The 922493-nt window shown below is 41.8% G+C and overlaps 7 protein-coding genes, 7 long non-coding RNA genes and 2 pseudogenes across 42 annotated transcripts; 10 read left to right on the top strand and 6 right to left on the bottom strand.

Moving 5' to 3' along the window:
• Positions 1 to 30060: 30060 nt before the first annotated feature.
• LOC309631560 lies at positions 30061 to 35645 on the top strand. The gene is made up of 2 exons (XR_014246361.1): positions 30061 to 32258; positions 32298 to 35645. It is a non-coding gene; the product is annotated as an uncharacterized lncRNA (long non-coding RNA).
• Positions 35646 to 99851: 64206 nt separating this feature from the next.
• On the bottom strand, positions 99852 to 129668 carry MTURN (maturin, neural progenitor differentiation regulator homolog). 3 transcript variants are annotated; one of them, XM_082398046.1, is made up of 4 exons: positions 129086 to 129649; positions 119265 to 119387; positions 105122 to 105217; positions 99852 to 103653 (listed from the first exon to the last, which is right to left on the bottom strand). In XM_082398046.1, exons 1-4 carry the CDS (start codon positions 129245 to 129247, stop codon positions 103573 to 103575), a joined length of 462 nt encoding a protein of 153 aa, XP_082254172.1. In that variant the 5' UTR covers positions 129248 to 129649; the 3' UTR covers positions 99852 to 103572. The 3 variants fall into 3 exon arrangements, with proteins under 3 accessions (XP_082254172.1, XP_082254174.1, XP_082254173.1); XM_082398048.1 differs by lacking the exon at positions 119265 to 119387 and having other exon boundaries at positions 129086 to 129668; XM_082398047.1 differs by having other exon boundaries at positions 99852 to 105217; positions 129086 to 129641.
• Positions 105225 to 112735, top strand: LOC309631553. The gene is made up of 2 exons (XR_014246352.1): positions 105225 to 111892; positions 112205 to 112735. It is a non-coding gene; the product is annotated as an uncharacterized lncRNA (long non-coding RNA).
• Positions 129669 to 136701: 7033 nt separating the features above from the next.
• Positions 136702 to 146620, top strand: LOC309631542 (protein FAM32A pseudogene; annotated as a pseudogene). Its single transcript has one exon. The product of its transcript is annotated as a protein FAM32A pseudogene (transcript).
• A 27747-nt stretch (positions 146621 to 174367) lies between these two features.
• Positions 174368 to 271329, bottom strand: PLEKHA8 (pleckstrin homology domain containing A8). Of its 10 annotated transcripts, none has more exons than XM_082397968.1 (15): positions 270992 to 271329; positions 268101 to 268262; positions 209164 to 209280; positions 207995 to 208150; positions 206455 to 206579; positions 203145 to 203303; positions 202062 to 202102; positions 200083 to 200240; positions 197766 to 197925; positions 197274 to 197359; positions 194028 to 194086; positions 193513 to 193643; positions 192790 to 192860; positions 183949 to 184010; positions 174368 to 178566 (listed from the first exon to the last, which is right to left on the bottom strand). In XM_082397968.1, the coding sequence occupies exons 3-15, from the start codon at positions 209183 to 209185 to the stop codon at positions 178369 to 178371; spliced, it is 1428 nt and encodes a 475-aa protein (XP_082254094.1). In that variant the 5' UTR covers positions 209186 to 209280; positions 268101 to 268262; positions 270992 to 271329; the 3' UTR covers positions 174368 to 178368. The 10 variants fall into 10 exon arrangements, 8 of the variants coding, with proteins under 8 accessions (XP_082254094.1, XP_082254095.1, XP_082254096.1 ...); XM_082397969.1 differs by lacking the exons at positions 268101 to 268262; positions 270992 to 271329 and adding exons at positions 245676 to 245854; positions 246975 to 247428; XM_082397970.1 differs by lacking the exons at positions 268101 to 268262; positions 270992 to 271329 and adding exons at positions 211156 to 211313; positions 246975 to 247428.
• LOC309631561 lies at positions 211429 to 214381 on the top strand. Its single transcript, XR_014246362.1, has 2 exons — positions 211429 to 212496; positions 212816 to 214381. It is a non-coding gene; the product is annotated as an uncharacterized lncRNA (long non-coding RNA).
• FKBP14 (FKBP prolyl isomerase 14) lies at positions 247559 to 260352 on the top strand. Of its 2 annotated transcripts, XR_014246331.1 has the most exons (5): positions 247559 to 249500; positions 252586 to 252737; positions 255554 to 255681; positions 255970 to 256081; positions 258051 to 258155. XR_014246331.1 is itself a non-coding variant. In XM_082398042.1 (4 exons), exons 1-4 carry the CDS (start codon positions 249304 to 249306, stop codon positions 258207 to 258209), a joined length of 636 nt encoding a protein of 211 aa, XP_082254168.1. In that variant the 5' UTR covers positions 247564 to 249303; the 3' UTR covers positions 258210 to 260352. The 2 variants fall into 2 exon arrangements, 1 of the variants encoding a protein (XP_082254168.1); XM_082398042.1 differs by lacking the exon at positions 255970 to 256081 and having other exon boundaries at positions 247564 to 249500; positions 258051 to 260352.
• An 80-nt stretch (positions 271330 to 271409) lies between the features above and the next one.
• On the top strand, positions 271410 to 388112 carry SCRN1 (secernin 1). 6 transcript variants are annotated; one of them, XR_014246327.1, is made up of 10 exons: positions 271435 to 271574; positions 276155 to 276212; positions 290342 to 290501; positions 302544 to 302725; positions 307433 to 307635; positions 308637 to 308831; positions 311000 to 311165; positions 320251 to 320431; positions 322533 to 324161; positions 324271 to 326663. XR_014246327.1 is itself a non-coding variant. In XM_082398002.1 (9 exons), the coding sequence occupies exons 2-8, from the start codon at positions 290343 to 290345 to the stop codon at positions 322689 to 322691; spliced, it is 1245 nt and encodes a 414-aa protein (XP_082254128.1). In that variant the 5' UTR covers positions 271410 to 271574; position 290342; the 3' UTR covers position 322692; positions 381761 to 388112. The 6 variants fall into 6 exon arrangements, 3 of the variants coding, with proteins under 3 accessions (XP_082254128.1, XP_082254126.1, XP_082254127.1); XR_014246326.1 differs by lacking the exon at positions 276155 to 276212 and having other exon boundaries at positions 271410 to 271574; XM_082398002.1 differs by lacking the exons at positions 276155 to 276212; positions 324271 to 326663 and adding an exon at positions 381761 to 388112 and having other exon boundaries at positions 271410 to 271574; positions 322533 to 322692.
• WIPF3 (WAS/WASL interacting protein family member 3) lies at positions 329730 to 419986 on the bottom strand. Of its 4 annotated transcripts, none has more exons than XM_082397982.1 (9): positions 419797 to 419985; positions 395963 to 396106; positions 361122 to 361254; positions 358851 to 358982; positions 352871 to 353590; positions 349566 to 349715; positions 348430 to 348531; positions 334139 to 334215; positions 329730 to 331959 (listed from the first exon to the last, which is right to left on the bottom strand). In XM_082397982.1, exons 2-9 carry the CDS (start codon positions 396047 to 396049, stop codon positions 331936 to 331938), a joined length of 1425 nt encoding a protein of 474 aa, XP_082254108.1. In that variant the 5' UTR covers positions 396050 to 396106; positions 419797 to 419985; the 3' UTR covers positions 329730 to 331935. The 4 variants fall into 4 exon arrangements, with proteins under 4 accessions (XP_082254108.1, XP_082254110.1, XP_082254109.1 ...); XM_082397984.1 differs by lacking the exon at positions 419797 to 419985 and adding an exon at positions 419179 to 419584; XM_082397983.1 differs by lacking the exon at positions 419797 to 419985 and adding an exon at positions 418709 to 418835.
• Positions 419987 to 420874: 888 nt separating this feature from the next.
• Positions 420875 to 597714, top strand: LOC309631555. 2 transcript variants are annotated; one of them, XR_014246354.1, is made up of 3 exons: positions 420875 to 420963; positions 510723 to 510800; positions 593833 to 597714. It is a non-coding gene; the product is annotated as an uncharacterized lncRNA (long non-coding RNA). The 2 variants fall into 2 exon arrangements; XR_014246355.1 differs by lacking the exon at positions 593833 to 597714 and having other exon boundaries at positions 510723 to 515842.
• Positions 491543 to 508392, bottom strand: LOC309631559. The gene is made up of 2 exons (XR_014246360.1): positions 500624 to 508392; positions 491543 to 494599 (listed from the first exon to the last, which is right to left on the bottom strand). It is a non-coding gene; the product is annotated as an uncharacterized lncRNA (long non-coding RNA).
• Positions 525762 to 534155, bottom strand: PRR15 (proline rich 15). Of its 6 annotated transcripts, none has more exons than XR_014246332.1 (2): positions 532496 to 533245; positions 525762 to 528146 (listed from the first exon to the last, which is right to left on the bottom strand). XR_014246332.1 is itself a non-coding variant. In XM_082398043.1 (2 exons), exons 1-2 carry the CDS (start codon positions 533463 to 533465, stop codon positions 530216 to 530218), a joined length of 615 nt encoding a protein of 204 aa, XP_082254169.1. In that variant the 5' UTR covers positions 533466 to 534155; the 3' UTR covers positions 529621 to 530215. The 6 variants fall into 6 exon arrangements, 3 of the variants coding, with proteins under 3 accessions (XP_082254169.1, XP_082254170.1, XP_082254171.1); XM_082398043.1 differs by lacking the exons at positions 525762 to 528146; positions 532496 to 533245 and adding exons at positions 529621 to 530746; positions 533382 to 534155; XM_082398044.1 differs by lacking the exon at positions 525762 to 528146 and adding an exon at positions 529621 to 530746.
• LOC309631525 (lysosomal dipeptide transporter MFSD1 pseudogene) lies at positions 542227 to 554765 on the top strand (annotated as a pseudogene). Its single transcript, XR_014249541.1, has 2 exons — positions 542227 to 548615; positions 553064 to 554765. The product of XR_014249541.1 is annotated as a lysosomal dipeptide transporter MFSD1 pseudogene (transcript).
• On the bottom strand, positions 554863 to 881023 carry CHN2 (chimerin 2). The gene is made up of 13 exons (XM_082397992.1): positions 880343 to 881023; positions 722354 to 722392; positions 712979 to 713034; positions 682070 to 682101; positions 677556 to 677669; positions 672045 to 672330; positions 588937 to 589014; positions 573168 to 573252; positions 568522 to 568695; positions 564827 to 564904; positions 562412 to 562549; positions 560630 to 560735; positions 554863 to 556667 (listed from the first exon to the last, which is right to left on the bottom strand). The coding sequence occupies exons 1-13, from the start codon at positions 880389 to 880391 to the stop codon at positions 556496 to 556498; spliced, it is 1407 nt and encodes a 468-aa protein (XP_082254118.1). The 5' UTR covers positions 880392 to 881023; the 3' UTR covers positions 554863 to 556495.
• Positions 608138 to 625433, top strand: LOC309631557. Its single transcript, XR_014246358.1, has 2 exons — positions 608138 to 619686; positions 620040 to 625433. It is a non-coding gene; the product is annotated as an uncharacterized lncRNA (long non-coding RNA).
• LOC309631558 lies at positions 880522 to 885447 on the top strand. The gene is made up of 2 exons (XR_014246359.1): positions 880522 to 880642; positions 882156 to 885447. It is a non-coding gene; the product is annotated as an uncharacterized lncRNA (long non-coding RNA).
• The last annotated feature ends 37046 nt before the right edge of the window (positions 885448 to 922493 follow it).

Raw genomic sequence — 922493 nt, 5'->3', positions numbered from 1 at the left:
CCTGCTGAACTGACTTCATAACCCACTAATCTGCAGTTTGACAGACGATGGTCTAAATCAGTGCTTTGCAAACTTTAGTGCATGAAAGAATCAACTGGAGACCTTGTTAAAACAGACTGCTAGGCCCTACCCTCAATGATCCTCCTTCCTTAGGTCAGGGTTGGACCTTGAGAATGTGCATTCTAACAAGCAGCCCAGTGATGCTGATGCCACAAGACGTCCGACCGTCTTTGGAGAAGTACTGGTCTAAATGACACTCTCCTGTACATAATCAGAACTGTTGTTTTAATGTCTCAGTGACTCTCCAAGAGACCAGAGCCCCAGCTCTTTAAAATTTCTAGTATTTGAAGCTTTTTTATGCTTTGTTTTTCTTCCTCCTGACAGGGTTAAATGATGATATTTGACCACAGACTTTTGGGGTTCACAATTAGTTTGTATTGTTAAAGCACTTCATGTTGACAAATGTGGTGACCAGAAACCCACACTGGAACAGATAAGCTAGTTGTGGGCTTCTCAATAAAAATACCTGACCAATCATTTTGCCGTTATCTAGTTGAATTGCAGTTGGAGTGAGTCTCTTCCCTTTGGCACTTACTCTTTTTTGTGCTTCTCTTTTCTCTGTTGCCCACTCTTTTAAAGCTGTGATGGATCAGGTCTTTGACACGTAGGACAGCAGATCTGCACCGGGCAGAAGACCTGTCACACCCCTTAATCTGCTCAGTTAGGCCCATAGCCTCCCACATGCTGTCCTGCAGTCAGCACCAGCCCTACACTGTCTGCTAAAGTCTCTGCCATCCCACTTTCCTCTCATTATAGTATTTAAAAGATGGCCATGGTTTTGCCTTCTTTTTGGGGGGGAGGGGTATTATATACTACCTAGTCTCCTTACCAAACTATAGGACTGTATGTATAATTACCTATCTTTAAATGGCTTTTTTCCTATTCTTATATTTCATTTTCAAAGAAATAAATGAGGCATCTAAACATTAAAATTTATCTTAATCCACCTACAAAAGATTTTAGTAGTGATTAGAAATTTAGATCTTAATAAAACTGAAGTCAGTTTAGAGGAATATTTAGGAATCGCACTGTTGGGTAATTTTTCAAAGAACATCAAAAATTTGGATAATATCTTTAACACACTTTTATTTTTCTGTCATGAGTAAGCCAAATACTTCCTTCCCTTTACTCTCATTGATTCTTTAATCAATCATACCTGTCTTCCAAAGGATGGAGCCATCATGAGAGGATTATAAGCACAAACCATGAAGTATGTAAGCTCAGGCCAGCGTTCGCCCCTGGCTCTGCCTAGCACTGCTGTGGGGTTTAGGACAAGCCACTTAAACTGGCTAAACCTGTTTTCTCTGTAAAATACAGATAATCATAATACCAGTTTCACAGAGTAGTTGTGAGTCTCAAAAGATTCAGTCTCTCTTTACTTTGAAATTTGTTAATAGATACACACATTTTAATCTCAATGTTATTATCCCTAGCAGGTTGTAATAATTTGCATGTTACCTCTAGCAGGTTGTGATATTGTGCAGTTTAATATATACTGACACTGACTGGGACTGATTTTACCACTTTGTATAATTTTTTTAAATTAATTAATTAATTTATTTATTTATTTTTGGCTGCACTGGGTCTTCATTGCTGCACGCAGGCTTTCTCTAGTTGCGGCAAGCGGGGTCTATTCTTTGTTGCGGCTCACGGGCTTCTCATTGCGGTGGCTTTTCTCTTGTTTCGGAACGCGGGCTCTCGTCGTGCGGGCTTCAGTAGCTGTGGCTCGTGGGCTCTAGAGCGCAGGCTCAGTAGTTGTGGCGCACGGGCTTAGCTGCTCCACGGCATGTGGGATCTTCCCAGACGAGAGCTCGAACCCATGTCCCCTGCATTGGCAGGCGGATTCCTAACCACTGCCCCACGGAGGAAGTCCCCTATAATTTTAATATATATTGGTACTTGAGAATTTATTGGTAATAATTGTTTAGTAGTAATTTACTAATAAGTATGTATATCACTACTCTAATATTGATGACAATATGACATGTCATGATGACAAACCTACATCTTTCTATCATTGGATGGATGAATGTGTACACATGTATGTATATATATGAAATGTGAAAAGAAGTTGTTATTAAGAGACCAGGGACTAGCTATTTGAAATATATCTAAAGCTTTAAAAAAAAAACCTCTTGATTCTATAGGATAATTAAATTACGCTTTCACTAAGGAGTCTTCGGAGTCCTGAACAGGACTAAATGTGTTGTGAAAGCATTTCATGTTAATCAATCAGTGGCCAGATCCCTAAGCTATGTCAAACATAGATTCTGGGATCATTTTTCTCTCCAAATATAGCACGAGATACAATGTAAGCAACTACTAATAAAAATAACTTAATTCTTGCTTATCAAAATGATGTGGAGTATTAATAAGAGCTTAAATATTTATATTATGCTCTCTTCTCAATTAATCCACTTTGGATTGCAAATAGTATTTTTTTAAAAATCTTTAAAAGCCCTTGTTTTAAAACCGTTAGTACAAAACGACCACAACGCATGATGGTTTTCCTCCATTATGAAGAAAACGCTCAGATTCCATAGAGAATGTTTTAAAAGGAATCCCTGCTCTTTATGAGGGGCATACTGTTGAAAAAACACAACATTTAGTGGACAGGTGTGTCATGAGGTCAGTACCGAGGGGCATTTCCCTGCCTACAGAAACGAAGAACAGCTTGGAGAAAAAATAGCTCTCTGCTACAGAATGCATGTGGTCCCTCCTCCAGTGCATATGCACCACCTCCCTGCTTCCTGTCACTTGCGGAAATCACTATGGTTATACATGAATGATTAAATAGTATTATAAGACATTATCCCTTACCACTTCCTCCCTTACCCGAAAAGGTAGCCAAAAGCCCCAATAAAAGCAAGCCCCTTATTTTAGACCTAGATTGCATAAGCCTCCCAAGCACAGAACTCTGTTTCTGTTTTATTTTTAACTCCCTACAAGTGCCTGCTTCTGAGACAGTCTGCACACAGGAGACATCAGTAACTGCTGTGGATCACGAGAGAGAGCAGTGACAATACCCGTCCTGAATCACTACTGACTTAGCAGGCTGTCATTACCGCATTAAGTTTGCATGTGTCCCATTTGCCATCTTCTACACTTTTCATCCAGGGCAGTCCATACCTTAGGTGGCCAATTCCCTTTGAGTTGCTATTGATTGACGTATGCCCCCAGGTTAGGCCAGGTTGGAAGTGGTAAACTCATAACTGCAGGATGATCTTTCCCTGGCAACCAGAAAGAAAACAAAGCAATAAGAGCTACTGTTCAACTTGCCCCGCCCTCTATTTCCCAGAAGCTAGCTGGGCTCTGGCTGCACTCTAGGGATACAGGTCTAAACCGGGTAGGTTTTGGAACATAGCCCTGAACTAGGTCATCCCTGGTGCATGGAAACAGCAGAATACCTTGGGACCTGCACTGGAGATGTCTTCATCCCTTAAGCAAAAAGTGACTGCGCATTTGTCATGCCAGGCCCTGTGCTTATCACTGGGAATACAAAGCTAAGCCAGACAGGGTCCCTGCCTTCAAAAACCTTACAGCATAGAGTCAGAGGACATAGATATAAATAACGAGATGATTAGAGTGCAGTGTGGTAAATACATGCTGGGGCCGAGTGCAGGGATGGGGGTTGGGTGAAGGACAAAGATGAATTCCCAGAAGTGATACTGAGCTGAATCTTGAGAGAGAGAGTTGGCTTCAGCAGCCACAGGCATTCCAGGCTGAGAGAGCATGAAGCAAGGGAGAGCTCTGAGCATCTGAAGAACGGCATGTAGTTCATTACAGCTGGAACAAAGGGTAGGAGGTGATGAGGTGAGCGAATAGGCTGGAAAAGCAGGTTGAGGCAGAGTCTAACTGGCTTGGTGTGCTGGGTTAAGAGGTTAGAATCAATCCAGAAGACAAAAAGGAACCACTTTCATAAACAGGGAAGTAGCATGAATGTATATACAGTTTAGAAGGATAACTCAAGCAGTATTTTGGAGAATTTCCTGATAGGAGGGAGGAAAGCACAGTGAAGTGGAAGACTAGTTAGGAGACTGATGTAGGGCAGATTCAAAAGCTATTAAGGGAATAGCCACCATAGGTCTTGGAGACCAACTGGGTGTTGTGCACGACTGAGAAGGGACACTCAAGGATGACAGGTAAGCTTTTGGGTCCCTGGGAGCACTAGGTAGGAAAGATCAATTTGAGAAGTGGGAGATGAATTCAGCTTTACAAGGCAGAACAAAACCAGCCTTCAGGTTGTAGCAAGGCATGGGGTTAAGTTCTGTTGGCTTTAGGCATCCAATCCTACACTGAATTTGCACGGGGCTATAAACAGCTTTCTCAGAGCCCTGGATTTCATTTTGCACAATGTTTCTCAGTGCAGGAACCATGTCTCCCGCTCTCCCTGTGTCTTCACCCTGAACCAACTCAGTGCTATTCCTAGGATCGACATCCTGAAAATGGGGAGTCACAAGGGGTAGCAGAGGTAGTGCTGTGCACAGTCAGGTTGGAGGGCCACCAAATATTAATGCTGGGTGTGGCAAATTTATTTCTCTTCCTTGTTAACATTCCATGACTGAAGGAAATTTAGGCCTTATTATTTTCCCACACAGTTTACTGCAAACAGCAGTTTTCTATCACACGGAATTAGGCTATTAAAAAGTTCATCACCTCAAAAATTGCATCTTATACTATTTTTATTTAAAATAATGACTGTGATAGGCAGAAAAATGCCCACTAAAGATGTCTATGCCTTTATCCATGGAACCTGTGAATATGGACTTTGCAGGTGTAAATAAATGAAGGGTCTTAAGATAGGGAGATTGTATTATCTGAGTGCGCCCAATTTAATGATAAGGTTCCTTATAAATGAAAGAGGGAGGAGGAGAGGCAGAGGCAGAGTGATGCAGTGCAAGAAGGACTCAATGTGCCATTGTTGGCTTTGAAGACAGAGGGGGCTACGAGCCAAGGAATGCTGGTAGCTTCTAGAAGCTGCAAAAGGCAAGGAAATGGATCCTCCCCAGATCCTCCAAGAGGAACACTGCCCGGCCAACATCTTGATTTTAGCCCAGTGTGACCCATTTAGGATTTCTGACCTCTAAAGCTGCAAGATAATAAATTTGTGCCGTTTTAAGCAACTAAGTTTGTGGTCATTTGTTACAGCAGCCATAAGAAACTAATATAATGACTGTTCTTTAAGACTTCAGAAGCTCCCTGATTACAAGCTGCCTCAAATAAATAAATAAATAAATAAATAAATAAATAAATAAATATTCTAGTAAACATGGCCAATGAAATCCTTATGTAGCTAATCATACATATTTTTTCTTGGCTTCCCGCCCTACTCTTGAGCCATGGTAGCATAAGATGCTTGGTTTCCTGAAGCTGGGCACTACAGGTATCTGAGGTCACATGCTGCTTTTAAAAGACCCTAAGTGGAACACAGCTGGGACTTCCCATTACCAGCCTCAGAACAGCCTGGTAGGCTGCCTTCCAAATGCAAGCATTGAGATTAGACGATTACAGCATTAAAAAGTACAGCCTTTGGTTCAGGGTTTCTGTGTTTTAAAAGAACTCTGAAAAGTTAAAATGTGTAAATATATAATATATTTGGTGAAATTACAGTTCTGAAAATAGCCCTGCGTTTGCCAGGACTTGGGGAAGGGCCCAGGGTGCTGTCTGGTACATCTCCTGCAGAGAGGGTGGCGGTCGGAAAAGTCCACACTGACATCTAGTGATAACAAAACTGCACTGCCAAAGGCTCCAAACCTGAAACCATTTGTGTCAACGGGCTCCTCATTTTCGATGCACTTACCCCCCAAGAAGGTTTAAGACTCAGCGCGGACCCGAAGACGGACCAGGTGACGTCAGCGGCCGTGGGCGGAGCCGAGGCTGGTCAGACTCCTTTATGCTGTGTGCACCGGTACAAAGTTCAGCCATCTAAGAGTTTCGCATCTTAATTTTTAGAAATTATCATTTCTGCACATTATAAAGCTACAGATTATACTTCTAAAAGCCTTTTTGTGCTGCTGGTGGCCAGACACTTTAGTGCCAAATGAGTTTAAGAGCATTTATGTTTTCCAGGTTCACAAAACAATCCCTTAGACTGTGATGTCCAGAGCAAGAAATAATCTGCCTCAGGGATGCGCAAGTGCAGCAGATACATGCCCTTCTTTGCCCCTGGAACTTTATCTGCATTTGATCTTCATCAGCTATGTAGCCTAAAGCACAGAAGAAATGGCAAAGAAAGCCCCTTCCATTTTTTCCATTTTTCTCCGATGCATGGTGAAAATAAGTCAACACAGATATTCAATTTCTACTTCTTTCCTTAAAGGGGGCAAAATTAGAAGCAAGACTGGATTCTGAACGCTGTACAGGTACAAAATGATGATGGGGTTGCACAACCATGTGAATGTACTTAATGCCACTGAACTGTACACTTAAAAATGCTTTGGATAAACAACAAGGTCCTACTGTATAGCACAGGGAACTATATTCAATATCCTGTAATAAATCATAATGGAAAAGAGTATGAAAGAGAGTATATGTATGTATAACTGAATCACTTTGCTGTACAGCAGAAATTCACACAGCATTGTAAATCAACTATGCTTCAATAAAATAAAAATTTTTAAATGCTTTAAATGGTAAATTTTATGTTATGTATATTTTACCACCAGAAAAAAAAATAATGAGAGGCTGACCCACATCAGTAACAGTGGGAATGGAAGAAGAGTCTACAGGTCTAACGAAATGATTGGATGCAGATTCATTTTCATAGCATCGGCAAATTGTGAACCAATATTAAACTCTAAAAGATTAATGCCAACAGGCCCTTACAACTGTCTCATTGAAACAAACAGACTTAAACAGTATGGAATAACTTAATCAGATTTTACAACAAAATGTATTTCTCTTCATACATTTAGAACATTTTCTTTTATGACATATAAATACCAAGCTTCAAGCAAATCATACAGATGGGAAATGTGCTGCACTAAAAGCACACAGATTTAGCAGGGAAAGAGCAAAAAGAAAACACACACACACATGTAACACTCCATGAGGCATCTCTGATTCAGTGTTGAGTGTCAGAAATAAGAGAGAGGTAAAAACATTTCCATAATTGAGCTCCTTTGGTGAGGCAAGCAAAAAAAGGAAAAGATATTCGAATAGGAAGGAACTTCAGACATGACTTTTGCAAACAGCAAATTCATACGTTTGGAAATGACAGTTTGTTACTTTTTAGAATTTGTAATACATTAAAATTGTGATTCATTGAAATTCCAGGGAGGAATTAGGAGAGATCTGGAATTTCTTCAGTAAAACGCAACATTTCAATTAAACGTTCAGCCTTACATCTCTCCGATTTCTCTAGTATGTCTTTTCACAGATGTCATGCTACTTATAAATTTTGCTCTGTTTCTTCATGCCTGCCCCCCTCCAATGATTGGGTGACATGAAAAATACTGTCAAGGCCAATATTAATGAGGAGAATGGCAGCTACGATTAAGACTTCATTTTAAAACAGCAGGATTTTTTTCTACTGAATTATAGTTATTTGATAATAACTCATGACTTTTAGTAGCAGAAGAGTTTCTTCTGGAGCACACAAAGAATTGAAAATGTACAATTTAAAAAAATTTTTTTAAAGCCCCACCATGCAGGAAATTTACTTAACTTGATACATATGAACTTCAGAGAAGCAAGAGTTTTGGAAAGGAAGATCATCTCCTCTAGGATGTTTGTAAACTCAGTCATTATGCAGGGGAAAACAAGTGTCTGTTATCTTCAATGCTCAATATTAGAATGATAATGCCCCATAGTCAAATTTGAAATGGTGATGGCTTGATAAAGTGAATAATAGAAATGGTCTTGTTTTTCATAATTTAGTGTAATCAAGCTAATGGTTTTTGTATACTTTTCCAAACTACTTACTGGATATTTTATGATGAAAAATTAATTATCTTTCTTGTCAGGCAAGATATAAAGAATCCAGATTTCCTCATCTGAAGAGTAAATAGCTTCAGGAAGAAGTTTATATCTGCTGGAGCAGTAATTCTAGGCACTGATCTACAGACCAATGCAGGTCTGTGATGAAGTTTTCCCAGTGAACTAAGAAAAATTAGGACAATGCAGTAGTTGCTTCCTTATCTAAAAAAAGCTAACTGTCTTCAAACAGTATGTATGGTGGTACCTCCAAAAATTAAGCATTCAATTACCATATGATCCAGCAATCCCACCTCTGGGTATATACCCCAAAGAATTGAAAGCAGTGATTCAAACAGATTTGTTCACCCTGTTCATAGCAGCATTATTCGAAATAGCCAAAAGGTGGAAGCAACCTATATCTATCCATGGATGAATGGATTAAAAGAATGTGGTATATACATACAATAAAATATTATTCAGATTTTTTTTTTTTTTTACTTAAACAATAGACATTAATTTCTCACAGTTCTGGAGCTGGGAAGTCCAAAATCAAGGTGCCAGTAGATCTGGTATCAGGTGAGAGCCTCCTGGTTTGCAAAGGACTGTCTTCTTGTTGTATTCTCACATGGTGGAGAGCAGAGGGAGAGCAAAAAGGAAGGAAATTGTGACACATGGTACAACATGAATAAAACTTGCAGACATTATGCTAAGTGAAAGAAGTCAGTCACCAAAAACTAAAAAATAAACACAAAAACAAATACTGTCTGACTCCACTTATATGAGGTGCATAGAGTGGTCAAATTCATAGAGACAGAAAGTAGAAGTGTGGTTGTCAGGGGCTGGGGGAGGGGGAAATTGTGAGTTGTTAAGGGGTACAGAGTTTCAGTTTTGCAGGATGAAAAGTTCTGGAGATTGGTTGCACAACAATGGAACATAATTAACACTACCAAACAGTACACTTAAAAATGGTTAAGATGATAAATTATCTGTTACCAAATTTAAAATTTCTTTAAAATTTCTTAAAGCTAAACATATTCATTTCACAAAACTTTCCTTTTGTTTAAGATTATGTCCTTTCTAATCTTATGATAGTTGTAGAGGGATTTGGGGGATTTGCTTTTTTGTTTATTTGGGATTTTTTTACTTCCTTATTTGACACAATGAAACATTGGCACCCTGATATTGATTCCCAAGCTCATTTTGAATTTTTATTGGCCTGTGAAGCCTAAAAGGTGGGGAACCATTGCTGAGGAGATCAGTGGTTATCACCTTTGTTTTCCCTACCTTTCCCAACACACTGGAGTGGTATGATACACTTCCATCAACCAGAGCCTCAATACGCCAAATTGTCAGCTGGAATTTTGGCCTTAAAGGGTCAGGGTGCATATCAGAATAGCTGGGAGTCATGTACATTAGACAAAGGCCCTGGGTGATTCTAATAAGGCCCTCTCCCCACTCCCAGGTGGCAATGACCCCTTCCCAAACCCAGCTAAACTGAGAATTCCTGCTCAGTAGTATTAATATAATAGGATATTTGAGTGGGGCTAGAAAGAACCTGGACACCTCATTTATTAATTCACCATCTTGCCTTCTCTACAGGGCTGTGACTTAGCCTCCCAGAAAATGGGTAGGACTTCCAGGGAAGGCAAGTCCTTCTGAAATATCCAACAACCAAAACCATACAGAAGGCTTTCTTTGTTTCTGACACCAATCCTTCATACTGGAATTTGAACATATTTTTCTTCACTCTTCCAGGTTAAGTTATTTCGATATTCTGGGTTATTGTTTCCTCAAGGAAAAATGAAAGGGATTAAGTCAGGTCTTCCAAACTGCAGGTTGTGACCCATTAGTGGTGCAGGAAACCAGTTCAGTTAGGCATGACCAGTATTTTTTTTCCTAACGAAAGAAAAGAGTATTGAAAGACTAGAAAACATCAAAGTGCATCACATGTAGTGAAGGTAAATATTATTTCATTGTACTCATCAAATCGTCTTTATAATCTGTTATGGCTTCAAGTTCTATGACTCTAACTTTCATAGTAAACACAGAACTCTCCCCTCACCCACACCAGCTCACCATCCCCCTCAACAAATCCGAGAGCTCCTATTTGCCCTTGAGACTCATGTGGTGTCCTGGGAGCAATCTGCCTTGTTTCTTTCATGCAGACTTGGACGTCAGGCTTTCCTCTGGATCTCCCGTGGCCCACGGGATAATGATTTTCATAGTGCTTATTCTACGATATTGTAATTGTTTTTTCATCTCCCCATAAAGCTGTGCCTATACTTTGACGACGTCAATTGCACGTAAGAGAAATGAGTGAAGGAAGGAAGGAAGGAACCAACAAGCTATATTTGCTTAAGGGAATGGTTCTCAGACCTGGCATCACATAAGAATCCCCTGGGAAGCTTTTTTTAAGCTCAATACCCAGACCATACCCAGACAAAGCAGAATTACTGTCAGTGGAACCCAGGCATCTGGATTCTTTCAAGATCCCTATGGAAGTCCAATGTGCAGACAAGGTTGATACCCACTGGTTTAGACCAGGACCTGGGATCTTGTTACAATGCAGATTCTGGGTCCCTAGGTCTGGAGTGGGGCTCAAGAATTTTGGAACATACAATGCTGCTGGTTTGCATCATTGCTGACTTTGAGGAGCTATGGAAGAGTATCTTATGGAGGCTGGCAATATAGAATGAACCAAGATAACAAAATCAAACAGACCTGGAAGATAGTGAAGGTAGTGACCAGGCATGTGGCTCCTGGGGTAAACTGCCTGGGATAGTTTCTTACTAGCTATGTGACCTTGGGCTAGTTACTTAAAGGTTTTCCCATCTGATAATGGAAACATAACAGTATCTTAACTTATAGGGTGGTTGTGAACACCAAGCAGCATACTTCATAAAGACCCTGGCACATACGTGTGCTTTATTAGTATCATGATTATGTATTCCCACTCCACTTACTAGCTTTGTGTCCTTGGTAAGTTACTTAACCTCTCTGAGTTTCATTTTTCTCAAATATAAAATGGGAACTCATAATATCCATCCTACAAGATTGGCTTTACATAAAGAAATGGTATGTAAACTTCTTAGCACGGTATTTGACCCATGTACATGGTCAATAAATGGTTCTTCAAATCAGTTTCATTTGTACTGGAATAAATCACTCTGACCCCCCCCCATAGGTACATTCTCTATTTAGCCATCTGCCAGATCTCAGAATCTCCTCCTGCCCCTACCCTCCACAGGTCCTAGGCTGTGGGGACAGATAACAAAAGATGGAAAGCTCATCTCTTCATTTCAACATGTTATAGTTCAACAGCAGGACTTGTTTTTACTACCCTATTGAGTTCACATGGGTAGGTTTTGGTAGAAGCAATTATTTTCCATATTACTTTACAGATGAAGAAGACACAGACTTGGCTCTGACATGACGGATTTTCTCAAGCATGTTCCATATGGAGGATAAAAGCTCTTGATTCTAATCAGAGCCAGAGAAAATACTCCCAGCTTCATGCTTCTCTAAAGCCTCTTTTTCAAAACACTTTGAAGACCTGCAATGTGCCAAGTGTTGTACCAGTTTAAAACAGAGGTTTGAACAAATTGCTATAGGATCACAGGTGGGGGTCTGGGGGATAGTGGGAGGCAAGCTCTGACACGTGGAGACAGGGCCAGGCAGGATATGGTATTTCACAAGAGAGGTGCTATTTTGGCTGGGCCATGAAGGTCAAGGAGGAGTCGGTAAATGGGAAATGGGGGGAAAGTTGTTCAGGAAGCGGGAATAGCATGGACAGTGATGATGAGGTGGCAACAGCTTGGTGTGTTTGGGGAATGTCCGGTGGCCAGGATGGAAGAGTATGGAGCCAAAAAGTTAGCCTGGGGCCAGATTGTACGTCAGATAAAAGAGTTCGGATTTTATCCTGTCAGCCGTGGTAGTATGACCACATAATTCATCATCCAAATGGGTTGTTTTTGAGAGTAGAAGGGCATGCTAACCAGATGGGATAACAGAACACCCCACATAAAACTGCACTTTCCCGAGCTAACAGGGTCATTCAGTCATCCTAGCTTTGGGAAACCTCTAAGGCCTGACAATGTTCAGATGTGTGTATTATAGAGGGGGTTCTGGTAGCAATGCAGATTGGAAAGCAGAAGGGGTGCCTATAGTCAGGAGGATAGCTAGGAACACAGGGGGGATGGAGAAGAGACATCTAGGAATGGTTTATTCAGAAACAGAATGAATTGAATATATGGAGGGAGAGGGAGAGAGGGAGAGGGAGAGAGGGAGGTTGGGGAGAGGGAGAGAGAGAGAGAGAGAGAGAGAAATGTAAGGACTCAGCGTTTCCAGGCTGGTTGATGTGGGGATTAAGGAAGACAAGAAGAGAAGCAGATTTGGGGGAAACAGCTTGTACAATCTGAGGCATGTTGAGCTGGAGATATTCGCTAAATATCAGTGTCAAGCAGGCAGAGCTAGAGGCATGGGGCTCACAGGTGGAGATGGGAGATACAGGGGAACAAAGGATCGAGTTATTCATTCAGCACTCTCAAACAGGTGGAGAACGATAAAGACTGACATCATCCTTGACAGGACAGCATCCCTCACTGTTGATCTTTTTAGAGTGGTGGAGGCGGAAGCCAGGCCATTGCTTACTGAAGATTGCTTGGGAATGAGTACTAGAAGGCAACTATAGACCACTCTTTCCAGGAGGTCAACAACGACCAGCAGAAAAAGGAGTTACAGCAGCTTGAAGGGGAGGCAGTTTCCCTGCTTCATTTTCCTCATGCTGTTACTTCTAAGTCTGGTATAACATGTGGTTAGAAAAAAGCAGCTGAATTTACCCCAGGTCCCCTGGGTCTCACTGTCACAGTCAGGAGAGCTGAACTTAAAGTGCTTTTCCTTGTCCAGATTGATGGTAGCTTTAAGCAATTATGCTGAGAGTGTGTTTTCCAGCCCCAAATCTTGAGGTCTTGTATTCAGATGTAACTTGGTAATGGCCCAGTTAGGGCATTTCAGTGCATAATGTTTTTGCACATGTGTTGTAGGCCACTATAGCTTAGCTATTATAAATAGTGAAAATGTCAATTAAAAGAATTTTATATAATGAATACTCATGATTCTGTGTGTAAGACCAAAGATGGATGAATCAGTGCCCTCAGAGCTTGCAGAAAGCAGTGATTTTCCAAAGACAAAGACGGTGTGGGGCACCTTGAATTCTCGAGGCCTTGACTAACCTTGGTCTGAAGATATGCAGGTTACCAAACTTGTCCTCGTGGTGGGTCATCTCCAGCGACAGAAAGTTGTGGGTTCTACTATAATATAAAGCTAGAGAGAAACCCAGGTAATATAAAGTTCAGAGAATAAGGACTCCCTTGAAGAATGAATAGAGGGTAACTCTACGAGAAGATACAGCTATCAAGGCTGCAGTTCTTGCCTTCACCTCCCGATGCACGAAGGGATGAGTGAAAATAATTTGTTGGCATTGAGAAATGTTCCTACTGATAGACCATATTGGTTATATTGATAACGGCTCTCCATTTTTTATCTTGGTATAATTTTCATATTCTTACAGTTCTCATTTTAAATTTTTTGGTCATCTTCCATCTTGAGAATTTCTCTATCACTGCTTTATCATACTGGCTATGCATATAATAACTTTTATTTCTCAAATTTCAAACACTGACATTGCTACCATCCATCAGTCTCAGGTAACTCCTCCTAAGGCCCCACCTCAAAATACCATCACCTTCAGTGTTATGATTTAAACACATGAATTTTGGGAGGATATAAACATACAGACCATGTTACCCTCTCATCAGCCTGGCCTCAAAAATCCACTACCTGCCCCTCTCCCCGACAGCAGTAACATTTACCTACACTCCACTCCAGCTCTCCATTCCCATGATCTTACCCCAGATCTTGTCATTACTTGAAACTATTCCACTATTTCAAAACGTGTACTTGTTTTCCCCATTAAGACCTCATTGGAGTAATGTCAGTGAAAATGGCAGAGTAAGGATCTCTGAAAATTCTCTCCTCCATAAAAACAATGAAGAAACTGGCAAAAATTGTCAGAATCAACTTTTTCAAAACTCTGGAAATTAATCAAATATTGCAGCAATCCAGGGAGTTTTTATTCAAGAAAAGCAGTTGAATCTCACTAAGAACAGTGAGCTTAATTTGTCCTGTTCCCATCCCCCAACTCTGTATCCTTGAAAATCAACAGCCAACAAGCACAGTGAAAACCAGCATGCTGGCAGCAACTGGAGAGGGTAAAATAAAACCAGAGCACCTTCAAAGACTCATTCTCACAGAACTGTCATGATTTGACCTCTTTGGTGTTTCCCTGGAATATTCCAATCGTAAGGCAGTCTTTATTTGACTTCTTTGGAGCTCACCCAGTGTGAAAAGTCTTTTCCCTGAGGACTTTTGTTGAAAATACTTAGAGGCAATTATTTAATTTCGTTACTACTTGAGGCAGTGGATAACTGTTGGCAAACAATAGGCTAAACTAGAAGCTTAAAAGGAAAAGCTGGGGAATGCCCATAGGGCCTTTAAAAAACTCCAACACACTCCTGGGTAACTAGAAGGCCATGTGCATGCATGGGGCTGTACACATGCTCAAGCTGTGCAAGTGTGAGAGCTCAGGAAAGACCCGAGTAGGCCCTAAGTTTTCACCTCTGTGTAACCTAAACTTGAAGCTGTGTGCAAGTAGGAAGTGTAGGCTAAGGCAGAGTTGTCAATTGCCTGACTGGATATTGAAGGCATGACCCAACATGTACACAGAGACCCTCTGTAAAGACTGGGAGATTCATTGGTTCCCAACATTTAAGGAAATCTCTATCTAATAATTACCTAACCACTAAGCTAACTGAGGAGAGACTTAAGTGTCAAAAACAAACAAACAAACAAAAACTATCAGAAATGAAGGAAGAGGCAATTTAATAATAATATTTGGAGACTTCAATATGACACTTTCAATAATGGATAGAACAACTAGAGAGAAGATCAATAAGGAAACCAGAAGACTTGAACAACACTTTAAACCAACTAGACCTAAGAGACATTTATAAAACACTCCACTTGCCAACAGCACAATACATACTCTTCTCAAGTGCACATGGAATGCTCTGCAGGATAGACTATAATGTTATGCTATAAAACAAGTTTAAAATAAATTGTAAAAGATTAAAGCTATACAGCATGTCTTCTTGGGCCACTATAGAATGAAACTGAAGTCAATTAACAGAAGAAAAATGGGGAATTCACGAAAATGTGGAAATCAAACAACACATTTCTAAATAACCAATAAGTCAAAGAAAATCACAAGAGAAATTAGAAAATACTTTAAGAGGAATAAAAATGAAAACACAACAAACCAAATCTTATGAGATACAGTGAAAGAAATGATTAGATGGATACTTATAGCTATAAACACCTATATTAAAAAAGAAGAAAGTTATCAAATCAATAAAATAACCTTCTACCTTAAGACTAGAAAAATAAGAGCAAAATAAACCCCAATTAGGTAGAAGGGAGGAAACAATAAAGATTAGAGTAGAAATAAATTAGAGAAAAACAATAGAGAAAATCAATAAAACCAAACATTGATTCTTTGAAAATATGATAAAATTTACAAACCTTTGGCTGTACTGACAAAGAAAAAAAGAGAGAAGAATCAAATTACTAAAATCAGAAATGAAAGAGGGGACATTACTACCAAATTTACAGAAATATAAAAGGATTATAAGGGAATGCTATGAACAATTGTTATGCCAGAAAATTGGATAGCTTAGATGAAATGAACAAATTCCTAGAAGACACAAACTACCAAAATGGACACAAGGATAAATAGAAAATCTGAATAGACCTATAAGAAATAAAAAGATTGAATTAATAATTTTTAAATTTCCATAAAGGAAGGCTCAGGACCAAAAGGCTTCACTGTATGAAGAAACTGATGAATTCTAACAAAGGTTTACAATCCTTCAAAACGCCTTTGAAAAATAGAAGAGGAAGGAACACTTCCCATCTAATGCTATGAGGCCAGTATTACCCTGATACCAAAACCAGATGAAGTCATCACAAGAAAAGTATATTGTAGACTGATACCCTTATGAATCCAGATGTAAAAATCCTCAACAAAATATTAGCCAACTGAATCCAGCAATATATAAAAAGGATTATACACTATCATGACCAAGTGATTTTTATCCCAGTAATACAGCGTTGGTTCAACATATGAAAATCAATCAATGTGCTGCACCATGTCAATAAAGGACAAAAACCATATGATCTTAACAACAGAAAATACTTGGAGATCATATATCTTATAAAGTCTGCTTTCTAGGATATATAAAGAACTCTTACAACTCAGTAATAATAAGACAAATAACCCAATTGAAAAATGAGCAAAGAATATTTACAAATGTCCAACAAGCACATGAAGAGATGCTAAACATCATTAGTCATCAGGCAAATGCAGATCAAAACCACAATGAACTACCACTTCATACCCACTGGGTAGCTATCATAAAAAAGACAGACAAAAATAATTTAAAAGAAAACAGAATCATGAGGGTGGTGGGAAGACAGACAATAACATGTGTTGGTAGGATGTGAAGAAATTGGAACCCCTCAGGTTTGCTTACAGAATGTAAAATGGCATAGCAACTTTGAAAAACAGTTTAATAGTTCCTCAAAAACACCCTACACATAGGGTGATCATAATACCCAGAAATGCTATTTCTAAACATACACCTAAGAGATTTGAAAACATGTCACACGAAAGGGTGTAAACAGTGTTATTCATAACAGCCAAAAGGTGGAAACAACCCAACTGTCTGTCAATTGATTAACAAAATGGGATATATTATACAATGGAATATTACTCAACCATAGAAGGAATGAAGTAACGGGTGAAACTTGAAAACATTATGCTAAGTGAAAGAAGCCAGATACAAAGGGCCACATGTTATAGGACTCCATTTATATTAAATGTCCAGAATAGTGAAAATCCATAGAGACAGAAAGTGGCTTAGTGTTTTCCAGAAGCAAGCCAGGAGGAGGGGAAAGGGGTGTGACTGCTAATGAGTACAGGGTTTGGGGTGATGAAATGTTCTGGAATTAAATAGTGGTGATGGTTGCACAACCTTGGGAATATACTAAAAACCACTTTTATTTATTTATTTATTTATTTATTTATTTATATTTTTTGGCCGCGCTGCATGGCATGCGGGATCCTAGTTCCCTGACCAGGGCTTGAACCCGCGCCCCCCCCACAGTGGAAGCATGGAGTCTTAGCCACTGGAACACCAGGGAAGTGCTAAAAACCACTTTTAAAGGATACTTTAAAAGGGTGAATTTTATGGTTGTGAATTATATCTCAATTTTTTAAAAAAAGACATCATTAACACCTTAAGGCTCTTGATCTCACCATTTCCTTCCAATTTATCTTAACTCCTGGTCTCACTGCCTTCCCTATACAGATTAGCTGTCTTTGCTTTTGCCCTTAGTGTTTCTTCTACCTGGGAGGACCTCCCTTTCTCCACCTTGTTTGCAAGGCTAACTCCTATTCATCCTTCCAAACTGCAGGCACCACTTCCTTCAGAAAGCCTTCCTGAACACTCCAGAGTTCATCACTTCCTCCTCTGTGGCATCTCCATCCCTCCTACACGCTTTCAGTATTTATCACACAGCTCTAATTTCTTTAAGTCTCTGTCTCCCCCACTGCAATGAGCTCTTGGGGAACAAGAATTATATCTTAAAGAGTGTTGCATCCTCAGAGCCTAGAGCCAATAATTGCGATTCAGTACATGTTGAATTGTAACTGAAGTTAAAACTCTTTATTGCACGATGCATATTGCACCGGGTTACAGTTTTTTGTTTTGTTTAGTTTTTTTCGAAAAGCAAGGAAGAGATTGGTCCTGCATCAGAAGTCTTTGGATTTATTACTACAAAACTATTCCAACTAATTTTCCCCCAAGGATTTCCAAAGGACTAAAATACCTTAACACTGAATCTCAACATTCCTGGCACACAAAACATTGTCTTAATAAAGGACTCTTCTTTCTGGCAGGGCTGTCTCTATGCTGTGCCAGCATGCATAGACCTCACAGGTGAAGCTTCTTCAGTAAGTGCAATAACCAAAGAAAAATTAATTGCTGCCTTCACATTGTGCTTGTATGGTCTATCAGAAGGTATGGTCAGAAAAAACACATATACTAGATGACTGTGCAGAGATGCTGCTACTGCTTCTGCTATTGTCAAACTACCCTTCAATGCACTTGAAGTTGATCCACACCAGGCCAGTTTGTGTAGGTCACAGCAAAGATTAACTCTTGCCAAAATAAATGAGTAAAGAGTACATGCTAACAGAGCCGCATCCAAGATATCAGTATAATCTTGTTTGTCTGCGAAGTTCTCATTGAGATGAAAATGGGGCAAATCTTAAAGCACTGTCTCACTGGGAAGTAGCAGGGCTCCTGAAGTGGGAAAGACAAATGTCAGAGATCCCCTATGTCTGCCTGACCCTGCACCATTTTCCCCCCAGCCATTTGACCATGAAAATACCTGGATTGCTTGGAACTTCTCAGCAAACATAAAGCTTACAGAGGCTTGGAAATGTAGCTAGAAGGTGGGTGTTGAGGATAAAGGGAACAGGTTTAGTTTTGAATGGGGGAAAAACCACATTGTACCAAAACACGACAAAGACTCTATGGAAGGTTAGTAAAAGATCTTCTGATGAACAGATTTGTATGAGGTGGTAATAAAGGGTGTGTGTGTGTGTGTGTGTGTGTGTGTGTATGCTTACATGTGTAAGTGGAGTAGAAGCGAGTGGGAGTTTTGTAAGGTGAGGTGAGTCAGATGAAGAAAAGGGAACCGGGGTAAAGGAGATGAGAGAGAATACTCCAGTAACCTTAGGGAGCCAATCTGACTTCCCACCGAGTTGAGGGGCCATGACCACGGCTGATATTATGTTTTCTCTCTCCACACATGACAACATGAAAGGGAGAGAGCCAGTGGGAACAGCTCTAGGAGGATGGTAATGGTTGCACAATATTGTGAATATACTTAATGCCACTGAATTGTACATTTAAAAATGGTCAGAATGGTAAAGTTTATGTTATCTATATTTTATCACATTAAAAAGGGGGGAAAAGAGCTGAAAATTATATAAATTATATATATATATGAAATTCATGCTTCTTATAAAAAGTTAAAATGTTTAGCGTATAACTTATTCACTGTTAGCAGTTTAATGTGCTAGTCAATGTGTATATACTTAGTTTGTTATGTTATAATTTTTGCTTTTCATTAAATGTGATCAATAACATGTCATAACGTCTGTCCATTCCTGTACATCTAGAGCTACAAGGTTTAGTACTAGAATACTTAGAAAAAGAAAAACCTATTTCTTTCTGTGTTTAGGAATACTATGGAGAATTAGTTTCCCTAAGGAGTCCAGATGCACCAGCCCTTATACTTCACAATGTGTATGGTATATTAATTGGTGATATACTCAGAACAACAGTCATGGTAGAGAAGAGGGTTGTAGAAGAAAAAGTAGATAATCCCAGTCTTCTGAGGTTCCCTTCAGTTTAGTGGAAAGTGCTAATAGTCTGAGTTGGGAAAGAAAGACCAGGGTGGGGTTAGAACGGGGATGAGGAAAAGAGAGGGAAGCACTAGCCAGTTAGGAATTCTCTCTCCAGCCAGGAAGTAAGTGCAGAGAGGGGAGGTGGGGCAGGGCAACAATGTCTTGGATAGTAAAGAGGTAAGGTTTAGATCAACAATTTGCTCAGAATCAACCCCATTTTAGCTAACATTAGTTACCTCTAGGCAAACTAGTTGGCTGGATGATGGTGTAAGAAGAGACTTTACACCATGTGCCCTTTACTTTTGGATTGTGTACCATTTGACTGTATTAAGTGAAATGTATGAGAGTTTCCCAGCCTAAGGACTTAGTACCATGTTTTTTACTATCTGTTACAGAGCATAACTATAAATCTAAAATCAGGTACATTTACAAGGGATCATAGATCTCAGACATAGAGGAGATCCCAACAGATTATTGGTCTACCCATTGCCACCAGCCAAGGCCCCACCAGCCAGAAGGCAATGTGTCATGGTGGTTTAGCATGCTGGCTCTGCAAACAGGTTCAACTAGGTCTAGGTTCAACTCCTGGTCCTGCTGTTCATTAGCTGTGTGACTTTGGGCAAGTTATGTAATCTCTCTGTGACCCAGTTTCCTCAATTATAAGTTAGGGATGATAATATAATAGTACCTACCTCATTGGGGGGTTGAAAATGAATGCATAGTAAGGACCCCAGCCATGTGTTTGCTACTTTGTTGTTATTGTAATTATTAATTTAAGTAAGTAATTGAGGAAAGGGCTCCTGCTTCCTAGTGCTTACCTTTCCCACCATACTGTTAGTAAATAATGATAATAATAATAAAAATAGCCTATACTTAATTATCAGTTGCTGTGTGCCAGACACAGTGCTAAATTACTTGGCATACCTTCTCATTGAATCTCATGAAGTAGGAGCTGTTATTACCCCCATTTCATTTCAATTGACAAAACTGAGGCTTAGAGAGATTAGATAACTAGCCCAAGATCACACTACTAGTAAATGATGGATTAGGATTTGAAGTCAGATGTGGTTCCTGAACTTCTACTTTATACTGACAAGGCAACAAGCAGAATTGTCAAGTCACTTAACAGAATACAGGTTAAATGGCCAAAAGCTATCTCCCGCCCCCCACCATCCTACTGCAGTTTCCTCTGTATTTTCCCACACGATTCTTCAATGGCATTTTTCTACGATAAGCATTAGCAATCAAATCACTCACTGTTCCTTTTAAACCTGAAAGATACCATTATTTCTCTAAATCTTAATGATTTTTTAAGGCTCTATGCTCTCAACCCATGTGATGGTTAATTTTATGTGTCAACTTGACTGAGCTAAGGAATGCCCAGATAGCTGGTAAAATATGATTTCTGGAAGAGATTAGCATTTGAATCAGTAGACTGTGTAAAGAAGATCGCCCTCACCAATGCAGGTGGGCATCATCCAATCCGCTGAGGAACTGAATAAGACAAAAAGCTGGAGGAAGGGAGAAATCCCTCTCTCTGCTTGAGCTGGGAAATCCATCTCTTCCTGCCCTTGGACATCAGTCAGTGCTCCTGGCTCTTGAGCCTTCAGACTAGGACTAAATTACCCCACCAGCTTTCCCTGGTTCTCAGCCTGCAGACTGCAGACGGCAGATCAGATCATGGGACTTCTCGGCCTCCATATTCACACGAGCCAATTCCTATAATACAACTCCTCTTATGTATATCTCTATATATCCTGTCAGTTCTGTTTCTCTGGAGAGCCCTGACTAATGCAGCCCAGTACCACAAGCACATCAACTCCCTAAAAGCCCAAAACACAACACTTTCAGGTCGAACTGCAAAGCAAACTCTTGGTTGTTAGAAAATTTGGTTACATTATCAAAGGCTGGTGATTTCCAACGAAAGCACACCTTCTAGAAAGGAGAGTGTCCCTGAAGACAAGATTATTTAACATGTAAGGAAACTTGATTTTTATTTTTTAAAAAATGGCCAAAAGCCAGGCAGTGGAGTGGTAAGGAAGCACGGTGAGTCCCCTCTCTGTACCACTTCCCATCCCTTCAGCCAGTCACAACTGGGAACATCAACACCATCAGGTCCAGGGAGCTCAGTTATGACTGAAAGTAGTGGTGATTTCACAGTCATAATTCATATGAATCTACCATGTCTTCTATGTGAAGTCCAGTGACAGATGTTGTAAATTCTACCACAGTCATGATAAACTCCAGGGGATTTGAGGGTGACAGTTGGTTCCAGGGCATGGGGGAACCTGACACGTTGGACATCTGTTGCAAAGAGAATAAGTGACTACACAGGGAAAGCCAACTTGTAGGGATTTCCCTGTTCGTAGTTTTTAGAGACACATGCGGAGTGGCATTTACTGCTCATTAGCCCAGATACCTCTAAGAGATTTTTCCTAAACTACTATAAATCTCTTATTCAAGCAGCATGGAAATGGCCACGTATATTCATGGGGAGAAAGAAAGATCTGGTGCGTGTCTCTGAAAGGAGAGATCAGCAAAAGCCAGAGAGGTCAAAATGTAGCCCCATGTCACCTAGAGTATAACAATGAGTATGCCACCTATACACGAGTATGCCCCTTCTTGAGCCCTTGGCAGACATCGCTAATCAATCATTGTAGTCACTGCTGAGACTGGTCTTCGAATCTATTTCAGCTCAGGGCACAGAGCCACTACCTGTCCTTCAGCTTTAATCCTCCTAAAGAAACTTTGCCACCCCTGGCCTAGTTTCCCCAATTCATTGGGGACAGCAGACTAAGTGTTTTTCGCTGTATTTCCTGCTTTTCTGCCACCGGCCTCAGATTCCAGCTCTCCTTTCCTAAGGCATCCTTCATGCCCTTCACTCTTTGTGACTCTCCATGGTCACAACTTACCCAAGAGGCACTGGCAGAGTTAGGGAAGACATTTAGTATATTTAGCAACTGGTTCGGCTCAGGTGCTCATCAACCAATGTCTCCCTGCCCATAAACAGCCACGAAGACAGCCCTGCAATGGTGCGGGTTACCTTGAAGAAGCATGGCATCCAGCCAGGGCGCTGGTATTTTCGGGCAGCATTTAAAAGATATGCTGACGTGTATACTCAGTAAAAACAGAACCGTCTGGAAATTCCAAAGGACTTGAATTAGAGTGACTGCCGGTCCAGATTTATGGCCTTCATGCTGAGGGGCCCAGCACATTACTTGTCCTTCTGAAGGGTATGCTAAGGCTGTCCTCTCTTGGATCTTTAGCATTACTTGGTCATCACCCCTCCCCCACCTCAACCCTCTGGAATTCTCCACAGCTAAGGCTTTTTCTCTTTGGCCCATTTTTCATACTGAAACATACCAAGAAAATGAGTTGTTATTTGGAGGCTTATGCACTTCCATCTCAGCACTAGGGTAAAAAAGCGCTGTCCTTTATCTCTGTCGGTTGAAAAAAGCAATAAAGGGAAAGCCTCCACTGAGCAAATGAATGATTACATACCCTTTGAATGAAATGTATCTTAGAACTGTTTCCTGATGTGTGCTCCTTGGATCCTTTGCCTGCACTCAGTCCCCTGGTCTGTTTGTTAAAATACTGATTCCAGGCCCCTCACCCCAGGCCTGTTGACAAGAGGGCAAGGACTCTACAGTTTTAACTAAAGTTTGCAAACCTGGGGCTTAAAGACTTTTAGTCATTCTGCCCAAAGACTTGGCCTTCTCTTGAACTGATTCCTTAACAATAAAGTCTTGACAATACAGAACATTAGCCTTTCTTTGTCATCATCAGAGTATAATTTAATCACAGATAAAACAAGGTATCAGACCTAGAAATAAACACTGGCCCATGTATCACTGAATACAAGGCCAATTGCTGGTTATGGCCCTGGAGGGCAAATGAACCATTTGTTTCTATGTCATGAAATTTAGTCAACATCGATCATTCTTATGGACAGAAGGAGAAGCGAGGATAGGTATACAAAAGAAGAGATAATCCAGATATTTTACGCCCAGCTCTGGAAGGTACTCAGGGCCACAGTGTGTCTTGGGCACTTGGTCTCACTTGGTCCCTGGCCTTGGAACCTCTTCAGAGTCCCTTACACCCTCAACAGACCAGAAGAGGCCCCGGTGTCAACGGATTAACCAGTCCTGGTCAACCCAGGATTGCCTCTGCTAACGGTGAGTCTCTGTCCCTTAACGTCTTTTCATGACTTCTTTTTAGGCATCAGGATTAAAATGCCATTCCCCAAATAGCCTTCAATTGACATCAAAAGTATATCCCAGATTAAAATATGTATCCTGTGGTTTTATTTTGAGAAATAGGCTAGTGAGGCTAGAAAACCATGGACTTTGGGCTCAGACAAACTGAGTTCAAATTCAGACTGCCAGTTAACAGCTCAGGACCTTGATCAAGTGACTTGTCTTCTGAGCTTCAGATTTTTCCCATTTTAAATTGGCATAATACTTCCAACTTCATAGAGTTACTAAGGAGATTTAATGTAATAATGGATATGAAAGCACCAAATGCAGTTCCTGGCACACAGTATACACTCAGTAAATGTTAGTGTCCTTCCACTTAAGAAGCTGGGTAGATTTCCAAAGCTTAGATTATCTCTGCTAGCCAAGGGAAGTTAATCATTGACTGACAAAACCAGGTCACAGAAGATCTAGGAAACAATAACAAGGTTGTCCTTCAGCTCAGTGTTTCCAAGCAGACTTTGGAATCTTATGGACAAGTACATTTTATGGATGTTAAAAACACCAGTTTAACGCCAAAAAATAGGAAGAACGTTATATCAGAAGAAAGAACAGTTGGCAACAATACGCACATTCACACATTCACATACACACACACACACACACACACACACACACACACACACACACCACATTTATCCTTTTTTTCTCATTGATAGAAAGACCCGCTTGGAACTGGTGTTTTAGGATGCCACTGTTCTAGAAGTAACACCATATCTGTCTTCTCAGGCCACATAACTCCATGAATCAGCATCTCGCTCTAGAAACCTTCCATGGACCCAGCAACAGAGGTGCCACAAATCCCTGGCAAGCCTGTATCAGTGTACAGCCCTGAGGTCAGGCCTCTCCACGGAAATGGCAAAGCCACAGCCACTAATTCCAACAGCCTTTGCCAAATTCCTCGGGACAGAAGTAGAAAAAGTTACTCTTTCCTTTTCACATATGAAAAAAACCAAACAAACACAAAACCAGACATAAAGAGGATAAATAATTTTTCTAATTTACATTGATTTAGTGGTGAAAACAGGATGCAAAATCCTATTTTAAAGCTGGAACTGATATTCAAAGATTTGAGAGCAATCTACCAGTCACCTATCCATGCTGCAGACACACAAATAGAATAAGTAGGGCAACTGTGAATCTGCCAGCATCAGTCTGGACAGCAAAAACAACATTAATGCCTTTTTTTATTCCCAAGATTATGTGTACTCTATAAGCCAATTATTTAAAGAAAAGTTTACATGTGTTTTTTTTAAAGATATAAACATAAATATTTATTTAGAGAATATAACAAATGTTTAAAAGCTGATAAATCACAAATGTCACAAATCTAAAAACGATATTATATGAGTGTTAATTAAATGCCTGACATACTTCTATACACCTTTTTTTTTTTTTTAAACATGTGAAAGATTTGGGCATTATTGATGTCAGAAGAGTGGCATGTAAATCAAGGAGTTTCAGGGTCCACTGAGGAGTGGAGCAGGGGAAGGGAGTAAATCATCTACAGAGGAAGGAAACAGGCCCAGAGAGGCAAAGTGACTTGACTGGCGAAAGTTGGATTCTGGTCCTCATTCTGCCAAAGGCTCATTGTGAGATAGCAGCAAGTTTCTCAACTTTTCTATCTCAGTCTAATGTCCCTACCATTGTGCTTCACAGTCTAAGGGTTGCGGTCACTAACATGTTTGCCCGAACACAAAGTAAAATGCTTTGGATTTATATAAAGAAAGCTTTCATCATGAGTCAAAACCTTACTGTTGACAAATAGTTATAGACCATTTAGTAGTAAATGATGTTTTCTGCTGCTGGTGTCTGTCCTTCAAGAGCTAGGTTAGCACTGCAGATAGAGATGAGAGGCAAGTTTTACCTGTTAAAAGTGTCTCTGCCACAGACTTGTGGTTGCCAAGGGGGAGGGGGGTGGCGAAAGGAAGGATTGGGAGTTTGGGATTATCAGATACAAACTATTATATATAGGATGGATAAACAACAAGGTCCTACTGTATTGCACAGGGAACTGTATTCAATATCCTGTGATAAACCATAACGGAAAAGAATATGAAAAAAAATATATATATATATATGTATAACTGAATCCCTTTGCTGTACAGCAGAAATTAACACAACGTTGTAAATCAACTACATGTCAATAAAAGTTTTTAAAAAATTGTCTCTCCCCCCTCAGCATGTGCCAGGGCCTGAAATTCCCACCATTTGTCTCTTCTTTGGGTCAAGACAGTGTTTTCATTCATCTGTTCATCCATGCACTTACTTGACAGTTACTAACTGAACCCCTGTGTGGGCCAGGCACTGGGTGTACAGTGGTGCAGTGCTGTCGTGGTGTTCATCATCTCCTGCGGAAGATGGACATTAAGTGATTATGAAATTGTTGTAATATTTGGTAGCAAAATCTAAGAAGGAAAAGAGCAGAGCCAGGGCTTAGCTGGGGAAAAAGACTTTGAGGCTGAGATTGAAGGGTGGGAAGGAGGTAGCAGCTGAGTGGGGGAGGAGAGGGGGGTCTTCTGGGCAGTGGCAGCAGCACCGGCCTCAGGCCAAGGTCCAGGGTAATCAAGAGCTTGGTGAGTTTCAGGAATTGCCCTTGAGGCTGAAGCAGAGCATGTGAGAAGGAAAGTTGTAGGAACTAAATTGGAGACTTTACTAGGGTCTGGTAGCTCCAAAAAGTAACTTTACAATTAAAGAATGTTGCCTTGAGTACAAACAAAGCCCACTGGATAACTTGGTGTGAATGAGTGTATCAGGTTGGCAAGCCTCAGTAGGGGTGTGACAAAGGACAGTCAGAGCTGATGAAGGCAGAAGAAGGAATGGCCCGAAGGGACACTTGGGTAGGAGCTCTATCTCACCCCATGGGCTGAGGCACTGGATAGATGTGGGTACAACAAGAGGTGGGAAGACTGATGGGTGTCAGACCTCACCCAGGGCCACGGCTGAGTCACTCCCGGGACTGTGGGCTAAGGCTGCTTAATCAACCATATGCCTCCATCAGGCCGCTCTGAAGCTGAATTATAGTCATGGCATCTTGGAGCTGAAGGGACCAGGGTGATAGTCTAGTTCAAGTTCCTCATCTTACAGGTTACAATTCTATGGCCCAATTCAGTTGAAGTGAAAGCTCCCAACTGGTGGTGAAATCGAGGTCAGTTTCCCGGCCCTCATGCACCATGCTGCACCCATGGGCCTTACGGCTGATCATGAGCTTCTCCATGTAATCAGAATCAGCTCTCAAGGGAACTGGGTTAGATACAGTCAGATAGTACGTGCTCAAGAAATACTGGTTGAAATAAATTATTTCCCTGCATCAGATTTTCCTTTAGTTTCTTTTCAAGTTCATTTAGATTAAAAACTAAACCAGATAACTCTAGTCCTATACTCACATGAACTTGTGATTCATCAACATCCTTCAGAAGAATTGCTGTTTTGCCAGTTAAAACTAGTATTTTGGGTAGAGACTATTTAAGGAAATGAAATACATGAAATGCATCATTATACTCATCAAAGAAACTGAGTAGAATCTGAAATAGGTTTCTTTTTAGTTAATAAACTAAATGTATTGAGATCTACAGTATGTTCATTTAAGGGGTGGGAGAAAAGTTGGAGGTAGGTGAAGGGGGGAATAATATCAATAGATTATTTCACTTCCAGGAGAGATTATGTTAAAGAAAAACCTAAAATCAGAATTTTTAACATCAAAAGAAAGGACACAATAGATAACAATTGGGTGGTAGGAATTAGTAAAATTTTGGCTCTGAATGTGTCTTTTTAGAAGTATAAAGAACACCAGAAGGAGAAGGCATAAAAGGCATTTCCCTGAGAATATATTAATCTGCTCTGTGTGTGTGTGTGTGTGTTGTGTGTGTGTGAGCTCCTGACACATGGGCAAGTGCTGTTTCCATGGCAACTGCAGTGGGGAGGGGGGAGTATGCCTTGCCATGAAGCAATCTTTTTAGATACAGACACACTTACAAAGATCTGTGAACTGAAAGCTATGGAGGAGAGATTTTGAAACCAAAAGAAAAATTATTCTAATATTCTTTGAGATGACCCCCAAGAGGTCTAGCTATCATCCCTGCCTCCCTCAGTCATTCTCAGTGCTGGATTTATCTGCTAGCTCCAAGCTGAATTTGGGGTATATTTTTAAACACATGGCACTCTGTTTCCCCAAATCCAGCCTAGCTACAACCTCAGTCACCATCTACTGTATCCCTGGGGGTTTCTCAAACCTGGCCGTAGGATAGGACAAAGATCTCATAATCATTGCTCCTGAATACAAACTGTATTTTAAAAATGTGAGAAATCTGACTATACATCCAGAGTTCCTACAGTGGTAGTCCTTGGTCTGGAATGTCTGACTCCCTTTTGAGATGGTTAAAAAATAAGGAAGACTTAGTTTTTAGCCCCACATTTTTATTCTTGGACATGAGGTTTGCAAACTTTTCCCTTTCTTCTGAACTCACCTTCGAGTGTTAACAAAGTTCAATGAAAGAATAAATGTCCCTTTTGCCTTAAGTGAGAAAATTGATGTCTGATGCTCTGCCCAGCCACCGGTGATCTTTTCTGAGCTTTTCCTCAAAGACGTATAAGGTGATTTCTAGTAGTGGCTCCTTATTGAACTTTTGTTACTTCTACTTAATTCTCAAAAGTATTGTTTACTTATTTCATTTTGTCTTTAAGGCGCTAGAACTTCCAGAAATAGTGGTCTTGATTAATAAGCATGCCTTGAGTTTTTTTAAACATATTTTGAAGAGAATAAGCTTAGACACTTACCCATAGTTGTTTCCTTATGGGAAACTTGGTTCATGCTTTCTTAACCTACAGTCTGATATTGGCTGCACAATTTGCCACCTGACAAGCAGGAGTGTATAGATCTTCCAGCCTAGATTCTGATGCTTAGAATTGAATCCAGCATCAGAGTCCAATTTTGAGAGTCGGCTCCATTGAGAATAATGTCCCCTTAATATAAGATGATTAAGGAGGGGGGATAAATTAGAAGTTTGGGATTAACATATACACACTACTACATATAAAATAGATAAGCAAGGACCTACTGTATAGCACAGGAAACTAAACTTCATAGGTTTGTAATAATCTATAAGGGAAAAGGATCTGAAAAAAAATACATATACGTGTACATATAACTAAATCACTTTGCTATACACCTAAAACTAACACAGCATTGTCAATCAACTGTACTTCAATAAAACATTTTTAATAAATAAATAAATAAAACATAAGATGATTAAGCAGACAACTAAGCAGAGAGCAAGATCTTCATTCAACTGTGAACATTCAATATGGTGTGCGTCTCAATAAAGAACAATATCAGGCAAAACTCAAAGACTGTAAGCTGGGTATACAAAGGTGAATAAGATAGCACAGTGCTGGCACACAAAAGTCAGTCGGTAAATATTGCTGATACTCATCTCCTGCCCACACTTATCCGTGAACAAAGGTCAAATGATGATCCAACCCATCTTAACAGCAAAACACTTCTTTGCTATATTTAGAGAGGATAAAAACACCAAGCCGGAGGATGACTGCCTTCCTCACTATGTACAACTCATTGTCCTCTCATGAAATAGGATGTCAATCAAATCCATCTGGCCACTTTTGTTTTCTGAATCAGTATCTTATACGGAATCTATAGGAAAAGAAAAACCCAATCTCCTTTCAGTTCTCATAATCACAAGGTGTCCATCGTCATAGGGATCAGGAACAGTTAAATAATGCATGCATTCTTTTGCTCCCTTTTTCTCCTTTTATTTGCATTTCCCAATGGATTAAAATAGTTAAGAGTTCAGCTTGGAAAACAAAGAAGCAAAGGTTCCAACAATACTGTATTTCTATGGACTGTGCTCACAGCACAATCACGAGGATAAAGTTATAAATGATATGGCTTTGCTAGTAAGGCTCACTTATTTGCATGCCTACACTGAATTCAATGATATAAAGAATAAAAACAAAGACTTTATTATGTCTTCTAGTTTTACAATTGTCGTGCTTTCTGTTGGGTCATTATAAGTATAGTTCATTCCTAGCTGGCTCTATTTCTCAGTTTTTTTAATCACCATTCACAAGTTCCTATGTTCTGTTCCTCTTTTATAAAGCAGCTTTCTTTTCACCAGGTTCCAATTGGTCTAATGATTGGGTAGACCGGCAGTGTGGCTTTATGTTCAAAGTTCATACAGAATCTGATCTCTTCTCACCATCACAGGCCGAGTCAAAAAAAAAGCATCATCTCTTATCTGGATCACTGCAGTGGCCTCCTGACTGGCCTCTCTGCCTCTACCCTGGTCCCTTGGAGTCCATTCTCAAAACAGCAGCCAGGGTGGTCCTTTCAATTCAGAAGCCAGAACCGGCTGCTCCTCTGCTCAGAGCCTGGCAGGGTCCTGCACTTCACTCTGAGTGAAAGACAAGTCTGTACAATGGCCTACGAGGCCCACCATGACCGGGCACCCCATTACACTGTGACACATCTCCCATTGCTCTCCACTGCGCGTGCTGTTCTTTGAACACACCACGCATTCCCTATTCCCTCTGCCAGGAACACTCTTCCCCATGTAAAGGCATGGTTACTTCCCTCGCTTCCTTCAATATATGTACTCAAATGTCACCTTCTCAAAGAGAGCTCCCATGACCACCTTCTGCACAAGTGGATCCTGTCCCCTCACTCCCACTCCAGCACGCCTGGTCCCCTTTACTGTGCCCTATGATTCCTCTTTTCCATAGAGCCTATCACTTTCTAATATATTATACTATTTCCTTAAACATACCTTGTTTATTGTCTGCTAGGCCCAGTGTTCGCTAATGTACCCCGAGCACAAAACAGTGCCTGGCCAGTAATGAACACTCAGGAAATATTTGTTGAATGAATGCATGCATCCCCAGTGTCTAGAGCTGCTCTTGACACAGTGGGCTCTCAATGCTTGTTGAATGTCTCTCCCCTGGGGGGGAACAGGACTGTGTCAAAACAGAGGGGACCCAGGCAGCATAGGCTGGGGACTCAGAAGACTGCAGGCTCTCCTTCAGCTGGCTTGGAGGCTTGGCTCTGCTATGTCCTACTGGTCTGACCTGGGCAATTCACTTCATCTCTCTGAGCCTCTGTTTTCTAAACTACAAGTTGGAGATCATAATAGTACCTCCTTTATAAGGGGCTTATGAGAATTAAATGTGACAATTCAGAAAATAAGTCTGGTAAATGCTCAATACATTTGAGCTATTGTTATGATGAGGTCTTATTATTTTACCCCTCTTCCAGGGAAATAACGTCCACATTCTTTCTTACCTCTCAAGATTATTGGCAAAAAAATGCAACACTTTAAGTGAAAAACACTTTGTAAAGCATACACCACTCTACAGATGCTAGGGATTATGATGATGAGTCTTCCGAATCCCCCAGAAGACCTAGCACCACGCTGCACATACAAGAGGTGGCCAGGGAACACTACAGACTCTGAAGTCTGTCAGCAACTGCGGAACTGTCTTAAATCTGAAAAAAAAAAATGACACTGGCTCTAGTCCATAGCTAGAATCCCTTCTGCAACAGAGTTCCTTCCCTGTGGCACCCCAGAGGCAGGAGGAAGGCTACGGCTGTATTTCAAAGCCCTCCTCCTTCTCTTTCCTCTTCCTCCCCGGGCTGCCAGAACCTTCGTTTGCCGTGAAAGCACAACTGTATTGCTGGAAGTGAAATTTGCTGTCTGCCCTATCCGGTGGTTTCTGCACGTGGGCTGTTACTATGTTCAAAATATTAAGCTGTCTGCAAGTGGATTATTTACAGAGCTTCTCTCTTCCCAGAGCCGCTAATATGCGGATGTACTCCGAACCTCTTCGCCCTAACGGACACTTTTTCTCACGTGTCCCACGGAGACCCTTTGTTTGCTGCCAGCAGCTGGCTATGCTGGGTACTTACTGGCACAATTCTCTTCAATCCCTAGAAGACGCAGCCCTCGCCTACCCACCAGGAAGGAAATAAGATTTCTGCTCAAAGCTAGCAACCTTTCTCTGAGGTGGTGTCATACTGAGACAGAAAAATAAATGTGCTGTTTCTGCTTTTAAATGGCGTTGGATGATAAGTCAGTCTTCCAGACAGACTTTTGACACAAGGAGGATCAAGGTATGATTGCCTTTGAGTATTCCTCGCACAGAAAACAGCTCCTAATTGGACAAAAGAGAGAAAGGAGCCAGCTGCTGCTTTCATGATTTCAACACCCACCTACAGTCAGAAACGCCTCATTGTTTCATTACCATTGAAATTTGATTGCCACTACATTTTCTACTGGCCTCCCCTCTATGCAAATTGGGCAGAAGAAAGAAATTCATAAAGCACTCATTTGGTTTCTGAATGTATTGTTTGCATATAGACATTGGCAGCCTGAAAATATCCTAGCAAGGAATGTCAAACTGACAACACTGTCTGTTTTTCTATTGTTCTCTCTGAAAATATAATTTCTAAGATATCCATAAAGGCAAGCCAGATTGTGTTTTATCAGTGTTTTAGTAGGAGCCAAGAAGCTTGGTGGTTCCATTGTGGGCATTGGACATTAATGAAAATCATTTCTGGGAGAGTTCAGTTTATAAAAGATTAAAAGAATTCATCAACTTGGAAAAAAAAATTCGTTCTGACCCTCTCTGCTGACAGTTGATGTTTATGCTGGTGGCTGAGTATTATATAATGATTTGTACAGCACTTTACAGTTTTTAAAACATTTCTGCCTCCGGTATGTCATATGACACTCCCAAGGACCCTGTGAGGGAGGCAAGGGCAGTTGTCTTATCCTCATTCTACAGACGAGAAAACTGGTTCTCAGAAAGATGGGGACATACAAATTGTCACAGAACATGCCCCATCCCTCATAGGTCTTAGAGTGCCTTTGTCTACCTTGTTTTGTTGGCAGATTTCTTATCCTTTGAAGCTTGAATAAAACGTCTCCTCTTCTCTGAAGCTTTTCCTGTTTCCCTCTGCTCAGCCCCCTGAAACTGTTAATCGGTTTAACCAATATCAGTGAACAACCATTACATGCGTCCCAGGCAGAGATGCGGCACTGTCAACATAATCGTGGGCCCACAGCAAGGAGCTTGTTGTCTGTCTAATGACATGGAATGTCTAACTCCTGGGGTCCCCCAGGGAGCCAAGAAATAGCACCCCTCTATCTTGACCAAATTCCAAACTTATTGAGAAGTAAATCAGAGTATTGGCAAATGGTGCCCCACACGTATCACGTATCTGGTAAAGGTGAAGTCGGAGAATGGCTCAATAGGAGAACCAAATGCATCTGTGACCTGAAACCCAAACCAGCCAAGCCCCCCCCAACCTTTGCAGGCACAGCTGGCCTGGGGGGTCCCCACAGGGCCCCAGGAAGGGCGGCAGCCTGCCCCTGGGGCCCAGACAGAGGGCCAGCTTCTCACCCGCGAGGCTCCCAAGAGGCGAGATGAGGGAGCGGCTAAGCCGAGGGCCCAGCAGCACCCAGCTCCTAGTTGTTCTCCCAGATTTACCTCTCAGATCACACCCGGAGGGAGTAAAGAGTGTCTTTCGGTCAAAATGTCTCCTCCCGGGAGGCAAAGAAGGGGAAAGTATCCCCCTGTAACACCGTTCTAACTCATGCTCACTCCGTGGGCTCAAACGTAGAACTTACAGGATGGAGAGGCTCACGTGCTGCCACTGAGCTGCCCGCGGTTCCGACCTCTGTGATGGCACCTACTGTGTGCTGTCAGCGTCTCTGCCTACTCCATAATGTGAGAGATTCCAGGGCAGAGACCATTTCTCAGTCAGTGCCCGGCGCAAGGCCTGGCCCCGGGCAGGGCCCGCTATGGCTTGCTGACTGCCTGTGCAGCCTGGGGACTCATCCCTGGTCACCAGAGGACAGAGCCAGAGCCAACAAGCCTGATCCCTGCCTCAGGGCTCTCTGCCCTATGCTGCCTCAATGGTAGCTACACCCTGACCCGTAACCCACATCTCCTCAACCCAAAAAGGAGAGGAGGGCTAATAATGCAAGCAGATAAGGTAGGGGGGCCCCGGAGAAAAAGAACCAGGCATGGCTTTCTTGACATCAGAGAAGCCATTTTGGCCTAAGCCATTTTATGATCTAAGCCTGGCCACAATGCTTGCCCTTGAACAGGTGTCAGTAATTAATGACCTTAAGAGAACAAAGGCATGCGGGAACGGAAAAAAGGCCTTCAAAGAATAGTACAGTGATAAAGCAAAGTCCTAGTTCCTCCTCAAGGGGTAGACATAATAATATATCTTTGAGTTCTGCAGGAACTAAGGCTCCCACCCAGGTGGAGGATGGAATGATGATGTTGACCCTCCTGACTTCAATCAACTAAAGCTTGGACTCTGTGGACCTTTGCCCCAGTTCTCTGCTGAGTTCCCCTCTGTTTAAGCCCCTTCATGACTATGCATGTACTCTTAGGTTAAAACTACCCCAGTTTTGCTGTTCAGGGAGATACTGCTTTGGGAAAGATCCCCAGTGTTCTCCTTACTTGCTGCAAGTAATAATAGATCCTTCCTTCTGATCTTTGGCCTGGTTTTGTCCATTGGCTCGACACCCACCAAGAGGCAAACCCAGTTTTCAGGTAACAATAACACTAATAATAGTTAATGCTTATGAGAGCCCACTATGTGGCAGACGCCCCTGGTGTTTACACACACATACCTCTGTCGACCCCTTTGAGCTGGGTACTAATATACCCTCACTCTACGGATGAGGAAACTCATGCTTAGAGAGGTTTAGGCACTGGCCCAAAGTCACAGAGCTAGTAGTGACCCTGGCTCACACCTGGACTCTTAACTCTTATAGAATGTGTTCAGGAATTTGACAAAAACAGAGCAACCCAAAGGCTAAGCATTTGCGTAGTAATATCCAGGGATGTTTTCCTGATCATCCACCTTTGTTATAGACCCTGTATGACATGGTACAGAGCTACTCAAAGCTGGTCTGAGTACTGTCACTGGTTTAGAAACTGTGGTGGCAACTTGACACAGCTGCTATAGCCAAGTGATCGGCACTTGCCTTGCTGAGCAGGGGGTGACCTTTTGGATGAAATGACCCCATACAATAAGCCACAAGTGGCCTGAGCTGTGTACTAGTATCTGATTGCAAATTGTAGAAATGGGTTCTTTACCACAGTTTTCGAAGCACCAACACTGTAGTACTATTTCAGTTAGCTTGAGCATGGACGATGGAAAAAGCCCAGCCATAGCTAGGGGACTTCCCTCTAGCTCTCCTTGCCTCCTGTCTGGGTGACCTGGGACAACTCCCCTTAGGACAGCTGTCAAGTGAGGGGCTTGGGCTCAGTTCTCTCTAAGGTCCCTCTGGTTCCTATGCAGTGGCATATGCATATGCATATATGTTTGCTAGGAGCTGTGGACAAAGAATGTCACCTGCCATGTCAGTAAACAAAGGATGTTGCAGCCCTCAGCCAATGCAGCCGCCCCCTACAGCGCACCCTGAGGGGATTCAGGATGGAGAAAAACAGGATACTGGCCCTAGGTAGTTACAGTACATATCAAAGGAATAATTTCAACAAGCCCAGATTCTTGCATCTTTCCATACATAGAAAAGCACTAAAATTAACTTGACATGTCTGGGGTTTTTTTATGATTAGCAGTAATCTTTAGATATTTGACTACCTGTTTCTTTGTTTTTTTTCTCCCAGCAGAAACTCCTATATACCCTGGCTGTTCCTGTACCTCTTTGGAACAATTCCTCAGAGCTATCTGAGAGGTGCTGTCCCCAGCTATAGTCCTCAGTAAGGCTAACTTTTAGGTTGTGCACTTTTTTCCAGTCAACAGAGCAAACCTTTTTTTTTTTTTTTAATTACAAAATTTTCTGTTTATTGAAAGAGGATCCTTATACTTTGACATTTATCTTCTATCGCTCTTGTGCATTCATATATCAAAATAAAAAGTGAAATAAATTGGTTCAAGTATTCCTAAAATTTCCTATTCACAGTTTGACTCTTCTAAGTCACTCCTAGTTTTTGGCATCCTTCCCTTCTGCCCTCCCCACAGCACTTTGTTCCATCAAGGCTGTTGCTCTTACAGCATTTCTGAAAGAGTGCTCCATTATTGTCACCAGGATTTTTTTTCTTTAATATTTATTTATTTATTTATTTGGTTGCGTTGGATCTCGGTTGCGGCAGGCGGGCTCTTTAGTTGTGGCATGCATGTGGGATCTAGTTCCTGGATCAGAGATTGAACCCAGGCCCCCTGAATTGCGAGCGCGGAGCCTTAACCACCGTGCCACCAGGGAAGTCCCTGTCACCAGGATTTTCTTCCAAGCCGTTGCTAGGTTTCATGCACAGGCTCCAGTGGCAACAATACTTCATGACTACTACCCGACCAATGGTGATTGAGAAATGCATTCTGATTTCTGATAGGTTAAAATGTGAATAAAGATATACATTTCAGGATTGATGAAATATGGTAGTTTGCTCACTTTCCTCTGCCTTCTCTCATCTTTTCTAATAGTAGTACCAGGGCAGCATAACAATTTAATCGGAGCAAATCATTTTTACCATCCTCCTCTACAGAACAAAATTATTTTCAGCACAAATTCTGTAGTAATCAGAAATTAGCACAATCTCCTGAATTTGTTCTTTAATTTAAAAAACAAATAATTTTAAAAGAGTGATTTCACTTTTATTTAGAGGGATTTCATTTTAAAAGATCACTCAACTGTGATAAAATATATCATGAACTAAAATTTGCATCTGCAAAACAAAACTATCACACCTCACACTTCACCTTCTGTTAGCTGTTTTAACTTTAAATACTAAGATGAATTCCCGGAAGTCACACAGAATTGAAGTAACTCAAGTTTCGTTTCCTTGTCTTTACAAGCCCTGAGCTCTCATCCTTGCTTCTGAGTCTACCGTTTTCACTCAGGAGTGTGAAGGGCTGCAGGGGTTGGAGACAAACTGAAGGGATTGAAACTGTTAGCACCTGAGTCTGGAGTGTCAGAGGCTGATTGTATAACTGGGAGTTCTCCAGGAGAATACAGTATTTATAAAAACATAACTAACAAAAATGTGCTAACATGAAACTAATTGCAGCCATCCTTTAGGACTTAGCAAATAAGATGGAAGGGGGAGGCGATTTTATCACTTATATTGTTTGGAAATGTTGGCACCTGGTGACAATAAAAAGCAGAACAATTTTTAATTTTACTTGGGTTTTTAAAAAATTATTTTTAAAATTCTCTAGAGACAATGGACCCTCTTATTGCTTGAATCCAGGGCAGACCACCTTACCCCAACACCTTACTCTTGATTTGCTGCTGCTTCCAATTATAATAGTGGGTGTATTTTAGGTGATTGGTTTTAAAGAATTTCAACAGCAAGGCACTTGCTCTGCTGTTTCAATAAATTTTAGTTCTGGGCCAAGGAAGAAAAAAAAGCAATCAATATTAATAACAGTCAACACTTACTGTGTATGCGCTTTATGCCAGGCACAATGCCCAGTGTAGGTGCATTCTCTCTTCTTTTCTTCCAAATGCACCCCTAGGAGATATGTTCTATTACTGTCTCTAGTTTACAGATAGGGAAACTGAAGCTCAGAGAGGCCAAGTAACTTCTCCAAGGTCACACAGTTAGTTAAGTGGTAGAGGATGGGTCTGGGCCCAACAGCATGACTTCAGGGTCTATGTCCTTGACCTTCAAGCTCTATTCCCTTCTACTATGCATCCACCTACCATATGCCCATCAAACAGAAGACAGCACGCCACAATAAAATTGTAACCATTTGGGGGTATCTCTTCAGGACTAGGAACTGTAAAAACCCTATCATATTTAATCCAAACAACAGCCTTGCAAGGGAGGTATTTAGTACCCCCTTTTACCTGGCAGGAGAATGATATTCAGTAAGGTTGTTTTTAGATTACAGAATCAGTAGGTGATGGAGCTGGTATTCAGACCTACACTTTTCTTCTGTGCTTTTTTGTTATCTCACACTCCCTGCCTAAGACACCCTATGGTGCCTTGAACTAGAAATACATAGGTGCACACACAGTATGAGAATATCCCTATGCGTAAGAAATGGGATGCTGTCAATCTAGATGGAGAGCTAGGTACTTGATTTCTCAGCCTGCCTTGCAGCTTGTGTGGGTGGCACAATCCCGGCCAATGAGATGTTAAGGGGAAGTTGGCTGGTGGAGGTGTGTGGGTTCTTGGAAGGCAAGTCATGAATAAGCAGTTGCGATGAAGCAATGTAAGTCAGAAATAAGCAGAAACCAAGAGGTAGAAAGAAGGAAAGTTGAAAAGTTACAGGGGTAACAACAGGAGAATTGCAACCATGGCATTGCCTTCAAGGCAGGAAGCCACTAATAGCTGCTACTAAAGGACAAATAAGGTGGCCAGACCCCTTCCCTGTCAACCTCCTAGAGCTCTGTGGCGCCATAGGAGCTACTATGGTTCCAGATTGATCACTGACCAGGCTCTGTGGCTGGTGAAGCCATGTCATCTAGCTTACCTCCCCAGATACACTCCCCATCAGATCACATTAGTCCTGGTAGTCTGAAAGAGCTTAACCAACATGTTGGCAATTCAGGGTCATCATTCCCATCATCAGTCCTCGTGATGTGTTGCACATACACCTATGCAGCCAGAGACTACACACAGGGTGCCTGTGGTCCGTATTTGTCCCAAGTATATGTCTTGTTTAGCCTATGTGGTATCTTCAGATGCGTACTTGGATGCCTTTGGATGAGGTGTATGCCCTTCAATTGGTCACGGTCCCTACCCCTCTCTCTTTCTAATACTTGCCCTACTTTGCGCATTGACATTACCTGCTTGGTCCCTGTAGGCGCTTGAGTTGCAGCCTCTGGCAGATAACTGCAAAGGCAGTCAGGTCACATATGCTGCCCAGGTGCTCCACACGGCTGACTTCTCCTGGCAGCAGCAGCCCCGTGCCCTCAAGGCAGGACAGGAAGCTGCTGCTTTCCCCAGGATCTTCCTCGTTTCCAAGGGCTATTGCAGAGAGAGAGAGAGAGAGAGAGAGAGAGAGCTTGTTACCACCCCTGCAGACCACAGATATCTTTCAGTCACTTCATCATCGACTGACTTCTCCACTGCAGAGTGTCTGCTGCTCATAACTCCTGTCGCCACTTGTAATCACATCCAAGTACCACTTAACCACTGCAGCTTTCTCCTCTCCTGGCCTTCTGTTGTTTTCTATCATACCTGTCTTACCGGGTGTTCTGTGGTTGGTCTTTGTGGTCATAACCAATTAGCGGGCACTCCTCCTTCTGCCCAGCAAACCATGACTCCCAGCACACGGCGGGTCTGGGCCAGTGGCTCTGGATAACAGTGTTGGTGAGCTGGGCCCTCAGGGCTGCACTTTACTGTCAGTCAGTTCTGGTTTTGTTTTCCCCAAGATTTCTGGAGTCCAGAGGGATTCTAGCAGCCTGACAGGATCTGAAAAATGGGGCCAGTACAGAGGTGTGGCTTATCTCCGAAAATAACAGCCCGTGAAGATAGAGAAAGGAGAGATTACTGGGACTGGTATCTGACGTGGTAAACAAGTTTTCTTTACAGGATGAGTTAAACCAGAAGAGCAAGGATTACAAAGCACATCCAAAACTGTAGAGGGGCAATAAAAGTGGGTGACAGTGCAGGACATGGTGTGTACACACAGGAGTGTGTACATGTGTCCACATGTGTGCTTACACATTTGTGCACACATGTGCATGTGTGTACGGAGCAGGATTAGCACTGGAGAGCTTTGGAAAATCAAGTTAGGTCAGGACATATTATAAACACATTATTGAAAGGTAGGTGAACAACATGTGGAATCATTGCAGTAGGTAGTTTAGAGCTATTGACCGGGAGAGACATTTGGGTCCAGGTACCTATCTAGGTGATGTTCCAAAGGCAGAGTAGAAACGGAGACGAAATCATCCTAGGGTATTTTGAAGGTATAATTGACAAGCCTGGATGACTGGCTCAATTTGAAGGGCTGAAAGGAGGAAGCAGTCAATGTAGATGCCAAAGTTCTAAGCTCAGGGGCAGATTGGCACAAGCCATAGCATGGAAAGGCCGAGAGAGCTAAAAGGAGATGATGAATTTTGTTGTAGAAGTGACATTTCATTCTTCAGAAAGAGACCTTTCTTCCTCCTGTATTTACTTAGCTGCCTACGTGGTTGCCAAAACAGATCTGCATCTGCAGTGTAACGGGTAAGCCTGGAAAACAAGGACGAGCCTCTGTCTTACCTACAAGCCTGGGTTTCTTAGCCAACAGGACAGCAGGACCAGAAGCTTCCACTAGACTAGCCTCCTCCAAATGGCTGCTGGTCTCTGGCCAGAATGAGACAGATATAAACCAGTGAGTCCAAGACAAGAGCTCAGAAGCTCATTCCTTGATGTGACTTCAGAGGAATGCTCACATTCTTTGGCTGACAATTAGGTACTTGTCAAATTTGGCCCCCTTAGCACACTAGCAAGCCGCCAAGCTGTTAAATGGAAACTGACCCGGCACGGGAGGCAAGTGAAGGGCAAATGGTCATCCCACTCCGCATCCCTTGCCGTAGACCGCATCGCTGTTCTCTGTATTCAGATAACTGTAAATATCAGCAACCCCCAAACTACATCAAGCTGTAAGGCCCCAGGAAGGGCAATTGTTCTGAGGCTGTGCAAACTTTTTTTGGGAGTTTGGGAACCTTTCTGCATCCCAAGGACCTACATGGGAGCTCCCATGGCAGGTTCTCCCTGGAATAAAGTGACTGATTTTCACAACACAATCATGCACTGGAGTTTCAAACTGGCTGTGGATTTTGGACCATGGATCAACAGGCACCTATTGGGCCTGTATAATCCTGAATGGTAGCATGTAAACTTCACTGTCACAAGACCACTCAGTTCATTTGGGGACATCTGGCTTTTCTTGGTGTCCAGGCGTTCTGGAAATCCTAGGTGGGTCTCCATGACATACAACATAGTGAGCAGTTGTTCAATGTGCTGGTTTCATGCTCAGCTTTGCTTCTACCAGCTGCTCTGACCCCAGGAAAATTAATTAACTTTTGTAAGCCTCGGTCTCCTTATCAGTAAAATGGGGATAACAATGTCTTCAGAGTGTCGTTGTGATGAATAAAGTACATATAAAGGCTGTGTGAGTTATCTATTGCTGCATAACAAATGACCCCAAAACGTTTAGTGGCTTAAAGCACCAATAAGCATCTAATATCTCATCGTTTCTGAGGGTCAGGAATTTAGGAGTGGTTTAGCTGTGGGGTTCTGGCTTGGGATTTCTCACAGACTTCAGTCAGATGTCGGCTGGGGCTGCAGTCATAGGAAGGCCAGACTAGGGCTGGAGGATCTACTTCTAAAGTTGCTCACTATGTGGCTGATATGTTGGTGCTGGTCCTGGTTCCTCTCCGCACAGGCCTAATTATAGGATGGGTAGAGTGTGCTCAGAGCCAGCAATTCTAGAGACCAAGGCAGAAGTTGCAATGCCTATTATGACTCAGCCTCAGAAGTCACACATCACCACTTCCACTGTATGCTACTGGTCATATAGGTAAGCCCTGATTCAGTGTGGGAGGGGACTGTACAAGGGCATGAATACCAGGAAGCAAGGATCATTGCAGGCTGTCTTGGATTCTGGCAACCACAAGGACTTGCACGGTCCCTAACTAAATAGTAGCTGGTAACAGGACGATTATTGTTATCTGCTTCTTATCACTTCCACAAAAAAAGGACCATTCCTTTTCCTTTGCTCTGAAGTGGCCAAACATTGCTTTGCTGCTCTCAGATCTAGTGAACTGTCAGTCCCATGGTGATGTCAGAAAGCGCAGGATCCCACAGTCTCCAGAGGGTGACTCAAATACCTTAAAGATGTACTCTGAAACTTGGACCTCTTCTATTTCTTTCCTCATTAGTATAATTAGAATCCCTCACAGCAACTTCTTGGTTTCTCTGATGATTTGAATGCTGCAGTCAGCCAGGATCTGCAGGACAGAAGCAATCGCTGCAGCAGGAAAGATGCTGACTTGCACTTTATGGTCCAGCTCTGCTAGGCGGGGAATAGTGACCCGATCACCCCTGTGACAATAACAGAGAACTTGCCGCAAATGGAAATGTGCCATTAGAGGGCAGCTGGCGAAGTGTGTCATCCCTTGGGCAGTGTTTATTAGCAGCAGCCCCAAATACTTGGTTAGTTGTAAGCCACTGTCAGGGTGACTTCCCCTATATCATCACAGCAGATGCCACACATTTGATGAGACTCAGGTTGGCTAGTGATGGGATGGCTGAGGACACCTCAGTGGCAGAAGCTGCCAGTTGTTTCCCCATATCAGTTCTTCCCTTCTTCCACAGGAAGAGAACCCCTAATCATTAGCCAGGAACAAGGCATCCCAGAACAAAAACTACATTTATCAGGCTCCCTTGACAAAGTCCTGGCCAATGGCATATAAGTGGAGGTCATATGTGCAGCTGCTGGAAAGGGAGCATGTATTTCTTCTCCTCTTACTCCTTCCTGTTTGCTGGAATGTTGATGAAATAACTGGAGCCCCAGGAGCCATTTTGGACCACAAGGTGACCTTGGGAATGGCAGTCACTTGCAGCAGAGCAAAAAGATAGAAGAAATGTGATAGCTCCCTTCCAACTCCAAGCTGTCTGTCTCTAGATTTCTTGAACATTAGAAAGAAATAAACTTAAAAATTTTTTTAAAGCCATTTTTACTCTGTTTCTTTCTGTTACTTTATGACAAACCTAACCACAACTAGCACAGCTTCCTATTGTAATGGCCATTATTACAGTTCTTGCACATGATCTGCCACTGGGGCATGCATTTACCTGCTGCAGGAAAGTCTGCAGAAATGAAACCCAGGAGGAAGAAGATAAACCATCATTTATAGTTTCATGCAACATTTACTGAGCTCCCCCTACCATGAGCAAGGCACTGTAAGGAGCTCAAAGATGAACAGGTCTCATCCCATGGAGCTCAACTACCAAATTACATGCAGGAGGTCCAGCAGTTGTGTACAGAGTTTGTTGTGAGTTTCTCCCTGATCTTGGGTCTCCTGTTACCACCATTTTATTTGTTCTACCGTTCTTTCATTCATTCATTCAACAAATATCCATGAAGAACTTCCATATGTCAGGCATTGTGCCAGGTGCTGAAATCACAGTGACGCACTGAAACAGATGTACATGTGCTTGTGAAGTTACCAACATAGCATGCTGCAGGGTAGTAGGGGTATACTTTGGGTTTCTATGCCTTAAAGAAAATTGTGTTAACATTACTTCTTATTTCAAAAGTGACATATATTCAATAAACAAAGAGAAGAAAATAATCACAATTCAGGAACAAATACTAACATTTTCCTATTTTTCAAAAGTCTTAGTATAAGTATACTTTTCTTGTTTTACATGGGAATAATTAATTTTGGGACCTGTTTTCTCTTAATATCATATTAGGAACATTTCACCTCGACAATAAATATACTCCCACAACAACCTTTTTAGAAGGGATCATGTATTCCATTGAATGGAGCTGATGTAATTTATACAATCCCCTATTATTGGACATGTAGACAGGTCTTAATTTTCACTATACTAAAGAGCTACTATAATGAATATTCCTGTAGCTAAACATTTTGTGTGCTTATGATTATTTCTTTGGAATGCATTCTTTTTTTAATGGAAAGATAGTTAATTTACAATGTTGTGTTAGTTTCAGGTGTACAGCAAGGTGATTCAGTTATTTATATATTCTTCTTCAGATTCTTTTCTGTTATAGGTTATTACTGGAATACACTCTTAAAAGTAGAATTGCTGGGGCTTCCCTGGGGGTGCAGTGGTTAAGAATCTGCCTGCCAATGCAGGAGACATGGGTTCGAGCCCTGGTCTGGGAGGATCCTACATGCCTCGGAGCAATGAAGCCCGTGTGCCACAACTACTGAGCCTGCGCTCTAGAGCCCGCGAGCCACAACTACTGAGCCCGTGTGCCACAACTACTGAAGGCCACGCGCCTAGAGCCCGTGCTCCGCAACAAGAGAAGCCACCACAATGAGAAGCCCACACACCGCAACGAAGAGTAGCCCCTGCTCGCCGCAACTAGAGAAAGCCCGCGCGCAGCAACGAAGACCCAATGCAGCCAAAAATAAAAATAAAATAAATAAATTTTTTTTAAAAAGTAGAATTGCTAGGTCAAAATGTATGTACAATTCTAAGAGTTTTGGTACAAATCAAAAACTAAATCTAACTTTAAGTGGTTAGACAAAGTTAGTCTCCCTCCAACAGGCCAAGAGTTCCACTGAATGTTTTCTTTTTAACGTAAAGACTTTGAGAGGACTCCCAGAACGTGATGAATCACTTACACCTTGGTATGACTCATTTTTCAGACTGCTTCCCTCCCCAGGGGAAAGAGCAGAGCTCCAGGAGAAGGCGGGACTCTGGCAAAGGGCACAGCAAGGTGGGCCAGGCCTGGTAACAGCAGCCTTAGCAAATGTCCTGCTCCAAGAGTAGGCCTGCTTCCCTCCTGCAGAATGTTCTTCAAGCTGATGAAGTTGCACATTATGCTCACTGGAAAGGCAGGAGGCTCTGATTCAAGCTCCAGGTCCTGCCCACAGCAGTTAGCTCTAGAGAAGATGGTGGCTCATCCCCTTTCTCCAACTTCATCTTCTCTCCCTTCTCCTCCTTGTCCTCTTTCTTTGTCACTGATTATCATTTTCCAAAATGAAAAGAGCCTTACTGGTTTTTCTATTTATAAAAGGATGCAAACCCTTTGAAATAATTTTAAAGAAATACAGAAAAGGAGAAAGAAAAAATAAAAATCACCCCCAAATTTTGCTACCCAGTGATATGACCACTGTTCATGCATAGGTGAATATTCTTCTAGATGTCTGTCTGCATATACAACAACTCCCATTTATTATCCAGCCTTACAAGAAATTCATGAGATGGGCAACATTATGTCTCTCTTATAATTATGGAACTGAAGTGCTAGAGATGTCAAGTTGCTTGCTCAATTTTATAGAACAAGTCAGTGTGGCGCTGGATTTGAACTTGGTTCTATTACTCCAAAGCCTGCAAATCTTAACCGTTGCGTGATCTCTCCAACTCTTCTACTTTCTTCTTTCTGTTTATATATTTGCACAAATGGCGTCCTTTTATGTCCTTTGTTTCTCTGTTTCATTCAGAAAGGTGCTGGGGGCATCTTCATAAAGATGTTTCTACAGTGGGCTCTAAAGTTTAAGTCTTGACAACTGCTTATTAAATCTGTGACCTTGGGCCTACTTAACCTCAGGCCATTTTCCTCATCTATCAAATGAGTAATATAATACCTAACTCAAGGAGTGGTTATGAGTATCGAATCACACAATATATGTAAAGTACTTGCCACATGGCCAACCCGCGTTAAAAATCGGCTCTCATTATCTTTCCAGGCAGGAAATATAGATCACCACCATTTGAATGGCAGCTCATTATGTCTTGTGATCTGTTTAACAGACATTAACTAATGTCTTGTCTTGATATTTTGTTGTCTCCAGTTCTCCAATTTCTCACTAACTTGCATCCCAACACTTCCATCTTGCACACCTGTCCAGTTGCTTCCTTAGGATAAATTCCTAGAATAACTGGGTCAAAGTGGATGCATATGACAAATATGCCCTGCAGAAGGGTTGTACCAACTTATTTCAAGAGGGAGGTTCTTAACAGTGCAGGAAATGGGAGCAGGAATTCTCCCCTCCAGTTTCTATTTCTTCCCTCCCTGTTAGCTGTGAGAGTCAGGTCACTTTCTAGAGACCCCTACCACCCAATTAACTATGTTAAAACCCTTCCTTCCTTCCTTTCTACCTTTCTTCCTTCCTTCCGCAGATTAAAAAAAGAGAGAGAGAGGACTGTTTGATGTTACAGCCAGGAGCCCCACACCTTCGGTTACAGAGGTAAAATTAAAAGTGCCATAATTCTGCTGAAAACAAAACAAAACAAAACAAAAATTGCTAAAATTCAGTTCTGCTGAGCCCTCATGCATTAAAGCCTGTGTGTGTGCTTAATTTATATGGCATGTTCACACAGAGGCACACACAGATTTGATTATATAGGGGAAGTTGTATGTCTAAGGGATTTACACACACATTAATGCATGTGTGTGTGTGCATATGTGGAATATACACATGATGTGTGACCAAAAATTTAAAGCAGAAAAATATAACTCCTTCTTCTCAAATCCAGACTGACATTTCCTACAGAAGTATTAGACATACTTTTGTTTTTTCGTGTTTACAAATACTTTGGAATACTCAATATTTATTTTCCTGATTTTCACAGACACTGAAGATCTATATCTGTCATTTTTGTAACAAGCCTGTATCTTAAAACAAGAATAGGTGAGGGCCAACTACTGGGCCTGCGCTCTAGATGCCGTGAGCCACAACTACTGAGTCCACGCGCCGCAACTACTGAAGCCTGTGTGCCTAGAGTCCGTGCTCTGCAACAAGAGAAGCCACCGCAATGAGAAGCCCGCGCACCGCAACAAGGAGTAGCCCCCGCTCGCCGCAACTAGAGAAAAGCCCGCGCGCAGCAACGAAGACCCAAGGCAGCCAAAAACAACAACAACAACAAAAATCAAAAAACGAGAATAGGCGAGGGCTGCAGTCAGGGTGGTGGGGAGCCAGCAGGGCATTTTACAATCGATCACGAGGTGAATACTGGCAGCTGATTTCGCTGTTAGGTCTGCTCCCCCCACCCCCCACCACTACTCCAAAAAGACCCTCTGAATACAGAAACTCAGCTACTCCCTTCTTTGACTTCATATCCATAGGAGAGATATAAAGAGGTTTCAATTATTTTTTAAAATTCAATTTTACTCTAAATTCCTTAAGAAAAGGAGCCATGCAGGACTTGAGTTGGGCTGATGAAGCTGTAATCAGATCATCTGGTCTATTTATCTCCAGCGAGGCAGGGCACTTCCCAACAATATGTTCCCTGGAGTTTTCTGGTTTGGAGTCAAACCCCTGCGGCACCGCCTTGCAATTAAGTAGACCATGCAATTAGGCAGAGGAGAGCTCACGCCCCCTCTCTCCTGTTTTTTTCTCAGCGAAGTTGCATCTGCGGTTTGTGTCCGTTCTAATAAGGCTAGTTAGAAGTCAAGCCATCCCTCCCTCCAGCCAAACGTTAACAAGGAGATAAGGTGGGAAGTCCGTATTATTCCATTTTGAAGTGCAACGAAAATTTTCAGAAATGCAATTTAAGCTGTAGCGGAATCACCACCATCCCCAATACTTCATCAGGCTCAGAGTTTCGAACAGCAGTGGAAAAGCAGAGTATCGGGAAACCACTTCCCAGCCCTGATGCTAACTGAGCAGCTGTGTGAGTGCAGGCAGCTCACTTGACTCTGGCCTCCTCTTCCAATGATGATAACAATACCTGCGCTTCCCATCTTAACTCGTGGAGCTGCCACTGTAAGAACCAATTGAAGTAAATGAAAGTATTTTGGAAATAAACAAGGCAAGGTATTCATTACTGGTGGCCCGGTTTATTGGAGTTGGTTGAGAAGATACAGAAAGGAGAGGAAAGACTGATTTCATTCAGCTAGCTGCTCCCATCGTCCTCCTGAGCAGACTCGAGGCTAATTTCTCTCTCTCCCTGCAAATCAATCAGCACTTAAGTTCTTCTGCTTACCTCTTGCTCCAGCTTCTAAATACCCCAAGGGAAGGAGACTCTAACCCACCCAGGTAATTCATCGGCTAGTTCAGAAATCCTCATTATCTAAGAGTTCTTTCAACATCTATCCACAGCCCCTTGCACAGCCAAGGAAATTAATTGCCTCTTACTTTGATCTCAGAGGAGATAAATATCATCTTCTCTTTCGCCTGACCTTGAAGGCTGTTTAGATTCTTCCTCTGCCACTGTGTTTTTTTCTCTCTCTTTCTAGTGGAGTAAAGGCAAGAATTTATTTTATATGCAGTTAAGAGGAATGTCAAAAATTTAGTTTACATGCAATTCGAAAGACAATCCTGCTAGAAGAGAAAACTCAGAAAGAGGCTGAGGACAGGCTTCTAGGTAAGGGGAATATTTAAATGTTGTGAACAAAGCAACGTACCACAATGGCACCTCCAGGAGTCCCACCTGAAGCCCAGGAAAGACCATGGGGGAAGGTGAATAGAAGAAAAATGTTTCACAGCTACAGGTATAGAGGCCTCGAACTGGAGCTCTGAATGGTCTCCTCTTGTCACTGGCCCAGCAAGAGAAAGAGTCCAGCAATGCTCTGTTTTCCAGAATCTTCCTTTTTAAGACTTGAGAATGCTCTGAAGGCACTCAGCAAACAAGGCTTAAGGGCATGTATTACCACCAGCTGTATTTCACAGAAAGAGAAATTCAAATAGACTCTTGCTCTTCCTTTTCGCATCTTTTTCCTCCAACATAATGAACTCTTTATCGAATCTCAGTTTTCCAGTGATGCTAAAGTATTGAAAAAAGTTCCAGCGCTGTGATTTCTACAATGAAGCTTCCATTTTTTGCTTTTCAGGACAAAGAGGCTACTTTCCAGAAGGCAGACCATTTTGAGCTTGAGTAAAAATTGGTCAGCTGGGAGGCAAGGATGGGAAATTGCTACCCTCACAGTCTAAGTTGGCTTACACCAAGGCAGAGAAAGGACTTCCAAAGATTGGAATCCCACTGGCCTTTTATCACTGCAGTAGCAACGCTTTCCCTTCAGTGATTGTGTGTGAGGTGGGGTCTCCAGGCCCACAGTGACCAGCAAAGTCTTGGAACGCAGCCCACCTTCAGCTATGTCAGCCCTTCCACATGTGGGCCTGGGCATCAGGTCCGGGCACTAGGCCTGCCCCTAACATTGGTGGGACCAAGAGCAAGAGTACAACTGGATGCCCCCAGCACATGGCCTGCTCCATCTCTCCTCCCACCCTGCTTCCATCTTGCCCTGAGAGGGACTTCTGTACACAAGCTCCATCCATGCTCCCCAAAGACTGCCCTTAGCCACAACTCAGATCAATCGGAGAGCTCTCTGGGGGTGTAGCTCATTCTTGAGAGGATGGAGCCAGGGAAGAGATCCACACTGGCCTTGGAAATCAGCTTCTGACCATGTGAGCACGGAATTCTGAGTAACCGGAGCGTGTTCTAGAATCTCAGGCCCCAGCCAGACCCACTGAATCTGAATCTGCATTTCAGCATGATGCCCAGGTGATCTGTGTATACATTAAAGTTCAAGCACTACTGGCTGGAAGCAAACTCGGAGTTTGTAGAAGGCAGAAGGGAGCTCTCTCCTCCCACCCCTCCTTCTCTGTGCCTCGTTTTCCCCATGGCTTGCCAGAGGGTGCCAGCCCTGGCTGCATTGACGGCCTCTCTAGAGAGCTTTAAAATGTGACACATGGACCCTACTCCAGAGCTCTTATTTAACTGGTCCAGGGAGGGACCTGGGCAAAAGGTATTGCTTAAGAAGCTCCACAAGTGATATTGCCACACAGCCTGGGTGGAGAGTCACAGGCAGGTCCAACACCCAACATGTGGCCTCCTTCAGAACTGCCATGTGGCGGGGTAAACACACCCAAACTTACATCCTTGAGGGCTCCGGAGCAAGTCTGCTTGTATAAGCAGTCAAATCTCTGTAAAACTGTACAAATAGTCCTGTCTCACAAAATCCCAGAAATTGATGCTGTATGCGAAAATAGTACCTCTCTGAGAAAATAAGTCTTTCTTAATTTGGCCACTGCTGTCCAATCCTGCTGTCCATGGCAGTTTGCTACCTCAGCTGATTCCTCTGAGGTGACTGAAATTTGGGAGAAATATCGAATTCATACATCTATTAAATAATTACTTGTTCTAATGAAAGTGCCCATGTTGAACATATTGATATAGCTGGTCCTTTCTGGTCATTTATTAACAAATAGATATTTATTGAGTCCCTACTGTGTGCCGGACCTAATGGGGCTGCAAAGATGTTTCAACATGACAGAATCTACCTTTGAGGACCCCACCACCTCATGGGGACAGGCAAGGGCCTAGAATTCAGGAGAGTCAAGTCCTATCTGCCCTTCAGTTTCTGAATCTGTAAAGAGTGGAATAAAATCTAAAATCTTTATGATTAGTGCTTAGGGTGTCTGAGGGATTTGAAGCACCATCACTTTTTTATATTATAGTTAGCATTTTCTTAACCTTAAAAAATAATCTGGATGTATAAATCTAGTTCCCTCAAGTCACCCAGCTGCTAACAAAACAAAAAGCTTTCTGGATGAGGCATAAATAAAATTGTAAATGATTGAGGGTCCAATTTGATAACTTTTTCCCACAGTTTTGCAATATTGTATATTTGCATAATAATGGAATGTACAGAGATAGGAAACTTTTTATTATGCAAATAATGAACAATGAAAAGGAAGAATTTGGGGCACTCTATTTCTTCTAGAATGTGTGTGGGGGGAATGGGGGTGGTGAATGGGTGTGCACCTGTGCCCGTGCTTGTATTTTCTTGCCTGTTTGGGACCAGGGAAAGGCAGGAGGGCAGAGAGAAAGGGCAAAGGATCCTGGCTACAGCATAGCCCATCAACATGTGTTCCTGGATATCTCCCTCAGACTGTACCCTGGCATTTGGATGATTAAATGGCAAGCATAGCCGGCAAAATGTATTTCTGCAAAAAGTTTAGTGCAAACTTAAAGCAGAGAGTCAAAAAGACAGTGAGAGAGGCAGAGGGTCAGCAGAGAAATATAAGAGAAACCATAGTAAGGCTGCTTGGGAGGAGAGCGCAAGGGCTGGTAAGACCAGGAGAGCAGCTGTCGGAGGCCAGCCTGCCCCACGCGCTGCTGAGGAGCTACGTTTTCTCCAGGAGCAGCCTGGGCTGCCCTGGATACAACTGACAGGACTTCCACCGAGAGAAAAAAGAAGTCCCTTTTTAAGAACATATCAATTGGACCGAGTCTGAGCCATTCTGTTGTATCACGGTTGAGTCTTCGCGTGGCCACCTTCAGAGCAGTTGAACAGACGTCGGGCTGCCTGCCACAGCCAAAGAGGCTCCCCGACAGAGCACGTGGCAGGAGCTGGGTGCAGGCGGGCACCCCTGCATCCCTGGCCTGCTCGCTCTCCACCCCACCCTTCTGTCACCAGGTGACAGAGCTTGGCAGGCGCCTCTCTGGCTCCGGCTTGCAATCCTTCATCACAGACCTGCTGCCCACGCTTCATTTGGGGGATGAAGACAACTGTTTGGCCCACGAGACAGTAAACACCAGCCTGCCATCGCCTGTCTTTCCGCGTTCATCATCCTGAGGGGCAGAGCTGACCTGAAGCAGACAGTAAGCACCATCATGGCAGGTAAAATGGGTACTTGGAGCCAGTGGGATGTGAGTAAAGGTCCAACTCCCTTCTCTTCCCATTCCTGGGCACTGGCCTGCTGAGACCCGTCTCCCTGGAAAATTGCCTTTGTGACTGTGTGACACCTAGGAAAGAATAATAGCATGTTTCCCCAAGTGGCTTCTTTGTGACAAGATAATATGTCAGGAAGGAGGGAGAGAGATGGAGGGGCAGGAGGGAAACTTTGCAGCTGACACTGGCAGTAGCTAAGTTCCCATCTTTGGAGGCTGCCGAGGTAGATGAAGCCTTGTACGGTCCTGCTAAGTGGTGGGTGAGCAGCTGGGGCAGGCAGGCAGGGAGCTGGGAGCCTGGCGGTGATTCAGGCACAAAGAGCTTGCTAAGCCAGTGTATTTTAGAAGAAGGTGGCAGCAAAGGGAAGTAAGTGGGAAGTGAATGACTAATAAGGAAGTATTTGTGAAATAGAACCTGTCTAGGTTTGGAAGCCAGTGTGACAGCTCCGGGTGGGAGAGGTAGCAAGCCTATTATTAGGACTGATGGGCACAGAAGTGTCCCATCACCCCGCAGCAGCACAGTCTGCCCACATCTGAAGCCCAGTACAAGTGGCCCTGCGTCAGGAGTGACCCACACGGGAACAAAGTGCTTTAGACAGATACAGATTGACACTGCCAGGGCAGGAGCTGAAGAGGCCTAGATAACTGAATGCGTGCAAAATAAAAGGATCAGGAGATGAATTCTAAAGAAAATACAGCAACACCATAGCAGAACATTTAGACAATTAAAGAGGAAAATCCATGGTATTCTAAACCCATGGTATTCTCCCTCCCTAATGAAGGTATTTTCATCTTGCAAGCTTTTCTAGCGTGGCTCACACATTTTCGCAAAATTTTCAGTCCACCCAGAATTTCATATGGCTTTTTTCATTTGCCCTCATGTCATAAACATTTCCCAGTGTTACTTCATACTCTTCTTATCACGGATAATTGCTATAAAAGATTCCACTTAATGGATATACCATCATTTATTGAAATATTTCTCTCTTCTGTAAGTAGATTGCTTTCTTTTTAAAAATAACTTTATTAAGGTATAATTGGTATACAATAAATTGTACAAATTTAAAGTGTACAATTCGGGGACTTCTCTGGTGGCCCAGTGGTTAAGAATCCACCTGCCAATGGAGGAGATGTGGGTTCAAGCCCTGGCCCGGGAAGATGCCACATGCCTCGGAGCAACTAAGCCCGTGCGCCACAACTACTGAGGCTGCGCTCTAGAGCCCGCGAGCCACAACTACTGAGCCCACGTTCCACAACTACTGAGCCTGCGTGCCTAGAGCCCGTGCTCCACAAGAGAAGCCACCGCAGTGAGAAGTCCGTGCACTGCAACGAAGAGTAGCCGCCGCTTGCCACAACTAGAGAAAGCTCGTGCACAGCAACGAAGACCCAACGCAGCCAAAAATAAATAAATAAATAAATAAATTTATAAAAAAATAAAAATAAAGTGTACAATTCGGTAAGTTCTCTCTCTGTATATATGGAAATAAAATTTATATTTTAAGGCAGGACAAGAAAATTTAAACATAAAATTCCCTCTCTGTGCTTGTTTGGGCCTCCTCCCTCCCCCACTAATATGCAATGTGCATCTGTGTTACACATTAACCAGGCTTCCTCAAAGATGGGAGTGCCTGCTCCACCATAAAGATCTTTGTTTTTCTTCTGACGCTAGCAATGCAACTTCTTAAAAGAATAGCGTGCCTTCCCAGCTTTGTAGGGGGTCATGGTGACTTGCTGCTTGCTTTGTACACTTGCTTTGTATGTGCTTACCTGGACTATGTATCCTTGCTGAACTTCATGTAAAATATCAATATGACATTTTGATGTAAGATCGTTTGTCTCAAAAATGTGTCTGACTGTGCCTTCTACTTCTAACAGGTGTAACAGCTCTCAGAGCTTTCTGAGAGTCTGTTTCCCTGGATTATAATCCTCAGTTTGGCTAGACTATAATCCCCTCTTTTTTTTTATTCTTCTTAGTTTGATTGTTAACTGAATTTTCACTGATATATATCACCTATGAAACCATCACTACAACCAATATAAAAAGATACCCACCACGTCAAAAAGCTTCCTCCCACCCCTTTGTAATCTCTCTCCCCCCTCCAGCGTCATTTCCATGTGGTAGACTGTTATTTTGGTGGTCCCCAAAACCTCCTTGTATTCATATACTTATGTAGTCCCCTCCCCTTATATCTGGCTGCCCGGTGATCTATTTTAAAAGATTGTGGTGAAGGTGATGCCATGCTAGTTTCAGGTCTAAGGCTTGGGAAGTACTAGCAGCTCATGCTTTTATACTCTTGAAATGTGTTTTCTTGGAACTTGGCTGCCATGCCACGAGGAAGCTCAAGCAACCATAGGGAGAGGACCTCTGGTCAATAAATAACCATCCCTTTGGGCCTTCCAGACATCCCAGTGCTCCAGCCCACATCACATGAAACATGTTAGCTCAGTCATCCCACAGAACCCTGAGAAATAGTAAATTATTGTAGTTTAAGCCACTAAATTTTGAAGTGATTTGCTACACAATCATCAGTAAGTAAAATAGGTAGAGAATATAAGCAATTATTATTAGGATAGGTTCCTATTCTTTGAGAATCCCATAAAATAGTACAAGAGAGGTGAGGCAGGATTTTTTTTCAACTCCATGTCATGCTCCAGTTATTACCTAGCTATTGCCTCCTTTACAGCTAAACTTTTTGGCAAAGCACTTATATTTACTGTCCATCCTTCCTCACTTGGAGTTTACTCTTAGAATTGAGCTTCTGATGCTATCACCCCTTGAAAATGCTCTCACTGGAGTCGCCAGTGAATTCCTTTTTGCTTAACCAAGAGGATGCTTTTCAGCCCTCATCTTATTTGACCTATTAGCTGCATTTCTCTCTGTTAGTCACTCCCTTTTTAACTTGTCTTTTCCCTGAATGCACTGGGTAGGATAGATATTGATTCAGCCACATTTAAGAGATCTAAAGAAATAGTTGCTTAAAAAGCATAGGATTTTATTTCACTTTCATGCCAACACTGGAGTTGGTGTTTTGGCTCTGCTCTGTGACATTGTCAGAGGCCCAGGTTCTTTCTGTCTTGTTCCTCCAACATTCCTAGATGTTCCACCTGTGTGCATCGCCCCAGATGGCTCTTCACCACAGCTTCATTCCACCACTGGGAAAAAAGGAAAATACATAGGGGAGGACACACCTCTTCCCTTTAAGAGAATAACCTGTAGTTGTCCACATCTCTTCTGTTCAGATACCATTAGCCTGAACAGAGTCACATGTTCATATCTAGCTGCGCTAGAGGCTGGGAAATACAGTCTTTAGCTGGGTGGCCATGTACCCGTTAAAAATTCTACCACCATGGAAAAGAGAATGAATGTTGGGGCAACTAGTAGTCTCCGCCACACCGACTTTTGTGACTACTATTTCTCATTCTGCTTTGTAAGCTTCTCTTCCTCAACCCCATCCTCAAATGCTGAGACCCCAGAGGCCTTATCCCACCTCTGCTTTTCTCACTCTACATATACTCCTTGATATTTAATAACTTAAAGGATGTCCTCAGTTTTACCCTCCTATGACTGTCTTGAATCCTCCCCTCCTTTACCCACTGTCTCTAAGGAAAAGCAGATTTGTTTTGATATTAGCCATAGCTCATCTATAGATATAAGGTATGCGTGTGAAAGGAGAGAGAGGTTAGAAAGGCTTTCCAAACTTAGGAGGATGAAGATTTTAAAAATACTTTTCCTGTTTTGTGTTATTAGACTTTTTTTTTTTTAACATAGAAAAGTATAAGAAGATTTCATGGAGAAAAGCCATAAGAAATCTGAATTCCCTGAAGACAGTTATATTATATAGCAGTTTATAAATTCCTTTCTCTCATGTAATCTCCAAAACAAATCCATAAGGACAGTACTATCCACATTTTAAAGATGAAGGTGAGTGAGGTCACCTGCCGGAGTCGCAGAGCCAGCAAAGTGAGCACATGTGTCAGGCAGGTCTGCACTGTTCTCCCACCTGGATGCTTTCTGGACGTGGCCGGTAGTGTTACCAGAAAGAATACTTGGGGCTAAACATTCATAAAGGGGTCTGGTTGCCTGGGGGTGGGGCATGCTCACATATGGACAGGGTACAGGTTCAACTGCAGGTCTATGCAGGAGCAGGGAGAGTGGAGAAGGCTGATAAAGATTATCATTAAAACCCAAGTCCTAATTCTGGGAGGGGCCCACAATCAGAAACCTGGAGTGCAGGCAGATCTCAGGTCCTGCAAGGGGACCCCACCTGGGCAGCGTCGGTGTTACAGTCAAATGCTGATCTTCCTACTTGAGGCTACAAAGTCATCAGACTTTGCCCTAGCTGGGTGTTGGTGGCTGCACCCGGTTTAAGATCTCCTGGTGGTATCATTAATGGCTGGGCTTTGAAGGAAATTTCCTCTGCCGGTTTGAGCTTGTGCAGGTGAAAAGAAGGTACAGCTATTCCAGAGCATCCAGAGGCCTCCTGTGGTTCTGGGCATCACCAGGCCATCCTTCCACCTGCCTCTCGGACAGAGGAGGCAAGAGCAAACTGCAGGGAGGGTCTGTGGCATGTCTGGGGACTGGGAAGGAAGCAAGTTCCTTCCTCACCATTTGTCCTAATGTCGCACCTTCAGTGATCTCACCTACATTCCTGAGGTTGGGAGTGGAGTGGGAAAGGGTCAAAGCAGTGCTCAGGGCATCGCATTCACCCTCTCCAAGAAACAGCATTTATAGAACAATCATGCCGGGGTTCCCTCCTCCTAGAGTAGCTGAGAGGCTTTGGGAGATCATTATCACTATCAATATACATCACGCCTGCTTATTGTGCATCAATCAAAGGAGAAGGAGATGGAAAAAGAAGGCTAAAATTACCCATAATTTTACCGCCAAGAGATAATAAATGTTAATATTTTAGTGTGTGCCATCCAGACATCTAAGTATTTAGCAACATGATTTTTTTAAAGATGGGGTCATACCATATATACAACCAGATTTTTTGGCAACCAGAGTTTTTTCCACTCATTAATGTACTGTAAATGTCTGTGGCATTAAATACACTTCAGCAACATTATTTGCAAAGATTGCATAGTGGAATATCATATGTGTGTACCATAATATACTCAACTAATCCTCCTTACTGACCATTTGGGTCATTTCAATTTGTTCTTTATAAACAATATTAGGATGAACACCCTTGTGATTTCCTCAAAATAAATTCCTTGATTTGGGCCCAAAAACATTTCGAAAGCTTTTAACGTATATTCTTCTCCAGGTATGGCATTTCTTTAGTCTAATGTTCAATTTTTCCATAAACCTGATTCAAGTGAAAGCCCACAGTTGCTACCCATTTAACTGATTCGATTTTTCAACTTTATTGAGGTGTAATTACATACAGTGAATGCCATCCTTTTCTGTAAAATTTTTGTTTTATATTGGAGCATAGTTGATTAACAATATTGTATTAGTTTCAGGTATAAAGCAAAGTGATTATTATATTGGGCTGGCCAAAAAGTTCGTTCGGTTTTAAGCAAAAATAAAAGACGCATTTTTCATTTTCACCAAGAACTTTATTGAACAACGTATTCATTAACCGAATGAACTTTTGGGCCAACCCAACACACATACATGTATCTATTATTTTTCAAATTCTTTTCCCATTTAGATTATTACAGAATATTGAGCAAAGTTCCCTGTGCTGTACAGTAGGTCCTGTTGGTTATCTATTTTAAATATAGTAGTGTGTACACATCCCCAAATCCCAATCTATCCCTCCCCCCGACCCTTCCCCCCGGTAACCATAAATTCATTCTCTAAGTCTATGAGCCTGTTTCTGTTTTGTAAATAAAGTTATTTCCATCCTTTTAAAGTGTACAATTTGATGATGTTTAACAGAAATCCACACCTGTGAAATCACCACAGCAATCAGATACAGAACGAACGTTTCCACCACCCACAAGTTTCCCGATGCCCATTCCAGTACTTTCCTCCCTCCACCCCTCAGCCAGCACTGCTGATCTGTTTTTTGTCACCATGCAGATTAATTTACATTTTCTAGAATTCTATATAAATGGTATCATATAGTCTGTACTCTTTTGCTTCTGGCTTCTCTGCATTAGCATAATGATTTTAGGGTATCAGTAGTCTGTTCCTCTTTATTGCTAGTATCCATTTCATAGATATGCCCTATTTTGTTTATCCATTCACCCATTGATGGACATCAGAGTTGTTTCCAGTTTTTAGTTCATGTGAATAAAGCTGCTCTGAGCATTTGTGTACTAGGCTTTGTGTGGACATATGTTTTCATTTCACTTGTGTAAATAGCTAGGAATGGAATAACAAGGTCATACAGCAGCAGGTGAATACTGAATTATTAAAAATATTTATTTATTAAATAGACTTTATTTTTATAGCAGTTTTAGGTTCACAACAGGAAGTACAGAGAGTTCCCATTTATCCCCTACCTTCACACATGCACAGCCCCCTCACCATTAACATCCTGCGCCAGAGTAGTAGATTTGTTATAATTGATGAACCTACATTGACATACCATTATCAACCAAAGTCCATAGTTAATACCAGGGTTTACTCTTGGTGTTGTACATTTTATTTTGACAAATATATAATCACATGTATCTACCATTATAGCATCATACAGAATAATTTCACTGCCCTAAGAATCCTCTGGGCTTTGCAGATTCATCCCTCCCTCCCCACCAGCCCCTGGCAACCACTGATTTTTTTTTTTTTACTGTCCCCATAGTTTTGACTTTTTTCAGAATGTCATATAGTTGGAATCATAAAGTATATAGCCTTTTCAGATTGGTATCTTTCACTTAATATGCCATTAAGTTTCCTCCATGTCTTTTCATGGCTTGATATCTCATTTCTTTTTAGTGCTGAATATGATTCTATTGTCTGGATGTACCACAGTTTATTTATCTGTTAACATACTGAAAGACATCTTGCGTGCTTCCAAGTTTTGGCTGTTATGAATAAAGCCGCTTTAAAGATCCATGTGTAAGTTTTTGTATGGACAATACTGTTCAACTCATTTGGGTAAATATCAAGGTGCCATTGCTGAATCATGGGATAAGAGTATGTTTAGTTTTGTAAGAAACTGCCAGTGATCTTCCAAAGTGGCTGTACCATTTTGCATTCTCACCAGCAAAGACTGAGAGTTCCTGTTGCTCCACATCCCCCCGCCCCAGCATTTGGTGTTGTCAGTGTTCTGGATATTGGCCATTCTAATAGGTATGGAGTGGTATCCCATTGTTGTAATTTACATTTCCCTAATGACAAAAGAAGTGGAGCATTTTTTCATATGCTTATTTGCCATCTTTTTGTCTTCTTTGGTAAGGTGCCTTTCAGGTTTTTCTGCCCAGTTTTTAATCAGGTTTTTTGATTTCTTATTTGTGAGGTTTAAGAGTTCTTCGTATACTCTGACTCATAGTCCTTTATCAAATGTCTTTTGCAATTTTCTCCCAGTTCTGTGGCTTGTCTTCTCAACCTCTTAACAGTGTCTTTTGCAAAACATAAGGTTTTAATTTTAACGAAGTCCAGCTTACCAATTATTTCTTTCACAGATTGTGCTTTTGGTGTATTAAAAAGTCGTTGCCATGCCCCAAGACATCAAGCTTTTTCTCCTGTGTTAATTTTAGGAGTTTCATAGGTTTGCATTTTACATTTAGGTCTATGATCCATTTTGAGTTAACTTTGGTGAAAGGTATAAGCTCTCTGTCTAGATTCATTTTTTTGCATGTGGATGTCCAGTTGTTCCAGCACCTTTTATTGAAGACTATCTTTTCCACATTGTATTGTGTCTCTTTCTAAGCTCTCTCTTCTGTTCCATTGATCTATTTGTGTATTCTTTCACCAAAAGACACTGTCTTCATTACCATAGTGTTATAGTAAGTCAAAGCCAAGTAGTGTCAATCCTCTGACTTTACTCTTCTCCTTTAATACAGTGTTGGCTATTCTGGGTCTTTCACCTCTTCATACAAGCTTTAGAAGGAGTTTGTTAACATTTACAAAATTAACTTGCTGGTGAATGCATTTGGTGTCACTGAACTGTACCTTCAAAAATGGTTAAAATGGTAGATTTTATGTTATGTATATTTTACTACAAAAAAATAAATAAATAAGAAATGAAGGAAGAAACAAAGAGAGGGTACAGGGGAGGAAAAAGTTTCCTTGACCTTCTTAGGGTCTCTTGACATTTTAGGGTCTGAAAATTAAACTGACAAAGACATATTAACAGGGAAAAGCACACAATTTATTTATTTATTTATTTATAATTTTTTTGGCTGCGTTGGGTCTTCGATGTTGCATGCGGGCTTTCTCTAGTTGCGGTGAGCAGGGGCTACTCTTTGTTGTGGTGCACAGGCTTCTCATTGTGGTGGCTTCTCTTGTTGCGGAGTATGGGCTCTAGGCGCATGGGCTTCAGTAGTTGTGGCATGTGGGCTCAGTAGTCGTGACTCGCAGGCTCTAGAGCGCAGGCTCCGTAGTGGTGGCGCATGGGCTTAGTTGCTCCGCTGCATGTGGGATCTTCCCCGACAAGGGATCGAACTCATGTCCCCTGCATTGGCAGGCAGATTCTTAACCACTGTGCCACCAGGGAAGTCCCCACACAATTTATTTAATAGAAGTTTTATGTGACATGGGAGGCTTCATAAGGAAATGAAGATTATGACCTGTTTCAGGGAAGAAAGTTTGTGGGGGGAGGTCAGAGTGACCCTCCTGCTTTTGCCTTTTTTCTCAAACTCTTTCAGATTAAAATGTTTAATATGCCAAGGTGCCATATTTTGGGGTAGCCTGTCCTGATCACCATCAAGGGCAAGTGAGAGAAAGAGGAAGGAAGAAAGGAAGAAACAAAAGAAAAGGAAAGAAGGCAGGCAAACATCTGCTTTCCAACAGCAGCAAAACTTGGTGCTATAAAAATCTATTAAAAAATAATCCAACCCATCTTCAGCCCTAGACCTGTGACTTCTCAACTGAAGAAAGAAGTGTTTCATTTCATTTCATTTGCATATTAATGTAATGCAAATACCAGAATGGCAGGAAGTGAATGGGGGGTGGGGTAAGTGCCACCAGCAGTAAACACTTGGTTAAAAAGTTGAACACAGCATGTCAGTGTAAAGGGCATGCAGATAACAGATGAGGAGACATAAGTTCTGATAAAATAGAGTCCGTTTATTCCAAAGACCTAAGGACAGACAGAAATGTTACTCAGACAGCCGGCAGCGGGCTAAGTGGGCGTGACAACAAGACACGTCTTTGTTTAAAGTTCATTTGAGTTGTTGTCGTGACTGTAGTGATCGGAAAGGCCGGGGAAGCACGGATGCAGTTGTGTTCAGGCTGCACAGAAAAGAGAGCTAGAGGAAACACAACTTTTCACACCATGCCTCGGAAGCACCTGCTGCAAATTGAAACCTGTCCTTAAAAACCCACATTGCGTGAATGGTTTGTTTGTGCAGACAGTTTTGTTGAAGATTGGAGTGTTACTTAAGTTTCCTTTTTCCTTAAAAGAGAAAACAGTGTTGTTTGGAATTGCTAAGTAGGAACATAGATTTCACTATTAGATACTCAGGGCATTGTCTGTAGATGCTGTCTGTCACGGTCTGCCTGGCATAAATTAATTAATAGGAATTAATTAATATGTGAATTAATACGCTATGTGCTTCCTGGCCTTTCTCTCTCCTAGCCGCATCTCCCACTCCTGGGCTGGACCCTGCTTCTCGTCCATCTCTCTCAGCCATGCAGTTGTTCTGGTGGTTCAATCTATCAAGTGCTCACTAAAAACTCAGAGAAAGAGTGGACTGTGGATTAACGAGGCACAAGGGAGTTGAAAGTATCTCTTGAAGAGGAAGGGACCAGAACTGGGCAGGGGTCTCTGACGTGAGTGGCAGCCTGGAGCGCTGGTGGAGAAGCACTCAGAGGCCTGGCCCTGGCCCCGTGGGAGAGCCGGCTGTGACCCACTAGCCATGTCCACCTGGGGCAAGTGATAGGGGACTGGCGACACTGGACCTGCATATTTGCATTTTTGGACTGGGACTATTCCCTCTTTCTAGTCTCTTACCTTTCAGTGATAGTCCCAGACAGTTCATTCTTTTCTGGGGTCTAATTCTATGCAAAGCGCCTGTACTAGTTTCCTAAGGCTGTCCTCACAAATTAGTACAAACTGGGTGGCTTAAAACAACAGAAATTTATTCTCTCAGAGTTCTGGAGGCTGGAAGTCCGAAAGCAACGTGTCGGCAGGGTTGGTTCCTTCTGATGGTTCTGAGGGAGAGTTGGTTCCGCACCTGTCTCCCAGCTGCTGGTGTTGCTGGTGACTGCTGGCATTCCTTGGCTTGCAGTGGCATCCCTCCCACCTCAGCCTTCACCATCGCATGGCCTTCCTCCCTTGTAACATCACAGCATCTTTTTATAAGGACACCAGTTGTACTGGATTAAGGGCCCACCCTGCTCCAGTGTGACCTCAAATTAACTAATTACATCTGCAATGACCCTATTTTCAAATAAGTGCACATTCTGAGACATAATTCAACCCATAATAATAACTAAAGCTGAAGTTTTTACTGAAGCGTTAAGCCACCGTGGTGCAAAGGCAGAATTGCTTTGCAATCCGTCTCATCTGTTCTTATTTTAAAAAACCCCAGGATAATAGGGAGGTGGGGGGAATGCATGACTTTAATCTGAGGAACTGTACCCTGGGTTTAAATATCTTCTCTTTTTAAAGGACTTTTCATTCCATAAGCTCATTGTTTCTTATATTTGAGAATTTAGGGCAGAATTTTCTCCAGACTCCTGGACTCTGGAATTCAGCCGAGCATGGTCAGAAGGCACTTTGAAGGTCCCTCTGTTTCCTGTGTCCATGGCTGGCTCCATGGCTGAAGTCCCATAGAGAATTCCCAGTACTGTCCTCAGCATGTTAACATGGGAAAACATACATGAAACTAAATTCTTCTACAAATTCAAACAGACCTGGTGCAGAGTATAAATTCATGAGGACGGACCTTTAAGTCCCTAACAAATCCAAAGCATCACTTTTCTGAGCCTCAGTTTATTCATCTGCAAAATGGAGAGGTTGGCCTCTAAGGGAAACTTTAGGCTTCTTTCCCCTCTCCCCTCAAGCTGAAGCTCTGTGTGGTCTGGGTAAAGGCATTCTTTGGTCACTGCTGGTAGGTAAAACTTTTAGTAGGCCTGGTTAAGTGGACAAGTGTAGTATGTCCTTACTTCTACCTGTGGAGACTGTATTAACATCAATCAAGCCACTGGGATGGAGTGGGTGGGTGTGTTTGCGACACTTCAATTGATAGCATGGACAGTCCCTGCTATGGACTGAACTGCGTCCCCCCAAAATTCATAGGTTGAAACCCTAAGCCCCACCATTGCGGCTGTATTTGGTGATGGGCCTCTAAGGAGGTAATTAAGGTCATAAGTGTGGGGCACTGGTCCAATAACATTAGTGTCCTTATAAGAGACACCAGAGAGTGGCAGATGTGAGATACAACAAGAAGGCAGCCATCTGAAGCCAGGAAGAGGACCACTGAAGAGGACCAGCATCTTGATCTTGGGGTTCCCAGCCTCTAGATCTGTAAGAAATACATTTATGTTGTATAAGCCACCCATTCTAGGGTATTTTGTTATGTCAGCCTGAGAAGACCAAGACAGTCCCCTATTCAGTTCTAGGCAGGACCAGCTACTAGAGTGAAGGCTCCTTCCCCAGCCTTTCATGGACCAAAAGTGGCCATGGATGGTGCAGCAGGACTCCTGTGGGGCAGGACTGGTCATGATTACAGTCACTGAGGAGTGTGCTGTTTGTTTTGATCCTGAGGAATTTACTCACTTCTGTGAGTAAGTCAGGGGCTCTGTGTACCGTCCTGCCCTTGACCAGTCTCTGCCCACATGCTGGGTCAGCATGAGCCTGTTGGGAAGAAATGTCCTCAGTGCGTCTTTGCGTTGCTCAGCAACTCTCAGAAAAGTGCTTCAAGACCTTTCATCCTCTCCCTGCACTAGTTCCCTCCAGGCATCCGCCAGCAGCACGTGCAAGACTCAGGCACCACTTCTTTTCCATCTGTTCCCCCATTATTCTCCATTCTCATCACTGTCCATTCACAGTAAACTAGCAAAGAACATTTGAAGGGGTATATGCTCGGAGGCGGCTTACTACTAATTAAGAGCCTCAAACAATAAAAAGATTGGGTCATGCTTGCCATGGAAACTTAATTTGATCCACAAAGGGAAAATGGATTTCCATGTCCTATAGTTTTGATTTTTTTCCATTTACTTCTCAGCAGTGTCCAGGTAGTGGGCTCATCTTTTGGTGCTGATCAATTTGATCCTGTTTACTGGACATTCGGGATTTAGAAATGTGTCCCTACCTTAGACAATGTTCAGTGGCACCCTTTCATTCCCATGTGTGATCTCTAGATCTGTACTTTTTCCTCCTACTTTCTCTCATATTGTTGATTTCTCTAAGACCATTCAAATCAAATAAGCATATCTCCCTTTACTCCCCCACCTCCTTTTGTTAAGAGCTGCTTAAAAAATCAACAAATGCTGGGCTTCCTGGTGGCACAGTGGTTAAGAATCCACCTGCCAATGCAGGGGACACGGGTTCGAGCCCTGGTCCGGGAAGATCCCACATGCCACGGAGCAACTAAGCCCATGCGCCACAACTACTGAGCCCGTGTGCCTAGAGCCTGTGCTCCGCAACAAGAGAAGCCACCGCAATGAGAAGCCCACGCACTGCAACAAAGAGTAATCCTGCTCGCCACAACTAGAGAAAGCCTGCGTGCAGCAACGAAGACCCAACGTAGCCAAAAATAAATCAATAAATTTATTAAAAAAAAGAAAAGTCAGCAAATGCCTTGTAATCGGTTTGGAGAAGCCCTTGACTTCATTTTTGCATGTGAGTCTCTGCCCCCCATGAGCAGTGAGGATTAACCACCTGACACAGAGATTCCAGAAGCTAAAAGTGCATGGTTTCTTTTCAGAGGGGGAGGGTGGAGTCACCTCTCTGCTACTCTGGTCCCTGCAAATGAAGGTTTGCAAGGAGAAGTCTTAGGGGCAGAGCTCTCAGAGCAGATGGACAATTCGGAGTGTACACCCCAAAGAAGGAGCTCTGCAAAGGATGGTGAACCACAAGTCAAATGTCAATGAGCTTAACCTGTGAGTCAGAGTCAAGCAGGCAGGCAGCAGGAACCTTCTGGCAACTTTCCCATTGTTCAGGCCATATCATTAAAACACCCTTGCCCTTTTATTAGTCTTTGCGCTAGGCACAGTTCTAAGTGCTTGACACACTTATCTCAGTGGTTCTCAAACTGGGGTTCAAGGACCCCACAGGGACTAAGACTATCCTGGGAGAATTTAAACATTTTGTATTTTCACTTCAATAAGGTAGGCATACCTTGGAGATATTGTGGGTTTAAACCACTGCAAAAAGTGAATATTGCAATAAAGCAAGTCACATGGATTTTTGGGTTCCCAGTGTATATAAAAGTTATGTTTATACTATCCTGTAGTCTATTAAAAGTGCAATAGCATTATGTCTAAAAAACAATGTACGTACCTTAATTTAAAAATACTTTATTGTTAAAAAATGCCAACCATCATCTGAGCCTTCAGTGAGTCGTAATCTTTTTGCAATAATAACATCAAAGATCACTGATCACAGATCACCATAACAAATATAATAATATGAAAAAGTTTGAAATATTGCAAAAATGACCAAATGTGTGACACAGAGCCATGAAGTGAGGAAATGCTGTTGGGAAAATGGTGCCGATTGACTTGTTCCACACAGGGTTGCCACAAACCTTCAATTTGTAAAAAAAAAAAAAAAAAAAAAAATGCATTATCTGTGAAGCACAGTAAAGTGATGTGCAATAAAACAAAGTATGTCTGTAATCTTCAAGCACATCTACATAAACATATTTGGCTGGGTCATCTAGATGGACCCCTTATAATTGAATACTCATAATTTCAGCAACTCTTTTGCTCTTGGGTTTCTCACCTTTTGTGGGTGTCTTGAAGTGCTGTTTAATTGTCACTGGCTAGTGAAGAAAGAACAGACGCTTTTCAACAAGTCACACAGGGAGGGGTCACAGACCCAAATACTTCAGGGGCTGGCAGCTGACATGAATGAGTACAGCCGGGGGAGTGGAGTTGGGGGCAAAACCAAAGCCCAGGCTTAGGCTAGAGGGGCCACCATTCAGCTCCAGACTCTGTGGCCTTGTGGGAATGTGGGCCTCGTGGGGCTAGATCTTCCAGCCATTCAAGAGAAGCTGGAAAGGCAGAGTTTGTGTGAAATGTCTTAATTCTTCTATAATAGCAACTAACTGAAAAAAAACCCCGAATATTGTGAGGGGCAAATGAAACATGTCCCTGGGCTGCAGACAGCCTGCAGTCCTCCAGGGTACAATGTCTAAGACTCAGGTTGTAGGTGAGCCGAATCATCATACAGCATGTAGTGGACTAGAGATGCCAAGCTCAAAAGAACCATGCCCTGGCAGTTGCTAGAAGTGAACGTTTCAAGAAGCTGAATTAATTTCAGCAAAAATAATGTCTTCCCTCACGTTAATCGATTTTAATTTTGTTGGCTTTTTGTTTGTTCTTTTTACTTGTAAACTTGCCTTTGGTTTTATAGTTGTATAAGAATATATTTGTCAATATTTAAGACATGTTCTAATTTAAATAATTCAGATCAGCAGTGGGGATCTGTAAGACAGAGTCATTCTCAAGCCTGAGAAATGACGTCCTATCTCATGTAATCTTCTCATAAGTCCTTAGGGATATGTATCACTATTTCCACTTTATAGATAAGAAAACTGAGACTCAGAGAGGTTAACTGATTTGCCCAAGCTCACACAGCTAGTAAACGGCAGAGCTGGGATCTGAACCTAGGCCAAGACTGACTCCCAAGCCCAAGATTTCAACTCTGACTCCCAAATTAATAGCACTAGACATGTAAATGATGCCATCCTTCTCCCATTGAGTCCTCTCATCTTGCTTTTGACCTTCCACTGCCATCTGCCAAGCCAAATCCACACACCCTCCGAATTTAGAGGGCCAAGACAAGGGGAAGGGGTTAAGACTTGGACAGCTGAGATTCGGGTCTCAGAGGGACCGGAATTCAGAAGGACTTTGGAGGAATCTGTGATCAGAACTGTTATCAACAATCTCTCAGTTACGTTGTTGGTCACTTCAGTTTTGGTGAACTGGCCTAGAAATCTAAACACCATTTACAATCTTGTTTTTATAGATAAATATCGTGCAAGTTCCAATAAACGTTTGGAAACAGCTCAATGTCATCTAAACTGCCTGCATCAGGATCAGATCTGTGGTTGGTGGGGAATCTGCTGAGAAGGTGGTGGGTTTGCATCCTTTATGAGCGGATTAGCTTTCTCTCTGTTCTGGGTCACACATGGCACTCCTGGCTCCATCTGTGACTGTATGCATGAGTGGCGTGTAAAAGGTTTAGTACAGGTTCACTGGCACACCTGGGGCAGTGGGACCTGAAAGAGTCATGTGGCTAAAGACTTTAAACAATGCACGGGAAAAACTGGGAAGGAGATGCAGTAATAAGTTAATAGTGGTTGTCTCAGTGGCTGTGGCATAATGGGAGATTTAAAGTTTCTTCTTTATAATTTTCTACAATATGAAAACAGCATATTGCTTTTGATATAAAGAAAATTATTTTTGGATGAGAGAAAAAGGAATATATGAAAAAAAAGAAAACCACTCCTGACAGTGGGGAAGGAGTACTCTTGCCATACACGGCCATCTGTTACATCTTCCTAAGCATCCCACAGTGTGAGAAGACAATAGGAATCACAGATTGGATTCAGAGCAAAATATGGACAATTGTGACAGCTGGAAGTGTTCCAAGGCACTCGTTAAAGGTGTAGGCAGCGACACACTTCTTGGTTTCTTCCCCATTGACTCATATCCAGCTCTGAGCACGTAATTCCTCCCCTGCCCCTCAAGCCCAGGCTCCCTCCCCTCCCTTTAGTGACTGGCACAGGAACAGGAAGATTATGTGGTCCCATAAGCTCCTTAATCCACTGTGGTTGTCCTGGGTACTTGCTCTTTTGCCACTTGTGTTGCTGCCAGTGTCAGCGTCTGCCACCCTACGTCCCCTTGGTGGGCACGTCCTCACAGGACTGCCATGCTGTGTGCATATGGGCACCTGCCCTTGAAGCCCCTTACTGCAACCAGTGACTCCTTCTTCCAGGTATTAACATAACTTCCCACTGGGGCCCCAGATCCCAAATCCACAAACCCCCAACCCTTCCTGACATTGGGGCTGCAACCTCTCCCAGCCCTTCAAAGCCCCCATCTCAAGTTCCTAGGCTCCACCTCCCTGCTCCAGCCCATGCCCATTTGGGATAACTCCCAACCCTCCCTAGATGGGTCCAGAAAGACCAAATCAACACCCAGGTGGGGTTGTCTTTTACGCGGCCTTTAAAACACAGAAAAGCCGATCATTCTCAATGGGAGAAGGGGGCAGAATACCAAAGAACCCGAACACCTGACTCTTCACTATGAAGGAAGAGGAAGAGTTTGTTGTTGTATCCTTATGCTCAGGAGTGTAAAGCAGCAAAATAAATCACTCACTGGGTGCTTATATGGAAACTAAATATGTAAATAAATTACTCCAACTGCCCAGGTGTGTCTGGGGTGGGGGTGAGGAGAGGGGATCATCACCTCCTCCCAACCGATTCTTCCAATGTTGTGTCCCTGCAACAATTTTAACTGTGGTAAAATACATATAACATCAAATTTCCATCTTGACCATGTTAAAATGTACAGTTCAGTGGCATTAAGTACATCATATTTTGTGCAACCATCACCATCACCCATCTCCAGAAATTTTCATCTTCCCAAACTGAAACTCTGTGCCCATTAAACACTGACTCCGCATTCCCGCCTCCCCCCATCCCCTGGCAAGCACCCTTCTACTTTTTGTCTCTATGACTTTGACCACTCTGAGTACCTCACATAAGTGAAGTCATACAGTATCTGTCTTTTTTGTGACGGGCTTATTTCACTTAGCATACTGTTCTTAAGGTTCATCCATATTGTAGCATGTGTCAGAATTGCCTTCCTTTTCTTTTTTAAAATTAATTAATTAATTTATTTATTTTTGGCTGCACTGGGTCTTTGCTGCTGTGCATGGGCTTTCTCTAGTTGCGGTGAGCGGAGGCTACTCTTCGTTGCAGTGCACAGGCTTCTCACTGCGGTGGCTTCTCTTGTTGCGGAGCATGGGCTCTAGGTGCGAGGGCTTCAGTAGTTGTGGCACATGGGCTCAGTAGTTGTGGCGCATGGACTTAGTTGCTCCGCAGCATGTGGGATCTTCCCGGACCAGGGTTTGAACCCGTGTCCCCTGCATTGGCAGGTGGATTCTTTTTTTTTTTTTTTAATAAATTTTACACTTTATTTATTTATTTATTTATTTATGGCTGTGTTGGGTCTTCGTTTCTGTGCGAGGGCTTTCTCTAGTTGCGGCGAGTGGGGGCCATTCTTCATTGTGGTGCGCGGGCCTCTCACTGTCGCAGCCTCTCTTGTTGCGGAGCACAGGCTCCAGACGCGCAGGCTCAGTAGTTGTGGCTCACGGGCCTAGTTGCTCCGCTGCATGTGGGATCTTCCCAGACCAGGGCTCAAACCCGTGTCCCCTGCATTGGCAGGCAGATTCTCAACCACTGCGCCACCAGGGAAGTCCTGCTTTCCTTTTTTAAGGCTGAATAATATTCCATTGTATGTATAGACCACACTTTGTTTATCCATTTATCCATCAATGGACAAGGATTACTTCTACCTTTCAGCTGTTTTGAATAACGCTGCTATGAATATGGATGTATAAATATCTCTTTGAGTTCTGCTTTCCATTCTTTTTGGTTTCAATAACTTTTTTGAAGATTCTATGTCAGTATAATGGCCATTAAGTCTATGTTGAAAGATCAGAGGGTAAAATTAAGAAGTGAGATGCAGAGAAGATGGTCCAAGGGCGACTCCTTTTCTGCTTATTCCTCGGCTGATGGTGGCAGCTCATTGAGTTTGCTCTGCCTCTGACAGTTAATTTCTCAGTGATTCACTAGATAGGTCACTGAAGATAGGCAAATAAGAATACTGAGAAGAGATAAAGGGAACTAGGGTCTTTCAGTTTGCCCAGGAGCAGACTCAGGTGCCTTTTCCCTGATCTCAGATAATCTTGATGGATTCCTGCTTGAACATCAAAGCAGGGGGGACTCTAGGGGACTCTCCAGGGCCCAGGCTATGATTCTGGCTTGTCACATTCCAGGTAGTGTGACCTCAACCGAAGCAGGAGGAAAACTCACCAAGGTGTGAATGTAAGGCAGAAAAAAAGACATTAGCTATCTTCACACCTTGGCTGCCCACCCCAAAGAAGGACATGGCTTCAATAAACATCTCTGGACTTTTTTTTTTTTAATATGTTCTGTCTTTTTTGTCAAATCAAGTAATTAACACATTTTTAATAGCCTCAGCATTAACAAAAAATGGAACGAAGGCTGTTTTGATTTTTGTTTTTAGAGAACTAAATCAGGCATCTGAAATCTAAAAGGCACTAACTTACTAAAATCCTGCATAGTGGTTTCCTTATGTAACTCTGCTTTTCACCAAACAACCAGGGCAAAGGGAGGGAGCAGGAATCTTTGGAGCCAAACTTTAAAATGGTTGTTACTCAAGATGCCAGGTTAAAAGTCAATTCAACTTGAGGGCGAAATCTTAATTAATATTATTTTTATATGAAAGCAAACTGAATGTATTATAGAGAGGAAGACAAATTTTCCATTCAGAAGCCTAAGAGGAAATTGAAACTTAAAGCAAGCCATGTGGGTCATGAGCCCCTGTTTGGAGGACCAAGGGGAAAGGGCTGATCTTAGAGACATTCCTTAGGAAACAGCAGCCAGCCTGCTGATAGATGGAATGTGTTGGAGCCCTTGGCAAAGAAACTTCTATTGAATCTGCAGTTGTTTGGTCTCCTTTGAAAATACTGGTATTAATCCAAGTCTATTATTACCATTGCATTTTCATTTCCTCTTCTCTTTTATGTTTATATTTCTTGTTGCCCACACTAGTCCTGAATGGTTTACCTGCCATTTTACATACAAGCAACGCAAATATTTTTAACCACAGTGAGGTCACATCCGAACATTATTCATACGCCTTTTGTTCATTTTGAGTCAGAGGAAAAATTCTCCTGTTCTTCACGTAGATCTTAATTGGGCTTGAATAGGAAAATAATTTGAGTTTCTCCTTTAATATTTAGTAAGCACTGTGCTGTGCTAACATTTATCTGGGAGTTCAAATGATTTTGATGGAGTAGTTGGATGGAGGGACATCCGCCCCCAATTATCCCTCTTTTTCTCTGACTTTTACTATTCTCCTTCCACACCACTTCCCCCAAAGAGAGTTGCCTCATGGGTCAGTCAAAATTCACAATGGAATCTTTCTGCAGTGCCCACGTGGAGCCTGCCTTCTTGCTCCATGGCAAATCTGTCATCTAGCGGTTGGTCCCTTTTCCTCACCTACACAATGAAGCTTATGATTTATTACAAACGGGGTCCAAGGCCTAATTTCTGTTCATAATACCCTGTCATCTTTGGATAAACTGTGCTGTTTAAGGGCCAAGATTATAATGAAACACTGGTTTGACAGGTCACAACAGTGGGAATTAAGGAAATATAGGAGATGCTGTCTTCAGCTGTGAACAAAGACGTTTAGGATATCCAGCGCCACTGCTTCTCAGCTGTGGGTGGAGGTTGTTCCTTTCGTTCATTGTGCTGACATTTCCAAGCTGGATCCTCATACATTTATTGAACAACTAGTCTTGAGATCAGTCCAATGTCCTTATTTCAAATCTTTTAAAATACCACCTCTTCCAAGAAGTTCACTGAAATTAAGTAGAAGTGAAGTAGTGATCTTCCTTCCTTATTCTGTTGGCTTGGAACAGTTTCTCACATTACAGCACCCAAACTGGAACCACCTATTAACTTCATCTCCAGATGAGTTCCTTTATCTATAAACATGTTACTCTAATGTTTTCTAGAACTTAATGGCTGAAGACATCAAGACAGAGCTGGCACAGAAAATATTAAAGAACAGGAAGTTTGCCTTATTTAACTTTGTATGTTCCAAAGGGCCCAGTTCATAGCTGATGCTAATCATCGGGTGGATGAATTAATTTAATAATAAATAGGGGGGACTTCCCTGGTGGCACAGTGGTTAATAATCCGCCTACCAATGCAGGGGACACGGGTTCGAGCCTCGGTCCGGGAAGATCCCACATGTCGCGGAGCAACTAAGCTCGTGCGCCACAACTACTGAGCCTGTGCTCTAGAGCCCGCAAACCACAACTACTGAGCCTGTGCGCCACAACTACTGAAGCCCACGTGCCTACAGCCCGTGGTCTGCAACAAAAGAAGCCACTGCAATGAGAAGCCCGCGCACCGCAACGAAGAGCAGCCCCTGCTCGCCGCAACTAGAGAAAGCCTGCGCGCAGCAATGAAGACCCAACGTGGCTAAAAAATAAATAAATAAATAATAAATAAATTTAAAATAATAATAATAATAAATAGGCTACTGGTTTATCACCCAAAAAGACTCTGAGATGCTCATAAGACCCTCCCGACCATCTTTTAGGGCTATTGAAGACTGTGTTGTGTTTCAGAAAAGAAAGTATAAATAAAAGAAACAATTTGGATCTTGGACAAAGAGTAACAAAGCCAGACAAACCCAGCTCTGAAATGAGCAGTGACAACAATCCAGCCATTGATTTCTTAGAATCCAGACATTTACAGGAATGATGAGATGCTGCTTTGATAGTGATTCCAAACTGTTGCTTCTTAGTCACTTAGCTTCTACAAGATAATATTTTTTTTTAACCCCAAACCACAACGGTCAGAACAACAGAGCAACATACTGTAACAAGAGAAGTGTGCACTGCCATGGCATTTCTCAAAGTGTGTTCAACCAGCGACCATCTGTGTCAGTCTCAGGAGCTCTCTGTGTCGGAAAGCCTTTGGGGGCCAAATGAATTAGTCAACATCACGTATTATACCCCCATCTGGAGCATTACATTGTACAGTTCTATATTAAAGACTCTGAGAAGTTGACCTGCTAAATATATCTGGTCACAGATTCCTATTTTCATATAATATCTATCACTTTTGCACAGAACCCACTTTAGGAAAAACATATCTGCCTGAAGTTCATTGATAGTGTTTTCATGCACGTGGAGCAGAGATTTGCACCTGCAAAAAATTTGTGCCAGAAGAGACATGCAGGCCCTTGGCAACCAACACATTTTCCCTTCTTCTTCTGAAAGGTGACCTTGACCATCTGTCAGGTTTCTTCTTCTGTATGACCTTGACATACCCTGCAAGTGAGGTTGGGCAGGTAGACCAGAAGGACCACGCCTGAAGGACCAGAAAGTGGGAAGCTTGAAGCGTAGTCTTGCAAAGGCTGGCAACTATGGGATAGAGCTGCCAACTCCCAGCTTGGGTTGAGTGTGCACTCATTCCTAGAGACACGGCAATGTTCTGCTGATCAGAGGCAGACTCTTGGCCAGTCACAGGGATGAGTGGCAGCCTTGGAAGCACATCTGACACTTATGTTGGCAGCAGATCAGAGGCTAGCACATTTCCTATGAATGTTGGATTTGAGAGAATTTTCATGGTATTTGCTATTACTTTGAAATTGGTCCACAACCTAGCAGATGAGATGGGGAAAAGTGCACAGTTTTCTCTACAAAATTCAAATAGTTTCAGGGCTTATTGAGGCTTCCAGGGCAAAATATATCCCAGACATAGGTGTGTGAAACAGGTTTCCAAATCCTGATTACAGGAAGCTATGGTATCCTATTCAGTTGTAGCCCTGTGATTTTCCTGGTGTGGTCAGGTGCTAGAATGATGTATTTTCGGATGTGTTTCTCCCTTCCCCTCTGCCCTTCTACTCTCTGTCCTTTCCTTATCAGTCAGCCTGACACCCAGCTTGCCACAGAGATGAAGAGACATTGCAGAAAGCTGAGCAATATGTTAAAGAGTCGGTTCTTAGCTTTTGATTTTTAAAAGCCTAAGCCTCAGGATTAGCAAGAAAAATCGAGGGCATCAAAAATACATTTGGAAGAACACCTGATTAGGGGCCATAGTTTACCCTTATTACAACTTCCTCACCCAATCTGGAACTCTCCCAGTTGGGGAAAGGAGAGGAAGGAGTAGGTAGACACTAATGGGTCCTGGAGGTGCACTGTGACCTGCTCTCCACTCCTGACTGAGACTCAGAGAGGGGGACGGATGATGGAAAAATCTAGAAGGTGGGAGGAATTGAAGTGTGCAGATTTGTGGAAGTGGCAAGATGGCAGAGAAGATGTTTGCAGACTTTCCTGAGTTCTCTGTGAGAGCCACTGGGTTCCCAGGTGCCCAAGAAGGGCACTAGACTCACACAAAGAGAGACCAGGGATGGGAGGGAACAAGGGGTTGTTTGGTGGTGAATCAACAACCCAAACAACAAATAACCATAATTCAACAATCTGAAGGGGTAAGGAGGCCCTGGGTGGGGTCCCTAGAGAGGATTCAGGCAGATCTGTACAATGCAGCTTAGTCGGATCCTGACCCCCTTCCACACCTCTGGCCCTGGAAATGCGTTCTGGCTTCCTTGTCCCCCACTGTCCCTCATCCCTGGTCCTGGTCAATGTCAACACGGACAGGTGCCCATGAAGACCAGATGTGACTCATATATCGGTGCTACTCAAGTCCTGGGGAACTTAGACAATCTCAAAGGAAGGGGTGGTGGGAGAAGAAGAAAGCTGAATTTATTGAGATTCAGTTTCTTCCTCCCCCACCCCCAGAAAGGAGCCTTATGATATACATTAACTTCTGCTGAAGTAAAACAGTTTTATTTCATGCACACTTATGTTTGTGGGCTAAGATTTGCACTCAGTATGCTAGAATAGACAGTGATTTAATCCTAAATTACATGATCACTTCTTTTTTTTTTTAATAAATTTATTTATTTATTTATTTTTGGCTGCGTGGGTCTTCACTGCTGCGCACGTTCTCTCTAGTTGCAGCGAGCAGGGGGGTTACTCTTTGTTGCGGTGCGCGGGCTTCTCATTGCAGTGCCTCTCTTTGTTGCGGAGCACGGGCTCTAGGCACACAGGCTTCAGTAGTTGTGGCATGGGGGCTCAGTAGTTGTGGCTCACGGGCTCTAGAGCTCAGGCTCAGTAGATGTGGCACACAGGCTTAGTTGCTCTGTGGCATGTGGGATCTTCCCGGACCAGGGCTCAAACCCGTGTCCCCTGCATTGGCAGGTGGATTCTTAACAACTGCGCCACCAGGGAGGTCTCTACATGATCACTTCTATTATGACAAGTTATTGTTTATCATGCTGAATAGTGACAGAAAAAAGGGTATAGCCCCATGGAGCTCAGAGCTAGACACACATACACACAACACACACACAGACACAGGTACACACATAACCCCTACACACATGTATAAACACAAATACATACATTAGAGACACAAAGACACATATAGCACCTCGTACTCACAGACAGACACATACACCAAACAGACATGCCCACACACACATGCACACACAAACATACCCCCAATCCCCTGAATGAATTTGAAGAACGGGTAATATTGGTCTTTATACGAATAATCCAGGCATAACTACTACAGCAGAATGACCCTCGGCAGCTGCTGTTAGACTTCAAGCACGTGTTTCCCATTTTGTTCCCATTTAATCCATCTTTTCTGACCATGGACTCAATCCACATCCCAGCGGGACACCATCTGGAGTTCCTCACTGAAGTCTGAAAATGCACATTTCCAACTTTGGCTCGATTGCCAGTGAGAGCAAGGAGGAAGTATATGCCCTGAAATGGATTTCAGGATCTGTTAAATCTGTAGAAGTGGATCAAATCAGAGACTGAGAGCCTGTGCAGATTGCTGAACTATACAGACTAAGACACATCTGTCAGTATTTCTGGTACCTACCACTGAGAATAAAAACACTTGAAATAACACACACACACACACACGCATACACAGACACTTCCTCCTTTAAACCTATTTAGTTTGTCCACACCACCCATTGCCTGACGGTTTCCTCACGATTAGAAGTGTCATGGGCATTAATCAGCATCTACCACAGGTGGTGAAGTAGTGTCATATGTCTTTGATTTTCTAAATCAGATTTCATCTGCTCCGGGGCAGAAGAGCTTTGGTCTCCGCTACTATGGTAGAGACTGATCTTGTTTCTGCATCCCACCATATCCATACTCTCCAACTCTCCCTAATTTTTAGCTTGACACCTGGACATAGGCATGGTTGAGACCCCTTCTGGAGCATGTCAGCACCCTAGGATGATGGGAAGACAATATGGAAGGACCTTGAACTCCTGACAACGTCACAGGGCCAGGCTGCTACACCACCATGAACTGTCACGTGAAAAAGAGATACACCCTCTCGTTTCAGGTACTGTTATTTAGGGTCTCTGTCAAAGCTGCTTATATCAATACTGTATCCCAGTTAATACCACATTCAAGGTGTTTGAGTTTGAATGTCCTTTGAGAACAGGAGAGAGAGCCTTGGGTCCGTGAGATGGAGAGTTAGAACTGAAACCTACTCCTGAAAGCAGAGCCCCATCAGGGCTACACACTTAATGAGCCAGTTAGCCGGATACAGTCCATTCATGGCAAAGGGAGACGACAGAGAAAGCTGTCTGTCTTTGACTTGGCTCTGGATGGGGAAAATGTCTTTCATGATTATCCGTAACTCCACTTGTACTGGGGCTTTAAATTTGCATTGCTTCATGTCTGGTAAAAGAAAAGAACACAAAACTTTGTCCTAAGCCTATGATGTCCCTGAGACATTCGGCAGAATCAAAGGCAGAACCACCCTGAAGGACACATCTTCAACCCAGACTGCGCGGACAGAGGCTTGCCGGAGTGAGATTACAAAACATAAACATAAGAAAAGGATCCTCCATGAGCAAGAGTCAGCAGGCAGAGCAGGATTATTGCTGAGGACAACAGGTTATTGCTCCAGCCTGCCAGAGACCTTCTGAAGTGCTGAGGAAAACATACCTCAGAACTGCTGCACCCAGGAGTGAGCGGACTGGGGAGCTGATGCCATAAATGCAGTCCCTTGTTTGTTGAAGGTTTGTCCTCAGGGTTCTAACCCCCGAGCACTCTAGCCTGTCCTGTGGTGGGCTGAGCACACTCCTCCAGGCAGAGAGACAGGGGTACCCGAGCAGGAAGCTGATGATGAGTATGGACATGGTCCCTAGAAGCTGCAGGAGACGTCCAGACGTCCAAGCGGATAGAGGCAGGGCACCAACGGCATCTGCTGTACCAGCCCCTCATCCATCATGCTTTCCTGCCTCCCCATCTTCCCTCTATTATAATAGCATTTGTCACATTCTTGTGAAGTAGATTTTCTGCCTGACTGCTCTATTAATCAGAACTCTTGATTTTAAGTGAAGAAAACTCCAAGGTCAGTTAACTTTAAAAAGGGAGTTTGTTGGTTCGTGTAACTACAAAGTTGGTTATCTATCCGTCCGTCTAGGATGAAGTACTGCTGGGCCAGGCACTAAGGTGATGTAATCACACCCTTGCTCTGACTCTCTCTCACCCATTTCTTAGTTCTTCTCTCCTCTAGGTTAGCTCTCATTTCAGGCAAGATTCTTCCATGAGGTGGCAAAGGCGGCTCCTAGCATCTCCGGTCTTACACTGTCCTTACCTTGCTACCTCAGGTGCTGAAAGAGTCTTTCTTTAGTTCCATCAGAAGTCCTGGGGAAGGATTTAAGTGGCTGACCTCAGGTCACGTGTCCACTTATGAACCAGTCGCCACAGCACTCTGATTAGCCAAGCCTGGTCAGATGCCTATCCCTGGAGCTAGCGGAGGTGAAGATAGCACCCCTGGAAGCACGCTGACTGGGAGTTGGACTCCCCACAAAGAGGTGCTGGGCAGAAGAAAGTGGGCACCCACTCTGCTTGTCTTCACGGCTAGAGCGCAGTCTCCTTCAGTGTCTGGTTTCACTTCATATTCCCAGCTCCTCACCTAGCACATGGCACATAGAAGGTGCTTACTTAACATTTGCTGAACAAATGAATGAGGCTCAGTAGCATTCTGAACATCCACAGGGCACCCAAGAGGCTTTGCGAAGTTGTTATAGGACACCCTGAGGTTAGGGTTCTGCCAGGGTTTGTGTTACCTGGCACAGGTGTCCTTCAAATTCAGACCCACTCTTACTTCTCTGCCTGGTCTCCTCCTATGTATCAAGGTCTCACCTTGAATGCCTCTTCCTCAGAGACAGCTTTTCCATCTCCTCAATTAGGAAAAGACTCCTGCTGTAGGCTTCTAGGACACCTCATCCATCCCCTTCGTCAGACTCATCACCTTATTGTAATTACTTGTTTCATTATGGACCTTCCCTGCTATCCTGTAAGCTCATGGGGGTGAGGGAACTCTGGGATGTTTTCTGACAACAACCAATATTCTGTGGACATCAGCTGGGTATCCTACAATTCAGTTCAGTTCTGGCACTAACTACCCAGAGTTAGCACAGACCCCCACAGAGTAAGGACTCAGTCCCACAAAACTACCCCCGTTTTAGATGCCAGTCACAAGTCCCAGGCCACTTGTACTTCTGACCAACCAGCTGTAAAATCAGGGGTTCCCACAACCCCCTTCTCAGGTTCAATAATTTGCTAGAACACCTCACAGAACTCACAAACACACTTTACTTATGTTTACTGGCTTATTATCAAGGATACAAATGAACAGCCAGATGAAGAGGTACATAGCGTGAAGTCTGGAAGGGCCCTGAGTGCAGGAGCTTTTGTCCCCACGTAGTTGGGGTGTGTCACCTTCCCAGCAGGGTCATGTGCCCGCCAACCCAGAAGCTCATCAAATCTCCGCATTCAAGAGTGTTTGTAGAGCTCGATCTCTAGATAGTCCTATCACAAAATTCCTAGGGTTTTGGAAGCTCAGTGCCAAGGACCAGAGACAGAGATCAAACACGTTTTAAATTGGGGCAGCCGGGGCTTCCCTGGTGGCGCAGTGGTTAAGAATCTGCCTGCCAATGCAGGGGACACGGGTTCGAGCCCTGGTCTGGGAGGATCCCACATGCCACGGAGCAACTGGGCCCGTGAGCCACAGCTACTGAGCCTGCGCGTCTGGAGCCTGTGCTCCGCAACAAGAGAGACCGCGATAGTGAGAGGCCCGCACACCGCAATGAAGAGTGGCCCCCGCTCGCCGCAACTAGAGAAAGCCCTCGCACAGAAACGAAGACCCAACACAGCTAAAAATAAATAAATAAATAAATAAATTTATATTAAAAAAAAAAAATTGGGGCAGCCACTATGGAAAACAGTATGGAGATTCCTTAAAATTTTAAAAACAGAGTTACCATATGATCCAGCAGTCCCAGTCCTGGGCACATATCTGGAAAAAACTCTAACTTGAAAAGATACATGCACCCCAATGTTCATAGCAGCACTATTTACAATAGCCAAGACACGGAAGCAACCTAAATGTCCATTGACAGAGGAATGGATAAAGAAGATTTGGTATACAGATACAATGGAATATTACTCAGCCATAAAAAAGACTAAAATAATGCCATTTGCAGCAACATGGATGGACCGAGGGATTGTCATACTGAGTAAAGTCAGACAGAGAAAGACAAATATCATATGATATTGCTTATATGTGGAATCTAAAAAGAAAGGGTACAAATGAACATATTTACAAAACAGAAGTAGAGTCACAGATGTAGAAAACAAACTTATGGTTACCAAACGGGAAAGGGGGATTGGTAGCGATAAATTAGGAGTTTGGGATTAGCAGATACAAACTACTATATATAAAATAGATAAACAACAAGGACTTACTGTATAGCACAGGGAACTATATTCAATGTCTTGTAATAACCTGTAATGGAAAAGAATCTGAAAAAGAATATATATATATTCTATATATATATATAAAATATATAAAGTTATATATATATATATAATATATATATATATATATATATAAAACTGAATCACTTTGCGGTACACCTGAAACTAACACAACAGTGTAAATCAACTATACTTCAGTACAAAAAAAAAAAAAAAGCCCAAACACGTTTCCAATTACACCACAGGAAGATGCAGACCATGTTCACGGTTGTGCCGTGCCTGGCACACAGTAGGCCTGCAGTCAGTATTTGTTCAATGAATGAATGAGCTCACAAATGAATACATTATTTCCTCTGACGTGTGCGAGAAGCTTCCCCAGGCACTAGGGTGGCAGAACCAAGCCTTGGCCCCAGAGCCCACTTAGGTAATTAAAAACCGCTCGCGCCAGTTTTCCAGCAGCACCCGGGGTAGATTTGGAAGTGTGTCTCTTTACTACAAGAGAAGCAGGGTTTTGGTTGGCTCCCTGAATGGCGGGTCCTCATGGCACCCCAGGGGAAGCAGCTGTCTTCGGGACAAAGGGGCCAAAAGCCACCTGGTTCCCAGTTTCCAGGCCAGCCCTGCAGCCCCTCCCTCCTCCTCCTGGGAAAGGCAACCTCAGAAGGGGCTTCAAGGAATTCGGTGCTGGCAGCCACAGGAAGCTCTGACTATCAGTCTCCCAGTAAATCAGTCAGTGTAAAAAGAGATCCAAACCCACTGGGAATGCAGTTAAATAGGATTGTGTAGTCCCAAAACTGAAAAGAACTTTTTTTTCTGAGAAACAGCTTCCCAGAGGTATTGAGGTAGAATGGAATCAACATAATTCCTAATAGAAAATGTCTATCGGGAGGTTGGGAGATGGGGGACAAATAACCATATTAATGATTCTGTTCAGTCACTTTCCCATCTGTTGTCTAAATAAAGCCCAAAAAATACAACAAAAAATCAAAGACAGGCATATTATTTCCTCTCTTGCCAAAACCAAAAAAGTGTGACTACCATCATAAATGAGAAACCTGGATCTTATTTTATTGACATTAATGCTCAAAGGGTTATAAAGATAAGACAAAATGGCATTCAAAGGATATAAAATTTGAGGATATTTTCCTCAAATAATGTAAATTAAAATAAATGTAAAAAAATTTAAAATGTTATCGAATATGTATTTGTCTGTCTTCTAAAACTTTAAAATTTATCTTTAAGGTTCAAAGGCAAAATACAAATGACAATGAATGCTAAAAGTTTGAGTCAAAATTATTTAAATAAAATCATTTTAGAAAAATAAAACCATTCACGGTTCTAGTGTCCAATGTCCATCGAGTCACCAACGTAACAAATGTGTCACATTTCACTCACATTATAGCAAGACCTATATAAAAATAAAAAATTGTCTTAAAGTAATGTAAGTTGTTTAACCTTGCAAAAGGTTCTCCAGTTGCCACGTGCATCTGTTGTAAATACCGTGCCAAGCTGAGCACCCCCAGAACCAGAACCAGGAACTGAAACTCAACGAGAAGCCAGGATGCTTGGCTGTACCAGGAACTGATACTTTTGTTATGCAAGAGTCCGCCACATTTATGTTGTCTGAGAGGAAGGATCTGAGCAGTTAATTGATTTGTCATTTCTGTTATCTAAGTACTTAGGCAGCTCAAATCATCCTTGCACCCCAAAGCGGTGCCCACCTGAGTCAGGAACACAGAAGCCCTAAACCTTCCTTTGATGGACACAAGGCTGATGTGGAGGTCTGGAGCCTGAGGTGTGCTAGTCATGATAGTGGCTCTTAAGGGGTACGGGTCACCCGCTGCCAGTGCAGATCCTTAGATGGCCAGGGACAGGACGGCTGTGTGTTCTTTAATACTTTTTTTTTTTGGTGTGGTTTGTGCTATTCGGGTCCTTGAAAGCAGGAATGGGCACATTTTTTCTGTAAACGGTCAGAGAGTAAGTATTTTTGGCTTTGGTCTCTACTGCGATTACTGCACTCAATTCCACTCTTGTAGTACAAAAGCAGCCAAGGACAATTCCTAAGTGAACGAGCGTGGACATGTTCTCATAGAATGTTATTTACCCAAACAGGCTGGATTTGGTCCAGTGGGCAGGCTAGCTAACTAAAACACTAACTAACTCACTAACTAACACACTACCTAACTCGCTAACACACTAACACACAGGGCCCTGGGCAGGGGCCTCTCTTCCCTGAATCTAAAGGCAGCTCTGACTGTTCCATCTCTACAATCCCATGAATTTAAGCATTTCTAAAGCAATGGATTCAAAAGAAATATGAAACCTTTGTGTTCATCAGCCGGATGAGAATGCTGGTGGTCATGGTTTCGTGACCTTGGGCAAATCCTTTAACCCCTCTCAGCTTTGGTTTCTTCAACTATAAAGTGGTCAACTTGCTCTATCTAGTTCCCCCAGAGGATTGTTGAGAAAGTCAAAACAATGATGACGATAATGATGGTAACAATACTTTCCATTTGCAAAGTGCTTTATAGTTTTCCAAATTGTTTTCCATTTAACCCTTGCAAGAATCTCATGAGGTAATTAGTCTCAACCCCATTTTTACATGTATGGAAACCATGAGGCAGAGTAAGTAACTTGCTGAAGGACTCCAAACTGGTAACCAGCAGAAACCAAGTCTCAAAACCATGTATCTTAATTCCTAATATAGGGCCACTTTTATTTCAGCTTTGTGGGACCTCCATGTAAATATTCAGGGCAATGTAAAAGCAGTGATATTTGAAACATTATTTTTTTCATCTTGGATCCTTGACCCTCTGGGTTATAATTCTCCTAATATTTAAACTTACCATAGACACTAGACATTCTCCCACAATGTCTGTGACACATTTGAGTTATTAGTGAACAAACACCATTTATACCTATATCCTTGGCTGTGCCAGTAGGAACAGAAAACATGCCAACTTTATTAATTTCTCCCCATAAGGGCTCTTTCATTAGGCTGTCAATGAGCGAACTCATTGCCAACTCAGAGTGGGTTACATAAGCACTGCTTCCTCTTTTATCTTCCCCCCCAAAATGACTCTCACCTGTACAGGTTCAACATGTACTTCGAGAAGGACACTTAGGAAACTCTCCTCTGCTTGATGAGATCTGATGCTGCCTCATGTGTGCATTATGGCTGTTTACCAAAGGGCACAAATTTTGTGATTGTAAGTTCTGAGTCAAAGTTCAATCTCTTTTATTCCAGTGGAATTACAATTTGCCAAATAGCTCTAAAAACCGAACTGTTTGACATCTAACATTTAGAAATGGTTCAGATTTTGCTTGTTTTTACACTAACGGGATAGAATAAGAATGATGTTCATCACTCATTAAAAATTTGGTTCTTTCTGATGTTTTCAACCCTACGAGCTCTATGCTTCCTTATATTTACCTTTAACTGCTCCCTGACAGTGTTTGCCCTTTCTCACGTAGATATGGCAATTTTAATCCTAAAAAGCTCTGCTGTCCAACATGGTAGCCACAGATCACATATGGCTATTTAAATTTAATAAATTTGAAAATTCACTTCCTCTAGCCAAATTTCAAGTGCTCTCAATACCTTATGTGACATGGCTGTACTGTATTGGGTAGCACAGATATAGGACTTTTCTATTCTTGCAGAATGTTCTATTGGACAGCAGTATATAATGGATTTAGAAACTAACTTGACAAACTTCATAATCTGGTACTAATTCATCTGAGAATTGCTCTTGACCCACCTACTTCCCTCTTTTAAACTGCTCAGACTAATACTAAGACCAAGGTTGCCAGTGATCACAGGTACCATTTGTTGATTACATGTCCTGTGCCAGGCACTGACTGTGCCCTTAGTGTATACTATCTCATCAAATCTTTATAAGCCCATGTTATAAAGAAGATGTGGTTTATATGTACAATGGAATATTACTCAGCCATGAAAAAGAATGAAATTTTGCCACTTGCAACAACATGGATGGACTTGGAGGGTATTATGCTAAGTGAAATAAGTCAGACAGAGAAAGACAAATACTTTATGATATCATTTATATGTGGGATCTAAAAATATAGTATAAATGAACTTATTTACAAACCAGAAACAGAGTCATAGACATAGAAAACAAACGTATGGTTGCCAAAGTTGGGGGGAGAGATAAATCGAGAGTATGGGGTTAACAGATGCACACTATCATATGTAAAATAGATAAATAACAAGGATCTACTGTATAGCACAGTAAAGATTCAGTACCTTATAATAAACTATAATGGAAAAGGATAAAAAAAGAATATAGATATTTACATATATATATGTATAACCAAATCACTTTGATGTACACCTGAAACTAACACACTATTGTAAACCAATTAGACTTCAATTTTAAAAAGTTACTGAAAATAAGAAAAAAAAAAACAACCCATGTTACTGTAGAGACTTAATTGGAACCTGAGGCCCAGGGTCATAGAGTAGGAGGCCGACTTGAGATTTGAACGCAGGTCTTTCTGTCTCCAGGGTCTGAACTCTTAAACACTCAGCTCTACCAACTCCTTCTCCTCCTCCTCCTCCTCCTCCTCCTCCTCCTCCTCCTCCACCCCCCCCACTCCGATGTGGGCCTGGCCAGTCAACCTGGGGACAGAGCCAAAACTGAATGTCATGCCGGAGGGGTACCCTGCCAAAGGCAAGGGCAGGGCTGGGCTTGAGTAGGCAGCAGGAACTCTCCACGTGGGGGTAATTCAGCCCAGGCTAATTTTGTGCCCAAATGAAAGTAGTGTCCTTCATAACACAGCCACTGAGGCTTTTCACAAACCGGATACTTTTCCACTGGAAATACCCAAATAAGAATAATCACTGGTGGGTCTGTTAGGATTGGTGAGAAAAATTTGATATTCACCAAAAAAACTGAATGTGTGGGTGGCAGCTCCTCCTCCTCCTCCTTCTTCTTTTTTCATTTTTTCTTTTTGAAATAACTTATTTCATCCCATAGGTCTCATGCACTAGCTAGCATTACAGTCTGTTTTTTAAACTTTTTCTCTGGGTCAACTCTATCAGACTGGCTGCTGCCACTCATGCAAAGCAAACAGTCCATATGTCTGCCCTGAATGTTGAGTGTTGGTTCTGAAGCTTAAATTTAGTTTTGCTCTTAATGCAAATAAATCTGTAGATTAGATAGGAGGAAATTGCGTCTCTAGGGGGCAGCCTAGAGGTTTTCTCTAGCTTGTTATGAAAACCCCGCGTTTCATTATGTCATGGATTTCTTACTAGTCCTTCTTTCCTAACATTCCTTTCTTTCCTTTTCTTCTTTCTTTCACATGATTCCTTGAAATTCGGCTTTTCAGTTGTCAGGACTTACCATATCTATTATTACTTTTTTATAGGTCACAACACTGCCAGAGTGAGCAAATCTAAATTGGAACAAGAAAGAGTTTTCCTCAAAATGAGTTTGCACAGAAAGTATGCTAAGCCCAGGATGCAGGGGAAATTTCCTTGGAATCAAACAATGTCATGGGATCTTCAGGATCTAATCTGGCCTCCTCAAACCTGCTCTAAGAGTAAAGGTGCTGGATGGTAGAATGGAGAACTGCACCAACCTCCCTCCCAGGACCGTGGTTCTCTTGAACCTGAATGTGGTGTGTCAGATTTCATCATTAGGCCATTCCTTGAGCGTCCATCTGGTATATTGGACACATTGGGTAATTAGCAGTAATGAGTAAGAACACAAGAGCAGACCAATTAAAAAAACCTCTACCTATTAGTCACATTTGCAAGTTACCAATTATCAAACACCAGCCAAATCCTGTCTATAATCAAGAATAATAAAACACCTATTGAGAAGGCAGACCTTTGAGATCATGATGTCAGAATTGGGTTGAACTACATGAGTCAGGATGGAAATTCACCGGGTCAAGGGACAGAGTGAATAGTATAAGATAATAAGACTTGCAAGAGTCATAATCAATGGGCTCAGACATAAAATAATCATGTGGTCAAAGCTGAATTTCAAGATTTCAAGACTTGGGCAAAACTGTTACTGGACTTAATAATGTTAAGTGGTCTGTAGGCTCCAAGTGTCATGGACCATGTCTATTTTTACTTCCGATTGTACCTCTAGCACCAAAGAGCACTCAGCATAGAGTAGGCATTCAGTAAGTATTTTGTAAATTAATTAATAAATGAATAAAGTGAAATTTGTTTTCTATCCTTTGTCACAAGTCTACCTCCCTTGGTCAAATATCTCCAAGGTGACTTGAGAAGTTTTATGGCTGCCCAGATGCCCCTAATGGGCAGACCATGATGAACAATGGTCTGTTCTTCAGGAATTCCTGCGTTGTTTTTCTGCTCTCCATCAAACCTTAACTATGTTGAATTCTCTCCCTCAGAGCCAGTTCATTCCATTAACTTGTTTGTTAATGGGTCAATGAACGCAAATAAGTGTATGGGAATAAGTGTATTCATCCCTTATAACGCATTTTCATTTTAATGCCATGGTTAAGAGTGAAACTTCGGTTAAGACTTTGGAGTCAGACCTGGATTGGAATCTGCCACTTGATAGCTGTTAGACCTCGAGCAAGTCACTTAGAGTCTCTAAGGCTTAGTTTCCTCATCTGTAAATACGAGCTATAAATAGTATAATACCTACCTCAAAGCAACGGTTGTGAGCACTAAATAAAACTATCTTGGCAAAGTGCCTGGCGTGGTGCCTATCACACAGAAAGCACACAGTTAATGAGCAGTTCTCAAAGTGCGTTCCCAGACGCCAGCATCAGCATCCCTAGGAATCGGTTACAACTGCACAGTCTTGGTCCCTCCCCAAACCTATTGAGTCAGAAACTCTGGGTGTGGGCCCAGCAACCTTTGTTTTAATAAGATTTCTAGGTGATACTGACGCAAGCTAAGTTTGAAAACCACTGCAGTAAATGCCAGTAGTAATAATAAATAATAATAATAAGCTAGTATTTATATCATAATATTGTCTTGATATTATTATTGCTTTGACAGGGACCATGCAGAATACTTTTAGCTCAGCTGTTTTCCAACCAAGTTCTGGGAAGCTTTGGGGCTCACAGAAAAATGTTGACGGGCAGATCCCAGACGAGGATCTAGGCTGTCCCCAGCTCTGCTCTGATGAGTAAGCTCCACTTTGTCAGTTTCATATACTTCAGTTCCATTCCAGGTTAAGTGCTTGACACAAGAGTTCTGCTCTGAGATAAATCTTAAAAATCACTCCCTTGTCCAAAATGCCAGTGGGAATTTGGCCAGACTATGGGGGAGAAATGGGGGCTAGGAAGATTTTCCCCGGCCTGCCCTGCATTCCAATCCAAACTGCACAAGTATTCATTGGGAACTGTGCTAGGTACCTTTTGTCATACATCATATCATTAAATCCTTACAAGGTGTTCTTACCCTTCCTTTTCGAGGGAGAAAATAAAAATGCAGAGAGGTTAAGGAAACGTGTTCAAGGTCACACAGCTAGTGCAGCTGGGACTAGAAGCCAGATCACTGGATACTGAGATTGGTTCTCATTCTCCAAGAATGGCTGCTGGTCGCACTTGAGCAGATAACCTCTCCACGCAGGTGAATCACCCATGGGGGCACTGGATGAACTCTTGCAGGGATGTTCAGATCATACTTTTGGACTAACAAGGAGAAGGCAGCTGGCTTTTGCTCCACCATTTGCTCAGGACCAAGGCCTGGGACAACTGATTGGTTTCTTCCAAAGTGAGTCATGGTCACAAGGAATTAGAAAGTTCTAATGGGGCTTTTCCCTATTAGAACTTTCCCTATTCAGATGGGGCTTTTCCCTATTTGCTAAATCAGTCAGGCTGGGAAGATGACCTCAGCACACTGGATATGTATGAACTTTGAGCTGAGAGTACAAGAATCTGAATCTCAACCCTATAACCATGCCAGCTCAACTATACGGTCCTAGGCAAGGCAAGCCTACCCCTTTGGGCCTTGGTCAAATGCCTAAATAAATGGCCAAACTTGTTATTTATCATCCAAGCTGGACTCTGAATTAGATGATATTGAGAGATCTTTGAGCATCTTGGAAAGATGCACTAGATAAATATTTTGTCATTAACTGCAGCATTACTTATTCATTGATTAAGCCATTTCACAAATGTTTTTAAAGCGCTTATCATGTGCCAAGTGTTGTACCAGGTACTAAGAACACAACTGTGAACAAGACAGACGTGGTCCCAGCCTTCATGGAGCCTAGAGTTTGGTGGGGATGGGGAATCTCTGCTAATGGTCTGTCCTGTGCCTATCGCATAGAAGTATTGTTAAGTATTTACCACGTGCTAGGCATGATACGAAGTGCTGCACACAAATTATTTCACTTAATTCTCACTATAGTCCTACAAGGTAGGAATAATGATCTTCAAATTACAGAAGAGGAAACTAAGGTTCAGAAAGTTTAAGTAACTTGCCAAAGGAGAGTTTCCTGTTACTAAATGGCAGGATCTATCTGACTTCAAAGCCATGCTCTTAGCCTCTATCTCCTAGGTATCTATGTACATGTATACCCACATACAAGCACTATCTCCTTTACAGTGCCTGCAAGAGTATCCGGCCTATGGTGGCTTCTTAATAAATAGTTATTAAGTAAATATGCCCATGTGGCTCAAGCTAGAGACAGAGGTCACAGACGATGAGACGAATGAGGGTCGTGGGAACTGAGTGAGCATTCTGAGGGGGAGGCAGTGGGGAGAGAAGATCCACCCAACAGTGGCCTGAGAAACAGGTATGAGCAGAGGGATGTCCGAGACTGTTGTCCAAGCTGCCAAGAAGCCACAGCGCTAGAAGCTGTCCGTGCCAGGAGTTTTCAGGGTGCGATGGCGGTGGCTGAGGGAGACAGGAAGAGAGGGCTGACACTAACCATCTCTCCCAGCTGTCATCACAGAAGGATGCTACAGCCGTCAGTCGGGCCCTGGTCCGTCACACAGACTGGAAGCTGTCTACACCAGTGGTATGGAAGAAGGTGGCTCCCAGAGAAGGCTGCTGTGACAGTGTGCGGGCTGTTTTCCTCATGCTCTTCTGCCCCACCTGTTTCTCCAGAGTGGCAGCGTTCCATTAATGGCCAATTTGCCGGGCCGGGCATACAGAGATAATTTACCAGTGGTCTCTGAGTGCAGGACTGCATTAAAAGGTGAGGACAGTTGGGACTTCCCTGGTGGCACAGTGGTTAAGATTCCAAGCTCCCAATGCAGGGGGCCCAAGTTCGATCCCTGGTCAGGGAACTAGTTCCCACATGCGTGCTGCAACTAAGAGTTCACATGCCACAACTAAGGAGCCAGTGAGCTGCAACTAAGGAGCTCACATGCCGCAACTAAGGAGCCCGCCTGCTGCAACTAAGACCCGGAGCAACCAAATAAATAAATAAATATTAAAATAAAGTAAAATTGCACTCTCCCCTCTCCTGTTTAAAAAAAAAAAAAAAGGTGACGACAGTTGTTATCAGCTGCCTTGATAACAGGGCAACATTTGCTCCTCCCTTCATCACTTAAGCTGCTCAGCTTTAAATAACACTGTTTTAGAAAAGTGTGTTGGGCTTCCCTGGTGGCGCACTGGTTAAGAATCCGCCTGCCAATGCAGGGGACACAGGTTCGAGCCCTAGTCCAGGAAGATCCCACATGCTGTGGAGCAAGCCCGTGCACCACAACTACTGAGCCTGTGCTCTAGAGCCCACGAGCCACAACTACTGAGCCCACAAGCCACAACTACTGAGCCCGTGCGCCGCTACTACTGAAGCCCACATGCCTAGAGCCCATGCTCCGCAACAAGAGAAGCCACTGCAGTGAGAAGCCCGTGCACCGCAACGAAGAGTTGCCTCCGCTCACCACAACTAGAGAAAGCCCGCACAGCAACAAAGACCCAACGCAGCCAAAAATAAATAAATAAATTTATAAAAAAAAAAAAAAGAGAAAAGTGTGTTAATTTGAAAGTCCCAATTATTGCTTGTTAAATTCAGGTTACTCAATATCCCTGGCTAAGAGTTTTTAGTTGATGGAGTCACATGATGAAGGTGATATCACTGTTACCTTTTTGTTGAGGTTATAGCAGGGAACAAGCACTGAGGATCCAGGCATGCATAGAAAGAAGGATCCAAACATTGGAGGCTGACAGACCTGAGTTAAACCCCCAGGTGTTACTTCCTGTGGCAGGCTGACTCAGATGGCCCCCCATCCTCCCCCCTCCTAGAATTCATGCCCTTGCTAGGCCAGCCCTCCCCTTGAGTGGGAGCAACTTCATTCTAGCCAACCAAATATAGCAAAGGTGATGAGATGTCACTTCTGAGATTAGGTGATAAGAGATTGTAGGCTCTGTCTCATTACCAGACACTCTGTGCCTTCTCAGCCCACACACGCTGATGAAGTGAGCAGCCACATCACACAGGCCCCCACGGCAAGGAACTGACAGTGGCCTCCAGCCAGCAGGCAGCTGGAATTGAGGCCCTCCATCCAACAGCTAAAAAGGAATGGAATTCTGTCAACAACTGAGTGCCTTGGAAGTGGATCCTCACCAACTGAGCTATCAGATGAAACCCCAGCCCTGGCTGACCCTGATGTCGGCCCATAAAAGACTCTGAAGCAGAGGAGCCAGCTAAGATGTGCCCAGGTTCCTGAAGCACAGAAACTGTCAAATGATAGAGGTGAGTTGTTTTAAGTTGCTACATTTGTGGCAATCTGTCACACAGCAATAGAACACTAAGACACTTCCCATCTGGGTGAATTTGGGCAGGTTATTTCTCCTCTATAAACCTCAGTTTCCTCATCTGTCAAAAAGGCAGGGACAATAATAAAAATGATAATACGTCTGACTTTGAGGAATTAAATGAGAAAGTGTGCCCCAAAGTGTGCAAATGTTGAAATCTCCTGAGTAAGGGATCTGGGCTTTGCCTGGGCTGGAGCTGGAGGAGTGGGGGTGAGTGAAGTGGTCGGAATTACTCAAGAGTGGGAAGGGCTTCCCTGTAGCCATGGGGCTTGGAGCACAGGGATCTAAAGACAGGATGTCAAGTGAAGACAAAGTTAGGGGTCCCAGAGACCACCAAAGGAGTTGAGCCAGACAGAGCTGTAGACTCAAAGGAAAAGTGGGAAACAGTGCTAAGAATGAGCTGGAGGGAGCCTTTTATATGGTGCCAGTGATGCCGATGAGTGGGAAGAATAGAGTAGGACACTATGACTGTTTAAATACATGGCAGAAGTCAATTCGTGTCCAGGGCACTGGAATCCAGGGCTTGGGTACCCACTGCACTTGGTTCCAGGCCCCCACCCCATCTTATTCGTGGAACTCCTCTCCACACGGCCCAGGAATCCCAGGGGACCCCTTTTTGATGGTGATTCCCAAACCCTACATCAGCCTTCTCTATCCATCTGCCTGGTCAGCATCTCCGCTTTGTATCTAATGGGCATCTGAAATTTAGCATGTCCAAATCTGAACTCCTGATTTCAAACCCGTCCTCTAGATTCTGCTCCAGCTGCAGCCCTCCCACTTTCGTCTTGCTCTGACACCTCTATAGGGAACTGGGATGATAGAAGAATAACCTTACAATACATATTGTGAAAGATACAAAAATGGAGATTTAAGTAAAAAGAGTAAAAAGCAAACATCTTCCTTTCTCTGTCCTGATGTCCTCACTCCTCTCCCACCACGTATGTTAGAATTGTTTTCGTATCAGAACCTACGGAGCTACCTGCACTCACCTGGCCATGACTTACCACCTTTTTGTTATTGATGGACAGATTGTTTCCTCCCCAGCCCCCACTTTTTTTATTACAAGCAACACTACAATGAACATCCATGTCCATATGCACAATTATTTCTTCAGGATAGATTCTTAGAAGTGGGATGGTAAAGTCAAAGTGTTTACACGTGAAATGTTTGGTGGAAACTGACGAAACGCTCTTTGAACGTGTCTGAGCCAGTTTACACCCTCACCAACAGCGTGTGACGATGCCTCTGCACCAATGCCGGACACTCTCAACCTTTTAAAAATTTGCCACAAATGAGGTCTCGTCTTAATTTGCAGTTTCCTGATGACTAGAGAGCTTGAACACATTTTCAAGTATTTATTGGCCATTTGTATTTGTTCTTCAGTGAATTGTCTCTCTGTAGCCTTGGTTCATTTTTCTATTGGGTTATTTGTCCCAAATTACTGATGAAAAATCTGAGCACTGGAGAAATTAACTTCTAAATTGGCTTGAAGTCTCACAACTAGTAAGCAGCTGAGCTGGGACTTAAGCTTGGCTCTGTTTCTCGAAAGTACAGGTCAGTTGTTCTGCTTTCTCACATATGGTCACTGTTAACTAATGAATGAAAACCTGAAGGCTGGAACTTCCCTGGCAGTCCAGTGGTTAAGACTCCGCACTTCCAATTCAGGGGGGCACGGCTGAAGGCTGGCTATCACTGTCCTGCAGAAGCCTGGCCCTTCCTGCTTTTAACTGAAACATCCCAGCTATATGATGCAGCTCCCTCCAGGGGCTGGGCCTCCAGGAAGGCCCTGGGGAAGGCCATCAGGCCATCTGACTGACCACAACTGTTGCGCTGCACTGGCCCTGGCCGCCCACGCTACAGCATTTAGCTGGAGAGCAATTACATTGCCCCTCAAGACACAGGCAGCCAGAACTAAGTAGCAACCTCTGGTTTACAGCCATTTCCTTACTTGCCGATTAGGGCTAGACAGTCCTTGGCTTTTGGTGCAATTCATTCTCCAAAATCTAAACCTGATACGGCTCCCTGGATCTGGCAGAGCTCAGCTGGAAAGTTGGAGAGGGAACGCGCAAGCCGCTGCTGCCAACTCATCTGACATCATGCCAGGGCCACCCGACCATTGTCTGTGGCAGAACAAGGCCTTTCTTTGGCAGGGGTTTGCAGCCCGCCCTTCAGCGCCTGTCGGGAATCTGGCTACTTCTCAGCAGGCCCGAGAGCGTCTGAGTGCCCCAGGAATGCCTTCTCTATTAATAGAAGTCCTTTTCAGGGTTTCCACCGCCTGGCAGCCTGAACAGCATCCGTACCATGTTATACATTCTGCAGAGCACCAGCTGTGGGCGTGGTGGGAAAGATAATCTTGGGAGAGGAACCGGTGCTGTCAATAGGCAGCTGTTCAAACCCCCTAGCCTGGGGCCATCACAGACCAGCACGGGGGCAGACCCTTGCCGCAGGCAGCTGTGCTCAGTTTCACAGTGAGTCCAGGCAGCTCCGAGGTTTGATTTGACTAGCAAGTAATGAACCTGATTCTTTTGTCACTCCAGACTCACTGATCCTCTTGGACAGTGATTCCAGCTGGGTCTTTGTAAACAAGTTACTATGACTTGGGGGATCCCTGAGGTCAACACAGACCCTACTGGAAGAAGATGCTACGGGGGGGAACCTGGTCCCAATCAGAACCCAGTTCTGCCACCCCGCAGCCTGGCTTTGAGGAGGTGTCAGAGCTTTAATACAGCTCTCTCAAACCAAAATCCCTATTCCTATCTTTGGAAACAGCAGGGAAACGCCACTCAACCTTCTATGGGGTCTAAAGCGGAAGGGTCAAGTCTATGGCTGGAGTGACCATTCCTGGGAACCAAAGCCTGCTCCAGTAGTCACAGGGAGAAGGGCAGGCCTACAACGGGAAAGCTTGTCTGTGCAGTACTGAGAAGGGAGGTGCAATCCCAGGAAGGAGAACAGCAGGTGCCACAGAAATGAGCTTGTCAAACACACATGAGACACCACAAGGCCCTCCCCAGAATATCTGGGAGGAATCTGAGGAGGGCTGAGAATCCCCAACGTAAGTGTCAGAGCCACAGAAACAAGAATTCGTGTCTGTAGTTGTGAGTCTCTCCTCACCCCAGGCTGGTGCGGTTTGGAGAAGATGGATGACATCAGTAAATGTACAGAGGTTGGGAAACAGAATTAGTCACCCTGCCCAAGAGGATGAATTCCCTAGTTTCTGCCTGCTTGTGACATCACCGCTCCAAAGCATAGCCCACTGTGGTGCCAGATGAAAAGTTCTATTTCTAGAGAATTCACAAGAGTGCCATTGTCTTGATGACGAACTAACACACCAAGGCCATTGTATTTCCCAGCAGCTGCTCTGCCCAACTCCACATCCGTAACCCTCTCCCTCAGCAGCAGGCAGGACCGTCCCCGGGAGAGGGGCTCTAAGCAGCGAGTAGCATACCGAACTCAGTGTTTATTGTCTTTTGTCAAAATTCTGTCCGGAATCACCACCACTAGCTTCCAAATGGAATTTTCAAGAGCATGTGGCCAGTTTTGTTTGTGCTTTTCCAGAGCTGAAGAGCACAGGGTCAGAGTAAGGTTTGAAGGGCACCTCAGGGAATAAGCTTTCAGGCATTAAGCAAAGGTTTGGTCAGAGTTCTAAAGAGACTGGACCATGTGGATGGCTTGGATGAGTTCATTAGCTTTGAGCAAGATGATGGCTCTGGCTTGCTTATGGATAACAGATCTTTTTCAAAAGCTTGGGAGGTGTAGGTGGAGAAGGTGCTTCCCGCCTGCCACAAGAAGGGTGCTGGTTTGTGCTTCCTGCACAATGAGAGCTTTGCACGAAGTCACTCATATTATCTCACTAAGCCCTTCTTGTAACCAGTTACAGGAGTCGCCCAGGAGCTGGCCAGAGTCAGAAATAGTCTTTGAAGGAAGGAGGTGGATAGTTTAGCTCTGTCACCAAGTATCACCCATTCCGCAGCCAAATCACCAGTTTTAATGGCACTGTACAAGCCAGCTAGTAAATGGCACGGGTTAAATAAGTCACTTTCCATGCAGGGGTTTTCCTCTGAACTAAGGCCGCTTGCAAATATGAAGGACATGCTTCTGAAGTAGTGGTGTTGTCTAGTAAAGAATTTCATTATATCCCCATGTTAAATTTAGATTAACTTTGAATTATAAAGGGCTCAATGTCAGGCGAGCTGGGAGAGGAGGGGATGGAGGGAGGGTGGGTGCGGTGGGAAACGGAGGTCTGGAGACAGCCCTCAGCAGGGTGCACCTGACCAAATTCGCGTCCCATTGCAGAGTGACATCTGGGGGAGGCTGTATAGTTCGTGTCCCTTCAGTTGCTAGATTTCCATTTCTGATAACAGCGACTGCTGGAGTCAGTTGTTAGATTGGACACTTTCCAGACCCAGTTTAAAGTTGATTCTCCACAGGAGTTTGTCTTTTTAGAGCCCCTTGCAGCCCAAGGCTCAAAGTGGCCCATAACATTTCTAAGCAGGAGAAACTCAAGATTTAAAAGACCATGTGGGAAGCAAGACTCCCATCCAAGACCCCCACTTTTCTTCATCACCATGTGACATTATCCCCTCCTCTTTCCGAGCCTGTGCAGCTTCGTGTTCCTTGGAGAATTTGTATGCTCAAGGGTTTGGTTTTGACTCACCTTTTCTGCTCTCCTTCCTCGCATCCCAGCATCATTTGGAAAATGGAAAAGCACCGCTCCCGGGATTTAGCACCCTCTCCCTGGAGCCACTCACCAGCAAGCCCACGCTCGCATGCACGACCCATGGGGTCCCAACCATGACGGATCTGTGTGACGACACTTGGGATCTCAGAAGCAGGGAAAGTAGGTTTGGAGCACTAACATTTCTTACGGGATATGATGTGGCCACCTTTTCTTTTCCTGCACTGGTGGAGGAAACAACGGCAGAGGTCATCCAAACAAGCAGGTGAGACTCAAAGTGAATGGAATTTGTCTTTGAAATGTGTTCTCCAATTCCCATGCGCTCCTGCATGATACTGTACCAAGACAAGCCTGAGAATTCCGCGGCGGTGATGGGGTTACTGAGGGCGTGTGCTAGTGCCTCAGCAGGGACGTGGGAAAGGAAAGGGCTGGAAGGCAGGCTGGAAGGGTGTTCTCACGGTTCGGGGAGATACACAGACTGAAGTCGTCAGGGTGTGCTGTGGCCCTACTGCGCGACACCAGGTCTGAGTGGGTGACAACAGCTTCCTTCTGGTTCTCAGGGACTAGCCTGACTGCAGAGTGAATTTCTGCTCCTGGTTATTTCAGAGTAAGCTTGAGTAAAAGCCGCTTCATCGTGAGGAGTCTGCAAGAGCCTCTTCTGTTCTCAGAAGAGTCCGTAATGGCCTTGTTCAGGGGGCAAGACCTAGGAAGAAGGGTCCAGATAGGGGGGCACGCTGCTTGTCTCCACGGCCTTGCCCTGCCTCAGGATCCTCTGATTTTATCAATCACTAAATTATTTCAACAAAGCTGTTGCTCCGGTTCTTTAGGGCATTTTCAAATCTTTGCAACCACATGGATACTGGGAAAAAATGTGTCACTTATCATCCCAATCCACTCAGCACGGCCAATCTGGTCACAGGCAAGGCAAAGAGCTGATGAAACGGAATGAGGAGTTTTCTTCATTCCATCCTGTGCACGGGCAACCATGCAGACCAGCAGCGTTCACCGCATCAAGTTTAAGGGTAGGGCCTCTGTGATGCTGAGCAAAAAGGACCAGGGATTTCATTAAAAGTTAAGACCAATGCTGATGACACTCTTTGCAGGAGAGTAGGTAAGAGGGCTCTGAAGCCACACTGCCTGGGTTTGAATCTCAGCTCCAGCACTTACCAGCTGTGTGATCTTATGAAAATTACTTAATGTCTCTGGACCTCAGTTTCCTCATCTATAAAAGGGGGATATTATGGGAAAGGGAAGTATTGGGAGTTTGGGATTAGCAGATGCAAACTATTATATACAGGATGCATAAACAACAGGGTCCTACTGTATAGCACAGGGAACTATATTCAGTATCCTGTGATAAACCACAATGGAAAAGAATATGAGAAGGAATATATATATGTATAACTGTGTCACTCTGTTATACAGCAGAAATTAAACACAACATTGTAAATCAATTATACTTGAATAAAATTTAAAAAACACAAACCTTGAGATATAGAAAGATTAAAAAAAAGGGGGGTATCAATCATAACATCTACCTTTTGTTGGGAGCATTGCAGGAGTCAAAAGGAGTTTAGTACAGTGCCTGGTACTTAGAAGGGGCTTTATAAACGTTTGTTTTAAAAAAATTATTGCATGTAACAGTGCACACAGCTGGGGTATATTCACTCAGCACTGTTTGCTTTATGGCAAAATGAATGAAACCTCCTCGGGCTGTTCCACACTTGCAAAGAATGCAAGCAACACTGGGGAGCAGGGTAACCTTGGACCTTGTCCACACTCACCAGAATCAAAAAACATCATTTTGAAACTTAATGGTAGTAGAGAGACTGCTGTTAAGCCACTGTTAAAATGTTTCTTGGGGGAGCAGGGGCTTCCGTTACGTTTGTGACATGTTTATTGTCCTTTTCACCAATATCCCTTCTCAGGGAGTGTCCCAGGCTCAGCGAAATCACCCAGCAAAGGACAACTATCAATCTCATGACTGTGACATGGGTTAGACCTAATTCAGCAGAAAGAATAAAGATCCTGAACAGAAGAGGCAACACGGAGAGAGGGGAGGAAAGGCCTTCCTGTTCCTTCTAGGGACAAAAGGAAACCCTGGGGCAACTCTGGGAGCCGCTGGGAACTCCCAAGGCTGCCTCCAGTTCGGGCTTTGGCCTGCGGTGGTCTATGACACCTGTGGCCATCACCACATCTTGTTACTGCATCTTGTGCCCTGGAGCCCCCAGGAGTGTCGACCAGTTTTTAGGGGCTCCCAACTACCTCACTTCTGGCCAGATATACTACAGATGCTCAAATCCTTCCCCACCCATCCCTGATCTGTGCAGGCCTCAGGCAGCCTGATTTCAGCCAAGTAGAAACCTGTGGTTCCAGCACCGCCCTCGGCACCCTGAATTTGGGTTGGAAGTCACAGGGCTTCACAAAGCCTGCCGGCCGATCATCAGAAAATCCCGGGCTGCCTTGGAACACAGAGCAGCCTTTCACCTTGCTCAGAGCAAAATAAAATGTGCCATCCATCTCCTCTTTGGCATTTCCCCAGCCCTTCTCAGAGTGAGCTAAATGCCACGGTTCGTCGATCGGTCAATAAGTCATGTTTATTGAGCTGACAGTGTGTACATACGGGGGTGTGGGAGCTGCAGAGAAAGATGGATGAGAAGGGAAGAAAACCAACCAGAGTCAAATGTTAGGGTTTATGTATAAAGAAGGGACTCTACACCTTCATCTCCTATGCACAGCTGGGTTGCTCGCTCCTTTCACGCCACTCTGGGGGTCTGCTAGCACGCCTCTCCCAAAGGCTCCACAAGGAAATGGGCAAAAGGCTAGCCAGCACTAGAAAGCCCTTTCCTTATGCAGTGCTGACCTCTAGAGGCTTCCAATTAAAAAGCATCCCACAGGACCAACTTCGTTTTACTGTAGGTTTTTACATCCTGCATCGTTGCCATATTTTCCTGGAAAACAAAGGGGAGAAAAATCTCTCTGCTCCTTTAAATGTTGCCTAATAGGAAATGTCTGCTTTATTCTTTGGCTCCCTAATTACAGCCTGCTCAGATTTTTAGAAATGTCATTGTTTTTTGCTCCAAAAAAGGGAAAAGGGTAGGTCAAAGATCAGGGAAGTATTTCAAAGTATTTGCCCGCTGTGAAACTAAGAGGAAAAGCACTGTGCCAGCTATTTCGGGACACATTTCTTCAGTTTTCAAAGTACCAGATGGCCAGGCCCGCCAAGGGGGGAAGGCATGTTTGCTCCTCACCCCGCCCCTCGCCCTGATTCAGCAGGAGAGCACGGCGTGGGGAGGGGGTACTAACTGCCAGCCCCTCCTGCACACACGCAGCCAGCCCACTGGCTCCAGCCCCGCGGCAGGGTCCAAACACTGGGTAGTGGGTTTTGTTCTGCTTACTTTGTTTCATTTCAACCCGTTCACATCCACAGTGAACACTAGGGACAATGGGGTATCCCACCTGGCCTGACTTTACTATGAAAACCAGACTCGTTTCTAAAGGAAACGAGACTATTTGTTACATCCCTAAGCAAAACACCCCAAATATTCCTATTTTGTGGTAGTTTTTATCCTGTATTCTTGAGCACAGAAAGGGACATGTAGGAAGGCAGGAGAAAGTACCCAGGGATGTCAGCACTGGAGCTACTATACACCCACTATTTTGGCTGGGATCTTTATTTCTTTTCTTTTTATTAGAGTTTACTTTTTACAGTAGTTTTAGGGTCACAGCAATTTTGAGCAGAAGATACAGAGATTTCCCATTTAGCCCCAGCCCACACACATGCATCTCCCATTTCAACATCCCCCATGTAGTGATGCATTTGTTACAACTGATGAGCCTACAATGACACATCTTATCACCCAGACTCCATAATTTACATTATAGTTCACACCTGGTGTTGTACATCCTATGGGTTTGGACACATTTATAATATGTGTTCACCATTACAGTATCACATAGAGTAGTTTCCCTACTAAAAATCCCTGAAAATCCTCTGTGCTCCGTCTATTAATCCCTCTCTTTTGGGGTCTTTATTTCTAAAAGGGACCTTAGAGAAGATAGGTCAATGTCAGTTGCCCAGCCCTCGTTTCCTGAGACAGTATTTTCCTTATAAACTTTGCTTCCCACCTGCCCTAATCTCACTAGCCAAGATACATTCCTACAATGCTAGTGCCTGGAGGGAACTTGGAAATGAGTCCACACTCTTATTTTTACAGATGAGGAAACAAAGATGGGGCAGGGGGCGAGGGGGAGCTGGTGACAAGCCTGTGATCACACAGCCAGTCAGGGAGGAGACTGGGCTAGAACCTTGAAGCCCGGGAACCAATTTGAGAAAGATTCACTGCAAAGGGGAAAGTGGCTCTTTCCAATACCAGTCCCTGCACTCAGATAGAGGAGCCAGCTTACATTTTTAAAAGTCTATCTGTTTCAAATTCTTTGCCCATTTAGGTTGTTACATAATGTTGAGCAGAGCTCCCTGTGCTATACAGTAAGTCCTTGTTGGTTATCCATTTTAAATACAGCAGTGTGTACAACAGAAACTAACACAACACTGTTAATCAACTATACTCCAATATAAAATACAAAGTTAAAAAAAAAAAAAAAGTCTATCTGTGAGAGCGCTCAACTAACAGTAACAAAGGAGCTCTCTTGTAAGAAAGCCTTTGTCTGGGGAAGACCATGTCACTGCCCGCTGAGGCCAGAATCTTACACTGAGTGAGGTCTGGAATGCTTGCACACAGCCGACCACTCAGTACAATCTCTGACAACACCTATGTCGAAAACAAGGAAGCACGAATTAAGTTACCTGAAACACACACAAGAGCCTCTAGGCTGTGCCTATTAAGGCACTTGCAAATCTAATTTAACAATCTTTGGAGACCTATTCATTTGGGGAAAGAAAATTGCTCTTGATCAAATAATGGGACTTAGCACCAACCTCCAGACTTATTTTTTAAATGCCATTGTTTCTGAATAACAATTGGGCGGAAAGTAATGGGAAATGGTGTCATGTCATCGTAGAACGACCACAGGTTTCTAATTGGTGCCATGAAGGATTCCTAACTAGGACGGGAAAAAATCTAAAGTTCGAAGGAAGAGTGGAAAATTACTAAACACCAGGTACAGTATCAGGATAGATTAATGTCTCCAAATACATCAATTATTAACATCTGAATCATATCAGTGGTTCTTGTAATCACTCCTCCCTCCCCATCCCCCTGCCCCCCCCCACCCCCCCACAGCCAGGCTCCAACATCAGTAACCACAAAGCTGGCTGATGGTCCCTATTCCCGGTCCTCCTTTATAGCAAGTTAGGCGTCCTTTAGGACCAAACGTGGTGGAGAAAGTAAACAAGAGGCAAATAGCAGCGGAGTTCGGAAGGCTCTTTAATAGCAAGCGTATGGTAATTACATCGCTGGATGAGATCCTCACCCTCAGCGGAGAGAGGAAGGAGCAGGTGTGCACAGGGTTCAATTTCGCGTTTACACTGCTGAAGCATCTAATGAAGGGCAACGATTTTTGGCAACCCATTTCACAGTTTTGTCATTTACAAGAGATTTCTTTGAAAGGAAATATAAAGGCAAAGAAAGCAGAGACACCCTGCATGAAACATTTCTCACCTAAAAAACAAAACCCCCAAACCATTCCTTGCTTTTGCTTCTTATGTAGATACTAAACTTTGCTCTCTTACACAAATTAAGACTGGTTCACAGATAGTTTCAGGTTTTCCCTAGAACTGATGACTTACTTTCTCCTCTCAAAAGCTGACATTTGTACAGAGTACTGCTCTGTATCTTATCTGCCTAGCTATCAGAAGGTACTTAAAGTAAAAAATGAATCTGAAGAAACAAAAAAGAAAAAAAAACAGGCAAAGGCAGTTTTACAAGGAACAGACTGTCAGCTCTCTCTGTGGTACTGAATAACTTGAATACACAGTTCTCAGAAAATTAAATGTTTATTTGTATGTGGCCTGGTGCCTGATTTTAACTACTTGGGCCTATTCAGCCATACCGTGCTTTAAGTAGACTTTCTACAACATGAAATGCTCATAGGTCCTCTATTTTTGTAATCCAAATTTAAATAAAAATACCAAAGACAACACATTATTTAACAATTTGCCCAATGAACACGAGCTATAGATATTTTACCATGGACACCACGTTGCCACGGATACCAGTGGCTACCGGCATTCTGGCACGTCTGAGAATTATTCTGTATAAAATCTAAAAGACTTCAGCCTTTCATGCCATACCTGGTATCACCAAACCAAGATAACTGCTTGTGTCTTTATGGAAGAGGATTAGTTTTTAATTCAAAAAAATTTGAGGCTTCTCTGATCATCTGAAGACTAAGCAATCAGGCAATGACATCTCTTTGGAGTTAACACTCACTAGAGGGAAGAGGGATCTGTGATCCACTTGAGTTTTAATTGTGCTCTTTTACAACCTGGAAGCGTGGTGGGGTAGGTGGGCTCTGCCCTCTGGCCGGCTGGGGCATTCCTGATCTGCAGCCTCCTCTGCAGCTGACAGCGAGGTCAAGTTTGGTTCCCGTTCTGCCTGCCAGGTGATTGGAGCCCCTTTCAGATCTGTCAGCACTTTGGAAATACAGGCTTCTCTGGCAGCTGGTTTAGTGAGGAACAGAACTCCACCAGATTTGCAAGACACCCATTGTCTCCTTGGCTGGGGGGCATTTTTAAAGCCACAAAGCCACCCCCGACAGAGGCCTTGCCTCTCAACATGCAAGCAGTCCCTTTGAGGAAAGCAGGATCCTGGTGAGATAGCCAGGACAACAGTTCTCTTGTATTTTATATGATAACTGCCTCTTGCCTTTATATTTATGTAAAAAAATCAGACCCTAACTCTCCCATTCTACCTTACTCATCTACTCCTACCCCAGGTTAAGTCCTGCCTATTCCTATGTGTCTCACAAACCAGGAGAAATAAGATCTGTTCATACCACAGCTTCCCAACTTGTATTATTTTAATATGAGGCAGATTCCTAAAATATAAATTCCAATGATGCTCTAGTATCACAGCTCTCCTAGGTCCATACTTTGTGCTCTTATGAAACAGAAGCAATATTTAGACATGTACTTGTGCTAGGGAAAGGTTTCTGCTCCTATGTGGAAACACAGTGACTACGAGAGGAGAGGGGTTTTCACTTAAGGACACTGGAAACCTCAATTCTGGCACCAGGACACAAGGAGAATTCCTAAATTAGAGACTTTTCATGTTCTAGGCATGGGGAAAAAAAGCACTGTGTTGCTGGGAGCCTGGGAGACTTGAGTGGACACCGTAGTGTCCATGGTGTTGGCAGGTATACTGTGGGGTCTCACCTCCCTCCAGAATCTGCTCTCCGACTCCCCGAAGTCTCCTTGGTATGATTATCAGGCAGGGAAAGTCACCAGGTAGCCACTAGAAAAATGTCTCTGTGATTCACTCAAACCTGGGACCAAGGTTTTGGAACATTATCACAGGCATGACTTCACAGCTAGCCCACAGTGATCAACAAGCAATCAACCATTCCCCTATTCACACACACACACACACACACACACACACTCACACTCAGTCACTTTCTCTCTGTTACTTCTCTTTCTCTCTACTGGATGACACGGCAACAAAGTACTCATCTCTCACTCTCTTCCAGCTATTCTTCATGCGAATTCCCCGTCTCAGTTAAGTTAAACTTACCCTACTTCCAAAGCCCCAGTCTGTCAGAGCACAGGCAAATCCACACCTTCCATGGCACAGCAGCCAACTGGGACAAGTATTGATATGCTTTCCATATCTCCGGGGCCCCCCTTTACCCTCTCATCTAAGGACAGAATCTCATCAGCCCCTCAGCATCAGACCCGAGGGGGTTTCAACACTCAAAGACCAACACAAACATGTTCTAAGGTCATCCTGTGGCCAGGATCCTAAGGACAGCAAGATTCAAAATGCATTTCCTTCGCATTTCTCGAAAAGTTTCCTTGATTGCTGCTCTTCATACACACACACATAGTAAGGCAGTTAAGGAAGGACAGTGGTTCAAGCAGGAAGGGCCAACACCCCTTTCTTCAGGCGAGTTAAGTGACCTGTCCAAGGGCACGTACGTGGTCACTGGCAGAGCCAGGACTAAACCCGGGTCTCTCTCCTAACTCCTGGGTCTACGCTTCTCCTGTGGCACCACACTGCCTCTCTGTAGGTGCGTTTACATGTTTGTGAGAGTCGGAACTCGTCTAGCCAGGGAACCACTTCCATAACGAGAACCACAGGCTGCCTGCGTCCCTGAGCGGCCAGGTGAAGCTCTGCACTGAGCCAGCTCTGATGCCGCCCACGACCCAAACAGAGAATCCACAGCGCAGGTGAGTGTGTACGTGTGCATGTGTGTCAGCATGCGCTGGCCGGGATGCGCACAATCAGAGAAAACGAAGCTTTAGAGGAAACAATCCGATTCGCAAGGCCCTTTGGGGTTTTGCCTTGAAAATAAGTAACACACAGCGATGTTCTTTCCTACCCCTGGGGCAGAACAAAGGCCAGATTTCTCCCCGGCCCACTGAATGGCTGAGTCTGTCTCAGCTCAATTTTTATAAACAGAAAACATTCACATAATAATACCACAATGCATTTGGTCAAAGCCTAAACACTTTTTTCATAAAATACATTTTATATGTCCATTCCATTTTCAAACGTATGTAAATTTAGATTTTAAGCCTCTACGTACAAAATTCCAGTTTACCTTTGAATGGAGCAAGCCAGTCAAGCTTCTTCATTTCGGTGGCAGAAGTCATTCTTTCAGACTACTGTGTGAACACGGAGCTTACAGACGTGGGCTCTACCTACGGGAGGCATAGCTCCCAATCACCTGTGCTCACGTTCAGAGCCAATCAGAACACAGGCAAGGGAGCAAAGCACGGAATCCGCTTGCCCCACTGGATAAAACCCCAAGGTTTGTTTTGTTAACAGGCTACTCCAAAGGAAATTCATTTCACTTGAAGTTAACCTTTAATATGTTTTTCCAAGAAACGAAAAAAACATGGGTACTGAAGCACGGATGGAAACCACGAAATTATTTTACCCGATGACTTAAAACTGTAGGACACCGTTTTACCACGAGCAGCTGTACTCCTCACGGCACCAATCAATTAAACAGAAAATGTTGAGATAATCAGGTTTACACCAACATGCCTGGAAGATATACAAGACTCCCATAAACTCTGTGGCCTCTGCTGCTTTATTTTTTTTAATCTAAAATTTTGACAACCCAACAGGCATGTGTGTGCATGTTAAAAACAATTCCACCCCAGATGTTATGTTTAGTCAAGTGTTGTAAAAGAGGCATTCTGCATCTTTTATTAGAACCAGAGATGCAGAAGGGTCTAAGCAAAATGAATGTTTTAAATAATTCCATGTTAGCATTGCAAAGAATTTTCCCCCTCAGTGTGTGTTGCTAAATGATGACAGCAGTGTTTCCAGTTATGATAGTAGTTGTTTCTGTGAGTTGTCTGAATATTTGATCATTAAAACTTCCCTTCTGAACCAAGCTAACCCACGATTAAAAGATTCCCACCTTCATACCACTTTAAAACTTCACTGCAGTTAGGTTCCTCAAAGCACTTGATTACAATTTTTAAATAAATTATACAGTGGGATCCTTTCTTGACTTTTTTTTGAAGAATAAAAGTCAGATTAAGAAAGTAAAGAAGGATTCCATCATATTTTAAAAAAATTTATCCTGGTTTATTTTCCTATTAAATTCATCTATGGCTTCAAAGTTTAAGTGGCACTTGGATTTGGGATGTTTTCATGATTTAACAAGTTGCCATCTTGTTATAAAGAGAGAAGGTAAATGTTTCATTTCATATGTGGGGTGGCTTATAGACATTTTAAAGAAATCAATAATTTATGTCACCCCATTTATATTCTCCACTATTAGACTTTAAAAGTGGCTTTGGAATCAGCATGTTTTAAAATAACTGAACATGCAAATAATGTTTCTTCCTAACCATGAACCAGTTGCTATATATCTAGGTAACTCAGTAATGGCAGAACACTTAAACAAAGGCTTCTTTGCCTCTCTTACCCTCTTAATCCAAAACTAAGTAATTCTCCTTTTCTGCCCTTGTATTTGCACTTGTGCAGTTTAATGACTAGATATTAAAACTCATGCTTTATAAGCAAAACCTTCCATTTTCATACACTTAAAAGGTACATAAAAAAGTGCAGACTGCATTTCTTCTCTGCCATGCTTTCTCTCAATAATGTCACCTGTGATGACTCAAAACATATCCTTAATACATTCAGAGTTCTCTACTTTTGAGTCAGCAAATGTTAGTTCTCCAACATAAACTCAAGAGAGAACAGTCAGCCGCAAAATGGACTCTAAATTCAAAATGGCAAAGGCTACCGAGACAACTCCATAGAGACCCACTGAAACGGGAGTAAAATTCAGGTCACTTCTGAGCAAAGCTCATCCCAGATATCGTGTGGTCGTTAAAAAGGTATTTCATTTTAATTTGGATGCTGGGAGTCAGACGTCCTGTTTCGAAGTGCTATTGCAAAATGCTAACCCAGGAGCTTGTGACCCCACCTCGGGTACCACAGGGCCCACTCTCCTTCTCAGGTGGGAGCCCTTGGAAGTCTACTGCTGACTGACCCCCATTTGGGGGTGGTCCGCCTCTGGCTCCTCCTCTTCCACATCCGCACTGTACTCTTCAAATGCGTCGTCATCTGCATCCGGAAGCCCCAGTAACTACAGGGGAGAGAAGAGAAGCAGCTGTGAGTGCCAAATGGCCCACAGGCAGGAAGACAACCAAAGGCATCTGATCCAAATTCAACAAAGGGGGCAAGAATATACTGTGGAGAAAAGACAATCTATTCAATAAGTGGTGCTAGGAAAACTAGACAGCTCCATGTAAAAGAATGAGATTAGAACACTTCCTCATACCATATACAAAAATAAACTCAAAATGGATTAAAGACCTAAATTTAAGACCAGAAACCATAAAACTCCTAGGAGAGAACACAGACAGGACACTCTTTGGCATAAATCGTAGCAATATTTTTTTGGATATGTCTCCTAAGGCAAAAGAAAGAAAAGCAAAAATAAACAAATGGGACCTAATGGAACTAAAAGCTTTTTCACAGAAAAGGAAATCACTGACAAAATGAAAAGACAACCTACTGAACAGGAGAAATATTTGCAAATGATATGACTGATAAGGGGTTAATATCCAAAATATATAAACAACTCATACAACTCAATATCAAAAAAACCACCCAATCAAAAAACAGGCAGAAGACCTGAATAGACATCTTTCCAAAGAAGAAATACAGATGGCCAACAGGCACATGAAAAGATGCTCAACATCACTAATATGAGAGAAATGCAGATCAAAACCACAATGAGATATCACCTCAAACTTCAGAATAGCTATTACCAAAAAGTCTATGAACAGTAAATGTTGGAGAGGGTGTGGAGAAAAGGGAGCCCTCCTACACTGTTGGTGGGACTGTTAATTGGTGTAGCCACTATGGAAAACAGTATGGAGGTTCCTCAAAAAATTAAAAACAGAACTACCATATGACCCGGCAATTCTGCTCCTGGGTATATATCTCAAGAAAACAAGAACACTAATTCAAAAAGATACATGTACCCCCAATGTTCATAGCAGCATTATTTACAATAGCCAAGATATGGAAGTAAACTAAGTTTCCATCAACAGATGACTAGATAAAGAAGATGTGAGTTACACACCACACACACACACACACACACACACACACACACACACACTGGATTATTAGCCGTAAAAAAGAATGAAATTCTGCCATTTGCAACAACGTGGATGGACCTAGAGAGTATTATGCTTAGTGAAATAAGTCAGACAAAGATAAATACTCTGTTATTACTTATATGTGGAATCTAAAAAATAAAACAAATGAATGCATATAACAAAACAGAAAAAGACTCACAGATATATAGAACAAACTCGTGGTGACCAGTGGGGAGAGGGAAGGAGGGAGGGGCAAAATAGGGATAAGGGTAGGGGACTCAAAGATACAAACTACTATGTGTAAAATAAATAAGCAACAAGAATATATTGTATAGCACAGGGTAATATAGCCACTGTTCTGTAATAACTTTAAATGGAGTATAATCTATAAAAATACTGAATCACTATGTTATACACTTGAAATTAATATAATATTGTAAATCAACTATACTTCAATAAAAAAATTTCAACAGCACTTAACAGGAATTAGCACAGTAGCTATGGATTTCTCATGGGAGTCAGCTACATCTATAATTATTTTCATAAGCTTATTAGATGGAAGTGTCAATCGTACAATGGATTGGTGCCCAAAGGACTAGGTTTTACTGGAGAGCCTGGAGATTCTCTACTTTTAAGTATCATCCATGTATACACAAAGACATAACATCTATGCACACACACACATATCTGGGCTGTCAGCAGTGGTACAATGAACAGTGCTGACTATCTCATCAAGATGTTAAAAATCTATTCTCCTCTACACCTTCTTCTCTAAAAATGCATGCTGCTATTATGCGTAACACACATATAAAAATATAGAGACTACTGAAATGTTCAACAAAACAGTTAAATAAATTATGGTACATCCATAAAATGGAATCTTATATATCCACTTAAAATACTATTTTTGAATTTAATGATATAAAAAATGTGCTCATGTGTGTAAAAAGAACGTGATAAAAATTGCATTTTCATTATGATACAAATTTTTTAAAAAGTATACACAAATGCATAGAAAAAAAGACTTCAATGAAATATATCCAAATTTTAAGAGTACTTTTTTAGGCAATGTGATTATGGGTAAATTTTTTCCTTTTTATCGTTTTGTATTTTCCAAATGCTCTATAATTATCATCAGGGAAATTCACAATAAATACACAGTAAACGTTTTCTTAGAACACTGTCTGGTCCTGGGATAGAAACCGTGAGTGCCCTTTGCTGGGCCTGATCAATATGGATGAACGCTCTGGTGCTGGCAGGAAGCCAAGGCTGCAGGCCTCTTGGCCTTGTCTGCCATCACAGGGATGCCGACCCACAGCATTTTGATGAAGCTTTCTCACATGGTAGCCCCTTGGTTGACCATTTTGAGGCAACTTCACTGAATGGCCCTATGATCCAAACACTAACTGCATTAGGACAAAGTGAGATGGACCATTCCATTTACTCTGCATTGCTTCCCAGGGCCCTGCCACCCACCCCCCGACTTTCCATTCCCTCCCAAAGGCTTACAGGAGGAAAGGGTAAGCAGAGTCCTGATCAAAATAACACCTTTACTCTGAAGTTCTCAGACCACAACTCTTGCAGGTCTCAGAGAGCCCTCTGAACACGCTCAGGACAAAATCATCTGCCAGGCATTATGGGTCATATGATGCACGTGGCCTGCCAAGGCACCAGGGCCAACTGCAGGCACGTGCCTTCCCCTTAGAGCTCAGGGCCACAGCTGTCTCAGAGACACTGCTGACTGGGGGGAGGGGCAGGAGGGGCACATCTCAGCTTGTTCGCATAGTCTGCACCAATCGCATAGTCTGCACCAATCTCGTGTGTGCTGGGGAGAAGGGAAAAGCCCCTTTCCCCTACTACTGTCTCCCTTCCATATCTTAGTGGGTGGAATAAAATGTAAAGTTTGCCTCTAAAGAGGGAAAAAAATGGCTGGTTACAATGAACACAGATGACTAATATTTTGGTGTTCAAGTTTATTTCAAGAGCTGCTAGATGACACAGCAAGGTGAAAGTATCAGAAGAGTGGTAACATTTAAATAGTTGATAAAATATATTTTTGCCACTACCAAGAACTCCAGAATCACCTAAATGCCAAAAGAAGATGCATTAATTCAATAGTAAATGTAACTCCTCATTGCACTGAAGGGATGCTCCTTCAAAGAGGAATGGTCAATGGGTTCCTTCTCAGTTAACAAATCTGACTGGATGCCTGGAGCCTTGGGTTCAGGAGGATTCTGAGGCTCAGTGGGAAAGATCCTGGTCAGTTAGCAATGGCTGTCATGGGTACAGGGGGCGCAGTTGAGGCATGCATCCACATATTTGCCATCTTGTCCTAAAGTGACATACCATTGATTATTCTTTTTCATAATACGTTTAGATAATTCACATGGACTCAAACTGTAGGTACCCCTTAACACCCACCCTCTCCTCAGCTTAGGGTGGCTTGGTAGAAGAGGTTCCAGCAAGCCAAGCGTGAAACCCTTCCCCTCTCTCCTCTTCCTAGCTCTGTACCTTACCTTGATGTGAATCCAAAGCACATAGTTCTAGGTCTGTAGCATCAGCCACATGGGAGGCCCTTCCCTTTGGCAGGAAATCTTCAGATGCTAATTTGAGAGCTGCTCTCCCCCTGTCCTTAAAGGAGGGAGAGAGAAGAGAAGCAGCTCTCAATGGCTGTCAGGACGTTTAAGGCACCTTAGCGGAGAATCTGAAGATTTGTTGAGAGGCTGTGTGGAAATGGCACTGGACCTCGCATCGGGAAGCCAGGGCTCTAGTTGGGGACCACTGCCTTTGCTGAGCCTCAGTGTCCTTCTCTGTAAAGTGGGAACCATGACACCTGCTCTACTCCAGAGAAACTATGGAGATTCAATGAGAAAGTGCATGGGGCCATGGTCTGCAAACTGTAGAGTCTTATGTGAATTATCTAATTACATTATATTATCTTGCTTCTCATTTTAAAGCACAGCCAGTTCAATTATTCAAGGGGAGTTACTGCTGCATCAGTAGACTGTCTCCAGACCCTGCTGCTTCCTCTCTCTTCTGCTGGGCTTGCTTCTGGACTGCCTCATTGTTAATTAGTACTGTAGGAAGTAGGAAGAGAACTAAGAAACTCAGTTCTATCAGCCTCTGCATTAGATTCTCAGGCTTACATTCCATTGAACCAACCAATTTTGGCACACTTCGGATTCAATAATAATAGTTTATATTGGTTAAGTTACTATCTGCTAGGCACTGTATAAGCAGCTTTTCTGTACATTAATTCCTTTGGTCCTCATAATAACCCTATGGGTTAGGTACTATTATTATCTCCCTTTAACAAAGAAGATCTGATGATGTTGAGTAAATCTGCCCAGAGTTGCCCAGTAAGCATCAGAGCAGGATTCAAACCCAGGCCAGCAGGTTGTAGACATTACACGCCTAACCGCCAGGCTACCTGGGAGATATCCTTCCAGCTGTACATGCTGCTCCTATAGCTGGAGCCTTCAGTGTTTTCTACTCGGTAATACACTTTAAAAAATTCAATATGCAATGTTAATATCAACATTTATGAGTATGTACAATTTGGAAGCATGAGGAGGAAAACAGAAAAAGCACAAGAGCTAGAATTTGCCTGGGATTCCAAAGGAAATCATACAGATATGTAATAATCTAGCATTCCCACCTCTGTCTCCATTCTCATTTATGGTAGGTAAGTCTAACTTCTGGGTTACCAGAGGCAGGGGTGAGGGGAGGGTAAATTGGCTGAAGGCAGTCAAAAAAGTACTAACTTCCAGTTATAACTTAAATAAGTACTAGGGATATAATTTACATCATGATAAATATAATTAACATTGCTGTATGCTGTATAAGAAAGTTGTTAAGAGGGGCTTCCCTGGTGGCACAGTGGTTAAGAATCTGCCTGCCAATGCAGGGGCCATAGGTTCCAGCCCTGGTCCAGGAAGATCCCACATGCCATGGAGCAACTAAGCCTGTGTGCCACAACTACTGAGCCCGTGAGCCACAACTACTGAGCCCACGTGCCACAACTACTGAAGCCCATGTGCCTAGAGCCCGTGCTCTGCAACAAGAGAAGCCACCGCAATAAGAAGCCCGTGCACTGCAACGAAGAGTAGCCCCTGCTCACCACAACTAGAGAAAGCCTGCACGTAGCAACAAAGACCCAACGCAGCCAAAAAAAAAAAAGTTGTTGAGAGTAAATCCTAAGAGTTCTCATCACAAGGAAAAAAAGGTGTTTTTTTCCCTATTTCTTTAATTTTGTATCTATATAAGACCATGGATATTCACTAAACTTACTGTGATCATCATTTCATGATGTATGTTAGTCAAATTATTATGCCATAAGCTTATACAGTGCTGTATGTCAATTATATCGCAATAAAACTGGAGCGGAAAAAAAAGAATAGATTGAATAGCCAGATTGGAAAAAAAAAATTTAATTTCTGGATCCAAATTTTTAACAGTCAAGAATTCATATCAGAAACAGGAGTATAAACAGACTGGGAAGAATCCTGAGTCCTTGCTTTTACTGCACCCACACGCTCTTATAACGGAAAGGAGACAGGCCAAGAAATCCTGTCAAGTATATTTAAATTGCTCCTGAAACTTAGAGTCATTCGTTCTTACTTCAGTAAATTTTTTTTTCAGTTGACGGGAAAAAAATCTTTATGATCACTCTGGACAACAGTGTTGGCATTCCCAGGGTCTTGCTTCTTCAGAACAGTCTCTGATCACATAAGAACTACTGGGGCCCACCCATCCTAACAGGGTTGTACCTGGTGGGTAGAGACGCCAACCCTTGAGAATTAAAGCTCTTCAGACCCAAGAGAGTATCAGTTTTCTGTAGGACTAACTCCAGGTCTTTTTGAAAGTGTTATAAACTAGTTGAGGCTCTATTCAGTTGGCACTTAGCATCTGCTGTCTCTGAAGGTGGCACTCACTCAAACACTTGGGCTAGAGTGTCTTTATAAAAGAAAGGGAGATAGTATCTAGGCCCTAGAGAGCACAGGCAACCAGCTAGGCTTTTGGGGCTTCCAGTAAGTGCCCTGTGGCTTTAGAGGTTCCTGTAAGCTCCCTCCAGAGGATTCTTTGAAGCAGCATTTCTCACACTTTGCTGTGTATGACTCACCCAGGATCTACCTAAAATGTAGATTCTGAGTCAGTGGGTCTCAGGTGGGATCTGAGATTCTGCTTTCCTAACAAGCTCCCTGGTGACGGGGATACTGCTGGTCCAGAAACCACACTCTGAGTATTGAGACCCTAAAGTATTTGGGGAATTGGTCACGATTTATCTTAATGATCCATGATGCTGGTGGTACCAAGAAACCTCTGATGGGATCCTGGTCAGTCTGTCTTTTCAATGATAGAGAGAAAAAAAAAAATAGGTGGGGGGGTAGGTGGCAAGACTGATGTAAGACCCAAATGAGCAAGAGTAATAGGTACCCTCTTATTTTAGGGGCTATCACACGTTCTACAAAAGACAAGGGTTTGAATGTTCACCATATGAGCAAAAAACAAATGCCATGATAAACTTAAATTGTCAACATTCAGTGTGTGTGTGTGTGTGGTTTTGTTTTGGTTTTTTTTTTGGATGTAGTGGGGTTTTTTTTGTTTTCTTATCAATATTTTTTACTGAAGTATAGTTTATTTACAATGCTGTATTAATTCAATGTGTGTTTTTTTTTTTTTTAAAGAATTATTTATTTATTTATTTTTGGCTGTGTTGGGTCTTTGTTTCTGTGCGAGGGCTTTCTCTAGTTGTGGCAAGCGGGGGCCACTCTTCATCGCGGTGCGCGGGCCTCTCACTATCGCGGCCTCTCTTGTTGCGGAGCACAGGCTCCAGACGCGCAGGCTCAGTAGTTGTGGCTCACGGGCCTAGTTGCTCCGTGGCATGTGGGATCTTCCCAGACCAGGGCTCGAACCCGTGTCCCCTGCATTGGCAGGCAGATTCTCAACCACTGCGCCACCAGGGAAGCCCTCAATGTGTTTTTATTAAAACCCACACTTGTGCATAATCTTTCCTACCAGACTTTCTGACCAACTGGGGCAGCTTCCCACAAGTGGATTCTCTCTCTTCTTCCAGACTCTTGACCAGACTAGAAGAGTAGAAGCAAGAATTGAACTTTTTCTGGGTCACAATGGGTTTTCCTGTGGGGTATAATACCTGGCTCTCCAGCCACTAGTGGCAAAAAAAAACCAACAACAACCAATCTTGCTCATGCCAGTAAGACAGAATTAAGGGAATTTTTCTGGTGGAAGGATCTCTGTTTCTCAAGAGAAAAAAACATGGAGTCACACAGCAACCCCAGGCAGGGGACCAGGGTCAATCAGAGTGAGAAAACCTGGGGAAGCACAGGCTCTCACTCCAGGTAGGGCCATCAAAGCAACAATGAGAACCTGCTGTATAGCACAGGAACTCTACTTCACTTCGCTGTACAGGGGAAAATAACACAACATTGTAAAACAACTGTACCCCAATCTAAAAAAAAAAAAAAAAAGAACAACAACCAAAACAGCACAGAAAATCGTCATAGCAAGATGTGCCTCATGACCCTAATGTCCACAGTGCTAGTAAGAGGAGGAGTAATACTCCAGGAGAATAGAGTAAAGCTTTGAGAGAACTGAAAGGCAAAGATTAGTTTTGGTTTTGCAGCTAACTTGGAAATGGTAAGTTCTCTCTTCTTTTGTGAACTGTTTTCTAGTGGGGGGGGGGTGGAGGGGAGGAAGGACTGTTAATCATCACTAAATAAAAGATATAAAAACATGGAGGGAAAAAATGAACGGCATGGCCAGCATTATTTAGACCCATAACCACTATTTCATTATCTAACTCAATCATGTGATGACTGGCAACTGTCAATCCAGGGCCACTTAAACAAAAAAAATGTAGGACTCCAACGATTCTCCAATTCGCATTGATCAAGGCTAGTGACAGGTGTCTCCGAAGCCATTACGGGTGCCAGGACATGGATAAACCCTCCTGCTCACAGATGGCAATGACAGCGCTGTCATTTGCACACATGTACCATTTGGATATGACATTCCAGTAGGAAGGAAAAAAAACTAGGTAGAAGCCAGGAGGCCCCTGGAGTGGAGCAGAATATGGGTCAGTCCAGGAAGGAAGCTGCCCCACTGCCTCCATGGAGCCGCATATCCACCCAACAAGCATTTCCTAACAGCAGTTATGAGCTGGAAATTGAAACAAACCTCAGTGGGGTGGCTGGGCTTTGACAGCCCTCTGTGTTCTGATTTGGAAGCTCCCCATGCATCCACAAGACAGAGAAACATGTATGACCCCCATTTTAAAGATGGGGCACTAAGGCTGAACAACACGGGCTGGGAGCCGGCCAGGCCAGGGCTAAGCCACCTTGCCCCACCCAGGGACATCTCTAAGGTTCTCTGAGCTAAGGGGCCAAGATGGGCCTTCCTGGTCTTTCTTCTTGGCCGGCCCTCCTCCTGCTCCAACATTGTCCAGATCTCGCCCTTTCAAGTCCCCCCTCCTCGTGAAGCCACTGCCAGCACTTTGTTCCTCGATGAGCCCACTCACATCTGATATTCCCAGTCCTTCTGACACATAGTAGATAAGGCAGTTTTTTTAAAAAAACACAACATAGTTCCTGATTATAAATGTTTTCTGTGACATCATGGAAAATTTAGAAAATTCAGAAGCGAAAATAAATATCACCCATAACCCTGTCACCAGAGGCTCTTTAGTCGTATGTCCCTCTGGGGGACAGGAGCATCCATTCGTCCCCCTTGTGGCACTAGCCTCAAACCCAGTGAGTTGTATGGATCAGGTACTGAATGGATGATTATTATTTCGCCAAAACCAGTGTCGATAAACTTTTGGCAATAATACCCCAACACTGCCCCTTTAAAATCCCTATCTTAGCCAGACTCTTCTGTTAAGCGTGTGTTGAAATCACTTAGCAAATTGTTTTCTTCCTCCATCAAAAACCTAAGGGTCCTATGAAAGCTTTCACTACTGAGCTCACTTCTCAACAGTATTTTGCCGAGTGTCCCCATCCCGTCCGTGTCAATGCCAGCATTTACTCAATGCTTATCCTCTGTGCCGTGCGCTGCACTAAGTCTCCAACAAGAATCGTGTCATTTAATCTTCGTAGCAATCCTAAGGTAACTATCATCATTTGTTTCCTACTTTTACAAATGAAAAAACTGAGAAACAGCAAGGTCAAGTAACTTGCCTGAGGTCACACAGCCAGCAAGTGACAGAACTGGGATTTGAATCCAGGCAGCCTGCCCCCAGAGCTTGGGTTCCTCATCACTGTAGTAACCTGATTCTGCATAACTAGGTAAAGGGACCACAACCAACACCCTGTGGTCGGTGCACACTCACTGACATCCTGTCAGGAAACACTTCCCCAGAGAACCAGCAGATCGGAGTAAGCAGAGCAGGGAATGGAACTCCTTTGCACTGTACCTAGCAGAGCGTCTAGACCAAAATAAATGCTCGGTTTTGTAACCTGGAGTTTCTCTGTACGTTTTTGCGGCTCTGTCTCCTACCAGAAAGCCAGCTCCTTGAGCGCAAGGACTAGGCACCCTGCCCTGCCTCTTACTCTCCAAGGCGGTGCTTTGGCAAATAGCAGATGATCATACATTTTGTTGATCGTGTGATGAAGAGATAGAGAAAAAAGAGGAGGAGTAACATGGTGAATAAGAAAAAGAATAATTATTTTTTTCTTGTCAAATCCAACAACAGATTTCTTTGGTAGGGCATGGACTTTGTGATATTGATTGTTTCAGTGGGGGGAAGGCAAACAGAAACGGGGGGAGAAGGCAAACAGAAAGGGGAGGAAAAGCACACAGTCTACAAAATTGCAACGTCCAAAGGTAGAGAGTGCTACTGTGGCACGCTGAGCCTTGCGGGCAGGATCGCCGAGGATGGCCAGAAGATGACTCCGTTCTCTGGCCCGTGCAGGCAGGCACGCGTGGGCTCCAGCAAAGTTAACTGACCCTGCTTGACTGATGCCCCAAAAGGCAGCAGAAGGCTGTCAACAGAAAGGTCCTTATCTTTCTGGAGAGACTACACAGGGTAGGGGCTGGCAACGGGCTGGCCAAGGTAAAGCAAGAATTCAAAGCCATGAATGAGGCTGTTCTAAGGTGAAGGTAAAAATATTCCTTCTGTGGTTTCCCCAACTAGAAACAAAAAGGAGCTACACAGATTGATCAGATTATCAAAAATTTTCAGGGAATGAGGTGCTCAAGCTTACCTGCGTGATAACCTTGTAGCATTTGGGTATGTGTTACTTCAACAAATACTTTCAGCTACAACCCCTTTCCTGGGTCTTATTTCTAAATCCAAAGCTCCTTTATATAAAACAGATGAATACCAGTGGGAAGAAATACACTCTTCAGTGGAGAGGGAGAGGGTAAAAGCTTCCCCACCGATCTCCAGCAGTCCTTCACCTGGGTCTGTAACACTCCCTTCTCATCCGATCTGGGGCACATCCTGACTGAGAGAAACCCAAAGCTTGTGTGCATTTCACCCTCACTAGTCCTGAGAAGGCCTCCAGCCTCTCCCGAAGGCAAAAAGACCCAGCCAGAGTGCCCAGCACGCGACAGCTTCCCCACCAAAGGGGGCGCCGTGCCAGGTGAAGGCCCCACCTTGGGAGCACCAGCCCTGCCCACTGTGGCGGAAGGCTCTGCTTTAGAAATGAACTCTGGAAGCTCAACGGCGTTAAATGAAATCTGTGTGTCTCCATGACACAAAGCAGCTTGATCTGAAAGAAAGTATTCAACCAAGTCAATCGCTTTTAGCTGTGCATCTGGATTTTTTGGACGGCAGTTTTTTCCATTTACATGTGGCGGCCTGTTTGCTGAAATACAGCCATAGACTTGGTAAAGCAAGATGGCAAAAGGAGTCCTGGTGGGCGCTCACCTTCTGCAGGTAAGCCCACTCTGCAGGTAGTCTGTTGCTTGCCACCCCAGATGACAGCCACATACAGAGAATCAGGTGGCAGGCTAATGAGTGGAAACCCCCTGAGGAAACCAGCTGCACAGTGAGTATCATTTGCCAATTAGATAGTCTGGGGGGGTTGAGATTTGAGGGGACCAATTTTTTTAAAAAATTTTGTTTGCCTTGATATCTCTAGTTGGATGTCTAACAGGTATTTCAAACACTGGCGTGTCCATAACCGAGCTCTTGATAGTCCCACCCCCAAACTTTCCTCCTGCAGCCTCACCCACCTCAGTCAAGGAACACCATTCCCTTCACTGAGTAGATGAGGACCTCTGGAGTCATCCATGCCTTCTTTTTCCCACACCACACTTCCAACCCATCAGCAAGTCCGGTTGGGTCTACCTTCAGGCATCTCCAGAATCAGCCCCTTTCTTCCACCTTCACTGTGATCATCCTGGTCCAAGACCGATGGCCTCGCCTGGAGGAAAGCAACAGCCCCCTCACTGGGCTCCCTGCTCCCACGCTCCCCCGCACAGCCTGTTCTCTACTCAGCAGATCCCTCCTGCGTTTAAACCCCCCCAGCGGCTCCCCAGCACACGGGAGAAAAAGCCCAAGTCCTTCCGTGACCTGAAAGCCCCTGAGGTTCCTCGGACTCATCTCTCAATGCTCCTCCCCTCCCCCCCAACTCAGGCCGCACCAGCCCCTCCTTGTTCTCTGAACACTGGTTTTCTCTCCCTCTGTGGTCGTATTTGCTGTTCTCTCTACCTGGAAAGCTCTTCCTGTAGCTCTCCTCATGGCTCACATCTCACTTCAAGTTTTACTCACATTACCTCCTCAGTGAAGCCTTCCCTGCTCCCCTAATCAAAATTGTCAGTGCCTCTGACACTTCTCACCCCCTTTCCCTGACTCATGTTTTTTTTCTCCTCTGCACTTGTCACTAACACATTATGTGCGGTACTCATTTATCTTATGTTATACTCATTTATCTTATCTCTCTGCCACTAGAATATAAGCTCTGTGAGGTCTAAGATTTTCATCTGTCTAGTTCAACTGCTAGGAACAGAGCAGTAAAGAGTGCCAAGTGCCTACTGGGTACTCAGTAAATACATCTTGAATGAATGGAAGTGGGACAGACCAGTATCATTAAGTCAAAAATCTATTTTGAATAAGCCAAACAGGCTTAGAAAATTAACAAACAACAACAACAAAAAGAACTGGTTGGACAAATGATACAAATCAGATAAAGTGACAAAAGCCACTTGAAATTCCACTTTTTATAATTATGGATTAAGTGATAGTGATCGGGACAAACTCTTGCAAAGAGAACTAAAAAATCTGGATTCAATATGAAAAATGCCTTCTTAAATACATTGAGAATTAGCACCCAGAGAGGTAAACCTATCAAAAAAAGCTGCTTTTGTCCTAAGGACATTTGCTGACCTGGAAGAAACTTCTACTGCATTCTTGGCCTACTCTAAGAGCTAGGGAGACCAAAGTCAAACCCAGGGCCTTTCAAAGGAGCAAACTGTTATAAACCATCCTCACTTTAGGCTAGGACCCCAAAAGCCTATGCTATGATCTGAGTATTTGTGTTCCCCCCTCCAAATTCATATGTTGAAATCCTGACCTTCGAGGTGATGGTATTAGAAGGTGGGCCCTATGAGAGGTGATTAGGTCATGAAGGTAGAGCCCCTATAAATGGCCTAGTGCCCTTATAAAAGAGGCCCTGGAGCTCTCTCTCTCTCCTTCCACCATGTGAAGTTCAAGTGAAAAGATGGCCATCTGTCTAGGAAGTGGGCCCTCACTAGATACCAGATCTGCTGGCACTCTAATCTCAGACTTCCAGCCTCTAGAACAATGAGAAATAAATTTTTGTTTATAAGCCACCTAGTCTATGGTATTTTGTTCTATCAGCCTGAACAGACTGAGGCTGCTCTCAGGACAAGGATGAACCAGAATAAACCAGGCCTGCAACCTGACTGTCCATCACCTGGAGAGTTCTAAGAACCACAAGTCTCAAACTGATTGAGGGTGGTCTCTGACTGACAGGGCCCCTCCAGCCCTGGCAGAAGCAAATAAAAATCCTCTCTGGAGGAAAGTACCATCATCTTAGGCCTCAATATACCCCTATATATAAATTTGCAAATACAAATATACAAATTTTCAAGCACGCAGAGATAATCCAACACGCGAAAAAACAAGATACCATGACGGTGAACCAGTGGTAACAAAAGCTGACAGAACAGACTCCCAAACCTTGAAATACTGGAATATCTGACAGTCTCTTATGCAGCCAAGCCTACCATGTTCAGAGAAGCAAAAGACAAGTTTGAAAATTCCAGGAAAGAAGTAGATACTATTTTAAAAGATTTGAAAAAAGAAAAAAAAAAAAAAAAAAGAAATCCTAGAGCAAATAACCCTGAGCATGTAGAGTATTTATGGTGGGCAGGGAATTGAACTTGGGGCACGTGTCACGTAATCTGACTTTCTCTTCCAATAAAAACAGAGAAGTAGTCTTCCAATTAGGGGTGAGTATTCATTTTACATGTTTTTCAGTTATAATGAAACCAACTGTCAGCTAACCATAGACATACAGATTCCTAAATCCTAAGGGGGTTGGGGGAAAGCAAGCTCTCTATAAGAGACTTCATAAAAAGAGAAAAGAACACAACAACTATCCAATTTCCTCCTTCTCCATATCCATCAACATGGAGGTACATCCTTTATATAGCCTTCTGGCAATTTCCTGCCATAAGAGAACCTCCATAGCACTTCCAAGCATTTTGGTTTTAAGTCTACTGGATGAGAACCAGAATACTCAGTTGTCTCATAAAGGCTCTGTTTGCTTCCCACCCAATCAGAGATTCTTAACTCAAGTGATGCTAGAAATAACCATCATCCCTGCAACAAACAGCTGTGTCGCATCCCGTTTCCCCCTCCCTCTCCGCCCTCAGCCTCCCTCCACTAGCTGCTATCTTTAAGCCACAGGGCAGACAAGAGAAAAACAATTAGTCACCCCAGGTTTTGCCCACTTTCCCCACAATCCATGTTATTCAAAGCACAATCAATGGAGACAACAAGATGGCTTTAGAAGCCAAGCAGGCACCTACAGGTCTGAAAGACTTGAAGACTTTTTCCAAGACTTCATGGAGCGTCTTCTTGCCGCAGGAGGAGATGTAATCCTGTGCTAGCTGCAAAAAAGGCAGGCAGTCCTCGCTCTCACTCCACACGTGCTACATGCCCGCCGGCAAGGGAAAGGAGAAAACAAAGACACACAGTCATTATACTCAGTTTGAAATACACAAAGCCAAGAAGATTTTTTTTCTTTAATTACGTGAATTTGAAGAAGGCCTCCATTCCAGAGTAAAATCCATATAGTCATTCTTGATTTGTTTGCATTGAAGGAGATCAGAAAATGCATACCCTGCAGAAACCCCCCATGCTTCTGGTCCATAATCTCACCTGCTCAATTTTCCATCAAATCTGCTCATACATAGTAAAAGCAGCATTGGGATCAATATTCCCCCACCCATGATTTCCACCGCCCCCCTTCTGGTGCCAGCTATGGGTGGTTTTAAAACAGGAGGAAGGAGAAAGGAGAAAGGAAGGAGAAAGGAGAAAGGAAGGAGAAAGGCTGAAGGATTAATTAGGCATAGTTTGTAACTGCTTACTTGGAGATATTCTTTACCCAGATTAGCCTGTGATGGTAAATTTACTTCAAGATGAAATGAATTCAGGAGAACACACAGAAAAGTCATCACTAAGTCACCAGGAAACAAAGGCTTTCTGAAACCTCACCTTCCCTTAAAATGCTTTAAGAGGGCATCGTACCCAAGCAACACCTTGCAATGTTAACACGCACCAAGAGGAGACTGATTTAGGTTTTATTTTTTCTTAGGGCTAGACAAGTGGGTTTTTTTTCCCCCAAATGAGGATATCCATTTTAGCACATCTTTAAGACTAGGCTAGTTTCTCCCATAAATGTTCAAGGATCTGGAATAAGTCCAAGAAACAGGCTTGAGAGATGTAGATGCAGAAGGCCCCTGCATATCTGAGCAATGGAGGGGGCACTGAGCTACCAGGATGACATCAGGCTATCAGTCAGGTACCAAGAATCGCTGTTTAGAAGGGCCTGAGCAGTGACAGCTCAACGTTGGTGAAAAAAATGCAGAGGAGAGGAAGATATTTGGCAGATGAGAGCAAGGAGCAGGGACTAGGCAGCAAGAGACAAGATCAGTTTGGAGAAATGGTCCATGTCAAGCACTTGCCCCCTCCTATTAATACAAATGATTAGAGCATCACCCCAGAAAGTCATACGCCCAACACTCAATAAACATATTTCACTTCCTTCTTTCTCACTGCAGGATCTCCAGGAACTAGAAAGAACTTAAAACACTGCTCAGATCCAAGAGAGAATAACAAGGTGCTAATATGCCATCTTTACCACCCAATTATCTGTGTTTCATAGATGTGAAGGTCCATTTCCGACACGTGCTGCTCTAATTCCAGCAGACTTCTAGAGTAGCTATCGCCTTGACCTAATAAAGATAACTTCTAGATTCTCCAACCTTAGAGAATAGCTCAAACACGATTCCCTATTAATTAGAGGCCCTTAAAGTTGTTGAGCCTCTGAAATGCCATTTATATAATAGTCTCTTGCATTGTACAAAAGCATAACAGTACAAAGTGCTTTTATATCCATTACTGCACTTGATTCTTAATTAGTGGGGATTCTGCAAGACAAATAATAAAGTCCCACTTTATATAAGTTCAGCTCAGCACCCATTTTCAAACTCAAATTTTAAAAAGTTCAAGCATATTTCAAATTCTTATCCAAGTCAGAGATGGGATTAACACCTAGCACCACACAACGGAAAATTTTAAGCCTGCCTTCCCTAGACTTGTTGTGAAGATTAGAGAAAAAGTAAAAAGTTTATTTAGTGCCTGGCACAGTGCCTGGTTGGCAAATAGTAGATATTCAATAAATGGTGGATATAAGTCGCCTATTTCCCCTTTTGCATCTGCAGGAGGATTGGGGGTAGGGGTTTCCACCTGCCACAAGGCTAAATCAGACACCCTATGTGACTTCACTGAGAACACTATCCAAGGCAACTTGGGATATAGTTCATTCAGAAGCAGGTGTATCTATGAAAACCTTGCATGGCTATTTTTTAACTACATTTTTTTTAAAAAGTACTTCAAATTACAAAGTAAACTAAGGAAAGTATATCACTCAAACAATAACAGAATCACAGAGTATCCACCACTGCTTGGTAATCAGTTTATTCAGTTTGAGTGTTTCTAGGGCATCTATAGCCTCATGAGGAGATTATTCATGCCACAATTTTCATTACTCCACTTTTGGAATTGTTGATTTATGAATATATTGAAGAAAGACTTAACACCTGCTAAAGGGCCTTATGTCCAGTGTGCCTAAATTTCCTTCCCGTGGCTGTCTAACTCATCCTGAATTCCCAGTAGTGTTGGTTTTGTGGTTTAAAAGAGTTTTAACTGAAGCTCTGCCCAAATGATAACATGAGGGAGCAGGGGGTTGGAATAAGACAGGCCCAGGTATACACGACCACTTAAAAGACATCACTTACTAAATGTTAATTGTTTCATATCCATTGTATCTCATAATAAAAGGTATTCAGTTTTATTTATTGAAACTGTCCCCTTCTACAATTAATCAAGGCAGTCAGCATATAAGATAAGATGAACTAAAAATTAAGTCTGCAGTTGAGAACATAAAGACAAAGGGGAAACAACAGAAGAAGAATAATGTAAAACCAACTGAGATTAGGACAAACAGTGCCGGGTAAACAAGCCTGGCACTTGCCATGGATGGGACACAGATTTGCCTCCACTGCTTTCCAGAGGCCTATGCTATGCAAAGAAAGACATGCCATCAGTGCCCCGAGGCAGTGCCCACGTATAAAACAGACCAGCTCTTCAGAACTAACAGGAAAGGGACTAGGGGCAGGAGGGTTACCTCTTAGGAAAATAGAGAGGCCCATTCCAAAACCAAGGGAAGGCAGAGAGAGCGTGCGATGGCTGGGCTGAAGCTACTGAAAGCAGGATCTGAGGTCTAGTCTTGTACAAAGACAAATGGGCACCTGAAGACCCAGAGTCCTGCACCACAGGGCATGGCCACAAGGCCTTCAACTTGGAAAATATCAAGCATATGTAACCAAACACCCACTTTGGCCACGAAAAAACTATAGCAGGGGGTCAGAGAACCTGTGACTTTGAACAATGTAATTCCCTGGCAAATATAAATCTGGGGACAGAATGTATTGAATTTCCAATAGGGTAGTTAGAGCCAAGGCAGATCGCAGACCTGGACTATCATAATAGGGGAAATGCCAAGAAAAGGCTTCGCTAAGGAGGGGAAAGCGGTGGTTCTTAAGCTTTAGCTTGCATCACAATCACCTGGAGGCTAATTAAAACACAACTGTTGGGTCCTACCCCAGAGTTTCTGATGGGGAATGGGGCTGAGAATTTGCATTTCCAACAAGTTCCCAGCTTCTGCTGCTGGTTCTGGGACTGCAATCTGAGAACAAGAACCAGAGTGGAACTTTGACCAACTACATATTTGAGGGTGGGCGTTACATTAAAAAAAAATCTAAATGTCATTACTGACTAAAACCACCTCCAATTTTCAGGATGGCATGGGTTGCAGTGAAGTGGCCCCCCTTGTACCTACCTTGAGCAGCCTATAGATTCCTGCTCATTTAGAGTTGAAAATCCCCAGTGAGAACTCTGATTTCAGCACACACCATCTGTGGCCGTTCTTTCTGTTTTTAAGTTGGGTCAGAGTTTATTATCAAAGCTCGCCCAGCTTAAGACATTATAACAATGTCATCTGCAAACAGGAAAATGAGCGCCTGTTTTCTGTAGTATAGATGAGAACATCCAGCTTACCCAAAAATGGAATTAGATCATCAAGGTAATTCAATCCTGCAAACATTTTATTGATCACAGTCTGTGTGCTCCTACGGTTCTACCACTTGTGGGGATGGCACTTGACTTCCTGGTGCTTAGGCAGAGTTGGGGGTGGCAGGGGAGCTAAGAACATGCCTGTTGCCCTCCCAGGACTCAGTTATCTGTGTCAAAGGGCCATTGCCAAGGACCTCACTCTCACTGCATGGGTTTTCTGCTGTCAGCAGTACTGGGGAGTGCATTTTAAGTTGGTGCAGCTTAACGCACAACTGACTGCTCTCCACAGAAGAGATGGTGTAAGAGGGTAAGAGCTACAAGCCATCTCATGCCAGCCAACGTATTTCTGCCCAGGGAAGAGCATGGCTGGCCACACCTACCATCTGCTCTTGGTGTCAAACACTGATCTGTTTTACCAACGAGGAAACTGAGGCTCAGAGAGGTTAAGCAACTTGTCTGTGGTCACAGAGGAAGCAATGGGCAAAGCGAGGATGTCAAGAGAGGTGTCATGCCTTCAACCTGAGCCTCAGCTCCTTCCTTTGTAAGTCGCAGAAAATAATAATACCCACAGGGTGGATATAAACATTCCAAGAGATAATCTGTAGATAACCCTGCCTCTCATTTGGCAGGGGCCCAATGAGTGCTTATTCCCTCCTATTTGAATTTATATTAGCAGAATTTTACTCTCCTCAGGATTACCACCCATGAATGATGAAGGACATATCTTTTTCCCTGAAATAATCTCTCTGTATGAATAATGCATGGCCACCGTGGAAGGCATTAGAGTCTACCACTATTGCTCATTTAATCTGCAAATAATAATGTGATATAGGTATGATTATCCCCATTTGACAGAAGAGGAAACTGAGAAGAGAGTTTAAATTTAATAAGAAAGTGCCTTCTTTCCACTCTACCACCATGTAAACATGATGCAATCTCATTCAAACAAGTTGTATTTTCTTTCTCCAAAATGTTATTAGTCACAAAATTGTTATTTAGTCACATAGTTAAGAATAGAGACATGCCTAGGACGAAAATGGAGAGAGAAAGACATAGGCATAGGCACACACATAAAATTAAATCACATAGTCCCTCTATAAATAAAACATGTTTCTTCAATACTATGACAACTGCTACCTTTGTTTTTGCATTGAGGAGGGATTAAACTCTACAAAACTGTGGACCCAAACATGTCGTGGACAGTAAGGGAGCACCCCCCTCCCTGTCGGCAGCGCCCAGGCACCAGGGAGGGGCCGGGCAGTGAGCTTTGAGAGCTCCTTTCTCCTGGCCTAGGCGAAGAGGGAAAGCAGCTGGTGCTGCCATGCCCAGGAGCACGTGCCCCTCTGTCTGTCTGGCATGTTAGTGGCTGCCAACACCCCATTCCTCAAGCCTGACCGAGCTCTCAGGACCTTTTGAGCTGGCAGAAGAGGGGAGCACACTGCCTGTGTGTGCTGTCGGCCACTTCCCCATGACACCTGAAGAGCCAGGCAGAGTAGCTGTGTCCTTGAACTTCCAGCACACACAAGGCACTGGCAGCATTTTATCCCAGGACCTGAACTCCTTGGCCCTCCATGGAGAGAGACCTGAACCAGGGCAGCAGTTTGGAAACGGACTGCAGGGACGGGATGACCTGTGAAGCAAGAAGGGGAAGGAGTGCACAAGGGACCCAGGAGCTGCCAAAGAAAGGGCAGACAGAAAGAAGTCCTTGTTCCTAGGCCTCTGGAGCCCCCAGCCTGATGCTGCCTGGGGTACAGTCTGCATGGCAGAAGGCACAGCCCCCTGGGCTTTGGCTCGAGTCCTGGCTCTCTTACTTCTTAGTGGCATAGTCCTGGATGAGTCCCTTAAACTCATTAGCCTCGGTTTCCTCACCTATAAAATGGGGATATAATAATACCCACCTTAGAGAATATTTGTGAGGCTCAATAAGAAGTAGCCCTTGAACCCACAGTCTGAATTGGGTCCCCTGTTGTCACTCCTGTGGTGCTATATACTCACTACAAGGCTACTGTTCAAGTTGCTCTACCATCTATTAGCTGTGGGAAAGTTAGTAAACCTTGCTGGGCTTCACTTTTCTCATCTGTAAAGTGGAGATAATTACAGAGTAGCTTGTGAGATTACTAAGATTAAATGAGTTCATATATGCAAAGTCTGACACACAGTGAACTGCACGTAAGTGGTAGTTGTCTTTGAAGCTGTCACTCTTGAAATTTAACATCTATCTTCTACACTAGACTGTTAGTCATTCATTCTTACAAACATGGATTGAACGCCTATCACATGTTTGACACTGTTCCAAGCACTGCAATACAGTGATAAGACAAGCTCTCGTGAAGCTTACAGACTAGTGGGGCAGGCAGAAAATAAACAGTGGACTATCAAGTGCTGATGAGTGCTATGATAAGAATAAAAGGGTGAGGGAGGGAGTATGTGGTCAGGAAGGTTTCTCCCAGGCCGCAATGGCAAAAAGGAGCTGGCCATGTAAAGATGTGGGGGAAGAGTACTTTAGGCAGAGGGAACAGCACACGTAAAGGCCCTGAGGCAGGAATGAGCTTGGCTTGTCTGAAGACCAGAAAGGCCAGTGTGGCAGGAACACAGTAAGCAAGGGGGAAGAATGGTCCAGGATGAGGTCATAGAGGTGGCAGGAGACAAATCATGTGGGGACTTGAAGCCAAGAAAGCTTAGGTTTTATTGCAATAATGGGAAGTCAGTTCAGGAGAGGTAGGGAGTGGTGAGAACATGACTTGGATTATATTTTAAATAGATCCAGAGGGACTGCTGTGCAGAGACCCTGCCAGAGCCACTAATATCATCACCCCCACTTCAGGCACTTTTCCCAAACAAGTCTGCTAGGGAGGTATTAATATCATCCCTATTTTACAGATGTGGAAATCATGGCAGAGAGGGGTTAAATAACTTCCCCCAAGTCTCAAAGTTAGATGTGGGGAGCTGGGGTGCAACTTGAGTAGCCTGACCCCAGAGCCTGTGCCCCTAACCATTATACCACTCTGCCTCTTAGATGAATAGAATGGCCCCATTCTAGGTAGCCCTGGCCAAGTGCAGAGTGAGCCCTCAATAAAAGTCTGTTGAATGAATGAATGAATGATATAAAGACACTCTGTAAATTGAGAAATGCTATGTAAATATTCTTATTGTTAAATCCTTCAGATTACATTCCCTTCATCTCAAATTTCTTCTAATGTTTAGCAGATTTTTCTGGGAAAAGAAAAAGAAGAGAAGTAGGACATTTATTTCATGTCTGAGTTCCCTTAGCGAGAGGCAAACAGCACTTGACAAATCTGGCCTGGGACAGATTAGAGGAGAAGTTTTGGGCGAAGAAAACTCCAGTGGTTGGCATCTCGTCCATTATGGCCTCTAGAAACTGAAAAAGTTCCAGTCTACCCAATGAATTACTCCCCCCCACCACCATTATCTTTCTTCCCTATCTATTTCATTTAATTGTCAGTGAATGAATACTTTCAAAAGAAATACTTTCAAGCACTTTACTCATACAGGTGGGAAAACATTTAAAATATAATATGGGTGGCCTTGAAAAAGGCCTGATATACTTAATGTTTCTGAATGATGGTTTGATAAATATATTCAAGGCAAGAGAATAGCCTTGCTTTTCTCTACCTACTTGTTCTCTTTGGATATGTCTCCTGCAGTGCCAGCAAGAAGGCTGTGTGGAACTCTCCCCCATAAAATCCAGAACCATGAGTGATTCTTGTCCCATCTCGAACAATAAAGAGGGGGAAAGGTCACTGGCAGTCCAAGGAAGCCCAGGGCTAGAAGGGACTCCTAATCAAACCCTAACACTGCAACTACTTGGACCCTGATGCCCTTTCCACTATATACTATATACTGGAGCTTACTTACACTTTTACAATGGAGTAAATCCCTTTTTAATGATCTCCCACTGACAACACTAATTTACTTATTTTAACTACAGTTAACAGTGTTCTTACATACACTTATAGTTTACTTGCTCTTCACAAGTACCTATGATGGAGGCATTCTGATCAACCTCATTTTACAGGTGAGAAATTGAGGCTCTTAAAAAAGAGACAAGTTCTGGGCGTCCCTGGTGGCGCAGTGGTTGAGAATCTGCCTGCCAATGCAGGGGACACGGGTTCGAGCCCTGGTCTGGGAAGATCCCACATGCCGCGGAGCAACTAGGCACGTGAACCACAACTACTGAGCCGGCGTGGCTGGAGCCTGTGCTCTGCAACAAGAGAAGCCGCAATAGTGAGAGGCCTGCGCACCGTGATGAAGAGTGGCCCCCGCTTGCCCCAACTAGAGAAAGCCCTCGCACAGAAACGAAGACCCAACACAGCCAAAAATAAAAAATTTAATTTTTTAAAAAAATTTAAAAAAAAAAGACAAGTTCTAAACTCTGGGGAACCCCAGATCTCTGACCCAAATTTGTGGGGCCCTTGCTGTGCACTGGAGACTATTAGGTGCTTTATCTATTTGATCACCTGGTAGTTGGTATTATACCCATTTTCTGGATGTGTACACTGAGCATCTGAAAACATTAAAATGCATGTGACCAGAGTCACACAGCCAGAACTCAAATCTGGCTGTCCCCCAATGCCATCCCTCTTCTAGAGTGCCGCAGGGCTGGGGCCAGGTGGGTTGTTCACCTTTGCGGGGTGGGGTGGGGTGGAGGTGGTGGGAGGGGCATGCTTTATCGACAAGTCATACAAGAAGCCTTCATCTCTCTGGGGCCAAGAGAGACAATCTTGCTGTCTCTCTAACTCTTTCTCGAACTTCCCGTTGGTGGTAGGGGCGCGCGACAGCCTGGACCTCGGCCCAGCTTTGTCTCACCCTACCTGAGGAGCCAGCGCCAGGCCTCGCCGAGGCGCTGCCCCACCTCCGTCCGCAGGGGCGGCAGCAGCGCCAGCTCCAGGCTCAGGCCGGCGACTCAGGCTGGTAACCTGAGCCCATAGCCGCCTCCATCTTACATTTGGGGACCATTATTTTTTCCTCGTCCTTACAAACACTTCATGAAGCGCCATCCTCGCCCAGTCTCTGCACCTCCCAACCCAACTCCCCGGCCCTCTACATCCCCTTCCTAAACTACCAGCGCCAAGATCCCAGGTGGGCGCAGGATGCAAAGTCGAGGTTTTGGACACCGCAGTTCCAGGTCCCGGTACCTCCGAGCCTGGGGCAGGGCGGGGAGTGGGGTGGGGAAGAGAAATTCCCCCTCATCTAGAAAAACCGAAGGGCTTTGGCAGGGCCGAGGCCGCCGCCTCAGCTGGACAGAACCTCTCGGGCTCCACACACCCCGTTGGAAGCTCACAGAGAAGCAATGGAAGCACGAGAGGAAAGGGGGATAGGCGTGCCTGTGTGTGTTTGTGTGTGTATGCGCACGCGCGAGTGCGTTTTTAAGATCCGAGGTGTAATTCCGCAAAGAAGGTCCAGGAGATGGGGCATCGCTAGTGTGGACATAGGCTTTGTGTCCAAACACCGATGAGAATAACATGGGGGAGGGGGACGGGAGCGGGTTCTCCCTGGCAGGGACAACTCGAGGAGTTGCGTCTGCGCATTTAGAGGGTAACGGGGTTCCTCACCTGGGCGGGACGCCTGGGTGTAGGAAGCTCCCGACTCCGGATCCTGCGGGAGGGGAGGGTCCGCGCGCCCTGGCCCGCACTGGTGCGAGGCTGAAACACCCCCGGAGATGCTCCAAGCCGAGCACAGCGCTCGAGCCGTGGGGTCGCGTCCCGGAACCAGCCCTCTCTAGCCCGGCTCCCCGGATCCTAAGGACGCCCCTGCCTGCCGCCTACCGGACGCACCCGGAGCGCTGACCCCAACGGGCCGGGCCCGAGGGCTCCCCCGGCGGAGCGCGGAGCAGCTGGGTGCGCCGCGGTCAGCCGGTTACGCCCCCCCACCTCCCGCCCCACCGCCTCGCGGCGAGGGAGCTCGGGCGCAGGGAAGCGGCCGCGAGTCCACACTCCCGCGCGCTGCGGCGGTCCCTCCCCCAGGCACTCACAAAATTGTCCCCGCAGCCGTTGTCCGGACACAGCACGTAGAAGGAGACGCCGGGGTCGGCGTAGAAATCCATCCTGCGTTCGGTCTCCTCGGTGGCGATGAGCTCGAAGGGCGTGTTGGAACACCATTTCTCCGCAACGTCAGCCAGCTGCTGGAAATCCATCCTGGCCCGCCGCGCCCGCTGCTCCCTCAGCCTCCTCACTCGCCGCCCGCCTCCCGCTCCCTTCGCCGCCCGCCCTCCTCTCCTCGGGCGCCCTCCTCCCGGGCGGGCAGCGCGCAGCTCTGTGGGCTCTCGGGCAGGCGGCTGGGCCGGGCGACGCGGGCTCCCTCCAGTCCCGGGGCTCCTCCCGGCGGGGACTGTTTACATGCTGTGTGTAACGGGGTGGGCGGCGACCAGGGACAGCGCGGCGCCGCGCCCGGCTCCTCCCCGCTCCGCCTCTCCTCCCGCCCCGTTTCGGGCCGCCCCCGAGGCTGGCGCGGCGGCCGGGCGAGGTTGGCGGTGGGCGCGATCGGGCGGGACCTGGCACGTCGGGAGGGACCGGGCGCTCCGCGAGCTCCCCTGTTCCACCCCCACCTTTTTAAAAACTAACCCTGAGCATAGCTGGGCCCTCCCGAACCCAGGGCCGCCCCGGCCCGTGACGTCATGGGCCCCAGCCAATCAGCCGAGCCTGAGGCCAGCGCCGCGGCCTGCGAGCCCGGTGACGTCACAGCGCGGGCCCGAAATCCGCGGCTCCCAGGTTGCAGTGAAGTGGAGTTATGTGGATCGCGTTTATCTGCCTTTGGAAGGCCGGGAAAGCGTTTTCCCCAATGCGACTGAAATGCAGGGAGGCTCACAGAATTGCAGATAACGTGTACCTTGTCTGAGGCTGGCAATGGAGAAGCTGAGAAAACCTAAGGGAAACAGAGCTTTTTTTTTCAGAAATCACAGCTCTGTTCTCTGATTAACGTAAAGAAATGTTTCCCATAAATACATTTACTAGACACTGAAATGAATGTCCATTTGGAAAGGAAGAGGAAAGTTTTGGGATTTGGGGGTTTGTTTTTGTGTGTGTGTGTGTGTGTGTGTTAACATAAAGCTGAATATTTCTTAGAAATAAGCCTTATAAGACTAGCTTGAATAGTAGTCACCTTCAATCCATATTGTATAACCTAAAATGATCAACTGCTAATTTGGGAGAGAATAAAATACATTTTAAAACAAGAGTACAAGGCCCAAAGAGTGCACCTGTTGAATGCTCACTGGCTGCCGGGGAACAGACAGGCATTGCTGGCTTGCAGAAAATGCGTTGGACAGAGCCCTGGCCCACAGGAAGTGAATGACTACTAGCAGAGACAGGCTAAATAGCATTCATTCTACAAACATTTAATCAGCTTTTATCTTTAACGTTTGTCTTCTGAACCAGGCACTGTGCTAGCCTTAGGGATAGAAATATGAATAATAGGTAGTTCCACCCTCAAAGAGCTGGCAGACTAGGGAAGGGCAGCTCATGACACCACAAACCCATTGAACACACCACTTCCTCAATAGAATAGATGCGATTCTGGAAAGTTGTTTTTCTTGCACATCTCTGGGATAGGAATTCTTTTTCCCTTGGCTTCCCTTAATAAAATCAAAGCTGTATTCCCATAGTGAAAGTAGAAAATCCAGTTAATCTTTTGGTAGAGGAAGAGGTCACGACAGTGATCAGCCTAAAGGCTTCCTGGGCACTGAATCCTATCTGATCTTTTTCCTGATGGGAGTTGTCAGTACCTGGAAGTTAATGCTCATGTGTAACAGTTTCACGACTTCGTAATTTCTGAATCCCTTCAAAACAATTCAGTTCAGTGAACATTCCTAGAGTATCTATTGAGTACCAGACAAAGATGCACAAGGCCCAGTTTTTGCCATCTAGGAATTTACAGACTGAACTAGGGAGGATTCTAAGATGACCTTCAAGATTCCTGTGTACACCAAGATTCCTGGTATACCCAGATGTTCTCCCAATTATTCAAACAACCACTAATCTAGGTACTGCTGTGAGGGATTTTGCTGATGTAACTAAGGTCTCAAATCAGTTGACTTCAAGATAGGGAGATTGTCCTTGGTAGGCCTGATGTAATCACGTGAGCCCTTACAAGGGATTGGGCTTTTCTTGGAGATTCAAAGCATGAAGTCGATTCATCATCAGTGAGATTCTCCACTAATGGCTTTGACGATGGAGGGGGCTGCTTTCCTGGAGAGGATTCTAGGCGCTCAGAGCAACCCCTGACCGCCAGCCAGCAAGGAAATGAGACTTGAGTCTTACAACTGCAACGACCTCAATGAGCTTGAAAGTGAATTTCCGCAGAGCCTCCAGAGAAGAGCTCAGCCTGACTGATGGCATGATTTCAGCCTTGGGAACCCTGAGCAGAGAACTCAGTTATGCCTTGGCTGTGCTAGAAATTCTGACTTACAGAATGGTGAGCTAATTAACGGGTGTTGTCTTAAGTTGCTAAATTTGTTTTAATTTGTTATGCAGCAGTAGAAAACTAATACACAGGACAATGAAGGAGACAGACACAAGAATAAAAAAATTCAATACGCTGTTGTGTTACAAAATGTTGCTTTTTTCTTTCTTTCTTTCTTTTAAATAGGGACACCTCAAGATAGAGCAATTGTCCTTGCAGTCTTACCTGGTTCTGCCACTTAAAGCATTATATGCATTAGTCTGGAAGTTTCAAAAATGAAGAGATTCTTTAAATTTGAAACTAAAATATATAAAAGACATAGCTTTTCTTCTTTTTGGAAAGGAGGGAGTTTTACAAATACATGTGTTTTTAAATCCATCTATCAAGTTTGCTCCAAGTGATGGATGACCATAATTACAAAGTTTTATTTATTTAACAAATACTTTTTGTCAGAAGATGAAAAATTCTCAGGATGAAAAAGAGCTCTCTGGGGCTTCCCTGGTGGCACAGTGGTTAAGAATCTGCCTGCCAATGCAGGGGACATGGGTTCGATCCTTGGTCTGGGAAGATCCCACATGCCGTGGAGCAACTAAGCCCGTGCGCCACAGCTACTGAGCCTGAGCTCTAGAGCCCGCGAGCCACAACTGCTGAGCCCATGAGCCACACTACTGAAGCCTGCCCGCCTAGACCCTGTGCTCCGCAACAAGAGAGGCCACCACAGTGAGAAGCTCGAGCACCGCAACGAAGAGTAGACCCCGATCACCACAACTAGAGAAAGCCCGTGCGCAGCAACAAAGACCCATCACAGCCAAAAATAAATAAATAAATAAAATAAAATAAAAAGAGAATTCTGAGTATAAAGCAGTTGTTCAATAAATTGAATAGACATCGTTGGTTTCCTTAGAAAGGCGTTGAGTTTAAAGAGCAGAAACTTGAGTTCTGGGTTGATTCCCACCTCAGTGAGTTTCAGTTTCATGTATTGATAACCTGCAATTTACTTAATTGCCCTGAGCCTCAGTTTTCTCTTCTGAAAATGGTGACAATAAGTGAGATAAAGTATGTAAAGTCCTTTTTCCAGAACCTGGCACACAGTAAGGACTCAGTAAATGCCATGATTACTCTTAATCTGCTTCTTGGGAATGATTTGTAGGAAGATCAGCTGATGAATTTTAAAAGTAAAATTCAGGAGTGACATGAGGGTGATAGCATGGTGAGTACTGATCACAGATGATGTGAAGTATTTTTTCCAAGCATTTGGAGCAGGGTTTCTCAATAGCAGCACTACTGATATTTGGAGCTGGCTATTTCTTTCTTGTGGGCAGTTATCTTTTGCATTGTTGGATGTTTAGCAGTATCCCTGGCATCTACCCGCTAGATGCCAGTAGCATTTCCCCCCACACTCCCCCTGCCACTGTGACAACCAAAAATGTTTCCAGACATTGTTAAATGTTCCCTGGAGGCCAAAATCACCCCCACTTGAGAACTACAGATTTAGAGAGAAAAGTCTTGCACTTTTTATGGAAAGGGTGCTCACATAAAAGCAGTGGAAATTAGTCCTGGAAAGTGCATCTACAGAGGGTGCTTGAACCTTGGTTTCCTTAATGCAACTGGAAAAGTCAGTTGCTTGGACAGGAAGCCGATAAGTCACTCTGCTTCCCTGCTGCTTGGACAGAGTCCTGTGAGGCGTCCCATGCAGAGATGTATACAGGCTCCAGGTACAGGGCAGTGGTCATTCCAGAACTTCAGTCGGGTCTTTTGTGTAGCCCAAGGCTGAAGGAACATCAGGGACCCCTGAATCCCCTTTCTTTTTTTTTTTTTTTGCCTTTGGCCATTGTTCAGAAGTAGAAGGAAAATTAAACCATAGCCCCATTGGTGGGCAGAGAGTTGTTCAGGCTTCATTGTATTTAGAGAAATGTTTCTCTTCTTTTATAGGAATCTAGACTTTACTCTCTCTGAACACTGTGTTTGGGAGATGTGTGTTGTTAAGGAGAGGAGGCATCTTCACACCTCATGCTGGCTGCTAGATCTCAGGAGCCCTAATCGGAATTGCAAAGCCCACCCGAGATTCTCCTACTCCAGCCGACTCTTCCACCCACCCCTGTTCCCAAGTCCTCTGTGGCTTTTATTCTAGTGTGAGTAAGGCTGACTTGGATATATAATTTTACCTTTTATTTACTCCCACATTGTAAGTGCATTTAATTAGCCCTACCATCTGGTGAATCTGCTTCATCCACATAGCCTCGTGGTCATGTGGTACAAGGAACGAGGCAGAAAGGGAAGTGTGGCTGGTTCCACATTCACCCTTTGAACCCAAGGTAGTTGCCATTGTATCAAGAGGGACTGTAGACGCTAAGCTCCAGGAGGTGACCGTCAGTAGAGTGGTATGTGATTTGTCACAGCAGTGATGGGAGAGGTGAAAGGACTCCAGGATCTGGAGACAAAACCCCCAAGAAGTCAACATAAGTGGGATGAGAGCCATCCCCACGTCTTCCCAATACACTCAGGAGAGGTGACACCTGGGCAGTGGGGTAGGGAGAATAAATAGAAGGTAGTCGGGTGAGTTCAGCCTATGCCAAAGTTTATGTTTCATTGTAACTGGAGTTTGAAAAACAAAAAATTAAATTGGAAGATCGGCAAAAATTAAAAATCTACATAAATGGGTCACTGTGACCCAAATACCCCATAAACCTCAGGAGAAGGATTTTCTTCAGCATTCTTGCCCTCTGGCCAGAAAAATCCATTCTGAATTTTGTTTCTGAATCTGTCGATCTTAACTTCTACAAAATCATTTCCTTTTTGTTATCCCTCTAAAGGCTTTGCATCTAGAATCTGAGGAAGCTTCGGGTTACATAATTTGGCTACCTTTGCCTTCAAAGCATGTCTACCTGATCAAATTCCCTGATAAACATTTTCCTTTTATATATGTCAAAGAAACAGAAATGATTTTTATTTTATTTTTATTTTTGAAAATACATTTAAACACCTCGGCATTCTATTTTGTTCAGTCATTCCCCTCCTTGCCCCTACTCTCAACTAAAATAGTTTCTCATGTTCCCTGTTTCTAAACATTTTCATTGCCTTCTTTCCATATAACACACAAAACTCCCTTTTCAGCAATATCTCTTTGGTGGTGCTGAAAGAGAAACACAGACTTCATGGTGGCAAAATGGTTGTTTTAACATTTTTCTTTTCCCTTTCTGATCATGATTATAGTTCTGTCTTTATTTTATTTGTCTGCTGAGGCTTATTAGCACCTAGTTATATTAGCTCATTCTCTGGTGAGGTGTCCCAAGAGCATTACTCCAGAACTCCTACAAGGATGTAGCTTTCCCTCTGGGAAAAGGCGTGTATCCAGGAAATTTGCTAAACCGGAACCTGCTGTCCTTAAATTAGCAGACTGATCTTTTGTGATACGTCCACTTAGTAAGATACAATGATCTGGATGACAGCAGAGCTTGCTTTACTCCAGCCTTGCCCCAGACAGAGAGCGTGCTTGTCCTGAGCTACAACACCAGCCAAGTAGTTGATAGAACGAGTGCAGCTAAGATTTGTGACACAAATGGGAAGTCTGGGTGTTAGAAAGACTTCAAATCATGACTTTGCCACAATTAATTAATTAATTGTGACCTTGGATAGGTTACCTAACTCCTGTGAACCCCCATTTCCTCATCTGTAAAAACGCAATAATGGTATATTCCTTGTGAACTTGTTGTAAGAATTTGAGAAAATAAATATGTGAGTGTGTGTGTAATAGGGGAAGACAGTGCAAAGATCAGCAAGAAGTTTTTTAAAAAGTGAGAAATTTGACAATATATCTGAAGTTCTGATAGTAGTGGTCCTTGGTCTATAATGTGTGTAGAGATATTGATTAAGTTTAGGTTTCGTTAAATTAAGTATGCCTGTTAAAAAATTTAAGGTGTATCAGTTAAAAATTGCATTCAGCTAATAAAAGTCTTGACTAAAGTGACTTGAACAAAATCAGAGTTGGTTTTTGTTTCACATGAATGAAATGTGGAGGTGGGCAGTTCAGGGCAGATTTGGCCACTCCTTGGTCATTAGAGGTTGGGCTCTTCTTTCTGCCCTACTATCCTTAGGGTGTGGCTTCCATCTTCAAAGTTTCCTCAGGGTGCATGATGGTTTCTGGAGTTCCAACTATCACACTCACATTCCAAGCAGGACAAAGGAGGGAAGGACAAAGGAACATAGGCCAACTGTCATTATTCTTTTAATGAGCCTTCCCAGAAGTTCCAACTAACTTCTCATGTACTGTTTCCCTTCTATCTTTGAGGGAAACTCAGAAATGTAGTTTCTCAGCAAGGTTTATTTCCCAGTTTCATTGCTAAGGAAAAAAGGGAGAATGGCTATCACAGAGACATAGAGCAGGTTCTGCCATAAGGGTAACCACTAAATATTAGGGAAAGAATGAGAAACTTCCAAACAAATAGAAAGGAAAATGGGGACCAAAGAAAGTCCATCAATCCAACAGATAGCGGGAATGAACAGAAGCCAAGAAAAATCATTCTAATGAATGATATACACAAAATAAGATGGAGTAAATAATTCCAGTGCTTTTTTCTGTTGTTTTTTTGTTTTTTGTTTTTATTTTTGGCTGCATTGGGTCTTCGTTTCTGTGCGCGGGCTTTCTCTAGTTGTGGCAAGTGGGGGCCACTCTTCATCGCGGTGCACGGGCCTCTCACTATCGCGGCCTCTCCTGTTGCGGAGCACAGGCTCCAGACGCGCAGGCTCAGTAGTTGTGGCTCACGGGCCTAGTTGCCCTGCGGCATGTGGGATCTTCCCAGACCAGGGCTCGAACCCGTGTCCCCTGCATTGGCAGGCAGATCCTCAACCACTGCGCCACCAGGGAAGCCCCTAATTCCAGTGTTTAAGTGTACTCATAATCAATGTGAATGGACTTAACCCACAGATGAGAACATAGATTGTCAGACAGGATAAATCAAACAAAAGTCATCCATATGCTGTTTGTAAGAGACACACTTAAATTATAACAGAGGAAGTGTGAAAGCAAAGGACTGGGAAAATATGTAACAGGCAAATTCCTGTTAAAGGATAATGTTTTTAAAAGATAATATCATGATGCTTATATAAATAGAGAAGAAAACATCAAAGATTTTATTTAACTCTTTAATTAGTGAGGGAACTAGTAAGATGCTATAAAAGAGAATTCAAAGTATTACACTTTTATAGTTGAATCAGGAATGAATACACAAATAGATGCAAAATAGGTTAATATCCACAGGGTGATAATCAATTACATTTCACTGAACATAATTTTTATATCGATGGAGAAAAATTATTTGCATTGCTATCAGTTTTCTATAAAACAGCTCAAAGACAAGGAAAGGCACAAACTACAGAACCTGAAAACTCAGCGGGATGTGCTCTCAAACAATGCTTAATTTTCCATTGAAGACACCAAGGAACCTTTTGGTCTATGTTAGTCTTTCACAACGTTCCCTAGTGTTCCCTCTCCTTCTATGATCATAAAAATCTCAAAGAAAGATTATTCTTTTTTTCTTTTTTAAAAAAATTTATTTATTTATTATTTATTTTTGGTTGCATTGGGTCTTTGTTGCTGTGTGCGGGCTTTCTCTAGTTGCGGCGAGTGGGGGCCACTCCTCGTTGCGGTACGCAGGCCTCTCATTGTGGTGGCTTCTCCTGTTGTGGAGCATGGGCTCTAAGCGCGCGGACCTCAGTAGTTGTGGCTCATGGTCTCTACAGTGCAGGCTCAGTAGTTGTGGCGCACAGGCTTAGTTGCTCCACAGCATGGGGGATCTTCCTGGACCAGGGCTCGAACCCATGTCCCCTGCATTGGCAGGCAGGTTCTTAACCACTGTGCCACCAGGGAAGCCCTCGAAGAAAGATTATTCTTAAGTTTGACTGGCAAGATCCAGGTCCACAGAGTAATTTGACCAACTACAAAATTAATTTTTGTGTTGAAGTTTTCATAAGGAATCCCAGAATGATCTCTTAAAAGATTTGCTCTCCTATGGCTAGGAAACTCTTGCCATCAAATTATGCCTGCAGTATCTATAAATTTGGGTGAATTTCTTTCTTCTTAAAATCTTCCAAATTTCTTAAGATTCCTGGTCTGCCAGGAAGTAACCTTCCTCACCTCCTGTGAGGCTGGGATCCTATAAACCAGACACCAGCCAGTTTTCCTAGGAGGGCCTTGTAAGCGTCAGCTCCGTAAGCCAAGTCAACCTTAGCTCCCTAAAAGTGGTCGGTCATATCTGATGAAATAAGCATCATTCTCAAATATGGCACTCCAGGAAAGGCCCTGGTTGTACAATCAATTCATCCAATTGTATCCTGGTAAGGAGAACAGATTCTTATTGAGCCTTTGCAAATAACTATATTGCCATGAAAAGCATGGAGAATCAGTAAGAGTTTCTGAATTCTGTGAGATAGGTGGTGATCAAATATAATTTTTAAATGTTCCATTTCAGTTCACAAAAGCAGAACCTACTAAATTTTATAGGTTACAAATAGCTTAAGAAGAAAGAAAAGGGTTTATTTATACAACCAGAATATAGAACACTGAAATAAAATCAACATTCCAAAAAAATAACCACAGTGAAATTTTTCTCATCAGTTCACTCAGTCTTATGTAATTAATTCTTGTTCCCTGAGCCTTGGGTTAGTAGTCCTCTTGACTAAAAACAGTCCTGGAGATCTTGATTTTGTCCACTGGTATGGTATGAAAGTTATCTAAGAGATGCCAGCTCAGAAGCATGTACACTAGAGGCTAAGTTTTAAAGCACTGATAGCCTGAAGTACTGGGTACAGTCCTTTTCTATACTGAGAAAAGACTTTGAGACCATCCTTCTTAGTTGAAGACAAAATTGGCCTGTAGCAGGACTTCCCTAGTGGCGCAGTGGTTAAGAATCCGCCTGCCAATGCAGGGGACACGGGTTTGAGCCCTGGTCTGGGAAGATCCCACATGCTGTGGAGCAACTAAGCCCATGTGCTGCAACTGCTGAAGCCCGCACGCCTAGAGCCCATGCTCTGCAACAAGAGAAGCCACCGCAATGAGAAGCCCACACACCGCAACGAGGAGTGGCCCCCACTCGCTGTAACTAGGGAAAGCCCACGTGCAGCAACGAAGACCCAATGCAACCAAAAATAAATAAATAAATAAATTTATTAAAAAAAAAAAATTTGGCCTGTAGCTTACAGCAGAGCCTTCAGGCAAGCATCAGAGTAAAACAAAAACTACTTGTAGATGGCAGAGACTTAAAATGGCTATGTTTAATTTATAACTAGTAACCTTCAAATGTGAAAGGTCTGATGAGGGGTGCCTAATAATAATGCAACCCACAGAAATTTGGTTGTTTCTATAGCATGTCAAAGAAAGATAATAACGTCACCCCCCTGGCAAAAAAAAAGTCTGTCCCTAAGGATAGTGATTGAGCTTACATTCAAAGATACCTGATTCATTAAAATGGAGAAACATAATTTTATGGAGGAAAAATCTTGAGGTATAACATAATGATCATAAAACATAATATACCAAGAATATACCAAGAATAGCAAGTAAAGAGATTCAGGAGTAGGGCCCAGACCTCTGTATTTTTATAAAACTCCATAGGTAAGTTTGATGTGCATTCCCATTTGACAACCACTGGCCCAGTAGACACCAGGTTCAAATTAAAGAAATAAGACTATGGCCAGGCCAAGGTAACATGTTAATTACTGAAATTATGATTGAGACTATACTGTTGTTGTCGAATGTCATCAGGCAAAGTATTGCCAGGACTCTGATAAATACAGGAAAACACGACACACCTATTTCATATGAGTTTTGATCAGTATTTTCCTTGAGGATAAAAACAGAACACGGACAGACAGGGCACTGACAAATCTCCAGGGATTTCCTGGAAAGCATACCATTTCTGAAATATTTATTTAACAATAGTTTATCTGTACAAGTTTAACCTAGGGAAAGCTGAGCTCCTCTTCTGATCTGAAAACTCTACCCATGCAAGTCCTACAATGGTAATGCATTAAACAAATCTAGCACCTCTCTTTTTATAAGGTGAAAGAACAAGGCTTTGTGACTTCCAGGGGTCCTCTAGGGAATCTCAAGATTGTTTTAGATGTAAAAGACATCTTGATTTTCTGTACACTTTAAAATGGCTAAAATGGTAAGTTTTATATTATGTATATTTTACCACAATAAAAAGGTTAAAAAAATTTTTTTAATTACAATTAAAGAATGCCCCCCCCCGCCCTGAATCCTGATTTTATTTTACTTTTTATAAATTTAAGATCTAATTTTTGGGGAAATGAAAATAAATAAAATAAAAAACTTATCAGAAGATATTTGGATACTTAATTAAGATGGGATCATGGATGACGTAGAAACAATAATTGATTACCTATTTAATTAGAGTCACAATAAAGCATTTAAAAATAAACATAGATGGTAACAGGATTTTAAAAAATCTATGTTCTTTCACAAGTGAAGAACCTTGGTTCTTTTTCTTCCTTAAATAATCAAGAATATAGTAAAGTCAACATAAAGCACAGTAAATTATTCTGGTAAAACCCAGAATCTTTGGTTACACAGCAGGTAATGATAACCTTTACATTGTAGGCTGAAGCATTACTCAGTAAATCAAGGCAACAAGCCTACTAAAATTGGGCAAACTTTGCTAAGATTTTAACACATTACAGAGCTACTTTTCAGACTTGAGTATTATAAACTAAGGCAAATAAAATGTAATTTCCAAGTTCTGTCCTTCATTATCCTTTTTCTTATTCTGAAACAGACTGACATTTTACTTTAGAACAGATCTTAGGGGGTCTGCAAGGTCAAAACTAATTTTATTATAACACTAAGATGTTATCTATGTTAACATGCAGTGCATTAATCATTGTTGTTGGCAAATGAATCAATATGTATTTTTAAAAGTTCTCAGTTGCCACCTTTAATACAGTAAATGTCGATAGTTATAACCCACATAAACAAAAGTCACTGGGGCCCTCAATAAATCATGAGTGTACAAAGGGGCCCAGAAACTAACAAACAAAAAAAGTCTAAGAAGTACTGCCTTAGGATAAATTTATTCCTTTTCCTTGGAAAACAAAAGCACATCTACAGTTGTACATCTATTTATGATAAAAACTCTCTAGAAAGTGGGCATAGAGGGAACCTACCTCAACACAGTAAAGGCCACATATGACAAGCCCAGAGCTAACATCATACTCAGTGGTGAAAAGCTGAAAGCATTTCTTCTGAGATCAGGAACAAGACAAGGATACCCCCTCCTGCCATTTTTATTCAACATAGTCTTGGAAGTCCTAGCCACAGCAATCAGACAAGAAAGAAATAAAAGGAATCCAAAATGGAAAGGAAGAAATAAAATTGTCACTGTTTGAAGATGATGTGATACTATACATAGAAAATCCTAAAGATGCCACCAAAAAAACCTACCAGAGCTCATCAATGAATTCAGTAGAGTTGCAGGATACAAAATTAATATACAGAAATCTGTTGCATTTCTATACACTAACAATGAACTATCAGAAAGAGAAATTAAGGAAACAACCTCATTTACAATTGCATCAAAAAGAATAAAATACCTAAGAATAAACCTGCCTAAGGAGGTAAAAGATCTGTACTAGGAAAAGTATAAGACACTAATGAAAGAAATTGAAGATGACACAAACAGATGGAAAGATATACCGTGTTTAACCCACACACTTATGGTCAATTAATCTATGACAAAGGAGGCAAGAACATACAATGGAGAAAAGACAGTCTCTTCAATAAGTGATGCTGGGAAAACTGGACAGCTACACATAAAAGAATGAAATTAGAATATTTTCTAACAACATATACAAAAATAAACTAAAAATGGATTAAAGACCTAAATGTGAGACCAGAAACCATAAAACTCCTAGAAGGAAACATAGGCAAAACACTCTTTGACATAAATCATAGCAATGTTTTTTCAATTTGTCACCTAAGGCAAAGGAAACAGAAGCAAAAATTTAAAAATGGGAACTAATTAAACTTAAAAGCTTTTGCACAGCAAAGGAATCCATCGACAAATGAAAAGACAACCTACTGAATAGGAGAATGAATTTGCAAATGATATGACTGATATGGGGTTAATATCCAAAAATGTATAATCCATAAATAGCTCATACAACTCAACATCAAAAAAACAAACAACCTGATTTAAAAATGGGCAGAAGGGGACTTCCCTGGTGATCCAGCAGTAAGACTCCATGCTCCCAATGCGGGGGACCCGGGTTCAATCCCTGGTAAGGGAACTAGATCCCACGTGCATGCCGCAACTAAAGATCCCGCACGCCACAACTAAAGATCCCACACGCCACAACTAAGACCCAGTGCAGCCAAATAAATAAATAAATATTTTTTAAAATAATAAAAATAAAAATGGGCAGAAGACCTGAATCGATATTTTTGCAAAGAAGACATACAGATGGCCAACAGGCACATGAAAAACTGCTCAATATCATATATCATCAGAGAAATGCAAATCGAAACCACAATGAGATATCATCTCACATCTGTCAGAATGGCTACCATCAAAAAGTCTACAAATAACAAATGTTGGTGAAGATGTGGAGAAAAGGGAACCCAAGAACACTGTTGGTGGGAATGTAAATTGGTGCAGTCACCATGGAACACATTATGGAGGTTCCTCAAAAAACTAAAAATAGAACTACCATATGACCCAGCAATTACACTCCTGGGTATATATCTGAAGAAAACGAAAACACTAATTTGAAAAGATACATGCACCCCAATGTTCACAGCAGCACTATTTACAATTGCCAAGATACAGAAGCAAACTAAGTGTCCATCAACAGAAGAATGGATAAAGATGATGTGGTGTATATATATACAGTGTAATACTACTCAGCCATAAAAAAAGAATGCAATTTTGTCATTTGCAGCAACATGGATGGGCCTAGAGGGTATTATGCTTAGTGAAATAAGTCAGACTGAGAAAGACAAATACTGTATGATATTTCTTATATGTGGAAGCTAAAAAACAAAACAAGCTAGTGAACATAACACAAAAGAAACAGACTCACAGATAAGAGAACAAACTAGTGGTTATCGTCAGTGGGGAAAGGAAAGGGAGGAGGAGCAAGATAGAGGTAGGGGACTAAGAGGTACAAATTACCGTGTATAAAATAAATAAGCTATAAGTATGTATTGTACAGCACAGGGAATATAGCCAATATTTTATAATAACTCTAAATGGAGTATAAACTTTAAAAATTGTGAATCACTATGTTGCACACCTGAAACATGTAATACTGTAAATCAACTATACCTCAATTTTTAAAAAGCACATACAGGTGTATTTCTTTGTTGTTATTGTTCCTAGTGTAGCCTCAATAACTCTTTTTTTTTTTTTTTGGCTGTGTTGTACGACATTTGGGATCTTAGTTCCCTGACCAAGGATCAAACACGTGCCCCCTGTATTGGGAGCATGGAGTCTTAACCACTGGACTGCCAGGGAAGTCCCAATAACTCATATTAATTAAACTTTAAACCACAATAATTAACTTCCATTTATAATGACCCAAAGATGTATCCTCTCTGTAGCATATGAAAATAAGAAGCAAAGTATATAAAATTAAATAGTGGTTACTAGTCAATATTTTGGTATTCTAACTTACCTGGTTGTATGTACCAGAAAGCCAAACCAGCTTAAGCAAAAGGAAATACACAGGGTCCGGTAACTGAGAAGTTTAGGAGTTGAATAACTTTGGCATGGTTGACTCTAGCTGCTCAAATAAAGTTACTGGGCATCTGTCTCTTTTCATCTCTTGGTTCTGTTTTCCTCTGAGCTGGCCTTGTTCTTCAGAGCCATCTGCCTTCTCGTGATGAAAAGAAAGTCCCTAGCAGCACTAAGCTCACATGATCCTTAGTGTCTCACAGCTCAGAAAATGGAGATTCAGGTCATCGCTTTCAGTATCTGATTATTCTCCCTAAAAGGTCCTTAAGTAGCTCTACTTGGAGCAGAAGCCCATCCCTGGGCCAAGAGCTGACTCCAGAGGTCTGGGATACTCCAAATGCTCAGCCTGGACCACCTGCCCACCCCTGTGATCATTTAGAATAGGGAGCAGGTGTTCTCTGCCCCAAGCATGATGCTCACTGTTTTCATGAAAAGGCAGTCTTGAAACTTCAGCAGGGCGCCATGGAAGCCTACGAGCAGGTCCAAAAGGAGCCCCTGAAGCTGAAAGGCGTCGCAGAGCTCAGAGTGACTAAGCGGAAGAAGAAAAAGAACAAGGACAAGGCGAAACTCCTGTGAGCGATGGGAACGAGCAAAAACGAGGAGGAGAAGTGGCGCAGCCTGGACAAGCGGACACTGGCCCAGGTGGCCTCTGAGAAGAAGCAGGAGAAGTGGCAAATGGAAAGGATCCTGAAGAAAGCATCCAAAACCCACAAGCAGAGAGTAGAAGACTTCAACAGACGCCTGGACACGCTCACGGAGCACTATGACATTCCTAAAGTTAGCTGAACAAAGTAGCCTCTCCATCCGGGGTACGGAGTAGCACCGAGGAGAAGCAGAAGGCAAAGTTGGGATTATGTTTGGTGCCTTTGGCATTTTCTAGAAATATTCTCTTACACACATCCTTAGGTCTTCTGCTTGAGACAGTGCTTTTCAAAGCTGTATGTCCTCATTCTGGAACTTGATTAAAGTAAGACTGTCCTTTTACTCTATTTTGATTTCTCGGTAGCATGTAGAAGAGAAAGCTTTTTAGCTTGGAAAGTTTACCCAGAGATTAAGGTTATTTCTGTGTAAGTGCTGTGGAAAAGTGTTTTTACCCCCGAGTTGCATCTGACTCTTTGACAGCCAGCCAGCTGGCTTTGCCTAGATGAAACCAACTCCAGAGGACAAGGAGCTAATGCCAGCGTGGCCTGCAGCATGTAGACCGCTGTAGGGCCCTGCAGGGGCTGCCTTTCCAAGCTCCCTCTAGCTTGGGGCTCATGCTCTCTCGTCCAGGGTCCAAGGAAGCCACTTGTAGCCTCGTGGCCTTCAGACTACCTCCTCAGCCACCTGACCACTGAGACAATGTGGCCTGGGAAACAGAACAACCACCTAAGGCAAGGATGGAACATACGTCTTGTCCCTTTCTGAAGCTGTGGCCAGTGTGTAGCCTCTTCCCCCAATGTCCCCAATCCAGACATGTCTAGTGGGTGTTGCCATGGCAGACACTGCCATTTGAGCACAGCATTCTTTGTAATGGAATCCAGACACAACCTGCCTTCTTACCCTCCACCCTGGGCTCCAAGCAGCTCCCCGTATTTATTCAGAGTTGGCACATAACGTGTTTGGCGTTCCTGGCCTCAGGACACCTCAGGGGTGATGGGACCAAGGCAGAGCTCCAGAACAGACAGACATGGGTGCAGTTGAAAGGAAGGACTCAGGTTCCCATGCTGCAGAGCCAGGATCTTTGAGGGCCTCTGTGTACCCACCAGATGCGGATCAAATTGCATATGCTATTGGGAGGAAGTGTGTTGACATAGATGTTGAAAGAATAAGAAAGTCAGAAAAGAAAAACCAAGTGTTGGGTTTGGGACTGTCATATGTGAAAGGCAGAATAAGACAAAAAAGTTATTAAAAAAAAAGAAAAGGCAGCCTTGTTTAGCAGAAAGAACACTAGACTGATATTCAAAATACCTTGGTTTTGCTTCTGGCTCTGCCACCTCCTAACTGTGTGACCTTGGGCAGGCAATTTCACTTCCTCATACAGCAGTATTTTGTGGTATAGAATGAATGGGTTGGGTTAGATGATTCCAGATTTAAATGTCTATAAATGTGTTTCATTAATTCAGAAAGAATCAAGGTTTATTTGTCTGTTTGGGGGCTCAAAACAAGATGTAGAAGTAAGTTCTAGCAGTCCTAGTCAATAACAGAAACTTATTCAAGCTAGGTTAAGCAAAAGAAAAATAAGTCAGGAGAGCTTTGTACAAAAATCCAGAGTATCTCACAGAACCCAAGGACAGAAGTGGACGTCACGAAAGCCAAGCAGCAGGAACTAGAAAACTACCAGGAACTATTATTTTCTCTCAGTCTCTGTCTCAGTCTCTGTCTCTCCCTCTCCCTTCCTACCTCCCTCTTGCTCTCTCTCTCTCTCTAACCAGATCATTTTTTTCCCCTTTTCCCTTTATTTTGCACATCAGTTCCGTTCTCCTCTTTCTTTTTTTATTTTTTCCGTTCTCCTCTTTAAATGTCTACTTTCTCTGCTTCTCCCGGCATGTGGATGAGAATAGTTTTCCATGATGGCAGCTTCTGCTCTTCAGTTTCCATAACCCTCATTCCAGCTAAAAGGCACAATCATCCCTGAATCTCACCTCCAAGTCTGAGTGCCTCACCTCAGGTCAGGTGTCCATTTGTGGCCAGCAAAGCAGGGTCATCAATCATAAACATGGTTGCCTCATGGAGATGGAGATGTTGTCAATGAAATGGGGGTACTGAACCGGGAAGACACCCCCAAAGGTATCTATTTCAACAGTTAGGGTAATTTTTTTTTACAGACAAGTGCAAGGTACTATTGTTAAGAAAGAAGAACTCAACAAGAAATAACAAATGTCAGAGAGGATGTGGAGAAAAAGGAACTTTTGTACACTGTTGGTGGGAATGTAAATTGGTGCAGCCACTATGGAAAACAGCATGTAAGTTCCTTAAAAAATTAAAAATAGAACTACCATATGATCCAGCAACTCCATTTCTGGGTATTTATCTGAAGAAAATGAAAATACTAACTTGAAAAGATATATGAACCCTCATGTTCATTGCAGCATTATTTATAATAGCTAAGACATGGAAGCAGTCTAAGTGTCCATCAATGGATGAATGGATAAAGAAGATGTCATACACACACAGACGTATATACACACACAATGGAATTTTATTCAGCCATGAAAAAGAAGGACCTCTTGCCACTTTTGACCACATGGACGGACCTTGAGGACATTATGCTAAGTGAAATAAGACAGACAGAGAAAGACAAATTCCATATGATCTCACTAATATGCTGAATCAAGAAAACAAGTAAAACGGCTCATAGATACTGAGAACAGATTGGTGGTTGCCAGGGGTGGGGGTGGGGGGGCGGGGAGTGGGTGAAATGGGTCAAAGTGTGGTCAAAAGTACAAACTTCCAGTTATAAAATAAATAAGTCCTGGAGATGTACAGCATGGTGGCTTCAGTTAATAATACTGTATTGTATATTTGAAAGCTGCTAAGAGAGTAGAGCTTAAAAGTTCTCATTACACACACACACACACAAATTGTAGCTACATGTGGTGAAGGATATTCACCAGACTTATTGTGGTGATCTTTTCACAATACTTGTATATACAGAAATCAAATAATTATGTTGTACACTGAAAACTAATATAATGTTATATGTCAATTATATCTCAATTTTTTAAAAAGGAAAAAGAAAGAACTTTACAACTATAAGGCTTTTAGATAGATAAACATGAGTTAAAAGAAAAAAACTTCTTGGAAGGGGATGGATTCATAGAGTATAGGAAACTGAGCATGAGTCATAATAACACCATTTTAAAAACGCAGTAGGAAAAAAAACACAGTGGGAAGTGTAACCAAAAGTATAACATAAATAGTTTTAGGGTCTTGTATGATTTATATATATTTGGCAATGAGGATTCTGATATATCAATATGTGGATCTGGTGGTATTTCTTTTCTGAACTCAATTAGAAAACCAGATGGATCAATTTCCAACAGCAGCTCCCAAGCTAATATGTTCTGATCCCACCTCTTAGAAGAAAGGCCATCTGACGGAATGCCCAGGTAGAATCACAAGGCATTTCATACTGATACCCTCATTTCTGGTCAAACCTCTTATAGTTATTTATAAATAAATATTTATATTATATACATAGAGAAATAAATCTGGAGATTTCATAGAAATGGCATCATATAATATGTGTGGTCTTTCGTGTCTGGTTTCTTCCATTTAGTACAGATATGCCACATTTTTTTACGCATTCATCAGCTGATGGACATTTGGGTTGTTTCCACCTTTTGGCTATTGTGAATAGTGCTGCTGTGAATATTTGTGTATGAGCTCTTGTTTGAACACCTGTTTTCAATTCTTTTGGGTATACACCCAGGAATGGAATTGCTGGGTCATATGATAATTCTATGTTTAACTTATTAAGAAACTGCCAAAATGTTTTCCAGAGCGGCCGTACCATTTTACATTCTCACCAGGGTTACATGATGAGGGTTATAATTTCTCCACATCCTGGCCAACATTTCTTTTCCGTTTTTTGACTACAGCTAACCTAGTGAGTATGAAGAGGGAATCTCAAGGTGGTTTTGAGTTGCCTTTCTCTAATAACTAAGTTCTTAGGTTTTTGATTGCACAGAAAAGATTGTTTACTCTCAGAGGTATGGATTGTACCTTAGAGGTTTAATATTCTCAGGGCTGAGAATACAGTAGGTGATTTAATCATTACCTGTTGACAAATCTTTCATTTGGCAAACATTTACAAGCAGATTCTGGGCTTCGTGTGAGCTCAGCACCAATCAAAAAGAGTTCTATTTAGCTTCAGGAGGTCAAAAGATCAGAGCACATGGATACATTCTAAAGACTCTATGACAACAGGCCCCTAAGAAGGCAAATTCACACCTCAACATGACGCAGCAATGGAAGCTTTAGAAGCAATCTGATCCATTGCACCAAATGGTGGCTGAAGGTCAATTACAATTAAAATCGGTATTGGCTTCTGTTTTCATCTCCCTTTCCATTTTTAATAAAAATGTGTCTTGGTAGAAATCTCTTAAGGCAGATGGGTGCCCACTTTGTAGAGGTGTTTGGTGGGTTAATGTGAGCCAAACACTTCATGATGATAAGACGTCTGCTGCAACTGAAGAGTCAGGTGCTCTTATTAATGAGACGTTTAATTCTGAGCATTTACTCCATGCAAGATCCTGTCCCAGGCAATTTATTAATAGCTGAGAACGTAATGCGCAGCTTTCAGACATTATCTCAATCTTAATAAATAGCTCTTTCCTCCGCTGCGGCACTGGTTCTGTCTGGGCTCAGATCTGAGCTCTGCCCCTTACTAGCTATGAGATTTAACCTCTGTGAACATCAATTTCCTTATCTGTAAAGATGGAAATTAAAATGCCCATCTCTTAGGTTGTTCTTAGGACGAGCTAGGATAACCTGGTTAACTTACTACAATGTCTGGCACCTGGAGAGAAGTTAATAATGTTAGCTCTCTTTGCCTTCATTTAGAAGTAGGGATATTATAGATATTATTCCTCCTCCTTTGTAGATGGGAGAAGTGAGGCACAAGCCTCACAGTGAATGAGTCATCATCCTGTCTTCCCAGCTCACAGCCATTTCCAGCTCCCTGAGGACTGCACCCTGAACCAGGGTGATGGACCACAGCAGTCATGTTTGTACCACAGGCACGGCCTTCAGGTCATTGCTGATTGAATTGAGGGAGACAGACACGGGATTAAAGTGGGCCAATCAGATTCTTGTGTAAGAATTTGGAATTGAGACCAAGAGACAGAAAGTTAGAATCTGTATGTGGTTAGAACTGTGTCACATAATTTAGGATCTTGATGCCACTATATTCTGGCATATGGATGGGGGAGTGCAGGAAGTTGGTCCTCAGAGAGAGAAGATGGAAGTAGACGTGCAGAAAGAAGCAGCAATGAGAGCCGAGAAGAGACCCCAGTGGTTTTCCAGTACTTGGTTCTAGTATTTTCTGAGCCCAGCTCACACATTTTCCCTTGGATTCCATGAGACACCCACCTACAGACTTATAATAAATTCCCTCAGGTCACTTCTCGGAGTTTGGTGGGCAAGATTTTCACAGGCTACCAAACTCCAGTGAGCAAGTGACTGAACTTTATTTCCTGTAACATAATTACATTTGAGTTCTCATTCCACTTGATGGCAGAAAAGCAATCAAGTTCAGCACCAGGTAAACTCAGTCATTTCAGCGTTTTTTTTGGCATTTTAGGTTTCACTCAGTTCAGGGTATCTTCACACATTTCCTTCTCACCATAGTGTCATCTCCAGACTTCTTGGGCATTCTTCTTGCCATCAAGAGGAGGCATTTAGCCCATGCTCACCTCCCTGGAGAGAGGTGTAACCGCGGTGCGATGCATTCCATCTGCTCTGGGGTCATCAACGTCCTTGCAGCCACTCTCCAGCCACCTGGTTCTGCACCACAGCCCTCTACAGCTCTTTGCTCACTGTCAGACACTTTTGTGCCCCTTTTAGGAACTCACTATCATCCAAATCTTTTTATATCTTTTTATTTTTAATAAAAATGGTTTTGAAAAAATCTGAACAATCTTTAATCTGCAGTAAGTAGAGGTTTGTAGTTATTCTTCTGATTTCTTTCTAATATCTTGCTTACAACATAAACTTTGTGCATTGATCTTATGGGGGGAGAGTCTTTGGAAACTTGAAATTCCTTTTTCTTTCAAAAATCCTGGCTGTTGTAAATCAAAAGTGTTAGATTTTAAGACTATTGTTTCTACTATAAATTTCAAGAGCCTAAATTGGAACTAATCTGAGTTTTAAGAACCTAATTTGGAACTCAAATCCATTTGGCTGAGATACTGCATAGTGGTGACTTAACTGGGGAGGGCCAAGGAGTAACTTATAGGAAATGCACATTTTGTCATGCTGCATGGATTTGCGTTGATTTCTTGATTACTGTGAGCTGGATAAACACTGGCTTCCCAAAAATGCTTTCCATCGTTTGACCCTGTCTGCCTTTTAGAATTTCCAGGATTATCTCCTCTGTAATGTTCCATCTGCTTTCCACAGTCCTTGTGTCTCTTGGTGCACAGATACTGGTGGGCACATGGAAAGGGTGAGCCAAAGTTAGACCTGCATTTGCAAGACCACGTGAAACCCAACGCTCATTCTCCTGAAGCCAGGCTGCTTTTAGAAAGAGAGAAGAGGAATGCCATTCCATCACGCATGCTTATCATTCCCCAACTTTGGTTTCAAACCATCTTTATACCCTGGCCCATGGAGAAACTTGCCATTAAATTCTGTTCTCTCACAGCCCTTATATAGCAACTATGTTGGGGACCACTTCATACATTCCAAGCTTCACTAAGACAGCAATTTTCTAACAAGAAAGCTAGAATGGGGGAGCATCTAAGATTTAGTTGCAGCAAATTGGAGACCAGACAATATAATCAACTTATTCAGAATAGTCAGTGAAAATCAGCTCTATGGGAGAGACACAACATTGTCATGCTTTAAATGCAATGTATCTATCAGTTAGGATTATAGGGGTCTTAGAGTAAGTATTCCCTTTGTTACTTCTAGGTCACGGGGTACAGAAAAGTAAATTTAATGAATTTTAATGATATAATAAAAATATAATATCACATGAAAAAAGTAGTAAACAGATATACACATATGAATCCAGTTATTCATATATATATATATATATATATATACATACACATATATGTGTATCTAGACACATATAAGAATAAAAGATGGAAGCAGTAAACAGTGATCACTTCTAGGTAGTGGTATCATGGGTCGTTTACATTTTCCTCCTAACATTTTAACACGTGGCCCAAATTTTTCATTATTCTTATCAAGAGAAAATAATTAACATCATCCTTTTTTAAAGGGTGAAATGGGACTTCCAATCTCATAAGATAACATGAGGGGAAATGATAATCTGAAAGCTCTCCTGCCACATTGCCTAGAAATGCTAGATAAAATATAGCAAAATTTATTTTAAATCCCTGAGTGAACTAGTAAGAGAGAAGGGAAGGCCCAGGTGTGTCAGTTAGAAATAGCAAAGCCAGTGGCAAGGATGTGAGATGTTGCTGCAACTGGGATTGGGGCCTGGATCCCTGAATAAAGCAGTTTTTAAAGGGTTGTACTCTCATTGAAAGAGTAGATTAGGAAAAATATCAATCCACTGGCATAGAGACAAAAAGGTATTTGTATGCTTTTCTCTGGGTGGGAAAAATGTCCATCTGAGAAACAAAATCTCCAGGTTTGTTTCTACTCTAACTTTGGAGGTTTAAATTTGCAGATGATCCAGGAACCATGATTCTAACTGACCTCCAAGGTGATAAAATGACCAAAAACTTGGTCCAGATATGGTGATATCTCCGTAGCAAACTCAAAACAGCTCTTGAGAGATACACCCCAAACCCAGGCCACAGGGGAGTCTCACAGAAAAACAGCCTTCTCTAAAGAGGAGCTCACAAACAAAAATGATGAAATACAGAAGGACAAAATCCTCCATGAGAGTCAGCAGACACAATAAATAGCACCAAAAGATTCCCTAAAACTCTGCATAATAGAATGACAATTTTTTTCTGTTGTTGTTGTTTGTTTGTTTGTTTGAGTACAGGAGTGGCATGATCTGATGTAATATTCCAATGTATATATGTGACACATCTAGAATGACAATTTGAAAGAGAATGTAAAATAATCACCTTTAAAAGTCTTAAAAGGCCTGAACGATGTAATTAAAACACCAAGGGACTTCCCTGGTGGCACAGTGGTTAAGAATCCATCTGCCAATGCAGGGGACACGGGTTCGAGCCCTGGTCCGGGAAGATCCCACATGCCATGGAGCAACTAAGCCCATGTGCCACAGCTACTGAGACTGAGCCCGCGAGTCACAACTACTGAAGCCCACGTGCCTAGAGCCTGTGCTCTGCAACGAGAGAAGCCACCGCAGTGAGAAGCCCACGCACCGCAACGAAGAGTAGCCCCCGCTCGCCACAACTAGAGAGAGCCCGCATGCAGCAACGAAGACCCAATGCAGCCAAAAATAAATAAATAAATTAATTTTTTTAAAAAAAGGGTTTGTTTAAAAAAAAAAAACCACCAAAAAAGAACAAGTCCTATGAAAGGCACTTTGCATGACAGTTATGAGTACAAAATCTGGAGCTAAACTGCTAGGTTCAAATCCCAGCCCTATCACCCATTAGCTGGATGGTACCACCTATTAGCTTGATTTCTTGATTACTGTGAGCTGAAAACCCTGGTCTCCCAAGAATGCCTTCCATCCTTTGACCTTGCCTGCCTCTTAGAATTTCCAGGATTATCTCCTCTGTAATGTTCAATCTGCTTTCCACAATCATGTCAATTGGGGTGAGTCACTTAATATATCTGTGCCTCAGGTCCCTCCTCTATAAAATGGGAATATTAATGGTACTTACATCAATGGGGTGTTGTGAGGATTAAATGTGTTAATATATGTAAAGTGCTTAGAAGACTGCCTATCAAACTATATCAGAGAGATGGAAGTGGATAGATATAGACATAGTTATATATTGTATTAGTATATATATAATATATATTCTAAATGTTTATATACTAAATCCATGAATTTAAAAATAGACTCAGATATCAGACACAAAAACCCAGCCATATGCTGTTCATAACAAGGACACTTAAAATCTAGTAACTCAGAAAGACTGAAAAAAAATGAAATAGCAAAAAAATTATACCAGGTAAATACACTTTTTTAAAAAATTGACAGCACATACTCAGTAGCAACAACAGAGGCCAAAAGACAGTAATTATGTTGATATTAGACAAGAAAGACTTTGAAATTTAAAAAAATTTTTAGATAAAGAAGGTCACTGCAAAATGAAAACATGAACAATTCACCAGGAATATTCAACAGTTCTGATGTTCTAAGCACCAAATAATATAGCATAATTGACAGAATGACATGGTAAAAATGGACAAATTCACATTTAGAATGTGGCAGGCAAAAATAGAATACGGAAGATTTGAACAACACAATTTACATGACTCAGTGTATACCAAAAAAGTCAAGATTTTCTGAATACAATGTACTACAATTTGAAATCAGTTAACAAGATAACTCAAAAAAACATTAAAAACACACTTCTAAATAGTTTCTTTGTCAAGAAAAAGACTGTAAGGGAAATAAATACATATTTATCACTAAAGGACAATGACAATAACACATAATAATACATGTGGGATGCAGCTAAAGCAGACCTTGAGTCACTTATGACCTTAATTGCATACATTAGAAAGGAAGAAAGCCCGAAAAGTAATAAGAGAAACGTCCATCTTCCAGTTGTAAAACAAATATGACAAACCCCAAAAAGTAGAAGCTAGGAAATAGTAAAAATCAAAACAGAAATGAATGAAAAAAACAAAAACAAAAGTTGTTTTTAAAAAAGTTAAAATAAGATGACGCTGAATAGCCGAAACAATCTTGAAAAAGAATGAAGTTGAGGGGACTTCCCTGGTGGTCCAGTGGTAAAGAATCTGCCTTACAATGTGTGTTTGACCCCTGGTCAGGGAACTAAGATCCCACATGTCGCAGGGCAACTAAGCCCACGTGCCACAACTACTGAGCCCGTGTGCCTCAAGTAGAGCCTGTGTGCCGCAAACTACAGAGCCCACGCGCCCTGGAGCCTGCGTGTCGCAACCAAAGAAGAGAAAACCCGCACGCCACAACTAGAGAGAAGCCCGCGCACCACAACAAAGAGCCTGCGCGCCACAATGAAAGATCCCGCGTGCCTCAAGGAAGATCCCACGTGCTGCAACTAAGACCCAATGCAGCCCAAAATAAATAAACAAACAAACAAACAAATAAATAAATAAATAAATAAATAAATAAATCTTAAAAAAAAAAGAATGAAGTTGGGGGACTTACTCTTTCCAATTTCAAAATTTACTACAAAGCTCTGGAAATCAAGATAGTGTGGCATTAATAAACTGTTATATTAATGGTCAATCAATTTTTAACAAACATGCCAAGAAAATTCAATGGGGAAAGAATAGTTTTTTCCACAGATGGTGCTGGGACAACTAGATATCCACATGAAAAAGGATGAAGGTGGACCCCTATCTTACATTATATATAAAAAATTAACTCAAAGTGGATCAGAGATCTAAAAATATAAAATTCTTAGATGAAAGCATATGAGTAAATCTTCATGATTTTAGACTATGACTTCTTAGATACAATAGCAAAAGCACAAGCAATAAAATAAAAATTTTGATAAATTGGACTTTATCAAAATTAAAGAATTCTGAGTTTCAAATGATAGCACCAAAAAAGTGGAAAGACAACCCACAGACTGCAAGAAAACATTTGAAAGTCATATATCTGGAAAGGGACTTGTACCCAGAATATATAAAGAACTCTTACAAAGCAATAGTATAGAAATAAATAACTCAATTAAAATTGGGCAAACGATTTGAATAGACATTTCTCTAGTGAAGATATACAAATGGCCAGTAAGCGTATGAAAAGATGCTCAACATCATTAGTCATTAGGGCAATCAAATTATTTGCAAATCAAAATGATGAGATACTGCTGTGCACCCACTAAGATGGCTATAGTAATAAATGAATACTAATAACAAGTGTTGGTGAAGATGTGGAGAAATTGTAACCCTCATTCATGGCTGGTAAATCAGAAAATGATGCAACCACTTGAGAAAACAGCTTAATGTCAAATATGGAGTTACCAGTTACCATAGGACCAAGCAATTCTGCTGCTAGATATATATCCAAGAGAAATGAAAATGTCCACACGAATACCGGTACAAAAATATTCATAGCGGCATTATTCATAACAGACAAAAAATGGAAACAATCCAAATGCCCATCAACTGGTGAACGGATAAACAAAATGTGGCACATCCATACAATAGAATACTTTTCACCAATAAATAAAGCAGAATAAAGTACTGATGTATGCTACAATATGGATGAATCTCAAAAACATGCTAAGTGAAAGAAGCCAGTCATAAAAGACCAAATATTGTATAATTCTATTTATATGAAAGATTCAGAATAGGAAAATCCATGGAGACAAAAAGCAGATTACTTGTTCCCTAAGGCTGGAGGATGGAGGAATGGGGAATGATTGCTTAAGGGGCACAGGGCTATTTTTGAGGGTGATAAAATTTTTTTATATTAGATTATGGTGAGGACTATGTAACTCTGTAAATATGATAAAAACCATTTAATTGTTCACTTTAAATGAGTGAACTTTATGGTATATAAATATGATTGCATTTTGAAAAATTAAATGAGATAAATGCAATGTGTTATGCTGGACTGGATCCTGAAACAGAATCCTGGAACAGAAAAGGAACACAATGAAAAAATTGGTAAAGTCTGAATAATCTTTGTACTAACATTAGGGATGATGGGTGATAATAATACAGGAATTCTGTATTAACTTTGCAACTTTCCTATAAATCTGAAATTATTCCAAAATGAAAGTAAAACAGAACCATGGCAAACCTTTAGTGCGTTTGATCTAGAGATATGGGGTGGGGAGGCGGGTAGAGGATGCACAAATAAATAGTTAGGAGTGACACATAGGATATAAACTATAAACAGTGGAGGTGTAAACCTAATACTAAGAACTATTGTGTACTACTGCTGTGCAAGGTAGGTTCCTTCACTGTCACCACCTGAAAGTTCTCTGGGCTCAGGATGACTTCCACAACGTGACACAGTTTGAGATAAGGAACAGGCCCTATTGGGGGAAACCTACAACACAAGGGTCAGCAGAAGAGATGAGAAATGTGGTTCACTGTCTTCCCATCACTGCATGGAGAGTCATGTCAGGACCTGAGTGTGTGTCAGTGGGAGGCAAACGACTGCTTGGCAAAGTGACCTGGGTTCAAGTGCTTGATGTTTATAGCAGCTGCTGAGAAAGCCAGTTGCTCAGCACCTGGAAACCTGGGGTTGGGGGTGTGGGCTGTGGGAAGCTGCAGGCGCTCCTGCCAAAGGAAGGGAGCTACTGATCCAGTGGGAAGCTGATTTTGGGTGTGATCCCTCCCTCTAGGAGAAGGTGGTACAGGCGTAGCTGGCTTCTTGTCCAGTCCACCCAGAGTAAGCTCTCAGGGTTACTTTTGCACGGTTGTACTTGACACTCAGAACCAGTAAATTGAAAATATACACAAAATGCATGGTTTCTTAGAAAAATACAACTTAATAAAACCACTCAAGAAGAAATATAATTTTGGCTTAGATTTATAACTTGAACCAGGAGTTTTAAAATCCACCTTCCTCTCTTAACAAGAAAGAAAAGGAAGAAAGAAAGAATAAAACAGCCCATTAAGCCCAGAAGACTTTACCAGACACAAACTTCAAAGAACAGATCACTCTTTTCTGAAACAAACTGTTCCAGTGAATACAAAATGAGGGAACACTGCTCACCTCATTCTATGAAATAAAATAATTCTGATGGCAAAATCAGATAAGGAAGGTATGAGAAAGTAATAATTAAAGGCTAATCTCACTTCCAAATATAGATGCAAAAATCCTAAATAAAATTTAGTCACATGAATCCAGAAATGCCTATTAAAAATATATCATTACCAAGTTGGAGTCATCTTAGGAATGCAAAGATGATTAAAATTAGAAAGTCTATTAAGAAGATTTATTATATTAACTGGTTAAAGGAGAGAACCATATGATCATCTCAATAAATGTAGGAAAACTTTTGATAATATTCAACCTTGTTTCACAAATATCCATAGCAAACTAGAGTAGAAAGCAAATTCCTTAGCCTGGTAAATGGTAGCTACAAAAATTATAGCAATTTTCAAAATTACACAGCAAAAATTATACATAATGGTGAAATGCTGAAAGCATTCCCTTTCAGATCAGGAACACAATGGAGATTTGTTCTATCACCACTTCTATTCAGCATTGTACTGGGGTTTTTCACTAGTGTGATAATACAAGAAAAAGAAATAAAAATTATAAAGATTGAAAAGGAAAAACTAAGAAATACAAAAGAATCTACAAACTACTAGAAATAAGGGTTTATCAAGGTTATTGAAGGCAAAACAGATAATGTAAAATCAGTAACACTGCTGTTCACCAGCAACAAAAATTATAAAATGTAATTTTTTAAAAAGATATATTTTCAAAGGCAACTCTAAAATATAAAGTACTAGGAATAAATACAACAAAAAATGCACAAGATTTTTATCACTAAAATTATAAAACTTTAATTATTAAAAAAAAATTGTTTAAACTCTATTGAAGAACATAGTAGAATACCTAAATAGATGGAAATATAAACCATATTTATTGATGGGAAGATGTAATTTTGTAGCAACGGCAGTTTCTCTCCAAATCAGTCTATTAGTATGATTATAATAAAAATTCTAACAAGATATTTTTCAGAGCTTGAGAAGATGATCCTTAAATTCTTACAGAAGATTAAAGGATGAAGAATAGCCAAAACTCTTTTTAAGAGGAAACACAAGGGGTGTGTGTGTGTGTGTGTGTGTAGTGGAGGAAACTGATTCCAACAGATCATCACTTTCTTTAAAGAACAGTGTGGTATTGGTCCAGAGAGAGACAATCAAGCAAATGGAATAGAACAGAGTCTAGTATTAAACTCATGTATATACGATAGCGGTGGGATTTAAATTACAGGAAAAGGATAGCCCCAGTGGTGCTAAGACAAGTGGCTATCCATAAGGAAAAGATAACATTAATCCAAACCACACCTCATAACACAATTTCTGGATGATTTCAAAGGCCTAAAGGTGAAAAATTATAAAATTATTGGGAAAAATATCAATGATGTTCTGCTGATATTTGTATATGGAATTATTTTCTAAACCAAACACAACAAGCACTAATCATAAAGGAAGAATGATAATTTGATTATATTAAAATTAAAAACTTGTTTTATAACAAAAGCCATGAGATATAAAGTGAAAAGACAAGCCACCAACCAAGAGAAGATATTTGCTACTCATATGACCAATATAACCAGAATTTTAAAAAAAAGATAAACAACCTAAGAGAAAAATGACAAAAAGTATGAATAAGCAGTATCAGGAAGAAGAATCCTGAATGTCCAGTAAACATATGAAACCATGCTCATCAACCCCTTTTTTTTAGCCATTTTTATTTCTTCATTTGTGAATTATCTAGTCATAGCCTTTGTAACTTTTTCTATTGTGTTTTGCATATTTTCTAACTGATTTGAGGGAATTCATGTTTTTGAACTTGCCATTTTGGTCTGGCTCTTCTGACCTTGTAACGTTGGCCCTGCTGTTTTAACGCTGTTGTTCCTTAGAACATGTTTGTTTGTTTGTTTTTAATAACTCTTAAAATTTAAATATGATTTACATACATTTGAAACCTTGTCTGCTCCAAATTCACAAAGATAGTGCCCTAAGTTTCCTCATAGAAGCTTTAGACTTTTAAAACTTTTACGTTCAGTTGTGTGATCTTGAATTATTTTTTGTGTGGTGGAAGGTATGGGTTGAGGTTCATTTTTTTTCCCATATAGATAGGCAGTTGTTCCAGCACATTTTGTTGAAAAGATCTGCCATTCATCATTGAACTTCTTTGATATTTTGACCAAAAATTAATTGACTATATAAATGTGGGTTTATTTCTGAACTCTCTCTTGTTCCTTGATTCTTTATACCATACCATCTTAATTAGTACAGCTTTATAGAAAGTCTTGTAATTAGCTAATGTAAGTCCTCCAACTTTGTTAACTTTCAAGATTCCTCTGGTTATTCTAGGCCCTGTACATTTTCACATAAATTTTAGAATTAGTTCATCAATTTCTGCAAAATCCTACTGGTATTTTTTAAGACAGGTTTATTGAGATATAACCCATATACCACACAATTCACCCATTTAAAGTTTACAAGTCAAGAGTAAAATTCAAGTATGCAATTCAAAGTATAGAATTCATGCAATGATTTTTGGTATATTGCTTTATTAAGTTAAAAAATTGTGAAAAATATATGTAATATAAAATTTGCCATTTTAATCATATTTAAGTAAGCATTAAGTACATTCACAATGTAGTACAAACATCACCAATATCTAGTTCTGAAACATTTTCATCATCCCAAACAGAAATTCTGTAACCAGTGTGCAATAACTCCCCATTACCCTTCCTCCCAGCCCCTGGTAATCTCTAATCTACTTTCTGTCTCTATTAAATTTGCTTACTCTAGATATTTCATGTAAATGTAATTGTACAATGTTTGTTCTTTTGTGTTTGGCTTACTTCATTTAGTATGTTTCCAAGATTTGTCCATGTTATAGCATGTATCAGAACATCATTCCTTTTTTTTTTATAGCTGAATAATCCATTGTTTGTACAGACGACATTTTGTTTACCAATTCATGTATTGATAGACATTTGGGTTATTTCCACTTTTGGCTATTGTGAATAATGCTGCAATGAATATTGGCATACAAGTGTCTGTTCAAGTCCCTGCTTTCAATTCCTTTGGGTCTATGCCTGGGAGTGGAATGCTGGGTCTTATGGTAATTCTACATTCAGTTTTTTTTGAGAAACTGACAAACTGTTTCCACAGCATTGGCACCATTTTACATTCCCACCAGTAATGTTACAAGGGTTTCAATTTCTCCGTATTCTCTCCAATTCTTGTTATTTTTTTGTTTGTTTGTTTGTTTTTCATTATAGCCATCCTAATAGGTGTGAAGTGATATCTCATTGTTGCTTTCATTACATTTCTCTAATGACTAATGACGTTGGGTATCTTTTCACATTCTTAATGGCCATTTATATATCTTCTTTGGAGAAATGGCTGTTTCCCTTTTGCCTATTTTTTAAATCAGGTTGTCTGTCTTTTTGTTATTGAGTTATGTGTTCTATTTATAGTCTGGATACAAGTCCCTAATCAGGTATATGGTTTGCAAATATTTTCTCCTATTTTGTAGTTTATCTTTTCACTTTCTTGACAATGTCTTTGATGAACAAAAGCTTTTTATTTTGATGAAGTTCAATTTATTTATTTGTTATTGGTGTTGCTCATGCTTTTGGTATCATATCTACATGCTGGTATTTTTACTGGGATTACATTGAATCTTTAGATCAATTTTGGAAGAAATGACATTGTGATACTGTGATTTATAATAAGAAATATATTGCATTTCTTCCATCTGACTGTTCCTGAGTTATATCCTTTTATAATAAACTGGTAAGTATAAGTAAAATGTTTCTCTGAGTTCTGTGAACTAATTTAGCAAGTTAATTGAACCCAAGAATGGGCTTGTAGTCAGTGAGAGGCACAGGTAACAATCTGGACTTGTGATTGGCATCTGAAGTCAGGGGAGGGTAGTCCTGCAGGACTGAGCCCTTAACCTGTGGAATTTGACGTTTTCTCTAGGTAGATAATGTCAGAATTGAATTGAATTGAGTTGAATTGTAGGAAACCCAGCTGATGTCAAAGAACTGCTTTGTGCCATGATAAACACACACGTACACACACACACACACACACACACACACACACACACGTCGGAGGCATCCTGTCAATATCAGATCTTCTAACCCATAGACATGGTATAACTTTAAAAATTTATTTTAGGTCTTCTATATCTTGTCTCAGACATATCTTATAGTTTTCCGTGTAGAGGTTTTATACATATTTTATTAAATTTATTCTTCATTTTTTATTCTATTTTAAATGGCACTGCTTTTCAAATTTCATTTTCTAATTGTTTTTTGCTAGTATGTAGAAATACAACTTATTTTTCTATACTGATCTTGTCTCCTGCAAACATCCTATATTCAGCTATTAGCTCTAGTTGTCTTTGTAGAGTTCATAGGGTTTTCTGCTGAAGACATACATCCTTTGCAAATAAAAGGTTTTACTTCTTTCTTTTCAATCTGTATACTTGTATTTCTTTTGTTGCCTTACTGCACTGGCTAGAACCTCAACTTCAATAACGAATGGAAATGGTGTGGTTAGAACAAACATCCTTACCTGTTCCTGATCTTTGGCGGGGGCGGGGTGGGGGAAACATTCATTCATACTGTTAGGTATAATGCCACCCAGTGTTACAGGTTGAATTGTGTCCCTCCAAAAGATATGTTTAAATCCTAATTCCTGGCAGCTGTGAATCTGACCTTATTTGGAAATAGGGTCTTTGCAGATATAATCAAGTTAAGATGAGGTTATACAGAGTTAGGGTGGGCCCTAAATCCAATGACTGGCATTATAATAAAGAGAGAGAGATTTGGAGACACAAGGGGAAGACAGCCACTTAAAGATAAAGGCAGACATTGGAGGGATGCTGCCATAAGCCAAGGAACACAAGGATTGCTGACAAACATCAGAAGCTACGAAGAGGGAGCACAACCCTGCCAGCACTTTGATTTTGGACTTCTAGCCTCCAGAACTGAGAGAAGAAATTTCTGTTGTTTTAAGCCAACTAGTTAGTGGTAATTTGCTACTGCCCTAGCAAACTAAAATACCTAGTTTTGTAGTAAAAGATGTTCATGAATTTTTGGTTTTGCTCTCTCGTTGTTCTGTCTGCTTTTATGTGGAAATTCAGAGACTGAAAAATTATACTGTTGCCATTCCCATCTTCCCAGAATCTTTCTTCAAGTCAGTGATTTTGTTTTACGGTTAGCACATGGTTTAGCTTGGTGAATGTTCCATGTGTACTTGCAAAGAACTTGTATTTTGTAAATGGATGTAGTTTTCTACAAATGTCAACGAGGCTGAGTTGGTTGACAGCGTTTGTTAGGTCTTTGGTCACCTGCAACCAAAAGAGCGCTAAGTGGTGCGACATTCTTTATGCTCCCACTTCATCGCCACTCCCTCTAGGGAGCCTTTGTGCTACGCCCTCAACTAAAAGGACACACTCTCCCCTCTGGGATCCCGAAGCATTTTGTCTACACTTTTTGTAGAGCTTGTATTACATTCTATTTTATAAGAAAATAATTCAAGAACATGTCTTATCTCCATTCCTAGACTGAAAATTCCTGGAGAGCAGGGTGTGTATAATTCATTCCTATGTCTGCAAGGCGCCTATCACGGTGCCTTGCACACCATAGGTACCCACTTGTTTGCAGTGTTTTACTTCCTGCCTGGTTGTGGAGACACTTCTGTCCATAGAACTCAGTTTTACAACGCAGGGACTGGCACGGGGCTATATTAGATAGATTTCACTTTTGGTGTGTGATTAAACATCTTATTTTCTAAAACATAAGATATTTTAAATAATTTTCTTTTAAAAGAAACTTCCTCGGGCTTCCCTGGTGGCGCAGTGGTCGAGACTCTGCCTGCCAATGCAGGGGACACGGGTTCGAGCCCTGGTCTGGGAAGATCCCACATGCCGCGGAGCAACTGGGCCCGTGAGCCACAACTACTGAGCCTGCGCGTCTGGAGCCTGTGCTCCGCAACAAGAGAGAGGCCCGCGCACCGCGATGAAGAGTGGCCCCCGCTTGCCGCAGCTAGAGAAAGCCCGCGCACAGAAACAAAGACCCAACACAGCCAAAAATAAATAAATAAAATAAAAAATTTAAAAAAAAAAGAAACTTCCTCTCCTACCAATCCTGAATATTTAGCAGATTAAAACAAATAACTATAAGAAACTTAAAAGAAAAAGCCTTAAGTATAAGTGATGACATTTATGTACAGTCTAAAGATATCCTTCCTGAGAATGTAATTTCCTTTCGGTCTACGTGCAATTAGAGTGAGCTGAGAAGGAATTAACTACATGTCAGAAGCAGGTACCTCTTTAACCACTCCACTACCACAACTTAACTAGTACTTGCCACGTGCCAGGCACAGTGCTATGTGCTATAGCTATGTTCATCTCACATACTCCTCATAACAACGCCATCTCAGTCTTAAAGACAAGGAAATAAAGATTCAAGGGGTTAAATGATTTGACCAAGGTGACCCAGAGTGTAAATTACAAGGGCAGAACCAGAATCCAGATCTGTCCATTCCGGTCCCATGCAGTTTCTACCCTCACGCCCAGGAAGATAAGAAGGGTACAGAAGGATCTGAACAAAATGTGAGCTCCCACTACGTGTCCAGGAGATTCGAACGTGGGCCATGATGAAAATACCTACAAGCTTGTGCCTGTCCAGGTGAGTAAGGCAACACGCCAGGGGATTTTCATACGCTGACACATTTAATCTCTGCAAGGAAATCAAGAGCAGGGAGTGTCACCTCATTCTCTCGGTTTACAGAGAAGAAAGTGAAGCTCAGAGAAAGTAACTAGCTTGCACAGAGCCCAGCAGGCAGGGATGGCAGAGCTAGGATCCGACTCCAGGTGTCTGCTCTCCTACATCAGTCACTTAGTGGTGAGGATGTGGGCTCTGGAGTCAGCCTGTCTGGGCTCACGGCTCAGTTCCACCTCTCACATGCATGCTCCTTGGGCGGACAGAGCAGCATTTCTAAGCCTCAGTTTCTTCATATATAAATGGAGTTAATAATAATAGCATATACTTCCGGGTTATTCTGAGGGTTAAATGAGATACTTTGTACGAAGTTCTTCACACAGTTCTGGGTGGTACATGAAGATTCATTTATTGTAATTTAGGAAGGAGGTAAAGACTAACAGAAAGCAAAGACTCAGCCCAGTGTCCTGGTGCTGCTGCAGAGTCAAGCAGTTATGACTTAACTGGACCCCCAGCTGGCCCTCGTTTAGGCACGTTGCTCATTTTCCTTCTATTAACCACAGAAGATCGTGTCCACATATCATGTGGAGGCGGAAAGCATTGAGAGAGAAGGTGATAATACGGCCAAAGGCAAATGTCTTGGACTCATTTGAAAATTGCTCAGGCTTCTTTCAGTTACAAGTGACAGAAGCAGGGGGAAGTGTTGGTTTGTACAACTGGGAGAGGCGGGTGTGGACCCGCCCCAGACACGGTCTGACACAGCACTCAGCAGCGTCTATCCACATCCTCTGGCTCTCTGCCCTCCGTGCTGCCGTTCCTCAGCTCTCTGCTGCCCCCATCCACCCCCTCCTGTCTCAGACCTCACACGCAGCCAAGGGAGGCAGGCTGCCCACGAGTCATTCTTATGCCAACGCAGGTTGGTAACCCTAGAGAAAAGGGATGTCTTAGTCAGCTGGGGCTGCTATTCCAAAATACCGCAGCCTGGGTGGGTTAAACAACAGATGTTTATTTCTCCCAGTTCTGGAGGCTGCAAGTCCGAGATCAGCGGGCAGGCTGGTTGGTTCTTGGTGGGCGTTCTCTTCCTGGTTATGTCCTCACATGGCCTTTCTTGGTCACGGCAGAGACCCCTTGCCTTCCTTTTACAAGAGCACTGATCCTATCAGGAAGGCCCCACCCTCATGACCTAATCTAACCCTAATTACCTCCAGAAGACCCCACCTCCTAATACCATCCCACGGAGGGTAGGGTTTCAACATATGAATTTTGGGGGGACACAAACATGCAGTTCATAACATGGATACTCTCTCCCAGTGTCCAAATATATGATCCTGGAGAAGTCCCAGGATGGGCCTATTCTGGATCACATGCCCACTGCTGTGGCCAGAGGGCTGGGCACTGTGACTGGGGGCCCAACCAGAACTCAGAGCAGTGAAGGGGCTGTCACTCAAAGAAATAAGAGTGTGTTCCAGAACAAGGGGAGAGGAGATTAGGGCAGAAAAATGTATTAGATGTTCTCTGGAGTGAGGGGGAATGTCCTGTAGAAAGTGTCAGGTCCACCCTAATGCCCTGTGAGCTCTTCTTCTGGACTCCTCCAACTGGGATACAGCTATGAAGCATCACAGCTGGCTCTAGAGCTCAGGCAAGGAAGAGGAAATGCCGCGGTCTCCGTGGAAACGGGATTAGGTGCCGGTCTCCTTTTTGAAGGTGGCATGACATTCAGTGCGGGGAGGGGACCCGCCCTAGAGGCAGCACTGGATCCTCTGTGAGAGCAGGGACAAGCGGCCAAATTAAGAAAAGGCTTATTCAGCTAGGAAAACTCCAGGCATGATGGCCTTTAAAGTTTTACCTCCTGTTAAAACAGTAATAATAACAGCAACTATTACTATCACCACCACCATTTTTGGAGCTCTTACCTTGAGCTCGACACTGTGCTGTGCACATTATGTACAATTCCTGATCGGATCCTGATAACCTTTTGGGATACTGATTATGACCACCACAGACGAAGGAGTCTTCCAGTTCCACAATCCTGTGATCGTCTTTCTATACTAATCAAGTCAAAGATTTGGGATTTTATAAAACTGTGTGACAGAGAGAGGGTCTTGAGTTGCTCTCACACATGCCACAAGAGAATATAGGGCTCCCGTGGGTTTCCACCAACATAAGGTTGAATGGTCCTGAAAACATGCTTACTGAAGACAGGTTACTGCTGCATTCTTGCATCTGCCATCTCTGGAAGCTGAATTTGATCAGCACAAGCTAACACTGAAGTACAGTTCTATTGACCAGCAATTTCACTTGGGCAGGGAAGGGGTTGACGTTTCATTTCCAAGCTCCCAGAAGCACAAAGAAAGAAATCTTTCAGCATCTCCAATGGACTGCAGCCAATTCATGTGCAAAATTCCCAAGTTGCTGAGTCTTTTTGGCTTCCTCTTGTAAAATGACTGTCAGCTACTCCAAATGGCTTCTTTTTCTATTTTTTCATGTTTCAGATGCACTGGGCAAGTCAGTAGGTCTCATACTGGGTGTTCCATTTTTTTCCCCCTTAGCCCCAAAGAATATAACACCGTGAGCTGTATAAGATGGGATATTTAGATGAATAATATATGAGTAAAGAAACAGCGGCTTATGAGTGAAAAATAACCAGGGGGAAAAGGGAAGTGTGGTGAGATTAAGTTAAAATTTTAAGGTACCTTGCTAGAAGTTATAAAGCAAATGTCACTATAAGGAGCAGCATATGCCAGAAGTCCACTCACACTATACGATGATTTTAAACCTTGTTTTAGACTAGGCCTCCTGCCCTAATTTTAAAATAAAAAGATAGCATAGTTATCAAACAAAAGTCAAGCAATATAATAAATTACAAATAAAAAAGTAAAACTAAATCAATACCCACTTAAAAATAACCATCATTAACTTTAGTTAAATATCATTCCTGACTTTTTTTTACACAGATACAGATTAAAAAGAATAGAGGATATTTTGATAAACATAGATGTATACTTATTTTTTCATATTTATTTCTAATCATATTAATTTTTTAAAAAAGCATTCAGGTAGTTTGCTCGTATTTCGGATAAGAAACTAAACTGAAGCCATTACTAAACTTTAAATATTTCTTTATCCCAAGAGGTATTTCTTTCAAGATCCATTCAAGCTTATTAAAAAAAATACCATTACATACATACTTTATAACTTTTTATTTTAGACAATATCAGCTCTCTGCTATGAAAATAAGAGGAGATTGGCACTCTTATACCTCCCTTTCCCCACTCTCAATTTATTAGTTATATTATCAAGGTTTATAATATTTGCAATCTGTATCTACAATACAACTACAATTCCCAGTTTGGTATTGGTTCTTTATATAAATTCAATGCTCACCACCAGTCCTTTTATTTGGTTCATTTCTCCTATCAAATGGTCTCTTTAAGAAGGACTCACGGGTGTTGCATTCTCTGAGTTCTTGCATATTTAAGAGTACTTGACATTATATTTGACAACTCGGTTGGCAATAATATACTAATCTTCAGAAAACTAAAAATAGAATTACCATATGATCCAGCAATCCCACTCCTGGGCATATATCCAGACAAAACTATAATTCAAAAAGATACACGCACCCCTATGTTCATAGCAGCACTATTCACAATAGCCAAGACATGGAAGCAACCTAAATGTCCACTGACAGAAGAATGGATAAAGAAATGTGGTATATATATGCAATGGAATATTACTCAGCCATAAAAAAGAACAAAATAATGCCTTTTGCAGCAACATGGATACAACTAGAGATCATCATACTAAGTGAAGTTAGTCAGAAAGAGAAAGACAAATACCCTATGATATCACTTATATGTGGAATTTAAAATATGGCATAAATGAACCTGTCTACGAAACAGAAACAGACTCACAGACATAGAGAACAGACTTGTGGTTGCCAAAGGGGAGGGAGCATTGGGGAGGGATGGATTGGGAGTTTGGGGTTAGTAGATGCAAACGATTATATATAGAATGGATAAACAAGGTCCTACTGTATAGCACAGGGAACTATATTCAATATCCTGGGATAAACCATAATGGAAAAGAATATAAAAAAGAATGTATATAGGTGTATAACTGAGCCACTTTGTTGTATAGCAGAAATTAACAAAACATTGTAAATCAGCTATACTTCAATAAAAAAAATAAATTAAAAAAATATACTTAAGGCACTCTTTTTTCCCACTCAGAACTTTGGAAATATTCCTCCATTGCCTCCTGTCACTGAATCTCTGAATCTGGTGGTAAAGAAGTTTGAGACCCTTTGGTGTTTCTTCCTAACCACTGAGGAATTTTTTCTTCATTCTTGAAGTTCATTAACTTCATCAGGATACGTTTTGGTGTCACGTGCTTTCTCTAAGATTCCCTACAACATAGTGTACTTTTTCAATCTGAAGATTCATTCCTTCATTCCAGGAAAACATTTCTGTATTATACCTTTCAGTACTTTTTTAGTTCCTTTTTTTTTTTTGGATACCAATTAATGTTAGAATACCTTTTTCTTTCTACAATTGTCCTCTCAAGAATTAATCTTGGTTTTTTAAATTCTTCATTCACTTGCAGTCATCTCAAGCCTTTTCTTCTATGTTACCAATTCAGTTTTCAACCATGTTTCTTGCTATTTCTAATTCATTTATTTGTCCTACAATAGTGTTATGTTGGCCAAGTTGTTTCCTTAGCTCTGCAATCTGCCCTTTTATCTCATTTTGTTTAATCAGCTCATATGTGAGCTCTTGTTTTACTGAATTCTTGTTCTTTTTTTTTTTTTTTTTTAATTCTTGTTCTTTTGATGTTCTTTGAGAACACAATATACCTGTAGGAACTTCTGTTTCTTAGGTTAGCTTTTCTTCCCTATTGGTCTCCTCTGTTCCCCACTCTGCTCCCTTTGCTGCCTGTAGCATACTTATGCGGTTACCAGGCCATTTAATTGAAATTTGCTCATGCTTAAGGTGGGCAAGTCTGTTCAGACCATTTATCTGCTTTGATGTGGTGTTGGTATAGTCTCCTTGGCGTATTTCCCACCTTATTTGACAGCTATTTCTCTTCCTCTGTGAGCTTGTGTTCTATATACTTTCCTGCATGGATGATATTAAAAATATTTAATAACTAGCATGACACAGACACTGAATAAGCAGAAAACAGGTTGACCATAGCTTTGAGGCAGGGGTCTGAAGGCTCCTCGTTAGGCCACAGGTTATTCTTTTAGGTACCGGACTGTGGGGTGGTCTGGATTTGGGTGGTTCTCGTGAGAGGGGCTGGGGTCAAAGCAGCATGAGTCACTTCAGAGAGTGATTATTTACTTCCTGGTATAGAAGCATTTCAGTATTTTAATAACCAGCACAGTCATACCAGTGCATACCAGCCAAACCTGAGCCCTGCTTGTCTATGTGTGTCTGCATGGGGGAAGGAGGAAGAGCTGTGTATACAGGCTCTTACTGGAGGGACTGGACTCTGCTCTGCCTTCTGATAGTTATATTAAGTCCTGCACCAGTGTGAACTCCGAATGGAGAGGAGAGATTATCTACTATATCATGGGGGAGAATACCCTTGGGATGTGGCTTTTTCTCTTAAATCAGGGATGGGCTGGTTTTTCCTGTTCCTTATTCACCCATCTCTCCCCAGCAAAATCCCCTTCCACCTAGACACACACACACACATACGCACACACACACGCACACACACACACACGCACACGCACGCACGCACACACACACGCACACACGCACACACACGCACCAGCCCCACTCAGAGGAAGAGATGTCTACTCATCCTGTCCAACTCTTCAATCTTCTTTCAAAAACCTGAGATTTTAATGAGAATTCTGGATTTTGCAAATTCCCCCAATAAGGGCAGGATTAGGAACTCTTCTCATTCTTGCCAGAAAAACCTGGTCTTTTTCTTTGGTGATCATCTTTTGAAGTTCAGGGCACAATGACAAGGTTGGGCTCCTTCTTTTGTTTCATCACTGGTGAAATTTTTTTACTGGTTTTTAATTTAAAAATTTTTACTTTTTATTTATTTATTTATGTATTTATTTATGGCTGCTTTGGGTCTTCATTGCTGCGCACGAACTTTCTCTAGTTGCCATGAGTGGGGGCTACTCTTTGTTGCGCTGTGCTGGCTTCTCATCATGGTGGCCTCTCTTGTTGCGGAGCACGGGCTCCAGGTGTACACGCTTCAGTAGTTGTAGCACATGGGCTCAGTAGTTGCAGCACGCGGGCGCGGTAGTTGCGGCAGGCCAGCCCTAGAGTGCGCGGGCTTCAGTAGTTGTGGCTTGTGGGCTCAGTAGTAGTGGCACGTGGGCTTCAGTAGTTGTGGTGCACGGGCTCAGCAGTTGTGGCTCGTGGGCTCGAGCACAGGCTCAGTAGTTGTGGCGCACGGGCTTAGTTGCTCCACAGCATGTGGGATCTTCCCAGCCCAGGGATCGAACCCGTGTTCCCTGCATTGGCAGGTGGATTCTTAACTACTGCGCCACCAGGGAAGTCCCTCCATCAGTGTTTTTGTTTGCTTGTTTTTTAAGTCCTTCTATTAATTCTAATGTACAAATAGGGCTGAGAACCATGAGCTGGACTTTGCCTTCTAATTGTTCATAATTTGATACACATAAGCACCATTAAAAAAACATTTGATTACCTGCATTAACGAAGGCAAAATACTAAAAAAACCATAAATTATTTATACTCTGAGTGTTCAGTCAGTAATTCTTGAGCAGCCAAGGAAGCAGGAAGGACTAGAAGAGATGTGTATGGCTTTGTTTCAAAATATTTTTATCTAGCTAGATAACAATAGTAACACACCTGAAGGAACCAGGGAACACCGTCGGAGGTAATGCCCAACTTCTAAGACAGTTCCGGAACCCTCCCACGGACAGGAAGGCACTGTTGGGTGCTGGGCACACTATTTTGAAGAAAGTGAAGTTTATGGTTTAGTGAGGGAGGCGGCTACACTGATAACCAAAACATGCACCAAAGAATTAGTCCAGTTCTCATGTAGTCACACTTCCCATCATCAAGTTCTAATTTATGTGGTATTGTTTACAAGTGCAGGAAGTGTTTAGAGGTGAAATTGATGGCTGGGATTTACTGCGTCTGGGCAGTTTCTGAAGAGACTCAATCTGGGTTTTCAGGAAGGGGAAAGGGCAATGCAAGTCTGTAAAGCAACCTGAACCATGGCATGGAGTCATCAAGGATTTTCAGGAAGACAGTGACAGGCTGAAAAAGCACAGAACTCAGAGATCAAGGCTGTAGCCACTGGGAGTGTGCAGGTCGAGACAGGCCTTCATAACAAACTGGGAAAAGAGCATAGAAGTGAGGGAGTTTAGGGTGTCTGAATTTCTTCCTGAGAGATGAGAATAATGGTGATGTCACTGACTTAGATGGCAAAGCTTAAGGGGCAACCACGTTTGGAACTGGGGTTTCAGACGAAGGTAGGACATCTAAGGATCAATGATCAGGAGGCAGATGGGTCTGGATTGGAGCTCCAAGACCACAACCCAGGTGAGTGACCTGGTTATCCACACTCCATATTCCAGGTGTATCCACATTCTTGTAGAATAGTAATAAAACAGAAAATGTACCAGTATTCTCAGGTTCTGGAAGAATAGGAAGCAGTAGACATTGCCTCTCCTCAGCTGGCCCCTCATTAGCCCAAGGCAACTTTGCTCTCCTGCCCACCAGAAATCAGGACAGATGTCCAAACATGGTCTCTTTTGAACCCACCTTGGTTCATCCTCCAGGAAGCTTATCTTTTCATGGTTTCCAAGTACCGCAGGGGGCGGAGCTGAGGGACAGCAATTGACTCTTGACACACGCGTATCTGAGCACGCTGCTCCAGGTAGGTATGGCGGAAGGCAGGAGATGGTCAGCTGGTCCTTATACCGCCGTCTCTGGGAGAACTGATGCTTACGATTTATAAGAACAAAGCCATTACAAAAAGGCCCCTGGGGTTCTCTGGGGGAATTGCACGTGAGTTAGAATAAGCAGAGCCCATACAGACTGACTTCAGGTCTGGCCAGGCATTTCCATTCTACACAGTGAGAATGACGGTGGTGGTGGTTCTTCAACGTATATCACTTGGGTGTTTCTGGACTTGCCCATATTCAGTGTGGAATAAAGACACACATGCTTGTCATAGTGATTGTTTCAAGGCATAGAAGCCCGCTAAAAGCAGTGTAAGCAAAAAAGGTTAGGGTCTTACTGTAAAGGTACAGGGCTCGCAAGGGGAGGAATTCTAGGGCAGGAGCTAGAAGTGGGAAAGGGAAAGTCAGCCTTCAAGGAAAGTTTGCTGGTGCGTGGCAACTACACAGTTCCTCGTCCTTGCTTCTCGGTGTGCCTGCACCATCCTTTCCTTTCCCACCGGCTTTCTCTTCTTCCTTCTCTTACACGTGGCCCAACATGGCCACCCCAGCTCAGACTCTACAGGACCCTTTTGCTCAAACACCTACCAACCACACTTCACTGGTTTCTCTCTCTTCCTTCAACCCTCCCTGTCCCAATTCTAACTGGCCCAGCTCATGTATTTAAAGAGGTGGCTGGAGAGGAGGCCGTGGGGGCAGGGGTTGCACCCCATGGCCAGCCACACGTATCTACCTATCTGCAGGCATCTTAACATCCACCAACAAGTAACAGAGAGTGAAAACCTAACAAGTTCAACCCTACTTCGGCACCAGGTGATTTAGGCAAAAAAGTATGTGCTTTGAATGTAACCAAAGAGCAACTCAGACGTTAAGCACAGCAAACTCATCTCTTTGTTCTGCGTTTGTGGTTTCTCTGAAAACAGAATTAAACCAGGCCAAAGAACACAGCCACCTGTGACAGGAGCTAGTCTTTCTAGTGTGCTTAGAACACCCGGGGGCAATGCCATTACAGTGGTCATTTGATGTTTCAAAATTATTTTTTGTTTAGGTTTAAATAGTTTGTTATAAAGATTTTGGAACTAGGCTGCCTCAGTTTGTAGCCTGGCTCTACTCCTCATCAGCTGTGGGACCTTAGACAAGGGGCTTCCCCAATCTGTGCCTCAGTTTTCTCATCTGTAACTTGAGGTTAATAACAGTACCGGCCCCATAGAGTGATTAGGAGGACTAAGTGTATTAATATTTGTAAAGAGCTTGGAATGATGCCCAGCAAATAGTATGTGTTCCATAAATGATACTTATTACTGGCATATTCATTAAGCAAAAACCCACACAATCTTTAAGAGAAGCACTTGATAAAATACTTTAAAAATAAGTTTATTATAACTAATGAATATAAAATCTGACAGATGTTTTCAAATATTTTTGCAAAAAAAGTAAATCCCTCCCTTGTTCCCCCTCCCCACAAGATAGAGTTAGAACTTGGACAGAGTTTTACATGAAACCTAAACATGAAATTCTCATTTATCAGTTGATCCTTAAAGGCTCCAACACATTATATTCTAAGTAAAGGTCCATTAAAATTAAGGAATCAACAAACCACTGGACACTTGCTTTCTACTGTCATTATGATGCTCATTCAAAATGCTGAAGAACAAGAACAGGTAACACAGGATTGCATGTGACAGATATTCAAAGTGCATGGATCTATGAGATCACAAAATGGAGATGAGAATACTGGGAGTAGAATTAAACACTGACTTAAAAAAGCAATCCAAGGAAATCTATGTACATTGTAGCCTTTGGCATCTGGTCTAACATCTTTCTTCTTTATAGAGACATCATTTTGTCCAATCTATTAACCAGATTAAATCAACCTTAACACATGTCTCATCTGACACAGATTGTCCACAGCCAATTTCATATGAGGTAGTTGGGCTGTTTACTGACATTCTAGTGAAATTGTCATGACACAAAGGGATTCATGCATCAAACATGCCAGGAGACTGGCTCATTAGCCTTCTGGGGAGCAACAGAATTACTTCTAGATCACCCTTCTTGTCACCACTGACTCCATATACACCTATAAACAGACAGATACACAGGAGTCTGTGGATGAGATCAGCTCTGCAAGGGGTATCAACCATTTCAGGGTAGTTTCTGTTTATAAAGTACAGGGAAGCAATACTGATCACACTTTAAAATATATAAAATAGAATGGACAGTGCTTAAAACAAGCAAGATCTGTTGTGTTCTCACATAGCTTAGCTGAAAACATTTGTTCACGCTGAAAGAGAAGTGATTAAAAAGGGTAACCGAAGAATTTTGAAAACTTTTGCTTTGCAGAGTAGTGGTATGTTTTTTCCTTTTAATGAAAAGCTGTATAGAAACAGTGGAGAAGAAAGATCAATGCCTGCGTCAACCGTACCGCTGAGGATCGCTTACAAGTGCCCTGATGCAGCAGCTCAACAAGAAATCATGCAAATGGCTTCTGTACACAGGCTACTGCGTACAGTAGCCTGACAGTAGGACTGGGGACATTTCCAGAGGAGGTCTAGTGAACAGTATGTTCATGGAATTGCTGAAAGGACCCTAACACCCTTGTAATAGATAAGCAGTCTTAAAATACTATTAGACAGCTAGTGGGTATTTTTGTCATTCTTATGAACCCCTGAGTAAGCAACTGCAGACCACAAAGGGCCGCCCAGAAGCAGAGTGTGTTTCTAAGTAAAGCACTCTATGTGCATGTCACAGGGACACGGGTTGCCGTAGACACTGAAGCTCATGTACAGGCTCCACGAGATCACAAACGGCACGGAAGTCAGCCCCTCCAAGACCAAACACGTTAGCTCAGCCAACAGAACAATGGCTTAAAATGTACTGTACTTATAAATTCTAAATCTAAAAAAATTTTTAAAGGTTGATAGTTCACCTTAAAAAAAGAAATGAAACACAAGGGCAGGGAAGCTGAAGACTTATAAAACCCATGACTAATATCAGAAGCAACTGATTTTAATCGATGATTCAGAAATGCACCATCATGTAACCAACTTCTTATAGGACATGGTTGTTTAGTAGAGAAAAACATAAAAAGTGTTGTTTCAGGAAGTTTCCAAAATCACATCGTCTTTATTGCTCACGACACTTTGACTCTTCCTATTGACGTAAATGATATTTCTTCATACATATGACTTTCACAATCAGATTAAGTTTCCTTAATAAGACACCTCTTCCTTCAGCTCTTTTACTTACTTCAAATTTAATAAAGAAGAGTATAATTTATTTACTGGTCCCTACCACATATTTTTCTTAATTAAAAACACTTTCCCGAAAATATAAAGTTGAAAGCATTAACTTTTGATTAATTAATAATCAAAAAAGAGAAGACTGCAAACCTTTCCAGCAGCACTCATCTAATAACAGATCACCTTTCCTAGATGCTACACACCATGTGGTCACCTGCTTTACAGCTACACATGGGAACAGGGGTTCTTTAAGAAGCTCTTGCAGTCTGGGAGGGGAAGAAAATGCCCACTGACTGGGCACCTGACCCTGGCTAGGTCTGTGCCAGAGGCTCCACATACGTGCTAGAAGCTGCTGCTGAGGAATGGAGCAGAACAGCTAAGAAAGGGGATGGATTTGGTGCTCTGATGGGGGCACTGTTCGCAATCATTAGTAACAGAAGAGGAGAGAGAAGCAGCAGGGCTGAACTATGGAGTTCAGATACCCCTCAGCATGGAATATGACATTTGGGGAGGATTTATGTTCAGAATGACACGCAAATAATGATGACAAGGCACCTGAAGCCACTACTTAACACAGCCTAACAAACGCTGCCTTTCAAAGTCAATTCCCTGGGGACTGATGTGCTCAACATTCCAAGAGCCCCACTTCTAGAACTAACTACCTGAGGAGCTGGATCAAGAGGTGATGAGAAAATCATCTCTACCTCATAGTCACAAGTTGGTTCTTCCCCAAAAGGTATCCCTCTAACTTAACATTTTTGTCAAGATTAGCTATAATGAATCAAATCTGCTTTCAAGCACAAAAAAAATTTGCCATCATTGAAAGGATTTTGTTCAGTTAGACAAATATACATTAATCCCTCCTAAGTGTAAGGGCTGGCTTCTGCTGTGGGGAGAAGTGCAGACATGATGAAATTATGTGTATGGAAGTGCCTTATAAGAGGTCGTCCAAATGCTACTTATTAGCTTCTAATGATACTTAGAAGACACATTACCTTTTCTTTTCCTTCAGGATCTCTCTAAAGGTTACTCTAGAAAGGGAATCCTAAAAACGTTTGAGCAACCAACAAACATACTAGCGTTTTCCCATCTCCTCTCATTGTCAGAGAAAGAAAGCTTAGAGGTCCCAGGAATCTTAGAGGACGATGGAGAGAAAGCCTTATCTTTTCTCTTTGTCCTCGTCTTAGATAGTAAATGCCAATTAGCACACATTATGCCTTTAAATAAAATGGAGAAGCAAATACTGCAGGTTCAGGAGGAAGCTCTGACTGTGCCAAGCGTCAGGTCAAGTTGAATTTGTCATCTAATATGAAGTTCAATTCCCAGAGCTTTACGCATCTTAGGTAAACTTAGCATGCTCCAGTGAGGAAAATACCTATCAAAAAACATTACCCCCTTTCTGTAGGGTTGGAAAAGTGTTGAGTAGGTAATGCAACTTATTCAAGTTAGTCAAGTTACTCTGATCTGGGTTCTCAAAGATCCCGGATAATATGAAACCCTTCTTTCCCAGAAAACTGGGTCATATACACCAAGGCAGTACCTATAGAAACGCGAAATGGCCATGCTGAGCAGCTTTCTTTTTGTGTGTATTCAAAGCCTCGGTGGAAAATCTGAGGTATTTTCAGTGTGCCCACCTCTCTCCCAGAGACCACACCAGATCTCCTGAGGTGACGAGGAGCACCAGCATTTGCTCTGAACGGTCATGCTTCACAACACTTACAATCTCCTGGTAGCATCCCCACCCAATGGCGCAATGTCTAATGTGCATTCATTCAAGGAAAAGCAAAGGCTGGTGGCTTTTTCTTTTTCCCTTTTAGGAGGCTCCGTAAGGGCAGGAAGTCTAAATTATCCCCTAGTCCTGCCATCATGTTCACACTAGCCAGAGATGGAGGTCCGCACTAATTACTCGTGGGAATGGGAGAAGACAACACACACATCTTAGCAGCTGCTAACAGCAAGCGCTAAGATACAAAAGAATCAACATCACTTTAGCACCCTTTTTCTCCCTAGCCTTAAAATATTTGATGTTGTTTTTCTAAAGTTTAAGCATTTTCCAGAAGTCCTTACTGAGCACACAGTATCTGCTTCGTTAATTTGAGCTACACAAATGCCCATTTGTTTAAACACAGACAAAAAAAATCAATACCCCTCCGTACATTAACCTCTCACCTAAGGAGAGAGTTCTCTTTACCCTCGGGACAGCATCACCTGTGCCCCTCAAAGGAACTCACCTTCTACCTGGGGAACTTCCCTTCCAGCTACTTTAAGCGAGTAGCCCCTGACAGGGAAGGCACCCATGGCCTCTCCCCCCACCCCCCGCTTGGCAGCCTGGCCTGCTGAGAGACTGGGGCCACAGTCCTGGCGTCACACTCTTCAGGAGAACGCCTACACAAGGTAGTTTTGTGAAAGGCTTAAATCCCACCTTTAAACTGTGACACAGTCCCAGAGCTTTTAAGATAGATAAGCAGCTGCATTTAGCTTACTCTGCACCATTGGTGATAAAGCCAAGATTGATCAGAGAGCACATTCAGAACCGTGGTCCCTGAAGGCCTGCTGGCTCAATTAAGAAACCTGCTGAGTAAACTTGCTCCACTTCTCACTCTCCCTTTAACTACTTCATTTCAACGATAGCCTCTTCCTCTTTGAAAAAAAGGACACATCATTTAGTTCATGCAGAAGACTGGGAATTCTGTAAACTAGAATTTAATCTCGTAGCTCTTCAACCCTGTGTGCACAAGAATAACTTGGAAAGTTTATTCAAATTCAAGGTTTATTATCCTGAGTCCCAATCCCACAATTCTGGTTCTTCAGGTCAAGGTAAGGCCTGGGAATTTGCTTTTCAAACAAGCACTCCATGTGATTTTGATGCAGAGGTGGTCCAGATCACACATGGAAATCACGTGGTTCTTCTATTTAGTGGCTGTGTGACTGAGCAAATCCCTCGACCTTTAAACCTTCCTTTTGAAGTTTAATAATAATCCCTGAATGTCACGGTTTTGCTGTGATGTCCAACTGAGATGATGCCGAGAAAGCAGGCTGGCAAAGGGTGTGCACTGCACGGGGTCACCTCAGATGACCTGTCCCACCCCTCCCATACTGTCCTCCAGCTCGGGGCTAGGACACACCACTCATCTCTTCAGAGCCAGTCTCCTGGCCCATAAACAGGGATGGCATTGCTTGGTCACACCAACGCCCCGGACACGCTGACTACACAGGCTCTCCTGGCCCACAGAGCCACAGAGAAGAGGATTCTTTGCAGAACGTCTAGGAATAGTGAACTCTACATTTCAATAGCTTCAACAAAGGGGCTGAGCTCCCTCTAAATTTTTAGTCTAATTCTAAATTGATTGAAACACTGGCTATGAGTTACAGTCCTTGATAAAGAAATTGCTCAATTTCAGCTTGGGTTTGGGTGGCCCATTAAAACTAAAAGCAAAACACAATACTAACAAATTCATTTGTCAAATCTGCTCTTATAACTCGCCGTTCACGTCTGTGTAACAGCTATGATTTGGTTTCCAGGAGGCCCTTTGAACTGAATATATAGCACCTTGATTTTTAAACAAACACACAAAACATATATGCATTTTAAAAATTATACATAAAAGCACTAGGCTTTGCCTCCTCCTCTCCATCCCCCCAAGTAAGGGACTGGAGAGGACTGAAGCTGCTGCTGGAAATTAAGCAGGGCAACGAAACACTTTAGCGAACTTTATTCCCTGAAGTTAGGAGGCGGCGCTGCCCTGCAGACATCATACCACCTCGTCAGATTCCAGTCCGTGGACCTCATATAAAGTGTCCAGTATCGCCAGCTGCTTTTCCATGGCGGGGAGGTAAAGGCTGAGGTCCCTCTGCATCCCAACACTGAAAGCTGCTTTCTGGTGGTCGCCTTCCTTAATGGTTAATGCAGCCACAAAATCTTCATAGGATGGAGCTGCCCTCAGAGCTAACTGCAAAAGAATTGCCCATGAGAAGCTGCACCACGGCTTGCTCTCTTGCACATTATACTCATGCACAAGCGCATGCGTACACACACACTCACACACATACAGAGCTGAGGGGAGCAAGAGTGAAAAAAAAAAGGCATACACCCTTTCAGTTCATGGACTCTAAAATTATGTTTCAAGCACCAAATCACTTTAAGGCTAGAAGAAGCAAGTATGTTCTTGGGCCATCTTGAGGATGCATAATCCCATCAAGTCAGGGAATGCTGAGAGAAAAACAGTTTGAGGAAAGCTCCTTTCTCATTCACAGTGATCCAGCCTCTTCCGGTTGAGTGCTCAGGTTGACCTGCACGCATGCTGCTACCATAGTCTTTGTCGGCACATGGCCAGCCTGGCAGGGCGTCTCACCATCCTATTTGTATCTCATCTCCACGTACTTTCTTTGCATGTCTCCTATTTCCCCCTACATGGATATTTCCTTTGTAGTCTTGAATATTTTCTAAAAAGGAAGGGGGTTAACATTTGTTGTCTGCTTGTACACTGACACTTTAACGTATTTTATCCCAGTTAATCTTTGTAAGAACCCTGTACAATTTACATTCCTATTTGACAGATAGACATCACACAGCTAGTGAGCGCCAGGGCCGGGATCTGAACTTAGAATCGTCTCTATGCTTTTTCAACTACACCTCCAACCACACTGCTTCCCTGATGTAAGATTTCCTAAGCTCCTTATAGCTCCCCTCCCTTTGCAGGCCAACTGTTCCCTAAGCTTGCTAAAATCTGCTATCTGGCACCTACTGGTTTGGCTCTGCTGAGTTCTCTGGAGACTTTTTGGAATCTTGAATAATCATTCTGCAGTTGCTTTCTTGAGCTTCCTTATATTTAAAGTCTTTTGAGAATCAACCCTCTCCTTTTTTGCAACTGAAAGTGACTGGCATTATGCAGTGGTTAAAGCACAGGTGTGGGTGAGGAGACCTGGACTTGAATCCCCAATCTTTTACATATTATCTTGAGGAATTTAAGTAAGGTGATTAAACTCCTAGAACCTCAGTTTCCTCATCTATAGAAGATGACTGATAGCACTTTCCTTATTTGAGGGATTAATGGGACATGTAGGATGTGTTTATTCCACTGCCTGGCACATAATAAATACTCAAATAATGATAGGGGTACAGGGAGAGCAGAGAATGAAGGGAAGGCAACTGTCCAAAAATATAATGTGAGAAAATCTCCCAGAACTGAAGGATATGAGTCTCCAGATTTAAAGACCTATCCAAGTGCTCAGCAGAATGAATGATAAAGACCAAAAGGAGAACACGGTGAAATTTTAGAATGTGGGCACAAAGAACAGATCCTAAAAGCATCTAGAAGGAGGTGAGGAACAGTTTATACAGAGTAGCACATTAGATTTTACAATAGTAACATTGGAAGCTGGAGGACATCGGAGGAATGTCTTCAAAGTACTGAGAGAAAATTACTATTAACTTAGAATTCTAAACCAGCCAAAGCAACACTCTAGGAAAAAGGGGCAGAATAAAGATAGTTTCAGGAACTCAAAAATTTAGCTCCCTTGTACCCTTTCTTAGGAAGCTACTAGAGTTTGCATACCATCAAAAAAAGGGATTGGAACAAGAAATAGGAAGTCATAGGACTTGGGAAATGGAATTAGGATGAGGTGGGGATGCCTTATAAGAAAACCTGTGAAGAAAAGTCCTAGGGCAATAGCAGTACGACAATTTAGACTGGAAGAAGAGTTTAGAAAGTTCTGGAAGGGCACACTCCAAGAAAAAAAAATACAGATAATCTGATACATTCGTGAGTTCAGAATGATGGTGATCTGAGAAATCCAATGGTACAGGGAAAAATGTAAAACTCATGTAAGAAAGAATGAAAAAAGTCATAGAATTTTGGCTCATCATCATCATGTTACCTTGTGATATAATTATATAGGGAAGGTGGAGGCAGGGGAGGTGAGGTAGTGACAGTAAGGTCTAAGAGAGCTAATTTCTAATCTATAACAGAAATCAACAGTAATTAAAATTGATAAGGCCACAAAGAACAGTAAATAGTTTTAGAATTATGGAGGTATTGGAAGAAATGGTCAAAGCAGTTGAAAGTGGCAGCCTCTTTTAGTGAGTCTGAGAAGTATGGAACAAACTGCTATTTTTTGTTATAACCTTTTTGGACTCTGTGATAAAAAACAAAACAAAACTCTATGTACATATATTTAAGTAAAATAAAAAATTTTTAAAGTTTCTCCAGAGTGGAACCCAGGACTACAGATTTCTCAAAGGCTCCTAGTGGACTGTGGTGCAGCCGGGTCTATTTGGGAAACAATGACAGAACTCAACTGAAGATGAAGCCAAAACAGGGAGCCACAGAAAGAGGCAGAGCCTAGACTGGGCATCAGTTCCACAGACAGTAAACTGTCTGAAGATAAACGTTCACTATTTGTCTGGTAAATGAGTCAAATTCCTTGAGCATAAAAGCCATTTCCCTGAGCAACCAGGATTAGTTAAATGAATCTGCCCCTGATAATTTTAATTAGCACATTAGAAAACTCAATAAACTTTCCAAAGTAGGGATGACTTAGAGAATAACAGGAGAGAGACTGAAAGGTAGCTCCTCTACTGATAAGGCTGTTGCCAAATGCTCAACATAATCTATTTTCTTAAAAACCAGCAACTTTAAAAACTATTGGCAATAATATCAAGTCTTCAAAATGTTCTTACTCTATAACTTTGGGTGTATTACCTCACCTCTATGTGTTTCAGGTTTCTTTGTCTATGAGCAGGGAAAATAAGAGAACCTACCTTAGAGTTATGAGATTAATAACTTTATGTAAGTGAAGCACTTAAAACAACATCTAGTGCATGGTAAGTGCTCCAATTCTAAGTTGTGGCTGTAGTTTCTCGGTATTAGACAGAGCAATTCTACTTCTAGGAACCTATTTTGAGGAAATAACAGTTTTAGTCAAAAATGCATAAAAACATGCATAAAAAATGCATAAAATGCTGTTCTGTCTGTAAAAACAAACTTAGAAGCAGCTGAAATTTCCAACACAGAGATTTGGGCAAATAAATTATGGTACCTCCATACTCGGGAAATATTATGCAGTCCCTAAAAATAAGTGGGGAAGACTATGGCTAACACTGCTGTTGGATACACAGCAAACTTGTTCCAAGAGTAAATTCTAAGAGTTCCCATCACAAGGAGAAAAATATTTTCCTTTCTTTTTTTTAAATTGTATCTATATGAGAAGATGGATGTTAGCTGAAGCTATTGTGGTAATCATTTCACAATACATGTAAATCAAACCATCATGCTGTGCACCTTAAACATACAGTACTGTATGTCAATTATTTCTCAATAAAACTAGAAAATATAAAAAATTAAAAAGTGGAGAAAAAGAATACAAAATTATACAACCAGCTAAATGTCAAAAAAATTTATATGCATATACAGAGTAGGTATACAAAATAAAGATAATTATACACATAAAATAAACATGTAAATATAAAAATATAAGTATAAGTAGACATTTATATAAATATATGAAATGAAATAGAACAATATTGAAAAGAATATGTAAAAATATATGAAAATAAGAGCTAAGAAGGTAAAACACAAAAATGTTAAAAATCCCTATTATAGAGTGGTGAGATTATGGACAATTTTAATTTTTCCCCTTTCTATTCTTCCATAATTAAAAAAAAATTTTTTTTACAATGAGTCTAAATTACTATATATTGGGAAAAATCCTGTAAGTTAAAATGTTCTTTTAAAGACTCATGCTTATGATAAATTTTGTGCTATAGCTTCATTCTTGTTGGCAACATCTCAGATCATCAATAATATTTCAGGATTAAACTCTGCCCTCTATACTGAAAAAAAAAAAAAAACCCAAACCACATTTATGTTTCTTATAAACGGTGCAGCTCAGTGCTTTTATGCTTTGTCACCTCACCAAGGGAACTCAGGTGTCAGGCACCTACAGGCAATCACAGTATTTACTCAGGGAGACTGATGAATGCAGCAGCATCCTTTGCCTAATTTCTCACTCGCAGTTTCTCAGTTATTCTGTCTTCACTGTGGAGAGCTGTGATGGGTGGGATGAGCACCGGCCTTGGAGACAGCAGGTCTGGGTTTAGCCCTGGACTCTGCCACTGCCTCACTCTGGGACGGGAACAAACAGTTCCGAACTTGTAAAATACTGGGAGTTAATCCTGAGGATTACCAAAGATAATGAACACAGAAGTACCTGGCACAGTGCCTGATACACAGTAAGTGTCCAACAGCCAAATGGTAACTATTATTATGTTATTAAACATGCACTGAAGGTAAGTGTGAGCAGTCTGTGGCTGCAACTGGTCTGGCTCCTATTCCAATGAACAGCAGGACATAGAGCTAGTCATCTCTATGCTTTCAAAAATGTTTCATTTTCACTAAAATTTGATTTCTTCCACGGTAAATTCTTCCCATTTTCTTTACCTGCCTCCTAGTAAATCATGACCTGAACAGTTCTTACCTTAGGCAAATGATGTCTCCCATGCTTTAAATTAGTAAAAGACCATCATCTGCAAGGCTATTTTTAATCCCCCGACCTTCCAAACAACACTCATATTCTATGACATTTCCTACTGTACCACTACATGAGACTCCGCCTTTTCATGGCCGCACCTGACTAAGGCTGACCTCTCCCCAGATGGGAGAATAACAGAGTATTACTGCTGACATAAAGGGGCCATCTTCTCCTTCTATTTTACAAAGCAGGCTAAGTGATTTGTCCAGGGGACTATGATCCTCAGGTGCGTGTTCTTCCTAGGTCATGCAAGGAAGGAAGGAGCGGTAGCTAACAGGAGCCAAAACATATGAATACAAACACCTCCATAAAGAAAATAACTGGGTAAGAAGAGATATCTACTCCTAGCCACTGGCAACCCAGGTCAGTTAATATTCAAGACAAAATTCAATTTAGGGGGAAAAAAACTGACTAAAATCTGAGAATTAACAGGATTGACTTTAACAGGCAGCAGAGGGAGCTATGGGCTTGAAACCACCACTGGTTTCCCCTCAATGGTGAGCATTTGACAGCTTCCTGCTTATCTCTACACTGACACTCTTTACTACCGCATCAGAAGGCAACCACTTTTGAGACAAATCTTCTCAGGGTCACTGGAACTAGATAAGGTGAAGCACATTCTAATAGTCTTTTCTTACTTTTTATTGCCAACATTTCCACACAACAAAGACCTATAGACTTAAATGAAATAAGCAATATTTTGTTCTTATTCTCAAAAACAAACAGAAACACCACACACACAAAGCAAAACAAAACACCTTGCTGTGACCATCAGAACATTAGGAGGCAGAAGGATTACTTACCGCAAAAACCCCTCGAACTACCCAGCCATGGTGTTGCCGTAATGTTTTACCATATGCATTATCTTGAAAAGAAGAAAAACTCCATGAGGAACAATTTCATCAGAATTTGATGTGCTATTTGTATCATGTCCTTTCTAATGTATGTAGTAGCACATTCCTATTGGTATTAGAAACTGATAAAAAAAGCTGAATTATGAGATTATGTACCCCAAAAGTCTTGAGTAGGAAAAAAGCCTACAGAGATTTTTTTTTAAAGAAAAATTGGTATTTCCACTCTTACCCTGTGTCATATCTGAACTTCAGCTTATTATCATGGTTGGAAAATTCAATACATAGAAGGAAGTAAAGAGGGAGGAAAAGATATTGTAATATAGAGACCAAATACAATTTAAAATACACTATAAAGATATAAAAATGCAGTTCTTTGAAATGTTGTGTGATCCTGAGCCAGTCCCTTAGCTGATCTCTCTAACCATCTGTTTCCCCCTTTGTAAAGTGACCTCCAAGGTTCTCTTCAATTCTAACATTCTATTCTGGGATGTCAAATGCTTGTCCTAGATGTCCCTATGACCCTGGATATACAGTTTAAAAGCTAGAAACCTTTAAAACTATTACGGAAAGAACAGCTTGAAGTTATTAAGGTAGATATAAAGTAATTGCTGAGGCCTATTGATAGAAGTCATTCACACTCTAGACTTTAAAGATAAAAACCTATTATTTTTGTCCCAATGAGTTTTTTAAAAGGAGATTTAAAAACTGCTATATAATAATTTTAATTACCCCCCAAAAATCTCAAGAACAAGATGACTGCATTTTATGCAAGGGATGTGTTCCTGAAGGCTTTGAATAATTCAATATATGCAAAATTCAAAACTGATTTTTCCACAGGAATAAATGCGCTCTCAGGAGGGCACAGCTCTACCTCACCACAGTGCATTTTTATTTCAATGCTCCATTTTATTTTGTCAGCATCATCTCCAGTGGTCTACAGAGCCCTCACACTCCTAAATTACAGCACAGAGTATCATGGGGGTTGTTTGACCTTCTTTATCATGTTTTACCACATCTAAATTTTATTCCAAATTTATTTATTTTCATGGGCTAGTTTCAACACTAGTACAAGCACCACCATCAACCATTTAATCAATGCTTGGGCGACACTGTAATAGGATATAATGACATTTTAAATTATAACAAGAGCAGATGTTAAAATAACAAAAAAAAGACACCAAAACCACAACCACAAGCTCCTATGCAGTAAAAAGCAGTGCGGTTCACAGAATACTGCCAAAGAACATCAGGTATCTGCATTTTACTGGGCAAAACAGCACTGCCATGTGGCTGTAGCTTGAACACAGTTTACTATTTATTCAAGCTCTCTAGCTTTGAAATGATGTAATTCTTGTCAATTTCTATTTTTAAAATTTGGGTGAGGCTTTATTAATACTTTTAGCATACCACGTATCAATTTTACATAATTCAGGTTTGCATAAAATACATCATATTTTGTATAAAAGAAGACTGTACGTCTGAATTCTAACAGCAGATTTTGCTGGCTATCTAAAGTTTTAGGAATGGGTTGAAATGCCAGCATCCAGTGTGGTGAAGCCAAAGCAAAAATGATAAAAATCAATAAATTCAAGTGCAGAAAGGACTCTTAGAAATAGCCTAAAGGAGAACTCAATATTAAATTCAATCTTTTTCTTAGAACAGTCTGTAGGCTAGGACAGTGTCAAAGATACAAGTCTTCAATGTAAGCCACACTTAAAACCTATCTGATTCTCTAAGGGGACAGATGTTTTCAGGGACATTTTGGATGGTATCTAAGACCTTAGCGAAGAAAGGGTTGCTAGCACACAAAGCATATAGGTGCAGACGGGCAGGAAATACTAGGCACAGCCTCTGTGGTAAATCAGCAAGACAGTCAACTTTCTTCTAACCGTCTAAGGAGCCATCTGGGCTGGTAAGAAGGTGTACAGGTCCATGGAAAACATCCTGAGATGAGTCACAGAGGTATACTGGGAACACTTTCTTTCTTGTGATCCTAATCCATGTAAGGTATTAAATGCCATTAAAAATCAGTAGATGAAATTTAGTGCCATTACAATCTGCTCGTAGACATCTGTGATGGAACAGCTGCTCCATTCAACAAGAATTTAGTGCGAGTCTACCACTGCCCCTTACTAAGTGCAAGGCAGCAGGGATCACTGGGTGATTTAAACTCAGTCCCTTGCCCTCAGGAAGTTCATGGATTTATAAGAGAGCCAGCCTTTAACAAATCATTGCTATGCAAATTGCCAACTGCTATAACAGAGATCTCTATCCAGTGCTACAGGAAAAGAAAGAGAGATGAATCCAGCCTGGGAGCAAGTGGACAGAAAGAATTCTCCAAAGGAGTCTCAAAGGCTGGGTAGGGCAGACAGTAGGGTGGCACCTGGGGCTGCAGACAGAGAAAGCTACATGGAGTTGTGAGAGATGGTGGCATGAAGGGGGAACAGTCCACTACGGCTGCAGATCACTGGGGCTGGGGCCAAACTGTGAGGACCTTTTTTATGCCGTGTCAAGGATTCTGAACTTCCCGCCTGAGGCACAGTCGTAGTTTAAAATAACACTTACTGCTTTTTTTCTGATTTCACAAATAATACATGCTCATTGTTAAAAATATGGAAAATGCAAAAAGGGAAGAACTAAAGAAACCTATAATCATGCCTCCCAGAGGTAACCACAGAGGGCATTCTGGAGGTATATTCTCTTAAGTCTTTTTTCCTATACAGATAGTATTATTTTCTTCCACTAACAGTCATGATCATTCTGATTTGGAATTGTGGTAGGGAAGTAAAAGGAGATGAGTATTTCTTTACGGTATGCAGCAAACGCAGCTGACCGCTGTCCTGGTCCCTGAGCCTTCGGCTCCAGAGTTCATCTGGCAGACAAACTGCCTGCTTATAAGGGCTCTGGGTCCAGTGCTACTCCAACCTCAGGGACCTTATACCTTTCCTACACTTTGCCTGTGAAGTCAACCACTCAGAAAAGCCCAGAAACCCTTCTCCATGCTCCCTTCTATGGGACAGCAAGAAAACAAGGATGCTGTGAGTCCAAGTAAGAGGGGCAGCCTGGTCTAAGGAAGAGAGAGTGTTTGTACAGCACCACGATCTGTGTCTCCCCCCAGCCCTTCTAGAGAAGGCAGTTGTTCCTTGCTGTGCCTGCATCTTGCCAGAGAAGAGACCCACTGGGCAAAATGTGGGCCAAGTAAGTCTAATGGGAGAAGAGGGAGGCAGAGAATTTAGGCTAGGTCCTGACTCAGGCCTAGGAAGACCACCTCTGCAATTGAAAACCAACAAATAAAATAAAACTCATAAAAGAAAAAGACTTGCCCCAAGTCTTTAGCTGACTTCTAGGGCTGCAAATATCCCTGCCATGTGAGGCTGCATTAAATTAGGATGAAGTCTAAGCATTGACCTATTTTGGTTACCTAGAGAAGATTAGATAATGAAATACATTAATCTTCACTATAATACCCATTCATTATCATAATGCATGTTCTATAATCTGGAAGTATTTTTGGCCTCTGAAAGACATAAATGATTCCCTTCTCCCAGTTCTCTGAAATGTGTCAGTTCCTTAGAAACTGAGTCAAAATTTCTAAGTAGGAAGCGTTGACAATCACCTTGCCCAATTCTCTTCCTCTTACAGATGAAAATACAGAAGACCCAGAGAGATAGTTACCTGCCCAAGGTCACAAAGCTAAAAGCAATGAGAACTTGGGGCATTCTTGTCACATTAAACCATTTTGACAAAACTAATGTTTATTCTCTGTGATAAAACAAAATAATGAAAATGAAAAATGTGCCTTTTCCCAGCCATATCTTGAAAAAATTGGAACCTTATTCTATTTATAAAAATGCAGATTTGATTTCTTTAATGGTTAGTCAAAAACTTTCCATGAGGTATTTAGATATTATGCCTCAACCTATCATAGCATCTGAACAAGAACTACCTTTCCATTACTGTTGGTGGATAGCTATTCTGTCCAGGAACAGAATATATGAGAGTGTTTCTCTATTGTAAATCTATAATTGGTGAGAATTCGCAAAGTTACTTTGGGTTGTAGAGAGGGCAAAGGAGAAATGCAAATCTAAGCTTTAGGAGACAGCTTGAGAAGTAGACAAGCAAAGCCAGAAAAGGTGAAATCAATCATTCACTGAGCTCAGGAAGTGACAATCATCTCAGTTCTGCAAATGAGCTAAACTAGGAAGTCCTTAGGCAAGAATCACGAACAAAGAAAGGTTTGAAAGTGAATAAGCAGTGAATAAATGTGAAAATACCGAGAGAAAAAGGAAGAATGTGTATAACGTGGCACCATGTACATGAGTTTAAAACATGCAATACATTACTAGACACTGTTTGTGGACACATAAATATATAGTAAAAGTATAAAAACATTCATTATATAATGATAAACTACAAATTCTGGATGAAGATCTTCTCTGGAAGTAATGGGGTCATGAGGTAGTAGATGGTATTGTATTTACATATTTGGTCAAATGATAAATATTTGATATAATTCAAAAAACCTACTACTAGGAAAGTACCCCCAAATTCTTTACAGTGACTAAGCTTTGGGCAAAATGAATTGTATGGAGAAAAGCCAACTCAATAACCCGTTGACAGAGATGGAACAAGTACCCAGAGATATCCTTTGTTACCTTCAGGCACCATCGAGATGGAAACTTGTACTGTAAGCCAATTCTGCCATTAGAAGCACATGCTGTTAATAGTTCTGGAAAGGGCATGACTTGATTCACATTCCCCGATACTTTCAGAATAATTAGTCAAGTTATGATTTGATGTCAAATATCTGATTATGAGTTCTAACTTCATCTCTCTCATATAGCTCTCCTTGTTTGTGAAAGCCTTTCATATTAAATGCATAAGTAGCCTCCTCTACATTTTTTTTCTCCTATTCTGTGCTAGAGATCTTGGTTAGGTTAATGTTTACCCGACATTTATGGAATCATTCAGATGTGAGGGATGTGGCAATATGCTATCCTACTGAGGGAATAGTGCAGAACACATAATATTTAGTACAATGGTGCATGAAATGGCAGAGCAACTTTTCTTCCTTTCACTTACAAAGATGCTTTCCAAAGCCTCTTCTTGATGTGGCATCTGTGAATGGAGGGGCTCAGCTACAGGGTGGACCATTAAACACATTTGCCTTGTGTACCCAACTCTTTCCTTAGAGTGATCTCTAGAGAATGCCAGAGGACACTAGAGTTCAGAGCAGCTCTTGGCATGAGACCACCCAAAATATTCCACTCTGATCATCATTATGGGGAATTCAAGTGATGGCTCAAATGCAAAAGGGGGCAGTGTAAAGCCCAAGGCCTCCTTCCAATTGCTGACAACTCATTCTAGGTCACAGAACTGCAGCAATACAATGACTATACATGCATTTTCCAGAGAGTTAATAGATGTCAAGGCTTCCATTGTGTCATTTAGGACTGTTACATATCATCTCCCATTTTCAAAGCCACTAAGACTATCCAAAATTATGAGCAGTTACCTCAAAACCTTTCTTAAGCAGTGTTTTCAAATTTGGGAGTGTCATCCAAGGTTTATCCTTAATTTATCCCTACTAATTGTCTTGCTTTTCCTAGGTTAGGAAAAGTTTTCAGCGATTGGGTAACCAGCCAATTATCATGAAAAGGAGGCAAAAGTAACTGATGCTATGGGTAACTAATTTCAGTACTTTTATTCCTGCTTATTTAATAATTACTTAGATGCAGTCAAAATTCCCAAATAACCAAATGTAGCCTAGTGACAGGTGAGCTTCAACATCCCAGCTCTAGATGAACGGGTCTCAAACTTGAGCATGGATTAGAATCACTTGCATGACTTGTGAACACACGCATTGCTGGGTCCCACCTCGGGAGTTTCTGAGTCAGCAGGTGTCAGGTGGGACCCAGTAGTCTGCCTTTCTAATAAGTCTCCAGGTGATGAAGATGCTGCTGTCCTTGGACCACTTTGAGAACCACTGATCTAGATCTGAGACCCTAGGGAAAGTACTTATCCTCTCTAAACCTCAGTTTACTTGCTGTAAAAGGGGAGTACTCAGAAGATTAAATAAAATGTTTATGGAGAACCTAGTGTTATGCCAACACTGGGTGCTCTATAAATGGTAGCTGTTATTACAATAACTCAAATTCAATTTTATAATAAAAAATGCAAGCTAATTTGCCTATATGTGGCATATAAATTGCACATACCCACTCTTTTACTTACATACCCAAACTATCTCATTTTAGACAAGATATCAGTTCTGCTTATAAAGCCTGTGATTTCAAAATGAGAAAAAAGAAGCCAGCAATCCAGAAGAAATAGGCAACAAGCAGCCTATGGGTTCTGAATAGTTAATGTGTAAACATTTCTCATAAATCTCTGATTTGTTTGCACAGAACTTGTTGTGCCTGTGTTTAGAGGGAAGGGGACTGGTTAGGGGAGCTTTCTCTCTCCACATTGAACAGCAGCAGGAAACTAGGGATCCCTATAAGCAGAGATGATTTAAATCATGAAAACCTCTGAAATAATCCTGAGCATCAGGATGAAAATCTCAAATTTATGGTCCCTTTTCCTTTCCACTGAAAACAGTCCAGCGGGGAAGAAAGGGAAGGAAAAGCTGAGATTGGCTGTGATTATTTCAGTTTTGAAGCAGCATTTACCCTTCAAGTCTCCTCTCTCTTCATAAAGTCAACATCTCTAGGCCCAGCTTTCAAATCAAGTAAAAGATAGGGGAGGAAAGGGGGCAGAATTAGGGATGGGGGCAGGGCAGAAAGGGTATATCCTCAACTGTCTCTCCACCTCCAAGGGGCAAAGCTTTTCTTTTCACTTGCTGTGTCCGGTAAGCAGCTGCGTTCTCCTCCATCCCAGCTCCAGCAGAGGGGTAATGAGATTAGCATCCCCCACTTGCCCTCACACAGCCAGCCATCTGAAAGCAGTAGCATCCTGTGACATGTGGAGTCCACCACGCACACAGTGCTGAATCCCATATCTTCTGCATTTCCTGCAGGTGGTGGAGTCTTCCTCCCAGTGTGAAACTTCCATACTAAGAAGTCAGTCTGGAGAGAAATTTCAGGCTTGGCAACTGAGCTTGGTAACTTTCCATTTGTGATTTGGGACAAATAAGTCCCATTTTCTGGTAGGTTATCAACTTTTTACGTGTCATGATGATGAGAATATAAACAACAATAGAAGCTAACCTCTATTAAGTGCTTATTATGTACCAAATTTCTAATCTTTTCACATGCATAAACCTACTTAATCTTACAACAATCTTATTAGGGAAATCAAATCATCATTCCCATTTTACAGATGAGGAAATTGAGGCACAGAAAGGCTAAGTAAAAAAATTGCCTAAGGGCACAACACTATCCAGAAAGCCCATGATCTTAATCACTCCACAAAGTCATCAAGTTTGATAGATACTGGTTAGGGAGTCCTAATAGTCATGGTGAATATATTTTTAGTACTGAAATCAGGACACTTAGGGGAGGATATAACTGAGACAGTCCTGGAAACTCAAGGATGTATGAGAAACCCCAAAATGCAGGTAGCTCAGGGATGGTGGAGAAGACCTTCTGTGGGAGAAATGAGGACCTTAGAGCTGGGGATCCCAAAATGACCCTGCTTCAGATCCTTTGTGGTCTTAGTGTGTCTTTTAATCTTTCAGAATTTCAGTTACCTAACCTGTAAAAATGGATTGATGTGAGGACTAGGTTGTCTAAATTTTTTATACAGTGTTACAGAAATATCAGCTTTTATTGTTTCATGGCACATCAGCAAATTTCTATACAGGGAGGCCTGGGAAAATCACAGAGGGGCAGGATCCCTCAAGACTCATGACCCAAAGGGAGGACTAACAAAAGGAAGAACTCACCCCAACACTGATAAAATGCTGTGTGAACACTGGCTCCTCCTCCCCAGCAGAAGCATCTAATTCATTCATTTCATTATTTATAATCATGACTGCCTAGAGCCTGACCATGTGCTTCTCTACATCATAATAATACAGGGCTTCAAAGTAATATGGAATCTCACTCCCACCTGCTCACCTCAGTGCCCATCCTGGAAGGATTTCCTAGAGACCAAGATTGAGAGTTTAGCCAGTCTGTCGTAGCACTATGAGGATGCTTCCAAGTCTTCAATGTTTTCCAAAAGTGGTCCGATAGGTGCGTTGATCCATCCATCTATCCACCCACCCACCCACCCAATGTTTATTAAGTACCTACAATGTTCCAGTCACTGCATTAAGATGCTGGAGATAACGGACGATCTCCTTTGACCATGGCCTTCATCCGAGTCTCAACTACCACCACAAAAATGGGGCACGTAGGGTACTTGAGGAATACAAGACGATGACCAGCCCTTCATCTCACTTCAGAGCAAATTCCTAGGGTTGCCCACACCCTCCCTTTTATGGTCTCCAAAACTAGCTTCTCTCTGGATACGGATTTTAGAAAACTATACAGTTATCTCAAGATTCATTTAGGAAGAACTGACTTCTTAAAAATATTAGGTTTTCCTATTAAGATTAAAAGATGGCTCTCTATTAATTTAGCTCTTCTTTAAGATATACTGATTTTTAATAAGTTAGATCTAGATTACCAGGTCACTATCTCATGAGTTCTTTTTTAACAAAGCATATAAGAAACAAACAATTAATAATAATGAAATAGAAAAAAAACAAAATCAGATCTTGAAAAGCACACCCTATCTCCTCCTCCAGGGGTCTCCATTCCACATCTTATTCAATTGATCAACCAAAATGTAAATAACACTTACTCAGGGCTGTCTGGATGTCCTTTTCTCCATTTTTCACTTCTGTCAAAAATCCCTTCAAAAATTTGAGACCTCTAAAACAAAAAAGAGGAAGAAATATTATTTTCAAAGTTCATTTATGTTGAATGGGTATGAATAAATGGCAGACATCAGCTTCTTTTTCAGTAGTGTCTTGGGCATAGCAATAAACAAGTCAAGTCACATGGCAGCCCTTCCTAAGTTTCCTCCCTGTGACTTCCCTTTAGCTTGCTCTAGACGATTCTTATCTGAAATACCTACACAGTGGTTTTCAAAATGTGGTCCCAGGACCAGTAGCTTCAGCATCACCTGGGAACTGGTTAGAAATGCAAATTCTGGAGCTCCACTCCAGACTTACTGACTCAGAAATTGGGTTTTGGGTGGAGCAATCTGCGTTTTTTAATAAGCTCTCCAGGTGATTCTGATGCCATTACAGTTTGTGATCCACTGACTTAAAGACAAACCAATCAGCTTTACTGTCCTTTATGATTCCTATCTTATATATTCTATTAATATTAACAATGTTTATCACTAGCAAGACAGAGGCAAAAAAAAGTTGATATTCTATTCTTCAGGCCTTCTAGAAAAGGCTATACATGGGTTACAGCTTTCACTCAGAAGTAGCCTCTTTTGCATAACAATTTTTTTGGGGGGGTAACGTTTCAACTAAGCTGGATTTCAACTGCTGCCCCACCCCAGCTGCCTCACCTCTTCAGCCACAGGAGGGCTTCTGTAGCTGAGTTCCTAACCTGGGCTACATCGGCCTCCACTTCGTGCAGCACTATCTTCTGGAGTGTGGTAAACTCTTCTTTGTTGGTTATATACTTCTGATTTACTTTCTGCAGGAGAAGCAGGGAAATAACCTAAGTTAAAAGCGCTAAAGCTATCAAGCAAGTCAGTTTACTGTTGAGACATAAGTTTGTCAACCAGGCCTCTAAGAAATCAAAATGAATTAAGCCTCTCTTACCTTCTTCCTTATGCTTTCCAAGTAATCTGTTTTATTTGTTTGAGGATTCTTATTAGGCTTAAGCTAGAATTAAATAGTTTGAGGGTTTTAAAGTACTGTTTTTAAAGTATTTTTTCCTCTGAGAAAGGTTCTTACAGCTGGCCTACACTTTTCATCCCGAGTATAAAACTCAACAATCATTTGTTTCTGAATGAGATTTCATGCAACTACTCCCTCCAAATATACAGTCTCCACAGAGACAAGCCAGTATATTCACCTTAATATTTCCAACTAGATCCATTTTAACAGGAGCAAACACTGTAGGGCCAAGTTTGTCTAGAAGAAAAGATTGAAAACATCTTTGAAAAAGCAATTTTTTCAAGTGGAAAACATTTTTTATAGTAGCAATGAATTTAACAGGCCCCCCCCACCCCCCGCCAAACTTTTATTTTTTGCTTTTAAATCATTTTCTAAACATAAGCTTCAAAGGTCCCTGGCACACTGTCATTGCTTTTTTCTACTGCACTGCTCTGAAGTGAGTAACTATAATAAGGGCCTAAGGGCAGGTGAGGATAACCTTATAAGTTTAGAATGCGCACTGTAATCCTTAGGGCTGCACTGTCCAATACGGTAGCCAGTAGATGTGTGGCTACTGAGCTCCTGCAATGTACCTATTCCAAACTGAAATATGCCGTAAGTATAAATATATACCAGATTTCAAAGACTTAGTACCAAAAAAAGAATGCCAAATATCTCATTAATGATTCTTTTATATGGATTCCATGTTCAGATGATATATTGTATATACCAAGTTAGATAAAATACAATATTAAAATTAGTTTTATCTGTTTTGCTTTACAATTTTAATATGCCTACCAGAAAATTTTAAATTATATATGTAGTCTGAATATTTTTGTTGGATAAGAGCAACTAAAAAAAGTAACACAAAGGGGTATAGCCAAAAAGCCAAAAGAGAAAATATAATAAAATTCTAAAAAATACTTGACTCATCCAAAAGAAAGGCAGGAACAAAGATAGGTAGCTAAAAAGCTAAAAGAGGAAATAAAACAGAATACAAAAAATAATTGATTAACTGGGCAGAAATCAAGAAAGGAGTAAACAAGGAAGAACACATGAGACAAACAGACAATAAGTAGCAAGATGGTAGAAACAGACAGCAAGATAGCCAGCTTAAATTCATCCAAACAATGTAATTTATTACATTAAGTACAGGAAAAAAACATGATAATTTCAATAAACACAGAAAATACATTTTATAAATTAACTCATTAATGATTGTAAAAAACAACTCAATATACAAGTCAATTGTATCTATATGCTATTAATAAAAAATTGGAAAATGAAATACTTTTCACAATAGCATAAAAAAACATAAAATTCTAAAATTTATTCCTAACAAAAGATGTGTAAGACCTTTACACGATACAAAACATTGTGAAAATAAAGACCTAAGTAAATGAGAGATACAGCACATTCATGGATTAGAAGACTCAATGTTGTTTAAGATGTCAATTTCCTACTAATTGGTTCACAGATTCAATGTAATCCTAATCAAAATCCCAACAGGCTTTTTAATAGAAACTGAAAAGCTAAAATTTATATGGACATGCAAAGGACCTAGAATTGCCAAAACATCTTGAAAAAGAAGAACAAAACTGGAAGACTTACATTATCTGATTTCAAGCCTTACACAGTAATTAAGATACTGTAATACTACCATGAGGAAAAACAACAGATTGTTGAAACAAAAGAGAGTCCAGAAATAGACCCACACTTACAGGGTCAACTGGTTTTCAAAGCACTACCAAGGTAATATAAAAGGGAAAAAAGATGCTTTTTCAACAAATGGTTCTTGAATAACCAGATAAAGGAAAAAAAAAAAAAAGAAGGAATCTCAACCCTTACCTCACACCACATAAAAAACTGATTCCAAGATGGATCACACATGTAAACTTAAAATCAAAAATAAAAAGTGTAGAAGACAACACAGAAAACTATCTTCATGACCTTGGGGATAAGCAAAGATTTTTTAGGATACTGAAAGCACTAACTATAAAAGAAGAAAACATAGATAAATTGGATTTAATGAAAGTTAAAAACACTGCTCTTCAAAAGGAATCATTAAGAAAAGAAATGAACAAGTCATAGTCTGGGGGAAAATATTCATAATGAGTATGTCTACAATGAAACGTTATTCAGAACATACATAGAACTCTTTCAATTCAATAATAAAAAGAAAATTAACCAACTGTTAAAAATAGGTTAAAGATTTGAACAGACTTCACAATGGAAGAGATAGCAATGGTCGATAACCGTATGAAAAAGTGCTCAACATCATTAGTCATCAGAGAAATACAGATTAAAGCCACAAGATACCACCAAACACTCACAGAAATGGCTGAAGCCAAAAATACTGACACCACCAAGTGCTAGTGAGGATGTGAAGCAACCAGTATACTCATATATTGCTATTGGAAGTATACAACGGCACAACCACTCTTTATGAAATTACATGTATAAACCCTATGAATCAGCAATTCCACCCCTAGGTATTTACTCAGAAATGAAAACATGTGCCCACAGACACAACAACGTTCAGAGCAATTTCACTTATAATAGCCCCAAACAAGAAACTACCCAAATGTTTATCAGTAGGAGAATGAATAAACAAACTGGGGTAGAGTCACTTAATAGAATACTATTAAGCAATAAAAAGCAATGAGCTACTAATACATGTAACAACAAAGGTGAAAACATTATATCAAGAGTATAATGCAAGAGGACGTAACATGATTCCATTTATATGAAACTTTAGAACACGCAAAACTAATCTATGGTGACAGAAATCAGTATGGTTGCCTTGGGCTGGGTGACAGGTTGTGGACTGACTGGCATAGGGAACATTCTGGGGTGATGAAAACATTCTCTGTCTTGATAGAGGTGTGGATTACATAGGTAGATGTATTTGTCAAAACTCACTGAATTATAACAGTTAAGTTCTATGCAAGATATACCTTGATTTAAAAAAGAGATACAGAGTTAAATGGATTATATAGCAAATTTCAACACATTAGCAATTCCTGGTACTACTGGCTCTATAAAAAGTAAATGTAATTTAAACTTAAATAAAGTTATATATATAATTTTTTTAATCTGAAAAAAGTTTTAGCTGGTAAAATGTTTTTTCATAGTATCAACAGATTTGAAGATCTGTTCCTCAACTACTTTCACTTTTGCTCTTATGTATGATTTCTAGAAAACAGAATTCCCTTTTTTCATTACACAACTCTAAGATCAATATTAATCATAATTAGAAATGAAATGGAAATATGTAATAATGCTTAAGGTCACACAGTTTTAACTATATGTGGCTAGTGATATGAAGAGGTAGATAAGAAGGGTCATCTCACTGTACACATAGTTCAGCATATTTCTACTACAAAATAACTGCAGTGAATCAGATCTAGAGACTATGAATTTAAGGCAAATCCAGCAATCTTACCTAATACTGGAACCACAGCATAACATGATGCTAAGAATGCTTCTGTGGGAATGCCACTGTCTTCCAGAAGTTCAATGTCACTAAAGCTAAACAATTTGGTGATACAGAGGAGGAAAGATTGAAAATACATTAGCATGCTCTGCAGTTCAGAGGCAGTCATGAAAACAGCTGCCCCTCTGTAGGTCAAATCATTTAGCTTCATCTCACAAATACGCCCCAGTGACTGTTCTTCTATTATAACACAGTCTAATAAAATCACTTTCCAAAGATAATCCACCAAAGCAAGCTAAAACTTGTTGACAGAGTATACTCTCACAATCCAATTCCTTCTTATCCACTGCTTCAGGCAAGGTAAACGGTAAAGCAGACGCTTGGTATGCCACATTCTCTATTCTGTTAGGATACGCCATCCCCTGAAAGGAACACCAAGATTGACTTTCCAGAAGGAAAGCTGGTATCCAACTGTCAGTGAGTTTAGAGAGTACAGAATACCTGGTGTTCATGGTACTAAAGAAAGTTGGGATGACTTCCTGGCCTTCTTCCCAGTGGGTTTCTGGAGAGCTGCTTGAGGATTGTGATTCAGACTGTGCCCAGTGGCTGTCATGATTTCCCAGGTTTTCCTCTCCATCTTCCTTTATCATTTCACTTTGGACTGTAAAGCAGGAGATACCTATTAGTAACCTTTTATTTACGTATTATAAGGTTAATATATATATATTCATTGTTGAACATTTCTAACACAGAAAAGTATACAGAAAGAAAAATCAGTGAAATACTATACATACACACACAAACAAAACTGAGTTTAAATACATGTAGATTTTCATCTAGCCTGTTTTCACTGAACAGTATATCATGAATATTTTCATTATCATTCAATACTCTTCAAAACATGGTTTTAATGACCATGTAATATTGAATCATGTTTATGTGGAGGGCATTTACATGGTTTCTAAAATTTCAGTATTATAGAGTTGAACCTCATTATTAGTGTATTCTGTCTTTGCGGATTTGCCTACTTGCTGAAGTTTATTTGTAATACTAAAATCAACGCTCATGGCACTCTTGCAGTCATTTTGGATATGCGCAGAGTGGTGAAAAAATTTGAGTTATCTGACACGCATGTTCCCAGCTGAGGTCGAACAAGGTGACATTCTGCCTTCTTGTTTCACCTTTCATACTGTATGCAAATGTGTTTATTTAGTGCCATTTTTTTTTGCATTCTTGTGCATTTTGTTGTTGATTTTGCTGTTTAAAAGGACCCCCAAGTGTAGTGCTGCCTAGTGTTCCTAAGCACAAGAAGGCTGTGATGTGCCTTATGGAAAAACACGTGTTATATAAGCTTATATAAGATAAGCTTCGTTCAGGCATGAGTTATAGTGCTGTTGGCTGTGGGTTCAATGTTAATGAGTCAACAATATATATAAACAAGGTATCTTTTTTTTTTTTTCCTTTAGGAGGAGGGACTCTTCTTTTTAATTTTTATTGGAATATAGTTGATTTACAATGTTGTGTTAGTTTCAGGTGTACAGCAAAGTGAATCAGTTATACATATACATATATCCACTCTTTTTTAGATTCTTTTCCCATAGAGGCCATTACAGAGTATTGAGTAGAGTCCCCTGTGCTATACAGTAGTTCCTTATTAGTTACCTATTTTATATATAGTAGTATGTATATGTCAATCCCAATCTTCCAATTTATCCCTCTCCCCAACAAAGCGTCTTTAAACAGAAACACACAAAACAATAATATGTTCTGATCAGTTGATGAAAATGTGAAAAGAGGCTTGCAGGAACCTAACCATGTATTTCCCCTAGGAGCAACGGTTCAGTATTTGCTAATTCAGTGTTTGCAGTGACTTTATAGAACAAAACTACCATGAGTAATGAGAATTAACTGTAATGTCATAAAGGACATCCCTGTCCATATATATTTGTCTTTAAATCTGACTATTCCCTGAGGACAAATTCCTAGAAAAAAATTATTGGGTCAAATAAATAATAGTACTGTTTTAATAGAAATTCTCCTGTCTATTATTTACTCAAGGGATAAGACTTCAGTGATGTATGGATTGCTTGCTGCAGGTTAACAGCTATGAAAATGCATCTTTTCTTCCCCCCACTCACCAGAGGAGATGAGGAGGAAACTTTTAAAAAAATTTTATTTTCAAACTATTTAATACACACTTATAACACAATTAAAAACTCTAAGATGGTTGTCATGGACTGATCTGAAGTTGGTTTTAGTAGTTACAGCCAATGAAATTAGTAAATCGAAAAGGGCAGCACTTTCAACTACAGATTATTACCTAAAACTTGGGAATTTGGCTTGATGAACACAGAGACGGCCAGGCAAAAATCTGATGGTACTTGGTGAATCCGGACATCCTCAGGCCTCACCAGAAACCAGGAGGATGGAAAACTGAACTGCCATAACTCTGCAGACTCTTAAGTTTCACATCATAGTCTATGTTCAATGGACTTTGAAATTCTGAGCAGAAGACCCTAATACTCATACTCTCTAAAAAGTCAGCACAGACAGCTACAGCTCACTGAAGCCCATGAACATCACAGCTAAGAACAGTGAGTGGGAAACTCCTCTTCATTCTGCCTTTTCAATAGGGGGGTCAGGTGGGATGGCAGAACGTTTTCAAGTGAACTCTGTTATCTTACGAACATCTGCCTCGGGAGCTACCTAGCACGCTGTCTTGAGGTCAATCCCTATCAAGTGTCTCATCATGGATAATGAATCAAAGCCCCATGATCCTTTTATTCAATGGTCTGCCTCACATCTTTTTTGTTTTTACCTGTTATATTATCATCTGTATTTTCTTCACTTGATATGCTGCGATCTGTCTCTGCAGGTTTCAAACATAAGGAGCTCTTCTTTTTCATTAGGATTTCTTCATCATCATTTATTTCCATATTTAAAGATCCATTCTCACAACTGTTTAACTCTGTTTGCCTAAAATTTTTTTAAAAGGAAAAAAGCCAAAAAGTCCAATTATTTGGTCATAAATAGACTGCACAGATAGATCCTATTCTGAGGGATGGGGAAGGGTCCACAACCACAATTACCAACTCCTTTTAACACTGATTAAAAAACAGAATTGTTAAATCAAGCCAAATCTCTCACCCCACCCTCCTGCCTCCAAGGCAGGTATCTCCTGTGCTGGGAGCAGGCCTGTCTCCAGGCTCAAGTTCAGAGACCAAAGAGCCATTCATGGCTCTTCACGCACCCTCAGCTGACTCAAACTTCCTGCTCCCCACCAGCAACAGGAAATATTCATTGATAGCACTTTGGTTTTCAATCAGCTTTTCTACAGGTACCACATTCAACACTTTTTCTCACTTTCCTCAGCTTCTCCCTGGAAGGTTTTTTCTCTCTCCTCACCTCTCAAATCACTGGCCACTTCCATTTGTTTGCCTAGCAGTTAACTGTCTAGAAGCCACAAGCTGTGGTCAAGGAAGACAAAAAAAACCCAGGAGGACAAAATACATCCTGAGGATCTGTTGCTCTTTAGGGTAACATAAAAGGCTATTTAACATGCAAGTGAAATAACTGATTCTGTTAAAGGGACAATCATAACATCTTATTATAAATAACTAGACTCAGCCAAATTAGAACAAAACCATTTTCTTCTAATAAGAATAAAGGGAAAAGGTCCAAGCTACATGTTGACTCCAGGAAAAGCATTTGTTTTTCTAAAAAAATACCATATTTCAACTTGGCAATTAAAAATATAGGAGTATATTGATGAAATACCTCAAAAGAAAAAAAAATCTACAAAGATGTTCCTAGTAGAAATAGTTACATCAGGAGAAAATTATTAACCAAATTGGGGAACAATCCTTGTACTAAAGAACCAAACAACAGTATATAAAGAGATGAAAATATTAAATAATAACTTGAAAGGACAAATACATGGACAATGTCAAAACACAGGAATGCTTATATGAAATAATAACTGAATAAAGACCCTAAATAATAGGAACACAACTGTGTAAAAGTGTACTTTTTTTCAGTAGTTCAGATTTTGATATTACGTTCTTTTTCCAACCTGTAAAGCTACCTAAGATTTTTATTTTTAAACAAAACAAAATAGCACTGTCTTTTCTGATAAAACCACACTTAAATCAATGCTCGGCTCCTTCACAAGAGAGGAGGTTCCAATACTCAGTACAACAGAGAAATGACAAGTTATTAGATGTGGTGGGTGAGATCCATATCCTGGGGAAATGCAAACATCTTCCCTAGTAGTCAGTGCTGAATGAAAGATCTGCAGTGCTTCAGGTTCACCTCTGGTATCATCTCAAATGATGAGAAAAACCACCACATGATTTCTTTTCTTTTTTTTTTTAAATTTATTTATTTTAATTTATTTATTAATTTTGGCTGTGTTGGGTCATTGTTGCTGCACATGGGCTTTCTCTAGTTGCGGCGAGCAGGGGCTACCCTTCGTAGCTGTGCATGGTCTTCTCAATGCGGTGGCTTCTCTTGTTGTGGAGCACGGGCTCTAGAGCACGTGGGCTTCAGTAGATGTGGCGCGTGGGCTCTAGAGCGCAGGCTCAGTAGTTGTGGCGCACGGGCTTAGTTGCTCCATGGCATGTGGGATCTTCCCGGACTAGGGCTCGAACCCGTGTCCCCTGCATTGGCGGGTGGATTCTTAACCACTGCACCAACAGGGAAGTCCACCACATAATTTCTTAAAAAAAAAACAAGGAATACCAATATCCTTATTTTTATATTTTTAGAAAGAAGAAAAAACAAAAAATGTTACTGTACCTTTCCAATGAATTATGAATTGGTACAATAGGATGTTTCATCTTTAAAAGAAGCAAAGAAAAGAAAATTCACATGTTAAACTCCCAACAGAATATTTTAGAGTTTTATCACATACGAAAGTGGTAAATATGATCATAACACACACTGCCCCACTCAAGAGGAATAATTTTAGGTCTTCCCAAAAGAAAGGAGTCATTGATCCCAACCAGTCTTTAATAGTTATTCAAATAAAGGTACCCAAATTTCTAAGAAAAAGGAAGATGGTCTTTTGAAGGGCCTAATTACCATATTTATACCCTTGGTGGTTAGCTTTCTTGTAATTACTATTACACTCATTAAATATTATTAAATACCAAACTATGATACAGCATTGTATCAAACACTGGAAGCATAAAGGTAAACAGTATGGGGTTCTTGCCCTTAAGGTAATTTCAATATAGAATAAGGCTAAGATAGGGGTATGCGTAGAGGAGGAACTCTTAGCCCAACTAAGGGATTCAGGGAAAGAGAGATTAAATTTTGAAGGATGAATAAGAGCTAACCAGGGAAAGACAGGTGAGAAGGGCATTCTTGGTACTGGGAAATGGCCCAAAGAAGCAGGGGAGCTACAAGCAGTTAATATGTTCAAGCCAGGTTATGAAAAAGAAAGAGGTTGGCGATGTGGGAAGGGGCTAAGACGTTTTGACCTTAACCTGTAGGCAATGAGGGAGCCACTAAAAGGTTTAGGTAAAGTGGCCCAATTTACACTGCATGAACAGAAACACCGTAGGCTGCCTGGAAGAGTCGAGCTGAAGGCAACTAGTTAGAAGGCTATCACGAATCTCAGCAAGACTCCCTGGACAAGAAGGCTAGGGAGAAGAAGCTAGCTACATCAGAGAGAGACATGTTCAGGTGGTAAAACTGCCAACACTAACTGACTGGATACAAGGGACTAAGGGCATATATAATAGTGGACATAAAGGAAAGTCCACTACAAAAATGTCTTTATCAGTTGCCAAAGGGTGATGGAGAACTTAGCTCAGTATATCACTTTCTTAACTTTTCATCATGCCCTACTGCAGCCAAGCTGACCTGGTCTATTACCTTGTTGGACTTGAGCATGGCCAGCTGAGGTGATCCTGGGGGAGTGCGATAGAGCAGCTCAGAAGTGAAGGCTGCGTTTGCGATCTGCATGCATTCTTCCAAAGTCTTCAGAAAAGTATTGCAGGTTGATTTCAGCAGAGTTCCCACATCAATTCCCTCCTACAAAACAACCAGAGTGAAGGCTCCTTTACCTTGCCAAAAAGGAAAAAGCCCAGTTGTGGAATGTCCTTAGAGGTTTTATCCATCTAATAATGGGTAATAACAATAATCATGTACCCATCTATTTTGCTGGACAAATATGTGTATCAGTTATAAAAGAAAAAGACTGAGCAAGTCCAACTTATCTATTAATCATACTCAAGCCTTACCCTCAATCTGCCCTTCACGCTCACCCACCACTCCAACCGAAGGCAACAACTTCTCTCAACTCAACAACACTATATGACAGCAGTATGTCAGGTGCTAGGCGCTGAGCCCTTGTGGAGTTTGCAGTCTATAAGGGGTGGCAGACACCAAACAGAATCACATGGACTGAAGGCCAGTGGGATCAATGGAAAAATGTCTCCCACTGTCTGAGTAAAAATGAAGTTCTAGAATGGAAGCATTAGAAACCACAAATCACACATTTTTTGCTTTCCGAATGAGTTTTTGGCTTTCAGTACAGATGAGTCTAAGAGGTTTCAGCACCTGGAATTATTTTGAATATCTAATCATGTTTTTCTCCAAGTTATTTCACTTGCTCAGGTTGTTTTTCCTCTGGATATTGATATTAATAAGTTGTTCAGGAAACTGAGGCTACCCCCTGACTAGAGAGTTTGGTAACCACATCTTAGTGGTATTAAAGTTACCAGATTGGGCCCAAGATGGAGTCACTCATGCTAAGTCTCACATCAGCAAACCAAAAACTTATCCAAGTTTCTATGCTGGGCTCTCCCAGAAAAGGCAGGCCTAGGTCAACCCATCAGTGCTCGCCTGCTCAGTGCAAGTTACTGTACTGACCTGGCTCCAAGACTTCCCTTTGCTCCATATAAGAAAAGTAACCCTGCTTTAACCATTCAGCAAATGCCCAGTATAACTTCCTTGTTCCTGCTCACTTTGGTCCATAAAGATCTCTAGCCTGGTACAGCTCTTCATAGCTCCTTTCTATCTGCTAGACTGGATGCTGCCCGATTTATGAATTGCTAAATAAAGCTAATAAGATCTTTAAATTTTACTCAGTTGAATTTTGTTCTTTAACCATAGCCTCTATATTTTCCTCAATTTTATTTTTCTAACAAGCTAGATGTTACTGGTCGTGAACCACTATTTTTCAGACACCAATTACAATGTGTGGTTTTTTTCCACACCACCAAGAAATTCTTGGACACCAGCCGGGTGTCTTACAGTTCTGACACAATTTACCTGGAAATAGTGTCAGATCTCACAGGTTAAGTGCTCAGTCCTACAAGATTGCTCCCCACTTCAGACACCAATGGCAAGTTCAGGGTGTCACTTGTGCTAATGACTGACCCGCTCTAGACTGAAGATTCCAACAACCCCCTCCCTGTGTTTAATTACTTTGCCAGAGCAGCTCACAGAACTAAAAGAAACATTTAACTATTAGATTGCCAGTATATTATAAAAGGATATAACTCAGGAACAGCCAGATGGAAGAGATGCATAGGGCAAGGCATGTGGGAAGAGGCTTGGCGCTTCCATGCTCCCTGAGTATGCCACTCTCCCCAGTCAACACGTATTCACCAACTCGGGAGCTCTCCAAACCCCATGCTGTGGGTTATGGAAGCTTCGTTAAATGGGCACGATTGATTAAATCATTGGCCAAGGGTGACTGAAGTCAATCTTCAGTCCCTTTCCCCTCCCAGAAGGTAAGGGGGTAGGAATGAAAGTTCCAACCCTCTAATCACTTGCTTGGGTCTACAGTCAACCAGAGCCCCCATCCTTAGTATTTTCCAATAGTCACCTCATTAACATAACAAAAGACACTTTTTATCACCTGGAAATTCCAAGGGTTTTTTTTTTTTTGGAGCTCTGTGCCAAAAACTAGACAAAGACCAAACATATATTTCTTATTATAAATCACAATATCACAACCACAGTTTCATTAGCAAGTTCCCAAGGCACTTACTATAAACACTTCCTAGAATTAAAAATTGCTGTGTTCACTTTTTCCCTTCCCACTAGACCAGGGCTTCTCTACCTTGGCATCACTGGCATTTGGGGCTGGCTTATTGGAGCAGGGGATATAGGGGCAGTGGCTCTCCTATCCATTGCAGATATTAAGCAGCATCTGGCCTCTACCCCTTAGATGCCAACAGCACTCCCCCAGTAGTGACAACCAAAAATGTCTCAGACATTGCCCAATGTCTCCTGAAGAGCAAAACTGCTCTGGGTTGAGAATCATTGCTCTAGGCTCTAACATCCCAAAAGCAGGACTGAAGTGTTTTGGTACCCTTCCCATCTCCCTCCCCCAGCACAGTATCTTGTACACAATAGGCAGTTGCTGAATGAGTAAGAGAGACCCCTAAAAAGTGAATGAAAGTGAGTTAAACCACCTTTATTAGAAAAACTTAGAGCACACATATTACTAGTAGCATAGTGATTACCTAAGAAAAGTAATTTAAAACCATTAATTATAATCTGCAGATTCTTCATTTTGTGGGCACTGTTTTTCAGATAACTTCTCTGAGAGCAGAGCAGAGACCCCTCTCTGGTTAATGTGAACCATTCAATACATAGCTTAACACCAGACAGATCTTTTAATATATGTTTTAGAATGAGTAAATAACAATTTCATTAATAAATGATAAAAATCGCAATCTTTGCTGATGATGGAGAGAAATAAAGCTGTGTCTCTATCTTTGAAAGCACTAGTCTCTACTCAAGCAGAACATCTATTACAGTGAAATGAAATCCTGTTACAGTCTCATCAGAGCTGACAGATACATATTACTGACACACATGATGCCGTCACCTTAGGAGCCACATGCGTAGTATAGAAATGGCTCTGCTAGACAGCTAAGGCTATATTTTAGAAAGTTATGCAAACTGGGGAGACACATATTTTAGTACATCAGTACTAAAGTTAAAAGTTCCAAAATTATCAATTAATTAATCCTGAATTCATCCCAGGAAGGAAAACTATATGCTTCCATATGCTGAAATGCACACACTTCTTCTCTTTGTTGAAGTCTGTCACTTTTTTCCTCTGAAAAGCAGTAAATTCCAAGGTAGGGATTATGTGAGAATAAGTAGCACCTGTAAGCAACATCTGGTGCTACTTGTCATGTGGCTAAGAAGAATGGTATCTTACCTCAGAATTGGACACACCAGTTGCGGTCACTTCTTTTGTTTTATCTACTTGCTGAACAAGAAGATCACAGTAGAGTCTTAGTTCCGACATTTTAGTTTTCAAGTTTTCAGTGTTTTCAGCAAACTCTAAATAACAAAATGATGAAAACGTAATTTAATTCCCAGAATAAATAACTGATATACTAGTTAGCATACTATACAGATAAGTGAAATATAATCTATGCCTAAAGTCAGATGTTTATAGTATGAGTTACAGATATGACATAATTGAAGTTACGGGAGCAAGAAAAAGAGAAAAAGGAGATTTCTAGTCTTCTGAAGTAATCTACATTATTTCTTGAGCCAACATATTTAATGATCACCAGTACAGGAAGAAGGAGACAGTATACCTCTGATCCACTTGTGTCAGAACTGGGAACAGTCAAGGGTTCAGGGTTTTGGTCTCAGTTCTGCCACAGTTTTCCTATCTGTAAAATGGGGTCACAGCTATCTATCCAGTGCTCAAAACTGGGAAAGAGTGTTCTGTAACATGCAATTACCACTAATAAGACAGCTCGTGAATCCAGGGGACTGGTCCAGCGTGCTGCCTGGCAAGGAGAACGGCACCCTCTGCACACCTGCTGCTCCTTCATTAGCACGGCACTCCAGCCATCCTGGCGCTGAGGGCTCGGCTACAATCACAACTGCCTCTGCTTTCTTCTCCATGAAAAAGCTGCACATTACCACCTGATCTGAGTCAGAGCTGACAGTGTCTAGAATTTGCTCTCAACTTAGCATTGAAAAACAACCAACAAATAGGTCATTTTACTGTGTCTACTTGAAGAGTTAAGCACATCTGCCATACGTGTCATGAGAAAGGTCCCCTGAAACACTTGTTCCCAGAGGCCCCTCTCTCCCACCAATCTTTCCAGGTGTACATTCCAGGCTGGGGGACTGGGAAGGCAGAGCTCAGGCAGTAAGCCCTGGCACTCGTGACCCAGGCAAAATAGAAAGTTATGCCATGGTTCTCAAGAGACTTAATGATGTTGAGTTAATGAGCATTAAGCAGCAGCAACCTGACAATTAAGTATCCATCTACCCCAGGAACAGGGAGGGGAAAGCGGGGTGTTACTGCAGGAAATACCCAGATCCAAGGCTTCTCTGGCTCAGCTACTCTTTACCAAAAGTCAGCTTTGTGCCAGGCGAGGTACCTCATGGTAATCCTTCTAAGATAGGTAATTACCTCTTTTTAAAATATAAGGAAACTGAAGATTAGAGAGGCTAAGTGACCTATGTCAAGGTCACAAAGCCAACACCCTACAAAGCCATGATTTGAACCCAGTTGTATCTGGCTCCAAAACCTGCATTCTTTCTACTATGACACGCTAAGAAAGAAGAGTCAGGTATAGACTGTTTAAGGTCCACTGAGATATACAGCACTTGCATGATATAAAAAGCTGGCTATGGCTAGGCGGTCAGAAGCAAGATAACAAATATGGGAACCCAGAGATGCCATTAGGTGATTCCAAGGGTTCCCAGTCCAGAGGACAATCAATACTTGCCTTTTTCTTTCTGGGTCCTACTGTCTGTCAGGCAAGCCTTGGCTGACCCCAAGGCTACCAGCCACCGTTGTCTCTCAGCCACACTTCTGGCCTTCAGGTAGAAATATTGTTCCCCAGGGATTATCAGGTCCATGCGTGTGTTATCTACAGAATGAACTGGGAGCAAGGCATAGGGAGGTCAGAAACCCAGAAAAGCCCTATCTGGGTAGCCTCCACTCCACCCAAATTCTTGAGATTAACTGGCACGCCAGTCACCGAGAGCTTCTTCCAAGAGAGGATGTCAGCCCTTACTACTTCTCCTGGTTTATTTATCTCTTCCTAGAGGTCTCTGCTAATGGAGAGGGAAAACTGCAATTGGATCCAAGGTCTCACCAGGACTTTGGCCTAAAAAAGAATCACCTAAATCTCCTTAGGATCGTTTGTAAGAGGAGAGAGGAAAAATCTCTCTTCTGGTGTGTGTGTGTAAAGTATGCTGCTCTGCGGCCAAAAAGGCTTGATGCAAACAAGTAAGGATGTGCTCTTTATCTCCTTGGGTTATTGAAAAGCAATCAAGAACACAATATTTTTCCTTTCTACTTTCCTTCACTAGTCTTATCAAAAATGTGAGAATTCCCTTAGAACACTTTAGGAGAAGAAACAAGCAAGCCACACTCTCCTTCACCCCCCGAGCCCCATGCCCCAAATTCCCTTCTAGTCGGTTTCTGAGCCACATCCTCTCAGCATGTCTCAAGATTCTCAAAACCAAGAAGAAAAGGCTATTTGTAGGTCTGTTAGGTGTTTGCTTGTTTAGTTTTGAGCATGATGGTGGTGGTGAGAAGGTGTGTATGTGTCGTGATTTAAACATAGAAGTGTTTGATGTTGCAATAAAAAGACAAATAATCTTAGCAAACTGCCACAAGCCCGAGGTAAGCAGGTGACTAAGGAATGAGCACTAGATGTGTGGTTGATAAGCACATTGCTCTCATTTATTCTGACTACCTCTTAACCAACCTCCTTGTAAAAACTCGCTGCAGTTTTAGGTCTTACTTGTAAGACTTTTTCTGGGACATAACATTATATATCTTTATACTATGGGAGCAGCAGAGAAAGGCACACAGAAGCCAGTGTTTTTATATTCTGGGGGAGAAACAGAAAGAAAAATAAAACCTGCAAGTGTCTTGGCTTCTCACCTTGAATTTCACACACCGCCATCTGGATGCTCCCTTTGCAACCTTTCCAAGCATCTTCAGGAGAATCATAATAAGATAATATTCCCCCACAGAGAAGGAACCACCGAGGCTGCCAACCTGAAAACAGAAGCAAGAGCATGGTCTCAATTACTGCTTCCCAGGACATAGGAATAGGACCTAACAAAGGATGCTGGATTCTAGCTCCAAGGAACTCACATTCTGGGGGAAAATTCTAAGGGAAAGAAATAAGTTAGAAAAGATCTGTATGTTTGATCTCATTTTTGCATAGAAGTCTGGAAGGATCAGCAATAAATATGGTGATGATTCTCTAGGTAATGGGATTACTTATGATTTTTATTCCTTTTCCCTCCTAATATAGTACTAGTAATCTTTGGTTTTTACTTTTTCTAAGATAAAAGATTATTATTTTCCAAAGATTATTGTTAACATACTTGTTCTCCTCCCCTCTGGTTAAGAAAAATTATTCCAAACCTAGAAATGAGATAAAAGATTATGTTGCCCTTTCAACATCATACGAAGTGCTGTCTAATAAGCCTGCCTAGGGTCATATGTTCCCTAAAGAAAGATAACTTTAACTTACTATTTGGTATTGATCCACTGAAATGGAATAATCTTAAAACATTCAAGGGCTTAACTACTTTTACTTCACAGCATTTCAGGGGACGAACCATATTCAGTGGAAACACACATCTTGTCTAGTCCTCTTACACAACCTATGTTCTAGTCAAACCAAACTTACTTGCTGCATGCCTGCCTCAGGGCTTTTGCTCAAATTGGATCTTCTTCCTAAAATGTCATCCCTGACTACCTCTGCATAAGCCTTGTTAGTCTCCTCATCAGATGTATTTTTTCTTTCTCTGAAATGCCATAGCCTTTTAAGGATACATTTCTTGGGCTTCCCTGGTGGCGCAGTGGTTGAGAATCTGCCTGCCAATGCAGGGGACACGGGTTCGCGCCCTGGTCTGGGAAGATCCCACATGCCGCGGAGCGACTGGGCCCGTGAGCCGCAATTGCTGAGCCTGCGCGTCTGGAGCCTGTGCTCCGCAACAGGAGAGGGCGCGATAGTGAGAGGCCCGCGCACCGCGATGAAGAATGGCCCCCACTTGCCGCAACTGGAGAAAGCCCTCACACAGAAACGAAGACCCAACACAGCCATAAATAAATAAAATAAAATAAAAAAATAAATAAAATATTAAAAAAAAAAAAAAAGGATACATTTCTCTCACTAGACTCTTCTACAGCTGAGACAGCTGGAGTGAAGGTTGGTAGGCGCTTTGTGCAGAGCCCCAAGGGCTGCTCAGGTACATACCTGATGGGCCCTTGGGAATTGATTCACACCAGCTAAATGCATAAGTCACCAATTGATGTCAAAGTAGTATTGTTAGGGAACCACTAACTGAAACCGCCCACCTTGGCCAGGCAGAATAATAACTGCTTGTATGAGTTATCTCACAACAGGAGGTCTCAATAAGAAACACGGAACTGACCAGCTACCACCAGCTGGCAGAAATCGGGAGGGGTCAAGAGGAGGGAGGAGATGCCAGCCATAATATGTCCTGCCGACGTCCCAGAAACCCTGACGCTGGAAACCACCTTGACTGAGAGATGCGTGCGTCACCAGGAATTGGACCAAATATGGGCACAAGCAAGATGACTGGCCAGAGACAACCCGGGAAGCTAACCCCATTCCCATAAAACCTGAGATGTGAGCTACATGGTAGAGCAGTTCTCCTGGGTTTCCTTTCCCTGCTGCTCTACCCCCGGGGGGCCCCTTCCCAATAAAGTCTTTTGCTTTGTCAGCATCTGTGTCTCCTCGGACAATTCATTCCCAGGTGTTAGACAAGAGCCCACTCTTGGGTCCTGGAAGGGGTCCCCCTTCTGGTAACAGCATCAATTTATTACGTTATAACAGAAGATTAGTACACTTCCTGGAGCACCCATAGCCTAAGATCATAGTTCAGGGAAACTTACATTTTTAATCAGGAGGCTGAATGGTCAGCACTAAATCTAAGCTCAGGCACAGGAGTTAGGTGGCAGGCAAGATGTTTCACTCATCATTTACTTCATCAGGGTCTGCTTTCTAGGAACCAGAACACTCAGGCCCGCTCAGGTACCACATCTCTCACTTCCTTAAACAAAATTGGATAAAGACCAATTCTCAATATCCACCCTCATACCAGTCACTGAAATATCCTTCCCTAAAAGCCTTCTCAACCAAAGATGAGTAATGTATTCTACAACTATGGCTTATGTTCCTCTTATTCCATCTTATACTGGGGACTTCCTTCCCAGCGATGAACCTAGACCCTTTACTGGACATCAGGAGCCCCATGGCCTTATCTCAACACCCCCACAAGCTGATTACTGGCTAGAAAACCTCTTGAGGTGAACTTGAAAATTTTATTTCAGAAGGTGATGCTTCCTGACCTTGGCTTCAAATTCTATGGAAACACAAACCCGAAGGCTACTATTCTTGGCACAAACGTTACAATCCAGGAAATCAAACTGATCATACGATTACCTTGTTGAGTAGATAATCAACACTCCTGGAGTCAGATATTATTAGTGATATTTTAGCCCTTTGCAAGAGAGTCATTATTTATACCTTACGCCATCTCCCCTCACTGAAACAGAAGGATCAATTCCTAAGAATCTGAGAAACGGAAAGGGCCTTTGAAATCACCTAGCCCAACCAGCTCATTTTACAGAGAAGGAAACCAATTCCATGTAGATTAAGTGACCTATCTAAGGTCACACAGGAAGTACACAACAGAGTTGGGAAGAAAACTATGTCTTTCTAATACTGTCCCTCCTGGCATAACAACCCCCAAACCCTGACTCCCCACCTGCTAGAAAGCTATCCTGGTATAGAACAGTAGCATCTTCTCCCTTACAGTTCAACTCCCATGGTTATGTTTGGTGTGAACACTCTCCAAAACCACCATGACTCTCAAGTAGAGGGAGTTTAGCATACCCTCAATTATCATATTTTATCAAATTTAGGACCCTATCTGTATTAGTCTTGGTTCTCCAAAGAAACAGAACCAATAATATGTATGTATATCTATATAGAATTTATCATAAGGAATTGGCTCATGCAATTATAGAGGCTGCAAAATTCCAAGATCTGCAGTCAGCAAGCTAGAGAATCAGGAGAGCCAATTTGTAATTCCAGTCCAAAAGTCATCAGGCTTGAGACCCAAGAAGAGCCAGTGTTTCAGTGAGACTGAGAAAACAGGAAAAGACCAGTATCCCAGCTCAACAATCAAGCAGGAAGAGTTACCCCTTACTCAGCCTTTTTGTTCTATTTAGGTGTTTTTTTTTTTTGTTTTTTTTTTTTTATTTATTTATTTATTTTTGGCTGTGTTGGGTCTTCGTTTCTGTGCGAGGGCTTTCTCTAGTTGTGGCAGGTGGGGGCCACTCTTCATCGCGGCGCGCGGGCCTCTCACCGTCGCGGCCTCTCTTTTTGCGGAGCACAGGCTCCAGACGCGCAAGCTCAGTAGTTGTGGCTCACGGGCCTAGTTGCTCCGCGGCATGTGGGATCCTCCCAGACCAGGGCTCGAACCTGTGTCCCCTGCATTAGCAGGCAGATTCTCAACCACTGTGCCACCAGGGAAGCCCCTCTATTTAGGCCTTTGACTGACTGGATGAGACCCACTCACATTAGGGAAAGCGATTTACTTTACTCAGTCTGTCAGTTCAAATGTTAATCTCATCCAGAAACACCCTCAGACACACCCAGAATGATGTTAGGTCAAATGTCTGGGCACCCCATGGCCCAGGCAAGTTGACACAAAAAATTAACCATCACATACCATTAATTTGAAGATAAACTAAAATATTTGCATGTGATGTGACCGACAAGGCTTAATTTCCAAAATACACAAATAGCTCATACAACTCAATAACAAAAAACAAACAACCCAATCAAAAAATGGGCAGAAGACCTAAACAGTCATTTCTCCAAAGAAGACATACAGATGACCAATAGGCACATGAAAAGATGCTCAACATCGCTAATTATCAGAGAAATACAAATCAAAACTACCATGAGTTATCACCTCACACCGGTCAGAATGGCCATCATTAAAAAGTCTACAAATAATAAATGCTGGAGAGGGTGTGGAGAAAAGGGAATCCTGCTACACTGATGGTGGGAATGTAAATTGGTGCAGCCACTATGGAAAACAGTATGGAGGTTTCTTAAAAAACTAAAAACAGAATTACCGTATGATCCAGCAATCCCACTCCTGGGCATATATCTGGAAAAAACTCTAATTCAAAAAGCTACATGCACTCCTATGTTCACAGCAGCACTATTTACAATAGCCAAGACATGGAAGCAACCTAAATGTCCATCGACAGATGAATGGATAAAGAAGATGTGGTGTGTACACACACACACACACACACACACACACACACACACACTGGAATACTACTCAGTCATAAAAAAGAATGAAAAATTCCATTTACAGCTACACGGATGGACCTAGAGATTATCATACTAAGTGAAGTAAATCAGACAGAGAAAGACAAATATCATATGATATCACTTATGTGTGAAATCTAAAATAAGATACAAATGAACTTACAAAACAGAAACAGACTCACAGACATAGAAAACAAACTTATGGTTATCAAAGGGGAAAGGGGGTGGGGGAGGGATAAATTAGGAGTTTGGGATTAGCAGATGCAAACTACTGTATAGAAAATAAACAACAAGGTCCTAATGTATAGCACAGGGAACTGTATTCAATATCTCTTCTAACAACCTATAATGGAAAAGAATATGAAAAAGAAAAAAAAATATATAACTGAATCACTTTGCTGTATACCAGAAACTAACACACTGTAAATTAATTATACTTCAATTAAAAAAAAAACAGGGCTTCCCTGGTGGCGCAGTGGTTGAGAATCCGCCTGCCAATGCAGGGGACACGGGTTTGAGCTCTGGTCTGGGAAGATCACACATGCCGCGGAGCAACTAGGTCCGTGAGCCACAACTACTGAGCCTGCGCGTCTGGAGCTTGTGCTCCGCAACGGGAGAGGCCGCAACAGTGAGAGCCCCACGCACCGTGATGAAGAGTGGCCCCCACTCGCCACAACTAGAGAAAGCCCACGCACAGAAACGAAGACCCAACACAGCCAAAAATAAATAAATAAATAAAAATTAAAAAACAAAAAAACCAAAAAATAGCCTGCCCGTTAAGCAATGACATGATACTCATTCTCAGATGCTTCCTGACTTCAGAGCTGTTGGAATGTGAAAAAAAATGCCTAAAAATTGAAAAAATGTGGTATAAACTAGGTTTATCTTACAGGAATCTGAAAAATGTTAAATAACCCAAACACACACACACACACACACACACACACACATACACAAACGCACACAGCACAGCTGCAATATATTTTAAAAGTAGCTTGTAAATGATAATAGTAACTGAAATAACACCTTCTCTGTAATAGGTTCTGTATTTATCTAGGAAAAGTTATAATGACACTAGAAGAGTTTCAATTATTTTATTCTGTAGTTTGTAACTATAAAAACTATGACCAAGAAAAACTTTTTCTTAAAGCATAAAGTTCCTATAATTTCAAAAGGCATGTTAAGAGCCCACAGAAGTCTCATTCCCATTATCTGAGATTTAATGGCAGAGCAATGGAGAGTCCAGAGTAATGTAGAGACACACTGCTCTTTCACGATGTACAGTCCTGGGAAGCTCAGATACAGCTCAGGAATGATGGATGAATTGCATGAGAAAAAAGGCATGCATGATGAAGAGGCCATTAATGCACTTCCTGTTTTAAATTAATATGCTGTTACCTTGGTTTGGGTGATGGCTAATTTTATGTATGAACTTGACTGGTCTACCAGATGCTCAGATAGCTGGTAAACCATTATTTCTGGGTGTGTCTGTGAGGGGGTCTCTGGGAGATATTAGCATTTGGATCAGCAGACTGAGTAAAGATTGCCATCACCAATGCGGGTGGACATCATCCAATCTAATGAGGGCCTGAGCTGAACAGAAAGGCAGAGGAAGGGTGAATCTCCTCTCTTTGCCTGAGCTGCAACATCCATCTTCTCCTGCCCTGGGACACTGGTGCTCCTCATTCTTGGGCTTTTAGACTCAGACCAGGACTTGAACCATCCACCACCCTCGATTCTCAGGCCTGTAAACTCAGACTGAATTGTGTTACCAGCCTTCCTGGTTCTCCAGCTTGATGAGAAAAGACTGTAGGACTTCATAATCTCCATAACTGCATGAGCCAATTCCTATCATAAATCTCCTCATATGTATATATATGGTTCTGTTTCTCTGGAGAACCCTAATACAATTGAAAATGATAAAATATTCAAGGTAACAAAAGAGCAGATGAAAACTGTGGGTCTATACCAGTCCCTGATCCATTCAATTACCATTAGACTATCTTCCTGTCCAACCCTACTCCCTTTTTTTTGCCATCCCTTACTAGAGATGGAAAGAGGTGTCAGCCAAACTCCCTGCTTAGAAGATTAGACAAGAAACTTCCATGAGCAGGGAAAAGTTTTAGCTCATATAAGCTACTGCTGCCAGGGATGGGCTAGGGGGATAAAGTATTTAAATGCCAATATCACATATTTTGTATTATCTTGGATTATTTCACTATAGAAGGTACAGTGGACATTTATTTTTGGCAACCCAGCATCCACCTCCCACATTTCTGTTCCTGAAAACCCCCTTCTCCACACTCTATCCATATAGTTTGGGTTGGGCTGACTAGCCCCAGGGTGGGCCTGTGATTCAGGCTTAAATGGAGCTTCACATCCCCTTTCCTCAATGATATGTTCCAAGACAGGCAAGGGACCCAACCAGAAATAATTCTGGGACTTTTGCTGGGACTGGGGAAAGATGGAAAGAAATGGAGACTGTCTCTCTTTTTTCTTTGGTCTCAAAGATGTTTACCTGGAGCTGCTGGAAGTCATTTTGCCATCACATGGACCTAAACATGATTTACACATACAAGGAAAGCGGGTGGGAGTATTTGAGGGAGGCAGGGAAAGGAAGCAAATCTAGATGACATTTTTTGAACACTTCGATCAGACTGTGTAATACCTATAGATAAGATACCCTCTGGACTTTTCAGTTACATGGACTAATAGATGTCCATTTTTCACTTCAACCCTGAGTTGGGTTTTTCTGTAATATTTCTAAGGTATCACATGATTATCTCACTAAATGTATAAAAAACATTTGACAGAATCTAATACCCTTTCATAATAAAAACTCTTAACAAACTAGGTAGAGAAGGGAACTTCTTCAACCTGACAAAGGCATCTACAAAAAACCCACAGCTAACATCATACTCAATGACAAAAGACTGGATGTTTTTCCCCTGAGATCAGGAATAAGATAAAGATGCTTGCTTTCACCACTTCTATTCAACACTGCATTGGAGGTTCTAGCCAGGGCAATTAGACTACAAAAGGCATCCAAATAGGAAGGGAAGAAGCAAATCTACCTCTAGTCACAGACATGCTCCTGTATATTAAAAAAAAAAAAAAAGGAAAAAAAAAGGAATCCACTTAAAAAACTATTAGAATAAATGAGTTCAGCAAAGTTGCAAGATATAAGACCAATATATGAGGAAGACCTTCAAGATGGCAAAGGAGTAAGACGTGCAGATCACCTTCCTCCTCACAAATACATCAAAAATACATCTACATGTGGAACAGCTCCTACAGAACACCTACTGAACGCTGGCAGAAGACCTCAGACTTCCCAAAAGGCAAGAAGCTCAGCACGTACCTGGGTAGGGCAAAAAAAAAAGGAAAAACAGAGACAAAAGAATAGGCATGGGACCTGCATGTCTGGGAGGGAGCTGTGAAGGAGGAAAACTTTCCACACACTAGGAGGCCCCCACACTGGTGGAGACAAGAGGTGGCGGTGGGGGAGGCTTTGGAGCCACGGAGGAAAGCACAGTAACAGGGGTGCAGAGGGCAAAGTGGAGAGATTCCCGCACAGAGGATCGGTGCCGACCAGCACTCACCAGCCTGAGGCTTGTCTGCTCACCCGCCGGGGCGGCTGGGGGCTGGGAGCTGAGGCTCGGGCTTCGGAAGCCAGACCCCAGGGAGAGGACTGGGGTTGGCTGCGTGAACACAGCCTAAAGGGGGCTGGTGTGCCACAGCTAGCCGCAAGGGAGTCCAGGAAAAAGTCTCAAACTGCCTAAGAGGCAAGAGACCATTGTTTCAGGGTGCGCGAGGAGAGGGGATTCAGAGCACCGCCTAAACGAGCTCAAGAGATGGGCGCGAGCGGCGTTTATCTATGTGGACCCCAGAGATGGCCATGAGACGCTAAGGCTGCTGCTGCAGCCACCAAGAAGCCTGTGTGTAAGCACAGGTCACTATCCGCACCTCCCTTCCCGGGAGCCTGTGCAGCCCGCCACTGCCAGGGTCCTGTGACCCAGGTACAACTTCCCCGGGAGAACACACGGCACGTCGCAGGCTGGTGCAACGTCACGCTGGCCTCTACTGCCACAGGGTCGCCCCGCATTCCGTACCCTGCCCTCCACCCAGCCTGAGTGAGGCAGAGCCCCCTAATCAGCCGCTCCTTTAACCCCGTGCTGTCTGAGCGAAGAACAGACACACTTAGGAGACCTACACGCAGAGGCAGGTCCAAAACCAAAGCTGAACCCCGGGAGCTGTGCGAACAAAGAAGAGAAAGGGAAATCTCTCCCAGCAGCCTCGGGAGCAGCGTATTAAATCTCCACAATCAACTTGATGTACCCTGCATCTCTGGAATATCTGAATAGACAACGAATCATACCAAATTGAGGAGGTGGACTTTGGGAGCAACTGTAGACTTCGGGTTTGCTTTCTGCGTCTAATTTGTTTCTGGTTTTATGTTTATCTTAGTTTAGTACTTAGAGCTTATTATCATTAGTAGATGTGTTTATTGATTTGGTTTCTCTCTTCCTCTTTTATATATATATATATATATATATATATATATGTATTTTTTTTTCTTTTTCTCTTTTTGTGAGTGTGTATGTGCGTGCTTCTTTGTGTGATTCTGTCTGTATAGGTTTGCTTTTACCATTTGTCCTAGGGTTCTGTCTGTCCGTTTTCTTTTAGTATAGTTTTTAGCACTTGTTATCACTGGTGGATTTGTTTATTGGTTTGGCTGCTCTCTTCTTCTTCTTTTTTTTTTAATTACTTTTTAAAATTTTAATCATTTAAAAAAATTTTTGACTTTAATGACTTTATTTATTTTTCTTTTTTTTTTCTTTTTTTTCTCCCTTTTTTTCTAAGCCATGTGGCTGACAGAGTCTTCATGCTTTGGCCGGGTGTCAGGCCTGAGCCTCTGAGGTGGGAGAGCCGAGTTCCGGACACTGGTCCACCAGAGACCTCCCGGCCCCTCATAATATCAATCGGCGAAAGCTCTCCCAGAGACCTCCATCTCAACACTAAGACCCAGCTCCACTCAACAACCAGCAATCTCCACTGCAGGACACCCCATGCCAAACAACTAGCAAGACAGGAACACAACCCCACCCATTGGCAGAGAGGCTGCCTAAAATCATACTAAGTTCACAGACACCCAAAAAACACATGACCGGATGCAGTCCTGCCCACCAGAAAGACAAGTACCAGCCTCATCCACCAGAACACAGGCACAAGTCCCACCCACCAGGAAGCCTACACAATGCACTGAACCAACCTTACCCACTGGGGGCAGACACCAAAAACAATGGGAAATACGAACCTGCAGCCTGCGAAAAGGAGACCCCAAACACAGTAACTTAAGCAAAATGAGAAGACAGAGAAATACACAGCAGATGAAGGAGCAAGGTGAAAACCCACCAGACCAAATGAAGAGGAAATAGGCAGTCTACCTGAAAAAGAATTCAGAGTAATGAGAATAAAGATGATCCAAAATCTTGGAAATAGAATGGAGAAAATACAAGAAACGTTTAACAAGGACCTAGAAGAACTAAAGAGCAAACAAAGAATGATGAATGAAACAACGTGAAACAACACAATAAATGAAATTAAAAATGCTCTACAAGGAATCAATAACAGAATAACTGAGGCAGAGAACGGATAAGTGACGTGGAAGATAAAATAGTGGAAATAACTACTGCAGAGCAGAATAAAGAAAAAAGAATGAAAAGAATTGAAGACAGTCTCAGAGACCTCTGGGACAACGTTAAACGCACCAGCATTCGAATTATAGGGGCCCCAGAAGAAGAAGAGAAAAAGAAAGGGACTGAGAAAATATTTGAAGAGATTATAGTTGAAAACTTCCCTAATATGGGACAGGAAATAGTTAATCAAGTCCAGGAAGCACAGAGAGTCCCATACAGGATATATCCAAGGAGAAACAAGCCAAGACACATATTAATCAAACTATCAAAAATTAAATACAAAGAAAAAATATTAAAAGCAGCAAGGGAAAAACAACAAATAACGTACAAGGGAATCCCCATAAGGTTAACAGCTGATCTTTCAGCAGAAACTCTGCAAGCCACAAGGGGGCGGCAGGACATATTTAAAGTGATGAAAGGCAAAAACCTACAACCAAGATTACTCTACCTAGCAAGGATCTCATTCAGATTCGATGGAGAAATTAAAATCTTTACAGACAAGCAAAAGCTAATATAATTCAACACTACCAGACCAGCTTTACAACAAATGCTAAAGGAACTTCTCTAGGCAGGAAACACAAGGAAAAGACCTACAATAACAAACCCAAAACAATTAAGAAAATGGTAATTGGAACATACATATTGATAATTACCTTAAATGTAAATGGATTAAATGCTCCAACCAAAAGACACAGACTGGCTGAATGGATACAAAAACAAGACCTGTATATGTGCTGTCTACAAGAAACCAACTTCAGACCTAGGGACACATACAGACTGAAAGTGAGGGGATGGAAAAAGATATTCCATGCAAATGGAAATCAAAAGAAAGCTGGAGTAGCAATTCTTATATCAGACAAAATAGACTTTAAAATAATACTATTACAAGAGACAAAGAAAGACACTACATAATGATCAAGGGATCAATCCAAGAAGAAGATATAAGAATTGTAAATATTTATGCACCCAACATAGAAGCACCTCAATACATAGTACAAATGCTAACAGCCATTAAAGAGGAAATTGACAGTAACACACTACTAGAAGGCGACTTTAACAGCCCACTTTCACCCACGTACAGATCATCCAAAATGAAAATAAATAAGGAAACAAGCTTTAAATGACACATTAAACAAGATGAACTTAAGTGATATTTATAGGACATTCCATCCAAAAACAACAGAATACACTTTCTTCTCAAGTGCTCATGGAACATTCTCCAGGATAGATCATATCTTGGATCACAAATCAAGCTTTGGTAAATTTACGAAAACCGAAATCATATCAAGTTTCTTTTCCGACCACAATGCTATGAGACTAGACATCAATTACAGGAAAAAAACTGTAAAAAATACAAACACATGGAGGCTAAACAATACATTACTTAATAACCAAGAGTTCACTGAAGAAATCAAAGAGGAAATAAAAAATACCTAAAAACAAATGATAATGAAAACATGATGGCCCAAAACCTATGGGATGCAGCAAAAGCAGTTCTAAGAGGGAAGTTTATAGCAATACAATCCTACCGCAAAAAAACAAGAAACATCTTAAATAAACAACCAAGCCTTACACCTAAACCAATTAGAGAAAGAAAAAAAAAAAACCCCAAAGTTAGCAGAAGGAAAGAAATCATAAAGATCAGATCAGAAATAAATGAAAAAGAAATGAAGGAAATGATAGCAAAGATCAATAAAACTAAAAGCTGGTTCTTTGAGAAGATAAACAAAATTGATAAACCATTAGCCAGACTCATCAAGTAAAAAGGGAGAAGACTCAATAGAATTAGAAATGAAAAAGGAGAAGTTACAACAGACACTGCAGAAATACAAAGGATCATGAGACATTACTACAAGCAACTGCATGCCAATAAAATGGACAACCTGGAAGAAATGGACAAATTCTTAGAAAAGCACAACCTTCCGAGACTGAACCAGGAAGAAATAGAAAATACAAACAGACCAATCACAAGCACTGAAATTGAAACTGTGATTAAAAATCTTCCAACAAACAAAAGCCCAGGACCAGATGGCTTCACAGGTGAATTCTATCAAACATTTAGAGAAGAGCTAACACCTACCCTTCTCAAACTTCCAAAATACAGCAGAGGGAGGAACACTCCCAAACTCATTCTACGAGGCCACCATCACCCTGATACCAAAACCAGACAAAGATGTCACAAAGAAAGAAAACTACAGGCCAATATCACTGATGAACATAGATGCAAAAATCCTCAAAAAAATACTAGCAAACAGAATCCAACAGCACATTAAAAGGATCAAGTGGGGTTTATCCCAGGAATGCAAGGATTCTTCAATATATGCAAATCAATCAATGTGTTAAACCATATTAACAAAATGAAGGATAAAAACCATATGATAATCTCAATAGATGCATAAAAAGCTTTCAACAAAATTCAACACCCATTTATGATAAAAAACCCAGAAAGTAGGCACAGAGGGAATTTACCTCAACATAATAAAGGCCATATATGACAAATCCACAGCCAACATACTTCTCAATGGTGAAAAACTGAAACCATGTCCACTAAGATCAGGAACAAGACAAGGTTGCCCACTCTCACCACTATTATTCAATAAAGTTTTGGAAGTCTTAGCCACAGCAATCAGAGAAGAAAAAGAAATAAAAGGAATCCAAATCGGAAAAGAAGAACTAAAACTGTCACTGTTTGCAGATGACATGATACTATACGTAGAGAATCCTAAAGATGCTAGCAGAACACTACTAGAGCTAATCAATGAATTTGGTAAAGTAGCAGGATATAAAATTAATGCACAGAAGTCTCTTGCATTCCTATACACTAATGATGAAAAATCTGAAAGAGAAGTTAAAGAAACACTCCCATTTACCACTGCAACAAAAGGAATTAAACACCTAGGAATAAACCTACCTAAGGAGACAAAAGACCTGTATGCAGAAAATTATAAGACACTGATGAAAGAAATTAAAGATGATACAAATAGATGGAGAGATACACCATGTTCTTGGATTGGAAGAATCAACATTGTGAAAATGAATATACTACCCAAAGCAATCTACAGATTCAATGCAATCCCTATCAAACTACCAATGGCATTTTTCACAGAACTAGAACAAAAAATTTCACCATTTGTATGGAAACACAAAAGACCCCGAACAGCCAAAGCAATCTTGAGAAAGAAAAACGGAGCTGGAGGAATCAGGCTCCCTGACTTCAGACTATAGTACAAAGCTACAGTAATCAGGAGAATATGGTACTGGCACAAAAACAGAAATATAGATCAATGGAACAGGATAGAAAGCCCAGAGATAAAGCCACACACATATAGTCACCTTATCTTTGATAAAGGAGGCAAGAATATACAATGGAGAAAAGACAGCCTCTTCAGTAAGTGGTGCTGGGAAAACTGGACAGCTACATGTAAAAGAATGAAATTAGAACACTCCCTAACACCATACACAAAAATAAACTCAAAATGGATTAAAGACCTAAATGTAAGGCCAGACACTATCAAACTCTTAGAGGAAAACATAGGCAGAACACTCTATGACATAAATCACAGCAAGATCCTTTTTCACCCACCTCCTAGAGAAAGGGAAATAAAAACAAAAATAAATAAATGGGACCTAATGAAACTTAAAAGGTTTTGCACAGCAAAGGAAACCATAAACAAGACGAAAAGACAACTCTCAGAATGGGAGAAGCAACTGATATAGGATTTATCTCCAAATATACAAGCAGCTCATGCAGCTCAATATCAAAAAAACAAACAACCCAATCCAAAAATGGGCAGAAGACCTAAATAGACATTTCTCCAAAGAAGATATACAGAGTGCAAACAAACACATGAAAGGATGCTCAACAAAAACTAATCATTAGAGAAATGCAAATCAAAACTGCAATGATGTATCACCTCACACCGGTCAGAACGGCCATCATCAAAAAGTCTACAAACAATAAATGCTGGAGAGGGTGTGGAGAAAAGGGAAACCTCTTGCACTGTTGGTGGGAATGTAAATTGATACAGCCACTATGGAGAACAGTATGGAGGTTCCTTAAAAAACTACAAATAGAACTACCATATGACCCACCAATTCCACTAATGGGCATATACCCTGAGAAAAACATAATTCAAAAAGAGTCATGTACCATAATGTTCATTGCAGCACTATTTACAATAGCCAGGACATGGAAGCAACCTAAGTGTCCATTGACAGATGAATGGATAAAGAATGGCACATATATACAAGGCAATATTACTGAGCCATAAAAGGAAATGAAATTGAGTTATTTGTAGTGAGGCGAATGGACCTAGAGTCTGTCATACAGAGTGAAGTAAGTCAGAAAAAGAAAAACAAATGTTGTATGCTAACACATATATATGGAATCTAAAAAAAATGGTTCTGAAAAACCTAGGGGCAGGACAGGAATAAACACGCAGACGTGGAGAGTGGACTTGAGGACATGGGGAGGGGGAAGTGTGGGCTGGGACGAGGTGAGAGAGTGGCATGGACATATATACACTATCAAATGTAGAATGGATGGCTGGTGGGAAGCAGCTGCATAGCACAGGGAGATCAGCTCGGTGCTTTGTGACCACCTAGAGGGGTGGGATGGGGAGGTTGGGAGGGAGACTCAAGAGGGAGGGGATATGGGGATATGTGTATATGTATGGCTGATTCACTTTGTTATACAGCAGAAGCTAACGTACCATGGTAGAGCAATTATACTCCAATAAAGATATTGGGGGAAAAAAAGACCAATATACACAAATCAGTTGTACTTCTATACAGTTGCAATGAACAATCTGAAAATGAAATTAAGAAAATAATTTCAGGACTTCCCTTGCGGCACAGTGGTTAAGAATCCGCCTGCCAATGCAGGGGACACGGGTTTGATCCCTGGTCGGGGAAGATCCCACATGCCATGGAGCAACTAAGCCCATGCGCCACATCTACTGAGCCTGCGCTCTAGAGCCTGCGAGCCACAACTACTGAAGCCTGCGTGCCTAGAGCCCGTGCTCCGCAACAATAGAAGCCACCACAATGAGAAGCCCGCGCACTACAATGAAGAGTACCCCGCTCTGCACAAGTAGAGAAAGCCCACGCACGGCAACAAAGACCCAACACAGCCCAAAATAAATAAAATTTAAAAAATTTTTAAAAAGAAAATAATTTCATTTACAATATCAAAAAGAACAAAACAGGAATAAACTTAATAAAAGAAGTGTAAAACTTATACTCTGATAACTACAAAACATTATTCAAAGAAATTAAAGATTTGAAGATCATTATGCTGAAACTGTTAACAGCTTGCTTTTTTCTCACGTAGTGCAAGTGTCTTTTTATACTTAATTGACAGCAATTGTTTGCAAGTTATTTTTCAGTTCAAGTAATGTTGAACAGTATGTATTTTTTCAATGAGCACAATTTTCTTTAAAAAATGCACTTATATTTGGATCTAAAAATGGCATAGCTCATGTTGGTTTTGCACTATATTTTCTTCCTGTTTTATTTCACAACAGTCACCATTTTTAAATCAAAATTTCTAAATAGAGATGCCCTTATTTCTTTAAAGATCCAAACCAAAAAAAGTGATTACTTGTGAGTCATACCCATGTCTGACTGTAGCTTTCCTTATTTTTTACTCAGTAGCCTTGTGACAAGTAGCTCATCCAAACACATCACTTAAAAAAAAAATAAAAAACTATTCCATTTAAAAGACACTTAAATATTTTAGTATTTATTTTAAAATTTATGCATAGTGAAATTTCTTCTTTGGTTAACAGTTCTGTGTTTTGATAAATTCATAGTTCTCTAACAACTACCATAATAATCAAGATACAGAAAAACTCCATTATCCTCCCCTTAAAATTCCTTTGTGCTATCCCTTTGTAGCCAAGCCCTCCCCCCACACTTTACCCCTGCCCAACCACTGTTATGTTTTCAATTTAAGTTGAAAATATTTTCTAATTTTCTTGGAGACTTCTTCTTTGACCCACAGGTTACTTAGAAGTGTACTGTTTAATTTCCTAATGTTTGGGGATTTCCTACATCTTTCTCTTATTGATTTCTAGTTTACTTTTTGTTAAGACACAGAACATTCTTTTAAATTTGGTAAGGTTTCTACTATGCCCGGAATATGGTCAGTTTTAGTGAATATTCCATGTGCATTTGAAAAAATGCAGTATTCTGCTGTTGTGAGACTCTTCCATATTGTCAATTAGGTCAAGTTGGTTGACAGTGTTCTGATCTTCTATATCTTTGTGTGACTTACTGTCTACTTTTTCTATGGATTACTCAAAGAAGAATGCTGAAGTTTCCAAGTTTAATTGTGGATCTATTTCTGCTTTCAGTTCTATCAGTTTTTGCTTCATATATTTTGACAATATGCTTTTAGTTGGATACACATTTAGGATTCCTGTCTTTTTGGTGAATTGATCCTTTTATTTATGCAATGTCTTCTTTAACCCTTGCAATTTTCCCTGTTCTGAGGTCTACTTTGTCTATGTTAATATTGTCAATTCAACTTTCTTTTGATTAGTGTTTGCATGGTATACCTTTTCCTATTTTTTAAAAACTTTTTAAGAAGACTTACAATTTTTAGAGCAGTTACAGGTTTAAAACAAAATTGAGAGGGAGGCAGAAATTCCCAACATGTCCCCTGCCTCCACATGTGCATAGTCTTCCCCATTATCAACATCACTCACTAGAACGGTACATTTTTTTACCATTTATATTGACACACCATAATTTACCTTAGTCCATAGTTTACCTTAGTGTTCATTCTTGGTGTTGTACATTCTATGGATGTGGAAAGATGTATGATAATATATACCCATCTTATTCATCTCCCACAACAATCACCCCCCTCCCTCTGGCAACCATTTATCTTTTTACTGTCTCCATAGTTTTGCCTTTTCCAGAATGTCACGTAATTGGAATCATTCAGTATGTAGCCTTTTCAGATTGACTTCTCTCACTTAGTAATATTTAAGGTTCATCCAGGTCTTTTCATGGCTCAATAGCTCATGTCTTTTAAGCGTTTAATAATATTTCATTTTCTGGATGTACCACAGTTTGTTTATACATTCACCTACTAAAAGATATCTTGCTTGCTTCCAAGTTTTAGTAACTATGAATAAAGCTGCTATAAAGATTCCTGTGCAGGTTTTTGTGTGAACATAAGTTTTTGTGTAGACCTAAGTTTTTGATTCCTTTGGATAAATACCAAGGAGTGCTTTCACTGAATCATATGGTAGGAGTATGTTTAGTTTTGTAAGAAACCACCAAACTGTTCTAAAGTGGCTAACACCACTTTGCATTCCTATCAGCAATGTTTGAGAGTTCCTGTTGCTTCACATCCTTGTCAGCATTTGGTGCTGTCAGTGTTCTGGATTTTGTCCATTCTAACAGGTGTGTAGTGGTATCTCATCGTTGCTTTAATTTGCATTTCCTTGATGACACATGATGTGGAGCTACTTTTCCTATGCTTATTTGCCATCTGTATATCTTTTTGGTGAGGTGTCTGTTAGGGTGTTTCACCCATTTTTAGATTGGGTTCTTTGTTATCTTATTGTTGAGTTTTAAGAGTTTTTTGTGTATTTTGGGTAACAGTCCTTTTATCCAATGTCTTTTACAAATACTTTCTCTTAGTCTGTGATTTGTCTTCTAATTCTCTTGATATTGTCTTTAACAGAGCAAAAGTTTTTAACTTTAATGAAGTCCAGCTTATCAATTATTTATTTCATGGATTGTGTCTTTGGGATTTTATCTAAAAAGGCATCAAAATACCCAAGGTCATCTAGGTTTTCTCCAACACTATCTTCTAAGAGTTTCATAGTTTTGCATTTTACAATTAGATCTGTGATCCATTTTGAATTAATTTTGATGAAGGGTGTAAGGTCTGTGTCTAGATTCATTTTTTTTCATATAAAAGTCCAGTTGTTCCAGTACCATTTGTTGAAGACACTATCTTTGCTCCATTGTACTGCCTTTGCTCCTTTGACAAAGATCAGTTGATTGTATGTATGTGGGTGTACTTCAGGGCTTTCTATTTTGTTACACGGATCTATTTGTCTATTATTTCACCAGTACCACACAATACTGACTACTGTAGCTTTATAGTAAGTCTTGAAGTCAGGTAGCGTCAGTCTTTCAACCTTGTTCTTCTCCTTCAAAACTGTGTTGGCTATTCTGGGTCTTTTACCCGCCCCCACCCCTCCAAATAAACTTTAGAATCAGTTTGTTGGCATCCATAAAATAACTTTCTGGGATTTTTCACTGGGATTGCATTGAATTTATAGATCAAGTTGGGAAGAACTGAAATCTTGACAACACTGAGTCTTTCCATTCATGAACATGGAATATCTCTCCATTTATTTAAAGCTTCTTTGATTTCATTCACCAGTTTCGTAGTTTTCCTCATATAGATCTTGCCTATATTTTGTTAGATTTATACCTAAGTCTTTTATTTTTAGGGGTGTTAATGTAAAGATACTGTGTTTTGAATTTCAAATTCTGCTTGTTCATTGTTAGTATACAGGAAAGCAACTGACTTTTGCACATTAACCTTGTACCCTGCAACCTTGCTATAATCACTTATTAGTACCAGTTTTTTGGTCAGTTCTTTCAGATTTTCTACATAGGCGATCATTACCATTGGTGAACAAAGACAGTTTTATGTCTTCCTTCAGAATCTGTATACTTTTTTGTTTGGTCACTCCGTGCGGCATGCAGGATCTTAGTTCCCTGACCAGGGATCTAACCTGTGCCCCCTGCATTGGGAGTGTGGAGTCTTAACCACTGGACCGCCAGGGAAGTCCTCTGAATCTGTATAGTTTTAATTTCCTTTTCTTGCCTTACTGTATTAGAAAGGACTTCCAGTATGAGGTTAAAAAGGAGTGATGAGGGGGACATCCTTGCTTTGTACCTGATCTTAGTGGCAAAGTTTCTAGGTTCTCACCATTAAGTATGATGTCAGCTGTAGGTTTTTTGTAGCTAGTCTTTATCAAGTTGAGAAAGTTCTCCTCTATCCCTATTTTACTGAGTTTTTATCATGAGTGGGTGATTTGCCAAATGCCTTTTCTGCATCTATTGATACGATTGTGTGGTTTTTCTTTTTTAGTCTGTTGATGTGATAGATTAATTGATTTTTTTTTAAATTTACTTATTTATTTATTTATTTTTGGCTGTGTTGGGTCTTCGTTTCTGTGCGAGGGCCTTCCCTAGTTGTGGTGAGCGGGGGCCACTCTTCATCGCGGTGCGCGGGCCTCTCACTATCATGGCCTCTCTTGTTGGGAGCACAGGCTCCAGACGCGCAGGCTCAGCAGTTGTGGCTCACGGGCCCAGTCGCTCCGCGGCATGTGGGATCTTCCCAGACCAGGGCTCAAACCCGTGTCCCCTGCATTGGCAGGCAGACTCTCAACAACTGCACCACCAGGGAAGCCCAGATTAATTGATTTTTAAATGTTGAACCAGCCTTGCATATCCTGGATCAATTCTAATTGGTCATGGTGTACAATTCTTTTTATATTTTTTGGACTCAATTTGCTAATATTTTGCTGAGAATTTTTACATCTGTTCATATATACTTTTACTTTCAATCTTTCTTGATCTCTAAAATAGGCTTCTCATAGACAGCATATAGTTTGGTCTTCTTTTTTTCCCCTGACAATCTGTATCTTTTACTTCATCTGTTTAGACCACTTACACTTAATAGATATAGACCTAGATATCAATATGGTTGGAATTAGGGACAATATTTTATTATTTTTGATTGTTTCCTGTTTTTTTGGGGGGGGGAGGTGCAGGGTTACTTTGTTCTTCCCTTTTCTGCCTTCTTTCAGATTGTATGAATCCATTTTAATTTATCTATTGGAGTTTTTGCTGTATCTCTTGGTATTTTTTCATTAGTTGCTCTAGGACTTATGAAATACATATCTAACTTTCAGCCTATTTACTGTTGTTTTATCATTTCAAGTAAAACATACAAACCTAAAACCATATAAGTACTTTCAGCCTTCCCACTTAATTATAGTTATCATATATATTACATATATATACAATGAACACGATACCCCCAATGACAATGTTACAGTTTTTGCTTACAATAGTCATACACATTTTAAAGAATTAAAAGGAGAAAAAGTCTATTTACCCAGATATTCATCATTTCTGTTGCTCTTCCTTTAATCCTGATGTTCTAACTTCTCCCGTTACCACTTCCCCTCAGCTTAAAGAACTGCCTGTAGCATTTCCTTATTACAATTTTCCTTCATCTAAGGATATTTTTATTTTGCCTTAACCCTTGAATACTATTTCATTGGATATAGAATGCTGTGTTGACAATTCCTTTCTTTCAGCACTTTAAAGATGTTGTTCCACTTTCTTCTAGCCTCTATGCTTTCTGAAAAGAAATCCCAGATATTGAAATTGTTGTTTCCCTATATGTATTGTGTCTTTCTACTCTTGCTGCTTTTAAGATGTTTTTCTTAGCTTTCAGCAGTTTCATTATGTTGTGTGTGGGTATGTCCTTCTTTGAGTTTATACTGCTTGGAGTTTGCTGAGCTTCTTGAATCTGTAAATTTGTAGCTTTTACCTAATTGGGGAAATTTTCAGTTATTATTTTTTCAAACCCCTTTTCTTCACCAATTTCTTTCTCCTTTCCCTTTCTCCCTTCTCCAGTGCCAGAATGTTAGACCTTTTGTTATTGTCCCACAAGTCCCTGAGATTTTATTCATTTTTTTCCCAATCTTTTTTCTCTCTGTTCTTCAGACTAGATACTTTCTATTGATTTATTCAAGTTCACTGATTCTTTCCTGTGTCATCTGCATTCTACTAAGTCCATCTACTGAATGATTTAAAAAATTTTTCAGATATTGTATTTTTTAGTTCAAAAATGTCCTTTTAGTCCTATTTTTTCATAAATTTATTTATTTTATTATTTTATTTTATTTTTTTGGGATGCATTGGTCTTCATTGCTGTGCGTGGGCTTTTCTCTGGTTGTGGCGAGCAGGCTTCTCATTGCTGTGGTTTCTCCTGTTGCAGAGCACGGGCTCTAGGCACGTGGGCTTCCGTAGTTGTGGCACGTGGGCTCAGCAGTTGTGGGTCACGGGCTCTAGAGCGCAGGCTCAGTAGTTGTGGCGCACAGGCTTAGCTGCTCCGCAGCATGTGGGATCCTCCCGGACCAGGGCTCGAACCCATGTCCCCTGCATTGGCAGGCAGATTCTCAACCACTGTGCCACCAGGGAAGCCACCTTTTAGTCCTTTTTAATAGTTTATATTTCTCTGCCAAGAATCTCTGCCTTTCTGTTTGTTTCAAGAGTGTTGATCTTTATCATGTTGATCGTTCAAGTTTTGTCTTCCCTCCCCAGTCTGCCTGTTGTTATACTTTTCAGAGTCCTCAAGTACTTGCTTTTAGTACTTTGTTCTGAGCTTTTAATGGTAATCAGTGGGAGAGAGGCTACAGTGGGCTTACTCTATGTTGGTCCCAAAACAACACTCAAATAGAACAAGTAGTGGGATGCCCACTTAGTGAAACATCAGCCTCATGTTAGGGTACATCATTCTGCCTATAAACCCATCATAGCTTTTTCAGAACTTTTGCTGATTAGGTGTTATGAGAAACCAGAAGTTTACAATCTTACTGTTAAACAGAAAAAGAAAACACAGATAAAAATAAAACATTTACACACTGTAAATTTTAAAAAATCCATAATGAAATGTTGCCATGTAGAAATGCAGAAAAACATGAGAAGGAGCTATTTAAATCCATTACATGGGACTTCCCTGGCAGTTCAGTAGTTAAGACTCCACGCTTCCACTGCAGTGGGCACGGGTTTGATCCATGGTCAGGGAACTAAGATCCCTCACGCCATGCAGTGTGGCCAAAAAATAAAAAATTTTTAAAAATCCATTACAGAAACTTAGGCCAAAAGTAAAGAAAAAAGTGAAGGAAAGGTGCTTTTTCATCAGCCATAAGAAGAAAAAACTAGTGACTATAATTAAGCAGGTATAGAACAAGAGAAGCAAAAGGGTTGAATAATTTCCTAACTTATTTTGGCTTTAGTTTCCTTTTCTACAGAATTAAAGCATGAGTTTAATAGTCTCTAGTAGTCTCCTTCAGCTTTCAAAACCTGTAAACCTCTATCTTAATACAGAGTAACAGGAAACAATTCTTTCTTATAATCAGGAGAAAATAACTAATGTCAAGCAAACAAAGGAAGATTAAATTTCTTGATAGGATTGACAATCTTTCTCAAGTGGTGAGTCAAGACTTAATTTATTCACCACAAATTATGGTTGCTGTGTTCATAATCCATATAATTAAATGACGATTATAACTCACATATTATGAATGTTATATCTATATGTTAAAGGTGAAAAAAATCTACCATTTTAAAATTGAAACAAAGCTCAGTTATTGACCTTTGATCTCCATGGCCTTGGTGCTGTCCACTGTCCAGCCCTGGGTGTTCAGCTATACTCTACCTCATCAGAGCCCTCCATCATGACTAAGCTTCCCTCGGGGAGCTCCAGACAGGACAGCAGATAACAAAGTTTTGGGTTTCTCTGTCAGGCCAGTCAGGAAGAGTTTTGCTACAGCTGGGGAGGAAAGAAGAAGAGGCACCCCTAATAGTAACAGATAATAACTAAGCATTAGCTCAATTATAGGCTCCTTAATTTACCATTAATTAGTTCAAAAAGCATTTTTTTGAGCACTTATAATTTTCCAGGCATGGAGATTTAGAAAAAAGAAAATCCCAGCCCTCAAAGAGTGACAGTCTTCTGGAGAGTCAGGCATGCAGATGGTGAGGAGACTATAACTGCAATATATGATACCAAATTCTCTTTAAAATCTTCTGTTAGTCACCTCTTCTGTGTGAGCTTTGGGCTACCAAACTAGATATTTGTTTTATTTATTTGTTCTAGGCAATGCCCTCTAATATGTCCCACCATCACCTTACTCAAAAAAATAGAGTCAGGAAACTTTGCTTCAAGTTCAGACTCATAACATCCAGATGTGCCATCTTTTTTTAACATCTTTATTTGAGTATAATTGCTTAACAGTGGTGTGTTAGTTTCTGCTTTATAACAAAGAGAATCAGTTATACATATACATATATCCCCATATCTCTTCCCTCTTGTGTCCCACTCCCTCCCACCCTCCCTATCTCATGCCTCTAGGTGGTCACAAAGCACTAAGCTGATCTCCCTGTGCTGTGCGGCTGCTTCCCACTAGCTATCTATTTTACATTTGGTAGTGTATGTATGTCCATGCCACTCTCTCACTTTGTCCCAGCTTACTGTTCCCCCTCCCCATGTCCTCAAGTCCATTCTCTAGTAGGTCTGCATCTTTATTCCCGTCTTGCCCTTAGGTTCTTCATGACCTTTTTTTTTTTTTTAGATTCCATATATATGTGTTAGCATACGATATTTGTTTTTCTCTTTCTGACTTACTTCACTCTGTATGGCAGACTCTAGGTCCATCCACCTCACTACAAATAACTCAATTTCATTTCTTTTTATGGCTGAGAAATATTCCATTGTATATATGTGCCACATCTTCTTTATCCATTCATCTGTCAATGGACATTTAGGGTGCTTCCATGTCCTGGCTATTGTAAATAGAGCTGCAATGAACATTGTGGGGGCATGACTCTTTTTGAATTATGGTTTTCTCAGGGTATATGCCCAGTAGTGGGACTGCTGGGTCGTATGGTAGTTCTATTTGTAGTTTCTTAAGGAACCTCCATACCGTTCTCCATAGTGGCTGTATCAATTTACATTCCCACCAACAGTGCAAGAGGTTTCCCTTTTCTCCACACCCTCTCCAGCATTTATTGTTTGTAAATTTTTTGATTATGGCCATTCTGACTGGTGTGAGGTGATACCTCAATGTAGTTTTGATTTGCATTTCTCTAATGATTAATGATGTTGAGCATCCTTTCAGGTGTTTGTTGGCAATCTGTATACCTTCTTTGGCGAAACGTCTATTTAGGTCTTCTGCCCATTTTTGGATTGGGTTGTGTTTCTGATACTGAGCTGCATGAGCTGCTTGTAAATTTTGGAGATTAATCATTTGTCAGTTGCCTCATTTGCAAATATTTTCTCCCATTCTGAGGGTTGTCTTTTCGTCTTGTTTATGGTTTCCTTTGCTGTGCAAAACCTTTTAAGTTTCATTAGGTCCAATTTGTTTATTTTTGTTTTTATTTCCCTTTCTCTAGGAGGTGGGTCAAAAAGGATCTTGCTGTGATTTATGTCATAGAGTGTTCTGCCTATGCTTTCCTCTAAGAGTTTGATAGTGTCTGGCCTTACATTTAGGTCTTTAATCCATTTTGAGTTTATTTTTGTGTATGGTGTTAGGGAGTGTTCTAATTTCATTCTTTTACATGTAGCTGTCCAGTTTTCCCAGCACCACTTATTGAAGAGGCTGTCTTTTCTCCATTGTATATTCTTGCCTCCTTTATCAAAGATAAGGTGACTATATGTGTGTGGCTTTATCTCTGGGCTTTCTATCCTGTTCCATTGATCTATATTTCTGTTTTTGTGCCAGTACCATACTCTCCTGATTACTGTAGCTTTGTACTATAGTCTGAAGTCAGGGAGCCTGATTCCTCCAGCTCCGTTTTTCTTTCTCAAGATTGCTTTGGCTATTCGGGGTCTTTTGTGTTTCCATACAAATGGTGAAATTTTTTGTTCTAGTTCTGTGAAAAATGCCATTGGTAGTTTGATAGGGATTGCATTGAATCTGTAGATTGCTTTGGGTAGTATATTCATTCTCACAATGTTGATTCTTCCAATCCAAGAACATGGTGTATCTCTCCATCTATTTGTATCATCTTTAATTTCTTTCATCAGTGTCTTATAATTTTCTGCATACAGGTCTTTTGTCTCCTTAGGTAGGTTTATTCCTAGGTATCTTATTCTTTTCATTGCAATGGTAAATGGGAGTGTTTTCTTAATTTCACTTTCAGATTTTTCATCATTAGTGTATAGGAATGCAAGAGATTTCTGTGCATTAATTTTGTATCCTGCTACTTTACCACATTCATTGATTAGCTCTAGTAGTGTTCTGCTAGCATCTTTAGGATTCTTTATGTATAGTATCATGTCATCTGCAAACAGTGACAGCTTTACTTCTTCTTTTCCGATTTGGATTCCTTTTATTTCTTTTTCTTCTCTGATTGCCATGGCTAAAACTTCCAAAACTATGTTGAATAATAGTGGTGAGAGTGGGCAACCTTGTTTTCTTCCTGATCTTAGTGGAAATGGTTTCAGTTTTTCACCATTGAGGACGATGTTGGCTGTGGGTTTGTCATATATGGCCTTTATTATGTTGAGGTAAGTTCCCTTTATGCCTACTTTCTGGAAGGTTTTTATCATAAATGGGTGTTGAATTCTGTCGAAGGCTTTCTCTGCATCTATTGAGATTATCATGTGGTTTTTCTTCTTCAATTGGTTAATACGGTGTATTACGTTGATTGATCTGCATATATTGAAGAATCCTTGCATTCCTGGGCTAAACCCCACTTGATCATGGTGTATGATCCTTTTAATGTGCTGTTGGATTCTGTTTGCTAGTATTTTGTTGAGGATTTTTGCATCTATGTTCATCAGTAATATTGGCCTGTAGTTTTCTTTCTTTGTGACATCTCTGGTTTTGGTATCAGGGTGATGGTGGCCTCATAGAATGAGTTTGGGAGTGTTCCTCCCTCTGCTATATTTTGGAAGAGTTTGAGAATGATAAGTGTTAGCTCTTCTCTAAATGTATGATAGAATTCTCTTGTGAAGCCATCTCGTCCTGGGCTTTTTTTGTTGGAAGATTTTTAATCACAGTTTCAATTTCAGTGCTTGTGATTGGTCTGTTCATATTTTCTATTTCTTCCTGGTTCAGTCTCGGAAGGTTGTGCATTTCTAAGAATTTGTCCATTTCTTCCAGGTTGTCCATTTTATTGGCATAGAGTTGCTTGTAGTAATGTCTCATGATCCTTTCTATTTCTGCAGTGTCAGTTATTTCTTCTCCTTTTTCATTTCTAATTCTATTGATTTGAGTCTTCTCCCTCTTTTTCTTGATGAGTCTGGCTAATGGTTTATCAATTTTGTTTATCTTCTCAAAGAACCAGCTTTTAGTTTTATTGATCTTTGATATCGTTTCCTTCATCTCTTTTTCATTTATTTCTGATCTGATCTTTATGATTTCTTTCCTTCTGCTAACTTCGGGGTTTTTTTGTTCTTCTTTCTCTAATTGCTTTAGGTGTAAGGTTAGGTTGTTTATTTGAGATGTTTCTTGTTTCTTAAGGTAGGATTGTATTGCTATAAACTTCCTTCTTAGAACTGCTTTTGCTGTATCCCATAGGTTTTGGCTCATCGTGTTTTCATTGTCATTTGTTTCTAGGTATTTTTTGATTTCTTCAGTGATTTCTTCGTTATTAAGTAGTGTATTGTGTAGCCTCTATGTGTTTGTATGTTTTACAGATTTTTTCCTGTAATTTATATCTAGTCTCATAGCGTTGTGGTCAGAAAACATACCTGATACGATTTCAATTTTCTTAAATTTACCAAGGCTTGATTTGTGACCCAAGATATGATCTATCCTGGAGAATGTTCCATGAGCACTTGAGAAGAAAGTTTATCCTGTTGTTTTTGGATGGAATGTCCTATAAATATCAATTAAGTCCGTCTTGTTTAATGTATCACTTAAAGCTTGTGTTTCCTTATTTACTTTCATTTTCGATGATCTGTCCATTGGTGAAAGTGGGGTGTTAAAGTCCCCTACTATGATTGTGTTCCTGTCAATTTCCTCTTTTATGGCTGTTAGTATTTGCCTTATGTATTGAGGTGCTCCTATGTTGGGTGCATAAATATTACAATTCTTATATCTTCTTCTTGGAATGATCCCTTGATCATTATGTAGTGTCCTTCTTTGTCTTTTGTAATAGTCTTTGTTTTAAAATCTGATATGAAAATTGCTACTCCAGCTTTCTTTTGATTTCCATTTGCATGGAATATCTTTTTCCATCCCCTCACTTTCAGTCTGTATGTGTCCCTAGGTCTGAAGTGGGTGTCTTGTAGACAACATATATACGGGTCTTGTTTTTGTATCCATTCAGCCAGTCCATGTCTTTTGGTTGGAGCATTTAATCCATTTACATTTACGGTAATTATCAATATGCATGTTCCTATCACCATTTTCTTAATTGTTTTGGGTTTGTTATTGTAGGTCTTTTCTTTCTCTTGTGTTTCCTGCCTAGAGAAGTTCATTTAACGTTTGTTGTAAAGCTGGTCTGGTGGTGCCGAATTCTCTTAGTTTTTGCTTGTCTGTAAAGGTTTTAATTTCTCCGTCAAATCTGAATGAGATCCTTGCTGGGTAGAGTAATCTTGGTTGTAGGTTTTTGCCTTTCATCACTTTAAATATGTCCTGCCGCTCCCTTGTGGCTTGCAGAGTTTCTGCTGAAAGATCAGCTGTTAACCTTATGGGGATTCCCTTGTACATTATTTGTTGTTTTTCCCTTGCTGCTTTTAATATTTGTTCTTTGTATTTAATTTTTGATAGTTTGATTAATATGTGTCTTGGCTTGTTTCTCCTTGGATTTATCCTGTATGGGACTCTCTGTGTTTCCTGGACTTGATTAACTATTTCCTGTCCCATATTAGGGAAGTTTTCAACTATAATCTCTTCAAATATTTTCTCAGTCCCTTTCTTTTTCTCTTCTTCTTCTGGGACCCCTATAACTCGAATGTTGGTGTGTTTAATGTTGTCCCAGAGGTCTCTGAGACTGTCCTCAATTCTTTTCATTCTTTTTCCTTTATTCTGCTCTGCAGTAGTTATTTCCACTATTTTATCTTCCAGGTCACTTATCCGTTCTTCTGCCTCAGTTATTCTGCTATTGATCCCTTCTAGAGAATTTTTAATTTCATTTATTGTGTTGTTCATCATTGTTTGTTTGCTCTTTAGTTCTTCTAGGTCCTTGTTAAACGTTTCTTGTATTTTCTCCATTCTATTTCCAAGATTTTGGATCATATTTACTCTCATTATTCTGAATTCTTTTTCAGGTAGAATGCCTATTTCCTCTTCATTTGTTAGGTCTGGTGGGTTTTCACCTTGCTCCTTCATCTGCTGTGTGTTTCTCTGTCTTCTCATTTTGCTTAAGTTACTGTGTTTGGGGTCTCCTTTTCACAGGCTGCAGGTTCGTAGTTCCTGTTGTTTTTGGTGTCTGCCCCCAGTGAGTAAGGTTGGTTCAGTGTGTTGTGTAGGCTTCCTGCTGGAGGGGACCGGTGCCTGTGTTCTGGTGGATGAGGCTGCATCTTGTCTTTCTGGTGGGCAGGTCCACGTCTGGTGGTGTGTTTTGGGGTGTCTGACCTTATTATGATTTTAGGCAGCCTCTCTGCTAATGGGTGGGGCTGTGTTTCTGTCTTGCTAGTTGTTTGGCATAGGGTGTCCAGCACTGTAGCTTGCTGGTCGTTGAGTGGAGCTGGGTCTTCACTTTGAGATGGAGTTCTCTGGGAGATTTTCTCCGTTTGATACTGCGTGGAGCTGGGAGGTCTCTGGTGAACCAATGTCCTGAACTTGGCTCTCCCACCTCAGAGGCACAGCCCTGATGCCTGGCTGGAGCACCAAGAGCCTGTCATCCACATGGCTCAGAATAAAAGGGAGAAAAAAAGAAAGAATGAAAAAGATAAAATAAAATGAAACAAAATAAAAGAAAGTTATTACAATAAAGAATAATTATTAAAAAAATTTTTTAAGTAATTAAAAAGAAAAGAAAGAAGAAAGCAACCAAACCAAAAAACAAATCCACCAATGATAACAAGCACAAAAAACTATACTAAAAAAAAGAAAAAAAGAAAAAAAAAGGACAGAGAGAACCCTAGGACAAATGGTAAAAGCAAAGTTATACAGACAAAATCACACACAGAAGCATACACATACACACTCACAAAAAGAGAAAAATGGAAAAATATATATATATCTTTGCTCCCAAAGTCCACCTCCTCAATTTGGGATGCTTCATTGTCTATTCAAATATTCCAGAGATGCAGGGTACATCAAGTTGATGGTGGAGATTTAATCCGCTGCTCCTGAGGCTGCTGGGAGAGATTTCCCTTTCTCTTCTTTGTTTGCACAGCTCCTGGGGTTCAGCTTTGGATTTGGTCCTGCCTCTGCATGTAGGTCGCCTGAGGACATCTGTTCTTCGCTCAGACAGCACGGGGTTAAAGTAGCAGCTTATTAGGGGGCTCTGGCTCACTCACGCTGGGGGGAGGGAGGGATACGGAGTGCAGGGCGAGCCTGCAGCGGCAGAGACCGGCGTGACGTTGCACCAGCCTGAGGCGCGCCGTGCATTCTCCCAGGGAAGTTGTCCCTGGATCATGGGACCCTGGCAGTGGCCGGCTGCACAGACTCCTGGGAGGGTAGGTGTGGATACTGACCTGTGCTTGCACACAGGCTTCTCGGTGGCTGCAGCAGCAGCCTAGCATCTCATGCCTGTCTCTGGGGTCTGCACTTTTAGCTGTGCCTCGCGTACGTCTCTGGAGTTCATTTAGGCGGTGCTCTGAATCCCCTCTCCTTGCACACCCTGAAACAATGGTCTCTTGCCTCTTAGGCAGGTTCAGACTGTTTCTCAGACTCCCTTCCAGCTAGCTGTGGTGCACTAGCCCCCTTCAGGCTGTGTTCACACAGCCAACCCCAGTCGTCTCCCTGGGGTCTGACCTCTGAAGCCCGAGCCTCAGCTCCCAACCCCCACTCGCCCTGGCAGCTTAGCAGACAAGTCTCTCAGGCGGGTCAGTGCTGGTCGCAGATGTGCCATCTTGAGCACATCATTTAAGTCCTTTGGGCATTATTTTCCAGTTTACAAACAGAGAGAGATGGACTAAACTGAGTATCCAAGGTTTAATATGTCATCTTCCTTCAGGCTACACTGTCTCTCTTAACAAACCCAGCATTCTCTTACCATCCTAGCTCCAAGCCTGAGGGTCACTTCTGCCCCATTCCTCCAGGTCAATCGCTAAATCCTACCCAATCACCCTCATTTCTACTTCCGGCTTCAAATGCTCCACCGTGCCCACACCAGGGCATGAAGTCATGGAAAGGACACGGAGTCAGGCAGACCTGGCTCAAGACTTATTTGCAGTAGTGTTCTAAGTGAAGTATTTAGCACGTGACCTTGGTTTATTCATCTGTGAAATGGGGAACAATGCCTCCCCTCTTGCCTTCCCACATCATCTTGCCCTTGTATTTCAACCTTCCCTCTTCCCTTATCATGTTTCAGACGGCTGAATCTTCCTGAAGTACTGTTTCTACCTGTCCTTTCCTCCTATTTAGAAACCCCTAGAGATTCCCTACAATACTAACTTGAAACTCTCAGGCTTGGCTTGGTTTAATAATCTAATCCCATCCTAACAACACCCCAGTATATCCTCCTGCTCTCAGAAAAGAACCCTCCTTTTTAGTCCTGCTGGTTTCTTCATTGAGGCTTCCTTCTGTTCCCTCACACCTTACTCTTTCTGTCCAGGCCAATCCCACCCACCCTTTGGTCCCTCCTTTTCCATGAAGTCTTCCCTGACCACGCCTGAAAAAGGATTCTCTACATTTTTCTTGACAAAGGTATGCCTGTCTCCTCAAGTTTTACACCTTTCTCACTTTCTTACTTTCTTCTCTCTTAATCTTTGGTGGCTTATACTGGCCTCAGAAGTTGAAGGGCTGGACTCCATCCAAGTTGTAAATACTGCCCAGCAGAGGCAGAAAAGCAACAGGACATCTGTGGTGTCAACCTGGATGACCAAAGACTAACATTACAGCTGGTCAGGGGTGCCCCAAATTTGCCTTTAATATTCCAGTAAAGACACCAGAGGGTGATAGGTAACATCTAACTACAACTAGGGACCAGCTATATGCAACGTGGTCCCTCTAAGCCTTGTCAAGCCACAGTCTCAGAATAACCACATAAAAGCTTCAAGTCAAAATCACAAATTTATCTGGAAGGGCATTTCTGTAGCTGAGAAAGATGTTCACTAGACTATGACCTCCTTGAGAACAAGGATCATGTCGTACTCAAAACAGTATTCCCAACAACCCACATAGGGTCTGGTAAGAAGTTGATAAGCAGTGTTTTTTTAATCATTTATTCTCAGTAAATGAAAGATTGATTGACTGGGGGCTATTAGACCATGTTAAAAGTAGGTTGCTGAAACAATTTCTCTGATATCTAAAAATCAAAACAGAGCCATCCTTGTCTTGGACTATATAGGAACTGAAGGACATGGAATAGATTTTCAAGCAAATGGTATTTTGCTTCCTCTGATGTGATAGGAGTACTGAGAACGGTCAGCCCTCTCTCTGGCTAACTCTGTATTATCCATTTCTCCTTCTCTCCTGGTACTTTTATACCCTCCAAGGCCAACTTGAAAATGGATCTGGGGAGAAAAATGCCTAACCATCATGGTAATTTTTGGACTCACCTTCCCTATTGTCTCATTCATCTGTCTTGTACACAAAAATAGCTCCACTGCTGGTTTTTTTGGTCTGTCTCAAATCTATTCCTAATGGAATTTAACTAGCTTTTTTGCTCAATTCTAAATAAGATGAAAGTAATGGTAACAAGAAGTGGTGAGGATTAAACACTGAGAGTACAGTCCGAGAACAATGGTACCCAGGCCTCTTCCATCCACAGACCACTTCAATCACATAATACTCCATGGATCACTCCTAGTATCTCCAGTCACATCACATATCAGAATCAAGGGGAAGACGGGTATTGCTTTTGATGCAGTGGCAATGAGGCAATGGTTTCACATCTCTTATGTTCTTTAACAAATTATTAATAAATTTTTGCTGGGAATAAAAGTACATACCAGTGGTACACAGAATTACATGATCTGTAACCACCATTCATCCACAAGGATGACTGTCATAGGACTGCAGAGTCAATTCCAAAATTCTGATGGTTTATTTGAATCTTCTCCTTTATAATTTATACCCCTCCAACTTCCAAAAGGACGATTTAAGGAATTCAGGATACATATACTCTCAGAAACCGTAAGGAGCCACAATTCACACATAGGCAATACAAACTGATTTTTTCCCTGGTATCATTAACCAGGAAAACCTAACTTGAAGTGAATTATGTACAAGGCACATTCATATATGCTATCCATTTCACCTTTATAACAAACCTAGTATGGCTATTATTCTTGTTGTCACAAAACTGAGGCTCAGGGAGATTAAGTAAGAGCTAAAACTACAAAAAAACTTTTAGAAAAAAAAATAGGACCTAGGGTTAGGCAAAGGTTTAAGATTTGACACTAAAAGCACAAGCAATAAGAGAAAAAGATTGATAAACTAGACGTCAAAATTTTAAACTTTTGTGCTGCAAATGATACCATAAGAAAGTGAAAGACAATCTACAGAACAGGAAAATATATTTGCAAATAATATATATGATATGGAACTTGTATCTAGAATAAAGAGCCCTAACAATTCTATAATGAAAAAATAAATAACCCAATTAACAAATGGGCAAAGGATGTGAATAGACATTTATCCAAAGAAGATGTACAAATGGCTAAATAAGTGCATGAAACGATGAACAACATCATTAGTCACTAGGGAAATATAAACCACACTGAGCTACCACTTCACACTCACAAGGATAGATATAATAAAAGAGACAGACAATAACAAATGTTGGTGAGGATGTGAAGAAACAGGAAACTTCTTTCATTACTAACAATAAGGTAAAATGGTGTAGCCACTTTGGAAAAGTTTAGCAGTTCCCCAAACTGTTAAAGAGTTACCACATGACCCCACAATTCTACTCCTAGGTTTATATTCAAGAGAAATGAAAACACGTCCACACAAAAATGTGACACAAATGTTCACAGCACCATTACTCATAATAACCAAAAAAATGGAGCAACCCAAATGTTCATCAGTTGATGAACAGACAATCAAAATGATATATCCATACAATAGAAAATTATTTGTTAATAAAAAGGAATGAAGTACTGATACATGCTACAACACTGATGAATCCAAAAAAACATCATGCTAGGTAAAAGAAGCCAGTCACAAAAGACCACATAACGTACGATTCCATTTATATGAAATGTCTGGAATAGGCAAATGTATACAGACAGATTAGTGGTTGCCAAGGGCAAGAGGGGGTGGGGGGAATGGTTGATAACGGGTATTTCTTTTTAGGATAATGCAAATGTTTTAAAATTGATTGTGGTGATGGTTATACACTGTAAATATATTAAAAACCATTGACTAGTATACTTTAAATGGGTGAAATTCATGAGAGGTTAACTCATATCTCAGTAAAGATGTTAAAAAAAAAAAACAACAAAAAAGGTTGCCTAGTGGTTGTGAGACCATGAGAATCCTGCTCTGAATCACTCACATTCCAGATGGCCTCTTGGCACTGTTTACACAGTACAAACATATATGGACAAGCATTACCTTCTTCCACCTGCGGGGGTAGGCAAAATTACAGCACCTCCTCAGACAACCATCTGGTGAGCATGATGCAAGCTTTTGTTATTTTTGGAATGCAGTGCTGCAATGTGCTTGTATTTTAATGCACTGGAAGGGCCCAAGAAGCCTGCAACTGGCTAGAGCTCATGGCAGCAGCCCTCTTGTGTGCTGAGTGGGCAGGAAAGGGACCTAAAACTGAAAGTAGAAAGCTCAGAGCACAGCTCAGAAAATTTCCTTGTGACAAAACATATGCACAACACTAGGCAAAGTCCTCCGTACTCCTGAATTCCTCCCCACCTCCCACCCCCAAATAAAGTCTGCTATTCTAGGTCGACATACTTTAAATATAGACACATTATGAATCAGCTAGAATTATATAACGATCAAGCAGGAAGGACCTTTACAAGTATTATGTAATGAATGGAACACAGACACTGGAGCCACTTACTAACTGTGTAACCTTGGGCTAGTTCCTTCCTCCACCTTTCTGTGCCTCAATGTCTTCATCTGGAAAATGGGAATAATAAAGGCAACTGCTTCCTAAAATTGCTGCAAAGATTAAATGAGTTAATCCATGTAAAATATTTAGAATAGTGCCTGGAACATTAGAAGTGTTAAGATTTTTTTTTTTTTTTTTTTTTTTTACTATTCTTACAATTATTCATGGGTAAATCTCATCACTTTTATGGAGGAAGATACTAAAGCTCAGAATGATAAAGTGACTCTGCAGCTGGCAGTGACAGAGCCGGCACTAGACTTTAGGACTCTTTGACTCAACTAGTGTTCTACTACAGAGCATTAACGTATAACCAAGCAGGTATAATATCCCTTGACTAACTTTTAGGGCTTGAAAGATACAAATAACAAACTTACAGTGCCTAGTGTTATGTCTCATACAATGTAGGTGTTTGTGAAATGTTTAATCCATCCCCTTTCCATTCCGGGCTTAATCTTCTAATATGTGAAGAGAGACACTAAATTCCAGAATATCCAATGTTCTACTGCACAAAAGGCAGGATGGCTCAGAATGTTGAAGAAAATACACAGAAGCTCTTTTTCTTTTTTCCTTTTCCTCTGATGGAGCACAGGGTACCTGAGTTTGCCTAATATATTAGGGAAAAGAGACTTTTCTTCCTTTCTCTTTCTGTATTTTAGCAGTACACTCATGCAAGCAATTTAGATACTGCTATTCTCAGGGCTTGATGGATGTTTCCAACTTTCAGTAATTGATACTTAACAGTTTAACTCAAGAGGCAAGAGAAGCTCACAAAATAACTACAGTATTTGGCAAAATACAATAAATGTAGCCAAAATGAGCTTTTAAACAATCCCACCATTTCTCTCTTCCACACACACAAACACATGCACGTGCATGCACAATCACTCCGCAGTGTTTAAACCAGCCTATGGGGTCCTGCAATTTCAGGCCTGCCCTCCATCCCTGCAGTCTTGTTGGAGCCTGTTCTCAGCTCTCCAGCCATGTGGGTCTTCTTTCCTTTCCTTACACTTACCAGTTTTTTTCCTGCTTTAGGGCCTTCACACTGACATTCCCTGAGCCTAAAAAGATTTTCCTTACAGCCTCCAGCTGCACCTCTGCTATGGCCTCACCACCTACCCAGCTTCTGTTTATCCTTCAGGCTCTGCTTAAATCTTTTCCTCAGTGAAGCCTTCCCCAACGACCCAGACTAGCCTCTCCCATCCTCTCCCCTCAAATCACACACGCTTGGAACTTGCTTCCAACCATGTATCCAATGAATGTCTGTCTCCCCCATCAGACTGTAAGCTCAAGAAAGGCAGGAGCAGTGTTTGTCTTGTTTAACACTGCTTGCCCTGTACCTAGCACAGAGCCCAGCACACCAGTAGCTGGTGAATGAAATTGACAACATCCACCAAGGAGTCAAAGGATCAGCTGATAAACTGTTTCCCTAACCTCTCCACTCAAATTTGGACATAAGGCATCCCGTATCAAGCTGTGGACATGACGGAAATAAACTACACAAACGGGTTAGGTACTCCCTTCGGAGAAAAATTCAAAATGAACAAAAACTTAGACTGATATTACATGTATTTTTAAATTACTATGTGCAAAACCATAAGAAAAAAATGTTACTTTTAAAAACCAGCTTCAGGAGAAGAAAATTAGTGATGTTTTCATCAAAGCTTGTCATTAACACTCACACTATGCTCTTTTGGGGAGACGAACTTGCATAGAAGGGTGGAAGAAACAAAAATGCATTTGCTCCTCCTAGGCTATTACCATTCCTTTCCAAAGTAAGTGTATCTCCTAAGGAAAGAGAATGTGCTGAACCGTAATTCTAAGTATACCCAGTGTGATGGGCTTCTATGAACAGTTTGTCCACGATGAGGTGGCTTGTGGGCCATGGGAACAAGCAGCATGATGTAAGGACAGTCATCTCTGGCAATGGCTCCAACGCCCCTTTTCTTTAGGGCTTCCACTATGGCATCACTCACAAAATTAACTTCTCTTACTTGGGGCAGAAAAAAGTAGACTCTTTTCCAACAGAACAGATGGTACAGGCACCACATGATAAAGATTCCAAAAGATCCTTCTAGAGAAATTTTGCTTTATTGAAGGATACATAAAAACAGTCAGGGGGAAAAAAAGGTATTTCATGACCAGGAAGTAGGTACAGTACCAAGAGACTAAACCTTGTATATAAAGGAGGAGGAGAAGAAGAAGAAAGAAGAGGCAAAAAAAAAAAAAAAAAGGAGGGAGGGAGATGGAACAAAAGAAGGAAGAGTGTTGAGGATGAAAGAAAACAAGTTACAAGGTGTGTGTGATGGAAAGGGGGGAAGGACCAAGACCAGCGACTAAATTTCACTCAAGGGCATAAGATTATTCATCTTATGGCTTAGACATACCTCAAAAGCAAATTACTTGATCAAGCACCCTCCCTTTAGGTTAGGAGAACGTTAGCCTCTGACATTCACCGGAGCCCAGCCATGAGGTATCCACATCTAATACAATCTCTTGACATCAAATGAAGGTCCTTGAAGCAAAGGGCAAGTCTTCTAAAACACCCCTCCTCACTCAGTTTCTACTAATGATCACAAGAAAAACAAACAGAACTCATTTGTAACCACACTATGCACAGGGAAGAGGTTCTGGGTATACCCACCAGGTGCACTTTTAGCTGTGCTCTATAACCTCATCAGTCACTATGCCAACTGCTCCTCCCAGACACAAATGTCCTTAAAACACCTCCAGAGAATCACACTACAACCTTAAAAAAAACTGTCCTATGGTCCCCTAGGATGGGAAAATACATCTCCGCCACTCTAAGAGATACTGGGAATATTTCTCATTTCAAATACATTGCTATTAAAATGTTAAGTGCCCACCTCATTTTCCATAATAAAAAGTTTAATTTCAAAAAAGTGCCTAGCACAGTTTCCAGAACACATAAGGCTTTTATTTATATACTCATTTATGAAAATGCTCGTCCTGAATCATATTCGCAGCTGAAAAATAGCTGACCTTCTCAAAATATGAAGTACTTCCACAAACTGGAAAGGGGTGAGGTACTATTTTTAAGCCATTCTGCTCAGCAGGGCAAGAAAAGAGTTGCTAATGCTTGCATTCTATTTTACGGTAATTTCTGAGTCTGTAAAACAAAAAGAAATGCTCAGTGAGAAAACCAAAAACCTTGTGCATACTTTGGAACTGAGACGGAACTCTGATACCTTGGTCTGCACTCGGATGACTCTGCAGGTGACAAAGGGAAAGTGCTTGCTCTGGGGACTTTGTTTGAAAAAGGACCTTTCACCTCTGGGATTCCAGGTTACTGCTGGCATTTATTTGAAACCTTCCGAGACCAGCTCCTTCGCCAGAATTCGAGACTCCCAGAGGACCCCACTGCAGGAATCAGCGCCTCCCTCCCGCTGCCACCGAGGGCATCGTGCCTTTCAAGTCACCCCACATCTCAGGATTTCTTAGCTTTCCTCGAAGTGAGGAAAGCTACGGCCCTCACCAGCCCCTACAGGGGGCTGTGTCTGTACAGCACGGGAGACATAGAACTGCTGTGGGGAAACATTCCCGGTCCGCGCAGGCCTCTCTGGTCTCAGGAGGGACCGTAACCCCGACCCCCAGAAGGCGCGTCCCGACACCACCCTCCCGCGGCTCAGACAAAGGACCAGAACCCGGGCACGCCTCCCACTCACCGCTCAGATAGTTGGTCCACTTGTACAGCACCCCCTCCATGGCGCCCGCGGCCACCTTGCCCTCGCCCGCCGGCCCCCTCACTGCCTCAGGCCCCAGGAGGCGAGGAGCACCGGCAGCAGAGCCATCGCCCGGCGCTGCCGAGCCGGCCACTCCCGGCGCCTAGGCCCGGTGCGGGGACACCCCGCGGGCCTCACATCCCGGGCCCGGGGGCGGGGTCACTGTGGCGGCCTCCGCACGTGAGGACGCAGCCGGCCGGTAGCCCGGCGCGGCGGCCCCGGCGCGCTGTCCTCAAGGAGGTAAAGGCACTGGGTGGGTCCGAGGGGCGGCTGAAGCCACCCAAGTGTCCCGAGTGAAGGAGCTGGTTGCTGGCGGCGCCACGGCGCGCTACCTGAGTCCTCGACCCACGGAGCTCGGGGCCCGCTCGCGCATGCCCAGTGCACCGCTTGCGCGCATGTTCCCAAAATCCACCCCGGGGTTTAGAGGCGCCGGCGCCATGGCTGATGTAGTGAGAGAGGCCCGCGGGGAAAATGAGTCCTGGGAGGCAGGCTTGGGACTAAAGGGAGGGTGAAACGGGAGGAGGGAGGCCTCTGGGACAATGGTGGAACACAGTCCTGACTCAATGGTGCGGTAGATGGGTTCCATCTCCAGATGTTTGGGAGCCACCGTGGCCCCTTAGGGTGCCCCCTGGATCCTAGTCTTCAGGATTCAATTCTTATTTCAAGGCTAATTAATCCTATGCACTTCAAGGCTATTGAGGTACCCAACAATAAGGCGTACGGAGATGATAGGAATTTCACGATAGAATACTGTGTTTGGCCAGCGAGCGTAAACAGATGTTGTCTAAACTGTAAAACCTCGCTACAGGAAGTGTGGTCCGCGGACGGCAGCACTGACATCACCTAGGAGCTTCTTGGAATTGTAGGATCTCGCCACAAGCCCGGAAACTCCCAAATCGAACTTTGCATTTTAACAAGATCTCTCGGGGGATTCCTATGCATATGAAAGTGTGAGAAAGGACTGTGCTAAGGATATTTGACTAGGGAAAATGTTAACTATAGATTCAGTGGTAAAAGCAGGTTACGAAACACAGTATACAATAGGACCCTAATTGTTTTAGGCATATGTCACAAAACCATGCACCAAAATGTTAAGATGATTATTTCTGGATGGTGGCGTTACAGGAGATCTTTTTTCTTTCTTTCTTTTTCTTTAGTGTAAGGTTACCAGATTTAGCAAATAAAAACACAGAACAATTAATTCTTTGTTTATCTGAAATTCAAATTTAATTCGGCTCCTTTATTTTAACTGGAAACTCGAGTGCTTTCCAGTTTCTTCCAAATCGACTACAATGAACACGTATTGCTTTTGAAATTACGCGAAAAATGTAAAATTAAAAATTTTAAAGACAGATGAGCCTGTGTAACTCGTAACTGTGATTACTACTTCTTGAAAGCGGAGGTCTGCACGTCCTTATCCTTGATAGAAGCTATTATTGACCCTCTACACTAAGGTCCTCTAAAATTATTAGCAGCCATAATGTTGTGCGGCGTTGTAGAATGAATCAGAAGATGGTTTGATGGCGGAGCTCAGTAGCTTTTGGGGCTGAACAACCTTAAGCAGGACGCTTAACCTCTCCTAGCCAAAATATATTTATCTTTTAATGGGATAAAAGAATCTGCCTTACCGGCAGTGTAGAGAGGTTCACGAAGAAGGCACTTTGTGAAACCTAAACCACTGTTAAAGTCTTTATCGTTCATATCCTAAGTTAAATAATAAGCGGTTAGTATTGGGCGGCCTCTCACCAACGGTGAGGGTAAACGAGTCTTTCCTGAGACCTGGACTTCACACCCTGGCCGGGTTCTTTACAGCTGTGAATCTGTCGAAGTTTCCGGTTAGCTCCGCGTTCCACCCCTCTCTCAAAGTCCGAGGTTGTGGAATTCTGTAATCCTCCGGGCTCCAGGACCTCAACGGGTGGTTCGCCTCTGGGCTTACCGCCCTGCTCGGCCGGGTGGTAAATTACACTGTTGTAGAGTCATTGGCTTGAGAGGCTCCTGAGGGACAGCACCGCAAGCCAACGGGAGCTCGCGCTTTCCAGGGGGCCGTGTTGTAAGAGCCAGTCAAGGGCCGGGTTTGGGTTTAACTCTTTAGAGGTGAGTTCGCAGTGCGTGGGAAAGTTGTCGGTGGTGAATGTGCCACGTCTGCTAGGAAGGGGGAGTCATGAACTTGCCAGAGGCTGTTGTCTTTAAGTCTTCAACTACATCCTTAACTCTATGAGGTCGGGGGGCCCTTTTTGTGTTTTTGTAGCAACTTGTTTCCCGCCCTGGCAACATGAGGCTTTTCTTGTGGAACGCGGTCCTGACGCTTTTAGTCACTTCTTTGAGTGGGGCTCTGATCCCTGAACCAGAAGTGAAGATTGAAGTGCTCCAGAAGCCGTTCATCTGCCATCGCAAGACCAAAGGAGGGGATTTGATGTTGGTCCACTATGAAGGCTACTTAGAAAAGGACGGCTCCTTATTTCACTCCACGTGAGTAATTATACCCTGCAGGTAAAATAGTAAAGAACCCACCCACATATGCCAGCTCTTGGGCAGGAACAGTGGCGTGTACCAGCTTTATCTCTATTGAAAAAAACTGAAATATCTAATTTCTTAGTTTGGGGAAAGGAAATTGTTTAAAGCCAATCTTATATAACAAGGCCTTTGAAGGTCTTATTGGAAACATGTGGTCAGGATAAAGCAGTAATTTTTTTAATTATAAAAATTAGAACTAGAATTTCTGAAATGCTGTAGAAATATCTAGGTGTATAATTAGGCAATAAGTAGAAAAGCCTTAAAGGAATTCTCATTTCTCAAACTTTATCCCTGAGGGAAAATAACTCAATTCCATTTTTATTTTGGTGTAGGTGAAATTTACTTAAACTTTTCATAGCAACTTCATGAGCAGAATATACAATCATTTATTTGCTTGTTGTAGGTTATGTTAATGCTAGTCCATTGACCTAACTTTTGTTCTGATAGATGACACTTTGGTCAAGGCACAGGACCACGATTTGTTTCATTATTTGTTTCTTTCTAGAAATTCAAAGACTTCATTGATGGGTGTGGGTGTGGTTATGGAAGATTAATTCAATACCTACAGTGAAGGATTTTCAGGTGGTTACACTATCACTATTTCTGTTTTATAAAGAAAGAAATTGCAACATGGAAAACTTTTACAAGTGTAATGATTTCCAATTAGGCATTGATTCTCCAATTCCATTCCAAAAGTATTTACTGAACATTTCTTTATGTTAGGCCCTTTGTTTGATACTAGGGAGATTTTTAAAATCTGGCTTCTCTCCATCCTCATCCATTCATTCATCTATTCATCAATCAAATCCTTAATGAGTCAGGCCCTAAGGATGCAAAGATGACTAAGAGTGGGTTCTTCTCCTCTAGAAGAACACTGTCTACGGGGGGGAGGAAGACAACTCATGATGTAAAGTACAGAATGTTCGGGCTTCCCTGGTGGCGCAGTGGTTGAGAATCTGCCTGCCAGTGCAGGGGACACGGGTTCGAGCCCTGGTCTGGGAAGATCCCACATGCCGCGGAGCAACTAGGCCCGTGAGCCACAACTACTGAGCCTGCGCGTCTGGAGCCTGTGCTCCGCAACAAGAGAGGCTGCGACAGTGAGAGGCCCGCGCACCGCGATGAAGAGTGGCCCCCACTTGCCACAACTAGAGAAAGCCCTCGCACAGAAATGAAGACCCAACACAGCCAAAATAAATAAATAAATAAATAAAAATAAAGTACAGAATGTTCAAAGTGCTCACAAAGCATAATGAACTCTGGACATAATCATGCTCTGAGAGATGGGGAAAGGGAACGACTTCCCAGAGATCATAATTGAGATGCGCCTTGAAAGATGGGTGGAGGTTTCTCCGTGGAGAATGAGGACGGGAGGACATCCCAGGTAGGGGGAATGGCGTGACCTAAAGCAGTGAAGCTTCGTGGCCCTTCCTAGACCTCGTTTTCTGATAAACTGCCTTTACTGGGCATTCCGATCTGGTCTCTCATGAGGTTCTGAAGTCAGTGGCACTCTTCTCTGAACTCTGTTAGCCTTTGCAAAAAGTTCCAAGATGAGGGCATGCCATAGAATTCTCAGCAGCCCTATCTTTTTTATCAACAAGGCCGGTGCCACAGTGGACAGTAAACAATATTAGGATTTGCATTTGAAACTTCCAATTACATTTTTTATTTTTAGTCTGATCTTTTTTAGACCCAGCCTGCTTTCTTTCAGGTCTCAGAACCAAAAGCCTGTGTGGACCCTGGTGGTAACCGCTTGACATTTAGCACTTTGCTACTAAAGTTCTAGTACCTGAAGAGGGGAATATTGTCATGCAGCCTCCATGTAAATGGCCAAAACCTGCTAACTCTCAGTATTATAAAGAAGTACCATCAAATGATCAGTTTATAAAGCATGTTCATTATTTCGAGACCCGTAGCCTATGTGGTAAATAGCCTAAGTCCTTTACCATGACAAGAAATGTTGCAAAACTGTAGGCAGTGCTGGGTGGTAGATTCTTTCTTCTTTCTTTATTCTTTTCTAGCCTTCCCCTATTTTCTATGGTTGCCATTTTGCTACTTTGATGGTGGGGGAAATTAAGGAAAAGAAGTGATGGCCTTTACCTAGATTTAGTAACCATGGTACCTGTGAAGCCTAGTAGAGTGACTTCGTTTCTCAACTACAAGATATCCTTGAATAGGACACTTTCCTTATTGCACTAAGAGGGAGCTAACTGGGGCTTAGCTACTACTCAGCCCACAAGCCCCTCCAGTAGCTCAGCAGGTTGGTTTTCTTAGGCTGGCCTCTCTCCAACTCATGAGCCAGGATATCTTGACCATTTCCTTCTTCCCCAGTCCTTGAGGGGCCACTCCTCCAGACTTCCTTGCATAGCCCCACAATAAACTCCTGGGAGAGAACTAGGCCAGGGTCTGAGTGGGGATTCAGGGTTGAAGAGCAGCCTCTTGCACCTATCAGAGCCATCAGCAGGCTATACATCAGGAAAGGTTGTAGGCAGGATATAAGACACTGAGCTCCTGACTCCACTGTGCAAGTGGGCATGGACCCGTGAGCGCTGGCAGTAAATTCTTAGCTTCTCATTCTCCTTCCCAAACTCATCCATTTCCCATTATTTTATCCCTTTTCTGCATCCTAGTGGTCTTCCTGGGACAGCATCACTTTGTGATTAAGACTTTGCACTTTGGAGTTGGGTCAGATACTGGCACCCTCCTCTGTACAATGGGGTAATAATGGTACTTATATTATCATTGTTAAACTTAAAAGAAGCAAAGCATTTAGGATAATACCTATAAACAGTAAATGCTAAGAGTTGTTTTTATTATTATTCCCTCTGCCAGCTCTAGCAAATTCAGCTATGTGAAATTTGCATCAAGAAAGGTAGGAAGTGAAATGAATTACTATAGAGTTTGACATGTGCATGTGTGCTATTTTCATTAATTTCCAAACTAATAAAATTAATCAGTCATGGGTGGAAATGTTATACCACAGCAATAAAAAAATAATGATAAAGTTACTAAGGAGTTCTAATGTGTTTTCTTTCTACTGTAGTTACAAACATAACAATGGTCAGCCTATTTGGTTTACCCTGGGCATCCTGGAGGCTCTCAAAGGTTGGGACCAGGGCTTGAAGGGAATGTGTGTAGGAGAGAAGAGAAAGCTCATCATTCCTCCTGCCTTGGGCTATGGAAAAGAAGGAAAAGGTAATAACAATTCTACATTTTTACTACAGCATTAGAATTCTTCTCTGGATTAGGGATAGAAGTTAGTAACTACTATGTATTTTTTTCTAGAAGTAAATAGAGGACTTGTATATCTTAGGAAAATATAATTGTCTTGATTAGCATTTGAAATGGCCAATTAAGGCCATAATATGTAAATGGTCAACTGAGCCAATAAGGAAAAACGTTATGTAATCTCAACTCTATTATTAATATTGCTCACCAATATGGTGGGTTTTGTTTGTTTGTTTTTGGCCGCACCACCTGACATGTGGGATCTTAGTTCCCCAACCAGGGATCGAACCCATGCCCTCTGCAGTGGAAGCACAGAGTCTTAACCACTAAACCACCAGGGAAGTCCCTGGTGTTTTTTTTTCTAATGGTGGTATTATTTCCATAACATGATGTTTACCATTTTAACCATTTTTAAGTGTACAGTTCAGTGGCATTAAGTACATTCACATTGTTGTGCCAGCGTCACCACTATCCACCTCTAAGACTTTTTTATCCTCCCCAGTTGAAACTTACAATTTGTTTTCACAATGCAAAAAGAAAGACTACTCAACATAATTGTTTTGATGAGTCAAACATTTGAAATATAGATTATTAAGGCAATAAATGCAGTTTTAGATGTGGGCTGTGTGTGACTCACAAATGAAGTCTCCCACGACAGAGCTCTTATGGGAGTTAATTTTCATCTTTGTTTTAAAGTTGTTTTATAAAGTTTTTGATAATTTATTTAAATAAATAATGGAGTGACATGAAATGAGTTTAATAAAGCAGAAGCAAGTGGGCTAGTTGGTCCAGGGAGCCTTTGTGCTAGATGTTCTAGGGCAGCCAATAACACCTGTTGTTTAGGTGGGAACCCATGCAGTTTTCCAAAGGGCTACTTACAAGAAGCCTGAAGATGTTTACATGCATGTATCCTGTAATTCCTTTATTAGAATCTTACCTAAGGGAATAGTCTGGTATTGGGAGAAAGGTTCATAAACAGGGATGTCCATCACTTGTTATTTCTAATAGCAAAAAGATTGGAACCAACTTAAGTGTATAATGAAAAGGGTGTATATAAATAAAATATGGCCCAGTTATTTTAAAATGGCATTTTAAAGATTTTAAAAATTACATCTAAAATATGTCTGATATAATGTTATATTTATAAAGGTAGAAAATGAAGATATATATATTATGATAGTAAGTATTAGGAAAAAATATATACACATACAAAGTGAATCACAAGGAAATAAATAAGAATGTTAATAATGGACAGTGGTTCTGGGAGTTATTTTTATTTCTGGTTCTGTCTCTTCCACATTCTCTACAATGGGCACATATTATATAATGAGGAAGAAAAAAAATTTTAAGAAGTCATCAGAACTAGACAGAAAACCACTCTGACGTAGTAGAAATACAGACTTCACAGCATCCTGAAGTCCAAGCTTAACCATTTACAAGGTGGGGATTATGATTTCCTAGCCCCAGTGTACTGAGAAGAAAATAGGTGTCATATGTGAAGTATCACATATTCTAAATGGATCTTGCTATGTAAATCTTATGCATAGAATAGGATTTACTAACAAAATTCAATTCTTATTTTAATAATGATCCTTTTAGAGAAGTCAAGTATCTAGAAAATGTTTCTCTGATGTTTAAACATTTCTTTCACTTTTCCTGTATCTTTGTCTCACCTTTAATATTTATGTATATAGTATTAGTCCATTTCTCTTTCTCCATACACTATTTGACTTGATTTTATTTTATAACAAGTAGAGATCTGAATTTGAGTCATTTCCTTCAAACAGAATACCATGAAACTAATTCTGCTAATACGTATTAAAACACTAATTTTGTAGTTTTTTAGTACCATGTTTGCATGCCTCCTTTTGGAAAGATACCAGTTTTATCGATGACCTCTAGTGCATGCCCTTCTCTGTCTAGATCTGGAATGGTAAGCTTCGGCACACAGTGTAAGTTTTGTTCTTTTGGTGCTTACAGATGCTCTTTAATGGGATGAGGGGGTGGGGCACTGAGAAATATTTGTAATGTTTACCCGGACCTGTATGTTAAATATAGTTATAAAGAAACACGTTGAAAAAAAATTGTCCATGTGTCCCAGAAGTTTTTTGTTTGTTTTGGTTTTGGTTTGGTTTTTTTTAAGGTCCCTGGGGCTTTAACCAAGCTCTTTTCACTTTAAAAGATTTTTATCTCCCTTCTCAGAAATTTGCTTTAATGTCTCCCCTCCCATGGAACTTCCTCAACATGTGTTAAATTTGCTTCCAGATGAGAAAACTGAGGCTTTAAAGAGGGGCAGATGTGAGCCTCAATCCCAGTGTGAAACCAGAGCTCATTCAGTTATATACTGCCTCCCAGTGGTGGAAATGGCAGTACTATATGTATTTCTAGGCCAGGACTTTTTGACCCAAAAGTTAGTAAATCATTTGTACTATATTTAACTCTGAATTATCTAAAGCCCATTAAGTCATTCTTGACATATAATATGTAACCTCTTAATTATATTTGAAATTTAATACTCAGACCATGAGGCATATCTGTGTGTGTGTAAAACAATTTTTAATTGCAAAGCCAAAAACACATTGTTTTTGATCTAATAGTTTGGATTGTTCCTTCTTTATTTTGTTTGAATAAACTATAAGTAATTTCTATACATGGGACAATCTTAGAAAGGCTCTTTATTTAATTCAATTAAAACAGTATTTTGTTCAGTACCACAAATTTTCTACCATCAAAACTTTGGGATCTATTTAATAAAACTTAACCCCTCTCTCTCTTCATGTCAGGTAAAATTCCCCCAGAGAGTACACTGATATTCAACATCGATCTCCTAGAGATTCGAAATGGACCAAGATCCCATGAATCATTCCAAGAAATGGATCTTAATGATGACTGGAAACTCTCTAAAGATGAGGTGATCTTTCCTTTTTCTTTCTTCCTTTCTTCCTTTCTCTCTTCCCTTCTCTCTCCCCCACTTCCTTTTTTCCTCCCTTCCTCCCTCCCTCCCTCCCTTTCTTTTAGCTTACTTTTTAAGAAATATATTTTAAAATAAAATTTATTTTTATTTGTGTAAAATGTTATTTATAAGTTTTCTTAAACACTGATGCTTTGAAAATTGACTTTTTTTCATAGGAAATCATTGTTTTGGAGAGAAATATATTGAGACTTTTCATTTTTTGCTTTTTTTCTCCTTAATGCTTAGGGTTCAGTGTATCTTGCTCTCGCCCTGAGTTTTTGAAGATCTGTTTTGCCAAGACAATTCCCGTTTTGGAGCTACGATATAAGAAACGTAGATGTCCTGCAAAATATCTCACGTGGGCAGTTTCTGTTTAAAACTTTAGACTGGTTGTTAAATGAGTTGCATAGTGATTTTCTAGCAGTTAGCATCAGCAAGCAGATCACATGCTCAGTTTTGCTCAGGTTAGGAGACCCCAGTCTGGATTTTCCACAGTAGGAGACCTTTCCTAGCCCGCACAGGGTCCTGGTGCTGAGTAAGGAGAAAGGAAGAAGACTTCTCTTTATAATTTATTTAGGTGTTTGCAGCCATTGCTACACATACCTGTCTTAGTCTGGCTTCTGTGGGGAAAGAAGTGGAGGTAGATATCTAGCCCTATGTTTTTTGTCTACCCGTATTCTCCATTCTGGCTTGGCTGGTCAGAAATCAAGTCCCTTTTTATGCTTTCATCAATTTCATTCTAATGGCTAGGAAATGATTGTCTTTTTTTTAATATATAAATTTATTTATTTATTTTTGGCTGTGTTGGGTCTTTGTTGCTGCACGCGGGCTTTCTCTAGTTGCAGCGAGGGGGGCTACTCTTCGTAGCGGTGCGCGGGCTTCTCATTGCAGTGGCTTCTCTTGTTGTGGAGCATGGGCTCTAGGCACGTGGGCTTCAGTAGTTGTGGCTCGTGAGCTCTAGAGCGCACACTCAGTAGTGGTGGCGTATGGGGCTTAGTTGCTCCGCAGCATGTGGGATCTTCCCAGACCGGGGATCGAACCCGTGTCCCCTGCGTTGGCAGGCGGATTCTTATCCAGTGCGCCACCAGGGAAGTCCCAATGATTAAGTCTAAAGACATGTTGTTATAAACTGCAGGGTCATGATCCACAGCTACTAAATTCATAACACCTCAGAGTGTTATCAGTCATGGACTTTTTTCTATCCAAGATAAATTTGAATTCCCTTTCATTAAAAAAATCTTGAAGAAAAAACATTCACATGGTTCAAAAAAATCAATTCCATATAAAAAGATTTATTAAGAAGTCATTTTCCCACCCACATCCTCTTCTACCATGTGACCTCCCCCTTCATATCCAGTTTTACTAGTTTCTAACAAACCCTTCCAGTGTTTCTTTATGCAAATACTAGCAAGCATGAATATATATTCTTATTTCCCCCTTGCTTACACAAGAAGTAGCATACTATACATACTGTTTGACATCTCACTTTATTCACACAATATACCCCGGAGACATGTTCTACATTAGTCCATAGAGTTTCATTATTACTGCCCCCCACCCCTTCTTAACAACTGCATTAAATCCCCTTAATCTTAAAAATAAATATACACTATATGTTTGCATGTTGGTGGTAGGGGGAGGAGAGAAGATTTGAAAGTGCTGATCTAACAGAGGAATAATAGGGATATGATTCAAAATGAAAATATAGGTTGAATTGCATTATGGTGAATCTAGTAGGTAATTGGGGGCAATATTTTGTTTATATATTTAAATATCTGTATAAAAATGGAAACTTTTAGTCTAAATACTCATCAGGCTGGATTTTGCTTTAATTTCTGAGATCGGAAGGTCATGTGGCGTGATTACAGCCAGTCCACAGCAGGTACTATTCCCAGACGCCTACTTAAAATTTAAAAAGGCCATCATTTAATCTGATTTTAAGAGAAATATCTGGAATTCTGACCCTTCTTAGAAACAAGATCTGGATAATTCGGTGGATTGAAAGATAGCAGTCTTTCAAATGCTTGGTTTTATTTAGACTCGGATTAACACATAATATGCTTTCACTGTGTGTTTTTCCCATGATATAAGCCATATATTTGCCTCTGAGCAATATTTTGTGTCTCTACTGTAGCACTATAGCAACAGCTTTTAAGGGGAAAAATTCCTTATAATTCTCTTACTATCATTAGAAATATATCATAAGGTAGTTGTTTAGTAGTTGTTATATATAACTAAATGCACTGCCCGTCCAGTCTGTGATATTGATTGGCTCGATGTGGGTGTCCTAAGAATTATAATTATTAATGTGACCCATTATTTTGTAGGTTAAAGTGTATTTAAAGAAGGAGTTTGAAAAGCATGGTGCAGTGGTGAATGAAAGTCATCATGATGTTTTGGTGGAGGATATTTTTGATAAAGAAGATGAAGACAAAGATGGATTTATATCTGCCAGAGAATTTACATATAAACATGATGAATTATAGACACACGTCTGCCCATTTTATATAGCATCCATCCTTAAAAGAGAGGGTAACCATCTTGAAAGAAAGTCTTATTTGTTAACTATGTTCTGTTCATGCTTTGGTTTTTATTTTTATATATTTTTCTGAATATTATTAGAAGAACCCCTTAGGGCTTCTAAGTACCCATTTCTTTCTGGTAGGTTATTAGGAAGAAAAAATTGATTTGTCTTTGAATAGAAGACTTCTGGACCATTTTCCACTTTTACATATGAAGCTTTATGTTTTACTTGCTTACTTGTGATTTTAAAATATTGCCACTGGGTGCATGCCCAACATAAGACCAGGTTATAGCACAAATCAGCACCCTCTGTTTCTTCTTCCCTCTATTTTCTCCAAGTTAGATGCTGATATTTGAAAAGCCTTTTGCAATAGCCCAAGGCTTATTATTTTCATGTTGTAATGAAACAGTGTGTCTGTAACTGCCTTTGAGTCTCTGCTTGAGGAAAAAGGGAAAATGGTTGTTGAGCTCTACGTTTAAGAGTTACTGCTTTACTGAGGAGATGTGCAAAGCTGAAATGAGTAAAGTTAATAATTTATAAATATGTTTACATTGAAATATTCTGCCTGGGATTTAAGCTACATAAGGTTGGGTTCCTAGTGATGAATGACCTATTGTGATTAATAGAACAAATTATTTATGTGTTTATTTCTTCATAATAAAATGTGTCAAAGTATTGTAGAGGAGGTAAAGAGTTGTATTGAGTCAGTGTTTACTTTTTAAGGCTGGAAGATCACCCTTCCTGGTTCTTTAATTAATAAAGTCTATAACTAATGTATTATACTACAGTAACATTGTCTTATAAGAGAAATTAGTAATACAATAAAAATTTTCCTGTTTCTGCCTCATCAAAAAAGTGAGGCAGACCTACAGCAGCTACTATTGAATACAGGTCTATCCTGGATCAAAAAGTTGATGATTTTATAATTTTATCTTAAATTGGAATTTTTCCTTAACACTTTAAAAAAGTGCCCAAATCTCCATTTGCTAAGAAGAATCCTTTATAAGTTTACAAAGTGATCTCAAGTGCATCATTGTCTGATTCTCATTAGTCTGAAGCCTATGGAAAAAAGAGGGTAGATCTTAATGTACCTATTTTATAGATGAGGGAATTGTCATTAAGAGAGACTTGTGCCCAAGGTCAACAACTAACTTATAGAACCAGATTTCAGTCCCCAAGTTAAGTATGTTTCTACTGCCCTCTACTATTGAAAAAGTAAAATTTTTCTTTGAATTCATTGGGCCTAATTCTCTCTTCAGTTTGCTCTCCTAGCAGTCAACTCTGTTTTTTGTCTTTGGGTCCTTATCCTTTGAAGATAGTTAACTGGCTGTTTATGGCGCTTTTGAATTCCCATGATCCAGAAATGGCTCTGGTTTCATTGAATAATCTTGGGGTGAACACTGAATTGCCTCAAAAACCTAAGGGTGAGAGGGTCCAGGTGTGTGTCTTAGTCCTTTCATTCCTGTTTACCTCTAGGTTTTTGTTTTTTTTTTTAATACTTATGAACAATTACTACATCATATATAGACTACTTTCACCAATTGTATATTGACATTTTCGCCACTAAGACATAAAGTTCTTGAGAAGAACATAAATAACACCTTTGTCTGATGAAATCACCTATATTTAGAAAAGTCTTAAGTTGTCACTGCTGTTTTCCTCAACCTGAAGGTGTTATAAGCCACAATACAGAAAGCTTTTGTCTGTATTATTGGGGGAAAGAAAGTAGCTTGTCATAGGGTGCTACTTTGTATAAACATTACTGATAATGCTATCTGTGGTAGAGCAAGTAAAGTAAAAAGAATTTTGGTTATTCAGGTAGCATATTTCTTTATCTTGTGTGAATTTGGATCAATTCCCACCTAAATAGGTAGACACCAGTATGAAATGACAATATATAAATAGGTTATGGTTGTTTTTATGTTACCTGCCTTTTTAGTTTAGCTGCATCTTTGCACCTTTTCATTCGTAAGAATAATCAGACATGAACTGTGACTTCACTTGTATATAATTTGACTCAGTAATACTGCTAAGATGTGTCATATTTAAATTTATACAACTCTGTTGTGGTATTCTTTTCAAAATAAAGTTTATTTGGGAAATAATTGGTTTTGTGAAAAATTCTTCAAGTCCCAGTTTCCTCAGCAGCTTTATTGATTTTCTTAACTGTTACTCTAGGTTTTATGTTGAAATTAAGTGAGGAAAATGGACAGGTAATGAGAGGAGAGGGGTATGGTGACATTTTGAATGTGTCTCTGGTTATTCACTCTGTTTAGATATATTTGTAAGGAAAGCTGTGGTGTGGTTTAAATTGTTTTTAAATAAGCATCAAACCTTGAACATTGAGGGCAATAGTTAATGGTGAATTTTTTTGGTAGTGGAGAAGTGTATGTGGTGTTTTGCTTTGTTTTGGTGGTAATTATCATTATTGTTTTGGTTTAGGAGTTTATTGTTTGTCACAGGTGGACATTATGACGATTAATGCCTACTGAGTAAATTAGTGCTATAAAATACCTTATGTAATTAAGTGAAATTCTGGGTTGCCATAAAAATAACAGGAAACAATGATTTCTGATTCAGATGGGTGACTAGCCATTTGAATCTTTCCTTGTGGAAATGAATTTGTACCTCTTATCTTATTTGATATACGATATTGCTTATACCTGTAATGCTATTTAGATATCAGTATGCTGTCTCTCCACTGAATTGAGGATATGGGTGATTTCCCAGTGTTGTTTGGAAACTACAAGAGAAGAAGGAACTTGGTGAAATGTTATGGGAAAAAATAACACCTTCTCACCTCTTGTTAAAAAAGCAAATTGTCTGGATGAACCTAGAGATTATCATACTGAGACAGAGAAAGACAAATATTATATGGTATCATTTATATGTGGAATCTAAAAAATAATAAGAATGAATCTACATACAAAACAGAAACAGCCTCACAGAGACAGAAAACAAAGTTGTAGTTACCAGAGGGGAAGGCAGGGAGGGATAAATTAGGAGTATGGGATTAACAGATACACACCACTACATATAAAACAGATAAACAAGGAATTACTGTATAGCACAGGGAACTATATTCACTATCTTGTAATAACCCTATAATGAAAAATAAAGAATAAGAAAATATATATGTGTATAACTAAATCACTTAGCTGTACACCTGAAACTAACACAATATTCTAAATCTATACTTCAATTAAAAAAGAAAAGCAAATTGTCATTATAATAATAACTCTGGGAAAAAATAACAAGGGACTTATTTTCCAGAGATGCAAAACACTTGGACGTAAGAGTTTTGTTTTGTTTTGGTTTTGTTTCTTACCCACTTTAGTTTGAAATGAAATCTAAAATGTCAATCATGAATATAAATTAATATGCCCATTTGAAAACATTAAAATTATAGTACTTCTGTTTCTTAGTATCTATAGCAGTCTTTTTAGTAGGATTTGCATATTCCCTTTTAGTACAATGAAACTCATACATTCTTACATATGGGTTTGGAGTCTTTATGTGAAGGTAAATTCTTTTCTCTCTTTAAAATATTATTTTGCCTCTGCTTTCAGCTTTGCCCCTGCAACCTCCCTCTCCTTGCTCCAGACTAATAGGAGAAAGAGACCTTAACAAACATTGGATTCATAGCTCAGTCTTCTTCAAATACAGTGAGAGGTATGCTTTGGTTCCTAAAGGCTACAGAAATGTAGTAGTGATTCAAATTTCGTGTACACTACAATCATGTGGGATATGTGTTAAAACTGCAGATTCCTAACCCTTTCCCCAGAAATTCTGATTAATTTGTGGATTGGGCTCATGAATCTGCATTTTAACCCACTTGATAGATGATACCGATGCAGGTGGTCTAAAACCTTAATTTGAGAGACAATTAACTTCACTAATTCTCTGCCCTTGAATATACAGTCTCCTATGTTTTTCTCTTCTATGAATATTCTTTTTTGCATTCTGGAAAACATTGGGCATTGGGACAACTAATTGTGCCTAAAAATGAACATACAGTTAAAGGATAAGTTGTGTGTAGAAACCATTTTCCCCAGGGTTAGAAATTTTTTATGACTATGAATTCTTACAGCAGAAAGTTAGATGGTCAGTAAATCTATTTTGTGAACATATTCTCTATGAGAAATGAGAAAAGAGCTCCAGACTTTCCCCAAATTATTCTTCTATATTATTTTTTCAGAATTATCTACAACCCACCCCTTTAGAAGAATATACAGTTGAGATTTAGAAAAAATAAAACTATTCTCTTAAAAATATATAGATGTGTATATGTGTATATATATGTATAGTGCAAACTATATACTGTATATAAACGATAAACTGTATGTATAAAGTATGTGTATGTATATAGTATGTGTGTGTATATATATGTGTGTGTATGTGTGTGTGTATAGTTTTGTACCAAACATAGCCATTGTAATGCTCTCTCTAGTACATGATTTCCTCTCTCTGGAAACTTCTTTACTGTGGAAGAAGTCAAACTTCCTTTTTGTCAATTTGGGGTCTGTCATCCTCTACTTTGCTCAATTTTCTGTGTTTCACTTATAATTTAGGTAAAATTTCCTAGTAGTTCTCCATGTAAAACCAACAATAATCTTTTTTTTTTTTTACCCCTTTAGCTTGAGGGTTGCCAAGGGGTTAAGTGGCTCCTTTTGATATGCATAGATTATTTTTAGGGAAAAGATAAAAACTGTTAGAAGATTCCCGGAGATCTGCAACACGCAGCATGGTGTCTGTGGATTCCTTTGTTTACCAGTTCTTTGTGTCCCTGGACTGCTAATAAAGCCTCTGGCATAAAATGGATGCCTTTAGTGAGTATGAGTCAGCCAATAATTTACAAAGCCAATCTAAGTGCCTGTGAGCTAGACTACCATCCATTTTATTTTATGATCTAAAAGCAAATGACATGAGATGTTAGCTGAGGTCTTATTTTAAAAATCCAGAGTAAAGTGAATGCTGTTCCCTTGGCCCCTAATAACAGGTAAATTATATCCCACTTGGGGATTTCTGGGAATTTACAAGTCGTTTTATTAATTTAGAATTCCAGGTGGCAGTAGGATAAAGATAATTTCCTCTTCGGTAAACAGTTACAGTAAAAACAATTCCATGCACAATGTAAATTGAGGTATTGAGGGATAGTTTTCATTATTATAAAGAATGAAGTAAGGGTAGGGAGATCCGTTGGGGCTTAGTTCCAATTTCTTATAGCATTTTCTCATTCATTTGTTGGACTTAACTCTGCCGGAGTGCATTTTGTGTTAATATAACTCTGAATTTAATTTTTACCTCTGGGTAGGAGAGTAGAACATTATAACATTCAACCATGTATTGTTGGTTCTTTGCCCTTGTGATCACGTCTCCTGGAATTGTTGTGCAGCTATTTTGTGCAGCATACGTTCTCTTTGAGACATCCTAGATTTTTAAAAGTTGGTTCTTAAGTTAATAGCTAAATTTAATGAAATGGGTAATTATAATTGTGTAGAATAACCAAGAAGAGGAGTAGTACAAGTACGGGAGATTTGCCCTAAAATAAGAGACAGCATTTTACTTGTGGGAAAATAGGGAAGAACTTAAAGAGGATCTTGCAATGAAATTAAAGTTCTTGCAATGAAAAGGAGGATCTTGCAATGAAATCCTCATTTGAATAGCCAAATTTCCTCCCAGCATAATTGTTCTCTCCTGTTATCTTTATACCAATGGTTCCTTGGGACTAATCACAAGTTTTTCCTTGCACTATTTTGGCTACATTTTATAATATATAATCTTTTACAAAATGTCATGCCACATACAGTAGTATTCCAGGTTTTCTGTTTTGAATCATAGTCTTTAAAGAAAATTAAACAGCCTACTAAAGTTAATTGATTCTCACATTAAGACTGAACAGTAAATCAACTCTACGCCCTGGAATTTTTTTCAAACATTTTACTACTATGGCAATAATTCTTTAAAACTATTAACTCTTATCATTCACCTATTTCCCCTGAACTGGGCAATGTTCTTTGGTTTTCAAAAAATTTTTTTGACATGGGGTATTTTATTTCATTTTTTATAAGAATTAATTTTTAGTACAGATTTTTTTTACAGTTCAATAAATCTTAGGACATTCGCAGAGTTATGCATCCATTACCACAATTTTAGAACATTTTCATCATCCCCAAAAGAAACCCCCATACCCATTGGCAGTTACTGCCCACTTTCCCCCCATCCCCTAAGCTACCAGTCTACATTCTCTATGTATTTGGCTATTCTGGAAATTTTCTAATAATTTTTAAAGCTCAATCCTTTCTTTATATTCAGGGTAAAGAAAAATCAATGATCTGATAAATTCATATCATGGTAAAATAATCTCTGCTTTCAATTTTTGTTTCAAAAAATATGAAAAGTGTGGGGACTTCCCTGGTGGCGCAGTGGTTAAGAATCTGCCTGCCAATGCAGGGGACATGGTTTCAATCCCTGGTCCAGGAGGATCCCACATGCCGCGGAACAACTAGGCCCTTGCGCCACAACTACTGAGCCTGCGCTCTAGAGCCCGAGAGCCACAACTACTGAAGCCCACGCCCCTTAGGGCCCGCATGCCGCAACTACTGAGCCCACGCACTGCAACTATTGAAGCTCACGCGCTAGAGCCTGTGCTCCGCAACAAGGGAAGCCACCGCAATGAGAAGCCCGCGCACTGCATTGAGGAGTAGCCCCCGCTCGCCACAACTAGAGAAAGCCTGCGCACAGCAACGAAGACCCAGTGCAGCCAAAAATAAATTAAAAAAAAAACATGAGAAGTGCTTTTTGAAATTCAAGTAGAACCAAACGCAGATTCCAGGTCTAAGGAATAAATCACTCTACATATGCAAAAAGTCAAATCCTTTGCAAATATAAGAGCTAGAACCAATGGTATAAGAGATTTATTAAGAATAGTAAAAACCTAGGACTTGGTTTATGATTAAGGTAGAAAGTCAGTGGAAAGGAGGGTAAAGAATAATCAAGAATTTAAAAACTAAAATATCTCTCTATATCTAGATTATTCTCAATTCTCTGAAATTAATCCAACAAGAAACGAAATAATGCCAGTTTTTTGGTCTTTTATAGAACACAGAAGAGCACCCAAAACAAAATACTCTTTCTCTAGAGTCAGAAACTTCACACATTCTCTCAATAGGTGAAATCATTTTATAATCACTTATAGCATGAAGGAAGTCTTCCTTTAATTGAAACTAAAATTCCTACAGCAATTTAGACAGAGCTTGTTTTTTCTGAAGAATTGGAAAATGACTAATAGTAACTTCTGATAAAGTCATATATTATCTCAAGTGAGCAGTGGTGTTAAAATTGTCAACATAAAAGGCTCAACATTTACAATTCAAAATAAGCTTTCATCTATTAAAAGGTGGCCTCAGGTGTCACTAGAATATTAAAAGCAAGCCCTATTTTAAAACCGTACATAGCATAAGGTGAACCTTTTCTACACATGTAAACTAGGAAAACATATCAGCAAGAAAGGATTAGGTTGAAACTGCTAAGTCTGATCAGAGAATCTTCTAGTCTGCCCTCTGATGATCATAAGATGAAGTTTTAGCAATTGTCCTTTAAATTATCTGTACAGTTGGCTAAACGCATGAATGATTCCTAGAGGTGCAGCAATGAATGTAAAGCATATATGATAATTTGTTTCTGAAACCAGGTCCAGAACATTCATGAACTGTTATTTAAAATTAAATAGGAGCCACTCATTGAAACGACACATTCGAATAACTGAACTGATAAACCCATCACCTAATTATATGAGTAGGATTTTACACCTTTTTGCTAAAATACAATTTATGGTTGTCTAAATTACATACCTAAAGGACTTGATTGATTATTTAAATTCTAAAAATAATTTTTAAATAGATTTGAATACTTAAGGTCTCTCAGTGTTGCCTATACTCAATATGCACAATAATTCTGTAAATTGTTTTAAGGGCATTTTAAAGGTTTGTTACCATGGTAACCAAATTCAGAAAACTAACCTCTTAAACATGGTTGTCATAGGATTAAGGCAGATGGCTGACTAATCTTAACTAGTGCTTTTCTTTCTCATTTTCCCATGGCTTCCTGTCAGCTTTCTTTGGTTCTCATAAGATTACATACAAGGCAATTACATAGGCTTTCTTGCCCATACATAAGTGTCTCATTCACATAATATTGTCTGTCATTCATCCCCATGAGAGTTGCCCAATGACAGATCCTTTTCCTCCTGCTATAATTACACACTAAAAGAAGTACTAAGTGGAAAATATCTCTATATGCAATGTGTTAAAGGCATTTCTCAATTACACATGTACTTCGGCTCCTCAAAATCACTGCATGGGGTTCTTTAGATAATCAATAACACTGGTTAGAAGAAAAGGCAAAATCATCATCAATGTATTTTTTTAAGTGGTCTAGGTTTGGGTAACCCTCATTTATGATCATCTTTTAAACTTGTTTATATTTCCCAACATGCTAGATTAATGTATTTATCTATGCATAACTCTTATGTTACCCTGACAGCAACATACAATATATGCATATATTACTTCTATACCTAATTAATTTCCCTGCTTGCCCCTGACTTCTTGAGAGGTAGGACTGATATGCCTTTTTCACCTTTGTAGCAATAGTGCAATTGCTGGTACAGGTGTCCAATAAATGTTTCTTGTTATACCAGTATGTTGAAGAAGTTCCATAAGTAAACTATGCATTTTCAGTTCTTAAAATAATGACTCTAGTTGTATCACGACATTTGGTTCCTTAGGGGCATTAAGATTAGTGTTCCTTGCCTTCCACATCTGCCCATGAAGGAAGAATTGCTATGGGACTTGCTCTCCTATTGTGAACAACTAGAAAATTGGGCGAAATATATGAAACAAATTTTGTCAGACATTGGACAACCAATGAGCAACTGGCAGAGCAGGAATGCGATTCTCAAGAGAAAAGAAACAAATGAGATAAGAGCTACAATTATCCCAGTTTTCTGCTTGGAGGCAATTCCTGAACTATACATGGTAAAAAGGAGGGAAACAAAACAGAGCCCAGTTCTCTTGTGGGGTTGAGGAAACAGAGATCAGAGTTCAGGGAGGTCAAAGCAGCTAGAATCTGTGGGGCAGAGCTCTGGATAAGAGAAAACTAAGCAGAAAAAAACTTCAGAAATTTGCATAAAGGTTTCCTTGAGTCATTGAGTGAATACCAATTGCTGCAGGCATATGGTGAATCACCATAAGGTTGGGCAAAGAGTAACTCCTGAGGAAAGAACAACTACTGGGGAGCTGTGCACAAAAAATTCCCAGAGCTTACACAAAACTGGGAATTGTCCAAGTTCCTACTAACCAGAATCACCTTACTGATTACATGGAACATTCATTAGAACCCATATGTGAGTCATACCTTAGTAAAGAGCTAAAGTAGTCGTAGAGTTAAAGTTACCCTAGAGCTGTCGTAAACAGTTTATAAACAAGTCTCAAATGGGTGAAGCCGATTCTTAAGAACAAAGTTTACAACCTTTCTTTAAAAGAAATATTTTTAAAAATTCATTACTCAACAACATAAAATTCACTAAGTCTGATATCCAATGAAAAATTATGAGAGAGACAAAGAAGCAGGAGATAAAACAACCAATAAAAGACTAAAAATAGAAATGATAGAAGTAGCACACAAAGACTTTAAAACAGCTATTAAAATACAAATATGATCTGAGATTTAAAGGAAAATGTGTATGAGAAATGGATGGTATAAAAGAACCAAGTAGAACTTAAAGAGATAAAGAATAAAATATCTGATATAAAACGTTCATCAACAGGCAGTGGCAGTTAATTCCTTTTACCGTGCAGCTTTGCTTCACTCCATCTGGACTTTTCTGAAGCTGTGGGAGATGGTCAGTTCCAGATCTTGACCGGGCCAGGTGAGGTCTGTGGACCTGAGGCGTCCACTGTAAGGATGGAGAGGGACTGAGGGAGTCCTCAGGCCAGGAGAACTGCAAAACCTCCTTTGAAAAAAATAAAAACAAAGACAATGCTGCCACATTAAAAATGCTGGGAGAGGAGATGGGGGGGGGGGCACTGAAAAAAGAGAGAAAAAAAAAACTCTCATTGACAGTATTAACCATTAGTAGATTAGATTAGAGACTGCAGAAGAAAAGATAAGAAAACTTGAAGAAAAATCAAGAGAAATTCAAAATGAAGAGAGAAAAAAGAGTGGTGGGTGGGGAGGGAAAGAACAGATTCTCAGTGATCTGCGGGACAATATCAAGTGGTCTAATATATGTATAACTGGAGTCTCTGAACTTGGGAGGGATGGGGTACAATGGGTAAAATATTTAAAGATGTAATGGCCAAAATTTTTCCTAATTTGATGAAAACTATAAATGTACAGATCCAAGAAGCTTAGTAAGCCCCAATGGGATAAAAATAGGAAAAAACAAACAAACAAAAGAATAGATTCTCAGTGATCTGTGTGACAATATCAAGTGGTCTAATATATATATAACTGGAGTCTCTGAATTTGGGAGGGATGGGGTACAGTGGGTAAAATATTTTAAGATGTAATGGCCAAAATTTTTCCTAATTTGATGAAAACTATAAACGTACAGATCCAAGAAGCTTAGTTAGCCCCAATGGGATAAAAATAGGAAAAAAAAAAAACCCAAAACACAACAAAGTGCTTTATAATCATATTGCTCAAAATCTGTGTTAAGGAGAAAACTCTTAAAAGCAGCCATAGGAGAAAAAAGGACATATTACGTACAGGGGAAGAAATCATCAAACACAGACTCTTCTTCAGAAACTTTGCAAGTCTTGTGACAATGTCTTATGACAATAGAATGGTACTTTTAAAGTGCTGAAAGAAATGAAGCTCTCAACCAAAAATTATGTATCCAATAAGAATGTTTCAAAAATGAAAGTGAAGTAATGACTTTTTCAGACAAAACTTGAAAGAGCTCATTATCATCTAACCTGCACCTACGACAAATGACAGCAATATCAATAAAGATGGGGTGGGGGATAGAAGTATCCTGCTGAAAATGTTTTGCATTATATCTGAAATTATATTATTTGAAGGTAGACAGTGATAAGTTTAAGATGCATATTGTAAATCCTAGGGTAATCAACAAATAAAACAAGAAGTATGGCTAATAAACCAATAATGGGTATAAGATGGAATATGAAAAATACTCAATTCTTCAAAAAAAGGCAAGAGCAAAAAAACACAAAAAACAAAAAAAGAAGAACAGAACAAATAGAAGTACCAAGATGTTACATTTAAAACCCATCATATTGATAATTACATTAAATATAAAAGGTCTACACCAGAGTTTCTCAACCCCAATGCTACTGATATTTAGGGACAGATAATTCTTAGTTGTGGTGACTTGTACTTTGCACTGTAGGATGTATAACAGCATCCTTGGCCTCTATGTGCTAGACGTCAGTAGAGGCCTCCCTCACCTCTGCCACTGTGACAACAAAAATGTCTCCAGACCTTGCCAAATGTCCCCTGGGGACAAAACTGCTCCCGTTTAAGAGCCACTGATGTAAGAACTCCAATTAAAAGGCAAAGAGTGTCTGACTGAATGAAAAGCAAGATCCAATTATATTGTCCAAACAAAGACAATCTACTATAATATAAAGATAAAGGCTAAAAGTAAAAGGACAGTTCCTTGGTTGGCCTTAAATGCACAGTCAGGTCCCTTTGTGCTCCAAGAGTCTATGACCACTACTGCTCTATCCTGCAGTAACTGCACTGATTCCCCCAGTCCTCTCCCACTATCCATTCACTCCTGGCAAACCACAAGCACAGGCATAACATTCAAAGATGTAAAAAAAGTCTCCTTCCTTGCCCTGCATTGTCACCCAGTTCTCCTCCCTGGTGGCATCTACTATTACAGTTTCTTAGGTATCCTTCCAAAGATAGTCCACGCATTTGCAAATGAGTACAGGCATATTTTTCCCCCACAAATGATAACACATTTACACAATGTTTTTCACATGGCTCCCCCCACCCTTAGTATAGGTTGGAAATCTTTCATATCAGTACATAGAAATAGATCTTCCTCATTTTTTCAACAGCTGGATAGCATACCATTGTGCTGATGCGCTGTAATTTATTTGAACAGTTCTCTATTGATGGGCATACGCTTCTAATCTTTGCTAGCACAAATAATGTAGCAATGGATAACCTTGTACGCATATCATTTCACACCTGTGTTGGTATATCTGTAGGATAAATTCCAGAAATGGAATCTTTAGGTCAAAGACTATATATGTATTTGTTATTTGGGGAGATATTGCCGAGTTGTCCTCTACGGACTTTATAAAACTTTGATTTTTGCTAATCTGACAGGTGGAAATGCTACTTTGTATATGTATTCGATTTGCAGTTAAGTGAGCTTGCATATTTTTTCACGTGCCTAAGTGGTACTGCATTTTCTTTTCCTCTATACTATCTCTTCATATCCTTTGAGATGGTCTTTTCTTATTAGTTTATAAAAGGTAGAGTCTGTGTTCCGGTAACAGACGGATGGTCATGTCCTGACCAATGACCTTGACGCCAGCATCAACACACCTGTCACCTGTCTGTGGATTTATTAACCCAGGTTTGGAATCTTGGCTTTGCTACTTGCTGCGTGATCTTGGGCGACTTGCTTAACCTCTTTGAGCTTTAGCGTCTAAGTATCGGGCATAGAGTCTGGCTTGTCAATATGGCGCAGAACCGTACCTTTAAACCCAGGCAGGGAGTTGGCTTGGACTTGTGAGTCAACAAAGTACCGGACACGTTTCTCCGCGGGGAAAGCTTGCTTAGGCACAGAGGCCCGCACGTAGCAACCCAGACGGCGGAGTCCGGGAGAGGCGCCGGAGAAAGCGGGGCCTGACTCCTTAAAGCCCGAGTTCTCCCTTTCCAGAAAGCCGCAACCCCGCTGTGACCAACAAATAAAAATCGCGCAAAGAGCGAGCCACGTTCCACGGGGAGATTCGTCTTCTCAGCCGCCCTTTCTGCTCCCAGGCGCCCCCCCGGACCAGGCAGAGCGCGGGTGCTGCGCGGCGCGGCGCGGCCCGGGTCCGGCGTGGGGCGGAGGCGGGGGCGGGCCCCGCGGTCACGTGATCCCGGCCAGCTGTTAGCTGGGGGTGGCGGGCCAGAGCGCGGGGAGTCTGGGGAGGGGGAAGCGCCCGACGGCCGCCTCCGCCACTGCAGCTGCAGCCCTCGATGTCGCCACAGTGATCTCAGCCGCGGCACCACCCGCACCCTCGCCGGCCGCAGCCTCAGCACCGCAGAGCCGAGCCCGGAGCCCGCAGCCCCGCAGGTGAGCTGTGGCAGGCACCCCTGGGAGCGCAGGGAATCTGCAGCTGCTTCCCCCGGCGGGCTTCACCCGGATCCGCCATCGCCGTCCCCTGTGCCTCGTCGCCTCCGGCTGTCCCTCCAAACCCGCGGGTGGGAATCCCGCGGATGCTGGCTTGGGCTGTCTGGGGTCTCTAGGGGATCAGGAGAGAGGGGGCCTCAGCCCGGGGTTGGGGTGGGGGACTCCGGCTACAGGCTGCGGGGGCGCAGGAGAGGGCTGCCCCACCCCTGGGCGCGGGCGCTGCAGCCTGGTTGGAACCTGTCCCCGCTCTCCAACCCCCCCAACCCCATCCTTCCCACCACCTCTTTTGAACTCTCCTCACTGCCCCAGGCCGCTTTTCCTGTGTTTCCATTGCTTGGTATCCCAGTTGCTGGCCCGCTGGGGTGTGTGCCCAGTGCGGCCCCCGCCTTCCCCCCCCCCCCCCCCAGACCGCTCCGGGGTTTCCCGGCTCGTACGGGCACACAGCTGGTGGCGGAGCGGGCCTGGCACCTTCCCGGTCGCACCTGCCGCGCGGGCGGGCTCGCGGGAACATGGCTGCCTGGCGGGCCCGCTGCCCTTGGCCCGGCTCTGCCCCCGCGTCCGCCGGTTCTGCGGTTGCGGTTGCCGAGTCGTGTCCGGAGGACTACCCTCCCCCTAAGGGCAAACGCGTCGGCTCTTGCTGTTGTCTGCGAGGGCCGAAGGACTTGACATAACACCGCCCGCCTCCTCAAGCCACACCCGGGGCGGATCTTGGGGATGGGGGGTGTCGGAGCAAGTTAAGGCGGTGGCGCCGGGGCACTTATTGGTAAAAGGCACTCGTATTTCTGAGATGATTATTAACTTCAGTTTGCCTTTGCGCCCTCGGTTCGCTTGTCTGTCTGGGCACGGATTATTGGGCGACATCACTCGTTGAGGTCTGAGACGCGTGTGATCTGCAAAGCAGGAGGGACACTTGAACTTTAGAGAATTGACGAGAACTAAGATTGAGGGGTTAAAGATGTCCATTCAACTCAAATGCAGAAGCAGTCATTTGCTGTGGCTCCAAACTGTCCTGATAGTGTTCTGTTAAATAATACCGTCTTTCTGGATTTGCTGTTTAATTCTGGCTTGCAGGTGTCTTGGATTACGCTTGTAGTCCAGCTTCCCGATGGGTGTGTGTGTGTGTGTGTGTGTGTGTGTGTGCGTGCCTACTGTGCTCCAAGCCTGACTAGAAGATGCATCAGTTGCAGAGGAAACCTATGTTAATTCAAAATGGCAGCATGAAAAATCAGGCCAGGCGGAAGCAACACAGACCAGAGCTAACATCAGCTGCCCCCTGACTGAAGCATTGATGGGGGGATCTACGGGAGGGAAGGCCCTCCTGGGTGTTGCTGCAGCCGGCCCTAAGGGATAGGAAGTGATTCTTGCAGCAGGCTAGATTTTAGGGTGCTGCTAGGTTCTGGGGAGGTTATGTGGGAAGTTTGGGGAGTTGTAATTATCTTCAGGTGCAAAGACCTGATTAAAACTCTCTGTGATTTTGATCTGATTTTCTACAGGCTGCACTAAAGTTGATGTATCTGGCTGCCAATATCTGTTTGATAACTTCTGTGCTGTTTTGTACCTACAAGTGGCTCTTAAAAGAGATGAGTGTCTGGTATAAATATCATCCAAGAACAGTACATATAACAAATACCAGGTTCTTAGAGCAAGTTTCATTGGAAGAACTGATTTAACATCACGAGCAAGCACTCAGGCACCAGAGGATGGTAAATTCTTGAAAGATGACTCATTTTAGGGTTTTTTTTTTTAACAGCCTTTTTTCCCCCATTTCACTGCTGTGCTGCCAGCCATCTTCTCTTTTAGCAAGGAGGAAATGCATGAGGAGGCAAATGTTTCAGGGATAATGGGATAGAGGGAGATTAGTGCAAAGGTCAGGAATGGTGAGCTGGAAGCAGCCTGAGAAAGCGCTGTGCTGTCAACCCCTCTTTACAGCCCAGGAGGCTGAATCCAGCGGGGTGAATGGACTGCACCCAAGGTCATATAGCTGGTTGGCAGCTGGCAGTGAGAACTAATATCCAGGTGTTGTAACTCCCCATTTTAGGGTTCCACATGCCACCTATCAAAGCCTGGGGGAAAAGAGCAAACCTATTATTATTAGCGTAGCAAACTCTTCATGAAACCAAACTTTAACATGATTTAAAAATCTGTAGTATTTAAAGTAAGTGCTCACACCTTAGTTTCCTAACTTAAGCCCATTTAACTTCTTAAGCTGTGTCCACCTCATGTTCCCATTTTCCAGGGACTAGACTGCTTCTATATTTAAGCACCAAAACCATAATTTTATGGTTTTTACATTTTATGATATGTCAGAATCTTTGAGGCGAGAAGTGCATTCTTTGATTAAAAAATTAGTTGCTTGTATTGCTTGTCTGGTTTTGTAAAGAAACCAAGGTGGGACATATAATAGCTTTTGAATATCTCTAACTTTAAGTAATAGTAAATAACAAACCTATTTTAAAATAACTTTGAAGCAGCACTGAAGACAGAGCCTTTTTCTAGAATTTGAATTTGAGTTCTCTGAGTCATATACCAGTGTCCCTAGCTCTACTAAAGCAGAACTAGAGATTGTGTGTGGGTTAGTAAATATATGTGCAGAGGTGGTGAGAACAGGGGAAATATTTCTTCTGAGCTTTCTGTACCGTCAACCCGGCGATCTGCAGAAGGAGAAGGTGGGTGCGCTACAAGGAACTGAGAGAATAATTGATGATGGTGAAGCAGATAGGAACTAGGTATGGATTGACAGATAATGTTGAAATGAAGACAGATGCTGATGCCACATGTGCCATTAAAACAATAACTTGCATTAGAGCATGAATGTGAAGGTTCATTCATTGAAATTCTCCCAATATGTCAAAGATATTTAAAATCACAAGTTTTAAAAAAAAGTAAACACGTGCAATCTGTGTTTGTTGGAAAACAATAAAAATACAAATAAGCCAAGGTTATTTTTAAAAAGCCACCCATGATCCCTTTATTCAGCAATAATCACTCATTCTGAAAGTTTGGGTATTTTCATTGGAGTGAGAGCCTAGGTTTGTGCTGTCTAATTCAGTAGCCACTAGCCACTGACCACATGTGGCTATTGAGCACTTGAAACATGGAGAGTCTGAATTGTGATGTGTTGTGAATGTAAAATATACATCAGATTTCAAACATTTGTAGGAAACATTTGAAATATTGTGAGAATTACCAAAATGTGACACAGACATTTCAAACATTTAAAACACTTCATTAATAATTTTATTTATTTATTTTTATTAAAGTATAGTTGATTTATAGTATTATGTTAGTGTCAGGTATACAACATAGTGATTCAAAATTTTATAGATTATACTCCGTTTTAAGTTATTATAAAATAATGGCTATGTTCCCTGTGTTGTACAATATATCCTTGTAGGTTATTTTTAAATACATAGTAGTTTGTACCTCTTAATCCCCATACCCTTATCTGGTTCCTCCTTCCTTCGCTCTCCCCACTGATAACCACTAGTTTGTTCTCTATATCTGTGAGTCTCTTTCTGTTTTGTTATACTCATTTGTTTGCTTTATTTTTTAGATTCTCATGTAAGTCGTAACATACAGTATCTGTCTTTGTCTAACTTATTTCACTAAGCATAATACCCTCTAGGTTCATCCATATTGTTGCAAATGGCAGGATTTCAATGAACAGATACAGTTCATTAATGATTTTTATGTTGATTATGCAGGCATACCTTGGAGATAATGCGAATTGGGTTCCAGACCACTACAATAAAGCAAATATCAAAATAAAGCAAGTCACATGAATTATTTGGTTTCCCAGGGCATATAAAACTTAGGTTTATAGTGTACTTTGTTAAGTGTGCAATAGCATTATGTCTAAAAAAATGTATATACCTTAATTTAAAAATACTTTATTGCTAAAAAATGCTATCATGTGAGTCTTCAGTGAGTTCTCTTTTCTGTATGCTAACATCAAAGGACACTGATCACAGATCACCATGACAAATATAACAATAATGAAAAACCTTGAAATATTGTGAGAATTACCAAAATGTGACACAGACAGGAAGTGAGCAAATGCTATTGGGAAAATGGCACCCATAGTCTTGCTTCACTCAGGGTTGCCACTAATCTTCAACTTGTAAAAAATGCAATTATCTGTGAAGCACAATAAAGCAAAGCACAATTAAATGAGGCATGCCTGTATTTTGAATTAATATTTTGGATATATTGGATTTAAACAAAATATGTTATTAAAAGTAATTTCACCAGTTTCCCTTTACTTTTTTAGATGTGGGTCCTGGAAAACATAAAATTACATATGTGATTCACATCTGTCTTCCATTATATTTCTATTAGGCTGCATCGGTCTAGGTCATTAGCAGAAAGTGGAGGTTGGTTGCGGTGTGTGATACTGTTCATAGAAATGGATGCGGGAGGTGAGAGAAGTTTGAATAGACACTGGAGGGGAGGAGATGGGGTGAGTGGAGAATGACTGACGTGATGTACATGTCAATCACACCCACCTGTCCTCTCTCCCCCAGAAACTCCCAGCATCCTCAGGGCCTCCACCCAGTCTGGGATGGCGATGAACTGAACTGGGTGGGTGACTGGAAGGGGAGGAAGTTGGGGGCCTCCCAGCTTGAGCCTCATTGGAAGCAGAGTGAGGGAGCTTGAGATGGTTAATGTTCCCTTCTCCTTCTCTTCTTAATGGTTATATATTTAACCTAAATCTCCCAGTGCTTAATCTACTACCCTAACGTGAGCTAGGTGTTCTTGAAGGCTCCCATAAGCATTTCTGATCATTGTTTTAAGTTGTATTGTTGCCCTCCTCTCTTGGTTGTATACATGAGTGCCTCTTCTTCTAGTTGATGAAGACCTTGAGAAGATCTTTTTAGCTCCATTTTCCCTTAGGTTGCACATGGTGCTTGTAGGTGGTTAGGGGCTCAAATTACATATCGGTAATTCATATGACTTCTTAAAAGTCCTAGTTAAAATGATGTAGTGATCAAAGGCTCTTCTGAATATCTTTTTCTCTTCTCAAAATGAAACCTTAGTGTATTTTAAAATTGCACTTAGCAGTGCCTAGCGACCTGAAAGAATTAAATGAAATGTCTTAAAATGTCCTTTCTTGAGCACTGAAGTAATCAGATTTTTAAAAATAATTAAAAATCCAATAAAGTAATATGAGCTTGTTATAAAGAAATTTTAAATGACATATGTAGATGAAATGTGAAGTTCCTATCTCTATAGCCCACATTTAGTCCCACTTCCAACTCTCAGTTAGATATTAATCCTTCCAGGTCCTTTTTTTTCCTTCCTCCATTCCTCCCTCCCTCCCTCCCTCCCTTCCTTCCTTCCCTCCCTCCTATCTATCTATAGTATATACTTATAAATATTTGCATAAGTGGGGATATTCACACCCACATATATATGTATTTACATACACACACTAATATGTTCATATATATGTATATAGGTTCCTTTTTGATAATAAAATGGGATAAATTTCCTAATGGTAAAAACACAGCAAATGAGTCTAGCATTAATGGGCATTTGCAAAGTAGTTTTTAAGTCCATTTTGCTAGATGTAAAGTAACCCTATGGTTTCATACTAGCAAGATTTAAATTTCTTCTGTAGGAAATGAATGTTTAGCTGATTTTTTTACAGGGACAGAGTGTAAACCACTGTTTTATGAGTGATTGGGAAGATTTTTTAAAATCCCAGTTTACAGCATTAACAGGTATGTATCAAATCATATTACTGGGAAAAGATGAGAATAGACAATCCATTATTTATATGGGCGAGGAAAACAGATGGTGGGAATAGGAAGGTCATCATTCAAAGCAACCTTGCCAAATTAGTGGACACAATGGCAGCAATGTCAGAAATGAGAACACAAGGAAATGAAAGAACCCTAGATGTGGCTTGTTCAGTAGCTCTCAGGTCTTTCCCACAGGGAATGCTTTTGGCAGCTAACCACATACCTGCCTATTTCAAACACATTCTTCTTCCTTTATCTCCATAATCATTACATTCCCAGAATCCTAATCTTTAAGAACAAACCTTTCTTGAATGTTTCTCTATTCCAGATACTCTGCATCTATTACCTCATTTAATCCCCATAACAGTACATAGTAGACATCATGGCCATGTTTTATAGATGAAGAACTTAGTAGTTGGAGGAGCTACACCTGGAATCTGGGTCTATCTGACTCTTAAAAAGCCATAATGTAACCTCTTGGATAGATTATTCTGACTGCACAGGTCTAGTGTATACTATTAATGTGATGTAAGTCATTTTCTTTCTTTCTTTATATTACTGTAAAAGATGGAAAACTCTTTCAACCTGCCATGTATTGGAAAACATCTTCCTTATAGTGAACTTGGTCTGACTATATTTTTCTAATTTGGCTAGCTTGAATGAAAAATGAATCCCACTTGTACTATTTATCTACTCCTTCCTACATTAAAAAAACAGTTGTATCTATGAGAAATGGATGCCATTCAACTAATCCCTTCTCTTCCCCTCACTCTAAAATTCCTAAGAGCTCTGCCAAAAGTGATACTCACGCAGCCTGAGTTTTCTTTTAAGTGGTACCATATTTTAATTGCACCAGAGTGATGAACAGATCACTGGGTGTAGTGGAGTTTTTGAAGGGGGGCCTTGAATTCACGTGTGTCCCAACATTGAATGGACACAGAATAAATAATGAGCCATATATATCTTCAGCATTATTTTTCAGATGTGTAAGGATTCTATTACCAGTTAGTACATACAAATGCATTGAGAGTGTTACTAAATTCATAACATATATTCATTACATATTTTTCCCAACCAACTACAATCCCTCTTATGTGGGGTGTCTATGAAAATTTTTTGGTGTTAAAAAGTTGGGAAACATGTTAGAATATTTCACATTATAGAGAAATTCTAGAGTGATTTGAAGAATACTTTTGTTAAGTGACCAGTTACCCCCTAATTTATCCTATGAAGCAATGTAGATTTTGAAGCACAACATTCCACTTGACTATAGAAAAGTCTACGTTTCCTTAGTTATTAAGCTGTCACGTGAATCATTCATTAAGTTGGACATTTTGCTTTATTCATATTTCTCATTGTCACCATATCTTGAAGATGAGGCAGAATCAGATGTGTCCAAAAGATAAAATGGATTCATTTGCCATGACTGAGCTGTGGGGTTCTCCTTAATCCCTGAGTCTCTGCCTTATTGCAAGGCCATATTTATTAGCGGCAATATATTGAGAAAATAGATTATTTCTATTGCAACTCTTCCTTTTCTTCTTTTTTTAAAGTATTTTCATTACAAATTCTGTATTTTCATGTGGGAAGTTTGAAAGTACCTGAATATATATAGGTTAAGAAATTGCCTGTGATTCTGCAACCCAGCAATACTATTACTCTTAAAAATTTTGTTGTATTTCCTTATGATCTTTTTGCATCATCTATCTATATAATATACATAATTTGAATGATACCGTATATAATTTGTGTGACCTCTTTTTATTTCACCAGCTTGTTCTTACGTATTGATATATTTCCCAGCTTTCCATGATATGTATAGATAGCAAATTACATATCATACATTGGTTTTGTTTTGTTTCTGGATTCTTATGATCATCTAAGTGGCTGTATTTTGGGAGAGGGTGATGCACCAGCAGTGGTCCATTAAATTATCAGGGGTTATGGTGAAGTTGAGTAGTTGTTAATTACCTGGAATTTTGGTTTTACAAATTTGAAATAGACACTCTTTTCATTTCCTCTAGCTAATCACCTAAATTGCAGTAGTTTTGGAATGGAAGAGCAGATCAGTTTGTGATCATTTCAGTCATTAAGAAAAAAGCATCCAAAGGATATTTCTTAGCAGGTCCTACTGATTTAGAAATATTCAGCTACATAAAATGATATCTAGCTCTTCTTTTTTCTGGCTTAAATTCTTACTTTCTATCCAAGGCAGAGGAGTCATGGTCATTACCAAATGATTTACCTTGCATCTATGTTAAATGAAGAACGCTTTTTTTAAAAAAAAGGTATTTTTAAAGATTTGGGTGAGACTTTATTTCTTTAAAATAGTGAAAACTGCAAAATATTTAAGTAACAATTAATAATCCAAATCTTCCTGATTATCATGTAGTGTGATTAGTCTGATTTCCCAGTTTTAAAGCCAAAGACCAAGAAAACACAGCCTCCTACATCTTTATTTGTCATACTTCTCTCAAGTTACCCAGGGATGGGTTTCACCCACCTTCATCTCGAAGGCAGAGAGTATTGCTGCCAATGCTGTTGCTGAATTCAGCAACATTCAATTAAAATTAAATGGTTTCCTTAGAAATAAAATTGAGAAGCAAGATGGCAGAAAGTTGATGGCCCTTGCCTTAAGGGAGCTTATTGTACTCTTGTATGTGTGTGTTGAAAGCTTCCACACTCAAAAAAAAAAAAAAAGCTGGGCAGAAAAAAATGAATACTACTTTAGTGAAGCAAAGAGGTTTAATAACCTATAACAGTGGATATTCCACACCAGTCTGAACTGACTGCATCAGAATCACCTGGGCATTTGTTAAAAATATCCTTCCTGGGAACTCAGCTCAGACCCACTGAATCAGAATCTCCAAGGAGGGGGTGTCTAGGAATCTGCTCCTCAGACCATCATTTTGATGTGTGGTCAAATGTGAATCCCGTGTACTGAACCACAGCTTAGGAGCACCTTGTCAGAATCAGATTTTCCTGCTCTTTTTCTCTCATTGAAGATGAAATATCGATACCCCTTCCCCTTCATTTGTTCAACAAACATTTGTTGAGGTCTTATTATGTGCCAGTCTTTGCGCGAGGTGTCAGGGAAATAAGGATTTACATACGTGTCCTTGCCCTCATGGGGCTGATAGTCTAAAGAGCAGAGACAAGCGTTTTAAAACTTGAGGGAAAGAGATATAGCAAGGTAGAGGAAACCAGGGGCTTGCCTCTTCCCCCAGTGTGCTAATATACCAAGCCAACTGAAATCCCTCCCCATCCTCCCTGCCCCCAGTAATCCTTCCTCAAAGAGATATCTGAGCCCCCACATAACTTACTCATAAGTTATGACTCCAAGAAAGCATTTCCTGTATTAGATCAGTCCAGTGCTATTTCTAACCTTAAAAGAATTTTAAACATCTTATCATATGCATTACTTCTTAAGTAAAGAGAACAGTATGATAAACCTCTATGTACCCATCACTCAGCTTCAGTCATTTTTATTACCTAGAGAATCTCGTCTCATCCGAATTTCCCACCCTTTCTCCTCACCCTAGATTACTTTCATTATATCATTTCACATGGAAGTATTTCAGTATGTATTTCTAAAAATATAGGCTCCTTTTTTCGGACATAAATACAATATCATTGTATCTAAGAAATTAACAATAATTCCTTAGTATCATCAAATATTCAACGCGTTCATATTTTCCCAACTGTCTTTTGTTTTAAATTTACTTTTTGGCCGTGCTGCGCGACCTTCAGGATCTCAGTTCCCCAACTAGGTATTGCACCTGGCCACAGCAGTGAAAGCCTGGAATCCTAACCACTAGGCCACCAGGGAACTCCAAATATTAGGAATATTATAGTTTTTTTTTTTTTTTTTACCCACGCAGCATGGCTCACGGGATCCTAGTTCCCCAACCAGGGATTGAACCCAGGGCCTTGGCAGCAAAAGCGCAGAGTCGTCACCACTGGTCCGCCAGGGAATTCCCCTCAACTGTCATAAAATTTTTGTACAGTTTGTTTAAATCAGGACCTAACTAAGTTCCACTCATTGCAGTTGGTTGATACATCTCTTAAGTAACTTTGTCTCTTCATCTTTTTTTTCTTGCAGTTTTTGTTGAAGAAATCAGATTTGTCCTATAGAGTTTCTCATAGTCTGGATTTTGCTGATTTTATCCCCATGGTGTCATTTGTATTCTCTGTAAACTGATGGTTCAATCTAGAGGCTCCATCATTCCCGTCTGATCCTTTAAGCACATTTTAGTTACACATTGGAACGTGAGTGTGTCTGATGAGCCAGGGGCAAACCGTTGGTGAGATGGTGAATGAGCATAGTAGGGATTGGTGCAAAAGTGGCAAACCCATCCCCAGTGAGTAGTAGGAGGGAGGAAAAGGAACATTTATTGAGCATCCCACTGTATACGGCCACAGGACTGGGTACTTTCCATACGATCTCAGATAAACACACGTGCTGTGTTGTGTATGGAGGATCAGTCCCATTTTCACATGCGGAAACTCTGGCTCAGAGCGAGTTCATAACCTGCCTGTTTCCCACGGTTAGTGGGTGGAGTCAGGATATGAACAAGAGTCTGTTTGTCTCTAAAGTATGTCCTTCTCTTGCCCCTGTACACATGGGGCTACAGGGCCAACCAGGCATTGTAAATGAGCACAATTGACCTGACACTGAAAAAAGAAAGAACAAAAAAAGCAATAGCCCAAGGGTGATGATAGGCTGCGCTTCCAGTGGCCTCAGTGTTGGGAAGTGGAGAGGACTGTGGCAGGAGCCCCCCTCTGCTCCAATCCTGCTGTCATGCAAGAATGTGGATCCAGTGTTGCTAGGTCTTTTGAGTTTCCAAGAGACGCTAAGCATCTGCATTTCTATGGAAAATCTCTAGATTTAAAAATGTTAGCTGCTAATTGTGATTTAAAAAAAAAAAACTCCACACTGTTTAGGCCAGTGCTCTGGACCAAACCAAACGAATGTGCAGCCTGCCACCCCCCCGTACCTCCCCATGCTGCTAGGAAGTATGTCTGCAGAAGAGTGGCATTGAAGACTGCCTGAGTCAACTGTCAGAGGTAGGTGTTGCCCTTGGCCTTAGAGAAAGGGAATAGTAAGCAGCTCTTAAAAGACATCAGGTGACAATGGAGCACATCTTCAAAGGGGGGGGGGAGCCTTTAGATACTGTAAGGAAAAAGCCAAGTTTCTGAAGTCTCATCTGTTCAGATCAGACCTTGACAAAGGAACAGCCTTCATCAAGTACCTTTTTTCACCCTCACGGTGATGCGTCCTTACTGTGTCCCAGACAGCATTCTGAGCACTTTATGTTTCAGCTCATTTGAACCTCACCACAACCCTGTCATTATCCCTGTTACAGAACGGTAACACGGGGCTGAGATTCGAACCCAGGTTGCCTCCAAAACCTGCTGCCTTGCTTAATACCCTATGTGGTCTTTCTTCCATTAGGTAGTTCCTCATTCAAGGCATAGAATGTTAGAAGCTGGAAATCACTGGCTGTGGAGTCCTAAACCTTTATGCTCTACTGTCTTGAGCTTTCAGTGAAACAGAAGAATCTTTCTTTTTTTCAGGCAGAGCTTGATGAGTCTGAGCTAATTTACGTACCTTTTATCAGCTGGCGTTTACATCTCAATTCAGGTAGATAATTCCTTTCCCAGACACCTATTTATTCTTTACTATCTCAATAGCAGATATAGGACAGGAAAATAAATTTATAAGTGAGTATCATTTGTCGTGTTTTCAGTTCAGTGGGAATGTCAACAATTTAAAAAAAGACTTTATCGATAAGTAATATAATATAATATAATAAAATACATTCTTCTTTGCTTTTCTGGAAGGAGGTAATTCATAGATGTTGGCTTTAAACTTACCCAATCTTCTCAGTGAAGCTGGGAGCTTGGAGAGTAAGGACATTTGGGTTTCATTTCTTTGTGCAAGTAAAGGTACTTTGTCACAGTTATTTGCAAGAGAGTTAATAAGCCTATAGCTTATATAGACAGTCATTTTCTTCCTCTCAGGCAACTCAAGGCTTCCTTATTACTGGGTATGGTGACTAATGAGGCCCTCTGCAGCTTCACTGAGATAAAAGGGCAGGGCAGTTTGGCATTCAGGCGAAGAAAACCCCTACTTGGCTTGGAACATTCATGCCCTTCAATAACTACTCACTGAACTTGAGGACAAAGACCTTCTTTCCCATGCAGCTTCCCCCCTCCTTGTCTAGACATTCTGTAAGCAGTCTCCTAGTTACAGGGGTGGAGTGCTGCAGCCCCCCAAGCCTGTACCCAGCCTCCTGTCACCAGTCGGAGGGTGTATGTTGGGAGACGCAGCTCCTGTGCTGTGAGCTCCAGGGACTCTGGAGTTATAATTCCCAAGAGGAAGTCATGAATCCTGAAAGGACTTTGGTAAGGACAATGATGGTTAGAAATTGAGCTTAGGGGTACTTTACCACAGCTGATAGCACGATATCTAAAGCTGTCCAGTCCAGTATTGTAGCCTTGAGCCACATGTGGCTACTTGATTTTTAAAAAATGTTAATTGTGGTAAAAATACACATAACATAAGATTTACTGTCTTAACCATTTTTAACTGTACAGTTTAGTTGTGTTAAGAATATTCATATTGTTGTGCAACCCATCCCCAGAAATTTTTCATCCTGCAAAACTGACACTGTGTACCCATTAAACAGCTAATTCTCCGTCCTCCTCCCCACTCCCACCCCTGCCTGGTCCAGCCCCTGGTAACCACCATTGTACTTTCTGTCTCTATGAATTTGACTACTCTAGGGACCTCATATAAGTGAAATTACACAGTATTTGCATTTTTGGGACTGGCTTATTCTACTTAGCATAAAGTACAGATAAATGTACTTTGAAATATTCTTAACAAATACTTCCTAGGAAATACCTGTAAGTTTAATTGTCTGTGGGGGTTAAATTGGAGTGTTTCATTAATTGGAACTGTTAGTTTATCGCTAACCTGGCAAGAATCCTAATTGGTATTTACCACAAAGAAGCCTATTCAGTAGACTTGCTCTTTAAGCCTGTGCTTTTAAAGATTTTTACTTGAAACCCATAGTAAGAGAGAAATGTTGTATTGCAACCCAGTACATACATATACTTATATGTGTATATCTGAACTTAAAGTTTCTTGTACTAGCGCTTACTCTTACTATGTGAGATGCACATGTTCTTTTCTAAAAAATGCTGATCTTGTCCACTATATTGAGTTCATAACCCACAAAAGGGCCACAACATGCAGTTTGGAAAACACTGCTTTAGATATTCCTGGGTTCAGTTTTAGGCCTGTAGTATAACCCTGTACCCACATCCCCACCTCTGGATCCCCATGGCTCAGAAGACAGCTTCAGAATTGTGCCTCAAAGCAAGCAAGTTAAGAAAAAAGCCATCAATCATGGCTTTATTTCCGAGTAAGCTTTGTTCACTGATTTTAATGCTGGTTTAAGTAGAGTGTAGTTATAGAAAATTCATTATTGAGTGGTTATACTGTTTTCCAAAGCTGAATATAAATGATAAAAAAAACCTATGCAATAAATTTCTGCATTAGCTTGTGTGATTGGGAGTTAATTAAATTTTAGTTTATTTTTCTTTGTGGAAGAGATTATGACATTTCATAATGCTGTATAAGATTATAGAGGGAAAGGGAGAAAAATGGTAAAGTTGGTTTTTTGTGTCATACATGAATGATTTAACAGTTTATAAAAATCCTGTAAACAGAGATTTCAAAATGCATGTTTTATACAGTATATAGATGAGTTAACTTTTCAGATTTTTAAATCTGGTATGTTAGCCAGTATTTTGACAAATAATGGGAACAAAATTGAGATTCCTGGAATTAGTTTCAAAAGAATTTCATCTCAGGGTGAGCAGAAAATTGGCTTTCTGATGGGCCAGTTTTTCTTTTCCTGTTTAAGGAGGCGACTGCAGGAGGCCTGCCCGCTATTTGTATAAATAATAGTAATGAAAATTTGTGTACTCCCTGAGTAACTCTGAATTGGTCAGGCTGTAAAGAAAAAAAAAAAAAAAGGAAAACAAAGTACTAGAGAATAACTATAATAATGCTGAATAAAAAACTTGTCCTAACTATAACTCAAATAAGAATTTGCCAGTTTTGAAATTTTAGATGTTGGGACATAGAAATAGAGCCAAATTTTTTATTTAAAATAAAATTCCTAAATTGGTAATATCCCCTGGGTTTATTTTTTTTTAATCTTTTGTGTGTGATTATATAAGTATAAATACTTGTAGGAAAATTGAAAACAAAGGAAAATATAAAAAACCAGAAAGAATTTAGTGGTCAGGCTACCACTTCTGGTCTTTTTCCATGCATATTTTCATGTAGTTAAGATAATTTTATTTTTTAATAAATTTATTTATTTTATTTATTTATTTTTGGCTGCATTGGGTCTTCGTTGCTACTCGCGGGCTCTCTCTAGTTACGGTGAACAGGGACCACTCTTCGTCACGGTGGGCAGGCCTCTCACTGCGGTGGCCTCTCCCGCTGCGGAGCACGGGCTCTAGGCACGCGGGCTCCAGCAATTGCAGCACGCGGGCTCAGTAGTTGTGGCTCACGGGCTCCAGAGCACAGGCTCAGCAGCCATGGCGCATGGGCCCAGCTGCTCCACGGCATGTGGGATTTTCCTGGACCAGGGCTCGAACCCACGTCGCCTGCATCAGCAGGCAGGCCCTCAACCACTGCGCCACCAGGGAAGCCCTAAGATAATTTATTTTGGACACCCCCCCACCTCCCCAAACCATTTCTCCATGCAATTTAAAACTCCTCACAAACATTTTAATGGTTTTATAGTATTCTACCATATAGATGTAGCATAAATTTTTAGCCACTTCTCTGATGCTGGACAGTTAAGTTTCCATCAGTTTTCCACCTGTATAAATACCGCTCTAATGCACACTTTTGTGCATAAATCTTGTCCATATTCCTGATCATTTCCTTAGAGTAGATACACAGAAATGGAATTCCCTTCCAGCTACTGCTCTGTCTCCTCCCTATCACAGCCAGCTTCTTTAAAGCTATCTGTGTGCACCGGCTCCATTTCCTTCCTAAAACCTGGCTTAAAAGCCTTCAGTGGCTTTAGTGTTTACTATGGGACAGACACTAAAGTCCCTGCCGTTGCCTTCAAGACCCAGCATGAACTAGCCTCTCTCCCTGCGTCTCCAGCCTCTTCCCCGTTGCCTCTGGCTCAGCCACACTGGCTATTTGATGCAATGGCTCCTTCCCCTTTCCCCAGCCACAGGGCCTTCAAACCTGCAAAGCCTCCCTCTGGAACAGTCTCACTCCCCCGCCCATCTGTCCTTTGTGGACTATGAAGTGAGATATCTACTTAGAGGAAGTGGTTGGAAGTTTGAAGAGAAGTGAAAGTCTCAAAAGTTCATTTAGGAGTTAAAGAGAGGAATTGATCAGACAGAGTACACAAGGGGTTTCCAGGTAGCAATGAGGGCCACTTTCCGGGTATATTCAGAGTCAGGAATGTGAGATTCACATCAAGGGAAATGGAATTGTCCTCTAGGGCTATGATCACCTTTAGCTTCTGGAGAAAAGAGCTTGCTTAAACTCAATTCACCTGATGAGTTCAGTATCCACTTCCTGTGTTTATTTTTCTCAGTCTTGTAGCATTGTCCTACCTCCTCTTGACTAATTCAATTTATGTGGGTGATAGCATGATTTGTCATAGAATAAGTGGAGGACTTTACAAATAAATACTTTTGGGGTCATTGGAAACCTCAATGTGAAAGTCTTCATTTCTGGGTTTATTGGGAAGTTGTAAAGTTGCTCTGTTCAGTAGGATTTCTACTACCCACCTGTGGCTATTTAAATTTAAATGAATTAAAATTTGTAATAAAATTAAAAATTTAATCCCTTAGTTACACTAACTACACGCCAATAGCCACTTGAGGCTGGTGGCCACCGTATTACACAGTGGAGATAGAACATTTTCGTCATTGTAGAAAGTTCTGAACAGCACTGATCTAGAGAGCAGACAAGGATCCAGCTAAGTCATCTCTGAGGCTAGTCATTGTGTAGAATGGTGATCCAGGAAAAGTAATGGACAATTAGCTTTGGCTAGTTTGCTACAGGTTGTGATACACAGTTTAAGGGTTCATCTAACATTAAAAAAAAAAATGACATAAAAATTCTGCTCCCTTCTGGCATTCCCAATCATTCCCAAAATTCAGCAGAAAAGCCAGCCTCTCTGGGCCCACATATCCCTGGGCTTCCTTTGCCTATGTATTCGTCATGGTCAAGTGACTCAGATGACCTGCTGACCAAGCAGATGTCCAAGCTGAAGAATAAGTACTTGTCAAAAACTCCTAGCAGCAGGACAGGAATAAAGACAGACATAGAGAATGGACTTGAGGACACGGGGAGGGGGAAGGGTAAGCTGGGGCGAAGTGAGAGAGTGGCATGGACATATATACGCTACCAAATGTAAAATAGATAGCTAGTGGGAAGCAGCTGCATAGCACAGGGAGATCAGCTCGGTGCTTTGTGACCACCTAGAGTGGTGGGATAGGGAGGGTGACAGGGAGATGCAAGAGGGAGGGGATATGGGGATATATGTATACGTATAGCTGATTCACTTTGTTATACAGCAGAAACTAACACACCATTGTAAAGCAATTATGCTCCAATAAGGATGTTAAAAAATAATGCATGCAAAAAAAAATGCATGCGTGTTGTTTATTTTCTGTAGATACATCTTGTAAATGCAAGACCAGTGGATTTTTACTATTTTTTTAAAAAGATTTATCTGTTATTTACTTATTTATTTAATTTATTTTTGACTGTGTCGGGTCTTAGTTGCAGCATGTGGGATCCTCGTTAAGGCATGCGGGATCTTTCGTTGCAACGTGCAGGCTCCTCGTTGTGGTGCGTGGCTTTCTCTCTTGCTGTGGTGTGCGGGTTTTTCTCTTCTTTCGTTGCGGCGCACAGGCTCCAGGGTGCGTGGGCTCTGTAGTTGTAGCAGGCGGGCTCAGTTGCCCCACAGCATGTGGGATCTTAGTTCCCCGACCAGGGATCGAACCTGCATCCCCCACATCGCAAGGTGGACTCTTCACCACCGGACCACCAGGGAAGTCCCAGATTTTTACTGTTTTTAAGGATCAAGTAAAGTAAGGTTCTGCTCATAGACCAGACACCAGCACTTTTGACATGGCCCAACAATGGGGGCAGAAGGGAAGTCCTATTACATACGAGAGTCGTACAAACACAGGAAAACGCGTTCTTTCCCGATCTTACCTTCTTCTGGGTCTGTTTCACTTTATTTGGCTCAGCCAGCAATTCTTCCCACCTCCAAATTCTCAGAATCCTCTATAAAGGCATTTTAGCTTATAATTATTGTAGGTCTTCCTTACACATACAGAGTCTTGGTTTATTCCTCTCTACCCCTCAAGTTTGAAGATAATGTGGTTTTGTGAAAATGGGAAAGGTTAAGAGGAAGAAGAACTGGAGTCTCTTTATCTTCTTGCCTTTTCTTTCCCCCAAAGGGGCTAGGGGCTATTTTCCTGAGCTAGGAGGGAATTATTTTCAGAGTTATGGACTACCTACTTCTCTGTGCCCTGGGGAGGGACCTGTCATAAGCACTGCCAGGAAGAACTCTGACAGCCCGGGGTGTGTGTACACAGACTACCCTGAAGTAGCCTGGATGTAGACCTAGCAATATGGTCCCTCACAAAGATGTTTCCAAACATAGAATGTTGCTGACTCTGTGACTTGATAACTGGTCCAGTAATGAGTGAGGGGAGTTGAGTTTGATTGGCTTACTCAACAGAAATTTTGAGACGCTGCTCTATTTGAGTGGTCAAAACCCAAAGAAAATGTCTTGTATTCTCATGTAGCCTCTACAAGTTGCAAAATATGTTCTCAAGCATCATTTCATTTGATGCTCATGATACATCTGTGGGCTGGGGCAAAACATGAGGCTCAGAGTGGTAAAGTGATTTGCTCAAGGTCACACAGCTAGTAGGTGACGAGGCTGAGTTTTGAATCCCAGTTGCTTTTCTGAGAATATTGCTTTACTTCTCATTTATATTTTAATGGAGAAGCAGATGGTAAGGATAGTTCCTGATGCTCCAGTGGGATGGATGATGAAGCTGGCTGCTGAGACAGGGAACCTTAGGAAGGGATCCAGTTTAGGGAAGATGATGAAATCAGCTTTGGATATCAGGTAGGCTGGGTCTGTGGGTCAGGAGCTCAAGGAGAGAACTGAGCTGGAATTATATATGTAGGTCACTGGTTCGTAAATGACAAGCGAAGCTCTGGGCATGGATGAGTTTTCCCAGATAGAAAAGAGCATTAAATGAGGAAGGAAGGGCCAAGAAGTGAGGATGCTCGGTGGCCAAGTAGAAGAGAACTAGCCAGCCCAGGAGCAGCTGGAGAGGCGGGAGGAAAGCCAAAAGGTGCTTGAGTGTCATGTCATTGAGGCAGAGAAAGATATATATAAAAGAGGGGGGTATCTTTCAGTTTATTTCCAGACCCATTTCCCCATGACCACCCCAAAAACTATCATATGGCAGCCATGCATCTCTAGATCAGAGGCACTTCTGTAGTGCACTGTTACAAGGTATATTTATTTATTTTTGTATTGCTGTGGCAGATGGCAGCGTGTGTGTTTTCCGCCTGGAACAATAACCTCCTTTCCGTTCTCCTGCGTCCTTGCACTTTTGGCTGTCACTGCGGTCTGTTGCGAATCTGAGATCCTTTAATCCCACAGAATACTAAACAATATCTGGTGTCAGTGGTTCTGTGATTCTACTCCAGACACCCCACCTTCATTTGCCAGCTGGGCTCTCTTAATGAGCTCGCTGCACACAGTTCAATACTAGAACTCTCTTAGTGGGTGAAATATGTTTGAAGAACTCACCGGTGGAATGTTCCATGTTAGGCCTGCTTCCATGCTCTCTCTGGCATCTCTCTCTTTTCAGGATGGCTTTAGCTCCTCCAAGTTACTGTTTTGTGGCCTTCCCACCACGTGCGAAGGACGGTCTGGTGGTATTTGGGAAAAATTCAGCTCGGCCCAGGGATGAAGTGCAAGAGATTGTGTATTTCTCGGCAGCTGATCATGAACCCGAGAGCAAGGCTGAGGTAAGTCACGTGTTACCGTCTCTCAGTTAACATGTATTCTCTTTCTCTGGCTTTGCCCAGCACCTTGATGTCTTAACCTGGAAGCCTGCTCACAAGTCAGAACTGTCATGTGGGTTCTGTTGATTCCTGTTTCCATTCAGGTTTGTTCGTAGCCTTAAAAGCAGGGTCACATGGAGAATTCTACATTCGTTGCTATGGCCCATGTTTTATACTTAAGTAAAATATTTACACAATGCCAAAGTCAAATCTATGAAATAAGATATATTCATAGAAGTCTAGCTTCTACCTTTGTATCATTCACTCCATTTCCTTTTTCTCCTATAGGTTATCATGTTTTGGAAGTTTGGGGGTTTATCCTTCCATTTAAAAAGTTACATATTAATATATGGAATAAACTACACACATACACATACATACCCATATGAATATTTATCCCAGTCCCTTTCCTCCCTTCTTAGATGAATGGTAGCATGCTATATACACTTTTTTCCACTTTGCTCTTTTCAACTAAAACCGTATCTTGCAGGTCACTCCATCTGCTCTCTAAAGAGATTCTTCATTCCTCATTTACAGCTGTGTAGTGTTTCATTCTGTGGATGTAATCAGACTTTAATCAGTCCCATATTGCTGGACATTTGGGTTGTTTTCCAGTCTTTTGCTATTACAAATAGTGCTGAAGTGAATAATAGCCTTGTGCATCTGTCACAGTATCTGGTCTTGGTTTATATATTTTTATCATGTTAAAAATTATCCACCAGTTCTTATTTTGAGTGCTTAAAGAACTGTTTAGTCAGTATTTCTTTGGAATAAGTGCCTAGAAATGGGATTTCTGAGTCACAGGGTATGTAAGTATGTAATCTTGTTAGATATGATCAAATTTCCTTCCATAGCTGGTGTACCATTTTGCGTTCCCACCAGCAATGTAAAACAATGCCTGTTTGTTCATATTCCCAGAGTGTGTTGTCAAACTCTCATGATGGCTATTTCATGTTAGTTTTACATTCTGCTCTTTTACTAAATTATTTTATTGGTTGTGTCAGCTTTTATTATTGATTCTCTTGGGTTTTCCAGGTATGTTGTTATAAAACCTGCAAATAGTGATAGTTTGATTGTTCTTACATCTCTAATTATTTTCTTATTTGTTTGGCTTATAGCTTGGATTCAGTATTAATAGTGATGGAGATAATGGGTATCTTTGCCTTTGTTCCTGACCTGAGCGGGGACAGCCTCTAGTGCTTCCACATTCAGTAAGATGCTGGTTTTGGAACAGAGATTTATATAGTTTTGTCATGTTAAAAAAGTATACATCAATTCATACTTTGATTGCTTTTAAATCCTCAAGAATAGGTGTTACATTTTGTTAGAGATCTTTCCAGTGATTATGGAGATAATCCCCTGATTTTTTTCTTCCTATTTAATGATAAATTGAACCATCTTTGCATTCATGGAATAAACTTCTTGGTTATGGTATATTTAGTTGTATGTGTTTAAATGGTAATTGTTTGTTGAAGGATGAAGAATTTGGATGAAAAAAATGGGGGCTAGTAGATTAACAAACTCTTGCCCCTGACATAATTTGTATTCTTTGATGTTCTATGCTTTACAAAATAAACTGATTTTTCTGGTGATTGTGCTAGGTTTTAAGTGGGTATTCATCAGTGTGTATTTCATTTTCTTATCTGAATCTTTATCTGTTTCGATCCTTTAAAAGCATTAAGCATCACCAGAGCAACAGAACTCTACAAGGAGCTGCTTATGCGAGGTGAATTTAACAGAGACAATGAGACGAACAGTCAGAGTGCATGAGTCTGTGGTCGAGGCAGTGGCAGACTGGCTCCCACAGGATTTTCGCCAGAACCACTTGCCTCTCGTGTTGCACCACTAACTTGGTCCAAGCCCCTAAACTTCAGTGGGACCTTCCTTTCATACAGGCAGAAAAGAGTGCTAGGTTCTCTGGCGCTCATGCTAGCTTTTAAATGGGTATTCATTAATGTTTGAATGTCCATGTTGTTTGGATCTGAATGTTTCTTTCTGTTCCTGGAACAGAGTGGACTCGGTATGGATGAAGTTGGCTTGCTTTGCGTTGTTACTGACCTTCCCTGTCTGTCTTCCCTAAATGTTTCTTTTTCCCAGAGAGTCCTGCAAACTGAAACAACACTTTGATTTTCATGTGGGCAGATTTAATTTCCCAAAGATGGCTATACCAAATCCCATTCCACATGTACTTCTCACAGTGTGATAGACACGCCTCCACGGAGTGGAGGGTTTATGCCCCCACCCCTGCCACGAATCTTGGTGAGGGCTTCCGATGGCATCATGCAGTGAAGCATGACGGAGGTGATGCTGTGTGACCTCCAGGGCTGGGTCATAAAGAGATTCAGCTTCCGCTCGTCTCCCTCTTTTGGAACTCTAGCCCTAAGATCCCAGGCACCATGCTGGGGGGAACCCAAACTAGCCCACGTACAGAGACCATGGGGTGGGACCCACATAGAGAGCCTACAGCTAGTGTCAGCTGCCAGATGTGTGAGCGAATGACCTTTCAGTGACTCCAGACCTCAGACTCTATGGAGTAGAGACACACCATCCCTTCTGTGCCCCGTCCAGATTCCTGACTCATCAAATTCACGAACATAATAAACGGTTGTTTTACACCACTAAATTTGGGGTCATTTTTTAGTAGCCATAGTAACTACAATATTGCACAAAGCCTTTTATAAATATGGCTGAAATAAATATTTTAGAAAAAATTTGTTTTCTTTTTTGGGGAATAGGTTAAATAAGTCTGTATTTTATTCTCATGGTTACAATCATTTTAGGAAATAGACTAGATTCCTTTCACTAGTTAACCTATGGTATGTTAATGCGCAAATACACCATAGGTTACATCATGTCCCCTTGCATAAATAAGTGCAGCTTGATACATACCAGAGTTAGTCCCTAAGGCAGCCCTGACCTTTTTTCTGAGTTGCCTCTGCACGTTTCCACATCCATACTCTGCAGGTAAAATAACTCTACGGATCCAAAACCAAATTCACTTTCCCCGTCTCATCTGTTCCTCTAACAGCGCTATTGTCTGCAGCATCGTTTAATCTAGAAACCAGACAGAAGCGTTGACCCCCGTTTCCCCACTCCTCTGTGGATGCACGGGGGTGGCTGTCACTGAGTCTTGCTGCTTCCTCTCCTGTGTCCCCATCTCCACTCCACGGCCCCCAGCTCATTCACACCCACCCCCATCTCCTTTCTGCTTTAATCTGCTTATTGGTGCCCAGGTCTCTTTCTCCTGAATTCTGTTCCCTGCAGTGTCACCGGAATTTTCTTTCCAGATCACAGCTTTGTCATTGCCTTGTTTAAAAATGTTTGGTTGTTTATAGGATGAGAGTCCAGGCTGATTTGTATGCCATTCACAACTCTTCCTGATAGGCACCCTGCTCACTTTTCTTTCTTTTCTTTTAAATTAATAGACAGTTTCAGAGCAGATTTAAGTTTCTAGAAAAATGAGTATAAGTACAGAGAGTTCTCATATAACCCCTCAACTCCCCCCAACCCCCTGCCTCCCAGTTTCCCCTATTATTAACATTTTGCCCTAATATGGTGCATTTGTTACAATTGATGAGGCTGTATTGATATATTATTATTAACAAAGGCAATAGTTTACATTAAAGTTCACTCTTTGTGTTATATATTCTATGGGTTTTGACAATTTCTAATATCATGTATCTGTCATACAGAGTAGTTCCACTGCCCTAAACATCCTCCGTGTTCTGCCTGGTCATCTCTCCCTTCCCCTAACCCTTGGCAACCGCTGATCTTTTCACTGTCTCCATAGTTTTCCCTTTTCTAGAAGGTTATATAGTTGGAATCATATAGTATGTAGCCTTTTCAGATAGGCTTCTTTCACTTAGTAATATACATTTAAGATTCATTCATGTCTCTTCCAGGCTTGATAGAATGTTTCTTTTTAGCTCTGAATAATATTCCATTGTCTAGATGTACCATAATTTATTTTTCCATTCACCTATTGAAGGACATCTTGGTTGCATCCAAGTTTTGGCAATTTTGAATAAAGTTGCTGTAAAATTTGTGCATAGGTTTTTGTATGGACATAAATTTTCAACTCATTTGGGTAAAGATACTTTTTAATGTAATTTTACGTTTTGAATAGGTGATATATTGGTGTGGTTCAAAGATTTAATAACATTAAAAGGTTTACAGTAAGCAGTCTTAATCTCCCCTTATTCCTGTCTACCCTGATTCCCATCTTTTTAAAATTAATTAATTAATTAATTAATTAATTTATTTATTTATTTATTTTTGGCTGCGTTGGGTCTTCGTTGCTGCGCGCGGGCCTTCTCTAGTTGCAGCGAGTGGGGGCTACTTGTGGTTGCGGTGCGCGGGCTTCTCACTGTGGTGGCTTCTCTTGTTGCGGAGCACGGGCTCTAGGTGTGTGGGCTTCAGTAGTTGTGGCAAGTGGGCTCAGTAGTTGTGGCTCGCGGGCTCTAGAATGCAGGCTCAGTAGTTGTGGCGCACAGGCTTAGTTGTTCCGTGGCACGTGAGACCTTCCCGGACCAGGGCTCAAACCCGTGTCCCCTGCATTGGCAAGCGGATTCTTAACCACTGCGCCACCAGGGAAGCCCCTGATTCACATCTTATGTAATCGCTTCTATTATCTTCTTGCCCATCTTTTCAGTGTTTTGTGCAAACTACTGCAAATAAATATGGATATGTAGCCTTCTTTTCTTTTTTCATGAAAGTAGCACATTATACACACTATTCTGAGACTTGATTTTTTTTTAATGTATAATTTCAAACTTACAAAAAGGTCTACAATTTGCTTTTTTTGTTTAGTAACATTTTCTAAAGAGTTTTCTATTGCTGAACATAGACATTATTATTATTTTTCTTACAGCTGATAGTAGTCTATTGTGGAGATACTCCAAAATTTATTGAATCAGTCCTCTCTTGGTGGATACTTGGACTTTTGGCTGGTCTAGAAAGTACAGCCGTGAAGAACATTGTACATAAATCTTTCTGTACATGTGTAGGTACAGTCACTAGATACACTTCCAGATGCAGGATCACTGGGTCTTAGGATAAATTTTTTGTAATAATTGATCTCCATAAGGGTTGTACAATTTCCTGCTTACTTTTTTATCCTCATACTTAGTTTTCCTCTCCTCACTTACACGGTAGGCCTCAGCTATATTGAGCTGCTTGTCATTTCTTGAACAAACAGCACTCTTGCATTTCTCTGTACTTTTGCCCTTTCTATCCCTTGCTGAGAATGTCCTTCCTCTCCCCTCTTGTCATCTACTTGGTAGACTCCTATGCATGCTTCAAGGCCCCAGCACCAATATCCCCTCCTCCCTCTAGCCTGCCACCCTTCTATGAACATGTAGCATTTTAAGCATGTTCTATCATTATAAATCAATTGAAATTTACAGTCACCTGAAACTAGGGGGATGAGTTCTGGCTCAGGAGGCAGGGTCCTGGGTTCTAGTCCTGCCTTCTCCATTTAGTGCATCTTGGGCCTTTGAGCCTCTGAGACTCAGTTTCCTCATTTGCCAGAAGGAGATCACAGCACCCTCTGTGTCTGCCTTCCTGGGTTCTTGTAAAGCACGTGTGAGCTAACATGTGAAAGCACTTTGTAAACTCCAAGGAGAACACTGTGCAGAGAGAGGTTTTTTCTTCTTTTGAAAAAACAATTGACCAGTGTTGAGAGTTTCTGTAACTCCAGGTGTCAGTTCCCAAACTCCTATCTTTAGCACATGCTAAATCTGCTTTTCAAACTTAACTCTTATCCCTTTAATTCCCAAACAGTTACACCTGTCTCCCTCCCCTGTTTTTGTCCCAAGTACAGAATGATGGGTTCTTTTCCATATTTGGGCCTATGAGCTACAATAACTATAATGTAACTTTCATAATAGTCCTCATTAGCATACAGAAAAAGTTTAACTATGAAGAGTAAGAACTTCTCATAAAAACCCATCTATTCCTCAGCCATTTCATGACATTTTAAACATACATAGTCTGCAGTTTCCCTAGAAATCTCATACATGAGTGTTGCAGTCCCTGGAGTCCATTTTCTGAGAATAACCATGTGCAAAAAGTCACTGTGGGACTTCCCTGGTGGTCCAGTGGTTAAGACTCCACGCTTCCACTGCAGGGGGCATGGGTTCAACCTCTGGTCGGGCAACTAGGATCCTGCATGCCGTGCGGCGCGGCCGAAAGAAAAAAAAAAATAAATAAAATTGTGGGTTTTTTTTTTTTTTAATGGAGGTTTCTTTTAAAAAAAGAGTCACTGTGATTGCTCATCTGCCCACCTATCCACCCTTCCAGCTGGTCCATCCTACCAAGGCGGTCTTCTCTTCCAGTTCGTCCCCTTTCTTACCCTTCATCTTTCACTCAGTCTGTCCATCGGTCTGCTTGTCCATCTGTCATCTACTCTATGTCCAGTTCACTTTGCTTGAGATGGAGGAATAAGAAATGGGGTCCTCCAAGCACAGAGTTCCTCAGTTTCTAAAATGACACTGCACATTTTTGTTCGGCTGCACAGCTGGCAGATTGGAACATTTTATTTTGTGTCCTTTAGTCTTTCTTCTGTGGATTCTGGGTTTTTAACAATTCCTCTTTTGGTTGCAGAGTAGGATGGATAAGTATGTATCAATCTGTGAGAGCCCCTGTGTCCTCTCTGAGGGTGTTGTACACTGTGCGTCACAGAACTCATCTCCCTTTACCTCAGGCCCTGCTTCTCCCTGTGGGTAGGGGTGTTGAAGAATCAGATGAATCATCTCCTGGATCCTGATGTTCTGTGTGTGCATGGGTGTATTTGTGTGTGTGTGGATGTGCACCTGTGCTCATGGATGGTTATATAGGTCTATTCTTAAATGGTTAAACCTTCCAGTTAAGAAAAAAATGGATCCAACATTAGAATATTTTCCTGGAAAAACAATGGATTTCAACTACAGTTTACATGAGTCATACTTGGTGCCCAAGAGAGTAATTATACCACAATTTATGGAGACAGAATTCTTGATAGTCAAGTCAAGTTTGATACATAATGTTTTTTGAAAGATTCTCTTATTATTATATATTAAATCTCACCTCCATTTTTCTCTCCTTTAGAATTCATTGTTTCCTTTTCTTTGAAAGCTAGTTTTAATTTATTTTTATTTTCTATTGTATGAAGTTCAGTGTGGTATTAGCATCCTCAGCAAGGTTATACAACTTTCACAGTTGGGGTGGGTTTTTAATAGATCATTTCCCTTTTCTTCCCCAATGAAAATATTTGCGAGAAGAATAGAAACTTACCAATTAGTGATAGCTGGTGGTGGTGTTAGTAGCATTGTTTGGGTGGTGGCGGTATTTGTGGTGTGTGGAGTATGTGTGTACATGGTGGGCAGGGGGTGGGTCCTGAATGTTAATTCTGAAGATTATCCCCTACAGCAGGAGAGCACAAGTCATTCTGGAATCAAAGAAATGTGACCAGAGCTCCATGGCCACTAAGTAGATTGTGTGTCTTTCTTCCTGTTTTCCTGTTTTCGTCTCTTCAGCCCCAGGAGCAGGAGTCCCCAGCCTTCTGTGGGGTCAGGGCATCTCCCTTGCTCTGTGGGAGAGTGGCTCGGCAGGGGGCTTCCTTCCATCACGTCCCCTTTCCCAATCCTGTTTCTGATGCCAGGCCTTTGCATTGTCCATCCTCAAAGATCTTAGAGCTTCAGGGGACTAAAAGGCAGCTCTTCTAAAGTGTGGTCAACATCTTCTTTTGTCTTTGTTTAAACTCATGTGAGCCTTAAGGGCACATTTTCAAAAACCAGTCAAGTAGCAGGCAGGACACTGGAATAAAAAAAATTAAAAAACGAACAACCTCAGTGCTAATTAGCAGTGCTGCTTTAGAGTCACAAATTTTCTAAAACTAAAACTATTTCCCTGAAGCATCCCATTTTCCCTACCTTTGTTTCCCACCCTAAGAAGTCTGGCTGACTCAACTCATTTCACAGTGGTTTTCGCTGGTGGTGCCAGGGTTATGTTCACCATCTGAGTACAGTAGGAAAGGCACAATGATTGCGTTTCATTAATTGAAACGTCTATTGTGTGAGTGTCTCTATTCCCCTTTCACTGGGTGATATCCAGAAATAGTGTGTGCAGGAATGTGCAAGGGGTAGGTGACAACATGACGCTGATTTTGCTTTTTCATTTTGGACACCATCACACAAAATAATAAAGGGTTTGCCCTGAAGAAGAATTGTCATTTGTTTTTGTCTCCGGGGCCTTGTCAAGGTTTATCTTTCCATCCTCCAACCTGGCATGTGTCCCCAGGAGCCACCTGAGAGCGACAAGCTCAGTGCAGGTAATACCTTTAAAACCTCAGTGATTAGCATTAGGCAAGGCTGACATTTAGAAGTGTGCCTCACCACGACCCCTGCCCTGGGCATTCTTATGTTGCTGTGTGGCGTTGGCCCCCAGAAGTCACACTAACTGACAGATTTGTTTTATTAAAGGCTGGGTGGGTGTGGCCATGGGGCAGCAAGACAAACTGTTCCTCTTTTTCTGAAGCCCCCTTGAACAGCTTAATCACCGAAGTGAGGCCAGAACTATCCCCGTAAAGACTGATCTTCTGAGTGTTGAACATTTTCTCTCATAGAAACTTGGCTAGGACTTTTGACTTTAGAACTAAATTGTTTTTCCAGGCTGAAAGAAAATTTCAGGTACTTTTGGATTTTTTTCCCCAGAGAAACCTTTCCTGCTACCTCAGATCCCACTTTTTCTCTGCCTTGTTAATAATGTGGAAATTGTGAGCGTCAGTGAATTTTACTTAAGAAAATGACTGCCTGCGGAGTTCATGTTCTAGATGGCTGACTTTACAAAGTTTAACTCGTTACATCTTGTGTAAATGTTCCTTATTTGTGAGGTTTGCTCCCAAACTGGGATTTAAAATAACCGATCTCTATGAGACAAGTGTGTCCATCCTCCCCACTCCCTCCCACACCTGGGTGTGATTAGACAGATTTCAAACCCAGTGGACCATGTGTGAATTGCAGCCACAGAAGGGCCCTTGTGAGGCCCAGACTTCTGTGGTCCGTGACAAAGATGCCCCGAGGGGCATGTGTTACAGGCTCACTAAGGCTCGGGTGCACACACACCCACCTCCCGCTCCCCGACCCTGTGGCCTGTGAGGAGATCTGAGGCATCAGCCCTCAGCCTGGTGCTTGGGAGGCGCTGATTTAGCCCATCTGGCTAGTTGGGGATCTCCTTCCTTCCTCATGATTCTAAGTTTGGCCTGAAAAGTGTCAGGTTGGCTGCATGTATTTTGGACTCCCACAGAGACCATATTGTCTTTTGGATTCAGTGTTCAACATTTTTATCTGTCAGTACTTATTGAGCTTTTGCAGTCCTGTGACTCAATGCCATCATAGCTCCCCTAAGTGGCAGGGTGGAGGACCTCCCTGAACCGTGAACGCATTTTTGACATCCCCACCTTTCTCAGGCTCTTACCTCTGTCTGGAATACCTCGATGTCTGGCCTACTTTTCAAGGTCAACCCAAACGTCACTCACTTGATAAAACCTCTGCCCACTTGGTTGTGTTCCCTTTCCTTTGAACCTCTATTATGCTCCCTCCGACCTTTGTTATTCATTCGTTCACTCATTTATCCATTCATTCATTCAAAAAAAGGTTTATTGATGCCTACTATATACCAGATTTGGGATATATCATGAACTAAACAGCAAATATCTCTCCCTCCTTCCCTTCTGTAATCTCTCAATAGAGCTTACATTCTAGCTGGTGGAGATAGCATAAATAAACAGCACGTGCAATACATAAGTCAATTATATAGTATTTTGGAAGGGTCAAAATGGCATGGAATGGGGAAAGGAAAAGGAAGAGCAGGATGGTGTCGATCAGAGCACAAGGTGGGAGGAGGGGACGAGATGCAGTGCATATTAAGCAGACAGGCCTCAGTGACACTTACTGAAGTTGGCCTGTAGTCATAGTCTGCGTATGTGCCTTCTCCTTCTTTCCCAACTGAATGGACAGAGGCTGGGCCTCCTCACTGATTTATCTGCCAGCAGCACTTAGCACGAAATGCCTTGTGTGTGGTCGGTGCTCTGTAGATAATTGGTGAAATGGGAACGAATGTGTAAAAATGAATTTGAGGGCAAATAAAAAGCTCATTTCCTATTTTGCTTTTTTCCTGTCCTTATAAAAAAAACCTTATGATAAATCTGTGCTTAAGAATCTGAGATTCCTTCCCTATTTACTTAGTCTTTTCAAGATAGAGTTTGTCACTGGACCTCAGTGGGTACAGGGGTTTTGCAAAGTATTGATCAATGCTGCTTTTTGCATGAAATAGTACAATTCTAACATATAAACTTCAATTCCATTTAGAAGAGCACAGAGGACCGTAGTCTGTTTACTGCTTTGGCCAGCTTTTTGCTGTAAAAGAATCATTTTTTTTAAACAATAAATAACTTTCGGGAACTGAATAGGGGAAAACATTTCAAGAGTATATTTTATTATCAGTTTGCCATGAAAAACTCAAAGGTCTCTTCACAACCTCCGGGTTTAATTACCTTTTTCAGTTTACAAATACTTATCAAATGAAATAACATTATCCCAGTGCAGAGCAATACCTAACGTGGATTGTGAAGATACAGATGTCACGTGACCAGTGAGTGTGCATTTCTGCTCTTACCTGAGGTTTAGAGATTATGGAAAATCAATGCAGAGTAGCTTTCTGGGCTGCATTCAGTCCATATAAGTGGGTCTTGAATCAAAAAAAAGATCTAAGGCTGCAGTTGATACAGTGCTTTCAGGTGCCCAATTTAAAATGCAAATGGCTGCTGTGGCTGATAAAATTCTCCCCTGAGAGCTAAAAAGCTCTGTGTAATTTAGAGCCCTGAGTTCCATACTGCAGCTTCCATGGGAAGAGTATGTGTGTCATAGCCTGCTAGCATGTCAGCGTCAGGAGGCTCCTGTGGACAGCCTAGTTTAGTGCTTTTCCAACTGCTCTAGCCGAGTCCTCCCAGGGGCCCGGTATGGGGAGGGGAAAGGCTCTGAGTTATCTATCCCCAGTCCCATGCCTGTTCTTCCATTCACCTCAATACACTTTGACCAGTTTTATTGTCTTTATGCTTTTATGTAAGAGTTTGTATGGAGGAAGTGTTCTGAGGCTAAAAGTATCAATACTTGGAAAGAAGTAGCTTGATCTAGATTAGCTCATTCATTTTCTAGGTAAAGACACAGCAGCCTGGAGAAGGTAAGACACAGCTCTAAGTGCTTATGTACTGCAGTTGTGACAGCAGTTAGGAATATGCCTCTCTGGGACTGTTTCCTTGTATGTCCACCTCATGGGCTTAGTGTGGGAATCAAATGGGACAGACCAGGAAGCACAATGGATAAGAGAGTGTACATTTAATGCGTTAGTTAAATGTAAAGTATCACTATCATTTTCTCTTTTCTACCACTAGAGCAGTCATGTGGGTTGTCAAACTGTGTTCCAGGGAGCCCTAGGGATCATTGCAGGAAGCTTAGGGGACCTCTTTTCTTCAGACAAAGCATCTTTCCTTTTATCTGCTTTCTATGTTAGGCATCTAGGTAAAGTTTCTTTTATAGATAGGACTCTATAACTTTTAAAAAGTTTGAAAACCACTGATCTAGAAGGAGTTTTGCAAATAAATAGCTATGCTTGTTTAAAATGCTGGTGGCCATCTGTGCCCACTGAAATGGCTAGATACAGAATATTCAGGGCAGAGATTGCTTGAATACCTGGTTCGAGAAGATGGACTGCTGTAGATGTAAACATTATTCACAGATTGGCCTGAACCAAAGAGACAGAAAACTGAGTGAGTGACAAGACTGAAACTCATTGTGGAAACCTTAGAGCTGCTTTGAGACGTGTGGTGTTTTTTAAGTCTGGGTGTTCGCAAGGCCTTTTATTTCTCGGCTCTGTTTGTAACCGATGTGGTGGTTTAATGTAAGTACCAAGGTGAAAACTAAGTGGTACCTGACAGGTGATGGCCCTTTCTTTCCTGTCTTCATTTTTTAGTGCACTTACATTTCAATCGACCAAGTTCCCAGGACCCATGCCATCGTGATAAGCAGACCTGCCTGGCTTTGGGGGGCAGAAATGGGAGCCAATGAACATGGAGTGTGCATAGCCAATGAAGCCATCAATGCCAGAGAACCAGCCGCTGAAACGGAAGCCTTACTGGGGATGGATCTGGTCAGGTACTGCCTGGTGATTCTTTGAAACAACTGCCCAGAACAGGTGGGGTGTGGGCATGGGATTTATCTCCCTCCAAACCTCATACTTCGTAACGCAGTCCTTCCAAAGATGACTTGTGCCTTTTGATATAAACTTGGAGGTGATGGAAAAAAGAATAGATTACAATGGAGTATTATTCAGCAATAAAAAAATTAAGTACTGATACCTGCTATAACATGATGAATCTTGAAAACGTTATACTAAGTGAAAGAAGCCAGACACAAAAGGTCATTATTGTATGATTCCATTTACATGAAATATCCAGAATAGGCAAATTCACAGAAGCAGAAAGTAGATTAGTGGTTGCCTGGGGTTGGAGTGGAGGATGGGGAGTGATTCCTAATGGATATGGTGCTTCTTTTTGGGGTGTTGAAATGTTCTAAATTTAGATTATGGTGATAGTTGCACAACTTTATGAATATACTAAAGACCACTGAACTACACTTTTAAGTTTATGGTCTTTGAAATGTATCTATCTAATAATATATAAAAATAAAAAGAATACATAAAAAATACATAAAAGATAAAGGAAAAAAGAACAGAAATCACTTCCCTCCTTTCCCCTCTATGTCTTGGTCATCTTTTCTTCCTTTCCCTCCCCTTCCAGCCACAGTGTAACAGAGGGAAGTGGATGTGTAAGCTCGGCAGGATGGGGGTCTCTGTCGCCTTGTTCACTACTGTGTCACAAGCCCTAGGGGCTGTGTGCCTGGCACGTAGTGGCTGATCAACGACTGAGTTTGGAAAGAATGACTAAAGTAGATGGTGGGTGGGAATGAAACAACGTTCTGAAATGGCTTCCTTTTTTCTGAAATACTGAAATGCAATAGAGTAATGGCATGATTGAAAGAGGATTGGGCTGGGAGCTGGAGGTCTTGGTTTTCAGTGTGGATACTTGTCACTTGTCCGATGTGAGGCCTCGACTGGGTGACCTCCAGAGAGCTTCCCACATGTAACATCCTATAAAAAGGAATAGAGGTTTTTACATTTTGTAGGTTTTGTAGGGAGAAATTGCACATCTACACAGAGACCTCCGTGGCCCACAGCTTCTTCCAGCTGATGGACAGGTCTGTTTGTGACACCCCTTTGATGCCATATTGCCTTTATACCTTCCTCACCCTTCCTTATGCTTCCTGGTTATTATAAAGTCAGAAGGAGCAGATTCCCTGAGCTGGAGAAAAGGAGGGAAAAGCCTTATATTTATAATCAGTTTTCTCTTGATCAACAGAATGAAATGGATAGAATAACAACAAGTTTTGAGCTTATGTTTTGACAGTTGTCCCAGTATTTTTACCTCCATGCTTAATAGAAATCCTAAAAATGAAGAGTTAACAATGAAAAATAATGTCCCTTTTATGCTCCATTCATAGCCTTGCATTTTGAGTTATTATTGACTTTATGGCAGGGGATTTATAGAACTGGCAAATACCACCGTTTAAACAGTTGATTTCTAAGGGACGACAGAAAAGAATTTTTTTTTAAAATTTCTTCGAAGCCTCTGATGTATCTTCTCAAGTTCATCAACCTATAAGGCAACGAGAGTTACTGAATATCTGCTTCGTGCTAGACTCTGTGGGCACATGAAGAAGCTCAAAAACTTCAAAGAGATTTTAGTCTGGTTGCTGGGAGAAGACAGAAAATTGAGCAATGCAAGATTTTAAGACCAATTTAAGATGACAGAAGGAGAGATGTGTCTCAAGGCAATCTGAGATTTGCAGCCACATGAATGGCACAGAATCCCAGGCCCTCAGCAAACACCCCTGGATGTTCAGAGATGATAATGGACTGAGTCTGTTTAGGAATGCTTCGAGAAGAAGATACCTTTGACCTGGGTCTACAACGCTGCGGGATGTAGACCGAGAAGATATACTTGGCACATAATTGGGGTTGTGATAGTTACCAAGGTCTGTTCACTAACAAGTGTCAGGAGTAGATTATAGGGTGAACTTAACGATAGTCATTTAACCTTAACTCCTTCCCTGACCACCCATGTCCAGTTATGACAATAAAAAAGCAGGTGTGTGAAGAGGACCCTGCCGCGGGTGTCCGCACCTTGAGTGGCTCTTTGTGAGTTCAGGGTCTCAGCTTTATACAAGCTATGATCAGTTCAGCCAAGCCCAGTCAGACAGTGAGGGGGCCAGTTCATACTAACCGAATGCTAAAAGTGACCCCTGAGCTAGAAGGCCTCCTAGATCAATGTCTCAGAGGCTCCCAGGTGATGGGTGCTGAAGCGCCACAGAGCACTGTTTGAGTAGCGAGGTTCCGGAGCAGTGGGTCTCAGAGTGTGGTTGGTGACCCAGTAGCTCTGGCATCACCTGGAAAGTTGTTTGAAATGTACATTCTGGGTCCCCACCACAGACCTCCTGAATCAGCAACTCTGGGGGGTGGGACCAGCAATCCGTGCTTGAACGCGCCCTCCAGGTGTTTCCGATACACACAAAGTGTTGAGAACCAGCGTGCTAGAGGAAACTTTCAGTCCGTGAGCTGTGTTCTCTCAGTTTGGGCTCAGTATCTCCAAGGTATTGCCGTTGGAGGGATCACTACTTCCTCTGTCCGTGCTTGTCTGCTGTGCTTGGATGCCAATTCTTTCCTGGACAACTCCTGGGAGAGCAAGCTCTTTGCATTTTACACTTTATTTCTAGTGCTTGCTAGACCTGGGGTTGATTATTCGAAGATTATATAGGGCCGGCTGCCCCTCTATGGATTCTGATCTTTTGTGCTTTCCAACAGCACGTCATATCCAGCCTCAGTCCAAAGGGACATAAGTGAACGTTGGTAGCACTTTATTGGGCACCGAGTTTAAGATAAAGGTATAATTTGTATGTGTTTCCTAGAGGTTTGCTGTGGGAATTCAAGCATTAGGCAATACTGTTTTTATATTTCATTTTCAGTTTATGATGTTAAGTAACATCTGCTACTTTCGATCCACTGATCTCTGTGAGAATCTGTCAACGAATCCCTTTCTCCTGGGAAAAGGCACATAAACACATATACTCCATTTTTGCATGTTTCAGGAGGTTGGTTCCAAGTAACAAGAAGCTGAATGGAGCTAGCCTAAAAAATGGGAATTTATTTTCTGGAGGTCAGGGCTCTCTTACAATCCAAGGTCTGTCTCTCATGATAATGCATCTTGGCCTCTTGGATGAGAACTAGAAAGCCCTTAGAACTCGTTCATCAGTGGCATTCTGGTAAATGTTTAATAACCAGACTGGAGTGGGGTGGTGGGGGTCAGTTCTGATTTGTAGCCTTTTCCAGTTTCCATGGCGTAAATACTCCCACGATGACTGATTTCAGGCTACCAATGGTTTAACAACTAGATCGGAATTCTTGACATAGAGCTGGCTGCTCCGAGCTGGCACAGCTGGCCCCCGTGCGTCACTGCATTCGTTCAGGTTTCACACCTCTTCTTCCCTTTGCATGACTGCTCTATTCTCTTCGTTTTCTGCAGACTGACTTTTGCTGCTCTGTTTGCATCTAACTTTGTCACTAAAACCCAGTCCATCCCAATATCTTAGAGCATCTTATAATTCTGGACACTTTCCATCAGACCCTCAGCATATAAAAAGGCACAAAAGTCCTTGAAAAGAGGCCAGTGTAATCACTGGAAAGGGCCAAGGGTTGTCTTTAGGTTGTGGGGAGTGTGAGAACTCACAGGTGACCTGGTCAGCTCAGTTGCAGCCCTTAGCAAGACCCCCTCTCTGAGGCTTTGCCTCTGGGCAAAAGGAAACCTCTCCCCAGCCCAGCCTTGACCTCTATCATTCTACACCAAGTATTTTGATTAGTAATAAAAGTGCTCCACAGCTAGCCATTGTCCTCTGTGCATATAATTCACTCACAATCTCATTAGCAATGGGCGGCTGGTTTGTACATGATCAGTCCTTTTCTACATATTCTCCTCCTACCTATCAGCGCACCTCTACTGGTGTAGCTTACAGCTTCAGTCATCCGAAAGGACATATTTCTTTCAAAGTGAAACAGCAGTCCCCTCCCAGCCCTTCCAATTAATAGACCCCTTAAAGCAGGCACAGAGACTGCCCTCTGTGTGACCCTGAGCAAGTTCCATAATATTCTTGAACTTCAGTTTTATGTCACCTGTAAAATAAATACCTACATCACTGAGTACTATGAGGATGGGTTTTATGAGACATTGAACACAAAAATACATGGCTCTAGGGCCCAGCACCAAGTACGTGATCAGTAAGTTTCCAGACATAGCACACTATGGCAGAAAAACAAATGACTCAGAGATAAAGGGACCTCAGTTCTAATTCTGGTTCTGCCACCAGAGGAAGAAAAAGCCACAGAGAGGGGGTCTTGCTAAGGGCTGCAACTGAGCTGACCAGCTCCAGGGGAGTCAGAATTAGAAAGGAGAAAGAGAGGTGGCCGAGCTTCCTTTCAAGAGGGAGAAGCCACTGGGCCCCTGACTCCTGTCTCTCTATGGAAGGGGTGCGTCCAAAGACAGAAAACACCCCCATGATTTTGAACTGCATGTGTGACAGTTGTGTATCTGAGTTCAAGTGCTGTTTATCTGTTTGCGTATTGGCTTGAGTGCTTAACATAGTTACACACGTTGGTGTTCTTCATAACTCAGCCCCGTCCCAGCCTTTGGTTCCTATGCTGATAATGAGGTGGTGAGAAATGACAGAGGTATGCTTCTGGTTTTCTTACTTCAGGCTTGGTTTAGAGAGAGGGGCAACAGCTAAAGAAGCCTTAGATGTCATCGTCGCCTTGTTGGAAGAACATGGACAAGGCGGGAATTATTATGAAGATGCAAACTCCTACCACAGCTTCCAAAGTGCATATCTGATCGTGGACAGTGGGGAAGCCTGGGTGCTGGAGACCGTGGGGAAGTACTGGGCTGCGGAGAGAATCACAGGTGAGTGGGGTGGCCGGTGGAGAGTTTCGAGGACAGGAAAAGCTGAGGCCATGGTGCCTGGACTTACAGGAGTCATGCTGCTGTTGCAGACACTCTGTGCTTCACGTGTAGGCTCTGGAGTGCCTCTCCTTTCTGGGCTTCTGCTTCTAGAGAGGAACGGGGGATTCCTGAGCCTGGAGTGAAGGATGTCAGTGCTTGGGAAGCACACTCCTGACATTTCATATTGACTGTTTGCCTGGGGGCAGGTCCCAATTCTTAGTTACAGAAACAAAGTCCCAGAGATTTTTCTCAACCTCATGCACCCGTGTGCACACACATGCACCCAGACGCATGTATATTTGCACGCACATTCCATTAATTTAAAACAATCCATTATCGGGAATTCCCTGGTAGTCCAGTGGTTAGGACTCCGTGCTCTCACTGCCAGGGGCCCGGGTTCAATCCCTGGTCGGGGAACTAAGATCCCATAAGGCCTAAATAAATAAATAAAACAATTCATTATCAGGGCTACTGTGTTTTTCTAAATGTTGGGACCTGAAAAAAATTTGAATGAAGAAGTAGCATATATATATATATATTTTTTAAAGCTATATATATATTTGAGCAGAGGGCAGTAGCGTAAACTGCTCCTTCAGGTGGGGTGAGACTGAACTGGGGAGGAGGAATCTCCGGAGCTGCAACATTCATGAGTCTTGTTAGTAGCACAGTGCCTCTTTCAAAGAACCTTTCACTTCTCTTGTGAGTAGTTAATGCTTGAGGTTTAGTTCGCCAGATCAAGTGACTGTTGCTCATTGAAGATGTGATAAAATGTGTCAGGACTGGTCACACGTTCTGGGAAATCTTAGAACCAAGGATCGTCTGTTTCTCTCTTCAAAAACGGAATCCATTCCTCCCTATAGTTATAGGCAAGTTGCAGGGGAGAGATGTCTTGTAAATTTCCATTTCGTGACTAAGTCTTTGTAAGTCTATTTCTAAATAACTGGGTTTTGCACTCTCTACAGAGGGAGTCAAGTGCATTTGCAATCAGCTTTCGCTCATGACCAAGATCGACGCAGAGCATCCTGAACTCAGGAGTTACGCTCAGAGTCAAGGCTGGTGGACGGGAGAGGACGAGTTCAATTTTTCTGAAGTTTTTTCTCCAGCTGATGACCATCTAGCCTGCTGTTCAGGCAAAGACAGCTTAGAAAAGCAAGAAGGTGAGTTAGTGTATCCCTTACAATTCTCCCTCTCATACCCTTCGTCTTGCACCTATTTCAGAGACCTTGTTTGAACTCAGGAGAATGAGCAGAGAGGAAGAGTAGAGAACAGACCTTGTATAGAGAGACCGACTTGTGCTAAAGTCCTTGCTGTGCAGGCAAGATGACAACTTGCATTTATGTTTACATGATGCTTTCTCATCCATGGATGTTTCCTTTTCCTATTTCTCCTTTAAATGCTGATGTCATCATGCTTGTCTTTTTGATACTTATTCCAGCCTTGCTTATACCTCAGCATTTGTGTATTTGACTTATCTTCTTCATATATTTTCCTCTCCCGTTAGCCTGCTGAGTCTTGACATCAGGGGTGTTGTCTTTTACTCATCTTAGGATCCCCTTGTGAGGCTTGTTATAGTCCTTTGTTCCATGAACATTTGTTGAGTCAAATTGTTGAACTGAATTCCTTTCATGAGCCCTCTATCTTCCACCCAGTATTGACTTAGTCAGAGTCCATGTTTAGGTAAACGTGGGTGACTGGATAGCTTGTTACTTTTATGCGTGAGTGGAAAACCCTTCCACATAAACACAGTGGCCACGTTTTATATTTGCCATTGGTCATTTAGAACAGGAGTTGGCAAACTATAACTTGTTGGCTGCTGCCTGTTTTGTAAATACAATTTCATTAGAACACAGCCACACCCATTTATTTACCTATTGCTTATGGCTACTTCCGTGCTACATGGCAGAGTTGAGCAGTTGCGACAAGTAAGTTATGGCAGAGATTATAGGGCCCATAAGCTTAACATATTTCCTATCTGGTTCTTTAAGAAAAAGTTGGCTGACTCAATCTAGAAGAATGCTTTAGGACTTTTGCTATAGAACTTAATTAATATATTCTGGGTAGGAAGGTAAGAAAGTATCCATTTAAAAATGGGAACTTTATAAAAAACCCTAAAAGTTTTTAACTTAGAAAACCTAGCTTGGTAAAAGTATATAATACCAGTTGTAAGGTAGTCCTGCCAAAATATCAAATGTAAATCTGATGAAGCTTCTGGATCTAGCTACTAGTCTACCAGAAATACAGAGGATGGAGGAAAATATTCATAACACCATCTGCAAAGTCCGGAGTGTGAGAAACTCAGGAGAAATGGCCCAACAAATAAAATGCAAGGGGGGAAAATGAGACGCAGTGATTAAAAGAGTTTTAAGAGACATTATCAACCTGTTGGATCCTGGTTTAAATCAGTAAACTCATTTATGAAACAGTGAGGAAGTTTGAACCCTGGATAGTTGAAGAACAGAAGGACTTATACTGTTAATATTTTTAGGTGTGATGTATTACTCATAGAGATTTACAAAGAAGATGTGAGTCGTGGTAGTGAAGTTTAAGGCACCTTTTCTCTGTGTGATGCTCTGATTTGATCTTTGTGAACACACTGAAAAAATAGTGTTTCAATGAATTGTAAACAGAGGGAGAAAACGTAGAACCAGGATCCTGTGTAGTGAAAGATTTGTTAGTCCTTTTATCTGAAGTCAGAGCCAATAGTCCTCATGGCTCTAAATATTCTAAATACTTCTCTGTGTATATTTCCCACTGAAGGGAGGTCATTCTCCAAATATAGCATTGACTCTAACCAGCAAGACTGTACCAGAGAGCTTGCTTGGGGCACTTCATAGATTGCATACTTTCTTATGAACATCATTCTGTTGCGTACTGTACTAGTTGAGGAATTGCAAAGTGCTGTAACACAGAGACCCCAGAATAATGTGGCTTAAAGAAAATGGAAATTTATTTCTCTCCCATGTTACAATCCAGATGTATATGGACAGTCCAGGGTGGGTGGGTTATTCTGCCTCACCACGTGACTTCCTTTTGCGGTCCACTCACTGGCATCTCCCAGCCAGCAGGAAGGGAGGGAAAAAAGTGAAGGGCAAGCATTCCTTTTTATGGATGTAATGGGGAAGTTGCACACATAATTTCTGCTCACCTCCCGTTGGTCAGGATCTATCATGTGACCACATCTAGCCACAAGGGAAGCTGGGAAATATAGTCCCTACTTGGGCAGTTCTGTTCCCAGCTGTAATTTCAGGGGGTCTGTTACTAAAAAGGGAAAGGACTGATGGATTTTGGTTACAGCTTGCCTCCTCTCTCTCTCTTTTCTTTACAGAAAGCATCACTGTGCAGACTATGATTGACATCTTACGGGACAAAGCCAGTGGAGTCTGTATAGACTCCGAGTCTTTCCTTACCACAGCCAGTGTAGTGTCTGTCCTGCCTCAGAACAGAAGCTCGCCATGCATTCACTACTTCACTGGGACCCCAGATCCTTCCAGGTTTGTCTGAGACACAGTCACACAGGTGGCAAGCGTGTGCTTCCCTTGAGAGCTCACCCAGTAATCACACACTGAGTTCCTGCACCTCCTGCTGTATAGCTGAGTCACATTTTTTAGTCATCTCACCATGGCCAGTGCAGCATAAAGAGTTGTGATGAAGGGAAGTTCTTGGGTTTTGTCACATAGCGTTCATCACAATCATGGAAGCAAATTGTTTTAAATTCAACAAACATTTATTAATATATATTATGGGCCAGGAATTGTGTTGTATTTGAGGGATGCAATGATAAATAAGACCCAGCGAGACAGAAAGATACAGGAATGCCCAAGATTGATCAAAACCACCAGTTCCTATGAGTTAGGGGACAGAATGGTCCAGAGGCAATGCACATTGAAGCCACTTCAAGTGCACTGGCCTCTTCTCTAAGACATTGTATTTTAGGGTATTGCTTTCTGCCCACACACTTCAGCAAAGGGCTTGCACTGCACAGTGTTTAAGAACACGGCCTCTAGAATAAACTGCCAGGAGTTGAATTCCACCTCTGTCACTTAGTAACTGGTAAGTCTCTTAACCTCTCCAAGCTTGTGTCTGTCCTGTACAGTGGACACAATACCAGCGCCTACTGTTATATGCTTTTTGGGAGGATTAAATGAGATAATCCAAGTAAATGCATAGTAGGTTTAACTATTATTTATTAAGACTATCTCTGATCTACCAGGTAGACAGCAGCCCTCCTCCTTGGTAACTTTCAGTCATGCACACCACAAATCATGTCATCAGTGGCTTAGGCACAACCATCCAGTGATTTCTAAATTATCAGAATCACTTAGGGGAGTTTTTGAAAAATAACAGATGCCTTGACCCAAACCTATTGTATCAGAATCTTTAAGGTGGGCTTAGGAATCTGTCTGGTGAGTCTGATCCTCAGCCTGGAGAGGTCTAGAAGACTGCCCATTCCAGTAGGTTCTCTGGTATTTTTCATGTGCCCCATTGGCTGAAAACCATCATCATTTGAGTATCGGGTATCAAACCTTTGACTCTGCTATCAGGGAATCTGTAGCTGTTTGATTTCATTCCCTTTCCAGCTGAAAGTATTTACTCTCCCCTTATTGTTTCAGGAATACAAGACAATGGCAGTGTCCAGCTAGGGACTGTTTGATGACTCAGGGGAGAAGCCAAGTACCTTTCCTGACCCTTTGACCTCACTACTGCCAATATCAATAGATCTTTCTAACAAGACCTATTAAATTCAGTATAAGCTATCCTTAGTTTTTCATTCATTCAACAGGCACTTATTAGGCACCTGCTGTGTACCAAATCTTATGCTTTTTGGGTACTAGAGACAAAGTGTGCGCGAGATAAGAGGTGGCACGAAGGAGACAATGAAGGGGGAAACCACAGAGGAAGAACTCTTGAGCACTGGGGGTTGTAGGAAGAGAGGTTTGTTAGGTGCTAAAAGCAGGAATGACATTCTGGGTAGAGGGAACAGCATACGCAAAGGCAGAGAGGCATGAGACAGAATGACACACATTGCAGCTGTGCATCCTCTTGTAGTTTATGTTTCCATCCCTCCTCCACCCGCCCCTCCCTCCCCCAGTACACAAGCCCAGCGTGGGACCTCTGCTGGCCTCTGACAGCGAGCCTCGCCCGCTGGACAGTATTCCAGGCAACCTCTCAGGACACACCTCTTGTTTGACTCCAGCTGCTTTCTCTTGATTTTATCTTTCAGTTCTGAATGCTTGGTTCCATGGCCCCACTCCCACCCCCTTTTTGATCCATCAGATCTGGGGCTTGTCTTTCCTCTCCCTGGTGTCTGACTTCCCCTTGTGGACTCTGACCTCGCTTGCTGGTGGCTTTTGTGAGCACTTTGTGCTGGCCCGCAGGGGTACACGTAGGTGTTTAGAGTCTGTCTGGAACACTCTGCCGAGGTATTTAGACATTGTTCTTCAGGGAACAGGAGCCTTTGAAGGAGCAGGTTGAACTGAAGAATGACCACAGCAAACCCCTTGGTTCCTGATGTCTCAGACAGCTGCTCTAACTGTGCTTAGAAGACAGGACTTTGTGATTGCTGGGATGTGAAGATAAAGCAATTCTGTTTCCTAGGGTAAAGTACACGGCCTAATACAATTCTAAAAATGAGCTGAAAAATAGCTTTCTAATATCTAAAATGGAAAATTTCAAGTAATTTTAAAAGAAAGTTATTCATGGTTAAATTAATTGAAAAGAACTTAAAGGCTATTAAGGGCTTCCCGGAAGACATTCATTTTTATCTTCTCTGGTGAAATGAGCTACATTTCCTACTGTGACTATAGAAATGTCATAGATTTTTTTTTCTCCTATTCAACATTTCAATGTTTCTCTGTAATTGGGCATGCTCAACATTTTGTATTTTGTCATCAGGAAGCATAATTACCTACTCTTGGGTTTTTAGGTAATAAAATTAGGGAAATCTTAACCGGCTTCTGCTAATGCTAAAAACATTAGAGAGATGTTTGCAGGAAATAGTTTCAGAGCAGTGGACTTGCAAAAGATTATGATCAAAGAAGACTATATTATTTATCTTCCCAATTAATGTTAGAAACCAAAGGACCTTATCTTACTATTGGTCTGTCTGCTTCAGAACTTCTTGACTCTTTGCTCATTGCATTAATTATAGATCCTTTTCTCGATATAGCTTGTTCTCACATTCCCTTTTTTTCTTCTTCCTTCCCTCCCTTCTCTCCTCCCTTCCTCCTAATATGTACCAGGTACTATGTAAGTTTGAGAGTTGGAAGCAGATGCAGAAGTCAGAGTTTGAGAGTGGGTGGGAGATGCAAAAGACCTTTAATTAATTTTATTGAGCAGGCAAATTCCATCATATTAATATTCTGTTGAGTCTGCTGGTGCCTTGGTCATCCATATAGTGACACTCATTGGCTTTAGTGCACCGGTTCTGACCTTTGGAGGCCATTTCTTACGTGGAAGCAGTACTTGTTAAAGCTTCATCGATATGAAGAATTGGAGAGGGAAATAGCAGAGAGGTAGCTTCGCATTTTGAGACAGTGTAAAATTCCGAGTCTCGTGGTGTGCCGGAGCCTGTGGAAGCAGATGATGTCATCTCTTCCCAACCCTGTGTTCAGTGACATCACATCGGTAGCTTGAAATGGGCCCCAGTGGGCGTGTTTACACCGTGGAAATCGGCAGACATCATGAATTAGGGCTTGTTATTTTCACCACTGAGAGGCCCCCACATCTGAGAAAACACACAAATACTCAAGATACAGGATGGATAAACCAAGAGGGGGAGAGTATTAAAAATTTTCCATTTTAAATATTAGAAGGCTATTTCCCCACCCATTTCTTTAATTGTATTAGGCCGTGTAATTTAGCCTGGGAAACAGAAAATAGGGAGGAAGTTCTAGGAAAAAGAGGGTGTTTGACCCACTTTAGTGGCAGGGAATGGGGAGATGCAAGGGACATGGTGTGTGCGTGTTTTCTTTGTCTTCTCCCAGGTACTAGGCTTGAGGGGCTACATTGCATCAGCTGAGACTGTCTTGTCTGGTTAATTCAAATGTTAGTGACAAGTGGAGCCTTTTCATTATTGGAGATAATGTTAGGGGCTGTAGACACCGTAGTTTACTATGTAAATACAGTGTGGGGCACAGCCTGCACAGACAGACACAGAGCTGAGGGCCTTGTGTAAAATAGCACTCCCTCTGATTTCATTCCCAATTCTCCCAACACTGTCTTTTTCCTCTCTCCTACCCCACGGTTTTGACTTTTCAAAACCTCCCAGAGTATCTGGATCCAGCCCTAAGGGTGTCCCATGCTCCAGAAGTACTAGTTGTCTTTCCCTCTAAATGAAAACACCCTTCATGGATAAGTTCTGCTCTCCACCAGTTGTGGCTTTGACTGTATGATTAACGTGACTCACAGTCAAGCTGGGATGACCCATGGATGAACCATTCAGAGGGACACCTGCAGTTGAGAGAAACTGGTGCTTCCAGGCCCTTTTCAGATCGGTTCAAAGTTTAGCAAATTTCATCCAAGCAGGAGCCTTTGGGCTGCTATTTTCTGCGCCAGCGGATCTGCTGGGAACTCCAGGGCACAGGATAAGCCCAGCTTCATCGCTCAGGGAGTTTCTGCACCTTCAGTATGAACAGAGCCATGTTTGAAGTCAGAAATGTGAGCTGGCCACTGATACTTAAGTTCCAAATCCCAAAGCACAAAAATATTTTGCTTTTCTGCAGTAGCATAATGCGTATATATATATATATATATATATATATATATATATATATATATATATTTTAAAAACCCGCAGAAGGGATATATAAGGGTGAGTGGTAATGGGGGAAAATGACTTTAGATTTAGAAGATCTGAATTTACTTCTCCATCTGGCACGTATTAGGAATGTGCCTGTGGACAAAGCACTTAGCTTCTGTGAGCCTCAAGTCATCCCATCTGTGAAATGGTACAGAAGTTTTTGCCCTGCCTTGTTCACTGCTGCAGGGGTCCCCAACCAACCCCTGGTCCGCAGCCTGTTAGGAACCGGGCCGCACAGCAGGAGGTGAGCGGCAGGCGAGCGAGCAAAGCTTCATCTGCCTCTCCCCGTCGCTCGCATTACCGCCTGAGCCATCACCCCACACCCCGCCGTCCGTGGAAAAATTGTCTTCCACGAAGCCAGTCCCTGGTGCCAAAAAGGTTGGGGACTGCTGCCCTGCTGTATCCCCAGTACTTAGAATAGTATCTGGATCTCAGCATTGCACACATATTGAATGAATGAATGAATGAAATTCCATGAGAATTGAATGAAAGCACTTTGAAAATTATGATATATTATAAAATGTTAGAGACTTTCATGATAATTCTGTTTCCCTTCCAAAGGAAGGAACAAATGAGAGGAAAACAGATTTTTTACACTGGCTTGGTGCATCCATCTCAAGGTTTTAGAAAGAAAAAAGGGACAGAGAAGGCAAAGATGCCTCCAGTGAAGTGCCTCTCTTGGCTGTGGCTCAGAGTGTCACCCAGGACTAAAATCCGGCAGACTCTGAGACAGACCTTGCAAGCCCGTGCTGGCTTCGTGTCAGCGGACTGTGTGCCGTGGCCCTTCGGTTTGTCTCAGCAAGAACTGACGGGTGCAGTGGCGGGGTTCCCTTTCGTGTTGCTCATGGCTTTCTTTGTTTAATTGTCCTGCTCGAGGGTCCCCTTAGCGTAGCTCAGCCACCTTTAAACTTCCTCATTAACCAGCTGCTGGGCCGACCTTTGCTGGTGGAAGCACTTCCCCTTTTGGGCCTATCATTCTGTATTCGTGTCACACCACACCGTGGAGGGGCTGGGTGACCAGGGCGAGCTCTGGGTTAGGGGGCTTCTCTGAAGGTCAGCCTGTGAGGCAGCTCTGAGGATGGAGGAGAATCAGCTTCTGGAGCTCCCTCAGCTGTGTCCCGCCTGCATCCGAGCCACCCACGGGCTCCTCTGGGGGTTCTCCACATGGCTGATGAAGTGGGCACCGCCCTGGCTGCGTGGGCCGGGAGGGGTGGTCACGACCCAGATGGCAGTTCAGCTTTGCCGCTGGCTGGCTGGCTATGCGGCCTTGGCAAGTCGTTTCCTCTTTCTGGGCCGTTAATTAGCATACATTTACTCAAGTGGCATTTAAGAAGCTACCATCTGAGGTTCAGTGTGAGAAGATGTCAGAGTATCTTCTCACCTATTTGGACTTTTAATGAGATCTTCTGGAAGGATTGGCAGGAAATAAGAACATTTGGAAACGGCTGAGTTATCCACGTTGCCCTTTCCTGGATATGAAGACATAAATTATTAGGACTGAGTTATAGATAATTCCCACACCCTGGTATATTAGTATTATTGCATTTTCTTATTGGCAGTAATTTTATTTATTCAATCTCAAAAAAAACCTCCTTTAACCACCAGACACATCTATGGTTCATGTTTTTAGCAGCTGAGGATGCTGACTTCCTTATAGACTTTGGAAAAAAACTCTTGGAGAGCTTTGGCTGCCTTAGAATATTATGGGAACCTCGTCATATTATTTACTTATTTATTTTTAAAGTTAAAATGGATTAAACATATGGTCCCTCCTGTCTTAGAAATGCTACCAGACACTCTCACTGATGTTAAAATGAGCGTGGACTGGTTTGAAGTTCCATCACATAGAGGGTTCTGATTTTTACTCTGCTATTGTCCTGTATATTGGGTGCAGAAGACCATGATTGTTCTTAGCATGAACTTCTTGAAGACACAAGTTCACAGGCCACATGACATAGAAAGAGAAATAACACAATAGCTTTAGAAGTTGAAAGGGACCGTAGAGATCGCTTCAGTCCAGTGAGAGACACAGAGGGAAGATGACGGGCCCCATAGTTGGTCAAAGGTGACGAGGGGACACCCCCTGCCCCCCATTCCGAGTCCCAGCCCAGTTCCCTGCCCCACTGTCATGAGGCAGGCAGACCTGGATGGTCGCTCAGCAAGACCCAGTGCCATCCTTCTCCCTCACAGGGCCAGTGTCGGAATGGTCCTGAGCCGCATGGTAAGAAAAGCACTGAGGTTCCAGAAACTGAATGACAGATTCCCCAATGAAGACATCACTCCCACATGGCCTTTTGAAGGGGGGAGAAAAGAGGCGCAGTGCGGGGGGTTGCATGGGGTAGCACCACACGAGTGATCATCATCTGTGGCCTGGGGCCGGTGTAAAATGGGAGAACCCCTGTCCCAAGGAATCTCAGCAGCCCGGGCTCAGCAGCTCTGCTGGACGCTGCAGTTCCGCTGGCTCGCCATGGCTAAGCCTGCACCCACCCCGCCTCCAAGCCCAAGAGCAGGGGATCCCCCAGCTCCGACCCTTTCTGCCTAGCACTGGGCCTGGGGAGGAGGTGTGAACTGTGCAGGTTCTGGGGTGCTTGGCAGGAGCCCGGGCCCAGTGTCCCTCAGGGGGTCTCAGCTCAGGCCAAGGAAGCTGCAGGTCACGTCTGCTGGAAGACGGTGTGTGTTGTGTGCACTGACTTTTCAGGAAACCCCGAGTGCTGTCAGGCCCTGAAGGATAGGACACTTGCCTGCTGTGAGGCTGCTGTGTTGTCAGAGACCAGAGGGGCACAGAGGCAGTTAGTTCTGGATGTCTCTACGCTGGACTCCGCCCTCTTCCACCTCTTTCCCTCCCTCCCTCCCTCCTTCCCTCCCTCCCTCCCTCCCTCCCTCCCTCCCTCCCTTCTCTCTCCCTCCCGATCCATTACCATCTGCCAGTGAACCCTCAAACTGCCCTTTTGCAGAGTCAACCAAATGACCAGTTGGAGAATTCAACTTCATGTAATCAAAATTCTTTAGACGCTTTAAAATTGTGCATTAATTCCTTTCACTTTCAACAGTCACCCATTCAACATTCAGGAGAAGGGAAGAGGAGTGATGTATTTTCAGGAGGCCGTAGGCAGTGGCAAAGTGTGTTCCCTCTGTATAAGGTAGCTCCCCTGCATCTTGGGGAGGGAAGTTCCTTGGGAGGACTCGGCCTTGTGGAATTAGGTCCAGCCCACACGCCTATGTCTTGTGCTTCATGGTGGATGGGCTCAGTCTCCTGCGTTTGCATCACCTGCAGAAAACAGCACTTATCCTTAACCTGTACCACCCACTTTGCCAGCTTTGGGTGCAACTGCTTTCAATATTCAAATTAAATTAGGATGAGCCCAATCTTTCATGCTGTGATCAGGGTCTTTCTTCTTCACCTGAGCCCCTTTCCCTTGACAACCTCAGGGAACTAACCCAAGAGGTCACTCCTAGTTACTGTGGTCTCTGGTCATGCTCCTCAGACTTGGATGTCATCCATCCCCTGGGGACCTTAACAAGCAGGTTCCGTTCAGCAGGACGGGGTTGGGGCCTGAGGGTGATGCTGACGCTCAAGTCCAAGGACACAGTTTGGGTGCAAAGGTCATGGGTTTCCAGTTCTTTGCAGGTTGTGGCATAGTGAAAATGTTTGTGTGGCACACCGGCAAGGCTGCTCTGGCCGCCTCAAGTCCAGGCATCTCGGGGCTGAGGGAATCAGCCTCCCAGCTCACTTCTCACCCACGGGAGGCACCAGTTAAGAGGAGAGGAAATAACCCAAACCTGAGCCATACACATGGGGTGTGGGTGTGTGTCTCATTCTCTCCAATTGTTATTGCAGGTGCCTGCGTGGTGTGATTGAAAACAGGCCACCCTCGGGGCCCAGAGGTGCCTGTGCTCTGCCAGGAGCACCGCTTTGATCCAGCCGTGTTCTTTCTGGGTGCAGAGCAGGGAGAGTGAGGCTGTCTCCGTCTAGTGTTACTGTCAGCTGTGGTCACCACGGACCCCGCTGGCCTGGGATCCCAAGATGCGGTTTCTTAGACACATGGCTGTTTTGGGGTGTGTGCGCGTCTGGGGAGACGTGTTGAAATGTCCCCAGGTATGCACAGGTGCACACACACACACACACACACACACACACACACACAGAGCCATGTCCCCTAAGACAGCCCTCGTGCCAAAAGAGCTGAATCAAAGAGTTCTTGCGTCAGCCGCCTACTATCCCCTCAGCCACACTCTCACACAACCAGACTTCTGTCTTCTGTGGTGTGCCCTCTCTGGGGCCCCGGGATTCTTTCTTTGTCATCTGTCTTAATCTGTCCCACCTTGAGTCTGTCAGAGATATTCCAAACATTTTCAAATAAGGTAGAACCTAAAAAAAAAGGATGAGGTCTCAGACCCTGCCTTTCCAGGAGACCCCTTTCCGCAGAGCACGGTGGAGAAAGACCCGCTCAAATCGGTGGCCCATTGCGCCCTTTCCTCAGAACACTGTGTCTGTTTGCCTTCTTTCATGTGACTGAAAGGGGCTCTTGAATGGCCTTCCCAGAACAAAGCCAGTCTGTTTTGATGTCTCCTCGCTGCAAATAGAAGAATTTGCAGCTTATAAACGGCAGTTAGTTCTACTAAAATAGTTACTAAAATATGCAGTTGGGTCTCTCCCGGCAGGAACCCGCCTGCCACCGTGAGCTGGCCCAGGAGATGTTTGCTGAAGGAAAGGGCAGCCCCTGGTGTCCTCAAGCCCCAGGCTTGGTTTGGCTGAAGTTCCTCTCCTTTCTCTCCAGGTCCATATTCAAGCCTTTCATCTTTGTCGACGATGTAAAACTCGTCCCCAAAGCACAGTCTCCCTGTTTCGGAGACGACGACCCTGCCAAAAAGGAGCCTCGGTTCCAGGAGAAGCCAGACCGCCGCCACGAGCTGTACAAGGCCCACGAGTGGGCCCGGGCGGTCCTGGAGAGTGACGAGGTGAGCCTGGCTGTGAGCCCCGGGAGCGGGCGGGGTCCCTAGAAAGGAGGCAGGACGGCGGTTAGCAAGCTCGTCATCTTCCTCCTCTCCAGCAAGTCTGCTTCCAGAAACCCAGGCTCCCGAGGCCCCTGCTAGAATGCTGGTGGTAGTTGTTCCTCCCAGCCTCTTGAAAGCCAGTGAAAGCAAGCCTCTGCTTTTGATGGATGTTATTCTAGAACTCAGTGGGCTAAGAATCTCCCTCTTTTACTTACTGTTCACCTGCAAATAACAGAAACGTGCAGTACTAATCAGGAGAACTGCTTTTCTGTTGTCGAAAATTCTTTGTATACTTTTAGGGGTAAAAATGTGTACGTAACGGCAGCACTTTAAAGATGCAATCGTGTTGTGTTTTAAAAAGTTCTGGAGACGGATGGTGGTGATGGTTGCACAGCAATGTGAATGTCTTTATGCCACTGAACTGTACACTTGGTTAAAATGGTAAATTTTGTTATGTATATTTTTTCATACAAAAAAGTTTTGTTTAAAGTTTCTAGTTTTAAAATAGTTATACTTCAAAGTGCAGCCCTCCCTCCTCCACCCAAAGTTCTGATTAATAAAGTTACAAGACATCAATTCAAACAAGACAAACACTCAATATATGCCCACAGCAACCCTTAGTGGTGGACTTTCATATAAAATCCAAGCCTCTATTTGGCTGAAGGGAGAAGGAAGGAACATGGTTGTCAGATGCTCATCTGCTTCCCAAGCATTTATTTAACAACTTGCAAAGTTCCGATTTGTCCTGAAGAAAGTGACATCTTATAGGTAAATTGGTGCGTGCATTTTGCGTGGACTGGGTGAGCTTATTTTCTTAACATCCAGCACGGTGGACTCTCTAAAAAGGATAGCAAGAAAGGACAGCAGGAAATCCAAGTGAATTCAGAAAGTATCTCTGAGAAGGGTAGTCTCACTATTTATAGAACTTGCTCTTCTGTGCCCCAGAAATGACCATTCTGACGTGTAAAAGTCGCAGTTGTTTGACATCTTCCCTCCCTGCCAGACATTTCCCTGGAACCATGAGTGCTACCGCTGCATCACACAGAGTTCTGTCCAGGGCTGCCCTCCCTGGTTGCTGACTGTTCATGTTTTCTAGGTGGACGACAGTAAGCCCGAGCAGGGGGGAAATGTCACTCCCCGGTGCACAGTTTTGTGGCTCTTTGGCAAATGAAGGCAGGGGTAGAAAGGGCCGTGTTTTCTGAAGTATCCTACACAAAATTTCAAAGAGATGAGACTGATGAGGCTGGGTGGGCTTTGAAATTTGGCAATGACCATTGGTTTGAGTTAAGGCAGCACTAGGAAGTGGTGGATGGGTGGTGACAGAGGCTTCTCTGTTCTGGGACTAATTGGGCAAATAAAAGCTTCTCATCGTCATCCACTGTAAATGAGCAACTGCCAGTTGGAAGAAGAGATGTCACCTCCTCAGAAAAAAAGTAAATCGGGGATAGACATGCCATGTGATTATTCATTGATCCATTTATTCTTTCAAGAAACATTATTGGGAGTGCCTCCTCTGTCCCAGGCAGGAGGCTAGAGATAAGCCCGGGTCTCCCTCCCTGGGAGATCGTGGTCTAATGGGGGACACAGGTAAGTAGACAGACCATCGCAAGACAGAAAGAGAACAACCATGGCAGAAGGAAAGGCATTGGATGGGGGGGAGCCTAGAGGAAAGGCGTTCACGGAAGCCTGAAGGTGGGCGCAAGCTGACCGAGTGTTGAGGGGAGCAGGGTTGCCTGTTCCGTGGCGAGAAAGAGTATCATGGGCTGGAGGAATGCAGCTAATTTCGGTCTGGCTGAAGAGCAAGGAGATGCGGGAGGCGTGGCAAAGGCGAGGCACGCTGGAGCCTCGTATGTTACAAAGGGCCTTTCCCAGCGTCACTCAGGAGTCTGGATTTTTATCCCGAAGGCAAGTACTCCAAGCAGAGCAGTGACCTCACCGCACCTGCATTTTAGAACCATCCCCGTGGCAGTCCCGCGGGGAGCAGATTGAATGGGGCGGGGGGCAGGCCCTCCGGGGGGCTTTCAGTGTCCATTGCAATGACCCCCGCTGTTTCTGTCCTTCTCAGGAGCAAGGTCAAAAGCTGAGGAAGACGATGCTGGAACTAGAGAAGCAAGGTCTGGAAGCCATGGAGGGAATCCTGACCAGCAATGACCCCCTGGACCCCACCGAAGTGGGAGATCTCTTCTATGACTGTGTTGACACGGAGATTAAGTTCTTTAAGTGAAGTAAGCATTCCCTTTCCCCTTCTTATTTAAAATTTCCCACCTTACTAAATTACCAGCAAAACAAACCGCTCTCCTGTCCGAGTAAAATGAGAAAGTTCAGATGTGTTAACGTCACACTGTTCCCTAGTGTTCTGTCTCGGATCTCACAACGACCCCTTCTTCTGCAACATAGACCCCCTCCTTCTGCAGTGTAACATGTATCCCATTTGCCTGTTGTGCGATTGTATGACTGATGGTGGATTTTAAGCTGCTCTTATTGTGTTTCAGTGAAAACGGACACATTAGCCTTTTCATGGGAGGACTAGAGTCCATCAAGCCTTGAAAGACAGGCTCCACTGCGCCGAGTTTGAGGGGAAGGCAAAATCTTTTGAAGTCTTGCTCTTTCTCTCAGTAGTGGTTTCTTTCTGGTTAACAAAAGGCATTTCTTTGGCCCAGGGCTCTTGTGTGTGTGCTCTGAGGGAGGCCTCCCGGCCTGGCCTCCCTTCTGCTGAGCGCAGGCCTGTAATGCAGAATGTCTCCAGCTGTGTCTTCTGAGAGACAAAACAAGTGGGAAGGAATAAAGGGGGCTCCTCTCCAGGCCCAGCTCCATCCCGATTCCTGTGATCTGAAAGAACCTGTGCACCGCGCTCGTGTGCGGTGGACCCACAGACAGCTTCCCCGTGCCGTGCGAGCTGGAAGCTGCCCACTGTAGAGGTTCAGAGGCAGCTGTGCGTGACGTCCCTGGATCGCGGCGTGGCTCTCCCACGAGGCACGGGGCTCTCCCTGCACGGCCACTCACCCGCCGCACGGATGTGCGTGTGTCTAGAAATGATTCTGGGCCTGGTTACCGCCATCTAGTTTAGGATTAATTAAATGGCCCTGCGGCAGAAGTTCCACCCCATGAAGCTGCAAATTTCTCAGCTAATGAGGGAAAGAAAAGGAGAAACTCTTGGCTGTTTAGATTCCAGTTAAAGTAGCTGGAATCTGAGCAGCCACCCCATTATCTCAGCAGAGACTTTAATTAAACTGATTTGTTTCCCATGTTGTGGGCGCATGAAGGATTTGACTTACCAGCAGAGCCCAGGAAAGCATGTGAGGAAGACCAGATGGGCCCAGCACGGGGAAGACAGAGGGCAGGAAGGGGACAGATGGATGGAGAAGCATTCGGCTCCACGGTGACAGTCCCACCCCCGCCCTTCCTACCCAGCCTGTTATAGCCCCCAAAGCTGTGGAGGAGGCACCTGGCTTTCCCTAATCCTTCCCTTTATTCCTCTTGCCCTGCATGGCCCATTGGCTGCCTTCAGACCGGTAGCTGAAGTGGGCAGGTGCTGGTGGGGGGTGGGGGGGCGCTTACTTCCAGCTACTGAAACTCTCCACCACTCTTAACATGGAAGGGGGCAGAGATACTGAGAAGTGTGTGTGTTAATACAGCAGTGGGAGGGAGGACAGCGGCTTCATTATGCAGCCTCACCTGTCTTCATCACTGATAGGCATTTCCAAATGGAAATACTGTGAGTGTCAGTAGTCTTGGAAGTGACTTCAAGTTAGTGACTCCTTGACTTCTAACTTGACTCCTTCAAGTTAGAAATGCCTTGATAGGCATTTCCAAATGGAAATACTGTGAGTGTCAGTAGTCTTGGAAGTGACTTCGAGTTAGTGACTCCTTGTCAGCTGCAGTGTATCATATGCCATGAGAGCTGGAAGGGACTTGGGCCCCATACACAGACGTGGACACTGAGGGTCACAGGTTTTACTGGAACAAATCCTTTTTTCTACCAACTCCCCTGTAAGGGTGTAAGCGTAAGAGCACCGTGAGCTTTCTGCCCAGCAGTTCTGCAAATTCTGTATGTAAAATCACTAACTACAAGTGGTGAGAGATGGGAGGAATATTTGTGCTGACAGAGTTAACAGCAGCTGTTCACGGTGACTTGCGGTTGCTGAGTTTTGTCGGGGTTTGGCCTGGGCTCTCACTGTGGGTGAACTTAGGGTGTCCTCTTAGGTGGTGCAGCCACTCAGAGCGTCTGTCTACAGCTGCTGAGTGGGGAAGGGTGAGGCTTGGGGGTGACATATGTACCTCATCCCCTCCCAAGCCCACCTGCTGAGTGCTTATTTAAAACAAGATAGTGCAGAAAGCCACTCTAAAATTTCACCATGTGGAATCCTCTCCCCCTATTATGGAAACATTTCATCAGACCTGGCATGTCTGAGATACCCAGGGTGATTAGGGGTTTGACCAAAAGAAGTCTAGTGAGCATAAATTACACAGAGGCCTGCTTTCATTATTATGGGCCAAGCAAAGGTCACGGATAACCCAGCCAGACTTATGCCATTACCCAGCGATTGTGCAGTGGGAAACATAATGGCCACTTCTGTTAGAGACATTGACCTTATTCCAGCAACCCAAAGAAGGGCCAACTCTGAGAGGTGTCTTGGCTGACGCTATACATCACAGTTGTGATGCCACTGTCTTACCACTAGAGGGTGTGGCAGTCCTTTCATGGCAGAAGTTAAAAGGGGCTGGGATGCTTCCATCAGGCTGTACAGAGATGTTCTCTGTACAGTTAAAACCTGAGTAATAGCGGTGGACAGATTCTTTGTGCATTGGGATGCGAGGGGAAAGACAGGAAGACAGCAAAGAGCCTGCTGATGTGGCTATACTTACTTCTAGTGACATATTAACAACTTGAAACATGTAGTTGGATTTTGAGTACGCCATTGCTGGGGGATGTTTGTTTTTAAATGCTCCTAACAGACTCTGCTTTTGAAAAATGCTTATCATTACGTGGATAATTTCTTGACCAGGGATTGCTTTTCTAAAGGCAGTATGGGGAAAATGAATATTCAAGACGAACGATGACAATAATGTTTAAAGGTTGGCGTGTAAATAGCTTCCTAAAATACCATTTGTGTATCCATTAAGACCTGGGGGAGGGGGAGGGGGCTGTGTATGCCTTGTGCAGAAAGAAGACATGGCCGTGAAGGACAGAATCTCTCCCCTATCCCCGCGCCCCATAATCAAACATAAGCTAGTTAGTCTTGGCTAGTAGATGGGATTTACCACTCATCCTCTGAGGAGGGGCAGAAACTCCAGTAAAAGCAAATTAGCAAAGCAGAAGTACTACTCTTTCATCCTTGGAGGCGGTTTGGAATTTTAGGTAGACTAAGGATATACTTGAAATTATGGTAATTCTTTAGTGCCCAATAACATAAGACAGTGTTATTGTTAGAAAGAGTCTTTCTTATAAGCTGTCTAATAGAGAAGGTGTATGCCTATTAGATATTAGCAGTGAAGTTCCTTCACTATCGGGTGGATTATTAGGTATAAAAAATAATTATCAACCAGGCAAACTACTTTGCTTCCTGATGTCATCCCACATGGATCCAGGTGTTACACAGCTCTGCCCAGCCCAGCAGGAAAGCCAGGTGGGACCAGCGTGTCTGTTATGAAACCACTAACAGCATTCTTGACTGAGGAGCAGTCAAGTCATTTCTGGGGAAGGTCTTCAGCTGAGCTCTCAGCTTTCGGGAGGAAGGAGGGAGGGGAACCCACTGAGCTGGCCTTTCTCGTGTGGAGGGGGAGGGGCGGCAGGTCACGTGCACCAGCTGACCCAGCAGTGCCTGTGCTTCCTTGTAGCCCTGGCATTTCATTCCATAGGGTCCTAGGTCCCAACTTCCCCTCCTATGGTTTGTGTCAAATGTGCTTTATCTGATTGAATCCAAACATCCCGAGATGTCACATGCCGATTTCTCGTGGGGATGAATACGTACATGTTTGCAGTCATGTTGTGAGAAGTCAGATGTGTGAGCTGGAAAATGCTAGGGGCAGGGAATAATAAAAAGGAAAACCTTTCTGCTTCCTGCAGTGGGAACTGACCGTGTAGTCTTAATAGCCTTTTGTACACATATCTACAGACCAGATAACTTCCCCAACCAGTGCTTGCCCTTGGAATTGTCTCTAAATACATCAAGCATACAATAAAAAAATACTGAAATTAATGTCTCTTGGCCTCTTCTATCTTGTGTTTCATTAATAGATGTGGGCATTGGCCACAACATAGAAAATGTATGAAAGGGGATATATTTTATGACTGGAATCTTCGGAAAACCCAACCGTTCAGCGTTTTCTCCATTTATGCATTCTGTGGATAAATTCACTCGTTAAAAATAAACACAAAACCATGATATACCACCTCACACCCCATCAGGATGGTTACTATCAAAAAAATCAGAAAATAAGTGTTGGTGAGGATGTGGAGAATTTGTAACCCTTGTGCACTGTCGGTGGGGATATGAAATGGTGCAGCTGATATGGAAAACAGTATGGAGGTTCCTCAGAGAATTAAAAATAGAATTAGCATATAAGCCAGCAATTTTACTTTTGAGTATATACCCAAAAGAGCTGAAGGCAGAGTCTCAGATATTTTTACACCCATGTTCATACCAGCATTATTTACAATAACCAAAAGGTGGAAGCAAGCCAAGTCTCCGTCAGTGAATGAATGGATAAACAATATGTAGTATATCCAAGCAACGGAATATTCAGCCTTAAAAAGGAAGGAAATTCTGACACATGCTACAACATAAATGAACCTTGAGGACATTATGCTAAGTGAAATAAGCCACTCTCAAAAAGTCAAATATTATTTGATTCCACTTTTATGGGGTACCCAGAGCAGTCAATCTCATAGAGGCAGAAAGTAGAATGGTGGTTGCCAGGGGCTAGGGGGGAAGGGGAATGGGGAGTTACTGTTTAAGGGGTACAGAGTTTAAGTTTTGCAAGATAATAAAAGAGTTCTGGAGACTAGTCACACAACACTGTGAAAGTATTTAACACGACTGAACTGTACCCTTAAAAATGGTAAATTAAAAAAAAAAAAAAAAAGGTAAATTTTATGTTTATGTGTATTTTACCAAATTAAAAAAAATCATCAGAATGGCTGGTGCCATCTATGCCGAGCATCTTTATTTTAAAGCCATAGAAGCTCCACTAGAGGAAAGGATGCCACTTAAGAAAAAAGCCAGCTCTTCCCACTCTTGTGACCTAGAAATGCCAGATTGCTTCCATGATTTTGTCTCCACGTGACAGGCAAAATGCAACTGAATGTCTGTTCATGAAAATAGGACTTAGTTACCAGCAACGTGACCTGTGTCAAGGTCAGAGTAGATGATGGCCCCATTTACATGACAAGGAATTGCTGACTCTTTAAACTTTATTCTCAGCTCTTTTTCATAAACTGTAAACTCTTGCAAAGCTCCAAGGTAACACAGCATGTATCTGTTTGCTAGGGCTGCCATAACAAAGGACCACAAACTGGGTTGCTTAAACAACAGGGATTTATCTCACAGTTCTGGAGGCTAGAAGTCCAAGATCAAGGTGTTGGCAGGGTTGGTTCCTCCTGAGGGCTGTGAGGGGGATTCTGTCCCATGCCTCTCATGCCTCTCACCTAGCTTCTGGTGGTTTGCTGGCAATCTTCAGCATTTCTTGGCTTGCAGAAGCATCACCCTAATCTCTCTTTTCATCTTCATATAGCATCCTCCCTGTGTATGTGTCTGTGTCCAAACTTCCCCTTTTTATAAGGACATCAGTCATATAGGGTGGATTAGGGGTCCACCCTACTTCAGTAGGACCTCATCTTAACTTACATCTGCAACTCTATTCCCAAATAAGGCTACTTTCTGAGGTATGGGGTGAGGACTTCAAAATATGAATTTTTGGAGGACACAGTTCAGTTCATAACAGAGCAGGTTCATGAAGGATGCGAAGCCTCCTGGGGCACAGTCTGAGAACCTGGAACATGCTTCTGGAGTCCATAGCCCTTCCCATTAAGTTGCTCCCCTCGCCCCTCTAGGCACACCACCTCTCCCACCCGGAACTCCATCAGGGGTGCCTAGAACTATGGCCACTTCACCTACCTCTACAGTCAGTGGCTTTAAAGTCCATTCTCCACTTTGTCGATTATCTTGGGCCATCGCATTTTTTCTCCACTCAGATGGGCCCTTTTGGTCATGAAAAAGCTTATCTGTGCTTCTACTAATAAGACAGCAGATAAAACAAGTCAGGTTCTCAACTAATTCAGATGCAAAGTGTGTAGCAGCTAACTTTGAAATTACTTTCTAGATGAGATTTATTTCAGGAGCATCTGTGAATTTTAATTACTGCTCTCTCCTTTTACCCAACAGCAGAGCTAGTGATCTGAGCAGCTCAGCGAACATCTGAATGGAATGCCTGGAATGCAGCCAGCGAGAGCTCTGTGTGTGACTGGATGTATAATAAGCAAACCGCTTGTACCCGAGTGTGTGTGTGTGTGTGTGTGTGTGTGTGTGTGCGCGCACGCATGCATGCACTGATACCTTGGTCTCCTATGACCCGACGGTTAAAGGCTAGCCCAGGGGTTATGTTACTCCATCTTCACCAGTATATGCTTAGATACATATCTATGCCCCCATTTTACCGATGAGGAAACTGAGGCATAGACTGGCTAAAACTGTTACTTCCTTAAACTTGTAAGATGCAAAATCGAAATTCAGATCCATGTTTTCCCTTAAGCCAACTTACCTATCAGGTAAACCTCATCTCCCCTGTACCTCAAGACACTGTAATGAAGATGGAGATGATTACTGCTCCATATAGGAGATTTTTTGAGGGTTTGCTTAGTTGAGGTGGCAGTGCTCAGTGCACTTTAGGTTGAGAACTATTCCATTTTAACACAAGTCAGCGTAATTTGTAAACAATACTCTGCCCATTTGATATTAATAAAACTGAGTAAACATAGTATTATCTACTTTTTACAAAATGCATTTGAGAAAGTTTTTCCCTTGGTTGGTTTTCCCAAATACCCATTTGTTTAGTTAGCTACAAAAGCCAGGAAAACATTCTGTAGTTTAGTTAGAAAGTTCAGCTCCAAAAAGAAAGGCCCCATCTCTAACACAGAATGTTACAGCAAGTGTTGGGTCCTGTGTCAGTACCCTGTATGAGCCCTTCTAATCCTTAAAAATGGTTGGCTTAGGTTGGTGCTGGTGACCATCGATAGGCTTTAACGAGTGAACAGCTAGAAGCGTTCCCACTTATTAAAGTTTATTAGATACAAAGAAATGAATCTGCAGAGGGAACATCAATAAATATAAAATACACGTGAAACACTGGGGGAGTCACAGACCACAGCGCCAGCAAGAATACGCGAGGATGGGAGGGGCGCTACATTTGAGTTTGTGGTCCAGGGGTGAAGGATTTGTCCTGCCGGAGGCTGGCACTGTGAGAGTTCAAAGGGCGAGAATTCAGTGATGGGTCTGGAGGAGGGAAGTGATCCCAGGTTCCTGAAATTTCTCCCTAGTTGCAATTTTTGGTTTCTCCTCATTCCTTCCCTCTGTCCTTGAATGGTTTTATTTTGAATTTCCGTCCCAGCGGTGCAGAACATTAATGTGTAAATACCTCATTAGGGCAGGCAGTCTACTCTGAAGGTGGAACAGCCTTGGTCTAGCGCCTCCTTAATCATGATCATTAAAACCCTTGTAACTATTCTGTACAACTGAGAGAGAGGTGGAGTGGATACTGTAATAAACAAAAGTTCTGACCTTCTGGAAACCTTGCAGAACCAAAAAAACAAATCAGGTATGCCCATAGCTGATGACCTGCAAAAGCTTCTTTTCCATTGATTTAGCTGTTACAATTTGGCATGATTTATTCCCCAAGGAAGGGAACCTGACCTCGCTCAGTGGCTTCTGTCTGGAATGAGAAAGCATAACAATGATGGAGGACACCATCTTAGTCTCCACTCCAGACAGCAGCTAGGTGGTGTAGTATCATGTTTGCCAAAACACTCCTAACGGTCTACCTTTCGTGGATGGCGTGTTCCGGGCATTACGTCCTTGAGGTGTGAGTGCATGAGTGGGCTATTTCAAAGGAAACTTATTTTTCACTGCTCTTCTCACTTCTGCCTCCCTGATTTCCTTTAATCTACAGCTATTTTGAGCACAGATGAGGGATCAGTCTGTTTCCTTCTATTTTCTCTCCTTCCTGTCACAGCTTTTCCACCAAGGATGGGGTCATGCAGCAAGCAAAAACACACTGCCATTCCCTTGCCAGCTCCAGAAAAAGGGTGTGAGAGGAGCGGTCACAGGTCACAGCCAGTCCTGACCCGGTCCACAGTCAGGGCTGGCTGAACCCACACACTTCTCCCCACCTAGAGAGGTGCCACCACAGGGACTGGGGGACTCTCAGACCAATTAGGTTCTCTTGGGCTCAGAAGGCAGCTAGGATTTGCCTGATGGGTGGCTCCAGGCTCCCTAAGGGTGGGCGTGGGGCACTGATATTTGAGGCAGACATTTCAGAATACATTTCAGTCTATACTTTTCCGTGTCACGTTTTTCACGAAAACCCTGCACTCGGGGGAGGAAAAAAAAGAGCTCTGAGACAGAATTAGGAATTTACTCATGATGACTTACACAGGTTTCTAACTTGCAGGGAAAATACTGAAATCTCATACAGCTCACCTCACCTTGTCTGCCAGGATGAGGCTGGGGACTTGGAGAGACAGGAGGAACACCATGCAGACTTGGGCACGAGGGGCGAGGGGCGGTGTAAACAGTAAGAGCATTGGCTACTTGCAGGATCATTCAGACACAAAAGGGGCCCTGTGGTCGGCCTTGGAGAGGCCAAGCCCGCTCTTGCCTTTGATTTGCGTTACGTTTACATTAGGCAGCAAAAGAATCCCTGTACTGCAAGACGGGAACGAGACGCGGCATCTCGTTCACTGGAGGCCGTGTGGCGACACATTACTCTCTGTGAGCCGCGTCATTTATAAGGCATTATCTGGTTTGATTTTGCAGTTTGTGTGATGAGACTAGAAAATCATGCCAATAAGAAGCTGCTGTGGATACTATGACTTTGGGAAACTAAGGAATCTTCTAAAAATGGTTCCGAATCTAGGGAGGGCCAGCCTGCATGCGTATTTACAGTCATGGAATGGACACTCTGTGGTGGGGACAGGGCTCTCATCTGTGCTGACAGATGAATGCCAAGACGCATTTTAAACAATGGAGAAATGATGTGTATGCTTTTTAAATTACTCAAATAAAAATCGACTATAATACTGATTTAAAGCCTGTGCAAATCACGTATTTACAATAAATAAATGCTCCATGCAGAGCCTGTATGTCAACTGAATTACAACTTGAGAGTGGTGAGGTCTGACGTTCTCCTGGGGATGTCCACCCCGCCATATGGAACCCCAGGTGGCTCACAGGATGTTGGCTTCATCTGTCTTCTCACCAGAGTGTCTTTAGGGATAACTGTGGAAAACGACAGTGTTATCAGGTGGGGTCAGAAGACTCACAGCACATAAATGACACACTCCGGGGCCGGGCAGTGACGCTTTCCCTCATGCATGCAAGGCTGCCAGGGTCTGATGGTCCCATCATACGTAAGGTGCTGATTTTCACGCAGGAGGTCGTGGGTGGAAAAGGAATGAAAGTGTAGCTTGTGGCAGGTGGGGACCTAATCCCATCAAAAACATTTAAGGGATCAAGCACCAGCAGACTCACTTGACGGGAAGCTCAAGAAAAGCAAAGAACTTGGTGGCGATCCCAAGAAAAGGCAACGGAAAACAGGGAAAGGGTCCCAGGCTTTCAGATTTCAGGGCTCCCAGCCGTGCACGGATCACTTGGGCTCTGTACCCATAAAAGAAGAGCACCCCCAGGGTGCTGTTCACCATGTCTGGAACCCCTTGACTTCTCTGGGCGATTGCTTTTTGCCTCACTGAAGTGAAAATGAATTAAGACGGTGTCCAGCTAGACATAAAGAAGACCTTCTTGACAATGGGACGCCCAAGAGAGACTTAACAATTCATCCTTGACTAGACTTTATGGGCTCGGGGATTTAGATGTGTGCCTGCCATGAGGTCAGGGACCAGACGGTGCATAATGTTCCATCATGCTTGCCACATCTGAAGGGGAGGGTGACTCCTGTCCTGTCAATTCTAACGTGCCAGGCAAAGCAGTGAGGTACAGTGGAAGGAGCACTGGAAAAGGAGTCAGAGGTCTGCGAATGTGACCTTGGGTGAGTTCCTTAACCTCTTGGAGCTTGGTTTTCTCATATGAAAAAACGTTTGCATTAAAGGTATCTCTCCAGCTTATACCACAGAGTTGCTAAAAGGAGCAAATGAAATAACATATGCAAGTTATCTAAACTATATAAAGAGCTATATAATGTAGGAAATATTACTTTGATTATTACTATATCTTTCTGATCACAGGAATAATGTATTTATTATAGAACATTCAGAAATTGCAGAAATGCCCCCTAAGAAGTCAAAATCAGCCATAAGCTGGCAGAGTGAATGCCTGTGAACAATTTTGTGTATATTCTTCCTGTCTTCTTTTTCCCTCTGTATACATACTTTCTCTGAACTGCAATCATACACCCAGTTTTGAACCTACAATCATCTGAGAATGGTTATTGCAATTTTTGGATTAGCCATGGTGAGAAAGGGGAGAGGGTGCTTGTCCTCCTTCAGGAAACTCATCCCCACTTCCAGTAACCTAGTTCCTTCTTTCTCACATCCCTTTCCTTGAGGTTCTGATCTAACAGCAGGCCACCCTTTTTGTTACACAGCACTCTGAAACAGGAGGAGGCCAGGGTGGATGGAATGCATGTCTTCAAAGAAACGAAGGGCCTTTAAAGATGAGACCCTGTCATCTGCGGTGAGAGATGTCACCTCCGCCCAGGTTAGAAAACACTGTGTCCCAGTTGCCTCGTGTGAGCACGAGGGCATTTCTTCAAAGACTCACAATTATGACACAAGCGCCTCTCTGGTTCCCCCGATCCCCTCCCCCCAGCTTTCCTCTAGCCACCAGCAAAATTTGTGGCTGAATTTGGTCAAAAGAAATGATAATGTTGGGGACTTCCCTGGCAGTCCAGTGGTTAAGACACCGTGCTTCCACTGCAGGGGGCACGGGTTCAATCCCTGGTCGAGGAACTAATATCCCGCATGCTGTGCGGTGTGGCCAAAAATAAAATAAAATAAAAATTAAAAAAATAAATAAGTAAATGATAATGTTGATGGGAGAAAAACCCCCAGGGTGCTATGAGAAACCATGTATTCTATAGACGAGAGAGAACACCACATTATGTTTTATACATGTTACAGAGCTTTCCTCTCAGGCTTCTCAGGCCACGGTAACGAGGGAAGAATGATGGGGGCGAACGGGCTGATGGTTGCAGAGTGATTCCCAAGGGGTTCTGTGTTGCCAGAGCTGCTTCTGTATGTGGTGGTGACTCCAGAGAAGCTCCCCCCTTTCACTCTTCAGGTTTTGAAATTGTGAGTGTTTCATCCCAGCTGGAAACACAGGTACCCCTATGGCTTTCCCTGAGGAAAAGCGGGACGCTGTTCAGAGGAAAGCACACCCTCAACAATTCTGTGCTCCCTGAGGTTTCCCAGTTTTACCCTCAGAGACCCGAGGGCTGTGTTACCTGAGCATTTCTGCCTTTGATGTCATCGGAGCTCTGGCCGGCCGCCTCAGTGTGGAGCCAGGGACCAGGTGTGCGGCCTGAAAGACAAAAGAGCCATCTCACCATCTGCTGGCCCGGGGCCGGCTATGTGCTTCACGGAGAAAGTCTGGCTAAACCGGCACTTAGGGCAATGGTACAGGAACCAAGGGTAATGTTAAGTCGGTCAACCTGAAACCCTCGGGCTCCTGGCCCTAGACTGTGCGTTTCTACCCACTGCCTCTATGTCACACACTGTGGATACAGAGGCGTCACGTCCACTGAGCTGGGAGGAGAACAAGTGATGAAGGCCTCTCATCTAAATGCAGGTGCGAGCTTCTCAGCTCTGAACACGGCATCAGCTCCAGACGCGCTTGTGTGTCCTGGCCCCAGATGTGCCGGCGTCGTGCTAGGGTTGCTTAAAAAAGCAGTGGAAGTGTGTGCTGACATAGCTCAGACCCCGTTCCATGAGGATCCAACTCACTCTCTAAAACATATTAGGGGGCTTCCCTGGTGGTGCAGTGGTTGAGAATCTGCCTGCCAATGCGGGGGACACGGGTTCGAGCCCTGGTCTGGGAAGATCCCACATGCCACGGAGGAACTGGGCCCGTGAGCCACAATTACTGAGCCTGCGCGTCTGGAGCCTGTGCTCCGCAACAAGAGAGGCCGCGATAGTGAGAGGCCCGCGCACCGCGATGAAGAGTGGCCCCCGCCTGCTGCAACTAGAGAAAGCCCTCGCAGAGAAACGAAGACCCAACACAGCCATAAATAAAATAAATAAATAAATTTAAAAAATAAAGTTAAAACATATTAGGTTTAAATATTACACAAGTTACGTATGAATATATTCTCATAATTAAGAATTCAAAGAATATAGAAAAGATAATAGGGAAGAAAAAGACCCTAAAGTGCTTCCTCTCTGCCTGCCCTTCTCTCTAATCCCAATTAATTATCCCGGAGTTGCCTCTGCTAAAAGTCTGCTGTTTATCCCTCCAGCTTTGTTTTTCTTTTTGACATTTACTTACATAGACGTGTGTACACGTAGATACATGGTTTGGTTGGTCTAGCCAAGTTTTAAATCCACATTCCTAGGAATTCCAGAACTTTTCCAATGAGTCAGGTGATCCAAATGGTGTCCCTGTGTCTCCTCTGCTGCATTTGGTACAAGACTTTTCTGTCTGCTTCTGTCACAGGCTAGGAATTAAATAACCATGTCCCAAAGCCCTCCCAACAATTCACGTTGCTGTGCTACTTACAAAGCAACATGAAAAGCAGAAATATCCATCCCAGATTATTTATGATAGTGAAAAGCTGATAATAACCTGTATTCAACAACAGTGTTTAGGAAATCTAGGGTTCATTATCGTATGATGGAGCACCAAGCAGCCCTCTGAATGTCTACAAAGGCTCAAATAACTTGGGGTGATGTTTGAAATGTAGGACAAAAAAGCAGACTAGAAACTGTATAAATAGCAAGATGTCAACTATTTTTAAAAATCCATTTAAACAATGTAAATAATATACTGAATTGATTCCTTTTGGATTTACTGCTTTTTAAAAACTCTTAAAAATACTCTTCAAGTTTTCTACAATGGGCATATAAGTCATCTTAAGAATCTGTTGTGGTAAGATATAGTTTTTTAAATGAACTGCCACATAGAAGGGTCTCTACAACTTACAAAACATTAATCCAACGGACACTGCAATTTTCATTAAAATGCTTTTAAAATTACCGCGTGCACTTGTTCTAGGATGAAGATATTTTTGGACCAATGGCATAGGGAGTATTAGGTTTTTAGCCAGATTTACAACTGAGCAAAAAGTAAAGAGACACTGATAAACAGCCCCTGACCGAATTCCACGCGGCAGTATGGCCTTGACACTATTGTTCTTAGATTTACGAAAACTCCAATCTACTACAGAAAAGCCTTCCTCTAGACCAGGGTTTCTTAACTTGGCTCTATTGACATTTGGGGCTGGAAAATTCTTTGTTGTGGGGTGCTGCCTGTGTGCTGTAAGCAGTTTCACAGCATCCCTGGTCTTTACCCACTAGATGCCACTAGCACATGCCCCAGACCATTTGTATCAACAAAAAAGGTCTCCAGACAGAATATCCCCTGGGGGGCAAAATCCCCTGCTTGGAGAACCACTGGGCAATGAAACAGGCTTCTCCATAGGTAAGCAGTGCCCACTAGTTTTCATAAATACGACTGGAAACAACAGAGCTAAGGAGAATCAATTTCTTCTTAAAACAGAAAGGAAAACTCTGCATCTTGTTGTAAAAGAAATTTCACTGCTGCTAGAATATGTGGCTGAGAGTTGCCAGGGTTACCCAGGATGCTTTCAATACAAATATCTCCTTGGGGAGTTTTCCCTTACGAGATGCCACTAGAATCGCTTAGAATTAAACTGCAGAGCCCTTCTGCTTGAAACAGTCCTTCACATGGGCTGTCTGCCCACAGAAGAGTATTTCAGATTCACTAAAATGGGGGTTTTGAAACTTTTGGTACCATAGCGCGCAGTAAGAAATCTCTTTTCCATCTCTATCCAGTCACATGCGTCTACTGCACGCAGAGCAGCCCAAGTGACCGCTGCTGCTGCCTCCTAGTAACCAGATGGCGCCTCTTCCCCCAGTTATTAACGCGCTGTGTTGCAGGAGCCGCTGGCTACAGAGCAGCGGGATAGGGAAGACTTCGCTAAACTGGGGGGCTTAAAGAAGAAAGTCTGTGGGGCTTCCCTAGTGGTGCAGTGGTTGAGAATCTGCCTGCTAATGCAGGGGACACGGGTTCGAGCCCTGGTCTGGGAAGATCCCACATGCCGCGGAGCAACTAGGCCCGTGAGCCACAACTACTGAGCCTGCGCATCTGGAGCCTGTGCTCCGCAACAAGAGAGGCCACGATAGTGAGAGGCCCACGCACCGCAATGAAGAGTGGCTCCCGCTTGCTGCAGCTAGAGGAAGTCCTCGCACAGAAACGAAGACTCAACACAGCCCCCCCCAAAAATAATAATAATAATAATTAAAGCTGCTAATAATAATAATAATAAAAAAAAGAAAGTCTGTGCTTGGGCTGCAGGAGCAGAGGCCTGAGGGCCATGCTGGTTTCCAACTTTCTTTTTTGTCACTTGTATACCAAGCCAGCCTTGTACCTTTTCTCAGACAGAGACATATTTTCAGGTCAAAAAAAAAAAAAAAAAAAAAATCCGTTCTGTAGCCAACCAACAAGAGGCTGAATACTGCAGGGCTTGGAAAACACCCAGAAAGGATTTACAAACTTGGTTGGCCATCAAAGCTGGGTCTCCCAGGACTCCTCCCAGTCTTGGAGTACAATTCCAGGGGCTGGGTGAGGAGACAGTGGGCTCCTAGGAGAAGCACCTCTAACCACCATCTCTGGGCCAACTCGGTCTCTCTCTAAGGTAGGGTCCACATGGCATAAGGTGGAGAGTGGTAGGTATGGTGCAGAGAACCAAGCTGTGTATCTGAAACAAAAGGGATGCTGCATATACCGGCCTCACGTGCAGAGAAGGAATGCTGGCCAGACCACGACAAGAAGGGCAGATGGTTATACGGAATCAAAAGCACAATTCTCTGTGACTGGGAACGTTTCACTGGCAACGCTAACTGTATGACACAGACGTTAAGTGGAACAGTAGTTTCTGTTTCCCTTTCCATCCCCAAAGCAGTGCAACAGACAGGAAACGGTTGCAAAACAGAGGAGGATATTGTTACTAGGTGATTTCAGTGCGGGGATGAATACATGGGCTGGGCCAGAGTGAGGGTGCCCTCAGCAGTCCTCCCCAGGGTTCTGTATGCTGTGTGATGATTGTTTACAGAAGGGGTAGACAAAATAATTAGCTACTAAAGGTATCTGAAAAAGGCCTGAGAAAATCTGGTTAAAATGTTAAACCTTGTATTGCTACTGATGGGAGTAGTTGTTTTTATATCTTTTAAAAATAATAAAAAGACTCTGCTAAAAAAATATTTATCCAGAAAGATGTTGATTTGAACTTTAAAAAGGAACATGGAATCATCATTTTCCCTTTGCAATACAGAGCCACTGAGTTCTGTTGGTAGCTCCCTTTCTAATGTCAAGTTCATCCCTTCCTCTCAAGTGAGCCTAGGGCACATAGTGGGGTCTTCCTAGGCCTCTGCATGGAGACCCCTCACTCAAGAAGGCGTGGAACACACCCTTGGTTTGGTTCTATGCTGTTCCAGTATTTTGGGCAGCCTGCCCACATCAAGAACAAGCCTGGGGTTCTCTTAGGTTACATGGAACAAAGAACCTCACCTCAGGCCCCGGCTTTGCCACCAGCTGTGACCAGAGGCAGATCACCCTACTTCTGCCTCGGTTATTTCAGCTCGACCTGAAGGAGCTGGGCTGAAAAACCTCATAGAGCCTTCCCTGTTCTAATGCTGGAAGGCTCTCACAGTCTCTAAAGGAAATGACGGGTTTCATTGGAAATGATAATTCTAGTATCTGCCAGAGATACGCCTTAGAAATTGCATATCTGGCATTTCCTCTCCTTCCTTGCTGTCACTGCCATAGTTGACGTTGGCCTGAGGGACCCACGTCCCCCTCGTGGAGAACTTACAGTGTCACCCTACACACCTTGGGGCACTCAGACCAGGGGGGGCGCTAATCATAGTCTCTCTCTCAATAATTTGGAATTTTAAAATTAGTTTTAACGCTTATTAAAAGTAATATATATTTATTATAGAACACTTGGACAAAATAGTGAAGCATAAGGAAAATAAAAATCACCCAGCATTCCACCATTGAGGGATAACCACTCTTAACACCGTACTGGATATATTTCTAGCCTCTTCTCTCTTTCCTTTATTTGGACCACTTTTCCCTCTCCATATAAATTCATGAAATATTTTCTTTTTAAAATTAAATTGAGGTTTTAGTTAATATAATTTTAGTATACCAGGTTTTTTCGTTTTGTTTTGTTTTGACTTCTCAAGGTAGCATTGGCATTTTCCCATGTCACTAAATATTCAACAGCACTATTATAACAGATGCAGAACATTCCATCCTGTGGCTCTGCACTAATTTATTTAACCCTATTGTTGGATATTTGTGCTGTTTTCAAATTTCTTCTGTAAATGGTTTAGCAATGTATATATGTGTGGATATTGTTATTTATTAATTCAACAAGTGGTTACTGAGTGTCTGTGTGCTTGGCCCCAGGCCAGGAGCTGAAGATAGACCAGTGAATAAAAATGGATGCTGTCTCTGCCCTCCAGGGCCTTATACTGTACTGGGGAAGACAGGTAAATATATAACATGTCAGGAGGTGATAGATGCTTTGAAGAAAACGATAAGACAGCATAAAGAGAGCACAAGTGATAGGACAGGAAGTGCTGTTATTTTATCTGTAGTGGTCATCAGGGAAGACCATAAGGAGGGGTGCAGTCACCGGTAATAATCAGGCGTGGCTAAGGTAAGTGCACCAGGGCAGAGGTCCTTACTGCCTAACTGCCCTCCACAAGGGCGGAAAGACACTGGCGTTGTCTTCTGATTCTCTCAGTCTTGGCACATCTAATCCTTTGATTTTACAGCGTGAACCACCAAGAGCTGTTAAAGTTACTGCAGTGCCTGGTGGAGAAGTTTCTCTGCTAATGGAAATAATGGTAGCTAGTTGTGCTATAGGTATAAAGTAACTCTATTTTAATAAAAGACCTAAAGGAGTCAGGGGGTAAGTCTCGCGGATATCTGAGGAAAGTGTCCCATAGAAGGAAGGGCAAGTGCAAAGAGCCCAGAGATGGGGGGTGTGCTTGGAGCATTCTACACATTGTAGGTGGTCCATGCTGTTGGAGGGAAGTGACGATGGGGAGAGTGGCGGCAATGGGCAGTTCATGTGGGTCTTAGAAGCCAGGACAGGAATTTCTGATTGACTTGGAGGGAGATGGGAATTCACTGGAGGATTGTAAGCAGGGCCAGCGTGACTGGGCTTTAGAGGAATCACTTCGGGCTGCCGTGTGGAGCAGGGACACCGGTTAGCAGGTGCTTGCAGCATCCAGGTGAGAAACGACAGTGGCTTCAGCCAGGGGTGAGTGACAGAGGACATGTGATCAGATTGGGGATGCATTTCAAAGGACGAGGTCCCAGAATTTACTGGGAAATTGGATGTGGGAGCAGAAGAGAAAAAAAGAAGCCAAATACGATTCCAAGGTTTTGGGTATGACAAAAAATGGAGGAGCAGTGGGCTTGCAGTGGGAGGAGAGGGGAGAAAGAGGGCAGCCAGAAAATCTAAGCAAAGAAGTGCTTCAGGAAGAGGGTGATGGACTGCAGCTGACGCCTCTGACCCCTGGATTTGGCCATGCTTGGGTCCACTGGTAGCCTTGCCAAGGGCTCCTTCTATGGTGTGAAGGGAGAAGGCCTGAGAGGACGGGGAGAGATGGTGTTGCCTGTAAGAAGAGCAGAGAAATGGCCCAGGGGAGGTCAAGGGAGATTTTTTTTATATATATAAATATCTGGTAAGATTTTAAAAAAATTATTTTGGCCATGCCATGTGGTTTGCGGGATCTTAGTTCTCTGACCAGGTATTGAACCTGTACCCTTGGCAGTGAAAGTGCAGAGTCCTAACCACTGGACCACCAGGGAATTACCAAGGGAGATATTATTTATAGATATTACAGTATCTTTGCAGGTTCAGAGGAATAAAGGAGTAACCTGGAAAGACAGGAGGTGGTAAGAGAGTGGGATGCTGGAAGACAGCTTATGGAGGGCTGTGGTCCCCAGTAATAATCAGACGTGGCTAAGATAAGTCAGCCAGGACAGAAGTCCTTACTGCTCAACTGCCCTCCCGCCATAAAGGCGAAAGACTGGCACTGGCTTTGTCTTCTGATTCTTTCAGTCTGGGGACATCTAATCCTTTGATTTTATGATGTGAACCACCCTGTACTGTTAAAGTTACTGCAGTGCCTGGTGGAGAAGTTTCTCTGCTAATGGAAGTAATGGTAGCCAGTTTTGCTATAAGTGTAAAGTAACTCTATTTTAGAAAAGGAGTTGGGCCACAATGAGATACCACTTCACACCATCAAGATGGCTACAAACAAAACAAAGCACCAAGACCAGAAAATAACAAGCGTTGGAGAGGATGTGGAGAAACTGGAACACTTGTGTACTGTTGGTAGGAATGTAAAATGGAAAACAGTATGGTGGTTCCTCAAAAAATTAAAAATAGAATTACCATATCATTCAGCAATTCCACTTCTGGGTGTATACACAAAAGAATTGAAAGCAGGGTCTCAAACAGTTATTGGTACACTCATGTACATAGCAGCATTGTTCACAACAGCCAAAAGATGGAAGCAACCCAAGTGTCTATTGATGGATGAATAGATAAACAAAATGTGGTAAATACATACAATGGAATATTATTCAGCCTTAAAAAGGAAGGAAATTGTGACATACGCTACAACATGGATGAACCTTGAGGACATTATGCTAAGTGAAATAAGCCAGTCTCAAAAAGCCAAGTAGGGCTTCCCTGGTGGCACAGTGGTTAAGAATCCACCTGCCAATGCAGGGGACACGGGTTCGAGCCCTGGTCCAGGAAGATCCCACATGCCGCGGAGCAACTAAGCCCGTGTGCCACAACTACTGAGCCTGTGCTCTAGAGTCTGAGAGCCACAACTACTGAACCCACGTGCCACAACTACTGAAGCCCGCGTGCCTAGAGCCCGTGCTCCGAAACAAGAGAAGCCACCTCAATGAGAAGTCTGCGCACCTCAACAAAGAGTAGTCCCTGCTTGCCGCAACTAGAGAAAGCCCGCGTGCAGCAATGAAGACCCAACACAGCCAAAAATAAATAAATAAAATAAATAATTTTTTTTTTAATTAAAAAAAAAAGTCAAGTATAGCACAATTCTAGTTATATACCAAGAGTAGTCAAACTCATAGAGCCACAGAGCTAGAAACTAGAACAGTGGTTACCAGGGGGTTGGGGGAGGGGAGAATGGGGAGTTGTTTAATGAGTACAGAGTTTCAATTTTGTGAGATGAAAAGAGTTCTGGAAATTGGTTGCACAACAATGTAAATGCATTTCACACTACTGGACTGTACACATAAAAATGGTTAGGATGGTCAGTTTCATGTTATGTGTATATATATATATCTTTTTGGCTGCGTTGGGTCTTTGTTGCTGCGCGTGGGCTTTCTCTAGTTGTGGTGAGCAGGGGCTACTCTTCATTGCGGTGCGCGGGCTTCTCATTGCGGTGGCTTCTCTTGTTGCAGAGCACCGGCTCTAGGCACGCAGGCTTCAATAATTGTGGCACATGGGCTCAGTAGTTGTGGCTCGCAGGCCCTAGGGTGCACGGGGCTTCAGTAGTTGTGGCTCGTAGGCTCTAGAGCACAGGCTCAGTAGTTGTGGCGCACGGGCTTAGTTGCTCCGCAGCATGTGGGATTTTCCCGGACCAGGGCTCAAACCCGTGTCCCCTGCATTGGCAGGCGGATTCTTAACCACTGTGCCACCAGGGAAGTCCCCATGTTATGTTCTTTTTTAACCACAATTAAAAGTAAAGAAAAAAGGAGTTGCGACGAAAACGGTCAAATTTTTAATCAGCCACTTTCCCACTGAACTGACCATGATGAGGATGGTTTTGCTGGGAACACCAGACTGAAATGTAATGTTCGGGTGTCTTTCTCTCCTCCCTTCCTTCACCAACATGTGAATCTCTCAAGGGTAGGTCAGGGGGATCATTTATCTAAATCTCTCCAGAGCTGAGGGCCTCAATAAGTCTCTGTCCATATGATGATGACTTCACTCTTTCTACCATCATTGTGTTAATGAATATTTGTGAGCTATGCATTTTTTCCCAAAGATTCTTAGTGATAGGGTTTTTTCACTTTCTTTTCATTGTGGTAAAGTACATATAATATAAAATTTACCATTAATGACACTTCGTACATTCCCATTGTTGTGTAACCATCACCACTATCTAGTTGCAGAACATTTTCATCAGCCCAAAAGGAAACCCGTACTCATTAGCAGTCACTCCCCATTCTCCATACCCCCCTGCCCTTGGCAGCTGCTAAATTCACTTTCTGTGTCTTTGAATTTGCCTATTTTAGATATTTCATATCAATGGAATCTTATGTGGCCTTTATGTCTGGCTTCTTTCACTTAGCATAATGTTTTCAAGGTTCATCCATGTTGTAGCACGTACCACTGCTTCATTCCTTCTTACTGTCCAATAATATTCCATTGCATGACTATACCACATTTTGTTTATCCATTTACTAGTTGATGGGCATTTGGGTTGTCACCTTTTGGCTATTGTGAATAGTGCTGCTGTGAATATTTGTCTATGAGCTCTTGTGTGAACACCTGTTTTCAATTCTTTGGGGTATACACCCAGGAGTGGAATTGCTAGGTCATACGGTAATTCTGTTTACCTTATTGAGGAACCCAATGCATTTTAAAAACACTTAAAAATTGGACAAAATCATCTACCAAAGAAAGAACATGGCTCATACTTGCAGAGTGGAGACAGGGAGGATCGCACCGGAAGAGCTAAGCCTTAGGGTATTTGTGTGCCGTGTGTGTGTGTGTGTGTGTGTGTGTTGTGTGTCTCGGAAGGACAGAGAGAAAGCAGGCAAGCGGGCGGAGACAGAGCTCCAGAACCACTACAAAAGAGCACGGAGACACCCTCATCTGACGGAACCAACGGAGTCTCCCACACCATGAAGAACTCTAATCTTGGGTTACAGGTCAATGGCAGAATGCAAGAGAAAAACTGTAAGAAGAAATGTCATCAGATAGGCATGACCTACACCCACATAATTAACAAGGTTCTCCCCCCACGGCTCGCAGGAACGGCAGGAACATGCTCATTTAACTGTGCTAGGAGGCTACTGAAGTATTTTATGTCTACCAATGCCACATCAATCTAAAACTATATCTTCTTTTTGAAATGGCAAATGCCCTTTCTGGTCTGTAGGATGTCAATTCATTAGTACGTTGCATTTTTTTTTTTAACTGCTCCTTTTTTTTTTTTTAATTTTTATTTATTTATTTATTTATGGCTGTGTTGGGTCTTCGTTTCTGTGCGAGGGCTTTCTTCTAGTTGTGGCAAGTGGGGGCCACTTTTCATCGCGGTGCGCGGGCCTCTCACTATCGCGGCCTCTCTTGTTGCAGAGCACAGGCTCCAGATGCGCAGGCTCAGTAATTATGGCCCACGGGCCCAGTTGCTCCGCGGCATGTGGGATCCTCCCAGACCAGGGCTCGAACCCGTGTCCCCCACATTGGCAGGCAGATTCTCAACCACTGCGCTACCAGGGAAGCCCTAACTGCTCCTTCTTGATCCTCAGGAGATTATTTATTTTGGTGTGGGCACTGATTTGAACATTGCTCTGAAAGGAGAGGAACACAGCACAGACTGCCACCTCTGCCCTCCTGGTGAGCTGTGGGGTGAAGCTTTTCTTCTGTTCTCAGAGATGAGGCTAGGCACCACGGGCTCCAAATGCAGGTAACTTAGAATTTACTGAGTCTGAAGATTGAAGGACTCCACAGCACATTACTGAGAAAGGCTGTATGACAAAGAGATTTTTAAGACTCTGTTTTTCTGAAGTGGTTTACGGCAGAGATCAGCAAAATACAGAGAGCAGACCAAATTCAGCCAGCAGCTGCTTTCACAAATAAAGTTTTACTGGAAGACAGCCATGCCCACTTCTTTACGTGTTGTCTGTGGCTGCTTTCATGTCAACACAGCAGAGCTGAGTAGTTGTGACACAGTCCAGATGGCAGGCAGAAACCTCAATATGTCCTCTCTGGCCCTTTAAAGAAAATGTTTGCTGATCCCTGGTTTAGGGTAGGGCTCCAAACTAATGACCCGCAAGGCTAGTTCCCCTTCCTGACCCTACCCCTCAGCCTCAGACCAGTGTACTCCCTGCTCCACCTGCCCCGGGTCATCTCCCCCTTGCAGCCCTCCAGGCACCTCCACTCGCCCTGATCCATCACTTCGTCTCCTCCTGAAACCCGCTCCTCTCCTGCTCCTTCTTCTTGGTGCCACACCATCCATCCAGGCCCAGGTTGGTACTCAGAGGCCCTTGGCTCCTCCACTTCTCTTGTTCCTCTCATGGCCTGCATCCCCAAGCCCTGGCAACCCTCACCCCCATCCGTCCTCCCTCGCATGGACCCTCCTCACAGCCACAGGTTTCCTGACCTTGGTCTCTACCTCCTCTGATCAAACCACCAGTTATCAGACTCAACCTAGACCTAATCACATCCCTTCTCAGAGTTCACCATGGCTGCGTGGCTCAGACACCCCTGGGTCTGAAATTCCTGGCTCTGCCTCTAACTTGCTGTGAGGCCTTAGGCAAGTCACTTGGCCTGTCTGGACCTCCTTTCCCGTACGTGAAAACTTTCTACATTAAGGACTTATGATAAGGTCTGCAAAGCACCTAGAACCATGCCAGGCACATCTGAGCAGGTCTACGACAGGATCACTTACTGTATTGGTGGTGATCAGTATTTCACTGACAGTTGTTTGCTTATAGGTTCCGCTTATATCCCTTAGAAGGGATAAAACATCCTTCACATTAGGAGGGAACACATCTCCTTGTCCTCTTCGTGTGTGGGCACCTCCTGTAGGGTAGGTAACACGCCTAGGCTCTCTCTGCCCTCTTTTTCTGGTGAGTTGAACAGAGGGAACTAGCCATGTGCAGCGTGGCCCCTTCTAGGTTCCCTCTTTGAAATCTGGCTGCCTGTGTATTAAGGACTATTCCATCCTGCCCTCCTGGCCGTGTGGAAAGCTCTGTGAGGCTGCTCTGTGGCTGCAGGGGGAGGCCAGCCTCAGTCCCCTCACCCTGGCCTGGGGGAGTCAGCAAGCCTCTTTCTGGGGTGCAGTATTAGAGTTTGCTGTTACCTAACCTGTGTCTTCCAATAAAAACACTTAGATCAGGGCTTCCCTGGTGGCGCAGTGGTTGAGAGTCTGCCTGCCGGTGCGGGGGACACGGATTCGAGCCCTGGTCTGGGAGGATCTCACATGCCGCGGAGCAACTGGGCCCGTGAGCCACAATTGCTGAGCCTGCGCATCTGGAGCCTGTGCTCTGCAACAAGAGAGGCCGCGATAGTGAGAGGCCTGCACACGGCGATGAAGAGTGGCCCCCGCTTGCCACGGCTGGAGAAGGCCCTCGCACAGAGGCGAAGACCCAACACAGCCATAAATAAAATAAATAAATAAAATTTTTTTAAAAAAAGAAAATGCTCCCTATAAAAAAAAAAAACAAAGAACACTTAGATCTTCATCCGTCTGACCTGTGAACATTTCACATGACGGGAAAAGAAGTGTTATTTATTGACCCTCTGCCCCACGAAGCCTAACATCTCTGGCAGCCTGTGCGGTCCTCTCCAGGCATTGTGTGCCCTTACACACCACGTAGGACTTGCTTGTCATTCTTAAATGGCCCAAACACTATCGTGCCTCTCTCCTGGGGGTGTGCCGTGCTGAGCCTGGAATGCCTTTCCACCCAGTGGAAATGTTACCTCTCTCTACGCCTTCAAGTCCCCAATCTCCACCTCCACCCTCATGCCCACTGTGGTGCCCTCTGCACTTCAAACAATCAGTGATTAAGACACTCCATTGTGATCTAGTTAATGTCTCACACTTCTATCTCGGGAGTGTGCACGCTGGCGGCCTGATGGTAGGGACCTTGTTTCTTACACCTCGTAGTCTCTGGTGCCAGCATGGTGCCAAGTGTACAGTGGGCAGTTCATGCCCATCTGCTGAGCTCGAACTGAGCAAGAATGGGAGCCTGACCCAGCACCTGTCTCCTCCACCGTCACGTCTCCATGGTCTATTTAAACCCCAGGTGGGGTGATTTCCCTTCATCAATCTTTATTCTGCTCCTCTCTCTTCCTCTCTCTCTCTCAATTCAGAGGAGTAGTTGACCCTGAAACAACATGGGTTTGAACTGCATGGGTCCACTTATACGAGGATGTTTTTCAGTAGTAAAACTACAGTACGACAGTCTGTGGTTGGTTGAATCCTCCGCATCCAAGGATGTGGAGGGCCAACTATAAGTCATACGCATATGAAGCCCTGCATTGTTCAAGGGTCAACGGTATTTACATATTATTAAAAAAACACACAAGTCACTTCTCTCTAAATGTGCAATCCACAGGCCCGCAGAGAAAGCTCTGCCCAGGCTGATCCCGAGAGGACCTCTCACCTGAGCAGAGAGCAGGCTGGTGCTCCTTGGTCTGCCCTGCAGGAAGCTGAACCCTGGGGAAGGGACTTCACCAAGGCCCCTCTGAAAGGACACAGTCGAAGAGCCAGGTTCCCGGTCTGGGGCTAAGCTTGGATACTGATGATTTTCCATGCTGGTCTACAGATGTCTGGGGCTGGGGGCCTTACTCGGGTTGTGGGGTGGAAAACACATTGGACCCTCACCCCATGTTGCTGGCTCTGCCTCCCTCTTACCAGCTCCTGCCCGCTTGCATTGGATCAGCACTGGACAAGAATTACGTTAACGGGCAGCATCACTGTGTGGTCAGCACCTACTGTGCTTTTCTTTGCTTCCTGTGCTCCCGAAGTACTACCTCCCTGCCCGCTGGGCCATGAAGGGCAGGCCGGCCAGTCTTCCTCGATTCTTAGGGCTGGGCAGGTAAGCCAAGTGAAGGCCTCTCTTGGAGCCCGGCCGCACGATGAGATCGGGAGGAGGAAGGCTCTCACTGGACTGAGGTTTTCAGCCTTAGATGGACATTGGAATCACGTGGCAATTTTCAAAAATACTGACATCTGTGTCCTACCCTGGATATTCTGGTTTACCTGCGCTAGGTGCAGCCTGGCCTTCAGATTTTTAAAAGTTGTCTAGGTCATTCTAATGCATTGCTAAGGTAGGAACCATTGACCTAAGGCATTCTCTATTTCAGAGTCTGCCAGAGTTTTGAATTGGGGGTTTTGGGGTTCTTCCCCAACTAGTAATGCAAAGCTCCTGAATCCCATTTTGCTGTTGTCTTGGGGTGTTTAGCTCCCCAGTCAAAAGCCCCAGGGAGGGGAGGGACCAGTGGTGAATTTAGGCATCCAAATCCGATGCCAAATAACTAAACTTGGTGTTCTGTAAAAAACCTCTAAGTGAACCCTTGGAGATTAGGGCAAATAAATGTCCTGAAACTTCCAGAAGTATGAACATCACTGCATCCCTGCAATAGTACAGTGACATCCTGATGTCACACTTTACACAGCCTGTGGCCAGTCAGCGCACCCAAGCACCTAATTCCGGAGGGTCAGGGAAAACCAGGAGTCTTATCAAGGTGGTACTTACTTCTGGGGATCTTGCTGGGGTAAATCTTCTGGCATGGTTTATACTCATCCGGAGGAGGAAAATCTTCCATAGGATGGAACGTGAATTTAGACTCAAAGTCATCTGCACACACGGAAATGCCAAAATTACTCTGGTTACTATGAGGACCCAAGTTTTGATCATTTCCAGGAGCATACAGGTTTGCCTGCCCAGTGCAAGGTTTTAATGGCAGAGCTATTCCCCCCTAAGACATCCATTCACCTCTTAATTTTTACTATTTAGCTGGGGCAAGGGGGAATCAGGAAAAGTGAAATCATAGACTCTCCCCATCATCCACCTCAACTTACTTCAACCAGCATCTTAAGGAAACTTCTAAAGGGAGCAGAAGTGCCACAGGCCTATCCAGGCTCCAGAGCCAGAGATGGGGAAACTGGCAGCAACAAGGGACCAGCAAAGTCCCTGTGGCCTGAAGCCCCTCTTGTGTTCCTGGGGAGGACTCTGGCGGGGAGAGGTGGACAGAACAGGAGTCCTCAGCATGGCTAGTGGGAAGGAGCACAGCCTGTGTGCAGTTGGGGACCTGGGCTTCCTAAAGCAAATGGGCTCCGCCCTGAGCTCCTGATGGCAAGAGGAGAGGGGTCTTGTGGCCCTTTCATGAGTTGAGTTCCTGCTCTGTGATCTAGGCTTTGTGTGTGACAGTAGCTCACCCCACAAAGGGATCCAAAGACTTTTGGTCACACCTGACCCCAGATGACTTTCCTTCCTATCTCCATATTTTTGCTTTCATTGTTCCTCTGCTGGTGGGCCTTCCATCCATCCTCTTACCTTGTCCAAATCAGTCTATCTTTCAGGCTTATGCCTGATGTCTCCCTGGAGACACACACAAACACACACACACACACACACACACACACACAGCTTAAATGTTGGTTTTCTTCCCTCTCTCTCGTCTCAAGAAGGTTGGAGAGTGGGTTCTGGAACCTCCCAGAAAGCCTCAAGAGAAACCCTATTTAACACAACCTGTAGGTTGTTCTGTGCTAGAGTGAACCCCCTGTTCTTGTGAAGCACACACCCTGAAATGACAGCACTGTGGGCTGGGAGACCGTGCCCCCCATCCCTGAGCCAGGGGAAACCATTTCCTCGCTGACAGCCCCGCTCACCGATGATGTGCAGGATTCCATTCCGCAGCTGACCTCCAGGCTGCTGGGTCGGGGTCCAGGCTGGGGCCTGCTGGCTCCTGCTTGAAAGCTCCGTGGTGGGTGACCTTGCGGGGGGTGCTGGGGGTGGGTTCAGCTTTCCCCCACTGGTCCCTGACAGAGAAGAGGACAGCGTATTCAGATACTGGCCTTCAGATAGGGCATGGTGGATGCTATAACCTTCCGTGAGAGGTGAGGTATTGAGATCTTTGGATATAAAATGATACAGTGATAAAAAGGCAGCCTCTGGAGCCAAGCTGCTTGGGACTGAACCCCAGTTCTCCTGCTGGGCTAATAACACAACCTCTTTGTGCCTCAGTTTCCTCATCTATGAAATGAGAATAATAATATACATACCTCCTGGGTTTGTTGAGAGGGTTAAGCGAGTTGACTTAATTCAAGTCGCATGTAAAAATAGATAACTAACGAGAACCTACTGTATAGCACAGGGAACTCGACTCGATGCTCTGTGGTGAACTAAATGGGAAGGAAATCCAAAAAAGAGGGGATATATGCTACACGTATAGCTGATTCACTTTACTGTACAGTATAAACTAACACAATATTATAAAGCAACTATACTCCAATAAAAAAAGAAAAAAAATTCAAGTGGCATGTAGTAAGCATTAAATAAATATTAGCTGCTGTGATAATATCAACCCTCATCATCAGATGGTACAGCCCAAAGAAGTGGAACCACTGCAGAGTCCTGTGCAAGGGAAGGACTGTGTGCAGGTGAGGCTCAGAGGGGGGCTAGATGAACAATGTGTCGGGGGCTTGCTCCTGCCCCTGGGTCTGCTCACGCTTGTTCCCCTGCCCTGCAGGCCCTCGTTTCTCCTTCCAGTGAATCTAAACCCTACCTGCCCACCAGGGCCCAACTCAAATCTCACCTACTTCATCAATTCTTCCCTGATGACCTCTGTGGGAGGCTCACTCTCCTTTGCCAAGACTTTTTTGTATGACCCATTTGGCAATTAATAACCCGCTGCCTTGGCACATCAACCCAGGTACTTGACTCTTCACTTCGCTCTTGAAGTGATGACAACTGCTCCTTTATCATCTGTGCCAAGATGTTGACAATTGCAACCTTTTACTCTTCCCTGCAGTTGGCCTGAAGCAGAAATTACCCTCATGTTGTTCACGGAAAACCAAGTTTCACGTCCAAAGACACAGTGAAAGGGGCCAGACGAGCATCCACTCCTGGCCTCGGGAGTGCAGCTCTGGAGCCTGCAAAGGCACCCGGCCGCTGCAGCTCTTCTCCTCCCCAAAGGCCATCAGAGCACCCCACCTCTCAGCTCTGCCCTCTGCCTTTCTCCTTTCCCAGTCCCCTTCCTTTCCCTTGCTGGTCTTCCCTTCCTCTGTACCAGAATCCACTAGGATTTACTTGCTCCCACAAGCAGACTATAGAGGCTAAGGGGCTGCTGACCCCTCTTCTGGGTGAAAAGCTGCCCCTCCACTTGGTTAGAGGGAAGGAAAGGAAATCACGCTGCTGAGCCCTGGCTCCTTGCAAAGCACTTCAGGCACACTTCCTCACATAGTATTCATAACAGTCCTATGTGAAAGGTGTTTTATTGTTATTATTTCCATTTGTCAAATTAGAAAAAAGCAAGGTCTAAGGGCATTAAAAAAGACTGGCCTAAAGTTACAAAGGAGTGGGTGGGAAGGCAGAATTTGAATTCAGATCTCTCTGAATCTAAAGCATTGTTTTTTTTCACCACATCTTGAACATTTAAGAATCACAAGCGTCAAAAGGGTCGAATGAGTACTAATGCTGGACCTTATGGTGATTAGTCAGTTGAAAAGAGAATGATTAAAACCTTATCTCTTGTGACCAAAAGCCTTAAAAATATTCTTGCTTTTTGTATCAGGAATTCCCTTGCAGGAACCTGTCTTTAAAAAAAAAAAATCCAAAATGTAGACTACAATTGCTGTAAATGTATTTCCTGCAATATTATTCATAATAACAAAAAATGGAATCAACTTAAATATCTAACGCTGGAAATATGGTATATATCAATGATCATATTAATATGCTTATAGATACATTTTAACAATTTGACAAATATCAAATTATATCAAAATTGCTTTTAATATAATACTAAATAGAAACAATAGAAAATAGTATATACAAAATAGTATTAACCCTGTAAATATGTAGATATATTCAGGAAAAAAAGAAAGGAAACATATCCAAAGATGACAGTTTTTATTTCTGAGTGATGTTATTCTGCGTGATTTCAATTTTTTTCTATTTTCTCTACAATGAGCTTCTATTATTTTTAATTCAAGGGTATACGTTTAAGAAACTTTCTGCATCAAAAGATTTTCTGAAAAACCAAGGAGTATGTGTGTGTATGTATAACTGTGGATGTGTGTTGGGCTGTGTGTGTGGATGTGGGTGTTCATGAGTGTGTGCATATGTTTATGAGTGTGTGTGTGTGTGTGTACATGGGTGTGTGTGGATGTGTAGCGTGCTTTCCATTTAGAAGGACACCAAAGGTGATTGAAGCCTCATCACTTCATGGAAATCACAGTCATAGGGCCTGTATATTCAATCCAGAATGATCTCTGCTGGATACGTGAAGGGATTATTTTTAACGTATGCCTGAAAATATGGACCCTCCATTTTCCTGAGTCAGCTGGAGAACCTGCTAAAAATACGGCAAAATGCTAAGCTAATCTACTAAAGACCAGTGAAGATTTTGGCCGGGTTCCAGACTATAATAACTTAGGCAAAAATTAAACAGGAGAGCGGGTTCTGGAAACAACTGCACCCACAGACACCTCGACCCCTGGGAGTAGATTTGAGGTCTGAATGGTGATAGTAAAAATAAACAACCCTTCTCTGGATCTCACTGTTCCAGCAACCACATGAGGGGGAACTATTGCTATCCCCATTTCACAGGTGAGAAGGAAGCACAGAGAGGCTAAGTGATTGCCCTGGGTCACACAGCTAGTAATGGCAAGGTGATGAAGGCCAGAAGCCCCAGCGTGTTGTCTGCACGATCTCGGACAAGTCTTGCGGCCTCCCTCACCCTTGGTTTCCTGTCTCTAACGTGAATACCTCCAGCATAAAGTCCCACACAACAAGTTTTCATTGTGCTCCACAGGGGCACTGAACAGGTGTGTTCTAAAACAAAATCCCAAGAGAAAGACATCCCGAGGTGCTCCCAAGTGGCCCACAGTAGCAGGCCTCTGGCTGTGTCCCTAGCACCTCCCCAGTTGCTGCCAACAGGCAGATGATCCTGGACAAGAACAGGGATGCTTACCGGGGCCTCGGCCGGGCCTCTTCTTCTGCGGGAACGTCTGGGACCCCGGAAGGGCGGGCGGCGCTGGCAAGGCCTGCGCGCTGGGCTCGTGGGGCTGGGCCTGGAAGCACGGGGACTTGGGGGGCCGCGGGGGTGGGGCTTCACCGCTGTCGTTAGCGCCTGGCAAAGGGGGCGCAGGCAGAGAGGCTCTGGGGGTGCGTGGGGCGTAAGCGGGGAGCGGGGGCGGCGGGGGCGGCGGGAGCGGCGGGGCGGGAGGCTCCGGCACATCTTGGGCAGGGCTGGCAGCGTCCGCACTGAGCCCAGGGTACCCGCAAGGTGGGAGGAGAGGGAGCGGCGGGGGGACGGGCGGTAGGTGCAAGCGGGCTAGCTGAGGCCTCACCGCCTTGTCACTGGGAGCCAAGGCCGGGGGCGGCGGGGGTGGAGGAGGCGGTGCACAGGGCAGAGGGGGTGCGAGCACCGGGGGGCTCCCCTTGGTCGGTGGGCCAGGTGGGGACACCAGCGGGGCTTTGGCGGGGGAGGACGGGGGCAGGGCCGGGGGTAAGGGCGGGGGAGGTGGGGCGGGCATGCTGGGGCGCGGAGGGACCGTCCAGGCCGCGCCATGCGCCTCGGAGGCGTCGCCTAGCCTGGGAGACGCAGGGGGGTTGAACGGGCCGCTGATAGGTTTGGTGGGAAGACGGGGAGAAGGCGCTCGGGAGCCAGGGCCCTGCCCTGTCTTGCCGCCTGAAAGTGAAACGAGTTCTGAGTTAGCTCAGCGGGTAGAATTGGGAGAAACCCAAGGGTGTGGGCGGCAGTGACGGACGCTGTCCAGCACGACGTCAGTGAACCGCGTGGTGGATGCTCTCTTCCCGAGGGTCCACTGGAGGCCTCATGCAGCAGCTATCACACAAGAGAGCCAGCTGGACCAGCCCCAAGGTCCTTGCCAGAATAAACGCGCTGTCCCCCTCCTCTGAGAGAGGCCCAGCTCAAGCCACCAGGTTGTCTGCTGTGTGGCGCCAGCCTTCCTGTTCCATTCTACCTCCACTCTCATCTGCCCAGGGCTCCGGGCTCCCAGCCCAGGACACAGGACAGCCCCGACCTCCTTCACCCTTCCTCATCTCAAGGCCACCGGCACACTCATCCCCTGTTACCCACTAGGCCAGTCAGCCCACATCTGCGGGTGTACCACCCAAAAGCTCCTGGCGAGGGAGGTTTTCCTCCCCCCCAGCATTTTGTGAGCAAGGACTCTGTTTCTGCATCGAGAGCAGAAGATTCAAGATTCCCTGAATGGACGAGGTGATTCGGAAGTCAGTGGGAAGACACCCTGCCTTGGGGATCCAGGTCCAATGACCTTGAACCTTCCAGTTCCATGCACTCTGGAAGTTCAAAGCTCCCTTTCCCAAAGACTTGCGCCCATTTCTAAGGGGCTCTCTGTCTCCTGGTCACCTGGCTTCCCCACCCCATAGATCCTTTACCACATCAACTCCAACTTGAAATCCAATGCCTCTTGAACTCAACAGCAACAACGACTTGCTCACAGTAAGCATCTGTGTTTGGTGGACTTTATGGACGACTGGGGTGGAGGGCGCTCCCCGGTTGGGGCCTCCTCACTCTTTGCACACCTTCTCACCCTACTGCCACTTCTTACCCTTTTTCCCCCTCTGTCGCTCTGAGGAGAAAAAGGTTCCTCTCCCTGTTTACTGCACAGAAGTTCTGCAGTCACTTAAATATATCCTTGGAGTATCACTCTCCACTCAGGAGGCATATTAAGACATTTCTTCTGAATAAATACACTGCTCTTCCTAAAAGGAATTCTGGGGAATATATTTTTCCTATTCCAGCACCCCTATATTTTATAATCTCCATGAAAACATGTGGAAAACACTTGAAAAAAATGTTTGCTTCTCACACCTCCAACTTCCCGGTGCTGCAGAATAGGAAACACAGCTTTCATATCAGATTATAACGCCAGCAGCTGTTGATGGTTCTGAGCTTTTCAGCCCATGAGTCTCCAGGGTGTTTACCCAATCAGGTGCTAAGTCATGCCTAAAAAGTACTTGACGCCGCAAGTCAGGCCAATCAAGGCAAGATACGGAAGAGGTGATCCTGGGGCTGAAACTAAGCGAGCAGGACCGCGGTATCTGGCTTTCCAAACAGATGACCCTCCTCTGGCTATGATGTGACAGCCACCTGGACAACACGCCTCAGGACAAGTCTCAACTGTGGAACGCTGTGCTTGAGGCAGGGTGGTGGTGTCATTGCTCTCTGTCGAAATTTTCTTTGCGGTGGTTGTGGAGGAGATAATGTCTTTGCACCTATGCATCCACCCTGGCGGACTTGGTGCCACCGGAGGTCTAAGGCGGGCATTTCCAGAATGGCTGACTGACCATGACCAGGAGTGGAAGGTCCCCACCTGGCCTTTCCAGGGACAGGATCTACCACCTGCAACTCCAGCGTGAGACGTTTTATATAGGTGTCAGCCTCAGGGATTCCTGCATCCAAGGTCTCGAACCTGTTTCCATAGTACACAGAGAAGAACCAGTCTGGAGGACCCAGACTGCTCTCCAAACAAGGCAAGGCCTCCCTCTGTGCCCACCTGCCAGATGAACTTGAAAGGGATAACAAGTTTGAGGAACAGAATCAACCCCTTAAGTGTCTGAGAACACCACGTATCCGAGATTCCAAAACCTTTTAAGTGGCCAACCTAATGAGAAATGGGCAAACCCTTTTTTTTTTATCATAATGTGAGCAGCAGAAACAAGGACAGCACAAGTCCTTGCCCAGCTTATGTTCATGCCCATTCCAGGATGAAGCAGAGAGCTGGGTAGCACGAATTGAAGGTGAGACCCACAGGAATCAGCATCAGTGCAGGTGAGGAAACCAGGCAGCAGAGAGGGCTCCAAAAGTGAGCACCAAGGGAAGGAAGGAAGGAGGCTTTCCTTCAGAACATGGATGCTAGCCCTAGATATCCAATTAGAAACACGAGAGGAGACCATGAAGCGGGTGGGGAAAGACCAGCTCAAGAGCATCAAGGGGGCTTCACTGGTGTGAAAGGAATCAGCTTTTAGAGCCTGGGGTTTATCAAAAGATGAACTGTGGCTTCCTCTTTCCATCTGTATATGTTTCCAAGAGAACTTGGATTGCATGGAAGTCTCATTACACATTCTATACAAGCCAGTGATGTTTATCACCCACTCATCGTATCTTATTTTAACGATCCCTCCCTCGGAGCTCTAAGCCAGGGCCACATTATGTATGACTTTCAAAGACCCTGGGCGCTTTTGCCTCTGTGGGCCCCTTCCACCTTAAAAAATGTTTTTAAAATTATGTTTCCTGACTGCTTTGGTATAAAGACAAATACAATTTTTGACCCTAAAAGTTCACGTTTTTTAAATTTTAAAAGAAATTCAAACATTTTCATGGGCCGCTAAAAGTATTGTGAGCACTAGACACTGATTTCTGGGCCTGATGGCTCTAAGCAACCACACTACCCACTCACACATTCCACTCAACAAATATTTACTGAGCACCCACCACGCACCAGGCATTTGTAAGGCAGTGAACACAACACAGCTCCTGCCTTCATGGAGCTTACATTTAGAGGGATAAGACAGAAAATGAAGAAAGAAACCAGTTAATAAATAATATGTCAGATGGTGATAACTAATATAAGAAAAATAAATCAAGGTAGAGGGAATATAGAATGAGAGGGTGGGACTCATATTTTATCAATATATGAGATGATGAGTAAAAGCCTCCCTGATAGGTTGATCAGCTGCCACTTGAGCGGAGACTTGAAGGAAGGGAGACTGGGCCAGTGGACACCTTAGGAAGAGTGCTTCAGGCCATAGGAGCGGTCAGTGCAAAGGCCTGTGGTAGCAGCATGCCTGGTATGTGCAAGAACAGCAGGGAGGGCAGCATGGCTGCCAAAAGTGGTAGAAAATAAGATGACACAGGTAGCAAGGGCCGAAGTCCTTTTCTCTGAATGACAAAGGGGCCAATAGGAGAGTTCTGAGAGAGGAAAGCCATGGTCTGTCTTACTCTGACATGACGCCCAGTCCGTGTATCTACCTATTGGCTTGTCCTTGAGTTTCTATCCTGTAACAGGCATAATTAGTCACTTCATTATGGACTTTGTTGCCTCCGAAAAGGTCAATTCTTGTCTTCACCTAGTGGCTCAAACATCTGACACTTGTGTCCTATTGGAGACAAGTTAGAATACTGCTGACTTCCTTTGGCTGATCCCTGTTAAAAGCTCACTGGCGGTTATTTCTCCTATCTTTATTTGTGTGAAGAGAGACCAGTGGAAGTTTTATACCCTAGAGGACTTGTTTTTGGATCCAACTCAGGAATTTTGAAAAAGAAGTGGGCACTGAGGAATGCCAGCTCTCTTTATTCAGGAGGACTTCAGCACCTTCTTATCTGCCAAAGTCTCAGCAAAAATGAGGAAATGAAATGGCTCCAAAGGTTCAAACTGGACTTTATCAGTAAGTGACGGCAGCAAATGCACCCTGTAACATCTAACAGCCACAGAGGCCATTGAAGAGGTTAGTGAAGTCACATGGTAGAAGACTCTAGACCAGGAATGTTTGGGGCTTGATATTCCCTAGACAAATGAAATTCTTGGATTTTTTATATCTTTCTGACTAAAGAGCACAGTAATAGGAAAAACACTTTTTTTGCACATAATAATTATATATTTGCCCGATTTTAATTCAGTGCTTTCAAAACATCTGGTACCTGTTAAAACACAAACGACTGCGGTAGACTGGTTGCAAAAATGGTCTCCATTAACCACGCATTCCTGATTTCACAGTCTTGGAAATGTGATTTCGCAGTTCCTTTCATCAGAGTTGAAGTCTCTTGCCCACCCTTGTCTCTGAGCTGGCCTGCAACTTGCTTCGGGCGACAGGCTGTGGTAGGAAGTGATGCTTTGCCAGTTCCAAGACTAAGCCAGGACTTCCCTGGTAGCGCAGTGGTTAAGAATCTGCCTGCCAATGCAGGGGACACGGGTTGGATCCCTGGTCCGGGAAGATCCCACGTGCCACGGAGCAACTAAGCCCGTGCGCCACAACTACTGAGCCTGCGCTCTAGAGCCCGTGAGCCACAACTACTGAGCCCGTGTGCCCCAACTACTGAAGCCCGCTCGCCTAGAGCCCGTGCTCCACAACAAGAGAAGCCACTGCAATGAGAAGCCCGTGCACCACAATGAAGAGTAGCCCCCGCTCGCTGCAACTAGAGGAAGCCCGCCCACAGCAAGGAAGACCCAACACAGCCAAAAATAAATAAAGAAAATAAATAAATTTATTAAAAAAAAAAAATAGACTAAGGCTCAAGAGGCTTTACATACTCTGTCCTCTCCATCCTGCCATCACCATGACGACAAACCTGAATAGTCTGCTAGATCCTGAGAGACCAGAGGGATCAGTCAGGCCAGTTGTCCCAGCAGGGGCACCAGAGACATAAGAAATATACGATTAGCAAAGCCACTGACGCAACCTGTAGATGCTAGAGGGGGCCCAGCTGAGGCCACCCTAATTGCCAACCCACCGAGCTGTAAGCTAAATAAATGGTTATTCAAAGCCCCTCAGGTTTAGGGTTTGTTACACAGCAACACCTAACAGATATAATGCTGGAGAACCATCACAACTCACCATTGCCAGCGAGTCCACAGTGATGCCACTAAGATCTTCTACTGTGATTTACATCCATACTTTGCAGTTTGGGCCACGATCACACTGTGGCTAAAGACTCTACACTATGGCAACTCATTCTTCAGTGGTTACAATGCGATGATTTAAACAGGATGAGGATTTCAAAGATCCCTTAAAAACAATTATGTGTTTTGGAAACTTCCAGTGCTCAGGCTTCCAAATATGTGATCTCCTACCATATAACTGTTCACTCTCAACATGTCACTTACTGGCAGGTGAGGATTGTCCTGTTGGTTCTACAAGGTAAGGAGATAAGGGTCACAGGGTAGCCGGTCTGAACTCTTCCTTACCTGCTGCATCCCTCTGGCCTGCTGGCCGTAACACTGGAAAGCCACCAGCAAACAGATCTCCCAGGGCTGGGGGCGTGCTCCCCCCTCGAGAGTTTGCAGGACCTCCTCCTTCTTTGTTGGTTCCTTTGGAACCTTTAGAGAGAAGAGGTGAGTAGATGTGGACCTGTGAGCAGAGCTGAGCGGCCAACTCTCACCCCGACTGTGGTCTAACACTGCCTGTGGCAGCCGTCCTGTTCTCCTACCACCAGTGTTACCCTTCTACCCAGTATCTTTCTCAAGAACCCCCTGCCTTGATACCCTATAGACTCATGTGCCCAGGCCTGTCTGCCACCCTCTCCAAGCTACCAAAGAACCATCAGTAGTGACCACTCTGAAAAGGGATTAAAAAAAAAAAAAAATGCATCCTTATACTGCCATTTAGTAGATGCCAATGGGGGAACTGGCAGTACCTTTCCAATTAGAAAACCCAGATACTGTAGGTATAGAGCTGACCCCATTTTCACTTGCCTGTTTTTGTGGGAGGACTAGACCAAGAAAACCCACAGATTTAATTCAGGCGATAATTTTAACTTCTTGTCCACAGAGCCTGGCCCAGGACTTGCAAGCAGGAAGTGAAGGTCTGCAGTGAATTTTGCTTTGGCATTTTCCTTCTCTGTCTCCCCAGCTCCCACTCCCCGCGCCCCATGTTCTTCCCTGCACCGGTTTTTTTCTATGGAAGAGAAAGCTCATGAGCCCCTGAGGAGAGGTGTCACTAATTCCAGCCTTCCAGATGTATGTGATTACCAACTACATAAAATGAGAAAGATTACAAGAATTCCTGGCAGAAAATGTTCACAGCCTGAAGCTAATATGCACAGAGAAATCAGGGCACAGTGCCCACTGGTGGATGAATGTGGCCAGATTATTCCAAGTATTAACATTATACATTACCTCTTCACTAGAATGATAAAGAAATGAGTGTTCCAATAAAATGGATTTATCTGTTAATTGGGCTTAACTAATTAGATAGTGGGGCTAGCCAGAAACTAATTTTTATTGTAATCAATGTTGAAAATATGTCTTAAAATAATTTGTCTATCCATGTTCATTAACATATATAATTACAGATATTAGATACAATTATATCTTAGGACTATCTTTGAGAATTACCATCATGTATCATAGCAAAATATATGGAGACATAATAATACCTTACATTGAAAAATATTTCCACATATGTTATTTCAGCCTTCAACAATCTCGACAAATAGAGAGCAGGTATTATTATCTCCCCATTTTGCAGATGAGCAAACTGAGCCTCAGAGAGCTTCCCTGATTTGCCCAGTAGCAGAATCAGAACTCAACATGGTCATCTGACCCAGGCACAGGGCTCCTTTTACACCATCATACTCTAGAAGACATAGAAACATACAGTCATGTGATCCTGTGAGAGAATTCAGCAGAAATATTTTTCCTTGGGAAAAACAAAAACTTTGCCAGGCTCTGTGGACATTTGTGTGCATTTGTTAATGTTGAGACTTGAATTCTTCTCTCATTCAATTTGCGGACTATGTTGACACAGGGTAAGTGATCTTTAAATGTTGTCTCACAATGGGTAAACACAAAGTGGTACGTCCATACAATCAACTCTTATTCAACAATAAAAAGGAGTAAAGTACTGATACATTCTATAACATGGATGACCTTTGAAAACATTATGGGAAGTAAAGGGAGCCAGTCACAAAAGGCCACATGTCATAAGATTCCATTTGTATGAAATATCCAGAATAGGCAAATCCATAGTGACAGAAAGTAGACTTAGTGGTTGCCAGGGATTCAGGGAGATAGAGGGATTAGGGAGGGATTGCTAATAGGTATGGGTTTCCTTTTGGGGTGGTGGAAATGTTCTGGAACTAGACAGGGGTGATGGTTGCAACAACATTCTGATTATATATGGATAAATGCCACTGAATTGGATACTTTAAAATGGTTAAAACGGTGAGTTTTATATTATGTGTATTTTATCACAACTAAAAAATTATCTTACCATGAAGTTTTCTTTTAAGCATTTGAAAAGTGATGGTAGACATGCTATACACCCTCTGCAGACCTGGAAGGGTAGCTCTGATTCTCTCGCCCATGTGAATTGTACACTGAGCAGGTCTAAGATGGCCTGATGTATGTCCTGGGTAGCATTTGTGGCTCCTGCCCTGAGCAAGCCAGGCGTGTCTGGCTGAGCCTCACATGGCCTGCCCTTGGCTCTCAGCCGCCCTGGCCCAGATGCTCACTTACTGTCTATTTGCGGGGCACTGCGGTCATTGATCTGCGTGACTTTTCGTAGGCGAGTTCCTTGCTGGATATCAGCCAACAGTGCACTCCGACCTTTGGGATCTGCCTTTCTCAAGCTGGAAGCATCTGTACTTACCTGTAAAGGATTAAGAAGGATCTGATTATAATCACATATAACAATTGCAGACAAGCCGTATGTCCTATTCGAGGTAAGTTTCTCCTCCCATACTTTTCTGCCTTTCCTGTTCGCCCTCCCCTGCACCACTCCCAAGGCCCATCTCACCAATGCAGTTACCTATGGGTCTCGGGTCTTGAGGGAAACTTACCTCCTGCCCGGCTCACATCCCTCTCCTGGGGGACCTAGAACAGACTCTTTCTTGTGATCAAACTCCCATAAGTCTTAAGGAGCCCTAATGCAAAGCCCCTCTTTCTCCTCCTAGGTGAGCCCCACCCACTTATCTGGGCTTCTGTCTGTGTATTCCTGACTCCTGCTCCCAGGTTCTGAATAATTACGCTGCCTGGTGCCCCCAGGTCCCTCCCGGACCAAATCCAGAAAGAAAGAAGTACAGGGGATTACAATGAAGGTTTAGTGACTGCCTTCTCCTCTGTGTCTGGGTGCGTTATGTTAATCCTCACAAAACCTTGTGAGTTTCAAGTGAGTTTGCCCTCATTTTACAGATGAGAAAACAGACTATGAAATAATCTCTTCAAGGTCACAGGGCTAGCTTCAAACCCAGATCTGCTGAATTCCAAAGGCCACGTGCTTTTTATTTTGAAGCACTACAGCGATCAAGGGCATGGTGCTGTGGTTAGCATAATTGCTCTCTAGACTGCTAAAATGCTTTGTAAATATGTTCACAAGAAGAACCTTTGTCCTATCTCTGCAAGTAACACTGAGGTCCAACTGTTTCACTTCCACTATAGCTTGTGCTGACACGGCAGGGTCTCCATGGGCTATCGGAACCGGGGAGCACCAGAAAGAACATACACTGGTTGGTGGCAAATAAGGGAAGGGTGGGGTCGCACTGGAAGACACAGCCAGGAGGATCCTCCGCAGTTAGCAGTATTATACCACGTGACCTGAGAGCTGATGAAACATTTCTCGAAGTAAGAAGTACTTTTTAGTACATGGGGAATACCATGTCTTTGGTTTTCATCTTAAACATTTCCACTTCGGTGGTGTTTTCTGACCCCCAACATAAATAAGGCCATCCAGGGTTCTCTCTTATGGCACTATATTCTTTTTTCCTCTGTTAAGTTTTATCACAGTGTATATATTTATATTTATCTTTCCTTGTGGAAAATTTCCAGTTGTGGGTATGAGTTGAAGGTTCACCACTCCCACAGGCAGGAAAGAGATCTTGTTCGTTTTGTTCACCAGTACATCTCCAGAGAGTAAAACTTGGCCCCAGATAGTCTCAAAAACTATCTATTGGATGAATGAACGAGTGAATGAATGAATGAGTGTGAATGAACTAGACCCAGGACACACTGGCCTTGCCCTCAAGGGCATATGCATCTACCAGGGAGACAGGACACCCGTGCAAGGAGTTAAGCCACCATACAACGCAGCATATGACTGAGCGCCCATGTGAGTCTCACAGAGAGGAAGACCCCGAGAGTTCAGGCTGCAAGGAAGACAGGAGACCTTACTGAGATGGTCCTTGAAGGACAGATAGGATTTACAAGCTCTTGCTATTATAGCCATTTTCTCCATACGGCCATTTGTCAGAAAAGGACAAACCAGGTTTGCCAACTAGACAGTCAGAGACTCTCCAGTGTCACAGACTGGAAATGAAGGCAATTGTGGTTTTAGCTAAAAGGTGCTGGGTCCACATTTTCACCGGCCGACTCTACTGCACTGGTGATGCATCTTACACAGGTCTTGTAGGGCATAAGCTTCAAAGTCAGTTTCTTGTTGCCTGGAAACATGCTTTTTGACCCCTTGAGAGGGGCTCACGGATGATGGTCAATAACAGAGCTATAAGCCAGGGGCCCCAACCCTAACGATATATGTTTTTTAGGAATGTATGTATGAATGCACATGTACAGCGGGGTATTTTCCACACAATATGATTTTTTAAATCTCTCTCTATAAACAGTTAGCCAGTAAGTCATTTTAAACTGCAAAATTTTAAGATTTTTAAAGTCTCCTCTCATATTTACAAATAATTAGTAATAAGAATAAAGGGCCAACAGAAATATCATGACCCTAGCCAAGAGACTATGAAAATTTTTGTAAAAATGTGGCATTATAATCTCAGGCATGTATTATGGTCAGGGATTAGGGGGTGAAAGTGCTTTGTAATTGTCTTCCTAGTTACAAGAAGAACAACACAATGAATTGCATTCTTCTGTTTAAAGAAGCAACTGGAACCCTATCTCTAACAACCCCTAAGTAGGGGTGGCGGTGTTCGTCTCATCTACTTTAGATTTTTAAATTTATTACCAAAAATGCACCCCCCACTCCCTGACCTTGTCCATCCCAAGCTTTTTAGGTGAGGCCTATGAAGAACATTGTGTATCCTTGGAATAATGATTTTAATTTGAGTTCCTACTTAGCACAAGCCTCAATACATTCCTGACAATTCCACATGACAGACTTGTTGATAAATATCTTCCAAATCAGCAGGAGGATATGGCAAGTCCCATCATGTTTATGTTTTGCAGTTCAACTCGCTGGACTAACTTTAACATTCCTTCTTCGACTTCTCTGCTTTTTTTCCTGTGCCACTGTCTGCCCTGATGATTTTCCACCAGAGGGCTCTCCCTCACCTGATATTAGTATGGTATCCTTCAGTCCTCTCCTGTGAGGTAGGAAAGAGCGAATAACTTCATGGCTAAGGGGACCACAGCTTAATTGGTTTTGTACAAAAGGACATCTAAGGACATATTCATTTGCACATCGAAGACCATATTTTACCGTGACAGTTGTTTCTACTCCATCTTCAATATTTATTAACAATTCATCCGTAATTTGCTTTCTTAAAAATCTACAAGCCTAAGAAGTCTTGTTACCGCGGTTACAGTATACAGAAACAGGAAAGAGAAGATTTTCAAATATTCACTGGGTCTTTTATTCTATGTAAATCCTGATTATTGGCAACTTCACTAAAAATATAATCGAGAGAGACAGTCACTCCTGAACACTTTTCCATGGCAAATATATCCACCAAACACGCCTCCCCGTCCCCCTACGTACAAAACAAAAAACTAAAACATTTCAAAGTTTGCTCCTGTTCTTTCTTAACATTGTTATCGAGTGTGACAATTTGTTGAGTTCCACACAAAGCTTTTGTTGACTCGGTTCTTCTAAAACAAGCTTCCAGTGGAATAGCCTGGATCCTAAAAAGAGGCAAAACAGTAGAACAGTAATGCAAATTAGCCCATCGCCCTGCCAAATACAGGCTGAAAAACGGAAGTGAACCAGGAATATTAGAAACAGTACTAACTGGGACAAGGGTGAGGATGTCCTCCTGTCTTGATAAATTATAAAAGCTTTAGCATATCCATTTGTCGTTCCAACAAGCCAGTTGATCAGGTTTCGGTATAGTTTGGGGGAGGGGGATGGCAGTCCAGCCCAAATGGAATGAAATGCATGTCCTCCTGCTATTTGTGACCCTGCCACCCTATGCCATTACTATGTCTGTCTGATTGATCCTGGTTTCTGTGAGAAACCCTAATCAAAATCTAGGGGGTTGATCCAAATCTAGCAGGTTGTTTGTCTCAAAGATGATCTAAACCCAATCATTCCAGTACGATGCCAGCCTTGCAGTCTCCCAAAGGGGCTTTCTCCAATGTGGCTGTTAAACCTCAAGTTAGTACTCAGGTTTCCAGGTACACAACCTGCTCATTAGCCCAGCCCTCAGCCTCCTCCTGCTTCCTCCAAACTTGGGGGCAGACAGGTATCAGTCGCCAGGGTACTTGCATTTCTTTACTAAATCTGAATCGCAAGGACAGCCAGAACTGGCACTACCTTCCTCCGGCTGCTACTGTCTTTATGTAGGAGAAGAGAGAGCCTGAGATCCAAAAGAGAGACAGGAAATATTTTCAGAGAAAATGAACTTTCCCCTGTCAGGCCTGACACAATGTTCCCTGCACCCCAAATATGCACAAGCCAGGCTGTTCCAGAATGAGGCATTTTGAGATCTAACAGTTTCATTTCTCATTTTCAGAAATCCAAATACCTTCTATCCTCCTTTTTTAAAGCCTGGCTTCTTAAACAACTGTCTACAGACCCAGGACTGTTACCTGGAGTACAGAGCTGCCTCACAGAGTGCCACTTGCTTATCAGGAGGTAAAGCAGAGTTAGGACCCTTTCGTTGGGGCTATAGACTATAGGGGAGTCTGGTCCTATTCTCTACACGCATGAGGAAGTCCATCCCTCAGAGTCATCTCACCCACTGGCATCGCTTTGGTTACCATATGCTGGCAGCTACCTCCTTTCCCAAGGACCTGGAGGCCATCTCAGACCCTTCCCTCTTCCTTGTTCTCAACAGCCACTCCATCACAAACTCCTGTTGATTTTTCCTGAGTGATTACTCTAGAATCTGGCTCCTTTTCTCCATCTCTGTGATGCTGACTTAATGCAGGCCACCAGCACTTCTGGATTCCCTCACCTGGTCTTCCTGCCTCCTGTCTCATCCCCTTCCACACAGCCATCAGAGTGATCAGTATAAGGGACATGGCACTTACCATGTCCCTCCCCTCCATAAAAATCTCTGCTGGTGCCCCACTGCCCTCAGAATCAAGTTCAAATCCCGTCATGTTGCACAAGGCCCTTAGCGACCAGCCCAGACCTTCCACTTCTTGAGCCTTCCAGGTTGGAGCTCACCTCTGGACCTTAGCTTGAGCTAATCTCTCTGCTCTTTTCACACTTGTCTCTTGGCTATTTTCCAGGAGGCCTCCTGATCCTGGAAGGCCAGATAAAGAGCCCTTTTTTGTTCCTAGAACAACATGCTTACCCTGAGTAGTGCCCCTGCCACCCGGATCAAGTGACTCTGCTCAAAACCTGCAATGGTTTTCCATTTCCCTTGGGATAAAAAAGTCAAAGTCCTCATTAATATCACCTGCTGGGCTTGACTGTATTTCTATATTCTACCCTGAGTTTACCTATAAATGCCAACATTTTTCTACCCGCACCAGTGTAATACAGCATTTCCACTGTATAGCAGTGCCTCCCTACCTACAACTGTACTTCCAATCCTGTGCTCATGCTTCTGCCTCTTCTGGGAATACTCCTGCTGCCTCAGCCCTGCTGTACCTGCCCAAACTTTTTCTTCTCCTTTAAGCTCTACATCAAAAACAGTTTTCTATACAAGATGTTTTTTTTTAAACTTCTTCAACTAGCCTTTTCTTTATATGATCCACAGCCCCTCCAAAGCACATCATTTGTAATTCTCTATAGCACTACTCATATCTTGCCAAATATTATAGCTTTTACATATTGCTTTTCCTCTTATTTTTGAGTGGCAACTCTTAGCATGCAAAAAATAAGCCATTCCTCTATTAGTACCAGCATATCCAGCTTTAAAAAAAACTGTGAGCAGTATTTTATTGAAGTGAAATCTATATAAACTTTAAGCCCCTAGATTTTTGACATCTGTCTGCTGCAACAAAACATGCAGGTATGGGAAGAGAAGCCACTGCCTTTGAGGTTACGCCACAGCCCTGATTCTTCAAACTGTCTTCACACTTTTATCCTTTAGTCACTTTGTCCCAAGAAATGGGGATTCAGCACCATTCTCTCTTATTCGATAATGCCAACATTCCCAGGCTTTCAAGACTAAAATTAAAGTTATAAGAAAGGCTGCTTTAAAAACCTATGTTGGACCTGGGAAGAACAACCTTGTAAACTCAAAATAGAGCCTAGCATTGGTAGTCAAGGACCTGGCGCTAGGAACTGCTAAGAAATGATACATAGTTGGAACACTGTTCCAAAAACTGGTTGAGGTGTCATATCTTCTATTTATTTTAGACAAAAAGTACTATCAAAAAGAAATATGCTCCCATCCCAGCAGATTAATTTGCAAACTAGTGAGACAGCCCCACTGTCATCAGTTCCAGCTCATCACTCCCAGCATTACCATTTCTGTCAAAGGCTTTCTCCCATTCATCGAAGCTTGAAACCTGTGACTCCTTCCTCTCCTTCATTTGAAATAATCAACTTTCACTGAGATGTGGTTCTTTCTCTTTACTATGCACACACAGGTGACTTTGGAGTCTGGGTAAGGAAGCTGCAACATGCAAAGGGTGACAGCAACAGCAATAACACAAAGAAATGGGAAGGCAGTTGTGTGTGCCCGGCACTGTTCCAAGTACTTTATGTGTTTTAATTCATTTAAAGGGCACTTGGACAATCTCATGATGTAGGTACTAGTTATGAGTATCATCTCCAGTTTACGGATGAGGCACAGAGGGGAAGCAGGCTATCTACCACTAGTAAGTGGAGAGCTGAGAGGTGAGCCCAGGCAAGTCAGGCTCTCTTAACCACCATGCTAACCCCTTAGTAATGACATCACCCAGGAAAATAGTGGAGGTTGAACACCCAGGAAATACATGGCAAGCCTGCAGCTGGGTAGGGGGAGTGGCCCGACTGCCTTCGGGCCCAGGACCACGGCAGATGCTGCTTCACATGGAGCGTGACAGCCAGAGTAGGAAGGAAGGGGCAGGGAAGGGCATCAGAAGCAAAAGAAGGGCAGAGAGAGAGAGAAAGAGAGAGAGAGAGGCTGGGGCCCAAGGAGCTAAGTGCTAGGCCTTTGCCAGGGCCAGAAAGGACAGCCAAGGCTGAATGATGGACTCTGAGAACAGTCTGATGGGTGTGGAGGAAAGGGAACCCTCTTGCACTGTTGGTGGGAATGTAAATTGATACAGCCACTATGGAGAACAGTATGGACGTTCCTTAAAAAACTACAAATAGAACTACCATACGACCCAGCAATCCCACTACTGGGCATATACCCTGAGAAAACCATAATTCAAAAAGAGTCATGTACCAAAATGTTCATTGCAGCTCTATTTACAATAGCCAGGACATGGAAGCAACCTAAGTGTCCATCATCGGATGAATGGATAAAGAAGATGTGGCACATATATACAATGGAATATTACTCAGCCATAAAAAGAAACGAAATGGAGGTATTTGTAGTGAGGTGGATGGAGTTAGAGTCTGTCATACAGAGTGAAGTAAGTCAGAAACAGAAAAACAAATACAGTATGCTAACACATATATATGGAATCTAAGGGAAAATAAAGGTCATGAAGAACCTAGTGGCAAGACGGGAATAAAGACACAGACCTACTAGAGAATGGACTTGAGGATAGGGGGAGGGGGAGGGCTAAGATGTGACAGGGTGAGAGAGTGGCATAGACATATATACACTACCAAATGTAAAATAGATAGCTAGTGGGAAGCAGCCGCATAGCACAGGGAGATCAGCTCGGTGCTTTGTGACCACCTAGAGGGGTGGGATAGGGAGGGTGGGAGGGAGGGAGATGCAAGAGGGAAGAGATATGGGAACATATGTATATGTATAACTGATTCACTTTGTTATAAAGCAGAAACTAACACACCATTGTAAAGCAATTATACTCCAATAAAGATGTTTCAAAAAAAGAAAAAAAAAAAAAAAAAAAACGTGAGCCAGCAGCTGTCTTGGCAGGGGGCAGGGCTGAGAGTACTTAAAATGGAAACTGCTTAGAGTAACCCTACGCTGTGAGGCTGATGCCTTCAACTGTAAATAGCCTGTATCTGAAACTCCCTCTTCAGGTAACACAGAAGCTTGCGTGGGCCAACCCTGTTGGTCCACCTAGGTCCCCTACTCTCCTTTCACACCTCCTTGCTGGCTGCAGGGAAAAATGCAGGGTTTTCAGCATATGGCCTCCCTTTGTTGACTCTGAAATAAAGATTATGAGCACTGCTCAAATATGAAAGGAGACAAAGGTAACAAAAATAATCAAAAGATGGGAAATTCCAAAATTTCTAGAAAGTTCAAGATGTTTCCAAAGTATTTCACCTATTATAGATGATAATGTAAATGTATCTAGACTTTCTTTTCTCACCGTCACTTTACTGGGCCCTTTGGATGGAGAATCCAACAGAAGCCTCTGGGTCTGGACTTGGATTGGACCCTAGAGAAACAATGACTTACAGATTAGCTCAAGGACAGCACTGAAAGGGTCTCGCTGCTGGATCCGATGATATTCTCATCCATTACAGAACCTGCTTTCAAACCCCTCTGGGTCAGGCCCCTAGGTCAACAGACCTAGTCTGCTCAGCATATGTGCTCTATAATTCCGTCATCACCCTTGTACCTCACTCCAGTTCTGGGCCCCACTGATGAAGAGTGGCAGGCCCTTCCTTCTCTATTTAGCACCCAAGGAGTCCTTCTTTGGCCTGCAGGTGATCCTCTACACCCCGCCTGATGTCTCTGTGGTCCATGCTCCTGACATCGTTTGTTCTTCCCTGGCCACTTCTTTTGGTGCTGTTGGGCTGCCAAAAGTCTATTTGCCGGCTAGCTGTTAAGAAGGCAGTATGACATAGTGGAAAGAGCTGGGCTCAAGGGTCAGTTCTACAATGTACTATTCTGATCTGGCTGAGTTACCACTTACGGAAGCATCTGGGTCCAGTTTGTCATGGGCCAAGCAGTCTTGATAGAGTGAGTCACCCATGGAGGGGCCCATCAGCCTTCTATCAGTGGGAGACAGACGTTTCTGCAGTTAAAAATGAGGGTTCTAGAGTCCCCTCATCTTGGATGGGATCCTGGATCCACCATTTATTAGTGGCATAACTTAGGCAAGTTACCTTACCTCTACAGGCCTCAACTTCTAGAGACAAAACAAGAAACACTTAATTATGGTTACATAACAGAAGGCAAATGTTATTATCCTTAACTATGAAGAAGTTGCTAGAATCAAGTAATATATAAAAAGAATAATAAACTACAACTACGTAGGGTTTAGTCTGAGAACGCAAGGCTGGTTCAATATAGAAAAATCAATCAATAAAGTCCACCAGGGGCTTCCCTGGTGGCACAGTGGTTGAGAATCTGCCTGCCAATGCAGGGGACACGGGTTTGAGCCCTGGTCTGGGAAGATCCCACATGCCGCGGAGCAACTGGGCCCGTGAGCCACAATTGCTGAGCCTGCGCGTCTGGAGCCTGTGCTCCGCAACAAGAGAGGCCGCGATAGTGAGAGGCCCGCGCACCGCGATGAAGAGTGGCCCCCACTTGCTGCAACTAGAGAAAGCCCTCGCACAGAAACGGAGACCCAACAAAGCCATAAATAAATAAATAAATAAAATTAAAATAAATAAATAAATAAATAAAGTCCACCATATTAACAGTCTAAAGAAGAAAAATCACATGATCACATACATTGAAGCAGAAAAAACATCTGAAAAAATTCAACATCCATGCATGACAAAAACTCTCATCAAAGTAGGAATGAAAGGGAACTTTATCAATTAGATAAAAGGCATCAACAAAAAAACTATAGCTAACATTGTAGTTAATGATGAAATATTTTCCCTCTAAGATCAGGACCAAGCAAGGATACTCCCTTCTCATCACTCTTATTCAGCATCATAAATGGAAGTCCTAGTGAGTACAATAAGGTAAAGCAAAGAAATAAATGGCATACAGATTGGAAAGGAAGAAATAAAATTGTCCCTATTCATAGGCAACATGATTTTCTATGTAGAAAATTTCAATACACAAAAAGTGAAAGTCAGTTTAGCAAGGTTATTGGATACAAAGTCAACACACAAAAATTAATCATATTTTTATATATTACTCATAAACAACTGGAAACTGGCATTTAAAAAAAAAACCCATGATACCTTAAAATAGGTCCAAGTGCAAATGAAATGCTTACGCATAAATCAAACAAAATACGCATAGGATATGGATTCTAAATACCACTAAAATGCTGATGAAATAAAGAAGACCTAAATAAATGAAGAGATATACTGTGTTCATGAATTGGAAGACTCCGCATAGTAAAGACCCAGAGACTTATAGATATTTATAGACACATAGATTTATAGTTCAATTCTCCAATGCCAATTAAAATCTCAATAAGATTTTAAAATAGATACAGACATGCTGATTCTACAATTTATATAGAAAGGGAAAGGAACTAAACAGCTAAAGCAATTTTGCCAAAGTGAAAGTTGGAGGACTCACCATTATCGGATTTTTAGACTTACTACAGGCACAGTAGTCAAGTGGCATGGTACTGGCAAAGGAGTAGATCCATAGATCAATGGAACAGCATAGAGAATTCAGAAATAGATCCACACAATGGTGGTCAACTGATTTTTGACAAAGGTGCAAAGGCAATTTAATAGAGAAAGGCTAGTCTTTTCAACAAATGATGTTGGAACAATTGGACATCTATATGCAAAGAAATGAAACTAAACCTAAGCCTCATACCTTATACTTAAATTAGTTCAAAATGGATCATAGATCTAAATGTAAAATGTCAAACTATAATATTTTTAGAAGAAAACAGAGAAATCTTTGTGGCCTGGAGTTTGGTAAAGAGTTCTTAGGCAAGACACCAAAAGCACAACCTATAAAAGAAAAAATTACTGAATTGGACTTTATCAAAAATTTTAAACTTTTGTTTTGGGAAAGACACTACTAAGAGAATGAAAATACAAGCTACAGATTGAGAGAAAATATTTTCAAATTGCAGATGCAACAAAGGATTTGCATCCAAATGTATAAAGAACTCCCAAAATTCAACAGTAAGAAAAAAAAAAACCCTAGTTAAAAAACTTAGGTGTTTTACCAAAGAGTATATATAGAAAACAAATAAAAACATAAAAAGATGTTCAGTATCGTTAGCCATTGGGGGAATTTAAACCATGATGAGATACCACCTCACACCTATTAGAATGGCTAAATAGAGCAAAACAAAACAAAAACCTGACAGTACTATGTGCTGGTGAGAATGAAGAACAACTGGAACTCTCATACATTGTTGATAAGATTGTAGAATGGTACAGCCACTCTAGCAAACAGTTTGGCAGTTTCATATGAAGTTAAACATACACTTAACATATGACCCAGTAATCTCATTCCCGGGTACTTACCCTAGATAAACAAAGACATATGTTCATACAAAAACTTGTACCTGAAGGTTTATATCAGCTTTATTCACAATCTCCAAGAGCAGAAAACAACCCACATGTCCTTCAGTGAGTGGATGGATTAAATGTATAAAATCCTACCCAGCAATGGAATAAAAATAAGAAAATAAAAAGGAAGAACCCTTGGGCTTCCCTGTGGCGCAGTGGTTAAGAGTCTGCCTTCCAGTGCGGGGGACATGGGTTCGAGCCCTGGTCCGGGAAGATCCCACATGCTGCCTGGCGGCTGGGCCCATGTGTCACAACTACTGAGCCTGTGCTCCAGAGCCCACGAGCCACAACTACTGAGCCTACGTGCCACAACTACTGAAGCCCATGCACCTAGAGCCCATGCTCCGCAACAAGAGAAGCCACTGCAATGAGAAGCCAGCGCACCGCAACAAAGAGGAGCCCCCGCTCGCCGCAACTAGAGAAAGCCTGCTCGCAGCAATGAAGACCCAATGCAGCCGAAAATAAATAAATAAAAAATAAATTAAAAAAGCAAAAAAAAGGAAGAACACTTGATATACACAACATGGACGACTCTCAAGTGAAGAACTTAGGCTCATATAATTGCATACCATATGCTTATATTTCAAAGACATTCTGGAAAAGGCAAAACTATAGTGACAGAGAACAGATCAGTGTCTGCCAGGGGTAAAGGATGAGGAGGGTGTGACTACAAAGGGGTAGCACTGGGGAGTTTTTGGGTAATGGAACCACACTGTATCCTGATTGTGGTGGTGGTTACACAAATCTCTATGTGTGTTATACGTAATTCACAGGGATGTTACCGTTCCCTGAAAAAGTCAATCTTACAATATGCTAATTTAAAAAATAAAAACAAAATAAAAAATACAGCTGAGAAAATTTGGGAAGTGGAAGATAGAAAAGAGATGGAGCAAATGGTATGGGCACCAATGACCGCATTTCACAAAACAGAGGGCCCAAACATAATGTCAAATGCTGACCCAAAACAACAGGAGTTCAAAGTGTATTCTTTAAAGTTACACAGTGTGATGGTAAATTTTATGTGTCAGCTTACTGGGCTAAGGGATCCCCAGATAGCTGGTAAAACATTATTAGAACTACCATATGACCCAGCAATTCCACTCCTGGGTATATATCTGAAAAAAACAAAAACATTAATTCAAAAAGGTACATGCACCCCAACATTCATAGCAGCATTATTTACAATTGCCAAGATATGGAAGCAATCTAAGTGTCCATCAACAGATGAATGGATAAAGAAGATGTGAGATATATATACATGTATACACACACACACACACACACACACACACACACACACACACACACACACACAATGGAATACTACTCAGCCATAAAAAAGAATGAAATTTTACCATTTGCAGCAACATGGATGGACCTGCAGTGCATTATACTAAGTGAAATAAGTCAGACAAAGATAAATACTGTATAATATCACTTGTATGTGGAATCTAAAAAATACAACAAACTAGTGAATATAATGTAAAAGAAGCAGACTCCCAGATATACAGAACAAATTAGTGGTTACCAGTGGGGAGGGAGGGGAGGGGCAGCATAGGGGCAGAAGAGTGGGAGGTACAAACTATTGGGTGTAAGACAGGCTCAAGGATGTATTGTACAACATGAGAAATACAGCCAATATTCTGTAATAACTGTAAATGGAAAGTAACCGTTAAAAATTGTATTAAAATCTTTTTTTAAATTTACAATTTTGAAAAAAATTATGTGGAAATGTAAAGAGTCAAATACACCTCCTCAAAAATGAAAAAACAGTAAACAATCAATATCTAACATAAATAAATAAATAACAGAGAAAGTAGTATAAAATACTATGTAATGTGTCAAAAGAAACAAACAAAGGAAAGAAGGCAGGATTAAGACTATATGGTTCTTTCACCTTTCTCTCTGCCTTTTTCCCTATGTATTTTTTAAACCTCTTTTGTAAAGTTATATATTTTTGTTATTAGGAAAATATTTGTTACATCTAGATATATATGGACAAAACATCAAATATAAGTAAATACTGGAAATTAGGTACTTGTATGCCATAATTTGCAAGAAAAGTATAACTCCTTAGTTCTAGCATTGCCAAACTGAGACTGTTGCTCTCATGCATTCTACAACAAAATTCATTGAACGTCTCCTATGGGCAGGGACAGAGCAGGCGGAAACCAGACACTTGGACATATTACTTGCTGGGTAAGGTTCAGGAATGTGCCAGCAGAGCAGAAACACCTGGAATCTACTCAGTCTACCTTTGGGCCTTGCTGGCACTTATGCAACATACATAGGTCACCTCAAAATGAGTTGAGTTTGCAGCCCCAGGCTTATGTTTCCAACTGACTGCTGAACATCTCCACGTAAGTGTCCCACTAGCACCTTAAACTCAGCACATCCAAAACAAACTCACTATCTCCCCCATATCATCCCCCAAATCACACACACATGTGCACACACACATACACACACACACACACACACACACACACACACCTGTGCACCTGTTACTCCTCTTGTGACATGGATCTCAGCAATATCCTTCATGTTAACCACCTCGAAACCAAGAACTCTCTGTATCACACTCTTGATGTTCTATGATTTGTCAAATCTGTCTACTAGCAACTTTAATTCCAAAGTGTGTCTCAAATTCCTATCACCCTTTCTCGTTCCACCTCCACTTTTTGTGTCCATGTTTCACTTCTCCCCACACCACTTAAACCACAGCTCCCTTAGTAGCAATGGGAGTACGTCAGCAGCCTTCAGGTGTGCAGGTGAGGGTAGGAAGTCTGAGAGTCATGGATTTAAATGCTCTCATAATATGCCTCTCACTTTCAAAAATCTCCACTCTCTGGTTAACCTTTCATGTTCTTCCTGAAATTTTCTTCTTTAGATCTAGATGAGACATCCACAGAATTAGGATAAAACTCACTTGGCATGGTGTTTAAGGTCTTCTAGAATCTGACCGCAGTCCATGTTTCCACCTTCCACCCCACACATTTTATATCCCACCCACCTGGCCCAGTTCCCCATCCCCTGTATTGGTCATGCGCTTGGTATCTTAAGGTCAAGATTCATGCATTCTCTCTGGATGATATGCCCCTTTCCTCCAACTCTGCCAGTTAAAATCACATTCATCTTCCAAGGCCTAGCTATAAAGCCTCTTCCGGAGAAGCCTAAATTAATCCGAGTCAGAATTAATTCTTTGCATTTCAACTCATCCACTTATCGTATAATCGCCATACATTTTAGAAGTTTAACCCAGATATGCAGATATCAGCTGAGGTTTCCTGAGCCCTTAAGAGCAGAGCCATTCTTGATGCGCTTGGGAATCCCAATCCCTCCCAAAGATTTCTGCAGTTTAAGGGGCTTTTATGCGCCATGGGCATGCTCGCTTCCAGATTCCCGGCAGCAACCTCGCATCGAGCGCTGGGTATCCCTGGCCCTCACATGGCCGCTCCTCATCCCAATACAGGAGGATTCATTTGGCCCAGCATCCCTAGTCATCCACCTCAAACCAGTGTTCTGGCTCCTCTCTCTCGCTCCCTTCTTAACTATCTTTTCCCTCTGCTCAGCCTCTTAGGAACAAAGCAAATTCTTCCCCTTGCTTCCTGTGGTGCCATTTAGTCATTCTTGTTATTGCTTCATTCCTGCCCTCAAGTTCCACGCCCCGCCCCACCTCTTCACAGTTTATAAAGACATGTTCCCAAAGACAGGTCCCTCCTTAAGAAGAATCCTGGTGCCAGTTGCTGAGATCATATGTTTCACATCTTGATGTGCACCTGTCCTCCCCAAGTAAGTTCCTTGAGGCAGAAATTACGTCTTAACCTTTCCAGTGCTCAGCACAACACCTTATATATAATAAACACTGCCCAAAATTCACTAAAATAAAATTAGTTATTTAATGTGAAAATACACTGTGAGTTTAAAATAAAACAAGTATTTTTGTCATGAGAATCACAGGAGGGCCTGCCAGGGCACCGAAGTGTGACTCATACAACATACTCTTATTAATGACACTCCTTGTATATTTTTAATAAAATGGGGCCACCTCAAACCCTCCCTTAAAAATACAGTAGCATCTGTTTCACTGAATGCCAGCAACTCTAGAGGAGAGCAGAAATAGATAGAAGGTCACGACAGCTGCAATGAATCAAGATGAAATGTAGGCTTTCATTGTTCTTAATAATCATCGAAACATCTTTATGACAGTTATGACAGGGAAAGAATTTTGCTTAAATGGAACAGACCTATCATCTGAGGAAGTGAATTATAACAGAATAAATGGGGGTTTATTTTTAGTTCACTTCACTCAACTGAGTTTTTGTTTTACATCTCCTAAAATTAGGCCTGCTGATTGAGGCTATATGCAATCGGAGTGGTGCAACCATTGCTTCTGCAAACTGAGATATCTCCCCATCTACTGTCCTTCCTTTGCACTGATGGATTGCTTGGCATCTCAGTGAAGTCAACCCCTCACCCCAAGGAAGGGGCTCCAGTCCTGCTTGGGCAAAGGCCATTTAAAGACCACCAGGCTACTGGCACCAGTGATGGCAGCCATTCTTCTTCCAGGCTGAAGTCTGTTCAGATGATGAAGCATCTAGAAGTCACAATACTCTTTAAGGAACAGAATATCAATGAAGTCAACAAAAACTAACTGCCTTTGATGTGCCAGCTACTACTCTGATCTCTAAGACATTTAATTCCATCTTAAGAACCAATAATACTTGGTATTATTGGCAGAAAATATGACTACATTACATGAATGTAAGACAGTAAAAAACTAACACTTAAACTACGTTTTTAAAATTCTACTAATCTTTGGTACTTATTCTGTTCATTTTGAGTAACAACACTATCAAAGGGATGGTTTTCAAGATAAAGAACATTGGACGAAACACAGAATTTAAATCTTGATGAAAAATCAGCTGTTGATAGTGGGGGAGGCTGGGTGTCTGGGGGGCAGGAGGGACGAGGGAATTCTCTGTATTTTCTGAGAACCTAAGACTGCTTAAAAAATAGTCTATTAAATTACTCAGCCATAAAAATAAACGAAACTGAGTTATTTGTAGTGAGGTGGATGGACCTGGAGTCTGTCATACAGAGTGAAGTAAGTCAGAAAGAGAAAAACAAATACCGTATGCTAACACATATACATGGAATCTAAAAAAAAAAAATGGTTCTGAAGAACCTAGGGGCAAGATAGGAATAAAGACGCAGATGCAGAGAATGGACTTGAGGACACGGGGATGGGGAAGGGTAAGCTGGGACGAAGTGAGAGAGTGGCATGGACATATATACACTACCAAATGTAAAACAGATAGCTAGTGGGAAGCAGCCGCATGGCACAGGGAGATCAGCTCGGTGCTTTGTGCCCACCTACAGGGGTGGGGTAGGGAGGGTGGGAGGGAGACGCAAGAGGGATGGGATATGGGGATATATGTATACATATAGCTGATTCACTTTGTTATACAGCAGAAACTAACACACCATTGTAAAGCAATTATACTCCAATAAAGATGTTAAAAAAAAAAGTCTATTAAAAAAAAATCGAGTCACATACATACACACACAGATACATTCCAGTGCTTATATGGGAACATTTTAAAGAAAATCGTAATATTAAAGCACTCTAGTCATCAAAGTCATGGTCTAGAGGGGGGTCAAGGAATAGTGGATGCCTCAGATGACACCAATGGCAACAGCTGGTCCCCAGGAGTTGGAGATCGGGAAGGTGTGTTTTACCACTGAATTAGCAGATGCCTGTACAGAACTTTTTGATTTGTTTGGTTAACCAATGAATTAAGTACCTGATAAACCAGGAAAAAATATCTGTAGAAGCCAAGTACTGTGGAAAGGGTTTAGGAAACGTTTGCGGAAGCAGAATTTTAAAAGATGGCTGTGTCAACTCTTTGTGGAGCGAGATGGAGCATAATGAAATAGAAATCAAGAAGAATAAATTCATTTATTTATATTTTTCTCCAATAATTGAGAAAAATGGTGTCACGATTATTTATGAAAAGGAAACAACTTGGTTTAGCTTCTGAAATGCTAGGTTATGAGGAAGTAAAGTTTAATTGCACTACGTCACGGAGCCAGGACAAGAGTGGGGTGGGAGAGGCTCCCAGGGTGCAAAACTGAGGGGGTTATGGAAGTGCCTGGAGTGAGTACCTGGGCGCTACCTGCACTGTTTTCCACTTTGATGAGGAAGGCAGCTATTTTAACACGATCCTTTAATGATCATGGTCTGTTATCACTCAGTTCTGGTTAACCTACACTCTTTTGTCCTTGCTGCAATGGATACACATTACTTTGTATTCCTATCTTTTCATGTGTTTTATCTGAAGGTAGACACCAACAGGCTCCACTGATTTGGGAATCTCGCAGCCTAGCACAATGATTTGAAAAAAATACCCCAGACATTAGAGTAACATGCCTACTGACTGGTGGATTTTAAGATTTACTAATGAAACGTAACTGAAGTAAAAAAAAAAAAAGTATTTCTCAAACTTCTTATACTGCCCACGAGGTTCTTACATGATATGAATCCCACCCCATCTACCTTCTGTCCAAGGGTGTGATCCCATTTTCTATTAAGAGCCAGCAGGGCTTACCCTGGGTCTACCCATCCACTCCAGCCATAACTAAGCCCCATTATTCCAGCAAGAATCAATAACAACAAGGTCCCAAGAAGGGATTCAACAAATGCTGTGCGGCCTGCAAGCAGAGCGATTTGCTTTTTGATGGCTGAAAGACCAACCTATAATGGATGCTAAAACCATCTAAGGTGGCAAGGATTAGACACAGTTCTCCCTATAAGCTTCTAGAAATAGAATTTATCTCTTCATTGATTCTGAAATGCATTACTTGTGCAGCACACTCAGCAGTTTATGTCATTAGGAGCAAAGGCCTTTAAACAAGGTCTTAGAGACAGAAGGCCCCTGCTAATCAGAGATTCTGCATTTTCTAAATAGTAGACAAAATAAGACAAAACAGAACAAGTAAGAACAGAACAGAAAAAAAAAGTGGAAAACCTTGGGGGAAAGGATGTGCACACACAGCAGGGAGTGAAGATGCAAGATGCAGATTCTGTCTGGGGAGGACTGACTCTGGAACTAGATTTGCCCCAAGTGACCTTTCCTCCCAGGGTGTTGGAGCAACAGAGAGGACAGAGGAGGGGTGTCACTGATCCGAGGGAGCCGGTGAGCAGTTTCTGCCCCTGCCTACTAATAGAGGCCTCGTGTATTTGTTTGCTAGGGCTGCCATAAGAAAGAACCACAGCCTGGGTGGCTTAAACAACAGAAATTTATTTTCTCACAGTCCTGGAGGCTAGAAGTCCAAGATCCGGGGGTCGGTAGGGTTGGTTTCTTCTGAGGTCTCTCTCCTTGGCTTGCAGATGAGCCTCTCCTCCCTGTGTCTTCACAAGGTCTTCCCCATGTGTGTGTCTGTGTCCTAATCTCTTCTTATAAAGACATCGGTCATACTGGATTAAGGCCTACCCTAATCACCTTATTTAACCTTAGTTTCCTCTTTAAAGACCTATCAGTCACATATGAGTTTGGAGGGGGACACAATTCAGCCCATAACACGTTGGGTCCATGACATGGTGTCAAGGCTGTATAACCATCATCCACTTCCCACTACTGGGTGCCTCTGACATTTACCAAAAAGAACTTGGTAACTGTGAATAAGCAACACGGCTTAGTTGCTTGTTCTGCTTCAGGGTCCTCTTAATGCCTCAGTGGGTCTGAGTTCCTTGTTTGTAAAACAGGACACCCACTTTGTCCCTGACTCATTATAACAGTGTGTCAAGGTCAAACAGATGTTAAAATTAGCCCACTTGCTGTCACATAGCATTATCCATAATGAAACATTAATACTGATAATTACCGGCAGACGTTAATACCGCACATCGGAATGCCACACTCCATATTTCAGCTTCCAATTTCATCTCACTGAGGATTAAAGAACCGAGCCACAGCTGAAAATTCTTTTGAGGGCCTTAGAATAGTGTTCTATAAATACAGCGAAAATTCTGGGAGGAGCACATCTCTGGTGCAACTTTTAAAATTCTTTTTATGTTGATGTCACCACCAGCAGGTGGCCTGGCTGTGTAAAATGAGCTTTGCTGTCACCATCGAGCGCCAGGGAGGGTGCGCTCTCATTCACTGAATGTGAATTTCCAGAGCAGCACCCAAGGCCAGGCACCACACTCTGCACTGCTCATTCCATGAAGGGCAAGGCTGGCGCGATCTCTGTCCTTAGGGAGTTTATCAACAGGCAGTGAAGACAGATGATAAACAAATCATCTGAAGTGTAATGATGTTTAAACTTGGCGAGGTGCTTCCCAGACATGAATGTGGCAATGAAATGTGAGCTTTTGTTTTGCAATGACTTCATATGAATTCTAAAGCCAGGGAAATGTGAGTAAAAAGGAAAAAGAGCATCCATATGCACAATAACACCACCAACAACTAACACGTCCACGGTTCTTATCCCCTGCTAAGCACTTGGCATGTATTATTAATTCATTTAGTCTTCACATCAACACGGTGAAGTAGATAGTATTTTAACGGAGAATAAAACCAAGGCACAGAAAGTTTAAGTAATTTGCCCACACAATTTCCAAAAAAGACACACAGGAAGTCTGGCTCAGAAGTCTTAACCACTATGCTGTGTCGCCTCTAAAAGAAGGGCCACACCAGTCATGCAAAGGCTGCTGTAGAAATCAAAATGTGAGAAGCACTATCAGAGAAGGCCATTCGGGGCTGCCCCAGCCATCTCTGCCGTAACCGCAGCCTCAGAGGCAACGCGGTACAAGGAACAGAATGCAGGTCAAAGAGTCCAAGGACCACCAGCTGGGCGACTCTGAGCAAAGATTTAACCTCTCTGTGCCTCAGATTCTTCCTCTGTGAATTGGAGGTAAGTACGACAAGCAGATGCTGCCCGTGCCCTGAGCACATCCGCTCAGCCTATCCCAGAGGCTGACTTCACAGTTCCCACACGTGCTAACTGCTTGTTGGTCTCTGCCAGAGGAGTTCCCCAGATGGGAATGCTCGTGCCTGCAGGACTGCTGGAAGTATTGAAAGGAACAAGAGCCCGTAGATAAACCTCCAGCCCCTCGCCCCTCAGTGGCTCAACTCCAGGCAGGCTCTCTGGTGCCCACCTGCAGGAAGCAGCCTGGTTTCCCGCATATTCTTCATGGCTTTCTTCCCTCCACTCTCTTGCTTCCTCACTCCCTTGCCAGAGCCTCTGGGAATCACCTCCCAAATAAACTACTTTAGGCCCACTTGTCTCCAGTCTACTTTGAGGGAAATCCCAAATTAGACAATGATCTGATCCATCTAACTGAGGGTGTGGAAAGGTCACATGCGACTCCAGGGGAAGGTGTTTGTTCAATTGTCAAGCTGTTTTGAGTAATAATACACAGGCACAATTTTAATTACTGTGGAAAAGTGTCCATGCCAACAAGTGACTGAATGCACTCGCTCTTTTTTTCCAGGTTTGTCCTGCCAACCTGAAACTCAGCCATCATCATGGGTCTGTGGCAGAAACCCCAAATATGGGGTAGTGGGCAACTATATTTGGCAACAAAGAGAACCAGAGGTTTGGTGAAATGCATTGATTCCTGAAGTAAAGAAGGTAAGGGACCCATCACCTGGAAGGTGACAATACACAAAAAGTTACAGAGGGTCGGGGTGGAGGCTGAGGGTTAGTGCTCTGGACATCGAAGCAGAGAGTTAGGGAATTGGGTGCTTGGGCGATTCTTGCTGGTCTTGGTTTTCCTGGGGTCCGGGCCTTAAAGTAACACATTCCAGAATGATGTGTCCTAATACAGCTGCCATATGTCCATTCATTTCACCTAAGAGCTAAACCAAGGGTGCGTGTGCTTTTGTGTGAGTTTAGAGTTTTCATCTGGAATCTCACTGGTTCCTTGTATTCTCCCTAGGAGGCTGGTGAGGTGTGGTCATGTCCCTTTTTCTCCCCCTACCTGACCTCCCTCCATTTTGCACCCGAGAATCCAGTCTTTAAAGAACATGTTTAAACCTTTCGAAGAGCTTTTCTCTTAAGGCATTACCTAGCAACAATTAAAATGAAACAAAGCAAAAGCAAAATGACACAAAATCCACAGCGGCCCCACCTCTCTCCCCTATAGGACTGTCCCAACTGTGCGGCCTGAGAGGTGAAGGGCAGAGAAGTCCAAGGTTACACAGAGGGCGTGGGTGAGGCAGATGTGCAAGAAGCTCAGCTCCTGGGGCTCCTGCTTGGAGCCACCTAACCTGCAAGGGCACGTGGCTGGTCTTGCCCACAGACTGCACCCCTATGTGCCAAAGTGCAGCGGGAAGGAACACCGTTGAACTTCACAAAGTTTACTGAGCCTTCCAGGTCAATCATTTGACCACTGCTCTTATCCAAGCCAAATAGACCAAGTGTGCCGTTCCTAGTAGCAAATCTATGTGCCCTGAACACAAAACTATATTATTCATGTTAACATAAGTCAGTGGAGGGAGGCCGTGGTCTTGAATGGCCCTGGTGAGGAGGAGCAGCCATGGCTTTTTCCAGGTGAGGGGCAGGAATAGCTGTATCAATGAAATAATCTGGTCAAAAAAAGGAGGGTGGTGGCCTAAAGGGATGGGCCCAAGAAGGGAAAGAGGGGCTGCAGTGTGAGTTTGCATGTGCTGAGAAATTATTGGAATGGAAATGGGAAAACCATTGTGCCAAAGAGAAAATCTTGGACATCAGGAAATGAGCCTCCCATCTTGCTGTGGAGAGCTCTAGGGCAAAGGGAAATTGCCCATCTCTGTCTCTCCATCCCCTTTCTTAGTATCCTCGAGAGGCAGCCTTTCCTGGCACAGAAACTGAAGGCTCCTCGATCAAGTCCCACTAAGGTGGATGGAACTGACAAGGCAGGGCCTGGCGTAGCTGGATATGACCGGGGGGGGGGGGGGGGTTAGTGTACTCCTGGAGAGAACAGTGTGAAACCCAGGGAGCCTGTGCTCTATCCCGGGGTGCAGGGGACGGGGGAGGGGCTGCCACGAACAGAGCCGCATACTGGGCTGATGTTTTCAAAGTATCATTTCAATTAATTACTTTATCACCCCACAGAGTATTATTACTTCCATGTCACAGGTGAGGAAACAGGTCTAAAAGGATTTGGCCAGGTTCCAGTACCCACTATGCTTAGATCCAGGTCCGTCTGACACAGACGCCTGTGGCTCTCCCTCACCAGCTCAGGTGTCCTCCCACTGCTCAGGGGCGGCACAGGTGTGCCCACTGGGCACAGTCCTCTCTGCCCCCCTGGAATCACCATTATTATTGGTGGTGACTCTCCACTTTTCCCCATCTCCACTCTAGGTTTCCGCAGTGATTCTCAAGGTGGGGAAGGAGGGTGACATGCTCCCTTGGGTCCGTCCAAATCTCCGTGGTGGCCTTTGCAGAAGTGAGCAAAGATAGGCCATATTTCTAGTGAGCCTTTCTCCTTTAGCAACTGGCTTCCTTTTTTCAAAAAATCCTTTCTATTGGATCCAACAGTGTGCTTTCAGTGAGCATTTTTTAGCAATAGTTGTGAATTAATGGCAAAAAAGCACAACTCATTTACCAGCCCTCAGTTGTGTTTGCACAAGGGGCCCCTGAGCTACAGGACTGGGTAGTACTGGGCCCTTTTGCCCTGGGTGCTGAGTCTCCAGCCTTCAGGGGCGGCTGTACTCCCTTGTTGTCACAGATCTCAGCTTCAGCATTATTGTACATTTTTTTCTGCTAGTCAAACCAATAATATCTTCCAGAAAATCTGACAGTCTGCAATGCCAAAAGGGCTAAAAAAAAATCTGTATTTCACAGTTGCGAGGTTTAAAAATGTCCCTGGGTGCCTATGATCTGACCTCTTGAGAATAGCTGTTCACCTGCTCAGGAACCCACAAGGGTTTGTTTTGTTTTTGTTTTCTGTTTTAAGCCATAACACACTTCCCAAGCTATCTCCACGGCCAAAGGTTTTGCCTCAGAGTGGGTTTTAAAGGTCGTTTCCCCTCACCATCCTCAGCAATCCTTCAGCAAACAGCCACAAGAGGCATTTAGTTAGAGAGGAAAGAATGCTGAAGGTGAAAATTTTTCCATATCTGGGTGACCTTGGTGTTGAGAAGAGTTGCCGGCTGGGAAAGTTTTGCTTCAATAATTCCCACCATGTCCTCTGTGCTTTGTCTGAGGAGAAAACACCAGCTAGTGGGAGGTGTCCTTGTACCCAGGCAGAGGACAGTACGTGCAACAGTTTCACAAACCATTGTTAGTTATCTGGTGTTCGCACTGGGTCTCAAGGTTTATTTAAATAAAAAGTAGCAAGGGAGATTGTGACCGCCAGCTTTACAGTTTCCGTGACACTCCGATTCAAAGTCACCTGTAGCAATTCTAAGTCTTAGGAGGAAAAAAAAAATTCCATAAATCCACTCAATGATTAGAGATGACATCTTTGCTGGTAGTGGCGCAAAAAACCTTAACATTAATCCCTAGAAAACCAGGAGCCAGATTATGTGGGGGAAGGAGGCAACATAGATAATTTTAAGCAGACATTCTATGCCTACATAGGGCTTACTTTTTTTAAAATTAAAAAGCATGTACTATTTGGTCTCAAACTCCATTTGAATTAGTGAAAGCATGCTATATACTTCCCTCCTTGGTTCTGTTAAATCATCTCTATTTTGCATATTTTGAGGTTGTTGATGTCCATTAACATTCTTTATTATGTAACATTAACATAGACAAAAGTTGAGTAGTATAATCAGTCCTCATGTACCATCATCCAGCTACAACAATTATCAACTCACAGCCAATCTTGTTCTCTTTACCCTGACCTGCTTTTCCCCTCCAAATCCCTGCTTATTAAAAAACAGATATGCAACATTGTATGATATCAAAGAAAAGAGCTCTTAAAAATGTAGCAATATTATTAAATAAAATTAACTATAATTTCTTCATATCAACCAATATCCCATCAGTGTTCAAATTCCCCTGGTCTAACAGTAGAGTTTTAAATGAAAGTTTGGATCAGGTAGAGAAAGACCAAGACACAGCATTTGAATCTCAGCATCCCCGAGCTTCCCCAAAGCCTAAAGAACATCTTTCTTTGCTTTAGATAGGGGCTCAGAGCCAGGCAATCTAGAATTCTTGCACAAGCATCACCATTAAATGGTTCTGATGAACCTAGGGGCAGGACAGGAATAAAGACGCAGATGTAGAGAATGGACTTGAGGACGTGGGGAGGGCGAAGTGAGAGAGTAGCATGGACATATATACACTACCAAATGTAAAATAAATACTTAGTGGGAAGCAGATGCATAGCACAGGGAGATCAGCTTGGTGCTTTGTGACCACCTAGAGGGGTGGGATAAGGAGGGTGGGAGGGACACGCAAGAGGGAGGAGATATGGGGATATATGTATACACATAGCTGATTCACTTTGTTATACAGCAGAAACTAACACAACATTGTAAAGCAATCATACTCCAATAAAGATGTTAAAAAAAAAAAAAAAAAAACGTCCAGGGAAACGTGTGCCCCTTCTCTAGGCAGCCTCTTGGCCTGGTACTGCCAAAGCTGCTTGTAAAATGACAAACCAAACAGCAGCTGAGAAAACAGAGCCTCCTCTAAATGTTTAAAATATTTGAATCAGGCTGCCATTTCACTGGAGTGGATCCTAAAGGACACCTCTGGATCTCCATGTACTCCTCCGTCACAGCTGCGATCCCACTGCTGAGGGCTCATTACTCCCATCTGTGATTGACTCCACGTACCTCCCACTGGTACCCCATGGACTCAGGCCACTCAACTCAGGGCGAGCCAGTGAGAGGAGAAAAGGCAAACCACCCAGCTGTTCAGATCATGCTACAGGAGCAGGTACCGGCACCCTGGACTTGGAAGCCCTGAAGCCTAGAAGTGATAACCTCTGCCCTCCTATTTGGGGACTATTTTCAGACTGCTGGCCTGACTCCCCACTTTGAAAAACTCGGGCTCCCAGCCTTGATCTTGACTTCTGGTGTCTGACCTCCTGTAGCACTGACTGCAGGAGTCTTTGCCCTCAACTTAGTCCCATATCTGGTTAATTGCCCGGTTGTTTCCTGGTCCCTGGGATAAGAGTAGCTGCCATTGACTAAGCAGACACTGGGCAAACAACTGCTTCTCTCATTATCTTACTAGATTCTCACAACAACCCCATGATCAGTGCATTCAACACATACACAGTGAATGCCTACTACACGCAGGCACTGCTCAGGTGTTGAGGATACACTGAGCAAAACAGACAAAAATCCCTCCCTTCCTGAAACTTCCAGCCTAGGGCAGAGCCCTAGGAAGCGGTGGTTATTATTCCCATTTGCAGATGAGGAAACTGAGGCTCAGAGTTGCTAGGTAATTTGCTTGACACCATAGAGCTAATAAACGGCACAGCAGGGATTCAGTTTCCAGTCTGTTGGACTCTAAAGCCCACATGCCTTTGTTTTTGTTTTTGAACACACCACACTGCATCATTACGTGATCCCTACTGAAACCGACGGACTGGTACACTGAGTGCCGAACAGATGGTGACATAGGAACAGACATGCTTTTCACCTTTGCGTTTTAAATACTTTATGTGGTACAGGTGGAATCCTGCTTTCACCAGCTCGAAAACACATTCACACACCTCCACTGTGAACAGACCTTATTCAGATGGGAATCTATTGTTATCATGTACAAGACAGGTACACTCTGTTGCTTTCCCTGGGTTTTTTTAAAATGTCTTTATGTAAAGCCAAGGTACGAAGTCTATTAGTCTATTCTCTTAGAAACAATAACAAATTGGAAAGGGGAGGATTGTACCAAAGGACATTTTATGGCTTTAGAAATAAAACCCAGGTGTTAACTTGTGCTATCCCTGACCTGAATGTGTTACTTCTAATATTCTTAGCAAAATGTGAATGTGTTAATGGTGTTCTGACAGGACACAACATAGAATGTGTCTGGCTTTCAGGGCTTAGACAGGTGGAAGATGTAAAGTAGTGGTTGGTTAGTTCACAGTGGGTTTGCTTTGTGAATGACAGTATCTTCACTAAACTCACTAGTTCAGGAAATCATGCTAGGTACTGGGTGCCTACTATGTGCCTAGTACTGACCTTGGCACAGAATCCCTGTCTCGGAGTAACTCACTAATTGCTCACTGGCCCCAAGATCCTCTCATCCCTCGACTCGTCTGTTTAGGAGAGAACCCAAAGCATTAGCAAGACCTAGTGCCCGATGCTCAGAGAAGTAAGCTGAGGAAGATGAAAGGTGACTAATTCAGAGGACAGGAGGGCTCTTTAAAGGTAAGACTTCAAGGGTCCCATATGCAGGAAATACATAATGAAGAAGCAATGCAAGGGACAATGTTCTGGTCTGGGAATAATCAACTATACTTTCAGCACTTCCATGACTGAGCCCAGTCTTCCCTGGATTCAGGTTCTAAACTCTTCAGAGGCAGAGACTGGGTAATTCCGTGCAGCAAAAGCTCAGTAAATTAGCATGATGGTTTGGTCAAATTTAAGGACACAGTCTGCAGTCACTGAGCTCAGAGGCACTTATTGTCTCCACTGTGTGCCCTGCACTGTTAGCAGAGAGCCTGTTTTCTTGAGTCCATAAAGAGCCCAGCTGTAAACTAAAGAAAAGACAAAACTGAGGGTTTTTTTGCATTGTACCTGCTTCTTTAATGCTGACTCTCTGCTTTTAAACCATGGGTTTTATTCAGAGGGTATCTTGCAAAATGTTTTTTTTCTATTAAAAAAGGAGAAAAAACCAATAAGCAAGTGAGGGGAAATGATGGAACCATAAAGAAAAGGAAAGAAAAAAAAAGAAAAGAGCAATCTTAGGAGGAGGCTTGGGGATACAGGAAGAAATCTGGGAGCCCTGTCCTAGGTGTGAGAAAGGGAAGCCATTGATTTCCTGGCTCTTAGATTCAAGGGGTAGGGGTAATCCCTGAGAAGGTCTACATCAAAGGGCAGCTGGTTTAGTGGTTCGGAACAGGGACTCTAGAGCTATTCTGCCAGCATGCAAACCATGGCTTTGCCAGTTACTAGCTGTGTGATCCAGTGTAAGTCACTTCCCCTCCGTGCCACAGTTAACTCATCCATGAGAATAACAATAGTACCTGCCTCAAAGGGTTACTGTGAGGATTAATTCAATTATGCGCTAAGCACCTTAGGACAACACAAAGCATACAGTAAGCACTACATAAGTGTTTGATGCTGTGGTCATCAGTGATGCTTATTCCAGCTGTATATATATTTGGAAGCAGTAGAGCACAGAGCAGTAAGGCTCTCAGAGAGCCTGGGGAGGAATCCAGCCTCCACCACTTACTAGCTGTATGACACTGGGCACCTTAGTAACCTCTCTGTGCCTCCATTTCCTCATCTGTAAAAGGGCACTATCATCCCACCTCACTGGATTGCTGTAAAAATGAATTTAGATAATCCTCGTTAAGTGCCTGGCGCAGTACCTGGTATACAATAGCTGTTCAGTAGATGCCTGTTATTATTATTTTAGATCATTATTACATGATCAGTAGGTAAATGATCATTCATTCCTTTTTCTTTCTTAAAACCTTTTCTTCAATTTATAAAAGTAATAAATGTTCCATGTAGACATTTGAGAAAATGTGGAATCATACAAACAAGAAAACAGAAATCACGCATACGGCCCCCAGATAACCAGCAATGTTATCATTGTATGTGTACTATTTCCTTACTGTCTTGATCTGAGAGCACACAAATGAGCAGTACAGAGTTTTGTCTTATAGAGTTGGGACCACATTACCCATATGTAGCCTGCTTTTTCCACTTCATGTTACCTGTCTTTTCATTAAGCATCCTAGGAAACATGACTTTTTCTAGCTGCCAACACCCCACTGCAAAGATATGCTCGTGCTCCCAAGATCCCAGCACCCCTCACTCCTCGCTTGCAGCTTTCTTGACCGGGTCAGGGCTGGATATCTGATTGCCAGCAACAACCTGATGTTGGTAATTTTTTCTCTTTTATGGCAAGAAAGGAAAGAGCAGTCTGGGGGAAGGGGTACATGGCCCCAAAGAGCGCAGGCTCCAAATCAAGGTGGCCCTCCTCAGTATAACCGTGCATATATGAAAAGACAACCCTTGGGTAGGGGAAGTGGTTCACCGGCAGTTTTTCTAGGAATTGTTAGTTACACTGTAATTGTAAAAGATTTCAAAGGCAAAGAGCCAGCAGATTCCAGTGTAAAATAAAGCTCCAGATAGTAATTGCGGCTACCGAGATGGCTGAGGCTTTCAAGGGCTGCCCTTTGGCCTCCTGGCCCATGGCAGCTTCCTGCCATATCCCTCGGCTCAGACGCTGTGTGAGTGGCTTAGGCTCCTGGGCTCCTATGAAATTTGATAAAGGCCTTTAACAAGCGCTCGCAGGCTTTTCTTGCCAAGTTCCAGGCGTTCTGAGGGCACAATTGCTGCCCCCAGCACACCACTGCAAGCTTCCCCTTTTTTTCCTGCCATCCCTCCTACCTGACAGCTGTGAAAAAGAAACACATTTAAATACCGTGCTGAATGGCCCTTTGGAAGTATGAGTGGCAGGTCCTGACACACCTCTCTTGCAGACCAAGTAAATCTGCTGCAGACTGCCTCGTTTTTTCACTGAAGCCCTGTTACTGCTTGCGGGTACAAACCGGCAGAGGAGGAAGGGAGAATCTCGTTCTTAAAATTACTTGAAGACAAACATGCACTTTTGCAAACTGTTTTAAGCAAGGACCAAATGTCAACTTAGTACTATCCTAATAGCTTGGCCTAATGCAAAAGACTTTTCCTCGTCCCAGTGGCCACTGTCAACCCTGGGTAAACGTCCCCAATCCCTCATTAGTGACACTAATCAAAGCACCAGAATGTCATGAGAATCTAAGTGAGTGACAGTATTTAAGATTTTTTAAGCCTCTCATTATTCTAAATGCACCAGTCAACATGCAAATTACCGTTTCCAGAATATAGGGTAATACGCAATTCTACTGAGCCCCCTTCCACCTACGGCCCCTGACCCCTGCCTTTTTTTTTTTAACCACAGCAAACGCAAAACTCCAAAAGAGGCTCTTATGGGGCTTCAGATACCACTTCATTTTCCACATTTTCTTTCACAGATTGACATGTTTTTTATACCACATGAGCTCCTGCATCCTAGAGATGGTGGGAAAACCTCCCAATGTAAGCCTCAGATGGTATTTCCTGACACTGGGAAGTCCACCTCACCCATGAATCATGCAATCCTTACACTGCAAGGAGAAAAATCATCTCACTGAGTTTCCTGAATGCAAACAAAGACTCTGGCAAAGAGTAACGAGGGAACAGAACCATGAGGGGCCACAATATGCTTCTCATTGTAATTTCCCTCCAGCACTTTATTAAATGTTACCCCTGGAACAGGCAGGCAGAGGAGTACCTGGACCCATGGTGTCTTTCTACTTAGAGTTTTGCTTATCATGGAAAATAAATGATTATCAAGCCAGCTTTCCTTTTGATTTTAAATAATAAGACAGAGGTCTCCCCTAGAAGTACTGTTGCCTCCTTGGGATATTTAAGCTTGAACAGCAACATTAAAAAATAATGCTATAAAACTTTACAAATCTTCTTTTAGGCTTTGCCTAGGCAACCCAACTCCAAAGAATTTATCATCTGGTCAGAGACCCATAGAGTCCCTTCCTCTTTTGTAGACAATGTTACACAATTGTGGCAAAAAAAAAAAAAAGAGAAATCACCAGGCCCTCAAGGAGCTCCTTCTCACATCTTGGACACTACCAAGGGGCCAAAGTAGATTTGAAAACAAAAGCTCAGTAAAAATTTTGCTGCGTTTCAAATATCAAATCCATTGTATTTTCTTTAGATTTTTAAAAAAAAGTTACATCGTGTAACCAAAGCAACAATAATTTCATTATAAGTGGACCAATGTACCATGTGGGCAATTTTGATATTGATTCTGGATTTCAAAGGGATGAGACAAAGGAGTAGTGCTCAAAAGACAGGGAAATAGGGGCAAGAAAAGAAGGGAAACCACATGACAAGGGCTGTCTGGCTTTCACTTAGAGCCTGCTTCAGAATTTTAGCAAGGCCCATCAGCCCTTTTCTCGGTTCCAAAGGATGCACATCAGGGAGAGGAGGAGACGAGGATGGGAGGGGCAGGAAGGGGAAAGGTGAGAGGTTAGGAGGGAAAAATCAAAAAACTTTTAGCCTTGGTCTAATCCCCAGATCTTCCAGAGCTCAGGTGAAGCCTGATCAGACGTATCACACAAAATGCCCCCTCCTTGCAAAGATTACATATAATAAAATCTGCCATGCTGGTCCATGAGCGTAGATGTTTAAAGTCCTGAACACTGCTTATGAAGAGTTTAACTCCATTTCCTAATGCTATTTACACAGATATTCATTCAGTCATGCATCCATCCATCCATTCATTCAATGAGTAGCTATTGTGAGCCAGGCACTAGGGACAGAAAAGACCACAGAACAGAAAATGTGGACCCCAGTCAAATAAAAACTAACTTAAAAACTGATAACTGCTATGAAGGAGGGGTTTAAAAGCATGTTATGAATGCCAGTGTGGGGTGTGAGGAAATGATGCTTCAAGGAAGGGATATCTGGGCTGAGCTGAGCAGAGAGAGCTTTCCAAGCAGAAGGAACAGCCATGCTAAAGTCCTGAAGTAGAAGGCATGGGGAGAGGGGCACCATATGAGGTCTGAGAGGTAGGCAGGGGCCGGGTCATGCAAGTGGAGCGGCCTACAGTTAAGAGGGGGATGGGAAGTCCTTGAAAAGTGATGGGGGAGGGGGACATGACCTGATGCAAGTGTACCAAGATCACTGGCTGCTGGTGACAAAAGGAAGGCTGAATGAAGCCAGCTATCTTGTAGGACACGTGTTGGCAAACCTCTTCCGTAAAGGGCCAGATAGTAAGTATTTTAGGCCTTGTGGGCCAAGAGGCAAAATCATGGATGTTCTGTAAGTATGATACAGCAAAAAAGAAAACAAATTTCCACAAAATTTTATTGATGAAATTCAAAACAAAATAATAATAATTGAATATAATTTTAAAAACACAGGTCAACTAGTGAGATGAAAAGAATTCTTTGGGGGGAGACAAGTTGTTTAATTGGTGCTCTGTCACTGTAACATAAAAGCAGCCAGAGACAATATGTAAATGAATAAGCATTGCTGTGGTCCAATAAAACTTTGTTTATGGACTAAAATTTGAATTTCATATATTTTTCATATGCACAAAATATTATTTTTCTTTTGATTTTTTTCAATCACTTGAAAATGTAAAAACCATTCTTAGCTCGAGGGCTGTACCAAAACTGGACCGTGGGCTCTGCTCTAGTTTGCCAACCTCTGTCGCAGAAGGTCCCACATTCTGGATGTGCCTAGTTGCTTTCTCAAAGAACACTAATTTTTGGCAGGTCACTGCAGGGTGATGCTATGTATTTCTTGTTGCATCACAGCAAAAGGCTGTGTAAAGGTCATTCTATGACAGGTGACACTTTGATCCCTGTTAAAGGTACATTTTCCCCTTTGTAATTAGAAGTAATCTGTGGGTGACACTTGGGATCCTGTGAACATCCTGTTCTCTAAAACATTTCCCTAAGTGATTTTAGGTTTCATGAATGATCCTTGCCTGAATCAATTATTATACTGGGAGTACAAAATAATTTTGATATGATTTTCAGTGCTACCTAGAATACTGTTTTGTGGATTACATAATCATTTTTTATTGAATCTTCTGGTTTTAAATATTTAGATTGTTTCCTTTCTTTCTTTTTTTTTGGTTGCTATCACAATAATGCTCTCATTAATAATCTATAGTTAAATATTTCTGTACACTATGATGAGTTACTGAAAGGAAATTACTTGAAGTGAAACTAGGTCATTGAGTACAACAACTTTTTAAAGGGACTTAATCCATATTAACAAATTGTGTTTTAGGGGATTGTACCAATATTTGCTCCTATTAAGAGGTATAAGTGCCTGGTATAATAAATGACTATATAGGTCACCTGGAAAATAAGTGTTAGAACCAAAAGAACCTAAAGCCCATCCACCATGCCACAGACTTCTTGAATCAAATCATCCAACCTTGTGTACAGTGGGGGTGGGTAAATGGAAAGGGGGCAATGGATGTGCCTGTAGCAGTACATAAATAAATAAACCACTAAAAAAAAATGTTATAAGTGCCTGGTTCCTAACACTCCAGGCAACATTTAAAAAGTACCACCACCAAACTGATAGATGAAAATGATTTCTCATTATTTTAATTTGTGTTTATTCAATTATAGTGAGGTTGAAACATTTGTATTTCTTCTGCCTGGTCATATCCTGGGCCCATTTTCTACTCATCCTTTCCATATTGATCCCTAAGAGCTCTTTATATGCTCAGGTTGTTCATTCTTTGCCTATAATATGCACTGTAAATATTTTTCCCAGATTGTAGAAAAATGCGTCTTAAAAAAATATTAAAGGACTTCCCTGCTGGCACAGTGGTTAAGAATCCGCCTGCCAATGCAGGGGACATGGGTTCGAGCCCTGGTCCGGGAAAATCCCACATGCTGCGGAGCAACTAAGCCCGTGCGCCACAACTACTAAGCCTGCACTCTAGAGCCCACGAGCCACAACTACTGAGCCCATGTGCCACAACTACTGAAGCCCACGTGCCTAGAGCCCATGCTCCGCAACAAAGAGAAGCCACCGCAATGAGAAGCCCGTGCACCACAACGAAGAGTAGCCCCTGCTCGCCACAACCAGAGAAAGCCCGCACGCAGCAACGAAGACCCAATGCAGCCAAAAATAAATAAATGAATAAATTTTTAAAAAATAAAATTAAAATTTACATGGTTATTTTCCTCCTAAATTGATCAGTTCCTCCATGAGATAGGTAGCAAAAGAAAAAAAAAAAGAAAAAATTTAGGAATGGGGGAGGGAATGCAAGAGTTATCCAAATGCAGAATTATTTTTGTTTATTATGAACTTAAGCATATTAAAAGAAAAAGACTCCCTAATGAAATTTAAAATTTTATTATCAGCATTCAAAATTCTCTTCTGGTCTTTCCTATTTATTACATATATAGCTGATTTCATGATGCACAAAACATGCATTGTTTTTAATTCATCATTCCATATCTACTTTCCATTGTCAGCACAGTTATAAATGTAATTTTTAATTAACACTTTAACATAATGCAATTTTTAATTAACAGCGTGACAATACAGTTCATTTAGTTCTCATAAACCACTTAAGATCTAATTTTTCACTAGAATAGATAGCTTTGCTGTGCACATCCTGTATAAATTCTTTTTTGGTTCCTTTAGGGTTAAATTCTTAAGTCAGTCTCAAAAATAAAACTACTTGATTACCAGGGGAAAAAGTGATATATTCAGGCTTATTGTTTTTTGTCAGAGAACACTCCGGAAAGACTCATTCAACATTTGTTGAGTCCCAGGTTGAGTCCCAGGTATGTCACCAGCAATGTTTAAAAGAGTTTATTTCCCCAAGTCCCCAACAATATGGGTTTTGATAAGTTTATTTATTCTGGCTAAGTTTATGGGCGTACTGTGGTATTGGGAGTTACTTTAAGTTGTGCTTCTTCAGGCCCAGCAAGTCTGTGTGAGACCCACATTATAGTTCCATGTATGCTTCTTTCACTTATAAACTGTTCATCTCCATGCCTTCTTTGTGTCAAATTCGGCAGTGGAAATTCAGTATTGATTCCTATTCTTGCTATATATTGGCCAGAGAGCTTTCAGGTGTAACTCACCTTATGTGCTTTCCTTCCACTCTCCTCAAGGGCAAGGGCCAAGTTTCAGGAAGGTGTATGCCCCAGCACTTCAGACATGGTCAGTGTGCCACGCTAACGTCATGGGGGTGACATATGACCTCAGGCATTCCCTCGCTCTCACCAAGGCTGGTGACTGTGCAGCAGGGCCGCAGACCCTCCTTTTATAACCTATAGTCCCGTGGCCACGTCATCCACGCATCTGTGGAGAGGTGTGCACCCCGGGGGCAGGATAGCGGGTGAGGCTCTACTCCTGGCCCCAAGTGTCAATGGTGCTAAGGGTGAGAAGCCCTGTTGTAAAACAAAATAACCACTCTCTGTGCCTCTCCTAAGCCCAAACCAAACTATTAAACCAAGAGAGACAACACAAAGCGAAATAGACTGAATTCAGTCTTGGGCAGATAGGGAGATTTCATTTAGAGATTTATATTTCGTTGTGGCATTTCATATGACACTCCTCTTACTTGGTCCCAGAACCTGGCAACTGAAGCCCAAGCTACTGTTAGCACCATCCAGATCACACACTGGAACTTGACTTTGAGCACGCCTCCTTGGCTATGCACTTCATCGTGGCCTCCCTCCCCTCTGAGGTTTCCCGTGAGATGGAAGAGTCGATTAGGGAGACTCGGGAAGCCTGTATCGAGCAGCAGGAATTAGAAGAGAAATCATGTAGACGACGCTGAGGTAGAGGGTGGGAGCTGCCAAGGAACGGGGAGGAAAATACCTGGCCAGGCTGCTTTGGAATTAGACCCTGGAGCCGTACAGCCAGCTACCAAAGATGCCGCCTGCCATAGAGGAGCTGGGTGGTGGCTGATTCTGAACATTTAAAACCTGCTCAAGTGTATTCAAGTAAACCAGACTGAAAAAAAAAAACCCAGGTCTTACCGGGGGCGCTGATGGTGGGGGAGGCGGAGGAGGCCCCAGCTGGGGGGGAGGTGGAGGCAGAGGTGGCAGTGGCGGTGGCAGTGGCATATGTCACAGCGTGGGTGTTTCTTCCTTAGGAATGGTCCCAGGAGAATGGTCTCTGCTCTGGAAAGGAGAAAAGGGTGAGTTTAAACTTGGATGTCTTTATTCACGCACAGGTAATACACGTCATGCAGGCATACAAATGTTATAGGTAGTTTCATTCCTTCACTTGTCTGTTCATTCATTCATTCTTTCTTCTTTCAATAAATACTGAGTGCCCACTGTGAGGCAGGCATCGTGTCAAGTGCTGGAGACTGAAAGAAGTAGCCAGATTTTAGAGAGAATTAGCTGACAAAATTGATAAAATTTAGCTATTTATGTTTCAATATAAACAGAACATATTAATATATAAATAGCAACACATCACTCCATAATGAGTATTGCAAGTAACAGATTCTACCTCTTTAAGCATTAAACTTTTATCATTTTGGATGCAATTTAAAAATATTCTGCACATACCCCCATTTTCCTAAGCAGAGCAAATGGAATGAAATTTAACCTTTTCTGAATGTGGCAGGCTCAACGGTTACTCATGTTGCCAGCCTCCAGCCAGGCTTATACAGGCATTCGCTATTTTCCTGCTTCCTTCTCTGCTGTCACTCTTAACTTTGCTTGCTGTTTTTCTGTTGTTGTTTCTATACAGTCATCTGCGTGGGGTCATGACACTTCTCAGCAAAGACTTTACATCTGGTATTTGCTACACGGAGGGCTTTGGGGCATGATTCTGCAAAAATGGTTATGTCCCAAAGAGTTAATATTGTAGGATGTCTGATCTCCAGATAAATATGGCATTGCCCTGTAGAGTGTGTGTTTGTATGCATAGGTTTGTATATGGATTTGTGTTTTAAAATCTGTATCAAGACACACTGCAAAGACTTAAAACCTATACTGCAGAAAATCCCCAACAGTTTACAAAAATGAGGAAAACCTAGAGAATCTAAAAACAATTTAAGCAGAAACAGAAATAAACCTCAGACTTAGGCAAGGGTAATTTTGTGTTCTTTCTGTCCTTCTGGTCACTGGAAGGCTGGAGCAAGTCCTGTACCTCTGTTTCTTCAATGCTAAAATCCTACTTCATTTGTATTATTCTATTTTTTTTTTTTAACTGTACGAAGGGCCTTTACTGTTTGCAACAGGAGGTGGAAGAGGAGGGGATGTGACAGCTCTGGCTGCTGGGGCAGCTCCACAGACTCAGTTGCTGCCCTCCTGTATTATTCTGTGTTAATATTCTGATCTCCTAGAGGCAAAAAGCAATTATGTAAAGTGGTACTTTATTCTTAACACAGTCCACTGGATTTTGCTTGCTTAATATATACTAGTTTTCTTTACCTTTTTAAATAGTGGCTATTATGTGGCAGGCTAATCACATTAATTTCCACAACAATCCTCTAAGGTCGGTAGTTTATTCCCAACTTTATAGGTAGGGAAAATGACATTCTGAGACACTAAGTAGTTTACCCAAAGTCATACACAGCTGGTAACTGGTAGACCTGGGATTGGAACCCAGCTAGGCTTATCAGGCTCTCACGTCCAGGCTATTTTCAAAGTGATTTTTTTTTTAAATTATGGTAAAATATACATAACATAAAATTTATCATTTTAACAATTTTAAAGTATGCAATTCAGTGGTGTCAAGTACAGTCATCACCACTATCCATTCCCAGAACTTTTTTTATCATTCCAAACAGAAACTCTGTACCCATTAAACAATAATTCCCCATTCCTCCTCCCTCCAAACCCTGGTAACCTCTGCTCTACTTCCTGTTACTGTGAATTTGCTTATTCTAGGTACTTTAAATAAGTGGAATCATACAATATTTGTCCTTTTGTATCTGACTTACTACTCTTGATATAATGTCTTCAGAGTTTATTCATGTTGTAGCACGTACCAGAATTTCATTCCTCATTACTCAATTATATGTATATGCCACATTTTGTTTATCCATTCATCTGTCGATGGACACTTGGGTTGTTTCTACCTTTTGGGTATCTTGCCTAATGCTACTATGAACACTGGTGTACAAATATCTCTTCAAGACCCTGCTTTCAATTCGTTTGGACATATACCTAGGAATGGAATTGCTGGATCATACGGTACTGGCCTGTTTTAGAATCCCCTAAAATGGTATAGACATTTTGAATGGCATAAAATATATGTATAAGTTCAATTCTGGGGAGAAAGAGTGTATGATAGTTTTCCTAAGAGTTCCAAAGAGGTGCATGAGCTGATCATTATAGAAGACCACAATTGTCCTATAAAGTATTCCCCTGAAAGAAGGGGCTTGATAATTACTATGTCACTGCCTCTTTCCTTGATAGTAAAACTAGGACAGAAAGACTGAAAAAAAAAATACTCATCAGAGTCCACAGCATAAAACTATAGTAAAATTGGGCAGAGATCCCAGAGGACAGTAAATAATTCTTCCAGGTAGCATCAGTATTATTTTATTACATAATCTAATACACACAGTAACATAGGGTCAGACAAAGTTGGTATTTTACTGGCTGAATGCTAAAGCAAGTTGGATGTGAGCCCACAAATTAGTTGAAACAAATATAAATGATCAGTTGTTTGTATTTTAACACTTTCTTTCATAGCAGGTGTTGGGTATATTCTTTATATGATCCTTAATTCAGTGGCAAAATAATTTCAGTCAAAAATTTACAGCAGGGAATAAAGGGTTGGCTGAAGTATTAATAGAACAAGAAAAAATATGGTCTCATTATATAAGGATTTTATCTTTTAACTAAGACACATGAGAGCAGACAGACTTGCTTCCCTTGGTGCAGAATGGTAATGGGTTCAGAAGAGTAACTTACAAAACTTAAATATCTCTTACTTAAGGGTTTTGCCATTTATCCAAAGAAAAATGACTGTAGGAAATAATTTTAAGGAGAATTGTGGCACAACTATTCATGTAACCCCTCAGCACACAGATCATATTTTCCAGCCTCCTTTACAGTTAGGTGTGACCATGTGACTAAGCTCTGGCCAACAGAATGAAGGCAGAAGTGATGCGCTCTATCTCTAGGCTGGCCCATAAAGACTTTCCATCCACTACTTTTCTGTCTTCCTCCATCCACTGGCTGGAAGCAAAGGTTCTACTGTCAGCAGAGCCATGGATGTAATGAGTCTGGGTCCCTGACTCACCATTTTAAGGCCATCTGCCAAACACCTGATTAGACTTTACAATCATGAAAAATAAACTTCTGTGTTAAGCCATGGAGAGTTCGGAGTTAATTTGTTATAGCCACTAATATTTAACCAACCTAATATGGAACTAAATTGAATAGAACTGATTCTCTTTTTCTTTTTTCAAATTTTTTAATTTTTTAAAAATTTTATTGGAGTATAGTTGATTTACGATGTTGTGTTAGTTTCAGGTGTACAGCAAATGAATCAGTTATACAAATACATATATCCACTCTTTTTTAGATTCTTTTCCCATATAGGCCATTACAGGGTATTGAGTAGAGTTCCCTGTGCTATATAGTAGTTCTTATTAGTTATCTATTTTATATATAGTAGTGTGTATATATCAATCCCAATCTTCCAATTTATCCCTCCCCCCCTTACCCCCTGGTAACCATAAGTTTAGAGCTGATTTTCATTATTCATGGTAGCTAAGTTCTTTACAGTTGCCATGAACACTGCGTTAGCAAATACCTGAACCATTGCTCCTAGGAGAGACAAAGGGTTAGGCCCATGTGAGCCCCTGGTCACAAGATTTTTGTCAGCTGATTAATATATAACTTTGTTTTATATATTAGTGTTTCTGATTAAAGATACCGTGTTTAATATAGATTGTTAATTCATTAATATTATAACTCATGCCTGAACAAAGCTTATCTAACATACATATTTTCTCCATAAGGCAAATCACAGCCTTCCTGTGTTCAAGAACACTACGCAGCACTACAGCACTATATCTGGGGCAAGGGGGCCACTGAAGCGAACTCACCAACAATAAGCACAATAATTTGAAAAACATGGCACTAAATAGAATATGAAAAGGACACTTGTTTACAGCGTGAGAGCTGGAACGAGAAGGCAGAGTGCTGCTCGTTCAACCTCAGCTGGGAACGTGTGCGTGACGCGACTCGAGCTTCTCCCCTTCCTGTGCGTGTCTGTGAATAACCGAGAAGTCACCTCCGACTATTGACTTTGGGGTTACATATAAAGTTTAGAGAGTAGGTGATTAGCAAACTGTGGAATCCATGAATAATGAGGATTGACTGTATAACTTTTTGAACCCCCTATATATATTCAGCACTGCACTAAGTACTTATAATACACTGTTTTATTTAATCCTCTCAACAACTCGATGGTAGATGTTGATATTTCCATAGTAGAGATAAACCAAATTTTGTCTCAGAGAGGTTATGTAGTTTCTACTAAGTTTCAGCAGGAGTACCAGAGCTGCATAAAAGCCCTGGCCTTTCTGATCCAAAACCTCATTTCTTTGTTTTACTAACTTGGTATAATTCAGATCGTATTACTTCTCTACTGCCATTTTGCAAAGTATTTTAGAGACCCTCGAGTGAAAAGGACTTCCTACAGGTAAGTATCGACATAATTCTTCCATGTGCTCCCCCTAACCTCAGCATCCTTTGCTCTCCATCTAGTTTTATCCTCACAAATCTGAGAGTGACCATGTGCCACTGGGCTTCTGTCTTGCTGAAATCTCAGGAATGATTTTTCAAACTCCAGGATGAAAGCATATTTTTATACTTAGTACTTGATGGCTGTGAAGGCTTTTTCTTGACAGATATAATAATTAAGCAATTATCTAGAGAAGTATTTGTTAAAATCTGACAGTTAAGAATGCAGGGCTCCAGGGAGTCACAGGCTGTACCCATGAGCTCTTTGATGCTTTGTGCTCTCCCGTACATTTAAAAATGTCATTTTGCTCTGCAGTGTATTAAAAAATGCTTAGGATAAAAAAAGCCAGATTCTCAAAGGCTTTTATCTTTTCTCCCAAGTCATGAAATAACTCTGAAAACCAGCATCGAGATGCAGGTAAGATACTCAAACACCATTAGAGGGGAGGGTGGCAAGAGGAACAGAACACTGTTTCCACGTGAGACCCCGAATGCGGGGAACAGTGCTGGTCTTACAGTCAGACTTGGGTTCTACTTCTGCTGCTGCTTTTCCCCAGCTGTGTGGCCTTAGTCAAGTTACTTAACCTAAGTGAGTCTCATTTTCTTTATTTGTAAAATAGCTACCATGCTTAACTCTTAGTTTGTTATCAGAATTAAAACAAAGACTGTAGATGAAGAACGTAATACAGGTCCTGACACAAAGCAGACACTTAATTGAAGCTATATTTATCATCATCATACCACCACCTTCTCCACTGCCACAAGTAACTATAAGAAAAGGTGGGGTAGGATAAATGCCCCAAGAGAGGTGTGGAGTGCTAAGAAATGTCATCATCAATTCAAACACGAGGAAGGGGGACAATAAATAAATATTTGGTAGAAACTATTGCATTTTTCAACAGGTAGAAAGGTGGCTATTAAGAGTCGGTTCTAGTTAGAAGAAGTAGCACATAAGCAGAGATAACAGAAGTAGGAGGATGCAAGCAGCTGGGAGGCTCTGTGTGTTTGGAAAAGAGGAAAAGGCTGGAACCACAGAGGGGCTTCAGGGACATGACACTATTCTGCAAGTGTCTCCCTCCTTGCGTAGGGGTGGACATCTGTCTTGTTGTGGCCGTCCACCATTTTTGGACACTTTTCCTATGCCTGAGGAATTGCTCCCATTATGAATCCTTGTCCCTCAGCCAGAACCCACGAATTCCTTTTCCCAGCATTGCTTGTAGGCAGGGAGCTGACTTGTGAGTATCGACTCAGAGGTGAGGAAACAGTGGAAGGAAGAGGTGTGGAAGGAAGAGGTGTGGAAGGGCCCGGCCAACAGGAGAGAAGACCTGGGGCTGGAGCAGGAGGGCTCCCTCAGCTCTGGCTGACTGATATTCAGTAGGAATGCAAGTCCAGTACTGACCCCAGATCTTCCCATTTTTTCCCCAAAGTCCCCATATCCAGATTTTCGTGTGAAATCCTGTTTTGAAATGTGGGTAACCAAATCAAAAAGCATTTTTAAAAACCAGTGGGCCAGAAGAACATGTCTGCAGGCCACCTAGGACCCACAGATTGCCAGAGGGCAACCGCTTTACAGGGAGCCAGTAGGGGTGAGGCAGGAGAACTGATGTCCACTTGGTGCAGGTAATGAACTCTTCCTCCAACCCCTCTGCTCTCCTTCCTTCCCTACCGGATCGGTCTGTCTGTTCCCACTTGGAGAGAGATGTGGACTGGGCTTGCCTATCTTTTTATGTTAAAAAGTTAAATATGCTGAGCTTTGTGAGTTATTTCAGAGAGAAATAACTCATGGTCAACAATTTTACACACTAGTTGCTCTTGTCATCATCACTTTTCTCCCCTAAGGATAGTTTGTCAGATCACAGCTGTTCACAAATAGAAAATGTGCCTATTTTTAAAATGTAAGCAAGGATTACTGCTACTATTTGACAAAAGCATCTTTTGCTGGTTCTAAAAATACATTTGAATAGGAATCTGAAAATAAGGTTCTCTGGGCACTCACAACTCTTTATGTTTTGACACTGTCCTACTGAGTCCCTTGTTTCTTTGTCTATGAAGTCAGGAAAAGAGAAGAGAGATTTCTCACTTCTGCACGAATGCGGGCGAATGAAGCCTGTGAGGTGGTCCATTTCTCACACTGTGGTTTCAGCAGGGTCCTGCCACTCTACCAATCAGTCATTTATTTATCAAAGGTGCCCTGCAGCCAGGAAATCACAACCCAAGAGCCCATGAGCATATAAGGCATACATCAAAATGTTCTCGAAAAACATGTGGTAAAGTTGCCAAAGCTATAAGTAAAACAATAATGGAATTTTTTAAAAACCTTCTTTCCAGGTTATGGTGAAAATGATGTACGAGTGGTCACTTTCTGTTGTCACTTCCTCATTGTTTCAGAGCAAATTCTCTGGGCAGAGTCTTCTCCTGGGACTTCCCACCTGTAAGCTCTCATGCCCCGCCTCCACCTCGCTAAGTGAAGACCATCCTCTCATTGGCCAAATGGAAGTTGCTGCTCTCACTCTCCTCAATGGTACAAAATTCCTGGAATATTTAGCTTTTTGGGGGAGGTGGGGCATGTCGATCTGAGTAAGCAAGGAAGCAGGGGATAAGGTAGGGGGAAATAAAAAGCACAGGATAAAAAAATCTTTGAACATTTGTGTTCTAGATTATAGTAAGGTAAGTTAGCCCTGATACTGCCCTTGCGATGTGTCAGGCACTATCCTTAGAACTTTTCATATATGAACGTGTTTAAGCCCCACAATATCCCAATCAGATAGATACTATTATCGCCATTCTTCAGATGAGGAAACCAAGGCCCACAGAGGTTAAGAAACTTGCCCGAAGTCACACAGTGAATTACTGGAGGAGCAGGCATTCAAACCCTGGTTGTCTGGCTCCAGAGTCCATGCTCTTAAGCACCATGTTAAGTCACTTGTAAACATACGACTTTTTATAGTTTTTGTCACATCCACATACCACCTGAACTTACTTTAAAATTGTTTATTTTGCAAAAGAAACTTTAAATTATTACCATAAATGGAAAACCAATATTATTTGCCATAAATAGACGGTAATAATAAAAATCAACTTAACGATTATTAAAATAAAATGTTCATCTATGTACCATCTAAACTCATTTCAGGTTTCCATAGTGATACTTAAACCTTGTTGCTTTGGGGAACAGTGATCTAGAGCAGTGTTTCCCCAATTTTAATGGAGGACGAATCACCCAAGGGGTCCTGTTAAAATGCAGATTCTGATTCAGTAGCTCTAGGGTGGGTCCTGAGATCCTGCATTTCTAACAAGCTCCCGGGCGAGGCCAACACTGTTGGTCTGAATCTATACCTTGAGTAGCTCTAGAATGTGGAAGCTTGTAAGAAAGGCACAGTCTCCACCCCAGACCTACTGAATCAGAGTCTTTGGGAGTCTCTTGTCAGCAAGTGATTTTTGTGCCCGCTGAAGTTTGAAAAGCCCTGTTCTAGAACAATCAGGATGATGAAATGCCCTGCCCCATCCAGTCGGAAGTTGTGTCCTCTACTGAGAAGGTTCTTTTTTCTGTAGATCCGTTTAATTTCAGCAGTCTGGGTCCATGAAAATGGCACACTGTACTTAGGACTGGAATTGACACACAAGGGAAACAGAAACTGAGCTGAGTGCCCATTCACCTCTCCCACAGGTGATATGAAGGGCTTCCCACACCTGAGATACACCAGCCTCGAGAGCAGCTCCTGAAGCTGAATCTGCTCAGGCCTGACCAGATATGATAGTTAATTATCTGCTGAAATGCTTAAAGGATTTATGAAGATTGTCCATGTGTGTTCTAAAACCAAGATACACTTTAACCGCAATCTAATATGGAAGCTACTAAGTCACACCTACAACGAGCTCAGAAATTGGTTTCCTTTTATAAGACTCTTATTGAAATGCAAATTTGTCCCAGATAATTGAATTCATTATAATATTTGAACAGTATTAGGTAAAAAGATACAGTGATATTGATAATATTTATCATTGACTCAAGCATTTTAATTATGGACTTCCCTGGTTGTCCAGTGGTATAAAGAATGCACCTTACAATGCAGGGGACGCGGGTTCGATCCCTGGTCAGGGAACTAAGATCCCACATGCCGTGGGGGAACTAAGCCAGCGCACCACAACTACTGAGATCACGCACCTCAACTAGAGAGCGCACGTGCCCTGGAACCTGCGCACCACAACTAAAGAGAAGCCCGTGCAATGCAACGAAAGATCCCTCATGCCACAACAAAGATCCTGCATGCTGCAACTAAGACCCAACGCAGCCCAAAATAAATAAAAATAAAATAAATTATGGCTAAATGCCATAAAAATCGTTGTGTGTGTGGTTCCCAAGAGTTAAAGGAGAAAATATTGATTTCCTGTCTTTTTTTTTTTACTGCCTTTGAATTAGCTAAAAGAAGAATGAGGCTTATTAAAGAGATATGATAAAAAAAAAAAAAAAAGACATGATGGGGAACCTCCCTGGCGGTCCAGCGGTTAAGACTTCGCCTTCCAATGTAGTGGGTGTGGGTTCCATCCCTGGTCAGGGAGCTAAGATACAACATGCCTCACAGCCAAAACACCAAAGCATAAAACAGAAGCAATATTGTAACAAATCTAATAAAGACTTTAAAAATGGTCCACATCAAAAAAATCTTTAAAAAAATAAATATTAAAAAAAATACATGATCCTAATCACACATTTATAAGTAAGCCTCATTTTACATAACAGCTATGCTTCTGAAAAATGGCATGTCTAATTTTGGAAAAATCGAGGTATGCTTTAAGCATACAAAAGGAGTTTATTATTCAATGGAAACCCATAATCAATGTTATAAAATAATAAGTCATTTTATAAAATAAATTACCACCTCTTTAATTTATTTTATGATGTTGGATTTTCTAAGGAGGGCATTTTTTCCTTTCTAAGGCTAAGGTGGTCATTTTGCACTTAGGATTGTGAATACTCCTAAAAATGCTGTTCTGAGAATCACTGAGGAAATAATGTTCAGACTGGAGGGGGCACAGGGAACAAGTCTACAAGACAAATTCTTTCTTTTCTAGTTTCACTTCTGAGACTTTAGATTTTAGTTTCAGTATTTTCACAGTAGGGATACTGCGCCAGCCTGGGCCAGATCAGGATGGCTGGCCCAAGTTCTGGTGCCTCCAGTTCCCTGTCCAGTTTGAAGTTCGCTAGAATCTCAAACAACCTGTGGCAAGGAGGCATCCTCAGCTCTGTCACCAGGCACATTCCGCCCGTGGCAGCAAGCACAGTTCACTGACAGCCAAGCCTGAGAGGTCTTACCTCTCAGACTACAGGACTTCACTCCCCAGTTCCCATATCCTCCTTTCCTAAAGGCTCTTCGTCACAGAGTCAAGTTCTCCATTTCATCCTCCACTCTATTCTCTGCATCCTATCCTCTGTCCACACCACACTTGTGACGTTTTCTTACATACCTTTTCTTTATATTTCTGTGCCTTTGTCCATGCTACGCAGGCTGCATGTGATGGCCTTCACCACCTGGAAAATTTCTACCAATCCTTTGAAACACACTCAGGTGCCAACTCCTCTGCACAGATTTTCTTCTGCCTTCGCCAGAGCTAACTGCTCCTACAGTACTTTGTTCACAATTTTATTACGGCACTAGGGACTCTGGCAATTTCCTTTCACATGTCTGTGTGTCTCCCTTCATTGGACCACGGGCTCCTCGAAGGTTCAAAGATAGGAACTGTGTCTTAGGTATCTTGGTACTGCCAAGGCCAAAGGTAGTGTCAAATACTGTTGCTTGGCTGTTGCTATGGGGAAGAAATAGAAAACATATATATCAGGGGTCATGCCAACTACTCAAGCAAAAGATGGGGACACACCTCGGCAGCAGCACATTATGTAAATTGTGTGTCTACAGATTAAATAATTATCTTAATGATATTTAAAGAAAAATATTACCAACTAAAATAGGAAGGGAGGAAAAGTGCAGGAGAAATTCCTGTCCAACTGTAGGCCTTATTATCAGTGTGGGAATAAAATGTATTCTGGATGTGGGATTCTCAAAGCTTCCAGTGCTCACTAGAAAAGCTTCACCTGGCATGTTAGAAATGCTGTCATCAAAGAGGAATAGTTTGACAGTTGAGAGAACTGGTCTCTAGTTCTGGTTTTAATGGTCATCTATTTCTCCATCTATAAAAAAGTAAAGCATGTTCCTTCTTTCCTGATTTGCATAAGTGTGAGGACCAAATGAGTATTGCTTTGAGATAAGTATTAAACAAATCAAAAATAGTTTATGATCCTCTCCAAAAAGCAAAGTTCTTTCAAATGTAATTTTTAAAATTAAGGATATGGTGGCTTCCTGGAAATGGAAACGCTTGTCCTAAGGGACAGCAGAGATGAGGCTTTAGTCTTTTAAATTAGAAAACACTTTTCAAAATAAAGTTGAGTTCAAGGAGGTCTTCTGGTTTTCAGATGGTGGAGTGAAAATATCTCTGTTCCTTCCTTTTCTTGGAAACCATTTCAAAATAGGAAGGAAAGGGAATCTCAGAAATATAAACTCAATTGCAGAGAGTAAAAACTAGATTTCTGTAACCCTGAATTTCAATAAATGAGACAGGGCTGCCTGCTGCCCAGGACGATCAAATACAGGGTCTAGGTAAGGTGTTGTAGAGAGTAGGCCTGTGGCTGCAGACCTCAGACAAGGTCCACACAGAGTCATTCTCCAAAATAAGAAGCTCTGGTTCCTCAGTGAGGAAGCCCCACCAACACTTGTTTAGAGTAATGGAAAAGGGTGTGTAGGACAGCACAGGAGCGACCCTGGACCTTAGACACACCAGGGAGCAGGGAAGGAGGCAAAGACAAGCCATTCCAGTGGGTACACGGCTAGAAGTGAGGAAGGGTGAGGGAGACAGTAAATCATGAGCAGCCTAAAGCCTCTCACTTTCTCCCTCTCCCTCTCTCCCTCTCTCCCTCTCTATTCTCTCTCTCTCTCTCTCTCTCTCTCTCTCTGTCATAAGGAGCACTTCTCTGACCCAAAGAGAACTCTCCCTGGTCTAGAACCTGCCCTGATCTTTTCCTTAAACAAATCTCCTGCAAATAGTTGGTCTAAGAAGAATTCAAATCATTCCAAGATGAATACTAAATAAAAGGAAACAGTGAAGAGAACCAGCACAAGATCTATACAAGAAAACTAGAAAAAAAAAAAGTGGGAAAAGGAACAGGACAAAGGACAGATGATAGATGAAAAACACTTATCAGAAAATATACTGCTGTGAAGCAGATGAAAACAGTGACAAGGCATAAAATTATTAACTGAAAAAATTTTATGAAAGTTATCCATTTAAATTAAGGACACAAAGGAAAAATATAAGGAGAAGATGTAGCAAGGCAATAGGAGATGAAATATAATGTGGGAGAAGTGAAAGAGAAAAATGAAGACCAAACAAGGTCCTACTGTATAGCACAGAGAGCTATATTCAATATCTTTTAATAACCTATAATGGAAAAGAATTTGAAAAAGAATATATATGCATATTATGAATATGCATATATGAATATATATGCATATATATATCACTGAATATACTGAATCACTTTGCTGAATACCTGAAACTAACACAACATTGTAAATCAACTATACTTCCATTTAAAAAAATGAAGAGCACACTACAAACAGCCCAAAGAAAACAGGTATTGTTGAAAACACACTGAGGACCATGGAGAATTGAGAAAAATAAATAAAATGAAACAGAAATGGACCAAGAATTTAAAAGTGTTAGAGAGAAAATGATAGATGTGGAAGACAGACAAAAAAAGATAAATGGTTTCAATTAATAAAAGACACAAATGAATGGAAGAGAATAAATATTCAAATATATAATCACAAATATATAATTTAAGAAAATTTTTCAAAAATAAGGTTTAATTCCATAGATTAAAAGGCACATGATATCCGAAGAAAAAATGATATAGTTTTGGAGACATATTAGACATGCCACAGTATCCCAGAGAAATAATGTATGATCCAAAAGTTTATACCCAGCCAAACTGTCACTGTGGTCAAAAAGCAAGTATGACAGATGTTTTTAAACATGTAAGAATTATGTTTCCTGAATTTGTATTGAAGATACTACCATAGGAAAAACTTCAGCCAATTAAGAGTTAAAGAGAGAAATTAGGGCAAAAAGAAAGACAGTGAGTATTGAATTAACCATAGAACCAAGGCTGAAGAGCCTATGACATTATGGTAACAGAAATGACTATAACTACTATTAATCATGGCAAAATAGAAAGATATAACTAACAAAAGTTGTCAGGTAAAAGGGAAGATAAAGCAGGAGATAATATATGTATATTAAGTTCCTTAGCTTGCAGACAAAAGGTGGTAAAAAACAAATCTTTATTTTTAAAATCTTTTAAAATTGAGATATAATTGACATACAACATTGTATTAGTTTTAGGTATACAACATAATGATTTGATATATGTATACATTGTGAAATGATTACCTGTTTGCTATGACCTAGATATTTAGATTTCTTAGCACTTTATAGTTTGCGTGTATGTATTAATAGTTTGTATTAATAAAGCAATTCTTTGTTTAACAGGAAAAGAAAGCAATGACCCAACAGAAAAATGGACAATGGGCCAAACATATCACAGATAAAGAAATACAAATGGCATTTAAACACATTTGAAGGTGCTGAGCCTTATCGATAATGAGACAATACAGGTCAGAACCACACCAAGATACCATTTTTCACTTAGGTTGACAAAGATCAGAGGTTTGGCAAATATGTATCAGAGAGGGTGCAAGGCATCAGACGCTCATAATTACTGGTGGAAATATAAATTAGTACAACTTTCTATAAAGGGCAATGAGCAAATTATCAAATTTTTTAAGTATACTTTCTAATTCTAGGAATTTATCTTATCACATAGTGTATCACTTACGAGAAATAATGTATACAGCGACATTCACTGCAGCATTGTTTTTAATAGCAAAAGGCTGGAAATAACCTATAAACCCACTGACTGGGAGCTGGTTATTAAATTACAGTTTGTACCTTAAAATGGCATACTAGGTAGCCATTAAAGGAATATGGCAGCCCTATATGTACCAATATGGAATGATCTCCAGGTTATATTAAGTGAAAAAAGCAGGCAGCAGAAAATGTATATAGAATGAATATGCTTTTATTTGTATTATATGTGTATACCTATAAATACAGGTATATGTAAAAATAGGTATACCCATACCTGCTTATGCATATATATGTATGAAATATCTCTAGAAGAATGTATAACAACCAGGTGGTCTGAGACTGGGGTGTGAGAAAGACTTACTTTATACTGTATATCCTTTTTACACTCTTTGAAGTATGTATCTTGGGCATTACTACCCATTTGAAAAACTAACTTAAAAACTAACTTAAAGTTCTGGATTGCTTTCTTTACTTCGGACAATTGTGGAGAAGTATTTTTTTAAATGCTTTGCATCATCTGAGTTAGGAGACCCCTCTACATCTAAAAGGTAAACACAAATGAATAAATGAATAAAGAAAAATATAAATTTGCATTGACAATTTGGTCTAAGTGAGATGGATCCACAAAGAACAGTACTGAGACCTGACCATGGGTTTCGCTGGGCTGGCCTTGCAGGCAGACTTCCATGACAGCTAAAACCACCCCTACAGCCAGCCACAAGTGTCAAAGGTGATTGACCAAGTGGGCTTGGAAAACAACCAAGAGTAGAGTAAAATAATTCTCCTCAAACCAATCCATAACCCCTAAGATTTAATTCTTCTGTTAATACATGGTTACTAAACAATGAGGAACAGCTTTAAAACATGATTGCCCATTAGGCATGAATCATTTGTGAGCTGGTTCCATTTGCAACCGATCCTAGTCATTCGTTAAATGGGAGAAAACAAGAGAGCACCATAAGGGGGTGCACAGGTCTGAAATGACAATGGTGGCTTTCTTTCTCCAGCCACAGAATAATGCACCCCTAGATCTTACGGACAGATATCCTGAGCCATCATTCTTAGGCATACCTAATTTATATAGATAATGTCAAAATGACTACAGGTCAACCACTATCACTTAAAACTCACTGACCATCCATGACCACCAGGAATGCACAACACCAGGCATGAACCCAGATCGGCTTTAGCTTTCCTTCTAAAAGTCTGCAGGTGAATTTCTAAAACCTTCGGACATACACATAGAGGTGAAAACCAGAAAAAAAGTCATGCAAAAGTTGTTAAAATGTAGAGGAAAATGTTGCTTGCTTGTCTTGTTTTAGGCAGTTATCTTACCTATTTCTGAAGCTACTTCATTCTTCCTCTGAAATACTGGAGAGCAAGATGATTGGCCAAAAAAATGTTTCATTCAAAAGTTTAGAAGAGTATTAGAATAAACGACAGCTTTAAGGAATACTGGAGACTTAAAATCTATTTCTGTGTCATTAAGAGGAAGTACAATTACATCTTTGGTCCTTTTTCTTGGTTCTACCATATGAGGAGAAAAAATGTCTCCAGTAATTATTTATGTCAGACACATAGCAAAGGAGCCAGCGTCATTTTTTACTATAAGTTTATTCCCTGGGCAGACATGGTTGATGATTTCATACTGATGTATGTGGTTGGGAGAGCTCTTTGTTAAACAATTCATTAACAAAAACAGTAGTTCACATGTACTAAGTGGATTCCCTGTGCTAGCAATTCTAATTGTTATTTACATAATTATCTTTCATTCCCCCAAACAACTCTGCACGAAAGATATTATTATCCCCATTTCACAGACGAGGAAACAAAGGCTCAAAGATGTAAAGTAACAGTCCAAGATCAAATAGCTGGGACGTGACACAGCCGCATCCAACCCAAGTGAGCTGCCCCTAAGCCTACGCACTCTCCATTACTCTACCCAGCTTCTGAAAAGCATCTCAGCCTTTGCACAGTCTATGCAATGCAGAAAATACTCACTGAGCTTCTTCTACATGTTAGGCACTATGCTAGCCACTGAGTAAACTATAAACATGAATAGCAGGTAATCAATAAATACTTGATGAATAAATAAATCTATAGATACATGGCGCCTGTCCACAAATGATAGCTTATAATACTTACATATTGAAAGTTACTATGTGCCAGGCACTTTGCTAGGAAAAGGCAGAAAAAAAGAAGAATAAAAGAGGCAACAATAAAGCATATGGTATATAAAAAGCACAAAATAAGTTCCACTATATCAGTAACCACAATAACTATTGTTAAACAGATAATTAGCTTCTCTTACTAAAGGACAGAGATATTCAAATTGTTTTAAAAATTAACTATATCTCCTTTATGAGAAATGCAGCTAAAACAAAATGATGTTTAAACCTTTGAAAATAAAACAATGAAAACAATACCCAAGTAGACACTAAAAACTGGTGTAGAACCCTCATACTTTGCTGGTGGGAATGTAAAATGGTGCAGCCACTTTGGAAGAGTTTGTAAGTTCCTCAAAATGTTAAACAGAATTATCATAAGACTCAGTAATTCCACTCCAAGGTATCTATCCAAGAGAAATGAAAACATTTGCCCACACAAAAACTTATACATGAATGTTTATAGTAGCATTGCTCATTATAGCCAAAATGTAGAAACAACCCAAACGTCAATCAACTTATGAGTGGATAAACAAAATGTAGTATGGGCCATGCAATGTAATATTATTCAGCAATAAAAAGGAATGAAGGGGACTTCCCTGGTGGCACAGTGGTTAAGAATCCGCCTGCCAATGCAGGGGAAATTGGTTTGAGCCCTGGTCCGGGAAGATCCCACATGCCGCGGAGCAACTAAGTCCGTGTGCCACAACTACTGAGCCTGTGCTCTAGAGCCCACATGCCACAACTACTGAGCCCACGTGCCACAACTACTGAAGCCTGCACACCTAGAGCCTGTGCTCTGCAACAAGAGAAGCCACCGCAATAAGAAGCCTGCACACCACAACGAAGAGTAGCCCCCGCTCGATGCAACTAGAGAAAGCCCGAGCGCAGCAACGAAGACCCAACCCAGCCATAAATAAATAAATAAATAAATTAATTAATTAAAGGAATGAAGTACTGATAGATGCTATAGCATGCATAAACCCAAAAGAGATTATGTTAAGTGAAAGAAGCCAGTCACAAAAGGTCACATACTGCATGATTCCACACATATAAAATTCCAGAATAGGTAAATCCATAGAAATAAAAAGTAGATTAGTGGTTGTCAGGGCTGAGAAGAGGGGGGATAGGAAGTGACTGCTAATGGGTTTCTTTTTGGGGTGATGAAAATGTTCTGGAATTAAGATGATGGTTATAGTTGTGTGACTCTGTGAATATTCTAATAATCACTGAATTGCATACTTTAAAAGTGAATTTTATGGTATGTGAATTATACCCCAATAAGGCTGTTATTTTTTTTTTAAAAACTGGTGCAGCATGATTAATATCAGGCAAAATAGAATCCAGGGCAAAACATATTAATAGAAATATAAAGTGTTCTGGAAACATAAATGAAAAGGTAATTAACTGTTCCCATGGCTTATGGACCATGAAAAGCATAACAGACCTCTGAGACAGGTCTTCTATGATTGAAGGGAGTGGGGAGGGGGTGAGCAAAGCTTTGCCACGTGGGAATGTCTGGGGTGTGTGGCAACCAGTCCCAGCAAGCATGGCGCTCACAGAACCAGGTTGAGCTTTAGTTTGTAAGCTTCTAAAGAAAGGAGAGATGTTAGACACTGGTGTTTTAAATACAGCACCCTGGGGGCATGTGTGGAAAATGAATTATAGGGCAATGAAGAAGCAGCAAATATGTAGACCAAACTGGGGATCCACATGAGCGAGGATGGATATTTATTTGAATTAGAGTAACGGCAATGGGACAGAGCCAAGGACGATAACAGTTCGGATGTCTGGGATGTGGGGAGAAGAAAGAGCCCAGGACAACCCCAAGGCTCCTTGCCAAGACAATCTAATATTAATTAAGGAAGGCAGGAGAAAATGTGTGGGTGTTGGGGGGTGGTGAATGGGCGGGGAGAAGTGAGTTTAATTTGAAGCATATGAGGTCCTATTGGCAAACGGAAATTTAGATCTGAAATTTAGAAAAGAAGCAGGGCTGGTGACAGCGGTTTAGGAATCTACATAAGGCAATTGGGTGTGTTTCATCCTCTAATGCTAATTGTATGAAAAACTAGAAAAGTATAACATTTTAAATTACTGAGTCACTTCTGTAATTTCTAATTAAGTCAGGGACATAGCTAATAATGGAAGTTATGTCAGGTGGCTGATACTTCTAGCTGCCTACTCAATAACCATTTCCTCTTCTTCCTTAGAGCAAAATCCCTAATTAGAGAGAGGGGTGGTAGCTGCAGTTTACCCAGCTAAAAATATTTGACTTCTCAGACTCTTTACATTTTAGAGCAACATTGTGACACCATCCTGGCCAATGAGATGTCGTCAGAAGTAGTTGGGGAGGGCGTCACTTTCTATCTAAAAAGGCAAAACCTCCCTAATAGAAGGGCCCTCGCTCTTTAGCTATTTACACATTTCCTTTCTTCCTGCCTAAAGATGTAAGCCTAGAGATACAGCAGCCATCTTGTGACCATGAGGCAACTAGATTTAGGATGATGTCCTACATGGTGAAGATGGTGAAGCAGGGAAAGGCTGATTCTGTGATAGTACTGTTTGAGCTCCTGCATCACCCCTGGACTGCCTTTCTTGGGAGTCTAGCTCCACAAGACACTCTTGTATCTGTTTAAGCCAGATTCTGATGTGTGCATTGTTTTTGTTTTGTTTGTTTTGGCAGCTGAATGCAATCCTAACTGATACAAATCATATTTGGGCTAATGTATATGTAATGAGACTAAAAAGACATGACCATTATTTCAAGTACTAAAAAAAAGTTTAAAAATCAAATATCATTTATTCTTAATACCAAGAAGTACTGAAAGTATTAAGGGGCTTAAAAGGTAGTACAGAGCACTGGATATTTTATTCTTTTTCCAAACAGTGTGATAAAATCTGCAGCTAAAGGGAGATTATGGGACTACCAGTATTAAGAAAATTCATGAACACATCTATTAATGAGTTTATGTGCATGATGACACCCTTTGGACTTTTTCTGGATAAAGTAAACTGATCTGGCTCATTTATATAGCTTCAGCCAGAACAAATGTTCTTAAAGATGGGATTGTTCACCTGACTCTCACAAGAATTATAATCTTTGGAAGAATCTTTCTACTCTCCCAGGCACTCAGTAAGCATAGCTAAGGAAATAGCACATCCCCAAACCACAGTGTTCTGGCCCTTCACAGAAGAGCTTTTATTGGGCTGTGCTCTGAGAGTATGTCTCTGGAACGGCAGTCAATAACGTTCTAAGAAACACTTATTATTAACTTTTACCACAAAACTTCCATTGTCTTCATGGCAGGGACCATGTTGAAGACTTAGATCTCTATGGCAACAGTGACTGCTTTGAAGAACCGCCAGGAGAAAGCTATCCCAAGTTTCAGGACCAGGAAAAGCTGTGTAACTGATCTCATTTTATCTCATGGTCACTGTGGATTGGGTAACTATTTGTGTTGTCCTCTTTGTTTTGGTTACTGGGAAGCTCTGACAAATTTTTAATCCCATCTCCTGAAACTACACCAAACCTCATAGTAAACTCATCTTTAGAAATTACCTGCACCTTATAACATAGTCTTGTTCACTAAATTACCTTTGATTTTATCTTGCTTCCTTATCTGTGTGTTCTCTGTACCCCAGTTTCATTATTAATTTTATGTTGTTTACTCCTCAAATGCTTTATGGAACCAGAAACACTTAAGGCAAACAATTTTTAAAAGCATCAGATGATAATAATAATAAAAAAATAGCTAATTTATTGAACATTACTATGAACCAAGCACTGTCCTAGGCACTGGACTTATTTTAAGTTATTTACCCTAAATATGAGATAAGTAGTATTATTACTATGCCCACTTTACAGATGAGAAAACTGAGGCACAGAAAGGTGAAGTAATTGGTCCAAGGTCATACAACAAATAAATGATGAATGAAAGATTCCAACCCAGGTGTTTCAAATTACAACCGTTTTACAAAAGAAGAAATATTTAATTTCTAAAAGAAGCAGAGGCCTTCTGATCTTACAGGCTGAGCTTAGCGTCCTTCAGCTTTAAAGGAGATATCTATTATACATCTTGTCCATACAATCATGCCTGATGACCCATATTAACAGAGGGGAATGAGATAGTAAAAGTCAAAAGGACAGTTAATCCAAACTGACTTTTGACCTTTAAATATGAAGGTATTCATTCATTCACTCACTCATTCATTCACTACTCATCGCATGCCACCCATGACGCAGCTGCTGGGAAGAGAGATGAAACAGATATAGTACCTGTCCTCCAGGAGCTCAGGTGCAATAAGGCAGAGTCAGACAGGTAAAGGGCACCTTGGGCTTATGAGTTGGCTGATAGCAGACCAGGGCAGGGTGTGGCATGATCATTCTGAGAACAGTTTAGCCCTTGGCCTCTCTGTCCATCTGATAATGGGAGTAAGAAAAATCAGCTCCCTTTTAGGGCTGTTGGGTTGATTTCATATGTAGAAAGCTCTTAGCCTAGCCAGGCACAACAAGTATTCAGTATGAGGTAGCCTTTGGCTCTTAAGGCACAGTGGATGGCAGCCTGGGCACCTTGCTCTGACACACACCTGCACACACATGGACCCAAGTCCTCACAAGCTCCCTACTGCCTCCTCTTTGATACTCCCAGGAGCTGACAGGCTTACAGTCCATAGACAGGCCTGGCACTTCCTTTCTGGATGCCACCATCTCAAATTCAGTGTCTCACTGGAATACATCGCCCACAGAGGGTGAACATTCCTTCAAGATGCACTTGAAAATCTTTCACAGAGCCTGGCCCACATAATGCCCACCTGGCATTTTTGCCACATTTGCTCTGCTTCACTCTGTCTCTTTGGCACTTCAGCACGGCAGTTCACCACACGATTCCCCTGCTGCAAAACGGGTTGGGTTCCTGCTTGGGCAGGCCTAAGGAAATACCCAACTAGAACGGCAAAGGGGAAGTTTCAAGTGCACTACTGGCTGAAGTCAGTGAGAAAACTTATGTGCTGCACCTGCTCCGCATCAGCTGGGAACCGTCCATCTCTTCGGTTTTGTGCGGTGGCTAAATAAGAAGTAATTAATCATTTTCTCACCAACCCTAACTCATATTTAATAGTTCCCTCTCGAAGTCTGTTTTGTCATGCTCTCAGTAGAGTCAGTCAAACATTATGACTCCTTTCTAAATATTCCAGCAGCCAGATGGCAAGAACACTAACTGTGACATGGCAAAACTCGCCTAAAGATAACTTCGTGATGCATAATCACGCTTGATGGCACTCAGCTGAGCAGATTCATCCAACTACCTCTTTACCTGCCCCACTTAATCCAGCTTCTTCAAACCAAAACTTTCTAATTCCAAGAACAAGACAAACATTCAACTCTGCAATGTGATATTAGCTGGTAAAACAAACACCATTCTACTCCTCCGGCTTCTGAATTTTAGGCAGAAGTATAAAATCACCAGAAGAACACACTTTAGGACACATTTCTCAAGATTTATCTCTAGATAAAATATTCCTGTACCCTAAAGTTTCAAATATTTCTGCACCAAATGTAAGTATATTTACAACACGTTTGCTGGAAAACGAATTTCTGTCCTTCTGCTGAGTTATTTTTGTAGGTTTTTCTAAACATAAGCATTGATAAACATATATTTATAAATTCTAGAATGTAGGAAAGTTGACTGTTTTTCCCTAGTGAAAATCCTACATGTTCTCCTCTAGAGTAAATTACATTTTGGTTTCTCAGATCTTTTCTAGGTTACATTATTTATTTTGTGTGTGTATTTAAGTGACTGCAAAATCACAACCTGTACTGTATGATTTCTGAACAATAAATCTCTTAAAAACAGGGTTTCCAGGCTGGGCCAGCTGGCTTTCTCCTGTTCCTAAAACTGTATGTTCTTAGACACACACACACACTTCCTCCATCCCTTCCGCTGCTGGCTACCTTCAGTCTGTGACACAATCTCACACTCACAACTATATGAAAACAACAGAGGCTCCTGGAAAGGAACCAAAAAGGGGCACAGCAGGAAGCCAGCCTTCAAGTCTCTGTCACCCTGATGGCTCTGCCCTGATTCAGGTGGCCGAAAATTGCTTGTTTATGGTTGCATGTATAGAATTTGAAATCTGTGTACCCAGGTTCTTAACCCTGCTCCCCTGAGTAAGGCATTTAACCTCTGTGACCTTTTATTTTCTTGTCTGTAAAAAAAGGCACAATAACAATACTGCCCTTAAAGAACTGTGAATCATGTGAGGTGATTCGTGTAAAGGTATTTGGTAAGGCCCTCTGCAGTGTGTATTTCATTTCCCGTTATTGCTAAACTTTCTTTGCTCCCTGTTCTTATTTATTTATTTATTTTTCTGATTTGGTTTCTGTGGTTTTTAAATGTATCTCTAAAATTCATTGGCTGGAAAACTGCACTAATCTGTGTGCTACTACAATGAGTGGATTTTTAGCATTAAATTTTTATTTACTTTTTTATTGAGGGAAAGCATAAGTGCACAAATCTCAAGGGAATAACCTCACAAGTATCTATACGCGTACACCTGTGTTACCACTACTTAGGTCGAGGTAGGGAGCATTTCCGGCACCTGTGAAACCTCCTTTTCTATCCAAGTCATTACCAGGCCCAAAGGCAACCCAACCCCTTTTCTAAGCTTCGTCCCCATTAATAGCTTTGCCTAAAATTAAAAAAAAAAAATATTTGTTTTTCAGGGGAGGCTGGAGTCCCTGCGATAACTACTACTGCTGACCAGAAGAAATGTACTTCTCTTCCCTCTAAAGAGATAAAGATTCTGTAAAGGAGGAGAGAGGCACGAACTTTCTGAATCACACAGGTTATGCAGAACAAAGCCCTCATTCTGCAGTCAAGGACACCCCCAGGCTTGGAGAGGCGAAGTGATAGCCCACCTTCCTGCTGCAGAGTAACTTTCCTTCCAAACTGAGCCCGTCACGAAACAGCGCGAGCGTCGGGGCTGTTGTCGGCTCGTCCCAGCGCGCCAGAAGAGCTCTCCCGGCCTCTCCCGGGAAAGAACTTCTTTCCAGGGAGCAGCGCGCACTGGGGCCCCACGCCGCCCCCGCTCCCGTCGCAGGCACACCCACGCGGCTGTTAAGCCACGCTCAGAAGGCGCTGTTCCTGCGAGCCAGTGCCCGCCTGCCCACGGGCACAGGGCTGGGCTCCCTGTCCTCCAGCCCCCACCCGGAGATTTGGAGTTCCCTCTCCCCCAGCCCTGCTCCCGCATCCCCGCTGCACCTCCGCCTCCGGTGTGTACTGAGGGAAGCGGGGAACAGGCTCTGCCACCTTCTCCCTTATTCCTCCAAAGGAGACTTTAAAACCCATGCATGGCCAGATCTAAATCGCTGGAGCACAGACTACTGACCTCAGGGGCCTGGAGATGAGCACCGGGAAGGGAGTCCCGAGACCTGCGCTCTGGCCCCAGGTCAGTCACCACGAGCTGTGTGACCTTGCGTAAGTCACTTTACATCTCCGAGATTGGCTTCCTCACCGAGGGCTTCTGTATCCCCCAAGCCACCTTCAGTTCTGCAATTTCCTAGCTGCTCTTTACTTCGCTCCCGCTCATCCCGCGACAGCCCACTCCCCAGCGAGACCCCAGCCTTTTGTTCTGGGGGTGAAGTGGGGAAGGGAGGAAGGGAGAGCTTGGCGAAGACCAGGCCCGGGCGGCCTTGTCGCCAGGGGCCGCTCAACGGAGAGTCGGGTCGGGGGAAGTCACCAGGCAACCCCGCGGTGACCTCGTTCCCTCCGCGGTCCCGTTACGGCCGGGCCCTGGAGACGCCGCGCGGCGGGCAGCGGGCGGCAAGCTCCCGGGCAGCGCAGCGCATCGCCCCGGGCTGGGGGCCCCCGGACACCCGCATGCGCGCACGCAGCACGCTGCCCCCGCCGGCGTTTCACTCCGCTCCGGGACGGCCCGAGCGCCCGCAGCTGCGGCTCGTCCCTCCTCCCTCAGGCACCGACCCGGGCACGCGCGCGGAGCCGCTACCTGCCGCTGGCCGTGCTGAGGACAGGACAGGATTCGTCTCTGGCCGACGTCCCCGCCGCCGCCGCCTCTAGGCTCCGGGCTCTGTCCCGCAGGGTCCGTGCTCCAGGCGGCGCCGCTGGGGCCAAGCTGCGCTGGGTGCTGCGCTCGGTGAGCGCCGCTCACTCCCCGGCCGCCAGCTCTGGGGCTGCCGGGACGCGGAGGCGGGGCCGTCGCCCCCACCTGCTCCTCCGGCTCCTGCCTGGGAGCCGCAGCCGGCCCGCGCGCAAGGACGCGGCCCGGGCGGGCGGGGTCGCTCTGGAACCCGGGAGGCGGGTCCTAGCCGCCGGGCGCGCCTCTGCCTGACGGAGTCCCAGGTCTAAGCTGAGGAGAGAGTCTAAGCTTGGGGCCCAAGGCTGGAGTTCCCCAGGTAGGAGGGGCTGTGATGCGAGCGACACCCGGCCCAGCACCGCCAGGCTGGGGACACTCCACTCCTTCATCAATTTATTCCAAAATATTTTGAACCCCTCCTGTGCTCCAGGCGGCGTCAGAAGCGGTGGGGACAAAAGAACGAGATCGTCTCGTGCCCTTGCGGAGTTCACGGTGTAGAAAAGGAAACAACTAATGGACAACTACACTGCAGAGCCAAGAGGGAGCGGTCATAGAGGGGGCCCGGAACCAGACTTGGGGAGGTCAGGGAAGGCTTACTGGAGGAGCTGGTGGCTAAAAGAACTGAAGGATGTGCATGAATTATCCGGTTGGAGTGACCTGGGGAGGTAGATTGTCCCAGGTGGAGCCGAAGGGGAGAGGGAGCCGACTGTCTGAAAACTGAAGGGTCTGAGGAGCCGAAAGAACTTGGTATGGCCACACTTCACGTTCAGACCCCTGGAAAGATGCAGAAAGATTGTGTCTGAGGCTGGATGTATTCCACTAGGAGCATGATTGGTTGGTGAGGATTTGGTGAGGATTTTGAATCTCCCACGTGCTGCGCATTCCCGCTAGTGGAGGAGCTAAGAGGATACTCGTGGACCGTTCCCTGCAATTTACCTGAGCATCTGTGAGCCAGGCACTCTGCAGGACCCTTAAGATGTGCTGTGGAAGGAGGCAGTGTCTCTACGCAAAAGGAGCTACAAGTCTGCAGTGGGGGAGAGACCTTTACTCAGCGCTTGGATGAGGTGCATGGGAACACAGGTGAGAGAGCAGTTAATGCTGGTAGGGAGGGGGATCTCACACATGGATAGCAAACTGTCTCCAGCTTCAGGTTCTGTAGCAGCTGCTGTCAAGGTACGTTGCCCAAGCAGACCTTAGCTGGTTTCTTAATTACTAGTGTTTACAGGCTGACAATGTGTAGGCTTATATTTACAGCAAGGATAAATAATTCACTCCTGATGCTGTTCCCTTCTGTGTTGTCAAGAACATGGGCTTCTGTTTGACTTAGGTGAAGAAGGTGTAGTCAGTGGAAGCCAATGAGGTACTTGCTTCCCACCTGTTTGTCCTGTGCAACTCATGCCTTTCCTCCTTTAGAACCAAAATAAATGGGCATGGGCATGAAATCTGAAAAACTGTGCTCAACCTAAAATTCATAAACCGTTTTGCACAGATGATCACTAAAAGAAAAACATCTGAAACATTACCAGACAGTTTCCTTCTTGGGATCCCTAATGTGTATTCTCATTAAATACAAAACTACTAGCATTCTAATACAAAAGGAAGGAAAGATAAAATAGCAGAGAAGACATTTGAATGAGCCCAGAGTTCCCACCAGGTCTTCTGCTGAATGGCCCAAGCAGGAGTTAGTCGAATGGAAAGGCTGTTATCTTAAGAGATAGGTATGAGCTGGCGTGGATCAAATAATTTGTGCAAAAAGGCTACTGGTTGGAAAGGATGGAGAAATGGTGAGTGAGGAAAATATTTGGAAAGTGGAGACATTTGTGCTGAAAGCTTCAGGTGCCCAATGTCTCATATCCATGTGAAGTAACTGTGCCATTGGTGCCTTGGTTTTTTTTGGGTTTTTTTTTGTTTTTTTTGTTTTTTTAAAATGTGAAATGGGACTTTTTTTTTTTTAAGTATTTGTTTATTTATTTATCTATGGCTGTGTTGGGTCTTCGTTTCTGCGCGAGGGCTTTCTCTAGTTGTGGCAAGCAGGGGCCACTCTTCATCGCGGTGCGCGGGCCTCTCACTATCGCGGCCTCTCTTGTTGTGGAGCACAGGCTCCAGGCGCGCAGGCTCAGTAATTGTGGCTCACGGGCTCAGCTGCTCCGCGGCACGTGGGATCTTCCCAGACCAGGGCTCGAACCCGTGTCCCCTGCATTGGCAGGCAGATTCTCAACCACTGCGCCACCAGGGAAGCCCTGGTGCCTTGTTTTTATGGACATTAGAGAAGGATCCATTCCCCCTGGCTCCACCAGGATGTACATAACTACAGGACAGCACTAGCTATTCCAGGTGGATGATACAGGCATACCTTGGCGATATTGTGGGTTCAGTTCCAGAACACTGCAATAAAGCAAATATTGCACTAAAGTGAGTCACATGAATTTTTTGGTTTCCAGTACATATGTTTACACTATACTGTACTCTATTAAGTGTGCAATAGCATTATATCTAAAAAATGTACACACCTTACTTTTAAAAAAAACTTTATTGTAAAAAATATGACTGACCATCATCTGATAAAGCAAGGTTGCCACAAAGCTTCAATTTGTAAAAAAAAAAAAAAAAAAAAAACAATATCGAAGTGCAATAAAACAAGATATGCCTGTATTTGTTTAGTCACAGGTACTGTAAGTCACCTTCCTAATAGCCAAACCCTTTTCCCTTTCCTCGCTATAAACAGAACTGAGGATTATGATTGGTCCAATACTACCATGACAGTCCCATTCCTGATTTCCCAGTCTTTCTTGCAGCTAAGGAAGTCATTGACCGGGTTCTGGCCAATGAGTTGAAAGAGGGAGTTGGCGGGTGGGCTCCTGAGACCTCCTTTGCTGGCTCTGACTTTCCATTTTTCATGTTCTTTGTGCCTTGAACACAAATGAGATGGCTAGTGATGCTGCAACCAGATTACAACCAAGAGACAATGAACATGAGACCAAAAAGCCAATACAATCAGGATGGCAGAGTGGAAAATAGAGCAAGTGTGTATGGTACTTCTGGGCCTTCAGATGAAATCCAGCAACAGCCCACCTCTGAACTTTTTATGTGAGAAAACTAGCCCTTGCTAGTTTAAGCCACCGAGACTGAGTTTTCTATTCCTGTGGCCAGATGTATTTCTAGCTGATACCGTGGCCAGGTAAAGGGCAAACATCTCTTCTCCTCCTGCTCACCAAATGCCTGCAATAGCTCACCTTTCACACTTTCTCCTTCTAAACTTATATTTATATCTGCCTTGACTTATTAAGCTCTTCAGGAGAACAGCACTGTAGAAATCTTAAATGTTTTATACATGTATCCACATCCATTCCTCAAGAATTTGTAGAGCAGCTATTAGATGGTGATAATGTACTCGGTCTAGGGGCGCTAAAACGGATTCACAGCCCTGCCTCCAGGGAGCTGACAGCTTAGCAGAGGACACGGCTTGTAAATAGAGTATTACAGTTCCCTGGAGAGAGGGATAATACAGGAGAAGAAATGATGAACACTGCCTGATGGAGGGGAGAAGGGAGACAGTAATGCCTGAGCTGGGCTTTCGTGGATGAACTGGAGTTTCCCATCAGAAACTGGGGAAGGGAAGCCATTTCAGGGAAGAGAAAATCTGAAAGAGGTTGGTGGCCCAGGAGCCTCAAACTCCACATGTCTGAAATTGAACTCACGGTCTTCCTACTAAACCTGACCCATTCTTGGTGTTGCCCATCTTTCCATCCATCCAACCCAACCACCCAACAAACCCTCAGCTCCCTTTCCCTCATGGCACCTCCCCTCGGTGGATTTTGCCTCTTGGCCCCATCTGGTTCTACCCTTCCGCACCAATGCCACCTGCCACTAGAGCCTGTCACCTCTCTCCAGCACTTCCACAGTTGCCTCTTAGCTGGTCATTCTGCAACGTGCTGCTTCTCTCTTCCAAACCAGTATTCACAGTGTGGCCAGAGATGGTCTTGAAACTCAAAGCTGATCTTAACTCCCATTATCTGTAATTTCATTTTTTTTGCTTTGCTCTGATGATAATAACCAAGGTCCTGAGCTTTGTCTGAAGGCACTCACAGTCTACAGCATGACTTGCTCAGCCTTTTCCCTCTCCCTTGATCTCTTTACTCCAGTCGTGTTGGCCTGCTTTCAGATCCTTGAACAGGTAATGTTCTTTATTGTCACTCGCCCTTTGCACATGCTTTTCCCTCTTTGAAGAGAACATCCCCAAAATGAACTCCTCATTGTTCAGATCTCAACTTAACTCATCCATCACTTACCTGGAATTCGACAATGTCACCTTCCACTATAAGAGCTCATAATCCCATGTAACTTTCTATTGCAGCATTTATTACAGTTGTAATGATGCCATTATTGGTTTGATGATTTGATTAATGTCTGTCCCCCAGACTAGACCATGGTATCCGTGACTTCAGGAACTATCTCTGTCTCTATTGTATCCTTATCTCACAGAACAGAGACTGCTGCATAGTAGGCCCTCAACACACGTTTGTTGAGTTATGAAAGAAATGAACAAATGAGGCTTGGAGTCTTGAGCTAAGTATTTGAAAGTCTATGTATTTTTTAACTTTTAATATCAACCTGATTGAAAAGTAATTTATATATAAAAAAATGTACTCATTTTAAATGCCAACAAATATGTTCTCTGATGTAACCTCTACCCTTATCAAATATTTCAAAGACCCAAAAAGGTCCCTTGTGCCCCTTTGCAACCAGTCCCTACTCCCAGTCCCAGGTGACCACAGAACAATTATTGATTAGTTTTGTCTTTTCTAGAGCTTTGTATATTGAATATACATGATATACTCTTCTTGTGTCTGGCTTTTTTGCTCAGCATAGTGTATTTGAGCTTCATCTATGTGTTTTGTGTAATTTATTCCTGTTTATCGCTGGTTAGTATTTCACTGTATTTCACAATGCCAGTATTTGTTTATCCATTCACCTGTTGGTGGACATTTGGGTTGATTCCAGTTTTAGGCTGTTACAATTAAAGCTGCTTTGAATATTTGTGTATAAGTCTTTTTGTAGATAAATGTTTTTATTTCTTTTAGGTAAATACTTAGGAATATAGTTTTAAGAATCATTAGCATTTAAAGATAAAACCTTGGAGTCACAATGAAAAACTACTTCACACCCACTAGGATGCCATAATTTTTAAAAAAGGAAAACAACAAGATGTGGAGAAGTTGGAACCCTCATACATTGATGGTGGGAATGTAAAATGGTGCTGCAGAAAACAGTTTGATGTTTCTTCAAAAAGTTAAACATAGAGTTACCGTAAGACCAAGAAATTCCAATCCTAGGCATATACTGAAAAAAATGGAACACGGGAGTTCGAATAAAACTTGGACCTGAAAGTTCATAGCAGCACTATTCACAATAGCCAAAAGGTGTAAACAACCCAAATGTCCATCAACAGATGAATGGGTAAACAAAATGTGATATATCCATATAATGGAATATTATTTGACAATAAAAAGGAATGAAATACTGATACATACTACAACATGGATGAGCCTTGAAAACATTAGGCTAAGTGAAAGAAGCAGACACAAAAGGCTGCAAATTGTTTAATTCCATTTGTATGAACTATCCAGAATAGGCAAATCCATGGAGACAGAAAGCAGATTAGTGGTTTCCAGGGGCTAGGGGTGGGGGAAATGGAACGTAGCTGCTTAATGTGACCAGGGTTTCCAACTAGGGGGTAAAAATGTTCTGGAACCAAATAGCTGTAATGATTGCACAACATTGTGTATGTACTTAATGTACTTAATGCCATTGAATGGTATACTTTAACATGGTTAAAAGAGTAAATTTTATGCTATGTATACTTTACCACAATAATGATGATGATGATGATGGTAATAATAATAATAATAAAAGTTACAACCGGACTTCCCTGGTGGCGCAGTGGTTAAGAATCCTCTTGCCAATGCAGGGGACACGGGTTCAAGCCCTGGTCCGGGAAGATCCCACATGCCACGGAGCAACTAAGCTCCTGCGCTGCAACTACTGAGCCTGCGCTCTAGAGCCTGCAAGCCACAACTACTGAAGCCTGTGCGCCTAGAGCCCGTGCTCTACAACAAAAGAAGCCACCACAATGAGAAGCCTGTGCACCGCAACAAAGAGTAGCCTCTGCGCGCCGCAACTAGAGAAAGCCCCGCGTGCAGCAACGAAGACCCAACACAGCCAAAAATAAATAAATAAATTAATTAATTAAAAAAAATAGGTACAACCTAGAGGGGTGTGAGGGTCTTGGGCAGTGGTTCACACCCTCTGCAAAGACTGCTGCATCACCCCATACATCACAAGCCCATAGCTGGCTGAGGGTGGGCCTACCTGTCAGGTAGAATTTAGCCACGAGTCTTCCGTGCAAGTTTCTGCCTAGGGAGGAGGCTTCACCTTGCTGAGAGTAAGAGTTAAGAGGCATGGCATTCTATCGCTTAACATCAGACTGGGGCTGATTCCTGCAGGTTCCTGGGATGGCTGAGAAACGACTTAATGAGCACAGCACAAAAAAGAGAGCAGGCAGTTCTATTTAAACAGCAACACTGTGCCAAAGAGTGCCCAAGGGAATAGTTTACTACCAGTGGATGCCGTTTAATCCCATCGTGCTGCCTCCCAAAATTCTACTGTTCTTCCAAAATGTGCTGTAAACACCCAAAGATTGCAGTCTACCTTTCTTGCTTCCAGAGTAAGAATAGAGGAAGGTCGAGGCCCATGGAGAACACAGGATTTTACTGAACAGGCAGAGAAAGAGGATCCAACTCATGAAGGAAGAGGGAGAGAAGGGAAAAAGAGAGAGGAAAGAGCCTGGAGAGAAGGGGGTACAGAAACCAAGGAGAGAGAAGACGTGGCCGACAGCATCATGCTGCACGGAGGTCCCATTCAAGGGACGAGAAATGTGACAATGGGAGGTCATCGGTTACCCAAGCAATTGCAAGTTCAGTGCAGTAGAACACGCAGAAGCCTGATCTTAGTGGGTTGAAGTATAAGAAGTTGCTGAGGGAGTATTGACCATACTTTGAGTGTGCATTATTTTTTCAGAAACTTCGACCAAGAAGAGGGGACAGAGGATTAAATCTAGAAGAGAATAAACAATCAAGGGAGAGTAGAGACTCTATCATATTGTAGGTTAAGAGAAAAGACCCAGTAGAGAAATGATTTCAAGATTTAGGAAAGTGAGGGAGTTGGAAATGTAGCAAGGTATTTTCTGAAGTACCTTTTTAGACTCATTCTTTGAGAAACTGAGAAGGGATTTGCTGAACAATATTTCACAAAGTTTTCAAAACCTTTAATTCTTCTAAGTACATAACATAAAATAGTATAAAAAACCTTGATCTTGGAGACAAAAGATGTGGATTCAAGCCATTATCAACTAGCTGTGTGATGTTCACTATTTCAATAGCTTGTTAGATTTTCAAAATCTTAATTCTTTCATCTGCAAAAAGGGGGCAGTGATTTCTGCCATGCCTCAGAGTCATTATCCGAATACCAAGAGGGGAATTCCATGAAATTCATAAAATTGAAAACACTTTGTTTTACTATTAGGGCCACAGAAATGTAAAGAACTTTACCTGTATTACTGTACCATATTTTAAATTAATCTGCATTCACTGGAAACAACAACTAAAAGAAAATTATTATTTATTTATTTTATTTTATTTTATTTCATTTTTAGGTCTTTTTATTAGTTATCTATTTTATATATATTAATGTATATATATATATATATCAATCCCAGTCTTCCAATTCATCCCACCACCACTGCCCTGCCCCGCTTTCCCCCCTTGGTGTCCATATGTTTGTTCTCCACATCTGTGTCTTTATTTCTGCCTTGCAAACTGGTTCATCTGTACCATTTTCCTAGATTCCACATATATGCGTTAATACATGATATTTGTTTTTCTCTTTCTGACTTATCTGACTCTGTATGGCAGTCTCTCGGTCCATCCACGTCTCTGCAAATGACCCAATTTTGCTCCTTTCTATGGCTGAGTAATATTCCATTGTATACATGTACCACATCTTCTTTATCCATTCATCTGTCGATGGGCATTTAGGTTGCTTCCGTGACCTGGCTGTTGTAAATAGTGCTGCAATGAACATTAGGGTGCATGTGTCTTTTTGAATTATGGTTTTCTCCCAGTAGTGGGATTGCTGGGTCATGTGGTAATTCTATTTTTAGTTTTTTAAGGAACCTCCATACTGGCTGTATCAATTTACATTCCCACCAACAGTGCAACAGGGTTCCCTTTTCCCCACACCCTCTCCAGCATTTATTGTTTGTAGACTTTTTGATGATGGCCATTCTGACTGGTGTGAGGTGATACATCACTGCAGTTTTGATTTGCATTTCTCTAATAATTAGTGATGTTGAGCAGCTTTTCATGTGCTTCTTGGCCATCTGTAAGTCTTCTTTGGAGAAATGTCTACTTAGGTCTTCTGCCCATTTTTTGATTGGGTTGTTTGTTTTTTTAATATTGAGCTGTATGAGCTCTTTATATATTTTGGAAATTAATCCTTTGTCCGTTGATTCATTTGCAAATATTTTCTCCAATTCTGAGGGTTGTCTTTTCGTCTTGTTTATAGTTTCCTTTGCTGTGCAAAAGCTTTTAAGTTTCATTAGGTCCCATTTGTTTATTTTTGCTTTTATTTCCATTACTCTAGGAGGTGGGTCAACAAAGATCTTGCAGTGATTTATGTTAAAGAGTGTTCTTCCTATGTTTTCCTCTAAGAGTTTTATAGTGTCTGGACTTACACTTAGGTCTTTAATCCATTGTGAGTTTATTTTTGTGTATGGTGTTAGGGAGTGTTCTAATTTCATTCTTTTACATGTAGCTGTCCAGTTTTCCCAGCACCACTTATTGAAGAGACTGTCTTTTCTCCATTATATATCCTTGCCTCCTTTGTTACAGATTAGTTGACCATGGTGCATGGGTTTATCTCTGGGCTTTCTATCCTGTTCCATTGATCTATATTTCTGTTTTTGTGCCAATACCATATTGTCTTGATTACTGTAGCTTTGTAGTATAGTCTGAAGTCAGGGAGTCTGATTCCTCCAGCTCCGTTTTTTTCCCTCAAGATTGATTTGGCTATTTGGGGTCTTTTGTGTCTCCATACAAATTTTAAGATTTTTTTGTTCTAGTTCTGTAAAAACTGCCACTGGTGATTTGATAGGGGTTGCATTGAATCTGTAGATTGCTTTGGGTAGTATAGTCATTTTCACACTATTGATTCTTCCAGTCCAAGAACATGGTATATCTCTCCATCTGTTTGTGTCAGCTTTGATTTCTTTCATCAGTGTCTTATAGTTTTCTGAATACAGGTCTTTTACCTCCTTAAGTAGGTTTATTCCTAGGTATTTTATTCTTTTTGTTGCAGTGGTGAATGGGATTGTTTCCTTAATTTCTCTTTCTGACCTTTTGTTGTTAGTGTATAGGAATGCAAGAGATTTCTTTGCATTAATTTTGTATCCTGCAACTTGTCCAAATTCATTGATTAGCTCTAGTAGTTTTCTGGTGGCATCTTTAGGATTCTCTATGTATAGTATCATGTCGTCTGCAAACAGTGACAGTTTTACTTCTTCTTTTCCAATTTGTATTCCTTTTATTTCTTTTTCTTCTCTGACTGCCGTGGCTACTTCCAAAACTATGCTGAATGATAGTGGTAAGAGTGGACATCCTTGTCTTGTTCCTGATCTTAGAGGAAATGCTTTCAGTTTTTCACCATTGAGAATGATGTTTGCAGTGGGTTCATCATATATGGCCTTTATTATGTTGAGGTAGGTTCCCTCTATGCCCACTTTCTGGAGAGTTTTTATAATAAATGGGTGTTGAATTTTGTCAGAAGCTTTTTCTGCATCTATTGAGATGATCATGTGGTTTTTATTCTTCAGTTTGTTAATATGGTGTATCACATTGATTGATTTGCCTACATTAAAGAATCCTTGCATCCGTGGGATAAATCCCACTTGATCATAGTGATCCTTTTAATGTGTTGTTGGATTCTGTTTGCTAGTATTTTGTTGAGGATTTTTGCATCGATATTCATCAGTGATATTGGTCTGTAATTTTCTTTTTTTGTAGTGTCTTTGTCTGGTTTTGGTATCAGGGTGATGATGGCCTCGTAGAATGAGTTCGGGAGTGTTCCTTCCTCTGCAATTTTTTGGAAGAGTTTGAGAAGGATGGGTGTTAGCTCTTCTCTAAATGTTTGATAGAATTCACCTGTGAAACCATCGGGTCCTGGACTTTTGTTTGTTGGAAGATTTTTAATCACAGTTTCAATTTCATTACTTGTGATTGGTCTTTTCATATTTTCTATTTCTTCCTGTTTCAGTCTTGGAAGGTTATACCTTTCTAAGAATTTGTCCATTTCTTCCAGGTTGTCCATTTTATTGGCATAGTGTTGCTTGCAGTAGTCTCTTAGGATGCTTTGTATTTCTGCAGTGCCTGTTGTAACTTCTCCTTTTTCATTTCTAATTTTATTGATTAGAGTCCTCTCCCTCTTTTTCTTGATGAGTCTGGCTAATGGTTTATCAATTTTGTTTATCTTTTCAGAGAACCAGCTTTTAGTTTTACTGATCTTTGCTATTATTTTCTTTGTTTCTATTTCATTTATTTCTGCTCTGATCTTTATGATTTCTTTCCTTCTGCTAACTTTGGGTTTTGTTTGTTCTTCTTTCTTTAATTCCTTTAGGTGTAAGGTTAGATGGTTTATTTGAGATTTTTCTTGTTTCTTGAGGTAGGATTGTATTGCTATAAACTTCCTTCTTAGAACTGCTTTTGCTGCATCTCATAGGTTTTGGATTGTTGTGTTTTCATTGTCATTTGTCTCTAGGTATTTTTTGATTTCTTCAGTGATCTCTTGGTTATTTAATAATGTATTGTTTAGCTTCCATGTGTTTGGGTTTTTTACATTTTTTTCCTTGTAATTTCTTTCTAATCTCATAGCGTTGTGGTCAGAAAAGATGCTTGATATGATTTCAGTTTTCTTAAATTTACTGAGGCTTGATTTGTGACCCAAGATGTGATCTATCCTGGAGAATGTTCTGTGTGCACTTGAGAAGGAAGTGTATCCTGTTGTTTTGGATGGAATGTCCTATAAATATCAATGAAATCTATCTGGTCTGTTGTGTCATTTAAAGCTTGTGTTTCCTTATTAATTTTCTATCGGATGATCTGTCCACTGGTGTAAGTGAGGTGTTATTGTCCCCTACTATGATTGTGTTCCTGTCAATTTCCTCTTTTATAGCTGTTAGCATTTGCCTATGTATTGAGGTGCTCCTATGTTGGGTGCATATATACTTATAATTGTTATGTCTTCTTCTTAGATTGATCCCTTGATCATTATGTAGTGTCCTTCCTTGTCTCTTGTACCATTCTTTATTTTAAAGTCTATTTTATCTGGTATGAGTATTCCTACTCCAGCTTTCTTTTGATTTCCATGTGCATGGAATATCTTTTTCCATCCCCTCACTTTCAGTCTGTATGTGTCCCTAGGTCTGAAGTGGGTCTCTTCTAGACAGCATATATATGGGTCTTGTATTTGTATCCATTCAGTGAGCTTGTGTCTTTTGGTTGGAGCATTTAATCCATTCACATTTAAGGTAATTATCGATATGTATGTTCCTATTACCATTTTCTTAATTGTTTTGGGTTTGTTTTTGTAGGTCCTTTTCTTCTCTTGTGTTTCCCACTTAGAGAAGTTCCTTTAGCATTTGTTGTAAAGCTGGTTTGGTGGTGCTGAATTCTCTTAGCTTTTGCTTGTCTGTAAAGCTTTTGATTCCTCCATCAAATCTGAATGAGATCCTTGCTCCGTAGAGTAATCTTGGTTGTAGGTTCTTCCCTTTCATCACTTTAAATATACTGTGCCACTCCCTTCTGGCTTGTAGAGTTTCTGCTGAGAAATTAGCTGTTAACCTTATGGGAGTTCCCTTGTATGTTACTTGTTGTTTTTCCCTTGCTGCTTTTAATAATTTTTCTTTGTCTTTAATTTTTGTCAATTTGATTAATGTGTCTCAGCATGTTTCTCCTTGGGTTTATCCTGCCTGGGAATCTATGTGCTTCCTGGACTTGGGTGGCTATTTCCTTTCCCGTGTTAGGGAAGTTTCGACTATATTCTCTTCAGATATTTTCTCTGGTCCTTTCTCTCTCTCTTATCCTTCTGGGACCCCTATAATGCGAATGTTGGTACATTTTATGTTGTCCCAGAGGTCTTCTTAGTCTGTCTTCATTTCTTTTCATTCTTTTTTCTTTATTCTGTTCCATGGCAGTGCTTTCCACCATTCTATCTTCCAGGTCACTTATCTGTTCTTCTGCCACAATTATTCTGCTATTGTTTCCTTCTAGTGTATTTTTCATTTCAGTTATTGTATTGTTCATCTCTGTTTGTTTGTTCTTTAATTCTTCTAGGTCTTTGTTAAACATTTCTTGCATCTTCTTGATCTTTGCCTCCATTCTTTTTCTGAGGTCCTGGATCATCTTCACTATCATTATTCTGAATCCTTTTTCTGGAAGGTTGCCTATCTCTACTTCATTTAGTTGTTTTTCTGGCATTTTATCTTGATCCTTGATCTGGTTCATAGTCCTCTGCCTTTCATTTTGTCTGTCTTTCTGTGAATGTGGTTTTCATTCCACAGGCTGCAGGATTGTAGTTCTTTTTGCTTCTGCTGTCTGTCCTCTGGTGGATGAGGCTATCTAAGAGGCTTGTGCAAGCTTCCTGATGGGAGGGACTGGTGGTGGGTAGAGCTGGGTGTTGCTCTGGTGGGCAGAGCTCAGTAAAACTTTACTCTGCTTGTCTGCTGATGGGTGGGACTGAGTTCCCTCCCTGTTGGTTGTTTGGCCTGAGGCGACCCAGCACTGGAGCATACAGGCTCTTTTGTGGGGCTAATGGCAGACTCCAGGAAGGCTCATGCCAAGGAGTACTTCCCAGAACTTCTGCTGCCAGTGTCATTGTCCCCGTGGTGAGCCACAGCACCCCCCCGCCTCTGCAGGAGACCCTCCAACACTAGCAGGTAGGTCTGGTTCAGTCTCCTATGGGGTCACTGCTCCTTCCCCCTGGGTCCTGGTGTGCACATTACTTTGTGTGTGCCCTCCAAGAGTGGAGTCTCTGTTTCCCGCAGTCCTGTCAAAGTCCTACAATCAAATCCCACTAGCCTTCAAATTTTGATTCTCTGGAATTCCTCCTCCTGTTGCTGGACCCCCAGGTTGGGAAGCCTGACGTGGGGCTCAAAACCTTCTCTCCAGTGGGTGGCCTTCTGTGGTATAATTGTTCTCCAGATTGTGAGTAGCCCACCCAGCGGTTATGGGATTTGATTTTCTTGTGATTGCCCCCCTCCTACCGTCTCAATGTGGCTTCTCCTTTGTCTTTGGATGTGGGGTATCTTTTTTGGTGAGTTCCAGTGTCTTCCTGTTGATGATTGTTCAGCAGTTAGTTGTGATTCCAGTGCTCTTGCAAGAGGGAGTGAGCACACGTCTTTCTACTCCACCGTCTTCCACCCATGTCTGAAAATTATTATTTAAAATGAGAAATGTTGCTGGTAACTGTCCTCAGCTTTACAAACCCCCTTATGCGATTTCAGAGTATCTCCCTTTATCCACAAAAAAGGTCACCTTACTTTACACTGTGGGTAAAAGGGACAGTTGATGTGGTGTAGGAAGAAGTGGGTAATGGACCTTCTGGGGTCCCTCCTCACTTCTATCCATATCTGTCACACTTCTATGTGACAGCTTTCTTCACCTGGCTTTGAAATGTTCTTCACCTGGCTTTTCTTGGCTCTTCTGTAGCCAATATGGTCCATTATCCTAAAGGCAAACTCTGCTTTCAGCTTCTTTGTTGAAATTATCTTCTGGGTTATAGTGATTACAATTTACCAAGGGCTTTCCCCAGTGTTGTTATAATGATCATCCTAACAAGCTATGGGTTTGGTCACCATATTTCAGATGATGAAATGGAAGCTCAGAAGTTAATGGGCTTGTGAAAGTCTCAGGGCTGGTGAGGGGTAGAATTGTGAATGGAAACCGATCTCATGTACAGGACTCTCAGGTCACTGCCCAGCATAGTGCCTGGTGTAGAACACATTCCTTGAATACATGGCTAGATGAATGGCTCATTCCCATCTCAGCTTAGTTGTGCCTAATGCAATCTCCATCATGGTAAGAGCTGTCATGCCATACTGGAAGCCTTTTAAAATGGATTTTATCCTCCTTCTGGGATTACTTGCTTCTTTTAATGGCACTAACACTCACCGATTCTCTCAAGCCAAAAACCTGGGTCATCCTTCCCTTCTCCCTGACTTCCACCTGATCCGTCACAAAACCATGTCCATTCTGCTTTCCAGACACGTTCTTTTCCTGGTCATTCCCTTCTGTTGCTGCTTTAGCTCAGGGCTGGTCCACTGCCATCATCTCCAAACTGGTGTCTCTGGCTCCAGTGTTCTCCCAGATCCTCCCAACTGTTCTCTACTCTGCATTCACAGTGATCTTCCTAAAGTGAAAATTTAATTACCTAATTCGCCTGCTTAAAATCCTTCAATTGCTCTTGTTTGCTTTTGAGGTAAAGCCTAAATAACTTAATATTGCATATAAAGTCCCGCAAAATTTACCCCTCCCACATCATCTCCCATCCCTCATCTTCCCTCTCCATATTACACTGTGTGCCAGCTATCCCAAAGGACTTGGAACCCCATGGATTCACCCTATGCTCTCCTGACTCTGCCCTCCCCCAAGCCATTTCCTTGTCTTGGAATACCTTTTCCCTCCTTGTTACCTGGAGAACTCCTCCTCATCCTTCAATATCAATGCTCCCTTACTCTAGGGAAGCTTTCTGAAACCTTGAGGTAGACCAGGGGGCCCTCTTCTGAATATTTAACGCTCTCTTCCTCTATTTGTACTGCAGCACTTAGAGTATGTTGTCATAGCTATTGATTTACTTGCCTATACCCTTAAGGGCAGAAATGGTATCATTGTCCCAATACCACCAGCACCTAGCACATTAGGTGTCATATAACAAGTCAGTAGTCAGTATATGTTTGAGTAATTAACAAAACAAAACAAAAAATCTGGGGACTTCCCTAGTGGTCCAGTGGTAAAGAATCTGCCTTACAATGCAGGGGACGCAGGTTTGATTCTTGTTCGGGGAACTAAGATCCCACATGCCGCAGGGCAACTAAGCCTGCGTGCCACAACTACTGAGCTTGTGCGCCTCAACTAGAGAGCCTGTGTGCCACAAACTACAGAGCCCACACGCTCTGGAACCCGCACTCCACAACTACAGAGCCCAGGCACTCTGGAGCCCACGTGCCACAAATAGAGAAGAGAAAACCTGCCGCCACAACTAGAGATAAGTCCATATGCCGCAGTGAAAGATCTCACGTGCTGCTACTAAGACCGACAAAGCCAAAAATAAATAAATAAGTAAATAATAAATCTTAAAAAAAAAAATATCTAGCCCTCTTTTTCTCACCTGTCCAGGGAAAATTCTGCACCTGAAAGACAACAGCTTAGAGGTGACAAGTCAGCTAACGGGGATGTTTTATTTCTTTTTTGGTGAGAAAGGACTCTGGCTAAACCTGCTTGGTGTGAAATCATGGAGCGATTTGGAACAGAATGATAGAATAAGAAAGAGTTTCTGAGCAATTCCTGGGTCAGATCTCAACTTTGTAGCTTTGTTCTTTTGTTTCAAGTGGTACAAACCTTTAAACAGCAGCCACACACATTTCAAATGTTAAAACAAAATTGTAGCTCAAGGTTAAATAAACACGCTTTAAAATTTTCTGACATTTTGGGCTGGCCGTGTTCATACTGCCATAACAGAGACGCCCTATTTGCAAGGATGATCAAGAATTGACTGTTTTTGAAAGTCCTGGAGTTGGGCATATTAAGATGATAACAAGGGATGGTATGTGACATGGTGTTAAATTGTTATTTAATGGCAACAAAGGAGAGTGACAACTTCTCTGTCTGAAAGGTCAGTCAACCAGGTGACGCAGCCAGGCCTTGGTTAGTCAATTCTTAAAAAGAGAAACCTTAGTCTTCCTCTTTTCATTTCTATAGGGTAACAAGTTCAAATACCAGATTAGTTGTGTTTGCCTGTTTTATTCTTAATAAGAATGAAAGACTGCATCCTGAAAACACTTGAAAAGAGATGATCACGAATCAAAGTACATTTTGTCATCAGCTGAAAGTATTTATCCTTCTTCTTGGCAATTCAAGGGAATAGTCAGGAAGCACTTAGTGAGGATGGGGGAAGGAATGACACTGGAAAAGGCTGCTGAGGAATGAAACCCCAGCAGGGAAGCCCAATTGTGATACCAAAGGCCATGTGACTCAGACCAGGAAAAAATGCATATGGGAATTTCAGGGTGTAACTCCCAGCATATCTCCACACATCCAAAATTCACATTATAACAGAGGAAATGCGAACAGGTGGAAAATATGCTAGAAGTTCCTTCAGGGTAATAAATAATTGTTCGTTGTCTTGAAGAGAAGAGGACCTGGAGGGGTGATGGGGAAGCCAAAATCTCTGAGAAAAAAACAAACAAACAGCTAACAGTGACTAAACAGGCACCATTCTAAGTGCTTTACTTGTGTCAATGAACTCATTCTCACAAGAACAATGGGTTCCACCCTCTGGCCTCTCCTCTTAGCCGCCACCCTACCCTGTCTCTGAGATCAGAGCTCACTGAGATCTCCCAGGTGTGGGCAAAGACCACACAGTGGTGAATCCATTAACAAACTCTGTTTCCTCCCCTTTCCCCCTCTCTCCCAGGCAGGCCAGCGATATGTCTTCTTTTGCTTTAAATAGAAAAAAAAAAGTTCTATTTGAGGTTTCTTTTATTTTGTCTTTAACGATAAAGTAATATATTTTCTTGGCTCCTTGTAGAGAGAATTTGGAAAACACAGAAAATTACAAAGAAGAAAATTTGCAGATAACCCATAATTATTCTACAACACAGACACAGATGATATTTTAATGCATTTCTCTGAAACACACACACACACCCATCCATATATATAACATGTGTACACACATGTTCTGCTTTTTTCACTTAACATTACCTCATGAGCGAATTTCCTTGTCATTACATAGTCCAGGGGTAAGACGGAGGGACCTAGGCATCTGAAGCTTGGCTGTGGTTCACTCCTCATTTCAGGGGTCAACCTGGGAGTGATATTACTCTTAAGGGCAACTGGGTCTCAAAATCCAGCGTTTATTTGGAATAAGATTGAGGGCTAACACCCACTCATATGTGGGAAGTATGCATCTGTAAAATGAAAAGACATTTCACTAGGTATCAAATCACAGTTGAGCAAAGAGAAGAAAGGTATGGAGCTCAGGTCCGGCAGAATGGAGCCCCACTTGTTCTTTCTCCTTCTTGGGGGTCAGCACGGAACCCCGGCTTAGCCAGTGAAATCAAGGAGAGAGGCTTGATGTGGCTCTTATTTTGCTCACCTCTGTCACACACACTTTAAAGGCCCATTAACTGTCTTCCAGTTGTTACCCACAAAGAGAAAAGCTTCCTGGGGCTCTTCAATCAACTCCTCTTTCAGAGAGAAAGAACATAAAGGAAAGTCTGGGTACTTTGGCACATGTAAAATAACACAGTACATACACATTCTGTTATCTTTATCAGCCCAGGAAAATGCTTCAGTAGCTGGATTTCTTAGTGACAAACTTGCACAATGAGTTTTCTAATAATGCTTATCTTTGGAGAGATGTTCTGTTAGTTGTCTCCTTCCCTGATTCAGTTTGACAGATTCTTTCCATTCATAATTTATCTCATTAATGGCTTTTGGCTGCTTTTTTTTTTTTTTTCATCAACAGTTAAACTGGGTTCCTAAGGACCCAGGAATTTAATAGTTTCGTACTTGATAAACGATTCCAGTGGATCGTTTGTTCTAAAGTCTTCAAATTGAATCAGTGAAACAGGGACAGAAATGCCCTCTGTGTGTGTGTGTGTGTCTGCTGTCTGGTGTCGACCTTCCTGAGATAAAATGACATTTCTTGTAGGTGCTGAGATTGAGATAGATAGACTTAGAACAGAGAAACTTTGATTTCTAGGAGGCACGGAATCAGTTGATAGCAGTGTTGAATTCCTAATAAGGATAAAATTAATCCAGATTAATCTATTAGTTTAGTTCATTTATTATTTTATCTCTCAATAATTTCAATGAAGGACACGACTGAGAAAGTTTGGATAATTTAGTAAAAGGACAACAACATGTCATTTGTTTTCATATTTTAAAATTGATTTTTTAAATCAAAGTGTTAATGTGGATAAGTTTTAAAATAATGCTAAAAAGCTTATATGAAAAATAGAATTTCCTTATTCCACCTCCCACTTTCCTCTTCTGCAGAAGCAACCACTCTCAAATCTTTTAGCTTTTTCTTTTTCTATCTATGTCCATATTTTAAATAATATGCATAAAATACTGTTGCTCGATTTATTGTTTTAGACATTATCCTCTAACTTCTATCATGGTAGATGGGGATCTAGCTTTTGTAATTGCTTTATTTTTTAATTTGTTTATTTGTATCTATTGTTAAATTTTCTTATGCCCTTCTCTAGTTTCTTAGTACAAATTTCAGATAAACTATCCGTTCTGTCCTCCTACTCCAGACTGAGCTGGTTGCCTCTTGGGCCTGCTAAGCAGCTGCCGTCCTGGGAAACTCTCACCTTTCCTCCCGTGCTGGATGTCCTGTTTCCTGGGAACCACATTTTCTTCCTTCTTGGTTTCTTCCCTAGCACATTCTTCAGTAGTTGAGACTTTACATACTTGACTGTTAGTTTTGCCAGGTATGGAACTCTAGGATGTGTTCTTCAAAATGTTGATGGTACTGATCCACTGTCTTCCACCTCCCAGTAGTGCCATTGGCAAGTCCATTGCTATTCTTAGCCCTGATACTTTTTTGGGAACTTGCCTCAGATCTTCGTGGGGTTTTTTTGTTTGTTTGCTTGTTTTGGTTTTTTGGGGTTTTTTTGTTTGTTTGTTTGTTTGGTATTTTTTTGGCCATGCTGCCCTTGCAGGATCTTAGTTCCCTGACCAGGGATGGAACCCGGGCCCCCTGCAGTGGAAGCGTGGAGTCCTAACCACTGCACCACCAGGGAATTCCCTCAGATCTTCTCTTTATGTCCAGTAATCTGAAATCTTTTGAGATGGGCTTTGGAGGGATCCTTTCTCATTCATTATGATTGATAATTGGCAGTTCATCAATGGGTAGATATGATTTCTTTGTACTAATTCTGTAATTTCCTCCTATCCTTTTGCTCTATTCACCCTTCATAGACTTCTTATTAATCAGAAATTGTACCCTGTAATAAAGACTGCTAGTTGCCTACCTAAATATTTACATCCTCCCCTTCTTCCTTAGTCGGAAAATACTTATTCGTTGCTAATGGTAAACTACCTAGAGGAAAGAACACATTTTCCAGACTCATTTGTAGCTAGACGGGACCACGTTACTAAGTTCTGGCCAATGAGATATAAGTGGAAGTTGGTATAGGATTTCTTGGAAAATGGCTCTTGGAGCTGACTTAGCTGGAAGAAGTGCCCTCTGTCCTTCCTGGATTCCTCTTTCCTGATACTGGAATGCAGACATGATGGCCAGAGCTCCAGCAGCTATCTTGGACCATGATACGAATTTGAGGATAAGAAGCCACATGCTCTAAAAGAGTAAAAAATAGGAGTCTCTCTGGAGCTGCCGTACAAACCTCAGCATGCCTACCTCCATTTAAGGGACAATAAACCCTTGCACATTTAAGTCACTGTTGTTTTAGATTTTCTGTTATATGTAGTCAAACCTAATCTGATACAGACCTTCTATTGATAGATTAATACTTTAATTTTCATATTGTTTTCTCTTAGTTGCTTTTTGTTAAAATGTCTTGGAGTCTTTCTCAAAATTTTCATTTTAATTTTGGCATTCACTTTTATAATTTCCAAGAGTTCTTTCTTGTTCTGTGATTGTTCTTGTTTCATGGATGTGATATCATCTCTTATCTCTATACTTTTTGGGGGGAAGTTTTCTTCTGTTTCTGGCACTGTTTCTCTTGTCTTCAAGATCCTAGGCACTCTCTCTCTCTCTCTCTCTCTCTCTCTCTCTCTCTGTATATATATATATATATCTATACACACACACACACACACACACATTGTCTGATTTAATCATTACAGCAATACAATGACGTGCACATTATTATTACCCCCACTTGTCAAATGAGAAAAAGAAGATACAGTGGGGTTAAGCAACCTGCTCAGAATGCTACCGTGGACAGTGAAGGGTCTGGAATTTATAAATAGGTCTGTTTGACTCCACTCCTAACTGTAGCACAAATATACTACGTGTACATAATTTTGCATTAATTTTCTTTTTAAGTCATGTTGTGTCAGACATTAAACATTTGGTATATATTTTTCTGGATTATTTTCCTCATGCATATGCTAATATTGACATTTTTGAAATTGGGGTATAATTTTATCCCAACTATGTTTTAAAATAAATTAACCATATTTTATATTTTGTAGTAACTGCCCGGAAGTTCATGCGTTCATTAAATCTTGATAGATCACCTACTCTGTGCAGGGAACTGTTCTGTCTCCGAGTAGGATAAACTCCACAGTACTCCCTCTCCCTTAGTCTTTAAGTATTTAATAGTTATAGACATGCAATCAGAGGATTCTACCTATTAAAGGATAAAACGAACCATCATGCTATTAGTTTGAACTTTTAAAAAGAGGCTTAAAAATATCTCTCACTAAGGAATTTTAAGACAAGTTTAAGACCATATCTGGCTTATCCCATGTAATGGATAAGCACATGGGGAATTTAATATCAAAGCCAAATATTTGGTCTCTGTCTTAATTTGTAGTACCTCCTTGAATCCTGTCTTCCCCATCTAGAAAATAAGGGTAATAATACAGCTAGCTCATGTACAGTTATGATAAAGAAATGAGAGACTATATGTGAAAGTCGAAACAATCCAGTCTTTGTGTTGATGAGGTAATTGAATTAGTGGAACAAGAGAATTCTAATCAGGTAAACAAGCAACAGCTAATTAGCTGACCAAACCAATGATCCCACTTCTTTCTGAAGCACAAGTGCTCACTTAGGATTGAAACTGCTGGGCTTCTATCTTAATTATGCATTATGGTTGTTTTTTTGGGACGGGTGTAGATTTGCAAATAATAATTCAAACCCCACATATGCTTAGCTGCTTTAGGAAGTTGAAATCAATTAGTCCTGAAATCTTCTCTATTCCTCACTCACTCTCCCTCCAGTATAAAGTTTTACTTGGTTTAGTGGCAAGTGAATATTTGTAAAGCTGCTTGACCATTCCTGGGTTTTGAATTCACTGGGGGTGAAATATGGCATGTGACCGAGTAAATAGTCAGGATTACACTTTATCTCTTTTCTTAAGGAAATAGGGTGGGAGAAGAGAAAAGATTGACAGAGCAATGTCTTCAGGGTTGTCCAGTGGGCCAGATTCTGATGACTCCAGCACAAATGTATCAGACACATTATTGAAATTGTCCACAAATTGCACCAAGTTTAAAACTCAGTAAATGCAAAAGCCGTTGGATAATGTCAGGTTTAATACAACTCAAAATACAAGATAGAGGACGGGGGGATAAAAGCAAAACAAGCTTTGTTCAATCTCAGAACATCGACTCATTGCATTCTGTTGGAGGAGCCAGATTTTTTCCTCTTTGAAATTATCTGGGAGAAAAACAGAGAAAGAGGATGGAACTCTGTTTTGTTTTTTTTTTATAATTGAAGTATAGTTGATTTACAATGTTGTGTTAATTACTGCTGTACAGCAAAGTGATTCATTATACATATATATACATTCTTCTTTTTATATATTCTTTTCCACTATGGTTTATCATGGGATATTGAATATAGTTCTCTGTGCTATACAGTAGGACCTTGTGGTTTATCCATCCTGTATATAAAAGAACACATCTGCTAACCCCAACCTCCCACTCCATCCGTCTCCCAACCTCCTCTTCCTTGGCAACCACTAATTTGTTCTCTATGTTCATGATTCTGTTTCTGTTTCATAAATAGGTTCATTTGTGTCATATTTTAGATTCCACCTGTAAGTGATATCATATGGTATTTGTCTTTCTCTTTCTGACATTTCATTTAGTATGATAATCTCTAGTTGCATCCATGTTGCTGCAAATGGCATTATTTCATTTTTTTTATGACTGAGTAGTATTCCATTGTATATATACCACATCTTCTTTATCCATTCATCTGCTGATGCACATGTAGGTTGCTTCCATGTCTTGGCTATTGTAAACAGTGCTGCAATGAACCTTGGGGTGCATGTATCTCCAGATATATGCCCAGGAGTAGGATTGCTGGATCAGGTGGTAGTTCTATTTTTAGTTTTTTGAGGAACCTCCACACTATTTTCCAGATTGGCTGCACCAACTTACATTCCCACCAACAGTGTAGGAGGGTTCCCTTTTCTCCACACCAAGAGGAGGAAAATCTGGGTTGTGTCCCCAAATGGACTCGAACAAGAAAATGTTTCTTAGAGACAGATATTCAAGTGCTGCTCAATTTGGTGTCTGCCATTCCTCAGATTGGAACATCCACTACACTATCTGGGTATAAGGTGTCTCCTGGAGTCCTTTTGTGGACCTGTAAGGTCACGTGGACTTGCTCTCACCATCTTGTGTGAGGACCTTGGCAGAGACTCCCAGCTCTGACATCCATCTTTATTTTGCTGATATTACTGCTTGGCTGCCCTCAGAAGATGGAATCATGGTTCATTTTCAGTTTGAGTAATGACAGGATTCACCATTTTCCACCACACAGGTTTGCAGGAGCTTTTAAAGAAATCGTTAAGGGTAAAATAATCAGAGGCAGAGATCTTAATGCACTCTCATTGACAGCTGCTCTTTCTCCAGCCCAGAAATTGAAAAGTTCTCTCTCCCCTTCACAACAAGTACATCTGAGAATATTTTCTATGTGGTCAAGTAACATCAAACTTTTAAAAAGCCCTGAGAGAGATGATAGGAAAGCATCAATCTTTGGACTAAAACTGAGAGCTTTTCAGATTTAATAAACTTAGACAGAAGGTGAAAAATCTCATTGGTCCATGGAAAATCTCCTCCCTGTCTCCTTCAGAGGGGATTGAGGTTGCCCAGAGAATGAGCCCTAGAGAAGCTTAGTAGCCCGGTCTAGGGAAGCCCCACCCCTACAAAGAAGGTCCCACTTCCCTGGATGTACACAGTAGCTTTAGAAAGGGTTTGGAAAGCTCTCCCCAGGGTTCTTCTCATTGGGTGGGCTCAGGGAGAAGAACATCGATTGGGCTTTGGAATCACAAGCCCTGAGTTCATGCCTTGGCTGCCACATTCCCTTGCGGAATTTTGGGCAAGTTGCCTGACCTTTGGGAAAGTCTCTTTTTCCTTGTCTGGATTTCTGGGGTTAGTGGCAGTAGTAAAAGCTATTTCATAAGATTGAGTGTGAAGTGTGGTGACATTTATGAGGACCCTTGTGGATAGCAGGTGCCTAATCAATGACCATGGTTATAATTATGCTACTTACTGTATTATTTACCTGCCCATTCAACAACTTGATTTGTGTGTTTTGTAATCATCTCAAACGTATCATATCCAAAATGGAACTCTATGTCCGTGATTCTGTTTCTGTTTCATAAATAGGTTCATTTGTGTCATATTTTAGATTCTACCTATAAGTGATATCATATGGTATTTGTCTTTCTCTTTCTGACATTTCATTTAGTATGATAATCTCTAGTTGCATCCATGTTGCTGTAAGTGGCATTATTTCATTTTTTTATGGCTGAGTAGTATTCCATTGTATATATACCACATCTTCTTTATCCGTTCATCTGCTGATGGACATGTAGGTTGCTTCCATGTCTTGCCTATTGTAAATAGTGCTGCAATGAACCTTGTGGTGCATTGCAGCACTTGGTTCCCAAGAGTTGGTTCCCTTCCACAGCATCCTTCCCCAAATGATCCATCTTAGCCTTCTCTATCCCAGCAAAAGGTGCCACCATCCCACAAGAGGCTTGGGAATTATCCTCGATTCCTCTTTCCATTAGCACCCACAACAGATCCAAGTCAAGCCTGTTCTGCCTTTAAAGTGTCCCCCAAATCCCAGTGCTTTTCCTGTCTCCACGGCTACCACCCTCGTCTGAGCCGCCATCATCTCTCGCCTGTATTACTGCAGCAGCCTTCCAAGTGGTCACCCTGCCTCCACTCTTGGCCTCCTTACAGTCCATTCTCCACGGAGCTGCAAAGTGGCTTGTTTTTTTTGTTTTGGCATGCGGGCTCTTAGTTGCGGCATGCATGTACGATCTAGTTCCCCAAGCAGGGATTGAACCCAGGCCCCCTGCATTGGGAGCTCAGAGTCTTACCCACTGGACCACCAGGGAAGTCCCCAAAGTGGCCTTTTTAAAAGGCAAGCCAGATCAGTTAACTCACCTCTGTAAAGCCCTCCAGTGCCTTCCAAACTTTTCCACAGCTACAAAACCCTACACTATCTGGCCTTTCTGCCTCTCCAACTTCATCTCCTACTTCCTGACTCATTATGCCCAGTCATGGTTGCACATCAGGTTTATTTGCATCTCAGGGCCTTTGCACATGCTATTGCCACATGCTGTTTGGAACACTGCCCCCCACTCCCCGTCTTTGCATGGAGGGCTCTTTCTTATTATTGAGGACTCTGCTCAAATATTACCTCCTCAAAGAAGCCTTTCTGACTCTCCCATCTGAAGTTGCTTTGCCTGTTTTTAAGAGCATACATTCCTCCACCTGACTTTTGAACATAAAACCAAGAGAGGGGTAGGATAGCAAGCTTCTTTTAGACCAGTGCTTTGTAGAACACTGTCTTAAGGGTATTAACAAAAAAGATAAAAACAAACACAAACAAACAGATGCCCCTACTTCACACAGACTGAAGGCTCGTATTTCAGCTAAAACAGGGCAAGCCTCCATCTGCTCTACCCAACTGTTGGCAGCCAATGTGGTGGGATGACAAGCGCTTGGACACTGGAGTCAGACAGTCCTGTGCTTCATCTTAGATCTGCCTTTTCCTCAATCCCTTTGAACTCAGTGTCCTCATCTGTAGACAGAGAGGCTAAGAGCTACTTCATGGGGTTATATGAGGGGCTAATGAGCTAGCACATTTAAAACAGCCAAACTCCTAGTGTGTAGAAACTGCTCAATACGTATTACTTCTGCTTGACCTCACCATGATTAAAAAAAGTGCATCTTTTAGGAGTGCGTTTGGCTGCAAGCAACAGAAGACCAACTAGAGAGGCTTCAACTGTTAGAGGTTTATTTTTTTCAGATAATAAGAAGTTGGAGGTGGGAGTTGCCTGATGTTGATTCAACAGCTCAACAACATTAAGGCTGATATCTGCATTTCTCTTGGCCGTTTCCTTTTGATCACAGGTGACTACTGCTGTTCAACTATCATGTTTGTGTTATAGGTAGGAAAAAGGAGGGAAGAAGAAAGTAAAAGCAAAGGGGCAAAGAGCCACAACAAGCAAGCCTCTACCCTTTTATCAGGAAGGCAGCCACTTCTCCAGAAGCTCCACCTAGCAGGTGTCTGCTTACATCTCATTGGCAGAACTGGGTCACATGGCCACCTCTAGACCAATCATAGGCCAGGGTAGGGGATGAGCATGCCATTCCTGGTGTAGATCCATTGCTCAATATTTCCTGGAGCAAAATCAGGGTTCTGCATTCAGAGAAGGAGTAGGATGGTGGTAGTGGGAAATGAATATTGAGTAGGCAGTAAGTCATGTCTGCCACAGAGGGAGAGCCCACTCATATAATTCTGGCTAGAAACAAAACAAAAGTAACTTCCATTTTGTACTGCAAGTTCCAACTATTGTTGGAGATCAGCAGGGTTTATGACACTGAAAAAAATTAGTGAGTGCCTCAGGGATAAATTTCCTAGAAATGGTCTTGCATGCAAATCTGTCCTTCCTTTGACCACTTGAATTAAACACATGGAAGCATTTAGTGGCCCAAATATCAGGCACCATCCAGGAAAATAACCCACAAGAACTTTGGTGCACTATGCACTAAATCTAAGGAAAATTCAGATTAGGCTGGAGTTAAACATTTACTTTCTAAAACTATATCTCTAACTTCAAGCATAGAAATGTTCACAGACTGTGAAGGGAGGCTGTGTTCCAATATTCCCAAATTTTTCTTGGCAAATGATGCCATTGGCTGAATGAGAAATTCATAGAACTGTGAGCATTGTTCAGTTGTAAAGGCCACAGCAGGAGTGTTGGGTGTCAGGAAGGGTAGGAGGAATCAGGCACCAGAAGCACACAGAATAACCAAGTAGTGGGTGTGAAGAAAGATCAAAGATAATTTACTAAATAAGATGATAATCACAGGCATTCATGCTTAATAAAGAATAATTGCCATGAAGGACTATATTTCAGTCTATACTAAGCCTGAGAATCTTATGACAAATAAAACTGTACCAGCATGAGAAAGGGCTGCTTAGGCATGTATTTTGCAGCAATAGGGAGTAAATCTATTAGCCTGCTGTCTATTTCTTTGTTTATCCACTGGAAGTAATAAAAATAAATAGTTGGAACTGGGAATGGTGTTGGTGGTGGTGATGGTGGAACCAGATCAATGGTCCCAGACCTAAAGATCTAAACCCAAAGGGAAGAAAGAAACATGAACAAGGAGAGGAGGACTGTGTAAAGGCCAGCTGGATTCCCCCAGGCACCAACCAGTAGCAAAGGGCTTCCTCAAGTGGACTCAAGGGTAAGAAAGACTTGATACTCACCTCCCCAACTGTGGCTCACTTTATTTTTATTTCTACCACTAGGTGTCTTCTTCTGTCTCAGGACTCTCATCTTCATAGGGGTCACCTGTGAATACGTTTGAACCAATTTACATTCCCACCAGTAGGATATGGGGGGGTTCAGTTGTTCCATATCCTCTCCCACACTTGGTACAGTCAGTCTTTTATTTTAGCCGTTCTGGCGGGGGAGTAGTTGTCTACCACTGTGATTTTTAATGACCATTTCCCTGATGACTAATGATGTTGAGTACCTGTTTATGCACACATGGGCCATTTGGGCTTCTTTCTCTATGAAGTGCCTGCTCAAGTCCTTTGATCACTTAAAATTTTGGTTTTGTCTTTTAAAACTTAATTTGTAAGGGTCTTTTTTCACCATGGAGTTCTTAGACAGATACACATACTGCAAATATCTTATCTCACTTCATAAGTTGCCTTGTAACTCTCTTTATGGTGTCTTTTGATGGACAGAAATTTGTAATACCAAAGAGAATTGTTTTTATCATTTTTTTTCTTTTGTGATTAGTCCTCTTTAGGCTCTGCTTAAGAAATCTTTGCTTACCCCAAGGTCGTGAAGATAGTCTCTAGTTTCTTTTAGAAGCTTGATTGGTTTTGCTTTCATATTTAAGTCTATGATTCGCCTCAAATAAATTTTTCTCATTTAATTGCCACAACCTCTCTTTCTAGTAATACCTATCAAATGATTCACAACATTCTGAAATCTTTTTATTCAAAATTTACAGTGTTACTTTCAAGCCGAGATGCAAAGGGAGGCTATGTGCTATTTATTTCATCTTGGCAGTTTCAGAAGTACTCGGGCAAGCTTCAAGTCTCACACTAATGCACAGACAGCATCCTTCCTGTCTTCCCACCCACAGTTTGAGGTCAGAACATGTTCACGGAAGTACCAGAAGCAGAGGAGAATGGAGATAAACAACCAATCATTATGCTCTTTAAAGCCTTGACCTTCCAATTTGATTTAAAAAAAACCCAAAAAACTCTTCAACGTAGAAATACAATTGCCCTTAGGTTGCACTTTCACCAAGGACTTAACTAGTGCTTGTAAGCAAACCTCTCTGGCTCCTTGGGTTCCTTCAGGTTCTTGATGCTCTAGAGGACAGTCTAATGCATTTTTCTGGGACACCCTAGGCCCTGTTCAGTAAGGCAGACAGCCCCTCTCATCAACTGGCCAGAGGCCATGGGAGCAGGCAAGGGTAAAATCTCTCTTACTTGGACCCAGACACATAGATCTCTCTTGTTCTGAGAAAGAATCACCCCTTTTAGAAACCCCTACAGCATTCCAAGACAGAGTGATAAATCCTTCAGAGAGCTAAGTAAGGTGCCCAGAGTCATAGTCCTAGTGATGGCAGACCTGGCGTGTGAATCCATACCTAACCCTACATCAAATCTCCTTTGCACTAAACAATTCTACCTTTCATTTCTGTACAATTTCTTGAGCACTAATCTTTCTTAACATGCTTTTAGATAGTGTCTTAGTCACCTCAGGCTGCTATAACACAAGACCATAGACTGGATGGCTTAAAGAACAATTTACTTTTCCCAGTCTGGAGGCCGAAATCCCATGATCAGGGTGCCAACATGGTTGGGTTCTGTTGTTGCAGACAGCTGACTTCCTCTTGTATCCTTACATGGGGGAAAGAGAGAGAGCTCTGGTCCCTTTATCCCCTTATAAGGGCACCAATTTCATCATGGGGGCTCCACCCCAATGACCTCATCTGAACCTAAGTGCCTCACAAAGGCCCCACCTCCAAATACCATTGCACTGGGGGTTAAAGCATCAACATATGAATTTAGGGGTGACACAAACTTATAGTCCATAAAAGATGGGTAATTTTTTTAAATTAATTAATTTATTTATTTTTGGCTGCGTTGAGTCTTTGTTGCTGTGCCTGGGCTTTCTCTAGTTGCTGCGAGCGGGGGCTACTGTTCGTTGCAGTGTGTGGGCTTCTCATTGCAATGGCTTCTCTTCTTGTGGAGCGCGGGCTCTAGGTGAGTGGGCTTCAGTAGTTCGGCACATGGGCTCAGTAGTTGTGGCGCATGGGCTTAGTTGCTCTGCGATATGTGGGATCTTCCCAGACCAGGGATCAAACCCATGTCCCCTGCGTTGGCAGGTGGATTCTTAACCACTGCACCACCGGGGAAGTACAGATGGGTAATTTTTAATCTAGGGTCCCCTTCTCATGTCTGTGGGAAGTCTGTGAACTCCTGAAATTTTAAGAAGGTGATGTTTGCTTGTGTGATTATGCACACAGAGGCCTCCCATTCATCAGATTCCAATTATCAAAAGGTTCCATGAAATAAAAAACACAAAGAGGAGTCACCGTGTTGGATGGTGATGAAGGAAACACCCATGAGGTGGCTTATTGGCCGTCGGGCATGGGCAGCCCCCTTGGAGGCAGTGGAAGTGTTTGGTGCAGTCCTCAGCTCCTGGTTATCCTGTTTGTGCTATTTGCAAAACCCCAGAGGCCTCCCAGCTTTCCGTTAATATCCCTCAACTTCAACAATATGCTTTCTTTTCTCTTGTGATTACAGGGAAGAATAATAATGCTCATAATAAATAATCAAGGCCCCTTGTAAATAAAATACAGAGTACAGAATGTTCTTCCAAGCTTATTACCTAATTCCCTTCCCACATGTTTCTCCTCTTTTGTGTTGTACACACATCCCACAGTAGTGAGCAGCCTTCAGACTGGTTCAAAATTGTGTGTAGACATTATTATTATAATTACAGAATCTCTGGGTAGCAAGAAACACAAGCTGCATTTGTTTAGTGAGAAGCCCAATAACAAGAACTGTAGTGAAGGTTATTCAATGAAGCTGTTATAGGTCAGAGAAAGGAGATATAGAAAGGGGAGGGGAAGGGGCGGGGGAGAGGCAGAGAAAGGGGAAATAAGCAGTGGAAGAAGAAGGCACAGGGCAGCAACTGGGATTGTAGCGTTTTTGCAAATGAGAGCATTTCCATAGGTGTTTCAGTAGATCCAGGAGGGGTCCTGTCTTGGAGGCAGCCCTGTAAGTGTTCGCCACTGTCAGAGAGGGAAACAGAGCTGGTATCTGTTATCCAGAATCAGGTGTTACATTGAGTTTGCACATCAGAGTTTGGCCCATGGGCTACCAGCACTGGCATCACCTGGGAGCTTGTTAGAAATGCCGGATTGCAGGCCCTTGACCTACTGAATCAGAATCTTTACGTCAACAAGGTCCCCCAAGTGATCCATATCCGTATTTAAGGTTGAGAAGTCCTGACCAAGGGAACACCCAGGCAGGTGGCAGAGGGGCTGGTAATGTGGGTCACAGTGAGACAGCGAGAACCATTACCAGAAGAAGCCAGAAACCAAAATGATGGGATAGGTTCTGCCGACAGGTAAATGAAGCAGTGCAGCAGAATGGTTAGGGAGAGTTCAAATCCCAGCCCTGCCACTCACCAGCTGGGGGCCCTTGAGCAATGACTTAAACTCTTTGGCCTTCAAGCTCACCATCTGTAAAACTGTGACAACCACAACACCTCCATCGGAGAGTGGTTGTAAGGAAAATTGAGCTTACATATGTAAAGTCTTAGAACTGTTCCTGGATGGTTGCTTACAATCGTTGTTGTTATTATTGTTATTATGCATCTAGCTTCAGCAAGTCCACTGAGGGTGGAGAAACTAGAAGCAGGGGACGCAGTTTCCAAGTTTCAGAGAGTCAGATCAGGTTGGGAAGAGAGCAGAGGTATCTTTGGAACTTGCCCCAGTACAAAAACAGCTGATTTCATCCCTGTGTAAGCAGCTCTCCTGTTTACCATGGGCACTAATAATAACCGTCCCTTGCATCTGTTCCACATATCACCCCACCTCGCCCTCTCCAGCTCAGAGTTCTGTCCCAGGCATATCTTCCCCTCTTCCTCCTCCTTCCTGGCCTTGGGCATGAGCTTAAGAGGAATGTACCCTGAATAGGTGGGCAGTAGGATAAACAGGAAAGTACATGACCCAACTCCAGGGGTCAAAGGAAGTCCTGGCTCTGCCTGGGACCCCAAGATTGCATTTCTTTGTCAAACCACTACTCACCTGCATTGATCAGCATGTAATTAGAGAAGAATATCACCAGTTGTCAGCTCCAGCACTCCCTGGCATTGGCCAGAACTCAGAGGATCACCTGGATCCTGTTTCCTACAGCTCTCAGTCTTCATCTTACAAGGATTTAAAAGGATTGACAGTTTTTTAAAGTTGTTGGCTCTGGGAAGTTGTATTGGCCGCTTTGTTAGTTTGAGGATGAGGCAAGTCGCTCAAAAAATTAACCTCCCTCCCTCCATTGTTCTAAGTCCAATGGGTTAACAAGCCCCTCTTTTAAAATGTGAATACCCCATGAAAGTAAATGTTAAATTTATGAGTAATTTTCCTTTATTATGAATTATTATAGCTAGATAATTTCCTATCTGCCATCAAGAACATTAAGGGAAGAACCATTTTCTTGGTTGGGGGAGGATGAGAGGAAGAATGTGGGATGGTTTTGTAGAGTAGGGAACTCACTACAGGAGGGAAAAACCTGTATGGAGCCAGGAAGTCAAGAGCTTTGAGTGGAGGGGAAGATATTAAAGAGAAAGCGTCAGGAGGTGGAATACAGGTCACAAAGTGTGATGGGATGGCACCAATGAAAGTCTTGTTGACTTTGGAAGTGGGCCAATGGCTGGTAGAAGCAACTGTCTGAATGTAGTTGCAAATCATCTCCTGGGCTGCTTTGGGCATGTATGGTATAAACTTCCAATGTTTCACTTGCAAAATAAATTCAAGGTACTTCACTGGACACCCACAGCCCTCCCCAGTGGAGTGGAGCTCAACTTTGTGCTCATCACCCACCACAGCCCTGTCTGAGCTCTCTGTCCCTGTAAGAATGTCCCACCTCCACTCTGTGAGCAGGCCACTTTCCTGGCCTGAAGTGGCTTCACGCTTCCTCTTTGCCCAGTCACATCTGTCCATGCTTTAAGGCTCAGCAAAAGCTCTGTCTCCCATTAGGCCATTCTTTTTTTTTTTTTTTTTTCCATGAGACCATTCTTAACACACGGCCCACAGTGAACTCCCCCTCTAATAATCTTGCTTACTATTGGAACTTTTTGTGTATGTGGCATTTATTGCCTTGCATTAATCATTTACCTTTTACTTAAGAAAATAAAGTGTTTTTTACATTGAAAATTATGCTATGCTATATGCTAATTATGCTATGCTAATTATCAAAAAATTGGGAAACATAAAAAACCAGAAAGCAGAAATGAAATCAAACAGAAACTGTTAAATTCTGATATTCTTCCTTCCAGCCATTTTTCTCCTCATACATTTCTTTTTCACTTAGTTAATACTATGGACATTTGTTCTGATTGGTTTTGGTATCAGGGTGATGGTGGCCCCATAGAATGAGCTCAGGAGTGTTCCTTCCTCTGCAGTTTTTTGGAAGAGTTTGAGAAGGATGGGTGTTAGCTCTTCTCTAAATGTTTGACAGAATTCATCTGTGAAGCTGAATATGTAAAAGCTGAATATGAAATCAAAATATGTAAAATGTTCTGATTTTTGTAAAAATAACATCCACTTTTCATGATTACAAAAAAAGTTCATTCAAAGATATAGAAAAGTAGAAAAAAAGAAAAATCAGATCTCCCAGATTCCCAATATATAGAAATAATCACTCCATACATTTTGACATATTTCTTTATAGTCTTTTTCCTATATATTTTTTATGGTCAAAGTATATTGTCATGATAAAAAATCTTCCAACAAACAAAAATCCAGGACCAGATGGCTTCACAGGTGAATTCTATCAAACATTTAGAGAAGAGCTAACACCCATCCTTCTCAAACTCTTCCAAAAAGTTGCAGAGAAAGGAACACTCCCGAATTCATTCTATGAGGCCGTCAACACCCTGATACCAAAACCAGACAAAGACACTACAAAAAAAGAAAATTACAGACCAATATCACTGATGAATATAGATGCAAAAATCCTCAACAAAATACTAACAAACAAAATCCAACAACACATTAAAAGGATCACCATGATCAAGTGGGATTTATCCCAGGGATACAAGGATTCTTTAATATATGCAAATCAATCAATGTGATACACCATATTGACAAATTGAAGAATAAAAACCACATGATCATCTCAATAGATGCAGAAAAAGCTTTTGACAAAATTCAACACCCATTTAGGATAAAAACTCTCCAGAAAGTGGGCATAGAGGGAACCTACCTCAACATAATAAAGGCCATATATGATGAACCCACTGCAAACATCATTCTCAATGGTGAAAAACTGAAAGCATTTCCTCTAAGATCAGGAACAAGACAAGGATGTCCACTCTCGCCACTATTATTCAACATAGTTTTGGAAGTCCTAGCCACGGCAATCAGAGAAGAAAAGAAATAAAAGGAATACAAATTGGAAAAGAAGAAGTAAAACTGTCACTGTTTGCATATGATATGATACTATACATAGAGAATCCTAAAGATGCCACCAGAAAACTACTAGAGCTAATCAATGAATTTGGACAAGTTGCAGGATACAAAATTAATGCAAAGAAATCTCTTGCATTCCTATACACTAACAACAAAAGGTCAGAAAGAGAAATTAAGGAAACAATCCCATTCACCACTGCAACAAAAAGAATAAAATACCTAGGAATAAACCTACTTAAGGAGGTAAAAGACTTGTATTCAGAAAACTATAAGACACTGATGAAAGAAATCAAAGCTGACACAAACAGATGGAGAGATATACCATGTTCTTGGACTGGAAGAATCAATACTGTGAAAATGACTATGCTACCCAAAGCAATCTACAGATTCAATGCAATCCCTATTAAATCACCAGTGGCAGTTTTTACAGAACTAGAACAAAAAAATCTTAAAATTTGTATGGAGATACAAAAGACCCCAAATAGCCAAATCAACCTTGAGTGAAAAAAATGGAGCTGGAGGAATCAGACTCCCTGACTTCAGACTATACTACAAAGCTACAGTAATCAAGACAATATGGTACTGGCACAAAAACAGAAATATAAATCAATGGGACAGGATAGAAAGCCCAGAGATAAACCCACTCACCCATGGCCAACTAATCTGTAACAAAGGAGGCAAGGATATGCAATGGAGAAAAGACAGTCTCTTCAACAAGTGGTGCTGGGAAAACTGGACAGCTACATTTAAAAGAATGAAATTAGAACACTCCCTAACACCATACACAAAAATAAACTCACAATGGATTAAAGACCTAAGTGTAAGTCCGGACACTATGAAACTCTTAGAGGAAAACATAGGAAGAACACTCTTTGACGTAAATCACAGCAAGATCTTTTTTGACCCACCTCCTAGAGTAATGGAAATAAAAACAAAATGAAACAAATGGGAACTAATGAAACTTAAAAGTTTTTGCACAGCAAAGGAAACTATAAACAAGACGAAAAGACAGCCGTCAGAGTGGTAGAAAATATTTGCAAATGAATCAACGGACAAAGGATTAATCTCCAAAATATATAAACAGCTCATGCAGCTCAATATTAAACAAACAAACAACCCAATCAAAAAATGGACAGAAGACCTAAATATACTTTTCTCCAAAGAAGACATACAGATAGCCAAGAGGCACATCAAAAGTTGCTCAACATCACTAATTATTAGAAAAATGCAGATCAAAACTACAATGAGGTATCACCTCACACCAGTTAGAATGGGTATCATCCAAAAATCTACAAACAACAAATGCTGGCGAGGGTGTGGAGAAAAGGGAACTCTATTGCACTGTTGGTGGGAATGTAAAGTGATACAGCCGCTATGGAGAACAGTATGGAGGTTCCTTAAAAAACTAAAAATATAATTACCATATGACCCAGCAATCCCATTATGGGGCATATACCCAGAGAAAACCATAATTCAAAAAGACACATGCACCCCAGTGTTCATTGCAGCACTATTTACAATAGCCAGGTCATGGAAGCAACCTAAATGCCCATCGACAGACGAATGGATAAAGAAGAAGTGGTACATGTGTACAATGGAATATTACTCCGCCATAAAAAGGAACTAAATTGGGTCATTTGTAGAGACGTGGATGGACCTAGAGACTGTCATACAGAATGAAGTAAGTCAGAAAGAGAAAAACAAATAATGTATATTAACGCATGTATGTGGAACCTAGAAAAATGGTACAGATGAACCGGTTTGCATGGCGGAAATAGAGACACAGATGTAGAGAATAAACGTATGGCACCAAGGGGGGAAGTGGGAGGGGGGGGTGTGATGAATTGGGAGATTGGGATTGACATGTATACACTAATATGTATAAAATAGATAACTAACAAGAATCTGCTGTATAAAAAATAAATAAACAAAATAAAATTCAAAAAAAAAGAAAAAAAGAAGAACATATTGTCAAGATCATATTACATGTATTCTCAACTCCAGTTAACCCAGGAGTATTAGCAGGTCCTGACACTATGAAGAGAGATACGGCAGCAGGGGATACCTACCCCTGGGTAGTTTATTAGATTTTCCCAATTTAAAAGACTCCTCAGAATCATTTAAAATAAGTTTTATAGATCCAAAATACCATTATTCAGATTGGTCAACCGTAAAAATGTCCACTCTGTTGTTCTATGTAATTCTGCTTTTATAAAGGGGGAAAAAGACTTTCTGTTAAGCGTTTCTTCTGGCACAGTGTTCCAGAAGAAAAATGGAGAAAAAACTTCACCGCTGTTAGCAAGTTCAGGAAGAACAACAGAAGTTATTGTTTTAAATAGTCATCAAAGTCAAGAGATTCCATCTGATTAGTTGGTGGAGATTATGGCTCAAGAAACATTACACTGGGAAGGGATGAAAGGAATAAGATGATTAGTTAATGGAAACGACACAAGGTCAAAGTTTACCCTGAGACTGCAGAATCCATCTGAAAATATATAATTCAACCAGATTCCTGAAGTTGGGGTGCAAGCTGAATAAGGGGAGGTCTTCTTATCCTTTTCAACTATAATTTCCCATTCTTACCATGCTAATTTTTATTAATTTGTCAAATGGCTAGAGTATATCTTCAAATAATTTTTTTTCCAAAAAGTATATGAGAGGAATATCTTATGAGCAGTTGAACTTATATTCATTCATTCATCAAAAATATTTGTTGAGGTCACCATATGGAAGTGACCATATGGGGCTATACAGCACTTACTTTCTGGTGGGAAAGATAGGCCAGTAAGTAACCTGCAATGAAGATGCTGTGCTGTGATAGACACACAGAATCCTAGAAGGTTATATGGGGTGCCATCTAACCAGACTTATAGGCTCAAGGAATCTTCCTCAAAGAAGGAATATCTAAGCAGAGGCTAGAAGTTGAATAGGAACTAACCAGAAATCACTTGCAAAGATGTAAGAGAGCCTGGGGTGTTTGGAGACTCAAAGATAGTATGGCCAGAATGCAGCATGTGAGAAGGAAAGGGCAAGTGAAGTATCTAGAGAGGAAGGCAGGGGCCAGATAAACCAAGAAAGGGTGTTTAGACACTCCTTAAAGGATGTTAGGGAGCCATTGACGTGTTTTGGCAAGGAAAGAGCCTGGTTACACTGATAGATGGATAGAAGGAAAGCAAGAGTAGAATCAGGGAGATAGTCTAGCAGGCTGTGTTAGTATCCAGGTGGCAGCTGATGGTGACCTGAACTAGGAAAGAGGAATCGGGGATACAGAAAAAGGACTGAGTTTATTAGAATGTAGAAGTGCTGCAACTTATACTGGAATGTGTGGCATGAGGAAGGAGAAGGAGGCAAAAAAGCTTTTCTGATCTTTGGTCTAGGAAAATAAGTACATGGTGATGCCATTCACTGAAAGAGTGAGCCATGAAGAAGGGCAGGATTTTGAGGGGAAGTGATGAATTCCATTTGCCTATGTTGAATTTGAAGTGCTTTTTAAATTTTTATTTTTATTTTTAGCTTTTTAAAAATTTATCTTTTAATTTATTTAAAGAATTTTTTTAATTAAAAAAATTTTTTAAATTCAAGTATAGTTGATTTACAATGTTATGTTAGTTTCAGGTGTATAGCAAAGTGATTCAGTTATACATGTGTATATATCTATTCTTTTTCAGATTCTTTTCCCTTATAGAATATCACAAAATATTGAGTATGGTTCCCTGTGCTATATAGTAGGTCCTTGTGAAGTGCTTTTAAAAATGGCTTTCTGTTGATTGGCTATAAAATTTGGGAGTTACAGAGTTTTTTCATCACAAAATTTAGTCAACTTTATTACATTAGCCTCATGAATTAAAATTGCAAACAAGTTAACCTTTTTTTTTTTTTAGAAAAGTTAGCCTTCTTTTTATTACTTATTTTTACCTATTTTTTTCTGCCTCGTTGCTTGTAGGACTTTAATTCATCTATGTCATTTGAAAGTTTTGCCAGTACCTAGTTGTAGGTCTCTAATCATTGACTGTGGTCATCAACTCTCACTGAGTTCTTTTATTGACGGCCTGGTTTAGCACATCCCTTCTGCTCACGTTTTCACTTTGAAACCCTTGTATAGTTAGCTTGAATCTTTGTTCTCTCTTATCTTATTTCTCATAATCTTTGTCTTTTCCTCTGAATTTGGGGAGATACTCTCAAGTTTTTTCTACATTCTTGGTTAGAGTTTCTTCAGTGATTGTCTAAATTTTTATGACCTCTGGTATGAATTTTTATTCACTAATAGTTTTCATTTCTTTGCATTTTTTCTTCATATTTCCATCTATATTTCAAATTTATCTTCCTGAATTTTCATTCAGCCTGTGACTTCTGTTTCTATTTCATAGAGGCTATTTCTTCTGGAAACTTATTGAGGGCCTCTTCAACAGGGTAAAAGTTTAAAAATTTTCCAGAAGCAGATCTTTATTAGAGGTAGGATTTCCTCTGAGTTTTCAGGACAATGTTCCTGTGGAGAGAAACAGGCAGGATTGTCCAGTCAGCGACTCCATGTGCGCAGTTGCCCTGGAATGGGCTCACTGGGGGAGGTAAACTCAGCTTCTAAAAGGAATGAGGGCTCCCTTCCCTCTGGCAGCTTGAATCCTGTTTCTTAAAGGGTCACTAGGAGCTTGTAGTTGGTGATGTCAGACAAACATTTGCAGAGCTGGTGTATCACCCAGAGTGGTTTCTGTGTTCTGAGAGCTTATTACCTACATATAAGGTGTTCACATATTTGTACCATAAGAAAATAGACAACAAGGGGACGGAGGCTCTCTCTCCGAAACAAACACAGCATGTCCAGTTGTATCGCCATGGCCCTGGTACACCTCTTAGGTATGAAGAGAACACGGCACTTCCTTTCCCTCCTTGTTGGTCCTTGGCTTGTATGTTTCCTCAAGAAAACTGATCATTTACCCATACCATGTAACAATGTATATGGTATTTGCCTTTATCTCCAACCATCTTGATTTGCTCCTGTCTGTCCTCTTTTTAGCACTGAAAGTTCTTCATCCTGGGAAATCCCTCTGTCTTGGGCAAACTAGGACAATTGGTCACTCTAGCAAGGCAGATGAAGAAATGTCACATGGCTGGCATCCAATGTGGATGAAATTTGCTTGCTCTGGTTAGAGTGTTTCGGAAGTAGCAGAAACTCTGGAATGATGGTTCTACTATTAAATAGAAGCTAAGGGAAATAAGATTGCTCCTTGCCTCTTCTTCACAAGTTTAGAAGTTGTGTTGAGTCCTACAGATCAGAAGGATGGGAGAACACAGACTACACCCTTCCCACTACTGGCCACCATGGGGGGACTAGTATAGACCAGTCCTTTAGATTTGATACCTGCTAGTATGCCTTTGGGGGGGAAATCAGGTACATATTGAAGAGAAACTATGTTCAAATAGGAAACTGGGCTTGTTTTGAGAATTATATAAGTAACAATCAAAAGAATCTCTGGAAGTCCAGACTATTCATTTAAATGATAGAACTAATAGAAAAGGAATGGTTTCATCCCTGCCCTGCCCTTGAGATTTGATTCACATATGCACATAGAGAAGACTTCCCCAAGACCACACCTACAAAGTGAAATGCCCTCGATGAGGAAGTAGCCATGTTCAGATAGCATACAGTTTAGCATGGATATATGAAATTCAAGGGCAGCAGAAACTCTGACTGTATGCCTTTATTTGAGAGAATGCTGGATGGGTAGAAATGAGGAGAACCTTCTAATTGGAACATGACCCCATCTTTACTCCTTTGACCTGGGGGTACGTACCTAAAGGTTAGAACAATATTTTTAGGAGATATATGTCACGTCTTAAAATGGAACATAGAAATAAGAGGCCTCAAAAGGCAGTGGTTTGTTTTTTTGTTTTTTTTTTAGTCTGTGACAGTGAAAACAGAGACAGAAAGAGATACTCTGCTTCTGCCTTTGTTACTGCCTTCTGAGGCTGAGTTCAAGCTCCAAAGAGTCCCTCTATACAAATTTAGTCCTGTTCAAACTTAAAGAAGACTAGGGCTAGACCCTGTTTCCCAACAGCTTCAGAAAGATTTCAAGGCTTAAGTCATGGTAAATGAACCCCTCTGTCGGGATTCAGGACTAATATTGCTTGTAGTTGAGAGCCCTGGGTCACCATCTATGTGAGTGTTTGACCTATTTGATCAGACCGTACTTGTGATTTCTTTGTCAAACTGCTTAACTGGAATGTACATTCTTAAATATCAGCCCCATGAAGGGGCACTGACACTAGCTGAGCATCCACATTATAACCTTTGCTGGAACCATTACAATTGTTCGTATTCCTGGGAGCTCCCTGCACTTCTTATGCTACAAGGATTGTTCTATTGAAGCAGAATTACTTACCTGGTGGGTATAAAGGAATTATTCTCATCATATAAGTGTAAGTGCAGGCAAAGATTAAATGCCCATTATCTACCATTCAACAGTCCAGTCTGGATGGTCAAAAAATCTCGGGGTGGGGATTGGACTTGATTTTTGACGGTGGATCACAAGGACTAAATAAAGATGTTGTCATGATTATTGAACTGATGGAAGCTGCTGTCTACACTTGGTACGTGGCTCTAAATACTGCTGTTTCTCTTCATGTTTCTCTGGGAAGTAGATCAAGAGCAGTTTCTTTCACATAATAGGGCACATAGTATATCTTTATCACTCTGTTGTAAGGCAAGTTGAGCTCCCTAGAAATAAGGTCTAGATCCCTAGCACTATGTGTACAGCTCACTGGGATTCAAGTAGTCTGTTAAATGTATGATATCTTGGTCATGGCTCCACTAAGAAAGCTGCTTTCTCTATACTGCATGCTGACCAGACAATGGTGTCCACGCACAGCTGAGCCCCGAATCAGAAGAGAATCCAAGACTCCACCTCCCAGGTGTCTCTCTTGAGGGATTCTTTGGCAGCAACTTGAAGAGATATTCCATAACTGTCAAGGACACATTGCTAACCTCAGAGCTGTAAGCCACAGAAATAGAGGCCTAACACCTGGCTTGCCTCTCTGGACACAGCACATCACACACAGGCAGGCAGGCAGATTGAAGCAATGCTCTTTGCAGCATGAAGCCCTGGAAGTAGTGTAGGTCGCAGTGAAACAGTTTCTGCTCTTGGGCCCCTTATCCGCTTCAGACCTAAGAAGAAGTTACATGTATCTGTGACTCATCTCACAGATAATGGGAACAGTTGGCAATGAGATTCTGTTAGCATTTTATGGTCTTTTAAATCTTTGAACTTCTAGCCTTCCCACTGCTGAAAACTTTACCCCTTTTTCTGAGCTCTGGTAGGGACAGATGGTCTCACTAAAGAAAAAAAACATGACTCGCTGACCTGACATGCCACCTCATTCTTTCTCTGAGCCAAAGACCCATGAGGTGGGAAAATGCCAAGAAAATTCCATTATGATATAGAAATGGTATCAATACATCCAACTGAAGGTCAAATCTGGTTCTCAAGTTCTCATCTAAATTTACGAGCAAGTGGTTGTTCATCCGATAGGTATTTTGAAAGTCCCACCTGCTGGCTAGACTTCCTGATTGAGTAAGAGTCCCAGATGCAAGATTTATCTCCTGACAAGAAAACCTTGTTCACCAATAGTATAGCTTGCCTCCAAGGCAGACAAGTCCCATGGAGTACTGCATTGGCTGACTTAGAAAATGGGTGGAATTTCAAGTGGTGCTCCTAACCATAGAATTCTCCTTCTTGGGATTGACTGAAATCAACCTCTACACAGGCTCATGAGTTATTCTTAGAGGACTTGTATAATCAGGCTACTATGTCATTCAGGACTGGACTATTAAGGGCCCAAACTTATGAGATTTCTCTGTGATAACAAATTCAACAACTCAGCTCTGAGCTTCATCTGTCCACATGTCCATAAGAAGAGATCACATCCTAAATAAAATAGTTGGATGAAAAATTTACCAAACCCAAGTGCTTCTCATATCCATGGTGGCCTGCTGAATCCATGCTCAAACCCCAAATGTCACAAAACCACCATGAAGGATGGTGGTACCCATTGAAAAATTCATCTGATACATGGAAAAATCATGATGTTCCCAGGACCTTAAAACAAAGTATATGAGTGAGATTTTCTAGTACATGACACAGGTAGCAGTTAAGGCCTTAATGGTCTGTATGCTCTTAATCAGGGAGAGGAGACCAGTAAGCTCATATTACTAGAATATGTCCAAGGCAGTCAGGACCCACCACAAGCTCCTACATGGGAGCTTGATACGAAAGTGGCATAATAGGATGCACATCAGGACCAGTTCACAAGTGGTGGATAAACTTCACAGAACCTGAGTATAGGGAGCAATGCAGGGATGAAGAATCTACTGGACATGTTAGAGCCGTAGAGTCTCTATACCTACTCACTTTCCTCCCTTTTTCATTCCTGCCTGGATCTCTGTGGGTGACCGGGCAGATGAGGTTGCTGGTTTGGGAACAGCTTCATGGATGTAAATTTGGATGCTTTATGCTCCTGTGAGATCATCTCCGTGTTATTGCCACAAGGCAGGCAAGTTGATACTTTTTTTGTGTTGAATTTGTTGTGCTTCTACCATGTTCTTCCTCTGTGAAGTGGACATACCTCTGACATAAGGCCTTTGTAGCAAGGCTCCTCTTCTCTGTAGTGACCCTCCTTCATTTGAGAAGGTAGCCTGTTTGCGTAATGATCACTCCTGTCCCCATGGAGCTCTTACTGGGGGGAAAGTTTAGATGGTCTGGACCAACCCAGAGTAAGGTTACAAGTGAACATGTCTGAGCAGGAAGATGGTGGAACTAGAGGGATGAATTATTTTACTTCTTTCCCATTCCAGATATGAGTAGGCAATGGAGAACAGCCTTCTGTGGGTGTCACAGGCAATGGTCTGTTGTGTATGCCATCCTTAACTTGAACTGGACACGAGATTTTATCAATATTCTACTCCCTCAGATAATGGCACAGGAGCAGATTCCATGTAACCATGGAACAACAGCTTACCTTGGCCCTACACAATTGGGCTCCTGTCCCCTGGGCAGTTGATGTCAACGCCAAATTGATGCAGAGGGTCACCTTGAACCAGACTCAGGTTGGCACTGTGTGACCCCAAGACTGGTTTCTCTTTCTCTATGCGGTGGACAGGCCCATCTTTGCCTTTTTCTTGAACCTAATTCTGCTTGTTCCTTGGGAGTTACATATGACCCTTCACAATGACCCAAGCCTTGATGACAGCAGCCACATCCTTAGACTCTGGTTCCAATGTCAGGACTTCCCTGGGAAGAACGAGGATAAAGTGTTAACCATTTTACCCAGATTTTCTTCCCAAGTGCATGATGAAACCTCTTCCAGTAACCACAGGGAGATATTGCCAATAGGACAGCCATTCTTTGTTCTGGATTATTTGTTTTAGAGGCCTGTCTAGTAAATCTGCACTCCTAAGTGCAGTGAAGAAAATTTACAGACAGACCTTAGGGCTGAAAGAGACTCAGTTCTTCTGATAAATTTTTACTGTAACCAGCCAAACAATAAAAACATTCCCTAGATTACACACACTACTATATACAAGATAGATAACCAACAAGGACCTACCGTATAACACAGGAAACTCTACTCAATATCCTGTGTTAACCTATATGAGAAAAGAATCTGAAAGAGAATGAATGTAGTATATGTATAACTGAATCACTTTGCTGTACAGCTGAAACTAACACAACATTGTAAATCAACTATACTCCCATAAAATTTTTGAAAAATGATACACCATTTATTATAACAAAAACCCATTCCCTAGAGAAATCTTGTTTTTCCTGTTTGTTTCATATATAAATTTTAATTTTAACATTGCATTATTATAATTTCCATAACAATGACCTACTCCCCAAGTCCCTGAAAATATTCACAGCATTAATTTCCCTAACTATGCAACTCCACAATTTAAAAAAATTCTTGTTCTAAAAGTCCATGGACTATCTGTGTTCTGGGTGAAAGAATTTTATGACATGTCCATTTAATTTGCTGTGACTCAATTGAACATCGTGTAGAATTATGTTCTGTTTAGGCAGCTCATTTAAACTTTTCTCAACTTTTGGAGAACTAGCTTAACTTCTGTCCCTTAATCAGGAGTAGCTCTATGTGAAGTTCTATTTCAGTGTTGGTTGTTCCTGAGCTGCCAGAAAAATAGACATTTTATGGTGTAAAAATAAATATAATAAGTTCCCTTATTTTAAAATGGCAGTACAGATTTTATACAACTGTTCCACCAAATTTACTGCATGACACTGGGTTTGGAAAGTTTCAACACCCAGAATAATAACATGGAAACTTTTGGGCATGAAAACAAGGGGTAGAATGGAAAGTACTTCCTTTCCTTCCTTGTGCAAAGAGAGATAACATTAGCTCTGTGTGTTGGCAAAGAGGGGAGCAAACGTACACAGTGTTTCTGGATTTCACATAGGACCAAAAACAAAAACAAAAAATTCCTCAGGAATGCAAAAACAATTAGTTTATGAAGTTTTCCTGGCCATTCCCCAAGTTTATCAAGAAGGGTTCTGTTCACTAGCAGACACACTCTCTCAATTACTATCACTGTTCAGATCATTAGACCACTGTTTCTTGAAGAGTGTCCCAGGACTTACTAGCTCTAAAGGATAGGTATTATTTGAACAAAGGGTTTCAGGGTCAAGAAATACTGTTTCAAACAAGTCTTCATGAGTATATTTATTTCAGGACCTCAGAATATGCTGATTGATATGCAGGGTGAATCAGGAGTGAACTAGAGAATGCAGTTTGGGAATGCATTTTCCAATAAAATGGTGAACCAGACATCCTAAAGAATCTTCTCTTCACAAAACACATAGAAGTTCTAGATAAAATATGTAACTTAAAATGCACAGGGACTTCCCTGGTGATGCAGTAGTTGAGACTCCATGCTCCCAATGCAGGGGCCTGGGTTCGATCCCTGGTCAGGGAACTAGATCCCACATGCATGCCGCAACTAAGAGTTCGCATGCCACAACTAAGGAGCTGGTGAGCCGCAGCTAAGGAGCCCGCCTGCTGCAACTAAGACCTGGTGCAACTAACTAACTAACTAACTAAATAAATAAATAAATAAATAAAATAAATATTAAAAAAATAAAATGCACAGCTATGCAAAATTAGGGAAATGTCTACAGGCAAAAATAAAAAGGAGGAAACCAGACCAGTAAGCTAGTGCTGAAGCCATGTCTGAACTGGGAACATTTTCCAAAACTGGAACCCAACATTGAGAGGCTTAATAGCTGCATGAGAGAGAGGGATTGGAACTGAGACACCTGCACCAAGCTTGGATCCTCAAATGTCTACTCTGTTAGATAAAAGGGGAAACTAGGGGGGAAAATTCATTAAAGAAAAAGGAGATGACAAGGAGTATTTCTATCTTGAGCTATGTTATTTATGTGGGGAGAAGTCTCACATTGTATTTCATAATAATAGACCACCTTCATCATCTGAGAAACCACAAAGGAAGAAATTAACTTACTGTAGTTTCAGATTATGATGCTCTCATGCGCCTGGAACAAGAAATCAAAAATCCTTTCTGGAGGGACCTTTCTCCACTTACACCTTTGAATACAAGTTTAAAATTCAAAATTACAAAACACGTAAAGAAACAAACTATCATGAGTTTGCAGAAACAATTAACATCAGAATTTCTTCTCCAAGGATTTCAGATATTGAAATTATTGGGTCTGAGATAAATGTATTTAAATTATTTAAAGAGAGGAAAGAGGAAATGGAAAACATGAACAAGGATAGATGCTTTTTAAAAAGAACAAGTAGAATTGAAAAAGAAACAGAATTTCTAGGAATAAGAAACATTGCTATTGAAACTAAAATTCAACGTTGAAAAAAAGAAATAGACTCACAGATATAGAGAACAAACTAGTAGTTGCCAGTGGGGAGAAGGAAGAGGTGAGGGACAATACAGGGGTAGGGGAGTAAGAGGTAGAAACTTTTAGGTATAAAATAAGCTACAGGGATATATTGTACAACATGGGGAATATAGCCAATATTTTATAATAACTATAAATGGAGTATAACCTTTAAAAATTGTCAATCACTATGTTGTATACCTGTAACTTATATAATATTGTACAGCAACTATATTTCAAAAAATGCAATGTTCATATTAAGTAGTCGACAAGATGTTGCTAAAAAGAATCTGTAAACTAGAAGATAAATCTGAAGAAGTCCAGATGGCAGCACAGAGAAACAGAAATATGGAGAGTTTAAAAGCAATGGTAGAATGTGCAGATGTTACTATGTCCAATAGGAGTTCCAGAAGGAGAGAACAGAGAGAAAGAAAAGAGATAATATCTGAATAGATAATGGTAGGAAATAGTATGGAATTTAAGAAAGGCACAGATCCATAGATTTAGGAATCACAATGAACCCTAAGCATAACTAATAAAAATAAATTCATGTCTAAACCTACTGTAATGAAACTATGAAGACAAAGAAAAGATCTTTTATTTTGTCAGAGATAAAAGACAGATTCCATGCAGAGAAATATCCGTTACTCTGATAACATGACAGCAGACTTATTTACAACACCAATGCTGGAAAACAGTGGAACATTGAGTGGGATGCTGGGAAAAGGTAACTGTCAACCTAGAATTTTATATTCATCAAACTATCCTCCAAGAAGTAAAGACAATTTCAGACACACAAAAACTAGGAATTTGCCACCAACAGACTTTCACTAAAAGGAACTTTTAGTTCTTTTTCACTAAAAGATTGTCCTTTAGGAAAAGAAAAGGAGAAAGGTCTGAGATATAAGAAGGAATGGTGAGCAAAAAGGTTATTTGCAAAAGGTGATAAATCTAAACAAACTTTTACGTATAAAACTAATATTTGAAATATATATTTGTTATATAGATAACATTATATATTATGTAATAGATAATATACATAATAATATTATTATGTAGATAATAAAACAAGATAGAATCAAAACACTGGACAAGAATAATCTGTAAAATGGAACAGAAGTGTTTGGAGTTAGAGAGAATGCAGTTTCTCAAATTTATACGAGCACATATTCCTAATTTGCAAGCATCCTGTGGAATTTATGTTACTAAGAAATGTGTTGTACTTGGTGTTTGGCTTGGTAGATATGGCGCAACAGAAGCAAGCCTGTTAACATCCTGGATCTTATTATTGCATGCATGCTATATTCCAGGCACTGGAATTCGTTTAATCTCATTTAATCCTCATCACCCTATGAATTACGAACTATCATTATCTCCATTTTGCAGATGAAGAGTCTAAGTCTCAGGACCTCATCCAAAGCCACACAGCTAATAAGTAGTAGCGCTGAGATCAGAACCTGGGAAGTTTTCCTCTAGAACTCATGCTATTAACCAGAGGGCTTATTAGTTTCTATTCCTAAAGCACATGCTGTGTCCATTCTTCCTTAGGGAAATGTGGTACACAGTGGTACCCTTCATCTGGTATGGATGTGATAAGGATGTGAGGAGGAAAAAAAAGACCAGAATGATTCTTTGCTATTGGCCCACAAGGAAGGTATCATGCTTTGTGCTAGGCAGTGATGGCTGGAGAGAGAGTGAGGAAGCGTAGAGGCAGAAAGGACCAAGATCAACATGGTCCCTGTTTAAAGGAAATTATCTAGTTGGAAGACACTTAGATTGATAATTAGTTCTTGCATGCATTCGATAAATACTCATCAAACACCACAGAGAGGCAATGCCCCTAGTTCATCATTAGGGAGTAGGCTCTAGAGTCAGACTCCTGGACTTGAACTCCAACCTCAGTGCTATTGTTGAGTGACTTTGCATAACTTCTTCATGCCTCGGTTTCCTCATCAGTAAAGGTAAAAGGGATATTAATAGTACTTCTTTCAGGTTGACGTGAGGATTCAGTGAGGTCATATATGCAAATATCTTAGAACAATGATTAGCTTACAGTAAGTGTTCAATAATTGTAAGCTATAATCATACTATGTTTTTGGCAGTGAAGCTACATAATGATTAAGACAGTACCTGACCTCCAGATGTTCGGAGTCTAGTACAGAGACAAGCAAATTAATCATTGTGATGTGTGTGGTATGCAAGAGGCATGACGGGGGTGGGGTGGGGGTGGAAGCCTGCAGCAGACACATCTGAGCCATCCTAGGTGTGTGTGGTGGAGTCAGACAGCATAGGCTTTCTAGAGACATCTCTGTCTGGGCTAAGTCTTGCAGGACAGGAAGTTAGGGGGACCTGCAGTGATCCAGGCAGGGGGAGGAACAGGAGCTGAGAGAAATCATTTCCCATCTGTAGAGTCGACAGGTTTAGCAACTAACAATACAGAATGCCCCATTTAATTTGAATTTCAGATAAACAACAAAACTTTTTGGAATACATATGTACCATGCAAGATTTTTAATATAAATAGGTCCCAAATATTGTACAACAGCAAAAATCACTTGCTTATCTAAAATTCAAATTTAACTGGGCCTCTTGTATTTCATCTGTCATTTTTATCTATCCCCATCTAGGGAAATGAAAGGTGTTTCAGGGTAGCTGGAGAGATGGGAGAGGAAAGGGAGAGTGAGCTGAGTGAAGCTGGGAGGCATCAGAAGAAAGACCTCATGCCAGGTCAGGGGATCTGGATTTTATCCTGAAATTAATGTTGAGCCATTGGAGAGCTTTAACCACAAGGATGTGAAACCACACACAGCCTTTTTAAACATGTCATCAGGCATAATGAGGGGAGTATTAGTTTCTATTGCTGCATAACAAATTACCCCAAACTTCATGTCTTAAGACAATAAACATGTATTATCTCACAGTTCCTGTGGTTCAAGAATTCAGAAGTGACTTAGTTGGGTGGTCTGGCTCAGGGTTTCTTATGAGGCTGTAGTCAAGATGTCCACCAGGGTTGCAGTCATCTAAAGGCTTTATTAGGGCTGGAGGACTTGCTTCCAAAGTGGTTCACTCACACGGTTGATAAGGCCCTGCTGGCTGTTGGGAGGAAAGCTCTGTTCTTTGAAACATGGACCTTCCTTAGGACTGCTTGAGCCTTCTCACAACATGGCATCTGGCTCAGTAATCCAAGAGAGAGCAAAGTGGAAGCCACACGTCTTTTATGACCTTAACTTTGCAAGTCATACAACGCCATTCCCGCAATATCCTAGCAGTCACACAGATCAGCCCTGCTTGATGCAAGTGCTATATATACAAGTAGGCAGGGATCACTGGGCCATCTTGGAGGCTGGCCTCCACAAGTGGGAAGCTTAGATAGTGATGCCTATGACTTGGAAGGGGCGGAGAATGATAGAAGCATGGGATAGTGAAGAAAGGCTTGGAGGAGTAAAGATATAGGAGAGGAGGTGAGACAAAGAAAAGAGAAGGGGGGAAGGAGTGTTGGAGGAGTTTGCAGCGTGTCCACAGCAGAGAGCATGACCAAAGCCTGTACAAGAGGAGCTAGATTTACCTCCTCTCCTGGACATGCTCCAAAAATGGCTTGGCGTCCTGTCTGGAAGACAGGAGAAAGCACATAAAGTGGAGAATGGAAGGGCAGTACCCAAAGCCCCAACTTTCTGAGCTCAAGATTGAAAGTTTCCATGATGAAACAGGAAGTTGACATGCTTAAGGAGAAAAAAGTGGTAATTATTCAAGAGAACATAATCACATGTGGTTTCAGGTTTCAGTATTAATGAATAGGGAAGAAAAAAACCATAAAAGTAATCAATATACATATATATTTGAGTATATTAACAAGTTTATGGCCATATATACAACTTAAATATATAAATGTATATATGTATATAAAATATATATTTATATATAATTATATAAATTAATAAATATTATGTAACCTACCTGTATATAATTTAAATATATAAAATATATTTATTGATATATACTAGTATAAATAAATTTTATATAAAATATATGCATATATTTAAGAAGAGTCATAAACTTGTTAACATACACAAAGGCATTTTAACAACTTTTCCTTTGAGAAGAAAAGTTCTGGTAGAAACGAATCTGTAAGAAGAGCGCCCTCTGCTGCCACTTACACAAAATAGATTTTCTGTTTAGCAATACCAAGAAAAATATGTTAAAAGGCTCTTAGGCTTATCTGCCTGCTGTCTCTAACAAAAAATAAAATTATATTTAAAAAATAACTTTACATTTAAATAAATAATACCCCTGCCTCTTCAAATATCCTTAAGATTTTTTTTCTGTCTTGTAGAAGGCCATGTTGCTACATCTTTCAATTTGATTTTGTTCTTTCAGCGGTAACTATCATGCAAATAAAACTGAGAAACAGAGACATCGGATAACTATGCAGTATGCAATTAGGAGCATTTCTCCCAAACTCTTAACTAAATAAAGTAAATCCTTCTCCAGGTGCACAAATTCGTAGGTGAGAAGTCACAATTTCCCCATCAGGAGTAGTTCATCATAGAGGGCAGGAGGAGATGGCTTTATTTATTCCAGAGCAGTCAGGAAAGGTAAAGGCACTGACTTTTACAACCTGCTCAGCTGGCTATTTCTGGGGATAGTAGTAAGGGGTGGGGGAGGGCAGATCTATGACAATTCCACGGCAGCAACGACTCAAGAAAAGAAAAGATGCATTTGCTCGGCATTCTGTACTAAGCTGTATTTTGAAATGGATTGGCCCTAGATCCTGACTGCCCACCCACACCTGACCCATCTGGGCAAACTAAATATAGACATGCGTGGCACCACTGCCCCAGATGTTAGCCTGGAAACTTCCATCTCTTCCATGAATTCATTCTTGCTTTCCTCTCCATAGTCTGCAGGTTCCCTGGCTCTATTTTATGGCTTCTGGAATCAGCTTCTGAGCTCTCGCCATTCTCTATTACTACCGACTCACTGTTTAACTCAGGACTTTGTAGGTCTGTGGCACTTCGTTACAGCAGCCCTGAGCAAAAGGAGCACACCTTTGTTCAGACATTCCCAGCTCTGGGGGTGCTCCCCTTCTGTGGCATGGGATGTGTTTGCTCCCCTGGGCTGCTTGCTCCAACTGTGGTTCTCAAGAGTCCATTTAACATAGTCTCCTGCAATTGGGAGCCTCACCCCGGTGGATGGGTACCCTTGGGCAGGACTTCAAAGGTTCTCTGTCCCCCATGGCCGCCCTGGCCCCAAGATGCCCTCATCCATCCTTTATCTCTCCTGCTGACAGTGGGAGCCTTTCTCAGCACCGTAGCGCTCTCTGGCTCCCCCTCAGCACTTAGTCAGCCATTGTCCACCCTTCAGATTTCCTGGGCGGTACTCAGACGCCACCCATTCAGTCCCCCGTCCTCAACGTCCTCAGGGACCACGCACCAGGTTTTCTACTGGAACCCCTCTCATTAGACCAGAGTAGAAAGTAACAGGGATTCTCCCCTCCCCTGGGAATCTCTCCCAAAGAAATCTTACGAATTCTCTTCTCATCACTCTGACCTCTTTTTATATCCTTGATCTGTCTGAGGGGATCAGAAGCCTAGGAATTGGTGCTGACCATTTCCTTTGTGCATTTTCATGTGGGGCTGTTTCACAGTCACTCTAGTAGCTGAATTATGTACCCATACAACTTTGTTAATTGTTTCATGGTTGCTCTCTTTTCTTTGTGTAAATAGCATCATATCTCATATACTAAAACTAATTTCTTTCACTCTACAGTGTGTCCTAGAGATCCTTCAATGACAGGGCATATCATCTTATCTTATACTTTTGTAACTGCTACAGTGAATTCCCTAGGAAAGATTCTCCATAGTTCATTCAGTTATTATCCTAATGATGAGTATTATGGTACTCCTAAGTATTTTGCTGCTGCAAATGAGCTGAAGTCAACATTCTCATACCGGTCTCCTTGTGCACATGTGCAATTGTTTCTCTCGGTTAGAAAAGGGTAGGTTGGATTGCTGAGTCAAAGGCTACATGCTTTAAAATGTTTAACTGATTCTGTCAACTGCTCTGTATCATGGCTGCCTCACTTCCCATTCCCTCCATCCACAGTGTTTTGGGATAGTCTACCCCACTTTCAGCAGTCCAGGTATTCTTCTACTTCCCCATATCATGCTCCAGTTATTGTGGGTTTATACTAATATCCATTAACCAACTGGATTGATGAATTCCTTCACCTGAAAGAAGTCAACTGATATTCAGCCTTCATTTACTCCTCCTTTTAGTGCACCTTCCAGTACAGCAGAAATCAGAAAACTTTTAAAACAAACTAGATTTTTACACTTCCCTACAGGCAAAGTTCTGGGTACAAATTAGATCCTGCCAATAAGATGCATTCATTGGAAATTTGAAAGTGGACATGAGGTTGAGGCATCTCCTGTTACTTTAGGGGCTGCTTCTGATGTTGTGTATGATTATGGAATATAGTGTTTTCACCCCTGAGAAGTGGTCCAGTGTCTAATCCCCAGATTTGTGGATGGTGAGAGTGCCAGTGACTTCTGGATACCAGGTACTTGATCCTGGATTTTATGTGCACTGACATTTTCTTGGACTCAATATTTCCAATGGCAGCGTCTTGATTTTCCACCTCCCTAGTTGGGACAGGTGTGAAAGCTTCCCTGGTGGGTCAGTTCTGTAGTGTTCTGAGTATCATGCTTGGAGACCTAGACTACAGCCCAGTCCAACAGTCCTTCCACCAATTTCCTGAGCACCTAATTCCTACTATTAAATCCTGTTCTGCATTAAATCCCTGTGGTGGTCTCTGCTTCCTGTAATTGAATCCTGACTAATACATACTTGCTACATGGCATCTGATTTTTTTTTTTTTACTTTTATTTTTCATTATTTATTTATTTTTTTTAAATATTTATTTATTTGGTTGAACCAGGTCTCATTTACGGCTCGCGGGCTCCTCAGTTGTGACATGCAAACCCCCAGTTGCGGCATGCATGTGGGATCTAGTTCCCTGACCAGGTATCAAACCCGGGCCCCCTGCATTGGGAGCGCGGAGTCCTATCCACTGTGCCACCAGGGAAGTCCCTTGTTTTTTATTTTTTAAATTAATTTTTATTGGAGTATAGCTGCTTAACAATGTTGCGTTAGTTTCTGCTGTACAGCAAAGTGAATCAGCTATACGTACGCATATATCCACTCTTTTTTGGATTTCCTTCCCATTTAGGTCACCACAGAGCATTCAGTAGAGTTCCTTGTGCTATACAGTAGGTTCTCACTAGTTATCTATGTTATACATAGTATCAATAGTGTATATATGTCAATCCCAATCTCCCAATGCATCCCACCCTCCTTTCCTCCTTGGTATCCATACGTTTTGCTCTCTATGTCTGTGTCTCTATTCTGCTTTGCAGATAAGATCATCTATAACATTTTTCTAAATTCCACATATATGCGTTAATATATGACATTTGTTTTTCTCTTTCTGACTTACTTCACTCTGTATGGCAGTCTCTAGGTCCATTCACGTCTCTACAAATGACCCAATTTCATTCCTTTTTATGGCTGAGTAATATCCGTTGTATATATGTACCACATCTTCTTTATCTATTCCTCTGCTGATGGACATTTAGGTTGCTTCCATGTCCTGGCTATTGTAAACAGTGCTGCAATGAACATTGGGGTGCATGTGTCTTTTTTAAAAATATCTTTATTGGAGTATAATTGCTTTACAATGTTGTGTTACTTTCTGCTGTACAACAAAGTGAATCAGCTATATGTATACATATATCCCCATATCCCCTCCCTCTTGAGCCTCCCTCCCACCCTCCCTATCCCACCCCTCTAGGTTGTCCCAAAGCACCGAGCTGATCTCCCTGTGCTATGCAGCTGCTTCCCACTAGCTATCTATTTTACGTTTGGTAGTGTATACATGTCAATGCTACTCTCTCACTTCATCCCAGCTTCCCCTTCTCTCCTGTGTTTTCAAGTCTGTTCTTTACATCTGCATCTTTACTCCTGCCCTGCCCCTATGTTCATCAGTACCAAACACTCCTAGTTTATCATTCTAAGACACTCAGTCCTATACCAGACGTTTCAAAACAACTACCACGGAAGTTCACACTGGACGCTGTGACTCCATTTTGAACTACTTAACACAGCTTAGGTTAAATCCTATAATTTTCACACAAGATGAGTAGGAATCATAACACAAAAGAAATCACATTCTAACAGAGACAGTATCATGTGGTGCATAAAAAGAGCCCCAAGCTTCAAGTCTGTAGCCCGTGCTCTGGTCTTGGCTCTGCACCTTACCAGCCCAGTGACCTTAATTAAATCCCTTACCTTTTCTGGGAACGAGTTTCCTAGACTTTAAAATAAAAGGTGCCAGCTGGCTTTTAAGGCCATTTTATTTTATTTATTAATTTATTTATATTTAATTTATTTATTTTTGGCTGCATTGGGTCTTTGTTGCTGCGCGCGGGCTTTCTCTAGTTGCGGCGAGCGGGGGCTACTCTTTGTTGCGGTGCGCAGGCTTCTCATTGAGGTGGCTTCTCTTGTTGCGGAGCACGCGCTCTAGGCGTGTGGGCTTCAGTAGTTGTGGCTCACAGGCTCTAGAGCGCAGACTCAGTAGTTGTGGAGCACGGGCTTTGCTGCTCCGTGGCATGTGGAATCTTCCTGGACCAGGGCTTCCTGGACCAGGGCCTGTGTCCCCTGCATTGGCAGGCGGATTCTTAACCACTGTGCCACCAGGGAAGCCCTCAAGGCCATTTTAACTCAAAGACTTTATAGTCCTTTGAAATCATTATCTGAATCTAAGCATGAAACGGTTAACTACTGAATAACATCATAGCCCACTAAGTATTAAAAACCTTGCAAATGACATGTTTACTTCCCTTCCTCCTTGTTCTGCTTGTCAGTGTTAGGTGTTAAGGTTTCTCTGTTCTGTCTGCTTTCTTTTGTTTTGTCTTCCATTAATAGTAAATTGACATAAAATTGCAGTTCCAGAGAATTAGAGGTGTTGCTATGGAAACAGCCTTGATTCATTGATGTAAACATTAAGCTGTTGATGCTATTCTTTGAGGTGCTTGTAAAAAGGAAAACACAAAATAAATGTTACAGTAAGAATGACATTTTGTTTTCAGAGTAAGTGGCCCACGCGTTCAAGGCTGGATCTGAAGGTATGCACAGCACGTTATTGCAGGGATTTGACCCTAGGTCTAGTGATGCTCCCGACTCAGCAGCTGATACGATGTAGCAAGACTGAAATGTGGATGTTAGTCTTGTGTGCCTGCACCTGGGTTACAGAGGACTCTCAGAACTCATTGAGATTAACACAAAATCAAAGATACCTCTACCTCAGGCTTATTGGTTGTGGCCCAAAATTGTTCCCCTTTTAGGACCCAGTGAAATTTTTCTTCCCTTTCAAACAACTACAATACAATTCACTCACTTTAAGTGTGTATTTGGTGAATTTGGATGATTGTATACAGTCATTTAACTTCCACTAAAATCAGATAGAACAATTCCATCATTCTAAAAAGTTCTCTCTTGTCCCTTTTCAGTAGATTCCCTCTACCCTGATCCCCAGCCCCAGACAACCACTAATCTGCTGTCAGTATAGTTTTACCTTTAGTAGAACTTCACATAAGTGGAATCATACTGTATGTAGTCTTTTGTTTTTGGCATCTTTCACCTAAAATAATATTTTTGAAATTCATCCATGTGGTTGTATATATTACTTCATTCCTTTTTTCTTGCTGTATAATAGTGCATAATATGGATATATCACAGTTTATTTATGCACTTACTGGCAGATAGAAATTTGGGTTGTCTCCAGTTTCTGGCCATTGTAAATAATGCTGCTACATACAAGTCTTTGTGTGGACATAAATGATATTTCTCTTGAGTAACTACCTCAGAGTAGGACTGCCAGGTGGTATGGTAAGGGTACCAAGTGTCTTAACTTTATAAGAAACCGTCGAACTGTTTCCAAAGTGGCCAGACAGTTTTGCCCTCCGGCCAGCAATGTTTGAGAGTCCTACAGCCTTGCCAACAATGGGCATCGCCCCTGATTTCTGTACGTGTCTTGTCGTGGACAAGCCCCAATTTGTGGACCATATTTTGAGCAGGACTGCTCCAAGCCTTTCATGGGAAGATGTCCATGATCCTAAATGGAATCTGAAAAATCGTCACAACCAGAGCAACAGGATCTAATGCAAAACTCCCCTTGGATTAAGAAAATGAAAATTATGCAAGTCTAGTTCTACAGCATTTTATGGATTCTGTTTTTAATGCCAACATTGGGGTCTACTTTTTGTTTCAGAAGCACTTTGAGTTTTCTTTCTTTCCTAAAGAATGGAAAATAAACATAATATCTACTTTTTAAAAATGACTCACTGAGCTCCAACGTGCCTAGTGGTCTGGAAATCATGTATGCCCATTAGCCTCATCTCTGGCCTTTCTAGCAGTGCTTGGACTCATCTTGGATGAACTAAACTATAATGGTTGGATGAACAGCCAGACTCGGGAACAGAGGGAGTGATACATGTGCAAGTGGGGGTGGATGGAGCCACAGAGATGCACCTTGAGCCAGAGTAGGAAAAAAATCAAGCTGAACCCTAATTAGGAGTCGTGGAGGATAGAACATACTGACAGAGGGAGTAGTGGAAGCGACTTTTCTAACTCAGCTAAGTTTCTTAACATTTGGTGGAAGGGAGAAGGAAATACACCATTGATCTGAGATGTCAGGATAGCCTGTTAGCTATTTTATTTTCTGCCCCTTTGGAAGGCAAATTTGAGTCACAGCACGGTCAGGCAAATCAAGTGCTGCACGATTACGTGTGCAAACCCAGACTCAACAGTGCCAGAGGCACGTAGCTTCAGGGCTTATTTGTGATTGAAGCGCGTATTAGAGCAGAATATTCAGAAATGCATTAAGACATACTTATCTCTAATTACTTATAGAGGATGGGGTAGAGCTGAGTGGAGTTATTTTGCTAAATAGTGCAGAAGAAATTCTGTTAAAAGACTAATTCACTAAGGAGAGATTGTACCATTTTCAGAAAGCAAATAGCCATAAAGTACAGGAGATCCTGAGGAGACGATGAAGCTGCCGCCACTGCCAGTGGGTTATTTTTGGCTACATATTCTGGAATGGGATACAGTTATTGAAGACACACAACAAATTAGACCTGCATTAAAGCAGAGCACAGATTTTTTCACAAAAAGTAAAGTTTTAGGAAAGTTTATGGTGAAGAGTTTTTTGGGGGGATAAGAGAGGGCTATGGGGGATAAAGGTTTGATTTGGAAACCTTCTCTTTTTTCCCTTTGCTATAATTAGCCTTAAGTTACAATGGCTGCAAGAATTAAAATATACTTATCTTTTCAGCAAATATACCGGGATAAAAAAGCCCCAAGCTTATGAATAGTGAAGCAAAGCACTGTAAGATGCTTCACATATTTTACATACATTACAAATTTATTACATAATCAGTGGGTCAGCAAATATGAAGTCTCCTCTAAAGGGCTGGTTCAAATGAAGTAAATAATAAGTATGAAAATAATTACTGGACTTTTGGGTTAAGAAGGATGCTGGGCATTTCCAACATGCTTTCTAAAATAATTTAAGAAACCAGTGGCAAATTGCAACTGCCCTGCAGATTAGACACATTAGTTCTCTCTGTCACATTCCAAGAGAAGTTTTCTTAACCTAAGTGTCTAAGTGGCTCCTCATCAGGATGGTAAGAGGTTTCCCTGCATCCCTAAGCTCCAGAGATGTGGGGCCTTTATAGATGAGCAACCATCGGTTACCTCTCTATCACACGGACCACTCTATGAGGCAGCCAGGGCCGTCTCACTCCAGACCAGCCTCCTCTCTCCACTTCTGTTCAAGGGCTGCAGTTTAACATAATGCATGCACCTGGAGGAGGACACACTTTATCAGTGGCTCACCGAAGCCAGGAGCAGGAAGGTAATACAGGTGCAGATCCAGGAAAGTTCAGGGGAGTAGAGTTGCCAGTGGTTTTCATTTCTATACACTGCTTCTAGCAAACAATGAACTACAAACTACTTCAAATAATTCTGGAAGAAAGCACCCTCTAACTGGTCCACCCATTAGGTAACAGACCCTAAGGTCTAAGCTGACCTTAGATTGTAATAGTTTAGGATCTCAATAGTTGGTTAACCATTTGGGGAAAAAACAGTTAGACCCACATCTCATATCATACATCAAAACAAAATCCAGATGAACTAAAGAATTAGATGTATATGATTTAGCTATAAAATAACTAAGAATAAGAAACATTATCTGAGTTTGAGATGGAAAAGAACCTTTCAGGCATAAAAATCAATAGAAAAATATTACAAAACAAATATTCATAATAAATTTGACCATAAAACACATATTACTTCTGTATATATATTTTACAAACCACTACAAACAAAATAAAAATATAAAATTGAATAAATATTTATACAATTATTATAGCAGTGAGCTCATGGCCTTATGATAGAAAGATTTCATGGAAGTTAACAAGAAATTAAAATTTAAATAAAATGAACACAGGACATGAAAAGGCAATTCAAAAATTTAATTCTTATGAAAATAGCAAATAATGTATTAAAATGCCCAGCCTCCCTGGTAACTAAACAAATCTAAATGAAAACAAGATTTTAAAAAAATTATCATATGGCAACTAATTTTTTTTAAAGATAGTATACAAATATAACTGATAAAGACCTTGTAATTATTGGGTAGAGTAATTTGGCCATAATTGTCAAAATTTACTTTACTTCAGTAAATTTTCCTCTATATTCTAATGAACTGGTCAGAAACTCAAGGATTTATATATCAAGATATTTATGCATTAATTCATCAAATTTGAAAAGAGAAATCTTATCTAAACTATAGTACAGCCATATAAAAATATTATTTTTAATTATTTATTTTGAATTTAATTATTAATTTAATTTTTAAAAGTGTTAATAGTTATTTAAAATTATAATTAGCAACGTGAGGAATGTTCAGAGTACCATGAGCTTTCTGAGGTGTAACAAATAACTTTATTTCAAAATGAAAATAGTTTATTTTTCTGATTATAAAAAATAAAATGTAAAATTAAAGTAAAAAAACAAAGCAACACAGAAGGCCCAAAGAGAAAAGTTAAAGTGAATCAAAACACCATCTCTCAGAGATGAAAGATGTTAAATTAATGAATATTCTTCCATATAGGTCTCTGTGCCTATACAGAGGCACACACCTTCATGCACAAATTTATATAATACTATTTTCATGAACTGCAGCATACTCAAGCTGAATTTAGCTTATTTCCTTTCATTCAAGATATTCATAAACCTCTTTCCAACTCAAAATTATATGTCCCCATAATGATTTGTAATGATTGCATAGTATTCTGGTTCATATTTGTCCCAAAATTTAGTTAACTAGTTTTCCATTGATGGATATTTTTAACAATTAGACAGAGTTAGAGCAATGCAGCTGTGAGCTTGTTTTTAGGGGAGAGTCTCTGTCCCCTTCTAGTCTATTTTCTTATGGTGCAAATAGGAGAACATCTTGTATGTAGGTGATAAGCTCTCAGAACACAGGCACCAAGGACTCTCAGTGATACACCAGCTGTGCAAAGGGTTGTCTGACATCACCAACTGCAAGCTCCAGGCAACCCTTTAAGAAACATGATTCAAGCTGCCAGAGGGAAGGGAGCCCTCATTCCTTTGAGAAGCTGAGTTTACCGGCGCCAGTGAGCCCATTCCGGGGCAACTGGGCACATGGAGTCGCTGACTGGACAATCCTGCCTGTTTCTCTCCACAGGAACATTGTCCTGAAGACTCAGAGAAAGATCCCATTTCTAATAAAGAGCTGCTTCTGGAAAAATTTTAAACTGCGGAGGGGTCACTCCTGGAGCTAGAGGGCTGAGCTTGCCTTGCTTCTTCCTTTCTGATCTGGAGTTACCTTACCACAAACTCTGTGGTCTATCTGATCAGCTTGACTCAGCCTAGCTTGCGAGTTGCTTCTTGCAAAATCCTACTTTGTGTGTTGGAAGCTTAGCTTTAACTCTTACTCTCCCATTGCATTTCTGCTATTGTAATCCTAACACTTGCTAGTCCCTGCCAGGGATGCCCAACTAGGGAGAAGGTGGCATAATGCAGAAAGAAACGCACCAAGGAAAGCACATTGACATTTTTAAAAATATTTTTCTTATGGCATCCACACATAAATCCACACCCTTCAAAAAATAAACTTGCAAGATGTTTTAAAATGATTGCTATTGTTATAAAACATTTAGGTAACAGTAGAGTTCTTTAAAAACTAACACCAAATATGAGTTCTGACTTCATTCTGCTTGAAAAATTATAACGGCTTCCCAAAGCCTGCAGAGAACTTATCCTGCATGGTAAGAAGACTGTTTATAATCTGACCAACTGCCCATCTTTCTTCATTTTCTACCTTATTATGTACACTGGAGAAAAATGCTACGATAACAAACTTCTCATCATATCCCTTAAATGGCTCAGGATATATTACCCCTTTGTGACTCAGCTCAAACGTCTGCCTTTACCTAGAGTAGGGCTTCTCAACCCTGGCCGTCCATTAGCACCACCTGGAGCACATTTAAACAATTTCTATTTATTTATATTTCATATTTTTAAATTTTTAAATGGTTGTAGATTTACAGAAGTTATAAAGATCGTATATAAAGTTCCTATATACCCTTCACAGCTTCCCTTAATGTTAACATCTTACATTACCAGGTACATTTACCAAAACTGAGAAATTGACATTGGCACATCAGTAAGTAAACTACAAGACTTCATTTGAATTTCATCAGTTTTTCCACTAGTGTCTTCTGTCTGTTCAAAGGGCAAAACTAGGAAATCATATTGTATTTACTTGACATGTCTCTTTAGTCTCCTCTGATCTGTGAAAATCTCCATCTTTCTTTGTTTTTCAGGATCTTCACACTAGTCAGGTATTTGGTAGAATGTCCCTCAGGTTGTCTGATGTTTTCTCATGATTGAACTGGGGTTATGGGTTTTGGGGGAGAAAACCATAGAGGCTAAGTGCCCTTCTGTTGCTTCATGTCAGGGGACACGTGATAGCAACAGGACTTATTTTTGGTGATGTTAACCTTGATCACTTGATCAGGTGGTGTCTGACAGGTTTTTCTACTGAAAAGTTACTGTTTTTCTTGGTCCATATTGCTGAGCTGAAACAAATAGTCTGCCAGATATTTCTCCAGCAAACAAAGGTTTATTCGGGATCAGCAGAGCATTGCAATCGGGGTCTGCAACCACTTGCAAGTCCCTGCCTGGCAAGGGAAGGAGAATGCTTTTATGGGGAGGAAAAGGAAGTTGGGATAGTAAACAGAGTCCATGGCTTTTCACTGGCCCAGTCCTTGCCAGGAAAGAAGAGTCGTCTTTTTTCTTCCTGCTGGTCTCCCCACTCTATTTAATTGAGATTTCCGTTCATTAATTTTTTTTGCAATACATATTAGTTAGTGAGTCACTAAGTCCAGCCTACACTCAAAAGGAAGGGAATTAAGCCTCACCCTTTGGAGGGAGAAGCATATTTTTAAAAATGTGAACATAAGTTAAATAAATATTTTGAAGGAAATACTTTGGGGCTATGCAAACATCCCTTTTTTTACTTAAGTTTTGTCTGATGATTTAAACATTTATCTAGGGATATTGCTTACAGCAATTATTACTGTGGTGTTCTAAAGGTGATTTTCTATTTCATTTCTTCTACATTTATTAATTTGAAATTTTTCTGTAAGGAAGTTTCTACCCCCGTCCCATTTATTTAATTATTTAATTGTTATTTATCAGTGTGAACTCTTGGATATTTATTTTATGCTTTGGGTTATAACCCAGTACTACCCTTATTTATTTTGTTGCTCAAATTATTCCAGCTTTGGCCATTGGGAGCTGTTTCAGGCTGGCCCCTATATATCCTTGTGACATGCTCCCCTTACTCCCATCCTCATCTTTCTTTTAAATAACACTTCCTTATTTTCTACAAAGGTGTTCCAGGGTCGCCTTATATTTTCCCTGCTTCAGGCCTGAGAATATGTCATTTCTGCAGGGAGCCCTGTTTCCTTTTATTGGAGATTGGTGTCTAGAAACTAAGATCTGGTGTTAAGTGTGTTCATTTATTGCTGGGTTATCATTGTCTCTAAGCCCTCTCAGTGGACAGAACTAGGAAACATATGCATACTACCCCAGGAATACATACATATTTACATTTATTTATTCATGTGTCTACCTGTATATATATTAAAATAAACATAAACTCATACTAATATCTTCAATTCTAATCCAGCACCACATTCTAAGCTTCCCTGGGGAACATTTTTAAATGTCTTTGTCTGGGCCTCAACTCAGGCCAATTAAATCAGAAACTTGGGATGTCCTGCCTCCATTGGTTTTTGTTTTTTTTTAAACTCTCCAGAAGATTTTAATGGTTCATCTAGGATTGAGAACTACTGTCTAGGGTGGCCTTTCCCATTTGTCCTTTTGATGAAGTCCATTCAATGAGCTGGCCCCTCAGTTCAATCTTCCAGAGTCCCACAGACCACTATGTCCTTCCTCCCCGAAACTCCCACCCATCATTGCTTTGTTCCAGATGGATGTGGTATAGCCTTTAGCACATGGACTGTACTTATTTCTCTAGATGTTGGTCTTAGTCAACAGACAGTGAGCCCCTTGAGGGCAGCCGATTGTACCATTATCTGCTCCCCTTCATAGTTATCAGACCGGGAGAACAAATATGGCTGCCACCAGCCCTAGAAAGGAAATCTTCACTGGTGAGATGCCCGTGAACTGGATGACCTCCTCCCCCCGGACCCTTCTCAGAGACCAGATAGATTTAGGGAGTGATTCTGCTGGGGAGGGGAAGGAGACAAGCTCAAACCAGGGATGTGATTGTTGCTACTGTAACAGTAAGTCACACCGTCTTAATTGTCCGCCTGGACCTGTGCACCCTGGGAAACTCAGGTTACAGAAGTAAAACCTATGTACGTGACTGGAGATCAGAAAGACCATAGAGAAACAGAGTTGTTATATTACGGAGAAAGCGAAATGTTTTTCAACTCTTGTAGTTGTTGAGGTTATAAAACTCTTTTTTTTTAAAGTTAATTAGTTAATTAATTTTATTTATTTTTGGCTGTGTTGGGTCTCCGTTTCTGTGCGAGGGCTTTCTGTAGTTGCGGCGAGCGGGGGCCACTCTTCATCGCGGTGCGCGGGCCTCTCACTGTCGTGGCCTCTCTTGTTGCGGAGCACAGGCTCCAGACGCGCAGGCTCAGTAGTTGTGGCTCACAGGCCTAGTTGCTCCGCGGCATGTGGGATCTTCCCAGACCAGGGCTCGAACCCGTGTTCCCTGCATTGACAGGCAGATTCTCAACCACTGTGCCACCAGGGAAGCCCCTATAAAACTCTTTTGATGAGAAATATTCTTTTTAATATTTGTCAGTAAAAGTTTCAACCTCTCCTCCCAGTGTAATGAATATATAATAAAACCTTCAGATGTGGCACCAGCACATTCTGTTTCACCTCTAGGAGTCCAGGAAGGAGGAACTAGTGAGCAGAAAAAAGACTAATTTTAAAATGAGTGACTGAGTGATTGATGTAGTACATTTATTACCTCAAAAGGGATCAGTTATCAAGGGAAACATAATTTTCTATTTAAGAAACATAATTAAATAGAAAACTAAGATAATGAGAAAGTCGACTATGAGTATTATTCAAGCTCTTGCCTATTTGGGAAAATGCGCTGTGCTACTCAGGGTACTTCTGAATCTGTAGTTGCTAGAACAAAATCAGAAAAGAAATGGGGAAAGAAGTGCATACACAGCTCATTTCTAAAAACAGAGCAACACATAATGGATGACATCTGAGGTAGTTTGTTGTTGATGACATTAAGACAACAGAGTTTTAATTGAAATTGACAGACATGTTTCCTCTCAACCTAGGCTTTCAGCATAGGAGCTACAGGATAAATATCTATTGACTGACTGACAAGGAATCTCTCTCAAGACTAAGGTACAATTGTAATGGGAGTGGAGTAGAGTGGAAAACCATTTGACTTAATAGGTAGAGGAAGTATTTGAAAATTTAGAGAGATCTCATGGGGGAAAGACATTTAAGCAAAGGAAAGAATAGTTAGCAGTGGGTCATCAGGGGAGGGCTAGCAGGGGAGATGTTTCTTGATAAAGGGTCTTTCCTTTAATCATGCCACGTTATATATGCCCACTACCACCATCATCAACTCAGTTCTTAAAGAGTAGAGTCAAAGAAAATTTAACAGTGAAATGCACTGACTTATGAAGACATTCATAAACAGTTTATAGACACATACATTGTAGGAAATCTCACTTGAATACTTGAATTGTTTTTTTTTTTTCACTTGAATTGTTGATGGAAATCTCCCACTGGAAATGCATGATTTCTCCAGAATTTATTTTTATAATTAAACCCTTGTGGCTCTACGCCTGGATATATATGCAGAATAATCAATATTTGAATGAACAATGAAAAAAAGCAGACAAAGTAAAAACAAGTGCCTTTTCAAGAATCCTCTATTTTGTGCATTTTTAATGATGAACGTTCCTTCAAGGGAATGCAGCAGCAAACTAAGGTTAGGAACTATGTAGGATTTATCCCAGATTCCCCATCCACCACACAGTGCTTGGTACAGAGCAAATTTTTGTTGAATGAATTTTTAACATCTAAGACACTAGGAGCAGGTTTTAAGTGAAGGCTGAATTTGTTATTCTTTTTTCACACACTGGAGAACTGAGACCCGGAGAGGTTAACTGGGTTTTTTGAAACTATTGGAAAATCAGTGATAGCACTAGGAACTGAATGCATACTTTCTACTCCTGGTCATTCACTTGTAGGAAATTACTAGCCTGATTTGCCTTTTTGGCAGGCTTTGGTCACATCCATGGCCGACTTTTCCTTTAGTCACAGTGCCTGGGTCTCATGACACTTAAAGGCCCACAAAAAAAGATTTATTATACTTTCTTTTAAAATAACTTTTTAAAAAGTTATATCAACACAGTCATAAAATATCATCTTCAACATTTTTTGCATGGAGAAAGGGGCCCACGAAGTCATAATGCTGCCCTGATCACAGCTACCTCCTACTACATAAGTAAGGAAACAGACTGGCGTGTCCCTCTCCAGGACAACAGACACCACCATCAGTGTAAGACAGAAACCAATTTTAAAAAATAACACCTTTCAACCAGAGTTTCTCCCCCTCCCCCAAATGCCCCATTTTAAAATTCAAGCTTATTGAGGTCTAATTTACATACAGTAAAATTCACTCTTTTTACTATTCAGCTCTATAAGTTTTGACAAATACATTGTTGACCTAAAAATAAATAGACTGCCAGTTATTTCTCCAACAAAAAAAATGGGTTTATTTGGGATCCACAAAAAATTGCAATTTGGGGTCTGCAACCATGGTGAGCCATGTGCAAGTTCACAGCAAAAATGGAGAGGAGAACTCTATTATAAAGGGGAAAAGGAAGTTGGGAGGGGCTAGAGTAAACAAAGAGCCCATGGCTTTTCATTGGCTGAATTGTGACGGTCTCTCATTGGCTGAGCTCTTGCCAGGAAAGAAGAGGAAGCTTTTCTTTTTCCGGTGGCTCTGCTATCTTCATAGGGCATGAGAGCTCCCCCTTCTGGTCTCCTGACTCTATTTAATTTAGGTTTCTGTTTATGAATTTTTTATAACATATACTTGTAAACCTATAGCCACTATCAAGATATAGGATATTTCCATCACTGTCAAATGTTTGCTCATGTCTCTTTGTAGTCAACCCCTCCCCTCTTCTCTATCCATTGGTAAACCACTGATTTATGTCTATACAGTCTTATCTTTTCCAGAATATCATATAAATAGAATCATACAATACCTAGCTTTTTGAGTCTGGCTTCTTTCATATATGTATTTGAGATTCAGCTACATTGTTGTGTGTATCAATAGTTCATTCCTTTTTAGTGCCGAGTAGTATTCCCTGGTATAGATGTACAGTTTGTTTATCCACTCGCCAATGGAAAGACATTGGGGTTGTTTCCAGTTTGAGGCAATTACAAATAAATATGCTATAAACATTCACCTATATCTGAACATCATTTTTCATTTTACTTGGGCAAATACTTAGGAGTACAATTGCTGGGTATGGAAGTAATATTGATCCGCCAAAGATGAACACATCCTAGTCTACAAAACCTATAATATGTTATATTATATGGCCAAGGGGAATTAAGTTTGCAGATAGAAAGTAGCTAATCAGCTGACCTTAAAATAGGGAGATTACCCTGGATTATCTAGTGTGCCCAATCTAATCACATGAGTCCTCAAAAGTGGAGAACCTTGTCTGGATGTGGTGAGTGGGAGATATGATGAGAAAAAAGAGTCAGAGAGATGTGATGCTCCTGGCTTTGAGGATGGAGGAAGGGGGCCATGAGCCAAGGAACGTAGGCGGCCTGGAAAAATAGAGAAAACAGATTCTGCCCTGGAGCCTCCAGAAAGGAATGCAACTTGGCTGACACATTGATTTCGGTTCAGTGAGATTCGTATTTGACTTCCGTCTTACAGAACTATATAATAATAAATTTATATTGTTTTTGCACTACTACGTTTGTGATAGTTTGTTACTGAAGCAACAGAAAACTAATACACTTGGTCATATAGTACATATATGTTTACCAATAAGAAAGTGCCACATGGTGACCCTTGGAGGGCCATCCTTCAGCCCACCATAGTAGCATTAAGACAAACAAACAGACAAACAAATAACAGAAACCCCCCAGTTTATTAGGATAATGAACTCTTCCTGGTTTGCCTTAAACTTTCTTGGATTTCAGCCCTGGAAGTCTTGCATCCCGGGAGGTCCCTCAAGACTCAGTAAACTGTGGTGGTTGCTCACCTTACTTGGTAGACACAGTAAATGTTTAATAGAATGTGTAAATTAACAACAAATAGTCCATGAATTTACTAACTTAGAAGGAATCTTAAAATGTCATTTCTAAGAGTGGTTTTGCTTTCACGATGCAAATGCCAGTATTACCAAGGAGGTCCCCACCGGTAATATCTATTCATTATCTGAGGCTTAAGGAATCCCAGAATAGGGAGAAAGAATTTCAGGTTATTTGAGGAAAAAAGGACATACATTTCCTTGACTCCTCTGGTGGCAAGGATTTATGAGACCCCACAACTCCATCTTTGACATGTGAAGGAGATGGTTTGAAAATAGAATTTTAAAACACAAGACCTAAAACATGTTTGGAGATTGAAGAAAGTGAAAAAAGTTCACAAGCGGGATTGAGACCTGTGAGACAACCTGGGATTTACTTCTAGGATGATGATCACAGAACTCTGGGCCTCAGTTTCCTCATCTGTGATATGGGGTTAAAGACTGTCCATTCTGAACTCACAGAGTTCCTGAAAAGAACAAACAAGGTCTCACACTGAAAATGCTGTGACAAAAGTAGAGCATCTTGAATATTTCTTGACTTCAGGAAAAATAATTAGCCTCTCCTTGGCTCGGTTTCTCCACCTATAAATGAGGGTTCATTCATTCAACAGAGATTTATTGAGGATCTTCTACTTGCCAGCACTAATTTGTCACAGGGTTACAACAGTGAATAAAACAGACAGAATTCCTTTTCTCAAAACAGTTATATTCTGGGATACGAGACAAATAAATATATGCTGGGGTGATATGTGCTAATAATAAAAGTTTTTTAAAAATAGGAAAAAGAATGGCTGGGAGGGTGCTATTTTAAAGAGCGTGGTCAGAGGCTGACATTTGAGTAAAGACTTGAGTGAAATGAAGGCAAGAACCTTCATTCCGAAGGTCTTTGTTCTGAAGACTTCTGGGGCAGAGGGTTTCGGGCACAGGGAACAGCAAAGTTGCTGCAAAGGCTCTGAGGTAGGGAGTGCTTGTATTCAAAAAGCGGAAAGGAGGCCTGTGTAGCTGAAGCAGAGTGAAGCAAGAGAGGAAGTAAGAAATGAGATGAGAGGGGAAGAGAGAAGTGGGGCAAAGCACAATGGCTGTTTAAGCTGTGGAAAGAAGGGTTTTAAATTTTAACTCAACCAGATGGGAGGCAACTGGAGGGTTTGAGCGGGTGAGTGACATGACTTGACATTGCTTTTAAAATGATTGCTCCAATTGCTGCAAGGAAAGGGACAAAGGGAGGAGCAAAGAGACCAGGTGGGAAGCTCTTGCAATCATCCTAGGGTGGACAGAGGTGGCAGAGATGGCAGTGGTGAAAAGTGGTTGGATCTGGGTTACATTTTGAAGATACAGAGAGCTTTCTGATTGATTGGCTGTGAGGAGGGGTACCTAATAAAATACAGGATGCCCAATGAAATTTGAATCTCAGATAACTAGCAAATAATGTTTTAGTGTTTAAGTGTGTCCCAAATCTCGCTTGAGCCATACTTATGCTAAAACACTATGTATTGTTTATCTGAAATTCAAAATTCACTGGGCATCTTGTATTTTTATTTGCTAAATCTGACAACCCTAGATGTGGGCCTGAGAAAAGACAGGAATCAAGGACGACTCCTGCATTTTAGCGTGAAAAACCACAAGAATGGAATTGCCCTTTTTAGAGAGGGAAGATATTTAGTGAGGGGGAGATACAATCTAAGTGTTCAAATTTAAACATGTTAAGATCGAAATCCTTATTAAACATCCAAAGAGAAATATTGAATAGGCAATATAAATGAGTCTGGAGTTTAGGGGCGAGGTCTCAGGTGAGAGATATACATTTAGTAATAGTCAAGATATAGAAGGCATTTGAAGCCACAAGACTGAATGAGATCCCCTAGGAAGTGAGTATAGTTGCAGAAGAGAAGAGCCTCTGAGACTGATCCTGGGACCCACCAGTGTGCAGAGGAACCAGCCAAAGAAAGGAAAACAGGTCTTTATTCATAGGACTCTTTTTTTTAATTACTTAATTAATTAATTAATTTATTTATTTATTTTCGGCTGCGTTGGGTCTTCGTTGCTGCGTGTGGGCTTTCTCTAGCTGTGGTGCGCGGGCTTCTCATTGAGGTGGCTTGTCACGGAGCACAGACTCTAGGCACGTGGGCTTCAATAGTTGTGGCTCGCAGGCTCAGTAGTTGTGGTGCACGGACTTAGTTGCTCCATGGCATGTGGGATCTTCCCGGACCAGGGATCGAACCTGTGTCCCCTGCATTGGCAGGCAGATTCTTAACCACTGTGCCACCAGGGAAGTCCCTATTCATAGGGCTCTTAATTCGTAGGTCTTAGGGGATAAATGAACACATGTAACATACTTAGAACCACATAGGAAGTGCTTAATAAATGTGAGCCTCTATTACTTATTTATATAACAACCTGATTCCCTAAGGATTTGAATGAGACAAGATTCATTAATTCCAGAAATATGTACTGAGTGCCTACTGTCTGCTAAACACTGATCTGGGTGCTGGGGAAATGGCAGTGACAAAATGGACAGAATTCTGTGTCTTCTAGTGAGGTGAGGGAGGTACAGACAATCAACAAAATAATTAAGTTAAATATATACTATATCAGATAGAGAGGAGATTTCCACAGCTGAAAATAAAGTGCTGGGGGCAGGGATAAGGTGGAACTATTTTTGATCTGATGTTCTTGGGAAGCATTACTTACATGGTGACATTTGAAGGTGAAGGAGAAGAGCAAATGAGGGAGTAGAATTCCTAGCAGAGGGAATAGCAAGTGCAAAGGCCCTGAGGTGGAAGCCTGCTTGATGTGCCCAAGAAGCTGGGGTGACTCAAGCAGTGTGAGTGAAGGGGAAGAGTAGCAGGCGATGAGGTCTGGGCAGGGGGTCCTTGTAAGTCCTGTGGGGCCTTATAAGTCATCGTCCTGACTTTGGCTTTTACTCCCAGAGAGATAGGAGCGGGTGGAGGTTTAATTGACCTCCACCTGCCTCCCATTTTATAAGAATTTTTGTTAAGCCAAATTTTCCTGTGAGGAAACACTAAAAACAGAATGCTAGTTATATTCAAAGTCACTAAAAGCAAACAATCGGGTGCAATTTGTAATGACTTGGCCTTAGGAATTTAAAAATTCATTCATTCCTGGGACTTGCTGGCAGTCCTGTGGTTAAGACTCCACGTTCCCAATTCAGGGGGCATGGGTTCAATCCCTGGTTGGGGAACTAAGATCGTGCATGGTGAGGCCAAAAAGAAGAAAAAAAAAATCATTCATTCAACAAGCATTTTTTGATCACAGGAAATAAAAACAGGCACTATGACACTGATAAAAGTGATAACACCAAGACTAAATGTGTAGTATTTATGTAACAAATATAATGCCCCATCCTGGATTAACGTCAGTTTAAAGAAGTGCTGCCCAAATAGGAATTCCAATGGCCTCATTTTACAGATAAGGAAATTGAGGCCAGAAATGTTAGGCAGCTTCCCCAAGGTCAGATGGTGGAGAAAGTGGTGCTACAGAGGGGTCTACAAACCACGGGATGCCTCCTCTTTTCTTCTTGAACCTCTGTTGGCACAGGATATGGTATTGGGTAAAGTAATACAGTTCAACTAAAAAAGTGCAGGCAGATTCCCATGATGTTCTTCTATTCAATAAAAGAGCTGGTCGTGAAAAGGCCATCCCCTCCCTTCTTCCCTTTGCCTGTATCAAAATGCAGAAAGTGGTCTCTGTAGAAATTCAAGCCCATTGTTACAGCTGCACTGAGCCATTCAGCTGTGTGGGTCAGTGCAACTCAAGGAGTGTCTCATTGAGCTGCAGGCATCATGGAAAAGCTGCCCAGCCCGGGACAAGGGATTTAATTAGCTGGCCTCATTTTTTATATCCTGAAAATGAAAGATGCAAAGAGATGATCTCTGAGGTCTCTTCCACCTTGGAAATTTTAAGATTCTGATGGGAGAGCTGCTTGGGATTTAGTGCACAGAGGAGACATAGGTGGAGGAAAGTGTGCCTCCTCTATTCTTTATTTTCTATGTGGCTAAAGCTGGTACCTGAAATGTAAGTAACCTGTGTCTTCTGACCCTTTAAAAAAATCTTTCTCTCTCTTTCTATTTAACCTTCCTCCTTTTTAATGTCTTTTGTTTTCTCTGATTCACAGTCAACTTTGGGTTTCTATGACCCTTTAAAAGACTTGAGCTAACCTTTCTTGTAAACTGTTGGGGGCGTGGGAAGAAAGGAAGAAAAAAGAAAAGTTCTTGTTTCCAGGTGCACCGCCTCAGAGCAGCATCTGTCCTCAATTTGGACAAAGCAAATGAAAGGGGAAAGGAGGTCTTATTGATTGGAAGAAAGCAGAGACGGCAAAGCACAGAAGCTTCTCTTTGGCAATTGTGTTCCCCCTTCTTTGCTGTCCTCCCAAGGGCTACACTCCACACTCCCACCGAGGTTCTCACGACATTGACAGTTTAGCTGGAAAACCAAGTCCCGCTCCTGGGGGGATTTCTTGCTGCCTTCCCACCGACTGTCTATCCTGCAGCCTGGGAGGGGTGTCAGCACACAGAGAGAACAAGGCAAGGCCAGGACAGCAGGTGCCCGGCGACTACCTGCTCCCAGCAGCCCCTGGTGGCCAGGTTTGGCCAGCCAGCCTGTGAAACAAGAGACAGCCCAGTCCCCACAGAGACTCTCGGCCACCCTGACGCATTACTGTGTAACTAGGGCACTGGGGCCTTCTGGGGGCTGCTGCAAACATTCTTGCTCACAGAAACTGTCTCTTCCTCGAGTGGGGCTGGAAAGATAGATGCTGTGGGCTTTTGTTCTCTCCTTGCTTCTCCTTTTCCTCTTCTCTCTCTTTCTCTGCCACTTCTGAACATGGAGGGTTTACCCAAGAGTGACGCAAGCATTCCCAACTAGCTGCTGACACACCAGGTGTCCAGGTAGACACACCTGTCTCAATGACTCCTCAATATAAACACTCAGCGCTCATTGCCTAGGGGACTGGACGAGGTGTGAGACATTTCCTTTATGCTCCTTCCTGCAAAGACTTTTTTGGGGACTTCATGAGTCAGTTGGGTTATTGTGTTTGGATTCTCTCTCTTGCTTTCTGTCTGATACTCTAGTGAGGTGTTGGAGGGCTTTGTTTCAAATATCATACTCCATCTGAAGTGACGCACGGTGGGATCATTACTAAATCAGGACTAAATTTCACAGGGATTTAGAAAAAAAGAAAGTCAGCCAGTAACCTCCACTGAATGACATACAAAAGTCTTCTCTAAGATCCTTCTCCTCACTCAGGTGGGGAGTCCTAAAAAACTTAGAGCCCCAAAGAAGTTCATCTGCAAGGACTTTTTCACATGACTAACAACGAATCTCTTTTCCAAGTAAAGCCACAGCGCTGGGCCCCAGTGCTGTACTTTTTTGACACAGGTACAATGAGGAAGACTTCTCTTCCCTCACAGTGGGAGAGGGTATAGTGGTGAATATGCACTGGGAGCCCAGTAGGGCTTGCTGCAATCCTGGGTGGGAGAAACAACCATTTCTGCCGTCTCCCCAGGGCTGGACCCGTAAGCATCACTTTTTTTTTTTTTTTTTTTTTTTTGACTGCTTTGGGTCTTTGTTGCTGCGCGTCGGCTTTCTCTAGTTGCGGTGAGCTGGGGCTACTCTTAGTTTTGGTACACTGGCTTCTCACTGCAGTGGCTCCTCTTGTTGCAGAGCACGGGCTCTAGGCGCCCAGGCTTCAGTAGTTGCAGCACGTGGGCTCAGTAGTTGTGGCTCGAGGGTTCTAGAGCGCAGGGTCAGTAGTTGTGGCGCACGGGCTTAGTTGCTACGTGGCATGTGGCATCTTCCCGGACCAGGGCTCGAACCCGTGTCTCCTGCATTGGCAGGCGGATTCCTAACCACTGCACCACCAGGGAAGTCCCCAGCATCACTTTTTTGGCAGCTGCACAGAACGCCGCTTCTCCACACAGCTATGGAGAGACAGGCCCTCAAGGCAAAGGCCCTGGAGAGACCATGATGACAACTAGAAAGTGTACAGTGTCCACCCTCAACCTCTTCTCCTCAGGCCGGTCCCCAAGAGCAGTGCATCTTGGGTTTAGTTCAATGACCGCTGTGACCTTGGACTCCACCAGCACATGGGGTGAGGGTCTCCTGAAGTGGCCTGTAGTTTTGTTTGTGTGGATTTACATGAGAGACTTCTGCTGTTTCAATCTAATAAACTTTAATGAGATTTCTTCAAAAACCGCCAATCTTTTTTTCTGAAGAAGGGAAGGTTTGTTATTTTGTGGTAAAAGTTGATATTTAATTGAACACGATGGTAGAGATGGTATATTCTTTTACCATTGATGAAAAAAATGAACTTAACACAATTCTGGGAACAGAAATGTAAATACTCCTCTGTCTTGAAAACTAAAGAATTAGGCGAAGTATGTCTTTATTATAATCAGAAGTGTATCTTATAAGTTCTATCAGTTCTATAGAAATAGAAAGCCACATATCTAAAATGTGCCTAAACATTCAACCTTAAATTTATGAAATCTTCCTCTTCTAAATTAAAAATCTACTAAATCTAAAAATCTAAAGTCTAAACTAAAAAAAAAAAAATCTGTAAACTAAAAATTCTACTTAAAATCGTGGAAAAGCCAATATCACCCCTACTAAATTCTGGTGTGCAAATCCTGTAAACCACATCTGTGCAGCTTTGTAGTTTCCTTGGTGTGTTATGGGGAAGGTATCGGCTTTGGTGTCAAGTGAGGGTTAGGATCCCCGCCCCACATGGTACTTAATTGCTTCGTGCCTCACCGGGAGAGATTATAACGCCTACCACACAAGATGGTTGTCAGGACTCAATAAGGCAATGACAAATAGCATCTTGCTTGGCCGAGTACCTGCTTCAAAGTGAGTGAACAAGATCTTTGCCTTCCCTTCCCTTGTTGGCCTTTGACACTGGGAAAGACCCTGGGAGGCAGATCTTACTCCAGTGAACCACTAGATGGCACTATTTGGAGACGCCTTCATCTACCACCTAAAAGCATCAGAATTCATTAATACCACCATCCCAACTCCTCAATGTTTACCTAAGTGTTGGTGATCCCATCACTAGGTTCTGTACCTCCTAACTTAAGCCCAGTCATTGAGGGATGAATTACTTGGACTGATACTACTCTATTAGCCAGGCACATACTCCATCTAGACCTGTAGTATGGAATGTAGTCCATGGAAAGAGTGAGGTAGAAAGAAGAGGAAAGAAAGACAAAGAGAGTGAAAGAGAAGCAAAAAGGAAAGGTCAAGAGGGAAAGAGAGAGACAGAGACAGAGAGGCAGAGAGAGAGACAGAGACAGAGAGAGGCAAAGGACAGAACAAGAACCTGGCAGAAGGAAAGGGGAAGTGATTCACATTTGACTAAAAAGCGGAGGGCTTTATTTTTGTTTCACATGCTGTGAAGCCAAAAGAGATGCCTCCTCTCCTTTGTAGGCCAAGAGGCTTTGAGGGCTGTGTCCAGGGAGCAGCCTCTGAATGCTGAGCCATACACACCTGGGCCAAAACTGAACCCACACCTGGTTACTTTTCAACTGTCAGAGATATCTTCTCCTCCCTGAGTTGCAGAGGTGGGATAAGTGAGAACATAGCTTAGGGTTACTAGGAAGTTTGGAGTGTGAGGGCAGGTATGCATCCATTGTTGTTTTTACTCTGTTAATTCTGAAGGAGAAGCTATTCATGAGATGTGAGAACATTTTAGGCTTATGGTTAATTCTTCAAGACAATGAGCTGCCTGTCACTGGGAGGGAGGCAGGCTGCGGTTTTTAGGATGATTGGGGTGTGGGTGCGGGAGTCGTGCACTGAGCAAGAGGGTCTCCCAGAGTCCTGTTGTCCCCAAAACATGAAAAACAGGACTGTAGTGGTGGGACACTGACTGGCCTTCTTTGCTCACACCCCATCCATCGGGTCTGAATCTGGGGCTGCAGGTGGGTACAGGGGAAAGAGGCAGCAACCATTCAAGGTAAGATATAAGTCTTCTTGCCTCTGAGGTTACTTTTGCAGGTTTCACCTCCTCTGTGCTGGGGGAGGGAGAGGAGAGGAGGGGTTGAGCATGTACTGAGCAGTCCCTGAGATGGGAAAAACTAAAAAGGAGCCAACGTGTGAACTTGCCACGTTGAGAATGTGATGCCATTGCAATATCTCACTAAATATCTGCAGTTGACTCAGTCTAAGAGCATGAAGTACATATTCTCCTGAGACTGGGGGAAAACATGCCCCCCTGTGCCAGTGCATGATTAGTCAACGTGCTTCTTTCCTTCGCCTTTATCCTCACCATTGATGCTATTGTTTTAGCGCATGTTCATTGCTGCTAAAGCCTGCTTAGTTGTCAATAATGAATTTTCTAGAACATTTGTTAAGGAGCTTGAAGGCAAACAGTCTGGATTGCATCTTGGCCCAGTGGCCTTGGGTAATTGACTTTATCTCTACAAACCTCAGTTTCTCCATCTGTTATCTCCAACATCTCCAATTTATCTTCATGCCTCATAGAGCCCTGTAAGAAGTAGATGAGATAGTATAAAAGACAGTCACTCTAGTGCCTGATACAGACTTATCAATGATACAATTATTATAACATAGACAACTTTTCTTTTTGCATTTCTGCAATATTTCAAAAGGAGCCTTAATGAATATTCCATGAACATATGAATTTATTTGCATACTTTCTCGTAGAGGTCAATTTACAATTGATTTTGAAAGGCGATTTGCAAAGCAGACACAAGAAATTATACAGTGTGATAAAAACTGACTCAAGGACTACAAAAGTACTGAGTAAGTGGAAGCTGGAGCACACACCAGAAGAAGAGGAAGAACTGCTACCTCATGGCAAGAATAACCACCAAGCCCTAGACAGAGTAATGAGATTTGCTTTACTACATTTGCTAAGTAGCCATGCTCCCCATGAAAATATGTGTTCAGCAGGCACGTGGATACCACAATGTCTCAGTCAATCGGAACTAATAAAGGAAAACCTACTCAGATTAATAGTCTAATAATTCTTTGAGAAAAATGAATAAATTTTAAGTCCATTTCCACACTAGTTCCAACAATAAAATGTAATCTTATTTTAGCAGATTTCAAACAATGCTTTGTGATTTGACTTGGAAACTGAGTTCACATTTTTCATCTTTTGATTCAACCAAAGGCAACTCTGGAAAATACTTGCAGGTGGCCAATCTCCAATGGTAATCTGTCATTTAAACTGATTAATAAAGCTCTTCCCCATGCTGTCTAGACAAGCAGGACTCATTTTATTTTTAGTGTGCAGAAATTCTTTCACTGTTAAAATGTTTCAGAGACTCGCATGTGATATGTGTGGGTTTTGGCTTTCCAGCAACTCTATTTCCTTTCATAGGACCATTTCTTTCTTTCTTTTTTTTATTAAGGTATAGTTGATATCTAACATTATATAAGCTTCAGGTGTACAACATAGTGATTCACAATTTTTAAATGTTATATTCCACATATTGTTATTATAAAATATTGGCTAGGTTCCCTGTGTTGTACAATATATCCTTGTTACAGGACTTTTGGCCTTTGTGCTTGGAAGAAGTGGCAAGGTCAGGCAGGACACATGAATCTGGGTAAAAGCAATCACAAGTCCCATTCCTCTGGTCACAATGGTTAACTCAGAGATGGTCAAATCACCTATTCAGAGCTTGGAGATAGAATGAGACCTTTGCTGGGAATTCTGGGAAAGATTCCCATTGCCTTCTGCTGGACTGAGTGTTGAGAGATGAGAACCTGAAATTGAGCATCCCCTCCCTGAGCCTTAGAAAGGAGCCGCTCTGGAGAAGCTGAGCGAAGACATGAGGAAAGACTGGTTCCTCGTGACCTCTTTGGAGCCATCTCTTTCCCTAGACTTTTTAAGTGAGACAATAACTTTTCCACGCGTTAATCCAGTTTGAGTTGGAGTTTCTATCACTTGCCACCAAGAAATCAATGCTTATCACACAGGATTGTTGTGTAGATTAATGAGATAATCCAGGAGGACTCAGCACAGTGTCTGGCATAGGGGAGCTCAATGTGCCCTACCCATCTCCACCAGCCCCAGCAGCCGCAGGAGTCACTAACATGGAGTATTAGGATGCTCAAGGAAGCTTCATGAAGGGTCTGACGGTTTAGAAAGGGCAGAGAAACATGGAGAAGAGGGACTGGGAAGGGATGAGAATTTCGGGTGGAGGGAGTAAAAGTAGTAATGGATAATGCATACTTGGGGCATGCTGAGATAGCCAATCAGTAGAATGAGAGGAAAACAGATCAGCCAGCCGGGCTGAGGCCTGGATGACTGCAGAGCTTAGGTGCTGGCTAAAGAGCTTAGACTTTGCCCTGTAAGGTGCAGGGAGATATTGACCACCTGGCTTGACCCGACAAATCAGCATTAATCTGACAAATCCCCGCCTGCTGTCAGTGATGTGGTGAGGAGGCCATTTCTGAGGCTGCCGCAGTGATGGAGGTGAGGAAGGGGAGCTGCTCTCAGCATTGTGCACTTATTCCTGACCTGTTCTTTACAGAGGATGAAATACCAGCCTCCAAGCACCAGATGCCTATTAGCCTTTGTCCCTGAGCAAGAAGAATGGAGATTCTATGGCATTCACTTTGGCTGGCTGGATGATTATCAGTTTTCTGTTTCTGCTCTCTCACCGCGCCCTCTGACTCACCCTGCGTGCTGCTATAGGCCTGTGTTACTTTTCAGAGTTTTGTATGAAATTTCTTTTCTTCTACCCATATCTCATTTTAAATAGTGCATGCAATTTATATTGCTTCACACTTACTTTTCCTGAGGTTGGAAAGCAGTCCTGGTAGAATCTTTCTCACTAAAGCAAAGAGGAAGTAAGTCGTTAGTCATTAATTTGACACAAAGATTTTATGAAAATGTCAAAGGTAGAGCAAAGCAAAAGGTTCCTTTTCATAACTGTGAACGTGGTGTTGTGGAATAAGTCCTGGTGAGGGTCAGGAGGCCTGAATTCTTGTCTTAGCTCTTTTGCTAACCATCTTGTGGCCTTGGACATGCTCCTTAATATTTCTGTCCCTGAGTTTTCTTATCCATTAAATGAAATGGCTCCATCTGAGGCACTCTAAATTTGCTCCCAGTTCTATAATTCTAAACATCTGTCTTGAGAGTCAGCAGTTGAATGCAGTTCTCGAACAGAATAAGGGAAAGTGAAGGCCTTTGCGCTGTGTCTGACTGAGCCCCTCAGGTGTGGTCCTTACTTGGATCCATTGTTGCAAAGTAGCCTGATGGGGCCAAACTTTTCGGAAGCACTGCATTTTATTCAACTGTATTTGGACCCAGACATAAAATGGAGCCCCCATTACAGATTGTTTCCCCCATAATTAAGTAGGAGTATAGTTTAAGGAGCCTCAGTAGTCTCCCAGAGAGAACTCATGAGATGTCATGCTTGGAACAGCTCAGATTTCCCCTCTGCTACTTATAGGCTGGATGACTTGCAAAAATACTTAACTGATTTGATCCTTTGTTTCTTTATGTTTAACTGGAGATAGTAACACAAATCTGATGGATTTATTTTGAGGGTTAAATGATGTATGTAAATGTGTTTAACACATACCTGATACTTAGAAAGAGCTCGATAAATGGAAACTATGAGAAGTAGTGGTAAAACTGCTAATTTCACAGGATTATTTTCTGAAGCCTTAGTTTCTCAGTCATGGAACTGGATCTAAATATTGATAGCTCCTGTTATCCCCACCCAAACTAACTAATCAAGAATGTAACTAATTTATGCAACACAGTGCCGTGGACCCTTGGTGTGTATCACAGCCTAAGATTTTCTTTAATACCTATGGCTTCTTTTTCTGCTATTTATCTTGAATTCTGGAAGACAGTTTAACCTACTATTGACTAACAGAGGGTTTACTGGTGGGTTAATACTTACAGGGAGTGCTTGAACACTTGCTGGGGTTTCGTGGTGCTACACCTGGCCCAAAGAGACAGAAGAAGACAATTATACTTAGAAGTTAAAATGAAAAGTGTTATGAATCTTCAAGGTACTTCCATGAAAACAGTCAAGGAAACAGAGGCTAAAGATTAATAGGCAATTAGTGATTGTAGGAACTCTTGACATCATAAAGGTCATCATAAACAACAGCTTAGACTGGAAGAATGGACCTGCAATTACATAAACTGTAGCTGGAATCATTCGATTATTTCAAGGAATGTGAGGAGCAGGGAAAAGCAGTTGCAAATGTAGAATCTAAGAAATTCAGCTCCCTACGGGCAGGGCTGTAAGGACGTGCATAACCAGCTGACTCAGCTACATCTCCCATTTCCAGGAACTGATTAGTCCCTTACACTAAATAGAGTATGTGTATAGAGTACAAAGTATGTTGGCATTTCCTTTTAATTTTTAACTTTAAAATATATCAATATATTCTGGATATCTCTCCATGTCAGCATATATATAATCTATCTCATTCTTTCTAAACACTCGATAATATTCCTTTATATTAATTTACTGTAATTTTCCTGGTTAGTCTTCTATGGACATCTGGGTTGTTCTAAGGTTTCTATATTACAAACAATACTGCAATTGCCATAATGCCCTTAGAAGATTCTATACTAATTTACACTGCTATCTGGTTTTGGAGAATATTTTCTTTCTCTGTCCTCACCAACGTGAGGAATTATCAAGTGTTTTAAATGTTTAAATGTGATTTATAAGTAAAACTAACATCTTATTGTTTAATTTGCAGTTCTTTAATATTAATAAACTTGGATATCTTCTTATGTTTGTAGGATATTTGCACTTCAAATTCTGTGAGCTCCTGGTTCATGTTATTTACCCATTTTTCTTTTAGGTGTATTTATAAAACTAAAAACTTGGAAATAACTAAGTTGTTTAATAAATTTAATACATTTCATGCAATAGAATACTATGTAGTCATTAAAAACTATATTTTCAAAGGATTTTTAAATGATGGAAACATTCATTATATGGTAAGTGAAAATAAAATGGAATATAAAATCGTACGTAATGTATTATACTTGTTTTGTTTTTAAAAATACATAGAAAAAAGCCTGGGAGAAAATGCCTACATATATTAATGTGATTTGGAGAGTTGAAATTATAGGTAATGTTAAAACTCTTTTCATAAATTTTATTATTTTCCAAAGTTACTACAAAGCACATTTACTCACGTGGTCAGAGTGAACAAAAATGCTATTGTTTTGTGATATGACTGATGTCGAACACTTGTACTGTTCTGTGCTTCAAGGGCACTGGTGCTCAGCACCTGAGATTATTATCACAGGGGCTCTTTAAGGAAGGACGGAACCCAATCAAAAAATGGGCAGAAGATCTAAATAGACATTTCTCCAAGGAAGACATACAGATGGCCAAAAAGCACATGAAAAGATGCTCAACATCGTTAATTATTAGAGAAATGCAAATCAAACCTACAAGGAGGTATCACCTCACACCCGTCAGAATGGCCATCATCAAAAAGTCTACAAACAAAAAATGCTGGAGAGGGTGTGGAGAAAAGGGAACCCTCCTGCATTGTTGGTGGGAATGTAAATTGGTGCAGCCACTATGGCGCAGCCACTATTGGTGCAGCAACCTAAATGTCCATCGACAGATGAATGGATAAAGAAGATGTGGTACATATATACAATGGAACATTACTCAGTCATAAACAAGAATGAAATAATGCCATTTGTAGCAACATGGATGGACCTAGAGATTATCATACTAAGTGAAGTAAGTCAGAGAAAGACAAATATATGATATCACCTATATGTGGGATCTAAAAAATGATACAAATGAACTGATTTACAAAACAGAAATAGACTCACAGACATAGAAAACAAACTTATGGTTACCAAAGGGGAAAGGAGGGGGTGGGGAGGGATAAATCAGGAGTTTGGGATTAACAAATACACACACTACTATATATAAAATAGATAATCAACAAGGACCTACTGTATAGCACAGGAAACTCTACTCAATACTCTGTAATAATCTATATGGGAAAAGAATCTGGAAAAAAATAGATATGTGTATGACTAAATCACTTTGCTGTACACCTGAAACTAGCACAATGTTGTAAATCAACTATGCCCCAATATAAAATATAAATTAAAAAAATTATAGCCATTAAAAAAAAAGGAAGGATGGAACTGTCTGTAAGATGACTGGGTGAGTAGAAAAAAGGCAACTAACTGTCCCTGTGTAGTCCAAATGGGGTCCGTGCCACACTGGTGGGCCATAAGTGTCCTCTGCCGCCCACTGACCGATAAAACCAAAAGCAAGTTCCTCGGTTTTGGTTTTGGTTTTGGTACTTGTGAGTGACTCAAATGTACATCCAAGGATTTCATTTTTATGTAAGACTTTAGTTATGTACCACAGGTAACCTCCTAAATAAATTATTAAGGATAATTACAATTTGATATTTATAAAGGAAATTGCAGTGTTTCTAGGGTAATTCAAGCTTCCACACGTTTTCCAGCCTTTCAAATCCAAATAAGCGCCTCAGCCCTCATCTCGGAAGGTCTTACCAAGGCCTTCTGGTTGTCGTCCATCCCGTCTTGTTTTGCTTGGCGGTTCCTGGTCTCCCGCTGGTTACCTCTGGCGTTCTTGCCATCACTCTGCAAGCTGAAGATTTCTCTCCCAGCCGCTTCCTAATTCCTCAGGATCACCAAGCAAGGCTGCTGGCTTAACAGACTGAATATTGGAGGCTTCACAGTGCAGAAAACGAAAGCTTGGGGGAGGGTGACGGCATATGAGCATCATAAATACTGCCTCTCTCCTGTCCCTGGCTGGCATCTACTCTCTGCAAATCAGAGCCTCTTCTCCCATCTTTGCTCCATGGGGAGTCCCCACCCCTTGGTCCCCAGTGCTTACTCCTACCCAGTCTTGGGACACCCTAGGAGCTCTCAGCACAACAGATGTGTATCTCTGTCCAAAGAAAGTAGCTTTTTTAACACAGAGAGGTTTTAGCCTTGTTTTGTCCAAACCACTCCTGCCCTTTCTACTTAAGTGTAAGTAGAACACCCATTAAAGTGTTTTCCCAATTAAAAAAAAAATCTGTTCCGGACTTCTGTGGTGGCGCAGTGGTTAAGAATCCGCCTGCCAGTGCAGGGGACGGGTTCGAGCCCTGATCTGGGAAGATCCCACATGCCGCGGAGCAACTAAGCCCATGCACCACAACTATTGAACCTGTGCTCTAGAGCCTGTGAGCCACAACTACTGAAGCCCACGTGCCTAGAGCCCGTGCTCCGCAACAAGAGAAGCCACCGCAATGAGAAGCCCGCGCACCGCAACCAAGAGTAGCCCCAGCTCACCGCCACTAGAGAAAGCCCGTGCACAGCAACGAAGACCCAACACAGCCAAAAATAAATAAATTTATATATAAAAAAAAGAGTTATGTTGATCTAGATGTTTGAAAAAAAAAATCTCTTCCAAAGAATTCTGCAGTTACTCAAAGTAAGGAGCATAAACAGCGAAGGGTCCTTAAAGCAGCAGGGTTTCCCCTCCTACTCTAGAGTTCGCTGTGTTCTCTCATTCAGTTCTCTGTTAAAGTCGCTGCCATACAAGGCTTGTAAAGATAAAAGGCTTCTCTTGTGAATGTGGACACCTAGATACTGTGATTTCAGCAAACTGGGGGAGAATTCTTTGTGAGCATCTTGGTGTCTTAGGTGATTGTAATTTTTGACTGATGTTTTTCTTTTTAATTATACATTACTTTTAGTTTAACTTCAAGGTTTACTTTGTTGTACGTAGTTTAACTCAACGGTGGGTAGTGGTGAATATTTTTATCAGTAATGTTGGGGTCCATCACATTTCAATAACTTGATTTTTGAGATACCTTATATTGTGTTTCATGTAAGAATCATCTAATCCTCTACTGTTAGAGTAGATAGATAGACACATGATTGTTCTCCCTCCCATTTGTTTATATAAAACACTCCATTGTTTTCATTGATTTCCTTTCCTAAAGGATGTGGGAGTAGGTGGCCTAGAAGGGCAGGGGATCTTTTGCAAAGTCTAACAAGTTTGAGAGACACTGATGTAGGGACAAGTGATGTTAAAACTACTTAGCAATTGGTAGGGACTTCCCTGGTGGTCCAGTGGGTAGGACTCTGCACTCCCAATGCAGGGGGCCCGGGTCGGGGAACTAGATCCCACATGCATGCCGCAACTAAAGATCCTGCATGCCTCAGCAAGGATCCCACATGCTGCAACTGAGACCCGGCACAACCAAAATAAATAAACAAATAAAAATAAATCTTAAAAAAAAAAAAAACTACTTAGCAATTGGTAAAACATGGGCACCGATCAACTGGGAGGACTCTAGCTGTTAGGGTGGAGCCAAATCCTAGGGTTTGAATCCTGGGACAGAGTTAACTCTTTAGTTACTGGGTCCTGGAGAGATCCAGGGCTCCTGGGGGATGGGAGCCCATGGTAGGGTCCACAGTGGCTGTTTACCAACCAGTATGGAAGTATTTTAATATTTTAATATTCAACAGGGTCTTATCAGTGTGTACCTGCTAAGTGTCAGTGCTGAAAGTAGAGATACAGAATTATAGAATCCCTGAGTTGGGAGATACTGGAAGTCTCTAAAGAAATCATCTAAGTGATGCCTCCAGACAATGAATTCCTCAAAAAGCAAAGACCACATGCTTCCCACAGTGACAGCCACACCACAGATACTCCATGACTGATGACTGGTTCAATGAGGGAATGAGCCAGCCCTCACTGCTGTGCACTTGGCAAGTTGTCACTGGTCTTTTCTGATTATCTCAAGTGATAGGAAACTCATTATCATGCAAGGCTGCTGGTGATTTTGTTTGTGAATCCCTCCCATTTTTTGCATAGGAAAATTTTGATTTCAAATAATTTTACTCTTCTTTTGTTTTCTGATAAATGTTTACAGCAAATATCTGGACTTCTCTTTGTATATTATACATATATTAAATGTGAAATATATATTAACATTTGTCTAGTATATATATTTCTCTTCTGATTTCTGCCTCTTTTCAGAAAACCTTCTTTTCCTATCATATTCCTTAGTCTCAAAATTTTCTATTCTTTATGCTTTAGCAATAGCAGATGAGAATTACTAGCTAGGAGGTGGTGATGTGGATGCAAAAGGTACAGCAAAACCAAAAAGAGTGAAGGACAGACAGAAGGGGCATAGAAGAAACCTCACTAGCACTGAGCATTCCTTCCCTTGGCCTTAAGCTAAGATCAGCTGTCTTTGGTGGAATCATTTACATGGACCTTGAACACCGGAGCTCTTCAGAGGGTGGGGCAACAATTAATGCTCTTGGAAGAGCTGACGGCTTCGACAGCCTGGAATGATTGGCACGTGAGTGTGCTGGAGACAGCAGTCCTGCCAGAGGCTCAAACTAATCATGACAAGGTTTATAGGGACATACAATAGCCATACTGTGACCGAGGGAGATGTTTATCTTGTTAAATTGCCTTTGAATCCCTTTTGGAGCTGAATTTGCGATATTCTCCATGTTTAGTATGGGTATGGTTTTTATTGCTCTTGTTAATGATAATGAGAACAAAATGCAAAGTACTTAACATGCATCGTTTCTATTTGTTACAACACCACCAGGACGTGGACATTATTATTCTCATTTCACAGATGAAGACCACACAGGAAATAAAAAGAGCCAGTCAACACATAGATCTAAAGTCTGTAGACTCCTCCCTCTTTACATGGATTTATGCCAAGTAACATAAAAAGCCCTGGTAGCTCTTGACCGGGGCAAGGCTGTAGGCTCACACGCTTCCCAACTCCGGAAAGATAGAGGAAGTTTTTAAGTTTCAGATTTCCTTCTACTTTCAAAAAAGAGGAACCTTAGTATTATCTCATTTCAAGCATAGCAATGAGAAAAAGGTTCAAGAAAAGATGCAATTCTAAGACTGCAGGAGTAAGAAGAAAGGAAACTTTATAGCTATCTAAACACCCCCAAAACGCAGGGGGACTTACATAGTCAACCTGCTGTGAAGGAATAACAGGCTCGTGTTACATTTTAGAAGTGACACTGTGACTGCAAATAGTCACAGCTGCCAACAACACTGGCCTGACTTATTCGGTGATTGGAGAGATGCCCACATGAACACACAGACACACGCATGTACACACAGGATATGTGTTTACTTGGTCCTCATTACTCATAGAATCCATATTTGTGAATTTGCCTGCTTGCAAAAATTTATTTGTAATCCCTCAAATTCACACTCAGGGCACCTTGGTGTCATCCACAGACAGGCACAGAGCAGTGGAAAATTGAGTTGCCCGACGTGCACTTTCTCAGCTGAGGTCAAAGTGACTCTCTAGCTTCCTGTCTCAGCTCTCATACTATAAACAGTGTCCTTTTCGTGGTCTCTATCATGCCATGTTATTCACATTTTTGTGCTGTTTGTTGGTGATTTCCCTAGTTCAAATGATCTCCAAGTGTCTGAAGTGTTCCTGAGCACAGAAGGCTATGATGTGCCTTATGGAGAAAATGTGTGTTAGATGAGCTTCGTTCAGGCGTGACTTACAGTGTTGTTGGCCATGAGTTCAGTGTTAATGAAACACCAGTGTATATTAAATAAGGGGTCTTTAAACACAAACACACACAAAATAAAGTTATGTATTAATCAGTTGACTTAAGCATTGCAACAAGAGGCTCACAGGACCCTGTGAGTCCCCTAGCATTGATATTTCCCCTAGCATCAGTGGTTCAGTATTTGCCAATTTGGTGTTTGTGGCACCTTTATAGGACATAACTACCATGAATAACTGTATGAATCAACTGTATGTTTATAGGTGTATTGTGCATGTGCATGTATGCATGTGTGTATTTGTGTAGTGCCTTATATGCTAATTCAGTGAGGCCCTGGAATTGTAATTCTACGTTATTCAGTGATAAATGATTTTTAGAGAAAACTATTACCATTCCAAAATGTACATTTTTTAAAATTAGGGCTTAAAGATCCTACAATTCATCTTTTGTTTCACTAGCAATATTTTTGATCAGCAATCATTTGATTGTACCAGCATGATAATGTTGCTTAACTACTGCTTGGAAGAGTGGGTGTATGTGGGCTAAAATTGTGAATTTTATTGCAAAAACACTTGGACTACGACTGCATTCCAAGCAACATTTTCACTCCAGAAATCTGTCCAAGAGTTTGTTATCTAGTTGGTAAGTTGACTTTTGGACATAATATTCTGTTCAGATCTCTTTTGGCCATGTCAACATAGCCAATACCCTCAAACGACCACTCAAACTGAGTCAGATCTTGCCAGAGATGGGCGCTACCCTTCTGTGAAAGCCAGACCTGAATCCTCCCCAATCCACTCCCCTCCCAGCTACCACAGAGAGTGGAGCAAGATAGTTCCTGTCCATTTCTCTCTCTGCAGCACTGCCTTCCAGGAACTTCCCAGCATCTTTGGCTCTCCACATTTGACTAGATCCAGTTTCAACATATCTTGATTTTGGGAAAGAAATCAAATTTTAAAAAACGGTAAAAAGCAAGGCAAAATTTTTCTTCCTTATTTGATCATCTCCATAATTGAATTAGGAAAAGCAGCCTGTATGGTGGAAAGAGCCCTAGACTGGGTAACAGGGTATTATTTTCATCGATAATGTTAATTACCTATGTCATCTAGGCAAGTGACTCAACTAGGCCTTAATGTCCTTATCTGAAAAGGTTGAAGTTGGACAAAATATCCTTTAGAGTCCCTTTTAGGTGAAAAGTTCCTACACTCTATGCTTCTAGCTGGACTGCTCAAGATAATCTTGAGGTTTCCCAGATCATCTTGTCATTAGAAAGACTTCTAATGTGCTCTAGAGCCTGAAAATGGAAATTAATGAGTATAACACATCATATTGAATCTGACAATAGTACCATTCAGTCTTTGTTGGCTGAAGAATATGTTAGTTTTTTCCATGTCATCTTCAGAGATTACAAGTACCATTAATTTGTTAATTCATGCATTTGACACATATTATTGGGCCCCTATAATGTTGTAGCACATTGAAAACAAGATATGGTCCCCATCCTTAAGCCAAACCAAGATGTGTGCAAACCCAGAGTTTGATAAAAACTTGGTGCTCAAAGTAGGTTAATAATTTGATATCCTATTCTTTTAAAATATGCTCAACATTTTAAGAAATGAGAAGGGGAAATGTCAGCACCAAAGAGAAATGTTTTTCTATTTAACGCAAAGGTATAAAACTAATTTGTATTTTACCATAAGAGAAATTGTGTATGGCAAGCCGAATTAATTGGCATCATGTTTTATAGTTATCCTAGAGATATTTTAGGAACCATAAAAACTGCTCCCGGGACTTCCCTGGCGGTCCAGTGGTTAAGACTCTGTGCTCCCAATGCAAGGGGCATGGGTTGATCCCTGGTTGGGGAACTAAGATCCCGCATGCCTCACGGCAGTGGCCAAAAACAACAAACAAACAAAAAACAACAAAAAACCCCCCATCTCCCTCTCCTTCCAAGCGGCTACCTCTGGCCCACTGGCCCACCGCTGCATCTCCCCCACTGGAGATTATAACCTTTGTTTTTTGTTCCATTTGATAATCAGTTATCAAATAAAATCAGAAAATGTTTATTAAGTAACTTACTATAAGACCATGATTTCTGGGTGTCTAAATATTAATTTTATTGTTTTTGTTATTTTTGTAAGCTCTTCAACACTCTTTGTGAAACAAGATAAGGTAGAAATAAACTATTGGCTTAATTAACATTGTGACATTTCTATGTACCAATTTAGCTAATATTTAGTATCTGTTTATATTTAACCCTGACTAAAGGTTTTTTGTTTGTTTGTTTGTTTGTTTGTTTTAAGGTGCAAAATCTTCCAAACATACAATCTGCTATGTAAAGCATTATATTTCCTTTAATAGATTTTGTACTATCTCCTATATAAATAAATGTTTGGCAAAGCAAATCAGATTTTTCTATTAGCTTACATTAAAAGTCAAGCCATTTTTGTTTGCTTATAAATTTATCTTCAATTTGGGGCTTCATTAGTCTCATTTTGGGAATTTCTCCCCTTTGTCTTTTCTGCACCTACAAACACTATGGTGGTTCTGAATTCAAGAATATTTTTGGCAAATCTTTTGGCAGAGAATTTTGGTAATGAAAAAAAACTTCTGTCCCTAAGTCATCTGTTCAAGCTATTCAAACTTTTCTTAACTTACAGTTTATTACACTGGGACATACCTAAAAATATAAGATTTTGATAAGTAATGTTCCTTGTGAATCCTGAAATATAGAGGTTGAGATTTCACTGTAGAAATATCTATGTAAATAACTTTACTTCATGGAATCAAACTAATAAAAACCAAAATTTTTGTTAATATTCAACATGCTATGTTTGTTGTGAAATAAACTAAGTTTTGTATAGAAGAGTGGTTTTTATGACATTTTTATTTTTTTGGCCGCACTGTGAGACTTGTGGGATTTTATCGGACTCGAGCCCTCGGCAGTGAGAGCGCAGAGCCAGCCCTAACCACTGGACCACCAAGGAATTCCCTTATCATTTAATTTTGCTAATTAGGAAAAAAAAACACTATGGCACTCACTGTGAATCTAAAATCTACAATTCCTCCTAGAATCTACCCAAACAGAGGGAAAATTAATACTTCTTTCAAGTTTTAATTCCCCATAGAAAGAAAATTATTTGTCTTAAGTATATTTCTAGAATTAGTCTAAGGAAAATAAAATTTTGCTAAACGATTAAACTGATTTTTTTTCTGTTTCAGCTAGTCAGTATTTTAAATTGAGTCCCTTAGTGATCTTGTATTATCTTAAAACTCAATCATAATTAACTTGCTTCTCCCAACTTTATAGAAGAGGGAACAATTCTTATTATAAGACCTTTGCCGTTCAATACTGTGTTAAAAGTAAGTTAGAGAATTAGGAAAGATAAGGCTGCCTGTTACAAGCTGTTCATCTACTAAGAATGTATCTGTTCTTGGAATAGTTAAGGTGTGGCTAAAGTTGAAATGATTTGTTTACAGAAAGGATTTTTTAAATGCATAGAGTCATATTTGACCTTTACTATGTGAGTCAACAGAGTGCAAGAGAACTTCCAGTCATGTTTTTGCTCTTCCTCAAGAACATCAGCGAATTTGGGGAGAAAATATCACTAGTACGTCCACGTATACATGTATATGCTAAAGTATTTTATATATTTATTACTTCTTACCTTATGATAAAATACCAAAGAGATGTAACTGTGTTTTGCTTTGAGTTTTATTATAATATATGTGCTCAGAAATATTAAATTTTGCTGAAGAAAATAAGAATATTAAATAATTAAAACTACTATGTATTGCTGTCAACCAGTCATCATGCTTAGCATTTTACGTAAATCACGACTCTATTCAATCATGATGATGATGAAGATAAGGAAGATGATGACAATAGATATCATTTGTTAAGCAGCCATTATGTACCTAGTACCTGCTAGGCACCTGAGGTATAATAGTGTACATGGGAGGCACAGTCCCTGACCTTATAGAGATTAAGATTAGTGACAAGGTGTAAACAGATCAACAGTTATGATATAGAGTGGTGAGGGCTGTGTGGGAGAAGTATGGGTATTACAGAAGCACACTGGAGGGATGTCTGACCCACATTTTATTGAGGCATAAAGAGAAGGTATGTGTCACACACATACACACACACACACACACAAACACAAAAACAGATATAAAAAGATGAATTGGCCACCAAAAAAAAAAAAAAAACAAACCCCAGAATAAAAATGAGCATGAAGAAATATCCAGAGGGTGGAATATGCATGACACTTCCAAGAGAACTGAAAAAATTTTCAATATGGCAGGAGCAGAGAGGACCAACATGGACAAAATAAAACATAAGCTTGGGGGGTAAGTTTGAGCTGCCATGAAAGCCACATTGAGGAAATGAAATTTGGGATCAGAGCGGACAGTGTCATGATCAGACATGTACGTTAGAAAAATTACACAGCTACCATGTGGATGAACAATGGGGGCAGAGGCAAGACTGTTGGCAACAAAATGAATTAGAAAGGTTGCAGTCATTTGGCAAAAACAAAACAAAAAATGATTGTCTGACACCAGGGGAGTGACAATGTGAATGGATAAAATGTGATTTGATTCGAGAGACGTTTAGGATGTAGATTTGGTAGGTCTCAAAGCTGGGAGTGAGGGAGGTTGAAAGAGAAAGGGATTCTGTGGAGAGGCAGTTGGCATTTAATGAAATTCGGAACAGAGGAGTAGGAGAAGGTTTTGGAGTGAGGAAAAAGAGAGCACTTACCTTCGATGTGCTGAGTTTTAGGTGGCTATTGAATATTCAAGTAAATCCAGAATTTACATATGAGGAAACGAAACTGAATGAAGTTAATAGCTTCATTTGGAGCCATGATGGTCTGGCTCCAAATTCCATTAACCACTATACTATTCTCCTTCTCAAATCTTTTTTTTTTTTTTTTTTTTAAATCACTCCCTCTTTTATCAAATTTATTTATTTATTTATTTTTGGCTGTGTTGGGTCTTCGTTTCTGTGTGAGGGCTTTCTCTAGTTGTGGCAAGCGGGGGCCACTCTTCATCGCAGTGCGCGGGCCTCTCACTATCGCGGCCTCTCTTGTTGTGGAGCACAGGCTCCAGACGCGCAGGCTCAGTAGTTGTGGCTCACGGGCCTAGTTGCTCCGCGGCATGTGGGATCCTCCCAGACCAGGGCTCGAACCCGTGTCCCCTGCATTGGCAGGCAGATTCTCAACCACTGTGCCACCAGGGAAGCCCCCCTTCTCAAATCTTTGTGCGAAACTCTTCTCTAGAGATATGGATTTTGACAATCTGGACTCTCAGTGCTCCTTATTTGATCCTATAGAACAGTGTCAGGATACTGGTTTCTAATTCAGCTGTTCCACTAACTTCTTGACTCTGGGCAAATCATTAACCTTTCAGAATCACTGTCTTTAAGGAAGGAGTTGGACCAGACTGGTATTTTTCAAAGGGGCTTTGGAAGTAGGAGTGGAAGGAGCTTAGAAAAGAAGAGCATGAACAAACATGTCTCCCGAGAAAAGCCTATCACCTGGAAAGGTTCCTCAAACCATAAACTCTACGTAGGTCCTTCTCCTCCCTCCTATTCTGATATTCCCCCCAGCAAGGGCATCCCTTCCAGTTGAGATCTATGGCTTTGGCTTGTGCTGTATCCTTCAGATATGCTCAGAGAAATAAAGATTGATAACCTCCAGATAAGATGATCTCAAAGTCTTTCATGCGCTCTTAGATATTTCAAAATTCTGTCATTGCAAATCAACTTCTTTAAAATATACAAGAGAATGGTGTTTTTGCTTGTTTTCTCACTAGGTCTTCTTTCATTCACCATATATTTACTGCGTACTTACTATGGGTCAGATCAGGCATGTAGACACTCGGGATATAGCAGCGAATAAGATGAAGTCCTGTACTTCGGACATTCGCATTCTGGTAGGGAGGGACAGATAATGAACTTTGAACAGCACAGGTTGAACTGTGTAGGTCCATTTATACGCAGATTTAAGAAAATAAATATAGTACCTGTATTTTCATTTTACAAATCTTAAATTAACTAACGTGGGGAAATGTTTGTGTTCAACAGGATCACAATATGTGGAATCAAAAGAACTAGGGTTTGAGTCCTGATTCTATCCAAACTGTTTCAGCTTCCTGCCCTTGGGTGAGTCATTTATCAATTCCTTTGTTTTTGAGGCAGAGATAGCAGTACTCATATTTTCAACTCAGCGGGGTGTCAGTGCCTCTAACCCCCATGTTGTTCAAGGGTAACTGTACACAGAAAATCACTAAAGCTATAGAAGTCCTAAATAACACTATCAAGCAACTTGATTGAACTGAAATATTTTCATTTTCAGACTCTACTTCTCTACCTAAAAACAGAACACACATTCTTTTCTAGTGTACACAGAACATTCACCAAGAAAGACAATACTCTGGGCCATAAAGCAAACCTTAGCACACATTGAAATGAATTGAAATCAGGACTATGATAAAATTAAACCAAAAATTAATAGCAAACTTATCTAGAAAATCCCCACATATTTAGAAATTAAACAACAGACTTCTAAATATCACATGGGACAAAAAAATGTCTCAACGGAAATTAGAAAATATTTTGAACTGAATGACAAGTAACATGTAGCACATCAAATTTGCACAATGCAGCTAAAACAGTTTTTAGAGAGAAATTTATAGCAATAAATGCTTATATTAGGGAGGAAAAAAAGGTCTCAAATCAGTAATCTAATCTTCCACCTTAAATAATAAGAAAAAGCAGAGCAAACTAAGCCCAAAGCAAAGAAAGAAAAGGATAAAGATAAGAATAGAAAGTCAATGAAACTGAAAACACAAAAACAATTGAGGAAGTCAGCATAACCAAAAACTGGTTCTTTATAAAGAACAATATAATTGATAAAGCTCTAGTAAGAATGGCCAAGAAAAACAGATAGAAGACACAAATTAATATACCAGAAGCAAAAGCTGGACAAAGAAGGGGTGAACATTAAATGTATAATTAGGAAATACTATAACAACGTTATGCTCATAAATTCAACAACTTAAATGAAAAAGACCAGTTCCTTGAGAGATACAAACTATCAAAGCTTACATACACAAAAATAGGTAATCTGACTAGTCATATATATATTAAAGAAATTGAATTTGTAGTTAAAAACCTTCCAACAAAGACAACTCAAGACTCATATGGCTTTTCTGGTGAATTCTACCAAAAATTTAAGGAAGAAATAATATCAATTCTACAAACGCTCTTCTAGGAAAATTGAAAAGGAGAGAGTACTTCTCTACTCATTTTATAAGGCCCATATTACCCTGATACCAAAACCAGACAAAGACACAAGAAAACTATACACCAATAACTCTCATGAACATAGATTCAAAAATTCTCAAAAAGATTTTAGCAAATTAAATCCAGCAACATATGCAAAAGATAACATCATGAGAAAATGGGGTGAACACCAAGAAACAAGGCTAGTTCAACATTCCAAAATTAATGTGGATTACATTGACTAAAGAAGACTGAAAAGGAGAAACTACATAATTATATCAGTATATATAGAAAAATCATTTGACAAATAAAAAATATATTTATGATTGAAACTCTCAGTAAACTAGGAATAGCAGCAATTTTTCTCAATATAATAACAAGCATACACTAAAACTTAAAGCTAAATTATACATAATTAGACATTATAAATTATATGTAGTAAATTATAGATAATGGTGAAGAATAAATACTTTTGCCTTGATATGGGAATAAGATTCAAGACTGAAACAAGATGCTCACCACTCCTATTTAGTAGCATACTACTCAGTGCAATAAGGCAAGGAAAAGTAAAAGATACTGAAGTATCAGTTACAATGGCCCCCAAAATGAAATATTTAGGTGTAAACAACAAAATATTTGCAGAATTTGCATGATAAAGACTAAAAAACACAGATGAAAGAAATCAAAGAACTAAATTTATTGGGTTTGTGTACTGAAAGACAATATTAAGGTGATAATTCTCCTCAAATTGATCTATAGATTTATTACAATCCCAATAAAAATCCCAGCAGGATTCTTTTTATCAATAGCTATTGACAATATCATTCTAAACTTTATATGGAAAGCCAAAATAATTAGAATAGACAAAATGATTTTGAAAATGAAAAACCAGGTTGGAAGATTCATGTTGCTTGATCTTAAGAGTTACTATGAAGTCACAGCAATCAAGACAGTGAAGTATTTGCAAAAGGATAGACACAAAGATGAATGAACAGAATATAGAATCCATAAATTGATCCATACAAATATGCCCAATATATTTTTTGACAAGGGTGCCAAGATAACTCACTGGAGAAAGTATAGTTTTTTCAACAAATGGTACTAGAACAATTGAATATACATATGCAAAAAATAAATGTCATGAAATATAAAATTATAAAACTTTGGAAGAAAACTTTAAAGAAAATATCTATGTCCTTGGGTTTGGCAAAAAGTTCCTAGATATGACATTAAAGGTCCAAGACATAAAAGAAAAATTTGCTAACTTGGAATTCACAAAATTAGAAACTTTTGCTCTGTGAAAGACACTGTTAAGAGAGTGATAGACAAGATACAGACTGGGAGAAAATATCTGCAAATCATATTTCTGACAAAGGAATTATATCCATAATATATAAAAAGTTTCATAACTCAACAACAAAAAAAACCCCTAAAAACATGGGCAAAAATTTGAACAGACACTTTACCAAAGAAGATATATAGATAGTACATAAACACAGGATATGATGCTCAATGTTATTAGTCATTAGGGAAATACAAATTAAAACCACAATATGATACCTTTACACATCTTTTTAAATGTTTAATACAAAAACAAAAACTGACAATACCAAGTCCAATACAGTACAAGGATATGGAGTATCTGGAACTCTCATACACTACTGATGGGAATGAAAATGGTACAGCTACCCTGGAAAACAGTTTGTCAGTTTCTTGTAAAGTTAAACTTACACTTGCCATATAAATGTAGCACTCTTACCTCTATGTATTTACCTTGGAGAAATGAAAACTCAGGTTCACACAAAAACCTGTATTCAAATAATCGTAGCAGCATTATTCATAACTACAAAAACCTGCAGCAACCTAAATATCCTTAGCTGGGCAAACGGATAAAGAGGTACATCCATTAAATGAAATATTACTCAGTAATTAAAAGGAATGAATTATTGATATTCTCAACAACACTGATACATTACGTTTATCAAATATATTATGCTAAGTGAAAGAAGCAAGACTCAAAAAGTTACATATTGCATGATTCCACTTATATGAAAATCTGGAAAAAACAAAACTGTAGGAATAGAAATAAGATCAAAAGTTGTTTACTATGATTTAAGGGTGTGTGTGTAGCGGGGAGTGGGTTTGACTATAAAGTTGCAACACGGGGGAATATTTGGAGTGAAGGAACTGTCTGTATCCTGACTGTGATGGTTGTTATACCATGCTATAATTTATCAAAACTCACAGAATGAATATTTTGAAATAATGTTTAAAAATAATAGAGATCACAAAAGAAAAAAATGGAATTGATTCTAAAAATACTTAGATATCTTCTCTATGTAAAAATAATTCTAAATAAAATTCCTAACTAAAACACAGAGAAAATTTCAAAAAGTGGGTGGAGAATTTACAAACCATGAGGTCCTTTAGGAGAACACAACGGCTGGTGACCACTAGAGGCAGTACAGAGATGTCTAAAGCACTTTAGTCAAACCCAGAAGATAAATGGCAAATTAATCAAAACCTTCTTCCCGCCTTTGGAATTTTTCAGAGGGCACACTTGGCAATTCTGGGTTACTTCCTTTGTTCCCTCACTTGTATTGTGGGCGGCAGATAGTGGGCTGATGTGACCGCAGAAGCATTCCAAGTGGGTGCTTGTAGATTTGGAATGCCCTGCCTGGGCCGGGGAGGCCCCAAATACTAGAATGGCCGGGATCCCAGGCCTCTGCTAAGGGTGACTGATGGAACAGTGGAGGGGAGCTTTCTGGGTGAGCGTGTGTCTCTGCTCAGGCTTCTAACCAGCCCACTGGTGCCTGCAGATTAGAAACCAGAAACGTGGGATGGGACAAAAAATGTAAAGAGCATAAAAATAAACTTGCTTAGTGTGGCCGAATGCCTGAGGGGCCGGGAGAGGCTGAGGGAGAGTAGAAGAGATGCCAGCTGGAGAAAGATGAGGACCAAGAAAAAGGCCAAATGTCTGAGCAGAAGCCAACCCATCCTTACCTCATTTTTCTCTTTTTTTATTTCATTTTTTTCTTTCTCTCTTCCTTCTCCTCCTCTCTCTTCTCTTCTCATTCTCCACCCCTACACCCACAACCCTGTGTTTCCCCTCCTCTCCTGTGCTTCTGTATCTCCTTCATTCCTCTCTCTCCTCACAGTCAACTGAATAACATGTATTCAGTGAACATGGCAGAGACAAGATCAAAGGCGTGAAGGATGATTAGCTTCTGGTGGCTGCCATAACAAACTACAATAAACTTGGTGGCTTAAAACAACCCAAATTTATTCCGGAGGCCAAAAGTTTGAAATCAAGGTGTTGGCAGGGCTGCAGTCCCTCTGCAGGCTGTTGGAGAGGATGCTTCCTTTCCTCTCCAGACATTCCTTGGGTTGTGGCTGCCTGACTCCATCTCTGCCCCCCTCTTCACGTGGCCTCTTCGCAGTGCATCTCTCCTCTGTGTGCCTCTCATAAGGACGCTATTGGATTTAGGGCCATCCTGGGTAATCAGGATGACCTCATTTTAAGATCCTTAATTTATGAATCTGCAAAGACCCTTTTTCCAAATAAGATCATATTCATAGATTCTGAGGGTTAGGACATATCTTTTTTTGGGGGGGAGGGGCAGCATTTAACGCATGACAAATGAGGTTCCAACCTCCACACAACATTTGATTCTTCTGTTCTCACTCATTCAGTAAGCCATGTAGTTATTGACGATGAATTATTACTTAGCCTCACACTAGAATGGAGCAAGTAAAAAGTAAATGCAATTCATGGGCCCTGTACTTAGAGAATCAACAGTGTGGTTGGAAATTCACAATAAATCCTCCCCCCAACCCCCCACATATAAAACATAACACAAGAAAGTTAAAGAACACAATAGTTCAATAATGTCATGTAAAATATAATTAAGAGTAATCTAGTTAGAGAAACAAAACTAGCATATGTCTCATGATTAAAGAGCAATTAAACTAATAACGTGATAGAAAAACGGACAAAGGGTGTGAACAGAGAGTTCATATAAAAGACATAGAAATTAAATGTTCCAAAAGATGCTCAAGCTTACTCATAAGAAAAGAAACGCAAACTAAAACTACCTCGGATATATACTATTTCTTACCTATTATGTAGCTAAAATCCAAAAGTTTGGTAATACTCTCCTGGTGAGGCGATGGAGAGAGTCACTTTCATACACTGCTGGTGAAGTGTAAATTGGAACAACCCTGACAGTGGCAATTTGATGATATCTCTAAAATTTATCTATAAAAATGTTGTGAAGTATATATTCTTTGATCCAGCATGCCTGCTTCTAGGATGTTACTTTACAAAAAAATTAACACAGGTGCAAAATGATCTATGTTCAAATTATTCTATATAGCACTGTCTTAAAGAGCAAAATATTGGAAATGAGCCAGAGATTTTGCAGTAGGCGGCTGAGGAATATGACTGTCAAAGAAGGTAGAGGCCCAGTACCAGGGAAGTCATTATGGGGGGGGGAGTCCCATGACTCAAGCCTCCCTTCTTGGCCCTTGTCCATCATTCTTCTCAAGTGGCAAATCATCTTCCATTCCAGCGAGGGTGTCTCTGCAGCCTTGCTTTCTTCCTGACCAAGTTTTTACAACTGTGTTCAGCATTTCATGAAAAGTTTTGGGAAACATTCTCATTGAGGTCCACACCTAAGGGGCATATTGAAGCCCATGTCCACTTTTACTCAGAGGCTGGTCCAGTCACACTGACATAAACATGCAGGGCCTGGATCTATCACAGCCAATAAAACTATTCATTTGGAATAAAATAGCTTGATAAACCCTGGGTCTGTACCCTTCAGAGGAAATACAGGTACATGTAAACGTACACACACACATGCACACACATGCACATACACATTTGCCCAATCTAAAGTCCAACGCATTAGGAATTAATTTGCCAGGAAAATGATCATAAATTGCCCCACATCAGTATGTTTATGTTTCCAGACTCTGAGTCCATCTTTCCTGGCGTAGAATCAGAGGACAATGGAAAAAGCAAATATTTGAATTCAGAAGATGCAGCTCTTTAGGACTCACTAACCATAGAACCTTGAACAATCACTTAATTTCTTTGAGATTCCATTTCTCATCAACAAAATGGGGGTCAAAGTAATATCTGCAACATTAATTAGCTTTTGATGCCTAACAAACCACCCAAAACGTAGTGGCTTAAAACAATTAATTTCATGCACAATTCTGCAGGTCACCATTTGACCTGGCTTAACTGGGTGGCTCTGGTTTCATCTAGGCTCTCTCCTGCTACTGCAGTGAGCAGCCAAGCCAGCTGGTCTCAGATAGCCTCAGGGAGACAGCTTATCTCTGCTCCTTGAGGTCCCTTCTCCAGTTGACTAGCCTGGACTTGTCTTAAGTTGGAGACAGCTTCTGAGAGAGAGTCAAAGCTCATAAGGCCCCTTGGGGCCTAGATTTGGTGCTATGGACCAAATTGTGTCCCCCCCCCCCAAATTCATATGTTGAAGCCCCAATCCCCAGTGTAACTGTATCTGGGGGCAAGACCTATAAGGAAGTAATAAAGGTTAAATGAAGTCATAAAGGTGGGGTCTTAATCTAACAGGACGTGTCCTTATAAGAAGAGGAAGAGACGCCAGAGATCTCTCTCTCTTTGCACAAGCACAGAGGAAAGGCCATGTGGGGTTAAGGTGAGAAGTTCTGCAAGCCAGGAAGAGAGGTCTCACCAGACACCAACCCTGATGGTACCTTGATCTTGAACTTCTAGCCTCTAGAACTGTGAGCAAATAAATTTCTGTTGGTTAAGCCACCCAGTCTGTGGTGTTATAACAGCCTGAGCAGACTAATACAATTGGAGTTGGCAAAATATCACTTCTACCACATTCCATTGGCCAAAGCAAGACACTAGAAATGAGCCCAAAGACAAAGCGTTAGGAAATAGACTCCACATCTTGATGGGAGGAGCCGCAAAGTCCCCTATCAAAGGGGCATGGATATAGCAATAATAATCTAAAGCATCTGCCACACATAGTTTTTGTATGGATCACATGAAATTACGGATATGAAGGCACTTCCTTAATCATAAAGCCCTATAGCAATGTTAACTATGGTATGCAGCCTGTCTCGCTTTGTAGCAGTTGTGCCTATTTCTTAACTACCAGGTGATGTGGTTGTATAGATGTGTCTGGGTAGTACACTGTTCCCAGGGAGTTAGTAAAAATCGCTGCCTAATGAATGAAGTCCTATAATTCTTTTATAAAAATTTTTGTGTATTTATTTATTTTTGTCCTTTTTGAAGTCCTATAATTTTTATAATTAACCAGAGAAGTAGCATGGTTTAGGAAAGCAAGACTGCATTTTCATAGCTAGAAAAGCCTGAAAATAAGTATTTGAATGAGTATCCCACTCAGTGAGTTCAGGAACAGGAAGTCTGATGGCTGGATGAATAGTAGAAAAGAAGGATGCAAATCAGGTCGGATTTAGTGAATTTAGTCATCCATACTCACCACCTCCCTGAGAGACCAAGGGAAAAACGAGGCTGCTAAGTCAAAGAGGCAGCCCGCCAGGAAGGAATATCTGTGGCTACAGCATTGGACTCTTTTCTCATCGAAAGACCTGCCCATGAGTCCTAAAGACTGTGTCCAGGTTCACAAGCCTTTGCCCTGATCATCTCCCTGATCATCTCCTGTCCTTGCGCAGAGCTACAAGCAGAAATCCTACTGACAGTTGTGATAAAGAGAGGCTATTCTGTCAGAACGGATAGCCTGGCAAGCTAGTGCTTCTGCTCCAACTGCGAACAGGTTAAATTATACAGCATAGCATATTTCATCATTCTTTCATTGGTGAGAATAGACATGGCGCTCTGACTGCAATGGAGACATAGTGATTTCTGGGAAGTGGATCTGTGTACCTTGAGAAGTCAAAAGGGTTGAGAGGATAAAGGAAGAGGTCTTGCTGAAGAGAAAAACCCCAGTTTTGGCATGACTCTAGGACCTTCAGGGAGATCCCCCCTCCCAGCGAAGGCAGCTTCAGCCTCTGGAAATCTGCAAACTTGAGGAGTTAAGAGGCAGAACGTCACACTCTGCTGGCAGTCTCTCCTATGTATTGGCTTAAGTAGGCAGGTGTATTGGTCCAGAAGCAAGGGGGGTGATTTGCCCCCAGGGTTGGGAGCATGTTTAACACCTTCAGGTCACTCACAATACCTGAGATGTAATTAACTCATCAAAACATCTTGAATGGTTCCTGAATGATCCAACGCCTGTCTCCAAACTATTATTGCTTGTATTACACTGTATTGCAGTAAGATTATAAGTAGGTATAGATTAAGATCTTACTTTCTTCTGCATCTGTAGTTTAGTTCACTGCCTGGTACCTAATAGGCACACTGAATAAATACAAGAATGAATGAACTCAATAAATATTTTTTCAATAAATCGATAAATCAATACAAAATAAATGAGGGACACAGTCAGGGTTTAAATTTATAAAGTATATGAAGCACTAAAAATATTGGTATCTACTTTATTTTTTGTCCCAAGGCCCTTGTACTATGTACTCAGTAAATACTTGTTGATTTGCACTAAAGTTACCTAGCCCCCAAATTAAATATTACATTACAAAAATAAGACAGCTAATTGTCCCAACAATTAAAAGGTACAATGGGCAAAATTCTACCCTTCATTCCTGAAAAGCCATACCTCTGTGCCCCTGTAGACTGTAAAGAACTACCTTCTTCCCTCCAAAAAATTCCTAGTGCCTGTAGCCTTGGCTATACCAGGGTCAGGGGCATCTATAGCCCCCTCGTTCTCATTACAATCAGTGGGGGGCTGACAGGGAACTTTCTTTCAAAACTCATGCCTGTTGGGACCCTCACTAGGCTACATCTCCTACTCCTCCTGTGCTCCCTCTGCCTCAATCTCTCCATCTAATTCCTGAGAATTGGCTTCAGTGTAAAAGAAACTTAGAATATGTCCAAGGGTGAAGATGTGAGCGGCTGCCTTCAATCAAAACATACCCTTCTGCAAAATCAGACTGAGAGAGATTTCTTGCAAAGAGTGGTCTGTTAAGGCTCATAGGTGTTGACATATTCCACGGAACTGACAGTGAGCTACCTAAGGCTGCCTTGGATTTCCACCATCTGTAAAAGTTGTCCCATGTAGAGTCCCCACCTGCAGTAATACAGCAGTGGACAGCTAGAGGAGAGCATGTGGATCATGGGGAAGAAGCTGCTTCCTCGTCCTTCACCGTCTCTAGGATCAGAAAGAATGGTCACTCCCAGGGCTTTAGAGATTTTATTGTTGACAATGTGGTGTCTCCACAACCCTAAGCCATCCCCCAGGCATTCCTGAAACTTACCATTGCATTTCCCTACTAAGCTAATTGCCTCTTCTTCCCAATTTTACTTCCCTTTTTGGGGGATCTGGCAACACCTTAAAATGCATTCATCATATAATCCCAGATTCAGGGTATGTTCTTAAACATATAGATGACAGCACGGAATCCGATTCTCTTTTTTTTGTCATCTTGGACCTGAGGTTCTTTCTTTTTCTCCACCTCCTAGATGTCCAACTGCCCTTGAGTTTTTGAAACAAGAACATGACCACAGTTTTCCAAAATGCCTCTTGGCATTCCCCAAGGAGTGGAGCCTTCACATTCCAGACAGGGTTTAAAGGAAACCGCTGAAATAATTCCTTCAGGCCAATCTCAACCCATCACTCAGGAACTAGAATAAAAACAGCTGATATTACTGAGGGCTTCCTCTGGGCTATGCAGTTTATCTCTAAGAGATATGCTTTTATGTGTGCTTAGTTCAAGCAAAACACCATGAAGTGGTATTTGCATTTATTCACAAGGAAACCTGAGCTGGAGAAGGTAGATGACTCCACTCCAGTTCCATTCCATGTGGCTGCTCAAGCAGCAGAAATGTCCTCAAAAGCACTGAAAGTCTGCAAACAAAGGGTCTATCTAAAGAGGTTCATCAAGCTCTTGGGACCTTGGGAAACCTGACCTCCAAGGCAGAAGGGAGAACATATTGCGAGACCTGGAGCCTGCTTTGGCTGGAATAGAGGGTGTTTGAAGGGATGGCAGGGAGAGAGACATGGAGGAGTGGGCAGAGGTTGGACCCAGCGGGGTGCTTAAAGCACGTTTATTGGTTTAGGATTTTATCTGGAGGATACTGTCTCATCATACATCAGAGAGTGTTAACCAGGGGAAGGAGATACTGGATTAGCTTTCTATGTTAAAAAGTTTTGAAATCTAACTTTTTACAAAGTTCAGTTCAGTGGTGGGTTGGGGAACAGATTATAGTGGGGGCAGGAGTGGATACAAAGGACCAGAGAGCAGGCCGCTGGGCTGGGCCAGGGGAGAGAAACTGGTGCCTTAGATTCTGTTTGTGGCAGGGGAAATGGAGGGAGGTGGACAGATTTGAAAGAGTTTATTAAAAATACAGAACAGACTGATCAATTCAATGAAGAGAGCCAGTGATTTAGGAAGAATGAGGAACCAAGAATGACTTCCAGTTTTCTGGTTTGAGCGATTAAGAGCACTGAAGGAAGAACAGCAAGAGAGGGGGAGGAAACTCAGGAGCAGGTTGAGTCATAGATGTTAACAGGAACGTTGCAAGTAGGAGACTGGTCAACAGGGTTAAGGACTGCAGAGAGGCTTCTTAGGGTTGGTCTCAAAAGGGACATAGTAACCATCATGGCGCAATCATTCTAGGTCAGTGGTATAACCCCGTGTTCCCCACCATCCTTCACCTGGCTGTACTATTCTGACTTAAGAATATGGGTCAATGATAGTAAGTGGGTGCAAATGGGGAAAAATTAAAAATAAAGCTTTGTCTCAGGGTTTTTAAACACACACATAAACTCACACCTATAAGACATCCATTAAAAAATTACTGGAAGAAAATACACTCAGAAGTGCTTACTCTGGGTAGTGGGCTTATGATAAAAAATTTTATTAAGTATTTTCTAAAGGATTCATGATAAATTTGCATTAGTAACAGGAAAAGGAAAAAAAAATCAGCAAAAAGAAAATCCTAACTTTGAAGATTGTAACAATAAGACTGTAGGTGAATAGTGAGAACATGTGCTCTTTCCAGACAAGAAAGGGACCTTACATCTGTGACTCTTCTCCTTCTAATATGTACATAATTCTAAAGGTGACCACTATTTCAGATCATGATAAGCTGTCAGAGTGAGTTGGTCTGAGCTGTCTTGGATTTATAAAATTAGAGGAAAGGCTCTGAATTTCTAAACTGCTCCAGGGTCTTCTTTAAAGTTATGTAGAGCCTGGGGCAAGACACACTTTACCTTCTCACTTCCTTCCATAAATGTTACATGAGTAGAATTGAATATTGGTGATAATAATAAGGCTAATGTTTATTAAGAGTTTACTAAGGAGGTCAGTTCTGTATACATCCCATGCAACCTTCATAGCAAATGAGTGAACTGGGTACAATTATTCTTGAAGATAAAGAAATTAAAGTAAAATAAATCAGACAAAGACAAATACTGTATGATCTCACTTATATGTGGAATCTAAAACAAACTGAATAGAAACAGAGAACAGACTGGTGGTTGCCAGAGTGGGTGGGGGAAATGGGTGAAGGTGGTCGAAAGGTACAAACTTCCAGTTGTAAGATGAGTAAGTTCTGGGGATGTAATGTACAGCATGGTGACTGCAGTTAACAATATCACATTGTATATTTGGAAGTTGCTAAAAGAGTAGATCTTACAAGTTCTCATCACAGGAAAAAAAATTGTAACTGTGTGATGGTGGATGTTAACTAGAGTTACTGTGGTAACCAATTCACAATATATAAATCTATCCAACCATTATGTTGTCCACCTTAAACTAATACAATGTTATATGTCAATTATATCTCAATATCGGGACCAAAAAAAACAACACAAACACAAACGAAACAAAACTAACAAATAACAACAACAAAAATTAAAGCATGGCAGGTTGTATAACTCAAATAGGTTCACAGACAGTAAATGGAAAAGCCAGGATTTAAATCTAACTCATCTGACTTTAGAACCCTCTGTCTTAACTACTATATTACTTCACTTCTCCTGCAAGAAATTTAAGTCCTCATTCACTCAACAAATATTTAATGAGTACTACGTGCTAGGCGCTGCGCTGGCCACAGCAGAGCCAGCATAAATTAGAGTCCCTCCCCTTTAAGAGTTTACCATCTGGTGGTAGAGACAGTAACAATACTGTCCGTGGGATGGGCTGCGGCAGGAGTCTGTGTGTCCGCTGCAGGGACACAGACGAGGACATCTAACTCTATCTTGGAGGCTCTTAGTGAAGCAACCAATGTCACAGTTAAGACTTAGTGGAAGAGTAGGCGTTGTATGGCTATTTATAATATATATATTTATAATATATAAAAATAATATATATGCAAAGGAGGAAATTTCAAGTTAGCTGGAAGAGCTGGTATTGGGACATCTGATCACAGCCCAGAAAAATATCATGTCAATGGTGAGGGACATGATGTTGACCACAATCCTACTGTAAAATTTATTGCATGCAATTGGAGATCTGGTCTGTTTTGAATATAAAGGTAGACACTGCTTCTCTTAATAGACACTATAATAACAGAATTTTTGAACTTGAAGTGTCTGAACTTCTTGTTTTACAGGTGAGAAAATGAAAGCCCAGAGCAGTTAAGTGATTTGCCTGAGACCACACAACTACCAGTTAGAAAAATGGGTCTAGAGCCTGGGCTTCCTTTCAGGCAGGCCAGTCTGTCCTTTACCAAAGCCCATCACCTTCAGGGCATAGTTCCATCTATTCATGGACTTGCAGCTGCTGTATAAGGCTGTGTAGGTTGTTTACTGGACAAGGGTTCCTGCTACAGGAGTGTGTGGCGGGGGCTGAAGCCCACCCAGAGGAAGTAACCCCCTTTTCTCACTCTCACAGGCACTTTATAGGCAAGCAATTGCCCTCTTGAAATGAATGTGGCCCAGCCTACAGAAACACCAGTTTCCTCCCATACTGTATTAACACAGCGATATTTCCTGTATTTTTACCAATGCTGTTCAAAGAATTTAGTGATTAGTGCTTTAGTGCCCATTGGCACACAAAAACCAGTTCTGGTAGGTGGATTTCCAACAAGTTTCACTGGTGTGATTTCTCTGCCTACAAGTGTGTCTTAGCCATGCCCTTTCCAACAAGGTGCAGGGGTTTAGAGCGAAGAGGGGGCCTCCTTTGAGTGCTTAATCTCAGCTCCGGGGTCATAGTTGCACCTTATATTATTCCTGTGTTCTTTTGGGTTCCTGTTACTTCTTACCAGGCAATCCCTTCTCACTGCAATCCGTATCACGGGTAATAGTTCTGTATAGTAAATGCTCCCTGTTCAAATTACTGCGTGGTTTCTCTCTCCTGATCAGACTCTGACTGATTCACAACCCTCTTAAATTTTTCTATCAGCCAGACACAACCTGCTTTCCTAGAGGAGAAAAGATTATGGCCCTACCAAGAACTACATGCAAGTACAGCATGGAGGGCCCATGCCCTTGTAGATTAGCCAGGAGTTCATGACGGGGCATGAAGAATGAACATTGCCCTTGGAATTTCCCTGAGCTCCTCGACTAAAAGGGCAGTGAGACATGTGATCACATGCATATAATATGGTCAGTGGGAGCGGTAACGCGCTTGAATGTACTATTCATAGGTGTTTCCCAACAGAGTGAATGAGGACCATGACAGTTGCGTGGGAAGAGACTCTTGAATCTTAACGGTTGATTGAGGCTTTGCCAGGCAGGTAGTGGAGAAAGAATATTCCAAGCAGAGGCAACAGGACAGACAGAAGCCTGCAGGCATGACAAGGTACTCTCGGGAATTGTCAGTAATATGGAATGGCTGGATAGGGGTGGCAGCCGTAGTGAAGGAGTTTGACCTTATCCTTCACAGTTTTAAAGACAGTGTAGAGAAGAGTTAAAAAATGATTGTTTCCAGGCCCCTGGCCTAGAGGGGATGAATTCTTGACCAAGGACAACACCAATGAGAATGGAAAAAGATGAGTTTAAACAAGAGTACAGAATCAGGTAGATTGGCAGGATTTGGGGCCCTTGGGGGCTAGTTATGAGGAACTGAGATTATAGTTGTGAAAGCACACTTTTTGAATAATATGTATATAATTATATCGCCTCGCTGCAATTTGATTCTAAGCATGAATAATGAGGCTCCATGCTCCTATACAGCAGAATTACCCTGATTATTGGGCCAGATGACAGTGTGGTGACAGCACCATATGATAATGTGGTAGCTTTATTGCAATTTATGCTTCTCTACCTCCCTCCCAACTTCCCACCTGACCATCAGTACTGGACAGTTGGTGCCTTTGTGTTTTATAGTAAACAATGATCACTCTGTGAATTAGCTTTTACAGCCTGTTGTTCAAAATAGCAAATTCCTAAGAGAGAGTTTTAAAGTGGGAATATAGACTCCATCCCATCATTTTACAGAAGAGCAAACCAACACCCAGATCATCTAAGACTCATCTAGGAGCAAGGGAGAGAGAGAATTATGACCAGGTGTCTTGGAAAACTTTGCAGGAGCTCTTTGCTGCCACCTTTGTAGGATATGCTTGATGACTGGTACGAGAAAAAGATTAATAATCCAGGGTACTTGTAACTCAAGGAATATCCCTTCAGAAAAAGCACAGGGAGGTCCTAGATGGGTCCCGTATTCCCCACTTAATGGCAGGTGAGTCAGCAGCTCCTTTCAGGGGTAGGAACCTTCATCTTCTTCAACATGAACCTTTCTAATTTAAGGGCCGGAAATTTTTGTCTCGTGGGTAAACAGTCTTGTTATACATGTCAGAGATAAAGATACTCCATCTTTTTATTGCACGAGGTTATGTCAACAATTCTGACATGACAGTTTCGCGTCCATCACTTTGTCATCCGCAGCACAATTTGGTTTGGAAGAATGGCTGAATTCCTTGTTTTGAATACCTGGAAGGATCGCTGATATCCTCTGTCAGTCTTATTTATCATGATCTTTAGCTACTACCACTTCTATACAGTGGTCAACTATCCTCTGCCAGGGCAAGACCTGTGCGGTTTCCTCACAATTTATCTCCTTAATGATAATCTTCTCTCGCCACGAATGCTATTCATCCCATGTTCCAGATGTACAGGGCCATCTTTTGACAAAGTGGTTGTTAATACACTGTGCCTGCAGGAGGCTGGGGAAGGGCCCTGTGCCTCCCTCCGGGTGGCCCCTCTTCCACGTCTATGAGCCTGATGGGGACGCATGGGCAATTGCTCAGAGGCGAGGTGAGAATGGGGCCGAGGGTACAGGAAACAGGTGAGAAGAACAAAGCTGTGATGGGACAGCCAGCTTGTCAGTGACAGTGTACCCTGGGCTGCACACTTGTTTCTAGCCTAAGGTACTGGTTATGTTGACACCCAAGGGTATAAAATATCTCTGGTCCCACCCTCTACTTGCCATGGAGATAAACTCATGCTTATCCCAAGGAAGAATCTCTTACATTTCTGGGTAATTATCATAAGATGCTCTGCAAATAAAATAAGAGTTTTTAAAGATCAGTTACCCCTACATCTCTATCACGCTAGCTTTTTTTAGTGTTTGTTTCTAGTCTGGCTGATACTTCTCAACTAAGGAAAAATAATATTCTCTATCTCTTTTTCTCATAAAAGGTGCCTTGTGATCACTGGATATTAGTGCCCTATTTTCCCCCTTATTCCTTTCCAGTTCACCTTTTATTTGAAAGGTGCCCACTTTCTGCCCACTTTTATTATTTATTTATTTCAAGCCACCCAAATTTTCTTCTGTGTATCCCATGAGAAGAACTATTTCTGACAAAGCTTCAGCCCATGCTACTGTTCATTAGGTTTATAGTTCCCTTCTAAGGACTCGGCAAGATCAGCGTTCTGAGTTTGCATTACATTTCAAAGCAGAAAAAAAATATTTCCCAGTGTTATATGAAGCGGAATGTCCTAACTGTATACAAAATAGGGTCTCTGCTCTTGAAATGCAAATCAGAATGGGATGAACAACAGAAGCACGAACACAAAGGGACGTTCAGGTGACCTGTAATATGAGTTACTGCTCAGCCACCGACTGCAAGGACAGTCACTGAGGTAAAAACCACCCTGTGTGTATAATTATCATGGTTATGAAAATATTGAGGAAACACGCTGCTAGATTTTTGTCCCTTTTTCACATAATTTGGAAGCATGGCATAAGAATTTCTTTAATCGTTTCCAAATTTGTGAGTGAAATTTCATTTGTGAGGGATTTTAAGAAAACAAAAGTCTCCAACCTAATTAACTCCAAATTTAATTCAACATTTTCCTTTTATTTACTATAAAATATCTTGAGGTTTAAACATTTTCAAAATCTGTATATATGTTATGGGAATGTAATTAATCATCTGCAGAGCACATAAATCCCAGCAAGACACTTTGTCAAATTATCTCATCTTACTCATGATCCTTTTATCCCACCAATTTTTCTTGGTTTCTGATTTCACTGAGTTGGGATTAAGTCAGTGCATTCCTCCCACTGCATAATTAGGACTGCTTTAAAACTATGTAATTACAAACCTCAACTGCCAATCGTGCATTGCATTCATTGTCATAACTGCCATTAGCATGGTTTTAAATTCTTTCAGAACAGTGGGGAAAGATGTCATGTTAATAAGTTCCACTGCTATATGCCTGCTATTGATTATCTGCAGCAATTATAGACTTGGACGGGATCCAAAACTAGACAGAACCCAGGAAAATGCCAATGTTTTGTGAATCTAAAGGAATTTTTAAGAAAAAAAAAATTCTTTAAAACAATAAAACTGGATGAAAGAGTTAGTATAAGATTTTAAAAGTATGCAATGGCTGGCTTACTTTTATAAATGGGTACAGATCTAATCTGTTGGTCTTCCTGGGAGGGGAGAAGTATTTTGGGTAGTTATCCACTCTAATTTTGATTACCTTCTACAAAAATTAAAATACTATGAAGGTGTTCCAAAGCCTGATTTGACAGCGTCTGCTCTATTCACTCCCACTGCTGGTCAGCCCACAATCCCCTCCCTTACCACGAACCGCTCCTCTGAGTCCAAGATCCCGACTCCCTCTTCTTCATCAGAGTCTAGAGATGGTAGGTGGGCCCACTTAAAATTGATGTGAAGTCTTCCTCATCCAGAAAGCTCACCCTGATGAGACTTCAGTCACATATTTCCCAGTTCTGAATACAAAACAAAAAAAAACTTTTCATGATTTAAAAAATAAAAAACCCTCACAAACTCTCTTTTAAGAAACTAAGGTGTTCATAATCCCCACGTAAACAATTTCCTTTGGAGTAAGCCTTTAGTATGTGGAAGCGCATGTATCAAATGGTAAACTCTATGATTTTGCTGGTATCCAAGCTTGATTCACTAATTTAAATCCATTTTAGCCGTTTTCATCAAGTTTCTTTGTTAAATCTCTTTGGACAATCAACATGTTTTGTTATAAATTACTAATTTAAGAGAAACCAAAAACTATATATAACAAATTCAGGAGCTCCAATCAAGTTCTTGCCTGTCATTATCCACATTATAAATATATAATATATATAATAATTATATATATAATGTAGATATTATATATATAAATTATATATATATTATATATATATAATTTATATATTATATATATATGAGTGCAATGCACAACTGGCAGTTGAGGTTTGTAATTACATAGTTTTAAAGCAGTCCTAATTATGCAGTGGGAGGAATGGACTGATTTAATCCCAACTCAGTGAAATCAGAATTTTATATATTTATATATATTATATATATTATATTACATGTTATTTTCTTTAACATCTTTATTGGAGTATAATTGCTTTATAATGGTGTGTTAGTTTCTGCTTTATAACTATATGTTATTAATATATTAAATATATTAATATAATATATTTATATATAATATATAATATATATATATATATACACAATGTGTGTGTGTATATATATATGCACACACACACACTTTGATCATTATAATTTCCCCGCTATGCATTTCTAAATGGTTATAAATGAACTGAATTGTGGTGGGAAGAGGTCCCAGGGATCTTAACAACTAAAATAAATCTCTTGTAATTTGCTGAAAGCAAGTGATTTCAGTATTGATTTACTCTTTTACTTGAAGTTCATAACAAAAGCAAACAGGTAGATTTTTGTTAAAAATCTACAGGTTGGTAGATCTTTAAGGCTTTGCACCTAGATAAATGCGTACTTCAGACTAAAGAAATTAGCTTTTGAAGCAAAGAGGGTGGGAAAAAGCCAGCTTTGCACAAACTGAGAGTTCAGTCCACCTGTTTGAATAAGTATTTTTAGACAATTGTGAGTCAGGTTAATAATGAATACATAAAGAATTATTATTAGCATTGTGACTTACTCTATGAAGATGCACTGAAGTATAAAAGAAAACAGGAATAATTAATTGGTACCTCTCCCTCTCTTCCTCGAATTTGGTGTGTAAATAGGGATATCCAGCTAGCTGGTTCTAATCTGGGTGTTGGTAGTTTCTAGACATGTTCTCCTCCCTGCAGCTTTTCAAGAGGAACTGTCAGGTTATGTGGCAAATGATTAACTCCGTCACCCTGGATTTTGCATGCCTGCTTTTAAGTATGATGAGCTTCAGTCTTGCAATGGAAAAAAATTACAAAAGTCACCTTAAGTCTTACAGTGCAACAGTTTTAATAGTCTACGCTAAAACAGGCAGTACAGTTTTGCAGTTCAACATTAAAAGCAATCTTGCCTTACTTAAAATGCTTCTACTTAAGAACGCTTCCTGCTGTCTCCCATCCCTTCTCTTAAGGTATGTCTACAGAAGTACTCCTAAAGTGCATTTCTCAGGCATTGAAGATAGCACTGTGATTTGCTTTCCAATAGCAAGTTCGGAATCAGAGCATGCCATCCTCAGTGGAGGGCTGTGCAATTCCAGTTGAGCTAAGGTCTCTTACAAAAGTACCCTTCTCACTCCCACGGGCGACGCAAAGGTGGCCACTGAAGTTTTTTGAAAAAAAAAAAATTGTGCCAACTTCCTCTGCGTTATCTTCTCTTACCACGAATAAATATTTAATGCACCCTTGAGTCGTGATATACGGAATTGTCACGTCAATTTCCAGGAAAATAAAATCTGGAGGCCTTGTGCGAATATTCAGAATTTGGTGGGATGAGACTCCAAGTACAGGGGCGGGGCAGAATTCTCGGGCTTAGCCCTGGGGGTTGGGAGGCGTGGTGCGAAGAGAGTCCTGGAGCGCTCGGGCTACTGCTTGTCGTCGTGCGGGTCGCCAGAGAAGCTCGCCTCCTCCGAGGACCTGACTCCCTCGGGGAGCAGAGTGGCGCGCACTTTCCTCTTCTCCTTAAAGCGGCCCGAGCGCGAGATCTTCAAATTTCGGCGGCTGTTGCCCGATTTCTCCCCGCCCAACTTGTCTGGCTTGTGGGGCTCGCCGGCGCCCCCGAGGAGATTGGGATGCTGATTCTCCCGGGAACTGCTTGTCCAGTCGGGGCCAGGCGGGGCGGGCGCCGCGGGTTCCCCGGGGTCAGGCTGGGCGGGAGGCTTCGCACCCCCCGCGGCGTCCTTGCTTTTCTTCCTGCTGTTCTTTAGCGAACTCCACCAGGAGCCCGAGCTGCTGGTGCCGCCGCCGTCGGCCATGGCCAGCGGGCCAAGTGGCGGGGGGCGCGGCGAGCGGGGAAGGGCCTCAGCGGCAGCGGCCCCTCTCTCGTCCACCCCGGCCCTGCCCCGGCTTCTCGCAAGCGGGCTGCGGGCTGGGAGCCGCCGAAGCAGAGGCTTGTGCTGGGGAGGAAAACACAACTTCGTTACTGGGTTTGTCGAAGTCACGTGCCCCTCAATCCCACTTCCTCCCCTTGGCTCCGGCTGGCACCGGAGCGGCTGGGGTCCGAGGGTCCGCAGCCGCGCGGGCCTCAGAGGGCACCGCCGCGCCCCCCCGAGGGCGCAGGCGGACGAAGGGCCTCCGGGGCGCCACCCTCTGGTCTCGAGACTGAGTCTTGGCACTCCCTGGCCTCAGCCTTAGCCTGGCTTCCAGGATAGCGCAGTGGTCCGCGCGCGAGGGCCACCCAGGGGTGGGTACCGGGGCTTCTGGATTAACCAGGCCCCAGAGGGAAAATGGCCTGTCCTGTCACTCTGCCCGTTTGTAGACGAAGCCCAAAGGTGACCCACCGGGTCCAGAACGGCACCTGCGAGGAGGGCGCCCGGAAGCAAGCGCGCCCCCGCTATAGGTGAGCAATGAACGTTAGATCCCTGTCAAACAGTTCCGAAATCTCCTTCAAAGGTTTTTGCTCCCTAGACTTTTGTCCCGGGATCCTTTTTGATGTGATTCTTCGGGGGCGGGGCGGGGCGGGGCGTGGGGCGCGGATTTACAGGCCAGTAAGAGCGAGGGACAAGCTCATGGTGTTTGTTTCTTTTAAATTCTGCTTTCGACAAAACTTCTGTCTGACGACTTTCAGAGAAGCATGTCTAGACCTAACTCCCCTTGAAAACCGCCATCCTAACTCTTCCTTTTATTCCCCAGAGACCAATCTTGCGTCTCTTTGAAGCCACCCGCTGCCGGCGGTTGAGATGAGCCCAAGCCCTCTTCCCTTAGTTCTGTATTAAAATATGCACCGCGTCTGTTTGTACTAGGCAACTCAACTCTTGGGATTTTTAGTTACAAATTAAAGGCTTCTGTTCTTTTCCTTGCGCAATTCCTTCCTCCAAAGGAGAGAGCGCACAACCAGGAACTCCAATTTGCCTCTTCCCAGCTTTTAAAATAGCACTGCTGAGCGAAAAGGCTGTCTGTTAGCACTGAAGGTGCGAATATCGGAAGCGAGGCTCCTTTGCTCATTTTCTGTGCTGGGTCTATGCGGCACTAACTCCACGAAGGAGCAGGATTCGCTGGCGCCGCGGCTCATTTCCAGGTTTCCGCTGGGCTCCTTACCATCCCACGCGCCCGGCGCTGCTGGGATTCGCCGGCGCTGGAGAGCGAAACTTCGGCGGTGTCTGTGGTTTGGAGGTTCTCCTCCCCCCAACAGGGGGAGAGAGCCGGAGGGCCTACGCCGGCGGCCGCAGCGGCCTCCCCTGAGCAAGGAGACCTTGGCACCAGCTCCTCCCCAGGACGCCCCGAGGGCACACTTGGGCTGCGACTTGAAAACAATAGAAGAAAAAACGGCCAAAAGTTCTTTCCTTACAGGAGGCACCCACACCCTCAGGCACAGTTTGCAGTTGGGTTTGCAAACATCCATTCCCCCTCCGCTTTATAGATCGGAAAAGCACCCCCAAGTTATTCACTGGTGGTGGTGGTGGTGATAGTGGTGGGTGTTCTGATGCTGCTTTCTGTCTTCTACCCTACGCTTTCTTCTCCACAATCAACGTTGTATGCACGGAAGGGTTTTGCACGAATTGCTCAAGGGAAAGACTGCAAATTACTCAAATTACGCAGAACGCCTGCAGCTAGTAACTTCTCCTCGGGCGCTGGGGGAGCGCCCCAGCGTGACACCCCGGAATGGGCTCTGTCTTGGCGGACGGGGAATCACCCTGATCGCTCACCTGCTCAGGCTTCCCAGGACCCCGCGGCTCCGCGCCTCTCTCCCCGCGCAGAGTCGGGAGGGGGTGCACTTGGGTTAATCTGGAAGTCGGGGCGCGGCGTCCCTCTGCGCGGTCTTGGAGAGGTCGGGTTTCTTTCTGGAAGGTGTGCTAGCCGAAATCGCCGCAGTCCAGCTAAGCCGATTGCTGTTGCTGGTCTCCCCTGGCTCCTCCAACTTCCTGGCGCAGCGGCGGCAGTAGCCCGGAGCTCGAAGTACGGTTGGCTCCGACCGGAGGCCGCCCCTGCGAGTGGGTGCCAGGCTCACTGCCCCAGGTGAATGGCCAGGCAGGCTCTCCCGCCTAGTAGCCTTTCATTCTCCGGCGCGTCCCCTTTCCCTGATAGCGCCGCCCGGGAGCCGCAGGGAGATGGGATCTCAGGGGCTCACTCTGATGCATTGAAGCTCCCTACCGCGTCGGTCCTCCGCGCGGGAAAAGACATCTGCTCACCTGCTGGTTATTCGCCAAGTGATTCTAGAAACCAGAACCCCGGGGCAGCGGGAAGAAAAAAATAATAACCCAGGAGGCGGCCACTGCTGCCACAGGTGCAGGTAGGAAGTTCGCGTTCCCGCCCTCCAAGGACGAGATTGGACCAGGTCGCCTACGTGGCGCCAGCCTTGGGATGTCTGATTGGAGAAAGGCTGCGTGCGCCGCTCGCGAGTCGGACACCTGAGGAAGAAACGGTAGAGGAGACCGGAGGCCGGGAGACCGAGGCTGCAGGTGGGCTCCGGTGGATAAACGTCGTCGCAGCTCTCTCTCCCTCTGCCCCTACCCCAATTTCTTTTTTTCCTTTCCTCTCCGCGTCCCCAACCGCGGCCACTCAGCTCCCAGAATCTCAAGTTTTGTAACTTACAGGAGCCGTTCCATACCCAGGCACAGTGTTGCAGAGTTGCAGGCGCCCTGAGTTGAAAGGCTGCAATATTAACAAGTTCGTCATGTGCCAGCCAGGCGCTCTTCCAAGCGCTTTCTGTGGATTAATTTATTTACTCCTCCTCACAGCAACCCTAGGAGTAAGAACTATTATTATCCTCACTTGACAGGCGAGGAGAATTTAGCTCTGAAAGGCTAAACGGTTGCCCAAGGTTGCACGGCTGGTGAGTGGCAGAGCCGGATTTGTACCCTGGAGACCTGACTCCGGCTCCCGCGGTCTTAACCGGCACCTTATACCGCAGCCTGCCAGTCCATGTCGGTCTCTTAGCACGACTCAGTGAGGATGTGAATTTCCTTCCCCCAGGTCTAGAAGTCCGTGGACAGCCACCGCCCGGGGAGTACAAATCCAGCCCTGAGCTGGAAGTCAAGTGAACCCGCGGATGGCGTCAAGTTTCAGGATGCTTTTGTTCCCAGGAACATATGGGTGCTTTTTATTACCTGGACGGAAAGGTTTTGACATAGGGCATTTTCACTAATAAGGCAGAGGTGCAACCGGCTGCATCTTCTAGGATGCTTTTCTTTTTCAAAGAACTATCTTGATGTTCCCTGAGCTCGTGTGTAACTCCTCTGAAGGACTGCGTATGGAGCAACTGAAATCCGAGCATCTTTGTTCTGAGGATTTTCTAAAGCAGTGAAGTAGTAAAAGACATGATGCCGACCTATTGCATAACTTACAATATGGAATTAATAGGAAGAAATTTTTTTTTTATAAATTTATTTTATTTATTTATTTTTGGCTCTGTTGGGTTTTTGTTGCTGCACGCGGGCTTTCTCTAGTTGCAGCAAGCAGGAGCTACTCATTGTTGCAGTGCGCAGGCTTCTCATTGCGGTGGCTTCTCCCGTTGTGGAGCACGGGCTCTAGGCACGTGGGCTTCAATAGTTGCGGCACGCGGGCTCAGTAGTTGTGGCTCACGGGCTCTAGAGCACAGGCTCAGTAGTTGTGGCGCACGAGCTTAGTTGCTCCGCGGCATGTGGGATCTTCCCGGACCAGGGATCGAACCCTTGTCCCCTGCATTGGCAGGCGGATTCTTAACCACTGCGCCACCAGGGAAGCCCGGAAGAAATTTTTATAGAGTATTTCAATGTATGAAATATGGTAAAAATTGAATATTTTATATCCTTAACTTAGTTTAGCATTCTTGGATTTTTAAATGATATGCACAGCAGCGTGTATTTGAAAGTGATACATTTTCATATATTTCTTGGGATTAGTTTTAGAGAGGAAACTTGCAATCATAGCACCAGAACTGAACAAAGACAGGCCACCAACCATGAGAGGAGGACGGGACACGTCGTCATAGTGCCATCTCATTACAGAGGAGACACTGGACCAAGGAGGAAAGTCCTGTCTGAAGAACCGTCACCGCTAGAAAGTGGTGGAGCTGGGTTCCAAACATTGTTTGTTGATCAAATGGGTGAAAGAAGGAAGACATTTAGGAAAAGAAAATGAGTCCTGCAAATGGCTTCTCATCTAGCATGATTTAACAAAGGGCCAGCATTTTCTTAATAGATGAACATCAACTAACTGCTGAAATTAAAAAATTCATTCTCTTACATCTCTCCCATTTATATTTAATAACTTTAAATATTTCTACATTTCATTGACTTGATAACACCTTATAAGTAACCCTTGCATGCAGTAAAAACATTTAAATGGAGACATGAAAACTAAGGAGAAATGAGGCAGAAGGGACTAGGGAGGTGGAGAATGGGTGTCCCTCCAGACAGAGGGAATAGCACGTGCAAAAGCTATGAGCTGTGAAGGAGCTTAGGATTTTTAAGGAGCAAAGAGGTGGTCAGTGTAATCTGAGTACAAAGTGAGCTGAAGCACTGCAGGAGACAAAGCTAGAAAGGTGGGTGCGACCAGACCCTTCAGGACCTTATCACTCATGGTAGGAGTTTTGAACATAATCCATTATAGAGGAAGTGACATGGTAAGATTTGCATTTAAAATATCACTGAAACTGTAAAGAGTGGATGGTAGAGTGGACGAGGTGGGGCTACAGGAAAACCAGTTAGGAACTGTTGGAGTAGTTCAGGTGGGATATTTTGATGGCTGGTGGGAGAGTGCTGGCAGTGGGGGAGGTGAGAAGAATTAGATGTATGCAAAAGAGATTTAGGAGGTAAAATCAACAGGACGTGCTTTCATTCAGTTCATACAAAAGAGGAGCCTGAGTTTAACTAGAGGCTTAAAACAGAGATGCTTTTACAGTCTTCCTTGTAACTAGGAGCATGCATGTGATCTAGTTCTGACTTATGGGGCTATAAGGAAGACTTCTGGAAATGTTTCTTCCTAAATAAAGGACAGAGCCTTCTGAGAGAAGAACATCTTTTGCAATACCCTTGACTCTTATGTTTAAGCACAGTGTGAGGATGTGCAGCAGCCATTGTGCAACAGTGAGGCAACAGACATGGAAGTAAAACCCAGCGCACTAAGGATGATGGCATGGGAGTGTGACAGGTGTCTGGGTCCTTCATCATACTGGTGAGCCCCTGAAAGAACCCTGGAATGACCTATCTCTTGACTACTAGTTCGGTGAGATAAGGCGGATTCCTATGATTTAACCACAGCTTTAAACACAGTTTTCTGTTACTTGCAGCCCAAAACATTCCTTCTTGGTACAGTCTAGTAGAGCTATAGAAAAAACATGGTATTGTTCAAAAGGCAAAAAGGTAGTTTCACATTCTTTCCTTGACCAATCTGAAAAGTTCTTCCTGGAAGAAGGACTTAGTGAAATGTTTAAGTGATGGGGAAGTTTTGTTTTGTTTTTTTTTTTTAATTATTTATTTAATTAATTTATTTTTGGCTGCGTTGGGTCTTCGTTGCTGTGCGCGGGCTTTCTCTAGTTGCGGCGAGCGGGGGCTACTCTTTGTTGAGGTGCACAGGCTTCTCATTGCGGTGGCTTCTCTTGCTGCAGAGCACAGGCTCTAGGCGCACAGGCTTCAGTAGCTGTGGCACGCGGGCTTCAGTAGCTGTGGCACGCAGGCTTCAGTAGTTGTGACTCGTGGGCTCTAGAGCACAGGCTCAGTCGTTGCGGCGCACGGGCTTAGTTGCTCCATGGCATATGGGATCTTCCTGGACCAGGGCTTGAACCGTGTCCCCTGCATTGGCAGGTGGATTCTTAACCACTGCGCCACCAGGGAAGCCCGATGGGGAAGTTTTTAGAGGTGGGGAATGCATCTGCAAAAGAAGGCACTTCATTGAAAAGGCTTGGAGTTGGAACTTCCCTGGAGGTCCAATGGTTAAGACTCCACACTCTCAGTGTAGGGGGCATGCATTCGATCCCTGGCCAGGGAACTAAGATGCCACATGGCAAGGCCAAAAAAAAAAAAAAAAAAGAGGCTTGGAGTTAAGGGAATGAGTGGATAAAGGTATGTGTACATGTGTACATACAGTGGCGAGGAGCATCGGATTATCTGAGACATCATGGTAGTTTGACTTTTAAAGATAGAATTTTAAATCAGAACAATTGACTTATTTTCCTCCATTTTTTGAATCTAGAACTGTTTAAATCTATAAAAATTTTCATAACCAATCCCATGAAAAAAAACCCCACCCCAAACGAAAAAACAACAAAGAGAGTTAGTGTTAAACAAATATAGTTGTGTTCTGTAACTATTGATCTAGGAATCCTGCTGTTTGCTTCTATAAGGAGAACATGGGCTGCCCTAACCTCTGTGTTGGTAAGCTATGAATACAGTATAGATGCATGTAAAAGTTGATTTATCTACCCAGTGAATAGTAGGTGACTTTCAATGTTACAGAATTTAAATATGCTTAGATTGGGAAATGCTTACATTTCTTTATAATATTTTTTCTTGTCATTTTTTATTTTTCAAAAATGTGTTGATGGTTTGAGAAAGGACACAGTTTCTTTTTTCTTTTCTTTTTTTAAAAAATTAAATTGTTTCTTGGGTGGCCCTTTAAGTGCAATAAATGATTACACTAAAAGACAATAGAAAATGAATTTCTGGAGAGCAGGATTTGCATACTAGAAATTAAAAGAGGAACTTTAGAAGTTAAACCTGGCATTTGCAATCCTAGCAAATCTGGCATTGCATCAGAGGCTGAGAAATTGATTCTCTTCCTTTAAAGTATTTATGGTGGGAACTGGGCAAAGGAAGACACATGATGAGAAAATTTAAGAAATAACAGCTAATCGGAAAACATAGGCAGAACACTCTAACATAAATCACAGCAAGATCCTTTTGACCCACCTCCTAAAGAAATGGAAATAAAAACAAAAATAAACAAATGGGACCCAATGAAACTTAAAAGCTTTTGCACAACAAAGGAAAACATAAACAAGACAAAAAGACAACCCTCAGAATGGGAGAAAATATTTGCAAATGAAGCAACTGACAAGGGATTAATCTCCAAAATTTACAAGCAGCTCCTGCAGCTCAATATCAAAAAAACAAACAACCCAATCCAAAAATGGGCAGAAGACCTAAATAGACATTTCTCCAAAGAAGATATACAGATTGTCAACAAACACATGAAAGGATGCTCAACATCACTAATCATTAGAGAAATGCAAATCAAAACTACAAAGAGGTATCACCTCACACCAGTCAGAATGGCCATCATCAAAAAGTCTACAAACAATAAATGCTGGAGAGGGTGTGGAGAAAAGGGAACCCTCTTGCACTGTTGGTGGGAATGTAAATTGATACATCCACTATGGAGAACAGTATGGAGGTTCCTTAAAAAAGTAAAAATAGAACTACCATACGATCCAGCAATCCCACTACTGGGCATATACCCTGAGTAAACTTTAATTCAAAAAGAGTCATGTACCACAATGTACATTGCAGCTCTAGTTACAATAGCCAGGACATGGAAGCAACCTAAGTGTCCATCGACATATGAATGGATAAAGAAGACGTGGCACATATCTACAATGGAATATTACTCAGCTATAAAAAGAAACGAAATTGAGTTATTTGTAGTGAGGTGGATGGACCTAGAGTCTGTCACACACAGTGAAGTACGTCAGAAAGACAAAAACAAATACCATATGCTAACACATATATATGGAATCTAAAAAAAAAAAAAAAAAAGATTCTGAAGAACCTAGGAGCAGGACAGGAATAAAGACACAGACGCAGAGAATGGACTTGAGGACACGGGGAGGGGGAAGGGTAAGCTGGGATGGAGTGAGAGAGTGGCATGGACATATATACACTACCAAATGTAAAACCGATAGCTAGTGGGAAGCAGCCGCATAGCACAGGGAGATCAGCTTGGTGCTTTGTGACCACCTAGAGGGGTGGGATAGGGAGGGTGGGAGGGAGATGCAAGAGGGAGGAGATATGGGGATATATGTATATGTATAGCTGATTCACTTTGTTATAAAGCAGAAACTAACACACCACTGTAAAGCAATTTTACTCTAATAAAGATGTTAAAAAAAATACAGCTAATCAAAATGAAGAAAATAAAGATCATTTATATTCTTTTCACCCAAGGATAACTATGGCCCACATTTTCACATTTACTCCATTCATCCTACCCCTTCCCTACCCCCCTTCCCTCCCTTCCATCATCCCTTTCTTTTATGGACTCTTCCATTCTTTGAAAATTAGATTTGTCTCTCCTATGGCCTTTTCCTTTATAGTCACCCATGTACTGGTAGTTTAATATTTCTTTTCGCCTTTCTGTGTATTCACATCAGTGTTGTTGGATTTAGTCTGTAAACTTTTCTTAAAATTTATTTATTTATTTATTTATTTTTGGCTGCGTTGGATCTTCGTTGTTGCGCGCGGGCTTTCTCTAGTTGCAGTGAGCAGGGGGTTACTCTTCATTGTGGTGCTCAGGCTTCTCATTGCGGTGGCTTCTCCTGTTGCGGAGCACGGGCTCTAGGCGTGTGAGCTTCAGTAGCTGTGAGGCACAGGCTTAGTTGTTCTGGAACATGTGGGATCTTCCTGGACCAGGGCTAGAACCTGTGTCCGCTGCACTGGCAGGCAGATTCTTAACCACTGCACCACCAGGGAAGTCTCTAGTCTGTAAACTTTTAAAGAGAGGGTGTTGCACCTGTGCCTGAAGTTGGAAGCCACTGTTCACAGCATCTCATCCTGTGCCCTGTCAGGTTAACATGAATGCATACCTAGAAGTATAAAAATTATAGTCACAAAATATGACTAATCATGTCAGTTTCACACTTGACCTAAGCAAGGCTGGTTTGTACAGGTCCGCCTCCCTCCGAAATTCAGTCGACACCAGCTGACTCTTCCTAACTTCCCACGCCTCCTCCTTTTGTGGATCTGGTTCCTTTAGTATTCTTGGATATCATTGTATGTTCCTCATTTTCCTTAAAAAATTATTTGTAGGAAAATTTAAGACCTAAGACAAAAGTCACTTTTTCTAGAAAGGATTTTCAAGAGTTTAGGGACACTACCAGGCAGGACCACTTTACACTAAGTTCATGGCTTGAGGATTTGGGGATAACCAAAACCAAGAGATCCATGGGACCATTAGCCTGTAGTCACACTCTAGGGACAAGTCCATTCCCTCCCTACCTGCCCCCCCATCTTTTCTGCTCCAAATTAACTTAATTGTCCATGAAGACCTGTTGGGGGGATGGGTATAGTTTACTTCTGGGCTGCCCGGACCCTGAGGGTATGGCCCTTTGGGGTCTGACACTTATCAAGGGAAAAATCTTTTATTAATTGCTCTTTTTTGGATGAGCCCTACACTCACTTATAATTCTGTCCGTTATGCTCCAGGGGGCTATCAAAACTGAAGTTGTTTTGGTGCCCAATTTTTTCCAGCAGGAGAATTCAGCCAAATAACCTAGCTGCCACTGACAGGAGTGGGTGTGTTTTAATTTTATTGTAAATTGTTTGCTTGGTGTTTGTCCCCACGACTAGACTATAATTTTCTTATTTATTTATTGTCTGACTCCCTCACTAGAAAATGAGTTCCATTTTATTTAATGATCATTTACAGAACACTTTCTGTGTGCTGGGTACATTTCTAATTGCTTTATAAATATTAAGTCATTTAATCTTCCTGAAAGCCCTGTGAAATAGGCACTATTATTATTATAGATGAGGTAACTGAGACACTAAGAACTTAAGTTACTTGCCCAAGGTGACACAGCCAGTAAGTATTAGAGCCAGCATTTGACCCCAGGAAACCTGGCTTCAGAGTCCAGGGACTAAGGACTTGTAATATCTCTCTCTCAGTGTTGCTCTACCATTAAAAAAGTGAGAACACTATCCACTTTTGGATAAGCACATACTAAAGTGAAAGCCCAGAGTAAGAATTTAAAATTTGCCATTATTATAAAAGTTTTATAATATAAAGCTCTGTGCTGTGTCTCTCCATGAGCACTAGGACAGGTCACTAATGAGTCTTTAGGACCTGGCATCTGCCTGACAATAACAGTTCTTAATATTGTTGAATGCATGACCATCCAATGCAGAAATGTGAATGCTTTCTTGGTTATAATATGACCAACTTGTACAAAGAAATGTACTAAAAGTGGCAATGAAATAAAATTTCAGTCTGTCATTACAGGTAATAATAGCCCGATTTTCTTTAATTCTGAGGAGTGAGTACAGTAGGTGGACCAAATTATCTGATACATTTTTTTGCTTTTTTCTTAAAATTGGCAGAGCACTATCATGTTGCAACACCCTTTGAAGGAGATGTGGTTAGGTGCTAAGATGCGGATGGGGAAGAATAATGTAATACCAGAGGACGGCTGCTGAGATTTTATTAAATATTGTACTTGGGGAATAAATGAATGATCTAGAGGACATGACATTGCAGAACAAGCCTCCACAGCACATCCTGACTCTCTCAGGAAACAAAGATGATTCCACTTCATTGTTTATTAGAAAATCACTGATGTAAATAAAGGTCATGTGTTACCACGCAAGGTAATGTTCTCTGGCTGGTCACCTGGTTCCAGGTCAGGGCCAGGGTAAACTAGATCCTGTAAAGGGTGACTTGCTGCCTGCAGTTGTTCATTTCCATTTTCAAAGGGTTGATTCGGTTATGCTCCATTCGCCAGGTTATATCTTCTCTTTATGGTTTGTCGATGTGTCAGCTCATTACGTCACATGTGTACAGGGAGGAGGTGGATATCTGATGGAAGGGTAACATGATGCAGGAAGGGAATCTTTTGGTTTCCTCACTTGCATCAAGGCCAGTGTCAAAACATAGTTAGAAATCTGTAAGAAATAGCTGCTTTCCTAAGTCACAGGCTGTCAGGGGAGGTGCACCAAAGTTTTGGGACTCAGCTTTCTGTTAGGTGCCAACACAGGTAAATCTCACGTTGTACACTCCAGTGAACATTCAGTTTCATCTACTTTATGTCATTTCACTTACATACTGGGGGAAACTACTTCAGCTGCAGCTATAAAACTTTTATAATAATGGCAAATTTTAAGTTCTTACTCTGGGCTTTCACTTTACTATGTGCTTATCCAAAAGTGGGTAGTGTTCTCACTGTTTTAATGGTAGAGTAACCCTGAGAGAGAGATATTACAAGTTCTACAGTTTTATCCTAGAAATTTGAAGCAAGTTGCTCCAAGTCACAGGACCAGAAGAGGTGCAGTTATTTTGATTCGGTTTGAGTTACTCTTTCCCTAATACAATGTTCTTTTAATATTGCTATTTGAATCTCATATTGCCTTTTAGTTAATCATTAGATCAATAAATATTTGTTGGTATCAAGGCTATTACATCAAAAGAGGTAGTCATACTTAAAAGATTCGAATTAGGTCATCGTCTTCTAAGTTTCCCACTTAGAATAATGCTAAATCATATGTGGTTGCTTAAATATTAAAGCCCTATGGAATCACAGAGCACTCAAAGCTCAAATTAACACTGGGAATTGTAATTATATACATTTCTTGTGAAAAGACTTGATGGTTGGTTTGAATTACGAGCTGTGTGGCTTTGAGAAAATTACTTAATATCTTTAGGCTCTGGTTTCCTTAAATGTAAAGTGGGGATAATACTATCTACTTCTCTGGATCGTTGCCAAGATTAAAGCAGACAATACATTTATTAAAGTCCCCAGCACAGTGCCTGACACGTAATAGGCACTCAGTAAATGTTAGTTTCTCCTTGACTGATTTCTTTCATTGGCTGTGTAGGAAAATCATGTAAACAGACTCTACAGATCAATCACTTCCAAGTGCTTTTGGAAAATAAAAAGGGTAGAGAGTCTTAAAGTTCACTGTCATTATTGTTGGTTAGGGCCCATTGCTTTCCCCCCAAGAACATAAGGTTAAAATTTACCGGAGAGTATTTAATATACAACAATTTGCTCTGAATCTAACTTTTTTTTCAGGAACATACTTAATGATTAAATCAAATCAAGCAGAAGTTTTCTGTATGTGATTCAAGAATGCTCTTCATCCTTTCGGCACCGAAATTGCATTACCTGTCATTGAAGGAGGAAGTGTGCTCAGTTAAGCTTGAAAGCAACGTTACCAGAAAAGGATTAACAAATCATAAGGCAGAATCCTTAGAAGTAAGGTCACTACCAGACTGTGGCTGAGGCACAAGCCAAGGAATATGTTTAATATGTGTTGCCCCATTAGCTCCTGGAATCTTAATATATAATCCACATCACCGAATCAGACCCAAAGGAGGGAAAGAACAGGAGCATCATGTCTCTGCTATGTAGACATGGCATTATTAATTGTTTTAAGAAATTAGTTTTTATTTTATTAAAGTAATATATGCACACAGAGTTCAAAAGTCAAATGTTATTAAGGCAATTATAGCACGTTACAGGGGTTTCTTATCTCATTCCTTCCCTTAGTTCTCTTCCCCAACCACCTTCAACAATTTTGCCTTTTCATTTCCGACATGTGCACATCTCTACATTTCTAATTAATTTGTGTATTATGCTCTCTTTTGATTTATCGATATTTGACCTCTATTAATTTCCTATTATGGTATTTGAGCATTCTGTTCTCTTATACCACCATGCCTTCTGCTTCCTTTCTCTCATATCCCAGTACGGTGGTCATATTACAGCCTTTGTTTAATTGACAATTCCATGTTGATATTATTGTGCCTTTGTAAATATTGTTCAGGCTAAGCATGATAGTGTACAGAACATTATATTTGCTTTCCTACTTTTTGTCTTTTCCTAAAGTTAATAATGGCCTCTCCCTGCCCGCCCTCCCCCCCACCTCAACCCTTTCAATCTGCTTGTTTTTAGTCCTATTTCTAATTCTTTCTACACTTTCCAATGGCTTCTTGGTACACTTTTCTGCAAGTGCCATCCTATCAGTATATATGTGTTCCATTTTGTTTTTCCTAAAAATATCCCTCCTGGACACCTCCTTCTCCTTCCACTGGGACTGACCTTTCTCTGCTGCACAGTCTCCTGCTGGGGATGCCTTGAGTCTCCTTCTTTCTTGGTGGAGTTGCTTGTTTTGCTGGAGCACATTGTCAGATGGGGCAGCAGCAGAAGGTATCGTGGTGGCCGTCTTCAACGTGGCTGTCTCTTTAGCCACACAGTTCCATCTGGACTGTTTATCCTCCATGCCTCGCACACACCATCCTCCCGGGAGATCTTTCTACCCTTATTCTGGACAGTCCCTTTGTGCCAAAGGTGCAAAGTGAATCTTGACGTGAACATCACACAGTATAATTAATAATTAGATCATGGATTTTAAATGTAAAAATATAAAACTTTTAGAAGAAAATAATAGAATGGCTTTGGGACCTAGGGCTAAGTGAAGAGTTCATAGACATGGCTAAAACGAAGATCCATAAAAGAAAAAATAACTAAGTTGGACTTCATCAAAACTGAGAAAAATTTTGGCTCTGAAAAACACTCTGTTAAGAGGATGTAAAGACACACTACAGACTAGGAGAAAATATTTGCAAACCATATATACCTAAAATATATAAAGGACTCTCAAAATTCTATAGTGAAAAAGAATCAATTATGAAATGGGCAAAAGACTTGAACAGTTGTTTCACTAAATTGGAGATACAGATGACAAATAACCACATGAAAAGATGTTCAACATCATTAACCATTAGTGAAATGCAAATGAGAACCACAATGAGATATCAATATGAACTTATCAGAATGACTAAAATAGAAAATAATGACGACACCAAATGCTAGTGAGGGTGTGGAGAAACTGAATCACTTACACGTTGCTGGTGGGAATGTGAAATGGTCCAGCTGCTCTGGAAAACAGCTTGATAGTTTCTTAAAAAGGCTAAACATGCAAATATGACCCAGAAATTACACCCTTTCCAAACTGGAAACAATCCAGATGTCCTTCAGTAGGTGAAAGGCAAAACAGACTGTGGTAAATCCATACCATGGAATATTTCTCAGCAATAGAAAAGGATAGTTTACTGAATCTTAGGAGTCATTTGGAATTGTTGACAGATAGCATTGGAAGGTGGAGTAGATGTGATTGCCTACAGAGAAAGTACGGCAAGAAGGCAGCCTTGGAGAGCGTTCCAAGGGACTTGGAGAGTTCTAGAGGGAGAATGGGCAGAGGAGCCTGGGCAGAGGAGCCTGAGCAGAGGATGGGGGCGAGGGTGGTGTCACAGCAGCCGAGAGAGAGGGGGTTTGAGAAGAAGGGAGTGGTCAACTGTGCCAGCAAATGAGAAGCCAAGTAAGCAGAGACCCAAAGCTGCAGTGAGGTTGATGGGGCTCCAGGGAGAGCACTCTGGGGGGGAGCACAAGCACTGAAGCTGGACCTGGTGGTGTGAAGGTGAGTCGCAGCACCTCCACACCTGCTCCCATGCCATCTGGCCTCAGTGATCACCTGTGAGGTTGGTGGCTCGGGCAGGCAAGCAGGCATTAATTTTCAAGTTTCAGAGGGGAGAAACCTGGGGCTCAGAAATGTTGGAAGCCTTGATCTGGGACCGAGCCAGATCTTGTGGCTCTAAATTCAGTGCTCTTGTAGGGCTCCCATGATGGCTTTCCACCACATCACAGCACAGGGCAGGTGTGGCTTGGCTTCAAAAACCCATTGGGCAGTAAACTGCTAGAATCCCCCTATAATTTGCTAGGCAGCGATAAGTGATGCCCTGTAACTGAAGAAAGGTTACTAATGCTTACTAATAGCGTAAGCATTCTCATAAAACTTTCCCACAGCTCTTGAGTTTTTAGACAAACATTTGTCTTACTGTGTGACCCAAATACTCTACTGAGTGCTGTACGTAGATTATCTTAAGCCTCACAATTACTTCACGGAATATGTACCGACACTAGTTCATTAAAATGACAAGGAAACTGAGGCTTAAGAAGTAAGGTAACTTTCCCAAATTATACTATCAGAAAGTGATAAGAGGCAGGATTGAAACAAGGGGGTTGTAACCTGCAATTGAACTTGTGTAACAGGCAATTGAACTAGAGACTTAGATCTTCAGATTCTCCAAACAATTATTTTGAGGCTTAATCATGCCTACTGGATAGAAGGAGAGAGAATATGGTGAAGATTAGGTGAGTTAATCCTCAGTAACCGAAGGGTTCAGATATTGGACAGAACTCTAAATGGTAGACGAGTCAATATGCATTTTCAGATTCTTCTTCTTCTAGAATCACCCCCTCCTCCATGACACCAAAATATTATAGGATATTTGAATATTTGTAGAAGGATTATTCTATTAATTTAGAAAATGTTTGAGTGCCTACTGTATGCGAGGCATAGTGCCAGTTAGGGACAGGGGTAGACTGGTGAGCAAAGTAGACCAATTCCTGCCTTCACGAAGTTTACAGGTCAGACAGTGTCATTTTAGAGATAGAGGTGGTTCCATGGTTATGGAGGTGACAGCCCTTTGGGGACCGTGGTCTGTGGATGTGGAGGGTCTTATTCAGCCTCTGAAAGTTTGAACATCCTTCCCAATGCTACAAAACTATTTCCCCTTCTTCATTAATAAGTCCTGAGTTTCTTCAGGTATCCAAACACCTCGGAAAGGGTGGATTTAGCCCCAGTTCAGGTGAAACCCTGACTGTTCTAAACCAGTTCTCAAATTTATCCTGCATTGGAATCACCTGAAGGGCTTGTTAAAAAGATTGTGAAGCATCACATGAACGACCGCGGTCACGTGAGCACAGCTTTCGCGGGGCTCTGGCGGCGGCTTCCTCCGGGAGTTGCGGTCACGGGCATCTCTCGGTCTCCCGCCGCCGGCCCGGGGGAGCGGGGGAGGAGGAGGAGGAGGAAGCGAGGGCGCTGCCAGGCGGCCCAGACGACGCCAGCACAGGAGCCCCCGCCGCCCCGCTGCCCCGCGGGGGGCTGCCGGACCTCTGCGACCCCAGTTCCTGGCGCACAGGCTTTTGGTGCTGTTGCTGGTGCTTCCTTCCTTGGCTTCGGCTATGATAATCCTGCTGACCCTCAGACTCAGATTAAAAGGATATGCAGGTGAATACCACGAAATTCATGCTGCGGTATGCCTGGTGTTCTTGGCCCAATGTAGTTTTGTGTTTCTTTGGTGGCTTTTTGATAGACCAAGCATTTGGAATACAATGGGGCACCATTATTTTTAGTTGCTATTTGTTTTTGCTCTGGGTGGAATATTTAATGCTTTTTGGCCGATGGACTTTGGACGGTTATGTTTGGGATGGGTGGGGAGTCCTTAGCAGTTGCCCAGAATACGTATGCTGTGAGTTGGTTTAAAGGCAAAGAATTAAACTTGGTGTTTGGTGTAAGTTGGACTCCAGCTTAGCATGGCTGGAATTGGAAGAACGGTAAACATGAACCTCATGAGCTGGCTGCATTCTAAGGTTTAAGCTTCCTTGGGCTCTGCTGGTCACACAACCCTTGGGGTCACACTTATGACTGGGGATATAACATGTATTCTTTCACTAGTCCGTGCCTTGGCCCTTGCTTGTTTGGATCAGACAGCGGAAAGAATCCTTCATAAAGAACAAAGAAAAACAGGTGAAGTTATTAAGTTGACTGATGTGAAGGACTTCTCCTTACCCCTGTGGTTCATATTTATCACCTGTGTCTGCTATTGTGTTGCCGTGTTCCCTTTCATTGGACTTAGGAAAGATTTCTTTACAGAGAAATTTGGATTTTTCTCCCAGACAGCGAGTGATATTAACAGTATAATGTTTGGGCTCCTGGTGGATAAAACAGGAAGTAACATCATCTGTGTGCAGTGGTGACCACGCTTGCTTCCCACATGATGCTGGCCTTTATGCTGTGGAACACTTGGCTTGCTATGTGTCTCCTGGGACTCTACTATTCGTTGCTTGCCTGTGCATTGTGGCCGATGGTGGCGTTTGTCGTTCCTGAACATCAACTGGGAACCGCATATGGCTTCATGCAGCCCATTCAGAATCTTGGGTTGGCCCTCATTTCCATCATTGCTGGCATGATATTGGATACTCGGGGATGTTTGTTTTTGGAAGTTTTCTCCATTGCCTGTGTTTCTTTGTCACTGTTATCTGTGGTCTTACTCCACTTGGTGAATCATATCCAAGGTGGGAACCTAAATTATTCTGCAAAACAAAGGGAAGAAACAAAACTTTCTCACGTAGAATGAGAAGTTTAAATGACTGTGTCTTGAGAATGGGCTGCACACATCATTGGTTTGAAAAAGTCCTTTTTTTTTTTTTTTTTCAAATTTAGAGTTTAGTTGTTAGGAAAAATAAGGGTCTGGAGAGTTATTATATTTATATTTTGAATACACTTAAAGTATAATTCTGAGGACTGTTTTAGCCTGTGTCTTTTGTATTGCTGAAGAATTCTACTTTGGGATAGGTTCATCAGTGGTGAAGTTTAGAAAATTGTACCTGGTACATGAAGTTGATTTTGAGTACGGACAGTGAATAATGGAAATCTTTGGATCTCGTACTGAGATAATTTTCACAAAGAGTATCATAGGGATATGGCCTTTTCTTTATCTTAAAGCAAAAAAAAAAAAAAAAAAAAAGCTTTTGAGGGAGTAGAAGGGATTTTTTTTTTTTGGTCTTTTTGTATCTTGTCCATAATGTGCCCCAACTGCACATGCACACAGTTATTTTTAGTCCCTTATAGTTTCTTTGTATTCTGTTGCTCCAGGAGACGTGTGTCCAGGTACAAGCACTGCAGCAAAGGGGCCCAGGGCCCAGGGCCCAGCCTGTCTCAGTTTGAAGTACATGGCGTAATACTGTATGCTTAAAAGTTTTAGAACAGCTTGAAAGTGCATTCCTTATTCAAGGTAAGTTTATTTACATCCATTTTTTTTCTGATTTATGGTGTATTGTGTGATTATTCAGTTGTTAATTCTTTAGGCTTTGACTGCCATGTGACTGTTCTAGCCCGTGGGTGTTGAAAGTAGGCCTTACCAGTTGGGAAAAGTCTGCTGCTGTGGAGGGCCTGTGTGGTCTGGTCCTTCCCTTCCTCTTTCCACTACCTCTGTGCCTCAGCTACAGTGAGCTGCTTACATTTTTTTCAAATTGGTCACGTCTCTTCCCTCCTCAGGGGCTTTGTCCATGCTGCTCCCTTTGCTTAGAGTATTTTAGCCAGGATTCTCTAACAACCTGGTTTCATAGGATTTACGACAGAAAATTTTAGCCCCCCACTGGGAACCATTCTTCCTGTGGAAACTCTTCCAGACCCTTCAGGCTATATCAAGTTCTTCTAAAATTCCTGTGATCTTTGAAAACCCCTGTACTTTTTCTTCTTAGCTTACCTCAGTTTATCATGAAGAATTTGTGATGAGGTATGTGTGGGTGTCTCTTTCTTTAGGTTGTAAGCTCCATGAGGGCAGAAACTATCTCTGATATGTTAATAATGATTGTGTTGATAGTGCCTATCACAAAGTAGGCACAAAATAAATATTTTTTTGAATGATGCATAAATAAAAAGGAGAGTAAACTGGGACAAAAAACAGATTGTGAGGCCCCAGCCCCAGTCAATGATTCAGGCCTGAGAAGTTGCATTTTTAACAAGTCCCAGGCCATGGTGTTGCTGGCCAAGGGACTATACTTCGTGCCACACTGACCTAAACTAATCATGGTAATCTCATTCCCCTTGCTAGTGACTGGTTTAGCCATAAACATGCTATGCAATTCTGGCCAAGGTGTTGTGAGGGAATATATGTCGAGGGAAGGATTTCTTAGCTATTAAATGGGACATGCAGGATGAGAAAGACATTGTCCTGCTTCTCCTTGAAGCCATCTTCTTATACGACGTTTGTCAAAGCCTGAGGAAAATGCCAATAAACCGAGCATGATGGAATAGAAAGAAAGACAGAACCAATCTTGGAGATGCCCTACATTTGGATTCCTTGTTGAGATAATTAATGTCCCTATTGTTGAAGCCCTTTGCATCATAGTTTCATATTATGTGCAACAGATACTTTCCTGACGGATGAATCTAGTGCTTCTTAAAGGTTAATGATCATCTCCTTACTATTAGAAGTCAGTAATCCATGCTCAAGCAGCGGTCTGTATAGGCTGTTGGTATTATATTGACCTTGCCATGGACTTGGGACTTGGGACTTTGTGACTGTTCCTGATTGTTACAAGGTGATCATCTTGACCATTCCAAGAGTCAAGAACCTGTTGGCCCATAAAACCTGATGGGTTTTAGCATGTGACCCCTGTGGGAAAGAACCCATATCACTCACTCACACACACACACACACACACACACACACACACACACGCTTATTCCTCACTTGATCCATGGCACTCAATTCCTGAATTCCTGGCCTAAAGTGGTCTATTTTTGCCTTGTCACACGTGTTTTCTGCTTAGACTTTGGAGTCTGAGCATCTCTCCTTGGTGGGCTGTTTGGCCTGAGCTTCTGATTCTTGCAGCCCTACGTTGCCCCTGGCAGTAATGCCCTGCTCCAGTCCCATGCCTCCACATCCTCCAAACCTGCCAATTATGGACTAACCTGGGCTTGCCCTGCCTAAGGATGGTCCTGCGTACAATAATCAACATTTGTACATTACTATCCAGTTTATACTGAGCTTTTAGTTTTTATATTCAGGATCTCAATGGATCCTTGCGTAGAGGCACTCTGACAAGAAGGGGAGATGAGGTACTCTGTTATTGTGCCCATTTTCAGATTAGGGAACTAGAACAAACCAAGATTATACCCATTGTGTAAATTAGGACATAGAAAAAAATCAGGTAATTTGAGTGATCAAAAATCTATTCCAGTAATACTTGCTTAACTCTTTAAGAGCATTTTGAAGTACACAGTTTTTCAAGAAAGTATATTAAGGTTATAAATTTTTGGCAGCAATGAAAAATTTGCTCCCGTGGATGATTTATCATACATATGAGGTTTATAAGCTTATGAAAGGAGAGCTTTATGGGTTTTTCTTTAAAAATACAGGTTTTATCTTCTTTCTTTAACCCCATTCACTGTAAAGGTTTAGCAATGTGCTGTGCACTACATTGTCCTCACTGAAAAGCTCCCGTTAAGTTACAGGGACTCCTTAGTTACTATATCCAAAGGGGACTCATCACCTTATCATCCTTTTTTTTTTTTTTTTTTTTTCAATTTATAAGTCCAACAAACTATAACAGTCACTTTATTAAATTTTTATTATTATTATTATTTTTTTATTTTTGGCTGTGTTGGGTCTTTGTTGCTGTGAGTGGGCTTTCTCTAGTTGCAGCGAGCAGGGGCTACCCTGTGTTGCGGTGCGCAGTCTTCTCATTGCGGTGGCTTCTCTTGTTGTGGAGAACGGGCTCTAGGTGTGCAGGCTTCAGTAGCTGTGGCACGTGGGCTCAGTAGTTGTGGCTCGTGGGCTCAGTAGTTGTGGCTCGCGGGCTCTAGAGTGCAGGCTCAGTAGCTGTGGTGCATGGGCTTAGTTGCTCCGCGGTATGTGGGATCTTCCCGGACCAGGGCTCGAACCCATGTCCCCTGCACTGGCAGGCGGATTCTTAACCACTGCGCCACCAGGGAAGCCCCACCTTATCATCTGTAGCAGTATCATCTTCTCCATCCTTGAAGTTCTATCTTTCTCTGCTTTCTTCTTACACTCCTGACTCTCTGCTTCCTCCTCTGGCCATTTCTGACCTTCCTTTCAAAGTTCTCTAACTTTGCCTGTTCCTCAGACTTTATTGTTACCCAGGGACCTATTATTGGTCTTCTTTATTTCAGCTGACTATACAGTCTGATCTCATACTTCTTTCTTGAGCTCCAAAACCATGTGTTCAGCCATTTGCTAGACATTTTTACATGGGTGAACCATTAACACCGTATGCATCCTGCAAACTGAACCCATGATTTCTCCCTGCTGAACCCCCTTTCCTTCCTGTATTCTTTTATCTTCCTAAATAGTCATTTAATTGTAAAAACCAGAAATGAGGGTGTCATTTGTGACTTCATCTGTTCAATCATGGCATCAAATCAGTAAGTCCTGACAACCCCCTAAACCCCCTAAATATCTCTCTTATCATGACTCTTCTCCATCCCTCCTATTGGGAGTCAAGTTCAGTTTGTTGCCTATAACATCTTCTTGATTAGCTTCTGTCTTTCTAATCTTACATCCTCTGGCCTATCCTCCATGTGTCACCAGACCAATCTTTCTAAGTTTGACTCATACTTGGCACATAAGGTTCCTTATTCCCTGGCACAGACCTGCTTGTTTAATCTCATTCCCCCTCCTCTTCCCTCACATTTCATGTGCTGGTTAAACCCAGCTCTGGAGAGTTCTCTGAACTTTCCGTGCTTTCATGTGTTTACGGCTGGCACCTACGTACTCTGCCTGGGGAAGCCAGGGAAAGTCTCAGCAGAGAGGAAACTTCGACTTGAGACTTGCAGGATGAGTAGGAGTGTGCCTGACCAGCATGTGGTGTCCACCATTCTTGATCCCACGGAGTCTGTAATTCAGTGGGAGACAGATGGACACACAATTGCAATACTTTGTGATAACCGATGGATTAGAAGTATGTACAAATGGCAGTAGAAGGCAATGAAGGAGGTCCTTGAGTATGATAATATCTTTTCAACTCAGGAAAAAAATGACCCTGGCTTATTTGCATTTACAAAGCATCCAATGAAGCAAACCCCTCCAAAGCATAGGGTCTAACATGGTGCCTCGCATGTAGCAAAATACATCGAAGGGGAACAACGAAATGGACTAGCACATTGTGAAACGAACCTGAAGACAAGGAAAGAGTCTTTCTGAACCACACTCATGAAACCCTCTATATTTCATCAAAATGGACTTCATTTGCCCTCTTCTCCTTCTCATCCTCTCTCCTGAATGTTGGTGCTCTAGAGAACTTTGAATCAGGCCTCTCCTGTATTTCTCTGTTCTGGGTCCCTGGGCACTCTTATTCAATTATTACCTTGGTTCCAATTAGTACCTCTGGTGTCGCTCCTAAATTCCTACCTCCAGCTTGGGTCTGTTAGTGCAATTGCTCATGAAATATCTCTTCCTGGAAATTTCACAGGTATCTCTAGTTCATCATGTCCAACATGGAACTCATCATCCTCCTTACTTTTTCCACCCCTCCTCAAGAACCTCTGGCTCTCTTTGTGTTCATTTCAAGAAATATTATCCAGTTGTCAAATTAAGCAGTGTGGGAGTCGTCCTTGATTCTCTAATCCAATCTATAACCAAACGTTTTCAACTCTGCCTCCTAAATATAACTCAGTTCTGTCTATTTATCTCTGCCTTGCTACCACCTGATCCAGGCTACATCACCTTAGACTTATAATGACAACAACGAACATCCAAGTGACTCCCTGCATCTACCTTCACTACGCCCATCTGCCTGCATATTCTCTGATGGATCCACAGTCAAGTAAGTGATCTTTAAAAAATGTAAACAAGATTGTGTCATTTGTTTCTTAAAACCCATGAATGCTAAAGGCAATGTGGTGTCCTAGACTGTATCCTGGAACGGAAAAAGGACATTAGCGGAAGACTCATAAAATCCAAATAAAGCCTGGAGTTCAGTTAATAGTAATGTACTAATGTTGGTTTCTTGGTTTAAATAAATGTACTGTGGTTATATAAGATGTTAACATTAGGGGAAAGTGGGTGAGGAGTACACAGGAACTCTCTGTAGTATCTTTGCAACTTTTCTGTAAATATAAAACTACTCCAAAATTAAGTTTATTTAAAAAAAAAAATTTGTAGCACCAGCGCCTTTTATGTTAGAGTCCAAAATCCCTAGCATGACCAGCTTTCGCTCTCCAGCCAAACTAAACTTATTATTTAATTTTTCCAGTGAGATAAACCTTTTCCTTGCCAGTATTCACAGTGTCTGGCCCATTAATAAGTGCTTGATAAATGTTGGTTGAAAATTAATGAACATTACATTTTTAAAAATCAAAAGATTGACTGTAAATTTGGGGATTGATAGATCTTGGGAATTTGTAAGCTACCTGAGTTGGGTTTTCAGTTGGAGGCAGGATGGCCCAGGCAACACACCTATAGTGGAATGTGACTTTCCTCAACTCCCCGTATCTCCCTTCCCTCGTCCCTTCCAGGCTGCTGTTCTTGAAATTCTGCACCAGGCCCCTTCCGAGCTTGGAGACCAGGTGCCCATTTATGTTAACGGGAGAAAGAAAAAGGTCTTCCCCCACCCACACTGCCCTGTCCTGTCTCCCACAACCCACCTGTGGGCAATTTAACAGTGGGTTCTGGAAACAACGCTGCCTCCTTTCAGGTCTAACTACTAGAGTTATTTCAATGGCAGGAATTTCAAGCCAGGTAAGAGGAGCCACGTCAGGCTGCCAGATGGTGGGGAAGATAGGCATGGGTGAGCAGGCTTCAGACTAAAGGCAGGTAGAGGGGATCAGGTGTTGTAATCACATTCGAGAAAAGGAGTCAAGTGAACCTCATTACACATTATAGAGCCCGTTATAATAATACCCCTTATTATTACTCGGAGTTGGATTTAACCCGGGACAAATCCTTTTCTCTCATGTGCTTTCCTTTCCACCTCATGTTATATCCTTTCCCCTCCTAAGTCATCATTCTTAAAATAATGATGATAATAAGAAGTAACTATGACTAATTACTTTAGATCATCATTTCATCTAAGGTGTCCCAATCAGAATATTTCCAAACCCAGTTTTTCAGATAAGCGAACTCGTTCCCAAGGTCATATGCAGCTGATAAGAGGCAGATCTGCTATTCAAAGTCAAGTCTTTCTGACTCTTTTTCTGCCCTCCTGCAAGTTGCCCAGGGTGATCTGCTCTAAGCACCACATCTCTCAATGAAGGACATAAACAAACACAATGGGTCTTTATAGAAAGGGAAGCTGGAGTATTGGAATCTTAACTGCAGGCAGGCTCCTCAGGAGGAAGCTGGAGGAGGGAGAGGGGCCAGAAGGTGTGGACTCCGTGGGGTGTTTGTTTGTTTGTTTTTTCATCACGTCTTGGTGATGGTAGACACTTTATTGCCCACAATCCATCTGGGAGCAGTGTTTTGAATATTCTGCCCCCCTTTCCCCCAACATCAATTTCCTTCACGTCTTCCAAAATGATAGACAGAAGAATTTAATACATTTAATGCTTTTCCTTCCATTTACACTATCATAAATTACAAAGTATTGATCACTTCACAAAATAAAACCATTTCCAGATAATTTTTTGACAGTATCAAGAAGTACATAAGCTACAACAAACAAATCTGTACAGTTGGGAGGAACGAAACTAGCAGGGACCAAGTAGAACCATTCTGACCCCCGTGTGCCAGCAGAGTCCATCCACATAGCCCTCGGGACTTTCTAGGATGACAACTGCACTGCCCTCTCCCCTTTCAGCTCACTTACCACACAGTAATTCTCTTCTGGTCACTCTGAAACAAGACTAGTGAGTATAATGACATGAATCATCTCAGATAATCAGAGGAAAAGACGTTGTAGTTGGGGTTAAGAAAAAAAATTGATTGACAGTTTTTGACATTTTGAATATTTTACCTATGTTACAAAATATAGAAATCTTGGTGTGGAAAGCTCATGCTAAGATAGATAAATATAACCAATAAGATAGAACTATAGTAATCAAATCATATGAAATTATTATCCATCAGAGTTACTTTGATCAAGGAGGAACACACATTTGTAAAAACCAAACATTCATTCTTTAAAAAACAGGCTTGTTTATAAAACAAAAATGAAAAAAATCAACGACTGCAGATTCACTTTTCATAAATACAGAAATGTGGCGAAAATGCAACTTGACATTAACAGATGAATTCAGAATGCTTGCCTGAAAAGAAAGAAGTGCTAACTTTTTACATGGCCCAGATATAACCAGTGTTTCCAAATCATTTTATGTAAAATGACCATGTTCTGCATGTTCTGTGATGTACACACATGATATGGAAAGACTATGACCAATTCCAGAACATACTTTGGGATTTCACAAAATTTTTATGGAAAGAAAATTTGTGGATGTTTCAGACAATCCTACAATTGCTATAAACATACACCGCACGACAGCAAAATGCCAGTGCTTAACAGCAAAAACTATCAAAAGCAGGGACAGAGGTGGGAGGTGAAATTTCATTGCAAAGCACTGATAAGGACAGAGGTATGTCAAGATAATACTGCATTCATGGTAAACTTTTCAGGGATCACAGCAAGAAGGCAGGACAAGGTACACAGGGTAATAATCAATGCACTGCATTGAGTTCTATTTGCTAAAATAAAGTAACATTCTTGCAGCTAAAATAAAAATACATTTTACAATATAAGTTTCATTTAACATTTAACATAGAATTGTCTTCTTTTTGTCAGTGGAAAATGTATAACTGTATCAAGTACCTCTATGAATTAAGTTCCCTTTTATTACTGATAAGACTGAAGTTTAAAGGTCTACGTTGTTTTTTAATAAGTTAAAGAAAGATTTATTAATCACTCTTCCAGCAAAACAGACATACAAGGCACAGCAAAGACCCAGGCGAGGGCTTTTTCTCACCTTCATCCTTGCTGTTCTCCTGTGGAGGGGGCCAGTGTCTATGAGACACAAGAGCCGACATGGCGCTCCTCTGTGGTCCAGGAAATTCCGCCACTTGTTTGGAAAACAAATCAAGTGTAAAAGATGTTTTTATTTCTTTAGCCTTATCAACTTAGATGGATCTGGGGCCATTCAGCTCACTTCCCTGGTGAATTAAAACAAAACATCTTCGTTTTCTATTAAAATCTGCACAATCAGCTTTTGGTACCGCATGTCATGGAGGGTGGTGAGGGTACTGTCCTCAGGGGGCCTCATCAGCGTGGGCCCAAATACAATCCCCAGATTTTCAGCATTCATGAAATTGTCCTTTTCATTCAGAGTCACCCTGCAAGACAGACATATACACAGAGGCATTATACAGACTGGAGGGTGGATTTGTATACTGATTATGAACTTCTCTGGTTTGGGAATTTGCAAAAGAAAATTGAGAATTGGAATTATAGAGAAGTATTTTTTTTAAAAGGGAATTTTCTGACTAAAAAAAGTTTTAGATTATTGACATTGCCCTCAGCCAGTAGAAGTGAACTACTAAGTCAATCTGGTATAGACACACTTTTCAAAATTATAAAATCGGTCCTTCTTACTAAATAAACGTGGAACTCTCATTGAGGGAATATTGGTTTAAAGGGGCAGTATATTATTAGGTGGCCCATAGTGCATACAGATTTAGTCTAGGCTTGTATGGATGTCTTTTTTTCCCTCCTGTCGCTGTCTACTGGTCTGTGTGCTGGCAAACCAGGAAGCTGAGGGCAGATTCCCTGTCTGCTGGCAGGGCTAGTGCCTGAGGAAAAAGGTCAAGCCATCATCATGGGACTGGGAAATGGCTGGAATGTGGCCAAACGAAAAAGCAGTTGGACATTACTTCTGGTTCCCACAGGATGAGGTCTGGAGCAGTGATTATTGTTGGAATTGAAAATCGTCATTTCATCACTAATCATTAGGGAAATGCAAATCAAAACTGCAGTGAGGTATCACCTCACACTGGTCAGAATGGCCATCAACAAAACATCTACAAACAATAAATGCTGGAGAGGGTGTGGAGAAAAGGGAACCCTCCTACACTGTTGGTGGGAATATAAATCGGTACAGCCACTGTGGAGAACAGTATGGAAGTTCCTTAAAAACTAAATATAGAACTACCATATGATCCAGCAATCCCACTCCTGGGCATATATCCAGAGAAAACCATAATTCGAAAAGATACATGCACCCCAATGTTCATTGCAGCACTATTTATAATAGCCAAGACCTGGAAGCAACCTAAATGTTTATTGACAGAGGAGTGGAGAAAGAAGATGTGGTACATATATACAATGGAATATTACTCAGCCATAAAAAGGAATGAAATAATGCCATTTGCAGCAACATGGATGGACTTAGAGACTGTCATAATGAGTGAAGTAAGTCAAAGACAAATATCGTATGATATCACTTATATGTGGAATCTAAAAAAAAAAGGTACAAATGAACCTATTTACAAAACAGAAATAGAGTCACAGATGTAGAAAACAAACTTATGGTTACCAGGGGAAAGTGGGGGGGAGGGATAAATTGGGAGATTGGGATTGACATATACACACTACTGTATATAAAATAACTAATAAGGACCTACTGTATAGCACAGGGAACTCTCCTCAATACTGTGTAATGACCTGTATGGGAAAAGAATCTAAAAAAGAGTGGATATATGTATATGTGTAACTGATTCACTTTGCTGTACACCTGAAACTAACACAACATTGTAAATCAACTATACTCCAATAAAAATTATTAAAAAAATAAAAAGAAAATCATCATTTCAACATCCAGGTTCAAGAACTGCAAAGCCTTTAAAACATGAAGTTCAAACTCCAAAGTTGGCTTAATACCTTCCAAGTAGAATAAAATTATGATCTCTCTGATAGTTTGCTTTAAGGAATTTAGGTTTTAGGATGTTCCTAACAGATCTAAAAGGGATTACATTCTCCAAAGAAGAGCAAAATAGGATTAACATATGCTTAGGTTTTGCACAGAAAGCCACCCCTTTGTGTTTATTCTCTTGAAGGTAATTAAGACTAGCCATTTAGCATTATTTTAGGAAGGTTAATTCAGCTTGCATTGCCTTCACCTTGCGAAATTAAGAGGGAGGTAAGAAAGAGGACATTCTTCACTTTCAAACTGCTCATATTTCCCTGCTAAGTCAGGCATCACGCCTGACCAAACAAGATGGCTAGCAAACCCACCATAGTAAAAATACTAAATAATTGGCATTTAAGATTCAACTGGCACATGTCAGCATTTCTCCTGAAAATGATACTTTGCCTTCCAAAGTGTAACAGTTGGGCACTGAAAGAAATAACTTAGAGCTATTTAAAAGCCAAGCTGACATTCAAGTCTATTTTTTATCCAAAAATTACTTGTACTCTTAAATTCAATAAATTAATCAGGGACTTCCCTGGTGGTGCAGTGGTTAAGAATCCGCCTGCCAATGCAGGGATCATGGGTTCAATCCCTGGTCCGGGAAGATCCCACATGCCGCGGAGCAACTAAGCCTATGCACCACAACTACTGAGCCTGTGCTCTAGAGCCCACGAGCCACAACTATTGAGCCCACGTGCCACAACTACTGAAGCCCGCACACCTACAGCCTCTGCTCCGCAATGAGAAGCCACCACAATGAGAAGCCCGCAGACCGCAATGAAGAGTAGCCCCCGTTCTCCGCAACTAGAGAAAGCCTGCACGCAGCAACAAAGACCCAATGCAGCCAAAAATAAATAAAATAAATAAATTTTAAAAAAATAAATTAATCAAAATGGGACTCTTCTAAGCTACACGTTACATCCCGGATCAAGCTGAATATGAGCAAGAGTATTTATATGTTTTAAAGGTAGAAAAATTAAAACCTCAATGCCTTACTGTTTCTACACTGTTCTCCACTTGCTTCCTTTCACTTACTGAATGGATCTGTAAGTTGGTCAGTATAGACAATGTTTTTTTTTTTAATCTAAGAATGGGCTGTTGCCATGTAACTTCCAGAAACACAGAGGAAGGCACACAGAAGCACCCTGATGCTTCCAACATCTCAAAGACCAACTCATTGACTTCACTATACAAGTACAGTGAAGGAAAGAGATCCATGATTTAGGTAAAAGAGTCTGGGACCAGAGACTTAGTATCCTGTGAGCACCCATCTCCATCTGTCTCACGTGCTCTCACACAGATAACCCGGTGTGTAGCCCTCTGTGGCAGGCACCCTCTGGGATGGCTCCCAGTGATCCGTGCCTCCTGGAATTCATACCCTTCTGTAACCCCTTCCCCTAGAGCATGGGCTAGACCTAGTGACTTGCTTCTAACCCACAGGGTATAGCAAAAGCAACGGGATATCACTTCTGAGATTAGGTTACAGAAAGACTATCTTTCATCTTGGGTGCTCTTGCTTGCTTGCTGTAAGGGCGGCCAGCTGCCATTTGGGTGAGCTGCCTATGGGGAGACCCATAGGACAGGGAACTGAGGGTGGCCTCCAGAGAACAGTCAGCAAGAGAGGCCTGCAGTCTAATAGCCACTGAAGAACTGAATCCTGCCAAACACCATGTGACTGACCTTGGAAGTGGAGGCTCCCCGACTCAAGCCTTCAGAGGAGGTTGTAGCCTGGCTGTCAGTTTGACTGCAGCCTCATCAGAAGCCTTGAACCAGAGGCACCCAGTGAAGCCACCTGGATTCCTGATCACAGAGACTGCGTGATAATAAATGTTTATTGTTCTAAGCCACTAAGTTTGGGGGCAGTTTGTTCCTCAGTGATAGATAATTAACACGTCAAGTAAAACAAGAGATCAGAGTGGGAATGTACTTGTCCAGAAGGAAGGCAGCCTCAGGAATCTGGGACGCTAGTGCGCAGGAGGACGGACAGAACACAGAGCATGAGGCCGGCATGGGAGGAAGGTGCAGAGGCGGAGGCAGTGCAAGCAAATGGTTAAGACAGAGTAAGGGCCACGGCTCAGACTGGGGTTCAGTCCTGGCTTTACTGCATCTCTCTGCATCACTTATTGAACCTCCCCAAGTTTCAGCAATATCGTCTAACAGTACCCCCCTCACAGAGATAACACATCTAAAGTGCACGGAGCAGCCCCTGCCACGGAGTGAGTGGCTGGCAGTTATGAATGGGGCCGGCCTGGAGAAGGCGGCCTAATTCACTCTGAAGGGCGGTCTGTCCACTCAGCGGGTTGGGGAGGCTGTGAACCTTTCCTGATGCGTTAACTGCCCGGGGCAGGTAGGGGCTGCAGAGGCAGCGCCGAGGAGGAGTCAGCTTACTTCTTTAGGTGGATCATCAGGTACCGGAGGGTCTCATAATGGGCAGGGGGAAGCAGCATCAGCACTTCGTGGACTGCTTCCAGCCTCTCATCCGCACTGGAGATTTCTGTGAAGATCATACGTAATGAATATTCGTGCAGTGTTGAAACATTAAAGTTTTCAGGGAAGTAACAAGAAGTTTGGTTTGTTCAGGTTGCAGAAAAAGGGGCAGTCTACTAACATTTCACTTAAAGTAATCAATGTGTTCGTGTCTTGCCGTATTCCAGAAAAGGCTTTGAGGCTGGGAACCACGTGCGTATTGAATGTCCACTGGCTGTGTGGCAGGAGGCTGCCCACGGTCCTTGCCCTCCATGAATCTGCAGCCCTGTAGATGCTTGCTGGTGGCACACGCACCGACTGTGTTTTGCCCATTTTCTGAACACTGGATTTGCTAGAAAACTCACTATCCCCAGCTTTAGTTTAAATTGGACCACACTTGGGAGCGTTCTCTTGAAGTTGTCTACCAGCTCTTTCCGTGGCAGGCTTCCATGACGGAATACACTCTACAATGCAAGGGCACTGGCAGGTGAGCCAGCCAACTCAGTCTGCACTGATGGCACTTTTCACCAGAACGTTGGCATGGTTAACCCCAGTGTGCCGTCCAGGTTAGGAAGCAGATAGTAGGCACGTTAACAATGGGAGGAAGCATGCATGCTTCTGCTTTTTAGGACTCTGATAGATATTGGCAGCGACTCAAAGAAAGCTCCCCTGGTCACTCCTCCTGGGGCAGAGGGCACCCTGCTGCCAGAACCTTCTCCCCCAAGACCACCAGGACCCAGGAAAGGATGCTCTCACCAGGGAGTAGGGCCACAGCTCATCTGGAAAGTACACCTTGCACTAATCCCAGCCGGCCCACGTCTCTCCCCATCAGGCATCTTGTTATTATGTTTAGCAACGCATAACCTTTAAAGGTTATATTTTTTTTAATAAAAAGTTCCTTGAGGTGTGCTTGACTTCTACGTCATTCATTCTAGCACCTGAATCTCCCCTTCCTCACCATGCTCCTGGACAAAGTGTAGTGCAATTCCCCCCACTCCCCAACACACATATACACACTATGGTTCTCTCTCCTGACAGCGGTGACCCAAGTGCCAAACCCTGAATGAGCAGCTATGGACTGATGGAAGTCCAATGCTGACGTTCCATTCCTGGACCTGTGAGCTCAGCTCTCCAAGCCTAGTTTTCCTCCTCTGTACAATGGGATTAGAGTATGTGATTCATCAGGTAGATGGGAAGATTAAACAAGGAGATATTGGTGAGAGTTCCTAGTATAGTACTTGACACAGTATATTCTGGGCCTATTACTAACTTTGAACAGCATCAATGTGCAAAACTTGGGGTATAACTTTAATTGATGAGCAATGGGATTCTGCCTAATAGATGAAAGTAGTTAATCTATACAGTCCTCATTGAAGAACATCTGATTGTTTGCTGCAGAAACATTCTGCTTTCAACATATAACAGAGTAAGCCTGACTGTGCTGGTTCCCAGCATAGAAGAAACGATGGGGAGAGACACAACTGCCTGGCACCCAGCTTCAGCCGAGTAGAGCTGGCTTAGTATTGGGTCAACTCAGCTGGTGAACTATGCCTCGTTTTCTCTTAACTGTACCATTGTGCCCTCGCTTGGCAAAGCAAATTCTCATGCAATAATTTAATCAGGTCTGAGTTTTAATTTTCTTGAAGTCAAAAGCATTGCACTTAAAACTTTAGTGCCATTAAAAAATTAGTTCTCCATACTTACTTGCTGCTTCTATAAATTTGGAATAGGTATCATAGGTGATGACAGGAATGGGTAAGTCTCTGAAATACAGTTTAAGGGCTCCAGTGATGATGTTTATGTCTGGATAGATGTTGGCAGATATATCGGCCTTTTCACCATCTGAAAAACAATCAATGATCCACTTCCTAATTAGGACCTTATTTCACCAAGTTAAAGCATGCCCAGAAAGAAAAAAAGATCCAACAATGAATGCTCCTTTACAAGTTTCAGCTGACTACTCTGGCTTCTAATAACACTGAGATGCAGGAAGTAACAAAAGAAGTTTGGTGAGAGGGATTTTGGGTCTGAGGGTAAGTGTAGCCAGAAAAGTAGTGAAGTAGACTTAAAATAGTTCTTTGGGTCCCAGCCCCTGGTAATTTGCTAAATAGAAATCTAGCACAGTAATTTATATTCTAGACACAAAGGTTCATAATAGAATAACAATCTAATTTGAAGTAAAAAAATCAAGAATCTCTTATTTAGTATTCTTTGGACTTGGATTTGAAGATCACATACAGAAAATAATGGTTGAATATCTTCAGTTTCTAATGTCTCTTTCAGGCTTACTGAAGTTTCTTTTCACTTGATTACTTCTCCCCTAGTCCCTAGGACTTTAATCTGGGAAACTTTAACCTTCCCTCATGTATAGGTAATGTTATATTTCTTACTATTTTTACAATCATTCTGAAGACATTTTTTGACTTTTTGTTTTACCATTAGTAAATATCGGTCCAATTTAATTGTTGCAGTCTATAAAACTTTCTGGATAGAAAAATGTTTCAATCATATAGGGACTATCAGCATTTTCCTTTATACAGAGAATTGAAAGAACAAATGCCTCAGCAAATTTGGTTCTGAGGATTAAAAAAGCTCCTAATGTACAGAAAACAATAAGAGTGTAGCAGATATGCCATCTGATCCCCTTATTTATGTATTTAACAAATATTTATTGAGAATCTACCATGTGCCAGGCACTATTAAGCCCTAGTGCATCAAAGAAGAAAAGACATATGGTTGTCCCTCAGTATCCAAGGGGGATTGGTTCCAGGAACTTCCCACTGTGTGGACACTATAATCCAAGGATCCTCAAGTCTCTTATGTAAAATGGCTTAGTATTTGCATATAACGTATGCATATCCTCCAGTATACTTTAAATCATCTCTAGATTACTTACAATACCTAATACAATGTAAATGCTACATAAAGAGTTGCCAGCATGTGGCAAATTCAAGTTCTGCTCTTTGGAACTTTCTGGAATTTAAAAAAATATTTTTGATCCATGATTGGTTGAATCTACGGATATGGAACCTGCAGATACAGAAGGCCAACTGTACTCCCTTCAAATAACTCTAGTTAGACTGGGAGTCAGGCCTGCAACTCAACAATTACAAGGAAATAAGACTGCTATGCTGGAGACATGTGGAAACAAGGGGGCGGGCAGAGGAAAAGGAAATGGAATTCTTAGGTCAGCTTGGGGTGGTTGGGGAGGAGTCATGACAGAGGAAGGACTTGAGCTGACACCTGATGAATAGGTAAGTGCTTGCCAGGCAGAGATGTGAACACATTCTAGATGGACAGAGCAACGTGAGCCCAGGTGCTTGTTCATGAAAAGAGGTAGGGTGTATTTCAGTATTGCTGGGGTACAAAGTATACAGACAGGAGGAACTGGCTATGAGCCTGGACAGATAGGGCAGCTAGATCATCAGAGACCTTGTCTACTACTCTGCAGAGTGAGGTCCTAGCTAGTGGGCTAGATGTTCCATCTCTGATTGGCTGTACCAGAATTATTTGGATCATTCAACAGATATACAGATTCTTGGGCTCACTCAGCTTCCTGAATGAGTCCTCAGGGTGGGCCCTGGTGATCTGTATTTTTAATAAGTTCCCAAGTTGGCTCATGATATCTGACCTATGAAAGAATATGGCCTAGAGGATGTATGGCACAGTCACAAAGAACAAAAGGAGTTACCTCCTAAACTTCCCCTACTTCAGTGCCAGGGGTACCCCCATCCCTATGCTCTCTTCTTTAGAGCTTTGGGAGAAGAAATCAAAGGGATCTGAGATGGAGGATGCAAAAGGTACCCTGGTGCCATGTGAACTGACCATAAATGTTGGGCAACCAAGTCAAGAACATTAATGGCACCAAATGCTGTCTGATCATTTTCAAGCAGTATTTTAAACTCACTTCTCCATATGGTCAACTGTGCATGACTTTTAAAAAAATACTTTCCCCAGAGAAGCAGAGAACTATGATATTTGTAAACCGTTACTCCTTGGCTTCCTAAAGAACAGCTCTCAGTAGCTCTAAAAACCCATTCCCATTATGAGTAAAATCTGGTTCCAAAAGAGAGGATGCTAAGGATAAATCATTTGGCACTCAAGAAAGTGCAAGCCTACCTCTGTCAAATGCCATTTTGACATCTTCGATGTGTTCAGTAAACCCGGAAACTCTATAAAGCCCTTCTGACTTTAGTCCTGTTAAAAAAAAAGGGACAGACAGATTTTAACTTTAGCTTCCTAAAACATCTAAAAAAGAATCTGATTTCCTATCTACACTGCGTGCTATCAGGAAATGAGCAAATATAGTCAGTGCTCTTATATATTACATACTGTCACGTCAGAACTTGAACTTGTCCATCTCGGTTTCTGTGCAAGTCTGTCTTCATTTGCTTGTGTGGCAGTGGAGACCTCAGCGATCTGCTATTCCTCCTGCCTGGCTTTGCAAAGTGAACCCATGGTCAAGATTCTCATCAACCGTGGTCTGCTTCCTTTGTTCATCTGACAGCTGGATGTGATTTCACTGCAGCAAACTATTTTCCCTGCAGCATCATTTCAATCCATATGCCATACTGCATGTAGCAGTGTACTAGGTACACAATACAAGTATGCATGTGTGTGGTACATATTATCCTGATTTTACTGGAACTATCCAGATTTTATAGCCTTGTATGTTTAATCATAAACGTGACAATATGTTAAATGTTTAACTACATATGATTGATTTAATTGGTATACCTTCAAATAAATGATCATACAAACGGATGCAGGAAAATAAAATTCTATTGAATGATTCTGGAAACTTGATCACTGTATATTTAGGCTAAGAAAAAGATGTGGGTTCTGCTCCTAGATCTCATTGATTTGTTAAGATATTTCCAAAGTATCAGAAGGGATAGAGGACAAGATTTCAGACCTTTTATGTCAAAAACTAGCTGCTATCAAACTATAGCTACAGCAATAATAAATAAGCAAATAAATAGCTTCTACTGCTGCTGCAGTATACTCTGTCAAACTCCTGATAACTAACATGCGTTTCTGTTTTTCACATGTACTATCTGCCATATATAAGGGTTGACATCGGGTCTGCATCAGAGACGACAAATGCATGGCATAAATACTACCCCTCCTCTCTCCTGTGACCAGAGGAGACATTCTTAATTGACCTCAGCTTTTTCTCCCACTGAGCAGAACTCAGAATTGGTCTCAGGACAGCTGTCTAGGATGCCACTACTGATCGACTGAATTGGCCCCCAAGATGAGGCCAGGTGTCATCCTGTTCTAGTCGGCGGTGCATGTAAGCACGCTCCAGTCCAGTTGTAACCTGCACTGCAGCAGAGGCAAGGACACAGTGGCACAGGGGAGCACAGTGCAGTGGACACTAGCCCTGCCTTTTGATAGAACAGGCCATGGGGAAGGTCTTACTGAGGAGCTCTCTTTAAAGGACATCATGAAGGACAGGCTGGAGTTTGCCAGAGTTAGCAGAGGCTGCCAGCTCCCCGTCTAAATACTAGTTCTCCACTTCCTCTGTTGTGATGAAACCCTTGGTTTTTAGAACAACATCCATCGCAGAGGCCATTAACTCCTGGCCAGTGTGAAGAGAGCAGAAGTGATGTGTATAGTGCCTGGGTCATGGACTTGAAGAGAAAGGGTATTCCCTTTTGCTCTTGGTTGGAATGCAGATGAGACGGTGATAACCATCTGGGACCATGCAGATGAGGGCAGCACTCAGGGAAGACAGAGCAACAGCTTGCAGGGCCTGGGTTCCTGTCACTGGGCAGCTGCTCCATGAGCCCTGGGCTGCTGCCGGACACAGAGATTTCTATCTTTTTGAAGACACTATTATCTGGGGTCTCTGTGACAGCATTGAAACCTATGGGTTAAGTACATCGGTTAGACACACAGATTTGGAGGTGGAGTTAGGGGAGTTGGTCATTCCAAGAAAAAGCCAAAAGAAATAACACAGTTGATTCCTATTATGTTGGGCCCTGTACTAGGTCATTTATATGGATCAACTCATTTTAACCCTCGTAACTACCTTAGGAGGTACAACTGATTCTGTTACTTTAAAGATGAGAAAATAGATATTCAAATGGAGTAAGTAACTTGCCCAAGGTCATACTATAGCTAACCTGAGAAGGGGTTGGGAATCTAACTTCAAGTTCATGATCTTTTCACTCCGCCATATCATGCAGGAACAAGTGGCGACAGAAGCACTTGGAGAACAATAAGAAATTTGCTATGGGTGGAAGACAGGGTAAGATGTTGGCAGTGGTGGCAATGAAGCTGGGAATGGCAGCATCACGTGAATTTCTTCCAGCCCATCCTCTGGTTCTGCTCTCATGCACAGGCCCCTAATGCCTGTAGCTCCAGTCCCTTTGCTGTGACTTCCGTATAAATTCCTAACTTGTGCTATTCTAGCTCTTGTACTAGACATGCTTAGTGCTGTGCTCCCCGTGGACACATTAGACACCAGATGTGGTAGTAACTTTGCCCGATTTATTAGTAGTCTCTGATGAGGATCACTATGGGATGATCCCAGCTTCTTCAGAGAAGCACAAGTCCTGATTGCAGGCTCTGGAGAGGCTGATGATCTGACCCTTTGGGGTCGCGGAGTCCTCTTAACAGCAGGACACAGGGCTGCTCCTCCCAGCCACTCATCCAGAGTCAGGGCACCGCCCTCAACTCGTACTCAGCTCAGCCCCTGCATCAACAGCTTCACCAGATTCCAAAGCTCCCATTCATCTCTGACAGACACAGCAGTCAAAAGGCAGGAGGCATTTCTTACAATTTGAGATGAAATGAGCAAGTCTTAAGGGAACAGAATAGCTATCGTTTTCATCCTGTATGGAAGAGGGAATAATTTCCTATCTCTAAAAGGTTTGGGATAACAAGTTATAATATCCTGTTTTGTTTTGGAAAGAATGGGATGGTTGGCAAATGCATGAATACCTGCAGACTATATTAAGCCAATTTGGACACAATGATGGATACCAACTATAGCAGGGTAAATACATGGCAACAATGGTAAAAGCCTTTCCAATTATCCAGATTACATCCAACAATCCAGTTCTCCCTAACCAGACTCTATCCACCATATCACTGAACATTTTGATACTGAAAAGTGGCCAAAGCACAAATAAAGGAAAGATGACTCAAGCATAATATAAAGAATCTCTTCTTTGAAATGTTTCTATCTTCCTTGCCTTCTCAATTTTCAATGAATAGATCTTTTCAATTTTTTAACTCTCCTCTTTGAAATAAACAGAACCAATACTTGGAGTGAATTTCTATATGGTAGAAAATATATGTGTTGACCAAAAATTTCTTTACTTATTTAATAGAAGCACTTTCAAAGACTCGATTCAAACCTCACCTCTGCCATAAACCCTTTCTGAACTCTCCTCAGATAAGATTAAAATGTTTTCCTCTGTGACTCCGTGGTTCTTTTTTAATAGTGTTTTGAATACATGTACTCACAGCATCTATTTATTTGCCCCCAACCCCCGATTCTGCAAATTATGCTACGAATTTCCTGAAGGTGTGAACTGTGACTTTTATATCCCCAGTGTGTAGCACATGATAAATGCTTAGCAAGCGTGTGTTAAATGCATACATGCATGGTTTATGTACGACACAGAAATTGATGTCGTTGGTTGGATTTAGTGTGTGTGCCCGCGCACACGTGTGCATGGGCCTGGGCAGACCATTTCCCCAAGATCGGTACTGGAGAGTCAATTTAACAATTATAAGAAAGTCTCCTTGACAACAGTAAAAATAAAATCACTATAATAAGCAGGGATTTTTTTCCAAACCTCTTGCTTCAATTTCCCGAATGCATATGTCTACCACCATGGGTCTCTGCATGTTGTGAGCCTTCACGAGTGTTGTCAGGTCACAACAGTACACCTTCTTGATCCTCTTGAGATCAGGTTGGCAGTCATTGGGAACATGCTTGGAACACTGTTTGTGTACGTTCAATCCACAGTCTGTAAACAAAGAAGCCACATTAAGCTTGCCTGGCCCTTTTGTCAAAGCTCAACACAAATTATACGTTACCAAAAATAAAAATGAAAACACCCAGAGTTTGCTGTATCTCTCTGAAACATCCATCCCACTTAGAGGTGATGCTGTCCACAAGGTGAGTATGAAATCTATCTTTACTCATGAAACTTATATAATTCCATTTTTCTCAATAAGCCTTCTCTGCGGCTGGACCATAAGAATAGAACATCTCATGGAGATAGCTTTGGTAATTAGCCAGGTTGTTTGTATGATTTTTTTCCCTTTTGGAACTGGAAACTTTGGGTCCATATGAGGGCTTTTGGGTTTGGATTCCCAGAGCAAATTGTGTCTCATAAAGGGCGCCTAGGACTTTTGCTAGGTTGTTTCCCTTAAGTTCGTGACACTCCTTTTATGGAAGACCTGATTACTCTCTCTGTAGGAATCTCTAATCTTTGGTCTGAGAGACCCATGACCATTGGCATCCTCTTTCGCCTTCCTGGAGAGCTGCCCATACTTTCCACTCCTGTCCTCCTTGCTGGGCAGTTTCAGTAGGCCGTTCTCCTTTCTACTTGCCTTATTTTGACATCTGTTGAGTGGAAATACTGTCTAACTGGACACCGGTGGGAGTACCCGAGAGTTTACAATTTAGAACAATGCCATGTAATGTGATGATAAGACTAATTATTTATAAAGCTCATATCAAGATGCAAAGCTGAAAAGGTGCTTTTAAGTTCAGTGTGCACATTAAAAGCCTTATTAGCAGTTGGTATCCACTGATGGAATTTCTCTAACAATAACAAGGCACAGTCTACGTTCTGGAAAATAAAAATTTAATGCTGAAGATGTTCAAAGTTGATTTGGGGGCTTCCCTGGTGGCGCAGTGGTTGGGAGTCTGCCTGCCAATGCAGGGGACGCGGGTTCGAGCCCTGGTCTGGGGGGATCCCACATGCCGCGGAGCAACTGGGCCTGTGGACCACAACTACTGAGCCTGCGCGTCTGGAGCCTGTGCTCCGCAACGGGAGAGGCCGCGACAGTGGGGGGCCCGCGCACCGCGATGAAGAGTGGACCCCGCTTGCCGCAACTGGAGGAAGCCCTCGCACAGAAACGAAGACCCAACACAGCCAAAAATAAATAAATAAATAAATAAAAATTAAAAAAAAAAAAAAAAAAGTTGATTTGGTATCTATTCAAAGTACCTTCTAATACTGAGTGTTTTTATAGGTGTAAAGAATAATAATATCATTTTTATATTTTATATAATATTATACACACATGATAATGAATATTGTAATCAGTTGCTTTAAATAAAAGCACTTAACTACACCAAGGATTTGAGAGGATCTACACTTTTGTAGAATCATCAGAAAATGATTTTTGTCATTACATGATTTTCATGTCATGTTTACTGGCTGAGTTCTCTGTCTATCCCCTTCCAAAGACAAAACCAGTTCTAATTATCTTAGCTTTATCAACATGAGAAATTCAGCAAAGCTCAAGTAAACTTCAATAACATTTGATAGATCTATTTAGTGAATATAAATGTTGGTGAACTGAACTAAATAGAATAGGCTTGTTTTCTTGTTTGGATATAATAGCACCTACTCTGAAGGTTATCATGAGAATCAAATAAATTAATATATGTGAAGTCTGAAGTGTGAGGAGCATTACATGAGCGTTAAAGAGAAGAAACAGCAAATACGGTGATAGAAAATATAAGGATACCTGCCCAGCTGTTCTTAAGTTATTTCATTGGTCATTCTTACTCACTGAATTCTTATAAACTTCATTTAAAACAATTTTTTAGAAATGTGGTAAAATATACGTGAAATTCCCCATTTTGGCCATTTTAAGTGTATAGTTTAGTGGTGTTAAGTACCTTCCTACTGTGTGCGGCCAACACCACCCATCTCCAAAGCTTTCTGCATCTTTCAAAGCTGAAACTCTGTACCCATAAAACAGTAACTCCCTGGACCCTCTTCCCCTCGGCCCCTGGCAACCGCATTCTGCCTTCTGCGTGTATGAATGTGACTACTTTAGATGCCTCACAGAAGTGGAATCATACAGTATTTGTCCTTTTGTGACGGGCTTATTTCACTTAGCATAATGTCCTTAAGGTTCATGCATATTGTAGCCCATGACAGAATTTCCTGAAGAGCATTCTATTGAAGGCTGAATAATATTCCATTTTATGTATATACCACATTTTGTTTATCCGTTCATCCACTGATGGATACTTGGGTTGTTTCTACCTTTTGGCTGTTGTGAACAATGTTGCTATCAACGTGGGTGTACAAAGATCTGTTCCTTTCAGGTCTTTTGGGTATGTACCCAGAAGTGGACTTGCTGGATTACAGGATAATTCTATTTTTAATTTCTTTATAAACTTCATTTTAAGGTCTGAAATGACAGTGTTTTTATGTAGAGTTAAATACTGATATTTTATTAAAATGAAGATATTTTCTAACAAGTATAAAAATATTCAGTTTTTGCAAACGAATACAATTCTATATGCTATAAATAAAGTCTAGTTAATTTTAAAAATATTTAAATTATGTAAAATATGGAGAGTTGAGAGGTAATGATGGATATTCCAAACATTTAATGATCAGTTTTCAGTTCTCCTGCTGCCCAGAGGAAGTATGAGGTTAAACAGTGGCCACTGGAGAATAGTAACATAGCCTTAGAATTATGTTTTATTTAAAAAAAAAAAAAAACACAGAAAAAAACCCAAAAAAACCCCCAAACTCTCTTATCCCAGAGCAAGTTGCTGTTCACAGCTAATCTGAATCCCCCGAGTTTTGTTCTCATAATATTGACTTTGGACCAGTTTCCTGCTGAAATTGGATAATAGAAGCAATTAGGGATATTTTTGATAGGTATAATCTGAACAGGTTGAACTAATGACCACTGAGCAATTCAGATATTCCACCACTTTGCTCAGTGGTTGAACTGTGAGATACTTTGTAACTTTTGTGGTAATCAGGGGTATCTGGAACATTTCTGGAGAGTCTGCCTCCAAACCTACATTTACTGCTTGCCTCATGGATCTCGGATGCGGGCAGGTAGAGGAATTGACATGCACGAGCACTCCTGGACCCGTCCAGGTATCACCACAGGTGACTGCTGTATCTATATAGTAGAAGCTGAAATAGCCCTTTCCAGGCAGAGAAAGGACGTAAGGTCCCATGAGCCTGTGACCCAAAATGGGCAGTATGGGGAAACAGATCATCATTTTTAATTTTTATTTTTTAAATTTTTATTGAAGTATAGTTGATTTACAGTGTTGTGTTAGTGTCAGGTATACAGCAAAGTGATCAGTTATATATCTATCTTTTTCAGATTCTTTTCCCATATAGGTTATTACAAAATATTGAGTCGAGTTCCCTGTGCTATACAGTAGGTCCTTCTTGTTTATCTATTTTATATATAGTAGTGTGTATATGTTGCTCCCAAATTCCTAATTAATCTCCCCCACCACCTTTCCCCTTTGGTAAACATAAGTTTGTTTTCTATGTCTGTGAGTCTGTTTCTTTTTGTAAATAAGTTCATTTGTAGGAAACAGATCATCTTAACGTAGTGTCATTAGCTTATTTTAAATGCTTCATAAGAATTATTTTTTAAAATCATACCCTAGCAAGAAAGAAATCAGTCATGCTGTCAGTGGAAACCCAGTCAACATATCACAGGAGGCTATTCTTGCTCCCGGCCGGAACTGTTTGCCAGAAAAAGCATGGCATGATGAATTAGGAAGCCTGGTTAAACATTAATTTGGCAATTCTTTGCTGTTTTGTTAGATGTATCTTAATAAGATGTGCTGTGTGCTCTTAGCAATGGGTGTGTGCGTCTAGTTCTAGGTGGAAAAACACCTAGGGTTTCAAAGTACTTTGAAAATATGTGATATCAAATCAAGGTGTGTATTTTCACTGCTAATCTGATGGCAGAAAAATACTGGGTATGGGCTCTGGAGCCAAATCAATGTTCCACCACTTACTATGTAGCCAAGGGCAATTAATGATTATCAGTAAGACTCAGTTTCTTCATCTATTTAATGGGGAGAATAATTGCATCTCCCCGAAGGTTCATTGGTGAGGCTAAATGGCATGATAAATAGAAGATGGGAAAGCAATGTAACTTTTCTATCTATGCAATTCCATTGGAATTGATTTATTTTTTTTCTTTTAAGGACAGCTACCTAGTTTGGGTGGCAGGTAGGTGCCTACGAAAATATACTGCCCTGGATTTTTTTCTTTTCTTGTATAAACAGAGATATTCCTTTTCATTCTAGCAAACACCTAGAGGGGTCTCTCCATTAAGCACAGAGATGCCTTGAATCTTCCAGAAAGCTAGACTTCTGAGCTAATCTGGGCCTATTTCCCCGCTCTGGAGAGATGCCCTCCAGCTCATCATTGCGGCACTTGATGTAAATGGAAAAGGGGTAGGAAAGCTCCGTGCCTACCTGAGCATCGGACCCCTTGGGCAATAAGCCCCCACATGAAGTTGGCGCAGTATTCACACCAGTGCGGGCCTCGGAACGTGTGGACCTGTGAGCCAAGATGAAGAAAAGTGTTAGAGAAGTCAGTCACCTGGAGGCAGGTGGCCTTGGACGTGAAACGAATAGATGACACCAAGAAACGAAGGCCTGAGTGGGAGTGAGCATTCCTCACTGGGCGTTTTCTTTCCAGTGGGGATGAGTTGTGAACAGACCTGGAAAAAACATAGATGTGCTTTGATTTTGGAAAATCCTCCACTGAGCCTCCATGCCCCATACCAGAGCCAGAAAGGAATGTGGAGAAACAGTAAGAGGACAGGGCCATGCCATCAGCTAAAGAATGAGACTCTCCCTACCCAAAACAAGGCACTGTATGGAAAAACCCAAGAGAGCCTGAGCTGGTTGCTATAACCTGCATTTAGCTCAGCAAGTTCTGGAAGGCAGACCTCGGTTACTGTGGCCTTTTGACCAAAGTTGCCCTATTTATAGACTATCCAGGTAGGTATAAATAAGACATGACTGTGGGAAAATTAGAAGGTTCCAAGGCTTTAAGCCACTTCCAGAAAAGGCATTTTAAAAAGTGAGGGAGTTGGCTGAAAATGAAGGCTACCAATATGGTCTATAGAATTGCCTTCCCCAGAGAGGTGTCTGTATTCAGCGGGCCCTGGTGTGGCCTCTGGGTGTGTGTAGGTTGAAAGTGCCTTCTGATTGGCCAAGGTGCCAGTCTCATTGGTTGGTGGCCAAGTCAGTTGTTAAATATTTTGAACATTATGAAGTAAGGATGGTCTTATCTCTCATTATTCAGGTACAGGTCCACCTGTGACAGGACCATGTATTAAGTCATGATTTAAAACAAAACAAAAAATACATGTTCCCTGGCACCAATGAGCTGCAAGAAGCAGAGCTAGGGGATTCCTTGAAAGCAAATGTGGTTGAAGTAAGCCAGAAACCATCACAGGCAGTCTATTTGGGGCACATCAATCTATGTGAAAAGGTCTTGAATTTTTACAAAATTAAAATATTATGAGACTGTGTGGCTCATATAAGGACTTTCAAAGTTTTAAACCTCCATTAACAAATAAAAGACATGCAGACAATATTATTTTTTTAAGAGACTGGGAGGCCTGTACAGGCCTGTATAGTCAGGATGACAACTACGGTCACAATTTGGGAAGATGTTCATCAGAGCTCTACTTAAGAAAAAATGGCATCACTTTGAGGTCTTTATTTATATATACTAGTAACTGGGTATACATAAAGTGACGAATGAAACAAGCTTGGTTCCCTCCTAATGGCACTCACAGATTTGTCAAGGCAGAGAAAGTAGTCAATTAACCCATCAAAAAGAGCAACTTCTGACCACGGTTTCTATGCAATAAAACTAAGTTCTAATAGTCTTTTGGTATTTCAGTTTGTCACATGCAAACTGCACACCTTATACTATTTCTGCTTTGAAAAATGATGGGGGGAAAAAAACCCTCTCAGAATTATTTTTACTAAAGTGGAGAATCGTGCTGCAAGGAAATGACACTAAGCTCTGACAGAGCACCCCTTGCTGGAATGCAGAGAGTCCATCCGAGGGAGCGCTTGCATTCTCCCAGAGCCAAATGCCATGATTCACTGAAAGGCCCACTCACATTAAATGTGGTACTAAAAGAATTCCTCAGTAAAGTGTCCTGCTGAAAGCTGAACATTTTACAAATTCAGCAATCAAAGGTTTCTTAATATTTTACTAGAAATGTTCTAAAGGGACCTGCTGGTTAATCATGGCAACAAAGTTGATTGTTAATATACAGTTGAAACTGCAAGATCGATAAAATAATATGTAAATAATATATCTCAAAAAAAAAAAAAGAAAAGAAAAGAAAAGAAAAGATGCGGAAAGGGCTATAAAAGAAAAAATGAGGCTGTTACTAGAGAGATTTAAGAAAGGCCCCGGTGTTATCCATGACGGTCAGGAAGTCATCTTTTGAAAGGTGACCTCAAGCTGCTTGAAGGAAGAGAAGGAGCCAGTCTGGTGGGGGCATTGAGGGGAGCATTTCAGGCAGAAGGAATCTACGGAGGTCCTGCAGGAGCAAAAGAGCTTGGTGTGACTGAGGGACTATAAGGCCAGGGTGGCCAGAACACCAGAGTGAGGGGGAGAGAAATTGGGATGCGGTTGAAGGTAGGACAGGGCCTTGAAGCCTTTATTAACGAGTGTGGATTTGGTTGTAATCTAGGTCCAATAGGAAGTTCCTGAAGGACTTCAAGTAGGAAGATGATTTTTTAAAAAAGATGTTCCGACCACTGTGTTGAAAATGGAAGCGAGAGTGTTAACAGCAGAAAAGATTCAGAAACTGGGTAGTGGTTTCTAGTTGGGAAATGATAGAGGCCATGACCAGGATGTTGGAGGAAGAGACGGAAAGTGAATGGATTTGAGTTCTCTTTTGAAGATAGAATTTAAAGGACTTGACAGTAGAATAAATGTGGGTCTTTGAAGGAGAGAGGAATCAAGAGTGACTCCTAGCTTCTAGCTTTAGAAACCGGGTAGATAGTGATGCCACTTGCTGAGATATGGAAGACATTCTTTTGGGAGAAATTCAAGAATTCAGCTTTGAGCAGTTTAAGGTAAAATGCTGCTGAGATTCCAAGTGTTAGGTCAAGCAGGAATTCACACACAATTCAATAACTCAGAGGAGGAGTGGAACTGGAGGTATACATTTGGCCATCCGTGACAAGTAAATGGTATTTAAAATCGTGTGAATGGAATAAAAAAACCTATTAGCAATAGAGAGTAGAAAATGAGGAAAATAGAGCTCAATTCCAAGCCCATGGTGCTCCAACATTTGGAGAGAACCAAGAGAGTAAAGCGTTTCAGAAGTCAAGAGGTGAAGCGTGTTGTAGGGAAGGAGTGGCCAACCAGGTTGAATGCTGGAAAGAGGTCCAGTTAAATGAGGGCTGAACTGTGATTCAGACACATGGAAGTCATTGGCAACCTTGGCAAGAGCTGTCTCTGGATTGTTGAGGGCAGAAGTCGTACTCGAGGGAACTGAAGGATAACTGGGAGGCACGGAAGTAGAGAAATGTGTAGGCAAAGTCATCAAGAAGTTTGGTGGTGATGTCCAGCAAAGCAACAAAGATAGCTCCAGGGAGATATGGGGTGGGCCCTGCGAGGATTTTTTTTTTTTTTAAATAAAAGATGGGAGACATTAGGGCATGTTGACTTGTCAATGAGATTGACACAATAGGTAGAAGAGACTGGAGTTGCAGAAGAGAGAGAAGCAAAGGAGTGATGATCCTGAAAAGCTGAGAGATGATGGGGTTAAGGGCATATATGGAAGCGATATTCAAAAAGAGAAACAGTTGAGATCTTTCCAGAATTGCTAAAAGACACAAACCCCTCAGATTAAGAAAAGCTAAATGAGCCTCAAACCTGATGAATAAAAAATAATTTAGACCTATATAGATTTGAGTGAAAGTGCAGAATACCAAAGAGACAAGCAAAATCCTGAAAAAACAGGTTACCTGCGAAAGGACAGCAATTAGGATGAAAACAGACTTCTCCTCAGCAAAAAAGAGACAAGTAGATTACAGATTTCATCAAAGTGCTCAGAGAAAATTACTGCCAACCTAACTTCTATACACAGCTAATTACCATTCAAAAGCAAGGGTGAAATAAAGATATTTTCAGACAAATGCCAAGAGTTTCCACTCACAGGTCCTCACTCAAAGATACACTTAGGGATAATATAGTTCTGTAAGAAGCACACTGAACCTAGTGGGAAAGGACAGGATTCAAGAAGCCAGGGTTAGCAAGAAAACTGGGAAACACAGGCCAATCTAATCAAGCCTGTTTATGAAACAATAACAAGATGACTAATTTCAGAGGACTGAAAAACAGGATGAAAAAAAGGATATGGAAGATTCAAACAGTAAAACAAAGAAACAAAAAAGATTATTGTAGAATATAATGAAATAGAAAAAGAAAAGAAAAAGGATTAAAAAAAACTAACAGGTGATTTTTAAAAAGATTTATAAGATAGGCAAACCTTGGGCAATTGATCAAGAAAAAAGGCACAAACAATAAAAGAGAGGACATGAATGCAGATGCAGTAATGATATAAAACAAAAACCTCGAGAATGCTAACTTTCTACCCACAAAATTAAAAGTTATATGAAATGGATGATTTTCTTAAAGAATATAAATTATCAAAATGACTCAAAATAATATAGAAAACCTAAATTCAGTTATACCCATTAAATAATTAAATCTGCAGTAAAACATCTACCCTCAAATAGTCATTGATCCCAAATGATCTTATTAGGTTTGATCGAATTTTTAAAAAACAATCCCTAGCCAATACAGACTACTGCAGAGCGGAGAGGAAAAAAAAGAAAAGCTCCACAATTCACTTAATGAAGCTAATGTAATCTTGATTCAAAAACCATACAAGAATGGTACATAAAAGTAAAATTATACATCAATTTCAATTATGAACATAAATATAAAAATCCTACTGAGTGTAGCATTATATTTAAATGTCGTGACCGAGGAGGGTTTATTTCAGAGATTTAAGGTAGTTGACATATTACTAGAATTCATAACAATAATAAAACAAGAGAGAGAAACCACATAATCATTTAAAAAATTAGAATACCAACAGTTAATAAAATTCAACACCTGTTCATAGTAATAGCAATTAGCATACTAGAAATAGAGGGAACTCTCCTAAAAATGGTTGATTAAAGATATCTATGATACACATATAATAAAATCACATTTAAAGATAAAACATTAGAATAATTTCCTTTAGAGTCAGCAGAAAGAAAAGGCTGCCTGCTATAAGTGCTTCTCTTGGGCATTATCCTTCAGAGTTTTAACCAGCATAATAAAACAAGACAAAGAAATACATCATATATGGTTGGAAGAAAGAACAAGGCCATCAAGTTTACTTAATATAAGAGCAATAAGAAGAAATCAGTAGCATCGCTATACATCAGCAATAACTCATTTTGTTAAATCATAAAAATTAAAGACTCCATTTATAGCATCAGCAATAATCTAAAATAATTATAAAATAAATTAATGACATAAGTAAGGAGATATTCTATATTCATGTATGGCAACGTTCGATACTGCAAATATATCAATTATCCTCCAAATGAACCTTTAAATTCAATGCAATTTCAAGCAAAGTCTCCATGGTGCTTTTCACAAAACTTGACAAGATGACCCTACAATCTATATGGAAGAATAGAGCAGAAAGAAATAGCGGTGATAATTTTGAATAAGTAGAAGAACATAAGAAAACACATCCGACTATATATCAAGACTTCTATAGTTAAAAAAAAAAAAGTAAAACACCATGCAGGATGGACAGACAGACCAGTGGTACCGAGTAGAAAGATCAGAAACCAAATCACACATATATGGAGACTTGGTATATCTCAGAAATGGCATTACAAATTGGTGGGGGAAGGATGTCAGAGAGGGGAACTATTTCCTAGTTCATCCACCTATTCACCCACTCATTATTCACTCATTTATTCAATACTTACATGCTGATTGCCTACTTTTAACCTGGCACTATACTAGTCCTTGGATAACAAAGTCAAAATAGATCAGGGGAGCAAAACCTTCCTGCACTCAAGGATCTCATCTACAGGAATAAACAGGCAACATAAATAATTATCCTATGGTAGGATACTGGAGAGAATAATAAATTCTTCCTGAGAAGGCTGGGGAAAGAGATATTTGAACTGGGTTTTTGAAGGATGGATAGGAGTTCACTAGACTGGGAAAGATTAGGCTGAGGGGAACTGATGATGTTGACCTGGAGAGGCAGATAACTTGGGGAGAACATTCCAAGAAGAGGAAACAGCACAACCAAAGGCCAGTGAAGGTGGGTTTGGCTTTTTAAAGGCATTCTTTTCGTGTAGGTCATGCGAAAAAAAAAAAAAAAAAAAAGAAGGAGTGACAAAATTCTTATCCGGAACATCTCCAATGGATGAAGAAATCACATGGGAAATAACATGCCTTGAGGTAAAAATAAAAATGCAATATTTAGGAATTAGGAGAGTAGCTACAGTGTTCACCATACATTGACAAAATGGAAACTGGTCTACTGGATGCTTCAGGAAATACAGGATACGCTAATCACAGATTTTCCAAAATTTCACTTTTCGCCATATTTTAAAAAATAATTAAGCATATCAAGATTGCATTTAATGCTTATTAGCCCTGCTCATATTTACCAACAACCTTTCCCATCAGTGTTTCCCCACTGCCTTCCATCTCATTTCTTCAGCCAAACAAATGCAGGCAGACATTTCTGAATAGCAAATAGCTCCACTCATTGTCCCCACAAATACACATTCCCCAGAAATATAGCAAAATGGGGACAGAAGGGAATGTAAAGTTAGTTAAACATTATTTTAGGTCCACTGCCTAATTTCCGCTTTGTGATGCGACGTTGTTTATTTTCACGGCCGATATATCGTTCAATTTTCTTTTGGGTTAACAAGGACAATCTCTAGACAGTAGGCTATATGTAAATGCTGAGGGTACACTCTCTGGATCCATTTTATTTTGGATTATTTGGAGTTATTATGTTTACTCTCCCAATGAAATGCCCCATATCTTGAAAAGTCACTGATCAGCTTTTTCCATTCTCTGAAGTTTATTGATTTTCAAGAATATCTTTTCAGAAAAAAGAACGTTTTGCAAACTTTAGGGCAGTAACTAAAATACCCCAGACAGGAAGAAAATACCCCAGACAGGAAGAATGTCTGTCCAAGACTATTATACTGGGCCTGGTCTGCCTGGAATTCAAAAACCACACCAAACAGAAAAAGATGATATTACAGGAGATAAGGTCTGTTTGACAAATAGCCCAGGAATAGCCACTTAGGAAAAACAAGAACAAGAAGAGTTGTCAAGAAAAATCTCAGGCATTTAGCAAGTATCCCCCAACTTGACTCTTTCTAAGTGAGCAGGATGTTATTTGTCTCACATCTGCTGAATCTGGAAAGCAGTATTCTCTGGTGGTTTCATAACAAATATGTTTTGATGGGTCAGTGTAGACACTGCCCAAGTGTATAATCAGCTCAGCCCAGGTTCTAGACCATAAGAAACAGAAAGTGCTATTCATGATGTGCTACAGTTGAGAAATTTTGCTTTTCCTTATCAGTATACATCAGGGTTTCTCAACCTTGGCACTACTGACATTTTGGGCTGGATAAGTCTTTGTGCATTGTAGGACAGTTAGCAGTATCCCTGGCCTTTACCCACTAGATGCCAGTAGCAACCCCTCAGCTGGAACAACCACAAATGTCTCCAGATATTGCCCAATATGCTCTTGGGGACAAAGTAACCTTGATAGAGAGTCACGGGTATAGACTAAAACCACATCACCTCAGTTTGTCATTTTTATTACTCCTATTAAAATGAGAACTTTATTCTTTTACTTTGATATGAAAAGGACTCTGGATCAAAGGCAATTTTTTCTTAGCTGCTTTATATGCAGAGAAGAAGGGGCTGGAGATGGCTAAAGTCATTTTCAGCTACGAGTCTCTGGGTTTGGGGCTCATCTAGTCTAGCTTTTGCCCAGAGTTACCTGGGCGGCTGGAGGACAGGCGGCTTGTCCACGGTCCCCCAGATGGTCAGCAGCACTTGGCCTCCTGATCTCAGCCAAGGGTTTTTCCTATAATCGACTGCATTTCCCATCATCATGTGACATTGAACTTGTGTGAGAAATTAGGTTAAACTTTGGACTTTTCCCTCTTGCAAGATCAGATGAAATACTGGCCTTGAAGTGAACCTTTTCAGATGTAGGGAAATAGCCAAGGGGAATCACTGGGCCTGTGACTGAAGACTCCGGGTTTTCCTGTGAGGCCTGCTGAGCAGACGCCGTGGGACAGCCGGGCTTTTCCATCGTGGCACCACTGACCACCACCCCCCAAGGTGCGTCTATTCAGCAGCTGTTCTAGTACATTTAAAACAGGATTTCATTTCTAAAACACTGACTGCCACAAAGCTTTTTGGGATTCTCCCCATTGCATATAATGAGATATCCTTATGCTGGCTGACTTCCTCTCAGGTTGATGAGGGCATCAGCACCAACATCCTTTGACACTTCCCTGCTCAAAGACCACCAGAGCCCCCATTGTCAACTGCAAGTTTTCTCAACCTTGGCACTACTGACATTGGGGCCAATAACTCTTTGTGGTGGGGACTGTCCTGGGCCTTGTAGGATGTTTCGCAGCATCCCTGGCCTCTGCTAGATGCCAGTCATGAGAATGAGAAATGTCTCCATTGCCAAATGTCCCTTGGAGAGCAAAACTGCTCTGGTTGAGAACCACCTGGCAGGGGAAGAGCTCACATTCTTACGTCACCACCATCTTTCTTGTACCTGGCAGTGCCTGGCACATAATTGGCCCTCAGTCTGTATTTGCTGAATAAAAAAAAGAATGTCTAAATAGTTACCTCTTCTTAGAACTTATACCCAGCTAATACGTACAGTGATCACTGGTGTTTTTTTTGTCTCCACAAAACACAAAAGGAGTATTTCTCTGGACTTAAAAAGCCAGAATCAGCCATTTAGTCATTTAGAATAGTCCCTTTGAATGAAATGTTCTTTGGCATAAAAAAAACTTAATATAAAATTAATAACAACTAAGCATTTTATATGGGCCAGACTTGTTAGTAAATGATTTACATTTGTGGAACACCTTGGCCAAGCCACTTGCCTGGTATGTGGCCTAAGCAAGGAGTCTCTGTTGGGTTAGCTGTCAAAGCCTATTTTCTTTCTACCAGGCTCTGCTGGTTTGTAAAGGATTTACAATGACAGTGTCCCAGTATTTACATAAAAACATGCCAAGGAGGTATAAGATAAGCTTTAGGTCAGACCCTGGCAGGCAGAGAAGGTACTCACCTATGTGAGAGCCTTGTCCAAAACTTGTTTCCTCACTTGGCCAAAATCCCTGCCATGAATGAAATTCCATTGCAGAAAGGCATCGTGCTGCTGGTCTCAAGAGGACTCATTTAAAACACGACTACTGGATTAATTTAGCTGTCATTTTCATGAACAAGCCCTTTTTAAACTGAGCACATACTATCTGTGGAGTAATAGTAAATCTTGGTGAATCACAGAAGAAAGGGTTTTCGTGCAACCTACCAGGTTGGTTTGTCAGGAAACAGATGATATTTCAAATTAACCCTAATGTGTAGCCAATTTGTAGAATGCAAAGCCTCCAGATGACGTGGAGAAGGAGAAGCTAAGATCTAGAAACTAGGGCTGGCAGGTCTCAGCAGGGTGGTTCCATGGGGTAACTCGGCAGATAGGAGCAATGGAAGGGGGGCAAGAGAACCAATCCAGGGGAAGAGGGTGGAGAGTTTGCCAGACACAAACCTCATTTACTTCCCAGGTTTGCTGAGGGCTAGTCCTAGCTCCAAAATGGCACAGCAGCAATGGGTACACTTTGTAAAAGATGGAACTAAAAGAATAGAGACTCTTCCTTATACCCAAACAGATGACAAGACTAACTTGTGCTGCAGAATGCCCAGGCTCTCAGATACTAATATTAATAATAACATCGAGGCTCAGAGTAGCTTCATGACTTCCTTCAAGCAGAACCCAGTGGAAAGAGTTGGACTTTGATGTGAAACTTTAAGTGGAATTCTTCAAAACAAGGAGGAAAGGATTACAGCTGACATCTCCAGGCTATCTACTTGGGAGGATTCCTTTCTTTCACACGTAACCTGGGTACCATCCATCCTCCAGACATCCTATAGCCCCATCCATGTATTTACGGGGAGGGGGTGACCTCCATGGCCAGAGTTATCTGAGCATAGTAGACACCTGGTCTAAGTCAGGCTATTCCGATTCTCTCTCTGGAAATTTAGAATTGGGATTTTGTGGCCGGTCTTTGTAATATGTAAACTAGGGAGTTATCATCAGCCATATTTTGCAGACCATATGGACTAAGACTTTTTGTGCAGGGAGAGAACAATGAGAGTAGAAAGCAATGAAGTGATGGGAAGGGAGGGAGAGGGAAGAGAATGGAAGAGAGGGAGGGAGGGGGTAGAGAAGGAGACAGTGGGTCCAGGTGTACCCCCAGTTCCTGCTTCCTCCCTGCCTGAGTTCTGAGCAGTCCCTTGGGGGCTCTATGAGGCCTGCCTATTATTTCACTTAAGATGGTTTCCAAGGGTTCTATTATTTGAAAATAAGGGGTTTCTAATAACTATAATGGGGGAGCCAGGCTACAGTAGATAAAAATGACTCATCTTCATAGCACTTTGAGAGCAGAAGCCTTATTTTCTTCATAAAGCCCAGTATGTCCAAGCCTATTTATTCCAGTCTCACTTTGAGTCCCTCATTTTATATTCAAGGTGATGAAGTTAGCCTTTCCTTGAACTGTTCCTTCCAGACTTGCTTCTGCCAAAACAGCCTTTTCTGATTATTAAACAAAAGAAACAAAATAAAACTCACAACCATTTCTGAAGTGATTTCTGCCTGTGCCAAAATGCAGGTGCAAAATCCAACCACCCTTTTCCCCAGGCACACGGAAGCGGGACCAGGACAGGCAGGGGCCCCTGCACGCCCGCGAGAATGCAGGGCGGGCAAGATATTGGGGGTGAAGTGCTAGCACATTTTATGAGGATAACAACGATGAGGAAAAGCAAGGGGTTTGCACGTGGGAAGCAAATATGGCTTGTTCCAAAGCAAATGACCACCAGATTGATAAGAATGCAGAAACTGATGATAGGCAAAGAAACCGTCAAGGAGCCACAAAACCCAAACTGGGAGGTCGTGGTGCTGCCACACCCTGGATGGGTGTCCCAGCCTCAGCTGGGACACACTCTCAGCCTCCTGGACTTCTTGTCCTGGCCCCCAGAATCTTCGGGGTGGGAGGTGCTGCACGCACACGTGCGTACACACAGTGTACTGCAGGAAAAGGATGCTGCTGGTGTAGCCTCGTCTGTGGAGAGTGGGGGACATAAAAGGGCAAGTTGGCAACTGGTTAACTTAAGCGCAGTCAAGGCCACTTTTGAGAGTCACCACACAGGAAGCTGGGACAATGGGAGTAAACCGGGCACGTGTCTCCCCCGCTTGCCTGCATGTAAGATACCGGGTAGCACGGTTGGTGACCCTGGCAAGGACCGCTACCCACCACCTGGAAAGACTTGAGCACAACTAACACAAGCACAACAAGCCCCGGATGAGGGCAAACTGTGGGACGGGGAGTGAGGAGGGAAAGTGCAAGCTTAGGTAGGCAGGGTCAGGAGATACCTGCTACACATCCTGTCAACATATTCACTGACAGTCGGCTCTGGGCCAGGCCCTGATTGAGACACTGGGATTTCTGCAGAAAGTAAAACAGACGAAAGTCTCTATCTCCACCCCTTTTCCCCCACCCAGGGGGGTCTTTCTTTCTGATAAGGGGAAGGCAAACACATAAATACATGTGTACAATGTCAGCTGGTGATCAATGCTATGGATGAAAGTAAAGTTGGCAGAGGGTTGGGAAAGGGATGGATGGGGATAGAAGACGATTGAAGGGAAGATGGACAGGGGAGGCCTGGGGGAGGGATTGGTGGAATGGGAACACAGGTGAGGTCAGGATCGGGTGGTCTGCTCTCTAACGTTTAGAACTTTCTGGACCTTTGCTCTCCATGCATATTGCATATAGGGAGAGAAGAGTGCCCCTGAAGTACCTGGGTGGAGGGAGAGAATTCAGGAGAAGGAGCGAGTGATGTACACACACATGCAGATTGGGAAGGCTGAGAGCGTGAGTGGGCTAAGCGCACAAAGTGCCAATGGGTCAGCAGGCTGTGACCACCCGACCCGCCCCAGCCGACTCTCCAGATGTGCAGTGAGCAACTCTCTCTCCTGGATGGTATCTTCCCTGTACCCTGTTCACCCTTGGCTCATTTCTAATTCCAAGTTCTGACTCATGTCCTTTGCACTGCCTGGAATGCTCTTTCATTTTTTAACTACATTATGTTGAGAAGAAGAAAGGGATGATAGAAAAAAGAAGGACAGGAAGAAGTGAAGGTAGAAAATAAGAAATACAGAGACAGAGAAAGCTAAACATCAAAACTCAAGAAAAATGAGAGACACGAAAAGATGAACAATAAAGTAATAATAGTAGCCAAACTTACTGGGTGCCAGTGACCTTGAGTGATTTACATGTATTCTTTAAACCTTACAGCACTCCCATTTTACAGATGAGGAAACTGATGCTCAGAGAAGTAAGCTCCTTGCCAAAGAGCACTTTGTGGGCAGGAGTACCAAGCTGGCCACAGCTACCTCCTCACTGTGCTAAGTGGGGAAGGAAGGCCAGTCATCCAGACTGATGGCGCTGCAGGGTTCTCGAGGGTTTCAGAGCTCAGCCATAAGGTGTTCTTAGGGCAGATCCTCTAAAAGAGAGCTAGTCTACCTACGGGAGAGTGCCTCTTTCAGTCCCATGGACAAACAGAGATGCGGACATAAGACACGTTAAATAACAGAACGGCTTTTCTATATATCAAACAGTTTTCATTTTAGAGAGGAGTCTTCTAATGTCATCATTCCTTCAGCAACTACTCTTAGTTCCTAGTATGTACAAGTAACCCGAGAATTTAGGATTTAAATCAGCAACACTCGCATTCGTATACAGTGTTGAGAAGTATCTAATTACTGCATGAAATGAGGCGCAACTTTAAATTGCTGCCGAAACCTTTTGTTTCCAGAGCTGAATTTCGGCTTTTCCTAGACACGCCTTGTTTGGGAAGCAAGGGCAGTAGATGTGCCCTCAGGAGCAGTGACAGGGAGCCTCCTCAAAGAGCGCAGCGGGAGGGGCTCCAACCTGTACCGTGTCAGGAGTTTCCATTCATTGCTCTTTTTTAAAATTGTAATTATTGTACTTTTTTTTTTAAATTTGAAGTATAGCTGATTTACAAAGATGTGTTAGTTTCAGGTGTACAGCAAAGTGATTCGGTTTTATATATATATATATATATATACATATATATATATATACATATACATATATATATATATACATATATATATATATATATATATGTATGTATGTATTCTTTTTCAGATCCTTTTCATTATAGGTTATCTATTCATTGCTTGTGATGAAGCTCCTGGGGAGAGTGATGAGGAGAGGGCTTTTTACCCAGGGAATAGTCCTGACTGGGGCAGAAAATCCTGTTCTGAAGTGAGGCATCAAGATCTGCTGGCAGATCTGACTCTCTGGTAGGAGGCCTCTAGGCGAGAGTGCAGACAGGGCCTCGCAAGGCTTATTTGTTGATAAGCATGAAAATGTGATTACTTGTTCTTTTTAAACACTTTCTCTTTGCCAGACACATAATACCCTCCAATAATAACCCAAATTACAAATCAAGAAAGTTTCAGAACAAAGCCTACTAGAAGTTAATATAAATAAAAACTTACTGCAAATTTAAGATATAAAACAGATTCCAAGCAGATGGCAGGGGCCTTTGATAAGAGCTTTCTTTCTTCTGTTAGGTCAGTGGCATGTTACTAAAACCCCACTGCTCTATTTATAGCAGGGACCTGCTTTTAGAATGTTCTTCTAAAGACCATGCAGAGTTCCCACTTAAAGTTGGTTGGCGGGTGAGGAGAGGGCTGAATGAGGCGGGGATGGGGAAAGGAGTGACAGAAAGAGCCATCCCTCCTCCTGCCTCAGCCACTCATTCTTGAGGACAGTGGCACGAGCAGTACCATTGAAAGCCACAATCAACTGACACAGCGACTCAAGGGTCTGTTATGTCTCAAAGATGTCTATTTAAAACACGGAAGAGAAATGCTCCTGTCTGGCTTGTGTATTCCCCTCTAACAACCTGTCTGTTCTCTGCCTTTTCTTCTTTTAATAGCAGTAAGTTAGAAGAGATATTGTTAATAGATATAGCTAATAGATACTGACTTTTAAAGCAAACGTTTAAAAAGCTGTTGGTGTTTTTCAGTGATAAATAATTAATATAGTTCATGTTAGCAACAGAACTATTTAAGAAAATAAGATTCAACTAACTTTTTGTTTTAAATGTCTTTATGTCCCATGCAGAGATCTAAGATTTAAAAAGACTGAAATTAGTTTTGCAACTATCAATCAACTAAATACACTTGGGTATTTTTCACACAAACTCAGACAGAGTATCTACAGAGAGAAGCTAGCCCATGTAAACACATAACTGCGTAGGGCAAAATTCCAATTGTATCTTAAAGCCAAAAGAATCAGAATTTTCAAGAGGAAGGAAAAAAAATTTGCAAGTCCAAGATCCATCCTCCCATTCATGGTAGTGCATCTATAGGATGCAAAAAATCAGGGATTTCTGCCAGAAGTCAGAAAAATACTTTCGTAAGGCAAAAAAAAAAAAAAAAATTAGGGTAAAGATAGAAAAGAGGAAAGAGAAAAAACATAAATTAGATCCGTCTCTACTCAGTGATGCCCCAAATTAGACCTGTCACTATTCAGTGATGAGAGAAATAGCAAAAGCCTTGGCATGGATGAGGACCTATCTAATGCAATTCTTCACCCTCATGCTAAATATGGAGAGCTGAATAAATTCCATGCCTCAGGTCAATTATAGCATGCAAATGCCTGAGCTGCTTGCTTTCTAAAAACAGAAGCAGGGCAAACAGACCAAACTAACACAAATATATATTTAATAGACACACATCTGTCCGTAGGAAGGATAGGAAAGCAACAGAATAAACTAGGTCTCCCTGGTCACTTCTGACAAAGGGTTATCTAGTTCCAGTTGTTACTCGGGCTACTGGCCCTAAGGGAAACGAGTTTTTAAAAGAGAATACAATTTACATTTAGCTGCCCCTGTCTCTTCTTTTCTTCCTGGATCCCTCATCTCCACTCTCTCCAACTTCCACATCGTCAGCCCATTTGCTGGGGTAAAACCTCTAACGCTGTCCTGTCTCTCCTGCACTCAATGGCGTCTCAAGCCAGGCCATTTGGCATCAGAACCTCCTCCCAGCGCTTCTCGGAAAACACATCAGGGCAAAGGAAACACGCATAATTTTCTGATGGCAGGCCGTTTCTACAACTGCTAGTCTGAAATGAAGATAGCAGTATTTCCAGTTTATAAATTCACATGGGAAAATCCACTTAAACCGCCACCAGCTCTCCGTATCTTTTTGTTTGGTCTGGTGAGCAGGACCAAGGCTGTGACCCGAAGGAGCTTGGTGGGGCTGCCAGGGTGCCCCCTGCACCCAGAGCACAGACAAAAGCTACTGGATGGTATCTCCTGTCGTCATTTGCTTTCACAGCTGTCTACACATAAACCAAAAGAGTTAGCGTCCCAGAAAACAAAAGACAAAACACAAAATGTGAAACGGGCAACTGTTTTCACTTGCTCAGAGATAACTATATTCTTTACTGCTACTCCGAGTGGAAAAGTACTGCTTGATATTCACCAGATGAGCCCTAAATGCCAAAGACTGGGCATGCTCTGTTTTTCTTTCATTGGACGTGGGAATGTGAAGAGGAAATGGGCCCAGTTCTCCAGAACTAAGTTAACATACATACATATAGGTGTTTCTAAGCATCAGCATCAAGCAAACTGCTTTCTGAAATCTCCCGTCTGATTTGATTCAAAGCAAGTAACTAAATGTGGAAAGCAGAGGAGTTTGCTGTCTCGTTACTTTACCATCAAAGACCAGATGGAAAGCATAAACTGGAGCTCTCCACCTGCCCTTTTATCACAGAAGAAAGAAAGCAGAGGCTCCCTTACCTTAAAGTTGTGTGTCTTCTCATAGTTGAAGTGGTTGTCGTTGTGTGAGAGGGCGGCCCTTCGGACCAAGGAGGAGATCTGTGGACAGGCAAAGAGTTTGAGAGGGGGCCAAAGAAAGCTGCCTTTGACTCCCACCTTCACCCCCAAGGCCACGGCCAGCAGCTCCTGGCGTTTCCTGCCTTGCTTAGGCTTCCGAACCACAGCACACTTTTTGTCATTTTCCAGCCACAGCTCCTCGGAGAACATAGTGCCCGGACCCCAGATCTTTCTAGTTTCCTCTGCGGAGCCTTGGGAAGCTCAGCGCTGTCAGGTTTTTTGAACCGCGGCTAATGTTAGGCAGCAGATTAGAGGCAGCTGCGTCCTGTCTGCAGAGGCCTCGGGCATGTGACCTGGAAGGGCTGGTTTGAGTGATGGAGGGGGCTCTGCATCTGAATAAGGACGGGCCTGTTTTGTTTTGTGCTATTTCTTAAGGCCGACGTGTGCCTGGAACAATAGCACACATTCATGAACACGGCACCCCCCAGAAGCTGTATCCAGTTAGCCGCTGAGGAACCAATGCAGGAGGCAGGGGCAGGCAGCTTTATTCCTCCTGCCACAGCTCATTGCCAAGGAGAGACCTCAAACGCTCCCTAGCATATTTCACACACACGCGCACACACACACACACACACACACACACACACACAACCCCCAACCAGCTCTGATGTTCAAAGCCTGAGGCTGTATCCAATTATTCTGGGGCTCTGAACCCCATCCTGGGCTGAATTCCAGCAGATTAAACCTTTAAACCCTAATGTTTAATCTTATAGGGGATAAAGCCTGCGTCTCTTTTTTAAAAAAAAAAAATCTGCCCCAGCACTGGAAAGCTTAATTTTTATTCTTATGCATGCATTAAATTAGAACAGTCTGACCACTGAATGAGGCATAAGAGAATGGTATAGCATTTCAGCTCTGGTTTCTGCAGTCAAAGTTTCAAAATAAGAGGCAGGATGTCTTGCTCCCATCCTGCCTCTTATTTTGGATACCCCCATCTTCCCCCGACCCAGCCACAAACAGCTCCCTCCATACAAAGACAAGACAAGATTCCTTAACTAAAACCAAAACATCATAGTTTTACTCTTTAAAAAAAATTTTTCCGTGTTAATTCTGTCAGTATCCAAGCTAATGCCCTCCTTGCTCTTAAAAGCATCATCTGTTTGATGGTCTCCCTTGGGACCCTGGTTTTCTGGTCCTAGGTCTCTGCATTGACAGAAGTGAAGAAATCATTATGTCTTAGGAGTACTCCTAATCTGTTGGCAAAGTTTAATGCAGCTAATTCCAGACAGTATGATCAATGCTTTTGGAACTAGAAAACAAGAACATAGATGGTTGGACCGTGATGTAGATGGGACTGTCCATGAATCTCACCCCATCCTCTATGTGGCCCCATGTTCCAGCCCCTCCAAGCAGCCTTGGGGAGAGTAATAAAAGATCAATCTTTTCCTTGTGTAATTCTTTATTCCTGGCAATTACTGTCATTCCAACTTGGTTCAGAAGTCCATCCTCTCATTTCATCCTCTTTTTACTTTCAATAATAATAACAGCCAACTTTTACATTGGGCTTTTGAGCACATTAACTTATGTTATGCCAGACGAGATTTAGAATGTGTTAAGTGCACTTACTCATTTAATCTTCTCATGTGTATGTAAAACAAGACTTTTATTCCCATTCTGTGGATGAAGAGATTATGACATCAAGAGGTATCTCAGGGACATGCAGTTGGTTCAAGCAGCAGAGCCAGGACTACAGCCCAAAACATCTGCATCCAGCACCCGCGCTTCTGAACCCCATGTCCAAGCACCTAGGTAAGCAGTGCAGGGCTGCCTCCTTTACTTTGTCTTGCCAAATTCTTTATCTGAAATATCGGTCAAGTCTGGCCTCTCCTTACTATTCTTGCCTCACAATAACTCAGACCCTTGATATCTCTCCAGTCCACCTTATACACAGCTGCACAACAGCTGCCTTAGTCCAGTCACCACTCCACCTCTGCTCAGAAAATGTCACTGATTCCCCATGGCTTGACTGCGTCCTAGCATTGTGGGTTTTTCATGAGCTCATCTCAATCTATCCAGCTTATTTATTTCCCTATACTCCCTGCCACAAATGCTACAAATCCTCTTCTCCGACATAGTCAACTTCCCACCTTGGTAGTTTGCTCTGTCCTTTAGCATTTTCCAGCATCATTTCCACATCTACATATCCACCAATGTTCACATTCGAACTCAGATGCCACCCTCTCCAAAAAGACTTCTCCAAACTCCCCACTGGAGGCAAACACTTTCCTCTGGAATCCCATAGTGTTTTCCCCACATTTTTCTTATTGCACTTAATCACTTTATTAGAGTGATTTATAACAGGTCTTATGGTCTGCCATATTGAGAACTCCGTGTGACATGTTCTATGTCTGGTTTACCTTTGCTTCCTCCTACAAGAGGGTCTAGTAAGATTCCCTGCCATAGTAGCACTAAATAAGCTGTCAAAAGCACTTATACATACAGGAAACCAGAGTTATAGAGGAAGGTGTGCAAAGGTGGTGCATGGAGTGGGGTCTCTTGCCCCATGCATTCCCATGCTTTAGCTTCCAAGGGTGTGAACCTCCAGGGGTCTGCCCTCCTCATGGTCTCCACCACACTCCTTAGCCCTCCTTCCCATCGCCCAATCCTAAAGGACATCTGCCACGCACAGGGACTGACTGAAGGTTTGGCATGCCTTTAACAGTCTTCCAATACTTAGCCTAAAGGCAAAAGGACAGAGAGGAGGAATAAGGGTCCCTTTCCCAAACTTCACTGCTAGCAAATCAGGACAGACCTTCTGATGGCGAGTCATTCTGTGTGAGAAGATATTCTGTGATCCAAACTAGACTAAGTATATGGATATATGGTTTTGGAATCTGATAAAATAACTCTTTAAATGGAAAGTGGGCAAAAGGGGTCTCCTTTACCTTTTGGTGTGTGCGTGGTTGAATACAAGAAGATTTAATATTCTTCTTGTGTCTGTGCCTTTACTTATAACAAGTAATTTTTATTTCTGACAGTGATTTCTTTTTCAGATATTTGTTCAATAGAATTTACTCAAACACAAGACACATTCAGATATGTGAACAGACACTGTTCCCTCACTTAAGATGCGTCTTTATAGGGAACTGTTAAGTGCTAGCATCTGAGCAAGCATTATTGTGAGAAGTGTGGATGACCCCAGATCACCTCTTATTAAAGGAAAAATGATGACAAAAGTCTCTTGGTAAAAACTTCCCTCTTAAACAGCCCTCCACACACAGAGCTCTTCTTATCCAAACTCCTCCAGGACTGAGGCTGGGTTTCTTTTACATCCTCACAAAGTCTAACACACGTTCTCTATACACAGAGACAGGCTGGCAGTCTTTTTCGAACAAAAATTTCTATCTGACGTATTTTTATTCATATATTCATTAGATGAAGCACATGTCCCTACATGCTCCGTTTAAATCAGGGATTGTCCACCTTGGAACTGCTGACTTTTGGGGCTGGATAATTCTTAGCTGTGGAGGAGGTGTCCTGTGCATTGTAAGATAGGAAGCGGCATCGCTGACCTCCACCCACTAGATGCCGGTCGCATCCCCCAATTGTGACATCACAAATCTCTCCAGACACTGCCAAATTTCTCCTGAGGCAAAACTGCCCCCAGTTGAGAATACCGGGGTTAGATTAATAACACAAATATTTACAGCATGCTTCCTCTGTGCCAGGTATTATGCTAAGCAAATGCTTATATTCCTTATATGCTTAAGTGCATATGTTGGCTTATTTAAGATTTATAACCCTCTGAGGTAGGTACTGTTACAGTTACCCCCACTTTGAGAGGAAATGGGAACTGAGGGTTTAAGTGATTTGCCCAAGGTCACACAGCTGGTAAATGGTAGAGCTGAGATTAGAACCTGGGCACAACTAACTAGGTCTATGCTTTCCCCCCCACCCCCCAAGAATAAGTTTATTTTTTGTGTGTGTGATAAAATATGCATAACATAAAATTTACCATTTTAACAATTTAAAAGTGTATAATTCAGCAATTCAGTGGCATTACATACGTTCACAAAATTCTGCAATCATTCCCACTATCTAGTTCCAGAACATTTCCATCACCCAAAATGAAACCTTTTACCCAATTAAGCAGTCACTCACCATTCCCCTCTCCCTCCAGACTCTGGCAATGGCTAATCTGCTTTCTCTGTGGATTTGCCTATTCTGAATATTTCATGTAAATGCAATCATGCAATCTATGGTCTCTTGTGCCTAGTTTCTTTCAGTTAGCTTGTTTTCGAGATTCATCCATGCTGTAGCATCTATCAGTACTTTATTACTTTTTATTGCTGAATAATAATCCATTGTATGGATGTGCCACATTTTGTTTATACATTCTCCAGCTGATGTACATTTGGGTTGTTTTCACCTTTTGGCTATTGTGAATAGTGCTGCTAAGAATATTCTTGAACAAGTTTTTGTTTGAACACCTGTGTCAGTTCTTTTGGGTATAACAGTAAATCTATGCTTTTAACCACCCTCTAAACTACCTCTCATCCAAATAAAGTTCACATTTTAAAATATTCAGGAATTAAATGCCAGAATTACTCTCTTCCCCATTGTTAACCTGTTAACAACTCACAGGGCTGGTGTTCCCTGGTCTGGGTTTTAAAGAGGAGACTTTTTTTCTCCTTGAGTCCTCTGCCAAAGCAGCCATGACTTAAGATACTTCTGGAAGTAGGTGGGGCTATAAATAAATGGTGACATAAGCTTACCACTTCCCTTTTCCTTTTTTATAAATAAGGGTTGGATTCTATTTTCTATGCATGGCATCTCACTCTTCTTTGTCTCTATGATTAGGATCCTGGATCCAAGAAAGAATCAGGTAATGAGAAGGCAGTGGAAGTTTGTCAGATGAAGACAAGGAAGCACGAATGGGTCACTGGGCAGGAAAACATGGGGAAACGAAGCCTGTTGGGGTGCATGTGTACGTATAAAGTGCCCAGGATGGTGCAAGAAAGGAAACCCTTCTCTCTTCTCTGACTTTAGTAACCTAGCATCTTAAATCCATACGGGACCTCAGAAGCTCGTCTAATCAAAGGCCCCTTCTCCACCTGGCTGCAGGCAGACCCACGTCTTGGCCTCTGGGGACCACAACAGTCTGCCTTTTTAGTACCAATTTCTAGAAAAGGTGATTTACCATTCATCTGCAATTCTTCCATAGACTTCAAGTAAATTCCTGTGGTACATTTTAAAGAGGGCTTTTTGAAAGTGTCATCATCAATCCCAAGACAGTCTCTCCCCACTATTCCAATCCTGGTCCTAGTCATCCTGGGGCCCCTCTCACTTCCATCTCTTGAGCCTGAGTCCCCCCCTTGGGTGTTGAAAGCCTGAGCTATATACCCCTGCTACCAATACTACCCTGTAGATGTAGGCATCTGCTGCCTTGTGGCAGTATATGAAATGAAAATCAATATTACTGATGCTGGTGAGGGTGTCATGAGGACAGCTCGCTAACAGACTGATGGTGTTTTTAAGAAGTGGCCCATTGCTGGGGAAAAAGGTTGGCAATGTATCAAATGCCTCATGTGCATTGATTGAATGATTCTGTTTCTAGGATTCTCTTAAGAAGGTCTTCAGACAAAGAATTAATACGTAGATAGATAGATAGATATTCATCATAATAATAACAAGAAATGAGAAAAGGCCTAAACATCCAAGACAGGGGAAAGGTTAAATACATTATGGTATAAACATGTAATGTTTATACGTTAGGTAGACACTAACAAAGATGATTAAAATCACTTTTAGTGATGAAAGGATACGCCCCTGATATAATGTTAGGTGAGAAGCAGGCTCTTGAACCATGATTTCAGGTTTGTAAGTAGATGCATGCAGAAAATATCAGAAGAAAAAACACCAAAATATCTCCAACACACCAAACAATTGGGAGGGGGCAACAGTTCTCTCTAGGTGGAGAAATTTTAATTGACATTTATTTTCTTCTTTATTGTTTCATGTATATTTTGAGCCTCCTACAGTGATTATGTTCTGGTTCTATTATATAAAAATACAGATTTTTAAAAAGTATATTATAAAGACTTTGTTAGCTTTCGTGTGCACAGATGATAGACTAACATCATAGGTAACCTTTGAGCTCACCTAATCCCACCTGCTCTTTTCACAGCTGAAGGGACTGAGGGTCAGAGAAGTTCAATGATTTGCACCTCCCTCCCCTCATCACAGAGCTATTCTACAACTAGATCTAGAACCAGGTCCAGACTCCAGGTTCTCTTGCCTGCAACCTTCGACAGCGAGTGCTTCTCACACTCAGGTGGATCTCAGGACCCCCGGAGGTCTGGTTCAAACACAGACTGCTGGGCCCCAGCTCCAGGGTTTCCGGCTCAGTCAGTGTGAGATCAGGGCTAAGAATCTGACTGAGAAAAGTTCCCGGGTGACGCTGACATTGCTGCTCCAGGGACCACACTTTGAGGACCCGTTTTGTGCTTTCCTCTGTACCTGTGGGTCTCAGCCTTACCTGATCATTAGAATCACCTGGGGAACACAAATGACCAAACAAACAAAAGCCAGTTCAAGCTCCACCTAAGACCAATGAAATCCAAATTTCTGGGGATGGGCCTGGGCTTTAAAAAAAAAAAAAATCCCCCAGGGGATTCAAATGTGCTCCTAACATTGAAAACCACTGCACTAATCTCAAGCGCTTCAATTCAGGGGGATTATCAGAGAAGAGGGAAGTATGAATGGAGTAAATGCTATTGAAAACCACCCCACCATAGGAATCAACACCTTTTCAAACACAGAATGTGAAAATGCTTCTATTCACGCCCACCCCTCCCTCACCTCCCATCATGCCACTTAGAACTCCACAGACACTTAAAGGCAAAAATCCACACCATGGCCTATAGGGGCCTGCGTGGTCCAGCCCCTGCCACCTTCCCAGCCTCACCCTCCACCCTTTCTTCCCGCCACCTTAAGAATATATAACCATGACCTAGCAGTACGATTTTTAAATTATTACCTACGACCCTCCCCAGACTGCTAACTTTATGAGATCAGATACTGTGTGTGCTCAGGTCACAGTTAAAACTCCAGTGTCATACCTCAAACGTGGCACAAAGTAGGTGCTTGCTAAATTTTGCTGAATGAATGTCCATGGCTATAAGATATCTTGAAGTCAAAGTACCACTATAGAGGTTTATCATCATCACTACCTATTCATCTAGTCAATTTACTCTTTTGAGTCTCTGATATAAAATCCAGTGGCCATGTCCTTTGGGGTTTTCTTTTGACCAAGCTATCAGATTTTTGGTATCACAAGAAGGGGTACTGGAAACAGGGGGACTCTGCCCCAGGGTGAGGCCCTAAGGGTCACAACCAAGTTCAGGTCTAGAAAAATATTAAAAGTACCATTGTATATTTGTGGACTATATTATATTATATGGTATCTCTGTAACCAAGCAGAACCCTAGGGGCCTTCCCAGGACAGACCCCGCCCCTCCCCCCCACCATGTCCTCTGCCTGCCTCTTGTTTGTAGAAAAGATGTAGTCTCCAAGGCTTCCCCTGAGTCACACAAAAAAAGCCTGGCTCAAGAATTAATGATTGAAAGGATGTGAACATGTAGTGACAAAAATAGCAGTTGGGCTAGGAGAACTGGAAACAATTTAAACAGTAAATCAGCCATATGGCAGTCGCAGAATCTTTAGTTCCTCCCAGAAGTACACAGATAACAGTATCTGATGTACATTCCTGAGTCACTTTACAGATACTAAAGCCCCTACCAAATGAAAGAAGTTAACTACATGATGACCATGAGCATGTAGCCCCCAGTCGGGCTAGAGGGTGAGGATTGATAATGTTAACACCTGTGACACTGCCCTGTTACCTCACCATCAATCAGAGAATTGTGCACGAGCTGATCATATACCCTGCAACATCCCTCCCTCACCTTGCCTTTAAAAATGCTTCTCTGAAACCCATTGGGGAGTTTGGGCCTCTCAAGCATTAGCTGCCCTGGACTCCTTGTCTGGTGCCTTACAATAAATGCTGCACTTTCCTTCACCACAACCTGGTGTCAGTAGATTGGCTTTACGGCGCGTGGGTGAGTGGACCCAAGTTTGGTTCGGTAACATCTCTATTCTATGAGGAAGGTACAGCAGGAATCATTATTCTCATTTTTACAGATGAAGAAACCGAGGTCCTAACGGGCGTGTCCTGGGGAATGGAATCAGGTCTCCTGATTTTCTTCCTTTTTTTTTTTCTAAAGTTTTTTTGATGTGGACCATTTTTAGAGTCTTTATTGAATTTGCCACAATATTGCTTCTGTTTTATGTTTTGGTTTTTGGTGGCTGGCGTGTGGGGATCTTAGCTCCCTGACCAGGGATAGAACCTGCACCCCCTGCATTGGAAGGTGAAGTCCCAACCACTGGACCACCAGGGAAGTCCCCTCTCCTGATTTTCTTCCCATGGAAATCCCTGGCCCTCCTGTCGCAGCAGATCAGCAGTGGAAACCGCTCAGAGCTGACACGGGGCTCATTCCTCCTCTCTTTTCCTAGAGGACTTATTACAAACTTTTAAAATGGGCCCCCCCCCGGGGTTCTTCTAATAGCTATACCTCCAGTGACTAGCATGAGGCCAACGTTAGCTCTCATGAAAGTTTTGTCTCATGAAAATAAACAAACCCACTTTTTTGCAGTCTATTTTTCTTGCCTTCCATCAAAATGACTTCTAATTTTAAAAGGTTGTTTTTATTTTCTTGCTTAGACCATCAGTGTATTTCCCACACATCTATCTGACGTTCTGGGGTTGAGTGATGAGTCTGAACTGCACATTATTTCCCCAAAGCTACAAAATGTGAAATCCAGCCCAGATTCAGAGACACCCAGCAATATGCTGCAGTCATTCATTCAGCCCAGAATGCTGGTAAGAAATCTGTTTTTTCCTTTTGTTTTCACTCTCTCTGGGTCATACTTAAATATTTTTAATTGCTGGATATTGGTATATTAAATATATGCTTACTACTTATTATTTCAGTATTTAAAATACACACCCGTGTGTGTGTGTGTGTGTGTGTATGTGTGTGTGTGTCTGATTGAGAGAGAGAGATGGAGAGAATGCTTATGAGAGGACAGTGGATAGAGGGGCACGGAGATTTTCACTGTGGTTTTTGCTGTGGCATCCTACATCTGGTTCTCTGTTCTTGTTTGCAAGTGAAAAAACTAGAAATACTAAGTGAAAAAGCCCAAATCCCAAATTGCTGAATGATAATCAAAGCGGTAGTTTTCCTTTATCAACACTACTAAGCCCAGCCTGTTTGATCCTATGAACTCTGAACATTTCCCCAATACTGCCGAATCTCTGTTGCTTTGTCTAAGAACTGCCCCATTAGTGTTTGCTATATTCTTTGCTTGTGGTTTTCAGTCCTGAAAGAGGAGAAAGACAACAGAGGGATATGACTCAACTGCAAACTCATTCCCATGACAGCAAAAGAAATGAGAGACCAGGGTGGGACCCTGCCATCTTTCCCACCAACGTGCCAGTTAAAGCTGAATAATACTGGCTTTACTGGAGTCTGTCAAAGCATCAGGTATCAAGGGCTGAACTGGCTGTCTCCTAAAACTCCCAGTGACCTCCAAATCTGCTGTGTCCTGGTCCAAGGAGGAGAGACCTTTGACTCTGATGGCACAACACGCCCAGCTGCTGCTCTAATTGTTCTCCAGGGACAGAGGGCCACTCTCAATACAAGAGACACAAAAAGCCTGGAGGATTGGTCCTGCCGCCTCTCTTACAACTCATTTCCCTTCATCCACAAAAGTCAGCGTTCATCCCAAACTGAAGGCCTGTGTGGTCTCCAAAATGGACCAAACCACCTTGTTTGGAAGCACTCAAATAATCTGATGCTTCTTGGGGTGATTGATTGTGAAATGTTGAAATTGCTGTCCTTCCCACTTCATTTCTCCACCTGTTTTATTGAGGCTGATGTCAACAATTTTGGCTAATTGCTCCTGTTTCTCACAGTCTGCTTCGATGTAGACACAAAGTTACTCCCTGTTACAGAGAAAGACTTTTGGTTGCATTAAGCATTTCACACATTTCAACATGTAGTTGTTGGTATTTTGTTTCTGTGCACAATTTTTGAATGAGGAAAAAAAGAGGTTTACATCACAATGTAGTAACCCATGTCCTTACGCAAGAACTTTAAAAATCGTAGTCAAATTTCTCAAATGCTGAGTTTCAGAAAGGACAGTAAGGTTATTTTCAAGAGAATGGAGCATTTGTGGAATCAAATTGCTAAAACTGCCTTACGACACTTTAGGTAACCTTTTATAAAACTAAGACCCAAACAGGCAATGCAAATTTTAAGGGAGAAGCAGCTATTACAAAGTTCCCAGCTGCTATTTTCCTTCTTGCCTGACGTGACTCTCTTCTCTTATTCAGTATTTATATCTTTTGCTTTCTATTTTCCTTCCTTTGCACCTTCCCATCTCCGGCCAAAGAAGTAGGTACCCCAAACGATTGATTTAGGGGTTTTATTACAAAAGTCAAAGATGCTCAATTTCTGGCTTATGGCCCCCAACAGTATAGTAGAATCCAAATGTATTTCTCTCTTACCCCCTCCCTGCCACTGTCGCTCACTCAACTGAGCCTGAGAAATCTCTGCCAGAGGCTATAAGTTTGCTGAATTACACTTTCTTGCCATACTGCAGTCTGGCAATTTGTAGAGCATAATGTGCCACATAGAGCCTCAAGCTGCTTTTCCACCAGGTTCTTTGGTCAGCAGCTGGATTAGGATGTACCTTTACTGAAAGAGAAAAATCAAATTAACCAGCTGTTTTCTGCATGCAAACTGTCCCACGTTGCAAATGACAAGAGACACCTATTAAATGTTTTCTTCAAAATTTCACACACAAAACACCTCAAATCCCCCACTGTGTTTTTTACAGTGAACAATCACCCAAACAAAACAGTCCTTGAGGCCACTCACAGCCGTGCAGCTGATCCTGCCCAATATAGTTCCTGGCGATATTTACCAACTCAGGAGTTCTGAAATACGGATGCCTGCGCATTCCAAATGTGAACCTAAGATGATTTCTGGCCTCCTGTGTGAGTGGTGACTGGGATTTTCAAATTCTGCAATTGAACCTCATACTTGTGTGTTGGGAAGACCAGCCTTATGCCAAGTATATGGCCCTGTAGCCCGTTCCCAGGTGGAATGTCAGAATACGTGTGATGATGCAGGCACTTCTACCAGCCACTGGCCAGCCCTGGGGAGAGACACTGTCATCCTAGTGTGTGCACATGAGTATTGCAGAGGGGCAGTTCAGTCTGAAATGACCACATCCAATTTGACCTCAGCTATGTTTTAATGCAATAAAATTATTCTTTAGTATGTTTAAATATAGGTTTTTTACTTCCTTCCTCCCTCCCTTCTTTCCTTCCTTCCCTCCCTCCCTTCCTTCCCTCTTTCAGCAAATATTTACTAAGTATCAATCATATGTCAGGCACTGTTTTAGGTCAACGGGATACAGTAGCGGACAACTGACAAAAATCTCTGCCCTCAGACAAGAAACAAAACTAGTAAATACATTATATAGTATTCTAGAAAGTGATAAATGCTACAAAGAAAAATAAACAAGAATACAGGATAGACATTAGTTATCGAAATTTGTGAACTGGCATTGAAACATTACAACAATGTTTTGTTGCACCAATTTTATAAACTTTTACAGTGCAATACGTGTTATTTTTCAGAGACAAACCAAAGTTTAATTTCTCAAGGTTCATGCTGTTTGCTTTAGCAGCATTTGATGGTGGATCTTTTATATACTTTTGTAATAGATGAAAAATAAACCAGATTGCAAATGCTTTTTCTTTCTTTTTTAAAGCAAACCATGTACCAAGTTTTCTGGTCCAAATTGTGTAGGATAAGTTAAATTGTGTTCTAATTACCGATATGAGTGTTTTTCTGTAAGTATAGTTATGTTGAAATAAAGTTTTAAAAATCAAAAAAAAAAAAAATACAGGATAGAGAGTGATGGGGAGGGAGGATGCAACTTAAAACAGGATGGCCAGGAGAGGCCTCATTGAGAAGGTGACACCTTGGCCAAGACTGGTAGGAGGTGGTGGGTGAGCCGTGTTGATATCTGGAGGGCGAGCATTGCAAGCAGAGGGGACGGCAAATGCAAAGGTCCTGAGACAGGAGCAAGGTTGGCACGTTCAGGAAATAGCAAAGGTCAAGAGTGGCTAGAGCTGCGTGGACGAGGAGGAGAGGTGAGGCTCCCAAGGGCCTGGCGGGAGAGAGGAAGGGCTTCGCTTTTACTCTGAGTGACGTGAGCAGACACTGCGGGGCTCTGAACAGATGTGTGATATGATCTGAATTACTTTTCAAAAGCATCGCTCTGACTGCTGTGTTGAGGACTGTAGGAGGGCAAGGGTGGAGGCAGGGAGGCCAGCCAGTTAGAGGCTATTATGGAAATCCAGGGGAAGAGAAGACAGTGGCTTGGGCCGGGGTGGGAGCAGCAGAGGTGGTGAGGAGGGGCCAGATTCTGGATATCATTTCAAGGTGGAGCCCAGAGGATCAGCTGACAGGTTGGATGTGGAGTGAGAGAGAAAAAGAGGAAGTGAGCCAGGCTGGGGCCTGTGACCCTTTGCTGCAGTGCTTGTACCTGGACAAATGTCTCCTGGAGCAACAAAATACAAATAAACTATAAGGGACTAAAAATAACTGTGTGCATGTGCAGTTGGGGCAAATTATGAACAAAATACAAGAAAAGACCAAAAAGCCCAACTGCCACTTCTGAAGAGCCTGGAGCAAAGGCAGGGCACTGCGCATGCCCCCTGCACACAGCACCACCAAAGGCATGGGCAGACCACCTAAGCCACCCTTCTGGCCCGACCCCTGGACACACCCCTACCCTCACCCCATATAAGAAACAAGCTTGCCCCCTCCTCAGCGAGCAAGCAAGCAAGCGAACCTGTGGTTTGTTCTCGCTGCCCCCTGCTGCAGCCCCAATAAAGCCTTGCCTGAACTTCTTGTCTGGCTTCTGATCAATTTCTACTGCTTAAGGAAGGCCAAGAACCCTGGTCGGTAACAGAAGGACTCCAGGATAATGGCACAGTTCGGGCCCTGAGCAACTAGAGAGATGACACTTCCATTACGAGAGATGAAGAAGACCACGGAAGAGGCAAGAGTGAGGGGGAAGGGCAGAACTCTGTTTGGAGTGTATGAACTCTGAGTAGGTAGCTGGACATACAACCTGGGTTCCAGGGAGAGGAGGGTGCTGGAGACACACTCCTGAGAGTTGCCATGACCAGATGGATTTACAGCAAGAGAGTGAGTGCAGACAGAGGACTGCAGAGGCCCCAGGACCGAGCCGTGGGCCACCCCAAGCATTACGAGGTCAGGAAATTGAGAAGGAACTAGCCAAAGAGAAAGGGGAGGCAAATTTGATATCCTCGAAGCCGAGGGAAAAGATGACCAACTGTGCCCAGTACCGCTGACAGGTCAGGTGTGATGGGGACTGAGAAACGACCATAGGATTTAGCAGCTTTTAGGCAAGTGAGTGATCACATTGACAAGAGCAGTTTCCAAGGAGCGGCAGGGGAAACCTGATTGCAGATGCTTTAAGAGAGAATAGGAGGAGGAGATAGCGTTTGGAGCAGAGACTATTGTTAAGCTAGGAATGGAGAAGGTGGGAGCGAGAGGAACAGCAAAAAGGGGTGGGGAGAGGTGGGGTCCAGAGAGAATGTTTTTACTTTTAAGAAGGGAAGGAAGCCACTGTGATTCCCTCTGTCCATCATAAAACCATAGCCCGTGTGGAGAAGAGTCTGACTCCAATTTGGGTTAATGACTGTTGATGCTTTCATGTCAACCAGAAGGCCCGCCTGCCTCCTCCCTTGCTGCCAGCAGGACGTCAAAACCGCACAAGCCTCTGGGGGTGCAGCTCCCTCCTCTAGCCCCCCCCCTCCCCCTTCCCCCCCACCCCCCAAACCCCCCTCCACCAAGCACCGCACAGCCCTAAGCCAGTTGTCCCTCCCAGCTCTCTCAGGCCATTTCCAGACCTGCTGGGGAATCTGTCCTGCTCTCTCCAGCAAGTCTCATTATGTGAGTAATAAAACTTCACATCCTCTTGATGGGCACGTGGCATCATCAGTATCAACATCAAGGCAAATTTTGGGTGGGGGAGGTCCATCCACCTCTGTGAAGTGGCTACAATGGCCTATTAGAACTGAAAAGCACCTTCATTGTGGCCCATGACCCTGACCTTCCACCTGCTGCTTACTGCTCTTCCACATTTGTTCAGTGCTCAGAACCCAGGACCCATTCTTTGAACACATGATATTCTTTTGTGAAGCCATGCCTCTGTACACGTGCTCCCTGCCACTTAAGACTTACCAAATATATTAGATTCATATCAGCAACAAAAGAGGAAAAAGCAACCCTAACAATTACTGGACACATATTGCACCAGGCACATTAACCATTGTCTCATTCAATCTGCACGACAGCACTGTGACAAAGATATTATTATCCCCTTTTCATAGATGAGGAAACCGAAGGTAAGAGGGCTCTCACTGCTCAAGCTTACACAGCTAATAAGTAGGATTTAAACACAGGATCAGTTGCTTCTGTAGTTCATACTCCTAAACTTCATGTGATTCTGCTTCCACATATTTGTCCCCCAGGAGGATGTAATATCCTGAGAAAGGACACTGCACTCATATTTTCTAATCTCTTTGGCATCAAGAACCAAAAAGCGCTCAGCAAAGATTTATAAATAAATGAATGTGTCTGGTCTGGCCCAATCTCCCCATTATACAAGGAACGTTAAGGTAAGTTAGCTGCCCAGGTTCTCACAGCAGTTAGTTGTAGAGTCAGGATAAAAAGCCAGGTCCTTGGAAGGCAGGTTCAAGCTCTTTCCACTGTGCAGCAATGGATCTGGTCAATATCCATGCTCTCCCAGGCTGCACAAGTTAAAACACACACACACACACACACACACACACACACTAAAAAGCATATCAAATATAGGCAGGAAATTGCTAGACAATGTACACTGTTAAAATCATCTCAGAAAGTAATTTGGCCATCTGTATCAAGAGTTTCAAAATACTAATATCCTTTAATATTCTGTAATTCAAGAATTATAGATTCTAAGAATCTATCTTAAGGAAATGATCCTAAATACAGAAAGGCATTCATGGCAGCATTATTTCTAATATTAAAAATGGAATATATTGTGCATGTCCTAACCTTAGGAAATAGCTAAATAAGTATGATGCTCATGCTGCAATAAAAAATAATCTTTGTGAAGAGTGCACAGTAACAGGTTGTAATATACTATGTGAAAAAAGCAGGATAAAAAATTATAAATGTACTATGATTACAAATATATTTAAAAAGCCCCATGCATAGGAAATCACTGTAAGGAAATAGCCCAATGTATATATTTTCTGTATCTTTCATAGCTTCTTTAATTAATTACCATTATAATTGGAATGAGACAAAAAAGGAAAAACTTGCCAGAGAAACAAAAACCTTTTTTCCCCCAAGTTTGCATCAGTTTTGTTTTGTACTAAGAGGTCTTTACCTTAGAGGGAAAATTAGGTAAGTTTTAAGCATAACTAGAAACGAAATAAATCTAAAATATTAGAGTTTTCTGTGGTCTGGATCTCACAGCTATAATATATTTAAAGAAACTAAGATGTACAAAGCAAGTGGTTAAGTAATGTTATTAGACATGAAAACTCTTAACCTAGCAGGTATTAAGAAAGGATTCACTTTCGGTGGGGCTTAATACCTGCCATTTTATGGCATCTCTCTTTTTTTTTTTTTTAAACCTTTCACACTTTTTTTTTTTTAACTGTACTGGTATTTTTCTTCTTCTTTTTTTTAAAGTATTTGTTTTTATTTATTTATTTATGGCTGTGTTGGGTCTCCGTTTCTGCGCGAGGGCTTTGCTCTAGTTGTGGCAAGCGGGGGCCACTCTTCATCGCGGTGCGCGGGCCTCTCACTATCGCGGCCTCTCTTGTTGTGGAGCACAGGCTCCAGACGCGCAGGCTCAGTAATTGTGGCTCATGGGCCCAGCTGCTACGCGGCACGTGGGATCTTCCCAGACCAGGGCCCGAACCCGTGTTCCCTGAACTGGCAGGCAGATTCTCAACCACTGTGCCACCAGGGAAGCCCTATAGCATCTCTTGATATGAATTAAAATCTTTTCAAAATGCAAGACAGAACACTATTTTATGTAAAAACAAGATTTAAACCTCTGAAGAGATTTTGACCTTGAAATTAAAGTTTTCAGATAAAAATACTCTTTCTGTTATATATAATTGTTTGTAAGAGTCAGGAGTTAAAAGAAGGAATAAATATCAGGTTTGCATAACATAGATTTTTCTCTAAATAAATTTATTCAACCCCCCAAAATTACATCCTAGCATGTATAATATACCTATGAGACTTTAGCTTTTGTAATATTTCAATAATGATTTGGGATCGAGGAGCTTCTATTTTAAATAATTTAAATGTTTTCTAGTTTAATTTTTTCACTTCAGTCTTATAATAATAAAAATGAAATAGGGCTCCGTTTTTACTTTTTATCAGTAAAGAAGGTTTCCAGCCATCTCCTGAAGAGTTGTGTAAGAAACTAACACAGTAATCGACCATGCGCTATTTTGGTTGAAAATGCTTTGAGCTTATCAAACCCCTTGGTCATAGAAATGGCAAATACAACGGTGTTTGTTTGCTAAGAATTCCTTGGTAAGAGTAAAGACTCTGGAGCTAAGTTGTCTGTGTTCAAATTCCTGTTCCAACCCTTCCCAGCTGGGAGACCTCATGCCAAGTTACTTAGCCTCTCTGTGCCTCTTTCCCTGAAGTATGAAATGTGGATAATAATAGTAGTGCCTCACAGACGACTAAATGCGCAATTTAAGTTGTGAGTTGTAAATTGCTCAGATCCATGCCTGGCATCATTTTATATGTATATATGCATATATAATTCAATGAATAAATTAACTTTAACGATTATGCAGGTGATGCTTTCAAAGTAAGGCCTAATCTTAGGAAGGTGTTGACAACTGAGTTTAACTAAGACTACCTTTACTTGATGTGATATGGAGAAAAAATTCTTTTCTGATCTGCCACAGTTAAAAAACGCATGGTCATTTAAATTCAAGCAGAATCAACAGAGAGCCAAGTGTAAGCTAGAAGTATACTAACCACAAATGGCAGTTCTTCAAGGCATACGGTAGAACACATAGCGGGTTGCACAGAAGATGTGTAAATGCTGCAAAAGTAGGCTTGTCTCCTGAAATATTTTGATGATATCAGAAGGAACAAAGGTAACAGGGGTGTATGTTAGGATGTGAGTTTATAAAAAACAAACAGAATGAAGGAAGAAGTTGGAGCTTATATTGATCTTGGGGGTTAAAATATGGCTGGTCACCTTAGTCCTGGGCTCCAGCCTGGCACTCAGGGAAGAGCCTTCAAGACTCTTGGGGAACGGGGTGATCAGTAGCAGGACAGCCTGTGAACAGCTGAATGGGCTCAAAATCTTCACTCTCAGCTTCCTCACCTTGTACAATATGACTGGGTGTGGGGAGCACAGGGTGCTCCTTGCCCCTGTGATGCAGCAGGCTTTTTCGGAGAGTTGTGGAGCAGATAACTGATTTCTGAAAACAAACCATCAGCTACTTTCAGGAGTCACCAGGCCATCCTTGGTATATCCCCAGTAACTATTTTCAAAGACAGTTACACTAAATCCAGCTATAATGATTTAGACTTATATTTGTTTCCAAATAGTTCTTAGACTGAACTCATAGAATACTAAACATATTTTATGGTGACCCACTCAGGTTTCAAACTGGTGTTTCTAAACCATCAGTTATCCCAGTTGTTTTACGATTAAAGAAGTTTGTAAAATTCTACATATATCCCCTTCTTGGAGAATTACCTTTTGTATTACCATTTAGAAGTATCAGCATTTTCTAAACTTAATTGTAACCATATATGGCCAATGAGTATCTAGCAGTACTAGTGTCTGGGACACTAATCCTCGAAACTCAGGATTGTTCTGAGAATTAAGACAGATAACCCACATTGTCTGCAGTAACCAAAACACAACAAGGGCTCACAGAGGTTACCTATGATTATCATTAATAACAACTACTCTTTAAATAAGCTTAGCTAGTGATCCTGCTGTATCCTGAATGGTGTACATTTAAGAAGGCTGGTACTGGTTCTGCTAACTGGTCCTGAGTGACACTGTGGGGAGTGGAGATGGTTCTTTGTCTGCCACATGGCAAGTCATTCAAGGCAGCATGAGGCAAAGTAAGCACAGGATGACTGGCCACAGCTGATGGCCTAAAGTGCTTGGTAGGACGTCGGTTCCAGGCGGGTAGGGCAGGAAGCACCACCTCTGGGCACTCATTCCAAGATTTGTACACCAGTGCAAATGGGACACGGCGTGGCTGGTTCCTGTGGGTCCCTTAGAGTCACTGTGATGTCTCGCTGGACAGAGCCCAGGGTGTCATCTGAATCCCAGCATTCCATATCTTGACCTCTCAGCTCCCTGGTGCCAGTTAGTCTGAAGTCCCAAGATCTCTGGGCCCTGACACAAGGTCCTGGCGTCCACCCACCTTATTTTCCAAAACTCCTTGATGTATAAGAAACAGTCTCTTAGCCCCAAATGACATGTCCTAAAGGATCTGAATCCACAGGAAACTGCCCACTTGCCTGCTGCCCTGAGTCCTTCCAGAAAATCGTTGCAATCTGGCAAAAGCACAAAAACCGGCTGCCAAGATCCTAAGGAGAAGGAGTGCATGTGTGGGGCAGGTGGAAGCTTGGGGGGTGTCACTGCTCTGGGCACGCTTGCTCAGTCGTCGGCTGTTACTCCGGGCTCAACTGCTTGGCCCTGGCTTCCTAACATGGGTTCTGTTTCTGCGTTAAGAAGTCCTCCTGCTACTGGTCCAACGGAAATCAGGTGCCAAGGGCTCTTCTCTCAAAATTGGCATCATCCAAGGTGAGCACTGAATTCAGGAAAAGCGGGGGAGGTTTTCCTGCCACCATGTTGCCGGCATATTCCAGGCATGAGGGGGTGTTGGCGATCGAATTCTTCCCTCACAAAAAGCGAATAATACATGTCAATAAAAATGAGGCTCAAAGGGTGATGAAATGAGTTAAGGTAAGATTTCCTTCTGTTGGGTTCTAGTGTTCAGTTTTTAAGAATGAGGGGTGTGGTATTTTAACAATGGCTGCAAAACTCCTATCAAAAACAAAACTGTCCTGCAAAAACATTCCTCTTATCAAGATATGGGGTGGATGTCCTCTCCCAGGAAAGCTGGATGGACTTGTGTTTACTTCAACCAGTAGAATATATGATGGCAACATGACATGATTCCCAAGGCTGGGTCATAAAAGGCAATGCAGCTTCCACCTTCTCCATGGAAACCCATACACTGGAGCTGTGAGCTGTCTTAGAAGAAAAGTTCAGCTATACTGAGGCTGCCAAGTTTGGGGGAAACACATTTCATGGAGAGGACGCATGTAGACACTGATTTACACTCCTGCTAAGTTCAGTGCTCAAGTCATCCCACGTCAGGGGCCACATATGTGAACAAAGGAGTTTCCCGATGTTTCCAGTCCCCAGCCATCACATTCCCCCAGCCTTTGCGCCTTCCCAGATGTGGCCCCAGACAGCATGGAGCAGAGGAAGTTATCCCCACTATAGCCTGTCCTAGTCCTGATCCACTGAACCTGTAACCGTAATACAACAGATATTTTACACGACTAAGTTTTGAAATGGTTTGTTACTCAGCAATAGTATCCAAAACAAGGTTTTAGTAACATGGTCTGTGAAAGTCCCTTCCACTCCTAAAGTAAAAAAGCTAATGGCCCTGGGGACCAAGCACATCTGTTTATTCAGGTGTATGCCAAATCAACAAGTCTTCTTTAAAGGATTAATGCTCAGCAGTGTTACAGTGTTATGGTGGTAGGTTTTATTCAGAATGCATTTGTATTTTAGTTTCTCTGCACAAACAAAACATATGTGAAACAATGGCTATATTTTTTCCATTATAAGAAAAACACTATTCCAAGGACTGTATTAAAATAGGTCAAATGAGTAGGAATTTATAGACCCAACTATTTTAGTGTTTACGAAAATTAAGGTGTTTATGCTGTAGGGCAATAGAAATATATAATTACAATTTATTATGTCAGACACTGCTCTAGACACTTTACATTCCCTCTCTCCCATCCACCCATCCACCCATCCATCCATCCATCCTTTCACCCACCCAACCAATCAACCAACCAATGGACCAACAAACCAAACAATCAACCAACATCAAGTGAACGTCTCCTAAGTGTGAGGCACTGTGCTAGGCTCTGAGCATCAAAATGCAAATAAAATCCAGTACCTGTTCTCACTTCAGGCAGTTCATAGACTAGGAGACGTGTTTATAGCCCAGGAAGTGTGACACGTGCAGTGCCTTGCTGTTCATCACTGCTGTATTTCATACCTGAAAGTCTCTCTTTCTCTAGGCCTATTGCTTAGTCTTGACTAATGTCCATACCTGGCATTGTCCTGAGAATACAAACCTATATTGCCTGAAAATAAATTTTTGTGCTCAGTAGATAACTTAAGCTTCGAGTTTATATATCTCTATATGCATAGAATCCCAGGAAGGTGGGGTCACACTGTAAACTTGGATCTCCCCAGGATATACTCCAACCCACCCAACATCATCCTTCTTTGTTCACCTTGCTAGCTCCTATTCATCCTTCCAGCAGTCTCTGGCCTCCCATCACTTTCTGCAGGAAGCTTTCCTTTGTGTCTGTTTTAGCTCAAATGATGCTTTTTTTTAAAAATTAATTTTATTTTATTTTATTTTTGGCTGCATTGGGTCTTCATTGCTGCTTGCGGGCTTTCTCTAGTGGTCCAGTGGTTAGGACTCTGCACTTCCACTGCTGGAGACACGGGTTCGATCCCTGGTTGGGGAACTAAGATCCTGAAAGCAGTGAGGCACAGCCAAAAAAAAAAAAGATTACACTTATCAAGACACTGTGCTTTGTACTTTACATGCATTACTTCATTTTGTCCTCAAAACAACCCCATGCAGTAGATACTGACATGGAAAAACTGAGGCTCGGGTGGATAAATAATTTGCTCAGTTCCACAGCTAATAAGGGACATAGAGCTAGTTTTTGAGGCCAAGATTTGTATGGCTCATGAGCCCATGTCTTTAACCTTTACATGATTTTTGCACTTTTCGTAAAAATTAGCCGCTTTAAAGTTTGTATACGTGTTCAGTATCGATGGGATGAGCCTCTGGGATCTTTGTTTCTTCCCACTCTCCCCTCATGACCTGTGGCCTTATCAAATCATCCTCTCTCACATGTGAACACAGTGATACCTGTCAATCACCCCGTCTGAGGAGCATCTTGGAAGCAGGAAGCCACAGAACATAAAGATCAGACAGTTTACACTTACATTACAAGACAGCTTTGTGCCTCTGGAACAGGTACTTGCCAGGAACAGCACCCCGCTCCCCAAACTGGGTTAAGCTAGACAATGCATACTGTATTGTCCACAGGGCACGGCACATAACAGGTGCGCAATAAATATTGGCTGGATCTGAACTTGTCCCTTACAAAAGGGTGATGGGTCCCCCGGAGGCAGTGGAGCCTGTTCTGAGAGTGTGTAGGGCATGGACCCTAGGAACTACCTGGCTAATAATGCAGTGGTTCCCAAAGCTTGTTGCACGTTAGAATTGCCTGGGGAGCTTTAAAAATCCAGATGTCTACTTGCTACCCCAGGTCAATTAAATCAGAATGTCTGGGGGCGGAAGCCAGGCATCAATATTTTTTAAAGATACCCAGGTGATTCCAATGTGCATGTGCTAAAAAAGTTTTTCTTCAAAAGAACACTAAGGGTCACAGTGAGATTGTGGCTGCTGGTTTGGAAGAGGGGCAGCTGTGCTTTGCCTTAGTGACTGAGAGGGAGGAGGTGGAGGACAGATGTTGACCTGTGGATGCAAATTTGATTGGTTGATTGTTTTTTTTTTAATTAATTAATTAATTTTTGGCTGCGTTGGGTCTTTGTTGCTGTGCGCGGCTTTCTCTAGTTACGGCGAGGGGGGGCTACTCTTAGTTGTGGTGCGCGGGCTTCTCATTGCTGTGGCTTCTCTTGTTGCAGAGCACGGGCTCTAGGCTCACGGGCTTCAGTAGTTGTGGCACGCAGGCTCAATAGTTGTAGCTCGTGGGCTCTAGAGCGCAGGCTCAGTAGTTGTGGCGCACGGGCTTAGTTGCTCTGCGGCATGTGGGATCTTCCCGGACCAGGGCTCCACCCCGTGTCCCCTGCATTGGCAGGTGGATTCTTAACCACTGCGCCACCAGGGAAGCCCGGTTGATTGCACTTCATGTGTTGATGGCTCCTCTCTCTCCTCCTCCACTTTCCTCTCCTCCTGGCCTCTTCCTCTTGCTGCTGCCTCATTGGCTGCCTGGTTTCTACTGGTAGCAGTAAAATCTAAGGACTTTCGAATGCAGGATATACAAGCTTCTAGAGGCTTCTCCTATGCCACTCGTGAGTCTGCTGGAGCTTTGTTCCTGCTTTTCTGGATCTCTGGGAGCTTGGCATGCAGGCAGGGGAGGAGGGGTGAGATGGAGCCCGCCTGGGCTGCAGGCTGATGTCACACCTGGCCAGTGGGCGTGCACAGCTGTCCCAGCAGAGGCTCCCACCTGTTGCTGTGTGGGCTGCTTTGTGAGGTTGGGTTAGCTCCTGCAATTGGCTTATTGACCTCAGAAAGGAATTCTTTGTTTCCTCTCCCATTGCACACTTAACCAGATGTTTTATTGTGTCCTGAGGCAATTGGGGCCTCTCTGGCTGGTCCATGGAGGTCTCACCTAATGAAGAACTTGGAAGGGGAGATGAACTGGACACGTTTGATCTGTGTGGGGAGAAGGATTAGCCAGGATAACCTCACCCTGATTTCTCTAGGGCTACCTTCCCCTTTCAATGGAAAAAGAAAAAGAAAATTCCAAATTACATGGGAAACCAGAGAAGGGGAAGTATCGTGAGAGAAAGAGAATTAGTGCCACATGAAAAAGAAGTGAGGATAAAAACACATGAGGAAAGAAATATGACAATTCTTCCCAAAACCCTGAAAGTCTTTGAAAAGACGTTTGAGAATAAATTTTAAAAATAATTAAAATGTGTGGATGTGAGCCCTTCACAGCCTTCAGAGGGAGAGATTGTGACCCCTGATCTACCACGTTCCTGGCAAGGAGCATGGCTATGGGAGAGACTGAAGGATTCCTGAGAAAACTTGAGACTACTTGAAAGGGAACAAGAAACTGGTCTCTCCTAGTTTAGTGTAACTTAATTCAAAACCAGGGGAGACTTTTTGTGAAAGAATCACTGTCAAATTCAAGGTAACAGAGTTCTTAACTGGTTGAATTTCACAAATGTGTTTTCTGGGCATTACATCTGTCCATTCCTGAATTCTGATATTTCGTCACGCCCTTGGATCATTACACAAAGCACTTTGCAGATGAGATAGGCAAAGGAAATGTCTTATCTTCTTGGGTGTGTTTGCTATACTAAAAGCACATCCTTTCACATATCCAAGTGATTGAGGGAAACTAAGAATTTTGATAGGGGACATTTGATAAATATTTTGATTTGATTAAAAATTCTCCTGCTCATTACTCATGCACTTGTTTTTTGTGTGTTTCATTTTTTGTCCCGACTGCTGTGATCTTGGCTAAATAATCTGATGTATTTGGGCCTTGGTTTTATCTCTGCCAAAATGAAGGCTCAGCCAGGACCACTTTCCATCTGCAAATGTTCAATAAACATTAACTCCAGGCCCTAGGAATACAGATGTCCTTGAGAAGTCAGAAGTTGGGGATGGCAGAGACAACTAACAAGGATAATTATATAATATTGGAGTCATGGGAGAACAGAGATGGGACAGCTAACATTAGAATTCTAGGTCCATTTGTGATGGGTGTGTGGGTGTGTTATACAAACAGCTCCAGTGGTATTCCCTTAGTAAACCTATTATTTAGTTGTGTAACTTGCCCCATAGTTTAGAAACTCCAGTAGAATCAATACATCCCACTATTTCTAGAATCTTCACCATCTGAAAATAAATGGAGACTTATGCTTCAATTATACAACAAAGACCCCAAATCACAAATCATTGTATCTGCATTCCACTGGGAAAGTTTGAAATTAAGCACCAATGAAAAAATTATTCACTGCTTTTTGTGACATATAATAACAGGGACCTGGGCTCTGAAAGGTTAATAAGGGATCTATGAATATAAGGCACTAACATTGTTTAAAAAAAAAAAAAAGAGTGGGCAACTGAAATGGTGGCACTGCTACTATTTGTAAACTTTAGGTAGAGCAATGTATAAGATTTTAAAAATATGTGCTAATTGATAAACAGAGGCTGTGAGCCATGGAAAAGCATTGCATGAGAATAACTCCAGCACCCAGCAAAAGGCTGGGTCCCCAGCACAGCTGCACGATTCATTAACATCAGGGTGTCAGGCTTCCCGGGCCACCCAAGGCCACCCAGCTGACTTCCCAAGTAGTGAATTGGAACCGCGCACTGCCATGTCAGGATGCCCAAGCACTTCAAAAGCTGCCCCTTTCAACACTTGGTTTCTCCTTATAATTACTTCTTGTGTTTCCCTCCGGATACTCATTTAAATGCTAAATAAAGGGAGAGAGCTATCCTAGGCAAGAGACTCATGGTTGTAACCTGGAGCTACCTCAGAGTGAAAATTAAAATCAATTACACCCCATGTGGGTATAATTATAGTCACTTAATGAGAGGGAATATAAAACAATCGTCTTCTGGGAGACGACTGTACTCTGTGAGGTGAGTGAGTGTGACATGCACTGCTCGGCACGTGTCAGACCTCTTCTAGGGCTCAGTTCTGAGATGGGCTCACGTGGGGGTCTGGAGGGGCGTGAGGTGCCTGGAGAAGGGCTCGGAGGCTGAAGATGTTGGGAACCAGACCTTTCCAAGGAGGTGACAGCCCTGTTGTGGCTCAGCCTTGAAGACAGAGGCGGCAGCTGGCGCCGTGCATGTGGCAGCCTTGGCGGTGGGTGCAGGACTTGACCAGAGGACACTGCTATTGCTGAGGCTGGGGTAGGAGGGCCTGAAGGAGGCTCAGGCCAGCCTGGGAAGTGCTCTGACAGTGGCACTGGCTACAGTCGCAGCTTTGCTGGAGGTCTCTGAGCCCAGGGTCATGGCTCATGTTCTTGAGTCAGACCATGGCTAGTACCAGGATCCCACGTGGCTATTCCACAGCCCAGAATAATCAAATAATGGACTAGAATTGGAAATATTCAGATGTGTCCTTAACATACCAAAATTCTGCCAAATATTCTGAAACAAGAAGTGCAAGAGGTCTGCCAGCATTTCTGCTGTGCGACCGTGGCCTGAGTGAGTCAGGCAGGGTCCTGGGTCGACTCCCCTAGGACCTTCCAGCTCCCTGTGATTTTGGGGAAACACTGCAGGCAGTAGATAGTCCTCTACAGCCCGGGGGGTACATTGGACTTGAGTCCGTACCCACCTCCTGGCTCTTATCTTGTCTGCATTCCTGGAACCATCTGACCAATGCTTCGCAAAAGTGTTGGGCAGACCATCTGAGCAGAATATCTCCAGGAATGCTTGTAAAAACACAGATTTCTGCCCTGCCACTCTTAAACATGGCAATAAGGGTGAGGGAAGGGAGGTAGAAATCTACCTTTTAAACAGGTATGCCTTGGTGACTTTCCTACACAGTACGGCTGAGACTTGTTGCCCTGGGGCGTACACAGTCATCTGGTAACTCAGAGCATGACGGGCACAGGGAGGCTTCACTTTTCTCCAAGTCTGCTCTCATTCCAGAATGGTCTTTCCTCCCTCCCTCTATTCCTCTCTCCTCACCCTCTCTCTTTGGTGTCAATCATGGGCTAGGCCAGGCACTATGGTGGGTTCAGGAAACTAAAAATGAGTAAGACATGGGTCTTGACTTCAAGGGGCAAATATTCGGTCTGGTTGCGGAGACATACAGCTGAACAAACAATCACAAAACACTGTGATATGAGCCGTAGTAAAGGTAGAAGCAAAGTGTTCCAGGAACAGGGTAGAAGAAGCAATAAATTTAGAGGCGGGGAAGGGAGGTACTCCCATCAAGGTCAGATCAAGGTCAGAAAAGTCTTCAAACAAGAAATGACACTGGGATGGGCCTTGAAGGAAGAGCAAGAATTTGTTAGAGTGAGAAAGAAGAAAAAGGCACTTAAATTGTACGACCAAAGAGAGTCACACAAGCTTGAAATATATTTGGGGACAAGTCTGGCTTGGTCCCCAATCAGTCGTGATTATGGTAGAGTTATTATTCGTTTTGACTCTACCCTGAGACTTGTAGAATGCACTCATTCTCCCCAAAGACTCTTCTCAGCTACCTCAAAGTTTGGCTGAGATGGGAAAATGCTTGGTGGTCTGGGTCTGAACACATGGCTGCCATTGCTGTTCTTAACGTGGGGTGAGCTGGGAAGTTGGCAGCAAAAGGCCAGGGAGCCCATGCAAACTGGTTCCCATGGGGGTTGGGGGTGAACCACAGTCCTCAGATAAGGTGCCAGCTTATCCTCTGCTCTCCCAGGGCGAAATGCATTGTTTGGATCAAACAGCTATCAAGTAACACCTGACACCCCTCTGCACCCTCTGTTCCCTGCCACTCGTTCACCACAGGCATGGTTTAGCTGAATGTTGACCTTTTAAAAACAATACTTGTAAGATGGCTGTCAGAAAGTGGAGTAGGAACAATGGTACACATTCAAAACCTGGAATCCCACAGTTCCTGCAGTGGTGGGGAAAACCACACACATACATTAAATAGGAAATCAGGAAACTTAGTTTCTGGTTCCAATTTTGTCACCAGTCAGCTGGGTGACTTCCGGCATGTCTTTTACATTTCTGAGTCTTCAACTTTCAAGTGACTAGGTAATCTCCAAGACCCCATCTAGCTTTAAATGTATGATTCTGCCAGATTATTATTATTTTTTTTTATAATTTTCTAGCCCCATCAGTTTTGCTTTTTTTAAATTTTTATTTATTTATTTATTTATTTATGGCTGTGTTGGGTCTTCGTTTCTGTGCGAGGGTTTTCTCCAGCTGCGGCAAGTGGGGGCCACTCTTCATCGCGGTGCGCGGGCCTCTCACTGTTGCGGCCTCTCTTGTTGTGGAGCACAGGCTCCAGACGCGCAGGCTCAGTAACTGTGGCTCACGGGCCCAGTTGCTCCGCAGCATGTGGGATCCTCCCAGACCAGGGCTTGAACCCATGTCCCCTGCATTGGCAGGCAGACTCTCAACCACGGCGCCACCAGGGAAGCCCTGCCAGATTATTTTTTAAAACTGCAGTATCTGGTTGGCATTATTATTATTATTACTACTACTAATTCTGCATTACTAGCAAATTGGGAATTTGTACAAGGCAAGACTGGGACATTAGGAAATCAGTCATTATCTTCCTGCTTATTATAATGTCAAATTATAGCATATTTTAATATTTTTAGTGGTGTGCAGGGATTGGCTTAAAATGTGTGCATCTCTTCCTAGCTCAGTTCAGTGACATCACACTGGTAGCTTGAAATCAGCCATGGTAGGGGTATTTACACCATGGAAATAGGCAAATACCACTATTCCCTCCCTCTCCCAGAGGGAAAACATTCCCGGTTGCTAGACGTTTATCAGCATATCACAGGTTATGATTTTTAAAAGGATCCATAAAATTACTTTTTAGGGATCAAATAATAATTTAAGTGACTGTTTGGATAGTGATTTTCATAGTTTTTAAAAGATGGCTGTTTAAAAAAAATGCACTGAAGTGTTTTTTAAAATCAGAATTGTTGGCATATAACTTACATATGGTAAAATTCCCTCATTTTAAACATACAGTTCTATGAGTATTGACAAATGTACAGAGTCTTGTATCCATCACCGTATGGTAGGACTGCAGTGCCCTGGTCCCTCTGAAGTTAAGCGTGGCCATGTGACTTGCTTTGGCCAATGAGATGGAAATAGTGATAGGTGTCACTTTCAGGTAGAAGGCTGAAGAAGCAGGTCACAGAAAAAGGACAGTACTGGGCAAATACTGTGATGGGTATGTAACGTGGGTAAGAAATAAATGTTTGAATCCTTAAGCCACTGACACTTGGGGGTTGTTCGTTAATGCAACCTAACCTAGACCATCCCCACTGACACACCTATGATTACCAATGAATGACAAAGCAGATGGATTAGTTTGCTAAAATGTGCTGCAAATAAAAATCTATCTCCCTTAGCATACTGTTCAAGGCCGTTCACAAAAAAATTTCAAATTACCTCTCCAGTTTCATTTCCAGAACTTCCCTTCCTATATTCTAGCCATACTGGGTATTTGAAATCCCTTAAACATATAACTACCACTACTGCTCCTATTACTATTTATTGAGTACCTACTATGTGCCATATACTGTTCTAAACGCTTCACAGGTATCAGCTCATCTGAGGTACCACACCTTTCTCCCTGTTTTCTCTACTATGCACGTCCCTCTTTCTTTGTCCTACAATATCCTACTTACCCTTTATGATACAGTTCAAATATCATCTCTTTTTTGAAGTGTCCCTGACCCTCTCTCTGATAAAATTAATTGCTCCACTACTAAGCTTTCCTGAGCATTTGGTGCAAAACTGATATTGTGCTATTATTATTTGTCTACTGTGGTTCCCCACACCCTGTTCCCTCAAGTGGACTATGTATTTGCTGAGGCACTTATATAGGGTGGGATTTCAGGCCAGGGAGGAAAGGATGAGCCAGGGCAGCATTTTGGGTGGGTAAGGTCTCAACATCAATCACGAAAAGGCAAAAACAAGGCTGGTTAAAGGAATCAACTGTAACTGCATTTTAAACTAAAAAGTCCAAGTGAATCTTTGTAGAGATTCCTCTTTAAATAGTAAAATTGTAGAAAATTGTAGAGAATCCTCTTTAAATAGTTTATTAATCGATGGATCTGGAGTTAGCCTAGGTGGACCCTGATCGCTCTATCAATTCTCAAGCAACCACCAAAAACCCCCTATGTGACCTAGTTAGAGTTTAGCACTGGGGTTAGCATGGTGTCCTCGGTGCTCCCGTGACAGACGGAGCAGGAGTGTCTGAAAATACCCCTAGGTGCTCAGCCTAGGTGATTTGGTTAAAGAGCCATGGGCGTGGGATCCTAACTCCCTCTCCAAGCTGCAGAGGCTGTTCCCAAGGTCCCCTTACCACAGGACAAGCCGTGTCCTCCTTCCAGGGTACCATTACTTGGGTTCCAAGGTCTCCAGGTGCAGAGAGCTTGATAATTCCTGTAAATGCTGGCATCCAAATCCAGACTGCCTGGTGCCAGAGTAGTTTCATTATCTCCCCACTAACAAAATTGCTCTCACACTTGCCCCAGGAAAAGGGAAATAAATGGGGATGGGGGTGGTTTCTTCCCCTGGAACACAAATCCATCTAGAAGAGCCTATAGCCTCAGCAGGACTTTCCATCTTCTCTTATCTGGCTGACCCTGGCTTTGGAAATTTCTTCTTTTCCTCAATAAAGCCTATCCCAAGGCCTAGCTCATATTGTTTGATGTTGTGGAATTCACCCCTAACCTTGGTGGATGGCAGGTGGCAACTCAGAATGGACCCATCCTGCAAAACCACTGCCCTCCAAAAATTGAATAACAGTGTCAATAACCAGCTAGCATTTTATAATTTGCAAAGCATGTTCAGAAGCATCAGTTCATCATCCCATCATAATAATCATGGGAGATAGAGATAGCTTTATTATCCCTATCTTATAGGTGAGGAAACTGAGGCTGAGAGGGCATGAAGCATTTCTGCAGGTCATGCAGCAAGTAAGCAGGGAACTCAGGACAAAAACCAAGGTTTTGTGACTTCACATCACACCATTCTCAGTCTCTGGTGACTCAAGGAATGTGATTACCGGTGCCATTGACTCACCCTTCCTATAAAATGTTTTATGGTATTGACAATTCAGCTTTATATCAAATTACATTTACACAATAGAGCATTCACCTGCCAACCATGGCCAGTCTTGCAGAGAAAGGGGAAATATATTTCTCCCTCAACAAAGACTGGACAAATAAAGAACACTTTCAGAAAAAATCTAAGAAAAAGTCAATAGGGTAGGTTTCTGTGTGCCACCTGATCTGGCTGATGAAACTTCAGCCACCATAGAGGCACACACTCATTTCCAAAGATAAAGGAAGCAGGAGAGAATAGTATATGGTAGGTGTAGTGCAGGTGTGGTACAGGTATGTCGCAGGTGTACTGCAGAGTAGGACCTCAGTGAGACAAATGGGGTGCAAAATTTAAGGGGCACTCACTCTCAGGTGCTGACCCTGTATTTGCACAATCCTGAGAGTGAGCACTTCCTTACATTTTGGGCTCTCGGCTCCTCCCTTGCTTCACCCACATCCCAGCCCTGGTATACCAAGTCTCCTCATCCCAGAGCGAATGGTCGGTCAAATCCTCAGACGCAATAATGAAGGCTGTATCTCCAGAAGGAGATTGGAAGCAAACTAGGGATAAAATGCAGTTAAAGCCAAGTTGTCTTACCCAGACAGGACTGACTGCATAATTTGCAGGGCCCAGTGCAAAATGAAAAGGTGTGCTTCTTTTTTCTTTTTTTTTTTTTTAAACAAGTTTATTTTCTTTTTTTAAAAATTATTTATTTATTTATTTATTTATTTTTGGCTGTGTTGGGTCTTCGTTTCTGTGCGAGGGCTTTCTCTAGTTGCGGCGAGTGGGGGCCACTCTTCATCGCAGTGCGCGGGCCTCTCACTGTCGCAGCCCCTCTTGTTGAGGAGCACAGGCTCCAGACGCGCAGGCTCAGTAGTTGTGGCTCACAGGCCCAGTTGCTCCACAGCATGTGGGATCCTCCCAGCCCAGGGCTCGAACCCGTGTCCCCTGCATTGGCAGGCAGATTCTCAACCACTGCGCCACCAGGGAAGCCCAAAAGGTGTGCTTCTTTTTCAAAAATTATTAAGAATCTCAAGAAGGTGACGGCAGGGCATTAAATCAAGCAAGGGCTTTCCAAGCACCAGGCTCTGTGAGGCCTCATGCTCATGAAGCTGGCCCTGTGCCCAGGCATGTCCTAACTGTCCTGCTGTCCTCCATCAGAGGCGTGGCCCTCATACCATCCTCCGTTAGCCAGATTCAGGTTTATAAGCACACTCCCAGTCGCCTAGGAGATGACCTTTAGGAAGTTCATGAAGATGTTTCATCAGTGGCCGCTGAAATAGCACGGGATGGGATTCAGAAGCTGGGATCCTGGGTTTGGGCCTGTTTCAGATGCTAATTAGGTCATAATCACCGAATGGCTTTACCCTCTGGTTTCCTTGTTTGGGTTGGCTTATAACTTTGAAACTTTAGGCTATGGAGTCCTAATGGTTCATGGTTACTCTATGTGGTTGGAGAATTATCTTTATTTGGAATAAATACACCCCCTTCCAAGTATCTGTCTCTTTCTCGTATCTATGGCCATTTTAAAAGGAGGTAAATATTGGTGCAGCCACTATGGAAAACAGTATAGAGGTTCCTTAAAAAACTAAAAATAGGTTACCATATGATCCAGCAATCCCACTCCTGGGTATATATACAGAAAAAACTAAAACACTAAGTTGAAAAGATGTATGAACCCCTATGTTCATAGCAGCACTATTTTCAATAGCCAAGACATGGAAGCAATCTAAGTGTCCATCAGTAAATGAAAGGATAAAGAATATGTGGTGTATATATATATAATGTTACTCAGCCATAAAAAAGAATGATATAATGCCATTTACAGCAATGTGGATGGACCTAGAGATTATCATACTAAGTGAAGTAAGTCAGAGAAAGACAAATACCATATGATATCACTTATAAACGGAATTTAAAAAACAGTACAAATGAACTTATTTACAAAACAGAAACAGACTCACAGACATAGAAAACAAACTAACAAACTTATGGTTACCAAAGAGGAAGTGGGGGAGAGATAGATTGGGAGTATGGGATTAACAGATGCACACTACCATATATAAAATAAACAACAAAGATTTACTGTATAGTACAGGGAACTATACTCAATATCTTACAATAAACTATAATGGAAGAGGGCAGAGTCAAGACAGCGGACTAGGAGGACACAGAATTTATGTCTCCACACAACTAGGGCACCTACCAGGCACCGGTGGGGGACCACAGACACCTAAGGGGATGGGAGGAACTCCCAGTGACTGGCTTGCGGGATCTTGCTTCCCAGGCCAGAGGTCAGGTCTGAGCTCCTGTGGTGGGAGCTCTGAGTCCAAACTGCTGGACTAACAGAGAACCTCAGACCACAGGGAATATTAATCAGAGTGAGGCCTCCCAGAGGTCCTAATCTCAGCCCAAGACCCAGCTCTATCCAACTGCCTACAAACTCCAGTGCTGGATGCCTCAGGCCAAACAACCAGTAAGATAGGAAAACAGTCCCACCCATCAACAAAAAGAAAAAATGAAACAACAAAAAAATATGTTACAGAGGAAGGAGCAAGGTAAAAACCTACAAGACCAAATAAATGAGGACAAAATAGGCAACATACCTGAAAAAGAATTCAGAGTAATGAGAGTAAAGATGGTCCAAAATCTCAGAAACAGAATGGAGAATATACAAGAAACATTTAACAAGGATCTAGAAGAACTAAAGAGCAAAAGAATAGTGATGAGCAACACAATAACTGAAATTTAAAATACTCTAGGGACTTCCCTGGTGGTCCAGTGGTTAAGACTCCATGCTCCCAACACAGGGCACCGGGGTTCGATCCCTGGTCAGGGAACTAGATCCCACATACCGCAACTAAGAGTTCATATGCTGCAACTAAAGATACCACATGCTACAACGAAGATCTGATGCAGCCAAATAAATATTTTTAAAAAAATGATAAATTAAAAAAAAGTACTCTAGAAGGAATCAATAGCAGAATAACTGAAGCAGAAGAATAGATAAGTGAGCTGGAAGATAAAATTGTGGAAATAACTGCCAGGGAGCAGAATAAAGAAAAAAGAATGAAAAGAACTGAGGACAGTCTCAGAGACCTCTGGGACAACATTAAAAGCACCAACGTTCGAATTATAGGGGTTCCAGAAGAAGAAGAGAAAAAGAAAGGGTCTAAGAAAATATTTGAAGAGATTATAGTTGAAAACTTCCCTAACATGGGAAAGGAAAGAGTCAATCAAGTCCAGAAAGTGCAGAGAGTCCCATAAAGGATGAATACAAAGAGAAACATGATAAGACACATATTAATCAAACTACCAAAAATTAAATACAAAAAAAAAATATTAAAAGCAGCAAGGGAAAAGCAACAAATAACATACAAGGGAATCCCCATAAGGTTAACTGCTGATCTTTCAACAGAAACTCTGCAAGCCAGAAGGGAGTGGCAGGACATATTTAAAGTGATGAAAGGTAAAAACCTACAACCAAGATTACTCTACCCAGCAAGGACCTCATTCAGATTTGACAGAAAAATTAAAACCTTTATAGACAAGCAAAAGCTAAGAGAATTCAGCATTGCCAAACCAGCTTTACAACAAACGCAAAAGGAACTTCTCTAGGCAGGAAACACAAGAGAAGGAAAAGACTACAATAACAAACCCAAAACAATTAAGAAAACAGTAATAGGAACATACATATTGATAACTACCTTAAATGTAAATGGATTAAATGTTCCAACCAAAATACATAGAATAGCTGAATGGATACAAAACCAAGACCCGTATATATGCTGTCTACAAGAGACCCACTTCAGACCTAGGGACACATACAGACTGAAAGTGAGGGGACAGAAAAAGATATTCCATGCAAATGGAAATCAAAAGAAAGCTGGAATAGCAAGTCTCATATCAGACAAAATAGACTTTAAAATAAAGACTATTACAAGGGACAAAGAAGGACACTATATAATGATCAAGGGATCAATCCAAGAAGAAGATATAACAATTGTAAATATTTATGCACCCAACATAGGAGCACCTCAATACATAAGGCATATGCTAACAGCCATAAAAGGGGAAATCGACAGTAACACAATAATAGTAGAGGACTTTAACACCCCACTTTCTCCAATGGACATATCATCCAAAATGAAAATAAATAAGGAAACTCAAGCTTTAAATGACACATTAAACAAGATGGGCTTAATTGATTATTTATAGGACATTCCATCCAAAAACAGCAGATTACACTTTCTTCTCAAGTGCTCATGGAACATTATCCAGGATAGACTATATCTTGGGTCACAAATCAAGCCTTGGTAAATTTAAGAAAATGGAAATCGTATCAAGTATCTTTTCTGACCACAATGCTATGAGACTAGATATCAATTACAGGAAAAAAACTGTAAAAAATACAAACATATGGAGGCTAAACAATACACTACTAAATAACCAGGAGATCACTGAAGAAATAAAAGAGGAAATAAAAAAATACCTAGAAAAAAATGACAATGAAAACACGACGACCCAAAACCTATGGGTTGCAGCAAAAGCAGTTCTAAGAGGGAAGTTTATAGCAATACAATCCTACCTCAAGAAACAAGAAACATGTCAAATAAACAACCTAACCTTACACCTAAAGCAATTAGAGAATATAGAACAAAAAAACCCCCAAAGTTAGCAGAAGGAAAGAAATCATAAAGATCAGATCAGAAATACATGAAAAAGAAATGAAGGAAACAATAGCAAAGATCAATAAAACTAAAAGCTGGTTCTTTGAGAAGATAAACAAAATTGATAAACCATTAGCCAGACTGATCAGGATAAAATGGGAGAAGACTCAAATCAACAGAATTAGAAATGAAAAAGGAGAAGTAACAACTGACACTGCAGAAATACAAAGGATCATGAGTGATTACTAGAAGCAACTCTATGCCAATAAAATGGACAACCTGGAAGAGATGGACAAATTCTTAGAAAAGTACAACCTTCTGAGACTGAACCAGGAAGAAACAGAAAATATAAACAGACCAATCACAAGCACTGTTATTTAAACTGTGATTAAAAATCTTCCAATAAACAAAAGCCCAGGACCAGATGTCTTCACAGACGAATTCTATCAAACATTTAGAGAAGAGCTAACACTTATCTTTCTCAAACTCTTCCAAAATATAGCAGAGGGAGGAATACTCCCAAACTCATTCTACGAGGCCACCATCACCCTGATACCAAAACCAGACAACGATGTCACAAAAAAAGAAAACTACAGGCCAATATCACTGATGAACATAGATGCAAAAATCCTCAACAAAATACTAGCAAACAGAATCCAGCAGCACATTAAAAGGATCATACACCATGATAAACTGGGGTTTATCTGAGGAATGCAAGGATTCTTCAATATACACAAACCAATCAATGTGATACACCATATTAACAAACTGAAGGATAAAAACCATATGATAATCTCAATAGATGCAGAAAAAGCTTTCGACAAAATTCAACACCCATTTATGATAAAAACCCTCCAGAAAGTAGGCATAGAGGGAACCTACCTCAACATAATAAAGGCCATATATGACAAACCCACAGCAAATATCATTCTCAATGGTGAAAAACTGAAACCATTTCCTCTAAGATCAGGAGCAAGACAAGGTTGCCCACTCTTAGCACTGCTATTCAACGTAGTTTTGGAAGTTTTAGCCACAGCAATCAGAGAAGAAAAAGAAATAAAAGGAATCCAAATCAGAAAAGAAGAAGTAAAACTGTCACTGTTTGCAGATGACATGATACTATACATAGAGAATCCTAAAGACTCTACCAGAAAACTACTAGAGCTAGTCAATGAATTTGGTAGAGTAGCAGGATACAAAATTAATGCACAGAAATCTCTTGCATTCCTATACACTAATGATGAAAAATCTGAAAGAGAAATTAAGGAAAAACTCCCATTTACCACTGCAACAAAAAGGATAAAATACCTAGGAATAAACCTACCTATGGAGACAACAAACCTGTATGCAGAAAACTATAAGACACTGATGAAAGAAATTAAAGATGTTACAGACAGATGGAGAGATATACCATGTCCTTGGATTGGAAGAATCAACATTGTGAAAATGACTATACCCAAAGCAACCTACAGATTCAGTGCAATCCCTATGAAACTACCAATGGCATTTTTCACAGATCTAGAACAAAAAATTTCACAATTTGTATGGAAACACAAAAGACCCCGAAAAGCCAAAGCAATCTTGAGAAAGAAAAACTGAGCTGGAGGAATCAGGCTCCCTGACTTCAGACTATACTACAAAGCTATAGTAATCAAGACAGTATGGTACTGCACAAAAATAGAAATATAGATCAATGGAATAGGATAGAAAGCCCAGAGATAAACCCATGCACTTATGGTCACCTTATCTTTGATAAAGGAGGCAAGAGTATACAATGGAGAAAAGACAGCCTCTTCAATAAGTGGTGCAGGGAAAACTGGACAGCTACACGTAAAATAATGAAATTAGAACACTTCCTAACACCATACACAAAAATAAACTCAAAATGGATTAAAGACCTAAATGTAAGGCCAGACACTATAAAACTCTTAGAGGAAAACATAGGCAGAACACTCTAGGACATAAATCACAGCAAGATCCTTTTTGACCCACCTCCCAGAGAAATGGAACTAAAAACAAAAATAAACAAATGGGACCTAATGAAACTTAAAAGCTTTTGCACAACAAAGGAAACCATAAACAAGATGAAAAGACAACCTTCAGAATGAATAGGAGAAAATATCTGCAGATGGAGCAACTGACAAAGGATTAATCTCCAAAATATACAAGTAGCTCATGCAGCTCAATATCAAAAAAACAAACAACCCAATCCAAAAATGGGCAGAAGACCTAAATAGACATTTCTCCAAAGAAGATATATAGATTGCCAACAAACACATGAAAGGATGCTCAACATCACTAATCATTAGAGAAATGCAAATCAAAACTACAATGAGGTATCACCTCACACCAGTCAGAATGGCCATCCTCAAAAAATCTACAAACAATAAATGCTGGAGAGGGTGTGGAGAAAAGGGAACCCTCTTGCACTGTTGGTGGGAATGTAAACTGATACAGCCATTATGGAGAACGGTATGGAGGTTCCTTAAAAAACTAAAAATAGAACTACCATATGACCCAGTAATCCCACTACTGGGCATATACCCTGAGAAAACCGTAATTCAAAAAGAGTCATGTACCACAATATTCATTGCAGCACTATTTACAATAGCCAGGACATGGAAGCAACCTAAGTGTCCATAGACAGGTGAATGGATAAAGAAGATGTGGCACATATATACAATGGAATATTACTCAGCCATAAGAAGAAACAAAATTGAGTTATTTGTAGTGACATGGATGGACCTAGAGTCTGTCATACAGAGTGAAGTAAGTCAGAAAGCGAAAACCAAATACCATATGCTAACACATATATATGGAATCTAAAATAAAATGGTTGTGATGAACCTAGGGGCAGGACAGGAATAAAGATGCAGACGTAGAGAATGGACTTGAGGACACGGGGAGGGGGAAGGGTAAGCTGGGATGAAGTAAGAGAGTAGCATTGACATATACACACTACCAAATGTAAAACTGACAGCTAGTGGGAAGCAGCTGCATAGCACAGGGAGATCAGCTCGGTGCTTTGTGACCACCTAGAGGGGTGGGATAGGGAGGGTGACAGGGAGATGCAAGAGGGAGGGGATATGGGGATATATGTATGCATATGGCTGATTCACTTTGTTGTGCAGTGGAAACTAGCACACCATTGTAAAGCAATTATACTCCAATAAAGATGTTAAAAAAAAAAAACTATAATGGAAAAGAATAAAAAAAGAATATATATATTCTGAAACTAACACAGTAATGTAAATCAACTATACTTAAAAAAAATAAAAGGTGGTAAATATGTTGTGATTTATAAAAATACAAATTCATTGAAAAACAACATCAAATTTACAGTAGCTTTTTATCAACTATGTTATTTTCTTCATCAGTGATATTTTTTAAAAAGCACTAAGAAGTTCTTCTGGAGGCTTCTGTACTACTGTACTTATTTCACCATGGACTGATAATAAATGGTTCTCAAAAAGACACCTGTCTTATGTATCACACTTTAATCAGGGTATTAATTTGGGGTCCCAATAAAATTTCAAGCTTACAGTTAATCCTGAATCTTACCTGCCTTTATTTCATTCATGTATTGAGTAACTATTTACTGAGTACCTATTATGTTCCAGGTACTGCTCTCAGCATTGGAGACACAGTGAATATAATATACAACAATCTCTGACTTTATGTCAGAGATTATGTCCTCACGTAGGGAGAGCCAGACATTAAACGAATTAGCAAATATATTTAATAGATGCTATGTGCTATGGAGAAAAATAAAACAGAGAGGGGAGATGGCTGAGCCATGTGTCTCTGCCCAGTTATCTAAAGCTTCAGTGAGTTTTCCCTTCCATGTCTCCATCCATTGCTTTGCTAATTCTCCCTCCATTTTCCCTGATCCCCAGTTCAGTGTACTATGTACGTGTACTATGTAACACCTGTCCCTGCTTGTATGGATAGAGAAAAAGGTGGGGGGAGGCTTTTGCTTCTCTGTCTCTCTCTTTGTAGTTTATCATGCACACACTATTCACCAAATGAGTACATGGTATCAGTTTTCTATGGCTGTTGTAGCAAATGATTACAAACTTGGTGGCTTAAAGCAATGCACATTTATTCTCTCACGGTTCTGGAGGCCAGAGGTCTGAAATCAGTCTTTGTGGGCCAAAAATCAAGTGCCTCTTTGGAGGTTCTAGGAGAATCTGTTTCTTGCCTTTTCCAGCTTCGGGTGTCTGCGGACGTTCCTTGGCTTCTGGCTACACCGCTCCAGCATCTTCAAATCTCTCCGTGTTCCATCTTGACATTGATTTTTCCTCTATGCCTGTCTGTGAAATACCCTTCTGCCTCTCTTATAAAGACATTTGTGGTGGCACTTAGGGCCCATCTGGATAATCCAGGATAATCTCTTCATCTAAGAGTCTTAATTTAGTCACATCTTCAAAGACCCTTTTTCCAAATAAGGGAACCTTCACAGTTTCCAGGGATTAGGACCTGATATCTTTGGGGCCATTATTCTGCCTACCAGCACATCCTTAACAACCCACTCACTCCCTACCTCCTGCAGTATTTCCTCTCGGGTTACTTGGTGCTTTGTGAGGAGACTGATGATGCGTGTACACTGCAAACAGACAAAACGAACCTGCCTATTTGCCCTAAAGATATCCATCAGGTGAAGTAAAATACACACCCTGGACTTCTTAAACCTCTACCACATCCGCTGGGGAAGATCCTGGAAGCCACTTCATGAAACTCAGAGTGAAATACTGACTAACCACAAACTGAGTTTGGCCCTCCATCCTTTTCTCTGGAGGTAGAGAAAAGGAAGTGATATAAACATTCCCCAAGAGTTGTTTTTCTTTAGAGCGGAGTAAACACCGGGTTACCACCCACCTGTAGTCCTCTTTTTCTCTTTGCTTGGCCTTTGCCCAAACTGTTCCACATGCCATGAACATCTGTGTTTCTGCCTTATGTAGAGGGGCTGTACCTTTGCCTACAGCCCAGTGTTCGTTCCTCAGTGCCTGGCCACCATATTACCAATCACAGCCAACGTTTATCTGGGTTAACTATGTGCCAGACACTGTGCTCAGTGCATTGTAGAGCTCCATCAGTGATTCGAAATGAATGTAAGTAGTCTCATGCATTCCTAGGTGGAGGGCCAGCCACTGTAAAGTGCCGAGAGTAAATATTTTAGGATTTGCAGGCCAAATGGTCTCTGTCCTGTCGGGACTCCTCAACTCTGCCACTGGAGACCAGAGCTTTGGTCAATACTGAAATCATAGTCTATTCCTCAATAAATGGGTATGGCTGTGTTCCAGTAAAGCCTTATTTACAAAATAAAGTTTAGTTATTCCTGTTCTAGGCCCAAAGGACAGATTCTGACTTACTTCCCACCACAAGAAGTTTAACCATTTCTGTTGATTTAAGGACAACTTCAGATTTGCTTTCCATTATTACCTCTCCAAACTGGGTTTCCTGACACATAAACTATTTTTCAGACACTCACTGGGTTTATATAATCCTAATAAAACTTAATTTTTTAGAGACTTCCACTTTTCCTATAATTCTCAAGTTGTCTGCTTCTCTCTGTGTGTGAAACAATGGGGAATCATTTCATTTATCCCCTCTGGGTTTAGTCTGCTCAGCTTAAGTTAACAGAAAAAACCTAACTTTGCAAAGTTATCAAGTCTCTCTTACAGAATGAAGCCCTTATGGTTGAGTTTCAGTGGTAACTTCCTGGACCCAGACTGGTGATTTGCAAATCAGAAATGTACTGTAAGAAAATGGTGCTACCCAGCGCTTTATCAATCCTTGCATTTCTGATTGACAAATCATCAGTCCAGGTCCTGTGAGGGAAGCTAGGACTGGCTCCTGTCCTCAAGGAGTTTACAGTCAAGTTAGTGATAATAGAAGTTAATAGGCAATTATAATACAATTGTGTATATAATTATAATTATATAATTATGTTTATGTAATATTACATTATATAAATATAATATGCTATATTAATTATATATTAATTATATAATATAATTATATATTATATTATATATAATATATATTATATGTATAATATATATAATTTTATAATTATAATAATGCTAAGGTTGGGGAGGTGTAATGTGCTCTGGGAACACAGAGTCGTCCCTAAAGGATGAGAAGCATGTAGTGAGAATGAGTCCAGGAGAGTATTCTAGGAACAGGGAACAGAATTTGCAAGGACTTGGAAGTGAGTTAGAGGGTGACCCATCACATGAGTGTGGTTAGAGATAAGAAGGTAAGGGAGTGATGCAGGCATGCATGATATCATGTAGACTCTTACAGGATATATTAGGGAGGCTGGACTAAATACTAAAAACCTGGGGTAGAGTGGCTGGGAAGTGACATGGTAGGATATATAAATGTTAAAAGAGTGAAGATAAAGCTGTCATGTGCTTCCTTAAGGAGAGCTTAGAAGTCTTCAGGAGGCTCGCGCTGGACCATTTCTGACCTGTAACACCAACAGTATCCTTCTAAGAAGTCACTTCTTGGAGCTAAAAATCAAAGGGCCCAATTTGAGCATGACATCACAAAGTTCTGGGAATATCAGAAGCTGTGAATGTTCTCAGAGGGGAAAAAAACTCAGAAAGTTTAGAAAATAAGGAAAAAGGCGTCAGAATCCCATCCTTTTATAAAATAAGGTATTTTATGCCTATAAGGAAAAAGACCAGACACAGGAAACCCAGAACTCAGATGTTAATGCTGTGTATCAAGTGGCCACATCCCTGAAATATAAAGCTACATATTTAGAATAAAGGTCATTAGCCTCTAGATCAGATTAATGGGGAAGTTTCTGAAATTTCCTGCTGGCAATGATTCTCAAAAAAGCTTGCCAATAAGAACTCTGTGCCAAGTTCTAAAAAATATGGATCTTGGGTCCCATCCCAGACTAACTGAACCAGAACCTCTGAGGACGGAGCCTTGTATTTTTACAAAGTTCCCCATCATTCTCATGTGCAGCCAGGGTTGAATTATTATTGTTTGTTTGCTTTTTAAAATCTATCAGCTTTATTGTGATATAACTGACATATAATAAATCGCACATATTTAAAGCTTGAAATAGTTTCACTTATATCAGTTATCAAACATATATGCACAGCTGGGGAACTACCACCACATTTAAGAAAATGAACATATCCATCACCCCTGAAACTTTCCTTTTGTTCCTTGATAATCACCCCCTCCTGTCACTGATTTTGAGCAATTTGGTTATGATGTATCTTGGTGTAGATTTTGGCACTTGGGGTTTGTTGAGATTCTTGGATCCCTGAGTTTACAGTTTTCATCAAATTTGAAAAATTTCTGGCCATTATTTCTTCAAAGATTTTTTTTCTGTCCTCCCTTTCCTTCTTATCTCTTTGGGAACTCCAACTATATCAGACCAGCTGAAATTGTCCAGTAGCTCAATGAAGCTTTTTTCATTAAAAAAATTCCTTTTGGATAGTTTATATTTCTGTCTTTAATTTCTCTATTTTTTCTTCTGTCATTTCTAGTCTGCTGTGAATATAATCTAGTGTATTTTTCATCTCAAGCATGGTAATGTTCATCTCTAAAAGTTTGATTTGTATCTTTTATATATATACCATGTCTCTACTTAACTCTTTGTATACATGGAATACAGTTTGAATACAGATATAATGCCCATTTTAATGTCCTTGTCTGCTCATTTTAACATCTCTGTTAGTTCTAACTTGATATGTCTTCTTATCATAGGTCACATTTTTCTGCCTCTTCCCATATCTGTAATATTTCACTGGATGATATATATTCTGATTTTTTCCTTGCTGGGTGCTGGGTATATGTGTTCTATAAATATAAATGTTCTTCAGCTTTGTTCTCGCATGCAGTTAAGTTGCTTGAAAACAATTTGATCCTCTCGTGTCTTGCTTTTATGATTTGCTAGGTGGATCTGGCACAGTGCTGGGTCTAGGGCTAATTTTGCCCCACTCCTGAGGCAGGAACGCCCTGAGTACTCAACCCAATGCCCCATGAATTATGAGACTTTCCAGGCCAGCTGGTGGAAAGAGCCACTGTTCTTGGCCCAGTGTGAGCATCTGCAATGTTTCCTTTAATCTTTTTGCATGGTTCTTCCCTGACCTTGGCCAGTTTCCTCACACCCATGCCCTGGTACTGCTGAACCTGCTGCACTGATATCTGCTGAATACTCCAGGGCACCCATAACAGGAACCCAGATCTCTGGGTGTCTCTTTGTGCAGTTCTCCCATCTCGTTACTCGGTCCTGTGAACTCCAGCTGCTCTGCTCTACCTGGACTCTAAGGTCCACCTCTTCATCTCAGAGTCCTCTAGGCTCTGCCTAAGCTTCTCTCCTTGCACCACTGCCTGGGCACTCGCTGAAGGCAGTAAGCTGGGACAGTCATAGGGCTCCCCTCATTTGTTTCCAGTCAGCGTCCTTTGTTGTCTGATGTCCAGTATCTTACAAACCGTTTCCTCTCTCTCTCTCTCTTTCTATCATCTATCTGTCTATGTATCTATCTACCTACCTACCTACCTGTCAATCAATCTATGGTTGTTTTAGTTGTGAGGGTAAATCTGGTCCTTATTCTATTTTGGCCTGAAGAGTTAGTCTAGAATAGTGAGTCTTAACCCTTGGATGTACATCGAAATCACCTGGGCAGCTTCAAAGCTACCGTCCTACCCCAAAGAATCTAATGTAATTGGTCTGCCATATGGCCTTAACATCAGGGTTTTTAGAAGCTCTCAGGTGATGATAATACGATTCCAAGATTGAGAACCACTGGACTAGATGGTCACATTTCTAATGAGGTGCAGGTATAGCCACTCCCAGCTGGAGAGTAAGACAAGAATCTTGGGGGTCCTTTCTTTTTTTGTTTTTCTTTTATTAAAAATTTTTATTGAAGTATAGTTGATTTACAATGTTGTGTTAGTTTCAGGTGTACAGCAAAGTGAATCAGTTATACATATACATCTATCCACTCTTTTTTAGATTCTTTTCCCATATAGGTCATTACAGAGTATTGGGTAGGGTTCCCTGTGCTATACAGTAGGTCCTTATTAGTTATCTATTTTATATATAGCAGTGTGTAGGGGGTCCTTTCAAACAAGGAATTCTGTAATTAGGCGCCTAAGTTTCTTTGCCTTTTGGTACTTCAGTGATGACTAAACTGAAATCAGTCCCTCACATTTGATAATCAGTTTATTTAACTTGTTAAGTGAAAGCTACAGTATTTCACTATCTCTTTGGGGTTCAAAAATATATACTGTTCAGTTAAAAAAAAAATCCAAAACAAAAACCAAACCTGTGTTGATTGTAGCAGTGATTACAATACGACAATAGAAACAATGATGGGTAAACACCTAAACTTAAAAAAAAAAAATTTCCAGATTGGTCTTAATGAATGCTCTTACAGTGCTGGATTTATTATGCTAATCATTCATTCTTAATTGGTTAACAGCTAATTAACAGCACTATTATGCTTTAAGGGCATACTATAGAGCTAGATTTTGCATATTCAAATGGTGGTAATAAAAATCTACACGTGACAATACATTTTTGGTGGCTAGATGAGTTTATTTCATGATTTTCCAGAGTCTGATATTGAAAACATCTTAACTGAATCCAGAACCTCCCTCCATTAACAAGAGACCTGACTTTGGGATGGGATAGGCCTGTTGGGGGGGTCTCTATCCCCTTATATCTAGTTGGAAGGCAGGGTTCTCAGTGTTCCCAACAGGAATCCAGCTAGGACTTTTACATATTTTGTGAGTCTTGTCTCTCACACTAGACCACCATCTTTCTGTGTGTTGGTAGGATTTCCTTCAGAATCTACACTAACTTCCTGCTCGTGAAAGAAAGCATGGGAGAAAGATGTATAACCATGTCATCTGAGGCCAGTAGGACAGGTTGAGGGGAGAATTTGGGGTAGCATTCTGTCTCTGTCTCCTGATTCTGCTCAGATAGGCTTTGGATCCAGAACAAACCCTTCTTCTCTTCTACTCATGATTCCTTTCCTTTCTTATAATCCTTTCAAAGTGTCTTCAAAGTTGTCCAAATCCTGGCGTGACCCACTAGAAACTAACAACCTCAGAAATGCATGAAATAGATCTGGCACCATAGATCCTATCTGGTCCAAGGCTGAGGGTGGGCAAACTATCCAAGAGTGGTGTGGTGGGTTCTTTGCACAGATGGGTACTAAAACTTCCTCCCATCTTTGTATGTGTGAACTGTTCTTCCCTTTGAGAGGTGGAGTCAAGCTTCCTTGCTTTTGAATCTGGGCTGATCCTGTGTCTGGCTTTGGCCAATAGAATATGGCAGAAGAGATGTCATAAGACTTTGGAGGCCTTGTAGCCACTTGGTAGAGAAGTTGTTTTACATTACAACTAATTCATTTACTCAATTAAGAAATATTTCTGAGGACGTCCCAGACTCCATTAGGGATAAAGCAGTGAATAAGAGGCACAAAGACGTTGATATTCTACTAAGCAAAAGCAGGAAATAAATAAACAAGCAAATGACCCAAGACGATTATGCGAGATAGTGAAGACTCATACAGGGGATGTGAATAAGGAGGGTCTGGGTGAGGGTGGTCAGCTGAGAAAAATGTTCTTAAAGGGGTGCCATTGGAGCTGACACCTGAAGGACAAGAAAGAGCAAAGGTGGGAATGTCTAGGGGAAGAAGACTCTAGAGAGAAAACCAGACATGACATGAAAGGCTCAATGTGGGAAAGGGTATGGCAGAGTCAAGGAACATGAGGAAGCCAGTTAAATTCAGTTCAACAATTTTTTTGAATGGCTGGTACATACCAGGCAAAGAACCATCCTAAGTGCCCAGAAAGATGAGACAGATGAAGTCTCTGTCATTAACAGTCTGTTTGGCATGTGGTTTTCTACCTGTTTTTTGTTTAATGTAAGCATGCTATTCCAATGGCTCTTACATATGTGTAGATATTCATGATGACAATCTCATGACAGAAGACTTTCTTGTTATTTAGTTTCTGTATAACCAGGAAAGTGTCTTTCTTCATTCATTGAAATCCAATACAGGTAAACCCCCAAACATGCTTAGTACATAACAGGTTCTCCAGAAATAGTAGTTTTTTTCATGCCCAATAATAGATGAATGAGGCAAATGCCACATTCATTAGCTCTCTGATTTCAGGGAAATAGTGTCTCTGGTAACAGGCCAGTTAGTGGATTAATAGAACTGCAGTTATAGTAAAACACTATCTGTTCTTCTCCAACAGTTGAGGGTAATAATTCAATAGATATTTTGAATAGTTCTGCACAATTGTTTCCACAATGTCTGTTTCTAATATTACTTCTCACAAAGGTTGTTTAATCAACCAGTAATGGTCATCTAAAACAGAATGTCCCAAAAGGAGATGCAAAATATAAAGATATTTCCTCAAAGCAAAACAAAACAAAAACATGATCTTGATGGGATAATAGTTAAGGAAAGAGGTTTACAAAACACAGTGCAAAGACAGTAAAGTTATATTGGCTATACAGTTTAATATGAGTGCAAATGTGTAAAGTAGGTACATGAAATTTAACTTAAGGAAATAGTTAAACCTATTTGCTAAGGTTTAACTACAGGAATGTTCACTGCAGAGTTGTTTCTAAAATTTTTTTTAAAAAAGAACAAACATCTAACCATAGGGAGTGGTTAAATTAATTACAGTACATCCGTTCAATGGATTGCTATGCAACCAGTAGAAATGATTTTATTAAGGATTACTTGAAAATATAGAAAAATATTCATAATAAATAGTTAAGAGAGAAAAAGTAGACTTTGAGTTGTCAGGTAATGAATGAGTGCTAGGGTTACTTGACTGTTAACATTGAAGTAAAGCTGCATAAATCTCTTGAATCTGAATGGTATTTATTTCAACCAGCAGAAACCTCAGTGGCCCTTCAAATATATCTGGGCAGTGGCAGGTGTTATGAGGCATATTTCTCCACCACTCTGGATCTGCTTCCCTGTTTTTGCTAAAGTCACACGCTGCTCTGTATCTTCACTGACTATCTTTTTTCTACCCACCATTGTCCTACACTAGCCATCACCGCATTTCCCTTATTCCCCACCATGTTCCACTCTAAAAGTATGTGTGTAGCGGATTTTACTGAAGATTCAGGGTAAGGGATGGGGAAGAACAGTGTTTTTAAAGCACCACCTAGCAAACCACTCAGAATTGTTTATTAAAAGTCTGTGTTCTTTGAATTTCCTCAACCATTCTCATTGGCCTCACAAAGCTCTAGGCTCTTACTCTGACCTCACCTCCTCAACAATCCAGGCACTTGTGCTGTCTCTCTTTATATATAATGATCCAAAACAATTTTATATATACTATCAATTTTATACACATATAAATTTGAAAAACTTAAACATAAACAAAAAGGTAGCTTTCTATTTTTCCCTTTTCCTTTTCCAACCTTCTCCTGAGAGCTTTCCCTTTCATAAATGACCTATCAAGGTATTTTCCTAAACAAAGGTTTATCTACCCAGAGAAATTATGCTAAGCTCCTTGGCAGGAAGAAGCCACTGGGGTCTATTATGGTTTTAAATGGCCTAAGTGCTTGTTAGATAAAAATAGTAGCTGTCTCTGCAAGGTCAGGTTAGGGATACTCAACAAATGATTTTAAAATGTATATTTTCTAACTTGTATACAATGAAAATGTAATATTTAAATTATTTGGTAAGAAAATAAAAATAATAGAAATTATTTTAAAATTTAAATTAATTTTTAAAAGATAGGGCAACTATATATTTCTCTATATGTAAATGTTGGAAAGAAACAGTATCTCCATGTGATGGATTATTAAAAAAATTATCTTCGGACTTCCCTGGTGGCACAGTGGTTAAGAATCCACCTGCTAATGCAGGGAACACGGGTTCGAGCCCTGGTCCAGGAAGATCCCATATGCCGTGGAGCGACTAAGCCCGTGCACCACAACTACTGAGCCTGCGCTCTAGAGCGCGTGAGCCACAACTACTGACCCCATGTGCCACAACTACTGAGCCCGCATGCCTAGAGCCCGTGCTCCGCAACAAGAGAAGCCACCGCAACGAGACCCGTGCACCACAACAAAGAGTAGCCCCCGCTCGATGCAACTAGAGAAAGCCCGTGTGCAGCAACGAAGACCCAACGCAGCCAAAAAACAAAAATTATATATATCATCTTTTTTGCTTATCTGTATCTCATAATTCAGTGAGCAAATATCAGGTAACAACAGGATCAAACAGTAAAGTTTATTATTATTAATTTTTACAGAAAGAACTATCTGAAATCAAAGTTTAGATTAAAAGTACTTTCTACTAAAAAGAAAGCTGGGATTGGGATACAAAAGTTTGAAACCCTACAACATGGGGAATGTAGCCAATATTTTATAATAACTATAAATGGAGTATAACCTTTAAAAACTGTGAATCACTATATTGTACACCTGTAACTTATAATATTGTACAGCAACTATACTTTAAAAAAAAAGCTTGAAACCTTGGGAATTCGCTCTTAACAAAGAACGTATTGAGAGCCCCATACATAGGAAACTATTTCATTGCATATCCACTTGAAATAAAGTTGTTTACTCAGATTCTCTCCCTCTACCCATTAAAGAGAGAATCAGAAGCCGTAGAAGCTTGTTGGGTTGTACGGATAGAATTGGTTAACAACTCTGGGGGCAAATGTTGTTCTCCACAGCTTCTCTCTGGAGAATTCGGATACTTCCTCCTGGTGTCTCACGTGGTGTGTCACCAGGCACAACCCTTCTGAGCGCATGAGACCAAATATCATCAACTGTCAGAAGGCAGGGCTGCCTCAGTTTACCCCAGCATCAGGTTGCCCTTCAGAGAGCCAAATGGGGGACACTGGGGCCTCACTCACTTGACATATAGCTACAATGCAACTGAGGTCAAACTCTACCTTCATAAATGCTTGTGGAGTGTTTAAAAATTGATAGCTTTTTTTCATCAATGTTCAAACATAATGTTCAATGTTAAACATAATATTCAAATATTCAATATTTAAACATAATATTCAAATGTAAGTACAGGGCTTCCCTGGTGGCGCAGTGGTGGAGAATCTGCCTGCCAATGCAGGGGACACGGGTTTGAGCCCTGGTCTGGGAAGATCCCACATGCCGCGGAGCGACTAGGCCCGTGAGCCACAATTACTGAGCCTGCGCGTCTGGAGCCTGTGCTCCGCAACAAGAGAGGCCACGACAGTGAGAGGCCCGCGCACCGCGATGAAGAGTGGCCCCCGCTCGCCACAACTAGAGAAAGCCCTCGCACAGAAACGAAGATCCAACACAGCCATAAATAAATTAATTAATTAATTAAAGAACTGCATGTCTAAATATCAGATTTGTATACTTTGTAAAAAAAAAAAAAAGTAAGTACAGTCATATAAAAGCTAATATGCCCACTTTAAAAAGAGTGGATAAATAGTGGGGTCCTTAACATGCTGCCTAGTCTTACTATTTAAAGACACAGACAGGGCAGGGGCATCCCTGGACCCCGTAGCCTCAGTATCTCTGGGAGCTGGTTAGAGGTGCAGAATCTTGGACCTTAGCACAGACCCAAGGAATCAGAATCTGTCCTTTCAGGAGATCCCCAGGGCTGGTGGGAATATGAAGGCTTGAGGGGCACTGCTCCAGTATTCTGTGTTCTCCAATCCAAGGCCTCACTCCACAGCTTGGCACACACGCTGACTTTGACCTTGCAGTACAGATGTTACAACTTTAGGGCAAGCAGAACCTAGTGAGAGGACCACTTCATCCCACATCTTGGTTAATATGCTGGGCTGATTAACTCTATTCTAGAATTCACCAGTCCAATTTTCACCCCTCACCATGATCTAAAACATGAAAAAAAAAAGTGGCAGGCTATTCTGGTAAGATGTGGAGAAGTGTGCATGAATTCTCTCTCAGCTTAATGATTTCCTTAGATGCTGCACAAAGTCTTATCCATTCCAGCTTTGAGGAAGGTGACATCTCTGAATTCCTTGACCAGTAGTTCTTTTTTTTTTTTAAACTTTGGGTTTATTTATTTATTTATTTATTTATTTACTTATTTATGGCTGTGTTGGGTCTTCGTTTCTGTGCGAGGGCTTTCTCTAGTTGTGGCAAGCGGGGGCCACTCTTCATCGCGGTGCACAGGCCTCTCTTGTTACGGAGCACAGGCTCCAGACGCGCAGGCTCAGTAGTTGTGGCTCACGGGCCTAGTTGCTCCGCGGCATGTGGGATCTTCCCAGACCAGGGCTCAAACCCATGTCCCCTGCATTGGCAGGCAGATTCTCAACCACTGCGCCACCAGGGAAGCCCTGACCAGTAGTTCTTAACCTTTGCCTGCATTACAGTCACCTGGCTTCAGATACTGACTACTGGGCCCAACCCCAGAGTATCTGATTCCATAGGTCTGGGGTGGGACCGGAGCATCTGTATTTCTAACAGGTTCCCAGGCAATGCTGATGCTGTTGGTCCCTGGACCACACACTGGAAATCACTCTCTTTTCCTAGAGTGCTGACTTTTGGTTTCTCTCATTTGGACCTTTAAAAAAAATTGATTGGACAGATAGACTGAGAGGGGATATACTTACTGATTTCTCTTGTTTATTCTCTCATTATGGTCTGTTTATAACTTTTCCAAATACTGCAAATGGCAAGTTCCCTGAGGGCAAGGACTGTGTCTTTAGATCTGTTGTGGGTTAAATTGTATCCCCTTCCAAAAAGATATGTTCATCCCTATAAGCTGTGTTTGTGAACTTATTTGGAAATAGGGTCTTTGCAAATGTAATCAAGTTAAGAGAAGGTCACACTGGATTAGGGTGGGCCCTTAATCCAATGACTGCTGTCCTTAGCACAAGAAGAGGGAAATTTGAACACAGAGACACACTAGGAGAAAGCCACGTGAGGATGGAGGCACAGATTGGAGTGATGTGTCTTACAAGCCTTAATGTTCCATTAAGAATTGCCAGCAATCACCAGAAGCTGGGAAGAAGCAAGGAAAGATCCTCCCCTACAGCCTTTGGAGAGAGCATAGCCCTGCACAAACCTTGACTTTGGACTTCCAGCCTCCAGAACTAAGAAAATAAATTTCTGTTGTTCTAAGCCACCCAGGTGGTGGTATTTTGTTATGGCTGCCCTGGGAAACCAATACAGGCCTCTGCATTTCCCAGGGCAGAGAATGTGGGTTACAGACAGTCAGTAACTCTCCGGGATGCAGACAAGTCACCAAGATCACCAGAACCACGTTAGTAACATATAGCCCACTGGGGTAATGACGCAGGGCAAAGAATGAAGACATTTAAAAAGGAAGGTGAAACTGCATAGACTTTTCTGGTCAGGTACAACATTCTTAACCGCTTAATTTATCTTAGTACACTTTTCATTTTACCAAGAAAACAAGTACCAGATTTGAAAAAAGAGAAAAGGCAGACAAGAGGGAAGATTCTCAGTGACAAATCAATGCTCGTTGCACATGAGGACACGTTACCCAGTTTATCTTTTGGTTGTTGAGGTTAACAGAGAACTGTAAGGCTCCTTCTCAATCAGGTGACCCTATAGCTAGATTTATTCCTGTAAGTATGTCTCATTTCACTCTAAAAAGTCTAGGTACACATCTAATAGTCACCCTAGTACAAATGATCATTTATGGTCAACACGAGGAAAATAACCTGGTACTTGCCACCTGCACGCCTTTGATTCCTGCCAATTCCCTTCAGCCCAGTTGTTCCCAATTCCACACATCTTTCAAATCTCATTCCCCTTGCAAGTCCTTCCTTGATACCACAAAGGCTCCTCTTGGGTTTCCAGACCTTATAATCACGATAGAGCGTAAGTCAACCATACCTTGAATTTTACTTCTTTGTGTAGACATCACTTTTTGCCAACCAAAGTGTACTTGAAAAAAGAAATCCACTGCCACAGTGTGCAGCACATGCATTCAGCACTTGAGGTGCAAAACAATATTTGCTGGCATAAACAGTGAATAGAAGAGATAGCGCTAAATGAAACACTTCTGCCAGTAAGAGCCGGTTCCTCTGATGGAAGAAGTATGTGCAAAAGCTGCAATTCTTATTGGTAACCATGCTCTGGAATGCCTTTTTATGCACTAGGAGCTGCAGAGCTGTCAGCCAACAGAGGAATGTCAGAGCTGCAGACTCCCTGTTGTCAGCTCTGATTCCACACAAACCTTTTTCTTCTGGTTGCAGCAGCTGAATTATAGCTCAAGAGAAAAACATAATTAAATTCCAGAAGGCCAGGGATAGCTGTTGAAAATACTCTATGAACAAAACAACAACAAGAGTTGAATGAGGATTACCCATGATGCATAGCTAACCCAAAATATTCCAGGGACTATTATAAAATGATTTTCCATTTTTTTTTTTGTCTTCTCTTCTTCACTTCAAAAATATTAGTTAAATGTCAGTCTGGTTGATTGACAGGTGCAGCTAAATCTATCCTATTTCCATATTTATTTACTAAAAATGTAAATACAGTACAGACACATACCCACACTCCCATACCCACAGCCACACAGACAGCCCTCCCTTTTCCTCTGGTTAGCTCCCCAGTATAAGAGCAGAATGAATGCAACAATGCACGTGTGTATACACAAGGATCTTAGGAAAATTCTTGCTGCAAATAGGGCAGGGTAATCCTCCTTCATCTCTTGTTGTTGAGATCACCTATACTTCTGATGTAGTGGGTAAGTAAAATGTAGATTTCCGAGTTAGGATCTTTCAGTTGGCTAACCCTGAAAAACTTCACTTCTTTCTGGGCTTCTTTGGCCAGCAAACTAGAGGCAATGAATTTACAGGGAGAAGGAAGTGGTGGTTAGCGTTCATAGCTGACAACAGGAAGAGAAGCGCAAACAGCACTAGACTAGAATACTGGTTAGCCTGGGGCCATTCATTGAGGGAATGTGCAGCACTACAGAACTCCAGTAGCCTTTAGGGACATCACATATTGTAGCAAGACACATCATTCTTGCTTCTAGGTCAGGAGGTTATCACTGAATGTTTGTCCTCAGGAGTAAATATGGAATTATGAAGTGAGGCATACCAACTTAAGGCAGAGTCAGAGGAAACAGTGAATACCAGTTTACAACTCTTAGACCCCCTTCCCTCCCAACACAGAGCAGGATAAGAAAATGGAAGGTTGTTCAACACCGGGAAGGATTCATGAGGAGATTCTTTTGGCCTACTCAGCCGCAAGTCCCAAACCCCTGATTCCTGCAATGATGGAAGGGTGTCTGACTGATGCTGAGGCAATCCGGACAATCTCAAGGTGGAGCCTAGGGCTGTGGGCCTGCAGGGTGAGGTTAGAGGGCTGCATCTGGGAAGAAATGGCATTTCCACCTAACTCAGGGCAACCATAAATAAATGTTACCTGTGGACCAGAAGTGGGTCCCATGGCATAGAGGGTTGTCTAGGAGTTTTTCCAATTCAGGCCATCAAGATCATCTGGAACATTAAGAGAACTTGAAAGGAGAGTTCTTGGTGAAGGGGACAGCTGGAAAAGCAGGGACTATGGGCCAAGTGGCCACTGGAGGCACAGGTGCATTGCTAAGTTGGACCTTCGGCCATTCTCCCTTATTGCTCCAGATAATTGATGGTCCCAGGTCATGACTGTTGGCCTGGTCAAATTAATACTCCTCCATCTCCACCCTCTTCACTCTCACTTGCACTGTCTCGTTTGGAAGATAAGTTATATGGTCAGCTATGCATTCACCCATGTCCTAAGAACAGCAGTCAGAAGGGTCTAGTGGAGCAAGCTCCATAACCCACAAATGTGCCTACCAGGCCCATTGAGTGTGAAGCCTTCCTAGGATGACACCAGTCAAGTAAGAGCTCTCCCCGATCTGTGCATCCCTACCCTGTGGGCAGCGAACTTGGCAACAAGAGTGGGGACAGAGAAAAGCTGATCACAACCCTTGCCAGGCAGCAGGCATCCTCTGTCAGCCAGGGCTGGGGGAGAGACACTTAACTATATCGACTTGGATTTTCTAGTATTATTCAGGACTGGGAATTCTAATTATTAAAACCAGATTGTGTTTTGAGATTGAAAGTGATGGTAGGGCTTTCTACCAGCTGCAAGTGGCTAGAAGAGTCAGGGGGCATGACAGAGTTTTTATCCCAGTAGCAGGAGAAAACTTCCCCAGCTGCAGGGATTTTTAACTGTGCAGCTGTACTTTGATCGTCTTCTGCGAGTTGTGCTTGTTCCAAACCCGGCACACTTATACTGGTTACCCTCTGGGGCAGATCCTCTCGGTTCCCTGCTCACAGCTGCTTTCCTCTTCTTCTCACTTGCCAACAGGACCCTGATTTGGTTTGGGCAGCAATGTACCTGGATCCAGAGAACTGGTCAAGACTGGCCCAAGCCAGTTATGGCTCCCTGTTCCCTTTTGTCAGTGACCGGCTTATGGGAAGACATGGGCCCATGCTGGTCAGTGAGATATGATGGAAAGTCTGCTGGGGAGAGGTTTTCTCTTGTGAAGGGAGGAACGGAGAAGCCCCTTTGTTCTATCACCTCCCTTGCCCTCTGCTTTAAACATTGTCATGTGATGCCTGTGATGGAACTGTGATCTTACTGTGCACTTGTTGACCAAATCTGGAGGGAAGGCCATACGGTGAGGTTGGCGGAGGGGGAATAAAAAGAGCCTGGGTCCATGACGAAACCACTGGCCCCAACCTGTCCTCAAACCACCTACATTGGCCTCTGTTAAGGAAACAATAAACGTCCTGAAGATTAAAATCTGTTAGCAGGACTCTGTTATTTACGAAGAATTGTTACCTTTAAACATTAAGAAACTACTAACCTATATATCCTATGCAAAGTTTGCTTGTCTTTTTAAACACAATAGCAGTGATCTCATAAAGGGAAAAGTCCTAAAGTGGATTTACTTTCTCCTAGGAACGGTGTGCTTATGTTCCTTATTCAGGTCTTATACCTCCAATAAATTAGAGCACGAACAATACATGAAAGCAAAGATACAGCCACGGATTGTCACACAACATGCTAATTATACAAGAGCCTCTACTATATGATAAAGTTCACTTATAGCGCAAAAGCATACCATAGTGTTACATATAAATTTCCAAACGTATATGTATTATAAACATCTAAACTGACTCTAGTCACAACAAATTTAAAAATCAAATTTCCACCTTACAATTTTGTCTAAGCCTATACTAGTACTCACTCAAGTCTTGCTTTCAAAGTTTTAGTGCTCTAGAACTCAATCACAAACTCCAGGCAACTGAACCCTGAGTTAGGGGTGTCGCTTTCTCCGTAACTCAAGCTTCGTTCCCCAAAGTGTAAGATGGCTAACCCATACTGCAGGTTGTCAAAGGTCATCAATTTCTCAACTTACAAAGCAGATTTTGTGTGAGTGGTATAAGATATCAAAGCAAAAACCAAGTCGAACCCAAAACAAAACAAAACAAAGAACCTCTCAATCCAGCTCCCTCACTGTTGGTTTCAACAGGGATAGGAAATGTTTATAGAACATTTCACTCATACTGTTTAATCACCTGGTTGGGTTTGGTTCTAAAAAGACTGATATCTCTTGTTTTACTTCTTTGGCTAAATGCTTTGCTATTTCAGATAAGCCTCAGCCAACTTCTAAACTACTAAGGCAAAAAGTAAGCTCATGTTACAATTCTAAAATTTTTTTTGAAGTTGTCTGAGTATGTTTAGCCAAATATTATTGCTCTTGGAAAACACTAAACAAGACGTGTGATACATGTGTAGGGCAAGATAAAATAAACTCTTGACAACAGTCAAATACGGTAAAGACTGTGAGATGGTGACCAAACCCTCTTCTACTGTCTCTTGAGCAACAGCCAGCAACATTCTCCAGCCTCCCTTTTTTTGGTGTGGCCCTGTGCCTGAGTTCCAGCTAGTAAAATATGAGCGGGAATAATGTGCTGCTTCCAGGACTGGCCCGTAGAAACATCCTGACATGATTCTCCGGGCTCGCTCTGCCAGCAGAATGGAAGAGTTTCCCATGATACATCACTAGATCTCCAACTTTTGGTATCAGAACCCCTTTATACTCTTACCATTTATTTAGGACCCCAGAAGTTTTTGTTTCTATGAGTTACATCTATTGAGACTTACCAAGAACATTTCAGAATCCTGATTCATTAAAAAATAAAAATATAAACATTATAAACACTATAAGCCCTAAATATTAATGTAAATAATATGTTTTAATAAAAATTAACCATATTGGCCCAAACAAGAAAAAAATCTAGTGACAAAAGTGGCATTATTTCACATTTTTTGAAACTCTAATGTCTAATTTAAAAGAAGACAGTTGGATTCTCATGTGTGCTTCTTTATTCCACCTGTTATATTGTTTTGGTTGAAGAATACGAAAAAAAATCAAGACCTTCACAGATGAACAGCTGGAAAAGTGGGGGGGGAGTCTTGTGGAAATAGTCTGAAATGGCCTCAGGGACTTAAGGTCCTTGGATTACACGTTGAGACCCAGTGATTCAGAGGAAGATGGAGCCACAGGATATAAGGTGTCTTGGTTCCTGAATGACCTCATGGAAGGCTGCCCACCAGAAACACCCCCACTGAACTATGATGCAAATGAGAAATGACCCTTGATGGCATTAAGCCACTAAGATTTGGGGATTTATGTGTGAAAGCAGCTAGCATTAGTCTAATTAAAACATTAACTCTATGACAGGCACTGTTTAAGCACTTTACATATACTAACTCATTCAGTCATCTCAACAATCCTATGAAGTAGTTGCTTGTATAGTCTCCATTTTAGAGGTGAAGAAACTGAGGCACAGAGAGGTGAACTAAAATATCCAAGGTCATGCAACTAGTAAGCAAGTCTACTTCTAGGGTTCTTGCTCTCAGTCACTTCACCATACTGCCTACTCACCTTACCTACATATTTCCCAGCACCATTTTACACCTTATACTCCAGACAAGCAAGGCAGACGTAAATAAAAACATATGTACCTGCACTAATGACTTGCTTGCTTGAAACAGATACAGTAGAAACTAGTTTTGGATTCTCCAGAAAAGATGAGAGCTGGGAGCAAACAAATAGGTGAAAAGGAGTTACTGAGGATTCTGGGAGACAGGTGGTACAATGGTTGGTGGGGGGAGGGGGCTGGTAGGGTGAATTCTAGATGGCCTCATGACCTTGCCACCTGGTGTTACTTCTCTGATTATGTTACATGGCAGTGAGTTGCATGATTACATTATATGGTAAAAGGGATTTTGCAAATGTAATCATGGCTACTAATCAATTGATCTTAAGATAGGGAAATTATTTGGTTGGATGATCATGAGCCCTTTAAAAGTAGAAATTTTCTCTGGCTGGCAGCAGGAGAAGTCTGGAAGATCTGAAGTATGAGAAGGACTGGATGCTTCACTGATGGATCTGAAGATGGAGGGACCATGTGAGAAGGAATACGATGGCCTCTAGGAGCAAAGACCAGACCTCACCTGACAGCCAGCAAGGAAATGAGAACTTCAGACCTACAGCTTCAGGGATCTGAATTCAGCCAACAACTTGAATGCAATTAGAAGTGAATTTTTCCCCAGGGCCTCCCCCTGGCCCACACTTGATTTGGGCCTTGCCATACTCTGAGTAGGGACCTGGCTGAGTCCACCTTGATTTCTGATGTACAGAACTGTAAGTTAGTAGATGAGTGTTTCTTTAAGCTGCTAAATTTATGGTAATTTGTTACACATCAATACAAAACTAATAGAGAAGGTAACTCAAGAGACATCCTGTCCCAGGGTACTTGCTTAAGTAAGAACGTCTTTGCCATTTTGTCCCTATTCCTGGCAACTAGTGACAAATAACCCTAAGTACCAGTAAGTTTTCCTACACAAATAAAAATAAGTAAAAGAAACCCAAACCACATATTTCCTTATAAATATTTTCAGTCTACCACTGGCAACTTTAAAACTAGTGATCCATAATTGTTTATTATTATAAGCCACAGAAAAACTAAGAAATGTTTTAAGGCAACATGTTTCATGTAATCTATCAACCTCTCTCATAGTCTACTCTTAAAAAGAAGTCTTAGAAAGTCCCAGAATTAAACCCCACATTCACACACAGACCTTGTAAAATGTGTGCAGCGGATTCTCAGGGCTTTTATTTTTTAAGGTATTTAAAAATTTTTTTCAAAGGAGACGTATATATGTATTTGAAAGTAAACTCTATGGATGTAATTAGTTATTTTTATATCTTGCTCTTTCTTTAAAAAACAGCCTCTTTACAATCCTGCAGTCCCACACCTGGGTATTTTTCTGGAGAAAAACATGATCGGAAAGGATACATGCACCCCAATGTTCATTGCAGCACTGTTTACAATAGCCAAGAAATGGAAGCAACCTAAATGTCCATTGACAGAGGAATGGACAAAGAAGATGTGGTACATATATACATTAAAAAGAATAAAATAATGCTATTTGCAGCAACATGGATGGACCTAGAGATTGTCATACTGAGTGAAGTCAGAGAATGTGAACATGGGGAACCTAAAAAAAATGATACAAATGAACTTATTTGTAAAAAATGATACAAATAAACTTATCTGCAAAGCAGAAACAGACTCACTGACTTAGAGCACGAACTTATGGTTACTGGAGGGAAGGGTGGGGGAAAAGGATAGTTAGGGAGTTTAGGATTGACATGTACGCACTGCAATATTTAGAGTGGATAACCAACAAGGACCTACCGTATAGCACAGGGAACTCTGCTCAGTATTATGTAACAACCGAAATGGGAGAAAACTTTGAAAAAGAATAGATACATGTACATGTATAGCTGAATCACTTTGCTGTACACTTGAAACTAGCACAACATTGCTAATCAACTATACTCCAATATAAAATTAAAAGTTTTTTTAAAAAAGAGGACTTCTCTGGTGGCACAGTGGTTAAGAATCCACCTGCCAATGCAGGGGACATGGGTTCGAGCCCTGGTCCGGGAAGACCCCACATGCGGCGGAGCAACTAAGCCCGTGAACCACAACTACTGAGCCTGCACTCTAGAGTCCCCGAGCCACAAGTACTGAGCCCACGTGCCACAACTACTGAACCCCACATGCCTAGAGCCCGTGCTCCTCAACAAAAGAAGCCACTGCAATGAGAAGCCCGTGCACCGCAACGAAGAGTAGCCCCCGCTCGCCACAACTAGAGAAAGCCCGCGCGCAGCAACGAAGACCCAATGCAGCCATAAGGAAATAAATAAATATATTAAAAAAAGAAGAAGTAAAAAATAATATTAAATTAGGGGAAGGTTTAGAATACCCACCAAATATCACAAGTTCCTACACTTCCATAAGAGATGGCTTTGAGACTCCTAGATGCTAAAGAAGATTCTTAGAGTCCTTCAGATAAAAGGAAACTAGTTTCTGGGAAGAAGAATTTTTCTAGTTCTCTAAGAGAAATCTCTTTTATAGACTGTACCACTCAGTACAGGCTAGGGTCTGCTGCAGTAATTAAAAAAAAAAAAAATCTGCAAATTTCGGTTACTTGGGTTCAACAAAGATCTATTTCTCACTTATGCTACACATCCTCTGTTGTTTGGCTGGGGGTTCTTCTCCATGCCTCTTCCTTCTGGGACTCAGGCTGGCAACAGACACTATCTTGTCATTGCTGGAGGAAAAGGAAGTCTGGAGGGTCTTGCACTGGCAGATCATGCCATGGCCTGGAAATGATGTGTATGCAACACAGATCAAACGCCATACATCCTTTCCTGTCGTATCGCCCCACCCAAGCACAAGGGGGCCGAGCTGTGCATCCTAGTATTGCCCAAAAAAGGCGTGAACACATAACATCTCAAGAGCACTAATGACTGCCATAGATGTCATTATAAAGTGTGTGATACACTGTATCACATCACAAGTAATAGTGAGTGAGAATCCTATGACTATTTTTTATACAATTGCTTAATAAAGGTGGAAAACATGACGCCAAAGCACAGTCAGGTAAATACCATACTATGTGGGGACAATACAATAAGGCCCAGGATGTAGCTCTGTCAGTCTTGGTTAAGGTAAAGTAAAATCCTCCAGGAACAGGCCTCCAGAGGCCAGGGAGGGAAAGTAGAGGAGGGAAGCTGGCTGGTTGACCAAACTGTAGTAAACTGCAAAGCATCTGCCCCATGGAGGGGGTGGCTTACTAACTTTCAGTAGGTTTATTGCAATATGAGGCTGTAAACCTCGGACTACTAGATATTCTGATTTTTTTAAAAAAGAACCTGGAAATGTGGGTTTGTTTGTAAAATCTCCAAAGTTAAAATGTTTTAAAAACAATGTGCACACCAGTCAAAACACGTCTGTCAGCCAGATGTGGCCTGTGGATTGCCAATTCATGGAGAAATTCTATGTATGCTGCTGATTCCTCACAGAGGCATCGGTTGTGACAATCAACTGAGCAGAGCGTTGATGTCCCCTTGGGAGAGGGTCACAGAGAGTGAGATCTCACATAACTACGACATGGGAAATGAAGGGCAAATGCCATCTCATTGGTCTCCCTCAATGTCGAAATCACTGCTGAAGAGGTCTTGGCTTTGTGGGAGCCAAACGCCTGCCAAGAAAACTCCAGGGAGGCAGATTCTAAACGCTGCGAGACCAGGGGCTTTGCCTGTATTTGTTTACCACTGTGTCCCCAGAATCTCAAAGGAAGTCCAGCAAATGGAAGGTACTCAGTAAGTATATGTTAACAGAATGTGCGCAGTTGCATGGAACTAATTTAAAACCTGTATCTGCAGAAGGACGACATGTGTGATAGCCTTTTTCACCCACGGACACCAAAAAACAATTGCTTCTTCAGGACATTCTGTACAACCCTAAATGGCTTACTTTGAATAGAACCTTCAGTGCTAAACAATGGAACTATAACCACATGGCACTTTTCTTTTTTTTTTTTTTTTGCCTTAAAGAAATGATGTCTAGGGCTTCCCTGGTGGCGCAGTGGTTGAGAATCTGCCTGCCAATGCAGGGGACACGGGTTCGAGCCCTGGTCTGGGAAGATCCCACGTGCCGCGGAGCGACTAGGCCCGTGAGCCACAATTAATGAGCCTGCGCGTCTGGAGCCTGTGCTCCGCAACAAGAGAGGCCACGATAGTGAGAGGCCCGCGCACCGCGATGAAGAGTGGCCCCCGCTTGCCACAACTAGAGAAAGCCCTCGCGCAGAAACGGAGACCCAACACAGCCATAAATAAATTAAAAAAAAAAAAAAAGAAATGATGTCTAGAGTACAAAATTCAGCAGCTTCATGTTGTCCCCAAGTAGCCCAGCAGGGGTGGGAGGCAAGAGAATGGCCCCTCCCATGCAGCTACAAAGATGTGTCACCAAGAGATGGCCAGCAGGGAGAGACCTGAGGGTTGAACCAAGAAGCAGGTAGCTGCAAATGGGGTGTGGACCACAAACCAGGGAGTGGACAGAACACGGTGTCTCAGTGGATGCTGGCACAGAGAGGTGACAACTCCTAAGGTCCCACGGAAAGGAGATGTAATCCCAGGAAGAAGAGGGGAAGAGGGGAAGAGGGGAGAAGGAATCCCTGAACTGGCAAAGACTAAGGTATCACTATTAAGCAGCACGGAAGATTGAGATGGAAATTAAATTCAATTAAAAAGAAGACAGAGTGATTACTCTCCACCTCCAGTCTGTAGCCTGAGATTTCATACTCCCTGTAGGATTGTCATGGGCCCAGTTCCCTGGGAAGCAGACTCCAAGGTGAGCATAAGGTGCAGGAAGTTTACTGGGGGAGCACACTCAGGATCAATACCTACGGAGGAGGAAAGGAAGCAGGACGGGGCAGGGGAGATGCTCGCTGCTGCGATGAAGCCTCGACAAAGGCTTCACCCGATCCCGGGAGTTCTGAAGCCGGGCTGGTCCTTCACAGTGGTCCTGAACTGGGGCAAGGAGCTGAGCTTTTATGCCTCAGTTTTACCTGGTCATTTGATGCGGACCGCCCCCGAGAAGGACTATGTGGCTGTGGACAAAAGCCCCTTTCTTCAGCCTTCTGCCAGCAGCCCACCCAGGGCTGGGGGAATGAGCCTGTCAGTCCTGTGGGGCCCATGGGTGGTGCATTATAGTGCCCATCAATTACCAAGTGAGATAACTTTGTACAGTGTGGCCATCCCTGAAGTGGTGCATAATAAGCATGAAATAAATGCCAGTATCACTGCCCTCCTCTCTCCATTCTGAGTGCTGAAGTTCTGTGATTCGGGGAACATAGGCACTCCCTTGGAACTCCCATTTCAGTCGCAGGGTCTTTTCCATCATGTTTCATGTACTACTCTGAGAGTTGGGGCCTTGTATGGACAGACCAAAGTCAAGAACTGGCCTGGAGCAGACTGAAGGAGGAAGTGGAATTAACAAGGCAAATATGTAAAAAGGACCATAACAGTGCAAGTTACAATGCAGACCCCTGAATGTGGACACTTTTCCTCTATTTTTCATTTTCTTTGGTCCCAGTTTTTCCAAGGTGTGCTCTCAGAACATCAGTCTGGAGGGCTGCTCGGCACTGAAAGGGTTCGATGGGCAAATACGCTGGGAATCACTCATACTCTAATCCCTCGTGAAGATTCTTACATGACCCTACTGAGAAGTCCCGCACAAAAGAAATCTGTTTATCTTGGTAAAACACAAATTTATTTGACCACAGGTAACAGCCTTAACATCTCATGGAAACACTACAAGATTCCAAAGGGTTTATGTGTATAAAGCAAGCAATTTACTAATGCATTTGGTTTTTCTAAATAAATATTCCTTTTTGAAAACATCAGTAACTACATGACCCTCTTGGTTTTTTTGTTTGTTTGTTTTTTAATCTATGGAGGAAAATCTCAGCTGAGGCTATTTCTCTAGAAATGAAGAGACAGTCACATTACAGCAACAGCCAGAGAGACAGGCTATTAGACATGGAAACAACTTTAAAATTTGACCTTAACCACGTAGGAGATATCACTCATTTAAGGACTTCATTTTTCACTAAGATTCTGAAACTGCCTTCTAAACCAGCAGTATACCAGTGGCTGGAATTTATAGCTCACCTGGTAGGTGGCAGCTGCTGTCCCAGAATATACTTCACACACACTGTGGTACTTAAGAAGATGCTCAGGCTGAAAGAGGATAAATGATGTGCCCCAGGCCACGGGGAGAGAGCTGACCAAAGAGTAGTGTGGTTCCTCAGCCCCTGTTCTGAACTGCCCCTCTTCACCATTCTTTCAAAAACGGATCAATAACAGCAAGGAAGGACTAAAATCATGCTTAAAATAAAACTAATAAACATATCCCCAAAGAGAGAGTCACTCAAAAAATCGTCACTTGGGAAACTAACACAAATAGTATATGAATTCTGACCTTTAATACTTGCTGACTTAAACAAAATTGAGTCTAGATATTTCAAAGGAGAACTCTACACATTTTTCTGTAACCGTAGGGAATCTTAAGTCCATATGTGGAGTAGATATATACCCCTATTCAGTAGTCCCCAAACATTCGACTGAAAGTTCTGTGTTCTGCTTGTCTGACACTTTTAGTTGAAAAAGCTGTCAACTTTCCCAAAGTACTTCAGGTCTTCCCCTCCTGAAAGATAGATCAGAAGGACGGCTGGTTTTCAAACAGCTGTGTTCTTGTTAAAGTGGCCATGACAAGGACCAGGGCTGCTCTCATACAAACCAGGGGCCAGAAGTCAGACTCACCCCCTTGGGTGACCTTCCCCAGCACCTTCCCAGTGCTTCAGCTGCGCAGGCAATTACCTGCCTTCATAGGCGTTTGCACACATGCTTACCGTATACACCTCTGAGCTTTCTCCGCAACCCATTTTTGATTTTATGGCTCATCTTCTCTGAGCTAAGATGTCTCTGCCAAAATAAGTCACTGGGCCACCCTTCACTTTGGAGGAAATAAAGCTGCAGAAGGCATGGTCACTAGGAGCTTCTGTTGTCCCAGGAGTCCCTTCTCTCATGTGTGCTTAGGGCGGCAGGAGCACGAGTACATGAAACCCAGTTATTTGAAACCAATGGCCTCAACTTCCTCTATGCACAACACCTCTTACCAGCTCTGCCTTGACTTTCACTTCCTTTCAGAGCCTTTTCTCTGGTGACCTGTCTCAGAGGCAGTAAAATAGCCCAAAGGCAGGAAAGCAGGGGAGTCTGCCCTTGAATAGACTGAGGATCTCCTAAACAGCCCAGCGGCATGGACTTGGCTGTGGATCAGCCTTTAGTGACTGGGGCAGAATGATTACTATGTGAGAGAAATGAACCCAGCTGACCTTCGCTGAAAGTACAAGAAAGATGTGGGATCCATCTGCTTCTCTAGATTGAATGTTAATCTGGTAGTAGGTTCAGAACGTTGTGCTGGGTAGAGACTGGGGGTGATTATTTCAAACTATCTGGCTAACAATTAACAAACAAACCCTCAAGGTGTCTGCCCCTGAAAGCCGATTTTACACACACACACACACACACACACATGCTGTAATAGTTGCCAGTTAGGGAGTTTGGGATTGACAAAAAAACAAAAAAATTGTAAATCACTATATTGTACACCTGTAACTTATATGATATTGTACATCAACTATACATCAATAAAAAAGAAAGTGAAAAATAAATAAATAAAAAGAACTGCCACCTAGTGCCAAACCTATACTATTACTCTGATAAATCATCCTGTGTGGCCCTTCAGAATTCAGGACTTCAGTCCACCAGCATCCTTGTTGTAGACTTATTAACGAATATTCATAGTGTGCTGAGTATGTGCAGAGCAAGTATTACTGTGTTATACTTACCAGGGTTCAGAAGCACTCATATTAAATAGGTATTAGGGACTTCCCTGGTGGCGCAGTGGTTAAGAATCCGCCTGCCAATGCAGGGGACACGGGGTCGAGCCCTGGTCTGGGAAGATCCCACATGCCGCGGAGCAACTAAGCCCATGAGCCACAACTACTGAGCCTGTGCTCTAGAGCCCGTGAGCCACAACTACTGAGCCCATGTGCCACAACTACTGAAGCCCGTACACCTAGAGCCCGTGCTCTGCAGCAGAAGCCACCCCAATGAGAAGCCTGCACCCCTCAAGGAAGAGTAGCCCCCGCTTACTGCAACTAGACAAAGCCCGTGCGCAGCAACGAAGACCCATTGCAGCCAAAAATAAATAAATAAAATAAATAAATTCATTAAAAAAATAGATGTGAGTTTGAGCCACATGAAATTGCCTTTTTTGTAGTTAAAAAACTATCAAATATCAACAGTTTCATATGGTTCAGCCTAAATCATTTCTAGGTTTTCTACCTAATGGATTTCCTCTAGTTTCAAAAGTTACAGGAAGAATGTTTCACAGACAATGAGCAACTTGGAAAATTCCTTCTTTCTGTCGTCCTTCCTTCCTCCTCTTCCTTTCATCCCTCAGCAAACATTGATTGACTGTCTTGTAAGAACAGTCCCTTGGCTGTCAGTCCTGTGACGGCGCAGAACTAAGTAAGGCGCTGCCCTTGACCATGAATGGTTCCTAACTAGCAGGGAGACCAGCCTGAAACAACTCACAGCAGTGCACAACCCGGCTCTCAAGAACGTGTAGGTGAGACAGATCGGGGGTGGGGGGGCAAGGCAGGAAAGGAGGGCTCAGGAAAGTCCCAAGGAGAGTTCCACAGTCCCTGCCTTGGTTGAGAATTTGCTCTGTGCCAGGCACTGGGTGGTGTCAGAGGGGATGAGGGAAGCCTGGGATCCAGCATCACAGAGATGTAGGGGTGCAGATGCCTTAGGAGGGGGAGTATTTCTGGTTGCGGAGCTCACGGTGAGCAGTGACCCGGTTCAGGGGTCACAGCGAAGAGAGAACCAAAGGCTAGCCTTACATAAGGACGCATCATGTGGCAGGCACTGCTCCTGGGGCTGTGCCTGCCATTAACTTAGTCACCAGGCACAACCCTTCTAGGAGGCGGTTATGATTATTTTCACAGGAGGAAACCGAGACACAGGGAGTGTACATGCTTGTCAAGGGCCACACAGCCACTGGCCCCGGAGCCCATGCACTTAACCACTGTGCTGCACCTTTTGTGTGAGGAGACGTGCCCTTCAGAGGGCGCCGCAGAGAGCTTCAGAAGAGAAGGAAACGTGTCACACAAAAGCAATGGATATTCAGAGAACACCTAAGATGCAGTTTGCTTATATTCTAGGAGAGTAGGTATAAAAAATAGTGGGAATATATATATAATTATATATGCATTATATATTATAATATTTAAAAATTATGTATCCTCTATAATGCAAATATATTAACATATATTATATATACTAATATATAATATATATTATATATACTAATATATAATATATATTATATATACTATGATATATAACATAATAATATAATATATAATAATAATTGTATATTACATAATATATAAGGCAACTCTGAAACTAGGGGAAAGTAACAGTTGATTAATGATAGATATAATTATTTTATGTAATATATAATATATTCTTCATATAGTATATATTAATATATCCTTCATAAAATATTTATATATACAAATAACAATATATAATTGTATATATTATTAACTCCGAAACTATGACAAAATCATAGTTGATTAATAATAGATACAATAAATAACATATATTATATATAATTACATAATATATATTACAGTATATATTATATTAAATATTATATATAATATACAATATATAATTATATATATATATATATATTACTTATCAACTGTTATTTTGCACTGTTCCAGAGTTACCTTATATAGTCAATAACTGACTAGACCCGTGGTTTCAAAGTGTGGTCCCTGGACCATCAGCTCCTGCATCTCCTAGGAAGCTGGACCTTAGCCCAGGCCTACTGTATTGGCAATTATGGGGCTGGGGCCTGGAAAGCTGTGTATTAACAAACTTTCCAGACTATTCTCATGTATGCTAAAATTTGAGAACCACTGGACTAGAGAAAATGTGATTAGCAGACTAAATATTGTCGACCTCTTTTTATCCCATTTTGAGCAGTTATACACTCACTGAATTGGAAGAAAAACTTTGCTCTCTTAAGTAATAAGCATTTCCATTTTAATGTCCTCTAAACTATTTAATTAGTAGGTAAATTTTTTATAGATATTAGAGGTTAGGATTTGTGGAGTCCAAGTTAATGAGTATTTTTATTTTATTACAAAATTCAACATTGATTATTTTTCAAGGCCACAGCTTTTCTAAGAAAGGCATGCATTCAATTGCTTTCTTTACTGGTGGAGGAAGGGATGAGGGAAGAATACAACCACATTAATTTATTTAACAAGCACTTTTTCTGAGTGTTTGTTTAAGGGACCTTGGCAGAGGGCTCTGGAGAAGAGAAGGTCACGTCTTGAACAGTTTAGCCCTTCGGGCTAATGCAGCTCAGTGGGGCCCAGTTCAGGCACAGAAGTGCAGCAATGGCTTCTAGTCCTCCCCTTGCATCCCAACATTGAAAGCCTTGTGAAAAACCATTTACCAAACTTACACTTTCTGAAATTGGGAAGAGTAGGATAATAATTAGCTTTGATAATAGTGTTAACATTTAGAAGCTGAAAAGGTAGGCTTTTAAAAATTTGCCAACAGATGTTGGCTTCTGAAACTAAAAATGCAGATGCCTCAGTATTACTGCATCTGCCTCCTACATGGCCCTAGTCTCTCTCCATCCAATCCATCTTCCTTGCTGGCATCAATTCATCTTTCTAAAACTTACATCTCTGGAAACTCCTCAAGCTTTCAGGTATGAAGTCCAAACTTCTCAGCCTGCTTTACATTACCCTTCTCCAGCTCACCTATCTCATCAGCCTCCCTTCCCCTACCTGGCTCTCTTGTCTGCCGAGGGCCTTCCTCTTTACAACCCTGTCACTAGGCTCTGCCCACTGTCCTCCCTTTTCTATTTTATTTATTTATTTTTGGCTGCATTGGGTCTTCGTTGCTGCACGCAGGCTTTCTCTAGTTGCGGTGAGCGGGGGCTACTCTTCGTTGAGGTGCGTGGGCTTCTCATTACGGTGGTTTCTCTTGTTGCGGAGCACGGGCTCTAGGCGCGCGGGCTTCAGTAGTTGTGGCACGCAGGTTCAGTACTTGTGGCTCACGGGCTCTAGAGTGCAGGCTCAGTAGTTGTGGTGCACGGGCTTAGTTGCTCTGCGGCATGTGGGATCTTCCCGGACCAGGGCTCGACCCCGTGTCCCCTGCATTGGCAGGCAGATTCTTAACCACTGCGCCACCAGGGAAGCCCCATGTCTTCCCTTTTCTAGAAGATCCTTCTCTACCAGGCATGGGTCTCTTTCCTTTGTGACTCCATTAGAGCTCTTTTGACAACAGAAAAGAGAAACTCTACCCAAATTGGCACTAGGAAAAAAAAGCTCAAAAGATCCACTTAAGAAAGGAAGAGCCTCTTCCTTATTTTTTTAGCAAAGACCCAAGGGCTCACTTACTGTGCTTGTGACACTGGCCTATCCTGAGCTAGTCATTGTAATTGGCCAGCCTTGAGAAGAACAGTGCTTGACACAGATTAGGTACACAATAGATATTTACTTGTTATTAATTATTGATAGTTAAGATTGAATGCGTTAATATACGATATTTGTTTTTCTCTTTCTGACTTACTTCACTCTGTATGACAGTCTCTAGATCCATCCACGTCTCAACAAATGACTCAATTTTGTTCCTTTTTATGGCTGAGTAATATTCCATTATATATATGTACCACATCTTCTTTATCCATTCGTCTGTCGATGGGCATTTAGGTTGCTTCCATGACCTGGCTATTGTAAATAGTGCTGCAATGAACATTGGGGTGTATGTGCCTTTTTGAATTACGGTTTTCTCTGGGTACATGCCCAGTAGTGGGATTGCTGGAGCATATGGTAATTCTATTTTTAGTTTTTTTAAGGAACCTCCATATTGTTCTCCATAGTGGTTGTATCAATTTACATTCCCACCAACAGTGCAATAGGGTTCCCTTTTCTCCACACCCTCTCCAGCATTTGTTGTTTGTAGATTTTCTGATGATGTCCATTCTAACTGGTGTGAGGTGATACCTCATTGTAGTTTTGATTTGCATTTCTCTAATAATTAGTGATGTTGAGCATCTTTTCATGTGCTTCTTGGCCATCTGTATGTCTTCTTTGGAGAAATGTCTATTTAGGTCTTCTGCCCATTTTTGGATTGGGTTGTTTGTTTCTTTAATATTGAGCTGCATGAGGTGTTTATATATTTTGGAGATTAATCCTTTGTCCGTTGATTCGTTTGCAAATATTTTCTCCCATTCTGAGGGTTGTCTTTTCATCTTGTTTATGGTTTCCTTTGCTGTGCAAAAGCTTTTAAGTTTCATTAGGTCCCATTTGTTTATTTTTTTTTTTCTTTTAAGGCTGAATTGGGTGATTGGGATTGACATGTATACACTGATGTGTATAAAATTGATGACTGATTAAAAAAAAATACAAAAAAAAAAAGAATGAATGAATGAACTCTCCAGTGCAGTGTGCTAAGTGCAAACAGAGTTAAATCTAAGTGACGGTGAGGTGGCCAAAGGAAGGCATGTCCAGGAAGGCTTGGGTGAGGTTAGGGAAGACTTTGTAGGTCAGAAAATGCCTGAGCCTTATCTACAAAGATAGGTAGAGTTCCTTACATCAGGGTAGGGGGCTGGCCGAGAGGAGAGGGGGACCACTGCAGAGAGCTGGAGGAGGCTGGGTAAAGGCTGAGGGGCATGAAGCCAGCTGGTGTGCTTAGGAAATGGTAATGGTTCATATGTGCTGGCCTCTTGGACACAGCTGGGGAGAGGAAGTGGGTAAGGGCAAAGAGATGTGTGCATGTGTTTGCAGGGTGACAGGGCAAGGGGACAAGGTCATCAAAGTCCCTGTATATAACTCCAAGAAGGTTACTCTCAAGTAGTCAGGAGCTCTTGAAGGGGCTTTCACGTCAAGTCAACCAGGGGTTGGGTTCCAGTTCACTTGTCAGCTGGGTGGTCATGAATAAGTTACTTCAATCACCCCAATTCCTCCCTCTCAGAGCTACTGTGAGGACGGAACACGCAAAGCACCCCCTCCAGCACCTGGTGCGTGACAGATGCTCAATAAATGCTAGTGTTCCTTTTCTTGTCACCTGGTTGATATTTACACTTAATTTACTGGAGGAAGAAAAATCCAGTAAATTAAAAACTCTGTGTATATCATTTTACAATCCCAGAGTTCAACCAGTGTTTCAAAGCTGGGGGAACTGGGTCATGTGTTACTTCCAAACATTCACAAGGGTAAATGTGGCTTCAATTTCCTCTCATCCCTATTTATTTCATCATGATCTGAAGATGTGGGATGCAGGCTTGCTGCTGAAGCGTGTATTTCATACTTGTCACTTTGGGATTTCGGGGAGGTCCACATATAGAGCTAGACAATATTGTCGAATCCTTTTAAAATTCATATAGCTCCAGGCTAAAGATACACAGAGGGATTTTAGAACAGAAATCACAGAGGGAGGCGTATTTGTCTGTAATGAACGACTTGTCTTCTTAAGGAACTCCCTAAGCCAGACGTATTTCTTCCTAAGAACAAATTAGTCAAGAGCGGCTGATGATTAGAATCACATCACAAAGAGACAGGAGGGCTGACATTTGAAGAGGGAAACAATTCCCAATATAATGCTTTGTTTAGCAGCTTTCAAATTAGACACAAAGCAAGTTAATTTACTTTGTCAGTGTGTAGAATAGAAAGGACAGCAGCTTTGAAGTCAACCAAGCCACGTTCTAATTAATAGTTATTAGTGATACAACCTGCAAGTTGCTAGTTCTATGACCCTGGGCCATCCCTGGGCCTCCCCAAGCCTAGGGTGTTGTTGGTTTTTTTTTTTTTTTTTTTGCTATTTTACTGATAAAGCATAGGAACTCAAAACTTAAAGACTGTTATGAAGCTGAATGAAATAATGTAGCTTTATAATGGATTAAAAACTATGCCATGCTTGATAAATGTAAAGCTTTTTGGTAACTATAAATTTCCTATAATCATTCAAGATTAAAAATATTAGAATTATTTTATATCATGAATTGTTTTACATGGAATTTATATAAACTGAGATAAACTCTAACTCACCCTACTCTGTTAAAGGCATGCTGGGACATCAATAGCTCATCATTCTGCAGCTTATTTCTGATTCTCAACATGAGTATTAAAGAAGGATCTGTTGCACATGACAGTGATTTGACTTCTTAATAATTATTTTAAGCCACCAAGTCACATGAGAGCAATAAAAGTTGCATTTTTAAACTTTAACTTATTCTTCTGATGGTTAGACACCATTAGCGACATAAATGGGGACTAGGTGCAAAGTGAATTACTAGCTTTGTGGAAACTTCAAAGTGATCATCTGTAAAGAGAGACAAAACCAATCGGGACATATACAAACTGCTGTCATAAAATCCAGCCAGACATTTCATTATCGAGGAATGAGTAATGCCAGTTCTGCAACCTGTTCCAGAGGCAACAGACACAAATCACCTAAGATGTAGCTTTGACAATCTCACATCCATTAATATCAATGGAAATTATTCGGAAAAACTAAGCATGTGCCGCAACTAAGAAGTCCACATGCTGCAACTAAAAAAAAAAAAAAAAAAAAAAAAAAAAATCCCGCGTGCTGCAACTAGGACCTGGCGCAGCCTAAATAAATAAATAAATAAAAACTATTTTAAAAAATAAATCAAGACTACAGATGGGAACTTTGACCTTTCTTTCCTCAGGGTCTGCACGTTTCCAATTCATATCCTCTGTTTTACTGATAATCTGGGAGGTCTCGTATTCAACAGAGGCTCTCTGGGCAGATCCGATACTGCAGATGGGGCTATGTTTCTTCTCATTCTGTTAAAAAAAAATTTCCTGGCAAAATCATGAGCAGATAAAAGTCTGGTTTATCAGAGTTCACTAGGACTCTTTAACAGATTGCCATAATCTTATGTAAGTGCATGTCATTATTAAGAAATCTACAAATCCACTTCTTCAGAGCTGGGGGCAAGAGATGGAGAGATGTACTCCAGAGGTGGCTTTGGGGTTATTTCTCAGTCTGCCTGGTAATCCAGGCACTACATTCCTACCCATTTCAGTAAATACTAGATGTCCCTTTTTCTGATTTGATGTTACCACGTAAAAGAAGGATAGTGAGAGTGATTCGATTAAAATGAAAATGGACCCTGAATGTGACTAGTGAGCTTTCTCGATAATGGTGACAAGCACTGAGTGCAGGATGAAAAGTGTGGAGGACAGGGGATGGGGTTGGTGTGAGTTAGAGCTCTTCTGGTTATAAAGACGCAGACACCTAAACTCAACACAGACATTCCCATTGCTCGGCTCAAGAGCTAAGCAGGAATGACTCGGTAACCACTGAAACAGGCAGCAGAGCGCAGCGGGCCCCAGAGGCAGCTCAGACTGAGTCCTCGGGACTCAGTTTCTTTCTCTCCATTTCCAGGCTACACTTTCTCAGACTCTATGTGGTGGCTAGAAGGCTTTAGCCACCCAGACTCTACTTCCTGCTGGATACAGCCCAGCAGTAAAAGGGCAGAAGGGCCTTCTTCCGGGAATTCACAGGGCAAGTCTATTGGTTTCATGGATTCTGACTTGACCGCATGCCAACCCTTGAACCAAGCAGAGTGGCCATGGAAGTGTGACCCCTTGGATCAGCCTTGAACCACCAGCCCAACTCTGGGAGCAAAGAAGGACATAAACGGAGAGTGGGAGGGGAAGTGGCTCTGGGTGCAATTTCCAAAAGAGGGTGCATGGCTCTAGCTGGCAAAAATGACAGCGACTCACTGTGGGGTGGAGGTGGGGAGACTGGTTAAGTCCTGATGAGACAGACACAAAGCTGGTGGAAGGAGAGGCACCGGAAGAGTAAGAAAGAGGCCGACACCCTGTACCAGGCCAGGGAAAGGGAATAATGGGATTCCCTACAGTGGTGTCTTGTCTGCCAGTGCTCATTGTCACCATGTCACCTTGAGCTCTGGGTTCCAGCTTCTCATCTGTACAGGGAAGGGAGTAAGAGCAGGTCGGTGGTTCTTTATTGGAATATGCATCAGAATTACCTGGAAAGCTGTTTTCAAATGACAGAGGCCCCAGAATCAGTGCTGCTGCCCACCTCCAGGGAGAGCCATTGGGAAGAACGCTGAGGTCATCTTCAGGGCAAGCCCTGCAGTCTCCAAAGGTGGACGGCAGTCCCAGGCGACAGAATCATTTACCTCCCACAGTCAAAGGTGCTAAAAGTGGCATAATAATTCCTCCCAAACACCTCCCTGGAGACGTACAGACATAACCTTTAAAAGGTGTGCTTTCTGTCCATCAAACGTCTGCCTAGAGCAGCAGTTCTCCAAGTGTGGTCCACCAACGTTTGGGGGACCCCAAGATCCTATCAGAGAGTCCATAATGTCAAAACTATTTTTATCAATTGCCTTTTCCAGCTCATTGACATTGCAAGTAACCTTTAAGAAACTACCATCTGTTAAGTTTTGTTCTATTATTAAAAAAAAAAAAAGTAAAAAAATTCAAATTTACCTAAAAAGGCTATAAAAACATTCTTCCTTTTCCCAATGACTTATCTGTTTGAGGCCAGAGCTTCTCCCTACACTTCAAAGGAAATAATATATCACCACAGATTGAATACAGAAGCAGGAGTGAGAATCCAGATGTTGTCTATTAAGCCAGACACTTAAGAGATTTACAAAATGTAAAACAATGCCAATATTCTAATTTTTTTTTTGTTTTGGAGAATGGGGTTATTTTTCACAAAAATATGTTATTTACACAAACACATAATGACTTTATTACTGTTATGTTTAAAAGAATTAAATGTTTTCTCAGTTTTACTTTCTAATGCAGTAAATATCAGTAGATATAACTCACATAAACAAAAGCTCTTTGGGATCCCCAGGAATTTGAAAGAGTATAAAAGGGCCCTGAGGCCAAAAAGTTTGTGTGACCCAGGACCAGAATTTCAGTGAATCAGATCATTGGGACCATTTTTATACCTAAGTGCCCCAAGCTGGAGGAACTGCCCACCTGCTTACGCAAAGAATGAGCCCGAACCACAAAACAGACACCCCCTAGCCACTGCATAGCCTGATCTATGCTATAAAACCTGAGGAAATGGGGACGATTCAGTGGGTTCATTGCCGAAAATTTGTTCTTGCTCATTACTCCCACATCTGTTAAGTGTGGTCCTTTGAGATTGCAGTCAGCATGTAACTCTTCTTTCAGCCAGTAGATGGCACTGCATGCATAGAAAATACTTCAGCAAGGGGTGCATCGCGCTGTTTTCCAGAGATTTTTGATGGGGATGAATGAGGATGGTTTGTTTGGACCATCTTATTCTGACACACACTGAATGTATTAGGATAACTTTCCTTTTTGTTCCTGTAAAGCTCTAACCTTGAGACCACTGATAGTGAGGTACTGGTAAAAAAGAGAAGCTTTCTGATAAAGATAAATCTAGTGTACAGAACAACCTAACTCATTTTTAGTTATTCCTCCATAGCAGGGGTTCTCAGCTTTAGCTGCATATCAGAATCACCCAGAGAATATAAACACCAGATGCTCTGCCCTTATCCTAAGTAGTTAAATCTGTTTTCTGGGGGTATGGCCCAGGCACTGGTATTTTTGAAAACTCCCCAGTGGGCAGGTAAGGTTGAGAATCCTAGTCCTATAAACTTAGTCATTAAGAAAACCACCCACTAGCCCCTAAAGAAGAGATACTGACTTTTTCTTGTCTCTTCATTAAATTCTCTTAATCCTACTACATTTAATTTTCCCCATCATTTAAATTTTAGCCAATAATCTGGGGAAAGGACCCAGGAAAAAAGGAGCAAAGCAAACCTTTGAACCAACTCAGGTGACCAGAATCACCAGAGTTTACTCTCTTAAGAATGTTTACATGGAGAACTTTCTGTGTGGAGGTAAAGGTAAGAAAGAATGCCAGTGCCTAAATTAGGGCATAAAAGAGTCTCAGAAATATAAGAGGCATTAGAGAAAGAGGGACAGGAGTCCTTAAAAGAAAATGCTCCCAAGTATCTGACAACCTTTACTTCCCCATCTGACCTTTCATCTAACCAGGGGCTGAGAACTTTAGAATCACCTGGGGAACCTTAAAAACAGAGATGCTTGAGCTTCACCAGTAAAGGCTTTGATTTAGTAAGTCAGGAGGGGTTAACATGTGTCTTTTTTTAAAAAGCTCCTAGGGTGATTCTAACCCGAAGCCGGTTTGAGAACCACTGACCAAGCCAAATCAGCTCTTTTCCAGACTGCATGATAAATCCCACACCCTTAGAGGATTCTGATTTAAAATAACTCTCGGTAAAACCTGGTTTCATGAGCAAATGTAATCTAAGTTCAAATCCATTCTTACAGCATTATATCGCATTCCATTTTATGACACCGTGTGTGTGAGCAGGAAGATGGATGATCAGAGTCATTACTGTACCTGTCACTTTTACTAGCTAAGTTATGCTCATCTTCATTTATCCTTTCTCCTGAGAAAAGACTGGTTATGTCAGTTACATATTATTTCCAAGAGACCTCCTGCGGAACAAATCTACAGGTTCTCCAGACCCTGTAATATGACTGTATCTTTTTCGGCCCCTGGATGCTTTCTATGTGAACAATGCAGGCTCTTTCTTTGGCAAATGGATGCAGCATCTCTGCTCGGGGAAGGGCAATGGGCGACACCATGCTTGAATTAACTGTCCTTAATGAAGTTACAAAGCCCCTCCACCCTCCAGGACCAAGACTCCTTCCATAATGGCACAGTGGTGGAGCCCACCCACAAAAAGGGCTACCTCGTCATCTTGCATTAATGCCAATCGTGGCTTCTGAACCTGGTGACTGAACGTTCTATAGGAATTAGAACAAGGCTAACACACTTTTATTCTATTCGTTCCTTGCATTGGTTATTCTCTGCCACATCCCACCCCACCCCCATTCATTCCCTCCTCACCTATGGTGGGGAGACTGACTCCTATGGACGGTAACCCTGGCTCCTTTGTCCTCTGGCTGCTGGTTGGATTTGTCCAATGGGAGATACAGGCAAGAGATCAAAGGGTGGCAGGAGAGAGAAGCTGAGATATTTCTTCCCCTGCCCCTTCCCGCTTGAGGGGCGCAGCACCCAAGGGTTGCACCCTTGCTTGACTGTGAGGGCCTCTCTCTCTGAGAGTCCCCTCCTGTGGGAGTTCCCTTTTTATGTGAGCTCCCTACCTACAGAAGCCCTTCTCCTGCAGTCTCCCCCTTCTGTGGCAGCCCCCTCCTGCGGGAGTCTCCCCTCCAGCTCTCATAAGACCCCAGAAACCCAGTGCCTTCCCATAGTCCCTTCAGCACTGGGGAGGTAACAGCTCCTGCCATTGTCAGTCCCTGGGAAAGATCCCTTGTTAATCAAATTCTCTTCAAAATCCCAGTGAATGTGTCTTCTATTTCTTACTGGATCCTGACTGCTGGGACACCTTTAAGACTAACTGCAAGCTGAATTCATTTTTCACTTTTCAATCATTCACACAGGAGTCCTGTACATATAACTTGTGCTCCTCAAAGATCTTAACTTTAAGAGAACTTCTAAGGGCTTCCCTGGTGGCGCAGTGGTTGAGAGTCTGCCTGCCAATGCAGGGGACACGGGTTCGGGCCCTGGTCTGGGAGGATCCCACATGCCGCGGAGCGGCTGGGCCCGTGAGCCACAGTTACTGAGCCTGTGCGTCTGGAGAGGCCGCGATGGTGAGAGGCCCCGCGCGCCGCGATGAAGAGTGGCCCCCACTTGCCACAACTGGAGAAAGCCCTCGCACAGAAATGAAGACCCAACACAGCCATAAATAAATAAAATAGTGTTTAAAAAAAATATATTAAAAGAGAACTAAGTGGCAGGTTGTTTTAAAGCATTTTTTTCTATCCAAGCCTCTGTGACCTCTAGATGTCTCTGAAATACTCCAGACAAATGAGCTGGGTGCCTTAGTCTCCTGCTGTGTAAAACAAAGGGGATGCACAAGATGGTCTCCAAGACCCTCCTCCTCCAGGCTCTAGCTTCTCAGGAAGCCACAGCAGGTCAGAGTTTAGCCCAGGGGTGGAAGGAGCTGCACTGAGAGAAGATGGTGGGAGATACTGATGCACCATCTTGGTGTATTCGAGATACTCTGTTCCTTAGGGTGAGTGTGAGCCAATCTGTTCCATTTTGAAAATTATCCATCTGTTCATTCAACAGTGTTTACTCTGCTGAGTCCTTCATGGGTTGGGCTTTAGAGTTGAGATGTAAACCAAGGAGTGACCTGGGCCTCCAACTGGTCAACTTCTAGAGGAAGAGAGGAGCGTCTAAACCAGGGGTTCTCAAACTTGGGCGTGCACCGGAGCCACCTGGAGGCTTGGTCACACAGCAGCTGGCAGGTGCCGCCCCCAGAGGTCCTGACCCAGTAGTGCTGGGGTTGGGGCCGAGCAGGTGAATTTCTAATCAGTCCCTTGGGGAATGTGATGCTGCCAGTCACTGAGGGAGACACTGAGAACCACTGATTTCAATAATTACCTAAGACACAGCATGTTAAATTATCTTAAAGATCATGTGCAAAACATTAGGCTAAAAAAAACTGATACAAATGAACTTATTTACAAAACAGAAACAGATTCACAAACATAGAAAACAAACTTATGGTTACCAAAGGGGAAGGGGGGAGGGGTAAATTAGGAGTTTGGGATTAATAGACACACACTATTTTATATAAAATGGATAAACAACAAGGAACTACTATATGGCACAGGGAACTATAGTCAATATCTTGTAATAACCTATAATGGAAAAGAATCTGAAAAAGAATATATATATTTGAATCACTCTGCGGTACACCTGAAGCTAACACAACATTGTAAATCAACTATACTTCAATAAAAAGTTTTTTGTTTCGAAAGTGGTGAGATGAGATCAATCCTTTAGAGTCGGTGAGGGAGGGTGGGTCCCAGCAAGTTTTATTAGGGAGGCTGTGCTTGTCTCTAAAGGGTGAACAGAAAGCTGAAGATAACAGGAGAGGGAAGGCATGTCAGACGGGGCACAGGAACATCTGTAGACCACAGGCCGGCGAGGGAGGCCAGCCTCTGGAGACAGGCTGGGAAAGGCGGGGCCGGACTGCAGTGGGCATTGTCTGGCCCACCATCGACCCCGGGCATTGCTGTGGCTCTCACTTTCCGGCAGCCCGACAGCATCTGTCCTCACCGTGATCTCTCACTCCCTGCCCTTGGGAACCCACCTGGTTCTCTGCAGGCACGGCCTGGTGCTTGAGGGACTTAACAGCTCACAAGCACCCCTCAGCCAACAGAGGTCAGGGGGTGGTGGGCAAATACCACCCCCCTTTCAGTTCCTCCCAGGAGCAGTTCTACATGGCTCCTTGGAAGGTGCCCAACTCAATAATCTGCATTTCTACTGGCTTCTCTCCTTGTCTGTTTCACTCTCCCTCCTGCTCCCTGGCTGCCTTCCCAAATTACCAATGCACCAAGCCCTTGCCTCAGGCTCTGGTTCCAGGGGACCCTGGGCTTAGATGGGCTGCAAATGTCCTGCTGAGGAATCTGAACTTTGTCCTGTAGACAAAGCAAATCAGATGGTTTCCAAGATGGAAACAACAGCAAGAGCAACACTCTGATGAGTGAAAAGTCACCAAGGGGCACCAGCCATTGGGGGCCATCATGGGACTGGTGGGGAGAACCACTCAGAATGAGCTGAATCCACTGCTGAGGCTTCTGCCAGTAAGTGAGGCCTGGAGATTTGTGCCCTGGAGCGGGGGTGGGGCACTTTCTCTTGCTCCAGGAGTATGGAGAAAAATGTAACATGGGTATTAGGCAAAGATATCTTGCAGGCCAGCTGATCCTTATGGTGGAAACAGTGAAATAAAAGATGAAAGGTTCACCCTGGACGTAAAGAAAATAATTATTTCTAAAGGAAAACAAATGGTGGGGTGGAGGCTGGAGATCATTCCTCTCTGAAATACTCATCTATACAGGAGGATAGAGCCCTCCACTCCAGAAAAGGTCTCTCTCCTGGTTTCACAGCAAGACAACCAGAAACGAAAAAGGCTTCCTCGCTGCTGTAGGAAAGCAAGAGGAATCTGGGAGCTGGCCTGGGGCGGCTTGAGAAAGGAGGGTGGGGTGGAGTGGGGTGGAAGGGCATGAAAAATGGGGGGAGGGCTGGAAAGAACCCCAGGGGAGCACTGCTGAGGGGTCTATAGGTGGGCAGGGGTCAAGATCAGGGAGGGAGCAACAGTCACCCCATTTCCAGGGACAGTCACGCCGCACTCTTTATTTGCTGATTTAGTTCTGTGCTATAATTACCATCTTCTAGCCCCCAACCTTCAGCAAAAGGCTTCTAAATACAGACTCTTTGCTAACAATCCAAAGGAGAACTGAAAGAAAAAAAAGAGCTATCAGGATGGGGAAGGGGGCCAGTGAGAAGGGATGGGAAAACAGTCTGGGTCCGGAGGGTTGGAACTGTATATGTGTGTGTGTGATACACTGAGTAGAGAAGATGTTTTACTGAGGGTTTGCTTTAACATATGTGAATTTAGGACATGATGAATTTTGTTTTCTTGTTTAATTTTCTGAATGGGATCCTGCATTTATCACGGTTCAAAATTCAAAGAGTATGAAATAGCAGCAGGAGTCTCCTTCCCTCCCTTACATCTTAGACACCCCCTTCCCCTCCACACTGGCAACCCTGATACTAGCTCTTGCATCCTTCAAGGGATGTTTTATGATTTTGCAAGAAAAAAATGTGCAAAATCTGTTTTTCTGGTTTACACAAATGAAACCATACTACCCATACTATAGTATATTTGGTTTTGCATTTGCTAACTCTGGGTAATCTTTTCAAACTGGTCCATATGAGAGCATCCTCATTCTTTTCTGTGGTTGCATGATATTCCTGTACATCGGTGTACCATAACTCATCTAAGCAATTCCCCAGTTGATGGGCATTTAGATTGTTTTCTGATGTTTGCTATTATTAAAAACAGTGAAATGAATAATGGTAAACTATAATATATTCTTAAATGTGCTTGTATTGTATCAAGAGTACAGATGATTTTTCTCCAGTAAAGCATAAATGCAATTTAATTCAGCAAGCCAAATTTACTTAATAAATATGTGCTATTGAAAATATTGTTGTTACATATATTTGATTCAGTTGTGTATCGTTTACAAGACAGTTTAGTTATTAGAGCTATTAATAGCAGTGTATTTTCAAAAACACATCACGTGAATATTAAGTGATTCTTACCATCAATTGACTTAGGATGGTCAAAAGCAAGGTTGTTTGCTTAAGGCAATAAGGGCAATAAGAACAGAATGAGGTCCAGCTGCTCCATAGATTTAAGAAGATTTGAACTTGGAGTTAGGAAGTGTGGGTTTGATTCCTCATCCTGCCATTGTGACTTTTTCAATAAAGTGGGGATAATGATTCCTGCCCTATGTACCTGGCAAAGTTGTTCTGAGGATAAAATGGGAAACTATTTCACATGCGTGAATTCTGTTTATGAACTGCAAATGTCTGAACCAATGTTAAATCCTGTTGTTATTCTTACATTGCTTACAGCACCAGTTTTGGAGGTCAGTAGACCTCCATCTATGGAATAAATTCTGAAATAAGTTTCATAAAAGAAATGACACTGGGCATGATCATTTTAATTAAATACATGAAACGGTAGCCCTTATAGATCATAATGTTTTAAAAATCAATTAAAGAATCAGAAAGGAAACAGATCCCTATTGGCTAACAACCACAACATTCTTTTTTGCACCCTCCCCTCTCCCCACCTCATCTGCAGTTATTAAAATCAAGTTCACTGTTAACCATCTTGACAGGAGGTAAATCTGGAAACCGCTCAAATCTGATGGGGTAGGTAATATCTTTTTGCCAATTTACACTGTTAATATCCTTGGATTTACAGGTAACATAGTCTCTCTGGATTCATTAGGAAATGATCAATAAAATAAACGGGTGGACGGAGTTTAAGCACTCTGGAAAATGAAATGCTGGGCTGTCTGGATTTGAGAAGTATTAGGAAACCTACCCATTTCACTCATTAAAACCTTCAAGACGTGCCATTACCGAAGCAGACAGGTGCCGCGGACATTCTCAGTCAATCTATTCAAGTTTCTGCCACCTCTTTTCTAGTCACTGTCTCCATGGCAGCAGTCCGCTGACCTGCCCTTAAGGGAAATGGAATTTCTGGCAAGACTGAGACTTGGTAATTCCACTTGTCAATACAGGTCAGAGAGAAACAGATGGAGGCGTACCAAGTTACTTCACAAACCCAGTAACAAAATGAGTGACCCCTGGCAAATGACCAGACCCAGTATTCGGAGTGTCCTCCAGGAAAGCCAAACACTGCATCATTAGCATCCAAGAAACCCGCACCGCCAACACCTGTCCATCAAACCTTTCACTGAGTTTGGACTTCCTCCTTCAACGTTTTCTTTATTTACCTTTTCCTAAAAAGGTAAAAGTGTACTGGGTGGCTCACTCAAAGTGATTATTAATCTGATTATTAATTTCCTCCAAAATTTAATTTTAATAAATAAATACAAAATGATCTACAAGAAAGGACATATTTTGTCCTGTACATTTCCTTATGGGACTATCATCTAGAAATATCAGTTTCCAGTGCCCCAACTTCCCTTGTGGGGGTGGGCAGAAATCGGTGAATGTCAATTCCAACACCCAGGATCTAAACTCTCATCCCAACTACACAAGAGTCACTTCCTACTCACCTCTTTTCCTGGAAATGTTCTAGTGTGTTGCCTGCAGTTGTAACAGATTGCCTTTTTGGTGGCATCACTCCCCAATTCAGAAATATAAACACCACTTCAGAGATTTATTTTACAATTCATCCTCTGATTTGTCATGGCTAGGAAGGTCAGCTTCCAGATTTTCTATTCTAAATTACTTTTGAACCGATTTGGCAAACAGAGTAAGGAACGGCTTTCACCTAGACGGGAACAAACTCTGAAAGTTGGGACCCAAGTTCTCTCTCTCTCTTTTGTTGAAATGTAAACAATCAGAAACCCCACCATTTCCCAAATCAATTATTTGCAAAAGAATAAACAGGTGCTTTGGAGACTCTGGAGTTATAAAAAGAAAATGGCAAATGATATTTTTCATGAGCCAGCTGCCCAACTGACATGATTCTGAGGAAGGTTCTCCTAGGCTCTAAAGCTTAATTAGCAAATCAATTAAGATCATCCCCTGTCTGCCAACAGGACCGCCTGCCATCCTCTGCTCTCCTCCTCATTTCAGTGCTTTCTGGTGCATCCCCGTCGCCAAAGCCGAAGCCCAATCAGTCAACCTGAGGTTCCTTTGCTTTCTGCTAACACTGGACAACAGGGGGACGAAGGGGGCCATTCCAGTTTAATTAAGGATTCGTAACCACCAGAAGGAGCAGTGCTCGCCCTGCTTATTTATATCTGCCCCAGTCCAAGCCCGCCTTAGAAGCTGGGCTCAGCACAGACTCAGTGGGGGCTGACTGGCGTGGCTGGCTGTCACTTTCTTTCAGTGGAAAACAGATAGGACCAGGCAAAGCAGATGGTTCCTAAAGAGGCACATCCAAAAAATCTGCTAGCAAACTGTGGTGGTGTCTTTCAAATAAACAGCAGCTTACTGGAGAGGAAAATCAGATCTTCCTCGCCACATCCTGCCATGATGCAACCACCTTGAACATCACCCACTTAGGAGCTTCTAATCCTCGGCGAGGGATAATAACTCCTCCTTTGGGGCAAAGGATAGCCTGTCTTTCCAAGCCTCTCAGAGATAGCCATCATCACCGCTAATGCTCCCATCTCTGTCAGTAAAATCTGTTATCTAGGTAAAACCACCTTCAAGAGACGGCTGACCTGTGGATCACGCATGGTCACCCAGTCCTAAGGGAAGGAAATGCAAATACCATGTATTTGGCCAGCTGGGTGGAACTAGAGATGGAGCCAGTAACACCTCAAATGGCAATTAAAAAGCAAGTGACTAGTTTCATCATAAAACATTAATGGGATTTTTTTTTCCTTTCAAACTCCAAATGAACTCACAGATAATTATCTGTGTAAGTCCTGGCTCTGACAGCACGAGTTGGGGCAAATGATCAAACATTTCTGGACCTCACTGTCCTCATCTGTAAAACGAGGGGGTTGAACTGAAAAATTTCCAAGGTCCCTTTTAGCATGAAAATTCTAAAGTTCTTTCGGTGGAGCTGGGGTGGTCTCCTATAACATATTGGCAAATCACATATAGAATTAATCGTCCGGTTTTTGAGCATAGATGAAAAACAGAGAGACTGTTTTTGTCCCTCGCGTAGCTTACCTTTTCAACCGCTGTGTGTTCTTCATTTGTGACGTTGGCTTTTCTTGATTCGTTTTTAGACCTGCTTAGCCTCCTGGATACTTTTTCTCTGAGTAAAGTGGCATATCCAATGTGTTCATAGATGGGATTTGTTGTCATTTTGGAAATGTATTCAGAAGCTTTTGTTTCTATGTACAGCGTTATCAAGCCATCTGTGACCAGATCGTGAATCGATTCAAACCTCTTCTCACCCACAAAGTGTTTTCCATCATAGAAGAGCCTGTAGTTTAAGGTCTGGTTTCCAAACCTGCCCATGAGGAAGGAGAAATCACAGTAGTGTTAGAAATCAGGCCAGTGAGTGGCAGGCCAGGCAATGGAAGCTAAAACTTCCCGAGTGTATACTGAATGCCAGGCACTGGGCTAAGCCCTTGGACATGACTTTCCCCATTAACTTATCATGGAGACCCGTTGAGACAGGTGCAATTATTATCCCTGTTTGACTGCTGAGGAAACTGAGCCTTGAAAAGATGGGGTACCTGACTGAGGCTATATCCCTGGAAAGAGGCAAAGGTGGGTTTAACCCCAGCCAGTCATATGGCATCATCTGGTCCTAGAAATCCCTAAGGCCATTGGGTCGTGATCATTCTCATTCGTAAAAGTCAGGGAGTACTGCCTGATTTACAGATATCTTACCTAAATTTCTTAATGGGAACTAGCCACGCCCCTCCACCCCCTCCTTGTACCAGGCAATTACCTCTGCAAGGGAAGCTATCACCACTGGCCTGATGTGCTTTTATTATTACATCTTTAACCACTATCAGTAAAGCACCCCATGCCTCCCACCCCAGTTGGTCCAGCAGAAGGGAAACAGGGGAGCCGTGTGGAGCTCCCTGCTGGAACGCCAGACCCAGCATTCCAATGACCTAGTCATTACGGTGCTCTCCCTTTAATGCTGATTGTTCCCTCTTGGCCTTGGTCCTGTATCTCACAGCCCCTGCTTGACTCCCCACTGGGACTGTCAGCTCCTGCTGCTGGGGTGCTGGGAAGCTGGGAAAATACTTTGCATCTCTAGAGCACTTGCTACTCTTGAAGTGCTTCCTCATAATGACATCACTGAAGATACGCCATCCCCAGTTGCAACTTGGAAAGCATATAGCTTTCCACAATCACAACATCGAGATGGTGGGTTGAACACACCTTTGTGGGCTGACCTGGGAAGTGTTTCTTTCTTTCCTTTTTTTAATACATTTATTTATTTATTTTCTTATGGCTGCGTTGGGTCTTCGTTGCTGCACGTGGGCTTTGCCAAGTTGAGGTGAGAGGGGGCTACTCTTCGTTGCGTGCACGGGCTTCTCATTGCAGTGGCTTCTCTTGTTGCGGAGCATGGGCTCTAGGTGCACGGGCTTCAGTAGTTGTGGCATGCGGGTTCAGTAGTTGTGGCTTGTGGGCTCTACAGCATGGTGTCCCCTGCATTGGCAGGCAGACTCCCAATCACTGTGCCACCAGGGAAGGCCCTGGGAAGTGTTTCATTGGTACCATTTCTTCCATGGAGAAAGAGCTTCCCAATTCCAAAGAGTTCACGAATGAACTTTTGGAAAACAATCCAATTCTGAAATTGAAAACCTTCACCAGACCCTACAGGATTGCCATGAGGATCAAAGGACATAAAACATTTGATCCAGGTTAGGAAGGTGCAGTAAATGCAATGTCTTTTGGGTGCTGTGATTTTTATTTTTTTAACATCTTTATTGGAGTATAATTGCTTTACAATGGTGTGTTAGTTTCTGCTTTATAACAAAGTGAATCAGCTATACATATACATATATCCCTGTATCTCCTCCCTCTTGCGTCTCCCTCCCACCCTCCCTATCCCACCCCTCTAGGTGGTCACAAAGCACCTAGCTGATCTCCCTGTGCTATGAGGCTGCTTCCCACTAGCTATCTGTTTTACATTTGGTAGTGTATATATGTCCATGCCACTCTCTCACTTCGTCCCAGCTTACCCTTCCCCCTCCCTGTGTCCTCAAGTCCATTCTCTATGTCAGCATCTTTATTCCTGTCCTGCCCCTAGGTTTTTCAGAACGATTTTTTTTTTTTTTTTTAGATTCCATATGTATGTGTTAGCATACGGTATTTGTTTTTCTCTTTCTGACTTACTTCACTCTGTATGACAGACTCTAGGTCCATCCACCTCACTACAAATAACTCAATTTTGTTTCTGTTTATGGCTGAGTAATATTCTATTGTATATATGTGCCACGTCTTCTTTACCCATTCATCTGTCAGTGGACACTTAGGTTGCTTTCATATCCTGGCTATTGTAAATAGTGCTGCAATGAACATTGTGGTACATGACTCTTTTTGAATTATGGTTTTCTCAGGGTATATGCCCAGTAGTGGGATTGCTGGGTCGTATAGTAGTTCTACTTTTTAGTTTTTTAAGGAACCTCCATACTGTTCTCCATAGTGGCTGTATCAATTTACATTCCCACCAACAGTGCAAGAGGGTTCCCTTTTCTCCACACCCTCTCCAGCATGTATTGTTTGTAGATGTTTTGATGATGGCCATTCAGACTGGCGTGAGGTGATACCTCATTGTAGTTTTGATTTACGTTTATCTAATGATTAGTGACGTTGAACATCCTTTCATGTGTTTGTTGGCAATCTATATATCTTCTTCGGAGAAATGTCTATTTTGGTCTTCTGCCCATTTTTGGATTGGGTTGTTTGTTTTTTTGATATTGAGCTTCATGAGCTGCTTGTAAATTTTGGAGATTAATCCTTTGTCAGTTGCTTCATTTGCAAATATCTTCTCCCATTCTGAGGGTTGTCTTTTCATCTTGTTTATGTTTTCCTTTGCTATGCAAAAGCTTTTAAGTTTCATTAGGTCCCATTTGTTTATTTTTGTTTTTATTTCCATTTCTGTAGGAAGTGGGTCAAGAAGGATCTTGCTGTGATTTATGTCATAGAGTGTTCTGCCTATGTTTTCTTCTAAGAGTTTTATAGTGTCTGGCCTTACATTTAGGTCTTTAATCCATTTTGAGTTTATTTTTGTGTATGGTGTTAGGGAGTGTTCTAATTTACAAATGCTAAAGGAACTTCTCTAGGCAGGAAACACAAGAGAAGGAAAAGACCTACAATAACAAACCCAAAACAATTAAGAAAACAGTAATAGGAGCATACATATCGATAACTACCTAAAATGTAAACGGATTAAATGCTCCAACCAAAAGACATAGACTAGCTGAATGGATATGAAAACAAGACCCGTATATATGCTGTCTACAAGAGACCTACTTCAGACCTAGGGACACATACAGACTGAAAGTGAGGGGATGGAAAAAGATATTCCATGCAAATGGAAATCAAAAGAAAGCTGGAGTAGCAATTCTCATATCAGACAAAATAGACTTTAAAATAAAGACTAGGGCTTCCCTGGTGGTGCAGTGGTTAAAAATCTGCCTGCCAATGCAGGGGACACAGGTTCGAGCCCTGGTCCAGGAAGACCCCACATGCCGTGGAGCAACTAAGCCCGTGTGCCACAACTACTAAGTCTGCGCTCTAGAGCCCGCGAGCCACAAGTAGTGAGCCCTCGTGCCACAACTACTGAAGCCTGCATGCCTAGAGCCCATGCTCTGCAACAAGAGAAGCCACCGCAATGAGAAGCCTGCACACCGCAACGAAGAGTAGCCCCCGCTCGCCACAACTAGAGAAAGCCTGCACACAACGAAGACCCAACACAGCCAAAAATAAATTTTAAAAAATAATAATAAAAATAAAATAAAATAAAGACTATTACAAGAGACAAAGAAGGACACTACATAATGATCAAGGGATCAATCCAAGAAGAAGATATAACAATTATAAATATTTATGCACCCAACTTAGGAGCACGTCAATGCATAAGGCAAATGCTAACAGCCATAAAAGGGGAAATTGACAGTACACAATCATAGTATGGGACTTTAACACCCCACTTTCACCAATGGACAGATCATCCAAAATGAAAATAAATAAGGAAACACAAGCTTTAAATGATACATAAACAAGATGGACTTAATTGATATTTATAGGATATTCCATCCAAAAACAACAGAATACACTTTCTTCTCAAGTGCTCATGGAACATTCTCCAGGATAGATCATATATTGGGTCACAAATCAAGCCTTGGTAAATTTAAGAAAATTGAAATCATATCAAGTATCTTTTCTGACCACAACGCTATGAGAGTAGATATCAATTACAGGAAGAAATCTGTAAAAAATACAAACACATGGAGGCTAAACAATACACTACTAAATAACCAAGAGATCACTGAAGAAATCAAAGAGGAAATCAAAAAATACCTAGAAACAAATGACAATGAAAACACGACAACCCAAAACCTATGGGATGCAGCAAAAGCAGTTCTAAGAGGGATACAATCCTACCTCAAGAAACAAGAAACATCTCAAATAAACAACCCAACCTTACACCTAAAGCAATTAGAGAAAGAAGAACAAAAAAACCCCAAAGTTAGCAGAAGGAAAGAAATCATAAAGATCAGATCAGAAATAAATGAAAAAGAAATGAAGGAAACAATAGCAAAGATCAATAAAACTAAAAGCTGGTTCTTTGAGAAGATAAACAAAACTGATAAACCATTATCCAGACTCATCAAGAAAAACAGGGAGAAGACTCAAATCAATAGAATTAGAAATGAAAAAGGAGAAGTAACAACTGACACTGCAGAAATACAAAGGATCATGAGGGATTACTACAAGCAACTCTATGTCAATAAAATGGACAACCTGGAAGAAATGGACAAATTCTTAGAAAAGCACAACCTTCCGAGACTGAACCAGGAAGCAACAGAAAATGTAAACAGACCAATCACAAGCAGGGAAATTGTGATTTTTAATACTGTGATTTTGTGGTAAAGTGCTCTGATGGCTCGCTGGCACGGAGCGTCATGACTGCCCCTGGGAGCTCAGTGGGTCAGCGTGATCTCTGAGAGAATCCCCTGGTTAAAGCGCGTGGCCGTGCAGGCACACACGCACAACGTGACGTGAAGACTTTTGCCGAGGGCGAAGGGAGGCAGAGGTGTGTCTCGATCAGCAGGCTTGATGCTTCAGAAGGAAGCAGCCCTAGAGCACCAGCTTTGCAGATGATTCTCCAAAGAATGCTGTGTATGCATAAACAGAGCCTCAGAGCCCATCAACTGATAACAGGAAATGTATAAGCCTCTGAGATGCTGCTGGCTGCTTTGTAAATGAAGTGAAAATAAAAAATAATTAGGGGGGGAATGGGGAGCAATTGATTTAATGGGTACAGAATGTTTGGGATGATGAAAAAGTTCTGGAAATGGATAGTGGAGATGGTTGCAGGACACAGAATATATTTAATGGTGCTGAATTGTATACTTAAAAATGGTTAAAGTGGTACATTTACATTGTATGTTATGTATATTTTACCACAATAAAAAAACTGGGAAAAAAAATAAGTCAAGTCTCCTGTAAAGCAGTTGCAACAATGGATGAAATCAGGCTCACCTTAGTGCTAACGTGTAGCACCCTGGCTGGCGCTGGCTTTCTCTAAGAATGTAGGCGCCCTCCACGCCTCCGAGAAGCTCATCTGCCTGCTCTCGGGAGATGATCCCATGAAACCTGAGGAGAGACAAGACCATCTTTGTTCTGAACAGACCACATACCAATATGGACCGCAAAGAGCTGCCTAAAAAAGATGGTGGGTCCACCTGGAATCTACAGCTCCCCATTTAAATGAAGAGGGGTGTGACTACTGCATACTTCCAGATGGGCTTGGACCCGGCTCTCAGCATGCACCCAAACAGATAATAAGCATGCAAGTAGGCAAGGCAACAGGAAGAACACCAGTCCACCTGGCTTTCTACTATTGTCTTTGATCATAAGCTGAAAATTAAAGTTGTAACCAAAAGCCAGGTTATGGCTCCTCTTTCATCCATGGAGAAAAGCAAAAGAGCATTTACCAATTTGGCACTCTGCTCACTAGGTATTATCTTGATTTCAAATGAGCACGTACTGATTATCACCCTGCTTACTTCAGTGTGGGGTGTTGTTCATTTTAGAGACTCATTCTCTGGAAAGAATAGCCAGAAGTAATGAACAGTCTTCCATTCCTCTAAATTTTGAGAGCAATCACTTAGGGATGTGTTTGGAAAATGTACCTATTTTTCTTTTTTAAAGATAATGTTTATTTTTTCCCCTGCAATTTAAAAAGTAATACACATGCATGTAGAAAATTCGGTAGGATTGCAAGCTTGGCCAATAACTGCTTTGTTCTGGAGGGGATGTCTGGGACCTAGAGAGTGGACAGCGATGCCAGGGGAGAGGAGAACAGGACAGGAGTTAGGGACACACAACCAGCCAGCTCTCTCTGCTGCCCTAAAGCAAAGACAGCGGCTCACCTCTGTTATCAAGAGATTTGAGCAATCTGTGTTTCAGAGGAAGGTGGGACCTGGGTTGTGGCGGAGTGGCCAGGGCCAAGGGGTCCTGGGCTCCTGGGAGAGGGAACACCACCCTCTTTCTAGGATTACCCAATCTTAGGGAATTGGGGGGAATAATTTAGAGAAGAAGTTTTCTGGACAGAGAATCCCCTTTTACCTTCCTGAAAGGGAGAGGGGAGGGAGGGAAGCTGGCTACACAAGAAGTGCTGTTGTTTTTTTTCCGCAGGAATGCAAAGATTCTCAGAGGACACATGTACCAGGATAACATTTTGGAAAAAAATAAACCTATCACAATACTTACGTCCTAATTCCCTTCTATTCTTTACAACTAGACCTTACAAGCTGAAGCTTTAGTCCTAGGGAAGTGAGGTCAAACACTCTGGCCTGAGTTCTCAGATCAACTCTCAAAAGCCTAGGGCAGTGATAGCTTGGGAAAAAGGGGTGTTCTGGCTTCTCAAATTTTGGTTTTAAATCTTGAGAGCCAATGTATGGAGGTCTTGGAGCATCGCTTTTCCGGGGTGAGGATGAATGTGCTGTGTGACATAAGAGCAACCCTCCTGTCCAAAAGGAGACCAGTGTCCCCAGTTCTTTTGGGAGGGAGATTGGGAGAAATTTGGCCAGAACCCATGTTCAGTGGGTCTAAGCTGGGAGGTGGAGAAGACTCCTGTGCAGCAAGAGCTGGGGCTGGAGAAGGCTGGACATGGTTTGGGCAGAGACCTGAGGGGAGCCCTGCAGATCCCAGGCCATCGAGAGAGAGAGAGAGAGAGAGAGAGAGAGAGAGAGGTGGGAGGGACATGGAGAGGATAGAAGGGCAGAGGGCACTGGAAAGTTTCCCACATCAGAAAGGACAAAAGCTGGTGCCACAAGAGGTTTGAGACTGGGATGTCCAGGACACAACCTGACAGGGCAGGGCAGGGGGTGACCACAGCAGGAAGAGGCACACGCAGAGGAGGGCACAGAAACCTGACACCCCTGACCCAGGTCACTCTCTGGGGGGAGAAGGGCAAAAAAAAAAAAAAAAAAAATGGGAGAAGGAATATCCCAAATAGGCAGTTAACCTGAAAGCAGCTTTGTTTGAACTCCCTTGAATGGACGTGTTTCAGGGACGGCCAGCAGCAGATGTCAGGTGTCAAGAACTAAGTTAAATTCAATTGTTCAAAAGAAGAAAATGACAATCTTGTGCATCTGAAGACTGAAGACCCAGTGTGTGGCTCATCAGCCCCTTTAGGCATGGATTTGAAAGTACCCATCATGTATATATCTATGATCCCAACTTTTCAAAAAAAAAGAGCCTGCACAAAGACTGGGAAGAAAGAGATGAAGGGAAAAAAGTTAACAATGCTTCTCTTTCATGGTGGGGCTATGGTATTTTCCACCTTGTAGATTCCTATATGCTCTAATTTTCCCAAATTAATTGGGTATTAATTGACTAACTTTTTAAGAACAAAAGTAATACCTACCCACAGTGGGAAAATTCAAAATTCGAAAGTTAAAAGGCACAAAAGAAATAAAAATATAAACAGTAGAGAAATAAAAATTCCCTTTCCCTAATGGTATCTATTGAACACACTTTCTTGTGATTGTTTCTAGGAAAGAAATATGCATATGTTTCCTGAATAGAGCATGTCTTACTTTTTGAATGGAACAACAACAAAAAAAACTTTCATTTTTAATAAAGAAAGGGAAACACAGAATATGAAGTTTTTAAGCTAACTCCCCTCTAATACGAAATGTTCCTTTTTTATGGTTAAGAGAATGTTTCTTTGGTCTCGTTTCACTCTATAGTTTATGTGGAACTGGGGGGAAGTTGGACTATGAGAACCAGAAGGTTATTCAACAAAACTTTTATGCAAAAAAGGGAAAGACAATAAATAGAGTTTCTTTTGGAATTCATGTACAAAAATGTTCTATTTGAGAAGTATATAATAGGTTTTCATTTTCTCTTTTTTTTTTAATTATTATATTTTAACAAAATTTATTTATTTATTTATTTTTGGCTGTGTTGGGTCTTCGTTTCTGTGCAAGGGCTTTCTCTAGTTGTGGCAAGTGGGGGCCACCCTTCATCGCGGTGCGCGGGCCTCTCACTATCGCGGCCTCTCTTGTTGCGGAGCACAGGCTCCAGACGCGCAGGCTCAGTAATTGTGGCTCATGGGCCCAGTTGCTCCGCGGCATGTGGGATCCCCCCAGACCAGGGCTCGAACCCGTGTCCCCTGCATTGGCAGGCAGATTCTCAACCACTGTGCCACCAGGGAAGCCCCATTTTCTCTTTTTTAAATTAATTCTCTTTTCTTTTGCTCTATGAGCAAAATCCAAATCAGTATACTGAAGAAAAATAAGTCCTATTACAACCAGGTTAGATGTTAGGGACATGGGGGTGGAAGAGAGAGGAGGCCAGTGATGCAGGCAGGTATTCCAGAGCCCCCAGCTGAATTCCCAAGGCCCGGTGGGAAGGTTCAGAAACGCAGCCGTGGCAATTAGGAAGTGGCTGCTGAACTGGGACAAATAAGAGGGTCATTAATCACGGAAGTGAAGCTCTGATGGGTAAGGGAATAGAGGAAGAAGGTTTTGGATTGGCTGGGAGAGCTTTGGGAGCTGAAAGAGACTTTAACCTTATAATGCCTCCAGGTGGGACATGGGAAGAAAATCGAATTGTGCATCTGACTGACATCTCCCCTGCTCCGCCTCTGCCCTTTGCTCTGTCTGGGTGGTTCTGCCTGCTGTGAGCTGTGTACCATGCCACAGCCCGAGACTGCCAGCTATTTTTATGGTAATGCGTATTCGCTTTGCAGTAGGTTTCTGAGAAAGTAAAACAAGAGATGAAATTAAGAGGAAAATGGGGGGCACTTCCCTGGCGGTCCAGTGGTTAAGACTTCGCCTTCCAATGCAGGGGGTGCGGGTCCGATCCCTGGTCCGGGAGCTAAGATCCCACATGCCTTGTGGCCAAAAAACCAAAATATAAAACAGAAGCAATATTGTAACAAATTCAATAAAGACTAAAAATGGTCCACATTTAAAAAAAAAAAGAAAACCTTAAAAAAAAAAAAAGAGGAAAATGGGGGAAATCATAATTATGGTATTAAGGCAATTTGGCTAATAGATCCATGTCAAGAGAAATCATCATTTTGGTTTTAGGAGACTGCAAGGAAATGGGACGACTTTCCTGAGTGTTGCGTTTACTGAGGTAGATGAAAGTAAGGAATTCAGCCTCAGTTTACATTCTTCGACACCCTAGCTGTTTATATAGTATTGAAGTAGAAAGTGAAATGAAATACTAAGAGAGCCACAGTTATGGAAAATACCGCCTTACGCCTTATGTTTCAAATACTTGCCAGGCACTCAGTGGCTGCTTTTGTGAGCAGGAGATAGTCTCCCTCCCACATTCATGAAGCCAAGCACCTGAATATTATAAGAAAATTCAGTACAAAGGGATCTGATTGCATTTATCCTTATTATTAAACTCTTGCACAATGGACATTTGATGAAGACTATATATATTGGAAAAATTTTAATATTTAATATTTAAATGACATAGGAAGTGACTACTTATTACATTATTAAAACAATGAATAGCATAATACGTACTCTCTTCCATAATATTTTGGTCTGTTTTCCACCTATATTGAAAAGAAGAAAAGTGTTAATAATGCATTTGAATTCAAATCAGATAGATAAAAATACTATTCAAATAAACAGAGCTAGAGTCCTGGGAATAATTTTATTCCAGTTTTTATTCCCCAAATCAGAGATCCAAGACACTGGAGTTAAGCAACACATTCCACTCTCTTGAGTAAAAATGACCTAGAATTGCCATATTTCTCTAATCATTAGGCTCAGTCCCCACCCAAACTCAATCACCCAATAAAAAAATTTTTGAAGGAAACACAGTGGGGCTTATTTTAATATTAAGGAATTTATAAAAGTATTACAAGGCTTCATCCTGAAGGATAGAACAAATACTTTTAGCATGAATAAAACACAAACATTTATTTCAATCTTCACCTAATTGTTTCATTATGTGTTTATAATAAAAATGGGGAGTGCACCCGGATTAAAAAATAAGTTTAATTTGGTCTCTTTCCCGATAAAATCAATATCCTAACATTCTTATTTTTTTTCATCCAATGGTGAATGGGCTGAAATTCACTTGACACCAGAGGTACAAGCTTTGGAGGATAAGATTTATGAGTTGATTGAAAAGCATAAACATTCCAGAAAAGATTTTTCAATCACATTTTGAGCCTTGGGGTTATCACATTGGATTTCTGCCACATATATGTGATAATCTACTTTCCTATGAACTTTGTTTTCTTACATTCAAGGTGTTGGAGTTGGTAAGAAATTAACATGAATTCTCACGTTCAGCTTTTATTCTTCTAGTCTGATTCCAGGGACACTGAGAACATGTAGAGCTACATGAAGTTATGGATTTCATTGATGGTTATAACAGCAAGATCATGTTTATCTACTAGAGTAGAATATGAGCTGGGCAGCTGCTTCATTTACAGTCATTTCTGTCTACAGTCAAATGGGCAGTTTTCTCAGCAGGGCACCGTGGTGGGATTTGAAGGCAGTTTCCTGGCCTATCTTTACTCTCTAAGGGATGCAGGGGACCTGAGTGGGCAGTAGGGAGGTATGGACTAGAGGAAAAGGTTCAAAAGGGGGAGCCGGGTCTCTGTGGACCATCTTGACAAGCCTGCCTTGGACAAGCCTAGCTGGCACAAAACTAATCATCTAGATACTTCTAAATGTGTTCACTCTTCCGTGCGTTTTACACCTGAAAAGCACTGAACCAAGAGAGGGCATTCATCACTCTTAATCTTTAAGGTTTGAAGCCTGCTGGGTGTCATTTATGAAGGAAGATCTAAATAATATGATTAATCGAAGCACAAAGTGTGTAAAAAGGCACCTTGTTATCTGATTACTCTACATTCTGGAAAGCTTTTGAATGTGAGTTGAACATTTTGTCATTTACATTGTTCTATTGGCTTTCACAGTTCTTTCTTACTCTCAGGATACTGTAGATAATGTGGCTGCAACACCAACATGCCATAGAAGAAAATTAGAATTTTAGAAAAGCTGATGGAAGTAGGTAATATATAATATGCAAGGTATCGCTCCTTTCTTTGAGAGTCAATGTTCCACATTTTGAAATGACTCCCTATTTATCAGGACAATTTTTTTTCCATCTTTTTGGCTGAGCCATAACACAGATTTGCAAATCTAGGTGTAGCTACCAACCCCATTCCCTTCCTCCATCCTCTTATCTTTCCAAAAGAGAAGGGTAATTTTTTTTTTTTTTTTTTAATATGTGAAAGACAAGTTTATTTGCCTCCAAAGGACTCAGGTAATTTAGAGAAATTTAAAATACAGTTAGTTGGTAGGGGGAATCATCCCTAATCAGCAGCTGCCGAATAATCAAGCCTAACTACCCAGTTGGGCCTCAGAACACTGTTAACCTGTCTTTCCATAAGAAAGAAACGACTACAGTTTTAATTATAATTTGGGGTTATCCATGTAGTCTGACCTTCTCCCTCACAACCCTTATTCCATGGAATATTGACACTACCAGTTGAAAAGGAAAATATTTCCTTGAGATTAATAAAAAAACAAAAGGGTGGTAGACTATAATAAGAGAAGGGTAATTAATCTAATTTCCCAGATGGACAGCATGGTAGATGGAGCTTACTACTAACTCCTGGCGTGCAGGGAAGTAGTTAATTTGACTCTTAAGAAGACAACAAATTGCTTTCAGTTCATCCATCACTCATAAAAATATATGGTACACTCATGTTCAGAGCTCTGTGCTCAGCCGTCATTGTTCGTGAAGTGATGACCTCACAGGTGTGAGAGGAAAGATATAAGGAGCTCAGGGGTGTTCTGTACTTGCAGTAAGAGGAAACACTTGAAAAATCTAACATAGGCCCCCAAATAGGGAAGTCAATATCTAGGGTGCCTTGAGGAATACCAAATAAGATCCTGCCTGCAGGACCCTTTGATCCAATTGAAGAACAAATCTGCATATGAAAACTGCAAGAAAATAAGAGCACTGAATTGTGTGGGAGAGACTACACATGGAATAGGGCCATACAATAGGTCCCAAATATTGCACAAAACGTATACTAGAATATTATTCTTTATTTAGCTGAAATTCAAATTTAACTAGGCATCCTGTTTTTATTTCATTTTTTCTAAATCTGGCAACCCTACATAGGGAGAGAGGAAATGTGGAAGTAAGAGAGAGTGAAGACAGAGGATGGGGGCAGTCATCTGATCACTGCTCCCACTATCCAGGCTGTTTTGATAGTGATCTGATTCAACCTCTCATCCCTGTGTTGTCTCTGTTGCTCTTAAAGAAAACATAGCTTCCTCGTTAATGTTAAAGAGAGAGAGAATGGCTGGGATAAAAAAAAAAATACAACAATCACCTCTTCCTTTCCTAAACTTTTGCTCACAGGAATCTAAACATAGTCCTTCTCTCCACCGTTCACTAAGCTTTTAACCAGTCAAGAGCTTAATATAAGTTAAATGACCCCAGAAAAATCATAGAATGTGCACATTTTTTTAAGGCGGATAATTTTGGATCCTCAGATCCAGACAAAATACAGTCGGCTGATGTCAGGGCTCCAAAGGACAAGGGACCTGACTAGAGAAACTAGAGCCTCTACCCTGTGATGGAGTATTGCCTTAAAGGAGCCTGACTCTCTCCAGGTGCTGCCCCACATTAGACACTGATGGAGTCAGGACCCACCTGTGAAATGCAGATTTGTTTTATTAAAGAAGCCGTAGCGTTGAATTTCAATTTCCAGGTGTATGAGATTCTCTTCAGTGAATGAGACAGAGGGCAATTGATAAATAAAAAGTAAGGCAGCTCAGAAGTTCTTGCATTTTCATTGAGAATTATGCTTGTTAAAGTCAGGCAACTTGACAAAAAATGGAGGGCTAAATTTAGGTAGTCATGTGGATTCAGGAAGGGACAAAAATGTAACATATCCAAACATGAAGGAAAGTTGGTTCGGGAACTTCCCTGCCACTGTGATTATCCTAGGATAACCCATCACCTTGGTGAAACTGGTCATTGAGGATTTGATTAACAGAAATCGGACCTGCAATGCCTGCTCTTGGGGTTTAGTGATCCAGCTCCAAGAAGTGAAAGAAGCCCACCCTTTTCAGGACAGAAAAGTAATAATTTGTATACATATTGCTGGATCTTCCAATACTGGATCCTTTCATGATCTACCTGGTCCTGAAAGGAACACCTCTTTTTGCAAAAGGAGGATACCAAGTAGATCGGTGAGCAAACAAACACCTGAAATGGGTCCTGCCCAAGACACAGGTGAATTTGGTGTGTGTGGTGTGACTGTGAAGAATGGTGGCTGATTCTTTTTATAAATATAACTGAACATCATATTCTAAGTGAGCATCATGTACAGGAGAATAGTCCCTCAAGGTAGGTAATACATGACACTGATGTCACTGTTGATGAGAACACTTTTGGAATTCCTCTTTTGGAACTGCCTTAAGAATCGCTACCCTTTTTCTTGGATATACTTACAGCTGCTTTTCTCAAAGTGTGGTCTGGTCATTCAAAACAGAAACTTCAGGATGCTAGTTAAAGACTGCAGGATCCTGATCCCTTCCTCAGACAAACTGAATCAGAATTACTTAGGGTGGGGCTTTAATGTGTTATTTAATCAAGTTCCCCTGGATGATATTTAAGCATACACTAATGTTTCAGAATCACCTGGTAAATAGAAACATACATTTATTTTTTGAGAACGGATTTAAGAGTGGATGTTATTGTGGCAAACAGGTATAAGTTATTCAGAGCCAAATTCAGTAAATAGGGTGAGTGATCCGACTTGGAAACACATCTGAGACAAAAATGGGGCATGATCCTAAGATACTAAGATTTGCACTGTGACTTAATCTGAAGGTTCTTTAGAAGAGCATTCTCAGCACACTCTAGGCAATGGGAAATTGGTGGAATAAAAGCACAGCTTCCCAAGATGACTGATTGGAAAGGGACCACCCTCATGTAATATATGTTGAACTATTTCATGACTTTATAGTCACACCTCATATGTAATTATTGCCAGTACTGTGACTACTGAAGATGGTTTTTGTCCTGTCTAGCCCTGTCCATACAATGCACCCAACCCCGCTCAACAGTCCATCGTTTTTTGTATGTTCTTATTTTAAGATCCTAAACTTTCTTTTAATAAACTAAAGGTGGATCACAAGATGGTTGAAAGGGTAGGATCTACACTCAGACTGCCTGTCTTTGAGGCCAGATCAGTGTGTCCATAAGCAGGTTACTAATCTCTCTGTTACTCAGTTTCCTCATCTTTAAAATGGGGATGATAACAAAAATACCTGCTTCACTGAGTTGTTGTAATAACTAAGTGAGTAAATACATGCAACATGGTTGCAACAGTGCCTGGAGTACAGAGATATTCAATGAATATTAGCTATTACTGGTGCCCAGAGAGACCCTCCTGTGTAGAGAAGGAAGAGGTAGGTCCATTATTTTCTGTGCTCTTAAAGCTCCTTTTACTGATCTCTGCTGAAAAACTTGACATCTCACCATATTTTAAATCTTTACTGGGCTGGTTCTACTCTATTCTGTGAGTGTTTTGAAGCAGCCATTTTCCTCTTCATCATCATTGTATTCCTAGGATTTCACCTGATGTCAGGCACAGAGTGAATGCAGGCACCTCTTGTTATCTGAATCAAATCCATTCCTAAAAATGTGTTGGGCAGCAGAGTTTCAAATAGCAAGAGCCTATATATTCCATTATTTTAAATGGAAGAAAATAATAATTCATTCTTAGAGCATCCAAAAATATCAATGTCCCAGATATTACTAAAATTCTTTTAAATAATTATATAACAATCTGATAAGAATTTCTGCATAATATAAAATATTTAAACGCCAATTATGTAATTGTTTAACACTTCATGATGTAATTAATAGGTATGTTGATGTACAGTCCTCAGCTGAACAGAATAGGAATTTCATTATCCTTCTACACTGAGCATGTTCTATAATAAAAATAAACAATGAAATAATATTGTCAAAGATTTGAAAGATACTATCTAAATCAGGCCTGAATTGGTAGTGCCCCCAGGTACCTGGCCCAAACAAATACTGAGGAGCTAAACCCTCAGGGGAAAAGTGGGGGGAGTTATGGGTATAATGCGCAATGTTTAAACAGGAGGTGGAGCGGGAGGACTCTGAGGTATGAGAGGAGCCCCTCTTCCATCACCTAGCTTTCCTGCTACTCAACGTGGGATCTGGGGACCGGCAGCATTGGCATCACCTTGGAGCTCGTGAGAAATGCAGAATGTGCGTTTCGAAGGGGAGTCATATACACATTAAAGTTTGAGAAGCCGTCACGCATAGGAGAACTTGTGATAGCAGGTTTTTAACTGGGAGAATGATGTTGGCTAAAACCTTCTGTACATTGTTACAGCAAATATTCGGACAGTGATTGTTCTGAGAGCAAAGGGTGCCTGTACTCGTTAAATGTTTGCAGAATGAGACAAAGATCATGAATGAAGAGCCCCACTGTCAGTTCAATTGCTGTGTGACCCTGAATAGGTTATTAAACTTCTCGGCGTCTCATTTCCCTCGATTTTCAATAAAACTGGAGTTATAAAAATGTACTATTTTAATAAGGCTCTTTCAAAGATTAGGTGAGATAATGCATGTAAAAACCGGTAGGGCTTGGAACGTTGTGGTAATAGGCTAACATTTACTGAGTGGCTATTCTGTGCCAGGAACGGTCCTTAGGGTTTCACGTGTTGATCTCATTTAAGCCTCCAAACAAACCTATGAGGGAAGTGAGTGCGATTATTTTACACAAAGCCCTCAAATAACTAGCTTGAGGTCATAGATCTAGTAAGTGGCTTTGGACTCAGCACACATACCTTTAACTACAATACTGTGCTTCCCAGCTTCTCCAGAGCAGATGCCAATCAATGTTGATGGCTTCATTGGCTAGCAAAATTCTACGGACTGGTTTCAGACTGAATTATCTGAATTGTCCTTGATTTTTCTTTGCCAGGACTGAACACCTTAAAATCTCCTTAGACTTCTGTCAATGAGTTAACAAATGTGAACTTGGAATAAATTTGCCTAGATGTTGTGATATTTTGGGTCTCTCAATGATTTCCCTGTGATTTAGAATTAAATGTATTCCAAACTACCTGGTTTGTTTTTCAATTTACTCTTCTAATTTTAAGGAAAAATTCTCAGCATTTTGCAAAGCTTGAAAGAACAGTAGGGTGACAGCTGCATAGTGAGAGACAGGAAGCATAAGCCTTAAATGAGTTTGCTTTATAGTCAGATTATCATTGCCTAGATAAACACAAGTTCTTTTATATTTAACACAAAGGCATTTAAAGAATATTGTGAGTCCCCTGTAAACAAGGTTTCCAATTACTGAAAAAACTAAGCTTTTATAATCCCTCAGCAGCTGGTATGTGTTAAGTTTTTGCCTAATAGAAATAATTTAAAAACCCAATTTAGCAACCTCCTACACAGGGCAGCTAGACTGCTGGATTCTCTAAGATACAGATCAAGTGTAGGAGAAAAGGCTTTTGATGGGGGGATTTGTATTCGTGATACTGGGGCAATTTCATCCAGAAAAAAATAAATATGGATTATTCCCTTCTAATTAGAAATCAAAGATCTCTATTGAAAGGGAGAGAAAGAAAATGCAAGTACTGAAATTTACATTCTTGTGGTCAGATTGCATAGTATAGAATGAAAATTGAGTAAACTTGAAATCTCCGGTTTCTTTTCTTTAGTTTTCCTCATGGCATTACTTTAACCTTTCCAGGATTCTGATGGCGTGCTGATGAGGTGCATTCCTTCCTGTCTCGATTAGAGTGTATTATAAAAAATCTACTGGCCAGTCTTTCTGTAATAAACCTCTTTAAAGATTACCAATGGTTTTCCTAAGTTATGTAAGTACCCACAAGTCGGGCGCCTTAGTAACCTGCTATAAACATTCTGCTAACATGTAGATGCGCACAATATCAGGTTGCGTGCTCAGGACCAAGGCAGTTTCCATTCATTTGGTTTGTTTTCTGCCTTCTTCTCCTTTTTTTCTCATATTTTTCCAGGAATTATGATTTAAAAATCAGTGATAATATTAGAACAATTAAAAAGACTTTTCATAGACCAGTGGTTTTCAACTGGGAGGGGAGGTGTTTTTTATTCCCCAGGAGATATTTGGCCACGTCTGGAGACAGTTTTGATTGTCATGACTAGGGGGAGGGTGCCACTGACATTCAGCGGGTGGGAGTCCAGGGATGGTGGTAAACATCCTACAATACACAGGTCAGCACACCCAAAACGTCTATAATGCTGAGGTTGAGAAACCCTACTTTAGACTAAAAGGACTTTGAACTCTTGAGTATTCCCAAGGAAGATTAGTAAAAAACATTCTTTTAACTAAAATGCAAATAAGCAGCAAATACTTTAAAAACATAAAATAAAATGGAGTAAAAGGAAGGTAAGAGGTAATACTTGTTTTTGATAATACTGATAATTTATAAGAGCAGCTTTTAAGAAAAGACAGAAATACCTCCAACTACTCAGGGAAATAGCTCAGATAAATACAAAATTTAATAGACTAACAGCTCAATCAGATTAATAAGGGAACCAACCTCCCTCCCCCCTTGGAAAAATTATAAACAATCTAAAATATGAAAAACACTAAAGAAAAAAATTTAAGATATTATTCAAGAATATCAACCACGATATGCATACACGTGAACTAATCGATATATATACACTACCGAATGTAAAACAGTTAGCTAGTGGGAAGCAGCAGCATAGCACAGGGAGATCAGCTGGGTGCTTTGTGACCACCTAGAGGGGTGGGATAGGGAGGGTGGGAGGGAGACGCAAGAGGGAGGGGATATGGGGATATATGTATGCATATGACTGATTCACTTTGTTGTGCAACAGAAACTAACACAGTATTGTGAAGCAATTATACTCTAATAAAGATCTATTTAAAAATAAATAAATAAATAAATCCCTTACACCATGGGACTCCACACCACAGCATGTTGCTTTGAAACTATGCCCTGATCCCTGGGTTGGAAACAAAACTTCCACCACTCACGCTCCCAGTGTTAGAGAGTGCACCCCGGGGAGGTGAAGCATTGAATGGCTGTCTAGTACCTCAGTGATGTCCTGATTTCCCAGGTTTAGTTATATAAGCACCTATACAAAACAAGCATCATAAAAGAGGAAGGTGAATTGCCCAAATTCCTTATATTTGGATTTGAAAAGTACTGGAAGGGTAACTACACCCAGACACACATCCATACAAATACCCATGCCTTGCACATTCAGCCCTTTGCTCCTGGTTCTGGTTTTCTCCAGGTTCAGACCTACTGACCCTGACCCAGAACCCCACTGAGGGCACAGTCCAGGAGGAGCGGAGAAGGAGCCAACACTTAACAGGTGTCTTCAGTGTGTGTGCTTCAGTTCTCCCAACAGGTAAGTTATGTAGAGATTGGCGTTCCTAGTCCACAGATGAGAAGAAGAAAGCCCCTGTGACTACATCACCTGAAGATCACACAGCGGCGTGGAGCTGAATCCAAACCAACATCTGATTGACACCAGAGCCCATAATCTTCTCCTACACCAAGAGGAAGGGAAATTGTCCAGGGAACAAAAGAGATGGTGCACTCACAGAAAACACCGACTCTGCTGTAATAGGTGGGTTGATCTTCAGTTGTTAAACCCCTCAACCTGCCCATTCTGGAGACCTGGGTGGGCTGACTGTTACAGGAATACAGTAAGTCCCTTACATACGAACCTTCAAGTTGCGAACTCTCAAAAATGCGAACGTGCATCTGGTTCCAGCAAGGAACCAGAACCTGTGCCATCAGCGTCAGGCGTGAGTGAAACTGCAGCTTGCCCTTCGTCTCCAATTGCTGACGATCCTTCAGCTCTACCATCTCCCACCTCCTCTCCCTCCTCCAGTCAGTAACTCTTCTTGCCTGTTCACTTGATGCCAGCCCCTGTATGCCAGCTGTTGTACTGTACTACTGTACTTTTCAAGGTACTGTACTGTAAGACTAAAAATGTTTTATTTTTTGTTTGCTTGTTTTTTATGTTTTATTTGTGTGAAAAGTATTACAAACCTATTACAGTACAGTATATATAGCCGAGTGTGTTAGTTGGGTACCTAGGCTAACTTTGTTGGACTTACGAACAAATTGGACTTACGAATGTGCCCTCATTACGGAACTCGTTCGTATGTAGGGAACTTACTGGTATCTGTTCACCACATCTGATGGTCAACCTCCTTTTCTCCCCATGCCAGTGAATGGTACTACTCAGGGCATCACCCACCCAGTGCCCAAGCCAGAAATTGTCATCCCAGATTCCTTCCTCTTTCCCAACCCCACTGTCATTAAGTCCTGTCCATTGTATGTAATTTCTTAATTGCTCTTGAAATGCTCTCTCTTTTTCCTCATGTTCACTGCACTACATGGTCACCTGGACCACTGAAATTGTCTTTTTACAGGTCTCCCTGTCTGCAGTTTAATCATCTTCCAATTTATCTTTCACACTGAGGGCAGAAAATGCAGATCTCATTGTGTTACTCTCTGCTCCAAATTTTTCACTGCCATGTGGTCAAAACCACACAACTTAGTGGGGCCTTCCCAGACTATTCAACTTGAAAGTGGTGCCTCCTTTCTTTGGCATATCCCATATCTCTTCTCTGGTTTATTTTTTTCCACTACATTTATCATCATCTGAGATACTATATATTTTAATTGTGCGCTTTTTGCCAACTATATATTTTAATTGTGTGCTTTTTGCCAGTCTCTCCCATTCAAATAGAAACTACACAAGGGCAGAGATTTTTGTGTTTTGCTTGCTGCTGTATCTCCAGAGTCTAGAACAGAGCTGGTATATAGTAGGTGCTCAATAAATATTTATTGAGTGAATAAATGAATAGTATACAGAATCTTCCTTTCTTTAATTAGTAATCTTTTGATGTTCCAACTTCCTGCTTTTTTCTTTTTTTTTTTTTTTTTTTTTGCGAAAACTCCTATATATCCCGGCTCCTCCCTTACTTCTTCAGAGCAGTCCCTCAGAGCCATCTGAGAGGCTGTCTCCCGGGCTTAAGTCCTCAGTTTGTCTGCCAAATAAAAAATAATTCTCAACTTTTAGGCTGTGCATTTTTTTCAGTCGACAGTCCTTAGCACACACACTCTTGCTCCACCACATCCTCGTTCCCCAATTCTTTAAGTTCCTAATACAGAATGCCTTGTAGTTTCACACCTTGGTTGTTCATAGACTCTGGCCATTCTTTGGTTGTGATATTTCCTCTGCCTGGAATTCTAATACTTGCTCTCTAACCTGTCTATCCCCTAACCTGGCAAAATCTCACTGATCTTAAAACTAAGAGACAAGATGCTACTATGGTAGGAAAATCTCTCCTGGCCAACTCACACCAGTTTAGGTATGGTTTCCTAGGCTCTCTGTGAACTTTATAAAGGCCTCAGTTAGGGCCGTGATCTTATTAGGATTGGGATTGTTGGCCTTTACAACTTCAGGATGTGAGCTCCTTACGGAAAGGGCTCCTGTCTTTTCACCTCTGTTGTCCTAGCAACCAACAGCATATGTTATACAGAGCTCAGCTTCAGTGGAAGTGATACATTATTTGAAAGACAGCTCTGCTAATGGCCCTACATTCCCTTCCTGGGCTCACTGAAATTTCAAAAGGGGCCTGCATGGCAAGATAGGCAGTACTGCTGGCTCACACCTTGGTCCTTTATGCTTCTACACCATAGGACAAAACTTGCTCCCCTCCCAGTCTTCTGAATCTCCAAAGAGTGAAGAATGAAGCCCACAGGGAACAACGACTGGTAGTCAGTGATTCCGCTAATCAAGTTCCTGCACATTCTCGGGCCAAGGGGTGAACATGTGAACCAACATAAGCTGCTCAGATGCTCTGACCCTGGAATTTGCAAGTTGAGGAAAAACTATGAAGAGAAATGGTTAGAGCTGATTCACATGCATGGCAGAGCCTAACAGCAACAACAAAAATAATTGCTAATAGTCATTAAGAACTCACTATGTGCCAAGAATTGTTCTAAGCACTTTCTTTCTCTTTTTTTTTTTTTAAAGGGTGTTGAATTTTGTCAAACTTTTTGCATCAATTGAGATGATCATGTGTTTTATTTCTTCATTCTGTTAATGTGGTGCATTGCACTGATCGATTTTTTTAAAATTTATTTATTTATTTATTTATTTATGGCTGTGTTGGGTCTTCGTTTCTGTGCGAGGGCTTTCTCTAGTTGCGGTAAGCGGGGGCCACTCCTCATTGCGGTGCGTGGGCCTCTCACCATCGCGGCCTCTCTTGTTGCGGAGCACAGGCTCCAGACATGCAGGCTCAGTAGTTGTGGCTCACGGGCCCAGTTGCTCCACGGCATGTGGGACCTTCCCAGACTAGAGCTCAAACCCGTGTCCCCTGCATTGGCAGGCAGACTCTCAACCACTGTGCCACCAGGGAAGCCCTCTAAGCACTTTCTTGACGTATGTTGACCCATTCAATCCTCATGACTAGCCCATAGGTAAAATCTATCACACCCATTTCCAAAGGGCAAACTGAAGCACAGAGAAGCAGGGTATAAAAGCAGGCTATAATATCCCAGAGCCTGGGCCCCTAACCACACACTCTGCTGCTCAGAGGTGCAGCCATCCTATTTCCTGGATCCCTGGAGATGTCCTGATTCACAGATCCTTCCCAAAGCCCCTTGTTCAGCATTTTTTTTTTCTGTACAGAGACTTTCTTCATATCTTTCCAACCACTCTCCTCACTACTCCCTCTTCCCAATCTTTTTTTTTCCCCCTAAATTTAGCCAGATTTGGTTTCTGTTGCTCACAAAGAATCCTAAGAGATATTCCCATTAAATCCCAATCTCTAAGGCTGGAGCCAGGGTGGCTGTGAGGTTTACAAAGCTCCACAGGGGATTCTGACACATACATAGGAGTGGAAACCATGATTTGGGGCAGTAGTTTCCAAACATGGAAAGAATGAACAACTTCCTAGGACTTCTACATGGATTTTGATCCACTCTCACAGTAGCCTTCCAACCTAAAAGCCTAGCCATGGGCATTACTTTCCTCGGCAGCTGGTCCACATCATCTTCCCAGCAGCTCACTTTGACCCACTCTTCCTTGCTACGTCTTCTCTGGCACTGATTCCTTGGCTCCATGTGTTGACACCCAACACCCACCTCCGGCACTGCTTGTATGGACAACCCAGCTGGGTGTATTGCTCTGGCTGTGATCTCTTGGCTAGGGCTTGGTAGTCATCCTCTGGCATCCTGAAGCCACGGCTCCAGGAAAAATGACTTTCATTCCATCAAGCCAAAGCCCATGGAGGCCTCATTGGCCAGGCTGGCTGGCCGGCCTCTGACCAGGGCAGGAGAAGCAAATGTGATGGGTTCACCTGTCCCTCCTCCTGATACGTCCTACAGACAGGCACCTTATTTTGAAAAAATCCCATAAAGGAGAGTCAAAGTCTAGGATTTAATCATGGACAGTTATTTTATCTTAATATCTAATCTCACATCTCTCTTGCTTCAAAATACACTTTTTCCCTTCCTTTGGTCTTCAGTACAGATAAGAACCTGAGAATATTCTCCATAGGAGGTTTCCACTATTAGAAGCCATCTCTGTGCCACCTGATTGCCTGTTCTTCCTCACACTAAATAATCCTTGTCCTTTTAATCTTTTCCAATAGATCCTATTTTCCAAACCTTAATTCATCTTCATTATTCTCCTTGGAACTCTCTTTAAATTCTCCACGTACCTCTTAGGCTCAAAGAGCTTGAAGTACCCAAAAGAATCGAATCAAATCAAGGGAAAACTAATGCTACTGTTAAATTTCTAGCAGGAAAAAGATTGGGTGAGTACACTCATTTAATTCCTCATTCTTGTTAGCAAATTCCTTCCTTCAAAGCTTAATGGTATTTGGGTTAAGTGGTACTACATGTGCTTTGGAAAAGACAATGTCCATCATTCTCATTCTTCTCCCCAGAAGTTTTTTTATTTTCTCCCTCCTCCTAGAAATATAAGATTCAAATGTAAGTATTCAATGTAAGAATTCAAATTTATGTGCTCAAACTGATGGATCAAATTAAGCTACCTATAGAAAAAGGGGACAGAACTTAGGAGATGGTAGGAATTAAAGATTATCCAGCAAAATGTTCTCAATATTGTTTGCATTATAACCTTCCTTTTTTGCACGTGTTTTTCTTCCCTAATCATCTCTTCCCAGTGAAATTTCAATACTACAGATAGATTGTATACCTGTTTATGTTCTATATGTATATCTGTGCTTTATACATTGAAATAGTAAAATTTTTTTATGAGCCCCCTCAAGAACCAATCGCCCCTCCTTGGGCATAATACTGCCCCCATTGAGAACTCATTGTCTGGTGACATCTTCATGGCTTTCAGAATGCTTTTATATTTATTCTTCTACCAGGAGGGTGGACTATGTATCTTTGCCTCCTTTTCATAGATGAGAAAGCTGCAGTTCAGAGTGATAAATTAATTTTCTCCCAGTCCTACACACGGTTAGCAGAAGATTCAGGGTTGAAACCTAGTTTTCAGGTCCCATATTCATTTTGCTACATGGTAATGATGCCATAAAATCCAGAAGCCTGTTCTCTATTATTTAAAAAAATTACTTAATTTAGCATTTCCCCCAAACAATTCCCAACATGGTAATAAATAAGAGTAAAAGTGCCTTATTAATGTTTGTCCTTGCTTTCAAATTCTTTTTCTGACAAATTATTCCACATTAAAAATTCTTGAGCTTATGGTGTTTGCAGCAGCTCTGACACTGAGACACCCTCCTGCCTTTCATTTTTGTTCCCTGGGCCGGAGCATGCCCTGCCATTGCTCTTCTTGCACAAACGTTCTTTGTTTTTCTTCTTGACATTTTATTATGAAAATTTTCACACAGGCAGAAATATTGAAAGACTTTTACAGCAAACACCCAAATAGGCACCCCCTAGATTCTATAAGGTACTATATATACTTGCTCTATGGCATATCTATTTCTTCATCCCTCTATCCATCCACTAATCCAAATTTGTGGGGGGCTGTATTTCATAGTAAGTTACAGACATGGCACTCTTTCCCCCAGATGCTTCAGCAGGCAAATCATTAATCAGAATTCAGTAACATATAGACTTTTAACAGGAAGGTAACACCAGCTCTGTTCCTGAAATTAAAGAAAGTGAGCTTAGTTTGCATGTTCAGATGGTGATACCAAATAAAGAGATTCCACATACCTCTTCAATTTCCTGCTTATGGAGCACTGGGCCACCTCTTCTAACAGGCTACCATTTCTTGATGGGGAGGAAGTGGCCGTGAGAAAGCAGGTGAAAGAACACCTTTTTTTTTCTTTTTACAACTTCTTATTGTAACTTCCCTGGCTTCTTTCATCAATTTACATGTGTTAAATATGAAGGTCAAAATGTTCCTTATAATGGCTTGGGATCAAATTCATCCTACGTTACAGGTCTAAAATTCCCTTTCTGGCTAACATTTACACAAGTGCTTGGGAAGTGGTAGAAATTAAAGACCAATACTTCCCATAGATAAATGCCAAGCACTGTTCTGAGTGCTGTACATGTATTAACTCACTCTTCAAAGTTACTTCAAGTGCAAGAATAGGGGTCAGGAAACTTTTTCTGTCAAGGGTTAGATAGTAAATGCTTTGAGGACCATACAATTTGTCTCAAGTACTCCACATGGAAGCAAAAAAGCAGCCGTAGACAATACGTAAAGGAATGAGCATTGCTGTGTTCTAATAAAACCTTATTTACAAAAAAAGCTGGCAGACTATAGTTTGCCAATGGCTATGCTAGACTAACAAACATTAGAGTCCATTCTTAAAAATCGGTTTCAGGACATCTTATAGTTAGCTCAAAACTCTGAGCTTTTGCCAGTGCCTCAAAAGGCCTTTTTATTTAATGCTGGGTCAAATCATCTATTTGTGTTCATGCCCTTTTGTCTCTTACTGCACAGAAAGGAGAGAATCATTCATTTTTACTCTATGGCATACTGATGCCAACTTACAAAATCAAAATGAACTAAGACAGCAAATGGTTGAATTATATTGTTAAACGACGGAGAATACTGAAACCCTGAGGGATCTGATCTGTATCCTTGAATTGAAAAAGGTGCTGCTGGAGCGTCATTAAGCATGGCCTTTGAGAAGTCATGGAACTTGGAGGATCACAGCAGAGCAAAGGGACAACCAGAAAAGTGTAATTACAGACGTGGTAGAAATATCCCTGGAGATACAAGAACACTTCATCAAACGATCAATGCGTAATTACCTAGGAAGACACAAGGTGCTTGATGGCATCCAATATGCCTTTGTCGGGCTGTGCCAAGGCTATTTAATTTCCTCCCACAGTAGATGGGGAGATGACACTGGCCATGTAAATAAGGAGGAGGAAAGAGATACTATCGCGAAAGCAAAGCTTGCTATTCTGTCCAACAAGACAGGGAGATACGGTGTACTGAGAGCTAATACCAAGACTGTGGTTTGTCAGAGGACAGAGCCAAAGGTGACTGATTACCAATGGCACCAGTCAACCTGGGGAAGGCAAAAGGAGTGGTAGACTGAGGCAAGGAGGCAAGGTCAGGACTACACCAGCACTGGACTGGCTTTTATTGGTAAATTAATCGCCTTCAATCCTGAATTGAGAGCTACTCATCGAGCACAGAGATGATCCACTGAGTGAAGTGACTAGCACTTGGAAAATAGAAATATAATTCACAGTATTCCTGACATAATGATAATGGATTTGGTATTTTTATTAATGCAAAGGTCCATTAAAAGCAAGAGTAAAGGGACTTCCCGGGTGGCGCGGTGGTTGGGAATCTGCCTGCCAATGCAGGGGGCATGGGTTTGATCCCTGGTCTGGGAGGATCCCACATGCCGCGGAGCAACTAAGCCTGCAAGCCACAGCTACTGAGCCCGCCTGCTGCAGCTGCTGAAGCCCGTGAACCTAGAGCCCATGCTCTGCAACGGGAGGGGCCACTGCAGTGAGAGGCCCGCACACTGCAGTGAGGAGTGGCTCCCACTCGCCACAACTAGAGAAAAGCCCACGCACAGCAACAGAAACCCAATGCAGCCAAAAAAAAAAAAAAAAAAAAAAAGCAAGAGTAAATAGATTTAGCCAGGATTTCTGCACAGTCACAAGGTAAGGAAAACATCAAAAAGAGCTGGAGTTCATAAGAATATATACCAAATATGGACAAACATGAATATGAATCACCTGATTAGAACCGAATTTGAATATTTTTGTTAATTAGTCCTGCAAACATAAGACTAAGAAGGGTGGGAGGGCGGTGGTGGGCGTAGAAAACCAGGTTAAATTAAGCACTGACCATTCCCCTACAAAGATTCATATTTGGCCTCTGCAACATACGAGGGTGTGGGAAAGCTAGACGTAGCAAAGAAGAAAGGCAAAGGCAAAACACTTTTAAAGGGTGGAAAATAACATCTAGGAGGAAGTACATCTAGAAAAAAAGGCGGCTATGGGGTAACTTGGCATCGACTTTGAAGTTCATGAAAAATCTAGCACAGTGCTGGGCAAACAGTACGCATCATCAGGAGACAAAGCATCTTGATTCTCCTAGTCCAGGGCATAGAGAAAGCAGCATGAAACAGAAAGTAGAGAGACCATTTCATTCGAAAAGATACACGCACCCCAATGTTCCTGGCAGCACTATTTACAACAGCCAACATGTCGAAGCAACCCAAATATCCATTGACAGATGAATGGATAAAGAAGATGTGGTATATATACACAATAGAATACCACTCAGCCATAAAAAAGAATGAATGCCATTTGAAGTAACATGGATGGATCTAGAGATTGTCATACTCTAGGAAGCGAAATAAGTCAGAAAGACACAAACAAATACCATATGATACCATTTATAGGTGGAATCTAAAAAAATGATACAAATGAACTTATTTACAAAACAGAAACTGACTCACAGAAATAGAAAAAAAAACTATGGTTACCTAAGGTGAAAGGGGAGGAGGAATAAATTAGGAGTTTGGGATTAACAGAGATATACTACTATATATAAAATAGATAAACAAAAAGGATTTACTGTATGGCACAGGGAACTATATTCAGTATGTTGTAATAACCTATAATGGAAAAGACTCTGAAAAAGAGTATATATATAGTATATATGCATATATATATATATATATAAAATTGAATCACTTTGTTGTACACCAGAAACTAACACAGCATTGTAAATCAACTATACTTCAATTTAAAAAAAAAAGAAAGTAGAGGAAGTGAGAACAATGGCTACAGCAGTGGTCGTCCCACTTGAGCGAACACCAGAATGACCTGCAGGGTTTGTTAAAACCCAGATTGCTGGGCCCCAACTCCAAGTCTGTGATTCGTAGGTCTGGGGTGGGCCAGAAAATCTGCATTTCTGATAGGTTCCCTGGTGATGCCGCTGCTGCTGGTCTTAGGACCACACTTTCAGAATCACTGGGTTAGAAGGCCAGTCTTGGATTTGGACTATCTGAGTCTGAATCTGGCTCTGCCCTTCCTGTGCTATTTGTCTCATTTCCTCTTGTAAAACGAGACAGATAACAATTGCCATGGCACTGTTATGAGAAATAACATATGTGAAACTCTTAACCCAGTGCTCAGGGTGCCGTAAGTGATCCATATGTGTGGATTACTATGGAAAGACCGATAGCAGTAAATAATTAGGTAATATCCCTTAGAGCAGCCATAGTCAAATCGGGACGGTCTGAGACTGTGCCATCCACATTATTTTTCAAACGTCTCACTGCTTGATTAGCCAGGCCACACTACCCTAGGAAACATGGCTTGCTCGGGGCAAAGTGTAACCTGCCCCCATCAGCATTATTTCCCAGTTAATGTTTAACCAGATGAGTCAAATGTGAAGCATGTCTTTTAAACCTCACTAGTGCACACAGTGCTATGTACCTGTTCCCTTTCTCAGAGGATCCTGGCCACACCTGAAATTTTGTTGGACCTGACCTCTGAGTCACAGAGCAGACATACTGTGGGTTGTTCTAGATAGCGACTGGTGTGGAGACCTTTGCTTTCTGTTTGGGTAAGGTTGGCCCTACAAAAGCCAGCACCTCCTCATAACCTCCGTGCCCTCAGTCTGGACCAACCCTCTCCCTCCTCTGATCTGTGAGCAATGGTATCTTGGGTTATGGCTGTCACAGACTAAGTAAGGATAACAGAGTGTGTGTTGTAATCCATGATGCTGTCGGTTATTCTTTTTTTCTCTAAAACAACTAACTACACAATGTAGTACTTCATCTCTAGTAGTACCTTCTTAAGAAATTTTACTTCTCAGAGGGCAGACAGCAGAAGCAAGAAGAACTACAATCCTGCAGCCTGTGGAACAAAAAACACATTCACAGAAAGATAGACAAGATGAAAAGGCAGAGGGCTATGCACCAGATGAAGGAACGAGATAAAACCCCAGAAAAACAACTAAATGAAGTGGAGATAGGCAATCTTCCAGGAAAAGAATTCAGAATAATGATAGTGAAGATGATCTAGGACCTTGGAAAAAGAATGGAGGCAAAGATCGTGGAGATAAAGAAATGTTTAACAAAGATCTAGAAGAATTAAAGAACAAACAAACAGAGATGAACAATACAATAACTGAAATGAAAAATACAGTAAAAGGAATCAATAGCAGAATAACTGAGGCAGAAGAACGGATAAGTGACCTGGAAGACAGAATGGTGGAATTCACTGCTGCGGAAGAGAATAAAGAAAAAAGAATGAAAAGAAATGAAGACACCCTAAGAGACCTCTGGGACAACATTAAATGCAACAACATTCGCATTATAGGGGTCCCAGAAGGAGAAGAGAGAGAGAAAGGACCTGAGAAAATATTTGAAGAGATTATAGTCGAAAACTTCCCTAATATGGGAAAGGAAATAGCCACCCAAGTCCAGGAAGCACAGAGAGTCCCATACAGGATAAATCCGAGGAGAAACATGCCAAGACACATAGTAATCAAATTGGCAAAAATTAAAGACAAAGAAAAATTATTAAAAGCAGCAGGGGAAAAATGACAAATAATATACAAGGGAATTCCCATAAGGTTAACAGCTGACTTCTCAGCAGAAACTCTACAAGCCAGAAGGGAGTGGCATGATATACTTAAAGTGATGAAAGGGAAGAACCTACAACCAAGATTACTCTACCCGGCAAGGATCTCATTTAGATTTGATGGAGAAATCAAAAGCTTTACAGACAAGCAAAAGCTAAGAGAATTCAGCACCACCAAACCAGCTCTACAACAAATGCTAAAGGAACTTCTCTAAGTGGGAAACACAGAGAAGAAAAGGACCTACCAAAAAAACCCCAAAACAATTAAGAAAATGGTAATAGGAACACACGTATCGATAATTACCTTAAATGTAAATGAATTAAATGCTCCAACCAAAAGACACTGGCTTGCTGAATGGATACAAAAACAAGACCCATATATATGCTGTCTACAAGAGACCCACTTCAGGCATAGGGACACATTCAGACTGAAAGTGAGGGGATGGAAAAAGATATTCCATGCAAATGGAAATCAAAAGAAAGCTGGAGTAGCAATACTCATATCAGATAAAATAGACTTTAAAATAAAGAAGGTTACAAGAGACAAGGAAGGACACTACATAATGATCAAGGGATCAATCCAAGAAGAAGATATAACAATTATAAATATATATGCACCCAACATAGGAGCACCTCAATACATAAGGCAACTGCTAATAGCTATAAAAGAGGAAATCGACAGTAACACAATAATAGTGGGGGACTTTAACACCTCACTTACACCAATGGACAGATCATCCAAACAGAAAATTAATAAGGAAACACAAGCTTTAAATGACACAATAGACCAGATTGATTTAATTGATATTTATAGGACATTCCATCCAAAAACAGCAGATTACACTTTCTTCTCAAGTGTGCATGGAACATTCTCCAGGATAGATCACATCTTGGGTCACAAATCAAGCCTCAGTAAATTTAAGAAAATTGAAATTATATCAAGCATCTTTTCTGACCATAACGCTATGAGATTAGAAATCAATTACAGGGAAAAAAACGTAAAAAACACAAACACATGGAGGCTAAACAGTACATTACTAAATAACCAAGAGATCAATGAAGAAATCACAGAGGAAATCAAAAAATACCTAGAGACAAATGACAATGAAAACATGACGATCCAAAACCTATGGGATGCAGCAAAAGCAGTTCTAAGAGGGAAGTTTATAGCTATACAAGCCTACCTCAAGAAACAAGAAAAATCTCAAATAAACAATCTAACTTTACACCTAAAGGAACTAGAGAAAGAAGAACAAACAAAACCCAAAGTAGTAGAAGGAAAGAAATCATAAAGATCAGAGCAGAAATAAATGAAATAGAAACAAAGAAAACAATAGCAAAGATCAATAAAACTAAAAGCTGGTTCTTTGAGAAGATAAACAAAATGGATAAACCATTAGCCAGACTCATCAAGAAAAAGAGGGAGAGGACTCAAACCAATAAAATTAGGAATGAAAAAGAAGTTACAATAGACACCACAGAAATACAAAGCATCCTGAGAGACTACTACAAGCAAATCTATGCCAATAAAATGGACAACCTGGAAGAAATGGACAAATTCTTAGGAAGGTATAAGCTTCCAAGACTGAACCAGGAAGAAACAGAAAATATGAACAGAACAATCACAAGTAATGAAATTGAAACTGTGATTAAAAATCTTCCAATAAACAAAAGTCCAGGACCAGATGGCTTCACAGGTGAATTCTATCAAACATTTAGAGAAGAGCTAATACACATCCTTCTCAAACTCTTCCAAAAAACTGCAGAGGAAGGAACACTCTCAAACTCATCCTATGAGGCCACCATCACCCTGATACCAAACCAGACAAAGATACTACAAAAAAAAGAAAATTACAGACCAATATCACTGATGAATATAGATGCAAAAATCCTCAACAAAATACTAGCAAACAGAATCCAGCAACACATTAAAAGGATCATACACCATGATCAAGTGGGGTTTATCCCAGAGATGCAAGGATTCTTCAATATACGCAAATCAATCAATGTGATACATCATATTAACAAATTGAAGAATAAAAACCATATGATCATCTCAATAGATGCAGAAAAAGCTTTTGACAAAATTCAACACCCATTTATGATAAAAACTCTCCAGAAAGTGGGCACAGAGGGAACCTACCTCAACATAATAAAGGCCATATATGACAAACCCACAGCAAACATCATTCTCAATGGTGAAAAACTGAAAGCATTTCCTCTAAGATCAGGAACAAGACAAGGATGTCCACTCTCACCACTATTATTCAACATAGTTTTGGAAGTCCTAGCCACGGCAATCAGAGAAGAAAAAGAAATAAAAGGAATACAAACTTGAAAAGAAGAAGTAAAACTGTCACTGTTTGTCAATGACATGATACTATACATAGAGAATCCTAAAGATGCCACCAGAAAACTAGTAGAGCTAATCAATGAATTTGGTAAAGTTGCAGGATACAAAATTAATGCACAGAAATCTCTTGCATACCTATACACTAATGATGAAAAATTTGAAAGAGAAATTAAGGAAACACTCCCATTTAACATTGCAACAAAAAGAATAAAATACCTAGGAATAAACCTACCTAGGGAAACAAAAGACCTGTATACAGAAAACTATAAGACACTGTTGAAAGAAATTAAAGATGATACCAACAGATGGAGAGATGTACCATGTTCTTGGATTGGAAGAATCAACATTGTGAAAATGACTATACTACCCAAAGCAATCTACAGGTTCAATGCAATCCCTATCAAATTACCAATGGCATTTTTTACAGAACCAGAACAAAAAATCTTAAAATTTGTATGGAGACACAGAAGACCCCGAATAGCCAAAGCAGTCTTGAGGGAAAAAAACAGAGCTGGAGGAATCAGACTCCCTGACTTCAGACTATACTACAAAGCTACAGTAATCAAGACGACATGGTACTGGCACAAAAACAGAAACATAGATCAATGGAATAGGATAGAAAGCCCAGAGATAAACCCACGCACCTATGGTCAACTAATCTTTGACAAAGGAGGCAAGGATATACAATGGAGAAAAGACAGTCTCTTCAATAATTGGTGCTGGGAAAACTGGACAGCTACATGTAAAAGAATGAAATTAGGACACTCCCTAACACCTTACACTAAAATAAACTCAAAATGGATTAGAGACCTAAATGTAAGACCAGACAGTATAAAACTCTTAGAGGAAAACATAGGAAGAACACTCTTTGATATAAATCACAGCAAGATCTTTTTTGATCCACCTCCTAGAGTAATGGAAATAAAAACAAAAATAAACAAATGGGACCTAATTAAACTTCAAAGCTTTTGCACAGCAAAGGAAACTACAAACAAGACAAAAAGACAACCCTCAGAATGGGAGAAAATATTTGCAAATGAATCAACGGACAAAGGATTAATCTCCAAAATATATAAACAGCTCATGCAGCTCAATATTAAAAAAACAAACAACCCAATCCAAAAATGGACAGAAGACCTAAATAGACATTTCTCCAAAGAAGACATACAGATGGCCAAGAAGCACATGAAAAGATGCTCAACATCACTAATTATTAGAGAAATTCAAATCAAAACTACAATGAGGTATCACTTCACACCAGTCAGAATGGGCATCATCAGAAAATCTACAAACAACAAATGCTGGAGAGGGTGTGGAGAAAAGGGAACCCTCTTGCCCTGTTGGTGGGAATGTAAATTGATACAGCCACTATGGAGAACAGTATGGAGGTTCCTTAAAAAACTAAAAATAGAATTACCATATGACCCAGCAATCCCACTACTGGGCATATACCCAGAGAAAACCATAATTCAAAAAGACACATGCACCCCAATGTTCATTGCAGCACTATTTACAATAGCCAGGTCATGGAAGCAACCTAAATGCCCATCGACAGACGACTGGATAAAGAAGATGTGGTAAATATATACAGTGGAATATTACTCAGCCATAAAAAGGAATGAAATTGGGTCATTTGTAGAGACGTGGATGAATCTAGAGACTGTCATACAGAGTGAAGTAAGTCAGAAAGAGAAAAACAAATATCGTATATTAACGCATATATGTGGAACCTAGAAAAATGGTACAGATGAACCAGTTTGCAGGGCAGAAATAGAGACACAGATGTAGAGAACAAACGTATGGTCACCAAGGGGGGAAAGCGGCACGGGGGTGGGGATGGTGGTGTGATGAATTGGGAGATTGCGATTGACATGTATACACTGATGTGTGTAAACTCGATGACTAATAAGAACCTGTTGTATAAAAAAATAAATAAAACAAAATTCAAAAACTCAAAATAAAATAAAATAAAATACTAATTCATGTGAAAATTTTAAAAAAAATGCACATTTCAAAAAAAAAAGAAAGAAATTTTACTTCTTATCAATCACTGTTAATTCTCCCTCATTTTCCTTATTCTGTTTTAAGGAAAAAAACCTTTTACTTTTGCCTCAACTTTCACTCAACTTATATATATATATGCTGTTCCTTGGTGGCCCTCTCTAGTTTAGCCATCTGTCCTCTCGGCTTGGAGCCTCTGAGCATTTGAATTCTATAGCAGCTTGTCCACAAGAGCCCTTATCCATTGCTCACGATATCACCTTGGAAATGAATAAATATTTTCTAGGTGCAAACGTGCAAAGTCTGCGTTACATTAGAAGAAATTCAGAATATTCCAAAGAGAGTAAAATTTTTGGAAGGTTATGTAATTTGGTAGATGGCCTCACTTGTTAATAAAAAAAAGCAGCTTTTTATTTAAAGAAGCAGAAAACTTGGTTTTATCTTTAGAAAAAAAATAAAACTCATGTGTCTAAAATTTTTTTTCTAACATTAGTTTTATGAGAAGGTTTTCCCCCTTTACAACAGTGGGTCTACAAGCAAAGTAAGTCTAGCTCAGGATGAAATCACATCAGCAAAAACGCCTGACTGCATTAGGAAGTGAAATGAAAGCCTGGGGGTAATAATGATGGGAAAAGCCTTTTATTCTAGGTTGTATCAATAGTAAGGGGAGAAAAGAGACCAGTGGAGAAAGTCTAGGATGAAAAGAAGAGAAATATTTCTGACCAGGGAAGAAATAGCCTTCTGATTACTACACATAAAGCCAATTAAAAGGTAATGGGATTGATTTTTGTTTGTGGCTTATAGAATCAATCTCATTACGTTAAAGACATATCGTCTAGATGTCTTGAATCAGTAGAGTTTTCAAAAAACATTTATTTTCAATGAATAGAAGAAGAAAAGGGGGAAGGATGGTAGAATATTAGAAAACCCCTCTGAGTTTACTTTAAATCTGTGATTTGAAATGTACTGAGTTAGTTGAGAATGATACAGCCAATCAGTATGGCTTGTTACGATCTTCCAGACATGTCTAAGACAAGATAAACGCCTAAAGCTACAAGACTCTAAGACGTGAAATCTAGGTATGGTGAATGAAAATTTAAAAGCCTAATGATAAAATGAAATGCCCTTATAGGCTTAAAAGGACAGTTTTTACAAATAAAGGTAGAAGGGATGAAATGGGTAGATATTTAGGAACACCAAAAGCTAGAGAAAATGCATGAAAAAGGGGGAAGGGGCACTTACGGTAATATTTAAAAAGTGAATACAATTCACTAGGAGGTAAAATAAGGTACTACGGCAACTTAAGATAGTTCACTGTCATCTGTACTTGGCTTAACCTCTGACAATCAAGAAAATAAAAAGGTTCTGATCATAAATGCTAGAAACTTCAGTTCTACAATTCACTTCTGCATTAAAAAAAATTTCCAAAATACTCTGTGGTAAGGGAGAGGGGAAGTAAAGCCGCATAAAATGGAGAACAATTTGAAATAATAGTATGTAATTTATTTCCCTGCTTTGAAATTGCTTTTTTTAATCCCATGTCACTACAACAATTTCAAAAAAGAATGACAAATGACACCAAATCATTTACAGTCATAAAAGAATTTCTGCATATTTTGTATTCTTCAGGTAATTCTTGGGGACCTTGCAAGTAAATCTTGACGTTTGGCCTTTTGGAAAGGTCAAAAAGAAAGAATGTTCCAGGAAAAAGTATTAGTCCATGTTTACGTAAGAACCTCAACAACAGCCAAAAAGTTCAACTCCCTCCCCTAATAACAGCATTGAGTAAATCTGATATGCTATTAGTAATAGTTTGAGAATTCTAAATTCCTTATGTTAGCAGTCTCTATCCTTTTTTTCATCATTTTACCATATATTTACTGATTGCCCACTGCTGCTTGGCCCTGGGCTTAATGCTAGGGAAGTACTTATGATTAAGACTGGTGACGTCTCTGGAGCTTGTATTCTCCTGGAGAGAGATGTACAAGCAACAAGTAAACAGTTAAATATGATCAAAAGTATACTAGAGAGTGTATTAAGTCCTATAAACAAAATAAACAGGGTGAAACGAGAGAGAAGGTCTGTAGGTGCTAATTTTTAGGGGGTTCAAGGAGGGCTTTATTAGGTGAAATTTGATCTGAAACTTGGACAGGCAGAGAACTCGAGGACAAGAATTCCAGGCAAAGAGCAAATGCAAAGGCCCTGTGGTAGCAGCAGTATGATCCGTTTGATGAATAGGAGCAGGAGCTAGTGGGGCTGCAAGGCAGTGCGCTCCGAGAAGATGGTACAGACAGGGCAGTGAGGAAGGCAGGAGCCACACCATGGCTCACAGGCATGGCAAGAGGTCTTGCTTTTTTTTTTTCTTTTACTTATTTCTAAATTAATTAATTTATTTGTTTTTATTTTTGGCTGCGTTGGGTCGTCGTTGCTGCACGCAGGCTTTCTCTAGGTACGGCGAGCGGGGGCTACTCTTTGTTGCCGTGTGCGGGCTTCTCATCGCGGTGGCTTCTCTTGTTGCGGAGCACCGGCACTGGGTGCGCGGGCTTCAGTAGTTGTGGCACGTGGGCTCAGTAGCTGTGGCTCACGGGCTCTAGGCGCGCAGGCTCAATAGTTGCGGCACACGGGCTTAGTTGCTCCGCCGCATGTGGGATCTTCCCAGACCAGGGCTCGAATCCGTGTCCCTTGCATCAGCAGACAAATTCTCAACCACTGTACCACCAGGGAAGCCCGAGGTCTTGCTTTTATTTTAAGAGCAATGGGAAGCTGCTGAAGCAGTTGGATTTATATCTAACAATGATGGTTTGGGCTCCTGTTTGAAGGATGGGGTGTGCGTGTGTGTGTGTGTGAGTGTGTGTGTGTCCGGGCGAGTGCCAAGAGTGGAAGCAGGGAGATGAGGCTGAAGGCTGCTGAGCAGCAACAATCCAGGTAAGAAACGATGATGGGCCCGACCCCATGGTAGTCCTGGAGGCAGAGAAGAGTGACAAATGCAAGATATATTTGGAGGTAAATGAAGCTTGCTAAGAGAAGAGGGTGAGGGTAGGAGAGACAAGCATGCAGGTTTCTGAAGTTAGGTGCCATTTAATGGAGTGGGGTCCAGTTCTCCTTTGAGCATTTGGCTAGAGATGGCCGGTGGGACATCTCCCTGAAAAGGTCAAGAAGACAGATGGAGCGAGGTGTTTGGAGCCCAGGGGAGAGGTCTTAGCTAGAGATGCAAATTTAGGAGTCGATATTCTGCACAATTCCTAGCAGACCACCCCGGCACACATTTGGTGATTAATAAATGCTTATGTGAGGACTGATTGATAATTGACAGAAAGGACAAGTGAGAATTTTGCATACCGGAAGATGTTCTGAATCTCATGGCATGGAGCCCTCGGGAAATGCCGGTAGAGAAGAGTGCCAGGTGCTGTGGCTGCTCAATAAATATTAATTTACCACGATGAATCTCAAGAAAGCCACGGACTATTATTTCAGTAACTGACCCTCCCTGGCTTAACTGGCGCCAGAGCCGTTGCTCAGCCACTTGTACCTTCTGTTCCTCCTCCTCAGTATCTTTTTACATGGCAGCTTAATCCCTGACCCAGGCATCTTGCTTTGTTCTTGATCACTGCCTTTTTGGCCCTCACATCCAGAGAATACTGTCATTACTGTGACTCTGTCCCTAATGACTGTCTCAGAACTTGCTCTCCACAGATTTCTGAATCTGCCATGAGTCATCAACAGTGAGTACCTCTGATGTGCCAGGCACCATTCTAGACACTTGACACATAGATCCCACTTATAACACCCTGCACAGTAGCTGTTTGCCCTGGGGGTAGACCTTAACCCCCCTGAGAGAGTAAGTGCTTGGTTCTAAGTCAGGTAGCTGGAAAGTGGTAGAACAAGGATTCAGAACAAGTCCAGCTGACTCTGCAGCCGGGCTTCCCTTCCTGGGTTTGCAAAGCTCACTGGATTTCACCTGCTGAATCAGTCTGTACCCTCGATTGCCTAGTTCTCCAACAAAGTCCATTAGGCGGTTGGTGTCCGTCGAGAGCCACCAAGCATTCAAGTCAGGTTGGCCTGTGTCTGTACACTTGAATGACAGTGTTCCATGACTGTAACTGCAGACTCACTTGGTGCTCTAATGTGGGATTTATCACTTTCAGTGGGAGGACCCGAACCTGAGAGAGGCCCATAGCCTGGGAGGTTATTAGTCATCAGAGAAACAAAAGAGATGGAGTGTGCTGGAGCAATACAGCCGGGCAGGCTTGCCAGGGACAAGGTGGCTGACAGGACAGGGGCTGGAGACTAAGAAGGAGGGCAGCGAGGCTGTGTGTACAATAAAGCGAGGACTCAATGGCTAGCTGAGGGATACGATGGCAAAGACACAGAAAAAATCATAACTCACTGTTCAAAAGAAATAGCCTTTATGGCTTTATGTAAATGTGTTAATAAAGCTTCAGTCTTTCTGGCCACACACTCAGAGTGAAAGGCTTCTTCATTAGGCACATCCCCGAGCACGCAGGTGTGCTATAAGGCACAGAGCCGTTAGCTAAAACACCCTCTGCAGCAGGAGTGGTTTCACCAGCGACCACTCCTTCACTAGAAGGAGGCCAAGTCCTGGGAGGCCGAGCAGTGTGGGCAGGAATTATTTGCACAGGAGGACAAAGGGCCCTGAAGCTACCCGGGCTGGCTCTCGCCTCGGCAGCACCTGTTCCTCCAGCCACACTCGGCCCTTTTATCACCTGACATCTGCCTGGCTGGATGGGCCCCACGCTGCCTGCTCAGGAAATGGAGTTGATGAATGTCCATTTCGTGTTAGGTTTCCTGGCAGAAATGAGATATGGAATTCCTAGAGGCAAGTTACCTAGGAATCCAGCATCCACCAGGCACAACTTATTAATGAATCAGATTGATAAAGGTCAAACTGTGAAAAGCTTGGTTTAAAAGATGAGAAAGAAGGAAGAAAAAAGCTGTACACACGCCATATCCTTTAGTCATAGCAGATGGTGGTGGCTTGTGGCTCACAGCTCTGCTTTGCTAAGGCCTCTGGGGCGCTTCCTTCTGATGCAAGTGTGACATTAAAGAGATAGGCTGTGGACCCTCAGCCCATAGGATGTCTGAAGGGTTTCAGGGGAACCCTGTGAAGAGGCTTCATGAAGCTAATCTGAATCTACCCATCTCCGCTGCTAACATTCCACCTGGCTTAGAGGACAACGGACATGGTTCCAAGGATTTTGAGAAACAAAGAGGTGCTCGGACTCTTTCTCTCTCTCTCGCTCTCTCTCTCTTTCTTTCTTTCTGTTTCTCTCTCTCTTTCTTTCTCTGTTTCTTTCTCTCTCTCTCTCTTTTACACCCACCCATAGATAACATCTTAAATATATCTTTAATTACATACAATTAATATGACACTCAGAGCACCAATAGCCAAGTTCTTTGCTGTATTCCCAACGCCTAGATCTAAGTAAGAACAGAGCAGTCTCTCTCTCTATCTATATATTATATACATATAAAATAAATTAACAGATGAATATTTACTATATTCCCTTGGGTTTCAAGTTCTAGTGCCCAACCTTACCAGTAGACTTTTTATTAATACCCCTAGGAAGAGACTTTAGTTGTATTTTAATCTTACAAACATTCTTTTCATGGAGACATTTAAACTCCTCTAACTCCCTACACACGGTTATATTTTTCCTGATGGCAAAATACTAAACGTAATGTAGGATTGAAAGAATTTTTAACAATTTGTTTCTTATTTCTCACCCAAAATACCCAATTAAAGCATCTCATTAAAATTTTTGTATTTATCCTATATTTCTCTTACTTGGATATTACTTTTAATAACCAAAAGACAAGTCAGCACGGTTAGTGACAGAACAAGATCATAGCACCAAATAAAGATTTGACCTCATCCTGGATTTTTCCTTACAGATCAAATATTTTCTCTTCTCAGGCTATATTTCTGGGATGAGAATGTCCACTCAATTAAAATTCAGATTACCTGATGAACTTCAGTACCCTTCAACAGAAGTAAAATTTCATGTAGAAACACTTATTAAACAGTGGTAAGTTGGCTCTGGGTGTGGGTACATATGTACCTAAGTCTTTGAGACAGATTCAAAACCAGATCCAGTCAGTCTGCCAGAAAGTACTGATGTTCAAGGGAAAAAATCTCAAGATTTTTGGAATTAGAGCCTTTCCCTCTGATAAGGCAGATGTGACACTTTAAAAGAAATCTGCTCTTCTGTATTTAATCAAAGTCATAATAACAAAAATAATCAAGGACCCATGGACCTTTGTTTGAAGGATATTGGTCTGGCTATTAAAGCACCTAGTCAGCATAAAAATAGAAAACAGAGCCTTAGTCCTGCCTTTCAAATCTTGCTGGCATCCCAGATGATAAGAGAACTGATGAGTGAAGGAGGGCAAGGGAAAGTTCTGTGCCTGGTAAGCATTTTTATGAGTCAATATATTTTTAAGCTTATCTCCAAGAATAAAAACCCAGTCACTTTTCTCGTAGGGATTTTTTTTAATATGACAAAATGTAAAGGTTTGCTAAATATGGGTGTTGAGAGTATCCAGATATTTATCATTCTCTGCATTTTCTCTTTTGGAAGCATTTCATAATTAAAAAATGATAAAAGTATCAAAACTGCAGGAACAAAGAAAACAACCAGAACACACATTTTGGAGTTTACAAAGGATGCTTAATTTGCCTCTGTAGTAGTGAAAAATGTAAGACTTCTGATTCCAAGTTAGTATTTTTCAAATAATACCTGACTTCAAAATACAGATTATTTAGATGTTAAATTTGGTGACACTTTAACAAACATTAAAAGAAATCAACTCCCAGGAAATCTGAAGGTCCTCCAATATCAACATAGTGCTGACCATTCATCATATTTAACAAGGTGTATTGGAAGTAGCTGAGTACTGACCTCCCCAGGACAAATGATCCTCTTGGGACGAGGGGCCTCTTGCTGTAACTGATACACTGCCAAATATGAAAAGAGAGAATTATAATTAAAAAGCATCAGCACATACCAACATGCCTTCAAACAGTTCCACCTAACCACCTTTCAAGAACTGCAAATTTCTCAACCAAAAAACAAAGGAGATACAGACACATTTTTAGACTGAATAAAGGCAGATCATTTACATGGAAATTAGTCACAATGACTATAAACGGGCAAAACTGATTTTTTAAAATTTTTATAAGGACAATTTAGTTTCATAATTGTTACTGGCATTGTTCCTGTTACGGCTTTCTTGGAAGACTAGATAGGACTAAAATTCTGTCGACAATTTTAAAGATGAAATTCTACTTGTGAGTACCTAGGTAGTAAGATCATATAATAGGATCCCTGAATCTCAATGCTGATGTTTCTTGACATACCAGGGAAAGACAGGCATTAGAAGAGGAGTGGCATTCTCTGAAATGTTACAGTTATGGACAAAGACACAGCCGATTCTGTGAGTGAATGAAGCCCCAGCTCATTTCTCTTTTCACGAGTTCTATTTTTGCCCCGCCCATCACCACAGATACTTACCTAGTTGACTATTTCCCACCCATTGTCATTCCTTTTTCTTGGGCCCTTTAGGATCTTAAATAATAATAACTCTCTTATATCCTGTTTTAAAGACAGACTTTCAGGCTTGGGCATGGAGGAAAGCAGGTAATTGTATACAAAAATGTAATTTATCAGAATATTATTTGTAATTTTTCAGACTATAATGAGTGATTTTCTGCTGCTCAGCTGGTTTGATTACTTCTCTTAGAGGAAAAGCTACTCTATGCAGGTACCTTGGGGTTCTACTTCCATGGAAATAGAGGTTGAAAATAAACCTACTTGATGTTATCTTCAGAATCTTGAAGAGGGAATAATTAATGTCAAATAATTCTATGAATCATATCATAGAATACATCTATGAAACGTTAAAAATTAGATCACATAAAGTCTTCTAGAAAATGTAATAAGAGAAGCAAAAACTTCTGGCTTATTCTTAGGTCTAAAAATAAAAGAAAGAAATTTTAATTGAAGGGCAGATGGTCATGTGGAAACAGGTGGAAATGATGGGATGTATTTTGTACCTATGGCTCCCCAATGCCTTCAGCTCAACATGGTTATTTTCTTACCTAATTAAGGGTAGATGACTCAGCTTCCTAACAGAGAAGAAACCATCTAACCCTCATATGGCTGTTTTAACGTGCCGCATTTCTAAGCTTAGGTTGCCCACACTAATGATGATGCCTGTGTCACTTAAGGACAACTGTAGCCACGTATCAGAGACAGGTCAGAGAAGGCTTCTTGTGCAGGAGGAAACATGAGGAAGAACTGGCAAAAAAATAGAGAAATAGTTTTGGACATTCCACTGACTCTCCCACTAGAGCCCATGCTCTCCTTAAATCACGACAGAGCCTGCATGGAATCCTTTATTCCTCTCGAATGAGCTCCAACACCAACTAACTGCTTTTCAGCAGGGTTTTGCTGTTAATGAGTGTAAAGGGAACCAAAGGGGGCATCCCCTAGAATCACAGAGCTTTAGAGCAATTGCAGAACCCACATCCAGAGAATCCTATCCTCTCTTCTCTTCCCATTGTCAATGCCCTCGGAAGCCAGCAGTTATATGTGGGGGGCATGGCTGGAACAGTTTTGTGAACACCGTTTTTAATGCTTCCCTTGAAGGTGGCAAAGCACGTACAGCTGTTATAAGAGAAGCATTTTAAGCTAAGCTCACCTTTGCAATTCATATCGGCAAATATTTGAACATCTGCTGTAGAACAGATACCACAGTCAGCATTATGTGGAGGCTTTGAGGATGAATGGAGGGGAAGAGAGAAGAGAAGGGAACGAGCATATCGAGTACCTGTTATGTGGCAGGAACAATGTCTTATTGAACGTTCACAAGAGCTCCGAGGACGGAACGTATCATTACCATGCTCATTTTTTATATGAGGAAATACGTGCCCAGAGTGAAATATTTGCCCCAGAGCATCCAGCTAAAATGTATCCTTTCGATTCCAAAGCCCTGGTTTATTTTTCTATGCCTCAGGGCCTTTGCACTTGCTGTGCCCTCCACCTGGATTGCTCTTTCCCAAGATGTTCAGATGGCACTCCTCCCCCTTCATTCAGGTCTTCCCTGACTTGCCCGACTTGGTATAAAATTCCATCCCATCACTCCGCTACCTTTACACCATTTCATGTTTCTTCACAGTACTCATCACCATTAACACACTGTATTTGTTTATTTTGTGTGCTGTCTCCCTTGACTAATGTGTAGGCTCTTTGGGGGCAGGGACTTTGTTCTTTCCACTGTGGGACGCTCAGCGCCTAAAACAGTGCTTGGCACATAGCAGATGCTTAATGCATATTTGTATGTATTGACTCATGGGTCACAAGCCATTCCTTCAAGGACACTGATCCAGTGAGGGAGATGCACGTGGAGAAACAAAACCAGGAAGGGCCAAGTGCTTTAATTAAGGGCAGAGGAGGAAGCAGTTCTTTTTACTCAGGTGGTCAGGATGGCTTCCCGAGGGGAGAAGCATGGGGCTCTCCTTGAAGAGTTAGCAGGGTTTCCACAGGTAGAGAAAAGAGAGAGGGGTACAGATAGAGGAAAGAGCCCCAGCAGTAAAAGGGAATGACGTGCTGATTGGTCCGTGAGAGTCCAGTGTGCTGTTGCCCCGGGGTGGGCAGATGTGGGAGGAGGCCATGTGGGACTGAACCTTGAAGGTCATGGTAGGAAGCATGGATGTTCTTCTTTCAGCAATGGGGGGACAGTGACATGTTTTGAGCAGGGAGGTGACATGATCTGGTCTGTTTCAGAATAATGACAATAAGGATAAGACTGTTCAGAAAAATAGAAGTTCTCATTTTCTGGAGACCTATTGTGTGCCAGACACCTTATCTACATTTCCTCATTTACTCCTCCCAACCAACCTCCAAGGTAACTGTTATTCTCCACCTCAGTGACAAAGTAGTGGAGACGCCAAGCTGTGAAGAAGCTCAAGGTCACACAGATAATATGATGAAATCAAGATTTAAGGCCTGATTTCCAGGTCCCAAGGTCTATATATTTTTCAGCCTCACCAGTAGTCCCTAAGGCAGATGGTGGAGCGGTCCCAAGTGGGGTTGCTTGCATTAGAATCTTCGAAGAGCTAAAATATAAATTATATAGTTATAAGATACAGATTCTCAGACACCATCGTCTCTGGTGATGCTCACTCTGCCAGCCTGGCAAGGGGTCCCGAAATATGTTCTTTTTAAAGGTCTTTGGGAGATTCCAACACACAGCCAGGAGTGGGGGCCACTGCCCTTTGCTTCACTGAAGGAAGCATCGGAGGGGGATCCTTGGAGGCAGGGAAGCAAGAGAACTGTGTTTTAGTTGTACGTAAAGGAGATCCTGAAAGTGCGAGTTAGGACAACACTAGTAGAAATGCAGATGAGGAGGTGAGTTGATTGCAGAGGAGGATGGCCAGGGCTGGATTACAAATTGAATGGAGGAAAGGGCCTTGAATGCTTGAAAGATTGAGACGCCATTAACAATCACAGAGATTACAGGAGAAGGAATGTAAGGGACAGTTCCTCTCCTGTGTCAACAGGCTAAAGCCCTTAGCTGTATCCTCTAGGTATCCTCTGAGTAAAGAGAAACATGGTCATTCACCAGTCTTACAACCGGAAATAGTCCCAGCCAGGAGTAACTTTGAGGGGGGGTCCCTGAAAAACCCTCAAGCCAGGGGTGCCACCTCTCCTTGCTGGTCTCTGGGCAGCACACACCATTAATCAATCGTTATTTTTCAGTGAGCAGGTCTCAGGATCTACAAAATCTGCTCAGTGCTGTTCCAAGCAATAGAAATCGACAAAGCCTGTTTGCCATCTGAATAATATGTCTCTATAAAGATAATGAGATGACAACCAATTGCCATGGCAGCCACAGGAAAAAATGGGTCCCTAGACTCTATCTCAGCTTCAGCCCCAGTACCTCATTTTCAAGGTTGGCTATAACGAAACAAACATGCATGAGGCCCATTTAATATAACTGAAACACGTCACATAATCTTGAAAATGTCGTTTCTTGAATTTTCTTTGTTCAACAAACCCACGCCACAGGCAAAATGCAATAACAAATGTCACTGCTTGGGTGATTCTGTGCGCTAAGGGGCGAGATGACAGACTGTGCTTCTATGACCATGCTCCAAATCTGTCCCCGGCACTCCCCAGCCCTGGGTCCTTGCAGCACAAGAGAGAACTCTTATTCTGGAATAAGCTGTTAGGCAGGGGGATGGGGTGGGGATGGTCACTAGGGAACGTGGAGGTAAGAGAAGGGGATTCCCTGCTCCCCAGGAAACCTGAAGCAGATTGAGAAATCAAGAACTCACTGAGAGAGTGTTTTATTTTTTTCTTCAGTAAGGAAACTCGGCTCATCTTCTGGTAACACAATCAACCCACTCCCCATGGAGGCCGAGTGAAAGCCCTGGCCTGGGTGATGCTAAGCCCAGTCCAAACCCGTCAGCTCCTAAAAGACCCTGCAGGGATGTCCTCTAACAGCCACTTATCACTTAAGAGGGCATGTGGATCCAGGAGCCGAACCTGGCCACTTGGCTGTGACACTGACCCAGTGCCACCCCGCTCACTGCCCATGTCTTCCCGGTTTTCATGGGAAAAAACTCACGGGTGTGAGTAAGAAATAGCAGGGGCTTTCAATGGCCTCTTGGCTCAGCCCCACTTCCAGGCAACTGTGTGCAGGCTTTGTCTTGCTAACAGAATGTCCAGTCTTACTGGGGATGGAGCTCTCCTCTGGTCCCATGGCACAGTGAAAAGCCTGAGGATGAGGCTGTGTAGACTTGAACCAGGGGGTCTCAGGCCTAAGTGTGTATAAGAAGCACCTGTGGGGTGTGATAAACTGCAGATCCCCCCACTCTTCCGATTCAGAAATCTGGCGTCAGGCTGAGGAATGGTTATTATAACTATTCTCCCCAGGTGACTCTGATGCCTGGGGCCTGTGGATCAGAATTCTGAGGTTCTAAACTCCTCTTTAGAAAAACAGGCACAAGCTGTGACTGCCTGACCTGCTGCCCAGGAGAGTCTCCGGGGAGAGATGTTGGCCACAGCATCTGCTGCCTAATTGGCACTTGGCCTCTTAAACAATAAAATCTTTCAGAGTATACCCATGGCGGTTGGCTTTTAAACTCATCTGCTTAGTTCATAGTTCTGGCTTAAAGTTTAGAATGTGGCTTTACTTTATTTTTAAAGTAAACTTGAAAATAGCTTTTTTAAAAGAATTGAAACCAAATACTTCTCAGTGATTTCACCAATGCTTTGGGGTTTGGTCTTGAGTATTAAGGACTAGATGTAGATATATGATACTTTGGGACAAGATTCTTCTTACCAAATAATCAGCTCAGGAAGTGATAGCATTAGCTTCTAAGAAAGAAAGGGGAGCAGGAAAGGCAGGAACTTAAGGGACTTCGTGTGGCATCATTGCTCTTTGAGTCAAGATGGAGTCTTATCCATCCTTGCAGTCCCACAGCTCAAAGCACACTGCCTGGTCTAAGGCAAAGACTTAATATGCATTTGTTGAATGAATGAATGAATGAATGAATAAATTAATAAGCAATCTACTTTATAGAAAATATTTAGAGAGCTGATTTCTAAGGTTCCTTATTCTTCTAAATTTCTAAATCAGACATTCATTGGTTGCCTTCTAGGCGTCCATTTCCATCTTCCCCATTTTAAAGGTACTCCAAAGTTTCCAGTCACTCCTATGTAAACCTTCCTGAGTTCCAGTGGTGAGCCCTGATGGGTTTAGGGCAGTTAGTATATCTCAACTCTCTGACCACAGTGATGGAGTCAGGGTTGGGAACCCATGTCAAATACGGCTAAGACTCAATTCTAAGACTTTTGCTTGCAGTAGACTGTCCTTCTGCCTGTTGCTCTTAAACGTGGATGTGGTAGCCCTGGTGCTATTGGTAGCTCTCTGGGGGTTACAAGAGAAAAGCCTACTAACAGTGGAGGCAAACCTAGGAAAGCAGAGCCAAGAAAGGAAGAGGTACACATTGGGTTCTAATAATGTCGTTTGAGTTGCTGGACCAAGTCATGCCTGAAGCCAGTGCCTCTAGACTTTTTGCTTATGTCAATCAATGCGTTTGAGAGGAATATTCTGTTACTTGCTCCTAAGAGCATTGCAATTAGTATTAAAATTTAAAAACAGCTTCTTAAAGTGGATCATTATGAGGCAGACTAATTTTCTTTTAGGAATAACGTTATAATTGGGACTAAGGCTTCATAATAAGAATCTGATATCAAATAAGTCAATATTACAGCCAACAATAGGTGATGGATGAAAGCAAAGACATACCTATATACTCCTAAAATCATTGTAAATAATCAGTTTTCAAACCAAGTCCTATAATATGGCAAAAATGAACTGTATCTGGTAAATGTATGAGAAATTTCAAAGTACCAAGTAAATGCCAGAGCTAGAAAATTAAGTGTGTGATGGGAAAGTATGGATTCCATAGATGATATGTTAATGAGTCTGACATCAACATGTAAAATTAATCTCTGAAAGGATGGTTTGTGAGTATTTCAAAGAGAAACAACTTGGTGATTCCTGAGGTTCAGAATGGGTTTACCAACAGGTTATTTAAAACCAAACAAATTTCATATTCTGATAGGTTTGTTGGATTTTCAGATAAGGAAAATGCTATTGTTTTAACATACTTGGATATTAACATGTATCTCATGAAGTTCTTCAAGGCCCTCAGATTTCTTCTCTTTATTTATCCTTCAAGACCCACATGCAACTTTAACCTCTTTTAGAAAGTCTTCTCTAATCCCAGGAGGTAGAGGAGCAGTAGTATATTGTTGCTTCAGTCCATTTGCATGTTAATTGGTTACATTTGTCTCCTTCCTAGACCGTAAATTGGAGGAAAGTATGGACCACATTTTAGCTACTGTTGATTCCTAATGCTTATCCTAATGCTTATAATGTATGTCTGCTGAAAGACCAAAGGAGTAGATGATAAACTTCGGAATAAGAGGGAGTAGCATGAGCTTGGTAATGATATTGTTAGATGAGTTTATAGTAGTCCAACACCCTAATTCAAAGAATTAATGGACTCAGGACAACCAAAAGAGAGTGCTTTCTCAGTAGTACCCTGTGGATCTCCGATCAACCTGTTTTCGATGCTGTGGATGGCCCTGCTGTTGGCATACTCCCTTCAGTTGTAGAGTTCTGCATCACTAGAGACCCTCAAATACAGCCTGGATGACTATTAGTTGAGCAGAATAAAGAGGAACTTCATATATGTCACTAAATGGTTTGTATTAAATGGCCTCAACTATCCCTTCTGCATCTAAAGTTTTATGATCCTAGAGCAAATTAAACACAAACACACACACACAACTTGTTTAGATCAAAAAATCAAACTTAAGACCAATATACTCTGGTAAAATTGATATAGGAACATGTAATTAACAACACCTTTTCTGGTTTCCTTAGGACATAAAAGTGCTTTTAAGAGATACACTGGGTGGCCCAAGGTCTCTTAGCAAAAAGCGAAATGAATTTGAGCCAGTGCCATCTTCTCGCTTCAGTAAAGCTCTCTGCGGTGGCATTCACTCAACAAATATTTATTGCGTAGTTAACGTACGCAAGGCTGTGTGTAAGGCAGTGTGCAAGGAACAGTGAGTCACGGGACCCCCAATACCTCTCACTACAGATATTTTGTTGATTTACTGCCAGAGCGCTTCACACTCCATTAGGAAACAAACAAACAAAAACATCCAATTACTTAGTCATTAGCATTGCCTTTTAAAATAGAAGATCAGAATGCGTAACATTAGATTGGAAGGGCCCTTAGAGACCCAGCACAACCCCTTTATTTCACAGATGGAAGAACAGACTCATGTAATAAAGAATGAGGTGCCTCTCTATATGCTGACATAGGAAGATAAAAACAAGGTATTTGTGAAGTGAAACAAGCAAGTTGAAGGACACCGGGTACAGCATAAACCCATTTTTACAAAAGGGAACAACAACAAACTCTTAGGCATGTGTATTTTAAACACGTGGAAAGATATGCTTTCCAAAACTGACAGGGCCAGTGATTGGAAAAGAGGAGTGGAATATGGGGTGAGAGCTGGTATGCGGCCTATGGGAAATTTTTGCCCTCAGCTTTATGTATTTCTCTAACGTTTGTCTTTTATGTAGCTTTGTATTGCTTTTGTAACAAATACATACATACACAGGTATATGCATATGTGTGTGTGTCTGTGTGTATGTATATACTTATCTCTATACTTATGTATACAATTTTAAATAGAAAGAAAAAAAGATTGGCAACTTGCAGGCTGTGAGTCTGGCTTGCTTCTGGGTTCCACTCTGAATGCCACTCCAAGGTTTCTCATAAAACCTCTGCCAAGTTACTGAACCCCTCTGAGCTGTGGTTTCTTTGTATGTGAAACAGGGATAAGAGTGGTACTGGTCGCTTAGGGCTGTGGTGCGATTTGCGACTTCAGGCACAGAGCTAGCATGGTGGCTGGCACGCTGCAGGTCTCAACGGGTGGTAGAAACAAGGGCAACATCAATAATGATAGAAATAATTATTCTTATTATTGCTGTCCAGAAGCAGAGCCTGAATGAGAGCCTGTTCCCCTGGCTCTCAGCACAGTGGGCTCCCCACACCACACTCCTCCCCTCTGTCACTGGAGAATTACTTAGTCAGGCGGATGATACTAAGGAAAGAGAAAACCAGCTTGAGGTGATGACAAGTGCCTGCCCTCATGAGGGGAGACGGATTGATGATCGATGATCAGATAATGATCTCTGTTTCTAAGGAGTCACCCTTAGTGACCAAACATTATCCATTGCTATCTGTTAATTTTTCTGTGGTAAATGTCATTTGATATTACAGCTTTAAGATGAACAGCCAAGAACATAATTCATGGAAGTCAACACACTAACCCTTGCTGACCAACTGTGAAAAAAAAAAGAGGAAGGAAGGATGGAAAGAAGGAAGGAAGGAAGACAAGGAAAGTCCCAAAGAAAGGTAGAGAGTCAGAATGTCCATCTTTTTTTTCCCTAAGCATTTCCCTAAGCGGGTCACAGGCAGCTGGCTCTCAGAGGTCCTGGCCAGGGGACAGGGTTCTTCCAGTTCTCTCTGACCAATATCTCTCCTTAGCAGAGAAAGAGAGATTTGGGTTTGCAGTGCTGTGATGCGAGAGTTTGTGTGCACTAAATCAACAGGAAAAATTGTTCAAAAGGCAGGCCGACTAAAGACTTCTGAGGAGATTCTGATTTTAGATACTCACAGTATGATTTCCATATTGGAGGCTGGTATTCTTCAGCATCTAGAATAAAAAGGAAGAAATCAATCCGTCAGCTTGAACGTCAAACTGTCAACTTGTGTCTTCTCTGGAGGAACAACTGTCTGTCAGCAGTATTTGCCTTCTGGTCCCGGGGGCCTCTCAGCTCGTTTACGGGACAGTTCCAGGCATGAGGGGGGAAGTGTACATGGCAACCCTTGTGGATCCAACACCATTTTCTTCATGTCACTTACCATGACAGAATCAATTGCTTAACCATTTTCATAGAGCCCAGTAAATCAAAAAAGATTTTTAAAGCAATTAACTTGATTGTACCCTCCAGTAATCCTTTCAAACAGTATTTACTTAACTTGGCATAATAAACATATAATTTATCTCACAGATTCCAGTCAGACCTTTAGCCCATTTATTAAGACTTGAGGGCAAGACGCAAAGTGGCAAGTATGTAATATTAAATCTGTTGAAGTTGTACAACTCAACCAACTGAACTCCTAGGTCTGACAGCTGAGACACTGATGATTCAATTGGAATCGCATTATGTCCTTGAATTTACTCCAGTGTGTGACTTAGGAAATTTCCGGAAAACCTCTCAGCAATCAGTGTCAGAGTGAAAGAGTTACAACAAAATGGAGAGGACGATATTGTTATTCATCAATCTAGAAAGCAGACAATGGAGAAAATCTGCTTGTTCAGTCAACTCAACAATCCCAGTGCTGACGGCTGAATTTATAATTTTGACGGAGTTATTAGAGCCCTCCTGAGCTCATAGCTAAGGTCTTGGTAAAACATACTCTAGCTTAAACAGCCAGAGGGAAAACTCCTTTTCCCCGACTCATAGAATGTTAAGCTGGGGAAGCTTTATGAGTTCTCTAATTCAGCGCTTTTTGATGAGGAAACTCTGTTTTTGTCATCCTGCAACCCTATGGCATCCCACACCCATCCTTATGCTGCCCTTGTCCTTGTGAACTGTCACATACTACTTTCGTGCAAAGGAACAGAAATTTTCTGATCTCATGCAGTAAGAGAGTTTGAGAATTCTTCCCCTCCTAAGAAACAAATATACTTACTATCAATAAAAAGTAACTCAAGAGTGGTGAACTTCCCCAAATCCTACTCAATTACAGTTATGTAGCTTAAATTAAGTTCTTTCACAATTCATACTTGCTTTCTGGGGCCCATCCTATCACAGAGGCAACTAAACACCTCCTAAGATAGTTTCATACAAATGCATCTGGATTCTTAGGCTTGCATTGTCAGGAACCTACCTATGAATAATCGGCCACATAGGCACACACACAAATGCAGTGTATTAATAATGGTTTATGTTGTTATTCAAACCTAGTTTGCTAAATAAAAGTGAAGCTCTTAATACTTTTGTCAAAGTAGACAATGTAATAGTGAGCTTTTAACCTAAAGAAGCAATTAATTTCATCTTATATGTGACACAGACCAATTTTAATGGGTTAAGATGAGTGTTTGTCTATAATAACATTCAAATAAAATAAATCATGTTGCCGAGTTTACAACAAAATTCTAGAACCATCCATACAATACCATCTCACCAGAAAAGCCAGGTCCTGAATGTTAAAATATTGATGACACCTTCAAAAATATTTTTCAAAGATAAAGATCAATACGCACACACACACACCCACACACACACACATACACCAGACTGCATGGAAGTATGAATCCCTGAGATGTCATCTATCCAAAGCTGTCTTGTTATTTTGGATGAGATTTACTCTATAAGGTAAGTACAACCCCCAGACCAAGAAGTTGTCAAGAATATTCAGAACCTAGAGTGCAGCTTTCTACATAGGGAAGTTCCCCCCCAAATAGTCTCCTTAATGCAGGTTTTCAAACATAGTTCAGATGCTCAACTTGGATTTCCTAAGGTCTTCTTACCTAAAGTCAGAAGTTTGGATTAGATGGCCTCTCACTGTTCATTTCAGTCTTGCTCTGTGAAAAACCTAGAATTTTGATTCATCTGAAATGCTGGTGGCTCCTAACCTTTAAACTTTCATTTAGGCTTCCCTGCACATACACACTTTATCCCTTTCTGGTTGCTCCTTGTTGGCAACGTCACAAAGAAGTGAAGAAAGCCATCCACAGAGAAGGGAGTTCACAATGCTCCCTTGCTTAAAATCCTCCAATGTCTCCCATCTGCACTTGGAATAAAATACAAACATTATACTGTGGCCTCCAAGGCCCTGTGTCCTCTGGTCCCTGCCCTCCTCTTCACTCCATTGCAGGCACTTCCCCCCTTTTCATGTATCATCCAACCATACTGGCCTTCTCTCTCTTCCTAGAACAAGCCAAGTTCTTCTGAGCCCCTGGCCTTTGCTCCTGTGGACCCTCCATGTAAGAACTCTCCTCCAATAGAGCTTTGCACAGCTGACTTGTTCTGTCATGCAGGGCTCAGCTCAAATGTCACCTCCCATGGGCCACCCCTGTCAATCCTGTGTAAAGCAGCCTTCCCCCAACCCCACTCACTCTCCTTCAAAGCACTTATTACCATCTGAAATTATTTATTGATTCGTTCGCTTGTTATTACTGGGCTCATCCCACTATTAGCCAAACTCCATACAAGCAGAAATTTTGCCTCGTTCACTTAGGTCTCATCGGCCCTTAGAAGGGTGCCTGGCATATAACAGACATTCAAACAGCATGTGTTAAATAAATGAACAAACTCTCAGGGTTCATATCTTACCTCTGACAACTATTGGCTGAATAACTTGAAGCACGTTACTCAACTTTTTTTAAGAGCCTCTCAATACTTATCTTTATAAAACAGAAAAATAAATGTACCTACCTCATAACCGATCTCTTAGGGTTATTGTGTCAATTAAATGAGATAATATATATAAAGTTCTTGGGACAGTGCCTGGCAAATAGCAAGTTCTCCATGAAGCCCCACTAATGTTGTCATGGTGCTGTTGTCACTGTTATATCACCCGGTCCTGGTTCTTCCCGGGTGAGCTCAGGCTCTTGTCTTCTCTCGCTTGGCCACAGCCAGTGACTATCTCCATTCTTGCCCCCAGACCTGGAGCCTGTAACTAAGTTCCAGTGCTGTTGTCATGGAAGGTTTCTCTTTCTCATAAACGCATTCAAAGTGAGAGGCCATTTGTCATGCTTCAGTGGAACAACTATAATTACCTTGGTCTTAGGGATTCGTTTCACGAGCCACTAAAGCGCACTGTCAGGAGGCCTTGGCCAAGAGACAAGGCACAAAACATTTTTAATATGTTGACACGAACCTCTAGCTGCGTCCAACATGGCCCTGCCAACATCACATTTGTCCCAGTTTCACACAATAGTTTTTAAAAGTCTGCTTTACTCTTGGATAGCCTGACACCGTATTTTTTTTTTTAAACCTGGAATAGGTTTTCTAGGTCATTTAGTTCACCTTCCTCATTTAGCAAATGAGGAACATGAAACGAGAATGATGAAGTGGCTTTCTCAAGGTCATAAAACAAGCGGGAGGCAGAGGTGGGATCAGAGCAGGGAGCTCTGCCCTCCAGCCTCTGACACACTGTCAACCTTACCAGACAGCCCACCCTACTTTACAGAGACTAACATCAGGAAAAAAGTTATATAACAGATTTGTTACTGCAATGCTTGTGACGCTTGGAAGAAAAAATAAAATAGAGAAAAGAAAGAAAATCAGTCGTATGAGGCAGACAATGATAAATATCATATGATACCACTTATATGTGGAATCTAATAAAATGATACAAGTGAGCTTATTTACAAAACAGAAACATACTCAGAGACTTAGAAAACAAACTTAGAGTTACCAAAGGGGAAAGGTCAGGGGGGGATAAATTAGGAGGCTGGGATTAACATATACACACTACTGTATATAAAATAGATAAACAACAAGGACCTACTGTATAGCACAGGGAAGTGTACTCAATACTTTGTAATAACCTATATGGGAGAAGAATCTGGAAAAGAATAGATATATGTATATGTATAACTAAATCACTTTGCTGTACACCTGAAACTAATACAACACTGTAAATCAACTATACTCCAATATAAAGTAAAAATTTAAAAAAAAATTGGCATCAAGTCAAATGGTGGGACAGTATTCCACTAATACACATACCCCATCTAACAGTTAAAGTCCAGGAGATATAAGACACAGGAAGTGCTGACAACAAAAGGCATTATGCTTTGGGGAAGGGTATTATTTTGTTAAACATTTTAGAGAAATGGGTATAAGGCAGAAGGAAGGAGGAGGAAGTAGAACAGAAGAAGGTCCATGTTCTAAGGAAAAAACTATCATTGAACCCAGATGGGCAGTGATACATTATTCGAAAGGAACAATGAATTATAAAGGTCAAAGAGGCTTAGAAAATAAATTGCTTAAAAATGTTGACTAATATGTATCCAAACTTTAAAAAATGTGTAAACTTTTTGACTCAGCAATTCTATTCATGGGAATTCAGCCTAAAGCAGTAATTGAACATGTGTACAAAGATGAATGTTTGAACAAAGTGTTCATTGCTGCTTTGTGTATAACAGTGAATCTAACAGCCCAGAAAGAAGGGAAGGGTTAAATAAATTACCATCTACTATAGCCATGAAAATGATGGCATGGGTCAGAGCTCTGTGGTCCAGAGCACGGCCTCTAGAGCTAGACTATCTGGGTTCAAAACCTAGGTCTGTCACTTACTAGCTGTGTTACCTCAGGCAAGTTATCTCACCTCTCTGGGCTTCAGTTTTTCAATTTACAAAATGGGAGTAGTATTACTACCCAACATACAGCATGTTTTGAAGATAGGATGGGTTGTCTAGCATGTAGTAAACTCTATCTTTGTTGTTATTATTATCTTTCCTTAATGACATAGGAAAATATTCATGCTACATTATGCACTAAACAAATCAGGTTACAAAACAATTTAACAAATATGATCCCATTTTAAGGAAAAGATAAATATTTATATACACAGAAATGATCTACAAGGCTATAAACCCAATTATTAACATTTGCTATTCCTGATAGTGAAAACATAGGCAATTTCTAGTTTTCTCTTGTTGCTCAGCTGCATTTCCTAATTTTCTGTTCATATTGCTTGTATAAAAATTAACATGAATGAGAAATAAATTCATAGGAGCGCTAGGTGGTTTCTCTTTTTGAACATGCTGTCTAAATAAATCACCACCTTGAAAATAAAGCAGAAGTAAAAAGATCCAATAAAAAATAATTCCTATAATAACATATGCAGCATGCACAGTATTAGTCCAGAAGAGCTAAGGGTGAAGTCAAAAGAAAAGAGACCAGGGCTTCTGCAGTAAAAAGCCAAGCCCAATTCCCTTGGCCCTCTTAAAAATTCTGCGAAATAAATACTAATGAGCAATTCTAAGCAGGTTAGGAAGCAGGTATCTCTGCTCATTGAAGAGGGAGGGAAAAGGGGAAAAAAGATATAGATGCTTAGAAAACAACCAGAACCTTACAAAAATAGGTAATAAAACCACACAAATGAAATAATCTATAAAGACTGGAACATATGAAACAAAAAGAAAAGAAAAAAGAAAGAAAAGCTGGTTTGAGGGGCCTGGAGGTACAGGTTAAAAAAGGGGAGTTTGGGGGAGAATGGATACATGTATATGTATGGCTGAGTCGCTTTGCTGTGCACCTGAAGCTATCACAACATTGTTAATCGGCTATACCCCAATATAAAATAAAAAGTTAAAAAAAAAACCTTAGAAACAATTTTGAGAAAACCTTACATGCTGAAGTAGCTAAACCCTGAAAAGATAGCACTGCCATTCTGAACTGTTAGGGAGGATGAGGAATTCTGGGGTCAGCATACGGAAAGCTCTTCCATGTGTGAGGCCTAAGGAGAGGGAGACGGGCGATAGAGAGTATGTGTCATAAAAAGTCATCTTTCTAGATCAAGAGCATGACAAAAATAATTTAATATGTCTGTTAAAATACACAGCAAAGCAGAAAAATCCCAACAATTAAAGAATGTATATTTTAGAAAGTTCCTAACCTCAGAAAAAAGCACCATAAATAATAGACTTCTGCAAATCCTTCCAGATTTTGTCTTGTAAAAGGCTAAAATAAAAATTTATAAAAATGGTCTCATATATATATTGTCCTGCAATTTGCTTTTGAACTTAATGATATTTCTTAGGCATGTTTTCCATGTCAGTACATACAGATCTGTGGCTTCCTTTTTTAAAACTGTGGGTTGGTTTTCCACTATATCTGTGTACCAGAATACCAAAATGCACTTAATTCACTTACGTAAACATTTCCAATTGATGGACATTTAAGTTATTTTCAATATTTTGAAACAATGCTTCAATGATAGGCTATACACGTAGTTTATATTCTGGGAAGTTGAACTGCTGGGTGATGGGTGTATTTCTGATTTTCAAAGCTACTGTGAAAATGGCCTTCAAAAAGATGTATCAGTTGGAACTCTCAATCATGTGTGAAAGAATGCCCATTTCCCCACACTCTCACCAAACACTGGCTGTTATCAGTATACATTTTAATTTTTGATGCCTTTAATACTCAATTAGAAAAAATATACAAATGAAACTAAGTACATTTGTATGGAAGCAAACAGCTGCACAGAACGCTCCTGGGCATGAAACCTGTGGAAACATATGGCCAAGGAGTAAGGCAAAAACACGCTAATCCCCCAAGTTCTGGTGGCTGCAGCTGGAAGGCTATATTCTTCCAAGCATTTTTAGCTCCAGAAATATGTTGATTTGATGGAATCACCTGAGGAGCAAGTGTAAAGGAATTTGGGGACTGATTAATGAAGAAAAATTACAGAACACCATGTGCTACACTTGGGCAAGTGACAACCAGAGAGGAAATACCTGTAAACATCAAGGAGAGCCAGATTCCTTCGCTTGGCTCAGTGGAGGATGACGAGACTCACAGAAAAACACACGCAGGGGCTTTGGAAAATGAGAGGAGTGAAAGATTCACCAATTTTGAGAATGATCTACCAAGGAAATTGGAGATGACCCACCCTTAAGAATATTTCAAGCGAAGCTGCCTATACTGCATCAGGAGGATGATTTGGGAAATAGAGGGTGGAAGGATTGGGTCCCTCCCTCTGCCATCCCCTCTCCCAGAAGAGCCAGGTCTCTGCTGTCATTTTTGATTTATTGATGCACACATTTGCAAATGGGCTGCAGTTCATGGGCTTTTTCCAGGGAAGTTGGGTGGAAACAGGTTTTTCAATCAGCCACGGGACAGCTTCACAACGAGATGACAGTTTGGAATTTGTTGGGCTTAATGGGCACAGAATGGGTTGGGATCCAAACGAAAGCAAACAACGACAGCCCAAGAAGTATGCTATGTTTGTGTACATGCCGCAACATATCCTAGACACACACACACACACACGATGCCCAGGCTTGGGTCTTCAGAAGCGTGTGAGGGGCCAGCGCGGGCAGCCTGCGGCTATGGTCTTGTCAGGCCATTCCAGCCCAAGAGTGCCATGCGTGAGCAGTGAGATGACCTGGAGATCATCCTAACTGCCGTGAGACATTGAGATGTCAGGGCTATTCTGGAGCTTTCTTGCTGTCACACTGGCTAAGGGATACAGAAATGTGTTCTAACACTTGTCACCTGTCCAGGCCCCCAGCACTCCCCTGAGAAATAAGACATCCATGCATTCTCTTTGGAAACTGCTGCTTGGGTAAGGAATGAAGCCCTGGTGTGCATCTGACTGTCGCTCTCATTTCAGGGATTTTTTTGTAACTGATTTAGTCCTAATTGCAGAGAATAGTTAGTAAGACATATTCCAGAAATTACTGCTGGGCCCACAGGCTGGGCCCCAAGGCCAAGGCTAAACTGAGATTTTCTAAAGATGATGAAGCCAACCATCGAGGGCCTTGGGCTGGAGTTTGTGGTCACTAGAGGGCACTGAGGCCACACGGAGCTTCTGTCTGGGCCACTTATTCCATATGTAGAGGCATGATGAGTTTCTCCTGTTCAACAGGTATTTATTGAATAAATACAGTGAGGCAGGCCCTGGGAACGCCTCAGTGAACAAGGCAGGTAGGGCTTCAAGCTCTGCGTGATCTGGCCCCTGACCACCTCTCCCTGGTCATCTCATTTGTCTCCTCTCTTGCCCACTATACCTCAGCTACTCTGGCCTTTTTTTTTTTTTTTCCATTTTTATTGAAGTACAGTTGATTTACAATGCTGTGTTCATTACTGCCGTACAGCAAAGTGATTCAATTATACATATATATATATGTATATATATATATTCTTTTTTTTAAACATTCTTTTCCACTATGGTTAATCATAGAATGTTGAATATAGTTCTCTGTGCTGTATAGTAGAACCTTGTTGTTTCAGCCTTAGAGATGTTACACAGCCTTAGAGATGTTACACAGTCTTAGAGATGTTACAGTCTCTTCCCTCTGATTTATACATGGTCGGCTTCATTATCATTTGGATCTCAGCTTAAATGTTCTGGCTCCCCAGAGACATCTTCCTGTACCCTTCAACTTAAAGCTGTGTCTTGGATACCTTTTTAAATTCTTTGCAGAGCCTTTTCACTATCTGATTTTTTTTTTTTTTTTTTTTTTTTTTTACTATGTGCTTGTGTATTTCTTTGTTTGTATTTTGAGACAAAAATATAGCCCAGGCTAGACAGCACTTATGAGAGCAAGAACCTCATTTATCTTGTTCTCTGAAGTCTGGGTCATCCTTAGCTTATCGAGTACCTCTGATGAATTTTAGAAGGTGCCGCTTTCAGGCAGGTGCATGGCTTGGTCACTGGACAGCACCTGTGTGTGAAGAATATGCTTCCTTTGGGAGACACAGCCCTGAGTCAGGGCACAGGCCTGGTGAGGTGAGCCCAGACTGGGTTCAGCCCTAACCCATCCCCTCAGCTGGGCACTACCAGCATGACTGGAACGGCCCTGACTCTTGTATTCAGGAGGTAGTAGCTTCTCAATAAAGAGTTGGCTAAGTGAAAGGCAGATTTGTTGCCTTCCTGTTGAGGGATACAAACAAATAAGGAGGCAATCCAATAGCAAGAGGATATATAAAGGAGTATCTAGCAGAACTTCCTAACCCTCAGAAAGCTGAATGGGGCCTGGGCCAGTTACATCTGGCCTCGAGCAGCTCTGTCCAGGGCTCCTTCAAGAATCGTCCCAGAAAAGTGGAGTCTAAGAGCAAGACCTAGGGTCCCCAAAGACTGAGAGAATCATAAGTAACTTCAGTACCATTGCACATTAAGCCTAGTCAAGGAGGCACGCTATCACCCAGATAGCTACTTACAGCAGCCCACGGCAAGGAGTACCTTTGTGAGCAAATGGGCTCATGGATCGTGAATAGTAGACCAAGGTGTGGCCTGTCAGGACCAAAGGCAAGACAGAACATGGTGCTGAGAGCTAGAAGTGGTTCAGCCTGCTGGCTGAAACAGAGAGACCATGGTGTGTGTGTGGGGGACGGGTGTGTGTGTGTGTGTGTAGGTTTCAGAATGGCTAGGAATGAAATTAGAGAGGCACGCAGGGGCCAGATAATGAAGGGCTTTTATAACCATGCTAAGGGCTTGCCTTTGTTCTAGAAGGAAGGGGAAATATGCACAAGGAGGATACAGCATCCAGTTTGCATTTCAGAAAGATCACTCCAACTGCAGTGTGAAATCAGACTGGAGGAAGAGAAGACGGGAGGGATGGAAGATAAGGGGGGTGGAGACCAATCAGGGAGCTGGGTAGTAACCTAATCAGGTGACACTAATGGTTGGAACTCGAACAGTGTCAGTGGAGATGGAGAAAATGGAATGGGTTTGGAAGATGTTGAGAAGACAGAATCTACAGGACTTGGTGATAAATTGGATGTAAACAGAAAAGGAGAGGAGGAAACATGACTTCTGGTGGAAGAAGATGAATGGTTTTTGGCATAAGGAACTGGATGGATAGTGATGTCATTCACAGAAATAGGCCAGACCAGAGGAGGAGCAGGTTGGGCAGATGGTGATGCACTCAGCTTTTCCCTGTTGGAAAGAGACGTCTATGGGACAGCCAAGTGAGCATATCTAAGGGGCTAGGAGTTTAGAAGAGAGATCTAGGCAAGAGATCTAGAAACGGAAGCCCCAACATACAGATGGCGACTGCAGCCCCTAAAGTAGTTGACACACAAGGCCTTTGACAGAACCCCCCAGGAACATCAACATTTAAGGGATAAGAAGAAGAGGAGAGTAAGTACAGACCCGAGAGATAAGAGAGAAGCCATGAGATGGGGTGATGTGAAAGGCAAGACAAGAAAGATTTTAAAAGGGAGACGTGGTCAAGTGTATCAGAAGCTGTTCACGTGAGATAAGCATGAGGAGGACCCACTGCTTTAGCAACAAGGGGTTTATGATGACCTTGCAATGGAGTGTGGGCAGAAGCCGCAGTTAAATAAGATGAAGGGTGAATGGAAGTTGAGAAAACTGAACTTGTGAGTATGAACAAATCTTTTGGGAGGTGTGGCAGTGACATGGAGGCGAACGTCTCTTTCCAATAAAGGGGGATGGGGATCAAGAGAGATAAAAGACATAGGAGCTTTAATTCGGATATCATTGTCATTACCTCTTGCCCGTGTCCCTGGTCTCCCTTTCCTCCAGGGCCTTCTCCCCACTTCCTGGTCCTAAAGTTTCTATAACATGCAGGTTCCTCCCAGCGTGATGGAGCTGCTTTGCTGGTGGATAAATTCCTCCTTTAAAATTCACATACTTCCTCCTCTGCTATTTCTTTAGAGACAACCCCACACTCACTACTTCCATTCAGTCTGGAATCCTCTCTTCTCCCCCAGCCCCCCGACAATCTCCCTTCCAGCATTTGCCTGCCTCTTCACAAATTCTTTTCATCAGAGGAATGTCTTCCTGGCTTTCCTCCAGAAGCCAGGCATTCATTTATTCATCCAACAAATATTTACCTAGAACTTACAGACTACTTGGCACAAAATATTGCACTAGGCACTGGTGTAGCTATAAAGGCAGGATGCAGAATCTAATCACAAGAAATCAGAAGATGAAATAAAGACATCAGCTCATTCACTCCATTCAACAAGAACTGCCTGCTGGGCATCTAACTTCCGGCCACGTGTGCACTGTAACCAAAGCATAAGGTAGAAAGCGGCATGTTACATAGAAAGGTTAGACCGAAAAGTGCTGTTAAAAGGGAGAGGAAAGAGAGGTTGTTTTACTCAGTTATTTCTGTTTTTTAGTAGAAAATGGCTTTTTAAAATCTTTTCTTGGCATTCCCTGGCAGTCCAGTGGTTAGAACTCAGCGTTTTCACTGCAATATAGTTGATGTACAATATTAAGTTACAGGTGTACAACACAGTGATTCACAATTTTTAAGGGTTATACTTCATCTGTAGTTATTATGAAATATTGGCTATATTCCCTGTGTTGTACAATAATAGATCCTCGTAGCTTATTTATTTTTATAAGCTTATTTATTTTTATACATAATAGTTTGTACCTCTTAAGCCCCTATCTTGCCCCTCCCCCATTCCCTCTTCCCACTGCTCAGTTATTTCTTGATAATTATTCTTTTAAACATCTCTTTCCTGAAGAAGATGTCTTCTTGCTTAGAAAAGACAACTTAGGTGTACCTCCAGGCAGCTCTCTACTCTTGCCATTTAGAAAAGCCATTTTCTTCTCCTATTATAATAATATCTTTCTTGTGTGCCTTGAGCTTACTGTGGGTATTTGTGTCTCTACATACATAGTGGTAGTGGCAGTGATAGACTAAATTCTCATGAAAGCAGCTCATAAATCTGAGCCCTGGAAATGTTGCTACTGGCAAGGAAAGAAAGATTTTTTGCCTGTATTATATTTGGAGTCAAATAGAGGGAAGTCTTAGTGCAGAGACAGAAGAGGAAGTGAGGTCTCCTACCAAGAGTGGGAAGGAATTTTAAGTACCCAGTAGATTCTAGATTTGGGGGTAGGTCGCTTATATACATTATATCTAATCTTTACAATTTTCCTGAATCATCTCTCCATGCATTCACCCATCTATTCACTCATCCCTCTATCCACCTATCCATCCATCCATCCATCCATCCATCCATTCATCCATCCATCCATCCATCCATCCATCCATCCATCCCTTCGGCAAATACTTATGTGCCAGGCACTGTGCTACACAGTGCTATATAAAGATATAGCCATGAGCAAGGCAAACTCAGTCCCTGCTTTCAAAGTGCCTTCACTCCAGCAATGAAGGCAAACAAACATTTGAAAAGTAATTACAGGGCTTCCCTGGTGGTGCAGTGGTTAATAATCTGCCTGCCAATGCAGGGACACGGGTTCGAGCCCTCGTCTGGGAAGATCCCACATGCCGTGGAGCAACTAAGCCCGTGCGCCACAACTACTGAGCCTGCACTCTAGAGCCCGCGAGCCACAACTACTGAACCTGCGTGCCACAACTACTGAAGCCCACGTGCCTAGAGCCCATGCTCCACAACAAGAGAAGCCACTGCAATGAGAAGCCCGCGCACTGCAACGAAGAGTAGCCCCCGCTTGGCGCAACTAGAGAAAGCCCGCGTGCAGCAACGAAGACCCAACGCAGCCAAAAATAAATAAATAAAATAAATATTTTTTTAAAAAAGGAAAAATTACAATAAACTAGGAAAAACATGACAGACAAAGTTCAGGGTGCTAATTAAGGAAGCATATAACGGGGGTCTTGTAAGTATTTTTATCTCCTAGCTATGAGGAAGATGAAACGGAAAAAGATTCAGTAATTTTCCCAAAGTCACACAGTTAGTGGCAAAATTCAAATCCAGCTCTGTTTTGCTTCAGAGCCAATTGATTTCTCTCCCCATGGCCCTAATCCCACAGAGGAATCAGCAGTGCAGAAGCTAAAGTGAAAATTTCAGCTCTTTCTTATTTCTCTTCTGCTTCAATGATATAACACAGTTTGAACACTGTAGAAAGCAGCATTAGAGAAGCAAGAATACTTAGGACATTATTCCTTTTTCTGCCATTTTTTCAGACCAAAAAATGTGAAATCTCACTAACTGGAATCCCTTCCCTCCTTTCTCTTCTCCTCCCCTCCTTCCCTCTCTCCCTTCTCCCTCTATCTATTTCTCCCACCATCCATCCCTATTCTTCTTCCTCAAGAGCCCTCTATGTATCAGGTTCTGTGTGTGACTCTTCCCCAGTTTCATTATCAATAGAAATATTCAGCCTGTGCCTAGACCTGGCTTATCAGCAACCAGTCTGGCAACAAATGGGCCCCCTGGTTTAACACCACCATTCTTCACAACTGGTTCAGTTCATAACAAACAGCACAGTTAATATAACCGTAGTAATTGATGGCAAGCATGGACATGTCAGCAGCCGTTCACTCTGGCCACGTTTGCCAGGTCACTGTTGGTCTTACAGGCTGAAAACAGAACCAGCTGCAGTGGAACCTGCCTTTCAGAAGGCCAATGGCTATGTGTCCACCTGTGAAGGAGAGAACTAGTCTGGAAAATGGAAGATTTAGAGATTTCTCGCGATGGGCATCTCAAGCGAGGGCAGAAATCTGTGCTCTTGTTAATGACCCTGGGAGTTTCTCGCCCCAGCTCCACTCTCAGTTCACTCAGTGATTTTCACCCACTCCCGCAACCCCAACCCAGGTGGGCCTCAGTTTTCTCATCTGTAAAAACAGGGATTGGGCGGGATGCCCTCCGAGAGCTCTCCTGAATCCCTTAAATTATCAGAGTTGTGGAGCAGCTACAATCTCCCCACTGCCGCATTCTCTGCTCAGAGAGGTTCGAGGTGACCTGGAGGTGAAAAGGCGGCAGGCCGACACCAGCAGTTCTGGTGAAGCCCTCCTTCCCCCGCTGATGGAACAAGTGAACCCCTCACCTGCCACAGAATAATCGAATTGCCTCACATGCGTGGTGAGAATCAGTCAAAGTGAGTATAGGCTTTATGCCCAAATACACAGTGTTAGTGGAGAAGACTTCCCCACTCCTGGCCTGTGAAGCTCACTCAGTAAGTGAACTCCTGCCCTCGATCTGGGCCTATGTTGTGTCCTGGGGAGATGGAAGCCATTTGTCGCCTGGCTTTGTGTCAGCACCTGGGAGCGCTGCCCTGGAGGTGAAGGGCTGCCTTTCTGGTGATCTAGCTCTGCAGTACCTGGGGGACAGGTAAGCCTACTTAATTCTGGGGTTCAATGGTGTGCAAGTCCACCTGGCTAACCACCCTCCTGCCTGCCCTTAGTAATACAGGTGACACTTCAGCCTATGCCTGCTTTACTTTGTTTGATTTCTGTTTGTTTAGAATAGACCTGCTAGGGGACTTCCCTGGTGGCGCAGTGCATAAGACTCCGTGCTCCAACACGGGGGACCTGGGTTTGATCCCCGGTCAGGGAACTAGATCCTACACGCATTCCGCAACTAAGTGTTCACATTCCACAACTAAGAAGCCCGCGTGCCACAACTAAGACCCAGTGCAACCAATAAATAAATAAATAAATATTTTTTAAAAAGACTAGAACTGCTAAATACTGGGGAGTTCTAAGCAACCCCCAGCAGAAGGCAGCCTCCATTTTCCTAGTGAGCAGATCCTCTACAAAAAGTTTTTGAATATATAAACTTTTAGAGGTACCAGTGAAATTATCAGATACCTACTAATACTATTTAATTCCTTAATTCAGTTATACATATGTACTTAAAACCAGATATAAAATAATACACAAATTTAGAGATAGTGCTTTCATTAATTCATATTTCATAGGACAACTTTATTTAAGTTCTCTATGTATATCTTTGGCATTTTTGAGGCATCTAAGACATTTTTTTCCTAAAGTGCATCATATTCACTTCTTCCTTAGCCTTTTCAGAGTAAAAAAACTTAAAGATCCATGTACAATGTGGCCACTGGACATCTTCTCCAACCCTGGCCACATAATCACATCACATGAGGGCAGCTGGCTGTTCATTCATCCTGTAGGTGGTCTCCACAACATAACCACTGGCTACATTATTTTTTTCAAGTGATCTTTAAAAACTCTGTTTATGGAAAACCACAAAGGTGCTAAAAGGAATAAGGTGGCTGATACGAAAAGCTCTCTAAGATGTTAAATTGTGAAAGTGAGGTACAGCCAGCCCAGTGTTGGCAGAGCACAGAACGGCTCTGGAAGATTCTGCCATGGTTGGAGTTGTGTCTGAGGAGGAAGAGAGCTGGGGACTGCGGGTCAGAAGAGACTGGGAGGCTTGGCTGTTAAGTAACCTCCACAAGAAGGCAAAACTATCATTGATTAAGGTGATTTCAGGTCGACTGTGTCTCTTCCAGAAAGTAGTTGGGGGTGCAAAATAAAGTAACTGAGAGAGAAACCCAACTACCTGAGAGGTTTTGTATAAATACAATTTTAAGATGACACCCCCCTTTCTGAAAGATCATTTGCGGCATATATCGTAAATAGAGACACAGGTATTTTAACCTCTATTGAGAGGCTTTCATTACATGACGTTATTAGGTGTTTCAGGTGCAGTCTTATTTAATATTCATAACAAACTTATAAAATACAGATTATCAGTCCCATTGTACAGGTGAGTAAACCGAGGAATAATGAGGTTGCCCAGAGTCAGACAGTTAATAGGTAGTAAAGCTGAATATTCAAATTTAGGTCTGTCCAACTCTGACAACTAGGCTTCTTCCACTATAAAATCCTGCCTCTCCCAATGAACCTTGCTACATCGTGAGACTTCATATATATTATCACACGGGATCATCAAACAGCACTGTGAGGTGGGTAGTATTATCCCATTTTACAGATATGGACGCTGAGGATCAAAGGCAACCGAACCTTACCCAAAGTTGGTCAACTCCTTTGTGCCCCATAAAAATAATACTATGTACACCCAATGGTCATCTTGGGAAGGTTGACCTATCATTTTATCACAAGCATTAAATACATTTGCTTCACAATGCTAAACCTGTTTACTTAGGTCTAAGATTGCATTAATTCTGTCTTCATCTATAACCAACCTAAACCTCACCTATTACTGTAAGCCAAATAAAGACAGATGAGGCCCAGTCAGGTTGTCTGGTGTGGCCGTAGTTGTGGCTCTGATACTTGAAGCCTCCTGAAAACCAGAGCCTCAAGTTTTGCTTTTCTCCAGGGTTTCAGTGCTCTGCGGTTTCTTATCACTTGCTTTAAAAATACCTTCTTACAGAGAAAATATTTCTAAAGATCACAAACACGCACACTATAGCAACACTTCAGACATCTCACCCACCGTACCACAAAGCAACAAAAACAGCACAGGAAGTGTAACAGCAATGTACAGGAAGGAGAAACAAGAGTCAAAGCAACCCTTCACAAGCTGCAAGATGCTAATTAAAACCTCAGCGTTCAACTTGGCATTAGCATGTATTTATCACTTGGATGGCGCATGCTTGAACAAATGTATGCAGGAAGGGAAGCCTTCCTGTCACCCTGGCAGGGTGGATGACAGCATTGGCAGGTCTATAATTAAAGGGTTAAGAATAAGGCAAACAACAGGCGGGCCCAATGATTTCTGGAAGGGAGAATATTTACATTACATAACAGAGCAAGAAGAATAGACCACCCCCCGGCCCCTGCTGTTATCTTAGGGTCGCCTGTCTTCACGGCACTTGGGACAGCTGTCCCACGTGCTGGCGGGAGAGTCATATCCTCTTGCTGTTTGCACAGTGGCACATTTGTCTTCCTAATCCTGGTATGTGAAAGTTCCTGCTTCCACAACCAGAATCAGAAACCAAATATTAAAACAAATCTTTCCTTAATATTATCCTCCTGTCTGAAGATGTTTGTACTTGTAACCTCTGTTTATCTATTTCCAGTGGCACTGTCATAAGGAAGAATAGCATATTTACACACCTGTGCCTTTATAAAAGATCATTTATCAATTTCCTAATTTGTCCACATAACAAATATTTACCAGTCACTCTGTTCCTGAGCTCACGTTAGGTGCTGGGCCCACAAAGATGGGTAAGAAAGTTCTTTCCCTCAGGCAGCTCCCACTTCCAGAGGGAAAAGAATTGAATGGTGTCTATGGGAGGTGGGGTGTGCAAGTGCCACGACCCTGGCAGGGGTGAGTGGGAAGGAGGAGGAAAACTTCACAGAGGAGATTATATTGGAGCTGGGCAGTGAAGGGTGAGTAGGAGTTCACTGGGCTCTGCATTACAGGGAAGAGAAGGAAGGTGAAGGTAAAAGGGAGGATTGGGACATTGGTTTCACTTTAAGCGTTCTGAGAAGGAAGGAGACTTCTTGGTTTGTATGTTAAGTGTTTCTGACAAAGGAGCGTTTTCTCACAAAGGCTAGATCATCATTTCCACTGGAAGTCTGTGCCTTAACAAAGCCATCTTTCCCTGCCTATAATGAATGCAAAGGCAAATACAAGAGGCACCAGCAGGCTTTGAATGAAAGGATTGCTTGCATCCTGTCAAGGGGCGAGGAGAGGGTCACAGGGAAATTCCTCCAGGGCAACCTGCTGTCTCGCCTCCTCTTCTAGGCATGTGGCCTATTAACCCTGGCTGCTCAGGGCAGAGCCCTCACCATGATTACTCCCAGTGGGTGTCCTGTGGCTTCTGATGGAATGAAAGTGAGGTGTGAATCCAGTGGAAAGCCACCCGAGTGCCCCCAAAACCCCAGTGCTACCCTGCAGCTTTACTTTCTTCAGCACCTCCCTAAAGCAGAGCTCTGTATACACCAGGTGCTCAATAAATGCTTGTTTGATTGATCAACTGAGTGACCACTATCAAAGTAGAGGAAAAAAATCAGATTCTCCTTAAGAATGTCTATTGCAGCCATCAGTACTGCATTTTCAGGGCTAGGTTCAAGCAAGACAAATCACCTTCACTGCTCACAGTGTCCACATGGCCAGTCACAAGCTGGCTGATGGGATTAAAAAGGAAAAGAACAACTGGGCATATTGGAAGTCTCCTTCAACCAGGATGTGCAGTGTGCCCTACCTGACATATGCAAACTCTGATACAGACCAATCAGTAACTAGTGCGGCCATGATTTGGCTGTCAGAATTCAAAAACTAGAAAAGGAAAAAGCAAAGAGAGCAGCCAGAAATGATTAGATCTTGGGCCTCTAAACAACAGTGAAAGGTCCTTTGTCTCAAGCATCTGAGTCCAAGCACTTGGTGGGAGCTTCCCCTGTCCAGGGTTTCCTACCCTCCGGTAGGAAGTGGGTGTTCCTCTGGGCACTAAGAAACCACTTATGCCATACTAGTAATAATTTGCTGGGTCAAGAGGCTCAGCCTTTGGCAGGAGCTGTTTGTAGGTTTTTTCATATGCAACTTTTAGCTGTTTAGGAGTTGGTTCTATTTTCAGAGTTCATTTGTTACATTGTAATAGGCTTTCCTCGACTGCCTGCCACAGTGACAGAGGATGCTGGAGGGACTCCATTGTTCCACTCCTGTGAGCACCAATGCACTGAATAGATGGATCCGGAAAGAAGGCATACTTGACCTTGACCACCACTGAGACTTTCACTATGGAATTTTAGATGTCTTTCTAAATGCATTTTATATCAACAATATTTTCAAAGCTATTACACTAAAGTATTCTAAATGTATCCACTGATTAAGATAACTTATCTCTCACACATAGTAAATGACTCAAGGTATCAATAATAAGGGTACACAGTAGCTCTTCCTCCATACATGAGCTTCCTGTATATACCCAGAGGGGTATTTCTGCATTTGACTTTCTCACTCCAGTCTAGTCCTTTGACCCTAATTCTTACACTTAGGGGACAGAGATGTGACAAGCATGGAATCTGATGGACATTTTCTAAATAGAATTTCTTTTCAAATAGAATTATAGGAAGAATGTTTTCTAATCCCTCACCATTGTAGCTTTGTGATGTCAAACTGCCACAATTCTCTCAGCCAAATTTTTCTACACTCATCTTGTGTGGTGAGATAGTAGCTATGAGATTGAATTTATTTATCATATGGCTTTTTAGATATGTTTTAGTATTTTCTGAGAGAAGGGGGGGTCAAATCTACTGGTTGTCAAAGGCCAGGTAATCTTCAAAATATCAAGGACTGCCAGCCCCATAACACAGTGTATTTTTTTTTATCATCTGGTCCTTTCTCACCAGCTCACACACTCATCTCGTCTCTGACTCTTATCTATTACTGCTGAAAATCCAGAGATTACTGACACAAAATGTGCTGCCCCTGTAACCACTGGCTTATTCATGGGTTGGGGAGACCTGGGGATGGGTAGGGGATGAGGTGCATAAGTTGGAAAACCAGAAGGAAGTCCAGGGATGGAGAAGAAATCAGCCAGGAAAATGCTAGTGGTAGAAACAGAGTCATGTTGAATATGAAACCATGCCACGATTTCATGAATTTAGAACAGAATTTTGCCCCTAATTCCCAAGGCTGCCAGTGTCTTTATGTTCATCCAACTTGCTTCTAGTTTTTATTTTTAAAACTACAAAAATGTAAGGGAAAGCCAGCTAGTTTAGAGGACTCAACTACATCTTTAGATTCTTTTATTAGATCCTTTTTTCCTCAAGAGACCCCAATTTCTTCTTGATCTACTCTTAGCTGCGTGTAACTCTCCCACTCACTCTGTCACCTCTTCTCCCAAGAATGGTCATTTTCTCAGGATAAGACTCTGAGGGGGGCCTGTGAATCCTTTTAACAGCAGCCCCGACATGAAGCGATGGAGGCCATGGGCTCAGAAAAGAGTGGGTCAGGATCTGGTGTGGGATGCCGGTGAAGAATGTGATCACACAGCCTGGGTGGGCCTCCCCCATTTTGCTGTTGCTCCACATACATCCCCATCCAGCCTTGACCTGGTGGGAACCTAGCACGCGTCCTTCTTTAGTCAATTTCTCACCCATTCTGACTCCTGGTGCAGAAGGAAGGACATCTTCCGGGACAGGACCACAAGCCAAGACTGAGCCTTCCTCTCTATAATTTGGATTAGCAGCTAGCAGTTGTATTTCTTGAGTGCTGATTATGTCCCAAGCCAAGAATTTTACAATTATCTTTTCACTTCAGCCTACCCACAGGTAGGTATGATCATTATCCCTACTTTTAAAATGCGCAAAAAGAGCCTCAGAGAGAAACTGGCCAGCTAGTAAGAGGCCAAGCTGGGGTCCCACGTGAACAGCCTCAGGCCAGTGCAGGTGCTCTGAACCACTACAGTTTATTTTCTCCTTTTTATGGATATACCTCATATTTTACTATTTATGATTATTTTTCCAGATCATACAAGCCAACGCTCCACCCCAATTCTGATTTCATCCATCCCTTGTACCCTCTATCCCGCAGCAAATCCAATGAAAAATCACTATGTTGGTAACCCTGAGTCTGAAGGGAAGAACTGACTCTCTGACAGGAGTGGTCTCTGCTTCTCCCAAGGGTCTCCTCAGTGTGTGTGTGCGGTAGGGAGATTAACATCTAAGAACTGTAGTCCTTAGGCTCCCTTGCTTCAGGCTGCCAATTGGGTTCAGCCAATGGGAGGCTTGGGCGGGAAAGGGAAGGAGGAAGGAGAGATATGCTGCGGTATTTATTCCTGTTCCCTCCCTGCTCTGGTGCTGCAATGGATGACCCTCACAGCTACCACTGTCCGGGCTCCTCTCCTGCGGCTCTAGCCATCCCCTGGCTCCAGCAGTAACACGGTTTCCTCCTGTTGCCCCTTCAGGCCCGGGAGTGGTCACGGCTTTGCACTGCTGGCAACCCCTGGGTGCTTCAGAATCTCTGGTTCCCTTGGCCTGCCTACACCTCTGTAGAAAAGCCCCTTCGTTAACTTCTCTTCAACACCCCAGCGTGCCTTCTGCCCCTGCCAGGACCCTGACAGAGACCATTCAACATCCCCTAGACCACAGGAAAGGCAAAAACAGTCTGAAACAAGACCTGAACAGGACGAAGGTCATTTATTTTTGTAGGGACTTTGGACTCACGTTTTATAAACTGGAATCAAATACATTGTCCAAAGGTGAGGAGGGAGCCTGGATATCCTTCCAGTTTCCGTAGGTGCGCCTCTCTTACCATCTAGGGAGATTTCCAAGCCCATAAACCAAAACAGCAAACCCACTTCCCACTGCAGCATTAAAATGGGTTAAACTTAACCCACTAAAGTGGGTTACATTTGGAATATGAATAAACATTTACCCTTGCTACGTACTGCATAATTCCACATCTGTAATGAACTTCCCATGCTACACTACACACCACTTCTAAATTGACTCAGTGCACGGAAGCTCTCCTCTGAGCTCTGGGCTTTTCTAAAAATAAAAATGATAACAACATCACCAACACTCCCCTCTTTACTCTTTGGTGATGTATTCTGAGCCTAAGCAAGGCCTCCAAGTTTAGTGGGCTATTTTTCTTTTCTTCATATGATAATGCATGCCACAAAACCAGCAATTATGGGGTTTCTAAGAATTTAAATGGTATGTTCTCGATACTAACTTGATTCCTTTGTTTTTCATACACACAGAAACACACACACACATACACAACATCCAAGAACATGAGTTTGTCTCCTGAACGTCAATCAGTGACCAAAATCAAATTCCAAAAACAGGTTTCAGAAAGGCCAATTTCATTAACCCTTTATGAATTGTAATTAAAAAACAAATAAATATCCATCTAAGAGAGGCATTCTCTCTTATGTTCTCCAATCATGGAAGATTCTCAGAGTCGGAACAATTCCCAGTCACACTCACACAGAAATTACTCAGTCTGACCCTATGCACTGCCATGAAGCTCATTCAATGGAGTGACGCTACTTCAAATCACACTTATTAGGTGTGATACCCAAACCATCCAGAGCCCAGGACTGAAGAACTTTACTGCAGACCACTGTGCTGAAGAAGGCCAGGGTCATTTTAGAAGAGGGACTGTCAAACACACTACATTTCATGATGACTTTATGATATTAAAATAGAATGAGATGCAATTCACTATTTTAAGAAGAAATGGGTCAGATCATTAAATGTGATTAAACACATAAAATCTTGTTACAAATGCCTGACAATCTACTGATTTAGGCACTTTGAGAAATAAACATTACAATGATGCTTACCTTCAAGAAGTTTATAGTCTGGTTGGGACATAAAAAGAGAATTAACAGCACATGAAAGTAGATACTGAAAGATGAGAAATGAATAGTTCAGACAGTGAGAGCTCTGAGAGGTCAGAAAAGAGAGGAACCACAAAAAACTGCCATGCAGATTCCTCAAGAAAAATTCTTTTTTTCTGAAAAGCAACGGTTCCTGTTTTAAAAAATCAAGAAGAAACTTTATTACCTAATTCAGTCAAACAACGTATTTTCTTTATTGCAGAGGTTTGCCGACTAAACACTGTAATATTAAAGTGCTTTAGGATCATCCAAACAATGATTAAAAGCACTTGTTTCTGCAGGATTAAACACACACACTTTACATTAAGTATTACCGAGCTGGCAGGAAGTACACACAATGCAAGAATTCCCGGATTTTAGAGAAGTGAGGGCAGTGAAATTATATTCTCTTTCCTCACCACATTTCTACTGATCTTCTTAGAGCAATCTCAGAAACGCTGCAAACAAATAATTTACTCCCGATAAGAAAAGACAGGCCTTGAGAAGACAGGTGATCAGAAAAATGAGAAAATATCTCCGGCAGGACCATTTTCTATTATGAGGGGCAGGCAGTCCCAACGTTAGCCATTTTTCTTGCCTTATCTGAAGCTTAATGCCAGTGCTGGAAGATGAGGAGGAGTTAAATTCTTCCTTTTTGTTTGCTGTCAACCCTCACAATTTGCCAGACCTGCTACTATTTCATTTCACTGAAGTGCTTTGCAGATTGTTCTGAAGCTTGGTGGAAATAGAAGCCATTCTTGGGTTCAGCCAGTGCTTTTCAAGGAAAGGGAGGGCACAGTCTCTTTTCCTCCCTCTTTTCCCTCACAGGGAATCCGCTGTCCAATTTATTTCGACTTATTTGGACTTGAAACGGAAACACTTCAGTCTGCAATGAATAACCCCAGACAGTTGTAAAGTTAGACCAACTTCTAAAAGGATTCTGCATGGCCCTTCTAAGTGCAAACATGATTTCCCAGGTAATTCATAATTAGTTAATGGTGCCCTGAATGATTTTTAGCTGTCGTAAGCACCATTACTGTCTTCTGAAGAATTTAGAGATGTTTCTTCAGAAACGACAGCAGCTGTTAGCTTTATTTCAAAACTTTTCTTTCCATTAGCAGATGGTTGAATTTCTTTCTTATTTCCACTTATGAAAACATATGTCAACTTGTTATTTTAGGCTATTGTAAGCATTTGACCTCCAGCATAGGCACGAGGAGAAACAAGCCAGTTTACTTGAGACTTGGTTCTATAAAATAGTGAGTTGATTGAGGGTCCGAACGATCCCTATTCTGCTGTTCTTTTTTTTAAATTCAGGAATAGCATATAATTTAAAATGTCAGGAAATGGTAATAAAAGGGTGGAGGTATTTTTCCTGCCCAGTAATTATGCTCCAATATTAAAGTTATAACATAAAAAATTTAAACTACAGTTAGTTGGCATTTAAATTTTTTTTTCTCCATACCACACTGTTGGTATAAAAGCCTTTTACACACGTATCTTTGCTTATCTTTTTTTTTTTTTTTTTTTTTTTTTTGGCTGTGTTGGGTCTTCATTGTTGCATGCAGGCTTTCTCTAGTTGTGGCGAGCGGGGGCTACTCTTCGTTGCGGTGCACGGGCTTCTTTCTCATTGCGGTGGCTTCTCTTGTTGCAGAGAATGGGCTCTAGGCATGTGGGCTTCAGTAGTTGGAGCACAGGGGCTCAGCAGTTGTGGCTCGCAGGCTCCAGAGAGCAGGCTGGAGGGCAGGCTCTGTAGTTGTGGCGCACGGGCTTAGTTGCTCCGCGGCATGTGGTATCTTCCCGGACCAGGGCTCGAACCCGTGTCCCCTGCATTGGCAGGCAGATTCTTAACCACTGAGCCACCAGGGAAGCCCCTCTTTGCTTATCTATTCACATTTGTATCCTCCATGTAAATTGTGCCCTGGTCAACCTCTCAAAAGAAATGTTTTTGCTGTGTCTCCATCTGGGTCTTTTTTGGCCATTCATCTGTTTAAGATGAAGAGGGGAAAAAACCTTTATGCTAGAGTAAAAAAAACTAGCCTGTACTCTTGTAAATCTAATCTGAGTGTATACATAGGACAAGCAGTCTTGCCTAAAAAAGGAAGTATTTGCCTAAGCTGAATAAAGAATGACCTCGTAGAGAATATTATTCAGACTTTTTGTATTCTAAATAGGAAAAGGAGGGTTACCGTTAGAAAGATGAGCAGAAATGAAAATGTTCATAAAGTGAAAGGGTGAACCATCTTTAAATAATCACAGCTTGGAATCTCAAAGAACCAGCATTAACCTCTGGCACCAAGCATCTCTGCCCATGGAGTCTCTCACCTTTCTGCTTAAATCATCTGAAGAATCTGTTTGACAATCAATCCAACATCATGCTTTGGAGAGGTTCTCAGAAGGTCCTGATTTTTTAAATGTTTTCTTTCTTACCCATTTTCTCTGGAAGTTTGAAGGAAGCACACGCACACACACACACACACACACACACACACACACACACGCACACAATTTGGGGCTAAAGAATGAATAAAAAATAAGTGCAAATACTGAACAGTTAAATTAACTTTCAACTTTACAGTTCAGAGAAGAAATGTTAAATGTGTCAAGTTGCAGGCAGCATTTAAGGCCATAAACTGGTTATTATCCTACAGTATTTATAGGGCGCTCTGGGTTCCAGGTGCCTTGCAGCCACTAATTACACATTTCTCCTGCTACCCCAATAGGAAACAGGCATCATTAACCACATTTTACAGGCAAAGAATCAGGAGTTAAGTGATGGGCCTCGGGTTACAGACTAAACAGAAGGTAGGAAAGGAATGGCATACTTAGTCCCTCAGTCCAAGCAAACATCTTGTGGAGTGTCATCTTAAGATATCAAAGAGGTAAATATTCGTGTCAATTTAGAACTTTTATTCCAACAGTGAGAAAACCAGAAGCTTCACCACTCTTCAGAAGTTGGTCCACAGCAGGATTCTCAACATGCATCAGAATCCCCTGGAGGGCTTATTAATTAACATGCCCTGTGAGCGTGTTCTGAGCCTGATCTCCAGCTTTTTGGAATCAGAAGGTCTGGGATGGGGCCTGAGGATCTGTAGTTCTGAAACGTTCTTGGGTGATGCTGATGCTGGTGGTCTAGGGAACCCAATTCTGTGGAACTGATCTTCCACCTCACATCTAAGCCCTGTCTCATACACCTTGAACCATCCCTCCCTCTCCCTCTCTCCAGGTATTATCTGCAGATTCACACTCCCCATCCTGTTGGCCTTGCATTTCAGCTTCCTCATCCATATTACTCAGTATGTCCCATAGACAGAAATGAGGCCATGTAACAAGGTGATTAAGAGCCTTGGTTTATATATATATATATATATACACACACATACATACATATATATATATATATCAAATTGCCTCCATTCTACTCAAGTCTTAATACCTCCATTGCTGCATTTATAAAATGGGGAAAAATAATAACTACCTGATAGGTTTATTTTAAGGATTAACTGAGGTAACCCACTAAAGCACTGAATGCCTGGCATGGAATAAGAGCTCAGTAATAGAGATCATTATTATCATTGCATATTTATCCAACAAACATTTGTTGAAATCTACTATACTTTAGACTCTACGAAAGGTAATGAAGATAGAATGACAAGTCCTGATCCCTGCTCTCAAAGAGCTTAATATCTAATTTTTGAGCTAGATGGGAGCTTCAGAGTGTCCTGTGATATTATACTACATGGACGTACTAAGATACATTCATTTGTAGGCAAAAACAAAACAAAGCAACAACAACAAAAACCTTTCCCTGAATAAAAGCTTCTGCAGAAGACCAAAGGGTAAATATTGAGTTATTTTGGTTGAACAGGGAGGGAGGAGGACAAAGTCTCTCTCCCACATCTCTATCCTGCTTCTCCCCAGGCTTCTGTGAGCCCTTCTCATTTAGAAAACCCAGGAATTAGTCATTACTCCATCTTTAAAACTGAGGAAACTAAGACCTAGAGAGGTGACATAACTTGCTAATAGGACACAGAGCCAACTATAGTGGAAAAGATGGGATTGGATTACAATAAAGTATCACAGAATCATGCTGGGAATGACCTTCCAGATGAGTTTGCGTTGACCCAACTTTCTCATTTTATAGATATGGATACAGAGGTCTCTGAGTCTATTTAGGAGCAGATCACGGGAACATGACTATGTCTCTTAACTCCTAATCCACCTCTCTTTCTTCTACACCTCTCCTTCCTCCAGTTCCTGCCAACAATATTACAGGAACATAGCAGCCTCCCAAAATGAATCAGGCTTGGGCTCTTCTCCATTAGGTGGCACCAGATAAAGTGTCCCAGGAAGGTCTAATGTTTCAGCCCAGCCATAAGTGAGCCGTTAAGGATGTCTTCCTTTAAAACCCACCCTCACCCCTGAAACTACATAGGCTGTTAGCTTAATAACCCTTCTAAGAGATATTTGCATTTTAATAAGGGTCACTTAAAGACTGAAAGTAGTATTGAAAAGAATTTGGTAAGGCTCAGAACCAGGAGAACATCAAAGAAGGCCTGAGTCAACTGCGTGACATCCAAGGTGTGACGCTGAAGGATGTCAAAAAGAGGCACAATCCCTCTCCCAGTTGCCACTGGCTTCCTTGCCAGGGAGAACAGTCTCTGGCTTGCAAACGGGATGGACAACCTGCTGACAGAGACCTTGGAGGAAGACATGATCCATGAGAGTGGGGCCAGAAGCAAGGAATTAGGCAAATGTCTTAATTATTTTTGAAGAGACAGAAGGAAAATTCTCTAAGATATTGGTGGTTGAGCTGGAAATTGATCCCAGAAATTATAAATGGGATGGATTGAAAAAGAAAGTGATAATGGTGGTACCATAAAAGCCAATCCAGAGCTTCCCTGGTGGCGCAGTGGTTGGGAATCTGCCTGCCAATGCAGGGCACACGGGTTCGAGCCCTGGTCTGGGAGGATCCCGCGTGCCGCGGAGCGGCTGGGCCCCTGAGCCATGATTGCTGAGCCTGCGCGTCTGGAGCCTGTGCTCCGCAACGGGAGGGGCCGCGGTGGTGGGAGGCCCGCACACCGCGATGAGGGGTGGCCCCCGCTTGCCGCAGCTAGGGGAAGCCCTCGCACAGAAACGAAGACCCAACACAGCCATAAATAAATAAAATTAAATTAAAAAAAAAAAGCCAATCCAGTCTCACTAAGAACAACTGAAGTCATAGTAATGCCAGTCATATCTTTCCAGAAATAAAGTAATAAGATTGGGATATCAGAGAAAATGAAGCAAACAAGAGGGATGTCTGCAAAGGATTTTGGACAAGGTTACAAAACACAGGATAGAGACCAGTACAATTAGGCAGATTAATAATCAATCTGATGATTGACAAGTAGAAAGGGTGCAAATTAGCTGATAGAAGAATATTTCTTGGCCTTATCCTAGGCAATATTTTTATTAACATTTTAACCAAAAGTGAGAGCATTTTTATCAAAATGATCCATGTACAGGAGATCTAATTAAAGGTCACTATAGTTGAAAGAAGTATGCTCTTTACCCTTTCTGGAATAAAGATTCAGAAGCTTGGATTGCCACCTGTGAGGGGTAGATAATATATTAGATGGTAAAATGGGGATTAAAAAATAAAAACTGAAGAGGCTGGCACCAAATTCAATAAAATTTCATTTAAGAGGGATAGAGGTGACTTTTTGCCAAGAATTTAAAAAATCATTGCCAATACTGGGGAGACACAACCTAGCAGGGGTACATACAATGTAGATGTAAAGATTGTAATTGGTGTAACATCAGTAGTTATTATAGAGTAACAAAGCTCCCAGAAAACTCTGATCTCAGACTGTGCTAATAGGATGAAAAGGTGGCCATCTCCTTTGGTCAGACTCTCTGGAGTGTCGAGTGTGGTTCTGGGGGCCACACTCTATAATATTAGGGGAGGACTGAAATATGTCTGGAGGAGAATGAGTAGAATGAGATGATTCAAAACCTCATCAGGTGAGACATGGTTGAAGGAAGCTAGGTTAGCGATGTCTCTGGATGAGCATGGTGCGTGTCTTCAAAGAGCTGAAGGGGCCAGATGTGGATGTGCTCTGCAGAGTTCGGGAATGCAGAGAAATAGCGCCAATCCAAGGAAGCACTTTCTGACGGTCTCCAGTGGCAGCTTCAGGAGGTGGGGAGTTCCCCATTGCAGGAGACATTCAAGCGTGACTGAAGTGCTTCCCAAAGAGAAGTGTGCCCATCCTTTAACTCTAGGCTGTCTGTGACCTGGATAGTGTTAATTTGACTGTATTTGCCATAAATGCTCTCTTTCTGGAATAAAGCCTTGGGACTCCAAACTACTGGCTGAAAGACCTACTTCTATGATCTACAGAACTGTATCCAAATCCCAATAAAGCAGGTTTAATGATATACTGGGATTATATAGAGCTCTTATCTACGGAGCTCAGGGCATCTTCATACCAATTACTGCCTTTTACCTTTACAATACTCCCACCAGGTAAAGAGGAGGAGGAAGCAAGTTTGATTTTGCCCATTTTGTAGCCAGGGAAGCTTGACAAGATTTAGCAAAGGCTATTCCATCATGATGGGAATCTGGTATTTGGAATTTGGAATTTTGTTCTTTAGCCATCTCTATTTTAAAGGGTAAAGCCACATTCCACCTTTCTGAGGGACACTGTCCCTGTTACAATGCATTTAAAAGCAACAGTAATCAGGGACTGACTTAAACTTTTGGTTCCAGGAAGGCAGGGACTCACTAGTGGAGACAGGCAGAGGTGTTAGGAAGCAGAATGAGAAAAGCTGTTTGACCCTGATCAGTGGTGAATTACAAGGAAAAATGGCTTGGAGAGGACCCTTCTTCTCATTTTACCTCATTTTCCTCAATTATCTGAGTGGCTGATAATTCTCTGGGATGGAAGGCAGTTCCAAAAATGGCTTTTTACACCACATGAAAATATCCAGGCCTTAAGAGCACCCTATTCTGTGTTTCTGTGTGGTATTTAACACAGTATGTCTTAAATTAGATTGGCAAATGTCTCTCTGACTAATCCGTAAGATCCATGAAGGAAATGACAAGCTTTCCTTGTCCTTGTGTCAAGAGGTATAGAAGAAGGGGTATAAGCACAGTCTCTGAAACCACACTGCCTAGGTTCAAATCCCATCTCTACCACCCATGAGCTGGGTGACTCTGGGTAAGTCAGTCCACTGCTCTGTGCCTGGTTTCCTCATCCATAAAATGGGATCATTAGAGCACCTCCTCTCCCTCACAGGAGGGCTGTGGGGAATAGATCAGCAAATCTATAAAATAAATGCCGGGCACCTGGCATATGCTTCCCATGTCCGCCCCCATTGCCACTGCACTGTCTGTACACCACAGAGCACAGCGAGTCTTCACCTTGGTGGTAAGAATCAATCTACTCCCTCGTCACCTGCTTTAAGATCTTGGGCTGTCCACACCAGAGGGCAATATTAGGAAAGCAGGCATAAATAAAAGGCAAAGATAACCCAGAAATCTACTCTCTCCAAAAAAATGTCCACTGTTTTCCACCAAGGAAGCTTTGTACCAGAACTGTTAATGATCTGTAAAGATTTTCCCTAGATGGTCTGTTCTGTAGAAGAGATGATGGTGTTTTAAAGAAATGCCATTCTAAAGCAAGTTTTAAAAGAAGCCACTTTCTCCCGTGAGGGAGAAATTTACCTAAGTGCTCCCAGCATTGGGTCTAATTTTAAGTGATTTAGATTCTGGTGTTGGAGAACAAGTAAAGATGGGACCAATGTGGTCTCTCTGGTTGCAGCAGATGCACCCCTGCAAATAGGATGTGAGGCGAAAGAAAGAAGGGACATAGTAGGAGGCTGGAGGGAGAGGGCCAGATGATGACCATGGGACAGAAAAGGTCTTCCAAGGCCCAGAAGGAACAACTCTGAAAGCACTAGAGGAAAGAGAAAGAGAATCTTCAAGAAGGAAAGAACCCCAGGGAGATGTGCACCTAGGTGTGGCAGGACAGTCTGGAGGACCGGTTAAAATCTGGGAACCGTCATTCATATTGCTATCCCAAGTAGGGTCTGGGGTCCAGCTGGCTGTTAGATATTAGTGAGGAAAGCTGCCATATCCCAGAAGTTGCTCTGTGGGTTTGGATGTTTCTTTAATATTTATTTGGCTTTAGTTCTTTTAATAAAGAGAGCTTTTTACAATAAAGTTGCACAAAGTGTACAGTCACAGATCTGTGGGGATGCCAGCCAAAAGCCTTACTGGCAAACCTTTGTGAGGATGACCGTGTGTCGTTCAGAACCACAGGGTTCTGTCACCCCTGCTTAGCAGTGTGTCTAAACCACAGGGGAGGTGAAGGACAAATGAATATCTTCCTGCAGGCAGAAAGTGCAAAACTCAGAAACCACAGTTCGGTGGCTTTGGGACTTCAGTCTCCAGTGTGTAAGGTCTGGGGACGGGCATGGTGGTGAAGAGCCCCACTGCCGACCAATCTGAGAGAGGAGATGTGGTTCTCATGCAGCTCTATTACTTTCTGCCTGTACCACTTTGGGCAAATTCTGTAACTTCTCTAAATCTCCATCACTTCCTCTTTAATAGAGAAATCTACTGGACCTACCCCTGGGGGGCCAGGGAGGGTTCAGTGAGCCCAGCTCCTCACTAAACGTTGAAGTTCATCCTCCCACTCATCGATCTTCTACTTCAACCTCTCGTGGAGAGTCACAAAAACACAGAAACACTGCTGAAAGATAGGGGCTGGGGAGGGCAGGGGAGGGGAAGGGGAGGGAGGGGAGGCTGCACAAAGGAACTGAGCATTGCAACACTGGCTCATTCACACTGGGAAAGCAAGACGTGATAAAGGGTTTGGTGCCACTCGGTTCCAGAGTAAACAGAAGCCCAGATGAGCCACGGCCCTGTAAGAAAACCCCAACACTGCAATACTGTGAACAGACAGCTTCGGGCCCTCAAAGGAACTGGAAAGGCCGAAAGAAAATGAAGTTTGTTTTGTGGAAGTGGAGACCGACTCAGCGCCTCTAATGGAACCACATCTCCTCTGTCAGAGCTGCCGGCAGTGCGGCTCTTCACCACCATGCCCATCCCCAGACCTTACACACTGGAGATTGGGGTCCCAGAGCCACCGAACTGTGGCTTCTGAGTTTTGCACTTTCTGCCTGCAGGAAGGTATTCAATTTTCATTCCCCTCCCCTGTGGTTTAGACACACTGCTAACCAGGGGTGACAGAACCTCTAATGGAGCACTGCAATGTGCAACTGTAGGTTTACCAAAAGAGCTCCTGGAGCTTCTCAGAAGTAAGCATCTTGCACCTCACATTGAAATCAAAACAATTTTGGCAGCTCCGTTATATCTGAATTGTGTCCACGAGGATGTTAAACTAGAGGGTGTCTGTGAAGACACCGTCCACCATGCCTGGCATTGGAGAGTACAAGGACCACCTTCGTGCTGGTACGAAAAGAACGTGACATTAGGGTGTCTGCACCGATGGGAGGGTGCTGAGCTGACTTCCACCTGCGTCTTTTTTCTCCTCCTCACCTCAACTCAACCTCCCCTTGGAGCCCAGGACTTAACACTATCTGCGTTATTTATCTAATAAAGGTGGGCTAAGAACTGAGGCTTGAATCCTTGACTTTTTGTGGTGACTCCATTAAAATGTTTCATGCACAACTCCTGAGAAGTATGTAAGAGTTTATGGCACCGAACGGCTTTTAAATTTGCAGATTTTACACATGCAGTTCCCTTTTTAATGCCCTAAACTGCTTCCGTGCTCCAGGAGCACCCTGCTTCCCTTCGCAGCTCCTCTCTGTCTGATCCAGTTCCTTGTATCTGGTAGAGAATGGCAGCCTCACGCCTGGGCAAAGCACAGAAAACATGCCAGCTTGTGGCCACACGGCTTTGGGACCGGATTAAGAGGACAGGGGCTTTTCAGGAGCTGTGGGCACCCCTGCACAGCCGTGCCAGCCACAGGGGTCAGGCAAAACAAATGCACAAGGAAATGAAATTTTTCCTTTCTAGTTCATGAGATGATGAGATTCTTCTCTGTTATTAGGCCCAAACTATTATGTTACTTACAGCTTTCATTGAAAGGTAAGCGTTATTTGTTACCATACAGAATCTGCTAAATTATTAGGATCATAAATGACCTACAGGATGGGTCACGGAACTAATGCAAGTTTCTTGGCTTAATAAATTTGCAAGTGCCAAGGCACCCCCTCCCCTTCCCATGCACACAAACAAAACTGCTGTAAAATTATCAGGGGAAAAAAAAAGAATTTGAATGGCCAGGGGAGCTCCCCCCCCGGCACAAAAACCACACGAAGCCGTGTCTGTCTCAGGGCTCTGATCTTGCCCTTTTTTCTTCTCACTGACACCTCCCAGGATGGTCTTTATCCACCCGCTTGGCTGCTGTGAATTCCACATGGCTGTCTCTAGCCCAGACTTCTCCACTATGCTCTAGAACAGGACTCAGCAAACTTTTTCTGTAAAAGGCTCGAGAGAAAATATTTTCGGTTTTGTGTGCCACGGGGTGTCTGGGTCTCTGATGCACCTACTCAACTCTGCCCTCATAGGGTGAAAGCAGCCATAGACAATGTGTAAACCAATGTGCATGGCTGCATGCCAGTAAAACTCTGTTTGCAAAAACAAAGAGAGGGCAGGATTTGGTCTATGCAGTCCCAGTTTGCCAACCCCTGTCCTCAACTCCAACTGCCTGCTAGACACTTCCACCTGCAGATTCCATAGCTGCTTCAAAACTCAATGTTTCAAGGCTAGATACATTCTCTTCTACCTCTAGTTACCTGTAAACATACCACCAGCACTCGTGTGCCCGGGGCTAACACTGGGGCATCATCCACATTCCCCATCCTGACAACCCACAGCCAAGCACAAAGCCTATTAACTCTAACTTCTAATATATCTCATTTGTCCCACTCCAATTATGTGTTCCTTGAGCGCAGGGACCATGCATTCCTATTGTCTAATCTAGTTTCTAGCACATGGAAGGGGCTCCCAAAAAATGTTTACTGAATGAATGAACGAACTGTTATAAAGACTCTAGGGCAGTGCTTCTTTTTTTTTTTTTTTAATTAACTTATTTATTATTTTTGGCTGCCTTGGGTCTTTGTTGCTGCACGCGGGCTTTCTCTAGCTGCGGTGAGCGGGGGCTACTCTTCATTATGGTGCGTGGGCTTCTCACTGTGGTGGCTTCTCTTGTGGTGGAGCATGGGCTCTAGGCACGTGGGCTTCTGTAGTTGTGGCACGTGGATTCAGTAGTTGTGGCGCACGGGCTTAGTTGCTCTGCAGCATGTGGGATCTTCCAGGACCAGGGATCGAACCCGTGTCCCCTGCATTGGCAGGTGGATTCTTAACTACTGCACCACCAGGGAAGTCCCGCGGGCAGTGCTTCTTAAACTTCAGTGTGCATACACATCACCTGGCAACTTCATTCTGCAGTTTCTGATTCAGTAGGTCTAGAATGGGGACTACGGTTCTGCATTTCTATCACACTCCCAGGATGCTACATACTGCTGGTCCACGGACCACACTTTGAGTAGCAAGAATCTGGGAAATACCCTTTGGTCCCAGAGTGGCATATGCTAAGAGATTTCCTCCCCAATTTTGGTACATATGTTGACTTCTTTCCATGGTCATTTCATTAAATCATTACTTGCACCTATTCAAAACTCCAGAGAAATTAATAACATAATTTATGGCACCCAAATGACTTTTAAATTTGCAGAGTTTACACACATTTCCATTTCTATGCCTCAGACCATTTGCTGTTTCAATTACTTCCTCCTTCCCTATTTACTCCTATCCCTTGGTGTCCACTTAATTTAATTTAAACATAACTGTTCTCATTATCTGTATAGTGATTTTTCTACAGATGCTCTGCCAATGCAAGGCTTTCTTATCAAGATGTATTACTTATCATGAACGGTGCAAATGTATTAAACAAATTATTATTGTTTAGAAATTCAAAAGAACAGTCTGTTTTCCCAGAACTCCAGCACAATCACCAAATCGAAACTATTTTGGGTTACCTACACCTCTTTTTATAGCAACAAAACACTTTTTTATCAGCAGAGCAAATAATTGCTTACAGAGCTCCAGGAACCACATGATTCTCCACCCTCCCAACCTCCCCTAACTCCCCGGATCCCCTCACACACCAAAAAAAGAGACAGAAGAAGAATATATCAAGATTATCTAGAGGAATTTCATACTCCATGAAAGCTGAGCTCTTTGCTTTGGCAAGTTAAAAGTATAATCTTAACATTATGGCAAAAATCACATTTCCTTGTATGAGTTCAATAAAGTTAGATATCACACTGGGGGCAGCAGCTCCAGCCATTCAGCTTTGCCTGGAAACTGGCTTTTAGCATAAAGATGCCACAGGTCCATAACAAGTAGGCTTAGGCTAGTTTATATCAGGTAATCTCAGCATTTTGGATAACTCCATCTCCTCTGATAATTTCTAAGGATATTGAATTGTGTCACAAAATTGGTGTTATAGTGAATATGTGATTCTAACTGGGCTTTTTCACTACTAAATTGTAGTAAAATGCACTATAATCAACTCATACTACATAAATGGCTCTCTCCCTATATTTATTTCCAATGGAAGGAATCAAATTGCCTTACCTGAAATTACAGAAGAAAACGATTACAAAAGTATGGCAGTTTTATAACTGATAAACATAATACCTGTGTCTTAGTCCCTTCCGGCAACTATAACAAAATACCACAGACTGGATAGCTTATAAACAACAGAAATTTGTTTCTCACAGTTCTGGAGGCTGGAAGTCCCAGATCAAGGTGCCAGCGTCGTTGGATAAGGGTTGCAGTCTTTTCATTACATCCTCACATGGCAGAACGGGCTAGGGAGCTCTGTGGTATCTCTTTTTTAAGGGCATTAAGCCCATTCATGAGGGCTCCACCCCCAGGTCCTAACTACTTCCTAAAGTCCCCACCTCCTAATGCCATCACATTGGTGTTGGGATTTCAACGTGTGAATTTTGGGGGAACACAAACATTCAGACCACAGCAACCTGATTTCATTGTGCATTATATATATGGCAAACATTACTATTTCTTCAAAATCTAAATGACCAGAAAGCTCCAAAAAATGTGTTCGATAGTAACTGGTTTTCATATTGACAACTCTGGGGAAGTGAAAGATCCTGAAGGGTCTTCTAAATCATTAAAGAAACATTAATACTTACAGAATTTTAGAGCTGAAAGAGATTTGGAGTTCATAAGTCCAAAATGCACATCTGACAGCTGTGTACTGAGTCCGAAGGAGTGAATAACTTGCTCATGAATGAAAGCAAGGCCTGGTACCCAGTTTCCTCATACCCTGACACATGGCCTTTGCACCATACTGATTAAATGGTGTTAAATATCATAACCTTTCATGTGTTCAAATTTTTAGAAATTTCATAATTCATGTATGGTCCACCCTATCTAAAATTTCAACACCCACCACCATGTTTCAGAAATCCCTTCCTACTTTATCTCTTCTCTTTGGCATTCTCACAATTTTAAAAAAATCATCTGTCTCCCCCATTAGAAGGTAAGATTCCTAAAGACAAAGATTTTTATCTTTTATTCACAGCTATACCACCTAGAATAGTGTCCAGCACAAAGTGAGAGGTAAATAAATTTGTTAAATAAAAAAAAAAAAGAATCATATATGATAACCCTCAAAAATATCACTGCATTATCAGAATACCCCCTTCTCATGTCATCTATTTGACGTTTTTTCCAGAACCTCTGATGTGCCAGGCATTTTACAAGGCTGAGGTGAACCTCAGAGTAAAAGCTTTATTTTATTCATTCAGGGAGCTTAATTTAAGGTGATCCTATTATTGTAACCTCCTAATGCAATGCCATTGCCTATCAGCTTAATTCTGCAGACTGGACCTAGACATTACTCCCTGAAGGAATTATTTTCACCTTCAGCCTGAAGTTAGGACTCTTAGGATTCAGCAAGCAGCTTCCTAGGATTATATGGCAGGGAAATTGCCATCTCTGCTGGCCTGCCAATGCTAAGAAAGATAGATCAGATCAAAGTAAGCACTCCTGGCCAGGCAATTTTGACATATTCTCTCTTTCAGATATTCCCATCACAAAGTAAAGTATTTCACAACTACGGGAAGATCCTTAAATTAGAAGCACACATGGCATTAGGTCTCTCCTATACTAAACTGGTTTTTGAGGTAGTCAAAAAAGTAGAAATAAATCTATGGCTTTGTTTTCTAAGAACAGGATAAAAATAATCATTTCATAAGAATTCAGGAAATTGTACAATATTTTCACAATTGAATGCTAAATTACAGTAAGGTTGGCGCTTTTATATTGAGAATGCTGGTGTTTAAAACCTCTGAGGGGTTTGGTACTTAGCACCGTCTTGTCCCTAAAACACACAATGTTGATTTAATCAAGTGACACTTTATGGAAGGGATGCCTGGAATTATTCCATCTCAGAACAGTTTATAAGAACTCAGAAAAATAAAGGGCCATAAAGTCTTAATTATTCATTCTTTAATACAGGCGCAGGTAATTTTAAAAAATTGTTTCTATCTGGCTTTAGATTCCTACCTGTCCTTCTCAGTTCACCTTAAGTGATCATCTCAAATGTTCTACCTTGTACCTAATGTGAACTTGCACTTCTTGGAATTTTCATTCAATTAATATTCTGTGCATGTCTCATAACCTGGACCACACCAGCATCTCCCTGGGGATAAGAACCATGCTGTATTTATCTTAATATTCTTCTTGGCTCTCAGCTCAGGTATACTGTAGATAGTAATTACTGAGAAGTATTAGTTGACAGTGAATTATCTGAATTTTTGTTGTTGGTGGTGTAACTTTCCAATTCCTCTTCCCAGGTTACTATTTTTTTAATTTTATTTTATTTTTAATTGTGTCAAAATACATACCATAAAATTTGCCGTCTCAACCATTTTTAAGCATGCAGTTCAGTAGTGTTAAGTACATTCACATTGTTGTGTAACCAATCTCCAGAATTCTTTTTATCTTGCAAAACTAAAACTCTATACCCATTAAACAACAATCCCTCCTTTCCCTCTTTCCCCAGCCCCTAGCAATCTCCATTCTATGTTGCATATCTGTGAATTAGACTATTTTAGTTACCTCACATAAGTGGAATCATACAGTATTTGTGTTTTGGTGACTGGCTTATTTCACTTAGCATAATATCCTCAAGGTTCATCCAGGTTGTAGCATATGCCAGAATTTCATTCCTTTTTAAGGCTGAGTAATATTCCATTGTATGTATATACCACATTTTGTTTATCCATTCATCCATTGATGGGCACTTGGGTGGTCTCCTCTTTTTGGCTATTGTGAATAATGCTGCTATGAACATGGGTATACAGATATCTCTTTGAGACCCTGCCTTTAATTCTTTTGGATGTATACCCAGAAGTGGTAATGTCCCGGGCTAATGTTAACATTAGTTATATATTGGCAAGCACTATGGACAGGATGTGAAAAAGAAGGATTCCAAGAAGACACTGGGCCGAATGACTCTATAATCAAATAGGGAATGGCACCCCCCAGACAGAATGTTGGGACTCTGTGACCTTGAGGAGCTCTTCATTGTGTACAATTTCTAAAAATAATAAACACCCACAGTGAGCTATGTCTCATTAACTACCTTAAGACCCCCGGTTCTGCCCTAGAGGAAATAAGGGTATGGACATGAAGAGCCAGAAGGGAGAGGAGGGGGAGATCAAGAATCAATGTATCAATAAGAGTTTCCGAGAGAAATTTTCCTAAGTAAAGCATCACGGGAATGAATGATTTAATGTTTAGGAAGCTTAATCTTTGCTTCCTGGCTTGACCAAGTACCATGGTCCTAAGGACAGCACTTCTCTAACTTCGTTGCTTTCCCAGAGTTCAGTGGTCACTTAAATAAAGCGCCTTCCCACCTTAGCAGTCAGTAGGGTGCTACAGGGAGCCTCAGGTGGGGAACAGGGGTACATCTGCATTTTTCCGAGACTGAGCTGACACCTCTGGGACCTCAACCAGCAAATCATTTGCCCCACCTGCTTAGTGAAGATTTTCTCACTAGTCCACAGTCCCTCTATTTCCTGGGAATCCTTCCAGCTTGGGTTCATATCAACTAAATTAGAGGCTAGGGGTTTGGGTATTTTTCCTCCAACCCTTCTTAAAATGTGACAATTCGTTCCTGGGGGAAAACCCTGAAGGTAAGCATTGACCCTGAAACTGCATATATGTCGGGAAGGCTGAAAAGCACTACCGCTGAGGGAAAGGCTTGACCTTGGCGGTGAGCAGGTCATTGGTGACCTGTGAGCTGATATAGCGAGGCTCAAGTTCAACTGCAAGTGTTTAAAGAACACAGTTGACTAACAGAGATACAGGAATACTGACTATATTTTTGGAACAGAGTTTGACAAAACATCTGCACAAGATAATGTTCTGGAAATCTAGGCTGTGTGATTGCTCAAGATACAAGGAAACTATTGATAAATTCAGGGGCTTCCTATGGTCACGCTATGGACATTTGAATTTGAATTTAATGTAGAATCTAAGGAATGAGTAATTTCCAATCCTGGAGACTGGAGTGTAGGGAGGGGAAAATGAAGAAACAGCATATTCAGGTGGTACATTTTTAAGCAAGTGCTTTGCAAGTATAATAAGTTATTGCTATTCCTGTAAGGCTCCATTTGTTTTAAAATAATGCCATTATTTGGGAATAGTCTGAGTTTCTTACCATCCCAATTTCACTTTAATACATGAGACCCCAGAAAAATACATCCCCTAGGTAGGAAAAGCAAATTTTTCTCAGAGCTCGCCTCTGTATAAGGTGGTAAGCAACAGAGTGTAGAAGAACATACTCTTTTACATGTTCTTTGTTATTTAGGTGATTTTAGACAATTAATCCTTTTGAATCTCTGCTTTGTTATTAATAAAACAGAAATAAAGTCTACCTCATGAGATTATTCTGACCTCTAGAGCTAGCCTTTCTTCTTTCTTCTGCACCCAAATGAAATCTATAGTTGCTGGTGACACCAATTTTGATCAGATCAATGCCTTGCCATTTTTACACTACAGGTTGAAAGAGAAAATCATATCGTCTTCCTGAGTTTTGATCAACTGTTAGAAACATACATTTGGGAAGGTAGAGGGAGAAGGAAAGAAGGGCAGGCAGAGGGCGCAGGAGGAAGCAGTGAGAGGCATTGAGATGGTTTCACGAGAAAAGAGGGGAGAAAAACAGAAAAAAACAAAAAATATGAGCAAGAAAGAAGAACATAAAGAAACGAGAGAAAGGTGATATTTTCAGATATGCACTGAAGTGTCAAAAAATACATTTCAAAGCATCAAGATGCATCAGGCAGTCATGATGTGACCACTGACAGGTCGCTAACACTTGATCAGTTACAGAGCTCTCATGTGACAAAGGAAGGATTGGTATTAATTTCCAGCACTGTTATTGCCTCAAATTATACCCCAAATTTAAAACGAAATCTAGTGAAGCATGGATACAGAAGAAGTAAAAATGTCATGTAAATAACACCTGAGTCATTTACCCAACTTGCCCTTGACATTTTCACTAGAATCTAAGTCACTGCTCTGCCCTCCCACTGAGGGCAGAAATCTTGATGTGTTTTGTAATTTACGTATTTCAAGTGCTTAAAACAATGCCTGGCATATGGCAAAGGCTCAATAAACACTTGTTGCATAAATAGTCGATATTTATGATGAGATTGCTATATGCCAGCCCTGGGCTTGGCATCAAATAAATAAAGATACATTTAAAACAGGATCCCTCCTCTACAATATGGTAAAGGAAGAGAGACACGTGAAAGGCCTCATAAATATGAGAAGCAGCAGCACCTAAATATGTTAAGTGTAGAGATGCTGGAGCTGTACTACCTGAGTATGACCCCATTCTTGTCAGTTTCTCCCTGTGATGCCTTGGACAAGTTACTTAACCTCTCTGTGCCTCTGTTTTCTCATCTGTAAAGTGGGGCTATAACCCTCATGGGGATGTTGCAAGGATCACACAAATTACCATGGGGGAAGTGTAAACACGAAGTGCCAAGAAGGGCAATAGAAAATAACAATAATAATGGTAAAGCGGCGAGAGGAAACTTCGGGAGGTGCTGGATATGACTCTGGCCTTGGTGGTGATGGCTCTATACTTATGCCCAAACTCATTCAGTCGTATACATTCAACTTTTACATGTCAATCATACCACAATAAAGTGGCTTTAAAAAAAGAAAGAAATGCAGCAGAGATTTAAAGCTTCCATAAGAGAGTTCAGAACAAAGAGTGAGGCATAAAGAAGGGTTGATTCTGGGAACAGAAATGGAGACGGTCAGGAAAGACTCAGAAAACATGTGACCTTTGAGCTGAGTCTCCTGAGAAGGGTCCCCCTTTGCCGGGGGGAGTAGGGGGTGTCAAGTGTGACTCAAGGCCTGGAGGCAAGTCTCATCAGAAGATGACAAAGGGCTAAACTAAGGCAATGGCGGTGGGAATGCCATGGGAGGGCGTGGCGACCAGAGATGGCACTACTCCAGATACTGAGGAGGCCTCAGCACTTAGTACGGGTGGGTGGGAGGAAAAGTGAGAGACAGGGTCCAGGATGAGGTTGGGGAACAACAGAAAAGCAAGTTATTGGGCTTTTTTTTTTATTGCACTTCAATGACTTGGTTTGTTCTTTTAAGTTCTGTCAACAGTCATTTTTCAGAAACAAGTGTTTATTTGGGAACTTAGCCATCTAATCTGTAAAATAACAGTTTAGATTTTTATGTCCCTCTACAAAAGAAATGTGTGTTCATTATAGAAAATTTTTAAAATACCACTGGGCACTAAGAATAAAAGAAAAATTTACCTATCATCACATTTACACAATAACCACCCCATTTTGATCTTTATTGTTTTCATTGTTTATATATTATACATTAAAAAAAGTTTTAATTGGAAAAAATGGGATCATACGGTGTCCCTTATTTTATAGCCTGATTTTTAAAAATTAAGTTACATGTCATTTAATACTCTCCTACACAATCAATGTTAATGACTTTCTAGTATTTCATTATATGGACGTACTATAATTTATTTTTATCTACTCCCTTATGTGAACGTTTAAGTTGTTTTCCATTTTTTTCCTATTACTGAACATACCTGTTGCTACATCTTTGTACACATCCTTGATTTTAGTGTTCATCTTAACGTACATCTGCACAAAAACGCCAAAGCGAGGGAAAGAAAGAAAGTGAAGTAAGTACACACTGTACTCTTCACAGGAATTACCCCAACTACAAGTCCTCGTTCCTCTGCCTGGGAAATGCCATATGCTTGCCCCATGGGGGACAGAATGGGGTGATGGGAGAAACCCATCTGCGGTAGGGGGCATCCTGCCTAGCCAGCGATTCCAGGAATCTGCACTCTGGCCCCTCACTCTCCTACATTCCTCAAAGCCCAGCCAATCAGGAGCCATGCCAGAGACAGAGCCGCACAAATGAAGTAGGTAGGGTGGACCTTCCCCGTGTCCCCCTCCAGGAGACAGGCAACAGCCCAGCCTTCCCGGCAAAGTAGCTGAGCATGCCATAGCATCCCTCCTTAGAGCCCTACTCACACCACAAGAGGGGAAGCCTTGGGTTGGGCATTCTGCCTCTTGGACTGCCATACACTCCCGGTGCACGCTAAGCCAGAAAAGGACAATGGGAAGGGAAAAGAGAAGAAAGATAAAAAACTCGGTCATCTGAAATGGTATGCTCCCATTCCCTGGGCCATTATGAGGATACTGATAGAGGAGGGGAGGGAAGGAGTAAATCATCTGGCTTCTGTGAGTGGAGTGGGGGTGGAGATGAGGTGAATTAGGAGGGTGTCTGAAAGGTCTGCACCCCGCTCAGAAATACAACAATAGAATTAATCAACCAGAATAAACACACAGCACTGCTCCTCCCCAGTCTGCTCACCAGGAGAACTGAACTTCGCGGAAAGAGCAGTGCCATTCCAAACACTTTCTGAACCCTAGTACAAGGTCTGCTGTTTTTAATTCAAAGGTTTTTGTGGCTTCTTAAAATTAATTATTGCAAAAGACCATGAGCTATTGGCTCTGTCTTTGCTACAATAGTGGATACCTTCTAGATAAGGGCTCTGTTTTCTCTTTACTCATTTGTTGGGTCATCGGCTCATCCATTCATCACACATTGATTAACTATTATTAATTGGTAAACTACTCTACAGGACCCAGTTTTGCCAAGTATTGTGCATAAGGTCATGACAAAACAAATGATCTCTATCCTCATGCAGCTCTGGGTTTGTGGAGAGAACACAGTTAACAAAGAGGCAAATAAATTATTAAGGATAAAGTACTATGGAGAAAATAAATAAGGAATCATCATGAGACTAACCAGGCAGACCTGCTTAGGGATGTTATAGGAAGCATCTCTGAGAAGGGGCACAGCAGGGCAATTAGTCACCAAGTGGCGAGTTTTTTTTCCATCTGGGCTCATAGAAAGACTGCCTACCCCCTTGCACCTAGGTGGGGTCGTGTGGAATGTGAGCTCAAGTGACGCCTCTCACCTCCAGGCCTGGCCTGAACAATCCTCCACAGGTTTTTGATTTCTCACCGGGTGAAAGCACGTGAACCTGCAGAGGATTCCAAGAAGGCCAAGGGGTTGGTGGGGGTCACATGAGGGAAAGGCTCTGGGGCCATGTAGAACACAGGGGCGTCCCCATTCTTATCCCTGATTCCCACACGCATCAACCACATTGGGCTGTGACCTGAGGAACAAATAAATGTCATTGTTTTAAGCCACTAAGGTTTGGAGTTGTACACGATACACTGCTCTGATAACAGAGGAGGAAAGGTTACACTAAGGCCTGAAGGATGCGAAGAAAGCAGCTGTTGGGAGATCTGGAACAAGGGCATTCATGGCAGAGGAAGCAGCATGAACCAAACACCAGGGCAAGAAGTCTGAAGAACTGGCAGAAAGCTGGAAGAGCTGGAGTCAGGATTGTGGAGAAGTAACGTAAAGGAAGGCTGGAGTGCCAGGAAGGGGCAGATGATGCAGACACTGAGACAGTGGTAAGGAGTTTGGATTGATCCTACTTCCTCTATACTTTTACAACAACCCTCGTACAGTTATTTGTATGTCATGGTACCCAGAAGATACTGTTAACTGATTTTGGTTAAATGACCAAAATCCAGAAAAATACTACACTCAGTGCATTAGTTTCCTATTGCTGCTGTAACAAATTACCACAAACTTAATGGCTTAAAACAACACAAATTTATTACCTTCCAGGTCTGGAGGTCAGGAGTTCAAAATAGGTCTCTCACTGGGCTAAAATCAAGGTTTTAGCAGGGCTCGGCCCCTTCTGGAGGCTCTAGAGAAGAATTTGTTTTCTTGCCTTTTCGAGCTTCTAGAAACTGTCTGCATTCCTTGGCTCATGGCCCCTTCCTCTGTCTTCAAAAATAAACAGCATAGCATCCTCAAATCTCTCTCTGACTCTGCCCCTCCAGCGTCCCTCTTTCACTTAAAAGGACTCCTGTGATTACATTGGACCCACCAGATAATTCAGGATAATCTCAGCATCTCAAAGTCGGTCGATCAGCAGCCTTAATCCCATCTGCAGTCGTACCTCCCCCTTGCCGTGTATCAACATAGTCACAAGTTCTAGGGATTAGGACGAAGACATCTTTGGGGGGCTGTTGTTCTGCCTCCCACACTAGGAATGACATTAGTTGTAAATTGAGGTTGACTAAACCATAGTTGCCAACCTTGTAACTCATAGACCCCTTTTATTATTTTCCCTCAAACTGGATGTTTCAAAAAATTTGATTTCCAAAGCAAATGGAATGTATTATATAATTACGTATAGATAATGATTTCCATTTAGATTTTTAAATTAGACTTTCAAAATGGGTAAAAGAGGTTGCAGAACTCCAAAAAATATTTGAAGTGATTCTTGAGTTGGGGGCCGTTAGAATTACAGGAAACTGGGCTTTTCAAATATCAACTTCCTAGGTCTGATCAAAGGATTTAGCTGAAGGGGAGACAACGAACTGATAGGATGGATCTGGGTATATCCCCCTCCTGTTGTCCCCCCAGTGGGGGTTTGGGGCTGCTCCCTGGAAAATGTCAACACAATAAAATTATATTCTTTTTTTTTAATTTTTTTAAAGTAATTTATTTATTTATTTATGGCTGTGTTGGGTCTTCGTTTCTGTGCGAGGGCTTTCTCTAGTTGTGGCAAGCGGGGGCCACTCTTCATTGCGGTGTGCGGGCCTCTCACTATCGCGGCCTCTCTTGTTGCGGAGCACAGGCTCCAGACGCGCAGGCTCAGTAATTGTGGCTCACGGGCCCAGTTGCTCCGCGGCATGTGGGATCTTCCCAGACCAGGGCTCGCACCCATGTCCCCTGCATTGGCAGGCAGATTCTCAACCACTGCGCCACCAGGGAAGCCCTAAAATTATATTCTTAATACTAAAGAGGCTTGGACATGATGAATCACATCTAAAATGAAGAGGACTGGTTATTATACACACTTCACACCTCTGGAGGGAAATGCTCATTATTGTGCTAGAGGACAGAAACCTGGGAAGTCCGCAGAATGCAAATCACCCAAAACAATTCCCCTTGAGCTCGCCTGATGACATTCCCATGTCATCCCTCAAGGACGCTAACAAAGCTACTGGGACAGTAGGGAGTTTGCAGCAATTCTAACCTACTGATCATCCGGGATTAAGTGGTCTGCCCAATATTTAAATACTAAACAAAACACATGAAAAATCACCTTGGACACAAGATTCCCTGGACCTCTGTTTGCTGTTGGAGGGTGAATTTGTCACAGGTCAAAGATACAGCACTTCATGCAGCATCTGCTAGACCATTTTATTCTTTCTTATAGCTCCCAGGATCTCCTTTCCCTATTATGTCCCCAAGTTGATACCTTGGCAATCAGCACTCTCGTTAGTGATACATCATAGAGGGACTCTTGTCTTCCCATCACTATCCCTCCTTCTATACTTTTTGCTTTGTGGCTCCTCCTCATTGTTTATTAAACAAGCTACTTAATCAGAACATTCTCCTTTCTTTTACATGATGCCAGTACTTCCATTTGCAGGAGATACTAATAATTAACTTCTCAGGAAATGTTTACATTGACTACAGTTTTTAAGCTTGAAACACCCTCCCAGGAAACTGACAAAGCAATAAGATGCTTTCAGATCTGCTTCTTAAGACACAGCTAATTTGGGGACTTTCTTGGCTCACACTGTGCACTACTCAAATCAATGAGCTTTCACATACCAGCTTCCCGACAAAATCCGAAAGGGGGCCTAACTTGCAACGGGATTGAAAGCAAATCACAATCCTGGGAACATTCTGAGATATTTGCTTGACACCGATTCTGCAATTTTTCCCTCCTAGACGTGAGCATTCTAGACATGGAACACAGAAATCTAACATGTAAATAAGATTCAAATAAGTATGTGTCTAAAAAGCTTTGGCGGAGGGGCAAGGGAGTCGAGGAAGAGGGAGAGAAAAAGAGAGAAAAGGGGAGAAAAAGAGAGAGATTGAAAGAGAGAGAGAGGAAGGGAATTAGAAGAGGAGGAGATGGGGGAGAAGGAAGGAGAGGGAGAGGGAGAGAAAGCAAGAGAGATCCACAGTGTGTGGATGTGCTTTCTTATTCAGAAGAATAAAATGTGGGCATGCAGAGTAACTTTCTGGGCAGCCCATGTGGCTTTCTACACAAGTAAACTTTATCAGACTTTGCATTCTGTGCAATGTAAACCAAATAGCTAACTCTACAATTGCTTTGATTACTTCGTCTCTAAAAATTATCCAGCTATTGACTCAGTTTTCCATTTTATCATGTCTCTAAGCTTTAACAAATGCAAATTTTTCTTACAAATCACAAGCTTTGTAATAAATCAGGGTAAGGGTCAAAACTAAAAAACAAAACTCATCTTCGTCAAAGAAGAAACTATCCCTAGTGAAATACTGGGTGCTGAATAGTTATTTTATGATTTTCAGCATGTAGAATATGAACAGCAGATAAAGGGATGTGCTTCTATGTAATTTCTAGCCCTAGCACCTAACAGGATTGTCTGACATACTAAGAGCTCAAAAACATTTGTTGGCTATAGACATTTTATATCTCTTTGAAACCTTAATATATGTAACAACTATTTTGAATAAGCAAAATCCATGGGCTATAAGCAACTTTATTTTCGTCTACCATTGTCCAAACTTTAAATTTATTCTGGTAAAGTTAACTCTTCCCCGTCCTGAAAGAAATTTAGGGCAAATCCCATGTCTTTCAGATTACTTTTGGATAATAAGAAGTTTGTCAGCAACTCAACTCACAAAACACAAAGTGGAATAATTAACATGTTCAGTCCAGTGTAATAATTCAAAGTTACAACTTCCCTTACTTTCCTGTCTCAGCCTGCTTCCAGCTAGTTGCCTGAGGGAGAAGATCTCTCTTCCCTCCTTGCCCTTTTATACTTCTTGCTAACTGCAGTTTCTGATTCCTCCAGGTCAGGGTAGAGGGAAGAGAAGCAGAAGGAAAGGCATTACTGGATTAGTACTGCTTAAAGATGGCTTAGGGGCCCACAGCAACTACCGAGCGTATACTCCATACCTGAAACTAACATAATGTTGTAAGTCTACATATACTCAAGTATATACTACTATACTTCAATTTTTTAAAGAAAGAAAGAAGAGAAATCACACAGGCAAAAATAAAATAAAATATGCGCTTCTTCCTCTGGAGTGTTTTCATGGGTTTCCCCACAATTACTGGGGTTCTCACATCTGAGGTATCCTTAACACAGGCAAATGCTGTAGGGCTCCTTCCTCAGCTACTGGAAATCTAGAGGCTCACCTCCTTTGGGTGTCAGTTTACCCTCCAAGTGGCTCTCCTGGACAGCTGTCCCTGGGGCCCCGCTTACATCTGCTTCATGGGAAACAGTTGCTCCTCTACCCTGACAAATTCCAGATACTCAATGACCCCCAATCTGAGAGCAACCTGCCCTTTAGATTTTCTAGGTGTGAATCAGGCCCCTGTTCACTCTGTCCCCCAAAATGCAGAGGACACATATTAAACCCTCCAAGAGGTCTGGTGGAAGCTGCTCTTTCTGTGCTTGAAGAAAGAGGCAAGCACACTTCATACCTTTTTTGGAGAGGACGAGATTTAGAGCATAGCACACAGTTTGCTCCAAAATTCTAACTCTCCATCTTGTTACACCCTCAGTGGGTGAGGGGTCAGAGTCACAAAACCAGTTTGTGTGCATGTCCTTCCCAAATTTTGAAATGGCACATTTACTGTATTGGGTACTCAGCCAACACTGAAATTAAAATAGGTCCATTTTCACATAATATTATATAATATTCCATTTTATCCTAAATATGAAAGTCTAGATTTCCAAAGCAGATTAAGCAGACAGTTATTGTTCAGTTGATCACATTTTACAATTTTTAATGCTATTTTGTTATGAGGTATCATCTCGCTCTACAATTATAGCTTGGCTAAGCCTCTCTGGATATGTTTTTTCACTTGCTCCCTCAGTCAGTTTTGGTTTCTTAACTCTCAGTTACACTTCACATCCTATAAATCTCTCAGGGATACCAAAGGATCAGGTTTTAGTCATCTGCAAATTGGGTTTGGTTCACTAATTTATGTCCGCTGCTCTCCCTGAACTTCTATTAAACCGCGGAGTTGAAACATTAGAGTTAGGAGGATATTTTTAAGCACTAACCCAGTGGCTCTTTGTGTGTTTGTTTTGTATTTTTCCCCAGTACCCAGTGACCCTTGCTCATTCAACCAGCTACGACCACTGCTTTCATTACTTTAGAGAGAAGGGATGACACAGCACAATGGCAGAAAACAAAGAAATCGATTATTTTCTGTTTCAAAATCTTGGATCCTGGCATGGGCTAAAGATTTGGAAGGATGGGTATTCAGTAAGCAAAGGCTCTGATAAAGTCCCATAGACGGGGGAAAGCAGCAGACCAGTGGAGGGTGGTAGAAGGGTATTAGAGGGCTTCCCTGGTGGTGCAGTGGTTAAGAATCTGCCTGCCAATGCAGGGGACACGGGTTCAAACCCTCGTCCGGGAAGATCCCCCATGCCATGGAGCAACTAAACCCGTGCGCCACAACTACTGAGCCCGCGTGCCACAACTACTGAAGCCTGCGTGCCTAGAGCCCGTGCTCTGCAACAAGAGAAGCCACCGTAATGAGAAGCCCACGCACCTCAACGAACAGTAGCCCCCCGCTTGCCGCAACAAGAGAAAGTCCGCACACAGAAACCAAGATTCAACGCAGCCAAAAAAAAAGAAAGGTATTAGAGGCCGGGATTGGGGGGTCCTGAGAAGCAGCCCCAATCCCCACCCACCTTCAGGCACAGCTCTGAGAGGAGTGGACAAAGGAACCCTCAGGTAGAGCTGGAGCATATGAGGGCAGGGGTCACTGCCCCACCTGTCCTGGTAGATTGAGGGAGGAAGGGGAGATGCCACGTGGAGTGACCGAGGTGGCTCCAGATCTGCCCTAATTCCCCAACACATCACAAGAATGAGCGAATGATTTCTGGGTGCCCCAAAGGGAGCACATAAGTGGAGGCAAGCCTTACACAGACTGTCAAGGTCCCCCATGGAAAGAATGATCTCTATGAATCAAGTGTGTCATGAAAGAAACTCAGAGAGAGGCAGACCTTAAGCTGTCTTGCTAGGCGCACACAGCAATGACTCCAAGGAAAGGTTGCCTGGGAACCAGGAAACGCAGCACCAACACATGACAGCAAGAAGTCAGCCTGTTGCCCCTGGTGTGAGATACAGAGTGAGGCCCCCGGAAGCAAGACAGACTGAAGATAGGAGGGACAGGCCGCTAGGCCCGCTGGCTCCAGAGCCTGTATCCGACCACCGTGGTGGGTTGAATAGCGTCTTCCCCCAAATTCATGTCCATCTGGAACATCAGAATGTGACCTTGTGTGGAAACAGGGTCTTTGCAGATGTAATTAGTTAAGAGGAGAACATACTGGATTAGAATGGGCCCTAAATCCAAGGACTGGTGTCCTTAGAAGAAGAGACACAGAAAGACTCAGGGAAGAAGGCCATGGGAATAAGGAGGCAGAGATAGGGGTGATGCAGCTACAAGCCAAGGAATTCCATACATTGCTGGGATTGCTAGAAACTAGGAGAGAGGCAAGGAGGCATTCTTCCCCAGGGCCTTTAAAGAGAGTGGAGCCCTGCTGACACCTTCGGACCTCTAGTCTCCAGAACTGTGAGAGAATACATTTCGTTGTTCTAAGCTGCCCTGCTGTAGTCTGTTACGGCAGCCCTAGGGAACTAATACAACCCCTAAGCACACTGCCTCTCCACAGTAGCCCAGTGACATGGGGGGTAGCCAGAGCCCAAGGAGGCCGGTCCAGACAGGAGGAAGCCAAGGGCTCCCGGGAAACCCAGAATTTTCATCTGACTGGAGGCCTCGACAGTTCTGAAGTTGATGGGGAGCCCTGCTCTCAAAAGGAGATCCATTTATGGGTTCACCTGGGATCTAAACACAGCACAAAGCAGAATGCTTGCTCCTGAGAGAGGCTTTCAGATGCTCCTGGTCTTTCCGTGGTGTCCTGCACTCCGGGTGACCCAGAGCCTGCCTAGGACTCCCCTCATCCTTTCTCTGAAGGGAGAATGAGGTGCACTGAAAAGGGCTGCAGATCTGGACTCAGAACACTGGGACTGACCCTTCTTCAGGCCCTGGCTTAGCGAGGTAACCTTGGGCAAGTCACTTAAACCTGCAGTCCTCATCTCATCTCACTAGAGTATATGAATGATACTACTTGCCCTACTTAATCTCAAAGAATTGCATTAGAATGAAAACACTCTTTGAGGTTAAATGTACTGTATAGAAAGAAGTGATTATTATCAACCTGGCTGTAGATTTTTCTCCCCCTTCCTTTTCAAATAAGGCCCCATAGTTGAGTTTTCTGTCTAGGACACAAATTGATAAAACTCCAAACTTAAAAATATATTCCTGGTTTTTTTGTTGAAACCATCTGGCAACCCACTGGAGCAGGCCACTTTGAGGGCTGGGAGGTGAAACACTGTTGTAACCACCTGTGGCACCGGAAGTGTGTGAGATGTACTTCCTCTTGGGGAGCAGGGGCAAAGCCAGAGGACCCCCGAGGAAGGGCCGACGGTCACAGGCTGGAAGACTGCAAGTATAAGGACACTCAACCGGTTCCAGATTGGCCACTGCCACTGTCCTTTTCTAAGAGAGTTTCTACAGAACTACAGTTTAGCAGAGAGTTCTTGTGGTTTTTTAGGGGGATAAAACGTACATAACAAATTCACCATCTTAATCATTTTTAAGTGTATAGTTCAGAGATCCTAAGTACATTCACATTGTCATGCAACCATCCATCTCCAGAGCTTTCTCATCTTCCCAAACTGAAACTCTGTGCCCAATAAACTCTGCCCAATAAACTCTAACTCCCCTTTCACCCTCCCACCAGCCCCTGGCAAACACCCTGCTACTTTCAGTCTCTATGAATTTAACTACTCTAGGTACTTATATAAGTGGAATCATGCAGTATTTGTCCTTTTGTGTTTGAGTTATTTCACTTAGCATAATGTCTTCAAGGTTTATCCATGCTGTGGCAGGTGTTGGAATTTCGTCCTTTTCAAAGGTACATAATGTTCCATTTTGCTTATCCATTCATTCATTGATGTTGGGTTGCTTCTACTTTTGGATATTGTGAATAATGCTGCTATGAATATCGGTGTACAAATAAATATCTGTTCAAATCCTTCCTTTCAAGTCTTTTGGGTAGCAGAGAGTAATTTTAAATTTATTTACTTTATTTATTTATTTTTGGCTGCATTGGGTCTTTGTTGCTGGGCATGGGCTTTCTCTTTGTTGTGGTCCGTGGGCTTCTCATTGCGGTGGCTTCTCTTGTTGTGGAGCACGGGCTCTAGGCATGCGGGCTTCAGTAGTTGTGGCTCGTGGGCTCTAGAGCGCAGGCTCAGTAGTTGTGGCACACGGGCTTTAGTTGCTCCGCAGCATGTGGGATCTTCCCGGACCAGGGCTCGAACCTGTGTCCCCTGCATTGGCAGGCTGATTCTTAACCACTGCGCCACCAGGGAAGCCCGAGAGTAATTTTAAAAAGCATTCTATAGAAGAAAACTAGGAACTTCTAGAAAATCCTAAAATAATTAAATTTACCTCTTTTAAGGATTTTAAAAGGAAGCCATTGTTAGGGTTTTTCAGAGCTGACATTATAAAAACTTTTCTTATTACAAGCCTTTAAGAAAAAATCACAAAGAACTTTCTAGACTCTGTATTTATTATGAGACTATACAAATGACAGTAATCAAAATAATTAGCAAATTTTACTAGTCATTTTTATGTTTAATAAAAAAATTACAGTTTTAATTTTCCAAAATTGACTAACAGAAAATGAAAATCTACTAATTAAGTTTCTTAGAGTATTTATGTGATGGCTACTTCATACATATATAAATAAGTATTTTTTAAAATATTGCACATGGTAAAATGTAGCTCTAGGGGATATCATGCTTTATGTGATGAGCTTGCTCCTGTGTTTTATCAAACGCCTACAAATAAATCACATTTTAAATGAGTGAAGACAAGGTGCTTACTATTTAAAGAATCCTTGAAGGAAAGCTTTTGGAAAAGATTCCTTTTGTTATTCAAATAATCACCTGCTAATTTATCTACTTCAGAGTTTCTTGTTTTGGCATTTTTGAAAAGGAGAAAGTCTTCAAAGTCTGATAAATGAATCACCACTTTCTTTTTTTTTTTTTAAACTCTACCAGTTCGACTCGTCATATTGTTTTGTTGGCTCAAAGTACTATGCTGTACCTTTGGCTATTTTGAGCACACTTAAAAGTAGAAAATAGCATTATACAAAATTGAGAATGAATGTAAAAGGGCAATATTTTCTCAAGGTTGTCCATTCAGAAGCCAGTGCCAAAGGCCCAGGGAGACACCTCATGACCCAGTGAACCACCTGACCCCTCCCCCTACCTCCGCTCACCAGCTCACCTTTCTCATACTTCATTCATGGCCAATTCCTGTCTTTTCTCCAGTTAGGGTATTTCTTGCCTCACCCTCCTCTCTATTCTCTCTGAAATGCCCTAGCTCGAGACATCATCAACTTTTGTTTGGCGTACTGCCTCCAGTCTCTCTCATCACTGCTCACTATCACCTCTGCTCCAAAGTCCACACTCCTCAGCCTAACATGTAAGACCTTCCATAATCTGACCCCCATCTTTTTTCCTAGTCTAACTTCTGCTCTTGTCCCTCACGTGCCCTGAGTTCTAACGAAATCTACTCCCACTGGGCCCCCTCTGGGTTCCTGCCTCCAAGTCGTCATTCCACGCTATTTTTTCTATCTTTCCTGTTTCTTCTTCTTGGACACTCAGGCTCTCATCTGTGCTCTCATGGAGAGTTATTAATTTGTCTCTTAAAATGTTTGCCACTTTCTGCCCCATGTATCAATTATTTGTGTTTATAGTTCAGTCCTCTATGCTTCCTCCCTAGCAAAGCTCGATGAAAATACAGGAATTAGCACGGGATACCAAGCAGTATCAGTAACCCTGCTTCATAATTGCATTACTCTTATAAAAAGTCAGTGTTTTGAGTTATATGCAATAATAAATTAAATAGGACATTAAATACATGTTGTGGTTTCCAGGTCTATTATCTTTTATCTCAAGACTTCTGAAAGAGGTGATATCTCCATCCTTATCTGACATATGAGCAAAATGAAACAAAGAGCTAGCAAGAGGCAAAACCTGTATCAGGTGAACAGGAATTTCTGAAAATGCTTAGAAAAACATAAAGTATTCAGAAAAATGAAGCTCAGCCTGACTGTGGGCCCTTTGATATGGTCTCCAGACATCACTACCTATGAACTCAAGAATGTCCTGATTTATGTGGATCACCACAAACACCCATTACAAACAAGACTTCAGCTGAAATGAAAGAGTAAGTATGCTCTCTCATGAGAACAGATAGCACCATGGATCATTATGAGTAATGTTCTTTAGGACAGTTTCCCTTTCTTAATCCAGGGGAGCCATTTACGGGGCATTTCCTGGATTTGCCTTGCTCCCAAGTGCAAATCTCGCCTCCAGTGGGGAGCCTGTCATACTGGTAACTTGGGGCACAAAGTCAGGCTAGTGACAAAGTATCCCAAGGAGAGTTTACCCGTTATAAGTCACTCTGCACCCCTGCAAGGCAATTCAGAAAACGTTCATTAAATATCTGGCTTCCGTTGTGCCTCTTTGGACTGCTAAGTAGGTTTGGACCAGTTTATCTCTTGTCCCTCAGTGCACATGAGTCATTAGAAAGAAACCTTTTAAATAAGTATACAATGGAAAGGAACTCAGCCCTGTAGCATGCAAATACCTGCAGGCCAGAGCTAGCAGAGTCTGTTAGGCAAATGTTCTCTTGGAAGTACCTTTCATGCCAGCTGGAGTGCCCAGCACTGACTGTTGTTTTACTCCACAGCACTTGGCAAAATACAAGTTATTTACCCAACATCATCGGAATCCTTACAAATAGAGCATTTTAGCTTATGCTTAAAAAATATGATACAACTAGATTTGTTTTTAAGGTGATGAGACAGGAACAGACGCTTCCCTTTTTTGGAGTGATCCTAGCTTCAGGCTTCCCACGTGTTTCTTTCAACATGGATGATTTCCAGCACGTGGTGCCCACAGACAGCCCAGCCAAGATCACGCTGACATTCCCTCCTCTGGGACCCAATACGCCATGTCTGAGACATCAGTGAGGCTCCCACAAGACCCTGCGGCCCTTTGCTAATTTGCCTAATCCTTTCTGCTGGCAAAGGCAGTAGTGCCACTGAGGCCAGACCCGCATGAGTCTGTTTCTCAGGTGCTCATTTCTCCTGGTCTTACTAACAAAGTATCATGAAAAGAGGTAGGTAAGTAGCCTCAACAGCCAAGAATCACTGGGATTCATCTATGCCACCAAGTGAGAACATTGGTAAGAAAAGCCTCAGTAGCCCTCAATAACCATGAATGGTTTTACCTTTCTTTCTTGATGCCTGAGATTTGCACTTGTGTCATTTCTGATGAAGAACTGGCCTGGTATCAGTGCAATATCATGCTGAGGCCCCCAGACTAGCATTTCAGAGAAGCAGAGGTTGAAATCCAGCTCTGCCTTGCAGGACATTCTTATGTAAGTCGCTTAACCTGTTTCATTCTTTGCCAAACAAGAACAGCCTCTGTCTGCAGACACATCCGAGGGCCCCTGGGCAAACACACAGTAGCACAGTTATGCCCTGGCCTTAGTAGGAGGCCTCAGTGTGGTGCACAAGGGGCTTCTCTTCAGAATGTCTGAATAGACACAAAACAGGAGGAAAAGGAAAATGACCAGTAGGAGGGGAATTTATAAGAATGGACTTTATCTATTGAAAAAGGATTTGTGTCAATTTTATCACATTTCTAATTATATTGAGTGGCTTCACTGTCCAGGGCATTTTCTGTGTGTCGAAAACTCCAGAAAAGTAGAATGCAATCCCTGCCCTCGATGTGCTTATATTTGGCGGGGGGTGGGTGTCTGTTGTACCTATGTGTGTGCATGTATGTCTGTGTCTGTGTGTGTATGTCTGTGTGTGTCTGTGTGTGTTCACAGCAAAACTGAGGCACCTGCAGCTTGCTATTCTAAGGTGCACAGTCCACAGGGGGAGTCCACGCTGATAGGCAAGGATCTGGAAAAGCTTCACAGGCAAGCCTGTATTTGTGCTGGGCCTTGATAAGAATGGGAACTTCAGCAAGCAGAAATAAAGGAGAAGGGATTTTTGAAGAAAGAAGCAAATACTTGAGAAAAGGCAGAGACAGGGGATAGTACAAGTCATGTGCCATGTGCTGATGTGCATGGAGAAGAGGAACTAAATGAGAGGGCCCTAGCCAGGTAGGAGGCACCAAAGACAGGCAGGAGGCATTGGCTACCTTTTCAGAAGTCTCTCAACCTGCACTTACAACGCCTCTGAAGCAACATGAGCCGCATGAAGGCAAGCTCTCAGCTGCTTCTCTCGGATTCTGCCCCCGTCATTCAGTTTGGCCCCCAAATGGCACCTTCTCGTGCTTACAAGACAGACTCTAAAAATTATACTTGGAATTTAGAGTTCTGAGGAAGTGTTTCTGTGTATACAGAAAGGCTGGCAAAATGAGAAAGGCATTCCGCCTCTCAAAACACCCTTGTTTTTCCCAAGCCATAATAACTCTAAGAAAACTAGGAATCTGAAATTCCTATAAGGTATGAGACTCAGGAGGTTCTCCTGAAGTATTTCTCCAAGTACATTACTAACAGACCAAGAACATTCATCATTCATTCATTTAACAAATATTTATTGGGCACCTATCAGGCACTGTCCCAGGCATTGGTGATGTGGCAGAGAACACAACAGATAACCAGCCCCCCACGGAGCTTACAGTCTAGTGGGTAGAGACTGACAATAAAGGAAACAAATACATAAAATAGTAAGCCAGATGATGAGATGTGCTGTGGAGAAAAGGGGCAGGCAAAGGACACAGGGAACGCTGGGGACATTTGAGCCAATACTTGAAGGAAGAGAACGGTGGAGACCCATGCAGGTGTCACAGAGCAGAGCATCTGTGGCAGAAGGAACAGCAAGTGCAAAGGCCTTGAAACGCACCTGACATGGGTGAGGAGTCACAAGGAGGCCAGTGCGCCTGGAGCTGAGTGAGGGAAGGCGAGAGTAGTAAGATGCAAGGACAGAGAAGTAAGAGCCGTCAGCAGTCGGGAGCGGGAAGACAATTAGTGGAGTGTGGATTGTGGGTGACAGAGGAAGAAACATGTCTCACGGTGGAGGAAAGTGAGTGATCAGTGTTAGCAAATGCGGCCGAGAGGTCAGGTAAGGTGAGGACAGAGAATGGACCCTTGAAGTTAATGCTGCGGAGGTTGCTGGCGACCCCGACTAGCCTGACCGCAGGGAATTCAAGGGAGAGAGGGAGGAAAAGAGTGGATGACAAAGCAGTTACTGAAAATGGAGTAGAGAAATGGAGTGATCGTTGGAGGGGGAAACGATGTCAAGAAAGGTGGTTGTTTTTTATTTTAAATAAGGAATGCATACAACTCAATAGCAAAAAGGCAAATAATCTGATAGAGATATCAGCAAAGGACCTGAGAAGATATTTTTCCAAAGAAGACATGCAAACGGCTAATAGGTAAATGAAAAGGTGCTCCACATCACTCATCACCAGGGAAACGCAAAGCAAAACCACAATGAAATATCACCTCACACCTGTCAGAGAGGCTATTATGAGAAAGACAAAAAGAACAAGCGTTGGTGAGGATGTGGAGAAAAAGGACCCACCGCGCACTGTTGGTGGGAATGCAAACTGGTGCAGCCACTGTGGAGAACAGTATGGAGGTTCCTCAAAAAATTAAAAATTAAACCACCACAGGATCCAGCAATCCCGCTTCTGGGTATATGTCTGAAGGAAATGAAATCACCATCTTGAAGAGATGTCTGCACTGTCATGTTCACTGCAGCATTATACACAACAGTCAAGACATAGAAACAACTGAAGTGTCCCTCAGGGGATGAATGAATTTAAAAATGTGATATATATATGATACAATATTATTCAGCCATAAAAAAGGAAATCCTGCCACTCTTGACAGCATGAATGAAACCTTAAGGAGTTATGCTAAGTGAAATAAGACAGAGAAACAAAAATACTGCATGATCTCATTTCTATGTGGAATCTAAAAAAGTCAAACTCATAGAAACGTGTATAGCATGGTGACTATAGTTATAATACTGTACTGCATACTTGAAATTTGCTAAGCGAGTAGAGCTTAAATGTTCTCACTTTTGGTTCTCACACCAAAAGAGGTAACTATGTGAGGTGAGAGATGTGTCAACTAGTCTTTTTGTGGTCAGCATTTCATGATGTATATGCATATCCAACCATCGTGTGGTATGCCTAAAAGTTACCCAATGTTATTTGTCAATTATATGTCAATAAAGCCGGGGGAGGGGAAAGAAAGAAAGAGAGAGAGAGGGAGAGAGGGAGAGAGGGAGGGAGGGAGGAAGGAAGGAAGGAAGAGAGAGAAAGAAAGAAAGGAAGAGAGAGAGAGAGAGAGAAGGAGAGAAAGAAGGAAAGAGAAAAAAGAAAGGTGGTTTTTGTCTGATCGATTGATGGTTTTTGTTTTGTCCTGTTTTTTAAATGAGAGGAATAACAGGCTGTTAGTAGGCTGTTAGGAATGGATCCAGTAGAGGGAAGCATTGGTGATGCTGGAGAGAGAAGAGGACTTGTCAGAACGAGCAGGGGGAACGAGTGGGAGAGGAGAGGATCTAGTGGACAGGGGAACGAGGTTAGCTTGGGCAGCAACAGGAACAAGTCATGGTCAGGCAAAGAAGAGAAGGCAGGGGAACTGGCACCAAGGTTTGGATGCAGGTGAGTGCTGGGGGCTCATGCAGATCCTCTCCAGACAGCTCTGTTATCTTCTCAACGAAACAGCTCAGGGGGCCTGTGGTCGGAGAGGAAGACTAGGGCGAGTCATGTAGGGGCAGAGGTGCTGACTCTGAGGGAAGAGGGGCTACAACATGATCTGACTTACATTTTAGGAGCTCCCTCTGGCTTCTGGGATCAGAATAAAGTGAGGCAAAGGTGGAAACAGAGCAGCCAGTTGGGTGGTTACTGAAATAATCCAAGATGGAGATGAGATGTTTGTGGGGTTTTTAAAAATAGACCAGAGTGGTAACAATGGAAGTGGGAAAACGATCAGATTCTGAATGTATCTGAATACAGGTAAGTATGGCAGAGTCAATGAAGTACAGGGTATTTTATTGTTTTCCTCCCAAACCAATACAACAAAACCAAGACAGGTTATTACAGCATTTAAACCAAAAATCAGTAACATTTCAGCTGCTCTTACTGACACCAATCCAGTTTTTAACCAGCAAAGACTATTCCAGAACTGTGGCAATATCAATAAGTGATGCCGGTGAACACATAAAAATCCACTGGCCTTGTAAAGCATTATAGAAATTGAAGCTGAAGTTAAAAGCAAGGCATCTGTGTCTGTTCCAATAAGCCGATTGTCAAGGATGAATCAATAAATCACAGAATTAGTGTGGAAAAATATTTCAGCGTTTCCAAGATCAAAGAATGGATAGTAAAATATTAACCTGATGCCCTTTTAACTTTCTTTTCTCAATATTTATTAGTGTTTGACCTCCCTTGAAACGAGAGTTCCATTATAAGCTCTTTTGATAAATGGATTGAGAAGTTGCTCAAAGCACTCCGTCCTCACTAAGTATTTTCTATTCATCAGTGAAACACTATTAGTCTGCATTTTACAGTAACTGTCCACAGCATATCAGAAACATGCATCTCTATGCAACACGGAAAAGAACTAAGACGACTGCCCTTTCCCTTCCTCCTTTGCCACTTATAACTACAGTTACAGATAATCTTACAGATAAAGTTGGGATGTACAAATTTGCATCACAAGGTGAAAGTGTTGTTATAAAAATGTCCACCTCTGGTCTTCATGAGGCCTATTTTAAACCTATTTCCTCTAATATTTAGGACTTGGAACAACCAAAATACATGAGGAACCCAGTCTTTCCTTTCAAATTTATAACAGGAAATAATACACATAAAACTTCCAGACAGTAAAGGGCAGAAACCCCTTTTACTTCTTTCCCTGACTCAAGTTTTGTTTGAGAAGCATTAACTGCTAACTTTTGTCACCCAGATGTTCTGCGCCATCCTAGAGGGCATATAAGATAGATTCCTATAAGAATCATGGTGGCTTTTGACAAACAAACGTCTAGAATTTAATACTAAAGAAACAGTTAAAGTTGCATAAACATTTAGTTGCAAGGATGGTCACCACCGCATGGTTTATTAGAAAGAAAAACTAGAGACAATCTAAATGTCTGACAATTGGTGACTGGTTAAAAAAAATAAGTACCATTCATGCAACTGAACTCTCAGAGCGATTAAAAATGATTTCAAGTACTTAAAGATGTGGAAATAGGTTCACAGTGGATTCTGAAATAAAATTATTATGAATGGTCTGACCACATTTTTGTTCAAAGAAAATACATATTTACATGTATATATATGCACATGGAAGGAAATTTAAAGCATAAACATCAAAAGAGTTATGTGATTATTTCTAAATGAAGGATTTTCAGGGAGGTTGTCTTTTTTGCTCATCTGTGCTTTGTTCTAATGTTTCCGTAAGTATCCTTTTACTACTTGTGTAATTGGAAAACTGTCAGTAAAAGTGGCTAAACATTATCCATGGTGGACTCCAGTCTCACAAGAAGACTGCCTGGCCAAAGGCACCCCTGTGGCTCCTGACCTTGCTTGCTTTCTAGACATGTGGTTATGTCAGTGCTTAAGCCCTAATGTGGCCCACAGATGGCCTTCCATGGATCTGTGACAATCTGCTCAGCAATCAGGCCAATTGTATTCTTCAGGCACCAAGTGCAAGGAAATGAGGAGAGCAGCGGAGATTCAAATACCCACAGAACCACAGAGAACAGGCTTTAACCATAAGCTTCAAGTGGGATGTGTCATAGTATCGGTTGCCTTTGCATCAAAGCAACAAAATGTAGCCAGAACATCTATGGGGGTTAGAGGGTAGGAGGTACACAGGGGAGACAAGCAAAGCCCCAGAAAGGGAATAAGAACCCAGCACATATTTGGTCAAATGGGCCTTCTGCTATAAAACAGCACAGCGCAATTAGGGAAATTCCGGCTAATTTCAGGAACAAGATTCAATACACGGCCCAAGCAATTTCCAAAGGCTCCTTTAAATTAAGAATGAGGTCTCCAAAGAACTAAATCCTAATACCTTGAACTTCAAACAAACTGCTTTAAAAGCAACACTAAAAACATCAAACAGAAAGTGGATTAAGTGTAGGCTCCATCTGTAAGAGCTTGCTTAAGACAAACTCAATTACTTGTTCCAAAATGAGATCCAGGTTTGTTTGGATTTACTGATACGCTTGTCCCAAGAAATGAGAATGACAGATCTAAGGGGAGAAAGCTTCAATTCTCTTTCTCAGTCACATTCCAAACCAAACATCCAGGTAAATGCATCAAGGGGTCGCACAGGACCACATCTAAGGAAAGCCAAGCTCAGTGCTGACTTTTATCTTCTGTGCCATCTGTTTGAATATAGAAAGCACGAGGGCATATTTGCCTCTGGAAATAGTGAGCTTTTCCCCTTGGGATAGTGCTTATCCCAAATTAGTATTATATTTTCTCTCTGCCATCCACCCTCTGTTCAGTTCTAGAATTTTCTCTTATCCAATTTTGGCCTATCTTCTAGTTCTGAGTAGAGGGCCCAAGCATGTGTGCCTTGCTCTCCCGTTAGCTCACTCACGCCTACCCTCAGTCATGCTGGCCTTTGTGAGGCTGCCAGCATCCCCCTCTCGGAGACATCTGTTGCCTTGCTTAAACCAAGAAGCCTCGGACGCATGTGACAGGGCCGCGCAGCATCAGAGAGTGCCATCTCCACCAAGAGGCGTCTGTCCACCTTGCCTCTCCCCTGCCATTTCCTCCTCTAGCCTGGCCCTCAACAAGTGGCCGAGCCTCACACAAGCTGTCAGGGACAGATGCTATGTGAAAAGAGGAAATTGGACTCAAAGATGCTACAGCTTTTTAAATTAATTCCAACCTAAAAGCCAAATAGTGAGGCACGAAATGAATACTTACTTGCAAGTAAGCGCCACGTTTCAAAAACAAATGCTAGTCGGCAACTTAAGAGCTTTCTCAAATGTCTCACTGTTCCTCATTCAATGCCTCCTATGATATTTTCCCTTCTGCAGTGGAAAATGCGTTTTGCATTGGTACATCGGTATCCTGAGTCTTCTTTTGTTGTTTCCTCCCTTCGCTGTCCCTGGGCTAGTTGAGTTGGCAGGAGCCAGTGTGTCCACACACAGCCAAATGCTCACATCTATTCATCACTCGCCCCCGGCTCCACACACATCCACCGAGTGCCTATGACACGTCAGGCCTGGCTTTACAGTCTAAGAAAAAGGAAGGATAACACAGTTCTGGCTTCCCTCTTCCCAGCTCCCTGATCTAATTCTAGTCATTTGCTGTGTCTCCATGTCTCTGTCTCCATTGCCTCTAGTTTACTATTTGTTTGCTATTCTGGTTACCTTATTGTTTCTCTCTGCGTGCTGCCTGCTAATTAAAGCTGACTAGAGGCCCAGGGCCTCTGCTGCAATTCTCAGCCTAAATGGCCAAGATCCTTGTTGATGACCAAGGACCATGAGGACCTAGGGAGATGGCACATGGATTTTTAGAGAGAAGAAATTAGGGGAAAAAAACCAAAACAAGGCAAAACAAAACCCCTCAGATCCAGATGGATAAACCTTAAAATATATACTACCAATTCTAAGGTAATCACAAAATACAGATGGGTCTCATTAAGATTTATTATTTTTCTCACTTCCTTTTCATCGTTTCAACTACACAGAAAATTAAATCTATTATTTAAGGTGCTTAAGAAAGTTTCCATACATTTCAAAATCAATAAGGAGGGAACCTTAGAAAGCACCTTGCCTGTTTTACAGACCAGGAAACCGAGGAGAATAACTTGTCCAAGACCACAGAGCCAGGTATTTGCTGAGGCCAAGGTAGATTCCCAGGTTTTCTGATTTGTTCCCTACTCCCTCCCACCCACAGCCCCAGCCAACTACCCTCTTCCGCATTTAGCATGTTCTATCATATGAACATTTTAAAATATTTCATGAATTGGGGATAAAGAAGGTAAAGCATATGCTTGCTGTGAAAATCTGATGACAATGTTTGGAGTTTTCTTAGATAATCATGACCTGCAGTATTTTTAAAAGAATTTCTGAGAAGTAATTTCAAACAAATGCAACCGAGAAGATGGGAAGGAGAAGGAATTAGGCTGTTCTGAGATCATACTCACCAATGGATAACAATCAGGAAATATCTGACTCTGCCTTATTTTTATCTTAGTCTCATTAAGGAAGACAAAACTTAAACTTGAATAATAATTTGATTTCATTGAATCTACTAGTTATGATTCTTTGGGTTAAGTGACCAAAACCAAAATCCAAATTAGCTAATTACAAAAAGAGACTATATTGTTCTTAGAACTGAAAAATTGAGAGGAGGGTCTGATTTCAGGCTTGGCTGGACACAGAGCTCATATGGTGACAAACACTTGTATGGTCCATACCAAATGCAGGGTACTGTTCTCAGCATTTCACACAACTCACCTAATCCTCACAATAACTCTGTGAGTAGCTATTATAATGATTCCCATTTTACAGATAAGGAAACTGAGGCACGGAAGCTAACTTGTCCTGAGTGATCCTGACAGTAAATGGAAAAGCAATTCAAACCCAAACAATCTGGTTTCAGAGTCTAGATTTTAATTGGTGCCTCCTCACATGACCATGATCCAGTTTTGCTCTATCTTTCAACTCCACCTCCTCTGTGGTTCCTTCTCTTTGAGATTCTCCCTTCCTGGAAGTAGACAGCCAAAATAGCTTAAGCCTCAAATCATGACAATTCCAAGTCCAGTGAAAAAGACCAAGGGTTTCTTTCCAAAACTCCCAGGAAAAGTCTCCCTGCATCTCATTGACTTAACCCAAACACAGGAGGGTGTTAATGTTTTGACTGGCCAGACAAACCCGGGTCACAGAGCCCCACGGAGCAGAATGTGGAGTCAACTCCACCAGAAACATCTGGACAGAAAGTAGATGAGGTGAGTACACCTCCTTCCCCAGAGAAACTGCAATAGTTATCAGAGATGGTGACTGAAATACTGGGTAGTGTAAACAATAGGTGAACATTACATTGTAAAATTTTACCACAATAATTAAAATACTTCTTTTTCAATTATCTGATAGAAGCTCTTGGTCTTTGGGTATCACAGTTGTCCTATGAGACCTGTGGCAACTTTCATTTTTATAAAGGAGAAAGGTATATAAAAAAATGAACCAAGACAGGACCATCATGATTAATTTTCTATTCTTGGACTACCTCCACCAAGCCCATTCACATCAGTTTTTATGATTCCTCAATGAATCATGAAATCAGAGAATCTTCACTTGACGGGAGATATCGGCGTGCATCCACTCCAAGGTCCCGCATGGAACAGAGGCTGTTCCCAGTGCCACCAAGGACCATGCCCTCCACGTTAGCAGGCTGGTCTATTTCTCAACTTGCCCTGCTTTCACGTACGGCACAGCTGATACAGAAAGCACAGAAGGACAGGCAAAAAAGGCTGACGCTGCAGACACCTGCACTTATGCCTTAGCAACCACGCTCATCTTATCCCCCGTCTCTCTCATCATCCCATCCCCACATACAAACCTTGCCTCTAACTGCACACGTCTCAGTTTGCCCTGCTCTTCATACCAGAGCCACTACCCTACTTCTTACGGAAAAACACTTAGCATCGGCTCTTCCTCTGAAATAAAAATGAACTCTGCCTCAAGTTTTAGGCAGCCCAAGATCCACTGTTATCCTCTAAAGAGTCTTTATCTTTCCCCATGCGAATCTGAGTGGAAACAAACAAGATGAGAGAGAACAGAGTTGTGGGAAGAAATGTTTATCTCGGAAGGACCAAACTACAGATCGGCGGGTAAGAGGCACCACCGGGAAAAGATGCTGCCGAGTGTTTGTGAGTGCTCACTAGGAGCTCTTCTGACCTCCTGGCTTGGGAGGTCAGAGAACTCAATACCTGTACCTGGACTCCAGGAAATATTTCATTACATTTCTGAGGGTACCTTTATGAGTTGAATAACTGCCAGTAGGTGATACAATGAGTTGGACTGGTAACTGTTTGAAAGACCCAAACACTGGGAGTTGGCCCTCTAGGATGCCAGAGGGCTATGACCTTAGCTCTGTCCAGTTCCAAAATTCTGTCAATAAGCCCAGTGAGGATATTTATGGCATACTGATCAAATTGAGAGTTGAAGTGATGCTGGGAAGAAGAGTAATGTTGTTGGATGACCTAATCAGGATCAAGCAAGATATACACCAGATCCCTGATGAGACAATAGTGATGCATGTTAAGCCTGTGTTTGGGTTAAAATAAACACACACAAGTCAATTGTTGTGGAGACATACCTTAGCAGCCACATGTGTGAAAAAGGAGCTTTGGTTGACACTACAAGCGATATGAGTCAACTCTGCACTGTGGTTGCCAAGAAGCTACTGTGGTCTGATGTTGCACTGATGGAAACAGAACATCTTACTGTGGGTGGTGTGAGGTGAGCTGTAGTTCATGTGAAGCAGACCACACCACGAGTTCTGTGCTTAGTTCCTGACCTTACTCTAAGAGAGACATAAATGAACTGAAGTTCAGGAGAGAAGTGACCATTATGGTGAAGGGACCTAGGAGGGCATGGAGATGTTTTGCATGGAAAATAGAAGGCTCATGTGAAACTGGAGCGCTGTCTTTGATGATATGATAAGCCGTCTTGAGAAAGAAGGGATCCCTTTGTTCTGTGCGTCACCTGTGGCTGCACCTAGACCAATGGCAGGAATTTTAGAACGGGTTTTAATGCAACAGAAAGAAAACTTTCCAGAGGAATGGTCCCCGGATCGAAAGAAAAGTTTAGGGAGGCAATCTAACAGAAGTCAGCAGATGACAAGGATGTGGTCGAGGGAAATATAAAGACCAGATGTGTTGTTGGATCAGACCAGTGGTTCTCAAACTGTGTTCCTCAGAAGTGCCTCAGGGCAGAAGAGACAGAAGCAGCTGTCTGCTTGTGTCTCCATTATGACACAAGTTTCCTGCTCCCACACCCCATTTTAAGCAGAGTAGCTCCCCTGACCTGTTCACACACGCTTCTGCTGTGAGGGGAAGGCTGTATTAAGCCACAGGATTGGATGATCTCAAAGGTCCCTGTTTAACTCTAAAGTTCCAGGAATCAGCGATTTCTGAGATACGACTTCTCTTAAGAGGCAGACTAGAGTAGTGGGGAAACAGGTGAACTCTGCAGCCAGAATCATGTGGTTCGAATCTCAGCGCATTCATTTTCTATTGCTGTGGAACACATGAACACAACACGCCCTTACCAGCTCAAGTCTCTGCAGGACAGAAGTCCAGGCAGAGCTTAACTGGGTCCTCTGCTCAGGGTCTCACAAGACTGAAACTGAGGTGTCAGCTGGATTGTGCTCCTTTCTTGAGCTCAGGGTCCTCTTCCAACCTGGCAGAACTCTTGTCCCTGAGGCTGATGGCTGAGCTCCTCACTTCCTTGCTAACTGCTGGCCAGGGACCACTCTCGGCTCCTAAGGCCACTCTCTGGTTCTTGCCATGTGACTCCCTCCATAGGCTTTCACAACCTGACTGTGTGCTTCTTTGAAGTCAGCAGAAGACTCTCTTGCTTTAATTCTCTCTCTTCAGGAAAAGCCTGGACCCTCTTATAAAGGGTTTCCCTGATTAGGTCAGGCCCACCCACCAAAATCTCCCTCTTGATTAATTCAAATCAACTCATAAGGGACCTTACTTGTATCTGCAAAAATCTCTTCTTGCCTGCTATATAATGGAGCCCATTCAAGAGAGTGAAATCCCATCATTCTTACAAACCCTGTGCATACTGAAGGGGAGAGCATTCTCCAGGGTGTGTGCACTAAGGGGTGGGAATCTTGGGGGCCATCGTAGAATTCTGCCAATCACATGTAGCTTTTGCACTCACAGCTTCTGACCTTGGGCAAGCTGCTCTGCAACCCAGTTACTTCATCTATAAAGTGGGGATAATGATTCCTTAAGGGGTTGTTAGAAGGGTTAAATGAATTCATACATAAAGCACTTGGAAGAGTAACCTGGCATCAGGTTCACCCAAGCAAAGTTATAAGGTATTGTCGTGCAGGAATAGATGGTAGCCTTTGGAAGGACTGGACCCGGTGGCAGTCACACATCCTATGGTCAATGAGCTCTCAGGCAGGAGCTGCTAAAGTGGGTCAGATCCGCAACTTCATGGAGAGGTGGCTTCTGTTTTCTCTCCGATGGGCCAGCTCTCCTCTTTGCTGCCACTTTCACTATTTGGCTTTAATTTCCTTTGCCACTTTGGGTGTCCATCACCTGCTGTTATTCTTCCTCTTCTGTGTGTGTGTGGGTTTTTTCTTTCAGCCTTTTCTTTTTTTTACGTTGCTTCTTTCATTTTTCTCATTTTTTACACTGGCAAGATTTGCTATTATTAGCGCAGCAAATGAAACTATGTCTTTCCTTCAGATCAGCTAACATTCTATCATGTGATCCTTTTTGTTAGTATTCTCTACTCATCAGCTCTTAAAAATATTTTTTTGTATTTGCTATTGTTTCAGATTCCTGAAGTTATGAAATTTTGACTTATTTTCCCTTTAGTTAAATTTTCTCCTTTACCAAACAGATAAAACAGAAAATAACGTTTCACCTTTCAAAACAATTCAACACCAGAATTTCCTTTTAATAGAAACCCTCCCCCCGCAGTACAGTTAAAACACTGTTAATTTTTATAACAATTCATTTTCAAAAATAAGTTTCAGGAACCCTCCTATTACGCTAAGGGAATCAGCCCTGGTTTGCAACCAGTTTGCCAATGAAAACTATGAGAGGCTAGCAAAGGGAAAAGGCAAAGCAATGTCAGTCTGCCAAAGTCCATGCAAACAGCTAACACAGCTGTGGCTGTCGGCAGTATTTCAAAATACAATACATTGCAGCCCTGTGCCCTGCACATAGTAGGTACTCAGCAGACATTTCTTGAGTTGAGGATCTGTCCCATTAAAAGACTACCATGGATCCACTTAATTAGTGTCCTTCCTTCTCCCTGATACCTAACTCCAGTGTAAAACAGAGTTTTTAAAACAAACAGAAGAACCAGTAGTAATGACACAGTTCGACACAGAAGGCTTGTATGGACAAATGAGCTGAGGTCATTATCATGCAGCCGCTCCCCAGCGCTAGCATCAGCGCCTCAGCTCCACCTCAGATCATCAGGCGTTAGGTTCTCACAAGGAGCGCGCAACCTAGATCCCTCAACCTAGATCCCTCGCGTGTGCAGTTCACAGTGGGGTTCGCGCTCCTATGAGAATCTAATGCCGCTGCTGATCTGACAGGAGGTGGAACTCAGGCGGTAATGTGAGTGCTGGGGAGCGGCTGTAAATACAGATGGCCCGCCGTTCACCACCTGCTGTGCAGTCGGTTCCTAACAGGCCACAGACTGCTACCGGTCCGTGGCCCGGGGTTTGGGGACCCCTGTCTTGGAGGCCATGGCTGGACAGGGTTCTAAGGGGTTGCCCCATTACGTGTAACCATCACTTTTCATGGTGTTGACAGCAAGCTGTAGAGCTACTGTGTAGGGAGGCACAGGGATGAGGACGCTGTGAAAGTATAGACCCCTTCTCGGCTCACATTTAAAGTAATGTTTAAACACATTACTTCATATGACCCTCATAACCATGGGAGATCTTGCTGATAAGAACAGAACTTGGTAAAATCACCAAGATGAGAAATTTGCTCATCATCATCAAAATTACAAATACACATTCTCTTTGATTTAGCAATCCCATTCCTAGGGATGTATCCTATAAAGATACTTGCATATGTGGAACTGATGCAACATTGTTTATAATAGCAGAATACTGGAAACAACCTAAATGTCCATAAATAGCACGTTACTTAAGTAAAATTGTGCTGTATAATGGATATATTTTGTTATGTGAAAAAAGCAAGGTAGAGAACAGTGAAAAGCATGCTACAATTTTCACAAGAAAAAAAGGAAGGGAGGAAGTGAGAAAGGAAAAAAAGAAAGAAAGGGAAAGAAAGAAAGAAAGGAAGGAAGGAAGGAAGGAAGAAAGAAAGGAAGAAAGACACATGCACGCGCACACACATACACACAGATACACACACACAGTGGTAGGTTGTACATGCAAAGAATACCCCAGTAAGGGCACACAAGAAAATAGTAACACTGGTGTCCTCTGGGAAGAGGAATTGGGGACTGGGGACAGCATGGAAGGGAAACTCACTATTTACCCGTTCAGGAATTTTGTACCATCTGAATATATTGCTTATTCAAAACATACAATTTTTTAAAGCATCAAGGTTGTCAGTTTAAGTATTAAATTAGACAATATGTGTAAGGGGTTATAAACAATAAGTCCTATACATACCTTAGTTATTGCTAAGGTTCTTATCAGCCACTTTTCAAAAATTTTTTTAACTGAAATATAGTTAATTTACAATGTTGCGTTAGTTTCAGGTGTACAGCAAAGTGATTCAAAGTGATATATATATTCTTTCTCAGATTCTTTTCCCTTATAAGCTATTACAAGATACTGAGTATAGTTTCCTGTGCTACACAGTAGGTCCTTGTTGTTTACCTATTTTATATATAATAGTGTGTATATATTAATCCCAAACTCCTGATTTATCCCTCCCCTGTTTCCCCTTTGGTAACCATAAGTTTGTTTTCTATGTCTGAGTCTATTTCTGTTTTCTAAATAAGTTCATTTGGATCATTTTTTTAGATTACACATATAAGTGATATCATATGATATTTGTCTTTGTCTGGCTTACTTCACTTAGTATGATAATCTCTAGGTCCATCCATTTGCTTCAAATGGCATTATTTCATTCTTTTTTATGGCTGAGTAATATTCTATTATCTATATATATATAATATATATATATTATATATATATCACATCTTCTTTATCCATTCATCTGTCGATGGGCATTTATCATAGGTTCCTCTGTGTCTTGGCTATTGTAAATAGTGCTGCAATGAACATTGGGGTGCATGTGTCTTTTCGAATTATGGTTTTCTCTGGGTATTGCCCAGGAGTGGGATTGTTGGATCATATGGTAGTTCTATTTTTAGTTTTTTGAGGAACCTCCATACTGTTCTCCATACTGGTTGCACCAATTTACTTTCCCACCAACAGTATAGGAGGGTTCCTTTTTCTATACATCCTCATCCACTTTTTTTGAATGAAGACATTGAGACTGAGGAAGGTAAACGACTTGCCCACAATCACACAACTAAAAACAACAGGCTGTTTTCATGAAAACATCTGTTTCCAAGTTTATTGCTTAATGTCTGTCTTCTCTGCTAAACTATAACCAACAGAGCATAGGAGCCACATCTACACCCAGTGCCCAGTAGACTGTCTTGCACTCAGTAGAGTATTTGTTCAATTAGTAAACAAAGAAGCAAATGAATGGAGTCTTATACCCTGAATGGTAGGAGTAATGGCAAGGTTCCAGGGTAAATATTTAAGACATCCTGAAGCTCATCTAGTGGTACCTCTTAGTTCAGTCCCAGGTGTAAACAGATCCCCGTGGTCTCCTCAACACTGCCCCATTCATAACTGATCCAGAAATCGGGTCTGTTCTGTTGGCACTTCCTCTACTCAGTTCCTTAAATGCTGGTGTTCCCTGGGGTTATGCTATAGACCTGTCCTGTTCTCTTACCATCCCATCTCTTCCCTTCCCTTCTCTTATCTCTCACACACTGTGGTTAACTCATTCACTGCCATGGATTTAATTACTGCCCATGCATCATTTTTACCTCCAACCTTCCCTCTTCAGTTTCAGCCCACATGACCCACAGACTAATGGGAAACCCCAAACTGTATGTTCCTCAGACTCCCTAAACTCAACAGGCCCCAATCCCAACCCCTTAACTTCCCCGCCCCTCTAAAACAGCACTCTTTCTTCTATCTTTTTAATTATAAAGAACTCCTCACTTGCCTTCATGATCCAATCACATCTCTTGAGCACAACCGTACCTTCCTGCTCCTTCTCATCCTAGCTTCCAAGTTCTTAGTTGAGAACCTCTTTATTTTTACAACAGCTCCTAATAGGAAGCCCCTGCTTCCTTCCTTACCTCCCACCCCAATTCAGGATCCCCACGGCTATCAGAAGCTCTTTCTAAAACAGAAACTGGATCGAATTAGCCCTCTATTTAAAAGGCTTGTATTGGCCCAAATTGCCCATTAAAGTTGGCACTGCCAGACTGGTTTACACATCCCTTTGCCCCTTTCCAGACTCCGCTCCCACCATTCTTCCAGGAACCACACACTCCAGTCACACAATCGCATCCCATTCCTGCCTTGACACGCCAGGCCCTCTCCCAGGAACGCCTTTCCTCCTGTTCCTGGTGGGGAAATTTATTCAAACAACTCAACTGGCCTCTCACTCCCTGGGAGAAGCTTTCCCTGTAACCTCAGGCATTGACTCCAGCCTCTCCTCCCACAGAGCTGTGTACACGCCTCTCTTACGGCACTTCTGATACGGTTATAGAGTTATTTGTTTATGTGATGGATTCTCTCATGAGGACGGGAGCCTTATCCTGTATCCCTGACACACGGAACAGATTAGGGTCTCAATAAATGTTTGTGGAACAAATGCATTTCGATGTCTAAACAACTAACTTACAAAGAGACTTTGTGTACATGAACTGTTAATATCTTAGGTGTCACCTATATTAAGAGTTTTCTTTCAGTCTGGCATTTTTGTGGTGTCTCTTACACCCCATTACCAAGGACAAGTTGACATATGAGGGGAGATGAGGAAAGCAGGCTATTTTTAAGTGGTTGGGGCATAATTCCGATCGCCACAAGCAATTCCGCAGCTTTATTTTCTAGTTGCCCTTTTGACTTTGTAAATAATCACAATTCACAATTTCAGGAATACTCTATTAATATTCCATGAAAGAAAATTAATTGGTATACTGAATTCCTTAGGCGAAAATGATGCTATTACTCAAACTACAAGCACCGGGCAGACGTGGAAGGTCAATTGGGAAAGGAAAGAAGTGGGGGTCTGGGTGAGGAGGGGGTGGGAAGCCACACCTCCCTGGGAGATGGCTCTGGGGGGAGACGGGGGTAGGGGTGCAGGGTGCTGGGGCAGAAAGGGGAAGCATGATCACACAGGGGCAGTCCTCCTGTCAGACAGGTGGCAGCCTCGTGGGTCCAGCTAATCCTCCTAATTATAGAGGACCTGGCCGCCAGCCAAGACGAAGGGGGGCAATTTTAACTCCTCATGGGGAACGGTTAGCAAGCCAGAAAGGATCCCCGCCTAACAGGGATGGTTCATGGCAGGATTTCAGATCTATGGGGAAGTGGGAGTCCTTGACAAAAAAGACAAATCATAGACACTGGGCCAACACCTCCAAGTCTGCAGGAAGGCAGTGGATTGAAGGGTTTATGGGTGCCCAAGGGGAACAGATACCACACCACAGATACCAGGTCCACAGAAGCAAGATGAATTCTAATTTCGCTGGCGATGGATAGAATCTACTAAGGAAATGACTGACTTGATCAAGCATTGGCAAACTATGGCTTGTGGGCCAATTCCAGCTAGCCACCTGTTTTTATAGATAAAGTTTTACCAGAACACAGCCATGTTCATTTGCTCATGTGTTGTCTATGGCTGCTTTTGCTCCATGAACGCAGAGTTGAGTAGTTGTGACAGGGACCATATGGCCCTGCAAAGCCTAACACATGTGCTATCTGGCCATTTACAGAAAAACTTTGCCAACTTTTGGTCCAGAAAATGCCCAGGCTGCCCCTCAGACCAACTGAAATCAGAATCTCTGGTGGCAAAACCCAGGCATGGGTACTTTTTAAAGCTTCCCGGGTGATTTCAGTGCGCAGCCAAGGTTGCGAACCACTGGTCCAGTCTGATGAAGCAACTCTGAGAAGCAGCTGAACACAGAATAAGATTCCATCTTAGCTGAATAAGTCACAGGGAAGGGTGGTTCAGAGCTTGAGCTTTGGGGAAGAAAGGCCTAATTTGCATCCTCACTCTGTCATTTGTCAGCTATCTAACCTAGACAGCTCGACCCCTCAACATCTCAGTTTCTCCATCTATAAGATGGGCATAATAACAACACCTACCTCACGGGGTGGCTAAGAGGATTACAGGAAAGAATGCTTGTAGAGCTTTTAGCATTGAGCCTGGCATATGACATGATAAAAGGTAGTTAAAATAGGGGATGGGCAAGAGCTGGGCTGAGAAGCTGACTTCATCCTGGCTTAGAGCAGCTGGAGGAGCTGGAGAAATTCTCAGGGCTGCCACATGTGGTGTCCAACAAGAGATGTTCATGTTGGAGGCTGAGCATCATTTTAAACATGCTGCTGGGAAAGCCCTGTGCATGTGTGATGACCCAGCCTGTGTTGGGGGGCGTGGTCCAGGAGAGCTTGAGGGACGCCCATGGCTAAACTCTGCCCGTATCTCCCCTGCTCCTGGGGCTCCCCGTTTTGGGCCCTGGCTCACATTCTGGATGCCAGCAGAATCTCCCTGCAAGATTCTGGTAGCTCCTAGTGAATGCTTTTTAGAGACCTTGATACTAAAACCTGAAACCTGCTGCTTGGACCGCACACTGGGCTGTGGTAGGCGCCTGACACCTACCCTGCAGACTCCTGCTTCCTGCCCACCTTTGCCCTGCCTCCGTGCCGGTCTGGGTTTGACATCAGTCTGCTGCAGTCTGCCAAACTCGTACCCAGGGAACACAAGGAGGACTCTGGCCTGCTCTACACAGAGGACTTCTCTTTGGGGCAGACTCTCTGGCTCCTAAAGATGCTCCAACAATATCTGTCCTCGACCATTCAATTAACAAGTAAAGGACATGAACACTGCAAAATCCTTGGGATTGCTTGCTCAGCTAATGACCTACACTGAGCAGAGAGAGTGATCCTGCATTTCACAGGCAGGCCTGAGTCTTATTCAGAGTTAGTAACCTCTCCCGTCTGGTGTAAAGACGGGAGGCTCCTCAGAGGCACAACCAGAGTTCTTGGGAGTGCTGGCAGGGTTTGGAGACCCACCAACTCAAGAAATGGTAAACCATGACCTCCATCAGCTGAGCCAGGGGCATGACTGTTTGCAGTTGGCCATCTCTTCCTGAACATTGGCTTAAGGCTTGGGGTAGAACAGGATCAAGCTGTGTGGCTAGTTTCAGAAAAGCCTGGCCAATACTATCATGAATGTAATACCTGCGTAAGGAAAGGTAGCTTAGCACCATTCCAGGCCCCTAGCCATGGGGCCCTGTCCTGAAAACGGGCATCACATATGATGATCTAAAATAGCTTGGGGGCTTCCCTGGTGGCGCAGTGGTTGAGAATCTGCCTGCCAATGCAGGGGACACGGGTTCAAGCCCTGGTCTGGGAAGATCCCACATGCCGCGGAGCAACTGGGCCCGTGAGCCACAACTACTGAGCCTGCGCGTCTGGAGCCTGTGCTCTGCAACAAGAGAGGCTACGATAGTGAGAGGCCCGTGCACCGCGATGAAGAGTGGTCCCCGCTTGCTGCAACTAGAGACAGCCCTCGCACAGAAACGAAGACCCAACACAGCCATAAATAAAATAAATAAATAAACAAATGTGGGATTAAGATAGCTTGGAGTCAAGCCATGGTTAAGGGACAGCCCCTCTACACAACTGCAAAATCCAAGAACCAGTCAATGGGAAGATCTAATTGTAATGGTAACAATGATACTAATGGCTTCCATTTTTGGGGGGCTTACTAAGTGCTTGGTAATTTATTTATTTATTTATATGCAATTTCTTGTTTATTCTTTAAAAAAACTTTTTTTGATGTGGACCATTTTTAAAGTCTTTATTGAATTTGTTACAATATTGCTCCTGTTTTGGTTTTATGGCCACAAGGCATGTGGGATCTTAGCTCCCCAACCAGGGATTGAACCTGCACCCGCTGCATTGGAAGGTGAAGTCTTAACCACTGGATCGCCAGGGAAGTCCTGATTTCTTATTTATTCTTTACAACCATCCTATGAAGACTTGGAGAATTAAGTGCCGGCACAGCCACATAGCTTTTAAGTGCAGGACTGAGATTTGAATTCAGGTCTCCCTGACTCTAAAGCTCCCGCTCTATATTACTAACTTATAGAGCCTCCCCAGAAAGAGCTAGTTATGCCTCTGCTGTGGCATAATCTTGTCCCACCAAATAGCTTTGGACTGAGACAGGGAAAAAATATCCATGCTCCATGAGACAGCCTCCAGCACCTTTGAGAAAGGGGCTGCACTTCTCTACTCTGGAAGTTTCTGCCTCATGTCTGGGGCTCACCTCTGCCTTTTTCCTAGGGTCTCAGGGTCCCTTCAGAAACTGCTTGTGGATATCTGTTCCAGGCCTCTCCTTACACTGTCTCACTTGGCTGCTCCTTGGAGAGCGCTTAGAGCCTTTCATCTGATCTCCCCCGTTTCTCAAGAATTGCTCCATCCCTGGGTTATGTCTGGTCAACGATTTACTCACCTAAGAAGCAGCCAGCTCCTCTCCCCAAATAGTTCTGATAAAGCATCATATCTTTCATCTAAAGAGAACAAAAGATCTAATTCTTTCACCAGCAGGGCACAACACTGCCCTGCTGAGCTCAAACTCGGATGTTTCCCCGTCCACCTCCTGGACCTCTAGCTCTGCTCCTACACTGGTTAAGGGTGCTGATTGGGGACCCAGCCTGCCTGGGTTCAACCCTGGCCTAAGTGGCCCTGGGTGAGCTCTCAATTTCACTTTCCTCATGTGCAAACTGGGAATAATAACATCACCTCTTTAAAGGGGCTGTGGTGAGAAGTGACACAATATATTACATGTAAAGTACTTAGCTCAGTGCTGACACAAGATAAATACTAACTCTTATTGCCAGTTGTGACTATATTGCTGTTTCTCCTCTGGTTGTTTTTATACATTCACTTAATTGAAATTAACTGCCCTACTTTCAAAACAGTGCAGAAAATCACATGTCACTGCTCCAGGACTGGAGTCTTACACATGGAAAAACACCCAGGTTCAAAAACTGTTCTATTAACTTGGCCCCCAAATAGAGTACATTACTTTTAATGGCACTTGACAGCTTCTCCAAGACTTGACCATATATTCTCTAACCTAATCCCCACACCAACCGGCAAAATCTACTTTGCAGATGAGGAGACTGAGTTTCAGAGGTGTCTAATAATAATAATAGTAATGCTAATAAGACGATGATGATGACTAACATTTATTTTGTGCTTCCTATGTATTGTACACTGCTTTAAGAAGCATCTATGTATACTATCTTTCAATTTTCAAAATCACGCTATGAGATAGGTGTTATTGTTATACCCATTTTACAGATGGGGAAACTGAGATACAGAGATTAAGTAATCCTCTAAGGTGGCAGGGATCACAGAGATCGTGGGAATTGGCTAAATCCAATTCCCTAGTGTGGTGCCTGAGTTCCACAGCTAGGTCTGGCAGAGGACACAGAGAGACAAGACCCATGGGCCTTTGCTGTGGTGACACTGTTCCTACCCTGCACCTCCCTCCCATGTATACGCACTGCACACACTCTCACACACACACCCTGGCCTTCACAGTGGATGATCTCTAACTCTCCTTCTCACTATACAATTCTGTGATTGTAACTGAATCTACAGAGACTATCCCACTGCCAGTTTTGGAGAGGTCAGAGCAATGATGCATGTAGTTTTCCCAAGAGGCAGAGAATGAAGCTGAATATTTTCCTAGCCACATTAGAAATGATGTTCCTGCTTTAGAACAACATAAAAATATGTTTTACTTTTGTCTTTTAACGGTCTTTCTTTGATCTGCACGTTGGCTGCAGACTGGCTGTATCCATTGTGCTGTATCCACCATCCTTTTCTCGCTGGCCGAGTCTGGGCCTGAGCAAAGCTAGATCACAGTCCTTATAAATCATCACTTTCCACCCATGCTCATCTTGCTGGTGTCAGAGCTCTGTCACTGTCTTGATTAGTGCAGGAAAAAGGGAGTCACGATTAAGTGAGATAAATCTGTGCTGCCCAGGAAACACCAGATGAGTCGGTAAACTGCCCAGTTATTGGTCACTTGGAAAGCAGATTTTAGTTGCCCCCGGGCCCTGAAACACAAACCTCAGAGAGGATGTGGAGCAGCTGCTCCTCTCTTAAAAAGCTTGCAGTAATTGTGGAGAGGAAAAACGTCTGTGTTGCCCAGACTAAGTGGGGCTCGTAGCATTTGAGGTTCACATTTTGAAAAGTGTGGAAGGGAGACTGTCTCATGCTCTGGATTATCATTTTTGCCAGTCAATGAGCAAGAACTCGGCCAGATTGCCCAATGGGACATTCACCGTCGATCTTATTCTAGCTTGTCTCTGTGATGCTTTGTGGAATGTTCACAGGCACTGTTCAAATGACAAAAGCTTGAAAAAGAATTATCCGCTTGGCTCACCATTACCCACTTTCTGCTAATGCAGAAATTTCATCATGCAAGATGGCCACATGTTAAACACAGAGAGAGGCGCGTTTCTGGGAGCTGGCACCTAGGGAAGCATTTCTCAAAGGATGGTCTGGGGAACCCCTGGGCATCCCTGAGACCTGGGATCTGAGAGGTTAAGACTATTTTCATAAAAGCACTGAGACATTATTTGACTTGTTCACTCTCATTCTCCCTCAAGTGTAGCGTTTTCCAGAAGACACATGACATGGGATATAGCATCGGATCGGACGCATGAGCAGATAAGAGGATCCAACCATCTCCCACTAAGGCAGACACGACAGAGATTTGCAGCAAAGTAAAACAATGACATTATTCTCAATCATTATTTTCATAAAACATAGTTTTTTTTAGAATAAAAATAATTTATGTTAACATACATCTGGCATATGGTTTGAAATAAATTGACAAATTATTTTTTACATTTCTCAGTTTTAATTTCTAATATGGTGAATACTGATTGCTATAACCCACAGAAAAGTATTTGGGCCCCTCAGTTTTTAAAAGAATGACAAGGTTCTGAGCCCCAAAAGCTTGAGAACCACTGACCTAGAAGCATCTGATAACTTTATTTTCCCCTCGGTGGAAGCAGTCCTTCCTTCTCGGCTCAGCAGCCAATCATCCACCTGCTTCAGACTCACCCCTTTCTGGGTCTTGGATGCAGGCTGTCTCCATTACCTGCCTTGCTCCAAATCCTTACCATTGACTTGTCTTTGTTCTGCCCATGACATGGGACCAGGAGAGTCCCCGTTGTTCATCCTCCCTGGCAAGCCTCTTAGCTCTCCATCAGGCAGCGTCCACATGCATATGAGGACTGCCACTTCTGCCTGGACTGTCAACCCACAAACGCTGGATGGGGGCTGGGGAGACAGATGCATTTCTATGGGTTGACAGTGGGAGGGAGCTGTGTCTAGACTGGGGAGGTCAAGACCCTGAGTCTGGACTGCAGAGACTGGGAGGGAGCCCCGTGTCTGTGGTGAGGGGCAGGCAGTACCATACAGATCAAGGGTCCCCTCCATGTGTGAAAAACCTTATGACTGACACCAAAGTCACAGGCAGGGCCATGTTCTCTGCAGGTTCCAGGGACCTCAGAAGCCCTGTCTCTATCTCTCTCCTGCAAATCACAGTAAAATATTCACTTCAATCTAGTCCACCTAAAAACAACAATCACTGACACTATGTAAAGTGCTGGTGGGGAGAAGCGCCAAGATCCATAAGAAATGCCCCCTCTCTGCCCTCCAGGAGCAGGACAAACCTTTAGTGGAGCTTCGTATTAGCAGCAAAATGATCAGACTTGAGTTTTTAACTCATGTCTCTTACCTTGCCTGTCTTCTAGAAACTGCACACAGAGAAAAAGCAAAGCTGCTGGAGAAAACGGAGAAACAAAAGCCCTAAATAATTCACAAGACTGGATAATCAACATCTGAAATACAAGAACTGATTCTGCAGAAGAAGCCACTCTCTCTTTCCTCTTTATAAATGTTATTTCCTAACCTCAAATTCAATTGCTGGCCTGGACAGAAAGAGATTTCCAACCAAACTAAAAATTCCCGTGTCTGACCTGGTTATGCTCAGGTCCCCAGGCAGGATTCACCCACAAGGCTCTTCAGAGGCATCCAGCTAAAGGGCTGCCCAGCCTGGAGGGCATCTTAGAAATGGAAGGGGACTTGGAACATTTTTGAATTGCAAAATGCTTCATCTTTAAAGTAGGCTCTAGAATCAGGAAGTTCTATGCTAAAATGGGCAGTCTGATCACTACCTGCTTATTTAACGGGGCCAGAAGCAAACAACCAGAGGGCTTTCACTAATGTGAACAACCAGTGGCTCAAACTTGTCTGCCTGCTGCCAGAGTCAGGCAGGGACCTGCCACAGCCAAAGCTAAGATGCACTCGATTAGTGAAGATGAAGAAGATGACTAAAAGGAGAGTTGTTCGTGAAAGGATTTTCTGAAGCCATTTTTCATCTCAATCCCCTTTCTCGTTCCACCTCCTCTCACCTCTTCTACCCTCCTGCCCCCCACTGTAATCATTTCTTGCTCAGCAAAGTTTTGAAATCCTGGGTACTGTCTCACTTTAAGCATCTTCTGATCTTTTATGAAGATTATCAAGATCATGTACTTCCAAATCTCCTGCTCTATGAACATCAAAAGCCCATTAACTAATTAATTATAAGCTTTTAAGGATTATCTGCATGTAAAACGTTAGAAAATCACTATTCCTATCACACACATAAAATTACATCTTTTTCTCTCCGTCATGTATTCTCTTTCTCCCTCCCTCCTCTACACCTACTCTCTGCTCTCTTCTCTCTCTCTCTGTCACTGTAGCTCTCTTCCTCTCTCTCTCTCTCTCTCTCTCTCTCTCTCTCTTTGCTGAATAATCATAATTGTACACCATGCTTTCTGGCTTTATGGTGCATTCAAACATTCAAAAAGTGATTCAGTTATTGATAAAATTTTTAATCATTTTAAAAGTGTCAAAACTGAAAATGAAGAATGCAGCCCGTTCATTTAGAAAGCAGATTAAAGGAAAGTACATGGGCTTGTCTAGAAGATCATGATGGATTCAGAACCCAGTCTTACATGAACTGAAGGAATGAGTACCAATCAGCAAAGTTTTCATGAGGATTAAATAAAACAAGGCCTGTAAAGCATTTAGCTCAAAGCCTGGCACATAAAAAGTGCTTAGCAAATGATAGCTATTATTATTATCAGGAAGCCTTTACAATGGAGGCTGTAATTCAGAAGAGGAAGAAAATTAGAAGACAGAGACCATGCCTACCAGCTTCTGTTTCTTAATCCATCTGTGCATTCTATTTCAATTGGTTTGACAGTGGGCAGAGCATTTACATTAACGTCTCTGATCCCCAGAATGAGCCTGTGAAGTAGGTAGGACAGGTGGTATTATCCCATTTGGTAAACCAGGACATGATGGAGGGGCAGAAAGCTTTGGAGGTTTTGGTATAAGGTTTAACAGTCACTAAATGGAAGAGCTGGGACAAGAACAGGAGCCACATGGTTCAAGGCCCTGAGAGGGGATTGTTTTCTCTACTTAGCTGATATCCTCCATTCTTTTAATTTATGGTCCTGCCTCATCTTAAGAACTGGTCTCTGAATAATTTAAGACTAAAATGCCAAAGTCAATACAATAAAACACTAACTCTGATTATCCAATTGTGGCCCAGTTGAGTGAATCAAGATGTTTTCTCCCATCTACCAGGCAATAGTTACAGGCTTCCTTCCCTTCCCAGAGCAGTGCATCCTGCTTTAGGGGATGGGGTCCCTGCAGACAGCAGCCGGCGGGGTTGAAGGAGGAGCCATGCCATGTGCAGGGACTTGAATCCCAGCAGCCCAGCTGCTGTGTTGCCTTCTGTGGCCCCAGTGCCAATTTAGCACAAAAGATTACAGGCTGCCAGCTGTCAATTATCCAAGCCAGATCAACTCCCCATTGGCGTTCCACATCTGGAAAAGCCTTCCTTGGGATTGGTGCAGAAGCATCCATGCATTCTCACATTATTATTATCTTCAAAGCTACCTAGAGAGTAGGTAGCATTTTCCAAATGCAAAGATTAAGAGAAGTTGAAAATGCATGGCATAGTTAGTAATTTTTTTTAGAAAAACATACTCTATAGATAATGTTGGTACCCAGGGAGAATCTATTTTTTAACTGGTATGAAATACAAAAGACATGAAAAACACCAATGAAAATGGTTGGTACACTAAGAAATAATTTACACTTCTTCCTATGTTATCTAAAATGGGTGACACTTTTGAGCCAATTGCATACACTAAATATGGTTAATTTGTTTCCCAAACCTTAATTCCAGGGTTTTAACTAAGCAAATAAAATAAAGAAGATACTCAAAAAGATACTCCCGTAACATGTATAGGAGAAATATGCCAGGTACAGGGAAGACAAAGGTTTCAGCACAAAATATTCAGCCTTCAATGGAAAAGAACCTTCCATGGCACAAATCAATAACTTGGGCTGCCTCTCTGTTTGCCCTGTCTAACTGGGGTCTTTGCTATAAAATCTGATTACTGTTATCAGTAGGAAGCTGATTTGGCTGTCCTGCTTCAAGGAGAGTCATCCAAATTACAGATAAGCCAAAACACAAGTAGCGTGATCCTGACACACACAGATGGAATGCTCTGGAGCCTCTTCTTGTCCTGTGGTATGGGGAGGATTCTGTGATCTGACTCAGCTTAAACTGCTTATGCAGGTGACGAATACCAGGTTACCAGAACAGGGACACACTGACATCCCCAAGTCATGGAGAACTAAAGGAAATTCAAAGGGGAACCAGGGCTTTGTTCTGGGTGCTAGGATCCACACCCCTCAAGTTCCTCCTGGAGAAAAGTCATTTGCTCTTTGTATCCTTTAAAAACCAATGAGAAACATGCATTTAGTGCCTAATGTACCAAAGATTCTGGGATACAGGGAAGTGTATCCCGATGACAGTCCTGCGAGGGAGAAATGTAGGCGAGGTCAGAAGGCACTTGGTGAGAAATGCCAACTGAACATAAAAATTCCAAGTGCTACCAGGGCTGAGGGGTGGGTGGGGCTTGAGACAAGCAGGAAAAGCATCAAAGGGAATGGAAGGATTTGACCCATATTGAGTACTTCCATTAAGAGATGGGCAGGACTTCAAACAGAAAGTGACTTTAGCTTCTCATTTTAAAAAGAGAGAAGGGCCAGTACAGTCAATTTGCTATTTTCCAAACTATGATCATTGAGGCCCAGGCTGGATTTGAAGGATGTCACTGTTGGGAGAAGTGGAGGCTTTTTAGAAGGGTGCTTGGTTCTTGTTGGCTGCGTGGTCAGCAGTTTGGATAGGAAGGCACGGGAGGAAGAGGAAGGGAGGGCAGTGCTCAAAACCAACTTGTCACTCATACAGAAGATGTGCTATAGTGGAAAGAATTGGGGAGTGGACCTGGGCTCAAAATCCTGCTCCACTCTCCCTGGCTAGGTGACCCTGGGGAAATTACAGTCCTCCCCGGACCTCACTTCCCTCGACTGTGAAATGGGGTAAATGCCTGCCACGTAGGGGCTCGTTAGCATTAAAGAATGCCTTGAAAACTTGGAACACAATATCCTGCACACAAATGGTCAGTAAATACTAGATCCCACCTGAATCTTCTCATATATCGTCTTGCCCCGCAATGGAATAACAAATGACTGGGATCACTGGTCATGGATTTTTCCAGAAAATGCATAGTTTCACAACTCTTGTCTTGTTGGTCCATCTGACAGGCGATAGTCAATTTGTGATTTAGCAAATATATTCTTTCAATCAGAAGTTAATAATATCGCCTGTTTAGTATCTTATTGGATCATCCATTCTTCAGGTCTTTTTGATGTGGGGGGTTGAAGGATAGAGAGGAGGGGAGATAGGGAGAAAGGAAATATTTATTGAGTCCCCCTTCTGGTGAGTGCTCAGTGAGAAAGGCCTACCAGTGGCCCAGTTTCGTAGGAAACTCTGCGTGGAGATCTCAGGCTATAAGTGTATCGGCAGTTTGCTTTGTAGAGGACAAACACATCTTGGCTGTCATTTGTCACACAGCCAATGGCATGCATAATATCTGAATCGGGGCTTTCTGAGATGATTCTTCATTCATGTGGCAGTCAAGCTTTTACTGTTTTATTTAAAACAGACTTTATGAGTTGACTCAAAACTTAAGCCTTTTTGAACCCTCCCACACTGTTGGTGGGAATGTAAATTGGTGCAGCCAGTATGGAAAACAGTCTGGAGACTGCTTAAAAAACTAAAAATAGAGTTACTATATGATCCAGAAATCCCACTCCTGGGCATATATCTATAAAAAGACCAAAACTCTAATTCGAAAAGATACATGTACCCTGGTGTCCACAGCAGCACTATTTACAATAGCCAAGACATGGAAGTAACTTAAATGTCCATTAACAGATAAGTGGATAAAGTAGATATGGTACACACACACACACACACACACACACACACACACACACACACAATGGAATACTACTCAGTCATAAAAAAGAATGAAATATTGCCATTTGCAGCAATATGAATGGACCTAGAGATTATCATACTATGAGAAGTCAGGCAGAGAAAGACAAATATTATATGATATCACTTTTATGTGGAATCTAAACAAATAATACAAACCAACTTATTTACAAAACAGACACAGACTCACAGATATAGAAAACAAACTTACAGTTACCAAAGGGGAAAGGGGAGGGGGAGGGATAAATTTGGAGGTTGGGATTAACAGATACACACTACTCTATATAAAATAGATGAACAACAGGGATTTACTGTATAGCACAGGGAACTATATTCAGTATAATAAGCTGTAATGGAAAAGAATCTGAAGCTGTACACCTGAAACTAACACAATATTGTAAATCAACTATAGTTTAATAAAATTTTTTTTAAAAAAACTTAAGCCTTTTCCTTCTCGTTACACTCATCCACCATGACAAAGGGTGTCCTTTGTACCTAGTCTCTTTGGCATCAAAATTCTCTATTCCTCAGCTGTAACTCATCACCCAGGCTGCAGGATTCTCTTCCCTGAATGCACGAGGGAGATGTAGTACTTCTGGACCCAGAGACACTACTCCCCTTGTCTCATGTCTCTCGTGAAGCCTCCTCCCATCTCCAGTAAAGTTCTTTGGACTCAGAGTGACAAGGCAGGTATGTTAATCCTAATCAGAGAAGATTTTTTTAATCATCTCATCTTTGCTCTACAAGTCCCAATTGCCTACCCACATCTCTTAAGCAGTATACAAAGCTCTGTTAGCTAATTAACAGCCTCCACAGCTTCGAAGCCAGGATCCTTAAGGTGGCAGAAGTAAAAACTCAGACCAAGGTTTCAAGAGGTTTCATGACAGTGAGTTTGGTCAGCCTAGTCTAGAAGAGCACATGAAAGTCATGCCCTCTTCTTGGGCATCGGATTGTACCTTTGTGCCAGCTGCCTCCTCTTCCCGGGATGAAAATGTGTGGTTTCATAAGCATTGTTTTCATTCTTACCTTGTGTCCTAGCCCTTCACAACTTCTTTCATTTTTGTTCTCTTTTGTCAAACTGGAATCTCAGTTAGGTTCTGAGACACATTTTTGTAAGAGCAGTATTATTCTGCAAATCCTTTCACGTTTTTATAAACTTTCTCTCAAGCCATCAGTGGATGAAAAGAGGAACAACCAACTTCTGTCCAAAACCCTAAGACTCAAAAATTCACTTAACTAACATGTTCTGTGAATGTAAGGCTGAAAAGAAATCTAGGGCCCCAAAGCAGTGCAGCTCCCAAGGAAGGACAGTAAGGAAGCCAGGTGGGAGACCAAGGGCACCCAGACAAGCAGGGAGACTGCACAGTTGGAGCCTTCAGAAAACCTGAAGCTCACTAAATAGGTGAATGTTCCGTGGAGTTAGGAGAAGTTGAAGAAATAGGGGCTGCATCATTGACTATGCAGTCAAAATAGTTATGACCTCAGGAGAAGGGCCAGGGTACAAAGAGCTAGGATTGGGGGGGTGGTCTTTGAGGGTCTCAAAGGAGAGTCTGTTTCATGCTATGTTTTGTGACTCTCTCCAGCAATGTACAGTCAACGTGCAGAAAATGTTTGCTGAATCAGAAACCTCTAAAATTCAATGTGATAGGGAAATAGTAAAAGCTCTGGGCTCCATCCTAAGTGCTTTACGTGTATTATCTCATTAAATTCTATGAGGCTGGGGCCAATGTGACAGGTGGGGAAACCTGAGGCATACACAGGTTAAATTAACTTGTCCCAGATCACACTGATAATTGATAGTGGAGTTTGGATTAAAACCCAGGCATTCTGGCTCCAGATTCTGTGAGTTCAACCACTACACCACACAAACCATAGAGAACACAGTCCCTCTGGGTAATTTCTTGATCACTTTTTAAAATATACCCACCCCAGCTAAAAGTATCTTCAGGAATTATGCTGGTCCTTACATTATAAGGCCCTTTAAAAATCAAATATGTAATTTTTAATATTTTGTCTAGGAAATAAACATTGAAGTGGGAAAAGAAAAGTTATGGTTTAGTTACCATTAACTGAATTTGGCAGAAACAGGCATTTTTCTGACTTTCTGTCTCTGTGGAATTCTCCATAACAGCTACTTTAAACCCTCATGATTTCACTGGGATTGGAGAGAAATAATTTTGATATCATTTCTCAATGGATTGAATTTATACTGAGAAACAACCAACCTCTTTTTAAAAGGCCAATGATTCTATTTCATCTAAAACTAGTTGCACTTTTTTGGTTAACAGTCAATTGTCTTTTCTATTTTTAAATTTTTTGTTATTTTAAAAAATTGTGGTAAACTACACATACCATAATTTGTACCATCTTAACCATTTTTAAGTGTAAAGTTCAGTGGAGTTAAGCATATTCATTGCTATGCAACCATCCTCACCATCCATCTCTAAAACTCTTTTCATTTTGCAAAACTGAAAACTGTACCCATTAAATTAAAATCTACTTTCTTTTTAGGAAGAAAGTTTCACTTTAACAGATTAAAGATAAAAGGAACAATTAGACAAAGAAAAAAAGGACTTAGGGAGCTGAATGAAGTCAACCCAAAGAAAACAATTATATTCAATCTATTCTCTATACTGATGCTTTTTTTAATCCAGATTTTGTCATCTACATTGACAGTCTAATCCTGATATAATTCAACTCTCTTTAAGGTGGTGTAACTTATTTCAGCCTAGTAAAGAGAAAATAGTTTAAAGTATTAACCATGGGGGTTATCTTTGTGACTGACACAAAGCAGGGTTAACGCTTTCTTTAAAATGTATTACCCACTGGACCCTATGCCCAGGATTCTGTTCAGCTGGTCAGAGATTGAGCCCTGATCATCAGTATTTTTTTTAAGCTTCCCCAAAGAGGCTCACGTATAGCCAAGGAGGGATCCTAGAGTTACGGGAGTTGAAGGCATGGAGCAAATATGCAGAAAGCAGAGCGTCTAGGCCTTTTGTTTTTTCTTAATTCAGAGACAACTTTTAGAATGTGATGAAGCTCTGGGTCATCTCCTAGAAATACATGCTTACGCACATGCTCACAAAAGTCACAGCCCATCTCAGTGGCCCATGGTCCACCAGAAGCCCACCTTCGCAAGGCTGAGTATAGAACAATCAGGAAAAATAGCCAAGGGGGAAACCCAACAAATAATGAGCTCCCTGAGATAAAGGAGCCAGCCCAGGGGACTGAGACGGTGCAGCCAGAGAGGTGGGAGGACAGCCAACTAAAGCCATGAAATGGAAGAGTTTCAAGAGAAGAGGGTGGTATAGAATCAAATGCTGTGAATGGGTCAAATAATGGAGCTGCAGATGGTTTAAGAGTAGAGCAGTAGGACCCATGAAACACTTATCCAAGCATACTCTGCTGGAAGACAGGCTTGGGGGGAGGTGCCATAAGAGGGCAGAAAACCCAATGGAAGTAGCCGTTAGAATTAACCACAAAGAGGTATCTATGTTGGAGTGTCAAGGCAGTGTTGGTTCAGAGGCCAGAATGCCGAGGGCTGGATTGAGGATATCGGATTTTAGACACTGTAAATGCTACTGTGAACAACTGCTGGACCTCCTTCCCGCATGCACTTGTCTGCCTCTCTTCCCTTTTTTTGACTGAGGCACACCCTTTTCCTGACATCCAGACTCGAAAACATCCAGCCATCTCTCTCCCTAACCCTACATTTTCATTCAGTTGCTTAGATCTCATTAATTCTATATCTGGTTCCCATCACTACCTTTTCAAATGTCTACATCGTACCCTTCCTCCTTTGCCCAAGCCTCATCCATAAATCACTTTTCTTTAAGGCCACAGAACGTCCGCTATGTTTTCTATCTTCACTTTCTGTTATATGTGGGCCGGCCGAAGATCTTTAGGTCAGGTTGCATTTTCTAAAAACGGGCACAACAATATTTCCCAACCTACATGATCTCCTACAATGTGATATTGACACTCATCCCACAAGAGGTGGGGTCTAGGTCCCCTCCCCTGAATTCAGACAGAATTCTGACTTGCTTATAACCAAAAGACTCTGGCAGGAGTAACAATGGGTAGTCATCATCAGAAAAAGACCAGGTCAGAAAAAGGCAATGCAGTTTCCACTCTTCAATGAAATTTTTGTGCTTGGAGCTCTGAGCTGTCATGTAAGAAATCTGACTACTGTAAGGCCACCATGCTGTGAGGAAACCCAGTGCCAATGAGTAAAGACATCCTAAATGATTCCAGCTGAGCCTTCAAGTGTTCCCAGTAGAGGCCTCAAACATCATGGAACAGAACAAAGTTGTCCCCTCTGTGGTCTTCTGGAATTCCTAATCCACAGAATCCATGAACCTAATAAAACAGTTGTTGTTTCATGCCACTAAATTTGAGGAGGCTTTGAGATAAAGGAGCCAGCCCAGGGGACTGAGATGGTGCAGCCAGAGAGGTGGGAGGACAGCCAACTAAAGCCAAGAAATGGAAGAGTTTCAAGAGAAGAGGGTGGCTGTTACACTTAGTACAGACAGCTACAGTACAGCTTCCCTGATGGTGCAGTGGTTGAGAATCCGCCTGCCAATGCAGGAAACACAGGTTCGAGCCCTGGTCTGGGAAGATCCCACATGCCGCGCAGCAACTAAGCCCGTGCGGCACAGCTACTGAGCCTGCGTTCAAGAGCCCCGGAGCCACAACTACTGAGCCTGTGTGCCACAACTACTGAAGCCCACATGACTAGAGCCCATGCTCCGCAACAAGAGGAGCCACCACAATGAGAAGCCCGCGCACCGCAATGAAGTATAACAGCTACACTTAGTAGCTGTTACACTTCTCTCCTGGGTTATGAGTGTCCTGAGGGTAGGATCTATATCTGATTTTCTGTAAGTAGTGCAGTGTTGAGATATGACCATAAGGTGACCCTGAAAATAAAGCAACTGTCTGTCTTCTCAATGAGAAAATAAGGAAAAAAGAGTTTTGGTCAGTTTAAATATGTAAACTTCTAAGGCTGAAGATGAAATAGTTAATTTTAATTTACTTAATTTATATTTGCATATTCACCGTCATAGACAGCATAAGATGATATGTTTAGAAATATTGCTCTTTTTCATTCCCATATTTTTTGAAACAATTTTATTACTCTCTTGACACACATCTTTGTCAGCAGCATCTTAGTCATCATTAGAGTCACTTTTTGAACCGTCTAACAGATTTCTGGAGCACACCATCTTCACATCCATTTACACAGTTTGAGACAAAGCACTTTGGAATCTGTGCACGATGTTGTCACTGGAAATGTTATCCCAGCCACAAAGCTGCATTTATGTAACACGAGACCGGTTTTTATTTGATTGTGTGGATGTGAATTCATGAGCACCACGAAATTAGTGATCACCACTTTATTGCTTTTTAAAGAAACTTGAAAAGGCCTGTGTACAATGATATCTAATGTGCACTTCTATGAGGGCAGAGCCTATGAACAATCACTAGAGCTGTGCAAATCTGCTTCCTTTAAAAAGTCATTCCAGGGCTTCCCTGGTGGCGCAGTGGTTGAGAGTCTGCCTGCCGGTGCAGGGGACACGGGTTCGAGCCCTGGTCTGGGAAGATCCCACATGCCGCGGAGCGGCTGGGACCGTGGGCCACAATTACCGAGCCTGCGCGTCTGGAGCCTTTGCTCTGCAACAAGAGAGGCCGCGATAGTGAGGGGCCCGCGCACCGCGATGAAGAGTGGCCCCCGCTTGCTGCAACTGGAGAAGGCCCTCGCACAGAAAAGAAGACCCAACACAGCCATAAATAAATAAATATAAATAAATAAATAAAAATTTTAAAAAAAGTCATTCCGTTAGATGACCACTATGAGCATCCACTGCTGGTATTTATTTTAGGTAATTTCAAGCTACTGTGTCTTGCCTCAACAATGTTTGGGGTTCCAAGTAAATAACTGAACTTTCATTCTACTGAAGATGGAAGACTTTGTAAGGACTCAAATTGAAAACAAAATCCTATGTGCTGAGGAATGATATTTTGAAGGAAAAAATCACCATGTATTTGGGGAGATACTCCAGAAAAATGTGTCGAGTGGAGGGAGGATACTTGTGGCCCTTCAGAGAGACCGAGCTCTAGGCAGTACGTAGGATCTCCAGGTTATAAGAGGAAAAACCTGGAAACTGAGCCTCGCCGGGAGGCAATCACAGTGCTCCAGGTGAGAGGTAATGAGGGTGCTCATAACTGCTCTCAGTGGGTTTGGAATTGATGTGAAAGATAACAGCAACGGTAGAACTGACAGAGCTTGGCCAAGTTAAGGAGGCAGTGAATATAATGCAAACACCAGCTTCACAGCCTGAGGACCTGAGTTCAAACCCAGGCCTGTCATTACACTGTAGGCTGTGTGACCTTGAGCAAGTTACTAAACCTCTCTGAGCCTCAGTTTCCTTCTCCATAAGAAAATAATAAGAGATGACATACAAAACATAAGAAAAGTAAAAAGCCAGCTGGATAGAGCATTCCTGAAGACATTTCATGAAGAAAATCTATTATTATGGTTGATAACTGCTTGGATGCAGGGGCTGGGAAGGAGGAATCACTATTGCCTACAGAGTTTCTCTTAGAACGGGTCATTCCAGATGTCTGCATTAAAAAGTCATGTCCTAACTTTTCCCCCCCCATAAGAGTCAAAGTGTGTTAGAAGGAAAATAAAATATAATTGCAAAGTGGTTTATTAATTGGGGATTATTTCTAAATGGCATTCTTTTTTTAAAAATAAATTTATTTATCTTATTTTATTTATTTTATTTCTGGCTGTGTTGGGTCTTCATTGCTGCGCACAGGCTTTTCTCTGGTTACGGCGAGCGGGGGCTACTCTTCGTTGCGGTGCACGGGCTTCTCATTGTTGTTGCTTCTCTTGTTGCGGAGCATGGGCTCTAGGCGCGCGGGCTTCAGTAGTTGTGGCACGCGGGCTCAGTAGTTGTGGCTCAAAGGCTCTAGGTGCGCGAGCTTCCGTAGTTGTGACTCGCAGGCTCCAGAGCGCAGGCTCAGTAGTTGTGGCGCACGGGCTTAGTTGCTCCACGGCATGTGGGATCTTCCCAGACCAGGGCTCGAACCCGTGTCCCCTGCATTGGCAGGCGGATCCTTAATGCCTGCGCCACCAGGGAAGCCCTTAAATGACATTCTTAAAGAGATGTAAATTACATTTGTCAGAATGAGACGTGATGAGTGGAACAAAGGATCTGTTTTCTCCCTCCCTCTGCTATTGGGAGAAACCACCACATACATCACAAAGTAAAACAAGTCTGGTGCTCAAATTTACCAGGCTGGAAAATCGTGCTTCTGAATAAACGTTCACCTGAAAACAAAACTCCAAACTCTTGAAGGCCAAGGGCAACAAGAGGGGAATGCTGAGATACGGAGCCAGCAAATGGTTGAGCTTCTTATAAAGAAACCTGGTTGACAGAGCCACATTCAAGACTGGAGGCTGGGAGCCCTGGGTGCCGATTCCACCTGTAGATCACCCCTTCTTCCAGGCTTCCTCCCTCGTCCCAACACACCTTCAACTGTGGCAGAAAGAGCTTTCTAAAGCATAGCTCTGATGTCCCTCCCCAGATGGTTATTCAGTTCCACAAATCCAAACATGAAAATACTGCCAATGAGGGAATGCAAAATTAATCACACTGTACACTACTTTATAAAAGAAAGAATGTCATGAAATAGAGTACTTAAATGTTAAATTAAAAGTACTTAAAGGGTAGCAAATCACATCCACTCTTCTGTACCTTGCTTCTCCCCTTCTCTGTGTCCTATAGATCTTTCCATATTCATACACAGAGATTGTCCTTTTTTTTTTACAGCTACTCCACTGTGTGCTATGTGCTATATCACAGTCTGTTCAACTAGTTCTCTACTGCTGGACACTTAGTTGCTTCCAACCTTTTGGGATTACAGTAATGCCACAAGCAATAACCTGGTACATATGTTATTTCACACTTGTGCAGGCAGAAGTGGGATTGCATTTAAACTTCTGTTACATAATGCTTCATTCTCCCTTGCAGAGGCTGTACAGTTTTCCACATTCATCAATAAGTTCTTATATCCATTTTGAAAGTTTTGTTCATTTTCGTTATTTTCTGAGTCTCTCTCTTTTCAGGCAGACACATTTAGAGTGAGGCTGATCAGAGACTACATCCTCACTATGGAGGAAAAAAGTCAGAACAGCTCATTTCACCACTTGTGTCAGATTAGTAGTAGAGACAGCAAGTGCATGACTTAGGAGGAGCTAGACATCTTCGGGAGATGCAACCAACTTAGAAGATTTTATGGAAGAAAGGGGACCCAATTGGGCCCTTAAAGAACACGGAGAAGTTCAGTAAGCAGAGAAAAATGTTCAGGTTCCAAAGCAGAAATATACATGAAGTATGCCACGAAGGATGAGCACATTGGCTGGGGCAAAGTGCTGTGCAGGTTACTAAGGACAGAGCTTAGAAATGTAATTGGGGGCTGAATATGGAAAACCCTAAGTTCCAGAGGGGAAAGTCTGGTCTTTATGATTTATACTACATGAAGTATGACCATATGTCCTGGTTTATGTCTGTTGTCTTAGCATTTCTTTCACTCTCAAGGGTCCCAGCTTGAATGGTAATTTATATTGTCATCATCCTAGCAATATTGTAGCAAAATTTATATTGTCCCATCCTAGCAATAGGGACCACCAAAAATTTGTGGACAAGAGAGAGAGAGATGATGAAAGAAATATTTCAGCAAAATAAATGTGAATGCTGAGTGCACAGAATGGATGAAGGGAGAGAGGCTAGTGGAAGGGGGACCAGGACATCACCTGGCAGGGTAGCGAGAAAACAGGACCAGGAGGAAGGATGCTAGGCCTGACTCTCCTAGTTTGAAACAAAGTAATTTATCTAACCTCTCTGGAGCTGCCATTTCTTCATTTGTACACTGAAGATATTGGTTTAGTTGCAAAAGGGGACTTTCAGATCTAATACTTATGGGTCTAGGAGATTATTGCTACAATCTAGGTGCATGGATATGTGGAAAATTAGAAAGGAAAAAAAAGAAGCAACAGTGAAGTACAGGGAACAGTCAAGACAGCTGAGCATAGGTGACAAGGACAGCAGAATTGTTGCCACTGGCATATAAAAGTTGTGTGGACTATTGAGCTGAATTGTGAGACAGCCCATGAAGTTTGTTTCATACACACTGTATTTGAGATGACAGCAGGCCACTGAAGTGGCAATTTAAAGATATACATAAGAGGGCACAGTGACGTAACCAAGCCAAATGGAAACCAGGGCTGGGCTGGACCATACTTAGACAGTTCTAGCAGATGGACTCGGAGAAGGTTGTCGGCCCTCACTCATGGTGCTCATGTGTGGTCAAAGAAGATGAGTGTGAAGACAGCAGGTAAGTAGACAAAGGTTGACAGTCTAAGTTTCAGGTCAGACAGCCTGGGAAAGCAAGTAGGTTTTTGACGGCAAGGACAATTGACAGTCCCAGTCTTTATCTCCGATGGCTCTGAAGGAAATCTATGGCTTTAACTCAGGATGTATTTAAGGAAAACCCATACCTATAACTGGATGGCTTTGACTCCAAGAAAGTACCATGTCTAATTCCTTTGGGTTTCCCTGATGACAAAAGGGATGTGCAGCCAGAACTCCTTATTATTAGAATGTCTTTGGTTAATGAAGGGCCCTGCAGGTAGATTTGGCTCAATGGGGTGTCAGCTCCCCCTCATACGCTAGTAGGATTGGCTCCTAGGCTATCCAAGTCCCCTAATCCGGAGCTCACGTGTCCAGGTCTCAAAAGATCATCAAAGAGCATCCTCGCCAGACCAGCCTGATGCAGCTCTAACTTATGTGAAATAGAAAATGGGCTTTAAAATAATTCCTCGAATAAATGATCCATGAGCACCAGCTTTCTAGCAGAAGATCCTGGGGAATGAAAAGCTCCCCACCCCCCAGGCTTCTACCACTTCTCTGTGAGGAGATCAGAAGCAGATAATTAAATCACCTCGAGGCATACATTCAAAACTGCAAAGTGAGAGTTAAAATACTGCGATTGTGTTCAAGCTGAGAGAATGGGGAATGGCTTTTTCCTTCCTCTTGAATGTTCATATGCAAACTTTTTCTTCTTCAAAAAGAATATTTTCAATTGAAAAAGAAACACTAAAATCATTTGGGAAAGAGTCATTAAACTCCAGGTTTATTAGAGATAAAGTATTCTCACATGATCACACGATCCTGTGATTCTAAAACAGTGAGAAGTCGCCTGGGGCTTGAGAACAGGGCTATGTCTCATTCACTCACGCACAAATATCTGACACACGCAGGACACTGAAATCAAGGGATCATATCTGATATGGCAGCATCTTTGTGTCTAGAGCTGACCATAACCCAGTGGTGAACGCTCACTGTAACATGACACCAAGATGGTAATAGGAAGTGAATGAAGAAGAATCAAGCAAGAAAAGGCACCTGTTACAAGCCAAGCTGCTTTGTCTGAGAAATGTCCACTCTGGCTGTCAGGAACTTAAATACCAAAGGAAAGGTAAATTGGATTAGGTTACATTTGGAAGAGAGTTCCAGTAAGATGCTTGGGAACTTCTGATTGCATTTAATGGCATTAAACTGAATCAGTTTCTAGAAAATGGTTTTTGCACACTGCAAGTTGCATTTATAGATTTCGTCCTCACGAAAGGTATAACTGAGTAGAGGACTAACATGGATGTGTCTGCAAAGGAAGAAATGATGTCAGTAAATCCGCCAAATCCTCCACAAGGCCTACAAAAATAAATAAATAAGTAAATAAAAGGGGGGTAGGGATAAATCATGGCTGGTTTTTTGAGGCTTTTTTTTTTTTTCCTCTGTAAAAGATCCTTTCTGAACTTGAATTATCAGCTTGCCACTTTGGCTGTCTACAAGATCAATTCCAGCTAATTGCTCAGCTGCCCCACTGCCTATATCACACAGTCTATAAAACATGACTCAAACTGAAAAGACAAAAGGTAAAAAAGAAGAGAAAGGGAAATCACACCTTCAACCAAGTTTTTTGGTTTTTTTTTTTTTTTAAAGATCACCCAGCTCCTTCCTTCCAACCTCATGCCTGAAAGGTCCTAATAAAAGGCTCTCCAGTGCGGCGGGTACCCCTCCTCCTCCTTGCTTCCTCATCGTTCCTCCCCACAGTCTACGTTTTAGGACCGGCTGTAGGGTCATACAGGTCGGGTCATGGGAGCCACACTGCACAGCTGCCCCTCCTTTGTCATCCCTGCTTTGGGATGGATGGGGGTGGCTGGGCAGTGAGGTGAGCTTGATGGCCCTGCTTGGAGCTGAGCAGCTGGGACCGTGCCAAGGCAACAGGAAATACAGGAGCAGGTCTCCCTCTGCACACAATCATGCACGCCCAGGGAGAACTACCCTCACCTTTCCTCCTCTCGTGACTCCCTGCATCCCCTCATCAGCATCCTGTTGTCCATTCTTGTGTGGCTGTTCTGCAGGCTCCTGGGTTATGTGGGCCTGAACTCTTCAATGAGTTCCTCTGGTCTTCCAGAGCCTCCTCTCAGTGGCCACACCCCCCTGTGACCTCTACGTAGTCTTTTTTTTTTTTTTTTCCTCCGTAGTCTTGGTGGGACAACTGCATGCAGCTGCACAGAGCGACCTCTGTGCTAGACACTGAGCATTAGCTAGCTAAGCACCCCTTCCAATCCCCCTTTAGCAAACCTGCCTGGACTACAGACGTTGGAAGGCTAAAAACTACATTTCCCAGTCTCCCTTGCAGCTACAGGTCTGCATGTAGCCTAGACTCTGACAAGCAGACACATTCACATGAGATTTGGAAGGAGTAGGTGTTGAGCCGTGGCTGTACAGCGAGATTGGCTCTTATAGACCTGATGTGTGTGATTTGTCTGGGGCAGCTATGGCAGAGATTCTCACTCCACTACCCCATAACACCAAAGGTGAGTATGAGCAGTGATGGCAAGGAAGTTACTGCTAGAACAGTCCTGGTTCTTTAAGGTTCTTAATACCCTGTAGCAAATCATTTTCTGCTTAAATTTGTTAGAGTGGCTTCTATTGTCTGAAACTAACAGCACTGATCAAGACAACTTCTTATCCTTAAGCCTTCATTCTTTTCCCTTAATGTAGAGTGTTCCCACCTCATATTTAGAGAAGGTGCTTCAGATACATGCACCAAAACCTCACTTGAGAAATGACAGATCTCAGTTATTTTGAGTAATCTTTATACAGCTGACCCTTGAACAACACAGGGGTTAGGGGGCACTGACCCTTTGCACAGTCAAAAATCCTAGTGTAACTTATAGTCTGCCCTCTGTATAAGCGGTTCTGCATCCACAGATTCAACCAGCCACAGATCGTGCAGTACTGTAGTATTTACTATTGAAAAAAATCCACATATAAATGGACCAGTGCAGTTCAAACTCGTGTTGTTCAAGGGTCAGCTGTATTAGCATTAGGACTGGTGATCTTATCCATTCATTCACTTAACAAAGATCTGTTAAAGGCTGACTATGTTCTACGTCCTGAGTTACCAGGCGAGCATGTCAGATACAATTTCTGGCTTCATGGAGCTTACCCTCTAGTGGAAAAAATAATAGCTACATTTATTTAGCAAATTAACACTCTAAACATTTAACTCATATAATCCTCAAAATAACAGTATAAAGTAGATATTATCCTTCCTATTTTACAGATGAAGGAATTAAGGCACAGAGAGGATAAATAACTTTCCCACAATCAGGATTATGGTATCTAGTCAGGGCTAGAACTGGGAGTCAAATCCACACAGCTGACTCCAGAACCTGCCTCCAATATAAACTGTAAATGCCTTGAGGGTAGGAAATGATCTCTTAATTGCATCTTTGAAACTCACAGTTGGAAAGACTCATCTAGTCTAATCTCCTACGTATTCCAGAATCCCTTTTATGGCTGACTCTACTAATTAGCTACCCCAAATCCATGATCCCCTGCTTCCTTACAAACAGAATGTTTATGTTGTTCAAAGCAGCACCAAGCCCAGCTAAAAGTTAAATTTCCTGGACACCCTCATGTTTAGGGGAGGTCATGTGACCCAGTTCTGGCCAATGAGAATTAACTTAAGTGTACTGAGAATTTCTGGAAGTTGTGCTTTCTTAATATGGGCTGTCCCTTCCTTCTTGACATTGCCTTCTTCTTCCTGCTGGAATGACTTTGTGAGGCTGGAAGTAGGGCAACCAACTTTAGGCAGCAAGGATGAAAAACATGTAAGGATGGAAGGGCAGAATGAGAGAAGCAGCCTGGGTCCTGGATGGCACCCTGGGGCTTCTTTCCTAGCTCAGAAGGCATAATTTAGGACATCTTATTATATGAGATCCTTACTGGCTAATCCCTATTTGGTTAAGCCACTATAATTGGGTTTCTGGTACTTGGACTGAAGTACAGTCTCTAACTTATACACTATCCTCCATACCCTGGATCTTAAATCTTTCCATCGAGGGGAAATTCACTGCCCAGAAGATGTTGCTTACATTTTTGGATGATCCTGTAGAAAATAATTTTTCCTCTCCCTAAGCTGAAATCTCACCCTGAACAAGGGGTAGCACTTTGTTGCATAAGAACAGAACTTAACACAAAAAGCATGTGTCAAATACTTGTACATAGACTATCTCATGTAATCCTCATGTAATCTTGCATGGTAGGTTTTACTGGGCCCAATTTAAGGATAGAAAATAGCACATCAGTGCATTTAAGTGCATCTCTGATAAGTGGCTGTATTAGTGTCCTTGGGCTGCCGTAACAAAGCACCACAAATTGGCTTAGAACAGCAGAACTCTTCTACAGTTCTGTAAGCTAGAAGTCTGAAATTAAGGTGTCAACAGGTCCATGCTCCCTCTGACAGCTCTTGAGAAGAATCCTTCCTTTCCTCTTTCAGCTTCTGGAGGTTGAGGGCAATCCCTGGTGTGCCTTGGCTGTGGCAGCATCACTCCTATGTCTGCCTGCATCTTCACATGGCCTTCTTTCTTGTGTGTCTGTCTGCATCTTCTACTCTTCTTGTAAGAACATCAGTCACATTGGATTTAAGAACCACACTAATCCAGCATGACCTCATCTTATTACTACTTACATCTGCAAAGACCTTATTTCCAAATAAGTTCACGTTCTGAAGTTCCAGGTGGACATGAATTGGGGAGGACGACTATTTGACCCACTACAGTGGCAGAGCCTTGATTCAGGGCTTTTCTACCATTGTTTGGGGGTTAAAGATAATGCGTTTGTGTCTAAACCTGTGTGTACAGCACATACGATTCTTGAGAGAGATGTAAAATTTAAAGCACCTTCAAAAAGCTAAACAAACAAACCACTGTCACCTGAATTTAATTGCTTGTATCTTTAAGTGTCGTGCACCAAGTCTTACACTGTCTTGAATTGTACATAATTAGTTCCATGTCTATGATGAAAATCTTCCTAATTCCAAATTTGGCTTCACGTTCATAGCTGAAAACAAACATTCGCAGTTTACACATACTGACACATTTCTCCTCATATGAAGCTTAAAACACTGTGTGGAGAAAGAGTGAAATCTCTGTTTATCCAAACAGTACTAATATGTCTGGATGGCCTTAATTCATTCTCTCTGAAATTCTGCACAGGTTACACAGAGTTACGTGAAAAACACTGCCTACCATTTATTCAGCACTCACCATGCCAGGTGCTTTACTACCTCTCAGCCCCATAACAACCCTAAAAAGTGGTCTTATCAGAGGTATTTTATTTTAAGTCACAGTCCTTTGCAAGGTGTCCTGCACAGTAGATACATAACAAATGTTGGTTTATTCATTTTAGTATTTTCATTCAATTTTGCCTTCCTTGCCTATAATTAATATGTATTAGAACTATTACTAAATTATAAAGAAGATTCAGACATGCACAAAAAAGGAAGACTCTTTATAGCAGGAAGACTTACAGGAAATCAGAATTCCTAGTCTAAAATATTTAATTATTTAATTACTTGCAAAGTACTCTTATGTCCTTTAGTGAATCATGCTATAATTCATGCAAGTCTCATATCTTCTGTACATTCCTGAATCAGAAATCTCTGTTGGCGTTGCCTGGTTCCCTGAGACATGCACTCCTTATATCGCCAAAGCATAACTAGGTTAATCTCCTATCTGTAACATCTGAAAATAAAAAGGAATTTTAACTCTCATAGAATTATCAAAGAAGAGCCTTTTGGTCTTTTAAGGATTAGGAAGAAGGCATTTCTAATCCAATACATCTCCTATCTAATTTTGGTAATGGATACATAATTTCATTTTTGCAATGTAGATAAAAGGATATTAAAGACACACATATATATCAATAAAGGTGTTGCTATAAAAGCTATAAACAGCTGACTCCTGATGTCTTCCTTTCATCTCAGAGAATTCCATAAAACTATGCCTGTTAACAGAAGTCTGAGCTAATAGGTGTTTCTGCTGGTGAACAAAAGCAAATATAACAGAAAAAATGGTTGCAGACAAACAATAAAATCATAAACCTTATGTTATATATTACATCAGCAAAGTCTTGGCAATACAGATACTCTCAGAAGCTTTACACTCTCTTCACTAGGCAAGACAGTGAAGAAAAAAATTCTTATACAAGGCTTAACAACTGAAAATGCTACTTGTTTAAATTCATGTTTCCAAAACTTTTTAAAATGGAGTTGATTGGAGGTATTCATGCCACTACCATTCTTGAGATATCTTTTCTTTTTTTCTTGTAGATGTAAAATAGCAGGTAAGTGAATGTAATATCTTTATATCTTTACTTGGTTATTCGATTGCATGCTATCTTTCACATTTGAGCAGCTGTTAAATTTCCTGGAAGCTGTAAGATACACATGGATGAATAAAATGCCCTCCTTACACTCGAGGAACTTATAGTCAAGCAGGCGAAAGACAAACAGCTTAGAGCACAAAGGCCACAGGACCAACCTACAGGGTGAAAGAAGTCATTTTTGACTGCTGGGCTCAGGGAGTTCTTCAAGAAGGAAGTAACATCTGATCTGGACACTGAAGAACAGAGTTCTGGTGATGGGAGAGAGAACACCAGCACACAGGAACGGTTACGGCAAAGGCGCTGGTTCTCCAACCTGGCTTATCCACAGCGCCACGGGGCCAGAGTTTTAAACATGAAGCATCCAGATTCCAGCCCCCAGTTTACTGCTGTGTGTCCCTCGAGGTAGAGCCTGAGAAACTGTATGCTTAACAGTTAGCAAGCTTCCCAGTGGATCCACTGGGCAAAGCGATAAGAGTGGGAATCTACAGGAAATATTCAGAGCACAAGAGGTGATCATACTCCTTGCAGAGAATGAGACAGGAAGTGGTATGAGAGGCAAAGCTGATGGCCTGAGGCCTCGAAATAGCAGGCTTACTGGGTGGGAACCCCCAAAGATCTGTGGGTAGGGGAATAACGTGATCAGAACCGCGTTTCAGGTAAAGACATCTGGCAGTGATTCAAAAGGCAGACATGATAGGGAGAGACTCCAGGCCGGGAATTAATTCATCACTAGGTCAATAATGGTAACCTGGAGGAGATGCAGGGCCTGCATGAAGGTCACGGCAGCAGAAGCAGAGAGGGAGAAATGGATGCTGGAGACAACTGGGGGAGCAATGGCTAATGAGCTAGAGGCAGAAGAGAGATATGAATTGGCAGGTGAGTAGCCTGAAAGCAGGTCTGACTGCGAGGCTGCGTCCTAGGCGGCCAGTCTGGAGCTCAGGTCTGGGGTTGGATATCAGGGGTTGCTTCTTCCGAATATTACTACTGCCTGCCTGGCACTGCCTCTCCAGACTCTCCGGACCTCACCTCCAGCTGCCCTGCCAGACTTCCTCCCACCTCCTGCAACAAAGTCACACCCAATGACTGCACTTGTCTGCAATGGGCAGGGTCTGTTTTCCAAGCCCCAGGCACCCAGGCACCCTCCAGCCCCAAGTCAAACTGACCCGCTAGCTGCCTGGCCTCAGCTCTGCTCTCACAGGCTGGTGCATCGGTTCCTCACACACAGAACCAGAACAAGGCACAGCAAACCCACGGTTCCACGGACAATAAGGCTTTTTCTATAAAAACAATGCTTCCACTAAAAACAACAGCAAGAACAAACCAAAATTCAAAATACTGTAACACTGACCACCTGAGGATCAGGAGTTGGGAAGGATTTGGGGCTTGCTGGATTTTCATTTTGCCTTGTTTTGTTTTTCACTGGAGAGCAAAGCCTCGGAAAGGGAAAGCCGGCCGAGGAAACAACAGAACTGTGTCAGCGCTCCTGTCTCAATGAATCAGGCTGTGATACGATGAAGGTCAAGACTGGGTGGTAAAAGGTCAGGACTTGTGATGCACCATCAGGGGCAGGAAGGCTTCTGTTAGTTTGTTTTGTTTTGTTTTGTTTTCTGTAACCCAGGGGCTGGCAATCTTTGTAAGGGGGCAAGACAAACAAGTTCTGGCCCCTTCTAGGCCACTGCACAATGCCAGGTCGTCAGGGTGGTCTGTGTTTGCAGTGCCCCCCGCAGTGGCACAGCACAGCAGCCTGCATCCTTCTGGCAAGCTGAGCTCAGGAAGCGGGGCAGACTGGCCGTGGGCAGAAGGCGAGGGAAGCATGTGGTCACAGGACAAATGGGCACTTGTTCTCTGGAGGGTGTTGGGCAGCCACTTGCATAAGTGATGAAGGCAGGGAAGGAGGCACCAACAGCAGGTCTGTGCGCCAGATGTAGCACGGAGGAGAGCCCTGTGCTGGCATCTTTGGGCGACTGTGTAATTTGCATACATATCAGCAATATTTGAAACAGAAAATCCAGAATTTGTGGCTCTCACTGGACCTCACTCCTGCACTCCCCAAGCTCCAGCTATGCCAACCTGCTCTCTCTACTCTTTACACTTGCTGGTCCCTCTTCCTGGAGTGCCCCTCCCCCACCCCTTCTGAGCCTGGTCAAATCCCATTCATCCTTCAACTTCTGGCAAACGTGTCACCACTTCCGTGGAACCTTCTCTTACACTCTCAGGCATGACAGATTGTTCCTTCCTGTGGTCTACTAAAGGCATTAGGTGCACAAGGCCATCATGACCCATACATGATGTGTGATATTGTACTTCAGTTAAGTAAGCTGCTTTTCAGCTGCAGTTTTGCCTTATATATATATTTTTCAAGTCCATTCTCTACGTCGGCATCTTTATTCCTGTCCTGCCCCTAGGTTCTTCATAACCATTTTTTTTTCTTTTTTAGATTCCATATATATGTGTTAGCATACGATATTTGTTTTTCTCTTTCTGACTTACTTCACTCTGTATGACAGACTCTAGGGCCATCCACCTCACTACAAAGAACTCAATTTCATTTATTTTTATGGCTGAGTAATATTCCATTGTATATATGTGCCACATCTTCTTTATCCATTCATCTGTCGATGGACACTTAGGTCGCTTCCATGTCCTGGCTATGGTAAATAGTGCTGCAATGAACATTGTGGTACATGACTCTTTTTGAATTATGGTTTTCTCTGGGTATATGCCCAGTAGTGGGATTGCTGGGTCATATGGTAATTCTATTTTTAGTTTTTTAAGGAACCTCCATACTGTTCTCCATAGTGGATGTATCAATTTACATTCCCACCAACAGTGCAAGAGGGTTCCCTTTTCTCCACACCCTCTCCAGCATTTACTGTTGGTAGATGTTTTGATGATGGCCATTCTGACTGGTGTGAGGTGATACCTCATTGTAGTTTTGATTTGCATTTCTCTAATGATTAGTGATGTTGAGCATCCTTTCATGTGTTTGTTGGCAATCTGTATATCTTCTTTGGAGAAATGTCTATTTCGGTCTTCTGTCCATTTTTGGATTGGGTTGTTTGTTTTTCTGATATTGAGCTTCATGAGCTGCTTGTAAATTTTGGAGATTAATCCTTTGTCAGTTGCTTCATTTGCAAATATTTTCTCCCATTCTGAGGGTTGTCTTTTCGCCTTGTTTATGGTTTCCTTTGCTGTGCAAAAGCTTTTAAGTTTCATTAGGTCCCATTTGTTTATTTTTGTTTTTAGTTCCATTTCTCTAGGAGGTGGACTAAGAAGGATCTTTCTGTGATTTATGTCATAGAGTGTTCTGCCTATCTTTTCCTCTAAGAGTTTTATAGTGTCTGGCCTTATATTTAGGTCTTTAATCCATTTTGAGTTTATTTTTGTGTATGGTGTTAGGGAGTGATAATTTCATTCTTTTACATGTAGCTGTCCAGTTTTCCCAGCATCACTTATTGAAGAGGCTGTCTTTTCTCTATTGTATATTCTTGCCTCTGTTATCAAAAATAAGGTGACCATAGGTGCATGGGTTTATCTCTGGGCTTTCTATCCTGTTCCATTGATCTATATTTCTGTTTTTGTGGCAGTACCATACTGTCTTGATTACTGTAGCTTTGTAGTATAGTCTGAAGTCAGGGAGCCTGATTCCTCCAGCTCCGTTTTTCTTTCTCAAGATAGCTTTGGCTATTCGGGGTCTTTTGTGTTTCCATACAAATCGTGAAATTTTTTGTTCTAGTTCTGTGAAAAATGCCAGTGGTAGTTTGATAGGGATTGCACTGAATCTGTAGACTGCTTTGGGTAGTAGAGTCATTTTCAAAATGTTGATTTTTCCAATCCAAGAACACGGTATATCTCTCCATCTGTTTGTATCATCTTTAATTTCTTTCATCAGTGTCTTATAGTTTTCTGTATACAGGTCTATTGTCTCCTTAGGTAGGTTTATTCCTAGGTATTTTATCCTTTTTGTTGCAGTGGTAAATGGGAGTTTTTCCTTAATTTCTCTTTCAGATATTTCATCATTAGTGTATAGGAATGCAAGAGATTTCTGTGCATTAATTTTGTATCCTGCTACTCTACCAAATTCACAGATTAGCTCTAGTAGTTTTCTGGTAGAGTCTTTAGGATTCTCTATGTACAGTGTCATGTCATCTGCAAACAGTGACAGCTTTATGTCTTCTTTTCCGATTTGGATTCCTTTTATTTCTTTTTCTTCTCTGATTGCTGTGGCTAACACTTCCAAAACTATGTTGAATAATAGTGGTGAGAGTGGGCAACCTTGTCTTGTTCCTGGTCTTAGTGGAAATGGTTTCAGTTTTTCACCACTGAGAACTATGTTGGCTGTGGGTTTGTCATATATGGCCTTTATTACGTTAGGGTAAGTTCCCTCTATGCCTACTCTCTGGAGGGCTGTTATCATAAATGGGAGTTGAGTTTTGTTGAAAGCTTTTTCTGCATCTATTGAGATGATCATATGGTTTTTATCCTTCAGTTTGTTAATATGGTATATCACATTGATTGATTTGTGTATATTGAAGAATCCTTGCATTCCTGGGATAAACCTCACTTGATCATGGTGTATGATCCTTTTAATGTGTTGTTGGATTCTGTTTGCTAGTGTTTTGTTGAGGACTTTTGCATCTATGTTCATCAATGATATTGGCCTGTAGTTTTCTTTCTTTGTGACATCTTTGTCTGGTTTTGGTATCAGGGTGATGGTGGCCTCATAGAATGAGTTTGGGAGTGTTCCTCCCTCTGCTATATTTTGGAAGAGTTTGGGAAGGATAGGTGTTAGCTCTTCTCTAAATGTTGGATAGAATTCGCCTGTGAAGACATCTGGTCCTGGGCTTTTGTTTGTTGGAACATTTTTAATCACAGTCTTAATTTCAGTGCTTGTGATTGGTCTGTTTATATTTTCAATTTCTTCCTGGTTCAGTCTCAGAAGGTTGTGCTTTTCTAAGAATTTGTCCATTTCTTCCAGGTTGTCCATTTTATTGGCATATAGTTGCTTGTAGTAATTTCTCATGATCCTTTGTATTTCTGCAGTGTCAGTTGTTACTTCTCCTTTTTCATTTCTAACTCTATTGATTTGAGTCCTCTCCCTCTTTTTCTTGATGAGTCTGGCTAATGGTTTATCCATTTTGTTTATCTTCTCAAAGAACCAGCTTTTAGTTTTATTGATATTTCCTATCGTTTCCTTCATTTCTTTTTCATTTATTTCTGATCTGATCTTTATGATTTCTTTCCTTCTGCTAACTTTGGTGTTTTTTTGTTCTTCTTTCTCTCATTGCTTTAGGTGCAAGGTTAAGTTGTTTATTTGAGATGTTTCTTGTTTCTTGAGGTAGGATTGTATTGCTATAAACTCCCCTCTTAGAACTGCTTTTGCTGCATCCCATAGGTTTTGGGTCATCGTGTTTTCATTGTCATCTGTCTCTAGGTATTTTTTGATTTCCTCTTTGATTTCTTCAGTGATCTCTTGGTTATTTAGTAGTGTATTGTTTAGCCTCCATGTGTTTGTATTTTTTACAGATTTCTTCCTGTAATTGATATCTACTCTCATAGCATTGTGGTCAGAAAAGATACTTGATACAATTTCAATTTTCCTAAATTTACCAAGGCTTGATTTGTGACCCAAGATATGATCTATCCTGGAGAATGTTCCATGAGCACTTGAGGAGAAAGTGTATTCTGTTGTTTTTGGATGGAATGTCCTATAAATATCAATTAAGTCCATCTTATTTAATGTATCATTTTAAGCTTGTGTTTCCTTATTTATTTTCATTTTGGATGATCTGTCCATTGGTGAAAGTGGGGTGTTAAAGTCCCCTACTATGATTGTGTTACTGTCGATTTCCCCTTTTATGGCTGTTAGCATTTGCCTTATGTATTGAGGTGTTCCTATGTTGGTTGCATAAATATTTACAATTGTTATATCTTCTTCTTGGATTGATCCCTTGATGATTATGTAGTGTCCTTCTTTGTCTCTTGTAACAGTCTTCATTTTATTTTTATTATTTTTTTTTATTTATTTTATTTTATTTACTTTTGGCTGTGTTCGGTCCTCGTTGTTGTGCGCAGGCTTTCTCTAGTTGTGGCGAGGGGGTGCTACTCTTCGTTGCGGTGAGCAGGCTTCTCATTGCAGTGTCTTCTCTTGTTGCAGAGCACGGGCTCTAGGCACGCAGGCGTCAGTAGTTGTGGCATGCGGGCTCTCTACTTGTGGCTCACGGGCTCTAGAGCACAGACTCAGTAGTTGTGGCACATGGGCTTAGCTGCTCTGCAGCATGTGCGGTCTTCCTGGACCAGGGCTCGAACCTGTGTCCCCTGCATTGGCAGGCAGATTCTTAACCACTGCACCACCAGGGAAGCCCTAGTCTTTATTTTAAAGACTATTTTGTCTGATATGAGAATTGCTACTCCAGCTTTCTTTTGATTTTCATTTGCGTGGAAAATCTTTTTCCACCCGCTCACTTTCAGTCTGTATGTGTCCGTAGGTCTGAAGTGGGTCTCTTGTAGACAGTATATATATGGGTCTTGTTTTTGTATCCATTCAGCCAGTGTATGTCTTTTGGTTGGAGCATTTAATCCATTTACATTTAAGGTATTTATCGATATGTATGTTCCTATTACCATTTTCTTAATTGTTTTGGGTTTGTTTTGTAGGTCTTTTCCTTCTCCTGTGTTTCCTGCCTAGAGAAGTTCCTTTAGCATTTGTTGTAAAGCTGGTTTGATGGTGCTGAATTCTCTTAGCTTTTGCTTGTCTGTAAAGGTTTTAATTTCTCTGTTGAATCTGAATGAGATCCTTGCTGGGTAGAGTAATCTTGGTTGTAGGTTTTTCCCTTTCATCACTTTAAATATGTCTTGCCACTCCCTTCTGGCTTGCAGAGTTTCTGCTGAAAGATCAGCTATTAACCTTATGGGGATTCCCTTGTATGTTATTTGTTGTTTTTCCCTTGCTGCTTTTAATATTTTTTCTTTGTGTTTAATTTTTGATAGTTTGATTAATGTGTGTCTTGGCGTGTTTCTCCTTGTATTTATCTTGTATGGGACTCTCTGTGCTTCCTGGACTTGATTAACTATTTCCTTTCCTATATTATGGAAGTTTTCAAGTATAATCTCTTCAAATATTTTCTCAGTCCCTTTCTTTTTCTCTTCTTCTTCTGAGACCCCTATAATTCGAATGTTGGTGCATTTAATGTTGTCCCAAAGGTCTCTGAGACTGTCTTCAATTCTTTTCATTCTTTTTCCTTTATTCTGCTCTGTGGTAGTTGTTTCCACTATTTTATCTTCCAGGTCACTTATCCGTTCTTCTACCTCAGTTATTCTGCTGTTGAGTCCTTCTGGAGGATTTTTAATTTCATTTATTGTGTTGTTCATCATTGTTTGTTTGCTCTTTAGTTCTTCTAGGTCCTTGTTATACATTTCTTGTATTTTCTCCATTCTATTTCCAAGATTTTGGATCATCTTTACTATCATTACTCTAAATTCTTTTTCAGGTAGCCTGCCTATTTCCTCTTCATTTGTTTGGTCTGGTGGGTTTTCACCTTGCTCCTTCATCTGCTGTGTGTTTCTCTATCTTCTCATTTTGCTTAACTTACTGTGTTTGGGGTCTCCTTTTAGCAGGCTGCAGGTTCGTAGTTCCTGTTGTTTTTGGTGTCTGCCCCCAGTGGGTAAGGTTGGTACAGTGGGTTGTGTAGGCTTCCTGGTGGAGGGGACTAGTGCCTGTGTTCTGGTGGATGAGGCTGGATCTTGGCTTTCTGGTGGGCAGGACTGCGTCCGGTGGTGTGTTTTGGGGCGTCTGTGACCTTATTATGATTTTAGGCAACCTCTCTGCTAATGGGTGGGGTTGTATTCCTGTCTTGCTAGTTGTTTGGCATAGCATGTCCAGCACTGTAGCTCACTGGTCGTTGAGTGGAGCTGGGTCTCAGCGTTGAGACAGAGATCCCTAGGAGGGCTCTCGCAGTTTGATGTTACATGGAGCCGGGAGGTCTCTGGTGGACCAATGTCCTGAACTTGGCTCTCCCACCTCAGAGGCACAGGCCTGACACCCGGCCAGAGCAACAAGACCAAAAAGAGAAAAAGGGAAAAAATATATATATCATTGCTCCCAAAGTCCACCTCCTCAATTTGGGATGATTCGTTGTCTATTCAGGTATTGACAGATGCAGGTACATCAAGTTGACTTTGGAGATTTAATCCGCTGCTCCTGAGGCTGCTGGGAGAAATTTCCCTTTCTCTTCTTTGTTCGCACAGCTCCTGACGTTCAGCTTTGGATTTGGCTCCACCTCTGCGTCTAGGGCGTCTATTGTTTGCTCAGACAGGACGGGGTTAAAGGAGCAGCTGCTTCGGGGGCTCTGGCTCAGTCAGTCTGGGGGGAGGGAGGGGTACGGATGCAGGGCGAGCCTGCGGTGGCAGAGGCCGGCGTGACGTTGCACCAGCCTGAGGCGCGCCATGCGTTCTCCCGGGGAAATTGTCCCTGGATCACGGGATCCTGGCAGTGGCGGCCTGCACAGGCTACCGGGAGGGCAGGTGTGGATAGTGACCTGTGCTGACATACAGGCTTCTTGGTGGCTGCAGCAGCAGCCTTAGCATCTCATGCCCGTCTCTGGGGTCCGCGCTGATAGCCGCGGCTTGCGCCCATCTCTGGAGCTCGTATAGGCGGTGCTCTGAATCCCCTCTCCTCACGTACCCGAAACAATGGTCTCTTGCCTCTTCGGCAGCTGCAGACTTTTTCCCGGACTCCCTCCCGGCTAGCTGTGGCGCACTAGCCCCTTCAGGCTGTGTTCACGCTGCCAACCCCAGTCCTCTCCCTGGGATCCGACCGAAGCCCGAGTCTCAGCTCCCAGCCCCCGCCTGCCCCGGCGGGTGAGCAGACAAGCCTCTCGGGCTGGTGAGTGCTGCTCGGCGCCGAGCCTCTGTGTGGGAATCTCTCCGCTTTGCCCTCCGCACCCCTGTGGCTGCACTCTCCTCCGTGGCTCCGAAGCTTCCCCCCTCCACCACCCGCAGTCTCCACCTGCGAAGGGGCTTCCTAGTGTGTGGAAACCTTTCCTCCTTCACAGCTCCCTCCCACTGGTGCAGGTCCCGTCCCTATTCTTTTGTCACTGTTTTTTCTTTTTTCGTTTGTCCTACCCAGGTACGTGGGGGAGTTTCTTGCCTTTTGAGAAGTCTGAGGTCTTCTGCCAGTGTTCAGTAGGTGTTCTGTAGGAGTTGTTCCACATGTAGATGTATTTCTGATGTATTTGTGGGGAGGAAGGTGATCTCTTACTCTTCCGCCGTCTTGAAGGTCTCTCCCAGTTGTGCCTTATTAACCTTGGAATCCACAGCACTGTGAGCAGTGGCTCAAAAAATTGAGCCCCTGCAGAAGACATAGAGACCAACCTCACCACTTACTCACAGGAAGATCAGTGAATATAATAAACTATGCCAACAGCGGCCTTACTTTGACCCTTCACTCCTGGATGGAGGGAAGAAGCTCTGACATGCTTCCAGAAACCTACTCTTGTTGTGCAACTCCCAGCAAATCAGTTCCTTCTGAGACTGTCCACTCCTCGCAGTGCCCATCTCCCCTCACCCCTCCGGGCTGCATGGACCAGAACCAGGAAGAGGACAAGAGAACTCTGGGAACCTTCTGCTTCTGCCTGAGGCAACAAGTAATTCTCTCCATGCAACATAAATCCCAGACGATGATCTCATCATGGGTGTCACCGCAGCCTCTTCTCCTATAAAGCAGAGAACAGTTGTTCTAACGCTGGGAGAGTCTTCCTCTTTAAGTTGTCAAAGCCTTGCCAAGTGCTCAATAGATGTTTGTTGAACGGAAAAGAATTCTCTGCTCACTTTTCATTAGATGTTCTTACCTCACCCTTAGAACCTCGTAATGAAGAAAGAGAAGTTGGTATTAATGCGTTCATTTTATGTATGTATAGATTCACACATTATCAGGGACCCAGCTGGAAAAGGGAGACAGGCAAGACTTGAAGAGGGAGATATCTGAGACATATTTGAAGCACAGAAAACCTTTTCATGAGCTGAGAGTCATGGAAGGCAAGAGTGTTCCAAGTAGCCTGAAGAGTATGAGCAAAGGCTTGAGGATGAGAAAGTAGAGTGTGTTCAGGGAACTGCCCCTCCTTATCAAAGGCTCTCCACGTGGGAGGCATGTATTAGAATTAGCAGAGGTACTGAAGTCAGTCACTCCCTTACCAACTCTATGTGGCCTTGGGCAAGTCCCTCAAACTCTCTGGGTCTCAGCTTCCTTATCAGTAAAATAGAGATGATAATACCTTGCAAGTTTGTTCTAAGAATTTAGGATATAGGTAAAGGATGTGGTAAAGAATATGCATTAAATAAATGGAAGCTATGGTGATTATGGTGATGATGATAATGATTCATAAGCTCCTTGAAAACAGAGACTATTTCTTACTCTTACTTGTCCCCACTGAAGTACCTCGTCCTGTTTTGCTCAAATTCAACAGGTACTAAGTGTGTGTTGACTTAAATGAATCTCCTTGCCACGTTATTTCTATCCTTGTTCCTTGGTTTTTGTTTTCCTCTTTGAAGAAATGTTTACTACAATTTGTTAGCCTGATTAGACATTAAAGTGAATGAATAAAACACAAATCCTGCCCACCATGAATTTCAGGCAGGATTTGTAGGCAACCTGACAAATGCATAGCCAGTTGGAATAGATTGTTGAGTATTAAAGGTTCCACGAGGGAAAAAGTTCTATGAGGCTCAGAGTCTAAAAAAAATGAGTAGGATTTTGATAACCAAAGAAGAGGAGAAGGCAGAGGCATTACATTTAGAGACATTTCTGAAGAAAGGAGATCAAGACGGGAAAGTGTGGAGCAAGCTGGAGAAACCAGGGGTATCTGGCCTGGCCAATAAGTGTAGGAAATTGAAGACATGGCCTGAAAAGTAGTACAAGGTCAGACTGGAAAGAAACCTAGAGGCCAAGATGAAGATTCAGGGCTCAGCTCATGGACAATGGACAGGCACACGTAACCTGGCCTGGGTTCACAGAATCCGAGTCCTGGAAGGTTCATATAGTCTAGTCCCCTCTGAAAGGCCAGGAAAGCAAGTCTAAGGGAAGTTAACTTGCCTGAAGTTACACTGCTCATTAGGAACAGAACTGGGATGAGCATGCTGTTTTCCTAATTATTAATCAGAAGCTGGAACACTCATCACAGGGAAATGGCAACATATGGCATATACACCACACCTCCTTACCCCTCACCCAAAGCAGACATTTCTAATCGATCAGGGCACTCTTTCCTATTGAGTCCAGACCCAGCCTTGCCATCTTCAAAACAGCCTTCCAGTCTGCCAGAAGGTTGCACTGCTCCTGGAAGCAAAACCCATCAGCCATCACGCTGGACCAAGCCTTGCTGCCTTAATAATACTGTAATGCTTGCTTTGAAATTCTCACAGAGAATGACAGAAATGACCAAGGAGGATTCAACCACTTACTCCTCCAAGGAGGAGTCACTTGGTTGGTGCATCCCTCCATGTGGGAGGTGAATTGTGTCCTTCATAGCCTCAGACGTTTCGTCCCCAGCCAGTGAGAGTGGTTAACTTCGGCTACCTCTGCTCTCTGTGCCACCTTCCCTCCCCTGCAGTTTCTCTTCTACATCAAAATTCCAAGAAGAAGAAGGGGAAATCCCAGCCTCGGAAATGAGAGCACAAGAGCGTAAATAAGTGAACACACCACTTATGAAATGACAGGGAAGGGGGAAAGTGGGTGTGGCAAAGCAAATAATATATAACCCACAAACTTGAAATTAAGCACCATTCAGTATTTCCTTTTCAGTTTAGAAACCACTAAATAAAACTGAAAAAAAAAAATCAGGAAGTTCCCTCCTTAGTGTTAACAATAGAACAATCCAGTGTGCTGTTACTCAGGGCAACTTCTTTTTTAAAAAAAAAAAGAGGCACTGAATGTTCAGATCCTGCGGGAACCCTGCCTGGTAGTCCGATGTGGGTGCACTTTTGGCGTCTAAAAATAGATTTGTGATAGCACTGAACTGCAATTAACTTCAGACTTATTTAAATTATGTAATTTTAGATCAAAAGGATATATCTGGCAAGCACACTAACAACAAATGTGGAAACTGGGGATTTTCTTCCCTCGATAGTCTTGAGACTTGGTGACATTCTTCTTGGCTCTCTGTTGTAATTTGTTCCAACCCTACAGGTGATAACACCTATCTGCCCATATTTTGCAAGCAAATTTCTGGAGTATTTTAAGATCCTCTAATTCAGAATCTGTATAACATACACAAAGTAAAACGATGTCATTTATGAATACAAACATGCCTACCTTATGGTAAACTGGCATACTGAAAATCTGAATTTTAAAAATTGGGATATTGAGGTATTTTCACATAAAATGTTTTATTCATTTCCCAAAAGCACTCCCCATAGAACCCCTTTCAAATGAGGAGTTCTTTCTATGTGAGTACATCCTGAATGGTGCAGCTTAGGAAACTGATTTGTACATAACTTTTCAGGATTACACCTGTGACCCAAAGTGAAATGCACCTACATAAGGTGAACTATAATGGTCTCAAATTGGTGAAAAATGCCAGAAATGGGTTTTTTTTTTCTATGAAAAATGAGACATAAGAACAGAAGTAGTTTATTTTTGAAAGGTTGCTTTTTTGATTTTTTTTGTGTGTTTCTTCACGGCACTGAAAAAAGAAGTTACATTTTCTGAAAAGTAATTTCCTCCCGTTACCATATTTTTCAAATGTAGTTATTAACTGATTAGATTACAACAGAATTCTAAAATAACTAAGCCGTCTCAAAGAAAACACAAAACATGTCTGTTTTTACAAATCTCTCTCAGTGATATTTATTTCCATACTTGTTTTTTGACTACATAAATAATGAAGGCATTAATGAAATGAATTTGTTCCCCTGCAGAGGGGAATACTTTTAACATGTGTAGAAGGTTTGAAGTTTATTTCCAAAAAAAAAAAAGTCATGCTGTAAAAAGACTAGCATTCACCCTGAGAACTGCAATTCCTGTTTTCCTCATAGAAATACTATCTGATTCTTTGACTTTTCTCTTCCTTTATTTTTAAGAAGAAAAGTCAGTGCTGCAGATTTCTCCAGACAACAATCAAAGACTCTCATTTCAAGATTTTAGCATTTAGACTTCTTCCTTTCTTTATCCAAGACAGTTCTTAACTAATGTGCAATAAGCATCAAAGAGAAATTGCAAAGCTTTCTGAACATAATGGATACTTACTCTATTTAAAGAGTCTAATCACCCTGAATCCAGCCCTCCAGAGTTCTTGCAGAAAATTATCTAAAATACTGAGAGACCTATTCTGTTTCCACCAAGACAGATCATTGACTGCCTTAAAAGATGTGGCCATGGGCTGCACCATTTCATGTAAACACGGTGACATCCAAATCAGCAGTGTGCAGCAGGCAGCCATAGGTAAATGTGCAGCTCCCACTGCCTTTGAATTAAGGCAGGGTCTCTGACGATTTGCATTTATAATCGTCACTCCCAACAATGCCAAAGAGATGGTTTTATACAAATACAACAGCCCCGTCTCTGGTTGCTAGACATTTGCTATCTGCCTTACAAAGCCTCTGGTGAGAAACACCACAATGTGGCAGACAGAAGCATTGTAGAAGAACAGTCAAGAGCAAGGCCACTAGAGGTAGCCTGCCTGGGTTCCACTCTTGCTTTGTCACTTATAAGTCATATCACCTTGGACAAGTCACTTAACTACACTGGGACCTACTACGTCATAGGGTGGTTTTCAGAATTCAGTGAGTTATAGGAATGCATCACATATAGAGCCTTTGGGACAATGCCTTGCAGAGTAAACACCACACAAGTGCTTGATATTATTATCATGTTCTATGTCTTATATGATTGGCAGGTCTCAAGGGAAATTAATGAAGGTTACATCAAACTTTCTAAGTGGCTTCAGGTTGATGGTGGCTCTCCTCTTGGCATAAATTTTGGAAGAAAAAGGGGATTTTTGTTTGTTTGTTTGCCTCTCAACCAAGATTATGCTTGCCCCAGCAGCCCTCTAGCGAAGATGGGAATGCATTGGTCCCTCCTTCTTCCTCTTTGACAAGACCCTTCAGGACTTGGTCCCTGGCACTCTCTCCTGCCCTGTCCCCTCAGGCCGGGCTTTGCCCTTTCCTTCACACTTTAAGCTCTTGCAATGACCAGAGTTCCTTAACTACTCCATGTTACACCATACCTCTGAAACCTTGTACATGGGAGTCATTTTTCTAGAATGCTTTCCCCCAGTGGTCTACCTGGTAGACTTCTCCTCATTTTTCAAAACTTGGCCCAGCAATCACTGCCTCCAGAAAGACTTGTTTTCACCCTCCCTCTACCCCTGCTCTTTGCTCTGTGGCATTTCTGTCCTGCTGCTCTCCTCTCACTGCTACAGTTTGCTTCCTTTCATATTTGTCTCCTCTACTAGGCTGTGACTCTCTTAGGAGCAGACTGTGGTTTACTTATTTTTTCTGTACACACAGCACGTAGTAAAAGAACTGGCACCTCACAAGTATTCAATACATAATTGTTGAAAAAATATATAGTTTCTTCTACCTGCCCTCAGACTAACTTGTGCTCTCAGACTCATTCAGCTACTATTTTGCAATCTTTTTTTTTTTTTTTTTTTTTTTTTAACCATCAAGCATTTCAGACAGAGGTGCTGATTCAATAGTCCTTACCTGTCTCACCTATGAGATAGGATCAATACTCATTCTGCTTTTGAAATGAGATACAGTATCAGGAGGGAAGGGGATGAAGGAAAACGGAACATAAAATGTTCTCGAGAGAGGTGCTGGGGAAGATGTCTCGTTACCCTTTCCAGAAAAGCAGGGCCTTTAGGAGCCAGGCTCAGGGAACAGTGTTCCTTGGGAACCTCCCCAGGGTGGGGGGCTTGTGCCCTCTGCCTGCACTTCGGGAAACCAAGGTGGACAATCCAAGCGGTTCTGTTCAGGAGCCAAACCCAGCCAGCCAGCCTGTCCAACAGGCTTCTCCTCACTGGTAAAAGGCGAGCGGCCTGTGGACTACATTTGGCCCCCAGATATATTCTGTTTGGCCCACAGAGTCTTGAAAAATGTGTAAGTTAGCTGCCAATGTTTAAAAACCAGGAGACTGTACATTTTTTTAAATCACGGATTTCTGGCTTGATTTTGAGAAGAACTGGCTACAATGGGTTCCCCTCCCTGGGCGGAGCACCTGGTGGGAGCTGAATCTCGAGCGCTGTTATCTGTAGGTGGGGCATGTATTCTGGAGTCCATCACGCTCCTCACTTGGGTCAGTTTCTTTAAGTGCCTAGGCACTGTGCAACTGAGTCTGTAACCTCAGGGCTAGGCTCAGTGAGAGAATCCAAGCTCTGATGGAAGGAGGTGGGAAATGGAAAAATCAGACCAGAATACGGAAAGAAACCCAGAACCAAGCGGCCAAGAGCTTTTTATAAGATCTTCATTACTTAGGCCAAGGTAGGGGGGCTGCTGTGAAGAGCAGTGATAAATGGAGGCTAGAATTAATGGTTTCTAGGAAGTGTGGTGTTGGGGACTCGAGTTGATGGCTTTATGGTATGTGTGTATGTATAAATATAAATTCGTATCTCCAGCCAGGACCTCTCTTCTGAGTTCCAGACCCACATATCCAACTGCCTGCTTGACCTGTCTAATGAGTGTATCAAATTGAATATCCAAATTAAACCATTGATGGTTTCCACCAAACCTGCTCTTCCTGCCATCTTTTCCATTCATTCTTCCAGTTGCTCAGGGCAACAACTTTGAGGTCACCTCTGACTCCACATGCTTTCATTCCCATGTCTAGTCCATCAGCAAATCCTGTTCTAGCTCTACCTTCAAAATATCCCAGGAATTCAACCTTGTGTCACCAGCCCCACTGCCATCACTCTGGTCCAAGCCATCATCTCTCTCCTAAATTATTGAAATAGGCCCCTAAATGCTACTGCTAATTCCACCCATGCACCCTGCTGTCCGTTCTCAACACAGATGCCAGAACGATCCTATGAAAATAAAAGTTAGGTCATATCGTTGCTCTGCTCAGCACCTGCCAATGAGTTCCCATTCATTCAGAGGAACAGAGCCCCTGCTGGGATCTTCAAGATCTCCCATGACCTGTGAACCACCCTCCACTCACACACGCCACCTTCATTTCTTACTACCCTCCCTGCCTCGCTCACTCTACTCCAGCCACACTGGTCTTTCTGCTGTTCTTTGAAGCTGCAGGCATATTCCCACCTGTACTTGCTGTTTCCCTGTCCAGGATGTTCTTTTCCCCCACATATCCACTAACCATCCCCCTCAATTCCTTCTGACTTTACAAAAATGCCTCCATCTCAGGAAGGGCCTCTCTGATCACCCTATCTCAAATTCAACCCTCTTCAATACTTTACAACCCTGCCCATGCCCTGTTTTTCCTTCACTAAATTTTTCCTATTTTCGTTTGTAGTCTGTCACTCCCAGGTAGAACATAAGCACCTCAAAGACAGGATTTCACCAAATGTAAAATAGATAGCTAGTGGGAACAGCTGCATAGCACAGGGAGATAGATCAGCTCGGTACTTTGTGACCACCTAGAGGGGTGGGATAGGGAGGGTGGGAGGGAGACTGATTCTCCTTGCTATAGCTGATTCACTTTGCTATAAAGCAGACACTAACACACCATTGTAAAGCAATTATACTCCAATAAAGACGTTAAAAAAAAAAAAGACAGGATTTCAATGTGTTTTGTTAAATATTGTATCATCAGTGCCTAGAAGAATCCTTGGCACATAGTCCAGTGAATACTGGATGATCAACAAATATTTGTTAAATAAAATGAATTCATATATATATATTCTACATTCTTAAGATCATACTTACATATGATCATTCCCAGTGGAAAAAAAAATTTACCAGTTTGCCTGATAACATTAAATTTGGGGATAATACACATAGTATTAGGCCTAAAGCTTTAAAAAGGGTAGATGTCAGGGACTTCCCTGGTGGTCCAGTGGTAAAGAATCCGCCTCCCAATGCAGGGGACACGGGTTCAATCCCTGGTCAGGGAACTAAGATCCCACATGCCGCGGGGCAACTAAGCCCACCACAACTACTGAGCTCGCACCTCAATGAGAGAGCCCACGTGCCGCAAACTACAAAGCCCATGTGCTCTGGAACCCGCACACCACAACTAGAGAGAGAAAAACCAGCAAGCCACAACTAGAGAGAAGCCCACGTGCTGCAACGAAGAGCCCGCGTGCTGCAATGAAAGATCCCGCATGCCTCAACAAAGATCCCACGTGCCCAACTAAGACCCAACGCAGCCAAATAAATAAATAAAAAGATATTAAAAAAAAAAAAAGGGTAGATGTCACAGTATGAGTGACTGACAAAAATTCAAAAGATGGAGTAACAGTAACTTAAAACACCACATATACAATGCTGTGCAGTACAAAGCCCAGGCCTTCTCCTTTTAGATTTTGCTCTGGCCCCTTGAAAGACACAGTGGAGAGAACTCTTCATGTACAAGATGTGTCCACTCTGCACCTCACTTTATTCAGCCTCTCCTTTGTCCTCCTATTTGCATCTTTTGCTTCTCTAGCTTTGGAACCTCTGTTTGTCTGGTCCTGAGGCTGCTAGCCCTGTTACCTCATGTCCTGGCTCACAGCTGATCTCCTGCCTCCAGGCTTGGCCTTGAGACCTGCTTTCCTCTCTGCTTTAGCCTGGAGGGTAGATGTTAGACAGAAAGGAACCCAGGAAAGTTTTTGGCAAAGGCACTTGTTCTTTTCAAATTTTTTTTTTTCCCTTTCTCTTTTCCACCAGACTTTTGAAGTTATCTGGAAAAAAATACAAAGCTTCGTGGTGACACCGAACTATGAGAAAATAAAGTTGAAATCTTCATAACAGCTTCAGAAAAACACAGGCTGAAAAGGTATGTCATGTCTGTCCAAAAAAGCAGTGTAAAGCACACTCTAAAAGGCAACGGGATGAGGAGTTACTGAAACAGTCTGGAGTCTGATGAGGAATTTACAGACCTGCAAAGGCAAGGCAGATAGCCTGGAAATCTGCCATTTTCCACCAACTTTCCCCACTGAGCCAAACGTGAGATAAGACATTGCTGATTCCATTCACATTAAAACATTTCATATCATGTTCATTATAATGGGAAATGGAAAATGGGCCATCTTGGGGTTACAAATGTTTGTCTGGCTCCAAAACTGGATGGGGCTGAGATTTTGGTTTCAAGGCCTTAAGCAAAACATTTTGGCTGTTTGGGTGCCATCATATTTGACACTTTGTGGTAGGCAGAATAATAGCCCCAAGAGGTCCATATTCTAATCCCCGGAACCTGTGAAAATGTTACCTTCCATGACAAAAGGGACTTTGCAGAGGTGATTAAGGATTCTGAGACAGAAGATTATCCTAGATCACCAGGGTAGGCCCAATATAATCACAAGAGTTCTTATAAGAGGGAGGCAGGAGGGTGAGAGAGAGAAGGAGATGTGAGAATTGAAGCAGAGGCCAGAGCGATGTGGGGTCAGGGGTCAAGGAACGTGGGCAACCACCAGAGGCTGCGAAAGGCAAGAAAGCAGATTTCCCTCTGCCTTTTCAAAATGCAGCTCTGCTAACCCACTCGAGAATGGTGACCCTCCAGAACTATAAGATGGCAAACGTGTGTTGTTTTAAGCCGCTGGATTTGTGGTAATCTGTTACAGCAGCAACAGGAAACCAATACACATCTCTTCTCTCGCTCTCACATCCAGTCTTTCAGCATTTCATGGCTGAGAATGTCCTGAATGTTCTAGCAACCAGGCTCAGGTGGAGACAGGGAAGTTTTTTGTGAAATCACAGCTCATTTTGTGGCAGTTCTTCATCGTCTACAAAGGTGCAGTCTTACAAACAGCCATGGCTAGGTGCAGCAGAGCCTGTGGGAAATGCCAGACTCACTAATGCAACCCATGTGCTCAATGAGTCACAAAGATGGGCTTCAAGCCAGGTCTGGGTGGGTCACACTGATCACCTTTGGCCATCCCACACCCTCTCTGCCACTTATCCACTCTTTACCAGAACTTTTAAAGAATAGTTTGGATCCACTCGAAGAGAAATCCGGTATGAGTGAAAGTTATCATTCACTGACCCCATGATGCTATGCTACTACCATCCTTTCTTATCTTCTTACAGAAATCTTACTCTTCCCCGTCTGGCTCTTATTGGACTTCTAACCTCTTCTCCTCCTCCAGTGAAAGCTTATTTTCAAGACAAGATCTGGTAAACTCATTCACTATAAAGTCCACAATGGCTGTGACATTTAAACCATACCTCCAAGGGGTATTTACTTTTTAACAAAGATCACAAGACTGTAAACTCAAGAACAGAGTCTACATTCAACTTCTTTTTCATTGGTATCCCTCATCCCTAGTACCATGCCTGGAATTTAGTTGGTCTTGGATCAAAACTTAACTGAATGAATGAATGAAACCATACCAACAGAGAGAACACCTATACTATCTGCTATAAATGTTAGCACTTCCTATGATATGGAGATAAAACCTGTTTTCATGACTGCCCTAAAACAAACAAAACCTTGGAATAAGGCATACTAAAGGTGACCACTACTCCAACGTTACCTCAGCTTTCAAATCACCTTTTAAAACACCAATTTAATTACTTTAGTGATGATTAATCTTTTCTAAAAATGGAGAATATGAGTACAGAAGGATCATGTGACTTGGGATATAATATTGCCACAGTAAACTGAGAAACAGAGAACAAGGTTCTAAACTTTCAATTTCACTGAAAAGGGGGCCCAAACCTCTAAGTTACCTTATAGCTTTGATTAGCATTCACAGAGTCTTCAGCTACTCAGAAGAACCTCAAAGTACCAGACAACTCTAACAGTCTAGTAGCAAATGCTCCTAGGTCATTGTTTAAAACTTGTCATTGGCTGAGTCTTAACAAATCCTGAACAAACCTAGGGTTATAACCTGGGGTCAATGGAGGGTTTCCATGTGGTCTGTGGGCCTTGTTAAATTTTATGGAAAACTTTATATTTACAGGCATGTGAGCTGTTTTAAAGGAATGATTCTGACCAAGGAAGGTTTAAAATCCACTGCTTTAAGAACTGGTTCTAGCCATTATGTCTTCTTAATGTACAAATTCTTACACTGGTACCTTTTTTTGGTGTCATTGTCTCAAAAAATCATCTTTTCATTCAGTCAGTTGGTCACCGTATTCGTTTTCTATTACTGCTTTAACAAATTACCACATACTTGGTTGCTTAAACTAATATAACTTTATTATAAATTTTATATGTTTATATTATAAATTTATTATATGACAGTTGTGAAGTCTTTCTGGGCTAAAATCAAGGTATTGGCAGGGATGTGTTCCTTCTGGAGGCTCTAAGGAAAAGAGAATCCATTTCCTTTCCTTTCCCAGCTTCTAGAGGTTGCCCAGCAGTCCTTGGCTGGTGGTCCCTCCCATCTTCAAGGCTAGCAATGGCTCACTGAGTTTTTCTTACTTCAAATTCCTCTGCCATTGACTCCTCTGCCTCCTTCTTCCACATTTAAAGGATCCTTATGATACACTGTGCCCACCAGGAAGATCCAAGTAATCTCCCCATCCCAGTCAACTGACAGCAACCTTAATTCCATCTGCAAAACCTCAAGTCCCCCTTGTCATGTAACATAACACATTCACAGGATCCAGAGAGTAGGATGTAGACGTCTTGAGGGACCATTATTCTACCTGCCACAGTTACTTAACACGTTCCTTGAGTACCCATTTCTTTCTTTTTTTTTTTTTTCCACATCTTTATTGAAGTATAAATGCTTTACAATGTTGTGTTAGTTTCTGCTGTACAACAAAGTGAATCAGCTATATGTATACATATATCCCCATATCCCCTCCCTCTTGAGCCTCCCTCCCACCCTCCCTATCCCACCCCTCTAGGTGGTCACAAAGCATCGAATTGACCTCCTTGTGCTATGGAGCAGCTTCCCACTAGCCATCCATTTTACATTTGGTAGTGTATATACGTCAATGCTACTCTCTCACTTCATCCCAGCTTCCCATTCCGCCCCCCCCCGCCCCCCGTGCCCTCAAGTCCATTCTCTACATCTGCATCTTTATTCCTGCCCTGCCACTAGGTTCAGCAGTACCACTTCTTTAGTTTCCATATATATGCGCGTTAGCATACGGTATTTGTTTTTCTCTTTCAAAAAGATACATGTACCACAATGTTCACTGCAGCACTATTTACAATAGCCAGGACGTGGAGTACCCATTTCTATTATGAGGTTTTGTAAGGGATTTTGAAAAAAAAACTGTGTTTCACATAGTCCTTACTCTTCAGGAGAGAACAATAAAGATGATTAACAGCTGCCACTGTTGAGCATTTACTGTATGCCAGGCTCCTTTCTAAACACATAATATGACTTAACTCATTTAATCTCGCAACCACCCCAGGAGTTAGGTAGTATTATTACCATCATTTTACAGAAAAGGAAACTGAGGCACAAAGAGACAATGTTTCTTGCCCAGGTCACACAACTAGTTTGGTGGCAGGATGGGTTTTAAATACAGGCACTTGGACTCTGGAACCCAAGCTCTGAACCTCTATGATCAGTGTGTTCTTTAATATAACTTTAAGAGAAAAGGGCATTAACTGGGTAAACAAAAACAATATAAACTGTAGAAATAACATAAACCTCCAAGCAAAAACAGGACAATGTACCCATATTATAGATGTATGAGGACCATTCAATGAAAATAATCAATGAATAGTCATTGTCACCACTGTTCCTTTAAAATAATGTTTGTCATAAAAATAACTGAAGTTTTCACAGGGTGTATAAATAACAGTTCAGAAAGAAGCCTGCAAAATTTAATGGCATCCTGCATTCAATGGACATTCGACAACTCTAAAATATGTGAGTGCACACAAAAGATCACACAGTCAGCTCAGATTGGAAAGAGATGGCCTCAGCCAAACCCCAGCACTACGAAAAAAGATGCACCTCTATTCTCGAATGAAAATACGTATCAGGTCACTCATTTTGTTTGTAGGTTTGAAGCTACCAGAATGAAATTAAGTATGCAAAATTCAAGGGTGACTGCTTCTTAGACATGGAAATTGTGTCTGTTGAATGCAACTCTACAGGGGAAAAAAACAGAAGAGCTAGAGTATATTGTTTCTCAAAGGGAGAAAGCAGCTGTGATGCTGGGAGAGTGATTTAGGAAGGCTTCCTGGCTGTGCACATAAAAGGATGAGAAGAAATCTGGTCAGATGAGAATAAGAGCTGGCCACTAAACTAGAGAGAAGGTTAGGAAAATACAAAGGAATTTTTTTTTTTAGTAGCTTTTAAAGGAAGACTGGAAGAAAGGGTAAGAAAAGAGAAATTCCCATTTTAAAGTCCCATCTCACTTTAATTCTGACTATAAAAATGACAGCAAGGTCCTGAATCTATTCTCTCCCAATGATGTCCTCATAAAATGTCACAGTTTTACAAATCTGCTTGCAAATCCAAGGATGAATGTCCTTGCTGGCATCTCTCAATCCCAGCCTTGGGTCTCATAGTCAAAGTGTGCCCTTTCTGCTCCTTACACAATCACCGGGAATTGCATGATTCAGAAACAAATACACTGGGGGGAAAAGTTGCTGCTGTTTGTGTAAGGAAAAGTGGTTTAGGCTTCAAATTATCGACTAATATTATTAGTAATAAAAATAAATACTTAAACTGCAATAACCTGAAGACACACAACGAGAAACTCAATTAGTAAGATGATCTGTGTGTATAGGAATCATGACCTTTTGCCAGGATAAAAGGTGAACAACAGGCAACATACAACCAAAAAAGGAAACACTGCTAAACTTAAATACAAATGCAGAATGTTCAAGAAGCAGCCTGTATCTCCCTTAATACACTGCAACCGATAATCTAAAGTGCTAATGACAGTACCAGAGCTATAATTTGGTCCACAAAGAAACATCTAAAAGGCTAAAGTAAATAAGTTGGAAAATATCCACCCCCAAAGTGCAGTAACGATTGTTTTTTCATACTTCTATAGCAGTGCCCCTACGCTATCTTTGTGCTTGGTTGAGAACGATATATTATTATTAAGGAGATATCGTTTTGTTTCTGTTGCTTAACATTTTCATTAATGACTCAGAGAAGAATTTCATGGTAACACCATATGATGATGAAAAAAGGGGACAGCAGAGAATAACTTCAAACATAGACTCCAAAATCAAAGTAATTTGGGCAAATTAGACTACTAAATTTAGTACATCAGAAGAGGAAAATAAACGGCACAAAATAAAACAGGGGGATGGGCTGGCTATGTCTAACACAGGAAAGATATGTAGATAACATTGCCCACTGTACAGAAAGATGACACCATGGAACATCTTCCTCCCGGCAAAACGCACACCTTTTCTCCTGCTGGTGATGGATTTTTGCTAATTTAACCACACTCTCCTCCAGTCCTTCTAACACATGACCTGCTTGCTGTGACTGTAGAACACAGTGACAATATTTAAATAGTGCACCAAGGACCCACTTCACACTGGCCCCACGGACAAACAACTTTGAGTTGAAGTTGAACCAGCAGATATACAATGAAGGACAGAATATCTCCCCCAAAGCAAGCTCAGTATTGCACCAGACACATGCAATATAGTTTATTGAAACTGTCCTCCTGCCAGGCTCATTACAAAGCAAAGGGCAGTGCAGTAAGCTAGAAGAGGTTTATCAATTCCTGGTTATGTGATCACGGGGCTGTGTATTTAACCTTGTTGAGCCTCATTGCCCCTCATCTGCAAAATGGGTGTAGCAAAAACCCTAGCTGGCCTCCCAGGATGTTTTGAGATCCAAATTCATTCTATACCTGAATGCACTTCTTAATAGGTAAATATTATCAAAGTACAATGTCCAGTTCTTGGTATAATAAAGAAATCTCATCACAGTGAATGGAAAAGGCTGTGTAAATGAGCCATGCAAAAAAAAAAAAAAAAAATTCAAGATTTGGGAATGCTAAAAGGGATGGATTTTATCCTGTGGGCAGGGGGGTGGGGGAGGGAAGACAAAAATTGGGCCATTTGATAGTCTTTAAATATATGAAAAGATTTCATTGAGCAGCTAAAACAAAAACAACCAAACTAAAGACAAAAGAAGAGGAACTGGGTCTACCTTGTACCATGAAGGATTTAGGTAAGTTATCTCTACAAAGAATTTTTGGGTAGTAGGAGTTGGAATACCAATGAGACAACACAATCTTCATCCCTAGGAATCATTACTAACTGGGCAAATACTTTTCTGAGGCAACAAAAATACAATCATTCCAGAAAACAGGCAAATGGATTTAAATTGCCTTCTAAAGCAAGCTCAGCAAATTTTCACTGTAAAACACCAGATAGTAAATATTTTAGGCTTTGTCAGCCTTACAGTTTACAGTCACTGTCACAAGTACTCAGCTTTGCCGGCGTATGCGAAAGCACCTACACACTTACATACCACAGACAACACTTAAGTGAAAGGCTGTGGCTGGGTTCCAATAAAACTGTATTTACAACAACAGGGGGCAGGCTGGATTTGGCAGTAGGCTGTAGTTTTCCAATCCCTCATCTAAGGGTTCCTTCCAGTCCTAGGATTCTAACCTATAAAACACAGCTGTAGCAAACAGCTACAATCAAACCAATGAGAAATACCATCATACTCACTAATGCAGCTATGTAGTATGTCACTGAAGTGGGTGCCATTCTTTCTATCTAGAGCTTGGGAATATCGCTAATTGATCTTTGTAATCAGCTCATTAGGATAATACATCACTGGTGATTTTTTTCCTTTTGCACAAAACACAAAAATGTTTACATACGTTTATGGTTGTAATATCCAGACTTTGTAATCCCAGTGTATAATATTACAATCTGGTGCACTAGGAAGCATATGCCATATGCTCAGCTTCATCTTTTTTGTCAATGGGAAGTCTTTTCAGATAAGGTAGAGACTTGTGTGGGAACATACTACCTTTGCCCTTTTTCTATCTGCTAGTCTTTCATCTCAACTTTCTTCTTCACCCCACCGTCCTCTTACAAAGAAGACTGAAACAGCACCCCTAGCCCAGGGAAAGAGTGGCCAGGAGCTGGTCAAACCAAGCTAATGGGCCTGGGAGCTTTAAGGGTTAAAGTTGGATATCGATTCCATCCTTGAGTTCATGGGCCAGAAAGGAAAGCATGTGACTAGGCTTGGAAATCAGGCGAAACTGGAACAGAGTGGGAGCAAAAGGAAGAGTAGGCGTGAACCGAGAGTTCAGGAAGGAGAATGGGGCTGCAGTGCCACAGGCTCATTTATCTGGCACCCTGCCCTGGCTATGTGGGTGGATCGGCCTCCTTGAAACCTGGGGTCATAAGGGACAAACAACCCTCCACTTTGCTACTGTGCCTGCAGCCAAATCATCTTGGACTTTGATCACATCAAATTCTCTACCTTGGTGTATTTATTTCCTGATATTGCCCAATGGGGAGCTTATTTTTTTAAATCTAACAAATTTAATTAATTAAATATTGTTGACCTAGCCATTACAAAGGTATAACACACATCTATATGTGTATTTGTGTGTGTGTGTGTGTGTGTGTACATATATATATACAGACACACACACACATTTTAAAAGGCAGCTTCTCTGTGAATTAGAAGCAGTGACTTGTAGGTACCCTGATTTTAAGCAAATTGATACTATGCTTAGCACTGAGTACATGGGGCTGAGAACTTATTTGTTGCACAATCTGAGGCCTCAAATTCAAGAACAATCTTGTTGGTGCCAGCATCCATGGGTGAAGAAAGGTTCTGCAGCCTTGATATATTAGTGGGGATACCCAGGATAAAACAAAGAAGTGAAATTCTTTTGAATTTGGACCATAGATACTAGGCTTGGATTACTCAGGGTTATTTCTGTTGAGAGTGACAGATGATAGAAGCCCCAATTCCAACTGGTTTGAGCTAAAGAAAAAAAAAAAATTGTGGTAGCTAAAAGGCCAGAGGTAGAACTTCAGCCACTACTCCATTCAGGTTCAGACACCGTGATGCAGGGCTCACGTCTCCATCTCTCACCTCTGCCCCGACGTGGGTGTGGTCTCTCTCAGGTCCCATGTGGATGATCACAAGGTGACTACAGTTTAAATCCGGCAGGCAAAAGCCAGAGCAAACGGCCGATGGTTCCTGTGCCCCTTCCCGCCCAATCCCTGAAGCTCTTTTCTGTGAAGCTGGAGTCACAAGCCACCCTCAGAAGCTCTGAACGTGTATGGACTGAGGGAGTTAGGGAAAAGTGGGCACCCATAAGAAAATCAGGGGCTTTGCTACAAGAAGGGAGAGTAATGGTGGACAGTAGACAACCCTTATCAAGGAACTCGATGCTTCTATTTCTATGGAACAGACAACTTAATGGAGTGCAGGTGGCTAATGGCAGAAAGGAGATCACTGAGTTGGGAAAATGACTCCAAGTCAGAAAAGTATGAAAATGGAAAAGTTGATGGCTTGATGTGGGCTACAGTACCCAGCAAGGCACGAAGACATCTCCTCAAGAAGCTTCCTGCTGCCAGTGGGATGCTGTGATGGTGGGAGCCAGGGGGAAACAAGTCCGATTAACTCTGCCAAAACGGTTACAGCCGGTCATAATGTCATACCAAACAGTGAAGTAGTATAGTCCTAAAATATTCTAACAAATGGCAGCATCACATTACATCTCCCCACAGATCTAATGACTTGAGATCAGGGAACTGCTATTACTCCTTTCATAAGCACAAAATGCTGGGAATTGTGTGTAATTATACATTCCAACTTGCTTCCGAAAACATGAATGCCCTCTACGTATTTCACAGCTTCAGGAAACCTTTTATATTCTCCACTTTGTAGATGGGAAAAGTAAAGACCAGCTTAAGAAATTCATTTTAGGAGGAACAAAGAAAAAATGGGTCATCAAAATCTATCTTCTACGCTTACAATAAAATTATCTTCTTCTTATCTGGGGTCTACAATGAGAAAGTTAAAAGCAAAATTATGATCCCCAGGATAATTTCAGAGAAAACCTGAAAATTCATACCATAGATAAACTGGTATGAATTTGATTCTGATCTGTATAAATTGATTATTTTTACCTTAATGGTATAAATTGGGTGACTGTTGAATTCTCTACTTTGGTTTGCTTAAGAACATATGACATTTTAGCCAAGATCTTAAAATACAGACCCAAGCTGATGCTCAGGGTCACTTCTACACAGTAAATAAACAGGATAAAGCTCTGTGAAGTTTCCAAGGAGAAACTAAGATAGTAAGTGTCTTCACGTCAGGAAATATTGTCTATTTTTCTTCTTTAAAAATCACACTAAATGTGCTGCTTTTCTAGCTGACTATAAAAATCGGTGACTCATGTTTGCATTTCATGCCACCATGCTCTGTGGGCTGGACTATCTCAGACTTACTTAAGCTTACATCATGGAAGTTTCCAAAAAGTCTAAATACTTTAGGACTTTAGTTCATTCTTCCCCACTCATAATAAAAGATTTCTAAAAGATCATTTTAAAATGTTACATTTCCCTTCATTTTTCAAAGCGTTTGGAACACTAGGCAATCAATTGAGAAAAGACAGCTCATTGTTCTATGTTTTTTCCCCACAGAGAATTTATGTCTCAAAAGATATTTTTAAAAAAGGAAGGTTATTTAATATGTCTCCCCAGCCAACCCAGAATCTGCTATAAATTCAAAATTCATTCTTCTACAATGTTCTTAATTATAAGATAAGTAATCTTTCTGTGTTAGTTTAATTCTGTCCTATTTATCTTCTCAAGTGGAATGAAACATTGCAAATACCATTTGGGGAGTTTTATTAATAAAGGCCTAATCCCATGGCTTATAGGACATGTCTCAGAATAATGTTTTAACTACACGAAAGCTCGGTGACTATAACACCCACTCAATAATTATAACTCTCCCCCATGTGAGGTAAGTCGCCTTCCCCAGTGTGATTAGTGGTGATTCCTCAAAATGGGTCTCAAAGAGTTCACAGCAGGAGATCAGCTTCGGTCTCCTTCTGCCTTAGAGATTTTCCACGGTATGGATAGGAAACCAAGAGAGATGCTAAACTACAACACTAGTGTCCTCTAGAATCTAATTCAGTTTTACAAAGAGAATATTTGAAGATTTTGCTCTAAACAGATAGGTACATATCTCCATACAGATAGACAGTCAGAAGGTATGTGTGTGCGGGCACACACACACGCACGCACGCACACACACACACACACACACACACAGAGTTTTCCATATATTGGTTTGAATTGACTGATCTGGGAACTTAGTCACTGTATGTATAATAATATTGTCTTTCTTAGATCTCATATGTATATAAAAGCCCAACAACTACTTCACATTAAGTTTGCATATTTGATGGCTAACATACCTTTCTGGACTAAATTTGCCGTGTCTAGATATAATAGGTCAATGTTATAATTGGGCCATATTTCCCCTTCTTGATTTAGACAAATTATGGATTAATTTAAATAATTTGTAAAGCATGTGATGACAATTACAAGAGAAGATCCTATTTTTTGTTCCATCTGCTTTAAATCTATAACGAGTTTGAAAAGGGTTCAGATTCAGGGTTTCAGAGCTCTGGCTTTAGCAATTCCCTGCAACTAAAAGCAATCTTGCTGTGATTGAAAATGGAGGTGTCAACTCAGGCAGGCTACAAATTGCCAATAGAGGGAATAGCCATTTTAAATTACTTCCAAAGCCCAAATAAATTCTCCTGAATGAAAATCTGCCTCTATCCTTATTTTCTATCTCCAGGAGATGATACGTGTTTTACTCATTATTCATCATCCTCTCTATTCCTTTCTACTGAGGCAAAAGAGAATGAGCAAATGTACTTCTAGACTGCACTGCAATGGGCTCTGCTTACGACATAAGAGTATAACAAATAAGATTATCATATGAAAAATATGATTTATCGTATGAAAAAAATACCTTCCATTAGAATAGCATTTTACCCATTATAAGATTATTTTAAATATAGAAATGAGAATATGTGGAAAATGCTCTGTTGACTTTAAATCTCTATGTGGATTAGCTGTTACAGGCATTCAATTGCTTCTCACAATAATCTTTTTGGTAAACAGAGAAGGTATAATGTTCCATAGCTTTAGCAGACACTTGAAACTGAGACAAAAGATATTAAGTGACTAGGATCACAAAGTTAGTAACAGCAGAAACAACTTCTGACTTTTCTCTCCTGTGACCTCTCCTTAAGCAAAGCAGGGTTTTAGAAATAAACCCAGTTTATGCCTTCAACAAACAGGAAAAAAATGTTTGTACTGTGAGAGTTCTTCTCATCATAACTTAGTTATGTTACTTAGTTACATATGTAACTTAGTTAAAATAGTAGTATCTGACTAAGCCTAAAAGTCTACCCTTTTCAGTTATATTTACTGTTTCACATGTAGTATCATTTAATCAGGAATCATTTCATAATTTTTCATAATTGTGACATTTCTAGGGGAAAATAAGAATTAAGTTAATGATTAAGTGGTAATGTCTTCTTAAATGGGAGAGCAATTTCACCTAATTGTTTTCCTTTCAGTAAGTGGCCTTCAGGATGATCTGACTTGGGAATATCAGTTGGGACTGTCTCTCCTATCATGTTTGTTTGCTGCTTCTGCTACTGTGGTGGTTTTAACAGTCTAGTCAAATGTGATTACCTTCAAAAGAATTTTAAGTCAACAAGAAATGGGACATGAAAATGGAGAAGATATGGAATTTTCATACACTTCTGGGTGGAAATATAAACTGGTAAAACAATTTTAGAAAACTATTTGGCGGTGTCTTATAAAACTGAATATATACATACCCCACGACCTAACAATTCTACTTTCAGGTATATAGATAACAGATAATGTACATAGGTGCACATACAAAAATATTCATAGCAGCATTTTTTGGTAGTAGTCCCATACTGGAAACAACCCAAGAATCCATCAGTAAAAGAATACATAAGTATACAGAGATAAACATATAGGAATTGGAATATTCTACAAAAGTAAAAAAGAATGAACCACGGGTAGACATAATATATGGATGAATCTCAAGATATAATGTTGAGTGAAAGAATCTAGATATAAAAGAGTATATAAGTGCATATTGTATGAGTCTATGCATATAAAATTCAAAAACAGACAATTAATCTATGGTGAGAAAGTCAGAATAGTGGTTAATTTGGGGAATGGCAATAATGACGAATCAGTGTTTCATTGGAAGGCCTAAGTAGATTGGCTATATCTACCTGGGTGATGTGAGAAGGCTCTGAGCAAAAGGCAAGACTAAATTAATGGGAAAATATTTGCAAATGAAGCGACCGACAAGGGATTAATCTCCAAAATATACAAACAGCTCATGCAGCTCTATGTCAAAAAACAAACAACCCAATCAAAAAATGGGCAGAAGATCTAAACAGATATTTCTCTAAACAAGACATACAGATGGCCAAAAAGCACATGAAAAGATGCTCAACATTGCTAATTATTAGAGAAATGCAAATCAAACTTACAATTAGGTATCACCTCACACCAGTCAGAATGGCCATCATCAAAAAGTCTACAAATAATAAATGCTGGTGAGGGTGTGGAGAAGAGGGAACCCTCCTACACTGTTGGTGGGAATGTAAATTGGTACAACTGCTATGGAGAACAGTATGGAGGTTCCTTAAAAAACTGAAACTAGAACTACTATATATATCATCCAGCAATCCCACTCCTGGGCATATATGGGGAGAAAACTCTAATTCGAAAAGATGCATGCACCCCAATGTTTACTGCAGCACTATTTACAATAGCCAATACATGGAAGCAACCTAAATGTCCATCAAGAGAGGAATGGATAAAGAGGAGGTGGTACATATATACAATGAAATATTACTCAGCCATAAAAAAGAATTAAATAATGCCATGGACCTAGATATTATCATACTAAGTGAAGTAAGTCAGACAGAAAAAGACAAATATCATATGGTATCACTTATATGTGGAATCTAAAAAATGATACAAATGAACTTATTTACAAAACAGAAACAGACTCACAGACTTCGAAAACAAATTTATGGTTACCAAAGGGGAAAGCGGGGGGAGGGATAAATTAGGAGGTTGGGATTAACATATACACGCTATTATATATAAAATAGATAATCAACAAGGACCTACTATATAGCACAGGAACTCTACTCAAGAGTAATAACCTATATGGGGAAAGAACCTGAAAAAGAATAGATATGTGTATATGTATGACTGAATCACTTTGCTGTACACCTGAAACTAACACAACATTGTAAATCAACTATACTCCATTATAAAATAAAAATTAAATTTAAAAAAAAAGACTAAATCAATGGGGAAATGACTTGGGATGCTACAGCCAAGAAAATGGAAGAAGAGCTGCTAATAGAGTTTTAACTATAAGGACAGAGAGGACAGAGTGAATTCCTTTCTCCAGGTCACCAAAAAGTCTAAAATATCAACTTGATATTGTCAGCCTTTTTAATTTTAGCCATTCTGGTGGGTACGTAATGGTATTTTTTGGTATTTTTATTTGCATTTATCTAATGACTAATGATGTTGAGCATATTTTATATGTTTACTGGCAATTGTGATATTCTCTTCTGTGAAGGCCCTTTCAAGTATTTTGCCTAATTTTTAATCGAGTTGACTTTATTTTTCCAATTGTTTTGTAGGATAGGATTCTTTATATGTTCTGGCTTTAAGAACTTTGTCAGATTCACAGATATCTGTAACAATTATTTCAGAACTCTATTCTATTCGTTTGTTCTATTCATGTACCCTTGAGTCAATGTCACACTATCTTAATTACTGTAGCTTTATGGTAAATCTAAATCTCTGGCAGTGTAAATTCTCCATCTCTTTTCTTCTTCCTTTATTCTTTTAATGAGGCTTTGATTATTTTTTAAAAGTTAAAACAACCATGGATTCCTGAAATAAATCCCATTTGATCATAATGTACTATCCTTTTATAAATCACTGAATTTTTTTTGCTAAAAACAGTTCTAGGGTTCATGAGAGATACTGACTTGTAATTTTCCTTCCTAGCAAGTACTTGTCAGAGTTTGATTATGCTGAACTCACAAAATGAGTTAAGAAATGTTCTATCTTTTGCTATTCTCTGGAAGAGTCGAAGATTGTATAAGGTTGACATTACTTCTTCCTTAAATATTTGGAATAATTCATCACTAAAACAGTCTGGGTCTGGAATTTAATTTGTAGGAAGACATTTAAATTTGGTTTCAATTTCAATATGTAGGACTATTAGATTTTTTATTTCTTCTTATGTCCACTTTGGTAAGTTATGTTTTTGAAGGAATTTATCAATTTTCTCTAAGTTGTCAACTTTATTGACATAAAGTTGATTGTAATATCCTCTTACTTTCCTTTTAATATCTCTGACCTGTAGTTGTGATCCCTTCTTTTTTTTTGCTGACATTCCTTATTTGTGTTTTTTCTTCTTATTTTCTTGGTTGGTCTTCAAGGATTTATCAATTATATTAACATTTTTAAAGAACCACACTTGGTTTTGTCAATTTTTTTATTATCATATATATTTTTCCTATTTCTTTGATTTCTGCTCTTCTTTTTGTGATTTCCTTTCTTTTTTTCTTTTGGGATTAATTTGCTATTAATTTTCCAGTTTCTTGAATGGATGTTTAAATGATTTATTTTCAACTTTTCCTTTTTTATGCTGTATACATTTTAAAAGTATAAATTTCCTTCTAAGTATTGATTTAGTTCCGTCTCATAAATTTTCATATGTTGCATTTTCATTACCTTTATTATTCACCTCAAAACATTTTCTTATTTACATTGTAATTTTTTCTTGTGTGGGGGTATTTACAAGTGTTTTGCTTAATTTACAAATATTTAGAGATGTTCTAGGTATCTTTCTGTTATCAAGTCCTAATTTGATTTTACTCTGGTCAGATCATATACACTGATTCCAATCCTTTGATATTTGCTGAGACATATGTTATGGCCAAGATGTGATCTATTTTGTCAAACGTCCCATGAGCACTTAAAAGGAGGGCCCATGTACATTCGAAAAGAATGCAGTTGTTGGATGTAGCGTTCTATACTTGTCAATTAGATCAAGTTACATAATCATATTTTTCAAGTCTTCTATTTTTTATTGACTTTTATCTGCTTAAAATCTCCAACAATGATTTTTGGATTTGTCTATTTTTTCCTTTGAGTCTGTCAATGTTTGAAGACGTATCATTAAGTGCCTACAAATTTAGGATTGTTATAACTTCCTTTTTTCATTAAGAAATGTCCCTTCTTATGTCTCATAATAATTCTAGCTTTAAAATCAGCTTTGTCTGATATTAATATGTTGTTATAAGCTTTACTTTGTTTAGTTTTTGCATGGTAAATCTACCTCTAACTTTCAACCTTTTTGTGTCTTTATAAAGTATATTAAAATTTAAACCTGTTACAGTTGGTTTTCTTTATCCATTCTGACAACCTTTATATTTTTGTTGGAATGTTGATGTACATTTAATGTAATTACTGATATAGTTGCTTTTAAGTTGACCATCTTACAATTTGTTTACCGTTTGTCCCATCTATATCTATTCTTTGTTCCTGTTTTTTCACTTCCCTTTAAATTAATCAAAATTTTAAAAAATTATTTTTATCCCTTGTTAGCATTTTAGTTATATCTTTTAAAAATTATTATTTTACCCTAAAAATAAATTTTTAGGTTTAGGTTACCCTAAAAATTACAAAATACATTCTCGATTTATTTCAGTCTTCTTTAAATTAGTAATTTTACCCCATCCTAAACAATGCAAGAAACTTATAACAGTTTAACTCCATTTACCCTTGCCATCCTTTGTGTTATTATGGTTATATATTTTACTTTTATAAATGTTGCAAATCCCACAAAAGGACTATTGCTGTTATTTTAAACAATCAATATTTATTTCTATTCATGCACATATTTACCATTTCTAATAGCTCTCCATTCCTTCCTGCAATTATATTTTTCTATTTGAGATCATTTTCCTTCTGCCTAAAGAAATATCTTTAATACAAGTCTTCCATTTTCCTTAACTGTTAAAGAATTTAATAATACCAATCATGATTATTTTGAGGCCCATTTCTAGTAGCTCGAACATCTGGATCATCTGCAGATCTGTTTTTATGCCTTCTTTATCTCTTGACTGTTAGTCACTTTTTCTGCTTCTTCACAGATGAAATAATTTTAATTTTATGATGTACATTATAGAACTCGGTATTATGTCATTTTTCTTACAGAGGGTTGAGTTTTGTTTTGCTCACCTGTTAAGTTACCTGTGGATCACCTTGATCCTGTCAAGGCAATGGTGAAATCCTCCCTCCCTAGGACCTCACCCTGGTCTTCTAAAGCCTCACATGAATGCTCAGAGTGTTCATTTAGGTCTGTCTATTCTCATTAAGCCCAAACTCCAACATCTCTTTAGCACCATATGGCCTCTGAAATCTCCAGTCTTCTCTTCAGGCTTCTCTCTGCTACTTCCCACCTCTCACCCTGCACATGCCCAGCTTAGTAGTTGAACAAAGATCCTAAAAGCATTTTTATGGAGATATTTAGGGCTCCTTCTCTCTAGCTCCCTCCTCTCTGGGACTCTGACTCTCAAATCCTTGATGCCCTCAAACTCTGACCTCTGTTTCTTCTGCCTAGGGAGACTGAAGTTTTCTGTTTGGGTCCTATTTTCCTATATCTTGGTTTGAAAAATGGTCTCAGAGAAAATGTCATCGTACATGTGGGATCTCCTAGAGAACTCCTCCACCTCTCACTCAATTACTGTATTTCTGTACTGGTTGTTTTCCAATACCTGAATGAGTTGTTTATATATTATCCAGTTTTCACAGCTTTTCATAACAGAAGGCTAAGTCCAGTACCTTTTATACCATTATGCCTGGGACCTCAAAAGTGGGAACTCTTTCTTTAATGTTTAAGTAGAGACAGTGTCTTACTATAGATACAATTCTCTAACTTTCTATTTCTCTCTTAAGAGCTCTAATCAAAACTAATCAGTCATCAAAAACTCTACCCAAACTTCATTTAAGCTAGCAGCAATCCATTGTATGGAGAGCTTTTTCCTCACTTAACCATGGTCCTAATCATCTGTGTTTCTGACTCTATTTCCTGCTCATGTATTTAAGGGCTTTTAATAAATGCTTCTTACACTTGAAAGTACATAAAAATCATTTGGAGATCTTGTTAAAACTCAGATTCTGATTCAGTAGGTGTGGGGTGGGCCTGAGATTTTGCAATTCTAACAAGCTTTAGGTGATGCAGTCATCAGGGACCATCCTTTGACTGTTCAAGGCTCTAGGTGACTCATCATTCTCAATGTTGGGGAAACACAGAGTGTTTCATTACCTTGACTGCACATGAGTATCTCTCAGCCTTATCTCTAAAAGATTCTTTAGAACTGGAATGTGGCCTGGGCCACTGTGTTTTCAAAAACCATCCCTGGTGAATCAGGACTAAGGACCACTGGATCAATCTCTGACAGAGCCTGTCTCATCGAAAACAATCTAAATGTCCTGTCTATATTAATAACTAACTTTAAAAAGCATATCTTAATAGGACATAACCTTTTAACACAGATATTGTGTGATTCCACTACTCCTCATGCCTCCCTTCACTAAGCATGACTTCTACCATCTAGTATTTATGGTTACAATAAAGAAGAAAAAGGAACCAACTCAGGAGCTGAGAACAGAGGTGCTGCTGTGCTGGAGGGGGTCAGGGTTGTGGATGGGTGGGAGGGGATATCAGAATGCCAAATAAGACTAAAATCACCCAGGGCCCTTTACAGCTTTGTAGTTAATTCCAGTTCCTTGTTTCCCTTGAATCGTCTTTTTATTTCTTCTTAACGTAAGATAGTAGAGGGTTAAAACTATAGGCTAAGCCTAGTTTTATTAATATCTGAACTCCACCAGTCACTTTCATGTTTTAAACAAAAGTTCAACGTCTTCTAATTGCAATGCTAGCTAATCAAGATGATAAGCCATCCAAGGTATCCTGATTAAACTGCTTTAATGCCAATTCCTTCAAATCCAGGAAGAGACACACACCCTCTTGCACATATGCATTCATTCACATTCAGGTTAAGTTACTGCATTCCAGCCTGCTGCCCAAGGGATGAAGCTGAGATGGCAAATTATCAGAAATGTATCTTTTATTCAGATATCCTTAGGAGCATGCATACAATCTAAAGGAAATCATTTTTCTGTGCTCCAAGCAACTAAAGGAATAACCAGAATTAAAAACAGTAAACCCAAAGGACCTTAGGTCCTTAAAGACATCCTGTAACCTATATCCCAACTAAATATTTATATTCAAATGAAAAGCATTGTTAGGACTCTTTGATCTTGAAGATTACTTTTCTATTTTAATTAAAAATAGCTGAGACCTCACAACTTTCAAGACATTTTCAGCTAATAAAAGTGCCAAATGCTTTTATTTTCCCAGTGGTCCTCCCAGTCTATAAATGTTACCACTGGTCCCAATTTAAGATATCTTTCCTATTCAAACTGAGAGATTACAGAGCACTTGAGTCGCCTCCAGATAGAGGGCTGCTGAAGTTAAGGAATGTGCATACGGCACATAGTTAGTGAAAAACATGCTGAGTCTTACATAATTACTGTGTTGAAGAAAAGGCAAGGGTAGAGCAATAGGTCAGATAACTACTGTGGTCTCCTCTTTGCAAGGCACAGCCTGAGATAATATAAAAATAATTATACACACAAACCAGATTTTCCAAACTGCTTATTTAGTTTTCTAGGTCAGTATAGCTGGTCAAATCCCTCTGAAAGTTACATTTTCCAGCTGACCACAAATGGTTACTTCACTTAACATTATTTCTGTAAAGTGCTGCATACACATAGAAGTTTAAGGGACTGTGATATTTATTCCTCACTCTCTAGAGAGTTTTTCCCCCTAATAAGTACTGTTAGGAGATTGGAAAGAAGAAACAGATCAAAAGCCATGCTACCGTAAAAGTTTAACACCATCTTCACTACCCTGTAATTAAAACTTCAGGTACATACAAGTAAGTTCCAAACGACTTAAAACTGAATCCACTCGATCTTAGCATTTGCATGTTAAAGTAAGTATTATTTTCATAAGTATAGCCAGCTCTATGAGAACATGCTAATTTTCTCTTTGTTCCAATTTATCCTGTCCTCAATAATTTGCACCAAAAAAAAAAAAATTGCAATGGTGTTATTTTGCCTTTATAGAGGAAAAAGTTGATACATCAATTGGTTTTTGTGATTTCCAGGCTACATCAGTGGTCTCAGAAATTTAAAGCATCCACTATCTTAAACCAACACAGATTTGAACCAGCTCACTGAGATGTTGATTGTTAGGAAGAGGAGAGCCCCAAGAATGCCCTGAGCACAAAGAAGGGCAGGGGGCCAACATTTCAGCCAAAGGATGAGCTAAAAGGTGACAAAGAAAGCACTCTAATTTGATAACAGATCTTATTTGAGGTTTCCCATAAAGAGACAATAGACAGTTTTAGAAAACATGGTTCGTGGGTTTCCAAATGGACACATTTGTCCCACGAAGAAGAGCCAACGCCAGATAGTTTTTGGCAGGCTTCCAACCTTGTCAATTATCTCAATCCTAGTGCAGTCTTCAATCCTGGTGGGATTTCCACCTACCCAAGTGTCCTCTACCAATTTCCCTAATCCTAATTGTCTTTTCCTTTCTCTCGGATATACTGCTGAGTCTCCATGTCTCTGGAAATTAATCACTATTTGAGAGATTAATTGGAATTTTAAGACTATTCATTGTAATTTCCTCTTCCTTTTGCTTTTTTTTTTTTTTTTCCCTAAGATAAGGTTTAATTGTTTTTTTTTTAATTAATTAATTAATTAATTTTATTTTTGGCTGTTTTGGGTCTTCGTTTCTGTGCGAGGGCTTTCTCTAGTTGCGGCAAGCGGGGGCCACTCTTCATCGCGGTGCGCGGGCCTCTCACCATCGCGGCCTCTCTTGTTGCGGAGCACAGGCTCCAGACGCGCAGGCTCAGCAGTTGTGGCTCACGGGCCTAGTCGCTCCGCGGCACGTGGGATCCTCCCAGACCAGGGCCCGAACCCGCGTCCCCTGCACTAGCAGGCAGACTCTCAACCACTGCGCCGCCAGGGAAGCCCTTCCTTTTGCTTTTTTAATTTTGAGGGGAATCTACAAGGACTCTTTCAGCAACTAAAAACGTCTATTTAAAAAGAAAATGTTCCAACCCCTCAAAATAGTTGCTTCTTTGACATTTTGACTCTGTGGCTTGTCATTCATCATACGTGGAGAATTACTTAGGCTTAGTTACAAACTCCACCAGGGATCAAAAATAATTGGTTTACATAATAAGATTAATTATATATAACCATTAAAATGTTAAATGATATCTTTTCCATTCTCTGAGAGAACTCTTTCATATTCTGAATCAGTCACTTCAGGAAGAGGAGTAAATAATTTAAAACCACAAGAAAAGATAGTAGCTGAAAACGTGTCCCATGGGTTGTGGGCCTCTGAAAGTTTTCTTTCCCTTGGGAACTGAATCTGCCTTATGACACAAAGACACACAAATATCCCGCAAAGACACACACATACACTGACACACAAACACAAACCGAGACAAAGAGACATAGACACACACATGTGCACACATACAGCAACTCACAGACACACCCTGACACGCATAAATGCAGACATTCACACATACACACACACACGACATTAATTTCCACCAGAGTGAATCCTTGCCCTGGAATGACAGAACAACAAGTATTTTTAATTCCTCTTTAACCAGTAGTAAACGTCTCCTGGCAGAGCATAAACATAAAATTGTAACTCAGAGAGAAGAAAAGACAGACGTAGATCTGTGTGCTAGTTTTAAAAATGCTTTCCTCATGGTAACGAGTTACAACTACAGGGTTGCCTCCAGGCTAAACAAGCCCCATAATCAGGACATCCGGGAGGCCTCCCAAGACTGAGACATTTCCAGAACCAGAGAGGATGAGCAACTGGGAGTGTCTCATCTAGCTAGAGCCACATACGCAGGAGAGGTAGACAGTGAAGGAAGTGGAGCCCCCCCCCCCCCCCCCCCCCCCCCCCCCGGTTTCAGTCTTTTTTGTTTGTTGTCCGAGGCCATACCTATGCCATTGTGTGTAAGAATCCCCATGTCAAGCTTCTGGCATCTTTAAGAGGGTACTGAAAACTCAGGAGATAGTGGCCAGGAGGGGTAGCAACTTAAGGGAAGAGTTTCAAACTGCAAATATTTATAAATGATAAGGACCTTACAAGTTCTACCAAGTTCCACCAACTCCACACTCACTATCAAATCCTGGGCTGTAAACTCCTTTGTGGTGAAGTTCATATCTCCATTCATTCAACCATTCACCCAAAAACTGTTCTTAAGAAGCTATTATATGGCAGGCCCTCTGCTAGTAGCTGGTGACCTGAGGGTCCCTGCCTTTATGGACTGACAATCCACTGGGGACAAACTCTGAAGAAGAAACTACAAGGACGCTGCTTCCCATCTTTGTGTTGCCCAGAGCCACACATGGTGGCTGGCACAAGTATGCGCTCAATTTTTATGGAAAAGAGAAGGGGAAAAGGTTGGAGAAAGCAAGGATGAAAAGAATAAGGCTTGGAGTATTGCCACTTCCCTTACCAATCTTACAGATAAAATATTTGGGTAATTAATTTGTTAAATAAGGGATACTCAACACTGAATTAGTATTCACCATATACTCAAACATACAAATATTTACTTACCTCTATCTGGAATTATGACTATTACACATATTTAGAAATGACAATGTTTCCAGTAATGTAATCCATAGCAAATTAGTCTCTTGTCAATAAATTGGTGGAGATTAGGGCCGCTATCACAGAAAGAGAAACACCACACTCTACTGATTGAGGATAATGAGCTCAAGAAATAGAAGGGACAAAAAATGCTCTGTAAGAACAGAGATCAACTTGAAGGCTCCTGTCAAAGAGTTAATACTGATCCAGAAAGCTTTCCATCGTGGTAGAAGTGAGGCTTCCTAGAAAAGTCAGATTTTAATGATGCTACAGCATATGGCCAAAGGAGTAATGGGCCAAAGGGCCAAGAGAGGTTACCCCAATTCTGCATTTAGAAAAGGAAGTAAGAACATTAACAAAAGTGTGATGGCTGCTGTGTGCGGGGAACCATGTCAAGCCACTGGGTGGTACAAGGGTCATAAGACCCAAGACCTTCTCTCAAGGCGCTTACTATTGATTAGTCAAGAGCCACAGAAAAGGAGCTCACACTTCAGAAAAAACGAAAGTATAAAAGGGGAATAGGATTGAAGTGACTCATTTTTGAAAGTAAGAAAGTAGTTCTTCAACAGGGGCTTGGCAGCATCCAGAAATACCATCTTCAGCATCAGGAAAGCATGACCACAATGACCACAGCTTCATTTCATTAAAGTCACTTGCATTTCTGTCCTCAGGCGAATGAAGAGAGACACTGCTGACCAGACTAAACAGGGGGGATTACTGCTCGTGTGTGTGTGTGTGTGTGTGTGTGTGTGTGTCTGTGTTTCTGTGTCTGTGTGTCTGTGTGTGTGTGAGAGAATACTAATGTGGCATATTTTTGTAAAGAGTTCTTATCTTTTAAGATAACAACTGAAATATTTACAGATGAAATAACACCAGGCCTGAGACCTGCTTCAAAATGATCCGAACTATAGGGGCTGAGTTTAGATGACACCAGGCCATGAGTCTACAATTGTTCAAGTTGTTTTATTATACTTTTCTCTTTACTTTAAGTATATTTAAAATGCTCTATATAAAAAGTTATTTCCAAAGTGGAAAGGGAGTGGGGTAGGAACATATTAGGAGTATGGGATTAACAGATACACACCACTCTACATAAAATAGATAAGCAACAAGGATTTGCTGAAAGCATGGGAACTATATTCAATATCTTGTAATAACCTATAATAGAATATAATCAGAAAAAAAAACTGAATTGCTATGCTGTACACCTGGATTGTAAATCAACTACACTTCAATAAAAAGAAAGTTATTTAAAATACAAAATGGTAATAAAAGCTGCTGAATATGTAGGAAAAGATGAAACTTTTAAATCAGCATTTAATAAAATAGCTATTCGGTGTAAGTTAAAAAATGAACAAAAGCTCCTTGAAAACTATTATTGAGTGTGAATACGAGGTTTCCATAGGGTGCCATGTATACCACAACTATGCCTTGAGCAAGGAAGCTCAACCGTTACATCTTCGGGGTTCTAGGCCAATTTATAATCTGTTTTTCAAACTGCCAGTTGCCACCTGATAATGAAATCAATTTGTGGGCGCTGACCAGTTTTTAGATGAATGAATTAGAATGCAATAGAAAAGAAAATACAGCACGTCACACATGAAGGGGTAAGCACAGCTTGTGGACTTGCTCACACACACAGAGTGTTCATGTTTAGTCTACTCTCAATATAACAGCCAGAATGGTTCTTGGTTAAAACCCAAGTCAGATCATGTCACTCTTCTAGAACCCTATGGATTATCAAGGGATAATGGATCTCAGAGTAAAAGCCCAAGTCCTTACAATGGCCTGTACAGCCCACCGTGATCTGCCCCACCCCCCTTCTGCTCAGTCCTATTTACCCCTTATTCACCCCAGACCCACTGATATCACTTCTGTTCCTGGAACACATCAGGCACACATCCACGTGCAGGCATCTGTAACTGCTGTTCCCTCTGTCCGGAATGCTCTTCCTCCAGATATCTGCATGCTGGCTCCCTCACCATCCATGTTACCTTCTCAGTAAGGCCTTCCCTGACCACACAATTTAATAATCAGACACCACCCCCCACTATTTCCTATCTCCCTTCCTGCTTTATTTTTCTCCATAGACCTTACCACCTTCTAATATATTACGGAAATTATAAATTATATATAATACAATAATGATGCATATATTTCATAAATATACAGATTACATATAGTTTCTTTGGTTTATTATTTCTCTGTATTTAGAAGCTCTATAAGGACCAGAATTTTTGTCTGTTTTGTTCACTGCAATAATATTTCTAACACTTAGAACATCATAAATACTCAATAAGTATACACTGAATTATGTGTGTGTGTGTGTGCGTGTGTGTGTGTGTGTGTGCGCGCACGTGCACGGTGTCTGTGTGTTCTGGGTTGTAGTATAAAATATATTTCTTAGTGTAAGAAATTCCAAAAGGCTTGTATAATATTCCCCCGGAGCACACTTGGGATACCTCTGGGCTTACTGTAAGGACTGAAAAGTGGGTGCAGGAAAGGCACCCAGTAATTCTTCATATCTTACAGACTGGGTGCCAGGAGCAAATGGGGCCAGTGATAACTGCCATGTGAAGTACACGTGGGAGGACAGAGGGTTGTTCCCTTGAGCACACTACCAAAACACTGTAAATTGGCAAGAGGATATCGGCAGAATCACAAAATAATTTTCAAGACCCACAGAGATGATCTGGTCCGACCTAATAATTTGACAGATGAGCATCAAAAATTTACAAAATGATAATGTAATTGGCCCCAGGCCATATGAAAAGCAAATGCCGAGACAGAACTAGCATAGACCTGGGTCACATGACCCCTTGTCCAACGATCTTCACACGCTCTGGCCTGCCATAAAAATGAAAAGCAGGAATCTGCTCTCCAAAAGCCTTCTGCCTGTTCTCTTTTCTTTGGAAATAACCTGAGATTCTTTCTCCAATTAGCTGCCAGTCATCTCTTCCACTCAAGCCTTCACAATTTGTGGGGCTTTCTGTTTTAAAAACAAAGAGCTGCTAATGATCACCATTTCTCATAAATCAAAGCTTTAAAAATTCCTCACCATAGCAACCAGGAGTGGTTGAATCATCTACTATTATTCCCTGAATTTCTAATAAAACAATTCCAACTTACACCAGGCTCAGGGGTGTTAAAGTCAGTTGAGAATCAAAACCTTCAACCCTCACTGTCCTACTTTTCATTAGAGCTGAAGAATCCATCCATTTTTTAATGAATGGCTCATAACCATAAAACAAAATGTTTCAAACCATAAGGCACTAACAAGTGAAAACAATACATCAGTAAAAGCTGTCAGTCACCTTAACTTGGAAGGGAAGCTGATACATTTTTTTTGTCAGGGACTGAATATTATTACAGAATGAGCAGGTTCACTAATCGTTGGGTTCTCAACTAGACGAAATAAGTCATTTGACTGGGGGAGGCCAGGTTTCTTAGAACTCTCAGTATTTCTAGGTGCCCTTAGAGATTTCGAGGGCTGCGGACATTCTTGACCTACCTGTGGCAGACACTTTCTGTTCCTCCACCCTCCTTCACAGAACCCTGCTCCCTCCAGATGTCCTCACGTTTCCAGAGGAGGCTGGCCCCATCTCCATTCCAGGAAGGGGGTCATGACCGCGTGCACCATGGGAATCCTATTCTTGCCAGTGATTGGCTCGCATATGAGCATGTGACAAAACTGTGACCAATGAGGCAAGGGGAAGTCTGCTGGGGGGAGGAATGCTTCTGAGACAGGTGTTCTTACTTTCCGCCAAGTCAGGAGGAAAACAGTATCCCTTTTCTCTTTCTAAACGTGATGCCAGGGACTGCCGATGTCATCTTGACGCCAAAAGGAGAGCGAGGCTGAGGACAGAGCCCATCCACCAAGAGGGAGAGCCCACAGAACTGCAGAGAAGCAGACAGAGTGGAATGCCACAGTGTATAGTATCCCTATCTCCCACTTCTTTGGGGGTTTTCTGCAGAAGCATCCTAACCCATGCAATAATCACGCCCTGGAATGTTCTAGTCAGGAAGTTAGGAAGTGTGAATGCGTTAGGCATGGTGGTGTCAGCATGAGAAAAATTACACGCACAGGATGTCCCAGGGACAGTGTGTCTTTTGTTAGGGAAAGCTTGGCCAGGGACATTAGCAAGTAGGACGACCAACGTATAAAATCCACACCTGGGGTGAGACGTGAGGGCAGCTGCAGAGGCCAGCACAAGGCACAATACCCTGCCGACGCTGTCGCAGGGGACCCAGGGCAGCCAGATTTCCCCTGAGGGAGGACATAGAACAACAAATCCACTGTAGCCCATACCCACTTCCTCCTCTGGGTGCCAAGAAAATGCTGCAAATGGGACCTTAAGGAAAGAACTAAGGAAGACGTTTCGGTACCTGCTTTGCCTTCACACTCCCATGAATGGGTATTTATGTGGATTTTGTGTGGGTACCCATCTTAGCTCTCCCATGGGGAGAAAGAAAGAGGACAGGCCATGAACAGGTTGAAGTGGAGCCAGTCATCCTATAAATTCATACAAGCCTTTGAAGATTGAAGCCTGCCCATGAAAGTGATGACCCAGGGACTCTGCTCCCCAAAGATGCCAGTCTCTATCTCCATAAGCTCCCCACCAGAGCCAGATATTCCTCCAACCAACGGGAAGTCTATCTTGCTCTAGGAGACTCTAAACTTGTGGGGAAAGGAGGATTTCTACAACAACCTGGTACTCAAAATCAACAGGTCTTGTTAAAATGCTTATTGACTGGATTCATTGTAGTGAACTATATGTGGTTCTAGAAAATTTCTATTTGTAATATTCATATTTTACATCTGATCTGATCAAACGCATTTTTCTTTACTTGTTCAGGGTGAAAGTAAGCACTATCAGAACAGCTGAGACAGCTGTATCCGTGTAATATTTTAGTCTTTCTAACAAAGTATTTACAGTACAATACTGTGATCTGACATGATCAAAGGGTGTCAGCTCTTTGATTAGAAACAACAAAAGAGCCAACAGATGATACCCTTGGAAACGTCTGCACATGCATCCATCTAGTGGGGCATGGAAGAGAGGAACAGAGGCATCACTGCACTGATAACACTCAGCAGCACCACGTACACAGTGGGAAACTTGGTTCCCAGATGACCGCCGTTCCACTTGGAGGGCATAAGAGCTGTGCCCAGGGCTTGAAAAGCTGCATAAAAATCTAATTAACTAGTCATGAGAAATGCATTAATTGCTTTGTCCAGGATCAGCAGAGACCTGCTGCTGTCCCTCATTTTTCAGCCAGAGGAGGGAGGACACCGTGGCCTTTAGGGGACACTGGGGAAGGAGGTATCTGCCTAGTGCAGGCGGAGCTGACCCTGCGAACCAGCCACAGAGAACACCTTTCTGTGGAACCTTTACATGAGATCGGAGGCTGGCAGCAGAAAAAGATGAATGTGCAAACAATAATGGGAAGAGGAGAGGTACCTCCATGTGTTGATAAAGATATCAGTGAATATTGTAGTGAATGCCTCCTATCTGATTACAAGCATCCTATCTGGAAAGGACTTGATCTTTACGTACATTCCAGTCTTTTCACCCTCTCATGCCTACTCTATTAATTTTTTGGCTTCTTTTAAATAATGGGTTTACTGAGATATAATTCACACACCTACAATTCACCTCTTTAAAAGTGTACAATTCAATGACTTTTAGTGTAATCACACACAGGTGCAACCATTATCACAATCAATTTTAGAACAATTTCATCACCCCCAAAAGAAAGCCATACCCATTAGTAGTCACTCTGGTTTCCCTCCAACACTCCCAGCAGGAGGAAATAACTAATCGACTTTCTGTCGCTATGATTTGCCTATTCTGGACATTTCACATAAGTGGAATCATACAGTATGTGGTCTTTCTTAGCTGGCTTCTTTCACTTAGTATAATGTTTTCAAGGTTCATCCTTGTTGTAGCACGTATATTTTATCCATTTAAAACAAATTTCTCTATAGCTCTCCCTGTTGAACGCTAGCTTTACTACTTATGTTCTTGAGTGTTCACTATTCACACCTGAAAAATGCTTGTGAACTACAAATCAAGTTTAAAAAGAAGTCCTGGTTCAGAAAAGTCTATGTAATTTTTCTGGGAGTCTCCTATTGCAACTAAATGCAAATAATCTATATTATCAGTTTAAAAAATACTAATTTTCTAAAAATCATTAAAGGAATGCAGCTAATGTGAGACAGTGATGGAATTTACATCACTTACAGAACTGATACAAGAGATAAAAGAGGGACTATAGCGGCATTCCTTTGATAGACTTGGGATACTGACATGTTCATTTACTCAACAACTAGTTACTGAGTGCCTACTACATGCCAGACACAGTTCTAGGCACTGGGGATTGACTGAACAAAACAGACAAAAAATATCCACCATCATGGAGCATGTATTTTAGTGATATGTGATAAAATCATTTAAAGAAAGAAAACCAAGGGAATAATAAGCAGGAAATTCAAAGTAGTGGTTACTTTGGAGGGAGGACACAGTGGGGAAGGGGAGGGTGGGACGAACTGGGAGATTAGATTTGACATAAATACTCTACCATGTGTAAAATAGATAGCAGTGGGAACCTGCTATATAGCACAGGGAGCTCAGCTCAGTCCTCTGTGATGACCTAGATGGGTGGGATGGGGGGGGATGGGAGGGAGGTCCAAGAGGGAGGGGATATAAGTATACATATAGCTGATTCACTTCATTGTACAGCAGAAACTAACACAACATTGTAAAGCAATTTTACTCCAATTAAAAAAAAAACGAAAAAGAAAGAAAGAAGGAAGGAAGGAAGGGAAGAAAGAAAGAAAGAGAGAGAGAAAGGAAGAAAGAGGGTGGGGGAGGGAAGGGAGAAGGGAGAAGAGAACCCAGGAAGATGCAAGGGAACAAAGTGTTTTAGGTTGGGTGGTAGCTCTCCTTATGTGAGTTACCTTGCTGTGCTTTGTAACTTGCACATCTATTACAGATATTCATTTGCATATATTGATTATTACATCAAATTTGATTTATAAAAGAGCCACTCCTCTGGATTGGAAAGTATAAACAGTGATGTGCCTTTGGATGAGAGATTTGTCCAGGCTCATTTAAAATGTTTATGGGAATATGGGATGCACAGTGGAGTCTCACACTGAGTGGAGAAATTCTAAACTGGTGGGATTACGCTTCAAGATTTTGAAAGGCTGTTGAAGAGCAAAATAATATATTTAGAAGAGATTTTTCCAGTTATATTAGATGATCATGAACTCTGGATGATCAACTTATCACCCAGGAAAGGAACCTATGGAGCATCTATTAGAATGGGAACTTCATGAGACCAGAGATTTTTATGTTTTGTTCACAAATTTTCAATTTTCAAGTTTCTTTCACAGACATGTTCCCATCTGATTCTCACAACAAGTATTATTAGCCTATTTTATGGATGAGAAAATGGAAATTCAGAGGGGGCCAAGTTAACACAGCTGTTGGTGCTAGTGTTTGGGCCAGATCCCCAACTTCACAGCAAGTGATACATGACACATCACCCTTGAAGTCCAGGGTTCAAATGAACCCACATTTATTTACAAAGCCTAAGAATGGATGTTAAAAATAAGTTTCAGAGAGTTACATTTAAAGCAATAAAAAGAAATACAAGTCCACTCTGAGGACAGAAAATGGATGGAACTCATTACTATAAGAAGCACAAGCTAGAACTACATATGCTCTCAGAAACATGTTTACATGAATTCCTGAATGACAGGCTTACACTCAGTTATTTATGAAAAATAAGATATCTGCAGGGCATCTCTTCCCTGAAAGACTGCTGTGCATTTTTACAAAATACCCCTTAATGTTATTCCTGGGGTTAGAATATAGAACCAAATAAGTACGGTGGCAATTATTATGTTCTTGTGACAAATTACATTGTCTAGTTCCAAATCATGTCTTCCGTTCATAATTCCCTAGGATTTGCTGTGGTTATGCTCCTAATCTGAACCTGATATTATTTCAAGAGAGTTGACAAAGCCGCTGTCAATTGCTTTTTCCTCTGAGGAAGAACTCACATTTGCTTTAAAAAAAAAAAAAAAAGCACGTGGGTTAGTTTGGTTGCTTAAAACAAGCATAGGGCTCTCACAGGGACAAAGTTCAACCCTCAGGCATAGTAACATCACGTAAGAAAAAAACCCCCTGTGCCCAGGTTACTGACAGTACCTTCAACCCTAGATACGGATCAGGAGGGAGGTAACCAGAGGACACCCGGATTGAACTCACCAGACCCCCAACGAGAACCTAACTGCTCACAGCACTTCCTGAAGGAGACATCATAATGCTCTCTTTGCATGTGAAAGTCAGCAAAATAGTATTATTTACCCAATAAACACGGTTTTACAGTCTCACTATCTGCAGGGACAAACACTGTAGAACAAAATGGCTAATTTTTCTTTAATAAAATGAATTTGAATGAGCAACTTAAATCAATATTAGGCAGCCAAATTATGTGTATTAATATCTACACATCATTAGCAAAATCCCAAGTGAATTTTTTCATTACCGAAAGTAATGCTAGGCTTGACTTTTCACTTCCCTTGATATTAACATACATTTGGCGGGAAATAACTTTTGTTTGCAACCCAATCCACTTTGGCTTTCTGTGTATACATATACACATAAACACACACATACAGACATAAACCACGTGTGTACACGCATGTATACACATAGGCATACTCATGGCAAGAAGCTTCAGGTCAAGAGAAAATGTGTTCCTTATTCTCTCAGCTTCTCTTTCCAACTTCATAGCATTATCGCACGGCAGGCTTTCTTTGGAAAGAGGGGTATACGTAAAACTCACAAGTAAATATGTAAAGTCTAGAACTATTGTGAAGCAAAAACCAAAAATAAACAAAAAACAAAGCACAAAACCTATATAAACAAGAATCTGATGAAACTCCCAGTCTGTCCCTCTCTATAGTATTTCATTTCAAAGTCACTGTACAGACCCAGAAAAATGAAGGATGTCTCTCAGTGTCTGAGACTAATCCAAAACAGGGACTTAAGAATCAGGGCTGAACTGGACCTGGGGGGAGGGGGAGGGAGGGTAAGTTTCTGGCTTGGAAAGTGGACAGGACGGCAACCATGAGAGCCACTGAGCCAAGCAGCAGGTTTTGTACGGTAGATTCTGTGAGAAAGGCTAGAATATTCTCACTGGAGTTGTCCAGACCAGTGCTGTCTAATCCAAATGTAATGTGAGCCACATAGGTAATTTTAAATATTCTGGCAGCTACATTAAACATTTTTAAATAAGTTTCTTCAAATATGTTTTCTTTAACCTAATATCCAAAAAATGTTATCATTTCAACATATAATCAATATAACAAAGTTATTCATGAGACATTTTACATTCTTTTGGTTTTGTACGAAGTCTTCAATTCTGGTGTGTATTTTAGCTTGCAGCCCATCTCAGACCAGCCACATTTCAAGGGCTAGATTTCCCAGGTGGCTACCATATTGGGCAGTGCAGGTCTAGGTCTCGAGAAGACCCTTACAGGTCAGTGTTGCAGCCCTCACACTCTAGGAGATGCTGCAGAAGATTTACACCCAAAACCATGCTCCCTGCTTCCTGCTTACTTGCTGCCCCAAAATTGATCTTTCTCAGGTTTATTCCTTGGAAGCAAAATTATTTAAGAAAAAGCACTTTACATTGTTAGAGTGGCATTATGTGAAATAACTAAGAAGTGCTAGGTTTCCTTTCCTTGAAGAAGATAGTGTTCAGCCAGGACTGAGGGTAGAGGGCAATGATGGGGCATGATGAAATCTAGGTACTGGGCCTCTGAAGAGAAAAGAACTACGTAAGGTTATCACCCAAGTGATTCTGTGATTCATACTGCCTGAAATTTGTGATCTGAGTTATGTCAATAAAAAACAAGCATTCATGCCACAGGCTTCTGGCTAGTGTGGTTTCTGAGGCCAGTGGCCTCAACATCCACGTCTTTCTTGACAGTTGCTTGACACTTGAAAGATACCCTCCACCTTTCCATTTTTTTGTTCCACTTGAAGATGGTAACAGAAGTTCAAGGAGGAGGGCGGCTTCCTTTTCGTAGGAACTGTCATGTTCCTGCATCTTATATGCATGCATTTCCCCCCAATTAAATGTGCTGAAAATTCCAAAAGCTAACTTTATTTTCCAAAAACCAGTGCATTTTCTTTGCCCTGTATGTGGGCTTTTGCAGAAGCAAAATACTTCTAGGCAAATGGTTTGCTGATGGCCAAGTTGGCAGAAAATCTTTTAAATAGCATAGCTTAGATATGCCACTAGCAACCTCAGTCCACACATTCACAATTTCCCTATTTTCTTTATAATTTTGGGGAAGAAATGCAATTATAAGATCCAAACTTCTTCTGGATATGGCATTTTTTCCTCTTTGAGGGTGAAATTACAACTCACTGTGGGTTTATTTCAAAAAGAAGTGGAGCTGCCATTAAGGAAACTACAGACCATTTTTTAAAAAGCTTGAATCAAACTTCAGGACTAGCAGTGTTTATCAACATTTTAATTACTCTCCCCAACATTATATTCTAGCTGTCATTCCACAGTTTGCCTCAAAGTTATGAAAAAATTACTTACGAAAAGCCAATTTGCAAAATTAGTAAAATCCAACCCAAGCAGCACAAGGAGCAAACACAAGAATGGGAGAACATTTTACCAAATTTTCTATCCTTAGCTAATTAATTTTACGTTAGTAAAGTCCCTGTCTTAGAACTTCATACCCTGTCTACCAGTGTTGCCCAATAGAATCTTTTGCAGAATGGTGGAAATGTTCTATTTCTGCGTGGCCTTAATATGGTAGCCACTAGCTACCACAGTAGTACCATGTGTACTACTGAGCCCTTGAAATGTGCCTACTACAACTAAGGAAAGGAATGTTTTTAATTTAAATTTAAATAGCTACATGTGGCTCGTGGTTACCGTATTGGACAGCATAGCTATATATAGTTAGGGCAGACACCAGATCACTTAAGTCTCTGTCTCTGTTGACACAACAGCCTTGAGTTCTAAGGCCCATATAACATACAAAGCACTTTATGACTTCTTTGTTGAAAATATTAAATAATTAAATAGAACAGCCTGTATGAAGCCAGACAGAAAAAACATATGCGAGAAGTTCTCCAAGGATGATACTACTCTTTAGGATGAGCCAGGAAGGAGGATGGAGAACGATGTTCTGGAAACATGGGTCCTAGACTACAGTTCAGCTCTAGCCCCACCACCAACTAGCTGAGCGGCACTGGGCAGTTCCCGGAGTTCCTTGGACCCTGATTCTCTTGCTTATACTATGCTGGCATCTTCTAAACAACCTCCAAGGTCCCTCCTTGGTCCAAACCTACAGTGAAATGTCAAGTCGACCCAGGTCGGGAGAAAAAAAAAAAAACAATTCTCAGGTAGAAATTGATGCGTGTGTTCTGCCTGAACTGCTTCTGTAATTTCAGCTCCTTTATGCTTTCGCTTAAGATATAAGCTAAGGAACAGATATTCTGTTGCCTGAGGATTCAGAATCTGGGAGTTTCATGAGATGATAACAGGACTTGATATGCTCACACAAAATGGAACGCTTTTGAAATGCCAGTGAAGAAAATCAACTGAATGCTAAGTAATACTTTTCTTTTTTTGCCTCATTTTTTTCTTTCACTGAGAAAATTTTCAAACCTTTAGAAAAGTTGCAAGAATAGTACAATGGATACCTATACACCCTTCACCTTGCAAGACTATTCTCAAGTATAGATACTCACAAGTCCAATATCCTGGGTGTTCACTCTGAAGAGTAATGACTTGGTAACACTTCCCAGTTCGTATCGCTGGTGAGAATAAGCTTTGGTCAGACTGAGGTGAGGGTCTGGCTAACTACTGAGGGCAACAAAATAGAGCACAAGTATGTAACTGTATTTTCTCTGTCAACCATGAGCATGGATTTCAGCGGTAAACTCTAATGTCAGCAACTTTGTAAATAGACAGAAACGAACCAACCCCTTATGTTTCAAGAGGGAAAAGCATGATCTTTGAAATTAGGAAGACTTTGCTCTAATCCTATCACCTCAAATCCAAGCCCCATCCCTCTCTGAACCTACTTCTTTGTTTACAAAATGGGATATAATGTCTACCTCAGAGAAATATTGCGAGAATTGTGTGAGATAATGTAAACAGAATGACACGTAGCAGCCATTCAGTAGTGTTAGTTGCTTTTACAGTTTACTATGCATTTTCCCAAACAGTACTTCAGGAATAACAACCCCATGGGATAAATTCGTCAGATATCGCTATTTCTGGTTTACAGCCAAGAGAACTGAGGCTCAGAGACAGTAAGGGAAGGAGAGAGGGAAAAGAGAATTGGCCTCTAATAAGCAGGCATGCTGGCCAGGTCTGCAGAGGGGATGCTTCTATCACCTCTGTCGATGCTCATCTCAGCTCCAGAAACAGACTCTCACAACTGCAGTTTGCAGCGAGGCATTTAAGGCTCAGAGGGGCTAACTTCACCAAAGACCACATAGCTAGCTAGTTGGTTTGGTTAAGTATCTGGTTAAAGTGCCTATGTTAAGGGTTTAGGAGCCTTGGTAAAGGGTTCAAGGGCCTTGGTTAATGGTTTAAGGGTCCTGGTTAAGGGCTTAAGGGCTCTGACAGAGGATTTAAGGGCTTTGGTAAAAGGTGTAGGTGCCCTGGCTAAGGGTTTAAATATCCTGGTTAAAGGTTTAAATGTCCGGAATCTTCTGATTCCACGTTTAGGGCTCTTCCTACGATATCTAGACATCTAACGAAGACACATTTCAGAAGGTGGGATCTCTCCCCAGCTCAAGGAAGCAGACTGTTTCTCCAGATCTGTTTGATTTTTTTTTTTTTTTTTTACATTGGAGTATAATTGCTTTACAATGTTGTGTTAGTTTCTGCTGTACAACGAAGTAAATCAGCTATATGTATACATATATCCCCTCCCTCTTGGACCTCCCTCCCACCCACCCCCCATCCCACCCATTTAGGTCATCACAGAGCACAGAGCTGAGCTCCCTGTGCTATATAGCAGGTTCCCACTAGCTATCTATTTCACACATTGTAGTGTATATATGTCAATCCTAATCTCCCAGTTCATCCCACCCTCCCCTTCCCCTGTGTCCACCCATCCATTCTCCACATCTGCATCTCTATTCCTGCCCTGCAAATAGGTTATTCAGTACCATTTTTCTAAATTCCACATGTATGCATTAATATATGATATTGGTTTCTCTCTTTCTGACTTACTTCACTCTGTATGACAGACTCCTTCCACATCTCTACAAATGACCCAATTTCGTTCCTTTTTATGAGTTAGTATTATTCCATTGTGTGTGTGTATATGTATGTATGTATGTATGTATGTATGTGTGTGTGTATATATATATATATATATATATATACCACATCTTCTTTATTTATCCATTCATCTGTTGATGGACATTTAGGTTGCTTCCATGACCTGGTTATTGTAAATAGTGCCGCAATGAACATTGGGGTGCATGTGTCTTTTTGAATTATGGTTTTCTCAGGGTATATGCCCAGTAGTGGGATTGTTGGGTCATATGGTAGTTCTATTTTTAGTTTTTTAAGGAACCTCCATACTGTTCTCCATAGTGGCTGTATCAATTCAGATCTATTTGATTCTGCCAGGCAACTGGCATCCAGCCTCTCCCCTCGACAAAATGCTCTCCTCCACAGGCCCACCAAAGGCATGGGGTGTTTGGCGGCCTGCATAGTGAGTGGGCAATATCTCAATTCCAGGAATCTGATCAATGTCCCCTCTGACCTGAGGTGGTGATGACATTTTAAATAAGGTTATTAAGTGAACACCTTTCTTAGAGAATGTCTATGGGAACTCAGACATTGGATGATTGAAAATAACACTTGAAACTGTGGAGGTGATACTGTGAATGGGCTGAAGTTGGGTGACTTTGACAGGCCAAACTGTTGAAGCAAGGCCATGCTGTCATTAGGCCATACTGTAAAGACTATATTAGAAGATTGGTCCCCACGAAGGTGTTCAATTAGTAATAAATGAGGGAAGAAGCAGGTTATTTGCACAAGCAGCTGGTGGATGGCTCTCCCCAGTGCACACATGCCATCTTCAGCCTCAGACCCCAGTGGACAGCCATACAGGTCCCCTGGCAGAGCAGACTGCATGTGGGTTCAGCACATTCCAACTGGGTTTTCCTCTAGCCATGAAAACTTTAAATAAACCTCTGCTTTCGTTAGTAACTTTGAGACACATGAGTGTGTTCTGTCACACCCACCAGCCTGCACCAGAGATGGAGGCGTCCATCTTGACGCTCTGACCAGAATCCATGCGAGAAGCAGAACAGTAGTTGCCTTTCCCACTGAGCAAGTGGAAGCAGAAGCAGCAAGGTGCTTGGAGGACTGGGAAACTATTAACAGTAAAGTAGACCAAAGGCAGGGTTTCTGAAAACATCTCTAAATAGAAATCTGACCAACACAATAACTGATGAGAAAAGCAAAAGGGAGAAAGGAAGGAAATGACATATTTTAGGAGCCATGAAATGTGAATACATTCATAAAAGATAAATCATGGGTGAGTGATAGCTGGGTGCTATTAATCTTATGTCTATCACTCAGTTCCTTTCTCTTTCTTTATATCTAACTATCTTGGCAGGAATCTTAACGTTCTGGCAGAAAACGCTTTCCCAAACCACACCAAGATGACACTGCTCATGTATAGGTTTTCCAATCCTAATGTCCGGTTATTTTCACCATTGTGTGAAAACAGGAGACCCTGCAGAGCAGCAGACGGCCCTCAGCAGGACTGACACTCGGGCCAAGCCCCAGGAGGCAGCGCAAAGAACACATTGTTCAGTTAAACCCCACAGAGACTGGCCTCAGAAAATACCTGGGGTTTGCATCCCCCAAAAGTTGAACAAATGTCAAGGTCATTCAAAACTCTTCATAGGGTTAGTGGGAGTTGCGGTGGGGGGGGGGGCATCTGGCGTTTTAGCAAAAGTACACAAATCAGTGGGCCTTTGTCAAACACTGCAAACAAGCTGTCATGATTAAGAAGAGCCTCCTTTTCTCTCAGATTTTATATCACTGGGTTCAACTCAGGTACCACAAAGTACAGTGAAAATCTAATAAGTTAAAATAAGCTGTGGAAAGGTCACCAGAAAAAACAGCAAAAAACAATATTCTTCATCTGAGTGAATGATTTCTCTCAGGGGATTAACTTTTAGCTTTGTGATTTAAAAATATTTGCAGTGTTTTTGAAATTGCAATTTTTTTGTGCACACGATTTCAAATAAAGGTGATCAAATCTTCCTGCCGTTCTAGGTGATTGAAATTAAATTGCCAGCAGTTATCACTGAAACAAAGGTAAAGATATTTTGCTTACACATAATTGACTCTTTCTGAAGTCTAAACGACTAGAAGACTTCTCAGTGTGAGTGTCTGTTTCAACAAAGATACCCTGCTTTGTAGTATTGGATCCATGGAGTTTCTAATTACACATATATAAGTCTTGGCAGCATTACTATAGTTCAATTTTGCCTTCTGCATCTAGGAATGTGAAAGATTTGTATATGCCGCTGGTTGTGACTCGCCAATAACAAGTAATGAAAATTCCTATTTATCATTTCTAGGATCAAGCAGAAAATGGCATTACTTACCTGGCACACAATTACTGTTGTATAGAATCTGGAAAAATAAATCTCTCAATCCATTCAGGAATGTTCTTTTCCCAATTAAGGTTTCAATGACTCTGCACATAACACTGATTTTTACCTTTTTCTATTTGCATTTTAATTTCAAAAGTCCCTGTCGATTTCATTTCTATAATACAGTAATGTTTATGTTCCCAAAATCTTAACAACTTCTTATCCTGGGAGTCCCTTTATTATTTAATTTTTTACTTTGTTCACTTACTGGAAAACATCTCATAGCTTCTTTATCTATTACTTTACTTGAGTTGATTTTTTTCGTTACTTTGTGAAATTATCCATATGGTGATCACATGACTAATATGCAAAAAGTTCTTATTTCAATTATAAAAGCAAATCTAATTCATGATTATTAAGAAAAGTATTTTGCAAGTCAACCACTGTTTATTTCAGAATATAATCAAGTACCACAGGCTAGATGAAAAACTTAAGGATAGGGATTTTTCTCCCCCAATTTAAAGTAATACAGGTAATCAAACCTTCCTGCCAATCTAGGTGACTGTGAAATTTAATCACCAGCAGTTATCATTAAAACAAAGGCAAAGCAATTTCTTTTACACATAATTGAATACTTCAGAAACAAATTTCTAAAGAGTTCTCAGAAAATGTATTTAAAAATTAATTTTAACTTGATTATTTCATCTGTTGTGTCTCAGCTGGTAATGTAGAATAAATGAGATGCTTGGGTGATGTGGTCCAACAACAGCAGGTAAGAACATATTCTCAGGAAAATCAAATAATTTTGAGCTTAATATGAGTAAATTATTAGATTTTTACTCTTCACACAAATCCATCCAAACCTAAACCTCCCACGGCTATTCCTCTAAGAGAGGTTTAACCCATGGTATTCTATTCAAGTTCACCTCTCCATATCCTGGACACTACAGAATCAACCATTCCTTTCTCAGGGCTCAATTGCCCAAGTATGTCCTAAGGTGTTGGAGAGCTGTGCCATTAAACCCATTGCTGCCTGAGCAGAAAGAAAGCGTCCTATATCGGCATCAAAAGTGAGTGATCTGGTAGCTCTGTGCATGAGGCTGCTGATGGGCCTATAAGCACAACTGTCCAGAGAAGAGGAACCACCAAGAAAATGGGTCAATAGTCCTAAGAAGGGAGTTGAAAATTAGGCAATGAACTTCCCTATCTCCAGACCTTTGCCTAAGATCTTACCTCTTCCTGAAATGCCTTTCCCACACTCTGCTTTTTGAAAACATTCCACTCATCCTTCAAGGCTCAACTTATATGTCACCCCTACTGACCCCTCACAACTGAGGTCATCACTCTCTTCCCTGCACTCTCCTCCCCATAATTTATTTTATCAAAATGGAAAATAGATTGCTATTTGCTTGTCCATCTCTGCTGCTGGATGGAGAGGGAAAGCATCTTGATGCATTTTTCTATTCCATACACTTGGGATTATGCCTGAAACCTAAAAGAAACTTAATAAATGCTTGTTTAATGGAGCTCAAACCTCAAGACCAAACTTAACATGCAATGTAAGAGGCAGGTTTGATGTGTGTTGGACTTATTTTTGTACCTAAAGTCTGAGTCAGTGAGAGCTTTCTTTTTCATTCCTCCAAGGAACAAACTTTATTCACACCAAGCACTTATTAAGTGCCACGTCCTGTGCTAAACGCTCTATACACATTATCTCACTTAATCCCCACGACATTCTTACGAAATAGTTCCTATTATTAGCATCAGTCTCATTTATCGATGAGGAATTTGAGGCTTGGAGAAGTTAAATAACTTACCCCAAGTTACCCACTGCTGGAGCCAAACTCAAGAACAATAATCCCAGAACTTCAGAACTAGAAGGAATCCTTTAAATTATCTTCCTCACTTAACCTCCTTGAATCTGAGGCTTATAACTTACTGCCTGGCACATAGTAGGCCCTCCAAAACGGTGATTAATAGATTGATGGAGTGTCCTAATTTTTCAGACTCTGGCCTTTGTCTGAGAGAACCCAGCTGCCACCACAAACAGGCTCTATTCTTTCCTGCCCAACACCTCCCACAGGTGTGAATTGCTTGTGTCACCTGAATTATTCATGATCCACACGATGGTAAGTGAGCTTAAAAAGAGAATTCTGGCTCTCAAATTTTTCAAGACCAAGTGCCTGATTAATTCGTGAATTAGCCAATATAAGCTCATGGCCCATGGTTGAATCATACCAAAAAATATACCTCTGCCCACTTTTTGAATTTAAGCTTTTGCATAATTTTCCAGTTTTCATTAGGATTTAAAACAGTGGTAACTAAAGCAGAAAAGAGAACCATCACAAGCATCTCTATTATATCTACAAAGCAATTAACATCATCTAAAGCTTATACTGTGCTGCTTCAAACCCATGTATTCTTCCTAAGGCTGAGTTAGGTTTTTCAATAACATTCCTTAAGCTTAAGGAGATCTTTCATCAAGATCTGAAAATTCAGATGCCACAGCACCTGTAATTTATACCATCAGTAAATCATGTGATAACACTGCCTTTATTGTCCTTTATCCTTTCTTCTTTCCCTTCGTCACCTCTCCCCCACCAATTCATTTTCTTGTGGGCCATTTTCGGAGAGGGATAACCATATGCTAATCATAAGCTAACATCACTGTGTTTTAAATTCAATGTTAGTCAACCAAAATGAATTGAAAAGCAGCAGCAGTGGTTTGGGGGTACTAAAAATACGCTGTAGCATTTGCTGAGTTCTCAGAATTAAACCCACAGGCGGTCAACTTGTTGCTGCTCTTAATAAGATATGACTGTTCTGCCCCATTGGTTGCTACTACCAGAAACTTCAACTACATCGTACACATAACAACACTGTGCTTTTCATTAGTTGGCAGTGATCAAGAAAGGAAGTGCTATTTCCCTGGAACTAAAACCTGCCAAAAAAGATAATAAATGGCTTTCAAGTGATCACCTTGTTCCACGTCACAACTGCACCTTAGTCAAATCACCTTGCATTTATGATTTAATTAGTCACATATCTAGAGATATGGTTCCTTAATGCTTGGCTTGCTGTCCAATGCCTCCAACAAAGTGTTTCTTCCTTTGAGTTTAATTTTTGGGTAATAATTTAAAACACACACACAATAGGAATTAATACAATATTGATATATTAAGCATTTCCATTAGGACTTCAAGACCTTCTTGACCCCTGAATACTGTGAACTACACTAAATATCTTATCAGCTAACCCTTTAGGGTTTGTCATTAAAGTTTTCAATGACTAGCGAGGTAGAAGAATTCTACCTAATGCATCATCCTGATTAGAAACCTGTCATACTCAGAATCCAGTGCGTCTGCTTCTATTGATTCCTACTCCTTCAGATTCATTAGCAATTTTTTCTCTTCAATTAGACCCGCTGTTCAACGTAGAAAAGCTGAAAGAAGCCCTTCCTTCCTCAGCCGCACTTGGGGAAAAAAAATGTATGCCTGGAAAGTAAAATCGCAGAACGTATTCCAAGAGGCCACAGAGGAAAGTCACACACACACACACACACACACACACACACACACACACACTTGCACACTTGAAAACGGGCAAATTGTCAGAGGCTGGGCTCGACCTCGCGTCCCCTAACTCGCTTCGATCAGAACCAGAAAGAGAATTACCTCTATCTCAAACCCATACCCCAAGCGTGTGTCTCCACGGAGCTAATTTCCGAAACAAACAAAGAAAATCAAGTCTGCGAGAAGCGAGGGTTTGCTCCCCCCTGCCTTGAATTTGGACATCCAGCGGAGCGGGCACCGCACAGCCAGCGGGTCGGGGCGCCCAGCGTCAGCCTAACCTTCCCCGCCCCGCCAGCCCGGGTTCCAGCGGCGCTAGAAAGTGCGAGCCCGCCCCTGCCCGGTTCGCTTCTCGCCTGCTGCTCCCCAAATCCCCAGAACCCCCGCGTCTGCACACTAAGGGCGCCCCGCTCCCCCACCACTGCGCTGTCAGACGCCAGGCGCGAAAGGTGCTGTGGGCACCGAGGGTGCTGGCCAGCCAAACAAGTGTCACACCGGCCGCCTGCCCTCACCCCGGGAGAGCGGGCAAGACGACCACAGGTAGGATCTCTCCATCCCAGAGTGCGGGGCGAGGGCAGCGGGCGACAGACCCAGCGGGGCAATCGCGCCCGACGGGCTGAAACTCACCGGAGGACACCGAGGAGCCGGACAGGCTGGAGTTGCTGGACGCTGCCATCTCCGCGCGCCCCGCGCGACGCTGCTCGCTCAGCCCCGGTGCGGACGCCGCCGCCGCTGTCCTGGCCCGGCAGCTCGCAGCCTCCGCGGCCCCCAGCCCATGGCAAAGTCCTGGGGACGCGCAGAAAGCACCAGCCTCCGGACTCTGCCTGCACTTCCTGCTCCGCCAGATGACGCGCTGCTGCCGCCGCTATTTATTTGTGGTTTCCGTCACTCTCGGCGCCTTCGCACGCTTTTCTCCGAGTGTCGAGGGTAGGTGGGAGCGGAGGGAGGCCGAGGGGCGGCCGGAGCAGACGAATCGTGACTCCAGCTGAGCCCCAGCTGCAGTCCGCGCTCCCCAGCGCGCGGCTGGGACCAGGGCGCCCGGGCGGCCCCGAGCCGCCCCGCCAGCTCCCCGCACCCTCCCCCCGGCTCCCGCCTCGCCGGCGGCACTTCAAGCTGCCCGGGCAAAGGCGGCGGGAGACAGACAGACAGAGCGACCTCCCCCTTCTCCCTCCGCCCCAACTCCGCTCGCGCGCACACAAAGGAAGGAGAGGAGACGCGGGAGCTCGGGGGCTGGTTCAGCTGCCGCGGGCTTGACAGCTCCTGCGACGGGGGCTGGAGGGGGAGGCTGTGGGCTGCAGGGCGGGGCGACACTGGCCCGGGGAGCCGGACCCCGAGGTGCCGGGGAGGCCGCTGGGGGGCGCGGGGCGAGCATGGCTGCGGTGCGCAGCGCGGCTCCAAAGGTTTGAGGGCGACCGGGTGTGGGGCGTGGGGGAAGGTGGCGGGGCTCCCGACGCCCGGCCGGACTAGGGAGCAGCGAGACAGCCGGGGTGCGATCCAGAGGGCGAAGGCGGGGTCACTAAGGACACGATGCTAGGCGGAAGGGGGCCTGGGATGCCAGAGCGGCTGTGGAGTGCTCCTTCCACCCCTCTCCAAATTGTCCTTTGTTGCTCTGGAGCTGAGGATTCCTGCCCTGCAAGAAGGTGCGTTTCCTAAAATACCCTCAAAACACCCGGCAAGCCAATCCGGCTGCTCTTAAGTACCCCAGCCATGGACAGTGCCCGACGGGTCCACTGGGCTTTTGAGATGGGCCTTCAAAGAAATAGAGACGTTCCAGATATGTCATCAGGCCCACACAAAGCCGGGTGTCAAAGAAAAAGAGGTTCTCACACTGCAGTCTTGCAAAGGATCCTCACAAAAGACTTAAGACGTAGCAGCAGGTCCAATTGTGCCCTTTCTGGATAAGGAACTACTCAGGTGTGTGAGAAAAAGAGACTCTGGCACAAGGTGTGTACTTTACTCCTGTATTTAAACCTAAATTAATTTAACTGGGAGGAAATCATGCAGATTTTTAAAGTCTATTTCACGCTCCCAGCAGGGTAATCGGTTCTTTCATTCCTGAAGCCACAGAAAACTGTGAAATTTGAACAGAAAATTGTTAGTTCAAAGGAAAAAGCAAACATTAAAGGAATGAAAGTACTCTCATTATGTAGCAAAGTGGAAAGTGTTCACGTTGTGGTAGTTCAATTTTTCAAAACATGGTTAAAAGGACATAGTCAATTTAAAAATTATCAGGAGTGACACAGGAACAGCAGCCAATCCTAGGGGGTCCACCTCAACCAAGCACCTAACACACAGTGAATAATAAATGGTAAATAATCACAGTATGCACCCATGTCACATTTTCTAGTTGATTTAAACATTTTTTTTTAATTCCCTCCAGCATGCCATCCCAGTGTATGTTCCCAATAAGGCTCTTTTTTTTTTTTTTTTTTTAATGCAGCTTGCAGAATAGTTGAGGGCTCTGGAGCACTCTGCAGTCACATTGGACTGAGTCCTCCTGACGCTCATCTACATGGAACCTGAAACGTCCCAGCCTGGTATACAGAGACCCAAGCACCTCCACTCCGCCCCCGTTCCATTTTTCTTCTTCTTTGTGTAATGCAGCCTTGATGCAGCTTAATGTGGAGCCCTTCAAGGACATATGGCCCATCACAACCTTGACCTCTCTGTCAGAATAGAACTTCCTGTTTTTTTCAGAGTTCTTCTGATCAAAGGCATCATCTACCTCTCTGACTAGTAATCTATGCATCCCTCCAGATCTTTAGCTGGTGGACTGTCTGACTTGTCTATGTCACCTAGTAGGGTTGTCTCCCTCTGGGCTTTGAAGGAGACAACACTTGGATTCAAACTCTGGTTCTGCCACTTATTAGCTGTGTGACCTTGAGCAAATTACATTTGCTGAGGTTCAGTTTCTCCACCCGCAACCAAACTCCTGATAACGTAGGGCATTGTGAAGATTAAATGACATGAGATGTGTAAAGTCACAGTGTACCTGGCATACAGTTTGTGCTCCATAAGTGACTGTAAATTTTTTACTTGAAAGATGGAATCTATGATTTGAACAACTTTTGCTTTCTCCATTGCATCCGGAGATAACTGGAGATAACTAATCAGCAGTGACTTGTTCTACCAGGGGAAATGCTCATCTTTGGCCCAATGTTTGTATCGTTCTTGTCCCAAATCAAGAAATATGCAACAGGTTTCATCACTCAGAAGTCTCACAAAGGGATGTCAAATTCTATTTCTGCAGTTTGGATGATAATATTTACCCTCATAGAGCTTTACAGTCCTTAGTTAGAGAAAGTAAAGCATGGCCCTGTGAAGTAGATTATTTTTTTATTCCCAACTGACAGATGAAGGGACAGAGGGACACTTGCTGTGAAGGCATCACCCCAAGGCACTCTGTGCTGTACAAAAGTAGAATAAGATGGAAAATAATTTTTTTCTACTGGGTCCAGAGGTCAGAAGAATACAAGACCAACAAACATGCTTGCTGAGTAGAAATGGGATGACTGGGGAGGCTTAGCTAACTGGTAGGAGATGGACGGAAACTCTGAAGTCCATTATTTTGAAGAACAAAAGGAAAGCTCTAGGTTCAGAACTAAAATCTGCAAGTTAATCAATAACTTGGATTGTTAAAGTCATAACCAACAGAGAAAACTCAGCAGGCACGATCACTCACTATCAACTTAGTTTCAGAGGCTTAATGGCTCGTTGCTACTTGCAAAAATGTTTAATATCAATATATTAGCAGAAGGTGGAGGAAACAAGATGCTAACCTCCTCCTCAGTAGGCCCAGGAACCTGTTTGTGGACCTTCCAAAGCATCCTCTAAATGAAGCAATAAGAAAATTCATTCATGTATTTTATTCACTCATGTACGGCATTATTTCTAGGTAATGCCTATCTGCTGGTAAAAAGGGGAATATTGGTGCTACAAAGATCTTAAGTCTGTTTGAGAAGTAGGGATTTTTAGAAGATATTTCTACCTTCTTTCTTCAAACAGTAAAGTACTTATGGGATGAAAGGAGTCTTGTTGATAACTTGGTCTATTTAGGCTTAAAAATTACCATTTTGTTTTAACTTAGCATTCATGCTTAGCTTAGCATTTAAAGCCTTCCCACCTTCCCTTTCCAAACATATTTCCTGTTGTACCGTTCACAAACGTAAACCTGCCTCACCTCGTCCCATAACAGTTGGGGCTGCCGGCACTGGCCTTTTCCCGTCCCTCCCTGCTGGACCTCCTACAGACCGTGAAGGTTCAAGAAGAATGTACCTTCTTGGGGAATCGTCCCTGAACCCCAAGCCAGAAATTGGCTCTCCTTCTGTTGAATTCCTATAGTCTTTTCTCTGCACCTCTCAAATGGCAGATGCTCTGTCTTGCTTTGGTCGCAATTGTGGAACATATTTGACCTCCCTACTTTATTAAAAGCTTCCTGGGGGGTAGGATCCTTGTCTGGCCGGCCTTTGTAGTCTCTACCATGCTTTACACACAATAGGTGCTCAGTGGATATCTGTGGAAGAAGTGAGTAAACCAAGGAACAAATGAATCCATGAACGGTTCTCATGTACACCAATTAATTTTCACATCAGTAGCTGTGACCACTGAGCAGCTAGGTGATAAGTGACGCATCTGGAGCACAAAAAAGTTGACGTGCATGTTAAGGACCCACTATTTTGCTGTGAACAAGAAAAACTAAAATGGTGAAAACAAGAATAAATTTCCATGGAGCAAATGTCTGCATTCCCCACCCCCACTCCCATCACCAGCTGTTACAACTCCTGTAATTTATTGTTTACAGAGTAGCTCTTCTGTTACTGTAATTTGTTTATTTTTGCTTTACTGTTCCTTCCTTTTAAGTTTAAAGGCAGACGTGAAAACACTGAAGGGTGCATGCGGCTGTTGTGGCTGGAGCTGGGCTCCCACATTTCAGGCACTCAGGGGTGTCTGTGAAGGTCATTCCTCTTCTCTGTGCTAAGCATAGAATGAAACATTCCTGACTTTGAAGATTAATCCAGGGGCCAGCTTTCGCGGGAAAAGAGTGGGGCTATTTGTCAACTAGCTTTAAATATTTTATGGCAAATACTCTACTATAGAAAAGGGGTCCTTTTGCCATTAATTTCTCAACATAGATATACTCTTTGTTGTAGTGAGAAATATTTCCCTTTGCAGTTTAAGCCGTGTTTCTAATGCAAAGATACCTAGTCCTGTTAAAGAGAAAACACGGGCTCTTCCGGGATAACGTCAGGTGTAACTAAAGGCAGAAGCTGAGAAACAGTGCATGTCCTCCGAAGAGGTGCGCAGGCAGCCCAGGGCTGGGTGACTGGAGCAGACAGCTCAGACGCCGCAGGTAGCAGCCCAGCCTCTGAACAAAAGGAGTCCACACCTGGGGTGCAGACAAAGGAGGCCGCCTCGGCTACCCAAGTCCCAGTTCACACCGCCTGCTGCTGGCGACCCCTAGTGGTAACATGCCGCAAGCACAAGTGTTCCTGAATCTGAGATGCGGAGGGGTCCGGGGGTAACACTGAGTTTCCCTGTTTGCCACTTAGCTTGGGAGGATCAGGCACACACTTATGGCACGGCTGTCAGCTACAACCTCTTTGACTTGAGAGAGAAGGGGGGAGGAAGAGAGAGAGAGAGAGGTATTGAGAGAGAAAAAGAAAAATGAGGGCTTTTCTTTCTAAAGAAAAAAAAAAATCAGAGTTCAGAAATTCAGTGATAGAGTTCAAAAACTCATTGAATATGCATTCTTCCACAGATCACCTTTGGCTTTGTTCCCTGACATTTTAGATAACAAAAATCTTTTCTACCCTCTATGTCCAAAGAGAAATCTAGGATAAACTAAACTGAAGAGAGCTCTAAGCCTACTCTGGGCAAACGTGTGCAGTGAGTTTGTTTTTCATGTCTTCTGGGGTACCTCTGGCTTTATGCTTTCACTGTCGAAGTTTGGCTTTCATAAAAGTATCAGATGGATTTGTCCTCTGCTAACTTTTCACTCATTTATGCATTCACCACTTCACTCAGTGATGTTTATTGAGCACTCACTATGTGTCAGGAAGGAAGTATGCTGGGAAGAAAGATAAGAGGAAAACTACATTCTTGCCCTGGGGCATCCTACAGTATGATGCCTCTCCTCCTCCCTGGAACATTTACATTTTAGCTGGGACAAGGTTTTAAGCTACAGAAATTACCTCTAACTGGGAATTATAGGTATTATCTATGCTGGTGGCAACTTTATTTTCAGCATTTTTTTTTTAACAAAACATCCAAAATTAAGCCTTAAAGTCTGTTTCTAGATAATTGGCATTTTCTCATTCAGTTTTAGCTTGTCAGCTCAGAGAACTAAGCAGATACTGTACTCTAAATGTTCTGTGCCCTCACCTCCCAGAAAAGTTCTGGATCATTATTCTCATTTCATTCCCTGTGGCAGCTACAGATACAACAAAACAGAAACAAAACTTTTTTTTTTTTTTTTTTTTTTTTTTTAAAGGAGGGAGGGTAAGTGGGCATTGGAAGAAAGCTAACAGACACAATATCTGGGCCAATTTTCTCATATAAGAAAACATATTTTAGCCTTTTGCAAATATTCCAGATTTATTTGTAAAACGAGGTATGAAATGATTCTGGAAAAGTTGAATGTGTATCTATGGAATCAGACAGACCCAAATTCAATCTTAGTTTGTCATTTATTAGCTGTGAGACCTTTGGCAAGTTACTTCATCTTAGTCTCCTGATCTTTAAAATGGGGTGAACAGTACTTACTTCAGAGTCTGTGAAACCCAAATGAAACAACAGATGTAATGCAGCGTCTACCACATAGAAGCCCAGTTAGGAGTTCTGGGTGTCTATTCCTCAGAGCAAAGCACAGTGCGCTTACACCTATCTCTCCAGAGTAGTCTTGAAGAATAATGGTCTGAGGCAAAAGTAATTTTCATCTCTACCTACCACTCCTATGTTCCATCACTTGTGTGAGATTACATTAAGACAGGTGAGAGAGGCCTGGGCTTTGGAGATAAATCAGAGTTCAAATCCTGATTCTGCTACATATCGTGTGGTAACCTTGGACAAGGAGCTTAACTTTTCTTATTCTTAGGTAAAAGGCAATGATATTAGTGTACGCAACATTATTTTAGCACTCAATAATATTTATGTCCAGCTGGAGAGAGGGTGACTTTGCTAGGCGGAGGGTGTTTCAGAATCTCCAGGGAGTGGCATGTATAATTTTAAAAGGTTTACTCAAGTCCTCTCTCTCCCTCTCTCTCTCATACACACACACACACACACACACACACACACACACACACACACACACACACACACACACACACCCTACACAAGATGGCAATGCCTCACATTGAGACATTTTCCCACCAGCCTCTTTGGATAAGAATCCTGGTAGAATCTGAAAGTAGGGTTCAGTGTAAGAATGTAGGCAGATTACATAAACTCTCTGTTAAATCTGGCCCCCATAAGAAAAAAGGGGAGAAAATTCATATTTGCTGACGACTACTACTGCTGCTACTTTTATCACCACTCAGTACGTTCCCTGCCACTAGTGATACAGAAAAATCACCTTCCACATAATAAGCATTTATTGAGCCAGGACCATGCTGTACATATTAACCTATATTCACAACAATCCTGAAGTCAGAATCGTGAGCTCCATTTTCCATTTGGGGAAACTGAGGCCAAAACACTTACATCACATCTTAAAATGAACGACAAACCTAGTGGTACGTATCATCATCCTCACTTTATTTGGTTAAGAAAACCAAAAGTGAGAGACGGTACATAATTTATCATGGTTACAGGCATCAATTTGAACCCAGCTTTCGCTGATTCTTTTCAGAACACATGAAAAGAAAATTTACCTTTTAGTTTTTGTCTGAAGTTTCTTTCTGCTTTTTTGGTAAACATTTTCCTGTTTGAGCCTTTGCTCAGGTGAGAAATGAAGTCTTTAAAATACGTTTTCTTTGCTTTAAGCACTGGTGTTTCTCTATTTGAACCTAGAAGGATACTATCATTTTCCTTGCCTAAAACACACAGCTTTGCACAGGCCGGGCTCTGGACAGTTCACAGGATGAGCTTGGGATCTGACTCCAAGGGCCTGGGCAGGGACGGGCATAGTGTTGGGGATACTAAGGCATTTGCCCAAGTGAGGGGATTTCAGGGAACCACGAATGCTCCTGATCAAAAACTCCATCCTATCCAGCTTCCAGTTGCTGGAAGTCCCATAAGTAGAACTTTCACTTTTTTTTGGAAAAAAATTTTAATTGAAGTACAGTTAATTTACAATGTTGTGTTAGCTTCAGGTGAGAATTTTCACTTCTGACTTAATCAAACAGTGCTGTGAACACCTACTAGAATTCAATCACCTTTGGGGGACCTAAGACATTAAACCATAGCTATTTTCACTTGAGTGAATTTCCCTATCCCCTAAACTGATTTTAATACCCAGGGATTTTATACCCATTTTAATTGATTTTTAACACCAATACACAGGACAGGGCTATGCAACATTTAAGATGTCTACAGATTACCTAGGAGTCTTGTTAAAATGCAGATTCAGATTCCGCAGGTATGGGGCAGACCCCAATTCTGCATTTCTAACAAGCTCCCAGGTGATGCAGATGGTGCATCAATACACCTTGAATAACAAGGGTCCTGGGGCAATGGTTTGCAACTCTGGCTGACATCAGAGTCACCTAAAAGGCTTTCAGAAATCCCAATGCCCAGCTTGCACCCCAGGACAATCAAATCGAAAATCTCTGCAGGTGGGAACCAAACATCAGTATTTTTTATAACTCCTTGGTGATTCCAATGTACTGCTAAGATTTGGAGCCACTTATGGGGAAGACGGGATTTAGGAAAGAGAACATACTGTCAAAGGAGTCAGTTGGGAAGGGGGAGGGCTAATGTTGCTTTAATGATTTTTTTAGGACTGTCTCTGGTCATAAAGGAAAAAGAGAGAATCAAGTTCTTGTCAAGACCTTTCATAAGACCACATGACCCCAGCCACTGTGATGAAAGAAAACAGAATATAATCTAACATTCAGATAAAATTTTCTCAATCAACATGGGGGCAATTCTTCTTCGAATTCTAGTCCACATTATGATTTTTAAAATATACTTCTCGATGAATAAGCATCAATATGCTCTTTCCTTAGGGCCAATCCTACAAGAGCCACCAGCTGTCAGGGAGGCAGATGTTTCCCAGCAAATCCACTCTATCATTTCTCAATCAGAAAGAAGATTAGAGATGGGATTTTCAGCTCAGATGGGGTTGAAGAGTGATGTTTATGCCAGAGAAGTACTTCACACCACAGCTAGAAAAATCGCTTTGGAGAAGAAAACCCCTCAACTTCTTATGTGTTATGAATATATGAAAATGAAACCCTCAGGTTGGACATAAAGAGGCAGTAACATAGGTGAATGAACTTGACTTCCACTTCCTATGTGGCAGCAGCAGGCAGGCAAAAGGTATTTTAGCTAACTCTTTATACCCAAAGAATTTATCCTCACCCACATACACTCTCATTCCTCAGGGTTGAAACTGAAAAGGTGACAAGGTAAACCAAAATGTTTACAGCAGGTAATTCAGGTATGATGGTTAATTTCATGCGTCAACCTGACTGAGCCATGGGGTGCCCAGATATTTGGTCAAACATTATTCTGGGTGTTTCCATGAGGCTGGTTTTGGATGAAATTAACATTCAAATCAGTAGACTGAGTAAAGCAGATTGTCCTCCCTAATGTGGATGGGCCCCATCTAATCAGCAGAAGGCCTGAATAAAACAAAAAGGCTGATCCTCTCCGAGTAAGAGAGAACTCTTCCCCAAAGCCTTCAGACTGGGACACCAGTTTTTTTCTTGCCTTTGTTTCCTGATTTGAAACATCAGCTATTTCTGGGTCTTAAGCCTGTTGACCTTTGGACTAGAAATAAACCATCAGTTCTCCTAGGTCTCCAGTTTGCTCACTGCAGATCTGGAACTTACCGGCCTCCATATGTAAAGGAATTGGTTTGGCCATATATATTCTATTGATTCTGTCTATCTGGAGAACCTTGACTAATAATTCATAAGGGTGGGCTTCCCCGGGGGCGCAGTGGTTGAGAATCCGCCTGCCAATGCAGGGGACACGGGTTCGATCCCTGGTCCGGGAAGATCCCACATGCCGCGGAGCAACTAAGCTCGTGTGCCATAACTACTGAGCCTGTGCTCTAGAGCCCGTGAGCCACAACTACTGAGCCCGCATGCCACAACTACTGAAGCCCGCGCGCCTAAAGCCCATGCTCCACAATGAGAAGCCACTGCAATGAGAAGCCCGTGCACCGCAACGAAGAGTAGCCCCCGCTCGCCACAACTAGAGAAAGCCTGCATGCAGCAATGAAGACCCAACGCAGACAAAAATAAAATTTAAAAAAATAATAATAATAATTCATAAGGGCAATTTTTTCATCTTTTGTATTTCTCCATATTTTCATATTTTTCTAAAATGAGATTGTATAATCACTGATTTTTAAATTGTGGGCTATTAAATGAACAACCGGAAGAACCATATCCTCTTACATCACAAGTGCCTATACTTCAGAGCAATGTGGCTTCTCCAACTTTAAAACCTATGAATATTACCTGCAGAGCTGTTAAAACTGGGTCCCACCCTCAGAGATTCTGATTCAGGAGGTCTGGGCGGGGAGAAGGGGCTGAGTGTCTGCATCTCTCACAAGCTCCTGGGTGATGCTATTCCATGAACCCTGCTCTGAGTGAAGAGGTCTACCATCATTGTAATAATGATCACAGCCCCCTTCCAGGGGACTACCCTTTAATCTCCACTTCCTGTGTTTATACCACCAGTTCAGCCCTTAAAAAAATTCCACCATGATTTGCAGTTTTCTATCTGGCGCTCTCATGCGATGGGAAGATTCTGGAGGGCAGCAATGATGTTTTGCCATTTTTGCATCTCCCTTCCCCAACCCAAGAACCTTTCCTATAATAGAATTTCAAAAATGTTTGTAAAATCCAGCTGAGTGTTTATCTTTGTTCTGGTTTCCCAAGCCATTTAAAGGCGGCAGGCTGTTCTGCCTGCCACACAAAAAGGCAGGAGTAGAATTAACACAATAGGATGCTGTCTGATATTCTCTTCTGCCCTGTCCAAAGAATTTAACCTTCTATAAGCCTAGCTCCAATTCTTTTTGGGACAGTTATATCTAGAATCTTAATGTTTCATACCCTCTTGTGATGTTGAAGTCTTTTCTATTGAACCCTAATGATCTTGGGGGACACCGAGTTCACTCAATTTATATTTCTAGACATGTAAATTTATGGAATTGTGTAGATAAAATGTTTAAATGTTGAACTGACTTTTTCAATTTTGATCCAAGTGTGTAATATTGGGTAAAAATATCCTAGGGTTATAAGTCAGTAATATTGACTGAACTTGTCAAGTAGTTGAATATGATGATCTGGCAAGACTTAGGGAGAAGTCTGAACAAAATTGCAACTTTATACATTTTCATTTCGATCTGAGTCTTCATCTCCCCATTCGGTTACATTCTGTGTGTCATAGCACAATGACTAGCTTTCTTCTCTTACTGCTGTTTGTGATCTTATTTTATTATTGTTAGACAGAACACTATAGGCTCATACAATTCTTTTAAGGCATTCAGAATAGAAATCTTCCACCACTGCTAACCTTCCTCTGCCCTCCTACTTTTCAAGCTCTATCATTACCTTCTCTTTTGCAGAGCATCCTGTCATAGCCTCAGAACAGAAGTTCAGCTTGTTTGCATATGCATTTGCATGTCTTCATTAAGAGGAAGACGGCAAAGTGATTAATGAATGTTATTTCACATTTTGCAAAAGAAATATGTCTATTTTTTTATATTCTGCATTCAAATCACTGAAAGAAATAGTTATAAGTTAGCTGAACATCAAGTCATTTACAGCATTTGTTATTTAAAATGTTTTTCTTAAAAAGTAATCATGCTAACTGTAGACGTGTTAGAAGTAAAAAAGAGATCAGCAAAAGAAAAGACAAATTGTCCATAATCCCATCAGCATGAATAAGTATGTTAATACTTCTGTTGTATTTTTCTCCCTGTGGGGATTAGCAGTTTAGCAGTCTGCTCTTTGCAGTTTATGTAGGAATATGAATATACATGTGTAAAATACTTTGTTAGGATATATATCAAAAGTGGCTATCTCTTCGTATGTTGAAATTATTATGACTACTTTAATTTTCTATATTGTGTCATTTAAAATGATTATATTTTACTTTTATATTGGAATCAGTAAGAAAGCTACCTTTGTTTTGGAATAAACTTATATGAACATTCCCCATGTCATTACATAGTCTTAATTAAAATTTAAATTATTCCATGGTTTCTGCTTTTTGTGAATTATGCTGGGATAAAAATCCTTGCACATAAATCTGTAGGTGCCTTTCTGTCTACTTTCTTTCTTAGGCTTGGTTGCTGTAAGTTGAGCATGTCACTGGCAGGGCCCCCAGATGCGTGACTCTTTAGGGCACCAGACACGGTGTGTTCTATATAAATGGTGCAATTTCAAACTACAATGTGAGTTGAGTCCACTGGAGTAGAGCAATGGTTGAGTGTCGTCAAAGATGAAGGAAATGTTTAAAGCCCTTAATAAAAACTGGCAAATTGCCTTCTGGAAAAATTGTCTCAATGTATATTCATTCCAGGACTCACCACATACATATCAAAACTGAGAATGAGAACATATTTTCATGTGAACATTTCAAATTTGCTAGGAAAAAAAATGGTATCTCATTGCTGTTTTAATTTTTATCTCTTTGATTACTAGTGAGATTAAAATTTTTGCTTATGTTTATTAGTCACTTGTATTTCTTCTTTTGCAAATTGCCTATTCATGTCTTTTGCCAAAATCACAATAAGTACTGGGTTCCAGTAATTGCACTAAGAGTTGTACACGTATGATCTTACTTACTCTTCTCAATTACATTGTAAGCAGTCACTTTTAGTAACTCTGTGTTACACATTAGAACACTAAGAGGTGTGTGAAAGTTAAGGATCTTGCTCAAGGTCCCTCAGCAAGTGATAGGACTTGGATCTGAACCTAGCTCTAACTCCAGAGTCTGGGCTCTTTATCATTGCATTATAGTGCTCCTTCATTGCTATGTCAGTGTTCCTCTTACTAGTTTGTAATAACTCTTTATATAGTAATTGTAATAAAATTTGGTTAAATTTGTAGCAAATACATTTTTCTTGGCTATTTGCCTTAGCTTGATATACTATAGATTTAAGCCTTTCTTTATATCAACTTACATGACTTCTTTGTATAACAATGATATATAATGATATTAGCCCTCTGTCACATGTTTTAAATATTTAAAATTTGATTTAGGTATTAAAATGCTTGGTGTGAAATGATATTTTCCTTTCTAAGTAAAAAAATATTAGAGGAAGAACTGACTTTGGAATATTAAGAATGGAACACGTAACCATAATATGTGAATATTTGGAAATCAAATAATCTGCATCATTAATGAAGAGACATCTTAATTCTCAGTGGTGTTTCTACCACCTCTAGGGGAACATAATAAATCGGAAATATAAGACAAATAACAGATCAATCAAATGCTTAGCAATGTAAATTATTCTAATATTTTCAAAATAAGGTGGTGATTAGATAAGGTTTGTAATACCTAAGCTAATTTGCTGGAAATAATAAATATATCCTCATGTGCACTAACTCACTGAAGGTCTAGCATAAGAAAAAATAAACACAATGAACACTAAATAGTCCCAACAAATGTCTAGTTCTCAACTGTGCTTTGCATTTATATGATACAGAATAGTTATTAAGTATCTTATATTTTGTCATTTGAGAAGTGAATGCATAGTAATTATACCTGGTCCCTCTACTTAGAAAAGGCGAGTATTTATTTACATATATCACAATAATTCTATTTGACAAAGGATATATATAAACTATTGACATATTGATGTCTGCCTTATTCTTGTTGCTGAAGAAGACTTAGAATAAGTGTGAGAATTTTCCCTTCCTACCACGAGAAGTCTTTGTGTTGAGCCTGGGTTCCTGGGTCCCCTAGTGTCTGAAGGTGGTCAAACAACTCTTATATGGTAAAATTTAAGCCTGAGGTTTCTGAGCAGAACCTTCAGGAGTCCTTTCTCCATCAAGGCTGACCGAGAGGCTGAGGCTGGGTGGTGGAAAGGCACAAGTGATCTTTCCAGGGAGTGAAGCGAGCAAATTTCCCCACGACTTGGAGTGGGGGTGGCAGTTCTCAAGGATGGCAGCCCGTGCCCACCATCACCCAGTGCTCTGTGAGGGGACAGAACCTTCTTAAGGGTCCTCCCAGATGGCGGGGTGACCTAACGCAAATAAGCCTCATGCCCAGGCTTGGCAAAAAGAAAATGGAAGCGTTGCTTTCAAAGGGACCACGAGGGGTATAAGTGTGTCAGCACAGATTAGAGAATGGTTTCCTATTCCCTGACAGCACGAGGCACTCCTGGATCCTCTGCAACCCTAAGGGGTCAAGAGATCACTTAACAATGACCGAGAGGGTAGAAATTCTTGTTAGCTCTGGTAGATGGGATCCCGGCCAGATTATTTGATTATCAAAAATGAAATGATGTAACCACTTTTTTACCCCAAGTTGTGGAATTAATGTCAAATGGTCATCCAACAAATAGTAACTGAGCTCCTACTATATGCCAAGGCTTAGTTATGCACCACGAGAGGAGCCTCAGGGCACAGCCGCAGTGACCTCCTCCCTGCATCCTGTGCCATCAAAAGGGGCTCTCTCCAGCCTTTGACCTACCCGCCATCTTTCTCAAAAGCACCCAGTGGAGACCAAGGGGAGGAGCTTGGGAGTGGGTACAAATCCCCATGTGTCTGGGGTACCCAGTTATTCTAATTGATATACTAGTGCCTATTCAGCCTTTAGGAATTCTTTTTTTTTTTTTTTTTTAATTTTTTCTTCCCCCACCCTATGGCAGCCGCCTCTTCCTCCCAGGCACTGTCAAAGGTAAAACAATCCATGTGTCCTGACTCTCCTTGAGGGGGACTTTTTACTATTTGAAATTCAGTTTCCTGGCTGCCAGTGACCTCAGCCCTCTGATGAGTTCAGGAAAACTGTGATTGATTTTGTACACCGTTAAGCATTTTCCTGTTGTTAGGATGGGAGTGACACTCTCTCGCAGCTTTCCAGATCTCGAGCAGGAGCGGAATTCCCAGTGTATTCCAAACAGCACCACCTTTCACTTCCCAAGCACTCCGGTTTGGAGGATAAATTACTACGTGGCCACTGAAGGACAGGCCCAAGCTCAAAGCCAGGAGCACCTGGCAGGTGCCTTCAGGGCAATGCCAGCTGCAGGGCTCACTGTGTCTCTGGATTCCTGCTGTCTTATTTTGCTGGCCTGAGACGATTTCCCTTATTTTTGTGTAAGCTCAGACATGCATTTAAAAAGATGTTTTTTAAAAAACTATCTTACAGCATTTTAAAGTGATACATAACAGAGTCTCTTCCAGATATCGAGTAAGTCATATGGCCAGAAACAAAAGTTGAAAAAAAGTGTTTTATAATGTTAAAATTTTAATAATTTACTTTTTTTCTTATTAAGATGAATGATTCTCAAAATTGTTGATTAGAAGGCTGCATAAGTCAAAAAGCAATGGTTAATGTGAAATTAATATTTTAAAAATGAAATCCATTAATGTAAAAGATTGACTTTACTAAGCTTTTCTTAAATACTCTTAAATACTCTAAAAATTCAATTTATCTACAGGATGTTAACATGAATAATTTAAAATTCATTTTCCAACTGCAAGAGAAAGAAAATTGATTTTGAGGATTTTCCTGAATCCAAAATGTTAGTTATTTTTAACAAAAAAATTTTTGACAAATGATGAATGGATGATTACATGATGATAGATAAATAGACAGATTCATAGATTGTTGTTATAGTATACTAATGTAAACTTTAGACAATGATCTCATCATAAGCAAAGGTGAGCCTAAGTCTAAAAGTCAGAGGATTCTTGGGTCAGAAAGTTGATCAACTAGATATAACCAATCAAATAACAGAAACCAGCTATGATGCCTACAGCACCTATGCTACCATGACCGCAGTGGGACTAGATCCTGGAGAGAAGGTAATGCTGACTTTTAATGACCTACAGTAAGAGGTTTCATTAAGGGAAGGGATCATTGCGTGAATTCCCTTCATAATAAACCTAGTTACTTCTTGGGTTCCATTTAGGAGGTAACGTTATCCCAATATGTTAACATGATCCATTAGACCCTACATCTGATTTGGTTGATCTGGCTGACTAGATGGTTGTCTTCTTCCTCCTTCGTTATTCCATGAGTTTTCCCCTGTGCACACTGAGTGCTCAACTGAGGAGGACAACCTTTTCAGACAGGACTGACTGTTCTTTACAGTCAAGGATATAGGAATTGGGGGCTTCCCTCCAAATCAGCTCTTAAGTTCCATTTGTAGGAACTATATGTGAAGGCATGCTTGAAAGCTTCAGTTACAATTACTTCATTCCTTTAAAATGATGGATTCGATAGTTTATTTTTGGCATTTCCCTACCCCTCTCTGGCAGGCCAAATAATGGCCTCCCAAAGATGCCCTCACTCTAATCCCTAGGAACTATGAATAAGTTACCTTACATGGCCAAAGGGACTTTGTAGATGTGATTAAGGTTATAGATCATGAGATAATCTTAAAATTACCCTAGATTCTGAGTGGGTCCAATTTAATCAAATGAGGACAGTGGTCCCCCACCATTTCTCTATGGGGGATATGTTCTAAGACCCCCCAGTGGATGCCTGAAACTGCAGATAGTACTGAACCCTATACATACTATGTTTTGTCCTAGAGATACATACCTGTGATAAAGTTTAATTTACATATTAGGCACAGTAAGAGAGTAACAGCAATAACTAATAACAAAATAGAACAATTATAACAATATATTGTAATAAAAGTTATGAAAATGTGGTGTCTCTCTCTCAAAATATCTTGTTCAAATTTAATGCCTTTTCCACCTTAACTAGGCACTTATCACGACTGTGGCCGTAACTTCTGCAGTTTGAGGTTCAACAGCAAAATTAGCACAAATTTCTTTTTCCTTCTTCTCAATTTCATAGATAGAAGATTCGTTTTTACCATAGATCTTAGCAACCTCAGCATATAATTTTTTCTTTCCTTATTAAGTTGAGAGATTTCACCTGTAAAGGAAGCACTTTACAGCTTCTCTTTGGCATATCCGAATTGCCAGCATCACTACTCTTGACCTTTGGGGCAATTACTAAGCAAAATAAAAGTGACTTGAACACAAGCACTGAGATACTGCGACAGTCAATCTGATAACCACAACAGTGGATCAGATAACCTAGACAGCTACTAAGTGACTTTCAGGATATACTGGACATAGGGATGATTCAGGTCCTGGGCAGGACAGAACTGGACAGCTCGAGATTACATCATGTTACTTAGAATGGTGTGCAATTTAAAACTTATGAATTGTTTATTTCTGGAATTTTCAATTTAATATTTTTCACTGTGCATGACCTCGGGTAACAGAGCCATGAAAAGCGGAACTGCAGATAAGGGGGGACTGCTGTACTTAAAAACAAAGACTCTTTGCCAGCTGTGGTCAGAGAAATCCAATGGAAGAAGACGCAGCAAAGATTCAAAACAAGACAGGGACCTGACCCACTGCTGATGTCTTTGAAGATGAAAGAGGCCATGAGAGAGCAAATCCAGGCAGCCTCCAAAAGCTGAGAGTGACCATGACCTAGAGCCAGCAAGGCAATGAGGACCTCAGTCCTACGAATACAACTTGTGAATTCTGCCAACACCTGCATGAGCAAGGAAACAGACTCTTCCCAGGAGCCTTAAGAAAGAATGCATCCCTGCAGACACCTTGATTTTAGCCTGGTGAGACCCATTTCAGACTTATGATCCACAGAACTATGAAATAATATATTTTATTTGTGTTCCTGGAAGCCACTAGATTTATGGTAATTTGTTACAGCAGCACTAGGAAACTAACCCAGCCTCCTGTTCTCATGTCTCTCATTACCCACTTTATGCTTTACTCTGTACTGACTCTACCCAGGTATTCCAGTGCCTTCCTGGGTTCTTGTGATGGTCTAGGGAGCCCCACTACCCAGGTGAACAACAGGGCTGAGCGAGGCCCATCCAAGTCCCTTATAAGTTCCATTTGGGATTGATAGGGATGCTGGGCGAGTGAGTATGTTTCTCCTCTTGAGATGACAAACCAAAACAGAGGCCATGTAAACCGGGAGATCTCATAAGAATAACTCCAAAGGCAAAAAAGGCTAAGAGATTCTGAAAGCACAGCTCAAGCACCCACATCCAGCTGTACCTGAAAGAAATAACCTCTAGACTTTTTAGTTACCTAATTAAAAAAAAAAGAGAGAGAGAGAGAGAGAGAGAGGAGCCTTTTAAGTTTTACTGTGTTCCCTGCCACTACAAGAGGCCTGGTTGATAAAAGTATGGGTGTCCCTGGATTGCTCAATGAACTGATCATGATGGCCTCAGGCACAACACATAATGCCTGGAACATAATACGCCTCAAATTACTAGTTTTATTTTTCAATCCTTCCCAAGGAAAACCTCACGCTTTAGATGTGTCCTCCCCACTCCAGTCTCCAATCTCAAACTCTTAGGACTCTAAAAGGAGACATGTAAGCCATAGAAAATCTTACTCAAGATGATAATGTTGATTAATGTGCTCATGAATTAACCTTTTTCATTGAAACTGAAACTAAGCAGGACCCTGTGGGGCTCCTGGGCACAAAGACTTTCCATGTCCCCTGTTTCTTGTTTGTAGGGAATAGACTCCAGCCTCCATAACCTTCCCTGAGTTCCAAAGGGTAGATTCGAACAGTTGCTAATCAGGGAAGGGAGGGATGCAGAGACAAGGGAGGAGCAGTCAAGAAGCAATAGTGCAGCCTTGGGGCAGGGTCCTGCTTCCACCTCAAGGGATACACATAACACTATCTTTGACCTCTTCTACAGAACTAAAACCCTCAACAAATGGAGGATAAACTACTTGACGAAGCAGTCCTCATTCCAGAGAGAAGGCTACGGTTTGATAGCCTGGAGAACCAGAGAAGCTCATCAGGAGACCACCTGAGGCCCGATGAAAGGACTGCAGGCCCTGCACACACCCTGATCCTTATTAGCAACTCCACCCTTGAACTATTGCTATAAAACTCTACACCAAATCCTCCTGGGTTGGGACACACAGTTTTGAGGGGCACGAGCCTGCTGTGTCCCCCTTTGCCTGGCAAAACAATAAAGCTATTCTTTTCTACTTCACCCAAAACTCCGTCTCTGAGATTCGATTTGGCACCAGTGCAAAGAGGCTGAGTTTTCAGCATCAAAACTACTAGAGACTAAAGTTTGGAAGGTACTTTAGCTCCCAAGAGTGTATAGCGAATTTCAGGCACTGTGATATGGATATGGAGAAAACATTTTGGACTGGGTATCCTTTCCCTGGTACCCCTTAAATTCTATCTCAAAGGATTATCACTCCATTACATCTGTACCTTAAGAACAACCAAAAACCTCTTAACTATAACTGGAAAAGGTTTTACTTAGGTTTGTTATTCTGCACTGTTTGCAGAACCTATTTGTTTTCCTGTCTATTTGTCACACTACATACCCTAGAGACAAAGGCCTTATGAGAGAAGGAACCATATTTTTATTTTCCAAATCAAGAAATGGCTACTTTTAAACAGCAACATTAGTATTCTAACTTGGTATTGGCTTGAGATTAGGCCTATCCCTTTTTGGCATGTGTTTATATTGAAAAACGAACATGCATTATTTGGAGACACACTGGTAGTTTTCTTAATTATGTCACATGCCTGGATTTGGCTGCAACAAGTTTATGCTCTGAATTATTTGTCTCTTGGCAGGTATTTAGTTTGTGGAATTTGATTAAGTAGTATCTCAAGATTTTAGAGCTTGTCTTTCCTGCCCGCATGTGAATGAAATATTAAAAGTCTCTGACCTTACACTCTGTATACAGAAGACTCTTGATAAAAACCTCAGGATTGAATTGAAGAGGATTCTGGGTAAATTCATTCCCTCTGGGGTCCCACCCTACTCGCTTATTTGGGGCGTGGTGCTCTTTCTCCTGGCAAGCTCATCCTCAGGGCTCTAAACTGGCTAATGCTGTAAGTTATTCCATTACGCACATATTATGTTGGATGCTATCCCCACAGAATAACCAAGCCCAATTAACAGGTTGTTCTTCTTACAGAGCTGTGAAATCCCCTGGGTGTTCCTAAGGGCTTTTTGGTTTCTGGAAGTGTGGCAGAAAGAACGGAGTGGGAAGCTTATAAGGTGCTGTCAGAGCCCGTTATTTCCTGTGAAAGAGCAGTGCATATGTAAGTAGTAACAGGGCTTTGCAATCAAGAGTCAGAACTGGGAACCAAACTGGCAGTTCATTACTTTCAGCACCTTTCAGCTTGATTGACATATGTGGTAAACAGTCATTTTCAGTAAGAGAAATGTGGGTTTGTATCCATTAGAGAAATGGATCGGCTGAGTTACAGAGCACTGTAAGGTGTTTTTGCCTGAGGTTAGATATTACAGAAAGCCAGAAGGATTCCACAGAGCTTGGGAACAAAAATACTAGAAGACATACATTTGTCACGTAATGATTGGTCTTTCTTAGAAATACTCACTAAATTTTCAAAAGCCAGTATAAAGTGGGGATAGGTTACAAGTTACTTAAATGAGCCATCCGATGAACAACTGGAGAAAATATGAACTATGTGGGGAGCAGGGGAACTAACATTCACAGCATCCAAATTAATTTAAAGGAAGGGCAAACCTCTGGGATCAAATAGAACAAATGTTTTATTAAGGATGCAGATAAAAGAAACACTGGCATGAAGGAAAGTGTGATGATTAATTTTATGCATCAATTTGAGTGGACCATTGGATGCCTAGATTACACATTGCTTCTGGCTATGTCTGTGAGGTGTTTCCAAATGAGATTAGCGTTTGAACTGGTAGGCTCGGGTCTGAATAGAACAAAAGGTGGAGCAAGGAGGAATTTGCCCCTTTTTTCCTGCCTCACTGCTTGAACTAGAGCGCCTCATCTCATCTCCTACCGTTGGACTGGGATTTACGCCATTGGCTTCCCTAGTTCCCAGGCCTTTGGACTCGACTGAATTATACCACCAGCTTTCCTGGATCTCCAACTTGCAGAGGGTAGCTTGTGGGGCTTCTCAGCCTCCATGACTGTATAATCCAATTCCTCATAATAAATCTCTCTCCTCTCTCTCTCTCTCTCCATCTATATCTATATCCTATTGGTTCTGTTTCTCCGGAGAACCCTAATACAGAAGGCATATTAAAATCTTGCGTTTGAAGATTCGTTGTTCCCTAGAGTTGCTCTGGTAGTGAAGATTGGAAAAAAAAGTCAGATATTAAAACAAAGGAAAAGTTTCATTAGTATCACCAGCAATCAACTGCTAAACATAAAGTGGCCAAGAAAGCACATTAGAAGCAGGTTCAAGAGCTCAGGGAAGCCTCTCTACTCTGTGAGATTCCTTGAGCACAACTCTAGACCACGGGCTTCAGCTGGAAGTCTGGAAGCACCGGGTTAATCAAGAAGGTCAAATATAAGGATCAAAGGGATGCACAATTCTTATCCCTGCCAGATAACCATGGAATAAGGGCAAGCAGAGCTATAGGCATGCCAACTGCGCAAGCAGCGGTCAGAGGGAAGGGAGGGGCATTTCTGGATCAAACGTATTAAGCAAGCCCCAAGGAAAAGAGACAGCGCTGCAATGACAGCCCTGCAAAGGACGCGAACTGGTAGAAACCAAAGGAGAAAAAGCAGGAAAAGGCAGTGATCCTGTGTTGGTCTTTTCAGTTACTCTTTGATATACTGTCAGCTACTTAATCTGCTCTTCCTCCTTTTTTAAGTGAAAGATAATATAAAAGCAATAAAACCATTGTATTTATTTTTTAATTAACAGAAAATCATTGTATTTAGACATTTATAAAAAATATAGGACAGAAATCACTGAGTGTTGCTTAAAATAACTATTAAAAACATTATTTTAGAGAGGTATGCAAACGGAATTGTTAAACTCTGAAAGACAAAGTACACTGTACACAAATAATTGAGAAGAAGCAACTTGATTAGATGATACAGTTGAAGGGATTAAATGACAGAATGCTCCTTCCAGATTCTTGTAGAATGGTAACATCAGTATAGTGCCTTTATCCACAGTAGGACCACATATTTTAAGTACCTTTAAAAAACAACAGTGCTGAACATACAATGCATAGACTACCTAGAATAGGTGTGAAAAAAAGAAAACTGAAATGAGTAGAACACGGAAAAATCCCACATTTTGTTCCACGTGAGATAAATTTCTTCTTATACCCATTAGAACTATCTATGAAAATCAAGCCATAACTTGAGTTCATTTTCCTCACGATATCCTAACAATTACCAGGATGTCCACTTTCACCAAATATAATTTATTCTATATTTAATTATGAATCACATTGGGCTGGGCATTATTTCAAACAAGGCAAATAGGAACAATTCATACATTTTAGAAACTTATAGGTTAAAATGGACAGTGGTAAACACACACACGTGTAAAAAACATACGAGCATAAAACACACCTACTAGTAAATATCTAAGCAACATGAGTATATACTAAACTTAATTATTTCTAGTGCTTTTAGCCCAATATAATTGAAAGGATGGCTAAAGCCACCTGGTTGGCTGAAACACAAATGCTCCTCAGAAGCCTACAGCTTCGGTTTGAGGGGAAGGGGAAAAAGCCTTTGGCCTGTGCAGGGTGGGAGATGGGAACAGAGTTTACACAAAGCTGAGTCTACAAATAGCAAAGAGATCTTCTCTTCAGACACACAGATGAAATTATGTGAGGACTGGAATTTTCTTCAGAATAATCCACCAGTGAGGGGAATGAATAGGGATTACTGATGAAACAAGAATGGCCATGAGTCAATAACTGCTGAACCTGGGTTATGGCTCCATGAGGGTTTATTATACTATTTTCTCTACTTTTGTATATGTTTGAAATTTTCTAAAATGAAAAGCTATTTTTTTTAAAGAACCACAGGATTAAAAGAAAAACCATAAATTATAGAAAGAAACTTGAAACAAAACCGACAAAAGAATCCAAAATGTTTTAAGAACTCCTATAAATCAATAAAACAAAGACAAAGAAATCAACTGAAAAATGGAAAAGCCATCAATGAGCATTCTATGAAGGGACAAAAAATGGCCAGCAAAATATCAAAAGATGTTTGGTCTCATTAAGTAAGCAGGAAAATGCAAATTAAAACCACAATGAGATATTTCCTACATCATGATAGACTAGGTTATATTGTTGTTGCCAACACCCAAGAATCTTATACTAACAAAATTTTATGTCTCACACTAACTAGCCATTGTAGGTCAGTTGGGAGGCTCTATTCATCATAGTCACTCATGTTCCCAAGGTCATACAGCAGTCACTTCCTGAATGTTGTAGGTCTCCTTTCCAGAGGGAAGAGAGTCAGGGAGGTATTTGCATCAGCAAGTAATTGCTTCAGCCTGGAAGCAGCACACATCTTTTCATAACTCATTAGTCAGTACAAGTCACATGAACTCACCCAACCACAAGGGGTCAGGAAGTGTAATTCCTCCTTCTTTGTGCTTGGAAAGGGGGATAACTGGAAATGTGGTTATAGCAGCACTATTGGTAAGCAAATAAAAATCAAACTGGAAATAGCTTTCACAGGCAGAAACAGCAAAATAGATAATTTTGGGAATACTTATTTATGAGATACCATTCAGTATAGAAAATGAATGAACAAAAGATATACACTTTTATTCAGTTCAATTTCAAAAACATCATATTGAGTGAAAAATATATGTCAAGAACTGTGGTGTTTTGGGAAAGGCTTAAAATAATCAAAAATAATACATTGTTTTAGGAATATAAATAAGTATGTAAATAAATAAATACATCTTAGTGAAGCACACAATTCAACATAGATGTCACCTCTGAGTGGACTGAGGGAGGGGTGTGATCAGGGAGGGACTGATAAGGTGGTGGTAATATTTTTTTTGGAACAATAAGCTTATTATTATTTTAATAATGAAGCTTTAAACATGTGTTTATTTTATTAGTATTCTTTAACTTGTATGTATACATTATATACACTCTTGTTTATTTGTGCACACACACACACAAAAATAACAGTGAAATACTTCTCATATTGTGGAGAAAAACTAATCAATAGGAAGAAAACAAAATGGCACAAATGGTAGAATTAGTAGTCAAGTTTAAGAAGGTAGAGGAAAGCATGAACACAATGAAGAGAAAAATTAAAAATATTAATAAAACCCCAAATCAAATTTCTAGAGATGAAAAATTAATAATTGATATAAAAAATCCACTGAATGAGATTAACGAATTGGACACAACAGAAAAAAAGCTTAGTGCACTTGAAGACACAGAAACTGCAAAAAATGAAACACACACAAAAAAAGACAGGACAAAAATGAACAGGGCATCAGTGATCTATACATTAACACCAACTGGCCTAATACATGTATAACTGGAGTCTCAGGGGGATCATGGGAATGGGAGACAGAAAAATATTTTAATAAAAAATGCCTGAAATTTGTCCCAATATGAAGAAAACTATAAATATATAGGTTCAGGAAGTTCAATGAACTTTGTAAACTGATAAAATCTACAACATAGCACATCATAATCAATTGCTGAAAATCAGTGAAAAAGAATCTTAAAAGGAGCTGGGTTGGGGAAGGGAAAGGGAGACACATTTTACATACAGAGGAATAAAGATGAGAATTACAGTAGATTTCTCTTCAAAAAAAAAAAAAAATGCAAACCAGAAGACTGGAGTAAACTCTTTAAAGTATTTGGGAAAAAATACTGTTAACTTAGAATTCTTTACCCAGTAAAAATATCTTTCAAAAATGGAGAATAAAGATTTTTTGATAGATGCAAAAGCTAAGGACATACTTCACTAGCAGTTCAGCACTACCAGAAACACCGAAAAAAAGTCCTTTAGGAGAAGCATGTTACAAAATGGAAACTTAAAAAATACACTTCTAATCAACCCATTGGTCAAAGAGGAAGTCAGTCACATGAGAAATTAGAGAGTATTTTGAACTCAATGCAAATGAAACAAGATATATCAAAATTTGTGTTATGTTGCTAAAGTAGTATTGTAAAGGAAAATCATTCCTGTTTCTCCTCTACTTTCCTACAACATTCTGTTCTTAATATACTTCACTTCTGGTCACAAATATGTAGCAGGTTTTTCCCCACACCAAGCAACTCTCAGCATCATCTGGGTGTCCTATAATTTTACTCAATTCTACCACCATCTACCTGGAGATAGTGTCAAATCCTACAGGTTATTGGCTCAGTTCCACAGACTGTCCCCACTTTAGACACCAATTTCAAGTCCAGGTTGTCACCTGTGCTTCTGACATATCAGCTAAGTTGGAGGTTCCCATGACTCCCACCTAGGGTTTGATAATTTGCTAGAGCATCTCAGAGAACTCAAGAAAACAGTTTACTTACTAAATTACAGGTTGATTACAAAGGATATAACTCAGAAACAGCCCTATGGAAGAGATGCATAGGGCAAGGTATGGGGAAGGGGTGTGGAGCTTCCATGCCCTCTCCAGACCTGCCCCCTCTCAGGACCCCCATGAGTTCACCCACCTGGAAGCTCTCTGAACCTCATACTTTAGGGATTTTTATGAAGGCTTCACAACCTAAACATGATTGATTATATCACTGGCCATTAGTGATTAAGTCAGTCCCCAACCCCTCTCCCCTCCCTGGAGGTCAGGAGATGGGGCTGAAAGTTCAACCCTCTAGTCACAGGGTTTATTCCCTTGGCAAAAGCCCCCACCTTTAAGGGCTCTCTATAATCACCTCATTAATGCAAACTCAGGTGTGACTGAAAAGGATTTGTTCTAAATAACAAAAGACATTTTCATCACTCTTATCACTTAGGAAATTCCAGAAGTTTAAGAAGCTCTTTCCAGGAATGGAGACAAAGACCAAATACATATTTCTAATTACAAATCACAATATCACAAATGTTTAGAGAGAGATTTATAGCATTAAATCCTTACATTAGAAAAAAAATCTCTCATCTGTGACCTAAGCTTCCACCTTAAGGAACTAGAGAAAAAACAAATTAAACTCAAAGTAAGGAGAGGAAAGGAAACAATATAGATAATAGTGAAAACAAAAGATAGAAAATTAAGTAGGAAATAAACAAAATATAGAGAATATCATTAGAATTAAATGCTGGTTATTTGAGACCAATAAGAGCGATCAACCTTTAGCTAGATTGATAAGAAAAAAGAGACGATGTAAATTACCAATTATGGTGATGAGGGAGGATACCACTACAGATGTTGTAGACACTAAAAGATAAGAATATTATGAACAACCTTGTGCCAATATATTTGTCAACTTAGATGAAACAGGTAAACTCTTTGAAAGAAACAATCTCCCAAAGTTCACTCAAGAAGAAACAGATAATCTGAATAGCTCTGTCTTAGTCTGCTCAGGCTGCCATAACAAAATACCATAGACTGGGTGGTTTAACCAGCTGAAATTTATTTTCACACGGTTCTGGTGACTGGAAGTGCAAGATCAAGGTGCCAGCAGGGTCAGTGTCTGGTGAGAACTCTCTCCTTGAGGTGCAGATGGTCACTTCCTCACTGTGTCCTCACACGGCAGACAGAGATCTCGCTCTCTTCCTCTTTTCATAAGGTCACAGTCCTATTAGATTAGGGCCCCACCTTTATGACCTCATTTAACCTCCTAAAAGACCCTATTGGGGTTACGCTGGGGTTAGGGCTTCGACATATGAATTTTGGGGGACACAGTTCAGTCCATAGCATTCTGCCACTGGCTGCCTAAAATTCATGTCCTTATCTCATACAAAATATATTCATTCCATCCCAACAGCCCCAAAAGTCTTAACTCATTCCAGCATCAACTCTAAAATTTTTATTTCTCTAGGATAAATGCCTAAGTGCTATTGCTGAGTTGTGTGGTAAACATATGTTTAATAAGAAACTGCCAGATTCCCAGGGTGGCTGTATCATTTTACATTTCTATCAGCAATGTCTGAGAGATCCAATTTCCCAGCATCCATGCCAACATTTGTTATTATATTTTTTATTTTAGACATTCTAATAGATGTGTATTGATACACATCTTTAGGAGTTTAATTTGTATTTCCCTAATGGCTAGTGGTGTTGAACAACTTTCATGTGCTTATTTGCCAACCATATATCTTTGGTGAAATATCTATTCAACACTTTTACCTATTTTATAAATAAGTTTTTATTTTCTCACTGTTGAGTTCAGAGAGTTCTTATATATTCTACATATGAATCCTTTATAAGATACGTAATTTGTAAATTTTTTCTCCCCGTCAGTGCCTTGTCTTTTCAACCTCTTAACAGGGTCTTTCACTGAGCAAAAGTTTTTAATTTTCAATTATCAGTTTTTTAATTTAAATTGAATTAAATTAAAAGTTGGGTAAAAAGGCTAGTCTCACTATGCAATTTTCAGGTACCCACATGGAGCCTGTGGCTAACTAGTAAATAACACAGTTTAGAGGATGGGTAGAATTTGGATGGGCATCCTTCCAGGTGAGGGACCAATATAAACAGGACCAGAAGCATGAATGGGTAAGGAAAGTTACAGGCAAATAGACAGATCCAACTGGGTAAAGAGTGAGATTCAGGACAAGCAGAGATGCTCCTGCTGGAAAGGTCAATTGGGTCTAGATTGTGAAAGATGCTGAATACTAAGAAGAGGGTGGAAGCCTTATCTGGCAGGCTCTACAGAGTCCTTGGGATTTTCTAAACAGGAGAAAGATGTTATTGCAGGCAGTGTTTTAGGAAGATTCATTGGCAGCAGTGTTCAAAGAGGACTGGAAATGTTGCAACCATGCTCTCCTCTCCTTCCTCCTGTTTCCCTCGCCAAACTCTCAGCCATGAGAGCCTGGTCTGGGATAATGTTGAAAACATTAAAATTTTTCCCCTCATCTTGAGCACCTTACCCTATCTTGTTATTAAGGTACAAAGAAGGGGCTTAAGATAATATCTCATAAGAAGTGAGATAGCTTATAGGTATTATTGTACAGAAAATAAATTAATAGAATCAAGTTTTTATAAAAGAAGGTTGAGAAAATAAAGTTAACAAAAGTAAGAAAAACTCAGTGATAGAGGAGAAGCTCAAGAAAGTAAAATCTTTTCTTAATATTATTATCCCAAGGTTGACAGACATTTTTAGACAAAAATAGTCTATAATTTTTCACATTGATCAAAAATAGAAAAGACTACAGACTTGATATCAATGATTAAGAGGTATCAATGATTAAGAGATATTTGAATGTGATCAGTAAGTCAGGAGATAGAGTGGTCTCAGACTGGATTTGTTGGCTTAACAATCTCATTAAGAGCCCAGGCACCTTCAGTCCTTCCTCTCTGCCATCCTTAGTGCACATGTGATGGTTTTCCTCATGGTCACAAGATGGCTGTCACAGCACCAGGTATCACATTCTCACATGACACCACCCAAATTAGGAATCAAGACTTTGGGATTTGGAGTGGGGATTGCTGAACTTCCCCTATCTTTTAACAGGGAGGAAAATCTATCCCAAGCCTTCCACTAGAATTCACATTACAATTCACTGACCAGAACTGGGTTACATGACCACTTGTAGAACAGTCACTGGCAAAGGGGAAAGGGATTGCCATGATTGACTGAGGTCAAACATGACTCAACTCCTAGCACATTATTGCCCTGCCCAAACTAAATTGAGACAGCAAACAGGAAGGGGAATGACTGATGGATAAGCAAGTAACCTTGTCTGCCCCAGAGAAGTACAAAAGAATTGACCGGAGGAGTATCAGGGAGTTAGAGAAGCTTTATGGGACACTAGTCTAATAAATTCCAGAATATACTACATATGTTTCCTGTCACCATTGAATGTCTGGCACCAACTGCGCATATTGTAGGTGCTCAATACACATTTTAGGTTAATGTAGAATGTAGAAGGTGGCAAACTGAGTAGGATTTAAACATGTAGAAATATTTATGAGGGCTGAAAAATCACACTGATATTAAGAAAGTAGGCTATCTTTATCAGAGAGCCAAAACCCACAGTGTTTATTTTTCAGGAGGGCAAGGTAATAATGAAGCCTGGCTCTTCACCATGACTGGGTGTTGATGGACAGGGCATGTCCAGGCAGAGGACGGTGACCACCAATGGGAAGAAGAAAAAGGTGGGCACCTTTGACAGCCCAAAGAATGCCATTTGAGGAGAAAGCATTAGTTCCTTCTGCAAATACTTATGGAGACCATGTTATATATCAGGCACTGTTCTAAGTACTTGCAATACATTAGTGAACAAAAACAACGAAACACTTCCTACTCCCATGAGCTTATTATATTCTAGCATAATAATGAGTAAATTACAGCCTGCAAAGTGAATTAAGTTAGCAAGTGATTAAGTGCTATGGAAAATAAATAGAACAGGGTCAAAGGGGTCAGTAATCCTGGGATGGGCGCTGTGGGAGGGGTTAAACAGGGTGGTCAGGGACATCTCACCGAGAAGGTGACAACTGAGCAAACTCGCCAAGGAGGTCAAGCAGGGCCAAGAGGACTTGTGGGAAAGCTGTGTCTAATATCAGGCATCCCATTTCCCCGCTCTACAGAGGGACTTTATTATTGGCACTTGCCCTTGCCTCCAGCCCTCTAGAAACATGGGCCTTCCAAACCTTCCCTGAGAGATCTCACTGTATCAGGGAAGTGAGCCACTGCTTCTCCTTGAAACAAAGTTGAGGACCTCTGTATGCCCATTTCGATTTTTGGCACTGATGTGGATTTCATATTTCTTTGCCATTTCACATTTAACACCAAAATATAGTGCTTGTGTTTAAGTGATTAAGGACGAATTGCCTTAATTTTATTGTTGCTTGTTATTATCACATTAATATACTTTTCCAGTTAATGTTTATTTGTGAGAACTGTAACCTGGACAGTGTCATGGGAATGATTAGTCCTTGACAGGTAAGCTGAATCAATGCACTGGATTTAAGATTTGGATAAATTATAAATTCTACAAAAATTTAGAGAACATTTATGAAGTCATCATGATTCTACCCTGATGTTCTCTAAGTGAGACTTTCCAGTTAAGTAGAAAAAGAGATCAGTCTTGTTTTGGAGTGCTACACTTTCCATTTCTGTCACTGGTTTGTGTGACTTTAGGTAAACTCAATGGGCCTCAGTGTCCTTTTCTGTAAAATAAAGGGCTGAACTGGCTGATCTGTGTGATCCCTTCCAGCTCCCAGATCCTTTGACTCTAAATAATTAGTTTCAACAAGCCATGCACAGATTCCACTTTCTGCTTCTTTAAAGAAGACATTTGCTTTGGCCAAAATTGCATTTTCAAAAGAGTCGAATTCATAATTTTCAATTACCTAGCTTTCCAAACTACTTTAGGTAGTGATCACTAGCAGTTTGTTTATACAAAATACAGATTAAATGCATATCACGACACCATGGAACTCAGGATCAATTCAGTGATAGTACATGATATGTTACAAAATAAAACACATTGTAAATGCTCTACCTTTTAAAAAGAATAGGTTTTTTGTTTCTTCTGAGGCAACCATCAACCCAGAGAGTTTTCAAATCCCACCATCCAAAGCACATGGGTCTAGAGAAATTCACCCTACCTTCAGGACTAGTGGGCTCTGTGATTTCAGGATGTTGTAGGGATTTGGGGGTTAACTCTGAGTCTTCCTCAAACAGCTGTGGATTTTGGAAAAACCATTTAACCTCTTCTGTGCTCAGTTTCCTTGTCCACAAATTGAGGGAGCTGAAGAGGATGATGCCCTAGGTCCAACTCAGGTCTAAATTCTGTGATTCTTAGATAAATCACAATCCTGCTTACAGGAGTCTGCAGTAGCCTCTCCTCACCTGCTCTGGAAGGCCTTCTTCCTCCCTGCAACCCAGAAGGCACACGAGGCTCAAAAAGACTAAAGAGCCATCTAATGACTGAATAGGCTTTAATTTGGGCAGCTAGGTTTTAATTTCCTCTTATAGCACATTCCTTGGGGGTAAAGGGTACTTTCCAGTGGAATAATAACTGCATAGGTTATTTCGATTGCTGGAGGATGTCTCATTTGGAACAAAGGAATGTTTATACTTAGAGTTTAAATCTGCTGGAAAATGAAAAGTATCTCTCTAAGAGTTAAGCATCTGTAAATATTTAAGACAGGATGAAACCACAAATACTACTTCTAATAATCTCTTTTAAGTTCGAGTAGAAGCCAAAAGGAACCAGCAAAATCCCAAGGAACACTTTGATGTTAAACTGTTAACTCTCGCAACTAAGATCTGATGAAGCCAAATAAATAAATATTTAAAAAGTTAACTCAAATCATGTCTAACTCATTATGGGAAATGCATAAATTGTCCCTACAAATACACAGTCAACTCCACACATGAGAAAACGGATCATGCAGAAGATGCCGAAGAGTCACTTTTCCTCTCTGATAAACTTTGATAGTAATGCAATCACATAAAGACCAGGCTACACAGTAAATAAAGTCAGTCTTTCTGCCGGAATTTTCATGATTTAGCCACCCCCACCCCTACATACCTGCATCATAGCTTTACACATTACTCTGGTTTTCTATGACTATGGACCAGACATCATGTTAGATGTTTCATTCCCATCATGGTATTTAATCTCAACAGCCCATAAATGTAGCAATTGTTTGCTCTATTACAAGATGGTGGAAACTGAGGTCCCAAGGGGTTATGCATATGCTGTAAACTGCTTTTCCTTCAAATTCCAAAGAACATTAAGGAAGACAGTCCTTGATTATAGTCATTCATTCAGAGACTCACTCTATTTCTAACATACCCTACTCTAAGGAAAGCATCCTCTAAACCCAGCCCACTTCCCTTTCCTTATTCAGTTTTCAGTGAAGATGGGAACTCAGAGAAATGATTAGTTCAGTTACATCTTTGCCTCCATTATCTGATTACCCCTCTATCTTGCCTTTTCCGGGATAAATTATAAAATTTCCTTTCTGCTTCTCTTTGGAACCATTTTTCAAAAGGTATCTTCTAAGAGCAGAATTGCAAACAAGAAAGAGTAGTTTAGGAGAGAAGAGTAAAACAAAAAGATTACCACAGCGTTTTTCCATTAGCACCATGACATTTCTAATAATCTACAGAGAAGGATTTTTTTCTAGCATCCTCCTAAGTGCCTCTTGAAAACCTCTGTGACATACACGATAGCTACTGACTAATTTGTTCTGGCAGAAAAATGAGTTCAGTATTACTGAAAATATGTTTCCTATCACCAGATCTTATTCAGGTCATTGAGTGGCTTTTCACTGGTAGAAGGGAGTAGAATTTACCTTTAATGAAACATTACTGAGAAGAGAGAGAAAAATAACATTTTGACCCACTCCAACATTAGCAAAATGCAAATCACAGTCAATTTTCTCGGAGGCGATATTTCAACAGTTTGCATTTCTGTGGTTGTGCATCAATCGGAAATTTTTTAAAGCAAGGTGAATGAAGGGTGCATGAAACAGACTGTGAATAAACAACTGTGAAAAACTAACTTTAAGCAGCTTTCAGCTTAGTGACTGAGACAATGCCATTTCTCTAGAGAAGTTCTAAATATAGAGGAATAGTGGATAGCAGTTCACCACAAGCTATGTAGCTGTCTCAACCAGCAGGGGCTGGGCATTGACTGGGGTAGGATTGTATAGTTTCCACAGCAATTTCAGAGATTGATTAAGGATGTACTAGCGACAGGTTCCAATGGGTGTGGCAGGGGAGGGGGAGGGATGTCACAGCTCATTCTTTTTTTTTTTTCTTCCTGTGCAGAGGTATGGGTAGCTGCAATATAAACTGCAGATGTGGATCATTAGGATGTTAAGTGGAAGAAAAGAGAGCTCTTCATTCTTCTTCTTTTGGAAATAAAGAGGGATAAAATTCAGCAGTCATTTCCCTACAATTTGTCAGCACAGCTAGGATACTGGCTTCCTTTCCAAAAGTGAGATTACTTCCTGCTGACACCAAGAGGGAGCAGAATGGACAAATGCATGAAAGAGAAAATTAAGCTCGAAGGGTAGCTTTTGTTTTGATGTTTGCTAGACATTTTTTCTTGTGTTAAAATTAGATCTATTGGTGACTGGCAGCCATGGGATTTTAACGTTGAGAACGCACGGCACCGTTCTCTACACAGATCCCCAAACGCATAAAACAAGTGTCAGTTTTGATAAAGAATTACGACTTCTTGGACTTTGTCTTTAGCTATGCAGAACCGAAAAATCTCAACATTTAGCATAATGCCATGGATAAACTATGCCAGAGAGTAATAGTCACTTCTATACTAATAAAAAGCTCCCTGGACAAAATCACACCAATAAATGCATATTTAATTAGAGTTTATAGACAGAGAAAAAATTCAAAGGTTCTCTCATAGATGACCTTTATAAGAGATGTCTTACTCTCAGATGCCTCAGGGCAAAATTTCAACCCAAATGAAATAAAACGAGATGTGGCTGGTTATTTAACAAGATCACTGTCATTATATAGAATTTAACTTTTTTTTTTTTCAGAGTTAGAGCTTTATACATATTTTGGAGGTGGTTTGGTGATACAGTGGCTTAGATTTATAATTTTCTAATTAAAATCATATCAATTTTAGAGAAGTAAAAAGCTTAAAGCTTAACCCACTGCATTTAATCATTGAGATTTGTTTTGACATTTTTAGAAATGGAACCTAATACAGAGATGTGATTACTTCCCAACAGATTTGCAAGGAAGGTGACATGCCGCATGAAAATTTACAAATAGAGGGAAAATGGACTAGTCTGGTAGGGGAAGGGAAGATAAAAAAGATCATGATGTCAAAAAATTCAAAGTACATGCATGATTTTCAAAGCGCCTCTCTCTGAAGTCTAGGATAACCCTGTATCTAAACTTTCTTCCATTTTATCATGTTTCACTGCTCTACCCCTGGCCCTCTTCACATTTGAGAGGAAAAAACAAGGTTGAATGTAAAAGTAAGTTTGCTAAACCAACAGCCAAAGGGTGAATGCTTGATCCACTCTGTAGGAGTATGTGGCTTCCAATGGACCCGTCAGCTCATGGCGTATTGCCCAGCACTCAGACCCTGACAGGATGCCCTAATACTGTCTCAACACAAACAGAGGGTATTTAAGAAGTGTCCTCTCCAGCTGCTCTGTACCCTATAAGAAATCCACCACAAAGATGAGATTTGTCAACTGGCCCCCTCCAGCCAGACTAACTTCCTGGTCCCAGATGAGGGAGGACTGTCCACTGGTGACCTTGCAAAAGGGACAGGATTTAGAAACAGGGAAGCAGAGCAGGTGATGTGAATAATCCAATTATTTATTTTAAGCTTCAGAATGGAGGCCACTAGACACAGATGTAAAAAGGATGGGGGTTTTAGTATCAGATAGGCCTCAATTTGAATCTTGATGCCGACACTTAGTAGCTCTTTGACCTTGGACAAATTGTTGAACATCTCTGTTCTTCAGTTACTTCTGTTATAGAATGGTGACTATGACACCTACCTTTTAGGGTTAGGGTGAGGTCTAAATGAGATAATGTGTGTGATACACTTAGCATGGCTTTTGGCTAAGGGCCAAAAGGGCTTAATAGCTTTTGTTTTTTTAGGGCTCAGTGCCTTTTTTGCTTTTAGAGCTCAATACCTTTTTCAAGGACCAGAGAGTCCTTGTCTTCCCCTCTAACTTTGAAAAGAGATTTATTTTTTTGATAATTGCTTTTTTAATTTAGGCCGTTAAAATGTATTTGTTTTCTCTGAAATGGTGTCAACCAAGTTTAGACGATAATAAGAGTACTTTATATATTGGTTAGATGTGCACTGTTTTGTCACACCTGGAGTATAAGAAATGTCCTATCTTTTTATATTGTTGAAAAAGAATCCAGTTTGAGCTCACCCTTGCTGAATTTGGAGAGAAGTCCAAAAACGACTGGTTTAAAGGGATAAGGAGAAGGGATGGGGAATCTCCCTTCTCCCTTCTCCCATTTAGATCCTAGAACATGCTAGTAGCTATTCCTCATTTATATAAGGGACGGGGCCTGATCTTCGGGATTCACAATCTTTCCGGTCCTACTGCTCTGTCACTGACTCCGTGCAGCTCTGACTGTTGCTCCTTATCTGTCGGCACCCTGCCCCAGGTAGATTACAGACATGCCCCCATGGCAGCCCTCACCACAGAACACAGTCACATTCTCAGAGGCTCCCAGCACTACTTGCTGGGTTGAGCGCCTACTGGCACCCATGCTGCCAGATCATACGGCTACAGAGGTTCTGTAACCGTGAAACCCACTACCCTGGTATAATAGTCAGAGTAAACCAGGCTATGATAGTCCCAAATATTAGTAACCCGACTCACCAAAGGTTCATTTCTTTCCAAGCCTAAAGTACGAATGGAGCCCCAAGTACCATATGTCTAAGTATTTAAAAGTTATAAACCAAGGTAACAAACAAAATACGTTCTACCCTCTTGTATGGCTGTTAGCATAACCAATACCATCTTGGGCCTGTTCAGCTCCTCCTGTCCTTCCACTGAAACTACCTAGGACTGTACTGTGTAGTAGATCTCTTCTCTATTGTCAAGGGCTTTATAGTTAATAGATATTGTTTAATGTTCATTAGTTCTGGGTGGCCTCTATGCTCTGTTAGTCTCCAAACAATGATACTGATGCATTTCCGGCACCCACAAGACTAGCTACCCATCATAAGTCAGATACAATTGCGACTTAGGAATACACTCCTTGTCTCCGAGCATATACCCCCATATCCTAGTTTAACTATAAAAACGTCCCAAAGGCCCCTCAGCGGAGCAGAGAATTACAGTACAAACAGGGGTATCGCCATTTACCCAATTCCACTCTGTATGTAATTTATCCAACAATAAACTGATCCATTGATTATATGCAACTGCCTACCTCATTTTTCAGTCTCAGGATAACTTTTTAGTTCAGTGGTGGGCACTCTTCATTCTCTCCGTCTTCCAACACTTCTTACCTTGAAAAATATGCCTTTATAACAACCTGGAAAATGAGATTTGAATTTAGAATTCCGAGACTCCTTCCTTAACGTTCTATGTTAGAACATGGTAGTATAGGGCAAGATAGCCTTTTAGCCTGTCCTGCTCCTTGACACTCTATCCTATACATACAAGATCTGTAAGTATGCTCCCTGGACACCCCCCAAGGGGAGCCGGAATCCAAAAAAGATTAGCATGCAGGCTCTGGAATCAGACTTGTAGACATTTGGGCAAGGAATTCTCAGGGCCCTGTTATCCAAACCATGGAGGCGAATCTGCAAATATGGAATCCACAAAGAATGAATAGTGACTGTGTTTTGTTTTGTTTGCTTGTTTTTGTCACGAATTTCCTGAGAGAAATGAACAACTGGGTACACAGAAAGAGGAAAAGTGGGGTTATTAACTCTCCTGACCATTCCGGTTGCAAAGAAGCCCAGATTTTTAAGAATCTAGTGTTGAGTTCTTCTGAGAAGAGGAAGGGATCATTCCTTTTCTATTCTTTTTGCTGACAGATCTCTGTGTGGGGTGGAAGAGGACCAATTAAGCACTGGCAGTTTATATCACATTGGTGATCACTGTGCCACCCACGACATGCCCTGTACAATTAGCCCAGGGCGTTCTTATTCCTCAGCTCACTTAGCTATCCATCACCACTCTCTGGGGTGAGGACGGTAGTAAAGGTGGATGGAGTAGATGAGTTGTTACAACATCCACTTTCAGACGAGGAAACCAGAGTTGAGAGACAGGCTGTAGCCAGTGACAGAGACTAGAGAAGGAAGAGACCTTGGAACTGGTCTTCTAGTGCATCCTCTCTTCCCAACTGTTGTGTGCTCCGAGAGTATAGCCATCTTAAATTCAAGGGAGAATCTTTTAAACCCATAGAAGTCAAGCAAGCAGGAGGTTCTGAGCAGTTTAGCCTGAACCACCCTATATAAAAAACAACATGATGTTTCATGTCATTGTCTGAGCATTCCTGCCGAGGACCACCCTTCACCTATTTCATTTGTATCCCTTTATTTGGTAATATTACTTAGTTCTTGAAGTTCTTGGAAGCCCTCAAGAGGTTACAGATCCAGAAAAACAGAGAATCCCTTTTCTAGGCCAACTCTTCTTTGAATCACGCAATTAATCACAGGCACAATATTTTGTTAGTAAGGAGAGCCCCTGGACTAACCACTATTGGCATCAGAGGAAAATAAAATAAAACCTGAATAAAAGAAAAAGAGGAGACACCACATGCCATTTCACCAATTTGGTTCCTTTGACCTCTGTTTATCATTTGTAAATTTTTTGCCTTCAACAAATGAATAACTTGCTTGCAATGGGCCAGGCATTGTTATATCAGCTCTACGTGCAAGTCAGTAAATCCTCAGATCAGCCCTGTAGGGCTGTCCTCTTTCCATATATGAAAAACTGAAGGCTTAGAGAGGTTAATTAATACAGCAAAGGTCACACCGCTAATGAGCTGGGATTCAAATCCCCATCAGTCTTCTCCATGAGCCATGCTGTGCCCTTAATCAGATACTTTAGTGAGCGTACTGGCAGGTTCATCATCACATCAATATATACCTTGCAGGGCTGGCGTGCAAATTAAAGAGATGATATATATGAAAAGTGTTCGGCAAACCATGAGGCCCTGCAAAGCTTCACTGTGATTATTTGTCACGGCTTTACACAGAGGTAGCTTTGCTGTCCTTAGTGACCAAGTCTATATTAATCCCATAATTCATCCTTAATCCACCAAAGTCTTGTTTGCCTCGCTTTCTCTATAACCAAAGGGATACTGAAAATATGCCTTCTGTAAGGAAGGCTTAACACCTGCTGCCAAAGGGTGCTGGATCATCAGAGGAGACTAGATTCACTTACAAAAAGATATAGATTAATTTGGACATTACTTCCCTACATAAACCAGGCACAAGAAGGCAAGCAACCCAGGGACGGATAATCGTGCTGAGAGTGGAAGCACTTGTTATAAATAATTACCATGTAATTATCCACAACTTCCCTGAGGCTGTAGCCTGTGGCTGGTGTTAGGAGGTGGCCCTTCCTAACTAAGTGTAAGGAGACTGAAGCATTTCCATAAATTTATCAGGGCATGTGTCTGTGCCTTACAGCGGCGTCAACGCCACCTGGGCCTACTTCTCAAAGCTGATGGCCAAGGGGCAGAACAGCCATGGGGTCTCAGCCACTGGATCCACTCTCCTTTCCTCTCCTCACAGCACAATGACTTTTCTTGCAAGTGTGTGAATGCGACACATCTGACTTCTTTTCTGAAGCAACGGGCTTATAGAGCAAGTTAATACAATGGGCAGGCTGTGACATTCCTCTTTCTGATGTGCCTCCAAGCTGTGTTCTCAAGCCATGAGGCGCTGTTGAAGATACTAACAACACTTAAAAGGAGCAATGGCAGAGGCCATGACAAGTGTAGGGAGAGACACAGACACTTCCAACAGCGGCCTGGCTGTCTACAAGGTTAATCAATTCCCTTGGTTTTCATTCCAGGTCCACATTATCTTGGCGGCAGCAGCTACAAACGTGAAAGCCAAGACGACTGAAATTGTATTTACCTGCTTGAGACATGGAAACGAGCTATTCTCTGTGTCTTCTTAGACAGGATGTAAGACATACTGCAAAGCTCCAGCGGTAGGTCAGTGAGGGACACACTTTTCGGTGGTGTCCAGATACAATGGAAGACACTGGGGGAGAGGACACAATTTAGTACCTTGGGTGAGACAGTTGAAGAGCATGACAGTCACAGGCCTGAAATCTCACAGACTGTCATGCTCATCATTACTATTGCTATAGCTAGGGTTCATTGGGCCCATTCTATATGACAAGTGCTTGATGGACACGCTCTCATTTCACCCTCCTAACAACACTGTGAGGTAGCTAATATTATTCTTACCATGTATGGTTGAAAAAGCTGAGATTAAGTAACTTGCTGAGGTCACCAGATGGCAGGTTCTAGATCTGAACCTGGGTCCAACTCATGCTGTGAACCACCAGGGCTTAACAAACTAGAACCTCCCCAGGATATGCAGGTGCAGAGAACACAAGGGCTTAGGGGACCCTGAAGTCATGTGGACTGATCAACTGGCCAATTTAAAGTTGTTCTCAGAAAAGCCAATCAGAGAAGAAGGCTTAACCAATCTTTTTACAAGGCCATTCTTTTGTCCACCTTTGAGAACTCTTGATACAGAAATGGGCTAAAAATACTATTTCCAGCAGTTTGATCCTCCTCTGCAAGTCATATATTTTGATTTTTCAGCTGTTAGGTTGATTACAATTATGGTCATTTGGAGAGAAATGTAAAGAAATACTCTTTAAAGTATTAGTAATATTTGACCAGCTATGCCAAAATATGCCAGTGAATAGTGTGGAAAAGGAATACGTTTGTCTCTAAGGAAAGAAACGCACCAAAATCATCTCTCCCACGCTGCTGCCAATTATACCTGCACAGTCTGGATGCAAGCACACCCTACAGATGATCTCCTCCATTGCAGTGTGGTTTCCAAACAGAATTTGCTCATGGGTTCACTAGATGTGTCATTTCAGAAGCCACAGTTCACTGGAGAATGGGTGTGAATAAAGACAGGGAAATTATTATTTCATGAAAATGTACGGATTCATCCTTTTTGCCCATCCCATGGTTAGCTGTCCCCAAATCCTCTCAATGCACCTAAATATCTTTCGAAGTTGTACCCTTTCCATAGGGAATGTAGTGGGTTGAATAGTGTCCCCTCAAAATTCATATCCACCCAGAACCTCAGAATGTGACCTTATTTGGAAATAGGGTCTTTGCAGATGGAACTAGTTAAGATGAAGTCATACTGGATTAGGATGGGCCCTAAATCCCATGACTGGCATCCTTATAAGAAGAGGAGAAGACATGAAGAGACACACACAGAGAAAAAGCCACGTAAACATGGAGGCAGGGATTGGAGTGATGCAGCTACAGGGCAAGGAATGCCGGGGATTTCTGGGAGCTGGAAGAGACAAGGAAGGATCCTCCCCCAGAGCTTCAGGAGAGAGAGCAGTCCTGCAACACCTTCATTTCAGACTTCTCCGGAACTGTGAGAGAATAAATTTCTGTTGCTTTAAGGCATCCAGTTTGTGGTCATTTGTTACAGCTGTTCTAGGAAACTAATATAGGGACTACCACATACAACTTGGCCCAAGCCCTCATCATCTTTTGCAGGGATTAGTTTTAGTGAATTAATAGCAAGAAAAAATTGGAAGCAATTCAAATGACCAAATGTTGGAAAATGGTTGAATAAATTATGGTATATTCATATAACTGAACATTATGCAGCCATTAACATTATGTTTTTGAATTAACTATGTGTGAAAATAACTGGGATATAATATGCTACCTGTTAAAGAAGATAAATAACTGTATAATTCCAGTTTTGTTTTAAACATGTTTGTATAGATAAAAGATTAGAAAAAAATATATCATCTGGTTATCTCTTAGGAGTCACAACAGGATTTTTATCTGAGCTTTTTATATGTCCTCATATTTCTATAAGGATAATGTATTATGCTCATAATAAAAAATAAGCAATATAGCTTACTTGAAAAATTCAGAAGACTTCCAGTTCAGTGGTTTTCAAGCTATTTTGACCTCATCTCCTAGTAACAAATATGGTTTGCATTATGACTATAGTAGACTGAGTAATGCCACTCCCTCCAAAGATGTCTATACCCTAATCTCCAGAAGCTGTGAATGTCACTGTTGGGAAAAGAAAAAAGTTCATTCTACCCTTTCTAGGTTCTTCTGGCTGGTGAGAATTAAACTGACATAAGACAGATTAACAGGAAAAATTCAAATTTAATTATGTACATACAGGGGCCCCATAAGAAAAATGAGAGCCATGGACAAGTTAGTAATTGAGGCTTATATGCCATCTGAGAGAAGGAGAAGGGGGTAGGGGTTTGGGAACCTCAAAGGGGAGAACGGAAATTCATATGGAGATGGAAAAACAAATGTTTGGTAAACAAACGTTTGTTATGCCATGCAAAGACAATGGGACTCAGAGAGAACTTTGGTCTTAAGGCCCTGCTGAGTCCCCCTACCACACCTAACCCATATTCTTTGTAGATATCTCTGGTGATGGTGCTCTTCCGGGACCAGGCCCCTTATCTAAATTCTCTTAGGCAGCTTAAGGGAGAGGTTAAAAAAAAAAAGACTTCCTGAGTCTTCTGTTTCTTAAAGACAATCAACCTAAAATAATCCTCATGCCAAAGAGTAACATTTTAGGGTGGCAAATTTTGCTTCCCTACAGTATGCCTTTGAAACTTCCCCAAGAAGTTTCACAGTCCAAAAGTTGAGTTGGTAGATTGTTCTACCTCACTGAACCAGATTCTTAGTCCTGACAATAGGTCACTTTGGCTAAACTCATTTCAGGAGGTGTTGATGCAGGTGAGCTCCCAGAGTTAGGACTATGGTGCAAGCAATCAGGTGTTTAATAAGAGGCACTTCTATGGAAACACAGTAAAATAACGGCTAGGGATTGGAGCAAAACATAATCCCAGTTTCTGAGTTCTGAGGGCAGCCAGTAAATATTTCTAGATGTCTAGCTCAAAGCGTTTTCAGACAGAGTGAGGGCAGGTAGTGGCAAACTGACAGATTTTCCTAGTTTGCAGTTTGAATGTCTCTTGTGATCTTTCTGAGTGGCTTACATGGCAACAGATATGAAGACTCTCTATATATGAGCTATCATGGTGATTTCTCTGAAGTTTATATCAGGTTGTCCAATTTTAGCTTGCATGGCTTCAGAAAAAGGACAGTTTTAGTTCTTAATGATTTCAAGTCAAAAGGGTGGGAGAGAAAATTAGAAATGTTCGTTTGGAGAGTTGTAGCCAAATATTGGAGGAAACTGGAAGAATTCAGGATCCAATCCAGTTTATAGGTAGAAAACAAACCTCAAAGACAAGGGACAGTATTAGAATCTAATAGCCACAAGTTTATTACTAAAACATAATTTTTCTCTCTAAAATCATCCTCATTTTTACCAAAGGTAGACAACTTAGGACTAATTTGTTTGCAAAACAAGTTTAGTTTCAAAAAACTTGGCCTGTTTATATAAGTATAGCAAGAATAGCAATTGATCATGTAACTCTTTTAATCTGCTTTGTTGGAACTTTTCATAAGAAATTTCAGATTGGACTTTTAAATGCCTCTTCAGGCCAGGAAGCCACGCTAAGGATTTGCCATCAGACTCACGTGCAATACCTACACATTTCAGTGAATTCTTCTCGAGGTCCCCAAAATACCTTGAGGTTCCTGTACTTTCCAGGAAGTGACCATCCTTACACACCTGGTAAAGCTGCCAGGAACCCTGTAAGTGAAGTACCTAGGAGGAATATGCCACGGGGTTGGGGGTTATGTGTTGTTTTACAGAGTACCTCATTACATGGAAATTTTCTTGAGGTTGGCAGGTGATCTAGTGTTGATCTAACCCATTCCGTGACCAACTTATCCTCTCATGGGTGCCTTTTTGAAGCGGCAAGCACCCTAATGGCTCTT

This window comes from Balaenoptera borealis, assembly GCF_965194805.1.
Source record: "Balaenoptera borealis genome assembly, chromosome: 7".
Lineage (NCBI taxonomy): Eukaryota > Metazoa > Chordata > Mammalia > Artiodactyla > Balaenopteridae > Balaenoptera > Balaenoptera borealis.
The sequence above is the reverse complement of the archived record's forward strand: the minus strand, read 5'-3'. Positions and strand labels throughout refer to the sequence as shown.

Coding starts and splice junctions, on each gene's coding strand:
- MTURN (XM_082398046.1), bottom strand. CDS start 129,247: ATGGATTTCCAGCAGCTGGCTGACGTTGCGGAGAAATGGTGTTCCAAC. Junction 105,218..119,264: donor TCTTCAAGTCTTTCAGACCT/GTAGGTGCCTGC, acceptor TCTCCCCTGTAG/TTACTGGGGCTTCCGGATGC. Junction 103,654..105,121: donor CGGACCACCCCCAAATGGGG/GTCAGTCAGCAG, acceptor TATATCTTCCAG/GCATGTTGGTGTAAACCTGA.
- PLEKHA8 (XM_082397965.1), bottom strand. CDS start 247,014: ATGGAGGGGGTGCTGTACAAGTGGACCAACTATCTGAGCG. Junction 203,304..206,454: donor CTGGTGTGTCCAATTCTGAG/GTAAGATACCAT, acceptor GTTGTTTTGTAG/GAGGGAATTGATGTGGGAAC. Junction 197,360..197,765: donor TTTAGTACCATGAACACCAG/GTATTCTGTACT, acceptor CAAATTGTTTAG/CTTTAGTGACATTGAACTTC.
- FKBP14 (XM_082398042.1), top strand. CDS start 249,304: ATGAGGCTTTTCTTGTGGAACGCGGTCCTGACGCTTTTAGTCACTTCT. Junction 252,738..255,553: donor CTATGGAAAAGAAGGAAAAG/GTAATAACAATT, acceptor TCTTCATGTCAG/GTAAAATTCCCCCAGAGAGT. Junction 255,682..258,050: donor GGAAACTCTCTAAAGATGAG/GTGATCTTTCCT, acceptor ATTATTTTGTAG/GTTAAAGTGTATTTAAAGAA.
- SCRN1 (XM_082398002.1), top strand. CDS start 290,343: ATGGCTTTAGCTCCTCCAAGTTACTGTTTTGTGGCCTTCCCACCACGT. Junction 311,166..320,250: donor GGGACCCCAGATCCTTCCAG/GTTTGTCTGAGA, acceptor CTTTCTCTCCAG/GTCCATATTCAAGCCTTTCA. Junction 320,432..322,532: donor CGGTCCTGGAGAGTGACGAG/GTGAGCCTGGCT, acceptor TGTCCTTCTCAG/GAGCAAGGTCAAAAGCTGAG.
- WIPF3 (XM_082397982.1), bottom strand. CDS start 396,049: ATGCCACTGCCACCGCCACTGCCACCTCTGCCTCCACCTCCCCCCCAG. Junction 349,716..352,870: donor GAGGCCCGGCCGAGGCCCCG/GTAAGCATCCCT, acceptor CTTCTCTGTCAG/GGACCAGTGGGGGAAAGCTG. Junction 334,216..348,429: donor CCCCAGCAAGATCCCCAGAA/GTAAGTACCACC, acceptor TTTGTCTTTCAG/GCCGCACACCTGGTCCCTGG.
- PRR15 (XM_082398043.1), bottom strand. CDS start 533,465: ATGACGAACTTGTTAATATTGCAGCCTTTCAACTCAGGGCGCCTGCAA. Junction 530,747..533,381: donor CTGGGTATGGAACGGCTCCT/GTAAGTTACAAA, acceptor TTTCCTCCCCAG/CACAAGCCTCTGCTTCGGCG.
- CHN2 (XM_082397992.1), bottom strand. CDS start 880,391: ATGGCAGCGTCCAGCAACTCCAGCCTGTCCGGCTCCTCGGTGTCCTCC. Junction 564,905..568,521: donor TCGGGAAATTGAAGCAAGAG/GTTTGGAAAAAA, acceptor TTTTTTTAACAG/GACTAAAGTCAGAAGGGCTT. Junction 560,736..562,411: donor CAAATTTATAGAAGCAGCAA/GTAAGTATGGAG, acceptor TGATCTTCACAG/AAATCTCCAGTGCGGATGAG.